Below are 1,153,433 nucleotides of genomic sequence, written 5' to 3' on the forward strand. Positions count from 1 at the left end.
TCAGAGTGTTCTGTGGGATCATCTCTCTTTTTTAAGGAAGTCTGTCTGCTGAGATGATGAGATGGCTGGACTCGGAGATGAAGAGGCCTTGCCAGGAGTTCACTTAGTTCTTTCTTGTTTTCCTGAACTTTTATCTTTTGGTCTTGCTGTGTCGTCTGTGGGATTTTAGTTTCCCTGACCAGGGATCAACCCGAGCCCCTTACAGAGGCAGTGCAGAGTCTTGACCCTGGACCACCAGGGAAATCCCTCCCTTTGTTCTTTACTCCGCTTTCCTGATCCTTAGGTCCATGGGAAGTTTAGGCAGCAAAAGAAAATATATATATGTTGTCGTTCAGTCACTAAGTCACGTCTGACTCTTTCTGACCCCATGACTGTGGCCCACCAGGCTTCTCTGTCTATGGAATTCTTCATGCTAGAATATTGGAGTGGGTTGCCATTTCCTGCTCCAGGGGATTATCCCAACCCAGGGGTCAAACCCATGTCTCTTATGTCTCCTGCATTAGCAAGCAGGTTATTTGCCACTAGTGCCACCTGGGAAGCCCCATGAGTATATGTATGTATGTATATATATATATGCCTATATAGAGAAATAGATGCATAAATATGATCTGCTTTAGTAACTTGATAACACTCTCTAAGCGAAGCTCATTTTGAGGGAAACCCTGGTCTCTCTCTCTCACCTTGGGCAGAACCAGGCCCGGTTTTGTGTTCTGGGGAGATTTCTGGTGGTTCTTCCTCAGCATCTCTCTGCGTAGAAGAGGAGAGGTCTTCTGGATGCCCATGTCTTTGGTTGATTCTGCAGGTCTGCCCTTCATTCATTCCAAATACCTGCCAGTAAGTTTACCCTTGAACTTCCTACCCCCTGAACCTTATTCAGTTTTCAGCAGAATAATTGGGAGCTTCGTTTCTGGGGTCAAACTCTGAGGACATGTCCTGGCTCTGCCATTTGCTGTCTTGTGTGGTGTTGGAGGAGTTATGGATCCCAAATGGGAATAATGATAGAACATGCCTCCTAGGCTTATTTTGAGGATTAAATGAATATTTATACATATTCACAAGCATTCAGAAAGAACTTAAGAGTATTACCAAAATCTTGGTTTTTGGAAAGTCATCTTCATGGGTGATTTCTGGAAGTAGAATAATATTCTCCATTTTTTTTTTCATTCAACCAGATAATGGGGAAGCTTTGTTCTTGCAGAACAATATTCTGACTGTGAGAAACTGGTTTTAGTGATTGTACTTAAGTCTTAACTATTTACTTGTATTAGGATGCTCTAAAGGAAGAGAACCAATAGGATGTGTGTATGTGTCTATGGGTATAATTTTTTTAAAAGAGAGATTTGAGAAATTGATTCAGGTGATGGAGAGGGCTAGTGAGTCTGAATCTGCAGAGCAGGCAGCAGCTGGAGACTTGTGGAAGAGCTGGTGTTACAGCTCTAGTTCTGAAGCCATTTAGGGGAAGAATATTCCCTCTGTTGGGGAGCCTCAGTCTTTATATCTGAAGGCCTTCCCTGATTTCATAAGGCCCACCCACATTATGGAGGATAATCTGCTTTAATCAAAGTCTTATTGATTGAAATGTTGATCTTTTCCAAAATATACCTTCATCATGATAACCTGACTGGTGTTTGGCCAAATGTCATGGTCTAGTCAAGTTGAGACATAAATTAATCATCACATTATCCTTCAAGAAGAGACATGTCAGACACAGAAAGACAAATACTCTATGATATCACTTATGTGTAGAATCTAAAAAGTACAACCAACTAGTGATATAACAAAAAAGAAGCAGACCCACAGATATAGAGAACAAACCAGTGGTTATCAGTAGGGAGAGGGGAGGTGGGACAGCAGTATAGGGGTAGGGGAGTGGGAGGCACAAGCTATTGGGGTTAAGACAGGCTCAAGGATGTACTATTCAACAAGGGGAAGATAGCTGATATTTTGTAATAACTGTCAATGGAGTGCAATATTTAACATTTTAGTAAAAAAATAACAAAAATATTTTCATGATCTCCTATATATGTATATTGGGCTTCCCAGGCGGCACAGGGGTAAAGAATCTGCCTGCCAAAGCAGGGGACAGAGGAAACATGGGTTTGATCCCTGGGTGGGGACTATTCCCCTGGAGAAGGAAATGGCAACCCATTCCAATATTCTTGCCTGGAGAATCCCATGGACAGGGGAGCCTGGTAGGCTACAGTTCACAGGGTCACAAAGAGTTGGACACACTGAGTATGCATGCATATATGTGTACATTTAAAATAAAACAGGGTTTGCATAAGACAAAAGGTGGGGGGATGTGAGAATTATGTCTATAATGTTCAGGAAATTTATAAGGATGCTATTTATTTAGAATTCACCTGCAGCATGAGGGTTCATGAGAAGCACCTCTTGCCTTTTGTGTTTACAGAGGAGATGTTGGCTTTGATCTTAGGGACACTGTGAACTACAGAATGAATTGCAGTTTCTATATTTGCACAGGTTTCTAGGGAGCTCAGAGCTGTCACTTGTTTGTAGTCCCAGAGAAGAGTCTAAAACCTTGAGGCATATATTTTAAGTGTTAAGTTAGCCTCTGGATCACCTTGATTGTCTTTCTTCATGTTTTTTACTTATGTATCAGTGTCTTTCCCAAGAGTTTGCTAGCATAAATCCATCAAATTATTGTAATTCTCTTTCTTGGTCTGTCTGTTCTCAAAGATACTAAGTCCCTGAAAATAAGGATCATGTTTTGTTCACTGTTGAATCACCCCTCTTAGATGCTATGTTAGTATCTAGTGTGCAATAGACTCTATTTATTGAATAAATATATTTATGTATATATATTTTATAAACTATCCCAGATTCACTTCAGAATGAAGTGCAATACAATTACTACATAAAATTACCTTTTAGTCTCTATGTAAAATTCTCTATGCATTTTAGGACTGCAATTCTAGATTTGACAGGGAGAAAAAGGGAGCTACTGGGTGATGCCAGGCATTCATTTGAGAATTTGAAACAATAATCTTTGTGACTCTTTCATGGAGAATTGATTATTAAAAGTGAGCTAGCTCCTCTTCCTGGAGTTTAGTGGCTTTGGTGAGGAGGAAGCTCTAAGCAGACTCTCCTCAAGAGGTCTTGAGGCCTCTGACATTGGTGGTTGCCACCAGAAGAGTCATTTTCAAGATGAATTGCTGTCTTTGGGAGGGAAGTGCTTGATGCTTTGAGGTGATGAACACTAGTGGATTAAGCTTGTGGATGTCTTAATAGTTTAGTTAGTTTTCAGGTGTCAATGGATGAGTTTACCTGTGACCAGGAAGATCTTAACCTTCCCCTCACTTGACCAAACTTCAGACAGGATTCTCCTGGACTCTAGGTCCTTGACCTGCCTTGTCTTGGAGCTCTTATTAGAATTTGGAATTCCACCTGCGCAGACTTGACTTATTTGACCTCCTGATGCTGGGAAAGATTGAGGGCAGGAGGAGAAGGGGACGATGGAGGATGAGATGGTTGGATGGCATCACCGACTCAATGGACAGGGGTTTGGGTAGACTCCGGGAGTTGGTGATGGACAGGGAGGCCTGGTGTGCTGCAGTTCATGGGGTCACAAAGAGCTGGACACGACTGAGCGACTAAACTGAACTGGAATTGTAAATTCTCTGCCTCTGTGAGATGTAGGTATTTTAAAAAGCATCTTTCAGGTTTTACAGGCCAGGAATATTTCTCAAGCACCTGCACCAAGTCTATGAAAGTGCAAGAAGGTGACCCCTCCATCTCCCAGTCTGGAGGGAGGGGGTACAGGAACCTAGCATCACCAGGAGCCTGTGTCAAGGGAAAAGGTACTTCCTCATCTGTACCCATATCCCAGCTCTATTTGAATTACAAACCAAAGTGCCTTTTTTTTTTTTTTTGCATTTTGGAAAGTTTGTATTTCTAAACCAACACCTCAAGACCAGCAAGCTGTGTGGTGGAAAGATACAAGGAGTCAAGCTGAACTTTAGCCCATCCTTGAGTTTAAAAATCTATGAGATTAACAGGTGGTGCTAGTGGTAAAGAATCTGCCGGCCAACGCAGGAGATGCAAGAGACATGGGTTTGATCCCTGGGTCGAAAAGATCCCCTGGAGTAGGAAATGACACTTCACTCCTGTATTCTTGCCTGGGAAATTCCATGGGCAGAGGAGCCTAGCAGGCTACAGTTCATGGGGTTGCAAAGAGTTGGACATGACTGACCATGAGCATGAGTGTGTGCAGGAGATTAAATGTGGAAGATGGAACAACCTCCCCTACCTGTCTGTCTGTCCCAGAATTGTCTGGCCACCAAGAAAGACACCCCCTGTTCAGTTGCCTGGTCCCCCCATCCGCTCATCCCACTCTCTGACCCAGTTCTTTCCTGTCTTGCTCAATATTCCCTCCTGCATGATGTCTGGGATGCGCTGGATCTCACAGGTGGAGTGTTCTCCCTGGGTCAGCAGTTCTCGGTCTTACTGCAATAGTTTTTGTAAATAGAGGTACTCCTTACCTACATCTGGACTTGTTTTATGACACCGAAAATATGACTACCATTTTCATCAGTTGCCAAAATTTCTTCAGCCTCTATATTCTTCTGGTTCTCTTCTTATTAAACCTCTTTTCTGTTGCACTACACCAGTTACAGGTAACTACAGAAGTATCTCAGGAGGGCAAGGTGATTTTTTCATCACTTAAAACTCTGTGTAGACTGACATGCCAGAGACATGTTTGTCCCATGTTCTTCAATGAAGTGCTCCAACATGATAGAATTTCATGAATTAATTTTGACATAGATACCTCTGGAAAATTAAAACTAATAGTTTTCCTAAGAAGCTGAGAATGATTCAAAATTTACAAGATGAATTTTCTGAAACAATGGCTTATTGACTACACCTTTAAAAAAAAAGTTCTTGTGATTGTGTATTTTTACCAGGTGTCTGAATCCAGTCTGAGAACTCGGGTTGGATTCTCTCTTCTAACTCCTGTTGCATGTGTCCAGGTAATAACACAATGAGAGGAAAACTAAATACATTTCAAGTGGGTTTGAGAAGTCAAGCAGGTGCAAGTAGAACCACACGATGGATTCTAGATCCAAATCTCTTTAAGACCACGTGTTGTTTTGGATCAGCCATGCCTTCCTGCTCCCAGAAGCTCCCAGTCTCAGCATCCCCTGGGCACCTAACACGTGTTTTCAGTTCTTTGCCTCTGTGATTCGCCTTAAAAACATCTCCACTTACCATTGTTTGATTTGGGAACTTAGTAATCTAGAAGAAAAAACTGGAAACACTATGGCATCACAGGAGTGGTCCCAGAGCAGAAGTCAGAAGACCTGGGCCCTAATATTGGGTTGTATTTATTTATGGTGATCTTAGGTCACCTGCTAAGGTGGTCAGCTGCTTCTGAGCTGCATCTTGGATAATTAATTCTTTCCCATGTGGTAATCTAAAGGACAAAATGATAATATGGGGGTTATAGAAGCTTCTTAATATTTAAATAATATGAATACTTGTTTCACACGCGATCTCATATTTATTTATTTATTTATTTTTGGTTGCACTAAGTCTTCATTGCTGCTTGCGGGCTTTCTCTAGTTGCGGCGAGTGGGGACTCCTCTTCATTGTGATGGGAGGGCTTCTCATTGTGGTGGCTTCTCTTGTTGCAGAGTGCATGCTCTAGGTGCAAGGACGTCAGCAGTTGTGGCACACAGGTTCAGTAGTTGTGGCTGTGGGCTCTGGAGAGCGGGCTCAGTAGTTAACACGGGCTTAGTTGCTCTGCAGCATGTGGAATCTTCCTGGGCCAGGGATAGAACCCTAAACAGAGTATAGACTTACAGAAATACACACATAGTGACTGTTCAGTAAACTTTTGGGGACATGTGACTTGATATGTATAACTGTAAGCAAAACTAAAATAAATTCCACAAATAATTCAACACGTTTATTGTGTGCACATTATTGTGGTAGATCCCTTATGAGGTACAAAAATGCATCAGACATGAATCCTGCCCTCCAGGCACTTACAGTCCATCAGAGAATATCAGAAATGTATATAAGTAACAAGGTAGAAGATCCAGATCTTAAAAGTCCTAGGAGAGGTACAGAAGCAGTGCCAGAAGATTCACAGGAGAAATTATTTTCTAGCTTGGTAAATCATGAAAAAGTTGGTGAGGATGAAATGTGAGGTGTAACTTGAAGTGAAAGTGTTAGTCGCTCAGCCGTGTCTAACTCTTTGTGACCCTATGGTCTGTAGCCTGCCAGGTTCCTCTGTCCAGGAATTTTCCAGGCAAGAATGCTGGAGTGGATAGCCATTTCCTTCTCCAGGGGATCTTCCCCACCCAGGGATCAAACCCTGGTCTCCCGCATTGCAGGCAGAAACAATACCATCTGTGCCACCAGGGAGGCCCCATAGGTCAAATCTGGTCATGAGGCAGGGACTGTCCGGTCCAAGGGCACCAGGACTCTGGCAGGTGCTGAGTGGGTTTTGAGGTATGTGCCCAGATTGTCAGGGGACCGCTGTACTCAGCACTGTGACTGAGTCCATGTATTTAAGGACAGTACACACTCAGAAGGCATGGACTGGAAGAGGGCTGCCTTAAAATTATGATTCCGTGATACTGACTGATTTGCATTTTCTTCTTACAGATTAAAAAACAAACAAAAGCACCACTATGACTTGGCATCCTTCTTAGAGTAACCAAAATATTTACCCTAACATTTTTAAGTATGCAATTTTTGGTTAGGTTTCATGTATTACTCTAGTATTTAGAATGATCAAAACTAGGGAAAAAATGGTGAAAAAAAGTAAGTTTTTGTTTCATGCCCTTGAATATTATGATTTTAGAAGAAATATTAGTCTAATATATTGAATTTATGTTTTAAACACATAGAATTTTCAAACCTATACATGTGGTTTTTTACTTTCCATCAGTATTTTACGGTTTGGAATGGAGAACTGTGTATGTGAATTTCATTCTCTCTAGAGGGTACTAAGATGGAGCTGAGTGTTACGGATTTTATATACATACACACACCTATGTATAGGTGTGTGTATGTATATGTGTATGTATATATGCACACATGCATATATGTGTGTGTTTATACATAATAAAGTGAGAGAAATTACTAAATATTATTCCTGTCACCAGAAAGTCACCTGATAAACTTAATAAGCATCAAATATTACAGTTACATTATAATTAGCATCAAGTTTATTTTATTAAAAAACAGTGCTTTGTTATATTATATGCATTTTAGCATGATTTTGTCACTTTATTTTTAAAATCTGTTTAAAAATATACTTCTCACACCTGGAGCACAGGAAAGGTGTCTGACAGGAGTTGGGTTTTAAGGCTCGGCTCAGAGGCGCGCCTGAGATTGAAGCACCTTGGCATCTGCCTCGTGGCCCGTGGGCTGGGGTCCCCGAAGACCATGCAGTGCAGGCTTAACCAGCAAACTAATCTAAATAAATATCCGAGAAGTTTTGAAGCCCCCAATCTCCTCCCCACTCCCTTTATTTTTCCCTCAGACTGTAAAGCACAATCTCCTCATTCCCTGAAAGGATGAGGAAATTGCCCGAATCCTCCCCACCCCAGGGCTCCCAGGTTCCCCTGGTGCCGCTCTGCAGGGTGGGGGGGGGGGGGGGGCGCATCTCTGTGCAGCTCCAAAGCCAGACAGAACACCAGGAAGCCTTCTGCAGTTGGCTCATCCCGGACTCTTCACATCAGATAAAGCATCTGCCAAGTACATCCACTCCCCTTTCCTTCTGCTAGAGGATGCACAGATAGGAGGTTTTTTTTTTAATCCCAAGTTAAGTTCATCTTCCCATATGCTATGACGAACAGCAGTACAAGTAGTTTCTTTTGTGGAACATGCAGTGAGCTTCATTACTGATAACAAACATTGTCTCTGCATTATTTTTTTGTATGGTAACTTACTGTTTTCTATTAGCAGTTGTCTTTTTTTTTTTGCCACAAGAATAGAAAAAACATGATATTTATGTAAGAGTATGATGCCAGCAGATTTCGGACAAGCCCCATTTACATGGTACATTGTTCCAAAGGGTGTTTGAGTAGAAAACACAGAAGCACTATACAAACCTACTATTACATTGGAGAAATCATAAGCCTCAAAGGAGTAATAACGGTATGCTATTAAAACCATGAATACATTTTCAGTATCTGTAATAAAAAAAAAAAACTTTATAAATATGTAAATTTCTGTTCAACAAATCCAAAATAAAATGCACTAAAAAACTGATATGTAGACAAAAGTTTATTTACACCATACAACATTTTAAATATTTTATACACAGCTGCAGCAGAGAAAGCTACTCAGAGCTTTCTAGAGAAAACTGCAATAATAAAGATGTGAAATATATTATTCATATAAAAGTGAGATTATTACTTTATTGCATTTAAAGCAATGAAGAATGTAGCTCAACAAACATTCATTTAATGACAAAAACTTTGCTTTTATATTATAAAGTAAAAAGTGTAGTAATGGCCAAACAGACTGTTATAAACTTTAAAAACTGCATAAATATGTACATTGTGCTTCATGGTGAAGTTTTTTGCAAACTAAACCATATGAAGCGGTTACAACATGAATCGTTGCTTGAGGTTTATCTATAAAGATTACCTTACAAATCCATTCCACGGGTACTTACAACACAGGGCAGTCAGGGCTGTACACCTGGGCCTCTCTCCACTTGCCTGACCAGGGAGAAGTTACCGAGACAAACACCACTGACATTTGGCACATGGAGGTGCTGACATAGGAGAGTCGCATTGTCTGGAGAGAAATGTCAGGCTTCCCAAGTCTTAAGCGTCAGTGCAAATACATTTTGTCTCCACCACAGTCCATTTTGATTCTGTTAAACTTCTGTTTGAAAGTCCCCCTCCTGCACGTCCAGAGGCAAACTCAGACATTTCTCCCACTCTGCTGGTCTCAGTTCCAAAGCATCTTTTGCCTCTGTGTCTAAGACATTGATTGTGGTGTAATGTTGGTATTCACTGGGGTTTTTGAAAGTGTCCCATGGATTCTTGTTTGGTGCTGGGTTTTCCTGTCAAGAAGAGAGGGGAAGGGAATCATTTATTTGATGACTTGGGTGGCCACTTGTTGAAATTTCCAGGAAGAGAGCCTGTTTTAAGCTTAATCCAGTTTATGTGATTCAGAGATGATTGGAAATTGTGGCCAGCTGCAGGAAACGGTTTTGATTTGTTTTCTTTCATTGAACAAACTGATGAACACCTTCTTTGAGTTACCCTGAAATGTTCCAGCAATCACAGGAAGTGAATAGTGATATAGAAGGCAATGTAGATCATGATATTTTGTTTGGGAGCATGTTGTGAAGTGTCAGGATGGCTGTAGGTTCAGGTAGGAAGGAGCATTAACACAAAATGTAGAACACTTACATATTTTGGCAGAATTTTGGGTGTGATTAAAAAAAAATTGAAGCTGTGTCATAGGGAATGTTGTGTAATATTAAAAACTATAACCCAAACTAGCCTTATTTTATAAAATTTTAGATCTCTATTTTTGCTTGGTTTTTCAAGAAATTACCCTTTTTAGAATATGAAAATGCTATGTGTGATTTATTTTTTTCTGCTGTACATTCTTCACAATTTCCTATATACCTGTATGACACACTAACAAAAATCCTTTCAAAGAGCACAGCTTTTTGGAAGACATATCCAGCAATATGAGGGTTTAAAAAGAAATATCTACAAGCCATTTCTTCTGAAGTTTCATAGTCCACACCCTCTAATCACCTAAGATTTAAGATCTGCCTAATTATAACTCCACCAAGAACTTCAATGTTGTAGGTGCTTGAGAAATGTATGAACAGACATCATTTGTGGTTTTTATATCCTGATATTGGCTAGAAGTTAGCAGTAAAATTGCTTTATTTTAACTGCTAATTTCTAGCCAATATATTGTAAAGTAATTAGCTTCTAATTAAAATAAATAAATTTATATTAAAAATAAATAAACACTACCAAAAAATGAAAAATAAATAAATAAATAAATAAATGCCATTTAAAGCTTTCTATAAAGTGAGGGGCTTTGGACAGGATTTACTAAACTGTGTAACATCAAAGACAAGAAGAGAATCATGACTGAAATCTCCTTAGGAAGAAGAAAACAGTTCATGGTTGTTGAATCCGTTCCTTACCCCTCCACACCCAAATTCTGGCCTTCAACTAACTACAATCAATTAGCAGGGGGAATAGAAAACATGTACTTGAATAATTGTTTGGATTCCACTCAGCAGATTAAACATCATTCTCCAGTATAGTCAAAAGACACAGCTTATAGAAATATTTATAACTAGATTCTTTTCTTTTTTTAAAATTATTTTTAACTGGAGGATAATTGCTTTACAATATTGTGTTGATTTCTGCCATTCATCAGCATGAATCAGCCATAGGTATACATATGTCCCCTCCCTCTTAAACCTCCCTCTAGAACCTCCCACCCCATCCTACACCCTAGGTCATCATGGAGCACCGGTGTGAGCTCCTTGCATCATACAGCAAATTCCCACTGGTTACCTGTTTTATATATGGTAATACGTATATTTCCATTGTACTCTCTCGATTCATCTCACCTTCTCCTTCCCCCACTGTGTCCACAAGTATGTTATCTATATTTGCATCTCCACTGCTGCCATCAGTACCATCTTTCTAGATTCCATATATATGTGTATAAGTAGAAATGACATTATTAAAATTCTCAATATGTTAGCTATTTCCAGCACTTGTTAGCCTTAATCATGAGGACATACAAGAAAAAAAAATAGCTAATAGTAAAGATTTAATAAAAAGTAAAACTTTAGGGCATGTACAGGGGGTTAATTCTGATTTAGCTGAATACCCTAAAATCTCATGAATTATAGTCCTAGAATTCTCCCCTTCTCTCTCTCTTTTCTTTCCCTCTCTCCCTCTTTGCTTCCTTTCAATCCATGTTTATTTATCAGCTGCTCTATGCTGGCATCATGTTAGGTGCTCGGGAGAGAAAGGTGATACATCAAATATAGAAAAGCACATGGTCCACGAGGGAACATAGATTTAGAGCTCAGTACACACAGGTCCAAATCCAGTTGCTCCATTCCATATGCATGTGACCTGGAACAACTGACTCCATTTCTCTGAACCTCAGCTTTAACATTTGCAAAACAGGTATGCTTTGTCTTTTGGGCCAAAGGACTTGGCAAAAGGTGTAGTTCATCGCCTAATTTATGGGTTGCAAAGATTTTTTTTTAAAAAGTGGAGAAGCTGAGCATAATATTTGATTTCAATAAATACTCACTAGATAGTAATTATACTTGTTATAAAGGTATCGATAGTTAAGTGGAGTTATAAAATATATAGATATAAACACACCTACAGTCCAGAAAAAGTACTGTGGGAGTTTGGAGGAGGGAGGCAATACAGCTTCCTTTTGTGGAGAGCACAGAGACCTTTTTGAGGAAAGTGACTTTAGGCCTGGCAGAGAAGGATGCACTTTGTCAGGAAGACATATGAGTGGCTGGAGGTCAGGTGGCTGGAAAGGTATGTGTACTAACTTCAAATCCAGACAGCGCAGAAATGGCTTCTTGGAACACAGACTAATTTATTTCAGTTGTAGTGAAAAAGATTATTAGAAAAATAAAAAAAACAAGCAAAGATGACTGAAAGTCAGATCATAAGAGGCTTTGTCTACCAGGCTACTTCTCAATTTGGAATTTATTTTGTAGGCAATGAGGAATGGTTGGACCTTCGGGGGCACTATAGGGATCAAAACCATCAGTCATCAATGGAAGGGTTCAAGGGCAGAAATTCTGCTGAATCAAGCCATGGAGTGGATTTATCCATCTTGGAGGAGGGCTGTCTCAAGGAGCTTTCAAGGAATCTTAAGTTTGACAGAAAGCTAATTAGTTCAATCATAAAAGAAGTCAAGATATGTAAAGTGCTAGTTCATTTGCTTTAAAAATGACTTTCACAAACATTGCATATTAATGCTTATGTGTGGAATCTAGAAAAATGGTACAGATGATCTTATTTACAAAGCAGAAAGAGAGACACACATGTAGAGAACCAACATATGGACGCCACAGGGGAAGGGAGGGTGGGAAGAATTGGGAGATTAAAAGTGACATATATACCCTATTGATATTACGTATAAAATAACCAGTGAGAGCCTACTGTCTAGGACAGGGGACTCTACTCAGTGTTCTGTGATGACCTACACGAAAAGGATATCTGAGAAAGAGGGGATAGATATATGCGTCTGTGTGTGCATAGCTGATTCACTTTTCTGTACCGCAGAAACTAACAACATTGCAACATTGTAAAGCAACGATACTCTAATAAATATAATTAAGCGTTTCATCACGTTTAGAATAAGTGTGATTTTCCTTTTATGTTTTAAAGATCTAGCACTGTGGATACAGGAAATACAAAGGCTAATTTTAAACTTTGTCAGGATGTCTTGTTTCTAATTTCAAAGAGTACTGTTGCCAGTACACAGCTGATTGAATTTCTGAGTTAGGAATACATTAATGAATGAGGTTCATCTCCTCTGGCAACCTACAGCACTCCCTGCTGAGCTGCGGTTCCCACCACGGCTCATAAATGTGTGGACACCCTTGAGTGGAGAAGGACCACGACACCCAGCAAGCAGGGCAGGAAGCCGGAAGTGGGGGACAGCGCCCCCAGGCCACCCATCTTCCTCTGTGGTTGGCGGGTGATGGACTGTCATGGAGAGACGGTGACCTGTTCAATGGTCCAAGGAACAATCAACCCTGGAACAGCCTATGGGGGTTACTGAATTCAACAGGGAGAGCCACCTGGGCCAGGAAAGCTTTCAATGGAGGCCTGAATCTTGATACAAAATTCAGAGTTAGAATAAGTTCCTGAATTGATGCAGTTATATTACATTTATCTGTTTTTGAGCTCAAGTGTAGAATGGAGATGTACTTAAACTGAAGCACGTGTGATAAAGGACTAATAAATTATAAACTCAATATAAGCCAACATGCATGAGGCTTCCAAAAATGCTAATGTGGTCTTAGGCTGTACAAATACAAAGCGGACATTCATAGAATATGAGAATTCAGAGCCACCTGAAACATGCCTGTTTCCCCAAATTTCCTCACCAGGGCAGACAGGTAAGTAAGACAGATGGGTAAGTCCCTCTCGCCTCCATCCTTCCTTCTTTTCCCCCTTCACTGATCTTTTCTTCCCTCCCTCTCTTCTTTCTTTCCTTCTTCCAACCTTTTTTTCTGGGAGAAAAGTGAAAGACCCCTATGCTTATTCTATATGATGATGGGGCTGTTAACCATACCTATTCCTTGTAGGAGATTCAGGTGCTGTCCTGCCTAGAGGCAGGGAGATAGAGTGGTCTTCTGGTTTCCCTTTTATTCCCCAGATTCTACATAATTACAGTCATTTGCATTGAGAGGCAGGTGTTGTGAGTTAGTAGCCAGAAGAAAAAAAAGGAAACAGACCTTATTGAGGTTTGTGTTTTGAAAATCTCTTTCTCCACCTAATTAGGCACTGTTTCATTAGCAACATGCCACTATGAATTATAGGATAATAAACTCACTCACATGTTCCTTATTAATCAAAATGGAATAAGGGTGTTTTTTCCCTCTGTTCACATGTATTTAGGACAATAGTGAAGCAGCATTGACAACTATCCTCCCCACTCCAAAACCTCCCAAATGATAAATATTTATAAATCTTTTCTAGAAAAGGCAGGCTGCTGCAGAGATGTGCTGTAATTAGGATGCTATTTTGGTTGTCAGGAAACTGAGATACAGATATTTGTGCCATTAATGATTTAATATCCAGACCATACAAGGGGAAATTACAATCATATTATAGCAGTCAGCCAGCTGTATCTGTTGCCCAAGTCTTTCAAATTTGTAAGCATAACCTTCTCCTTTTAAAAAGAAAACAAGAACTTTCTTCAATTCATTTCAATGTTAGCTTTCAGGATTTCAAAATGAGTAGCTAATGAGGTTAGAGCTAATCTCAATGGTGCAATTTTCATTTTCCTGCTACCTAAAAATTGACAGTTTAATATTTGGTGGTGTGTGGGGGGGGGATGGGTAGATGAGAAAGAACCACTCACTACATACAGTGTTTTCTGTATGCTTCTTGTTAATGATTTCACATAATGCATGATTCTTGCTGTATGGAGGAAAATAGATTGATATACGCAAGCTGTTTAGAGACCGGTGAAGAGTTAAAGTCTATAATATTTCATTTAACAAATGCAGATTAAACTATGTGACATGTAAGAAATCAAGAGTGGCCATTTATTGATAACTTACCATGTATGGCCATCATGCTTTTTAGTACTAAGAAGAATACAAGCAAAACACAAAGACACATAAATCCTTCCTCTTGATAAGTGAATAGCATGAATTAGAAAGCCAGGACTAAGACTCATACATATATGAAAGAATTACTAGCATGAGAAGGTGACCAGAAACACCTCAAAGGATGTGTATTTCAGAACACCAGAGGCTGGGAGGAGGACAGCTGGCCAGGGTCTGCAAACGTGTGAAGCTGAGAAAAAGTGCCACACTTGGAGAGAAGAGTGGTCAGAGGGTGGGCCATCCCAGCTCTAATTCTCAGAGCTGAGTCAGAGAGTTAGCTAGTGGCTGGTAAGGCCACTCCGCTTTGTCAAGGTCCAAGGGGCACATTATCAGACTGCTTTCTATGCTCAGTTTAGGAGAAAACTGAGCTTCAGAAATTGAGCTGGGTAACTTGCTCAAACTCAGATAGTTCTTGGCTGAGCTTTCTAGTACAGGTCTTCCTCAACTTACCATGGATAAATGGTAAGTTCATTCCCATGAATCTCATCACAGTTGAAAATAACACAAGCTCAAAGTGCATTCAGTACACCTAATCAACTGACCACCATAGCTTAGCCAGGCTTTGTTGTTGATGGGTCACTAAGTCATATCCAACTCTTTGCAAGCCCAGGGACTGTGGCACACAAGGCTTCCCTGTCCTTCACCATCTCATGTAATTTATGGAATACTGCACTGAAAGTGAAAAACAGGGGGGCTGTCTGGGTAGAGAATGGTTGTCAATGTGTGGTTTTTCATCCTTGTGGTCTCAGGGCTGACTGGGAGCTGTGGATTTCTGTCCCTGCCCAGCATCATGGAAGAATACTGGACCACACATCACTAGCCAAGGAACACACCAAAATTCAAAATGTAAAGTGTGACTTCTTCTGAATGCACATTGCTTTTGCACTATCATAAAACTGAAATATCTTGTTGAGACATCATACTGATTTCTAGACCCATGATCCAGTGCTCTCACAAATAATGACATAGCCTTCTCCGGAGCTCTGACCGTGCCACGCACATAGCAGTTGCCTAGTATCCTTGTATTTGATTAAGTCCTATGCTAGGATTGTAGTTAGAAGAACTGAGTGAAGAGAGTGGTCAAAACCAATGATCAAAGCCCCCAGTGCTGATGTGTATCTGAAACTCTGGGAGAAAACCTACCTCTCGAGTTTCAGGTAATAACTCTCTTTCTACAGATAGGCGTGCTTATTATCTACATGTTATATATTTATAATACATCTTATTTATATTATATAGGTTATATACATTACATGTTATGACCTTAAAATGCCAGGCATTCAAATGAAAATATTTAATCAACTCTTTGGAAATTTGAATTAATTGGCTTTTAGCTCTGATTATAAAAGGGCCAGGTGAATCCAGCACAGAGAAATATACCATGTTCATGGATTGGAAGAATCAATATAGTGAAAATGAGTATACTACCCAAAGCAATTTACAAATTCAATGCAATCCCTATCAAGCTACCAGCCACATTTTTCACAGAACTAGAACAAATAATTTCAAGCTTTGTATGGAAATACAAAAAACCTCGAATAGCCAAAGCAATCTTGAGAAAGAAGAATGGAGCTGGAGGAATCAACTTGCCTGACTTCAGGCTCTACTACAAAGCCACAGTCATCAAGACAGTATGGTACTGGCACAAAGACAGACATATAGATCAATGGAACAAAATAGAAAGCCTAGAGATAAATCCACACACATATGGACACCTTATCTTTGACAAAGGAGGCAAGAATATACAATGGAGTAAAGACAATCTCTTTAACAAGTGGTGCTGGGAAAACTGGTCAACCACTTGTAAAAGAATGAAACTAGATCACTTTCTAACACCGCACACAAAAATAAACTCAAAATGGATTAAAGATCTAAATGTAAGATCAGAAACTATAAAACTCCTAGAGGAGAACATAGGCAAAACACTCTCAGACATAAATCACAGCAGGATCCTCTATGATCCACCTCCCAGAATTCTGGAAATAAAAGCAAAAATAAACAAATGGGATCTAATTAAAATTAAAAGCTTCTGCACAACAAAGGAAAATATAAGCAAGGTGAAAAGACAGCCATCTGAATGGGAGAAAATAATAGCAAATGAAGCAACTGACAAACAACTAATCTCAAAAATATACAAGCAACTTCTGCAGCTCAACTCCAGAAAAATAAACGACCCAATCAAAAAATGGGCCAAAGAACTAAATAGACATTTCTCCAAAGAAGACATACAAATGGCTAACAAACACATGAAAAGATGCTCAACATCACTCATTATTAGAGAAATGCAAATCAAAACCACAATGAGGTACCACTTCACACCAGTCAGAATGGCTGCGATCCAAAAATCTGCAAGCAATAAATGCTGGAGAGGGTGTGGAGAAAAGGGAACCCTCCTACACTGTTGGTGGGAATGCAAACTAGTACAGCCACTATGGAGAACAGTGTGGAGATTCCTTAAAAAATTGCAAATAGAACTACCTTATGACCCAGCAATCCCACTTCTGGGCATACACACCGAGGAAACCAGAATTGAAAGAGACACATGTACCCCAATGTTCATCGCAGCACTGTTTATAATAGCCAGGACATGGAAACAACCTAGATGTCCATCAGCAGATGAATGGATAAGAAAGCTGTGGTACATATACACAATGGAGTATTACTCAGCCGTTAAAAAGAATTCATTTGAATCAGTTCTGATGAGATGGATGAAACTGGAGCCGATTATACAGAGTGAAGTAAGCCAGAAAGAAAAACACCAATACAGTATACTAACACATATATATGGAATTTAGGAAGATGGCAATGATGACCCTGTATGCAAGACAGGGAAAGAGACACAGATGTGTATAATGGACTTTTGGACTCAGAGGGAGAGGGAGAGGGTGGGATGATTTGGGAGAATGACATTCTAACATGTATACTATCATGTGAATTGAATCGCCAGTCTATGTCTGACGCAGGATGCAGCATGCTTGGGGCTGGTGCATGGGGATGACCCAGAAAGATGTTCTGGGGAGGGAGGTGGGAGGGGGGTTCATGTTTGGGAATGCATGTAAGAATTAAAGATTTTAAAATTTAAAAAATAAAAAACTAAAAATTAAAAAAAAAAATAAAAAAAAAAAATAAAATAAAAAATATATATAACTCATTCCAATTAGACCTTATACTTGAGAACATTTGAAATATGAACAAAAAACTTTAAAATTCTGTTATTCCTAATTTGCCTTTGAGTACAATTCAAAGCACTATTGGGTTTTGTTTTTTTTTTTCACTTTTCCATTCTTGTATTCCCAAGATAGCATCAGCACCAATGAAGCGATGTACACTCACCAGACTGCTTGTATTTGGTATATCCCGAAATCTGTCCAAAGTTTGAAATTTCTGATTGAGTTCCTGAAACAGCTCCATGTGCCTCTTCCTTGTATGCATAACCTTCTGCAAAAGAAAGTATGATGGCTCACATTTCTAATCTGATTTATGCATTTAAAAAAGAGATTTAATATTTTACTACACTAATAAGGGAGGGAAATCAAGTTTTGCAGGTACTAGGAGGTCCCATAAGATGCCACGAAGGCAAATGAGCTGCACCAAGCCCTTGTCTTATAGTCAGCACTTCTAGAACATGAAGAATTGGCTTTTTCTTCCACTTACGAGATTAGCAAAAAATAGTTTTCTCTTGTGGATGAATAAAAATGTAGCAGTCTTTTCTGTGTAAGATTTTCATCATTTAAAGTTAAAGCTGTTTTACAAAAATTGCTACAATATAAAGAATGTTTAAAAATTTCAGACTGTAAAGCACCAGAGTCTCTCAGTGTTTGTCATGGGAAATATTACTTTTTATGTTTCATTTCTATGAACACTAAAATCTTGGCTGGCTCTACTAAAGAGGGAGCAAAGTCCCAGGCTATGCCAATTAAAGCTAACTCAAAGCAATAAAGTGTCTGAAATATAATGTTAGAACTAAAAATCTTACACTTTCTCTGTGAATAATGATTGAGCTTCACAGAAGGAAAATCTGACCCAGAAGTTTCATATATTTGTTTACAAAATGGTACAGAATCTTAACAATCAGAATTCAGAGCATAAATTGTGTGGTTGATGAGGTTCTAAAACCACAGATACAAATACATTAATATTCTTCATCCCCAATTATATCCTTTCTTTCAACTTAATCACAACTCAACAAATAGAGTCAGAAATAAAAATGACCTTGGGGTAAGTATCATGAGCTGAATCTTTTTCTATTACAGAGCATTTAAAAGAGTACTAACAAAGGAGGGCTGGGTAAAAGTTCCCCTGTATTTTATAAGTGTTATGTTAAAGGAGAAAATACCTTTCTCAATTGTGATATTTGAAAGTTTAAAATATCAAAGTTTTGGTGATTCTCCAAGATTATGCCCTTATGTTTACGTAAGATTTTATAGTCTTTTTAAGCATGGGCTTCATAACTCACCATTTGCTCTTGCAGACTGAGTAGGTATACCATATTCATGTCTGAGTTATGATTTGAACATTCGGTCTATTGTTTTAATTACCAAATATTTTCAAAAGTAAGAATTTGTTTTGAAAAGGAAATGCAACTTTGAGGAAAGATTTATAATGCCCAATTTTGTTCTCAAAAGACACGTGTAGAAAACTTTATCTCCTGGAGAACAAAAAAGGCAAAAGAAAAATGCAAATGGTATCTTTAACATTTGAAAAAGGCCTGTTCTCTCTTAAGCCAACTTTAATTTCCTATATTTAATGAATCTGTGTTTAGGCAATGCTTTGTTTAGCTAATTTTTCTTTTTTCACTAGCCTACTTTAATATGAGAGTATTCGGCCGTTTTAAGTGTTGCTCTCCTGGATTATTTCCACCTTGGCTCCTCTGAGTTCCAGGAGTTTGCTGTTGATGAATCAGATGGGGAGGATGGGAACACGGCATCATCACTCATGAAAGGAGCATAAACACAGCATGAAGCTGCAGGGTGATTTACCTCTCTTCAGTTTTGGGGAGAATACAAGAAACAGATCTGTAGGATTTGCAGAGAAACACTGGGCATACACCACTTGACTAGTGATGGCTGATGCAGATTGCTGTGAGGCGAGGATTTGCAAAAGCAACACAATGGAGGGATTCTGAGGACCAAGTAGCTGGCAAACAACGCTGTACATTCTATCCTGAGGGAGGTAAATATTCCCAGGCAGCAGCTGGTCCTAAGACATTGTCTAAATTATGGGTCTGAGTCACAATGAGTGCTTTAAAACAAACAAACAAAAAAGCCCTACAGTTGTCAGTATATTGACTTCGGCATGAACTACCATATAGTGCTTTTCATGATAATGAATCTTATCACATAGTTATTTTGTGTTAGGGTGCAGTAGGAGTGATGTCATAGTACCGACATTTCTCTAAAGAGATTTCATTCTGTCAGCTAATACATATTCATGACATCACATATTGAGCTAGACACTGAAGTAACAATACTGTGCAAAATCTGGTAGAGTCGCTGCCCTTTTATAGCTTGCACTATAATGGGGGACACACTTCAATCACATAGTTTAATTAGACTGTGGTGAGGAAAAACAAGACATGCTGTTATAGGAGTAAGTGATTGGGGAATTTGCTAAGAGAAATCCAAGTGACTCAGATTCCAAAATATTTACATATTAATTTTTTTTTTCATTTGGCCATGCTACATGGCACGTGGTATCTTAGTTTCCTGACCAGGGATTGAAGCCACATCCCCTGCACTGGACGCATGGAGTCTTAACCACTGGATGGGCAGGGAAGTCCTACATATTCATTTTTAGGTTGCAAATTCTCAAATCAGTTATTCCTGCATTTTGGTTTTTTTTTCTCCTGTTTTATAAAAGAGAATTCCTACTGCAATTTTTAATCTTATGCCCCAATCCCCTTTCCTCAGGGAGATCATTCCTTTCCAAAGAGGACTCATTCTCTTCTAAGATGGTTGATGTTATTGGTACCACTTGCCGGCTCTGAGGTGGCCCTGTGCTGAGTTGGTCTGGGCTGTCTCTTTCCACTCATGTTTTATCTCATGAGAGGGGTCTGACTTTGTTTTGGGAAACTGTCAATCAAGGTCATGACCATCCCCTGCCAAGAGGTGAATTTTTAGGTATCCTTCCAACACATTTCTCTTTTGTCTATCAGTCAGTCACTCTGTCTCTTGCAACCAGATGTCTGTAACGGATAAAGCATCCGTTTAATAAAGCCAAGCATCAAATATATTCCATGGAAATAAGGATACTGATAGGCGTTTTTAAATCATATGCTCTGATGGAATGAGGAGCACCTTTTTCTGAATCGGGTGGATTTTGAAGAGTTGGATTGTTATGACATTCTTACGTATATGGTGGGCACCAATCTGATGTAACCAAAGTTTATGATGTTCTCCAGAAGCTCATAAAAGCTACTCTGAACAATAAAGCTCAAGGGCCCTGAAATGAATATAAAATCAAATGAAAAATTTAGATGCTGAAATCTGGGCCCCTTCCTACCTAGAAAGATAACTGCAAAAACATCCTCAAGCCAGATCAGCCTCGTTTGAAACTGCCACCTTGTCACAGCCTGAAATCACCACAGCAGTGATGGCCTGCTGGTACCACATTACGGTTGCCAAGGGACAGCTCATGTATCAGTCTCAGTCTCAGTGTGACCTTCCAGGCATGATTGTCTTGTTCAAAGGCTCAAGTACGTCTTTTCGCTTTTTTAGTGGGGAAAGATCCATTGACAGTAAAGCCAGCATCACAGTAAATACTGGGCAGTGTCTAACCCAGTGATGTTCTGGGATAAAAACTTAAGCTGCAGTTTTAGCTGTCACAGGTGATACGGGATTCGCCTTATTCGTCTGCCTAAATATTTAATTATTTGAAGCAGTTACAGCTTTGATGATTTTAATTACCTAATGAGAGAGTTTCATACTTATAAATCTTACTGATCCATTTTGATGGCTCTTTCTGAATTTGGCTTTTTTGCTGTTGTTGTTCTTGGGGTTTTTTGGTTTTTTCTTTCTGGACTTTTACTGACCTTACGGTTTATCCATTTACCTTTTTCATTCTTTTGTGAACCAAACATCTTGTGTTGCAAAGAAATTGATTTCTGTGACAAAACTGCAACTTAAATAAGTGGAGTATTTAAATAGTCAAATACATTCTAATTGGCAACACCACATAAAAATCAGTTCCTTTAGTTATAATGCCTGTCAGATATTACAGGCATCTTTTGCAATAAAGACAGCTACTAGACAAAGCTCACCTTCACTTAGATTATTATCACTATGCCTTTTTTTCAAAGCTGTGCTGCTATCCCATTCTAAAAGGACCAGCCACCTAACTGCACAAATGTAGTGTCTGCCAAATAGCTTTTTTAATAGGACTTTTATCCTTCATTTATATCTTTGTAACTCAAGGAAGATAGTCTTTGTGGCCTTTTAATTTTGAAATTAGGGGGGAACTGATATGCTGTCAAGCACTTTCATGAAATTTCAGATATTTGAGAAAAATTAGGATGCAAATAAACTTCATGTCTTGAGGTCCTACTATATTCCAGGTGGTCTCCTTGATTAAATGCTTGTCAAAGCTAGTAGTTTTAGATCTGGACAAGCTTGGATTTGGGTCTTAGTTCCATGGCTTTCCAGTTGTATGGTAAGAGACAAAAAACTCAAATCTCCTTTAGCTAGAGTTTCAGTTGTCAGAATAACCTTGTAAGATTGCTTTGAAGATTTAAAAAGGGTTCTAAATCACTTATCACTGGAGCACACAGATAAGAGCCACTTAAGAAAAGGTAGCTGTTATTATCTTTCCTAATCCTCACAATAACACTGGGAGGTAGTGGTCATTATCTCACTTGACTGATTAGGAGATTTAACTTGAGAGGTCAGTAAAGCTTGCAGCTCACACAGGTGGTGGGAAGCTGAATCCATTCTGAATCCAAGTGAATTCTCTCTGCATGCTGCTGTGTTAGGTGGACCCCATGGATTCAGGGAGCATCCTTTATCAGACTATCCAAGTTTGTGATGATGCCATCTCATTTTTCAGATGAAAAAGAGATTAAAAAATTGAGGGTGGATGAGAGGGCTTCTGTTGAGAGCTCATGAACTCTGTGAATATCAATCACCCTGCAATGGTCTCAGCAAGCACTGCAATTTTGGCTTGAAGGCTATTCTCCTCATCTTGTTCTCTGAACATCTTGTGGGCAGTAACTTTGAATCCCTGACACCCAGCACAGTGCTTGGCATTCCACTGGTGCTCCACAGACAGGTACGGAATAAATTAAATGAATGAGGTGTCATAGATACATAGGTAGACAGACACAGAAGGCCATCACAAACCTCGCCTTCTCTCCTGTTTGAAGGTTTTCTCTTCCAAATTCAGAGTCTAGAATTATAGAGTTGGAATCTCTTTAAGTTTGAATTACAGATTAGGTATTACCACTGCATATATTAATTTTTTAGAAATGGAAGGAAATGATTAGAAAAAGTTGGAGAATCTCCCAACTATAAACTTTAGACTATGGGGCTGGTAAATTGTGTGCTGTTAGGAATTAGACACCACTTGGCCTTATAGAGCTCTTCTGCCATTGTCCATATAATTAGTATAAAATTAGGGTTATTTTTCTTCTTCTTGCTGCTTTGCATGTGAGCCTTTAATTCAGCTGCTGCTGCTGCTGTGGCTGCTGCTAAGTCGCTTCAGTCATATCCGACTCTGTGCGACCCCATAGACGGCAGCCTACCAGGCTCCCCCGTCCCTGGGATTCTCCAGGCAAGAACACTGGAGTGGGTTGCCATTTCCCTCTCCAATGCATGCATGCATGCAAAGTCACTTCAGTTGTGTCTGACGCTGTGTGACCCCATGGACAGCAGCCCTCCAGGCTCCTCTGTCCACAGGATTCTCCAGGCAAGAGTACTGGAGTGGGTTGCCGTTAATTCAGGGTGGGCTGTTGAATACTAGTCTGCAGTGGTGTTAAAACTCATGTGAAGGAAACAACACATACCACAGGAATTAAACTTGATTCTCAAAGTCATATTGTGGGAAGGGGATGACTTAGGTACCTTTCTTCGGTCAGAGTCCCAGTGTACCCATAAGACAGAATCTGTTGACCCTTGAAATGCCTGGCATTACAGTGTCAAATATGTTTCTATTTGAATAAATATGTACCCAGGGCTTAAAAGAAACCAGACAAAAAAATGAAAGAGGTGTGTGTATATATACACACACACACATATATATATGCATGCATACATACATATATATATATATATGCTGCTGCTGCTAAGTTGCTTCAGTCGTGTCCGACTCTGTGCAACCCCAGAGACGACAGCCCACCAGGCTCCCCCATCCCTGGGATTCTCCAGGCAAGAACACTGGAGTGGGTTGCCATTTCCTTCTCCAATATATATATACATGCATACCAATATATCTGAGTGACAGTTGCTATCACTCAGAGTATACTTGGTTACAGATAAATAATTTTGCAACAGTAGTTTGAATTTAGTAAGCTAGAAGAGAAGCATATAGCCAAGTTTTCAGTGTACAAACTTTTCCTCCCAAAATATACTGATTGTATAACAGAAGGCACACATGGCTAGGGGTTGGGTCAAAGCATGAAGGGGTCTTTTGTGAATAAGACATTTCTAAGAAATCATATGCTTTCAATTTAGAAATTAATATAAATATTTTCTTTTATATCACAGCTTAGCTGCATTCATAAATAATACAAAATTAGTATAAAATAATATTTTATCTTACTTGACTATATTCCCCCAAATCTTCCAATAAAATCAAGTGCCCACCAAGACAGGTCACAATCACCCCAGGGTCTGTGCTGTCTTGTGCCCTCTGCCAAGTGGGAGAAGCGTGGATTGACTGGGTGTGGGGACTCACCAGGAACTTCAAAGGTGTGTTTAAGAGGCTGCATGGTTCCCATAGAAGAATGTGACAAGGTTTATCCCCACATTTTTGCAAGAGAAGATACAAAAAAGACACCTCTCTCTATGTATTTTTAACATGGAAATGATAAATATATATATTACAGTTTCAGGAAGGGAGTTTGTAATTGTATTCTTAAGAATTCTTTGAGCTTTGTCATCATTCCAAGACAGACAGTTTAAACCACCTGCCAAATATTTTTAGTTTCACATAATATGAGGCGCCTTAATCCCCCGAGTATTAAAATACAATTCATCCTAGCTAGATGTCTCCTTGGCTTCCCTGGATCTGTTTGTGCTACTAGCAGAAGCTCAGGCTCAGACCTGCAGAGCTGTCTTTCTTTGGCTTCACTGCCCTTTGACCTTGACTCTTCAGTGTCCTTTTATCCTACCACCTCTGCCCTCCTGGGCTTCCCTGGTGGCTCAGAGGGTAAAGCATCTGCCTCCAATGTGGGAGACTCGGGTTCAATCCCCGGGTTGGGAAGACCTCCTGGAGAAGGAAATGGCAGCCCACTCCAGTACCCTTGCCTGGAAAATCCCATGGATGGAGGAGCCTGGTGGGCCACAGTCCATGGGGTCACAAAGGGTAGCGCATGACCGAGCAGCCTCACTTCTGCTTTCCTACCACCTCTAGGAGGTGGATGCTCATTTCTTCTTTCCTAGTTTATATTTCAACTTCCTCCCTCACCACACTACCATCTCTCCTCCCTATTACTGCCATATTCATCTTTCCATAGCCCAGATCAGAGCTAAAAAAAATCCTCATTAAAATTAAACAAAACAAAATACAACAGAAAAAACTCAGGGACTTTTGGTAATGAATTCGGTAAAAATTGTTCCTAAGGTATACAAGCCCTTCACTAGATGGTTTATAAATTGCCTCCTCTTGTCTGTTCTTGTCTTCCATACGCTCCAGGTTACACTGAATTTTGACGTGCTTCTTGCTCACTAAACATGCAAGGGCAACCTCCCTGCTTTTTCGCCCTCTGGGGATTTCTATCTGACAGTACTAGTTCCTTGAATTATATATGACGTGGATATCTTTGAAGTCTAATGTGGCTATCTTTGAGGTGTTGCCTCCATTGTGGTCCATTTTCTATACTGCTCTCTGCTCCAACTCAGATGTAGTGTTTGACCATGTTTTATTAAAGTGGATCACATTAAAAATTCAAGTTTTCATCACTCACGTGCAAACACTTACTGGAGGGTTACATATGTATTGTACCACCTCTCTGCTTAGAGTTGGGAATACAAATTTAATAGACTGTTTGGTCACAAAACATAAGGTCAATACTACAGCAATTTCTGGATACTTTCCAGAAAGTAAGAATCTATATTCTACAGTTTTATGACAAGTTAACTTGCCGTGTTCTTTGCTCAATGCTGTCTTGGACATCAGCACTGTGAAACGGCTCCTCCCATGTATGATACTTACCCACAGGGTTTTTTGGATATGTGAATTAAGAGAATGTTGTTATCATGTGTGGATTCTGGGGAGTGAGTGAGGCCTTCACCTGAAGGGAAGATGCTTTTAGGCATCCAGGAGGCAAAGTTTGTCAGGCAGTGGTTTAAATGTCTGAGTTGGCCATTGTGTGGGAAAACTAGCAGGCGCAGGTGGGCGTTATCAGAAAGTTTGACATCAACATGTTTAATTTATCCAGCCTGAATTAAAACAGGGAGGAGACAACTTGGACTCCTCCTCAAGGACTATCCATAGAGAACAGATAGATTGTATTAAAATTCATCAGCATTTAAATGCAGCAATAATTTCTCTGGACACAGTCCATGAAACATCTGTTATATAACTGTAGTTGCACATATACTAAGGGGAGTAGTATTAAACCATTCAAATCATACATCAAAGACATTTTCTGGCACAACTTGACACCAACAGAAGTCATGCAAGAACCAAAGTAATTAAAGAGCACAGGAAAATATCCAGAGTTGCAGTGCTGCAACTTTGTTATCTTTTTGTTATCAGCAGATGTTTTGATAATAACCTGGTTATATGTTGGAATCCAAAGCACAGGAAGAAAGATCAGCTTAAGGAGTCTGTTACCAGTTGCCACAGAGAAAATTTAAAAAAAGAAGAACAGTTTTTCTAATTTTCCAAAGGACATAGATTTCTTTTCAGTGCTGCCAATTACATAACTTTAGTTGGTTACACTAAGGCTTTTTTAGATCTAGATTTTTACTATATTTTATCAGTGATGCCTAGTGGGATAATCTCACTTCTTCCCTTCCCTACTAACACAACAACTAACTGCTTTCAGGAATATCTATATATGCAGACACACACACACACACACACACACACACATATATAAATATATACACACACATACATACATCAGGAACATATACAGGATGGTCCTCTCTTTTGGTTACCTGAAGAATTAATAGGAAAAAACCCTAAAATATCTGTTCCTTAAAAGGTACTAAAGAATCTAAAAGTGAAGAGTTTTGCTTATTTTCTCTTTGAGTTTACAGTCTTGATACTTTCATCTTAAAAATTTAGGCTATAAAGAAATATCCATCCTGTGCCAGTTTAATATTGATGCAATTGAGCCACATCATTACTAAAATTTGCCATATCATCATTGAAGTCAGACTCACCATCACTATCTTGTATCTTATACAAATTCTACTAAAATATGTCTTTAAAAAATCCAGTTCTTCTTAGACTCCATTCAAGGTAAATTCTGGGCTTGCTCACCACTGTAGTAAACAGAAACTACTGTCTCCCTTTTGATACTTGATATGCATTGCGGGGTTACAATAGTCATCTACATAAATGAAATGATTGAATTATGAATTTCCATGTTCTGGGAGGCTTCTAAAATTTTAGGATATCAGCTAAGAGTATGAGGTTCTATGTAGGCATCACAACAGTACAAATATGCTGGAAAAATTGATAATGCTTTATATCCAATTATGTCAGCAGGCTATGAATCATATCCAATTACCAAGATGCATAAGTGCATTTTATGTGATGCTCAAACATCATTAATTTTGTGCTTAGCACAAGCTGCTCAAATGGTATGATTTCAGTAATTTCTAGCATCAATATTACAGCATCAATATAAATTCAATGCAAATTGGAAAATGAACATCTTCATCTTGTTTATATCTGTGAAAAAGCATTTACCAAACAGAGGAGCACGTTGAAACAACACTTGCTATTGGAAAAACGAGTCTGTAATGTACCACAGGGAGCCTGAGTCTGGCAAGTCAGTCCCAAGGAAACCTAGCTACCGAGCCAAAGACCCCTCACAGGTGCTCTTCACATCATCACTGAAGTGGAAGAAACATGACCATTTTAAATATGAAAAATATTTAGAATATCAAGAAGCTAAAATGCCTGCTTCCCAACAAACTGAGAGATTTAAACAAATTGACCAGATTCAGCTCTCACCATAAATAGCCCACGTGTCTTAGCATTATGAAATGGAATCTTTAATTGTATGTAATATCTTAGACTCAGCACACATTTAAAGCAATCAGAACTTACATTTTTTTCCCTAAAACTAGTTATACATTATGGATTTTAATGAAAAACATTGGACTTCTCATTTTAATTAAAAAATGTAGAACTCTTACATAGCTGCACAGAGTGATATGCTTAAGTAATTCTACACCAATTTCAAATTCAAGTAATTAAAATGAAAACAAAAATAATTCTTACTTACCTCAAAGTCAAGGTCTGAATATCGTGATTTTCTTCTCTGTTAGATAGTTTTTAAAAAGAAGAAAAACCAAAAAAGTATATTTAGTATTAAAATAAAAATGATTATTTTCAATAAGATAATCCTGTTTCTTTGTGATATAAACATTTCCTTCACAAAAGAATCTCAACATTTTTATGATCTCAATCTATGCCATCCACATTATTCCATTTTCACTTTGGATTTCCTTTAAAATTGAAGAATAGAAATGTATAATATATTTCTTATCTTGGCCTCAAGTCTAATTTTTTTTCAATACAGAGAAATTTTTAAGGGAAAATTCACTTAGAAAGTTCAATCTTGAAGGAAACTTGAGGCCTACTATAGCAAAACTACTTTACAGACACAAAGGATTCAAAGCTGTGGAGGAAAAGCATCCAGTCATCTCAACACTTTCCAGCCATCATTCCCCCCAACCTTCATTTCTACCAAATTCTACCTAACCTTCTGTCTACATGCCAAAATTCTCTATAGGTCTCATCCACAAATTTCTCCATATTTGGTAATCTTCCTTGACAGCACAATCTTTCTCAGAGCTAGGCATGAAAGTATTTGCTCTTATTTTTCTTGCCTGCAGAATCCCCACAGAGGAACTTGACAGGATGCAGTCTGTGGGGTTGCAAAGAGTTGTACACGACTGAACAACTAAGCACAGCACAATAAAACAAGTAACAAACAGTCTACACCCCCATAGAACACAGGTGTAGACACAAATACCTCACTATGCCTCAGAATCTGTTAAACACTTCCTGAATCTAGTTACAGATAAATGTCTTGATAAAATCAGGAAACATGGTTAAAATGAAATTAATGTGATTATTTAATATTAGTATAGGGCAGGTATTCTTAACATCTTCTCTAAAGCAGTCACTGAATTCTTAGAATTATTAGGTATAGAAGGAGCTATCTGATAAATATAGAAAATGTTCACCAAATTACTGGAGCTCAAAAGTTTCCAATACAGGCTTTTTTTGTTTGTTTGCGAAAGTAGGAATGAAAAACAGAGGAAATTAATAAATATTAAAAAGATGAACTATCCAGGCAGTATAAAATTTCTTTTTTTTTTTTCTTTCCTCTTCTCCTATCCTAATAGCTATAGTGTGAAATTCAATAACCTGAGGGAGTCATGTCCAAGATAAGGGAGAGATTCCTGTAACTGTTGAATATTAAGAGAGAAAGAAAGGAACTAATGCAGTTCTTTGGAAAACATGACTAAATTTCTGCAGCCAGAGTTAAAATTGTCCCTATACACCCTGAACATTCCCTGATAACCAACTTTCCAAAGCATGTTGCAGTAAACAGAAGGTGATGTAACCAAAGAAAGATTATGTTAAAAAAAAAAAAAAGGTTTAAAACTTCTGAAATAATTTAATTTTGGTGAGCTGCTTAAGATTGAGTATCACATCCTTTAGTACAGTCAAAGAGAGGCAGAGAAGGAACTGCTTTATTCAAAGGAAAGTCACCCTGCTGACCCAGCTCTGCTCTGTGTCCCAGTTCTGGGAGCATTCTGGAAGGAGAGGTGTGTGGCGGAAGCCGTGTAACCCAGGCTTCCTTGGCCAACCCCCGCCACTGTTTCAGCTGCCCGTGATGTATGAGCCAGGCCGCAGCGCCCTTCATCCCCTTTGCTCTGAGAAGTTAGACCAAAGGTCAGGGCATCCCTCCTGTTCTTGGGCGCTCTGCCTTCTCAGTACCGTGACTCACCAGGACACTTTTGCAACTGTACATTAAGCAAATTTCTTTCCTAATACAGCAAAATTCAAGCATGGAAACACTTAGTGTTAAGCAATTACTACAGAATATTAGTCACACGCTTTGGGTTTCATTTAAAAATTAAATAGTGAGACCTGATGGAAAAGGTTCAATTATCCAGCAAAGAGGCCCTTCCACTGCATGGGCTGAGGGCTTCTCTGTTGCAAAGATCCTAACAGCTATATGCTGCTCTCTTGTTTCTGAATGCAACGGTGTGTTGCCTAAGAACCAGAAATGGGATGGATACATATTGCTGTAAACTCCAGATTTCAGGCCCAACAACAAAAGATGGGAACCCAGAGGAGCAGCAGAGAGGGGCTCTCCCTGAGAGAGCAGGTGCCGGTTATGCGGCTGTGAAATACGGGAAAGAAAATGGATATACATCCATAAGTAAGTTTCCCTCTGTTTCATTTCATTAAAATCACATTATAATGTAAAGGTATAACAGAACTAGCAACTTTGAGGGATTAGGCTAAGAAATGAGTACGTGAAGCAGACTTCAATTAAATAAGTTCAAAAGATAGTTGGGGGGAAGGGGGTAGGTAGGCTGGAAAATTCAGCAGTGAAGACTTGAAATTCAAGAGTTGAAAAAATGTGGCAGATTTTTAGAGCCCAAGGGTAATAAAATATCTGTAATATTGACCAAGTGTTTCAACCTTTTATAAAGTGCTTTCACGTTTGAACATGCTAGCTGGCCTGTGGGTTGGTTAGGAAGGAATTATGCATTTTCCCTGTTTATGAATGAGGAAAACTGAGGACCAGAGTTCAAATAACTCGCCTGCTTCACCAGGGTAGTAATCGCATGAGCTAGGATTCCCACTCAGCTCTCTGACCGCAAAACCCTGTGTTTTTTCTCCACTGTTGCCCAGTGACTACCCCATGGTACAAGGTTCATAGCCAAGATTCATATGATAGTTTGCTGACTTTACCTGGAACTCAGCAAGAATAACGTTACAGGATCCAGTCATCCCCAGGATGACAGCAGGAGAATGAGATGCTTTGCAAGCCTGAAGCAGAATCAAGCATATGAACTGCTACATGTCAATTATATTTTAAAAGAGAAAAAAGTCTGATACAGTGATTCTAACATGGGCTAGTTTATGAGCCAAGAGGCAACAACACAGTGGCAGACTTCACTCCTTGATGGGTCTCCCATTGCAAAATCAATTTTATCTTAAGGAAGTATTTGCATTGGAAAATCTGTGATGGAATGGAAGGACCAGAGTGTTAACTTCTGTTCTTCACTTCCTCATGATAACACTCACCATCTCTCAGTCTGTTTTGCAGTGTGTGGAAGAGTTTTTCAAAGCACTGAAGTCTGTGGAAACTGTGACTGCCTTACATGCTTATTCAAATATACCTCTGAGCTTTCTGAGTGTTATTATAAGGTAGGAAAGTGGTTAGAAATAACTGTCACATGTTTAAAAGATAAGAATCAATGAAGAAAAGTGATCAAGTCAAAACACCTTTTCTGATAAGTTGATAATTGAAGAAATGCTACATATAAATTTAAAATAAGTCAGGATGTGGCTGCAGGCATACACAGTCATGTCTGATTCCTTGCAACCAGATGGACTGTAGCCTGCCAAACTCCTCTGTCCATGGGATTTTCCAGGCAAGAATACTGGGGGAGGGGGGGTTCCTATTTCTTACTCCAGGGAATCTTCCCAACCCAGAGACTGAAAAGTCAGGATGGTGCCAACATATTTTATGAAGATAAAAATACCCCTCTCTCTATGCCCCAAGTTCCCAAATAACTTGATACAAATTATCCTTTTCGCCATAGTAGATGATGTTTCTTCTATGCTCTTTCCTTTTCTTAATTTCCCACTTAGAACTCATCCCAACTTGTATTCTGTCCTCAATATTCCATTAAAATTCTTCTTACTGAGGTCTCAGAAGAGATCCATCTGGTCAGTTTCCAAGGTTATTTTTCTCTCCTCATATTACTGGACTCTCAGAAGCTTTTGAGAGTTAATCACTTCCTCATTAAAGCACTCATCTGTCTCAGCTTTTCCATTTATTTTCTTTTCCTCCCTCTTATGTACTGCAGCTCAGCCAAGTCTCCACTGCTGGCTCTTTCTCATGGCCCTGCCTTCTAAATGGTGAGCTGCACAGCTGTCTTTTTTCTCATATTCTCTTTTGGATGAACTCATCCATTCCCATGGTTTTAAATACCATCTCTTAAGTTGCAAACACCTTTTATTCCCATGTCTTCCCATCACAGGAAATGTTGCATATCTGGTTTGTCGAGTGAGACTCTTTGGCATCACTCTTTACCCCTTCTTACTTCTCATCCTGCACATCAAATCCACCAGCAGACCCATCTGTTCTATGTTCAAAACACATCTTGATCTGTCCAATCTTCTCCACCTCTGCTTCTCTTGCATAGTTAAAGACATCCTTATCTCTCATCTGGATGACCTCAGTGGTCTCCTAACTGTCCTTCCGTTTTCTGTTCTACAACTTCTCCCATTGCCACGGGGTCCTAATCCTCTCTCTTCCACACTATCAAAGTGATAGATAAATGACCAGGACAAATGCTTCTCTCTGTCTCATTTGCGTCTCTTCTTTTACAAGGCTAAAAAGTCTGGTCTCTTCTTCCTACTCCAACTCCATAAGAAGCTTGCCCCTCACTTCACAAGTCTTCTAACCCTATGAGAACATTCCAAGCTCTTTCCTACCTCAGAGCCTCTTCACTTGCAGTTTCTTTTTCTTGAAACATCACCTGATCCCTTAGCACCTCACAAACCATGTTCGTTCTTAACTTCACTTTTCACTCTATGGAGTTTGGAAGCCTTCTCAGGGCTCCTCATCTAAAGAAGCCTCTCTCTCACACATTCCACGGTTGTTGCCCAGCACAGCACACTTTCAGATTATTCATTTGTTAACAGTTCACCTTCTATCTCTTCCATAGGGTTTATTCACCAAAGGGGCAGGATCCACATCTGTTTTGACCACTTTTATATCTCAAGCATCTTAGCCTAGGGCCTGGCACAGTAGTAGACACACACAAAATTATTGCTGAAAGATTGAAGGAGCTTCATTATGGAAGCCAAACAAATTCAAAAGAATGTGACTTGTTTTTTTTGGTTTTATTTTTCTAAGGAAGACTCCAGGAGATTTTGTATAAGCAGGCGGACTATATACACAAAGGAAACCATTTTGAATAGATCAGCTGACAGCCAAGTGGATCAAGACCATTTAGAGGAGTGCAGGCCTGTCACTAATAGAAGGGAACATTCTTTAGGATGAATTCTGAGTAAGAAAATGCCCACCAGTATGGGGCTACTCAGGGGAATAGAATGTGCGCAGAGGTGTCTCTGCACAGTGAAATCTTGTAGAATGATAAATAATTTCTCAAAGGAAATACTTCATTGTCTGTGTCTTTGCAGATTAAGCTGGACAAGATCCTAGAAGATTCACAGTGAGGAATAAATTCCATGGACTAATAAATGCCAATATGACTGCCATTAAAAGTTTCCATTATAGACTGAGCAATGAACTCACTCAAGTGAAAAAGCTTTGATGTCATATCCATTCAAAATATCTGAGTAAATGAAACTTGAGAATCATTCATTTTGAAAAATGACTTATTAGAGCTAATTTTGCTTGCCTAATTTTGTGTGCCTGCATAAAAGACAAAATCCCCTAACCCAGAAGCAAAAACAAAACACTGAAGAAGGAAAAGGCTTTCTTTCACCACAGCTACACGTGGGAAAAAAAGGTTACATAAGAAAAAGGTGCTTCTGCCCAATGGTCAGTTCTATAATTGTTTCCGTTAGTGATGGGAGTCTCTAGTTCTCAAGCATGGCCATAATATTTGTCTAGTATCCTGAATATTGACTTAATTATAGCAATCAAGTTTCTGCAGCAATATTCAAGGTATAATGGTAATCAAATAATAATCACACAACCTTACATCTAAAGTGCTCCTTACAATTTTCAAAGGATTTTTCACATACATTATCCAATTTGATGTTCACTGCAGCCATAAGTGAGGCACCTATGATTTGACATTATAGCTAAAATGTTTTACCTTTCAAAACCATTATATTGAGATCTCCAGAATTCATGTCCAGAGGAAAACTGGCATATAAAAAGTTAGCACAGAAAGCTGTCCCTTTTTACGCACTTATAAACTGAGAGAGATTTGGCTGAGCATGTTTTGAGATACATCACTAAATTTATACCTGAATACTCAGAAAACCTGGAGCAGCAAAACTTTGTTCAAAACAGCAATTGTATGATTGACTATCTAATTCTGTTTAGTTATGAGAAAAGCTTTGGCCAGATATGTCAGGAGAATAAGAGAAACCACTTAACGTGCTTACCCTGGAGCAAAGCATTTCACAGGAATTCAAGCGATGGAGGAGCCGAGAAGCCACATAAGGGGCCACAGAGGAACCCAGGGATTCACAGGAGAAGCAGCTAGTGCCCCCCTCCCACAGGGACGGACAAGGGAGATGGCACAGCGACCTGACCCCGGGGGCTGAGGCATCTAGCCAAGCCTGGAGGCACCACAGAACTGCAGATAAAGATACAAGGTGCTGCCCAAAGCAGAGCGAGGAGGAGAAACACCTTGGCTTCCCTCTTCTAACCAACCTCCAGCCTCACAGTGTTCCCTCGCGGCCAGTCCTCTCACCTAGCCAGAAGCCTGCATCAACCCCCAAGAGACCCACGGGGACGGGGGTCTCTTGACTTGGAGCCACACCCAAGTTGAGAATTTTGAGGAAGGAAATATGTCCTATTTAGATATACCAGCTACCAGACACAGTGTAAAGAGCAGTGTGCCATGAGTCCAAACAAATACTGACTTATCTTCTTACACTGATATATCTATAATTAAAAAAAAAAAATGGAGCCACAACCCAAGGTTTAAACTGTATCTCACAGTCCTCCATGGCTTGAGAATACAGACCCTTCTTTTCCTCGCTTGCTTCACAGTGCCTTGTAGTTGTCTATATACACACCATTCACTCGACACATTTTGTTCCTTAAATCCTAATAATAACCTCATCTTTCTTAGCTTTAAGAAAAGCAACTAGATGATATCCAGGCCTGAAGCCATCATGAGAAATTCTACCATGGGCATATTGCAATGAATCCGTAATTGTGGAAATTAAAAATTTTCAGAATTGCTTAACAAGTCCATTCTGGGAATGGATACAGTTTGGAAAATGGCAGCTAACATATTTCGTGAAAGAAAGAAACCAGAAAGTATTAAGAGGGGAGAGAAGTTGGGTGTGCTTTTATGCCAAAAACAAAACAAAACAAAAACACAACTCGATGCATTTATGAAACTTTCTGCATGGAATAACTGGAGGTTAGCTGCACAGGCTCCCCTGGAGGTCGAGCCTGTTCTGCAGGCACTGCCTTGGGTTTGGGGAGCCGCCTTCTCGCTTTGGTGCCTCCTGCTTACTTGAATAAACACTTCCACCCGCTCTTCGGCTTTGTTTTCTCTCCTTTGCCTCTTGCTGATCCTCGCCTGCACTTCTCCTCAGCAACACTGTATTCTGGGCAGCACTGGTAGCTTTCACCCTCTTCTCCTTCTTCCCCCCACCACTTCCCACCTCAGCAAATTGTGACCACCCACTCCTCTGGAGGCAACTTTCTGAATCACTGTGAACATCTTTTCATGACACCCTTGAGAGGCTCCGGCGGCATCTGGCTGTCCTCTGCTGCCCCAGCTTCCCAGGCAAGAGGCCCCTGAGGCTGGGCCCTTCTTTCTCACTCTGGGAAGACTCAGACTGCGCCACAGCCTCATGCCAGTCGGAGGGCTGCTCCCTTCTGTCTTCATACACTCTCCAGGTCTCAAGACACCTCCTGGCCGCTACTGCTCCCCACGCTCCATGTTGATGCTCTAGGCATCTTTCCGCTTCTCCTCTAGCGTCAGAGTATCATCTTCCCTGACGGTTGGCTACAGACAGTGTGGCAGTTAACCACTCACTCTGTCCTCAGAGGAAATCACACCAGACTGGACCTTCATTGCCACAGTCCTGTTCCCAAACTCTGCTAGCTGTACACATCTACGCTTCATCCATTCCATGTCATTATTCCATATGACCAAGTGTCTGACCTGGGTTAAATGAACTTTGTAAAGTGACTCTCATGCTAACATTCAGGCACATGACTGTCTCTTTGAGTCAGTGTAAAATTGGTCAGGATAGAAAGATTCAGGTCCTGGCCTCTCTGTGCGCTTGCACGGTAACCTTGAACAAATGACTTTACTTCAAGGATTAGAACAACTTATGCATTGTACAGAGATGTTTTGAAGATTAATTAATTCATATTTTAAGGTGATTTGATGATCAGCTAATGAAAGATGCTATATAAATGCTAATTTTATTATTCATGCCCACATCTATATATTCAGCTGCCTCCTAAAATGGTCACCCTAAGCAATTACTGACTATTAAACTCTTCGAAAGAATGAAAATGAAAAACTGAATTTTCACTCTGAATCCTGAATTTTCTTCCTTTTCAAGATGTAAGTCTTGTGATTTCTAAGTCATTTAAATGCAGAGCTTTCGGCTGAATTGTACTTATACATGATGCTTATATTTAATACAGAGATTTGGAAAAACTACCATGGAACAAAGCAGCACTGGGAAATCCAGTCTATTGTTCAAGCACACACAATCTATACAATATCAAACCCAGAAAGGGTTTTAGGCTTTTAGACATAAAACATTTTTAGGAAAAGCAAAATATTGTAATGTTTCCATTCTAACCCCTCTAGCACATTTTAAAGAGTCATTCTATGTAGAAAAACCTCATACGGTCATTATGATTATTTATGGTGTTATGTTCTTATATTCATAATCACTGAAATTCTTTGAGAAACTTTTCTGACTTTGAATAAATGTTATGTGGTTTGTGTTTACGTGGTCATTATTGTCACAGACCTGCGACTGTCAGGGATATGCCAGTTAGAGACAGACACAGTAGCCCTTCTACTAGTTCAGAATGATGGCCTATTTTTGTCTTGAGGGAGCTCTAGCCACTCAGGACTCAACTTGGACTCACCGCCCCTATGCCTATGGTTCCAAGGAATGATTTTTCCTCAGAAACTGTATTTTGTTTAACACTGATTTAGAATTTAGGGATTTATCCTAGATCTCGTCTGCATGCCTATTTTGGTCTAGAATTTCCTCAACTCAGTTGGGAAGAACCTCAAAATTATACCACACAAGTTAGTATAAACTTTCAGGATCTCTTTTCATCTTGACATAGTACAAGGCACAGCTTTGTGGGGAGAAGGGAAGGGTAATTTGCTCTGGGCACTTTTGAACACTAGAACCTAAGATTATCAGTAAACATCTGATAGAAAGAGCAGGCAACCAACTATAATGTAATGGGAAATAATTTGTTATGTTAAAACAATTGGAAATGCATATAAAATAATGCATGTATTGCACTGTATACTGAACATATGCAGTATATCAGTAGTGTCGTTGTTGTTTAGTTGCTAAGTCATAACCAACTCTTTTGTGACACTGTGGACTGCAGCCCACCAGGCTCCTCTGTTCGTGGTACTTCCCAGGCAAGAATACTGGAGCGGGTTGCCATTTCCTTCTCCGGGAGATCTTTCTGACCCAAGGAATAAACTCATGTCTCCTGCATTGCAGGTGTATTCTTTACCACTGAGCCACCAGGGAAGCCCATATAAATAGTGGGTTTATAGAAAAATTTCAAGGTAAAGAATATAAAAGTCACATACAAAACAGTAACAGGGTATCTATCAAAGACTATTATACATGAGTTGTCTTATTTGACTTAGATATTACTTGATTAATTGTTATAAAATATGAGTGATATTGATACCTATTGACTACTCTTTGCATCACTTTGTGGGTAAGAAAGAAGCTGAGGGGGGCTTGCTTTATTGCAAAAGTCATGTGGTTGGACCTCAGAGTCCTGACTCTTGGCCTGCTTAATTTACATGCCTCCCAAGAGTTCACAATTTAAGACCAAAACATTTAGTGGTCATAATTCTGCAAGAGCTAAAAGCAAAATACTTATTCTGAGAGATATCAATCTATGGTAATCATATGTTTATAATGAGGGTAATGGTAGACCTCATGGAGACATTCCAATTTTGTTATTTCAAGAGCTGCCATCACACAAAAAGTCCAGACCTTGGTTAAAGTCTAATGTCATCCAGAAACTACTTTAACCATCAAAGACCTCTGGTACCCAAGAAACATCAGGAGGGTTTTCCGTTTGTTCAGGAATGCACTTATTAGTTCCCATTATGAAAAAATTATTACATATAAGTATGTTTTTAAAATAAAGAGGGTTTCTTTAAAAAAATGTAGTCTTGAGAAAGGGGATTCTCATGCTCTACTGGAAAAAAACAGAATTTTAATCCCAACATAGCAATACAAAAGTGCAAAAGCTAAAGCTAAGGGTGTTGCACTTCTCCCCAGTGCAGTGTCCCATGACTCAGTTTATCTAGCTAGCTATCTATCTATCATCTATCAATCAGTCTATCTACCAGTCTCTCTATTGATCTATCAATCTATTTATTGATCTATTTATTGATCTATTTATTTATCTATCAGTCTATGAATCTATCAGTCAGACTATCAGTCTATCTGTCTTTCAAATATTAAGGGAAGACTTGGTCCATTGCTTACTTCTAAAGAACTCATCGATATTGTTGATCCAGTTTCACTTCTTGATAATCCTGCATTTTCATCCAACTCAGAGGCCATGAAGTTCTTCACAGCTGTGCGAGGCTCAAAGGGCAAATTCTGCATATGTTCCTGGGGTGCGAGATGTGGCTCTAAGTTCATATTGAACTGGTCCATGACAGGAGGATTCATGTTGAATTCAGGATTCACTTTGTAGTGCAATAACCTTTCATGGGGCAGGGTTTCTATGCCGATATTCATTTTGCTTTCTTCTTTCATTGATGGCTGGGTATTTACAGAACTTCTGGGCATCACAATATAGTCACTCTCCATCATTCTCTCTTGAGGATGGACGATGTCCATATCCGCCCCTCTCAAATTATCATCCGTACATAAGTACACAGTTCTCCGCAATTCACTGTTCTCTTTTTTCAAACATTGATTGCCTAGCTCATTCATACCCATGGGCATGTGTAGACCTGTGGGCTGCTGAATAATGACTTTGGAAATGACGTTTCCAGGCAATGTTGAATAGCTAAGTGCTTCAGTGTTTGTTCCTTTTTCTTCTTCATCATCATTCAGAGAAATCCTAGAGAGGGTGCCTGTTATTGTTGCTGCTCTGCAGGGACCAATATCCTTATGAAGAACTGTGAAATAGAACATAAAAGCAAAAAAAGAAAGTTAATGCATGCTTATCATTTATTTTTATATTCTGTTGTTCCTCATTTTACTAAACATTTTCCTTAATAAAATAAAAATTATCAAAAATTACGTTTCTATTTTTTGTACCCAGTCCAGATAACTGAATCTTTGTATATTGATTCTGATATGCTCTGATTCTGATATGATAGATCTCAGGTGGCTAAAGCATGTCTGAAAACTGATAAACAGATTTTCAAAAATCTCAGTGCCCTAACCTTAAATAACTCTGCCTTACTTTCACAGGAAAGGAAGTTTCCCTGAGAAATTTTCTCCGTCAGTGTACTACAAGGGCTTTATAAAACTATGGCTACATTCACGAGAGTTTGACCTTTTCTTAAAGGGTTCCCCTCTGAAGTATTCTACAAGTTCTGCTCTTTAAAATACTTCTTGAAAGAGGTAATCAATGAGAATTTCATCCCACTGTGTCAGAAATACCTTCAAACTTTATGCATGTGGAAAACTAAGGAGTATTTATCTATGAAGTCCATATGGTCAAGTAGATACAGGATTCAAATGTATTTATAATTTTCAGTCCCATGAAAAGCCAGGTCGTTTCTTTTTACAAGATCAATCCATCCATATATTCCAATGCTCATGAGGGGGTATTAAAAGTGCCAACTGACTTTAAGCAGAAAAAACTGTATGAGCCTCTAAAACTTCCATTTTAAGACTGTGAAATAATGGCTTAGAAAAGTTAAAAATGCGTGATAGCTTGTAGTAAGAAAGAGAACAAAATGAAAACATAAACCACATCAAATAAAAAACCATCAACAGAATAGTTCAGAATTGTTTATTAAAATAGATTTTAGTTGTTTCTCTTTTCTGCCTCTCTATAAAGGAGGAAGTCATATTTTATGTGTCATGGAGGCAGAATGACTTGAGGTCTGGTTAGTTGTGAACAGCTGTCAGTTTCAAAGTCTAAGAGAATGAAGTTCTGAAGAAATATTCTTGGTGATGGACATGTTGAAAACAGACAGACCAGCACTGTGTGCATATTGGTTCAACATGGATGTCCAGTCTGCCTTATCAACAGGCAGAGCCATTTTCACTGATTGTTTCATTAGGCATAGATAACTAAAGTATTTGGTTTATTATCTTCTCGTGAAAAGTCTCAGATATATTCAGGGTTACCCATCATTATCAAGTTTTCAAATAGCATCCTAATTATTATGCATTAAAGCAAGGGTTCAGAGAAGGCAATGGCACCCCACTCCAGTACTCTTGCCTGGAAAATCCCATGGATGGAGGAGCCAGGTGGGCTACACTCCATGGGGTCCCAAAGAGTTGGATACAACTGAGCGACTAACACTTTCAATTTCAATCTGGATTTGTAAAACATATATTTAGTTTGTATAAATATAATTTGTAGTTATAGTAGCACATTTTTATCAGTGATACAGCCATCTTTATTGAAAATTTGTATATCAAATATTTGGGGAAATACAATTCTTCTTATGAAGTAGTGTTGACTCTATATGAGAAATGTAACTATTTCTTTGACATGCTCAAAATGTGGATATCCAACTTTTGAATATACAACATAAACAAATCAACACCACCTACACATACAGACACGATGTTGAAGTGATGAGACTTTTGAGAGAAATAAATCAAGTAGTGAAAGGCAAAATGCAGACAAAACCAAAACAAAGCAAAAAGCACTTGAATATTTTGCATAATCAGATATATGCACCACTCTTTCGGAAAGCAAATTTCAACAAAACTTGGAGAAAGATTACTCAGAGACCAGGAATTGAGGCTTTGACACTGAACATACAACGTGGAAGGAAATCTTCAGAAAAACACAAGAGCAACTTCTTGATAAGCTCAGTTAAAAAAGGGTACAGACTGAAAGTGAAAACATTAAAAGATTTTTTTTTTGAATAAAATAATGGTACTGGCCTAATATTAAGAACACTAAATCTCTGGATACAATGAATCTGGGGAAATGCATAATTTTAACAAAAGAGAACAAGATGAGTATCATTCCTTTATTTGTAAAGTTTGGAAGAAGACTTATTTAGAAGGCATTCTTATCAAAGTTTCAATGGCCAAACAATTTCAAATGGATAGAATGGTAACTTATAACTGCTGCTAAGTCACTTCAGTCATGTTCAACTCTGTGCGACCCCATAGACAGCAGCCCATCAGGCTCCCCTGTCCCTGGGATTCTCCAGGCAAAAACACTGGAGTGGATTGCCATTTCCTTCTTCAATGCATGAAAGTGAAAAGTGAAAGTTAAGTCGCTCAGTCGTGTCCGACCCTCAGCGATCCCATGGACTGCAGCCTTCCAGGCTCCTCCATCCATGGGATTTTCCAGGCAAGAGTACTGGAGTGGGGTGCCATTGCCTTCTCCGAACTTATAATTAGTAAGATAATAGCAAATAGAGATAAATGCAAAGGCTAGTTTTTCTTTAAGGGAAAAAGAAAAAAAAGCAGAACCTTTACATAATCATAGACTAGGAAATCCCTGAAAGCTACTACAAAAAGTCTTGGGGATTTTAAATGATAAGCAGTTGACATTATTATTTTGCGAGCTGCTATGAAATCAGATGTGAATGTACACAACATTGATATAAGGAAAAGAGACAACTGTGATAAATGTTGGCTAAAATGGGCACCATAGTTAAAATTTGGGTACCATAATTTTAAATGACTGACCCCAGGGGGAGGATGCTGAACAATGAGTGAAGGAACACAGTTTGCTTAATCTTAAAAAAAAAAAAAAAGACCTGGATTGAGCTAAATAGTATTTGCTTTCTACTATCTGGATGAAGGTTAGGTGGATATTCACTCTTATTCTCAAAGGCACCATTAGAACAAATGTATAAAAAATAAAAGAAAGTATATTTTTTCCCAGTATAAAGAAGTATTATTCATCCGCTTTTGGTGGTGTCTACAGGCTGTATATTGTCACCCTGCTTATTTAACTTATATGCAGAGTACACCATGAGAAATGCTGGGCTGGATGAAGCACAAGCTGGAATCAAGATTGCTGGGAAAAATATCAATAACCTCAGATATGCAGATGACTCCCTCTTTATGGCAGAAAGTGAAGAAGAATTAAAGAGCCTCTTGATGACAGTGAAAGAGGAGAGTGAAAAAGTTGGCTTAAAGCTCAACATTCAGAAAACGAAGATCATGGCATCTGGTCCCATCACTTCATGGGAAACAGATGGAAAAACAGTGCAAACAGTGGCAGTCTTTATTTTCTTGGTCTCCAAAATCACTGCAGATGGTGACTGCAGCCATGAACTAAAAAGATGCTTACTCCTTGGAAGGAAAGTTATGATTAACCTAGACAGCATATTAAAAAGTAGAGATATTACTTTGCAAGCAAAGGTCCATCTAGTCAAAGCTATGGTTTTTCCAGTGGTCATGTATGGATGTGAGAGTTGGACTATATAGAAAGCTGAGTTGTGAAGATTTGATGCTTTTGAACTATGGTGTTGGAGAAGACTCTTGAGAGTCCCTTGGACTGCAAGGAGATCCAACCAGTTCATCTTAAAGCAAATCAGTCCTGAATGTTCATTGGAAGGAGTGATGAAGCTGAAACTCCAGTACTTTGGCCACTTGATGTGAAGAACTGACTCTCTGGAAAGGACCTTGATGCTGGGAAAAGTTGAAGGCAGAAGAAGGGGACGACAGGATGAGATGCTTGGATGACATCACTGACTCAATGGACATGAGTTTGAGTAAACTCTGGGAGTTGGTGATGGACAGGGAGGCCTGGTGTGCTGCAGTCCATGGGTCACACAGAGTCTGACACGACTGAGCAGCTGAAGTGACAGGATGGAGGGCAGCTATTGGGGACATGGTCACCAGGATCCAGGTCTCTAAGTAGGGCATGCGCATGCTCTGTTGTGGTCCCCTCTGCAAATACAGCAATAAAGCTATAGTACACACACACACACACACACACACAATGGTGTTTCATCCTTCCAACATGGATGATGAACCTGAGGTACAGAGAGACATCAAACTGACTGGCCTTGCACATGACAACCAGTGAGAGATGGATGGAAGGCTTCCATCTCCAAGTGAGTGCTTTCCTGGGATCTGTGCTCCCAGTCAACCATTTTCACCTCCTCCCATTCCCCATTCATATTCTCTCTCTCTCATTCCCTCCTCCTCTCCCACATTTGGTATTACAATGCTTCCATCTGACTCAATTTGCTCATCTATAGGAAGATATGATGTGTAAACTACAGCACTTTCTTTAAAACCAAAAAAAAAAAAAAAAAAAAACATAAAAATGATTCAACATCTAACGGTTGCATTTTTAAAATTCAAATATTCTTACCTGATCGACAAGCAATGTCTACATCCTTTTCAAAGTCTGTCTGTAACAAGAAATAATAAGATATAGAATCATCATTTAATGAAGGCCTCAAGCTTATACTGATCAGAGTATCTGAAGTTAACAAATATCTGACTAGGCAGTACCAGGATATTGTTAATACTTTGTTCAAAGGAAGTTTCTCAAGGAATAATCAAATTGCTTTCAAGAGTATTTTCTAGCAACCATATGTTGGGTAAAATCAGTTGGAAATATGTTGTACAGTTTTAATAAGGCAATATTGTACCTATGGTCCTCTAACACCAGATATGAAAGAACAGAATTTTAAGGCAATTCCTTAATGAAATTAATTAAGGAATTTCAATTCCACAATGAAAATACTAGAATGTGAAATATTGTGAAGATACTTAAATAAATGTCCTTGTTATTTACATTTTTAAAAGTTCACTTGGAATATATTGTTAATAATGTAATATCTTATAGCTTTGTCAAATCTTTAACAATCAAACTAGGGTTTTCTGATGATCCCCTTTTATGCAAATCTGACAAAAGACTTAGGGTTAAGGGATTAAAGTTGAAGATTAAACAATACTAATCTGGCCTAGAACCTACTAGAGTTTAGTTCCATCCTCATATTTTCTCCAGACTTTTATTGTAAATAAATAGTTGTTGCTATTCAGTTGCTAAGTTGTGTCCAACTCTTTGCAACCCCATAAACTTCAGCATGCCCGGCTTTCCTGCTCCACTATCTCCTGGAGTTTGCTCAAACTCATGTCCATTGAGTCAGTGATGCCACCCAGCCATCTCATCCTCTGTCACCCCCTTTTCCTTCTGCCCTTAATCATTCCCAGCATCAGGGTCTTTTCCACTGAGTCAGTGCTTCACATCAGGTGGCCAAAGTACTGGAGCTTCATCTTCAGCATTTGTCTTTCCAATGAATAATCAGGGTTGATTTCCTTTAGGATTGACTGTCACTATTTGATTAGTTTGTTTTTAATGGTGAAATTATATTAGCCTGTTTTAATCAATATTTAGATTTAAGATATCAGTATTTATCTCTTTATTTTTAAAAAGAAATTAATTACTCTTTCTCCTGTTTTAGTTACTAGCATATCATTTAGGCTATTTTTGTGTTGCTTAATACAAACACGTTGATAATAAATTAGGTATATTATGAAGAAAACTCTATTAAGCCTTGCTGTTAATGACACAGCTTAAAGCTCACTTCATTTCTAAAACGTACAGAAGTGGTTATGTGTAAAGTATCTCTTATCCGAACAGCAGTCAGAACTCATGTACAGTGGTTGACTGTTCTGCTGGGAGCATGTTTGCCCTTCCTGCTTTTAGGGCGGTGGTCCTTGTAGTGGGTCTCCCCCCAGGCCAGGTCCCACCCCAGGGATCCTGGTTTCCTTGGTCTAGAGTGCAGCTCCTCTGAGGAGTTTGAAGGGCAGGCAAGGTGAGGACCACGGCAAGTCTGGCTTTCAGGCCAGAACTGCAGGAGCAGCATGCTTTGATCTGTAAACAAACCTGATCCTACAGATATACTGCTAACCCTAATTCTGTGTGAGGATGAACATACCCCACCCCCACCCCCCGCCCGGTGTTGCCCAGAAACCCCACACTCAACACACCAGTCTGCCAGTAACACATCCAGGACTCCCAACCAGTCCGTACGCAACCATCATCTGGTATCGAAGCTCCAAGTCCGTGACTGAACTAGAGTCAAACTCAGAGAACTCTGACACTATTTTACTAGTAAGAATAATTGTTTATTCCCTTGAGAAACCATGACGGAATCAACACTCAGAGGGGAAGTTAAAGCTCACCATGATTTGAGCATGCCCATTAGGAAACGAACTGGAAGAATCAGCATTGATTGGGTCCTGACAGTTTCTCAATCGACATCGAAATGCATCCTGAACCTGTGAAAAAAGGACAAACGTTCATTTTCGTCTCTCTTGGTAATTACCAAATACTGTCTATATTGGCAATTGACTGAGAAAACTGTTATTGCTGCATTCATGATCTAACACACATTTTGTTTGCTGTTTTCTACGACCAGAGAATTCATCACTTGCCATCATCATAGACGGAGATGCTGGGGACTCCTGAGCTGTGCCTGTGGCTGTGTCTGGCTCAATACCAATCATTCTTGCCAGAGGGCAGGCTTATTTCCATTGCTACAAACAATATGCCTGTCTTTCAAGGGGGCATTTACTATTTGGTATGGCATAATCTGCACAATGGCTTTAAACATCGTGAAAAAAGAGATGATCTGTTGGCTAAAATTGATTTGGGATTTCCCTTTTGTTGCCTTATGTAAGACATACTGGGGAGACCCTTTCTTGTCTCCCTTCAAGTACTATATGCCCTGATGTCCAAAACAAACAAACGTATAAACAGCAACACACACAAAGATAACAAAAATGACTGTTTCTGGTTGAGCCTCATAAAAAAAAGAAAAGAAAAGAAAAGAAAAAAAAGCACTTTAGCAAAGCCAAACTTATTTACAACTGGATTCTGAGCAAAGAGCAAACACATTGAAAGGAAATCAAGATCGTTAAAGCCGTCATTAAACACAATGTGGGTAAACCTGAATAGATGAAAGCAAACACACAAATCAACAACAGCTACTCTGATCCCCTGGTGCCCCCTGGCCAGCCAGTCCTCTAGATCCTGTGACTCACCAGGTGGGTGGGCATGAGCACAGGCTGAGTCAAGGGCAAGGTCAGTTTATGAACTTCTGGCTTTTCCAACCTTATACCATTAATATTTCCTCCTTGTTTATTATGATCTGTCTTTTGGGGTTACAAAACAAAGCACAGATGATATGGCATTTTACTTTCCTGAAGCACATGGTAGAGCCCACACAGGGAAACACATAATGATGCCCAGTTTTCAGAAGCACTGGTATAAAATATCCTATCATGGTTTTGTTTGTGAGATGTGCAAAGCTTATCTATTGGCCATGGAAAACTCTGAGCCTATTGTTTTCAGCTACTCTCATCCATTTCATAAATTGTTAGCAGCCTCCTTCCCAAATGGCAAGACTTGGAAAGTGATATGAAGCTTAGTCACCACTGAGCCCTGGCTGAGCTCCATCATAAGAGCTCCACCCACATGGATTTCGCCCCTCGGGTTCTGATCCTGGTGATGCAACCACTGCGTGCGTGCTCAGTCACTCAATCGTGTCCAGTTCTCTGTGACCCCCATGGACTGCGGCCCACTAGGCTCCTCTATCCTTGGAATTTTCCAGGCAAGAATACTGGAGTGGGTTGCCATTTCCTCCTCCAGGGGATCGTCCCAACCCAGGGATCAAGCCCCTGTCTCTTTGTGTCTCCTGCATTGCCAGGTGGATTCTTTACCACTGCACAACCTGGGAAGATGCTTACTTAATACATTGCTCTATGTTATTACATTATAAGGCTTCCCGAATATTTCAGTTGGTAAAGACTCTGCCTGCAATGCAGGAAACTCGGGTTTGATTCCTGGGTCAGGAAGATCCCCTGGAGGAAGGCATGGCAACCCATTCCAGTATTCTCACTTGGAGAATCCCATGGGCAGAGGAGCCTGGAAGTTTACAGTCCATGGGGTTGCAAGAGTCGGACACGACTTAGCAATTATATTCTAAGGTGTCTGCTACTCAAATCATTTTGAAAAGCAAACTGAGTCACTGGCAGTACCAGCTATGATTTCATAGATATGGTTCAAACTTACATCTCCTGCATTGGCAGGTAGATTCTTTACCACTGCCCTACCTGGGAAGCCAATGTAACCACTATAGCTGTGAATTAAGAAAGGTGGGGCTGGGCTCCAGATCCTCTGACCTCTCTTCCACTCTCTGATTCTAACTTGTCTTTTTTCAACCATTTTTAATTGAAGTACAGTTCATTTACAATGCTGGGTTAGTTTCAGGTGTACTGTGGGGTGATTCAGTTATATATCCCTATGTGTATGTGTGGGTGTTAGTGACTCAGTCTTGTCCGACTCTTTGCGACCCCATGGATAGTAGCCTGAAAGGCTTCTCTGCCCAAGGAATTCTGCAGGCAAGAATGCTGGAGTGGGTTGACATTTCCTTCTCCAGGGGATCTTCCCAATCCAGGAACTGAACCTGGGTCTCCTGTATTGCAGGCAGAGTCTCTACTGTCTGAACCACCAGGGAAGCCCATATTTATACATACTTTTTCAGGTTCTTTTCCATTATAGATTATTACAAGATATTGAGTATAGGTCTCTGTGCTATACAGTAGGTCCTTGTTCATCTATTAATATTTTATATATAGTAGTGTGTATATTCTAACAGGTTTTCCAGGTGGTATGCAGGAGACATAAGAGACCCTGGTTTGGTCCCTGTGTTGGGAAGATCCCCTGGAGGAGGGAATGTCAATCCACTCCAGTATTCTTGCCTGGAGAATCCTATGGACAGAGGACCCTGGCGGGCTACAGTCCATAGGGTCGCGCAGAGTCAGACACGACTGCTGCGGCTTAGCATGCACACATATTCTAATATTTCTAAATCTGGAATTTTCTGGAAAAAAAGAACAAGGAGTTGCCTCACACAACCAGGTGAGGCAATTTCCCAGTCTCTTTCAGACACAGCAACAGAAGTTTAGGCTCAGGGAAATTTAGCCTGAACGTGTTTTCCTGAAGAACTGGATAAACATTGGGAAATAAATCATCCAGCTTCTCCTTTGAAGGAGACATCCTGTGGACAGCTAGACTCTTTAGAAGCAAATACTTCTTAGATTAAGAAGTCATAGCTGTAGGTCACAAAAAGATACAATTAATAATCAAAAAGATCATTACACACTAGGGTAATGAGTCTACTGTTAGATGATCTGTGTTTCTGCTTCACAAAAATTTGCATTTGGGGGACAGCACTAAGAGAGTATACGTTTGTAGAAGAAAAATTCTAAGTACTAATGTCAGAAAAATAGGTACTTGCTAATTTTCTGTTTGTGCCCCAAGGCAACTGTTAAAGAAAGACAACTTATAAAGGAAGATAAGCAGTATGTTAGAAATGTTGCCTTCCAGGGGCTGGTCACATGAATATTTTTCAAGTGTGCTTCTAAACACCAGCATATATAAAATATGAAAGTGGCCCCTGGTAAAACAAAAATGATAATTTAACTCTTCCTCACCAGCCACTCTTAGGCCTTTGAAGTGCAGCTGTCAAAGATATTTTTGTCTGACAATGAAACATGGAAAACTAACTCCTCTAAGTTTCTCTTCAAAATCCACTGTCTGATTGCTTGAAGGAAATATAAAAGAAATCTCTTTTTCATAACACACATACAAAAACTCGATACCTTAAACTACCAAACTTTCAAATATGACAATGGATTAAGGGTATGTCTCTCCTGGAGAATGATGTCAGCCGCATGAGTCAGTCAATGCTAGTCAGAAGGAATATAGAACAGAAAAGCATGAAAATTCTGCAGTAAATTCAAGGTTATTTTAATGGTCATATATCAATAAATGCCATGATTTAAGTGTTGAATTCTCTGACAATTTTAGTGCCTCTGTTCCTTTTAATTCAGAAAGATTTGTAGCAGAAATTCCTCTGATTTAAAAAAAAAAAATCTTAAGATTGCATTCAGGCAATCTACATGAGCTAGCCTTAAATATTTCTTGAATACTGACAGGGAATCACACCACATACTTTATCACAGAAAAGGATGTTTCAAGCAAGACAGTACCTGGAAGATGCATCTGTAGTTATTTGGAAACATTTTGATAATTAAATGAATGTTCTATCAAGTAAGCAAAGAGACTTTTATCTTTGGTGAGTTAATTTAAATTGTTTTTGTGAAGAACAACTAGAAGTTTAAAAAAAACAAGTCTCTGAGGACTTCAATTCCAAACAAGGAGAAAGCATAAAAACAAACAAAAGACAGAATTCAGATATGACTACTGCAGGCTGAAATTAAAGATTTCTGTGTCAAAAGTCATATTTACAAGACTAGACAACAATAGTCCTGACGTTTTTCCTGCCTCGTGATTAAGATGGAAGAAAAAGAATTATTGCTGCTGCTGCTGCTAAGTCGCTTCAGTCGTGTCCAACTCTGTGCGACCCCATAGATGGCAGCCCACCAGGCTCCTCCGTCTCTGGGATTCTCCAGGCAAGAACACTGGAGTGGGTTGCCATTTCCTTCTCCAATGCATGAAAGTGAAAAGCGAAAGTGAATTCGCTTAGTCATGCCCGACTCTTAGCGACCCCATGGACTGCAGCCTACCAGGCTCCTCCGTCCATGGGATTTTCCAGGCAAGAGTACTGGAGTGGGGTGCCATTGCCTTCTCTGAAAGAATTGTTAGAAGATTCATATTCACTATTTAAGCAGAGTCTTCCCTAGTGGCTCAGATGGTAGAGAATCCACCCATTCCAGTATTCTTGCCTGGAGAATCCCATGGACAGAGCGGGCTCCAGTCCATGGGGTCGCACAGGGTCTGACACAACTGAATGACTTTAACTTCACTTTACTCCTTAAGTTGACTGTCTGTGGAGAACAAGTCACTTACTACCAATTTAAAGGTTCTTTTTAAATATTAAAAGCCTTATACCTCTGAGTTCTTCCAACATCAATCAAGTTTTAAACTTATGTAGGAGGAGTAAATATAATTCTTAAAACTGTCTAGAATAATTATTTAACACAAATTGTGGCACAGTTAATATCTAGATTTCAAAATGTCCTATTTTTATAATACTCTGCCACAGATATTTCACCTTAATTGACAGCCAGACAGAGGGTTAAAAAGCATCTGTGGTGTAGCAAAGAAGAGATATGTGAATAGCCTTGGAATATTTAGGAGACTTTACAGAAAGCTGACATCATTTTGTGAAATAAAAAAAGAAGTGTCAAGAAACATCTTCAAATATATAGTGAGGTGACCATAGCAAGCTATCAGGTGTCTTCTGAGAGGACCCACCAGGCACAACCAAAGTTACCTTGGCCAGATCTTTCTGGGGGCGGCTCTAAGATCTCCTGAGAAAGCTATCCCCCCTTTTCCTGTGGACGGGTTCCTGGGAAAGAACAGTGTTCAGAGGTCTGCCGGGTATATCTCGCTCCTGCCCCTCCCCTGGGGACAGTGACTCAGTTCATCTCAGCAGCAGCTAGCAAGAGCATCTCTGCTGGTCCTTGCTCTGAAGACAGCGGGCAATGTCACCATGAAAGTCAGTGCCAGATTTAGAGTCTGCTGGGGAAGAACACGGAGCAATGCTTGGCGGAGCTGCGATTTAGAGGGAGCTCCGGGAGAGAGCTGCACTGCTGGAGACTGGCTCTGTATTTAGCTACAGGCCCCAAATCTTTACCTTTTACGAAGACAGCTTTACCTCTGGGTTGTCTCCCTTACTTTCCAATTTCCGAGGATCATTTATTTGAGATTGTTAGACTAGAAGAGCTTAACTTTTTTTTTTCCCTTTCTGAATCTAATATCAACTATTGTTTCTATTGATTCATAGTTGAACAAATGGCTTTTAAATTACATTAAATTTCATATCATTTCACGAGTAAATGAATGAGCGTTGTCAGTTTCATGTGTATTATACCAGTTCACAGAATAACTACACATAATTAAAGTATTATTTGACCTCTCTGATAGGAAAGAAAATGAACAAACATGGTTAATCATTTCCTATATGTTGAAGGAAAAATATGGACTCTGGTCCCAGATTTCAGTCCTAATGACTTTCTATTGGAATTCTCTAACACTCAAGGGATTGTCACTTAGCCTCAAAATTGTTGCAGAGTTTTACGTTTCCTTGTATTGGATTTAAGGGTCACAGGAGCTGCCCTTGACAGCATTTCACATGTGTGATCTGAAAAAGTGTAACAGCATTTCTTCAGCACAGGAGGAGAAAAAAAGGAAAGGGAGTCACAAACCAGACACCTCCACCCACGCCTTCCCCGGAAGATACTTTGAGCTTCCTGCTGTCCATGTCAAGGCAGAAAACAAAAAGTTTATTTGTGACCTCTTACTTCTTACATTTATTTTAAACCTTTATTCCAGATGTACTCAACTTCTCCTCACCGGTTTAACACTGTTGCAAGCTGGGGCTCTGCGGTCTGAAAGGAGAGAGAAGGGAGCTAGAAAGCCGTGGCTGGATGCTACCTGGCAGACATGCCAGAGTTTGCCAATCTCTGCCATGACCTCTGTGTCTTAACTTGTTCACTGATGCTATCCTGTGAGTCAACCTGGTTTCACCCTCTTGCAAAGCTCCCTGTATGGAGTTGGAGAACCAAAATGTGGATCAAGATGGACAGAAATATTCATGACAGAACTGAAAGTATGCTCCAATCAGAAAAACCGAACTTGGAATGAAAGATAAGACTAACAGTCTGCTGACTAAGAAATGGGATCACTCCTGAGTGCAGGGAGGCTGCTGATATCTGGGAGAAGCTACACAAGGTCCTTGCTTGCTCCTGTCCACCTGCCTATTTAAAGGCATCTCTGTGTTTCCTACCCCTTGTTCGAACTAAAATCCAGCTTTTATTGTGGTACCTTTAGCCATTCTCCCATTTCCAGACACACATTCTGTCTTATTAAAAACTAGACAAACAAAATAAATCTTTAAATGCATTTTTTTGAAGCTTCAATTCAACCTGACAAAGATGAAACTCTTAGCAACCCACCTCACTCTCTTTAACCCAACTCCCCTCTGAGCAAGAACCCTGACCCTCCCCACCCTGAGCTACTCACGCATTTTCTGAAATCTCTTCCTTGTGACATACAGTGGCCTCTTTTCAAGGCCTCTGCTCACCATAAAGAGAAAGCTCTAAAACACCATTTAGTGCTGTGCCCTTAAATGTTGACAGTTCTGTTTTTCTCTTGGTGCCACGGTCAGAGACATTAAAAAAAAAAATCATCCTGATTTCCAGGATCATGTCATCACTTGCTTTATGCCTCCATGGGCCCGAGGTGGTCTCAGAGGAGAAGCAACTCTCTGCAACTCACCACAAGCTTCATTTCTAGGAAGCCGTACGTCCATGACCCTCTCTCGATTTTCCTCCACGTGAAACTTTCACTTTCTTCCTCAGGACACCTTCAGGTTCTGAAGTCTTCTATCACCCGTCCCCTCATCTTCCAAGACCACTGAAGCCCCTGCCCTCCTTCCACAGGGGACTACGATGTACCTTTTTCTGTGGTACACGGGTCCTACCTAATTTCCCTGCAAATCAATCTGGGAGAGTCATGCAACTCTCCATCTGAACTATATTATGTGCAATACACCTCTTTTCAAATTGCCATCAAGTACCACTACTGGTTTCATTTTTTAAAAAAATAATATATTTGGGAGAGAATATTCGTTTTAACTGAGATAGTTAAGGTGGCTTGTCTGCTCCATATATTCACTGTCATATGCTTGTAAATAACTTTGCTCATCTGTATTTTTATGAAAATAATAAGTCAAAATGAGAAGTTAACAGAAAAAAAAAAGGAAGGGGGACTGGGAGTGGGAGAAAGAAAGAAAATCCTGTTCATGTTTATTTTAAGCATTTGCTACAAAATCGCTTCCCAGGTTTGGATGAAGCTTCTGGGACCTCATCTGGTGCAGCCCAGCCCTCCTGCCAGCAGCAGGGAAAGAAGAAAGACGAGCTTGGCCCTGCCACTGAAGCTTCGGAGCGGCCCCAGCATCCTCACACACCGACACGACAAAATGATCCATTTAGGCACTCTCTGTTCCCCCTTCCTTTCAGCGAGAGGGTTTTATTGTAGCTTATTTCGTACCACAGTCTTGTTATTTTCCCCCTCTGCCATCAAGCTGTACGATTGTCTTAGATCCAGGCACAGCCAGAGACAGCAGCCATGAGAAGAATGGGCAGCACCAGGGAAGCGGTTTCCTAGCAACCGAAACTATTTGAAAGCGTTCATGGCTCTGGTGTAGTTAGGCCTTCCATAGCAATGCAGAGAATAGTAAACAGTGGGTATGTCGTTATGTGCTTAATGCAAATGAATTCTAATCAAGAAAGCACACGGAACTCTCCTCCATGCTCTGTGGCGACCTAAATGGGAAGGGAATCCAAAAAAGAGGGGATACATGTAAACATACAGCTGATTCAGTTTGTTGTACATCAGAAACTAACACAACATTGTAAAGCAGCCCTACTCCAATAGAGATTAATACAAAACACTAAGATGGAAAAAAATGATGGGTAAATGAAGGAAACACCTATTTTTTTCTATTTTCTATTTTATCCTTATTATTTTTTATTAGATCCTTATCCTTATTAGGTATGACACATTAGCTTTCAAGATGTGGGTTTCTGAAAGTCATGTGTTGTGATCAGATGGTTTAATTTTTTAAAAATTCTCATTCCCTCTTTGCATTTTCTCTGTTGTCAGAGACATCTGCTAAAGCAATTTAAAAGAGAAAGGGGCTTCAGAAGAAGAAACCATACTTCAAGAATATACATGTTATGAAATTTAAACATTAAGATCTCAGTTTGGAGTCACAACCAACTACTAGGCAAATAATCAATCTGATTTATTTTTTAGAAAAGTGAAATATAATTAAGTTGAGATCATACCAGAATGATCCTTTCTCCTTTCTTTCTTGACTTGTAATAGTTTAGAAAAATTTGACCCATTGAAAGCAGTGGTGCTTTAAAAATGAATGAAGAGACTCCCCCCCGCCCCGCCTTAACATTTAGAATGCCAGTGTTTTACAGTATTTCATTTATTTTCTCCTTCTTAACCTGCAAAGCTCCCTTCCTCCCCTGTGCACACCCACCTGGTTCAGAGAAGACTGTGGAAATAAACATGGGGAAAGCATTTTGAATCATATTGGATGAAACATTAAGGACTAAAGACAACCAAATTATGTTAGCATATACCAAAATACGCAGACACAGAAATATGTTTATTTTTATCCAGCCTCTCTCTACATTGAAGGAAATATTCCTTAGTTTGCTCATATACTTTTTTTGTTTGTTTGTTTTTAAAAACAGCTTTATTGGGATGGGATTTACATATCGTAAATGTCACCCATGTAAGGTGTATAAAGGCTCTTAGTAACCACCCCTAGAATCCAATTTGAAAATATTTTCATCACCCTCAAAAGAAACCCAATGCCCACTGACAGTCGCCCCTTATTTTCTACCAATGTGCACCCCAGCTCTAGGCAACTACTGATGTCCTTTCTTACTATATACTTTTAAGAAAGAAGACGTCCAGGGAATTCCCTGGCTGTCCAGTGGTTAGGACTCTGTGCTTTTACTGCTAAGGGTCCAGGTTTGATGGCTGGTTGGGGAACTAAGACCTTATTAGCCATGTGACACAGTCAAACAAATAAATAAATTAAAAAATAAAAAAATAAACATCTAGCCTAGGTGCTGACACATAGCAAGAACACCATAAATTTTAAAGAAATAAAAAGAACAAAGAGTACATATAAATTATTTTTAATTGTGAAGGAAATGTTTTAAAGTGAAAAAAAGCAGTAGATATAAAATTCCTATCAGATTATCAAGTAGAGTGATAGATCTGAGTCATTACCCAATATTTTACAGGTAGCTACTGAGTTCATTTGCTCTGGTGTGTTTTTATGAAATGTTTGTTCACAGGAGACACTAAGGACATGGAAAGATGCCTTGTTCTCCTGGACTGTGGTTAATGCTAGAGCTGTGTGTCCACACACAGCCAGATAGACACATTGCTAGTGTCTGGCAATACACATTTAGAAGGTCAAACAAACAAACAAACAAAAACTTCTATGAATTCAGTAAGATATGCTTATGATGCATTCTTTGGAATTTGCAAAATTTAAGAGGCTCTTTGGGTTTTCCAGTAACAATTTCCACTGAAGAATTCTGAAAGAGACTTGCCTATAACTGAAATACTCTCTGTGTATTTTAGCAACGTTACAGCGTATTTTTAAGGGTCAGTGTAAAACTACTGAATGTGAAATTTATGATTTCAGTGTTAAAATGAGAGACATGATACTCTGTTATTAATTTATCAACAATAAAATTATTCAATTTGAACTAATCATTGAAAATGCAACAACAGGGCCAAAAGTCCATATTTTGCTTCCTATTAATACAGAAAATATATATTTACAGACACGTATTTAACAGAAGTATTTATATATGATTTAATTTAATTACTCTTAAGAGAGTCACTTGGACAGTAAGGAGATCCAACCAGTCCATCCTAAAGGAAATCAGTCCTGAATATTCATTGGAAGGACTGATGCTGAAGCTGAAACTCCAATACTGTGGAGTTTCAGATGTGAAGAACTGACTCCTTGGAAAAGACCCTGATGCTGGGAAAGATTGAAGGTGGGAGGAGAAGGGGATGATAGACGATGAGATGCTTGGATGGCATCACCGACTCAATAGACATGAGTTTGAGTAAACTCCGGGAGTTGGTGATGGACAGGGAAGCCTGGCGTGCTGCAGTCCATGGGGTCGCAAAGAGTCGGACATGATTGAGCAACTGAAACTGAACTCTTAATTCATGTTTTTGATAATTTTTAATCCAATTAGCAAGTATGGAAAAGTTCTGGTTGAACTGAATTTTTGTGCCAAATATTTTTCTTCATGTAAGCAGCACAAATTTGATAATCAGCCAACAAAATATCTGTCACTTTAAAACCTGAATACTTTGATCATAGCCTAAGGCTTTTTAGAGAGCTTATTCTTGAAGAAAAATAAAGACTTAATTTAGAGATGGGACATTTTCTCCTCTTTAACACCTAAAGTATTAATATCTTCTGAAAATCTTATGCAGATAAATCATGTCTCTTCCTTACAGCCCACATTGTTCACCCTGAATCATCAATCAAAGAAGTACAGTGTCCACACACTTAGAACAATTTTGTTACATAAACATTTTAGAGATAATATTAACACAGAAAACTCTCAGGATAGTGAGAGAGTCAATTCCTAGGCAGACTGATAAGAAGTCCAGGGCCCCCAAGAAGGAGAAAGGGGTTTGGGGCTCTCGAAGTGGAGATGCGGCTGCTTCTGCTGCTGCTAAGTTGCTTTAATCCTGTTCGACTCTGTGCGACCCCATAGGCGGGGGCCCACCAGGCTCCCCGGGAGTGGAGCTAGGGGTCTGGAATTCTCAAGGAGGAGAAAAGGACAAACTTTTTTTTTTTCCCTCTATATTCCTCGCTGCTGCTGCTAAGTCGCTTCAGGCGTGTTCGGCTCCCCCGTCCCTGGGATTCTCCAGAGTCTTAGTCAATTACACAATTCAGTTTAAACTGTACTAGGGATTATAAAACAACAATGTATTGGGCTGGAGGACAGTTTCTCCTTCCTGAAAACCTGACTAATCCTGATATTTTAGAAGGTATTATGGGAGTGGGTCCGGCAGGATCTATTGTTAAATTCTAATCTTGTTATCCGAAAACGTAAACTGTGGGAGTGGGTCTGGTAAAATTTTCACAAACTTGAGACATTCTTTTGATTCATTGTAATAACGAATTAAAAGGTATATAACTCCATTGCTAACACTAGCAAGAGGGTCCTCTTTCTGCCCCCTTTTGGTGTCTATGTCAGAAGCTTTCTCTGTCTCTTTCATACTTTAATAAAACTTTATTACACAAAAGCTCTGAGTGATCAAGCCTTGTCTCTGGCCCTGGATTGAATTCTTCTCCTCTGCAGACCAAGAATCCTGGCATCTTTTTGCGGTTCAGCAATAACCTTTTAATAGTTATGGTCAGAGAAGAACATTTTCATGCGACTTTGGTCTATGAAAAATTCAACACTTAAAATGTTTTTAATGCTGATATTCTAGGTAGTAATTTGTGATGTCCTGGCAACGGTGAGCTAGGTCAGATCTTTTAAATGATGAAATTCCCTTTCCCCTTGAAATGTGAAGTCATTCTTCTGTTTTCCTTGTGTTTCATCATACAATATTACTGGAATATACTTGTGGGTTTATGGCTGACACCTGTATTATACTAAAGGAGCTCAGAAACATTGTTCTCCTCATTTGGTAAATGAGGTAAGAACTTTGCTTACCTTCACACATCACTGTAAAAGCTATGGGATGTGTACTCAGATGCACATGCGCCATTTCGCAATATGCACATCATAATAAAGCTCTCATGAAAGCTAGATAATACAAATGACAATGGATAATCTAGAGCCAGACATCCTGGAATGTGAAGTCAAGTGGGCCTTAGAAAGCATCACTACAAACAAAGCTAGTGGAGGTGATGGAATTCCAGTTGAGCTGTTTCAAATCCTGAAAGATGATGCTGTGAAAGTGCTGCACTCAATATGCCAGCACACTTGGAAAACTCAGTAGTGGCCACAGGACTGGAAAAGGTCAGTTTTCATTTCAAATCCAAAGAAAGGCAATGCCAAAGAATGCTCAAACTACTGCATAATTGCACTCATCTCACCTGCTAGTAAAGTAATGCTCAAAATTCTCCAAGCCAGGCTTCAGCAATATGTGAACTGTGAACTCCCTGATGTTCAAGCTGGTTTTAGAAAAGGCAGAGGAACCAGAGATCAAATTGCCAACATCTGCTGGATCATGGAAAAAGCAAGAGAGTTCCAGAAAAACATCTATTTCTGCTTTATTGACTATGCCAAAGCCTTTGACTGTGTGGATCACAATAAACTGTGGAAAATTCTGAAAGAGATGGGAATACAAGACCACCTAACCTGCCTCTTGAGAAATCTGTATGCAGGTCAGAAAGCAACAGTTAGAACTGGCCATGGAACAACAGACTGGTTCCAAATAGGGAAAGGAGTACGTCAAGGCTGTATATTGTCACCCTGCTTATTTAACTTCTATGCAGAGTACATCATGAGAAATGCTGGACTGGAAGAAAGACAAGCTGGAATCAAGATTGCCGGGAGAAATATCAATAATCTCAGATATGCAAATGATACCACCCTTATGGCAGAAAGTGAAGAGGAGCTAAAAAGCCTCTTGATGAAAGTGAAAGAGGAGAGCGAAAAAGTTGGCTTAAAGCTCAACATTCAGAAAACGAAGATCATGGCATCTGGTCCCATCACTTCATGGGAAATAGATGGGGAAACAGTAGAAACAGTGTCAGACTTTATTTTTTTGGGCTCCAAAATCACTGCAGATGGTGACTGCAGCCATGAAATTAAAAGACGCTTACTCCTTGGAAAGAATGTTATGAGCAACCTAGATAGTATATTCAAAAGCAGAGACATTACTTTGCTGACTAAGGTCCGTCTAGTCAAGGCTATGGTTTTTCCTGTGGTCATATATGGATGTGAGAGTTGGACTGTGAAGAAGGCTGAGAGCCAAAGAATTGATGCTTTTGAACTGTGGTGTTGGAGAAGACTCTTGAGAGTCCCTCGGACTGCAAGGAGATCCAACCAGTCCATTCTGAAGGAGATCAGCCCTGGGATTTCTTTGGAAGGAATGATGCCAAAGCAGAAGCTCCAGTACTTTGACCACCTCACGCGAAGAGTTGACTCATTGGAAAAGGCTCTGATGCTGGGAGGGATTGGGGGCAGGCGGAGAAGGGGATGACCGAGGATGAGACGGCTGGGTGGCATCACCGACTCGATGGATGTCTGAGTGAACTCCGGGAGATGGTGATGGACAGGGAGGCCTGGCGTGCTGCGATTCATGGGGTCACAAAGAGTCGGACACGACTGAGCAACTGAACTGAACCGAACCATCTTCTCAAAGTTACTAGCATGGCACTGTGTCACTGTGTGTTTTAGTCACCACCATCCTCAGAGTAAATGCTAAAATGACTCAGAAACCTTGTAAACACTGTGTCACTGCTTGCAAGCACTCAGAATAATTTTTGCACCAGTTGGAAAACAATATTTTATCCCTAAACAATTTAAGTGTGAACTCCATCACTCATCTGGATAGATTTGGTGCAAGTCAGTCTCAGTACATGAAGGATGACTTCCTTCTCTCAGTGCTACCAGCAAACCTCACCAGAACCTGGAGAAACGCTGTGATTATAGACCTACAGTCCTTGGGGACTGTCCATCATGCTCCACTGTGGCCATTTTTGGGTGTGTGTGTGTGTTTTCTAAGCATCAAATCCATATCGAAATCATCCCTTTTGAGTAACCTTAACCATACCTTAGTACAGAGACAAAAGAATTGCTCATTCATCTTCAAAATTTTCCATCTAAAACAAAATTAGTGAAGTATGAGGAATGGGGTTATGCCGTGTGTAGAAGCTCAAGTTAGGGAACAGCTTTAAGAAACAGCATCATATTATCTTTTACAGACAGGCCGCCCACACTCTTATCTCTACCTGTGATTGTATCATAGCCTCTCTTGGCACCTCTGCTGGTGTTTCTCCTTGCTTGGTGCCATTTGCTTTAATCTGTCATTTTCAGAGTCCAAGGAGTCCCGTTTGCCTTAACCTTTTCCTTGAGCATTGATGCTCCAACAATTGTCTTTGGAGGAGACCGGCTTTAATCTTAAGATCCAGTTATTAAAAGAAAAGATCCTATTTATTAACATGGAAAATACTCTTGTAAGTATCATTCCTCACTCCTGCAAGAAGGATCTTTCTCACCTCTCTTCGAAGAATGCAGTGGACCATGACTATCACAAAGCCTTGTAATGAATCAAACACAGCAAAAAGAATCTGGAACAGGATGGAGCGTTTGTCTGTCATAGCCAGAACCGCAGACATCCACGTCAGAGCCAGAAGGGGCAACACCACACAGGAGCTCCAGAGAGACGCCCTGTTGGAAGAGAAGAAGCGACATTACGTAGCTGCACGTACGCCTCAGGCCATAACCTAATCCCCGCTCAACAAAGCATTCTTGTATGTGGCACCAATATATTAACTTGGAAGCCACAAAGCAGATAAGATTTCACAGTTTTACTTATTTTTTGATAAGCAATCCCACAACAGTTATAAAAGCAGTTGCAAATTACAAACATAAACGTATGTTCTTAGTTCTAATATTAGCGAATATGATTTATTTTCCATCATAGCATTTTCTCACATGCACGGTAAAACATTTGTAACAAGAAGATGTAAATGATTGGGACTAACATGGCATTACTGGCGGTGGTGGCTGATAAAGCTGTTGTTGAAACTACTCCACACTTGGCACATTTGAGCGTCAAACCGCTATGAGGCTCACTCATCTGACTGCAAACAAACAGAACACCCACAAAAAGAACAAAATATTGAATTGTCACCAAAAAAAGTTGCTGCTATAAGTTAGCTTTTAAACATGATTTCATGCAGAAAAGCATATTTATCAAAGAGGAATTCTCTTGGTTGTGTTTAAAGATGCATTTACACTACACATTATTTTTGTAACATTTACCTCTTAATAATATGGCCCTTTGTTACATGCAAAGCATATTTTGATCACTTATACCACAAATGGGCCTTGTATCTACAGGTCAAAGTTGCTCAATACACTGAGTTAAACGTAAGTATGTATTTGTGTGGACATACAGTGAAAACCCTTTATTCAGAACCTTGATAATCAAACAGGTAAGGATTCCTAGTTTCAGAGATTTTCAATGTCATTTACAAGAGGAACATAATATCAATTAAAACCTTCTGAAATACACACAGGTATCTCAGAACTCCAACATAAGGACATACATATTATGAGCCTTTAGTCCTATGAGGAAGATGTAGCCTTTAACCAAACATATTTACATTTTGAAATTTCATTTAGCATCAATGAATTGATCCTATATTTTAGGATGATCTGAATACAGAGATTGATAAATTTGATGAAGTATTAGTTGCTAATAAACAGAGTGACAGTTTAACTTTAATAAGACACATTTAATATAGTTACTAAGTTCAAAACGTTCTTTCTGAACATTTTGTCACAGACATAATATAATAATTTTTAAATGGTATATTCAAGTCTAGAGGATTCTGCGGATAAATTCAGACACATGATGTAGAAAAACTTGACATATTTTTCTTTAGAAAAGAGTATTTTGTAAACAAATGGTTTAACAGAACCTTACCCTCTTAGGAGAAACCAAAATGAGATTATTTGAATCAAACTTCAAAACACCTTGAAATGATCTTCTGTGGTTTCTCATCCATTACCATGTGATGTTTATGTGTAAAATACAGGCTTTCCCTGTATTTCGACATTTTAGGAATCAGTGAACTAAAATGTATTGGAATGGGTGAATTTAATTCAGATGACCATTTTATCTACTACTGTGGGCAAGAATCCCTTAGAAGAAATGGAATGGCTCTCATAGTCAACAAGAGTCTGAAATTCTGTACTTGGGTGCAATCTCAAAAATGACAGAATGATCTCTGTTCGTTTCCATTCAATATCACAGTAATCCAAGTCTATGTATGCCCTGACCAGTAATGCCAAAGAAGCTGAAGTTGAACGGTCCCATGAAGACGTACAAGACCTTCTAGACCTAATAGCAAAAGAAGATGTCCTTTTTATCACAGGGGACTGGAATAAAAAAGGAGAAAGTCAACAGATACCTGGAATAACAGGCAAATTTGGTCTTGGAGTACAGAATGAAGCAGGGCAAAAGCTAACAGAGTTTTGCCAAGAGAACATACTGTCATAGCAAATACCCTCTTCCAATAACACGAGAGGACTCTAAACATGGACATCACTGATATCCATACTGAAATCAGACTCATTATATTCTCTGCAGCCAAAGATGGAGAAGCTCCATACAGTCAGCAAAAACAAGACTGGGAGCTGACTGTGGCTCAGATCATGAACTCCTTATTGCCAAATTCAGACTTCAATTGAAGAAAGTAGGGAAAACCACTAAACCATTCAGGTATGACCTGAATCAAATCCCTTATGATTATACAGTGGAAGTAACAAATCAAATCAAGGGACTAGATCTGCTAGACAGAGTGCCTGATGAACTATGGACGGAGGTTCAAGACATTGTACAGGAGGCAGTGATCTAGACCATCCCCAAGAAAAAAGAAATGCAAAAAGGCAAAATCGTTGTGTGAGGAGGCCTTACAAATAGCTGAGGAAAGAAGAGAAGTGAAAGGAAAAGGAGAAAAGGAAAGATATACCCATTTAATGCAGAGTTCCAAAGAACAGCAAGGAGAGATAAGAAAGCATTCCTCAGCAATCAATGCAAAGAAGTAGAGGACAATAATAAAATGGGAAAGACTAGAGATCTCTTCAAGAAAATTAGAGATACCAAGGGAACATTTCATGCAAAGATGGGCATAATAAAGGACAGAAATGGTATGGAGCTAACAGAAGCAGAAGATATTAAGAAGAGGTGGCAAGAATACACAGAAGATTTTCATGACCCAGATAACTATGATGGTGTGATCACTCACCTAGAGCCAGACATCCTGGAGTGTGAAGTCAAGTGGGCCTTAGGAAGTATCACTATGAACAAAGCTAGTGGAGGTGATGGAATGCCAGTTGAGCTATATCAGATCCTAAAAGGTGATACTATGAAAGTGCTGTACTCAATATGCCAGCAAATTTGGAAAACAGCAGTGGCCACAGGTCTGGAAAAGGTAGTTTTCATTCCAAACCCAAAGAAAGGCAATGCCAAAGAATGTTAAACTACCACAAAATTGCACTCATCTCACATGATAGCAAAGTAATGCTCAAAATTCTCCCAGTGAGGTTTCAATAGTATGTGAACCAAGAACTTACAGATATTCAAGCTGGATTCAGAAAAGGCAGAGGAACCAGAGATCAAATTGCCAACATCTGTTGTATCATAAAAAAGTGAGAGAGCTCCAGAAGAACATCTACTTCTACTTTATTGACTATGCCAAAGCCTTTGACTGTGTGGATCACAGCACACTGTGGAAAATTCTGAAAGAGATGGGAATACCAGACCACCTGATATGCCTCCTGAGGAATCTGTATGCAGGTCAAGAAGCAACAGTTAGAACTGGACATGGAACTATGGACTGGTTCCAAATTGGGGAAGGGGTATGTCAAGGCTTTATATTGTCACCCAGCTTATTTAACTTATATGCAGAGTACATCATGAGAAACGCTGGACTGAATAAAGCACAAGCTGGAATCAAGATTGCCGGGATAAATATCAATAACCTCAGATATGCAGATAACACCACAATTATGGCAGAAAGAGAAGAACTAAAGAGCCTCTTGATGAAAGTTAAAGAGGAGAGTGAAAATGTTAGCTTAAAACTCACATTCAGAAAATTAAGATCATGGCATCTGGTCCCATCACTTCATGGCAAATATATGGGGAAACAGTGGAAACAGTGACAGACTTTATTTTTGGGGGCTCCAAAATCATTGCAGATGGTTACTGCCGCCATGAAATTAAGACACTTGCTCCTTGGAAGAAAAGTTATGATCAACCTAGATAGTATATTCAAAGCAGAGACATTACTTTGCCAACAAAGGTCCATCTAGTCAATGTTCTGGTTTTTCCAGTAGTCATGTATGGATATGAGAGTTGGACTATAAAGAAAGCTGAGCACCAAACAATTTATGCTTTTGAATTGTGGTGTTGGAGAGGACTCCTGAGAGTCCCTTGGACTGCAAGGAGATCCAACCAGTCCATCCTAAAGGAAATCAGTCCTGAATATTCCTTGGAAGGACTGGCGTGGAAGCTGAAACTCTAATACTCTGGCCACCTGATGTGAAGAACTGACTCATTTGAAAAGACCGTGATGCTGGGAAAGATTGAAGGCAGGAGGAGAAGGGGACGACAGAGGATGATATGGTTGGATGGCATCACCGACTCAATGAACATGAGTTTGAGTAAATTCCGGGAGTTGGTGATGGACAGGGAGGCCTGGTGTGCTGCAGTCCATGGGGTCACAAAGAGTTGGACTGAACTGAACTGATCAGGTTTTCCAAGTAGGTTTTTTAAAAGACTAATATTGTGGTGGACCTGTAGTACCATGTTTAAACTAAAAATGGTAAAACAGAGAAAGTGACAAGGGGCTCATAATTCAGAATGTCTGGTTTCTTTTAAAGAGGTGCCTTCATTGGTGAATCGAACTTTGATAAGATGATAAATATGAAAGTTATTAAGGAAGCAGATTTATCAGTAGACCCCATGAGAAAGATCAAAACTCTCAGAGTTAGATGTGGGGGTGGAGAACATGATTCTAAATTATTCACTTTACTAATTCAAAATAGGGCAAAGGTACTAGGCACAAGTATCCAGACTTTTCCAAGGAATAACTAATAACAGTCTACCCAGTTTGGTTCATGAATGGTTCAAGAAGTGGCCAGTGTCTTTGCATCTGCTCCCAGGAGAATGCCTATACCAATATTCTTCACATTATATACTTCATAACAGTAGATAAGAAAGTTCCATTGCAGGAAAAAAGAAAATGAAATATCTTGTTTGAGATGTTCTAAAAAGATACATGTCATTTTATCTTATTCTCACTTTTTCCAAATATCACTTAATATATGTTGATATTTGCAATAAATTCCCCCTTGGTAACTAACTATACTTTATGTATTAGAAAAAAGTTTTTCTAGTTTGGGTATTACAAAACTTGTCAAATTATTATATTATTGTTTTAATATTCATTCACCCATTCTTTTATCAATCTTTATTGAGCATAAACTATTTGCTTGGCAATAATTGATGATGAAAAGAAGAAAGGAGATTAAGAAGTAGGTAAAATGGGGGGAGGAATATGTTGATACAATAGAACATGTCGCTCAGTCATGTCCGACTCTTTGCGACCCGTGGACTGTAGCCCACCAAGCTCCTCCGTCCATGGGATTCTCCAGGCAAGAATACTGGAGTGGGTTGCTATTTCCTTCTCCATGTTGGTACTATATTTGATTCCAAATTATAATGTTTCAAAAGAAACACTTGGTGTATATATATATATATACACACACATATATATATATATACACACACATATGTATATGTATATTTGTATTTATGTATGTATATATATATATATTCTAATAACCTGAAATGGTCTATATTTACAATTAGAGTATCAATTAAATTAATCAGCTAGCTTCTTGACTGATGTTTCTTTAGATAATTCTGATTATCTGTTCTTCACTGAAGTCTGTGTTATTGGCCTCACTGCTTCTCTGGGAACTAAAAATTCGCTGCAAATGTTCAGATCTGAAAAATTCATTCAGTCACACATTGGAATAGAGAGCAAATTTCAATCTTTAAGCTAAAATAGCATTTTCTATTATAAAAAATTAAGCCTAGAATCATTAATTTATTAATAATCTTTTTCTGCTTTGGACAGTAACCAACATTCTGCTGTTTTAACTTGTATTAACTTTATTTGTATTTCTCTAGTAGTGGCCTTTGAACAAGGAAACAACAACAAAAAAAACTGTTTGACTCAGTTTTCCCAGTAAAACAGATGCAACTTCTATGACATTTTTAGAAACAGGGATTTTAAAATTAATATGTATACTGAAATGGATAATTTCTATATTCATAAAGATAATGTCATTTCTCCTACACCTATGTTCTGCCTTACAAAGAGTTACATGAATCAAATTACATATAAAACAATCAAATGAGGAAAACAATACTGACTGACTTTAATAAATCCTTAGCATTATGCTTATTCTGATAATCTCATCTCTTTTTCTTTTTTTTTTTTTCATCTCTTTTTCTGATCTCAGTGTCATGAATGGTGGTATCATGAGTGCTTGCTCGACAGAAGTTCAGGGTCCTTTGCAAACAAGCTGTCCTGCTTGGCTTCTTCATCTCACCCATCATAACAAGAGTCACCAATAGTGAGTGAGTGCTTGCTTGCTATTTGCTAGATACTCTAGTGAATGCTTTATACACATTTTTTTTTATATATTCTATCATGAAGTAAGAGTTACTACCCCCATTTTACAGGTAAGAAGACTGAGCTGTAGAAAGATGAAATAACATGTCCAAAGACACACAGAGCTAAGAAACTGCAGAGCTAAGCATGATTAGCTGATTTTCTGAGCATGATTTTCTCTTTACTTCCAAGCTTTATCTTAACCACTAACCCACTCCACCCTCAATTTTAGCAAGTAATTATACAACTTTACACCACTAGTGGCAGAAGTGAGTTTCTATATCCAGTACCCAGAATGAATTATTCTAACATGATTAACCTAGGCAGAAATAACTGAAGTAGCTGTTGCTCCAATTTAACCACTTCAAACTATCGATTAATAGTGTGAAAGTTTCAAATTTAAATGGCATAGGAAGCTCAGTGTCTATGCAAGCTCAAGTCTGCCTATTTCAAGTTGCCTTAGAGACTTATCTGAAATGAAAGAGGTCTCCAGATGGGAAGTGATTTCCGCTCAGAAAGGAATCGCCAATTATGTGTTTATTACATCATTGTAGTTCTAATGTTCGATGTAAATGATATCTAACTTCATACTGAAAGCCATTAAACCTAATCTTTTAATAGGGGGAAAATGCCCAGCCTATCTTGTCTCTTAAATTCTTACATGGATTATAAACACACGAACGATTTAAAATTCCCACCAGCCAGTGATAAAATACAATGACCATTAAGGATACCATAGATTATTAAAGAAATGAGAACATCTGGGGTAAGCTTTGAATGGGGATACAGTTAAACAGAAAGAGGAAAGCTATAAACTTTTTATAAGAAAAGATTCAAAGGGAAATTTAAAAACATTACTATTTCATTCAAGGTTTTACAAATTTATGAGTTAATGATATAACTTTAAAAAGATGCTACCAACCTGCTTATAAAATGTTATTGTCATTAGATATGGTGATATTATAATAACAGTAAAATTAAAGGAGATATTTTGCATTATTTTATAAGTGGTTAAAATGTACAAGTGAAAATTATGAGTAACTTTCTAGCAGGTTATAGTGAAAACATCATAAAAATGAATGTATGATAAAACTAGTGTTTTCTAATTATTTCGAGTGAAGAATTTTTCTGATATATACAATGAACAAATAAAATGCCATATTTTTGCCCTAGTAAGGTTTGCTTGTCCTTATTCTGTCATGTCCCATACTGTAATTAGGTTCAATCTATCCTCCTGTCCTTTGTGACTAAAACTAGGAGGGCTTTGAAACTCTCACCCAAGAACAATTATTTCAAGTCTAGCCTTAATATTTAATCTTCTTACCTTACAAACAGGCAATACACACAAACAAATCTAGATTTTCTTAACAGACTCTTTAATTAATTTCAGATTTTGCTGATACCTCTTAAGAATAGCCCATTGGAAGCTCGAATGGCATAGTCCACCATACACACCAGTTTCTCAAGAACAAAGTCCAAGGCCCAGTCAAATGCAGTCGGTGATCTGGGACTGGTGTATGGGACATGCTGTAAACACCCTTCAAAATCCACCAATTGCAGCTTACCCGGCTCTGTGTTTGAGCTTTTTATCTAGGATCCCATCTCTTGAAACAAGTTTATTAAATACCAAAATGCCAATCACCATGTTGACCTGTCAGACAGAAACAAAGGTTGAAGGGAATCAGGTCCCTGATTTTTCTTGAGAACCCACTTTTATCCATTCACAACCGTGGCAGAATTCTATACTCACAATGGTAGTGACAGGAAGCCCTTCTCAAGTATTTTATAAGTGCATACAGGAAAACAGGGCAATTTACCAGTAGTGTTAGTGTCCATCTCTTAAAGGATTCCCGTGAGTTGGCTAGGTGGGTTACTTTAATGTTCTGAAGTATTTTCAGCCCATTTACTGTCCATGTTTCAGCCCATTTACTGTCCATGTTTTGCAGTTAATACTGAGGAAATTAATATTGCACGGCCTAACTTTTAAATTGCCATATTATGCCAATCTAGCATTCTTTTCTCTGAATCATCCCTGAATAACACAAATGGACTAATGAGCTTTACACTATGTCTGGGTATCAGAAGATTATGTCTTGCAAAGTGCAGCCAGGGTGAGTCCTGCCAGGCAAAGGTGCTAAGGTTTGTCATTGCCTAGAACTGGGAGAACAGAATGCCTCAGTTCTTCATGCTGTGCAACTGTTTTCTCCCATGAGACTGGGGGCATTTTAATGCACCTTGGTTTTCTGGACAAAGGGGAAAGGCTATTCAATTCACCAGCATCCTTTCAGATGGACACTTACACTAATTTTTATAATGTGCTCTATTGAACCAGTCTCAGCATCTCTAAGACTCTTCTATCCATTTAAAAGGTCTCTTGCATAACACAGCTGAGATGAAATCACACATATTCATCTTTCTCAAGTCAAACTGTAAAATGCTGTAGAGAGAGCTGTGGTCTAGTTGTAGCGGCTTTATTATAAGTGCGCTGGGTTCTCTAGCCTACTAGCACTTCCTGATAAAGGAATCCAGTACAATGCTGAAACCAAGATAATCGAGGAAAAATATTTTCTCCTTTTTGCCTTCCTGTCCCTTACCCTCCACGGTCAAAAGAATCTTGGTGTGACACCCACTGCAAATGGTGAAGCCTGTACATTGCAACTAGCAGCTTGTGAAAAAGATGTTTTAAATGAAGCAGGAACTTCTACTTCTCCAATATACTTTGAGCAGATGGAATATAAAGCTAGAGTCTGCTTAATTACTGGTGTAAAGAAGATCCAAAGAAACTGTTAGGTAAAGACTTAGAAGGGGTCACTCTTCATAGCTCCCTAACAAGATAAAATTCGATCAAGCGAAAGACTGACTCATCTTTGTATATCTATATTTGAACTAAAAAACCCTGTATTCTGTGGATTCTATTAATCTACAATTTAAACATGAGAGAATTCATCACCACTCCAAAGACCTTTTGTCTTTCAATTACACACATACTCATTGTTTCTTCACTTTAGGGTTATGTGTATATTAATCTAGAAGCCTAGGGAAGTAATTCAGTCGATTAAATAAAAATTCAATGCAGTGGCTAGAAGTATGTCTGAGAGTTTTAGTTTTCCTATGCTCTTCTAACACTCATGCCTAGATTGTTCTTGTAAATCACCAAGTTTCTGCTCCCTTTTATAATTTAGAGGAGGAAGAACAAACTTTAAAGAAAGAAAACCACATAGAGCTATTAAGAAAGATATCTCCAGCTTCCAACTTATTGAATGATTCAAGAATCGAAAAGGTAACTTTTCAATTAGAAATCTGATTGTACAGTGAAACGCATCTTTGTATTTAATTCAGATTGTTTCTTTCTTCTCTGACATTTTTCAAAGATTTATTAGATAAAAAAGATCTGTAATCAATAAATTCAGAGACACAGAGGAAAGGCAAGTTTGTGGAAAATTTTCATGTTCCTATAAATAAACACGCAAAGGAATTATTTGGTGATTCAAAAAAGAAAAATTTGTAAAACTTCATGCATAAATATGGTAGGGGTTCTCAACTAGAGGGGGATGACTTGTACCCTCAGTGAACACTGCAAAATCTCTGGAGACATTTTCTGATTATTACAACTTGAAGGGTGCCATTGCTATTTAGCAGGTAGATGCCAGTGGTTCTGATAAATACACAGGACAGCCCCACAACAAAGAAATGTCCAGTTCAAAACATCTGCAGCAGTGAGGAGGAGAAACGTTGACACATGAACATACACTTGCTTGTTGATATTTGGTGTCAGCCCCAGACACCAAATTAAGAGATCTGAATAATTATGTAGATCATATTATGAAAGTATAAAGGTGTAATCGTGTAAAGGTGAAATAATAATATATGAGGAAATTCTATATGTTAACAAGGAAGAATTTACTGAAACTTACTCACACTTCTTCACAAATGTGAAATTCCTGAAAGAGAAATCCCATACTCTCATGCTTAGTATTCGTCAGGCTTCAAAATAAGAATATTTTAGTGTAATAAAGCACTGGATAGATGTCAACATTAAAATTTAAGTAACAATTCATCAAACTTTAAAATGTCTGCACAATCAATACGAAAGTGTCGCTCTAATGGAAGCAAAGTAGACTTCCTTTGTTAAGAAAAACAATTAAGCTGATTTTGGTGTTTACCAGGACAACAGCAGCTGCAGGTCCCACAAAGGCGTAGAGTAGACCTCCTTCAAGAGAGAGCCAGCAACTGGAAAGAACATCAGATAAAAACTAACACCAATTAGTGACATGTATTAGATCACTAACGTGTGACACAAATAGTTTGGACTATGTGCTTAGTCTTGGAATTCTGGCATATTTCAAAGGTTCATAGTTTTTTAAAAAATACATGGAAGACATGAAAAAAAGCTAAAATTAGCATACTTCGGAAGTAACATATACCACATACCTCTCACAGGAAAGAAACTCTGATTATAAGGCTTTACTGTCAGGCAGTTAAAACATTTTAGACAAATTACTGTTGCAGTGAGATTTTTACAGTGACTTTCAGTACAAATGTAACTATTAAGTTATGCAAAATGCTGCTTTATATCCAGTATGGAATTTTTCAAGTATACTCTGAAGCAGGAACAGTGTGTTTTTAGAGACTTACACATGGCATTTACCTGTTCTTCCTTGAGGCCATTGAGATAGTGGAAGATATTGGTTTAAAAGCCATCATTGTAGGGAACAGATAATCTACATTTTGCATGGTTTTTTTTTTCTTTCTTCCAATTTGACTTTTTCCCAGACTGCTAAAAAATCACTAAAGATAAGCTTTTGAATGAAAATAAGTGTAGCTGTGTTTGTTTCAATTACTAGATTCCCCAAGAAGTGCAGGTTTTCATGGACAAAGACAGTAACCATTTAGGTACAAATGCTCATTCTGTCACAGCAAAGGACTGTCAAGAGGTCTTCCGGATCAGAGCCATGTCTATCACTTCATGCACCTCTCCTTGACCTCTGACCCTTTCATATTAGCTCTCAGTCCCCTGAATCAGCATGCTGCCTCCAAAATGAACAGCAATCAACAATCAACAATACCTGGGGCTTCCTTGATGGCTCAGTGGTAAAGAGTCCACCTGCCAACGCAGGAGACCCAGGTTTGATCCCTGACCCAGGAAGATCGCACAGGCCACAGTGCCACTAAGTCTGTGCGCCACCACTGTTAAGCCTGTCCTCAAGAGCCCGGGCGCTGCAACTACTGACCCCACGTGCTGAAACTACTGAAGCCATTGCTCCCTAGAGCCCATGTTACGAAACAAGAGAAGCTCCCCCAGTGAAAAGCACCACAGCTCGAGATGAGCTCCTGCTCACCGCCACCAGGGAAAAGCCCGTGCAGCAACAAAGACCCATCACAGCCAAAATAAATAAACAAACTTATTAAAAAGAATGCTTAACAATACTGTTCTCTCCTCTTCTAAGAACTTTTTTATATTGGCTGTGGTGGTGGTAACATGATTCATGCATTTGATAACTCACAGAATTATATACATTTAATAGTGGATGCTACCATGTAAGTCAGTGTGTGTGTATGTGTGTGTGTGTGTGTGTTTTCCAAGTCTGCATCTAGTTATTGCTCCTTGGTCATAACAGCAAATTAATAAAATTCTACTTTCCCACTTTGAGATCAACAATTTAATGTCTATTTTTAAAACAAAACACCTAGAGGAAAAGCCCTTAGGTATGATAGAACACTTCAGTTTGGCGTCTCCAAGACTGCCACTAAACTTCTGCAGTTTTGTGTAAATTCATCTTCAAATTGGTACTCTCCTGCTTGTACTGCATTCATTTTCAATCATACACTCCTTGAGAGCTGGAACTGTGCCATCTATAATCCTACTTCTTTCCATATCCCCACCACAGTGGCTTTCAAAAGGAGTCATGCTGTTTTGAAAAATAATAGATTAAAGATAACAGTGGTATAGGAAGACAGCTCTACAGCATAAACTATCAGTTCCATCCTGTAGGTTATATGAGAAAAGTGCTCGGATGATGTGAGTTCTTGCAATTCTTTGGAAGTTTCCTTGGGATGGCAGGTCCAGTGGTGTCTCTTGGCACACTTTCGACTTAGATGAACCCACCAAGGGCCTAATTAGCCCCAAATCCTATCTCAAACCCGAGGATAATTAAATAGGACATCTCCTTTTAAGACTTAAACTTCTAACAAGATGCCATCCTTCTCCCCATTTCTCAGCTGTCTCCTCTACTTTAAAGAGCAGATGAAGCAAAATATGAGACTGCACTGCTTTACATTTGACATATTACATATAAACTTGACAAATTCTCCCACAGAATATTCTCAGTATTACAGGTCTGATCAGGGTAGGCTGGTACCACATCCCCCTTTTACTCCCTTCTAATTTATTCTGTAGCCTGGGCATTCTATAATGTGATCTACTGATCCCCTGGCCTTTGAATTTGAATACATATCTCCCTAATACAGTAACAAAACTTGAAGTAACATGATAAAATATGGTTGCTGCCAGTATATATTATCATCTGTGAAATCAGAAGCTCAGATCACAGTCCTATTTTAAAATGTAAACGTGTCAAGATTTATCCAGGTCTTTAAAAATGCATCTGAGATGGAACATGCAAAGTAAATATAGAAATATTTTACAAATTATGATTCTACTTAATCATTAATACTGGAATGACCTATATGGGAATATAATATAAAAAGAGTGCAAATGTGTGTGTATATATATATATATATATACATATATATATATATAACTGATTCACTTGTTATACAGCAGAAACTAACAGAACGTTGTAAATCAACTATATTCCAACAAAAATTAATTTCAAAGAAAGAAAGAAATTAAGACTCTGGTGTTACAAAGAAATGGGAAATTGAAATAATTCTGAACAGCCCTGCAGCATTTAATGCCGAACTTTTGTGCATTTAAGGCACCTTACATCATTCCTCGTAATGTGACTTCAACCACTGTTAATGACTCAGTGACAGAGTACAAGCCATCAGCAGTGCCAGCCAAGACTAATGAAGCATATTTGACAGTTTACTTAATTATAAATAAGATTTATCACCGTGGACGGACTTACTAGTGATCAGTGCCATATCCTTTTGTCCTGGTGAAGCCTACGGATGTGGCCACCACTAACGCTGGTAAACCTGCAAGAAAAGCATTGTCACATTTCACATTTGGCTACCGCCACTGTGCACACAGGCTCAAGCAAAGCCAGGAAAGACCTGGGACTCCAAAACTGGAGGAACTACCTATGGATGGATCACTTTATAAAGCAATAGAAATTTTTTTCCAAGTACAAAAATATGAGCATGATAGCTGGGTTTTTAAGTCAGTGCATTTCTCTGATGTTGCTAGGTTACCACTGCATTTGACATGGGTTTAAAAGAAACTCATAACAGAGATTTAGTATATCTTTTTAAGTTATTTTTTCCCCAGGGGTTTACATTCCTATAAAGGAATTTATAGTTATAAAATCAGAAAGGCAAAAAAAAAAAAAAAGAAAACAATGGATGTTCTGGGGTGATGGAATATCATGGAAGTGGAATGTACAGTTGACCTCTTATTGATCCACATCAAGCTGTACTTGTAATAAGACAGAAAAAATATATCTCATCATTTAACTCTTTATGATTTACTTATACTAACAAGAATGTAGGAACAAGGTTAAGGGCCCTGAGGAATGGGCTTCCTACCCATCCTCTTTTCACAATCCTGATTGAAGGTCAGAGATTTATACCAATTTTTCCTCATGAACCTCTAGGTAGGTAATACTCCATGCCTTAGTCCCTCTTGGCGTTCAAGTGCCAGCATCCCTGCAGCAACTCTGACCTGACATCTTTTACTTTATGCTTCTATGAATCATGCTTACCTTGCTCAAGTTCAACAGAAACTCCCTGTGTTTGGTGAGTGGGATTCAGTCTGACCTAAGCTGCTAACTTTTTTTTTTTAAGTTCTAGAAGACCATGCTTTTTTTTCAGGAAGCCCATGCTTGTTTTTTTCCGACTGAAAAGTTCATCTTCTGATCATCGACCTGTGTCCCCTCCACTCATCATTTTCCCTCCTATCATTTTTCCTTATTCTGGCTATTTTCTTCTGGAAATTGTCAAATGATACCACACCCCTTCACGAGGTTTAAATGATGGGAACCCCAAGGGACACAACATTTTTTTAAAACAAATACTGGTCTGTGTGTGTGTGTATATATAATATATACATATACACATAATATATAAAGTATATGTGTGTGTATGTATATTTATACATGTGTATATATACACAGGTGCATGCATGTGCGCCCACACACATATGTAAAATATCTCCTCCCTTTTTCTTTTCTTCCTTCTGTCCTTCTCCTTTTCGATATAGTTGACTTTTTTGATTGACTAGACCAAGTCTGTCAGAAAAAAATCCTCTTCTGGGTCCTAAGCTGAAAAGCTAACAGTCTTCATTCCATATAATTCAGATTAATTTTTTTCTAAATGATGATGTTGCACTTTGCCATCATGAAACTCATATGCCACTATTCTGCCCACTCTCAGACTTCCTCACAGTCTAGAACCATTGGTTTAGCTTTTACACTACCCAGAATAGTTTAATATTAGCTGTAAACCTGGAGACCCTATAAAGCGGTACACCCTTCTCCTCAAGATCACCTTTGGTGATGATGTTAAATAATTTAGCTAAGGTTCCTGTAAATTGCTATTCTTCATACTTCAAGGGAAGTCTTCATTTCTCTACATACTGTAGTTCTTGGATCTAGTCAAACCCTGATTCAATACCATTCCAGCTTAGGGTGGTCTTTATCATGAAATTCAGACAAAAATTGTAACACAGTGTTAGAGTATTGCATTCTCCAGTCTCTTCTTAATGGCTTTCCCGCTTGCCTGTGCAGACATAGTAGCCCCTGGCTGAAATCTGATGGATAACCTTGGTGCTCTTGGTCTCGTGTTTTTCTAGAATGAATTATTCTGACATGGTAATAAGTCCACTTATTTGTGATTCTTCAGGCTACCTCTAGCATTCATTTGTTATATCTTTGGTCCAAATTTCCTCATATTTTTTAGTGCAAGTCTTTTGAAACTCAAAGACAAACGTGAAAAAATCCTGAGCTTTTCCTAAAACTAGTTCTTTAATTAATTAATTCTAATTAAACTAAATGAATTCATTAATTCCAGTGAAACTTCAGAACTGGCCCTCTGAAATGTATAGATCCTCCAGATTCCCATTTCATATGGCACTGTGCAAGGAACGTGTTCTAATGAAAAATTAATTCATCTTCATCCTGTCAGCAATTTTTGTGTTTCCTTTGAGAACTCCATGGACTAGCCATGTGGTTTCATTCATGGTCTAGATGGCTTTCTCTTGTGTCGTGAATAGCTCTCTTGAAATGGACTCTTCAAGGCTTTCTTGCTGGCAGTACAAGGTTAGTGTATAAGACAAGAACATCATGTTTTGAGCACTGAACTTCTTAAGACATTTTGCATTTTCAGAACCTATAGTAGAGAATACTTTTGATTTCTTGCTTGTAGATACCTTAGATCTCATTTACTACCATGTGGGCACTATTGATTACCAACTGACCAGCTACGTGGCCATCCAGTATTCACTCTTTTTAAAGTTCCACAACCTCAAAGAATGTTCCAATATGACTAATATCCTATATTTCCACTTTGACATACTGAATTAGACACAAAGAAAAACAGCCTGGGGATAATCACAGTTTCCAACTTCATTCATTACAGCAGTGTTCAAAGTCATTTTAACAAGAGTACAAAAGGGAATAGCAATATGCTTACCCCATCCAAGGCACAAAAAGCGTTTCCTTATAAGCCGTGTTCTAATTTTTCCGGTTACAGCCATATATGATTGCCACGCTTCCGTCAAAACCCAACAGAATGAAGCCAGGAAGAAAAAGTGCAGAAATGCTGTGGTGGTCGTACAGATGCTCTGTGGAAACAGAAAAGACTCAGCTCAACACGGTGGGGGATCATGTGTCTTTCAGGGGGTTGTTAATCTCCAACTCATTGCTTTTACTTCAAATATCTACTTCTTTGTGACAGAATAATTGTTTACAGAAATTAGAAACCCTGGAGTCTTTAAGCTGTACAGTATCTTACAGAATAAAAGTTCTAATGTCATTTGTGTATTCAATTTTTTATGAGAAGAAGCTTGAATGTAAATTTAAACTCAAGGGAGATTAAAATTACTACTTTCCTTGATGTTTTTTTTCTTGAGTCATAATTATGGGAATGGTCCTTTCTTTGGTGTAATATAAGTTACAGACATCTTGCATAATTCTTTTGGCTACACTGTTCATCCCTCCTTTTAAACCAAAAATGCTTTACTGTTTTATCTGCTGATGTTCAGATTATATCACCACAATTTCTCAAAAGAAAAAAAAAATTGCTTTTATACAATGTGATATTCAAAGTATAAGAGCAAAGTACAAAATGAGGTTTGGCTAATAGCCTAGAACAAAAATAACATATGTATTTTAAAGTACTCAGTACATTGTGTGTGTGTGCACAGTTGTCACTCATGTCCGACTCTTTGCATCGCCATGGACTGTAGCCCACCAGGCTCCTCTGTCCATGAAATTTTCCAGGCAAGAATACTGGACTGGGTTGCCATTCCCTTCTCTAGGGGATCTTCCCAACCCAGGGATCAAACCTCTGTCTCTTTGCGTCTCCTGCCTTGAAAGGTAGCTTCTACCATTGCACCACGGGGGAAGAGACTTACTTAACACATTGCTCTGTGTTATTATACATTGCTCTGTGTTATTATATTATAAGGTGTGTCATAATCAAATCATTTTGAAAAACTAGTCACTGGCCATGATTTCATAGATATGTTTCTTTCTGTACTTAATCAATTAAATGTGTCACCATTAGTTACTTATGACTCATCTGCAAAGATGAGCAGCTTCATTTGGCTAAAGGCTGCTACTTGCTTCATTACTGGTATAATTTCTTTGTGTAAATCTTGTTAAAATGTAAGTCTTTGTAAACTTTCCTTTGTCAGTTTCAGTCTTGATTATTTCTAAAAATTGAAAAAAGGAAAACACAGAGCTACAAAGAAGATCACTAAAATCTCATAACAAAGAGTTAAAAGTATTAATACAATCCCACCCTTCTCCCTCCACTCTGATCCACTGTCTTTAATACCTTAGCCAAAATTATTCATGTTTTTAATTCTTTCAAAATTCACCAGATGTTCAGTCCTTCTTATCCTACAGAAAGACCTTGATCATGTTTATCTCATCAGGTTGTTCTAATGAGGAGGGATAATATACAGATGCTGAGTAGGACTATAGTAGGCACTCAGCAAGTGCTTAACCAATGATGACCATAGTCATCATTATTTTAAGTTGAACAAAAAAAGGGTGTTATCAGTTTTCAGCATGGGGTTCCTTATCACATGTGGTACTAAATATATTTGGTGCTTAAGCTTATTCTTATAAAACTAATAATTTTCCGTCTGAGAAAGTCATGGATTTCCAGCATCCTCTTCCTCATCAGTTTACTCCTGTTTCAGCCAGAATGTAGGCGATTTACCCAACTCTGATTCCTTCTGTACTTGAGACACTGAGACTTTTTCCAAGTTGAAGTTTAAACGTCTGCAGGCTGCTTACTTTGCTCATTCCTGATCTGCAGTCTCTTGCAGATTTGAACTTCAAAGATAACTTTTTCATTCAATTTCTGGACTAGTCACACGTTCTAATTTACCTGTCATTTCTTTCCATCCTTTTGGATCACCTCAGTAGCTTGTGTTTATTGATTTATAAACTGTCAATACAGGGTTATCTAAAACAATGTAAAATCCTGAATCATTTAAATGCTAAGTTTTCACTTTCCTGCATTGGAGAAGGAAATGGCAACCCACTCCAGTGTTCTTGCCTGGAGAATCCCAGGGACGGGGGAGCCTGGTGGGCTACCGTCTATGGGGTCACACAGAGTCGGACAAGACTGAAGCAACTTAGCAGCAGCAGCAGCAGCAGATGCATGGAAATTTTGTAAGAAATAATAAAATGCTCAAGATCTCAATACAGAGACTTTTAATTTGCTCTCTCTATATTATGTTTATTACTTTGGGATTTCCTTTAATTCTGATACAAATTGACATACTACTAATAAAAATAATTTGGGGCTATTGACATTCATATTTTAATAATTCATGTCTCTCTTTACAAAGATATGGCCACAACATGTAGGGGAAATAAATAGTAACTAGAGAAGTAAGACCCTATGGGTGACTGCGTTCTTCTATGGTCAGGTGAATATTCATAAATGACTAGAAAGTGCTCCAAGTATGGAGTTAAGCTGTCTCAACCTCAGCAAAGTGTATATGTGAACTGAGAGGTCTAAAGTCAAGGGTGCAGCAAAAACCTATGATGCTGGGAGAGAGAAGGAGCTACATTCTGCTTTATTATCATATGACGGGTCAGTATAAAGTCAGATACCACACTTCATGAAACACACATTGATCTTTCTACTGGTATAGCGAGGGAGGAGGGAGGGGGGTTCAGGATGGGGAACACGCGTATACCTGTGGTGGATTCATGTTGATATATGGCAAAACCAATAAAATATTGTAAAGTAATTCACCTCCAATTAAAATAAATGAATTTATATTAAAAAAATAAAGTGAACAAAAATATAAACAAAGTACAACTTTTATAAACAGCAATCTTCAAGTAAAGTCTGTTATTTGTACATTTGTTACATCAGTTTCCACAAAGTGGCTATTCTAAGTTGGGTGCTCAGGATTTTTTAATTTCTTCTCTGGTAGAACCTAAGTCCCACCTCGGTAACCCACAGAGATCAACCATCCTTTGGATCCTGCAGATTTTTCCACTTATAAAGTCAAACTTTGATGTTCCTTTTCTGCAGATGGCAAGTGTTGACATCTTGCCATCTGCTCACCTCTTCCCACCCAGAGACACTAAGGTGACCTTTGCTCTCACACTGTCTTCTCATCCAGCCTGCGTGTCTGCTCTCAGCTCCACCGCAGCTGGGAGTTCACAGCTCACCACTCTGAACACAAGACCCACTAGCTCCTCCAGCTCTTCAGTCAACTTTTCGACTCTTCGCCAAACCTCAGTGTGGTCCTGCTCTACAAATGACGAGTGTTGCTGACAAATATTAGAAAGCTTGGAAAGGTACTTAAATTGGCAAACTGATGGTGGTTTATACCTACAGACTTCACATACACTCTTCATCCCAAATCCTTAGGAATGATAGAAAATGTTTCATAAAATAACTGGAAAGGAAATTATGTAAACAGTAGTAGACTAACTACTACAAGGAGTGCCTGAAAAACAGAAAGCCAATGAAGGCAGGATGAATACCAGGGTTAAAGCCACCCATTAGGAGCAGAGATTAAGACATGAAAAGTAGGAGATTTAAGATATATGCAGTATATAAAGTATTTCCAGAGGGGAGAAAAAGGGAATTCTGGAAAAATGGAGCATTTAAAGAAATCTTATGGGGAAATTTCTCAATAACATTAAAAATTCTTTAGCTGCAAGATAGCTAACACACATACACATACACCCACCCTAAGATATATTGCAATGAAATTTGTGAACATTAAGAATAAAGAGAAAATCTTAAAAGCTGTCAGAATCCAAAGGAAGATCACTTACAAAAGGATAAGAATCAAAATGACATCAGACTCCTTGTGAGCAACCCAGGATACAAGAAGACAACAGTCTATCTTCAATACTTTAAGGGAAAATAACTTTGTTGAATTCAACACATAGCAAAACTATTATTCAAGAAGAGGTAGAAATAAAGATATTTTTAGAATGATAAGGAACTTTGAAGTTTATTACCTTAAGATTCTCTCTGAAAGAATTGCTAGGCAACATAAACCAATAATAATAAGAAATCCAGAAGTGCAGAATGAGACAAAAGCTAGTCTCATGAATATCCATATTAAAATATATTCAATCTAAACAAATGCTTATTAAACAATAAAAATATATTGATAACATAGCCACTTGGTTATAAAACTCACTTTATATCCAAAAAGAAACTCAGTCTTATTTTATTTGCAGGAATATTTCAGATACTGATTAACTCTAGATTAGAAAAGGATGTTTGAACATCTATGTTAATAATGTTAAGGTTACCACAAAATGCAGGAACAAATAATATATTTGCAAAATAGTAGAAAAATAGAACTAAGAAAAATTTACCAGTTCAATTAAAGGTAAGCAAAAGGACAACTAGTAAATATAATAAACAGAAAAATCAAATGATTTTTGTAATTTCCAATTACAGAAATCACAATAAATAGGAGTGCTTTAAATTCACTAGTTAAAAGTTAAGAATTTTTATCCTGGATAAAAAAATCCAGTAATGAATTTATAAGAGACCTCAAATGCAATGACATAGGAAGACTGAGAATAAAGAGATGAAAGAGCTATATTAAGCAAATGCTAATATGCAAAAATCAGATGTCACGATGTTAATATTGAAAAGAGCATTAAAAGAGATGAAGGACTTTTCATACTGACAAAAGGAGCAAGCCATAAAGAAGTTTCCAAAGTAACATGTATCTATGAAACTCATAAAAATTTTCCAAAGTCAGTTCAGTTCAGTCGCTCAGTCGTGTCCGACTCTTTGCGACCCCATGAATCGGGGCACGCCAGGCCTCCCTGTCCATCACCAACTCCCGGAGTTCACTCAGACTCACATCCATCGAGTCAGTGATGCCATCCAGCCATCTCATCCTCTGTCGTCCCCTTACAAAATATATGAAACAAATATACAGATATACTGAGAAAACTGCAAGGATAAATGTCAAACTAAGTTTAAAATGAAATATAACCTATAGCTCTCAGAAAGTCATGGAAAAAGTGGAGAAAAATAGTAATATGGAATACTATGACAATCATAAAAGTGATTAATCTTTTAAAAATATTATAGATAAGAAGCAGAGCATGTGCAATTCTCTAAAATGCAAATAGAACATTTTCAGAAGTTAACTAGTCCTAGGACAGAAAGGAGAATAAGATAAACTTCAGAAGGTTGATAACACAGAACATTTTCATAAACTATAGTACAATGAATTTAGAAATCAACATTAAAATTCTGTACATCTTGGTGGGGGAACTTTTAATAACTAATTATTTAAAGAGAAATTAATATCCAAATTACAAACTATTTAGAACTGAAAAACAAAAGAAAAATTTGTGCAGTTTTGGTATGACAGTACTCAGGGTTGTAAAAGCTTTAGATAGAAAACAATACAAAATGAAAATAAATAGGCCACTTAAAGAAATCAGAAGGAATTTAACACAGGCAAAAGCAGAAATTACAAATGAAAAATCTTAAAGACAGTAAAATTGATCCATAAAATCTAAGCTGATTTGAGAGGCTGACAAAGCAGCTAAATCTTTGGCTATTGTGATTTTTTTTTGAGGGTAGAGGAGAATGAAAAATAAGTGACACTGGGAATATAAAAAGTTTTTTAAATTATCGTAAAAGAACAGCAGGCACTGTATATATAAAATTGAAAACCTACGTAAGATGGACATTCTTCAAGGAAAACATAAATGATCTAAATAAGACTGAGAGATGAAATATTAATCTTACATAAAATGGAAAGTTAATAAAATATAATAAAAGAAATCTTCAAAAATGATAAAAATTGCAGAAAATTTTACAGGCAAATTCTAACAAATGTATATATAAGCCCCATTTTATAAAATATTACCAGGTCAAAAAAATAAGAAAAAGATTAGATGTACCTGACTCATTTGACAAGGCTAGTATAACAATGACACCAAAATGAACAAGAAAAATATAAGCTTTGATACTTTTACTTATCTACATAAATGCGAAGATATTAAGTAAAGATAAAATCTATAGATACAGAAAAAAGATAATAAATCACTATCAAGTAAAAGTGTGTTTACTAAACCAGGATGATTTCAATATTAAAAATGTCCTCAATATAATTTATTATATTAACAGACTAATGAAGACAAGTGATCATATCAATAAATGTGAAAGAATTTGATAAAATTCCAGTTATCACTCAAAATATCTTCATCATCTATTATGAATAAAGGAAAACATTCATACTTCATAACTATTATCTCTCCAAAACTATGATGAAAATTGTACTTAACAGTGAAATATCAGAAGCATTCCCATCACAAATAAAAGCAGTATGGCCAACATCATCTCAACTATTCTAAGTTGTTATATGAGGTCCTCACTAAAAGAATACAAGAGAAAGCAATATGAAAGGAAGAAATCATATTGTCATTATTTTATAAATATATCTCCTTACTAGAAAACACAAGAGGATCAATTTTTTTAAACAAATGGAAACAATAAGGAGAATCAAGAATGTGGCTGGAAATAAGATCAGCAAAGTTGTGTTGTACAATGAGATCAATACACAAAACTAACTTCCTAATGCACCAACAATGTCCACTGGAAAATGTAATATAAAATTTATAATGAATCATGAAAGATTCATATCTCTTCTCCTTCCCAAGCTGTGTTGAAATGACCAAGTTTCAAGCCCCAGGAAAAAAGAGACTAGGTTGTAGATAGGAGTGCTGACATTCAGAAGATGCTGAGGGAAGAAGGGTGACTGACTTAGATAGCAGAGAGAGTTACATCCTAAGTGCTTGTAAGGGGTAAACAGCGGGGGTGGAAATTAAAACTGTAATGGAGCCAATTCACTCTGAAGACCTTCTGTGGGTTTAACACTTATACATAACGCTTTACTCCTCCAGAAGCAGAAGGAGGACCTAGTTTTGCATGGGACTGAAAAAGAGCCAGGTTGGCTGAAAAATCTACATACAGAAGAACTGAAACTGTTCCCTTCCTGCTCAGGGCAGCCTAGTGTAGTCACAGTGAGGTTTAGTTTCTGGAAAATTCAGTGGCTGGGTTCTGAATCCAGACACCAGTTTCATTAGGGATACAAGGCAGATACAAATGTCTGCATTAACTATTGGCTCCTCCCTCTAATTCTCCTTCATTTCTACTCTCAAATTGCCAGCAGGTCAGAGGTTAAATTTCTCCCCGAAAGGGGAAAAGTCTTCATACTCTGGCTCATCTTTGATTAACATACTACACGACTTTTCAAAAAAAATCCATCTACCCTAGTAGAGAGCTTCAAGTCACTTTTGAGGACCTTGCTTTTATATATAAATATACAGTCAAGGATAAACAGATAGCTGAGGTTATCTTCCAACATGAGAGGAAGAAAAACAAAGCCAAGTAAAGAAAAAAAAAAAAAGAAAAAGAGGAGTGAGGAGAGATAATAGGGGCAACCAAAAAATAAAAACTTCTAAAACAGATTGAGTTATTCAGAAGCTGATAAAAGATATTGCACCAAAAACCAAAATCGCTAGGGAAAGATTATCAGATGAAACAAAAATTCCTTATTCATATTAACAACTACAAAACACCTCAAATACATTTAAAAAATGTATAGGAGGTTTACATAGAAAATTATAACACTTAATAGAAGAACATTAAACAAGACATTACTAGCATGTGAGATTAGTGCAATTGTGCGGTAGTTTGAGCATTCTTTGGCATTGCCTTTCTTTGGGGTTGGAATGAAAACTGACCTTTTCCAGTCGTGTGGCCACTGCTGAGTTTTCCAAATGTGCTGGCACATTGAGTGCAGCACTTTCACAGCCTCATCTTTCAGGATTTGAAAGAGCTCAACTGGAATTCCATCACCTCCACTAGCTTTGTTTGTAGTAATGGTTTCTAAGGCCCACTTGACTTCACATTCCAGGATGTCTGGCTCTAGGTGAGTGATCATACCATCGTGATTATCTTGGTCGTGAAGATCTTTTTTGTATAGTTATTCTGTGTATTCTTGCCACCTCTTCTTAAGATCTTCTGCTTCTGTTAGGTCCATACCATTTCTGTCCTTTATCGAGCCCATCTTTGCATGAAATGTTCCCTTGGTATCTCTAATTGTCTTGAAGAGATCTCTAGTCTTTCCCATTCTGCTGTTTTCCTCTGTTTCTTTGCATTGATCGCTGAGGAAGCCTTTCTTATCTCTCCTTGCTACTTTTTGGAACTCTGCATTCATATGCTTATATCTTTCCTTTTCTCCTTTGCTTTTCACTTCTCTTCTTTTCACAGCTTTTTCTAAGGCCTCCCCCAGACAGCCATTTTGCTTTTTTGCATTTCTTTTCCATGGGGATGGTCTTGATCCCTGTCTCCTGTACAATGTCATGAACCTCAGTCCATAGTTCATCAGGAACACTATCTATCAGATCTAGTCCGTTAAATATATTTCTCACTTCCACTGTATAATCATAAGGGATTTGATTTAGGTCACAGCTGAATGGTCTAGTAGTTTTCCCTACTTTCTTCAATTTGAGTCTGAATTTGGCAATAAGGAGCTCATGATCTGAGCCACAGTCAGCTCCTGGTCTTGTTTTTGCGAACTGTATAGAGCTTCTCCATCTTTGGCTGCAAAGAATATAATCAATCTGATTTCGGTGTTGACCATCTGGTGATGTCCACGTGTAGAGTCTTCTCTCGTGTTGTTGGAAGAGGGTGTTTGCTATGACCAGTGTGTTCTCTTGGCAAAACTCTACGAGCCTTTGCCCTGCTTCATTCCGTACGTATTCCAAGGCCAAACTTGCCTGTTACTCCAGGTGTTTCTTGACTTCCTACTTTTGCATTCCAGTCCCCTATAATGAAAAGGACATCTTTTTTTGGTGTTAGTTCTAAAAGGACTTGTAGGTCTTCATAGAACCGTTCAACTTCAGCTTCTTCAGTGTTACTGGTTGGGCATAGGCTTGAATTACTGTGATATTGAATGGTTTGCCTTAGAAACGAACAGAGATCAAAGAATCCTCAAACTACTGCACAACTGCATTCATCTCACACACTAGTAAAGTAATGCTCAAAATTCTCCAAGCCAGGCTTCAGCAATACATGAACCATGAATTTCCAGATCTTCAAGTTGGTTTTAGAAAAGGCACAGGAACCAGAGATCAAATTGCCAACATCTGCTGGTCTGCTGGATCATCAAAGAAGCAAGAGAGTTCCAGAAAAATACATCTACTTCTACTTTATTGACTATGCCAAAGCCTTTGACTGTGTGGATCACAATAAATTGTGGAAGATTCTGAAAGAGATGGGAATACAAGACCACCTGACTTGCCTCTTGAGAAACCTATATGCAGGTCAGGAAGCAACAGTTAGAACTGGACATGGAACAACAGACTGGTTCCAAACAGGAAAAGGAATACGTCAAGGCTGTATATTGTTACCTTGCTTATTTAACTTATATGCAGAGTACATCATGAGAAATGCTGGGCTGGAAGAAGCACAAGCTGGAATCAAGATTGCCGGGAGAAATATCAATAACCTCAGATCTGCAGATGACACCACCCTTATGGCAGAAAGTGAAGAGGAACTAAAACGCCTCTTGATGAAAGTGAAAGAAGAGGGTGAAACAGTTGACTAAAAGCTCAACATTCAGAAAACAAAGATCATGGCATCTGGTCCCATCACTTCATGGGAAATAAATGGGGAAACAGTAGAAACAGTGTCAGACTTTATTTTTTGGGGCTCCAAAATCACTGCAGATGGTGATTGGAGCCATGAAATTAAAAGATGCTTACTCCTTGGAAGGAAAGTTTTGACCAACCTAGACAGCATATTAAAAAGCAGAGACTTTACTTTGCCAACAAAGGTCTGTCTAGTCAAGACTATGGTTTTTCCAGTGATCTTGTATGGATGTGAGAGTTGGACTATAAAGAAAGCTGAGTGCTGAAGAACTGATGCTTTTGAACTGTGGTGTTGGAGAAGACTCTTGAGGGTCCCTCGGACTGCAAGGAGATCCAACCAGTCCATTCTAAAGGAGATCAGTCCTGGGTGTTCATTGGAAGGACTGATACTAAAGCTGAAATGCTGATACTTTGGCCACCACATGCAGAGTTGACTTATTGGAAAAGACTCTGATGCTGGGAGGGATTGGGGGCAGGAAGAGAAGGGGACAACAGAGGATGAGATGGCTGGATGGCATCACCGACTCGATGTACATGCGTTTGATTGAACTCCAGGAGTTGGTGATGGACAGGGAGACCTGGTGTGCTGCGATTCATGGGGTTGCAAAGAGTCGTACATGACTGAGTGACTCAACTGAACTGAAACAAGACACAAATGGATGGAAAATATGTACATGAATTGGAAGCTTCAATATCATGTAAATGCCAATCTTCTCCAAATTGATAAATACGCTCAGTGCAATTCCCATCAAAAATTAAGCTTGGTAAGTCAATTTTAAGTCAGGGAGAAAACCAGATATAAAGAATTGTCTAGAAGTCTAAAATGAAGAATAAAGCAGAATAGAGGTTTTCCTAAAGGCATAAAACAGAATAACATATAGTCAGATGATTGCCACCTGTACCAGGCACACAATGCTTTAGAGACACTAAATAACTTGGCCAATGTCTCATGGTTACGAAATGAGGAGGAGGGGTTAACACTGACTCTAGAGCTTGTGAAAATCGCTCATTCTGTCTGATTCTTTGTGGACCCATGAGCTGTAGCCTGCCAGGCTCCTCTGTCCATGGAATACTCCAAGCAAGAATACTGGAAAGGGTAGCCATTCCCTTCTCCAGGGGTCCTTCCTGACCCAGGGATCAAACCCCAGTCTCCTGCATTGCAGGCAGATTCTTTACCATCTGCAGGTAAAGACAGCAGGGAAGCCCCAGAGTTTGTGCACTTCCTTAACTACCATAAGTACACTGCCTTTAGATGATATTTTTTGCTCATTAATAGCCTAATCCTCACAGTTTTTCATTCTTTTCAGGCCTCAATTTCCTCCTAACTCTTATATCAGATGAGTTTGCCTTCAACATTGCTGATGAGGTACAGACCACCAATAGTACTGACACTCTTCATATTCCCTGGGACCCTTAGCTTCCTCTACACCCTCCTCCTTTCCAGAGCTGATGTAATAGAGCTAAGACAAAGGTTCACACACTGCTTCGTTTACTGTAAAAATGAGGATACTGACAGCACCTACATTGTAGGATTGTTGCAAAGATTAAATTGATATGATCTATGTGAAGAGCTTGATACACAGTAACTACTCTGGAACTTACATTTGGTCAACTCTATATTCTCTCCCTTTAATTAACTCCTATATGCTTATAAACATAATCTCCTAGCCTACAAATCTGTTAAAATATTTATCTTCAACCAACAAACTAATCAATCAACCTTCTTTTTATTGCCTTTTTTTGCACTGGTTCTCATTGGGTTGTTTTCTCTTTCCAACTGTCAAATTTCTTGAAAGGATAATATATCTATCAATTTATGACCAGCTAATGCATTTTCTTCCTGTCATCCAGCATCAGCCCTGAATTGCCCTTCCACAAGAATCACCCACAACTTTCTAATTTCCAAAGGTCATGAATGAAATTTCTTTTTAGTTTGCCACAAAACTTTGGACCTCAACATTCTCACTTGTGAATCATGAGATCTTTACTATATGACCCTTAAAGGCTTCCCTAGCTCTAAAATTCTACAGAACTATGAAACTCTCTAATGAAAGATTTTGTCAAGATACTTCTTCTTGAACTAATTTAGTTCTTAATTAACTTTGGACATTTATGTTTTCCCAGTAAATTATTTGGACTTCCCTGGTGGCTCAGTAGTAAAGAATACATATGCGAATGCAGGAGGCAAAAAAGATGTGGGTTTGATTCACATGAAGTTTCCTTGGAGTAAGAAACATCAATTCACTCCAGTATTCTTGCCTGTGAAATCCTATGGACAGAGGCGCCTGGCCAGCTTCAGTCCATGGGGTCACTTAAGAGTCGGACACGACTTAGTGACTAAACAACAAACTATCCATTTCATATATATTTTCCAATGTCTTACTATCTGATTGTTTATAATGTTCTCATAAGTTTTAAGAAATACCATTTGTTTATTTCTAAGATTGCATATCTGTTCATTACTTCTTACTAGGTTTATCAAAGATGTCTGTTTTACTAATTTATTTCAAACCTTAATGATTCTTTAATCCCAACTTGAAAAATATTTTACATTATTACAGTGATGAATTTTTCAAAGTGTGAAATATAATTATTTACTCTCTTCATTTGGCAGATCTTCAAAAATTCTAAGAACAAAATACTGTGTTTACCTTATTTTCAACATTCAAATAAATCAGAGAGAAGGGTGTTAACACAGAAAAGTAAGTAATCTTAGAAAATTATTTTATAAATGTTTCAAAAAGCTAAAGAGAAAAAATGCTTTTGATGAGAGATACATGATATAATAAAACATCTATAGAATAGAGAACGCAGATAAACCTGATTTTGTTACACACATGAAAAACAGAATATTAAGATGAAGCATTCCAGTAAAATACTTATAAACTCTCAAACGCAATCAATATCTGTATACTTTAATTGCAGTATTTATGGAAAAATCAAGAATTATTGCAGTGATCACAACATTTTAGCAACATTAGACAAAGTGAAATAATCTTTACTATAAACAAATTCTTGTTTGAATTGTTTTAACTTTCCTGTATTCACACATGGAATTGCCCATAATAAATGAATTATAAATATGTATAGTTTGCTATTACCATGCAATAAAACAAGACACATACAATATAATTTTTGGATGCACCTATAACTCTTTCCATATGAATATTTCTATGGAAAGAAATTACAGCTCATCACCATCACGACTTTCAAAGATAGTTCTTTAGAGGCTACACTAATCACTTCCTATTTATAGTATTCAGAAAGTGGTAGTTCTTAGACTAAAATGAATTATTGTGAGGATGAAATAAGATGATGGATAAAAAGGGTTTTACAAAAAGGAAATAAATAACCACACATACAGTAAGTACACAATAAAATTCTAGGTGCTAATTTGGCAAAACAGACTTATTTAAAGATGTTTTACTACATTGTAAAAGATGAAGAGAAAACTAACTTGTCAAGACTCTCCTCTATCTTAAACATCAATTTTACAGCAATGCTACCGGGTCAATATTTATAATGACTAAATGAAGCCCCAGGAGGTTGCGTCTGTAGCCGCACAGGTACCAGGTGAAGAAGCATGGGATCTTTTCATGCAATACACTGCCTTGTGCTGTGAAGGACCTGATTTCCCTAATATTTATAAATATAAATATGGTGTTACCATATCATTTCAAGCCACCAAAAGTTCTTTTTGAAATAAGTGTATAGGTTTTAAATAAACAGAGGTTACTAGAAACTAACAAGATGATATTATATGATTTGTCCTCACTGTTCAAATCACTATCAACTCAAACAAAAAAATGCACCATTTAAAAGTATAACTTTTCAGTAACAAACTTTGGTGAGGACGTAGAAGAGGGAACCCTAGGACACTCTTGGTGGGAATGTAAGTTGGTGCAGCCATTGCGGAAAACAATATGGCAGTCTCTCAAAAACCTAAAAGTAGAGCTGCCCTATGATTCGCCAATTCCACTCCTGAGTTTATGTCCAAAGAAGATGAAAACACTAATTCTGAAAGGTACATGCACCCCAATATTCACTGCAGCATTATCTACAATAGCCAAGATATGTAAGCAGTCTAAGTTTCCCTCAACAAATGAATGGATAAATACTACTCAGCCATAAAAGCAAATGAAATGTTGCCACTTGCATGGATGGACCTGGGGTATCATGTTTAGTGAAATGTCAGATAGGTAAAGACAAATAATGTATATTACCACTTATGTGGTAAAAATAAAACTAAAGAATATATAAAACAAAACACAAACAGACTCACATATATAGAGGACAATCTTGTGATTAAAAGTGAGGATAGTGTTGGGGCAGAAGCTGGGGACTAAGAGTTAGGCAAGCTAAAATCTTAGGTAAACTACAAGGACATATTGTACAGCACTGGGAATCCAGCCAATATTTTTAAGTGGAGTGTAATCTAGAAAAAGATTGCATCAGTATATTGTACACCTGAAACTAATACAGCAATGCAAGTGAAGTGAAGTGGCTCAGTCATGTCCGACTCTTTGTGACCCCATGGACTGTAGCCTACCAGGCTCCTCAATCCATGGGATTTTCCAGGCAAGAGTCCTGGAGTGGGTTGCCATTTCCTTCTCCAGGGGATCTTCCCCACCCAGGGATCAAACCCAGGTCTCCCACATTGTAGGCAGATGCTTTACCATCTGAGCTACCAGGGAAGCCATAGTAATGTAAATCAGCTATATTTTAATCAAAAGAAAAAACTGCTGAGAGAGTAGATTTCATATTAAGTCCTCTATTAAAGAAAACAACAACAAAGGGACACAGGCAACTTTGGAAAGCGTTTGGTGTATCCACTACCTTGATGGTGCTGATGGTGTCATGAGTATTTGTGTATCTTTAAACTCCTCATATTGTGCACATTAAGTATGTACAGTGCTTTATTTATCAATTAGATCTCAATAAAGCTGTTTTATAAAAGCATAATTCTTGTTATATAGATGTCATTGACACATATGCAAATATTGAAAGGGATGAATCAATAAAACCAGGAAGCACTATGGCCTTCAGTTCAGTTCAGTTCAGTTCAGTTCAGTCGCTCAGTCGTGTCCGACTCTTTGCGAATGCATGAATCACAGCACGCCAGGCCTCCCTGTCCATCACCATCTCCCGGAGTTCACTCAGACTCACGTCCATCGAGTTCGTGATGCCATCCAGCCATCTCATCCTGGGTCGTCCCCTTCTCCTCCTGCCCTCAATCTCTCCTAGCATCAAAGTCTTTTCCAATGAGTCAACTCTACGCACGAGGTGGCCAAAGTACTGGAGCTTCAGCTTTAGCATCATTCTTTCCAGAGAAATCCCAGGGTTGATCTCCTTCAGAATGGACTGGTTGGATCTCCTTGCAGTCCAAGGGACTCTCAAGAGTCTTCTCCAACACCACAGTTCAAAAGCATCAATTCTTCGGGGCTCAGCCTTCTTCACAGTCCAACTCTCACATCCATACATGACCACAGGAAAAACCATAGCCTTGACTAGGTGAACCTTAGTCGGCAAAGTAAAGTCTCTGCTTTCGAATATACTATCTAGGTTGGTCATAACTTTTCTTCCAAGGAGTAAGTGTCTTTTAATTTCATGGCTGCAATCACCATCTGCAGTGATTTTGGAGCCCCCCAAAATAAAGTCTGACACTGTTTCTACTGATTCCCCATCTATTTCCCATGAAGTGATGGGACCAGATGCCATGATCTTCATTTTCTGAATGTTGAGCTTTTAGCCAGCTTTTTCACTCTCCTCTTTCACTTTCATCAAGAGGCTTTTTAACTCCTCTTCACTTTCTGCCATAAGGGTGGTGTCATCTGCATATCTGAGATTATTGATATTTCTCCCGGCAGTCTTGATTCCAGCTTGTGTTTCTTCCAGTCCAGCGTTTCTCATGATGTACACTGCATATAAGTTAAATAAGCAGGATGACAATATACAGCCTTGACATACTCCTTTTCCTATTTGGAACCAGTCTGTTGTTCCATGTCCAGTTCTAACTGTTGCTTCCTGACCTGCATACAGATTTCTCAAGAGGCAGGTTAGGTGGTCTGGTATTCCCATCTCTTTCAGAATTTTCCACAGTTTATTGTGATCCACACAGTCAAAGGCTTTGGCATAGTCAATAAAGCAGAAATAGATGTTTTTCTGGAACTCTCTTGCTTTTTTGATGATCCAGCGGATGTTGGCAATTTGATCTCTGGTTCCTCTGCCTTTTCTAAAACCAGCTTGAACATCAGGGAGTTCACTATGGCCTTAAACATCATCATTTCACACAGTTAAATGAAAATTGTAATAGTATTAAGGATTCAATCAGAAACTTTCTGTTAATGTCACTTTATTCGACCTCCCTCAATCTATAGTTGCTGTGACATGCTACATCAACAGCAATGCCACTTGTAAATAACAGACAAATGTCTCTCATAGTCCCAAATACTTAGATTATGCATTCTTCTCTTTTAGGCAATGGAAAATATCAACAGAAGAGATGTGATGGACTTCAGTTCTCTCTTGGAAACTCTTGGCTCACCATTGAAAGTTGTAATACCCACTTAAAACCAGTGGCACAAAACTATGATGAGGAAACATTATATTATTATCTCTCTGATTCATCGTTTCTGACAAAACATTGAAGAACAGAAGACATCGCTAATAAAAGAAATAGCTAAATAGACATGTATGATATGCAATAGTTGATGAGTGCTCCTGCTGCTGCTGCTAAGTCATTTCAGTCGTGTCTGACTCTGTGTGACCCCATAGACGGCAGCCCTCCATCCTCCGTCATCCTTGGGATTCTCCAGGCAAGAATATTGGAGTGGGTTGCCATTTCCTTCTCCAGTGCATGCATGTGACCCCATAGACGGCAGCCCACCAGGCTCCTGCGTCCCTGGGATTCTCCAGGCAAGAACACTGGAGTGGTTTGCCATTTCCTTCTCCAATGCATGCATGTGACCCCATAGACGGCAGCCCACCAGGCTCCTGCGTCCCTGGGATTCTCCAGGCAAGAACACTGGAGTGGTTTGCCACTTCCTTCTCCAATGCATGCATGTGACCCCATAGACGGCAGCCCACCAGGCTCCTGCGTCCCTGGGATTCTCCAGGCAAGAATACTGGAGTGGGTTGCCATTTCCTTCTCCAATGCATGCATGTGACCCCATAGACGGCAGCCCACCAGGCTCCTGCGTCCCTGGGATTCTCCAGGCAAGAATACTGGAGTGGGTTGCCATTTCCTTCTCCAATGCATGCATGTGACCCCATAGACGGCAGCCCACCAGGCTCCTGCGTCCCTGGGATTCTCCAGGCAAGAATACTGGAGTGGTTTGCCACTTCCTTCTCCAATGCATGCATGTGACCCCATAGACGGCAGCCCACCAGGCTCCTGCGTCCCTGGGATTCTCCAGGCAAGAATACTGGAGTGGGTTGCCACTTCCTTCTCCAGTTAATGAGAAAAGGAACCATATCAACATTTGCTAAACATGAATACCCCAAACAACGGTAACTCTTATTTCCTAGATTTATATAATTTCATATTAAAATAAACCAGTACTATTAAAAAGAAAATAAATGCTAGATAGATGTCAGAGACAAAAGTCTATTCCACAGTTGTCAAAAATATGGATCTTGCAAAAAATATGCTCATAATTTGCAGACCTTGGAAAGTTTGTCACATATAACAGGGAAATCTGGTTCTTTGTAACATGTCCTTTGGGAATCCGAACATTTGTACATCACACACAGCAGATGCTTCATTATATACTATTATCTCCAGGCTTAGGAAATAAAAATTTTATTCAAAATAAAATTTAATTAGGCCACTTACTAAATAAGGCCAAGAGTTCATCTAAATCTTTACTAATAACTTGAAATCTTCAAAATGTGTTATAATCTCTAGGATATCCTTAAAAAATAACTCACATTATATTCTGTATCTATAGAGGAAATAATTCATCAGTGAGTTTGCATCCTCTGGTGTAAGCAAGCACCATATACAGTTGCTCAAAAAGGGGTTATAGTAACTCAAGTGTAAAGTTGCCTTCAGTGTATAATAGCAGAGCAAATAAAACCCTATAGCCTTGTTGCTAAGGTTTCTATGTTTTGAAGACAGTTCTTCAATGACTTGGAAGGCAGAGGACAATGACAAGAAGACATTTTTATATCAAGAAGACATTTATTTATTTACTGCTTATCAAGTTTAATCAACAATCTATTTTGTGTTACGAGACTATTTCAGTATGGACTGAAAACAATTTTTGATCCAGAGACACCATGGTGTGAAAGGGTCCCAGATTTTGGAAGCATGCCAGTATTTATCAACCTTGAGTGGACAGTGTTATCACTTAGGGAGCTCTGAAAAAAATATGCATCTATTAGTGCTATTCCCTAAGACTCTGATGTAATCAGTCTGGGGTGCAACCTCACCATTTTAGAATTGCTAAGGCCCCCCTTATGATTCCAATATGCCTGTAATATAGTCAATAGCTCCAAACGTGACCCTGCACCAATTACTCAACCTCTCATAGCTTCAATCATCTTTCATCTGTCAGATAGAAGTGAAATATCCACTACATAGGTTCGTAAATTTACATATAACAGATGCAAAGTGCTTAGCTCTTTGTGGGTTCTAAAAAGGATTAGTGACAATGACTATCCATGAGAATTCTCAACCCATTACAGTAACTTCTCTAGTCTTAGTTGGTTCCTAAAATTCTAGAAAGACTAACAAAAATGGACCCCTCTGCTATGCATTCGCGTTTTAATTTATAATGCCATGAGAACTGATACACTTCTTTATAGAAACTCTTATGAAAAGAGAATCAGGCACCTACCAATGAACAGTGTGGAAAACAAAAGCAAGCAGAGTAATGCTGTCCTTTGTGGTGTTGACGCAGAAGACACACTCTGCAAATACCTGAGGGAAAAGGCCTGATGCTGACCAACGACCCTCACAGCTAAGTTGCACAGTTCACTCAGCCAGTTATGGGACTCTGGGAATGAGGAGTTACAGAAATCCCAAAGAACTCCAAAGGACCAGTTTCGATCTTGAGATTGATTGCATGGTTCCATATGTGCTCGCCTTTTAGATATCTATTTCCTGATCTCTGAGCCATTCAGCTCCAGAGATTTGAAGTCCAGTACGTCTAAAAACAAACCCTTTACCCCTTCCTCTCTAGTTAGCTTCTCTTTCTGTGTTTGCTATCAGTGAAACAAAACCCTCATGCTCAAGTAGAAGTCTAGATATCATCCTTATAATACCACCACGTCCAACCAATTATCCATTCCTATTTGAATACATTCAATTGGGAATATCTTTCCCTTTCTTGCTTGCCTTTTTTTTTTTTTTCCTCACCTACTTTTGAGGCATCCTCATACAACCACTTTGCGTTCTTACATTTCTTTTTCTTGGGGATGGTCTTGCTCCCTGTCTCCTGTACAATGTCACAAACCTCCATCCATAGGTCTTCAGGCACTCTGTCTACCAGATCTAATCCCTTGAATCTATTTGCCACCTCCATAGTATTATCAAAAGGGATTTGATTTAGGAGTTCCAGGGGATAGCAAGGAGAGATAACAAGGCCTTCTTCAATGTACAATGCTAAAAATTAGAGGAAACCAATAGAATGGGAAAGACTAGAGATCTCTTCAAGAAAGATATCAAGGTAGCATTTCATGCAAGGATGAGCACAATAAAGGACAGAAATGGTATGGACCTAACAGAAGCAGAAGAGATTAAGAAGAGGTGGCAAGAATACACAGAACTATACAAAGAAGGTCTTAATGACCCAGATATCCATGATGGTGTGGTCACTCACCTAGAGCCAGATATCCTGGAGTGCAAAGTTAAGTGTGCCTTAGGACATGTTGCTACAAAAAAAATAAGCTAGTGTGGGTGATGGAATTCTAGCTGAGCTATTTATATCCTAAAAGATGATGCTGTTCAAGTGCTGCAATCAGTATGTCAGCATATTTGGAAAACTCAGCAGAGGCCACAGGACTGGAAAAGGTGTTTTCATTCCAATCTCAAAGAAGGGCAATGCCAAAGAATGTTCAACTACTGTGTCATTGTGCTCCTTTCACATGCTAGAGAAGTTATGCTCAATATTTTTCAAACGAGGTTTCAACAGTACATGAACAGAGAACTTCCATATGTATAAGATGGATTTAGAAAAGGCAGAGGAACCAGAGATCAAACTGTAACATGCGATGGATCATAGAACAAGCAAGAGAATTCCAGAAAAACATCTACTTCTGCTTCATTGATTAAACTAAAGCCTTTAATTGTGCAGATCAGAAGAAACTGTGGAAAATTCTTAAAGAGATGGCAATATCAGACCATCTGAGAAATGTGTATGCAGGTCAAAAAACCATAGTTAGAACAGCGGACTGTTTCATAATTGAGAAAGGAGTACAACAAGAATATATATCACCCTGCTTATTTAACTTCTATGCAGAGTATACCATGCAAACTGCCAAGCTGGATGAATCACAAGCTGGAATCAAGATTGCCAGGAGAAATATCAATAACCTCAGATATACAGACAGTATCATTATATGATGGCAGAAATTGAAGAGGAACTAAAGCAGCTCTTGATGAGGATGAAAGAGGAAAGTGAAAAAGTGGGTTTAAAACTCAACATTAAAAAAAAAAGACAAAGATCATGTCATCAGGTCCCATCACTTCATGGCAAATATAAGGGGAGAAAGTGACAGATTTTATTTTCTTGGGATCCTAAATCACTGTGGATGGTGACTCCAGCAATAAGACTAAAAGACACTTGCTTCTTAGGAAAAAAAAGCTATGACAAAACCAGACAGTGTATTAAAAAGCAAAGACATCACTTTGCCAACAAAGGCCCATATAATCAAAGCTATGGTTTTTCCAGAAGTCATGTACCAATGTGAGAGTTGGACCATAAAGAAGGATGAGTGCAGAATTGATACCTTTGAACTGTAGTGCTAGGGAAGACTCTTTGAGAGTCCCCTGGGCAGCAAGGAGATCAAACCAGTCAACCCTAAAGGAAATCAACCCCGAATACTCACTGGAAGGACTGATTCTGAAGCTGGAGCTCTAACACTTTGGTCACCTGCTGCAAAGAGCCAACTCGTTGGAAAAGACCCTGATGCTGGGAAAGACTCAAGGCAGGAGGAGAAGGTGGCAGCAGAGGATGAGATGGTGAGATAGCATTGCTGGTTCAATGGACATGAACTTGAGTAAACTCCAGGAAACAGTGCAGAAAAGAAGACTGGTGTGCTATCATCCATGGGGCCACAGACAGTCAGACACAAGCTAGCGACTGAACAACAACAAAAATTTGAATACATGAAATAACAACATATTGACGCCACTGACCTCTTTCTCCAACCTTAGCTGGAACCACTATGCCCTCTCTCCTGAACTCCTAGTGATGGAGTGAGATTTCCCTGGAGAGAGCACCCTTCTGCTGGCTGCACCTCCAGCTCCGTCAGCAGCTCCAGAGTAACATCAGCAAGATACCCCTGTCCCCTCCCCTCAACAAATTAATCAAGGAAAGGTTTCAGGATATCCTGGGCAGGTACAAAGAGCAAAGATGAAGTGGAGCTCTCAGTACTTTTATATTTGTTCGAAGGGGGTATGAAGACAAGATTTATTTTCACAATCAGAAATACTAAATTCTGTGTGAATGTGATGTGAAGAATCCAATAGAGAGGGCAATTGTGAATCTGGAGTGAGAGAAAACTGATTACATCAAGTTTGGGAAAAAATCTGACAGAAATGCAATCTGAAGCACATGAGAAGAACAAACCTTTGAGAAGGGCCTGGTTTAAACCAGGGAAGAAGAAAGGCTGAGTGAAATGTAGATAAGGTGGCATATTTGTGGTGGGAAGGTAAGATCATTCCTCTCTGTGATGGCTGGCAGGTTCTTTCTGGAGGAGGGGTTAAGACAGTTTAAGTAGGAAGGGGGTCAGAGGTTTGAGTACATTCAAAGAGTCAAATTCTCTCTGTTGAAAACTGGAGAGTGAGATAACATGGAATTGCTAGACAGCTTTGAAGCCTCTATCCAGCGGAATGACCATGCATTTATCTGCTCATCACCACCAGAAAACCAAAGACCTAGAGCGCAGACCCCTGTCCAACTCTGAAACAAGAATTCCAGCCCCCTGCAAAGGATTCTTTCTGGGTATTTTATTGGGTTCCATCTTCCGTGGACCACCCAGTACGTTCTGAAATCACACTGTATCAAACCCCTCATTCTGAAGCAGGATCAAGATGTGTCTCCAGCTGCTTATCTTTTAATAAACAATTACTTTTGAAAGTTCGGAACCCTACCAGGCTAGGTTCTCAGCTTCTCAGCATGTGGGACAGGCAACTATGGTCAGAGGGCTGTAGTCCAGACTGGACAAAAATAACAGCTGGCAGAACAAACTATTTCTAGTATCATTACTTTTATAAGAAATGACTAGTATTTATGGAACACATTCATATATTAGGAAAGGATAGTTTAGCTCAGACAAAACCAAGGTAATCTTTTCTTTTTCTTAACCATGTCTTAATAGGCTTTGCTGTTGAGGAATTTAGGGTCAAATATTTCTTGAGGATCCAGTGTATGGAAAATCTTGTATTAGGCAAGTTATAAGCATTTTATACAAGAATATAAACATACAAATTATTTAAGTATAACATACACCTGCAAGCAGTTATTACATATGTGTGTATTCAGAAGGATTACTAAAAGGAGCAAGATCAAGACGGTAAGGACACTTCAAATACTGAATTTAAGTTGTTGGGGTTTATTTTTGTGTGAATAAAACACATTCTTAAAATCACTTAATTTCTTTTGTCAATACAGAATAATAGCTAAATTTTATGAGGACAATTTACTTTTAAATCTGGAGCTCAAATGACACTAGCAAAAAGTTGATTGAAAAGAAGGAAGTAAAAACATTACTTTGCTTTATTTTCTGGGCATTAAAAATTAGCAGCATATTACATAATAGCCTCACACTTTTGTTAGAAATGGTGACAGCTGAATCACAATGTTTCTGGGTTGGCCAAAGTTTTGTCATTAAGTTCCTTTGGTTTTAATATGACATGTCATACCTATACCATTTGCTTTTATCATATTTCAATTTTTTATGTAAAACCAAAAAAGCAAAAAAGTGTCAACAGGAAAAGAAGCAAAATTCGAAAGGCCATTAAGTCAAAAATAGGTCTCACTAAATATTTTAAGTGTAGTCCTTTATTCTTATATCACGACTTTAAATTATACAGTTTAAAGTAATGTGGATGAGCTGAGAAACTCCCTGTGTTTACTGGCAAGGAGAGCACGCATGATCGAGACACGGGCTCAAGGCTGAGGGGGAGAGTGTGAGGAGGGGAGGAGGAGGAGTTGAAATGTGTTCCCAGTCTCCTCGAGAGAGCTATAATTTCATTCCCCTCATCCTGAGAGGGTAAAAACTGCTCCTCTCTGCCCACCTCCGACCTTGCCTCCTTCTATTCTGCTGCACGCATTGTGGCCTTCTGAGGAGAGGCATGGCAGCAAAGTTAGTATTGGAGGAAGAAAGAGAGAAGAAACAAAACGCACTTACATCCGGCAACCTGTCCTCCTTCTTTGACTACAACGTCTTAATGCCAGGATTCCTTAAGAAGAGAGCTTTGCTGTAGAATCAACTCAACTCCAAGAAACCAGATATTATATAAATAATGGTATCATTTCAAATCCAGCTAATATTACATAAATAATATCTGTCTTTTCTAAGTACCTACTTATTTATCTTATTCAATTCAAAATGAATCGCCAAGTGTACATTTCTAAGAGAAATCAGATTATGATTCATATTCAGTTCTGAATTACAGGCTCTCAGTGCTTGTAATATTCTCTTGCAGTAAATGAAGCATTTTCAGAGGAATACACATTCTTTCAGGTTTCTAGGATCCCATTTAATCCATGACTATAGCAAATAATGATTTTATCTCAGAATAACATAACACCTATGAATTGAAAATAACTTTTCTGTTGTTTATTATTGCATAATCTGCTGGAAACATATTTGTATGCCAATTTCATAGATTATTGCTTCTAAGGATCAGGGAATTTTCATTTTTTTTAATGTCCAATAGAATATCTGGCCCATAGAGTTTATCTACTAATTATTCACAATATTAAAAAGTTAAGAAAATAGCTCTGTTATCAATAATTTTATTTATTTATTTTTTAGGATTTTTTTTATGTTTTTATTTTTTATTATTATTTTTTTTTACTTTACAATATTGTGTTGGTTTTGCCATACATCAACATGAATCCGCCATGGGTGTACACGTGTTCCCAATCCTGAACCCCCCTCCCACCTCCCTTCCCATACCATCTCTCTGGGTAATTTTAAAATTATTGGTCTGAATATTTAATCTGTTCCTTGGTGGTGATTAAGCGTGAGCAGTTACCTATCATTACTTTGTGGGGATGATAAGCTTCCTTTGATACTTGTTCATACCTTGCTTTCATAACAGAACCTCAAAAACAAAACAACAACAACAAAACATGTGGGCACGCGGGGCTCCAGAATAAAGACTGAATTTCTCAATCCTTTAAGATTATATGATTAATCTTATAATTGTAAGGTTATGATTCTTGCCAATGGAAGATACATAAAATAGTACTGTGGGAAAATAGTATGGGAAGTGTGAAAAATGTCTTTTTTTTTTTTCCCCCCTTTTCCTTTTTGTTGTAAGATGGGAGGTTTACATCATGGTTAGAGTTGGAGCAGCCAGCTCCAACTCTAACATTGGGAGGAAGTTGCAATGACAAAAAATAGTTGGTATGACAGAAAATAGTCTGAAGGAATTTGGTCCCTAATGACAAGGAGCTGCCTACACTTATGTTAAATATGGAAAAAATTTATGTCTTTTAAATCACTCTTGTTTTGGGTTTTCCCATAACTTAGAGCCAAATTTAAGTCTAAATATTACATTTGGTTGTTGCTGTTCAGTTGCTCAGTCAGGTCTGACTCTTTGTGACCCCATGCACTGTAGCACTCCAGGCTTCCCTGTCCTTCACAACACCCAAAGCTTGCTCAAACCAATGTCCATTGAGTCGGTGATGCCATCCAACCATCCACCCTGTCATCCCCTTCTCCTGCCTTCAATCTTCCCAGCATCAGGGTCTTTTCCAATGAGTCAGCCCTTTGCATCAGGTGGCAAAGTATTGGAGCTTCAGCTTCAGCATCGATCCTTCCAATGAATATTCAAGACTGATTTCCTTTAGGATTGCCTGGTTTGATCTCCTAGAAGTCCAAGGGGGTTTCAAGAGTCTTCTCCAACATCACAGTTCAAAAGCATAAATTCTTTGACGTCAATTTCTTTATGGTCTCACATCCACTCATGACTAGTGAAAAAACCACAGCTTTAACTATGCAGACTTTTGTTGGTAAAGTAATGTCTCTGCTTTTTAAAACGCTATCTAGGTTTGTTGTAGCTTTTCTTCCAAGTAGCAAGCATCTTTTAATGATATTTGGTATCAATATGTAAAAGAAAGACATATATTACCATGCTCTTAATTTATAAAATACTATATATTGCATTTAATGCAATCTGTGAACCAGTTGGAATGAATTTCACAAACTTGCCAAGCACTGAAGTAAATCCAAATATCTGCACCCCATTTAATGTACTCTGAATCATATCATCCTTGACTCCACTAAATCTCCCTTTCAGTTCAGTTCAGTCACTCAGTCATGTCCGACTCTTTGCAACCCCGTGAACTGCAGCATGCCAGGCCTCCCTGTCTATCACCATCTTCCGCAGTTCACTTAAACTCACCGACTCGAGTCGGTGATGCCATCCAGCCATCTCATCCTCTGTAGTCCCCTTCTCTTCCTGCCCCCAATTCCTCCCAGCATCAGAGTCTTTCCCAATGAGTCAACTCTTCGCATGAGGTGTCCAAAGTACTGGAGTTTCAGCTTTAGCATCATTCCTTCCAAAGAACACCCAGGGCTGATCTCCTTCAGAATGGACTGGTTGGATCTCCTTGCAGGCCAAGGGACTCTCAAGAGTCTTCTCCAACACCACAGTTCAAAAGCATCAATTCTTCAGCGCTCAGCTTTCTTCACAGTCCAACTCTCACATCCATACATGACCACTGGAAAAACCATAGCCATGACTAGATGGACCTTTGTTGGCAAAGTAATGTCTCTGCTTTTGAATATGCTATCTAGGTTGGTCATAACTTTCCTTCCAAGGAGTAAGTGTCTTTTAATTTCATGGCTGCAGTCACCATCTGCAGTGATTTTGGAGCCCCCCAAAATAAAGTCTGACACTGTTTCTACTGTTTCCCCATCTATTTCCCATGATGTGATGGGACCAGATGCCATGATCTTAGTTTTCTGAATGTGAGCTTTAAGCCAGCTTTTTCACTCTCCTCTTTACTTAGCAATAAATTATATTTGTGAAGTTTGGTAGGCTTTACATAGTACCTTAAAACCCATTATCTGTATTCATGTACAGACGTAAGAGTTGGACCATATAGAAGGTTGAGTACTGAAGAATTTAATGCTTTGAAATCGTGGTGTTGGAGAAGACTCTTGAAAGCCCTTTGGAAAGCAAGGATATCAAGTCAATCAATCTTAAAGGAAATCAACCCTGAATGTTCATTGGAAGGACTGATGCTGAAGCTGAAGGTCCGACACTTTGACCACCTGGTGCAAAGAGCTGACTTACTGGAGAAGACCCTGACGCTGGGATAGATTGAGGGCAGGAGGAGAGGGAGCAACAGAGGATGAGGTGTTTGGAAAGTATCACCGACTCAATGGACATGAATTTGAGCAAACTTTGGAGGATGGTGAAGGACAGGGAATCCTGGCTTGCTCCAGTCCATGGGAATGCAAAGAATCGGACATGACTTAGCAACTGAACAACATTTCCTTTGATTCTTTCACTTCACAGAAAAAGAAGATATACTTACTATAATTTTTATTAAAAAAAAAAAAAACATGCCCAGTGAAACTGAGTGACTTTCCCAAAGTCACACAGTAGGGGCTAAGTGAGGATCCAAAACCATGGCTTTTGATTTATTCCAGGAGTCATTTGCTTTTTTGGATTTGTTTCAGTTGGAAATGACCAATATAATCTAAAATTTATACACTGGAGCAGATCCTAGACATCTAAAACTTCTTGCTAAGCAAAATTCTCACCTTGTTACTCCCTGCCTTTCTAGCAGATGGAAGTCAAGATTCCTGGGCTTCATATTTTTCCTAGTGTGATACTGCCACCAGAATTTACACATAGTTTCAAATTTAGTTCATAACTTGGGATGAATATTTTACCAATATATTTGAGACTGGGTTCTCTGTGGCAAAGAGAATAACATTTGTGCAGCCACATACCCCAACTATTCCCCCATCTGCAGGACCAGTGACCCGAGTTCTTCCAGTGGGGTGACCAGTTGGGTTGGACTATTGTAATGGATTAGAGCAGCTCAGTATGTGATCTTTATTACAGATCTCCACCCCAGAACTTGGTAGGTTCGTAAGGAAAAAAGTTCTTACTTGCTTTAGCATATAAAGGCAGAACTAGGACAAACAGAGAATTTCCAAAAGGGTCAGGGAAGGGTGAAGAAGAGCCATCCAGAAGATGTGGTTACAATTCAAGCTCCCTTAAGCAATTAGTTTAAATAGGATGCTGCAGGAACTCAAAATGTATCAGTGTTCAGATTATTCAAAAACCAGAGATTATGATATTTGATACTTTTTTGACCCGGCTTATTTTTAATGTGGATTACTCAAGCATGAAGACATCTCTTAGCTTTGCTTAAAATGTAACACTTAGCACAAGTGTGACTCTGAAATCCATTAGAAATTTAACTACATTTTTAATCAGTTTCCATGTAATTGGTTCTCTAATATGATAACTTTACAGAAGATAATGACATTAAGAGAGTTTTGGAATCAAATACATGCCAATGAAAAGGAGTAATTGCTGAGAATGCAATGAGACCGGGCTTAGAACTCCAGCTTGAATAGAGCAAGAGCACAATTAGGAAAGCAAGAAAGCTGTCAGTGGCATAAAAAAGTTATATTTACAAATATAACCTATACAACCCCTTGAGAACAAAGCACAGAGTAAGCAGAAGGAGGGGGTAGCACTGCCCTACAACGTGACAGGGCTTATAGCAAGAAGCTACAATCTCACAGTGAGTAGGAGTGAATGAGATGGGAAACTGGGAAACCTCGCTGGATCTCCAAAGTCTACCACCTGTCTTTCTATGTTCCTAGGCCCCATCCTCTAGCATAAGCACCACTGTGTTATCACAGCTTGTTTAATTTTCTGTCCACCCCTAGCCACATACACATTAAGATGACAGGACCAAAGAAGGAGCTTCCGTTTGCTGTAATTTTATTGCTGTTCATCATGATTAGCCTAGAATCAAGCCTAACCTGTGTTAAGAAATAAAGACCTGAAGTTGCTGAATGAATGAGTGAGTGAGTGAGTGAATCACTGAGTGAATGAGCACTTTCTCTCTTCATGCCGCTGTTTCTAGCTGCTAAGGTGCCCGGCTTCTCTCCCTGGACGCAAACCTCCTGAAGCAGCTCTGTCTCTAGTTCCCTTCTCTATATGTTCCTGAGTCTAGCATGCAGGTTCTCAGTTGATGAACCCGTGATGAGAAGATATTCTTAGCTTTCCCATAACTGGGAAGAGGCAGCATCTTATGTTCTATGTTTGACAAAGACTGGTGACTTTGGATAAAGGCAAAATGAAAGATAAGTGTTATTGGTCTTGCTTTTACAAAGAAATTATATGCTGGATGACAATACATCAAGACATCACTGAGCTTACGGAGATAATATTATGATGTGCTGGGTGATTACCGACACACTCCTGATTTCTATGGAATAAAAGAAAATTCATGGTGATTTACCAATCCCCATGCAAACAGCAACAAATAGTTAGAATCAATGAAAACAGACTATATGAGGAATTGAAGAGCAGGAAAAAGCTCTGTGGTCAAAGAAAAAGCCTGATAGAGATTCCTCTGAGGTCAGGTGGACTATTTACCTGCAGCTCCACAAATGTGACCACAGCCCTAGGTCTGGTCCCCGTGTGGGCTGGTTGACTCTGTTTTACTCTCCCGCTGCTTCACACACTCTGATACACTTAAACTTGATGGGCCCAGAGTAACTATGAAGGAATTTATGTGTAGAAAAGTGTAAATCTAACCTGAGTTCTAGAAAAAAGATTAAAGTTACCTGGGAGCCTCTACTTTTCAGCAGAAGGGCTACAAGCAAAGAGAAATAAATGATGACCTGATCATTCAAACAGGAAAGTAACTCATCTTATATCAGCCAGTCATCTCTATTAACCAGGAAAAAAGCAGACTCTGGAGTTGTCACAATTTGAACATCTTGTAGTTAATAATCAGTTCAGTTCAGTTCAGAAACTCAGTTGTGATGGAATAAATGATGTTACTTTGTCTTAGGATCAGATATATTTGGAATATGTATAAATTTAGGAATATTGTATCTTCATTAAATGCCTTTGTTTTATTTTTATTTTATTTCATTTTATATGGCTGCTCTGGGCTTAGAATTTACAATGGTCCTTCAAGGAAGTATTATCACTTGTTATTATTATTACCATATACAGATGGGGATAGTGAGGTCAGACAGGTTAATCAACATGCTCAAAGTCCAGTAAAATGTAATGAGCCATGTTGAGATTCAAATCCAGACTCACAGAACTCCTTAAGCCATGCTCTTATATGACTATACTTCCTTTGAAGTATTTGAAAATTATGATTAATATATGGTACACAACAGGCTTAGACACCAGAACATGCTATTAATTAGAACACTTCATTTGAAAGCCATTTTAGAAAATAGACTACTACATGCCTTCAAAACTGACAATGCTGATAGAAAGAGCTACTCTTACTCTAGAGGCAGATAAACTGAGAAATACAAAGAAATACTATACCTCTAAATATACAACGAGCTAAAATAGGAGTATAATTCATTACCAACTTCTGAATAGTCAACTGTAGCACTCAGTATGGCAAAAATGGAATAGTATAAGAAACAACTGTTTTGTCATACAAAGACTGATCAAATATAACTACCAAAGAAGAAAAAAATTAACTTTCACTTGAGTTTAAAGTAGCCAAGATTTCAAATCAATAGCCAGCTGGTTCCAGACTTATGGTTCAATTTACAATTTTTAAACATTATGATGGAGTGAAAGTGACAGTATTCACTTCACTTTGAACCTTACTTCAAAGTTTGATTTTGATCTTTTTCTGGGCTACGGACATGTGGTCCGATACTCTTCCATGATGCTGGGCAGGGGCAGAGATCCATAGCTCCCAGTGAGACCCAAGGTCAACAACTGATACACTGACAACTATTCTGTACCCAGACAGCCATTCTGCTTTTCATTTTCAGTACAGTATTCCAGAAATTACATGAGATACTCAACACTTTATTATAAAACAGACTTTTCATTACATGGTTTTGCTCAGCCGTTATAAATGTCTGAGCATGTGTAAATTCAGCTGGGCTAAATGATGATGGTCGGTAGTTTAGGTGTATTAAGTGCACCGTCAGTTACAATATTTTCAATGTATGATGGGTTTTTCAGGACATAAGCCCATTTTAAGTCAAGGAAGACCTGCAGTTAAAACAGAAAGAAGACAGTTGCAGCATCTAAGATATTTATTAATAATTTCATTTTAAGCTCCAGGAGTTGTACTTGCACTCCCATATGAGTAGGAAAAGAGTCTAAGAAACAGACTGTCCAGGGAGAAGACAGAACATTTGATTAAAAAAAATTATTTGAAATCTTAATATCAGAGGATTGAATTTACTTAATATGTTCAAGCCACATGGATGATATATTTTTGTTTGATTCAAAGTCTGGAGAAAACAAAGGAAGTTTTCTATGAAGATTTAATAATGCACTAAATAAAAATTTGAGAAGAAAACCTACCACACTAATAACCCAAGGATTAAAAGTTTGAGTTGCTTTGCTATTCAGTTATGAAAGTGGTAAAAATGTGGTTAAACTTGGAAATTAGAAGTGTATAAACCCCTTTTCTTTAAACTTATGATTTGTCTAAAATGTTTTGATTAGAAGAATATTATTGAAAGAAAAAAAAACCAGAAAAGTCAAAATCATATAAAATTAAAAGTCTACAGTGGAGCTATAGCAGCATTTGAGCCTTGAGAACAATTACAGTGTGAGGAAAGTGCACTGAGGTCAAGGACAATGTCCTTCAGAGAAGAAGCACAATTCATAGATTATAATTAAGCTAATGATGTGGTTCTAGTTTATGACTAATGCAAACACCAAAGTCTTGAAAAATAAAAGCTGTTATTCCTAGGGCTCCCACGAAACAAAGGTCATCTAGAGATAGGTCAGTTTTACAGATCATTTTTAAAATAATACTTTTTCTTGCGTAGGACAGAAGACCTAGAATGAAAGTCAACAAAACAAAACAACCAAGAAAAGCTGAAGAAAAAATGGACTCCAAAAGGATCAGATGATGTGAAAGGAAGTGAGTAAAAGCCACAACTTTGTGAGATGGAAAAACGCTGAGTGTAAGGTGCCCAGGACACCCATGGTGAGAAGGATCACCAAGGTCTTCCCACCCTATCCTGGACTAAACTTCAGACAGACTTCCTTTAACTGCAGGGAGGCCCACCTCCCTTTCCTTAGACCATTCACTTTAAAAAAACTTGGAATTGCAACTGTTTCTCTGACTCCTGGAGATGTAAGTCTTTTCTGCCACTCAGGAATGTCTTTCTCAAGGACCTGGGAGACATGTCAGGAAGGCAGCACTTGCTCCCAGTCTCTGTGGGAAGAATAATTAACCTTCCCCACCATCCCCCAGGGCTTCTCCAGTCACTAACCCCAGTGTTCAACAATCCTCTCACTTTTTGACTCAGCAGAGTTAAGTCAATCTCTTTGTCCCGTTGCAAGTGTCCTTTTCCTCTATTTCAATAAAAAGTCTTCCTTGACATTTTTAATGATTGTCCAGTGCATTTATTTCTTTTTCTTTTTAAAAAATTTATTTATTTTAATTTACAAGAGGAAGAGACTTAGTGCCATGGACTGCCTTGTGTATGGTTTCATATGACTCACAACAGAAACTCCCTGAGGCCAAGTAACAAAACTGAACATACTTAATAAGTGGAGGAACAGGATTTAAACCATGAGCTCTCTCTATAGAAGGCCAAAACTAATGGCAGGAAGGATACACATTTTTTAAAAAGTGATTTGACAGAAACTTACTTGGAATGAATCTTTCCTGTTAAAAACAGTATCACAAATAAGCAAAACTAAAATGCCTATTTCAATTGCAACTCAGAAAGGACCCCTCCTGTTCATTTGCTTGGCTCCTTCTCCTGAAAACCAGCCGGTGCCCTTCCTTCTGAGTCCATCTTATAGGATACATGAAGCATCTCTTGCAAATGTGCAGTTCTCCTCTCATTTAAGGCCAAACCCAACATCCATCCTCCCTCTATCTATACCAGCTTTAGCCACCTGACTGCTGCGGTGGGGGGACATGTCAGAGCTTTTCCTTTGCCTTCCTCACGCCCTAGTGATAGGAAATGAATGAACTTTAAGTAACTTAACCTTAAAAAGCATCCTCAAATAGAGTTTTCTTGAGGTAGAGGTTTCCATAAACTTTTAAAAGTGATCCATAGTATTTTATTAATTAAAAGCAGGCAGGAATTTACAGACAAATTTCCTTAGTATTTATTGGGCTGGAATATATTGGCTCTGTCAATGTCACATAATGAGAAATGCTGGAATGGATGAAGCACAAGCTGGAATCAAGACTGCCGGGAGAAATATCAATAACCTCAGATATACAGATGACACCACACTGGTAGCAGAAAGTGAAGAAGAACTAAAGAGCCTCTTGATGAAAGTGAAAGAGGAGAGTGAGAAAGTTGGCTTAAAGCTCAACATTCAGAAAACTAAGACCATGGCATCCGGTCCCATCACTCCATGGCAACATGAAACTTGGGGAAACAGTGGAAACAGTGGCTGACTTTATTTTATGGGGTTCGAAAATCACTGCAGATGGTGACTGCAGCGATGAAATTAAAAGACACTTACTTCTTGGAAGGAAAGTTATGACCAACCTACACAGCATATTAAAAAGCAGAGAAAAAGGTCCATGTAGTCAAGGTTAAGGTTTTTCCAGAGGTCATGTATGGATGTGAGAGTTGGACTATAAAGAAACCTGAACAGTGAAGAATTGATGCTTTTGAACTGTGCTGTTGGAGAAGACTCTTGAGGGTCCCTTGGACTGTGGGGAGATCCAACCAGTCCATCCTAAAGTAGCTCAGTCCTAGGTGTTCATTGGAAGGACTGATGCTGAAGCTGAAACTCCAATACTTTGGCCACCTGAGGCAAAGAGCTGACTCTTTTGAAAAGACCCTGATGCTGGGAAAGATTAAGGGCAGGAGGAGAAGGGGACGACAGAGGATGAGATGGTTGGATGGCATCACAATTCAATGGACGTGAGTTTGGGTAAACTCCGGGAGTTGGTGATGGACAGGGAGGCCTGGTGTGCTGTGGTTCATGGGGTTGCAAAGAATGGGACATGACTGAGTGACTGAACTGAACTGAACTGAACATATTGACAAATAATCTCCATAATCTCTATTGGGGACAGCCATGATCTCCACTATCATCACCACAAAACTCAAAGTACCAAGTGTTGTTGACCAAACTTGTAGTTTATATGGTTGATTCAGATGCGCATCAATCAGGTTGCATTTATCCCCAAGTAAAGGCCCAAAAAAGATGGGAGTTGGGCCAAATGTTGCTTCAATGTGGCAAGACAATAATCTAAGCCTGTGATAACCAGGTTTCCCACGTGGTGCTAGTAGTAAAGAACCTGCCTGCCAATGCAGGAGCCGTAAGAGACGTGGGTTGAATCCTCTGGTTGGGAAGATCCCCTGGAGGAGGTCATGGCAGTCCACTCCAATATACTTGCATAGAGAACCCCACGGACAGAGGTGCCTGGCCAGCTACAGTCCACAGGGTTGCAAAGAGTCAGACATGACTAAAGTGATGTAGCATTAAAGTGATGTAGCTTGTAGCATGCATGATATAACCAAACTCTGATTTTACTCTGTGGACATGCAGTTGATATCCTCAGAACAACTTTTTAAAAGGTCACAAATTTTCACAATGAAGAATGTATATGAATGGGTCAATTGTAATAGTAGTATGGGGTCTAATGAGCCGTGAAAGTGAAAGTGGAAGTGAAGGCTCTCAGTCGTGTCTGACTCTTAGCGACCCTGTGGACTGTAGCCTACCAGGCTCCTCTGTCCATGAGATTCTCCAGGCAAGAATACTGGAGTGGGTTGCCATTTCCTTCTCCAGGGAATCTTCCCAACCCAGGGATCAAACCTGGATCTCCTGCATTGGAGGCAGATTCTTTAACCTCTGAGCCACTAGGGAAGCCTAATGAGCCATGAGGTCCCATGAAATTGAGGACAAATTGCAAGGTGGTTTCAGACTTTTCTCTTGAGGGTGCCATAAAGTATCATATCTTGGTCTCCTCTTCCTTATGAAGAAGGAGGACAGGACAGGTATGAGGAAAACACAATTCAAGTTGTTTTCTTTTTTTTTTTAAGCTTGTTAAGTAAGGGGAGTTATTTTTATTACTTTGAGAGTGGCCACCTGTTTTTGAGGAACTCAAGTGAGAATATGACCATTCACTTGACACGGAGTAATTTTCAGATAATAAATTTTCATCATCTTCTGTGCTGGAACGTTACTTGAGCTGAAAGATACTCTGTCTCATATTTCTCTGACATGTTGAGGGATCTAATTATTTTTAAGAAAGACATAAATTCCTATTAAAGCTTGAAAAATATTGCCATGTCCCAAAATGTGCATTTGGGAGAAGTGGGGTTAGCAAGAAGAAATAAAATAAGTAAGAAAATAATGATGAGACTGGAAATAATGCTGAGTCTCTTGTTTGTAACATTATTATAGGAAATAAACATCTATGCTGGTTATTTAACATGACTAATCTTCATGAGTTCATTTAATTTCTTGAAATGTGTAGTGCAATTCTGTCGATTGTACTTATTACAGCTATTAACAATAATAACCCCATCTCACTTTGAGGATTCATCAACTTAGTTAACATGGATATTATGACAGATGGTTCCATGTTTGGTGGGAGTCACCAACAAAGCACAATTTATCAGTTGGCTTAAATGCCAACAGAAGTAGTGAGGGTAACACAGAAACTCAGAGTGGCTGGAAGATATCATTAACACTCTATATATGCAAACATGATGCTACTAGTCCATCCAACAGGAAACACATTCTCTGATCCCCCACCAAGATGTCAACATGACTTCTGGCCAACATTTGGAACAGGACAAACAACTGGAGAAAATAAATATGAGCACACAACTCTTCATGATTTTGCAGTTGATTATATAGCTTATAAATTATTAATTTTCCTTCTTTGACTCCTTGAAGAATGGTCTAGTACTGTCACCAGTAAAGGTAGGATATTGCATATCTTTAACAGTTCAGGGAGAAGGAAATGGCAACCCATTTCAGTGTCCTTGCTTGGGAAATCCCGTGGACAGGGGAGCCTGGTAGGCTGCTGTCCATGGGGTCACAAAGAATTGGGCATGACTGAGCGACTATCACACACTTAATAGTTCAGACACAAGTGTTATGGAGCTGTGCTCCCTGCCCTGGTGTTGGCATGAGGAAGCATTTTCTCCCAGGATGGAAGAGTAACCATGGTGATGTATACAATCACCTCTTTTCTCTCTCTGCTGAGTGGTTTAAGGGGTTAAACATTATTGTTCCCATATGGTATGCCTTCTCTCAGCGTTGGGGGCAGGCTGCCCACTCTCAGATCACTCAGCCCTCTGGTGAGAAAACTCAGGCCCTCTCTCTGATCTGCCTGTGTGTCCAGGAGAGGAAGTTCAGTTTGGAGACGGTGGGGGGAGCAGGATTACTAGTCACCTAAAAATGAAGGCCAATTTCCTCAGGCCAGTTTTACCTGCCCCAGTCCTGACCTACAGCTTGATCTGTTTCTCAACCACAAGGCTCTGATGACTACTTCAGAAATCCTGACTAAAAAATACAGGAAAAGTCTGTGACTATTGATCACACGCAGCTCTAGTTGTTTTGTTTCTACTGTTGTTTGTTATTTATAGATTAGGTCTTGATTTCAAAGATCTTTTCACCTCCTAACATGGATAACTGAAAATTGGCTGCAGTTTTTAGTATTATCCAGCAGTCAAGCTGATAACTTTCCTTTTACCTCTATTGTCAAGTCTTGGCAGTGTCTGCCGGGTCAGCAGAGCATGCATGCTGCAGAGAGAAAGGGTTATGAGCAAAGACACAGAAGAGGAGAAACAGTACACGAAAAACAGATCATGATTTTTATCAGTAACTATGTTCCCAGTGATGATTTGGATCTGGTGACACAGAATACAGAATAGAAGTTTTCGCACTCAAATTAGGATTTTTTAAAAATGTAAAATCTTATTCTTTAGTTAAAAAAAGAAAAAAAGATCAGAAGTCAGATATATGTCAAATTCTTGGGCCTTCCAGGAAAAAAACAAAGAACAACAAATCTAGGAACTGAATCATTATGTAATTCAGCAGCATATCTCCTGAAGCGTTATCAAGAGAACAAATGTGAACATTTTCAGGCCCACTGCACAGGTTTTATTTCCATTATATAAGTACCATATGTGTAAGTCTTATTTTAAGAACTAGCAGTGCACTGCCCCAGTAGAATGACATGTGAAAGAGGGCCAATGTGGGAAGTGTCAGAGCGAGTTGCAGAGAACCCAAAGGCTGCTGCTCACCATCAAAGGCTCTATATTAGGTAAGAGGCAGCATTTAGTTGAATCACTACCACTTTCCCACCCCTCTGCCTGGCATGCTGAAATATCCCACTTCTATTTTTCTCCATCTGTCCTATTTACCTTGTAACTGCACAGCAAATTTAGGTACATCTAAATATATAATGCCTTCTGAAATACGAATTATGAAATGTGCATGTGTTGGTAAAAGATTTCAATTGTCAGAAAACATTTTATATCTCTGACTCTATCTCTATCAAGGGGCCTGTTCTCTTTAGTTCAGATACATGCACAGAATGATCAACTGTGCACAGAAAAGATCACTTCAATCTACACTTTTTAAAAAGCTTTTCAATGAGCTATATCAATGATAGTGCAGTCAGGAAAACAGAAAACTTTCTAAGTGTTTCAAATAGAAGTAATTCAGTACAGGGGACTGGTCAAACACGGGTGAGACGAGCTGAGGAGAGCAGCAGAGGACAATGATGGGACCCAGATGGGACACGTGTGGGAAGCTGCCATCATCACCATCTGCAGGGGACTCCTCAAAGCCTTAGACCTGGGCAAAGTGAAAGCTGTTCTGGGCTCTTCACATTATAAGGCCTCTCTCTGCTCCTCCTCAGTGATATTTCTTCCTAGCTGGAGAGAACTTTCCTACCTTTCAGAGGGAAAAAAAAAAAAAAAGACCTCTGAGTCAAGAAGACATACCTTCCCAGAGTACAAGCTCTGCCCCTTTCTAGACCATGTTCTAGGCAAACAGGTCCTGGCCTTCCCATCTGAATGGACAAAGCTTGCTTCTAGGGCTGGAAAGGGTCTTTCGCCAGGGTCTGTTCTCCCTCAGATGGCACAGATCCCTGGAGCCAAGAGCAGGCAGTTATTCTCAAGAGAGGAGTTGCTGGGAGTGTTTGGCAGGGTGAGTGTGGGGCCTGCAGTATCCATGTAAGTGTAGCTGAAGCTCCTCACAGTGTGGACAGGAACCAAGAGAGACAGGGAAGGGGGTGGGTTGCAAGCTTGTGGCCTGAGAGTTCTGAACCTGAACCTGGCCTTCCAGCGCTAGGTTCCTCTGAGGAACATAAAGCGTTGGTGTCAATGTAATTAGGGGATTAGTGGACACCTGTGGGCAGATAATTCTTGGATTGTACTGGGTAGAGTAAAGCAAAATCTCCACTCACGGGATTCCCAGAGATCCTAGATGTAGAGAAGAGGAAGTACAGACATAAACTGTAGTGTGTGGGAAGTAAATGCCCCACCCTAAGGAGCAAGGAAAAAAGGGGTATTTATCCTATGGATTCCCAAGCAAATGATTTTATTTTTAAATCTGTCATCATACAGGTGTATTTGTCAAACAGGAAAGTGGGAAATGCTTTGAGCTTTTATTTGCTTCATATAACTTTTGATTATTTGCCATATTTGGGGGCATCATTTTGCAGCCTCACCCTGGGTCCTGCAAATGTTGAGACAGAATGGCCAAAGTCCATTGCTGGAGCCTTCCAGTCAGAGCTGAACACACGTGAGGGCTGCTGGGTGGGAAATGGGACAGCCCAATGTGAACCAGAATCCCAGAGGTGGGGCAGCCACTGTAAGCAGAGAAAGACTGTCTTCTCACCACCTCCTCTCTCTAATCCTCCTCCAGAGTGTCCCACGAGCCAGCCTGCCCAGGAGGCAGGAGGCAGTGGAGTGTGACAAGTACAGTTCCCTGAGATCTGGAGCAGAATAGAGTGGAACCAGGGGCAAGGAATGGAAGCGAGAGATGACAAAGCATATCCCACAAAACAAGCAAACAAACTAATGCATTCTGTTCAAGACTCCTTGATCTGCTTCAGAAACCTTCTGAGACCAAAATAGATACTATGTACACATTCTTTTCATGTCTACATTGGAGCAGTCTCCAGGACAGATCACATGCTAGGCCACAAAACAAATCTCAACAAATTCGAGAAATTTAATCAAGCATTTTTTTCTGGCTTCAGTGGTAGGAAACTTGAACTCAGTTACAGAAAAAAGAGGAGAAGCGAAAACATCTGCAGACTAAACATGCCACTAAAAAACAATCGGTCAAGCACAAAATCAGAGAAGAGATCACTTATATGTGGCATCTGAAAGATAAAATGTATATAACAAAACAGAAACAAAGTCAAAGAAAAAAACTACTGGTTACTAGCAGTGGAGAGAGCGGGAAAGGGCAAGATGGGAGTACAAGATTAAGAGATATAAACTACTCTGTATAAAATAGATGAGCAACAAGGATATATTGTATTAATACAACACAGGAAATTATAGCCATAATCTTATAATAATAATTTAATGGAGTATAACCTGTAAAAATACTGAACTACTATGCTGTATACCTGAAATTAATATAATATTATAAATCAACTATGCTTCAATAAACAAAAAGAACTGTACACACAGACACACACACACATATACACACACACACATATATACACACACACACATATATACACACACACACATATACACACACACACATATACACATACTATGTCTTCTATATTTATTGTTTTCTAAACAAGGGAGAGAGTTGGGGTGACCCAGGGAAGAATCTGCAACCTCTCTTAATAAGAAGCTTTCATTCTACTTCCACTGTCTCTAGGAAATGTTTGCCATTAAGTTAGGCGTTGCTACAGGCTTACCTCATGGAAGAAACTACAATCCAAACAAAACTGGGGAATTTCTGTAACCTGGGCTTCATGTTAGAAAAATATGGAAAATATTGTGAGTCACTCCATTCTGAATATTAAAAAATAAATGCAGTTATTTAATTCTGATGGTACTAAGGAAGCTGAATTCATAATAACAATTAAGCAAATGTAAAATAAGGAGCAGCAGAGTCTTTAGGGGAAAACTATGTATTTCTATGTTTGAATCCTAGTTCTGCTGCTTAACAGTGGGCATTGTATATCTTTCAATGAAATACTAAAACTCCTTTAGCCATTGTTCTCTACTCCTTCAAATAGGGTTAATAACATTCACCTGTTTAGTGACAAGTTATAATCCATGCATGTAAGCACACATCTGTTATGTAGCAGACACACTCAAATGATGGTTATTAATATCTGATGATAAGAATCACATTCATAATAGAGATCATTGATAGAATTCTGAGGTTTATCACAAGGAAGACACATACCCACAGGCTAAAGTAGCCTTCATTTCTATTTTCCAGAAAAGCAAACAAAGCCATTCTCACAACAGTGTGAGAAACATTAAGAAGAAGATGACTAAGTTTCCTTAGAAATCCATTTCCAGTGTTCAATATTTTATTTCTCATTGCTAATCTTAATGCTTCAGTCAAAGCTTTTTCTGTCTATACAACCAGTTTTGACTAAAGTGAAAGCTGAACATAAATGGAATATCTGCTATCATTCCAGTAAAGGTCATAAACTTTGGCTTAGAATTATCCTGGGGGAAGAAATACTAGATGTTTAGAAAATGTATTTTGAGTAAAGGTCAGCCTTTTTAGGAGCTTGCTTTAGATATTTTCATGTTAATGTTACTTTAACGTATCTTTGACAAAATTATATTATTTCCTTAATGGATGTCACAGGATTTTGCTTGCGGCACTGATATATACGGTAAACACATATTTAGAAAATTCCTTAGCTAGGATTTTAGATTTTGCTATGAAATGTATTTACTTATTTGTTTGATATAAAGACTCTGTTTTTATTACAACACTAATGCTTGTCAGAGAGTAAAAAGGAGATAGAGCTACATGAGTGTGTTTGAACATCACACACTTTTGAATTTAAGGAGCATTAGTTGTATACTGATGAATTAAAACTTTACTCAAGTCAGGAAGCAGTTATCCATATCTGCAGAACAAGCAAAACGTGAATTGAAGCCACTAGTGACCTATGCTTGGGGGGTCCTAACTGTCTCCCGGGCTTTTTCCTCTGCATCTCCTGCCTTCAAGGGTTAATGTTTTGACAGCCTCACCACCAACCTTGTTACTAAGTATGCTGCAGCACTTCTGCTGGGTGTGATTGCTGCTTTCCTGTTTCTGTCACTCCCTTCTGTAATTAACCTTGCTATTTTTAGCCACAAAGCACAAATCTCGTGCCAGGCTCCTCCAGGATTCTATTTTCTATTTCACTGGCCTGTTCTGTCTGATTTTCTCCTGGGAAAGGATCTGTAATCACTCAGTTATATTAATGATCTTGCCCCACCACACCCTTTCACTCTGATAATCTTCCACACAATTCATCCTCTGAATTTACCAACTGGAACTGAATCGTTGACTTGCAGCCACAATTCTGGTCCCGAGGTGTGTGAGCATTAATAACTGGTGGCAATTAAAGTGCCTACTAAGAAAATTCAGTGTTTCCGTGGGGTTTTAACAGGCTTCTTTCCTGTTAACCAAGAAGATGAGGTCATTTTGCAATGGTGGTATCTTTCACAAGCATGCGTCATGCAGCTGCTGACCTTCTGTAAATGAGGTGCACAGGACGCAGGGCAATTTGTTACAGACAGAAGCATACCTGAAGGCCAGGCCCTCTTCTGAGCTTGGGCTGCAAGGCCCTATTTGCAGCGGAGCCAACAGTGCATGGCCGGGGGTGATGTGGGAGGTTATGGGATGGAAAGGCACACCTGCATTTGTCGCAGATCCTATGCTGAGGCCTGGGGGAAGGGGCATCAAGACCATGCACACCTGGCAGAAACTCTCTTTGGTGCCATGTGCATGTAAGTATCAGTGAGTCGCAAAGAGGCTGTGTAAATGGGTAGCTGGGAGATACAGCTGCAAAGAAGTCTGAGGCAGAGCTACAAAGCTTGAAACAAATCTATTCTTACTGAATTACGAAGGGGAACAGGCAGTGAAAAACATCCCCCCCAACCCTTTTCTTTTTCCTTTTGGTCAGAGAAATATAAAAGTGCAAACATGGAATTTTAGCGGTTTTGACAACTTGGACCTTGACTGAGGTCCACCCTTGTCTAAGGAGTAGCAGCTCTGTGGGGGCTCTGGTGCCTGGAAGTATATTCAGGTGACTTAGGCTGCGAGGTGTGTGGCAGCTGAGGCTCTAACAGCTGGCAGCATCTGATTCCCTCCTTCCTCAGTGATTGGTTTAAAATTCACACAATTGAGGTCACACTCTTGGGGAGAAAACTGGGCTCTGTACTGGGAGGGAAGTCAACGATGGAGAGTCCTTGTCTTACTCGGGAGCCACAGGACAGACATGGTTCTCTCAAGCTATTTTCGTATTTCATTAGCTACCTGCTTTTCCCTTTGGTTGTTGTTTGAGGAGGTTGCAAACATACCACAAAGGAAATGAAGGTATGCTGGAGACGGTTTGCATTCGGAGTAGGGGTGCACATAGGGATGGAAGGCCATGGAAGTGAGGAGGAGGTCAAACAGAGTGGGCTCGACTGCAGGAGAGATGGCTCTGCTTGTACCAGCCATGGTGCCTCAACACAGTAAGAAAAGCAACTTGGTAGAAGACATTTTTTCCTACCATCCCACATACAGAGGTGCCATCATTATCAACAAAAATTGTGAAGCAGGTCTTTAATTTCAAACAAATAAATGAATAACCACAGTGGGAAAGGGCTAACCACAAACTTGCCCAGAAAGTACACCAGTGTTGAAGCTAATGACTCCCTCGGGGAGATAAATCTGCAAGAATTGTCATTAGACTGTTGAACCTTAAGCCAATCCATTAAGATGTAATAATGGAAGAAGATTAGAGGGAAACTTCATTTCAGCCTGTAGAGAATGGAACAGTGAACCTGAAGGAAAGCAAACATTTTCAGTCGCAATGTAAAAGGTACTGTCAGAAAACATGTTGGACTGCTGCACACGGAGAATTCAAATATCCACCTTTTTTTTTTTCTTTTTAAATGCTGTTTCTGAAAGTTGCCATGTGCTTTAAAATAATTTACCCTAGACATTGGAAAACAAAATGATTGCCCTGAGACTTTTGGAGATATACTTTTGGGTTTTGCAATTACAGATTCACACAGAAATTCAGGCAGTCATACAATTTACTTTGATCCACAGACCACAATTTGGTTTATTGGAGGAGAGACTGAGGCAAGTTTATATTCAGAGAGGAGTGGACAGTGGAAGAGAGTGTGGGGTTGGGGTCCAGGTGACAGGATTAAGTCCTGACTCTCACATGTATCCCTCTGTGACCTTGGCCTTTATGAGCCTCAGTCTTCTCAAGAGGGGAAAAATGGGGCAATTACACTGTCACTGGGCTGTCGTGGAGTTTCAATAAATCAACATTTGTGAAGGTACCTGGCTCGACGCCCACCACATAATCGCCTCATTTTTCTCTCCTACTGCAAAAGTTTCTTCACAAGAAATGGTGGTGAGTGCTGATGCGACTGATTTCAGTTTTTAAATGGAATCCACATGTAAAAATGTTCCCATTATCACCTCTGCTCAGAGGAAACTTCAATCCACTGGGAGACTAGAGCTTGTGGCCCTTCCTCACCTAGGGTCCTCTCCACTCTAGGGCAAGTGTCCAAGGCCAGACACGGCGGCCTCAGTCAGTGAGGACACAGCACAGCCAGAAAGAGCCTGCACACGTGCGCCACACACACGTCAAACCACACACACCACACACGCGTCAAACCACACACCACAGACACACCACACCCCCCCACACACGCCTCATTACCACACACACCACATAGTACACACACCACACACATGTCAAACCACACACCACAGACACACCACACACCCCCACACATGCCTCATACCACACACACCACATAGTACACACACCACACACATGTCAAACCACACACCACAGACACACCACACCCCCCACACATGCCTTATACTACACACACCACATACTGCACACCCCACACCCCCCACATGTCTCATGTCTCACACTACACACACCACTCACCCCACATACACATGCCTCATACCATACACACCACATAGTACACACACCACACACACGTCAAACCACACACCACAGACACACCACACACCCCCACACATGCCTCATACCGCACACACCACATACTGCACACCCCACACCCCCCACATGTCTCATGTCTCACACTACACACACCACTCACCCCACATACACATGCCTCATACCATACACACCACATAGTACACACACCACACACACGTCAAACCACACACCACAGACACACCACACTCCCCCACACATGCCTCATACCGCACACACCACATACTGCACACCCCACACCCCCCACATGTCTCATGTCTCACACTACACACACCACTCACCCCACATACACATGCCTCATACCATACACACCACATAGTACACACACCACACACACGTCAAACCACACACCACAGACACACCACACACCCCCACACATGCCTCATACCGCACACACCACATACTGCACACCCCACACCCCCCACATGTCTCATGTCTCACACTACACACACCACTCACCCCACATACACATGCCTCATACCATACACACCACATAGTACACACACCACACACACGTCAAACCACACACCACAGACACACCACACACCCCCACACATGCCTCATACCACACACACCACATAGTACACACACCACACACATGTCAAACCACACACCACAGACACACCACACCCCCCACACATGCCTTATACTACACACACCACATACTGCACACCCCACACCCCCCACATGTCTCATGTCTCACACTACACACACCACTCACCCCACATACACATGCCTCATACCATACACACCACATAGTACACACACCACACACACGTCAAACCACACACCACAGACACACCACACACCCCCACACATGCCTCATACCACACACACCACATAGTACACACACCACACACATGTCAAACCACACACCACAGACACATCACACCCCCCCACACATGCCTTATACTACACACACCACATACCGCACACACCACACCCCCATACATACCACACACATGCCACACACACCACAGACACACCACACAAACCACAGACACGTACCACACACATCACACCACATAGACCACACACACACCACACTGCCACATGCCTCATACCACACACACCACACACGTCAAACCACATACCACACCCCCACACACATGCCTCATGCCTCACACTACACACACCACTCACCCACACACACACATGCCTCATACCACACATACCACAGACATACCACACACACACCACACCCCCCACACATGCCTCATACCATACACACCACACGCACGTCAAACCACACACACCACACAAACCACACCCCCACACACATGCCTCATACCATACACACCACACACACGTCAAACCACACACACTACAGACACACCACATAAACCACACCCCCACACACATGCCTCATGCCTCATACTATACACACCACTCAGCCACACACACACATGCCTCATACCACAGACACCACACACATATCAAACCATACACACCACAGACATACCACAGCCCCACATGCCTCATACCACACACCACATACCACACACACTCCACATACACTATACACACACCCCTCCCACACATACCACTCATACCACACACACCATACACATAAAGCCTCATACCACACACACAACACCACACAAACCCCACACATACCTCAAAGCACACACACCACACACATCCCCTACACACCCCACAAAACCTCCCCACATACATAACCTCATACCACACACATACCTCATACCACACACACTACACACCATACACACATCTCACATACCACACAACCTTCCCATCCCACACACATCCCACAAACACCACACACACCTCAAACCACACAAACCAACATATACCCCACACACTCACATACCACATAACTCCCCCACATCCCGTATCTCACACACACACACACACACCATATACACCTCTCACCAACACATGTACTGTACACACAAACATACTCAAAAACTACAGCCTTCAAAGCATTTTCATTTTTCTTTGAGAGCACCTAATGTTCGTATATTATGAACAAAACATTCTGTGATGTGGGTATAAGATCTAAAGCTGCAGACTTTGAAATGGTTGCTCAAGTGCAATGACTGAACAGACTTCACAGAAGCTGTGTGTTACATGGGCTTGATAAACAGTAAGTTAAAGAAAAATGAGCAGCATGTGAGTCATCCCAACTTTAATCTCATCAGAGAGGTTAACAGAGTTGGTCACTAACACTATGTATGTAATAGAACAGGTATTATATGGTCATTTAATTCCTGAGAAGACTGTGAAGATTTTACAGGAACTCGATTCAACCTCCATTTTTTGAGTTATATTTCTGATTCCTTTTGCTTATAATAAGTTACTCCCAAACTAACAGTAAAATGGATTCCATGGTAGATTTAAATATTAAGGCTTTGAAAACAAAGCATTTATCCACATTTCAGTTTTGAAAAGGCTCCAACACAATTTCTCCTGGTTTAATACTTCTAGGGACAACAACTGCCTCCTCCACTTGGATCTAAGGGTGCTCTCTGGAAGACCCTCTTCTGGATCATTCTACCTCTTCTGGATCATTCTACCTCACTTGACAGCCCAGTCCCCTGCACTGGGGGTGTCTGGCACCCCCACATGGCCGTGGTGACAGAGCTAAAAAGGGACAGGTCAGCAGCATCTCCTTTTCAGCTTGGGGCTCCCACAGTGCCATCAGAAATGAGCCCTTGTGACGAGGAGGAAAGAATATGCCCAGCATTAATCGTGGAAGAATTAGGATAAACAAGTAGGTGAGGAGATATTAAAGCAAAGGATTAGGAGAAAGGAAAAAATATGTAAAGTGTATGAGGGACAGTGAGATCAGGCAAATGTTAAAGAGAGATGGGAAAATATAAGGTTTATAAATGAAGGGTTTATTTCTGAATGGTGTCTAGAACCAGAAGGAAAAAAATCATGATTAAGAATGAGGACTGTCAGGAAAAGCTAGCCAATGTCAGCCTTTCCTTGGAAAATCTTTGTTTGTTTGTTTATCTACCCCCCTCCTTTTCTTTAGCAGCCTGTCTTGGAGAAGTACTAGTGGAACAAGAGTAGGCCAGGGTAACAGGGAGGCCCATGATTCAGAGGCGAGAAACCAAGTTTGGGCAGAAGCTTTATAAGGAAGCAGAAGCATGATTCCTTTGCCTCCTTTCATCAGGGAAGAATTTAATCAACGTAAAGCTCTTGATTTGCTTGGGGAGACCAATGTTGGTGGTAGAACTAAGCTGGTGTCTGCCTCAAGATAACAAGCAAGCACACAGGCCCAAGTCCAGGAGAAGGTTCATGTAAGGAAGAAGTAAGAGGCAAGGCTGGACAGGGGAGGTGTGGATGGTGACGCAGAGTCTCAAAGCACAGAGAGAGGCTGGCAGGTGCTGTCACTGGTGCGTCTGGGGGAGGAGACTATCACATCGAAGTCCTACTTTAATAATCCAAGTGCTCATCAACAGAGGAGTCAATAAAGAAGATGTGGAACATAGATACAATCAAACTCAACATAAAAAAGAATGAAATCTTGGTATCTGTGACAACATGGATGGACCTAGAAATTATCATATTGAGTGAAGTAAGTAGGTCAGAAAAAGACAATATGATATCACTTATATGCGGAATCTAAAAAGTGATACAAATGAACTTATTTACAAATCAGAAAAAGATTCATACACATAAAGAAAAAAGCAACTTATGGTTAAAAAGGGAGAAAAATGGGAGAGGGCTAAACTAGGCATTTGAGATTAACAATATATGCTGCTGCTATGTCACTTCAGTCGTGTCTGACTCTGTGAGACCCCGTAGACAGCAGCCCACCAGGCTCCCCTGTCCCTGGGATTCTCCAGGCAAGAACACTGGAGTGGGCTGCCATTTCCTTCTTCAATGCACGAAAGTGAAAAGTGAAAGTTTAGTTGCTCAGTCGTGTCCGACTCTTCGCGACCCCATGGACAGCAGCCTACCAGGCTCCTCCTCCGTCCGTGGGATTTTCCAGGCAAGAGCACTGGAGTGGGGTGCCATTGCCTTCTTCAAACAATATATCCACTACTATAAATAAAATAGGCAACCAACAGGGGCCTACTATATAGCACAGGGGACTAGACTCAGTATTTTTTGATAATCTATAAGAGAAAAGAATCTGAAAATTTTATATATTCAGTTCATATATATAAACTGAATCACTTTGCTGAACACTTTAAACTAACACAGCATTGTAAATCAACTACATTTCAATTAAAAAAAAAAAAAGATTGGGAAGTGAGTGGGGTGGAGGACTGTGTGGAAGGAGGGCTGTGTTGAGGCTGTTGCTGGAAGACGGGCCTGTGGAGATGCACGTAAAGGAGCCAGGCCACAAATGAACTTATGAGAGGAGGTTCACGTTCTCGTCCCTCACCACTCACTCTCTAGAAGCAAAGTCACTTCTGTTTCCTTTGGCAGAATTTCTCTTTAGACTTCTTAATACTGGAAAGTGGTACCACCATCTCAATCTCCATGGAATATTTTAACATTTATGCCTCTTGAGCAAACAGACCTAATTGAAGAACCCATAAACTGTAAAACTTTCTGTGAGTATCTTATTACTCCCCAAGGTGTAAATTTTTTTTATTGTCAACTTTAATCTTTTCAGTGAGTAACTATAATCTTAATGCTTTTTTCTCTGCAATTTCTTGCCAATTTCATTTATCAAATCCAACTTTTTATTTCCTTAGTGTTTTTCTTATAATTCTCCATTCTCTCAATTGGTTTTACACACCTATCACAAAGCCTTAATAATAGTATTTTTTTTTTCTTTTCTCCATGTTTTTAATGATTAAAGGTAAACTAAGTCACACTAAAAATTGGTACATACCCATGACTAGACATTTCGGGAAGCCCCTTTAGTCAGGTTAAGTGGCAAAGTTCAAATAAATCTAAATAAACCCAAGTTATTTTTGAAAGCAAGATACACAATGCCAAGAGAAAGTTCCACTTCAGTTTGCATTTCTGCTCCTTTAGAAAGATTCAGATAAAGGGCCAGATGTTGAAAAGCCATAACCAGGACTCTTTGCCCAATTTCATATGATGCTGACTCAGTCTTAGCTGGGTAAGCTATCTTCATTCTGACAGTTTGCAGCCCTCTCAAGTTGCCCGTGTGGGAATCATGATGCTGCTAGTTAAGCAGTTCAAGTCAGCTGGTATGATTCTATTCTCTGACCTTTACCAAGAATACAACAAGGATCAATTATTTTCATTACCCAATAGAGTCCAGAGAAAAGCTGGATTACACACGTAGTGGAAAAATATGATGACTTTGCACAAATTATATGCCTAAAGGAAGTGGCCGGAGGAAAGAGGTGGAAAGCGGGAGCAGAATGGGGGCAGCCAAGGAAATCTCAGGACTCTATGCCAGGCCAGCACTGCCAGCTCAGGAGAGGGCGGATGGACCTTCAGTTCTGCTCTGCTGGACAAGGTTCCAAAGAGAAATCTTAAGAACAAAGGGGATTAGAGCTTCTTTGTCACCTATGGATAATAGAAGCAAAAGTAGTCTTGGGTAGAAGAAGCATCATTCCAGCGCCCCTTTTTGTGGAATAAACCAGTAGCTGATGAGTCACTGTTATTTTTCTTTTCAGGGAAGAGATTACAGATTCTAGGAAGTGTATCATGCTCTGGATTTTAGCAGGGGAATATATGTGAAGTTCAGCTGTTGCTTGACACCACTCTGCCTGAATAGCTTGCTTAGTCTACAGTGTCACAGTTCAAAACATGAAGGCCTTACCCACTTGGATTGAGACTTCTTTGGGATATCTGTGAATCTCTTGGAATCTGTATCAAATTAAGGAGAGTGCACTAAACACTGAGAGTTCAGTAAATATTGGTTTACTGAAAAGGATATTCATGGACCCAATGTGAATTGACTGTCTATAGTTCCTACTTGTAGTCATAGTTGCTAGCTACTGACTTTTCTCCATATGCCAAGCAATGTGCAAAACCTTCTGATCAGAAGAAAACTGAGATGTGAAGAGCTCTGTAACTTGCCTAAATTCAAACAGTCATGGTCTGTCTGAATATAGGCTCTACCATAAGAAACCAATACAAGGTCCAGCTCCTCCAGCAGGTCTTCCCTTGTGGGCTGGAGAAGCCCCACTTCCTGCTGCACCTCGTCTGTCTGCACAGACACGGCAGCTGTTACACAAGCAGCTGGATGGCATGATATTCATGCTCTGACCCCTGAAGAGAAGGCTGAAGCACTAGGACTTGCCAGCTCTTTGCTGATCTCATTGGTAGATCAATCTTGATTTTCATTATAGTCTCACCTCTTGCTCAAAGCATTTTCTAATTGTGTCACTACCCTGTTACCAGACAGAAGCAAAAAAAGATATATCTTTTAATACGTCTCCCAGTCCCCCTGGCAATCTTCTAGAGAGTAAAGTTCCAATAATTTTTCCAGGTGCATCTCTCTTTGTCCCGTTTCTGACACCCTGTGTCTGGAACAGCCACCAGACTGCTAACCGTAGCTCTCTTCCTGCCTTGTTTTTCTCCTTTGCACATTTTCCTCATTCATCTACCTCAATATATTTATTTTCTGTCTACCCTTTCTTTGCTGGCTCACAGAATTTTACCTGAACTGCCCAGCTTCCATGTATCTTAAGATGCTTTGAATTGCAATATCTCTTTGCATTTCTATGTTTAAGCCACTCTTTAAGTCAGATACTGACATCTGTCCCCTTTTCCAAGTGACTCTCATCCAGTGCCCTTTTGCTGGGCAAACTGAAGGGGAAGGAGAAGCAGGACCCTGCTGGGGGGTTGGGAGAGATGGATCGCCATCCTAAGCCTCCAAGTTCCTGGTATTCAGGCAGGGTCTTGGTGGATCCATGCTGTGAACTGCCCTTGACGCCTTGTGAGCCCTGATTGCTGAAGGCAAGTCCCCTCAGTGAGCCCCTATCGAGCTTTGCTTGTTCCCTTTCCCAAGAACACATCTGGATAGGGACCTGAATAAATTCACAAGGAAGCTAGCTTACCCTCACCATCAGGGAATTTATGTTTTGTTTCAGGGATATGATCTGCCGTGCAGAACACAACACATTTCACCCTTGGTCATAGCTTTCCATCATGTGGCTTTATTTGGCATACAACACAGGGCAAGGCTTTTGTATTTGCCTAAGAGTGGATTCCCCCAAAAGGAAACCTCCCACACTGTGGGTGGGAATGTAAATTGGTGCAGCCACTATGGAGACAGCATGGAGCTTCTTTAAAAAACTAAAAATAGAGCTACCACCTGATCTAGCAATCACATTCCTGGGCATATATCCAGAGAAAAGCATAATTTGAAAAGGTACATGCACCTCAATTTTTCACAGTAGCACTATTTACAAGAACCAAGTTATGGAAACAACCTAAGTGTTCATCGACAGACGAATGGATAAAGAAGATGTAGTACATATACCCAATCAACTATTACTCAGCCATGAAAAGAGTGAAATGATGCCATTTGTAGCAACATGGATGGACCTAGAGATTATTCTCATAAGTGAAGTAAATCAGACAGAGGAAGACAAATACCATATGATCGCTCTTACTTGTGGAATCTAAAAAATGATAAAAATGAAAATAGTTGCATAACAGAAACTCACAGATTTCAAAAACAAACTTATGGTCACCAAAGGGAATGGTAGGGGAGAGTGGAGATAAATTAGCAATTTGGGATTAACAGATAAATACTACTACATGTAAAAGAAGAAAACAGCAGGACCTACTATATAGCACAGGGACCTATACTCAATATCTGTAGTAATCTATAATGGGAAAGAAACTGAAAAAGAATATATATATGTATATGTGTGTGTGTGTGTGTGTGTGTAACTGAATGTTTGCTATACACTTTAATAAAAAAGGAGTGGATTCTCCTAAAATGAGCCTTTCTCTGTGGCCCCCTTTATCTGGCCCTCTCTGGACCTGCTTTCTCATCCAAAGGAATTCTGGAGGGCCATGGGTGGTTCCCGTTTAGCGGGTCTTGGAGCTGGGCAGCACAGGCACTCTGAGAAGGCGCTACAGGGGCTTGTTGTCGCTAAGTCATGTCTGACTTCTTGCGACCCCTTGGACAGTAGCCCACCAGGCTTCTCTGTCCATGGGATTCTCCAGAAAGTATACTGGAGTGGGTTGCCATTTCCTGTTCCAGCGGATTTTCCCGGCCCAGGGATCGAACCTGCGTCTCCTGTGTCTCCTGCATTGGCAGGCCGGATTTTTACCACTGAGCCACCAGGGAAGCCTACAGGGGCATGAACGCTTCCCAACCTGAGTTGGGCCGCTGGGGTCTGCAGAGGGGAGACCCCTCCATGCTGGTCGCAGCTCTTCTACGTGAAGTGCCCACAGTCACAACACATTCACTGTGGGTGCCATACTTTCAAGACACTCTTTCACCAGTTTCCTTCCTCAGTCCCCACATGCTCTACTACCTGTTTCTTGGAAAGTGCGTCAAAGCACTCATGCTCTGAGAATCAGTATATGGGCCTGAAAGTGGGTTCACTGTTGTTTAGTTGCTAAGTCATGCCTGACTCTTTGTGACCCTATGGACTAGCCTGCCAGGCTCCTCTGTCCATGGGATTTTTCAGGTAAGAATACTGGAGTCGGTTGCCATTTCCTCCTCCAGGGGATTATCCCGTCCCAGGCATCCAACCTGTGTTTCCTGCATTGGCAGGTAGATACTTTACCTCTGAGCCACCGGGGAAGCCCATATCCCCTTATAAGTAGATACCAGAGCCTGGTAGTAGATGCTGTTGGTCCCTCCGGCTGAGCAGAGAGCGCTAGGTAAGTGAAAAGCAGATAGGAGAAGGCCTGCCTTGGAGCCCACGCTCCAGTGGCCAAGGACGCTCTAAATTACTATCAATGCTCTTCCTTGGTCTATAGCTTAATTAAATGCTGCAAGGCTGCCTGAATTGCTCAGTTCTCCAGGTAGCATTGTCCTTTCCACTGAGCTTCATATTAATTAATTGGCCTGCTGCTGTATTTCAGGAGGGGATTCAGAAATGCTAGTTACTAGGACATTTTAGTTTGTTAGAAAGGAGATCCCACTGAGATTCTGTTTCTTTTTACAGAGAATTTGGTCCCCCCCCCCCCCCCGCTCTTTCTTTTTTCCTCCATTTTGTTTCTTATACATTTTGGGCTTTTTTTCTGGTAGTCACAGAAACATGCAATTTTATTTTGCTGTTAAAGCCTGCTGGGGTGTTTGCTGTTTGGAGATCACGGATAGCTTTGTCTTTGAGAACCAAGTTCGATAGTCATTGTGTGCCAGTCATCATGCTGGGTTCTTGGGATGAGAGAGATTGATTAAAATTTGCTGCTTTCCAAGAAAGTAACACAGACCCTTGGCTGGCACTTACTGTGTGCCAGGCACTCTTCTAAGTGCTTTTCACATATTAAGTCATTTCATCTTCACATTAATATTACATAGATATTATTCCCATTACAGATAGGTAGATGGATAGGTGGATAGGTAAACAGATGCATGGACAGACAGAAAGATAGATGGATAGATAGACAGACAAGGTAATTGGGCCTAGAGAGGTGAAAACACATGCCCAGGGTCACATAGTCACGGGTGATGGAGCCAGGATCCAAAACCAGGCATTCTGAGGCTAGAGTCCTCAATTTTAACCGTAACACAATACTGCCTCTCAGGAAGACACAGAGAAATGAACATCTGTACAGCACTGACTTTGGTTCCTCAGTGGGGTGGGACCCCAAATGGGAGCTGAAGGGTCAGTTCTACCTGGCGAGGTCAGGAAAGGCTTTAAGATTTGTGAGCTACAAATGTGAAGTGTCTTGTGGCTTTGCCCATGAGATCCGTAGGTGATCTGGCCTCGGCCTCCTATTATAAGGAAGACTATTGCTCTGCAGAAGCCGAATAGAGAGCCAAAGTGAAAACCAGGAATGCTTACTTCTAAAAGTCCCATATCTTGCCCCCGCTCCTTCTCTGGTCATCATCCGGCCCCCGAGGAAGGCATCTCCTGCCCATCTCTAGGGGGCCTGGCCAGGAACCAGGGGCACAGACACCCCACAACCATGGGAGGCTGGTGACTCAAGCAGCAAGGGACTTTTCTCTAATATATTTTTTCCTCCTTGGAGGTTTTGCGGAAGGACAAGATACAAAGTGGGAGTACTAGCTGCCAAGTATAAGAAGAGACACGAAGGTGGTTTTAGTTTAATGCAAGTGAGCAGATCCTTCCCAACCTCACATGCTGCCCTTTAATTCTGGGCACAGGAAAAACTTAGTGTTTTTCCTTAAGAGGGCTGCATTTTATAGGCACTGCAATTTTACTATGTGGTCAAAGGGGTTCATATTCCAATTGAATTGGTTATGTTAGCAGGTATTAACCTTGACATTGGTAATGTCAAGATGAAGCCCTTTAATCACAAATTTCAAAATCAGTTGCCCTGGGAAGTACAGAAATATATATATATATATATATATATATATATATATATATATATATATATATAACCAAAAGATCAGAATCAGAGTCAAATGTAGCAAGGGGACATTATTTGAGAAATAGCTAGATAAATATACACATATATTTTAAACGCCATGTGAGGTATCAAGGAATCAAGGAAGGGAAGTGAGAAGTGAATTCTTGGAATAGAATTCTTGTTATAGGACTGTGAAAATCAGAACACTGAAATAAAATGCTTTCATTTTCTTTCCTAAGAATTCCATGAGATTCTTTACTTTGGAATCATATCTAAATGTGCTATTAGTGAGAGTTTAAATACAGTGAGTACTTTTCTCCATGCCAGGGACTGCTAGGTATTTTATATATCTCTTTGATTATCTTTAATCCTCCAATAACTCTATAAGACAGACAGTAGTAGTACCCCCACTTTACAGATGAGGAAATTGATACCAAATCAGAATTAGGAAAGCAAAGATACAGGAGTTTGAACCTGGAACCCACACTCTTCACTAGAATGCTGAGTTAGCTCTCATAGCTGACTATGAACACATGTTTACTAATTTTTGTAAATCTGGTTGTTATATCTTAAGTCCAAAAGAATTATAGATGCAAGAAGATTGATATAGGATTTATTAAATTCATGTTACGATTAGCTGTAAGTACTATTCTGCAAAAAAAAAAAAAAGATTGGATGAGGTAAAGAACAGTGCATATGTGTGTGTGCATGCTGAGTCACTTCAGTCCTGTCCAGCTCTTTGCAACCATATGGTCTGTAGCCCACTGGGCTCCTCTGTCCTTGGGCTCTCCAGGAAAGAATACTGGAGTGAGTTTTACATGGCTTCCTCCGGGGGCTCTTCCTGACCCAGGGATCTAACCCACATCTCCTGAATCTCCTGTATTGCAGGCAGATTCTTTACTGCTGAGCCACCAGGGAAGCCCAAACAGCAATACAAGGTATCAAACAATGAGGGGAACATAATTCATGAGATAACACAGGAACTGTAATACACCAATTGTCAAAACAAACTAATTCATCACTAATATTCTACTGTTTTGCATCATGAAGAATTTATCAAAGTTCACTATGATATGTGTGATGATGAACTCTTTTCTAAGACCTTGAAATGAGGAAGAAGTCACAGTGAAGTTACTTGCTTTCTCATAAAAGCAACTGATCATAAGGTATGAATAATTTTAATGCATGACTATATAAACTGCCTTTCCAGAATTCTACAGGGTTGGAAAATGTTAAACATCAGCCATTTTCCACAGTGTCTGCACGGTGCATTGACACTGGAATTCTGTGAAAGTGGTTACGAAGTTCATATTGCAAAACCCAATTATTTGAAGACACTTCTTATTAAAATACATTATTATTAAAATACATTTATTAAAATTATTAAATTATTACATTTATTAAATTATTAAAATACATCTTATTTTCCCTCAAAAACAGGTTCATCAAGCATCAATAAGAAAAAGTGACATAGTGTGTGCAGAGCAGGATATTAGTAAAATATAGCATGAATGTCTCCAAGGATAGAACATTATTCATGTTACATGATAAACAGCCATAACAGTAGTCATTAACATCCATCAAATAAATTCCTGCCACATTCCAGATATGATTCAAGCACTTCATTCAACTATTTCATTTAGTACTTAACACTACTACAGATGAGTTCTATGATCACCTTCCTTTTACAGCTCCTGAAACTACAGAAAGGGTGGCCAAGTAAGTTGCCCCAATTCTCACTGGGGCAGCCAGTGAGTCAGACGACTGGCTTTGTTCTTAATCATCATTTCTTCTGTTTCCTAATGATAATGATGGGGATGATGATGGTGGCGATCAGAGGTGAGAGGAGCATTAGCCCCCTGGAAGTCATCATTAGCAGACCACAAGTCTAAAGCGTGACAACTCATACTGTGGCAGTTTCGGAGATGACAGCGACAAACCCCTATGAAGTCCTTTGGAAAAGCTTACACTCCAAATCCACAGCCCCACTTGAACTGAGCCAGCTCCATGACAGGCCACACAATCTGATGTCCTCTCTGCATCAGTGCATAAAATGTGTTTATGCTGATACTGGACATGAAGGACAATGATCCATTCAGCTCATGAGAGGAACAGTGCAACCAGTTAAGAACAGTGTTCCAAAATCCATTCTGGGTGCACAGATGGAGCGGGGGTTTAAGACTATAGTAATGATTTTGTGTTCCTAAAGCATCCTATAAATAAGAAGACACCAGAAGGCCAGAAGGTCCTTAGGTGGATAGACGATGAGGGGAAAGCAGTGAGGTGAACTAATTCACATCATCTGCATATGAGCAATGAATTCATCCTCAGAAAAGTCCTATTGATTCCCCACTGGTGGCTGACGAAAAGACCTGGAAAGTCTTCTATGGGCTCCAGAAGAGGAAAGGTTAAATATAATCTGTGGTTGCTGTTCACTTACTAACTCATGTCCAACGCTTTGTGACCTCATAGACTGTAGCCCGCCAGCCTCCTCTGCCCTCCACTATTTCCTGGAGTTTGCTCAAACTCATGTCTACTGAGTCAGTGATGCTATCTAACCATTTCATCCACTGCTGCCTTCTTTGGCTTTCATCTTTCCCAGCATCAGGGTTTTTCCAATAAGTCCTCCCTTTGCATTAGATGGCCAAAATATTGGAGCTTAGCTCCAACATCAGTCCTTCCAATGAATATTCAGGGTTGATATCATTTAGGATTGACTGGTTTGATCTCCTAGCAGTGCAAGGGACTCTCAAGAGTCTTCTTCAACACCGCAATTCGAAACCATCAGTTCCTTGGTTCTCAGCCTTCTTTATGACCCTATTCTCACGTTCATACTTGAAACTTGAAAAACTATAGCTGTGACTACAGGGATCTTTATCAGCAAAGTGATGTCTCTGGTTTTTAATGTCTCTTCTTTTTATGATAAATGCTGTCTAGGTGTGTCATAGCTTTCATGCCAAGGAGCAAGCATCTTTTAATTTCATGGCTGCAGTCACTGTCCATAGTGATTTTAGAGCCCAAGAAAAGAAAATCTGTCACTGCTTCCACTCTTTCCCCTTCTATTTGTCATGAAGTGATAGGACCAGATGCCATGATCTTAGTTTTTTATTTAATGTTGAATTTCAAGTCAGCTTTTTCACTCTCCTCTTTCATCCTCCTCAACAGGCTCTCAAGTTCCTCCTCACTTTCTGCCATTAGGGTGATACCATCTGCATATCTGAGGTTGCTGATATTTCTCCCGCAATCTTGATTCTGGCTTGTGATTCATCCAGTGCAGCATCTCACACGACATACTCTGCATATATACGGCCTTGTTGGAGTCCTTTTCCAATTTTGGACCAGTCAGTTCTTCAATGTAAGGCTTTTACTGTTGCTTCTTGACCTGTGTACAGGTTTCTCATGAGACAGGTAAGGTGCTCTGGCATCCCCATACCTTTAAGAATATTCCACTGTTTGTTATGATCCACACAGTCAAAGGCCTCAGCATAATCAATGAAGAAGAAGTAGAAATTTTCCTGGAACTCCCTTGCTTTCTCCATGATCCAATGGCAATTCAATCTCTGGTTCCTTTGCCTTTTCTAAACCCAGCTTGTACAACTAAAAGCTCTAGGTTCAGGAACTACTGAAGCCTAGCTTGAAGGATTTTGAGCAAAATCTTCCTAGCATGTAAAGTGAACGTAATTGTATGACAATTTGAACAATCTGTGGCATTATCCTTCTTTGGGATTGGAATGAAAACTGACCTTTTCCAGTTGTGAGACCACTGCTCAGTTGTCCAAATTTGCTGATATATTGAGTGCAGCACTTGAACAGCATCATCTTTTAGGATTTGAGAAAGCTCAAGTAGAATTCTATCACTGACACTAGCTTTGTTTGTAGTTAAGGCCCATTTGACTTTGCACTCCAGGATGTGTGGCTCTAGGTGAGTGATCACATCATTGTGGTTATCTGGATCATTCACATATTTTTTGTACGGTTCTTCTGTGTTTTCTTGCCACCTCTTCTTAATATCTTCTGCTTCTGTTAGGTCCTTACAATATCTGTCCTTTATTGTGCCCATATTTGCATGAAATGCTCCCTTGATATCTTGAATTTTCCTGAAGAGATCTATAGTTTTTTCTACTCTTTTTTCCCTCAATTTCTTTGCATTGTTCATTTAAGACTATTATTTCTCCTTGCTATTCTCTGGAACTCTGCATTCAATTGACTATATCTTTCCCTTTCTCCCTTGTCTTTTGCTTTTCTTCTATTCTCAGCTATTTGTAAAGCCTCCTCAACCACTTTAGCAGTGTGTGTGTGTGTCCTAGTCGTGTCCAATTCTTTGGGACCCTAAGGACTGTAGCCTACAAGACTCCTCTCTCTGTGGGATTCTACAGGAAAGAATACTGGAGTGAGTTGCTAATTCCTCCTCCAGGGGATATTCTTGACCTAGGGATTGAGCCTGTGTCTCCTGTGTATTCTTCATTGAAAGCTGAATTCTTTACCACTGAGCCACCTGGGAAACCATGGACAATCACTCTGCCTTCTTGCTTTTCTATTTATTTGGGATGATTTACTTTGGGATGTTTTGCCTCCTATACAATATTATGAAGCTCTATACAGTAAGCAAAAACAAGACTGGGAGCTGACTGTTGCTCAGATCATGAACTCCTTATTGCCAAATTCAGACTTAAGTTGAAGAAAGTAGGGAAAACCACTAGACCTTTCAAGTATGACCTAAATCAAATCCCTTATGATTATACAGTGGAAGTAACAAATAGATTAAAAGATTAGATCTGAAGAACTATGTGTTCTTCAGAACTCTCTGAAGAACTTCTTAGTGCCTAAGGAACTGTGGGCAGAGGTTTACAACACTGTACAGGAGGCAGGGATCAAGACCATCCCCAAGAAAAAGAAATGCAAAAAAGGCAAAATGGTTGTCTGAGGAGGCCTTACAAATAGATGACAAAAGAAGAGATGCTAAAGGCAAAGGAGAAAAGGAAAAATTTAATGAATGCAGAGTTCCAAAGAATAGCAAGGAGAGAAAAGAAAGCCTTCCTCAGTGACCAGTACAAAGAAATAAAGGAAAACAATAGAGGGGGAAAGACTAGAGATCTCTTCAAGAAAATGAGAGATACCAAGGGAACATTTCATGCAAAGATGGGCTCAATAAAGCACAGAAATGGTATGGACCTAACAGAAGCAGAAGATGTTAAGAAGAGGTGGCAAGAAAACACAGAAGAACCATATAAAAAAGATATTAATGACCCAGATAACCACAATAGTGTGATCACTCACCTAGAGCCAGACATCCTGGAATGCAAAGTCAAGTGGGCTTTAGGACGTATCACTACAAACAAAGCTAGTGGTGGTGATCTAATTCCAGCTGAGCTATTTTAAATCTTAAAAGATGATGCTCTTCAAACACTGTACTCAATATATCAGCAAATTTGGAAAACTCAGCAGTGACCACAGGACTGGAAAAGGTCAGTTTTCATTACAATACCAAAGAAAGGCAATGCCAAAGAATGTTCGAATTGCTGCACAATTGCACCCATCTCACACGCTAGCAAAGTAATGCTCAAAATTCTCCAAGCCAGGCTTCAACAGTACAGGAACTGAGAACTTCCAGAAGTTCAAGTTGGATTTAGAAAAGGAAGAGGAACAAAAGATCAAATGGCCAATATCCATTGGATCATCAAAAAAGCAAGAGAGTTCCAGAAAACCATTTACTTCTACTTTATTGACTACACCAATACCTTTGACTGTGTGGATCACAACAAACTGTGGAAAATTCTTAGAGAGATGGGAATACCAGACCACCTGACCTCCCTCTTGGGAAATCTGTATGGAGGTCAAGAAACAACAGTTAGAACTGGACATGGAACCACAGACTGCTTACTTAACTTATATGAAGAGTACATCATGTGAGATACCAGGTTGGATGAGACACAAGATGGAATCAAGATTGCCGGGAGAAATATCAATAACCTCAGACATGCAGATGACAACACCCTATGGCAGAAAGTGGAGAGGAACTAAAGAACCTTTTGATGAAAGGAAAACCAGAGAGTGAAAAAGCTGGCTTAAAACTCAGCATTCAAAAAACTAAGATCATGGCATCCAGTTACATCTCTTCATGGCAAATAGAAGGGGAAACAATGGAAATAGTGACAGACTTTATTTTCTTGGGCTTCAAAATCACTGCAGATGGTGACTGTAGCCATGAAATTAAAAGAAGCTTCCTCCTTGGAAGAAAACCTAATGCAAACCTAGAAAGCATATTCAAAAGCAGAGACATTACTTTGCCAACAAAGGTGTGTCCGGTAGTCATGTGTGGATGTGAGAATTGAACCATAAAGAAAGCTGAGCACCGACAAATTGATGTTTTTGAACTGTGGTGTTGGAGAAGACTTTCGAGAGTCTCTTGGACTGCAAGGAGATCCAACAAGTCAATCGTAAAAGAATCAGTCCTGAATAGTCACTGGAAAGACTGATGCTGAAGCTGAAGCTCCAATACTTTGGCCACGTGATGCCAAGTGCCAACTCTTTGGAAAAGATCCTGATGCTGGGAAAAACTGAAGGCAGGAGAAGGAGACAACAGGTGAGATGATTACATGGCATCACTGACTCAATGGACATGAGTTTGGGTAAGCTCCGTGAGTTGGTGATATACAGGGAAGCCTGGCATGTTGCAGTCCATGCAGTCACAGAGATTCAGACATGACTGAGTGACTGAACTGATATTGATACAATGTTATTTTCCTCCATCCATAGTTCTTCAGGCACTCTGCCTACTGGAATCATCTATTTGTTACCTCCACTGTATAATCATAAGGAATTTATTTTAGGTCATACCTGAATGTCCTAGTAATTTTCCCTATTTTCTTCAATTTAAACCTGAATATTTCAAGAAGGAAATCATGATGAGTTACAGTGAGTGTCACGTCTTGTTTTTGCTAACTGTACAGAGCTTCTCCACTTTCATGTGCAAGAATATAATATAGTCTGTCTCATTTTAGTGCTCACCATATGGGGATGTCCATTTGTAGAGTTGTCTCTTCTGTTGTTGTGAAAGGTTGTTTGCTATGACCAGTGTATTCTCTTTACAAACCTCTGTTAAATGTTGCCCTGCTTCATTTTGTACTCCAAGGCAAAACTTGACTGTCATTTTGGGCATCTTTTGACTTTCTACTTTTGCATTCCAATCTCCTATGATGAAAAGGACATCTTCTTTTGGAGCTAGTTCTAGAAGGTATTGCAGGTCTTCATAGAATCAGTCATATAATATGATGTATGTTAAAAAAAAAAAACTTTGGTCATCATTAAAATGTCTACAAATAACAAATACTGGCAGTTGTGGAGAAAAGGAACTCTCCTATACTGTTTGTGGAAATATAAATTTGTGAAGCCACTATGGAGGTTCCTTAAGACACTAAAAATGAAGTTGCCATATGATCCAGAAATCCCACTTCTGGGCATACATCCAGACAAAACTATACTTTGAAAAGATACATGCACCCTTATGTTCATAAGCACTATTCACAATATCAAAGACATGGAAGCAACCTAAAAATCCACTGACAGATGAGTGGATAAAGAAGCTGTGATATGTATATTATTGAAGATATACTAGCGACGATAACTCAACCATCAAAAAGAATGAAATAATGCCATTTGCAGTAACATAGATAGACCTAGAGATTGTCATACTAAGTGAGGTAAGTCAGAGGAGAAAGACAAATACCATATCGCATCACTTATATATGGATTCTAAAATAGAGCAACAATGGTCAACAACAAAACAGAAATGAACCCACAGACATCGAGAACAAACTTGTGGTTGCCGAGAGGGTGGAAGGTGAGGGAGGGAGGGACTGGGAGTTGGGGATTAGCAGACACAGACTACTATATATATAGGATGGATAAATAACAAGGTCCTACTGTATAGCATGGAGAACTGTATTCCATATCCTGTGATAAACCATATGGAAAAATATGAAAAATAATATTCATATATTGAGTCATATAACTGAGTCACTTTGCTGTATAGAAGAAATTAATACAACATTGTAAATCAACCCTACTTCAATAAAATTGAAAAAACAAAGCTTTGACAATAATTCAACCATCTTCTTCTTTTATAGAAACTCCCTCTCTACCCGCCTTGGAGTATTTTTATTTTGGATTAATTCAAATGTGAACTAATGTATGCCTGAGAGGTTGTTTACTAGCTTCTTTTTTAACCTTGTTTGAATGCTACCTGATCACAACCCTGATTTAATAAGATAGCTTATTTCTTTTCTTCTCCTCCATTTGGCCCTTTGCTAATTTCTAGGTTTTCATGTCATTTGTGAACGTACTTAAAATGATTCCAGTTTTCCACTTCCTGATGGTGTCCACTGTCTCTCCTAAGTATAAATGAAGACATTTTATGGAAATAAGGTGAATACCAGATGTGATAGAAATCTAGGGGAATCCTTTTCCAAATTACCATTATCTTTTTCTATGTGCTGACTACATTTTTTACCTTATGAGAATGTTCAGTGGGATACAAAATTTGAATGAAGGGATATTTTATTATTTAATACAATTCAGGGCCATGCAAAGGGCCACAACTAACACTTGATTACCATGAAGATGTTGCAATTCGAGTAAAAAGGAAGAATGGCTAAGACTTATTTACTTGGATTTGGTGAAATGATACGGAAAGAAATCTTGTAGCATATGTATTGAATTTGCTTACCTCATTTTTTTTGTATTCTTCTTTCCTTTATAAAGTATTGACCACTGAAACTCAGGAGAAATTATTCCATTAACCTCAAAACACTCAGAGGTCACTATAAATAAGTATTTTCATATAATCGCATGTGCTGAGAAAATGTCTGCACATCTGCTGAATTTTGTAGAGTTTCACCTAGCCCTGGACACTATTTGACTTACAATTATCATTTTTCATCTTAAAGGTCTTCTTTAACCACAATATATCAAAGATAAATGAAGGGATGGATCATGGCATATCTTTTACAGGAAGAGATTTTCTGACTGTGTTTCACAGTGGTATCTAGATCATACAGACCACAAACTCAGATCCTTCCCCTCCTTCCCCCAACCCTGAGAGACTGAAGTTTAAGAAGCACCCTACACAGAGGCTACTGTTGGGATTTCTAGACCAATGAGGAATTATCATTACTTACGTAGTAATATGTCTTCCTCCCCTTCCCCCTCTTTTTATTTATCATGCTAATTTTAGTCTCCTGAGCAGTTTTTTCCAAAAGAATTGCAGTTGAAGTAAAGATGGATGAGAAAGCTATCAAGTAGTGACAACTCAAGATCTGAAACTTTTGAGATTTTGAACAAGGATTTTGAATTTGATCTATTCCATGTAGTGGTCAGTAGGATTCTGTAAAGAGGCAATATTGGTCAATCTCAATGTTCTTGGCATGCCAGGCATACATTGCAACATTGGGTTGCCTACTGGAAGCACAGGATGGTTAGTCTCTATAAGCCCACAACAGCCCAAAGTGTTCACTTTCTCTGTTAAGAACAACTCTCCTCCAAATCAAAGAGGACCGTGTGCGATCTCATTAGGGAGTCCACTGAATGGAGAATATAAGTGGGGAGGATTTGCACAGTGATACATTTCTAAGACTTGGTTTCATTCCTCAGTGAAGGGTTCCATTGATGTTTTACTGTGGCTCTTTCCAGACCCTCCTCAGTGCGTGCCATGTGGCTTCAGTCGTGCCCGACTGTGCAATCCTGTGGACTGCAGCCCACCAGTCTACTCTGTCCATGGGATTATCCAGGCAAGAATACTGGAATGGGCTGCCACTTCCTTTTCCAGGGGATCTTCCCGACCCAGGGATTAAACCTGGGTCTCTTACATCTACCTGCATTGGCAGGCAGATTCTTTACCACTAGTGCTACCTGGGAACCCTGCTCAGTAAGATGATACAAAAAGCATTCCCCTTCCTTTTTTCTGATTGATTTCTATCTGTCCAGTTGGATTTAACTCCACAGTTCTTTGCTTCTTGGAATGAACATTGCAAGTCAGGTAGAAACATTTAGCCGCATGTGACCTGGGGATGGAAGGGTAAAATCTCACAAAATTGGTTTGGCTTAGAACCCAAAGAGTTTTCCCAGAGGTGAAAGGTTTGTGTTCCAGCATCACAAACATTGATTTTTGTTTCTTTCTTCGAAGACATTTTAAAGTACAACTTGGAACTGTGAACATTTCAGGGTACGGATAATGTTTTCATCTCCTTCACCTTGTTTTGCTCAAAATGCCCATTTCAGCTCCTTTTAGGTTTAAATAGAAATTTGAGAACCTGGGATGTCTCTATTCACAATTTCACTCCAATGTCTAAAGAGACCCTCCAGCATCACACTTCCTAGCTGACTCCCACAGACACAGCTTAGAATCCAGAGTTGTCCTTCCTATTCTAACTCAATGCATCATCATCTGTATCACTGGGTAGCTGGTGAGTGATGTGAATTTACCCCAGGAAGAAACGGTTTTCCATAATCACAGTCCGTATGGAGATAAAGTTCCATGGATCACGACCCTGTTCTTCACCAGAAACGGAACCGCATCACATCTGAAGTCTCTGTAAAACCTTCCACAACTACCTGAGGCTGTCTTCCTGATTTTCCTCAGCATTAGTGATTGCACAGAGTCACACAAAAAAACCCTGAAAGTCATCGCATTATTTTTAAGTGTTTAACATGCAACATTTCCAAAATGGGCCACCAAAGAAAATGACCAAAACCAAGGGAAGAAACAGCTTCTGATGCTGTTTGCCCCTACGCCCACCTACTGCCCAATTCTATCTTCTACACACTGACCCCAGCTGCTGGCCTGAGTCTTTGGATTCGTGGGTAACACAAATGGCCCAGACGAAGTATTTCCAGGTGTATAAAACCCACATAAAACTAAACTTTCCATTTTTCTAAACTACAAGCATTTACCTTTCTCATCATGCTGGATGTGGTCAATCAAATTGCAATTCTAAGCGGCCTCCTTTTCTTTAGAGAGAACTGAATGTGGTAAATGGGATTTATACACGTTCCCATAGGTAAACTGAAACTTGAATTAGCAGAACCCTGGTGGCTCAGACGTAAAGAATCTGCCTGCAATCCAGGAGACCTGGGTTCAGTATCTGGGTTGGGAAGATCTCCTGGAGAAGGGCATGGCAACCCACTCCAGTATTCTTGCCTGCAAGATTCTGTGGACAGAGGAGCCTGATGGGCTACAGTCCATGGGGTCGCAGAGTTGGACACAAGGAGTGACTATGCACGTGAGGCACAGAAGTGGGTTTTGACAGGAAAAAAATTTTTTAATGGTAATAAAGCAAATAATTATCAGGAATATAATAGAGGGGAAACCTGACTTATGAAATGACTGGAAATTATTTGCTCTGTGCCCACATCATACCAGACGCAGGGGAACGGGTGAGGGTCCAGGATGATGGTGAATCTTTCCGTCCACTCCTCTACCCCCCAGGCACCCACCCCTCTAGCCACTAGGCCTGGGGCTCATCTCTCACCTTCCGTGGCACAGGCCGCCCCTTCCTTACTCGTCTCTGCTCTCTTGACTCAAGCTCCTGCCACACACTGCAGCCAGCTTGGTTTCTCTCTAGTCCACTTCCCCCCTACATCTGTACCACGACACTGGGATCGTGTGAACCTGGCTCCCCTCCTCCCCTCCAACACACGCTCTGGGTCCTGACTGCACTTCGATGCTGGGGAGTGTTTACTGTTTACCCTACTCTGTCTTTCTTTCTTGTCAGGCAAATTGCCATGGATATATACCGGCTGAAAGTGTTAGTTGCTCCGTCGTGTCCGACTCTTTGCCACCCCATCAACTGTAGCCCTTTAGGCTCCTCTGTCTATGAAATTATCCAGGCAAGAGTACTGGAGTGGGTAGCCATTCCTTTCTTCAGGAGATCTTCCTGACTTGGGGATCGAACCCAGGTCTCATGCATTGCAGGCAAATTCTTTACAGCCTGAGCCACCAGGGAAGCCCCTTTGAAATGCCGAGTCCTTTGCCAATACCATGCCCTCCGTGGAGCGTTCCCTAACATCTTTCTCCTCCCCACTCCCGCTTGTGCTGTGCAGATTGACTTCTCATCTCTCTTGAGCTAGACAACAGCTACACTGTGTCCTAATTATCTGCTGACCAGCCTGTCTCCTCCAGGGCAGGAAGTAAACCCACTTGTTTCTGCACACTTAGCACTGGAGAGAAAGGAGAGCGAAAACAATAATTCTCAGCACATGTTCCAAGTTCAGATGGAAATTTCTACAACTATTTGGACCAGATCTTCCTGTACCTATCTACTGGCCAGGATGTGTGTGTGCGTGTGTGTGTGTGTGTGCATCTGTGTGCACACGCATGCCCACGCACGTGTGCACCCACATGGGCATGATTGCTTTGGGTTTATATCGATTTTTCTTTACTTCTTTTTATTCTTAACTTGTTCAGAAATATTTTTGTGAGTCACTTTTCACCTTTCAGATAAAAAGAGATGTGTGGTATCTGTAACAATAAGAAATGCTGCAATTTTGCTAATAAACAAGGAAAGATTCAGATCTTCTTACTATGCTGTGCTAAGTCAGGAATGAATTCATATTTAAGAAAGCAAGTCCAAATAACAAGGCTGAAACAAAAAGCCTTTCTTATGAACCTGAAACCCTAATTATAATATTTTATCCCGATCTTTGAAGGATGTGGGTTTACCTGAGCTTTCAAACAGGACAGAGATATTCAGCCATAGTAAGGAGAAGGGGTGAAGGGTTGCGAAGAGAGAGACATGGGCTGGGAGAGGCCTGGTGGGGGAGAGAGATGAATTCATTTACATCCTTTCTGATCTGCAATAAGTTAGATAATATATTTTACACGATGCTTTGGCTTTAAATAGAAAACTAAACTTCAGAATAAAATGCCATACTGCTACAGAATTAAGGGAAAGCTAATGCTATCTTGTTGACTTATATTCTACCCCAAATATTATTTATAAACAGAAAGAGAATCTGGATGAATACATTTTAAAAAAAATTTTTATTTAACATTTTGGACATCTTGGCTTAATCTTAATCTGTGGTCTACAAAACAGTCTCATCACTGCGTGGTTCTCTTTTTTCATTCATTGACCCATTCATTCATGAATGTATTAGTAATGTAGCATGTACTTATGACCGAGCCACCCAACACAAAAGACAGAACCTTTAAAATACTTTTTATATAGCCATCTGGTCGTCTACCAACTGACCCCCTTGACTCTTACCCTACGGTAACCAAATCTAAACACATGTTTACTGTGATCACTCTTTCCTTATTCAATTTTATTTTACTTCATATTAATACTTTCTCACATTTAATACCTCTTCTGTGGGTAAAGGATGCTCTTTCAGTTTTTACGACAAAAACTGAAGAATTCTTCCATTAATGACACAGTTTGTAGCTTTTCTGATTTAAGGCAAATTACACATGCCTTTATGATAACTTAGCATTTAAAGGCAATGGCACCCCACTCCAGTACTCTTGCCTGGAAAATCCCATGGACGGAGGCGCCTGGTAGGCTGCAGTCCATGGGGTTGCTAAGAGTTGGACATGGCTGAGGGACTTCACTTTCACTTTTCACTTGCATGCATTGGAGAAGGAAATGGCAACCCACTCCAGGGTTCTTGCCTGGAGAATCCCAGGGATGGGGGAGTCTGGTGGGCTGCCATCTACGGGGTCACACAGAGTTGGACATGACTGAAGCGACTTAGCAGCGGCAGCAGCAGTATTTGAAGGAGATTGCTGTCAACTGATCTAAAGCTAAGAAAGAGACTTCTCTCTGTGTCAGCCTTTCTTCTTGTTGCTGCGTAGCCAACAGAGTGCTCCTTTACCATTAATTCATTTAACTGGTGAACGTATTTGACATTATGTACCTGAAACTCTAATCTGAAAAGCCTGGTGATCTAAAACCCAACTTTGACAAGAATTCACTGCTGGAAGTCTAATATCAAAACGTCAGCCACAGTGGAGGAACCGTGCCCATTAAGAGTAGCAGGCCTGCCACAGACTCCAAAAGCTGTCATAATCAAGCATACAACTCTGATGAACCGAGATGTATAGAAAAGAAACAGTGTCTTTTATACCTTTGCATTCTAAAATACTGTCCCTTAATTAACAAAATTGCTCACAAACCTTTAATTTTACATGCTACTTCTCATATTTAGAGAAAGGATTCTATAAGACATTGAAGTGTGATGTAGCTTCTAAAACACATCAGTTCTTTGTGTGAAGGGAGGAAGGAAGTTATTTCAGAGGGAAGTTATTATATAGAGAATCCTATTTAATAAATGTAAAGTACCAAGGATATGAATATAGTAACTAAATGAAACATTTTAATGATATAAATTTTACTTCTTGGACCATTTCTTAGTCCTTTTCCATAAAAATCACACAGTACTACAAAATGATTATTCCTGTAAGCACAGCAATAATGAAAATTCTGGATTTGGTTGGAGATATAAATGATTTAATGCTAGTATTGACTATTTTAGAAATGTCAAAGCTAAACCTGTTTGATAGCTGTGCATTTATGCAGTTCAGATTCTGATAAAGGAGAACCACTTGAAATATAACTAGTGTTGAATGAATGACTATAAGTGTAAACTACCTTGTCAAAATGTACATATCAGCTTATTTCAAATTACAGGAACACCTATCACTTTTAAGATGAATTTTTTACATTTAAACACATTTTTACATGATGGGTCTTTTTAATATTTTTTTTAATCCTCTTCAAATGAAATCTCAAGGAATACCTGCATTTGATGAAGATAATTTACCATACTGCATTTTTCTCTGTATAATCTAACCAGCACCTTGGCATTCTGCTGTAGCTAGACAACTGTTCAGCTGTTTCTGGAGTTCCACAAACTTAAGTTTAACACTTGGTTCTGTCTGAACAGCTGTATGACCTTGGGAAAGATTGTTAAAATTTGTATGTTTCAGCATGTTTATTTATAAAAAGGGAAGGGATGAAAGAACCTATTTGAATGGATAGTTGGAGGACAGAATGTGATGATTTATGAAAATGCTTAGCATGGTATGTCACAGAAAGTAAATGCTAAATACGTATTGGGTGTAATAACAATGCTTATGGTGATGATGATTATAAGTAGCAGGAGTAGCAGACCAAGTGCACATTCGAAATATCTGAACCAAAAGAACCTTTTGACCATCTGTTCATCTCCTTTTAGAAATGAAAACATCAAGATACAGACAGCTTCAGCGACAACCCCACCATGTCAGCCCTCGTGTGCTCTGTAGAGCGCTCTGTTAACTAACCAGCCGACCCTCTGCTAGTCTAATTGGTGGCTCAGGTGGTAAAGAATCTGCCTGCAATGAAGGGGACAACCTACAATGCAGCAGACCTGGGTTTGATCCCTGGGTCTGGAAGATCCCCTGGAGAAGGAAATGGCAACCCACTCCAGGATTCTTGCCTAGGAGATAGATGGAGGAGCCTGGCAGGCTACAGGCTATGGGGTCATGAGAGTGGGACATGACTTAGTAACTAAATGATCACCAATGCAGGGAAATCAGCACTAATGTTAAGGTAACAATAGGCTTTACTCTAATGAACAAAGAGAGATCATGTATGATGGAAGAGCAAAGTTAAATCACTCCATAAATTGTTCAGAAAATCAACAGAAAGTTTCTCTCTAAAGAGCTGCTTCAGAGCTCAGAAAAAGGGGTCGCAAAGTCTGAGTAAAAAGGGCACAGCACCACCAGGACAGGATATGTCAACAGTTGCCATGGATGCCCACGATGCCCTGGGTGTCTGAGAGCAAACCAGCCCTCCGGCTGCTCTAAAATGCGGGGTCATCTTGTCAAAATGGTGATGGCTTAGAGAGAAGTCTAATAGGAACAGTAATAAATTCAACTTGATATAATGTCATAACCATTTAATGTAATACATTGGGCCTGACTCGGACTTCTTACTTAACCAAAAGGAAGCAGGCTCTTTGAGAATATAGCTCTTCTTCTGTTTATGATGGCATTACTTCCTGAGAAACACATCATAAGTTGAAAATATTGTAAGTCAAAATGCATCTAATACACCTCACCTACCAGCCATTATAGCTTAGCCTAGCCTACCTTGTATGTGCTAAGACACTTATATCAGCTTATAGCTGGGCAAAACCATCTAACATGAAGCCTATTATATAATAAAGTGTGAAATACCTTGTGTAATTTTTGAATACTGTACTGAAAGTGAAAAACAGAACAGCTGTCTCAGTACATACTGCTTGTCAGCGAATCAACTGTTCACCCTCAGGATCTTGGGACTGACTGGGAGCTGCCCAGTATCATAAGAGATGATAGGACTGCACAGCACCAGCCCACGAAAAGACCAAAATGCAAAGTACAGTTTCTACTGATTGCACATGGCTTTCACATCGTCTTAAAGCAGACGAATAGAAATTCAAAACTTTATAGTTGCGGACTGTCAATGCTTAGTTCAACACCCAAGAAACTAAGATACGGTCATTACTTTGGCTTTCAAATAATTCTACTCAGAACTTGGATTTAAATATTAACAATTGGACATTAGGAAAATATAAAAGTAGACTCTCACATTTAAAAACATAAAAATTATATAACACATCTTCAGCTACTTATCCAAATGCTATCACTGGACTATTCAAATTCTTGTTGTCAGATTTTTAATAAGATTCAAAAAGCTGAAAAAAATAACACAAACACACATAGATCTAAAAACATTCTAAATGCTTTCCAGGGTCAGTTATTTTTAAAAACTGAATCTTCGCATCTTCATGTTTTTTTTTTTTACAAATTGAGAGAGTTGATTATGCTTTGGGTTTGTAAATAAATATTCTACATTCCTAAGTATTTTAATACAAATCAGAAACAGACAACAATAGTGAATCAGGATTTACTTACTGATGAATCAACCATCACACAAAAGTACCATTATTATCCTCAGGCCATAATTCTCAGAGCTACTGTCAAGGTTTTACAGTCATCTAAAGGTGGCCGCTGCACTGCCAACCCGGTAGACTCATTGCTCAGTGGCCAGGCAGGGAGCGTCAGTGCTCAGTGCAGGGCGACCTGAGTTCCAAACCTAGTGCAAAGTGCTTAACCTAAATCTCACTGACTAGTAAATGGAACGAAAATCAAGTTTTCAATTGTGTTAAACAACATTGATTTTATTACAGCAAGAGTTTTTAAGTCTCCAGTGGCTTCTACATAAAATAAGCATTTTATTTGATATTTCAAGTTATATGATTATATATAATTTATGCATGTATACATATATAAACAAAATGTGGCTTTTACAAATAGTTTAATGGGAAAAGATTATTGACTAGCTTACTGTTGAATAAAATGCGACATTGAAACTGGTGAACAGATTAATACCTGGACAAGTACAAATGACTCTTACGTTCTGTCTGTCACAATAAATCTTTTGTAGACTGAGATTAGCCTATTTTCTCCAGAGAAAATCATGTGCATTGGCCCTCAAGGAGGGATGTTCTATCTATATCTCAGCAATGCTCCCAGAGACTCTGGGCTGTTCCCCCACTGTTGCAAAGTGTACATAGTACTGAAAAACTAAAATAAGTACCCTTGAATTAAAAACAAGCAAATATGCAAACACATTCAGATTCTGCTTTCTTTTTCTTCAACACAAAACAAGGAACACCATTCACAGCCCTTTCACACACAAATATCTAATTATATTCTTTATCTATCCAGTAAATATTTCAAGTCAGTCAATAGCTCTGAACCATATTTGCCTTTTCAATATCCTCTCTTTTCAAAATTATCAGGCAGAAAAATATAAGCATAAAACTTATTGACATAAAAGTACTACTCTTTCAAAAAACTATTTCTGCAAACTCTCTTTTTCTTAATATATTTTTTGAAATATTCAAGCAACTTGAAGAATTTTTTTATGTACATTTTTTTAAAAATGTAATTTTTTTCAGTTACTAAGCATGTAAATAATAGTCCATGGAATGAAGCAGGGAATGAAGTAAACAAGCTGCATTTGCCTTGAAGGAGTCATATGTCTTCTGTAGAAAAGCAGGTTATTTCCAAAAGGGAGGGCAATCCGTTTACTTCAGTCCATCACAGATTTGGGTTAAGCTAATTGAAAATGTGCTTCAGGACACATGTGGAGATAGCATTTGCAGAAAAGAGAAAGAAAGGAAGTGACCAGGAGCAATTTCTATTTTTAAAATTAACCAGTAAGCTCAGGTTTTTGAGATCTTGGACTAGAGAAATCTTATTTGGGAGTTTTAAAAACATTTGGTCTCCAGAGAGATGTTATGGGGAGGGAGGTGGGAGGGGGGTTCATGTTTGGGAACGCATGTAAGAATTAAAGATTTTAAAATTTAAAAAATAAAAAACTAAAAAAAAAAAAACATTTGGTCAAAATCATTTATTTTTGGAACGTGTAATTTGGTAATATTCATCTAAATCGGGGTTAGATTTAGAGATGTTTTCATAAGTAGGTTAAATTTTAATCAAACTTGTAAGTTTGATTTTCTTTTAAAGAAATTTTAATCAAACTTGTAAGTTTGATTTTCTTTTAAAGAAACATATCATGTTAGGCAGTTTTCTCCACCTGGAAAATGGGGGTTGTTGGAGGAATGAAACGTGAGAGGCCTTTCAGTCATGCTAAGGAAGATTTTCCTTGCGGAGGCTGGGTAGGTGCTGAGGGATGCTATGTGTGGCTCTCTGCTCTATAGATAACTGACTATCCCATCCGTGTCAATCATGCTTGTAACCTTACAGGGTCTGTTAATAAACTATGTGCCCCCCTGGCTGCAGAGCAGTAACACTTGTGATGCTTTGTATGGCCCTCATTCCCTGATCTCAGCCCCACAGGCTCTAATTTAGACAACTTCATGGATCAGTCCCAGGACTCCCAGCTTTAGAAAGCTCAGTGAGTTAACTCCAAGGAGCAACCAGAGTTGAGAACCACTGTCGAAGGCAATGTTTCAGTTAATTTGTCCCTGCTGAAAGGCTATTATTTGGACTTTAGCAAGAAATAGAAAGAGGGAGAAAGAGAGAGTAAGAAGGCTAATTATATTTTGGATAGTGATCTTACAAAGAGAGAAACCAAAGGAACCATATTTCTTGAAAGTCACGATTGAATTTCCAGAAATTTAGTGCATCAATAGAACATAAAAAATGAATAAAAAGTTGAGAATGCTTTTGGACCTCTAGTTTACAAACAAGTGGATATTTTTCTGGCAACTAGGAGAAGATGTTTCATTTTCATGTTGGAAAGAACTCTCATCTCAGTCCATTGTTGTTATTTTATATCCTACAGGATAGCTTGGTGAGTGTATGAGGCGAGCTGTGATGCCTGCCACTAACAGGCACTTTTGAGAGAAGACCTAGGGAAAGGATGCTAGTAAGAGTTCATGCAGCAATCTGCAATAGAGCTGTAGCACCAAATGGGTTTTGTAGCAAAATATTCAAGTTATTTTATAAATCCCAAAGAAAGGGAAGAGGGAAGACATGCCTGTCTAGGGAGAAAGATGGTCATAGGACAAAGAAGAATAGAAAATTAAAAAGGCAAAAGATATACTAAGAAGATACAGTAATAAAAACAGAAGTGAGAAAGAACATATTTTTCAGACTGACAGTTCAAGTTAAGACTGATCACACTGAGAGTTTTTAACACACGAAAGCAAAGCCCCGCTGGGCTTGAAATAGCCATGGTGGTTTCCAGGTATAAATTTCCTTACTCTATGGATCACAGATGTACTACTTGTAATTTAACTTCTGTACTGCGAGTAAAATAAATTTCCCTAGAGAGATTTCCTCCTCACTTTGTAAATTGGTTTTTCCAAGAAATTTTAATTGGATATAGTTTTTGCATAATATCTGCCTTAGATTTGATTTAGAAAATGGGGAGAAGCAGTGAATAACGACAGCAGTGAATAATGATATGTCCAATCCTAATGAGCACATTTCTGTGTCCAAGGATGTTGTTCCTGAGCCTTCAGTTTTGACTTCAGAGTTAAACTGGCTGCTATGAAACATAAGGACATCAACGGAGTGGGAGGAATATTTTATTTACACAGCAGATATCTAAGTGAGGTTCAACTGGTCAGCATACAAATGGAGGAAGATGAGGGTTTTTTTTTTCTGTTTATGTTGCCGATTATTTCCTTTGATCAACTATCTACCTCTCTGCTTACTCATTTGTAAAGTGAGGTGAGTTGAGCAAAGTTAATCATTAAGACATTACAGTTAACCCTTGACGACGTGGGAGTGAGGGGTACTAAGCTTCCTCACTGCCCCAAACCTCTTATAATCAGCCCTCTGAACGTACAGTTCCTCCATATCGAGGATGCTTCATCTGCAGGTTCATCTGACTGTGCATGGAGTAGTACTACAGTATTTACTACTGATAAAAATTGCTTTATAAGTGGACTCAGGCAGTTCAACCCATGTTGTTCAAGGGGCAACTGTACGTAAATTCCTATGAGACATCACATCTCCTTCCTTTACCATTCAATATACCCAGAACCTCACTCTCCCATGAAGCTTCAAATTAATTAAAAAGCAGACAAGTGACCTGTCCACATTTTTAACATGAACTTGGAACTTTGAGGACTACAGTTCTTGAATTTAGCCTTAACTGATAAACATAAAGGTAACATACACAAAACTGACATATAGGCAGCTACAAAGCAAGTATCTCCGCTGGATCGTGTGGGGTCCAGAACGTGCTGCACAGAGAGGACCTGAGAATGCTGCTTAAGAGAGACTGGCTCAACCCAGGACTCATGCGACCACTCTGTGTCAAAATGCAAAAGTCCTTTAGGGGCCACTGTGCACAAATCTCCCTTATCATCATCATGATCTTAGAAAGAAAAACTTGAAGTTTTTTGGAAACATAATTATCAATCTTAAGTGTTAGTCACTCAGTTGTGTCCAACTCTTTGCGACCCCATGGTCTGTAGCCTCTGTCCATGGAATTCTCCAGGCAAGAATAATGGAGTGGGCTGCCATTCCCTTCTCCAGGGGATCTTCCAGACCCAGGGTTCAAATCTGGGTCTCCCGCATTATAAGCAGATTATTTACCATCTGAGCCACCAGGGAAGCCCACATCTATCTTAAATAACTACCTTAAATATCTTAAATTCCCTGGTGGCTCAGTTGTAAAGAATCTGTCTGCCAATGCAGGAGACACAGGTTTTGATCCCAGGGTTGGGAAAAATCCCCTGGAGAAGGAAACAGTAACCCATTCCAGTATTCTTGCCTGGGAAATCGCATGGACAGAGGAGCCTGGCAGGCTACAGGGGTCCATGTGGTCCCCAAGAGTCAGGCATGACTTAGCAACTAAATAACATCAGTCTTAAATTCAGCAGATGCATGAGAATGAGGACTTGTGTCCCCTACAGGCATCAGTAGTAGCATAAAGAATACTCACTGAGTCAGTGACACATTACTGAGTAAAGACAGAGCCGCTTCCTTCCCTTGTGCCACAGTGAAATGAAGAAAGTCCCAGAAAAGTGATGTCCATAGCTTCCCAAGAGCTACTTTCCACTGAAGATAAATGATACTTGCAATTAACTCTAACTTTAGACTCTGCTTTTTAATAAATAGATTTATTATACTTGAAATCTTTTCAGTTTACCAAATGGCTCCCTTTGGGGGGAATTTGACATCTGTATTTAGAAAATGCTATGTCTAAAGTCTCAGATACACTCAAAATAGCCTCAGATATACTTAAAACAGTTGTTGGAATTTTCATGTGAGACTGATGAGAAAAACTGAGGACCTGCCAATAAGCGATAATTTTTTTTTGAAAGATAGTTAGAAGCAATTAAAAAGAACATGTCATGAAAACATCCTAATCACCCACAGAGAATATCATTTGAGTAAGGAAAGAACTGGTATTAATAAGAACAAGAATGAAAAAATATATAAAAGTTCTCCTTGAAATAAAAAACAAAACTCAGCTTTCATATGCTTTTAAGTCTGCTTATGCTTTCTACTGAAGACTTCTGATTTCTAAGGTACCAAAAATTTATATGCGTCGAGGGAAAAAATGAAATAAAATGAAGATTCCAGAATTAACACAATAATAAAATTATCCATGTTTCTTTAAGGTAGTTCTATGACCAACAATGAAATTCTAAAGAAGAGCACTCTATTCTAGTCACCAGAATTCATGTATCTTGGACCACATCCAAAGTGTGATGCCTTACAGAACAGAAAGGACTAGTTATGTCTGACCCTCTATGACAAATTATGTTACCTTTCTTCTTACAAAAGTTACTTTTCCCCCTATGTATTCCTAGGAGATATGGAATGCCTTTGAAGACAAGGCATGCTAACACTGACTATAAATAATTATAATCTATTAATACAGACCCTCTAATTTAATCTCAATTGTGTGATAAACATTCAATGACACTATATTTTTCTAACACTAACAAATAAATGCCAATGTACATAAGGAATTCACAGTCAGTCTTGGGTTCTTTCAATTCTGGTCATGTTTGATTGTATACTATAAAATCTTCCTTTATTCAAAACCAATGCAATATTAGAAAGCAATTCCTCCAGTTTAAATAAATTTCAAAAAACTGTTAGAATGCTTTGGCCTTCATTGGTATTGTTCAATATGAGTGATTCAAATAAATTCTACATAACCTAAACCTGGGCTTCTCAGGTGGCGCTAGTGGTAAAGAACCCACCTGTCATGCCAGAGATGTAAAAAATGTGGGCTCAATCTCAAAGTCGGGAAGATCCCCTGGAGGAAGGCATGGCAACCCACTCTAGTATTCCTGCTTGGAGAATCCAGGATTGAGGAACTTGGTGGGTTACTGTCTATAGCATCTCAAACAGTTGGACAGGACTGAAGAGACTTAGCATGCTTGCATGAAATATAATCCTACCATTAACGACCAGTATAAAATGTCATTATATATAATGACTTGGAAAATCATTCCATCACATGAAACATGGATTCACACATATGCATGTGTTTATTCTTTTAGGGTTTTGTCATTTTACATGACACCTGAACAGAAGTATAAAAAGGTTCTTGAATGAAACACTTGAATGATTTAACTGAGACTCCACAATTTTCTAAAATATGAAATAAACATATAGAAATTGGCCTATTTATATAATAATTGGAGTTATCCTGGCAGCTCAGACAATAAAGAATCTGTCTGCAATGCAGGAGACCCACATTCAATCCCATGGTCAGGAAGATCCCCTGGAGAAGGGAATGGCAGCCCACTCCAGTATTCTTGCCTAGAGAATTCCATGGATGGATTCAGCAGGCACTGAATCTATATTATGAGGTCAAAGTTATTTTCAGATCCATACAACTGATAGTTCTTCATTCTAGATGAGCTTTGATTCCAAAAGAATATATTAAAATTTTTTTCATTTCTGCTAATATAACGTAAAAAAAGAGTCCAAAAATCAGTACTGGATGCAGTCTCAAAAACGACAGAATGATCTCTGTTTGTTTCCAAGGTGACCCAATCAATATCACAGTAATCCAAATCTATGCCCCGACCAGTAACACTGAAAAAGCTGAAGTTGAACGGTTCTGTGAAGACCTAAAAGATCTTCTAGAACACCCCCAAAAGATGTCCTTCTCATTATAGAGGACTGGAATGCAAAAGTAGGAAGCCAAGAAACACCTAGAATAACAGGCAAATTTGGCCTTGGAGTATGGAATGAAGCAGGACAAAGGCTAATGGTTTTGTCAAGAGAACACACTGGTCATAGTAAACACCCTCTTCCAAAAACACAAGAGAAGACTCTACACATGGACATCACTAGATGGTCAATACCAAAATCAGATTGATTATATTCTTGCAGCTAAAGATTGAGAAGCTCTATACAGTCAGCAAAAACAAGACCAGGAGCTGACTGTGGCTCAGATCATGAACACCTTATTGCAAAATTCAGACTTAAATAGAAGAAAGTAGGGAAAACCACTAGACCACTCAGGTATGACCTAAATCAAATCCCTTGCAATTATACAGTGGAAGTGACAAATAGATTCAATGGATTAGATCTGATAGACAGAGTGCCTGAAAAATTATGGATGGAGGTTCATGACATTGTACAGGAGGCAGTGGTCAAGACCATCCCCAAGAAAAAGAAATGCAAAAAAGGCAAAATGACTGTCTGAGGAGGCCTACAAATAGCTGTGAAAAGAAGGGAACTGAAAGGCAAAGGAGAAAAGGAAAGATGTACCCATTTGAATGCAGAGTTCCAAAGAATAGCAAGGAGAGATAAGAAAGCCTTCCTCAGTGATCAATGCAAAGAAACAGAGGAAAACAACAGAATGGGAAAGACTAGAGATCTCTTCAAGAAAATTAGAGATACCAAGGGAACATTTCATGCAAAGATGGGCTCAATAAAGGAGAGAAATGGTCTGGACCTAACAGAAGCAGAAGATATTAAGAAGAGGTGGCAAGAATACACAGAAGAACTATACCAAAAAGATCTTCATGACTGAGATAATCACAATGGTGTGATCACTTACCTAGAGCCAGACATCCTGGAAAGTGAAGACAAATGGGCCTTAGGAAGCATCATTACAAACAAAGCTAGTGGAGGTGATGGAATTCCAGTTGAGCTATTTCAAATCATAAAGGATGTGCTACACTCAATACGCCAGCAAATTTGGAAACTCAGCAGTGGCCACAGGACTGGAAAAGGTCAGTTTTCATTTCAATCCCAAAGAAAAGCAATGACAAAGAATGTTCAAACTACCGCAAAATTTCACTCATCTCACATGCTAGCAAAGTAATGTTCAAAATTGTCCAAGCCAGGCATCAACAGTACGTGAACTGTGAACTTCCAGATGTTTAAGATGGATTCAGAAAATGCAGAGGAACCAGAGATCAAATTGCAAACATCTGGTGGATCATCGAAAAAGCAAGAGAAACTTCCAAAAAACATCTACTTCTGCTTTATTGACTATACCAAAGCCTTTGAACGTGTGGATCTCAAGAAACTGTGGAAAATTCTTAAAGAGATGGGAATATCAGACCACCTAATCTGCCTCCTGAGAAATTTTATGCAGGTCAAGAAGCAACAGTTAGAACTGGACATGGAACAACTGACTGGTTCCAAATCGAGAAAGGAGTACATCAAGGCTTTATACTGTCATCCTGCTTATTTAACTTATATGCAGAGTACATCATGAGAAATGCTGGACTGGATAAAGCACAATCTGGGATCAAGATTGCTGGGAGAAATATTAATAACCTCAGGTATGTGGATGAAACCACACTTAGGGCAGAGAGAGAAAAAGAACTAAAGAGCCTTTTGATGAAAGTGAAAGAGGAAAGTGAAAAGGCTGGCTTAAAACTCAACATTCAGAAAACTAAGACCATGGCATCTGGGCCCATCACTTCATGGCAAATAGACAGGGAAACAATGGAAACAGTGAGACTTTTCTGGGGGGGGGGGGGCTCCAAAATCACTGCAGATGGTGATTGCAGCCATGAAATTAAAAGACACTTGCTCCTTGGAAGTAAAGTTTTGACCAAACTAGGCAGCATATTAAAAAGCAGAAACATTACTTTGCCAACAAAGTCCGTCTAGCCAAAGCTTTGGTTTTTCCAGTAGTCATGTATGGATGTGAGAGTTGGACTATAAAGAAAGCTGAGCACTGAAGAACTGATGCTCTTGAACTGTGGTGTTGGAAAAGACTCTTGAGAGCCTTGGACTGCAAGGAGATCCAATCAGTCCATCCTAAAGGAAATCAGTCCTGAATATCGTTTGTAAGGATTCATGCTGAAGGTCAAACTCTAATTACTTTGGCCACCTGATGGGAAGAACTGACTCATTGGAAAAAACCCTGATGCTGGGAAAGACTGAATGTAGGAGGAGAAGGGGACGACAGAGGATGAGATAGTTGGATGGCATCACCAACTCTGTGGACATGAGTTTGAGTAATATCTGGGTGTTACTGAAGGACAGGGAAGCCTGGTGTGCTGCAGTCTATGAGGTCACAAACAGTTGGACACGACTGAGTGACTGAACTGAAATGAACTGAATAAAACCAAAAAAATCTACTGCAAGCTGAACTTATGGCATTTCTGAAACTCTATCTGTTCTAACAGCTTGAGATTTTTGTGTTACAAAAACATGCATTTCCCTGCAGGGTTTTGAAAAGCTTCCCAGCAACATTCATTAGGAAAGGCCACAGCTATAGATTAGCTTTGCTGCTACTATTTCCTTTAAAAATAGACAATTTTCTATTCAGTTCTGCATCTGCATATTATTATTCAAATACAAAAGTCTGTTGTAGAAGAATGTGAAGATGATGTAAAATCACCAAAATCAAGTGAACTGCTATGACTTTAAGACACAATTTTGTCCTTCACTGTATTTACTGACAATTACCATTAGAAAAGATTTCTGTTTAAGAGAATAGGGCAGATTTGGTCCATATGCAGATAGAGAATATTCCTAAATAAATTTTAGATTTAGGAACTGATTTCAGATGTATAAGAAACAAAATAATTTGGATCTCTAGTATGCTGATATATCATTACCAAGCTGTTAGGGAAATGAAATAGCAACTGTTAAAGTCCACATTTTAATACCAGGACACAAGGAAATTAGAATATATGAATAAAACATGCTAAAATGGAGTTTATAGAAATCACAGTAAAAATGTTAGACAAAAAATCATTTTTGCTTCTAGGTAGGAATCCTAGACTCTTAGGGCCATAAAGAAATGAAAGGCAGCTTCCATTTAACCCCTCCAAGCAGAGTCCAACTCCCCCTTACTTCATCCTGGCCATCCAACCTTCACCAAACATACACACACATATTTCCATTTTGCTGTTAGGCAAACTGCTGTTGAGATGAGCTAGACTTGCCTAAGATCATCACTTCATGAGTGACACGGTTAAGATTTGGGACTGGGACCCCTTTTTGCTGTGCCAAGCCGACTGTGAAAGGACGTCTGGAAGGAGGTCTGAATACTAAGCAAGACAAGGCTAAAAGACTTATTTCTGCTCCCAATGAGTCAGGTCACTCCTTAGAGAAAGTCTGGTGAAACATATGGAAGTAAATGGCCTCACTATATAAAAACATAGACATGATGGACTATAGCCCACCAGACTTCTCTGTCTATGGAATTTTCCAGGCAAGAATACTGGAATGGGTTGCCATTTACTATTCCATGGAATCTTCCTGACTCAGGGATCAAACCCGTGTCTCCTGCACTGGCAACCAGATTCTTCATCACTGAGCCGCCTGGGAAGCCCCTTACACACAAAACAATTCCCCTCAAATCTGCACTTATCCAGTCTGGTCTGCTATGTATTAAAAGAAAAAGATACTTTAAAATTTATTTTTAAGTTTAACTTTTCACATGTTCCTCCCTCACATCCTCTCTCCCTCTGTAATAGAATTACCAAGAAAAAAATAAAACCCTATAACTCAGCACAAAGTATAGCATACGTATATACATTCATGAATATTATTTTATTTAAAAATAGACTTTATATAAGGTATCCCAAGGAAGAGATGGTTTCTGTTCTCAAGAATTTGAGTTTAGAAAGATTAAGTTTTTTTTTTAACTTCTAGTTAACTTTCCTCCAGTTGTCAACTATAATTTTTGTAGTCAGGAAAATATGGATTATCATAATCTAAAAGCAAATGATTACCTAGCTTAGAAAAATCTAGAACTTATTTTTATTCTCTGATATATTCAATGCCTTATGTCTGATTTCAGAAGCATATATAATATTTATATGTGTATATAATATTTATATATTTGGACATTATTGAAAACAGGTAGGTAGGGAGAAAAATCTACCAATATATTTTTGTTAAACTTTTCAAGGTAAAACTAAACATATGTCCCTGAACACAAGCACAGGAGAAATATTAATAAATGCAGTCAGAGGGCTGACAAAGTTGGCTGCAACAAGGTTAGTCATAGAAGATGTCTAGCTTTTAGTTAAAATTATTCTCCATGTAGGCCCCGCTATTGTAGAGTCTCATTTGCTTGGAGCTTAGAACTTGCATTAATTTTCTGTGAAAGTACTGACTCACTTTCTTATCAAGCAAATTTGAAATGATAATATATTTTTGGCTTTGCCGAATTCCTTTGTCTTAATACCTAGTGTTTTCTCCAGGAAGGTCAAAGAGTTAGTATTAATCTTCCTGACACTGCTGTGACATATTCTTATCCTTATCTGACACATGGTAACGCTGAGGTCAGTGGAAGATTACACAGAATTGACCAACACCGGGGAAGTACTAACCGCAGAACTTCAGCCTTGCATTTCTTACCCACTTTTCCATTTTCTTGTACAAGCTCTGAGACTAGCAATTCTGAACCAGGATGCTCATCAGAACCACCCGCAGGGTATTTTCAGTTTATGCACAACATTCTTGAGGGCAAAGTTTGGGGAGGATTCAGGGACAGTGAAAACCCTCTATGTGGTTCTAAGTGCCTGAGCTCCTTCGCCAGAGTTGACCGCCACTGCTGTCTCGGGAGTTCCCTAATATATGCACTTTGGTTATTTGCGATTGACATGTACACTCGTATATTTTAAATGGATAATCAACGAAGACCTCCTGCATAGCACAGGAAACTCTGCTCAAAATTCTGTGACAGCTCAAACAGGAAAAGAATTTGAAAAAGTAATAGATACATGTAGATATATAAAACCGAATCTCTTTGCTGTATACCTGAAACTAACGTAACTGTTAATCAACTATACTTTAATATAAAAGTTTAAAAAACATATTTCCCTTTATAAATCATCCTTTAAATGCTTATTCCATTATGACAATTTAATAATTTCTACATTGGGACCCTGGATTATATACTGTTTAGTCTTTAGAAAAATGATTGTGAAATCTAATATTTTTGACATATACAGGTAACTTATTTTTTATTGACTTTGTAATGCTCACTTTATTGAATGTATTAACTTTCATATTTTCATACTCTGCATAATTCTCAACCTTCTTCATTTCTATATACCTGTGGATTCGACATGCAGGCATTCTGTATGTCGACAAGTTGTCTCTTCTGTGGCTCAGACTCAGTTGTGTCTGATTCTTTTCCTGACTCAGTTGTGTCTGAATCTTTTGCAATCCCATGGACTGCAGCCCATCAGCTCCTCTGTCCATGGGATTCTCCCAGCAAAAATACTGGAGTGGGTTGCCATTTCCTCCTTCAGAGGATCTTCTGGATCCAGGGATCAAACTCATGCCTTTTGCTTCTCCTTCATTGGCAGGTGGATTCTTTACCACTAGTTCCACCTGGGAAGCCTGTCCCTTTAACTAGCATTCTGTGAAAAGGACTCCAAAATTATATCTTATTCAACTTCCCTTAAAGTTCCAAGAATAAGAAAGAGGCATGGCTGGGTGGGATTACTCTTTATATTTAAAAATATAAAAAAGCAACTCTTCTCTGTTAACAATATTTTCAACTCTGAAACTTGGTAATTTTTCTGTAATCCTCAAGAAGTTCTTTACTGATCTTAGAATTCTCTCTACCAGCAAAAGCAGTTGTCTCTTTTCTCTCCTTCCTTGTGAATACAATTCCATTTCTGAAAATGGAGCCTGAGCATTTTCTTTATGTTGCTAGCTATGGAGATTTCATTCAAAGTCCCCTCTTTTCCAACAAATGGGCCCTGGAGGCTCAACTTGGATGCTCTTTATGACTGGACTTGAGGCTGGGGAAGAGGCGTAAACACACTCCAGCAATCTCCACTGTAGACTAATGACCACATCTCTAGAAATAGATAGATTTGCCAACAGGCATTAAGGATACTGTTTGAGTTGCCCTGTGTGAATCCCCAAAGAATCTCATTTCCCCTTGATGTGCATAGCTGAGCTCTATTATCACCACAAGAAATTACACGTGGGCATCCAGGGGAGAATGCATGCTGAAAATGCACTTTGCTCACAAAAATCACACCATCTCCTTTGGAGACACAAACACAGACCAGTCAACTCAATCTTGAATATAAAAAGCAGACAAAAATGGAAAATAATTAACTTTCCCCCCATCTTTGGAATGCATTTTTGTCCTTTGTTTTCAATCGAGTTTCTCACTGCTTGCAAGTCATGAAAATAGGTAAACAGTATTTTGTTTACTTCAGATGGCATTTGTTTTTTACTTACAACCAATAGTTAATAAACCCCAAAATGAGAAGACTGCTGGATGCAGGACTGCCAATGATGCACGTGCGTGCAAGATGGAATCTATGCACATTTCAGGGAGAAAAAAACCAAAACATATGTCCTTATTGAATAACAAAAAACATTCAGCAAAGAAAATCTGGGAAATAACTATAAGTTTTTAGCTGTAGGATGTAATGATCAAAGAAAATGCATCACTTTTTCTTGACCATATAGAAAGCAAAAGGAAAAATGATAACATAGAAATAGCTATGCTATATATTCCTATTTCTGTATCTCTGAAACAGCCTCTCAGGGAAAAATAGAAAAGGCTTTCTCATAGTAAAACACAATTTATACTCCATGAGGTCCTTTCTAGTATTTGGGAAAAAATAGGCACACTCATGGTTGCACTTTATTTGGAAAGAAGGAGCAGGCCCTATTAATGATACATGGGTAACTGTCTTATTTTACCTCTTGAATAACAACATTCATTATGTTTGCATTAATAGGCAAAGAGTGGCTATTTTCAAATATGTGGATGCTGAGAAATTTACAGGAAGTCAGATAACAAAATATTACCTACACTTCAAATAAAAAAGTCAGTGAAATTTAAAACATCAATGGTTTCCAGACAGAATATTCACTTACTGGATTTTTAAGCTTATTCTCATTCATTGGAAATGAAGTCAAAGGTGGTGGTCTGCTTGGCACAGATTCTGTTTCTTATGCTCTTTTCTTCCCCTCAATCTGAGAACTGCTTTGCTCCCATGCAAAACTGTGCCTCTTACTCACTGGAGGGGAAGACAGCTGCTCACTCTCTAATTCTCTGCAAAGACTTTTTGTGCCTAGTCATTAAAAGCATCAAAAGACAGGCCTGCATGCCTAAAGAGAAAGTGGTCTGTGAACTTTTGATCTTAGACACAATTTTGCCTCAGATGGTAATTAACAAGCTCAGGCAATGTAAAGAAGATAAATTCAGTCTGTAATTGCATATGTTTTGATGAAAACAGATGCCACCTTGGAAGGAAAATGCTCCACATTTTAAAGAAAACATATGTAGGAAGTAATCAAGCGAAAAGTCCCCAAAGAGTGAAGGATTAAAAAACAAAAGCAAGGGGAAAATTGGTTGCAGAAGAATATTTTCCCTAGAGCAGGACACAGATCCCCCGATGGACCTATGATTCCTCTCAAATGTTTCTCCTGTTGAAACAGGAGCGTTACATCAGAGACAAAACAACATTGCAGTTTATAACTCTATTTTCTTTCTCAACATCCTATCCAACTGGTCACAAAATCCCAATGAGTCTACCTCATGAAGTCAATCCATACCCACTGCTACTAATTTAATAACAGTCACTAAAAGCAGATACCATTTCTTTCCTACATTAACCAGTAGCGTCAGTGCAATGCCAGCGAAACAGCAAGCATTTTTGTTGTTGTTGTTGAAACTGACATGTTGATTTTAAAGTGTATTTGGATATTTAAAGTTTCTGGATTAGACAAATCTAGGAAAGGATCTAGATTAGATAAACAATCTTGAGAAGGAATGAAATTCGGGAACTCAACCTTTGATTTCCAGACTTACTATAATTTTATTTTCTACAAAGGTACCAAAGTAGTTCAAAGGCAAAAGAAAAGTCCCTTCAACAAACGGTGCCAGACAGTTGGGTATCCATATGGAATAAAACTGGACTCCGACCCCTATATGTACAAATAATATAAAAACATTATTTTGTTGTACCAAAGACCTACATAAAAGCTAAGACTATAAAGTTCACAGAAGCTAATTTAGAAGAATATCTTTATGACCTAGAGGAGTGAGTAAGGATCTCTTACAGAATACTCACAAAATAATAATTATGAAAGAAAAAGGTGATAAACTAGACAACATTAAAAGCTACTTGGCAAAAGATGCCATTAGTAAAATACAATGGCAAGCCACAGACTGAGAGAAAATAATATGCATCTATATATATCATATATATGAAAAAAATATACCCAGGTCTCCTGCATTGCAGGCAGATTCTTTACTATCTGAACCATTAAGAAAGTGCCAAAGTGAAAATGTTAGTCGCTCAGTCATATCCGACTCTTGGGACCCCATGGACCGTAGCCTTCCAAGCTCCTCTGTCCATGGAGTTCTCCAGGCAAAATACTAAAGTGGCTATCCATTCCCTTCTCCAGGGGATCTTCCCCACCTGGGGATCAGACCTTGGTCTTCTGCACTGCAGGCAGATTCTTTACCTTCTGAGCCACCAGGGAAGCCCATAAATGTGTGTGTGTGTGTATATATATATACATATATATATATATATATATATGTATATATATATACACTTCTTGGTGGCTCAGATGGTAAAGCGTCTGCCCACAATGCAGGAGACTGGGTTCAATCCCTGGGTCAGGAAGATCCCCTGGAGAAGGAAATGGCAACCCAGTCCAGTATTCTTGCCTGGAAAATCCCATGGACAGAAGAGCCTGGTAGGCTACAGTCCATGGGGTCGCAAAAGTCAGACACGACTGAGTGACTTTCTTTCTTTCATATATATATATGACTTGCATTTAGAATACTTTATTTTAAAAGCCCCTTACAAAGCAATAATAAAAAGACAATCCAATTTTTAAAAGGGAGGAAATACTTAGAGACTTCACAGAAGTGGCTCTAAAATGGCATACAAGCACATGAAAAAGAGCAAAAAGCTCTTAATAAGCTACTACTTATTAAGATGTAAATTTAAATGTTCACGAGGGTGAATACGAACTATCTTGACGGCTGGTACAAGTGTGAAATGGTACAACAATTTTTAAAAACTGTTCTGCAGTTTTGTTAAAAAAGAAAACTAATTTATTAATATTCTGTGATAAACTATATGAGAAAATAATCTGAAAAAATGGATAGATGCATTAACTTTGCTGCACACCTGAAATTAACAAAGCCTTGTAAATCAAATATACTTCAATAAAATTGAAAAAAATATAGTCTACTTCTTTTTAACCCAGCAATTCTACTCCTAGGTATTTAACCAAGAAAAATGAAAATACTTGTCTGTCCACAAACTTTTATAGGCAATTTAAAGCAGCTTTCTTAAAAAAAAAAAATTAAAGCTGGGAATAATCCAGATGTCCCTTAATTGGAGAATGGATTAAAAAATTGTGGTACAGTCACACAATGGAATAACACTCAGCAACATAAAAGAACTAACTCCTAATACACACAACATGCAGCTCAGAGACACTAAGATGAATGGAAAGGGCTGAATGGAAGGCACTCATTCTTAGACTCCATTTACAGGAACTTTCAAAACAGACAAAACTAAGGTATGATGACAGAAACCAGACCAATGGCGGCCTCTGGGCGGAGGTGGTTGGAGGCAGGCAGAGAGCGTTCCAGGTAGGGGGAATGTTTCCAGTCTTGACTGTGGTGTTGCTTACTTGATGCGTGTCGGTAACAACACCCTTTCCATCATTCACTGTACCTTCCCCTGTATGTACACTGTACCTCAAGTAAAAGCTTGCTGTTTGCCAGACATTGTCTCAGGTATCATTTTATTTGATTCCCATAACGTCTCATCCCCAACTCTAGAAGGGAGTGCTAGACCTCCTTTTCATCCATTGAGGAACATTCGAGAGGTGTCTGCTGTTACGTTGCGGGCGCTATGCTGGCACTGATTACACAGCAGACAATGCCCCCTCCTTACAGCAAGATAAGATGACCAGTCACAGTGATTATGATGAAGAAAAATAATGAGCTCCTTCAAAAGAGCATTGAGCAACTGTTCTACAGTGAAGGGAAAAAATAAATGAGCAAGAAGAAAACGTGAAAGTGTTCTGGGTCGAGGAGTGGCATTCTAGGGAAGGTCTCTGAACAGGTTAGATGTGAGCTGTAGCCCTCTGTCAGTTCGCTCAGCTGGTCCAGGAGTGAGAGGCCGAGACAAAGGCAGGGACCCAGCCCCGAGATGGCAAGAGAGCACGGCCAGGCCCCACAGACAGAGGTGAACGCGTGTGAACGGCCTGCAGGCCACTGGACCAGGACTGGAAGAGAAGCATCACTTTTTAGCCAAAGGATTTAAATCAGACAAGTTTCACAGTCCGATCTACAACTTTAAAACATCATGAGGCTGGTGTGTGGAGAAGGGTTAAGCAACTGGACAAAGGACACAGAGCCAGTGGATGATAGGGCTTAAAGACTGTTCACTTGAGGATGAAGGAAGCTTCCACTCCACCTGCAGGGATGAGCCAACTCACACCACGTCCTCCATCCAGGCAGCCTCCAGATGACCGCAGCTCTCACATCTAGCTGCAGCCCCAGGACAGAGGCTGAGCACAGTGGCCCACTGAGTGAAAGGGAAAGTCACTCAGTTGTGTCCAACTCTTTGGGGCCCCATGGACTATACAGTCCATGGAATTCTCCAGGCCAGAATACTGGAGTGGGTAGCCTGTCCCTTCTCCAGGGGATCTTCCTGACCCAGGAATCGAACCAGAGTCTCCTGCATTGCAGGCAGATTCTTTACGAACTGAGCTATCAAGGAAGCCCGGCCCACTTACATCATACCCAAATTTGTGACTCAGAAACTGGGAGGAGGGCAAATAATTCTTTGTTTGTAGGGCCATTAAATTGGAGGGAATTTGTTTCACAGCAATTGGTTAATCATTTCATCTGTACAAAAGGTGCTCTTCCTTTGATATACAGGATTAATTTTGTAGCTTTCTTTCAGAAATTATGAAAATATGTAATAAAAGTTTCTAAACAGAGAAACAGATGCTCTTATTTTTAACAAAAAGAAACAAAAGTAAGTATTTGTTTGAGTAAAAAAACAGAAAACCAGAACCAATTTAAAAAGTAATATATGTCATTCTTTTCTATTAGGAAAAATCATTTAAAAATACAAATAGAATTTAATTAACAATAAGAATGCAAAATAGACACCGACAACATTCATTCAAAATTCTTTGTAGTCCTATGTGTCATCTACCACAGACACATTTATAGAGATATGCAAAAACTATGTGTATTATAGTTTGACATAGAACATATATCCAGGTCCTTATCATGAATATTTGTGAATTAAAATTTAATTTCACATATAATTTAATATTATAGGTAATTAAAATGATCATTTTATCATACAGTTCTACTATTTAAGCTAATGACTTCTTCTTTACATTATAGTTGAAACTTTAATCTTTTAGTTTGGTAGCAGCCTAGATAACCATAAATACTTTAATTTATGCACTTTGAATATCATAAATCTTAAATTTCATAGTTAGGACCTAAATGCAACTCAGTCATATGCCTAATTCATTTTTTTAAGGCTTAAGATTTTTTTTTTTTTTTTTTTTAGTTTTTTATTTTTTACATTTTAAAATCTTTAATTCTTACATGCATTCCCAAACATGAACCCCCCTCCCACCTCCCTCCCCAGAACATCTTTCTGGGTCATCCCCATGCACCAGCCCCAAGCATGCTGCATCCTGCGTCAGACATAGACTGGCGATTCAATTCACATGATAGTATACATGTTAGAATGTCATTCTCCCAAATCATCCCACCCTCTCCCTCTCCCTTTGAGTCCAAAAGTCCGTTATACACATCTGTGTCTCTTTCCCTGTCTTGCATACAGGGTCGTCATTGCCATCTTCCTAAATTCCATATATATGTGTTAGTATACTGTATTGGTGTTTTTCTTTCTGGCTTACTTCACTCTGTATAATCGGCTCCAGTTTCATCCATCTCATCAGAACTGATTCAAATGAATTCTTTTTAACCGCTGAGTAATACTCCATTGTGTATATGTACCACAGCTTTCTTATCCATTCATCTGCTGATGGACATCTAGGTTGTTTCCATGTCCTGGCTATTATAAACAGTGCTGCGATGAACATTGGGGTACATGTGTCTCTTTCAATTCTGGTTTCCTCGGTGTGTATGCCCAGAAGTGGGATTGCTGGGTCATAAGGTAGTTCTATTTGCAATTTTTTAAGGAATCTCCACACTGTTCTCCATAGTGGCTGTACTAGTTTGCATTCCCACCAACAGTGTAGGAGGGTTCCCTTTTCTCCACACCCTCTCCAGCATTTATTGCTTGCAGATTTTTGGATCGCAGCCATTCTGACTGGTGTGAAGTGGTACCTCATTGTGGTTTTGATTTGCATTTCTCTAATAATGAGTGATGTTGAGCATCTTTTCATGTGTTTGTTAGCCATCCGTGTGTCTTCTTTGGAGAAATGTCTATTTAGTTCTTTGGCCCATTTTTTGATAGGGTCGTTTATTTTTCTGGAGTTGAGCTGCAGAAGTTGCTTGTATATTTTTGAGATTAGTTGTTTGTCAGTTGCTTCATTAGCTATTATTTTCTCCCATTCAGAAGGCTGTCTTTTCACCTTGCTTATAGTTTCCTTTGTTGTGCAGAAGCTTTTAATTTTAATTAGATCCCATTTGTTTATTTTTGCTTTTATTTCCAGCATTCTGGGAGGTGGATCATAGAGGATCCTGCTGTGATTTATGTCTGAGAGTGTTTTGCCTATGTTCTCCTCTAGGAGTTTTATAGTTTCTGATCTTACATTTAGATCTTTAATCCATTTTGAGTTTATTTTTGTGTGCGGTGTTAGAAAGTGATCTAGTTTCATTCTAGAGCTCATCAATGAATATAGTAAAGTTGCAGGATATAAAATCAACACACAGAAATCCCTTGCATTCCTATACACGAATAATGAGAAAGTAGAAAAAGAAATTAAGGAAACAATTCCATTCACCATTGCAACAAAAAGAATAAAATACTTAGGAATATATCTACCTAAAGAAACTAAAGACCTATATATAGAAAACTATAAAACACTGATGAAAGAAATCAAAGAGGACACTAATAGATGGAGAAATATACCATGTTCATGGATTGGAAGAATCAATATAGTGAAAATGAGTATACTACCCAAAGCAATTTACAAATTCAATGCAATCCCTATCAAGCTACCAGCCACATTTTTCACAGAACTAGAACAAATAATTTCAAGATTTGTATGGAAATACAAAAAACCTCGAATAGCCAAAGCAATCTTGAGAAAGAAGAATGGAACTGGAGGAATCAACTTGCCTGACTTCAGGCTCTACTACAAAGCCACAGTCATCAAGACAGTATGGTACTGGCACAAAGACAGACATATAGATCAATGGAACAAAATAGAAAGCCCAGAGATAAATCCACACACATATGGACACCTTATCTTTGACAAAGGAGGCAAGAATATACAATGGAGTAAAGACAATCTCTTTAACAAGTGGTGCTGGGAAAACTGGTCAACCACTTGTAAAAGGCTTAAGATTTTAAATGAGCCAACTAGCATCACAAAAGAAGTTTAATCTTCAAATGTGCTCATGTTTTTCTGGTAAGAGGCATTAGTGTTTGTGCTTTAGTTCTAAGTTTTGCTATAGTAATGCTTACGATCTAATATACATAATAATTATTCAATTTTTAGGCTAGAGTGAGGACCAGAGGCTGGAAGGTGAAAAAGGCCATTTATGGTTGAATTCAGTGGGATTAGCTGGACTCTGCCCCCTCCTTCCTGCGTCAGCTGTTACCTTTATGCCCAAGACCATCGGATGAGAGACACTCTTTAAAAGGGGCTTTACTACTTATTGCTGTACTGTAAGAAGCTTTCTTTTACAAAAAAGCTAGTTTTGTTGCCTGATGCACTGGGCAACTGTTAGCTGCTTTCACCTTCTTCAATTCATAAAAGGTCCTGGTTGGTTGAGAGCGATTTGATTCACATTTTATTCTAATTTTGTATATACTGGTAACCAATAGTCACCATATGTGAAGAAACTCTGTGTTTAGTCATTGTTCCAAAGAAGGAATTCAAAGTGCTTTCCCCTCTTTTATCTCTGCAGAAGCCTTTCCAAAAACTGTCAAAACTCTCCTGTTCTAGTTCTGCAGGATATAGAGACAAATCCTTGGGTGGAGATTCAGAACTGAAGGTCATTTTTACATAAAAGTATCAGCCTAAAAATGGATTGGCCTCAGCTGACATTGTAGTTTTTCCATTTACTTGTACAGTAGATGGTTCTAGAAAACTCAGATTGCCCACAGTTGGCAAACAATAACTTCATGCCGAATCCAACCACATCCATGTCCTAATGCACATGCTGATGTAGTTTTTGAGCTACAACAGCTATGCTGAGAGTTGTGATGGAGGGTACATGGCCCACAAAGTCCCAAATATTTATCACATGGCCCTTTACCTTCCAGACTTACAAACCCTTGAATTAGATTCTGAATTATTTATGAAAGGAGTTCTCTTTGGACACAAAGTTAGCATAGCAAACTATTGAAAAATTTGTTATCATCTTATCTCAAGGGACTTTCACTTTTGTGAGAATGTGATTTAAAATGGTTCATTTTAAGGGGTCATTTTTTTAGTACTTTAGGATGTATTCAGAATTCTCATAAACATTATCAGCCATAATTATACAACACAGTTCTCTTGTTGACATTAGACAAATTTCTAACCATTTCAAGTTATGTACCAAGAAGCGAGAAAGTGAAAAAATCATACATTGGGATAAATTTGTAATTCATCTGCTGGTTTGATTCTAGGAGATAAAAACAGACAATCTTTAACCTTTTGTCATACTCTTGGAAAATCATTCAACATCTCAAATTCTCTCTTAGATAATGCAGAATCAAGTTATAATCTGACTTAAGGTCATCATTAAAAACAGCATAAATAACAAATGTTGCCAAGGATGTGAGGAAAGGAATCCTTGTATATGGTTGGTGGGAAAGCAAATTGCTACAGCCACTATGCAGAGCAGTATGGAGGTCCCTCAGAAAACTAAAAATAGAGTTACCATACGATCCAGCAATTCCACTCAATGGGCATATCTGGAGAAAAGATACAAGTACCACAATGTTCATGGCAGCACTATTTCTAATAGCCAAGATATGGAAGCATCCCCAGCGCTCGTCAACAGACGACTAACCTAGGAAGAGGCAGTATACACACACATACACACACACACACACACACACAATTACAAAAGAATGAAACAATGAAAAAGATATGAAAAGAATGAAATAATACCATTTGCAACAACATGGATGGACTTAGGAGGATATTATGCTAAGTGAAATGTTATACAGAGAAACACAAATACTATATGTGGAATCTAAAGAATAAAACAAACCAATGACTATAACAAAATAGAAGCCGAGTCACAGATGTAGAAAACAAACGAGAGGTTACTACTGGAGAGAAGGAATGGGGGGGGGGCGCAAAAAAAGGGTAGAGCACTTGAAGGTACAAACTGCAATGTATAAACTTAACTACAAGGATACATTATACCACAAGGGGAATATAGCCAATATTTTATAATAACTGTAAGTGCAGTATAATCTTCAATAATTGTGAATCAGTATGTTGAATGCCTGAAACTTTCCTAATACTGTGTATCAACCATACTTAATTTCCAAGTAAGCACCAAAAAAAAAAAAAGACAGCAAACCACAGCACTATAAGCTGCCCCAATATTTTGCAAAATATTTTAGCTCTCTTTGGAGAGAGGACACTATAGGAATGTGGAACCAAGTCATTTCTAAGTTTATTTGAGACTTAATCACAATATCTTTCCTACTGTCTCACTATGCTCTAATCACTGGAGAACTTGGCATTGCTAATTGTAAATCAAATGACCTTTAAACTGAAAAGAGTAGATGAGATTCAGAACATCAGGGAACTCCCAAATTATTTATTTTCCATGTATGCAAGGCTAGTATATCAAGAGAATATACAACCAAGTACTACCAGCCATGATATGTCTCCCCCTCCAAAAAAAAAACAAAAACAAAAAAAAAAACTCCAAAACTTATCAAAAACAAATTAAAAATTGAACAGAAAGCAGATGAAACCTGGAGTCAGATGCCCTACTGTTGAGCTACAAGGTCCTTAAAATATGATTCAACTAATCATCTCTTATCAAAGAAAGGTCTCAGAACCAGCCTTTAGTATTTTTCTCAACTTCTTTCTCTTATCATAAAACAACAATAACATAAAAATTGATCTAGGCTGGAATTATTTCAAATAAGCCCCCCAATGTACAAGTGACTTTACTGCTGTTATATGACCCCTCATTTTATAGATAGAGCCACAGCTTCATTCATTCAACATTTATTGATTCCATAGCATGTTTCAGTTCAGTTCAGTTCAGTTGCTCAGTCGTGTCCGACTCTTTGCTACCCCATGAATCGCAGCACACCAGGCCTCCCTCTCCATCACCAACTCCTGGAGTTCACTCAGACTCACGTCCATCAAGTCCGTGATGCCATCCAGCCATCTCATCCTCTGTCGTCCCCTTCTCCTCCTGCCCCCAATCCCTCCCAGCATCAGAGTCTTTTCCAATGAGTCAACTCTTCGCATGAGGTAGCCAAAGTACTAGAGCTTCAGCTTTAGCATCATTCCTTCCAAAGAAATCCAAGGGCTAATCTCCTTCAGAATGGACTGGTTGGATCTCCTTGCAGTCCAAGGGACTCTCAAGCGTCTTCTCCAACACCACACTTCAAAAGCATCAATTCTTTGGCGCTCAGCCTTCTTCACAGTCCAACTCTCACATCCATACATGACCACAAGAAAAACCATAGCCTTGACTAGACGGACCTTAGTCGGCAAAGTAATGTCTCTGCATTTGAATATACTATCTAGGTTGGTCATAACTTTTCTTCCAAGGAGTAAGCGTCTTTTAATTTCATGGCTGCAATCACCACCTGCAGTGATTTTAGAGCCCCCAAAAATAAAGTCTGACATAGTTTCCACTGTTTCCCCATCTATTTCCCATGAAGTGATGGGATCGGATGCCATGATCTTCATTTTCTGAATGTTGAGCTTTAGGCCAACTTTTTCACTCTCCACTTTCACTTTCATCAAGAGGGTTTTTAGTTCCTCTTCACTTTCTGCCATAAGGGTGGTGTCATCTGCATATCTGAGGTTCTTGATATTTCTCCCAACAATCTTGATTCCAGCTTGTGTTTCTACTAATACTAGTGGTTTAAAAACTTAAAAGCAAAAAAAAAAAAAAAACAAAAAACCACTCGAGAATCACAGTGAGTGGGCAAAGTTGATCAGTAAATGGAAGTTATAGAATAATGTTGTTGGTGCTAAATACAGAGGTATATACCACATGCTAGGGCTGCCCTGGTGGCTCAGAAGGTAAAGAATCTGCCTGCAGTGCAGGAGACCTGGGTTCAATCCCTAGGTCAGGAAGATGCCATGGAGAAGGGATACGACTCCAGCGTTCTTGCCTGGAGAACTCCATGGACAGAGGAGCTGGGCACAGAGAGACTGACATGACTGAGTGACTAGTATGTTCACTTACTTTCCAGCACATGCTATGGAGGTGTTGAAGAGCTACACAAGGATGATTTACCAACTTCCAGAGGGTGGTAGGAGTTCTATCAGGCGAAGTAAACAGTAAGCACAGAGGCAAGGATGCGTCCAGTGCACGTGGGCTAGGATGCTCCAGGAAGCACAGAAATGGGCCTGCAGAGTGGGCCAGAGAGCAGATGTAGGAGGCCAGATGCTCTGCTGGAGGCCAACTCAGCCTGGAGAGACATGAGTGCTTTCATAACTCATCAGCCCCGAAAGAGTGCCCTTTTTTATGTCCTGCAAATCCAGTTTACATACTAGAAGCAGCTCGGAATGTGGGAGATGTTCAGAATGTGGGGTAAACCTCATGAGTCCTACAGACCCACTGTAGAGTTAGGAGAAAGGCTTAATCAGGTGGGTGCTTGCTTTTCCCTTACATTTAGGAACTTTTGCACAGTAATATGCTAACACAAACAAAGGCTAAGTGAGCAAACCAAAGCAGGAAGAATGTTCTGGCATTCTAGAACTAGAAATTACGAAAACCAAGTCTAAGGTGGGATGGCTGGGATAGACACCAGTGATTGGCCAATTTGAGGAGTTTCTAGGTTATCTGGAAAATATTTGTGTACAACTGCCTAAGGATAAATGAGCAGAAATAGCTGTGACACTCTCCAAAGCCCTGCTAGCACACAAGTCTCCCTGATTATTTCTTGGGGAGTTTTGTCCAGCTCTGGAGACTGACCCAAGCACACAAATTGAATGTCCAAACTGGCTTCCTTGTCCTTCAAGATTATCTGCTTCCTGATACTGCAACCATCTGAGTCACTCCTTATTGTCAAATCATTCCTCTTTCATCTCCATTGCTTGTTCCAAACCCATTCTTCACATTTATCTTTTGCTCTGTATTGAAGTTGACTTTGATAATGTGATCCTTGGCTCATGCCACACAAAATTGGAACCATAGAGTCAGGGGACAAGAAGGTTGAAGTGGGTCAAGAGAGTCTCTCTAATCCCACTGCCTCCACTCTGTGAGCCCCATGCCAACAGGATACAATAAACCTGACTGCCAGGAGCCAGAGGAAATCAGGAAACTAACCTACTCTTCAGTTCTGTGGTCTAATGGTTTTCAGGAGCCCAGGAGAACCCTGGTAGAGTGAGTAAGATATCTCAAAATGGACTCAAATGAATCACATGTAAGCTTACTACATCCAAATCCTTTTACAAACATCATAGCAAGTCAATAAATGGGATTTAAAAAAATCTAAATAAGAAGCTTTGACTTCAGCCACAGGGATCACAAACACATTTGAGACAAAATAGACCGGCATTTGGGACATTTCTGGCAGGAAGTGACTTCTATGAGTGAAATTATGAAAAAGCACATTTCTTTTGAAGGATGAAAACATTATTTTACATGACTTCTCAAGTGAGAATATTCACATTTGTGGGCTTTCAGAGTTTCTTTAACTAAAACCCAGAAACGAGATTGCCTTTACAGCAAGTCATCAATCACTTGGAGCTTAAATCAGGTCTTAAGAAAATAGTCTTGATCACCATGTTGGCCTAGATTCTGTCTAGAGTTGGGGACCCAGATCCTCGTAAAACTAACCACAGCTTTTAGTTCCATAGATACAAGCCTAACTGATGAATTCAAATAAATGCATTTACTCATTCAACCTAGCCTTGCCCTAAGAAGTGGATAGCTTGGTTGGAAACAGGTAATAGAGTACAAGACAGTAGTCTTGCACCAGGAATCACAGAGTCTCAGAGCTGGTGAACCTAAATGTGGAGGACAGTGGAGGACTTCCCGCAGGAGGAGGAGTATCAGAGGACGAGTACGAGTCAGATGAAGATGTTTTGCAAATTGGATGGAGTGCAGGGGAGTAACAGTGTTCCAGGTTGGGAGGAAGCAAGGAATAAGCGACCTCCATGATTCCGATGAACTATAAGTAGATTGGTACTGCTACTGTGATAAAACAAAAGTCAATAAAGTAGAGCAAAAATGGAAAGGTCAGCCCAGGTCATGTTTAACATTTCTCAAGTTTCATAAACTGCAGAGCTATTTCTGAATACAATTTATTCCTGAGCCCCAATATATTAATGCAAGAAAATCAGTGACTAGAAGCCTTCATAGATAAATAAAACATGCTCACTTCCTGTGTCTGAGCAGAGTTTGAAAATCACTTCTGCAGTGAGTGAGACAATAACAAATGTTTGTCCAAGGGAGTGGAGCGGTCAGATTTCACTTTTAGCTCCATGACTTGTGTTACAAGGTAAAGAGTGGGGTTAATGATGCTGGAAGCAGTAGACTAGTGAACGTGATTCATAGCTGACGGAGGCAAAAATCTGGATTTGAGAAATAGGCGAGGGTACACCTGGCACAGGGCTGGCTTATTCAATTTAGCAAGTGAGGGAGAAGGAGATAACTCTCAAGACTTCCAACATATGTAGCTGGGTTGGAGAGGACAGAAAACACATACAATTTATATTGTATAAGACACAGACATTTCTATATAATTTGTTTGAGTGTGGGGTGGAGACAAAAGGGGGGAATTTAGTGGTGAACAGAAAATTTGACACAAGGATATCTGAATCTCAGATGTATGTCCATGAGGCATCGTCATCACCATCACTATGATCACAGCAACTGTTTCAGGAGTCTTATCAAGTGCCTCATATGTACTGTCATGTAACCTTGACAGCAACACTATAAGGGAGATACTGAGAAGAAGCTAAGGTGTAGGGAGGCTGAGTATTGAGCTCAAGATCACACAAATAGAAAGCAGGAGAGGTAGGGTGCTTGGGTCCCTCTGGCTTAAGATGCCTGATTTTTACTTTTACCCCCAAGAGATGGATGTCTCCAGGGAAACCTAGATAGCTCTGACCTTCAAGAGATGGGCAGACTGTTTCAGAGGGTATCAGGAGAGACAGATGGGTGGATGAAAACACACAGTCAATACTTCTTCCCAGAAGCTGAACACTTATACATTCAGAGGCCAGGCATGGAAGTAAACATGTAAAGAATGGGGGTCTCTGGCAAAAGGCGGCCATGGGAGAAACGGCTGAATTAGAGAGTGCTTCGCCCAGTGAAGTGACTTCCCTGGTGGCTCAGACGGTAAAGCGTCTGCCTACAATGCGGGAGACCTGGGTTCAATCCCTGGGTCAGGAAGATCTCCTGGAGAAGATCTCCTGGAGAAGGAGACGGTAACCCACTCCAGTATTCTTGCCTGGAGAACCCCATGGACCGAGAAGCCTGGTAGGCTACAGGCCATGGGGTCAAAAAGAGTCGGACACGACTGAGCGACTTCACTTTCACTTTCGCCCAATGAAAGTATTCAAATTCAAGACTTTATTTTAGAAAAACACAATTCTGACAAAGTAAAGACATCTTCCATTAGAATAATGACAGCCTTCTAGTTTGGCTCAGTTTTACTGATTATCTCTATACAAACTATATAACAAAAATATGACAACATAGGAGTGCCAATGCCTTCTCCAGATAAAGATGAAGTAAGCACCAAATGCAGGAAGAAAACTGTGTACAGTTTGTGACTTTTAAAAACTGCTCCAACACAGTTTTTGTATTTTTTGTAAGACTGAATTAAAAGACATGGCCTATTATATAATTCAGTGGTCTAAACATAAGGAACTATGAGAGAATTTCCTTCCAAAGAGTGATAGAGATGTGTCTGCATATCTGAAATAATTTGTGGAGCTTCCCTTGACCTGTCAATGAGAACTTCTGCTAGGTCTCCTAGATCTCCCGGGATTAAAGTTAGTATCTATCTTCACCCTCTCACATTTAACTATTATTTTTTAGAATAAGGATGTCTATTCAGGATGTCTTTATTTTATAACACTTTGGTGTTCTTGGTATGATACTATATTGGTGCCTGTTATTTTAATCTTTAATTCTAGGAGCTGTCTAAGAAGGCATAGAACGAGGTGTTCAGCTGGCCTTGTATGTGAAAGGGTCATACTCCCGAGTCTTGCAGAGTCAGCTGCAAGACCTTCTGATTTAGGTAGATCTATCTACAGTCAACCAGAGAAGGCAATGGCCCCCCACTCCAGTACTCTTGCCTGGAAAATCCATGGACAGAGGAGCCTGGGAGGCTGTAGTCCATGGGGTCGCTAAGAGTCGGACACGGGACTGAGCAACTTCACTTTCACTTTTTACTTTCATGCATTGGAGAAGGAAATGGCAACCCACGTCAGTGTTCTTGCCTGGAGAATCCCAGGGATGGGGAAGCCTGGTGGGCTGCCATCTATGGGGTCGCACAGAGCTGGACACGACTAAAGCAACTTAGCAGCAGCAGCAGCAGCATCCATAGTCAACACTTCAATTATGAGCTAAATACAAAAGATTGATCTTTACTGATAAACTAGTGTCTAGGCAATTATTATGATGGATGTATCAATGGCTTCCCTTTGGTGAACATAAAGGTATTCAACATATACAGATGAGATATTATAGCTAAACATGTCTTAATCTAAACGGACTGCATGGAAGATTCCATTGGCACCTATATTCCGTACTTTTTAGAGATGAGGCCCATAGTTTTATCCCCAGTTGTACTGAGTCCAGACACTGGGTTAGGAGGATTCCTGATTGAAAGATGCTGACTAAAGGCACAGATGCCTGCTTCTAGAGTGTTGCTCTGTCCACCTCAAATGAGTGTGCTTATAAGATGTGATCTAAGTATCTAAAATGACAGAGACCCATAGTTTCACTGTGTTTACAGAACAGGTTTTGCTCTTGATTTGCTAATAAATGTTTATCTAATAAATATCCTGACTGTCTGATTCAAGTTAGACTTGGCTTGCTTTCATTATAACCTGGTAGTGAGTTTGTGGTTGTGGGGAGAAGCTCTCAGAATCTTCTTGGGTGTTCACTGCTATCTAACCAAAAAAACAATTTCGCTTATTTTGGCTTCCATCAGCAAAAAGAATGCTATGAAATGGTTAATATGATAAATCATCTCAAAGTGTTCTGGGAAAAGATAGGTATACATTTTTGTGATAAAAAAAAAAAAACTATTCTCTGAAAATATGTTTCCAAAATACTAGGTCCAAAATAATCTACATGGCTCAACAGAAAACATTTGCATACTTTAAAGTACAAAGGAAATTATAAAAATAAACAACATTTGAGTGATAAAAGAACATCCTGGTTGAAATTTAAAATGCACAAAGAAATCAAAGGGCAATGACATTTTATGAGATAGCTTGAAATACAACAATGCATTTTATCACTGCATTTTAAGAAGAGATATAAGGAATTGCATTTGATTCCTCTCTCTGCTGCCAGCAATTGAATCTATAGTTCAAAGATTTGAATACATCATATTTTAAACAATGGATCATTTCAGCTTGTTTCTATCCCAACTCAAAAGAAGGCAGAGATACTCAGTAGTGAGATAATTGGATCAATTATAATTCGGAAAGCAGTTCAGAGAAAATTCAGTCTGACACTTCAAAACTATTCTAGACCTCAGCATCAAATACAGGTTTCTACAAAAACTACCCATGACACCTCTCAGAGGCAATACCAAAGAACCTGTTCATCAAGAAGCCCTCTCAGATGTTTCCAAGTATGGAATGGTAAAGCATTAGTCAGAGGTTATCAGGGAAATAAAAGATAGGAATTTGATCAATTACAAAACACCCAGGGCAGTGATGGGATCCTTCACACAACCTAAAAAATATACTGTACTCACTGATCATATATTACTTTTTAAAAATATTCTTTTAGAGTTTATATAGATCATAATTTCATACAGATATTTCATTTTGCATGTTTTCCTTTTTTTTATCATTGATCTCATAACAGTGAAGCAGGTATAGCTTTTCACAAACTGCTATTTCACATAAAAAATAAGGTGTTTACTTTTTAAAAAATTTACAAGTCAATCACACTTGACCTAGCTAGATTAAGTTAAAAAAATAAATAAAGTTTTCATAATAAAATTCAAAAAAAATAATAAAGTAAGGTCGATCAAATTGAATTCAGCACGTGTATCATAATCAAATATATAATTATTTCCCCTGGAAACCTGATATTGTTGAGAGTGATTACGAATAAAATCCTAGTGAGTTACATTTTTATTTCAAAGTCACTCCATAGTGGATTGTCCTAAGCTAAGAAGATCATTTATCCAGACTTAATAAAGCAAAATTAACATAACATGAGAAAAAAACCAATAATTTTTCATTTTCTTCATCATCACCACCACTTACCACCCGCTCCTCCCCACAAGCATAAACAACTGTAGGAGCAGAAATCAGCACAGTCTGTCTGGAACAGAACCACCAGGATCCCAAAACCACATAGAATCTATTCTGCAAAAACAAAACTATGCTGACTTTTTTTTTAAAAACCAAGCCCAATGTCAGTCATGCTGCATAATCAGAAATGAAAAGGAAAATTAGACTTGTCTTATCTTGCCTTTGATGTCATAATAATCACAGATATCCAAAAGACATTCTAACTAAAAAAAAGAAAAAACCAAAAACAGGACATTGAGAAACTGGAAAAGCCCAAGTGGGCAAGTAGAATGTAATTTCTCAAGACTACTCTACTTTCTAAGTATTACTATGATTTAGACCTATTCAACATAGCACTCACTTGCTACATGTAGCCACTGAGCACTTGAAATTCACCTGGTTCAAACTGATATGTACTATAAGTATAAAATACAAACCAGATTCTGAAGACTTTATTTAAAAATGTTTTAAAATATTGTATTAACATCTGAAAATGTTACTTATGTTAAAATGGTCATCTTTTGGATATACTGAGTTAAACACATTATTAAAATTGATTTAGCTTATTTATTTTTACTCATTTTAAAGTGGCCACTAACATATCACTATCAGATATGTAGCAGGCATGTGTGGCCAACACTGTATTTGTATTGTACAGCAATGATCCAAAAGAAATAGACAATAACCATTACAACATGTAGAAAACCTCGTGGGAAATTCTACTAGTCAAACCATTTGGCTCAGAACTTGTAAAAACTTTGGCACATAGTATAAAACAGTTTTTACAGCATATTTCCTACGGAAGACCATGATGTTGGGAAATAAGAGTGTTTGGAGGGTAAAACATGACAGAAAGGGAGGCTTTGGTGGGAAAAATCCCAACATCAACCACCAGCTAAAGCTAACTCTAGCTCAACTTTTTCTGGTGCCCAGATCCAGTAGGTGACTTCTGCTTCAGAGGGAAACTCTCTTTTTGCAGGGAGGTTCAAGGATGAAGAGTTAAAATAATTATGACCAGGTGAGAACAAGTATAGGACTTCTTCTAAGATCCTGCTCAGGGAACAGTAAGAACAGGGGTGAGGTGGGTGATGATTGCCTGCTCAGCATTCTCGGGCTTCCCTAGAGGCTCAGCTGGTAAAGAACCCCCCACACACCCCCCCACCCCCCGCAATGCGGGAGACCTGGGTTCAATCCCTGGGTTGGGAAGATCCCCTGGAGAAGGGAAAGGCTACCCACTCCAGCATTCTGGCCTGGAGAATTCCATGGACTAGTCCACGGGGTCACAAAGAGGCGGGCATGACTGAGGACTTTCACCCCACTTCACTTCCAGGCCCCTGGGGGGTGGGTGTCTCCCACGCTACACCCGTACCCTCCCCCGTCACTGCCCCTCTCTCCTTTCCTCCCCAGCTAGTTTCCTCCCTAGCTGCTTCTCACACTTCTTTCTCCTCTCAGTTTCAACTGCACCTCCCTCACTCTGGCCTTTCTGTCTGACTTTCCTTTTCCCATGCATTTCTTTGCAAACTTATGTTAAACAGTCAGAAGGGAGATCTGAAATATATTTTAATAGACTTTGCATTTTCTTATCTCATCAAAGGAAAGAAATGGGGGGAGGGGCGGTTGGGAAATAAACCCTAGGCACTCAGATACATGAAAGGTGGAGGCACCTCTTACTTCTGCAGGGCCCCTTGCTGAATGCTTACTTCTGTTCCCTGTTTTGTTTCTGTCTGACCCTTCACTGTCTCCCAGTCTTCCTGCAGCCCAAACAATACAGGTCAAAACAAATCTTCATCAGAATCATCTAAGTAGTTTTCCAGGATTCTCAAGACCTGAAATCAGTTCCTTTGGGTGGGAATCAGATTCTGAGGAGTGCAAGTTTAGTAAAATAATAAAACTATCCATAATTTTCTGATGTTGATGTCTGTCCTACAAATACCTAATATATTAAAAGAACCAATTGAAAAGTATATTGGATGTTCCAAGAATGACAGGGTATAGGGAAAAAATTTCAATTATTGACCTTAGTATTTGAAAAAAATTAAGAACAGGTCCAAATTGACAAATATTATCAAAGCATTTTTCAACATGATTTCTTTGAGATTAGGGTCATTTAATTTAAGATTTCTATTAGTGGTTTCTTGGAATGTGTTTCAAAGTCATTTAGTAAAAAGACTGATAATCATTTCTCAAATCACATGGTTATTTAACTCAAGTCATACATTTTTACATTCTGCTGAAAGTGATTATTCAGTTAAAGAACTACAATACTGTTTAAGTATAAAACTACTTTTTGGTTAAGTTTTTTTGAAGGGCATAACATGTAGAGTCACTTTCACCTAATGTTCTCTTCGATTATTGTCTAAAAAAGCTTTTTGGTGGATTTTCAAGAGCTATGTTACACTTGTTAGCAATTTACAGTTGAATTTAGGAATCAAAATGTTAATAAATTAGGCCAAAACACAGGAAATCTTATTACAATTAGGATAATGAATTAAAAATTCATGCTTTTGATGTTTCAAAGTTTTGAACTCACAGAGCTTTGATATAATGTTTAATAAACACATATTTCTACTATTATAAACAGCCTCTCAATCCCCAAGAAATTAAGTCAAAGGCACGTATTTCTACACTGGAATACATAATACTTTTATTCAGAACAAGATATTTTTACTTTTAAAAATAATTTTGTCCGAAATTCCCCATTTTATTAAGAAAAAAACATTTAGATTATCAATAAGCAACTTTAGGTCACAACATAAACACAGAAAGAGAATCAAAATCATCACCAACCATACCTTATTATGTGTCTGAGTCTGTCCAACCAGGATGAGGATGTTGGATGAGATGATAGACAGGCAGAAGTTAATTAGAATTATGGACCTCTCAGAGCGGATGTACCTAACCAGAGAGAGAAAGAGTGCCCAACTTTAAAGTTCAAAGGAAAGATGAAAAATTCTCTATTACACAAATTGGCGAAACTCACCCAGAAAAAGATACACTAAGCTGCAGGCTTTACATGAGAAAACACATAAAAAACAGTCATTTTTAAGAAAGATTATGGCAAAAACCACCACAATGTTGTAAAATGATTAGGCTCCAATTAATATAAATAAATTAATTTTAAAAAAGAAAGATTATTCTTTGAGACTTAATTTTATAGTGACATGTGATATCCAAAAGACCTTTCAATTTTCTTTTCTTTAGACCTTAGTGTAGACAATATGGCATTTCTGACAGAGGCTAAGTTGTACCTCTGTTATCACCATACATTTTTTTTTTTACTAGAAATAAAAAATTTCTTTGAACTACGTAAATTAGTATAAGAACTTTTACTACATATGTATATATAATATGCTAATTATCACCAAACTCATCAATGGGTAAAACTCTAGAACCAAAAAGAAAACAAATCCACACAAATTCTGAAATATCCCCCCATCCTCGCACCGTTTACTAGAAAGATGCCATTACTTTCATGAAACCACATTTTCATCCACTACGTCATTATCTCAAGTTTTTTTTAAGTACTTAGGTTGTTATTCTTTACATTTTTCTTTTCCTGAGTAATTGTTCCAAACCAAGAAAACAGAAAAGGAATCTTTATTGCTAAAAACTTACCCAGTCCACAAATTATTCATCATTAGGCTTGAAAATTACGTCTGCCATGTTTTACCCTTATGAAGAAGAGTTTACATACGGTCTGTCATATAATTTGTAAGTGCATCAAGACTGTTATTCATGGAGAAAACTGCTCAGAATCAAATGTTCTACCAGCTGTTTACCCTAACAGGGTGGAAGTTATTTTGCTTTCCTGTACCCAGTGGCAAATCACTGAGTGACAGTTAAAAAAAAAAAAAAAAGATGTATTTTTTTCTTGCTGTGTATTAAGACTGTTCAATTTGTATTAGAACATGAAATCACTGTCCACAGCAGTCATGGGCTTCCCTGGGCAGGGTTACATGGGGGTGTGAGAGAGCGGGAGACACTTTAGAAAGTAAATCTATCAAAGTTCTTTCTCTCTGTTGTGAGGAATATGAAGGCAGAGGCCCTACATTCCACCACATAGTTCAGAAAAGAGTGCAGAACAGAAACAAGAGTAACAATAAAGTATAAAAAGCAATTTTTAATATAAGAGAAACTTCCTTTCTTCACAGAACACAGAAGGAGCCTAAGGTGACTCTCAATTAAAAAGGAAAAATGGGCTCAAGAGTAGGTTAATCTTGTCCTTGCACCATCAATATCTAAAAATATAATAAACCACACACTGGGATACTGAAAACATCACCAAATGTTAAGTTGCTTCTTATTTTGTGGGTGGGATATGTATCACAAAAAGTTTAAGGACTACACAAAACTGACCCTTTATGTGATATTAAAGGCTGATATTATTTGAAAGTTTTCATTGATATTATTTAGTCAGTAAATAGAAGAATCAGGGTAATAAGGACCTAGACTGACCAACCTGCAGAGTTTTTCCATTTTCATTTCCATTGTAGTATTGTTGCCTTAAAATTGTATTAGTTATCTCAACTTTGAAAACTTTTTATGAAAATGTTTTATGTTTTAAACAAAATTTGTGAATGCATCATTTCAATATATGGGCTGAAAGGACATGCTCAGTTGCTCTTTGATGTAATAACATAACTCCACAGAATATATTTGTAGGTGGAGAGAATGTCACAGTGGATTCATATTTTGATGAACATTTACAATAAGTTATATGAGATACCAACAAATTTCAAAGTAGTAATATACATAAAATAATTCTGATGTTCACACATTTTATATATCATTAGGAAAGCAAAAATTATAAATCTCTTAATTAAAAAAGAGGCGGTTGGATCCTGAGCATTCATGCTATAAGAGCCACTTAATAGTTTTTGAATCTTGAAACTTCTATCAAATTATCAATATTACTTCAATTCTTCTACCTGTAGACAATGAGCTGATGGCCACTGTTAGGAATTCAAATTTATGTTGTTTCTGGGTACTGTCTTTTATACTTCTAAGTGTCATGTCAAAATTAGGTAGATAATTTCAGTTGGCAATTCCTGGAAAACTCTTACAATAGGTGATTTTCCTGTATTTTCTGTACTACAGAAAACTTTACTAGGGACTAATTAATCTCATACTTCTTGGATAAACTTTTTATATCATTTATACCAGCAGTGTTTGTGCTAGCATTAGCCATGTGTGTTGAGGTGTGAAGAAAAGGTGGAACCGGTGGTTTAACTCTATGCAATGAGAAATGAAACTTAGTCCTGAATATCTCAGTGAGTATGAATTATGATGCTACTGATGAACTGTGATACTATTACCTAGTATCCTGGCCTGTAAACACTGCCTCATTTCCTTAGAAGAACATTTTAGGCAACTGTGGGAGAAAAAGGCTTCTTTCCAGTCTTTGCCTGTCTTGCTCTTGTATTATCAGGACAACGCCTGATTGACTGAGCCCTGAACCCAGGATTCTACTGTCTACTATGCGATGCCTAGACCAAGCATCTCTTTCATTTCATGAGACTGATCATAGATTATTATATTGTCTTTCTTAGCATTTCACTACCCTTCATGGGAAGGCAGAACTTCTGTTACATATCTGCACCAACAGACCAAGAATGTATACATACTTTAGTTTTGCATGAAGTATAAAAATTTTAATACCTTTGATAATATAATATCCTTGACAATTAACTTTTGTCTTCAAAAGAGTAAAAAATGTAACAGAAAACATTTTTTTTCCAAAAATAGATGTCAATCAAATGACCTTTCTTTAATAAATTATAACTAATTTTTGGACAGAATTTTTTTATATTAAGTAAAAGATAAGTAAAATACTATGGCTGGAAATCTTTACAATTTTAATATTTCAGATATTCAAACAATAATATGCAATTATGTATTTATTAATATAGCAACTGTTTTTAGAATAGTTTTAACTAATAAAAATGGATATAAAAATGTTTAACATTTAAAAATTTATTGGGAAGTTTTGTTACATACTAGCTAACAGTATGTCAGTAGACATAATAAGCCTTACAAGTCTAATATTCTCATTAATAGAATAAGAACAAATCTTAGGAAAGTACTATATTTTTACCTAATATCAAGCAGATGTAATTTCACATATTATAGAACAGTATTTTTCAATCACTTCCTCTTGTCCATGTATTTTTTCTAACTTCTTTTAATCAGTTTGTCAAAATCTGACTTATTGGAAACATTCAACCAAGAAAACTTTTCTAAAGCTTTATGGTATTTATTATGTTAATATATTAATACTATAGAAGATTTTACTCATTGTCTGGGACACATTGACTGTATGTGTTTAAAACAAGAATTTGTAGACCCTGTTTCTATAAGAGAGAAATTAATTTGACTGTATCAATTCAACTCTCAAACTCAGTAGCAGTTGGGATAAATAGGAACCACTCATAGACTGAATGTGGGGTATGAAGAATACTTGGGGATAAGCAACTTGTTGAAGACTACCATCATTTGAATTGAGTGTGTGTGTATGCTTCGCTTCTTTTCTTATCATAGGAAAATATAGAGAAGAAAATTAAGTAAACACTTACTTAGCACTTTTGAGTTCATTTATTATAGTTCAATCAAAGCAATTATAGCTGTTTTAAAGGTACTTTTTCCAGTAAATCAAGAAAACATGAGACATATAATAGTTATCATAGTCTCTGATTTAACTCTGAAAGCAGCACTCCATTTGAAGTGTGTTAACTGATTACATACCTCCATAATGCTGCATAGACAACTGCTAGGGTGACCAAGGCCAAGCAAGAAAGGCCACTGCCTACGATCAGGGTAACTGAAGGTGTACTAGAGGATTCCATGATCTGCAAATTAAACAAAAGAAGCACACAAAAAAGAGAGAGAAAGAGGATTTTTAAAATAAATTAAAATAACTTCTAAACTCAACCAAACTATCATCACACTCAAAAATAGCCAATATAGTTGTTATAGTAACCAGATAATTACCCAGTAACCACTCTGTTCACATATTCTCAACCCCTAAAATGACTAATTCTAGCTACTCCCTCTCTCCCACTGTGAAGTAATGAAGGCCTTAAGAGTTTTCAGTGCTTGATTGTGGCATATACCCACTTATTGCTTTCTAAAATAGATCACTGAAGTTACAACTTGGTCAGTATTAATGTGTTAAATTTTCTCTAGCTGATATTTGAAGCAGTACTCATTTTTCTTCAACTAACAACAGTTCAGTTATTTCACAATATGCGTTTTTAGCGAAATGTACCTTGATCCTCCTATTTACAATGCGTTATGTTATACAAATCTGGTAACTAGATATTGAAAAATGTTCAAACTTTCTGACTTTTGACAACTTTGCTTTAAGTCAAGTAACCTCTCATTTAATTTCAGTAGCTTGGCCTCCTAGAATATAGAGGAAAATCAAATTTCAGATATAAGAGCTAGAATATATTTTGTGATTCTTTTTTCTGTGAACAAAATATACAGTTAATTTTCACAGTCAATATCATTCTCTAAATATATGACCTTGAAAAGTAAAACCTTATATATATTTTTAAAATGTATAAAGATCACAAGTAGTCACTGATTTGAGAGATTTCTTTCTTCAGACACTAACATGGTACTAACTAGTAAAATCTACTGTTTTTTCATATTTTTAGTATTGGAAGTTTAAAGAAATATACTTTAAGATCAAGTGTGTTCCAAATCTTAGATATGCACAATGAATTTTATAGATATTTTTGGTTATCAAAATAAGTAAGAGTGATGCATATTTAGGCCAGATTTAGACAGAAAGTCACATTATCTTAATAACTATTTCTTACCATTTCAATTCCTGAAATAATTTTTCAAAATACCTTTGATGAGGATATTGTTTTTCTTTCAGACAGTTTATACAGTTGCCTGTTTCAGAAACTAGTTCTGCAAACCTATATACTTCTAAGGAATGATTTTACAGTTTCTGATAGTCCATACTTTCACAAAAACTTCATTTAATGTTTTAAAAATAAATACCCAAGGACATCCCAGAAAACCTGTACTGAAAATATCCAATGCAGATATGCAATGTGTTTGGCTGTAGTGTCTGGGGTCTTCATTCTACTACTAACAGTATCCTTACAAATCCCCCAGAACAGATTTCGAGTTCTAAAATAAAGGTTAAGCTGACAATTATTTTTATTTGAAAGTTTGCAGCATATTAGCAATATGATTGGACTACATACTTAAAACTATACTGCAGAAATTTCAAGTTAGAAGACATAAAATTGAGTAGAATTTAGTTATAGCACACTAACTAGAATTCATTTCACCAAGCCACTGTAGCTAAGGAGGAGACGAACCCAATTTTGCCACCCTGCAACATTTTCCATTTCCCCATTTAAAATGCAGTTCCCTGGAGAAACACTCTCCACAACGTCCCTGCCTTTGCATTAAAGCCGTGTTTTCCCTTTGTTACTTACTATTTCTCTAGGTTGCTGAGCCAAAATGGCGAAGGTAGAGAGACGATCACATAAGCATTTCGTATGGGATGCATCGGTAAGCACAGTTCTACATCCCTGGGTGGACCACGTTCCCAAAGAATCGTTCCTGCAAAGTGTAGGGGGAAGATCGGGGTAAATATGCCTGACGGCCAATTCCGTAAAGAAGAAAATGCAGTTTAATTGAGAGAATCGTCTACTGTAATTCCCGTACAGGAAAAAGGGAAAAAAAATCTACTTGTTGTTGAATAGGACGTAATTTAGATGCATCTCCAGTAAGGCAAAGCGAGAGTGTTTGGAGGAAGCAGGCGGGCGGCGGTGCAGCGTGCAGAGAGCTGTCCAGCGCCGGAGGTGCTGAAACCGGGACTGACTCTGTCCAGCCCTCTGCGAGGAACGGCGGCAGCGGCGGCGGCACGAGCAGCCGCCAGAGCGTTGGCAGCCACTTCCTATGCTCATCGGATCGTTTCAAACACTCAGAGTGTAAAGAGCCTTTTCACATTTCATACCAGCTCTGATTCCCGTCCCGTATTTTTGGATCGTGAATGTTGGCTTTTAAAACGAGGATTTCTCTGAAAAGCCTGCCTAAAAGGTTAGATAGCTCGTGTTGGGTGATAGAATCTTCTCCGCTGTTGGTTAGGGATTTTTTTTTTCCCCTCCCCTTAGAATTAGCTGCTGTGAAAATTTCACCCTGGAAATGGGAAGCAGCAGCAGCAGCAGCGGCATCAGCTGGTTCCGACTCTCACTGCCTTTGCCTGGTATCCAGGGGAGGGGTGGGTCTCAGACAGAAGCTTCCCACTCCACACTTCACTCAGCCCAAGCTCCTCTGAAGCCCTTGACATTGCTCCCCCCATCCCCACCCACCTCTCTTCCCGGGGTGGGGCATTAAGCATTAAGCTAACCTGGAGTCTGCTACAACGTTTAGCAGAATAACTCCACCTCAAAGTCTGGTAGGAAAGGGGAAAGAGGGCCTGCTTCAATGTTCCCTTTGGTGTAGCCATTCAAAATTCTAAAGCATATGGTTTATTTCCCACCCCAGCAGAACAATAAAAATGGTATCAACCTACGTCTTCTTGAGGGGGTTAAAGATGGGGGAGAATCCTTCCACCCCCGACTGAACTACTCCACAAGAAGAGGAAGGAAAAAAAAAAAAAAGCTATGGAGTTCAACCAATCAACTTGATTATCATTACACGTGTTATATACTGAATGCACCAATTGTCACCTCCCCTCCCTCAGGCACGGAAACTCTCCGACTAGCAAACCTGTGTGTATGCGTGTGCTTAAATTTCAAACCAAGTTACTATCTATGTTAAAAATGACTCTAAAATTCCAGAAGCAGAACACATGGCTTGATGTTAATTTTGCTAAGGTACTTTTTATTTCACCTACTCCATATGTCTGAATGCCTAAAGCTATTGGGCTAAATATGAATGCAGTCTATTTTGAAGCTATTTCAATGACAGAGGTTTCACTGTGATAGCTGGACCTCCAGGTTGAGTTGTAGAATATAATTCACACTCTCCCTATTTTGGTATTTAGATGCAACATCTGTTTAACATTCATTAATTTTATTTTAATATTGATTTGATATCATTAATATTCATTACTTAAAATACTGTTAGTTACAACTTTTTTTTAAAAAGAAAGAATAGACTATATTTGGGAAGAGGCACACAAAAATTATAACTAAGTTTACCTGAGTACTTCTAAGTATTAGCCAGCTAATATGAGTCAGTTAAAAGTTTGGTAGGTCTCTTTTCTTTCTATGATTCTATGGTTCTATGATGTCATAGAACCATATATATATATATAATTGACTGCCTGTCTCTTATATCTTATCTTCTTGTGACAAACAGTTAAGGCCAAATAAAAAAAATGTTTATCTCAGTAGATTAAAGTTTAAAGAACAATACATTTAAGAGAATCTGACAATTTTTAAAGCATAACATTGCATTATTCATCCTGGATAGCAGCTTATTCATCCTGGAAAGCAGTATTTCTACTCTCAAAATGGAGTCCAATACTTACACTTTTCACATTATGTAGCTATGACCAATAAACCAAAACAAAGTCTTAACCAGGAAAGAACACTTTACTGCAAATAAGACCTCGTATGAGACAAAACGGCATGTTTATATTTAGGTAGTGAAAGCTTGTTTACTCAAGAAAATGTTAGGTATCACTAGCCTTTGACTGTCAAATATAGTCTATGTTCCATATAATGTTGCTATACTCTGAAGATCATGTAAATTTTATATGACATCTTTAGAAAAGTAGGTCAATTTACTTTGCTCTGCATAATGATGTAGTGCTGACCTGATCCAGCCCCAGGCAAAACTGGGAAGTAAGTGACACTGGTTTCCATTTTTTAATCTTTCATACTCCCCAAGCATGAAATGTTTCTAATCTCACTGGGCCCCTTTTGATGGGTCCCCTCTTAAGGTTACATAACCTCTGTCCTTAGTTTCCTTTGGAATTATTATCCCTTTGTTAATGTTATCTGATTAAACTAAGATAATAAAAATGACTGAGTACAGTTTGATGTGTTCTCTTCAGTTTAACACAGTCATAAAACACAAAATAATGCATCTGATGGCAGAACATCAGAATATGATCAGATGGGTAGGAGTGAAAATTTTGATAGGTGAGGGGTAACTAGCAACTTCTATACTTGGTCACTTCCAAGAGTTGAGTAATAATAAGTGTGATGCCATGAGATGTTAAATTTTATACTGTTTCACAAAACCTCTTGATATTATAAAATCACTAGCATACACATTACTATTATTACAAAAACCATATATGTCACCATACTTTCAAACAGTTCAGAGCTATTCCGACTGTACAAAATTCTTTGAAAGAATGGCACATGTATCTGATTGATTTCAGGGAGACCTTGTAAAACAAATTGTTATGAATGTGAAGCAAAACAGCTTCCTTAGTCTGCACAGAACAAGATTTTAAAACATGTGGACTATTCCAGCAGTCACATTATTCTTCTAATTTCAGAGATTTGCATGCCATGATTAATGGTATAACTGTGAATTATTCTTAGTTATTAAGTGTACCTTGTCATCAATGGGGCAAGCAAATACAATGAAATATGTATGAACATTAAAGATACAATAAGACTAACAGACTGAGGATGTCAGAAACAAACACAAAATGGTGATACTGAAAAATTACATCTTTTTTCTTTTCATAGTGTCTTTTCTGGACACTAATTTTTGTTCAAATAGTTTTCAAAAATAACTAGGCCTGCACATATAACCAGCACATTCTTTGTTGGCTACACCTACATTCACCCATGTTAGCCATTAGCTGTCATCTGTACCTCTTTCCTTCTTCCTATTATTAGGCTGGATAAAAGAAGAAAAGAATCTGCCTGTCCCAAGTACTTAAAAGTACAAACTCACCAGCACAGAATTCTGTGAAAATATAAGACCCCAAATCTATTACTTCCCAGCATACTATTTATTTGAGGCCTTTCCCAATTTTCTAAGAGTTTATATGATATTTCTCTGGATCTGAATTCATTGTTGGGTTCTTGATTTCATGGGAGAATTAAGTAATATAGCATACAATCATATTCTTTAGCATTTAAGATTAAAGAAAAAGATTATCCATTCACTCCAATGAAAAGTTGTTAGTAAAAAACTTGATAGCAAAAACTCACAGTGACACATTTTAAAACTGTGTCAAGAAAACAAACTTGTATCTTTTGAAATACCAATACAGCTAAATATTCCTCTCAAATCAGTCTTTGATAAACTGTTTATACTGCTTCATGGTACATCAATATGTAAAGTGTTTATCATGAATAAGTGATACACTTTGGGAGGTTTATTATAAAAATCTCAGGATTTTGATGGTCAGTTTATTCAAAATCAAAATAGCTACAATATCACTTCAATTGGCATGCTTCAATTCATGGGGTCGCAAAGAGTCGGACACGACTGAGCGACTGAACTGAACTGAACTGAAAAAAATTAATACATAGCTTCTGAGTACACTGTCCTTAAAACGGATGTGCACTGAAGGAACATGTTTCCCAATAATGGTCATTAATGTCTAAGAACTAGGTGAATCTGTATCACTTTTAATGTATATGATACACTCAAATGTATGTCTCTTTGTATAAATTATTCTCATAATACAGAAATTTTGGAGTACAGATAAGGGAATGTTCTCAGTTTTGAGTAGAAACAGTCTTTGAAGGTAATCTAGTTTCCAGGATATTGGAAATACTGAGAAATTTGGTATCTCTAGCAACCATTACTATGTCAGAATACAATGAATCATAAAATTAGGAAGTTTTGTGAGAAGTAACCTTAGTGATCACCTAGCCCATTGGTTTTCAACATTTATTGTATATTAAAGCCATCTGGAGACCTTTAAAAATTAAAGTCTGAGGTGGGGCCTGGAATTATTTCTTTTCCCCAAATGATTCTAGTGTGCAGTCAGGGTTGAGAAGCACTGATCTATCCCAAACACTTACTTTTACAGATAAGGAAAGTGAAGCGCAGTGAATCTAGGAAGCTTGTTGAAGGCACAGAGTGAGACACAAGGTTGTCTTTCTCATTCCTAGAGATTTTTTTCAATATTAAATTTTAGATGTAATCTGTTTTAAAACAGAATTAATGAACAGTCCTATGAAGTATAAGGTCTGCATGTCATGTTATCTACGCTTGCAAATAACATGGCCCTTGTGTAGTGGTTTTTACCAAGAATGATTTATCAGTGGATGAATTTCGCTAAAGACAGTTTATCAAACTGTTGTGTTCATCTTGTTTTTTAAGTGAAATATACTATGACATGTAACAAACACTATTTTATATCCAGTTTTTCATGACATAAAGCACCTTTCATATCTAGTGAGATCATTTATAGTTTTGGATGATATAAAAGTTGAAATTCCAAATACTGAAAACATGATAATAAGTAAAAGCAATAAGCTCCTTTTCTTTCTAAAAGTGATATCCTCTGTATTTAGGTTCAGTAGCAGATGATTTAAGATTTCATAAATTATCATAGTGGCTGCATATAGTATTATATACTAGTATACACATACATATAAAAATCATTTTTACTATAAAAAGAATAAAAACAACATAAAACATTAATATTTCATTCACTGTCAAGAAATTTAGGACTGAGTAAGGAAGAGCACTTATCATCCACTACTGAACCTGAAATTAGTAGTGACTTCTCCATACCTTAAATACCACCAGAATCCCAATTTTTCACCTCAGTTCAGTTCAATCGCTCAGTCATGTCTGACTCTTTGCAACACCATGGACTGCAGTATGCCAGACTTCCCTGTCTATCACCAACTCCTGGAGCTTTCTCAAACTCATGTCCATTGAGGTGGTGATGACCTCCAACTATTTCATCCCCTGTTGTCCCCTTCTCCTCCTGCATTCAATCTTTCCCAGCATCAGGGTCTTTTCCAAGGAGTCAGTTCTTTGCATCAAATGGCCAAAGTATTGGAGTTTTAGCTTCAGCATGAATCCTTCCAATGAATATTCAGGAATGATTTCTTTTAGGATTGACTGGTTTGATCTCCTTGCAGTCCAAGGGACTCTCAAGAGTCTTCTCCAACACCACAGTTCAAAAGCATCAATTCTTCCGCACTCAGCTTTATAATTCAACTCTCACATCCATACACGACTACTGGAAAAACCATAGCTTTTGACTAGACAGACCTTTGTTGGCAAAGTAATGTCTCTGCTTTTGAATATGCTGTCTAGGTTGGTCATAACTTTCCTTCCAAGGAGTAAGCGTCTTTTAATTTCATGGCTGCAGTCACCATCTGCAGTGATTTTGGAGCCCCAAAAATAAAGTCTCTCACTGTTTCCATTGCTTCCCCATATTTGCCATGAAGTGATGAGACTAGATGCCGTGATCTTCGTTTTCTGAATGTTGAGTTTTAAGCCAACTTTTTCACTCTCCTCTTTCACTTTCTTTAAGAGGCTTTTTAGCTCCTCTTCACTTGCTGCCATAAGGATGGTGTCATCTGCATATCCGAGGTTATTGATATTTCTCCCAGCAATCTTGATTCCAGCTTGTGTTTCTTCCAGTCCAGCATTTCTCATGATGTACTCTGCATGTAAGTTAAATAAGCAGGGTGACAATATACAGCCTTGACGTACTCCTTTTCCTATTTGGAACCAGTCTGTTGTTCCATGTCCAGTTCTAACTGTTGCTTCTTGATCTGCATGCAGATTTCTTAGCAGGCAGGTCAGGTGGTCTGGTATTCCCGTCTCTTTAAGAATGTTTCACCTAGATGTGAACTATTTCCAGGAACACCCTACAGTTAGATCTTCCCAACACTTCTCTGTGCCTATTCATGCTTTCTGTCCAACACTAGAATATTAGTTGATAAATTCACCTTACTTTATTTATAAAATTAACACTCTCCATACCACAATAAAATATTAGTGGTTTTGAGAACTGTATCCAGTATGAATTTGAATCACTGACCGACCACTTTTCGCATGCTGCTGCTGCTGCTGCTGCTAAGTCACTTCAGTTGTGTCCGACTCTATGTGACCCCATAGATGGCAGCCCACCAGGTTCCCCTATCCCTGGGATTCTTCAGGCAAGAATACTGGAGTGGGTTGCCAGTTCCTTCTCCAATTCATGAAAGTGAAAAGTGAAAGTGAAGTTGCTCAGTTGTGTCCGACTCCTAACGACCCCATGGACTGCAGCCTACCAGACTCTTCTGTCCACGGGATTTTCCAGGCAAGAGTACTGGAGTGGGATGCCATAGCTTTTTACTTAGTAAGGACTTAATGACAATTTTTTGTTCAGTTAATTTAACAATCATTTATATTTCAAGGGATGGATTTTTAATACTTTTGGACCCAGACAGAATGTTTTAGCTCCAAAGCACCTGCTGTCCTTCAGCATATCCTAGAAATGCAATCTGAAGACTCAATGAATCTTAATAGGCTTATCTATTTGCTTATGGTTGTTAAACATCATCCATTGATAAATTCCGAAAGATTTGCATCTTGCAGTGATTATGCTCAATCCAGCAGTAAGGCCTAAGTCTTCACTAACTAGTCAGTAAGTATTTAGTGAGTGTTTTTCGAATACCAAAGTGGAAGACACATACAAAAAACAATCTAACATTTTCTTTCCCAGGAAAGTTGACCTTCTGGTTGGGAAGACTATACAATCCAAGAATGATTTCTGTCTGATTAGTTTTACAAATTGTTCCAGAAAATGCTTCCAGTACTGCCCTTCTAATTTAAGGCACTATCATTTTCTCTTGAGATAATATTATTTATTATTTAATATTATTTAATAATATTTATTATTGGGCTCCCTGTTCCTTCCTGCTATCTACTCTCAAGTTCAATTTCAACACAGCAACCAGAGATACTATTGACACATATGTGAACTTTTGTCACTCTGTTAAAAACTCTCTCAATGGTTCTTCTCGCCTCACATGGGGTGAAAGACATGCCCGTAAGCTTGTTGTTTCCTCACCATGGCATTTTTGTGCTGTGAATTCTCAGGGCCCAGAATGCATTCCTCAAAGATAGTCACGTTGCTGATTCTCTCACATCACACAGGTCTCTGCCTTTATGTCATCCTTCCAGAGATGTCACTGACTGTCCAACTTAACATAGTAACTCCTCCTCTGTAGTAGGCTAAAATTAGCTCAACTCCTATACAGTTCTTGTCCTCAAGAGGTGGAGGTTTTCCTTCCTCTAGCTGTGAATCGTGGTAAGCCTGTGACTTAATCTGGTCAGAAAAATGCAGTGTAAGTGGTCTGCTTGAGCTGAGGGCTCAAAAGTTCTTATGGTTTCCAGCCTCATCCTGAAAGTCAGCTTTCCTGTGGGGTGGCACAGCCTAGCTTCACTGAGGGTGACAAACCAGCACCAACCACCAGGTATGCGAGTGAGCCCAGATTAGGTCATCCACCCCTAAGCAGAGCTGTTAGTTTACTGTCGCCTCGTGAATGACACCGGACGAAACTGCAGAAGAACCAACTAGCTGAGCTCAGTCAAACAGCTGAATCATGGAATTATGAACAACATGGAACTAAGCCACTAAGATTGGAGGCGGTTTGTTATATAGGAAATGATACATTACCCAATACTTTCCTACATGCCCTGCTCTTGGCATTATTATTGATCTACTGTTGTCTGTAGCATTCACTACATCTAACACGTTTATGTATGTACTTTTTAATTCGCTTTTTCCTATCTTTGCTTACTAGAACGCAAACTTCCAGAGAATAGTGATATCTATACATTCATTTGTCTTCTTAGATCCTAAACAGAGCTTGACACACAGCAAGTGCTCAATACATATTTGTTGAATGAATACCTGGTATAGATTTTGACGTAGAGCAGCTGGACTTTCTGACTTCATCACTTCATTTCTCAACAAATATTATTAATCTTCAAAGACATTCAAACACTGTGCTAGATTATTTTATGGCCGTACAGATTTCCACTTTGCCTTTTGGAGCTTGAGAGCTTCAGTGGTAATTATTTTGCAGGTGTAGTGTCATTGCCATTTTGCCATAAAATACACATTAAAATCAAGAATATGTTGCTCTTGAGGGTGACTGAATATCATTTACAAGAATGGTAGCACCAGTTTTATTTCCAGTAATGGTATTTGTTCATTTACTTACTTATGTTTAAAAGTGTGTTAAGAACAGTTGACATGCGAGGCACAGAATACACAGCTGACAATAGCCAGAATGTGGTACACAGATCTCTGGAACTTAATCATCTTGGATAACTGAAACTTTACCCCACAGAACAGAAACTCTCCATTTCCTTTTCTCCCAGGTGCTGGCAACCACCATTTCCAAAGTATAAGCAACAAAAGCAAAAAAAAATGACAAGTAGATGATATAAACCAAAAAAAAAAAAAAATCTGCTTAACAAAGGAAGCAAGAGAGTGAAGTGGCAGCCAACAAAATGGGAAAAAATACTCTTGAACCACTTAAATTCTAAGGAGTTAATATGTAAAATATATAAGGAACTCTTACAAATCCAGAGCAAAAAGCAAAACAATTAAAAAGGGGCAAAGTAGTATCTTTTTTGTTATTTTGTAAACTGGAAGCACTAAGAGTAGAAAGGAGTATGGGAAGTAATACCATTAAAGGGAATCAATCTACTGGCTTATAAATATGTATAAATATCTTCACCATGATGTATTAATAACTAAAGGTTAAAATATGCAAGGTGCCATCATTAATTAGTCAATAGGCAAATAAAAATAATCATGCTAATGAAAATAACAGCTAACATTTATTGAGTGTCTATTCAATGTTAGGTGCTGTGGTGGATACTTTAAACACATTTACAAAAAAAAAACCTAAAATGAAATATCAAGGTTGATAGTATTGACAAAGAGACTTAATGCCTCCATCCAGGATCATGAGGATCCTGGAGACAGAAAAAAAGCCTACAGTTGGAAGGTACCTGGATATCTCCACCTGCCTAGGATCCATGTAACCATGGAGGCTTACCTTTGTCCTTATTATATATGTTTAAAATAAATAAATGTCACCAAGAGATGTTGACATTCCTAACGCCATCCAGCTGGTGCAGAGCTACACCAGGAGCTAATACTGAGCCTGTATACCTTCAGAGCAGATTCCCAACCCTCAGTTCTCTCAGCGAGGGGGACACAGGGGAGTGCACAGCTTGAGCTAGGAACATTCAAGGGGGTACTCAGAAAGGACACCGTTTTGGGAACTGAAGTCTCAGATCGTCATACTGAACGAAGTAATTCAGATGGAGAAAGAGAAATATCTTACTGCATTACTTGTAGGTGGAATATTTAAAAAATGGTACAAATGAACTTATTTACAAAACAGAAATAGAGTCACAGATGTAGAAAACAAACAAGATTATCAAGAGGGAAGGAAGGAAGGAATATATTGGGAAAATCAGATTGACATATACACACTACTGTATATAAAATAGATAAATCAACAAAGACCTACTGTATAGCATAGGGAACTTGTTTCTTAATACTCTGAAGGGGCCTATATGAGAAAATAATCTAAAAAAGAGTGGATGTATGTGTATGTCTAACTCGTTCACTTTGCTGTACAGCAGAAATTAATACAACATTGTAAAGCAATGGTCTTTGCTGTTGTTCAGTCACTAAGTTGTGTCAAATTTGTTGTGACCCCATGGACTGCAGCATGCCAGGCTTTCTTGAATTTCACCATCTCCCGAAGCTTGCTCAAACTCATGTCCATTGTGTCAGTGATGCCATCCAACCGTCTCGTCCTCTGTTGCCCCCTTCTTCTTCTGCCCTCAATTTTTTCCAAGCATTAAGGTCTTTCTCAATGAGTCGGCCAAAGTCGCATCAGGTGGCCAAAGTATTGGAGCTTCAGCTTCAGCATCAGTCCTTTCAATGAATATTCAGGACTGATTTCTTTTACGATTGATCAGTTTGAGCTCCTTGCTGACCAAGGGTCTCTCACGAATCTTCTCCAGCACCACAGTTCAAAAGCATGAATTCTTCGGCACTCAGTCTTCTTTAAGGTCCTGCTCTCACATCTTACCAACCTACTGGAAAAATCATAACTTTGACTAGATGGGCCTTGTCAGAAAGTGATACCTCTGCTTTGTAATATGTTGTCTAGGTTTGTCATAGCTTTTCTTCTAAAGAGTAAATGTCTTTTAGTTTCGCGGCTGCAGTTACTGTCTGCAGTGATTTTGGAGTCCAAGAAAATAAAATCTCTCACTGTTTCCACTTTCCCCCCATCTATTTGCCATGAAGTGATGGGACCAGATGCCATCATCTTAGTTTACTGAATGTTGAGTTTTAGGCCAGCTTTTCCACTCTCCTTTTTCACCCTCATCAAGAGGTTCTTTAGTTTCTCTTTCTGACATTAGAGTGGTATCATCTATATTTCTGTACTCCTAAATTAATTTAATTAAATTAATTTTTTAAAATCTCACAGAAAACATGTGAGAAGGATTTCATGAAAAAGTGACTGGAAACGGCAAATACTTAAGAGAATAAAAAGAATTGTGTTGAGAATGGTCACTGTGGGCACGGAGGCCATTAAGAACATTTTAGAGAATGATTTTAGCAGAGGGCTCAGATGGAGACTAGATTTCTGGAAGTTGAAAAAGGAAGCCTGTGATATCAAAGAGTTTAGCAATAGAAGAAAAAAGATTACATGTGAGTCAACATATGAACATAAAATTTTATCAATTATGTTTTCACTTTGAGGTAGGACTAAATCTCCTAATGTCTTCCAACACAGACCTTAACAGTTCAGTGAGAGATGATTCTGAAAGGATGTAGCAATGGTGAAACAGTCACTCAGTCATGTCCGACTCTTTGAGAACCCATCAACTATAGCCCGCTAGGTTCCTCTGTCCATGGAATTCTCCAGGAAAGAATACTGGAGCAGGTTGTCATTCTTTTCTCCAGGGGATTTTCCCAATTGGGGACTTGAACCCAGGACTCCTACATTATAGGTGGATTTTTTACCATTTGAGCCACCAGGGAAGACCCAACTGAGGTCCCACAATTTGTTGAAACAGAGGTTCCATAATTTGATTCAGTGTTGGGATTAGAAAGAAAGAAGGAAAAAAAAAATCTACTGAACCTCCAAGGGGAAAAGTATTATTCCTATCAATAAAATGAAAGAACATTCAAGAATAAAATCTCATTGATATCATTTTAAGCCTTTTTTGTCCTCAGAAATTTCCCCAAAATTTGTTTGCTACTGCTGCTGCTAAGTCGCATCAGTCGTGTCTGACTCTGTGCGACCCCATAGATGGCAGCCCACCAGGCTCCGCTGTTCTTGGGATTCTCCACGCAAGAACACTGGAGTGGGTCACCATTTCCTTCTCCATTTTAAAAGAAGAAAAAGAAGAGAGAGTCAAAAACAGAAGCAATGAACAGAAGAAAAAAGAGAGAGAGAGAGTGAGGCCATTTGAGGGATATGGAGTTTTAATTTTGAATGTAACTAAAGGGGTCTGCTTTATACGTTGTAGTTTATAGATAAATTGTGTAGGGTATGTCTACTAAAATGCAAAAAGACAATTTAGTTCTATCTATAACTAATTTAAGACAGATTTCCAAAGTCATTCTAGGGTGTGGGTAAGGAAAGCTCCTAGAAATGATTGTTCTTTGCATTTCTTTCTAAAATACTTAAACATTCCTTAAACCACTGAGGGCAAGTTAATCTCAAAACAATTCATTCTATTTGGATATTTTCCTCCCTCAAAAAACAAAACAAAACACAACTGTTTATCTAGGCTAGTAACCAGTTTTTAGTCTGATATAATCTACAACAACTGAGTGTACAACCGTGAAACAGGAGTATTAATGAAATAAAATAGAGCAGATTTAAACATAAGTTCCTTTCCCCACTAGTTCTCAGATAATCTGGACACAAAGCAGTCCTGTGTATCCAACTAGATTGCTCATTTCCTGATTCTAATGGCTTTTGTTTCTTTTTGCAGAGGATTGGACTTCCCCGGTGGCTCAGACGGTAAAGCCAGCAGACTGTCTACAATACAGGACATCTGGGTTCGATACCTGGGTCGGGAAGATCCGCTGAAAAAGGAAATGGCAATCCACTCCAGCACCATTGCCTGGAAAATCCCATGGACAGAGAAGCCTGATAGGTTACAGTCCATGGCTCACAAAGAGTTGGACACAACTGAGAGACTTCACAGACTTCACAATTCCAAATATGTAGAATACACATATAAAAAAGACTAAATGTATATTTGACAAATTAATTACAGTAGTTGCTTCAGGATATTGAATTATAAGTATTATTTATTGCTTCTTTATATTTTTTGTACCTTTGTATTTCTCCCATTACTATATTACCTCTATAATAGAAAATTCGTTTGTAATTTAAAAAAATATGTGAAATAAGAGGAAGCTAATATATTATTACCATAAGATTAATTCTTTCATAGTCTTTACTTGTAAAAAATGAATATTTCTTTGTAAGTACTTTTATAATTTGAACCAAAATAGTCCCCTTACCAGAAAGCTCAAAGAACAACTTTAAGAAAAAAATATATATGTAGCTTTCAATATGTACATGTATTAATGTGTGACTCAGGAATATAAGAGTTTCAATATTAAATGGATTATCTAAGTCTTTTATTCTCAAGTCATTTTGTAGTATATAAATATTTTCTCTTAAACTAAAGTAGCATTATGGCACAATGAACTGAATTAATAATGACTGGGTTCATAAACCAATATTTAGTTTTATTACTTTTCACTATTTACCAAGGAGGTGTAATATTATGTAAACTTCTGCTAAAGTTATATAAATAATCTATCCAGGTTTATAGTGATAAAGCAGAGTTTGCAAATTGATATTTAACCACTGACTTAGAATGGTCATCTTGGAGCTTTAGCCAGAACATCCAGTTATTACTATTTTGCAGAACATCCAGTAAAAAAGAGACAACTTATAAGAGAGCATGAAGTCCTGCGTTTGCAAGTGAAGGTCTACTGTTTATCCTGGAAATTTATGCTACATATTTTGGGATGAGATGATAAGTGTTGTGAATTCTTAGAGTTCCTAGCACCTTGAAGTCAAATCACCATACTGTTAACAAATTATCAACCAAAAACAGTTCATAAAACATTGTGAAAGGTACAATAGTTGTCTATATGAGAAAATCTTGGTTAAAAAAAAAAATTCAACAGCAGAATCACTGAGTAAGTGTCTAAGGCAGCTATTTGTATTGCATAACTTTTTTTAAAAATCCTATTCTATTTGAGATTATAATTATGATATGGTTTGGCTGTAAACTGGTCTAGTCATGCTTTTGGCACTGGGTCACAGGTCAGCTGTTTTCCAAGTTAAAAACTGGAGCACATGCCTGCAATGTTAATCCAAATTAGAAGAGTTGTTCTCAAAAATTTACTGTTGAGACATGAAACTGAAGTACCACTTATGAGTGGGAGCTTAATTCACTCAAAATTCTGATGCATTAATTCTGGAACAAAGCTAGAAATCTGTTTTTTAATATCAGAATTATCATTTCCAAGAGACAGAAATTTTAATTATTAGGTTAATCATACATCAAAAATTATGATTCACCATTGCCTACACAAAAGATGAAAAAAAAAGAGAATTCACTGAACACATATATATATATATATAGATATATAGATATACACACATATATAGTCAACATGACTATTTGGGTGGTACAATATTCTCAGAACTCTGAGAAAGGGAGCCCTGCATATTAGCGGACTATTTCTCTGCTCACTTCCACAGTGTATTATGTGCAATTAGGGAACCTGGATATTAGTAGAGAGGAAATAGAAATTACTGGAATGGCAGAACAAATTATTAATATGTACAAACATGTGTCCATGAAATTACCTAGTCTCTGAAAAAACTGAATTCGATTAAAATATAAACTAAGAAAATAATCTGTTAACCTCAACCAAGTGGTTCCTGAAAAGTGAGAGTAAAGTCGCTCAGTGGTGTCCGACTCTTTGCAACCCTATGGACTGTAGTCTACCAGGTTCCTCTGTCCATGGGATTTTCCAGGCAAGAATACTATAGTGGGTTGCCATTGGTTCATGGTCATACATTTATTCAACCAACAGACTAATTTTGCATCAGCCCCCAATTCCACTCATTTGCAACTATTGAATTCTTTACAAACAAATCAATATCTCAGCATTGCAGTGTTTAAAGTGAAAAATCTCACTCAATGAAAACCAAGCTGCAAACGTTTTATGCCTACTTGATGACAGAGATGAGTTCTTATACCAAACCAAACTTTGTAATAATGGCTTCAGTAAATATTCTTTTCATCTGTTCTTTTCCCTTTCTAATTAAGATTACACTTAGAATTTACTTGTGACCAGTTTCAAAAGAGCTTGCCAGTTCTCCTCCCTTCTGTATCATTTATAGACTTAATTGGAAAACCAATGTCCTTGTCCTGTATAGTTGCACTGTTTTTGTTTTTTAAAGTCACAGATGTGGCAACAGGAATCATGGTTTCTGATTTCAGCACCCCCACAGTCTTGTTATCTGGAGGAAATTCTTAGCCTAAATTGGGACTCAGTATCCTCACTGATAAAGTTAAACAATTGTATGTTCTATCTGTTTTGGGGGGATTGCTGCTGAAAACACAGAAGATAACAGACATCCTTGTGCTCAGTCTCTTCAATTGTGTCCCGCTCTTTGTTACCCCATGGACCATAGCTTGCCAGACTCCTTTGTCCTCGGGGTTTTCCCAGCAAGAATACTAGAGTGGGTTGCTGTGCCCTCCTCCAGGGGATCTTCTTGACCCAGGGATTGAACCCGTGTTTCCTGCATCTCCTGTACTGCAGGTGGATTCTTTACCACTGAGCCATTTATTTAGCGGTTATCTTGCCCAAGCATTATTAATGGGAACAAAAATACTTTTCTGAAAGTTAAACACTTTATATAAATGTTGTGTATCACCACAATGATGACATGTATCATTTTACCAACAAGAAAACCATATCAGAGGAGTCACGTGACATGAACAAGATTATCCATTAAGGATTATTGCTCTTGTTATAAAATTTCCAGGCTTCAGAGTCCTGGTTTGGAAGACCCAAAGTTAAAAGAAGTAAAGTCATTAATGTCCTCCATGAAGAGGAAAAGAGATGATATGAACTGATTTTTCATGAATTTTTTGATACTGTAAAGACCTTAAGAATTGAAAACAGAACCCTGAATTAGCAAATCTCTTTGTGATCACAGAATCACACAGCCAATAGCTAAATTACATATTGTTTTTAAGTCTCGGGTGGTTAATGAAACATCAAGACAAAATATGTATATACAACCAGGGAAAGAAGCAATGTCAAATCCTTAAATGAAATGCAAAGGATGTGATCTTTCTATCTCCTACACACTGCCAAGAAATTATTAATGGAAACCTCCCATTCAAACTAGTCTCTCTGGAAATTATGAATATTTAAAACAAATGCCCTCATAAGTATGATCAAGAAGAATAATGTGTAAAATTATAAAATGTAGTAATTTCTACAGAAGACTTCTACTGCTGACCAGAGTTCGCAGGGAAAGCGTTGCTCCCAAAACATCCTAGATCACCCACCTGGTCAGGCATTTGCCAAGCTGACCACTCCTGACTGTGTGTCCACATGACCAGAGAGAACCAATGGACGCCCGTGCTTAATTTCTCAGTCATAGCACAAGCGAAAGGACGGTAAAAAGGCAGGAATGGCTTTGCATGAATCATGTAATGTGGCTTTTTAAAGTTCGGTGCTTAATGATGCTTAATATGTAAGTTGATTTTTAAATTCGGACATAAAATGTGAAAGAATGGTATTTTATGAATTCATGGGTAAGTGAAATTAAGGCTTTTTCAGTGCTGATTTAAACACCATGAACTACTGACTTTTGTAATTTAGAGAATATGAAATTCTTCTTTAACCTCACTCATTTGTAAATTTATATAAAATGTTTTAATGCCTTTTTTTGTGCTCTGCACAGTATAGGTTACAGAGATTTCAGAGACTGAAAGGTACACATAGCATAAAGTGAAGACAAACACGTAGCCTGTCCACTTGCACCCCCAGTTAAGAAAACTTCAAAACTCTGTAACCCAGTTAGAGTCTGTAATGGTATGGCGAGTGAGCTGGTGATAAAGGGGACGAAGGGCATGAATTAATTTCTCCAAAGATTGGCATTTAAAGAAATATACTTAAATGTCTATGTACTTAAATGCATATACTTAAATAAGTGTGCACTATCTTTCTCTTGTGTGTGATTCTGCTGGTTCTATGGCTTCTTTATACATTAATAGGTTGAGATGTGAAAATTCACAGTTGAAGGACAAGCCCTGAACCGTCCATTGCATAATTAACATTTTAATGAGCAGTCAAGACCTTTCGTGTTTTGGATCTCAACCATTTGTCCCCTGAGTGGAACTCAATCTGTTGAGCTCAGAGCGTGAAGTGATTCTGTCTTTGTGAGATTTTTAAACAAAAGTAGATCACACAGGCCACTGTTTTTGCTTGATACTGCTCTCTCCTTTGTCAGCAGAGCTCACTTTTATTCAAAGGGGCCATGTCAGAATCCAACAACTAGTTTTCAGCTTAGCTTCTCTTCTAATATGGTTCAAAAACTGTATCTACCACACACATTTTGAAAGTGGCTAATTTTCAGTTACTGACCAACTAAATGCAGTTCTCTTCATTTGCAAAGTGCAGTGGACAACTGCTATTTGGAAACCCCGGCAACTTGAAGAGGAAGCATTGGGTGATGCTTGTAATTTAATTATCTGAAAATCAAACTTTACCTCACACAGGAAAGGCAGTAAAATTCTTCATTGGAGACAAGTTTGAAGGTCATTAAAAAGCTATTTGGTTTGAGGTTTCAGAATACAAAGTAACTGAAAAATGTTCTAAAAAAATACTTTTACTCCTAGATAAAATCTTTCAAAAACATTAAAAAACCAATCTCCTGTTTTCATTACTAGGTAAAAAAATGTTATGAGAAAAATTCCTGTGGGAAAGTTTCAAGCATCTGAAAAATGAAGCTTATAATAGGAAAGCCTTCTCTGTCATAATTAATACAACATCACTAATATAAAACTCGAGTTGCATCTCCTGTCTTCATATCTCATTTCTGACTACTGCAGACCCATAACTACAATGCATGGTACATGTATAGCACAATATTTGTTACATTATTATTCTTATTAGATAAAGGCTGCAGAATCTCAGGGAATTTTAACATTTATTTCTTAGTGACAAGAAAGCATAGCTCTTGTTATCTCTAAAGATGTGCACATTAATAATGCACATAGATATTGAAGCAGTTCAACCACTGCTTTAAATTTCGCTTACTGATTCAGGCATAAAACCAAGGACACTATGCACACTTTGCCCATGAGTTACATAATCGTTTAGCCAAGTTGCAGACTCCAGGTGTGTTCATTGTACCCTTCAGCTTTCCTTTTTTCCTTTAAACCACAGTCAAGGATATTAAAAATTAAATAAACATAAATATAGAAATGTCTGCCATATTTAGTTGACTGATTTTATGAAGAATAGTTGTCACATGGTATCTGACACTGACGAAATATCATCTGGAGAAGAAGACTCCAAGTTCTCAGAAGGGAACTTCAACATAATGCTCCACAATACAAACTACCTATTTTTGTAGCTAGCTATCTAGGATACATAGAAGATTCCAGGAAAGCAGAATTGTTCCTATTGAGGATACAGCTAGGGAGACTGGTATGAAGACTGCTCATTCTCCGAATGGCACATAAAACTCACTTTGTGCAATTTCCAACATCGCAATTCTAAAACAAAGAGACAAATTAGCTACATTAAAACTTCTCTAACTCAGGCCATTACATGCATCTTCATGTTCCAGGGTTTAACTGTGGCCACTCAGAGGGACAAACACAGGTTCAAACACAGCCCGAGAAAGTATAATAAAGACCGTCTGGAGCAGTGGTTTTACATTAGTAAGGTGGTTTCTGGACACATGAGACAAACACTGATAGAAATACTGTCACTTCCAAGTAAGAGTAATGGTATTCCATGAATTAGTTTGGGAAAATATTTAAGGACTCAGTAAATGTACAGAAAATCTGTTGTGGGTGACCTTGCAAATTCCTGTAGACTCCAACTATACATGCTGAGGGGTACCTCCTCCCCTTCCAGAGTTGTCTTCACTTAATTAGGCTTCTTTTGCTACCAGTCTTGCCAAACAAAGCCTCCTCTGAAGGCAACAGATTCTCTATGGAAAGTCAAGCCCAAAAGAAGAGTAAGGAGAGGGAGAACTTGCTTTTGGAATCCCATGTCTATATCCCAGGAATTCAAGATAATTTCTTTCAGGTTCTGAGTACAGACATCTTATGGTAACTTATTTATTCATATCCTTGTGAGTTCACTTTCATCCATATCTTATAAGAACTGTTCACTGCTACTCAGAGCCAAAATACAGATTAAATAGAGTCTTGTTCATATATCTACTCCGGGATGCCAACTACCCAGAGCTGCAGTGTAAACAGAATGCTGTCACAAATGGGGCTTTAGAGATGGAAAAATATTACTAATGGATTTTGAGAATGGACTGTTATTTAAAATAAGAGCAACCCCCATTTGTACAGGACTCAGTCTTAATGTTAAGGGGTTCAAACATTCAAGGACATGTGCTTATGGACTATTTTGGACAGAAGAGTTCATATTAATTTAACAATGGCTGCTTCTTTTGCAATATAATACTTGAAAACCTAGTTTTTTTTTTTTGTTGTTGTTGTTGTTTTTAGGAGATAAGTTTTTACAAGCACACCAAAAGATACTGAAGTTAAGTGTAAAAAGAACTGTCTCAGACTATCTCCTAGCTATCAGAGGCCTTGAATCCCTATTTGAAACTAAATACCTGTGTATTCCAGGGCTTCCCTGGTGGCTCAGTTGGCAAAGAATCTGCCTGTATTCAGGGAATGCAGGTTCGATCCCTGGGTCAGGAAGATCCTGTGGAGAAGGGAATGGCCACCACTCCAGTATTCTTCCCTGGAGAATCCCAAGGACAGAGGAGCCTGGTGGGCTGCAGTCCATGGGGTCACAAAGAGTCAGACACGACTGAGCGACTAACGCTAACTAAACTAACTAAGCCATGTAGCTGCAAAGGGGCACATGGGGAAAAGGGCTAAGCCGTTGAATTTTTAAAATTAATTATTCTTAATTCTCCCAGATTCAAATCTCACTTTCAGATACTCCTCAGGGAAGACTCAAGGACGGAGAACTCTCTCCCACCTGATGGGCAAGGGAGCTGTGACGAGAAGCAAATGGGCTTTTGAATCAACTCAGCAGCATAAAGGAGGAAACATGCTAACGCCAAATTGCCCATGTTGCCAGGCCTCTTTCAGCCAAATCAAAGGCCCTTGCAGGGCCGATGCTGAGATCCATTCCTGCAGCTCACGGGTGTTGGGTGACACCTTGACTCCTTTGCCTTTCTGCCAGGCCACCATGAACATACCACTGCCTTCCTGCTGCATGACACAGCCTTCCTCACCAGCCATACTACTGGCTGGAGGTAATCTATGACTGCCACACTCAGGAGTAAGCGACAGGAAAAACAAAAGCAAAAACAGATGCTCAAGGCTGGGTTTTCCCAGTTTTATTCTGAGCGTGCTCTATTGCTTCATAGAAACTTTTTCCCCTAAGTTTTAACTGCAACCACTGAGCAGATGTCTCTAAGACAGCAGGAGTGAGGAGACCAGCCACTGTCACAGACTGGCCTTGGACACCTTGCTGACAAGCCTTTGCAGGCTGCCTCCAGCAATCATGCAGAGTCTCAGAGGCTTTGTCTGTGCTGATGAGGACCAAGTCTTTGGAAAGACCCTTGTGGATACGGCATCTATAGCCACTCGGGACTCAGAGAAGCTGAGGGCTGGCTGGATTGGATCCAGAGTGGCTGCAAGGAGGTGTGAAGATTTACATACCCCTCTTGTTCCAGGAAGAAAGACTCCTTGAGTGCTTCGATCTTTTCAATGAGGCCCTTCCTGGTTCCAGGACAAAACAGGCTGCGGCTTCCTTGTGAAGCTGGCTGTCCTGTGCCGTCCCAACTCTAAACCTGAGGACCTGCAGTTCCTCTGTTGACTGACAGCTGATTCCATCATCCCACTGAAGACCACTAAACACTGAAGCCCCTGGGATCCCCTGGGCCCGAAATTTAAACACAGTCACTTTCACTACTTTCAAGTGGACTCTTCCTGGTTATTCTGTCCACACAGATTCTTTATACATTGGGATTCCATGGAACCCTTCTAGGGCTTTCTAGGTTATTTTTCTATTGACGCAGAACTGGTATCCACAGGGGTTTCCTTTTGTATGTGCTTGGAATTCCTTTGCTCAGAGTACTCCATATCCCAAGGTTTTCCTGTCCTCTGGTCTTTCACGGCGGACATTCATGCAGCCCTGGGCTCACCAGGCACTGCACACAGTGTTGGCAAAGCTCACCCACCTCTGCCTCTGTCTGGACCACTGCAGTAGGCATGCATGATGGAGGGGGGCTGCACCACTGTAACCCCCAACAAGTCCTGCTCTTCCCTCAACAAGGTGTTAAAATCCCTTCAAATTCCTTAGCCTCCTGATTGGACCCTTCATCTTGAAACAGAGGAAGCAAATTTTCTCACTACTTCTGGGTATTCAAATGCAAATGCCCCAGGCAGTAGTCTTTGAGGATGTAAAGTAGTTCTGTTTAGACCCATTAGCGCCTCTCAATGAAGTCAATTCTTTGGCCTGGGGCACCCATCCATCCATCCACTTAAATAAAGTGTCCACTATTGTCAGGGATTTACGAGACTTTGGGGAAGATGAGAAAGATACTCTGTCACCAAAATCACCATAATACTTAAAGTAAGGTCAATATTTAGCAACAGCTTAAAAATATGATGGGCAGAATATACATTTATTTCTAATATAATCTCCTTTGCCAGTAGAATACTTTGCATATAATCTTTGTATTCTAGAAAGTCAAGACAGATAAATCAGTTCAGGAGATTTAAATTTATTTTAACAATCTAGGTCAACTGTGAAAAAGAATTAATGTGTAGGCAACATTCTGCTTGAGTATTACTGGGACCTAAGAAATTTATTTCAGTGTGTTGTAAAAGACAACAACCCACACGTCTCCTCTAATAAGAAATGACAAAAATTTTGTTTTAATTCTGGGAGGAGGTCTTTAAATCAGTAATAAAAACCACCACTAATAAATCCTATTATGATTTTTTGCTTTTTTGTACTTTTTTTCCATAAGTCTTTAAAATGTTTAATGAGAGGATATATTAGGTCTCTTGTAGGTTCTATAATCCTTTGTTCAAGCAAAAAAGGCTTGAGTTTAGTCAGTATCTTCCTGAAAAGAAAATGCCTAACTTTTGAAAGCAACAGACATTTTATAAGATTAAAAAGTTGAACAAAATGTATATGTATGTGTATATATATATATACACACACACACACACACACACACACGCACACAGACACATGCATGCATACACACACACGCGCCATTTCCTCCTCCAGGGAATCTTCCTGACCCAGGGATCGAACCTGTGTCTCCTGCACGGGCAGGCAGATTCTTTACCACTGAACCACTTGGGAAACCCTTGAAGCCAGGACTAAGAATAAAAAGAAATGGGAAGGATCATAGCTTATTTGTTCTCTCTCTTCAGCATTTCATTTTGAAATAATTTTAGACATTAAAAAGTTGCAAAACAGTACACAGACTTCTTTTTCTCCCCCATAGAATTCCTGTTTATCCTTCATCCAGCTTTGCCTAATAGGTTCATCTGACACAACCACATGAAATTAACCTGAATCATGAAATTAACATTAGAACATACTATTTCTATGCTACCAGAACATACTGGTCTGCAAAGCTTATTCCACACTCAGCACTTATACCCCAGTGTCCTTTCTGTGATGGACCCTCCCATCCAGGGTTCAGCCCTGCATTTAGTTTTCCTGTCTCCCTCATCTTTGGTCTGTGTCCATTCTCATCCTTTGTCTTTGTGATCCGGACCACTGGGAGAGTACTGCCCACTGACTTTTCAGAATGTCCCTCAATTTAGATCTGTGTGCATTTTCTAAAGAGTAGGTTGAGGCTGTGCATTTTTGACAGGAATGTCATAGAAGTGATGTTTTGTCTAACTTGGTACACTGCTTCAGAAAAGTACATGACGTATATAGGTCTTATTACTGGTGAAGTTAACGCCGATCACTTGGTTCAGGTTTCATCTACCAGATTTCTCCACTTTTTCCATTTGTAATTAAGAAATATCGTTGAGGCAATATACTTTCTTTTGGGATATGTATGCCCTCTTTTTGAAATTAAAACATGGGTGATTCCAGGGCAACTTTTATAGGGAAAGGAAGCGTATTTCCTTTAACACCTAGCATGTCCCACAGTCATCCTTAAGGCTCACCGGAGAGTATTCGTCTTAATCTTAAACCTCAACAGATTTGGGAGTCAAGTCTGTAGAGCTAATGTCACCAGTCTGGCTGTCATTTCAGTCACTTTTTAGGTGACTGAATTTCTCTGGTGAATTTCTTTGCCAGAAATTCCTTCCACAAATACGGTGGAGCTCTGAAATAGAATCCACAGCTCAACAACACAAAGATAGTCTCTTTGGCCTAGCATGAAAATAAAATAGATCTGCATCAGGAGGAACTCAGTACCTAGTCAAGCAGTCAGGCGACAGTGTTCAGGGGCTGCTGAGAACCCAGATCAGGTACCAGACATGGTCATTTATTATCAAGCTAACACTCTAGTGCAATACTAGCCCCAACTGACAACTGGCACAAAAAAGGGAATTGAAGATTTTCAAATCCATTGTGTGCATGCACGTCTCTGTGCCTTTGCTAATGCTGTCCTTCCTCCTTCTCCCCTCTGTGTTGGTCAGATGACATCTCCTCTGGGAAACCTTCCTTGACCTCTCACCTCAAGGATGCTGGGACCCTCCGCATCTGGAGAGCATTTATAGCAAATCACATGCTGTACAGTGGTTGTTTACTGAAGCCTGTTTCACCCCTACTCAGCTTTCAGGTCCTTAGTATCAGAAACTGCATCATTCTACTTGGAACCACAATAAATAGCTTGGAACATATCAAGTGGTAAAGATGGAGAAATTAATTACAAACTTCAAAAACACTGAAACAGCAAGTCTTATACTTTTGCTAGGAATGAGGTCTAAATTAAGCCTTATGATAAATATGAAAAAAAAAGTAGTTCAAAAAATGCCATGAAACCTAAGGAACCATCCTGGGCAGCTACAGAATGTTCTGTTTGACGATGCTATAAAAAATTAACAGACTGAAACCTGACTTAAATAGAGGGGGTAGACCGGAAGAGGAACTCTCACACTTTGTGATGATATCAGAGTCCCATAGGAAAGAGACAGTCTCTTCTTTCCTGGTAAGGACTCAGCCAATGCAAAGCCATAGACACTTTGTTCATTCCAGCCCTCTGACCTTCCTTTTCCCTCAATAAGAGGGTTTCTTTCTCCTGCCATGACGGAACTTGCACATGTTTCACCGTGGTGGCAGACCCTGAATTGCAATATGCTGCTGATCCTGAATAAATTCATCTTTGCTGGAGAAATATTTGGCAGTCTATTTATTTTAGGTAAACAATTTCTTTACCACAAAGTCAATATAGGATAAATGTTAACTTTTAAAAACAAACACAAAAATAATCCTGTGTTTGTGTAAAGGTATTTAGAGATTGCAGGTCAAGGTTGGTGAAACAGTGCACATACCTGCCTCGCATTCACAATGATGATTCTGGAACAAGGCTTCCTGGAAACCAGACATAGGAATGGCACCCATGCTGCTGCTGCTTGTTAGGTTATCGGGAGACTTAGTGAGGTGTGTAACTACATCAGGGACCTGGGTCAGTAGCTCCTGCGCTAAACATTCCATAACCAAATAAGGAGGTCAGTAGCTCCTGCGCTAAACATTCCATAACCAAATAAGGAGGTCAGTAGCTCCTGCGCTAAACATTCCATAACCAAATAAGAAAAAAATCTATAGGGAAGCAGCATCAGGGGAATGTATGAGCTCAGCTTCGCATGTAACCAATCAGGTAGTGCCAACTATGCCTGTTGCTGGACTAAGGGACAAACTGTATATAAACCGCCATACCTCTTTGTTCGGGGTCCAGCCGCATTCTGCTGTGTCAGAGAGGCTAGGACCCTGGCGCGCGAGAAATAAACTCCCTTTATGCCTTTTGCATTACTTTGGTGGACTTGTTCATTCGGTCGGATAGGGGACACGGACACGGAGCATAACACTGCTAAGTCGCTTCAGTCGTGTCCAACTCTGTGCGACCACAGAGACCTCAGTGCACTAGGCTCCCCCGTCCCTGGGATTCTCCAGGCAAGAACACTGGAGTGGGTTGCCATTTCATTCTTCATTGCATGAAAATGAAAAGTGAAAGTGAAGTCGCTCAGCCGTGTCCAACTCTTAGCTACTCCATGGACTGCAGCCTACCAGGCTCCTCCGTCCATGGGATTTTCCAGGCAAGAGAACTGGAGTGGGTTCCCATTGCCTTCTCCAATGTTGCTGCTGCTGCTGCTGCTAAGTCGCTTCAGTCGTGTCTGACTCTGTGCGACCCCATAGGCGGCAGCCTACTAGGCTCCCCCATCCCTGGGATCCTCCAGGCAAGAACACTGGAGTGGGTTGTCATTTCCTTCTCCAATGTATGAAAGTGAAAGTGAAGTCGCTCAGCCGTGTCTGAATCTTAGCGACCCCATGGACTGCAGCCTACCAGGCTCCTCCGTAGGAGGAGCCATACTCCATGTGAGTATTCAGGCAAGAGAACTGGAGTGGGGTGCCATTGCCTTCTCCAAAGTTACCCATCAGTTCAGTTCAGTTCAGTTGCTCAGTTGTGTCCGACTCTTTGCGACCCCATGAATTGCAGCACGCCAGGCCTCCCTGTCCATCACCATCTCCCGGAGTTCACTCAGACTCACGTCCATCGAGTCCATGATGCCATCCAGCCATCTCATCCTTGGTCGTCCCCTTCTTCTCCTGCCCCCAATCCTTCCCAGCATCAGAATCTTTTCCAATCAGTCAACTCTTCGCATGAGGTGGCCAAACTACTGGAGCTTCAGCTTTAGCATCATTCCTTCCAAAGAAATCCCAGGGTTGATCTCCTTTAGAATGGACTGGTTGGATCTCCTTGCAGTCCAAGGGACTCTCAAGAGTCTTCTCCAACACCACAGTTCAAAAGCATCAATTCTTCGGTGCTCAGCCTTCTTCACAGTCCAACTCTCACATCCATACCTGACCACAGGAAAAACCATAGCCTTGACTAGATGGACCTTAGTCAGCAAAGTAAAGTCTCTATTTTTGAATATACTATCTAGGTTGGTCATAACTTTTCTTCCAAGGAGTAAGCGTCTTTTAATTGCATGGCTCCAATCACCATCTGCAGTGATTTTGGAGCCCCCAAAAATAAAGTCTGACACTGTTTCCACTGTTTCCCCATCTATTTCCCAAGAAGTGATGGGACCGGATACCATGATCTTCGTTTTCTGAATGTTGAGCTTTAAGCCAATTTTTTCGCTCTCCTCTTTCACTTTCATCAAGAGGCTTTTCAGCTCCTATTCACTTTCTGCCATAAGGGTGGTGTCATCTGCATATCTGAGGTTATTGATGTTTCTCCCAGCAATCTTAACTCCAGCTTGTCCTTCTTCCAGCCCAGCGTTTCTCATGATGTACTCTGCATAGAAGTTAAATAAACAGGGTGACAATATACAGCCTTGACATACTCCTTTTCCTATTTGGAACCAGTCTGTTGTTCCATGTCCAGTTCTAACTGTTGCTTCCTGACCTGCATACAGATTTCTCAAGAGGCAGGTTAGGTGGTCTGGTATTCCCATCTCTTTCAGAATTTTCCACAGTTTATTGTGATCCACACAGTCAAAGGCTTTGGCATAGTCAATAAAGCAGAAATAGATGTTTTTCTGGAACTCTCTTGCTTTTTTGATGATCCAGCGGATGTTGGCAATTTGATCTCTGGTTCCTCTGCCTTTTCTAAATCCAGCTTTAACATCAGGGAGTTCACCGTTCACATATTGCTAAAGCCTGGCTTGGAGAATTTTGAGCATTACTTTACTAGCATGTGAGATGAGTGCAATTGTGCTGTAGTTTGAGCATTCTTTGGCACTGCCTTTCTTTGGAATTGGAATGAAAACTGACCTTTTCCAGTCCTGTGGCCACTGCTGAGTTTTCCAAATTTGCTGGCATATTGAGTGCAGCACTTTCACAGCATCATCTTTCAGGATTTGAAACAGCTCAACTGGAATTCCATCACCTCCAGATGGTCAACACCAAAATCAGATTGATTATATTCTTTACAGCCAAAGATGGAGAAGCTCTATACAGTCAACAAAAACAAGACCAGGAGCTGACTGTGGCTCAGATCATGAACTCCTTATTACCAAATTCAGACTCAAATTGAAGAAAATAGGGAAAACCTCTAGACCATTCAGGTATGACCTCAATCAAATCCCTTATGATTATACAGTGGAAGTGAGAAATAGATTTAAGGGCCTAGATCTATAGATAGAGTACCTGATGAACTATGGATGGAGGTTCGTGACATGGTACAGGAGATAGGGATCAAGACCATCCCCATGGAAAAGAAACGCAAAAAAGCAAAATGGCTGTCCGGGGAGGCCTTAAAATAGCTGTGAAAAGAAGAGAGGTGAAAAGCAAAGGAGAAAAGGAAAGATATAAGCATCTGAATGCAGAGTTCCAAAGAATAGCAATGAGAGATAAGAAAGCCTTCTTCAGTGATCAATGCAAAGAAATAGAGGAAAACAACAGAATGGGAAAGACTAGAGATCTCTTCAAGAAGATTAGAGATTCCAAGGGAACATTTCATGCAAAGATGGGCTAGATAAAGGACAGAAATGGTCTGGACCTAACAGAAGCAGAATATATTAAGAAGAGGTGGCAAGAATACACGGAAGAACTGTACAAAAAAGATCTACACGACCCAGATAATCATGATGATGTGATCACTAATCTAGAGCCAGACATCTTGGAAAGTGAAGTCAAGTGGGCCTTAGAAAGCATCACTACAAACAAAAAATGTTACCCAGAAGTAAATGCAATATGAGAGTTAAAAGCAAAATGACTCTCTGGTTTGTTGGACTGTTCTCATTCCTAGAATTAGTATAAAGGGAAGAAAATTGTATGCATTTGAGAGCTTTTTAAAAGAATGAGAGAGATGAACAAACAGCGTAATTTGTTTACATATGTTCATTTTAATCTTGTGCTAAATATTCACATTCATCACAATATAAAGTGATTTCTCTGTGAAATGAATGCTTACCTATAAGCTACTCAGGCATCTCATTAGATTCCTGGGTTAAAGTGGAACATTATTTCATCACACACACTAAGGAACATTTTTGTCAAGTAATGTCAACTCTGTTACATACGATAATATAATTTTTTCCTCACCTTTATAAATTTAAAACTAAAATAATGTCTGCTACCTCCTACCACCGATCGATTGCTGCAAAGAGGCATCTCAGGCTCACAGGTCAATGAGACATTTCTAAAACCAGCAAGATGAAACACTGGTTCAGACTTGCAGATAAAGGTTACTTGCAAAGACCCTCAATCAAACACTGACCACTCTTCTTTCCCAATCATTAAGTTTTCTTATCAAACTAGCGCTTTTGTTGTGTGCAATGGGATCTGAAATACGGATAACTAGCCAATTAAATATTTCAAATATTCTGCTTACCAAATCAAGGAGAAGTACAGTCAAGGAGTATAATTTTACAAATGTTCATTAGTTTGGAGGAATAAAAGGGCTTATTTCAGTTTCTACTGGGGAGTCTTCCTTTTTCCCCTTCTTCAAATAAAACTTTTATGGAAACAGTTGTAAATTAGCCCTCTCTTGGTAGGCCACTTTTTGAAAAATTCATTGCTCCACATAAAGTGAGAATTCAGAATAGTCTGGTCTGAATTACTCTTAAATACAAAGTCTAGCATGTCTTCCATTTCAGGCTGAGGATATCATGCATTGACTTAAATTTTTAAATGCAACTACATGTGATTTATGCTTTCTCCTATTTAGCAAAATAACTGGAGGGCAGTGCTGGAAAAGGCCAGCACTGAGCACATTTCACAGGCAAATAAGCAACAAGTAGGATGAGTTTTAATTTTCAAGATGTTTTATTGTTCTCAGTGTGGTTACTTTGAACTTATTTGATTTTCTGCAAGTTTACTATGTTAATATTGGAAATTAATTGTTCTCTTACATCAGAATTTATACAAGTCAGAAAATATTAAACTTCGCAACTCCACTAAAGAGAATAATAAAAGATGGTCTTGGGTTTCTCTCTTCTTCTCTTGATACATCTCTCCAGATTATGTAATTTCTGAACATGTATCCCCAAATCAAAAAATGCTGAGATATGTAACATGTGCAGCCAAGTTGTAATGCACACAGAATTGGTCTCACAAAATCACAAGATGGAAAGTGATATAATTTGGTGGCTAAGTATTTGGTTTTTTAAGTCATGTACTCATATAAGCAACAAATACTGCTCCAGGCTCAGCTGTAGATTCTGAGGATATGGTAATGAACAAAGCAACATTCCTGACCATACATTTGAGTAGGAAGAAGATGACACTAAAAACTGATAAATATTTAGTATAATGTAAACCAGAGCAGGGTATGAAATTAAAAGACGCGTGCTCTTTGGAAAAGCTATGGGAAACCTAGAGAGCATGTTAAAAAGCAGAGAAATCACTTTGCTGACAAAGTTCCATCTAGTCAAAGCTATAGGTTTTTCATAGTCATATATGGATGTGAGAGTTGGACCATAAAGAAGGCTGAGGGCCAAAGAACTGATGCTTTCAAATTGTGGTGTTGGACAAGACTCTTCGAGAGTGCCTTGGACAGCAAGGAGGTCAAACCAGTCAATCCTAAAGGAAATGAACCCCAAACATTCATTGGAAGGACTGATGCTGAAGCAGAAGCTCCAATATTTTGGCCACCTGATGCAAAGTGCCAACTCATTTGAAAAGACCCTGATGCTGGGAAAGATTGGAGGCAGGAGGAGATGGGGACGACAGAGTGTGAGAGGGTTGGATGGCATCACTGACTCAATGGACATGCGTTTGAGCAAGCTCTGGGAGGTAGTGAAGGACAGGGAAGCCTGCATGCTACAGTCCATGGGGTCACAAGGAGTTGGACACGACTGAGCGACTGAACAACAAGAGCAGGGTAGGACCCAGTCACTGACAGAGGGTCCAGGCTTCTACATGGGTGAGACTGGCCTCTTTAACACCGTCTTCACATTGTTTATGATATGCCTACCTCGCAGGGTTGCTGTAACACATTAAATAACATAATCCAGGAAAATGTTTTGGCAGTACCTGGCACTTAGATGAACTGAAAATGTATACATATATTATAGACTTACAGGATTAGGTTTGGCAGAAAACCCCAGATAATATTCTTTTTCACTTACAAACTGATGGAAGGTCACCCAGGGCTATGTCAGGGACCCCAATCCCTTCTTTTTTTATCACTTCATCATGGGTGACCTCTGGTTCAGCACAAAGATCCAGCTACAGGCAGACCATCTCTGTTGCAGCCAGCATGAAAAAATAAGTGGAATCAGAATTTTCTTTTTCTTGAAGGGTATTTCCTCGGAGTCACACACATCACTTCTGCTTATGTCTTCTTGACTAGGATGTGTTCAGATTTAGGTGAAAGTGAGGCTGGGACATGTAGAATTTTTGTTGTTGTTTGTTTTTAAACCATAATGTTGTGTTCCAGCTCAAAAGGAAATTGGCTATTTATCACAGAAAAGGGGAGAACAAGGGTAACAGTTAAAATATCAAATATGGGGGGACTCTATTACTGAAAACTTTTTACATAAGAACCCAGGCAAGAAGAGTAACTTCTGGAGCAGCTTGAGAACCTCCTAACATCTTAGAGAGTAGAGAAATGTTGTAACAATGGGGACCCCATACGGTGTGAGTTAAATAAAGCTTTATTGCATGGAGTGGACATTAGCTAACTATTTGATTCAGTGTTTTTATAGTAAGTGCACTACGCAATCACCCATTATACAATGATGTTTCATTAAGGGCTATTTCTAGCTGGGTTTGCTGTAAAAATTACACAAATTATTTCCATTAACTTGAGGGATGTTTTAAATGAAGAAAATATTTGAACATATAATATGAAAACATAAAATAAAATGAATCCAGCTTTATTATACTAGATTTTGCTGAATATTACATTAGGTACATGTTAACAAGCACATCATAATTTTTAGAAATTGAAAATTCTATAAAGTATATGACATTTACTATCTACTTTTAGATGTTCTTAACTTTGTCCATTAGTACCAGAACTATAAAAGAAACTGGTGGTAATTTACAACAATTCCATAATTTTACAGTCTTAGAAACTAGGGGTCAGGGAGGTTAAAAGTCTTGCTCAAGGGAAAAACAAGTAACGGTGGCAACTGGAGGGTAAGTCTTCTGATGATTAGATTAGTTGTTTTGCAAAAATAATATATATATAAACTAGAGAAAAAATAGACCAAGCAGATGAATTTCATGAGCCCAGTTCTTATCAGTTTCTTTAGAACACTTAATTCAAGAGCAGAGAGCACACAAGACATCCATTTATCAAACATATATACATAGACATGCATATATGTAGCTCAATTTCTTATGAATAGGTTGTTCAGATCTTTAAATACTTTGGGCTGTTCTTAAGTAAGAATTTAACCATTTTCATTAGTATTACAGGAAAAAAAATATGATTTAAGTGCCAAGTAAAAAATTTAATGTCCAGTGAAAATACTTTTGCCTCATGAGAAAGGGAAAATATTTTGAGGGCTCTGGGCTTGTGTATTGTACACAGAATATTCAGGCTTGAGAGCCAAGATAAGATGTAGAGAGGCTTTAGAAGTTTAAGTTAATGTGTCCAAGATAAAGGACAGGCTTGTTCTTAGTGCACTACTGGTTAGCCAGCCAGTTGGTCCAACACCATTTATCTAAACTGAGTATGTTTGGGGCGCAGCTTTGGAATGTTAAAAAAAATATGAGAGTTCTGTTTCTCCTATCAGAACCATTAATTATTGTAAAGGTAACTGAGAAACTTCTCAAATGAAAAACCAGAGGCAACATATATATATAATTAGTAGCAATCCTCTTAGCCTCTGTAGGTAAGACCAGAGGGATCACTGGAATTTCTCAATACAAAATTTTGGCAGTGAACTGAAGACAATTAAACCATGAGATTGAAATGGATACATCTCACTAAAAGAGATTTCCAGGTCTTCAGAATGAGGCATAATGTTCAGTTTATGCAGAGTTGTGTGCAACAATACTGATATGACTGCTAGGTTAGAAGAAAGATGTGTGAGACATGAGAGGGTAGGGGTCTTAGAGAACAATGCAAGCGTGGGAAGTAGAAAGCACTGTCCTTGGAGAAGTGATCAGGGGCTAGTTGCTGAAGGAACTTAAGGGCCATATTTCTAAGACAGGCCACCTTTTAGATGACTGGTCAACACTGAGAGGTTTCAAAGGAGAAGGACATGACTTCCACCAACTCCAATAACTCCTATAACTCCTAACATGTGTGCAGTCCTAGTATACTTAATCATGGGTAGAATAAGGGGAAGGGTGAAGACAGAATATTTAAAAAAGTAAAAGCAAAGACAAGAGAAAGGGCTCTGTCATTGTTTAGACTCTAAAGTCAAGGTCTCCACTCAGTCCTAACAATGCCTCCTTTTGCTGATAAATGATGCTGAGCAAAGTACAGTTGTTCAAAACCTACTCAAAGATAATAACGGTAAAACCATGGCACCAGACAATGCCCTGTATCCTCCCAGATTAGAGAATGACTTAAGACAGTTTCCACAATGTCTTTGCATAACGCAGTGCTAATTTCACAAGAAATTTTTGATGAAATACGTGTTTCCTTAACTGAGCTCCTCTCAAGCCTCTGTACTCGTATCCTTCAGTGCTTGGGATCAATATGTTACATTACATGATTACTATCTGTCATGGTGTTAGTTTTCACAAACTATTGGCTGTTATGATTATTCACTAGCAGCTGGGAAGACTAATTTATTACTTGGCTATTTTCATTGAAGGTCATGTAACTCCAACATTCTGTCAAAGCATTTTATCACATCCTGCAGGCTCTGCCAGAGAAAGGTTTTCTTCTGGAACACCTGAGGTTTCTGTGGAATGTATCACTTTTTCAACCAGCAAATTTAAACAAGTATGTACTTACTTCTGGTGGCTGTCAATAAAGTATCTGATTTCTCAAATGCCTCTGCTCTCATATGCAGCTTTTTCTTAATTCAATTAGTTGTAAGAAATGGGGTTTATAAAAATTCAGCTATCTATGCCCTCAACCTTTACCTATCAGTTGGAGACTACCTTAGATTTAAATATTATATGAAATCTCGACTAGTAAAATTCACTATATTATTTCAGTACATAGAATACTTTCAACTCTGCCTAATAAAAAGTCTATTGATATTGCAAGTGTAAATTTTGGCTTATAGGATTTTGAGACAAGCAGAGAAAGGATTTATCTATCTACCTGCCTATATAAATAAATGGAATGGAAAGCACGGATTGGAATGTTGTAGAACTTAAGATAAGTGAAATAATGCAACTGGTTAAGTGTTCATGTTCTAGATGCAAAAGACAAAAACAAAATCAGAATCCACGTCAGGAGATGGAAAAAGTATAGAAGTTCTTGGGATCTGTCATAGAAACTATAGAAAATGTTGCAATTAGACATTAGTTCAATCTCAGAATTCCTAATGTTGAAAAGCAGAAGATGACTCAAAAGCATCAATTTCATGAGACAGCTTTCCCATAAATATAAGGATATTTATAAATAAAACATGGCCTCACTAGATTAAACGTGTGAGATAACATAATCAATATATCCTCAAAACAAGCCCAAGTTTAACTTCTGAATATAGAACCCTCATGAACCTGGCCTCATCCGGGTGAACCAAGCTGGAATGTCAGAGTCATGTCCTGCTGGCATACTTTGAACGGAGTTCAACACAAAAATAATATGTTTGTATTCAAAAAAACATACAACATACAAACATATAGTAGAATTCAGCTTTTACATGGAAAAGATATTTGATTAAGATGGTAGTGTCATATTTCTAGATACCTTATTTCTGTAATTTTAAATTAAAAGAAGACAATAGAAGACATATCGGTCCTGGGGGTGGCTCAGAGGTTAAAGTGTCTGCCTCCAATGCGGGAGACCTGGGTTCAATCCCTGGGTTGGGAAGATCCCCTGGAGAAGGAAATGGCAATCCACTCCAGTATTCTTGCCTGGAGAATCCCATGGACGGAGAAGCCTAGTAGGTTACAGTCCACGGGGTTGCAAAGAGTCGGACACGACTGAGCAACTTCACCTTCACCTTCATACCTGGAGAAAACCATAATTTGGAAAAATACATGCACCCCAATGTTCACTGCAGCACTATTTACAATAGCAAAGGCATGGAAGCAACCTAAATGTTCATCAATAGAGTAATGGATATAGAAGATATGATATATATATACATTGGAATATCAGCTCAGGTCAGTCGCTCAGTCATGTCCGACTCTTTGAGACCCCATAAATCGCAGCATGCCAGGCCTTCCTGTCCATCACCAACTCCTGGAGTTTACCCAAACTCATGTCCATAGGGTCGGTGATGCCATCCAGCTATCTCATCCTCTGTCTTCCCCTTCTCCTCCTGCCCCCAATCTTTCCCAGCATCTGGGTCTTTTCAAATGAACCAGCTCTTCGCATCAGGCAGCCTAAGTATTGGAGTTTCAACTTTAGCATCAGTCCTTCCAATGAACACCCAGGACTGATCTCCAGGTTGGATCTCCTTGCAGTCCAAGGGACTCTCAAGAGTCTTCTCCAACACCACAGTTCAAAAGCATCAATTCTTCAGCACTCAGCCTTCTTCACAGTCCAACTCTCACATCCATACATGACCACTGGAAAAACCATAGCCTTGACTAGACAGACCTTTGTTTGCAAAGTAATGTCACTGCTTTTTAATATGCTATCTAGGTTGGTCATAACTGGTCTATCATAAAAAGAACAAAATTATGCCATTTGCAGCAACATGGATGAACCAAGAGGTTGTCATGAGTAAAGTAAGCCAGACAAAGAAGGATAAATATCACATGATATCACTTATATGTGAAATCCAGAAAAGGATACAAATGAACTACTTTACAAAACAGAAATAGAGTCAATGGATTGGAGAGCAGTGGGAATATTATGAGGTGGATGAAATAGTCTGTTTGGGGAAAGAGTAGGCTCCAAGCAGGAACTCTGGTATATAAGGAATCTCATGGAAAGAGAGATACAGTATAGGGGGACCTGATGCTGATGTTATCTGTGTAGCTATAATCTAGAGTGGATAAGAGTGTGGTAATGTTGACAGTGATGGAGTCAAGAACACAGCATATAAAGAAGGCAAAAGGGTCTACTTTGGATAGTTTAAATCAATAAAGGAAAGATGTATAGAAGAGAATGAAGCCAAGAATAGAACCCCAGGAGACAGACACTTAGAGGAGTTAGAAAACAAAACAAAACAAAAATTGTAGCAATCAGAGAAAATAAGGAGGAGGAAAGGATCAGAGAGAAAATACTATGAATGGGGCAAGAGACACACACATAGATACAGACACAAAGGAGGCTGGGAAAAGGCAGCAGAGACTTTCAAGACCCAGTAGTCAACAGTTCTTACATGCCCCAGGGGAGGGTTCAGAAAGAAACAGCTGAGACCAGGTCCTTGGCTGAGACTCTAAGGAGTCAGAGGAGGAAGCGAGACCCAGCCAGGGTGGGGTCAGTGTGAAGGGAGGAGGTGTCAGACCATCCTGGGAAAACTGCTCAGGAAAGCCCTTTCAGAAATGGGGCGTTAGTTCACTAGGAGCCAGGGAAATGTTTTAATATAACAGAAACAATGAACGTGCTATTTATTGTTCATGCATTTCTTCAGAGGGAAAGAATGTGGAAGTGTGTTTAGAAATAGAGAGAAAGATTTATGGGGCAAAGTCCTGTGAGGAAAGACTCAGTGGAGGCAAAGCAGTGATCTCTGTGTTAAAGCTACAAAGAGGCATGCTCTGTGAAGCATTTTTGTCATCTTACATCACATAAACAAATGTACATATTTCTCATTTCTTCAACAAACCAATAACCATAGGAAAGCATGGAAACTACACAGATACTGGGTTCTAGCTTTGGCTTAACAAAACTTCTCTTCCATTTCGTCATCTCTAACCGCTTTAAAAATTTCACTTTGGGCATATAGGAACTGGCTTCTTCTAGTTTTCCCAAAGCCACCTGCTTGCAGATTTGGGGGATCTCCCAGGAGATGCAGTGAAGCAGTCTTTCTGAGGCTGCCATAGATCCATCTTCAGCTGCTCTTCTTAGATCACAATGGCCACTTGCTTTTCTACAGATGCTTAGGTTTCCATTTTGAATAAAAACATTCTATCTTGAGTCAGAATTTTCAGTTGGACAAAAATTGCATTTAGACAGCATCTTTTTGGGAGCTTAGACTCTGACACAACCTTTTTATTTTTCAGGTGTCATCAGAGTTTCTGTTCTCAGGCCTCTGCGCCTTTCTACTCCACACGTGTCTCTGTTTAGTAATTTGATCTGTCAACGTGGGTTTAATTTCATTTGTATACTGATGACAACAGATTGATGTTATAAAATTAGCCTTAATGTTCTCTCTGCCACATCTGTGCTATATGCTTGCCAAACTAATGTCAAGGATAGGGTATCTAGAGATTTTCTTCAACTGATTACTACAAAAATAGTTGTTTCCATGAAATGCAGGCACATTCTTACTCCTTGGTTTCTCCTTCCCAGTTTCTTCAAACTTCATATTGTAAACCAACATTTTGAACATGAGACTACCAGGCCCAATTGAGTTTTCTCTTTTAATTTTTCTAGTTATAAAATAATTTCTGGTTTAAAAAAGAAAAAAGAAGCAGTATGCATAGAGCAGAAAACTGGTGACATCAAGTTTTAGCAATTTAAATATTAAAAACAACACTTCATTCATATTTCAGAAAGCAAACACCAGGGGGAAAAGCCAAGATGGCAGAGTAGGAGGGCGCTAAGCTCACCCCCTCCCAGAGGCACACCAAAATTACAACTATTTGCAGAACAATCCTCTATGAGAAGGATCTGAAGACTAGCAGGAAATATTTCCCACAGCTAAAGACATAAAGGAGGAAAAACACAAGACGGGCAGGAGGAGCAGAGAGGGGCATGGTATAGTCAAGGCTCATGCTCCTGGAAGCAGACAACTGGCCAGTGGGAGAGGAATCACAGTGAAGAACCCCAAGGAGTGAGGGACTCAAGGCTTACACAGGGCTCCCCAGCTCAGAAGTCCAGCACCAGGAAGGGGAGCCCCCAGGATGTCAGACTTTGAAGGCCAGTGGGGCATGCATTTAGGAGAGCCAGATGGTGGTGGGAAACTGTGACTCTGCTCTTAAAGGGCACAAGGAAAATTTCACATGCCCCAAGATCCACCGCTTGAAAGAAGCCTGGATCAGACCCATTCTCTGGCATTGGAGAGCCTTCCTGAAAGCCAGGAGGCAACAGAGACTCCTTCTGGAAACAACAATCCTAGTGGCAGACGTTTCTGGGCGCTTGTTCTGGGAGCATGAGGACACTGATACTGGAAAAGACCATTCTGGAGACCTCCCATCAGCCTACAGTACTCCTTCCAGTAGGCCAGAACCAGCCCATGCCCTGCTGGCCCTACAGTCAGCTTCTGTGAGACTCAGCCCCATTAATCAGTGGGCTGGCAGGTACTGCGCAAGACACTCTGGCAACCAACTGGGCCAGGGGAAGATCCAGGCTACCAGTGCACCCACAGTAGTCAGTACCACCAACAGAAGGGCCCCTGCAGCCAACATGAGGGGCATCCTGAGAGCACAGATCTGGGAACCAGAGCGGAGGGTGCTTCTGGGCCCCATCAGATGTCTCCTGCACAGGGCTACTCCTCTAGGTTGAGAAATGTAACCAAGCTACCTCAAACATAGAAATAAACCCAGAAAATCAGGCAAAATGAGGAGAAGGAGTATCGTGTTCTGAAGGAAAGAACAAGACAAAACTCCAGAAGAAGACCTAGGTGAAGTGGAGATCAGTAATCTGCATGATTAAGAGCTCAAGTAATGATCATAAAGATGCTCAACAAACTCAGAAGAATAATGTATACAGCGAGAATTTTTAACAGAGAGTTAGAAAATATAAAGAAGAACCAAACAGAGACTGAAAAATACAATAACTGAAATAAAAATATACTAGAAGGAATCAATAGTTGATTAGATGACACAGAGTAGTGGAAGAATTATAACTGGAAGACAGAGTAATGGAAATCATCCAAGATACACTGAATAAAGAAAAAAGAATGAAAAAAAATGAAAATAGTTTAAGAGACCACTGGGACCATTTCAAGCACATTAACATCTGCATTATAGGGGTCCCAGAAGAAGAATAGAGAAAGGAGAAGGTAATTTATTTAATAAAATAATAGCTGATAAATGTCCTAACATGGAAAAAGAAACAAATACCAGTCACACAAAGAACAGAATATCCCAAATAAGATAAACCCAAACAAGTCCACATGAAGAAATACTACAATTAATTATGAACATTAATTATAATTAATTAAAAATGAAAAATAAAGATTAAAGGAGAATATTATAAGTAGAAAGATAAAGTGAAAGTGAAGTCACTCAGTTGTGTCTGGCTCTTTGTGACCCGTGGACTGTAGCCCACCAATCTCCTCCATCCATGGGATTCTTCAGGCAAGAATACTGGAGTGGGTTGCCATTTCCTTCTCCAGGGGATCTTCCCGACTCAGAGATCGAACCCAGGTCTCCCACATTGCAGGCAGACGCTTTAACCTCTGCACCACCAGGGCAGCCCAAAAGATAAAAAGCAGAAAGATAAAAGTAACTAATTATTAATACATACAAGGCTACTCCCATAATGCTATCAGCTGATTTTTCAGCAGAAACTTTATAGGACAGAAGAGTTCAGCTCAGTTGCTCAGTCGTGTCCAACTCTTTGCAACCCCATGGACTGCAGTACATGAAGCTTCCCTGCCCATCACCAACTTCCGGAGTTTACCCAAACTCATGTCCATTGAGTTGGTGATGCCACCCAACCATCTCATCCTCTATTGTCCCCTTCTCCTCCTGCCTTCAATCTTCCCCAGCATCAGGGCCTTTTCCAGTGAGTCAGTTCTTCACATCAGGTGGCAAAGTATTGGAGCTTCAGCTTCAGCATCAGTCCTTCCAATGAATATTCAGGACTGATTTCCTTTAGGATGGATTGGTTGGGATCTCCTTGCAGTCCAAGGGACAGAAGAGAGTGACATGATATATTTAAAGTGATGAACAGGAACTACAACCATGAATACCCTACCTGGCAAGGCTATCAGTCCTATTTGAAGGAAAGAAAAACAGAAGCTAAAAGAATTCAGTACGACTAAACCAGCATCACCAAAAAATGATACAGGGGTTTATCAAAGTAGAAAATAAATAATAACAACTAGAAATATAAAAATTATGAAAGGATTTTTCAGTTGCTAAAAGCAAATATACAGTAAAGGTAGTAGAACATGCATGTACAAAATTGGTAGGAGAGCTAAAAGACAAAAGTAATAAACTCATCTATACACACAATAAGTAGTAAAGGGATTCACAAAACAAAAAAGATGTAAAACATTAACAACAAAGATAGTAATCAAATCACAAGAGGAAAGAGAAAAAAAAAGAATAACAAAGGAAACCACAGTGATCATCAGAAGAAAGTGAATAGAAAGACAGTAAGTACGTACCTATCAATAATTACTCTAAATATAACTGGACTAAATGTTCCAATCAAAATACACAGCATTGCTATATAAATAAAGAAATAAGACTCATATATGCTGTTTACAGGACACTTATTTCACATTTAAGACACACATAGACTGAAAGTGAACACACGGATAAATGGAAAAGGTATTCTATGTAAATGAAAACAAAGAGAAAAGTGGGGTAGCAATAGTTTTTATATCAGACAAAATAGACTTTAAAACAAAGACTATAACAAGAAACAAACACTATAACAAAAAACAGAGATCAATGCATAACGATGAAGGGATCAAACCAATAAGAAGGTTTAACAACTGTAAGTGTATATGCACCCAACACAGGAACACCTAAATGCATAAAGCAAATGTTAACAGACATAAAGGGAGAAACTGACAGCAACACAACGATAGTACTGGATTTTAACACCCCACTTACATCAATGGACAGGTCATCCAGACAGAAAATAACAAAACTTTGGCCTTAAATGACACATTAGACTCAATGAACTTAGTGGATTTATATAAAGCATTCTATCCTAAAGCAGGAGAGCGCACATTCTCCGTAAGTGCACCAAGAACATTCTCCAGGATACATCACATGCTAGACCAGAAAACAAGGCTCAGTACATCTATAAGACTAAAATCATATCAGGTGTCTTCTCTGACCACAATGCCATGAGACTAGAAATCACCTAAAGGAAAAAAATAAGTGCTGATAACAAACATTTGAAAACCAAACAAGCATCAGTCCTGATGGTTGCTGCTGAAGAAATCAAAGTAGAAATTAAAGAATACAAATGAAAATGAAAACACGATAAAAAATCTATTGGACGAGGCAAAAGCACTTGTTAAGAAGGAAGTTTATAGTGATTTAAGTTTACCCCAGGGAATGAGAAAAGTCTCAAAAAAAAATAATAATAATAACCTCACCTTCCATCTAATGAAACCAGAGAGAGAACAAAGTAGAAGGAGACAAATAAGAAAGATCAGAGTGAGAATAAATGAAACAGAGATAAGATAGCAAAAGAGAAGATCGACAAAACCAAGAGCTGGCTCTTTGAAAAGATAGACAAAATTGTGCCCATCGATGGATGAGTAGATAATGAAGACGTGGTAAATTATATGCAATAGAAAATTATTCAGCCATAGAAAGGGATAAAAACTTGCCGGCTGTGACAACATGAAGATGTGGTGATCTATATACAATATAATATTATTCAGCCATAGAACATAATAAAATCTAGCCAGTTGTGATAAGATGTTTGGACTTACATTAAGTAGAGTAAGTCAGAGAAAGAAAGACAATTACTTCATGATTTCACTTCTATGTTGAATGTAAAAAGAAAAAAAAAAAACCCAACGAACAAACAAAAGAGAAACCAAATTATAAATACAGAGAACACACAGATAGTTGCCAGAAGGGAAGGGAGTGTGGGCTATGAATTAAGAGGAACAAACTTCCAGTTATAAAACAAATTAGTCAAAACACAGGAATATTGTCAGTAATACTGTAGTAGCTTTGTATAATGACAAACAGTAGCTAGACTTACTGTGATATTCATTTGTCAAGTATGAAAATATTGTATCAATATGTTGGATGCCTGAAACTAGTACACTATTGTAAGTCTATTATATTTCAATGAAAATAAAGAAGGCAAATGCCAGGACTGATTGACTATATACCTTTTCATCTTAAACTGTCTTTTGATCAATATAGAAATGCTCAAAAACTTTAATAACAAAATAACTAACATTTGAATAAGGTTATGAAGATTTCCAAGGACACTGATGAAAATGCTCACTTTGACTTCATATAAAAACCTTGCAAGAGAGATGTTATTTTCACCCTCACTTTACAGCCAAAAACATGGAGAATAGAAAGGTCAGATAACCTCACAAGACCAACAATAGAGCAGGTCATTGATAAGGACCAAGTCCAGGATTTTCAGGTTCCAAGCTCGAGTTGCTTTTGCAAAAATCAGTGGAGATTTACATTGAGCATCTAATATACCACAGTTATTCCTTTTCCATGAAATAGCATGTCCAAGGATACATGTGTTTGTTTGTGCACAGTTTCTTATCCGAAAGCCCAGAATTCAAGGTTTTCATTTAAGTCTATAAGTGGGTAACTGAAAAATCCAAGTATTAAAAAAAAAAAATCCTTAGAATAATGATCATAAGAAGAAAGAACTTCTGTTAACTACTCTTATTCTACACACAAGAATAATAAATAAGATGTTGGTAAGAACTTTTAGAGGTGATGGATATTTTTATGGCATGGATTATGGCGATGGTTTTAAAGGTTTATACTTATCTCCAAAATCATCAAGTTGTTTACATTCAATATGTGCAGTTTTTTGTGTATGTCAATCATACCTCAATAAAGTAGTTTAAAAAAATAAAGCACATTGCTTTCAAAATTTAGACCAAACTTAAATCTAGTTACTCAATGTAATATGCATGTATATGCAACATTATAAGCAATTACCATTTTTAAAATACATGAGTTGGTATGTAACAACCAATACTGGAATTGGCGATGGACAAAGAAGCTGTGAAAGTGCTGCACTCAATATGCCAGCAAATTTGGAAAACTCAGCAGTGGCCACAGGACTGGAAAAGGTCAGTTTTCATTCCAATCCCAAAGAAAGGTAATGCCAAAGAATGTTCAAACTACCGCACAATTGCACTCATCTCACATGCTGATAAAGTAATGCTCAAAATTCTCCAAGCCAGGCTTCAGCAATATGTGAACCGTGAACTTCCAGATGTTCAAGCTGGTTTTAGAAAAGGCAGAGGAACCAGAGATCAAATTGCCAACATCCACTGGATCATGGAAAAAGCAAGAGAGTTCTGGAAAAACATCTATTTCTGCCTTATTGACTATGCCAAAGCCTTTGACTGTGTGGATCACAATAAACTGTGGAAAATTCTGAAAGAGATGGGAATACCAGACCACCTGACCTGCCTCTTGAGAAACCTATATGCAGGTCAGGAAGCGACAGTTAGAACTGGACATAGAACAACAGACCGGTTCCAAATAGGAAACGGAGTACGTCAAGGCTGTATATTGTCACCCTGCTTATTTAACTTCTATGCAGAGTCCATCATGAGAAACGCTGGGCTGGAAGAAGCACAAACTGGAATCAAGATTGCCGGGAGAAATATCAATAACCTCAGATATGCAGATGACACCACTCTTGTGGCAGAAAGTGAAGAGGAACTAAAGAGCCTCTTGATGGAAGTGAAAGTGGAGAGTGAAAAAGTTGGCTTAAAGCTCAACATTCAGAAAACGAAGATCATGGCATCTGGTCCCATCGCTTCATGGGAAATGGATGGGGAAACAGTGGAAACAGTGTCAGAATTTAGTTTTTTGGGCTCCAAAATCACTTCAGATGGTGACTGCAGCCATGAAATTAAAAGACGCTTACTCCTTGGAAGAAAAGTTATGACCAACCTAGACAGCATATTGAAAAGCAGAGACATTACTTTGCCAACAAAGGTCCATCTAATCAAGGCTCTGGTTTTTCCAGTGGTCATGTATGGATGTGAGATTTGGACTGTGATGAAAGCTGAGTGCTGAAGAATTGATGCTTTTGAACTGTGGTGTTGGAGAAGACTCTTGAGAGTCCCTTGGACTGCAAGGAGATCCAACCAGTCCATTCAGCCTGGGATTTCTTTGGAGGGAATGATGCTGGAGCTGAAATTCCAGTACTTTGGACACCTCATGCAAAGAGTTGACTCATTGGAAAAGACTCTGATGCTGGGAGGGATTAGGGGCAGGAGGAGAAAGGGATGACAGAGGATGAGATGGCTGGATGGCATCACTGATGATGGACGTGAGTCTGAGTGAACTTCGGGAGTTGGTGATGGACAGGGAGGCTTGGCGTGCTGCAATTCATGGGGTCGCAAAGAGTCTGACACGACTGAGCGACTGAACTGAACTGAACTGAAGGAAGCCTGGCATGCTGCAGTCCATGGAGTCACAAAGAGTTGGACACAACTGAGTGACTGAACTGAAAATATATACATTTTAAATTAAAAATGCTTATATATTTTTGATTTGAAAAAGTAGCAAATAAACTAGTTGAATAATAGCATCACTGAATATGAAAATAGAGAATTAATATTAAGTTGACCAGTAAAAGTTCAATTTACACCAAGACCAACTATCATAATTGTCATCTTTTATCTTCTGTCTTGCATTCAAAGGATCCCAGTGTATACAGTATTAACAGTATGACAAAAGAGGGTTAAGAGCAATTATTTCAAATTCTCATAGCAACCCAGCAGGACAGTAGTAGTCTCTCTGTTGTAGCTGAAATACTGGAGCTCTGAGAGATAAAATATTTGCCCACATTCAAGTGCAGCTCCGTCTGATCCTAGAGTCTGTGCCTCTTTCATTCTCCCTTACTGCCTTTCATTAGATAAAAAAATAACCATTTGGAAAAACCAAGGATTTCTCTTTTTTTAAGAGAAAAGGCAGAAGGGATAGCAAATATGTATGAAGAATTTCTCTTGTGGCAAAGCCTTCCCCATGACTAGGGTGCAGACAATGAGAATCTTTCTTATATGCCAAAATAAAATGTTTGGGTTTTATTATATATAGAGGGTTGTCATTGATCAGTGGCACCACCTCACATGTCTGTATCGGGATAGTTTGCAGGAGTTAGTGTTTGTGAGGTATTCAGAGGAGAACTTGGCACCTAAAGCTGTGTAAGAATTAAACAAACAAATCCTTCATCTTACGTTTTAACTATTTGCTAGAGGAACTCTCTTACACATGTTACTTTTTTCCTCTAGGAAATCTATCCAGCTAAATATAAAATAGTATGCCCACCTTCTGTAAAGACTTTAATTAGTTTAATCATGTGTAATTTGTTTTTATTGATGTATCATTGACCTATGACATGTTTTTCTCAGGGATACAGTGCAATGGCAATATTTGTATATATTCCAAAATGACCCCCACAGTAAACCTAGAGTATCTTTTTAAACAAAAACAATGGAACCACAGAAACCTCATTTGCTCTGCTCGTCCATCATGCAAATGTTATGGACTGAATCTTTTACTCTCCAAATTTATACGTTGACGTCCCAAACCCAAGTGTCTCAGAGTTTTAGTTGGAGAGAAAGACTTTCAGTAGGTGACTAAGTCAAAATGAAGCCCTTACGGTGAGTCCCTGATCCAACAGAAGTAGAGCCCTTACAGGAGGAGTGAAGGGCACAAGAAAAAGGCCCCAAGAAGAGACAGTGAGAGATGGGACTGTCTACTGGAGGAGGAACCAAATCTGTTTACACGTGGATCTCAGGCTCGCAGCACCCGGAACTCTGAGAAAACAAGCGTCTGGATGTTTGAGCCACCCAGCTCCCGTCATTCTGTGACAGCGGCTCTAACAAACACCACCCAGCTAGCGTGGTTCTGTGCTGGCAGCTCTAACAAACACCAGCAACAGAGTTAAACTGTGTGACATTTTATGAGGATCAACATGATGAATCTATTACTACCTGGAATGTGGGTTAGGACTTTGGTTCAACATTAGTAATGGAGAAGATCTTTGCTATGCAAAAGTTTAGGAGTTTACATGCTGGTGCTTATGCTATACATGTCCTAAGAAGGGAAACTTCTGTTTAGCAGTGACTTGAGATTCTCTGGGCAGTGTGCAACTTTTATCAGAAGAATATTCATTTCTCCTTTGAAATCAATAGCTGTTTCCTAAACTCCAAATTTCTCAAGATAAATAAGACCCTGTGACATGTTTATACTTTCGTGAAGCATTTAAAAAGGAGTTGGTTTAGACTGGTGTTTAGAAAAATGGTCAAGGCCAGGGAGAGAGACAGGGACTGTATGTTCAGCCAGCATTGGCACAGTGCAGCCTTGTCTGGCCTTGTGTATGGAAAATCTCTTTGTGCACTAGTTGCTCCAAACGGAAACCAATTGGTGCAAAACGTACTTCCCTGGATCCAAGAAGCATGAAGAAGGGGTAGGAAGAATGAGAGAAAGATAGGTGAGATCTGGGCTTTCAAATGCTTCATGCTGTATGAAGATAGCCAGTGTCTTAAATTTTGAGGAGCACAGTTTGCCATTTGTACAGTTTTGAAACAGTTCCACTAACAAAACTGAAACCTGAAAAAGTCTGATGTTTCCAAGTTCAGTCAGTTCAGTCACTCAGTCATGTCCGACTCTTTGCGACCCCATGAACCTCAGCATGCTAGGCCTCCCTGTCCATCACCAACTCCCGGAGTTCACCCAAACCCATGTCCATTGAGTCGGTGATGCCACCAACCATCTCATCCTCTGTCGTCCCCTTTTCCTCCTGCCCTCAATCTTTCCCAGCATCGGGGTCTTTTCAAATGAACCAGCTCTTCGCATCAGGTGGCCAAAGTATTGGAGTTTCAGCTTCAACGTCAGTCTTTCCAATGAACACTCAGGACTGTTCTCCTTTAGGATGGACTGATTGTACCTCCTTGCAGTCCAAGGGACTCTCAAGAGTCTTCTCCAACATCACAGTTCAAAAGCATCAATTCTTCAGTACTCAGCTTTCTTCACAGTCCAACTCTCTCATCCATACATGACCACTGGAAAAACCAGAGCCTTGACTAGACAGACCTTTGTTGGCAAAGTAATGTCTCTGCTCTTTAATATGCTGTCTAGGTTGGTCATAACTTTCCTCCCAAGGAGTAAGCGTCTTTTAATTTCATGGCTGCAGTCACCATCTGCAGTGATTTTGGAGCCCCCCAAAATAAAGTCAGCCACTGTTTCCACTGTTTCCTCATCCATTTCCCATGAAGTGATGGGACCAGATGCCATGATCTTCGTTTTCTGAATGTTGAGCTTTAAGCCAACTTGTTCACCCTCCTTTCACTTTCATCAAGAGGCTCTTTAGTTCTTCTTCACTTTCTGCTATAAGGGTGGTGTCATCTGCATATCTGAGGTTATTGATATTTTTCCTGGCAATCTTGATTCCAGTTTGTGCTTCTTCCAGCCCTGCATTTCTCCTGATGTACTCTGCATAGAAGTTAAATAAGCAGGGTGATAATATACAGCCTTGACGTACTCCTTTTCCTATTTGGAACCAGTCTGTTGTTCCATATCCAGTTCTAACTGTCGCTTCCTGACCTGCACACAGATTTCTCAAGAGGCAGGTCAGGTGGTCTGGTATTCCCATCTCTTTCAGAATTTTCCACAGTTTATTGTAATCCACATAGTCAAAGGCTTTGGCATAGCCAATAAAGCAGAAATAGATGTTTTTTTGGAACTCTCTTGCTTTTTCGATGATCCAGTGGATATTTCCAAGGATGCAGTGAAAAGCAGGTATAAGAGGGCAGGCTTGTCCCTTGATTCCTAGGACATTGAGATGTGTCTCTTCACCACTCAAGCAGAGTGGGGCCAAGGTGCCTGCCAGCTCTAAGTTCTCCCCATAGAGAAGCACCCATCTCTGCAATGGAATCCAAGCCTTTGTCCATAGGATGAATGAGAAACACTAACAGCTAACATTTAACATTAACAGACGGTGGTCCCAGCACTTTACACATAACAGCATGTTAAAGTCTCATAATCTTATTGGTACATTATTACGATTACTCATTATATGATTACTATTATGTATTATTATTACAACTCCCTGTTCAGGGATGAGAGAAACTAAGTGCCCGAGGTCACACAGCCAATAAGCACCGAGTTGGTCCTAGAACCAGGCAGTGTAGCCCCAGAGACTCTGCTCTTAAATATCAAGCTCTATAGACTCTAAGAGGGGCTACCCAGGTGGCACAAGTGATAAACAGTACGCCTGCCAATGCAAGAGATGTAAAGAGATGTGGGCTTGATCCCTGGGTTGGGAAGATCCCCTGGAGGAGGAAATGGCAACCCACTACACTGTTCTTGTCTGGAGAATCCCATAGACAGAGGAGCCTGGAGGGCTGCAGTTTATGGGGTCACAAAGAGTTGGACATGACTGAAGTGACTCAACATACATGCAGACTCTAAGAATAGTGAAGTTCTATTTATGAGCACCCAAATCCCTCTAGTATGGTTGACGGGTTACCCTAGCTAGGGATTAAGATATTTGATCACCATTACCTGGCTCTTAAAGAGTGGAACTAGATTTAAAAGCTAATACATCTCACACTCACTCCTTCTCACACAACCAAAAGCTGTTTTGGGAAGAGGATGGAACTCAATGCTACTTCACCTTTTTGCCTTAAGCTGTCAAACCGTGCCCTTACTAAGAAGGAACCAGATGGGTATTAAGAAAGCCTGCCTATCTTCATTCTGGAACACCTGGAAAGGATGTAGTGACAACATCTGGGCCCAGAGAGAAAGGCCTCCTCAGCAGTGGTCCAACCCAGCCAGCATCTCCATCATGCCGGGTCCCCATGGGAGACAGGACGGAGCACCAAGTACTGCCACCCGCAGCCCCATGCTCGCAAGTGCAAGTCTGCATGGAGACTACTCGTTCCCACCAAACTTGGGTTTGGATGAAACTTCCTTCCCCTTTTCTTCACCATCAGTCATATGCCTCATATGTCAAAGAATTAAAAGGGAATCCACGTTTCTTCTCTTGTAGACATTTACAGCGAATCCTCAGGGCTTCCCTGGGGGCTCAGATGGTAAAGCGTCTGTCTGCAAAGCAGGAGACCCGGGTTCGGTCGCTGGGTTGGGAAGATCCCCTGGAGGAGGAAATGGCAGCCCACTCCAGTGTTCTTGCCTGGAAAATCCCATGGACGGAGGAGCCTGGTGGGCTACAGTCCATGGGTTCGCAAAGAGTCAGACACGACTGAGCGACTTCACTCACATAGTGAGTCCTCAGGTAAATGGAGAAGCAAGAAGGAGAGAAAATCTAAAGTGGAATTCATTGGCTCGAAGATTTACAGAGTGAGAAGGAAGAGAAAGACAGGGAGAAGAAAGCATTCTGAAAATGCAATGAATACAGTGGATGGAGGACGCGGATAAGGGATGTACTGGGAGCTGGAAGGACAGTGAGCACCAGGGGCCAAGGACCAGAACACGCTACAGATGGATCTCTTTCACTGGCTTTATTTTTCCCAACCAGACTTCACTCAGGTTTCCCATGGGTCAAGTTCTGAAAATGTGTCATCTTAATGTATATTTCATAGTTCACATGGACCTTCTCTTTCCTTAATTCACAGAACAAATCTATGACATACTCAAAGTAGGTCATTATTTGACTTTCAGGGTAGAAAAGTAAGATCCAAAGGGTCAAGTAGTTTTACAAAGGTCACACGGCTGGTCTGCTGACCAGCTCAGTTATCCCACAGCCCAGGTATTCCACCAAGCTCAGGTTCTCTTTTCCAAAGGATGCTCCCTTGGGGTGGTGCTCTTCCATGTGGTCTCACAATGTCAGGAAAGGTAACCAGCATCTCACTGTTTCCAATTGTCTCTGTCTCTCCTGATGCTGTATGTGATTGAGCTGAGAAGACAGAACTGAGAAAAAAGCACATATACCAAGGTGTACCTGCATCCACCAACTAAGCTATTCCTTCAAAAAGTTCTCAGCTTCAGGACAACAAATGTTAAGGGTCATAAAGTAAGCGAATACTTAATTCATTTCAGGCATTTTTTTTTCTTGCTGGTAGGTACCTACCATCTTGCCATCAAGCTGCTTTTTCATACTCCTGCATACTCAGAGAAAAGGGAGCCACAGAAGTGGGGTTGCTGAGTCAGGGGGAGCAAATGGCCTATTCAAGGAATGCAGAGGGTAGGAGCAGGCAGAATGGGTCTCACAATAACCTTAAACAGTCAATTCAGGTCTTGGTTTAAAAGTGAGAAGAAATCTAGTTTAAGGTAGCTTAACTTCACGGTTTGCTTGGACTCATGATATTGAAACATAACAAAAAGGATGATCATTAGCATCAATTCCCCATTTAAGTTCCAGGGAAATAATAGCTTAGCCAAGGATGTTTCCTCCCCCAAATAATGAGTTTTCAGCAAAAACCTTGCAGTTGGCAGTGAAAAGTTATAAGCATCTGTAGACAAAAGCTCTCAGTGGGTTGGGAACGTGTCTGTCTTGTTCATAGTTGCTTCAGTCCTACCAACATTAGTGCAGAATATAATGAGCTCTTGAAAATCTCTCTTTAATTAATAAAAATGAAAAAACAACTATGAAGGAAACAGAAAAAAATTTCAAAATATAAGCAAGATCTCATAAGTGGGAATCAGTACCATACACACAAAGAAATGGATAACCCAGCTTGGTCTTCTTTGAAATAAGAAAAACCAATCATTGAAAGACTTCAAGTCTTAGCATCATTTTACTGTTTCCTACTGTAGATGACAGAGGATTTGCAGGTCAGAATTCCTGAGGCTCAGATGAAAGCTAAGGATTATTAGGTTGCCAGGACCATGCTTGTCAAGTTGCCCTTCCCTTGATCCTCACAACCTAGTTTTAAATTTCCTGCTATAGACTTAGATAAGGAAACATTCACTCATAGTACTCCCAAGAGTGCATGGAGCTTACTACACAGGCAACAAGGTGGGGTGGAAAAAACATTTAACTAGGAGTAGGAAGCCTAGATTCTTGTAGTTTCACCACTACTGACTGTATAAATAGATATAAAATTCTTAATATTTGGAGGCCAGAAGTATTTCATTTCAAGGAAGTAGCAATATTTGTTGAGAGAAACACATGCAATTAAGTATATGAAAACATTCTGTAAATGCAAAAAGTACCATACAAATATAAAACACTATTATGATTATATTCGCAAAGGACCTCTCTATCTTAAAATAGGATTAGATGCCATTAGTAAATAAGATTAAATAAGCTGTATGTATCTTACAAAGTAAAGAGACCAGAATTTTATTGATGAGCAGTCTAAGGTCAACCGCTGACTCACTTTAGCAGAAATTGGCCTAAATTATAATAGATGTGTCTATTTATAATTCTGAGAGATTCCCTACAGAGTCTCATATTGAATAAAATGGTATTTTTACCAGACAGAATTCTTTTCCACAGAAATTAATTTGAATATTAATATGAGCTACTCTGGTGATAGTCACTTTAATAATTCCACAACATTTCTAACAAAGCAATAATAATAGACGTTCATGACTTTTCTTGTGCTAAGTCAAGATAAATCCTGAAATTGTTCATTGCTGATGAAAAATCTTTAATATGAAACAACTCCGTTGTGGACAAACAGTAGAAAGAATTCTATACATAAAAAGTGCTGGTGTAAAGGCAAGCATTAAAACATAGTTGGACCAATAATTTTTAGGTGAATATTTCCCAAAGGGACTGACCCTTTTGTGGTCAGTAATGAACCATTCAAGTCTTGTGACTTCATGAGAGAAAAGACATTCTTGATAAATTTGACAGTTTCTGGCATTCCTGTATTATCCCCCATTGTGGAACCGTAGTTATTCTTCTATTTATATGTGTTTCTAAAGTACACACAGGGCAAAAATAAACAGAACATTATAAAGCAATTATCTTCCAATTGAAGAAAAAAAAAAAAAAGTACACACAGTTCTCTAGAACAAATGATGTTAACTTCAATGGGCATCATTTTATGAGTGACCGTGAACGAAGAATACAGACATTATTTCTGTCCCATTAAATTCAACAATTTACCTTTTACCATAAAATACCACAGATCATTTGTGATATTATCTTTATTTTATCTTACTATATGTACTTAATTATATTATATATGAAGAAGCATTGAAAATTAAATTTCACTTATTTGTGAAGTTTTGTAAAGATAAATGGAGGCAAATGGTTTATTCAGAGATGCCCCTTGCAAATAAATTTTGTTATACTTTTTAAAAAATTTTAAATGCTTAATCTCGACCACATAGATAATTTTAAATGAGTTTTATGATTTTTGTTTTTAATATGGTTTGGACACACAATGGCATCCCAAAATGTACTTGTTGTGAAACATCATGAATCATAAAAAGAGACTCTGGGAGGAAGACATAATGAAAATGGCCTTCAAATATTTCATGGATAGTAATCCCCAGAGTAGAAGGCTTTTTTTTTTTTTTTTTTGCTACACCTTGCAGCATGCAGTCTTAGTTCCCCAGCCAGGGATTGAACTTGTGCCCCCTGTAGTGGAAGTGGAGAGTCTGAGTCACTAGACCACCAGGGAAGTCTACAGTAGAAGGCACTTCATGGAGAATGCTCCTTGTTCTATCAGGGTAGAAAGCAAAAAACAGGAAAACAAAAACAAAAAACCTTACAGTTTTATGAAAATAATAATTCACTGAATCTGAACCTCACTCCCTTCTGCAGCCACAGCCAGAACAAGGCAATATTGATCACTTAGCCTTCCTGAGAACAGAAACAGAGAAAGACGGGAGTCTTACAAAAGAAATCACTTCTCGACAGGACTGCTGAAAAGAACCAGTCTGAGTGCCTTTGGTTTACCAGCACTTTGGTCATCACTTGGACAAGCCATAGAACAATTCATTTTCTGAGTGACCCCAAACTAAAGGGAGCCCACAGCCTCCAGCCTGCTTGCTTTTTGCTGATGTCAGGACTGTCCTGGCACAAGGAGCTTGGTGAGCGGCCAGGCTGGCTCATTCCGGGTCTCTCGCAGCTTTTCCCTTTCACATCTGCTATGCTCTCCTCTCAAGAGCCTGCTCTGCAAAGCTGTGCGAGCCTCATAGAGAGGTGGGCTTGTGGGAGTGCCTACACACAGAACATCTCCCTAGACAACGCTCTTCTTTGATCTGTGCGAAAAGTGATTTTCATTCTGCCTTGAAACTGGCTAAGTTCCAGGAAACCAAACTCATCAGGTATCAGCTTCAAAGGGGACGTGACATCGCAATATGAAAATGTTATTGATGACATATGACTGCCTAAACGTCGATACTACATGAGTCATGTAATTTCAGTTGACAATCGTTTTGTTGCTGTTTTATTAGGTCACTCATTTGAAGAATGACTTGAATGCCCAATGGAGCACTGGGCACTCAGCTTCCTTTATCCCTCTGACCAGGCTTTCCCCAACTCCCTCTGTAGAAGAAACCCCTGACAAAGCTAAGTGATTACCTTCTCCCCCTATCAACACACATGCACACACATTCACACACACACAGATTTACTCTGTGTATTTTAAAATCTAGCATTCTGATTTCCTTTCTCTGTTTGATCACTTCGGTCCTTCTAGCCTAGTATGATATGTTGTTACTAATAAAGGGACTTCTTACACAAAGATATATTTTTAGAAATATAAATCCAAAATGCATCAGTTGCCAGATTCTTGTATAGGGCTGTCATTTAACATTTAGGAGTTCACAATATGCTAATTGCTTCTCAGATCATACAGAAGTCATCTGTATTCTTTGCATCCTAAGAGTCAATGGTAAGTAGGTTCTGCCTTTGAAAGATAAGGCACAGACACATATTTTATTTCTTTCAGTTACAGGAATAGAGCCCTAAATAGAGCCTCATGAAATAAGATCAACATATGCTTCTTGTAAAAGAAACGATAAGAACGAGTTAAGAGTTCAGGAAACTCTTCACTATTCAGGGGGTATAGACAGAACAGAGGGAGACAGAACGCAAGAAGCAATTCTGAGAGAGAGGATTCTGGTGCTTGTATCATTATGCCATGTTCTGTTCTGCACTGTGCTGAAAATGTTCCTGGATTGGTTTAACCTGATGCCTTAGCTGCATAGCAGTTTCTCTTTCATGAATGATGTGGGAGGGTTTATACACTCTCCTACCAGTCCTGTGGCCAAGGAGAGGTACAGTCCAAACTTTCAAACAATACATCAGTGAATAAAAATCTATAAATCTATAAGAAGAGTTTCCATGCTGTATTATTCTCTGTTCTGCATTTTGTTAATACTAGAGTAAGATGAGGCAGGTTACATGTACAGTACAATCATAGATTCTTGAATTTTCATTACACCCAACTTCCAAAATGGCTATACAATATATTTTCTGCCCTGTTTTCCCATACATGTTGTTTTCCTCTAAAGAAGCATTGGGGGGCTAATTCCAATTTAGAAAAAATAAGAGAATTTATGTAATATTAAAAAATAAAACAATGAAGTGAGAATGTGAGTGCTTCAAGTCTATGAGTGTGTAGTGTTTGAATGGCTCCTGTGCTTAATTTAAAAGAAAACAATCTTTTTGCTAGACTGCATATGAAGAAAATAACTTAAAACTTCTAAATCATACATTTAAAAATTAAATCTCAAGTATTCTTCAAAGGCATCTGGTCCCATCACTTCATGGTAAATAGATGAGGAAACTGGAAACAGTGACAGACTTTATTTTATTGGGCTCCAAAATCACTGCAGATGGTGGCTGCAGCCATGAAATTAAAAGATGCTTGCTCCTTGGAAGAAAAGTCGTGACCAACCTAGACAGCATATTAAAAAGCAGAGACATTACTTTGCCCACAAAGGTCCATCTAGTCAAAGCTATGGTTTTTCCAGAAGTCATGTATGGATGTGAGAGTTGGACTGTAAAGAAAGCTGAGAGTTGAAGAATTGATACTTTTCTTTTTTTTGAACTGATACTTTTGAACTGTGGTGTTGGAGAAGACTCTTGAGAATCCCTTGGACTTCAAGGAGATCCAACCAGTCCATCCTAAAGGAAATCAGTCCTGACTATTCATTGGAAGGACTGATGCTAAAGCTGAAACTCCAATACTTTGGCTACCTGATGTGAAGAGCTGACTCATTTGAAGAGCCTGATGCTGGGAAAGAGTGAAAGTGGCAGAGGATGAGATGGTTGGATGGCATCACTGACTCAATGCACATGAGTTTGAGCAAGCTCCGGGAGTTGGTGATGGACAGGGAGGCCTGGCATGTGGTAGTCCCTGGGGTTGCAAAGAGTCAGACACGACTGAGCAACTGAACTGACTGACTGATTCTTCATGTACCCCAAAACATACATCCCATGTAAACTGTTAATTGAGAATGACAAGGGTATTTTTCATTTACATTGTTTTCTCTTCCATCAGCAGTTTTTCTTCTAGGTTCATATGAAAGCATTTCTTATCCTTTTTACAGATCCATGTATGCATTTTTTAAAAGAAATCAATAAGATAGAAATATATCTTGAAAGGTCAAATTCTTCCAGCAAGGCAACAATGTCAGGCCAGTTTACAACATTAAACATAAAAATAATGCTTCTTTGAACTTGACAAATATTTTAGGATGGTAAATTCTACATGTGACAGAAAATTACAAAACTCCATGTGCAACTAAGGCACACTAGATTAACGATGTATTTGGCATAGGTTTTTCTTTTTTTCTTGTACATTATTTTTAATGTGTTACAGTTTTTCTTGATGGTAGTGGAAGCTATGATGGCAACAGCCATTTTTATTTGGGATGGAGGAAAGAAAGATCACATTTGCATTTTTCCAAGTCGTATGAGAAAACTCAACCTGCCACATTCATTTTCCTGTTTCTTAGAGCACGTAGGACATACACAAACAAATGATGACCATGATACGAAAAGCTGGCGGATAGGGACCCGTTTCTTTGTAATGGATGGACCTACACAGAGTCACTGGTTTCAATCATGGTTTGTTAAGGTTATTAGGATTCAAGAGTGCTTTGAAACGGCTGCATCCATTTCCTTATGGACAAACTGTCACAGCCACCAGCTTCCATTGTTATTTGATTTATGAAGAGTAAAACAGTGTTACTCCCTTTTGTCTACACGCCTAACATTTTCTAGAGTTATTGCAGTAGCTTTTATTGAATTTATTTTTATTTCAACTGGAACAAGATGGCTATGTTAATTAATTTTCATAATAATTTTATCATAGGAGCATGGAGGGTGGAAGGCACAATTTTTTATATTATCTATACTCATAAGGTGTAAGAAATAATACTAGGATGTTTACTTCCATAAAATGAGTTTATTCAGACCTATGAAGTCTGTTTTCATTCCTATCTCTGCAAATCTATAGTATTTCATCCCCCTCCAGCAAGTGCTCAGTCATATTCAATTCTTTTGTGACCTCACGGACTATAACCTGTCAGGCTCCTCTGTCGTTTTCCCAGGCAAGAATACTGGAGGGTGTCGCCATTTCCTCCTCCAGGCGAACTTCCTAACCCAGGGAACGAACCCACGTCGCCTGCATTGGCAGGCAGATTCTGAGCTACCTGGGAAGCCTGTAGTATTTCAGAAATATAAACCTTTATATCTCAAAGGATCAGAATTTAGGGATGTGAGTTAACATTTAAGATTAAAATTTGGATCTACTTTTATTTTTCACACGTATCGTGTAAGTTCTTAATTGCAGATTGAGGAAGAAAAGAAATTAGTAATGTGACCATGTCCTCTGAGAAGTAGCTGAAGGATTTTTAATGTATAATACTTCTTTGGTAAGGAGCTCTGTACCAGAATTTTGAGTCTACCGCATTCAGCAATTTAAACTTACTGGAGCACTTCACAAATTGGAATTCCAATTTGAAAGAATGAAGGTCTCCTAAAACTCCAAAGCACTCCAATAATTTTAAATTATTTTCTACTTCATAAGTTCAGAGTCCCTACTTCTTATAAAGAGGCACTCATAACGAAAAAGAAAGTGCCACAATAATTTCAAATCACCATGTATGGCGTAGGACAATTTTAAGACTGAAGTACTTACAGGTTTTCCTGTTTCATTTGAAGACTTTCAATTTGAAAGTAAGTCAAGCAGTTTTTACAATGGAACAATGCAAAATACACTCAGTGATTTCAAACTGAAACAAAATCTACGGCAAAAAGTAGAGTGCACAAGGTTATGGAAAAATATAAACATATCACGTGTCCCTTGAAATACAAAGGAAACTTAAGCTGCCTTATAAATTAATGGGTATAAAATAGTGGGAATTTGGGAGGGCAACATTCATCTAACAGAAATGTCATGTTTAAAGTGATACCTCAGAGGCAGCTACTGAATTTTATACTGAAGGATTAGAAGAACAAGATCTATATGCCAAGGCTGAACGTTTGATCCAGTGCTGTGCTGGGATCAGCTCCTTCAGGCTCAGAAGAATTGACCATGCACACCTCTTCCTCATTCTGGGCTATTATGTAACATTATGTTGGTAGCTTGAAAGAAGTCATGGTAGCAGTATTTATACAATGGAAATTGATAAAGGCTATCAATGAGTTCCTTTTTCTCTGAAGAGTTAGTTGTTGGACATGTATCAACACACGACTGGTGCATTACATCCAATTCATTTCTGTTAGGCTCTTTCAAGTCACAGGAGCAGGGACCCATGCAGATTGCCTCAAACAATGGATAGGATAATGGTGGTTATGTGAAGAACAAGGGGAAAATGACTCTCAGCCAACTGAAGAGTCCCAGGCCAACGGGGACAGAGTGACCCAAATAGTGAAGAATCAAGAGCATCACACAAATAAGTGAAAGGTCCATAGCTAAGAAGCCAGGGTAGCCTAGGAGCCTCAGCAGGTGCATCTTAGCTTAGTTTTCCTTGGCTAGATTTCTGTTTCTGTATGCAACTCCATGCTCATCTCCCATCTATACCTGGTTTCTTCAGATGCTGCTTTGCAATTTTTCTCTATGTCATAATTTATGCTTACTCATGGTTTTGAATCGCTCACATCTCTGACATGTCTCTTCAGGACTCCTTATGTGTGTATCTATGTGTGACTATCTTTTCATTATATGTCCTTGCTTCCTACCAAACATGATTATTTCTATATTTCCATGTCAAAATTACTGAGTTTGGAAATCTGTGAGCCAATTTCTGCCATGAATATCCTCTTACTGGAATCATGGAATTTTGTAGAACTGAATTATTTATTGTATATCTTCTCTAGGTATTAATAGAAACACAATGCCCAGTAAGAATACCCTTAAGAGAAATTATCAATATTTTTGAATATAAAAATCTACTTGGCTAAAGAACTATAGTAAAATGTACATGTAATAAAATAGAAGAGATGCAAAGATAGTGCCCTGGACATTCTGAAGGCAGTTTTAAGGGAAATAGTTTAAATGATATTTGCAGATGGATAATTTGGAGTAGGAAATGGCAACCCACTCCAGTATTCTTGCCTGGTAAATTCCATGGACAGAGAAGCATGGTGGGCTGTGGTCTCTGGGGCCACAGTCAGACATGAGTGAGCACACACACAGATGGATAATTATTAATGAAACAATGCTTCAGGAGATGGCATCCTAGGCAGAAGGAGGAATCTGTAAATTTTGGGGTTGAGTGCAATTCTCCATATGTCTGTCACATTTCTCCACACATTGGGAACAAATCACTGATGGCAATTTTTTCTGGAATCTGTTTCAAGATAGAGACAGAATCCCACTTTGGAGCAAGGGGTGGGGATTCCCCCTCTTCAGTGTAAATTATTGAAGCTTGCTAAGCTCGGGGTTGGTGCCTCTCCTGTAACACAACCTATCTTTACTGTCCCACTCTCTGTGCCGACCTATATAAAGTGGGGCTTGAGGAGTTAGCCCCCCAAATGCTGACACTCCGCAATTTTTCTGCGCTATATGAAGTGGGGCTTGAGGAGTTAGCCCCCACATGCTGACATTCTGCAATTTTTCGGCACTGAAACATCAGGCTTCCTTTGTTTCTCTTCCAAAGTCTCATGGAGCCCACCAGCACTTATGAAGCTATAGCAGGCCACCTTACTTGGCTGCAACTGGGAGGGAATCTTGGATTCATTACAGTTCTTGACAGAAGCGTGATGTATAGGCCATGTTCCACGTACAGACCGGAACCTGCCTATGTATGCAGGAGACCTGGAAAAAAACACTGGACAATCCACCAGGAGCCCCTCTGCCTTTGACTGTCAGGATAAGGTGTTTGCATTCAGTTAAGTAGTTGGTGCTGAGCCACTGAGAGTTTTTTGAGAGACAGATGGTTTCAGAGACATAGCTGAGAAAGGTTAGTCTGAGACCAGTGTGCATACAGGACTGATTTGAGTGAGACGAGGAAGAATTAGGGAGTAGAGAAAAGAGACAGCTAAAGAATGATGACACCCTTGTCTTTTAGGTCTCTACTGGACCGGTGGCAAGGTAAATAAAGAGGTGGCTTGGCTTGAGGCTCAGGGCAGAAGCAGGATTTACAAGAATTCATTCTCTATTGGCCAGACTTAAAAAGGAAGGAAGAACCCAGTCAATCCCAGGAGAGGCTTAACAGAGCCGACATGTTTGTAGTAATTCTTCTCTTGCGAATCAAACCTAAGGAAATAATTTTGAAGATAGAGGTTTATACAGAAAGATTGTACCTCAATATTATTTATTACAGTGAAAGATCGAAAATAATTTAAATATTCAAGTTTTAGGAAGTAATAAGAGAATTATTTCATAACCATGCAACTAAAATAGTTACTAAAATATTCAAACTAAAATATTTTGTGAAATATATTTCCTTAATATTTTAAAAACATATTTACATGTAAACTATTTAAATGTTAAAAGTATATTTATTTGATAATATATAGAAATAAAGGAAAAAATGGTACGATCTTGTATGTGCTGTGTGCTTAGTTGCTCAGTCATGCCTGACTCTTTGTGACCCAATGGACTGTACCCCGCCAGGCTACTCTGTCCATGGGGATTCTCCAGGCAAGAATACTGGAGTGGGTAGCCTTTCCCTCCTCCAGGGGATCTTCCCAATCCAGGGACTGAACCCAGGTCTCCCGCACTGCAGGTGGATTCTTTGCTGTCTGAGTCATCAGGGAAGCCCATGAATACTAGACTGGGTAACCAATCCCTTCTGGGATCTGCCTGACCCAGGAATCTAACCGGGGCCTCCTGAATTGGAGGCGGATTCTTTACCAGCTGAGCTACCAGGGAAGTCCTTCAATTGTATAAAACTCTTCAAAAACTTCTAAGGGAATTTAGCCTCTAGATAATGAAATTAAGAGTATTTTCAACTCTATACATCTTTACATCTTAGACATTTTTATAATGTATTTTCAATACCTTTATAAGCTTAAAAAGTTATTTAAACCAAAAACTGAGTTTATGAATTCAACCTGTGTGACTGTCAAAATGTAGTCTTATCTGTTAAAGAGGTATATTATAAAGGAATAAAACATCAATAAACCTAAATGAACCATTTCATTTAAAATAATGAGAGTTTTACATATTATTTATTTTCCAGTAAATGACAAAAAATCCCTTTCTTCAGTTGTCTGGATTCTGCAGCCTACCAGCTAAAGTATTTTCTGTGAGAAGGGGTTAGATAAAACATGGAAGTGAACAAATGCCCCTTCTCCCATGTCCACCCCCAGTTCAGTCAGTTCAGTCACTCAGTTGTGTCTGACTCTGCGACCCCATGAACCACAGCACACTAGGCCTCCCTGTCCATCACCAACTCCTGGAGTCCACCTATACTCATGTCCATTGGGTTGATGATGCCATCCAACCATCTCATCCTCTGTCATCCCCTTCTCCTCCTGCCTTCAATCTTTCCCAGCATCAGGGTTTTTTTCCAATGAGTCAGCTCTTTGCATCAGGTGGCCAAAGTATTGGAGTTTCAGCTTCAGCATCAGTCCTTCCAATGAACACCCAGGACTGATCTCCTTTAGGATGGACTGGCTGGATCTCCTTGCAGTCCAAGGGACTCTCAAGAGTCTTCTCTAACACCACAGTCCACCCACATTTTCTGCTTTATCCTGTCTTCTCCTCCTGGCCACAAAACCCTCAGGGGTACTCCCAGCATCATTTCATTTGCCCCCCATCCTGAGGCTTTCTCGTAGCAGTGTGGATTCACATATTGTTCCACTTCATGACCTTATTTTTAATCTACTTCCAATTATATTTTTAGTATTTCTGCTGCTCCTTCCACGTCCTACTCTCTGTTAGGTAATGACAATGAATAGTAATGACTTAGATAGAAAAAAAAGAATCAATCCTATAAGATTAATGAAATACTGGAATATCTCTTCCATTTACCCAATACTTTCATTGTATGGAAATATATGTGTCCATAAACTTATGGTTATCAAAGGGGTGGGTGGATAAATTAGAGTTTGGAATTAGCATAGGCACACTACTATATAGACAAACTGTGCTGTGCTGTGCTTGTCAGTCAGTCGTGTGCAAATCTTTGCGACCCCATTATAGCCCACCAGGCTCCTCTGTCCACGGGGATTCTCCAGGCAAGAACACTGGAGTGGGTTGCCATGCCCTCCTCCAGGGGATCTTCCCAACCCAGGGATCGAATCCAGGTCTCCCGCATTGCAGGTGGATTCTTTACCATCTGAGCCACCAGAGAAAACCAAGAATACTGGAGTGGGTAGCCTATTCCTTCTCTAGGGGATCTTCCACACCTGGGAATCAAACCAGGGTTTCCTGCATGGCAGGCAAGCTCTTCACCAGCTGAGCTACCAGGGAAGCCCATATAGACAAAAAACTATATATAAAATGATAACCTACAAGGACCTACTGTGTAGCACAGGGAACTGTACCTGTAGTAACCTGTAGTTTATAAGGGAACTACAATATCTTGAACTCAATGTCTTGTAATAACCTATAAGGGAAAAAATCTAAAAAGAATAGTTATATATGTATAATTGGATCACTTTCCTTTTCATCTGAAACTAACACAATATTGTAAATCAGCTATATTTCAATTAAAAAATTTAAAAAAATATATATATATATATAAAAATAAGTAAATAGGGTTTTCCTTGGTAACCCAATGGCTAAGACTCTATACTCCCAAATTAGAGGGCCCAGGTTCAGTTCTTGGTCAGGGAGCTAGACCCCACACACAGCCACTGTGAGCTCACATGCCACAGCTGAAGATCTCTGTGCCGTAACTAAGATCAAAGATCCCATGCGCCTCAGTTAAGACCTGGCACAGCCAACTAGATAAATGAACATTAAAAAAATTAAATAAGACTCAAGAAAAGAAGATACACGTGTCCATCTTCATCTCTGCCGCTTCCATCTTAGTCCAAGATGTAGCTATTCTTCACTTTCTCCTACACATAGTTTTCTTACTCCTGTCTTATCCACTAAGTGATCCATCGAAGTATAAATTATAAGTAAATAAAAAGTTACTTTAAAAACTAGATCATTTATTCTCCTGTTTATAAGATTACTTAGTGGCTTCCCGGTTTCCTTAGGAAAGAATCTGAATAGCTTTCCTGACCTGGAGGCTAGATTTGGTCCATGCATTCCAGGCACACTCTTACGCTGTCTTCTGTCTCCTGTGGTGGTCTCCCCACCGCCCGGCAAACCACTGCTCCCCATGGAGACCTCCCTAACTGTACTGAGCAGCCTCTTTCTGCTGTTAAGTCCCTCTTGAGCTTGTTCACTTCTTATCTTTCTTTCCCCCGAAGTGGATCATGTTTGTGTGGGCCACTGCTGCCTGCCAGAGAAAGGGCATGGCTAAACACAGGTGGAGCTGTTCTATAATGGAAAAGACTCGAAATATCAGTGGTTAAAGGAAAACAGACGTGTATCCCCTCTCCTGTAAAAGGAATGTGGTTACAAGTGATACGGAGGCTTAGGCGGTTAAGAGTGATACGCAGGTCCCATGATCTCATCCGGAGCCCCAGCTCCGTGCTTTCTGCTCTGCTATCCTCAGCACACAGCCTCCAACCTCAAGGGCACATCACAGTCCAGAAGGCGGCTATAACTCAAGCTACGAAGTGTGAGACCTCCAAGAAGTCACAGGGGACATTCTTGCAGCTCACTGGCCAAACTGAGTCACATGGTCACATCTCTCTTCAAAGAGGACCCGGAAATGTAGTGTTAATTCTGTGTGGCCATGTGCCAGAATCAAACATCAACTTGTCTTTGTAACCTTGCCAAATACCCCTGATCACTAACAACCTTCCTGACTCCCAATTAAGTAAAGATGCCCACTCCAGTAAATCCCCTATAGCGTCCCAACCAGTTACTTAACACCAAACTTCCAGCAGGAATTTTCTTTGTCTTGACACTATAAAAATTGGCTATTAACCCATGAAAATGGTCAACTTCCCCCAGTCTGTCAGGAGGTTCACCCACTGTATTTGCAAGGCCCATTTTATCTTTGCTCTTTGCTCTTAATAAACTCACTGCCTTCTGGGGGAAAAAAAAAAAAAAAACAAAACAAAAAAAACAAACTTGTCCATAACTAATGAAAAAGAAGAAAATGGATCCATGGATCCAGGGTTATAATCTCTCGCATGGGATACAGAGTTAGACCAGGCTTATTGATGCAAGCAAGGCTTCTCTCTACGTTTTATCCAGGCTCGCTCCCTGAGTTGTTATAACACAGCTGCTTACAATCCCGTTGTTCACATTGAGAGAGAAACAGAGTTAGGGGAGAGAGCGAAGCATGCACCTCGGGCTGCTTTCCCAATAGACACAGGAAGCACCTTTCTTCTCCAGGCCAGGAAATATCTCCTCCAACCTCAGCAGTCACAACCAACAACTATATCCAGGGGAAGTGACTGAACACATTATCGTGGGACTAAGTCTTCTGCACCTTTCTATAGAACCAGATGTTGAATTATCAAGGCTCTAAGCAAATGGGCTGTGCTTGGTAGCCGAACAATGAGAACAGTTACCTACAGCAGGAGAAGACGGTGAGCAGGCCATTTTGGGAGCTGCATGTATTTCTCAATATATCACACAATATATACATGATGTGTGTTATCTCTTATTTTTATTCAATTAATTTCTTTATTTCTTGTCCTCATTAATTAAAATCCTCTCAAGAACTACATTGTTTAATACGAGAGCCACCAGCCACATGTGATTGCAGGAATTGATATGTGTTCTGAGTGTAAGCTACATACTGGCTTTCAAAGACTTAGGGCGAAAAACACAATGTAACTAAGTATCTCCTCAATAAATTTTACATTGATTGTGTGTGTTATAATTTTAGATCTATTAGGTTAAATGAAAGTTATAATTAAAATTAATTTTAGTTTTGAATGTAGTTACTAGAAAATGGCAAGTTACATAGGGGGCTCATGTTGTTCAGTTGCTCAGTCCTGCCGACTCTTTGCAGCCCCATGAGCTGCAGTGCACCAGGCTTCCCTGTCCTTTACTATCTCCCAGAGTTTGCTCAGATTCCAGTCCACTGAGCAGGTGATGGTGGCTCATATTATATTTCAATTAGCATTCATCAAAAAGGTTTTCAATTGTCTTCTAAGACCCCGTCTTACTTGAGCTTTCCACCTGGACTTCCTCTGCCTTCAAGCAAACCTCCTGAGTTACTTGCAGCTGACAGGCTCTAATTCCATACCTAAAACCCACTCCCTACTCACTTTTCAAGCTCTTTGCGCCAAGGCCGTGTCTTCCAGAAAGTGGTACCGTGATACCTTTCCAACTTTCTTCCCTTTCTCTGACTACCATCCAATTTACCTGTGCAGGTTTATGTCAGGGAACACCACTTACTATCTATTACAGTGGATGGTTTACACGGTTCAGCACCTATATAGACATCATGCTTTCTCTTCTGGGCCAAAGTTTGGCTTCTAAACATTTGTATCGCCCCTTTAATCCCTTCCTTAGGCTCACAGGCTTCAGCACTTGCGCTCGGGAATTCTAGAGGTTGGGCTTGGCAGTTGTGGCGCAGGCGCTTAGCTGCCCCGCGGCATGTGGAGTCTTCTTGCAGCAGGGATCGAATCTATGTACCCTGCACTGGCAAGTGGATTCTTAACCACTGAATCACCAGGGAAGGTACTGCGAGTCCTACTCTTGAAGAAAAGCAGTGAAAATGTTAGTCGCTCAGTCATGGCTGACTTTTGGTGATCCCGTGGACTGTAGCCCGCCAGGCTCCTCTGTCCATGGGATTCCCCAGGTAAGAATACTGGGGTGGGTAGCTATTCTCTTCTCCAGGGGATCTCCCTGATCCAGGGATCAAACCCAGGTCTCCTGCATTATAGGAAGATTCCTTACCATCTGAGCCAGGAGGGAAGACCACACTTGAAGAAAGGCTGAGAAATTCAAGAGTGATGCTAACGAAAAGCAAGGGCCTCAGGGATTTTGAAAGTGATAAAGTACTAGTTATGTGGCTTAAAGGAAAAGCACTTCTTATGAAAGCTAAAAGTATGCAGTTAAGAATCCACATTATATGGAGCCTACAGATCCAGATTTTCAGCCAAATGCCCTATTTTTCACATACACTTGGACTGAAAATGGTTCAAGGGAAAGAAATCATATACTTGGCCTTGTTATAAAAATTTGGAAAATTACTTTTGAGTGTCTCAAAGCAATTCAGTCTAAAATACTAGTAAAAATGTTCTGGGCCCCTTAAGAGCAAGGTAAAGAAAATCCATCCAAAGCTTCTCCTTTGGGTCAACTTTTGCTCATCAACGGTACTTAGAAATTGCTGTGTTCCCTGAAGTCTGAATGGTCTTCTTGAGCTGACTTTCTCGTAGAATTATCAGGTTCCAGAAGTGCACTAGAGAGCCTTCTAACCAATTCTAAATTTTTCTGCACTTAGTCAGTAAGGGACCCCAAGGCTGCTAAGACAGAATAGAAGCTGTGAGAAGGATGCAGCCCAAGGTCAGGCTGTAAACTGTCATCTAACCAGGCCATAGCTGCCAGGAGAAAGTTCATGAGCCACACTGCATTAGACAAGGTTGAACCTCCCAGAGCTTTAAAATGGAAACCAATAGTTCTAAAATATCATCCTTCATTGTATTTTCCCCAACTCTTTATATTTAAGTTCAAAACTATCATTTGTAGCAGATACAACTGGTAAGGTCCTTAATACCTATTGTATTTGACTTTTTTTTTTTCATTTATAGCACACATGTTTTGAGATAGCTTACAGCATTGTACAATATAAATTTAAAATAAATAAGAGCAACAGGCAAAGAAAATAAGGGTAGCTAAACTATAGTAGACATCACATTGAGCACATTGTACATGCCAAGAAACCTGAAAGCGAAAGTCACTCAGTCCGGTCCGACTCTTTGCGACCCCATAGACTATACATCCATGGGATTCTCCAGGCCAGAATACTGGAGTGCGTAGCCTTTCCCTTCTCCATGGGATCTTCCCAACCCAGGGATCGAACCCAGGTCTCCCACACTGCAGGCAGATTCTTTATCATCTGAGCCACAAGGGAAACCCAAGAATACTGGAGTGGGTAGCCTATCCCTTCTCCAGGGGATCTTCCCTACCCAGGAATTGAACTGGGGTCTCCTGCATTGCAGGCAGATTCTTTACCAGCTGAGCTACCAGGGAAGCCCCTAAGAAACCTAGATAGTTGCTAAATGTGGGTGACATCTCAAAAGAATCTGCATTTCTAGTAGTCAGCTGTAAAATTGTATAATGAGGGTTTATGGTAAGTGAACAATTTCTACCAGTCCATCCATCTGATCTTGTTTCTCCCACAATAGTATTTCCTTCCTTTTAGGGTATATTTATACCCTGGATAGAATGTCTGCAAAATAATTGTCTTTTTTCCTGCATAAACTTAGACGGAAGTTTATTCACTACAGCAGGTATACATTACAATATTAGAAAAAGCCAGTGAAACTGAATTCCTTCGAAACATATCAAATTTTCATGCTAAATACATAAAACAAAAACACCAAGTTGAGATGTTATCTTACAGTATAATAATTAATGATATGCTTTGAAATAAATTTAATTTATAATTCAACTATATATCACTTCTTATAACCACTGTAGACTGAATTAGATACTGATTTTTCAAACAGAAAATTGTTAGAGCAAAAGACATTTTGTCAATAATTCTGGTATGATAATAATTCTGCAACTTTGCTCACAAAAACTTCATGAAATCAGATATTGCAAAATTTGAAATTTCAGTTTGTGATTGATTTGCATCAAAATTAAATTTTAAGTTAGATATTTAATATGTAATAACCAATGAGAGACTGACTTATTAAAAGGATCTGACTGTCCTGGTGCAGATAGATGCTACTGTGAAGTGGGCAGGTTGTTTCAATGGGGACCAGTTTCATAGAACATGACTTTATTGAGGAACATTTTCCTTTAAGCAACCCATGGTTCTCTATCATCATCACCATAACTTGGGTACTCAGATGGTGACAATTTGGTAATTAGTATGCCCCAACATTAAATAGTCATTTAACTTCATTTGTTGCATCTCCATAGATTTTGCTCATCCATCCTAGAATTCTGCTTTTACTTCCACATTTAATTATTCTGATAACCACAGTCATCTTAGTCTGACACTGCATTTTAACTGGTGAAATCAAACTTGGCTTTTGCCCTGTACTCTCCTAGTTGGTGCCATGCTATAACAGTCCATTGATTAAATACCTTTCCTTGATGGTCGCTTGGTTGGAGTTTATTGGATTCTTAAGTGTGCATCAAGTCAGAGTTTCAGGCCACATAGTGAGGTACAGACAATGTCAAACTTCCTGAATTTTCTAAGAATTGACTTGTAATATGTGTCTTGATTCTGTATCCCTGCTCCAGGGGTGAAAGTAATCTTCAATGCAAGCAGATCATTCATTGTCTTGCACTCTGGACTGCAAGGTGATTCCAATCCAAGTCCCTACCAGTTATTTCTCTGACCCTTCTTGGGCACACAGCAAAAACTCTGCTGCTGTGAGGACCTCTTCGAACTTAAACTCTGTCAGCACTAGGCACCCCGACCCCTTGCACTGGCAACTAAGAACTCTGGAGACCGTCTTAGACCCTCTGTCCAGCTCCTGTCCAGGGTGCCCAGCATTTCCATGGCGCAGCCTTTGGACCTGCTGGGGGACAGAAGAACCCTGGGCTCTGGTTACTGCATTGGACTTTCTTTAGAAATATGGCCCATGTCCCTTCTGTTCACAAAGATATCTGAGGAGATGTATTCTCCTAGCCTGGAAGAGCTTATTTAAAATCAGAGGAAACCAGAAAAGCCCAAATTACTAAATCTAGATGGTTTGGTAAAGAAATCCAGGAAAAAAAAAACCAGTCAACAATCCTAAACAAACTGTGATTGAGTTTTACACACTGGAAGGATAGAGGCATGAAACAGAAAGGACAATTAGCTTTACAAAAAGAAAACGTATGTCTTGTATATCTGAGTTTTTGTCCTGAAATCTGTACTTTCTAAAAATTCATATCGCATTGTATCATTTGTTTTCTAAAACCAGCAATGACTTTCTACCAAATACAGACTGAAGTTCCTACACATATAGGTCCTCAGAATCCTCCTGACTTGGCCCAAAGCTACATTTTCAATCCATTCTCTCTGATTATAAGCTAGAAACACAATGATCTATTTGCCAATTTGCAAACATGTACAGAGCACAGTTCTACTTGAGCTTGTAATGCGTAGCCCCAGCAATAAAGTATGAAACACTTGGAAAGAAGGAAGTAAGGTTTCTGCCTCTCTGAGAGTTAAACTCTAAATATGCAACAGAACAGAGAAAAAAAAAAAAAGAAAGAAAGAAAAAAAAGAGAATGTCATCAGATCAAGACTTGAGTATAAACTAATTGTTAAAATAAGCATCCCTCAAGACAGAATTTCATTTTTTAGTATATATATTTTATTGACGTCCAGCTATACAATATGTACAAGATGTATAATACTATACGACCTACGGGTATTCGGTTCAGTTCAGTCGCTCAGTCGTGTCTCTTTGTGACCCCATGGACTGCAGCACACCAGGCCTCCCTGTCCATCACCAACTCCCAGAGTTTACTCAAACTCATGTCCATCGAGTCGGTGATGCCATCCAACCAACTCATCTTCTGTCCTTACTGTCTCCTCCTGCCTTCAACCTTTCCCAACATCAGGGTCTTTTCCAATGAGTCAGTTCTTCACATCAGGTGGCCAAAGTATTGGAATTTCAACTTTAGCATCAGTCCTTCCAGTGAATATTCAGGACTGATATCCTTTAGGATGGACTGGTTGGATCTCCTTGCAGTCCAAGAGACTCTCAAGAGTCTTCTCTAACACCACAGTTCAAAATCATCAATTTGTTGGTGCTCTGACAAGTATGCAATGGAGTTATTCACAATTTTTAAAGGTTTTACTCATTTATAGTTATTATAAAATATTAGTGTATTCTCCATGTTGTGCCCTATAATATCCTTATAGCTTATTTCATACATAATACTTTATATCTCTTAATTCCCTTCTCCTCTTCTTCTCTCCCCACTTCCTTCTCCCCACTGATTACTACTAGTTTGGTTTTCTGTATTTGTAAGTTTGCTACTTTTGTGTATTTTAATCACTAGTTCGTTGTATTTTTTAGATTCCACATGTAAGAGATAGCATGCATTATTTGTCTTTCTCTAACTTATTTCACTTAGTGAAACAGCCTCCAAGTCTATCCACTTTGTTGCAAATGGCAAAATTTTATAGTTTGTGTGGCTGGGTAATATTCTATTGTGTGTGTGTGTGTGTGTGTGTGTATACATATATATGTATATATACACCACTTCTGTATCCATTCATCTGTTGATAGACACCTAGTTTGCTTCCATATCTTGGCTATAATAAATAATGCTACATTCAGTTCAGTTCAGTTCAGTTGCTCAGTTGTGTCTGACTCTTTGCGACCCCATGAATCGCAGCACGCCAGGCCTCCCTGTCCATCACCAACTCCCAGAGTTCACTCAGACTCACGTCCATCGAGTCCGTGATACCATCCAGCCATCTCATCCTCTGTCTTCCCCTTCTCCTCATGCCCTCAATCCCTCCCAGCACCAGAGTCTTTTCCAATGAGTCAGCTCTTCGCATGAGATAGCCAAAGTACTGGAGTTTCAGCTTTAGCATCATTCCTTCCAAAGCAATCCCATGGTTGATCTCCTTCAGAATGGACTGGTTGGATCTCCTTGCAGTCCAAGGGACTCTCAAGAGTCATCTCCAACACCACACTTCAAAAGCATCAATTCTTCGGTGCTCAGCCTTCTTCACAGTCCAACTCTCACATCCATATATAGGAAAAACCACAGCCTTGACTAATGGACCTTAGTCGGCAAAGTAATGTCTCTGCTTTTGAATATGCTATCTAGGTTGGTCATAACTTTTCTTCCAAGGAGTAAGCGTCTTTTAATTTCATGGCTGCAGTCACCATCTGCAGTGATTTTGGAGCCCCACAAAATAAACTCAGCCACTGTTTCCACTGTTTCCCCATCTATTTCCCATGAAGTGATGGGACCAGATGCCATGATCTTCATTTTCTGAATGTTGAGCTTTAAGCCAACTGTTTCACTTTCTTCTTTCACTTTCATCAAGAGGCTTTTTAGTTCCTCTTCACTTTCTGGCATAAGGGTGGTGTTATCTGCATATCTGAGGTTATTGATATTTCTCCAGGCAATGTTGATTCCAGCTTGTGTTTCTTCCAGTCCAGCGTTTCTCATGATGTACCCTGCATATAAGTTAAATAAGCAGGGTGACAATATACAGCCTTGATGTACTCCTTTTCCTATTTGGAACCAGTCTGTTGTTCCATGTACTAACTGTTGCTTCCTGACCTGCACACAGATTTCTCAAGAGGCAGGTCAGCTGGTCTGGTATTCCCATCTCTCTCAGAATTTTCCACAGTTTATTGTGATCCACACAGTCAAAGGCTTTGGCATAGTCAATAAAGCAGAGATAGATGTTTTTCTGGAACTCTCTTGCTTTTTCCATGCTACATTTGGGGTACACAAATCTTTCTGAATTAATGTGTTTGTTTTTAGTTTTTAGTTTTGTTTTTTTTTTGATATATTCCCTAGAGTAGAATTGCTGGGTTGTATGGCAGTTCTAGTTTTAGTTTTTTGAGAAATCTCCATAGTGTTTTCCACAGTGGCTGCATCAGTTTACATTCCCACCAATAGTGTACTAGAATTCTTCTTTGTCCACATTTGTGTCAACATTTGTTATTTCTGTTCTTTCTAAAATTTATTTTTAATTGGAGGATAATTGATTTACAATGTTGTGTTGATTTCTGTTATGCTGCTACTGCTAAGTCACTTCAGTCGTGTCCGACTCTGTGAGACCCCATAGATGGCAGCCCACTAGGCTCTGGGATTCTCCAGGCAAGAACACTGGAGTGGGTTGCCATTTCCTTCTCCAATGCATGAAAGTGAAAAGTGAAAGTGAATTTGCTCAGTCGTGTCCAACTATTACCAACCCCATGGACTGCAGCCCAGCAGCCTCCTCCGTCCATGGGATTTTCCAGGCAAGAGTACTGGAGTGGGGGTGCCATTGCCTTCTCCGGTTTCTGCCATACAACACCATGAATTAGCCGTAAGTATGCACACATCTCCTCCCTCTTGAACCTCTCTCCTGCCTGCTAACACCCTGCCTTTAGGGGTCACAGAGCATCAGGTTGAGCTTGCTTTATTTTACAGCAACTTGTAATGTCTCGCTGTGGTTTTGATCTGCATTTCCCTGATAGTTAGCAACATTGAGCATCCTTTCATATGCTTATTGGCTGTCTGCATTTCCTCTTTGGATAAATGTCTATTCAGCTCTTCTGCCATTTTCTAATTAGGTTGTTTTTTGATATTGAGATGTATGAAGGTGAAGTGAAAGTTCATGGCTCAGTCATATCTGCCCCTTTGTGACCCATGGCCTATAGCCCACCAGGCTCCCCTGTCTATGGAATCCTCCAGGCAAGAATACTGCAGTGGGTTGCCATTCCCTTCTCCAGGGGATCTTCCCGATCCAGGGATCAAATCTGGGTATCAGGCATTACAGGCAGATTCTTTAACGTCTGAGCCACTTTAGATATTAATCCTTTATTGGTCAAATTGTTTGAAAATATTTTCCCCCTGAGTGTAGATTATCTTTTCATTTTGTAGATTGTTTCCTTTGCTGTGCAAAAGCTTTTAAGTTTAATTAGGTCCCATTTGTTTACTCTTGCTTTTATCTTTATTTTAGGAGGCTGATCCAAAAAAAAAAAAAAATCCTGCTTTGATTTATGTCAAAGAGTATATCGCCTATGTTTTCCTCTAGGAGTTTTATGATTTCCAGTCTTACATTTAGGTCTTTAATCCATTTTGAGTTTGTTTTTTGTGTATGGTGTTAGAGAATGCTATAATCTCATTCTTTTACATACAGCTGTCCAGTTTTCCCAGCACCACTTATTGAAAAGACTGTCTCCTTTCCATTGTATATTCTTGCCTCCTTTGTCATAGGTAAACTGACAAGAAAGAAAGAATTTGTTAAATCTCATGTGAATCTGTGATTAGTGATAGAGCCTCAATCAGCAGGCAGTCAGGAGCAAACGCTGACTGAGAGCTGACTATACTGCTCACAGGACGGTTCCCTGTCATCACTACCAGCACAAGATGGGGCTATCCCTATAATGCAGATGGATGAACAGGTATACAGGATATAATGGTGCAACCCCAGGATTAGATATCCGTGAGTGTAGATCTCTGCCTCTTTTGATCACTGTAGTCCTCAGTGCAGTGACTGGCACACAGAGGGACTCAACATTTGTTGGGAAATTATGTGCTCCTGGTAATCTTTTAGTTATGATGTAACTCCTCGTGAATGTATACATCAGGGAATGGATGATGAATAAACAAAGTACCATTTTAATTTATGTATTAATATATTGGCTTGTGATGAATTTTAAGTTGAACAAATCTTCTAAAAACTGATGACCTCTAGAAGTATTAATATTCAAGTTTGTGAACCTATAAAGCTCAGAGCAAGACCACGTGCCCACACCGAGGCCCTCCTTACTGTGGGAATCTGAGAGGTCAATTGATCCTCCCTATTCAACATCCCTTCTCCAAGCTACCAGGTGGCGAGAGTGCTAAAGAATCCCCTTGCCTATGCAGGAAACCTAAGAGGTACAGGTTCTATCCCTGGGTCAGGAAGACCCCCTGGAGGAGGGCATGGCAACCCACTCCAGTCGTCTAGCCTGGAGAATCCCATAGAGAGAGGAACCTGGAAGGCTAGAATCCACAGGGTCTCGTAAAGTCCAATGTGACTGAAGCTACCTAGCACAGCACATAAAAAAGGAAGTGGATGAGTAATTCCATTAAATATTTAATAACAAGTATACACACACACAGGGGTGTTCCAGGTAACTCAGTGGTAAAGAATCTGCCTGTTAATGCAGCAGACATGGGTTGGATCCCTGGTCTGGGAAGACCCCTGGAGGAGGGCATGGCAACCCACTCCAGTATTCTTGCTTGGAGAATTCCATGGACAGAGGAGCCTGGAGGGCTACAGTCCATAGGGTTGCAAAGAGTCAGACACAACTGAAGCTCCAAGCTACAGAACCTTCCATTTTCATCATTTTTCATCCACAGACCAGGCTCTCTGAGGCTTCCCAAGGTTCACTTCTTCCATATACAGATTGCATAGGAAACACTCTGTCAGAGAGTTAACAGAGGGTGTTCTCCCCACACTGTTACAGGCGGAAACTAAAATGTGCCTTGCTGAAAGATGATTAATATTACTGATGACAAAAGGTAAACTTCAAAGTGCAATGAAAGTATTTGGTACTCAGCAAATGGCAGCTATTATAAGTATTATTTCAGCAATTTGCTGGTATTGCTAATACTGCCTTTTAATTCAGTTCATTCTAATAAGCTTTTCAGATAAACTTCTTGACTCAAGGAATTAAAATTTAACTTCTCTGTGCCTGGTTTTTTTCCAACTATAAAATATACATACAAATAATACCTACCTCATACATTTTTGTGAGGTTTAAATCGTTACATGTATGTATGCATCTACATATTTATATATAGGTCTTCCCTGGTGGCTCAAAGAGTAAAGAATCTGGCCTTATGCAATTACAAGCCTGGAATAAATATTAGCCATTATTATGAGTACTATTAGCAATACTTCTAAAGTTTAAAGAAGTGACATGTGAGTGAAGATAATTATGAATAAGACAATTATAATAGTAAGACAGGGAACCGCAGAGCTACGTGAAAGGACCAGAGGTAACTCAAAGAAATAAGGGATGACTTTCATTAGGGCCCATTGAAGGTGACTTCCTGGAAGAGGTGAAATGCTAGCTTGTTTGTGAAGGCTGATTAAGGTTCGCCTAGCAGATAAGTGAAGGGGTTACAAGATGACAACACCAATCCAAGGAAGACACGTGGAGTCTAGGAGACTATGGTAAGGCTGTGTGCGAGGTGAGCTTGGGAGTATGACTGCTGGGGCAGAGGGTCCTGCCTGATGACACAGAAGTGACATCTAAACAGCTTGTGTCCTACTAAACAGTCTGCATTTTATCTTGGAGTTCTTAAGGTAAAGTTCCTAGATGTCTATCAGGCGAAGGAAATGGGTTTCAGGAAGATCACAGCCACCTAGAAATTAGGTACAAAGTCTTGTGTTGTAGCTGCATTTAAGTGGGAAAATGATATTTGGCTTTCAATGATACTTGGCATTCAAAAGGGTTTTCATGACCAAAGTGAAGGACTACTGCTACCTGCTGAAGATAAAATTAAGGATTTGAAGCAGGATCACACATGGTTTTAGAAAGGTCCCTCTACTGGCAGCGAGAAAGAAGGCTGGTTAGAGATTTGAGGGATGAGTGAGAGCCTCTGAAGGGTCCAGGCAGCGATGAGGGCCTGCGGGAGGAGACAGTAGGTATGCACCAGAAAAGATGGCCATGTTCACTTGGTTTTAGAAGGACTCATCTATTCTGCAAGAACCTGTGGATGCCTTAGATAGTCCAGTCACTGTACTAGCTGCCACAATAGAAGATCCTAGTCCTCACAGAGCTTTGAAACTAAAAGAAGACACAGACAATGGAAAATCACCTAATTATTACTGTGATAGGTGCTATGCCTAACCCTTAGATAGACATTTCCAGAGTTCAGGGACTATGTCTTAATCCTCTGTTTTCTAACAATGATTTGCCCACAGGAAATGCTTGATTAATGCCTGTTTCATGGAATAAATATCTCAGTTTATCCCTGTGTGGTGACCTGTTCTGAGGGTCATCTTTCCCAACAATAAACACATCCCCCTTTCATGGATTATAGCCTTATCGTGGTGATGGGGTTTGAATCTCAATGAAGCTATGGCCCATAGAAGGGAGAAAAGTGGAAACAGTCACAGATTTTCTTTTCTTGGGCTCCAAAGTCACTGCAAACTGAAGCTTCAGCCATGAAATAAAAAGACACTTATTTCTTGGAAGGAAAGCTATGGCAAACCTAGAAAGCATATGAAAAAGTAGAGACATTACTTTGCTGACGAAGATTTGTAGAGTCAAAACTATAGTTTTTCCATTAATCATGTACAGATGTGAAAGTTGGACCATAAAGAAGACAGAACTGAAGAATTGATGCTTTTGAATTGTGGTGCTAGAGAAGACTCTTGAGAGTCCCTTGGACAGCATGGAGATCAAACCAATCAGTCCTAAAGGAGATCAACACTGAATATTCATTGGAAGGACTGATGCTGAATCAGAGGCTCCAATGCTTTAGCTACCTGATGCAAAGAGCCGACTTACTGGAAAAGACCTTGATGCTGGGAAAGATTGAAGGCAAGAGAAGAAGGGGACGACAGAGGATGAAATGGTTAAATAGCATCACTGACTCAATGGACATGATTCTGAGCAAACTGCAGGAGTTGGGAAGGACAGGAGACTGGTGTGCTGAAACCCAGGAGGTCACAAAGAGTCAGACACTTAGTGACTGAACAACAACCAACAACACAAGCTTCCTAGCTGGTGCCCATACTTGCCTTCCTATCCTTTCGGGACAGTGTTTTGCTTTGAGAAAAATATCTTTCCCTAAACTAAAATGTGCACGATATAAAATAATGAATTCATTTCTTCAGGTACATCATGAAATCATTTCAATGGCTGGATATGTGATTATATCTACACACCTCCTTTCTACTTTGGGGAAAAAATATAAGAGATATAGAACTGAATTAGACATAACTTTTACCTTCAAAGATCTCACAATCACATGTGGATGATTCTGCCTTTAAGTGAGACAGGTAATATTGAAGAAGGAACACGTTCAAACTTGTCAGTTGTCTCATTAGGCACTTAGAAATACTGGTCTACACTTTAGGAAACATTAGAAGAAGTCAGGAGTAAAACTAGAAATGGCTCAAATAATGCAATATTTGCTCTTAAGCTTACTTACTTACTCAAATAATGGAATACTCTCTCACTTTTATTGAAAGGGTTATGCAATATTTACAATTCAACCAGCCCCTTAATCTACCCTCAGGTGATGGGAATCTATCTTACGTGGGCTTAGGGTTGCTTTAAAGCAGTGGTTCTACTATTTCCTAAGTGAGTTGGTTAGCATCTATAAGGCCAAACTAAAAATGCATCTTGTCTCTGCCTCTTTTAATTTTTTTCATACAGTTTGCATGGTTTCACTTGGTGATTTTCTGAATAATACTTGACCTTTTCAAACTTATGTCCATTTGTACTTTACTGAGCATTAATTATCCATCTCATGGCAACATGGGGAGTACCTGGTTTCAGGGGAGTTAGGAAACATTGCTTGGTTAAAAAAAAGAATCGGGTCTTTGAAATACTTTCTGACAAGAGCTAACTCTTCTATTATTTTTGCTAAGTCTGAAGTAATGCTAAAGAAAACGTTCCCTTACACTTGGGCTGCTGTCTGCAGAACAGATTACCTGAACCTGTCTTGTGCTGACATGATGGGTAATGGTTAGGGCGTCTCTGCTCCTGTCTCTCTTTTGGAGATGGTTTAAAAAAAAAAAATTGATAACACAGTGAACTAAATGTCAGCCAAAATCAATGACTAGGAGGTGAGAACAGACTGAAGCAAATAAGCAAGCCAAAGAAACTGAATCCTCAGTCAGAGGGGCTAACCTGCCCCCTACTGCCGCGAAACTACTGTTGAGACTCTCAACAGTGGCCATTACTGATGGGGTGAGGCAGGCTGCCCACCGCAGCTTATAGGATAGTTTCTTGGTTCAGAGACTCATCAAACTGCTGAGCTTTCAAAAAAAAAAAATTAGATCATCATGTATTCCCATGCAAAAATAATGTTATTAAAATAACATTCAAGTCTACTTATGAATTTCCCACACTTTGAAAGCCACTTATTTCTACTTGCAAATTAAAATCACTTTCCCTTTATTTTATGAAATGTTGCTCCATTTTTTTATGTCCATTTTCTTAGTAAATTTAACAGTCATTGTGTCCTTGAATATATTCCTAATTCACACCCTACTCTAAGCTTTCAGAGAGACAGAGATGTGTTGAATGTCTGTACTTATGTATTTAAAACCATCAAGTGCCTTTATCTTGGAATGTTGTTAGTGGTCAAACTTAAAGTACCTTTTCTGATAGTCTAGGTTGAAGCCTCTCTCGATTTAAATACATGCTTAATGGTAAATAAGGGGACAAAAGTGTACTGAAACCCTTAATGGAATCTAACTCCACACAAATCTTTTTATATAACCTTGAAAGTTATTTTCAAATATCTTATTTATAAAGTTTAGACCAAAACTTGGAGGCATAATTATTAAGTATGTTGATTAAAAAGAGCTAATTTTCAAAATGAAAAGAATGTTAATTATATAAAAATAAAACTCATCATGTAAATTATCAAAATAGCTTTCAGAAGTCTCACCTCTTCTTTCACCTCTTTTTCACGCGGCATGCTTCCCTGTCACTCACTAACTTACAGTTATTTACAGCAATGGTTCTCAATCTATTGCCTCTAGACAAGCACAACCATAATCACCTTGGCCACCAAAGATTCCCACCTCCTGGTGTTCACAGCCTTCCACTGAGTATGGCTGGATCAAGTGACTTATTTTTACCAAACAGAATATGGTGGATATAACGGGATGCCACTTCCAAGATTAGGTTAGAAAAACACAGTGGCTTTTATCTTGGGGCTGCTCTCCTGTTTGCTGGCTCTGAGGAAAGCCAGTTGCCATACTGTGAGGTGTTCTGTGGAGAGTCTACATGATAAAGAATGAAAGGAAATCTTAATAACAAACAATGCAACCAAATAATTGGCCTAAGACTCCAGAAAAGATATTTTTCCAAAGGAGACATACAGATGGCCAACATTGCTAATTATTAGAGAAATGCAAATGAAAATAACAATAAGATATCATCTCACACCTGTCAGAATGGCCATCATCAAAAAGTTTACAAATAACAAATATTGGGAAAATATGGAGAAAAGGGAATCTCTGTACACTCTTGGTGAGGATGTAAACTGGTGCATCCATTATGGAAAACATTATAAAGGTTCCTCAAAAAACACCCCTAAAACAGAACACCACATGATCCAGCAATTCAACTCCTGAGTATATATCCAAAAATATTAAAGCACTAATTTGAAAAGATACATGCACGCCAATGTTCACAGCAGCATCATTTATAGCAGATAAGACATGGAAGCTACTTAATTGCCCATCAGTAGGTGAAAAGATTAAGAAATGAACAATGGAATATTACATGATCATGAAAAGAATGAAATTCTGCTATTTGCAATAATGTAGATGGACCTATAATGTATTATGCTTAGTGAAATAAGTCAGACAAACACTGCATATCACTTACATGTGGGAGATATAAATAATACATAATGTATAAGCAAAACAAACAGATTCACAGAAGGAGAAAACTAATTTGTTGTTACAAAAAGAAGAGTGAAAGAAACAGGGACAAATTAGGGGTACAGGGTTAACAGATACAAACTCAGTTGAGTTCAGTTCAGTCGCTGAATTGTGTCTGACTCTTTGCGACCCCATGGACTGCAGCATGCCAGGCCTCCCTGTCCATGACAAACTTCCGGAGCTTACTCAAATTCATGTCCATAGAGTCCGTAAGGCCACCCAACCATCTCATCCTCTGTCATCCCCTTCTCTTCCTGCCTTCAATCATTCCCAGCATCAGGATCTTTTCAAATGAGTCAGCTCTTTGGATCAGGTGGTATTGGAGTTTCAGCTTCAGCATCAGTCCTTCTAATGAATATTCAGGACTGATTTCCTTTAGGATTGTCTGGATGGATCTCCTTGGAATCCAAGGGACTCTCAAGAGTCTTCTCCAACACCACAGTTCAAAAGCATCAGTTCTTCAGGGCTCAGCATTCTTTATAGTTCAACTCTCAAATCCATACATGACTACTGGAAAAACCATAGCTTTGACTAGATGAACATTTGTTGGCAAAGTAATGTCTCTGATTTTTAATATGCTGGCTAGGCTGGTCTTAACTTTTAATTTCATGGCTGAAGCCACCATCTGCAGTGATTTTGGAGTCCCAAAATATAAAGTCACTGTTTCCACTGTTTCCCCATCTATTTGCCATGAAATGATGGGACCAGATGCCATGGTCTTAGTTTTCTGAATGCAGAGTTTAAGCCAACTTGTTCACCCTCCTCTTTCACTTTCATCAAGAGGCTTTTTAGTTCTTCTTCACATCCTGCCATAAGGGTGGTGTCATTTGCATATCTGAGGTTATTGATATTTCTCCCGGCAATCTTGATTCCAGTTTGTGCTTCTTCCAGCCCAGCGTTTCTCATGATGTACACTGCATATAAGTTAAATAAGCAGGGTGACAATATACAGCCTTGATGTACTCCTTTCCTGATCTGGAATCAGTCTGTTGTTCCATATCAAGTTCTAACTGTTGCTTCTTGACCTGCATACAGATTTCTTAGGAGGCAGGTCATTTCTTTAAGAATTTTCCACAGTTTGTTGTGATCCACAGTCAAAGGCTTTGCATAGTCAATAAAACAGAAGATGTTCTTCTGGAACTCTCTAAAATCACTTCAGATTTTGAGTGTAGCCATGAAATTAAAAGCAGCTTATTCCTTGAAAGGAAAGTTATGACCAACCTAGACAGCATATTCAAAAGCAGAGACATTACTTTGCCAACAAAGGTCTGTCTAGTCAAGGCTATTGTTTTTCCAGCAGTCATGTATGGATGTGAGAGCTGGACTCTAACGAAAGCTAAGTGCCAAAGAATTGATGCTTTTGAACCTTGGTGTTGGAGAAGACTCTTGAGAGTCCCTTGGACTGCAAGGAGATCCAACCAGTCAATCCTAAAGGAGATCAGTCTTGGGTGTTCATTGGAAGGACTGATGTTGAAGCTGAAACTCCAATACTTTGGCCACCTGATGCAAAGAGCTGACTCATTTGAAAACACCCTGATGCGGGGAAAGATGGAGGGCAGGCGGAGAAGGGGATGACAGAGGATGAGATGGTTGGATGGCATCACCGACTCAATGGACATGAGTTTGGGTGAACTCCAGGAGTTGGTGATGGACAGGCCTGGCATGCTGCGATTCATGGGGTCGCAAAGAGTCGGACACGACTGAGCAACTGAGCTGAACTGAACTTGCTTTTCTGATGATCCAGTGGATGTTGGCAAGTTGATGTCTGGTTTCTCTGCGTTTTCTAAATCCAGCTTGAACATTCGGAAATTCATGGTTCACATACTATTGAAGCCTGGCGTGGAGAATTTGAGCATTACTTTGCTAGTGTGTGAGATGAGTGCAATTGTGTGGTAGTTTGAGCATTCTTTGGCATTGCCTTTCTTTGGGATTGGAATGAAAACTGACCTTTTCCAGTCCTGTGGCCACTGCTGAGTTTTCCAAATGTGCTGGCATATTGAGTTCAGCACTTTCACCGCATCATCTTCCAGGATTTGAAATAGCTCAACTGGAATTCCATCACCTCCACTAGCTTTGTTCATAGTGATGCTTCCTAAGGCCCACTTGACTTTGCATTCCAGGATGTCTTGCTCTAAGTGAGTAATCACACCATCATGATTTTCTGGGTCATAAAGTTCTTTTTTGTATAGCTCGTCCATGTATTCTTGCCACCTTTTCTTAATATCTTCTGCTTTTGTTACATCCATACCATTTCTGTCCTTTATTGTGCCCATCTTTGCATGAAATGTTACCTTGGTATCTCTAATTTTCTTGAAGAGATCTCTAGTCTTTCCCATTCTACTGTTTTCCTCTATTTTTTTTACAACGATTACTGCAGAAGACTTTCTTATCTCTCCTTGCTATTCTTTGGAACTCTCATTCAAATGAGTATATCTTCCCTTTTTCTCCTTAGCCTTTCATTTCTCTTCTTTTCTCAGCTATTTGTAAGGCCTCCTCAGACAACCATTTTGCCTTTTTGCATTTCTTTTTCTTTGGGATGGTCTTGATCACTGCCTCGTGTATAATGTCATGAATCTCTGTCCACAATTCTTCAGGCACTCTGTCTATCAGATCTAATCCCTTGAATCTATTTGTCACTTCTAAACAGATAAAAAATACTATGTATAAAATAGGTAAGCAACAAGGATACACCGTACAGCACAGGGAACTATACATGCTATCTTACTAATAACTTACGTGTATTTGCCAAGTCAGAATTTAGTCGTGTCTGACTTTCTGCAACCCTATGTACCATAGCCTGCCAGGCATCTCTGTCCTTCAGATTTTCCTGGCAAGAATATTGGAGTGGTTTGCTCTGCCTTCCTCCAGGGGATCTTCCCAACCCTGGGATTGAACCTGCGTTTCTCCTTGGCAGGCAGGCTCTTCACCACTAGTACTACCTGGGAAGCTTGTGATAACCTACAATAATCTGCAAAAATGCTGCATCACTGCATTGTACACCTGAAGCTAATATAACATTGTAAAGCAACTTAACTCCAAATGGAAAAAAAAAAAGGCAAAATGAGAAGGAAGTCTTGAAAGAAAAGAAGCAACTCGTCCAGTCAAGCTTTCCTTTCCAATAAGACCACAGCAATAGCTGACACTTGATTGCAATCCTCACTGAATTCTTCATCCACAAATCTGAGATAATAAATGTTTGCTGTTTCCAGCCAGTCAGTTTTGAGATGGTTTGTGAAGAAGGCAATGGCACCCCACTCCAGTACTTTTGCCTGGAAAATCCCATGGGTGGCGGAGCCTGGTAGGCTGCAGTCCATGGGGTTGCTAAGAGTTGGACATGACTGAGAGACCTCACTTTGACTTTTCACTTTCATGCACTGGAGAAGGAAATGGCAACCCACTCCAGTATTCTTGTGTAGAGAATCCCAGGGATGGGGGAGCCTGGTGGGCTGCCGTCTATGGGGTTGCACAAAGTTAGACATGACTGAAGTGACTTAGCAGCAGCAGTGATGCAGCCATAGTTAATGAATATATCCTGACACTTGTTAGATATGCAAATTCAAGGATCTACTGCACACCTACTGAACCAAAAGTTATGGGGGTAGAGCTCTGCAATCAGTGTTTTAACAAGTCCTCCAAGTATTTTAATGTGCTTTCAATGTGGAACCACTGCATTACAGGAGAAAGCCTAAAGTCCTTAGCGAAGCCCATAAGACCCTTTCTATGGGCAAAATACATTTCATAGAGAAAAGTAACGTGCCTAAGATCACGAGGAAAACTTAAGAGTGATGATCCGGCAGGAGTCTGACTGTAGCCATTGCACATGGAGCCTGCCAGAATATGCACTGACAGTTCCGTGAGCTCCCTGTATTGTCTCAAGTCCTGAGGCCCCTTCCCTCTTGATGGCAAAGATATGTGCTCATTCATTTATGTTTATTGAAAGCCTATTATTTGCCTGGAGATATTCCAGACATTATCAATTTAGCACGGGAAGAAAAGTACACAAACCAACAAGCAAAAATTATTCCTTTAAAGCCTACATTCTAGTTGGGTATTGGGGGAGACAGCCGGAAAGGAAATACGTGAAAAACAAATAGTTATTCTTGATGATTATTTTAAAATAGCATACAATAAATCAGCAAATGTATATAAATGATCTGGTGGTGGTGGTGGAGCGAGGGTGTTAAAAATAATAACTTGGAAGGTTGACACTAAAATATAGCATTGGAGCAGATTCCTGATGTAGGCAAGGGAGGCATTTTCTGACTTGGGTAGGTAAAGGATTTCCTTGGTTAGAAATAAGCAAGTCATGTGCAAAAGTCCTGAGGTAGAGATGCCTGCCACGTTGGGAAAACACCAAGGAGACCTGAGCAACTGGACTTAAGGAACAGATAGCGGGAGAGGAGGACAGAGAGAGAAAGACAGATGCCAAGAAGGGCCACATAACATATTGTAAGGAATTCTGGGTTTTCTCTGCTTGGGATCGGAGGCCGTGGAAGGGTGTTGAGCAGAGGAGACGGCTCAGTTTAACGTACAGTTCAGTAGGTCACTTAGGCTGATGTGTTGAGACTAAACGGGTAAGGACAAGAGCAAGAAGCACAGTCAGAGTAGGTAGAAACCTATTTCAGTAATCTGGATCAAGGAGGCTTGGGTGCTTCAAGGATCATGGAAGCTTGGGGCATGATGACAGCAGTGGGATTCATAAGAAATGATCAAATTCTGGATACATTTTAAAGACAGCTGAGAGTAATTACTAAATGATTAGATATCAAGTGGGAAAGAAAAAGGGTCACATTTTCTGGTTTGAGCAACCTGAACAATAGAATTGGCTTTTACTGACACGGGAGAATGTGTGAATTGTAGGTTTGAGGGAAAAGTTCAAAGCTATGGGTTTGTAACGTTAAATTTGTGAAGCACGGTAGCTATCAAAGAAATGTCCAAATGGAAATCAGATACACAGAGACATTCAGAGGAACAATTGATGATGCAGATATAAATCCAGTAGTCATGTTACTAAATAATATACAGTATTTTAAACCACAAGACTGGCTGAGGTTATTAAGAGAATGAATACAGATGATATCCTTGGGACTCTGAAAACAAACATGTCTACTTAAATATAGCCCTTTCTCCCTGCTTCCTGTCCTTCCTAAACATCTACATAGCAAACATCTACTATCTGCTTGGCAACCAGCTGGACCTGCTTGGTCCTGCTTATTCATTTCTCTCCCCAGCTACAGCAAGAGCCCAACGAGCCGGAGCTCATTTATATCCACCTTTCTATTCCAGATAACTGGCATATAATAAGCCTTTATTCTATGTTTTTTTGAACACGTTGTTAAATATAATCAATACTACTAAGACTTAAGGCAAGAAAATAAAACACAAAAACTTAAAAAATCAGTTATAGTCTGTACATAAGATTATGACCATGATTAAAGCGCTGGTGGCATGTAAAGGAAGGCCATTCATTTTTACTTTAGAAGCTCTAAGTTCTACTAAATGATGGAAGGCTCTTATTAGGACATGAAACAAAAGTGGGTCAAAAAGTTATGGAAAGAATTTCAGGAACAGTGAAGGAGATACACCAGAGGGAGTTGATTTATAGTTACTTATGGACATCTACATTTCAGATTCTCTGTCGAAGACTAAAGGGTATTTTGGAACTCTAGACTTTAGACTAAAGCCATACTTCCTCAGTTTCCTTCACTTGCAAACAGGGAATAATTTCACAAGATGAGGGGGTTTGGAGCATGAGAGAAATAAGAGGAGATGAATAATGCTGTAAGCAAACTGGAATTAGGAGTTCGGTTCTGACATTCAGATCTTCTAAAAGACTGAAAAATTGTGATAATCAAGTGATATTATAGTCTGTATTACTGTATTCTTTCCTTTGGTGTTGGGAGAAAACCAGCTCACTCTGGAAAGTGCTCTTATGTTCACTTTGAAGTAGATGAGAAAAAGCTGAGTGGAAGCAGATGAAAAAAAAAAATGATGTCTTCAAGCAGTTTTCCAAGAAAGCTCTCCTGACAGTTTAGTAATGTTGAAAAACCTATAGACAGGAATATTTCTTTCCTCATAAGATCCTCCAATGAATGGTATCAATAAGAAAAGCTTATTAGTAAGGTAAACTCAAAATAAATTTTCTTTTTCTTTCCCTACTTTTATAAAGCTTTATTTATAAGTGAAGCATAATTCTTAGTTGTAATGTCTTTCAATTAGAACAATACTCATCTATTTACACTCTTCCTGAAACTGCTCAAGCCTTGTTTATATTGCTTTCTTTGACTGAACTTTAGCTGATGGTGTGAAAATTAATACTTAATGTAATGTGTGTTTTTCAACCTAGGTTTAATCATCTTCAGTTATATGGAATTACAGATGGGAAAAAGAAGATTCAATTATCTAAAGCTCTTCAAACAATTCAATAAATATTAATCAATTTCATTTAGTACCCAAGGAATTTTATTAGGTGTTATAGAGGGGAAGGGGAGGAAGAAATGAAGAAAACAACCCATGTCTTCAAATTATTTACAATATAATACAGAGGAATCATAGACTTAAATAGTGAATAAGAAAAGCATCATAAATGCTATTAATTTTCATACCTACTTTACTTGTATGATAAAATTAAGTATAAGATGGCATTAAAGAGGTTCAATTACTATTTGCTGAAAAAAAATGAATGGCTTTGGAAAGTATTTCAGACAGGATGATTCTACCTCAATTAAAAAAAAAAAAACTAGTCAAAAGAGGCCCAGACAAGAGAAATTTGTTAATAAATTGCACTTAGAAATAACTTCAGATATAGGCAGTTCTCTGGTTGAAGAATTCAGCAGTTCAGTGATTACAGGACTTCAGTTATTCTTTGATATACATGGGCTTTCCTCATGGTCACAAGGTGGCTGCCACCACTCCAGCCATTGATCCCTAATTCATAAACATTCAAAACCATGCCTGGATGGGAAAAGAGAATCTTATCAGGAGGATTTATCTTTCTCTCTTTTTTTATCAGAGAGAAAATTTGTTAACAGAAGCTTGAGCCTCCTCCTCATCTACACACACACACACACACACACACACACACACACACACACACACACACTCTTCCCTGCAATCCCTTGCCAGAATCAGATGGTCAAACCCAGACATGAAATCTGAGAAAGAATATGTATGGCATTTGAGCTTTGTTGTTAGACATGAGCTCCACCAAAAAAAAAAAAAAAAAAAAGGAAAGGAAATTGCTGCTGGGTAGGAAGCCAGCAGGGGATTCTCTCAGAAATGGCATCATAAAGTACAGCAGTTGCATTGAGCAATGTACAATATCCCTTCCTCTTCTTGCTGCCCACCTCCTCCCAAACTCGCTCAGGGAGTATACAAGCTCCCACACATACACGCATCCCAGGGCCTTGGTGCCTGGTGCTTGCAATATTTCACACCTCTGTACTTCTGTGGCCTACCTTTTTATATTTTGTGTGACCATTTAATAGTGTTTATCAAGTACTGTTCTTAGCATTTTACAAATTTCACCTCATGCTATTCTCACATCAACTCTATTAAGTAGAATTTTGCTACTATCTTCTCTGCTTATAGACAAGGAAACAGAGGCCCAGTAAAGTAACCTTCCCCCTCTTACACAGCTAATAAAAGTGCAGGGCAGGATGTGAAGAGTAGAGTGGACCCAGAGTGGGCAACTTGACCACTTTGTTGGGCTACTTCCTCAGTGGCTTGAGGAGACCTGGTATCTGCTCTGATCTGAAGCTGAGGCCTCCTGGAAGAGAGGTTGGTTATCTGCTGCTAAGTCACTTCAGTTGTGTCCGACTCTGTGCGACCCCATAGACGGCAGCCCACCAAACTCCCGCGTCCCTGAGATTCTCCAGGCAAGAACATTGGAGTGGGTTGCCATTTCCTTCTCCAATGCATGAAAGTCAAAAGTGAAAGTGAAGTCGCTCAGTCATATCTGACTCTTAGCGACCCCATGGACTGTAGCCCACCTGGCTCCTCCGTCCATGGGATTTTCCAGGCAAGAGGACTGGAGTGGGTGCCATTGCCTTCTCTGTTGGTGATAACTAATAGACATGATGACGACACAGCTTGATCAGGAAGTAAGTTGTGCTGCCTAACATCCCTGGGCTTTATTTATTCATTTGTAAAGTGAGAAAGAAACGTGACCTCTAAGATCACTTCCTTATTAAATATTTAGCAATAGAATTGACAATTATTAACAGGAGTAAGTTTGACAAAAGTTGAAAATCAGCCTTTATATTCTTAGCAACACTGGTCTTTCTAATATTTCCACTTGTGTCTCTCTATTGTCCACACAGCCACCTATGGGATCTTTTAAAATTAAACCTATCATGCTGCATCTTTAGCTGAAGAGTCCCTGTTGGTGATGATGTGGAGAACAGGAAACCCTCCTACACTGTTGATGGGAACATAAAATCGTGCAGCCACTACAGAGAAGAGTAGTTTCAGAAAACTAAAACCAGAACCACCACGTAATCCAGCAGTCTCACTCCAGGGCATGTATCCAAACCGAATTATAATTTGAAAAGATACATGCACCCCTATGTTCATAGCAGCACTATTTGCAATAGCCAAAAATACCAAAACAATCTAAGTGTCTCTCAACAGACAAATGGATAAAGACAATGTGCTAATGTAGTATTACTCAACTATAAAAAAGTATGCAATTTTGCCATTTGCCCAACATGGATAGACTTGGAAGGCATTTTTCTAAGACAAATACTGTATGATATCACTTATATATAGAACCTAGGAAAACAAACATAAATATAACAAAGAAATAGACTCATAAAGAACAACCTAGTGGTTACCAGTGTAGGGAAGGATGGGGGAGGGCCAGCAAAGAGGTGAGGAATTAAGAGGTACGAACTACTGTGTGTAAAATAAATAAGAGACAGGAACATATTGTACAGCATATAGAAATATTGCCAATATTTTATAGTAACGATAAATGGAGTATAACGTTAAAAAATTGTGAACCTCGATGTTGTCTACCTGAAACATGTAAGTCAGCATACTTCAATAACAAAAAAAGAACACACACATGAACACAGTACACACTCACACACAAGTACCTTCACAGAAGGAAGAAAACAACTGATCGTGTTGTTCCTTTAGCTAAAGGGCTCATGTGACTTCTCGTTGCTTTTAGAAAATATCCAAAACCCTTGCAGTGTCCTAAAGACGCATGATCTGATGCCAGAGAAAACCATTCTCTCACCTAACGTGTCACTCCCCACAGTGGCTTGTCCTGACCTGCTGTCTCAGCCCTGCCCTCTCCCCCAGCCCCTCTGCTAACTCAGCCATTCTTCATCACGCTATCCTGCGTTTTCCTTCACAGCAGCTTTCCAAAATCATCTTGTTCATTAACTTGAGGGCACAGACAATGTCCAGTTTTAAACCAACACCTTGAATAATAATACCTTGTTGAAAAGGAGCTTCTCATTTCAGTGAGAGATAATTACAATATTCGGAGACTTAATTGAGAATAAGTTCTCATAATTGAGAATAAGTTCTCAATGACATATTTTTAAATTAAATCAATCAACATACATAAAAATATGTGTCTTCCAAAATTACCTTTATATTTTTATTTTTGACTTTCATTAAATATACATAAAAAACATAAGGACATAGACAGTGTCATATTGCCAAATTAGTGAAAATGACTAATTTGCCTTGGGGTTTTGGTCACGTTTCAGTATTCAGATAACTACTATCATGCAATTTCTCTCATTTGCAGCTTCTGAATGAAGAAACAAACTATTATCCTTCTTAATTATGTCTTCCTCTTCTCAGAAGCAGTTGAAAGTTTTGCAGTTTTTAGATGTAGATTGGTTTATGAAAAAATTTTAACTCATTGTAATTACTTATACTTAGCTACCATGGCTCAGAACCTGGTAAAGAATCTGCCTGTAACACAGGAGACCAGGGTTCGATCCCTGGATCAGGAAGATCTCCTGGAGGCGGTCATGGCAACCCACTCCGTATTCTTGGCTGGAGAATCCCATGGACAGGAGACTGGCGGGCTATAGTCCATGGGGTCACAAAGAGTCAGACGTGACTGAGCGACACACTCACTTTTTTTCGTGCTTCAGAAACGGCTCCCTTATGAAATGACAGCATTACACTGACTGGGATTGATGGCTGCTCTCAACTCCCTACTAGTGATGACTCAATTTATTCCTGCATTGAACAATCCTTTAAAGATACTATTGGCTTCAATTTTATAATGATATAGAATTTACAATGTACCTTGGTACAGGGCAAAAAGTATGTACACTGAGATATTAATACATGATGGCATAATGTCAAATTTATATTTTGTTGGAATTTGACTTCTTGGACTCAAAACATAGTGAACTGTTATTTTTATTTTGTCAGCTAGAAACAGCCCACACCACCTATCTGGTGGCCAGCACCAAAATGTAGAGGTTTCTCTTGTCTTAAAGCTAATGGAGGCAGGATTTGGGGGAATGTGTCTGCAAGGGAAACACTGCCAAGGAGTGAGGTATTCAATTGCTTTCTTTCTTCCTTCTTCTTAAATATACTGGACACATCCTTCCACAGGAGACAGTTTGTCACATTAGGTTATTAACTACATGACAATTAGCTCTCAAATCCCACTTAATAAATTAGCTCTTAGATTTAGAACACTTGTAAAGACTATTAAGAGTTTCGGGACTACTTAAGTAACCAGATGCCAGTGAAATGCACTTTCAATGTTCTCTGCTCTCTTTATCACTTTGAAACTGTCAAAGCTACTACAATTTTAAAACCTTTACACTAGGCGTTCTTTACTTATAAGAATATGCCATCTCAGCAAGGAGCAAGGGCCTTGATAAACAATGAAATTCAATACCTGCTGTCGGAATGAGTGGATAGATGGATGGATGGATAGATAGAGACTGCTGGTCAGCTCACTTGCACCGTTCACTCCAGCTCAGCAGACAACGAGCATCTAAGGTGAGTCCTCAGGTTACTGAGTTGAAGGGTCTTTTGACATTTAGATCTGCCCTCTAGGGTGGAGACTGCTGATAACACAGAATCTCCTTACCACTTGCTGTGAGCTAAATTAGTGATAGGTATAAGCTCTGGAACCTTCCCAGGTGGCTCAGTGGTAAAGAATCCACTTGCCAAACAGGTGATGTGGGTTTGGTCCCTGGGTCACAAAGATCCCCTGGAGAAGGAAATGACAACCCACTCCATTATTCTGCCTGGGAAATCCTATGGACAGAGCCTAGTGGTCTACAGCCCGTGGGGTCACAAAAGAGTCAGACATGATATAGCGACTAAACAACAACAAAAACAATGTAAGTTGCTCTGAGCAAGCAGAGGGATAGACTGAAGGTGTGACCTGAATTTGCCAAGAATAGATAAAGTATATGGAGACAGCCGTTGACAGCAGACAGAATAGCAGGGAGAAAAGTGTGAGTCAGCATGACTGTCGTGGAAATAACAGCTAGTTGACTGCTGGGATGCTGAGGCAGGTGCAGCAGGAAGAGAGAGGAGGATGGAGTCGAGGCTGGACCACAAAGGCCTCCTAAACCACACTGAGGAGCCTGCTAATTATTTAAGGAGCAAGAGGGGAACCAGAGAAAGAGAAAACAGTATGGTGGAGAAATGGAAGAAAGATTCGAAATCCAAAGACCAGGGGTCAAATCACGAGTCTTACTGCGCCTGTGGATTATAAATGCAGCTCTCTCACCATCACAGAGAGAGTAGGAACTGCCCTTAAGCCTCAACATTGATCTATTAGGCAGACAACGAATAAACAAAGAGTCACGTGCCAATGAAGCACATGTATAAAAGGTGACTACAAACTCACCAGAGACCAGTTTTGATGTGTGGATGCAGTAGTGAGGGTCGTCAGTGAATCATTACAGCTCAGCTTGTTTTATTAACATTTTGCAAGGCCTACTTTCACTATGTCTCTAATGCAGCTTATTATTATTATTATTTTCTAATTGGAGCATAGTTGCTTTACAATGCTGTGTTAGTTCCGGTTGGACAACAGAGGGAATCAGCTCTATGCGCACATATAGCCCTTACCCCTTGAGCCCCCCATCCCACCCATCTCGGTCATCACAGAGCACTGAGCTGAGCTTCCTGTGCGTTACATCAGGTTCCCACTAGCTGTCTATTTTGCACATGGCACAGGACATACGTCAGTGTTGCTTTCTCAGTTCATCCCACTCTCTTCTTCCCCTGCTGTGTCTGCATGCCTATTCTCATGTCTCCATCTCTATCACTGCCTTGCAAATAGGTTCATTTATGTAATTTTTCTAGATTTCACATAGATGCATTATTACAGGATACCTGTTTTGCTCTTTCTGAGTTATTTCACTCTATATGACATCCACGTCTCTACAAATGACCCAGTTCCACTCCTTTTCATGCCTGAGTAATACTCCACCGTGCACATGCACCACGCCTTCTCTGTCCACTCCCCTGTGGATGGGCACAGGGTGCTTCCACGTCTGGGCTGTTGTGAGTAGTGCTGCTGTGAACACTGGGATGCAGGTGTCTTCTTACCAAACTCCAGTGTTGGACTTTTCTTGGGGTGGGGGTCTGAGATAAGTCAAATGACATTTGTCTGTTAGAGTCCATTGGAAATGTCCCTATTTTCATAGAGGCATGCCTTGACTAATCCTTCTTGAGGACAAAGATACTGTGTTCGACGCCACTGAAAGAGCTTTCCATTTCTGTGAAAGACATCCACAACTTCTGGATGCCAAGTGCCACCTCCTCTCTTCTTGACTGTTCCCTCCATTTACCTTTCAGCCTGCTTTTCTATATTCCTTCTTAGGCTTCTAAAAAAATTCCCCAACCTCCCTTTCCCCATACTACTCCCTCTGTTATCAACCTGGACAAAATACCCCATGCGATTTCTTGAACGACAATGGTATGTGTACGGAAGCAGGAGGAAGGTAGAGTCTTGAAGGACTACTGTCTCCCACCACAGGCAGATCTCTGTCTCTATGCCACCCTTTCTGGCTTTTGTAAACTTTTTACCTTTTCATAGAGCTCATACTTGAAGATCTAATTCTGTGCTGGGTTTCTTGGTTTTTAACTGTTTAGAGATACTTCTTTCAGTATCTGGGAGGACACTGCATGCAGATTTCACTTCTAGGGCTACATATTGTTGATTATGACTCTAAACTCAGCACTTGAATTTGTTTATTGTCTTTTCCTCAAAACTATGGCTAAAACATATATTAGAAAATAAGTGTGATCATAAATTGTCTCAGGGCAGCTCCAGGACCCTTGGTTCAGCCAGAGATACATAAATGATCCCCTTAAAATTTACTTAGACTTTACATATGTTAGTACAGTACAGTATTAAACACATAAACTCAATTTCTCTACTTGCTCACAACTTGTCTAGATATTAAAGTGGATACTATTGTAGAATACTATATAAAATCAATGTAAATGTGTCACTGAAAATATCTTAACTGTGTCTCAGCTGTGAAGGGTCAAGTTTGATGTCTATAAAACAAAACGAATCCTGAATTCTGCTTCTGAATTCAGGCACTTAAATATTGTAGCTTGAAAAACTGTGTAGCCAATACAACTTCCTCTCTGAGTGACTTGGGACATACAGAATTAGCTATTTGTTTCTGTGATCAGGGGCAAGTCACTAACTGCACCTGTAATTAACCACCTGTTCACCTAATTACAGAATCACAGATCAGGTATTCTGGAAAGCAATTCACTTTCTACATTTCAGATTAAAGATACAGATTTACATAATAGCAGAACATTTATCCCACTAATGGTTTCTAATAAATTCACATTTAATTTGCATTCAGGAGAGTCACCTTTGGGACATGAATTTAAACTCTGTTTCCAAGATTTCTCTCTGGTGGTAGCTGTGGAAGCTACAAAAAGTAATAGCTCCACCAGATAAATCCATTTTGAAGAATTAAGCATGGAATAATGCAGATATTTTTGACATAAAAATAAGATTTAGAGCTTGAAAAGAAGTACAATTACTCTTTCCTCACCCCAAAAGGCCAGCTTTAAAAAAGAAAAAGAAAATTTGCTCACTTTGGTTGGGCCCTTCCAAATACATAATGTAAACAACTAGCCAAACTGTTCACAGTATCAGAAATATACGAACAAGGGCCCCTAGACAGAGATTAGCTGCATTCATTCACTCAGCAAACACTTAATGAGTACCTGCTCCATACCAGGCACTGGTTTAAATGTAGCTATAAATATGAATAAGACAGACACAAACTCCTCCCCTAATAGCGCTTGCATGAGGGCAGGAACAAGTAATAAACAAAATAATTAAGAAAAATAATCCAGTATTTGGACAGTAAATGTTAAGAAGAATAGAGAAAGTGAAAGAAGGGAGATAAGGAGCCAGTGTTGGGCCAGGGATTCGTATTTCCGAAGGGTGGCAGAGAACGCCTCCCTAGAAGGTGATATGTGAGAAACTGCTAACAGCAATGGGAGAGCAGGTCCTACAGCATTCAGAGGGAAAACCATCCAGTCAGTGCAAAGGTTGCTCTGGAAGGTGCCAGTGTGCAGGGGAAAACCAAGGAGGCCATAGAGACGTGAAGAACAAGGAAGAGAGAAGTAGGAAGCCAGGAAGAAGAGGAGATAAGGGGAGGGGAGGGTTCATGTACAGCCTTGAGGGTCATAGCACAGACTAACTATTTCGGTGACTAGCCTGCAAGATGCTTTGTCAACTCATAAACTGTAGTTGTAAAGCTTTAGAAACTGAGAAATTGGGGTATCTGAGCTGTGAGCAAACCTGAGTCCTTTGTTTTAAGACTATGAAATAAAACTCAGAGAAGGTGGGATTTACCCACGTGTTATCAGTCAAAAGCTAAATTCTAATTAGACCACATATACTATCTGAGCGTCTGAGAGATAGGTTCAGGAGGGTGTGTGTCTTAGCTTCAAGGAGGCTCAAGATTTGAAGGTCAGTATCAGTGAGTTTAGAATCAGTAACCTAGGCTGGACAATCACAGTAACAAAGTATTGAGGGGAGAAGGAATTCTCTAACATTATGCTTTGATCTTGCTTTTGGCAAGTATTTCCGAACTTATTGAAAGGTTTTAATCAGATCCTGTTCCATGAGGAGATTTCAAATAGTTAGATTGATCTAAGTTAGATTGATCTATCCCTACATTTTCTCTCCTGGACTTAACTTAGACTGGTCTCAAAAACTGTTTACAGGACATTTGACAGTGGTTTGTATATGCAGAGTGCATTTGTTTTGTCTACAGTTAAGTATGAGTGACATGCGTAGATGTGCAGAGCTTTCTGGGGAGTGCTCCATGGCCGTTTGGCTCAGTGTGTGAGGCTTAAAGCTAATTAAGTTGAGAGCGTGAGTTCCATCCCATGTGGGCATGTACCTTGGCCCCGTCACAGCTGTAGAATTCATCCCAAACCCTGGCCAGCTGTCTTGAAAATGGATGTCCTTGATCAGAAGGACAGAATCACACAAGTCAATCACTGTGGATGAAAAAAAGATTGCTCAGCACACATGCCATGCTGATAGTGGAAAGCAACATCCTCGTAAAGCTCACGGTGATCAGTCTTGAGCTGGAGGAAGCTGGAGACTTTCCTAGCTCATGACAACAAAGGCAGACGGGCAGCAGCGCTGGTTTTTGGTGTGAGTGCATTCCATCCTGTGCAGGGGCCTCTGCTGAGAGTGTCTTTCTCAGTGGGTCTCTTTCTGTTGGATCATGTACATGCTCTAATCTGGGATGCGGTCAAGTAAGATTGCATATTTGTTTGTTTTCCTCGATGCTCTACTTAAAAGTCTGGGTCCAGTTACTATTTTCATGAATTATCCTATTTAATCTTATTTATGAGGCTCTTGAATTCAGAGTATAAAATTAATGATATAATACGACCAAATAGTATGTTGCTATGAAGCTTAAGAGTATTTCCACTAAGAATCTGAAAGGACAAGGTTTGAAAGAGATCAGATTCTAAAATGGCATATTCACTGAGTCATCTAGGCTATAGAACAGGAGGTAATGTCATAGCGGCAAGAATATTCATTCTAGTTCTCGTCTGTGCTGTGCGCCTGACTAATTTAACTTATGGTAAAAGGGGGGCATTTCATTTCTGTGGGTCTCAGTTAAAAAACTGCTTTAGATGAAGTGATCTTTGTTTCCTTCAAAATATGAAATATTTCTAGTTTGCTCACTTCATACTGAGAGTAAGGTGAAAATATGAAATTGAAGTCAAGATATACTAGTCGTTATTGACACAATGGGCATTGGCCCTAGACAATCCTGTGATCTAGGCTTGTCTCTTAGTTAGTAGTTAACTGGGTGAGCTTGTACAATTTACACAACTTTGAAAACTTGTCCTCTCATCTGTAAAACAAGTACACAAATATAAAAATGCAGAAACCATTTTGGGGAGGATTAACTTAGGTAACATGCTTCAGTAATTGAATGGAACATAAAAGTGAACAATGGTAGCTGTAATGATCTTTGCTCACATATTTCTACTTACAGTTTATGAATATAAATCATTTCATCATTAATAAGCTCCAAATCAAAACAATTCTTCACAAGAGATGACCGTATCTAACAGATGGGTCATAGTTGAGTTACAATGAAGATACACCCACAATAAAATGCCTCACTGAAAGCAGAATGCCCTGAAATTCCCGTGTCAGCAGGTACTCTCGACACCGTAAAGGACAGGGCACAGAAGGACCAGGCCTAATATCAGTGAATGGCACTGTCATTTTGGGCATTTGACCTGCTGCAGAAACAAGTCTTAGTGGCTCTGCTACTGGGCAGAGGGGCAGTGACCGAGCGGGAAGGGGCATGGGTGAGTGGAGGAAGCTGGCAGGACACTCGTTGGGGAAGCCCAGCTGCCCGTGAAACCAAGCATCTGCTGTGGGGAGAGGCTGAGGTGAAAGAGGCATGAAAAAGGGGTTGAACAGTTCCCAAATCATGACAGCCACGATATTCTGAGAGGCTGAACCTGATAAGGTACCTGCTTTCATAACCACACGAGACACGAGGGGCCCTTGTCCCATGATGAGTCATCTTCCTCAGTACTGCTCAGTTTTCAAGCAGAAATTCCTGGACTTGTAAACTCACAAATCAAGATCTGCTTGTTCTGCACAGTGCCATGCACTGGTTAATTTTAAATTAAAGTAATATTTTCCTCTAGAGTCTTCTGATGGGCGTAAAGCAATTTTTCTCCGTGAACATTGTGCCTCTTATAACCTTTGCTTTCCTTAGTCACTTGAATTACAATGTGAACTTCATCACAGAGCTCTCTCTTTCAGTCTTAATGGCAGCTTTTCAAAGGAATATTCTTATTCCTCATTATAATTCATTAGCTTAGCATTTTATAAACTTAATGTTAATAAATCTCATTAATTTGGAATTCAAGGAAGAAAAAAAATAGCAACCCTCAGTAAAAAAGAATTCATAGTATACTGTAATTCACTTTAACCACCAGAGAGCCAGCCTCTTTTCGCCAAGGAAAGGACTTATGAAATAATCAAGTAAGTTGTAGATGAGTGTGTGGAAGTCAGGGGTTGTTAGGCAAACTTTAAGTCTCACTCTCACTTGGGCACATTTATGTGTGAACACTGGCTGCCACTGAATAAGGTTTTCAGTAAGCCACGATGATGCCAGATGGCACCAGGTAAGGACAATGAGAGAGCTGCACCTGAGCCCTAGACAGCTCTGGAAGTTGGCAGCTGAATATACCCAGACACATGGAGACACATGGAGAACCTTGAAGTAGTTACACCAAGTGCCCACAGCTAGTGTCTTCCAACTACGCCTTTCCTGATGCTGAGTCAATGTCACTGAACAAAGCAGATGTAACAGAGACTGCCAGCTAGCTTTCCAAAAGCTTTTCTTTCTTTCTTTCTTTCACCTTCTTGGGGATGTAACCAATTAGGACCCTATAGGGACTTCCCAAGACAGACCTCCTTTCCCACCCACATGTCCTCTGCCAGCCTTCTGTCTGTAGAAAAGCTTTAGTCAAAGAATCAATTTAATTACAGAAGTGAGACATGCAGAAAGGAAAGCAGTCCGATTAAGACAATAATATTAGCTTCAGCCACTGAACAAAGTTAAGGACCTTTAGTTTCTCCTCAAGGGCTACAGATATTCTGAGCCGTGTCCTTGAATTGTTTTGCAGATTGTGAAACCTCCATTAGGTGGGAGAAGTGAACTGAATACTGCCCCTAGACTGGCCAGAAATAGAAGGTTGATGATGTTGACTCCTGATTACCTCACCACCACCCAATCAGAAGAATGTCCAAAAGCTGACCACACATCTCACAACCCTTTCCCTCACCTTGTCTTTAAAAACCTCTCCTTGAAAGCCTTTGGGGAGTTTGGGCCTTTTAAGCACTAGCTACCTGCACCCCTTCCCTGGTGCCTACAGAAAACACTGGGTTTTCCTTCACCAAGACCTGGTGTCACTAGACTGGCCTCACCAAGCATGCTGGCAAATGAATCCAACTTTGGTTCAGTAAAAAGAATATCAGCTCAGTTCAGTCACTCAGTCGTGTCCGACTCTTTGAGACCCCATGGATCACAGCACGCCAGGCCTCCGTGTCCATCACCAAATCCCGGAGTTCACTCAAACTCACGGCCATCGAGTCGGTGATGCCATCCAGCCATCTCATCCTCTGTCATCCTCTTCTCCTCCTGCCACCAATCCCTCCCAGCATCAGAGTCTTTTCCAATGAGTCATAGTACACCATAAATTTCTAGCTTCTTCCTTGTAGCTGGGTATGGTCATTATTTTGTCATTATCTTTCATACATCATGCTATGATGTTACTTTATATTATTATATGTAAATATATATAATATATATGTATATAATATATATATTATTATATTTATCATTGTTTGTGCACTTGCATGTATGGTGTATGTTTGTGTATTTTGTTTTTGTTTGTGTACTTTATTTAGGTTTGATACAGTTTTCACCAATAAAATGTACCTAGAAGTGGTGGGTACCACTTTCAGGCCTGGGTCATTGAAACCTCCCATGCTTGTTCTTCCCTGTTACTCTCCACTTTCTGTTGCATCCAGTGGACTTGGTTCCAAAGCAGCTTCTGCAGATACATTGCTGATGTAAATACTTCCTCCCCTGCATTGCTGCATGACTGGCTGGAGGACGGCCATCCTGTTAGCCTCTTCATTTGTCTTCACCACATGAAATTTCAACAGAAGGGGAAAGGGATCTATTGGGTCTGAGCCATGGTAAATTAAGGGATTCTTCCCTACAGCAACTTGCATACTGAACCTAATATGGAGAATACTATTATTTCAGAAGCTGTTCTCTTAAGTCTTTGATATTTATTTGTCTGTTTAACTTACCATACTGATCATATAAACTAGACAACTAGCCAGAGGAAATATACGTTCATTGATTCACTTTAGCATTTTATGAAATGATGATGTCTTAGAAAAGGATAAAACTACTGCATAGAACATATTGGGCAAAGAGTAACATATTTGAGAGAAAAACAAGTCTGTACAGAGACAAAGGAAAAGTATTCAGACATTTGTCAACTTTTACATGAGTCCATGCATGACACACAGAGGATACAAGAGTTGTAAGGGATCATGGTGCTCAGTAGCTCAGTTTTGTCCGATGCTTTGCTACCTTGTAGACTGACTGTAACCCACCAGGCTCCTCTGTCCAGGGGATTTTACAAGTGAGAATATTGGAGTCAGTTGCCATTTCCTGCTCCTAGGGATCCTCCTAAGCCATGGAATGAACCCACGTCTCTTGTGTCTCCTACACTGGCAGGCAGACTTTTTACCACTAGTTCACCAGGAAGCCCATAAGAGATCATACTGGTCATCTACTTTAATTTCACATTGGAGATGCAAAAAGACTTTATAAAAAAAGAAATGTTACTGCATATGTGGTGTAGAGAGAGAAAAAATATTTTTTACTGGAAAACATATTTTTTAAATTTATTTTTTTGTTGAAGGGTAATCATGATGGTGTGATCACTCACCTAGAGCCAGACATCCTGGAATGTGAAGTCAAGTGGGCCTTAAGAAGTATCACTACGAACAAACCTAGTAGAGGTGATGGAATTCCAGTTGAGCTACTTCAAATCCTAAAAGATGATGCTCTGAAAGTGCTGTACTTAATATGCCAGCAAATTTGGAAAATTCAGCAGTGGCCACAGGACTGGAAAAGGTCAGTTTTCTTTCCAACCCCAAAGAAAGGCAATGCCAAAGAATGCTCAAACTACCACACAATTGTACTCATCTCACACTCTAGTAAAGAAATGCTCAAAATTCTCCAAGCCAGGCTTCAGCAATACGTGAAGCATGAACTTCCAGATGTTCAAGCTGGTTTTAGAAAAGGCAGAGGGACCAGAGATCCAATTGCCAACATCTGCTGGATCATGGAAAAAGCAAGCGAGTTCCAGAAAAATATCTATTTCTTCTTTATTGACTATGCCAAAGCCATTGACTATGTGGATCACAATAAACTGTGGAAAATTCTTCAAGAGATGGGAATACCAGACCACCTGACCTGCCTCTTGAGAAATCCTTATGCAGGTCAGGAAGCAACCATGAGAACTGGCCATGGAACAACAGACTGGTTCCAAATAGGAAAAGGAGTACGTCAAGGCTGTATATTTTCAACCTGCTTATTTAACTTACATGCAGAGTACATCATGAGAAACGCTGGGTTGGATGAAGCACAAGCTGGAATCAAGATTGCCAGGAGAAATGTCAATAACCTCAGATATGCAGATGATACCACCCTTATGGCAGAAAGTGAAGAAGAACTAAAGAGCCTCTTGATGCAAATGAAAGAGGAGAGTGAAAAAGTTGGCTTAAAGCTCAACATTCAGAAAATGAAGATCATGGCATCTGGTCCCATCACTTCATGGGAAATAGATGAGGAAACAGTGGAAACAGTGGCTGACTTTATTTTGTGGGGCTCCAAAATCACTGCAGATGGTGATCGCAGCCATGAAATTAAAAGATGCTTACTCCTTGGAAGGAAAGTTATGACCAACCTAGACAGCATATTAACAAGCAGAGACATTATTTTGTCAAAAAGGTCTGTCTATTCAAGGCTATGGTTTTTCTAGTAGTCATGTATAGATGTGAGAGTTGGACTATAAAGAAAGCTGAGTGCTGAAGAATTGATGCTCTTGAAGTGTGGTGTTGGAGAAGACTCTTGAGAGTCCCTTGGACTGCTAGGAGATCTAACCAATCCATCCTAAAGGAGATCAGTCCTGGGTGTTTATTGGAAGGACTGTTGTTGAAGCTGAAACTCCAATATTTTGGCAACCTGATGCAAAGAGCTCCCTCCTTTGAAAAGACCCTGATGTTGGGAAAGATGAAGGCAGGAGAAGGGGACGACAGAGGATGAGATGGTTAGATGGCATCACCGACTCAATGGACGTGAGTTTGGGTGAACTTCGGGAGTTGGTGATGGACAGGGAGGCCTGGCATGCTGTGGTTCATGGGTTCGCAAAGAGTCGGTCATGACTGAGCGACTGAACTGAGCTGCTTTATAAATTTTGTTGTTTTCTGTCAAACCTGAACATGAATTGGCCATAGGTATACATATATCCCCTCCCTTTTAAACCTCCCTCCCATCTCCCTCCCCACTGCACCCCTCTAGGTTAATATAGAGCCCCTGTTTGAGTTTCCTGAGACATATGGCAAATTCCCATTGGCCATCTATTTTACGTAAGGTAATGAAAATTTCCATGTTACTCTTTCATACATCTCACCCTCTCCTCCCTTTTCCGCATGTCCATAAGTCTATTCTCTATGTCTGTTTCTCCACTGCTGCCCTGTAAATAACTTCTTCAGTACCACTTTTCTAGATTCCATATATATACATTAAAAATATATATATATATACATATATATACACATATATATATATAAACAGAAGGAAGCTAACAGTGAGGAATTGATATCTGTTCTGTGAGGAATTGGAATCATTGGCCCTACAGAAGATTTTATCCTTTTATATTAGATATTATGTCTATTATATAATCTGAAAACACCAGAAAGAGCTAGGCATTATTCAAAGTAGAAAGAGTAATAATTTCCTCTCAGTTTACATAAAAACAAAATAGGCTGTTACTTGAAGTTCTAAATGTAGTTCTAAATGTAAAGCTTCTAAATGTAGTCTGGGTATTAAAATAAATAAAGACAATTCAAAGAGGAACCAAAAGGTTAAAAAACCAAAGGAAACAAAAAGGTTAAAGACTGAAAAATTCTTCATTATGAAGATAGAAAAGGATAGTAGGTATGGTATAACCAAAAGGGATATAATTATGAAGGGAATTTTTAAAAGGAAATAGATGTGCTTGCGGAATTCCAAATTTATTGACCTATAGAAGTCTACAGAAAGTTTAATATTAAATATTAAATAAAAGAAGGCATTTACTTTCAAAAGCATAGGATGCATATTCTGTAGTGAAAAGCATTGTAAATATTTCCTGTGGACCAGCCACTACATAAAGAAGGACTTATTTGTAATTGTAAGTGATACATTCATAGAGAAAACTAGATGTTAGATACATAGTCCTAATTTGAGGGCAACTATAGATATATAATCCAGTTCATGGGGTTGCAAAGAGTCAGACACGACTTAGCAACTGAACAACAACAATCGTGGGTTATAACTCTTTTCCCCCAGAAATTATTTTATGATGATTGTTACTTATAGAATATGGGAATGGGGAAAAATACAATTTTTTATTCATGATGATGTTTCTTATGTTCTACAGTAAGTCTCCCTCATATGAACTTTCAAAAATGTGAACATCCCCTGGTATGTCAGCTGTTATACTGCACTGCTGTACTTTTTAAGGTACTGTGGTGCTGGTTTAGTTGCTAAGTCATGTCCCATTCTTGCAACCCCATGGACTGTAGTAGCCCACCAGGCTCTTCTGTTCATGGGATTTCCAGATAAGAATACTAGACTGGATTGCTGCTTCCTTTCTCCAGGGGATATTCCTGACCCAGTGTCCTGCACTGCAGGCAGATTCTTTACCAACTGAGCTATAGATGTGCTAAACTGTAAGTTTAAAATGTTTCTTTGTTTTCTGTGTTTGTTTTTTAATATATTATTTGTGTGAAAAGTATCATAAACCTATTATAACATGGTACTATATAGCTGATTGTGTTACTTAGGTACCTAGGCTAACTTTGTTATGGACTTATGAACAAACTGGCTTACAAATGTATTCTTGGAACTGAACTTGTTCAAACACAGGGCGCTTACTGTCATTTTTTTTATAGCAACAGTAGTTTATATCATATTTACAATAATACAGATGTATTTTTATATGCATTCACACACTTGTATACAGACACACATGCACACACATAGATACAATACACAAACATTTAAATATATATAGAACCCTTGTGTATGCTCAGTTATGTCTGATTCTTTGCAACCCCTCCAGGCTCCTGTGTCCATGGGATTCCCCAGGCAAGAATATTGCATTGGGTTGCCATTTCCTTCTCCAGGGATCTTCCCATCTCAGGGATCAAACCTGTGTCTCCAGCTTGGCAGGTGGATTCTTTACCACTGAGCCACCAGGGAAGCCTCCATATATGCATACATACACATATACATATACTATGCTAACTAAGGGCATATTTCTGAAATTGTTTCTTTTCATTAAAGAATATGCTAGGAAAAGCATATCACAGTTATTATTCAGTTTTGCTCCCTGTGATTTTCTTCCCTCTTCAGTGAAGACTAAATCAAAGTTATGTCTTGGTATATTTCCTTGTATTTCATTCCAATTACACAGGGAATTTCTTGTAGAGGGAAAATTTTCTGTTTTACATTCAGTTTATTGCTGCAGACTAACCTGTTATGACTTTACCAAATTCAACATTTGGCATTTTTTTCTTGTCTTAATTGTCCCTATCACCTCTTTTCTTGGTTATTATGGACCTTTTTATCCTGAGGCAGATTTTGATAATCATAAGCCAAAAACTACAAGTTGTTGAATTTTCCAAGACAGACTCAAAATTGGTCCTTTGGTATCATTTAGACACAAGATACTGCAAATTCCCAGTAATTAAGATGCTCTAACTTGCCAGACTTTTCTGTGCAAGCACACAATTTTTTTTAATGACATAGAAACATAAATACCATGTAATATGTACTTACAAAATTGATATGTAGAAATTAATTCTTTCTCCTTGCTTAATATGACAGAACATTTATTTGATTGAATGAAGAGAATTTTTGGAAAAATAACTACACTTTTATTGGCATTAAATTAGCTGATAGAGGACATTTTTATGGGCCTTATTGAAATCAATGTCAGAAGGTAAAAATCTGAATATACTTCACTTAAAAAGGCCTGATTAATGTATCAAATCCTTTCCACATAAAATGTAGCTGTTATTTTTGCTAAATAGTACTTACACAAGTTAGGCTACTTCTGGAAGAAACCAGAAGATAAGCCCATAATGGACAAATAAAATCTCTAACTTAGCATAACCAGTTTTGCTACTTATTTGGAATTTACAAAGCTCCTTCCTATTTTGCTTTCCTGGAGAATCCCAGGGACGGGGGAGCCTGGTGGGCTTCTGTCTATGGGGTTGCACAGAGTTGGACATGGCTGAAGTGACCTAGCAGCAGTAGCAGCAGTTCCTATTTTGACATCTGTTGATGACCCTTCATTTTGCTAAGTACTTCTAGGCTCTTCTTAAATGAAGTTCTCAATGTGTTGAAATTTATACCCCTCAGAATACACTGCAAGAAAAAGATGATCTTTCGAGAAAACCAAAAACAACATTGTCAACAGGACTGTTTGTACGCCAAAGGTGCAGTTTACATTTAGAAACATACACATTAAAGTATATGTAATCCCACCTTGTCTGACTAAATGTATTCTATGAAAATGCTACTCTTCAAATTCTTTTGATAACTAGCTTATATTTCCTTATTGTCCATCTGCTCGTGTATGCTCTTAAAATTAATTATTCTCCCATTATATTAGTTATGTAAATAGAGATGCCCCCTCAATAAGAGAAGCCACTTTACTATGCTCATTAGGGCAAAAAATGTCCTTTTTTTCAACTTGTATCCTCCTGTCCTCTCTTTCCAAAGTTGTTAATGTTTACTACCGTACTTTAAAAAATGCAGTGAAAATCATATGTGGGACATGACACAGGAAGAGCCATGATAGTTAAAGAGAAGCAAAACAGTCTTGAATTTCAATTGTGTTCTCACAATTCAGTTGGCAAATAAGACTCGCAAAGCTATCTGTCAACAATGTAGTGTCTGGTGACCAGAATAAACCACAAGTGCTCTAAAAGATACAGAATTTTATGGTGATGAGGAAAAGTTTTCAAGAACTGGTGGGACTAAGCCTGACCCCTCAACAGAAAGTAGGAGTTGAATATACAGGGAAGAGTAGAGAACATGAATAAATAGTGACAGCAATATGTGAAGGGAGAAGATGGTCTGTAGGGAGAATGTTTGTTTGAAGGATATGCATGTGAAGAAGGCTGAGCGCTGAATAATTGATGCTTTTGAACTGTGGTGTTAGAGAAGACTCTTAAGAGTCCCTTGGACTGCAAGGAGATCCAACCAATCCATTGGGATTTCTTTGGAAGGAATGATGCTAAAGCTGAAACTCCAGTACTTTGGCCACCTCATGCGAAGAGCTGACTCATTGGAAAAGACTCTGATGCTGGGAGGGACTGGGGGCAGGAGGAGAAGGGGATGACAGAGGATAAGATGCTGGATGGCATCACGGACTCGATGGACGTGAGTCTGAGTGAACTCTGGGAGTTGGTGATGGACAGCGAGGCCTGGCGTGCTGCGATTCATGGGGTCGCAAAGAGTCGGACACGACTGAGCGACTGAACTGAACTGAACTGAATGCATGAGTTGGAGATAAAATAGTGGAGTAGAAGGATTGAGCTCACTTCCTCTCATGAAAGAGGAGCCTGGTGGGCTACAGTCCATAGAGTAGCAAACACTGGGACACGACTGAGCAACCAACTTTTTCTTTCCTCTCATGAAAACACCAAAATCACAACTAACTCCTGAAGAACCATTGACAAAAAAAGACTGGGATCTACCCCAAAAGATATTCTACATCCAAAGACAAGGAAGAAGCCACAAGAAGACAGCAGAAAAGGCATATGCAATATAACCAAACTGTACATCCCCTGGGTGTGCAACCCAGAAGCTGGAAAATAATGACATTACAGAGGTTCTCCCAAAGGAGTTAGAGGTCCATGCTCCACGTCAGACTCCCCAGGCTGGGGCTCTGGCACTGGGAAGAGGAGCCCCTCAGAGTACTTGGCATGGAAGGCCGGTAGGGATTGATCACAGGAATTCCACAATACTGGAGGAAACAAAAACTCCACCCTTGGAGGACACACACAAGGTCTTGTGCACATTAAGATCCAGGAAAAAAAGGCAGTGATTTTATAGAAGCCTGGGCTAGATCTACCTGTTGGTCCTGGAGGGTCTCTTGGGGAGGTAGCGGGCAGGGACAGGCAACTGCGGCTCACTGGTAGGGACAAGGACACTTGCAGTGAGGTACTGGGAGTGCTCTTTAGAATGAGCCCTCCTGGAAGCCACCATCTTGACAACTAGATCTGACCCAGCCCAATGGCCTGAAGGCTCCAAGGCTGTGATGCCTCAGGCCAAACAACTAACAGGGAGGAGCACAGCCCAACCCATAAATAGCTCAGGGCTGCCCAAAGTATTCCTGAGCCCACAGCTACCTCCAGACATACCCCGTTACATAGCCCTGCCCAACTGAAGGACAAGACCTAGTTCTACCCACCACTGGGAAGGCACTAGTCTCTCCACCAAAAATACTGCACAAGCCTCCAGACTAGACTCACTCACTTGAGGGCAGACAGCATAAGCAAGAAGAACTACAGTCGTACAGCCTGCAGAACACAGCTTGCAAACACAGATGTTGCACAAAATGAGATGGCAGAGAAATATGTTCCCAAAAAAGGCACAAGATAAAACTCAAGAAGAATAAACCAAGTGGAGACAGGCAATCTTCCTGAAAAAATAATTCCAAGCAGTAGTACTAAAGATGATCCAAGATCTCAGAAAGAGAATGGAGGCACAGACTGAGAAGATACAAGAAATATTTGACCAAGAGATAGAAGATTTAAAGAACAAACAAAACTGAATAATACTGTAACGGAAATGAAAAATACACTAGAAGGACTAGCAGAAGAAATGAGGCTGAATAATGAATAAGTGAGCTGGAAGACATAAGCGTGGAAACCACTGCTGCAGAGCAGAAAAAGAAAAAAGAATGAAAAGAAATGAGAGTGTAAGAGACCTCTGGGACAACATTAAAGGCACTGACATTCACATTTTAGAGGCCTCTTATAAGGAGATGAGAGAAAGGACTTGAGAAAATATTTGAAGAGATAATAGCTGGAAACTTCCCTAGCATGGAAAATGAAACAGTCACCTAAGCCCAGAAGTGCAAAAAGTCCCATAAAGACTCACAAGCTCCCCAACCTTTTTGGCACCAGTTTTGTGGAAGACAATTTTTCCAAAGATGGAGAGTGGGGATGGTTCAGGTAGAAATGCATAGACCAATACTGGTCCATGGCCTGGGGGTCAGAGACTCCTGCCAAACAGGAAAAACACAATGAGGCACACACTGAGACCTAAGGTAATTAAATCGACAAAAGTTAAAGACAAAGAAGAAATATTAAAAATAAAAAGAGGAAAACCACAAATAACACAAAGGGAATCCATATAACATTATCAACTGATTTTTCAGCAGAAACTCTGCAGGCCAGAAGGGAGTGGCACAGTATATTCAAAGTGATGAAAGGCAAAAACCTACCATAAAGAATACTCTACTCAGCAAAGCTCTCATTCAGATTCAGTGGATAAACCAGAAGCTTTACAGACAAGCATAAGCTAAGAGAATTCAGCACCACCCAACTAGCTTCCCTACAAATGCTAAATGAATGTCTCTAGGGAGAAAAGAAAAAGCTGTGACTAGAAACTATAAGATTACAAATGGGAAATTTGTAGTCTTAAAAGTAAAGTCAAAATATACAGCAAAGGTATGAAATCATCCACACAGAAATATGATATCAAAACTGGCAGTCATGAGGACAGCATAAATGCAAGATATTAAAAGTACATCCAAAATTAAGAAACCAGCAAGTTAAAACAATCTTGTGTGCATGTATATACATATATATATATATATATATATAGTTACTATACTATATCAAAACTTCATGGTAACTGAAAATCAAAAATCTACAAAAGATATACACAAAAAAAGAAAGAGGATTACAAACTCAACATTAAAGATAGCCATCCAATCACAGGAGAAAATAATTAAAAACAAAAAGAGAGAGGAAGGGAAGAAAAAAGACCTTCAAAAACAAACCCCAAAAATGAATAAAATGGCAATAGGAACATACATATCAATATTTTCCTTAAATGTAAATGGCTTAAATGCTCCACCCAAAAGATACACACTTTTTGGATGGATACAAAAACAAACCCATAAGTGTGCTGTCTATAAGAGACCCACTTCAGACCTAGAAACACATACAGACTGAAAGTGAGGGTATGGAGAAAGATATTCCATGGAAAGAGAAATCAAAAGAAAACTGAAGTAGGAATACTCATATCAGACAAAATAGACTTTAAAGTAAAGACTTTTATGAAACAAAGGACAGTACATAATGATCAAAGGATCAATCCAAAAAGGAGATATAACAATTATATATGCACCCAGTATACGATCATCTTAATATTTAAAGAAAATGCTAATAACCATACAAGGGAAGAAAATCAGTAACACAGTAATATTGAGGGACTTTCATCAACGGACAGATCATTCAGACAGAAAATCAATAAGGGAACCCAGGCATTAAATGACACATTACAGCATATGGACTTAATTGATATTTATAGAGCATTCCATCCAAAAGCAACAAAATACACATTCTTCTCAAGTGCACATGGAACATTCTCCAGGATTCATCATTTTCTGGGACACAAAGCAAGTCTTGGTAATTCTTTTTTGAACACAACACTGTGTATGAGATTAGAAATCAACTACAAGGAAAAAAAAAAAAACTAAAAAACACAAACATGGAGGTTAAACAATATGCTACTAAACAGCTAATGAGATCATAAATAAAAGAATAAATTTAAAAAGTATCTAGAGACAAATGAAAATCAAAGCATGACAATCTCAAACCTATGGGATATAGCAAAAGCAGTTCTAAGAGGGAAATTTTTAGCAATACAGTCTTACCTCAAGAACTTAGAAAAATCACAAATAAACAACCTAAATTCACACTTAAAGCCAAAAGAGAAGGAACTAGCAAACTCTTCTTAGTAGAAGAAGAGAAATAATAAAGATCAGAGCAGAAATAAATTAAATAGATAAAGCAATAGAAAAGATCAATGAAACTAAAAGCTGATTCTTTGAAAAGAAATAAAATTGACAGAACTTTAGTCAGATTCATCAAGACAAAAAGTGAGAGGACTCAAATCAATAAAATCAGATATGAAAAGGGACAAGTTACATCTGACACCACAGAAATACAAAGGATCATAAAAGATACTAAAAGCAACTATATACCAACAAAATGGACAAACTAGAAGAAACAAATTTTTGAAGGTACAATCTCCCAAGACTGAATGAGAAACAAATAGAAAATATGAACAGACCAAATACAAGTACTGACATTGAATCTGATTTAATTTTAAGTAATCAATTAATTTAAATTGGAGGGTAGTTACTTTACAATATTGTGGTGGTTTTTGCCATACATTGACATGAATCAGCCACGAGTGTACATGTGTGTCCCCCATCCTGAACCCCCTCCCAGTTCTCTCCCCATCCAAATCCCTCAGGGTTGCCCCAGTGCACCAGCTTTGAGTGCCCTGTTTCACGCATCAAACTTGGACTGATCATCTATTTCACCTATGGTACTAAACACGTTTCAATGCTATTCTCTCAAATCATCCCTCCCTTGCCTTCTCCTAGAGAGTCCAAAAGTCTGTTATTAATATCTGTGTCTCTTTTGCTATCTCACATATAGGGTCATCATTACCATCTTTCTAAATTCCATATATATTCATTAATATATTGTATTGGTGCTTTTCTTTCTGACTTACTTCACTCTGTATAATAGGCTCCAGTTTCATCCACCTCATTAGAACTGATTCAAATGTATTCTTTTTAATGGCTGAGTAATATGCCATTCTGTATACATACCACAGCTTTCTTATCCATTTGTCTGCCGATGGGCATCTAGGTTGCTTCCATGTCCTACCTATTGTAAACAGTGCAGTGATGAACATTGAGGTACACATGTCTCTTTCAATTCTGGTTCCTTGGTGTGTATGCCCAGCAGTGGGATTGCTGAGTCATAAGGCAGTTCTTTTTCCAGTTTTTTAAGGAATCTTCACACTGTTCTCCATAGTAGCTGTACTAGTTTGCATTCCCACCAACAGTGTAAGAGGGTTCCCTTTTCTCTTGAATCTGTAATTTTAAAACCCCCAACAAACAAAAGTTCAGGGCCAGATGGCTTCACTGTTAATTCTATCAAATATTTAGAGAAGAGTTAATACCTATCCTTCTCTTCCAAAACACCTATCCTCAATTTCAAAAAACTCCAAAACATTGCAGTTGAAGAAACACTCTCAAACTCAATCCATGAGATGACCATCACCCTGATACCAAAACCAGACAGAATCACCACGCACACACAAAAACAAAATTACAGGCCAATATCACTGATGAACATAGACACAAAATTTCTCAACATGATATTAGCAAACCTAATCTAACAATACATTAAAAGGATCATACACCCTGATCAAGTGGGATTTATTCCAGGGACACAAAGAGTCTTCAATATATGCTAATCAATCAATATGAGAACACCACACTAACAAACTGAAGAATCAAAATCATATGATCATCTTAGTAGATGCAGAAAAGCCTTTGACAAAATTCAACACCCATTTATGAAGAAAATACTCCAACAAGTGGGTATAGGGGGACCATACCTCAACATAATAAAGGCCCTATACAACAACCCCACAGCTAATATCATACTCAATGGTGAAATGTTGATAATTTCCTCTAAGATCACTAAAGAGACAAAGATGTGCACTCTCACCACTTTTATTCAAGATAGTTTTGAAAGTCCTAGCCACAACAATCAGAGAAGAAAAAGAAATAAATGGAATCCAATTGGAAAATAAACTGTTACTGTTTTCAGATGACATGATATTATAGATAAAAATTCTAAAGATGCTACCAGAAACCTACTAGAGCTCATCAATGAGTCTGGTAAAGTTGTAGGATACAACATGGATAGATACAAATCTGTTGCATTTCTCTACACTAACAATAAAAGATCAGAAAGAGAAATTAGGAAACAATCCCATTTATCATCACATCAAAAGTAACTAAATGCCTAGGAATAAACCTACCTAAAAAAGCCTACCTAAAAGGAGGCAAAAGACCTGTACTTCACAAACTATGAGAAATCAAAGATGATACAAACAGATGGGATGATGCATTATGTTCTTGGATTGGAAGAATTAATATTGTGAAAATGACTATACTACCCAAGGCAATCTACTGATTCAATGCAATCCCTATCAGATTACCAATGCCATTTTTTGGGCAGATTTAGGAAAAAATATTAAAATTTGTATGGAAATACAAAAGACCCCAAACATTCAAAGCAATTTTGAGCTAGCAAAATGGAGCTGGAGGAGTCAAACTCCTTGACTTTGCCCTATAAAGCCGCAATAATCAAAAAAGTGTGGTAGTAGCACAAAGACAGACTTACTGATCAAAGGAATAGAAATATAAAGCCTAGAAATAAGGCCATGCAATTATGGTCAATTAATCTATGACAAAGGAGCCAAAAATATACATTGGAAAAAAGACAGTCTCTTCAATAAATGGTGCTAGGAAAATGCAAAGCTACATGTAAAAAATGACATTAGAACATTCTCTAACTCTATACACAGAACTAAACTCAAAATGAATTAAAGATCTAAGCATAATGCTGGATGCTATAAAATTCTTAGAGGAAAATACAGGCAGAACACTGTTTGACATAAATCACAATAAGATCTTTTCTGATCCCCTTTCTAGAGTAATGAAAATAAAAACATAAATAAACAAATGGGACCTAATTAAACTCAAAAGCTTTTGCACAGCAACTGAGTTATCAGGGAAGCCTTTGCACAGCAAAGAAAACCATAAATAAAACAAAAAGGCAACTTACAGAATGGGAGAAAATATTTGCAAATAATGGGACTGACAAGGAATTAACCTCCAAAATATAAAAAGAATTTCATACAGCTCAATATTGAAAAAAACAAACAACCCAATAAAAACTGGGCAAAAGATTATTTTATAAATAGATATTTCTACAAGGAAGACATACAGACGGCCAGAAAGCACATAAAAAGATGCTTACACTGCTGATTACTACAGAAATCAAAGTCAATGTACAATGAGGTCTCACCTCATTTTGGTCAGAATGACCATAATCAAGAAGTCTACAAACAAAAAGTGCTGAAGAGGGTGTGGAGGAAAGAGAACCCTGCTATACTGCTAGTGGAGCTATATACTTGTCCAACCCCTATGGACAACAGTATGGAGTGTCCTTTAAAAGCTAAAAATAGACCTGCCACATGATCCAGCAATCACACTCCTGGGCATATATCCAGACGAAAGTGGATATATAATTAAAAGATACCTACACCCCAGTGATCACTGCAGCACCATTAACAACAGCCAAGACATGGAAACAACATAACTGTCCACTGAAAATTGAATGGATAAAGAAGGTATGGTACGTATAAATGATGGAATATTACTCAGCCACAAAAAGAATAAAACAATGCTATCTGTAGCAACATGAATAGACCTCGAGCTTGTCATAATTTATGAAGTCAAACAGAGAAAGAGAAATATCCTGTGATATCACCTGTATGCAGAATCTTTAAAAACATAGAATGAACTTATATACAAAACAGAAATGACTCAGAGACATAGAAAACAAATTTGGTTTCTACGGTTATCAAAGGAGAAAGGTGCTGTGCAGGGGCTTAAATTAGGAGTTTGGCATTAACATATATATACTACTATATATAAAACAGATAAACAACAAGGGCCTACTGTGTAGCACAGGGAATTCTACTCAATATTCTGTAATAACCTATATGGGAAAAGACTATGAAAAAGAATAGATACACGTATATGGATAAGTGAATCACTTTGATGCACACCTGAAACTAACATAACGTTGCAAATCAACTACACTCAAAGATAAAATAAAAAATAAAGCATATGTGTGAATGACTTTTCAAACAGTCCCATTTTAAATTTTTGTGCTTCAACTGCAAAGACCCACATGGCACTATACTTATTGCTATTACGCACACTATGAACTTGTATTCAAATTTAAACTACTTTTTTCAATATCATTTGGTGCTAGACATAATGAGAATATCCAGTGTCATCTCTCTACTCTATTTTAAATATAATTTCCAATATTAACTTTCAGTACTCCACTGTTTGACCTCCATGATAATGCCATGATTTTTAATTAAATGTCTCATGCTGAAAGGCTATTGAGTTAAACACTTTTTTTTTCTGATTTTGAGCTAATTTACATTAGGTTTTAACTTTGAAATAATTAATGGCTATCTTCCAACACTTGAAGTGCATGGCTTCTTTTTAGAACATCTTCTGTTTTAATGATTCTTAATTCTCATCTGGAGATTTTCATAAAAATATAATTATAAATTGAGGGAAAATTAGCAAAAAACTATATCTTCTATCTTTTGCTATTGAACACAGAATAAAAACATGTGCCAGAAATAGATTGAGAGAGGACTCTCAGTCTTCTTGGTGGAGTAACTAGTGAAGAATGTCTCTCAAGCAGATGAAAATGATACAGAAGGAAGGAGTAAATTTAGAAGGAAATAATGAGTAAAGAATTTATTAATCAGATGTAAGTAATTTTACTAAGCATGACTTTTAAAAGAAAAATAACAATGGCTAAATTTGGAACATATAAACATAATCTAGATATAAAAGTCTCGAAAAAAATAATGAGTAAGTCAGGATGGTGTGGCAGGTGTTAACATTACAAGTCTTTGTAATGTTCTGGAAAAGGGCTGAGATACTGATCACAATAGATTCTATTAAATCAAGTTTATAATTTACAAATAATGGGCAACCATTAAATGAAAAGAGTGTACAATTACTAAAACCAGAGGTGGGGCAAAAAGGGATTACAAAGCTTCAAATTATCTAAAAGAAAGAAAAAGAAGGAGAAAAGAAGTCAAGGGCATAGGACACTTCTAAATCTGCTCAGTCCATTCAGGAAGCACCCTCTGCTTCCTTGGCAGGGTGTTGGTGTCAGTGGGTGATGTGAGCATGTCAGAGGGCACATGAGCATTGAATGAATCTGAGTTTTGAACCCTGCGGGCCCAGGTAGTCAAGACGACACACAGCAAGAATGATAACCAGGGATTTCTCATTATCTTTCAGGCCAAATGATCTCTACAAAAACTGGTTACATAATGAGTAGATTACTTACTGGGAAGGGAAACCTGTATTTAGACAGAGTCTGGAAAAGGTATTCATGTTGAGGATAGACTGTATTTCTGCACTGACAAGGATCCTTAGCGAACATTTCTTTTTCTGATTTTATAGAATATAAAGACTCAGTGAATAGTAAAAGGCCATGGTTCAGTGAGACAATTCTCCTAGCATCTCACATGAACTGTTGTCTGATATTGACTGACATGGGACCAAGATTGGGAATCTGAGTGATTATGGCAGGTGTGACTCAGGTAGCAATAACGTAACAAGTGTGTAGCTATTTAAGAAGAAATTTATTTTACATTTCCAAATTGCGCTACGTTCCTGGCCCACCGACACTGTTTTTCTCGAGACTTTTTCTGTTTAGTATTTTCTTCTTCCAATACTCCTTTCCCCTGTCCCCCAGCACTCCTTACTCTTTTTCCAGTGCTACCCTCCAACTTCCATATGTTAGCTTTTTCTCTTTCACTTTTGTTTTCATCCCGTCTGCATTATCTACAACCTAGTGGCTCAGTTGGTAAAGAATCTGCCTGCAGTGCAGAGACCTCAGTTTGATCCCTGGGTCAGGAAGAGCCTCTGGACAAGGGAACGGCAACCCACTCCAGTATTCTTGCCTGGATATTCCATTGACAGATGAGCCGGGCAGGCTACAGTCCATGGGATCACAAAGAGTTGGGACATGACTGTGTGACTTTCACTAAAAGTTCTATTAGCTTCCAGAGGAGTTTAATTTCACACACATGCTCTGGATTTCTACTTCCACTAGTTGACAGTATAAAGTAGAACTCAAGAGTTGCCTGGTTTCAAATGTTTGTTACCTTACATAATAGTTGTGCGGGTTTGGCCAAGTCACCTTGTGTATTTCAGATTAGGGCTTCCCTAGTGGTTCAGCGGTAAAGAATCTCTCTGCCAATGCAGGAGATGCAGGTTCAATCCCTGGGTCGGGAAGATCCCCTGGGGAAGGAAATGGCAACCCACTCTATGGGGTTTGCCCACTCTAAGTATGCTTGCCTGGGAAATTCCATGGACGGAGGAGCCTGGTGGGCTACAGTCCATGGAGTCACAAAACAGACACAACTTAGTGACTAAACAACATTTCAGATTAACTCAACTGTAATGATGATAATAATAATATCTATTTCATTAAGTTGTAAAGATTAAGTAAATTAATGCATGTAAACAGTGCGGAACAGTACCTGACATAGAGTCAGCATATACATGCTATCTTTCCTCACATACTCTAGGTACTGTTTCAGTCTTTTTGCACACACACAATTCAAATGTAGTTCCACGTTCATGGGGAATTTATAATCTACTGATGTTCCAGAGAGCTAAATTATCTAGCCTAGGAGGAGGATGGCTGAAACAAGCACTATATGGAGAAAAGAACTGGTCTTCTAAGTTCACTGCACCATTATTCATAATAGCTAAGAGAGGGAAGCAACTTGAGTCCATCAATAGAAGAATGGATAAAGATGATATAAAGTATTATTCAGGCATGAGAAATAACAAAATCCTGTCACTGTGACAACATGGATGGCCCTTGAGTGCATAATGCTAAGTGAAATAAATCAGAGAAAGACAAATATTATATGAGATCACTTACATTTGGTATCTAAGAGAGATGAGCTCATATAAACAGAGAGTAGATTGGTGGTTACCATGGTGGGAGGTGAGAGAAATGGGGTGATGCTAGTCAAACAGTACAAATTTCTGATTAGAAGATTAATTCATTCTGGGGGATCTATATATAGCATTATGATTAAAGATAATACTGTACTATATACTAGAAAGTCGCTGAGAGATTAGATCTAAAATGTTCTTATAACAATAAAAAGGTAATTATACAATGTGATGGAGGTATTAGCTAACACTACAGTGGTAACTGTATTGCAGTATATCTGTATCAAATCGACACTCTGTATATCTTCAAATTACATGACTCTGTATATCTTCAAATTATATGACTCTGTACATCTTCAAATTATATGTCAGGTATATTTCAATATACTGGGGTGGGAGGAGACTTGGATGTGACCCAATTGACAGCAACCCAGAGTAGGAAAATACCTCAAGTTCATCCTTCTATTTTATGAATGTCAAGTTGCATTGTTGTTCAGTTGCTAAGTAGCGTCTGACTCTGCGACTGCATGAACTGTAGCATGCCTGGCTTCCCTGCCCGTCATTATCGCCTGGGATTTGCTCAAATTATGTCCACTGAGTTAGTGATGCTATCTAACCACCTCATCCTCTGCTGTCCCCTTCTCCTTTTGATGAAAGTCGAGTATTGTAAAGCAATAAGAATTGTGGAATTATGATTAATGTCAAACTGGGGCATTGAGGCCCCCAAACTGGAGTAACTAAGTTCTTTGAAGATAGTCTTTAAATAAACAATTTAAACAGCATCAAACTTGCACACTGAAAAAAAGGTGAGAGAAGCAAGTAGCACCATTCCATTTACATTTTTATTATCTGGCTTGTTGAGAAAGCACTAAAAATAGATTGCTTGGCTTCAAGCCTGGATCAATGATTCTTGGAGCTTTTTTTTTTTTTTTTTTCTCTTTTCCTTTGGGGAAGAGGTAGGTTTATATCTGCCATGTAGTTTGCCAAAGAGCAGAAAAAGACTTTAGAAGACATTCTATGATTATAGTTACTATCTATTAAAGGCAAAGAGGGAACATTTTAAATTATCAGTATTATCCCTGCAGAATAAATAATTGTCTTCAAATCATGGACTACAGGATCCCATAACAGCTTTCTTCATTTAAATGGAGGGTTTAAATTTTAATAAATGACTCTAAGCTGTGGATTTTGTCATTTTGCCTTTGGAGAATTAAGTCTTTTAAGTAAGATTGATGTAGCAAAGATATAGAAATATATTTGACTTTCAAATAAAGGGTAGCCCTCAGATACTTTTTCTTATGAGCAGACAGGTGACAGAGAGGATAAGCAGATGTGTCTTAAATACTGATAATAAGCACACACAGTGTTCACAGGCAGCCTGTGCTTTTCACAGGTTGGGTGCAGCCTAGCTACAATGACTCGCTGGAAACAGAGTACCTGGGTTTTTTGCTAATGGAGAATTTGTCCATATGTGAACGCACTATGCTGATGCTTAGCATTTGATTTCTTTTCTCTGTAGGGAGACAGCTCTAGTGCCTCTTTAGGGGTGAGTATGAAGGAGACGTTCAAAGGCACCTGCGTTGAAAAACCATGCCAGAAGAAACACTGTTACCTTAGCTGTAATCTTGCCCTTGCCTCACTCAAATTCCCAGGCACTGGAACACATCTGGAGCAAAATTTTAACATTTTTCTGTTGGTAGAAGCTGATACCAAGGTGTTCACAGTATCAAGACATTTTGGAATAAGAAATCACACCTAAATATGAGGTTAATATATTCTGGAATAAAATATGCTCTGTAGTGCAAACAAGTAAAGGAAATAAGGTTGCTTTTTAAATATAAATACACATTAATTGGTTGATAGTATAACAGAGGGAAGGTAGACACAGAAGGCTAAGTGATATGTCACAAAGCATGCAGTGATTAAGTAGAAACTGGATTAGAAGCTACATTTGTAGTTTCAAACCTAGAAATAACCAGACCATCACAATAAGAAAGGATCACAATAACTGACTTCATGTATTTGAAGATACCTGGAAAATTGTCTAAGGCTCAGAGCTTATTTATGTTCAAGAATGAGAAACTAGGAAGCCACACGTAAGTGACATAAATATAAAACAGCATAACTTTTTCTTTTAGGATAAAGAAGAAAACAAAAATTATAGAAGTTTCCATTTAGGTGTAAGTATCAGTAGTTAGATTGAAAACGAGAGGAGAAGGGGTCGACAGAGGATGAGATGGTTGGATGGCATCATTACCTCAATGGACATGAGTTTGAGTAAACTCTAGGAGTTGGTGATGGACAGGGAGGCCTGGCGTGCTGCGGTCCATGGGGTGGCAAAGAGTCAGACACAACCGAGCCACTGAACTGAACTGAACTCATCAGTAGTTAATTTCCAAAAGAAATACACTATGTGATTTATATAACACATTTTCTCTTAGCATTTTCAAAGTAACGCTGTCTATCAAGACTTGAATATGATGATGAAGGTGGTAGTAATTACTGTGGGACAGACATCACAAAGCAAAATTCTATGGCAGATTTAGACATTATCTGGTATTAAGGCTTCAGACCTCAAAAACAATTTTATGTAGTGTATGGGTCAGACTGACTTGTACAGGATCAATTTTAACAGGAGTCAGAGATCAGAAATAGACTTATAAAGAGACAGAACACAGCTTAGGAACTGTCATGATAGAAACATACAATTTTGAATCAGAGATTTGTAGACTGCCATGCACTCTTCATACAACAGATGGCAAAGAATCCAGTTTGAAAATTGCAATTTAGGAATACCGTCTTCAATGACAAATAACTCAATTTGAAGGCAAGAGTCGTAAAATTTGCTTTGTTTCAAATTCATGTCAGCCAATACATGGATTAATCGTTAATATGAGGATGTCAAGCAGGAAATGATGCCAGCAGCACTATGTTATCATTTTCCCTCTAGTGCTGAAGCAATTCATATTTACTGATTTGCCTAAAATATGTTAAGGCAGAACCTGATTCAAAGTCTAAATAGAAATAATAATAAACAAAATGTGTCTTAGTGAGTTTGAAGTACATGTTTTAACACTACTTCTAAGCTTTGGAATTTAGGATTGAGAATGGGAAGAAAATCTGTTTCTAACCTACTCTTCAGTTTGTAAAGGTCTGAGGCAGATGACATTGGGCATCCTGTGAGTGATTTTTGATGAGTCCGTGTGATAATCACATTTGGGCCTCAGTGACTGCTGGGACATTAATGAACCGCCGTGATGGTACCTAAACCCAATCTCAGAGGGAGACATGTGGAATATTTTTCCTCTTAGCACTGAAGCACAATCACTGTTTACTTAGTGATAAATTAAACATTTTATTAGACAATATTTGTAAAGCACCCTACTATAATGTACATTACTAGGTATGAAGAGCTCAAAACTTATATAGTCAACATTAAGCTATGGGTAAACATGAAACTCCTTTATGTATTTATGTTAGAATTGTTCTTGGTTTTCTTTGACGTGGGCTCCGTCTTTTCTCCAGCCCTACAGTTCCCTCAATCACTTCCAGATTAAAATAGTGTCCTCCACGTGAATACAGTCATATTCAAACATTTCCAGGATCTCTTTCCCATTCAAGTATCTCCCCCAATTCCCTTTCCTCCAACTCAAGCTTGATGTAAATATGTATCAGAAAAGTCCAAGGACTGTTTTCACAAAAGGAGCCTGTAAACAAATTGGTGACAGGCTGTGAGTCTGGTTCAGGCCACTTCTCTGTTGGCCAGTCTTCATCTCGTTTGTCCTGTGAACGTATCCAGCTTCTGACTCCAGGCTGGCTCATTTGATGGCTTTGGGGCACCCAGTTAAGTGATCATCTACAGTCTCCTGACCTCACGGATCTCCCATCTCTCTACAGCCTGCTGGAGGTGTTAGGAGAGTGGATTAACAGGCAAGGTCCCTTCTAGCCAGGGAATAGGCGGCTAAACGTCCTTTGAGTTAAATTCCTGAAATTCGCTTTCAGGATTTCACATCCACAGGTGGGAACAGGGAAGACTAAATGTCTCACTTTTCCTCCCCACACACTGTTCTCAAAATTTCTTTTCCTCTCTCCAGCTTCTGACCCCATCTCACTTCCCTGTGCTCTTTCCTAGGATTAATATCTTCTTAGCAGCAAACTCCAGGAGAAGGCAATGGCAACCCACTCTAGTACTCTTGCCTGGAAAATCCCATGGGTGGTTAAGCCTGGTAGGCTTTAGTCCATGGGGTCATGAAGAGTCAGACATGACTGAGTGACTTCACTTTCACACAGTGGAGAAGGAAATGGCAACCCACTCCAGTGTTCTTGCCTGGAGAATCCCAGGGACAGGGGAGCCTGGTGGGCTGCCGTCTATGGGGTTGCACAGAGTTGGACACGACTGAAGCAACTTAGCAGCAGCAAACTCCAGTGAAACCACCCTGCCTTATTTCACCTGTGGAAGAAGGGAGTCTGGTCTGAGGGGATTAAGGTTCTCCAATTTTGGAGCTGAAGAGGTAACCACTATTGTTCTCAGCTTGGAGATCCCACAGTGTAATCAGGGAAACTCATCTTAGAGGTGAAAGGTCAAACTCTATGGAAAGAGTAAGGAGGAAGGGAAGCTCTTGATCATCTGACCCCCTTGTGCTACAAACTACTACTATGTTAGCCCTTAGACCTCTGCCACTCACGGTCCCGATTCTGAAACCCTTGCTGTGGAGTGCAGGCTAAAAGATGTGGACTTGCCTTGTGTACCCAACTGTGGGACACAGCGCAAGCTTCTCATCATTGTGCTGTTTCCCCTGTTCACTGAAATGACACCAGATATACTCTGAGGACAGGTCCTGAAGTCCAGGTAGGAATTCTGACACCACGGGTGCAGATGGGATGAGACTGGAAGGGGAACCAGCAAAGCCAGCTGCCATCAAGGTGAGAGGTGAGCCTTGTTGTTTTCAGAGGAGCTCTGGGGAGCTCTCAGAGTCACAGGAGAAATTAAATCAAGAGGGGCTGGTCAGGTCCCTCTTCCTATTTAGATACATGTGGAATGATCGAGTTACCCTCTGAGAAGTCCCCAAGGAAAGTGACCGATCTGCCTGGGGAAGGATCTGCCTGGGGAGGGCTCCGAGACGGGGTTTGAGACCTGGAGCAAGAACAGAGTGGAGGCAAAGGGGAATCTGGGTTCCCACAAGTGGTGCGGATGGAGGGCTCACTCAGGGAAAGGGAGCCCCTCCAAGAGGGATGTCAGAGGGCAGCGGCTCAGTCTGCCTGCTTGTCCTTCCCTGGCCCTCGCAGGAAGCTTGTCTTCCTGCTATGCCTCCTCTGGTAATGGAGACCCTGCAAGGAGTCTTCCCAGCCAAGGGGAGACTATCCAGAGGATTCCCCCATGTCAGATATCTATATACAAGATACACCTTCATCTTTCTTCCATTAATATGGACTGACAACTGAGCATTTCAAGGCATGTGAAGAAAACTCATGGCAAAAAAAAAAAAAAAAAATACTAAGGAACACACATAGATTGGCAGGCTCTTGAGGAAACAGAGACAATCTGGGGAAGAAAATAACTTCCCATTTTTCTAACTGTTTTCCCCAGGGGGATCTGATAGCATATTGCATACAGAGAAAAAGGATAGGCTTCTTTGTAGAAAGAATGAGTCAAAAAGTGAGAAAATATCCTTGCAAATTGGAATTTTAATTGCTTAAATTTTTCAAAAAAAAAAAAAAGGAACTTCTCGACAGAATGAAGATACTGAACACTGAAGATAAAGAGCTAACATTAATTTATCATTTCCTATGAATTCATTCATACCAAACAACATTCCTACAAGGCAAGTATCATGGTTATTATCCTCATGTTATAGATGGAGAGTCACAGACAACACGGAGATTAAGTAACTAGCCCAAGGTCATATAGCGAGTAAGTGACAAAGAAGAAAATTCTAACTCTGGCAGTCTGTAGTGTAGAAAAAAATAAATATGTGGTAATTATAGCAAAGAAAAGTTAGCAGACATGGGAGGAGCTAGAAAATCCATCATCTTTCTTTTAGGAATGTTAGAAAGGATGAGATAATGAAGAGGAAATAATCCAAGAAATTTTCATAGAATGGAAGGATTAGACTCTTTAGCTACATGAGAACAACTTTTGGAGGCCAAAAGAAAAAAAAAAAAAAAAAGAACAAAAACACCTACCTGGGCACTATGTAAAATATAAAGATACTGAGAAATGCTAAATATGACAGGGAGATGAAAGTCTCATCCATTAAAGATAACAAACCAGAGTGCTCCCACGTGATGATACATGGTTTGGGGCAACTGTGACTTCAGAGTTTATAGGGAGAATGACTTAACCCCAGAAGCTTATTTCCAGGCAAGTTCTCGGTCAAATGAAAATACAAAAGAAAGAGATCCTTGGACGGAAGCCAGATCATGTAAGCCCTCTGCCAAAACTCTCCAGTTCCTATTTCATACCAGGTATTTCAGTCCTGGAAAATGCCCACAGGGCTCTCTATATTTTGCATCTTATTGTCCCCATCTCTGAAATCGCAATCCCCCTCTCTGATCATACGGGCCGCCTTGTTGTTCTGAGATGTGTTGCAATTCCAGGACTTTGCAGTCCCTCCTCTGAGAAGTCTCTTCTCCAAATATGTACCGGGCTCACTCCTTCACACCTGTGAGGTCTAGACTCAAATATCACACTCTCAGAGATTTCCTTCCCCAGGCTCTGTATGTAGAATTACCTTTGCCTTACTTCTCCATTATTAATATTCTTCTCCTTGTTTAATCTCCCTTCACAGCATTTATTACATAGCACATGCAGCCTATTATAAAATCTACTGATCTTACTTATTGTCTGCCTGCACACACTGGAATATAACCTGTAGACGTGTGTCTATTTAGTTCCCAGTTTACTTCATTGCTGGGACCCCAGGAATCCAGAGCAGTAACAGACATATATGAGATGTACAACATTCTTTTTCTGAATGATGTTGAACACACAGCATGAATATTATTAGAGAATTCCAGAGGCAGGAAATAAGTTTCCACACCAGGCAGATAAGTACTGACTTAAATTATACTCGTGTAAAACAAAACTTTGTAATACTATTATCCAATATCTATTACCTTCACTCTCTACTGAATATGTAAAAATAAAAAATGGTAGTTAATTCTTAATTTCCAAGACTAGTGATGTTAATCTGTGTTCTGAAAATTTATTCATTTCTATGCAGACCATAACAGCTCATCAATCAAAACCCTAGGTTAATTAAGATTAGCATAACCAACTATGAGGTGGCACTTCTGTCCAGTAATCAGTCTGGTCAGCTGTCATGGCAAGAATATGTTAGTGACTTCAAATATAAAAACTCATGCTATATGACAAGTCTTTTAAACTTTAAAACATTGCTTTGCCACCATGTAGACTTGGTTTTAGCAGATAACTTAAGTATCTTATAATAAAATGAAAGAATAATGAGTTTCCCTGGAAAAAGTGGTTCCAAGACTACATTTCTCTTTATTTTTAACTTATATGCAGACTTTTTATATATAGATGTCATACCCTGTGTTTTCTAGAAAAGCAGAAAAATAAACCTCAGGTTTGCAAACCAAATGTAAACAGATGCTAAACGATAAGCACATACACTTAGAGAAGCAAATTCATATTGAAGTAGGTGTTTCTATTTTGTAGCAAAAATACAGACTTCTATTTTCTTCCCATATTAATTCAACCAATTCTTCTTTCTATTGGTTCACACAAGTAGCATCATCAATCTGAGATTTGTTAAGCAATCATTTTTCCTTAAGTGTTAAAAGTCCAGCAAAGTTTCAAGAAAAACTCTGATCTTCCATGTAATCCTTACTATTTCTTCTTGAAAGCAAGAGGATATTAGTGAAAAGTACTATACCTCCCCACTCCCAGCCTCTTGTCTCCCTTCCTAATTCTTTGAAGATGCATAGGGTTGTTAGCCCACCTTGTTTTATCAGCTTTCTGATAGCAATCCAATGGCGCAGATATCAGTATCTACCCTTTAATGAAGTGAAGTGAAAGTCGCTCAGTCGTGTCTGACTCTTTGTGACTCCACGGATATAGTCCATGGAATTCTCCAGGCCAGAATACTGGAGTGGGTAGCCTTGCCCTTCTCCAGGGGATCTTCCCAACCCAGGGATCGAACCCAGGTCTCCCACATTGCAGACAGATTGTTTATCAGCTGAGCCACAGGGAAGCCCATCTACCCTTTAAAGATAGAGAAATTAAGACTCAGGTGGAGAGACCATCTTGCCCAAGTCAGGCAGGATTTTAAACCAGGTCTTCTAACTTCAGAACCCGTGGTGTTTCCATTCTGCGACAGTGGTGCAGGGTCCTTGTCAACAACACACAGTGTTTCTCGAATTTGAGAAAGCATCAGAATCTCCTGGAGGGCTGGCTATCGCACAGACCACTGAGCACCACAGCTCGAGTCTCCCACTGAGAAGGTTTAAGCTGGAGTTCAAGAGTATGAGTCTCTAACAGGTCCCCAGGTGACACTTCTGCTGCCAGTCCAGGGACCACACTTTGAGAAGCACTGCAGTAGACAAAACATAACCTCCCACCTTCTGGATTCGAGCTCCTGTTCCCATCCCACAAACCCAGTCCATGTGTCACTTTCTCCATCCTGCTTAATGGCAACGCCATTCATTCACAGTTTTGACCTGAGTCTCTGAGGTCATTCTGGAATCCCCTTAAGTCCACACACTGTGAATCCAGTCTTTCAAACATCCTATGGTCTCTGCTGCTACAGTCCGGATAGGGACACCCAGGTCACTGAGATGGCCTCTCATTTGACCTCTCTGCTGATACCACCCAGTCTGTTGTGAATGCAGTAGCTCCAGCGAGATGCATTTAAAATGAAAGCCTATATCACTTTTGTGCTCCAGGCCCTGACATTTTCCCAGAGCCAAGGCCTGAGCCCCTGTGATGCCCTGGGAGGCCCTGCATGACACGACTTTCAGAGTCCCTGAAGCCCACCTCTGGTTCGTCTCCCCGTGGTGCACTCCTGCCGCCCGGGGCTCCTTGCTCTGCTTGGGCAAGCCTGCTGCATTCAAACTTAATGCCTTTTACCCCAGGGCCCCCCTGGCTGAAATGCTCTGCCTCAGATGACCACAGGAATACATTTCCTCACTGCCTTTGCATCTGCTCCACTCGGCCATCTCCATGAGGGCTATGCTGAGGGTACTGCCCCATGATCCCCACCCATGTCCCACTGCTCCTTTGCCCCCCCACCCTTTAGCTTCTCCATGTCGTGTGTTGCCTTCTATAACCCAGTTTGCTCATGCATGAGGTTTCTTATCGCCTCTCTACCTGTGTTAGAGTTGGGGCTCTGGGAGGACTGAAATCTTTGTCTGTCTTGCTCATTGCTATGTTCCAAATCCCGACTAGGGTCTCACATGAATCAGGCATAAATAAATACTGTTTACTGAAATGAGTGAATTTCAGTGGGAATTCCTATGTGTATTCATTCCTATACACAATAAGAAGGAATTCCTATTCACCTAACATGTCATCAGATTGATAAATTTCATGCCAACAATCTGCTCTAGAATCAGCCCTCATCAATATTCTCTCGGAAATGTTCTTAGCTCAGCTAGACGCAGAAAATAAAATTATCAATAATTTGTGACTTCTATGTAAATCAGAGGTTTTCTGTGACAGTAACTGGCAAAAAGGCATCTATATAGGGGCATGTGGACTCAAACCACTATTAATAACAAATGCCAGTTTTGAGAAGTCTGTAATCTAAAGAATCAGAATATGTCCATTACAGTGGCAGCTCTAATTCTTTTTGAGTAGAATAACATATGAGCAAATTAAAGCTCAACTCATATCACTTTAGGGCATATTTATCATATACTCTTCATTTCAAGGCAAAAACAACATTAAAATATTGTCACATAAAAACAGTTTTATTATAGACAGACCAAATATAAACTTGATCACATAATCACTTTGAAAACTTTGTATGGTAATGTATTCCCATGTAAAATAAGTATATGTACATATTCAGGCCTATTTTTTGATAAAACAGTGCTCTATGGGTTTCGGGCACCAATCAGGTATTGAGAACATCTGGGACTGCAGTCTAACTCCCTAAATAATGAATCCATCCTTCTGTCTGGGGTGATACCTTTTCCTGCAGAGGCTGGAAACCTGAAATGAAACATGTCGGACAGGCCTGCAGGCAGGGCTGAGAGTCACTTAGGTTTCATCCATCACTCGCCCTCACATGAGGACTGAATTTAGAAGTGAGGGGAACAAGACGCCAGACATGCAGTCTGTGGTGCAGACGGGTGTCTTGACTTTCCTGCAGGCAGCTTCTCGATCATATTAGAAGCATCACTTACCCAGGTGGCTGGCTAAGTTCTGTGCTGAGTCCTTGAGGATCTCTTCTAGGAACTCAGCTGGTGGATTCAGTGAGCCATTTAATATCACATGCTAACCTTGGGAAAGTGAACAGTTTCCTGGTAGTTTGGCTCTGATCAGAAAAGAATCCCAGGTCTAGTATCCAGTCACCAATGCTTTGGGTAGAGGAAGCTTCTGGCCTCCAAATGGGTGAATCATACTAGAAATACACTACCTGGAAGGTTCTCAGTGCTCATTTAGTTCAACTGTTTCATTTTACACACAATGAAAGTGGGAGCCAACTGCTTTCTCAATGTGATTGATGACTAAGCCACAGCTAGATGTCAGGTGCCCCTGACTACCTGTTCAAAGTAATTCTGGCTATAATCATAGACTTGGGCCCAAATCATTCATTATACTGCTACTCTGTGACTTTGTAAAATGCATATATTGGTAGAAGAGTCAGAAAAACAGGAAAGGAAAATCTGGATGTTGCAATCAGACAATGCTGTTACCTTTACTTGTCAAGAGAGTTATTCTAGAAATGAATGATTCAGCTTTGCACTGAAAACATCAGTAATTTCTGAAATAGGCAGTAGTGAAGGGGCATGCATGAAGGGACGGTGCACTCTTTCGTGACAACTACTTCATAAGTTCCTGAACTTAATTTTAATCTAATTCAATGAAACACATCATACTCAGACACAAGAAGACAACTGTCACAGGGCACTGAAAACTTGTCCTGGGTTTGAAGCCTGCTGCCATAAAGCTCAAGATAATAATAATAAAAAAAATCTGAAAAGCAAGTTGTTCTTGATTTATCACTCTTATTTCGGAACTGGTTGAGATAATTAAATTTTAAACTAATGTTTACTCCTGAAGTATTACCTGTTGCCAGTGAGAGTTTGGCTTACTGTAATATGGCTATGATATTACTTATTAGAGATGGTGATTTAGATGACAGAGGTGTATCTTTTCTTGCTTTCTAAAGACAGAAAGAGAAATTAATCTATGCCTGATGGTCTGGGAATCAGAAAAACATCAGGCATGTATGCTCTGGAGGAATAACATATCTACGCTTTATCAAGGGATTATACACTTCAACAGTACTAGGGACTATAAATATAATGGAATTCTACACACCCCTACCAACAGTTGTAGAAATATATCTATTGACATGGAACTATATTAATTGTACAAATAATTGAGAAAGCAGGGCATAAAACTATATATAAAGCACAAATCCATTTTTGTAACTATATTCTCCTTATATCCATAGCCAGATCTATAGGAACATCCTGGCTAAATTTAGAAGTTTTGAGACTGTGCATCAGCATAGGTGATGGGACTACAGATAATTTTTTGTCTGGATTTTTTTCCAGTTTCTTCCAGACAATATATATTGCTTGTGGAATCAGAAACAAATAATATTTGGAGGAGAGGAAGGAGATTCAGAAAAGGCAGAGGAATCAGAGATCAAAGTGCCAATCTGTTAGATCACAGAAAAGGCAAGAGAGTTTTTTAAAAAATCTACTTTTTCATTGACTAAAGACTTTCACTGTGTGGATCACAACAAACTGTGGAAAATTCTTCAAGACATGGCAATGCCAGACCACCTTGTCTCCTGAGAAACCTGTATTCAGGACAAGAAACAACAGTCAGAACCAGACATGGAACCACGGACTGGTTCAAAAATGGGAAGAGTATGTCAGGGCTCTATATAGTCACCCTGCTTATTTAACTTACATGCAGAGTACCTCATGCTAAATGCCAGGCGGCATGAAGCACAAGCTGGAATCAAGATTGCTAGGAAAAATACCAACAACCTCAGATATGTAGATGATACCACTTTAATGGTAGAAAGCAAAGAGGAATTAAAGAACCTCTTGATGAGGCTGAAAGAGAGTGAAAAAGCTGGCTTAAAACTCAACATTCAAAAACCTAAGATCATGGCATCCGGTCCCATCATTTCATGGCAAATAGATGGGGAAAAAGTGGAAACGGACTGATTTTATTTTCTTGGGCTCCAAAATCACTGCGTATGGTGACTGTAGCCATGAAATGGAGATGTTTGCTCTTAGGAAGAAAGGCTATGAGAAACCTAGACAGTGCCTTAAAAAGCAGAGATATCTATTCAAAGCTGTGGCTTTCCCAGGAGTCGTTTATGGATGTGAGAGTTGAATCATAAGGAAGGCTGAGTGCTGAAGAACTGATGCTTCAAACTGTGGTGTTGGAGAAGACTCTTGAGAACCCCTTGGGCAGCAAGGAGATCAAAGAAATCAATCCTAAAGGAAATCACCCTGATATCATTAGAAGCATTGATGCTGAAGCTAAAGCTCCAGTACTTTGGCCACCTGATGCAAAGAGGTGACTCACTGGAAAAGACCCTGATGCTGGGAAAGATGGAGGGCAAAAGGAGAAGGAGGCGACAGAGGATGAGATGGTTGGATGGTATCACTGCCACAATGGACATGAGTTTGGGCAAACTCTGGGAGATGGTGAAGGACAGGAAAGCCTGGTGTGCTGCAGTTCCTGGGGTTACAAAGAATAGAACACGATTTAGCAACTGAACAACAAGAACAATAGTTGGAGGCAGAGGAGGCTTTGACCAAAGGCTTTGACTTCTGAGGTCAGCACAGCCCAGGTGGAGTGAAGGGCCAGCTGGCCAGGAGTGCACCAGTCGAGGTACGAGCCTTCAGTGCCCCTTGAAGCAGTAATGCGGCTGTACATCAGTCAGGCACGTTAGAGCAACTGGCCTGCTTGCTGCTGTAATGTGCCCGAGGAGTTCTGCTGCCTGCCCAACAACCGTCTGTCCGTTAATGAAAGCTATCTTCTGAAAACCATACTCCCTTATTTGTTTATTTGCCCTGGCAACAAAATTTGTTTAATTGCCCATTTATTTTCAAATTACATTTTGTTGGGGTCTAGTTGATTTATAATGTTGTGTTCGTTTCAGGTGTACAGCAGAGTGAATCAGTCGTACACATACCCCCTCTTTTTTTACATTCTTTTCTCATATAGGTCATTACAGAGTATTGAGCAGAGGTCCGTATTTTCAGATTCCACATATCACATGTTGGAATCTGGATGGAAAGCAGTATCATGCGCTATTTCCCTCTCTGAGCTACTTCACTCATTATGACAGTCCCTAGGTTCATCCATGCCACTGCAAACGGCGTCATACTTTTATCTCGCTCTCGAGATGTTACCCCTAAGGAACCCTATAGCTCTCAGAAACCCCACCTTCCTCATACTCCCTGGGACAAAACACCGTCTCTAGGTTTTACCACAATCAGTGAGACCATGATTCACAATCCCCGTTTTCTCCTGTTCCCTCCTACAGCTTGTTTGGTCTCAGCACAGAAGCAACCAGCAGCACCCACTGGGGCCTCTCCCACCCTCTACAGGACCTGCAGTCCCCCATCCCCCACCCCCCTGCACACCTGAAGTCTCTCTCTCTCTCTGTTCCAGTGTATCTGTCAACATACTATCGGTTCTGTTCTTCTAGAGAACCCTGACTGACATATCCACACCCACCTTGACTTAGATGTGGTAAGAGCTAGGTAATATTTAAGGTTTTTGGAGCCAGAGAAAGGAGAGCAAAGCCATGGTCTTGAATGAGCTCATCACTTTTCTGAGCCTCAGGGTCTCTACCTGTGAAATGATGCTAGTAGTCCTCACCTAAGGGTTGTTGATCCTGGAGAAGGAAATGGAAACCCCCTCCAGTATTCTTGCCTGGAGAAGTCCATGGACAGAGGAGCCTCACAGGCTATAGTCTACGGGGTCGCAAAGCGTCAGACATGACTAAGCGTGCAAAGGCTGTCGTAAGGATTAAACTGAAGTACTTAGTACAAAGCCTGGGATAGGGGACAATCCCTTGAACCAAGGGAGTAGTGGCTTAAAAAGAAAAAACGAAAGCCATGTTGAGGAGCTATTGGGATGCTCCATTTTTCCTTCCAAAATGTCACTGTTTGGGCCTGTCACTCTCCTAGGCACCAGAAATCTGCAGGATTTATATGCTAGTGTTACGCTAGGGGCCTAAGAGACCAAGTAATGCAAACGTCTGTTTTAAGATGCACTTGAAAGAGCTTCCTTGCTCCATAAACTCCAATACCCAAGCTGACTCAGGTGACATGATTAATGACTATCTAAATCAGATCTAAAGTAACAGTCATTGAATTATTTGAGACTGCAAAACAATATTAGGAAAAGCTGTACAGACAAAAACTAAGTTCATTGTAGCGCAGAAAAAGACTTTGAATACATCACTTAGCAGAACAAAATAACTGACTAATGGCCTTAATCATGTAAGTTTACCCTCTCATTTTCATGCCAGGAAATGTTTCAACAGTTCACATAAATTTCAGAACTAGGTAATATGTAAACATATTTAGTCATTTTGTATAAATATTTACAATCTATTGAAGTGAAAACTTGCTTTCTCATTTCATTTACTCAGAATTATAAAGAAACTGTAGTTATACATTCTATTGCAGTTATTAATTATAACTTTCTCTTATCTTAGCTTTTTTAGAACTTGAATTTTTGTTAGTTTGTAAAATCACATAAGTATTAGAAAAATATTTCTCTGGGAAGTAACTGGAAGGGTCCATATATGTATGTGAATGCTATGTGCATGATACATGTAATATACACATAGATATGGGTATACAGATATGTACATGAATAAGACGAATATTTTATGGTATTAATGTAATGGAGACATGGAAAAATATGACGGAGTTCCATACTTAAATTGTTACCAGTGCTCTCATTGCTCTAGTATTAGAGTCCTAGAAGGTTTTAGCCAGAGACTACACTTCTCAGCCTTATGGCTACCTGGTGGGACACATAGTTTAGAGTGAGTTTTGGTCTGGTCAGTGGGATGCAATGGTCAGAGAGGAAGTAATCAGAACACCACATTCCGTAAAGGAAAGTGTTTACCATCTGCCTCTTTTCTTTCCCTTTCTGCTATTCTGCTGGGTTAAATGGAGTTTCAGTCTTTGGTGTAGAGACGGAAGGTAAGCCAAGGACGACAAAGTGGTACCCCCAGTCTGGGGGTGGTCCTCAGGTGAACTCCTGGACTGAGGCAGCTACTCACTCTGGCCTGCCTGCCCATTCACAGACTCTTAGGAACAGACAAGGTAACTTCTTCCTTGCTTGAACCCCTGCACTTTTTGTTGTGTTTGTTCTGGTAACTTAGTCTATTTCCTAAACATCACAGAGCCCATCTGTAATCAGGAGGTCCCCAAGCCAAACGATGAGATCACTGCTGATTCTGAGAGGGTCCCACGCCCCTGGGATCTAGAACTGGTTACTGCCTGGCCACTGCAAGGAACCCGCTCATCAGCACACACTGAGAGGTCACCCAGGTGGAGGGTGACTCTGTCACTGAAGCTGTCACAGACAGGTTTTGAAACTGATGCTTCTTACGTGCTCAGTGGTTCTGTTTCTTCTGCTGTTCACAAGTCGGAAGTGAAATGCCATTTTCATTAAAAACTCTTCATTGCATCAGCTGCAATTATCTTGGTTTCATGTTACAGAAAACTCAACCCAAACTGAGTAAACAAAGGGTCAAACATGTTGAGCTATTTACTGGAAGAATCCACTGTTTAAATGGAAAGTGCAGGGGTGGCTTGGGGCAGACACTCATGATGTTACTAAGGATATACTCATATTCTTCTCTTTCCTCCATACTGTTTCCTACATGGCAGTTTTATCCCAATGCTGGCTCCCTGAGGTCACAGGATGGTTGTAGGCAGCAACCTGGGCTCCACTGCATCTTATTCAGGTCACAGAAAAGGAAGGCACGTTATTGCAGAAAAAGCCATGAGGTGCACTTTTACAAACAACGCTAGGTCCGGTACCCACACCACATCAGTCAGTTAGCTTTGATTCAGGCTAGTCAGCATCTTGGAGAAGGCAATGGCACCCCACTCCAGTACTCTTGCCTGGAGAATCCCATGGACGGAGGAGCCTGGTGGGCTACAGTCCATGGGGTCTCTAAGAGTCGGACATGACTGAGCGACTTCACTTTCACTTTTCACTTTCATGCATTGGAGAAGGAAATAGCAACCCAGTCCAGTGTTCTTGCCTGGAGAATCCCAGGGATGGGGGAGCCTGGTGGGCTGCTGTCTATAGGGTCGCACAGAGTTGGACACGACTGAAGCGACTTAGCAGCAGCAGCAGCAGCAGTCAGCATATACCACTGCCTTGGTCAGGAATGAGGTCAGCCTTACACAAAACCTGTGGCTTTATCTGGCGGAATGAGTGGTTTCCTAAGGACAGTGCGATATTCATCCCAGAAAGGGGTGAGAACACATGCTGGGCAGCAAAGCAGCACTTAATGTATTTCAGCCCCAGCGTGTATATCTGGAAGGTCCCTAAGTGACTGTAATGTGCCTAAGTGAGATATGATTCTAATAATGCTTCTGTGTGGAGAACATCCTATTTGTTGATAAAAGAGAGTCTCTTTATACTATAATATTATTTCCTAAAAATAATATTATTTCATAAAGATATTAAATCATCAAAAAGAAACCAAATCCATTTGATACTCTGAATACTGATAAAAAACATAATGCATTTTTGAGAAAATTTTGCTAAATATATTCAATTTTTGTGAGGTTGAATATCCCACAAATGGAAAGTTTAATGATGCATATTCCACAGAGAAGCTGAAGAGCAAGATTTCAAAATGTTCATCGTATGTACACTGAAGATAACAAGTATGAACATTAGGAAGGTTGTTAATTTTTCTGCTTTCTTTCTATACCCCTGGTACTATCAATGGACTGAAAATTGGGCACTAAATGTTTATAGTTTACCACTTTTGATGGCTTTTGTATTATTATACAAAATAAATGGCATTTTAAAATTACTGTAACTTTAAAAACAACTTATCTTCTACCATTTTAATAAGAAAAAGGGAAATGATAAGGATGAAAGAGTTGTTTAAAGGAAAGTGTTAGTGATATGATTACATACTCAGTATCAAAATAAATTCTGTGATAATAAGATTTCATCAATATAGGTATTTTTAAACTTCTTTATTGTAAGTTTTATTGCAATTTCCTATGTAAATTATGGTGACTTAACAAAGTCACAGCAGAGGGTACTATGTTTAATATTCTGTGATAAACCATAATGAAAAAGAATATAAGAATAATATGTGTGTGTGTATATATATATATATATATATATATATATATATATATATATATGACAGAGTCACTTTGCTATAAATAAGACATTGTAAATCAACTATATTGTTTAGTTGCTAAGTTGTGTCCAATTCCTTTGTGACCCCATGGACTGTAGCCCGGCAGGCTCCCCTCTCCCAGGGATTCCCCAGGCAAGAATACTGGAGTGGGTTGCCATTTCCTTCTCTAGGGGATCCTTCTTCTCGACCCAGGGATCAAACCTGTGTCTCCAGCATTGAAAGACAGATTATTTACTACTGAGCCATCTGGGAAGCCCATATACCAATAAAAATTAAAAAAAAAAATGACTTTTTTTCCATTTTTAACACAGAGTGACTTGGCTATCATAAATTATTCACTGCTACTAGGGATATATATCCGAAATATGGGCACATTCCATCTTCAGCTCAATACGTGAAATGTTTTAATCTCATTGTTTAGCATGGGAGCTATTCCAGAGTTCATACCACAGACTAAAATAAGTAGCAACAGTTCATATGATTTTTTAAAAAAGAAGGCAATCATTGTATCACTGTGCCATTTTCATTTTGAACGCACCATGGCTATTATAAACAACAGTAACAATAACACCTTAAGACAGCAAACTTGCACACAGAATCGACCTTAGAAACTAGACTAGGTACACTAAGCCTAGCAAATACTAGTTAATCTTAGCACCTTCTCGCCCCCACTAGGTCACCAAAACAGAGCTCTGAAAGTCACTCACCTGCCACCCCCAATTCAGGGAGCTGGAGCAGGGAATTTGCCATCAGACAATCTGGAATGAAGCTCAACTCTTCCACTGCTGGTTGGGCAAGTCACCCAATCCCGAGAAAGCTCCATTTTCTCTTCTATTAAATAAGGCTAATAGTACGTACCTCACAATTCAAGAATTAGATAAGGAACATGACACCCAATAGTAAGCTTTTTGGTAATCAACATTATCTATTACTACTGTATTATTCACTTTATTGAGTGATCTCATGTCCAGCACAGTCACATACTGAAGTACAAAGGAAACTGAGGGTCTGGGATGGGTAGGGCTGGAGCCAATATTCATTCTCACCGGCCTTCGGCCACCAATTTTGGAAGCATACCCAAACAGTCGTCAGCAGAAAATGACTTCTCCACCCCTCTTTAAAACACAAAAGACACTTCTTCTCCACTGTTTCATTAACGAAATATAACAGAAGAAATCCATCCTTGGCTAAATCATGTCATCAAACTGGCTCTTCCTTTGTTTATGCAAAGAGAAATAAAATCCCAGAATCTTATACACAGGCCTCTATGGTGGGTCATTTTATTAAAGCGCAGATCCAATAATGTCTCCCTCTAACTGAATCCCCTCCAGCGGCCTTCCGTCGCCCTTGGACACCTGCCAACCAGGAGGTGCTGTGCAGCCTGTGTGCCCAAGATGTTCCCTGTAGCTTCATAATGACCCACAGCACCCCTCCTGCAGCATTTACTCTTTACTGAATTTCCCAGCTCAGAACATACATTATGCAATCAGCTCCAAAGGAGGCCCAATTTCTTCCCCACCACACTCCATCCCCACCACACACACAGCTAGCATCTCAGATCACTGAGGGCATCAAACGCTGTCCTGCCTGAAGGGTCTACCTGCATTCCACCAAATCCCTCCCAGAATAATTCTTATCTATCATCAGACCTCAGTTTGACTTTATGTCCTCAAAAAGACCCTTAGATTTCCCCAAACTAAACTGTGACCTCCACTGCATTCTCCCCTCCCCTCTCATCTTGTCTTTACTGTCCCTGCCCACAACACAATCTCCTATCTCAGTCTGTCTGTCTGTCTGTCTGTCTCTCTCGCACGCACACATCAGACGTTGAGGGCCTGTCTCTCATTTCTATGCTATATGCTCAAAAGTTCAGCTGTTTTGCATGTGCTATTTGATGTCCAACTCCTCAGATCCACTGCATAGACCATATCCTCATTTCAAAGACGAGACTCAAGAAAAACAAGAAGTTCACCAGCTACAGATGGAGCTGACATCAGAACTTCATTTGATTTCATGTCCCCGCCACACACGCTAACATGCTGATCTGATACTCTAGGTACACGCTCAGTTTTCCTACACTCTTCGTACCCAATCTCAGGTGTCTAAGAATCGCAAGGTCAGGGAATCTCTTGGCCAGGTTTGGCATTTACAGTCCTTCCTAAAAGAAGGAGATATATCAGCCTCTGTGATCTGGAGCTAAGATTCCTAATCTTTTCCACTGATTTACTCCTTCAGTTAAGTTCAGTTCATTTCAGTTCAGATCAGCTGCTCAGTTGTGTCCGACTCTTTGAGACCCCATGGACTGCAGCACACCAGGCCTCCCTGTCCATCACCAACTCCTGGAGTTTACTCAGACTCATGTCCATCGAGTTGGTGATGCCATCCAGCCATCTCATGTTCTGCTGTCCCCTTCTCCTCCTGCCCTCAATCTTTCCCAGCAACACAACCTTTTCCAATGAGTCAGTTCTTTGCATCAGGTGGCCAAAGTATTGGAGTTTCAGCTTCAACATCAGTCCTTCCAATGAATATTCAGGCCTGAATTCCTTTAGGATGGACTGGTTGGATCTCCTTGCAGTCCAAGGGACTCTCAAGAGACTTCTCCAGCACCACAGTTCAAAAGCATCAGTTCTTCAGTGCTCAGCTTTCTTTATACTGCAAATCTCACATCCATACATGACTACTGGAAAAACCATAGGCTTGACTAGACGGACCTCTGTTGGCAAAGTAATGTCTCTGCTTTTTAAAACACTCTCTAGGTTGGTCATAACTTTTCTTCCAAGGAGTAAGTGTCTTTTAATTTCATGGCTGCAGTCACCATCTGCAGTGATTTTGGAGGGCCCCCTCCCCACCACCAAAAATAAAGCCTGTCACTGTTTCCACTGTTTCCCCATCTATTTGCCATGAAGTGATGGGATCGGATGCCATGATCTTAGTTTTCTGAATGTTGAGCTTTAAGCCAACTTTTTACTCCTTGGTCTACACAATCAAGCCAGTGTTTTCTTCCTTGGCTAACGCTTTTTAGCTCTGTGATATTAAAACTAAAAAAAAGTATATATTTTGTAACTGCTAGTAATTCACACACTCTTGGTTCACTTCTCGCAATGACAGAGCTAATGTAATCTAAGACAGGAATAAGTAAGAAGGAAAATTCTTTTACTCCTGGAACCCTGCATAATGCTTTACACGCATTAGATACAATGAATACTGGTTAAGTGAATAATTTTCAAGGATTCTAATGTATATTTAATGTGATAGATTTAAATAATGTAGGTTTGAATGTGATCTTTTTCTACACATTCAGTGTACTTAAAAAAGAAACATCGACTTTAAGAAAGCTGGATGTTAAAAACTCTTCCTTTTTAAAAAACTCATACCTAAGCAGAAATGTATTTAAGGATTTTGCTATTTAAAAGACCCTAGTTAATAAGAAGAAAACACTTAAACACACCATATAATTTTCCTGTAGAAGGTTAACAAAGATTAGTCATATTCTATTGCTTTGCTATTTATGAAGAGCATCAAAGATTTATTTAGACATTCTTTGATGAAGATAATTATTGAACAGATTCATGAATAATAGTAGTGTGAAGATCCTCAAGGAAGTAATACAAGTTTTGAGAGACTGGAGAATCAGGCCAGATTTATGGTCACATGAGTTCACGTGATTGTATCTAAACTGCTTCCACTTGTTTCTTTCTGATAGGAAGTTTTTATCCTGGCCACATGCAGAGGCCACAGATACAGGGTAAGGATCCTTCTTGGGGCACTCTAAGCACACTGAAATCCTGACGTGACCTCCTTCAGCTCTGCAGACCACTCAGTTACTCTTTTCCATGGCCGTTGGCATGCCAGTCATTCGTATACTATAGCATGGTTCAGTGGGAACAGATAATTCATGATGAATGTTTTCCAGACACACTGGTGTGTCTGACTCTTTACAACCCCATGGACTATAGCCCACAAGACTCCTTTGTCCATGGAATTTTCCAGGCAAGAAATATTGGAGTGGATTGGACTTTCCTGCTCCAGAGGATCTTTCTGACCTACGGACCAAACCTGCATCTCTTGTATCTCTTGCACAGGCAGTTAGATTCTTTACCACAACAGAGTCCCTTGAGGAAAGTGCCTTTTCTGGCTTTCCAGTATAGAATACTACTAAAGCCTCTGGAAAACAGCTGAATCCATTGAATTCTCCTGGGGGACAAATAGATCTGACCAGCTGACGATAACTGAAAATAGCTGACCGAGGAACAAAAGCTTTCACTGACTTAGTTACTCTTCAAGCAGTGACTGACTTCCTCTTGGGAGGGAGGGGGAAATACAAATGTGCTTTCTCACATTTTTGGTGCTGTTGGGACAGGAAAAATAAGGCCCAATAAAAGTAATAGGTGGCAGAACTATGACTCTACCTCCGCCTGTTGCGCTCTGCATACCACCATACAATTAAATGTAATTTACACTTCTTTACAACTTTATGACGGAAACTGCACAGCTAGATGGGCACACCTTAGCCAGGTGATGAGGACAATGGCAAATGCCAAAATGCAAAATGTAAATGACATCAACACATGTAAAAAAAAAACAAAATCATTATCAGATTTGGTAATACTGTTATGAAATAATGTCCTTCAGGTTATTGCTATTTTTGACACAAAACTTAACTTTTACAGATGTGTTTGGTTCTCATAGTCTGGTTAAGAAAAAACCTTCTTAGAATCACGGTTACCTGTGTTTTACTTAAACAAGACTATTTCCATGTTCTCTAGTGAACTTTGCTTTATACTGTATTTATTGATTTCATAGTATTTTAACAACTGAGGCAAAAAAAATTAGTGAAGAAAAAACATATATTAAAAGTATATGATTTTCTGCAAACTAATCTGCCATGTGGGAAGGAAAACCAGTGCATGGCAAGAGGCTGACGGATGGTAAAGTCAACCTTAGATTATTTAAGCTACTGTGCTGAGGCACATACATGGAGATGTGAGCTTTAGGTGAGACATTTCTTGCAAACCAGAGTGTAGAAATTATACCAACTATACAGCCATTCTATTTACCACTGCTATTAGTATCAACTGGCTTCCTACTTCACTTATTTAAGGATCAGTTCTTAAGCCATTTGCTATAAACCACAGCATTAAAGCAAATTCACCTTCCAAATGTTATCAGAACCATAGAAAGCTCATCTGGTGTGACATTCAGCTTCTCCCAATAAGAAGGTACTTTATTTTCATTTTTTAAAAGTAACTGTACGGGAGTATAGTTACTTTACAATGTTGTGTTAGTTCCTACGATACAGCAAAGTGAGTCAATCATACACATACATATTTCTCCTTTTTTGGGGATTTCTTTCTCATTCAGGTCACCACAGAGCATTAAATAAAGTTCCCTCTGCTATACAGTATGTTCTCATTAGTTATGTACTTTATACACAGTATCAATAGTGTATATATGTCAATCCCATATTGTATTATTAATGCACATATATGGAATCTAAATGGTATTTGTGAAGCAGAAATAGAGACACAGACATGGAGAATAAATTATGGATACCAAGGGGGATAGGGGAAAGGTGGGAGGAATTAGGAGACTGTGAAGAACGTATTTTAAAAGAAAAATATCTTTTAGATAAAAATGGATGAATAATAAAACAGAATATACATATTTGCATAAAATTCTTTGAGCAGGCTATAAATAACTTATTTAAATATGAATTTTTGTAGATATTTCCAGGAAAGTAAATTACCAGAAGATGGGTAGATAAAAAAAATATATTGAATTACTGAGTTACTAGGGAAGTTGTACTGAAATAAATATTATGTTTTCAGTGTTACCTTTTAGTTTGTTATTACAAATGTGTTTGGTTAGGAGTTGCCATGTATTTTCTTTATTATATTATAGAAAAGGGAAGAATATTCTTCACACAATAATTTTATTATGTTCATAGATTTTTATATCAAAGGCTTCAAGAAATCTAATAAAAACAAACAAAAAAGCTCAAACTAAAATTTAACAACAAGCAAAATTTATGTTCTGTCTTAGACCTTTAACAAATTAAAATATGAAGTTTTAGGGAATATCAGATACAAATAAAAATTTCATAACATTATTATCTAGTGCCCGCATTTTCAGGTGTAATTTAAATATTAATAACAGGACCCACGAACACCTTGAGAGATAGCTCCTAATTGTTAATTAGTTTGCCCACAACTTCTCCCCCCGTTACCACTTGGCGATTGTTAAACACAAATGCTTCTGTCTTAATATACACTGCTTTATAATTTAAATACATTTTTCAGAAGTTCACTTGGAAATATAGATGACAAAGAGCTTTTCTGAGTGCAAATGTAAGAAGATCCATGCAATTTTCTTCTTCATTATTTCCACAGTTCATTACAGGGTGGAACTAAGGATGGCAGCTGTAGGAAAGACTTTAAAATCTTTAATCCATTTTAGGAGCTCAGAAAACACTTTTAAAAGTTGGAAAAATGCCATAGATTTGTCATAATTAGTAAATATCCAAGGGTTCATTGGTAAATGAGATTTTTTTTTCTTAACCATGTATTAAGAAAATGTGATTATGGAGACAGAAGGTAAGGGCTTTTTACTTGATTGACAAGGGACACACTCTAGTTATGTTGTGTATAATTAAATATATAAAAATAACCTGTTTAATGTAGTCATCTAAGCAGAGCTATATAAAAGTTTTCTTGATGTCTACTTTGTTTAACAAAAATTAGCTTCTCTTGATATACTCTGTGTGTGTGTGTGTGTGTGTGTGTGTGTGTGTTCAGTCTCTCCGTTGTGTCCGACTCTTTGCAGCCCTATGGACTGTAGCTCACCAGGCTCCTATATCCGTGGGGTTTTCCCTGCAAGAATACTGGAGCAGGTTGCCATTTTCTCCTCCAGGGGATCTTCCTGACCCAGCGATCAGACCCATGTCTCCTGCATTGCAGTTGGATTCTTTACTGCTTAGCCACTGGGAAGTTCCCTTGACATACTGGCATGATCTAAATTCCATTTCAATAAATAATGTAACACTTTCATAGTTGTGACTTATTTATTTCAACTGAATGACATATAATTTTAGTATACCAGAAATACTCGAACTCTTCTAAAGATCAGTTTACCTGAATTTCGTATTTTATGCTCAAACATGAATTGTGCCATTTTCCTTACAGAGGTCAGCAGCTTTTTTATTTGTTAGTTGTTTTGAAGACAATATTTGAACACTTTGTAATTTTCATTTTGAGAATACCATGGAAATGAATTCAGCCTGAGCATATTTTCCCTCTTGGAATTTTAGTCATGAGAACAAATAAACAATATAACACAATGCTTTTTTTTAAAGTAAAAAATACAAGAGGAAAAGAACAATAGAAGAATGAAATGAATTACACTTTGGGTTCTATGGGTTGTCTATTCTTATGGAGAAATTTGAATACATTTAAACATAAGAATAAGCTTCAGTATAAAATGAAAAACTGCATAGTGATAATTTATTCATGAACTGACACAAAGTATATCAAAAAAGGTTACAAGTTTCTTTGAAGGAGGTCAGCTATATCTGGACTCTCATTATCAGTCCAATCTGTTCCATAAATCAGATGTGGCACCAGGTAGCGTCTTTTCTACCAAGTAATCAGTGCAAAATTACAGAAGCTCTCTTTTCCCTTTGGGCTCCACCAGGCTCCCTTATTTGTCCCACTGTTCAGTGATCCATAACTTAATACCACCTTATACTTAGGTAAGCCCCTCCGCTCCTGTTAGCCCAGGAACTCGGCCTCAATCATGGAGCCAGAGACCTCTGATCCCTAACACCATGTATTCAGATGGCTATTTCTTAAAACTTAAAACATATTATAGACACAAGTTTGGACTTCTTGCAAGGAAATTCAGATGTACATGAAAACCATGAAACATATACAAAAACACGCATTATTTGTAATATCTTTGGAGGTTTATTCTAAGATGCTCACTATACTGACTTACTTAACCTTATTTGTAAAAATTTCAGGACAGTTGCATCTCTTATGTTTGAGATCACTTTATATAGTTCACTCCAGTGAATTAAATGATTCTAATGTGAAGGCTTCAAGTTGACTGACTGGGAAAATTTTGTACTTAAGTGTTTCAAGATGGAGAGTCTTAATATGTTATATCAGGAGAAAATATAGTATTTGTGCTGGAGTAGGTTGTCTGGGTTCAAATCCCATTCTACCCTTACTAGCTTAGTGATATTTTAAGAGCTTTTTAATTCTCTGTGCTTCATTTTCTGTTCTATAAAATGGTACTACTTTATCAGGCTTTATGAGATTAAACATATTTATATACAAGAAACACTTAGGAAAGTATCCTGCACCTAGGAAGTACCATATAAATGTTTCTTGGAGGTATGATAAATAGAAGTTTGAGTCTATTCTTTCAGTCTGTTAAAAGAAAGCTATAAACAGCATGAAGACCCAAAGCTCAGTTCATCTCCAACTCTTGTGTTTCCCTCTTTAGCCCATTTTTCTGTAGCATACCTTTGTGATACTGACGGTATCCAACATTTGCACTTCAAAACAAGCAGATAAAGTTGTTTTAAGAAAAAAATACACAAAATTAATTTTGCTGTAAAGAGCTATAATCCATACACCTATATGCATAACCCTCAGTGAACCAAATTATTCAAGTAAAATTTTTCATGCTGTAAGCATTTTAGATTTCTTGAAGGGCATTGTTAAAGTGATCATATCCATTCTACCCAAACAAAGTAGGAGATGAAATCTCATTTTGAAATTTAGAAGATGCTCTATCTTCTGAGCCAACTTTGAGAGCATATCAGTGGTTTCTACACTTCTGGGGGTGCTCGCCCAGATCTGCATCTGGGACTTCACAAGGCTCCTTCTCTCTTCCTCCCTCCTTCCTTCTCTTTTTTCCCCCTTTCATTAAATATACACTTTTTTTAAGAAGGAAATTGATCTTAAAGTCTTCTGAAATTTAACAGTATTTATCTCTGAAATTATGATACCAATTTTTAAGATATCTTCTGAAAAAGTTCAAGCAATTGGAATAGTATCAAGGCCTTATGTTACTTGAAATTAGAAACCAGTGTAATCAAGGAGACATCTGTTTATGTTCCCCTGGCCCATATACCACAAAGCATTTATTTTAGGAGAAAGGCAACTGTTTTACTTGAGTAAAAGCTCCCCGGTTATTAAAAAATTGGATAATTTAGCTTTTGCCTTTCTTCCTTCTTCCTTTCTTCCTTAAAATGAAAGCAAATTTTCTTAGGAATCTAAGTCACACACATACAATGTTAATTTAGAGAAGCAGGCATTTTTCTTCTTTCATGTTAGATGCTGAAATTCATAGCTGTGAATATCATTGTTTCTCTGGTTATCATTCCACGTACAAAGGACATAATATACACTGCAGTAAATTGGATATACCTCTTAACTGTACAATAGAATAAGCAGAAGCATAAAATACAGTTATTTGTTGGAGGTTATCCGTGCCTCAGTATACAAATAACTTTTTGAGATTTATTCTGAAGACATTATTTTCTCAGTGAACACTTTATGGACTGAAAAAAATTTTTGGTTGTTTGTTTTTATTTTCTAGCTATTCTACATCCAGTTACAGCCCTTCAGGTGAATAATGAATATGTGTTTTTCAGAGAATATAAAGGACAAAAGCAATCAACCCCCAAAATAAGAAAGATTGAAGGAAAACATTAACATCGGAGATATGTTTAAGAATTATAGATGTAAAAAGAATGATTTACAGGGAATTCTGCACCACAGTGGAGGGAAACTCATCCACACATCTTCCTCTGCAAATGATTATTTCTAATAAAAGCTAAAATGATATCTAGAGGGAGATCAGTAGTTGTTTATTTTTTATAGGAGATACTCTTTCTTAATTTATTCAGGCAAATGACTTATGTGTCTAAATCTAATAACAAAGTTTATAAAATTGACTTTAAAAGAATTATCTTCATTTGGAATGACTCCAGTTTTTCCTTCCTTGTTCTTTACGGATATTAATTCAAGAGCCACAAATACTCACATAAAGAAACAAAGGACTAAGATATTCCATAATTCATGTGTAGATCTCTGTGGTTGATGATTTACTTAGTTCAGCTTACATGATACTGGGAGAGGACTAGTTAAGCAGACCAGCCCTTGGATGGTCTCACTCAGAGTATGTCCTTGCATCTAATGGTGATGAAGACCGCATTTCTGCCTTTGGGGAATGAAGGAAATATATTTTCATCGCAAATCCCCATTGGTAAGCACAAATGTGTTCAGAGTGCATATATTTTGGGGAGGACTAATGAATGAGCACCAAGTGGTAGGAAGTATAGCAAAATGAAGGTAGTCACCCTTTTGGGGAATATGTTGGATAGAAGCAAGGCCACCCTTGGAAACTAAGGATGACAGTTTTACTGAAACTCGAGACTTTCTGCTAAGGGTCCATACTTGCCATATACTGATATAAGGAAATCAGAACTAGATGTAAGTTTTAGTAGAATCTGAAAGCAAAGAAATTTAGGTTCCGCCAGAATAGAAGCTGTCACTCTGTTTGACAGTTTGACTCCATGGTATCACCAGTACCTTGAGTTAAACTATAACAAGGGTTCAGAATCCTGTCACTATTGCCTTTTAGACTAGATAATTCTTCTCCATCGGGGACTCTCTTGTGAATTGCAGGGTATTCAGAAGCATCTCTGTCCTCTACCCACTAGATGCCAGTGCACCCTACTCCTGTGTGACATTGTCAGACGTCCACTGGGTGGACATTCACACCCTCAGCTGTGAACCTCTGGAATTGATGCTGATATCAAAACTGCACACAGTATTTTTATAGATGTAGGAATTTAAAATTAAGTTAGTCACAGATTCCCCAAAACTGGTTCTTAGAGAGGGCACTGGGGAAGTGCCCTAATGAAGTGCACTGACAAAGTTTTCACTGAAATGAGATTAAATGAGAAAATTATAAGACAGCATGGTGACCTTCTGTCCTAAGTAAACATACTTCACATTTTTCATTAACAATTTAAAGTTCTCATTTTATATGAAAATTGTCCTTTCTTTAACGTTCTTATCATAATAATGTACAATTTTATTTGGATTTTATTCTAGTAAAATAAGAAACTAATAGTTATTTGTTGGGAGCCAGTAATATTCCAAGCTAATACCTCCTAAGTATGATTATGTATCTCATGACGGGAAGGTATCTCATGATGTGCTTCACTCATTCTCAAAAAAATTATTGTGCAATTTTCCTAGAGTCCCAAGTGAATAACATTTGAACTTGGTGGTTCATTTTAGTCATGATTCTGGTACTTAAAGTAGTAAAACTCAGGTAAGCTGTATTCCTAATTTAATTAAAGTTGTTCATGTGTGTGAACACAGAATAAAATAAAAGGCTGGGGGAAAATAACTGAGAAAATAGAAGTAGTTTATTCAAGTCAGAAATCATTCATTTGGCAGTTCAAGAAAATAACCTGTTTTACCTAAATGATCCAGCTGTGTAAATGAGGCCACAAAATATCTGTTTCATTGCTAACATAATTATGCTTTTTATTTTTATATAGATTATTATAACTACTTCATTCAAAATAACTCATAAATGTTTAAATCTGTTTTCTAGGTTCTTTGGAGGGAAGACTATAATTTTTAGCTACACAGAATATAATTGCGTATTAAAATAATTCTGGAAAACAGTTTCAAAATACTTGGTAGTATATGTAGCAGCCTATGATGCTAAAGCTGAAGCTCCAGTACTTTGGCCACCTCATGTGAAGAGTTGACTCATTGGAAAAGACTCTGATGCTGGGAGGGATTGGGGGCAGGAGGAGAAGGGGACAACAGAGGATGAGATGGCTGGATGGCATCACTGACTTGATGGACGTGAGTCTGAGTGAACTCTGGGAGTTGGTGATGGACAGGGAGGCCTGGCATGCTGCTATTCATGGGGTCGCAAAGAGTCGGACACGACTGAGCGACTGAACTGAACTGAACTGATGAGATACATACTTATATCTCAGGGACAAACTGTTTCAAGCACACAGACAGGATGGGTTAGGTATATTACACTGATTTCCATAGGAAATGCTTCTTATTGAGCAATTCTAGGGATCACAAAAAAAATGCAACATGTTTTCAGCAAAAAATTAGTTATTTCATTCACGATCTAGCAGTTATTAAAAAAAATACATTCTTAAGTAAAATCATTTGACCTAAAGCTGTTCATTGAGTAATACTGTCATTCATTTGAAATGTTTAAATCCATAGAATCATTTATATTATTCTTATTAATTTGACCATTCTATAGAGCTTAATGTGAATCATAGATATTCTAATCTCATGATGTGGTGATACCCATATGACCTATCTTTAAAAATTATTCAACATTCTCAAAGATAAAAGGAAATAGAATGCAATATCTACCTCCTATTTACTAGTTAAAGCTTTTAAAGTGAAATTGCATTCTTAGTGTCCTCTTTTAATCTAATGCTTGAGGACATCAGTATTTATATACTGCAAAAATTCAAATGGCTAACTCACAGAGAGAGCTTGTGAGTTTCTTTGACTCAATGCAAATTCCATCTGGATTCCTGAGAGATCTTGCATTTCACTAAACATGTCATTTGAAATGCAGTGTGTAGTGTGGTTAAAACACAGAACAGAACCTCTGGGTCTCTGAATGGTTCCCTAAGATTAAATGAGGCTCTTACAGAGATCAGAAGGATATTACCCTCTTCTATGGCAAAGCTGAGATTTAATATGTTTGAACAGAGTGTACCAGTGACTTTCAAAACTGGGTAGCAGCTATGACAACAAAGTCTTATGAGTAGAAATGACCAGAGAAAGATTTTTACAAAGGAAAAAGTTAAGCACAAACAATAAGCAAAGTTATATGGCTTGAGCTTAGGAAAGTATCAGATTTTAAGTCAAAAAGCTGAGAGTTTAAGTACTTAAGGCAGTGGGAAAGCTAATATTTAGGGTTTTAATAAATTATAAGCATTTTAGTGGCATCAAATAGTTAACATAATAGCTAATGCTCCTCTTATTCTAGGGGAAATCTGTGTGTGTGTATAGATGCATAGAATAGATGATGATATAATAGGTGATGACCATGGAAACGGAAGTTCTCCTCTTTTCTGAGCAGAAGACCATCATCAGAAATTAAGGCAAGCTCACAGAGCTCCAGGATTTGCATTGGTTTTACGTCCTGATGTGAGGCGTCGTCACGTTAAAAAAAAAAAATTTACACGTCCAACTATGGCAGTTTACAGTGAAAAGTTAGGAAGCCTAAGATATTAATTTATGACCTAGAGAGACTTTCTAGACTTTGTCACATTAGAAATATTTCAAATGAGGCCTTTAGAAAGTTCCAGAGACAATGAAGAGGTGGTACATGTATACAATGAAATATTATTCAGCCATTAAAAGGAATGGAATAATGTCACTCAAAGCAGTATGGATGGACCTAGAGATTATCATATAAAGTGAAGTAAGTCACACAAAGGAAGACAAATATATAATATCGCTTATATGCGGAATCTAGAAAAAGGGTACAAATGAAGTTATTGGCAAAACAGAAACAGAGTCACCGAAGTAGAAAACAAACTTACAGTTACCAAGGTGGGGATGGGGTGTACAAGGAATTGAAAGATTGGGATTAACATATATACACTATTGATACTTTATTTTAAATAGATAACTAATAGACAGGAGCTGTGTATAGCACCGGGAACTCTATTCAATGCTTTATGGTAACCTAAATGGGAAGGAAATCTTAAAAAAGAGTGACTATCTAGTTCTCCCTGCTGTACAACAGAAACCAACAATTGCAAATCATCTATACTTCAATAAAAAGTCATTTTAAAAAATAAATAAAAATGTAAATTTCCAGAAAGAAATGGAAAATTCCACTAAAAGGTACAGTCACAGAAAATTCAGACAAAACAATCAATACAAATGTTGATTTTTAAAAATAATCTTTAGAGCTGTTCCAGGTATCCTGATCTTTATTGTATATTATTGTTCATTATTTATATCCGTTCTATGTCTACACAATATTAAAAAATCAATTGTCTGAACTAGTGTCATATGGGACATATAGCAAAGGAAAAAAAAATCTACTCAGTAAAACAGTACAAACAAGGGAAAGTTTGTGGGGGGATGGGGGAGTGGAGGGTGTACCATCCCAGGTTATTGAAATATTAAAGTAATAAATTGCAGTGGGCATCTGTTTGCCAGGTTTGGGGAACCACTTTGTCTTTCATGAGCCCAGAATTCATTCACTAAAAAGTGAAAACAATACTAAAGTATGACACTTTTTTTCCAGACAGTCAAAGCTACTAAAACATTTTGGTAAACTAAAAATCTTACTGCTAAAACCTATTTTGTCAGCCTGGACCTTAACTTTACTCACTAACCAGTCTTCTCTGACTGATCGTATTAACTATCATCGTTTTCACTAGCTCAATATGTTGGTTGTGACTCTGAGCAAACTTATTGACTACCCACACCCCAACGTCACATATAAGCTATTGTCAACCATGCCTCCCAAGGACCTCGCCCCTGTGTCTCTGCAGGGCAACACTCAACTGTCATAAAATTTAATTCAGAACTCTTTGCCGAAAGCCTTCCATGACCAAACTTTGGACTCTTACTGCCTTTTTAAAAAAATTTTACTTTACAATATTGTATTGGTTTTGCCATACGTTGACTTGAATCTGCCATAAGTGTACATGTGTTCCCCATCCTGAACGCCCTCTTACTGCCTTTTTTTTAAATTAGAAATTGCAAAACCAATTCAGTACATCTACTGTTCTTCTGCTTATTCTTGGCATTTAATCCAGATTTTCTTGATTGTTAGAGTGAGTGCCACATGTGAAAAGTAACTTGCAGAAAACCACAGGTCATTCAAAAACACAGAGTTTATTAATTCTGACTTGGATAATTAGAACAAAGGCATACACACTAAAGAGGGAATGAGTAATGAAACATCCCTGTGCTTAACAAAATCCTGAATGTAAGGCTGGACTGATGCCTTCTGAGACACCCACAGCTTTGGTTTGCTTCATGTAGCTCACTCATGTCAGAGGCAGCTTGGGATCTGCATCATTGTAAGCCCTCCTAAAAGTGTTGACACCTGCATCTTGAAATTCTCTAAATTAGTTTTCTGCCTCACACAGGAGAGGTCTAGGCTTTGGTGATTTCTCTGCAAATGGGCAGGTATCCAAATAGAGCTCTTAAACCACATTATCTGACTAGAAATTTAGATTTTTCAATGTACTTAAGCCATTTACTTAAAAAATAAACTATGATCTTATGTTCTATATAGTCAACCATGAATATCTGATTGATATATCAGAAAGAAAGTGTATTTGAAGGAATAGTGAAAGTCAACATCTGATAACCATGCTATAAACACAGAATGGTACATTGCTTTCAGTATCTGCTGAGTATTTCAATCTTTCTTCTGGGTACCAACTTAACTTGGATGTATGCATACAAATGCTCAACATTAGCATCTGTGGGTTAGTCTACTAACTGATTTGGGATTTATGCTCAATCAGAACATAGTCTAGAGTAATAAACACCAGTACTAGCACCTTTGTTAGCAAACACAGTAGCAACTAATAAAAAGAAGAGTTTTGAAAAGAAAAATCTTCATCTTTAATCATTTAAATCATTATTAGGTCAGAGTATGAGAGAATCATAAATTTGGATGTCAAAGTAAAACATATCAATTACACTTCCCTCCACGAGAGAACAATGGTCCTCAGAGAGAAGGTGAGGCAGACCCTCTGCTGTGGAGATTAGAAGCATCCTCCACTGTTCTCCGTCCCCCTGCCCTGTATCCAGGTGGCCACCAGGTCCTGTTGGTTTTCAGTCACAGACACTCCTCCTACCTGTCCACACCTCCTCATCCCCTTCCGCTGTCCAAACTCCTTCCTGTCTTGCCTGGATTTCTATGGGGCTCTGAAAAACTTTTCTGCCTGCTATCTTGGTTCCTCTGGTTCAGTTTCTTTCTCCATCACTATCTAACTTAAAAAAATAAGAAGGTTTCTTTGTATATTTCTCTGGTCTAAACACTTTTTGAGTGTGATTTTCTGTACCTTTGCTCTCCCCTCTCTTTTTCTGACCACCTTAATTCTTGGGTCTGCTTACCTCCTATATTTAGGCTCCAAGCATCCCTGAGAGGCTGGATGCTCCAACACCACCATCCACACCCTTACACATGTTGCTGACTCTGTGTTATAAACTTCCTTCCTCTGCTCCCTACTCAACACTTCCCTACTTAATAGGATAACACCTTCAGGAAATAATTCAGGCATCACCCGCTCTGAGAGATAATCCCTGGATCTCCAAATCCTACAGGTTCTGTATGCACAATTCTGCTTTAAAAATGTATCCATGTGTTCACTTTTCTGTTTTTATCACTAATGATAACTTCTTGAAGGAAGGGTACATGATTCAGTAGATATGAGTTGGGGCAAAATCTGCGTCTTTAACAAAAGTTCTCCAATATCAATGGTTCTCAACTAGAAATGATTCTGCACCTCCCCATCCTTGGGAGCACTTGGCAACATGTGAAGTCAAGCGGGCCCTAGGAAGCAGCCCTAAAGACAAAGCCAGTGGAGGTGATGGGATTCTAGTTGAGCTATTTCAAATCCTAAAAGATGATGCTCTGAAAGTGCTGTACTCAATACGCCAGGAAATTTAGAAAACTCAGCAGTGGCCACAGGATTGGAAAAGGTCAGTTTTCATTCCAATCCTAAAGAAAGGCAATGCCAAAGAATACTCAAACTACTGCACAATTGCACTCATCTCACAAGCTAGAAAAGTAATGCTCAAAATTCTCCAAGCCAGGTATCAACAGTACGTGAACTGTGAACTTCCAGACGTTCAAGCTGGATTTAGAAAAAGGCAGAGGAACCAGAGATCAAATTGCCAACATCCATTGGATCATTGAAAAAGCAAAAGAGTTTCAGAAAAACATCTATTTCTGCTTTATTGACTACACCAAAGCCTTTGACTGTGTGGATTACAACAAACTGTGGAAAATTCTTCAAGAGATGGGAACACCAGACCACCTGACCTGCCTCCTGAGAAATGTGTATGCAGGTCAAGAAGCAAGAGTTAGAACTGGACATGGAACAACAGACTGGATCCAGTTGGGAAAGGAGTATGTCAAGGCTATATATTGTCACCCTGCTTATTTAACTTCAATGCAGAGTACATCATGAGAAATGCTGGCCTGGATGAAATAAAAGCTGGAACCAAGATTGTCAAGATAAATATCAATAACCTCAGATAAGCAGATGACACCACCCTTATGGCAGAAAACAGAGAGGAATTAAAAGAACCTCTGGATGAAGGTGGAAGAGGACAGTGAAAAAGCTGACTTAAAGCTCAACATTCAGAAAAGAAAGATCATGGCATCTGGTCCTATCACTTCATGGCAAGTAGATGGAGAAACAATGAAAACAGTGACAGACTTTATTTTGGGGGGCTCCAAAATCACTGCAGATGGTGACTGCAGCCATGAATTTAAAAGACACTTGCTCCTAGGAAGAAAAGCTATGATCAAACTAGACAGCATATTTAAAAGCAGAGACATTGATTTGCCAACAAATGTCTGTCTAGTCAAAGCTATCATTTTTCCAGTAGTCATGTCTGGATGTGAGTTGGACTATAAAGAAAGCTGACTATCAAAGAATTGATGCTTTTGAACTGTGGTGTTGGAGAAGACTCTTGAGAGTCCCTTGGACTGCAAGGAGATCCAGCTGGTCCACCCTAAAGGAAATCAGTCCTGAATTCATTGGAAGGACTGATGCTAAAGTGAAAACTCCAATACTTTGGCCATTGATGCAAAGAACTGACTCATTTGAAAAGACCCTGATGCTAGGAAAGATTGAAGGCAGGAGGAGAAGGGGACGACAGAGGATGAGATGTTTGGATGGCATCACCGACTCAATGGACATGAGTTTGAGCAAACTCTGGGAGTTGGTGATGGACAGGGAACCCTGGCATGCTGCAGTCCATGGGGTCGCAGAGTCGGACACAAATGAGCGACTGAACTGAACTGGAGATATTTTTGTTTGTGACAATTGACGATGAGTGGAAGGCTCCCAGTGTCTTCTGGGTAGAGTCCGAGTCACCACTACACATCATATAGTCCAGGTGGAGAGAAGCTGCATGTTGGGAGAGAGAGTGTTCTAGGGGCGCAGCACTATCATAGCCTGGATCACATCCCTGAGCAGATAGGAGGAGGTGAGGTGCATTCTAGAAAGATGTAGCTTAAATGAACACGACTGCAAAATGCCTCTTCAGTTAACCATAAATCTTTAACCAGGAGCACTATTTCTCCAATAATGCTGGATAAATGAGGTGTCAGTAAATCATTAATTTGCTTAATGCTCACAACAGAGGCTCAGAAAAGTTTCCGACATTCCCAGGTATACTGCAAGGGAGATACTAGTTCAGACAAAAATGATCTAATGGTTCATTCATTGATTCTTTCAACAAAAATTCCTTTTGATGTCCATTTATTGAGTACCTAATTGACATATATCAGAAAAAACTGTAATAGTCCACTTTCTTTATAAAGTTAATGATTGTGCTTAAGTTCAGGGTGCATCTCAATAAATACCCTGTGTTAATAATTTTTGACATGTTTAATGACAGTTTTAACTGATTCCTGTCCTGTTAGCATCTTATAGTACTATATATCTATATATATATTTTAACCCCTTACTTTCAACAGAAAGCACGGAATTTCAGATAGAAATCTGCAGATGACTTAACTGAGCATTGTAAACTTCAGAGAGCAATACAATGCTTGATGTTTAGGACTTGAGAGAATTTCCAGTAATTAACCCTTTCTCTCCATAAAATGAACATATCACTCCCTGGCATTTCAAGACAACTGTAAGCCTCTGTAATATCAAATCATAAGAATCTTTTCTTTCACCAACTGTGGTTGATTTACCATTTAGCAGAACAAATTAAGAACTTATCAGTAATTATGAAAATAATTTCCTTCTTTTATTGAAATGCTTTGCAGCCACAGCAGCTTAGCACATTATTATTCTGGGTGGCGTAGGTGTTGTTGAAAGGCAGTGTGAAAATAAGAGTCTGAATTATGAATTCTTCCCATGAACACTGAATACAAAGTGTTGTATTTTCTGTGGCAAAAGAGAATGCATTTTTCTTTTGAAGGGAAAAAAGAATGAGAACATTTTAACTTTTAGGAATAGATAAGATTGCTATATTGAGCTGGATGATCTATCAACACTGAAATAATATTTTTCTTTATATGTCATAAAACTTACATTGTTTAACATATCTATTTGGACAAAGGAATAACCTGCACAAATTTACTATAAAATTGAACACTTCAGTTTCAACTTGGTAAGTATTTATTAAATGCCTTCTCTGCCTAGGACCTGTTCTAGGTGCTGAAAAAGCAGAAATGGCATGATAATCGGATTCTCAGAAACCAGGGATGAGGAGAGGTCTCCTAAGAAAGTGCATGAAACTGTAGAAAATGTACTTTCTTGTCCTTAGTTTTTGAAAGGTATCTTACATTTCAGGAACTTGTCATCTGTACACAGAGCAGGTTGAAAAGATCTGTCAGAATCAGACTTATATTTAGCCGAGGCATAAATGCCTTTTAGTTACAGTGATTACTCAAAGGACAGCAGCTCAGCTGTGACCTACACTCATGCATGGTCTGAGGTCATTTCAGAGGTGTTATATTTCTTTAGCTGCAACATAGGCTAATTGCCCATAAGTTGCTTTCCAACTCTATCTATAGTGTTTACATAGTTTCTTTTATTTTCCCAGCATCAGTTCAGTATGTAACAGCTATTTAGAAACCAGATATTCTATTTTCCACGTTTCTAACATGAGATGGTGTATGGTAATGGATTTAGAACAGTGACGTTAAATTCTACCTTGTAGAATTCTACCTCAGCTGTCTTGTCCTGAGACTTTAAGCTGACAAAGATTAAAGAACCTAAATCAGGTTCCCTCTGTAGGCAGCAGATATGGAGGAAGACTAGGCCTGTTCTCTGACTTCAGGGTTAGTCTAGGCTCAAGTCTCAAGTTTTAAAGGGCCCATATATGTATATGATTCCCCAAAAGGAGCTTACTGGTTGTAGACTTCGGTAAGTATTATTTTATTGAGACACAATTTACATTACAATTATGTCTCTAGTAAAATAGCTCAGCAGTGTGCAAAATTTTCCTTGCTACTAGAACACTTTTGTGTGTGTGTGTGTGTGTGGGGGGGGTGCCCTGCTGAATTAATAAAACTTTAAAATCTGCTTAGTTGAATGCATGTTTCAAACACACAGGAATCCACAAATAGCAATTATTGAAGTGGCTGCAACTATGATCCTGGAAATAGTTTAAAATATACTCTATTGGAAGACTTCCTTCAATGCTACTGTTATTCTTCTCCGCCTACTCTCCATTATACCCCCCAAAAGCCCAGCACCGGGTTTCAAAACCTAACTATATTCTCAAATACAGTTTCATAAAACCTAGTAAACTAAACCACATTTTTAAAGACTACAACCACTCCGACTAGTGAGATGGAACAATACCACCCACTTTGACTTAGGCTTCTGAGTAAGCCACTTAGAAGAGTGCTTTTATGACACTGGTGACAATTCAGGGCAGTGAAACTCACCCAGTTCTTCTCAAAGCCCAGTAGTATAAACAGTGCTAAAAAGTGATCACACAACAAGACATACAAAAATAGCCACTTTGTAGAAAGCACAGAGTGTCCAGAAAATCTGTGTATTTTATATTGCTAATACAGTGTTTTAATCTTATATTTAAGATATTAACCTTGTTCATTATAGATTTCCAAATTGCTTTCCTTTCTATAGGCCACATTTATACATATTTTTTTTCTTTTTAGTTTTTTATTTTTTTAATTTTAAAATCTTTAATTCATATTTTTAAATGAGTTCTTTTGTTTTCCATCTTTTCAAGGTGAGGCAACTTCAATAAAAACTCAATTTGACTCCAAATAAAAATTTTAAACTATTGTGGTCATAGTTTTTACTTGATTTATACCTCTTAAGTGTACTTACGTCCATTATATCAAACAAATAAAAATGATCAGAGTAGGTTAACTTTTTAATGAAAATCATAACTACTACACATATTCTTATCCTGTTGTTTCTGCTCAGTGTTCCCCACAGTTCAATCAACAACTATGTATTTATTATCAAATCTGAAAATTATTTTCCATACCTTGATTTCACATTCCCTAATGTTCATTTGCACCTATATTTCAGATAATTTGGAAGAGAATATAATTTTAAAATTTTAAAGATATTAACAGATATATACTGAGTGTCTTGGTTAATGGGGTCTAAGGAGAGATGATATTACCTATCTTTAATTACTGAATGTCTTTAACACAGAAGTTGACAAACAATTATTAACTATGGTACAATTGAACAGTTCTGAGACTTAAATTTTTTTAATTAAATAGCAAATTAAGAAATGTCCAGCCTGTTTACAGGATATATAAGTAGGGGAAAATTTTGCTTATGTCATGCAAACAACTGGGAAAAAAGTGGGGTTCTAAACTTATCTAATACAGATAACTGGTAATTTAAACCTGGACCTTTTTAGAAACAGAACCACTGACATCAGTGAATTAAGAGAGGTTCAGTAGTGGTCTGTCCTTACCAGCCAGCTCCTTGTTAATACCAAGAATATTTTAACTGAATTTAAACCTAATATTTAAACCTAATTTTTAAAATTCTGTCAAAAGTAATTCCTGGAATCATCCCAGGGCCTGTAATAGCAGTATAAATTGGAGAGAAATGTTGGATGAATTACCAATTTTGCTATTATTGATTTTTAAAACATTTAGTTAAAGTAGATACTTTGAAAACTGACTTTAGTGACTGAGGATGGCTGAGAGAAGAAGGAGCTATGGGTAAGGGGCAGAGCAGGTGCCAACACCAATGAGAATTTTCCTGGTACAGACAAGTCTCTGGGCAGCATTGCTTGGCTTTACTTCATTCAGGCTATTTTTTTTTTTTTTTCACTTTCTGTCCTATAATCCTACCCAAGGTATCTCGACATCTTAAAAGACTATTTTTCCAGATACATGAGGCCCATTGTTGAGACATGAGAGTATGCATAGTTATCCTTCCCTGCCAGGATAGCCCACTAACTAACCAGTAGACCAAATAGCTCACTCACCCCTCCACAAAACTTTACTGAGCTTCTGCCACGTTTAAGTCATTGAACCAAGCATGTTAGAGCAGTTTTTCTGTTGATTCTCTTGATCCTATGCAATAACCAACATTATGCTCATTTTAACTTTTTAATCATCTGGGTTTTAGAAAGATTTATTTTTATTATCATATTTTTCCTAAATTATTGATTAAAAAGTTGAAGTTAATTTTCAGTTTCATATCCTCAAATAGGTAGACAGCTTTCCTGATAAACTGAGAGCCCCTCATGGCTATAATACTTTTAATGAACTTTAAAGAGGAATATTGTGCAATGTTTGGAGTAGGCAATGGCAACCCACTCCAGTATTCTTGCCTGGAAAATTCCTTGGACAGAGGAAACTGGAGGGCTACAGTCCACGGGGTCGTAGAGTCAGACGCAACTGAGCACACAGGCATTGTGCAATACTCTTCCTTCAAAAATTGTAGTCTTTCGAGTGGGTCTGAAAAAAGTATATGAGGCCTTGAAAAGACTAGCGAGGGAGGCACTCTCAGCCTCCTTCTGATGTCTGTGTCAGAAGCTTTCTGTGTTCCTTTTTGTACTGTAATAAAACTGCTGCACACACACATACACAATTGCAGTCTTTCAAGATCATTATTCATATAATAAATAATTGACTGTAGAAAATTATAAATCTAGAAATCATTTGCAATATTTTGGATCCAGAATACCTATGGATAAGGTCAAGGAGATTTTCATTTCTAAATTTTAGTGGCAAGTATAAAATGAATTGATTCTGCCCCTTTAGTAATTTTTGAAAATTTTTCAACTGTTTCAATTTCAGAAAATATTTAAATTTAATAGCTTATGTCTACTGCTGCTAAGGGATTACACAATTTATAGCTGGGATAACGAGTGTGGTGGGGCCAGAGGGACAGACATTCAGACCAAAGACTGTGTAGATGAAGAAAGGTCATTCATCATCGATGTCACAGCTATTCAGGTAACCTAGAAAAGCATCTGGTCAAACCTGAAGACACAGGGATATATGTTGAAGTGCTACTTTGGAAACTTGTTAAATAAATATTATATAACAAATGGTAGCATCTTGGAATAAGTCAAAGGAATAGAAAAAAATCAACTGAATTAAATGACATGCTCTATTCTCTTACCTTGATAAAAGCCATCATGACATTTTTACCTTTTAACACATTATATAATTTATATATTATGTTCTTATCACCCCTCCCTCACCCATCCTCCCATTTAAGTTCCATGATTCAGGTATTTCTGTCCGTTCACTAATACATGTGTCAGGCACCTTGAGCATCAGAACAAATAATAGGGTCTCAAGAAACATTTGTCATATTAATTAATGAATTTACTCAGCACCATTTGCAAATCTTTTTGCTATGCATAAAATCTAAAAAGGTGAATAAGACACACTTCCAGTCTTCTAGATACTCAGCTCTAAGGAAATATTAAATTGCTATAATGAGGCCGGGAGGAGTAACCCAACGTCCAAGGAGTGGTGGCTGCGTGGGCGTAGGAGGGCCTAGAGGAGCTATTCCACGTTCAAGGTCAGGAGGAGTGGCAGTGAGGAGATACCCCTCATTCAAGGTAATGAGAAGCAACTGTACTTTGCTGGAACAGCCGTGAAGAGATACCCCACATCCACGGTAAAAGAAACCCACGTAAGACGGTAGGTGTTGCAAGAGGGCATCAGAGGGCAGACACACTGAAACCATAATCACAGAAAACTAGTCAATCTAATCACACTAGGACCACGGCCTTGTCTAACTCAATGACACTAAGCCATGCCCATGGGGCAACCTAAGACAGGTGGGTCATGGTGGAGAGGTCTGACACAATGTGGTCCACTGGAGAAGGGAATGGCAAAACCACCTCAGTATTCTTGCCTTGAGAACCCCATGAACAGTATAAAAAGGCAAAATGTTAGGATACTGAAAGAGCAATTCCCCAGGTCAGTATGTGCCCAATATGCTACTGGAGATCAGTGGAGAAGTAACTCCAGAAAGAATGAAGGGATGGAGCCAAAGCAAAAACAATACCTAGTTGTGGATGTCACTGGGGATAGAAGCAAGGTCCGATGCTGTAAAGAGCAATATTGCATAGGAAGCTGGAATGTCAGGTCCATGAATCAAGGCAAATTGGAGGTGGTCAACAAGAGATCGCAAGAGAGAACATCGATATTCTAGGAATCAGCGAACTAAAATGGACTGGAATGGGTGAATTTAACTCAGAGGACCATTATATCTACTATTGTGGGCAGGAATCCCTTAGAAGAAATGGAGTAGCCATCATGGTCAACAAGAGAGTCTGAAATGCAGTACTTGGATGCAATCTCAAAAATGACAGAATGATCTCTGTTCGTTTCCAAGGCAAACCATTCAATATCACAGTAATTCAAGTCTATGCCCCAACCAATAACTCTGAAGAAGTTGAAGTTGAACGGTTTTATAAAGACCTACAAGACCTTTTAGAACTAACACCCCAAAAAGATGTCTTTTTCATTATAGGGGACTGGAATGCAAAAGTAGGAAGTAAAGAAACACCTAGAGTAACAGGCTAAGTTGGCCTTGGAATATGGAATGAAGCAGAGCAAAGACTAATAGAGTTTTGCCAAGAGAATGCACTGCTCATAGCAAACACCCTCTTCCAACAACATAAGAGAAAACTCTTCACATGGACATCACCAGATGGTCAACACCAAAATCAGACTGATTATATTCTTTGCAGCCAAAGATGGAGAAGCTCTATACAGTCAACAAAAACAAGACCAGGAGCTGACTGTGGCTCAGATCATGAACTCCTTATTACCAAATTCAGCCTTAAATTGAAGAAAGTAGGGAAAATCACTGGACCATTCAGGTATGACCTAAATCAAATCTCTTATGATTATACAGTGGAAGTGAGAAATAGATTTAAGGGACTAGATCTGATAGATAGAGTGCCTGATGAACTATGGATGGAGGTTCATGACATTGTACAGGAGACAGGGATCAAGACAAACCCCACGGAAAAGAAATGCAGAAAAGCAAAATGGCTGTCTGGGGAGGCCTTACAAATAGCTGTGAAAAGAAGAGAAGCAAAAAGCAAAGGAGAAAACGAAAGATATAAGCATCTGAATGCAGAGTTCCAAAGAATAGCAAGGATAAGAAAGCCTTCTTCAGCAATCAATGCAAATAAATAGAGGAAAAGAACAGAATGGGAAAGACTAGAGATATCTTCAAGAAAATTAGAGATATCAAGGGAACATTTCATGCAAAGATGGGCTCGATAAAGGACAGAAATGGTACGGACCTAACAGAAGCAGAAGATATTAAGAAGAGGTGGCAAGTATACATAGGAGAACTGTATAAGAAAGATCTTCAAGACCAATATAATCATGACGGTGTGATCACAAATCTAGAGCCAGACATCCTGGAATGTGAAGTCAAGCGGGCCTTAGAAAGCATCACTACAAACAAAGCTAGTGGAGGTGATGGAATTCCAGTTGAGCTATTTCAAATCCTGAAAGATGATGCTGTGAAAGTGCTGTACTCAATATGCCAGCACATTTGGAAAACTCAGCAGTGGCCACAGGACTGGAAAAGGTCAGTTTTCATTCCAAACCCAAAGAAAGGCAATGCCAAAGAATGCTCAAACTACCGCATAATTGCACTCATTTCACATGCTAGTAAAGTAATGCTTAAAATTCTCCAAGCCAGGCTTCAGCAATACGTGAACCATGAACTTCCAGATGTTCAATCAGGTTTTAGAAAAGGCAGAGGAGCCAGAGATTAAATTGCCAACATTCGCTGGATCACGGAAAAAGCAAGAGAGTTCCAGAAAAAACATCTATTTCTGCTTTATTGACTGTGCCCAAGCCTTTGACTGTGCGGATCACAATAAACTGTGGAAAATTCTTAAAGACATGGGAATACCAGACCACCTGACCTGCCTCTTGAGAAACCTATATGCAGGTCAGGAAGAAACAGTTAGAACTGGACATGGAACAACAGACTGGTTCCAAATAGGAAAAGGAGTACGTCAAGGCTGTGTATTGTCACCCTGCTTATTTAACTTATATGCACAGTACATCATGAGAAACGCTGGGCTGGAAGAAGCACAAACTGGAATCAAGATTGCCAGGAGAAATATCAATAACCTCAGATATGCAGATGACACCAAACTTATGGCAGAAAGTGAAGGGGAATAAAAAGCCTCCTGATGAAAGTGAAAGAGGAGAGTGAAAAGGTTGGCTTAAAGCTCAACATTCAGAAAACAAAGATCATGGCATCTGGTCCCATCACTTCATGGGAAATAGATGGGGAAACAGTGGAAACAGTGTCAGATGTTATTTTTGGGGGGCTCCAAAATCACTGCAGATGGTGATTGCAGCCATGAAATTAAAAGACGCTTACTCCTTGGAAGAAAAGTTATGACCAACATAGATAGTATATTCAAAAGCAGAGACATTATTTTGCCGACTAAGGTCCGTCTAGTCAAGGCTATGGTCTTTCCTGTGGTCATGTATGGATGTGAGACTTGGACTGTGAAGAAGGCAGAGCCCCGAAGAATTGATGCTTTTGAATTGTGGTGTTAGAGAAGACTCTTGAGAGTCCCTTGGACTGCAAGGAGATCCAACCAGTCCATTCTGAAGGAGATCAGCTCTGGGATTTCTTTGGAAGGAATGATGCTAAAGCTGAAACTCCAGTACTTTGGCCACCTCATGTGAAGAGTTGACTTATTGGAAAAGACTCTGATGCTGGCAGGGATTTGGGGCAGGAGGAGAAGGGGACGACAGAGAATGAGATGCTGGATGGCATCACGGACTCGATGGCCGTGAGTCTGAGTGAACTCTTGGAGTTGGTGATGGACAGGGAGGCCTGGCGTGCTGCGATTCATGGGGTTGCAAACAGTCGGACATGACTGAGCGACTGAACTGATCTGATAATCAGGCAGAAAATATAGAGTTATTAGGAGCAGACAGAAAATACTTCAGGCAGTGCTTCTCAACAAACATGCAAGGGGATAAGGTGAGCTGTTCAGGGAATATAGGTGTGATAAGGCATTGATTTAGAGTCTAATTTCCAGCAATAAATTCTTTTTCAGATCAGTCCTTCTATGTGAATACCGACAGAAATGCTGGGATACATGAGGAAAAAAATGTGCCAATGATCTTGCCCTCGTGTAGAATTGCAGCTTATGTTTACATTACATGGATAAGTCAGGTAGCTTCAAGAGTGATTGAAATCCTGGGTAGTAATATCACCAAGGGCTCAGAAGAAGCAAAAACAAAGCATCCTTGGAAGATTATACCTTAATAACAGGCATCAATCCTCACAAATAATATTTTATGAACAGATAGCATAATATAACCTAGCAGATTTGGAAACAAAGTCCTGTGAGTAAAAATTGGAGAAAAAAATGCAGAATAGGCCCACAAAAATTCAAACATAGAAATCACTAATCACCAATTATGAAGCTGTACTTACTAAGTTAAAATAAATAAAACATAAATTTAAAAATACCTGCATAAGCTAGGAAAGTCTAAAAAGTAATCTAAAAGATAAAAATGGAATTTCTAGATATGAAAAATGGCAATAAATTAAGATCAAAACTCTGTGGATAAACAAATAACAAATTAGACAGAAGTGAAGATATAGATAGTAAACTAAGTTGTTAAGATAATTTTTTTCCCCAAAATACATTACTGAGAGAAAAAAGAAACCAGAGCAGAAGATCAGGAAGAGAGTTTATGATACAAGGAAAACAGGAAAAAATATTATCAAAAACTCTAGATGCAATGAAGTATTATAGGTGAATATGTATTTGAAATGAACAATGATGGAGAATTCTCCAGGACTAATAGAGTAATGGTCCCCTCACCCTTGGGTACCTTAACCTGACTCAGCTTGCAAACATTTCATTTGTTTGTCCCAATGTGTTGAGTAATTATTTTTTAATGTGTGCCAAGACATGAAAAATGCCAGAGAACATTTTGGGGGGCAGGATTTGGCAATTTTTTTTAAACGATCCGATAGTAAATATTTTAGGACTTGTGGGCCACATGATTTCCATTGCAATGACTAAAGGCAACAGATGCAGGACAAAAGCAGCCATAAATAATATGCAAACAAACAGACGTGGCTGCATTCCAATAAAACTATACTGAAACGGTTATCAGTCTGGATTGATCCCATACGTTTCAAGCTATACTTTCTTGAACTTGTCCTGTGAGCGCTCAGTTGTGTCTGACTCTTTGTGACCGAATGGACTATAGCCCACCTGGCTCCTCTGTCCATGGAATTTTTCAGGAAGGAATACTGGAGAAGGATGCTATTTCCTACTGGAGAGGATCTTCCTAACTCAGGGATCCAGCCCATGTCTGTTGCATCTCCTGCACTGGCAAATATTCTTTACCACCAGCACCACCTGGGAGGCCCCAGGTATACTTTGCCAACCCATATTTTACAGCATCAAGGATTGCAATGAAGACTATGTGATTTCTCTCCCCATACTGGTCCTGACAGACAGAATACCTGAAGATCTGTGGACAAAGGTTCATAATATTGTACAGGAGGTAGTAATGAAAGGCATCCTTAAGAAAAAGAAATGCAAAAAGACAAAATGGTTGTGTGAAGAGGTCTTACAAATACCTGAGTAAATAAGGGCAAAAAGCAAAGGAGAAAAGGAAAGACATATTCATCTAGATGCAGAGTTACAAAGGATACCAAGGAGAGACAAGAAAGACTTCCCATGTAATCAATGCAAAGAAATAGAGAAAAACAATGGAATGGGAAAGATTAGAGATCTCTTCCAATTCGCCAAAATGAACAAATTTAATTCAGATGACCATGACCATTACATCTACTACTGTGGGCAAGAACCCCTTAGAAGAAATGCAGTAGCCCTCACAGTCAAAAGATTCCAAAATGCAGTACTTGGATGCAATCTCAAAAACAACAGAATGATCTCTGTTTGTTTCTGAGACAAACCATTCAATATCACAGTAATCCAGGTTGATGCCACAACCACTAATGCTAAAGAAGCTGAAGCTGAATGGTTCTGCTGCTGCTGCTAAGTTGCTTCAGTCGTGTGTGACTCTGTGCAACCCCATAGACGACAGCCCACCAGGCTCCTCCCTCTCTGGGATTCTCCAGGCAAGAACACTGGAGTTGGTTGTCATTTCCTTCTCCAACGCATGAAAGTGAAAAGTGAAAGTGAAGTCGCTCAGTCACGTCCGACTCTTTGCTACCCCATGGACTGCAGCCTACCAAGCTCCTCTGTCCATGGGATTTTCCAGGCAAGAGTACTGGAGTGGGTTGCTATTTCCTTCTCCTTGAATGGTTCTATGATGACCTAAAAGAACTTCTCGAAAAAAAAGGATGTCCTTTTTATCACAGGTGACTGGAATGCAAAAGTACGAAGTCAAGAGATACCTGTAGTAACAGGCAAGTTTGGTCTTGGAGAACAAAGTGAACCAGGGCAAAGGCTAACAAAGTTTTGCCCAGAGAATGCACTGGACATAGCAAACACCCTCTACCAACAACAAAAGAGACGACTCTACATGTGAACACCACCAGATGGTCAAGACCAAAATCAGGCTGATTATATTTGTTGCAGACAAAGAAGGAGAAGCTCTATACAGTCAGCAAAAACAAGACCGAGAGCTGACTGTGGCTCAGATTATGAACTGGCATGCGACAGCCAGAGCTGGAAGGCAGAGGGCAATCTCTGCCCCAGAGACCAGCATCCTCCACCAAACTGTGAGCAGGCTCCCAGTTGCTAACCACGTATTCCTGATATCCTGGACAGTTGACATCTTCCAGGCGGGTCGCAACCTGAGGTCAGCTCCCCAGAGGAGGCACTGGGCACACTTGAGATGGCGCTCTAGGGGCACACCCAGGTAATTGAGCAGCCAGGACCAGGGACGTGATTAAGAAGCACCGTCCAGAGGGCGGTCCTAAGATGGCGGAGGAATAGGATGGGAAGACCACTTTCTCCCTCACAAATTCCTCAAAAAAACATTTCAACGCTGAGCAAACTCCACAAAACAACTTCTGAATGCTGGCAGAGGACATCAGACAACCAGAAAAGCAGACCATTGTCTTCGAAAACAGGTATGAAAAAATATAAAAGACGAAAAGAGAGACAAAGGAGGTGGGGAGGGAGCTCCGTCCCGGGAAGGGAATTTTAAGAAGAGAGGTTTCCAAACACCAGGAAACACTCTCCCTGCCGAGTCTGTGGCGAGCCTTGGAAACACAGAGGGCAACATAACAGGAAGGAAAAATAGCTAAATAATTAAAACCAGCAGATTACAAGCCCAACAGTAACTCCCCCAGCGGAAAAGCAGCACAGACGCCTGCATCCGCCACTGGGAAGTGGGGGCAGGGCAGGGAGGCGCGGGAGGCGCGGGCTGCAGAGCTTTGCAAGAATCGGGCAGGAACGCCCCACGCGCAACCAGAACGATCTAACTTGGGCTAGCAAACCAGACTGTGGGTTAGCTACCACGCGAAAAGCTCGAACATAAGATACCGCCAGGACCACGCAGAGAACAAAGGATGGAACGGAAATAGCCGGCTGCAGACCATCCCCTGCCGGGGACAGGCAGCCAGAGCTGTAAGGGCTGGAAAGGGGCAATTGCAGCCCTGGAGAGACTCTACCTACCAAACTGCAAGCAGGCTTCTTTGCTAAGACTTCTGGGGGTGCTGGATAGTCACCATCTGCCTCACAAGGGGCGCCAGCGGTCCACCCAGAAAACTGAGCAGCAGAGACAGAAAAGGTGACTAGTCGCAATGACCACGCTCGCCAAACTCCTGAGCTACTCGGACCTGGGAAGGGCACAAAACGCAGTCCCAACCGAATCTGAGCCTCTGAGGGCTACCTGAGCGCCGAACCTGAGCGGCTTAGACCGGGGAGGTGCACGCAGCCTAGGGCCGGCCTCGGATGGTTCCCGGCTGAGCATCGTAGAACCGGAGCGCTTTGTGTGCCGCGAGAAAGGACAGGTCAAGCGGGGCTGAGACACTGTGTGCACACGACAGTGCTATTTGTTTGCAGCATCCCCCCCTCCTCACAGCGCGACTGAACTAGTGAGCCTAAAAAACCAGCAAACAGAAGAAGTTAAACAGAGGGAACCACCTTGGAAGTGACCCCACACTGCCCACATCAGAGAAGGGCCAGATATATCTTTATTATTTTTACAATCATTCCTTCCCTTCCACTTTTTTTTCTTTTTTTTTCTTGCTTTTTTTTCCTAACTTTTTTTAAAATTGTTAAGTCTTCTATTTCTCCTCTAATTTTTATTTCTATAACCTACTATTACTTTTCAAAAAAAAGACTCTATTTTTTTAAGGCAAACACCATATATAGTCTTTATCTGGTGTGGTTGGAGTTTTTTAATAATTCTTGTGGCTTTTTTTTTTCCTTCTGCTTCTTTTTTTTTAATATTGCATTTTTGAAAATCCAACCTCTACTCTAGATTTTTAATCTTTGCTTTTTGGTTTTTGTTGTCAATTTTGTACATTTAAAAACCCAAACTTCACTACCCAATTTTACCTGAGAGCAAGATTACTGGCTTGATCACTCTCTCCTCCTTTGGACTCTCCTTTTTCTCCACCAGGTAGCCTCTGTCTCTTTCCTCCCCCATCTCTTCTCTATCCAACTCTGTGAATCTCTGTGTGTTCCAGACGGTGGAGAACACCTAAGGAACTGGTTACTGGCAGGATTTGTCTCTCTCCTTTTCATTCCTCTCTTTTATCCTCCTGGCCACCTTTGTCTACTTCCTGCCTCTCCTCTTCCCTGTATAACTCCGTAAATACTTCGGAGCGGTCCAGACTATGGAGCACACATAAGGAAGTGACTATTGGCTAGCTTGCTCTCTCTTTTGATCTCACCGCATCTCATTCCAGTCACCTCTAACTACCCCCTCCCTCTTCTCTTCTCCATGTAACTCAGTGAACCTCTCTGGGTGTCCCTCAATGTGGAAAAACTTTTCATCTTAAACCTAGATGTTTTATCATCGGTGCTGTATAGATGGAGAAATCTAGAGGCTACTGTAAAAATAAAACTGAAAACCAGAAGCAGGAGGCTTAACTCCAAAGCCTGAGAACAGCAGAGAACTCCTGAATTCAGGGAACATTAAGCAATAGGAGGTCATCAAACGCCTCCATACCTACACTGAAACCAAGCTCCACCAAAGGGCCAACAAGTTCCAGAGCAAGACATACCATGCAAATTCTCCAGCAACACAAGAACACTCCCCTGAGCTTCAATATACAGGCAGCTCAAAGCTACTCCAAAACCTTTGACATCTCATAACCCATTACTGGTCACTCCACTGCACTCCAGAGAGAAGAAACCCAGCTCCACCCACCAGAACTCCAACACAAGCCTCCCTAACCAGGAAACCTTGACAAGCCACTGATACAACCCCACCCACAGTGAGGAAGCTCCATAACAAAGAGAACTCCACAAATTCCCAGAATATAGAAAGGCCACCCCAAACGCAGCAATATAACCAAGATGAAGAGACAGAGGAACACTCAGAAGGTTAAGGGAACAGGAGAAATGCCCACCAAACCAAACAAAAGAGGAAGAGATAGGGAATCTACCCGAGAAAGAATTCCGAATATTGATAGTGAAAATGACCCAAAATCTTGAAATCAAAATGGAATCACAGTTAAACAGCCTAGAGACAAGGATTGAGAAGATGCAAGAAAGGTTTAACAAGGACCTAGAAGAAATAAAAAAGAGTCAATATGTAATGAATAATGCAATAAATGAGATCAGAAACACTCTGGAGGCAACAAATAGTAGAATAATGGAGGCAGAAGATAGGATTAGTGAAATAGAAGATAGAATGGTAGAAATAAATGAATCAGAGAGGAAAAAAGAAAAATGAATTAAAAGAAATGAGGACAATCTCAGAGACCTCCAGGACAACATGAAATGCTCCAACATTCGAATTATAGGAGTCCCAGAAGAAGAAGACAAAAAGAAAGACCATGAGAAAATCCTTGAGGAGATAATAGTTGAAAATTTCCCTAAAATGGGGAAGGAAATAATCACCCAAGTCCAAGAAACACAGAGAGTTCCAAATAGGATAAACCCAAGGCAAAACACCCCAAGACACATATTAATCAAATTAACAAAGATCAAACACAAAGAACAAATATTAAAAGCAGCAAGGGAAAAACAACAAATAACACACAAGGGGATTCCCATAAGGATAACAGCTGATCTTTCAATAGACTCTTCAGGCCAGGAGGGAATGGCAAGACATACTTAAAGTGATGAAAGAAAATAACCTACAGCCCAGATTACTGTACCCAGCAAGGATCTCATTCAAATATGAAGGAGGAATCAAAAGCTTTATAGACAAGCAAAAGCTGAGAGAATTCAGCACCACCAAACCAGCTCTCCAACAAATTCTAAAAGATATTCTCTAGACAGGAAACACGAAAAGGGTGTATAAACCCGAACCCAAAACAATAAAGTAAATGGTAACAGGATCATACTTATCAATAATTACCTTAAACGTAAATGAGGTGAATGCCCCAACCAAAAGACAAAGATTGGCCGAATGGATACAAAAACAATACCCCTCTATATGCTGCTTACAAGAGACCCACCTCAAAACAAGGGACGCATACAGACTGAAAGTGAAGGGCTGGAAAAAGATATTCCACGCAAATAGAGACCAAAAGAAAGCAGGAGTGGCAATACTCATATCAGATAAAATAGAGTTTAAGACAAAGGCTGTGAAAAGAGATAAAGAAGGCCACTACATAATGATCAAAGGATCAATCCAAGAAGAAGATATAACAATTATAAATACATATGCACCCAATATAGGAGCACTGCAATATGTAAGACAAATGCTAACAAGTATGAAAGGGGAAATTAACAATAACACAATAATAGCAGGAGACTTTAATACCCCACTCACACCTATGGACAGATCAACTAAACAGAAAATTAACAAAGAAACGCAAAGACCTAATTGATATCTATTGGACATTTCACCCCAAAACAATGAATTTCACCTTTTTCTCAAGCGCTCATGGAACCTTCTCTAGGATAGATCATATCCTGGGCCATAAATCTAACCTTGATAAATTAAAAACATCGAAATCATTCCAACCATCTTTTCTGACCATAATGCATTAAAATTAGATCTCAATTACAGAAGAAAAAACTATTAAAAATTCTAACATATGGAGGTCGAACAACACACTTCTGAATAACCAACAAATCACAGAAGAAATAAAAAAAGAAATCAAAATATGCATAGAAACGAATGAAAATGAAAACACAACAACCCAAAACCTGTGGGACACTATAAAAGCAGTGCTAAGAGGAAAGTTCATAGCAATACAGGCATACCTCAAGAAACAAGAAAAAAGTCAAATAAATAACCTATCTCTATACCTAAAGCAACTAGAAAAGGAAGAATTGGAGAACCCCAGAGTTAGTAGAAGGAAAGAAATCTTAAAAATTAGGGCAGAAATAAATGCAAAAGAAACAAAAGAGACCATAGCAAAAATCAACAAAGCCAAAAGCTGGTTCTTTGAAAGGATAAATAAAATTGACAAACCATTAGCCAGACTCATCAAGAAGCAAAGAGAGAAAAATCAAATCAATAAAATTAGAAATAAAAATGGAGAGATCACAACAGACAACACAGAAATACAAAGGATCTTAAGAGACTACTATCAGCAATTATATGCCAATAAAATGGACAATGTAAAAGAAATGGACAAATTCTTAGAAAAGTACAATTTTCCAAAACTGAACCAGGAAGAAATAGAAAATCTTAACAGACCCATCACAAGCACAGAAATGGAAACCATAATCAGAAATCTTCCAGCAAACAAAAGCCCAGGTCCAGACGGCTTCACAGCTGAATTCTACCAAAAATTTCGAGAAGAGCTAACACCTATCCTACTCAAACTCTTCCAGAAAATTGCAGAGGAAGGTAAACTTCCAAACTCATTCTATGAGGCCACCACCACCCTAATACCAAAACCTGACAAAGATGTCACAAAAAAAGAAAACTACAGGCCAATATCACTGATGAACATAGATGCAAAAATCCTCAACAAAATTCTAGCAATCAGAATCCAACAACACATTAAAAAGATCATACACCATGACCAAGTGGGCTTTATCCCAGGGATGCAAGGATTCTTCAATATCTGCAAATCAATCAATGTAATTCACCACATTAACAAAATGAAAAATAAAAGCCATATGATTATCTCAATAGATGCAGAGAAGGCCTTTGACAAAATTCAACATCCATTTATGATAAAAACTCTCCAGAAAGCAGGAATAGAAGGAACATACCTCAACATAATAAAAGCTATCTATGACAAACCCACAGCAAACATTATCCTCAATGGTGAAAAATTGAAAGCATTTCCCCTAAAGTCAGGAACAAGACAAGGGTGCCCACTTTCACTGGTACTATTCAACATAGTTCTGGAAGTTTTGGCCACAGCAATCAGAGCAGAAAAAGAAATAAAAGGAATCCGAATTGGAAAAGAAGAAGTAAAACTCTCATTGTTTGCAGATGACATGATCCTCTACATAGAAAACCCTAAAGACTTAACCAGAAAATTACTAGAGCTCATCAATGAATATAGTAAAGTTGCAGGATATAAAATCAACACACAGAAATCCCTTGCATTCCTATACACTAATAATGAGAAAGTAGAAAAAGAAATTCAGGAAACAATTCCATTCACCATTGCAACAAAAAGAATAAAATACTTAGGAATATATCTACCTAAAGAAACTAAAGACCTATATATAGAAAACTATAAAACACTGATGAAAGAAACCAAAGAGGACACTAATAGATGGAGAAATATACCATGTTCATGGATCGGAAGAATCAATATAGTGAAAATGAGTATACTACCCAAAGCAATTTACAAATTCAATGCAATCTTTATCAAGCTACCAGCGCTATTTTTCACAGAACTAGAACAAATAATTTCAAGATTTGTATGGAAATACAAAAAACCTTGAATAGCCAAAGCAACCTTGAGAAAGAAGAATGCAACTGGAGGAATCAACTTGCCTGACTTCAGGCTCTATTACAAAGCCACAGTCATCAAGACAGTATGGTACTGGCACAAAGACAGACATATAGATCAATGGAACAAAATAGAAAGCCCAGAGATAAATCCACACACATATGGACACCTTATCTTTGACAAAGGAGGCAAGAATATACAATGGAGTAAAGACAATCTCTTTAACAAGTGGTGCTGGGAAAACTGGTCAAACACTTGTAAAAGAATGAAGCTAGAACACTTTCTAACACCGCACACAAAAATAAACTCAAAATGGATTAAAGATCTAAATGTAAGACCAGAAACTATAAAACTCCTAGAGGAGAACATAGGCAAAACACTCTCCGACATAAATCACAGCAGGATCCTCTATGATCCACCTCCCAGAATTCTGGAAATAAAAGCAAAAATAAACAAATGGGATCTAATTAAAATTAAAAGCTTCTGCACAACAAAGGAAACTATAAGCAAGGTGAAAACACAGCCTTCTGAATGGGATAAAATAATAGCAAATGAAACAACTGACAAACAACTAATCTCAAAAATATACAAGCAACTTATGCAACTCAATTCCAGAAAAATAAACGACCCAATCAGAAACTAGGCCAAAGAACTAAATAGACATTTCTCTCAAGAAGACATACGGATGGCTAACAAACACATGAAAAGATGCTCAACATCACTCATTATTAGAGAAATGCAAATCGAAACCACAATGAGGTACCACTTCACACCAGTCAAAATGTCTGCGATCCAAAAATCTGCAAGCAATAAATGCTGGAGAGGGTGTGGAGAAAAGAGAACCCTCCTACACTGTTGGTGGGAATGCAAACTAGTACAGCCACTATGGAGAACAGTGTGGAGATTCCTTAAAAAATTGCAAACAGAACTGCCATATGAACCAGCAATCCCACTGCTGGGCATACACACCAAGGTAACCAGAATTGAAAGAGACACATGTACCCCAATGTTCATTGCAGCACTGTTTATAATAGCCAGGCCATGGAAACAACCTAGATGTCCATCAGCAGATGAATGGATAAGAAAGCTGTGGTACATATACACAATGGAGTATTACTCAGCTGTTAAAAAGAATACATTTGAATCAGTTCTGTTGAGATGGATGAAACTGGAACCGATTATACAGAGTGAAGTAAGCCAGAAAGAAAAACACCAATACAGTATACTAACACATATATATGGATTTTAGAAAGATGGCAATGATGACCCTGTATGCAAAACAGCAAAAGAGACACAGATGTGTATAGCAGACTTTTGGACTCAGAGGGAGAGGGAGAGGGTGGGATGATTTGGGAGAATGGCATTGAAACATGTATACTCTCATGTAAGAATCGAATCACCAGTCTATGTCCGATGCAGGATACAGCATGCCTGGGGCTGGTGCACAGGGATGACCCAGAGGGATGTTGTGCGGAGGGAGGTTGTAGGGGGTTTAAGTTTGGGATTGCATGTACACCCGTGGTGGATTCATGTCAATGTATGGCAAAACCAATATAGTATTGTAAAGTAAAATAAAGTAAAAATAAAAATTAAAAAAAAAAAGAAAGAAGCACCGTCCACCAGGGACAGTGCATTCGCCAAGCATCTGGTCACCTGAGCTGCTCAGAACTGGAAAGGGCACAAAATGCACACCCAACCGAGTCTGAGCCCTTGCAGAGTACCTGAGAATCAGAACCTGAGCAGCTTAGACCTGGGAAGTGCATGAAACACAGGGTCTGCTTTCAACAGTGCCCTGCAGAGCACCCTGGAGCTTGAGCAGTATAGACCTGGAAAGCACACATGGCTGTGAGCTGGGGCAAACCCAGGGTGGTCCACAAACTATGAGCACTCTCCACACACGCCAGTGATATTTGTTTGCAGTGTTCCTCCCTCCCCATAACACAACTGAACAAGTGAGCCTAAATAAGTGACCACCTTCACCCCGTTGTGTTAGGGTGGAAGTTAGACACTGAAGAGACTTGCAAACAGAGGAAGCTAAAATAAACAGAGGGAAACACTCTGCAAGTGACAGTGCAACAGAGTAAAACCCTGTGGTTAACATTGATTAAGCATTGGAATTTCAGTTGAGTTGTTTCAAATCCTAAAAGATGATGCTGTGAAAGTGCTGCACTCAATATGCCAGCAAATTTGGAAAACTCAGCAGTGGCCACAGGACTGGAAAAGGTCAGTTTTCTTTCCAACCCCAAAGAAAGCTCAAACTACCACACAACTGTACTTATCTCACATGCTAGTAAAGTAATGCTCTAAATTTTCCAAGCCAGGCTTCAGGAATATGTGAACCGTCAACTTCCTGATGTTCAAGCTGGTTTTAGAAAAGGCAGAGGAACGAGAGATCAAATTGTCAACATCTGCTGGATCATGGAAAAAGGAAGAGAGTTCCAGAAAAACATCTATTTCTGCTTTATTGACTATGCCAAAGCCTTTGACTGTGTGGATCACAATAAACTGGAAAATTCTTAAAGACATGGGAATACCAGACCACCTGACCTGCCTCTTGAGAAATCTATATGCAGGTCAGGAAGCAGCAGTTAGAACTGGACATGGAACAACAGACCAGTTCCAAATAGGAAAGGAGTACATCAAGGCTGTATATTGTCACCCTGCTTATTTAACTCATATGCAGAGTACATCATGAGAAACACTGGACTGGAAGAAACACAAGCTGGAATCAAGATTGCTGGCAGAAATACCAATAACCTCAGATAAGCAGATGACACTACCCTTATGGCAGAAAGTGAAGAGGAACTAAAAAGCCTCTTGATGAAAGTGAAAGTGGAGAGTGAAAAAGTTAGCCTAAAGCTCAACATTCAGAAAACAAAGATCATGGCATCTGGTCCCATCACTTCATGGGAAATAGATGGAGAAACAGTGGAAACAGTGTCAGACTTTATTTTTGGGGGCTCCAAAATCACTGCAGATGGTGACTGCAGCCATGAAATTAAAAGACGCTTACTCCTTGGAAGAAAGGTTATGACCAACATAGACAGTATATTCAAAAGCAGAGACATTACTTCACCAACTAAGGTCTGTCTAGTCAAGGCTACGGTTTTTCCTGTGGTCATGTATGGATGTGAGAGTTGGACTGTAAAGAAGGCTGAGTGCCGAAGAATTGATGCCTTTGGACTGTGGTGTTGGAGAAGACTCTTGAGAGTCCCTTGGACTGCAAGGAGATCCAACCAGTCCATTCTGAAGGAGATCAGCCCTGGGATTTCTTTGGAAGGAATGATGCTAAAGCTGAAACTCCAGCACTCTGGCCACCTCATGCAAAGAGTTGACTCATTGGAAAAGACTCTGATGCTGGGAGGGATTTGGGGCAGGAGGAGAAGGCTACGACAGAGGATGAGATGGCTGGATGGCATCACGGACTCAATGGATGTGAATCTGAGTGAACTCCTGGAGTTGGTGATGGACAGGGAGGCCTGGCCTGCTGCAATTCATGGGATCACAAAGAGTTGGACATGACTGAGCGACTGAACTGAACTGAACTGAACTGAAGCATTGGAAGGGGCCTATAGACCTTGAAGATCCCTTGGAGAAGGGAATGGTACCCACTCTTGTATTCTGACCTGGAGAATTCCATGGACTGACTGTATAGTCCATGGGGTCACAAAGAGTCAGACATGACTGAGTGACTTTCACTATAGAACTTGAGAACAAGTATAAGCTAGAACAAGGAACTATCTGAAACTGAACTGACCCCACACTGCCCACAACAGCTCCAGAGAAATTCCCAGATGTATTTTTGCTATTATCAGACTTTTTTTTTTTTGGGGGGGGGGTTTAGTTTTTTATTTTTTAAATTTTAAAATATTTAATTATTACATTCATTCCCAAACATGAACCCCCCTCCCACCTCCCTCCCCATAACATCTTTCTGGGTCATCCCCATGCACCAGCCCCAAGCATGCTGCATCCTGCGTCAGACATAGACTGGCAATTCAATTCACATGATAGTATACATGTTAGAATGTCATTCTCCCAAATCATCCCACCCTCTCCCTCTCCCTCTGAGTCCAAAAGTCAGTTATACACATCTGTGTCTCTTTCCCTGTCTTGCATACAGGGTCGTCATTGCCATCTTCCTAAATTCCATATATATGTGTTAGTATACTGTATTGGTGTTTTTCTTTCTGGCTTACTTCACTCTGTATAATCAGCTCCAGTTTCATCCATCTCATCAGAACTGATTCAAATGAATTCTTTTTAACGGCTGAGTAATACTCCATTGTGTATATGTACCACAGCTTTCTTATCCATTCATCTGCTGATGGACATCTAGGTTGTTTCCATGTCCTGGCTATTATAAACAGTGCTGCGATGAACATTGGGGTACATGTGTCTCTTTCAATTCTGGTTTCCTCGGTGTGTATGCCCAGAAGTGGGATTGCTGGGTCATAAGGTAGTTCTATTTGCAATTTTTTAAGGAATCTCCACACTGTTCTCCATAGTGGCTGGAATATATCTACCTAAAGAAACTAAAGACCTATATATAGAAAACTATAAAACATTGATGAAAGAAATCAAAGAGGACACTAATAGATGGAGAAATATACCATGTTCATGGATTGGAAGAATCAATATAGTGAAAATGAGTATACTACCCAAAGCAATTTACAAATTCAATGCAATCCCTATCAAGCTACCAGGCACATTTTTCACAGAACTAGAACAAATAATTTCAAGATTTGTATGGAAATACAAAAAACCTCGAATAGCCAAAGCAATCTTGAGAAAGAAGAATGGAACTGGAGGAATCAACTTGCCTGACTTCAGGCTCTACTACAAAGCCACAGTCATCAAGACAGTATGGTACTGGCACAAAGACAGACATATAGATCAATGGAACAAAATAGAAAGCCCAGAGATAAATCCACACACATATGGACACCTTATCTTTGACAAAGGAGGCAAGAATATACAATGGAGGAAAGACAATCTCTTTAACAAGTGGTGCTGGGAAAACTGGTCAACCACTTGTAAAAGAATGAAACTAGATCACTTTCTAACACCGCACACAAAAATAAACTCAAAATGGATTAAAGATCTAAATGTAAGACCAGAAACTATAAAACTCCTAGAGGAGAACATAGGCAAAACACTCTCCGACATAAATCACAGCAGGATCCTCTATGATCCACCTCCCAGAATTCTGGAAATAAAAGCAAAAATAAACAAATGGGATCTAATTAAAATTAAAAGCTTCTGCACAACAAAGGAAAATATAAGCAAGGTGAAAAGACAGCCTTCTGAATGGGAGAAAATAATAGCAAATGAAGCAACTGACAAACAACTAATCTCAAAAATATACAAGCAACTTATGCAGCTCAACTCCAGAAAAATAAACGACCCAATCAAAAAATGGGCCAAAGAACTAAATAGACATTTCTCCAAAGAAGACATACGGATGGCTAACAAACACATGAAAAGATGCTCAACATCACTCATTACTAGAGAAATGCAAATCAAAACCACAATGAGGTACCACTTCACACCAGTCAGAATGGCTGCGATCCAAAAATATCAGACTTTTTAATGATGTTTAAGTTCTTTATTACTCTTTTAATTTTCAGTTTTATAACCTACTATTAGCTTGAAAAAAAAAAGACCCTATTTTTATGGAAAATTTCATATATATTTATTTTATAATTTTGTAATTTATTTTGTTTTGTATTTTTAATACCGTTTTTTTTTTTTGAGAGTCTAACACATACTCTAGACTTTTAATCTTTGCTTTTTGAAATTTGTTATTAATTTGGTACCTTTAAGAATCTAATCTACAATATCTGTTTTCACTTAGGGGTGATATTACTGGCTTGACTGCTCTCTCCCCTTTTAACTCTCCCTTTTCACCCCAGGTTACCTCTATCTCCTCCCTCCTCCTTCTCTTCTCTACTTAACTCTGTGAACCTTTCTCGGTGTTCTGGGTTGTTGAGAGCACATAGCGAATTGATTACGGGCTAGATTGCTCTCTGCCCTTTTGATTCCCCCTCTTCTCCTCCTGGTCACCTCTATCTCCCTCCTCCCTCTTCTCTTCTTCATGTAACTCTGTGAACCTCTCTGAGTATCCCTGGCTGTGGAGAATTGTTTCTCCATTAACCTAGATGGTTTGACATCTGTGCTGTATGGATGGAGAAGTCTTGAGGCTATTGTAAGAATAAGACTGAAAGCCAGATGCAGGTCTGGGAACATCAGAGAACTCCTGATTCCAGAGAACATTAATAGACAAGAGCTGAACCAAAAAACTCCAAACCTACACTGAAACCAAGCTCCACCCAAGAGCCAACAAGTTCCAGAGCAAGACATACCATGCTAATTCTCCATCACAGCAGGAACACAGCACTGAGCATTAAAAAGACAGGCTGTCCAAAGCCATGCCAAACCCATAGACACCCCAAAACTCACTACTGGACAGTTCATTGCACTTCAGAGGAAGAGATCCAGTTCCACCCACCAGAACATATATGCAAGCTCCCCTAACCAGGAAACCTTGACAAGCCACTCATTCAACCCCACCCACAGGGAGCAGACTCCACAGTAAAGAGGAACCTCAAGCTTAAGAACTTCGAGCCTACAGAAAGGGCACCCCAAACACAGCAATCTAAACAAAATGAAAAGGCAGAGAAACATTAATCAGGTAAAGGAACACGATAAATGCCCAGCAAACCATACAAAAGAGGAAGAGATAGGGAGTCTACACGAAAAAGAATTCAGAATAATGATAGTACAGATGATCCAAAATCCTGAAAACAAAATGGAGTTACAGATAAACAGACTAGAGACAAGGACTGAGAAGATGCAAGAAATATTTAACAAGGACCTAGAAGAAATAAAGAAGAGTCAATCAATAATGAATAATGCAGTAAGTGAGAACAAAAGCACTCTAGGGGGAACCAACACAAGAATAACTGAGGCAGAAGATAGGATAAGTGAGGTGGAAGATGGAATGCTAGAAATAAATGAAGCAGAGAGGAAAAAAGAAAAAAGAATTAAAAGAAATAAGGACAACCTCAGAGACCACTGAGACAATGTTAAATACCCCAACATTCTAACCACAGGAGTCCCAGAAGAAAAAGACAAAAAGAATGGGCATGAGAAAATACTTTAGGCAATAACAGTTCAAAACGTCCCTAAAATGGGGAAGGAAATAGCCACCCAAATCCAAAAAACTTAGAGTATCCCAAACAGGATAAATCCAAGGTGAAACACACTAGTACACAAATTAATCAAACTAACGAAGATAAAACACAAAGAGCAAATATTAAAAGCATCAGGGGAAAGCAACAAATAACACACAAGGGGATCTCCTTTCAATAAAAAGTCTTCAATCAGAAGGGAATGGCAGGACATACTAAAGTGATGAAAGACAAAAACCAGATTACTATACCAAGCAAGGATCTCATCCAAATATAAAGGAGAAATCAAAAGCTTTACAGACAAGCAGAAGCTGGAAGAATTCAGCATCATCAAATCAGCTCTTCAACAAATGATAAAGGATCTTCTCTAGACAGGAAACACAGAAAAGATTTATAAACCTGAACCCAAAACCACAAAGTAAATGGCAATGGAATCATACTTATCAATAATTACCTTAAATGTAAATGAGTTGAATACCTCAACCAAAAGACAGTTCAATTCAGTTCAGTCACTCAGTCATGTCTGACTCTTTCTGACCTCATGAATTGCAGCACACCAGACCTCCCTGTCCATCATCAACTCCCAGAGTTCACTCAAACTCATGTCCATCAAGTCGGTGATGCCATCCAGCCATCTCATCCTCTGTCGTCCCCTTCTCCTCCTGCCCCCAATCCCTCCCAGCATCAGAATCTTTTCCAATGAGTCAACTCTTCGCATGAGGTGGCCAAAGTAATGGAATTTTGGCTTTAGCATCATTCCTTCCAAAGAAATGGAATTTCAGCTTTAGCATCATTCCTTCCAAAGAAAAGCCAGGGCTGATCTCCTTTTGAATGGACTGGTTGGATCTCCTTGAAGTCCAAGGGACTCTCAAGAGTCTTCTCTACTACTGTGGTCAGGAATTCCTTAGAAGAAATGGAGTAGCCATCATGGTCAATAAAAGTCCAAAATGCAGTACTTGGATGTAATCTCAAAAATGACAGAATGATCTCTGTTCGTTTCCAAGGTAAACCATTCAATATCACAGTAATCCAAATCTATGCCCCAACCAGTAATGCTGAAGAAGCTGAAGTTGAATGGTTCTATGAAGACCTACAAGACATTTTAGAACTAACACCCAAAAAAGATTTCCTTTTCATTATAGGGGACTGGAATGCAAAAGTAGGAAGTCAAGAAACACCTGGAGTTACAGGCAAATTTGGCCTTGTAATATAGAATGAAGCAGGGCAAAGACTAGTAGAGTTTTGCTAAGAAAATGCACTGGTCATAGGACACACCTTCTTCCAACAGAAGAGAAGACTCTACACATGGACATCACCAGATGGTCAACACCAAAATCAGATTGATTATATTCTTTGCAGCCAAAGATGGAGAAGCTCTATACGGTCAACAAAAACAAGACCAGGAGCTGACTGTGGCTCAGATCATGAACTCCTTATTGCCAAATTCAGACTCAAATTGAAGAAAGTAGGGAAACCACTAGACCATTCAGGTATGACCTAAATCAAATCCCTTATGATTATACAGTGGAAGTGAGAAATAGATTTAAGGGCCTAGATCTGATAGGTAGAGTGCCTGATGAACTATGGATGGAGGTTCATGACATTGTACAGGAGACAGGGATCAAGATCATCCCCATGGAAAAGAAATGCAAAAAAGCAAAACGGCTGTCTGGGGAGGCCTTACAAATAGCTGTGAAAAGAAGAGAAGCGAAAGGCAAAGGAGAAAAGGAAAGATATAAGCATCTGAATGCAGAGTTCCAAAGAATAGCAAGGAGAGATAAGAAAGCCTTCCTCAGCGATCAATGCAAAGAAACAGAGGAAAACAACAGAATGAGAAAGACCACAAGACAAAGACTGGCTGAATGGATACTAAAACAGGACCCCTATATATGCTATCTACAAGAGACCCACCTCAAACCAAAGGACACATACAGAGTGAAAGTGAAGGACTGGAAAAAGATATTTCATGCAAAGGAGACCCAAAGAAAGCAGAAGGAACAATAATCACTTCAGATAACTAGACTTTGAATTAAGACTGAGAAAAGAGACAAAGAAGGACACTACATAATGATCAAAGGATCAATATAAGAAGATATACCAATTATACATATATATGTATCCAACATAGGAGCACCTCAGGACATAAGGCAAATGCTGACAAGTATGAAAGGGGAAATTAACAATAACACAATAATAGCAGGGAACTTTAATACCCTACTCACACCTATGGATAGATCAATCAAACAGGAAATTACCAAGGAAACACAAACTTTAAAAGATACAACGAACCAGTTAGACCTAATTGATATCTATAGGACATTTCACCAAAAAAAAACAATGAATTTCACCTTTTTCTTCAGTGCACACAGAACATTCTCCAGGTCAGATCACATCTTGGGCTATAATTCTAGCCTCGGTAAATTAAAAAAACCAAAATAATTTCAAGCATCTTAGCTGATCACAACGCTGTAAGATTAGATGTCAACTACAGGAAAAAAACTATTAAAAATAAAAACATATGGAGGCTAAACAACACACTTGTGAATAACCAACAAATCTTGCAAGAAATAAAAATGGAAATAAAAATATGCATATAAACAAATGAAAATGAAAACAGGACAACCCAAAACCTATGGGATTCAGTAAAAGCAGTGCTAAGGGGAAGGTTCATAGCAATACAAGCGTATCTCAAGAAACAAGAGAAAAATCAAATAAATAATCTAACTTTACACCTAAAGCAACTAGAAAAAGAAGAAATGAAGAATCCCAGGGTTAGTAGAAGGAAAGAAATCATAAAAAATTAGAGCAGGAATAAATGAAAAAGGAAAGAAAGGAGACTATAACAAAAATCAACAAAACTAAAAGCTGATTCTTTGAAAAGATAAATAGACAAAGCCAGACTCGTCAAGAAAAAAAGGGAGAAGAATCAAATCAACAAAATTAGAAATGAAAATGGAAAAATTACAACAGACAACACAGAAGTGCAAAGAATCATAAGAGACTAATAGGATCAACTATATGCCAATAAAATGGACAACTTGGAAGAAATAGACAAATTCTTAGAAAAGTATAATCTTCCAAAATAGAACCAGGCAGAAACAGAAAATCTTAACAGACCTATCATAAGCATGGAAATTGAAACTGTAATAAAAAATCTTCCAACAAACAAAAGCCCAGGAACAGATGGTTTCACAGGTGAATTCTACCAAAAATTTAGAGAAGAGCTAACATCTATCTACTCAAACTCTTCTGGAAAATTGCAGAGGAAGGTAAACTCCCAAACTCATTCTATGAGGCCACCATCACCCTAATACAAAAACCTGAGAAAGATGCCCCCAGAAAAGAAAACTACAGGCCAATATCACTGATGAACATAGATGCAAAAATCCTCAACAAAATTCTAGCAAACAGAATCCAACAGCATATTAAAAAGTTCATACATCATGACCAAGTGGGCTTTATCTCAGGGATACAACGATTCCTCAATATTGGCAAATCAATCAATGTGATACAGCACATTAACAAATTGAAAGATAAAAACCATATAATTATCTCAATAGATGCAGAGAAAGCCTTTGACAAAATTCAAAATACCATTTATGATAAAAACTCACCAGAAAGCAGGCATACCTCAACATAATAAAAGCCATATATGATAAACCCACAGCAAACATTATCCTCAATGTTGAAAAATTGAAAGCATTTGCCCTAAAGTCAGGAATGAGACAAGGGTGCCCACTCTCACCACTACTATTCAACATAGTGTTGGAAGTTTTAGCCACAGCAGTCAGCAAAGAAAAATAAGTAAAAGTAATCCAGATTGGAAAGGAGAAATAAACCTCTCACTGTTTGTAGATGATATGATTCTCTACATAGAAAACCCTAAAGACTCCACCAGAAAATTACTAGAGTTAATCAATAAATATAATAGGGTTGCAGGATATAAAATCAACACATGGAAATCCTGTGCACACTAGTAATCCCATACACTATCAATAATCCTATACACTAGTAATGAGAAAACAGAAAGCAATAAAGGAAACAATCTCATTCACCATTGTGATGAAATGAATAAAATACTTAGGAATAAATCTACCCAAAGAATCAAAAGACCTAAAGATAGAAAACTGTAAAATACCAATAGAAGAATTCAAAGCAGACACAAATAGATGGAGAAATATACCATGTTCACGGATCAGAAGAATCAATATAGTGAAAATGAGTATACTACCCAAAGCAATCTACAGATTCAATGCAATCCCTATCAAGCTACCAATGGTAATTTTTCACAGAACTAGAACATATAATTTCACAATTTCTATGGAAATACAAAAAACCTCAAATAGCCAAAGCAATCTTGAGAAAGAAGAATGGAGCTGGAGGAATCAAGCTGCCTGACTTCAGACCACACTAAAAAGCTACGGTCATCAAGACAGTATGGTACTGGTACAAAGACAGAAATATAGATCAATGGAACAAAATACAAAACCCAGAGATAAATCCATGCAAATATGGACACCTTATCTTTGACAAAGGAGGCAAAAATATACAATGGAGAAAAGACAATCTCTTTAACAAGTGGTACTGGGAAAACTGGTCAACCACTAGTAAAAGAATGAAACTAGAACACTTTCTAACACCATACACAAAAATAAACTCAAAATGGGTTAAAGATCTAAATGTAGGACCAGAAACTATAAAACTCCTAGAGGAAAACAGGCAAAACACCCTCTGACATAAATCACAGCAAGATCCTCTATGACCCACCTTCCAGAGTAATGGAAATAAAAGCAAAAATAAATAAATGGGAACTAATTAACCTTAAAAGCTTTTACACAATGAAGGAAACTATAAGCAAGGTGAAAAGACAGCCTTTAAAATGGGAAAAATAATAGCAAACAAAGCAACTGACAAAGAATTCATCTCAAAATATACAAGTAGCTCATGCAGCTCAATACTAGAAAAATGAAAGATCCAATCAAAAAATGGGCCAAAGAACTAAACAGACATTTCTCTGAAGAAGACAGACAGATGGCTAACAAACACATGAAAATATGCTCAACATCACTCATTATCAGAGAAATTCAAATCAAAACCCCAATAAGGTACCATCTCACACTGGTCAAATGGATGCTATCCAAAAGTCTACAAGCAATAAATACTGGAGAGGATGTGGAGAAAAGGTAACTATTGAGAATAGTGTGGAGATTTCTTAAAAAACTGGAAGTACAACTGCCATACAACTCAGAAATCACACTGCTGGTCATACACACTAAGGAAACCAGAATTCAAAGAGACACATGTACTCTAATGTTCATCACAGCACTATTTACAATAGCTAGGCCATGAAAGCAACCTAGATGTTCATTGGCAGACGAATGGATAAGAAAGTTGTGGTACACATACAGAATGGAATATTACTCAGCTATAAAAGAAAGAACGCATTTGAGTCAATTCTAATGAGGTCAACGAAACTGGAGCCTATTGTACAGAGTGAAGTAAATCAGAAAGAGAAACATCAATATAGTATACTAATGCATATATATGAAATTTAGAAAGATGGTAACAATGACCCTATACATGAGACAGCAAAGGAGACACATATAATGAATAGACTTTTGGACTCTGTGGAAGGTGAGGGTGGGATGATTTTAGAGAATAGCATTCAAACAGGTATATTACCATATGTGAAATAGACGACCAGTCCAAGTTCTATGCATGAAACAGGACACTAAAAGCTGGTGCACTGGGAAAACTCAGAGGGATGGGATAGGGAGGGAGGTGGAAGCGGGGTTTGGCATGGGGGACACATGTACACCCATGGCTGATTCATGTAAATGTATGGCAAAAACCACCACAATATTGCAAAGTAATCGGCCTCCACTTAAAATAAATTAATTTTTTAAAAATTCTCCAAGCTAGGCTTCAAAATTATGTGAACTGAGAACTTTCAGATGTTCAAAGTGCATTTAGAAAAAGCAGAGGAACCAGAGATCATATGGACATCATCCGTTGGATCATAGAAAAATCAAGAGAATTCCAGGAAAGCATCTACTTCTGCTTCATTGACCATACTAAAGCCTTTGACTGCGTGGATCTCAACAAACTGTGGAAAATTCTTCAAGAGACGAGAATACCCTACCACCTTATCAACCTCTTGAGAAATCTGTATTTAGGTCAAGGAGAAACAATAAAAGCTGGACATGGAACAATGGACTGGTTCCAAATTGGGAAAGGACTATTTCGAGGTTGCATATTGTCACCTGCTTATTTAACTTATATGCAGAGTACATCATGCAAAACACCTGACTGGATGAAGCACATGCTGGAATCAAGATTGCCAGGAGAAGTATCAATAACCTCAGATATGCAGATGATACCACCCTTTTGGCAGAAAGCAAAGAGGAACTAAAAAGCCTCTTGATGAAAGTGAAAGAAGAGAGTGAAAAAGCTGGCTTAAAACTTAACATTCAGAAAACGAAGATCATGGCATCCAATCCCATCACTTCATGGCAAATAGATGGGGAAACAATGGAAACAGTGACAGACTTTATTTTCTTGGGCTCCAAAATCACTGCAGATAGTGATTGCAGCTGTGAAATTAAGACGCTTGCTTCTTGAAAGAAAAGTTATGACAAACCTAGACAGCATATTAAAAAGCTGAGACATTACTTTGCTGACAAAGATCCAAAGATTAAAGCTATGGTTTTTCTAGTAGTCATATATGGATGTGAGAGTTGGACCATTATGAAGGCTGAGCATTGAAGAATTGATTGTTTTGAACTTTGGTGTTGGAGAAGACTCTTGAGAGTCTGTTGGTCTGGAAGGATATCAGACCGATCTGGTCAGTCCTAAAGGAAAACATTCTGAATAGTCATTGGAGGGACTGATGCTAAAGCTGATACCTTGGCCACCTGATGTGAAGAACTGACTCCTTTGAAAAGACCCTGATGCTGGGAAAGACTGAAGGCATGAGGAGAAGGGGACGGCAGAGTATTAGATGGTTAGGTGGCATCACTGACCTGATGGACACAAGTTTGAGCACGCTTTGGCAGTTTGTGATGGACAGGGAAGCCTGGTGTGCTGCAGTCCATGGGGTCGCAAAGATTCGGACATGACTGAGTAACTGAACTGCACTTATCAGTCCTCAGAATGCATATTAAAGGCAGAATGCAATATATCTTGAACTTTACATCTCACAATAATGGACATAATGGGTTGTTAATAGTATTAGATACACTTATGTAAATTTTAGCAGTTAAAAATGATAATTTATATGCTAACAAATCCAAAAATATGCTTTAGGAAACTAGATTAAATTGCTTAGAGTTTATGATGTAATTTTAAAACATCTATGTTTTTATTTTAAAGGATGAAACAGGAAAAATATTCTTAAATAAAGGTGAAAAAATGTAATTTTAAATTATAATGGGTTTATGAGAAAACATACAACTGTGGATACATGGAACTTCAAAAAGTAATGTACAGTCTAAGAAAAGCAACAGTGAAGAAAGCATCACTTAATGTCATACCAAAGAATCTTTAATTATATTGATAGTTTCTCAGAAAATAAGTTTTTTCTATCGCTTTTTGTAGTGCTTTTAGAATAGTATTTGTGTTTTGTGAACAGAGGCAAAAACTTTATCAATTGTAAATGTGAACACCAGTAACTATTATGACTTTGGGCATGGTTGTTATTGACCACAGTAATATACTTAATTTTTTAGAGATTGGTTAAATTTTAATTTATAAAACTCATATTTTGATAATGTAAGCATCTAATAATCTTTTTTCTGTTACCATGTGAATATTTAAGGGGAAAAAGCACATTGGCTTTATTTTACTAGAGAACTGATCGTTGAACTTGAACAATTAATGGTAAATTCCATGAAATTCTGACATCTTAAGACACAAACACTGATAATATAACTGCTTCTGCAGTTGATCCATATGGGCCCTGAATATGTCAACTGAGGCAGAATTACATCAAGCGTCATTCAGAACTAGCTACTTCTTCCAATTCTAACTGCAGAGAAGCAGACATGTACTCAGAAACTGTCCAGTAAAATTTAACTGACACCTAGGATTTACATTGGACATACTAGAAATTGTGAATAACAAAGTCAATTTGGAATACTGAATGTCAGACATTTATTATATATGTATGTAATTTCTTTCCAAAGTAGTGATTTCTATGAGGTACTCAGTTAAATTTTAACTAGTTTTCAAAGATAAATCTACCCAAGAGAGTAATAATGCTTCTTGAAGCTAAATAGTTTTAAAATCCTGTCTCTGGTTAATTGTAAAAGAAATTCTAGAAGTACTGATCTACTGGAATCATGACTGTAAGTATGCAGAATATTTTGAAAATAGATTTTCTTTTTTTATTGCTTCTGAGGAAAATGTTTCAGTTAGATAGCTGCAAGGCTGTAAAAGCTGCTTCCCTTTTACCATAAAAAGAAGACCATACATTTACTGTTTTACATAGCAGTTCTTGTTCTTTTTTTCTTCCAGTTTTACTGACATACAATTGACATGCAGTACTATATAAGTTTAAGGTGTACAGCATAATCATTTAGCTTTCATACATCATGAAATAATTATCACAGTAGTCTGGTGAACATCCATCATCTCATATAGGTAGAAAATAATTTTTCCCTTATGATGAGAACTCTTAGGATTTGAACTCTTAGCAACTTTCATAATGATATCTGGCAATATTAATTACATTAATCACATTCTACATTATACCCCTGGAACTTATTTACCTTATAAACTGGCAATGTTGTACCTTTTGATTGCTTTCATTCAATTCACTTTCTTCTCACTCCTGCCTTTGGTAACCACAAATCTGATGCCTTTCTTGTATAATTTTGTTTGTCTGTTAGTTGGATTTTGAAGTATAATTGATCTCTTTTCTTTCTTAATTATTTTATAAAATTTCTCCAATAAGATCTCTTCGTTCTTCCTTTTGTTCCCTTATAATAATTGTAAGCCATTGCTATTATTAAGTTCTGCCTTTATCAGTTTTTCCCATCTATCTGTCAGTTCAGAGAACAATTTGAATAGAGCACATAAACTATGCCTTATCATTCAGTTATTATTCAGAGGATAAAGGTTGTTTGAAGAAGGCCTTCTTGTCTCTCCTGCTATTCTCTGGAACTCTGCATTTAGTTTGGCATACTTTTCCCTTCCTCCCTTGCTTTTCTTTTTTTTTTAAATAAATATTATTTTAATAATAGTTATGCCTCAATCCATGGGGTCACAAAGAGTTGGACATGACTGAGCGACTAACCACACACACACACACCGTTATCATAAAAATTAAAAAGCCTGTTTAAAACCACACCCTGATACCAAGGAACCTCCCTTGCTTTTCACTTCTCTTCTTTCCACTGCTATTTTTAAAGCCTCCTTAGACAATCAGAAAGGGTAAGACTAGAGATCTCTTCAAGAAAATTTGAAATATCAAAGGGCCATTTCATCTGAAGATGGGCACAATAAAGGACAGAAATAATAAAGACCTACTAGAATCAGAAGAGATCAAGAAGAGATGGAAATAATTCACAGAAGAACTGCACAAAAAACACCTTAATGACTCAGATAACTGTGATGGTATAGTTTCTCATTTAGAGCCAGACATTCTGGAGTGTGAAGTCAAGTGGGCCTTAGGAAGCACTGATGCCAGTAAAGCAAGTGGAGGTGACAGAATTCCAGCAGAGCTATTTAAAGTCTTAAAAGATGATGCTATTAAAGTGTTGCATTCAATATGTCAGCAAATTTGGAAAACCCAGCAGTGACCACAGGACTAGTAAAGGTCAACCCTCATCACAGTTCCCAGGAAGGGCAGTATTAACGAATGTTCAAGCCACCAGATAATTGCATTCCTCTACCATGTTAGTAAGATTGCACAAAATCCTCCAAGCTAGGCTCCAGAATTACTTGAACTGAGAAATTCCAGATGTTCAAGCTGGGTTTAGAAAAGGCAGAGGAACCAGAGATCAAATTGTCAACATTCGCTGGATCATAGAAAAAGCAAGGGAATGCTAGGTAAACATCTACCTCTGTTTCAAGGACTATGCTAAAGCCTTTGACTGTGTGGATCATAATAAACTGTGGAAAACTCTTAAAGAGATGGGAATACCAGACCATCTTACCTGTCTCCTGAGAAACCTGCATGCAGGTCAAGAAACAACAGTTAGAACCTTACATGGAACAACTGACTGGTTCAGAACTGAGAAAGAAGTATGACAAGGCTGTTTATGGTCACCCAGTATTTTCAACTTATACACAGAATACATCCTGTGAAATACTGGGCTGGATGAGTTACAAGCTGGAATCAAGATTGCTGGGAGAAATATCAACAGCCTCAGATATGTGGATGACACCATTCTAATGGCAGAAAGTGAAGAGGAACTAAAGAGTCTCTTGATGAGGGTGAAGGAGGAGAGTGAAAAAGCTGGCTTAAAACTCAATATTTAAAAAGCTAAGATCATGGCATCCTGTCCCATCACTTCATGGCAAATAGAAAGGGAAAAGGTGGAAGCTGTAACAGATTTCCTCTTCTTGGGCTCTAAAATCACTGCAGATGGTTACTGCAGCCACAAAATTAGAAGACAATTACTTCTTGGCAGGAAAGCTATGACAAACCTAGACAATGTGCTAAAAAGCAAAGACATCACTTTGCTGACAAAGGTCTGTATAGTCGAGGCTACGGTCTTTCCCGTAGTGATGTACAGATGTGAAAGTTGGACAATAAATAAGGTAGAGCACTGAAGAATTGATGCTTTCAATTTGTGGTATTGCAGAAGACTCTTGAGCATCCCTTGGAAACAAGATCAAACAGTCAATTTTAAAGGAATCAACCCTGAATACACTTTGGAAGGACTGATGCTGAAGCTGAAGCTCCAATGCTTTGGCCACCTGATGTGAATCGCTGACTCAATGGAAAAGAGTTTGATGCTGAGAAGGCAGGAGGAAGAGGGTGATAGAGGATGTGATGGTTCAATGGTACCACCAGTTGGATGGACATGAACTGGGGCAAACTCTGGGAGATGATGAGGGATATTGAAGCCTGGCATGCTGCAGTCCATTGTGTCATAGAATTGGTCATGACTTGGAGACTGAACAACAACAACAAAGGCTGATTATCCAATAGTAGCAATGTTTTGTATAATTGCTTTGAACTTCTAAGAGCTAGCATATCTTTCTTAAAGTATATTTCCTGACAGTATATGTTTCCCTAACAACACAGGTATGTCTGTCACCTGAAGATCAAGAACAGGGATAAGAAGCTCCCTGGAATGATGAGATCTGGCTAAGGTGTTAGTTTTTTTATTTTCTAGGAATCATACTGAGATCAAAGAAATGATGGCTTACAATATGAATAACAGAGAAAGATTTCATTGGTATTAAGAAATAAGGATAGCAAACGTAAAAGAGAAGAACACTTCAATTACATGACTTTGAGATAAAACAAGCCAGTCTCAGTCAAGATGCAACTATTGCTACTTGCAACTCCAATAAATCAATCTGAAATGTAGAGATGTAAGAGTCTAGTCTGCAAAAGCTTTTGGCTTCAACTATAAGTCAAGAAAATAAGTTATAAGTGGATTTATGAACTTGTTTATCAATGATTAATAAGTTACAATGAAAAGTCATGCAATTAAAACTCTGGAGAGGGAGATCAAGATTGGCGACTAGGAAACTGTGGAACTTACCTTCCAGGAACACATCAAAAAGACATCTACATGTGGAGCAATTCTTACTGAAACTAGCAGAAAGGCTCCTGCACCACCAAGGCTGTAAGAAAGATTCCCATATAATCAGGTAGGATGGGGACAGAAGAGAGAGGGTGGGGACCTGGGCCCCTTGGAGGGGACTCAGAGGAACAGGAAGACTACACAGATGCAGATCCTCCCTTGGGAATGAGCAATGTGAACCACAGGTCAGGCACCCCAACCATGGGGTCGAACATTAATAGACTGGTTGGAACGCCAGTGGGAATAACAGGAGAACTATGGGAAGCCTGGATTCTGCTTGTAAGGAGTGTGAACATGCTTGCCTACTCCCAAAAAAGAGTGGAGAGTGTCAACTGAAACTCTGGATTTGCTGGTTAGCTTCCCACGACCACCCTGACATGTGCCCCAGCCTGGGCTGCACAATCAATCTGGATCCTCTTGCATCCTGATGCAAGTGATCCTCCCCTTCCTTTGGGGAGGACTGCTGTGGCCAAACAGAAGTTGGCAATAAGGCTCAAACGCTGCTCAGACTTGAAGAAGCATCTGAGCAGGGTGGAGGCAGCTGTTACTAACACTCACAACAGGCAGTGCACCAGAAGCAGCCTGGGGCACTTACAGCCAGGGCCACCACCCCCCATGTCTAGATCCATGCCGAGCATGCACAGCAGTGGCTTTTGTTTGAGCACCTCTGGGGTGATAGTACCAGGGCTGGCAATGGGGAGAATACACACTTAGAGGAAACAAAGCCAGCTAAGACTTGCCCACAAGGGCTTTTCCTCTAGTAACTTGGGACTTGCCCCTGTCCCCAGTATAGTGGTGGTGGCCACTGAGCACAGGAGAAGCCCCACCTCACACCTAGGCCCTAGGCCTTCTATTTCCAGCCCCATCTCCTACCAAGGTGGTAGGCGCCAGCAAACCCCAAGGAAAAATTTGACGTTTATTCACATCAAATTCAGCCCTTCCACCAAGGCCACTGGGCACATGTAGACTGTACAGGGAAGTTCCCACATAAGGACACCCTTCATCACTAAAATAGGCAATGATTTCACCCACACAAGGACAGAGAAAGTTAAGCAAAATGAAAAGGCAGAGGAACTATTCTCAACTGTAAGAAAAAGAGAAAAACCCCTGGTGGGGGCGGTGGGGAGGGCGCCGACACAGAAGTTAAAAATTTATCAGATGAAGAGTTCAAAGCATTAGGAATGCTAACTGAATTAGGGAAAATAATAGATTAACACAGTGAAATTATAACAAGGAACTAGAAAATATGAACAAGAACTAATCAGAATTGAAGAATATGGTAACTAAAATGAAAAACACATTAGACAGTATTAGCAGACTAAGTGACATAGAAACACACTTACATGAACTGGAAGACAGAATAATGAGAATCACCAAATAAGAACAGCATAAAGAAAAAAGATAATTGATAACAGTTTAAGGGACCTCTAAGACAACACTAAGCATACCAATATTTGTATTACAGCAGCCCCAGAAGGAGAAGATAGACCTGCGGTGGGGGGCAGGGGTGTGCCTGTCAAAAATGTATTCCATGAAATTATGGGTGAAAATTTCCCAAAGCTGAGGAATCAAACATATTCAGGCATAGGAATCATAGAGGGTCTCAAAGAGCATAAACCCCAACGGGCCCAGATCAAGACATCATTTTAATTATGATTAAAATGGCAAAAGTTATAGAGAATTCTGGAGGCAGGAAGAGTAAAACAAAGAGCCATACACAAAGTAACCCCCATAAGGCCACAAGCTGATTTTCCCCTCAAAATGTCGCAAGCCAAAAAGGAGTGCTTAAAGGGAAATACTTGTAACCTAGGATAATTTACCCAGCAAGATTATCAGTTAGAATTGTAAGAGTGATAAAAAAAATTTCTCATTCAAGCACAACTTAAAAGTTGTTATCAATACTAAACCTACCTCAAAGAAATGTTAAAGGGTCTTTTATAAGTGGTAAAAAAGATTATAGCACAAATTAAATATATATATATATATATATATGAGAAATGAAAAATCCTACTGTAAAAGTAAGTATATGGTAAAGGCTGATGTTCAACCACTTAAATAAGCTAGTACAAAGATGAAAAGAAATAAAGAGAAAAGGCAACTATAACAATAATAATCAGTATAGGGATAAACATAAAGAAGTAAAACATGTAAACAAAATGTGAGGGAAGGGAGTTAAAAATGTAGATCTTTTATTTTTAAAAAATTTTTAAATTTAAATTTATTTATTTTAATTGGAGGCTAATTACTTTACAATATTGTATTGGTTTTGCCAACATCAAGATGAATCTGCCACGGGTGTACACGTGTTCCCAATCCTGAACTCCTCTCCCACTTCCCTCTCCATACCATCCCTCTGAGTCATCCCAGTGCACTAGCCCCAAGCATCCTGTATCCTGCATTGAACCTAGACTGGCGATTAGTTTCTTATATGATATTATACATGTTTCAATGCCATTCTCCCAAATCATCCCACCCTCGCCCTCTCCCACAGAGTCCAAAAGACTGTTCTATACATCTGTGTCTCTTTTGCTGTCTTGCATATAGAGTTATCATTACCATATCTTTCTAAATTCCATATATATGTGTTAGTATACTGTATTGGTATTTTTCTTTCTGGCTTACTTTACTTTGTATAATCGGCTCCACTTTCATCCACCTCATTAGAAGTGATTCAAATGTATTCTTTTTAATGGCTGAGTAATACTCCACTGTGTATAGGTACCATAGTTTTCTTATCCATTCATCTGCTGATGGACATTTAGGTTGCTTCCATGTCCTGGCTATTATAAACAGTGCTGCCGTGAACATCAGGGTACACGTGTCTCTTCCAATTCTGGTTTCCTTGGTGTTTATGCCCAGCAGTGGCATTGCTGGGTCATAAGGCAGTTCTATTTCCAGTTTTTTAAGGAATCTCCACACTGTTCTCCATAGTGGCTCTACTAGTTTGCATTCCCACCAACAGTGCAAGAGGGTTCCCTTTTCTCCACACCCTTTCCAGGATTTATTGCTTGTAGACTTTTGGATGACAGCCATTCTGACTGGCATGAAATGGTACCTCATTGTGGCTTTGACTTGCATTTCTCTGATAATGAGTGATGTTGAGAATCTTGTCATGTGTTTGTTAGCCATCCATATGTCTTCTTTGGAGAAATGTCTATATAGTTCTTTGGCCCATTTTTTGATTGGGTCATTTATTTTTCTGGAATTGAGCTGTAGGAGTTGCTTGTATATTTTTGAGACTAATTGTTTGTCAGTTGCTTCTGCTATTATTTTCTCCCATTCTGAAGGCTGTCTTTTCACCTTGCTTATAGTTTCCTTTGTTGTGCAGAAGCTTTTAATTTTAATTAGATCCCATTTGTTTATTTTTGCTTTTATTTCCAGTATTCTGGGAGGTGGGTCATAGAGGATCCTGCTGTGATTTATGTTGGAGAGTGTTTTGCCTATGTTCTCCTCTATGAGTTTTATAGTTTCTGTTCCCATGTTTAGATCTTTAATCCATTTCGAGATTATTTTTGTGTGTGGTGTTAGAAAGTATTCTAGGTTCATTCTTTTACAAGTGGTTGACCAGTTTTCCCAGCACCACTTGTTAAAGAGATTGTCTTTTCTCCATTGTATATTCTTGCCTCCTTTGTCGAAGATAAGGTGTCCATAGGTGTGTGGATTTATCTCTGGGTTTTGTATTTTGTCCCATTGATCTATATTTCTGTCTTTGTGCCAGTATAATACTATCTTGATGATTGTGGCTTTATAATAGAGCCTGAAGTCAGCCAGGTTGATTCCTCCAGTTCCATTCTTCTTTCTCAAGATTGCTTTGGCTATTTGAGGTTTTTTGTATTTCCATACAAATTGTGAAATTATTTGTTCTAGCTCTGTGAAAAGTACCACTGGTAGCTTGATAGGGATTGCACTGAATCTATAGATTGCTTTTGTTAGCGTACTCATTTTCACTATATTGATTCTCCTGATCCACGAACATGGTATATTTCTCCATCTATTAGTGTCCTCTTTGATTTCTTTCACCAGTGTTTTATAGTTTTCTATATATAGGTCTTTAGTTTCTTTAGGTAGATATATTCCTTAGTATTTTATTCTTTTCATTGCAATGGTGAATGGAATTGTTTCCTTAATTTCTTTTTCTATTTTCTCATTATTAGTGTATAGGAATGCAAGGGATTTCTGTGTGTTGATTTTAAATGTGTTTGAACTTGAAGGACAGGTAAGGACTACCTGTTTAAAACAAGTAGATACAGTTATAAGACAACATATATGAACTTCATGGTAACCAGAAATCAAAAAATGTACAATAGATATACAAGAACTATAGGAGAAAAAAAAAGCATACCACAACAGAAAATCATTAATCCATAAAGGAAGAAACTAAAATGAATAAAAGAACAGAGAAAAAAGACAAACAATCAGAAATAAGTAATACATGGAAATAAGTAAAGAGTTACCAATAATTATATAAATTTCAACAGACATTGCTCTAATCAGAATACATAAGGTGGTTGATTGGGTTAAAAAGACAAGACCCATCTATATGCTGCTTATAAGAGACTCATCTGAAATCTGAAGAAATACACAAAATGAAAGTGAGAGGATGGAAAATTGTATTTCATGCAAATGGAAATTATTTAAATAAGGATAGTGGTACTCATATCTTATAAAGACAAAATACTTTATAAGAAACTCAAAACAGACAAAGAAGAGCACTATATAAGAATAAAGTGATCAATAAAAGAAGAGGTTATATTTATTAGCATATATGCACACAATACAGGCACACAAATATAAAAAGCAAACATTAATAGATTAAAGAGAGAAATTTACAATAGTACAATAAAAATAGGGGACTTTAGCACCCCAGTGACATCAATGGACAGACAGGTCATCCAGGTAGAAAATCAGTAAAGTAACAATGGTCTTAAATGACACAATAGACCAATTGAACTTAATAGATATGTGTAGGACTTTACAACCCAAACCAGCAGAATACACATTCTTCTCAAGTGCACGTGGAATATTCTCCTAAACAGACCATATTAGACCACAAAACAAGTCTCAAAAAATTATACAGAGTGAAGTGAGTTAGAAAGAGAAAGATAAATGCCATATTCTAACACATATATACAGAATCTAGAAAAATGATACTGAAGAATTTATACACAGGACAACAGTGGAGAAACAGACACAGAGAATAGACTCATGGACAGGGGGAGAGGAGAGGGGAGGGTGAGATGTACGGAAAGAGTACACATTACCATACGTAAAATAGATAGCCAACAGGAATTTGCTGAATGGCTCAGGAAACTCAAACCAGGGCTCTGTATCAACCTAGAGGGATGGGATGGGGAGGGAGATGGGGGTAGGTTCAAAAGGGAGGGGCTATAGGTATACCTATGGCTGATTCATATTGCAGTTTGACAGGAAGCAGCAAAATTCTATAAAGCAATTATCCTTCAATAAAAAATAAATTAATTATACAAAAAATTGGAGTTTATAGAAATTATATTATGTATCTTTTCCCCAAAGAAAATAATACAAAACTAGAATTTGACTACAGAAAGAAAAGAAAGAATGAAAATATGGAGATTAAACAACATGCTACTAAAAAAGCAGTGGTTCAATGAAGAAATCAAAGGTGAAAATCAGAAAACATGCAAAGATAAATGAAAATGGAAACATGGTTCCCCAAAACTATGGCATGCACAAAAGCATTTCTAAGAGGGAACTTCATAGTTTGCCTTCCTCAAGGTCTTATTTGGTGGCTCAGCACTGAAGAATCTGCCAGCCAATACAGAAGGAAATGGTAATTCACGCTAGTATTTTTGTCTGGAAAATCCCATGGATAGAGAAGCCTGGCAGGCTACAGTTCAGAGGGTCACAAAAGAGTCAGATATGTCTTAGCTACTAAACAACAAAAACAGCTACCTCAAGAAACAAACAAAAATCCCTCATATAAATAACCTAACCTACCACTTAAAAGAAGTAGAAAAATAAGAACAAAAAAGCCAAAGGCGGCAGAAAAGAAGAAAAATTTAAGGATCACAGAGGAATTTTTAAAAATAGAGACAAAAAAGAAGAAAGAAGAAATAAAAATCAATGAATCCAAGAGTTGGCTTCTTAAAAGGATTAAAAAAATGAAAAATTTTTAGCTATCTCAGCAGGAAGAAATGAGAAAGGAATAAAAAAAACAAAGTGAGATATAAAAGAGGAAGAGTAACCAATATTACAAAAATACAAAAAAATTATGAGAACCTGCGCCAACAAATTGGATAACATAGAAGGAATGAACAAATTTCCAGAGACAAACACTTACCAAGAATGAAACAAGAAGAAATAGATAATTTGCACAGACCAATTACCAATACTGAAATTAAATTTGCAGTTAAAAAAAAACATTCCCAGAAAACAAAAAATCTAGATCTAGACATCTTCACAGGTGAATTCTACCACACATATAAAGAAGAACTAATACTTATCCTTCTCAAAGTATTCCAGAAAAACTGAAGAGGACAGAATACTCTCCAATTCATTCCACTTCGTAACTAAACCAGGCAAAGATACTACAAAAACAGAAACTTAAAGACTAATACCTGCAATGAATATAGATGTAAAAGTCCTAAGCAAAATATTAGTAAGCCAAATTCAACAATATATAAAAAGTATGACACACCATGATCAATTTTGGATTTATTCAAGGATCACAGGACAGTTCAATATTCACAAATCAGCCAATGTGATAGACAACATCAACAAAAAGAAGGGTAAAAATTACATGATTATTTCAATGGACACAGAAAAATCATTTGACAAACTTCAGAATCCATTCATGATAAAAACTCACAGTGGATATAGAGGGAACATATCTCAACATAATAAGGGCAAGTTACGGCAAACCCACAGGAAACACTCAGTGATGGAAAGCCTTTCCCCTAAAATTAGGAATAAGAGAAGGATGCCTACAATATCTGTTTAACACAGTACTGGAAATCATAATTACTGCATGAGACAGGAAAAGGAAATAAGAGACATGTAAATTGGAAGAAAAGAGGTAAAGTTGTCAACTATTTGCTGATGTTATGATGATATACATAGAAAGCCCTAATGTTTCCACCAAAAAATCTATAAGCATTAATAAACAAATTCAGTAAAGTTGCAGGATAGAAGACTATAGTGAACTATTTAAAAGAGGAAGCAGTAAAACAATTCCACTTAAATTATCCTCAAAAAGAAATAAATTTAGCACCTAGACTCTGAAAACTACAATATATTGATTAAGGAAAATAAAGATGATACAAAGAAATGGAAGCATACTTCATGTTCTTGAATTGGAAGTATTGTTAAAATTGCCACAGTAGCCAATGAAATCTACAGATTAAATGCCATACCTATCAAAATCAAATTTTTCATTGAACTAGAACAAATAATCCTAAAATTCATATTAAACAACATATTAAACAGCAATCCCTGAATTGCCAAAGGAATCTTGAGAGAAAACAACAAAGCTAAAGTTATCATGGTCCCTGAATTCAGACAATAACACAAACCTACAGTAGTCAAAACAGCGTGATACTGACATAAAAACAAACACATAGATTAATGGAACAGAAGAAACAAACTCAGGAACCTATGGTCAATTAATACACAACAAAGGAGTGAAAAATATACAATGGAAGAAAGACAGTTGCTTCAATAACTGCTGCTTTGAAAACTTGACAGCTAAGTGGAAAAATATGAAACTAGAACATTTTATCATAGCATGTACAAAAATAAACTCACAATGCATTAAGACCCAAGTGTAAGGCCTGAAGCCACAAAACTCCTGGAAAAGAACACAGGTGTAACACCCTGACATAAATTACAGCAATATTTTTTTTTTGATCTGTCTACTAAGGAAAAAGAAACAAAAAGGAAAGTAAATAAATGTAACCTATTAATAATTAACCTTAAATGTGTTTGCACAGTAAAGGAAACCACTGACAACACAAAATGACAACCTATGGAACGGGAGAAAATATTTGCGAATGATATGACTGATAAGGTGTCCATTTCTAAAATATATAAATAACTCAAACAACTCTATTTTTAAAAGCTAACAATTTAAAAATGAGTAGAAGACCTGGATAGACATTTTTCTAAAAAAAAACAAAAAAAAAAGACAAAAAAAAAAAAAAAATAGATGGCCAACAGGCACATAACATCGCTAATTATTAGAAAAATGAAAATCAAAACTACAATATGGTATTACCTCACACCTCTCAAAATGGTTATCATCAAAAAGTATACAAATAACAAATACTGGTAAGGAAAGAAAAGGGAATCCTAGCACACTGTTGTAGAAATGTAAGGTGGTATAGAAACTATGGAAAACAGTATAGAAGTTCCTCCACAATGTAAAAATAAGACTACCACAAGATCCCACAATTCCACTCCTAGTATATATCCAAAAAAAAAAAAAAACCCCAATACTAATTTGAAGATACATGCACCACAAATGTTCATACCAACAATATAAATAATAGCAAAGACATAGAAGCAACCTACACACATCAAGGACCTCCCTGATGGTTCAGTGGTAAAGAGAGAGCCCACCAATGTAGGAGACACAGGTTTGATCCCTGGGTTGGGAAGATCCCCTGGAGAAGAAAATGGAAACTCACTCCAGTATTCTTGTCTGAGAAATTGCATGGACAGAGGAGCCTGGTAGGATACAGTCCATTGGATTGCAAAGAGTTGGATATGACTTAGCAACTAAACAACAGCAACAAGTTCGTTGACAGATGAATGGATAAAGATGTGAACAATGAAATACTGAAATATTACTCAGCCATGAAAAAGAACGAAATTTACCATTTGCAACAATGTGAGTGGATCTAGAAGGCATTATGCTTAGTGAAACTAGTCAAAGAACTGTGTTTTTATTTATATATGAAATATAAAAAATAAATCCAATTATATGCATATAACTGAGACTCACAGATATAGGGAACTAGTGGTTACCAGTGAGAAGAGGGATGAGAGGACCACAAAATTGGGGTATAAGATTAAGAGATACAAACTATTGTGTACAAAATAATAAGTAACAAGAACATTTTGTACAGTACAGGGAAATATTGCCATTATTTTATAATAAGTTTTAATTGAGTACAGTCTTAAAATGTTATATCATTATGCTGTACTACTGAAACTAATATAATACTATAAATCAACTGAAATAAAATAAAGAAAAAATGAATCTCTAAAACATTTTCTGAGAACAAACACAATATTTCACAGACCTGTTAGCAACAAATGGTGTTGCTGAGAACAGGATAAATATTATAGCTTCAGATGAAAGGAAGACTTATGGATTTTCTAAGGAATGTCATCAACACAAGATTCAATATCCAAAAATCCAAATTTGGAGTAGCGCCAAAAATGTGCAAATTATCAATCACACAAGTGTAAAAAGAAACATTTTTATAACTAAAATAAGCCTTTTTGTGATGTGAGCAAAGTATTTTCAAGTTATTCCTTGGGTCAGCCACAAAGAAGCAAGTGCCTTTTAATTTCATGGCTGTAGTCACCATCTTCGGCGATTTTGGAGCCTCCCAAAATAAAGTCTGTCACTGTTTCCATTGTTTCCCCATCTATTTGCCATGAAGTGATGCAACCGGATGCTATGATCTTAGTCTTCTGAATGTTGAGTTTTAAGCCAACTTTTTCACTCTCTTTCACTTTCATCAAGAGGCTCTTTAGTTCTTCTTCACTTTCTGCCATAAGGGTCGTGTCATCTGTGTACCTGAGGTTATTGATATTTCTCCCAGCAATCTTGATTCCAGCTTGTGCTTCATCCAGCCTGGCATTTTGCATGATGTACTCTGCATATAAATTAGATAAGAAGAGTGACAATATACAGCATTGACATATGCATTTTCCTATTTGGAGCCAGTCTGTTGTTCCATGTCCAGTTCTAACTGTTGCATCTTGACCTGCAAACAGATTTCTCAGGAGCCAGGTAAGGTGGACTGGTATTCCCATCTCTTTAAGAATTTTCCAGTCTGTTGTGATCCACACAGTCAAAGGCTTTGGTGTAGCCAAGAAGGCAAAAGTAGATGCTTTACTGGAACGCTCTTGCTTTTTCGATGATTCAGCAGATGTTGGCAATTTGATCTCTGGTTCCTCTGCCTTCTCTAAATCCAGCTCGAACATCTGGAAGTTCACGGTTCATGTACCATTGAAGCCTGGCTTGGAGAATTTTGAGAATTACTTTGCTAGTGTGTGGGATGAGTGCAATTGAGTGGTAGTTTCAACATTCTTTGGCATTGCTTTTCTTTGGGATTGGAATGAAAACTGAACTTTTCCAGTCCTGTGGCCACTGCTGAGTTTTCCAGATTTGTCGGCATGTTGAGTGCAGCACTTTCACAGCATCATCTTTTAGGGTTTGAAATGGCTCAACTGGAATTCCATTCTCTCCACTAGCTTTGTTCATAGTGATGCTTCATAAGGCCCACTTGACTTCCATTACAGGATGTCTGGCTCTAGATGAGTGATCACATCACCATGGTTATCTGCGTCATAAAGCTCTTTTTTGTATAGTTCTTCTGTGTTGTCTTGTCACCTCTTCTTAATATCTTCTGCTTCTGTTAGGCCATACCATTTCTATCCTTTATTGTGCTCATCTTTACATGAAATGTTCCTTTGGTGTCTCTAATTTTCTTGAAGAGCTCTCTAGTCTTTCCCATTCTATTGTTTTCCCCTATTTCTTTGCATTGATTGCTGAGGAAGGCTTTCTTATCTCTCCTTGCTATTCCTTGGAACTCTGCATTTAAATTGGTATATCTTTCCTTTTCTCCTTTGCCTTTAGCTTCTCTTCTTTTCTCAGCTATTTGCAAGGCCTCCTCAGACAACCATTTTGCTTGTTTGCATTTCTTTTTCTTGGAGATGTTGATAACTGCCTCCTGTACAATGTCACAAACCTCTGTCCATATTTTTTTCAGGCACTCTGTCTATCAGATCTAATCCCTTGAATCTATTTCTCACTTCCACTATATAATTATAAGGAATTTGATTTAGGTCATACCTGAGTGGTCTAGTGGTTTTCCCTGCCTTCTTCATCCCACTTTCTCATCATAAGAAAAAAAAGTTTGTAACTAAATAATGGTGACAGATGGCTTCCCAGATGGCTTGGAGGTAAAGAATATACTTCTAACCAGGAGACATGGGTTTGATTCCTGGGTATGGAAGATCCCCTGGAGAAAGAAATTACAACCCACTCCAGTATTCTTGCTTGGGAAATTCCATGGACAGAGGAGCCTGGCGGGCTACCTTCTATGGGGTCACAAAAGAGTCACACATTACTTAGCAACTAAAAAACAAAACAACATTGCTGACAGATAGTAACTAGACTTATGATGGTGGTCACTTAGCAATGTAAACAAATATGGCATCATTACGTTTCATACCTGAAACTAACATAACATTATGTGTCAAATACATCTTAATAAAAATTTAAGGTAATCTGATTACTTACACCAAAATTAAAAAAAAAAATGACTTCTAATTTCAACTGTGCTACTGCAATCTTGAAAACATCATTTAGATTAATCTTTTTCTGATAAAAACACAGGAGCCATGTCTCTTCATTATTAACTATGCTTGGTGTCTTATACTCAAAATTAACATCACTGCATCGATAAAACTATTGTGTATGTGAACATGATCAAAATAGAAGAACAGGTGTGAAGAAACAAACAAACAAAAAATTATCTTAACCTTCATTGTTTCAAACTCACCCAGAAAAACAATTTAATGATGAAGCAATCTGTTAAAAAGTATGACAGGATGGAATTTCTGTCACAGAGGAAAGATTTTTGATCACTCTTCAGATACATCAAGGAAACATGAACTGCACTGATCTCTGGAGATAAGATGATTTGAAAGGCAGCTAAACACACCTCCTCTCACTGAATAGTTTTCTTCAAGGACAACTACAAAGTTGAAGTTTGTAAAACCAAGACATGTTCTTTGTGATGGATAAGAGTCAGCAGATGTTAGAGACAGTAGAATGTGATTGATTTGTAAACTCAGTGCTGACCTCAAGCACCAATAGTCCCATAAATTAAACTTAACACCTTAGAAAAACTGAGAAAGCACACCAAGAGATACATAAAATAAGGGAATGCCCCCTTTTCTATAATATTCCTGTAAGTCTTAAAGGTCTTTTGAAATAACCAATGCATTCTCCTACTTGGATCAATATAGAAACATATTCTATCCACTAAAAAGATAATGAAACCATAAACAAAAATTGGTGATTATTCATGGAGATATGCAAATGCCTGTAATCATGTGTGTAAGATGTATATAACATACTAAACAGTGAGTTAGAATATACTATGAACATCTTCTCCAGCTATTGGTAAAGAGGAAATCTTGCAAAAATTTTACTACAGTAGATTTCTTCATGAGGTTTTAAAAACCAAAAAAAAATCACATCAATGAGAGCATCCAACTCATGTTATAACCCAGCAAGTTGAGACTCTCTTTATGCACTAAGATTCCTAGGAAAACAGGATCCTAGAATATCTGACTCTACAAAACAAAACAAAACAAAACATGATTCATACCACTGAAAGGAAAAAAGGAAATAAAAAAACGTGATTCATATCATTTATTTTTCACCCACATAAATACTATTTTAACTTCCATCACTATCCTAAGAATTAGCACATTTTTTACCTAGAAATCTAAGAACATCCCTTTTCTAAGCTCTCCAATAACTACAAATAGGAGACAAGCAACATCATAAAACCCTGAATACACATCCAATTAAGGGGGAAGAAGACTGGGAAAATTCTTAGAACACATAGAATGTGGTGCGTTAACTGACAGTATACACATGGTGGTACTACTTTTTGAGATTGATTGAAATTTATCTCTCCTTCATGCAAAACAAAGAAAAAGAAGATTGTATAATCTGGCTACTACACTGAAAGAAACTCATACAAGTACTTAAAGTATGGGAGTCTAATTAAGCCTTAATCATGGATTTTTCTGCTCTTTGAGACCTTAAAATCTCATAGCATTACCAATGAGATTAAGATGATTTTGACCAGATATATTGCAATTACTTGTACAAACAAAGCAATACATGGAAGAATAATTCATCCTTATTTATTGAAATTCTTTTCTTTTGTCTTCATGAATTCATAAAATATAGAAAAAGAAAATTAAATGTCACTCAATATTTTCATAAGAAAACAATTTGAATGGCCATATAAATATTGCATTACTCTGATAATAGATTCAAGGTCATGCAAGTAATGTATTGGCTAAATGACCATAGAAATTGCTATTTTATTCTGCAATGCTAAGTGGAATCACTAGGGCAAAATTTTGAAATAGCATTTGAGCTACTATAATTTCAAAACAGTAAAGCTTTTTTAAAAACCTCATGGAATTCACATCGCAATATGCCTTACACATTAGGTAATGCAGTCCTATCTTGGGATATAACCTGATGGCATCAACATACACACAAACACATTCATCATGCTGTCTTACAGCTTCAAAAAGGAGACTCTTCTCAATGAGTGTAACTCCATCCCACTAACTTATCATATTCCTGTGGACTAGAAGGCAGTTGAAATAACTTAACGTGCTTTGAATATTTAGTCCAAAGTAATGTAAAGAAACATCAGTCACTTACGTTTTTGAGTCATCCCATAACACACAATAGGGATTCAAAGTACCCTAAAAGTAAGAAGAGAAAGAATAAATGTATTTGGAATAGGTGTATTAAAAAACTGAAGTATTCTGTGAAATGCAGACAGAATGGCACATTTCTTATCTTGCAGTAAGATACTTTCCACCTCTGTTTTGAATAAAAATTTGCATGTCCTTCCTCATAGGTTTAATGGCTCATTTGATGAAATTCTACTCAAGAAAACATATTTATTCCAAATATCATAACCCATATTTCACTTTTAAATTATAAGTGAAAGTTTCATTTACAACAGTCTATACTTTTATATTCATACATATTTTCATATACAACATGGTTTATATTTTTATGATTTCTATTTGATTTTTTTCTCTAAAATACTAACTGCTGGATTATTTCCTTTAAGAAATACTTGCAGTAGTTAAATCACAGTAAAACATTCTGTATTAGGCAACCCCCTGCCATGTCCTATTCTGTTTCTGGGGGTGTAGCTTCTAAAAGACAAGAGCACTTCCAGAGAGTCTGTGGACTTGCAATATTTTCTTAACCAACAGAGCATAGTTCCATAGAATCACATCTAATAAAGCTATGGGGGAAATATGCTAAATTTTTATTTAGTTTAATAATTATGTATGGAGTAGCCAAGATGACCTTCAGGATGACACAATGAATTTTCCACATTGGATAATCCACCAGGCACACAGTTTTGAAGAGCTCTGACTGTTGGAATGTTTTATTCTTTTGTTTTTCTGTCACCTTCATGGGGCCTTATTGTTCCCTTTGAAACTAACCTAGTAATTCTTCTCTGTCATATCTTTAGCTATCCACAGATCCTCTTGTCTCTTCTATTAAACATACTCTGTCACTTCCAAGTTCTCTCACTCTCCATGACACTCATCTTCTGGAGTGCTTAATTTACAGTGTGCCTAGGAAAACATCCACCTGTGCTACATGCACAGGACGAAGCAGAACTTTGCCTCTCCAGCATAGGTGCCATATTCCTAATAACACACACCAACAGTATATGGGATATTTTGGTAGTTTTCTCCTGAGCTTGACACATTGAAGTCTCTCAGGAAAGATTTCTAAATCCTGATCTTGACATCCCACGCACTTACTACTTCTTCTAAACTTTGGGTCACTGCAGGATGAAGACACATCACATCTATGGGCTCATCCAACTAGTCACTGATATCAAAATGATGAATAAGCCAAGACAGGTGAAAGTTCCAGTCCTGAAATAGACTACAGGCACCTTCCTGTAGGTGGACAAGCTCCCTCGGTGACTGCCAGCTATGAACTTGCCATCAGTCTTGTTTCCAAATAGATAACTACTGGGGTAGATCTGGCAAAGCAATATCTTCAAAATCTAGGCAAGTTCTTTGGGAAACACTGCCTCTCTAAGTACTGTTCACTATGTCCATTCTAGAATTCTATTAGAAAAAGAAAAAAGAAACATAACTTTGACTCATTATTCTAAAAGTGGTGAAATCTATCCCTTGGACTGCAAGGAATCCAACCAGTCCATCCTAAAGGAAATCAGTCCTGAATATTCCTTGGAAGGACTGATGCTGAACCTGAAACTCCAATACTTTGGCCACTTGATGCAAAGAACTGACTCATTTGAAAAGACCCTGATGCTGGGAAAGACTGAAGGCGGGCGGAGAAGGGGATGACAGAGGATGAGATAGCTGGATGGCATCACCAACTCAATGGACATGAGTTTGAGTAACCTCCAGGAGCTGGCGATGGACAGGGAAGCCTGGCGTGCTGCAGTCCATGGGGTTGCAAAGAGTTGAACATGACTGAGTGACTGAACTGAACTGTTCTCAATTTTATTAGCATTTTAATTGGGACATTTGACTAACTCCCATATGTTAGCACTGTTACCATTCTTCAGAATCCCTCATAGACCAGATCTCCAAAGTATCTTTCTTCTAATCAGACACTCATACCTATAAACTATGCTCTCAGAGCATAAAAAACATTCCCTTCCTTGAAATGGGTCTTATAATCTTATAGAGATTGATGAGGAACACGTGGAATGTTCATATAACAATAGAGACATGCTCAAAATAAATATCGCTAGTCATAATTTATTTTTTAGGGGACAAATGATGGACAGAGCATCATGGCCTGTGTTACAGAAAGTTCCATGAAAAAGTGGGTCCTTATCTAGTCATAACGTGAGGCAGAGATATGTAGATGTTCATGAGATGAAGAGGTGATGGCATTTCAAATGTTTCTTCCTCTGTCCTATGAGACCCTTTCTAGTTTTACCTGAAATTCCGACACAGTTTCTGACTTCCTAACAAGTCCTCAGCAGAAATACAATATTGTATCATAAAGTTATTTTGTATATATCTAGAGTCCTATTCAAAAGAACTCAAGGCAATTTATAGAAAAATTGTCCTTGGAATATGACAATAAAGGGCATGGGAGTGTGTACACTGGATATAGGCAGTAAGCATAAAACCTTGAAATTACAGGTCCTCTATATTGAGCTCACTTCGTTAGGAATGGACAAGATTAAGGTCAATCTCTATATAAAACAGCACAGGATACTGATGATAGGATTCATATTTCATAATTAAAATTCATAACAAGTTACAATAAAGTTAGAAGAGAAATAGAATATAAGCTTAATTGTTTAGATATTTCTTTCTGTTTTACCCCTCTAAGAAAACTAATTTTCACTTGGGACAAAAGTATAAAGGTGAGTAATGTCTTTTCTACTCTTACCCATACCTCTGTCAAATCTTAGTTTCACCCCTATCTTCCGCACTCTCACCCCTTAGAGCTCATGCTTTTCTCTCTCTCTGTCCTTTTGAAAATTTAGAAACAATCCACATGAGAAAGATTATAGGTTCTGATATGCACCACTCCATCTTGCTTTTTACTGTACATTCTGGGACCTACACAAAAGACAGATATGCCTCTGTGAATGTTCATTCCAGAACAGTCACCCTGTGGGGCTGTGGGCTGAGGTCAATTACATAAACATCTGAAGTTTATAGAAATATGCAGAACAAGCAGATTAGAGGATCTTAGTACCTCGATAGACCAGTCCCTTAAGGAATAAGAATGTGAGATGATAAACAAAGCAAAAACCAATGATGAATGAATTCTAAACATGGAAAAAAAAAACTGGCTAAAAGAAACCACTTGTAAAATATTTGTTATAATTTTAAGATACTTTTCTCAAAGGCACTCTGCTGTAAGATCTGTTATGAGGAATTTATGGGAAATCAATAACAGGAAATGGTGAGCTTGACAAAATGGAGAAACATAATATAATGGCAGAAGCAAGGGGAAATAGTCAGGCTGTGAACTGACTCACAGAAGTGGATTTAAGAAATTCATGAAACTAAAACAAATAAAGATTGTCGGGTAAATGAGCCAAATGGACCAGAAATTAATCTATAGAGCAGTCAATATAATTGATACTTAAATATTAAAACTGAATATATTTGAAAACTTTTGGAAAGAATATGCTGTTCTTTAAAAATAAAATTTGGCCAAAAAACTGTCTCCTGACTCCATTCAAAACTGTAAAGTTGAACAGTACAGTTGAGTTAAACATTACCACTCACCCAGTTTCAAGCATTTGAAAAGTGTACCAACAGTCACATTTTCTAGTTACCACAGACGTTTTAAACATATCATTTGTACTATCTTTAATAGTCTTTAATATTTTCTTTTACTTCTTTCCTCTGTCTCAACATCAAGCAAATCAATACAGAGCATCCTTGACTGATGATGAGTGGGTTACATTCTGATAAACCCACTGCAAGTTGAAAATACTATAAATTGACAATGTATTTCATACACCTAACCTATCGAACCTCATTGCTTAATGTAGTCTACCTTAAATGAGCTCACAACACATTAGCCAAAATTTGGGCAAAATCATCTCATGCAAAGCCTGCTGTACTGAAAGTAAAATCAAGATGGTTTTATGGGTACAGAATGGGTGTATCACAATTGTTCACCCTCATGATTGTGTGGCTGGTTGAGAGCTGTGGACCACTGCCCAGCATCACAAGAGAGTAACTGTGTATCTCTAGCCCAGAAAAAGATTGAAATTCAAAATCCTAAGTGTGATTCCTACTGAATGCGTATCACATCTCACCATCAAAAGGTGAAAAATCATGAATGAGGGGCTATCTGTTTATCTATTTAACAGTATAATACATCACTGTTTTTGTCTACGTGTTTCCATACATGGTCCTCTTTTCCTTTGGTCTTATATAACTTCCCTAGTTTCTTGTTTGTAAAATGGGGAATTTAGATATCTTTTTTAGCCATACCCCATAGATTTATCCTAGAATGACATTTATTAATGACTTCCTTTTCTTTATGAAAACTCTCATCCAAGTCTTTTTTTTTCACCTATGTAATATTTTCAGTACATCTCACAATGGTAAATCACTCTCACAAAGAGAAGTCAGGAGGGAGCCAAGATGACGAACAAGTTAATCAATTCACACAAAAATCGCTTAGCAAATATCTGTTACATTCCAGATAGCTTGGAGGCACTGGGGACATAGCACTGCACAAAACAAAGCTTTTGCCTCACAGACTTACCTATAATGAAGAGAGCAGGGACAGAGACAAAGAAGAACCCATGGAAATACATAATAAACTAGGTGGCAATATGTGCTGTGTTGAAAAGTAGATTACACTGAGTAGGAAAGACTGGGAACTGAATGGATTGCAATTTTGTATATTGAGAAGGCTTAACCAATAGGCTTGCCAACAAAGGTCTCTCTAGTCAAGGCTATGGTTTTTCCAGTAGTCATGTATGGATGTGAGAGTTGGACTATAAAGAAAGCTGAGCGCTGAAGAATTGATGCTTTTGAACTGTGGTGTTGGAGAAGACTCTTGAGAGTCCCCAGCCAGTCCATCCTAAAGGAAATCAGTCCTGAATATTCATTGGAAGGACTATGATGAAGCTGAAACTCCAATACTTTGGCCACCTGATGTGAAGAATTGACTCATTTGAAAAGACCCTGATGCTGGTAAAGGTTGAAGGTGGGAGGAGAAGGGGACAACAGAGTTTGAGATGGTTGGAAGGCATCACCGATTCAATGGACATGAGTTTGAGTAAGCTCTGGGAGTTGGTGATGGACAGGGAGGCCTGGCGTGCTGCAGTCCATGAGGTTCCAAAGAGTCAGACACGACTGAGCGACTGAACTGAACTGAACTGAACCAATAAGATGGCGTTTGAACAAATACCTGAAGGAGCTTGTTTACAGAAAAGATAATAGTCATAATAAAAATGAATTTTGCCCCAAGTTACTTCAAGTTTTCCTTGGAGTTTTTAAGTTCTGAATAAATTCAATTCACATGAAATCTTAATTATGTTCTTGTTACCTTAATGTTTTCAAGGTGTTTTCTCTGGATTTTCTTTCGAATCACCTGGGATGTTGATAAAAAAGGTAGGTTCTTTGGCTTCAGGAACTTTGAGAGTGGGGCTTAACCTAGGAGCAGGCATTCTAACAACTACTCCCTCCACTCCTCATAATTTTTAATAAACATTACACTGTAGAATCATGGACACAAAACAGGGGCTTCCCAGCTGGTTTAAGTGGTAAAGAATCTGCCTGCCAATGCAGGAGCCACAGGAGACACAGGTTCAGTTTGATTCCTAGGTTGGGAAGGAAAGGAAAAAGCAACCTGGAAAGGAAAAAGCAACCCACTCCAGTATCCTTGAGGGGATAATCTCATGGACAGAGGAGCCTGATGGGCTAAGTCCATTGGGGCTGCAAAAGAGCTGGACATGACTGAAGTGATGACTAAGCATGCACACACACACACACACACACACCAGAAATAACATGGCTACTTTACTCTGCTTTTCCTTGAAGGGTTCAAATGTTTAGACCTCATATTTCACAGTAAATTCCTAATCTGGAAACCTCTTAACTTCCCTGTACCTTTCATAGCTCTCTTGAAACAAAAAAATGCCCTCTCATCTGTAGAGGAAAAGCAAGCTTGTAGACAAAGCTTCTAAGGACGCGGAGAAGGGCAGTGACCTCCTTGTGACTGTTCCAACATTTCCAGGGCTCTGGGTCACATGTTCCAGGGCAAGTTTTTCTGTCGCATCTTCCTGTGATTGAGTGCATTGAGTTCTTGTACATGAAGAGGAGAGAGACTGTTCAACTGACATTACAAAGCCTCTATTTCTGAAATTTTATATGTAAAAGCATTACATTAAAAAGACCTGGATTTTGCTAAGCTTATCCTCCACTTCCATCACACTTTTAATTGTAATTGTTAAATCACTGTATAAACAGATTTTGGGAATTCCTAAGAACATTCCCAAAACACCTGATCTGACCCACCAAAGACTAGTTTATATCTTGCCTATAATTCAAATACTTCTTGAGAAGAGCCACATCTTAAAATGCTCAGGAATGCATTCTAAGGGAAGCAGAATTCTAGTAGAGGTAAGTCTTTCCACACTCATATCTCTGACAGGTCACTAAAATGGATCAGTGAGCGGGAGCCCTTTCTGTACATCTTTTAATAGATAAACATCTTTATAATCCTTGAACGTATAATACACCACCTAAGGGGATGATGTCATTGAAAATAATACGCAGCTCAATAACAGGAAACCATTTGTTCCTTGTTTTCCACACTTCTTCTTAAGGTTTTCAAGAGTATTTTAGTATTTTTAAATGATATTTAAAAACATCTATGTCTGGGTCTAACTCTCCTTTTTTGTTAGGGTAGCTGAGATACACCTGGAGTCCAAAGAACCTCACTGAGAATGCAACACTGTGTTATTGAGTAAAAGAGCATGGAGACAGAATTTTTCCATTTATTTGCATGCGTTTTATAGAAAGCAAAGCATTGAGAATCAGTTAAATCAAGAAGATGGAAAAGAAAGAGCTGTCTTTAGGAACAGCAGAATGGTATATAGGGCAGTGAAGTGAGAAATGCAGAGTATGGTTCTATCAGGACAAGTCACGTCCTCCAGGAGCTGGCAGCTGTTCAGTTAGTATATGGGGAGAGCATGCATCTAATTCAGCTTCTGCTATCTAGATACTCAGGAATCCACATGAACCAGATGACACTGATTTTGTGGATGTGATAACAGCTTGCTTCTCTGATTCCTTAGCTATACCACCAATCACAGAATGTACATTATTTCCTGACATATATTTTTCTATTGAAATGGAGGAAGTAGTAAAAGAAGAACCAGTATCAAAAATTATTTACATGTATATCTATCAAAGAAAATCACTGTCTTCACATATATGTCTTAGAGTAGTCTTCCTCGTATGTGACTGCTAACTAGATTCCATATAGATACAGCATACAGCTTTGCCTTCTACCTTTAAATCCAAAAGGATGTAATAATGTGTCCCAGTAGTATTTTCATGGGGTCCTGGCAGAGACAAGAGCTGGCTGGACTGTTTTGGATAGTTTCAATGTATCAGCTGCCAGCAGAGAAGTTTCCTCAGCTGCTTTAAGAGCACAACACATCTACAAATGTCAGAGTTGCTCCTGGCATCCTCCAATTTTCCCTAAGACCCCACTATCAGCTTACAGTGGCCATTCTCATTGTCTGGCATGATAATCGGCAGGCCAAAATGTAATCTGTAGTTGCTGACTGATTTTCACTGAGAAATATATGATGATTATTGTAGTTTATCTGTTAAGGTACACATATATATTATTTTCATAATAAAAACTTGATTTTGCAATGTTCCAATGCAAATACAGGTTATTAGTTTTCTATTGCTGCTACTACAAATTAACACACTCTTAGCAGCATCAGTTCAGTTCAGTTCAGTCGCTCAGTCCTCAGTTGTGTCCAACTCTTTGCGACCCCATGAATTGCAGCACGCCAGGCCTCCCTGTCCATCATCAACTCCCGGAGTTCACTCAAACTCATGTCCATCGAGTCAGTGTTACCATCTAGCCATCTCATCCTCTGTCGTCCCCTTTTCCTCCTGCCCTCAATCCGTCTCAGCATCAGAGTCTTTTCCAATGAGTCAACTCTTTGCATGAGGTGGCCAAAGTAGTGGAGTTTCAGCTTTAGCATCATTCCTTCCAAAGAACACCCAGGACTGATCTCCTTTAGAATGGACTGATTGGATCTCCTTGCAGTCCATGGGACTCTCAAGAGTCTTCTCCAACACCACAGTTCAAAAGCATCAATTCTTCAGCGCTCAGCTTTCTTCACAGTCCAACTCTCACATCCATACATGACTACTGGAAAAACCATAGCCTTGAACAGATGGACCTTTGTTGGCAAAGTAATGTCTCTGTTTTTCAATATGCTATATAGCTTGGTCATAACTTTCCTGCCAAGGAGTAAGTGTCTTTTAATTTCATGGCTGCAATCATCATCTGCAGTGATTTTGGAGCCCCCAAAAATAAAGTCTGACACTGTTTCCACTCTTTCCCCATCTATTTCCCATGAAGTGATGGGACTGGATGCTATGATCTTCGTTTTCTGAATGTTGAGCGTGAAGCCAACTTTTTCACTCTTCTCTTTCACTTTCATCAAGAGGCTTTTTAGTTCCTCTTCACTTTCTGCCATAAGAGTGGTGTCATCTGCATATCTGAGGTTATTGATATTTCTCCCGGCAATCTTGATTCCAGCTTGTGCTTCTTCCAGCCCAGCACATAGAATAACACAAATCTATTATCTCACAGTTTCTCTGTGTCAGGAGTCTTTGTGAACCTAGCTAGATTTCTGCTCAAGAGATTCACAAGGCTGGAATGTTAACAGGATTGGAGTCCTTTCTGGATATGGGGATGAATCTGCATCTAGGGTCATTCAGGTCTCAGCATAATTGAGCTCCTGTAGTTATAGGACTGAGGTCATGCTTTCTTCTTTGTTGACAACCAGGGGCTGTTTTTAGCTTTTAGAGTCTGCTCATATTGCTTGGCTTTCGGTACTATTCCTTCATCTTCAAAGTCAGCTATGGCAAGTTGAGTCCTTATTACCTTGCATCTCTCTGACCATAGCTAACAAAGGCTTTCCAGTTTTAATGGTTCGTGTGAATTGGACCGACTCACATAATTTAGGATATTTGCCCCATCTCAGCGTTCTTACCCTTAATCACATCTGCAAATTCCCTTCTGACCTATAATATATTCAAATTATGGGGGCTAGGATGTGAGCATCCTGGTGGGGGCACATTGTCTTTACCATACAGGGGGTGATAATACACGCAGTCCAGGGACTGAATCTGGCTTGCTACCTACTTTGGTAAATCATATTTTGTTGTAACAGAACCACACCCATTTTTACATACTGTCTACGGTTGCTGTCACACTACAATAGTATAACTGAGTAGATATGACAAGGACCATTATAACTCATATGCCCAAAATGCCTGACTCAACTGAAAGTGTTTGCTCCCACAATAGCATAATTAGTCTAAACCATTTTGAAGAAAAACAATGTTGTATTATGAATAAAAATAAACTGAATTTGAGATGTAATTGGGAAGAATGCTTATTCAGGTTTAGGAGTTTAGGATATAACCAAAAAACTGTAGCTAGAGAATAATTTCTATCTCAACTTTAGCCGCTGGCAGAACCATCAATCTGCCTGTCTAGTTAGCATTTCAAGACTCTCCCATTAAAACTACCAAGAGTTTTGAGCAGGCAAAACATCAGAAATCTCTTCCAACTGGACACAAGCTAGGGTAGAAAAGTAACTTAAAAAGTAAAGGGATACAAATATCCCTCTGTGGAAATTACAATTGCATAGACTGAACACATTCTTTAAGCTTTGCCAAGTGATTTGTAATTCCTTGGATTGTTATTGACCTGTGCTATTCATGAAAATACCCACTAATGAATGTGGGGATTTCTCTTTATTGTTTCTCATGCTTCCTAATGGTAAAAAGCATATTCATCACAGTTTTCCATTGTGTTTTCCACTATGATTTACAAAGCCATGGTTCATGACTAATTTTAGTTTATAAACATGAAACAAACTCCCTAATTTGTTAGGTAGATCCTATTCGTATACAAGCAAATATGGCAAAGAAAATAAAACCTACAAGCCCAATTCCCATGAGATCATTTGTAAATATGATCAATTTGAGAACTACAAATACACCCAGTAGATTTTTCTTAATACTGAAGGATAGCAGGTTCACCCTACCTAGACCATGAGAGCTGTTATTCAGGGAAAAAAAGAAAAGGAAAGAGAAAAATTGACTGCAGAAACTGAAGTCTAGTGTGGGCCAATCTATCCCTCTACCAGAAATGGAACTCTATTAAGACATTTTGTTTGGAAAAAGGGAACTGCAGGTTAGCAAAGATGATAGAGCACAAGATAACTAAAATTCTTCTAACTCATCTTTAAAGATAAGGATGTTATATATCTTGGAAAGTCAGCAGGCCCAGATCAGTCAGAACCAAGGCATCTTAGTGGTGGGTGTATGTGTGTGTGTGTGTGTTTCCTTATGTGTGTGCTTACAGACCCACTCGACTCCCCTAATTTAGGTCCCAATAATTACTTTAATAACTGTATTAACTTTCCTTGCACATTATAGAGTCTAACAATACTTAAGTAATATAACATGGAAAACAAAATTACTTTTCTCAGAAAAGCAAATTTGGTATTTCTAATAATCAAGCAATTTCTGTGTGCAAGTGCTAAAGACCACAGAACGGGACTCTGCAAATTATAATAATAAAGTCATGAGCCTAGAAAACTGAACTAAAAATAGTATCTTACTCTTTAATGACTTATGAGCTGGTTAAAACTGCAAATGGCTTTGCTGAATACAGTATGGAATTTCAAGATTCTATGTTCTATTAGCTAGTCCTACCAGTTCCCAAGGGTCTCATTATATATAACATGCTTTAAATGCTATTTGTTAAAAAGCCTGTTGTTGTTTTTTTTTAAAGAACACATTTTTTTTTTAAACAAACAATAACAGGCTTTTTCCTAGACTCATTAGAACTATTAATTTTCATTCTTCCTTTTCCTGCACATGGTATATGCAACAGATAAAATTTTAAGTCATTATTCTCTTCTGAGCTTAGTAAAGTGCAGCAGATACATTTGCTATAAGAAAACAGGCGAAAGTAGACAGTGTTGATATTAGCAAGATGTCATATTTGAAACAGGTCAACTTTGAAGGCAATACCAGTGATAATATATCTGTGTCAATATAGTTATAATGAAATTTGTGTTTGTTGTAATCACTTTAACTTTCATGTTTGAGATACATCTTTTCTTCACATTTTAGTGAAGAATACTTTATGCTAGCTTAGGCTCTTTTGACTATCTCTTCAACGAAAATAAAATAAAGTCAGAACATACTTTATAAGACATTCAATAAACCAGTCACATATTCCTTCCCTCAGTGAACAATAAAGTCTTTAAGACAGTCTCATCTGCATGGTGAGTATAAATACAGCAGGCACAGAGACTTCAAGCAGTAGAGAGTGAAGAGGTGTGTGAGGGAGGGATTTATAAAGTGGAGGAAAGACAAGCGATGAAGCAGCAAGAGCGTCTCCACCACGTGGCCTGGAGTCAGGTGGCCTCCGAGGACCCGCACAGGTGGGTGCTGCTCTGACCAGGGCACGCCTCGAGGCATTTCTTCTCCAGAGTAAACTTCTCTTCTTCTCCCTCAGGCCCTCTATGTAACAGACTTGTCTATATTATCTCAGATCCAGGTCTTTGGTGCTGGGATAGTATTGTTTTGGGAATCTAGTCAACTCACTCAAAATACTGACAGAACCAATTCTCAGTGACTTGGTAATCAGCTCATCATGCTTATACTCTGACTCACTGCCACTCCAGAATCTAGCTAGGGCTTCATAAAATGTATTGACCATATACTCTAGTTTCCATACGTAGAAAATAAATTTTTAGATGTGCTGTATCTCTTTGAAATTGAATTGACAAAATAGGCTGCCAGAAAAGTGTGACTCAAAGCTTAAATATGTTCATTTCAAACAGTTCTATTCAATTGAAATAATGAGACTGTTTTATCAACACTATTTTAATCTTTCTTCAATTTATGAGAAAAATACCATTTAATTAACATGTTCTTTGAATTCTCAATAGTGATTTAATCTTTATTTAGGAAAGTTTTGTGAATGCTCATTTAGAGAAGTGTTTTCTCCCTAAGAAACAGAGAGCAATGCAGGCAATTAATATCTCTTAATATTCTTCACCAATGCTTATAACTCAATAGACATTACCATGATAAAAATATATATACAAACAAATATGTAAACAAATATTTTATAATACATGTGGAACAAGCAAAGAAACAATTTCCTTATTCAAAAGTAATGTCAAAAGTATCTCTTAGTTTTCAATTCAGTAGTGATATTAGAGCCATTATAAGTTATGAAAAAGTACATATAATAGAAAAAAGACACATTGTCAAAGTTAGACAGAACCAGTATGGACACATTTTGGCAAAAGTGGGAAAAGACCTGATAGTTAAAATATTAATCATAATGTTTAAAATCAGTGCTGAGAGATGTGAGGTTTACATTAAACCTCACAAACCAGAACAGCTAAACCTAAGACGCCAGAACAGCTTTTTAAAAACTAGTTTATAGGAAAGATGATTGTCATTTTTTAATAAAATGTACCTGAGTTCTTTAATATCAGAAATTATAAAATACTGGGAAAAGTACAGGTTTTATAACTAAAGGATGTGGGAATAAATTCCACTATGTCATTCACTTTGGGAAAATGACAATCACTTTGTGCTTTCATTAACTGTGTGTACCCACACAGGGTGCAGTACCCTCTGGGTGCTGGGGTGTGTAAAAGCCAAGTTCATAGAAAATTTGCAAGGAGTAATTAAAAAAGAGAACTATGTATGTGCAACATTGGAGATGGTCTTACTTGAACACAGGCATTATAAAAGCATAATTAAGAAAGCCTTAATAGGAATCATCTTCTTTGCCCTTTAAATCAATGAGTTAGGTATCTGAGGTGAATGTATAAAGGATAAGTATATGGTTTAAATTTCCGTATATGGCCTAAACAAGGTCTGAAGAATTTCATTTGCAGTTGGATGAGTTCTTATCATTCTGGATGGAAGATTTGGATTTTGATCACTGCAACACCCAGGTAGTTACAAGGAGCCTCCTCTGATCCTGAGTGTAGAACTTTAAAAAGCCACTCCACCCACTCTCCAACCCTGGGGTCCCCTGCAGGACAACAGTCCCCTTTGCATTATGTCTGCAGCTTCTGTTGCTGCAGGCATCTTACATGGTAGTCTTCCTCAGCAGGTGGCGAGATTGGTTCCCACCTTGACATCCCCCACTGCCTAGCTTAGAGCCCAATAAAGATGTAGGAACTAACAAACTATTAAGTACTATATTGGAGAAACTGAGAGTCCTATTATGAACAAAAACATAGGATAATGTCATCTTGTTTCTACATAACACATATCTTCATAACAGATAAACTCATTTGCAACTCTGAAGTGTTTAGAAAATGTGTTCTGGTCTTATTTGTCAACAGAATGACTAGTAACCTTTTTAAAAGGTCAATTCTATAAGAAACTCAAAGCTAAATGAATGATACTTACATTAGCCAAATGAGCTAGCTCTATCTCCAGGAATGAATCCGTTGTTTTGGGTTCAGGCCTTATGGTGACCACAATGATTTTGGAATTGACAACAGTATAATTTCTGAAACAGAATAATTATGATTAAAAGGAGAAAGGATTGAAAAGGAATATTAATTTGTATCTCAGTACATGTTATGACAACACTTTTAATAAATGTATCTAGGCAAAGACATAGAAACTGCACAAACAGATTTAAAACACGATCCTGAAGTAGTATTCATGGAAAGATATAATTGACTTCTTGTTATAAATATACCCTACCTGGAACTAGAAAGCTTTAGAGGGAAAAAGCTATTGGTGACTGTTACCAGTTTAAATGCAGGAAAGATAGAAAAGCAATAGCGCTGACAAGCTTTCGATTACTTAAAGCTGATTCACCTGTGAGATAGATGCATTGTGAATTCAAACCTTCAGGCAATCTTTAAAGGAATATAATCCATTTATCTCAAGGTGGACTTAACAGTTTTGCTATCCAGGAAGCCAGATACTTTTCTTGCAAAGTGCAGTCTTGGCATTTTTTTTAAACTTTTTCAAAATTCATTAAGATGAATGACTGGTAAGTAGTGTAGAATGAAAACAAGTAGAATTTAAATATCAATAAATGTTGCTAATTACTGACCATCATTCATTTCAACAAAATAGATTTTCAAGCCACTTCTTTATCTCAATATGCTAGATAGAAGGAACACATTTGCATTTTGAAATATCTCACCAATATAGTTCACTCACAAAGAAGTTTTCAAAATAATTATAAGCTACAAAAAAATACCTATAAGTATATAAACTTATAAAACTGAACCAGATGTTTCTTGCACATGTTTTTATCCAACAGGTATAAAGTGTTTTACACCTTCTATTATATAGAAATTTAAAGATTTTATTGTATTTGAGCTATTTGAAGATGTATACATTCCTTCCTTCTTGATTCGAAATAAAGCACCTGTTCTTCGATAGCTCATTTACTATTCTGGGGAACTCATAATAGGTATCAAGACAAACTCACTTAATTTTTCCATTTTTTTTTTGTTGTTTAAGGCAATATTTATAGTTAATAAAATTAATCAGTTTTAAGTCAGTAGTCAAAAGCTTTCGGTAATTGTACCAGCAAATCCAGACAACCCTCCAGTTTCCTTAAGACTCTTTATATTTGATCCTTTTTCATCTTCATGGTTCCAGGAAACCACAGACAGGTTGTCACTATAATTATGCCTTTTGAGAATTTCATTTAAATAAAATCATACAGTACATACACATGTGTGTTTGATTTAATTCACACACCATAATGCTTCTGAGATGCATCCATCCTGTTTCTCTTTATAGCTAAGTAGCATTTCATGACATGCAATTTCTGATCTACTCATCATTTCAATGAGCAGCATTTAGGATGCTTCTGATTTTTAGTTTTTATGATTTTGAGTAGCTATTCCATATTTGCCTATTATGAATAACTGGTACGCATACATTCTAGATGACACATATTTTCACATGTCTTGAGTATGATTAGAATTGCTTGCTCATGTGGTAAAAGCATGTTTAATTTTTTAAGTTACTGCCATATGGTTATCTAAAATGTCTGTATCATCAAAGTCATATAATTCCAATATTGTAGAATCATGTTGAACCTCAAATTCTTTGTGAAAATCATTTCTCTAATGAGATAATCTTTGCCACAAGATTTAACCAGAAAAAAATACCAAGTATACTACACTTATCGCTCAGTCATGTCCGACTCTTCGTGACCCCATGGACTGTAGACTACCAGGCTCCTCCCTCCATGGGATGTTCCAGGCAAGAGTACTGGAGTGGGTTGCCATTTCCTTCTCCAGGGGTTATTTAGTAGCAGAGAGACTATAAACAAATTCTGAGTGGGATAATATTTTAACCCATCTCTCATGTATTTAGCAATGTCAAATAACAAAATTCTTAAACACTCAGGAAGCTTCATTGTATCCAGTCTAACAACAAAGTGAAAAAAAAAAGTAACTTGTTTTTAATATTTTTTAGAGGAGTGTGTTTGCAAACAAAGAAGGGTGGTTCATTGTTATTTATTTCATTTAATATTAATGAGTCAACTGAAGATAAGATACATTGAGAAGGATATAGAAGTAAGCTCTAAAGGCCAAACTTCCTTTGCAAACTGACTTTTTCCTGTTTTTCCATGAGCAGAAGTGATCAGGGGACCAAATGCGAGTTGATGCTAGATGATTAATTATATTAGCAGATCTGACATGATTCCCAGAAATAATATATACATATATATATATATATCATCATACGTGTGTGTGTGTGTGTATAAAACGTTGGAGTTGGGGAAAATGTTCATGTGTTACCACCAAAAAGAAAAAAAATAATAAAATAAAATATGGAGATTTCTCCCACAGGACAGTCCTAGGACACAGACACAAGTTTCCTTCTCAGGAATGAATATATTTCAGTTCAGGGAGTTTACCGGAAACAAAACTATTTACACATTACTCAAATTCAGTCTACTCCTTTATTCTGGTCTTATTTATAATCCTGTTTTCCTGCTATAAAGAAAACCAAAATATTATAAAATGTTAATTTTAACAACTTGAATTTAATTTTAACAACTTTAATCAATTAAATTTAATTTTAACAAATTTAATTTAATCAATTAAATTGATATTATACAGAAACTGTATTATTTTAGAAGATGTATAAGTGAATAATTTATTGGAATATATAGATGTGAGGATTCCAAATAGGAATTTATACTTTGTTAAGATATTTATGAAGTTATTTTTGTATTTGGGCTTGTGGAGATTTTAGCCTTAGGAAACTGGGCTGTGGAGAACCAAGTGGCTTAGATAAGCCACTTTCTGTAGGGTATTTAGTCTGTTGCTCAATTGGCCTGGTGGAGACCGTTTCTAGAAGATTAATTCCACCTTATGGCTTTTGGTAAGTATGTGTGTATATGTTAGGGTTAACTTATACACAGAGTACATCAAGAGAAACGCTGGGCTGGATGAAGCACAAGCTGGACTCAAGATTGCCGGGAGAAATATCAATAACCTCAGATATGCAGATGACACCACCCTTATGGCAGAAAGTGACGAAGAACTAAAAAGCCTCTTGATGAAAGTGAAAGAGGAGAGTGAAAAGTTTCGCTTAAAGCTCAACATTCAGAAAACTAAGATCATGGCATCTGGTCCCATCACTTCATAGCAAACAGATGGGGAAACAGTGGAAACAGTGGCTGACTTTACTTTCTTGGGCTCCAAAATCACTGCAGATGGTGACTGCAGTCATGAAATTAAAAGACACTTGCTCCTTGGAAGGAAAGTTATGACCAACCTAGACAGCATATTAAAAAGCAGAGACACTACTTTGTTAACAAAGGTCCGTCTAGTCAAGGCTATGGATTTTCCAGTAGTCATGTATGGCTGTGAGAGGTGGACTATAAAGAAAGTTGAACACCAAAGAATTGATGCTTTTGAACTGCGGTGTTGAAGAAGACTCTTGAGAGTCCCTTGAACTGCAAGGAGATCCAACCAGTCCATCCTAAAGGAGATCAGTCCTGGGTTTTCATTGGAAGGACTGATGCTGAACCTGAAATTCCAATACTTTGGCCACCTGATGTGAAGAGCTGACTCATTTGAAAAGACTCTGATGCTAGGAAAGATTGAGGGTAGGAGGAGAAGGGGATGACAGGGGATGAGATGGTTGGATGACATCACCAACTCAATGGACATGAGTTTGAGTAAACTCTGGGAGTTGGCGATGGACAGGGAGGCCTGGTGTGCTGCGGTTCATGGGGTCGCAAAGAGTTGGACATGACTGAACAGCTGAACTAAACTGTGTATGTGTAGCAGGGAGAGAAATTGTGTATTCACATGGGTAATAACTTTATTTAGAATACATTTGGGAAGGGATATGCATTAATGTATTTATGCAGTTGGATGTTCTTATCACACTTATGTGAGTACCCCCTTCACTTTGTGTCACTAATAGTTAAGAGCTCTATCACAGTATCCACTAATACTATGCATGTCTCCTTCCATAAGATTTTAGTTCAAGGAGGACAATATTAGTATCCAGCATTTATTTATCCTGAGTACACTACATTAGGCATATTTTAGTGATAACACATATTTGAAAGACACTGATAATATACCAAAAAATATTAAACTTTTGACTAAGTTTTAAAATATGTCAGTATCACAGTATCCAAATATTTAGTGAAGGAAAAGCAAGCAAATACACATTATACATTAGTTTCTTTTAAAAAATATGCAGTGTACAAAATTACTTTAATTTATTTCATCAACTTATTCTAATTTGCATAAGTGAATAGCTGGCTCCTTGTGTGTCACGTCAGACTTTGTGATCTACTAATGCTTCCTGGCTGGGTTCACATTTGTATTCACTGCTAGAAAAGCAGATCTTACAGCTAAATGGATTTCGTGACTAAGGTAATAAAGTTCTTTCTTGTCCTTGAGATTTGTGCTAGTCAGAGCCTAAAACATTTTAAAATGTGTAGAGTTCTTTATTCAAAGAAGGCTCAAGTTATTCTTCACATTATTAAAAAGGCTTAAAGTGCATAGAGTACATGAACCATATCTTAAAGAGAGTAAAAATGTGAGGACAAAATGCAATGCAGCTCTTTACAAGAGACTCACTTTAGGTATAAGGTCATAGACAGGCTGAAAGTTAAAGATGTAAAATGATACTCCTTAGACACGGTAACCAACAGAGAGCAAGAATGGATATATTTCTATCGACAAAACAGACTTAAAGGAAAAACTATAGTAAGAGACAAAGAAAACATTAGTTAAGATAAAAGGGTCAATTCACCAGGAGGATATATAACAATTATAACATATGTACCTAAAAAGAAGTTCTCACACTGTTGTAAAAGTTCTAGGGTCCAAAACAGATTCCCCAACCTGAGGATCTGGCAAAGGGACTGAGAACCCCCAGGGAAACTTGACTTTGGAGGCCAGTGGAATTTGATTACAGAACTCCCACAGGACTGGGGAAACAGACTCTTGGAGAGCACAAACAAAACCTGTGCACCAGGACCAAGGAGAAAGGAGCAGTGACCCCACAAGAGACAGAGCCAGACTTGCCTGTGAGCATGTCTCTGGTGGAGGCGTGGGCTGACAGTGGCCTGCCATAGGGTCAGGGGCACTGAATACGACAGTCCTGGGGGTTGTGGGGGAGTGCTGGCATAAATCCTTTTGAAGGAGGTCACCTACTATAGTTTGGTCTCAGGCCTAACTTCCAGGAGGGAACACAGCCCTGCCTATCAACAGAAAATTGGACTAAAGATTTCCTGAGCGTGCCTCCCCCGCCCCAGATCAGAGCAAGACCCAGATTACCCAATAGCAAGTCCCCCCATCAGGAAGTTTCCACAAGCCTCTTAACCCTCAGAGGGCAGACAGAATGAAAACCACAGTCACAGAAAAGTAACCAAACTGATCACATCAATCACGTCGTGTCTAACTCAAAGCAACTATGAGCCATGCTGTGTAGGGCCACCCAAAATGAACAGGTCATGGTGGAGAGTTCTGACAAAGCACAGTCCACTAAAGAATGGAATGCCAAACCACTTCAGTATTCTTCCCTTGAGAACCCCATGAACAGTATTGATAGGTAGTTAGAACAGGAAAAAGGAGTCCAAAATGGTGGTAGCTAAAAGACACAGGGAAAGCATGTGAAAAAGGAACAAAAGAAAATCCATTGACTGGAATGAGAAACTCAGATGAAACAAACACACCCCCTTCCTGGCTAACCCTAATTTGCATAGAGCAAGAGAAGGGGAAGGGAAAACAAACTTATAAAAGAGGGAGCCAAGTCAGGTTGAGGCCTCTCCTTTGGGGGTGACTCACCCTCACGCCTTGGGGGCGTACTATCCTTTGTTTGCCAAATAAAGCTCTGAGCTGTAAAAAAGCTGTAACACTGGTCCACCATTTCAAATCTTTGTTGCAGTGCAACAGAACCGAGGAAATTTAACCACTCACCCAACAATATGAAAAGGCAAAAGGATATGACACTGAAAGAGGAACTCCCCAGGTCAGTAGGTGCCTAATATGCTACTGGAGAAGAGTGGAGAAATAACACCAGAAAGAATGAAGAAACAGAGCCAAAGCAAAACACCACCCAGTTGTCGATGTGACTGGTGATGGAAGTAAAGTCTGATGCTGTAAAGAACAATATTGCATAAGAACGTGGAATGTTAGGTCCATGAGTCAGGGTAAATTGGAAGTGGTCAAACAGGAGATGACAAGTGTGAACATTGACATTTTAGGAATCAGTGAACTAAAATGGACCAGAATGGGTGAATTTAATTCAGATGAAAACTAAATCTACTACGGTGGGCAAGAAGCCTTTAGAAGAAATGGAGTGACCCTCATAGTCAACAAAAGAGTCCGAAAGGCAGTACTTGGGTGCTGTCTCAAAAATAACAGAATGATCTCTGTTTCCAAGGCAAACCATTCAACATCACAGTGATACAGGCTATGCCCAAAACAATAAAGTCAAAGAAGATGAAGTTCAATGGTTCTATGAAGACCTATAAGACCTTCTACAACTAACACTGAAAAAAGATGTCCTTTTCATCATAGGGGATTGGAATGCAAAACTAGGAAGTCAAGAGACACCTGGAGTAACAGGTAACTTTGGTGTTGGAGTATGAAATGAAGCAGGCCAAAGGCTAACAGAGTTTTACCAAGAGAACACTCTGGTCATAGAAAACACCCTCTTCCAACAACACAAGAGAAAACGACACATGGACATCACCAGATGGTCAATACTGAAATCAGATTGATTATATTCTTTGCAGCTGAGGGTGGAGAGGTTCTATACAGTCAGCAAAAATAAGACAGGGAGCTGACTGTGGCTCAGATCATGAACTCCTTATTGCAAAATTCAGACTTCAATTGAAGAAAGTAGGGAAAACAACTAGACCATTCAGGCATAACCTAAATCAAATCCCTTACAATTATACAGTGTAAGTGACAAATAGATTCAATGGATTAGATCTGATAGACAGAACTATGGATGGATGTTCATAACACTGTACAGGAGGCTGTGATCAAAACCATTCCCAACAAAAAGAAACAAAAAAAGACAAAACGGCTGTTTGAGGAGGCCTTACAAAGTGCTGAGTAAAGAAGAAGGGCAAAAGGAAAAGGAGAAAAGGAAATATATACCCATTTGAATGCAGAGTTCCACAGAACAGCAGGAGCGGTAAGAAAGCCTTCCTCAGTAATCAATGCAAAGAAATAGAGAAAAAAATAGAATGGGAAAGATGAGAGATCCCTTCAAATAAATTAGAGATACCAAGGGAACATTTCATGCAAAGATGGACACAATAAAGCACAGAAATGGTATGGACCTAACAGAAGCAGAAGATATTAAGAGGTAGCAAGAATACACAGAACTATACAAAAAAGACCTTAATGACCCAGATTTCCATTTTAGTGTAATCACTCACCTAGAGCCACACATACTGGAATGTGAATCAAGTGGGCCTTAGAAAGCATCACTACAAACAAAGCTAGTGGAGGTGATAGAATTAAAGCTGAGCTTTTTCAGTTCTAAAAGATGATGCTGTGAAAGGGCTGTACTCAATATGCCAGCAAATCTGGAAAACTCAGCAGTTGCCACAGAACGGGAAAAAAGCAGTTTTCATTCCAATCCCAAAGAAAGGCAATGCCAAAGAATCTTTATACTCCTGCACAATTGCACTCATCTCACATGCTAGCAAAGTAATGCTCAAAATTCTCCAAGCCAGGCTTCAACAGCATGTGAACCAAGAACTTCCAGATACTCAAGATAGATTTACAAAAGGCAGAGGAGTCAGAGATCAAATTGCCAACATCCATTGTATCACAGGAAAACAACAACAACAACAACAACAAAAACAAAAACACACACACACACAAAACAAGAGAATTCCAGAAAAACATCAACTTCTGTTCTACTGACTACACCAAAACCTTTGACTGTGTGGATCACAACAAACTGTGGAAAATTCTTAAACAGATGGGAATACCAGACCACCTTACCCACCTCCTGGGAAATCTTTATGCAGGTCAAGAAGCAATAGTTAGAACCACATATGAAACAATGGATTGGTTCAAAATTGGGAAAGGAGTATGTCAAGTCTGTATATTATCACCCTGCTTATTTAACTTATATGCAGAGTACATCATGAGAAATGTCAGGCTGGATAAATCACAAGCTAGAATCAAGATTGCCAGGAGAAATATCATAACCTCAGATATGCAGATGACACTATACTTTTGGCAGAAAGTGAAGAGGAATTAATGAGCCTCTTGATGAAAGTGAAAGAGGAGGGTGAACATTATCCTTAATGGTGAAAAATTGAAAGCATTTCCCCTAAAGTCAGGAACAAGACAAGGGTGCCCACTTTAACTGCTACTATTCAACATAGTTCTGGAAGTTTTGGCCACAGCAATCAGAGCAGAAAAAGAAATAAAAGGAATCCAAATTGGAAAAGAAGAAGTAAAACTCTCATTGTTTGCAGATGACATGATCCTCTACATAGAAAACCCTAAAGACTTAACCAGAAAATTACTAGAGCTTACAATGAATATAGTAAAGTTGCAGGATATAAAATCAACACACAGAAATCCCTTGCATTCCTATACACTAATAATGAGAAAGTAGAAAAAGAAATTAAGGAAACAATTCCATTCACCATTGCAACAAAAAGAATAAAATACTTAGGAATATATCTACCTAAAGACCTATATATAGAAAACTATAAAACACTGATGAAAGAAACCAAAGAGGACACTAATAGATGGAGAAATATACCATGTTCATGGATCAGAAGAATCAATATAGTGAAAGTGAGTATACTACCCAAAGCAATTTACAAATTCAATGCAATCCTTATCAAGCTACCAGCGATATTTTTCACAGAACGAGAACAAATAATTTCAAGATTTCTATGGAAATACAAAAAACCTTGAATAGCCAAAGCAATCTTGAGAAAGAAGAATGGAACTAGAGGAATCAACTTGCCTGACTTCAGGCTCTACTACAAAGCCACAGTCATCAAGACAGTATGGTACTGGCACAAAGACAGAAATATAGATCAATGGAACAAAATAGAAAGCCCAGAGATAAATCCACGCAAATATGGACACCTTATCTTTGACAAAGGAGGCAAGAATATACAATGGATTAAAGACAATCTCTTTAACAAGTGGTGCTGGGAAAACTGGTCAACCACTTGTAAAAGAATGAAGCTAGAACACTTTCTAACACCATACACAAAAATAAACTCAAAATGGATTAAAGATCTAAATGTAACACCAGAAACTATAAAAATCCTAGAGGAGAACATAATCAAAACCCTCTCCGACATAAATCACAGCAGGATCCTCTATGATCCACCTCCCAGAATTCTGGAAATAAAAGAAAAAATAAACAAGTGGGATCTAATTAAAATTAAAAGCTTCTGCACAACAAAGGAAAGTATAAGCAAGGTGAAAACACAGCCTTCTGAATGGGAGAAAATAATAGCAAATGAAGCAACTGACAAACAACTAATCTCAAAAATATACAAGTAACTTATGCAGCTCAATTCCAGAAAAATAAACGACCCAATCAAAAAATGGGCCAAAGAACTATATAGACATTTCTCCAAAGAAGACATATGGATGGCTAACAAACACATGAAAAGATGCTCAACATCACTCATTATCAGACAAATGCAAATCAAAACCACACTGAGGTACCACTTCACACCAGTCAGAATGGCTGTGATCCAAAAGTCTACAAGCAATAAATGCTGGAGAGGGTGTGGAGAAAAGAGAACCCTCCTACACTGTTGGTGGGAATGCAAACTAGTACAGCCACTATGGAGAACAGTGTGCAAATTCCTTAAAAAACTGGAAATAGAATTGCCTTATGACCTAGCAAGCTCACTGATGGGCATACACACCGAGGAAAACAGAATTGAAAGAGACACGTGTTCCCCAATGTTCATTGCAGCACTGTTTATACTAGCCAGGACATGGAAACAACCTAGATGTCCATCAGCAGATGAATGGGTAAGAAAGCTGTGGTAGAGATACACAATGGAGTATTACTCAGCTGTTAAAAAGAATACATTTGAATCAGTTTTAATGAGGTGGATGAAAGTGGAGCCTATTATACAGAGTGAAGTAAGCCAGAAAAAAAAAACACCAATACAGTATACTAACACATATATATGGAATTTAGAAAGACGGTAATGATAACCCTGTATGCGAGACAGCAAAAGAGACACAGATGTTTAGAATGGACTTTTGGACTCTGTGGGAGAGGGAGAGGGTGGGATGATTTGGGAGAATGGCATTGAAACACGTATACTATCATGTAAGAAATGAATCGCCAGACTATGTTCGATACAGGATACAGGATGCTTGGGGCTGGTGCACGAGGATGATCCAGAGAGATGATATGGGGTGGGAGGGGGGTTCAGGATTGGGAACTCATGTACACCCGTGGCTGATTCATGTCAATGTATGGCAAAACCAATACAGTACTGTAAAGCAAAATAAAGTAAAAATTAAAAAAAAATACACTGAACATTCAGAAAACCAAGATCATGGCATCTGGTCCCATCATTTTAATGGAAAATAGATGGGGAAACAATGGAAAGAGTGAAAGACTTTATTTTCTTGGGTTTCAAAATCAATGTGGATAGTGACTGCAGCTGTGAAATTGAAAGATGCTTGCTCCTTGGAAGAAAAGTTATGACAAACCTAGACAGCATATTAAAAAGCAGAGACATTATTTGGCCCACAAAAGTCCATACAGTCAAAGCTATGATTTTCCAGTAGTTATGTATGGATGTGAGAGCTGGACAATAAAAAAGGCTGAGCAAAGAAGTATTGATGCCTTCCAACTGTGGTGCTGGAGAAGACTATTAAGAGTCCCTTGGAAAGCAGGAGATCAAACCAGTCCATCCTAAAGGAAATTGGTCCTAAATATTCATTGGAAGGACTGATACTGAAACTGAAGCTCCAATACTTTAGCCACCTGATGCAAAGAGCTGACTGATTAGAAAACACCCTGATGCTGAGAAAGATTGAGGGCAGGTGGAGAAGGACGACAGAGGAAGAGATAGTCGTATGGCATCACCAACTCAATGGACATGAGTCTGAGCAAGTTCTGAGATGGTGAAGGAAAAGGAAGCCTGGAGTGCTGCAGTCCATGGGATTGCACAGTAGGACATGACTGAGTGACCGTACAACAACAATAATTGAAAGAACAAAAACTACATGATCATCTCAACTGACGCAGAAAATTCAGTTGAAAATTTCAATATTGTATCATGATAAAAACCTGGAAATAGAACTGCCATATGACCCAGCAATCCCATGCTGGGCATACACACCAAGGAAACCAGAATTGAAACAGACACGTGTACCCTAATGTTCATCACAGCACTGTTTATAATAGCCAGGACATGGAAGCAATCTTGATGTCTCTTGGCAGACAAATACATAAGAAAGCTGTGGTACATATACACAATGGAGTATTACTCAGCTAGTAGAAAGAATGCATTTGAATCAGTTCTAATGAGGTGGATGAAACTGGAGCCTATTATACAGAATGAAGTAAGTTAGAAAGAAAAACACCAATGCAGTATATTAATGCATATATATGGAATTTAGAAAGATGGTAATGATGACCCTATATGTGAGACAGCAAAAGAGACACAGATGTATAGAACAGTCTTTTGTACTCTGTCGGAGAAGGCAAGAGTGAGATGATTTGAGAGAATAGCATTGAAACATGTATATTATCATATGTGAAACAGATGGCCAGTCCAGGTTCAATGGATGATACAGGGTGCTCGGGGCTGGTGCACTGGGATGACCCAGAGGGATGGGATGGGGTGGGAGATGGGAGGGGGCTTCAGCTTGGGGAACACATGTACACCCATGGCTGATTCATATCAATATATGGCAAAACCACTACAGTACTGTAAAGTAATTAGTCTCTAATTAAGGTAAACTAATTAATTTAATAAAAAAATTAAAAATTAAAAAAATAGAAATGAAAATCAATGTAAACCTTAAAAAAAATTTCACCCATTAGGTTTAGAAGGAATGTAGCTCAACATAATAAAGGCCATTTGAAAAGCCCTGAAATTAAAAGACACTTACTCCTTGGAAGAGAAGTTATGACTAACCTATATAGCATATTGAAAAGCAGAGACATTACTTTGCCAAAAAAAGTCCATCTAGTCAAGGCTATGGTTTTTCCTGTGGTCATGTATGGATGCAATAGTTGGACTTGAAGAAAGCTAAGCGCCAAAGAATTGATGCTTTTGAAATGTGGTGTTGGAGAAGACTCTTGAGAGTCCCTTGGACTGCAAGGAGATCCAACCAGTCCATTCTGAAGGAGATCAGCCCTGGGATTTCTTTGGAAGGAATGATGCTAAAGCTGAAACTCCAGTACTTTGGCCACCTCGTGCGAAGAGTTGACTCATTGGCAAAGACTCTGATGCTGGGAGGGATTGGAGGCAGAGGGAAAAGGGGATGACAGAGGATGAGATGGCTGGATGGCATCACTGACTCAATGGACATGAGCTTGAGTGAACTCCGGGAGATGGTAATGAACAAGGAGGCCTGGCGTGATGCGATTCATGGGGTCTCAAAGAGTCAGACACAACTGAGTGACTGAACTGAACTGAACTGAAAAGGAAATTAGGAAAGCAATCACATTTGAAACAGCATCAAAGAGAATAAAATATTCAGGAATAAACTTAACCAAGGAAGTGAATAATTGTGTGCTGAAAACCAAAAAACATTGCTGAAAGAAATCAAAGACGATAGGAATAAATGGAAACACATCCTGTGTTCATGAACAGAAAGACATAATATTGTTAAAATTTCCATAATACCCAAAGCAATCCACAGATCAAGGCAACCCATTTCAAAATCCTAATGACCTTTTTGCAGAAATAGAAAAAAAATTATAAAATTCATATGGAATCTGAAAAGATTCTGAATAGTCAAAACAATCTTTAGAAAGAATATGAAAGCTGGAGGTACTATACTTCTTGATTTTAAAACATGTTACAAGGTTATAATAAGTCAAAACAGTATGGCACTGGCATAAAGATGGATAACAGAACATACAAACATCAGTTGAATAGAATAGAGAGTCTAGAAATAAACCTTCACATATATGGTCTAATTATTCTTGACAAGGTTCACCATAAAATTTGAAACAATAAAACTCCGAGATTAAAACATAGGAGAGCTTTATGACATTGAATTTAGCAGTGATTTCTGATATGACACCAAAAGTACAGGCAGTAAAAGTTAAAATAGACATATGATACTACACCAGACTTAAAAATAGTATAGTAAAGGAAATAATTGTCAGAGTGAAAAGTCAAGTATGTAATAAGACAGAATATTTATAAGCTATATATGTGATAAATGATTATTATTGAGAATATATAAATAAATTCTAAAGTGAAAACAAAGAATAAGACTGAGAAATGGACAAGAGATTTAATTATCTCTATGAAGGTGATATGTGAAAGGTCAATAAGTATATGCAAAGATACTCAACCGTCACTAATTATCATGGAAAGGCAAATCAAAATCACAAGGAAATATCACTTAACATCCATTAGGATGGCCACTGTCAACAAAACAGAAAATCATAAGTGGTGAGTAGGTTGTGGAGAAATTGGAAGCCTTCTGCACTGTAGGTGAGAATGCGAAATGGTGTAGCTGCTATGCAAAACGGTACACAGATTCTTCAAAATTCAAAAGTTTACCATATGATCTAGAAATCCCACTCCTAGTTATATATCCTAAAAAACTGAAAACAGGATCCTGAATAGATATTGATACACCCATGTTCACTGCAGTACTATTCACAGTAGCCAAGAGGTGGAGGCAACCCAAATGTCTATTGACAGATGACTGGATAAAGAAAGTAAGTTAATACAAATGATGGAACATTATCCAGCCTTAAAAAAGAAGGAAATTCTGTCCTATTTTACAACATGGATAAGCTTTGAGGGCATCATACCAAGTGAAATAAGCCAGTAACAAAAAGACAGATACTGTATAATTTCACTTATACAAGGTTATCTAAAATAGTCAGATTTTCAGAAGCAGAAGGTAGAATGGTGGTTTTAGGGGTTAGGAGGTGGAGGTAAAAAGGGAGTTGCTGTTTAAGAAATACGCAAAGTGAAAAGATTCTAGAAATCTGTTGCACAATAGGTATCACAGAGTCAACACTACTATTCTGTACACTTTACAGTGGTTAAGATGGCAAATGTTATGTGTTTTTTACTACATTTTGGGCTTTCCAGGTGACATTAGCAGTAAAGAACTCGCCTGCCAGTGCAGGATATATAAGAGAGGTAGATTCGATCCTGGGTCGGGAAGATCCCCTGGAGGAGGGAATGGCAAGCCACTCCAGTATTCTCGCCTGGAGAATCCTATGGACAGAGGAACCTAGTGGGCTATAGCCTATCGGGTCACAAAGAGTCAGACATGACTGAAGTGGTTAGCACTAAAAAAATGTAATGCAGTGTTACAAAACAAGTATCAGTAGAAGGGATTGTGGAACGAATCGTGCAAATAACGTATAGCCAGATAAGATACAGTAAAAAGGAGTTAATTAAATAGTAAACATATTAAAACTACTGTAGCCTCTTTCTATTTTTAAAAGTATAGTTCGTGCAGCTTCTAACCTGAAAGCTTTCATAATTGTTTTAAATGAGCTTTTCAATTAAAATAAAACCAAAATAAAATAGGTGATTTCATAAATTCCAGGAATGAAGACTGCATCAAAATCATTAAGCTAAATACATTTACTTTAAAAAAAATTGTTTTATATTGAAGTATAGCTGATTTACAGTGTTGTGTTAGATCAGGTATACAGCATATCCATTCAGTTATACATATAAATACACCAATTAATTTTCAGATTCTTTTCCCATATAGATTAGTGCAGAGTACATTGTATATCTTCCTGCGTTATATAGTAGGTCCTTGCTGATTATTTACTTTATATGACATAGTGTGTATATCTTAATCCCAAACTCCTAATTTATTTCTCTTCCCCTTTGCTCTTTGGTTACTATAAATTTGTTTTCTATGTCTGTAAGTCTGTTTCTGTTTTCTAAATAAGTTCATCCCTATCACTTTTTTATATTCCAAATATATGTGATATCATATGATATTTGTCTGACTTATTTTCCTTAGTGTGATAGCCTCACTTATGCTTAATACTAAAATCAGCTGATGACTGCTAAAATTAGTTGGGCTAACTTAGAACTTGGAAAACAAATGACAATTTCAAGTTAGGTAACACCTAGATCCACAATGAAGCTAAGGGATCAGAGGTTTAAATTAACTTTAAAACAGTGTGCCCAAATTAAACTCATTAAAAAAATAATATACTGACTTTGTAATATTACACTGTTTATAGTATTAGTCATACAAATTTGTTACCCCATGGATAATTTTAATTTCTAATGTCCTCACCATTAGATATTATAAAAAGATACAGACTATTACAAAACTATAATATTTCACTGCAAACTCAGAATGAAGAGACAAAGTTCAAAATCTGGTCCTCAAACTGAAGAAAACATGTTCTTGGTGCAACTCAGTATTTCAGATCGATTACGTTCAAGATGTATTGGTATAAATGTGATTATGTTTTTGTTTTTCTATTATTTACAATATTTTCTGGTTCATTGCTATTCCTGTTTGCTTTTAATTCCTATAATATTAGGAACTCAAATGGGCTCTATTTCCTAAATATGAAAAAAGTTAGCATCATTTATCTTTTATTATGTTGTTGTACTTGACAGCAAATTTATGTGATTTTGCATTATTGAATTTTTTTTTCCTTTTTGAAAAAATAGTTTTCATGTTACTGGCTAATGAAAATGTTAGTTTGTTTTTGGTTTATCCATATTTTTCCTAGCACTTTAATACTATAGTGTAATTTGCATATAATTTTAATTAGGTCCTTTATAATGAATGTTAATAGCTTCGTTTATGCACATTTTTCCTTTTTTTTTTTAAAGCAGGACTACATCTTCCATCTGGAGGAGGACATGGCAACCCATTCCAGTATTCTCGCCTGGAAAATCCCATGGATAGAGGAGCCTGGTGGGCTATATAGTCTGTGGGGTCACAAGGAGTCAGACATGACTGAGCGACTAACCACAGCACAGCACATCTATACATCCTACAAGGAAAAGTACACATTACTCCCATACTCAAAAGTATTGTAATTTTCCTATATAGCTGGAACTTGGCTTTATTAAATGAATTAGAAAATGGGTTGATTACAACTGTTTCTTGAACTCTTTGGCTTGAATATATGCTTGGATATACTTTTCTTCCTTAGAGATAATTTCTATTAGATAATCAAGCATTTTTATAGGCTCCTGGATTTACCAAATTGTCCTACTAAAATGTACTGCAGTTAAACCCTCAACAGGGTAAGAACTCACCAGGCTGTGGGTGGTTATTAGTTCCCTAATGTGCACAGAGCCTGTGTGGGTGCTCTCAGCACCCCCAAAGGACGCCCGACCTTTGCTGGTCAGCTTTCAGCGATCAGTTTCAAAAGCGGCCATGAGGGGTAGGAAGAGTCCGGCCCTTGGTGTCAATAGCCTTGGCTAGGGCCACCAAATTGACCCCTAGCACTTTGAAGTACCCATGCTCGGCTACCTCCCCCTAGGCCTTTCAAGTTTTTCTGCAGAAGATACACATGTATCCAAAGGAATGCAGAAGTCTGTACTACTCAAAGAAATAGATATGTGAGCATCCAGAGGCAGCAAGACAGTGAAAGATAATGGTTTTGGAAAACCAAAGACTTGAGATGGATTAGAACCCACCCACCTTCAGGACATAACATCTTGGGCTCAGTTCTCCTGTTGGCAGAATCAGATTCTGACAGAACTAACCTTTACAGGGCCGGTGACACTGGCTCTATGCTTTTTACTGTGAGATATTATTCTGAAGAATACAATTGGGAGGCTGAGAATAGCCCTTACTTAGTTTGGACTTGAGTAGAGCACATTTCCTTTGGATAAAGTCACAATCTGAATCCACTTAATTGTAAAAGGAAAAACAATCCAACAGTAAAATTGAGGTTCAGTTTGAAGCAGAGTTGAAGGCATATTATAGGGCAAGAGAAGAAAAACAAATATCTAAATTCAAGAGTCAACATTCAAAGTTATTGTTGTTTTTATATTTAGGGAAAATTCTAAATGATATCTATTCAAAACATTATCAAGTTCTTCTTGGTCTGCACCAGGGCAATTATGCAAAGTATTATTTTAAAAATATTGTATTAAAATACAAAATTCCTGGAGAATTTTTGTCAGCAAGCCTGACATTATTCTGTGTATGGGAAACTTGGCTCCAAAATATTCAACAGATAGTTATTAGTAAAATGATCATAGAAGAAAATGTGTCATGAATATCTGGTAAATAATAACTAAACATATAGAATAAATTGGTGTATTTTTCATGTTGAATAAGAAGATATGTCTTTTTCTATTGGATTCAGATCAAACAGTCAAATTTTACATTGAAGCAACAAAATATATGTATTTTATTCCTTTGTTCCTAAAATATTTTCATAGTATAAAAAGAAGGCAAAAAGGCAAAGAATTGATGCCTTCAAACTGTGGTGTGGGAGAAGACTCCTGAAAGTCCCTTGAACTGCAAAGAGATCAAACAAGTCAATCTTAAGGGAGATCAACCCTGAATACTCTTTGGAAGGACTCATGCTGAAACTGAAGCTCCAATATTTTGGTGCAAACAGCCGACTCATTGGATGCAAACAGCTGACTCATTGGAAAAGACCCTGCTGTTGGAAAAAGTTCAGGGTAGAAGGAGAAGCAGGCATCAGAGGATGAGATGGCTGGATGGCATCAGTGATGCAATGGACATGAACTTGAGCAAACTCTGGGAGATGGTGAGGGACAGGGAAGCCTGGTGTGCTGCAGTCCATGGGGTCACAAAGACTTGGGACACGACTGGGTGACTAAACAACAACATAAACACTAAACTTCTTTGTATCTCAATTTTTTTTAAACTGGCTTTTTATATAGAATATTTTATCATATAAGACAATAATTCCAGTAAGCATTTCTTGTGCATTTATTATTTATAACAATAAATATAATGCACTGTTCTGGGAGTTCTAAGAATAGAGGAGATTTTAAAGAATTAAGACACTTGGGTGAGGAGGGATGCTGCAGAGGGAATATTTGTCGGGTGACTATATAACAAAGGCATCACTCTTGTCTTCTGAAAGGCTGCTTCTACCCACTAGACTTTCTGAAACAATTTTTTGGAAAGAAAACAAAGAAAACAAAACTGAGATTGCTTGGTGGTTTCATCATTGTACAGTGTGAAAGGGAAGAAAATGAGGAGGAAATGCTAATATTTCACCTTTCAAACAGTGCTTAAACAAACTTTTTATCCTAAGTATTCTATGGTCATTATTTCTAATGAATCTAAAGGTGAATATCGTCTTCCTATAGTCGTTTACCTAATTACTTTATTCTTAGGAAGTATAAGTGGGTGTGCATAGTCACAATTCTTATATAAAGGTTATTAAGAACTTCAAATGAATGTGCCAGAACATTAAAATTCTACAATTTTACTGAAATAAAGACAAGGAATTTTTGAAGTTGAAAAGAACCTTTGAGTTCAACTGCACGATTTACACACAGACAGTCAGTGACTTGCCCAGAGGCTAATCTGAATCTCTGTCACCGGTCGTACCAGTGGAGTACAGTTCTGGACTTTTTCAGTTTATGCATTAAAGTGCCCACAATGTTGCCATTAATCCTCCCACAAGTGACCACTGCTTCTGTTATGATGTATAAAATTGTTGAAAGTTTTTATTTTACAAAAAGGCCCATATCCCTAGATAAATTTCCAATTCCCTTCACTCTATGAATTTATGAAACTTAGACTAATCTGACTTTGTGTAGGTGAGCAAGTTCTATGGTGTTATGCAAAATAAGATCAACCATAATGCAACTCTGTTTAACATGTAGCAGTGAAACTAATTCACAGGCTAAAGCATTACACAGAGTATTTCATTTGCATTCACTATGTCCCTCTGCAGCAAACAGAATGAATGTTGCACATAAAGGTGCTTCTATTTTAAAGTTGAACTGAAGCAGATGATGACCGAGTGACTGAAAAGCTTATAAATTTCTTGTTATGTTCAATTGAAATTAAAACCCAAATCATCTGATTTTGAGTTAGTGCCTAATCTAGAATTCTTGCAAGATTAGCTTTATACTAACAAACTGCCAATGGAAATAAGAGGCTAACTTTGAGTATCTTTTAACTTTCTCCTCAAATAAATATCATACACAGAGATAGAGGCAGTGTAACTATAAATTAGTTTTAGCTGCGAGTAACTGTACAGATCAATGTGTTTTAATAAAACCCATGGAAAAGCTGAAAGTGAAAGAATTAGCTTTGAAAAGGTATTAGTAGAACCAAATGAACCACAAACCTATTTAAATTTAGGAAGCCCAATTTCCATCCAGAGAAGAACAGAGTTAAAGAAAGCTAGATTTCTGAGTTGTCTCTGTGGAGATGACTTATGACTCCCCTTGGATGACACGCCAACTCTGTCAATTTGCTCCACATAGATTTTCTCCAAATAATCTTGAACAGTGACTGCAACTGTTGTTTCTTTCTTGAGAGGTCTTTTCCTACTGGACTGAACTCTAATTGTTTTTATTTATTAGCCCACTTGTTATACCCCTGGTATAATGTACACATCAATTTGCAGTCTCTCCCCTCGAAAAATAGCGCTTTACTCACAGGAAAGTGAGGAAGCGCTCACAGCCCTGGGGCTGTATTTAACTAAAATACAGTTTTGTCTCAGTTCTCCACTTCGAGCTCTGGTGGAGGAAACAAGTCTTCAAGAGTGAGGACAGCATCATCCAGACAGATGGACACCTTGCTTTCTGTGTGCGTGAGTGCTCAGTAGTTCAGTCCTGTCACACTCTGCGACCCCATGGACTGTAGCCCGCCAGGCTCCTCTGTCCATGGGATTCTCCAGGCAACAGTACTGGAGTGGGTTGCCGTGCCCTCCTCCAGGGGATCTTCCTCACCCAGGGACTGAGCCCACGTCTCTTGCATCTCCTACATAGCAGGCAAATTCTTTACCACTGCACCACCTGGGGAGCCCATGTTTTTGTTTCTTTCTTTTTTTTTTTTTTTTTCTGTGAAAGTGAAGTGAAAGTGAAATTCGTTCAGGTGTGTCCGACTCTTTGCGACTCTATGGACTATACAGTCCATGGGACTCTCCAGGCCAGAATACCAGAGTGGGTAGCCTTTCCCTTCTCCAGGGGATCTTCCCAACCCAGGGACTGAACCCAGGTCTCTCTCATTGCAGGCAGATTCTTTACAAGCTGAACCACAAGAGCAGCCCAAGAACACAAGAGTGGGTAGCCTATCCCTTCGCCATCGGATCTTCCAGACCCAGGAATCAAACCAGGGTCTCCTGCATGGCAGGCAGACTCTTTACCGATCTGGTAAACCAGTTAAGACAGCAGAGCAAATAAATTAATGTTGGTAGAATTACTATTTGTAATTGTTTCTTTCTAACGTCTGGGAGGAAAGAAATCAATGTATTTCTTCCAAAATTACTCCTCTAATTGAACAGCAGCATTTTTTCTTACTGTAACTGTCATTGGATATTTATTTAGAAGCAGATTGAGATCTTGTGACGATGAACAAAACGTGTGTTCTCAGCCATCATGACACTGCTTTAATTTCATGTCATGCTGGTGAACGGTAACATTAAGTACAAATAAAGCAAGAAGACAGATTAATTTTAAAATGATCCATTCTATTATAGAGCCTTGAGGTTTTCTTTTTCTTACTTTGTTTCCCTCAGTCAAGGCAAGGCAGAATTACAGGGCTATAATCAGGAACCAAAATTATCTTTCCTACTTATTTTGCAGTGCCATGATATGCTAATAAGCTGTTCATTAAATTGGTATTTTCTATTTCATCTAAGAAGAGCCCTTTGTATTACCAAAGCTTGTTTGAGTATTTTCATAGAAGGAGCTATAATCACATTTTTGGAATAATTTACAGAGATTACAACAGCTTATTACTTTGTAGCTTACCTCAGAGTGGGCAAAATTAGATCTAAGTTTTTGTACAGGACTGCTCCAAGAACAAAGACCGATGATTCATCTAATTCTAGAAAGAATAAAATTTAAACATATTAGCAGAACAGCAAGAAAAATACTATGTCCTATAAAACTTTTAATCTCCTAGTTACAAGGGGATTCCAGTATTTATCGATGCAAAGCCAGGAATGGCATTGAAATATATATAATATCATATAAGAAATGAATTGCCAGATTAGGTTCGATGAAGAATACAGGATGCTTGGGGTTGGTGCACTGGGATGACCCAGAGGGATGGTACAGGGAGGGAGGTAGGAGGGGGTTTCAGGTTTGGGAACACGTGTACACCCATGGATTCATGTTGATGTACGGCCAAAAAAAAAAAAATACAATATTGTAAAGTAAAAAAAAAAAAGAAAGAAAGAACTGCCTTCTTAACCGTGCCGGGCAATTGAGCCCACATATCTATGTGTTAATCATGACCCCAGAAGATATGTTTTCAGTGGGTTTTGTCATGAAGGAACCTTCCTTCAAGCTGAGACAAGAAGTGGCTGCAGCTATAGCAAAAGAGCTTAAATTCCAGGTGATGTGGGGAGACAGCCTATGCTCTTTGGAGCTCTCAGTTAAAATGTCAGACCTCCAAGGTAAGAATTGAGACCACAGTGTCACTACTGAAAAGGGTCATTCAGTTTAAGAGGCTACCTAAGATGTTCTTAAAACTCAATTCTTTCCTTAGATTTGTTTTCATGTATCAGTTTTTTAAGTGAGGCAGAAATAATTTATTTTTCATGGACTAGAAAACACAACCTATTTCAATACCTAAACTTAAAATACTGTGCCACATGCTTTACACTGGGGTGAGACTGTCAACACTGAAAATCTGACCATGTCATCAGCAGGTCTATAATTTGCACTTGTTTTTTTTTGTTTTGTTTTGTTTTGTTTTTTACTTTTTAATAGATCTTCTACTCAAGTAAATTAAGATTTAGGTAACACCAAATTGAGTTTTCTATAGTGACAAAATGACTTTAAGGTCATGATTACAGACTAAATTGCTAGTGTAGTACTGAACTCATACTTTTTGCTCAAGGCCTAAATCGCTTCACATATTTACCTTTTGATGACACAGGAGTGAAGATGCTTTTTGGAATGACCACTCTGTCTTCTGAGTTTCTTGCCCAGTCAACCATCCCCTTCCGTCCTTTCATTGGGAAGTTGATGTCTGTTAGAACAGAGGCTGCAGGAAGCTTCTGAATGCTAGCCACTATTAAAAAAGAAGCAATGATGTCAACTAAAATCTTTCAGTGTTATCAAAATTGACCAAATTAAACCTTTCAGTATAGTCAAAAGAAAATTTCTAGTCCAAATTATGTTTATCAGAGCTCTAAAATATACATACTTATTCCTTCATATTAGATGATACTCATTAAGGCTGTGACTCTTTTTCTTATTAATTTGGTTTCTGTTGCTCTCAGTGGGGATCATACAATGATGGTCAGTGGTGCACAGTCAGAGCCCAAAACGTGCAGACATACTGGTTGTTTAGGATGGGCCTCCATTCTAATGGTTAGCAGCCCATGCCGTGTTTTTTGTTAAATATTTTGATTAACACACTTGACTCACAGACTGACATTTTCATTTAAATCTGTACTTTGTCTTCAAAACAAGTTTTCTGTGCTCACCTCTGAACATTGCTATTGGAACAATTATTGCACGGATTGGCTGGGGTTCCATGAACATGAAAAACAAGCATATTGCTCTGGGAGACAAAACTGTCAGAATTCAACCAACCAAGCACCAATGCCCAAACCACAGAGACAATATAATATGCAGAATTATTTAACAAGTAGAATAGCAATAACAAACAGTTCTTAAAATGCACACCCATAACTAAAGGTAATAAATGTAATAAATATGTGAAAAGAGAATTCTGTGTGTACTCAATGAATAATATATTTGGTAATGCTTTGGTTGGTTGGTGGTGGTGGTTTAGTTGCTAAGTTTGTCTGACTCTTGCAACCCTGCCAGGCTCCTCTGTCCATAGAATTCTCCAGGCAAGAATACTAGACTGGGTTGCCATTTCCTTCTCCAGGGGATCTTCCCAATCAAGGAATTGACCCAGGCCTCCTGTATGGTAGGCAGATTCTTTACCAACTGAGCTATGTCTTAATATATTTTTATTATATATATATATATACATCAATATATAACTATATGTAACAAAACCATGATAGTAAATACTCAAGCAGTTATTGATTGTACATATTTTCAATGATTACTTAATTTGTAACTTTTACTTAGGTCCATACTTGACTTACATTAAAGTTTCAGATGTCCTATGTATGATTGAAATGGAAAGATAGTGGGGAAACCCTAAAAGCTATCACAACAGAAAAGCTGTAGTAAGAAACCATTAGGCTCCTCATAAATGTATTTCATTTGAAAGAAACTTGTAATTTAAATAAGAAAGAATGAAAATTATGAATTTAACAATATTAGTTGTATAAATATATTACTTCACCACTGGCTTAGTTGCAAATTAAATTGGTTATGTATTACTATACTTTATGAAAGCTCTTTCAGACTATTATACACATCCATTATCAGAACAGAATGGAATTTCATTTGGCCTGTAATTTGACATAATAACATTAAAAAAGGATTTTGTAACTAAACGTTAAAGGAAAAGGGTGCTGGGTAACATAAATGGTAACATAAATTGTTTGGATAGCATCTCTAATTATTTTAGTCTCTTTAATAATTCAAACAACATAGTCTTTATGGTCTAGAAGTCAACTCAGTTTATCTGTCCTAAAGAGTCCAAAAACTCCAGTGCAGGTAGATGGACAGACCAGCACATTGGAGCATGCTCTTTCTTAAGGGTCCTCCAGGCTTCATTCAATATCCAAAGCTAAGTGCATCTACTTCCAAATTCCTTGATTCTAACTTTGGTTGTCTTGGTCTTGAGAGGACATTTATTTCACTTCGCTGGTCTAAAAACTGATGAAAAATAATAAAGCCTTTTCTGATTTCTGGTTTCTATTATAAAGGAAAACAAAAGATAAACAGTTGGATTCTGAGGTCTAATAATTCTTATGGCTTCTATATACATTGAAAAGAAAACAAAACAAAAAATAAATAATCAAGAAGAAATAGATGTCATATGGAAGAAGCTTATTCTGTATCAATTGTATATCACTTGATCCTGAACAAATGTGGATTCAATCCATTACTCAAATATATAAAAATGAGATAATTATACATGCACGCATCTCCCTTTATGAAGCGCATTCATTCTTCAGTTGGAGGTACATCGGGTGTTAAATGATAACCATATAGATTTGATTGACTTCTGAGTCTTGACTAAAGGAATACAAAATCAGAATCACTTATCAACTTCTGTAAGAAGTCCTTTAAATTGTGCAGTATTGCGCATAGGAAGTGTATAAAAACAAACATGTATTCATTAATTTTCTAGAAATGTAGTTCATAAAGTAAGATGGCATTTTAGATAAATATATTATAAAAAGAGATATGACTTCATAGACTGACAAGAATCAAATACAGCCTTCAATTACCAGTATACAAGTTCTTTAAAATATGCAGTATTTAAATGTGCACATTTTTACCTTAAACCTACGTATGAAGATGCTTAAGGTGACACTGTTGTTCTTTATGATGGTGCCGTGATTAACAAGAAAGCCTATTTCCATACAACAAAAATGATTTAAAGACCACTTTTATTTTTCCTTTCTTTCAGTCCCTGTAACAGACACTTGGACCAACCCAGTCCTCAATTCCTTCCCTTTTTCACTCAGTTTCTCTAAAACCTTCATGTAAAATTTAAATGCAATCAGTCTTTAGGGAACCAGGGAACTCAAAAGAGGTAAGATTAAAAACAAACACCTTATATATATATCCAGAGAAAACCATAGTTTGAAAAGATACATGCACCCCAATGTTCATAGCAGCACTATTCACAACAGTCAAGACACAGAAACATCTTATATGCCCATGGATAAAGAAAACGTGGTACATTTGTGCAATGCAATATTACTCAGCTATAAAAAGAATAAAATAATGCCATTGCAGCAACATGGATGGACCTAAAGATCATCATACTAAGTCAGACAAAGACAAATACTGTATGATATCACTTAAATGTGGAATCTAAAAAATAACACAAATTAACTTATTTTTACAAACCAGAAATAGATTCACAGGCATGGAAAACAAACTGACAGTTATCAAAGGGGAGACAGGTGGGGGCAGGATAATCTAGGCAGCTGGGATTAACAGGCCTAAAATACTAATAGATCCTCAACAAGGACCTACTGTATAGCACAGGGAGCTATATTCAATATTTTATAATAACTGATATGGAAAAGAATCTGAAAAAGATATAGATATATATATGTATATATTAATATATATTTGACTCACAGTGTTGTATACCTGAAACTAACATGCCATTGTAAATCAACTATAGTCAATGATGTCTTAAGACATGTCTAGGGTATATACGTGTCTAGTGCTGCCAAAGAGCATCAGTGCAGAGCATGAGAGCACAACCTGCATGCTTTGCTTCCATAAGTTGCTGCACAAAATCCCGTCGTGAGGATTCAAATAATATAGTGTCTTTCCTCAAAAACTGAGAATATGTGTTTCTTACAGAAGATTTAAGTGGTTAGAAAAAAATCTCAAAGGACACAATGTCCTTGAACACACAGGTGAGTCTTGAATGCTCGAAGAATTACCCCAAATTCCCTGTGTTGTGTCATTACAATACCAGACCTTATTTCTCATGCAATAAAAATAGGTGACACATCTTGGATAAGCCTTGGAGCAAACCTGGCTGCCTTTCATTTTGCATGTTCACTGCTTTCATTCTGCATTTGGAATACAGCATGAAACCCTCTGGGAGCACCATGTCTGTTACTGGCCAAGCTCCCAGGGGATTCGGGTTTGGTATAGATTTTTGCCCATCAGAAAGCATAAGGGAGAGAGAGGGTGGGATGATTTGGGAGAATGGTATTGAAACATGTATAATATCCTACAAGAAACGAATTGCCAGTCTAGGTTCAATGCAGGATATAGGATGCTTGGGGCTGGTGCACTGGGATGACCCAGAGAGATGGGGAGGGAGGTGGGAGGGGGGTTCAGGATGGGAACATGTGTACACCCATGGCGGATTCATGTTGATGTATGACAAAATCAATACAATATTGTAAAGTAAATAATAATAATAATAAAATAAAATCAAATCTGAAAAAAAGAGAAAGAATAAGGGCATTTTTAAAAGGATCTAAAAGCACATGAGTCATTCTTCTTTTGTTTGTTTTTTGTAACCACTGAGCTCTCCTTTGGTTCATCAAAGTAGATAGGGTGCCTCTAACTTGTTCCTGAGAAAAATCATGACGTTTTAGCCCTGTGTCCTATTTACTGAGGTCCTGGACAATGGGGATTCTGTCTGATTCATCTTTGTAATGTGTACGGTCCACTACAAGTTGAATCAGCTGCATTATGAATAAGAAAAAAAAAAGAATAAATTAGGAGCTTGGGCTTAACATATACACACTACTACTTTAAAACAGGCATCTTCCTAGATGGCTCAATGGTAAAGAATCTGCCTGCCAATACAGAAGACACAGGAGACATAAGTTTGATCCCTGGGTGGGGAGGATCCCCAGGAGGAGGAAATGGCAACCCACTCCAGTATTCTTGCCAGGAAAATACCATGGACAGAGGAGTCTGGTGGGCAATAGTTCATGGGATCACAAATACATATATATAAACCAGATAAACAGCAGAGACCTATAAGAAGAAAGAATCTGAAAAATTATATACATATACATATATATACATACACACACACACACACCCATATATATGAAATACTTGGTTGTATACCTGACACTAATACAACATTGTAAATCAACTATACTTCAACTGAAAAAATACACAATGAGAAAAAATAAGGCACCTGGAAAGAAAATGCTAGGGACTGAAGTGTACAGATACATGCTGCAGGAATGAACAGAAATGGGCAAATGAGAGCCAGTGGAGGAAAGGGACAGTTTACTAGAGTCAGATAAGCGTAGACTCTGGATCTGGGCCTGGATTCAATTTCTGGACATTTTAGAAATGAGCTGCATAAGTTGCTTGTATATTTTTGAGATTAGTTGTTTGTCAGTTGCTTCATTTGCTATTATTTTCTCCCATTCAGAAGGCTGTCTTTTCACCTTGCTTATATTTTCCTTTGTTGTGCAGAAGCTTTTAATTTTAATTAGATCCCACTTGTTTATTTTTGCTTTTATTTCCAGAATTCTGGGAGGTGGATCATAGAGGATCCTGCTGTGATTTATGTCAGAGAGTGTTTTGCCTATGTTCTCCTCTAGGAGTTTTATAGTTTCTGATCTTACATTTAGATCTTTAATCCATTTTGAGTTTATTTTTGTGTGCGGTGTTAGAAAGTGATCTAGTTTCATTCTTTTACAAGTGGTTGACCAGTTTTCCCAGCACCACTTGTTAAAGAGATTGTCTTTACTCCATTGTATATTCTTGCCTCCTTTGTCAAAGATAAGGTGTCCATATGTGTGTGGATTTAACTCTGGGCTTTCTATTTTGTTCCATTGATCTATATGTCTGTCTTTGTGCCAGTACCATACTGTCTTGATGACTGTGGCTTTGTAGTAGAGCCTGAAGTCAGGCAAGTTGATTCCTCCAGTTCCATTCTTCTTTCTCAAGATTGCTTTGGCTATTCGAGGTTTTTTGTATGTCCATACAAATCTTGAAATTATTTGTTCTAGTTCTGTGAAAAATGTGGCTGGTAGCTTGATAGGGATTGCATTGAATTTGTAAATTGCTTTGGGTAGTATACTCATTTTCACTATATTGATTCTTCCGATCCATGAACATGGTATATTTCTCCATCTATTAGTGTCCTCTTTGATTTCTTTCATCAGTGTTTTTTAGTTTTCTATATATAGGTCTTTAGTTTCTTTAGGTAGATATATTCCTAAGTATTTTATTCTTTTCATTGCAATGGTGAATGGAATTGTTTCCTTAATTTCTTTTTCTACTTTCTCATTATTCGTGTATAGGAATGCAAGGGATTTCTGTATGTTGATTTTATATCCTGCAACTTTACTATATTCATTGATTAGCTCTAGTAATTTTCTGGTGGAGTCTTTAGGGTTTTCCATGTAGAGGATCATGTCATCTGCAAACAGTGAGAGACTTTTGGACTCAGAGGGAGAGGGAGAGGGTGGGATGATTTGGGAGAATGACATTCTAACATGTATACTATCATGTAAGAATTGAATTGCCAGTCTATGTCTGACGCAGGATGCAGCATGCTTGGGGCTGGTGCATGGGGATGACCCAGAGAGATGTTATGGGGAGGGAGGGGGGAGGGGGGTTCATGTTTGGGAACGCATGTAAGAATTAAAGATTTCAAAATTTAAAAAATAAAAAAAAAAGAAAGAAAACAAAACAAAAATAAAAAAAAAATTCTGGACATTTTAGGCTAACTGTGATGTCCTGGACTTTCAGGGCCAGTCCCAGTTCATTTCTGTTATTTTATACGATTATGATTAACACCACCCATCACTCTCAAAAGTCTCATTTTAGAGGATAAATTTCAAGTTCATTTTACATGCTGTGTGACCCGGGGCAAATTGTCTAACCTCTCTGTGCCTCCATTTCCTCTTCTGTACCATGGGGATAATAATATTATCTATCTCACTGGAATGTTGGAGGATGAAATAAATAACTACATGTCAAGCAGCAAGAGCTGGGTGCCGAATCAGTACTTTAAGCATGAGTGGTCCTATGGAACTGTTGGCTATTCTAGTAGGTTTCCTCATAATTACTTCCAGGCAAACTAGGGAACTACCTCATCGTACATCCATAGTATGATAAAGCATTTGAATTTTGCATTAAACATTCCTTTTTGGTTGTCCTTCAGTGACCTTAGGCGTGAAATTACATAGTCAAAACTTAATGTTGAATATATTCAGACCAAAGGCAGGAATTGCACTTAAAATAAATACAGGTCATTCTTCAGTACTTTAATGCATCAACTTTAATGTACCACCTCGGGCGTGACTAACAGTTCCCTTTAAATTTCTCCTTCCCCTTCCTTCCCTCCTCCATTCATCCCTTTCTTTATCCCTTCCTTCATTCCTTTATTCTAGTAGCTTCTGACAGAGGCAAGGCACTGCCTTCTCTGGTTATTTGGTTACACAAGGTCAGTCAAGTTAAAAATCTATCTCCTCCATTGAGAAGGGAAACTACTGTATTGCGGATGACAAATTCAGTATTTCTGTTGCAGTCATGGCCTGCACCAAGAACTTCAAAAGCACTACTTTTAGGCAGTGACCTAAGTGCTGAACGCAATGACTCATGTCCTGTAATGAACAGAGGAAACTCCCCAGGGAAGGCATGTCATAATCATAAACACAAGTGGAGGGGCATACAGAAGCTCTTTATGGGATGCCCTAAAAGCTGTCTTTCCCACTACCTCCTACTATTGATGCTTCTAATATATTTAAAATTCACACTATATTTCATGTTGATTCAGAGGGAACAACTCACAAACTGGATCCTGACTCACTAGTATTAGAAAATTGGCCGGTTATCCAAATGAAAGTGCTTGTGGAAAACATCACTCAACATTACTGGATGGTCACCTGCACAGTTTCAAAGTCCCGCACATAACACTTGGGAGGGAGGGAATGGTGCATTGCATAAGTGTGTTAGAAAGCAACTCAACCATAATGGAAAAAATATGAAAGGAAAATGTAAAAATATATATATATATGTATAACTAGATCACCTTTTATATGGCAGAAATTAACACAAGACTGAAAATCAATGGTACTTCAATAAAATAAATTAAGAAAAAAGAACATGACTCAGTTTTGCTCAGGAGCCCATAGCAAGCACATGGGAGCTGAGCAGAGCCTACATGTAGTGTGACCTCTGCGGCACTTAGCAGGTTAAGAAGCCATTGCTTTTATACTTCTATGGCAATGCTGAGTGGCTTGTAAAATACTGAGGGTATTTGGGAGATAAGGGAAGTACAGCTGACTTTTATTGCATGCTTGCCATGGTCTTGGCACTTGCCACTGTTCCTTAAATGATTCAGCATGTATTAATATTTATTATGTAGTTCCTCTATGTTAGGCCCCATTCCTAGTACAGCACTTGGCTCAGATGCCTTAAACATGATACACCATTTAATATTTAAAACAACCCTAAGAGGTCCTGGTTTTATCAGTATCCTTATTGTTATTATCTGTGCTTTCAGTTTAAATGAGGAAGAGGGCTCTAAGTGGTCACATTGTGATTCAAATCTCAGTTTGCCTGCTCAGAAGCACAGGATTTTGCACTGTGTGGTGCAGTTTGTACCTAACGCATAACAGCAAATTTACTTTGCCTTACTCTAATATTTTTGTGCTAAATATAAAAGACAGATATAATGATTCAACTAGAGGAAATAAAACTATCTTATTTGCCCAACAGAAGATCAAAACTAGATATCACTGAAGAACCGTGGTTAGCAAAAGGGGATGCAGATACTATACCTACACATAGCTTAATTCATCCATCATAATCTTCATGTTCTAATATCTTTATGAACAATCACATTTCAGGTTTCTTCAACAGTGTTTATAGGAAACAGACATTCAAATGGACAGATTTTTTGGTTTCCCGTTTCCCCATCCAACTTCCCTCATTTATGCTGTCTCCTTCCTAAAGGGACTGGAGTGTTAAGGGTCTTGGGGAAAGAACAGGCAATCCTGGAATAGACTGCAGCCTCCGTTTCCTGGGAAACAGAGCTGGTGGGTGGGGCGTCTGCAAGGAGAGAGTGCTGAGCTCTGAGAGCATCGATCAGTTCAGCCTCTATCATCCCTGCTACAGGGTGTAACAACCCTACAACCCAGAGAGGCACACAGAGATTTAGATGAGAAACATCTTTCCTATTAGGGAGTTCACTAATTTGTTTGAAGAGAGAATGCAGGACCCTCTGATATTTAGAAATAGACAAACTCAACAGGCAGCTGAGAAAGTGGCAAGTCAAAGATCGTATGCAACCTGCTACTTTCTAATGACCTGCTGTATATATATCGAAACTTTAATTAACTGTTTTGTATATTCCTTTCTGGCATTAAAATCGAAAATCTTTTAAATTAATTGTGGATTACCAGCTTCAGATTCTATTTTTTTAATCCATTAGCCATTTCAAAGCCTGAGAGTCTCTGCACTGCAGGGTTTTTTTTCTGATTTCTGCTCTTGAACTTCTGGTCGGACTTCAGTGATCTCTGCAGAAGATTCCCTCAGCTTCCTCTCAGATACTACTCAGATACTACTCCTTAGCATGTATTCCTGCTGATACACATGGTCACCCCTAGCTAGACCAACACATCACTTTGTTCAAGCTGAACTCTCTTAACCAGGGGCTGGCAGGCTGGATCTGACCTTGCAGCTATTTGTGTATGATCTGTGAGCTAAAAATGGTTTTCAGAGATTTAAGTAGTTGAAATAATCAAAAGAAGAATCGTATTTCTTGGCACATGAAAATTAAATAAAATTCAAATCTCAGTGTTCACAAATTAAGCTTTATTGGGATATAGCCACATCATTCATCCACATGAAGCCTAAGGCTGCTCTCAGGCATCAGTAATAGACTTGGACAGTTATAACAGAGATTGTACTGTCCACGAAACCTGAAATATTTAGTACCTGGCCCTTTACAGAGAAGGTTTGCCTACCCCCTGTTGCAGACAAATGTTGGAGAAGCTATTATTAAATATTATAATCTTTCTTAAAAGAGAAATACATTGTAAAAGCATCTTAATTTCTATACTTTTTCTGTTAACTACTGCATGTTCTGACTGCTGTTTTCTTTCTATGCTTTGCAAAATTTAATGAGGGAAATTTTAAGCTGATTATACCAGTTTTATTTCAGTTTTTAAAAAGGGTATGTTTTGTGTACTTTTATAAAGAGGCACTTATAAATGGTGATCTTCTCTACACAAGTAGTTCATGATTTCATTTCTAACATAAATAGAAATAAAATATGATATGCAGAGCATTTTTGCATGCATATCTGAATTTTAAAGCCAAATCGATAAATAAAATGCTTTAGAAAATAAATTTTCCCTCTTCTCCGAACCTGTGAAATGAAGAGCAGTATTCTTGCAGAGGAAGGACCTTTAGATAATAATAAACCAAGAGCAGAGAAATAGGCGTGCTGGTGTATGCAGCATTGTGTGTGTATGCCTGTGTGTGACGTATTGTTTTGAGATCTATGGGTATTTAAACCTTACTAGAGGAGTAAGAATCAGGCACCCATACAGGCACGAAATAGCAACTGAAGTCTAGAATCCCAGGGCTTCCCAAGATAGTGAATCATCCATCCCCAGAACAGTAACAGCATTGCCAAGTGCCAAGACTTGACAAGTGAATGATCATTGTGGACTGGAGTTCTCTCTGGAAATTCATTCCTCTAGCAGACTTCTGTTGAGCCCTGAAAGTATTCCAGGAACTGTCCCACCACTGAGGAGCTCGCAAGTGAGAAAGAGATGCCCAGTCTTTGCCTGTAACGAGCTTTCAGTCTAGTGGGAAACACACATTTGGTAAGTGAAGAAACAATTTGGATGATTCGAGGTGTGACAGGTGGTATAAAAGAAAGAACCGATGAGGTGGCATGTGGTCAGTTTGCCAAAGATGGCCTCTTTGAAGAGGTAGAACGTGAGCTGAGAGCTGATGGATAAGCATAAGTGAGAGAAAGAAGAAAGACCCAGTGCAGACTCAAAGCCTGGAAGAGAGCCAAGATGTCCAGGAGCATCAGAACAGCAGTGTCTGGATATAAGGTGAGAAAACTACAATGACCTTGAAAAAGAGTAACATCTTTAATAGAGCACAAAGGTTTAAGTAGAGAAGTAATAAAAGAAAAGGTAGAAAATGAAATTTTGGACTAAGTGGCCTGAGATCTACAGCATGATCAAATTTAGAACTTGGAGGTATGAACTGGATGTCTTCTAGTAAGAAGTAATAGTTGATAATGCAAACATGGAAAAGTTCCCCCAAAGAGAGAGTACAATGAACAGATTTGTTCATTCAACAGATATTAACTGAATATCTATCACATGTCAAGCACAGTCTGGGCACCAGAAATACACCAGTGAACAAAACAATCTAAGCCCCTGCCCTCATGTGACCAGCATCATATCAGAGGAGAGATGGACAGGGAACAGACAAGAAAAACCAGACCAAACGTCAGTAACAGTAATTGATCTTCGGGAGAATGGTGAGCGGGTAAGGACCTTTCCTAAATACAGGAAGCTTTAGTGGTCAGGTGGCTTCTCTGCAGACATCAAGGAGATGGCAGAAAAGAGGTTTCAATTTGTATAGGAAAGATTCACTCTTAGAGGGTAAAGAGAAGCAAACAAGGAAAGATACCAAAAATAAATGGAGGGCAAAAAAAGAAAAAATAAATAAACGACAATAGTAAAGTAGCTGTGAATAATAATGACATGTGTGATAAGTGGCTTCAGTCGTGTCTGACTCTGTGCAACCCCATGGACTGTATGTAGCCTGTCAGGTTCCTCTGTCCATGGAATTCTCCAGGCAAGAATACTGGAATGTGTTGCCATGCCTTCCTCGAGGGATCTTCCCAACCCAGGGATCAAACCTGCATCTCTTATGTCTCCTGCATTGGTAGGCGGGTTCTTCAGAACTAGTGCTACCTGGGAGTTCAGTTCAGTTCAGTCGCTCAGTCGTGTCCAACTCTTTGCGACCCCATGAATCGCAGCACGCCAGGCCTCCCTGTCCACCACCAACTCCCAGAGTTCACTCAGACTCATGTCCATCGAGTCAGTGATGCCATCCAGCCATCTCATCCTTTGTCGTCCCCTTCTCCTCCTGCCCTCAATCCCTCCCAGCATCAGAGACTTTTCCAATGAGTCAACTCTTTGCATGAGGTGGCCAAAGTAATGGACTTTCAGCTTTAGCATCATTCCTTCCAAAGAAATCCCAGGGTTGATCTCCTTTAGAATGGACTGGTTGGATCTCCTTGCAGTCCAAGGGACTCTCAAGAGTCTTCTCCAACACCACAGTTCAAAAGCATCAATTCTTCGGCGCTCAGCCTTCTCCACAGTCCAACTATCACATCCATACATGACCACAGGAAAAACCATAGCCTTGACTAGACAGACCTTAGTCGGCAAAATAATGTCTGTGCTTTTGAATATACTATCTAGGTTGGTCATAGCTTTTCTTCCAAGGAGTAAGCGTCTTTTAATTTCATGGCTGCAATCACCATCTGCAGTGATTTTGGAGCCCCCAAAAATAAAGTCTGACACTGTTTCCACTGTTTCCCCATCTATTTCCCATGAAGTGATGGGACTGGATGCCATGATCTTCGTTTTCTGAATGTTGAGCTTTAAGCCGACTTTTTCACTCTCCTCTTTCACTTTCATCAAAAGGCTTTTTAGTTCCTCTTCACTTTCTGCCATAAGGGTGGTGTCATCTGCATATCTGAGGTTATTGATATTTCTCCCGACAATCTTGATTCCAGCTTGTGTTTCTCCAGTCCAGCGTTTCTCATGATGTACTCTGCACAGAAGTTAAATGAGCAGAGTGGCAATATACAGCCTTGACATACTCCTTTTCCTATTTGGAACCAGTCTGTTGTTCCATGTCCAGTTCTAACTGTTGCTTCCTGACCTGCATACAGATTTCTCAAGAGGCAGGTTAGGTGGTCTGGTATTCCCATCTCTTTCAGAATTTTCCACAGTTTATTGTGATCCACACAGTCAAAGGCTTTGGCATAGTCAAGAAAGCAGAAATCGATGTTTTTCTGGAACTCTCTTGCTTTTTCCATGATCCAGCAGATGTTGGCAATTTGATCTCTGGTTCCTGAGCCTTTTCTAAAACCAGCTTGAACATCAGGAAGTTCACAGTTCACGTATTGCTGAAGCCTGGCTTGGAAAATTTTGAGCATTATGTTACTAGCATGTGAGATGAGTGCAATTGTGCGGTAGTTGGAGCATTCTTTGGCATTGCCTTTCTTTGGGATTGGAATGAAAACTGACCTTTTCCAGTCCTGTGGCCACTGCTAAGTTTTCCAAATGTGCTGGCATATTGAGTGCAGCACTTTCACCGCATCATCTTTCAGGATTTGAAATAGCTCTACTGGAATTCCATCACCTCCACTAGCTTTGTAGTGATGCTTTCTAAGGCCCACTTGACTTCACATTCCAGGATGTCTGGCTCTAGATGAGTGATCATACCATCATGATTATCTGGGTCGTGAAGATCTTTTTTGTACAGTTCTTCTGTGTATTCTTGCCACCTCTTCTTAATATCTTCTGCTTCTGTTAGGTCCATACCATTTCTGTCCTTTATCGAGCCCATCTTTGCCTGAAATGTTCCCTTGGTATCTCTAATTTTCTTGAAGAGATCTCTAGTCTTTCCCATTCTGTTCTTTTCCTCTGTTTCTTTGCATTGATCACTGAGGAAGGCTTTCTTATCTCTTCTTGCTATTCTCTGGAACTCTGCATTCAGATGCTTGTATCTTTCCTTTTCTCCTTTGCTCTTCGGTACCTGGGAAGCCCTTAACAATGACAGACTGGCTTTATAAGGAGACAAAGCCTTTATAAAGATTATTGAAAAGGGCCACTGGTTTAGAAAAATGAGAACCATACTCTAAAATTAGGTTCCAGACATACTCTACTGCAGCACTAATCAGTTTTTTAGACAGGGCCAAACAAGTAAATATTTACAGCTTTGAGGGCCAGCTAACTTACGTTTCAACCACCCAACTCTTCTAGTAAATGTGGAAGGTGCCATAGACAATTCATAAATGAATGGTCACGCAAGAAAACATTGTATTTAACTGTAGAAGAAAAAATATCTGATGTGACCTACATAGTGGCTCTTTCATTTAGTAAACAGTGTTTTTTATCAAAAGTCCCGATTTTCTGCCACCAAGCACTTCTTCATCTTCACAGAAGGTGCTGCCAGGTACTTAGATATTCACATAAAAACCTAAGGATTGTTCCAGCTTTCCTTCATTCCCAAAACCATATATCAACACCTCCTCTCAATATTATCTCTAACAAGTGTCTTAAGCCACCTCTCTTCCTTCTGTCCCCATTCCAGATCCCTCTTGAAGCCTTCAGAATCTCACCTGTAAAACTCTCATTGTTTGCAGAACACATGATCCTCTAGATAGAAAAGCCTAAAGATACCACCAGAAAATTACTAGAGCTAATCAATGAATAAAGTAAAGTTGCAGGATATAAAATTAACATACAGAAATCCCTTGCATTCCTATAAACTAATCATGAGAAAATAGAAAAAGAAATTAAGGAAACTATCCCAATAACCATTGTGATGAAGAGAATAAAATACTAAGGAATAAATCTATCTAAAGAAACAAAAAACATATATATAGAAAACCATAAACACTGATGGAAGAAATCAAATATGACACAGATGGAGAAATATACCATGTTCATGGATAGGAAGAATCAATATAGAGAAAATGAGTATACTAACCAAAGCAATCTATAGATTCAACGCAATCCCTATGAAGCTACCAATGGTAATTTTTCACAGAACCAGAAAAAATAAATCCAAAATTTGTAGGGAAATTAAAAAAAAATCTTGAATAGTCAAGCAATATTGAGAAAGAAGAATGGAACTGGAGGAATCAATCTGCCTGACTTCAGACTATACTAAAGAGCTACAGTCATCAAGACAGTATGGTACTGGACCAAACCAGAAACATAGATCAATGGAACAAAATAGAAAGCCCAGAGATAAATCCATGCACATATGGACAACATATCTTTAACAAAGGAGGCAAAAATATACAATGGAGAAAAGACAATCTCTTTAACAAGTGGTGCTGGGAAAACTGGTCAACCACTTGTAAAAGAATAAAATTAGAACACCTTCTAACACCATGCACAAAAATAAACTCAAAATGGATTAAAGATCTAAATGTAGGACCAGAAACTATAAAACTCTTAGAGAAAAACAGAGGCAAAACATAAACTAACATAAATCACAGCAAGATCCTCTAAGACCCACCTCTCAGAGTAATGGAAATAAAATAAAAAATAAACAAACGGGACCTAATTGAACTTAAAAGCTTTTGCACAACAAAGGAAACTATAAGCAAGGTGAGAAGACAGCCTTCAAAATGGGAGAAAATAATAGCAAACAAAGCAACTGACAAAGAATTAATCTCAAAAATATACAAGCAGCTCGTGCAGCTCAATATTAGAAAAAAGAAAGACCCAATCAAAAAATGGGCCGAAGAACTAAACAGACATTTCTCCAAAGAAGACATATAGATGGCTAACAAACACATGAAATGATGCTCAACATCACTCATTATCAGACAAATGAAGATCAAAACCACAATGAGGTACCATCTCACACAGGTCAGAATGGCTCCTATTAAAAAGTCTACAAACAATAAATGCTGGAGAGGGTGCAGAGAAAAGGGAGCCCTCTTACACTGTTGGTGGAAATGCAAACTAGTACAGCTACTATGGAGAAAAGTGTGGCGATTCCTTCAAAAACTGGAAATAGAACTGCCATAGGACATAGCAATCCCACTGCTGGGCATACACACCGAGGAAACCAGAACTGAAAGAGACACAAGTACCCCAATGTTCATCGCAGCACTGTTTCTAATAGCCAGGACATGGAAGCAACCTAGATGTCCATCAGCAGATGAATGGATAAGAAAGCTGTGGTACATATACACAATGGAATACTACTCAGCTATTAAAAAAACGCATTTGAATCCGTTCTAATGGGGTGAATGAAACTGGAGCCTATTAAACAGAGTGAAGTAAGTCAGAAAGAAAAACACCAATACAGTATACAAACGCATATATATGGAAGTTAGAAAGATGGTAACGATAACCCTATGTGCGAGACAGCAAAAGAGACACAGATGTATAGAACAGTCTTTTGGACTCTGTGGGAGAAGGTGAGGGTGGGCTGATTTGAGAGAACAGCATTGAAACATGTGCATTATATGTGAAATAGATGATCAGTCCAAGTTTGATACATGAGGCAGGGCACTCAAAGCCAGTGCACTTGGACAATCAGGAGGGATGAGGTGGGGAGGAAGAGAGACGGGGTTCAGGATGGAGGACACATAAGCACCCGTGGCTGATTCTTGCCAGTGTATGGCAAAAGCCACTAAAATACTGTAATATTTTCCAAATAAAATAAATAAAATTTTTTAAAAAGAAAGAAAAATGTAAATCAGAGCATGTTGTCCTCATACTGGGAGTAATTCAATGGCTCACCAATGCTTTTAGAGTAAACCCACACCTACCCGATGGTCTTCTTGTAGCTGGCACCTGCCTGTTTGTGAGTCATGGCTAAAGCACCATCCACTCCTCCCCCCGGTTGGCTGCACACTGTTTTTCCTCTCCACCACAGGGCTCTTCCTCTCCACCTAGAAGATTCTTTCTCCTCTTATCCTTGAATCTCTGCTAAATTGTGCTTTCCTTAGCTCAGTCTACCTGAACAACCCCATCTAAAGAGGTTCAACTCCCCCATTTCCTATCTATCATATAACTTATTTATTTTTTAAGGCTCTATTAACAGGTAACCTGGAGAAGGAAACGGCAACCTACTCCAGTATTCTTGCCTGGAGAATTCCATGGACAGGGGAGCCTGGTGGGCTACGGTCCATGGGATTGCAAAGAGTTGGACACAACTGGGCACACAGCGCATTGACAAGTAAATATTATTCAGTTTTACATTGATTCATTTATTATTTGCCTCCCACAGTAGACTATAAGCTCCCAAAGGAAAGGAAGTGTCCATTTTACTGCTGTGTACCAGGATCCTAACATCTAGTAGCTTCTAAGCTACTAGATGTTTTTATGTTTTTAATGAATGAGGTGTTCCAAAGGCTCAGTAGTATGCACTGGAGTTTAATGTGATATCTTTGGGCTGTGAAGACAAATACACTTGGTTTTCCAATTACTTTGTGATCTTTGGCAAGTCATTTAATTGCTCTTGCTTTTGACCATCTGTAAAAAATCAATAACATTTCATGAGGATTAAGCCAAAGAGAGTTACCATTTTGCAACCTTTTGGCTAAGATCAAGTGAAGCCAAAGACAGCTCATTTTTTATACACAGTATGACATGACATATGCCAATTTCCTTCTGTCCTTCACCTCAACCATTCTGTACCTTGTGTAAAATACTGTGGAAGATCCAAAATTTTAAAAGAAAATAACTCTTATATAGTTAGAAAGAAACTACAATAAATGCTGGAGAGGCTGTGAAGAAAAGGGAACCCTCCTACACTGTTGATGGGAATATACATATTTACAATGTGTGGATATATATATATATATATATATATATATATATATATAAAACATATGTATGTTATATATATGTATAACTGAATCACTTTGATGTACATTTGAAACTAATATAACATTGTACACCAACTATACTCTGTTAAAGTTATTTTTTTTTAATGAATACGTAAGTTCTATATTTGTGAACATCATTTCTTTCTCTTCAAGCTCCAAAAAAACTCTTTTGTTTTTGGATTGTGAAATCAAAAACCCAAAAATAATCCCTAAACAACAATGTACTTTTACTCATTTGCATGCATGCACAAATAAAAATGTACACTCTGAGAATGAATGCTTTATTTACTACAATAATCTATGTTATTAAAAACAGCATATAAACCAATTACTTCACCTATGCAGTCTAAATTATACTGCTCAATATTATACTTACTTTGCAATTAATAGATATTTTAGAAGTAAATATTACATACTTTAATATACTATGATATTTTTGAAATATTAAGGAGTATTAGAATAAGTTTTAAAGATGATTATCCTCTTTAATAAATACTAATATATTTTAGGGAATGTGAAAGAAAAAAATGAAGGAGTTAGGAAAAGTTAAAAGAAAATTAATCAGGCAATGAGTCTGGGGAAAGTAAACAGAAATTGTCTGGAAAAAAAGGAGGTAGAGATTAATGTTCTCAAATAATGAAGACCAGATGCTTCAAAAGGAGGAAGGTTCATAATTCTAAAAATAATAAAGTAGCTCAAATGGATACCAAAGTTGGATTTCATTAAAATGTTTTATAGTGGCAAAGAAAATGTTTCAGTATCTTCATCTTAACTATATCTCCTTTTTAATAATTTCTATGTATCAAGCTTTATTTCATTTCAGAACATATATTTGGATATATAAGCTATTGTCCAATATAAATCATTCCTTTGTGAATTGTTAAGTCCCTTTTATAACATCCTACTTTGTGGTTATCAGCTACAATTTGAACAAAATATTGTTCAGCATAGAAAGTTATGTGGTTTTCAAAGCCTATTGCTATTGGGTTTTCAATTCAGTATAACTTTTCTTTAAAAGTATCTTTAGTCTTTATATAACTTTAAAGGAAAAGAAATACTAATTTTCCCCTAAGCCCAGAATATCTTAGAACATATACACACAAGCACATTCCTTCACATCTGCTCTCTCATATTCATAAGCCACAGACAAAAACAGAAGATAAAATCAAAGGGAACACATTAAACTAGCCACATATCATTACTTACCTTTCTAAAGTTAAAGTTCTTCCCATGAAAAATTTAAGTGAATAAGTAATGCAAAAAAGTAGTTTTTGACTATTCAAAGACATCATTTAAGAATAAATGAGAACTAATTCACTTATGAATGCAGGAGGTTTTAACACTACAGAATTATTTAATGCATCTACAGAGATGGTTTATATAATTTTGCAAACAACAGGTGACGTATTACATGTTAAGGGACAGAAATTATAAAATTAAAGCTGAAGAGATTTGCCTCTAGAAATCATTTAGAAGAGCTAGGATTTGACTAATGAAAAATAAATACATGGAAGACAGGAGCTTCTTAAGATAGCGAAGTGCAAGTACCACTGAAATGTTTGTGGACCATTAGTGGCATTCTACTACAGAAGAGAGCCATAGAACAAACACACTTCCAAACAGACAGACATGACACCAGTGACTTTCCAGATTTAGTTATTGCATAAACCTGTAAATACAGGAATTGGTTGCCTTGTGAAGTAAACAGCATGTGTACTCTTGAGATTAAAAACAACTACAACCATTCATCTCTCAGTGGACATTTAGGTTGTTTTCATGTCCTGGCTATTGGAAGTAGTATGCAATGAACATCAGGGTTTGCACGTGCTTAAGAACTGTCGTTTTCTGAGGGTATATGCCCAAGCAGTGAGATTGCTGGGTCATATGGTAGCTTTAGTTTTTAAAAGAACTAACACAACATTGTAAAGCAATTATATTCCAAAAAGTGTTCATAAAACAAACAAAACAAAAATCAAAAACTTAGAGTCTTAAAGAGTAGGTAGGTTGTAGAGCATTTATCCTTCAATTAAAAATAAATTTTTTAAAAAAAAGAGAGTAGGTAGGAACTTTAGAAGCTCCCTAAAGGAGCAGACTGTGCCTAAGGGAATGGAGTGACCGAACCAAAGTCCCACATTTCATCAGTATCAGAGCCCACACCCTGCTCTATCTTGTCCACTCCCACTTACTAAGGGCCTAAGGGTCTATTACACGCCAGATGATGTGTATATATGTGTGTGTACATATATATATATGTATATATATAGATGTGTGTGTACCTGTGTACAGATATATATATTCATCTATATATCTTTAATTTTTACTGTAACTCTTCAGGAAAGAGACCATTACTTCTACTGTTGAAAGGAGCACCCTGAGGGGTTTGGAGATGAAGCGACACAGAAAAATTCAGCTAATTGTGACACAGCCAAGATTTGCAGCCGGTCAGGCTCCAAAGCCAGCAAGTCTTTCTAGGTACAAAACAGCATCCCAGCATTCACTGAAATAAAGAGCATCAGTCTTTAATTTGGGTCAGAGTTCTCTGTCAAGACTCAGATGACAACCTTTTTATTTTCATTTTTGGAATTCAGTGAAGGAAACAATGGAGACGAGGAACAATTTAGTAAATAACTCTTGGTCTGATCAAGTAAAATATTTGGAAAAGGGAAACCATAAAGAGAAAAAAAATTTTTTTAATGAAAAAGGAATTTAGCACTTCTTTTCACGGGTTAACCAGTATTAGCCATAGAGATATGCAATTATTGCCATAGAGACAGTTAAAATAGGACTGTTTTTCATATTCACACAAACTCATAGTAACATCCTTCTAATTCAGTTGAACAGCAAAATCAGAAAGATGGCCTGTGTGTGACAAATTTAGTGATTCCAAATCCTTATTGCATAAACCAGTAGAGGCCAGACATACACAAATGTTGCTTTTAGTTAGCTTTAGGTTTTCTGTTTCTATTCCGGTCTATAAATGAGCCTATCAGAGTCTGACGTTACTGTTTCAAACAGAACAATGAAGTCAGACTGAGAAGACCTATCATTCCAGCATCATATATATATATATATATTCTTTTTCAAATCCTTTCCCATTTAGTTATTGCAGAATGTTGAGCAGAGTTCCCTGTGCTCTACAGCAGGTCCTTGTTGGTTACCTATTCTACATACAGCAGTGTGCACATATTCGTCTTTTAGAGGCAGTGTCTCAGGGCACTAGGAAGCCATTACGTCTCCAGCATGGCCCTGTGCTAATTTGAAAGCCTTTCCCTGACTAGAATCTTCCCCCTGATCTCCAGCTGATGGACTGAAGCAAAGCACTGATCCCTTTGGGCAAAGCTCTTTACAGCTTCCAGAAGGCACAAAAGGGACAGCAACTTCTTTGCCAAAACTCATGTTCTTTACCAAGAACAGTTAAAATTCAAATCCAGAATGTTTGTGGTTAGGACACGAGTGAAACCCAAGAAATCTCAGTCTCGTTCTCACCAGACATCTTAATTTCTGAAACTGTGGCTTTCTGTCTCAGGGCAGCTTTTACCATCTAGTCTAACACACAAAGATGTAGCCCTAGGACACACTTCTTCATCATCCCTGTAACATGCCTTTCATACTTTCAACTTTTTTTAAACATAATTTATTGAAGTGTAGTTCATTTAAAATGCCATATTAATTTCTACTGTACAATCAAGTGACTAAGTCCTACATATATATATGTATGCATATGTATATGTATATACATAAATTTACACTTATATATTCATATTTTCCATTAGAGATGATCACACCAAGCAAAGTCAGACAAAGACAAATATCACATGATGTCACTTACATGCGGAATCTAATATACAACACAAACTATCCTTCAGGCTTTAAACTCTTCTTTCACAGACACGCACAGTGATGCTAGAAGCCAGCTTGTCCTCTGCTTTTCCTGTTCCTGCTTCTACACTGCTGAGTATCCCTATGATCCTATATGTTGTACATTTCCAACTGAGCTTTGTGTGACCTCATTAGATTTTTTCAGACAATGAGCATTTTCCCAGTAAATACAAAAATCCAAAAGAAATCCCAGGACTAGGCCAAAGATTTGGTCTTCATCTGGGCATTCTCTCCTGGACAGTTACTGAAGGGGTGGAGAATGAATGAATGACAAATAAGCTTACGAAATTTTCCCCAGCCAAGATATATCATAAAAGATTCAGAGAAAAAGCATTATTCAAGCATCCTTTAAAATGTGAAATTGGTCAGAAAAACAATTTTGAATTTTCTAATAAAATAGAAATATATGAAAATGATACAGTAAAAGAATACAAATGTTAGGACTCATTTTACTTTGATGCATAATAGAGACTGTATGAGTAAAATTCCCCTAGAATCATATCAAAAGCTACAGTGAAGTTCTTTATATAAAAGAAATAGGTTAGAATGTGGTTGGCTGAGCAAGATAATGCAACCAATCCTTAACTTTCAATTACTAAGATGCCAAGGGATAAAAATGCATCCACTCTGAACGGGAAGCACTGATGAGATCACACTGCGTGGGTGCCCTTAACGCTCTGGTAGCAAGGCTGCATTGGGAGCATTTGTGAAAGAGTTAATTTGGGAAGCACTCTAATACTAGGGATGCTTTACCAAAACATTTCCTGGAAAGCCTGAGGAATAAAAGTAGAAATAAACTAACAAAACATTTTCCTATGCATTGTACTCAAATGGCTCCACTGAAAAGAGTTCCTTAGAATAACAGTCACTTTATGGCTAGGGAATTTTCATTAAAATGTATAGTCAGATAATGTATATATAAGGTATTATAAGAAAGGAGATATGCCAAAGTAGCAACATGCTGACTCTCTATTCTTTCTTCTTGAATATATACATCTTGTTAATAGTCTTTTGGAATAGGGTAGGGATGGTTTGGGAGTTTGGGATTAGTACATACAAACTATCATATATATAGGATGGATAAACAAGGTCCTACTATATATCACAGGTAGCTATATTCAATATCATGTAATAAACCATAATAGAAAAGGTTCTATTCTTTCTTAATGGTAAATTAAACCAGGATAAAGAATAGGTATGACAAACTGAGACAGTGTATTAAAAAGCAGAGACATCACTTCTACAACAAAGGTCCATATAGTAAAAGCTATGGTTTTTCCAGTAGTCCTGTATGGATGTGAGAGTTGTAATACAAAGAAAGCTGAGCACTGAAGAACTGACACTTTTGAATTGCGGTGTTGCAGAAGACTCTTGAGAGTCCCTTGGACAACAAGGAGATCAAAGAGTCGATCTTAAAGGAAAGGAGTATATCTTAAAGGAAATCAACCCTGAATATTCATTGGAAGGACTGATGCTGAAGCGGAAGCTCCAATACTTTGGCCACCTGATGTGAGGAGCTGACTCACTGGAAAAGACCCTGATCCTGGGAAAGATTGAAGGCAGGAGGACAAGGGGTGACAGAGGATGAGATGTTTGGATAGCATCACCGACTCAATGGACATGAGTTGGAGCAAGCTAAGGGAGAGAGTGAAAGAGAAGCCTTTCGTGCTGCAGTCCATGGTGTCCCAAAGAGTTGCACATGACTTAGCCACTGAACAACAACAAAAGTAACAGATGCTATTAAGATCAGGACACCACATGAGAGATTTATAGCATAGCAGTAGTCAGGACTAGAGCTAAGAGTTGGCACAGCACAGGGACACTGGGGAAAATGTTTAGGATATCTGGGTTACTTGAAATGAGAAAGAATAGTTATTAACAAGGTTTTCTAGTTTGAGTTTTTTCAGGGACAAGAAACATTTTAAAATGACTTCATGAGTATGGATATATAAAACAGATCAGATAGATAAACCTGGAACTATGTAACTATTATTATATGTAACTATGTAACTATGATGTAACTATTTTCACCTCAGTTAACTTATAAAAGAATACAGTTCTACTGTTAATTTGAAACATAATCATATGATAAGAATTTTCTGTGTTAAGGTCCACAGTTATGAGAGTATTACTACTAGAAAATAATATTTTTTTATTTGGAGAGAAAAAAGTGCCTTGCAAAGACCTTTCCAACTCAGATAATAAACTTATTTATTTTTCATGTTCCAAAAAACTTTTTAAAATTACAAAGTACTTGAAGTAAGATGGACTAACAAGTTTATGGCTGGACTTAGTTGATTCATAAGTGTTCTTTCATTCTTGAGGTCCCGTGACTTTATAAACAGAAGAGAAAAATACAAAAATGGTAGGAAAGGTAGAATTTATTTAATATGTTAACTGGCAACTCAATCTGACAGCTTTAAAAAGTCATCTTAAGGAACAGCTTCATTCTAGATTTTGACCAAGGATTCAGAGGTTGTAATGATGACAGAATGCTGATGGCTTCAACGGGTAAAGCTGCTTAAACTGTAAGAGCAAGTATTTGTGTCGGCCTCAGGAAGCAAGAGTACGTGAAAAAGAAACAGCATGGCAGCTAAACAACCTCTGTTATATATCTGAAATTTGCTAAGAGATTGGATCCTAAAAGTTCTAGTCTCACACACACACACACAAATTGCAACTGTGGTCATGAATGTTAACTGAAATGATTACCTTAATCATTCCATAAGAAATACACATATCAAATCATTATGTTGTATACCTCCAACTGATACAATGTTATATGTCAACTACATCTTAATGAAAACAATTTAGGAAAAAATAAATCAAACAACTTATTTTGGATCCTAAACTGTAGAGACATTTACATGGTCATTGAAGTAAGTTTTAGATGTTTGGTTATAGTACAGATTTGGAAATCAACTTGTCTTATTTTTGTTGTTGGGTTCTTGGAGACACAATGGAGACATTTCCTTGACTGTCTCTGTCACACCCTATTTCTAACTGTCAGGACACTTGATCAGATCAACCATTGAAATACCTCCAGCATCTGACTTCTGGCCTTATTTCCACTGGCATCAGGTCCAAAGCACAGAGCTCTCTTGCCTGGCCTATTACAATAATTACCCTCCCATCTCTGCATGTCCATTCATAACCTCGACTGTCTCCATAAGTCAGAAGGGTCCTTTCAGGACAGGCATCAATCTGGTCTGGTTCTTCGGCTCAGATTCTTTGGTGGTTTTGCATCTAGTTCAGACTTACGGTCAAAAGCCCTCCAGGGTCTGGTCCTCAGCCCCTTTCTGACTCCAGCTCCTCCACGGCCCCTCTGTCAGCCACCCCCCCCCACCCCCCATCACTGGCCTCCTTCAGGCTCCTAAGATGTCGAGCACAAGGACACATCAGGGCGTCTGTACTTATTCCTTTTGCTGGAAATGTTCTGTCACCACAGGCCACCACGCCTCACACACTCAGGGCATCTCTTCAATTAGCCCTTCTCCACCGTCCACCCCCTCCCCTCTCCCCTTTCTGACCCCTCCTGATGGATTCCTTTACTTGTCTTCATATCACTTAGTATCACTGGGCATGTTAGGCGGTGCTTGATTGACCTCTGTCTCTGCTATAAAACACAGGTTCCACAGAACAACAGCTTCATCTGGTCTGTTCACTGAGAAACCCCCAGAACCTAGAACAGAACCTGACACTCTCTTAATGCCAATTAAATCTACGAGTTATTACCAGACTAGTATACTGAGACTAGAGAGCATCTGAAGGGGTTTCAGTTGGGTTGAAAGGAGAGCATGAAATCCCCAGGAGCACTAGGTCTTTCCTGCCACTAGAAGCATCAGGCGTGACCTTTTCTCAGCAGCCTCCCCAGACACTCACCCCCAACCATTTGTAATAATTGGATCATAGAAAATGCAATAAGGTAATTCCTATTAAATGAAAAATTTTGTTCAAAGAACTCAATGCTGCATATCATTCCAAACCACAGTTTTAAAAACAATGTTTGAACTATCTATTTTCTCAAGGAAACTGGTGTGTTAGCATCATTAAAACAAACAAACAAACAAAAAAAGGCAAGTATTTTTAGTTTGTTCTTTCTGACCTAAAGAAACACATACCACATGCTTCACATGTCTAGCAAGAAAAAGTGTAGTGAGCCAGGCAGATGAGGTAGAATCTGACGCTTTCAGACTCAAGTCTAGCTGACTTAACCAACATCAGGTGCTACACATAAACAACCAAAAAGATGTTAAATTATGTATTTTTCAGGCTTGGTGTCAACTGACTACAGGCACCTGTTTTTTCAAAAAAAGAAAGCGAAACAAGTGATGGAGATGTACAAACAACAAATGGAAACAGTGACAGGAAAATAAACCTAGAAAGAGAAGCCACTTTATTCTTATAATTACATCATCAGATTGAAGGTGGGTTTCTCAATGGAAGAACAAGATATTCTACTAAAGAAATGATTAAACTTATCTGTGAGTGTAAGATGTAACATAGATGTGATGTTGATGAGACAGCATTGTGGGGAGAAAAGAGATGCCAAAATTGTATTATGCCATCCTTGAGATTGAATTTGGATTCGATTCCAGGATATATCAAGTGTGAATGCTCATTATGAAAAGCCCAGTGTCTCGTATTTCTAAACCAAGAATAGACAGCAATATCTAGCTTGGCAAAGAAAAGTGTCTTAACGTTAATGTTTTAAAGGCATTGGCCTTATTGGATTAAAAAGGGAAAATGGAAACTATACTTTTCAGAATATTCTCTTAGGGTGTATATAGGAGTGACTTCTGAAATTCCTTAATAAAGCTAATAATTATAACATATATTTTGAGACTTTTTAGCCTAATAATATTCCTTTTTTATTTGATATTGCCAACTTTGAATAGTTTTGAAAGAATAGCTGTGAGACAGTGGTGAGTAACATTGATCTGTGCAAAGTAAATCCTTAGAGATAACTGTATCAGAATGTTAAGGGTGAATCCATTTCCAAGCTAAAGAGCTTGGAAATATAGTTCTTGTTCATTGGGTATGCACTTTTCCTGCAAAACTGTTATGTTACACCATCAGCTATCATGCAAGATGTTTCTTAATTCTACTGTTCTGAACTTTATTAGCAATTCATATTAACTACAGTATTCATTTTGACATGTTCTCTGTCTCCTGTTAATTACATGACATTGATTTTCTATTGTCTTTTTCTGGAACATTTTATACTGACTATCTCTGACTATTCTTATTCTGACACCAGTAACCATTCTTTGTTTTTTTTTATTTTCCCTGTCGACACTGATTTCTGTCCAATAACTTAGATGATTTCCTTTCAGTATAATGTGTAAATCTTATCTGAACATAAAGTATATTTCTTAACCTGGTTTATTACTATACCTACTTTTCCAGGTGACAATATATTCTAGAGATCTCTCCATACTCATACATAGAGATACTTTTTATTTGGATATAATTGAAATATAACATTAGTTTCAAGTGCACAACATAATGATTCAATATTTTTATATTTAGTGAAATGATGACCACAATAAGCATAGTTAACATCCATCACCACACATAGTCAGTAGTACTCTTTCTGGAGAATCCCATGGACAAAGGAGCCTGGAGGCCTACTCTCTATAGGGTTGCAAAGAGTCGGACACGGCTGAAGCAACTCAGCACACACGTGCACATACAGGTATCATCTTCCTTCTTACCCTCTTCTTCCTGTTCTGAGAATTGAAAAAGCTTCTTTGGCCTCAACTATCACTCCTCAACATTCAGAAAACTAAGATCATGGCATCTGGTCCCATCACTTCATGGGATATAGATGGGGAAACAGTGGAAACAGTGTCAGACTTTATTTCTGGGGGCTCCAAAATCACTGCAGATGGTGACTGCAGCCATGAAATTAAAAGATGCTTACTCCTTGGAAGAAAAGTTATGACCAACCTAGATAGCATATTCAAAAGCAGAGACATTGCTTTGCCAACATGGTTTTTCCAGTGGTCATGTATGGATGTGAGAGTTGGACTGTGAAGAAGGCTGAGCGCCGAAGAATTGATGCTTTTGAAGTGTGGTGTTGGAGAAGACTCTTGAGAGTCCCTTGGACTGCAAGGAGATCCAACCAGTCCATTCTGAAGGAGATCAGCCCTGCGTGTTCTTTGGAAGGAATGATGCTAAAGCTGAAACTCCATTACTTTGGCCACCTCATGGGAAGAGTTGACTCATTGGAAAAGACTCTGATGCTGGGAGGGATTGGGTGCACGAGGAAAAGGGGAAGACAGAGGATGAGATGGCATCACCGACTCGATGGACGTGAGTCTGAGTGAACTCCAGGAGATGGTGATGGACAGGGAGGCCTGGTGTGCTGCGATTCATGGGGTCGCAGAGTCAGACATGACTGAGCAACTGATCTGATCTGATCTGATCACTTCTCTGCAGTTGACTAACAAGCGTATATAACTGTTGCTTCTCTACCAAAGCCTAAGACTGTTAAGTAGAAAGTTAGGCATGAGCAAGGAGGGGTAGCCTCGCAGATTCAAGCTGATCTTTAAACCCCATCTCAGACAGGTCCCAGTGCAGTCCAGGAGAGCTCACAGATACACTACAAAATAACCAGATTCTGTTCCAACTCAGGTATAGGTGCCCTAGGCATACAATCTAACCACAGGGCCTTCTCCAACTCCAGGACATGTGCTGCTGTGTTCTCCAGTGACCTTAGACAGCCAGGAGCCAATTAAGCATTCATAAATATTCCATATATACATATATCTTATATGACAGACTGAATTATGAGAAAAGCATGCACAATAGAGCCTGTTGTTATGTAGCTTGTAACTGTCAATCCAAATGGTCAGTCCACACCTGCCTAGATGAATATGTAAAAGCCCTCTCTTGAAAACCCCCATACCTCATCCTTCTCAAGCCAGTGCCTCTCTTGGCTTGGCCCGCCTCTCCCTTGAGGTGTTCTTTCTTTTCTTTCCTTAATAAACTTGTTTTTGCCACATGTAAGACCTCAGATTCTTTGCGTCCTTACCAAGAGCCAAGATCCACAAAGGAGGATCCTCGTTGACCTTCCTAAAACTGGTAACAAGACTAAATTTTATTTTTCACTGGAGAGGTATCTTTGCATTTAAACACTAATATGTAAAAGACATTCTCAAATATTTGTCGAATGAATAGGATTCCAGTTCCTTCCTTCTTTACGACACTTCATTCAGTTATGGAATGCCATTGTTTCTACCTTCAGAGACTCAAACCAGTGACCACGTTTTGGGTTCTATTCTAATTATCTCCTGCATGGAGATATTATAAAAATATTATTTAAAAGGATATTATAAAAAACCTTCTAGTCTTCAAGTCATTCTCAATTTCAACAAATTCTATTGCTGCTGTAACTGTTGTCTCTCCGGGGCACAACTCTTGCATCTGGCCGAGCCTCAGGAGCTCCCTATTCTCTTCAGAACCAGAAACTGTCTTACACCAGGCCTCAGCAGGCTTCTCCAACTTAGTCTCATTTCCTTGACTTCCGTAAATGGGCATCTTTATCAAAATAGACCACTTAGCCTCTAAACACTATCTCAACTTTGAGAACTCTATTCTGTTTTCACTAGAAGAACATTCTGGAATGTCACCACCTCCTTGCCATTCACTGTCCCTCAGATTGCTACTCTGTCAACAATCTAGCCATCCTTCACGGTATACTCTAAATGAGTCTTTCTTTAAGAAAATTTTCCAATTCTTGGCGAGGAATAGCATCTCTAGGAATGAATCACTGTAACGTTTGGTTTACAAGACACCACATACCAATGTATACTTGGTATTTTATTCATCTATGAAATCCTTTTAGGGGCACAACTAGACTGCAATACCCTTGTAAGATCATTCATACATTTTAATGATGTGGATCATTGAGGAAAGGCTTTGCTTAAGAGATAAATTCTTTTCATTTTTAATTGAACACAGTCAGTAGACTGCAACATGCCTCACATCACTGATCATTGAATTCAGTTTCGTGAACACAATTCAGGTTTTATGTCCAAAATTAAAACAAGTAACTTCTAAAGAATAGGGTATTCTTACCAATAAATAAGGCAAACACAAGATGTTCCTTGAAGTGATTATGGAAATGACTAAAAATATAACAGGAAACTATAAAGCAGTCTGCAGTGACTTGCATGCAGAAAGTGAAGAGGAACTAACGAGCCTCTTGATGAAAGGGAAAGAGGAGAGAGAAAAAGTTGACTTAAAGCTCAACATTCAGAAAACGAAGATCATGGCATCTGGTCCCCTCACTTCATGGGAAATAAATGGGGAAACAGTGGAAACAGTGTCAGACTTTATTTGGGGGGGCTCCAAAATCACTGCAGATGGTGACTGTAGCCATGAAATTAAAAGACGCTTACTCCTTAGAAGGAAAGTTATGACCAACCTAGATAGCATTTTCATGATCTGATGCTTTTGAAGAATTGATGCTTTAGAACTGTGGTGTTAGAGAATACTCTTGAGAGTCCCTTGGACTGCAAGGAGATCCAACCAGTCCATTCTGAAGATCAGTCCTGGGTGTTCATTGGAAGGAATGATGCTAAAGCTGGAACTCCAGTACTTTGGCCACCTCACGCGAAGAGCTGACTCATTGGAAAAGACTCTGATGCTGGGAGGGATTGGGGGCAGGAGGAGAAGGGGACGACAGAGGATGAGATGGTTGGATGGCATCACCAACTTGATGGACATGGATTTGGGTGGACTCCGGGTGTTGGTTTTGGACAGGGAAACCTGGCATGCTGCAAATTCATGGGGTCGCAAAGAGTTGGACCCGACTGAGCGGCTGAACTGAACTGAACTGAACTGAGAGCAGTTGGAACGCACGCACTTGCCCTCTCACTCTGGTCACGTGAGACTGCACACGCCCTGTTCTGTCTGGGACTGCAAACAATGTCACATCTCCTGCTCAGTGACTGGCTTTATGCCTCTGGCTCCAAGAATTCTAAATAGTTCTGAGTCATGAGTTTGACTTTCATCCCCAAATTCTATTTTCTACTATAATAAATATGCAAATGCTAAAAGAATGGACAGTTTCAAGAGAGAATGGTTAACAAGGCACAGGGGACCTGAGGCTGAAGTATGAGAAGAGGTTTGATTTGACCATAGGGAGATTCCAGAAGGTTTTTCTGAGAGGCATTTCAGGAAAGTGATGAAACATGGGGCGGAAAGGAAGAAAGGAGAAAATGTTTGAAGAGAAAGGGTAAAAAGTCAGTTTAAACTCCTCAAGTCATATTTTTCTTGAACAAAAATAACTTTAATGCAAATAATAGTAAGATATAGCCACACTGAGGTAACTGATAATAATAATATTTAAAAAAATATTTAAAAATTCAGAGTTTTACTCAAAAAAACCAATAACTTACCTATTCAGTATATTTAGAACATATACAGTATATTTAAATATAACAGTTTAATAAACTGAGGCATACTAAAATTTAAGTCTCTTTGTAGACATCAATGTTTCATATTCATTGATTTATTCAGTAATTACATAAGCTATTTAATAGTGTTTACTAATTGCTCACTAAATTTTATTCATTACAATTTATCATTTATCTACTTTAATGTCATACTCACACATGACATACAAAAAATATTCAATTACCTTATAAATTCATTGGCTTAACATCTTTGTTCATAGAATATTTTTCCCGTCTTATGTTAATAAACTTCTTCTTGAGGTCACAAGTCTTTTGAGAAAGTGATCAGGGCAAGGGACCAGTTCCCTCCCACAGTAAACATGCTACATTTATACGAAAAAGTTCACAGATTTTTAGCATGTAAGAGCATTTCAGTTATCAAACATTGTACAGGTAGGGACACTTTTCAGATAAAAGGAGCTTCAAAAGTTTTCATGTGAATTATTTCAGAAGAAAGTCTAAATCTTTCTAAGACATGTCAGTCATTTTCCTGCCATCTTAATCGATTACAGGAACTTTTATCCTGATAAACAGTGCTGCTCCCACAGGCAGTATCGGCTCCACCCTGCTAATTTCTTTCAGAGCTTCTTTTTTATCATCTCAGCTATTCCATTTGCTATGTATGTGATCCTAACAGCACCATCTCTGCTCCTAAACTCTTCTACCTAAACCGGGAACCAGGAAAAACAGAAATACTGAACCTATATTTAAAGTTGAAATAAACTAAGCTATCAGCAAGGTTCTGAGACTCTTAATCATATGGTCTTTCTTTTATATGTGGTTATTTAACTCTTTTTTTGAGCTTATCTCTATTCCCAGAAAAGTGAGGAGGCTGTGCATACTGGCTTTATTTAAAAAAAAAAAAATTGTAATCTCTGAAAACATGATCTTTTAAAGTTCTTTGTGGCGTCTTACTCTAACACACTAAACAAGAATAGCCAGAAGGAATAAGCAAACTTTATTAATTACTACTTTATTTTTCACTAACATGCTGTGTGTGTGTTTCGAGGCCTGCTGGCATGTGTGTTTAGGTTTCATGTTGAATAATTAATATTTGGACTTAGGATATAAAATGAACGCTAACTCACACATTTCACAATTTGTCACTGCAAATTATTCTCTCTGGTGTCCTTGTTGTAAAACATTGGACATACCTGACTAGACAGTATGGTCATGTTTTATTTATATAGTAGTATCAAATATGATAACATGAAGAATATGAATAGTAAGTAATTATTATTGGTATCCTCCAACTTGATATAACTGGGTTGTGATGGCTAATTTTATGTGTCAACTTGACTGGGCTAAGGGATGCCCAGGTGGCTGGTCGAACAACATTTCTGGGCGTGTCTGTAAGTGTATTTCTGAAACAGACTAGTATTTGAATCAGCAGACTAAGTATAGATCTCCCTTACCAATGCAGGTGGGCATCATACCATCCACGGAGGGCCTGAATAGAACAAAAATGCAGAGGAAGGGAGAATGTGCTTTCTGTTTAAGTGGGGACATTCATCATCTCCTAGCCTTAGACTCCAGCACTCCTGATTCCCAGGTCTCTAAATTCAAACTGGGACTTACACCGTTGGCTTTCTTGGCTCTGAAGCCTTCCGGTTTGGACTAGAACAACACTGTCATCTTTCCTGGCTTCCGGCTTGCTCAGAACTTCTCAGCCTCTGAAACTGCATGAACCAGTCTCCCAAAATAAATCGATTTCCATGTACCTACATATATTCTACTGATTCTGTTTCTCTGGAGAATTCTCACTAATCTATGGATATTCTTTGGAAAAATCTTAAATATTATTGAGGATAACCTTCTTCTGGTCATCAAACAACAGTAAGTCAGTTCCTGTGCTAGTATTTGGAACAATAACAATGAATAAAATCTCTTCTGGCTAGTGTGGTAATTGGGGGATATTTACGCACAGGACATAACCTTTTCTTATATGGACAGTCAGTGCTGTATAAGTGAGCAGAAGGCCAGACAACCCCACTGTCCTTACAAAAGGCTGAAGGCAATATAGGACGATATTGGTTTTATTTGCAACATTAAACTGCTTTGAGTTACCATGCTTAATATACTTCTTTAATAATGATAAAGGAAGTAGGTGAATCTAGGTAAAGCTTAATTTTAATACAAAAAATACACAAAGTTTTCAAAAATCTATTTTGGGAAGTCAAAAGAAACGTAAAGAGGAATAAACATCTGCAACTGATGGCTATTTTTGGAATTTTTGTTGTAAATAATACAAGTAACACAGGGAATTTGACATGCTACTATTCAAACAGCCTAGTTACTAGACTCTAAGACTGGCTCTATTTTTAAAAGTTTTCTTCCAAACACATTTTGAATCAGTGCCATGTTTTGATCTGATAATACTTTTAGTCAGTAATGCATTTTAGAATTAGATGTTAACATTTACAAAAATCAAGAAAACAATAGCTCTTTGCTTTTACCCTTTATTTTTTTTTCTTTGTAAATTAGTTTGCAAATTGTCCAATTTTGCATAGCACACTTCCTGGTTCCTTCCTCCCGTCAAAAGTCACCGTCCTTTAGATGAGTGGTTCCATCTTGAGTGATTGGCAACCCCAAATCTCTGGAGGGTTTTCCTTTCATGTGCCCCCAATTCACAGACCAACATGTCACCCTCTTTTCCCAAAGACATTACCTTTCCTCTCTTTGCCCAGATGCTTTTGAATGGATATTTAATTTGAATTTTCTCTCATTTCTGAATTCATCTTACTGAAAAGATACAATTTTCAGACTCTTTTTTTTTTTCTCATTGCTCATAGCAACGACTGCTCCCTTCATCCTTGAACCAGCACAAGATGCTAGACATGCACTCTGGGGAGAAGTCTGGGGTCTCCACCACCTCCAGAAAGTGGACTAAGACATAAGTCTAACTCATAAGACATAAGTCTAAGCCTGGGTTCGATTCCAGGGTGGGGAAGATCCCCTGGAGGAGGAAATGCTAACCCACTCCAGTGTTCTTGCCTGGAAAATTCCATGGACAGAGGAACCTGGCGGGCTACAGTCCAAGATATCACAAGAGTCAGGCTAGACTGAGCAACTAACACTTTGAGTCTCTTTCTAACTCATAAGACCCTGAGCTGCATAAAGATGGCCTAAGGGCAGGGAACCTTCTCCAGACCTTTGAGTACTCCACTATACACGTTCTTCTCAACTGAAGAATACTGCCAGTAGTCAACCATCCATACCTGTTACAAGTTGAGGCTACCCTGCTGGAAGATATCTCAGAGTCAAATGAGTCCCTGTAGTTCTAAAGGACCTTCAAGTATAGAATGAACCACCATGCCATAACCATAAGGAAGTTATGTTCTATATCAGTTGAACGCCCCTAGTTGATCCCTCTACTAAGTTAGGTCTCTTTCTGATCTGCAAACTAAAACTTTCAAAGCTTGTGAATACGAATGTGAGCTAAGATATCTGGATTTAAGCACATCATCACCTACAGTCAGGGGTCTTTATGTGAAGACTGCAAAAACATGACAAGTGAAAGAAAACGAGAGTCCCAGTAACGTCATGAGAGGAAGCTTTAAAGAAACAAAACTGTAAACAGTGCTGCGATGAACACTTGGGTACACGTGTCTCTTTCAACTCTGATCTCCTTGGTGTGTATGCCCAGCAGTGGGATTGCTGGGTCTTATGGCAGTTCTATTTCCAGTTTGTTTGTTTTTCTTTTTCCAGTTTTTTAAGGAACCTTTAAGCCAAGACAGGGAAGCAACCTAGATGTCCATCAGCAGACAAATGGATAAGAAAGCTGTGGTACTTATACACCATGGAATATTACTCAGCCATTAAAAAGAATCCACTTGAATCAGTTCTAATGAGGTGGATGAAACTGGAGCCTCTTATACAGAGTGAAGTAAGCCAGAAAGAAAAACACCAATACAATATACCAACACATGTATATGGAATTTAGAAAGATGGTAACAATAACCCTATATGTGAGACAGCAAAAGAGACACAGATATATACAAGAGTCTTTTGGATTCTGTGGAAGAAGGCGAGGGTAGGATGATCTGGGAGAATAGCATTGAAACATGTAAATTATCTTATGTGAAACAGATTTCCAGTCCAGGTTTGATGCATGAGACAGGGTGCCCGGGGCTGGTGCACTGGGATGACCCAGAGGGATGGGATGGGGAGGAAGGTGGGAGGGGGGTTCAGGATGGGGAACACATGTACATCCGTGGTGGATTCATGTGAATGTATGGCAAAAACCACTACAATACTGTAAAGTAATTAGTCTCCAATTAAAAAAAAAAAGAAACAGAACTATAAACTTGTATTCACTCAACACATACTATTTAGGAAGAATATTTCTTTGCTCTTGCAGGTTTTCTTTTAACCATAAAGAGAAATGTGCCATTCAGTTAACATAACTGCTGGAGGCAGCAGCAGCAAATGGACCTGTGGTTTTGCTTCTCTGTGTAATGTCTCCTTATGGGAGACAGTGTTCTAGGTGGCTAAAGGAGGAAAGATGCTTCAGTTTTACCTATGCTAACATTACGGATCTACTACAGAGCGATCTGAGAGACACATGGTGTCCAAGGACTCACTCAAGAAAACTTCAGCGGCAGCAGCACTGTGACAACGACCCCTAAAGGTCTCTCAAATGTCATCCCACCCCCATGGAGATTGAGCACTCCCATGGGACACCCAGCAAGAAAGTGGCTCCTCATCTTTGAGAACAGTGTTCGGAAGCCCACGAAGGTTTATTCTTTATATAATCACACAGCATATACTATATATTTTCAACATGAGATTGGACAGTAATAAATGCTTGGTATATTTCTGTGCAGATAAATACAAGTAGGCCTATGTAAATGTATACATACACACATATGCGTGCAAGTGTGTGTGTGTATGTGTGTATAACACATATGTTGCTTGGCCCATAGAAAAATCAGACACGAAGTATCCATAATATATTATCCACATTACTCAAAGATATAGCAATAGGTATGACACATAGAAATATATGGCTCAGATACCTGCAATGATTTTTTTAAATTTCAGTAAGATTTTGGGAAAACATCCTATTTCTTACCTACATTTCCAGTCATTAAGTATGAATTCTGAAAGTCCATCATCCCCATTCCAACAATGTGTATAAAATCTTCAATCACCTGCATTAACTCTATCGAGCCTGGATAAATCTACAAAAATAAACAAAGGTTAGATGGAATAAAAAAATCTACATAATAGAAAACATAACTCGAGTTAAAAAATGACACATGAAATCATAAATCAGCTCTGATTTATTTGAACACGTTTCTACAACTAGCAAAGCTGTAAGTTTTGTTACTTCTTAAATTTATGTTTATTAATTTTATTTATTAATTTTTAAACCATCTAATAGTTGTATTTCTTGAACTAGTAGTTGAGAATGATAGCAAACATCACACAACAAGAACTCTGGAGATGATATGATATCATGATTGACACTTCATAAATCTAAGAGACTCAAGAAATCTAAAACATTGTACACTTAGACGTAGCATGTCTTCACTTTTGATGGGCTCCTTTCCTCACTTAATTACAACATAGAACAACCACAAACATAGAACAACCTCAAATAAGAAATTTGAGGGCATTTTACATTTTCTTCTTCTTTTTTTTTTAACTTAGGATCTACATGATGAACCCTGAGAGAAACAAACCAATTATCAATACCATCATAAATATTTACATACTGTGAAGTTCACTGCAAAATAACTATCTTGGGAGAGCCACATTTCTAATAATTATAATAGCCACTGTATCAATAATAATGTTGGCAATACTTGCAAGATCGTAACAGCTCTAGTGTAGGTATCTTACACGTACATACACAAGATACCCAACACCAGACACTTCACAACCCTGGAAACAGATGTGTGTTTGCTAACAGATGACCTGATTCTGGCAATAGCTCATAACGAGTGGAATGTGAGGTCCATTTAAAAAGACACATGAATTTTAGCATGTGTAACCCATCATGCTGAAGAATTCAGCCCACATTATATAACCATATTAAAGCAGAAAGTCTTTTGAAGTTAGGTTCATTTCTTTTAGTCATTCAGCTTCACTGCAGCTTCTAGCCATAAAAAAGTCAAGTGGATTAGACAGTCTTAGTGGCTTCCTATTTGCAAAAGCTTCTGCAGAAGGACACTCTGATTAGCAGAAAGACATGTTGGGCAGGGTGGCCAGTAGAACGGTATGTATATTTTCAGGAGCTGTGGCTGCACCAATCCAAAAATCAGACACTTCAAATGCATTATAGACTTACATATAGCTGAGGACATGAACAATGGCATAGATGTATGGCATAGAGAGCTGTAATTTTTTTTAATTATGGGAAGATTTGGGGAGAAATGCTATTTCATTCCTACAGTTACAGTCATAAACTATGAATTCTGACAGTTCATCATTCCCATTCCAAAAACGTACAGGACATTTCCATCAGCTCCAAACTTCCTCCTGCTACTGCATTTTTCTTCTGTTTTTGTGTAGGTGTATGTGTCTGTGAGTATGTGTAGTATGTGTAAACACACATTAAATAGAAAAGGCTTAATTCTCCCTGTTGAAAATAGAGAAGAGACTCCCTCTGTAATTAACCCCTTGCTCTTCTCCCTTTTCTTAGGAGCATTTACTTTAGAAAATGTTGTTGTTCAGTTGTGTCTGACACTTTGCAACACCATGGACTGCAGCACACCAAGCTTCCCTGTCCTTCACTATTTCCCGGGGCTTGATCAAATTCATGTCCATTGAATCGTGATGCTATCCAACCATCTCATCCTCTGTTGCCCTCTTCTTTTGCCTTCAGTCTTTCCCAGCATCAGGATCTTTTCCAGTGAGTCAGCTCTTTACCTCAGATGGCCAAAAGCATTGGAGTACGAGAAAATGAATAACTGTTAGATCCTTTCTATGTCTTCTTTGCCGCTAAGTCACTTCAGTCGTGTCCGACTCTATGCGACCCCATAGAGGGCAGCCCACCAAGCTCTGTCGTCCCTGGGATTCTCCAGGCAAGAACACTGGAATGGGTTGCCATCTCCTTCTCCAATGCATGAAAGTGAAGTCACTCAGTCGTGTCCGAATCTTAGCGACCCCATGGACTGCAGCCCACCAGGCTCCTATGTCCATGAGATTTTCCAGGCAAGAGTACTGGAGTGGGGTGCCATTGCCTTCTCCTGTCTTCTTTGAAATGTATGTAAACATTTTTGAAAGCTAAATAGCTTCTTCCCAACTTAAAGAGCCAGGGATGTCTCTCAGTGGAAAGTGGTCATCAGGGAAGGCAGGGCTCTATCTTGCATTGCTTTTGGGGGTGGGAAGGATCCTAATTCAGAGTTGCAAAAGTGTCTGCAGGCATTAAGATACAAGAGCTTATTTTTTCTCTAGATAAAGTCAATTAAATAACAAGATGGTCATCCCAATTATCAAGTGAATTTAGGATGAACTGCCTGACAAATGGTATTAAGCTACTGCTAAGTCACTTCAGTCATGTCTGACTCTGCGACCCCATAGACGGCAGCCCACCAGGCTCCCCCCGTCCCTGGGATTCTCCAGGCAAGAACACTGGAGAGGGTTGCCATTTCCTTTTCCAATGCAGGAAAGTGAAAAGTGAAAGTGAAGTCGCTCAGTTGTGTCCGACTCCCTGCGACCCCATGGACTGCAGCCTACCAGGCTCCTCCATCCATGGAATTTTCCAGGCAAGAGTACTGGAAAGTCCACTTAAGCAAGAACTAGTTACTGTTTATCTTGAGGACAGAGTGTAATGACTTGCATCCGGTTTGGCTGTTTGAAAGGGTGAAGTTACTCTGTATCTTTTAGTGAATTGCCAGTGATGCACACCACATTCTGGCTTAATGCTTGTTCAATAATAAAACTTTCTTTGTCATCTACCTTTGGGGAGAGGTTTTTCTAGGGTGGCAGCAGATTTTGTTTGTAGCAGATTTTGCTTTGTTTATATTTTCCAAACAGATTTCAAATATCATAGAACAAGGGCAGATATATATTTTTTTTCTTTTTTTTTTCCTGTAAAGGGTCAGAGAATGGCTCTGTGGGTCATGGAGTGTCTGTTGTTCCAACACCCAGCTGTGTCCTTGCTGTACCAGAGCAGCCACAGATCCTGTGACTATGCTCCCAAACTATTTACAAAATAGGTGTCAGGCTGGATTTGGACCAATGGTCACAGTTTGCACACTCCTGTAGAGACACACGAGCTTTCAATACAACAAAGAAATGCCAGTCACAATATCATGATTGAAAATGACCCATCCATTCCAACTACTATCTTGATCTATAAAACAGTGCTATGTAAAATGCAGCCTTTTTCCCCCTACTCTAGTATCCTGAGGTTTGGGGCTTCCCTGGTGGCTCAGGTAATAAAGAATCCACCTGCATGAAGGAGATGTAGGTCTGATCCCTTGGTTGTGAAGATCCCCTGGAGAAGGGAATGGCAAGCCACTCCAATATTCTTGTCTGGAGAATTCCATATACAGAGGAGCCTTGCAGGTTACAGTGCAAAGAGTTGGACATGACTGAGTGACTAGCATATATACTGTGGTTTTAGTAGGATGCTTTAGCTAAACATAACGGTCCTTCATAACTGGGGCTGATGTCCCATAAAAAAATTCTGAAATGACAGTTTATTGTCCAAAAGTGTGAATTCTTGATGGCAAAACCCTTCTGACTTCAATATTTACCATTTTATGAAGCTAGTTTTCTAAGTGCACCCAGAGCTATGTTTTATTGAGCTATTCCTCTAAAATAGATGAACAATTCTCTTTGTAGATTTTAAACAGCTCTTATTTTCAAAGAGTTCACCCTTAGTGTCAAAAACCTGCAGATTCTTTTATTATGTGGGTGCATTTATGACAACACTGCTACAAAATAGTTGATTTATTTCAAATAGTTGTTTCAAAGAAGTATTATAGATAATCACTACTGAAAATATATTTAAAAGATAAGAATATAGCTAACTCAAAATCACAAGTAAATAGGGAGATTATGAATTTAGGATTTTCCATTGACAAAAGGTTCTGCCACTGTTTGTTGATTGTTCAAGTTGGGATCTCATCATAAATAATACCATCTGATGAATTGTAGTCTTCTTTTAAATAGGGTAGTATTCATTTGATCTAAATATATCCATAGTGAATAGTCACCAGAATTCTGATGCACTCAGTCTTTGCAGTGTATTCTACTGAGAGACACCATTTTCTCACAGTGAGTGAAGGAGGCTCGCCTCTAGAAGGAAGCCAAGGGCAAGTATATAATTCAACTTAGTAGGAAAAGATAGATTTAGGGCCTTAGACTAAGCAGTGATTTTTTTCTTTTTTCTTGCTACAGCCAGAAGCACAGCACGTGTACCTGATAACGAGGTAGACCATGCTGGACTATTTTTAGAGTTCCTATGATGGTAGAAATAGTGAGCTTTACTGCTGAAGGCCCAGAGCATGATTACAAAAGGAAAAGCAGAGAGAAGAGCCCCCCTGAACCTCAGTAAATACTCTCAGTTTCAATACTGCATTGCTGTCTTAGATTTTTTAACAAGGGTCAAGCATCAACAGAAAACTTAAAGACATTTAACATTCAGTTAAGTTAAATTTCCACAGGGTTTTTAAAAATATGCTTATTCTCCCTTCGTTAACTTCTAACTCACTTTTTCTGTGTTTAAGAAAAAATATTATTAACCATGCGTCAGTCAGTATGACACAAATGGCATTTTTAAAATAATAACTAAACTGATAAGGCTATTTGCTGCAGTTACAATGCTTAAAAGAAACAGAAAAAAGCAGAATACATTTTTTTAAATAAGAATTCATTTTTACAACTCTTGGTGTTGAATCGAAACACACATCTCTATCCGTAATTCAGATTACACATAACATTGCAGTAAATACAAATGATTTTAACTAGTTAGTTAAACTAAACCCCACAGTTGAGTTTGCAATGTCTCCTTTTAGATTTGTTGTTTTCCTATCGTCTGTAGACAGGAAAGAAAATGATGGCTGAGCTGCACAGGCATTATCTGTTAATACCTCAAAGTTAGATATTAAATCTACACTATTTTTTCACATTTTAAATATCATTAATTCCATAGATTGTTATGATAAAGGAGGTTACTTGTTTTTTCTAAATTTAGTATGAAACAACCTAGAATGACTTAAAATTTTCATTTTATGCTCTTGGAATAGCAAGCCATTCCTTTTTTCACAGATTAAGAAGCTTGATCTAGCCACTTTCACTTTAAGTTCTGAAATAACCTGGTCTTACCTGCTGTGCATCTTCCCATTTTTCCTTGTTGTCTTCATCGAGAAGGTTGCTAACTATTTGAAAGAAGTTCTGTAAATTAAATTAGAAAAGAGATTTAATGTTACATGAGGGAGTATACTTGCTGACAACATCTATTTGGACTGATAATGCGCCGAAGGTCTAAACACTTGGCCATATTGCTTGATGACACCAACATACTATCCTGGAAGATCTCTGAGGATTCCCTCAAGATCCTGGGATTTCCAGTGACCTTCCTACATATCTATCCACCTCAGAAGACATCAGAATACGTACAACAGTTCTTTTCTCTCAGTTATTTGTCCCTGATTCTGCTGTCTCATGCCATCATATGATTATTCCTTACAAAGAAGCCCTCTTTGTGAGCACCTGTAAGACAGCTCCATGTTTGTCTGATTCAAGTGGCCCACTTCCCTGGGACCCACGTTCGCCTCTCACACAGCTGTGTTGAAGGGCAAGACAGTGAAGGCACAGCTGATGAGTGAAGCCTTCCTCAGTGGACCCTGGCGCTGCCCTTTTTCCTGGCTATATTAACGGTTACAACCACATATCATAAAGATGGCATGCAACTTTTCAAGTTCCTGGTATAGAAAGCACTCAGTAAATCTTGGTTCTTTCCAAATCCTTGCTTTTGATTCCCCTGTCCCTTGCAGCAAGTCAGAACCAAGGAAGGAATGGTCATGTGGTCCTGGGGATGTTCCAAACCCTTGCCCTCCTCCATGTCCCTGATGACCCGCTGGAAACCCACTGATGGCATCGTGTCCTGGGAGTGCTCACCACTAGTTTCAGAGTCCCCTTGCCAGGCAGGCAGGCACCTTGCAGGGTTCACTTTCTGTGTCACACAGCCACGTGGGCGGCGTTAGTGCCTGGCACCTACACGAGGGGTGTTTACCAAGGATGGACCTCCCCTTCCTCTCATCCTCTCCCTGTCCTCAAAATAAGAGGCCAGGAGAAGAAAACCAGAGTGCCAGTGACAGGGGTCACGGGAGGCCCAGGAAGTGTACAGTGAACCTGCGATGTCTGTGTAAAGCAACACGGATGGTGGTCCGTGCTGCTTCGGAGCCCACCTTTTCCAACTAGTCTGTCTGGAGTTAGCAGGATCGCTGCCTCACTGATCCACTCAACACATTCGCTTGGGAGAGGTCTCCCTTTGCGGGGTGTGGGGTGAGAGCCAGAACTTTTTCACCTCCTTAGCCCTCCTTCCTCTCCAGCTGGCTTTTCAAAACAGGCCTTTATTCAAATTCTAAATAAATTCACCTGGGTGTTTTTAGAAGGAAAACAAAGCTGCTCCATTTCCTCCTGTGCTCTGAATCTGTTAGTATCTATATTTAATTGCCCTATTTGTGCTATTTATTTTAATGGTTCCTGGCAATCACATGGTTGAAACATGTTTTGAGTCACAGCCTCAATAAAAGTTACAGAATATTTTATGCAACTCTTGGGGGGAGAAAAAAAAAGGCAAGTCTGTGTGAGACCAGTTTTCTAATTCATTTAACCTTTTTGTACTACCAGCCATTTTTTCCACTTAAAATGTTCTGGTTGGAGTGATAACATTTTAAGAGCTCTGTCCACTGAGTTGTAACTCTACATAGGAGCAGAAAGAATTAACCTTCAGAGTTCTCAGATTGCCTGTGAACTCAGCAGGGGACGTGATGCTGATGAGACAAAAGTTGCAGATTGTATCTCTGTTCACACCAGTGAGCAGAGCTGAGGTCCATGACCGTGGTTGTGTCTGAGCCCCTGCCAGCTCTCACACAAAATTCACCCCGCTTCTAACGAGGGTGCCACACGAATGGGAAGCAATTTGTGCAAACGCATCTCCATTTCTGGGAAAGCATTTCACAGAACGTGTTTTATTAACAGAGAGGGTTAGTGACTCTGTGCTGTATGCCAAGGCCAGTGCGAGCACACGTGATTCCTTGATCAAAATGATAAATTCAGAGTTAGGTTTTTCAAAATCACCAGAGAGCATAATGTAAAAAACACAAATTTTTAAAATATACGTTCAAGCAAGCTGAGAGTCTATGAAAGGCTGTTGGACCACTCTCCAAAGCCAGTAAACAGTACTGGACTCTATCGGCGAGGGGAAATAGCACAGACTAAAGCTCTCCTTCCATCTTCCTGTGGCTTAGATTTGGAAACGGCCAGTTGTGGGGACATGCCGGTCACTGGAATTTTCACTTTCATGCATTGGAGGAGGAAATGGCAACCCACTCCAGTGTTCTTGCCTGGAGAATCCCAGGAACGGAGGAGCCTGGTGGGCTGCCGTCTATGGGGTCGCACAGAGTCGGACACAACTGAAGCGACTTAGCAGTAGCAGCAGCAGCAGCATGTCACAGGGGCTAAGTCAGGACATCCCAGGTGAGGGGGTGAGTAGGCATTTATGGGGATACTGAACTTTTCCGGTTTCTTAGTGTATCTTCCTCACATGCAATGCCTTTTCCACAGCAGGTGGTTAGTAGGAAATAACAGAGTTACAAAGTCAGTATGCCTGCATTTCTGCAAGACTCAAGCATCATTCCTTTAAGTTGACCCTGCTCTAATCTGTCTCACAGACACTGGGGAAGATGTATGTGTATGGAATCTGGAAAACTGGGGAGAGACAGACATAGAGAATGGATATGTGAATGCAGGAAAGGAAAGGGGGGATGAGTTGAGAGTGGTGTTGACATATATACACTACCAGGTGTAAAATGTTAAACAGCAAGTGGGAACCTGTTGTCTAATACAGGGATCAAGTCTGTGCTCTCTGATGGCCTAGATGGGTGGGAAAGGGAAGTGAAGGGCAGTCCATAAAGGAGGGGATATATGTACACATACAGAGGATGCTAATAGCTCAGTTGGTAAAGAATCTGCCTGCCATGCAGGAGACCCAAGTTCGATCCCTGGGTTGGGAAGATCTCCTGGAGAAAGGAGTGGCAACCCACTCCAGCATCCTTGCCTGGAAAATCTCATGGACAGAGGAGCCTGGTGGGCTACAGTCCATGGGGTCGCAAAGAGTTGGGCATGACTGAGCAACTAACACTTACTTACGGCTGACTCATGCTGTTGTATGGCAGAAACCAACACAACATTATAAATCAAGTATACCTCAATTTAAAAAAAAATATAAAGGAAAAATGTATTTCAATAGATCAATTCACCTTGACCTCTGCTCAAAGACCAGTGTGAGAGAACAAGGCAAAACCAAACAGAACAGAATTCCTAAGAGGGGACTCATAACATTTAGGTCACTGGATTGAATTTTTGAGAAAAATATAAAGAAGCTGCCACAGCAGCAGATACGCTCCTTGTAGTTTTTTTTAAGAGTGCTGCTAACTGTGGTCAGATCGCTCTTTTGATGAATTATGGATCAAGTCCCTTAGCCCCGGAAGTTCGTCTGACAGTGGGTTTCTGTTTGGTTTTGATCAAGCTCTGATCTCTATGACTTACACCAATTTGAAAATTGAGAGTCCTTGGCAGAGTCTGAGTTTGGAGCTTGAACTAGCTGACCTAGTTTAAAATTCCCCTATTACTTATTACTTGTGTGGTTATGGTCTTGTGTGGCCCACCACCGCTTGCCTTCTCTGTAAGGCAGGGATGCCAACAGCTGCTGGGGAGAGCACTTGCAAAGCTCAGAGCTCATTCTCCACACAGTTATCGGACACAAGCTAAGTACTCGATATAAGGAAGCTTTATGATTTTATCCCCTTGGTGCTTTCTTTTTTATGACTGGCTGCGTGATTTGTATTTACAGCCACATTATGGCCCGTGATTCGTTCAGCAGAAAACTCTCCTTCCTGCCCTCCCCTGGGAGGGGTTTCAGAGTTGTGATGGTGAGACACCCACCGCATGCCAGGCCCTGTGTGGGCACCGAGTTCAGGAGGCAGGACTCTGCTTGTCCTGGGCAGGAAGTATTCTGAAAATCAGCACAAGGAATGCACGTCACAAAGAGAAGCGCTGATGTCCCTGACACATTCAAAGTGCAAGTCCTAGATTTAGCCACATGAGACTAAAAGGACACTCGCTTTTATAGAAAGCAGTAACTAACTAATTCTTTGCTCTTGCCTGTCTGGCTTCCACTTGACAAATTTCTTAGGGACTATCTATGATTTTCTACAAACATACTGAAGCACATCTCAGCACATGGCTTTAGCTGAATTCCTTAGAGAAGGAGAGCTGTAGATGAGGCTCCTGATCTGAATATCTGAGCCATGGGAAGCATGTTCTCCTCCCTTCAACCCAGCAGCAAATGCCTGAGCACTGAGCCACATAGATGGGCCTGAAGGAGTAAGAGTTAGTTAGCAGAATGGAACAGTTTCATGGATTGTGGTGATCCAACTAGAAATATAAGGGGATTGTAAGAAAAGCTTCAAAGACAAGCAGGGATGCAGGGACACTCCACTAGGATTGAGATAAACACCTCAGGACAGTCGTCTATCCTCAGTCCAGACAGCAACTGCAGGTCTAGTGTGATCCAGCCCCCTCCTGCCTCTTCACCCTCTCTTGAGCTATCCTGCCCCCAACTCTCTCTACTCCAGGCTCAGTGGAATACTCAGCACATCCCAAACATGATTCTACCCAGCCTCTGGACCCATACAATGTGGCTCCCTTTCTTCAACCATTTTGCTGTCTGTTTGTTTACTCAAAGAGCCGTTTTTTTGTTTCCTTTTTTTTCCCTTGCCCTCCACACATATTTTACATGCCATTTCCTCAAAAAGGCTTTCAGATCACCACCACCCCCTAAAGCACATGAGGTCTGCATAGGCTCTTTATTCATTTTTTTCTGATTCAGTTCACTTCAGTTCAGTTCGGTCCCTCAGTCGTGTCCAACTCTTTGCGACTCCATGAATCACAGCATGCCAGGCCTCCCCGTCCATCACCATCTCCCGGAGTTCACTCAGACTCATGTCCATCGAGTCCATGATGCCATCCAGCCATCTCATCCTCGGTCATCCCCTTCTCCTCCTGCCCCCAATCCCTCCCAGCATCAGTCTTTTCCAATGAGTCAAATCTTCGCATGAGGTGGCCAAAGTACTGGAGCTTCAGCTTTAGCATCATTCCTTCCAAAGAAATCCCCGGGTTGATCTCCTTCAGAATGGACTAGTTGGATCTCCTTGCAGTCCAAGGGACTCTCAAGAGTCTTCTCCAACACCACAGTTCAATAGTATCAATTCTTCGGCGCTCAGCCTTCTTCTCAGTCCAACTCTCACATCCATACATGACCACAGGAAAAACCACAGCCTTGACTAGACCATTTTATCTTTCACTTACCAATACTGTCATCCTTCATGACTGGCAAAAAATTCATGGAAGAAGGAAACAGCCAGTCCATGGAAGTAATCACCTACAAGAATGTGACGTGAAGGAAGGGGTCCTATCTAGTTGAAGGGCCCTTGTTCTCTGTTCTGTGAGCTGGTGTTCCCCAAAACCTGGAGAATCAGTATGACAGTCTCTGACTCTCTCTGTCTCTGCACCCAGGCATGAGCACCCCAGCAAAACCACCAGGAGCTCACCCAGCAACAGGTAAGAGTTCCTTCACTCTAATGTCAGGCAGGCAGCAAGCAGTTGTAAGCACCACATACAGGGCAGCAAACATGATGAGCTGCAATTGTATTGTGTAGCTTTTTTGTGTGATATATCACAATTCTTAATTATGCATTTATGTGATGATCAGCCCATCATTTAGTTCAGATTATTTCTATTTTGCTCACTCTCATGCCCCCAGCATACAGCACAAGGCCTAGGAAAATATAAATACTCAACTATTTCAAATTGACTGGCTTCGTTCCTACTGTGTAGAAGACCCTGGGATGAGCACTGGGAGAATAAAGATCGTGGATAAACGGTCCCCTCCCCAATGTGCTGCCTCCTTTTAAATTCAACACCATCCTCTGATCTATACCCAGAGCTCTTGTATGTCCAGGGAAGGAGATAAGAGTGCTTAGTTTTACAAGTAAGGAAGCTGGTTTTCCTCATTCAATATAGGATCAAACTCTTCCCATTTCAATGGCATTTAAACATTTATTTTTCTTGGAATATAGTTGCTTTAAAATGTTGTATTAGTTTCCGCTGTACAATAGAGTGAATCACCCACACATATACATATATACCCCCTTCCTTGTATTCCCTTCCAATGTAAGGTACAACAGAGTGTTGACTAGAGCTCCTTATGCTATACAGTCTGTTCTCATTAGTTTATTTTATCCATAATATCAATACTATATACATGTCCATCCCAATCTCCCAATTCCTCCCACCTCCCACTTGGTATCTGTAAGTTTGTTTTCTACAGCTATGTCTCTATTTCTCCTTTGCAAATGAGATCATCTATACCATTTTTCTAGACTCCACATATGTGCATTAATTTTAAAAAAACATTTACACACTACTATTTATATAAGGTGGGCTTCTCTTGTGACTCAGATGGTGAAGAATCTGCCTGCAATGTAGGAGACCCAGGTTCAATCCCTGGATAACCAACAAGGCCCTACTGTATAGCAGAGGGAACTCTAGTCAATATCCTATAATAACCTACAAGGGAAAAGAATCTGAAAAAAATGAATAAGTTTATATGCATAACTGAATCACTTTTCTGTACACCTGAAACTAACACAACATTGTAAAGCAACTATACAAATTCTTCGAAAATGTCATTTTTAAGTCTCAAGGCCATCATGAGCACAGACACCCACTTTTGGGTGCCAAAATCATTGCAGATGGTGACTGCAGCCATGAAATTAAAAGATGCTTAAGAAAAGTTATGACCAACCTAGACAGCATATTAAAAAGCAGAGACATTACTTCACCAACAAAGGTCCATCTAGTCAAATCTATGGTTTTTCCAGTAGTCATGTATGGATGTGAGAGTTGGACTATGAAGAAAGCTGAGTGCTGAAGCATTGATGCTTTTGGACTGTGGTGTTAGAAAAGACTCTTGAAAGTCCCTTGGACTACAAGGAGATCCAACAAGTCCATCCTAAAGGAAATCAGTCCTGAATATTCACAGCAAGGACTGATGCTGAAGCTGAAACTCCAATACTTTGGCCACCTGACGTGAAGAGCTGACTCATCTGAAAAGACCCATATGCTGGGAAAGATTGAAGGCAGGACGAGAAGGGGACGACAGAGGATGAGATGGTTGTATGGCATCGCCGACTCAATGGGCATGAGTTTGAGTAAACTCTGGGAGTTGGTTATGGACAGGGAGGCCTGGCATACTGCAGTTCATGGGGTCGCAAAGAGTCAGACATGATTGAGCGACTGAACTGAACTGAGGGCCATGGCGAATACAGAAGAGGATGTGTGGCCTTGATTCTTTCCCGGGAAGGAGCCACCCCTCTCACACACAGCTTGTTCTTTGTCCAATACTGTAGGCCTCGCCCGTACACTACATCATTGCCCATCCCTAGTGGAGTGAGAGCTGCTTTGTTTAGCAGCTGAAGGGCATCAGGAGAGAGAGAAAAATCCACTGAAGGTAGCAAAGCCAGGGGCTTTGGGGAGTAAGAAGGCTGGAGAGAGTTCACAGCCCAAGGGAGAGACTGTGAGGGTGGGAGGGGACAGTGGACGTGGAATGGGTGTGCAGAAAGATGCAGGGGACACTTGTGAAGCAGAAATGAATGCACTCTTTCCAGAATACTTCCTGCATACCTGCTATGTACTTGTCCCAGTTCCGAGTGCTGGGAAAACAACAATGAGCAAGACATTCACAGGTCCTGCCCTCATGGACCTTACATGGTGCTGTGTAAGGAAAGTAAACTTAGTAGCAAGTAATCATCTAAAACATGACTTAAGGTGATGATACAAAAATAAAGTAGTGTATGGGGCCAGGGAGTCACTGGGGAGGGGAGGGGTATGCGTGTGCATGCTTATGTACATGTGTGTATGTGTGGATGGTGAGGGTGTGTGCTGTGCTAAGTCGCGTCAATGTTTCTGACTCTTTTGTGAGTCCATGGACTGTAACCCCTCAGACTCGTGTGTCCCTGGGAGTCTCCAGGCAAGAGTGCTGGAGTGGGTTGCCATTTCCTCCTCCAGGGGATCTTCTCGACTCAGGGACTGAACCCGTGTCTCTTATGTCTCCTGCACTGGCAGCTGGGTTCTTTACCTCTAGCACCACCTGGTGTATATGTGTGGGTTTTTGTGTATATGTGTATATATGTGTATCTGTGGGTGTGTGTATAAGCGCATATGTGTGGATGTTTGTGTAATGTGTCTGTGTGTGTGTATGAGTGTATATGTGTGGGTGTTTGTGTATATGTGTGTCTGTGTGTATGAGTGTTTATGTGTGGGTATTTGTGTACATGTGTGTATATGTGTGTCTGTGTGTGTGTATGAGTGTGTATATGTGGGTATTTATGTATATGTGTGTCTGTGTGTATGAGTGTATATGTGTGGGTGTTTGTGTATATGTGTGCATATGTGTGTCTGCGTGTGTATATGAGTGTGTCTGTGTGGGTATGTGTGTATATGTGTGTCTGTGTGTATGAGTGCGCATGTGTGGGTGTTTGTGTATATGTGTGTGAGTGTGTATGTGAGGGTGTTTGTGTATATGTGTGTCTGTGTGTGTGTATGAGTGTTTATGTGTGGGTGTTTGTGTATGTGTGTATATGTGTGTCTGGGTGTGTATATGAGTGTGTCTGTGTGGGTATGTGTATATATGTGTGTCTGTGTGTATGAGTGCACATGTGAGGGTGTTTGTGTATATGTGTGTCTATGTGTGTGTATGAGTGTTTATGTGTGGGTGTTTGTGTATGTGTGTATATGTGTGTCTGGGTGTGTATATGAGTGTCTGTGTGGGTATGTGTGTATATGTCTGTCTGTGTGTATGAGTGTGCATGTGTGGGTGTTTGTGTATATGTGTGTGTGTGTGCATGTGAGGGTGTTTGTGTGTGTGTGTGTGTGTGTGTGTGCATGTGAGGGTGTTTGTGTATATGTGTGTCTGTGTGTATGAGTGCATATGTGTACACATGGGTAGACGTGTGTGTACAGTGTCTATATGTGTGTGCGTGTGAAAGGCTGCATTAGGTTGAAGAGCCAGCAGGAAAGAACTTTCTGAGGAGATGACGTGTGAGCTGAAAACGGTGAGGAAGGGGCCATCAACCAGGGGCAGGCTCAGGACGGTCTGGGAAAACGACAGGCAGGTGGGCAACCTGAGGTGTTTAAGAGAGACAGGAAGCAGATGCAGCCACGTGCCCTTCAGTAGGAGCTGAGGGGTGGAGGAGGAAGACTGTTAACACAGGATGAGAGAGAGGCAGGGGTTAGCTCAGAGGGACCCAGATCCCACCAGAGTCTTGTCACACAAGTTTCAGGAAAACACAAAATCCAACAGTGGCAAACAGGGGACAGGAAATTGAGAAGGAAAATGAGGGGTCCAGGAAGGAGCCTATGTCATCCACAGAGGCCAGGGGCAGTGGCTTCATCAGGGGGACAAGGCCATGTGGCGATGCTGGTGATGCCCCCTTAATCAGGGGACGAGGTGATGGGGCGATGCTGGTGACGCCCCCTTAATCAGGGGACGAGGCGATGTGGCGATGCTGGTGATGCCCCCTTAATCAGGGGATGAGGCGATGGGGCAAAGCTGGTGATGCCTGCTTAATCAGGGGACGAGGCGATGGGGCGATGCTGGTGATGCCCCCTTAATCAGGGGACGAGGTGATGGGGCAATGCTGGTGATGCCTGCTTAATCAGGGGACGAGGTGATGGGGCGATGCTGGTGATGCCCCCTTAATCAGGGGATGAGGCAATGGGGCAATGCTGGTGATGCTGCCTTAATCAGGGGAAGAGGTGAAGGGGCGATGCTGGTGATGCCCCCTTAATCAGGGGGACAGGTGCCCAGGAGGCAGACGGCAGCAACGCCAGGCCCAGGCTCGAGGACGGGCAGCCCCACGCGCACACGGCAGACCTGGCGGGGCGTACCCAGGCTGGCTGGGAGCTCCGCTGTGGTGGAGCTGAGGCTCCAGGGTGGAGCTGAGAGCACATATCCAGCCTCCACTGCCCCATAAGCCTGAAGCTCAGAATCTGTGCGTCTGTAGTGGAAATCTGGAGCCTTTCGCAGAAAAATAAAATTACCAAGAATAGAGCCGAATGGGATAAAATCAGGGTTCAAACACTGGAGATAAAGCAGACAGAAAGAGAACCAGGTGAGGGAGGTGATGGAGGAGGCGGGGGAAGGCGAGAAGACTCTCCCCTGGGGAGACCGATCCAGATGAGACAGACCAAGCCTGCAGCAAGGCAAGCCTCCACAGAGACTCCAGGCTGCAGTCTTGGTCACCTGGGAGGGTGCATGGCACACACCTCTCTTGGCCAAAGGGGAACTCTCCCAGTCCTGCAAGATTCCCTCTGGTGGGCTCAAACTGGTGTGCCTCCTGATCCTTACATTGAAACTTTCAACCCTCCAAACGTCAGAAGGCAACTGTATTTGAAGGCAGGGCCTTTGAACAGGTGATTAAGTGAAAATAAGGCTGGGTCCTAACCCAGCCTGACAGGCGTGCTTGTGAGAACACACAGCAACATCAGGGGCGATGCATGCAGGGAAGAGAGCCCTGGGAAGCCACAGGAAAAGGCAGCCGCTGCATGCTGAGGAGAGAGGCCTCGGGCAAGCACACCTGCCCACACCCTGACCATGCCCTTCCAGCCTGCAGAACTGTGAGGCAACATGCTCCTGTTGCTCAAACCACCCAGTTCATGGTATCTATTACGGCAGCCCCACGACTTGACACATTCCCTGATAATTTCTTAAGAGGAAAATTTGCTAATAAATGAAATCACGAGAAAAGACTATCTGTATACTGCGCTTGTGCAAATGCCAACGTTTTCTTGAGTCTGAAGGAAATAACCAGGGATTCCAAAAGGGCAAGACTGCTTATCAGATGCCTCATCTTTTTTTTCTTGAGCTCCACCAAAGCCGTTCATGTACACCACATGACGTGTACCAGTTGATAAGTGGCATTCCACAAACACCCAACTTTCCTGAGTTCCTCTCAGCTTGCAGCCATCTCCCAGATTCTGTGCACAGTAGGATTTACTCATGTTGATGGGTGAAGCAAGATGCATTCTTTAATATCTCCCCCACTGAAGGCAGGTATTCAGCACTGAATCTCTTCTTCTGTATAACAGGGAAACACCCTCAACACTGTCTAGAGACAGCTTTGAATTGCATAACTTCCCTGTACTCTAGAGAAAGAATAGGAATGTTCTCAGGCTTCAAGCATTGAAAACAGCATCTGTTGTGACTCAGATTGATTGTCAGCTGGACTCAAACTGGCTTCCACAGGGCCAGGAATCCTGGCTACTGATTCAAGCCATTCTCTCATCCACTTGCTGGTTAACTATGAAACGGGCTTGTGGTGTCAGCCTTTTGGACTAATTCTTCTTTTCTGACTCCCATGCTTCTTGACACATTCCCTGCCCATCTCCTGTGCTAAGAGTAGGGAAAGAAAAGAAAAAAAAAATGCAGCAACCCATTCGTCCCTAGGTAGTGCTGTGAGGAACACTTGACCTTCCTCTGTTCCCAGGAGAGACAGCAAAACATATGTCGGCAGCGGCAGCAGACACGTGTGGTCCAGAGACACTTCAGGTGTTTGCTCCGTCAGAATCTCACTTTCCCCAATCATAAGGGTGGGCAGGTTTCTTGACCTTTTACTGTGTGCCATGTACAAAATTAAAAGATGCTTACTCTTTGGGAGAAAAGTTATAACCAACCTAGACAGTATATTAGAAAGCAGAGACATTACTTTGCCAACAAAGGTTCATCTAGTCAAGGCTATGGTTTTTCCAATAGTCATGTATGCATGTGAAAATTGGACTATAAAGAAAGCTGGGCACCGAAGAATTGGTGCTTTTGAACTGTGGTGTTGGAGAAGACTCTTGAGAGTCCCTTGGACTGCAAGGAGATCCAACTCGTCCATGCTAAAGGAAATCAGTCCTGAATATTCATTGGAAGGACTGATGTTGAAGTTGAAACTCCAATACTTTGGCCACCTGATGTGAAGAACTGACTCATCTGAAAAGACCCATATGCTGGGAAAGATTGAAGGCGGGAGAAGAAGGGGATGACAGAGGATGAGATGGTTGGATGGCATCACCGACTCGATGGACATGAGTTTGAGTAAACTCCGGGAGTTGGTGATGGACAGGGAGGCCTGGTGTGCTGCAGTCCATGGGGTCACAAAGAGTCAGACATGACTGAGCAATTGAACTGAACTGAACTGTTGTGCTATATAACTTTTAGACAGTGATTTAACCCTCACATCAGCACTATACATGGGTACCAGCATTCTACATGATAGAAGAGAATATGGTGGCACATAGAGAGCCAGTCACTTGTCCAACATTAGACAGGTGACAAGTAGCAGAGCCATGACCAGAAGCTCAGGACTCTGCCCACAGAGCAAGCACTCTGAGTCATCATCCTCTATTACCTTCCCTACGTTCCCATGAAATTATTAATTTATACTAATTATTATTTATTCTAGGAAATAATTAGGTGTTAGTTTGAACAGGTCTTGTAGGTCTTCATAGAACCATTCAACTTCAGCTTCTTCAGCATTACTGGTTGGGGCATAGACTTGGATTACCGTGATATTGAATGGTTTGCTTTGGAGACGAACAGAGATCATTCTGTCATTTTTGAGATTGCATCCAAGTACTGCATTTCGGACTCTCTCGTTGACCATGATGGCTACTCCATTTCTTCTGAGGGATTCCTGCCCACAGTAGTAGATATAATGGTCATCTGAGTTAAATTCACCCATTCCAGTCCATTTTAGTTCGCTGATTCCTAGAATGTCGATGTTCACTCTTGCCATCTCTTGTTTGACCACTTCCAATTTGCCTTGATTCATGGACCTGACATTCCAGGTTCCTATGCAATATTGCTCTTTACAGCATGGGACCTTGCTTCTATCACCAGTCACATCCACAGCTGGGTATTGTTTTTGCTTTGGCTCCATCCCTCCATTCTTTCTGGAGTTATTTCTCCACTGATCTCCAGTAGCATATTGAGCACCTACTGACCTGGAGAGTTCCTCTTTCAGTATCCTATCATTTTGCCTTTTCATACTGTTCATGGGGTTCTCAAGGCAAGAATACTGATGTGGTTTGACATTCCCTTCTCCAGTGGACCACATTCTGACCGGAATGCAAAAGTAGGAAGTCAAGAAACACCTGGAGTAAAAGGCGAATTTGGCCTTGGAATGCAGAAAGAAGCACGGCAAAGACTAATAGAGTTTTGCCAAGAGAATGCACTGGTCATAGCAAACACCCTCTTCCAACAACACAAGAAAAGACTCTTCACATGGACATCACCAGATGGTCAACACCAAAATCAGATTGATTATATTCTTTGCAGCCAAAGATGGAGAAGCTCTATACAGTCAGCAAAAACAAAACCAGGAGCTGACTGTGGCTCAGATCATGAACTCGTTATTACCAAATTCAGACTGAAATTGAAGAAAGTAGGGAAAACTGCTAGACCATTCAGGTATGACCTAAATCAAATCCCTTATGATTATACAGTGGAAGTGAGAAATAGATTTAAGGGCCTGTATCTGATAGATAGAGTGCCTGATCAACTATGGAATGAGGTTTGTGACACTGTGCAGGACACAGGGATCAAGACCATCCCCATGGAAAAGAAATGCAAAAAAGCAAAATGGCTGTCTGGGGAAGCCTTACAAATAGCTGTGAAAAGAAGCAAGCAAAAAGCAAAGGAGAAAAGGAAAGATATAAGCATATGAATGCAGAGTTCCAAAGAATAGCAAGAAGAGATAAGAAAGCCTCCTTCAGCAATCAATTCAAAGAAATAGAGGAAAACAACAGAATGGGAGAGAATAGAGATCTCGTCAAGAAAATTAGAGATACCAAGGGAATATTTCATGAAAAGATGGGCTCGATAAAGGACAGAAATGGTATGGACCTAACAGAAGCAGAAGATATTAAGAAGAGGTGGCAAGAATACACGGAAGAACTGTATAAAAAAGATTTTCACGACCTGGATAATCACGATGGTGTGATCACTCATCTAGAGCCAGACATCCTGGAATGTGAAGTCAAGTGGGCCTTGGAAAGCATCACTACGAACAAAGCTAGTGGAGGTGATGGAATTCCAGTTGAGCTGTTTCAAATCCTGAAAGATGATGCTGTAAAAGTGTTGCACTCAATATGCCAGCAAATTTGGAAAACTCAGCAGTGGCCACAGGACTGGAAAAGGTCAGTTTTCATTCCAATCCCAGAGAATGGCAATGCCAAAGAATGCTCAAACTACCGCACAAATGCACTCATCTCACATGCTAGTAAAGTAATGCTCAAAATTCTCCAAGCCAGGCTTCAGCAATACGTGAACTGTGAACTTCCTGATGTTCAAGCTGGTTTTAGAAAAGGCTCAGGAACCAGAGATCAAATCACCAACATCTGCTGGATCATGGAAAAAGCAAGAGAGTTCCAGAAACACATCTATTTCTGCTTTATTGACTATGCCAAAGCCTTTGTCTGTGTGGATCACAATAAACTGTGGAAAATTCTGAAAGAGATGGGAATATCAGACCACCTAACCTGCCTCTTGAGAAATCTGTATGCAGGTCAGGAAGCAACAGTTAGAACTGGACATGGAGCAACAGACTGTTTGCAAATAGGAAACGGAGTACCTCAAGGCTGTATATTGTCACCCTGCTTATTTAACTTCTATGCAGAGTACATCATGAGAAATGCTGGACTGGAAGAAACACAAGCTGGAATCAAGATTGCAGGGAGAAATATCAGTAACCTCAGATATGCAGATGACACCACCCTTATGGCAGAAAGTGAAGAGGAACTAAAAAGCCTCTTGATGAAAGTGAAAGAGGAGAGTGAAAAAGTTGGCTTAAAGCTCAACATTCAGAAAATGAAGATCATGGCATCCGGTCCCATCACTTCATGGGAAATAGATGGGGACACAGTGGAAAAGTGTCAGACTTTATTTTGGGGGGCTCCAAAATCACTGCAGATGGTGACTGAAGCCACGAAATTAAAAGACGCTCACTCCTTGGAAGGAAAGCTATGATCAACCTAGATAGCATATTCAAAAGCAGAGACATTACTTTGCCGACTAAGGTCCGTCTAGTCAAGGTTATGGTTTTTCCAGTAGTCAGGTATGGATGTGAGAGTTGGACTGTGAAGAAGGCTGAGCGCCGAAGAATTGATGCTTTTGAAGTGTGGTGTTGGAGAAGACTCTTGAGAGTCCCTTGGACTGCAAGGAGATCCAACTAGTCCATTCTGAAGGAGATCAGCCCTGGGTGTTCTTTGGAAGGAATGATGCTAAAGCTGAAACTCCACTACTTTGGCCACCTCATGCGATGAGTTGACTCATTGGAAAAGACTTCGATGCTGGGAGGGTTTGAGGGCAGGAGGAGAAGGGGACGACCGAGGATGAGATGGCTGGATGGCATCACGGACTCGACGGACTTGAATTGAGAGAACTCCGGGAAATGGTGATGGACAGGGAGGCCTGGCGTGCTGCGATTCATGGGGTTCAAAGATTCGGACACGACTGAGCGACTGAACTGAACTGATAGGAAATAATGAACTATAGGAAATATTGTAGTTATTAATTTATTACAGGAAATTATTAATCTTCCTGGTTGCACAATGTTCTTTGAGCAGAGGACCTCAAGGCATCAGGTGAGGTCTTGGATGTTAGTTAGCATTACAGTACCATCCCAAACCTAAAGAGTCCTTAGTAGATCCTATTTGGTCAAGAAAATTAGGCTAATCATTACATGAGGGCCTTGGATGATCACAGTCATAGATGCATCCCCATCTGTCAATCCACTCTTTTGTACACAGAAAACAAAAGGGCCTCATACTGAAAGCAGAAGAGAAATGATACTTAAGGATCCTCACCTAATTCTTGATGGGTACATGAGAAAGATCCAACGTACCTGCTTTCTCATCAAGTGTTTTAGGAGAGAAGATGCTTACCTTATCCAAAATCATCAGCTCTACTGAGAATTTAATTTCTTTCTGTTTTGGTTGTGTTGGATTGTCCTTGCTGCACTAGGGCTTTTTCTAGGTGCAGTGAGTAGGGGCTACTCTTTATTGCAGTGTGTGGACTTCAGCTTCTCATTGTGGTGGCTTCCCCTGTTGTGGAGCACAGAACTTCTCTGGTGCTTGGGCTCAGGCTCTAGAGCATGGTTGCTCAGGCTAGAAAGCATAGTTGTTCTGCGGTATGTGGTGTCTTCTGGACCAGGGATGGAACACATGTACCCCACACTGGCAGGCAGCGTCTTTACCACTGAGTCACCAGGAAAGCCCTCGATGTGATTTCTTGACCTCCTCATTCTGAGAATTTTCCTAAGAATATGGTTTGCATTTAAGAAACAAATTGGAAGTGGAAGTTTGTGGTGAGTTTGAGTCACCCCATGCCTATATACCCAGCTTAGGTCACAGGACCATGCTCTGAGTTTTGGTCTCAGCCCACATACTGTAAACAAGTGTGTCTCATGGTCAATTTAATGCCCAAGGGTTTTTTTCCCATATATTTTGTGCTTTTTGATGGTAATTTCACTGTTTAAAATGGCTCCCAGCATAGTGTTGGAGGATTATCTAGCATTCCTAAATTCAAGAAAGCTCTGGTATGCCTTAGAGAGAAAATATATGTATTAGATAAGCTTTGTTCAGGCATGATATGTAACAATAATGATGTTTTATATAAACAAATATATAATAATGAATATATGATAATAACATATATATTGTTATATATACATAAATAAGTCAAACAAGGTCATGTATTAATTGGTTGATTAAATTATACTACTAGATTCTTGTAGTATTCCATCCTGTATTTTCCCTGCTAGTAAATGATTCAGTATTCTTTCACTTATAGAATATAACTGCCATGACTAATGGGAATAGACTCTACTACTATTTACTCTTTAGATATGAAGAAATAAGGTACATAAAGATTAAGAAATGTGTCTGAAAACATCAACATAGTTATTGCACAAATTTCAATTTGCATGTCTGATTCAATTTTGCAAGTTCCATCGTTCCAGGTGTGGGTGGTGTAAACTCAACTTCCACTGATAGAATGCGACTCGGTATGAATTTCCCAGGGGTGAAAAAACAAGTAAATGGATAAATCTTCTTTTTTTTTTTTCTTTCTTTCTCTTAATTGGAAGCTTAGAGTACTTTTCTTTTTTGTAAAGCAAATTCCTCAAATATTACTATGTTATTCATACTCACTAATTACTTGAACAAATATTTGCATGTCTACCATGCTCCAAGTGCCAGCTTAAGCCCCAGGGACCTAATTGTCTTCTCAAGAAGTTTAAAATTTACTGCTGAAAAGAGGCTTGGAAACAAATAATTTCACTGTTATGTGAAACACCTGCTCTAATAGGAGTATTTTTGTTGTTTTCTAGTCACTAAGTTGTGTCTTAGTACCAACAAAAAGACTCTTTGTGACCCAATGGACTGTAGCCTGTCAGGATTCTCTGTCCATTGGGTATTTACAAGGTTTCAAAAGTCAAGACAATTAGGAAAACACTGAATTCTGCCTGAGATCTGAAGAGAAGATTTTTGGACTAGAAATGCTTTTTGATCTGCATCTTGAAGGAATCTGCATCAGATTAGAAACAGGAAGACCAAACTACAGCAGAGAACCAATAAGAGCGGAAATATGGCCATAAGGCCAAACTCCAGGGTTTGGAAAGAATATGCCTGAAGGGAAAAAGCTTTGGAATAATTTTCTACTAGCTAGTTTCCCAAAATAAAATTATTACTATGCTCTATCCCTCCAAGACATAAAGGCACACCTTATTTTTACCCTAATTTCAACAGATTGTGGCTATTCTATCTCACTTTCATCAATGTATCAATGGAGATAGAAGATTGATCAATGTATTAATCTTTTACTGAATCTAGCCTTAGTAGGCATTTTACATAAAAAGCCTCGCACAGAACTACACTTAAAAGAATGTATTCTCTCTAAAGAGTTTTAGTTAACATCTCTTTGGTCTTTGCTCTTTCCCCAGTTTTTAAAAAAAGGATAAAAATCCAGTGGTGTCTATATAATTATTAATTTTGCTGTTAATTCAACAAATATTTGTTACACACCTTGTATAGTCAAGAATCTGCTAAATCCTATTTGGATGAGGGGGACCTGGAGCTAGGCTAGGATCCAAAGATTGATCAGGACTATTTCTTCCTTTGCAAAGATTCACAAATGACTGCTAATAACTCAAGATGTAAAGAGATACAGGAGGAAATGTGCTTCTGGCATGCAGAGGCTCAGAGTATTGAAAGATTAATTTAGAAGATGGAGAGAGTCTAAGCCAGTCTGAAAGCACAGAGGAAGCTAAGGCCTGGAGCCAAGAGACACAGTACATCCAGGAGGCAGGAAGTGGTTGATTTAGCTCTAGGTCTGTGAAGGGAGAGAGTGGCTCATGTTCATGGCTGGAGAGACAGGTGATCCAGGTACTGTGTATACACTAGAAGGCAAGATACAGGCTTTGGGTTGTCTTTAAGGCAACCCTGGAGCCCAGGCGAAGGGTTCTCACTTAATCATGACATAATCATGGCCATCCTAGGAGAGCCAATGGGGCTTCCCTGGTGGCTCAGCAGTAAAAGAATCCGCCTTCCAGTGCAGGAGATTCAGGTTCAATCTGTGGGTTGAGAAGATCCCTGGAGAAGGAAACGGCAACCCACTCCAGTATTCTTGCCTCGGAAATCCCATGGACAGAGGAGGCTGGAGGGCTACAGTCCACGGGTTCGCAAAGAGACCTGACTTAGCAAGTAAACAAACTGGGCAGTGCACATGATGAGTAGGGATGTAGGGAGAGATCTGAGGGAGTATGGAAGGAAAGAGGCCATGGAACTAATGCAGGCTGGGGTCACTGAAAGAAGGCAAAGTTAGGGTACAGCAGTGGGTTAACAGAGGAAAGAGAGATGGAAGAAGCACAGTATTGGCTGACCCATCAGGAAAGGAAGAGAAGGGGAAAGTCCAGATGATATTACAGGAGCACCCTAAGGACCAGTAATTCTACCAAGGTGAAAATGCAAGAGAACATGGCACTTATGATGAATTTAATTTATGTCATATGAAGTCTGATGAGCCAAGCTAATCACAGGTGCCCAGAGCCCCAGGGAGTAACGGCATAGAGGTGCTGGGTAAGGCTGTCATCAAGCAAAGACAACAAATACATCCAAAAGATTTGTGCAAAATGGTTTGTGGAAGGTAGAATAAAAGAGGTGCAAAGTCCCCTGGGATTTTAGAGATGAGAAACGTCATTTTCAGATGAAGTCTGGGGCTTGCAGGACTGGCCTTCAGAAAGACTTGCAGCAACTGCGCCTGGAGTGGGACAGGCAGAGATGAAGAAAGACTTCCGGAAGAAGAAGGCTTCCAGGTGCCTAGAAAGACACCAGTCAAGACAGCAGAGTAGAAAAATGCAGCTCATTTATGTGAGAAATGACCAGGACAGCAGCCTGCTGAGATTTTGTGTGCATGCCGCTAGCGAGTAGGACAGAAAATCAGGAAGGTGTTTCTGACCAAGATAAAACAACACAATCACATTGCTCTATTTAAGTCAAACCAGCTGATGTCCATGACAAAGCCTCTGGTTACACTAATCGTTTACGGAGTCCATGCCCTCCAATGAGAAGTTCATTCACAACATGACCCCAACACAACCTGGGTATTGTAATTTAAGTACAATTAAAACCTTAAAGTCCTACATTCTCGACAGTACAGAGAGGCCCAAGAGCTCAATGAATGCAGCTTTCTGCCTGATGTTTCCTTTGTAAACACAAGAATCTGACGTTTTTTGAAATTACAACTTGTACTTTACGTCAAGGAGTTCGCATGTAATTTTTACAATGTAAATGCTTGGATAGAAGTATTTCAGAACTAAGGAGAAAAGTTGTACTTGGCTTACTTTATTACATTTTCAAAACTGGAAAACTTTCATTCTTTGTAAAGCAACAAAGTGTTAGTTGATTAGTCATGTCTGACTCTATGCAACCCCATGAACTGTAGCCTGCCAGGCTCCTCTGTCCATGGAATTCTCCAGGCAACAATAGAATGGGTAGCCATTCCTTTCTCCAAATCCTACTGACCCAGGGATCAAACCCCATCTCGTTGGAAAAGACCCTGATGCTGGGAAAGATTGAGGGCAGGAGAAGAAGGGGACAACAGAGGATGAGATGGTTGGATGGCATCACTGACTCAATGGACATGAGTTTGAGCAAACTCTGGGAGATAGTTAAGGACAGGGAGGCCTGTTGTGCTCCAGTCCATGACAGCCACCGAATAACTACAACAAAGTAATAAAAGTTTTAGGAGTTCCCTGTTAGTCCAGTGTGTTAGGAACAAGTACTTTCACTGCAAGGGCCTGGGTTTAATCTTTGGTCATGGAACTAAGTTCCTGCAAGCACTGCAGTGCAGCCAAAAAACCAACAACAACAACAACAAAAAAAGAATCGAAATGCTCAAATGACAGTATCTTCTACTCTTCCTGCCTGCAATGTATTTTTACAGTTAAAAATGTATTCCCAGACACAGGTAATATAATATTGTATATACCACAGCCCCATTAATTCTTATTGCAGCTACTATGAACAAAATATTTATATAATTTAAGTACTATATGAATCTCTATACAAATTAGGGCATAGGTATTATTTATGAATAATTCCATGATACCAAAAAGCATTCTATTCCTCTTTCCCTTCAATCTCTGGTCAAAACAAAGCAAAACAACAAACAAACAAACAAAAACACTGAAAAACCCACCCTCTGCATTCTCTAAGTGAAATGCAAATAAAACTCCCAAAGGAAGAGTGGGCTGAAAGAAAATTACCTGATGTGGGAGTTCTGCCAAACTTTTATGTTAATGAACTTCATGCAGAGATACAGAAGCACATTATGCTGGAAATACAAAAACTAACTCAAAACCAACTCAGTATTCTTGGCAGGAGTACATCTTAGCCTACAGCACAAGGAAACTTGAACCGAAATCCAAACTAGTGTTGCATCAAATATGCTTTGTTTGCCCTTCAACAAGCTTGGTCTTAATGGCAAAGACAATTCTAAAACTGGATGAGTACTTAAACTGTACTATGGGAAAAAAATGATGCCGTTCTAGAAGTTTCCCATAACAAACAGGCTGTTGAGGAGTTACTGAACTTATTTTCCTATCCAGGATAATTCTCTACTTGCCCGGCATTTTCAGGCAATAATTCCACAAAATTAAGTATGGCCTTCCCCCTTCTAATAACAAAACTCCAAACAAAACTTAAACCATGTCTTCTTTGCATGCTATAGTCAATGTGCTTTCATTATGCTTAATGTACTTTTAATAGTCTCCTATGGCAAGATTGTGTTATTAAGTGTGGGAATAAAAGATCCATGCTACAACCTTGAATTTGCTATAGTGTGTTTTAGCCAATGGCTCAAATCACTTCACACACATTCTTGCTCACTCTCCTTGAGGTGCATTATGTTTGTTGAGGACACTGAAGGGCAGAATGACTAAGGAATTGGGGTCACTTCCAGAGCTCGCACTGCACACAGCTTGGATTCTTCCCCAACAGGAGGGAGCATGCCCCGCGCCAGACCAGGAATCCTCCAAGGTGGCTGTACCGGCTTCTCAGGCCCATAAGTGATCCCAAGCTCACTTGGTATTCCTTCACGGAATTGCCTCCCTTACCTGGACGCCATCAGAGGCAGGGATGTAACTTGCCCTTTTAAAGGTGTCCGTCACATTCCTGAGGATTTCAACCGACATCAGAAGATCGCCCGCATAGAAGTTTTTCCTCTGAGTTAAATCCAGCAGTGTCTTGGTGACCTGGGACATCCCATCACCCGCCAGCATTCTCTGCCCCTTTGCAAGGTGTTCTTTGATCTGTGATGGTCAACAGAACAGAATAAACATCAGAATCTTCATTACTGTTTCTCCACATAGCTTCATCAGACAAATGTGTTTAAAACTATAGAGCGGACTTTCCAATAGCACTGCAAAACTTGGGAAGGTTTCAAAACTAAGTTGCATGTTTCCCACCCTAGTAAGGATAAACTGCCAGAATCTGTGTCCACATTTTGGCAGGCTTGATGGACTTGCCTTTTCTAGTTTTCAGAAAACCTAATTTAGCGTTTTGCAGGAAGCATGTATTAATTTATGGTTTTAACTGAAATAAAAATAAAAAAATAGCTTTGCACATGGTAACCATGGGAGGTTGTTCAGTGAGGTGTGAGCAGAGAAGGGAGACTATAAACACGTCAAAATATCCTTTTGCATTTAAGAAGCTGAGTTTAATGATTTTTGCCTTACTTCTTAAAGTAAACACATCTTTATGTAGCAGCAAAAAAGTTTTCACAATGACATTTAGCTTAAGACAGACATTTAGTTAAACTTTAGAGGTCTACTATGATGAACATGACTGAACACTAGATTAAGTTAGCTTTATTTTATAAAGGAATAAGCAACAACAAAATAAAAATCTCTCAGCTAGGTTTTTAGCAGTGGAATGAATCATTGAGAGGCAAGACTTTAATTAGTTTGATGACCAGAGAAATACACTGTCAGTTTTCATATTTGTTCATCATCCAGTCCAAGGGAAGAAAAGCATCTTATCACATGGAAGAATGTTACAGTAAAAGCAGGTAAACTCATAGCAAGGATACACTATATGTTTACTTAATAGAAGGTTAATCTTTATCATCCCATTGCTAAATTTGTGATAACATTAACTTATCAAAAGATCATGAAATACTTAGGAACTAACACACCAGAGAAAGACTGGCCTAGAAAGGTTCAAGTGTAATACTATAACCATCAATTTCCCATTAAGAAAAGTGTTAACAAATCCTTTGAGGTATAGCAATCAATCTGAATTAATCTCGGAGTTAGGAATTTTCTTTAAAATATATTTTTAAAAGTGCTTCCTTGACACTTCAGACATTTAAATATTCCTTAGTCTCGAAAACTCTAAATATATTTTGGGAAAATAAAAATCTTCAGAGACATGCTCTGTTATTTGTGTTACATTAAAAACATAACATGTCAATGGAGTTTATTTCTTTCCATTTTCTAATTCCTCTCTGGTCTCCCCTTAGTGCCAGCCATCAACACCTGACCCAGAGAATGGATGGTCCAGCAACGATCCAGCGGTTGCTTATCTCTATGGTCTCAATCCTCGTCACTATGGAGTGATACTTAATCTAAGATGCAGACGCTGTGTTGGCCAATCAGAAAGAATGCTGATCCCCCAATAGAAGCAGGCTGGGGTACTGTGATGATGTGTGCTACCAGGCTGAACTCCAGGCCTGCCTCTAAACTAGTGATAACTCAGGTTACGTGTGCCATAATGTCATATTGTTTGCACTGGATATGCTACCCATTCCCCTCTCTCTCTCTCTTTTTTTTTTTTTTACCCCTCAGGTAGTCCTAGTTCTTCTAAACATCTAAACTGAGTTAATCAGCTCCTTCTGTGTGTTCTTAACTCATACATCCATCAGCTACTCTATCACATTGAATTAAATATAATCCTTTGCTTATATGTCTTCTGTCCCAGTAGTCTTTCTGAACTTTAAGGGTAGGTTTTCTGCCTTGTTCATAGCCTTAGAATATAGCACAATAAAAGTATGCTGGAGTGAACTCAGCTATGATATTCCGACTATATCTTTATGATGGAATGCGATGAAATGGGCTTTGAAGCCAGGGTTGCCTAGGTTTTTATTTAAATATTTCAACTTACTATTTATATAATTGAAGTCATCAGAGACAGTTTATCATGTCTCTTCTCAGCCTTGAAAAATATGCCTATACGGTTTCAAGTTTTAAAAATATATGTATTTTTAATTAAAATAAACCCACACAAGCCTACATAGTCAGCACAGCTATAGCATACAGAAAAGCTCCCAGTTCATTGTGATCTGTGTCCCCCAAGTGATCTAGTTCCTGGAGACTCTAACATTTTTCCTCTGATTCACTATGTTCTGGTCACTCTGGTCTTTTTCATCTTCCTCAACTTTAAATACGTGCTTGTCTCAGGGTCTTTGCCCTGCTTTTGCTTTTGTCTGAAATAGTCTTCCCACAGAGATCCACATGTGCTCCTGTCATTTCCTCACACAAGTCTTACCTGACTTCCTATCTAAAAGGCATCCTTGTCATTCTCAATTATCTTACCCTTTTATTTATTTAGGTATTAACTTAGCTTTTCAAAAAATATCTTACCTTCTTTGTGCTTAACCTCATTTATTTTTCTGCTTCCCACATTAAAACAGAAGCCATGTGAAAGAAGAGATTTTTGTGTATTATGTGTACAGTTATACTCTCAGTACCTAGTGGACTTAATATGTTGGACAAATTAGTAAATGAATTATTGAATGATTCCTTCTAAGCTCATTAAGTTCTTGGATTAAGTTGTTGTTGTTCAATTGCTAAGTCGTGTCTGACTCTTTGTGACCCCATGGACTGTAGCACGCCAGGCTTCTCTGTCTTCTATCTCCAGAAGATTCCTCAAATTCATGTCCATTGAGTCCAGGATGCTATCTAACCATCTCATCCTCTGCTGCCCCCTTCTCCTTTTACCTTCAATTTCTCCCAGCATCACGTTTTCTTTTTTTCCAATGAGTTGGCTCTTCACATCAGGTGGCAAAAGTACTGGAGCTTCAGCTTTAGCATCAGTCCTTTCAATGAATATTTGGGGTTGTTTTCCTTTATGATTGACAAGTTTGATCTCCTTACAGTCCCAGGAACTCTCAAGAGTCTCCAGCATCACAATTCAAAAGCATCAATTCTTTGGTACTTAGCCTTCTTTAAGGTCTAATTCTCACGTCTGTACATGACTACTAGAAAAACCATAGCTTTGACTAGTAGGACCTTCTTTGGCAAAGGGATATCTCCATTTTTTAATATACTGTCTAGGTTTGTCACAGCTTTCCTTCCAAGCAACAAGTGTCTTTTAATTTCTGTGGGATTAAGTTAGGCACACTTGGAAAGTTTTCCTAAGCTGTCTCACAGCATAGTCCATAGAAAACATGGTGTCAGATAAAATAAGATAAATAAACTCCCTGACCTACAGAGACAGTGCAGCTCCTGGACTCAAAAGTATCTGCTTCAGTAGGTAGAGTGTGAAATGGTGAACAAAAATGAAGTTAATAAAATCTACCCTAAATCATTTTGTAGACCTCAGTTCTCAGTTTGGTGCTCATAGTACAAATCACAGCTGAGATGTTCAAAGCCAAGGAACACTTAGACAGTTCTCCACTAGGAACATGATGCGGCAATGCTTGCCAAGGTAAACAGCTGACTAGTCAACTCAGCTGACCATCTATTGTTTTGTCAATCCCCTCCTATGCCCTGGAGGAGGAAATGGCAACCCACCCCAGTATTCTTGCCTGGAAAGCTACATTCATGGAGGAGCCTGGTGGACTATGGTCCATGGAGGCACAAAGAGACAGACACGGCTGAGCGGCTGAGCATGAGCACCTCTACCGGTGAGGGTCTGATTCATATGGACATAATGCATCCTTCCCCTCAGACAAAAGCATCACAACATTGACTTGAATCTTGAGGAATGCACCATTCAGACATGTTTTCTGTTTGCAATAAAAATAATACAGAGAGCTTCAGATGCCTCAACTAATCAGAGCTAGGAAAGGCAGACTTTCATGTCTGGGTCAGTACCAAATTTGGCCCAGTCAGTAGAAATTAGTCATTGCCAGCTGACAGCTGCTTAGCAGGCTTATGTAGGATGAGCTGTTCTCAGTCCTGATCTTTGAGACAGATGACCAGACCACAAACCAGCTCTCACAACTGGTACTCATTAGCATCCTTCCTGGCATTGTCTATATATGGAAGGTGCTCAGGACAAATACCTTGTAATATCTGTACACAGTAGCATAGGCTACTGGGAGCATTTATAAAAGGTATAAAGGGTATTTGGGTAAGACACATTAAGAATGCATTTAGGTGAAAAACAATGACAGTTTCTTGACCTTCCTTCCATGACACAAGAGTTCCTACCTTGGGCCTACCCTTTCACCACTTTTTTTCCAGAATGATGAATCCATGTTTATCTCCTGGACTCCTTTTCTCTTTTCTGGATCATGGAGAAATAGAGTTCAAAGTGGGTTTGCTCATCTCATCTTTCTCTGTTTCATACTGTTCCTCACTATCATCTTGTTCTCATCTCCATGATATAACCCTTTGGTTAAACCTCAATGATTTTGAATCCCACCCATTCTTCAGTCTTCATTCTTTTCCAGTCTTTCCTTCTCTTAAAATATAGCCTGACTTTGGTACCTTATTTATATGCCAATACTTTATCTTGTTTGGAGAAAGGCATGGCAACCTACCCCAGTATTCTTGCCTGGAGAATCCCACGGACAGAGAAATTTGGTGGGCTACAGTCCATCAGGTTGCAAGAGTCAAACGTAACTGAGAAACACACATAAACACATACCCCTCATCTTGCTATTTCCTTTCAACTAATCTTCTTTGTTTGTCTTCAAAATCAAAACCAGAAGTATGAAATCTGACTTGAGTCCCACAACTCTTTAAGCTGTAAATTAAACTCAACAATTACCTACTAAGCATTCTCTCTGAAAACCTTACGAGCATACTATGTTTAAAGAACAGTTGGAATCATCAAACCTGGATTTCAATGTTGTCCGAGGGCTTCCCTGGTGGCTCAGTGGTAAAGAATCTGCCTGCCAATGCGGGAGACATGGGTTGGGCCCCTGATCCGGGAAGATCCCACATGACTCACAGCAACCACTGAGTCTGCTCTAGAGTCCAGGAGCTGCAACTACTGAGCCCACCTGCTCCAATGACTGAAGCCCATGCGCCCTGGAATCCCTGCTCCACAGCAAAGAGGAGCCGTCACGATGAGAGGCTCTCACACCACGACTAGAGATCAGCCTCCACTTGCCTTAACTGGAGAGCAAAGTCCTCACAGCAAGAAAGAGCCAGCACAGCCAAAAACAAACAAACAAATTAACAAATCATTTGATTTGTCTGCTAAAACAACCAAATAGTTACTAGGGTGGGCTAATACAAAGAGATTAAAAATGGACACAGCAACTGTTTTCCCTTCTTATCTTCAATTTCTAATTTCTCTAAATACTAGCTATGTTATGTTTCTCATACCCATCCTTTTTACCTGTGAACAAGATGGCATCTGGTACAGGTTTCAAGACCTATCATCACACTCTTAAGAATACTCTCCTAACTGGTTTAACTGAGTCTTTCCCCAAGCTAATTATCCTACCTTTCACATCTTTGAACAAGTTGCTCCTCTTCGGGGTTGGTGGGGGCGGGGAAGTCCACCAAAAATCCATCCATTTTCATATTAAATCAAATATGCCCTTTATTATTTAACTACAAGGCCAAACAAATATAATCCTGACAATTCCAATCTTTTATCTACCTCATCTTATTCATCCAAACCTTTCTATTATTTCTATCCAGTGAGTTATCATTTCAGTCTTTACATCTTTATTGCTCACTAATAATTCAATCCACTTTAATTTTGAACTCTTCATACCAGTCTTTACTTTTGTTATTGTTGATTTTTAAAACCAGCAATAGATTTAATCTATTTATTCACTACTGCTTCTCCACCATTGATTCTTAAATTCTCTTCTTCTTTCAGAGCATATTTTCCTTTTTCCTAATCTTTTAGTAAGGTTCTATGAATGGTAACTTGTTCAATCTCTGATGTACTTTGTATAAAAATGATACTCCTTTTCAATCGATCTTTTATCTGAGAATGTTTTTATTTCCCTTTTAGCATTTTTACAATGTGATTCCGTGGCTCTCTTGTTGCAAGTTACACAGTTGATCTTTTGTAGATTACCAGTCTTTTCTGAGTGGTAGTTTTTAGTACTTTTCATTTTGTTTTTAATACAATGCAGATTAAGTTACTATGGACTTGCATATATTTATTCACAATTCTTTTAAATCTGAATATATTATCTGTCTTCCACATTGGAAAATTCTTAAGTACTAATTTCATAAGGCAATCTCTATGTACTCTACTTCTGGACTACATTTCCATTATATTATATACATTTCTATTAAATGTACACTAAACTGTCTCATTTTACTCTTATTTTTCTAAGTTCTGTATTACTATTGTCATTTCTGTATCTATTCTGGCTTGTGATCTTTTTCCAAACTAACTTCTGATCATTAATTCTTTCTTAAGTATATCTAACTGGTTCTTTATTCTGCTCATTAGTTTCAATGACATTATTTTCCACTTATAGAAGTTCTAGATCATTATTGCACAGAGCTGCATTTTTTTAACTGTGTCTTCTGTTCTTTTATTGCTCAAATTATTTTCAACAAACACATGATCATTTCTTTCATATTTTCTAATATTTCTACTTGCATCACTAATTCCCTTGATTCTTGTGTTTGCTAACTCTCCCTCATGATATTTGAAATTATTGTCAACTCATATTCATTGAGGTGTGTTTATCCTTTGGGACCCTCATGCTGTTGGTTTGTGAAAGAGTTGTTAGGGACTAGCTTTGAGTGTGTTTCTCTGAGGGAGAGGGCCTCAGGCAATTCAATGATACTGTATCACTTTATGTTAATCTCCATGTTAATTCCTTCTATTTATAGTTCAGCTAGCCTTTCAGTTTCTGAAAGGTAATTTCTTCCCTCTTTTTCCTAAAATCTTGTATAAACTTAATTTTTTTAGACCTATCATTGATCTATAGAGTTTGTTTATCCATGAAGCCAGAGCAGTCAAGATAGTGCCAGCTTGTTGCAGGGAGCTTGATTCAGCTTGTTCCACGACTTAGCCTTGTACAGGCCAGCTTGCTCCACGACTCATGTGGAAGGTGCTCTTGTCACCAGATCTAACAAAGCTTTAGAAACTCAACCTCCAGTACCCAGGATTCATGTATAATCAGAAACCCCGCCAGGCTGCTATGGTATCAACTTCCCCCTATGACTCTCGCATTCATTTCTTCTTTTCCTTCACTCCTGATATCTAAATATTTTTGTCTTTCTTTTGAGCTCAGCTATCATGCACCTTTTTAAAATAGTCTTGACATAGTTTATGCAGAATCTCAGCATGATCTGTGAAGTATTATGTTGGTCCACCCCACTGTACCTCTACTGCTGCGGGTCCCTAATGCCAAACAGAATGAACTACTCACCATTCCCAAAGAAAGCCCAGGGATCCTGCTGTTACTCCCTGAATTATGCACTTCTATGACTTTAAATGTTTTCCCCAAATCCTTTTGTTAAATTGTTATCTTTCTTTTCTCCTTCCTGAATTCTTTTCAGATAACTGCAATCATGATATGATCTGTACCTTCAAACCTCATAGAAGTAATCTTGCTCTATCTTACAATATTATAGTGTTTGTGTTCTTATCTCATCCATTCTATTAGACTGTAAACTCTAAAGGGCCTGTAGTTTCTTTTTCAATTTGTTTACCCTGTAATTTCCAGCACATTGTCTGAGGCGCAAAGGTATCTTCTCAAAGTGCTTGTTAAATGAAACCAAAACCATAGAAGAATTTTCTTTTTTCCTTCTGTAACTGTGATCTTCAAAAGTAGACAATGCAAAAACATAGCTGTCCATGATTATTCAAAACAAAGAAGTATGTGATAATTAGGGAATATTTACATTTCCTGACAGAACTGCCTTTTAAGAGCTATCCAATTAATATAAATAGGCAAATTTTAAATTTCTACAGTTGTTAAATTTCTACAGTTGGAAACCTTTTGAAAAATCATAGCAATAATTACCACAAAATATAATAGCATTTATTAAGTGCCTATTTTATGGGAAACATGGGACTAAGCGTTTTACCTGATTTATCTCATTTGAGTTTTAAAACAATTAGAGGTGCTGTAATTACCCACATGTAACAGATGAAGGAACAGAGACATGCTGCGGTGAGATGCCTTCCTCAGGAACACACAGCTCCTAAACTGTCCTGAGATTTGAGCTCAGGCAGTTAAGAGTCCAGAGTCCATACACTTAACCATTACACATTTAACTCAGGTTTTATATAACACTTTTGTTAGAAACTGTCAAAATGCTTTAATAGTTAGAAGTCATCCTCAAACATGCTTGTTTTGACACTAAATCTTTTTCATATGAAAAAAGAATATAAAAATAAAGAGGCTTGGCAAGCAACTTTCCAGACTGCTGAGATGCTGTCAATTATTAAGTAGTGGTCGTTGATTTGAAATGCAGTGTGGAGGTGTTGCTAAAGTCATTTACCAATCTATAGAAAAGACTTTATAGATACTGGAGTGGCAGCTGCATAGTGCTGTGGCAGCTGCGTGGTGTTGTGGCAGCTGCGTGGCACAGGAGTGACTCTGAGGAGATATCCCACATCCAAGGGCAAAGGAGAAGCCCCAGCAAGATGGTAGGAGGGGCAAAGTCACATTTAGAATCAAACCCCATACCTGCCAGAGACGCTCAAAGGGCTCAAACATAGCTTGCGTGCACCAGGACCCAGAGAGCCCACAGAGACTGAGACAGAACTGTGTTTGAGTGTCTCTTGAGGAGGTACAGGTCAGCAGTGGCCTGCTGCAGGGGCAGGGGAACTCGGTGCAGCAGACGTGGGTATGGCATAAGCCATCTTGGAGGAGGTCACCATTAACCCCACCATAGAGCCACCAGAACTTACACAGGACTGGGAAACAGACTCTTGGAGGGCACAAACAGAACCTTGTGCACCAGGACCCAGGAGAAAGTAGCAGTGACCCCACAAGAGACTGACCCAGACTTGCCTGTGAGTGTCCAGGAGTCTCCAGCAGAGGTGTGGGTCTGTGGTGGCCTGCTAAAGGGTTGGGGGCACTGACTGGGACCTTCTGAAGGAGGTCAATATTATCCTCAGGACCTCCACCATAGTTTGGCCTTAGGTCAAATGGAGGGAACATAGCCCCACCCTTCAACATAAAATTGGATTAAAGATTTTCTCAGCATGGATCCACTCCTTAGAATAAGACCCAATTTTCCCCTCAATCAGTCCCTCCCATCAGAAGATTCCATAAGTCTCTTATCCTCCTCCATCAGAGGGCAGGCAGAATGAAAACCACAATCACAGAAAACTAACCAATCTGATCACATGGACCACAGCCTTGTCTAACTCAGTGAACCCTGCCACGTAGGGCCACCCAAGACTAAAGGTCATGGTGGAGAGTTCTGACAAAACGTGGTCCACTGGAGAAGGGGATGGCAAATCACTTCATTACTCTTGCCTTGAGAACCCCATGAACAGTATGAAAAGGCAAAAAGATAGGACACTGAAAGATTAACTGCCCAGGTCAGTAGGTACCCAATATACTACTGGAGATCAGTGGAGAATCAACTCCAGAAAGAATGAAGAGACAGAGCCAAAGTAAAATCAACACCCAGTTGTGATTGGGACTGGTGATGGAAGCAGGGTCTGATGCTGTAAAGAGTAATCTTGCATAGGAACCTGGAAGGTTAGGTCCATGAATCAAGGCAAATTGGAAGTGGTCAAACAGGAGATGGTAAGAGTGAACATCGACATTCTAGGAATCAGAGAACTAAGATGGACTGGAATGGGTGAATTTAACTCAGATGACCATTGTATCTACTACTGCAGGCAGGAATCCCTTAGAAGAAACGGAGTAGCCATCATAGTCAACAAAAGAGTCTGAAATGTAGTACTTGGATGCAGTCTCAAAAATGACAAAATGATCTCTGTTCTTTTCCAAGGCACATCATTTTATATCAAAGTAATACAAGTCTATGCCTCGACAAGTAATGCTGAAGAAGCTGAATTTAAACAGTCCTATGAAAACTTAAAGGCCTTCTTGAAGAAACACCCAAAAAAGATTTTCTTTTCATTATTGGGGACTGGAATGTAAAAGTAGGAAGTCAAGAAATACCGGGAGTAACAGGCTAATTAGGCCTTGGAGTACAGAATGAAGCAGGGCAAAGGCTAATAGAGTTTTGCCAAGAGAACATACTGGTCATAGCAAACACCCTTTTCCAACAACACAAGAGAAGACTCTACACATGGACATCACCAGATGGTCAATACTGAAATCAGACTGATTGTATTCTTTGCAGCCAAAGATGGAGAAGCTCTATACAGTCAGCAAAAACAAGACCGGGAGCTGACTGTGGCTCAGATCATGAACTCCTTATTGCCAAATTCAGACTTAAATTGAAGAAAGAAGGGAAAACCACTAGACCATTCAGGTATGTCCTTAATCAAATCCCTTAGGATTACAGAGTGGAAGTGGCAAATAGATTCAAGGGATTAGATCTGATAGACAGAGTACCTGAAGAACTATCGATAGAGGTTCGTGACACTGTGTAGGAGGCAGTGATCAAGACCATCCCCAAGAAAAAGAAATTCATCAAGGCGAAACAGCTGTCTGAGGAGGCCTTACAAACAGTGGAGAAAAGAAGAGACAGGAAAGGCAAAGAGAAAAGGAAAAATATACCCATCTGAATGCAGAGTTCCAAAGAATAGCAAGGGGAGATAAAGCCTTCCTCAGTGAGCAATGCGAAGAAATAGAGGAAAACAATAGAATGGGAAAGACGAGAGATCTCTTCAAGAAAATTAGAGATAGCAAGGGAAAATTTCACTCAAAGATGGTCTCAATAAAGGACAGAAATGGTATTAATGACCCAGATAATCATTGGGTCATTGTGATTCTGTGTGATTGGTGTGACTACTAACCTAGAGCCAGACATCCGGGAATGCGAAGTCAAGTGGGCCTTAGGAAGCATCACTATGAACAAAGCTAGTGGAGGTGGAATTCCAGTTGAGCTGTTTCAAATCATAAAAGATGATGCTCTGACAGTGCTGCACTCAATATGCCAACAAATTTAGAAAACTCAGCAGTGGCCACAGGACCAGAAAAGGTCAGTTTTCATTACATTCCCAAAGAAAGGCAATGCCAAAGAATGCTCAAACTACCACACAATTGCACTCATCTCACACGCTAGTAAAGTGATGCTCAAAATTCTCCAAGCCAGGCTTCAACAGTACATGAACTGTGAACTTCCAGATGTTCAAGCTGGATTTAGAAAAGGCAGACGAAACAGAGAACAAATTGCCAACATCCGTTGGATCATCGAACAAGCAATAGAATTCCAGAAAAACAACAACTTCTGCTTTACTGGCTATGCCAAAGCCTTTGACTGTGTGGACCACAGAAACTCTAGAAAATTCTTCAAGAGATGGGACTACTAGACCACCTGACTTGCCTCCTGAGAAATCTGTACGCAGGTCATGAAGCAACAGCTAGAACTGGACATGGAACAGACTGGTTCCAAAAAGGAGTATGTCAAGGCTGTATATTGTCACCCTACTTATTTAACTTATATGCAGAGTACAACATGAGAAATGCTGGACTGGATAAAGCAGAAGCTGGAATCAAGATTACTGGGAGAAATATCAATAACCTCAGATATGCAGATGATACCACCCTTATGGCAGAAAGTGAAGAAGAACTAAAGAGCCTCTTGATGAAAGTGAAAGAGGAGAGTGAAAAAATTGGCTTAAAGCTCAACATTCAGAGAACGAAGATCATGGCATCCAGTCCCATCACTTCATGGCAAATAGATGGGGAAACAATGGAAACATTGAGAGACTTTATTTTGGAGGGCTCCAAAATCATTGCAGATGGTGACTGCAGCCATGAAATTAAAAGACATTTACTCCTTGGAAGGAAAGTTATGACCAACCTAGACAGCATTTTTTAAAGTAGAGATATTAATTTAACAACAAAGGTTTGTCTAGTCAAGGCTATAGTTTTACCAGTAGTCATGTATGGATGTGAACATTGGACTATAAAGAAAGCTGAATGCTGAAGAATTGATGCTCTTGAACTGTGGAGTTGGAGAAGACTCTTGAACTACAAGGAGATCCAAGCAGCCCAGGCTAAAGGAGATCAGTCGTGGGTGTTCATTGGAAGGACTGATGCTGAAGCTGAAAGTCCAATACTTTGGCCACCTGATGTGAAGAACTGACTCATTTGAAAAGACCCTGATGCTGGGAAAGATTGAAGGCAGTATTAGAAGGGGCAACAGAGGATGAGATGGTTGAATGGCATCACCAACTCAATGGACATGAGTTTGGATAAACTCCAGGAGTTGGTGATGGACAGGGAGGCCTGGCATGCTATAGTCCATGGGATCACAAAGAGTCAGACATGACTGAGCGATTATCTCAACTCAACTCATAAAAGATGTTGTCTGTAGTTTTATTCAAGTGGAGAGAAAAAGCCCCCATGGGTACATGAAGGCGTCTATTTTCCTTGGGCTGTATTTTTTAATTCTCTTCATTTAGTCACTGAAGTAGTTTACAAACAGTTATAATTTTAACATTTCTTGTAAAGTTACAATTATCACTGTTTATATCTGTACATGTTGCAGTACTTTGTGTGCATTTTTGCTCCAAAGGACAATCCTTAAAAGTTTCTGTGTCATTCACATTTAATAGTGTTGACAAGAGCAGCAGTGAAGGGCAAACATACAAACAAAAAACCTGAAGTCTAAAGATAGTAGCTTTTTATAGTTTTGGATTAAGCCTCCCTGCTATTTATGTAGAGAGATGTGGTGAGGGTCATGGTTTAAGGAGTAGCTGTGTTCCTGAAATAACCTTATTCTTTTCACTTTATGCCTCCTACTGCCAGTCACAGTTGCCTCTATTGTGTGAATCCTAAAAAAAGGTTTATCGTAGTCGCTCTGTGCAAATGACACACTTTAAAATCATATATTTATATATTATTTTCAGCATCAACTCCTACAGTCCATCTGTAAGTTATATTAAAGGTTTTTGCACCTCTAAGTGGCTTCAATTAAAATATAATTATAGAAGAAACTTCTTTTCCTAAAGCAATGGTCTAAATGTGTACTTTTTGCTTCAGTTCATAACTGCCCACTTTTAAGACAAAAATCACTCCCTAGATGATGGTCTTAAATGGTTTACAGATCTATCTGATGTCTCCATGAAAGACAGAGATCATCCTGTGTAAAAAAGAGGGCATCTCTTTTGTTTTAGTTACATGAATACTTCTTAAGTTGCTCTATATTTGATATAAAAACACATATTCATCTTAGGGCTAGGAGTTCAAATTTGAAGAGAAAATTGTTTAATGACAACATGATGGGGTGATTTAGCTAAATATTCCCTGCATAAATTAAAAATGTACTGCCCAGAATCCAGGATGGACAGCATTTGACCACAGTGCATCAAGTACCCCAATTTCTTGCCCCAGGAATTTCTGAAGTGAGAGAGATGCCATGAATTTGAAGATTGCAAGGTACTATTATGAGAACAAACTGAATCTTGAAAACGGAGCCAGGTTTATATCCACGGCCTCAGTTCAGTTCAGTTCAGTCGTTCAGTCGTGTCTGACTCTTTGCGACCCCATGAACCACAGCACGCCAGGCCTCCCTATCCATCACCAATTCCCAGAGTTAACTCAGACTCACGTCCATAGGGTTGGTGATGCCATCCAGCCATCTCATCCTCTGTCTTCCCCTTCTCCTCCTGCCCCCAATCCCTCCCAGCATCGGAGTCTTTTCCAATGAGTCAACTCTTCGCATGAGGTGGCAAAAGTACTGGAGTTTCAGCCTTAGCATCATTCCTTCCAAAGAACACCCAGGACCGATCTCCTTCAGAATGGACTGGTTGGATCTCTTTGCAGTCCAAGGGACTCTCAAGAGTCTTCTCCAACACCACAGTTCAAAAGCATCAATTCTTCAGGGCTCAGCCTTCTTCACAGGCCAACTCTGACATCCATACATTACCACTGGAAAAACCATAGCCTTGACTATATGGACCTTTGTTGGCAAAGTAATGTCTCTGCTTTTTAACATGCTGTCTAGGTTGGTCATAACTTTCCTTCCAAGGAGTAAGTGTCTTAATTTCATGGTAGCAATCACCATCTGCAGTGATTTTGGAGCCCCAAAACATGAAGTCTGATACTGTTTCCACTGTTTCCCCATCTATCTGCCATGAAATGATGAGACCAGATGCCATGATCTTCATTTTCTGAATGTTGAGCTTTAAGCCAACTTTTTCACTCTCCACTTTCACTTTCATCAAGAGGCTTTTAATACTCTGTAAAACCTGGACATTTACAAAGTAAGAATAAGAGTACAATAAACTTATCTCCTTGTAAAAATAAACAAATAGAAATAGTCTTAATTTCTAGCCAAAATGAAGAAGCACCATTCCTGGGCAAAGGCCTTTGGTAGGTGGAATTCCCTAACACCAAACAAATCTAGAATGATTATTATATTCTGAGCCAGCACTAGGCCCTGTGCATGAGCTCAAAGCACTTTAGCGGTCACAGGTGGGGACCCAGACTTTCAGAGACCTGCCCAGTGGGATGCAGGGCAGTAACTGATCTTCCTTCCTGGAGGCTTTTTCAATTCTGTTTCTATTACTGGAGTTTCCTAGTTCTAGAGACATTGCATCAGTCAGAATGGGACAGGTTATGCTGTGACAACAACTCCAAAATCTCAGTGCCTAAAAGCAAAGCGATCTATTTCTCAGTCACACTACTCAGATCATCAGGGAGGCTCTGTTTATCCTAGCCACTCCAGTGCTTGGCATGACAGAGGATGAAGGAGTTTGCACTGGCAAGGACATTCTCAGGCCTGGAATAACAGAGGTCACCTCCACATACAAGCAGTGGCTGGAACTAGTCACATGTGTATGCCTAACTTCAAGGTAGTGAAGAAGCACGATCCTTTCATGTGCCCAGCAGAGGAGACTTAGGGATTACTTCACATAGCACGTCTTGTGATGGTACAGAGCCAGCCAGCACTCACTCAACTTCTCTGCATTCATCTACCAAAACTGCAACCCTAGGCAAAATCTACCACAGTGTATCTTAAATTTTAATGTGTATATGAATCACAAAGGCAAATTTTTAAGTGCAGGTCTGGCACAAGGTCTAAGAGTCTGTATTTCTAACAAGCTCCCAGGTCCTGCTTCTACTTACAGTTTTGGGAAAACATGTTAGTTCTACCACAAGCATTCACTACGCTCGCATCCAAGAAACTCAACTTTGCTGGAGAAAAGTCATGTCTATTCTGGCCAGCTGTACCCTGAGTTCTTCATGTAACCTGTGGCAACCCCCAAGCCTACCTGCTTCAAGCTATCCATTATGTTTATCAGCCTGCCTTCTCGTTTCAGAAAAGGACACAGCAACAGTCGCATGTGCTCACTCAGCCTTAATAAAGGGCACCGTCCTCGCTCTTCTGGATTTTGCAGTGAGCTCCACAGCCTGTCGTCCTGCCCCTTCAGCCTATCTTCAAGAGCCCTACAACCCTCTTTCATTATTGAATCACATCCCTCCTTACTGTCAATGGCTTCCACTGCCCTTAGAATAAAATCCATACTCTCAGCAAAGGTCTTTAAGGCACAGAAAAAAATAATAATTTTTTCCTTACCTAGTTCTCCAACTTCATCTCATGGCACTCTCTTCCTGCTCACTACCTCTGGCTACTGGATCAAGTTCCGCTTCCTTAAAGACCTCAAGGTTTTCCCATGTGCTATTCTCAATAGAGGGCTACCCAGATGGCACATTGGTAAAGAATCCACCTGCCAATGCAGGAGACGGAAGAGATGCAGGTTCGATCCCTGGGTCTGGAAGATGCCCTGGAATAGGAGACTGGAACTCCAGTATCGTCTAGAAAATTCCATGGACACTCTCCTCAGTAGAATGTACACTCTCCTCAGTAGAATGTACACTCATGCCCTGAAAAACTCATTCTCTGCACTCCTAGTATGTCTGAATCTCTCTCATCTTTCAAGTCACAGTTGTAATGTCATTTTCTCAAAGATACGTAACACCCTTCTTATCTCAATCAGTCCCCAAACTTTATTCCCTATGTTGGCACTTGGTTAAGTTCCTCTGACATGTCACGGTTTGGAATTATTTTCTCTCTTTTCTGGTCTAGTTTATTTTGTATTTGTTGCGTGTATCACTCTCATGTTGTATCCTTACACTGTGCTGCACCTCGATAAAGTTCAACGTGTATTTGTAGAATAACTTACTAGGTAGTTGAATGGATGGAGGAACAATTAAATAATAGAGTAGGCTTTCTTTTACGATATTTTCCTTTGGTATCAGCCTAAACAGGCTGCTCTGTACAGGTTTATTCTACTAAATCATTCCATGGATAAATTTCAAGTCAGTAGATTTCAATCCCTAAAGACTAACTCTAATATCTTTTCATCAAGCCACTAAATTCATAACTGGGGAGAAACTTCAAATTCTCCTGGGATTTAGAGATATGATCAATAAGTTTTTAGAAAAGAGGAAGTAAAGTATAACTTTAGAAGTATTTAATTATACATCTATTTAATACACTCCCTTACTATTTCCTAGGAAACACTATCATATGTGCCTAAAATATTTTTATATTTTATTAATATAATACAGTGACAAATTATTATTTTAGTAGAGTATAGAACATATACAGAGTATATATTCCTGTAAGGCCAATGTATTTGCCACTATAACTAGAAAAAAATTAACGGATTATAAAAATAATTTTCTTTAGAGCTTCAGAAAGTTATGGAAGAGATAAGTTACATTTCCAGGAAGAAGAGATCCTTTTTGAGATAGGAAAACAATTTCAGCCAGTTTTCTCCCCGCTTTGGAATGTCTGCTAAATTTTGGCAAGAAATGAGGGGCAGGTGCAGCCCAGGCAGAGGCTCTCTAGGGTAGAAAGAGAAACTAATGCTTTTTGGTTGCTCAGGGCTGGAGAGCTATAATGGGAACTGGAGGGTCCCTAAAAAGTCTAACTGGGATTTTTCCCAGTGAAACATTTGTTGGATCTTTGGAATGTGTAGGAAGCTGAGGATACTCCTTTTACACTTTTAAAAGGTGGAGTGCATTTTTTCCATCCTTAAGTATGCCTTTTTTTCTAAATCTGAAGAAGGAGTCCAGCTTTAAGCAACCAATTGTCTCTCACTCACGACATCTGATGCATTTGAAGTTGCCTGGACAGGAAGCTTGGACCCTCTGAAGGGTAGAGCTGAATCTTCTACACTTTCTCAGGGCTGATGGGATGGCCACACATAAGCTCTCTGTCTAAAGTGTATAACACACACAGCAGAGAAAGGAGACTAAGGGGATATAGTCTTAAGAAAACTGTGAAACTTCTTGACCCAGGTCAATCCTCGGCTACATTAAAATTTCAGTTCCTCATTATATCTGAATAACGAAGGAAAACAGGAATGCTTTTTGGTTGCCCTCAATATCGTCCCCAAATCCTACATTTGTTTTACACAATGCCTGAGATTTAATAAAAAATGATTAGATATGACAGATTATATAACTGATGAAATAAAACAAGTCCTTCACAGATTATCCAAATAACAGATTTTGCTGATAAGAAATGTAAAATGATTGGTTAAAATTTTTAAAAATAAAGAAGAAAAGAAGAACAAAATAAAATCTGTCCATTCTTTGATGGAGAATTCTCATAGAATTGAAATGTTACAAAAGAAAAATAAAAAACTTAAAATGTATACTATAGACCAGGAGTTAGTGAACTACATACAGCCTGTGGGCCAAAGCCAGCACATTGCCTGCTTTTGTAAGAGTTTTACTGGAACTCAGCCACGTTCACTAATTGTCTATGGTTGTTCTTATGCTACAAAACCAGAGTTGAGTATTTAGAACAGAGACCATATGGAATACAAAGCCTAAAATATTCTCTATCTTGTCCATGAAATATATTGTAAACTTTGACATACGAATTGCTTAAAATAACAAGATTTAATTAACGTCTTCCTTCTGATTTTTTTTTTCCCAGTCAGCTCCCTCAGGGCAGATACCATTCAATAAATGTTAGCTATTATCATTTGATGAACACTCAGGAAACTCATAATTTTATTCAAGACCTCATGTTAAAAATTTGGGGATTGTGAAGTTGAACTCAGATAACAAAACCTTAACATGTGGCCTTGAATAAAATTAAGAGCCTTCTGTCCATTTTAAAGGTAGTAATGTTTTTCAACTTTTCCTTGGTATTGTTGGATTATGCAATAATTATCTGAGCTCCGGAAGTGAGGACTCTGACAAACTCAGCAGAAACTTGAAACTTCTTGAAACTTGGCATCAAAAATAGAAAGGCAGTCACATGCTATGTCTTGAGTACTTAAAAGGAGAAAAATAATGTGAACATCCATTTTTTATACATGTAAATAGAAATACATTTATATGAATGCCAAATTAATATAATTAGTAATAATATTAACATACAGTTACTGAGTGTATTCTGTAGACTGGTAATAACTCCATGTTATTGGCCTTGAGTGAACTTCCCATTGGTATTTTTTAAGAACTCCCACATGGTTGCAATGTTCAGCAAGGATTAAAAAGCTATTGATCTAACTTCTCCCAGAATTACCCCCATTGTTTGCTGTGTTCCAGACACATAATACTGCAAAAAAAAAAAAAAAAAAAACCAACAAAAAAAAAACCACTGGTAGAACAAATTCTTGTTCTCTCAGGCTCACTCACCTTTATTTAATTAGTGAATATTCAAAAATTAAAATCAGGCTAGTTCCCCTGGTTGGCTAGACCATGCTGCTTCTGCTGCTAAGTCGCTTCAGTCATGTCCAACTCTGTGTGACCCCATAGACCACAGCCCACCAGGCTCCTCATCCCTGGGATTCTCCAGGCAAGAACACTGGAGTGGGTTGCCATTTCCTCCTCCAATGCATGAAAGTGAAAAGTGAAAATGAAGTTGCTCAGTCATGTCTGACTCTTCACAACCCCAGGGACTGCAGCCTACCAGGCTCCTCCGTCCATGGGATTTTCCAGGCAAGAGCACTGGAGTGGGTTGCCATTGCCTTCTCTGGGCTGGACAATAGCATGAGGTTATTTGTCCCAAAATTACTCACTCAAAAAAAGAATAAGCAAATGTAAACAAAACTATGGTACCTATTGTTTTCTTCTTTTACTGTAAATAAGCTGTAGTCATCAAATGTATTATTCTTTTTTAGGCAATGTGATGGATATTTGTGCAATGAGGTGGTAGTCAACAAAGTGTGATATGTAAGAAGTTTTGTTGCAATGGAGCAAAATTCACCTGGAAGGCAGGGAAAATATATTAATATAAAGCAAATGTTATGATGTGATCTGTTTTGTATTATGACTCCTACTCAGCTTCTATGAACTGGAAGGATAAGCTACCTTAAAGCATGATGAGAAGCTCAAAATGCACCAGTGGCCAGTGTGAACTTCCACACTAGTAGTTTTGAAACATCCTCTACAGGACTGTGATTGTCTTGGAGTGATAAAGACTGTTACTTTAGATCAGAAGGTAATGGGTAATGTACTTCACTAGAAGAGAGGGAGCAACTGCGAAGACCCCTTTTCCTGGAGTAACCATTACTCCTTAAAAAGAGACCACCAAAAACAAATATATTAACACATATATATGGAATTTAGACAAACGGTATTGATGAACCTATTTTCAGGGAAGGAATAGAGACACAGATGCAGAGAACAGACTTTTGAACACAGTGTGGAGGGAAAGAGTGGGACGAATGGAGAGAGTAGCATCAACATACATACACTATCAGATTTAAGAGGTATAGCTGGGAAGAAGTTGCTGTGTACCACAGGGAGCCCAGACTGGCGCTCTGTGATGAGCTGAAGGGATGGAAAGAGGGGAAGGGAGGGAGGCTCTGGAGGCAGGGGATGATGCATAATTATGGCTGTCTTGAGTTGTATGGCAGAAACAACACACCATGGTAAAAATTAAAGTGAAAAAAGGAGTTCACTAAGTTGAGTGATATGAATTAACACTCTTCCCTCGAGAACCTGAGAGATGTTCCTGCTGGACAGATGGCAACTTCTAATTCATAGCGACTCCCAATTCACCTTGTCCAAGACCTGTGCCAGACCAGAAATCATTGCTTTCTTCGTGGACTTTTCCAGGAGAGATTTGTTATCCCCTTTCTATTTTCACATTTGAGGAATCAGTGGACTAAAATGGACCAGAATGGGCACATTTAATTCAGATGACCATTACATCTACTAATGTGGGGAAGAATCTCTTAGAAGAAATAGAGTAGCCCTCATAATCAACAAAACAGCCGAAAATGCAGTACTTGGGTACATTCTCAAAAATGACAGAATGATGTCTGTTTTCAAGGCAAATCATTCAATATCACAGTAATCCAAGTCTACGCCCCAAGCACTAATGCCGAAGAAGCTGAATGGTTCTAAGAAGATCTAAAAGACCTTCTAGAATTAATATCAAAAATGGATGTCCTTTTCATCATAGCAGACTGGATGTGAAAGCAGGAACCGAAGAGATTCCTGGACTAACAGGCAAGATTTTGGCCTTGGCAACAAAATGAAGCAGGGCAAAGACACACAGAGTTTTGCCAAGAGAATGCACTGGTCATAGCAAAAACCCTCTTCCAACAACACAAGACTGTAAAAATGGACATCACCAGATGGTAAAAACCAAAATCAGACTGATTATAGTCTTTGCAGCCAAAGATGGAGAAGCTCAAAAAGTGAGCAAAAACAAGACCAGGAGCTGACTGTGGCTCAGACAATGAACTCCTTATTGCCAAATTCAGACTTAAATTGAAGAAGGTAGTGTAAACCAGGAGGCCATTCAGGTATGACCCAAATCAAATCCCTTACGATTATACAGTGGAAGTGACAAATAGATTCAAGGTATTAGATCTGATAGACAGACACGGAAGCTTGTGACATTGTACAGGAGGCAGTGACCAAAACCATCCCCAAAAGGAGAAATGCCATAAGGCAAAATGGCTGTCTGAGGAGGCCTTACAAACAGCGGAGAAAAGAAGAGACACTAAAGGCAAAAGAGAAAAGGAATGATATATCCACCTGAATGCAGAGTTCCAAAGAGTAGCAAGGAGAAATAAGAAAGCCTTCCTCAGTGATCAATGTAAAGAAATAGAGGAAAACAATAGAATGGGAAAGACTAAAGACGACTTCAAGAAAATTAGAGATACCAAGGAAACATTTCATGCAAAGATGGGCTCAATAAAGGACAGAAATGGTGTGGACCTAACAGAAGCAGAAGATATTAAGAAGAGTGCAAGAATACACAGAAGAACGGTACAAAAAAGATCTTCATGACCCAGATAACCATGATGGTGTGATCACTCACCTAGAGCCAGACATCCTGTAATGTGAAGTCAAGTGGGCCTTAGGAAGCATCACTACGAACAAAGCTAGTGGAGGTGATAGAACTCCAGGTGAGCTATTTCAAATCCTAAAAGGTGATGGTGCTGCACTCAATATGCCAGCAAAATTGGAAAACTCAGCAGTGGCCACAGGACTGGAAAAGGTCAGTTTCATTCTAACCCCAAAGAAAGGCAATGCCAAAGAATGTTCAAACTCCTGCACAATTGCACTCATCTCACACACTAGCAAAGTAATGCTCAAAATTCTCCAAGCCAGGCTTCAGCAGTATGTGAACCGAGAAATTCTAGATGTTCAAGCTAGATTTGGAAAAGGCAGAGGAACCAGAGATTAAATTGCCAACATCCACTGAATCATCGAAAAAGCAAGAGAATTCCAGAAAAACATCTACTTCTGCTTCATTGACTACGCTAAAGCTGTTGACAGTGTGGATCACAACAAACTGTGGAAATTCTTCAAGAGATGGTAATACCAGACCACCATACCTCCATCCTGAGAAATATGTATACAGGTCTAGAAGCAACAGTTAAAACTGGACATGGAACAACAGACTGGTTCCAAATTGGGAAAGGAGTACGTGAGGCTGTATACTGTCACCCTGCTTATTTAACTTGTATGCAGAGTACATCATGAGAAATGCCAGGCTGGATGAAGCACAAGCTGGAATCAAGATTGCTGGGAGAAATATTAATAACCTCATATATGCAGATGACACCACCCTTATGGCAGAAAGTGAGGAGGAAGTAAAGAGCCTCTTGATGAAAGTGAAAGAGGAGAGCGAAAAAGCTGACTTTAAACTCAACATTCAAAAAATGAAGATCATGGCATGTGGTCTCATCACTTCATAGCAAATAGATGGGGAAACAATGGAAACAGTGACAGACTTTATTTTGGGGGGCTCCAAAATCACTGCAGATGCTGATTGCGGCCATGAAATTAAAAGACACTTGCTTCTTGGAAGAAACGCTATGATCAACCTAGACAGCATGTTAAAAAGCAGAGACATTACTTTGCCAACAAAGGTCCATCTAGTCAAAGCTATGGTTTTTCCAGTGGTCATATATGGATATGAGAGTTGGACTATAAAGAAAGCTGAGTGCCGAAGAATTGATGCTTTTGAACTGGGGTGTTGGAGAAGACTCTTTAGAGTACCTTGGACTGCAAGGAGATTCAATCAGTCCATCCTAAAGGAAATCAGTCCTGGGTGTTCATTAGTGGGACTGATGCTGAAACTGAAACTCCAATACTTTGGCCACCTGATGCGAAGAACTGACTCATTGGAAAAGACCCTGATGCTAGGAAACATTGAAGGCAGGAGAAGGGGACGACAGAGGATGAGATGGTTGGATGGCATCACCAACTCAATGGACATGAGTTTGTGCAAGCTCCAGGTGTTGGTGATCACAGGGAAGCCTGGCGTGCTGTAGTCCATGGTTCACAAAGATTTGGACACAACTAAGTGACTGAACTGAACTTCTGTTTTCACAACCCTGTGTTGTGTGCTTATCATGTGTAATAAACTGAGGGACTAGTGAACAGAGTGTCAGCACTGTTGGGTGAACCGCCCACCTTCCTTTCCCTGGACCCTCGAGATCCAGCAAGTCCATTCTCCCCCTCAGCCTCTCTGTCTCTGTTGTGCTCTATCTCCCCTGACGTCCCATTCCATCCATCTCTATCATTCTCTCTCTCCTAATAAACAGTCATAAATGTAGAGCAACACAGAATAAACAAAGTCCTTAAACCACAAATCAAGTTCCTTGACATCCTTTCCCACAAAGTCAACCTTTCCGTGACTAGACAGATTATTGCTCCAGCTTCTGTATTTATTCACTGTTAAATGACAGCTTGAAAAATAGAAAGCAGAGGTTATAAGGCACAATGACTTTAAAGGAAACATTTATACCAATTCTTTCCATTTCTGTGAATATAGAGGAATATCTGTGAGCTTTTTCAGTCCCCCATCACACACTCCTCTCCATGGAAGAAGTGACTTTTCTGCCTGATGAATTTATGAGATGGCATTGGCATGCCTGACTCCACTCCTTTTGTTCTAGAGCTGCTAGTTCCACGTCATCTGTCATTTCAGGCGTGTGTATGTGTAAGTATGAACTCGAATGTGAATAAAACAGAGTGGGAGGGAGAGAATGAGTGAGAGAGAGAGAGAGGAAGAGAGAGAAAGAGTTATCTTGACTGTTCAGTTGTAAGAAAGACTAAATGGTCTATTTAATTTGGGTGTGGGGAACTGGCCCATTTGGCCCGCAGTACCACCCAGTTTCTCCAAATAATTTAAAAAGTTTTTTTTTTTTTTTTAAAGCAGTATTCTTAATGTCCCTGGCCCCTGTACCTAGTTCTCAATAGGTTCTGAAATTCTTTCTTTCTTGCTGGTGTAAAATTCAAAAAGTATCCCAGAGTATGAAATTAAATATTAACATATGGAAAAAAAAACCCTGAATTGTCCAAAAATCCCAGTACATTAAACACTCTATTCCTTTATTCTCACTTTTAAGAATCTGTCACTTTTTTAATAAGCAGCAGTTGGATCACAGTGTTCAATTTTGTATCTTACAAAGTTTCCAAAAAGACTTCATGAAGTGGAGCTTATTGAAATTCTCCTTCAATGACCAAATTATTTCATAAAGTAAAATTGTAAATCACTCCACATTTCTAGATGGTTTTGGACTAGGAAAATTGCAGGTGAGGGATAATACTATTAATTTCATGTGGTTAAAATTCACAAACATGAAATTTTATGTTTTTTATGAAATAAAATTTTATGAAATTTTATTCTACCTTCTTAGAACCCTCCAACTGGCACATCCCCTTTCTGATAAGAAAAGGTGCAGTCATTTATGGAATACCTAGAACACACTTAGCACTGTGTTGAACACTAGAGGAATAAAGCTTAATAGAAATGATTTCTGTCCTCAAAGAATTCAATAAACATTCAATATGGCAGATGAGTAAGTTCATAATATTAAACTAATTAATGATTCCTTTTTACCTCAGCTGGTTTGTAAGAGGTCATAGAATGCACTCAGCTAATGTTTGTTGACAATATGTCATTTCCAACTTAGTCTTCATATCATTTTATAAAATAGGTATATAAAATATTGTAATCTGTCAGTGTGTGTGTACATATATTGTGAACTATATATGAAAAGTTGGAAAATACAGATCTACTTATTTTAAATAAGTCTCTGCAGTGGGTGACAATGAACATTTAGTGAGTTTCACAAATGTAGAGCAGCAAGAAATTAAATACCCCAAGAAAAATAGGACATTAAATTGTGAAACAACAAACTCTACTAGAAAAGAAGATGCAGAATCATCAAAAGCAATTTCAGAAGTTTGGGGAATCAGAACTAGTCTACACTGAAGTACTACCTAGCTTTGTTACTCAAAGTATGTGAAGCCATAAGCATACAAGCATGCAAAGGAAAGGATTTAATCCTCATTTCCAACTGACCTTTGAGAGTACATATGATTAGCTCCATGTATTAGGCATCCTTCGGTGCTACACACCCCTGAATTTGTAAAGGAGAAGACCATGGTCCCCAGGTAAGTAGTAGATGAGTGTTTGTATGCACGTATAACTATATGTATGTTTCTGTATGTGCATATAAACCATATTCACATGCAAAAACACATATGACATCAATCCTATCCACTGATCTATCCATTCAATTATCCACCTGCCTGCCTTTCTAACGATCCATCCATCTGTATTTGTCCATAATTTTTTCACATGTACATTTCAAGTTAAGCTGTAAAATTTTACTCTTAATTTTTTTAACTCAATGCATTTTCTGTACCTGTAGATATTAATACCTCATAGTTACACAGCACATTGCAAACATCTCACATACAATATTTCATCTGCTCTTATTCACAACCTCCAGAGATGCTAAGATGACGCTATCAAGTTCATCTTGCATAGCAAACCAAGACTTGAGTGAGATCACATGACTTTTCCAAAGGACACACAATCAGAAAATGGTGCCTATAGCACCAGATTCTAGGGCAGAGGATTTCAAATCAAAGACTCAGAAGGGAGCATGACTTCCAGAAAGAAGGTTAAGCTTTGGAACAATTGCACCTGGGATGCAGCTTTCACTCTTGCCTCACTTAACTGGAGTGCTCCCAGGATCTTCAATTTCTTTCCATGGGACTAAGGCAAGGATGGCAATATTGCAGGTGGTGGTGGAAACTGGAATTAATCTGTGAAAGTGCCCAGCAGAGTTTGCTTGGTCGTCTGTGGGAGCTGAATGCCCTGAGGCTGTTTCTTATGCTGCAAAAGCATGCACTTGATTTCTGCCTGCAAGTGAGCAGGGGCACAGACACATGGGCTGTCCAATCACTAACTGAATGATTTCTACGTGAATCACAACATGAGACTCTCTCTCCTATTTCACAGTGGGTTTCTATTTCTCTCCATTAGCAGATGACATGCACTCACAGAAGGCAAGTACATTTAAGTATTACTGTACAAAATGATGAATTTAAAAAGCAAACATTTTACGCCAAGTGATATTACTCATTTTTAACAAATTTGTAAGACTTGACCTATGGTTTACTTAATCGATACAATTATTCTCATTTATTACCATGAATAAATAAGAAATAAATATGAATATTAAGATTAAGTAGATAAAGTATCATGTCTAAAATTAGGTGAAAATAAAATTCATTTAAAATTAAATTCATATGAAAGTCTTTGGTTATACTTAATTCTGAAATATTTTAATTTTGACACAAGTAAAGCTCAGTGAGGTCAAATATCACCAAATACTTATATGCATGTAGGTATATATTATTAAATATATGTATTTGTGTATAATTGTATTAATGTGTATATATATAATATCATGTAGGCATATACACATATGTGTGCTGTGCTTAGTCGCTCAGTCATGTCTGATTCTTTGTGACCCTACGTACTGTAGCCCGCCAGGCTCCTCTACCCATGAGGATTCTCCAGGCAAGAATACAGGAGTGGTTTGCCATGCCCTCCTCCAGGGGATCTTCCCAACCCAGGAACTGAACCTAGGTCTCCTACATTGCAGGCAAATTCTTTACCATCCGAGCCACCAGGGAAGCCCATGTACACATATAGGTGTATACATAAATGTATATACACACAACAACAGAAATAAGGCTCTACGTAGCCAAATAAATCATCAGTTTGACTACTGATTTGGAAAGTAAACATACTAAACAGCATTTGGTTTTCAGGTATTTTTAAAATGTGCTTTTTTGGTTTTCTGATAACGAGTCAAATACATTCACTTCTTTAATAAGGGTTCTACAAGCTACTTCTCCATCCACGAGTAAGAATGCTCTTTAGTTTTTATTTTTTTAAAATTATGTTTACTTGTAAGCAACAGTACCAGTACCATATTGTAAAGTAATTAACCTCCACTTTAAATAAATAAATTTATATTTTAAAAAATAAAAAGTAAATAAATAAATAATAATAATAAAAAGAAAATGAAAGAAAATATAAGCACAACAAAACTTCAGGGCTCTTAACTGCACAGCACCCCTCCAATGTTGGGTTCTCCAAGGCTCTGTCTTGTATTTTGTTCTGTGCCCCATAATGTTTGTTCACATAGGAAGCTTTCTCGACTGTCAGGATGAATGACAACAGTCTCTGAAAATGACAATGACTTGCACTGGTAAAAACCTAGCAACACTTAACTGCGCTCAAAATATTCATACAGCATATTCTGAATAATTCAATGATGTGTGGGAGAAGAGGGGCTATTTCTGGAAATTTGTCCTATGTCATCTTTTGTGAGCAACTAATTTTCTCTGATAAAATAACTGTCTTTTTTTTTTTTTGTATCTTAATGTCAAAATGCAGTGAAATTTTTGATACCTATATGACACAGCTTTATTATTTCCTGAGTACTAAAATATTGAAGAATTTAATTTAAAAATGTATGGTATTTTGAAATAAGTCGTATGCACTAGGTAACTGATGTGCCAGTCGTGATATAGTTTAACTCATATAGATAAACCCAGGTAACAGATTTTATTCAGGACTTTCCCCCAATAGACAAGGGATCCATTCATTTAAACAGCAGGATCCAAGCAGGATCCATAAAATCCCAAACCCTTGAAATAAAACAGTTTAGCACTGATTTATGAAAGTTAGCTTTCTAGCACAGACTTTTTTACTTCAGGTGTTATTTTCAGAGATTTTATCCATTTGACTATATAGCAGCAGACTAAACTCTCACACAGAGATCATTAACAGGAATTAAACAGAGCAAGTACTAAAGCTGGCTTTGCACCTACTGAATGCTGCAAGTGTCTGTACTCATTTGATATGCATCTTGCAAAGCTCGGCTGTTCCCAGAAGGCCACTCCGTGAAGACTGAGCGAGCAGCGTCTGCTAGCGGTGCCTGCGAGTCACAAAAACAGAGAGCTTTACGACAGGGAGGCTTGGAGGCAGGCTGAAAACCTGGGTTTGTACATTTTCACGCCTTAAACATGCATGTAAATTGTTCCTTTGATTATTTCCACAATGCACATTACTCACACTGAGAAACCATTGAATCGGCAAGATTTTCCAGATCTCTTCATAGGCTCCACTTAGGAAGCCCTTTACTAAAATTGCTTTATTAACTGCTTATTAGACAGACTTAGTTTTAGATATAGGACAAAACACGACAGAAGAACACAGCAGGCTGCTGTTGGTGGGTGGTCATTGTCTGGGTTTGAGAGTCATCCTACATTACCTGTGGCATTCATTGGGCACTGATTGAAGGCCAAGTCGCCTGCTGGAGTCCTCTTCCACACCATCGACATCAGATAATCCTCTGGGCATATTTCATAAGGTGCTGCAATTTAAAACAAAGGGACTTTTAACACCCGTGGTGTTTATTTTTTAAATGCTGGCAATAAGCAATCCTGAAATGCAGCTCTCTGACTGAAGAGAGCTGTCTTTTTTTAAGTGTGGTGTTTATTGAAATGTTAGAGATGTCTTCAGAAAAAAAACCACCAACTTTCATTTCATTCTCTACAAAATCCTCACAGAAAAAAAGCACGTTTCAAAGAAAGCTTCGGCTTAAAAAAAAAAGTCATTTGAACATGCCTATTGTGGGGAAGAGAGCAAACGAACCAAGATGGCGTGGTCAGGCTCTCTCACCCCACGTTTTGTGAATAATGACTATGTAACAATTGAGCTCATGTATAGCACTGTCCATGTGCAACACGAGTTACCCGCTCAGTCATTTGTGAGGTTCGCCTGTATAGGCTTCACCTGGAAAAGCCCAGCAGGGTTGTGTGGGGTTATGTTGTGTTATATATGTCTGCTGCTGTGGCTGTCGTGTCAGTCAGGAGAGAATAAACGTGTCTGTAGTTCCTATGGATCCTTGCATTTGCTTCCAGCCTCTTAGCTCATGCCTTGCCCACCATGGGTTCAGTGAACAGTGTGAACAGCGAGACAGTTGGTGTCATGAACAGGATCAGCGATACAACTGGTGTAGTCAACAGGATACCCAGCTGGTAGAGGAGCCTGAGGCTCCACAGAAGAGGTTGCAGGATACCCAGCAGGTAGAAGAGCAGGAGACTCCACTGGCTGGAGGGAACCAGCAGCCACCACATAGCATGTGGTACCATGTGGCTACGATCCTCTCGGCATGGATTCCAGTGGAAGATTGGGAGGTGGTGGATGGCTCACCGGATAGCACTGAAAAGATGTTACAGGCAAGAGTTCCCACCTGCCGAACAAGGCAGCAAGGGCTGCTGCTGGCACCGTGGGGCAGATTTTATTGACTACCTGCAGGTGAGTATGGATAGTGCTCCCCATGACGCACCATTGGTGTGCAGTCTCTTGGAAGAACTAGAGCAACATACATTGGCATTAGAGCAAGAACCCGGTGGCCCTGAAGAACCCAGCATCTCTGACAACAAGACGGTAAGTGATGGCGATAATCAATGCTATGAGACCACGGGTCCCACTTGGCAGCAATGCCTATTGTGCAGCAGAAGGTGAAACATGAGCAGCCTATGGCCCAGGGTGGGCATCCTCAAGAGGCCCTGTCTGTGACTGAGTTCACAACATACAGACCATATATTCAGGTGGAGTTGGTCGACTTGGGTATGCCATTTTGGCAAAGGCGAGGGGAACCCTTGGCAGCATGGCTCTTGTGATGTTGGGACACAGGTGGACAGTATCCTGTGTTCTGGGGATGGGGCAGAACGACTGGTATCTATCACCAGTCACCCCTCGTCGAGACAAAGGCTGCAGAATGCTAGGCAGCTCATGCAGGGGTCGCTCACGCAGCGCACACCTTCATGGAATGGATCAACACTGCCATCTGCACCCTGTGGGTGAATGTGGGGGAGCCCCAGCATATCGGGAGTAAATGGTGTAACTAGGCTGCGTTGACCCAAGTGGTGGGAGAACTGGGCATGAGGCAGTCGATATGTAACCCAAATACCTGAGGCCCAGATGATGAGCGTTTCCCTGGCGGCACTCCGGACGCCCTTTGAACAGTGCTCGCTGACCTCTTCTGGATCCCTGACTGCTATTCCTGCACCCTGTTTGGGGCGCCCCATCTACAAGGTGACCTCCATGGTTGCTAGCTTGGGAGAAGTAGCGGGATGGCGTGCCAGACGCCATTTTGAACAGTGCCCCGTTGACTTCTTCTGGATCACTGACTGCTATTCTCGCACCCTGTGTGGGGTGCCCCATCTATGAGGTGACCTCCATGGTGGCTAGCATGGGAGCGGTACAGGGATGGCGTGGCAGATGCCATTTTGAAAGTGTGAAGACCCTGAAGGGGGCCTGAGCTAGCAGGGGTTCCATCAGGTATCCAGATGCCAATGTGGGCTGATTTGTGCCAAGGCATACCGTAAGGGCTGTGTCCTGTGGTGTATAGTGGAAATTTAGGCTGTGTGTCCCATGCTGAAGATTCAGTAGAACAGCTGTATTGCTAATCCTATTGGGGATACCAACTGTCTCTCTGTTCACACTGCTGAAGGCAAGGCATGAGCTAAGAGGCTGGAAGGTCTCTCCCCACAACAGTGTATAAAGGCTGTGTCCATGATGTGCTACTAACCTCTGACTATCTTGCAGATTTAGAACACTGTGAAAGAATCTTGTGGGTGAGCTGTGAATGCCCTCCTTGAAGGGGTGGACCTGGTGCCTATGGGGTTCTAGGTCCTTAAAAAAACCCCATAGGAGTAGAGTTGCCCCTTTGGAGGCTTTCCTGCAATTTCACAAGGACAGATGGTGGACTGGACTTGGCCACGCAAGATAAAGGCACTCCACATATGGTGGGTGGTTCTTCTAGCCCCATGAGGGCAAGGACTGCAACATGAGTTCCAGGCAATACCTGGCATTGGCTTTTGCTATGTATTGGGAGGGATTGGGGGCAGGAGAAGGGGACGACAGAGGATGAGATGGCTGGATGGCATCACTGACTCGATGGACGTTGAGTCTGAGTGAACTCCGGGAGTTGGTGATGGACAGGGAGGCCTGGCGTGCTGCGATTCATGGGGTCACAAAGAGTTGGACACGACTGAGTGACTGAACCGAACTGAACTGAACTGGGGATGTAACTGTTGTTGTAGCTAATGCTGCTGCAAGAGGTAAATCCAAGGGTCAGTGTCACTCACCAAGGGAAGGAATATCACAGAAAATGGACTGCATATCAAATGTAAGGTGAGAGAGCTTGAAGGGGTGGACTGTGGGAGAGGGCAAATTAGCCAAGATGGTGTGGTCAGGCTCTCTTGCCTCACGTTTTATAAATAATAAGATTCATTTGTAACTGCTGAGATCCGTTATAGCACTGCGCATGTGCGTCAGGAGGTTTAGGCTACAGCTGAGCTCGCTTAAAGCACTGCGCGTGTGCATCACGAGTTACCTACTTGGTCACGAGCTAATTTGTGTTCGCCTGTATATGCTTCACCTAGAAAAGCCCAGAAGGGTTCTGTTGTATTATGTTATGTCTGCTGCTAAGGCTGCTATTCCAGCCCGGAGAGAATAAACTTGTCTGCAGTTCCTACAGTTCCTGGCATTTTCTTCCAGCCTCTTAGCTTGCGCCTTGCCTACCGTGAGTTCAGTGAACAGTGTGAGCAGCCAGACAACTGGTATCATGAAGAGTATCGCAATACACCTAAAAACTGAACATTATATCATATTCAAATGTATAAATAGTCTTTCCAATACTCATCATTATTCATACAGTTCTGGGATGTTACAAAATAAAATGATTTCTAATAAACTGAAAGTCATATCAGAGTTATTAAATGTAGGTGTCAACAGTAAATAAACATAAGGGACAAAACATATAACTTTGTTTTTCTTCATATAAGAGCAGTAATGGCAATCACACTACATCATCTAAAAATAAATGAATTATTTTCTTTTCCTTCAAAAGCTCAATTTGATTACCGAGCCAAGAAAGATAAAGGGAATTTCAAGAATAACAGATGCACACTACAGATATGAAAGAATTTGTGAAAGAAAAAAAGCATATGTTGTACTAAACCTGACACCTTACTCCTAGAAAGAGCAATTGTCTCTTTTCCAGACACACCTACTGTTCTGCTCCCACACAGCATTGACATTTATATGTTCATATATTTATCCTCACAACTTGCCCGGGATGTTAGGTCCTTTCTATCTTACATATAAAGGTGTATCTGGCACAGAGATGTCATCCAATGTTGAATGAATACATGAATGCCTATATATGAGTGTGATACCGGTGAGAAATTTCTTGTTCTGGGGACAATATACTATTTAAGTCATTCACAATAAACTGTGGAAAATTCTGAAAGAGATGGGAACACCAGACCACCTGACCTGCCTATTGAGAAACCTGTATGCAGGTCAGGAAGCAACAGTTAGAACTGGACATGGAACAACAGACTGGTTCCAAACAGGAAAAGGAGTGCGTCAAGGCTGTATATTGTCACCCTGCTTATTTAACTTATATGCAGAGTCCATCATGAGAAATGCTGGGCTAGAGGCAGCACAAGCTGGAATCAAGATTGCCAGGAGAAATATCAATGACCTCAGATATGCAGATGACACCACCCTTATGGCAGAAAGTTAAGAAGAACTAAAGAGCCTCTTGATGAAAATGAAAGAGGAGAGTGAAAAAGTTGGCTTAAAGCTCAACATTCAGAAAACTAAGATCACGGCATCCGGTCCCATCACTTCATGGCAAATAGATGGGGTAAGAGCAGCTGATTTTATTTTTCTGGGCTCCAAAATCACTGCAGATGGTGCTTGCAGCCATGAAATTAAAAGACATCTACTCCCTGGAAGGAAAGTTATAACCAACTTAGACAGCATATTAAAAAGCAGAGATATTACTTTGTCAACAAAAGTCCATCTAGTCAAAGCTATGGTTTTTCCAGTGGTCATGTATGGATGTGAGAGTTGGACTGTAAAGAAAGCTGAGCACCAAAGAATTGATGCTTTTGAAGTGTGGTGTTGGTGAAGACTCTTGAGAGTCCCTTGGACTGCAAGGAGGTCCAACCAGTCCATCCTAAGGGAGATCAGTCCTGGATGTTCATTGGAAGGACTGATGTTGAAGCTGAAACTCCAATACTTTGGCCACCTGAAGCGAACAGCTGAATCATTTGAAAAGACCTTGGTGCTGGGAAAGATTGAGGGTAGGAGGAGAAGGGGCCGATAGAAGATGAGATGGTTGGATGGCATCACCAACTCGATGGACATGGGTTTGGGTGGACTCCACGAGTTGATGATGGACAGGGAGGCCTGGTGTGCTGTGGTTCATGGGGTCGCACAGAGTCAGACACAACTGAGTGACTGAACTGAACTGAATCTCGATACTAATTCAACTTCAGAGTTTAGGAGATCGTTAGGACCCATTAGAGTTGTTAGTAGATGAAGAATGCACTTTGAGACATTGCCATCTGGAAATAATACTTTCTTGAATCACTGAGATGAGTGGTTTAAATGTGGGCATTTAGAACTGAGAGTGACATTGAAGAGCACCTAATCTATCTCCTTGTTCTTTATGGTTGCGGCACCAAGGCCCCCAAAGAGAGGCTTGTCTAAGTGATGGGACTGGTAGAGGTATCAGCAGGACTAATTCTGGAACTCTGACTCATGCACACCCTCTTTGCTACCTCGATAATCTCCCTCATATTGAGTTTATTTGTGTGTGTATAACATACATATAATCTAGATTCTCATTAAAATCTGCAGGCACCTGTCTCCGAGTCATGGAATCTTTGTTTGGTGGGTGGTTTAGCCGTTGGTCCAACCTTCACCAGCCCCATATTCATAAATGCCCTGTCGTACCCACCAGTGATCTCCTAACAGCCAAACCCAAAACACTTACCTTGGTCATCACTCACAGAACCTTACCCATGGCACTTGTTCCTTTGACATCTCCCTCCTACCTGGAAACACTTTATTTAAGGTCTTAGAAGGCTCTTTTGTCTCAAGCACTTGTACCATTCTTTCTCCCTGTCTCATTCACTGCATTTTTGCAGAACCATCGACCCCTTACATTTTCCTTATGTTAAAAGCTTTCCTTAGACAATTTCAAACTATTAATAGCAGTAACATTTTTGAGCCCTCACTAACCATCTTACATGAATGGACTCATTTAATTTCCCCAACAACTTTATAGGATAGAGACTATTAACTGCATTGATCAAATGGGAAAACATGCTCAGAGAGGTGAACTGATTTTTTATTCTAAATATAGATATATTTATTACATGTAAGATGCAGGATGTAAAGTACTTCTATTCTTTAGCCTCTATCCTCTTCAATGCATTTTTTCCTTTTTTTAAAAATCCATTTTAATTGGAGGCTAATTACTTTACAATATTGTAGTAGTTTTTGCCATACATTGACATGAATGTTCAATGCAATTTTTATACCACCTCAATAAAGTAATCTTTAAAATGCAGGGTAATCCCATAACATACTGCATGAAATTTTCCATGGTCTTCCAGTCATCCAACAGGATAAAGATAACTGTTCTGGCTGTGACAGAAAAGGCCCTTCCAGCAAGCCCTAGTCCCTCTCTCCAATTACAATTCATATTTATTCTACCATGAACCAGCCAGCCACATAGAATTGTAATCCTCCAGATACTCCATACAAATTCACATTTCCTTGAGTTTGCAGAAGCTATATCCTCTACTTAAAATACTCACGTCCTTCCTTGTTTTTTGTTAATATTCCTGGTTATCTTTAAAACACATCTTAAATTGTGGATCCTCTGGGAAGCCTCCTCAGTACCTCAGTCACTGGATGTGCAAGTATTATAGCTCTTCCCACAGTGGATGGAAAGCATCTGGTTACATTTGTAAACGTTCTCAACTCCAAAATTTTGTCTTTTAGGAGGCTAATTATGTTTCATTAAATAAATCTTCACCTGCTGTAATGAACTGTTATGATGTCTAGCATGTAGTAAAGATTCAAAACATGTTTGTTGAGTAAATCAGTTTTACTGAGGAAACAATATAAGAGTAGTGCTGTACAGTAGAACTTTCCGCAATGATAAAGGAGAATTTCACTGTCCAGTATGGTGGCTTCTAGTCAATGTGGCCATTAAGCACTTGGAGTGTGGCAAGTAAGACTGAGAACTGAGTTTTAAATATATCTAATTTTTATTAATATAATTTAAAATTTTAATATCTACTATCCTGGATAATACTGTAACAGATGATAATTGTGTTTTTGTAAATGTCAACCCAAACTACTATAGAACATGAAAAGGAAAATTATGTGTTAAAATGCACAGAATGTATCATGTACAGTTTATTCCATAGTTGAATTCTATATAAAGCTAGTCTATTTTAAGAAAGCTAAAAGCAGTGATCAATCTAACATTACCTGACATTTGACTACTCTTTTTGCTTATCTATATACCAAGCTTCTGCTCAACATCACCTAATTAACTCTTCCTTTGTAATCTTTCACTTCACTTGTACCTTGTAAGAATTAAAGATTTTAAAATTTAAAAAATAAAAAACTAAAAATTAAAAAAAAAATATTTTCAAAACCAAATTTTCATCAGTTTCATTGATGAAATTTGAAATACATTTCCAAACTTGTTGCTATAGCTTTCAGTTTTCTTTCCTGATTCAGTCTTGACAAAAGTCAATGATAGAACCATCTGCACCCTGATTTCTTCATTTCCAGGTAAGGTTTCTGAAAGTTTCTCACATCCACTGTTATTCCCAAGAGTGCCCTGCCCCAGTCCACCTTGGGAGTAAGAAAATCTGGTCATTACAAGCACTCACCGATAGCTCAGCTGGTAAAGAATCTGCCTGAATGTGGGAGACCTGGGTTCAATCCCTGGGTTGGGACGATCCCCTGAAGAAGGGAAAGGCTACCCACTCCAGTATTCTGGCCTGAAGACTTTCACTTTCCCCACTAGATGGCAAGAGTGGGCCAGCAGGGCGAAACAGTTACCCAGCTCACACCTGGAACTGATGAAGTTCAAAATCAAGGTGGGCTAGGATCAGTGCTCAATTTTTTAAAAAAGGTACAATACTTGGGGAAAACTTCTCTCCATAAAAGTGCAACGCTGAGCGATTCAAGGAGCATCAGTTACAAGGCTCTACAGCCTTGCTCCTTCGTCAGCTCCTCCACTTCCACTCTAACTGCCCCCTCGAGACTTCTCCAGATTCAGGAGGACCCCACTCTAGAGCCTGTGCACCTCTTCCTTCTGCCCAGGACACTGCCCCACTTCCTTCCCTAAACCTCCTCCCGGCTCCTCCCCACTGCATTCAAGCTCCTCTGTAACCCGTCTTCTCAGAGACAGCCTGCCTGCCTGCCCTATGCATCCAGTCCTTCCTCTGCCCTTGTGTTCTCCAAGACACTCCTAACCACATACATCTGCATGATTTTCTGCTATATATATATATATATATATATATATATATATATATATATTTGCCTCCTCCTGCTAGAATGTGAGCACCATGAAGAAAAGGATTTTTGTTTCATCCTTAGGACACATAGCACTTACAGGTCTGCTAAAAGATAGTGGAAAACTACTCCCTAGTAGCTCAGTTGGTAAAGAATCCTCCTGCAATGCAGGAGACCCCAGTTTGATTCCTGGGTCTGGAAGATCTGCTGGAGAAGGGATAGGCTACCCACTCCAGTATTCTTGGGCTTTTCTTGTGGCTCAGCTGGTAAAGAATCTGCCTGCAAAGCAGGAGACCTGGGTTCGATCCCTGGGTTGGAATGATCCCCTGGAGAAGGGAAAGGCTACCCACCCCAGCATTCTGGCCTGGACAATTCTATGGACTATGTAGTCCATGGGGTCGCAAAGAGTCGGAAACTACTGATCGACTTTCACTTTCACAACTATAAACACATGTGTATTTTTAACCCAAAGCTACCACATATGCTCAAAAGGTCTGTTTTCCCATTACTCCAGTGCCTAAGATGACAGAGAATGAGGATGACTTGCAAAGTACTGAGGACTGTGTGTGTGTGTGTGTGTGTGTGTGTGTGTGTGTGTGTGTGTGAAATAAGTCAGTAGTAAATAATAAATTTCATTTAGAAGCAATAATAGTGAGCAGTTAGCTACTACACTTTTCCTAAAAATTAGCCAAAATGGGTTTCCATGGTACTGGATAATTACAAAAATTGATCTTGTATGGCTGTGCCTGACTTGGTAAGAGTCCCAGGGACCCTATTCAGAATCCTCTGATATGATCTGCATATAGCCTAACTGGTGAAAGAAAAAGCTGATTAAAAAGCTATTTTTCCAACCACACCAAGTAAGTACTAGTTCCCATTTGCCTGGTGACAAGCACAAGGGGATACTTCAGCCAGTTCAAAAACAAACAAACCAAAAAAATCACAGTAACTTTATAAACCCAGAGAAGTCAACAAACTTTGTTCTCTGCCCTGCAAATTCATGAAGCTTAGGATTCATCATGCTTTTTGTACTGAGTTTCTACTCAGTACACAAGTGATAAGAAAGGAAGATGCCAGGGAAATCAAAGATTCAAACTTGCAAATTGGTCCAGGATTCTCAGCTTTTTAGAAGGAATGTCGAATCCCTCAGCTGTTTTAAATATTTCATCAAAAGTTATTTGGCATCTTTGAAGATTAAATCTTTAAAAAAATTAGTTCAGAAAATCATACCTAAAGCAGAACAGTGTAGATAGTCAAATGACATTTTGTTTTCTTCCATCTTAGGTTGATGAAGTTCCCAAGAGTGAGAATTTTTCTGGGGTCACACCTCAGTGGCAGGAATGGAACTCATTCATTCTATAAATATTTGAGCCCCTATCGTGCCCCAGTCTCCTTGATAAATACTGCACACACACAAAAACAAACAAGAACAGTCAGGGCTTCTCAACTCCATGATAGTGAAGGACACATAAGTACAGAAACTGCAATGCAGCTGGGCACCCACTATGATTTGGGGAGTCCGGGCTGCTCCAGGAGTACATCAGGGGTGGACTTCCTGAAGGATGATCAAGTGGAAGTGCGAAGGACAAGGACGTGCCAGCCAGTGAGGACGGGGAAGTGTGCCTTGGGAACCCCGTGCAGCAGGATCAGCAGGGAAGGAAGAGCCTGGTCCATCCAAATCTTGGGGAACCTTTCAGGATGGCAAGGAGAACTGGGAATGGTCAGAGGGGGGTTGCTGCAGGAGGGTGGGTCGAGGGAGAGCGAGACTGAAGTCAGGCAGGCCTGTGACAATTGAAATGGTATAACCAAGGAAGTAGGGCTGGGGGAATCACAGAAGTGGCCAGGGAAGTGGGTGGATTCCAACCCGCTTAGGAGGATGGCAGGCTCTGCTCCACGGCTCATGTAGGAGGTGAGGATGAGAGAGAGAGCAAAGATGGAACTCGGGTTTCCAGGAAGAATGTCTGGTGTGCTCTGCCCTGAGCTACAGACACGGGGAGGATGCAGCTTAGGAGAGATGCTGAAAATAGTTTTGATGTGGAATTATCTAAGCACATCCTGGCATCAAAAAGCTGGTTGGTGTACGAAACTAAAGTGCAGGAGAGAAAGAAAAGCTGGAAATAGAGATTTGTGTTATTTTTTTTTTCCTGTTTAATGCTACCTGTGTGCATTTTGTAAATTACGAAATATATAATTAGTTCAGGCCACGGTTCTGTGCTCAAAATAAAAAACATATTATTGTGTAGCAATGTGAACCACTTGCTTTTTTATGCCTCAGCAAAATGGAACCACGACTCCGTTTTATCGGCTGAAAAATCCCACTGTTTACGCTCACTAGTGTAAAGATATAAAAACCCATCTGTAAGATACAACTGTACTTGAAGGCACAAGTACACAGTTAGCATGCTCCCTTAAAACAAGGTAGCAATTACCTAGTGATTAGCTGTTAATCTGTCTATTCAAACTGATTTTCTGTCTCTTAAAAATAGCAAAAATTATACAGGACTTAAATCAATTTGATGTGGAAAATTAGTTTTCTCCACTTCTGCTAGAATTTCAGCATTAAAGAGAAATTGATTCTACACTGTAGAGCTGCATGCAGAAAACAGAATAAAAAATTCAAATCTGACTTGCTGGCAATTCTCTAATTCTAATGTTTCAGGAGCCCCCTGTGTTGGGGGTGCAGGGTAAAATGAGATCGATTCTGCCTCTGTGCTCACACTGCTCTAATTCAGCAGTGGAACCAACGCATATGAAGACTTCATGGTGCTGCTAAGGTCTGAGGGAAGAAGAGGGGTATTTATCAAATATGTTTCTTAAGAGCCTTCCTTATATGGAGAATGACTATTATCAGTCTCAAGCTGATACACCGTCACAACAGCAATATTTACACACCCCTATGAATCAAGTAGTCTTCCAAGCGCATTAAATATTTTTAATTCAAATAATTGTCATAACAACCTTCAAAGTGGCTGCAGTTATTTTCGTCTCTGTGATCATGGGGAAAAGAAGGGCGAGAGAAATCGCTCTGTGAGGAGGTAGTAGATCTCAGTCCATCAAACAGCTCTTTCAGCCTAGACGACTTAGAAGTCTGACTTTTTAACTTGTTAAACTTGTCTCTAACAAAGACACAATATTTGTATTGATAGTGATTAATTAATCCCCAGTCCTCCCCCTCGGAATGGAGGAGAATGCAAGTTGATATGAGTGCAGACTCCATCCTCCTTCCTGACAATTCCCTGCTCCAGATATTACACAGCTGTGTGTGTCTGCAGAGTAGCTCCGAGCATGGGGACAGGCAATGAAAAAGCACCTCTGCTACAGAGGATATGTGTCCTTGAGGCACACAACTTCACCTCAAATGGGTTCCAGTGACACCCCAGTTCTTCCTGCACCAGGACTGTACAACCAAGTGCCCTGCCTAAACCATTCTTCCTTGTCCACAACAGCTGGCTAATTGCCCTATGTTTCTATTTTATTTTGGTTGAAACAACAAGAGTTGGGTAAGGGAACGTGAAATGCATTATCTGTATTTTTGTTATGAGCAGATTTCAGAAATAATCCCTCCTTATTTATGAAGTGTGAATACAATAAAATCCTGCAGTCTTAAGGTGATTTTGCAACTTGCAGCAGTGTGGCTGAGGGTGAGAACCATTTTCCATTCTTTGCTAGTTTTGTCATTTATATTTACTTACTTATACTCAAGGCCAGTGAAACCTATTGGGTCATCTGCAGCATTACCACCAACTCCTGGGAGCTTGTTAAAAATGCAGATTCCCAGGCCTAGACCAGACCTACTGAATCAGAACCTTGGGAGAGAGGACCGGCCCATGAATCTCCATCTTAACAAGCTCTCTGGGTGATTATTCTGTCCACTAAAGTTTGAGGTGCACGTATTTTTTTGAATTATAGCTTTGTTTGGATATATGCACAGGACTGGGATTGCTGGATTATGTGGTAGCTCTATTTTTATTTGTTTTGAGGAGCCTCTGTACTGTTTTCCACAGTGGGTGCACCAATTTACATTCCCACCAACAATGTGGAAGGGTTCTCTCTTCTTCACACCCTCTCCACCATTTGTTATTTGTAGTAATAGAATTTTTAACTATGGCCATTTTGACTGGTGTACGGTGGTATCTCATTGTAGTTTTGATTTGCATTTCTCTAATAATTAGTGATGTTGAGCATCTTGTCATATGCCTGTTGTCCATCTGTATGTCTTCTTTGGAGAAATGTCTATTTAATTCTTCTGCTCATTTTTTGATTGGGTTGTGTTTTTTTGTTACTGAGTTGTATGAGCTGTTTGAACATTTGTGAAATTAAGCCCTTGCCTTCGTTGTTGAATACTAGTTGTCCATAGGTGTAGGGGTTTATTTCCAGGCTCTCTGTTCTGTTCCATTGATCCATATGTCTGTTTCTGTGTCTATATCATGTTGTTTTGATTACTGCGGACTTGTAGCATTATCTGAATTCTGGGAGGGTTATGCCACCTGTTTTTAAATTTTTCCTCAGGACTGCTTTGGCAATTCTGGGTCTTTTAAAGTCCCATATACATTTTAGGATTATTTGTTCTAGTTCTGTGAAAAAACGCCATGGTAATTTGATAGGAATGCACTAAATCTATAGATTGCTTTGGGTAGTATGGTCATTTAACAATATTAATTCTTCTAGTCTAACACCATGAGATATCTTTCCATTTCTGTGAATAATCTTCAATTTCCTTTATTAATATTTTATAGTTTTTAGCATATTTTTTCACCACCTAGGTCAGGTTTATTCCTAAGTGTTTCTTGAAGCATTTTTTTAAAGAATTTCTGTTTTTCTTTTTTTGTTTTAATATAAATGTATTTATTTTAATTGGAGTCTAATTACTTTACAATACTGTATTGGTTTTGCCATATATTGACATGAGTCTGCTATGGGTGTACATGTGTTCCCCATCCTGAACCCCCCTCCCACCTCCCTCCCCATAACATTCCTCTGGGTCATCCCAGTGCACCAGCCTGGAGCATCCTGTATCATGCTTGATGCAATTTTAAAAGGGATTTGTCAACTAAAGTTTGAGGAGCACAGCTCTGGACAATTCAGAGAGGCACTCAGAGAAGATAAAAGCTCAAAAAATGCAAGTGCAGTGATGTTTTCTTCCTACTAAAAGAAAGTTACTCAGAAACCAAATAAGTGGCTCTGAATATCTAGAGTTCAGAATCACAATAACTGCTCCATCTCTGTTTAAGTTGCTGTTATAAAGATTTTCTCAGCACATTCCACCTGCAGGCTTTGCTCATCATTTGTAGACAAAGCAATGGTGACTCCAAGAAGAACATTTTATATATAAATTAGGTATAACATCTGCCTGTGCATGGCAGGTTCCAATTTAGCAACTAATGACTAAAGATTCATGGATCCTAGAACTGGGCTCTGGGAAGCGCAAGCCCTTCCCTGTAACAGGGCAGAGAGGCCTTGGGAAGCCTAGGCTAACATAGGCGAATCACCAGTAACTCTGCTTTCTGAATGATATTAACCAGGGGAAAACTGGGGGAGAAAAAACCAACCAAACAAAAGACTAAAAATAGTATGTTTTCACATTGTAGCAATATAACAAAATGATTCCACTAGTTTAAGCCAAAAGCTTGGGTATATAATGAGACTGAGATCAATAAAATCATTATTTGGTGAGTTTGATCAATTTAAAATTTGGGCAACTTAATTATCTCCCCTGTAGCTCCTTATTTCTTAACTAGAAGTAGTTTTTTAAATAATATTTTTCTCATTCTCTTTCTTATGAAGACAGGGACATTGATGATGCTCTTTTTAATACTTTTAGTTGATCTATTTACCAGGAAAGAAATATCCTAATCTTGTTAGGAAAATATTTTATATTTTCCATTTTTAGTAGATGTGATAAGAGCTTTTGATTAAATCCAGATAATTAATCATTATTTTCATTAATTACCCAAAGATGTGCATATATTATACTTTCCTTTCTTGACAGCAGAGGGTCTCTTGGCAAACTTGATTAATTTGTTTTGTATCCAAATTAAGTGAAGCATAAAAATAAATACTAATTTATTTGTTTGCAGCAGGATGAATAAAATTAAGAATGAACAGTACTATAAATAGCTCTAGAAAAAGCATATTATTTCAAGAGAAACCTTCAGCTTTGACAAAACAAGAAAAAATGAGTTAGCAACTGTTAAGATAATTTGAAAGTTTTCACAATTTATATTGCCTGTGTGCAAATTAGGAGCAATCTAGTGGAAGAAATTAGAAAACCTATGCTCCTAATTAGAAAAGGAATATATACTGACCATAGAGAAATAACTGCTCTGAGTTGAAAAGCCAGTATATCGTATAAATCAAGTCTACTGTGGAAAACTAAGTTATTTATTATCCCTGCCTTTTTGAAAAAAATAATCTGGAGATGACATTGATGTGCATGGAAAAGTCAAAGGATAAATATTAAAAGAACCCTACTTTTATTTTGATAAAATTTCTATACAGAGGCAGAAGTATTATTGAAATTAATAGTCACATGTTAATGGACAGTGTGATTTGTATGAAGGTGAAAGATCAGGATATATTTTCAAAAGCTTGGTACATATGATTATCTTTTTACCCCTGTACAAGCATTAATTTGTGAATTGTTTAGCTAACTCAATAATTCATTTTAATTAAAAAATGTTATTTGCATACTTGGAGATGATTTAAATCACAGTTTTGAAAAGAGAAAAATTAAAGTATCAAGGTTAATGTCAAAAATATATATTTATATAATCTAAAAAGTGTTTACAGTTTTATATAATTTTTCAATCTCCCTGAAATCACGAAAGACAGCAAATAAGCCTAGCAAACAAGGGGTAATATCTTTTTTTTGTAAATAGATATGTAAAATGTTTTCCAAACAGCAGGTGGCAATCTTTATAAATCTGGTTGCAAGCAGTACCATCTTATATCTGTATTTGCAGATGAAAGTCAGTGTTAAAGGACTGGTTAAGAACCTTGGCATGCTCAGACTAGTTTAGATAACTTCAAATATTAAAAAGGGTCTTATTTAATTATGCTTACTGTTCCAGTGAAATTTCTCCCTGGGCAAAATAAATGCCTTTGTTTAACGCTTCTTAATTTTTATGAAGCACAGGAGAAATTTCACAGGGCTAATTAGTGAAGATATCCTTCTTAACAGAATCCTTCATGCTGGTTAGTTCTTATCATTCAGGATTCATATGGTTTTAAGAATGAACAAAACTAATTTTAGATTTTTTAAAGCTCTAAAAAGAACACAACTGACTTATTGTTGCCCTCAGAGTCTAGTTTCTGTTGCTATTATCTCTGAACCATGAAAAGTCTTTAGAATTCTCAATATGGAGAAATACAAAGTTTTGATCCCAGATAACTCTTAGAATTCATTGAGTTGTTTTTTTTTAAACTGAAGTAGTCATGTTAGATAAGAGACAGAAATCCATAGCTGTCTGAACTGAAAAGGAATCTCAAACAGGGGCAGTCATCACACCCAGCAGGACCAGATAGCCAGAGTTGGCGAGCTTGCCCACAATTAACAGTGGCAACATCAACTCTAATTGGGTCTTCAAATTTCTAAGTTCAGAGTTTAATACACAGCAATGAAATCTTAAAATTTCATGCTATTAGCTTTTCTATCATGTTTACAAAATTTTGCCAATGATATAATTCTAAAATCCTAATTTTCACTTATTTATTGAGTCTTGAGTATTAACAGTATTTTATGAAATATACAGACTCATAGGAAAGAGTCTCTGTTCTACATGAACTTTCAGACATATGTGATTTATAATATGGTCAATTTCTGACCTTTCCCGTATGCTATGCTTATGTGTAAAATCCTCTAATGTAGCAATACTTCCAGGCTTTCTCTATGAATTAAGACCTGATGCTGTCATTTTAAAGTGAGTTCCTCACAGGCATTTCCTTTTGCAGTGGGAATGGGGCAGGAAAACCGAGGTGTCCAAGGTCACACATCAGGATGGATTCACAGTGAAGTTTAAGTTTCTGAGTTTCAGCCTTATATTTGTATTTTCTCGCGCATCTATTTTCTACTAAAGTAATCTAAGGCAACTTGTTCTCTCAGTAAACAAATATTTTATAAAGATAGTTACAAAAATGATACCCCAAACTATCAGTAATTTCAAACTTGTCTACCCATGTTATTGTTCAATATGCCTACTCATTTTGCAGCAAATAATTTAAAAACATACAGAAAACAGTCTATGACACAGAAACAGAGGAAACCTCATACTTTAGGGCAAGACGTGAATCACCATTTATCAACAGCAATACTTTAACAGAGGAAACATTATCTTTAACCAACGGCAATATTTTTCATCTTTTTTTTTTTGAGGGCCCAGCGTATCTCCCGGGGACACTCTGAGCGCACTCACCAGGACAGCGCTGCTCACTGCATCTCCGCACTTCCTCGCCTGTCCCTTCGCAAGGCTGCCCGGTCATGGCCGCGCCCTGGCAGGTCCTCATCCTTCTCTCCCAGCCTCCGTCACAGGACCTGGAGCAGCCACTCCAATGACCCCACTGATTCCACTGCCCATTGGCTGAAAGAAACATGCCACCACAGTCAACGGCGGAGTACAGCGCTCAGCACTTCAGGTATTCAAAAGTCTGAGGGCCATGACTGTTCAGTTTTTATTAATCCAACACCACGAATAAAGTATACAGAAATATTTGACTTTCCAGCCAAATTTAGAGCACTGTGATGAACAGAAGCTTCTATGGACATTGAGCTTTAAAAGAGTACAAGTTCAACTCTAGACTTCATCGATTTACATCAATATTTAGTATAATCGAATTAATTTGACCTAATTTAAGAAGCTGCTGAATTTTGTTGCCTTCTTAATACAACATACAGTAGAATGAGCTTTGGTACAATTGGCTTCATTGAGCAGAAATGTATAATGATCGGTTTAGCCCATGACTGTCCTGCATGGCTCTGTCACAGAACCTAATGGCAGGCATCCTTAAAATGCAATCCTCAGGCCTCACCTGTGCACTCGGGGTTGTAACACTCTCTGCTCTCTGCCCAGGGCCCCCTGCACTCCGAGCCCCCGTGCGCAGCCGCAGTGCACAGCCGACTCCTCTGCTGGGTCCCATTCGAGCAGGTCGCCGAGCACTGGCTCCAGGAGCTCCACTCCTGCCACTGTCCGTCGACTGCAAGGCAGAAACAGAGATGGTATGAGGAGGTCTCCAGGAGACAAGGCTGTACACAAAGTAGATGCAGGTCTTTACTGCACTTTTCAGATGCTGCATTTATGACAAATTAAAGTTCTTTAGGACCTTGTGTACAGCAAGTGTATCAGTGCCCTTTTTCCAACAACATTTGCTTCCTGTGCCACATTTTTGGTAACTCTGACAATAATTCAAACTCTTTATGATTATTATATTTGTTATGGTGGTCTATGATCGGTGATCTTTGATGTGAATGTTGTCATTGCCTTGGGGCACCAGGCATATACGAGACAGGGAACTCAACAGGTAAGTGTTTGGCGTGTGTTCTGACTGCCGCACCCGGCAGCTGATCCTTCATCTCTCTCCCTCTCTTTGGGCCTCCCTATTCCCTGAGACCCAACAGTAATGAAATCAGGCCAATTTGTAACCCTACAAAGGCCTCTAAGCATTCAAGTGAAAGGAAGAGTCACACATTTCTCACCTGAAATCAAAACCCAGAAATTAATAAGCTTAGTGAGGAAGGCATGTTGAAAGCTGAGGCAGGCCAAAAGTCACACCTCGTGACAGCCAGCCAAGTTGTGGATGGAAAGGAAACTTTTAAAGGAAAATAAATGTGCTACTCTTATGCACACTGGCGTGAACAAAGACTTCCTGCTTATACAGAGAAAGTTTGACCGTTCTGGAGAGAAGATCCAACCAACCACACCATTCCCATATGCAGAAGTCTCATCCAGACATAATAGGGCCCTGAGGTGAAGTTGCCCAGTCGTGTCTGACTCTTTGTGACCCCATGGACTGTAGCCTACCAGGCTCCTCTGTCCATGGAACTTTCCAGGCAAGGGTACTGGAGTGGGTTGCCATTTCCTTCTCCAGGGGATCTTCCCCACCCTGGGACTGAACCCAGGTCTCCCACATTGCAGGCAGATGCTTTACCCTCTGAGATACCAGGGAAGCCCAAACTACCTTCCATTCTATGAGGGCTGAGAGAGGTGAGGAAGCTGCAGATGAAAAGTCTGAAGCTGGCAGAGATGGGCTCATGAAGTTGAAGTAAAGAAGCTGTCTCCGTAACATCTAAGTGCAAGGTGCAGCAACAATGCTGATGTAGAAGCTGAAACAAGTTATCCAGAAGATGTGGCTAAGATAATTCATGAGGGTGGCTACCCTAAACAACAGATTTTCACTGTATACACACAGCCTTTGATTGGAAGAAGATGCTAAGACTTTCATATTTGGAGACGAGAAGTAAATGCCCGGATTCAACACTTCAGAGGACATGCTGACACTCTTGCTAGGGGCTAATGTAGCTTTTAAATTGAAGCCAGTTCTCATTCACTATTCTGAAAATCCTAGGGCCCTTAAAGTATGCTAAATCTTCTCTCTCTGTGTTCTATTAATGGAACAACAAAGCCTGCATGACAGGACATCTGTTTACAACATGGTTTACTGAATATTTTAAGCCCACTCTTGACCTACTGCTCAGAAAAAAGATTTTTTTCAAAACATTACTGCTTATTGACAATGCACTTGGTCACCCAAGAACTCTGATGGAGACAATGAGACTAATGTTGCTTTTTCATGCCCGCTAACATAATGTCCATTCTTATGGATGGAGATCAAGGAGATATTTTGACCTTTAAGTCCTATTATTTAAGAAACACATTTTGTAAGCCTATAGGCATCAGCTATAGTGATTCCTCTGATAGATCTGGGCAGTGAAGAAGAAACCTTCTGGAAAGGATTCACCATTCTAGACGCCATTAAGAATATTCATGATTCATGGGAAGTGCTCCAAATAACAACACTAACAGAAGTTTAGAAGAAACTGATTGCAATCTTCATTGACTTGAAGGGGTTCGAGACATAAGTGGAGGAAGTAACTGTAGATGTGGAAACAGCAAGAGAATTAGAATTATATGGGGAGCATTAAGATGTGACTATTGCTGCTACTGCTGAGTCGCTTCAGTTGTGTCTGACTCTGTGCGACCCCATAGACAGCAGCCCACCAGGCTCCCCCATCCCTGAGATTCTCCAGGCAAGAACACTGGAGTGGGTTGCCATTTCCTTCTCCCAAGATGTGACTGAATCACTGCAATTTCATGATAAAACTTGAAGGGTTGAGGAATCAGTTGTTGTAGATAAGTAAAGAAAGTTTCTTGAAGTGGAATCTACTCCTGGTGAAGATGCTGTGAAGATTATTGAATGACAACAAAGGATTTACAATATGACATAAATGTAGTTGCTAAAGCAGAATGGAAGTTTGAGAGGACTGACGTCCATCTTGAAAGTAGTTCTATTATAGCCAAGATGCTATCAAACAGGATTACATGCTACAGAGAAATGTTTCATGAAGAATCAGCCAATGTGGGAACTTTTCTGTCTCATTTTAAGAAATCGCCACTTCCATTTGAGCCCTCAGCAACAACCACCTTGACCAGTCAGTAGCCACCAACATGTGGGCAAGACCCTCTACCAGCAAAAAGATTACAATTTCCCGAAGGCTCAGATGATGGTTAGCATTTTTTAGCAATAAAGTATTTTAAAATTAAGGTACGTGCATTGCTTTTAAGACATAATGTTATTATTGCACACTTAAGAGACTATAGTATAATGTAAACATAATTTTTATGTGCACTGGGGAACAAAAAAATTGGTATGACTTACTTTATTGTGATATTCCCTTTATTGAGGTGATCTTGAACTGAACCTGTGATATTTCTGAGGTGTGCCTATACAAGGTGAAACCAACCTTGAAAATGAATGCTAACCAAGAGACTCTGAATGAATCCAATTAGATGTTATTACCCTCCAAACAACTATTACCTCATTCTTCATTTCTGTTTACTTTTAGGTATCTATTATTTCATTTATTGATTTATTTCTTCAAATATATTTATTGACCACTTAAAAAGACAAGACCTTGATTTTGGAGATGGGTACAGGTAGCAATGAATATAATACATAATGATAATTACAGAGCTCATATTTTAGAAAAGGACTCCCTAGAACAAGTTAAACAGTTAGGTACACACCAAATAAATTAATTCTATAGCATTGCTGCAAAGGATGATTTCAAGACAGAGTGAGACAAGAGTTTGCAGGGTCTTGGGAGCCTTCCCTGACAAAGCAAGTTTTCAAGTACACTTGAAGGATAATAGGAAGTCCCTAAGAAAGTGCTTATTCCATGAAGATACAGAGGTACTGGGCAGGACCGAATGAGAGGCATTGTGAGCACCATCCAGACAGCCAGGTGAATAACTACCAGGGAGGTCAGGGAAGAGACAGGGGCCAGATTTCAAACCTTTTGTCAGCCTTGTTAAGGATTTTAGCTCTTTGCTCCGATTGTTAAGCAGCCATTGGAGGATTTCAATGGGACTCGGATGGTATCTGGCTCAGGGCAGAGAAAGAGCAGCAGGAGAGCAGGGGAGGGTCTGAGCTGGAGGAGGAAACCTGCCAGGGTGGCATCCTGGGGATATCAGAGACACGAGGGAAGGGCCCTGAGCGGAGAGAGGGCCAAGGGGACACCCAGGTGTCCAGGCTGGGATAGAATTCAGATGGTTGAGCCTTAGAAGTTCAAATTGAGATGCATTTATTTATTCACTAATTCAAATGACTATTGAGAATCTTTCAGTCACCAGACACTGTGATAGGTGTTACAAGAAATACTAGAATTTGATTCCAACCTCTCAAAAATCTTTTAGAACTCATCAAAAGAATTACTCTATTTACATAAATAAGTAAATAAAAAATGAAAAGTAATACCAATTTAACACAACAATAAAAACACTCGGGAAACTCATCACACCTACTAGGAGTAACTGTGTTAGACTAGTATGGTAAGATTTGGATGGTTTAGACAAAGGAGAAGCATTCATGAAGGTATAATCCCATAGGCCACAAATGAAAAGTGAGCAAAGGAACCAGGCAAAATATTTACCTCAAGGCATTAACTAGCATATAAGTGTTAAAAATGCACCAGGATATTACTGTCCACTTTTTTTCCAATGTCATTCCATTGCTTTTCATCTATTTCATAAATCCAAAGTTATAAACTAATGCTTCTGTGAAGACCCACCCTGGCAGAATAGGAATGAGTACTTTCAACCTCATTTCAGATTGTGCAGGGAGCTGTTAAAAAGAAAGTTGTTTAATATGTACCTAGTGGTACTGTGTGATTAAAAAAAAATCATAAAAGGCCAATTTAATCATTCATGTCATTAAGCATCTCACTTTCAGCACCTGACACAGTCTTAATGACTATATAATCCATTTGCCAGACAAAAAAGAAGTCTAGTGAATCCATTTCCTCTAGATGTTGGCTTTGAAGATGAGTGTGGTTTCCATTTCAGAAGTTTGCCTTTCTAAGTTAACACTTATTAAGTTTGCATTCAGAGGAGAAAGGGTTTAAAAAAATAAGATTCATACCTGCACTGTAGGTACCACCTATTTGGCCTAAAACTGTACAGGTATGCAAGTTACTGAGAACATTCAGAAAGCAACACAGAAAGAAAGATGAATTAAGTGATACCAGTCAGTTCAGTGCTAAGTGACCAAAACAAAGGAATATGTGATATCCTTAAGAATTCTGCTTTAAAGTAAAAAGATTAGTAGTTTTTAGGAATGTAACACTTGTACACTCACTACAAAGAAAAGAGGGTAAGTGTCTACCGCTAGGAAGATGTAAATTTAGGAATGAGTGAGATAGAGTAAGACTCACGAGTAGGTAATTCAGCAGGGGGCTATATTATGGGTGAGGAGAGAAAATATCTTGCTGAAGACATATTAGACATATTAGAAAAACAGATTATTTGTGAAGTGTTTTGCTCAGTTGAATTTTTTTTTTTTGAAAGAAGACTTTGCATCAGTTCAATTCAGTTCAGTCGCTAAGTCATGTCTGACTCTTTGTGACCCCATGAATCGCAGCACGCCAGGCCTCTCTGTCCATCACCAACTCCCGGAGTTCAATCAGACTCATGTCCATCGAGTCAGTGATGCCATCCAGCCATCTCATCCTCTGTCGTCCCCTTCTCTTCCTGCCCCCAATCCCTCCCAGGATCAAAGTCTTTTCCAATGAGTCAACTCTTCAGATGAGGTGGCCAAAGTATTGGAGTTCCAGCTTTAGCATCAATCCTTCCAAAGAAATCCCAGGGCTGATCTCCTTTAGAATAGACTGGTTGGGTCTCCTTGCAGTCCAAGGGACTCTCAAGAGTCTTCTCCAACACCACAGTTCAAAAGCATCAATTCTTCGGCGCTCAGCTTTCTTCACAGTCCAGCTCTCACATCCATACATGACCACTAGGAAAACCATAGGCTTGACTAGACGGACCTTTGTTGGCAAAGTCATGTCTCTGCTTTTCAATACGATGTCTAGGTTGGTCATAACTTTTCTTCCAAGGAGTAAGCGTAATCATTGTTAAAATTTTTTTAAACATTTTCAGTCCATACATTTGTAACATTAGTTCAGTCTTTCTGTCAAAGTACAAATTTTACGTTGTGGCTAAAGTTCAAGAACGAGTAAAATTAGATATTTGAGGGAATTTTGAACTTTGACACCACTATAAACATCAGCAAAACATATACTTTATACAGGAAGTTTTGTTTATAAATCAGTTACATAAAATAAATAATAATGAAAATGCATCAAGTGTAAGTTTCTGATGTTATATTTTACACTGAGAACTAGAAGTCTCTTTTTGTGAATATTCCCTGCCCAATATGAAAGAATAGCTATGACAAAGTAACTGATTACACACTTTCTTAGAAAGAAGAAAAGACCAGTATTCCCTTAGTGTGTCATATAGTGTGATAAATCAAATGTCCATTTCCAGTGGGTAAATGGAAAATTGAGAAGTCAGAAAGAGAGGGGTATGGGAATTTAATTTAAAGGATTCGATAATTGACCAATATGTATACGAAAGAATTTCTTTTAGTGTCAAGTGTGGAACATTTATTTTGTCATCTTGGAATTAAAAAAAAAATCATTGATTATGTTCTAAGGTGGCAGAAAAGGTCACTTTTCATTCCAATTCCAAAGAAGAGCAATGCCAAAGAATGTTCAAACTACTGCACAATTGCACCCACTTCACTGGCTAGCAAGGGAATGCTCAAAATGCTTTAAGTTAGGCTTAAACAGTATATGAACTGAGAACTTCTAGATGTACAAGCTGGATTTAGAAAAGGGAGAGGAACCATAGATTAAATTGCAAACATCAGTTGGATCACCAAAAATGCTAGAGAATTCAAAAAAAAAAAACAAACTGCTTCATTCACAATGCTAAAGTCTTTGACTGTGTAGATCACAAGCTGGATTTAGAAAAGGCAGAGGAACCAGAGATCAAATTGCAAACATCTGTTGGATCACCAAAAAAGCTAGAGAATTAAAAAAAAAAAATCTGCTTCATCCACAATGCTAAAGTCTTTGACTGTGTAGATCACAAACTGTGGAAAATTCTTAACGAGAGAGTAATACCAGACCACCTTACCTGTCTTGTGCAGGTCAAGAAGCAACAGTTACAACTGTACAAGGAACAGTGGACTGGTTCAAAACTGGGAAAGAAGTACATCAAGGCTTATATTGTCACCCTGCTTATTTAACTTATATGCAGAGTACATCATGCAAAATGCCAGGATGGGTGAAGCACAAGGTGGAATCAAGACTGGTAGGAGAAATATCAACAGCCTCACATATGCAGATGACACCACCCTTATGGCAGAAAGTAAAGAGGAACTAAAGAATCTCTTAATGAAGGTAAAAGAAAAGAGTGAAAAGGCTGGCTTAAAACTCAGCATTCAAAAAATGAAGAGCACAGAATCCGGAATCCAGTCCCATCACGTCATGGCAAATAGATGGGGAAACAATGGAAAGCGACAGACTTTGTTTATTTTCTTGGGCTCCAAAATCACTGCAGATGGTGACTGCAGCCATTAGGGACATGAACTCCTTGGAAGAAAAGCAATGGCAAACCTAGTCAGTGTGTTAAAAAGCAGAGACATGACTTTGCTGACAAAGGTCCATATAGTCAAAGCTATGGTTTTCCAGTGGTCATGTACAGATGTGAGAGTTGGACTATAAAGAAAGCTGAGCACCAAAGAATTGATGCTTTTGAACTGTGGTGTTGGAGAAGACTCTTGAGAGTCCCTTGGACTGCAAGGAGATCCAACCAGTCCATTCTGAAGGAGATCAGCCCTGGGATTTCTTTAGAAGGATTGCTGCTGAAGCTGAAAACCAATACTTTGGCCACTTGATGCAAAGAATTGACTCATTGGAAAAGACCTTGATGCTGGGAAAGATTGAAGGCGGGAGGAGAAGGGGATGACAGGATGAGATGGTTGGATGGCATTACCGACTCAATGGACATGAGTTTGAGTGAACTCCAGGAGTTGGTGATGGACAGGGAAGTCTGGTGTGCTGCAGTCCATGGTGTCACAAAGAGTTGGACACAACTGAGTGACTGAACAACAACAAGGGTGGGAGGCAGAGGATAAATTAGGAGTTTGGGATTAAAATACACTATCATATATAAAACAGATAAGCAAGAAAGACCTACTGTAGAGCAAATGGAACTATACTTCCCTGGTGGCGCAGTGGTATGAATCTGTCTGCCAATGCAGGAGACACGAGACACAATGTAGGTTAGTTCTCTGGGTCAGGAAGATGCCCTGGAGTAGGAAACAGCACCCTACTTCAGTATTCTTGCCTGGGAAATCCCATGGACAGAGGAGCCTGGCAGGTTACAGTTCACAGGGTCACAAAAGAGTTGGACATGACTTGGTGACCAAACAACAACCATAATAACCGACAAGAGGGAAGAATCGGGAAAAAATATTGGTATATATGTGCATATAACTGAATCACTTGCTGTACACCTGAAATAAACTAAATCAACTATACTCCAATAAAACTTTTTTTAAGAAAAGAGTATCACAATATCATGAAAATATCTGAACCAAGAAGAAAAAAAGAAACGTCTTTCAGAAATGGTAGTGTTATTTCACTAAAATAAAAAAAAAGGTGATGTTTTTGAGAGGTGGAAATTAAGAGCTCTGTTTTGGACATTTAAGCATTTCCCAAGCTGACATGTACATTACACTTCAGGGATAAATGTTGAGATCCTTGAAAACCAATTATCATATGATACACCTTAGGTTTCTTTTTCATAACCACTTAGCTAGCTACCACACAAGCCATGAAAAGACTTTTTTCTTCTTATCTGATGCTTGCTGGAGAATCCAAAGCAGTGCTGAAGCTGTCTCTCCCAGATGCATTTAGGTTTGCTCTCCACCCGGGTGAGTTCAGACCAGAGAGACTATCAAAGCACTCCCCACTCCATCTCCACTTACTCAGATGGGACTGTCCTACACACTTGCAGGGCAAACCCAGACTCTGCAAACCCATGAGTTTGAAAACACCTCAAAGCTTTCTTTCTAGAAATCTGTGCTTGCTGCTGCTGCTGCTAAGTTGCTTCAGTCATGTCCAACTCTGTGCAACCCCATGGACAGCAGCCCACCAGGTTCCCCTGTCCACAGGATTCTCCAGGCAAGAACACTGGAGTGGGTTGCCATTTCCTTCTCCAAAATCTGTGCCTATTGCAAGCTAATTAGTATCTGTCTTTCTGTCAGAAAAGTCTTTCTGATGGTTGGGGGAAATGTAAACAATCCAACAGACTGGTTCCAAATAGGAAAAGGAGTCCGTCAAGGCTGTATATTGTCACCCTTATACGCAGAGTACATCATGAGAAACGCTGCGCTGGAGGAAGCACAAGCTGGAATCAAGATGGCCGGGAGAAATATCAGTAACCTCAGATACGCAGATGACACCACCCTTATGGCAGAAAGTGACGAGGAACTAAAAAGCCTCTTGATGAAAGTGAAAGAGGAGACTGAAAAAGTTGGCTTAAAGCTCAACATTCAGAAAACGAAGATCATGGCATCCAGTCCCATCATTTCATGGGAAATAGATGGGGAAACAGTGGAAACAGTGTCAGACTTCATTTTTGGGGGCTCCAAAATCACTGCAGATGGTGACTGCAGCCAAAATTAAAAGATGCTTACTCCTTGGAAGAAAAGTTATGACCAACCTAGATAGCATATTAAAAAGCAGAGACATTACTTTGCCAACAAAGCTCTGTCTAGTCAAGGCTGTGGTTTTTCCAGTGGTCATGTATGGATGTGAGAGTTGGACTGTGAAGAAAGCTGAGTGCCGAAGAATTGATGCTTTTGAATTGTGGTGCTGGAGAAGACTCTTGTGAGTCCCTTGGACCGTAAGGAGAGCCAACCAGTCCATCCTAAAGGAGATCAGTCCTGGGTGTTCATTGGAAAGACTGATGCTGAAGCTGAAATTCCAATACTGTGGCCACCTCATGCAAAGAGTTGACTCATTGGAAAAGACTGTGATGCTGGGAGGGATTGGGGGCAGGAGGAGAAGGGGACGACAGAGGATGAGATGGCTGGATGGCATCACGGACTCGATGGACATGAATCTGAGTGAACTCCGGGAGTTGGTGATGGACAGGGAGGCCTGGCGTGCTGTGATTCATGGGGTTGCAAAGAGTCGGACACGACTGAGTGACTGAACTGAACTGAACTGAACTGAAACAATCCAATATGGGCTTCCCAGGTGGCACTCGTGGTCCAGAATCCACCTCCCAATGCAGGAGACATAGAGGCCTGGGTTCAATCCCTGGATGGGGTGGATCCCCTGGAGGAGGAAATGGGAACCTACTCCAGTATTTTTGCCTGCAGAACCCTATGGACAGAGAAGCCTGGTGGACTACAGTCCATGGGGTCACATAGAGTCGGACAGGACTGAAGCAACTTAGCATGTAAACATGTATGCAGATGTTCCAAAACTGGTCTTGCAGGCTGTGGACACCGTCCTGAGAATCCACACTGTGATTGGCCTGGCTCTCCTAGACTCATGGACAACTGTGCGCATGAAGACCCACCACGCTCTGCCCTCCTGGAATCCACAGTCTGAGGGGCTGTGGTGGAGACAGATGACAGTAAACAAGGAAACAAAGGAGAAACAACAGTTTCAGCGGGAAGAGTTATGAAGACGAAATGACCACAGAAGAGCTGAGTTCCCATCACTAGGAGGAGCCAGAGACCTGAGCTCCATGGAGGGCTCCACCCAAGGAGGGCTTGAGGGCAGGAAGGCTTTGTGCATTTCAGGAAAGAGATGAGTTTGGGGCTCATGAAGAGGGGGACACAGCAGGAGGTGGGTCCTCAGGGCAACAGAAGCCAGATCTTGGGGAGTCCAGCAGGTACAGGACCAAAAAGCTAAGACGCCATGAGAGGACTTTATAGTTGTGAAGAGACAGGGCGTCATTCACATTTGAGCCCTTCTATTTTGTGGATCTGTGCAGACTGGGCTGCAGAGGGCCAGGAATTAATGTGGCAGATGTTAGCGGACTAGACTACAGCCCAGACAGGGGTAAATGGTAGGACCTGTTACTGAACTGAGTTAGAAGAACTTTCAAACAGGTCAGCAGGCATATAGCCCTGCAATAAAAATGTCTATCTGGAACATGTTGAATCTGCAGTGCCATTACAGACATAACCCAGGGAATCCTGCATTGAATAGACTTTGTTTAAAGTCGTCTCTCCCAAATTTCCTCCCTCCCTCTTCTCTTATTTTTTCTTTCATGGAATACCATTTGACATCACATTATAAGGCATAATTTCTTCTGTGAAGAGTCAACATTTTCTTGGGCTTTTCATTTTTCTCTTCATTTCTATCATCAGCATTTGCAGTTGGGCTTTTTCAGTGTCCTTTTTCAATTTAAAAACTCCAAATGCCTATCACTTGTGAACCATCGCACAAAGGCGTCCAATGATGGAGAATAGGATGCCATATTCTAAAGCTGGGAAGATGCTAAGATCAGCCAGTCCTACCTTCAGAGCAGCACTTCCTTATAAAACAGCACCACTCTGCAGACACAAAGTTTTTTTTTCAGTAATGTGACATGTGAAGACATTTTCTGGACACAGAAAAATTAAAATTACCATGTTTAAATTGTTAGATTCCTGGGTTTTACTTTGTTATATAAGCTTCCTTCTGCAGTTGTGTTCACTTGGAAGAAAAATCTGTCTCCCATATGCAGGGGACAAGTTAGTTCCTATGATACATTTTATTTTATTTTATAACTTTAAAATTTTTATTGAAGCATAACTGATTTAATGTTGTGTTAATTTCTTTTTACACCAAAGTGATTCAGTTATACATAGATACACATCCTTTATTATATTCTTTGCCATTATGGTTTATTCAAGGATGTTGAGTATAGTTCCTGGTGACTATGATACATTTTAATGAAAATACTATGCTTCAGTCTATTTTCTTATCTTGAGAATAACTAGTGACACTCCAGAATTGGCTGGATAACAATAAACCCAAGTCATGAGTATTTTGTACACTAAAACAATCATTTCAACAACTGTTCTGGGTTGATTATTGCCGGCTGATTAAGTTACCAATAGGGAAGAGTTGGGGGAGAAAAGCTGGCTTGTAGGCTATCTGACTCGGAATGGCAAAGTTGGAGAGCCTTGATTTTTATTGACTTGAGAGTTACCCAGGAAACGGGAAAGACTCCTTTGGAATACAAGACTGAAATATGGAAGAACCATATGCTGAAGAGCCTAAACTGATGTTTTGTATCTGCCATTTTTATATAAATGACAAGATAGGAGATATCAAAATGAAATACCCTTTTAAATAAATAGAATTAAGGATAGAAGCAAGTTACCATGGTAAGACTAAGGATTTAAAAAGTAAGTTAAGATGAAGTTAATATAAAGTTTAAATGAGAAAAACAGTAAATAGTAAAATAAAACAATCCAGAATTAACACAGACATAATGATTTTTTAAAAAATTTCATAAGCTAAGCACTGAAAGATCACCAGAATAGTGCTTAAAAATCTGAAATGACACAAAATGAATACAATCACTACATAATAGACCAGAAGGTTAAGATTATAAAATATAAATTAATTAAAGACCAGGTTAATGAGGTATCATTTGTGTTGTAAATTATAACATCCTCATGCTGAGAGATCAGGGACCTCTCAGATGGTGAGTCAGATAGGGCAAAGTCTCAGCGTCTTTCCACTCACTGTCTCCTCAAGAGCTCCCTGCAGAGGGACAATGGGAGGTCACCCTCTCACAGATGCTGAAGACTCAAAATACTAGCACCGCAGGAGACTGAAGCCTCATGCTCACGGTAACAGACATTTGGGTCCAGCTCTATTCCTCAGAACCTACTATCGGGTGGTTCTTTCCTTCTTCTTGGAGTTTATAAGAGTCTGCAAATGTATCTGGAAAGTACAACCAAATCAGATCTCTCTAGAAAGGCTCCGGATCCTAAGGAATGGATTTCTCAAAGGCAGGACTGCTCAGTCCCATAGACTGACATGTACCTACTTCTCCTTAGAAAAATCCTGCCCAAGGAATCTCTTTTGAGTATCCGGTTAAGCGTGTCCATAAGAAGCAAAGCTCAAAAACTAAACTATCATAATATCCTGAGTTTATTTCACCAAATCCCTTGCTTTTCAAGTAATATTCTTATCTAAATCATGATAAATACCCTCAACTTTATGTTATTTTATACTTTTCAAGATTCTTAACCTAACTTTAATCGTAGAACATTCCTAAGATATGAAGGGTAATGAATACTGGCTCTGCTTTACAAATCAAAGTGGGGAATAGAAAAGAGAAAGAAGTTGCCAAAGTAAATATTTACAATTAAGGACTGGGATGAAACCTTCATCCATGTCTTGTGAATTCCAGACCACTGAACCATATTTATTCATTCAGACATAGTTTTTATAGATAAATGAAAACTTGTCAATAACTCCTTATTTCAGTCTCCTATCTGTCACTTACATATTATTTACCCCTGCCCATCTTTGCTATTATTTATCCTCTACTTCATAAATGTATACCAGAAAAAGAATTGTCGAAACGGAAACAAGTAGGGCCAAACTTGAGTCACTTGTTTCTCCAGTCTTCAACTTTGGACAAAGGGAAAGAATTATTACCATTACTATAAAGCCATATACTATGAAGGAAATGATAATGAACCTTGAGACTTTGAAGTGAACACTTAAACATTTATTTTCCCCAAATAATTTAATTTTGGAAAAGATAAGGTAGATTTTATTTTGCAGATACACATCTATATAATGTTAAGGGAGGGCATTACCTAGGAAATGTAAACATTTCATAATGTCTGTTAATCTTCTCCAGCTGAATATTAATCAAAATCACTAAAAACAGAAACATCTAAAGTGATCCAGTCACCCTGGAGGAGGGGTCACCATTTAGGGGACACCCGGGCAAGGGCCTGACAAACTTAGCCAAACTTCAGTGCTATTGGCAGCCTCCTTGGTGTCGTAATGATGTGTTATCTCTTGTTGGACCTAAAACCATCACAGAGCACATGAGTACCAGACAAGGTCACTTTGAGACTGTGATCAAAATGAGGTAAACCAAAACTACTTCATGGACAAAGACAGGTCCCAGTGGAACACACATTCTCAGAACACACATTCTGAGAGAGGAGTTGCGTTTTCCTCTCTCAGCTATGATGAGTGACACAGCAACTCAGCTGGTCTTCACTTGTCCTACATATTTACTAAGATACTAAATCCTAGAGCTGCCCCCCTCACCCTGACACCATCAAATGTGAAGCAAAGTCCTACTTTAATAAACTTTGTCTGAAATCACCCAGCACAAGCCCAAAAAATTGACAAGTCTTTCCTAATACCCTCTTGGGCTTCCCTGGTACCTCAGAAGTAAAGAATCTCTCTGCCAATGCAGGAGACTTGGGTTTGATCCCTGGGTCAGGAAGATCCCCTGGAGAAGGAAATGGTAATCCACTCCAGTACTCTTGTCTGGGAAATCCCATGGGCAGAGGAGCCTTGTGGACTACAGTCTATGGGATCGCAAAAGAGTTGGACATGACTGAATGATTAAACAGCAAAAACAGCACCCTCTTACTAAGATGCCCTGCAGTTCCCTATGTTAATTCCCCCTCACTGTGGAGAGTGACAAACTCAACTTGTTCAACTACAAGTGTCATCCTGATGGACTCTCACTGGAGCACAGGGACGTGATAATACTACTAATATTTATTAATAGCATTTGCTAGTTTTCTAACTACCAAGTTCTCTCCTTTAGAGCACCTCATGTGGCCTTCTCATGAGGAGGGTGTTACTATTCTGTCCTCAATGTGCAGCTGAAGAAACTAAGACCAGAGGAGCAACACAGATGTGAAATGTAATATCTAAATTCAAATATGTTTTCACTTGCAAAAACCAAAGATCTTTCCACTACAACACATTAATGTATTTTTAAATAAGAACAGAAATGCCCTACAAAACATCTGGATGAGCATTAGAAATTTGGATAGGTATAGGTGGAAAGAATCCACTTAACAGTTATTCTTTGGATACGACCAGGTACAAAGTTGCACAGAGAGGTAAACAGGAAATACAAGAGCACTTCTTTGTTGTCAAATATATCAACTAATATCATTGTGAACTTGATGCTCAATTAGTGACTGCAATGAAAATGTGGAGAAAACAGAAAACACAGGTTGGACTTCCAGAAATTCTGGGTATGGTGAGGTAATAGAAACAGACCACAAAGACCACTGAACACACAAATACATACATACATCCTTCCATAGTATGACACTTGATTGGTACTATAGATGAGAAAGAGGCTACTCTGTCTATGGGGATTCTCCTGGCCAGAAACTGGAGTGGGTTGCCATGCCCTCACCCAGGAGATCTTCCCAACCCAGGATCAAACCTATTTTTCTTAGGTCTCCTGCACTAGCACGTGGGTTCTTTTCCACTAGCACCACCTGGGAAGCCCATAGGAGATACATGTGCTGTGCTAAGTCGCTTCAGTTGTGTCTGATTCTGCAACCCTACAGATTGTAGCCCACCAGGCTTCTCTGTCCATGTTCTCCAGGCAAGAATACTGGAGTGGGTTAATGTGTCAGCCAGCCAAGAAGAAACACTTATTATCCCAATGATGGAGTGGATGCTATGTAGGAATGATGAGTGTTGTTCACACTAAATAATGAAATGTGTTTTATTTATGCAAATTCTGATCAGTTCAGTTCAGTTGCTCAGTCGTGTCCAACTCTTTGTGACCCAATGGACTGCAGTAGGCCAGGCTTCCTTGTCCATCGCCAACTCCCGGAGCTTACTCAAACTCATGTCCATAGGGTCAGTGATGCCATCCAACCATCTCATCCTCTGTTATCCCCTTCTCCTCCTGCCTTCAATCTATCCCAGCATCAGGGTCTTTTCCAATGAGTCGGTTCTTCATATCAGGTGGCCAAAGTATAGCAGTTTCAGCTTCAGCATCAATCTTTCCAATGAATATTCAAAACTGATTTCCTTTAGAATTGACTGGTTGAATCTCCTTGCAGTCCAAGGGACTCTCAAGAGTCTTCTCCAACACCACACTTCAAAAGCATCAATTCTTCAGTGCTCAGCTTCCTTTACAATTCACCTCTCACATCCATACATGACCACTGGAAAAACCATAGCTTTGACTAGACAGACCTTTCTTGGCAAAGTAATGTCTCTGCTTTTTAATATGCTGTCTAGGTTGGTCATAGCTTTTCTTCCAAAGAGCAAGCATCTTTTAATTTCATGGCTGCAGTCACCATCTACAGTGATTTTGGAGCCCCCCAAATAAAGTCTGTCACTGTTTCCATTGTTTCCCCATCTATTTGCCATGAAGTGATGGGACCAGATGCCATGATCTTAATTTTCTGAATGTTGAGTTGTAAGCCAACTTTTTCACTCTCCTCTTTCACTTTCATCAACAGGCTCTTTAGTTCTTCTTCACTTTCTGTCATAACGGTGGTGTCATCTGCATATCTGAGGTTATTGATATTTCTCCCAGTAATTTTGATTCCCTACTGATAATATATGACATCCTATTCTTATCTGATACTTTCCTTAGTCAATGTCCAACTTTCTCCCATTCCTTTTGAGCAAAGTTAAATCACTTGCCTCCTTGCCATACAAGGAGAGAAGGAAGGAAGGAAAAGTTAAATCTGTTATTTCCTAGTTTGAGTCACTAGTAACTGATTTGTGTACTATATCTAAACATTTGTGTACTATTTGTGTGACTAGTGTTGGCTGGGGGCAGTGGGCCAGCAATATACAGAGCAATACGTGTTTCTTAAAAGCTGGGAAGCTGTTCTCACATGACCCTACACTAAAACATCACTGCCCATGATCAGAACTTGCACAATCATATCCTGCAAAAGTGGTGACCAGAGACCCAATTTTTTGTTTTGAATGTTCCCCTGCTTTCTTCTGCTCCGTGGCCCATGTTAGCCTAACCAAGGAGAACCAAGTGTGGGTCTTACCTACACTCTTCATCACAGACACGTTTCTTATCACAGCTTTTTTTTTCTTTAAGAGGATAAAACATAGGGAAAACACTCTCCGACATAAATCACAGCAGGATCCTCTATGACCTACCTCCCAGAATATTGGAAATAAATGCAAAAATAAACAAATGGAATCTAATTAAAATTAAAAGCTTCTGCACAACAAAGGAAACTATAAGCAAGGTGAAAAGACAGCCTTCAGAATGGGAGAAGAAAATAGCAAATGAAGCAACTGACAAACAACTAATCTCAAAAATATACACGTATCTCCTGCAGCTCAATTCCAGAAAAATAAATGACCCAATCAAAAATGGGCCAAAGAACTAAACAGACATTTCTCCAAAGAAGACATACAGATGGCTAACAAACACATGAAAAGATGCTCAACATCACTCATTATCAGAGAAATGCAAATAAAAACCACAATGAGGTACCATTTCACACCAGTCAGAATGGCTGCTATACAAGTCTGCAAACAATAAATGCTGCAGAGGGTGTGGAGAAAAGGGAACCTTCTTGCACTGTTGGTGGGAATGCAAACTAGTACAGCCACTATGGAGAACAGTGTGGAGATTTCTTAAAAAACTGGAAATAGAACTGCCATATGACCCAGCAATCCCACTGCTGGGCATACACACCAAGGAAACCAGAATTGAAAGACACACGTGTACCCCAAATGTTCATCACAGCACTGTTTATAATAGCCAGGACATGGAAGCAACCTAGATGTCCATCAGTAGACGAATGGGTAAGAAAGCTGTGGTATATATACACACTAGAGTATTACTCAGCCATTAAAAAGAATACATTTGAATCAGTTCTAATGAGGTGGATGAAACTGGAGCTGATTATTCAGAGTGAAGTAAGCCAGAAAGAAAAACACCAATACAGTATACTAACGCATGTATATGGAATTTAGAAAGATGGTATTGATAACCCTGTATGCAAGACAGCAAAAGAGACACAGATGTATAGAACAGTCTTTTGGAGTCAGAGGGAGAGGGAGAGGGTGGGATGATTTGGGAAAATGGCATTGAAACATGTATAATATCATATATGAAACGAATTGCCAGTCAAGGTTTGATGCATGATACAGGATGCTTGGGGCTGGTGCACTGGGATGACCCAGAGGGATGGTACGGGGAGGGAGGTGGGAGAGGGTTTCAGGATGGGGAACACGTGTATACTGTGGTGGATTCATGTTGATGTATGGCAAAACCAAAGAATATTGTAAAGTAATTAGCCTCCAATTAAAATAAATAAATTTATTTTTAAAAAAGAGGATATCTTAGGAATCTCGGGTAGGATGGCTATAAGAAATGTAGGTTGAAATCACTTAATATTCAAATTACTACCTTTTATTGAAACTAGAGCATTTATTTGTGTTTTTCAGAATTGCATTCTATTTATCAATTGCATTCTATTTTTCACTGCAACCCAGTTCAATCCCTGGGTTGGGAAGATCCCCTGGAGAAGGGAAAGGCTACCACCCCAGTATTCTGGCCTGGAGAATTCCACGGACTGTATAGTCCACGCAGTGGCAAAGAGTTAGACAAGACTGAGCGACTTTCACTTTCATTTTTCACATGTGTGTTTCTAAATCCTCAGAAGACATTGCGAATTTCTAGAGATCAGGGATTCTACATTATAAGCTCAGTAGTGTTTTACATCTAGTTGATAGTTAATAATGCTTTATATTCAGTGACGATCCCTGAAATTAGCCATAAGATAATTAGTTCTAATGCTTCTTATATCTAAGATATCCAACTGTAAAGATCTTAGAATGATTTCAGTGACAGTATAATACAGGTGAAACACTACTCGCTTGAAAACATACATGGTTACTAGGTGAGTGATATTTGGTGTATGCGCTTGCGAAGGAGCCAGTGGGGCAAAGCTGTGGAATTATGACTGAACATCTCTAAGTCATAACTGTATCAGCTTAGAAAAATGAATTTTCTTATCTGAATTCTAACAACTTAGCATCTCTATGTACTCATATCTAAGCTTTTTATGTCTAGATAAAGTTATGGAAAATGGTCTATGAAAAACCTGGCTGACAACACTTTATTGATCATCGTCATTTTATCTTTGTACTTATGGGGATCAACTGAGGTAAAGAATTAATTAAAAACCAATATATCAAAAGATATTCCATAGTTAGCTATTCTTACTTTCCAGTGTTGTCTATTTTTTTCACATTCCATAGAAAAATGAGTGAACACTGACTACCTATAAATATCACAGCTTAGTTGTTAGAAAAAAATTCTAAAATTTGCATAAATTAAATCTTTGGGGAAAAGGCAGAGCATAAATATACATGAATATGTCTGGTGTGCCTATCTGTATATTTACATAGAGATAGAAATAAGAACTTAAATAGATTTTCTGGGAATGATTTGAAAATAAGGAATCATGATTTTGACACCTTAGTATTCATAATACCTGAATACTGAATCATGTAGTTATATTCACAATTCATAGAATTTATAAAATTATAAAAGTAAAAAGTATATTACTCAATATAACTGCTACATATTTACACGTATACTCCCAAGCATAGGAACCCTAGTCTTTGTCTGAATTAAAAGGGAACAATTAAGCTTGTTAGATGACTGTTTCTTCTCTGCATTTTGAGTGTTTTTCATAGTCCTCAGATACTTTAGATTCTTAAAATTTCCAGAATAACTTTAAAACAATGTATTATAAGATAAGATATTAATGTGGGGAATTTAGAGGGCAAATGGGACTCAATGTGAGTTAAGTAATGTATCTGGAGTTCACTACTGGGATCCCAGCTGTTGATTGCACGGAGAGTATGTGACTGCATGGGCCAGTGAGAAACTCTCCCAAATAGACGATGCTGCTTGTTAATACTGGTCTGCTCATTTTTGTTAGACTTTGCCATTTGCCACTCATACCTGTCTCTTCCTTTAAGAAGTGTCTTTGCTTTCCTGGGAGATTCTATCATTGTTTGTGTTCATTTTCTCCCATAAATTGCAAATCCCTTCAAGCTAGAGATCAGTCTTTTTCATTTTGTAGGTATTTATGTGTGAATGTTTCAGCATCCTAAATAACAGCATTACAAAGACTTTTCTCTGGAGCAATGGGGGAAATTATCAAAAGGTAAAACAGAACTGAAACATTTTAAAGGAAAGGAAAAAAATGTAAATACACTTGAAGAACAGATTTTCCAGTCCTCATAATCACATCATATTATATATCACTTATGATCTCACCATTTTGAATACCTAGCAGTGAATGCAGAAAGTCTGATTTTCTAGCAAATGTCTATAATCCTCATATGGAAGGACCATCTCTACACCAGACTCTAGTTACAATGTGGAAGCAATAGTCCATTCAAGTCTTTGGGACGTCTTACAAATTTTCCAGGAGAGAAATCCATGTATAGGATAAAAGTCTTAGTGGGAATCATTAATATGCATATTTACAGAATTTCAATAAAGGTGAACATCCCCTGGTATACAGTATTAATTATTAATACTTCAAAATAAATGAAATATTAATATACACAACTGCATACAATAAAATCAAGGAAGGTAGCTGGTTTTATTTAAGCAAGAATCAATAAAGAAAAGGCTCATTTTCCAATGTGGCTAAATGAAGGTGGTACTCTTAAAATCTCTTAGGTATACTGGGGACCATATACAAAGATGAGAAACACAGTTCACCAAATGCAGAACAGGCTCACCGGGGCAGAGGGCGATATTACACGGCTTATGATGCGTCTCCGGCCCTTCGCACGGCCTCCCCCCATACTGGGGCGGAGTGCACGACCTCGTTCTGGTTCTCTGGCCTCGGCCACAGGTGAATGAGCAGAGACTCCACGGAGACCACTCCTCCCAGACTCCATGGACTGCAACAAAGCAAAGAAGCTTCAAAAACAGGAACTGAGACACGAAGTCAAAGATTACTTTTTTAAATACATAATTAAGAAAAAAAAATCATCAAATAGACAAGTATGAAGATAATTTAAAACTTCAATTGAATTACTCTTATTTGCCATAAAATGTAAGTTAACTCAAAAATCATTAAAATAATATAAACTTGCATGTACCTTTGTATTTGAACAATTATTTATATCATATAGTTTATTATCTTTTTTTTTTAAATGGAAATGTATCCCTCTCTGTCATGGTAAAACAGTCATGAGTTACTTCACATACATGTAAAAATTAACTAAATTTCTTACAGTAACCTTCTGGAGTTAAAGCTGAATTTAAATAGACAGGGTCAATTTAATTTTTTCAACATTTAAAAAGTTTCAGGATTAATAAACTGGATTAACAAATTTAATCAATGTATTAAGTTGATTAAGATTAAATTGATTAAATTGTCAGAGAATTGAAGGTACATATTTTAAACAGACTTTTAACCTCACATTTTAGAAAATGTATTTTTGCCATTTAAAATCTCTGGGTTTTTAAAGTCACTGTTTTTTGAATAAGAGGTAAATTTCAAAAACTCTATTTATTTGCTAAGAGTCCCCTCTTTCCCTAGGTTTAAAATGAGGGACAAATATGAAGACCTATTTCTAACAGTCAGGAAACCAGAAGACACCTTTCCTCCTCCAAGAACTACATGACACTGGTAACTCTACTAAGTAAAACTTCTTGAAAAAACAAATGATTTAATTAAGATAATGCTTCATATAACTATCAATACATCAGTACTTCAAATATGCCATTATGATTAATTCAAACTTGATTGGAAGTACTGACATAATTTGTGTTCCTCCATAATAACCACTTCTAAATATTGATATCTTTTCCCAAAAGTCCATTAGGGTTCAAAGTTTAGGTCCCTTTCTTGAACTGTCAAATCACCAATTCCATCCCAGTTTTTAACATTTGGGGCAGTAAGCAGTAACATTCCATGGATAATACATGTATTATATCTACTCCATGGATAATACAAATCAAAATAAACCAGGCAAAATGTGCTCTTCAGGTCAAAAGTTCTTGTCTTGCTATTGAAACTCTACCTTACACTTGAAAGTCCATGAGCAAATGCTTGATATAACACCTACAGACATGAGTAGGGGGAGTAGCAATTTATAATTAAATCACAAAAAAAAAGTGCTCATTTTCTCCTCAACATTGGTCAGGGCAAGTAGAAGTGACAGAAGAGTTACTCAGATAAACATAGTACGTCTAGAATCTTCTTCACTTATCTGCTGACCAAGTTGTTATTTTAAAAACACAGATACAACGCCCTTAATTATGAGGCAGTCTGTTCTATTTATACTATTTATTTGCCCAAACTTGGAAGCTGTGTTCAAATATTGGAAAAATTCGCCAAATTTAGGCAATATTCAATGAAGTATTCTTTAAGATACTGTGAAACTAGCTGGTAAATATATTTCAAACATCCTGTATAGAAAAAGAGAGAGTGAGAGAAATTAAGATGTTTGCATTTTTCCCATTTAAGTTTAGGAACACCAAAATTAATTTGTATCCATTGGTATAAGAATAAATAGTAAGTCTGAATTTAAAGTCTAAGGAAAAAAATATTCAAATACCTATATTTACATATAGGAATATATGATTAATTATAGCAAAATATTTTAAAGTAACATATACAAACATTTAGTTATGTAAAATGCGTACCTTTAAGCAATTTTTGCATTTATGTTTAGTTACCAAGTTTCTCCATTTAAAAAACACCATTTCTCCCTTACTTTTTGTATAAGATGTTAATAGGCTATATAGTATTTTTATTTCTTCTTCTGTTCGTTTTCTCTTCTATCAAAATGCATTGTTCCAAAAGCAGTGCACAATCTCAGAAGAAAAAGCTGCTAAACTGGCAGGTTTTTCTCTAAAGTCTTACTGAAATGTTAATTAATCTTGATGAAGCTAAATTATGAAGCTAGAATCCTTTGAAAAATAATCTTACCTCCTATTTTTTAAGTCTTTATTGTTTCCTGGTGAAATTTCATGACTCCTCCACATCATTTTTAAAACGCAAAATTACTTGTTTTTTTATTTGAAAAGGACATAAAATTATCAATAAGTTTTATATATGATACTATTGAATTAGTAGGAAATTGGGGCACAATTTTTTAAATAAATTTTATAAATTCTATTCATAAGATTTAGGATAAAGGTTAAATATATTCATTTTAATGGAAATTTATTATATAAACTTTTATTTTTAGAAAAGTATGAAAAGTGATCTAGTTCATCTGAAAAATACACCTAGATGCAAATCAAATTAATCTGTTTTTATTGTTTCCTCTTTAGACACCAGCTGTAATATTTCTATTTCATCTCTATTCTATCTAGAAATAAAATGAAGAATATACAATATGCAAATTATATTACTACCAGATTTTGAAATAAGTATACAAATTATGTTGTAATTTAGATTGGAATGTATAAGATAACTCTGCTAAGTGAAGGTTTTCTTTTATTTTCATTCATTTTCAAGAAAATAAATGGATATGAAAACAAAACCATTCCTTAGCTTAAATAAACATTTTTTCTAAAATACTGCAGTACATACAGAGTAGGTTAGTAGTTCTCAACCAGGGGCAACATTGCCTCCCCAGGAAGCATCTGCAAACATCAGAGACATATTTGGTTGTCACAGCCTCAGGGGAAGAAGGAAGTCTCCTGGCATCTGAAGGGTAGGGGTCAGGGATGCTGCCAGACATCCCACACCTTCAGGCCAGCTCCCCACAATAAAGATTTATCCACATCAAAATGTTGATAGTACCAAGGTTTGAGAAACCCTGGAAGAGATCATAAAACTGTAATTCAGAAAATAGAAAGAAAGTCGCCCAGTCATGTTCGACTCTGCTACCTCATGGACTGTAGCCTACCAGGCTCCTCCATCCATGGGATTTTCCAGGCAAGAAACTGGAGTGGGTTGTCAAGACCAGGTCAGTAAATACACAATCTCACGTAGCTCTCTAATTTTCTCAAAATTTACTTTCTGTTTATCTCTAGCATTTTCTTCTCTGAGCATAAAAGTTTCTAAGAAACTATGATGTCAAGGCAAAAATTTTGTAAAAGGCTGTATATTTTAGGATTCATATTAGAAATAACACATTATTATGCAATTTAATTAAAAAATTCTTTAAATGTGAATAATATGGGTGAATGGTAACTAATATATAACACTATTGATTAACCTTTAATAGAACAAATAAATATAAGCTCTAGTTCTATCATTCCATACATTTTGTGAAAAGTGACATTTAACATTCAATTTTTCCTTGTGTCATTTTCATTAACTAAATGGCAAATGCATTTCCTTATACACAGTGTGACAAGTAGGTTATTTACTTCGGAGGTAACTTTCTTCTTGTGAACAAGCTATTATTTCAGAAAAATATTTATACTATTCAAAGTACTATCTCAATTTCAAATTCATCTTTCTTTTTTGTTTTACTGTTTTCATTGTATGTTGTATAAAATCCTACATATTTACCAGCATGGCAAATAAGTGAACAAAATATTGAACAGAAAATACTTCATAAGAAGCACAATCACCATCTGAAATGTATCACGATTTCCTGCAGTGGGATAACTATTCCACATTTAAAAAATAATAAAGTTGCTAAGTTATTATTCATGTTTGGAAAATTAAAAAGAAATCAACAAAACTCTTGTCAAGATCTTTGATTCAATATCAGAACTATAACAGTGGTTAGATGATTAAAAGATACAGATTTTTTATCATCCTTCCTATTTACAAAGACAAACCTCTACGTATGTGGAGGTGAAGAGGAACCAATAATTAGTATGTACTTCTTCAGTAGGCATCATGGTAGGAGGTTTAAGATAATGAGGACAAACTTGACCATCATAGAATATTATTGTTTTCTGGACCTGAGACGCAGAGTGAAAGGGAGAGCATGCTGGTCCCACGACAGATGGTCTCCATGCCCAGGGAGGGGTGAATCAACATCATCTGGTAGGAAGATGAAGGTGTTCATCTGCCAACAAGGTTCATGTTTATGGCTAGTGTCTGGAAAGTAAGCTCTGAACGGAGAACTGTGGGAAACTCCTTAGCCCCACTCAGACCTGCACTTAGGGATCTGTTAGTCATTAGATTTTATTCCTGTACATTGAAAGGATCTTGACTCTTCAAAAGGATGCTGACAAGGTAAGTGTATAGGTCAAGTACAACCTACGTCTCTGTTGACAGTTCTCTCCTTGTCCAGTATAGAGCCCTTAACGTAAACACTGTTAAGTAGGGGTCAGATTTAAGCACTAGTCCAGACAGTGCGCTGTGCACTTAACCTACACTCAGCAGAAAATCCACTAGCATTTCCTCATGAGGTCCTTTTACCTACAAAATTTAGAAATGTTATAATTTCTAAAATGCCCATCTCCTTACTATTTGCTTTTCTGCTCTTGCCTTATGTATTGGAGTCCACTTTGCTCTGTGACTCCTGTTTTTGTCGTTTTCTTTTTTTGTCTTCCCCATCTACAACTTCCTTAAGCATTTTTCCCTCTCTTTTTATTCTTAATTTGATGTTCCTTCTCATCTAGTCTGATTCTCTCTGATGCGCATTGACTTTTCTTGTTTTTAGTGGAATTATTGCTCTTTTCCTGCTAATTCTACCTTCCATTCCTCATAGATTTCTGCCCTGTTTATCTTTTTTTTAAAATTGAAGTAGAGTTGATTTACAGTGTTTCAGGTGTACAGCAAAGTGATTCAGTTATATATGTGCGTTATGTATATATCTATTCTTTTTCCTGTTATTCTTCTCTGTTTATTCAGTTATTTTTTACTTTTTATTTTTGGCTGCATCATGGGGCATGTGGGATTTTAGTTCGGTGACCAGGCATCAAATCCACTGCCCACTGCAATGGAAATATGGAGTCTTAACCACTGGATCACCAGGGAATTCCCACTGCTTATTTTTTAATTCTATTGCTATGTGCCTTCAAAGCCCCTGACAAAGGGATCTCCCAGCTCACCAAAGTATTCCTTCTTCAGGACTGCTCACCACTTTCTTCCCTTTTTATTTTTACCAGTGTGTCTTTCCTTTTATTGTGATAAAAATATACCAAATGGAAAATTTATCTTCAGATCCTTTCTAAGTATACAATTCAGCAGTATTAAGTATATCCATATTGTTGGGAAACAAGTCTCCAGAAAATTTTCATTCTGCAAATCAAAACTCTGTCCCTATTAAATAACTCCTCCACCAACTTGTTTTTGAATGGGTTGCCCTCGCCCCTTCTGGGAAATCAGGGCTACCCCTGCCCTGGGCTGCCCACTCTGTACTTTGGCTTTTAGCAACTGCAGAATCAGCCTTCTCTGGAAGTGGAACTCGCCAGAAGCCTTAAGCACACTTAACGAGATCAGTGCAGTGCCAGGCCCTTTCCTTGTGTCCATCTCACTCCAGAGGATCTAGATGGGCTGTCAATGCAAGTCCATCGTCAGCTGCAGGGGACAATGAGTTTGCATCACCCATCTGTCAGATGGCTGAGCATAAATATAAACCTGGAGATTCACAGGATTATGTGCTTTGGACTTCTTGAAAGAATCCTGTTGGTACTCATTTTACATGAAAGTCAGAGGTCTGAGAAGAAAAAAATGCTTATAATATGCATCTATGCACTGCCTGACAAAAAATGAAGCAACATGGAAAAATCAGATCCTAAGTGGGTAAGCTATTATGCTATAAAGAAGACCATCTTTTTCCATTAGTGACTTTAGGTTTACAAAGCAGAGGATGGCTTTGATGAGAGCAGTCACTTGAATGAAATAAACTAACAGAAAGTCCTTGGGTCAGGGGCACTTTTTTTCCTGATGGGGTTAAATAAGTGGTATGAAAATAGCTGACTGCCTTAAAGGTTGTATTAATCACTGCCTAACCAGTGCCTACTGATCACATTTCAGGATTCTGGCAAATTTCACTGTTCATCCAACATTCAATTGGACTTTTTCACCTTTTAAAATAAGATTTTGAACCTTAAATACCATGAGAAACAGATACAGAAATATCAAGCGTATAGTTTCAAGTGGGTAGGGAGTCACTTATATAATTGCTTGACTGCTCTGAAAGCAGAAAGCAGCACATACATAAAAAAATTTCACAGCTGAAAACAAATTACAGTTATTCACTCTTATTAAAATGTCTATACCCAGTTCATATGAAAATAACATATTGTTCCAAATGCGTAGCATGACACAATTCAATAACATCCACAGTTGTAGTTGCTGCTAACACTACCTGGACAGAGGGCAGTGTTATTGCAAACCCTTGATTCTCTTAATGGGCCGCTGCAGTGTGTCCCGTAAGGTGATACACAAGTTCTGGTTCGCACCTGCGACCCCTGACCACAAGTAACTGAGCATGTGCTCCACTGGGACCACTCTTCCACGCCAGATTCACCTGTGAGCAAGACAACAAATAAACATGAAATACCGTCTTGAATATTCATCTAGTAAGCATTATACCAAAGTGACATTATGACATGCAAGAATAATCTCAATGCAAAAACATGACAGTACATCAAAGCCATACAAAAACATTTCAGAGAAAAAGAAATGTAAATAGAGATACTATTACACTGATGCAAGGTTCACGTTAGCTATAACCTTGTTAGCAAGACTCTGCTTCACAAATCCACTGGGCCATGGATGCTATGAATGGACCAGTCAGTGTTTTTCAACCAGGAATGAATGATTGTTGGAGCGATTCTTTGCAAACCAGTCTAAGGCTCTGCACTTGCTTGGAAGAGAAAGCAAAATGCACGGCTAAACTTACTCTGGCTTTGGTGAGCAGGCATGTATTGATGCATCCTTCCCCAATTCTTTGTTGCATAATCTCCTTTCTAATGTTGAATTAGGTAGGGCCCTGGGAGTTTGGGCATATCTAATTTTTATTGTGTTGAACACTGACACTTATTTATAATTTATTCCTAGTTCTAGTTTCTCATCCTATAACAGTTATTCATTTGTGATAATTTGTTTTAAAATGTTCTGCTCACAATTTTCCTCAAAATGAATTTTAATTGAAATAAAGGAAAATTCCTCTATGATTTCTATTAATCTAACCTGGAACTAATTTTTACTAAAAACTAGGATTTTTAAAAAAGTCCCTGAATGTCTGAATTCATTAATTTTCTTGGAGTAGGCATTACCCTGAAACTCTGTCTCCATTCTATTATTATCCAAAGTCACGTCCCAAGGAGATGTAAAATCAAGAATTTTTAAGACAATCTCAAGAGCTCCTATTGATAATTATAATCTGGTCATGGTGTTCAGAATAGATTTTTGAAAACTGATTGGAAAAGTTGTAGTTGCTTTTCTCCAAATACAAAGTCGGGCCATTTACCTACTGGAAGATACTAGTTAAATTTAGACTTTGTTGAAAAGTACTTTTCCATCATTTGGCAAAGTGTTTCTGAAAGCTTTGTATCACTGATTATATAAACCAAGGAGCAATTTATATTGTATAGGTTTTGTTTAAAATTTGCCTTGGGAATAGAATTCAAAGGATAGAATGTGATAATCCATTTGTCCACCTTCTGTGGAAAGGTTAGTAAATGACTTAGAAATGACTTGGAGTGTAACTCAAGGCAGCTGATCCACAGGCGGGGACTCTAGGACAGAAGGAGATTGGATCAGAATGTAACTCAATGTTCTGATTTCTTCACTGAGAAGTTATCTTTTCCAAGAAAAAGAGAATCAGCTGAAATAAAACATGCATTTGATAAAGTAGTTCACGTTACATTCTGTTGTAAGCTTCTTATCTCAAGGCCCAGGACAATTAGGCCACAGACAAGCATGGGTCCACCAACCACACTTTGAGTATGTAGTAGAAACATTTGTTCTTATATTGGTCTGCATTATGTACCCAGAAGTATAAATAATAGAATGCATTTATAACTGGATGTATGTCATAGAGTACAGTGGTAACTGGGATGACATTTTACGTTAAGTAGGACATCTTTTCAGTGTTGTGATCAATGTTCGTCTTGGTCATTCTCGAATCATCACCCTTGATTATTCCAGTATTTTTTGCCTCTACCAATTTATATATTACTAGTCCATAAAAATGTTATTGAATGATATTTGAATAATATTTAAAGCTATGACTAATAGTTTATGTATTTACATTAAAGAATACTCTATCAAGGTTGAAAATCATTATTTTAGAAACCAAATAATATAACAATGGTTAAAAATATCTATACATGTATATATACATGCATATATATATAGTAATAAAAATTTAAATAAAATTTGGGGAAAGTATAATGAAATTTTTTTTTCTTGTGATAGTTGAACTGGTGTTTATGATAAGACTAAGTGAAGTAGAAATATCACGGTTGAATATTATTAATTAAAAGCCAGAAAACTTTGAACATTGTGAATTCTATAATAAGTCAATGATAAAAGTTATGAATATAATTAGTTCTATTTTTCCACAAAAGCATTGCATTGTTATGATAGCAGGAAAAAATGTTTTAATTAAAGTGAGCAATGAATCAGGATCACAAACTAGTTTTAAGTGCATTTTTGTACAAATATTTGAAAATTCAGGTTGCCTCTGTATGTAAGAAGCTACAATGTTGTTGAACAAGCTAGACAGTGATGCCTAGGTTGGAGGGACTGATTTCTTCAGAATTGGCTAATTCACTCTTTCAAACTGATGGTTCCTTTTGTTGATCGAAACCAAAATAAATAAATGAATAACATACATATGGGCTTTCAAATTACTAATCAAACCGTGCCATTAAAATATTGGTCAACCTATAAAAATGACCTTGTTACATCTCCATCTGTAATTTCAAGTAACACTTCCATGCACTAGCTGAATTTTCCATTCTGCCATGGCCTCATCCCAGAAAGGCATGAAGGCTGTTTGAGTCAGGTACCTTGGGGCTTTGTGAGAAATACTTTCCAGCAAAATTATTTTATGAAAAATTCACTGATATTAAAACAGTAAAGTATAACACAATGTATACTCTTTTTAATATATGTGTCTTTGGAGATAGCACAAACTATTAGAATTTGGTTCCTTAACTCGTAACTGAAGGCATATTACACGTCATATAGAAGGATTCAGTATCTACGGAACTTTTCAGGCTCTTCATCGTGACACAAAATATGAAGGGAAACTAGAAAAGCACTGCAAGCAGAGTCAGAAGACCTGTGTTTGATGGAAATCTATTGCATATTACTTTATTTCTCTGAATCTCTCAGTCTGATGAGTAATACATCTACCTCAAAACCTATTTGTGAGAATTAAATGAGATAATGTATGAGAGTGTGTTTTAAGCTATAAAAAACATATTAATATAAAATGTTGCTAGTATGTAAAAATTATGAAATTAGAAATATATTTACAATTTTATTTTTCTGTTTTAAATAACATGCTACATATTAATGTATGCTATTTTCTCCACTGGAATAAAAGCCTAATTTCCTAAACATTTTTATAAGATCATTTTATAACTATGATGTTAAAAAAGCATCAGTGAGTATAATTAAAATGGCTTAAGCCATCTTGTTGGCATTTAATTTAGATGTCTATATATCTTATCACAGCATTTCATTTCATTTGAACATTGTACATGTATGCCCAAACTAACCTATCTCAATTACCTAACTGACTAAATGATCAAGTTATTTTGATAAAGTAATGCAACCTTACTAAATATTACTCTCCTAAAAAAATTGCCACTTAATTATTATTTCATAAAAGGGCTGAGTGATCATACTGTTTGAAGAGGCCAGGTTACTCATTTTGAAAGGAAGTCTTAAATTTTAAGGTCTGATAGCTGCTGCTTTTGTTTTCCCTCAGGACTAATATGCAAATATATTGTATTTTATTATTCAGTTTTATATCTATTTTATTATTGTTTTCAAATTAATGTTAGCAAATGCTTATCATTGTTTATATGTAATACTCATTTATTTTGTTTTATAAATAGAAAAGTTTTATACGGTAAAATAGATGTTTTATAAATAAAAGTTAACTTTCATAAAATTTTATTGTGTGATACTCAGCTGTATTTATTCCAAATACCTAAACATCTAGAGAAAGTATAACTCAAAAAATATTTAAGGGAAAAAAACCCTCTCCTTTTAGCTTTACAACTGTGAGTGTCAAATTATGCATTTTAAAAACTAATAATGCAGTTTTCTAGTCTTTTATCAGTATTATAGTAATTTAAATTTAAAATCAGTCTTATACCTGTATTTATAATTGCTTATCTTTGGATTAAAATGAAATAAATATATACTAGTTACCAATTCAAGTGTTCCATCAATATTTTCAGAAGCTTAATTCTGAAGCTCATTGACATTTCCAACTTATTGTTCACAGCATGGAGAAACAGTTTTAAAGCTCTTCGTGGATCTATTTAATAAGCATTTCATCTATTTTACCAAATCATGTGTTACTATATAGTAGATACAAAACAATTCTTGGAAAATAATGAGTAAATTAAAAGGGAAATTAGTAATAAATCACTAAGAAAACATAATGTTCCTTGTGATCTGACTTTGCAAAAAGGCTTTTGGCTTAAAACCCTGAATTCTCTTGGTATGTGTCAGGCAAATCCAAAATTTGAGTTTATATAAAAACTCCTGCTACATTCCTGGAAAATTAAGACTGTGGTTCATCATTTTATTAATAAGTGACCCTAGTTTTAGGAATTTTAGTAAGCCAGTGTCTGCCACTTCCTTTGCAAAAAGTGAAGACACCTCTAATCTTAGAAGGCTGAGTAGTCAGCCCATGGTCTATGCTTTATTTAGAGACAAAAACTCCCTAATCTCTGGTCAGTAGTTGAATTTTTGATCCCTGTAAGGGAGAAAAATACATTTAGAAATTTGAAAATTTGCCCAAACCTAGTCATGCACTTTTGCTTTTGCACAGTCAAACAGTAAAAATGTAAATAAGCTTTTCTTAAACAAGGAGCTGCACAAAAAGCAATCCAGATAAGCAAGCTTTCTTCATTTCTGGATTTGGCTGTAACATGCAGTTTTAAAAAGCTAAAAATATGTTCTTAATTGTAGAATTTATTCTAAATGTTCTTCCTGTTCTGAGAATTCATTGACCTATTTGCCACTAATATATTCAAGTCTACAACTACTAACCCATTACCAAGAGCACAATTCGTTAAGAATATCTGCATTTTTAAGTTGTAGATAAAAATCTAGTGTTCTGAATAAATGTTATCTGAAGAATATATGAACTAAAAGAAACGTTCATTTTCCAAGAGAACTTCATCAAAATTTGTCTGAATGTTATATTCAAAGTTGATCACATACGTGAAACTTCTATAATAATGGCAAAACACATCGTCTAGATTGGGACATATAAGACTTTGTGAAGACATAGATAAAACCGTTAGTTTGCAATTTCCTAAAATAAAAGTGATGGCTGAAAATGGTCACAATACAGTTTAATCATATTTTCATCTTAGAACATTCTACATGCAGAACAAATAGGTGTAACTATAGCCCACTTATTATGCTGAGCCAAAAGAAGAATGTATCTATATTTGGGGGAGGGATGTATTTAAGAATAATCTAATTTATTTAAAATTAAAATGTTATAAACCAAAAAGTTATTTTTGTTGATATTAAATTATTAGGAGTGTTTTACAGCTATGAATAAAGACTGTCAACTTTTTATTATTTAGCTCATATAAGAAAACTCTTCAAATTAAAAATATTAAATTCTAAAAAAATTTCTAATTGCTATACACTTTAACAATCAATTAATAGATGATGCAAGACATTTAAAAAATATTAACAATATTAAACATTAAATTTCATCATCTAAAGTCCTACTCCAAATTTTAATTTCTGAAAAGTCAAAATAATCATTTGTTGATGAAATAACTTTGTTGACTTTCTGTAAAAGTTTAATAATACATTTTAATTAGCTAATTAACATAAGTAATAATATGTAAATCCTAAATGTCTCACACTGAAAGCAAAATAAATCTTATACATTTTTGTGCACTTTCAATTCACAGCTACTTCATTTATGGACTTTAACTGGTGACAAAAAAAAAATGGCTCAAAAAAAATATCAGCTCCAAAAACTGACAAATGTGCAGCAAAAGATTATGAAAACATGCAGTGGTTTCATTAAATTAACAACAATAAATAGAAAAATGTAACTAACGTATTACCAGTTTGTGCCATAAATTTAGCAGCATCAGCTTGTTCCTGAGGGACCCTTTTTTCATGAACAGATCGAGGTCGCTGACTTTTAATTGTATGATCTCCCATCATTCCAAATTCTAAAGACAGAATAAAGGTATATGAAAGCTCGTGTGTAGACATTTCTCACAAATCACATCACTGTCTCATGCAATATGTTCCTACACAGATCTAGAAGTTGCTGATTCATTCCATGATTCTAAATTTTCTAGGCTCATCTGCTTGGAATATTTCTAAACTCCAGTCAAAAGAAATCTATAAACAAGAACAAGGTTTCAAGAGACAATAATAACAGTCAGTGAAATGAAACATCGGGTTTTAAGTCAGCTTAATTAACAGAAGTAGTGTATTCTTGTCTGATCATGTTTTGAAGCAATGCATCAGAAAAAATACAACCACAGTGCTAACTTGTTCTTCAGAGAGAGAATCCTGACTGCAAAGCAGTTGCTGCTTTGCCGGAGAGTGATCACCCCCACAGGTTTTTTCAGCACTTTCTTGTGGAGTGAGTAATCCTGTAACTTAGCTCACCTAAGGCAAACATTCACTTGATGAACTATTTTTCCAAAGAGGAAGTTGACCTTGGTGTCCTCCAAAGCTTACGGAAAATGGTAGCTTAAATAATTTTCATCCTCTCCTGCCTTGTCCCCACATAATTCTTCACCTCTTTTCTAAAAACTTTTAAAAGTTATGTTTAAGAATGAGAATGACTCCAGGTTTTTTCATTTAATCCTTTCAAAGTATACCTCCTAAGAAAGGAAGAAAAATCTGGGCATAACTCAGAGACAGATGGGGAGAGAAAAAAATAAGCTGAACAAAAGAATAGATTCCACATAATATTTATTTTTAATCTATACACTTAGAACTCTGTAAGAGTTCCATACTTTTCACTGCTACCATAAAATAATTTTTGTAGCCTTCCAGGCTCCTCTGTCCATGGGATATTCCCAGGCAAGAATACTAGATTGGGTTGCTATTTCCCCCCACCATGGGGATCTTCCTGATCCAGGGATTGAACAGGCGTCTCCTGCATTGGCAGGCAGATTCTTTACCACTGAGCCACAAAAAATAATTTTAATAAAAATAAAGCCTCATTAATGGCATGTTTGGTTCTGGTTCACCTGAGTGCAGGTGTTGGGAGGGCATTGCGAAGGGTCAGTGGTGCTCAATGTTGCAAGAAAATTGCTGGGCCTTTAAGACCAGGTCTTTTATACATGACACAGATGATTGGGTAAAATATGTTCTAATGACAGTGCAGCTATATTGCTAGAACTAATAATGTCAACATTTAGGAATGGGTAATTTCACCAGCTTATTGTTTTGGCTTTTCCCATCCATCTTTAAATAATCTTCTGCTAAAATATTACAGTGAACTTTGTGCATTTAAGCAGTGCATTTTTGTATGCACAGCTCTGATCTTTTGTGTGAGGAGAAAACATTAGCACGTGTTTTGTCCAGCCTGGCAGCTTTCCTCATAAATATTAAAAGTACGGCACCTGACAGATTGATTTATCAGAAATCCTTGCCAGACACTCTACACAAGTGAACATCCCAGGAGAAATTTGAGAAATTTAAATGTGTGTTTTTGTCAGTTTAGATAGAATCCAAGGCAGGAAATTGAAATTTTCATAAAATGTCAGTTGGTTTAATCTTGTAAAATCCATCACTGTTTCCCATTGCTGCCAACAACCTTTCAGTGCATTTGTTTATGTGCACTGTAGGTTCTGCCTAAATCATGCTTCATTCTGCTAATAAGAAGCATCTAATCACATATCATTTAATGATTTTGGAAAGTGACTACTTTGAAATTTTATATCTAGATTCATGCACTACCCAATATTTTAAAATATTAAGTATAACTGAAATTTCTCTGGATCTGAAATAGCAAAGGAAATTTAGCAGTAATTTTTATTAACAGTATGCTTTACCTTCTGTCCCCTTGAATTTATCATTTAAATTGTGTATGTGTGTGTGTCTATCACTTAGGGCATCTGAATCAGAGTGCAGGTTCACGAAAATAATCTGGAGGCTCTGACACCTAGACTAAGGCAGTTTGGGCACTCGGAAAGTAAAGGATAGCAAAAGAAATTATCCCATGCCCACAACATCCTAACAAATAGGTAACTTTATTACCTGCCTTAGAGAAGGCAATTCTTCAACTCAGTGGCAGTATGATAATAGCCTGCAATTTATTTTCTAAGGAAAAACAGTTTACTGTACAGGGACAATGATCCTGAAATTTAGGAGTCTGAGGATATAGGCTGACACTGCTGAGATCATTTTAAAAGTGTCATATTCAATTTTTAATAATTCTGAAGTTTAAAAATGAGTTTACTTATTTTTTTAAAATAGGCATTAGTTATTTCAGTGAATATGTCATATTATTAGCTGGAATGTGATTGAAGTATCCCAAATATATTTATATTACAAATTAGATTTCTATATTCTTCAATCTAGTCAATTCTACTTATTAATCACCAATGCTATAAAATATTAGTGCTGATGCCTTATCATGGGTCACAGTATTTAAGAAATTCTTCAATCATATATGGACCTTATTATATAATTTTCATACAACCAAAAGTTTAAATGAAATTTTTATTATTGCCATCAAAACAACTTATCTAAAATTACTTTAAAAATTAAAACTATTATGAAGGCTTGATGTAACCAAATTCCTTATAAGACAGATGACATGTAGGCCATTTATTTTTTTTTCTCAGATGGAAAAGCAACACTATGGTGGTATTTTTTTTTAATGTTCTAGACTGACTGTTTCAGACCTAAAATAATCCCAATTTCTAAGTGACATATGTAAACTCTTATCTAATTAAATGACTTTCTTTTGCCAATGTTTATGTGCTGAGTGCTTGGAAAAAAATAAACATCTTTGTTTAAGTATTATTATCCATGTTGAGGTTTAACAACAAACGTTATGGCTCCATCCATATCTCACAATGGGATACTTTCAAATATCGGTGTTCTCTCTCAAGATGATATTATCTTCTTGACTTCTTATGAAAGTAAAGGCCAATCAAATCATCCAAACTTTAAAAATAACAAGCTATTATGTTTGCTATTATTCTCTTACTTGGTGAGTGTGAGTGAAGGGAAACCTTCAGTGTGTTATACTTTGAATAAGTAAGTTCTTCGTGATTGTTGATTCATATTCAAATGATTCAAAGATCGTATACTACATTAGTTACACGAGAAAATAGCATAGCCAAATAAAAAGATGATCTGCTTCGGTGAAAGCAATGAAAAGCAAGTTATGGAATCAGATGAAGTCATGTATAGCATAATATTGTGTATATACATATGGTATATGGCTTATGAAAATACAGGGTTATTTCCTATATCTTTATGCTGATACCATCAATGAAGGGGTCAATAAACAACTGTGTTCATGTATAAAACTTATATGGCTTCCGTGTTTAGGCACATTTTCTCATACAAATTCTTTCACTGCACTTCAAAAAAAAGCAGTAGCCTCTGGAAGTTAGATACAAATTTGTTGCTTTAAATATAGTTTTATATCTTTCATTCCCCAACCCAGGACTTACAAGTAGATGATTAAGAAACAAATACACTCATAAACTGACTCTTGGTGTTCAATTTTCAGTTATGAATTTTTTTCTGGAAATCAAGGGTTATAATAAAGTGAAATCATCAATAAGTTAAAACACACACATAATTCATTATTTTACCATGTGTTTATTCTTCAATGTATGGACAAGTAGAACATCAGATTATTTGATAACAATTGTTACTGCCATCTAGCTTGCAATATAAATATTAACTTCACATTGTCAGATAGCTTTCCCTCATCTTTCCACAGAAACTATTCTAGCTTACTCTTGCTTTTCAAGAAACTCTCAAAGCTATGCTCTACTTTTATGCTACAGCCCCCTTGCATGACTTTTGGTCATGGAAATGGTCAGGCCAATACACCCTTTCTCTTCATTTCCTTCACTGGAAACACCTGTTTTTCCAGGCATGCTTGCAAAAAAGCCTCCCCAAGTCCCACCTCCAATGGCACCACGGCCATGAACTACCCAACCAACCAGCATCAGCCTCCGTATGCCTTAACTTCTGTCTGTTTTATGTCAATAATGGATTTTCAATTATTAGATTAGGTGTTTTATTCCCCCAACTAGATTATAAACTTCTATGAGAAGGACGTACACCTTATGAGATTTAAAATCACCTCCTGCTTTGCATAGCTAGGGTTCAAAATTTATTCTAGAAATAAATTTTATTCTATGAATTGCTTCTTCAAAATGCAAATTTTTAGATGCTGAGAATCATTTCTTTAATATTCTTTGGTGAACAGTTCAATGGGTAAAAAATAAAATTCTTATAAAGTACTCAAAAAGTTAGGTATGTATGATTATGACGGTCAACATTTCTTTTGTCAACAGCATTTACTATATATTTTAATGTATACATATATTCAGGTTATGAAAATAACTAAAATACTCCTTTATTTAGGACCTAAATCTCAGTGCCCTAAAACAAAGCTTAATGTTTTAAAGTATCACTTAATTTTTGTCAATTATTTACTATGTTAATTGTTAAAATTACAAAGACAAGTAAGAAATAGTCTCTGATACTTTCACATCCAAGAAAAGCCACTAAACATGGCTTGAGCCTTTCAAGTACATAAAATTACTTATCTTAATCGAAGTAATTAGCTACACTTACATGTTATTAAATTTGTTTATTTTTACACTTATTGGAAATAGAGTTGGCACAGTTATTTTTATAGCAAATTATTTTGTGTGGTAAGATTGCTTGGCGTTCCCTAGGTAGTAACAAGGAGCCAGATTATCAGTCATTATAATATCCTTCTGTTTTCTGAGATTTTTTAAAAAACATTTAATGTGATTAGACTTAAAAACTGTATTCTCTCCCTCACGAAGTAGTCGCTGAGTGCTTGTACAAGCAGGTGATTTATGGAAACAAATAGATGATTGAGGAAAAGACTATCATCTTTTGTAGTCTGTATCCTCAAAGACATTTCTAGAACTTACATGAACCATTGGAAACAAGGAATTTTAAGATTAGGGATCATTAGTTGAAATTCTAAAGGACACCGGTTAGGATACAGGATACAGGAGGCTTGGGCCTGGTGCACGGGGATGATGCAGAGAGATGATATGGGGTGGGAGGTGGGACGGGGGTTCAGGATTGGGAACTCATGTACACCCGTGGCTGATTCATGTCAATGTATGGCAAAACCAATACAGTATTGTAAAGCAAAATAAAGTAAAAATAAAAATGTAAAAAAGAAAAACCTTTTACTGTTAATTATAAATGTTGTTGTTGTTCAGTCACTCAGTCGAGTCCTACTGTGTGCAGCCCTTTGGACTGTAGCCCGTCAGGGTCCTCTGACCATATGACTTTTCAGGAAAGAATACTCCTGTGGATTGCTACTTCCTCCTCCAGGGGATCTTTCTGAGCCAGGGACTGTATCCATGTCTACGGCCTGTCCTACGCTGCAGGAGATTCTTCACCACGGAGTCACTGGGGAAGCCCCAATTTTAAACATACTAATACTTTAATTTCCCCAACCAAACAGCAATAGAATAAGTGAATAAATGACAATTTCCAAAGAATTAATTCAAGAATGACCACTGCATAATAAATATCAGGAAATATTTAAATAAAATACATTTTTAGAGGATCACAAAATTAATGCTAATATTTAAAATAAATTAATTTCTGTTAAGAAACACTAGAAATCTGAGCAATCCATTCTTAAAAATTAAAAGATTACTTGATATCCTTTCCTTCAATTTACTTCTTGGTTTCACTGACATAATCAGATACTTGGTTATAGGAACCAAGATGCTGTGTATTATAAAAATAGAATCTTGCTTTTGAAAATACTACCACGGAAATGATATTTTTCAACATTGGCCATTTCTCTGTTAAGTAAATGGGTGATTTTACGGCACTTCTAAATTGGACAAAAGATAGTATAATCAAAGGGTATACTGTTACTATGTCCACAGAAAAACCAAATATGATCAGGTGTTTTAAGTTGCTAAATTACAAAAACCAAACTATTTTACAGAAACAATTGTCAAATATATTTAGTATTGATACTCTTAGACAACAATGATATATTCTAATTTACTGTATTTCCAAATACAAGCTTTGAAAAATAATTACATATAATAATAGATTTTTTAATCTCTTCTTAAACATGTATTCAAAAATTATATTATAAAGCATCTTATCTAGAATGATTCCAGGACATTTGGGGTATAAACCTTTACATCATTATTTTTACACTAACTCTGACTTCTGGGAAATGTTAGTAAGTTGGGTGCACCATTCCATGTAAGAAATCATCAATGTCGGAATTATTTTTTAATATTTAGTTAGTATATATTATCCAATTGCATTTTATGATCTCATCTCTTTCTGGGATAAGTTGAATTTTTATAAACTATCAGTAATTATTTGCTTGAAAAATACTTTATTTGTTGGAGATGAGTAAAATAAATATAGTGTGTGTGTTAGTCGCTCAGTTGTATTTGACTCTTTGTGACCCCCATTGACTGTAGCCTGTCAGGCTCCTCCATCCACAGGGTTTTCGAGGCAAGAATCCTGGAGTGGACTGCCATTTCCTTCTCCAGTGGGATCTTCCCGACCCAGGGATGGAACCCGGATCTCCTGCACTGCAGGCAGACTCTTTACCATCTGAGCCATAGTAAGGCTTAAAATACATATAGAAACACATAAATAATAAAAGCAATTATACTTCCAATATCAAACTAGCAGTATTCATCTCTTCTTGTTGACCTGCATTAGAATTTAATTTAACATTTTAGCACAACAGTGGCAAAATAAGATGCTATGCTCTAAGTTTTGGCACCTTGGTAGGGAACTAAAACCCTCACAGTGTAAAATGAATCTTATTGCTAACGTGACCCTATAAGATCTTAGGGAATCTGAATGAAAAGAAAGTGAACTGGGCTGTCCATGGATGAACCATTTCTGTATTTTCCTAACAATAACAAGGCTGGCTGGCTTTCTGCCAGTCTCTCTGACATGAGAGGGAATCAGGCACACAGAAAGCCTTTTTGGGGCCTTATGAAGAACACTGGAAAGTATCTCTATCTAATAAAATGAGAAACTCTTGTAGGATTTTAGAGGCAATGAGTGAGAAATCATGGTTTGATTTGCATTTAGGTAGATTATGATAACTGAAGAATGGAGAGCAGACTGTAGGGAAGAATAATTCGAGGCAGCATAAATTATGAAGAGTGGCTGCAATTGTCCACATACAACCATCTGTGATTAGGCAGAGGGTCACGTTCGATCGACAGGTTTCTGGCAGCTCCTAAAGATAGAGGAGTAGATAGATGGGGTACCCCTATTAGATAAGAACCAGAAGGACACAGAGAATGCTGGCCAGCCCCAGCTTACTGGAGGCTGAGCACATCTTTGGGTCCAAATCATCGACAATTAGAGTACACTTCAACGCCCCAAATGCTTATAGGAAAAGTGTTTTATAGAAAAGTTTTATGTTTACAAAAGTTACACATTTTAGTATAATAGTTTTATAGATGCCAACTTTGTGTACATACATATATATTATACATATTATATAATCTATATATATTATATATTTGTTTAAAATGTTTAAGAAAAATTCCTTTATGATTTTTTAATTAAAGCACATATCCATTTGGGACTTTTCAACTTGCTAAAGTTCAATCTCATTTACTATAACAGTATACGTGCATGCGTGATCAGTTGCTTCAGTCGTGTCCAACTCTTCGTCACCCTATGGACTATAGCCTGCCAGGCTCGTCTGTCCATAGCATTCTCCAGGGGAGAATATTGGAGTGGGTTGTCATTCCCTCCCCCAGGGGATCTTCCCAACTCAGGTATTCAACCCAAGTCTCCTGCGTCTCCTGCATTGTGGGAGAGTCCTTTACTGCTGAGCTACTGGGGAAGCCCACTATCACAGTAGAGCAGAGAATAGTTTAACTGAAAGAAATATCACCCTATGCATATTTACTGAAAGAAATAATTTAATAAGATACTCCATGAAAATAATCAGTGAATTCAACATTCCAACTGAAAGTTAAAAGATTAGGTAAGTGGTTGCTTGACCAAAACAGTTGAACATATATACATAGTGGGTATTCCATGAAATGACTGTTTGTTTGTTTGTTTTTATAAGCACTGATAATTCAGAAACATCTTTATTGCACTTAAATTACATTCACTTGATTCACATGATCTCAAGGTTGTATCTGGAGGTAAGAAAAGATAATTTCCTTTGACATTTACAATTTTTGACCTATCTATTTTGTTCCTACATAATCTATTTTTAAAGTAAATAGTTCTATTCAAAGTTTGCTACTGCTAAGTCACTTCAGTCATGTCCAACTCTGTGTGACCCCATAGACGGCAGCTCACCAGGCTCCCCCGTCCCTGGGATTCTCCAGGCAAGAACACTGGAATGGGTTGCCATTTCCTTCTCCAATGCATGAAAGTGAAAAGTAAAAGTGAAGTCGCTCAGTCGTGCCCGACTCTTAGCGACCCCATGGACTGCAGCCTACCAGGCTCCTCCATCCATGTGATTTTCCAGGCAAGAGTACTAGAGTGGGGTGCCATTGTCTTCTCCATTCACATTTTACCATTTATCTATTGCTATATTTCTACATTTTATTACATAATATTTTAGTTTAAAGCATTATTTATACATAGTTACTGAAAGAAATAACAAAACTAACTTATTTAATGAAAATGATTAAGATGTATATAGAGTATTTATAATTATTTCTAAAAATAATTATAATACTATCTTTACTAATCCCTTAACACAGCTTATTTTTAAGGGATATGTGAACACATGTGAATGATATTTTCAGAATTTTTCTAGGATAAAAACTATCCTTATAATCAATTAACATATATTCAAACTTGTTTCCATCAGTTCAGTTCAGTTCAGTCGCTCAGTCATGTCAGACTCTGCGACCCCATGAATCGCAGCACGCCAGGCCTCCCTGTCCATCACCAACTCCCAGAGTTCACTCAGAGTTGCATCCATCGAGTCAGTGATGCCATCCAACCATTTCATCCTCAGTTGTCCCCTTCTCCTCCTGCCCCCAATCCCTCCCAGCATCAAAGTCTTCTCCAATGAGTCAACTCTTCGCATGAGGTGGCCAAAGTACTGGAGTTTCAGCTTTAGCATCATTCCCTCCAAAGAAATCCCAGGGTTGATCTCCTTCAGAATGGACTGGTTGGATCTCCTTGCAGCCCAAGGGACCCTCAAGAGTCTTCTCCAACACCACAGTTCAAAAGCATCAATTCTTCGGCACTCAGCTTTCTTCACAGTCCAACTCTCACATCCATACATGACTACTGGAAAAACCATAGCCTTGACTAGACGGACCTTAGTCGGCAAAGTAATGTCTCTGCTTTTGAATATGCCATCTAGGTTGGTCATAACTTTTTTTCCAAGGAGTAAGCGTCTTTTAATTTCATGGCTGCAATCACCATCTGCAGTGATTTTGGAGTCCCAAAAAATGAAGTCTGACACTGTTTCCACTGTTTCCCCATCTATTTCCCATGAAGTGATGGGACCAGAAGCCATAATCTTCGTTTTCAGAATGTTGAGCTTTTTAAGCCAACTTTTTCACTCTCTTCTTTCACTTTGATCAAGAGGCTTTTTAGTTCCTCTTCACTTTCTGCCATAAGGGTGGTGTCATCTGCATATCTGAGGTGATTGACATTGTTTCCATAGGTTGTCCTTATTAGTATTGAAGCCCAAGAGGCATTCAAAAAAGAGAACCAAAAACAGTTTGCAGCATCAAAGAAGTGCTTCACATACCTACAGAGAAGGAAGACCACTGAAACTCAGATGGAAGCTACAACTTAATGTCGCAGCGGACAAGTGAATGGGCTGCCAGCAGAAGCAGCTTCTGTTTGAGCATCACACCTGAGCTTCTCTTAACCTATTTCCTTCTCTTGCAAAAGGGCTTCTAGGAACAGGTTTCTGAGGTCTTCTGAAGCACTAAAACTGCATCATTTTCTCAGGTCAGAAGCTGGTAAATGGACCTGTGGGCCATCTCTCAGCAGACCCAGGGACCTAGAGGCTGCGCCAGCTTGCCTGGAGTGCCCAGAACAACCAGGCCCCAGAGTCTAAGGAAAACATGGAGCTGTAGCTGCTTCTACACCTTTTCTCAAGTCACTCAGTGTGGAATGGAGACAGGCCTGGGACCTGGAATGCTTTGCTGAAATGCTTACACCTGGATGCACCTCTCTTGGGTAACAAAACACAAAGAAACTGTGTGGGACTAAAAGTAACTGCGTGCATGCACATTTAAGGCAAATTCTGGACCCAAAAGATACAAAGAGATGGAAAAACCCAACTGCCACTTTTGAAGAGACTGGAGCAAAAACCAGGTATCAGAAGCAAAGGCAGGGTACCACACATGCCCCTGCATGCAGCACCACCTAAGGGGTGGGCGCAGCACCACCTAAGGGGTGGGCAAAGCACCTAGGCCCCTCTCTGGGTGGACTCCTCTATACACCCCTTCCCTCACCCCATATAAGGAAAAAGCTGACTCCCCCACCTGCCTTCTGAGCAAGCAGGAAACAGTTGCTTGTTCTCCCTCCCTTCTGCCTCAGCAGGGGCCCCTATAAAGTTTGCCTGAATTTCTTGGCTGGCCTCTAACAAATTCCTTTAAGGAAGCAAAAAGTCCTGGACAGTAACAGAACAGGTCCTTGGGTGAATGAATTCAGTGGTTCAGTCTTATATGACTATTTGCAATACCATGGACTCCAGGACACCAGGCTTCTCTCTACTTCACCATCTCCCAGAATCTGCTGAAACTCATGTAAATCAAGTAAGTGAAGCCATTCAACCATCTCATCCTCTGCAGTCCCCTTCTTCTCCTGAATTCAATCTTTCCCAACATCAGGGACTTTTCTAATTAGTCAGTTCTTTGCATAAGGTGGCCAAAGTATTGAAGCTTCAGCTTCAGTATCAGTTCTTCCAGTGAAGATTCAGGACTGATTTCCTTTAGGATGGACTGGTTGGATCTCCTTGCAGTCCAAGGGACTCTCAAGAGTCTTCTCCAACACCACAGTTCAAAAGCATCAATTCTTTGACGCTTAGCTTTCTTTATGGTCCAACTCTCACATCTGTACAGGACTATTGGAAAAACCATAGCCTTGACTAGACAGACCTTTGTTGGCAAAGTAGTATCTCTGCTTTTTAATATGCTGTCTAGGTTGGTCATAGATTTTTTTTCCAAGAAGCAAGCATCTTTTAATATCATGGCTGTAGTCAGCATCTGCAGTGATTTTGGAGCCCAAGAAAATAAAGTCTGTCACTGTTTCCATTGTTTCCCATCTATTTGCCATGAAGTGACTGGATGCCATGATCTTAGTTTTCAGAATGTTGAGTTTTAAGCCAAATTTTTCACTTGCCCCTTTCACTTTCATCAAGAGGCTTTTTAGTTCTTCTTCACTTTCTGCCATAAGAATGGTGTCCTCTGCATATCTGAGGTTATTGATATTTCTCCCGGCAATCTTGATTCCAGCTGTGCTTCTTCCAGTCCAGCATTTCTCATGATGTACCCTGCATATAAGTTAAATAAGCAGGGTGACAATATACAGCCTTGACATACTCCTTTCCTGATTTGGAACCTGTCTGTTGTTTCATGTACAGTTCTAACTGCTGCTTCTTGATCTGCATACAGATTTCTCAAGAGGCAGGGCAGGTGATCTGGTATTCCATCTCTTTCAGAATTTTCCACAGTTTATTGTGATCCACACAGTCAAAGGTTTTGGCATAGTCAACAAAGCAGAAATAGACGTTTCTTCGGAACTCTCTTGCTTTTTCGATGATCCAATGGATGTTGGCAATTTGATCTCTGGTTCCTCTGCCTTTTCTAAATCCAGCTTGAACATCTGGGTGTTCACGGTTCACGTATTTTTGAAGCCTGTCTTGGAGAATTTTGAGCATTATTTTGCTACCTTGTGAGATGAGTGCAATTGTGCAGTAGTTTGCGCATTCTTTGGCATTGCCTTTCTTTGGGATTGGAATGAAAACTGACCTTTTCCAGTCCCATGACCACTGTTGAGTTTTCCAAATTTGCTGGCATATTAGAGTGCAGCACTTTCACACCATCATCTTTTAGGATTTGAAATAGCTCAACTGGAATTCCATCACCTCCACTAGCTTTGTTCACAGTGATGCTTCCAAAGGCCCACTTGACTTTGCAAAGATGTCTGACTCTAGGTGAGTGATCACACCATCGTGATTATCTGGGTTGTGAAGATCTTTTTTCTATAGTTCTTCTGTATATTCTTAGCACCTCTTCTTAATATCTTCTGCTTCTGTTAGATCCACACAATCTCTGTACTTTATTGTGCTCATCTTTACATGAAATGTTCTCCTGGTATCTCTAATTTTCTTGAAGATATCTCTAGTCTTTCCCATTCTCTTGTTTTCCTCTATTTCTTTGCACTGATCACTGAGGAAGGCTTTCTTCTCTCTCCTTACTATTTTTTGGAACTCTTCATTCAAATGGGTATATAGTTCCTTTTCTCCTTTGCCTTTCACTTCTTTTCTTTTCACAGCTATTTGTAAGGCCTCCTCAGATGACCATTTTGCCTTTTTGCCTTTTTTTTTAATTTCTTATGGATGGTCTTGATCATTGCCTCCTGTACAATGCCACAAAGCTCTGTCCATAGTTCTTCAGACACTCTGTCTATCAGATCTAATCCCTTGACTATTTCTCACTTCCACTGTATAATCATTAAGGGATTTGACTTAGGTCATACCTGAATTGGTCCAGTGGTTTTCCCTAATTTCTTCATTTAAGTCTGAATTTTGCAATGAGGAGTTCATGGTCTGAGCCCAATCAGCTTCCAGCCTTGTTTTTTCTGACTGTATACAGCTTCTCCATCTTTGGCTGCAAATAATATAATCAACCTGATTTGGTGTTGACCCATCTGGTGATGCCCATGTGTAGAGTCATCTCTTGTGTTGTTGGAAGAGGTGTTTGCTATGCACAGTGTGTTCTCTTGGCAAAACTCTGTTAGCCTTTGCCCTGCTTCATTCTGTACTCCAAGCTCAAACTTGCTAGTTCCTCCAGGTATCTCTTGACTTCCTACTTTTGCACTCCAGTCTCCTAGGATGAACAGGACATCTGTGTCGGTGTTAGTTCTAGAAGGTCTTCTAGTTCTTCATAGAATCTTTCAACTTCAGCTTCTTCAGCATTTGTATTTGGGGCATAGGCTTGGATTACTGTGTTACTGAATGGTTTGCTTTGGAATCAAACAGAGATCATTCTGTTGTTTTGAAGACTGCACCAAAGTACTGCATTTCAGACTCTTTTGTTGACTATGATGGCTACTCCATTTCTTCTAAGGGCTTCTTGCCCTCAGTAATAGATAAAATGGTCATCTGAATTAAATTCGCCCATTCCACTCCATTTTAGTTCACTGATTCCTAAAGTGTCGATGTTCACTCTTGCCATCTCCTGTTTGACCACCTCCAACTTACCTTGACTCATGGACCTAACATTTCAGGTTCCTATGCAATATTGTTCTTTACAGCATCAGACTTTACTTCCATCTTTAGTTACATCCACAACTGGGCTCTGTTCTTGCTTTGGCTCAGCCTCTTCCTTCTTTCTGGTGCTATTTCTCCACTCGTCTCCAGTAGTATATTGGGCACCTACTGTCCTGAGGAGTTCATCTTTCCATTTGATAACTTTTTGCCTTTTCATACTGTCCACAGTGTTCTCCAAGCAAGAGTACTTAAATGGTTTGTCATTCCCTTCTCCAGTGGACCACATTTTGTCAGAACTCTCCACCATCACCCATCCATCTTGGGTGGCCTTATACAGTGAGGCTCATAGTTTCATTGAGTTAGACAAGGCTGTGATCCAAGTGATCCGTTTGGTTAATTTCCTGTAACTGTGGTTTCCATTCTGCCTGCCCTTTGATGAATAAGTATAAAAGACTTGTGGAAGCTTCCTGATGGGAGGTACTGGCTGTTGGGGAATCTGGGTCTTGCTCTGATGGGCAAGGCCATGCTCAGTAAATATTTAATCCAGTTTTCTGTTGATGGGTGGGGCTGTTCCCTCCCTGTAGTTTGGCCTCAGACTGAACTATGGTAGGGGTAATGGTGGTAATGGCAGCTCCTTCAAAAGGACTTACACCAGGACTGTTGTATTAAGTGCCCCTGACCCCACAGCAGCCCACTGTTGACCCACACCTCCACAGCACACTCCTGGATGCTCACAAGCAAGTCTGGCTCAGTTTCTTGCGGGGTCACTGCTCCTTTCTCCTGGGTCCTGGTGCACACAAGGTTTTGTTTGTGCCCTCCAAGATTCTGCTTCCCCAGTCCTGCAGGCAGAGAAGGCAATGGCAACCCACTCCAGTACTCTCGCCGGGAGAATCCCATGGACGGAGGAGCCTGTTGGGCTGCTGTCTATGGGGTCACCCAGTTGGACATGACTGATGTGACTTAGCAGCAGCAGCAGCAGTCCTGCAGGAGTTCTGTAATCAAATCCCACTGGCCTTCAAAGTCAAAGTCCCTGGCGGTTCTCAGTTCCTTTGCCGGATCCCCAGGTTGGGAAATCTGTTGTGGGCCCTAGAACTTTCATAACAGTGTGAGAACTTCTCTGGTATAATTGTTCTCCAGTTTGTGGGCTGTCTGTTTGGTCATTCTAAAGTGGGGCTAATGTCCTCCAAGAGGACTCAGGCCACACACCACACCTCCCAGGTCTGCTGCAGCCAGAGGTCCCCATCCCTGCGGCAGGCCACTGCTAACCTGTGCCTCCACAGGAGACACTCAAAGGCAGGTCTGGCTCAGTCTCTTCTGGGGTCCCTGGGTCCTGGTGCATACAAGGGTTTGTTGAGCCCTCCAAGTGTCTCTGGTGCATATGGGGTTTGACTGGAAACGTGACTTCACCCTTCCCACAGTCTTGTTGGGGCTTCTCCTTTCTCCCTGGGTGCATGTCTGAGCACTAAAGCAAGGTTCACTTTGCATGTGAGGCTTCAGATTATGCAGTTTGGAAAGCTGTAGCCAGCATCCTCATTGGAGAGGAATTGTTTTTTTTTTTTTTAGAAGACAATATGTTTTCAAAGGTTTCTGAGCATTAATACATTCCATTCATTTAATAAACATTAAATTGGCACTTATTATATTCCAGTCAGGACTCTAGACACTGATGATACAGCCATGAACTGAATAGACAATAATTTGTTTTTGTGAGAGAAAAATTTATAGTTATTCCTAGTCTGATATACAAGGCTTATAAATCTTACATAAATATTAAATTTATTAGCCAGCCCTTGGACAGCTTCATTATAAGTGGTCAACATACATTAGTCAGATTCATAACTATTAATACCATTCTTTCATTCATAAACTGCTTCAGATAAAGGGAATTTAAGTAATATCTCATCCGTATCATTTGATGGAAGATGATTAAGAGATCACTGAGATGAAAACTTGACACAAAAGCCAGGTTACTATGTCCAAAAGCATGCTGTGGTCTCATTGGCTTCTCTTCTATTATCTTAGAGCTTTCTTTCCTTTCAATTTTAATTGATTTGGTTATACATGGATCTAGTCTCTATGTGCACTATGAGAAAATGCTTGCTCCCTCATTCCATTCACTATTGTCATATTATACCTCTTGAATGCTTTTATTTTTGTAAATTACCCAAGAAGACATAAATATAGTTTCATTATAGCATGCCTCTCTATTTTCACGTGGTCATATATTTACATTTACGCAGTCATCAAAGGTTTCTCTCAGAGGAAGGAGCCATAGACACAGATTTGATGTCACCTCCCCTCCCAAATATACTTCACAACTAAGTGCAGGGAGGGAAAATGTTAGATTTTTTTTGGTCTACTATCTTTCAACATACATCTCTCTTCAACCTGAGTAGTGCTTTTCCTTGTCCAATTTTCCTTGATATTAATACTGTTATTGCTGCTTTGTTAACACCTTTGTCTGCAACATCTTTTTCCATGTTTTCTACTCTTCAGTATCATTTTGCTTTAAGCATATATCGTATATAATACATGTATAGCTGTATTTTAAAAATTACATTGATCCTCTTCCTTTTAGTAGGAAACAAAATCACCTTAATTTATCATATGTATCATAATACTGGACTTATTTCTTGTATCTTAAGATTTTTCTTTAGCATATTTTTTTTGTTTTTTCATTTTTCCCCTATTTAATTTTTTTGGATTGATAGCAATTTTCACTGTAGTATTTTTTTATTTAGATATCCTTCAATTATTGGTGTTCACCAATTTTATCACATGCATTTAAATAAAGTTTTGAATCTATCAATATCTACAGTTAATTAGAGTTTGTACTCATTCCCAAGCCAAGACAAGAATTTTAATGGTCATCCATGCTCCTCTGTCTTGATACTCATGTATCATTATTTTCCATATTCATTTCCAAATTATTGTACATCATTCTTCAATAATTAGACTTGACTATTAGTCTCAACTTAATCTAACACTAAGTATCAGTTTCTTTGTTGATCTCCTTTCTCAGATTTGCTTAATTATGCTCAAGTACATCCTTTAACAGAGAATAGTCTAACATTGATCCATCTGGCTGTCACATTTGAATGCTGGTTTTACTAGACCTAGAAACTTAAGGTCAAAGATTTTCATCTTAGTTTCTGAGGCAGGGATTGAACCTGGACCCTGGCAGTGAAAGCCCTGAGTCCTAACCACTGGAACACCAGGGAATTCCCGAGGTTGAGAATCTCTTTTCCTCAGTGAACACTGATGATAACTGGAACACAGAATGCAGGTATCCATCGTTGCCTGTGAGATGTCTACTGGTAAAATGGCAACCCACTCCAGGACTCTCACGTGGAGAATTCCATGGACAGAGGAGCCTGGTGGGCTCCATGGGGTCGCAAAGAGTCAGACACGACTGGGAGAGTAACACATACAAGAGAATCTGCTTTTCTTTTTGGAAGTTTCCTTGGGGATTTTTCCTTTTATCATTGGAGTTCTGAAATTTTACCAATGCATGTCTAGATATGGGTCTTTCTCATTCAGCTTACTTGGAACTCTGTTCCCTTTCCATAGAAGGACCAGCCCTTTAGCTAAGCATACTCAGCAGTTCTCTCTCAAGCCAACTTCCCCTTTTCTTGGTTTCTGTCCATATCTGGTGTGGAGGTTTGAAGGTGCTGCAAGCTGCCCTCTACTTGCATCCCAGACTCTCTGTATCCCTTAAGAGTCTCCTCTGAGAAAACTGAATCCTGATTTCTGACTATTAAAGTTAAGTGCAAACCATATCACTTTCCATGTCAGTCTCTGAAGAATTCTCTCTCCTACTTACATAAACCTTTCAAAAGAGTGTCCTCTGATTCCCCACTCTCTCCTCGTCCAATAATGTCAGGCAATCTGACTTCAACCCTCCTTCCCTGAATGAAACGGCTCTCTGGAAAGGCAGTTGCCCCAGAAACTGTCACATTCATCTTAATTCCTCCAGCATTTGACATCCTCCCACCCTGCCCCATCCCACAATTTTTCCTAAAATGTTCATTCCCCTTGGTTTGCAAAGCTGATGATTTTATTTTCTTCCTCCTCTTGACTGCTTTCTGTTTCCTTCACTGCCTTAGTGAACCTTCATCCTCTAAAGCTAAGTCTTCCCCTCAACATTCTCTCCTTGAGACATTCCACCCATTCCTACAGACTCAGGTATCACTTTTGGAAAAACAACCATCAGTCTCCCACTCCTGTAGGCTGATCTACATCTTGAGGCCACCCACACTACAGTGCCTCCTAGTTACAATGATACAGTTAGGATATATGAAAAAATCTTATTACCACCTTGGTGAGAGCTGGTCCTAGGCATGCATTCCAAATTTATTTTTAAATAAATGTATGGTGCTCAGGATAAATCATTCAGGAATAAATAAACAGCAAAATTAAAAATAAAAGTTGACTAGAAATAATGCAGAAAATTTTCTTACAGTTATCAAAAATTTCTTGATGAACCAGTTTGATTATGTAAAGATAAGCCCTAAGGTAAAATCTGGAAAATTGACAGTGATAAAAGAGAGAGGTTAGTTTGCATATTAACAAGTAATAATTTGAACTTTACTGAGGCTCCCAGGGAGACAAAGTGAGGTTTCCTGTGTAAAACAGAGGAAGGAGGTGAGATTGAAAAGAGGATTAAGAAGTAAGGAGAGAACCATCCAGAAAATGCTTGAAAATTGAGACTGCAGGAGGAAACTGTGAGATTCCACATGGAAATAATATCAGAAGCAATTTTAATAACAGTGATATTTAAGTATAAAGGTACATACTGTAAAATAAAATCCTTCTAAACTACAACTAACTTTTATTAAAAGCCTATACCTTATATTCAGAGAAGGCAATGGCACCCCACTCCAGTACTCTTGCCTGGAAAATCCCATGGACGGAGGAGCCTGGTAGGCTGTAGTCCATAGCGTCCTTAGGAGTTGGACACGACTGAGCGACTTCACTTTCACTTTTCACTTTCATGCATTGGAGAAGGAAATGGCGACCCACTCCAGTGTTCTTGCCTGGAGAATCCCGGGGATGGCGGAGTCTGGTGGGCTGCCATCTATGGGGTCACACAGAGTCGGACACGACTGAAGTGACTTAGCAGCATACCTTATATTAGTAATATTTAAAAAGAGGTGATTACAGAAATTAAAGATTGATTTCACACTGAGGTTGGCAAGGGGCAGAATAAAGAATAGCCCCACCAACAAAATACAAAGCAATGGTCAATGATATAGCTAAAATACATGTAAGATTGAACAGGCAGGAACACACATAACTCCTCCCTCAAAACATCCTTAGGGATATCGAGAGTATAATGACTTTCTAGTTGCAAATTATGTAGAAGATCAAGCTAAGTGTTTGCTTAAAAATTACACTAAAGGTAGCATTTGAAAGGATGGAGAATTTGGAAACATATTGATGGTAACTTTAGGATTACAACCTGACATTATAATGGGTTCTGCGTGGCTCATGCTATAATATCCATTATACACAGTCTCTCAGCTGATTTTGTATTTTCTGTACCAAATGCAAACACCACCCTGATATAGAAGGGGGTCTAAAGTTGTTTACTAGTCATTGCTGGGTTCTACTGAACTGGTGGCTAAGTGGCCAAGTGGCCAAGGATTGGAAGAGGGAATTAGGATGGCATCTCTTATTTGCTAATTCCTCCTGATTTTGGTTTTGGGCTTTGTCTTCTTCCCTTACCCCAACCTTCACAGGGCACAATAGTTCTGATTAGCTGATTATTGCAAACTGCTCCAACAAAACTTAAGTGAAAGATGTAATTAAAATTTTGCTTCTCAGAAGGAAACACAATGTTATCTTTGTGCTGTAGCTTTAAGTTTTTAAATGTTTTCCAATTAATTACAATATCTCTTCAAATCTATGTATTATATAAGTTATTATTTCTTTGCCAGAAGTCTATATCAGGATATGTCTTCTAGGCTGGCATACACCTGGCGTAACAAGTTATTTTAAAGTGAATATACTGGGGTTTTTGATGACTAAAGTCTGATGAGTCAACATTGTAAAATAGCTGTCAGTCAGTCAGTTCAGTTCAGTCGCTCAGTCGTGTCTGACTCTTTGCGACCCCATGAATGGCAGCATGCCAGGCCTCCCTGCTGTACCAAATCTCAATTTAAACTTTTGTTGCATTTTTTAAAGTATAAAATTCAGAACTTTGGTCCACTTTATATTCAGATGTGGCCATTAGTGTTTTTAAGGGAAATACTGATAAAGTATAATACGTGGAAAGAATAGTACTCAGAATGGCAAAAAACAGTGAGAATTGGCTCAAAAATTATAGTCTCATTTTGGAAATAAATTTTGAGTGCCTAATGGATATGGTGCTTTAGAGAAGAGAAACAGTCTAACTTCACTATAGAACTATAAGGGCTCCAAATGTGATAAAAATAGATTCTTATAAGAATTAAAAAAAAAATACTGTGTATACTTAACTTGGGAAAAAATTCAGAAAGAAACTGATTTTCTTTGAATATTTGGAAATTCATGTGCTGAAGGATTAAAAATAAATGAACAAATAAGAAAGAATACAGGGGAAAGGGGCAAATCCATAGGAAGAATTTTCTGACAACTGGGAGTCCGTAAAAAGGAGTGTCAACATGAAGTACCACAGTGCTGGACTAGTGGAGGTGCTTAACTAGTGGTGTGACTAGTCAGTATTCCACAGGGATGTATCTCTGATTCCTAGAATCTATGATTCTACCCATTCTGCAACATTGTATTTGACTGATTTTTCAACTGTCCTGTGTCCATCCAAACCATGTCCCAAACTTATCAAGGTCTCTTGATCTCCACCACCACCACGCAGGTACACAACCAACTAGCTTCTCGCACTGGGACCATTGCAATGACTGTCTAACTGCCTCTTCTCCACCTCCACTTCTGCTCACCATGCAGTCTCCTCATAGCAGAAAGGCAGATAATGTAAACCTCCTCTCTAAATTCATTTCATATCTTTCCAACTCTTAGAATAAAATCTAAAGTCCTTACTCTGGGTCTTACTAATAGGCCTGTGTAATCTGCCCAGCCTACATCTCAAAAACCATCTCACATTCTTCTCCCTATGATTAGCCATGTTCCAGCCATATTGACCTTCTTTTATCGCCTAAAACATACAATGATTTCTTTAACTGGGAAACTCTTTTGGTCTTTGCATGGTTGTTTCATTCTTGTCATTTTTCAGTTCAGTTCAGTCGCTCAGTCCTGTCCAACTCTTTGCAAACCCACGGACTACAGCACACCAGGCTTCCCTGTCCATCACCAACTCCTAGAGCTTGTTCAAACTCATCTCCATGGAGTCGGTGATGCCACCAAACCATGTCATCCTCTGTCGCCCCCTTCTCCTCCTGCCTTCAACCTTTTACAGCATCAGGGTCTTTTTCAGTGAGTCAGTTCTTCACATCAGGTGGCCAAAGTTTTGGAGTTTCAGCTTCAGCATCAGTCCTTCCAATGAATATTCAGGACTGATTTCCTTTAGGATTGACTGGTTTGATCTCCTTGCAGTCCAAGGGACTCTCAAGAGTCTTCTCCAACACCACAGTTCAAAAGCATCAATTCTTCAGTGCTCAGTGTTCTTTATAGTCCAACTCTCACATCCATACATGACTACTGGAAAAAACATAGCTTTGACTAGATGGACCTTTGTCAGCAAAGTAATGTCTCTGCTTTTTAATATGCTGTCTAGGTTCATCATAGCTTTTCTTCCAAGGAGCAAGCATCTTTTAATTTCATGGCTGCAGTCACCATCTGCAGTGATTTTGGAGACCACAAAAACAAAGTCTGTCACTGTTTTTCCATAGTTTCCCCATCTATTTGCCATGAAGTGATGGGACCAGATGCCAAGATCTTCATTTTTTGAATGTTGAGTTTTAAGCCAGCTTTTTCACTCTCCTCTAAGAGTGGTGTCACTTGCATATCTGAGGTTATTGATATTTCTCCTGGCAATCTTGATTCCAGCTTGTGCTTCCTCTAGCCCAGTGTTTCTCATGATGTACTCTGCATATAAGTTAAATAAGCAGGGTGACAATGTAGAGCCTTGATGTACTCCTTTCCCGATTTGGAACCAGTCTGTTTTACCATGTCCAGTTCTAACTTCTTTTTCTAACCTCCAGTTCTAACTGTTGCTTCTTGACCGGCATACAGATTTTTCAGGAGGCAGGTAAGGTGGTCTGATATTCCAGTTTCTTGAAGAATTTTCCACAGTGTGTTGTGATTCATAAAATAAAGGCTTTGTCATAGTCAATAAATCAGTAGTAGATGAGAGTTGGACACGACTCAGTGACTTCACTTTTCACTTTCATGCATTGGAGAAGGAAATGACACCCACTCCAGTGTTCTTGCCTGGAGAATCCCAGGGACGGAGGAGCCTGGTGGGCTGCCGTCCATGGGGTCACACAGAGTCGGACACGACTGAAGCAACTTAGCAGCAGTAGCAGATGTTTTTCTGGAATTCTCTCGCTTTTTCGATGATCCACCAGGTGTTGGCAATCTGATCTCTGGTTCCTCTACCTTTTCCAAATCCAGCTTGAACATCTGGAAGTTCATGGTTCACATAGTGTTGAAGCCTGGCTTGGAGAACTTTGAGAATCACTTTGCTAGCATGTGAGATGAACGCAATTGTGCAGTAGTTTGAACATTCTTTGGCATTGCCTTTCTTTGTGATTGGAATGAAAGCTGACCTTTTCCAGTTTGTCATTCTTAGTTAAAATCTCACCATTTTCCAAGAAGCTCTCTTTGATCACCAAATACAAATACAGTCATTCTCTATGACCTGATTTTAATTCTTCATTGAACTTATCATTATCTGTGTTGTGTTTGTTTCTGTTTTGTTTAATAACTCTATCCAACAATCCACTAAAATGTGAGCTTCATAAGACTAGGAGTCTTGTCTGTCTTGTCCATCACTGTATCATGTGCCTTATAAATGACTGCAAAGTATATTGCAATGTTGAGAGAGAGGAAAAACAGAGAAAGGAGAGAAAGCTGCTATTATTGAATATCATGATCTTAATCTTACTGCACTCTGGGTGACATCCTCTAAATCTATTTTCTGTTATGTTGCTCTGTATTTCTTCTTTATTATTTCTATTCTTTTAGAAAAATCACTTTAAACATATCTGTTTTGTGGCCTATTTAAGGATTTTGCTTGCGTGTTTTCTCATTCAGAGTGTGCTCCTTGCATTACATCTGCTGATTCTCCTGCATGGTTTTTGCTTTCTCCTGTATTTTATTTAGTATGATTCTGTGTTATTTCTACTGAGGGTTTATCTTGCACAGCACTTTCCCTGTCCATGAAACTCATATAACCCTCACTGTAAAAATATCCTTCACAGCTATAAATTTCTTGGCTGTAGGTTGCTACATCACAAAACCATAAACGTGCATCATATACTTGCATGGCCTGTGCTGGTGTTTGCTCCTTTTGTTGGAGTGGGGGTACCTTTCTTCTTTCCATCAAGGCTCTTGAGGAAGGCAAGCTTCTTTCTCACTCTTTCCTGCGGCCACTGAATAAAATTTCTCTCAACTCCCTTTGATAGAAAAGGGAATTCGGTGAGGCCTCCAGCTTTACGTAGTTTTTTTTTTTTTTCCCCCTGAGCCTATGCAGGCTGAGCATACTCTCCTCTCCATGCAGCAACACTGAAGTCATAAATTCTTAACCATCTAGAGCTTATACTGGCCCAAAACACTCAAAAGTGCCAACTGACCCTTATACCTCACTTTGTCTTTTTATTGTTGCTGCTGTTATTTTATGGATACCTATATATATATATTATATATATATATAAAATATATATATATATTATTTTCAGGATGGCTCATGTTTGTTATCCTAACATTTATTTAGCCTTTCTATCAGTTTTCATCAGGGTTAGGGTCCATCCACCTCAGATCATTCTGTCATATTGTTCAAATTCTTTCCAACAAGTTAGCTACTCTATTTAAGTGCTATCATGAGTTAAGTTCTATTATTATTCCCCTTTTAGATATTGAAATGATGAAGTTACAAGAGGTTACTTGACTTGTCCATCATTATACAGCTGAAGGTGTTTTGGGTCTGGGATTCAAAAAGTCACATATAATCGATGACCACAGCAGGCTCTCAAGTATAAGGCCATATAGTTAATATAAACCCTTTCAAACTTAAAATTAATTTTGATATCCTTGCACTTTGAATGGCTTATTTTCCTAAGTTGGAATATGTGGTTTCATGGTGTTAATCATGGTGGAATATATAATCAGGCTTATGTTTGCTCAGAGCTTTTATAATCTCAGCTGCAGATCCCTTCCAATTGCTTTGTGGATTTTCCATGATACACCACGGGAAGGAAAATATGTCAAATTAACAGTTTCACAATGTGAATTAATATTAAGATGCCTCCCAAAAAGTGTAATCTCACAGTGTCATTAACATGAGTTTGGATATAATGGAAATACTTTAATGGTAAGTAACATATCATACTGCTCCTTTCCTAAAATTTTCAATCTTCATAATATTAGTCTTTTTAATTTGTGTCTAACAAAATTTTCTTTTTTGAGCATGAATAAAGAGATGCATTTATATTTTCAACGAAGAATTTAGAAGTGTGAGTACTAGGCCACATTAGATTCACTCTGGAAGAGGCGCATTAAAAAATCAGAGGTACATGTGTCTCTTTCAATTCTGGTTTCCTCGGTGTGTATGCCCAGAAGTGGGATTGCAGGGTCATAAGGGAGTTCTATTTGCAATTTTTTAAGGAATCTCCACACTGTTCTCCATAGTGGCTGTACTAGTTTGCATTTCCACCAACAGTGTAGGAGGGTTCCCTTTTCTCCGCACCCTCTCCAGCATTTACTGCTTGCAGATTTTTGGATCGCAGCCATTCTGACTGGTGTGAAGTGGTACCTCATTGTGGTTTTGATTTGCATTTCTCTAATAATGAGTGATGTTGAGCATCTTTTCATGTGTTTGTTAGCCATCCATATGTCTTCTTTGGAGAAATGTCTATTTAGTTCTTTGGCCCATTTTTTGATTGGTTCGTTTATTTTTCTGGAGTTGAGCTGCATAAGTTGCTTGTATATTTTTGAGATTAGTTGTTTGTCAGTTGCTTCATTTGCTATTATTTTCTCCCATTCTGAAGGCTGTCTTTTCACCTTGCTTATACTTTCCTTTGTTGTGCAGAAGCTTTTAATTTTAATTAGATCCCATTTGTTTATTTTTGCATGGAAACAACCTAGATGTCGATCAGCAGATGAATGGATAAGAAAGCTGTGGTACATATACACAATGGAGTATTACTCAGCCGTTAAAAAGAATTCATTTGAATCAGTTCTGATGAGATGGATGAAACTGGAGCCAATTATACAGAGTGAAGTAAGCCAGAAAGAAAAACACCAATACAGTATACTAACACATATATATGGAATTTAGGAAGATGGCAATGACGACCCTGTATGCAAGTCAGGAAAAAAGACACAGATATGTATAACGGACTTTTGGACTCAGAGGGAGAGGGAGAGGGTGGGATGATTTGGGAGAATGGGAATTCTAACATGTATACTATCACGTAAGAATTGAATCGCCAGTCCATGTCTGACGTAGGGTGCAGCATGCTTGGGGCTGGTGCATGGGGATGACCCAGAGAGATGTTGTGGGGAGGGAGGTGGGAGGGGGGGGTCATGTTTGGGAACGCATGTAAGAGTTAAAGATTTTAAAATTAAAAAAATAAATAAATAAAAAATTTTAAAAAAAATCAGAGGAATTTATATATTCAATATTTAAGTTACTGAGAGTGGAAAGGCTAGTTTTGGTTCCTCTACAGACTGTAAAGGTTTTCTGACTCCAATTTTAATACAAGAATAAAATTCTCACAACAGTACTCAATTCTTCTTGGTAAATGGCTGAGAAAGAACTGAACTCTTTTACCAGACAAGCAATCTGTTAATCACATGTAAAGGTCAGGACTGATCCACACAAGAACTTGATTTTTCACTTGTGACAATGCTCTGTTCTTTCCATACCCTATGGTTTCAGAGAACCAGAATTTCCCACTACCTCAAAACACTAGGTTAACCTCAAAAACAAGTCTGAAAAAAAAATTCTTTCAGATATCAAAAAACATGAAACACGAACAACTACCAAATGATGTTTGACATTTAAGAATGACCTTCGTGCAGCAAATAAAGCCATTTTCCAAAAAGCCAATGCTCAAACATTCCCAGAAACACATTTGCAAATAAAAAGACATCACCAGCTAAAAAAGTAATTACTAGTCATAAACCTTTTTTTTTTTTTTTGCAAACACCACTGAAATCAGTGAAGTTAAATGCTCAGATTAAGTAGAAATCCTTCATCAATTCTCATGCCACTTCTGTAACACTGCTGAATCAGATTTGGCAACTTCACTGAATGAACGTTTTCCTTTTACTAAACCACCTTCTCTTGCAGCCCCTCTGAAGATGGAGAACATGTTTTGCTAGTATCCAGAGAGTCTCAGTGAATTTACTGACTTACAGATTTAAAGTAGCTTCATGGTTGACTGTCCTCAGGTTTTGAGGTCAAAATCTCCTACTGCTTCCATAAAAGGCAATCTCTGGGCTTCCTGGAGCAGATTATCTGGAGAGGTGTAGATGGAAGCATTTTGGTCCTATCCTAAGACCAGCCAGTAAGTGATATCAGTAAATACATTAACACAGTTACCATAAAATGATTATATGAAGTTAATTTCAGAGTCCACATACATGTGTCAATGTTTTCTTTCTCTGGTGCTTAAATGAGGATACCAGCATTTCTTTGGCATTTACTATGTCACTACCCTTTGGTGAAAAGATGGAATTTGTTACCTCTTTTATATTTAAGAATTATGACCCCCTCCCCCATGTAGAGATTAGAAATCAAATGATAATGTAATAGCATGACTTGCACTATAAAGCGTGGACACTCAAAATCAGGAGTGACTATGTTCAAAGCCTATGTTTTTTTCTTTAAAGTATTAAACTAAAACAGAGGGCACAGTATCCATCCCCTGGGTAAAAGCCATTCAAGTTCATTATGATAAATAAAGATGTTAGAAAAAATATTATGTTTATCCCTATTCCACCACCAAAAAATTCTTACCATCATTATTTCCAAGTTTTAAATGCTCTTTTGGGGAGAGGCATGTGTAATAAGATGTTATGAGGTTTTCTTGAGAACTTGTACCAGAGGCAAATTACCAGTGCAAAGATTTCACTGTTGAGAATACATTCACTGAATTAAAATCTCCAATATCTCCCACAAACACAAAAACAGATTTACAACTGAAAGTCATCCCAAGGTAAGAATATTGACAATTTTTTTTTCCAAAAGGAGAAAAAGAGGCTTCTGGAGAGTCACTAATAAATTTAGGGGTGACTGAAACACTTCCTGATTGGACATTCACTTAAATCATCAGGCTCTCTTATCAGCTGGGTGCTCTCAGATAAAGAGGAGGAAGCACCAGTGGAAGACACTTCTGTGAGACCACATCAACCACAAATGCAGAGTGTATTAGATTTTGCAGCTGAGGGAGGGGAATGAGGATCTGGATAACCTCAGGGTTTAAGGATAAGATTTAGAAGGAATGGAAATGGTACACTCAGCAAGTCACAGGAAGTCACAACACAGAAGTACTTTCGAGAATTTTATGACTTCACTTCGAGCTTAAGGTGAGAGTGAAACTTCTTAGTGGAAATGCTAGCAGATGAACTAAGGAAGTCAATATGAGGATATAGGTTTATTGACTTTTTGCTGTGATAAAGGTTGGGTAAGGTCTGCAAAGCAAAGAAGGACCAGCAGCTGCTTTTGGAGAGAGTCCACACTGGGGTGTGGAGGAGGAAAGTGGAACATTGAAGTAAGATTATGAGAAACAGCGAAAGGAGACAGAACTTAAGAGGGTGTTTTATCCAAGGAAGCCCAGCCTCCAATTAATAAAAGGGAGTTGAGAATGTTACTGGATTTGAATATTAGATAATCACTGGTGATCTTCAAGAATCAAATAATTTCCAAAAAAACGTAAAAGAAAAATAACTTGATTAGCAACAGAAATATTAGAACTGAATACTGATCAATAGAATCACAGTCTCTTTTTGTGATTTTAATGAATGCAGTGAATAAATAAAATATGCATAAAAATTAAAAGGGGAAGAGATAACTAACATTGATTTTAATATTAAGGAGACTATTATATTTATAAATATTAATATTACAATTTCATTGAAATTAATAATTTTGAGAAAAATTTAGCAATGTTAATTCAAGAAGCAGGAAAAATATTTAATTGTCCAATAAACAAAGAGGACAGAAAATGTCGTTAAAGGACTATATGCCAATAAGGACCAGCTTCATAAACAATGGAAAGAGGCAGCTTTTAAATTTTTATAATGAAACTATTTCCTAATATAGACAAAATGTTATAGAACTTGCAAAAATTTAAAACAACCTAATTTGTTTTATAAAGTTAGGATAACAAAGGTAGTAACATATAACAAATATGGTTAAAAATAAAAAGCATGAAGCAAAATGTAGGATGAAATTAATGATACATGAGTGGAAAAATCTCTCATAATTGGGTAGGGTCCATTTGAAGAATTAATTATGTATCAATGTTGGAAAACCTTTGAGAAAAAGTATAACTGAAACAGATCTAGAAAAGCCTAAAATTCATCAACTTCTTGTAATTAAAATTCTTTTAAAACTAGTATAAAACAAAGACTGTTGCCCACCATCCAGTTCTCCAATGATCAAGTCATTAGCCAAGGCAGTCGCTGACACAGTGCACTGGAAAGGAATTCAGGATGAAAAACAGGATAAGGCTCTCTGTACTTTGAAAAAACAGCCCCCTTAGATAGTTAGGATGTATTTCTCAGGAAAAAGATCAAGTGAGCCTAGGCTTGCATCTTCCGATACCGAGAGAGCACCGAAACTATTAACTGAGATACCTGTTCCTCACGGCCAGCAGTCAGAGAAGGCGACGGCACCCCACTCCAGTCCTCTTGCCTGGAAAATCTCATGGATGGAGGAGCCTGGTGAGCTGCAGTCCATGGGGTCACTAACGGTCGGACATGGCTGAGCGACTTCACTTTCACTTTTCACTTTTATGCATTGGAGAAGGAAATGGGAACCCACTCCAGCATTCTTGCCTGGAGAATCCCAGGGACGGGGGAGCCTGGTGGGCTGCCATCTATGAGGTCGCACAGAGTTAGACACAGCTGAAGCAACTCAGCAGCAGCATGGCCAGCAGTAATCTTTCCCTGTGATGTATGCTCAGCTTCATGTGCCCTTTTCTCCAAGATCATATAGATACTGGTCTCTCCCCTTAACTCTGGAGGAATAGCTCCTCTAAGTTACTGACCAGCTGTCTCCCAGGCTATCGTCCCCTGAATAGAACTAAAGATCATAGCTCTCACATTGTGTGACTTTGTTTTGTTCTGCTATTTCAGTCAAAACTGAGAATCTTCAGATAAGGAAAAATAACTACAAAAATACCAAGTCAATTGTTCCATCATACTTAGAAATGAGACTCTAGAGACACCCTCATAAGTAAAAAGCACAAAACAAGGATGCTCATAATAACCATGACTACTCTGCATTCAGTTCAGTTCAGTCGCTCAGTCGTGTCCAACTCTTTGCAACCCCATGAACCACAGTACACCAGGCCTCCCTGTCCATCACCAACTCCCGGAATTCACCCAAACCTATGTCCATCGAGTCGGTGATGCCATACAGTCATTCCATCCTCTGTCAGCCCCTTCTCCTCCTACCCTCAATCTTTCCCAGCATTAGGGTCTTTTCAAATGAGTCAGCTCTTCGCATCAGGTGGTCAAAGTGTTGGAGTTCCAGCTTCAACATCAGTCCTTCCAATGAACATCCAGGACTGATCTCCTTTAGGATGGACTGGCTGGCTCTCCTTGCAGTCCAAGGGACTCTCAGGAGTCTTCTCCAACACCACAGTTCAAAAGCATCAATTCTTTGGCACTCAGCTTTCCTCACAGTCCAACTCTCACATCCATACATGACCAGTGGAAAAACCATAGCCTTGACTAGACAGACTTTTGTTGGCCAAGTAATGTCTCTGCTTTTTTGCACTGGTTTGGAAGTATTAATAGAATCAGCACAACCAGATTCAAAACATTTATACACCACAAAATAATGGAAAAAGAAATTAACTGTCTTTATTTGCAGACAAAATTCTTTACCTTGAAAGACCAATTTTAAAACTAGTAGAATTAATAAGATTTCATTATGTCTGCATATGTGATAAAAAATATCCAAAATAATAGCCTTACTGCAATAAAAAATAATAAAGTAGAAATATTTTTTAAATATACTAAAAATAAATTATAACACAAGTAGTTAATTTAGCAATACATATGCAGAGGCTATCTGAAGCAAAACTACAAACGTCAATCAGAATTATAGAGTGTGCTAGACACAGTGCTTCATAATATGATAATATGACATATTTATTCCTTACAATTACCCTTTGTATATTATTCCTGAGAGGCTTATAAAGATAAATAGACATGCCTAATATCTCAGAGTTAAGTGGAAGGATGAAGAGAAGGGAGGCAAGAAAATGGGAGGCAAAAGATAAAGTGGAGATTACAAAGGCAAACATACATGGACATAACAGATTTTATTGTAAAATAGTTTCTAAACACAATATTTTATTTATTATAAACATAATCAATATAATCTAAGGTTTAACAACAAACCAGTGAACATAATTGTGGTGCTATTACATGAACACACAATTAACAGACAAAAAATGATAATAACTAATACACATACTGACTCCATTAGAAACCTAGATACAATAAACTGTAAGAACAAAAAGTTATTTTAATGTATTAGATTAGCAAAAATTAAATGTTAGACAATCCTTTTAAGAGCTCATTTCACAAAATGAGCACTCAAAGAATGCTGCTGCTGCTGCTAAGTCACTTCAGTCGTGTCCGACTATGTGCAACCCCATAGACGGCAGCCCACCAGGCTCCCCCATCCCTGGGATTCTCCAGGCAAGAACACTGGAGTGGGTTGCCATTTCCTTCTCCAATTCGTGAAAGTGAAAAGTGATAGTGAAGTCACTGAGTCGTGTCCAACTCTCAGCAACCCCATGGACTGCAGCCCACCAGGCTCCCCCATCCCTGGGATTTTCCAGGCAAGAGTACTGGAGTGGGGTGCCATTGCCTTCTCCACAAAGAATGCTATTGGAATCCAAATTATTTCCACCTTTGTCTTTAGCAATGTGGCAATTTTTATCAGGAACATTAATACTGTCAATATTGTGTATTGACTGGGCAATTCCATTTTCCTGAATATACCTGATTAAAAATATTGGAGATGTTGTCAAACATTATGATCAATTTTTTATTAATTTCTAATAGCAAGCAATTAGAAACTAAGGAATTAGTAATTAATGAAATTAATGTAGCAAGTAAAAACTATTTCCAAGAAATTTTAGTGGCCAAGGAAAATGATCTTGCTATATTTGTAAGCACAGTACAAAAAGAAATAAACAAAAACTTAAACAAAAAACCCCAAGGACAAAAATATGCCTCTATCTATCTCTGTGACATTATAAACAACTTCTGTGTATCTTTATAATTGACTGTCTTTTCCAAGTGATCCACAATGATTATATGTTATTTCTAAAAGTCAGGAAGGGAGCATTTGAAAAAAATTTGCTTTCAGCACAATTTCTCTAGAATATACAGAGGGAAACTAAATTCATGTATTTAAGGAGGGTATGTGGGGAGAAAATGGAGACTGTGGTCAAGGTTGTGCCTTCTATAACTGTGAAAAGAAAGGAGGAAATTGAGACAACTGCCAGAGGAAAGAATAGAGTGAATATTTGGGAAACTTTTTAACCTAATTTATAAAGTATTTCCAGATTGAAGACAATCAAAGAACTGCTGTGAAGCCAGAAGCCATCCAGGAGGGGAGCGGGGGCTCTCCATCCCTCTCTGAGCTGAGCAGTGATGACGTGGGGGATGGAGGTCATGGGAGCCTACAGCAGGTGTCTCTGAAGTGGGACACCTGTAATTATTTGCTTGACCAGCCAAGCAGAACAAGAAGCCTGCTAGAGCCTTCACTGCTTAGTGATTAAAAGAGATCACAGCATATTTTGCTACAAACGTATCCATTCCCAAGTAGCCCTACAGCTTAAGTCCATAACAAAGGAAGTGTTTTTGCTCAATCCTTATGAACAGACAGTAAATTATGAGACCTCATGGAGAAAGAAACAGGATGAACTTATTATTTATTATTCTTAACGTCAGAGTCTTGGGAAGAGACTTTGTGGAGTTTAGGTCAGCTGTCAGAAAGGGTAAGAGTAGCATTAATAACACAAGCTTAAGGACTAACAAGGGTTTCCCCGGCGGTTCAGCAGTAAAGAATCTGCCTGCTATGCAGGAGACGCAGGAAACACAGGTTTGATTCCTGGTTCAGGAAGATCCCCTGGAGGAGGGCAAGGCAACCCACTAAAGTGTTCTTGCCAGGAAAATCTCACAGAGGAGCTTCACAGGGTACAGTCCATGGGGTCACAGAGTCAGACACAACCGAAGTGACTGAGGTCACAAGGACTAGTAAGAGGGGCCCTTATTAGTACCCTAAATCATATGCTGTTCACTTTTAGGAATGGAGCTCTAAAAACACAACATAGGCTTGGACCTATTATTTGGGACTGTTACTAAAGGTATAAAGTATAATGATGCCGTACACTGGCCAGATTTTAATAACTAAGATATAGGAAACAGCGACGACAACCTAAACACACATTTTTCTTCATTGCAATGTCAACCAGTATGAGCTAAAGTTGGCAGCTACACACGGTGGTCATGTCCCTCTTCACAAATGGAGCAAAATTCAATTCTCATGTAACATCAGCAATTTTATAAACGTGCCTCACTTTAAACTAGAAGAAAAGATACACATTCTTAAGTGTCCTAACATCACTGAAGCGATGGCAATGACAACCGCACATCAGGCTGTATGCTCGAGGAAGGGATGACTCTGAGGATTACTTTCAGTATTTGAGAGAGGACTGTGAGAGAGAAGGACAAAACAGAAAATCACAACAGAGGGTTTTTGGACACTCATGGTTGGAAGTATGTCAATGAAAATATCCTAAATGTCCATCAATAAGCAAGGGTGAAATTAGGAGTCAGCTAAAATACAGACTATTCACAAGCAACGAATGATGAAGTAGATGCACGTGTATGGACTTGGAAGGACCTCCAAAGTACACTGTGAAGCGAATAGTGTCAGATAATTTCCACCTGATTCCATTTATTCAAAACTTCACTAAAACCCGAGTGTACTCGTGTGTGTGTGCGTGTGTGAGCATGTATAAATGTCTCTAAAGAATCACACCAACTGTTAACATTGGTTACTTCTTTGTATCGAGATCAGATGGAGAAATAGCAAGGTATGTGGTCAATATATTCTTGCACTGTTGGGGGTTTTACAATAAATGTTACAATACAGATTTTACAATAAATACTAACATTCAAGGATTCACTAGGATAATAGCATTTAAAAACTGTCCCTGAACAGCTTTTGAAAAAAGCCCATGGATTACATAAAAAAAGGTCAAGTACAAGAAAACTCAGAAAGGTTCTAATCTTTGTAAATCTACATAAAAGAATGGGACACTGAGCACCTCACAGGCAATTAATTGTAACCTGGAGGTAGCTCTGGACTGCAGCTACATACAGGAAACATCTAAAAGCTGAGCTTTAGGGAACTTAACTGAAGAGAGAGATTCTCAGACAAGGAGGCCACAATGCAGATTCACTCTTCATTTCTACAACACTCCCCTCATTTCGGCAATAATGTGGGCATTTCTTCCAAGTGAGACCAACTCATTTCTCCAGTGAAAGTAGAAAGAGATTCTGGTCCCACTGAGCCCTGTGTCACTTCCACAGACGTGGTTATATGCATTATTTTGTTTCTAGCATAGGTGTACATATATGGACATTCTCACACAGTTCTTTGCAAAATATGATTCTCAAAATGAATATTTTCATGCCTATTTTGGCACTTTTTAAGCATTTTTATTGGAATACAGTTGATTACAATGTTGTGATAATTTCAAGTGTACAGCAAACTGAATCAAACATATACATATATCCACTCTTTTTAAGATTCTTTTATAATATATTGAGTAGAGTTCCCTGTGGGTACTTTTCTTAATGTTAATAATTAGACCAGGCTGATATGTGCTTTATCAGAGATCGTGTGATGCTGAAATCACTAAACCAGAAATGTGAGCTTACATAGAAGAATGTGACACTCCCATCATATCTGTCTAAAACATTCTGTGACTTAAATTTTTCTCTATTTCTTTTCATTTTCAAATGTTTAGAAGAAATAAACTTATACCATGTTTTAAAAAGTTTACATTGCCAGGGAAATATCTGTTACAGTTTTTTAAATGCTTCTCAGTGCCTAAGTCAGATCTATTGAATATATGCTGGGGAGCCCCAGGAACAAGGATTTGTAACAAGTACCTGGTGATTCTGCAGCCCATCTCTACTTCCAAAGAATCACCGGCTCCTGAAAATCATTTATCAGCACCACACACTGTTTACAAAATTATTTTGTTTGGTTTAAAACATGCCTTAACAATTTCACATGAAATCGGTATTTCTGACCTCTACCTATATGTCTGATATCTGGCAATTAAACCTTCTTCTATGAAAAAAGAAAATCTTTGGACAAAATATACCCTTTTCCAGTCCCTAGTGTCTCTACCAGTTCCTAAATGCCTTTCTTCTTTCTTACTAGTTTCACTAATTAATTTTACTTGTTAGAACTTGTGATTGCCAAGGGGAAGGGGGGTGTGGGAGGGATGGATTAGGAGTTTGGGATTAGCAGGTGCAGAGTAGTACATAGTCGTGTATAGAATGGAAACAGCAAGATGTTACTGTACAGCACAGGAAACTATATTCAATACCCTGTTATAAGCCACAATGAAAAAGAATATATATATGTGCAGATATACACACACACACACATATATATTAAATTACCACAATTGCACTTATTTCACATGCTAGCAAGATAATACACGAAATCCTTCAAGCTAGGCTTCAATAATACTTGAACCAAGAACTTCAAAAGGTACAAGCTGGATTTAGAAAAGGCAGAGGAACCAGAGATCAAATTGCCAACATATGCTGGACCACCAAAAAAGCAAAGGAATTTCAAAAAATAATCTACTTCAGTTTAATGGACCATGCTAAAGCCTTTGACTGTGTGGATCACAACAAACTGTGGACTATTCTTAATGAAATGGGAATACCAGACCACCTTACCTGCCTCCTGAGAAACCTATATGCAGGACAACAGTTAGAACCTTACATGGAATAATAGACTGGTTCAAAATTGGGAAAGGAGTATGTCTAGGCTGTATATTGTCACTCTGCTTATTTAACTTACATGCAGAATGCATTGTGCAAAATGCTGGGCTAGGTAAATCACAAGCTGGAATGGACTGCCAGGAAAAATATCAACAACCTCTAATTTGCAGATGACACAGCTTTAATGGCAGAAAGTGAAGAGGAACTTGATAAAGATCAAAGAGGAGAGTGAAAAAGCTGGATTTAACCTCAACATTCAAGATACAAAGATCATGACATCCAGTTCTATCACTTCATGGCAAACAGATGGGGAAACGGTGGAAAAAGTGTCAGATTGCATTTGTGTCAAAGAGGACAGTAACTGCAGCCAAGAAATTAAAACACGCTTGCTCCTTGGAAGAACAGCTATAGCAAACCTACACAATGTATTAAAAAGCAAAGACATCACTTTGCCCACAAAGGTCCATCTAGTCAAAGCTATGGTTTTTCCAGTAGTCATGTATGGATGTGAGAGTTAAACCATAAAGCGGCACGCCCAAGAACTGATGAGAGAGTCCTTGGACTGCAAGGAGATCAAACCAGTCAGTTCTAAAGGAAATCAACCCTGAATATTCATTGGAAGGACTGATGCTGAAGCTCCAATAATTTGGCTAACTGATGCGAAGAGCTGACTCAATGGAAAAGACTCTGATGCTGGGAAATATTGAGGGAAAGAGGAGAAGGGGGTGACAGAGGATGAGATGGTTAAATGGCATCACTAACTCAATGGATACAAGTTTCAGCAAATTCCGGGAGATAGCGAAGGACAGGGAAGACTGGCATAGGGCAGTTCGTGGGGTCGCAAAGAATCAGACAGGCCTTTGCGACTGAACAACAACCATAACTATATATATATATATATATCTCCCATGTGGCACTAGTGGTAAAGAACCCGCCTGCAAATGCAGCAGGAGATGTAAGATACGTGGGTTCGACCCCTGGGTTGGGAAGATCCCTTGGAAGAGGGCAGGGCAATTCATTCCAGTATTCTTGCCTGGAGCATCCCCATGGGCAGAGGAGCCTAGAGAGTTATTAGTCCATAGAGTCACAAAGAGTTGGACATGACTGTAGCTACTACATGCATGTGCTTAGTCGCTCAGCCATGTCAGTAATTCATATATACATGAATATATGAATGACTTTGCTATACACACAAATTAACACATTTTAAAACAAGTATACATAATAAAATTATTTTTTAATGTTAGCATCTAGACTTGAAATTTCTCACATCTACATATGACGTGGCTATTCCATTTCATGACTCAAAGCTATAATGCCTGCCTTTCAGACTGAACCTGGTAGTTCAGTTTAGTTCAGTCACTCAGTTATGTCCGACTCTTTGCAACTCCATGAAGCGCAGCACACCAGGCCTCCCTATCCATCACCATATCCCGGAGTCCACCCAAACCCATGTCCATTGAGTCGGTGATGCCATCCAACCATCTCATCCTCTGTCATCCTCTTCTCCTCCTGCCCTCAATCTTTCCCAGCATCAGGGTCTTTTCAAATGAGTCAACTCTTTGCATGAGGTGGCCAAAGTATTGGAGTTTCAGCTTCAACATCAGTCCTTCCAATGAACACCCTGGACTGATCTCTTTAAGGATGGACTGGTTGGATTTCCTTGCAGTCCAAGGGACTCTCAAGAGTCTTCTCCAACACCACACTTCAAAAGCATCCATTCTTCTGCGCTCAGCTTTCTTTGTAGTCCAACTCTCACATCCATACATGACCACAGCCTTGACTAGACGGATCTTTGTTGACAAAGTAATATCTCTGCTTTTTAATATGCTATCTAGATTGGTCATAAATTTCCCTTCCAAGGAGTAAGCGTCTTTTAATTTCATGGCTGCAGTCACCATCTGCAGTGATTTTGGAACCCCCCCAAAATAAAGTCAAACACTGTTTTCCCATCTATTTGCCATGAAGTGACGGGACCAGATGCCATGATCTTAGTTTTCTGAATGTTGAGCTTTAAGCCAACTTTTTCACTCTCCTTTTTCACTTGCATCAAGAGGCTCTTTAGTTCTTCTTCACTTTCTGCCATAAGGGTGGTGTCATCTGCATATCTGAGGTTATTGATATTTCTCCCGGCAATCTTGATTCCAGCTTGTGCTAAAAGCTGTAACTAAATTATTTGGTTTGATTCATCAAAAGGGCCTCAGAAGATCACTAGAATTTCTTCAGATTGAATAAGTGAGTGAGATTTAGTTATGGCTCCTAGGCTGTTATAATTATTGCAATTGTTATCAGGATTGCAGGCAGTAGTATCATTATATCAAGGTTCTGATAGCAGCACTATACTTGCAGGTATCTTAATTAAGTAGGACTTCCTATTAAAAAATACTAGTAGGCATTGGGTGATTAGCTGTTTTATAATGATTAAGTCTGATCTCTAGAATAATAAATACATAATGAAGCAAATGTATATGTTGGATAGGTTATAATGTTTTTAAAATATCAAGATCAAATTTGTACTCTTGTTCCACTCATTATACAAATAAAACATACAGATTACCATCAAAAACATGAAAAAATGCTCATCACTCATTATTAGAGAAATGCAAGTCAAAACTACAATTGAGGTATCACTTTATACAGGTCAGAACGGCCAACATCAAAAAATCTACAAAAATAAATACTGGAGAGGATGTGGAGAAAAGGGAACCCTCTTGCACTGTTGGTGGGAATGTAAATTGATACAACCATGACGCAAAACAGTAAGGAGATTCCTTAAATAGCTAGGAATAAAACTACCATGCGACCCAGCAATCCCCCTACTTGGCATACACTCTGAGAAAACAGTAATTTAAAAATGCACATGTACTCCAATGTTCATTGCAGCACTATTTACTAAGGCATGGAAGCAACCATCAGCAGATAAATGGGTAAAGAAGATATGGTACATCTATACAATGGAATATTACTCAGCCATAAAAAGGAATGAATTTGAGTCAGTTGAACTGAGCTGGATGAATCTAGAGCCTGTTATGTAGAGTGAAGTAAGTCAGATAGAGAAAAACAAATATTGTATGTTAATGCATATATATGGAGTCTAGAAAAAATGGTACTGATGAACTGTCTTGCAGGGCAGGAATGGATATGCAGACGTAGAGAATGGATTTGCAGATACAGCAGGGGAAGGAGAGGATGGAACGAACTGAGAGAGTAGCACTGAGATATATATATTACCATGTGTAAAACAGACTGCTAGCAGGAAGCTGCTGTCTAACACAAGGAGCTCAGCCTGGTGCACTGTGATGACCTAGAGGGGTGGGATGGAGTGGGGTGGAAGGGAGGCTCAAGAGGGAGGGGAAATAAGTATACTTATGGATGATTCCCACTGTTGTATGGCAGAAACCAACAAAATATTATAAAGCCAAAAAACACTATAAAGTATTTTAAAACAATAATATAAAAATGTTATAAACCAACAAAATATTATACATTTATATTAAAATTAACCTCTAATTAAAAATTAATAAAAAGACATATGTGTTCAGTACTTTTATGATAGCTGTTCATTACAACATAGATCATTTTGGCTATTTCTCAATTTTAAGTTAGAAGATGCTGAGAGACACAGTACTTTTAAATGTCATCATCATTCTCATTATTATAACCTTGAAGCTGTTTAACTTCAGAATATTAGATCTGTTATGTACTGTTATCTTTTACCACTGACTGTTAACTTCAAAAGTTGTTCTATCCCCAGACAATTCATCTCCTTTCCACAAAGACCATTTTAATGTTGGATCACTGGGCTTATTGATAGAAAGCTCATCAGAAAGGGAAATCATGGGTCAATCAGTTTTTCTTAATCTTTAACCCAAGATTAAATTATATGCCCTGGATTTCTAAAGAAGTCCAAATTTAAAAACTGTATAATCATAAATACATTAATACATATCAGAACATATGGATTGATGTGCTATACAAAAGCTGCTTCAGTCGTGTTCAACTGTTTGAGACTCTATGGATTGTAACCTGCCAGGCTCCTCTGCCCATAGGACTCTCCAGGTAAAAATACTGCAGTGGGTTGCCATGCCCTCCTCCAGGGGATCTTCTCAACCCAGGGACCAAATGCATGTCTCTTACATCTCCTGCATTGGCAGGCGGATTCTTTGCCACTAATGCCACCTGGGAAGCCCCATATGGATTGATGCTTATTTCTACATTCCATATTCAGAGAGCCTTCACAGGCAGCAGAGATCTTGCAAAGGAATACTCCCTGATATTAAACAATGTAAAAAGTACATCAAAAGCATATTACATGAGGCCAGTTGTTGTTGTTCAGTCACTAAGTCGTGTCTGACTCTTTGTGACCCCATGGACTGCAGGATGCCAGGCTTCCCTGTCCTTCACTATCTCCTGGAGTTTGCGCAAACTCATGTCCATTGGGTCACTGATGCTATCCAACCATCTCATCCTTTTTCGCCCTATTCTCCTCCTGCCCTCAATCTTAGCATCAGGGTCTTTTCTTTTTTTTTTTTTTTATCTTTAATTCTTACATGCGTTCCCAAACATGACCCCCCCTCCCACCTCCCTCCCCACAACATCTCTCTGGGTCATCCCCATGCACCAGCCCCAAGCATGCTGCACCCTACGTCAGACATGGACTGGCGATTCAATTCTTACATGATAGTATACATGTTAGAATTCCCATTCTCCCAAATCATCCCACCCTCTCCCTCTCCCTCTGAGTCCAAAAGTCCATTATACACATCTGTGTCTTTTTTCCTGTCTTGCATACAGGGTCGTCATTGCCATCTTCCTAAATTCCATATATATGTGTTAGTATACTGTATTGGTGTTTTTCTTTCTGGCTTACTTCACTCTGTATAATTGGCTCCAGTTTCATCCATCTCATCAGAACTGATTCAAATGAATTCTTTTTAACGGCTGAGTAATACTCCATTGTGTATATGTACCACAGCTTTCTTATCCATTCATCTGCTGATGGACATCTGTGTTGTTTCCATGTCCTGGCTATTATAAACAGTGCTGCGATGAACATTGGGGTACATGTGTCTCTTTCAATTCTGGTTTCCTCGGTGTGTATGCCCAGCAGGGGGATTGCTGGGTCATAAGGTAGTTCTATTTGCAATTTTTTAAGGAATCTCCACACTGTTCTCCAGAGTGGCTGTACTAGTTTGCATTCCCACCAACAGTGTAGGAGGGTTCCCTTTTCTCCGCACCCTCTCCAGCATTTATTGCTTGCAGATTTTTGGATCGCAGCCATTCTGACTGGTGTGAAGTGGTACCTCATTGTGGTTTTGATTTGCATTTCTCTAATAATGAGTGATGTTGAGCATCTTTTCATGTGTTTGTTAGCCATCCGTATGTCTTCTTTGGAGAAATGTCTATTTAGTTCTTTGGCCCATTTTTTGATTGGGTCGTTTATTTTTCTGGAGTTGAGCTGCATAAGTTGCTTGTATATTTTTGAGATTAGTTGTTTGTCAGTTGCTTCATTTGCTATTATTTTCTCCCATTCTGAAGGCTGTCTTTTCACCTTGCTTATATTTTCCTTTGTTGTGCAGAAGCTTTTAATTTTAATTAGATCCCATTTGTTTATTTTTGCTTTTATTTCCAGAATTCTGGGAGGTGGATCATAGAGGATCCTGCTGTGATTTATTTCTGAGAAACTATAAAACACTGATGAAAGAAATCAAACAGGACACTAATAGATGGAGAAATATACCATGTTCATGGATCGGAAGAATCAATACAGTGAACATGAGCATACTACCCAAAGCAATTTACAAATTCAATGCAATCCCTATCAAGCTACCAGCCACATTTTTCACAGAACTAGAACAAATAATTTCAAGATTTGTATGGAAATACAAAAAACCTCGAATAGCCAAAGCAATCTTGAGAAAGAAGAATGGAACTGGAGGAATCAACTTGCCTGACTTCAGGCTCTACTACAAAGCCACAGTCATCAAGACAGTATGGTACTGGCACAAAGACAGACATATAGATCAATGGAACAAAATAGAAAGCCCAGAGATAAATCCACACACATATGGACACCTTATCTTTAACAAAGGAGGCAAGAATATACAATGGAGTAAAGACAATCTCTTTAACAAGTGGTGCTGGGAAAACTGGTCAACCACTTGTAAAAGAATGAAACTAGATCACTTTCTAACACCGTACACAAAAATAAACTCAACATGGATTAAAGATCTAAATGTAAGATCAGAAACTATAAAACTCCTAGAGGAGAATATAGGCAAAACACTCTCAGGGTCTTTTCAAATTAGTCAGTTCTTCGCATCAGGTGGTCAAAGTATTGGAACTTCAGCCTCAGCACCAGTCCTTCCAATGAATATTCAACATTGATTTCCTTTAGGATGGACTGGTTTGACCTCCTTGCAGTCCAAAGGACTCTCAAGTCTTCTCCAACACCACAATTCAAAAGCATCATTTATTTAGTGCTCAGTCTTCTTTATGGTCCAACTCTCACATCCATACATGTCTACTGGAAAAACCATAGCTTTGACTAGATGGACCTTTGTTGGCAAAGTGATGTCTCTGCTTTTTAATTCATTGCCTAGGTTTGTCACAGTTTTTCTTCCAAAGAGTGTGTGTCTTTTAATTTTACGGTTGTGGTCACTGTCTGCAGTGATTTTGTAGCCCAAGGAAATAAAATAATGCAGACAGAGAGACTGAAATCATGTTGGCTAAGTCCTTCATTCTATTCAGTCACACAGAGGTTAAGTTGAGAGTTCTAGTGCCAAGATCACTAGGTGGAATGTTTCTTCAGTTCATCAGCCAAATGGGAAAAGAAGCATATAATTATATTTGGAATTTCTTTCACATTTATAGCAAATAATATAGTTAGTCCCTCTGATGCCTTATCTAAACAAGATTCTAGGCTTTTTCACTGTTTTTTTTTCAATATTATCATACAACCAAGTATATTAATCACAATTTGGTGCTGAAGCTCAATGAACAGTATCTTATCTGCTAACTTTTTCTTTATATTATTTTATTCTATGTGTAAGTTTAGGGACATTTCTGAATTTTTTTCTGGTATAGTATGTAGAAGGACAGTGGGCAAAATTATTTCACTTTTTCACAATGAATAAAACAAAGAGTCTCCAGGCTACTTAAGAGATGACATGCTATTTATTTCTTGCTTAACAAGGGATAAATTAAAATAATTTGACACTGCCATATGTTAACAATCATATTCTAGACAGAAAAATAATTATTACAGATGGTTTGATTTAGTGTCCTACAGAGGTTGAGGGAATAAACTCTCTGTTGTTAGTACAGTTTTCGGTGTAATAATAGACACACTAGTCAGTGAATAAAATATCCAAAGTACATGTGGGTCTTCCTGTCATTTTGAATCAGAGGTAGCAAAATGAATAATGCCTAATTACTTGGAGACCGGCTTCAGAATATAGATAGAAAACATGTGGTACAAAATGTGGGTTCTATATAGACCAGGATAATCTTACTAAAATCCTGATGCCGTGAGAGATAAAAGGTGTGCTGAGAATCTTTATTTCATCATGTCCACTTTATGACAGTTCTTATGCTGAACGCATGCATTAAGAATAATATGTTTCTTACCCTTAGGACATATAAAGGAAAGTGAAGTTGCTCAGTCGTATTCGACTCTTTGAGACCCCATGGACTGTAGCCAACCAGCCTCCTCCATCCATGGGATTTTCCAGGCAAGAGTACTGGAGTGGGCTGGCATTTCCTTCAAGTTAATATTAAATATTATCAATATAGTGGGCTTCCCAGGTGGTGGCTAGTGGTAAAGAACCCACTTGCCCATGCAGGAGGCAGACACAGGTCCAACCCCTGGGTCGGCAAAATTCCCTGGAGGAAAGCATGCCAACTCACTCCAGTATTCTTGCCTGGAGAATCCCATGGACAGAGGAGCCTGGCGGGACGCAGTACATAGGGTCTCAAAGGGTCGAACAAGATTTAAATGACTTAGCATGCATGCATTATCAATAACGTTATCACTTCTCTCATTTTATAAAATATTTAAAATATTTTTAAAATGTTAAATATTTTTGAAGGAAAAAGAAAACACTTAACCATAATACTATCATTCTAATTCAACACATTGTTTTGCCTTTTGTGACTTGCCTTCCAAGTTTTGTCCTTTGGAATGTCATAGCAGTGGATGGTGCTGGTGGTGGTTTAGTCACTAAGTCATGTCCGACTCTTGCCATATCATGGACTGTAGCCCGCCAGACTCCTCTGCCCATGGGATTTTCCAGTCTAGAATATGGTCATTTCCTTCTCCATGTAACAGTGGATAAATAAATAAATCCACAGATGACAGTGTTGGCAGGAGCCTTGTGTCTGTTCTAGGAACAATAAGTGTTGCCTCTTCTATGATGGATGTGTAATCCTTCTGAGGAATCCTGGCACATTGCAGCCTCAGTGTTGGTCTCTACTGCTGGCAGCCAGGTGTTGTGTTAGTGTGTTAGAGGCCCATGTTGCTGAGCCCATGTACAAACTCCTTCCTTGTCATCGCGGCCACTTCAGTCATAAGCCACTTTGGCAATGAAAGGAATGGCTGGGGATGAAGACTGAAGTTCACAGAATGAGCCATTCTATCCCCTTGTTTATTAAAATTCATCTCCTCTGAGTTCACCCTTTAGTGAGCCTTCCAGTGAGAAACACATATCTTCAGACTCGTCTATCTTGAGAGGTCTATCCACATACCTCTTCCCCAGACTTTCTTGTGATCGATTTTTCAGGTACATTCCTCCCAAGTCCCTGATAACCTAGTCAAGAATTTAGCCATGATCTGTGGATCTCAACTGACCTGTACTTTTGGTTATATAGCAGTAAGTATCAAATACACTTAAGAACATCCTCAGAAATGAGATTACAGGGCTGAAGGTAATAGTTAATGACTTTGAGTTATTATTTTCACACTACCATCAAGTTTTTTCACTGCCACCAAACAGTATGTGAGCATATTCATTTTATTGCCATCTTACAGGTAATTATTATATATTTTTAAAATTGACCAAACCATTGCATGCCAGGCACTGTGTTCAATGTTTCACCTTCTAAATTTCCTTTATTACTTTCAAGACAAAATATTAAGTTTCATTTTTTGCTGTTTACCCTCAGTATAGTGTTCATGTCTTCTTAGTCATCTGTTGAACTCCCGATTTAAAATTATTAATTCACTGGAGCCTTTAAACAGTGTATTTTAATTAGTGTTACAAATGTTTCACATTGTTTAGTCAAAGCTTTAAAAATATAATTTTTCACAAAAATTAAATTACAAATTATACTTACAATTATATAATTATAAAATAGAAATATACAATTTATTTAAAAGGGAATCATTTATAACTTATCCTTTCTAAGATAATGTGTTGCCCTGTGCTGTCCAATCTTTGCAGTCCTGTCCAATCTTTGCAATGCCCTGAACTGTAGCCCTCCAGGCTATGGGGATTCTCCAGGCAAGAATACTGGAGTGGGTTACCATGCCCTTCTCCAAGGGATGTTCCCAACCAGCGGATCGAACCCAGGGCTCTTGCACTGCAGGTGGGTTCTTTACCAACTGAGCCACCAGGGAAGCCCTTGTAACAGATTAAAATCTGGAAAATATTTTTCTGAGACCTATTTGATCCTATTATTATTATATTTAATTTTTTTACATTTATATTTTTTTACATTTTTTTTTACATTTGGCTTACAGTTTGCTTCCTAATGATATAAGAATGTCAGAAGCATTTATCTAAGGAATTTTGCTGTACACAATTTTTTTTCCAAAAGGCTTTTAATATTAAGTTGTAGGTAACTGTCAATTAACTTCTTAAATAAATATTTTTAGAGTAGTCTTATTTTTACAGAAAAGTTGGGGAGACAGAACACAGGGTTCTTACCACCACAGACCCAGTTTGCTCTGCCATTAAAATCTTTCATTACTATGGTACATCTGTGACCACTAGTAAACCAATGTTGCTATTAATACATTATTAATAACAGTATTAATACACTGTTAATAAGTCCATGTTTCTCAGATTGCCTTAGATTTTAACATCTATTTTTTCTGTTCCAAAATCCTAACCAGGACACCCTGCTGTTATGATGATTTCACAGACTTTCCTTGTTTTTGATGACATTAACAGCTCTGAAGAGTTCTTATCAGGTACTGTATAGAATGCTTCTCAGTTAGCACTTGCCTGGTATTTTCCTCACGATTAGACTGGAGTTACAGAACTTGGGGAAGAAGGTCGGAGGTCAAGCGCCATTCTCAAAACATCATGCCAAGGGTCCAGGCCATGTAAGTGCCTGGTCACCGCTGGAACTGACCTTGGCCACCATCTGGGGCAGTGCCGACTGGTTCCTCATCTCCGTCGTGAAGTTATTCCCCTCTCCTTTTCAAACTATGTTCTGGAAGAAAATCGCTATGCGCCGTCCACACCTAAGGAGTAGGGAGTCACGCTAGCTCTACTCTTTTTAAAATAAGAGCCCAAAGTAACTTTTCTCTCAAAACAAATACTCTGGGGCTTTGCTATAATGTGTTTTGCTGCATTTCCTGTAGTAGATACGTTAAATATCAAGTGCCAATGTTTCACAATGACATTATCTTCACTCCTTTCCTGCTGCAATCTTTTCTTGACAATATTTAACCATGCTTCCCCCAGCAGCACACACTAGTTTAGATCACTTGGTGGGCTTATTGCTAAATGTGTCCTAACCTGGGAAAAGCAGAGCTGAGATTAAAATCTAAAACATCAAAGAATCTGGGAGGAAAATTCAAGTCAAAGGTTGTTCTGGGAATCTAGGTGAGGTACCTGGAGCAGCAGCTGGGTGAGGCCAGGGGACCAGGAGATTTATTGACTTTCAGATAAATTAGTTTTTTTGCCTTGTTCATTTGTTTATTTAAAGCTGTTGGCTCTGGTTCCACAAATCATGTGTTAGAAACCATTTTCCTTATTGTTGAGGGCAGCGACAAAACCAAGGTGCCTAGCCCAGCAGACAGGTATCTTTATCTCTGATGATCAGATGGGATCAGGTGACAATCAAGAACATCACTTTTCTTTAAAATTCTTAATAAAACATCAGATATTCAATCTTCATATACATTCTCATTCCCTTTACTGATTATCTCCTTTCCCCATATATTTTATGCTTTCCAATCAAGAAATAGGTTTGTGTCTGCAAAACTTCACACCTACAAGATTTTACCTTTGCAAGTAGGATTAACTAAGGCAGGATGACAGTTGGGAGAAGTTATAGTCAATTAAAAAGAGAAGAATTGGTTTTGACTAAAGGGAAATTCATGTCATAATTTTCTGCTTGCTCCATAACTTTAGAATTGCAACTGTTTCTCTGTTTCTTTCTCTCTCTGATCTCTAAGGACAATCTTTTTCTTTAAAGGCCAATGAATTGTCTGAATTTATTTTATTAATGCCACTGGCTTACTGTTATATATTATAATAATTTGCATATTTTAGCCATTAAATATAAAATATGTAAATATTTTATAGATACACATAAAGAATTTTTGAAAAGAGAATTTTCTACATCATTTTACGGTAATCTCAGACCATGGTTCCAGGGTAATATGGATTTTTCATCTGATCTTCCTTCTATAAAGTGTGTATCAAGATATAAGGTACTTTAAAAAACTATTTTAAATTCTCCAGTTCTTTCACATATTTTTCAAAACTCTTTGTGATTATTAGCTGCCAGGTCAACCATTTCTAAGGGAATTATAGCTTTCAAGGGTTACTTGTACCTGAATCCCTATCCTTCTCTTACCCATCATTAAGACTTTATGTAACCTTAAAAAAAGCTTCCAGTTCCATTAATCTTTTCAATCCACAGAAAGGCTGTCCTAACCTTATTTCTGACTCATATCTTTATACCAGAACTTTAAGTTCCCCATGAAACTGTTGCCCACACAGAGATTTACTGCTGTTTTCATTTTGCTCAACTCCATAAATTTCCTTTAATAACAGATGACATATTTTGTTTTTAAAGGTATTACTTTGATTCTTTATACAGCTTTTTTTTGGTCTGCTAGTGGAGAATCTGAGGGATGGGGGAGCCCGGTGGGCTGCCGTCTCTGGGGCTGCATAGAGTCAGACACGGCTGAAGCGACTTAGCAGCAGCAGCAGCAGCAGTGGAGAATCCGAGGGACGGGGGAGCCTCGTGGGCTGCCGTCTCTGGGGTCGCACAGAGTCGGACATGACTGAAGCGAATTAGCAGCAGCGGCAGCAGTGTAGTACAGTTTTATTATAATATAAACTGTCTCTTCAAGAATATATACACTGATAATCATTCAGCAAAGAAATGGCATCACAACATTCCTGCCACCCCCAATGTGTTCAGATCTCACTTACCTGCTCTGGGTCTTGGATATCTTGTAACAAGTTTCTTGGTTACTTTATTCACCAGGAGATACTGGGAACCACTAATCTGAATACTTGGCATACTGTGTAATACATTCATTCTCTACCAATACCTTAAGACTTGATTAATGTTTAGAGAAATGGAATATTTTCTATATGAGAAATTCAGTTTAATCCTCTTAAATGATCTAGTGCAACAAACACTCCTCCCCTCCTATAGAACACATGGCAGATCTACGGGGTAGATCAAAGACAGATTTGTTCAATTTTATCCTTCTGGTACATTCTAGAACCCCAGACTAATAAAGATGCCTTCTTAAGCATCACAAAAATTTGCAAAATCCTGGACACTAAACACACATTCCATAAAACTTGCAAAAACAAAACAAAGAAAAGTTCAAATGCAAAAGACATTATATTTCAGATCAGTGTGACTCATTACAAATATTTAAATAGGAACTATAGTCTGCACATATTGAACTTAGGAAGAAAATCAGTCTCAGCAGAATCAGCTTGTGAAATCAATGAAATATTTTCTGAATTAAGAAAACGGGGATGTAAGTACAGCTACATCTGGGAAAGGACTATTATGCTAATGATTATTATATGTTTCAGAAGGGAACATCTTCTAGAGTTTTTGTTTCCTGTGTTTAAAAAATATGTTTAATGTCACTTCAGTTATTTCTCCCACTAACTCCCTTTACCTATGAGATCCAGGTTTTGACAACAGTGTTGTTGTTTATTTCCAAAATGATCCTTTTTGATAAACTAAAGATGAAGTCCGTTAGGATTCACCAAATGATGATGGACTTCCGTCTAATTATGTACACAATAAAACACTGAAATAAGAAACAAGTTAATTCACACAGCAGTTGAATTAATTGCTATTTGAAGTTACAAATTAAGCTTCTATCTTAACTCTTATGATTTGAAGTGAAATGTTTATGCCAAAATGACTGGGGTACACCACATGTTCCTCAGACTCATTTAAATTTTTGAGATCAGAATGAGTTAGTGTTTTGATGGAGTGATCTAAATAATTACCTCATCTGCATTTCACAAGCTATTAATGCAATTTTTTTCATACTAACCAATCCATCTGTGTATATACCATGAGTTCACATGGTAATTATCCACTTTCTGACATGCCCCTTTGGGCAAGGGAGGAAGATAAAGGAAATACATGAGTCTTTTGAGGGCTCATGTTGTAATTCTCACCACTTGAAAGTCATCTGCCTTTTATTTACTCAAGTTCTCTACCTAAGGAGGCACAGTCTAGCAAGAAATTAATGATACAAAATTTGTAACTCATGCAGCACAGAGAATCCTTCCCCAGAAGAGACATTCTAGAAGTTAACTGTTACATCAGAAAAATATTACAAAGCTCATAAAGTATGTCCCATTTTTATGTCCCAAGTTATCATTCAGAATTCTAAAACAGAGACCCATTTTGCTTTCATTCTTTAATGTAGGACATTAACAAAATGTACCATATTCCTATGGAGGGAAGTTTCATGATTATCTAATTTAATAGGCACTACCTGGTAAGTAATGGGTCATGCAGTAACTATGTTGAATCCACGGGGAAAATGAAGGAATTAGAAAAAGATTTCAAATGAAAAGCTATTTTACAGTATTATTCATAAGAGTATCTTCAATTTGGGGATAAGTTTATTGGGATTTTTTTATACTTAGGCTTAATTTTATATTACTAAAATATGTCATTTAAAAATCACATATTTTATTTATACTTAAAGACACTTGCTCCTTGGAAGAAAACTGATGACCAACTTACACAGCATATTAAAAAGCAGAATCATTACTTTGCCCACAAAGGTCCCCCTAGTCAAAGCTATGGTTTTTCCAGTCGTTATGTACTATGAAGAAAGCTGAGTGCCAAAGAACTGACTTTTGAACTGTGGTGTTGGTGAAGACTCTTGAGAGTCCCTTGGACTGCAAGGAGATCCAACCAGTCCACAAATCAGTCCTGAATATTCATTGGAAGGACTGATGCTGAGGCTGAAACTCTAATACTTTGGTATTTCGCATCGCAATACCTGATGCAAAGAACTGACTCATTTGAAAAGACCCTGATGCTAAGAAAGATTGAGGGCAGGAGGAGAAGGGGACGACAGAGGATGAGATGGTTGGATGGCATCACCGATTCAGTGGAGTCCCCTATTTGGGTGTGGCTCTAAGTTTCAGATGAAGGAATATATTTAAGTTCTTGAATAGAGTTCTGATGGCTCAGTGGGTAAGGAATCCACCTACAATGCAGGACACACAGGAGAAAACAGGTTCGATTCCTGGGTTGGGAAAATCCCCTGGAGAAGGAAATGGCAACCCATTCCAGTATTCTTGCCTGAAAAATCCCATGGACACAGACTGGCAGGTCACAGTTCAAAGGGTCGCAAAGAGATGGACACGACTGAGCACCTAAGCATGCTTGCACGCAAAATTAGAATTAGAAGGTATTTTTTAAATCCAACTTTATTTCCCAGAGACTTCGTATTTACAAAAGCTACATATCAGCATAAAAATTAAATACACAGGATTTAACTTTTAACTTAGATTTGGAAATAAAATTAGAATCCAGTAAACACATACTTTTGAGATAAAATGTGCTCACTTCATAATAGCATACTCAGTTAAACTTTACTTCTGTTTTTTCCTTTATTTCCTTCTTCTTTCACTGCCCTTTTCCTTTTGTATTTTTAAAACATTCATAGCAATGAAACAGGAAGCATAACAGGTCGGGGGTAGGGAAGAGCTGCTTGCCCTGGAGGGGGATTTCTTCTTCTTTTAAATCAGTAGATATGAACCGTCATTTTAAATACCAAGGAAAAATACTAGGTTTCATATACATAATTTCTTTATATTTGACTTAGACAAAGGTCTTTAAAACAGAAAAAATGCACCATCAATTTCATTCCTAGTGAAATAAAATTTTATTAACAGTATCATTCTCTGGTTATTTAAGTAGTAGAAGCAGTTCAACAGGGAAGCTACTTTATTTCACTCATACAATGAAGGTAAACAACTGTTTTTTGAGTGATAAATTGGTCCTTATTTCTCATGCATTTTCAAGCCAGAACTGGTCTTTCTCTAACAAACTGCCAATTTGAGACCCAAAGGTTTTATTTCATTTTGTTTTCTAATTGGTAATAATGGCAATGTCTACCTTACATTATTATTGACAAAATTCAAAAAATACCCTGAGAAAATACAGAAGTGCTTTTAAGGATCGTAGATGTCTAAAGAATAGACCAGAAATAGGCACTGGAGGGGTAGCTAAGAAATAAAATCTTCCTCTGGGTCAGGAAGAAACTGAGAGGCTGGGAATTCCAGACTTGAGGTTTTTATGAATGTACCATTTTATTCGACATGAAGTACTACTCAAATTGTATCATTCAATATATGATTATCTTAGTTTCTTCTTTTTAATGGACTTTTCAGCTATACAATTTACCATACTGTCTGTGTAAGTTTCTCTGAGCAATTGTTCGCTGAGATGGGCTCATTTCAGAGCAACAAGAAGTTATTTATGGAAACTTGCTTGCAGTTGCATAGTCTTTGTCAGGCAATCCTTGTTGGTACTTGATCAACATTTGCCCAATATTTGTTGCACACACACTATAAGCCAGGGGTTCTGGGAGGTTTGAGAAACAGAACACCTGCCCTCAGTTTATAGTCCAGTGAGGAAGGTGAGGGAAATATATAGATTCTTGAATACCAATTTTGACCAGTGGCATAAAGGAAATAACACCTACGTAGAGACTCCAGTACACTTGCCTGGAAAATTCCATGAACGGAGGAGCCTGGTAGGCTGCAGTCCATGCGGTCGCTGAGGGTCGGACACGACTGAGCGACTTCACTTTCACTTTTCACTTTCATGCATTGGAGGAGGAAATGGCAGCCCACTCCAGTGTTCTTGCCTGGAGAATCCCAGGGACAGGGGAGCCTGGTGGACTGCCGTCTATGGGGTCGCACAGAGTTGGACACGACTGAAACGACTTAGCAGCAGCAGAGACCTGAAATACCGAGAAGTGACCCCAGAAAGGACAAGAGGAAATGGAGGATGAGGAGGGGGTAGGCATTCAAGAAATGAGAACACAGGCCAGGCCTGCAAAGTTTCAATCAGCGCAGGGAGCTGATGGGGCTTTGGCGAGGAAGGCGAGATCATAGATTTCTCCTCGCAACCATGATGCAGTCGCTTGGATCTTACTCCAGACACTGAAGAGCCTTTGGGGAATTTTAAGCAGGGAAAGGACACATTACGCTTTATATATTTGGAGTGTCATTTGGTGGCTGAGTGGAAATGTGATTGCAGTGAGACAACAGTGTGGGAGAAGCCTCAGAAATACTTATCAGTGCAGCAACCATCAACCACATGTGGCTGTTATACTTAAGTTTAAACTAACTGAAACTAAATCCATTGGATCATCGAAAAAGCAAGAGAGTTCCAGAAAAACATCCACTTCTGCTTTATTGACTACGCCAAAGCCTTTGATTGTGTAGATCACAACAAACTGCAGAAAATTCTGAAAGAGATGGGAATACCAGACCACCTGACCCGCCTCCTGAGAAAACTGTATGCAAGTCAAGAAGTAACAGTTAGAACTGGACCTGGAAAAACAGACTGGTTCCAAATAGGAAAATGAGTAGGTCAAGGCTGTATATTATCACTCTGCTTATTTATCTTATATGCAGAGTAGTATATTGTCACTCTGCTTATTTATCTTATATGCAGAGTACATCATGAGAAATGCCAGACTGGATGAAGCACAAGCGGAAACCAAGATTGCTGGGAGAAATATCAATAACCTCAGACATGCAGATGACACCACCCTTATGGCAGAAAGTGAAGAAGAACTAAAGAGCCTGTTGATGAAAGTGAAACAGGAGAGTGAAAAAGTTGGCTTAAAGCTCAACATTCAGAAAACTAAGATCATGACATCCAGTCCCATCACTTCATGGCAAATAGATGGGGAAACAATATAAACAGTGACAGACTTTATTTTGGGGGGCCTCCAAAATCACTGCAGATGATGACTGCAGCCATGAAAATAAAAGACACTTACTCCTTGTAAGGAAAGTTATGACCAACCTAGACAGTTTATTAAAAAGCAGAGACTACTTTGCCAACAAAGGTCCATCTAATCAAAGCTATGGTTTTTCCAGTAGTCATGTATGGATGCGACAGTTGAGTGTGAAGAAAGCTGAGCACTGAAGAATTGATGTTTTTGAACTGTGGTGCTGGATAAGACTCTTGAGAGTCCCTTGGAATGCAAGGAGATTCAATCAGTCCATCCTAAAGGAAATCAGTCCTGAATATTCATTGGAAGGACTATGCTGAAATTAAAACTCCAATACTTTGGCCACCTGATGCGAAGAACTGACTCATTGGAAAAGACCCTGATGCTGGGACAGGTTGAAGGCAGGAGGAGAAGGGGGCGACAGAGGATGAGATGGTTGGGTGGTATCATCGGCTCAATGGACTTGTGTTTGAGTAAGCTGCTTGGAGTTAGTGATGGACAGGGAGGTACGGCATGCTGCAGTCCATGGGGTCACAGAGTTGGACACGACTGAGAGACTGAACTGGACTGAACTAAGATTTAAAGCTCAGGTCCTCATTTGTCACATGCTGGCCACCAACTTGGATGGCACAGATGGAGAACACTCCCGTCAGTGCAGGACCTTCGTGGGCAGTGACATTCGAGGACCGCATGCCCGTCTTCCCAGGCTCCATCCTCAGCTCTCCACCTTCCATGGAACCTGCCGGTGGTAAGATCCCTCTGGACGTCCCCACCTCACTCCCTTCTTCCCCACTCTGCCAATTCCATGCCCCCTGCTATGCTTTCTGCTTCATCGTCTCTTTCCTCTTCTCTTCTCTGTTCCAGACACAGCTTTTCAACAGCCTACTGTAAGCTTCCTAGAGCTGCTAGGATGGCAGTGTAAACTGAAGATGGCCATTTGTTGTTGTTGTTTAGTCGCTAAGTCATATCCAATTCTTTGGTACCGCATGGACTATAGCCTGGCAGGCTCCTCTGTCCATGGGATCTTCCAGGCAAGAATATTGGAGTGGGTTGCCATTTCCTTCTCCAGGATATCTTCCTGACCCAGGGATTGAACCTGGGTCTCCTGTATTGGCAGGTGGATTCTTTACCACTGAGCCACTTGGAAAGATGTCCATAATCATATTTTTCCCCTTGACCATTAACTCCTCCTGATCTATTTGATTAATGGTACTACGAATTTCCTAGTCACCAGATCAAAGTGCTCTGCATTCCTTCCTCAGGGAGCCATTCAATCACACATAATCTACTTTCATGATTTCTCTTACATACTTCTCATTTCCAATATTGCCTAATTAATTACTGCCTGGACTAATTTAAAATTTCCCCAATAAAATTCATTACAAATCAGCATGGGAAGATTAATCTTCTCGAATTAAAGTCTCAAAGAACTCCTTGCTCAAAGATGCATACTCTTCTTCCAGTACAGCTTTGAAAATAACATTAGACTTCCAACTTTCCTGTTTTGACCTCTTTTCAACAGCTTCTTTCCTGTTGCAGGAACTTGCCCCATACATTCCACCCTCAGACTCCATTCTCTCAATCCCTTTTCCATCCACTAAATATCTCCCCTCCACTTAGGACTATCCAAACTCGCCTTTAAGATCCATCGTATAACAAATGCTACTTGCTCTCTGAATTAATTCTTCAGATTAAAAATCTGATATTTACTCTGTTTAATCTCCAGTGCAATTTTAATGTCCTTTTCTTGAATTTAAAAACTTTCACCCACCATTACAGAGTTTATTAACATACTATGTTTGATCATTTCTAAGCTCAAGAATAGTGTAGACGTATCTGAGGCACCATCTAGCACATATTGCACTGAATTAAGTAGAATTCCACATTCATTACATATTTGTAATGATTTGTAATGAATTTTATTAGGGAAATTTTAAATTAGCCCAGGCAGTAATTAATTAGGCAATATTGGAAACATGCAATGCACTGAATTAAGTAGAATTCTACATTCATTACATAATTCCACATTCATTACATATTTCACTGTGGCTCTCAAGCAATACTCTGCCTTGATTTATCCAGGTATCAAAAAAGTGTAACATCCTTGTAAAAACTGCTCAAGTGTAGTGTCGATGAGCAGCACTGATATGCATCAAGATATGGTGACATCTTGATGAGCTAAGTGCCTTATTGTTTCCTTAGGACTTTACTGAAAGAAAGGATTTAAAGAACAAATACCTTCACCATTTACATCGTAACACATACAGAAAACATCACTGAAGTTTTATTATTTGCATATTCCTTCAAAGAAATCACTTGGACAGTTTTGAAATTCATAATTAGATGGTGGTCAGGTGTAAATGAGCTTCCCAGCTGGTGCTAGTGGTAAAGAATCCACCTGCCAATGCAGGAGATGCCAGAGATGTGGGTTCAATCCCTGGGTCAGGAAGATCTCCTTGGTAGGAAACGGCAACCTGCTCCAGTATTCTTCCCTGGAAAATTCCATAGACAGAGGAGCCAGAGGAGTCCATGGGGTAGCGAAGGGTCCGCCATGACCGAGCACGCATGCACACACGTGTAGACAGATGGAGAGACTGACAGATACAACAGAATATGGGAAGTTTGCTCCATGGTGTTGGGGTAATCTTGCAAATACTATTAATGCCATCAGCACTGCTCATTTAGATGCCAGGGATATTTATTTGTTGTCAGCTGGAGCACCAACAATATAGCCTCAAAGGCAGATATCATATACCTGGTTCTGTTAGGTACTACTGGACAAACTCATGTCTCAGGTCAATTAGCTGTCCATCAAAATCCAGGAATGCAATGTGGATACAACTTTATAAGACTTATTGTTCCAACATGCTACTTTTTGTTGTTGCTGTTATAATTTAAATTCGGCATGGAAATCAAAATACTGAGTTGAAATAAAGTCTCAATTTCAATTTTTGGATAAGCAGAATAATGTTGATTTATTTAGTCACTACAGGTCATTAGTCACATCACCAAGGCATTTTTATTAAAATTTATACACTAACAAATCCTACTTTTGTCCCACTATTTTACCTATCCTATTTGAACATATCTTCTGCTGATATCTACCTTACCAGTCTTGCCTTTAGTCATGTCTAACATTAAAAAAAAGAAAATACATTAGTGAATATAATTTTTAAGTTTATTACTTTCTATTCATTTGGGCCCATTAATGGGTTTCAAGTTAAATGTGAAATATTAATTTGATAAGAAATTGAGGGAGTAATACAAAGTTTCCAAATAATCTGTGAACATGTACACTCCTGTTTCCATACCTCCTCATGTGCTCTTCACTCAGACTTAGACACACTTCAATCCAAAGATCCGTAGAGCCTTCCCAGGACGAGCTCCACTGCCAGTTCCTCCAAGTGACCATCACTGACCATCTACACAATATTAAGAACCTCAGTTTCTCTCTAACTCCTTACTGTGTAAATTTCTCTTCACAGCTCTTATCATCACCCTTCATTATCTTTTCTAACAACTTATCAGTTTGCTTGTTACTGACTTTCCGCTTAGAATGTAGGTAGAGGTCAGAAGCTTTATTATCATGTATCTGACGCGATAAACATAAACTGAATAAATAAGGAGAACAAAATGATTTAATCTTTGAACAATGCAAATCTACATAATATCTACCTGTTCCATAATTAGAAAATGTATGTTCTTGAATGGATTAAACTGTTAATTATGGAATGGATCATTTTATATTATTACCATATCTCTTATTAACACAGAAACAATTATTAAACTGCATTAATAAGTCAAGGCTATATATAGTCACCCTACTTATTTAACTTATATTCAGAGTACATCTCTGATCTCTCAGTTGGTAAAAAAAATCCACCTGCAATGCTGGAGAACCCGATTCGATTCCTGGGTCACAAAGATCCGCTGGAGAAGGGATAGGCTACCACTCTGGTATTCTTGGGCTTCCCTTGTGGCTCAGATGGGAAAGAACCCACCTGCAATGCAGGAGATGTGAGTTCAATCCCTGGGTTGGGAAGATCCCCTGGAGAAGGGACAGGCTACACACTCCAGTATTCTTGGACTTCCCTTGAGGCTCAGATGGGAAAGAACCCACCTGCAATGCAGGAGACCTGGGTTCGATCCCTGGGTTGGGAAGAGCCCCTGGAGAAGGGACAGGCGACGCACTCCAGTATTCTGGCCTGGAGAATTCCATGGACTGTATAGTCTATGGGGTCACAAAGCATTGGACATGACTGAGTCCACTTCACTTTCTTCGCTTCACTTTAGAGTACATCATATGAAATGCCAGGCTGGATGAAACGCAAGCTGAAATCAGGAGTGCTAGGAGAAATATCAATAACCTCAGATACGCAGATGACAAACACCCTAATGACAGAAAGTGAAGAGGAACTAAAGAGCTTCTTGATGAAAGTCAAAGAGGAGAGTGAAAAAGTTAGCTTAAAATTCAACAGTCAAAAAGCTAAGATCACGGCATCTGGTCCCGTCACTTCATGGCAAACTGATGCGGGAAAAATGGAAACAGTGACAGACTTTATTTTCTTAAGATTCCAAAATCACTGCGGACAGTGACTGCAGCCATGAAATTAAAAGAACTAGAAGAAAAGCTATGAAAAACTTAGCGTATTAAAAAGAAGAAACATCACTTTGCCAACAGAAGTCTGTAGGGTCCAAGCTGTGGTTGTCCCAGTGGTCATGTACAGATGTGAGAACTGGACCATAAATGAGGCTCAGCACCGAAAAACTGATGCTTTCAAACGATGGTGCTGGAGAAGACTCTTGAGAGTCCCTCGGACTGCAAGATCAAAGCAGTCCATCCTAAAGGAAATCAAACCTAAATATTCATTAGAAGGACTGATGGTGAAGGTCTAATATTTTTTCCACATGATGCAAAGAGCCAACTCATTGGTAAAGACTCTGATGCTTAGAAAGATTGAGAGAAGGAGGAAAAGAGGGCAACAGAGGATGAGATGGTTGGATGGCACCATCGACTCAATGGACATGAGTTTGCGCAAACTCTGGGAGACGGTGAAGGACAGGGAATCCTGGCGTGCTGCAGTCCATGGGGTCGCAAAGAGTCAGACACGACTGAGAGAGTGAACAACAACAAGCCTACTTTTGTCACGAATCTCCTGTACATACTTGAGAAGTGTGGTTATGCATGCTTTGCAAAAGTATTTTCTTCCTACCCCTCATTCTGTCTCCTCTTTTTGCATCTCACTGGTTCCTGAACACCATCAAATTCTGATCTTCCGCTGTCAATCTCACATTGTTCCTCTACCCCCAAGTTTCCACCTACAGCTTCAGTTTGAACCAGGACACATTTTCTTTAAGAAACTACAGTTCTGTGTAAGAGACAGAAAGGGCCTGTTCTGTCCTGCAGGAAGCAGAGCTCTTGGAAAGGGGGGCCAGAGAGAAAAGGGAAAACTCAGTTTTTGTCACCCACCAGGTGGGGGATCAGTGATTCCAATTTCTATGATTACTCACGCTAACTAACTTGGAAGTTTCCCACCCTATGCTGTCTGTTCAAATACTGGTGAATATAAGTTCTACCTTCAGTGGCAGTGCCGGGCTACCACTTATATTTTGGCTTTTACATAAAAATCTCTGTTGATATATTTGAGGTGTTTTTGTGAAGACAATCCCCATAAGAGAATAGTAAAATAAATTACATAAGATAATGTTGGAAACATCACCACATTTTTCATTTTAATTGAAACAGACATTGAATAAAGAGCTTAGGAAAATGAGAGCTACAGATGTTAAACAATACCAGGTGCTCAACACCTGGAAAATGCAAAATCATTGTTTTGCCATAAAAGAATAGATGTAAAAAATTTAATTATTTAAGTAATCTTTTAAATCTAGCTGTGTTGGCTGATGCTCATAAAAACATTTAAGCAATTGGTTTGAACTCTTGTGGGAAGTGGGCAAAGAATAAGAACAGGCAGTTCCAAAAGGAAAAATACTAATGACCAATGAACAGAAGAATATAATGCTCACCTACAAATAACTTACAAATGCAAATTAAAACCCTGAGATATATTTATTCAGCTAATAAGACTCCTTATGGTTTTATCGTTGAAAGAGTGAGGAAATCAGTACTTATATATTCTACCCAGGGGATTATGACTTCTGTAAGACAGTTTGAAAATATGTATGATAAGACTTAAAATTGTACTTTGAAGTAACATAGTCTTTAGAAATTTACAATTTACTCCAAAGAAATAATCAGACAAGTGTGTGAATACATGCACAGGTGTGTGTATACATATACGTAGACATATATATATGCACCTATACATGTGCCTTTCTCTATGCGTGAGTATGTAAACATTTTATGATAATAACATTTACAGTAGAATATATTAAGAATCATCTAAAACATACTAGAAATGTACTGGAATAAATTTAACAGAGGTTATAGGGATGATGATGCCTGCAATTATTCACTGAAAAGACATTCAACAGCTAATTTTGATTTGAGAAAAGCAGGTCACACAACAGTAGATACAAATATTACATTTTGAATACAAAAATATGATTACATTTCTGTAATAAAAGGTATTTTATGTGCATTCAGAAGCTATACGCTAACACAAATCAGTGGTTATGTCTGGATGGTATGATGATAGCTGATTTCAATTCTATTTTTTTTTCCTGTTTCAGTTTGCTTAATTTGGATGAATTTTTTGAAAATAAATTTAAAGGCACTTGGAAAAACTGCCTAAAAAATAAACAAGATATTTCGGTTGGAAGCAGTATGTTAAACGATGAACTATTAAACTCACTGTTTGAAAAGGAACTGCGGATAGTTCCAACTATCATTTTGGGAAGCTATTACTAAAGGAGAAAAAGACAGTGTATATGGGACACAGTTCATATTTCTGACCAGTGGTCCATTTTACTTTCCAGGAAGAGAAAGGTTATCACACTTAAGGGTTATCATGGCCCAAGCCATTTCCGATGGAAGAAAACCATATAGAGGACCAAGTACAGCCACTAAGCAATGAGCACAGTCCTCCTGGTTTATGAAAAACATTAGTTAAGCAGAGAGACTGTAAGGGAACGACGCCAAGTAGGCAGACACCAGCCCGCTAACACTAGCGAGGCTGAGCACCAGGATTTGACAGCAGCAGGAATACAAGTGCTCTTCCCTACTGTCTTCACAACTGGGTGGCGGTGCAGGCTAGGACTGGACCACGTTTCCAGGCAATGGGTAAGCTCTATATCTTACTGGACAGCACTGCTGTCCAGCTCTGCTTAACTTACTGAACTAGAATGTGTCCAACACTCCAGTGGGTTAAACAGTGACAGAAACCGTTCCCCAAATTTACGAGGTGCAGATTTGCGCTTTCCTGGACTCCTCACTTTCCCCTGAGTTCCATATGCAAACAATTATCCCGTCCTGTCTCATCTTGTGTTGTTACTTTCATTGATCTGTCAAAAATTCTCCTTACTTTCCATTTTCATATTCATCACTTCAAGCTTTATTGATGCAGGCCAGGATTCTGACTCCAGGCTTCTAAATGTGATGACGATTTCTTCCTTCCAATCTGTTTGTTAAGTTTTCACTGAATCCTTTTGACCTATTTGATTTCAGCATCACCTGCTCCAAAGCTTACAAGGGGTCCTGTGACCTGCATAATGAAGCACACATCTGAAGGCAGGCATTTGATATGATTTGCAGTCAAACTGCCTGACTTCTGATTATTTCATCAAATTGCAGTGATCTCAAAACATCTTGATTCCCCCTTCTATAATCTCCACTATTAGCTCTGAGATGTCCTAAGTCCTCCACTCGTATCATTCAAACTTTGTTTTTCAAGATCCCAAAAGAAATGCCTGACCACTGCAGGCCTCTGAGGCATCATTATCTGCTCAACTGACTAAGGCATTGTACACGGCTTGCATATTATAGTTCCTCTATGCCTGTCCTGAATTGTGCTTTAAATTGGTTATGATTAATTACCATTCCCTAGGTTCCAGTCTTTTCTATTCAATGAGATTGCAAACCTTCTGAGATCAGGCACAGTGGTCTTTACATAGGGTATGAGGACTCCCAGGTGGGAAAGGAAGCCTTTGAAAAAACATCTTCAGATGATTAAATTCCTCACATCTGAAAGGATGTCCTTGAGAACCCTGCCTTTTCAAAAAGGTGTATCTTTGCAAAGCAAACCACCAGAGTCTCTCTTCCTCTCGGACTGCCCTTGTATTTAATGAAAGCCCTAAGCTGGCCTTAGTCATCCCATGACATACCCTCTGTCCTCTCTCTGCAGACTCATCTTCTTAGACACAGACTAGGTCCTGGATATCTAGGTGATTTCACCGCTCTGCCTGAAGCCTGGTTTTGCTTTCCTCCACCCCCTGCAGTGTCTCATTGCTCAGATTTCTATGCTGTCAGAGAAAGTCCCAACTCTCATTCAAGTTCAGGTCACCCCACTTTTGTCTTAGGACATCACTGGCCGCAATGTCCATGCAGCGGCTCATTTCTGTGATGCTGTGCTGTGTCTCTTCCTGGATCCCGGGCCCCGCAGACAAACTGTGTCTGTCTTGTCCACTGCTTCATCCCTGCACCCAGCAAGGTCCCTGGCATGAAGAAAGTACTTAGAGTATAGAAAAGGCTGGTGTGATTCCTAAAATTACATCTGCCTTAGACTTGGATGAGCTTTGGAGATCATGAAAACCACACTGAGTAAGAGATTCAAATGCAGCACTTGAGTTCCAGTCAAATCCTCTGAATCCTGCCACTCTTACTCACAATACCTACCTCACTGAACAAATATCCATTGACAGAACACCAATCCAAGCAGCATGCTTAACTTCTTGTTTGAATACAAGCCTCATTAATTCTAACTGCAATTAAATAAATGCAATGTCTATGCTATTGAAACACACATAACCATAGGTAAAATTAGGCAGCCAGTGGAAATTTACTGTATGACACAGGGAACTCAAATCCAGTGCTCTGTGGTAAGCTAGAGGGGTGGGACGGGCTGGGTGGTGGGAGGGAGATTCAAGAGGGAGGGGACATACATATATCAATGGCTGCGTCATGTAGGTATATGGCAGAAACCAGAACAATACTGTAATTATCCTCCAATTAAAAACAATTTTTTTAAAAAATGAAATGTCTACATTTTTAAAGTTATCTTGCCTCAGTTATTTCCATATGTATACTATAGTGATTCTTCTAGAAAGCAGCTTGGGGAAAGCTTATCAGAAGTACAGGTTATAAAGTATCTAATTTCTTTATCCCTTTATTACTTTGAGAAGAAGGGTTTTGATCTTTATTTTAATCATTTGCCTGAAAGAAAGATAAATATTATAACATGGTCAACTAAGAATTAAAGATAATGATTCCTCACATATGCCTTTCTATATGAACAGTTTCGGAGCATCTCAGAAAGACACGTTTACCATCCTGAACATTTTTCCTGCTCTGAAGGCTGGTTCTTCACACCTAACTCACAAAACCAGAAGTAGAAGCAGTAGTTAATGGGACTATTTTCTTTCTTACCAAATTAACCTTCCAAGGAAATAAACTTCAGGGGCCTCTTTGGTACTCCATTATTTCAAAAAGTCTTTTTAGGTGTTGTTTAAACATGTTTACAGTAAAAGCAATGAAGAGGAGGAAATCTATATTGCCACAGAAAATACCTGATGTAATTTGTACAAACTAGCACAGTCCATGAGGTCCATGGGATCGCAAAGAGTCGGACACAACTTTGTGACTCAATAACAACAAAAAGCATAATTGAGGTTCCTTATGCCACAGGATAAGGGAGAAGCCTACAGATCACTGAAAAGAGGGGGTAAGCCCATCTATAGAGAAAATTCAATTCAGAGAGAGAACATAAAGGATATTATCACAGAATAGAATAAGGTGATGCAATGTGAAAGAAAGGAAACATTCTTTTAAGACTGGAAATAATCTATTTTTTAAAAATCACAACACAGCATTAGCATTCTACTGCTCATTCAATACAATAAAATGGGAACCTACAGCTGTTCACATGGAAGAACAGCACCACATTTACATGGAAAACTCCCAACAGGAAATGAGACTTCAGTATCCTGTGGCTTAAATGTTACACAGGAAAGAATAATAACTATTATTTGCATGCAAACTACATGCATTACCTATATTGAATCACTACTTCAAAAGATTTTTCTGAAATGCCTCAGGACTCTACAATCTAAATATACTTTTCCCTTGTGGTAATGGAGCAATTACTGATAATATCCATAATTTTCTGGGAAATAAGATCCATATTATGTCCCAGGTTTAGAAACAGCATTAGAGGAATATTTATGAAATTAATGGGAATGTAACATTTCTAAGTCAAAGTCAAATAATCTGTAAGAGAACATTAAAGATTTTTAATGGATCCAGTTTATCAACACTGACGAGGATACAGTAGTGTACGGAAAAGGATTCATAGATTTCACACAAGCAATTATGAATGGATTATCATAATCACAGACCTGCATACATAAAATCAGGATGTAATTTGTCAAGTGAAATAAAAACCATAATTTTAGTAATATGTAAATATACATCAAATATTTTGTTTATTCCAGGAGGGAGCAGATGAAGATGATAATCATTTTTACCATTTTAAACTAAAACACAAAGATAAAGGAAGTGAATCCTTGCTTTATTCATTTATCAAAATTGCTAATTAAAAACTATCTATCAAAAGAGAGAGCTAATTTCCAAAACACAAATCAGAATGTTCCACAGTGAACTCTGATCTCCAAGAGATTCCATGACCTCTAACCTTTGAGACTAAAATCTTCTAGCCCTTTGTTTAGACTGCAGTGTTGCCTTTTAATAAGATTTATGTCATGACTTATCCCCAAACACTTAGGCACACTAACTGGAAAACTGCATGAAGAAAAGAAATGTGTCATAGCATAGAGCATTATGGACCCAAGCTCACTTAGGAAGTATTTCCTGAAGGAGTCATTGTTCACCATTCAGCATATACTAGCCAAGCACTTACTTGGTGCCCAAATGTGCAAATCACTGAACAGAACAAACACTGTCCTTGCCCTCAAGGAGCTGTTATAGGGAAGAACAAATCTGACTCCATATTCAATCTGTTCCTTTTAATTTAACCCTTGCACTCTGTTGCCTGACCGCTATACCTCTTGTAAAAGAATGTTGCCTATAGCCTGAAATACACAGGATAGCCCATTCTTAAGGCTCTGACCTTTAAAGGTATAATACTTTTCCATTCATATAAAGATAAAATGTTTCAGAACAGAGAATAATATTTGTCTTGGAGGTTTGTTTACAGGAACACTGTGGTGTGACCTACAGGGACAATTGCAAGAGAAAAGGATTCCTACAGCAAGAAGTTTGCAATAACCAGCCACTGCCTACCCACTCCCCAGCCCCTTTAAGTATAAAATTAAGTATGAATTAACCTAGGTAATTTGGTTCTTTGGGACACTAGTCCACCATCTCCTTGGTCTTCTGGCTATTCCTAGGCCCTACAACTCATCTCGCGATTTATCGGCCTGTTGTGTGCAAACAGAACAATTTTGGACTTGGTCATTGCTACTGCTAAATGTTGCCAACAAGTAAGAGAGAAATTGGCATAATATGTATTAGGTGCTCTGATACATGAACTGTGGGATGTCAGGGATACCTTTCTGAAGGCAGGCATCATGGCAAGTTGAACCCTGGTGAACGTGAAAGACCTTGACAGGTAAAGTTGGGTGCTTAGTGAGAATGATAGGATGCTGTAGAGTGGAACTAACAGATTTGAGTGGAGAGATGAGATCTCAGCTGAGGCTGCAAGGTTGGGCCTTGCAGTACACACCGTAGCACACACTTGTTCTACAAACAAGGAGCTGATATTAAAAGCCAAATGTATGTGTCTTCTGATGTATCTTCACAAAAATGATAGAAATCATGAATATTGCATAGTATCATTGAAATAAAGGCATCTTCACAAATATGAAGGTAATTTAGGTAATTAATATAGGTAATTACCTCTTTCCTGAAAGGTCATATTTACTAGAAGGTAGATCTAATAATTTTAATAATGAAAACCAGGTTGGTTTTGGAGAGAAATCACCCTGCAATGTAGAGAAAAGAGAGCAAGGAGGTAGAATTTGTATTTTTTTAGTCATAAAACTGGATTTGACAATGAGTAAAGATATCCAATTCATAGTTTTCAGGACTCCTTTTAAAGAACTTTTAAAAGCTGAGGCTACAGTAGTGCTGGGCAACTTCCCTCCAACTCAGTCCCCAGGTAGTAGAGTGCCCGCCCACAAGCCCTTATCAGTGCCCTTCCTGATGAAAATGGGAAATCAGATTCTCCTCATATTTTCTAACCAATAAAAGTTAGGAAAATAAACCACAAAGATGTCTTTTTTCATTATTAAAAAAAATTATTTTCATTATTAATGACATTTATTTTTCTCTAATTTTAACATGAAATTTTAAAACATTCTATGTTCGTTGCAGACACCTGGAAGAACACAAAAGCATAAAGTAAGAAAATATCAATTGCTTTTCATCATCAACGCCTCAGAGATAACCACCAGTAGTATTTTGATGCATCTTCTTGTTAATGTCTCACAAACTTGACAAAGATAGTATTGGACTATTGATTAGCTTTATATTCCTTTGTCTTTTTACCTTTTAAGTAAGGATCTAAATTTTTCTGATTAAAAATAAAATGATCAACAACAATGCCTAGAATATTACAGGCAGCCAATATTTGTTGAATAAATATATGCATGAACTATATTAACTTTTTCCAGAGGATGATGGCTCTTTTGATTTTCATTTTCCTGTAAATATACTATAAAAAATGCCCCGCCTTCTATTTGAATTGCAAAGTCCCCTCTGGTGCCTTCTTTAAATTTCTTCTTTATACAGTACACACTTTTCAAAAAGCACTGATTTGGTAGCTACTTATACTCTAGTATGAATTAGCAGAGTGTGGTTCCCTCATGATAAGGTATCTATCTAGCAAGCCTAAAATGAGAGTGTTGTTAGATAGCATGGGAAGAGTGGCTTTGGAGGATGGGGTAGCAAAAAAAGATAATTTAATGCAATGGAAACTTTGACTGTATAAATTTTTGAAGAAATTTAAGGGAAAAAACTGACTTTCAATGTCCTCTTTTTAAAGTGGTAACATTATGCAATAGTACATCCCTTCTTGTTTCTAAGAAGGGATGATGCAGGCCATCTTTAACACTACAACTTATGGCTAAGACTCGATTTAGTTCCAGGAGTTGTTATCAGTGGGGGTGGCCCATCCTTCTGAGTCAATGTCACAGCCAGAACCCAGTCATATCCTCCTCTTAATCCCAGGGAGCAGCTGTGTAAATCTGGAGGTCAAAAGTCAGGACCTCTGGCATACTAAACCTTTTGGCTATATAACAATATCCCACGACTTAGAAATCTTTCCTCTTTATATAGTTTCAAGCAGTCTGATCATAGCTAACTACTATTATAAAGGTGCACCAACTATACATGACCGTTTTATAGAGACTAGTTTGCATCTCACAATTTGTGATGCTGTCATGTAGACATGCTTTGAGTACAGCTGGCCTGGGTCAGCATGCTAGTGGGAAGAGTGAAAAGCCTCAGTATCTGCTTTGGCTCAATTGGCCTAAATTTTACTGAACATAAGAATAAACTAGTATCCCAAGATGACTTGGATGGTGCATGAGCTATAATTTTTCAAGGCCTGATCACAGTTTGAATTCAGAAAAGAAGCACATTGAAAGACTGACTCTCTGATTTATTCTTCTAATAATTGTTTTATAAATACTGTAATTTTATTTCAATCACCCAAAGTTAGCATGTAAGAAATTTAAATGAAACAGTAAGGTAGAAACAGTAAAGAACCAAAGACTCTAAAAAGGAAGTATACCTAAAGCATGAGAATTCAACATTCACTAGTATTTCATTGTCAGTTTTGATAGACGCTCGACTCTTGCAAATTTTGAAACAAACTTTGCAATCATGATGACTAGTCTGAAGAGATTTCAGAACTAGCACTAAGATTCACACATTCAGTTGGTTCGCAATTGACTTGTTATCCATTTACATAGCGTATAGATAGTGTATAGATTTTTACCAGTCAGATCAGATTTTAAGGAAAGAAGTATCTTCCTGCTGATATTTCTTAGCACATAAATTTCTAAAGTACGTCAGAAAACCAAAGGCTATTGACACAAGGCTCTAACATTTGAAAATAGCAGATTCATAGAGACAGAAATTTAACGACAGGAAGCAAGCGACTGAATGCGGAGGTCTCTGAGTAAGAAGTTCACCCATCAGTAGCGTCCCTCTCCTTCCCCTCTCTCTACCATTCTTGCCTGTTGCTCTTTTCTTCTTTTCTTTTTTTTTAATATTTATTTTTTAATTGAAAGATAATTGCTTTACAGAATTTTGTCATTTTCTATCAAACCTCAACATGAATCAGCCATAGATATACATATATCCCCTCCCTTTTGAACCTCCCCCCTCTCCCTCCCATCCCACCCCTCTAGGTTGATATAGAGCCCCTGTTTGAGTTTCTTGAGCCACACAGCAAATTCCTGTTGGCTATCTATTCACCTGCTGCTTTCTAATCTTTTTTTTTTGTATTTTTTTAATTACTTAAATTTATTTATTTTAATTGGAGGTTAATTACTTTACAATATTGTATTGATTTTGCCATACATCGATATGAGTCTGCCACAGGTATATCTTGACTTTAAACAAGTCAGCTACAAAAAAGAAACTGTTTAATTTAGATGAGTCCAAAAAGGTTCTGACAGGTTTATATTTCAAGAATATACTGCATATTAATTTCACTGTTATTAAGTATTAATTTTACTGTCCTTAGTTTTATATATGTATAATTAGGTATTAGTGGTAAATAACCCACTTGCCAAAGCAGGTTCGATAAGAGACACAGGTTCGATCCCTGGGAAGATCCCCTAGAGAAGGAAATGGCAATCCATTCCAGTATTCTTGCCTGGAGAATCCTGTAGACAGAGAAGCCTGGTAGGCTTCAATCCATTAGGGTCACAGAGTCAGACACAACTGAAGTGACTTAGCACACACACACATTAATTATACATATACAAAATTTTGCTTTTTAAACTGATTTAAAGTCTAAAAGGTGAGTTTAACAATTTTTATACTCTTTATCACAAAACTGTTAACTCTGTCACTACCATTAAGGAAAATGTTCAGTGTATAAGTTTTTGTGAACTCATATCTTATTTAACCCTTATCCATAAATTTTTGTATTATTATATCCCATCTTGCTGAATAGGAAGCTGAGTTTTAATCTAAACACTGTATGTAACTCTATAGCAATTACAGTTAAAGTAGATGAAAGTGAATTTGAATATTGTACGTTAAGCCTCACCAATTTATAGGATATTATCTTCTGCCATCATGCCCCTTTTACAATAGTTATATTAATACTTGCATGGAATTCTCATAGGATACATCTTTTAAAATAGTATTCTGAACCATAACTTTTAGCATGCCAATAGATATAGTTAAAATTGCCACAAATTGCTAATCATAAGTTTAATATTAGTGGAACTTTATGAAGATTTGTGCATTTTAGTAATATAGTATGATTCATACAAACATGCAATGTACTCTAATTATGCTTGACTTCAGCTAACTGTCTTGCTTTTGCAGCTGGCTTTAGTCATCAGTATTTGATTTTTGTACTGGCTATGTGATCATAATGGAGGGCCCTTTCTCATCTCTGTCTCTGTCTCTCTGATGGTATCAAAGAGTCTGTTATTTCATTTTATAGGTGCCATGGCAGACACCTACTTTCTTAGTTCTCTGCTATATACAATATATACTCCTATATATATACCCATTCTCCAGGTGGAAAATTCTCCTCTTTCCTCTGGGGAACCACATTTACTTCTGCTTTAGTCCATGTCGTCTGATGCTGACAGGTGACACTGATGCTACCTGTCTTCCCTGGGGTTGCGGAGTGGATGGAGGCCTGGGATCCTGGCCCATCCATCAGAGACTCCTTGCTGGTCATAAGCTCACGGATGGGGATGAATCTCAGGCTGAGACAATGAAACCCTCCCTGGAACTTTCACTGAGGTCACTGGGAAGATGCTCGCTTAGGTGTTTTCTGCCAGGGATGTCAACCAGAGTGGTGGAAAACTGCTTTGTCGCCAATTGGAAGAGATTCACTAAGAATGAAGCCAATCAAATGGAAATCAGAGGAGACAAGACAGAGAGTCAGATTTCTGAGCGCTGGGCCCAGTCAGTAAACAAACAAATCCTCTCTCTTGTTGAAGCCATTTTAAGTAACTTATGCAAATGAAAGAATTCTGACTAAAACTGAAATGGTCACAGAATACATACATTTATGCACTTTTGTACCCTGGATTTATCAAGACTACAAACATCTCATAAAAGCAATTAAAGGATTATCCATTATCCTACATTTGCTTCTTTAGTTATCTTCCAAAGTTTCTTTAATATAAATAGCACAGAAAAAAAGATCTAAAACATGGACTTCCTATAGTTTGTCTTATGTCTATAAATCTTTATATAATTACTAGGTAACTATTTTTTGCAGTTTTTCAACAATCCATCAAAATCATTGCAAACACTACACCCTCGGGAAAATTATTTAATTTTTTTAGACAGACAAAATAAACAGATACACATTATTTAATCTTCTATACCAGGCAGCTGTATATAAACACAGTTTTAATTAAGTTCCTTGAAATTTTGTCTCTCTTATCATACTAGAATAGGCACTTAAAATCCTCTGAACTTAAATCAGGGTAAAAATATTGAAACATTTTTAAATAAGCACAACAATCAAAGAATATAAAACTATTACTTAAAAAGCTACTCTACAGAGGAATGGATAAAGAGTAGATTCATGCAGTGAAATACCACTCAAGCATTAAAATGAATGAAACAGTGCATCTGCAGCATCATGGATGGACCTAGAGAGTGTCATACTGAGTGAAGTCAGGCAGAGAAGGAGAAATACATGACACGTTTTATGAGTGGAATCTGAAAATAAAGGATACAAATGAACTTACTTACAATCCAGAAAAAGACTCACAGACTTACAAAATGAATTTACGGTTGCTGCGGGCAAAAGATAGTTAGGGATTTGGGGTAGGTCATGTCCACACTGCTATATTTAAAATGGATAATCAACAAAGACCTACTGTACAGTACATGGAACTCTGTTCAATGTTATGTGCCAGCCTGGGTGGGAAGGGGCTTTGGTGGAGACTGGATACATGTGTATCTATGGTTGAGTTCCTTCCCTGTTTGCCTGAAACTACCACAACATTGTTAACTGGCTATACCCCAATACAAAATGTTTTTGGTGTTAAGAAAGTTAAAATTAAAAAAAAAAAAGTTACTCTAGAAAATTCTCTTGAATATACTAAAATCTAAAAGGAGTAAAATAAAAGAAATTTTGAGTTTTAATTTAATGAGAAGTTATAGCAATGAGAATTATAGCTATCGTGGAACAGTTGACATGGTCCTATGTGAAATTAGACACTGAAATTCCACTAAATATCACAGCCATTTTTTCTGATCTTGACCTCCTAATCTTGATTAGGCACTTGAATTGTGAAATAAAATTACTTGATCCCAATTTTTAAAAAAGGAAGGAAGTTTAAAGTGACAGATTTACTGAGTAATCACTTTTGCAAAACAATTTACCTTTGTGATGATAATTCTAGTTAATAACTAAGATGGTCTATGACCAGAACTGCTATAAATTAGTTGTAAACTATATTTTCCCCTTTCCTCTCTCACTATATATCAATGTAAAATGCTTGTCAACCAACGAATTGCAAGGAAGGAAATATCATTTTATCTTCAATTCTTCAGAAGGAATATTCAGATACATTTAATGAGGTAAAATTCATTAAAACTGGGGCTATGCTGGGAACAAAGGCTACTTAGGAATCTCCATTTGGAAACACCTTCCCCCTGCTGCCTTCAATGAAATCATGATCAGTGAAGAAATACCAGTTAAAAAAAAGATGAAAGGCTTTTTATGGGGATAAAAGTCTTATGTGGACAGGAAATATTTTTTATCTCCAAATTATGAGGTTATGCAATGGCTTGTTTAGGGATTGTCTTGAATCTAAATAAATAATAAATTTTAAATAATAATAAAATTTAAATAATAAATAAATCTCTAATCCTTTCTTTTGAATTTATGTATTATGCTTCAACATATTTTTCTCAATGGTGGCAACTTTCTATGTAGACATATAACTGTTCTCAAATGCTGCCACCTAAAGGTTAAAGTTGGGCACAGCCTAATAATGTCTAGAAATCAGAAAAGTTATCTTTCTTTACCTAAGATACACAGAAATCCAATCACTTCATTATATCCAAGTACTAACTTACACACATATTTGTCTATATGAATGCTTCTGAAGAGAAATACAGAAGTCAAATATTAAATAATTAATGAGTATTTTATCAATGGCCTTACCAAAAAAAGGAAAAAAAAAATTTAAAGAATGACTTAAATATGTACCAAAACAGTATTACTGCTACTACTACTAAAAATTAATGCTTTGCAAGTCATTTTACAAATGAAAAAGTTTGAAGTATGTTTTCTGATTAAACATGTAAGGTTACATTATAAATAAATGAGACCCATATTTGATGCTGGTTACAAATTGATATTTCAGATTTTTAGAAAAGGTCAGAAAATTCATGTATGTAAACTAGTTAAAACCATCAATAAAAAGCAGCCTTAGCCATATACAAAAATATTGAAGACACTCTGAAAACATTTCGCAGAAGACAAATGCCCAGGTCAAACCCAGCTGACATCCAGAGAAAGACAGTACTGAAATTGAACTGTTAACCTATGGAATGTTTTTATAATGGTGCTTTTGGTAACCCACAAGAATAATGATAATACAACACAGTATTCTTACACAATGGTATATGTCAATATACCTCAATAAAACCTGGAAAAATAAATTATGTAAACTTTAAATTATATCAAACATAAAGAAAATAAACAACAAAGCAAAATAAACATTTTGCAGTGTTTATTCATGATTTCTCATAAGGACTAACATTATCTGGAAAATTGTGTCTACCAAAAATGTATTCTAGCAATAGATTGGTGATATTTATAATTCCCTGGAAGAAAAATTAATTATACACCTGCTGATACCATCAAAAACCATTTGGTATGATTATTTACCGAAATCTCCAATAATTTCCAGTCCCAGGCACTACCTATGAAGATATTACCTAATGTCACCTTTAGAAATCAATAAAATATATTTTGGCTTTTATATCTCTGTCTTATGAGTTTCATTAAGACAAGTTTATTTATCACGGATTTTTGATCATCTCCTGGTAGAATAATATGTTCAGCTTCAGAACTCATAAAGAAGGCTCTGCAGACTCCACCAAGGGACTAAGCCACCAAAGAGCAGGTCACCTTTCGGCTGGATGTCTTTTTGGCTGTGAGTCATTGTGTGAGTGTGACAGCCGTCGTGAGACAGGAGGCTCCTTAAATGCAGAGACTGTCCGCTTGGTTCATTCAACCTCTAAGCTCTGGTACACTCCATACACATTTATTGATTGATTGGATAAATAAATATACTGTTTATATTTAATAATTAAGTTTTTTTACTATATCATATATGGATGGAAATAATTTTCAAATGTAAAATCTGTATCCAAAATAACTTTTACTAAGCTTCAGTTGAGTTTATGCTTTAGCACTGAATATTAATAGAAAACATTGATAAATTACTTTCCACATACAGCATATGGACAATAACAGTGCTTGCACTTTTCTTGGGCAAACATGATATACATTATTAGCAAACTTTCTTCTTCCCTTCCTTCCTATTTTTATTATTTTAAAAATTAAAACTGCTTGCCTAATAAAATAGTCTCAGAAGAATTTTCGCCTATTGACGTCAAAACAATTTACTTGAAATAAGCTAATTTTTCTTAAATGTGATTAAAATAGTATCAACAGAGTTAATACTTAAAATACTTTCACCCTTTGAAACCCAGAAGGCATAGACTCAAATCCCCCTTTTCTGTTATCCCAACAAAATACTCAATCTCCTTAATTCTTAAAACAGCAATAATAATACCGTAACCCACAGGGAGGTCATGTCAGCAGAATGACTGAAACAAAATAAAATCTGAATAAACAGCAGGCATATATCAGGAAGAAGAATGTCTGGAAACTGACTCGGGCTCTTTCTCATAGTTCTAAGTGGACGCATGCCCTTGTTGCTAGATGTGGTCCTAGAACATGTCATCAGCTGGGGGAAACCACTTGTTTTAAGTGCAATGGCTTATTTTCAAGCTTCCCATTGAACTCTAACAAAAGTGTCACCTGGTTTAGGCAAATATTGATAAGAAAGAGAGCTAAGACCCATTTTTTAAAAACGGTTTTGCTTTGGAGAAAGAGGAGAAAAAACATTTGTACCCACATTGATACTTGTCATCGGGCACTGCTCTGCCTCAGGACCAGTCATCCTAACAACCAGGCTCTTACTGGCAACATGAGGCATCATGGGACCAAGACTGTTCTCAGCGAACACCTTGGCTCCACTAAAAATAATGTTCAGTCATCAACAAACTCTACTCATGACTCTGTAATTCACATTTCTGAAAAGCACATGTACACTGTGAATCATAATCACCAAGCCATGACACATTTGCATGGATGGACTGATTGACTGAACAATTTAATGAAAAGTTCCATGAAAGTCACTAAAAGCTATTTAATACCCAGTCATCAATGGTATGTTAATAACATAACATAGTCATCATGTTAATAATTAATAGAATGTGACTTCATTTGAATCTCATGTATGGAATTCTGCTAGGATCTGGCTGTATACATATATGTCACTAAAATATTAATACTGGCCTTCTCAATCTTCCTAAAATCATGCTGTTTTTGTTTTAGGTACACAAACAGGATTTGCAAGTTTGCCTAAATATGAAGCTTAACATACCAGTGCACAGAAAGCTAATTCGAGCACAGAAACATTTTTATTTATTATTAACTTTCTAAGAGGCTGGGTGTAATCCGGACTAACTGCTCCATGAGGTAGGAATTTTAAAAAGCATATTTAAGAGTCTACATTTAAATAATCCATAATCTATAACTCACAGTTTTGAAAAATTTATAGTCATGAGTCAAGCTTAAAAACTTGAGTGCTACCTGAAAGAGCAATAATATGTCATGAGGTTGTAACATGTTATTTCCCAGAAGGTTATGTTTTAAGAAAACAGTTACAGTAGTAATATTTATGTGAATTCATACATTTTCGTTCTTGTCAAAAGCACCTATATAAAACAGAATATTATCCCATCCTATTAGAAAACCCTGACATTAGCAATAATGTGACCTGACATAAAACATACACACAGGCAGCATTTCTGAAAATGAAATCTCGGAGTTGGTACCTACTGTGATGCGTGGTATGTTAGCACCCAGAGATCTTCAGTCTGGAATCATTATATTTATACTGCTGAATAACCAATATAATTTAAGCTTTCATTTAATATCTAGGATTTTCTGAGTAATGTTAATGAGCTTGGAATGAAGAAAGAATACATGCTAAATTTTTATAAAATAAAATAATCTTTAAAGAAATGTCATACAGCATTTTGAATATTTAATAAATTTCCTAGTATCATGAAGTTATGATTCCTTCACACTCCCCTTCCTAAGAGTGAATATTTTATTAATGCTGCTTCTTTGGTGAAAAAACTTAGATCTTGTAAGATCTTACGCTTTTCACTGCTGGGATTTAGAGTTAAAAATTTAAGGTCAAATCTGACGTATTATTACTTCAATATTCTTGAAAATAACAAGTGAAAGCATCGGGTTATCATGACATTGCCCTCAGGGCAAACAGAACCCACCTGGCCCCATTTCTCAGCTTCACTTATTTAATCCTTCGTGTGGATGAACTGACTCTTGTCTTATCACTGGCACTTACAGCACCCACATCTGTTATCCTAAATGTTGCCCCAGTTATTTCTTCTCAAGGGATTAATGGCATTACATCCACAAGATTTTCATTAGCTTTCTGGGAGAAAAATACATGAAATACAGCTGTAATCCAAACTACAATCTTACAGAGAGTAGCCAAACCTCAATCAAACTGTGTTCACCTGCTGTTCAGAAATGATTTGCATCCATTTTCTTTGCTGAGACTGGTTCAGAATTAAACAAAGCTAATGCATTTATCATACTACCTATTAATACTACATATTTTAAGACATCTTGAAGGATTTTTCATAATTTTAGTCATTTCAAACTCTTCATTTGTAAAGGGCTAACTCAGTTCTTTTGATTTCCAGCAATGCCGTTTTCCAAAAGCCTGCATGTTTTCTAGGAGATAAGGACACAGAGAAACCTGGGGTTGTGGGTTTGTTGAAACTAGAGAAGGATCAGTCTGTGGCCATTAGTGCATTTATGAGTCCAAACACCCAAATATTCAATACATTTCTCTCCTAATTCCCTTTCTTTAGGAATATATAAATATATATATATATAATTTTCATTATATATGTGTATATATATATATATATATATATATATATATATAGTGCTTGTGTTTGTGTGTGTTGGGAATTGATTCTAGAATATTTGAGCTTCCTCAATCAAGAATCAAATACATAACAATTCTAACTGTGGTCCTAGAACTTGGCAAAATGTCTCAAAATGGGTCACCAATTCAGAACCAATGTGTCTTTCTTGTGCAGGGCAGCTAAGCACCACGAAGTTCATTGGAAGTCATATTTTGGGTTACACTTAAGAGCAAATATAGCCACATAAACCACAGCTTGACCACAGTTATGGTCTTTCTTTTCAATTTCAAGAAGCATATCCTTAATTCAACGACAAGGTAAAATAAACCACCAAATTACTAAAGAACTCATCCTCAATGTGACCAAAACTTTTGGTGTATACAAAACAGTAGACACTGACAAAGCTTAATCTGGACACTCGTAAAACACTATATGTAGGTGAATAAACAAATGAAGCTTAAAAAATATGACAGACTTCTGATGCAAAGAATTGATTGCTCTTCTATTTCTTGCTCTTCTCATCTATTTATTTTTTTAAAAAAATCCCTTTTCTAGTTGTTTCTTCTGTTCAACCCGTACCTTTCTGACAATTGTTTTTACCTTCCCCATATTTTTTCTTTTTTCCTGTCAGTAATTCAACGTAGCTATTGCATTATTTAAAGTATGTAACAGGTGGCTAAGTTAGCTCACAGTATTTCCACAGGCAACAAATGCTACCTAAGCCTGGCATGCACTTAGCTTCAAAGAGGCTCTCATTTCCTGCAACCTGACAGCAGGCACTGACTGCTACAAATACAATACGTATTGCCTTATCTGAATTATAGTAAGCTTTCCAAGCACTATCCAAGAGTCAGAGCCTCATAGGTAAGGATATTTATAGCTTTTTTAAACCAGTGTTTGAAGTATAATTGATTTACAATGTCATGTCAGTTTCAAGTACACAGCATAGTGATTCAGTTATATACAGACATATACAAATTCCTTTCCAGATCCTTTTTCAGTATAGGTTTTAGTAGACTGAATACAGTTCCCTGTGCTACACAGTAGGTCATTTTTAACCTGTTTTAAAAACTGTAGTGTATATATGTTAATCCCAAATTCCTAACTTATCTCTTTGGTTTACACAGCTTTTATTTATATGGAAAATACAGGAAGAGAAAATGAATTCATCAAATGTAATTAAAATTATACAGATTACTTATAATCACTGAAAATAATTTAATTTGTTATATAAAATCTTAGCACAAATTAAAGCATCAGAGATGATCTTAGGAAGACACATGCTTAGTCACTCATTTGTGTCCAACTCTTTGTGACCCCATGGGCTGTAGCCCACCGGGCTCCTCTGTCCAAAGAATTCTCCAGGCAAGAATACTGGGGTGGGTTGCCATTTCCTTCTCCAGAGGAAGACACAGACCTTGTCAAAAGAAACAGATGAACTCAAGTGAAGTACTATTTACTCCACAAAAATGTTCTGTCTTGCTTCCAGGTACATGTCGGGGTGATAAAAGCTAATATGACCAGAGGGTAATGTGGAGTCCCCCTGAGTATAAGTCTGATATGGTTGCACACGTACCCAATATTGCAATTTACTGTTTGCAAGGTTAAGGGGATAACAGGGGCTGTGTAAATCTGACAGGTACACACCCCCCTAGAGGGCTCAGTTGTGGACTCAGCTTCACCAGTGGCTACACAAGCCCATTGCATTTTCATGCTGGTTTTGATTTTTCAAAACAAGCTGAGAATCAAGATTTCTATGTGAAATTTCCAAATATTTAAAAGATTTTTAAATTTAGTTTTAATTGGAGGATAATTACAGTGTTGTGTTGGTTTCTGCCATACAGCAACGTTACTCAGCCATAAGTATACATGTATCCCCTCCCTCAAGCACAGCTACTGTTGAAAGCTGCCTATGAGTCATCAATTGGGTTTTTACGGAGTCAGTCCCCTAAACCCCCTCTACGATACCCATTTGGTGGTATATTTAATGGTTATTTCTCATGGGAAACTCAAGGCAATGATACCACTGGTTTCAGACACAGGATATATACAGTAAAAGTCTCGTGGGTACTTACATCCAGGAAGATGGGCTTGCCTTACACGGCACAAGAATATTGTTGGGTTTTTTTTTTTTTTCAAAGCTCTGTTTATGTGTGTGTCTCTTACATAAAGTTGGATTTTAAAATAGCTCTTTATGATTTTCCATACGCAAGAGTGATTTCAGAACTCTAAATAAACTGAAAACATAGATTTTTTTCCTATTTTCTGTACATTAGAAACGTAACTTTTGCTTTTATATTGTATCCATATTGAATGATCTAGCTGACTTGACTATACAAACATTGTTTACTAGGTTTTACTGTCAGCTTTTACTCTGTGCATCATAAATGCTCAATTTGATCTTTGATTTTCCTGCATGATTTCTCTCCTTGTTTCCAGTCTAGAAAATTTAAGCTTCTACAGATATAATTATCACTCTATATTTGAAGTATGCATATGGCATACTCAAAAGCAACCAAGGGTACTCCTTAAAATTTCTATTGCAGAAAATCTCTCTGAATAATTTGAACTGTAGTTTTAATCATAGTTAAAATGATAAAGAACTCTATATGTCAACTATAGGCTATCACATTTCTGAAATGACTCTGAATGTGAGGGTGTTTTTCCTACTCCTATATTTAGCAAGGAAATGATAGATGGAATCAGTAATTGCAATGATAAATGCAGAATAATTGAAACGCAAGCATCTTGTGATTAGCTTCTCTCTGATGTACTTTAGCTTCCAGTTGACTGCTGAGAAGGAGAAAATCTTTGAGGTTAAACTCATTACATTGGAATCTTCTGGAAATGATTCATTTTGCTTTGAGAGGCATCAGGAAAGCCAAAACATAGGAGTTTTAGAGCTGGATGGGATGCTGAGATGAAGTTAAAATGTGTGTGCGTGTGCACGCGTGTGTGCGCACGCACACACACACACACACACACAATCTGCCAGTCTTGTCTCCAGAGTTAAATGCAGGATATAAAACACTTCACGGTTACTGCCCTTCCAGGAGTTTATATTTTTGGATTGCAAAGCTGTATGTCATCTCACATCTGGCATATGCCAACACAGAAATATTGCACAAATGTGTATCATAATATTTATTCAAAACATCTCAGAGGATGATAATAGTAGTTATCAAGGTTATGACAATTCCTTAACTAGACTTTCCAAAATAAACCTAAACATAGCAGCACTTTATGTTCCCTTCAAAGCAGGCATTTGGGAGGCAAGGGAAAATAAACATGTATTTTAAACGTGTGTTGTGAAGCTACTAAATAACCGCTGAAGCCAATTCTGTGGTTTTGGCTTACAAATTATATTCTGCATGAAATGATATGTGGTCCCCACATAGGAACCTCATCCTAGAAGCAACAGCATGAGAAGGCAGACCAGTGCCAAACCTGGAAGGAACTCCTCTCTCTGAAGAGAGGGCCTGGAGCTAGCACCAGATCTCTTCCCCATGTGGGAGATAACAGGACCCCGCCTGTTCCCATTCTGGAAACAGAGGGGAAGAAGGGATGTGGCGTGCCTGTGGGGAGGTCCTGTGAAAAGCTGGTGCTGTTGCTAAGGGGTCATGGTGGAGAGGAGGTAGCTGTTGTCTGACTAGCAAATCTGACCAGATTTACTCATCTGACTCAGACCCTTTGGACAAAAGAAACCAGAGGGAGACAGCAGGTAGGGTGAGCGGAGGGGGCAGGATGGGCAGGACTGTCATGCCCAGCATCTGGCAAAGGAAGATGCCCGTGGTCCATGCAGACACGCAAGAGGCTGAGGACCAGGGTCCCTGGCTGGCAGCCTGCTCGGGACGAGCCTTCATCCCCTGGATGCAGGTGCCTCTGTGGCTGGAGGGTGACAGTGCCCTATGAGGGGTGCGGGGTCATATTCCAGAAGGCTCTTGCCACAGGAAGGCCCTACAGGACCTTCCCACGAGACACCAGCACCGTTTCCTCCCTTCAAGGAGCAGGTGGCGTGAGATGGGCTTAGAAAAGGCAGGCCCATCTCTTCCACAACACTCCAGGCTCCTCAGTCGGGCCCAAGTTAGTGCTTCGAAAAGAAGAGAAAATGAAACCTAAGCATGAGAAGTGAACTACAGTTTTAATTACCAAATTCACAGGAAAAGCTAGCAACATCTCCAAAACGTTGTTAGGGGCCAGGAAAGGGTTTGTGGGCAATTAAAAAGATTAAAGAACTTAAAACCACCTTTTTTATTTTGAATTTCCTGCTGGGTTAAATGTCTCTAGAAACTGGGATTTCAGCAAGAGTCAGGTTACTTTTGGTCTCTCTTCTCTTCTATTCCATTCTATTTTACTCTATTCTGTTGTGTTCTAGTCTGTTAATCAACATCTGAAGAGGCAGCTGAAACCAGAGGTACAGGTAACTCTGCAGACCAAGGTTTACGGGAGGCAGGCAAGTCTGCCAGTCCTTCAAATCATTCAATAGGCCAAATATCTAAAAGAACTTAGGGTACAGTGTTTACGTTTTCAACTGGAGTCAGAGCCTAAGAAGACTAAGAAAAATAAATAGTCTTGCTCTAAACAACACCTCATTCAGGCAGTACATGCTTTATTTATCATCTAGTGAATTAATAACCTAATAACAACCAACTATCTTTAGAAAATGAATGTTTCAAAAGTCAGGGCCTGAGCAGATGAGACTGAAATAAAATCTACTGTGTTTTTACTCAGAACAGATGAACCAGCCAGTAGCTTGAGCAGAGAAGCCATCTTTACACAGTTAACTCTTCAGTTGCACTAATTAGGATTAACGAACAGAAGCACAAAAAGAGTCCAACTTAAAGAAAAAAGAAAACATTTACTTTGCCCTTAGTTTGGGGTATCTTTGTCAGCTTTCTGCTCCACCATCTTTAGGGATGATGTGACTCTCATACTCTCCTCGTCGGTCGGAGAGTTGTGAGTTCCAAGCAACTGGGCAAACAGAGGCAGAAAAGCATACAGCTTCCTTTAAGGCTGAAAACGGTACCCTCTCCCTCCACATCTTTGCCCAGAACTCCAGGCACATGGCTGCCCCTTCCTGGTAGCCAGGGCTCAGCTGAAGGTTCTACTACAGTAGAAGGAGGCAGCCTCTAGGGACCAAGTAGCAACCAATAGTTGCTACACACATACATCACTTTTACAACAAATTTAACTAGACACAGATAAAGTCATATTTAGGGACTAAGTAACCATAAACTCTGGGCAGTCCAAATAAGTATTACAAGCCCTGGTACTAAGCTTTTATTCACACTAGAGCCCTTATATCCATACTACTGGCTTTCAATCTGATCAAATAATTTTGATTATATGGAATAAAGCCCACAATTCAAGAGAAGCAACCAATTGTGAGAAAGAACAGGAGATGAAAAAGGAAGAATTACTGAATTATAATGAGCATTGGTAGCCTGAAAGTAAACGTAATTAAGAAAAATGAACAATGAAGTTCATTATGAACTTTCAAAAAAGGCAGGGCTAGTTTATAGAAGGCAGGGCTGAACGTGATAGTTTTGGAGTGGCTCAGTTAAGCTAATTTCTGTGCTTACAGACAATAACCAGGCATTTCAAACACTCAGTTACTCAGAAAAATTCATTCTTCATCTGAGCATTTCACCTTAATATGTCCTTGTGTACATTCTTAAATATGTCCATCAGTAAACAGTTTTTATATTTTGGGACATACAGATTTTTTTTAATGATTGAGATTGTAAATTACTGCATTACACTTAAAGTGAAGTGAAGTGAAGTCGCTCAGTCATGTCCGACTCTTTGCGACCCCATGGACTGTAGCCCACCAGGTTCCTCCATCCATGGAATTCTCCAGGCAAGAATACTGGAGTGGGTTGCCATTTCCTTCTCCAGGGGATCTCCCTGACCCAAGGATCGAACCCTGGTCTCCCACATTGCAGGCAGATGCTTTAACCTCTGAGATGAAAAATAATATTGAATGTCAGTAACTAGGATTCATAATCATAGATAATAGATATATTCATTTTACTCCACAATGACATTATAACTTATCCTAATTGCTAAAATATTCAGTTACCTTACACTTGTCAATATACAATGAGAAACATTATAGACCATTCTTATTTTATAAATATAAGGTAGTTTTAATAGCAAATATCTTTTAACATTAACCTAAGAGAGAATTTCTATTAATGTATTTCTTTTCAGTGAATACATGTGATCATTTCTTCTCATGCATAATGATAAAATTGGATTTATGAGTATCTAAAATATCTCTGAAAATCCAAATAGGTGGCCAATACAATGTGCCAGTTAATGGAAAGAAAAGGACTCCTTTATTTGCACATCCCTACATGTGGGAAAATGGAGACAACTGGGAGACATTTGGAGATTAAAATGGTAGAAAATATGCACCAAGCTTACAATTTAAAAATCACAATAAAAATGAAAATTATATAATTATTAACTTCAGGGAAGGCAAAAAGTAGTGAATAGAAGGAAAAGTAATCACGCTGTAAACAGCATCTACATAGTCATAATAATGTATATATACATTTGACACTAACGTATATGAGAATTATGACCCATCCTATAAAGAATTTTGGAAGGCTGCACATTTGTGACCAGGCAGGGAAAGGGGTACCTATCCTAATCTTCTGTAGTGAAAAATTACAAAATCATTTCTAAACCTGCAAATCAAGAGGAAGCAATGCAAATATGCTGTACAAAGACTTGAAGGTAAACAATCAGTGGATCATCCAAGAAGTAGTGGCCTTAATGATAAGGAGAGGGAGAAGGATTCTTATTGTCTGAACAAGCTTTTAAATATGTTTGTCTTTTAAACTTCCCTTGTGGCTCAGCTGGTAAAGAATCCACTTGCGATGCAGGGGACCTGGGTTTGATCCTTGGGTTGGAAACATCCCCAGAGCAGGGAAAGGCTACCCACTCCAGTATTCTGGCCTGGAGAATTCCATGGAATGTATAGTGTGCTGCTGCTGCTGCTAAGTCGCTTCAGTCGTGTCCAACTCTGTGCGACCCCAGAGACAGCAGCCCACCAGGCTCCGCCGTCCCTGGGATTCTCCAGGCAAGAACACTGGAGTGGGTTGCCATTTCCTTCTCCAATGCGTGAAAGTGAAAAGTGATAGTGAAGTCACTGAGTCGTGTCCAACTCTCAGCAACCCCATGAACTGCAGCCTACCAGGCTCCTCCGTCCATGGGATTTTCCAGGCAAGAGTACTAGAGTGGGGTGCCATTGCCTTCTCCAAATGTATAGTCTACGGGGTTGCAAAGAGTCAGACATGACTGAGCAACTTAAACTTTCACTTCACTTTAAACTAAAGGCAAAAAAATAAAGGAAAGTGGTTGTTGTTCAGTCACTCATGTCTGACTCTTTGTGACCCCATGGACTGTAGTACTCCAGGCTTCCCTGTTCATCACTATTGCTAGGAGTTTGCTCAAACTCATGTGCACTGAGTCAATGATGCCATCCAACCATCTCCTTGTCTGTCACCCCCTTCTCCTCCTGCCTTCAATCTTTCCCATCATCAAAGTCTTTTCTAATGAGTCAGCTCTTCAGCTCCAGTGGCCAAACTATTGGAGCTTCAGTTTCAGCATCAGTCCTTCCAATGAATATTCAGAGTTGATTTCCTTTAAGATTGACTGGTTGGGTCTCCTTGTAGTCCAAGGGACTCTCAAGAGTCTTCTCCAACACCACAGTCAAAAGCATCAATTCCTTGGCACTCAGCCTTCTAACGGTCCAACTATCACATCCATACATGACTACTGGAAAAACCATAGCTTTGACTATATGCACCTATGTTAGCAAAGTAATGCCTCTGCTTTTTAATATGCTGTCCAGTTTGCACAGCTTTTCTTCCACGGAGCAAGGGTCTTTTAATTTCATGTTTTCAGTCACTGTCCACAGTGATTTTGGAGCCCAAGAAAATGAAATCTGTCACTGCTTCTATTTTTTCCCCCTCTATTTGCCATGAAATGATGGGATGGTATGCCGTGATCTTAATTTTTTGAATGTTGAGTTCTAAACCAGCTTTTTCACTCTCCTGTTTCACCTTCATCAAGAGCCTCTTGATGAGATGAAATATGGGGAGGGAAATTTAACACATAGAAGCCAAGTGAGCTTGGCTAAGGTAGCTGGGGCAGACGTGGGCACCTACTGATGCTTTCCATGATGAGCAGTAAGTTACTCAATCTCTATCATTGGTGTCCCACCCCCCGATTCCCCTGCTATAAGTTGTGATAATACCGTCTTCATGGAATCATGCTAAAAATGAAAGGAGGACATGTTGCTAAAGAGTTAGCACTGCTTGCTGTCCAGTAAATACACAGGGTCTTGCTTAGTTTCATCTGCTTTCTCCTGAGTTGTTACTATTGATAGAGGATAATACACAATATTATTGAATACCAGGATGAAACACTGACTGTTCCCATTTCATTCATGGTGTCTACAGAGACATTAGTTTGCCAACAAAGGTCCGTCTAGTCAAGGCTATGGTTTTTCCAGTGGTCATGTATGGATGTGAGAATTAGACTGTAAAGAAAGCTGAGCACCGAAGAATTGAGTCTTTTGAACTGTGGTGTTGGAGAAGACTCTTAAGAGTCCCTTGGACTGCAAGGAGATCCAACCAGTCCATCTTAAAGGAGATCAGTCCTGGGTGTTCATTGGAAGGCCTGACGCTAAAGCTGAAACTCCAATACTTTGGCCACCTCATGCGAAGAGTTGACTCACTGGAAAAGACCCTGATGCTGGGAGGGATTGGGGGCAGGAGAAAAAGGGGACAACAGAGGATGAGATGGCTGGATGGCATATCCAACTCGATGGACATGAGTTTGGGTAAGCTCCAGGAATTGGCAATGGACAGGGAGGCCTGGCGTGCTGTGATTCATGGGTCGCAAAAAGTCAGATATGACTGAACTGAACTGAACTGAACAGGCTAAATGCAAGTGTGCATGCTAAGTGGCTTCAGTTATGTCTGACTCTTTGTGATCCTATGGACTGTAGTCTGCCAGGCTCCTCTGTCCATGGGATTCTCCAGGCAAGAATACTGGAGTGAACTGCCATACCTCCTGCAGGGAATCTTCCTGACCCAGGGATCAAACTCGCATCTCTCATGTCTCTTGCATTGGCAGGCAGGTTGTTTACCACTAGCACCACCTGGGCAATTACATAGAGTCATTTCTACTTTATTTAATTGGTCACACAAATCAGTCCTGATTCATTGTAGAGGGGGCCACACAGGGAGTAACTAGCAAGAGGCTGGTTACTGTGGGTTTCTAGGGAAAAATTCATCCCCTATAGGGATTTATACTTCCCTCGTGTCTCAGACGGTAAAGCGTCTGCCTACAATGTGGGAGACACGGGTTTATCCCTGGGTTGGGAAGATCTCCTGGAGAAGGAAATGGCAACCCACTCCAGTATTCTTGCCTGAAAATCCTATGGACGGTGGCACCTGGTAGGCTACAGTCTAAGGGGTTGCAGAGAGTCGGACATGACTGAGCAACTTCACTTCTTCACTTCATAGGGATTTATGGGAGAAATGCATAGAACAATAGCTTCCAAACTATGTTGGGAAGCATCCATTGACTGGACAAGCAGAAACATTTAAAATGTCTTTCTTGTTTTCTAATTTCCCATTAGGCTCGTTTGTCTGTAACTTTTTTGTCAAACATTCTAAAGCCCGTAGTAAAACTTTGTCCTGATATCAAGGTGGAAATTTCTCACAAACATGTAAATCAAGTCATATTTGAGCATTAACAGAGAGTTTTGCTTTTGATATGGAAGAGTAAGCTCTCAGTTCAGTTTAGTTCAGTCACTCAGTCATGTCTGACTCTTTACGACCCCATGAACCGCAGCACGCCAGGCCTCCCTGTCCATCACCAACTCCCAGTCCACCCAAACTCGTGTCCATTGAGTCGGTGATGCCATCCAAACATCTCATCCTCTGTCATCCCTTTCTCCTCCTGCCCTTGATCCCTCCCATCATCAGGGTCTTTTCAAATGAATCAGCTCTTTACATCAGGTGCCCAAAGTACTGGAGTCTAAGCTTCAGCATCAGTCCTTCCAATGAACACCCAGGACTGATCTCCTTTAGGATGGACTGGTTTTGTTCTGAAACCTAAAAGCCACATCTTCTCAGAGATTTAAATCAGAACCCTAAACCACAGAGTCAGGCTGGGCCACAGGGTGGGTGTGGCTCCTTGTCGTGCTTTCTGGCCCAGAGTGAGGCTACACAGTGGAGCATTTTGCTCTGCTCCGGGCAGAGGCTGTCCATTGACCGGATTGATTCAGGGCTCTGTTTCCTGAATTTCCCATACAGGTTTTACCACCTGGTGGACAGAGCTCTTCAAAACAAACAGGCTTCCCGCATCCCAGCTTTTAGCTCTGTATTGAACCCAGGCTACAGAGATGGATCATAGACTTATCATCAATGGAAGCAAATATCAGTGCTCCTTAGAAGGTTCTACATTTGTTAAGTCCTTGCTACCAGAGGTCAAGTTCCAACTACAGAAATCGGGTAAAATCCCCAAATCTAAAGAGGTGGCATTGAAAGAAACCAGGGAAAAGGAAATAGTAGCTACTGACATGCTGAGCTTTATTTCTCAGCCATAGACATACCCTGGGAACCCCGCTCTTATCTTATAGTAAGAAGTCTTTTTAGCCATTCAAAAAATGAAATAAAATTACAGTGCTATGGTATGTTCAAAAATAACAGTGCTCTGCATAGGGAACTCTGCTCAATGTTATGCAGCAGTCTGGATGGGAAGGAAGGTTGGGGAAGAATAGATGTATGTATAGGTATGGCTGAGTCCCTCTGCTGTCCAGTTGAAATATATAATTACAACATTGTTAATCAACAATCAACTATACTCCATATTGGAGAAACATTGTGTAATTGTTACTCAAAAAGTATATTTTTTAATATTTAGTAAATGAAGCCTATAATGTTATCATTTTTCCATTGCTCTTTGCAGAATAGTTTGTGATCATCTAACATGCAGGGGAGCCTGGCGGGCTGCCGTCTATGGGGTCGCACAGAGTTGGACACGACTGAAGCAACGTAGCAGCAGCAGCAGCAGCAACACCCTGTTACAAAATTATTTTGTTTAATAATGCTGCATTTTGGAGAATAAAAGTGTCTGATCATCTCATATACAAAGGCAATACACTTTTAACATAGTACATTTATTTTAAGAAACTGTTAATAATATAAAGGCTTTAAACTAGAAATTGTAAGTGCTTTTAGCTGTCAGATTTTTTTTTTAATTTTGTGGTTTTCTTTTTCACTTAAGTATTGAAATTTTGATTTTATGGTCACACATCCTATGTTCTGGCAGACTCTCATTCAGGTAGTAGCCATGAAGCTATTAGAAGACACATAAAGCTATATCTGCTCTTTGGCAGTGGGGGCTTAGTCTCTAAGTCGTGTCCAACTCTTGTGACCCCATGGACTGTAGTCCACCAAGCTCCTCTGTCCATGGGATTTCCCAGGTAAGAATACTGGAGTGGGTTGCCATTTCCTCCTGCAGAAGACATTCCTGACTCAGGAATCAAACCCATGTCTCCCGCACAGAAGGTAGATTCTTTACCACTGAGCGACCTACGAGATCCTATGTCTGCTACTTATAAGTATTCAGAATTAGAGTTCTTCTTGTCTTTAAACAGCCTAGTCCACAATCATCTTGGTTATAGATATTTAAAGATGTTCAGAGTTTGTATCTACTAAAAGGCAGGGGTCAGAGAGTTAAACAGAAGACCTAAACTTTCTTAAAGGAAATAATTAATAATGAAACACAAAGCAAAAGACATGGGACTCAAGGGAAGTTTTTAATGTCAAAATAAGTTTGGAAGCAGGTTCCTTCTGTACCCAAGCTGCCCTGCTTGGGTCTAGCTCCCCAGGCAGAGACAGGAGAAGTGAGAAGCTACATGCAGGTGGAGGGTACAGGGAGTGGTTCCCGGGGCAAGTTCAGCAATGCCAGGATGCCCTCCTCAGATATCCTGCCCCGAAGGAGAAATGCATCCAGCTGGGGAGAGCCTGAGTCTGCATCTGTGGGGACGTGATGGTGGAGGGCAGAAACTGGGTCATGCTCAGATCAGAAAGGCAAAGCAACCAACAGAGAGGGCAATGTGCCCCAGCTTCAAAGCTGGAGAGAAGGAAGTTGAATATACAGTGGATAAGAGGTGGCAGTTGAGACTCTCAATCTACAAAACCCTGGCACAGACAATACATTACTTTTCTGCATAGCCAAACCCTTTGCCAGGTTGAAAACAATTCCTCATGGGCGAGTCCTCTCTGCACCACCCAGCCCAGCTCTAAAAGCTGAGTTCTTGAACTTGCAAACGTGAAAACTAAATAGAGAAAAAAAAACTATTTCCAGAAAACTAGCAGCCATGGGCAGTGGTCTGCAGAGATCGCTCAAGAGAAGGAAACAGTAAGCGCTATAGAGGGACTCTTGACAGGGTGTGTGTCCAGACTCTCTCATCATACCAAGACAGAAAACCTTTAGAATGAGTCTTGATAGAGAGAAGTGGCTGTCCTTACATAGATCACTACAAAACAAACACAGCAAGAAACAAGCAGATGGTACAGAATTAAGAATCAGGATGATTAATAAAAGGTCTGTAAAGGACGAGGTTGAAGAAAATTCCCTCTGCACACGCGTGGTTAAGGATTTCAGCAAGACTGAAAGTAAACATCACAGCTTTACTATCTGTAATCTATGCTATTCTTATTCATGTTTCAGTGAACTCTCTAATAAACTGTACACATTCTGTTCCACGTGTAATTTCAGTCATTCTCATATCATTTACCTTGTATTTTGCAAATCCAAGTTAGAACAATCTCTTCAGTTAGTGTTAAATAAAGACATAAAACAGATTCCAGGTTCACAAATACTGAGAACATTCCCAAACACAGCATATAGCAGTGCTGTACTCCTCACAGAGCTATTAATTACATTTCTTTACTCAAAATATTAACAGAAATATTTCAGATTGTAGTTAGCGTCCCCATTGCCCACACGTTTCTCTGTGTAATAACATCTTTGATTTCACAGTTTTTCCAATAACAAAATCCAGCTTGTATTTTTATTTACAAAGATAAAAATCACTATAGAATGAAAAACGTTATAGAGTGTTTTTTCAACAATTGAATGAAACCCCTACTTTATTTCAAATTTATGGTTATTAAATATTGGTATTCAAAGCCTTGGTATTCAAAATATTGGCATTCAAAACCTGAAAACAATACAGGGTATGAAATCTCTACTCAATTATAACATAAGTTAATTGCATTCTTCCCAAATGCATTTTTCTTTTTATTTACTCTGGGTGATTCTGTCAGAAATTACTGTACAAAGATATATCATAATTTGTTCTGCTTTGGCTTGTCATGATTGCAGCAAAGATTAAAAGATTACCCATGGGTAAAGATAAATTATATACACTAATGAATTACAGTTTCAGGAGAAAAAAATATCTGGGCTCTAGAAGGTACAGAAAGGAAAGGATACATGATTTCAGGGATGAATGTAAATACTGATTCTGGTCAAATTGATCCCATCTGCACTGAGGACATTTTTGTTGCTGAGTGATTACACACAGCTCCTCATTTAATATTCTAGTCACAAAGGTAACATGGTTTCCATTCCTGGCATTTTATTCAATTGAGTCTAAGAAGTAACTCATTATTCCATACTCAGAGCCAACATTTTCTACTTGAGACACAATTTTAACAAAATTAACGGGAGAGGAGGATGGTATTAATTCATTTCCAGCTAAATTAGTTCTCCCATCTCTGACAGCCTGCATTGTCACCATGCGCATCAGTGAAAGCTGCAGGGTTTTAGTTAAAGAAAAAATTAGCACTTAAAAGACACGAGATCATGCTTAGGTAGCATTTTTTGCAGAGGGAGACCATTAAAAAGATGCCACTAATGATGTTGACATAAATCCTAAAAGGTGGATCTTTTTTAGATGAATATGTCTAATCAAGCCAAAATGCATTTATTTACCCCTGAAAGAAAACAATTTTACATGACCTTAATGAGTTTTTTGTCAACAACTCAAATGTTTATCAACAACTCATTTTGTCAACAACTCTTTAAAGACACACAAGTTATTGGGTATATACTGACATAGTTTTCTACCAATTATATAAAATAATTTGAGCATTTTAATCAGAGATCCATTACCATAATTCTTCTATTTTTCCATATTAGGCTAACTTAATGTGTTCAACATATACTAATTTAACTACTTAAAAGACTCCTAGATCCCTGTACAAAGTACTTTTATCTGTACCTGCTACTGCGAAGTCACTTCAGTCGTGTCCGACTCTGTGCGACCCCATAGACGGCAGCCCACCAGGCTCCCCTGTCCCTGGGATTCTCCAGGCAAGAACACTGAACTGGGTTGCCATTTCCTTCTCCAATCCATGAAAGTGAAAAGTGAAAGTGAAGTCGCTCAGTCATGCCTGACCCTCAGCGACCCCATGGATTGCAGCCTCTCAGGCTGCCCCGTCCATGGGATTTTCCAGCCAAGAGTACTGGAGTGGGTGCCATTGCCTTCTCCGTTTATCTGTAGAGACCTTACTAATTAAATATAATACACATGAAGTACAAATATGATTTTTCAAATATAGAGTTTAAGGCTGTAACAAAATAGCTGATAAATCTAGACACTCGTGATTAGAACATTTTTGTAAGTCCCTGATCTTTGAATATGATTTAATTTCATTTTTTTAAAAATAAATATAAACTATCAGTTTATTTAAAAAGTAGAACAGTAACCACTGGATTGATGCTAAAGGATTTAAAAATCTACTGTTAATAGATTATAATAATTAATGTTAAAATGAATAATAAATAGAGATTTTATATATGTGCTCTGCCTCACTCAGGTAAGAAAAGAAAACTTGGTCTTCGTACAATGCAAATAAATTGCTTATGTTTTTATGAATCAGTCAACAATACTAAGAAGAGTATAAACTGTTTCCATGAAAGTCATGTTTAGTACAACTTGTATCTACTATGCTGAAACTTTGCAAAGTCATTTTACCTACCTATCAGAGGAAAAAAATTCAAAGATCTATTTGAGGACCACCCACATTCGCTATGATAAACCTGCTGTCATTAATGAAGGACTATTTTTTTTAATGCAAGGTGTTTGACTTATTATTTAAAATTATCTATTAGTTTATTTTTGGCTGTGCTGGGTCTTTGCAGCTCCGTGTGGGCTTTTCACTAGCTGCAGTGAGCAGGGGCTACCCTTCGTTTGCTGTGCAGGCTTTTCTGACTTCTGTAGTTGTGACATGTGGTTCCTTAGAGCCAGGATCAATAGTTGAGCACAGGATCAATAGTTGAGATGCACAGGCTTAGTTGCCCCATGGCATGTGGGATCTTCCCAGACCAGGGTTCAAACCCATGTCTCCTGTATTGGCAGGTGGATTCTTTACCACTGAGATGCCAGGGAAGCTGGCAGATGTTTTAAAATGCCACAGTCCATGTAGCATAATTGTCTCTGAAATATAATGACCATTAAAGATCACATGTGGTGTTGGGAGAATCATTTGACGATGTACTGCAGAACATTAAATACTAAATAGGGACCTCGAGGTTAAGAGCACTTAAATAACTTCAGCGTTTTAGAATTCCCTTCACCAAAATCAAATATGGAACAACAAAGGGTCATACAAAGAAAAAAATAACCAACATACCCAGACAAGAAACTAGGCCAAGATAATACAATAATCTTCAAAAATTAGTAAGCAAAACAGGGCAAGAGAGAACACTTAGATGAAAACGAGGAAGGGGTGAAGAAGGCAAGGGGGAGAGACAGAGATAGAGTAAGGTGAGCCCGGCACAAGAGATAGAGTAAGGTGAGCCCGGCACAAGCCCTCTGGAGTGTGGTTCTGATATCAGCACTGGTGCCTTCCTCTGCCTCTGAGTCACCACTGAGTCACACACACCCTTGATCTAAAGGTGCTTAATCTGCAGGGAAGCAAACTTGAACTGCCATCCCTTCAGGACTTCCCTGTAGCTCAAAAGGTCTCCATGCAGGAGACCGGGGTTCTGTTCCTGGGTTGGAAAGACCCTCTGGAGAAGGGAATGGCAACCCACTCCAATATTCTTGTCTGGAGAATCCCACGGATGGAGACGCCTGGCGGGCTACAGTCCATAGGGTCACAGAGTTGAACACAACTGAGCAATTAACACTTAGAAAAGTGGAGTAGAAGTGAAGATTCTGGAAGGTATGAAATAATTGGAGGGATGACTGACGTCCAAGAGTAACCTTTTGAAAATCATATATGCCCTCATCCATAGTTAGATATAGTGAGTCTATACTGAATAATTGACAGCATTTCAGATGGAGAGAAAAATCTACCAAAGACTGTGGGTCACCTCAGCTCACCCTCCCACCTCAGGTTTTAAAAATTAGCCTATTTTTCAATAGATTAAAGAAGGCAAGAATACATAGGAAGAAAAAACAGTCTCTTCAGTAAGTGGTACTGAAAAAACTGGAGAGTTACATGCAAAAATGAAATTAGAACACTCTCTAATACCATGTACCAAAATAAACTAAAAATGAATTAAAGACCTGAATGTCAGACTATAAAACTCCTAGAGAAAAACAGGCAGAATACCCTTTGCAATAAATAGCAGCAATATTTTTTGGATCCATCTCCTAAAGTAAACCCAGAGGGATAGAGTGAGGAGGGAAGCAGGAGTGGGGTTCAGGATTAGGGGACACATGTATACCTGTGGCTGATTCATGTTGATGAACAGCAAAAATCATCATGATAATGTAATTACCCTCCAATTAAAATGAAATACTTAATGAAAAAATAAAAATAAAGTGATTCTTTTCACTCCAAAAAAAAAGAAAAGCAGGAATTAAACTTAAAACTAATCAAACTTGAAAGCTTTTGTACACTAAAGGAAAGCATTAAAACAATGGAAAGACAACCTATTGAATAGGAGAAAATATTTGCAAATGATATGACTGATAATGGGTTGATATCCAAAATATATGAACAGCTCATATAATTCAGCATCCAAAAAAAACAAACAATCCAATAAAAAATGGGCTGAAGAACTGAACAGATATTTTTCCAAAGAGGAAATGATGATGGTCAACAGGCATATGAAATCAACAGGCATATGCTAATCATCAGGGAAATGCAAATCAAAACCACAATGAAATATTACCTCACACCTATCATAGTGGCTGTCATCAAACAAACAAACAAAAACACAAAAATTAAAGAAAATGTCAGCAAGGATGTGTAGAAAAGGGAATTTCCTACATTATTGGTAGGAATGTAAACTGGCATAGCCATTGTGAAAAACAGCATGTAGGTTTCTCAAAACACTAAAAATAAACTACCATATGACTTAGCAACTTTACTTCTGAGTATGTATTTAAAAAAAAAAAAAACTAATGAGAAAAAAAAGCAAAAACAAAAGACATGCACCCCTATGTTCAAAGCAACATTACATAAAATTGTGAAGCTATGGAAACAGCCTGAGTACCCATCAACAGATGAATGGATAAGGAAGAAGCTGTGTATTTATACAATGGAATAATACTGTTCTAGTGAATAACACAACACCAAAAGACAGACTCACAGGAAACAAAATAATGCTTATCAGTGGATTACCAGTGGTTACCACAATATAGAAGTGGAGAAGTGTGAGTCACAAGCTATTGTGTATAAGATGAGCTTAAGGATATATTGTACAGCATGGGGAATATACCTAATATTTTGTTGTAATTGCAAATGAGAAGCAATCTTAAAATTGAATATATATATATACATTTTTAATTTTAAAGTACATATAACTAAAATAAGGGGATAAGAAAACCAAAGGTATAGCCCTTGATCTGTAGCTCTGAAAGAAAACTTACCTGAAGTCAGATATAGTAGACAGAAGAGAGTAAACATTTCGTCTATATTTTATCAGAGCAGAGAACATCTCTGCAGAATTCCCAATATGGCAAATAAAGACAGAAGGACCAAGTTTCTAACAATAAAGAAAAATAACTCATGGAACAAAATGGAATTCCTCATAATTATCTCATGATATAAAATAACACTGAGAATGAGAATTCTGCAAAAATGAGCTCAAAGATGAGATGAACAGACTACATAAGATTTAAATGTCTATAAAAAACTTGATCACACAAATCAAGAATCACAATTCCACCACTATATAACAATACACACAGTTTAGGAACAGTAGAAAGAAAACTGATTAAAGATCAAATAATTGATATTTAGGAAACAATGAGGTTTATATAGGGAATGCTGACTTCTTTAATGCAAGGAATCAAAATGATTAAAGTAAAACAAATATGGAAGCAAGACCATACTCGCAAGGGAATTTTACTTGAAGATCAATAATGTTTGTGCAGTAGTGAAAAAGCCAAAGTGTTAGTGGCTCAGTGGTGTCCAACTCTTTGCAACCCCATGCACTGTACCCACCATGCACCCCTGTCTATGGAATTCTCCAGGCAAGAATACTAGAGTGGGTTGTCATTCCCTTCTCCAGGGGATCTTCCCAACCAGGCGTAGAACCCAGGTCTCCTGTACTGCAGACAGATTCTTTATCATTTGAACCACCAGGGAAGCCCAGATGCCCACAATACAAGAGAACATGCCTTTCAGCAAATCTGCAATATAAAATAGTCCCCTCCATGAAGAAGTGAATCTGTACATTAAAGAATACACTGTGTTTCAAACAAATTTAATACAGAATCAGTTCAGTTCAGTTCAGTCGCTCAGTCGTGTCCGACTCTTTGCGACCCCGTGAATTGCAGCAGGCCAGGCCTCCCTGTCCATCACCAACTCCCAGAGTTCACTCGGGCTCATGTCCATCGAGTCAGTGATGCCATCCAGCCATCTGATCCTTTGTCGTCCCCTTCTCCTCCTGCCCCCAATCCCTCCCAGCATCAGAGTCTTTTCCAGTGAGTCAACTCTTCACATGAGGTGGCCAAAGTACTGGAGTTTCAGCTTTAGCATCATCCTTCCTAAGAAATCCCAGGGTTGATCTCCTTCAGAATGGACTGGCTGGATCTCCTTGCAGTCCAAGGGACTCTCAAGAGTCATTTCCAACACCACAGTTCAAAAGCATAAATTCTTCGGCACTCAGCCTTCTTCACAGTCCAACTCTCACGTCCATACATGACCACTGGAAAAACCATAGCCTTGACTAGATGGACCTTAGTTGGCAAAGTAATGTCTTGCTTTTGAATATACTATCTAGGTTGGTCATAACTTTTCTTTCAAGGAGTAAGCGTCTTTTAATTTCATGGCTGCAGTCACCATCTGCAGTGATTTTGGAGCCCCCCAAAATTAAGTCTGACACTGTTTCCACTGTTTCCCCATCTATTTCCCATGAAGTGATGGGACCAGATGCCAGAAGAGTCAAGGCCAAAGCATGGCCCAGTCAACTGACTGACTCTACAGTCCTGTATTCACCCTTAAATAATTTCTTATTAAACCTCATACTGGCAGCAAATATTTCCAACTTTCAATGCAAGAGGTAGTAAAGCAATGTCTACAATGTTCTAGGGTAACAAAAGTGAAACCTGAGAATTCTATAACCAGTAACAATATTATTTATGTAAAAAGGCAGTAAGCAGACACTATTCTTAAACGGGAAAACACTGAGATAATGTCTTGCTCAGAAGTCCTTGTTGAGAATGCAAAAATGAAACAGACAATAAAAAGTAGACCATTAATACATCCAATTAGGAGATAAATGAAAACTAACAGCAAAGAACTGAAAACCTATGGGAAAAGTACTGGTGAGGGAAATGAATCCAGTTACGCACAGATCACTCCATGGATCTGAGGTTACGGAAGGAAAGATGAGAAAGGTAAAAACGAGCTGTTATATGCTTGTTAACATATGTATATATATGTTAATATGCCTTGTTAAAACAAGTGGGAATAGATTCATCTTTTAATAGAGCATTGAGAGAGTTAAAATGGAAGTAGATATTGGGTTGGCCAAAAAGTTTGTTCATGTTTTCCCGAACAGCTCACGCAAAATCCCAAACACGCTTTTTGGCCAACCCAACAGTTTGGAAAAAATGACTCTACCTTAAAAAGGGTACACTTTCTTTTACCTTCTCGCCTGTCTTCTTCTCCTTTGCCCTTTCCTCCTTCCCTGACCTCCTCCCCACTCCCTCTGCCCCCTCTCTTTAATCTTACAGGCATATTTTAACTGGTACTACACTGTAGTGTAGAATTGTTAAGGCAAGCACACTGACTGAAACTGCCCACCGTGGACAGGCACCATAGCTGCCACTTGCATGAGTTCCTTTACAACGGGTAGTCCTGGTAAGGAACACGGAACTAATAAGCCTCCACCAACCAGAAGAGTTCAGGAAAGGTCAAAAGGAGACACCACATGTCCGACCACCTCCCAGAATCCTCCTCTCTGGTGTCCATCTTGGCTGAACAAGGCCTGCACCACCAGGAAGGACTCTGAGTCAGAATGATTGGCTAAAGACAACCCGGAGACTAATCCTGTCACCATAAAGCCCAAGCCTGCAAGCCACATGGCAGAGCTATTCTCCTGGATTACCCTCCTGCTCTCCACCCGGGCGCCCTTTCCCAATAAAGCCTTTGGCTTTGTCAGCTCGTGTGTCTCCTTGGACAATTCATTTCAGTGTTAGACAAGAGCCCAATTTCGGGCCCTGGAAGGGCGTGCCCCCTTCCTGCAACAGAATCATCTATTGAACACTAAAATTTTTCTTCAATTTCATGTCAGTGTATTTTTCTTCTATGAAACTCAAATGAAACTAAAGTTGAGTTTTTAACTTAAAAAACTATTTATACTAGGCTTCCCATGTTATAAAAATATTTCCATGTTTTCATCCATCTATCCATCCACCCATGCACCCAGATGTTTGGCTGTATTTCTGGCACAGAGAGGAAACTGGTGAATTGAAAGATGGGCTGGTGGTCAGTTCATGTTAAAAATGATTATTTTAGAGTGGTAGAATTTAATTTTTCATCTTTGATTTTCACTATTGGTTGTATTCTTTAAGCATGTATAATTATGGCCAAAAACAAACTTTTTTTTTCTTTAAAAACTGGAAGCAAATGCGTCAGCTAATTTTCAGTAGCTGACTCCTAATGGGAGATCAGTGACAGGTTTGACTTGGATAATGTGGGTGCTTGATCCCTATGTGTTTACAGCTTAGCTACTCATCCTTTGATATTTCCTCTTCTAAGGAAGAGATCATTTTACATTTTATGAAACCATTGTAAAAACTGTAAGTCTGAATTTAACTGTGCAGTTTAGCTGCCAGTATCTGGATTCTGGTCATTCCTTAGACTCTACTGCAAAATCCCCAGACACAGATTCTAAAATGATATTAACAAGAATATGTCATAAAGTACCTCCACTGGGAAAGATTTAATTTAAGGAGATTGATGTTTTCCAAAAGCCCTTTTTCATGATTCAAGAGCCATTTTTCACCTACAAAACATCAAAGCAAATATCATTCCTTTTCAAAAACTTCCTGATAAAAACTCAAACATTTCATTCACCACAACAAGCCTGACAGAGCATTAATATTTTAAGAAATTAATCAACCTTAGAGAACAATCTTCTGTTTTACATCTAAAAAGATTAAGTCAGGTTACGGCCTTTTTATTTACCGGGAAAATACATCAAAAATTGGGTTAGCCTTTGAACAGTCAATGTTCAAAATTCAACAGACAATTCACAGGATGCTAATATCACCTCAGAAAAAGCTTTTTAATGTTATTATACGTGTAATAATTGTTACATTTTATTAAATTTTGCTAGCATTGATCATTTAAAGAGTAAAAACTATTAGGGTGAAATAAATTTCAGCAAAACAAACAAAAGCGTTTTAACATTATTTTGTTCCTCAGAATTTTCCTTTTCCCTATTGATTTCAAAACTGTGAGTCTATAAACCACAAAACAAGTATATTTTAGTAGAATTATGTAAAACATGGTAGAAAAAATGTTTTGAGTCAGAAAGAAAAGACCCTTTAAAAATAAAAATGGCATCTTTGGCAGCTAGTTTCTTGGATTCATGCAAAACAATAGCCATTATGTTGTTTCTATAACTTTTTACTCTTAAGAGTTAAACCTGACTTTCTATCTGTCTTCCTAATTAGCATTTTCCACCCATTTTTTTTAGATGAAAGTATTTATTGTTGTTAATGGGAATAATAACATGTCCTTTGTTCATACAGTAGTTACTAAAGTGCAAGATAAAGTCAAGAGACCCTGGGGAGTGAATATCCAGCCTGGAAGATTTATGCTTTTCCTTTTACCTCTCTTTATTGCTTTTTAAAAACGTTGTTTTTTTAATAGTTATCACTGTGTTGTTTTATGTTTTAATTGCCCTAGTCCTTTTTAATGTATAAATGTTTTTCAATTCTATTCAAAATCATTTAATTTTACAATACAGTTAATAAATTTTAGCTCTTTCATTTTTAAAAACTTTTCTTTTGGACCTTTTTTGGACTTAATTTCTCAGTAATGTGATTCAAGTTCTTAATATTTTACTTTGTTAATATCTCTCTTCTTATCTTCTTTCTTCTTCTCTTTTGCAAATGTCATCCTCTACTGGTTCCTGTTGAATTTGTCTTTTACATTTCAGTTATGCCTCTTGATTTCATATGCTTTAAAAGTGGCCATTTTGGAACAGGATTGCAAGCCTACAATTAGACAAAGTCTACACCACCAACAGGAAATTCGAACTTTCTTTTACAAGGATTTAAACTTCCTTCTAAAAGCATCTAAAATTAGCTCATCAAAAAGTTATATCCCTGGGTACTGCGAAGAATGATAGAGCAAACATCCCCAGGACAGTAACTGCTGTTCACATATAAATGGTAAATTTGACCTTTTAGATGGCACTGCCTCTGACATTCTACATAATCAAGTCACCATATAAGAAGCTGTACATTCTGAAGTTCATGGTTTCAGATAAACTTGGAACAAATGCGCTACAACACTAAGGTGGAATGATGGCAGATTAATATATACAACTTCACCCGACCTTCCTGAGAAGCAAGGTGATGACTAATTCCTATGAGAAAATGACATAAGAGGCTCTTGGATTTCTACCATAGGATGGATATAAAGGTCATATTTCTAATTTGCACCACTCTGTTCACAACTCGTCACAGCAAGGGAGAGAGAGACTCTCAGATCATGTGTCCATTTAGCCTTTCTTTTTCTGTTGACTTCTCAGAACTGACAGCAAGTTTAGACCCACATTTATGCTAGTATTTACCTTGACTTATTTTTGTTCCATGGGCATGGCTCAGATGGTAAAGAGTCTGCCTGCAGTGCTGGAGAACCAGGTTCAATCCCTGGGTCAGGAAGATCCACTGGCGAAGGAAATGGCAATCCACTCCAATATTCTTGTTTGGAGAATTCCAAGGACAGAGGCACCTGGCAGACTACTGTCCATGCGGTCGCAAAGAGTCGGACACAACTGAGTGACTAACACTTTTGTTACAATTATCTGTTCAAATTCTATACATCTCTGTAAGCTGTTTCAAACAGATTTTGGAATATAGTATGGTTAAAAAAGCAAGCACACACAGACCCATGAAATCATCACCAAATAGCCCTTTAAATTGGTTGAACCATCTTTCCCACTTTGCTTATCAAGATAACAGATGTAGAGAGGTGAAACCACTTACATAAAAGTCAGGGTATAAGTAACAGATCTAGGATGCTAAAATTAGGACCCTGACTCCTATTTAATGAATGAGCTATTGCAGTAGCTCATTTGGCTATGCTACAATTTTAATCTTCTTAACAAAACAGTTTACCAAATCAAAGAAATATATTGTTGCTTGCTGTTACAACCAATCCGAATAGGTAGTATTTGCAAAGAAGGTAATGGCGGAATGAGAAATGGGGACAATGAAGTGAATCCAGTTGAGTTCAGGAATTAAAGTTGTTGTTAGTGTTTGTCTCCTTCAATACTTTATTAAGAGCAAAAATTAAAGTGAGGCAAATTGGTGCATTATGTGTTGTGTTAGCCGCTCAGTCGTGTCCGACTCTTTGCCCCCCTCATGGACTACAGCCCACCAGGATCCTCTGTCCGTGGAATTTTCTAGGGAAACATACTAGAGTAGGTTGTCATTTGCTTCTCCAATTGCTGCATATGCCCCCCAAAACTACATTCCTGCATCTGGTGTGGTAAACAGGTGAGCTACAAGGAGAGACGGGACCAGGAATGGAGCAGGCTGCTTGTTCTGACAAGAAATGATCACGACAGAGCTGATGTCACTTTCTCTGTTTTGAGGGGATTGGGGGAAATGAGCCTGATAACACATTCAGTTTCTGAAAACCAGGTTTACTGCAGCATCTACGGACTGACGGACTGACGGACTGACTGATATCCTGGTAACAGTCTGTAGAGACCCTGGCACCCCTTTACCTATCATAGTTCATAGTTCAGGTTGGCATTTCTCTGTATACATGTATTTTTTCTGACTATTTCTTTTTCCCTCTGATTTTTTTTTTTACATAAAAGTGAAAGTGTAGGTTTTGAAAATTCAAAATCCAGAACGAAAGCAATGTCAGAATGGCCTTGGAGGTTAACATGGATGGGAGATCCAACAGGTCAGCTTGAGATACTGTTTGGTAGTTGCTACTACAAATAGCTATTAAACCTGGTTAAATCCTCAGACAGCAGCATCCCCCTTAAAGAGCATGAGTGGGAGTCCTAGTCCAAGAGTGGCTCTAAATGAAAAATCCACTCAGACGAAGCTGGGCCTTCGGAAGCCATGCAGCAGACTCCAGGTCACCGAAGCAATTTTTCGAATGAGAAAGAGTATAATCCCGCTGCGGAAGGCTATCTTTAAGCTCATATTTATTTCCTGGGCTAGGACCATAAGCGATCCCTGAATGATATGACTAGTTTTTAGCCTATTTCAAGTCTTCAAGAAGAGCAAATGAAACTTTTTATTGTTACCCTTCTTTCTTTAAAGGACATACACTTCAAAGAAATTCTGGCACTTATCTATCTTACATTGTACAAATCACAGATTAATTTTACCATATTATTTCTTAAAATATTCTAATAGTTGCACAAATAGCATACACATGCTATATATAAATTATTATATATACACTATATAATATATATATATATTATACTATATATAAAGTATAAAATATAATATATTATATAAAAGTTAACTTAAGGCAAAAACATATCAACTGTTACTGACTTCTACAACCTTCAGTGCTTAAATTATAGTTTGAATTATTAGCATCTTTATTCATTCTTATCCTCTCACACATCTCATGGTGCATCACATAACAAAAGGAGTGGTCCTAAGAATCAAGATTGTTAATTAATTCCCATACCCCAGGAAAGCTTCTTAGCCAGCAAGTTCGTTACAGAACAAAGCTCTTTTTGTTTTTCATCTCATTCCTGTTTTCTGGTGTGTATGATTCTAGGAAGTCATGCATTTCCTTCCTGTCCAAGGGTCTGTGCAGGAAAGAGCTGGTGAGGTAACAGAGTCAGTGGTTGGACTGATGAGTGCAGAGTTGCAGAGGGGAAAGCTAAACAGTTTTTCAAGTTCTCTAAATTAGGGTCCTCACAAAGACTCTTCCTTTTTCTGAGACACATGGACTTTGAACACCCCGAGTTCACAATCAAACGGAAACGAACGTTTAAGTTATACACAGCAAATCTGTGTGTTCACTCACTCCACACATCCTCTTTCACAGACATTTTACTCCGGAAATAAGGTCTATGGAGATGAGGAAAGAGATTATGCATTGTTGATTGTTATTCTTTAAAAGAGACTGAGAAAAATAATTCTTCCCCAGGAGCCTAAACAGCTATCAGCACCTACAGCAAGTAACTCCTAAGAATTGCCAAGGACCCGATGTGCAAATGTAACCTGGAATGTCCAGTTAAAGATGCAGAAGTAAGGCTCAGCTTTCTGAAACTAACCAACAAGAACACAAATACAGGGAAGAAAAATGTGTCTTGGTGAAGCTAGAAAATGGCCACAGTCCTGAACCATAATCTAGGAAGATGAGCAGCAAATTGGAGAAGTAAAAACTGGTCCAGGTCCAAGGAGGAAATAGAGTGAGTCCCTGCCCCTGCAGCTCTCAGGCAGCACAGAGCCCACAGGCCAGCCCTGCATCCCTCATCTGGAGAGGAGACAGAGGTGGGTGGGCACATAGGAGGGAAATCCCTGAGCCCTCATCACAGGGCAGAAGGCCAGACGGGAAGACACTCATCTGTGCCAACTCCAACCCAAGGAAGGCCTTCGACTGGTCATGCGGAGGAGAAAAGTCACCTCTGCACCTGTGTTTCGGTGCATTAGCGAAAAGCAAGGTGAGATGCCCAGGACGGGCAATATGTAATAACTCACTGGGAGCCTGCCCACAGCGCCACTAGCCAAAAGCAGAGGGCTCTCCCTGCAGGATGGGGGCTAGAGAGGTGCAGCCCCCACAGGAAGGAGCTAATAATATCCCACCAGCCCACCTCCCCCACCACAATAACTACAAAATTGCTGGGCCGGAGAAAAGAAACAACCTCCACCAAATGATGAGAAATATGTGGGAAGAAAATTGATCTCAACCAAAATCAAATTTTATAAATGCCACAAGAAAAACAGAGAAAAGGACGTGAAAAACTAAAGACAGATGAAGAAGCTATGGCAGGAAACTTATGCTGTAAAATAGACAAAAAAAACTATAAAAGACTCCTTGAAATCCAAGAAATTGCAGAAGTTTATGACCTCTCTAATACATGGGAGAGAAGCAAAAAAAGAGCAGGAGACAAAATCTGAGCTGGAAGAGCCAGAGTAAAAAGAAAAAAATGGTAATAGGATTATACCTCATGCTATGTGGGGTATAATTTGGTTTCTTAATAGCTCATTTAGACAATTTTCATTTACATTTAGGATAGTTATTTTTTTCCTATGATAATTGAAAAAGAAACATAACACACATTTCTTTCTGATGAAAATAAGAGAACAAAGAAGCACTGCACATCATTTGCATATATTTTATCTAAAAATAAGCTCCATGGGAAGATCAATCACTTCAAATCACCGAGCAACGTCCTAAGTTGATTCCAGTGATATCAATTCAAGATGAATCAGAAAATTAGTGTCAGACAGTGATAGTAAGAGCATGTTTCTGCCTGCTCTGTGCAGCCTGGCAAGACCCAGCCTTGTCCCCAGAAAGCAGCATGTGGATACATGGAAAACATCTCATACCTCACCCAACAGCAGACCCAACAGCAAGCATCTTATCTTGAAGTCCCTTGGTATAAGGTCATACTATTTTATTTATATCTAAATATTAAATTTACTTTTAAAAATAAAAAAATATAAAAGGTTTAAGGTAGTCTGATGATATCATTCTGTAACTAGTGTTGACAAAAATTTTTGAAGTTTCTTTTAAAATTCTCCACTATTAGGTATGCTAAATATTCTGAGGGTTGAAATTATATAAATACATATATTTTTAAAAACTTAAATGGCCTAGATGTTGGTTTCTTTCAACTGAAATATTTTCAAACTAACCATATAGTAATGCTTAGTTTGAGGAAAAAAATAACATTTATGCCCAATTTCTCCAAATCTTAAAGGCTTGAGGTCTGACCCAGATCTTCAAAACAGAATCTTGAACTTCATTTTATAAACAGTATTTCACAAGCCCTTCTGATTCCGGACGTGATGTTAGTACTTTCTTGCTTTAGTGACTCATCAGATTGAAGCAAGAGGCCACCCATAAATATATCCTTCTACGGTCCCTCCACACTGAACAGATGGAGTATCCATGAATAAATTCAGCAAACTTAACTCAGAAAATAAAAGACTGCAGAAACACTGGCTGAAGTATTTTCCTGAAGGAGTTCAACTTGGCTGCAATCTTCTAGATTTCTGGTCCCCCACACAAGGTGGTTATTTTTTTAATTTGTTTTGTCTTATAACTTTTGAAATCAGATATACTAGTTACAGAATGGAACCATCAGAGTACCCTGAAACCTTTGTATTATTGATTTTTAAAAGTAAATTTCATGTATGAGTGAATTTGCTCAGTCGTGTCCGACTCTGCGACCTCATGGACTGTAGTAGCCCATCAGGCTCCTCCATCCATGGGATTTTCCAGGCAAGAATACTGGAGTGGGCTGCCATTTAAACTCTTAAGCATAGGGCCATTTATTTGCCCCAAATCCAGAGACTTTGAAGTTCACACGATTATTCATACAGGGTTGATTATTCATACAGGGTTGGTTATTCGCGTTGATCTGCACCTCGGCCTGGTTGAAATCTGACCACTGTACATTATGAATGAAAGGCAGCAGAACCTGGGGATGTTAGAGCCTGCTGTGGGAGCCTGTGACTAGGTATGCTACAGAAGGGAGCTAGACAGAGCTGCACAGAATGTTGTCAAAGAATTTATTAGTCTCTGTTTACTCGTTACTGTTCTTTGTATGGCACAATTATATTGATTTATAAAAAGGAGATAGTTCCCAGATTGTCAGAGTCATTTGTATTTATTGATTGATTCTTACTAAATGCTTGTATATAGGCACTTTTCTTGGTGATGAGAGTATTGCAGAGATCAAAAAGGATAAAAATCCTGCCCATATGAAACTTACACTTGGGTGCAAAGGAAAAGGTCTTCCTCTTGACTGGTTATAATACCAAATAAATTAACATTTTTTCTCATTTTGAAAATAATTTATAATTCCAGAAAAAAAATTGCTTTAATTTTTTGATGTAATAACTGTATCTTTTCTTCCAACTATACCAGAATTAAATCATGTGTAAGTTTTGAATCTTTTAGCAGAGTAATTGTCAAAAAACTCGGTATTTTTTCATTTTTAATAAATTCACAATAGTATTAATAAACTACTGTTTTAGTAAGTTAAATAATATTTACATACTGACATATTGATTTCAGGAAAATAGAAAGATAATAAAAATTCTGAGTTCAAATACAGTTTCATGTAAAAATGCTTCACTAGCTAAAATAATAATGAATATTTTTCTTTTAACTACTTGAAAATATGAATATAATAATACTTTACCCAATGCTTAGATTTCAACTTTTGGACTTGATCAAAACCACAATGTGAATGACTTGATATATTGTGCTCCTTTGGCAGTAAAAGGCCTTCAAAGTACCAATAACATTAATTTAATAACTATAATATTTTCAAGTTTTTGTTTCCATACTCATTAATTTTTTTAGTTTATGTACACTTCCTTAACATTATTTTTAATAAAAAGTTTTGCATTCTATCAACTTGTTTCATTTATAAAATAATTGAAATTTTTCTTAAACTAATTCATCATGAAATGTTACACAGAACTGGATCAAGAAACATTACAATATCTTGGATTTTTATATTGCCTACATTTACCCTTTCCTGTACAAAATGGAGATGGCTATTTTGGTTTAAAATTAAAAGCTTTTGAAATAAACATGCCTTTTTTAAAAGTCACGTTTTAAAACTTACATTTTTATAAGTTTTAAGGACTATAAAGAGACATCTTTATATTCCTTAGGTGTGGGCTGAGTGAATTTCTGAGCACTTTGCTGGAAACCGTACTCAGGAAGGTACATGGCAAGCAGATGCTAGCAGGTCAACATTGGAGGATCGTCAATACAGGAAATCCAGATATCAGGCAGGACAAAGATAAGGTGCTGCTCCTCAGAACAAATGTGCTAGCGACCAAAAAGACAGCATTCTTTGAATTCATTTTCCAGGTATATAAATGGATTTGTAAATAGTCTATCCACTTCTATCCACCCACTGCCCCTTTATTTTTACAATAATGCAAATTTGACCATGGCTAAAACTTAATTTGTGTCTCTGAGCAAAGAGTTAAGTTTCACACAGAACTCAAACCTTAGGTTGATCGCATTAGTACCATTTTAACCAATCGAATCACTAGTCAAAGTTGTAACAAGAAAAATAAAGAAGCTAATTTTTAAAACTGTAAAACACTCACTGTGCTTTGTTTTAATTTCATTTGCTGTTTCAGGAGCAAGACTTAATCTTATTCAATTAGGTAACCAATGTGTACTGATATTCTGTTGATATGATACATTGAGAAATATTTTACTGTTATCTCTAATTTTGGACTTTGGGTGTGGAGGCAAAGCAATGTGGGAAACTCAGAGATGAGTCAGAAGACTCCTCTCACCATGGAAATTAAAGATTGGCTGAAGCAGTAAAGTACCTAAATGATTACAAAACAAAGTATAAATATTATGCATATTTATTAAACACAGTAATGATAGTGACTTTTAAATAAATGGTAGCTTAATCAGCATTATAATTTATTGATGTTTTAATACTTTATTCATGAAGCATAAATAGTTATTTTAATAACTGAGTTGGATTTAGATGTAACACCATTATTTTAAAATACCTTTTGGGGACTTCGCTGGTAGTCTAAGACTCTGTATACCTAACATAGGGGGCCTGGGTTCTATCCCTGGTCAGGGAACTAGATGACACATGCCTCAACTAGGACCTGGCAGAGCCAAACAAATACATATTTTAACAATAAAATAAAATACTTTCTGAATGTCCTCAGTCTTATTTTCTTTTTTTTTAACAAATACTGTTATATCAAATAACTTTAAGGATTCTAATGTTAATTCTATTCAGTTCTATTGGTTCTGTTGTTCAGTCATGGCTGACTCTTTGTGACCCCATGGACTACAGCACGCCAGGTCTCCCTGTCCATCACCATCTCCCGGAATTGACTCAAACTCATGTCCATTGAGTCTGTGATGCCACCGAAACATCTCATCCTCTGTCGTCCCCTTCTCCTCCTGGCTTCTATCTTTCCAGCATCAAGGTCTTTTCAAATGAGTCAGCTCTTCGCGTCAGGTGGCCAAAGTATTGGAGTTTCAGCTTCATAATCAGTCCTTCCAGTGAATATTCAGGAGTGATCTCCTTTAGGACTGACTGGTTGGATCTCCTTGCAGTCCAAGGTACCCTCAAAAGTCTTCTCCAATACCACAGTTCAAAAGCATCAATTCTTTGGTGCTTAGCCTTCTTTATGGCCCAATTCTCACATCCATACATGACCACTGGAAAAACCATACTTTGACTAGATAGACCTTTGTCAGCAAAGTTATGTCTCTTCTTTTTAATATGCTGTCTAGGTTATTCATAACTTTTCTTCCAAGGAGCCAGCACCTTTTAATTTCACAGCTGCAGTCACCATCCACAGTGACTTTGGAGCCCAAGAAAATAAAGTCTGACACTGCTTCCACTGTTTCCCCATCTACTCACCATGAAGTGATGAGACTAGATATCATGATCTTTGTTTTTTGAATGCTAGGTTTTAAGCCAGCTTTTTCACTCTCCTCTTTCACCTTCATCAATAGGCTCTTTGCTTTAGTTCCTCTCTACTTTCTGTCATAAGGTTGGTGTCATCTGCATATCTGAGGTTATTGACATTTCTCCCAGCAATCTTGATTCCAGCTTGTGCTTCCTCCAGCCCAGCATTTCCTATGATGTACTCTGCATATAAGTTAAATAAGCAGGGTGACAATATACAGCCTTGATATACTTCTTTCCCAATTTTAAACTTTCAGTTATTCCATGTCCAGTTCCCACCAGATAGACTGTAACCCACCAGCCTCCTCTGTCCACAGAATTTTCCAAGCAAGAATACTGGAGTGGGTTGCCATGACCTCTTGCAGGGGATCTTCCCAACTCGGGGATTGAACCCAGGTCTCTTATGTCTCCTGCACTGGCAGGCAGGTTCTTTACCATCAGCACCACCTGGGAAGCATTCAGGGTTGATTTCCTTTAGGACTGACTGGTTTGATTTCCTTGCTGCCCAAGGGACTCTCGAAAGTCTTCTCCAGAACCACAGTTCAAAAGCATCAGTTCTTCGGTGCTCAGCCTTCATTATGGTCCAACTGTCACATCCATACATGACTACTGGAAAAACCAAAGCTTTCCCTATACGGACCTTTGCTGGCAAACTGATATCTCTGTTTTTTTAATATGTTGCCTGGGTTTGTCATAGCTTTTCTTTCAAGGAGCAAGCATTGGATACTAAGTCCAGTTTAGACTATATGCTTTAAAGTATGCATAGGTTACTAAAACAAAAGGCTCTGATTTAAACTCCTTAATATTAAGCCATCAACAAGAAAAAAGTAGCCACAGAGTTCATATTCAGTCACTGCCCATGATCCTGTTAGCAATGTCATCAGTGACTCTCCAGTCCATCTGGACTTAGATCACAGTAGGAACAGTCAAAAGTGATCTGTAAGAGGCCTTGGCATTCTAATGATGGATGGGTGGAAATATTTCTTCAGGCCAGGGGATATAATTTACAACATAATTAGTTTAAGTATAGGTTATTTTCCCTAATTTTTAAAGTACAACTTTTTGTTTCATTTGACTTTTTCCCTCTTCTGAACACTCTCCCCTCTTGACTTCCCAACTCCATCTCTCCTGGTCCTCTTCCCACCATTGGATGATTTTTCAATTAAAAGCTTTCCCAGGGATGCACACTTGACCATCTTCTCCCCAGAGCCCCATGGGCTGTCTCCAGGAGATTTCACTCATTACCTTATTTAATGACTCTGAAACCTTAACAAGACAGACTGCTGTGTCCCATAGACGGAAAAATCACAGTTTTGAATAATCTGATGAATACAACTGAGCCTTCTCTCTTGGGTTCTGCCCTTATTTTCTCAACTGCTCAATGACCTTTCACCTAAATAGTCCAGACAAATTTGCAATGCTTTGAAGTCAACTGGTCTAAAATCACTGAAACAAGGCTTTCCTAATGTCTTGTCCACTTTAACATTCATCATTCACCTCACTGGGAAAGCAGCCTTGGGGTCACTGTGCCATTTTTGCTCTCTATGCTCACAGCTGGTTCATCACAGTGGTTCTTATCATGTCTCTACAACTTCTCCAAGTGTGTCCTTTCTCTGTACTCCTTTTTGGTTGGGCAGTCCATTACTGACATTTTCACGACTATGGTATGTTCAAGTATATCATTTCTGGCCACCTAGGCACAACAATTGTCAATGAAATTACAGAAAGTTCAAGAAAGGAATTCACTTTGCTTTTCCAAATTTTTATACACCAGTTGCTTTAATTTAAACTAAAAGACATCACTGTTGTCTCTAAAAGCAAGTAACATCTAGATGTGAGAGCTGGAACAGGAAGTCCAAGTTCTATTAATATAGATTGCTTTTAGACATTGCCTCGTTGCGGCATAAAAATCACAGAAAATGTATTTTTTTCCCTCATTTTCCTGATAAGAGTATAACTTGAAAAAAAATGTTCTCAGTAAGTGATTAAACATGTAATGCATAAACCCCCCCCCAAAAAAAAAGAACTGAAAAATCTAGGTTACAGAAAAAGTTGACTGACATTATAAATTCCAAATCTGAATATTAACCTTTTCTTACTTTGAGTATTTCTGCTTTTGCCCCCTTTATCTAGCATTTAATTGTCCATTGGACAGTAAAAGGCAAGGTATTTCCAGGTCTGATACCATCATAGATCTTAAAATGTCAAAAGTAATATTGTTAATGGAGACTGTTAACTGGCTCTGGTTATGAAATAATTATGATTCACAAGAAATCAAAACTTTTTTTCAAACCAGCGTCTGTTCAAAGGTGAAAGTTCAGACAGCTCATACTACATCTGCTGTGATAGTAAGATCTTAGTAGTTTATTGCACTTCTTAATCAAGGTATAATTCTACTCACTATGGATAATTTTGTAAACTCAGTATATCTAAAGAGCAGATGTAACTATTTCAAATATTCATTCTTCTCATTATGTTCTATTTCATTTGAGATTATTTCATCTTCTAATAATAACAAATTCCATTTAGAACTTGCTCTAATCAATGCGCAAAATAGTACTTCTGTTTTGAGATAGTCATTTAGATATGAATGTGGTAAAATTAATAAAAACCTGAAAAATCTGACTTCTAAGTGAGGTCTTTTGACTATATTTCAATTCAAAAGCAGACCCCAAGAAATAAGTGCCTGAAGTTACTGAGTGTATTTGTCAATAAAAAATGCTTTATATTTTGTATTCATCAAAAAACAGGACATGCTAAGTCAATTCAGTCAAATCCAACTCTTTGGGACACTATAGACAGTAGCCCACCAGGCTCCTCTGTCCATGGGATTCTCCAGGCAACAATACTGAATGGGTTGCCATTTCCTGCTCAAGGGGATCTTCCCAGGGATTGAAGCAATGTCTCTTATGTCTCCTGCATTGGCAGGTAGGTTATTTACCACTAGTGCCACCTGGGAAGCCCAAAAACAGGACACTGGATATTAATACAGTTCTACAAATGCATGTTGAATAATTAGTATTTTCTCTTCCTCACAACTTATTAACTTCTAACAAGGCACTGCTAAGCATGATGATTTTGGTATGTTAATATTCTTCACTTTGAATCAACACAGGTCAAAGAATGTAACCAGCACATGACACACCAAAACACTCAAATGAGCAAAGTTAATACATTTTTGAAAGTAGACATGTCTTTTTTATGTTCTTTCTAAAAAATTAAATTAGTTCTAAATGAAGGAGAATACTGGTCCCATCACTTCATGACAAATAGATGGGGAAACAGTGGAAACAGTGACACACTTTATTTTGGGGGGTTCCAAAATCACTGCAGATGGTGACTGCAGCCATGAAATTAAAAGAAGCTTACTCCTTGGAAGAAAAGTTATGACCAACCTAGACAGCTTATTAAAAAGCAAAGACATTACTTTGCCAACAAAGTCCATCTAGTCAAAGCTATGGTTTTTCCAGTAGTCATGTATGGATGTGAGAGCCGGACTATAAAGAAAGCTGAGCACCAAAGAATTGAAGCTTTTGAGCTGTGGTGTTGGAGAAGACTCTTGAGAGTCCCTTGGACTGCAAGGAGATCCAACCAGTCCATTCTAAATGAGATCAGTCCTGGGTGTTCATTGGAAGGCCTGATGTTGAAGCTGAACCTCCAATAGTTTGGCCACCTGATGCAAAGAGCTGACTCATTTGAAAAGACCCTCATGCTGGGGAAGATTGAAGGCAGGAGGAGAAGGGGACAACAGAGGATGAGATGGTTGGATGGCATCAATGACTCAATGGACATGAGTTTGAGTAAACTCCGGAGTTGGTGATGGACTGGGAAGCCTGCCATGCTGCCAACCGGGGGTCACAAAGAATCTGACATGACTGACTGAACTGAACTGAAGGAGAATACCAAATTTTCCTCCCTTCCCTCTATTAATGCTAAAATAATATAGAATATTGTATTAAAGATCCAAGTACTTTTATACAATGACTCACCCTATCTCAAGTCCTTCATTCTCTTGACTTTGTGGCATACACTTCTCTACTCATTTTATATGTCAGAAGCTGACAGGACTGAATTTTGCTTGGATACCACCAAAACAACTCTAGAGCAGTTATTTAAAAGGAACATGGATTAAAGCCTCTCTGTTCTGTCTGCGATGTAGGCTATGTGAGGGATCAATGAAGGGATAGCATGGACCTTGGGGCTGTATATTTAGGGATTTTTTTAACTGAATGAAAGACTCTCTAAATTCTGTAGTGCTTTGCTTCCCTGGTAGCTCAGCTGGTAAAGAATCTGCCTGCAATGCAGGAGACCCCGATTTGATTCCCAGGCTGCAAAAATCTACTAGAGAAGGGACTGGCTACCCACTCCAGCATTCATGGGCTTCCCTGGTGACTCAGATGGTAAAGAATCCGCCTGCAATGTGGGAGACCTGGGTTCAATCCCTGGGTTGGGAAGATTCCCTGGAGGAGAGCATGGCAACCCACTACAGTATTCCGGCCTGGACAGTTCCACGGTCTGTATAGTCCATGGGGTCCCGAAGATTTGGACATGACTGAGTGACTTTCACTTTAGTTTGCCCTGTCTTTTTGATTCTACACATATATGGCGTCATACGGTAGTTGCCTTTTTCTGTGTGACTTATTAATATTTTACTGGGCACAATGCCCCCCAAGTTCCTCTGTGTTGTTTCATTCTCTTTTAGGGCTGAGTATTCTATTGCATGTATATATACCACATCTTCTTTATCCACCCACCTGTTAATGGAAATTAGGTTGTTTCTACACCTTGACAGTTGTACATAGTGCTACCACGAATACTGCGGTGCCTGTATCTTTACAACTTAGTGTATTTGTTTTATTCAGATATATACTTGGGAGTGGGACTGACAGATCATATGGTAATTATATTTTCATTTTTTGAGAAACCTTCATACTGTTTTCCATAACAGACGCACCAGTACCACCAACAGTGTATAGGAGTTCCATTTTCTCCACATCCACAGAGCCAACACGTGTAGGGTTTTTTGATAACAGTCATGTTGACAGATGTGAGCTGATAGCTCACTGTGGTTTTCATTTGCATTCCTCTGATGATTAGTGATGTTGAGAATCTTTTCATTGGCCTGTTGACCATCTGCATTCCTCCTTGGAAAAGGATCTATTCAGTTCTTCTGCTCATTTTTAAATAAACTGTGAGTTTCTTTTTGTAATGTTGAGTTGTATGAGCTATCTATATATGTTGCATATTAATCCCTTATCAGTCATACCATTTACAAATAGCTTCTCCCATTCAGTAGGTTGTCTTTTCATTTTGTTGATGGTGTCCTTCATTTTAAAAAGTTATACAGCTAAGTTAGTAGGCAATCTGTTTCTGTGGAACTCAATACTTTTAATGTCCCTTTCTGTCTTGTAAACTCAAACCAGTCACACAGTGAGCTCACAGAAAAGACCAGTGCAGCCCCCACTTCAGCTGCAGAATTAGGTCTGACTAACCCTCTACTGATAACCACACAAGGAGCAAGCCTCAGAACCAAGACTATTATTTGATTCCTGACTTCCCTGGTGGCTCAGATGGTAAAAGCATCTGCCTACAATGCAGGAGACCTGGGTTCAATCCCTGGGTTGGGAAGATACCCTGGAGAAGGCAATGGCAACCCACTCCAGTACTTTTGCCTCGAAAATCCCATGGACGGAGGAGCCTGGCAGGCTACAGTCCATGGGGTCACAAAGAGTCGGACACAACTGAGCGACTTCACTTATCACTTAAGGTTTTAGTTATTGTTGAAATTCTCCTGATTTTGGGGTATCAGTAAAATATTTTAGCTATACTCTTTTATTCCTCATTTTGCTGTTTGTATATCATTTGAATCAATGTGAAGCCACTGATTTAATTTTCGTTTAAATATAAACACATTTTCAGCCACTTGCTCCCACAGGCCAGCACACACTTCAGGCTCAGAATCAACATGCTTCACTAAAGGCCAGTGAATGCTTTATTTCAGTCGGAAATTATTTTACATATTTGAGGCAGGGCTATCTCTAAATTGCAGAAGCACAATTAAAAGTTCTTAAATTGAAGCTTACTTTTGGATGTCTAAATAACTTTAGCGGCGTGAGTGCTTTTCTTTCTTCTTTGAACAAAGTGGTGGAACATCTTCTTCCAGTGTAAAACAACTTGCTGGCTTATTAAGACTGCATTTTACTCATTAAAATATGCTATCCAGGAAGCTCAGAACTAAGTACAATTATGAATGTAATGAGCTTAATCTGTATACCACCTAGGCAGCCAAACTGAATAGCAGGAAGCACCTGCCTCATGTACTTTGTATAAGTTAAAAAACAGACTAAATTAAGTACATTTTTTAAAAACAAAAATGTATTTCATTCATACTATACTTGCAAATAAACAACAAATGTCACTGTTTGCTACTTAATATAGTCTGTGCTTTTTATACACTTTAAGAGGTGTGGTCCAGCCTCATGGGATTAAAGCCTCATGGTAAAGGCTGTTGTTAATCAATGAGCCCAGGACTGCATAGAAGGTTACATCTGCAGAAAGTGCTCTGAAGATCTGAATGAAGTCTTGGAGTGGGTGCCCTTGCAGGCAGATGTAACTGACATGCAAATGTTCATGGCGAGTAGGAGGCTCTCAGGGACTGAAAGGTCACTGTGGTTGGACCACAGAGAAGGAGGCTGGACTACACAGAGTGCTTCATGCTGCACTACTGAAGAGGACGCATTACATTTGTGAAAATATATGTCCATTTCTGACAACATTGTAGATTATAGGAGCAAAATACTCATCTGTGTAACGCCTCGGAACATCCCTGTAAACCCTGGGTCCTGAGCACAGGCTCCTCCACTCAGGCTGCGCTGCATCCAACCTTCCTGTCTACTCCTGATCAAGGTCCTGGAAGTCTCCGCTCTCTCCTGCATCATTGGTTTTTCTCTCTCTCCACTTTTCTCCATCTACAAACATGCCACCTGAATTTCCACCACCTGAGTAACACCCTCTTTCATCCCCACTTCCCTCTCTAGCTAATGGTCCCATGTTATGCTCTGTTAAAAGAATCTTTCTTTCTTCTCCTCTCCTGCACTCCCAGCGATCAGCCTTGAACACCCCTCTGGCTCAAACACTAAGGTCAGCTCACACCCTCTGCTCCACACTCTCAGCTGCTTGCTCACTTGTCAATGCACCACTGCCCTCGCTTCCAGGACACCTGTCTCCTGGGCTTCCTTCTAACACGGGGCCTCCTCAGTGTCAATCCTGTACCCTGTGCCTTAAAAGCAGCTCCAGAAGCTGGCCGCTCCTCTCCACCTCCACTGCTCGCTCCAGTAAAGGCACCGCTGCCATCTGGGCACTATGAGGGGCCCCCAGCAGACCTCCTCAGCAGATCTCGACCCAGGAAGCAGGTAAAACCCCTTTAAAACAGACCAGATGACACCATTTCTGTTTTCAAAACCCGCCCAAAGCTCCCTGTCCCCCTAGGAGATGATGCCCACCTCCTTCCAGTGCCTCCGCAGCCTGGCCCTGCCCTGGCTCTGAGCCCACCTTCTCCTGAAGCTCACTCCGCTCCAGCCGTGCTCTCTGTGTTTCCTGGACCTAAAGTGCGTTGGGGCTGTTGCTCTAATGTTGCTCTGCCTCGGGGGTCCTCCCACATAACTTCCCTGCTCAGCCCCTCACTCCCTTCAAGTCTCTCTTCTCAGCGAGGCCCTCCCTCTCTCAGTATAGTTTTCAAAGCATAATTCCTGCTGTGGCTAACACTCTCCCCAGTCTGCTATTTTCTCCTCTGTGACATCTGTCCCATCGGACAAGGGCTGTGTGTTACCTACTCCCTCTAAGTACAGCCTCGACCCTACTAGAATACAAACTCTCTAAGGACAGAGGATTGTGTCTGTTTTGTTCATTTCTGAGCTTGGAACACGTAAGATCATATCTGGAACACACTGGGCATTCAGTAACTCTCTGCTGAACATGTAAATAGACGAAAGATTTCCTTGTGAGAGAAAAACTGCTGGCACAAACACACGGAGGAAACACCACCAGTGTGAACTGTTAGTGCTGAAAAGTTACTGTAAGTGGTGGTCATATAAAGTTCTGCTTCTTAACCTATGGGGAGTGAAAAATGTATTAATTTCATTATTCTATTTTATTTACATATAATATATATTACATATGTATGTATTCCTTTATACACATGAAAATCCTGTATTATATATATGAAAATCCTATATTGTACAGATATGTGAAGTATTACACAATGTGAACTCTAAAGTGATCTTGGATACCTGTGGAGCACCTAGGGAAAAAAAAAAACAAATGCAAACTGTCCCTCAAAGACCACTTCCACAGCAAATGTCAGATAACTGACAGGAGAAAATGAGCGAAATTATACACTCACAGTGCACATTTGCAAAATACACAAACAGTAAAGCCACCATGAGCATAATTCATCAAAAACAACCAAATAAAAATCCAACCATAATTAGGCCACAAGAGGTTCAGAATATAGAACCAACTGGATGTTCATCACAAAACAAACACACCTAATATTAAGAGGGTGAGTTAATATTTATAACACACTTGGACCAGGGCTTAATACATAAGTACTATTCAAATATTTTTTACATAAACTTAAATACATGTTATCTTCACTAACTTACCAATCACCTGGACTTTTTAAAATTTATTTTTAATTGGGGAAAAACTGCTTAAAAAAACACATTGAAAAGCAAAACACACAAAACAATGAATGAAATACGTGAAGGTAATAAGATGCCATCAGAAAAGAGAAATGTTAGGAAATATACATAAAAATAAGCAATGAAAATGATTTCTATTGTGTGTATATATATATATATATACATATATATATATATATATATATATAACTGTATACCTGGAATCTGTAAAGTTTATTTGATGTAAATTATATCTCAATAAAGGTGACTTTAAAGGAAGCTATAGAAAGGAAAAACTGCTATTGAAATAAAGATGCAGAGAACAGTGTAAACTCTAGGTTAATCATGACATGAAAAGTAGTGAATTAGAATGAAGTTAAAGATGCAACTCAGAATTCTTCGAAGAGACCAAAAGAAATGGAAATATAAAGAAAGGTTAGGAGACATGGAGAACAGGTATGTCCTGCCCAGCTCTAATATGACTTTCACAGAAGTTGGTACAAGGAAAGATGGGACATATTCAAAGTGAAAATGGATAAAAGTCTCATAAACAATGAAAGACATGACACCTCAAATGTAGGAAGGATCAAGTCCACAGCAAGTCAGACAGTTATAAAGAATTCCACATGTAGGCACACAATGCTAAAACTTTGACACAATAGGACAAAGGGAAAAAAGTGTCAAAGAAAAAATCCTGTGAAGGAGTAACTATTACAGAAGAAAGAAACAACAGAAATCTAAAGATAGTGGAGTAAAATCTTCTTTGTTCAGAGAAAATAACAAAATCAAATACCACACTAAATTGTCATATAACAATGAGGGAATCATTATGAGTTTTTTAAAATATAAAACCCTAGAAAGTTTACCAGTAACAGAAACTCATTTGGAACTTCTAATGATAGAAAGAAGCAATGATTACTTAAAGAATTTCATTTCTTATTTTATGACATTATCCCTTATTCAAAACATCTTTTCATATTTTTCCTCACATCACCAAACAGAGCACATCAAGCATGAATGGTTTTACATGAAGATTGCTAGTCACTGACATGGTTATTAACCAAAATATGACTAGTTCTTAGAAAAATCATCCCATAAACAAGTGGAAATAATACCCATGAGAGAATAAAATGTCCATTATTATTTATAATGAAGGCCTTTAAAATAACGCAGAACAAGAACACAGAAAGGCAAACATGTTTTCTTCCACATTACCTCAGTATCTTACTGCTTAAATAAATCATGGAATAGAGAGTCAGGAGAATTGCTGTAATATTTTTGAGGTAAATTCTTCTTCCGTCTTCTTTTCTAGCACAAAAGTAATACTTCCAAGTGTAAAAACGTATGAAAAGTACCCGTACTTCTTGACTTGGTCCATTTTTCTCTATGCCCAGTTTTTCAGAATCGTGATCATATTCCTTTCAATGAACATTAAGAGTTGCTTTTTAGTGGCTCCATGATATTTCACCAAGAAGACGAATGAAACCTGTCTGCCTCTGCCCCTCAGAAAACCTCTTTAGTTGCCGTGAATTATCTAAGAGTAGCAATCATTTTGGTGTCTAAAACATTTTGTGCTTAATGTTTATTTCTTCCAGTCAGATTCCTAGAAGTGGAATGACTTATTCTTTAGCTTGGAAACCAATACAGCTTTCCTGTCCAATGTAAAAGGAAATGATGCTTCCAAAGACTCTTCACTTAGTGGAAACATAGCCTCTTTGAATTATTACTAACTCCAGTGAGCAGAAGGTCATTTAATTCAGGGTCTAAAATGAAATGCCTCATAAAATGCTTGGGTGACAATTTATATTTCTCAAAATCACTTATAGAGCTTCTTAAGGTGCAGTCCAAGGCTCTAAAACTGAAACTTTACACAGAACCTTTTAAAATTGTGTTTATCTATGGCAAGCTATTCCTTTGGCACATCCTTGGGGATCTGGTTCAAATAGAGATCAAATGGACCTAGCATGGCAGCTTTTGAATTTTAACAAGAAAAAACTGCTAAACAATAGGAATATTATTTTTCAGAGGACACAATAACTCTATTTGAAGACAGCTCTTAAACTATTCTTATTTGACAATGCACCTCAAATATAGCAAACAGTAGGTATTTCAAATAGAACAAAATGTCAGAAAAGAAGGAAGTACTCAAAAAGGAGCCAGACCCTCTAATATCAGAAAGATCTCGCCAGGCTGCTGATGACCACTGTGCCCTGACAAATTCCAGAACTGCATATATCAAATTATAAATAATTATTTCTTTTACCCCTAACTTCTCTTTTTATCCTTCTCCTTAACTTGATTATTCATAGATTTGGGGATGATGAAACTGGTTACATAAAAAGCTATCTGTTAAACTGTGCCTAATGTGTTAGGAACACACTTGAGATCAGCCTCTCATCTCTTCATTTCCTTATGGCCATCAGCGGTGCTTTTCCTCATCTCACAGGCACATACATCCCTAGGCAGAGCCAGGAGAGCGACTTCCTAACGGCACAGAATCTGAAGTTACACTTGGTAGATTCCGGAGTTCTCTAAAGTTGAACAATTAACATGAACTCCTGGTTCTTCATGTTCTCTCTCTGTAAACATGAACGATAACAGTGCTGAGCATCTAGGATTGTGGTGAAATATTAAGTGGGTTAACATTTGTCTTAAGAGTATGAGATACACATACAAAGCACAATCTTCCTTTAAACTAGTAATACCAGTATCTTTCCAATTATCCAATTGCACTATGGAACTAAATTATTTTGCTTCTTAACAAGATACATGTCACAAATGTATAAATAATTTCACGAACGCAACACAAGTTTAGATAAAACACTGCAGCTTTGCTATCAATTGAGTTTACTAAAATTATCCATGTTAGCCTAAGATTTCTCAATTTATACAATAGTGTATTTTGTCAACATTTTAAAAATAAGAAGCAAATTATATATATATATATATATATATATGTATATATATATGTATATATATATATAGAGAGAGAGAGTTCATATCAACCACACAAGAGCTTCCAAGAACTTCCAGATATACAAGCTGGGTTTAGAAAAGGTAAAGGAACCAGAGATCAAATGGACAACATTTACTGGATCACAGAGAAAGTAAGAAAATTTCAGGAAAAACACCTACTCTGCTTCATTGACTATGCCAAAGCCTTTGACGGTGTGGATCACAACAAACTGTGGACAGTTCTTAAAGAGATGGGAATGCTAGACCAGCTGACCTGTCTCCTGAGAAACCTGTATGCAGGTCAAGAAGCAACAGTTAGAACCGACACAGAACAACAGACTGGTTCAAAATCAGGAAAGGAGTATGACAAGGCTGTATACTGTCACCTTGCTTATTTAACTTATATGCAGAGTACATCAGTGGAATGGTGGGCTGGATGAAGCACAAGCTGGAATCAACACGGAGCAGAGAAAAATCAGCTACCTCAGATATGCAGATGACACCACTCTAATGGCAACAAGTCAAAGAGGAACTAAAGAGCCTGCTGATGAAGGTGATAGAAGAGAGGAAAAAGTTGGCTTAAAGCTCAACATTCAGAAAACTAAGATCATGGCATCTGGTCCCATCACTTCATGGCAAAAAAAAGGGGAAAAAGTGGAAACAGTGACAAACTTTATTTTCTTGGGCTCCAAAATCACTGCTGATGGTGACTGCAACCATGCAATTAAAAGATGCTTGCTCCTTGGAAGAAAAGTTATGACAAACTTAGCATATTAAAAAGCAGAGACATCACTTGCTAACAAACGTCCATAGAGCCAAAGCTATGATTTTTACAATAATCATGTATGGATGTGACAGTTGGACCATGAAGAAGGCTGAGCACTGAAGAATTGATGGCTTTGAACTGTGGTGTTGAAGACTCTTGAGAGTCCCTTGGACTGCAAGGAGCTCAGACCAGTCCATTCTAAAGGAGATCAGCCCTGAATGTTCTTTCGATGGATGTACTGGATGTACTCGATGTGCTGGATGGATACTGAAGCTCGAATATTTTCTTCACCTGATGTGAGGAAGTGACTCATTGGGAAAGACCCTGATGCTGGGAAAGTTTGAAGGCAGGAGGAGAAGGGGATGACAGAGGATGAGAAGGTTAGATAGCATCACTGACTCAATGGACATGAATCTGAGTAAAACTCTGGGCGACAGAGAAGGAAAGGGGATCCTGGCATGCTGCAGGCCATGCAGTCTCAAAGAGAGATTAAACAACAATCACAAGAAATTTTTATAGAGACAAATAATAAACAGATGAGGTCATTAACTCACGCTATTGAAAACGTATATCAAGCGCCAAAATGAGGCCACTTCCAATATATGACAACAGCATTGACTAATATTTTATCTAAGCAATAATATTTTATCTATTATTTTAAGCATTATTCTAAGTTTTACACAAATATTGCTTAGTCAATTTAATAAATATTTCAGAGCATTTTGTACCGGGCTAACCATCCCAAGGTTAGAAAAATAAGTAAAATGTAGTCTCTGACTTTTTGGTGCTTACCTACTGAAGAGGAGATGAAATAAATATACAAATAAACACAGCATAAAGCACTATAACATAGATTCCAGAAGACGGGATAAAAAAAAAAAAACTAGAAGATTCAATTATTTATTCGTTCAATTAATATTTATAGAGCATTCACTATAACCTCTTAAGGTATTTGAAGTTTTATAAGAGAGAAAAATGATACAAGTTGAGATATATATAGCTACAATAAAAGTAATTGGGTTAAATTAAGTCAACATGAAGGCAAGTAGTGGGTACAAGGCAGATCAGCTTTTCTGTGTAGGGCCTTGAATGCCAGTCAAAGCAGAAGGTCATGGAAGCTACTCTGAAGGAAAATTATGCAATCAATCTGAATCTTTAATAAGTCTAGCCTAGCAGAGATGTAGAATGGCTCAGGATAGGAAAAGAGATGATGCGGAACCAATTATAATGGTATTTATTACAACAGCTCAGGCTAAACGTAATAAAGGATGGAAGGCAATAGCAGGGGGAAAACAAGTAATAACTTTGAAACCAGTCAAAGATGAAAATTCCATAGCAGAAAGCAAACAAGAAGCAGAAGGGAATGGGTAAGTGAAGATTTGCTTTGTAACTTCAAAGCTATTATCTATCACCCGTGTAAAAAAAGGAAGGAGAAATCAATTTCTATGGGGATATAGTGAGTTTTGCGTTGGGACTTTGGGCATTGAGGTGTCCAGTGGTACCTCCTGGCAGAGATACCCAGAAGCAGCTATACAGACATAGGAGATGTCAGTACCGCATATAGATATTCAGAAGACATTGCCCTAGAGGGACTGGCTAAACTCAATTAATGGGCGTGAGTGAATATACCAAGAAGGAAGGCTATAGAGAGAGCAGTCATCTGAAGATGCAATCTGATTGCAAGAAAGAGAAAGGCAGGGTAACAGAGGAGACAAGGATGGACGGGAAGTGCACAGTGGTGCAGAGGAGAAAGTGTGTGTGTGCAGAGCAGAAGGAGGCCATGAGTGCAGACACGGAGGAGAAGAGGCAGAAGCAGCATTCAGGCAGCAGAGGACTGTGGCAGTGGGAATGATCGGTTTTAATGGAGTGAAGCTGGAGAAAGCCATATTTAAAGGGGTGGGTGAGTGTCATGGACATGCGCCTGTGATTGACAATAAGCAGCTAGTTACACATGAAGCAAGGTATGTCCCATTGCTTTCAGATATGAAGGTGAGAAAAATGAAAGACATCTTTATACTCAGAAGGCTGGATAATTTCTTTCGTGGAATAAACAATACTCTACTCATTCAACCATTATTACCGTAACAGATGACAGCTGTGAAATTCCAGGATAAAGAAGCATCTGCCACGTGCTTTGTTCCTTTTAAGTCAAATGTTTTATATACTGAAACATGTACTTATCAATCTTTTATAGAAACACTTGATTTATTTGAAATACATCTTTCCAAGGAGAGCTGACTTTCTTTAAGAATCTGAAAGAGAGAAAGTCTGGAAGATTAAATAAAGAATGGAAAGACCTTCTCGTCCTCGAATTTTCCATCTTTCAAAATTTTGTTTTGGCAAAATATTTTAACATTTCTTTGGGTCTATCAGTTGGGGATACGAAGACTGGCTTGTTTATTCTGGAATGGTAGATGATGAGAGCTGCCAAGTAGTAAACCGGCATTTTATGGGAAGAAAATGAGGTCCAAAAATATCTGAGGGTCCAAGGTCACAGAGCTAGTGGGAGAAAGCCAGGACTAGAACTTGTTTTCTTCTCCCAAGAAAGGTTTCATGCTAGTTACACAAATTCTAGATTCTCCTCCTTAGTCTTCCCCACCAAAGCAAGCTGTTTCATTTCCCCAGTAGCATATTCTTAGATCACCGCAGCTTGGGCAGAGGGTCAGGTAGAGGATAGAGGAGGGAGAAACACTGGAGTGCCTGCCCTGTGCCATGCTGGGTGCTGCTGGTTGCGTATGTCTCAGTGTGTATGTGTCCCCCGCTCCCTCACCTCTCACTCGGGGAGGTGGGCACCAGCTTCCGATTTTACGTAAAACAGTGGTGGCTTTAAAGGTGTGAACCAGCAAGCAGTTTGTGCGGAATTCCACTCACACTGCAGCGAGGATGTGCCGATGGAGAGGCTCAGGGCCCAGGGAACCAGACCTGGGATTTGCATTCTTCCGCCTCTAAAGTCTTTGTTCTATTCTTTGCCCTTCCCTCCAAACTTAGCAAAGGAGGAGGAATGGGCCCCAGTTGCTAGAAGAAAAGCTACTCTATTCCTCAAAAAAATAGTAACTCAGTTGCTCACTTTCTTTTCTACCACCTTTCACCTCCAGCCAAAGACACAAACCATGACACTAAACATTTAAATGACAAGCGCCACAGTCATTCTGCAGTAATTAGCAGGTGGTTGTTGTTGCGTCACTCAGTCGTGTCCAACTCGTTTGCAACCCCATGGACCGCAGCCCACCAGGCTCCTCCACCCACGTGGATTCTCCACGTAAGGTCACTGGAGTGGGTTGCCATTTCCTTCTCCAAATAAGCACGTAGATGGCAACAAACATGGTGAAACTAGATTATTTTTTTTTCAAAGTTCTATCATAAGCTGTTTTTAATTGACTCTCTGCTACTCCCAAATGCACTTGGCTTGAAATACAATCATAGCTACAATTTTATTTTTTGAATTTTTATTTGAGTATAGTTTTCTTCACAATGTTGTGTTAGTTCCTGTTGTACAACAACGTGAATCAACTGTACATATACATATAACCCCTCTTTTATTATGCAGCCATAAAAAGGAATCAAATTGTGCTGCATTTGTAGAGACATGGATAGACTTAATGATTGTTAAACAGAGTGAAGTCAGAAAGGGAAAATCAAATACATATTAATTCTATATGTGGAATCTAGAAAGATGGTACAGATGAACCTATTTCCAAAGTGGAAATAGAGACAGAGATGTAGAGAACAAACATGTGGATACCAAGGTGGGGTGGGAAGGCATTCAGAACGAATTGGGAGATTGGAATTGAAATATACAAACTACTATGTATAACATGGGGCTTCCCAGGAGGCATAGTAGGTAAAGAATCCACCAAGGCAGGAGACGCAGGTTCGATTCCTGGGTCGGGAAGATCTCCTGGAGTAGGAAAGAGCAAACCACTCCAGTACTCTTGCCTGGAAAAATCCCATGAGCAGAGGAACCTGGCAGGCTTCAGTCCACAGGGTCGCAAAGACCCAGGCATGACTGAGTATGCAGGCACATGTATAAAAGAGATAACTGAGGAGAACCTACTGTACAATTTACTGAAAGCTTACCACGGATGCTAGACACTAGCCCAGAAACTGGACATAAATATTTTAACTGGAACTTGTAGCCATCTTAAGGATTATTAGAAGACCCATTTTGCAGAGGTATTTTGGGTGTTGCTGGGTGTTTTGCTAGATAATTTCTACACACAAGGCTCGTATGCTTTAACTCAACAGCCTTCATTTCACATTCCAGCAGCAGCCTACATTCAACACTCTTTTTATACTATACGGTGGTACCAGCTGGAGACGCGGAGCGAGAAAAAACTAGCTAGAAGAATGAAAGTAATGCCTTAAAGGAAACAAAGGTGAAATACAGCATTGTAGATCTTACACATACAAGGGCAAGTAGAGAGAATAAATACCTTCTCACCATTTGTTATCTCCGGATTGATTAAATAAACCCTTGATCCTTGGCATTTATATCAAGATAGTTACTGAGTCTTTTCTTCCACTCATTTATTCAAGAAATACACATAAAATGTCCACAGTAGCCAAGAGCCTAAGGCTCCAGTGGGGTTAGCCTCCGAGGAAAGTTCAGAAATGTTTAGTCTAGCAGGGAGGAATGTATGGAACACAACGGTATTTTATGAAAGATATAAAAAGTATGTTGTGACAATTACAGGAGTTATTGTAACGAGTCTCTTCGGGTTAGAAAATCATCTCTGTGTATTTCTCGAATATTTGAGAGAATAGCACTTGGTGAATTCACAGTGGAAGAATGAGCTGCCAACAAGAAATCTAGAAGGACGTGGAAGGATGGTATCCAACAGAGCTCTGAGTTTAGATGGGGCCATGGGTGTCATGAGAAGCCTGCAGGCCTGGCTGAGGGGTGCGGGCTGGGTGCTCTTGCAGGGAGCTGGAGCTGATGCCCAAGCCCCTGAAGGCAGCCTACAGGGAAGGGTATTGGACGCAGGACTAAAGGGGGTACAGGCAGTGTCAGCGCTGTCAAAAGCAACTTACAAACATTTCTTGATTTAGGTTTGGGTCTGTTTTCGTTTTCTCATTCACTGTAGCCTTTGTGCAATTCATGAATAACTTCAAGGCCAAGAAGGGAGAAACAACTGAAACTTTCTTGCAATAGAAAAGGTAGCTTGGAATCCATAAACGTTGAGAGGAAAATAAATGATGTATTTGTATCAATAAGAATTTACAAACCAAACTAATTAGGAGAAAAAAAGACCTTTCCTCTTTAATCTGGTTGTCATTAATACTACAGGAATTACTTTTGCACTCCCATAGAGCTAATTGCAAATCAATTTTATATAATTAGATATTAATACTGTTATGTTTTCTAATAACTCCCCATTTAACAGTGTCATAATTCAGTACAGATTCTTAATCATTTTCACGATAATAAATAATCATAACTTTTATTCCAATAAGTGTTGGATACTTATTTTAAACTAAATATTTCTAGGTTTATTTCAGATTTAAATATATCTCAGTATATTCAAGAGTGCTTAAATTAGTTATTCCAAGTCAATTTAACTTTGTTTGCTAATTTAAAATCAATTAAATAGCATTTATTTTCCTGTATCAACTAATTTTTATATTTTCACGGAAAGGCTGTGTGCACTGCATTTAATATTACTTGATCTTTGCCTTCTTCCAGGGATGGATCATTGTTCTTCAGGAATTTTCAAAGCTAAAATTAAAAAAATTAATTAAAAACAAAAAGCTAAAATCAGAAGAAAAGATGTTGGAAGACACGTCCCCCTGTCTGCCTACGCTGTTGAGGGTTTCCTTTCAAGCCGCACAGTTTTATCACAACTAGTTTAAAACCAAAAGCACATATGCTCCAAAAAATAGGAAAGGAAGCTGACATACCATGAATAGATCCTATTTTAAAGGCTGCTTAACTTTAAAAAATTGTAATGTCAAAAGGCAATTGTCTCTTATTACCATATTCTTTTTAAAAATATTTTGTTCCAAAGTACTTTTTTATTTTATTTTTTTACTTTACAATACTGTATTGATTTTGCCATACATTGACATGAATTCACCACGGGTGTACATGAGTTCCCAATCCTGAACCCCCCTCCCACAACCCTCCCCATATCATCTCTCTGCTTAAAATTATGACATATTGGGTCATTACTATTTCCAAGAAACTGCAAAAGATTTTAGAAGTTCTTTATTCTGAGGAGAATAATTTGCAGCTTAAAGCTTAATACTGCACTGAAAGAAACTATATAAAATGATTCTGAGTCTGGTAAATAAATCTGTCAATGTGAGTGTGATAAATATGTGTAATATTATGACATTTTTAAAAAGCATCAGATATAACATATTTCAACCAAATTCTTACAATTTTTTTGGAAATATGTAAAGCAATATTAAAGTTTTGTGGAAGATTTTTGGCTGTGTATCTTTAACATATGCCTATTTTGTGCAGTTATATATGCAAAAAAGTTTAAGGGCACTGATTATTTTCTTTGGCTGAGTTTCATAATTCAAGAAGAGTTTTCAAGGAACCATTATCTTAAGCATGGATGACACACACATATATTCTCACAAAGTCACATGTCAACTTTCTCACAAAGTCACAGGTAAACTTTCATGAAAGTTGAAAGTGCAAAGCACTAACATTTTTTGTGGATTAGCAAAACGTACACTAAGAAAATAAATATTTCTTTTGGGAAGTTGATAAGAAGCATCTCCTAACTCAATTAAATTAGAATGCTGTTGTTTTACTTTTTCATAAAAATTAGACTATTTCAGTTGACTGACAAATTTAGCCTGTTGGCTAATAATGCCAATGCTATAATTAGCTTATATAAAGTTTCAAACTATATAAGGTCCATCTTTTGAGATTCAGTATCTAGTTTGTGAAGACAATAAATAAAGACAGAAAATAAGAACCGAAATTAAGTCCTGACTCAAATTCTGTATTGAACACTTAAAGCATCTGAGTAACACTCTGAAGGGTTGGCTGAAGGGTATAAAACAAAGCATCCCTGATTTTTCCAGTGGTCATGTATGGATGTGAGAGTTGGACCATAAACAAAGCTGAGCACAGAAGAATTTAAGATTTTGAACTGCGGTGCTGGAGAAGACTCTTTAGAGTCCCTTGGACTGCAAGGAGATCCAACCAGTCCATCCTAAAGGAAATCAGTCCTGAATGTTCATTGGAAGGACTGATGTCGAAGCTGAAACGCCAATACTTTGGCCACCTGATGAGAAGAGCTGACATTTGAAAAGACCCTGATGCTGGGAAAGATTGAAGGCAGGAGGAGAAAGGGACAACAGAGGATGAGATGGTTGGATGATGTCACTGACGTGAAGGACATGAGTATGAGTAAACTCCAGGAGTTGGTGATGGACAGGGAGGCCTGGAGTGCTGCAGTCCATAGGGTCACAGAGAGTCGGACACAACTGAGTGACTGAACTGAACAGAATTCATGGCAAGTCAAATTCTCTCCAGCATCTGTTTCCTTCATGTGCTAAGTTAATGTGAGCCTATATACCTGCTACAAGGTGATAGTAAGTCCACTATCTGGTATTTTTAGAAGCCTAATTATAACTGTGACTAACATATTTAGCTTATACTACATAGCACAATTTAGCCCAGTAGGTACAAAAGTGTGCTGTATTCAGGACGCTAAGAACCTTTAGATTCCACGGGCTCAATTCTTCTTTTTTTTTTTTTTTACCATGTTATTTATCTTTTTTTGTTTTGTTTTGAATTTTTATTTTTACTTTATTTTACTTTACAATACTGTATTGGTTTTGCCATATATTGACATGAATCCACCACGGGTGTACATGCATTCCCAAACATGAACCCCCCTTCCACCTCCCTCCCCATTCTGGGTCATCCCCGTGCACCAGCCCCAAGCATGCTGTATCCTGCATAAGTCTCACGGGCTCAATTTCTAAAGAACACTAGGGAGCAGTCGTTGTACATGCCCTGGTGCGGGCAAGGTTCACCGTTAAGCACCCAACAAATGACTCTTTGTGATGTGAATAAGCCTTCATGTGCTACACAGGGCACCGACTTGTATACACATTCAGAAATAAGAATTCAGGCAGACTAATCTACTCTCATCATATTTAATGTAAATGTTTCTATTATCCCTAAGGCTTTCTTCTGCCCACAGGATAAATTTCAAGTCTACTAGGCTAGCATTTAAGGCTTTTTCTACCTCGGTCCCAGACATATATACCGTCCCTCACATGAGGTCACTGCAATAGCCAGGTTCACCTGCTAATCTCCGTGTCTCCCAAACCACTTTGAGTTGTTGTGTCCAACTCTTTGCGACCACATGAACTCAGCACGCCATGTTTCCCTGCCCTCTACTACCTCGCAGAGTTTGCTCAAACTCACGTCCATTGATTCAGTGATGCTATCCAACCGTCTCATCTCCCGTCATCCATTTCCCCTGAAACCACTTTCCACATTGCACACCCCTACTTTTATTCATGCCTTTTCCTTTGCAGCTCTTGGCACCTGTTCAAATCCCAGGTTTGACTGGCCAAATAATTCTAATTTTGCCATTAAATAGTTTATTTACTACAACTGAAAATGATTCCATCTTCACTAAATTCTTAGAGTATTTATGGACTCAATCACTCAAAAATATTTATATGTTTAATAATAGATCAGCCTTGTGGCTCAGCTGGTAAAGAATCCGCCTGCAATGAGGGAGATCTGGGTTCGCTCCCTGGGTTGGGAAGATCTCCTGGAGAAGGGAACGGCTACCCACTCCAGGATTCTGGCCTGGAGAATTCCATGGACTGCACAGTCCATGGGGTCACAAAGACTTGGACACGACTGAGCGACTTTCCCTTTCTTTTCACTTTGTGTATGTGTGATTCTGTCTGTCATCATCATCTATTTCTGTATCTGTAGCATATCACACTTCTCCCACAACATCTTGAAAAGTACCTGGTCCATTCTGATGATCCATAAGTAACTACTAAAACAATAATTGATTTGGCATGATAGAGAGATGTAAGAGTAAAAAGTTATAATTTTTATAATAAAACATGAAATACAAGCCTTAGTCAGATCCACATGATTTATGCCATACATAAACTTAGTACTTTGGTTTGTTTACACAGATGTAGAAAACTCAAAAGGTTTCCAACACACAGAAAATGCGAGTGCCTAGGAATTAAAATTTTCTTATCATTATTTTACAGACATGAGTGTAGTTTAAAAGAATGGAAGTAGAATTAGATGTTAAATTGTATTAAGATTGGATGTAGCAGAATATTCTGACATCAAAAAAATTATTGACCACGTGAGGTTAAGTGGGGCTGTTTGTTTTTAATCGATTTTGGAAATTTGTTTTTAATATTGAAAATAACTTCCATAAAAAAGAAAAGGTGAGAAAATACAAAAGGAATCTACATTGCTATTTTTGTTAAATAACTTTAAAAAACATAGTTAAAATTCCTAAAGCATATGTGTTGAAAAGCATACTTTAAAATATCATTCCATTAATCTTCTACCTACTTGCATACAAGCTTGGAAAAACACATTGCTACTCTTTTTTCTTAACGTGATCCCTCTACCAAACATTGTCTATCATTTTATACTTTTAAAGACACTCTGGTAATACATTTTCTTATTGTTCTCACTCTTATGTCTTTCCTTTCTACCCCAACATGTTTCATATTTAGATTTTCATAACATTTTTCTATCGTTTCTTAATTTTTATTCACATTTAACCTCAGTATGATTTGATTATTGCTTATCTTACCACCACATACTTTGCATTTTTCTTATCAACTCAGATGTACTGTGCAACCAAGGAAAATTCTCAAAATTGTCTACCTCAAACCACTTTCCCTAAAATGAGGAAACGGAGGCCTGGCAAGATCCATCCCCTTTCTCAGAATCTAGAAATGAGTTTCCCCACTCTCACAACCCCACCTGGCCCACGAAGCAGAACCCAGTCATTTTGGGATGAGCGCCTGTTTTGTTTGGGAGGGGCCCACAGTAAGTAACTAAAGGTCTTGTCATTGCTGGTGGTGTTCAGGGCAGTGTTTCTAAATGGGCTGGTGTTTTTGACAGTGTGATAGCTTTCAGAAGCATTTACAGGACAAGCTGAGTTACAGACAACATTACTCCATCCTACCCTAAGGGCGTGACATGGCTCACTCCTCCCAGGAAGCACAGTCCACATTATTGGCCAGGAGTTAGGTGCATGTCAACCACTGATCCTTTGAGTAATTTTTCATTTATGCTCCAACATGAGGTAATAATAACAATAACAACAGAATGAAAATGAAACTGGTATAATTACAGGAAAAAAAAAAAGTCAGATGCTAACATCTTTAGATATCCATGAGGAAGTAAACACTCTTAAATCATGTGGTAAAACCAGGAACCCACAAAATTCTCTTACTCCAAAGCTTAGAGCACTTTTGCATAAAAAATAAAAATGAACTTTTCACTAAATTATGTATGCTAAAATATGTATTTTTTGACATTAAATTTTCAGAGCTGTGGAAAGAATTGTCTTGATTTGCATAATATCCTGGTGTTGTGATTCAGCTTCAAACATTGGAGGGAAAAGAAGCAGAGACTAACATGTTTTTAACAGAGATTAAAATGTACAAGTCAAAAAGAGCACCATAGGAAATGTATTTTTCACTAATAATCAATAGTTTTGACACTGATATTGGGAATATTTTTTTTAAATGAAGGAAACCCAAAATTAGCATTTGACCTTCGGGGCTGTGAATTCGTTTCTTGTTTTCTTTTATGCTATTTTTTTCTTAGATGAGAAAAAATCTTTTAAAGTGTATAGAGAAATAGGCTTATGCTGTCAGAAGTTATAATTAAAATATTCCCTCAAATATATTAGCAATGATCAATCAGCACTATCTGCTATTTAGATGATATTTATAATATTTGCCTGGGCAAATTATGTTTCACCATCAATAGATTTATAGTAAATATGTTGGCATGCAAACAGCATTTGGTATTCAAATTCTTCAAATAATTTGTATGCTTCAGCAATTCAGAGAGAGGCTATACCTACACAGTTTAATTATTGTGTTACTTAAACATTAATTATACTTATCATTTAGGTTCACTTGAAAGAAAAACACTCTGTAGGTAAAGAGTCATTCTATCCTAATATGCTCCTGCTTGCATTTCAAGGATGAGCCTTCCAGCAGGAGTGAACAATATAGGGTGAATAAGTCCTCATCAGTTTCTGCTTTCCAATGCGTTTCCCATGGAACATTGATTTTCTTAGCAGGTTCTGTGCATTTACACTGCTCTTAATGCTTGAGAACAAGTCATAATATATGACTAGGTTTTCTCAGCCAATACCGTTTTTCTAAATCAGGTTATGGGTCAGAATTTTCAATTAACTTTATTTACACTTTACTGCAACAGATTTCAAACTTTAGTGGACACAAGATCATCTTTGGTGCTCCTGAAAAATACAGGTCCTTGAGTTCCATCCCAAGGGGAGCTGACTTAGCAGATATGGGCCAGCATTCAGGAAGCTCTGCTTCTAACAAGCCCAGCTGCAGGTGGTCCTCCAACCACACTTGGGGAAAAAAAAAAAAAAAAAACACAACAAACTGCTGCAGCTGATTCTCTAGAGCTGCTATGCAAGTTCATTCTATTCCTCTCTCCCCTTGTCTTTTCTCTTTCCTCTTTTTTGCCCTTTCCTCTGCCCTCTTTCTTCCAGCCGATATCCACATTGAATGGATACAAAATGCACTTTTTGTGAGATACCTAGTATAGTATCTAAGATGGTAAGGCATTCTGAGGGAAATTATGAAACATACAAATATTGAAACTGGAGTCTAACTTGATATATCCCATTTTATCCTTTCCTAGTATACAGTATTATGAGGCAACAGCTCAGTGAAAGAAAGAAAAAGAGAAACCATCTGCATATATTGAAAATGGATTTGATTAAAAAAAAAGAATCTTAAGTGTAGCCAATGTACAGTTAGGGATCGCAAGCGAAAAGTTTTGAGAAGTAAGGTGGTTTTCTCTTGCCAGACGTATATAGATAACAGTGCTGTGGGACTGAAACCAGTTTCAGAGGTATTATCTGAAATAGAAGCCCAGTTTCGACTTTGTGTCCAGCTGACAAGGTGACAGATGACATCACCAAAACAAGCACTGCTCCCTTTGATTGATCTGCCTGGACTTTTGACACTTCTAAATGCCAGGTCAGAAACTACCATCCTGGAATACCTGGAAGCCTGATTTAATTTTATTAAATTAAAAAAAATTGTAAAGGCTTCATTTTTATCAGAGGTGAAGAGAAAATCAGATCCAACTGACCTTGAAGTATTCTTACTGAAATAATTTTACAAATATTTTAGAGCTTTCTTAATGTACAACAAAGTTATCATGACTAGGTGTTAAAGGAAATTCAAGTTGAAATTTACATACTTATATGTTTTTTTCACTCTCAGTCCTGGAAATTCTTTCAACTATTAATTAATGATACATTTAACTCACCCACCTATGTAAGTGGTTCCACTTATAAAGTGGCACAGTGTCCTAGACAAAAAGTTCTAGTTGCTTTTTTAAAATGTTTCACTGAGTCCTTACTTAAGTGAAATGGAGGTAAACAGTTTAAAAATTAATTTGGAAAAACTCTGTATACAGCTTATGGATAACTGAGATGCTACTGCCTACACATGATTACTATACTGTCTTTATTTTTATGGAGGAATTTATGCTCAAATGGCAAACAGAGACTACATCACTAATCACTGTTGTGTTAAGAGAAATTAATATTTATTTCAATTTGATACGAAAAAGTCCAATATAACCATTATCTAACCTTATATACAACTAAAACTGGGTTTTATTTAAGATATTTTGAACATACTTAAGCAAATTTAGCAATTCATGCTAAAGAGTTCCTTTAAAATAAAAGGCTAAGCTGTGTTACATCTTTGATGTTAGAAATATAACTTTACATACCTTTTCTTGATCCTTTCTGGTACAGATAATAAAGCCTTAAAATATGCATACCTTTAACTATATTAGAATTTATTTAAATAACTAATAAGACAGCTGCATAATGATATGGACACTTAACCACTGCAATGCAACAAAGTATATTCTAAGTGTACAATAACATATTCCAAAAAAGAAGTACTATGCAGATAACTCTGATTTATAAGTGCAAAATTGGTCAAAATATACTATCAATAATATTTCTGATTATAATTTTTATATTCTTATTATATATTATACGGTCACATTAAAAAACACACACATAATATATATTAATGTGCCTGTTTGTATGAATATTTAATAAACTAACTACATATATATAACATTCAAAATATAGTCTAATATATTAATTGTGATAATCTGCGGGAAGTGAAATTCTAAGTACTTCTTCTTAATTCAGGTTGCTTGCAGATTTATAATTTTACAATAAACCTGAATATTTTGTAAGTAAACAGTAATGAGAATATTATGTAAATTTTAGAATATCAGATCTCTAGACTACTATGTCGGAGAAGGCAATGGCAACCCACTCCATGACTCTTGCCTGGAAAATCCCATGGACAGAGGAGCCTGGTAGGCTGCAGTCCATGGGGTCTCTAAGAGTCGGGCACGACTGAGGGACTTCACTTTCACTTTTCACTTTTATGCATTGGAGAAGGAAATGGCCACCCACTCCAGTATTCTTGCCTGGAGAATCCCAGGGACAGAGGAGCCTACTGGGCTGCCGTCTATGGGGTCGCACAGAGTCGGACACGACTGAAGTGACTTAGCAGCAGCAGTTACTACTATGTAACCATTAGAATAATAATATAAAAGATTTTGACAATGCAGACAATTCTGTTTGGCAATATATTAATACACAGAACACTAATCTGTATATATGCTAAGATTACAACATAGTGTTATAAACTTATCTGAAATGGAACACAGAAAGGTAATACCAATGATTTATAGGTTCTGAAATTGTAAGGGCTTTTTCTTAATATTTTAAATGTTACTAGTGTAATAGTTTTTTTTAAAACTCTGAACTCAGATGCATAAATCCAGACATAATCTATAATATGAAATGCCTATCCTTAAGTTCAGACATTGAGAACCTAATTATTCTGAAACTCTGATAAACAGGTAAGGTCCTTGTTGACTAAAAAGAAGAACGTGGGCTGTAATTACATAAGTCAAAGTGTTCAGATAAAAGTTAACAACTGTAATCATGAGGACGTTTTATTCATATTATGCTTACAGGAAATGCCACATGGTCTGTATTTTTTTGTTTAAAGACAAAAACAAATCCTCAGGAGTTAAAAAATAATCCATCTTAACTTTAATACCCTAATTTCAGCAAATCATGAACACTGATTTTGCAAACACTCTTTTAATCCTAAAACTACACAGGAAATATAATGTAATGAATGTAAGCGTGTAAAATAGTTACCATGGTCATCATTCATTCATTCACATCTATAATCACAGCCCCTCTGCTGAGCTCTGGCATGTAACTGCCTGATGCAGTCACGTAAGACTTGGTTTCTGCAGTTGAGATGTGACCTGTTTGGTGAAGGTAAGCTCCAAACACCTGCTCAAAGGCTATAGATAATCTGAACTTTAATCTCTGGTCTCTAGGATGCAGAAAGTGAGCACTGCAGAACGTGTTAGTTTCCCTTTCGTGGGTTAAGGTAAAATAAGTTGGAAGTTGCCCCATATTAGGCTTTCTTAACCATTCAATTCCATCATTACAAGACAGAGCGTAATTCAGTAAATCCAATACGATTAGACTGAGAAAACAAATAGCTACCAGGTGAATGACCAACATTTGGGACAGAGTAAGAGTTTCTAAAATGTTCACATTCTGTTCTGTAGAGTATACAGTCAGTATAAATTCATTTTAGGCTGGCATTTTTCAGAACTATGGTCTACACATTTTAACAGAACATGACAAACCAGAGAATAGTCAGAGATAAATCATGAAAGATGAAAAAAAAAAAAAAAAAAACAAGAGCTACAGTTAATATTAACTGAACTTGAATGACTGGACTATAAACTAAAAATTTAGAAATTATATTTTAAAATACTAATTTAAAATATTTTAATTCTGTTGTCATCATTACAACAAACACTTTGTCCCTAATTACTTCAAAATCACCACTTAAATTGTAGAAAAACTATTTTTTATCCAATCTGTTTCATCAACTTATTTTATAAAGATATGTAATTGGAGGAATATGGCAAAATTGTCCTCACCAAAGAGCTCTGATTGAAGACAAACTATTATTAAATAAATCAACATTTAGTGACCACTTACAGTGTGCTAAGCATTGTGAATGTAAAGGTGAATGCCGACCCTAACCTGAGGAAATAGCATGATAGGAAAGATAAAGTTTTAAAAATTCTTTCAATATGCTTCTGCTGCTGCTGCTAAGTCGCTTCAGTCGTGTCCGACTACATGAGACCCCATAGACGGCAGCCCACCAGGCTCCCCCGTCCCTGGGATTCTCCAGGCAAGAACACTGGAGTGGGTTGTCATTTCTTTCTCCAATGCATGAAAGTGAAAAGTGAAAGTGAAGTCGTTCAGTTGAGTCTGACTCAGCGACCCAATGAACTGAAGCCTACCAGTCTCCTCTGTCCATGGGATTTTCCAGGCAAAAGAGTACTGGAGTGGGGTGCCATGGCCTTCTCTGCTTTCAATATGAGACATGTACTATTACCGAAAAGTTGTAATGCACATTAAAAAGTGTAAAAGCAACACAGAGGCAGTTACTAATTCTCCACGTAATAATTAGAGAAAGCAGGTGGTATAGTGGGAGTGACATTTGGGATATAATTTGCAAGATAAGCATGACTTTCTCAAGTTGAAAAGTGTGAAACAGCATTCTAGACAGAGAGCAATAGCATTATCCAAGGCCGGAAGGTATGAGTGTGTGTGATATTTTGGAAGCCTTCTGGTGTGGTTCTAAAAGGCTGTGCAAAAGTTAGATTGTATTAAGTTTAAGAAAGTCCAGGATATTCATTATGTAGGAAATCGGGACCCGCTGATGATAGCTCAGGAATGGCGTGTCCAACTACATTTTCAGCTCCTAACGAACAGGAAAAATAAAAAATCCGAAAAGTAGGAGAGGATAGTGGATAATCCATATTCTTCAAACTGGAAGAAGGTAGTATTTCATGAAAGATTGTTGGCGAAAAGTGCAGAGAGTGATAACAAAGTCAGAAAGGCCGTGGATTTGGACTTCAGAAGCACGGCAGCTGTACAGGGTGACTGACATCTGAGTGTGTGGACTGGAGGAATACACAGAACTAACGTGGTGTCATAGATACCCACTCCAGGATTCTTGGGCTTCCCTTGTGGCTCAGCTGGTAAAGAATCTGCCTGCAGTGTGGGAGACCTGGGTTCGATCTCCGCGTTGGGAAGATCTCCTGGAGGAGAGAAAGGCTGCCCACTCCAGTATCCTGGCCTGGAGAATTCCACAGACTGTATAGACCACGGGGTCGCAAAGAGTCGGACACGACTGAGCGACTCTCACTTTCATAGATACCCACTAATATTTCCACACATCTGTAATCCAATAAAAAGCAAGCACTAAGCAACACAGCAGCTGTTTGAGAAAGAAGCTGAAATAGGGGGAAATACTGTGGTTTGAAATGAACAAAAATAAAAACCAGGATAGTGCAGGTTGACAGGAAGAAGGCAGTGGTAAGAAGATACAAAGGCATGGGAGAGTAAAGGGCCACGTTCCAGACAAGGAAAGGGATGCGGGGGGAGCACAGGCTGGTGATCTGGAAGGGGACACTGCTAAGTGTGGGAGGGAACCGGCGTGAAGGCATGGGTGGGCCTCCTGGGCATGGGGTGCAGGTTGGTGGGGCTTGCGTCACGCAGCGGGTTTCTCAGTGAGTCGTCCGCTGAACGAGCCGTCAGGGCAGTAGGGCTGAAAAAGGTGGTACCTATGAAACAGCCACTTTGGAGAATGAAAACAGAATGCAAGCTTGGACAGGGAAAGCGAGCGCTGAATAACCTGCAAGTCCTGTGAATAAGGGTCGACGGATTATAACGGGGGCCAGAAGGAGTCACTGGAGTCTCAGGTAAGTTGACATCTGATAGGAGTTTTTGGCGTCAGAGGCTTTCAGCTGGTCAAGAAGAACTAGAAGAGCATTCCAACAGGAGAGAGAAAGAGAAAGAGAGGTGGGAGGCAAGTGTGCGGTGTACACACGTGAAATAACTTGGAGGCAGCTATTAACAGGCATACCTGTGAATATAGGTAGGTAGTAGAATAATGCAAAGAAAGAAAAAAAGGATTTGGCTAGGAAAAAACCTGAGGAACAGGGGCCAGTGACACCATTAGAAAGGTAAGTCCAATTAGATGGAGAGGACCCTGACTTCTTTAATGTCATATAAAGAAGTTTGACATTGATTCTGCGGCAAATAGGGACAAAGATTTTACACAAAGGGACTGAGTTAAACAAAGGATTTTTAAAAGGTAACTCTAGTAGGAATGTGGAACCCAGATAGGATTGGTGGAGATCGAGTTCATAACCACCTAGCAGCAAAATCTAGTCCCCAGCTATTTACGCAAATAAATTTGAAAATCTCTTGACATTATCTGCACAAAGTTGATTCTTTAACTAAACGATTAGTTCAGTTAGATTTATATTTCGCCTAACCAGTTGTTTCTGTAAATACACATCTCTATGATTATTGTGATACTCTGCTACCCTACACAAGATTCATGAACTTCAGAAATTCAATAGTAAGATTTTATACTACTTTTCAGTATTTATTAAGTTTCCCATCCTCTAAGCAAATCTATTCAAAACCATTGCTTCTCCATTACAAGTTCATACAATTTGAAGTTTGAAACATACAGAGAAATTAGCCAAGCATTACAGTCCTTCTCTTTCTGAGTCTGCAGTATGATATATCCAGTTATCACCATGTTTGTCTCCCAAATAGTTCTCTTGTTTCCAAGAGTACAGTAAAATTAATCGATCTACTCAATGGAAACAGTTGGACCGTATTCAAAATTCAGTTACTGTGGTACTTCCGTGTGTATCTGTGTGTTTTTGCTTTACTGGAAAAGGAAATAGCCCAAGGTTTGGAAACTTGGATACATGTCTGAGTTTTACAAAATTCAGCTTTGTAGCTTTAGATGCATCAGTTAAAATGATTAGATTTCAGTTTCTTCAAGTAAAAGATAAAGTTGGATTATTTCTTTTTCTTTCCTAAGAACAGAAGATACTATTCATGTTGGTTTTTCCTATCTGCTTCATTTTCTATCTGCTGTAGTTCAGACATGTCTGGACATATTTGTCAGGCGAGGGGGACAGACTGGAGAAGAGCAGATTTATCCATTCCACGTGCACCTCTTTCTTTGGCTTAACAAGGAAGGCGCAAGTACTGTGCTCTTGGCTGAGAGGTATTGGGGAGGTCAAACATAAAGAGGGCAGGACTGAGGCACTCTGTTGAATGTGAAGTCTGTTTGAAGTCCCAAACTGAAGAATAGTGATGCTAACACAGCCTCCAGGGATAAAGGATGACTCTGAGCAGGGGAGAGAAACATTTCTGTAAAGAAGAGAGTATCTGATGAACTCGTGTTCTCTGAATGCCCAGAAATAACACAGGACAAAGGTGACTGAGATTTACCATCGAGCACACGGGTAACAGCAAGTAAAATATGGACCGCAGCCCGCCAGGCTCCTCTGTTCATGGGATTCTCCAGGCAAGAACACTGGAGTGGGTTGCCATGCCCTCCTCCAGGGGATCTTCCGACCCAGGGACAGAACCCACATCATTTATGTCTCCTGCATTTGGCAGGCGGGTCTGGGAAGCCCAACTTAGCACATGCGGGAGCTGAAGAGAAGCAAAAGGAACTCTGGCTATTATCTCAGTAGCACACAGAGTCCTTCTGTCTCAGAATCAAGTGTTTGCACCAGGCAGCTGGTGAAGCGGAGGCAGGTCTCCGTGGTCCCAGGAGCCCTGGGCTCTAAAGTCAGCTGCTTGCTCCTTCTTACCCACCAGCTGCCTGTTAGACATATTCCCCTCTTCCCTGTGCTCCAAACACAGTGGTTTGCACACAACAGGAGCAATGATACTCTTCTTTCTGTACAATAATTTTACATGCACTGGTCTTAAGTAATTTTTTTTTTCATTTTTAACATCTTCTGTGGTAATTTTTTATAAGAGAACTTCTAAACTTAAAAATGAAAACCAAATACAAAATAGCTATGGTAAGGACACAGGAAAGCAAGGGAATACTCTCCCAAATATGCTTGGGTAAGAGCCAAATGACTTATTTTATTATTAAGTTATCAAGTATAGTTATTTACAGTGTTATATTAGTTTCAAGTGTACAGCAGGGCCAGAATATATATATATATGTTTATACACACACATATATTCTTCTTCAGATTATTTTCTATTATAGGTTACTACAAGACATTGACTATAGTTCCCTGTCTTGATATATACCTGTTTTACATATAGTAGTCCATATATGCTATCATAATTACAAATTTTTAAACTAGCTCATTCAAAGGCAAAATCCAGCTAATTTTTAAAATTCTTCAGGAACTCGAGATTTAATTATCTGACCTGTTAGTAGCAATTGATATAACTGATCCATACTCTCCTTCCCGTGATATTCTCATCACTGAAATTCATCAGTAAGATGCCTCAACCCTCTCTGGGTTTCTCCCCACCCCTCATTGCCAGCACCTTGTCTGATTTCTGTGTGCTTCCAGGCTTACTCCCCCCCGCCCCCGCCCTCTTCCACCCTCTATCCTCCAGTCCAGAAGATTCCATTCACATCCAGGCTGATGATTCACAAGTTCACACATGCAGTTGGGACTTGCTCAACACTCCTGGTGACATGTTCCAACCATGGACCCGACATCTCTCCATGAATGTCCAGAGGCACGCCAGGTTTCACAGGTCCGAAAATGAACTGTTCATTTCTCTCTTCCATATCCCACCAAAACTCTTCCCACGCCTTAACTGCTGAGTTCAACCATCTAGCATTCCTCCTCAAGTGGTCCTTTTCCTCACTTTGGAACTTATCCATCCATACGGCCATGCGTTGAAATACATATGGAACCTAAAGACTGCTCAAATCCTCACCATCCCCCTAGTCTAAGACATCATGATATCCTCCTGAGCTGCTGAAATCGCCTCCTAACTTGTCTCTCTGCGTCTGTTACCTTCCAACAATCCGTTCTCTGTGCTCAACAGTTGGATATTTTAAAGAGATAAATCAGATCTTGTCACTCTGATGGCCAAGTTCTTCAGGGTTTCATTCAAATGACATAAAATGCCAACTGTTCTCGACAGCAAGGCCACTTCCTCTCTGAAACCCACCTACCCGTTCTCCACACTGGCTGTCTCCACGGTCTGATGAAATCAGTCCTGCTCCCCAGGGCTTGGAGTCACTGTGCCCTCTTCCAGACCTTCATATTGTTTTCTGCTTCCTACATTTCTCCAATTAAATATCACCACCACGGAGAGAAGGCATTTAGTCATTTTCTAACCATCTTGCACACAGACTGTTGTAACAGCCTCCCCAGCCTACAGCCTCTATTGGCTCACCTGCTTTAGTTTTCTCTGTGGCACTAACCACCACCTGGAATTACATTATACACTCTTTTCGCACACTACCTGTTTTGTCTACAGATTGTACACTAAGAATAGGAAATTTTCCTTTGTTGTTTTTTTTATATGAACAGCACAGAGCAATGCTGGCATTTAGTAAACACTTGATGGTATTTGTTATATTCACGGGTAATTTTTCCCTCTACAACTGCTTCACTCTGCACCCCCTGTCTTGTGGTACCACTTCCTCGTCTTCCTCTAGGACCAGAAACCTGAAAGTAATCTTCAGCTCTGTCTTTCTCACTATTCAAATCCTAGGAGGCACTAGTTTCTGGAGATTTTTCTTTCTAAATACTTTTCTTCTCCCTTCTCCATGGCACTGCCTTAGTGGAATGGTGGCTGTGCTGGGAGTTTATGTGTATTTGAGTTTTATATTTTATTATCTGCTTTGGGATTTTGTAACCATTTCCTAACTCAGAGGTCTCCAACCATTTGGGCAGCAGGGATTGGTTTTGCGGAAGACAGTCTTTCCAAGGATGGGGTCGGGGTGATGGTTCAGACAGTAATGCCAACAATGGGAGCAGCAGATAAAGCTTCTCTTGCTAGCCCAGGGCTCATCTCCCGCTGTGTGGCCCGGTTCCTAACAGACCAAGGACTGCTGCTGGTCCACAACCCAGGGTTGAAGATCCCTGTCCAAATTAGTCTCCCTTTCATAAAATGGCACATCTTTCCTCTCCATTTGTGCTGTGCTCAATCACTCAGTCGTGTTCGACTCTTTGAGACCTCAGGGACCGTAGCCTGCCAGGATCCTCTGTCCATCGCGTTTCCCAGGCAAGAATGCTGGCATGGGTTGCCATTTCCTACTCCAGGGATCTTCCTGACCCAACAAGCAAACCTGCATCTCTTGCATCTCCTGCACTGACAGGAGGATTCTTTACCACTGCGCCCCCTGGGAAGCCCCTATTACGTAAGTTTGTTCAACTACCTTTCTAGCCTTAAACCCTCCTGTCTTCCCACAGCCCAGAGGGTTAAGTCAAAGCAGTCAGATGGGTATATAAGACGTTCACCAACCTTGCCAGGACCCAACTTCTGCCTGTTGTCCTTCCACAGCTGAAGTTTAAGGCTAATGCACTTAACCATTCCTGACCAATTTATGGCATTTCACACATCAACGTAATTTTTGAAATTTAAGTGTAGTAGATTTACAATGCATTTTTAGTTTCAGGCATATAGCAAAGTGATTGTTGTGTGTGTGTGTGTATATATATATGTATATAGTTGCAACTGAGCAACTTTCACATGTGTATGTACATATATATATATTTTTTTAAATTTAAGTATAGTAGATTTACAATGCATTTTTAGTTTCAGGCATATAGCAAAGTGTTGTGTCTGTGTGTGTGTGTGTGTGTGTGTGTGTATATATATAGTTGTAACTGAGCAACTTTCACGTGTGTGTGCGTATATATATATATATATATATATTTTTTAAGTATAGTAGATTTACAATGTGTTGTTAGTTTCAGGCATATAGCAAAGTGATTGTTCTGTGTGTGTGTGTATATATATGTATATAGTTGCAACTGAGCAACTTTCACATGTGTATGTATAGATATATATTTTTTTAAATGTAAGTATAGTAGATTTACAATGCATTTTTAGTTTCAGGCATATAGCAAAGTGGTGTGTGTGTGTGTGTGTGTGTGTGTATAGTTGTAACTGAGTGACATTCACGTGTGTGTGCATGTATATATACACACACATGTGAAAGTTGCTCAGTTGCATCCAGCTCTTTGCAAACCCACAGACAGTAGCTCACCAGGCTCCTCTGTCCATGGACTTCTCCAGGCCAGAATGCTGGAGGGGGTAGCCATTCCCTTCTCCAGGGGATCTTCCCAACCCAGGGATCAAACCAGGTTTCCTGCACTGTACGCAGATTCTTTACCATCTGAGCCACCAAGGAAACCCAACAATACTAGAGTTGGTAGTCTATCCCTTCTCCAGTTGAACTACCTGACCCAGGTATTGAACTGGGGTCTCCTGCATTACAGGTGGATTCTTTACCAGTTCAGTTACCAGAGAAGGCTCGCTCGCTCTCTCGCTCTCTCTCTCTCTCTCTCTCTCTATATATATATATATATATATATTTACACACACAAATAAAATTTCTGATTATTTTCCATTATAGGTTATAAGATATTGAATATTATTTCCTGTGTCACACAGTAAATTCTTGTTACTTACTTGTTTTATGTACAGTAGTTCGTATCTGTTCATCCCATTTCCTGCTGCTGCTGCTGCTAAGTCGCTTCAGTCGTGTCGGACTCTGTGTGACCCATAGATGGCAGCCTACCAGGCTCCCTCGTCCCTGGGAGTCTCCAGGCAAGAACACTGGAGTGGGTTGCCATTTCCTTCTCCAATGCACGCACGCATGGTAAATCGCTTCAGTCGTGTTCAGCTCTGTGCGACCCCATGGACAGCAGCCCACCAAGCTCCTCGGTCCACAGGATTCTTCCTGCTAGGATATCCTAATTTATCCTTTCTCTGATCCCTTTTCCCTTTAGTAACTGTAGATTTGTTTTCTGTGTCTGTGAGTCTATCGCTGCCCCATTTCTTAGATTTTACGTATAAGTGACATCATATAGTACTCGTCCTCTCTGACTTAGTATGGCGTTTTCTGTCTCCATCCATGGTGATAACGGCTTAATTAGTCCTATTATAGTTATCGCCTTTAAAAAAGCTTACATTATGTATTGGATCAATACCTAACGATATGGTCTATAAAATTTAAATATCCAATATATATTTAATTTTTGACAGGTCTGCATATAAGCATCTACATATAAGTAATATCATCTGGCATTTGTCTTTCTTTGTCTGGCTTACTTCATTTAGTATGATAATATCGAAGTCCATCCATGTTTCTGCAAGTGGCAAATTTTCACTTTTTATGGCTGAGTAATATTCCATTGTATATAGGTACCACATCTTTAACCATTCATGTGACATCACTCATCAACATCTTTAGACGAACATTCTTTCTACTGGGAAGATCCTATTCAGAATAATTTGCTCCTCCTAAAAAACTCCTTTGCTCAAAGTTTTGAAAGCATAATTTTGAGTTCCTTTCCCCAGGAAGCTTCTCCTTCCTCTCCAGGCTGAGTCACCCTCTCATCAGCATCCTCTTTGTATTTTGAATGTGTTCCCACTGCTTCCCTCTGTATTCAGGGTTCCAACTCACTAGCTTAAATATTTGGTTTCCCTACCCATCTCAGAGTCCTTTGAGGGTGGGGACAATGTTTTATTCATCTTTTAATCCTCTACATGAAGACAGAGAACAGACTCAAAGCATAGAAAGCTTGGGAATACATGCATATTTGCCAAATGTAATGAAAATACACTTCCGCAAAATTTATATCATGTATAGGTTCACTGTTTTTCAATAAACCATCCATTTTAATGAGTTTACTTTAAATTTTATTTAAAACATTCAGCCTTGACTTGAAAAGCAAGTCTGTCGCTGAGGAAGGGGCAGCAGGAAAGATGTTCTTTAATCTTCAAAGCATCTTGCAGAGATCTGCTTCCAACTAGAAAGGGAACAATGGCAGTGTCACACTGAGATAGGACGAGTAGGTGGAAGGAAGCCTGATGGGCATAGAAAACACAGAGTTACCTCCACTGGTGACAGGTTAAAACCCACCAAATCAAAATGCTTTTAAGTGGCTCACTGATAAATCAAATGCTATTACATGGTTTCAGCTCTCGGCTTAAGGCCTACGGTCCAACGGAGATGAAAGGAACAAGACTGAAGAGAAATACACACATGAGGAGCATCCTTGACCAAAGAAGGGCCACTTGCCCCTAGAAGCCACAGTGGTAGGAGCACCCAGTGAGACAACCATATCACGAGTGCAGGACCTAGAAGCCTTGAGCTCAAGGTCAGTGACTTCACAAACAGAAGTCAAGCCCTTCACCACTCAGAACCTCTACCCAGGCATCTGTCAAAAAGGAATGTGATTCCTAGAGGTTTCGCAGCCGGACCCGGCGCTCTCCCACCAGTGGAGGGGTGGCTTCCACCTTTTGGGGGCAGCAGGAAGCCCTTTTTTGCTTCTGCTGAAAATGGTATCCTGACGCCAATCTCTACCTTCTGAGACTCAAAGGGAGAACAGCCCCAGAAAGCTTCCCCTTGCAGCTCTAGGAAGGATGGAATGCTTCCATATGTGGTTTGTGTGCCCCAATATACCTGTTTGTATGTCTGTCTCCTCCTCCCCATAACCAGAAGCTTCTATCTCAGCGCTTGAAGATGCTAGACACCCAAGTCACGTATGTGGAGAGAACAGAATCAGGAATGCCAGATATAAGCGGCCATCATCACGGTTCACTCCTTTCTGAGAACGTCTCACTCCAGCTGCCAGACAGGCCTTCAGATGAAGACAGGTGGACATTCTTGGTATAGAATATAGCCCCTAAAAACCCTTGAAAATCAGGGAAACAAATACTCTTCCTGTCTCTGAAAATATTGTTAAGTAGCTCTTATCACCTGTGAGATTCCTTTCTCTTAGTTTACAAAGGAGAATGTACAGCAGAGACACAAGCGTACATAAGATGCGTATGTTTCGTTCTCCTGTAATAATTTTCTTCACAGAGGCTACCGAAGAAACTGCAGCCTGTGGTCTGGCAAACTAATTCTACTTTAGTTTATTTCCAAAATGAATTATGCCTAAGTTCTTAAAAATGGGCAAAGGTATTACCTGGACTGACTGTATCAGAAGATATAGCAGCAAACATTTCATTTCACGCTTCTCTGAATCCGGGCCATAATAGTAGGACTGTCACCAAGAAAGCAGAGACGGATGGAGTGAACCTCCAAGACGGGCCCAGCATATTCCCAGAAGATCCACATTCAGAAAGTGCTTAAGCTAGGCTTTTGGAGAAAACAGGACATTCCCAGAAATCACTTGGAAAGACTGGTGGCAAAGTGACTAAAGACACTGGACAAATCTAGACACCTTGAAAGAAGAGCAAAGAAAATGGGAACATTGGTACCCCAGAATAGTAGGAAAGAGTGGAGGAGCTGTCAGGCAGAAGAGGGTTTAGACTTGCAATCTGTGAACGCAGTGCTTCAGCAACAACAACACTGGAGGCAAATGATATTTCTGCAGATTCCAGTCAATAGAGTATAAAGAAAGCATATTCTGATAAATGGTAAAACACAGAATGGAATATGGAATATCTTGGACTAAAAGTTCTGTCTGGATGCCGAATGGTATCATATATGTGTGCCTGTGTGTGTGTGTATGTGTGTGTACATATATATGTATGTGTGTGTATATATATATATATTCCAATGCAGTGGACATGAACTTGGGCAAACTCTGGGAGATGGTGAGGGACAGGGAAGCCTAGCGTGCTGCAGTCTATGGGGCCATGAAGAGTCAGACACAATTCGGTGACTGAAGAAATGCACGTGTTTGTGCGTATGCGTACGCGCACTCAGTTGTTCAGTCATGTCTGACTTTTTGCAACGCCCTCAACTGCAGGCTGTTAGGTTCCTCTGTCCATGGAATCTCCCAGGCAAGAATACTGGAGTGGGTTACCATTTCCTATTCCAGAGGATCTTCTCCACCCAAGGATCAAACCTGTGTCTCTTGCATCTCCTGCACTGGCAGGTGGATTCTTTACCACTGTGCCACCTGGGAATACATATACATATACATATACATACACACACACACACACACATATATATATATATAATCTATGTTACATTTGTTATTGTTCAGTCACTAAGTTTTGTCCAACTCTTTGCAACCCCATGGACTGTATGGAGGACACTAAGCTCCTCGGTCCTCCACTGTCTCCCAAAATTTGCTCAAACTCATGTCCACTGAATCAGTGATGCCATCCAACCATCTTATCCTCAGCTGCCCTCTTCTCCTCTTGCTCTCAATCTTTCCCAGCATCAGGGTCTTTGCAATGAGTCAGCTCTCCACATGAGGTGGCCGAAGTATTGGAGCTTCCGTTTCAGCAACATTCCTTTCAATGAATATTCAGGGTTGATTTCCTTTAGGATTGACTGGTTTGATCTCCTTGCAATCCAATCTCAAGAGTCTTCTCCAGCACCACAATTTGAAATTATCAATTCTTCGGTGCTCAGCCTTATTTATGGTCCAACTCTTACATCCATACACAACTACTGGAAAAACCATAGCTTCGACTAGACAGACCTTTATCAATGAAGTGATGGTCTCTGGTTTTTATTATGCTACATAATCATCATTATTACAAGTCAGGAATGATGAAATTCAAAAACTTGTGAAATCTAACCAAGTAGCAGGGGGAAGTTCGAACACAAATCTACCTGGCTCAAAAGCTTTTTTCTCCTTTCACAAGCATGATTCTTAAGCATAGGCTTATTTTCACTTGGCAGCAAAAGAGAAGTGATTCACAAAAATGGAACCTGAAATTCTAGGAGCCCATGATTACAACTTTATATAAAACCATCAACACACAGTGAGTATGAAGACGTCAAGCCAGTCTAGTTCACAGCCAGGTAAAAAGGGGAAAAAAATACTGTTCTTAAGCAATAATTATTAAGAGTTTTTGGACTCTATTTGAAATCTAAAGAAAGAGACAGACTTTCTCTTCAGACGGTTTGCATATTAATTCAAGGTGTTCTTGGACACCTTCAAGCTCACTCACAAGCATTTTCTGTTTACTTATTCCTTAGCTTAACCTTTTCCCAAGGACTTACGGCAATTACAGTTTTTAGATTCCCCATAAATATTCAACCTTTAAAAATTAAAATTGACTGAGGAAAAATTCTGATGTTTTGATTTGAAGAAAAACATTGATTTAACCTCTAGCTAGCTAAGAGCACCTTAAGATTTGCATTTCTATCACTGTATACTTGCATCTGATTATTTTAAGAAATATATAACTGCTCCTATTTCTCAGAGCATCCTCTAGCTTTTTGAATGTCTTATTGATCTATATTTTAAAAGAATCTATTTCATTTATCTTAGCATTCTGTGCCTTTCTATACTGTGTTTTATTTCAAGATACATATATTTTTTTCCTTCAGGACTACTTCATTTGCCTTTAGTTTATAAAAGAAGACTTTAACTTCCTATTTTTACCTCTCTTTTTTCAAAATGCCACGGACCAGTTACAAGTCTTAAGATGTTGTAGGTCACACCACACCAGATGGAAGTCTTAAGACTGCGGAAGTGCTGAGTGCCCAGGGCACGTGCGTGAAAGCCCAGGCAACAGGGAGCATCCCTGAGCTCACCCGATGGTCTAGGGACCGCGGTTCTCAATGCCACACACATGTTCACTGTCACGTTCATGGAAATGCTACTGAAAGGCCTGGCCACTTGGCTCCACCTGGGTACTTTTGGCTTTAGTCAATATTTTACATAATTACAAAGCTGGCAAAAATAATGACGGTCAAGAGTAATACAGTTTATGATATTTTCCATAAACTTTATGAAAAGTTTATAACCTTCCTCAGGAAATCAATTGAGAATGTTCTTGTTGATATATGGAAATTGAAGGGAGATATATAATATTCTGCCATCTAAGGATTCCAACAATGCCTGGTATTAAATGTTTAAATTATCTGAGCAGAGTTAACACTCAAATATAGGACTCACTCAAGCTGGATTTAAGTGATGGGTCTCCAAAACCCCTGTGATCCTTCCTGCACACAGACCTCTTGGGGAGGGCCATCTATCGGACAAGGTGTCCAATCCCTGATTCAGGGTCTTCCTGAACTGTGTTCCTAACAGGCATATAGTTCTTCACTGTAACTCTCACTGCCTTCAAAACTACCAAGGGAGATAAAGCCACTAAAATAGACAACTGGGTGGTAGATGTGCTAACTGCCGTTATCTTCGGTGAAATACTTAATTTCTTTAGGGCTCACCTCATATGTAAAGTGGGAATAACAACAGTACTCGCTTTATAGAGTTGTTGTGAATATTAAATAGATGAGCATATAAAGCGGTATGTGCCCTGAGCTCAATGTGCTGGAGCTATTACCACAGCATCAATTTCTTTCCCAGGTAGCATCTCATTCTGCAGAAGAGTAAAACATAAATGCTTGCATTTCAACATGACTCTACAGCTTTGATAATTCTTATTTTTCATTGATCTATGTTTATATGTTACTATAAATACACACACAGTATCAAAACATGAGTTAATATCACATAGCTCTCCCTTAAGGGATTATACTTTGATTCATCTATTTGCTCTGGCTAGAGCTTTGAATCATTTCCAAATTTAAATGATACATAAAATCTGCTAATATACATAAGCAATTTTTACCATGGAGGCCCTCCAATGTTGGATTGGTTATATTGTATAAAGTAAAATACAGGACGTTTGAGCTGAAATACTGCTTCTCACATACAATTCCCATACTGTGATTGTTTAACACAGAGTCCTAATGACACAGGTTTACACACATCTTGAGAAAGCAGCAGGGGAAAACTTCACTCTGTCCTGGATGCAAAGCTAGTAAATAACACACTAACTGCAAACAGTTTCCAGATTTAAAACATAAAAGACTGTTTTCAATGATAAATGAGACTGTAACTAATACAAACTGGTAGGTAAAAGGGTGGTATTTGTATCCAATTAAATTTTAAAGGACAGAGTATAACCTTGAAGAAAATTATGACTGTCCTAAGAATAAATTCATGCATTGAGCTAAGAAAGCAATTCACACTGGACTGTGGAGATAAAGGAACAACCTATGGTTGTAAATACAGTTGACCCTTGAACAACACTGGGGTTAGTGATGCTCATCTTTCATGTAGCTAAAAATCCAAGTATACATACAGTCAGCCCTCTGTATACATGGTTCCTCCGTATCCACGGTTACACATCCCAGCACTCAATCAACCCTGTGTAGCAGTGCCGTCTTTGCTATTTAAAAAAAATCCACTTATAAGTGGACCTATGTAGTCCAAACCCATGTTGTTCAGGGGTCAATTGTAGTGCATAAAAATAGACACACACACACACAGAGAATACAAAAGATACAGACTAATCTGACTTGGCAAAACACTGAATGTAGACGCGATGTGTGATCTGTGGGTTGCTAGAATTATAACAACAGACAGCAAATTTTAAAGATCAAAACCCTAACCTCCTATGGGGCTAGGATGCCAGCAGCAGGGGCAGTAAGAGCTTGGAAGACCCACTAGGCAGGCTCCAACCACCTCCCTCTGTTCTATCACAGCTATGTGCCCGTGAGATCTTCTTTTAGGTTTATCAAGGATCCCAAACTGAATTGAATCATAAAGCCAATTTTTTTCCATGGAAAAATTTACCAGAAATAATTTAAAATGCTTGATCACGAAAAATGAGGCGGAAAAATAAACAAAAGAAGAGCAGTCACTATCTAAAATGACCAGGAATAAACACATTCCCTGGAGGTAAATGACTACATTGGCTGAGGGTTTCTTTCCTGGGTCTCCTCGGCCTGTTGGTGGTGACGCTGTCAGGAAGCGGGGAGCCCAGCCCTTTGCTCAGCTCTCTGAATGTGAGCACTCTGTCTGGGTGATAAGCACTCTTCTTAATAAGGTAGGGAAAAGGGTACCCGGAGCAGGGCTGCAGCCACCAACCAGGGTAAGCGCCAACGGCGCCCCACAACAGACAACATGATGGCATCTCCTCCTTCTTCCCTCATCCCGGTCTTGCAGCTTCACGGGGCCCATTTAGCTCCTAAATAACAAGGAGGCATATAGCTGAACAGGGAGCAGAGATGCTCCACCTGGGATACATCCCAGCTATCACAAGGGGGAGGCGTGGGGGCATAGAGAAGAGCCATTTATTGTTAATAGAATACGTGTCATCGGAATGTAAGTGTCATTGTTTCTGCTCAACTTGAGACACATTTACAGTTAACGGCTTGTGCTGAGGGGGTTTAAACAGGGAGAGGAAATGTTGATTGTGCAGAGCAAACGAAGCCAAGCCGCCAGGACATCACGGACACAGACATGGGAGAATTCACATGGGAGGGTGGAGGGCTTCAGAACTATGGACAGCGTCACTGTGTAGCTCACAGAGAAAGAAAACCAAGGGTTACTCAGGTTCTATACCACTAAACAAGAGACTAGGCACTTACTGTAACTTAGCACTGAGAGCCCCAAAGCAATCCCAGGCATCCTAGCTCTCAGGACAGGGGCCACACTGGCCACTTTAAGGACCACGAGGGAAGCCAAAGTCCACTCTCTTCTCAGGAAGAGAGGAGGAGAAGGGGACAGACAGTCACAGCCAATTAGCACATTTCTCCAAAGAAGACATACAGATGGCTAACAAGCACATGAAAACATGCTCAGCATCACTCATTATCAGAGAGATCCAAATCAAAACCACAGTGAGGTACCATCTCACGCCTGTTAGAATGGCTGCCATCGAAAAGTCTACAAACATTAAATGCTGGAGAGGGTGCGGAGAAGAGGGAACCCTCTTACACTGTTGGTGGGAATGCAAACTAGTACAGCCAATATGGAGAACAGTGTGGAAATTCCTTAAAAAACTGGAAATAGAACTGCGATATGACCCAGCAATCCCACTGCTGGGCATACACACCGAGGAAACCAGAACTGAAAGAGACACATGTACCCCAGTGTTCATCGCAGCACTGTTTACAATAGCCAGGACATGGAAACAACCTAGATGTCCATCAGCAGATGAATGGATAAGAAAGCTGTGGTACATATACACAACGGACTATTACTTAGCTATTAAAAAAAATGCATTTGAATCCGTTCTAATGAGGTGGATGAAACTGGGGCCTGTTATACAGAGTGAAGTATGTCAGAAAGAAAAACACCAAGACAGTATATTAACACATATATATGGAATTTATAAAGATGGTAACGATAACGCTACATACGAGACAGCAAAAGAGACACAGGTGTATAGAATAGTCTTTTGGACTCTGTGGGAGAGGGAGAGGGTGGGATGATTTGGGAGAGCAGCACTGAAACAGTATATTACCATATGTGAAATAGATCACCAGTCCAGGTTCCATGCATGAGACAGGGTGCTCAGGGCTGGTGCTCTGGGATGACCCAGAGGGATGGGATGGGGAGGGAGGTGGGAGAGGGGTTCAGGATGGGGAACACATGTACACCCATGGCTGACTCATGTCAATGTATGGCAAAAACCAACACAATACTGTAAAGTAATTAGCCTCTAATTAAAATAAATTAATAAAAAAAACACCAATAGCCAAGGTGTTATTATAGAGTATGTAACAAAGTCACTGGTTCTCACAAATATGCTTACCTTAAAAAATTTTTTTCAGTAAAATCATGTTTACTCAAACTCCAGAATATTCCATATAACACTTTTACTCAAGACTCTAGAGTCTAGAGGTGATAAAGTAGGAAAATAATGTTCATCTTTCTACCAAATTCTCTTTTTTTTTTTTAAATTGGAGCATAGTTGCTTTACTGTCTGAGCCAAGGTTGTGTTAGTTTCTAAGGTACAGTAAAGTGAATCAGCTATATGTGTACATATATGCCTTCTTTTTTTAGATTTTCTTCCCATCTAAGTCACCACAGAGCATTGAGTAGAGTCCCCCATGCTGTACAGCAGGTCCTTATCAGTTTTCTATTTTATACCGAGTAGCATATATTTCTGGAGAAGGCGACGGCACCCCACTCCAGTCCTCTTGCCTGGAAAATCCCATGGACGGAGGAGCCTGGTGGGCTGCAGTCCATGGAGTCGCTAAGAGTCCGATACGACTGAGCGACTTCACTTTCACTTTTCACTTTCCTGCATTGGAGAAGGAAATGGCAACCCACTCCAGTGTTCTTGCCTGGAGAATCCCAGGGACGGAGGAGCCTGGTGGGCTGCCGTCTATGGGGCTGCACAGAGTCGGACACGACTGAAGCGACTTAGCAGCAGCAGCAGCAGCAGCAGTGTATACTTTGACTTTTCACTTTCATGCACTGGAGAAGGAAATGGCAACCCACCCACTCCAGTGTTCTTGCCTGGAGAATCCCAGGGATGGTGGAGCCTGATGGGCTGCCATCTATGGGGTCACACAGAGTCGGACACGACTGAAGCGAGTTAGCAGCAGCAGTGTATATGTATCAGCCCCACTCTCCCAGCTTACGCCATCCCCTCCCCTCTTTGGGGTCCATATGCATGGCCTTTTTTCTGCTTTGTAAATGGGATCACCTATACCATTCTTCTAGATTTCACACATACACATTAATATACGCCATTTGCTTTTCTCTCTCTGATTTACTTCACTCTGTATGACAGTATTTCCAGGGACCTGATGGACCTAGAGACCAAATTCTTTCTTAACACAAGTTCTTTCTCTGGCCAAGCTACAGGTTATGCTGGCCCTGCTCCAGTGGACCACTTTTCCAGCCCTTTTGTCAATACTTTTCAGACTTTGGACTCTAGGATTTTCATTCCTAGAACTTGTCTTTCTGGCTTTCCAAACCATAATTTGGATTTGCTAACAAACATTATTATAATACCCTTGGCTTGTATTGTCACATTTAAGTGACTTCTAATTGACGTGGTTTAAACTGTACAAAAAAAAAAAAAATCCAAAATGTAACGTGAATATTTTGTTCACATTTTTTGTTCACATCAAAGTCTCACATTTTTTAAATATAAAAATATATATATATATATATTTACCTTCAAAAAACCATTTTAGGTCATAAATGTGATCACACTCTTGCTTATGTGGAAAATGAGGCACAGTTTCCTCATTTAAAGTCAGCCAGCTCATCTTCTAACTCAGAGAATCTGTCTATACTATACAGCATTCAGTCTTTCCCAGTAGGAAATTAAATTCTCCTAAATACTCAATTTCCATAGAAACAACAGCAAACAAAGGAATGACAAAAGGAATAAAAAGCATCAACTAGCTTTCTTTATATTTTATATTGTACATATTCATCATACTCATATTGCATATATTTATAATTTGTACACAGAATTTTCACTCTTTTTAAATCAACACTTTCTAATTGTTACCTGCACAGTTATGAATCACTGTGAATATATATGCATATGAATACAGTGTGGAAAAGACAGAAATGAAAGTTCATTTTAGAATCATGACACTGACAATTTTAACTCTTTCCTTTAAGAAAGGCCTATTGAACGTTTGATGAAGCTATTACCAAGGAAACTTAGACAGTAGAGATATAAGTTGTCATTTAAGGATCCAAGTTCCCCCCCCCCCCTTTTAATCAGGCCTGAAAAGTGAAAGTGAAAGACTTAGTTGCTCAGACATGTCCCACTCTTTGCAACGCCATGGACTGTGGCTCCTCTGTCCATGGACTTCTCCAGGCAAGAATACTGGAGGGGGTAGCCATCCCCTTCTGTAGGAGATCTTCCAGACCCAGGAACTGAACCCTGGTCCTTGGCATTGCAGGCAGATTCTTTACCATTTGAGCCAAGTCAATTCCAATATAAGCTCATTAATACTGAATTATTACACTAAATAAATAGTGCTGATGAAGGTATAAGAGAATCAGAATGTCTTGCATTCCTCCCAACTGTGGTTATTGACCATAATTAAATCCAGCTACTTCCATTCTCTGCTCACCGAAACAACTTTAATCACAAGATGTGCCAGCTATTAATATCTAGAGAACTTTGACATTCAAATAAATAAAATGGACACTATTAAACTCTGTGAAGAAAAAAAAAAAACAAAACAAAAAAAGGACATGCACTATTTCAATACTAAGAATTCTCTCTGCTTTGCTGATATGAAGCTGCCTACATTATAACACAGATGATGCATAACTCAAATGAGTGCCTACAAGGAAGTAAATCAAAGAAGCTGGGAAAACCATTTTTCTCATGCGGTAGTGAGCAGGCCAGAAATGCATTTGTACCTCTAAAGCACCTTGCAACATAATGGAAACCAGGTGAAGCTAAGTTTAAAGCACATATAAAAGTATTCAATAGCTTTCTATTTGCTGAAGAAATTGATATCCTTGACAAGTGACATTTCTGAGATGTAGACAATTGCCAAAGGAAAAAAATTAAATCCATCACAAAGTCCATTACTGAGAAGTAATAAATGTGTATGTGGATATAAAAGGAAATCAATACCCAGAAAAATTGGAGGAATTATATGGAAATTTAATTTCTTTAAATAAATACATGGCACAATTATAAAAGAATAATGAGGGATAATTCAATTTTGAACAAAGTTAATAAAGAGCCCAACCAAGCACTTAGCAGAAGCCTATTCAAATATCACCAACACCTTATCAAGGACATCTATTGCCAATGATTGAGAGGAATGACCGGTCAGTGGTCAGACGGAGCTGGTGGCCTTTCTACTTGACCAGCGTAACACTTAGGCTCAAGTCTGTCTTTCCAGGATTTCCTCTGACATTCACCCAGTGCCAGAACAATGACTAAGCATTATATGAACATGTCATAACAGCCACCTAACTGCAGGCAGGGGAGATCTAAAGCAAAGTGGGCCAGAGGCTGACATCCCTCTTGACTGCCCCTGCCTCTTAGTCCCCCAGGAGAAACCCTCCAAGTTCAACTTGAGTGCACTGCCTCCTCTGAAGTCTCCTCTGCCCCCTGGGACAAACTGGTCACTTATTCTTTGGCACCTACCCTATACCTTGAACATAGACAAAATCCTATAAATTGACTTTATCATACTTAAGGAGGCAATGTAGCATAGGCCAAGGAGCATGGATTTTAGGTTCAGAAGGTTTGGGTCAGAATCTCAGCTATGCAGTGTTGTGACCCTCAGGAATGCATCTGACCTCTGGAAACCTCAGTCTTATCATCTGTAAAATGGGAATAATAAGCACAATCCAAAGGGTTAAATGAAGAACTGCATTTCAATAGTTAATTATTGTTCCTGGCACATAAGTGGTACTCAGTGGGTAGTAAATACAAGTTGAGTAGTAAATACAACTGGATAGTAAATACAAGTTGGCAGCAGAGATAAGGATAGTCATTGTTTATATGATGCCCCCTCCCTTACAAAACAGAACCATTTCTTCCCTGCAGAGATAATGTGCACTTCACTGCTGACCTTCGAGCTGAGCAACATGCCAACGCGTGGTGTTTCTGTTTACGAATGAGTACACCTGCCCAACACTATTTGGCCCATTTGCTCTGAGATCAGCTCCCCACACTTCCTTTCTTCCACTTAGAACCCGTGTGGGTGTGAAACTCCATTTCCCTTCCTCACCAGCCTTTAGGCTCCGGCTAAGCTTGAGCTTCCTGGGTGGTGCAGTGGGAAAGAATCCCCCTGCCAATGGCAGGAGTTACAGGTTCAGTCCCTGGGTTGGGAAGATCCCCTGGGGTAGGAAATGGCAACCTACTCCAGTATTCTTGCCTGAAAAATTCCATGAACAGAGGAGCTAAGTGGGCTACAGTCCATAGGATCTGCAAAGATTTGGACACAATGGAATGACTGAGCACAGCAGCAGTCTTGGCTGGTGGAAGACAATGGTCTAACAAAGTACCTCTGCTTCCTGGGACCAGCCACCCCATCTCGGCTTTTTACCACTGCAGGGAAGGCAGACAGTGTCTGGTGCCTGCCAACCTGTTTGCTTCACTTTCCCCTCGTTGTTCTTGTTGCTCTCCCATCTAGTTTTAGCCATCCTATTTTAAATGCTCCATATTAAATTTCCTCTATTGATTTATCTGGCACATATATGTCTTCCTAGCTGAACCCAGTTTGTTTTTTTTTTCCCTGAATGGATCTGATATTTAATCTCAGGGGCCCACAAAGCTTAAGTGGAAATAATAAAACATTTACTCAGCCTATTTCACAAGGTCCTTGTGTAGGATCCAGGAAAATGCTGCCCATGAAAGTATTTTGAAACTATCAATCGTTGCACAAATGTAACATTTTGCTCTTAATATTTTCAGTTGCAAAGGAAAAGCTTAGTTTCACTGATCTATAGCGGCAATGTTCCAAATGATACTGATGGCTTCCAATGACATCATGCTTCAACTGTGTAATTTGCACAGTTGAATAAAGGGGAGGATGAAGTCCAAGAGATAACTGCGTTTGGCATAGCAGAACTCCTATGAGCTCATAAGTCAGAAGACACTGATAGAAACAGTGAAAATCATGGTTTTGCGGAAGACAAGGAATTATTTGGAAGACAGCCACCTTAGAGATTTGCTCCAAGTCTTAATTTTGCAGATGAGCAATCTCATTAAACTCCACAAGAATTCAGGCAATGTCAGGTTACAGTATCTGCTTATTTGAGAACAACACAAAAACAAAGGCAAAACATAAATGCAGATAGGAAAGATTTGCTTAGGAAGTCCAATTTTCAAGCAAAGTTTTGAATTCTGAACCAGGATATATTAGTTTAAGCAGCTATCTGAAACACAGTAAAATAATTTAAAAAACAATCATTAAGACATGCTAAATAATGTTTTTCAAACTGCATACGTCTGAAATCTAAATGAAGTCTGTAGTTAATGGTAGTGTACCAATGTCACTGTCCTTGTTTTTGTAACATCTTCTGATTGTATGTCATCACTAAAGGAGCTTGGAACTCTGTACTATTTTTAAAGCTTCTTTTAAAACCAAAACTATTTAATTCAAAATAAAAAGGTTTTTTTTTTAAGGTTCTTTGTATGCCAAGGAGAATGTATCACACAAGAAAAAAATCCATTAAAATCTGAAGTGCAAAGTTTGCAGCCTTAAAAGGACTATCTGGATGAAATCAGAAATACAGTTCTTACTCTGCTACACAACCAAGCTACTTATGCATTTTCTGAATCACTCCACAAGCACATACCGTCAAGTCATTAAGTGTGGTACCTTGTCACATTTTCCTTCTTAGCTCTTTTATCATTCGGGAGACGTCCTACCTTCTTTAATGAACCATCCTTCAGTTGGCCATGGGGTTCAAGAAATTTAAACTCCTGTGTTTGAAGTTTACTCACTTCCCCCAGGAACAACCAAGGACGACTAGTCACCAAATACCCTAACTCACTTCTCAAAATGTCAAACAGACCACAAACCTATCAGTCACATGTGAGGCTCTGACCATTTCCCACTGACATTTACCTCTTGGTTCATACGGAAAGTTTGTTTGAGGAATAGGAAAAGAAAACATCTGGACAAATAGCACTGCTCCATTCTCAACCATGTGAATGTTTGGGGACAGACTCTTAGGGAGGGTCTGCCCTGGGTCCAGAGATGCCCGCAGTCACTCGGAAGGATGCCTGGAGTCCGGCTCCAATGGGGAACATGGTGATGTGATTTCTTATAACCGTCCTGACTTTCCTCCAGATGAAAAAGCTACAGAAACCTTTTCTTTGTACAATGAAACCCTTCAACCTCAAAGACATTACTTTCAAAGAAACCACCATAGTCTTCAGGAAAACTGCTCTATAGGATATGAAAGTGTCTGTCCTGGGGCTTTATCTCCTTCCAAAATGTTACTTTCCCACACAGCACAGCTTGGGCAAGAAGCAGGGAGAGTGAGAAGCCAGCAGTTTCCCTCTCATACCCTTCCTCGGATACAGAGTTGCAGAGAGTTCACCACATCCAGCATCCTTGCTGCCCTCTGGCTGGGAACGTTCTTATCTCAAGTACTCTATGTTTAGTATCTGTGATTAGCTCAGATGTATTTGGTACAGCTCTTGGCACACAAGATGCCTTTTGCTTCCTGAAAACTCGGCAATCGGAGGTAGACCTATGATTCAGAAATACCTGGGCCCTGACTCCGCTTACTCCGCCCTGATGAGCGATGCTGATTTTAGTGTAAGATCAGGTGCGCCGCATTCCGTCGAGGATTCCGTCACCTAGCCCTCCACCATGTATCAGGGCAATTCTTGTGCCACGTCCACGTTATCCCTGAGAGTCAGTGGGATGCACACCAAGAAGGGAACCCTCCGCGGCTTCAAAGACCCCCTACTGCTCAGGCAGCATCACATGGCCAATGAGGGGATTCCAGGGAGTGTGCCTTGTGGCCGGGGGTGGGGGGGATTGCATGTTTGTGGGAAGGGAAAAGGGGGAAGGTAACTTTGCTCTATCTAGCTTTAAGCACACTTTGCTTCCACTGGGATTGCCTTTGCCTTGTCTAACACACACACACATATATAATGTGTACACACATCCACTGTGTGTGGATCAATATAGTAAATTTTTAAAAATCCTGACAGTAAAGTTGAGCATGTGATCTCTTCTCACCTGTCCCCACGCCCCCACCATAATCACTGAGGCCCTCAGAGACAGTTACAGCTGCTCTCAGCTGTACCACTGTCTCCTTTCTTCACTATAGGCTTATCTACATTGGAAGGCTCCCATTTTTTATGCCAGTCCTTAAGACTTGCCTGGTGGTTCAGACGGTAAAGCGTCTGCCTGCAATGCAGGAGACCAGGGTTCGATCCCTGGGTCGGGAAGATGCCCTGGAGAAGGAAATGGCAACCCATTCCAGTACTCTTGACTGGGAAATCCCATGGATGGAGGAGCCTGGTAGTTTACAGTCCACAGGGTCACAACAAGTCAGACACCACTGAGTGACTTCACGTTCTTTCTTTCTTTCTTTGGAAACCTGAGCAATCGTGATCACACAGTTTTGACGAAGTCCAAATCAGAAGTGCCTTCTGTGTTCCACCAGATGGCAGTCCCGCATCAGGGAAAAGGGGGTGGTGGGGGTGGTGGTGGTGGTTGTATTTTGGATACAGAAGTATGCGATTCTGGTATTTTCTGTGATGGGAAATACCGACAAGTATACAGGTTGGTTCAGTACAAAATGAAGTGTACGTGTTTTGTACAAACTCATCACAAGTGTTCTGTAAAAATACAAAAGCAAACCATGTGAATTCCCCGACTTAAAAATATTTTGATGACTAACCTAAAGTTCTGGTACATGACATAGAGTTGAAAACAAAACCCACAAAAGATAGAATATGTTCAAGTATGCAGTTATAGTCACTATCTGGATATGGTTAATATCCTAAATATACCTCTGCTTCATAGCTGCAAACTGCTTCAACTTTTTCATTTGGAAAGTGTTATGACGACATATTGCATAGCGCTAGGTTAAAACGCCAGCACACGTATGAGTAAGCAGCAAGGAATTATCTTTCCATGGTGATAAAGGGATTCTTTAAAAAAATCTAGTTTTACCCAGCCACAGGGTGAATGAAACCTTTCCATCTGTCTCTCACAGCAACCTTTACCACGGACCACACAAGACAGTTCTCATCCATTCCTGGGGAATCCAGTCCAGAATCGAACGCATCTCTTGTGCCAGTAGCCTGGCTCTGCTCCAAGACCGTGTCACTCTCTGGCAGTAAGTGATGCTAATGAAATAGCATCTACTTCAGAATGCCTGATGTGATGTCCATGACGGGCTAAAGGGCCAGCTCCACAGATAAGAATGGGCAGGCTCACACTTGCAGCCTTCTGCCTGCAGAAACTGAACATGGCACTGGACCCGAGGCTCTCTGGGTGCATTGCTTTCATGATGCTTTAAGCTGACTGACAGGTGGTCTGGCATTACCCTGTTTATCAAGATAGTGTTTTTCAGGATACTGTGGACATCACCTAAATCAACATTTCGCCTCAGATTCCAATTGGGTATTTTTGAAGCAAACTATTATCCATTTCTGTGCATGAATATTCTGGATTTTCATCTACTCTTAGCTTGAAGTCAGCTGTAAACCCCTGTGACAGATGGCTCAAAATCTTTTCTGTGGATCGGTGCTAACATATCATGCTTATCTTTAGTCATTTTCTTACTTCCCAAAGAGATTATTTAATTGTTCCCTATTCCTTTCGGTCCTACCAGCAGCTTTCCAGTATTAAAGAAGCTTGTGTTTCTTTCTTGCAGCCATTTGCCACCATTTTTCACATGTCCAGAGACACTTTTCCCTTGATCTTATGCCTCTTATCATGGATTATTTATTTATTCTGTTTATCAGTGGTAGGTAATATAAGTTTGTACTTTCGTTTCCTAATATATATTTATCTTGTAGGATCCAAGTGTAGAGATATTTAGAGAGAGAAATTGTTTGGAAAAATAAGTATTTTTACATTTTCCCCAGAACTTTGAGTCAAGCATATTTCTCTGTTTAGGTTATTAACAACCAAAATGTTAATTTCTACAGATACTTGTTATCTGCATCAGTGCACAAGTGAACTAAAGCTAATTAACACAAATTCTATGAGCAATGATAAAAGTACTCTACCACTATGTTTTTGGAGACAACACACACTTTTGTGCACCATTATAGTACATGGTTTAATTTGCCCTGCACATACAGAAAGGCATAAAAATGGAGCTTATCAAAGCCTACGTTTACGGCAATTGAATTACATCATATCACAAAAACAAATTTCACATACTAAAGATTCAATCTTAACAAAAGAAAATGTAGGTCCGCTAGGCTGTTTTGAAAGATTATCTATAATCAAGGAGCTAAATGGGTCATAATGTAACATTTTATGTATTTTTCCTAACCCAAAGGCCCTGTAGAAAATTGACCTAATTAAGGCTCTGTAGAGAGCTTTTAATTTTTCCACTACTGTGAGTTTTACTTAGTTATGAAATGAAGCTTAATGATTTATTTTTTATTATTTCCTATAAAAATCCTCAATAAAATCAAAGTCGATGAATAACTTTAGAAACAAAAGTGCTACCCAACAGACTCCAGCCTTTCATTGTGAGGAGCCATTATAATCAGCAGTATCATTTTCCTTAGATTTGTTTATTTTCCATTACTCATGACTGCTTCTTTTAATTGGACCAAGCTAGCTTCCTTTAGACTCCCCTCCAGAGTGATGTTGGCAGAAATGATTGGCAGTTCCTTCTCCCACACGGTGCCATCCTGAAATTGCAAATGTCAGTTAACAGGCTTCCTTCTCTCTCCAGTGTTTAAGAGTGGGAGTCTGCATTTAGCAGAAAGTAGTCTGGGTGCACATATTTCTGAATAAATGCATGTGAATCTATGCATTCAAATTCTGGAATCAAGGGCTTAAAGGAAGCCAGAAAGGTCAACCACTCCATCCACGGCTTGCGTTCCCATCTGTCATCTATTTGTCAGCCACTCCAGGCAGGTGAAACTATAGCCTACTTTCAAAAATGATTACATTTAACCCCTTCTGAGTTACTTGTAGTAGAGGGTTAAGAAGAGCAGCACTGACTTAATTTTGCAAAGCATTTTTTGTTTATACCAGGACATTTTGCACTAAGGCTCTTATTAGCTTTTATGGCCAGGAATAAAGTGGCATTTCGTTGTCCCTCGCCTCCTTATTTTTTGTATCCAATTAAAATTGAGGGACTATTAGCAGTGAAATGGCCAATAAGTGCAGGTAGTGTGATAAGCAGAAGCTATCAAGGTAACAGAGTCTGTGTTTGGCCCAACATTTGGCTCCTAACTGAACCTGTGCTCACCATGTACTAAAGCATGTAAGGGAGCCTCAGTCATGCAGGAGTGACAACACAGTCCCACCCTTATTTCCAAATTCTTATTTATCACACCACTAAAAAAAAAAAAAAACTAAACTAAATCTATTATTAAATAAATGTAATACGAATAAAATGTTTTCATAATAAATTAGCTAAATGTTTCTTTTAAGGAAAAGAAAGAAGAAAAAAAATTATTTTGGCAGCCAGGGCGCCTTAGTTCAAAATGAACTAAGGTTAACAGAAGAGGCAGCTCCCCAAGTTTAGGTCATATTTAGCGGTGTCTCAAGGAGAGAAATCCGCGACCAGGTGGATAAAAAGCAAGGAGATGCACAGAAAGGAGCCTTGCTATCTTTGCCATCATGGATGACATCAGGGAGAAGCTTTGATCAGTGGCTGTTATTTTATTTGAAATGGTTCCCACTTCATGGCAGCAACTGTTCTGAGTACTTTATACACAGTAAATCGTTTAATCTCGGGCAGAGGATGAGGATGAGGATGAGGTTCAGGGGCTTCCTGCCGCCCTCCGGAGGACACGTGCGCAGCAGACCGCAGGCCCGGCCTTACGCTCACGGCTGCTTCCTCAAAGCAGGCGCTGTCGGCCAGCACGCCCCAGCACACCCCGTGGCCGTCTCCACGGTGCAGGGTCGGCCTCACTCTGTGCCCCAGGAACGGGGTAGTGTCCCCTCGGGTCACACACATGCAGAAAAGCACGAACACCCCACTGGTCCTCACTCTTTTTGGGTCCTATCGCTCTTCCTTCAACCCGCTCCCCCATCCCACGTCAGGAGCCACTAGAAAATGCAGGCTGGATCTTAAATGGATGAAGGAAGGAAACACACACACACACACACACACACACACACACACACAATTTTTTCTTCCCCCTGAGCAATTAGCTTGTGAGAGGCATGGATAAGGGTTTGTGGGATTTATCTCATTTAATCCTCATAAGAAAGGTTCTTATTCCCGCTTTACAGGCAAGGCTGTGTTAGTCATAAGCCTTTCTTTCCCACCCGCTAGACCTCCCTGTCTCCTACCCAATTACTCTCTTAAAAAACTGAAATATCTCTTGCCTACAAAAAAAAATATGCTCCTTTCCAGAACTCCTCTTCCCAAAACCTTACAAGATGAGGGCATATTTATAGAGCAGGATTTTGCTTAGGGGCCGGAATATATTTGCTAAATCCTGAACAGGTTTCTGCTAGAAATGTGTTTACTGCTATGATAAATACACTTGTTGATAAAATGTTGCTGTCGTAACTTTCACCTGGGTGAAAAATGTTTCAAAACAACATATTTGGGGAGCCAATTGGGATACATTCCCAGGATGCCTATTATATTTCACATCTTCAGAAACATTTCTGAGAAAAAATTGTGTCCTGGAAGCATGACCTTTTTCTGAACAGAATAATCATTGGAAAAGAAAATAGCAATCAACATAAAAAGGCTACATTCCCCTGCATATCCTGTCTCCATAATCCTTTTCCTGTAATTAAAAGCATCTGAAAACCTGCTACAAAATAACTACAAAAGCAAAATTGGGGGAAATTAATTCCATCTGAGGTTGTTACAGCTAAATTCACCTATTCCAGGACGAAATCCTGAGAATACTGACACCAAGGAAGTTTAATCAAAACTTCAGTGATTTTACAGCCTCCTCACCCAGCAAGAAAAAGGAAATGGGATAAAGCAGAAGATTCAACGTTGGTCTGCCGAAAAAAGGCATTAAAATACACAGAGACAGACCATTAGAATTCTGAATCCAACTCTCATCCTGTTCCCTACCCTTCTTCTGTTCTTTTACGACCTATGACTTAGCAGATGACAATACAAGGTATCACAGGGACACCTCACTTATTCAGGAATACCTTATTTCATACAAGGTCACTTTCCAGAAAAGTGAAAATTTAACAATACGCTTTACAAACAAAAAGGAAAAGAAACCTGAAATGTATTAGGCACCATTCAGGTCTCTTTAGAGAGAATTCATGACATACAGTTTTACAAATTCACCTGAAGTTTAGGTGTCAAGGCACCACTTTGTCTTCCGTTCTCTTTGAGTTCACATGTGGACAGCTCACCATCCAACCCTTTAGGTTCCTAAGCCCTCTCAGACTTCCCATCTTTATGTCTTGCTGCTTCTTTAATAAACCCAACTCGTCACATCACACTTCTGGTCGCAGCTGTCCAAGACACTGGTTAGAGACTGTCTAACCCAGCAGGACTCCACAGAGCCTTCCCAGGACAGACTCCTCCCCCATAACCCCTGCTTTAGCTCCTCTATCAAGTAAACAGATAAAAGTGTCTGGTGCACACTTAGGAGTAGTTTTACAAATGCAAAGACCCCCACCAAACAGAAGAACTTAATTTTTTGACCATGAGCATGTAGCCCCTGTACTTGTTAGAGCCTGTGGACTGATGATGTTAACCCCTGGGACCCCACTCTGTTACCACACCATCAACCAACCATCGGCTAGGCATGAGCAGATCGTATATATCCTGCAACCCTTTCCCTCACGTGCCCTTTAAAATGCTTCCTGGAAGCCCAACTGGGAATCCAGGTGTTTGGAACACAAGCTGTCTGTTCTCCTGGCTGGGTGCCTGCAATAAATGCCACACTGTCTTCACTACAACCCAGTGTCAGTAGACTGGCTTTATTGTGCACAGGAGAGTGGACCCACATTTGGCTCTATAACAATATCGCCTTCCATGAGAAATCTTCCTGACTCTCCGAATCTGGGCTCCAGGTTACTCATGAGTTCTCACAAGCACTATGGACTTTCCAGGAAAGAACTGACCACACAGTCCTTACAACTGCCTGTTTACTCCTCCAAACATTTCACTGAACACCAAGCAGACCAGGAAAGGATTAATTTCTATTGTACACTCTTTCAAACCTCTAGAGTTAGTACACTGCCCAATGCATGGATATTCAACAAATGCTTATTGAGTGAATGAAATAAGCTACCTCACTATGCACTAATATTGGCTGCTATCAAGGTTTGTGAACTGGACAGGTTGGTATTGGTTTAGCTGTTATGTTCTAATTCAGGAAGTTGGCAGTGTTTAGGATGACATCAATTGTGTGAGGACAAGTCCTAACTCCACCACATATGAACTGGGAAACTTTGGGAAAATTGGTCCGTTTCTTCAAACCTCAATTTCCTTCTCAGTTAAATGAGAAGTCATATTGAACCCACAGCTTGCTATTGTGGAAAGAATTAGACGATTTATGCAAATTTTAATAAGCTATGAATAGCTACTTATATCTTACCTGTAATTACAATTACCAACTAATATAGGGCTATCTTCGGAGAAGGCAATGACACCCCACTCCAGTACTCTTGCCTGGAAAATCCCATGGATGGAGGAGCCTGGTGGGCTACAGTCCATGGGGTCGCACAGAGTCGGACACGACTGGGCGACTTCAGTTTCACTTTTCAGTTTCATGTACTGGAGAAGGAAATGGCAACCCACTCCAGTGTTCTTGCCTGGAGAATCCCAGGGACGGGGGAGCCTGGTGGGCTGCCATCTATGGGGTCGCACAGAATTGGACACAACTGAAGAGACTTAGCAGCAGCAGCAGCATAGGGCTATCTTTGCCCACACTATCCTGAGCTGCCTTAGTTTTATTCTACTATTTTAAATGTCTTGACTTTTCCCATTAAGAGTAACTGACAGAATAGCTTCTCTCAGAATTGATTACTTGTATGGTAATTCATTACTGGCACTTTTGTTCTTTTTTTTTTTAATCACATGTCCCAGCTATTTCTTTTTATGCTAAGCATCTTCAATTCCAAATTTGCATCCTGAATTCCACACTTTTTCACAAAATCCAGCCCATAATTGCGTGGGATTCCTGGGTACCTCAAATTAAGAGCCATAGCATTACCTCAAAAGTCTGCACTGAAAATTATCTGTCACGTTTCCAGAAACCTGCTCCAGTGTCCGCTTTCCAAAAGTCCCTTGATGGTTACACAACCCCTTCCTGTGTTCAGGTTCAAAACCTCAGAAGCACTTCTGGTGCCCTTGTGCACACATCCAGCTGCGAGACTCTCAGCTCCCTCCCTGATGGCCTTACTACTCAACTGCTGGGGAGTCACTACACCCTTCTAACTGATCCACCTCAGTGGGCTTTCACAACTCTAATTTTTCCCACAAAGCAAAGTGGAACATTTTCCATTTCTTGGTAGAGCTCTCTTCACAGGAACCCTCCACTTATAAATAGAAGCAAGCATAAGCAGAGCTGTTAGAGACTTTCCAGGCCCTCGGAAGGGCCGCATTCCATTCCCAAGCACTCAGGATCCCAGGCAATCTGATCCACGGTGCCTGCGAAACAACCTCTTCTCTTTCAAGTTCCATTTACTTTTTTCTGTGCTTCAACCTTCCCTTTGCCTGTCAGTCAGATGCTGAGAGGCTTGGAGACCCTTTCCCTACATGTGTTATAGAGCCAAGCACACCAAGAGCACACCATCTCCATCTCCTTTTGCTATTAAATTTCTCTCCATGGCACTGGAAACTACATGATATGAATAATCTGTTTACTTGCTCCTTATCTGTCTCTCCTTTTTAGAATGTAAGGTCCCTGTACTTTGTTTTATTCACTGGTGTATTCTCATAACTTGGACTCAATGTAGGTACTCAATACTTTCTGGACGAATGGATGCACATGGCTATTATCACATGAGCCATTAAAATACAATAGCTGCTGTATTTAAATCTCTTTAAACGTATGACAAATCTCTTTATTTTTTGAGTTGTTGTTCAGTCACTCAGTTATGTCTGACTCTTTGCAACCTCATGGGCTGCAACACGCCAGGATTCCCTGTCCTTCACCATCTCCCGAAGCCTGCTCAAACTCATGTCCGTTGAATCAGTGATGCCATCCAACCATCTCATTCTCTGTCATCCCTTTCTCCTCCTGCCTCCTATTTTCCCCAGCATCAGGATCTTTTCCAATGAGATGGCTCTTTGCATCAGGTGGCCAAAGTATTGGAGCTTCAGCTTCACCATCGTCCTTCCAAGGCATATTCAGGGTTGATTTCCTTTACGATGGATGAACTGGTTGGATCTCCTTGCAGTCCAAGGGACTATCAGGAGTCTTCTCCAACACCACAGTTCAAAAGTTATCAATTCTTCAGCAGTCAGCCTTCTTTATGGTCCAACTCTCACATCCATACATGACCACTGGAAAAACCATAGTTTTGATTATACGGACTTTTATATGGACCATTTTTGAGTTAAACCTTTTAAATGAATCATTTATTTAAATCATTAATTCCAATGATTTAAATAAATGTTTAGAATGTAATCTACATATGAGCATAGTCACATGTCTTACTTATATATCCGTCAATACTCAGCATGGTCTTAGCATGTTATAGATGTTCAATAAATGGTGAATTCAATCAAATCATACGCAGACCTTGGTTATATGATTTTTATGACTGCTCACATTTCAGTCCCTTAAGGAAAAACATTTCCCACACTCTGCTTATTCTGTTTTTGAAGTCACCAAAATTTGACATGTGGAAACTGAAACAGTTCGATAATTAATGTAAAAGTTTACATAGCAAAAGTATACGTTAAATATTTAAGATAATTCATTACAATCTGCTCATGGCCGCGTTCTTCACTTGATCAATGTAAATGAGCTTTCACTCGGCATCCGTGGACTAAGAGACTAAGAGAAAGAAATGTGCTGTTCCAGCCGCACCACGAGGATCACCTCTCTAAATGCATAGCAATGGTAAGATGACCTCCAACAGGGGCAATTAGCTTTTCAGTGCCTAATAAGGAAGTCGTGCAAAAATGTTTGCTGAATGAAGTCCCCAGTATAAAAGCAATGAGTCAAGGATATGAAGCTGGGCGTCCCTGCCTCCAGGAAAGACCCAGCTCCCCGCGAGGCCCCCTCCCCACACCCATCCTCAGGGATCACGGCATGCAGGCTCCAGCAGTAGGCTTATGTCTCATCTCAACTTCTCTGAACTCAGTTTTCTCTTATTAGCAACTAACAGGTTGGTGATATTTGGTAAGTACTTTTCTAGTTATAATAAAATGAGACCCAAAGAATAACGTTACATTATAGTTTCAAAATGGTTTGAATAAATTTTACTCCTTTTCTAAAGATGTTCTATAATTTTATGAAGATAGGATTATTTATAATTCAAAACAATTTTAATTAAATACTGATATTCATATATATCATATATTCACCAACCAGAAATGAATTAATAGCTCCCTTTGAGGGCCTTTTTTAAAAAGCTGTTGGCAGTCTATGTTACTTGATTCTTAGAATTCAGCCTGTCAACTTCAATGCCTCACTCACTCTTATGGTAAAATTAATACTTTCATATTACACATGTTTCTTTCAACATCTTCAACCCTAATTTAAACTATTTGAATTATAGTCTACACAAGGTTATTATGGCATTTTGCAAACTTGAATTTATTTTTTTATTTTATAGAGGAGAAATTTCTTTGCATATTTTTAAAAATTCTGAGCTATTTACATAAACTTGATGTGTTCAGTGTCACAGAAATAAACCAATGTCTTCTGAATTTTCATTAGAATAATCTTCAAAAACATGCTCACTAATTCTGAGAAACTAAGGTGAAGAATGGCCAAAACAAAATTCTTTTTGAAAAACAAGGAGGGCAAGTCTGAGTAACAGGAAAAGCAAAACATGAGTCTTCCTTGTCAATTACCAACAGCCCATCTGAGTAACAGGTTCTCTCACAGAGAAAAAAATTGCTTATTCCATCTAGATTGCTTTTAGGTGTGGTATTAGCAGTTATGAACCAAGTAAAAAAAAATATACATATAAAGTTTGCCAATTGTTCTATCAAAATTTTAGGTTTTTTTTGTTTTTTTGTTTTTTTTTTTTTTCCTGGCACACATTCTAGATCGCAGATGCTAATGAGAGGCAGAAAGGCAAAGAATGATCAGAGGAGGGTCTACCGACTCCCAACCTTAGAACCTGGACAGAGACATGCAACACCAAAGTTACAGTATCAGTAATTCTGGCAACCACTTATCAGACAGTGAGTGTTGCTGTTCCCCTAATGTATTCCTTCCAGAGTGCCTGTTTTGCTAGCCAAAGAATCAATAAGAGCCCTGGGATAAAAACGAGAATGAAGTCTCAGAATCCAATTACTGAGGTTTGTGTATAAAACAGCAGAAAACAAAATATGCAGATTTCCTTTTCTCATTCTATTAGGATGATAAAGACAGTAGTTGTCTGTTCACAATAAAGACAGCCAGAGTAATTCAAAATAACTGAATGCACAAAGAAATGCCATGCCATATTTTTAATGAATGAGCTTCAGTTCATTTCAATAGGAAGTCATTAAAAATTTAAGGCATTTTCTCAAGGGTGAATTCTCAGCTTCCCCCAACCAGACTTAGAATACATAGAGTTTAGAAATTACTTATTACCTGATGGACAGCTATACTTTTAAATTGCTTTAATAAAATCTATTTCAAACATTGTTATCAGAAATTCATTTCCTAAACACGGCAAGAAAAAAATACTGTTATGTGTTATTTGTTTTCATAAAATTTAGAACTTAATTTTTAATATTTAATACTTTCAAGAACAATAAACTGAGATTATACTAGATCAAAATTCATATCAATATATTTCAAATGTATTATGAACCTCTGTGTTAGAGTAGTTAATGTAGATTGAAATGTCTTTTATAAGTTTAATTATGCCGTATATCAAGTGAATTTGTTTTATAAACAAAGGCTTGCCACCAGAATAGGAACAAAAAATTGACATTTGTGCTGTGTAGATATTTTATTTGAATAAATGCTTTTTAAGTTTTGACAATGAATACACATCTTTCGTCTTCATCTTCTCTAACCTAAAGGAGATTTACACACAGTCACTAAGAAATAAACTGAAATACAGGCATACTTTAGAGATTCAGTGCAGACTCAGTTCTTGACCACCACAATAAAGCAAATATGACAATAAGGAAAGCCTTTTTGGAATGTTTGTCTTTTTTTGTCTATTTGGTAAATTTTTACTCATTCTTCTACACTTCTTTTTTTTTGACAGGAAACAGCATTTATTTGTGAGCATGATTAAGGAGGGGACAGCGCTGATGCTCTCCTGCATGCAGGGCCTGCCATCTGTCCAGGGGACCACGATTAGGGATGTATCTGACCCCACAGCCAACCAGGATGAGCAGCTTTTCTGCCACCATGTTTTCAAATTCATCCGCATTAAACTGAGTAAATCCCCAGAAGATGTGGATCTTCTGGTGCCCCGGGAACTTGAACTCAACCTGGCCGAGGGCTTGGATCACACGCTCTTCGTTCTGCAGTCTGGTGCCTTCGGGCACTATCACCTGGCCAATGTGGACCCTGGCCACTGTGCCCTGGGGCTTTCCAAAGGCGCTGCGCATCGGTCTGGAGTCTATCAGCTCCAGCACAAACAACATCCTGTTGATGCGGATAACGTGGAAGGGGTGGAGCCACAGTGGGATGTGAAAACCGTCTTAACCACCGCTTTTAGCCATGTACTGTTGGCACAGATACGGGCAGCCTCCAGGGCTTCAGAGAGCTGCTCATGCGCATCTGACACCGTGGGCCACAGAGTGGGAACTCATCCAGTTAGGCCTTCTTATGCCCAAGTCGAAGATGCAGATTTCAGCATCAGGGACACCTCGGCAGAAGCGGGACTTTGGGTACAACTTGTTCTTACAATACCGGTAACATCGGGCGGGGCGGCGGCCCATGGCGACACTAGGATCTTCAGCGACATGCGGGTGGATAATGCAATAATGTTAATCACAGTGAATTTTTGGTTTCCCAGTGTATATAAAACTTATGCTTATATTATGCTATAGTCTATTAAGTGTGCATTATGTCTGAAAGACGATGTGCATATGAATGTTAAAGTATTTTGTGCATACGAATGTTAAAATATTTTATTGCAAAAAAATGCTAACCATCATCCGAGCCTTCACCAAGTTGCAATCTGGTTGCTGGTGCAGGGTCTTGCCCTGAGGTTAATGACTGCTGACCAATCAGGGTGGTTGGCTGCTCAAGGGTGGGGTGGCTGCAACAATTCCTTAAACTGAAACAGTGCTGAAGTTTGCAGCATCTTCTCGTTTCAGGAATGATTTATCTGTAGCAAGCAGTGCTGTTTGACAGCATTTTACATACAGGAGAAGTTCCTTGAAGTCAGTCCTTTCAAACTCTGGCAATGCTTTATCAACTAAATTGATGCAATATTCTGAATTCTTGGCTGTCATTTCAGCAATCTTTACAGCATCTTCACTAGGAATCATTTTCTGTGCTCATCCATAAGAAGCAAATGCTCAAATGTTAAAGTTTTACCATGAAATTGCAGCAATTCAGTCAACACCTCAGGCTCCACTTCTAACTCTAGTTTTTTTTTTTTGTTTTTTTTTTTTTCCATTTCCATGACACCTTGAGTGACTTCCTCCACGAAGCTTTGGACCCCTCATCCATGAAGGGAGTCATCCATGAGGACTGAAATCAATCTAAAGTCTCTGTTAATGTTGATGTTTGGACCTTTTCCTGTGAATCACAATTTTTTTTAATGGCACCTAGAATGGTGAATACTTTCCAGAATGTTTTCAATTGATTTTACCCAAATATATTAGAGGAATCACTGTCTAAGGTAGCTATAGCCTTAAACATGCATTATTTAATATAATCTGAAAGTCAAAATGACTCCTTGATCCATGGGCTATAGAATAGATGTTGTGTTTCCAAGCATGAAAACATTCCTCTTGTCCATCTCCATTGGCGCTCTTTGGGGACCAGGTACATTGTCAATACGCAGCAACATTTTGAAAGGAATCTTTTTCCTGGGCAGTAGGTCGCAGCAGTGGCCTTAAAATATTCAGTAATTCACGTTGTAAACAGATGTGTTGTCATGAAGACTTGTTACATTAACAGAGTTCAGGCAGAGTAGACTTAGCATCATTCTCAAGGGCCCCAGGATTCTCAGAACTGGTGAGTGAACACTGGCTTCAACTTAAAATACCAGCTGCATTAGCCCCTGACAAGAGAGTCAGCCTGTTCTCTGAAGCTTTGAAGCTAGGCAGTGTCTTCTCTTCTGCTATGAAAGTCTTAGATGGTGTCATCTTCCAATATGAGACTGTTTCATCTAAACAGAAAAGCTGTTGTTTAGGGTCGCCAGCTCCATTTATGATCTTAGCTAGATCTCCTGGGTGACTTGCTCTTTCACCTTACACTTCAGTGTTATGGAGATGGCTTCCTTCCTTCAGCCTCAGGAACTGACCTCTGCTAGCTTCAGACTTTTCTTTTGCAATTTCCTCAGCTCTCTTAGACTTCATAGAATTAAAAAGAGTTTGCTCTGGATTAGGCTTAAGGGACTGTTGTAGCTGATTAGATCTTCTATCCAGAACACTAAACCTTTCTCCATATCGGCAATAAGGTAATTTGCTTTCTTATCCTTTGTGTGTCCACTAGGGTTGCACTTTTAATTTCCTTTAAGACTTTTTTTTTTACATTCAAAACTTGGCTAACTGTTTGGCACAAGAGGCCTCACTCTTGGCCAGTCTTGCTTACAACACATCTTCCTCACTGCTGCTGCTAAGTCGCTTCAGTCGTGTCCAACTCTGTCTGACCACATAGATGGCAGCCCACCAGGCTCCGCCTTCCCTGGGATTCTCCAGGCAGGAACACTGGAGGGGATTGCCATTTCCTTCTCCAATGCATGAAAGTGAAAAGTGAAAGTGAAGTCACTGAGTCGTGTCCAACTCTCAGCAACCCCATGGCCTGCAGCCAACCAGGCTCCTCCATCCATGGGAGTTTCCAGGCAAGAATACTGGAGTGGGGTGCCACTGCCTTCTTCCTCACTAAGCTGAATCATTTCTACCTTTTGATTTAAAGTGACAGACATGCGACTCTTGCTTTCAACTGAACAGTTGAAGGGTGATTAATTGTCCTAATACAATATTGTTGCATCCCAAGTACAGGAAGAGAGACAGGAAATAGTCAAGTGGAGCAGTCAGAAGAGGCTTGATGTTTATCATTTAAATTCACCATCTCACACTGGCACAGTTTGTTGTGCCCTAAAACAATTACCATAGTAACAACAAGAATTACTGATCACAGATCACCATCAGTTCAGTTCAGTCGGTCAGTCGTGTCTGACTATTTGCGACCCCATGAATCACAGCACGTGAGGCCTCCCTGTCCATCACCAACTACCGGAGTTCACTCAGACTCACGTCCATCGAGTCCGTGATGCCATCCAGCCATTTCATCCTCTGTCGTCCCCTTTCCTCCTGCCCCCAATCCCTCCCAGCATCAGACTCTTTTCCAATGAGTCAACTCTTCACATGAGGTGGCCAAAATACTGGAGTTTCAGCTTTAGCATCATTCCTTCCAAAGAAATCCTAGGGCTGATCTCCTTCAGAATGGACTGGTTGGATCTCCTTGCAGTCCAAGGGACACTCAAGAGTCTTCTCCAACACCACACTTCAAAAGCATCAATTCTTCGGCGCTCAGCCTTCTTCACAGTCCAACTCTCAGATCCATACATGACCACTGGAAAAACCATAGCCTTGACTAGACAGAGCTCTGTTGGCAAAGTAATGTCTCTGCTTTTGAATATGCTATCTAGATTGGTCACAATTTTTCTTCCAAGGAGTAAGCGTCTTTTAATTTCATGGCTGCAGTCACCATCTGCAGTGATTTTGGAGCCCCAAAACATAAAGTCTGATACTGTTTCCACTGTTTCCCCATCTATTTCCCATGAAGTGATGGGGCTGAATGCCATTATCTTCGTTTTCTGAATGTTGAGCTTTAAGCCAACTTTTTCACTCTCCTCTTTCACTTTCATCAAGAGGCTTTTTAGTTTCTCTTCTCTTTCTGCCATAAGGATGGTGTCATCTGCATATCTGAGGTTATTGATATTTCTCCTGGCAATCTTGATTCCCGCTTGTGTTTCTTCCAGTCCAGCATTTCTCATGATGTACTCTGCATATAAGTTAAATAAGCAGGGTGACAATATACAGCCTTGACCTACTTCTTTTCCTATTTGGAACCAGTCTGTTGTTCCATGTCCAGTTCTAACTGTTGCTTCCTAACCTGCATACAGATTTCTCAAGAGGCAGGTCAGGTGGTCTGGTATTCCCCTCTCTCTCAGAATTTTCCACAGTTTATTGTGATCCACACAAAGGCTTTGGCATAGTCAATAAACAGAAACAGATGTTTTTCTGGAACTCTCTTGCTTTTTCCATGATTCCAGCAGATGTTGGCAATTTGATCTCTGGTTCCTCTGCCTTTTCTAAAACCAGCTTGAACATCAGGAAGTTCATGGTTCACGTATTGCTGAAGCCTGGCTTGGAGAATTTTGACCATTACTTTACTAGCATGTGAGATGAGTGCAATTGTGCAGTAGTTTGAGCATTCTTTGGCATTGCCTTTCTTTGGGATTGGAATGAAAACTGACCTTTTCCAGTCCTGTGGCCACTTCTGAGTTTTCCAAATTTGCTGGCATATTGAATGCAGCACCTTCACAGCATCATCTTTCAGGATTTGAAATAGCTCAACTGGAATGCCATCACCTCCACTAGCTTTGTTCATAATGATGCTTTCTAAGGCCCACTTGACTTCACATTCCAGGATGTCTGGCTCTAGATGAGTGATCACACCATCGTGACTATCCAGGTCGTGAAGATCTTTTTTGTACAGTTCTTCTGTGTATTCTTGCCACCTCTTCTTAATATCTTCTGCTTCTGTTAGGTCCAGACCATTTCTGTCCTTTATCGAGCCCATCTTTGCATGAAAGGTTCCCTTGTTATCTCTAATTTTCTTGAAAAGATCTCTAGTCTTTCCCATTCTGTTCTTTTCCCCTATTTCTTTGCATTGATCACTGAAGAAGGCTTTCTTATCTCTCCTTGCTATTCTTTGGAACTCTGCATTCAGATACTTATATCTTTCCTTTTCCCCTTTGCTTTTCACGTCTCTTCTTTTCACAGCTATTTGTAAGGCCTCCCCAGACAGCCATTTTGCTTTTTTGCTTTTCTTTTCCATGGGGATGGTCTTGATCCCTGTCTCTTGTACAATGTCACGAACCTCACTCCATAGTTCATCAGGCACTCTATCTGTCAGATCTAGGCCTTTAAATCTATTTCTCACTTCCACTGTATAATCATAAGGGATTTGATTTAGATCATACCTGAATGGTGTAGTGGTTTTCCCTACTTTCTTCAATTTAAGTCTGAATTTGGTAATAAAGAGTTCATGATCTGAGCCACAGTCAGCTCCTGGTCTTGTTTTTGTTGACTGTATAGCGCTTCTCCATCTTTGGCTGCAATGAATATAATGAATCTGATTTCGGTGTTGACCATCTGGTGATGTCCATGTCACCATAACCAGTAATAAAAATGTTGGAAATATGAGAATTACCAATATGCAACAAAGATGCAAAGTGCGACGATGCTATTGGATAACCAGTGCTGACAGACTTGCTAAATGAGGGGTTGTGAAGGTTTCTTCAACATGTAAAAAACACATTATTTTAAAAGTGCAATAAAACAGGCTTTGTCTCTATTATAGGATAAATTCAGCTTTATCTCTAGAAAAAGGAGTTTTAGTGTGCGGCAAAGATTCTGAAATACACCAAGCATGGTATTTTAATACAGATTCTCTTGTCCAAGGTTACATGTGCTGCAGCTCAGGACAAGCTGCCCCCAAATGTGCCAAAGTGGCATATTGATTATTTTGAATTAAGATTAAAGGAGAGCCAGCTGGAACAAAAAGAACACTCTGGCCCTCCTTTGTCCCCATGAGAGCAGGAAACAAAGCTCCCGTGGGAAGGTGCCCTACCTTTGGCTATGGATGGAGGGCATCCTTATTGACAGAGAGAGGGGATTCAAGGTCCCGAAAGCTGTCTGAACAAACTGTGTTACTTCTTCATTTATCTGCTACCCCAAGGAAGACCTCTTAGTTTCAACAAATGTTCACAACTACTTGATTCTTCATCTAAAAGGTATATCAACATCCTGATGCAATCACTTCTTAGCCCCCTTATGCATAGGGCCTCCACATTTATACAAATTAAATTTGTTTTTCTCCCTTTAATCCATATATGTCAATCTGACTATTAGATTAGCCAAAAGACCTCAGAAGGGCAGAGGAACACCCCTCCCTCAAAACATAACCCAAGCTTCACAGTGGAACTGTTGTATCTACTAACACTTACAATTTCAGTTCCTTTTCTTTATTGTCAAAACTTAGAAAATAACCTTTGACATACAAAATGTAACAGCCATGATTTTTATCATACATGTGCATAGTACACATTTTTAAGTTTAATGATTTTTAATTTAAAGAACTGCAGATTTTTTCAACAAAAAGTTTTATTACACTATTATTTTAAAGGGAAAGATTATGCACAACTTTTCCCCTGAAAATCTTTTAAGTTGCAACTTCCCAAAGTGTAGCTAAATCAGTATTATAATGTTATTTATTCTAATTCATAAAACTTAAAAGATGGGCCAACATATTGATTATTTCGACATCAGTGATGTAAAGACACTAAAACAAATAATTTACGCTTCTAGAAACATACAATTAAGGAGCTAAAAATAAATGACCTTTAAAAAAGCACTTTTATTTTAAGGATAGCCAAGAGTTTCAGAGAATATAGACTATTAGAGAGAATGTAATTCATCCAGCATTACAAAATATGACCATGTGTAGTCAGAATGTCCATGAGAAACCTAGAAAAGCAATTTATGTTGGGAACCATGGATTATAAACCAGTGCATTACGAATGAATTATTGCTCCTTAATCAGATTTCATCAAGTTGATCTCTCCATCAGTGGCTGATTTATGTATTTATGACTCACAGTATTGTATATCTGCATCATAAATAAACTATAACTTTTTTCTATAGATAATTTCCTATTGATATCTCTTTTGGAGATTGTTCAAGTAGGATTAGTGGTTGTAGCTAGTAGTGAAGTATCTAAGAGAAGTTGGACAAGAAATAATAAAAATATTTTTTAAATGACTACTGATTGGGGTCCTTTCATGGACTTGTTAACAATAGTGTTTAAGGGAAATGGTTCATTAAAACAATCAAGAAAACATAAATCAAGTAAGTATATAATTATGTTCAAAATAGCTTTTTCTAAGAAGGCTTAGAAATTGCATCAAAGTGAAATAATGTTATTTTTGTTCATTAGGTGGCAAATTATCTATACAATCCATAATTCCAGGTAAAATCCATGCATTTCTATATGTAGAGCTATTGTGTGTGAACTGGTGTAGACTCTGTAAAACAGTGCTCAATATGTGTATACTCCTGTGAAAAGTTCATACTACACAGGAAGCAGCTAGTACAGTAACCCCAGGAAAAGGTTTAGCCAAAAGCTCATTCAAGAGAAAACATAAAAAACTGAAAATAAATAATCTGAGCATTCAGTAGAATACGCTATAAAAGAATACAAGACATGTAAGGAAGAGAAATGACTGAGGGAAAAAGTAAGTAAATGAAATAGAACCTGAGAACAAAAAAAAAAAAAAAAAAAACCACAATTGATATGGTCAATAAAAATAATTTCCTGTATTTTGAAGTAGAACCCAAAATATATCTGACAAAATTGAACAAAAATAACATAATAGCTCATATAATATAAAAGGTAGAACAGATATGTGTTTCTATATAAACTTTTTATTTTAAAATATGTTATTAAAATATTCACTATATTTGAAAACATGAGTGAAATATGTTTCTATAAATTTCTTAATATTTAGGAATACACAAGTTACCAAAATTGACCAAAGAACAAAAATAGGTGTCTCATCCAGAAGCATTTTGCAAAGATTATTTTTCTAAAATTTCAACTAACAGATAATTTTATATACATTGTTCCATAATAAGAAAAATCTAATATTATCCAATTTTATGAAACTACTATAACTTGATCTTAGGATAAGGGATCTCATGTAAAGAAAATTGTAAGCTTGTCAAACTTATAAATAAAAATGAATTAAAAAGGACAAGAACCTTGCAGGGGTTGATACTGATAACACACTGTGAACTGTGCAGATTGAATGGCCCAACCTTCGACTGCAATCATATTTTTAAAATATTTATGTATCATAGGCAAGAAAGTTTTTTTCAATAATGCTCCAAATTGAGAAAATCTACCAATGCTATTTCATCACATAAATGATATGATCAAAGTTAACAGATGAAGAAAATATATTTGATAAACCTTAGTGCCTATTCACGGAGAAGGCAATGGCAACCCACTCCAGTACTCTTGCCTGGAAAATCCCATGGACGGAGGAGCCTGGTAGGCTGCAGTCCATGGAGTCTCAAAGAGTTGGACACAACTGAGAGACTTCACTTTCACTTTCATGCACTGGAGAAGGAAATGGCAACCCACTCCACTGTTCTTGCCTGGAGAATCCCAGGGACGGCGGAACCTGATAAGCTGCTGTATGTGGGGTCGCAAAGAGTCGGACACGACTGAAGTGACTTAGCAGCAGCAGCAGCAATGCCTATTCATGACAAAAAGCACCATAAAAAACCTAGGAGTGAAAAGTTACTTCCTTAGTCTATGAAAGATAGTTCTCCCTCTTCCTCAAGAAGAAAAATCTAAAGTAAAGATCATCTCTGACTGGTGTAACTTTACTAGCATTCAGTAAGAATAAATGTGTAAGTGCCTGGTATCACTTCTGCTGTTCAACACTGTCCTAGAGCTCCCTCTCAGAAGGACAAAACTATGGTGAAAGCAAAGAAAAGGTATGAGCATCACAAAGCAGAGTCAAAACTGACATGTTCTGCAGAAAACAGATATTTATGATCATTATATGAGCCCAGAGAATCAACAAATTCTTAGAATGAATAAGAAAGTTCAAAAGTTGCTGGATATCAGGTCAGCATGTGAAATTTAGTAGCATTCCATTAAACCAGCACTAATCGAATAGAAATTTTAGTAGAGAAATGTTGAGGAGTAAAATTTTGTAAAATAGAATGGAATAAAGTTTACCAAACTGCGATACATTTTGGAAAGGAAATTATACATTTTTATTTAAGAAAGGAAGACATGATTAAATCAGGCATTGCAATATGTTGATATATTTAAAAATGAATTAATCAATGAACTCTGTTCTAATCAAAATCCCATCAGGATTTATTTAGAGAACTTTTTTTTTTCTGATACAAGGAAAACATTATTAAAGCAAAGAATGGGATAGAATTTTATTTTTTTGGCCATGCTGTGCAGCATATGGCATCTTACTTCCCCAACCAGGGATGTAACCCCTGCTTTCTAAATTGAAAGCACAGTCTTAACCACTGGACAACCAGGGAAGTCTCGGAACATAATTGTAAAGGAAGCTTTTAAGGGGACTGCACCTCTACCACCTTGCTTCTTACATCTTCCTTGAGGAAGCGTGCAAGATTACTACGACCTTTTCCAGTGCTGCTGCTTTGGCTGCTCTTAGTAAAGTCATCTTCCTTTTGATTCTGGTTCTTCAGGAGTCATATATATTTCTTTACACTTTTTTCATTTTGAATAATGGTCTTAATCTGTTCGGCATCCTACAATGTTACAGCTCAGTTATCATATTTTGTATCTCTTTTTTTCTAACTGAATCTTGATTTTCTCTAACACGCTGACGTGTTTTAACTTTTACTTGCTCTAGAAATTTATTCAATAAAAGTGAAAGGTATTTTGCAGGCAAGCCTTTGCAAGAACATTAAATATTGATTATAAGAACTGTATGAGAGAACAATTGTACACGTAAGTTTTATAAAGCCCAATTTCTGCTCATATCTAAAAATATTATTTTAAAAAAGGAAGAGAGACAACTAAGGAAAAATAACTTTTTTATCAAAAACAAGCAAATAACATGAAATAATCCTTAGTAATCAATCCTCAGGTGCATTTCTATTAAAACCAGAAATAAGACATGAATACTTGCTATCATTGCTAATAAAATCTCATTAACATTTAAAATGTGCATCCCCAACATCCAGTAATTCTTGCAGCAGGAAGAAATCCTTTAACAGGTGGGTACATGAAAATGTTTCTTTGTAATAAGGAACATAAAAAAGCAATATAAAAGTCCACCAATATGACACAAAAGAATAAAATAAGTAGTCCATTTCTATGAATCATTAAATTACAACAGTTAAATGCAGATTTCTCTCTTAAACATGTATTTGTGTGTATCAAAAAGTTCATCTGAATGTCATAGTATTAATAAAGTAAAACAACCTAAATAACTAGATACAGGAGTGTTTTATAGAAACATAAAAAGTTAGGCTAAAGTTTAAATTATGACAGAATTTAGTGAGTTACCTGAAATCTAAGATCTGTGTCCCTCTCCTGGAAATCACAGAGACTGTAATGTGAGAGTCACAGAGGATTAAATGTGATATTGCAAGTAAACCACTTAGAGTTTCTGGCACTCTGATAAGGTTTCAGAAAAGGACAGGTGCCATTATTATTGTTACTATAATTCTTACTTTATTATTTATATCTGTAAGTCAAATTATTTGATCATTTTATTTGGATTCCAATTATCAGTGATCATATGATAACATCATTTAACTTCATTTATAATATTGCATTTAAAATATATGCAAATATGCTCATAATTTATTTAACTGCTTTCTTGTTTAGGTGAAAGGTTAGAATACATTCTTACCTTTTTTACTTCTGTTTACTTTTCAAATAGTTATTTATCAGTCCTACTTAAACAATTCATTGATTCGTCAATTTGGGGATCACATCTATTACTTGTTACCTGTTTACTCACACTCGGGCTTATGATGCAGTGGATTTATTTTGACTGAAGCTTAGGCTTCATCTGTATAATACCAATTTAATTATTGTGCCATAGTAGGTTTTAGCACTGAGATCAAGTTGCTTATTATTACTTTTTTTTAAACAAAACATAGATGTATTTCTCACTTGTTTGCTCTTCCATATAAACTTCAAGATTCCTTTCACAAGTTCTTAAAAAATGAATCTAAAAAAAACAGAGGAAAGGAAGGATGGCAAAAAAGTAGAGAGAAGGTTATTAAAAAGAAAAAGGAGAGGAAAATGGGAAAGAGGGCAAGGATAAAAATGCTGCGATAGTAGGTAGGGTTCAGCTTCCCAGGAGGCGCAGTGGAAAAAACACCTCCACCAATGCAGGAGACTCGGGACACACAGATTTCCTGGGTAAAGAAGATTCCCTGGGGAAGGAAATGGCAACCCAGTCCAGAATCCTTGCCTGGAAAAGTCCGTAGACAGAGAATCCTGGTGGGACTGCAGCCTGCGGGGTCACAAAGTCAGACACAACTGAGCGACTAAGCACACACACAAAAACATAGGGTAGTTTGGAGAGCAGTGATGGTCATGCAATGCACAGCTTATCCAGCAAGGGACATGGTGAATCTCTCTACGATATTTAAATAGATTTGCAGATTTTAAATGTGGTGCTATGGCTAAAATCACTGGATGAATGATGAGAACAGAAATCTGTCATTCTTTAAATACCACTTGATATATTGCACATCACTCATATGTGGAATCTAAAATATGACACAAATGAACTTATCTTTGAAACAGAAACAGACTCATAGGCACAGAAAACAGACTTGTGGTTGCCAACAGGGAGAGGAGTAGATGAGAGTTGGATTGGGAGTCTGTGATTAGGGGATGCAAACTAGTATACAGAGAATGGATAAACAACAAGGCCTTACTCTATAGCACAGGCCTTGCTCCTACAGCACAGCATAGGAACTATCGGCAACATCCTGTGAAAAACCATAATGAAAAAGAACATGAAAAAGAGTGTATATGTATGTATACCTGAATCAAATACTCTGCCGCACAGTAGAAATTATACAATATTGCAAATCACCTCTACTTCAGAAAAACAAATTAAAAAAATAAATAGGTCATTTTTATACAAAAGTATTAGGCAATAAAATGTTCATATACAGTACTTCTCAGGTAACCACAAATTTGACCACATATTATCTAGTTGGTCTCATAAAAACATCTCCCATCTTTCCATTACTATTTTGGAAGACAGGCAAGTATGATGATAAGGAGAAAAATCTGACAGTAAAATAGATTAGCAGTTTCATATTTAAAAAACTTAAGACTTAATCTGAGGAAAAACAAGTTGGATCACACACCAGAAAAAGAACCTAAAAGAAGAGTAAGGAGAAAATAAACAGGCTACTTAACACCAACTGCAGTCTATACAATAAAACAGACCATATATGGACATGAATCAGCCACGGGTGTACACGTGTCCCCCATCCAGAAACCCCCCCACCTCCCGCCCCATCCCATCCCTCAGGGTTGTCCCAGGGCACCAGCTTTGAGTGCCCTGTATGGCAAAGACCACTATAATAGTGTAAGTTTCCTCCAATTAAAGTTAATTAATTAATATAACAAAGAAAACAGAAAATGTATGGCTGAACCATACACAATGTGATCACAGAAGCATAGTAATGCTGTGGACTCCTTGAAGGACACCTACTCAATATTCTCTAATAATCTATATGGGGAAAGAACCTGAAAAAGAATGGCTATATCTGTATGTATAAGTGAATCATTTGCTGTACCCTGAAGCTAACGGCAACATTGTAAATCCATTACACTAGTGTTTTTGGTGTGCTTCCCTGATAGGTCAGTTGGTAAAGAAGCCGCCTGCAATGCAGGAGACCCTGGTTCGATTCCTGGGTCAGGAAGATCCACTGGAGAAGGGATAGGCTGCCCACTCCAGTATTCTTGGGCTTCCTTGGTGGCTCAGCTGGTAAAGAAACCACCGACAGTGTGGGAGACCTGGGTTTAAACCTAGGTTTGGAAGATCCCCTAAGGGAACTTGCTACCCACTGCAGTACTCTGGCCTGGAGAATTCCATGGACAGAGGAGCCTGGCAGGCTACAGTCCATGGGGGTCACTAAGAGTCAGATTCGACTGACTGACTTTCCCTTTCACAGTTGTTATTTAGTCGCAAGTTGGGTCCAACTCTTTGGCGACTGCCTGGACTCTAGCCCGCCAGGTGCTTCTGTCCATACAAAACTAAAAGAAAAAAAAGAAAAGAAAACCAAGCAACACCCCTGCAGGTACTCAGAGGGGCTGCCAGGGATACTGAAGGACTGCTCAGACCACATTAGATGTGGAGAAGATACATCAGTGGATGCAGAGTCCAATTCAGGCCCAAGGGAGCCAGCACCAGAGACTGGGCAGACAGAGCCTGCCCCCAGGAGGAGCCAACTAAGCACTGGTTGAGTCAAAAGATGGAACCGAATAGGGAAGTTTAGGGTGTCTGTGTAAAGTCACAAATCCGACTGGGAGGAGGGCAGCCCTGCCCTGAAGGGCATGGATCTGAGCTGGCTGCAGGAACCTCCCCAGAACTTCCTGCTCTGAGCAGCAACCTCAGGACCACCGGGCAGGAGCCAGAACACTGCGGGAGGTTGCTGGAAAGGAACCTGGTGAACTTTCTCCTTTCTCAACATGGAAATAGCCCAAGCTACTTAGCTAGAAGGCAAGTTGGGGGAAAAAAAAAAAAAAGCTGATATATCTTAAAAATTATGTTTGGCAAAAGAAAAATAAGAGCATTTGAATAGTTTCCCTTGCTTCCCCTCTATATTATACATCTAACTGCAACTGGCAAATGTATTCAGGGAACCAAATATGCTGCTCCTGCAGTGCGCATTGGCTCCAATCAGACGCCAAATCCTGTTAGATTTCTTTTTTAAAATTTATTTTACTTTACAATACTGTATTGGTTTTGCCATACATCAATATGAATCCGCCACAGGTGTACACGTGTTCCCAATCCTGAACCCCCCTCCCAGCTCCCTCCCCATACCATCTCTCTGGGTCATCCCAGTTAGGTCTTACTGAGGGGAATATCACGGCAAACGGCACAGTCTTCTCTCGCTGGAATGCAATCAATAACAGAGTCAAGCCCACCTGCACCGCAGCTGCTGCTTCACAGACCCTTTGCCAGAAGCCACTATTTAATAGAGCTGTGGGTATGTTATGTTTGTGGTTTTCCTTCTGACAAAAAGTAAGATGAGTTGGACTGAAGGTTTGCCTTGACTTGCTTTTATAGTTTATAATTTTTTTTTTTAAGGAAACAATACGTGGTAGTGTCATTTTATTTAGTTCTCTTGAAAGCAATCCTTTGATATTTTATGAATTACTTATCTCATTCTAATAAGGCTAAACATGGAAAATTAACCTCCTATATATTCCTAATTAGTTTATAATGAATTTTAGTTTCTCTGTTAGGAAAAGATCTATCCAACTAACTACTAGGAATTTAATCTCATTACTGAAGCATATGACAGCCATCCCAAGGGGAAAAACGTCCTTGAGGTGTGTGTGTGTGTGTGTGTGAGTGAGAGAGAGAGAGAGAGAGTCATTCTCAGAAATAACTAAAATACCTAATTTTTTCCCTTCAACTTTGATGGCATATCGAGCCAGGATCATTTACAACTAATGAATGACTTCATTATGAAACACTGAGAAAAACAAAAATTATGATATTCAGATATACTGAATTGCTTGCTTCTGCTTATGCCCTGTGCTTTTAATCAAGATTTAATAAAAAAATGAAACTAACTAGCTAATTACATAATTAAATTGAATTTTCCAACTTAAAAAGACATTGACTAGAAGGAAACCAATGGCACACTATATAACAAGCATTCATGAGATTTTCTTAGGCTACATTTTATAATGTATGGTAAGGTAATGCAATAATTTGTGCTATTAACATTCATTTTCTTCAACTATAACCCTTGTTTATTTACCTCTCAATTGACCTAGTTTCTTTGACTTTTCTGGAAAGGAAAGTTCATTTTTACATATAGAGAAAATTTTCCTTAATACAATAATCTATGTTTGAACTGTATTTGAGTTTAAGAAATATTGGATATGCGTTTTGGAAATATCTTGTACACAAAAGAATCAATTTGATTTAAAGATTTCATAAGGGCCATTTACATAATACTAGGCCATGTCAAAAGTGAAATGTAAAAGTAATCTGGAATAAGGAAAACAGTGGCCAAATATTTCACACAATATACTCAAAATAAAGAGAGGCCAGACTGCAACTAATACAGACAATGGAGAAAAAGGATTTGCCAAGAATGTTAGTTAATGAGGAGCACATGTTTTTTAGGCAAAGACAGGTGAATTATCTTTTAAGAACTGAATAGAATACCTAGAAAAGTTCAGAGTAATATATAAATCTTTTCTACTCATAAATAAATAGAAAATTAAATATTTTGGAATATATTGATTACATTTTCATTTTGTCTCAAATATATGGAAAATAAATGCTTTTATTGAATAGATATGTACTCTATATAATTATAAATAATAATAGGTCACAAGCCATCAAAAAACTACATATTTAAATTACCCAGATTGTGTGTAATTTAGTATCTGTTATTTTCTCAGCTGGTAAGGAAAACGTCAAGGTAGGCTGACACCTTATCATGGGGAGCCTCTCTCAACTGAATGATCATTCTGGCTTTGTAAGCCATAAGAGTTCATGGCATAGAATTTCATATTCTGGGTACCTAGTATATTTAAATAACTTTGAAATTATGTGTGTTTGCAGGCATGTACATGTAAAACTGTCAGTCTCAGAAATCACTCACTTGAGATTAAAAAAAAAAAATGGTTGAAATTCAAAATGAATGAATCAATGTAGTTACCCTAAGCAGCTTTTAGGATTAGTAGAGGGGTGTTCTGGAGAAGGCAATGGCAACCCACTCCAGTACTCTTGCCTGGAAAATCCCATGGGCGGAGGAGCCTGGAAGGCTGCAGTCCATGGGGTTGCTAAGAGTCGGACACGACTGAGTGACTTCACTTTCACTTTTCACTTTCATGCATTGGAGAAGGAAATGGCAACCCACTCCAGTGTTCTTGCCTGGAGAATCCCAGGGACAAGGGGAGCCTGGTGGGCTGCCGTCTATGGGGTCACACAGAGTCGGACACGACTGAAGCGACTTAGCAGCAGCAGCAGCAGAGGGGTGTTCAAACAGACAAGTAAGTGACTCATTATCCTACAAGCAAAATAACATATATGTCATAAAGCTCAAAACAGTTCTGAATACACACAATGGAAGGAACACTTAATCATTCATTCAGTATGAGGAAATGAGTTACAATCGAAACTTTTTTAACAATAAAAGTGACACAATGAAATTAGTTCTCATTACTGATTTTGTTGCAGCTGTGTTCCTGAAAGTGGACGCCTATCAGCAAGCCAGGACAACAAGTGAAAGAGAAAACTGGTGCTCCAATAACTAAGGTGCTGAAAATGCCAGTGGTGATGATAGTGGTTTCACAGGGATGCTGGGATGATGCTGCTGCTGGTGATGGCTGGACTGACCACTTACTGAGTGCTTCATGTGTATCAAGAACTTGCTAAGAGTTAATATCCATTACCTCTAATCTTTATAGCAATTTTACAAGGACAATTTTTCTCTACTACATGAAGGAATGAGCCTTAGGATAATTAAATAGCTCTCCTCGGGTCACATTCATGTATAATCAGAGGCCAGAATGGAAAGGTGGGTTTGCAAAGCTCCACAGCGCACATATATAATCTTTCACCAGGATATACTTTCTGTTAGTGCTAGGAGAGGGACACATTCTGAAAACCAGGAAGACATAATAAGGAGTTTCTCATCAAACCTGCAAGTGAAATCAAGCAGCAAGTAGCATAAATATTGTAAACAAATAACAAAATCAGTAACTTTAGAGGTCAGTGGTAATACTGGAGAGCATAGCCAGGAGTAGTAACCATGGCAACCAGATTGTATGCGACTAGAATGGTATTAAGCTTCCAAGTAGTTCCAAGAGATAAGGAGACGTGGTATTATTTTGAGGGAGGAAAACAAGACTAAAAGAAAGTTCTTCTTCTTTTTTTTTTTTTTTTGCTTATTATAATAGGAAATTCTCAAGCATCTTTAGAGTTGGCAGAAAAAGAGCTGTAAAAAGCGAGGCTGAAACTTGAGGAGCATATAGGGAAATGAAGGGGCACAGAACTAGAGAAATGAAACTGCATGTGAATAAAAGCACTAGTAGATAAGCTGGCGAAACCCAACGATTTAGAAACTCTAGATATTTTATTTTCAAATCAGTGGTCAGGTAGATAAAGAATCTTAGATTAAGAATCAGTCAGACCAATAGATGGAAATCAGGAAACTATCAAGATTCAGACAGTAACTTCAGAGGTTCCACTTAGCAAATAGAGAGTGCCCAAGAATGATTTTTTTGTTTCAAAGTACAGACAAACAGAGAGTCCATACAAAGATGAAGAGGGTGAACAAAACACAATGATGGGGGAATCGGACGATGCTCACACATCTGGGCAGGTCAGGGTGCTGGTTAAGAGCAATTCTGCTCTGGAAGAGGTTGTGCTCCTTCTGATACAGAACAGAAAGGCAGGGAAGGATGACTACACACAGATCTAAGACCAAATTGGAGGGGAGCTGACGGCATTCTCAAAACTTTGCTGTTTCTAAAAGCACAGGGTAGCAGGGATCTGGGAGTGTGCAGAAGAAGGCGTGAAGACTGGAGAAGAGCCAGGAAGTGTGTCCCAGGCATCCTGGGGATGGAATGAGAACCCCAGGCGTGAGAAATGGAGCTCAAAAGGGAAAGCACATGTTCTGTGATTAAATGTCCATTATCACACTGCGAGGAACACCGTACACAAACAATCATGATCACTCCTGAAAGCAAAAGCGTCCTCCGCGCAGAAGCAGTGTGTGCGCAACTATTAGAAGATTGGGGGTTTGGGAATAAACAGTCAGTGTTCCTTGCGGCAACTTCTTCCAACATTAGATACAAACGTGTGAGAAACAAGACTGCCCTGAGCTCCCATCTGGTTTCCGTGCAGGGTGGGTAGCCCGTGCAGACCTGGAGAGATATGTCTGGTATTGAATATGGCCTACAGGAAAACAAACACCTACACGACATCCTAACAAACAGATTTCCTTTTTTTAAAGACTTTAAATTATTTTTATTGAAATATAGTTGATTCACAATGTTCTGTTAGTTTCAGGTATATAGCAAAATAAATTTCAGTTTATGTATTATATATATATATATATATATATATAGGCTTCTCTTGTGGCTTAGCTAGTAATCAATCTGCCTGCAATGCAGGAGACCTGGGTTTGATCCCTGAGTTGGGAAGATCCCCTGGAGAAGGGAAAGGCTACCCACTCCAGTATTCTGGCCTGGAGAATTCCACGGACTGTACAGTCCATGGGGTCACAGAGTCGGACACGACTGAGCAACTTTCACTTCACTTTATATGTGTGTGTGTGTCTGTGTTTTAGTCTCTCAGTTGTGTCCAACTCTTTGCAACCTCAAAGACTGTAGCCCACAAGGTTCCTCTGTCCATAGGGTTCTCCAGGCAAGAATACTGCAGTGGGTTGCCATTTCCTTCTTCAAGGGATCCTTCCAACCCAAGTATCAAATCTGGGTCTCCTGCACTGCAGACAGATTTTTTACCGTCTGAGCCAAATTTTATATATATATATGTAAAAAATAATGAATCTATAGACTGAACAATATATATATATACACACATATTATTTTGTAGATTATTTTCTGTGATAGGTTATTACAAGATATTGAGTGGCATTCCCATGCTATATAGCAGATCCTTTTTGATTATCTATTTTATATATAGCAGTGTGTATATATTAATCCCAAACCCCTAATTTATCCCTCCCATCTTTTCCTTTTAGGAACCATAAGTTTGCTTTCCATGTCTCTGAGTCTATTTCTGTTTTGTAAATATGCAACCCCCCATCACTCCAGCAAACAGATTTCCTAAACAATGAGCCGGATGCACTGAGTTCCCGCTTTGTGTCCGTACCTGAGCATTCACAAGCCCAGCTTTTGGTGCTGCCTCTGTGCCCACTGTTCCCCCTGGACTGCAAGTGCTCTGTATGCTCTTGAAATATTATCCTATTAAATTGTTTTAGTTCTTAACTCTCATATCCATGGGGTAGATAGGAAGGAAGCAGCGTTATTTAATTATAAAGTAACTCTCCCCTTAACCAAATGCTTTAAATTACACCAGGGCAATTTTTTCATGGTGGCATTTAAATGAAAGTTATATCCAGCTGTCTCCTCAGCAGGAGTACTCTGTCCCCTACCCTTAATTTGACCTGAAGAGATTTTCCAGAGCTGAGTTAGCCAGCATGCCCATCAACCAGAACCCCAGACTTGGAAGACACATCGATCACTGTTGTGTAAAATCTCTTTCTAACAGGGCCTGGGAAAAGGTAAAGGGGTTTTTACCCTACCTGAGAATTACCTTCCTTGAATGTGCTCATATATGAAAAGCATTTTATCTTAGTGGAAATTTAAACAAAGGGACCACGTCTACAGCAGAAGGTTGACACAAACAACAGAACACCATTTATCAGAAAACAGAACGTCTTAAGAGGTAATGTTCCAAAGCAAATGCCCTCAGTTAATTCTTCAGAAAAAACATTTCCCCTGTGGCTGCAACCTTCCCACGTCCAGACAAGCAAAGCACTCAGCCCCTGCTCGCCTCTCTTCTATCATAAAGATTTTGAATCTCCCCTTGCTCTTGTGGGTTTTGCCTCCTTCCTTCAATTCCCGAGCACTCAGCTTTCTCTGGGCTGCTCTGTGTTCCCTTCAGACTCCAACCATCCTTTTTCATCTTCAAACGGCCACCTTCCACGGGGCTCCCTGCTGGCGTTTCCTTCTTCTTTCAGGTCTGTGAGTCCTGGGCAGACCTCACCATTTAATTCTCCAAGAGAGACTGAGACAGACCATCCCATCAATCATGGGCTCATTCCTAAAATCCCCCCACTTCAATCAGTGACCCTACGGTTTCTCTTCCTTCTCTCCAAGGTCAAAAAATACACACACCCTTCCTGTTTGCTGGGGCCCAAGCTGCCACACACTGGCCCACACCTCCTCCCCAGGACGCATCTCAGGGAAACTCATCAAAGGCAGGACATTTGCTGTCTTATTCCTCTGGCACCTTCCTTCACAGGTTTGTTGTTGTTGTTGTTGTTTTCATAATCTGCATCTATTTATTATTTTTAAATTCATTTTATTTTATTGACGTATAGTTGATTAACAGTGTCCTGCTAGTTTCAGTGTAGAGCAACGTGATTCGGTTACATGCATGTGTGCTAAGTCTCTCGGTCTCATTTTGCGACCCCAGGGACTGAAGCCTGGCCAGCTCCTCTGCACATGGGATTCTCCAGGCAAGAATACTGGACTGGGTTGCCATGTCCTCCTCCAGGGGATCTTCTAGACCCGGGGTATTCAGTTATATATATCTATGTATCTATTCTTCTTCAGATTCTTTCCCGTTATAGGTTATTACAAGATATTGAATATAGTTACCCTGTTCTAATCAGTAGGACCCCATTATTTATCTCTTTTATATATAATAGTGTGTATATGTTAATCCCAAACTCCTAACTTACCCCTCACTTCCCCTTTGTAACCTTAAGTGTGTTTGTACATCTTTCAGTTCAGTTCAGTTCAGTCGCTCAGTCGTGTCCAACTCTTTGCAACCCCATGAATCGCAGCACGCCAGGCCTCCCTGTCCACTGCCAACTCCCGGAGCGCACTCAAACTCATGTCCATCGAGTCGGTGATGCCATCCAGCCATCTCACCCTCTGTCATCCCCTTCTCCTCCTGCCCCAATCTCTCCCAGCATCAGAATCTTTTCAAATGAGTCAACTCTTCGCATGAGGTGGCCAAAGTATTGGAGTTTCAGCTTCAGCATCAGGCCTTCCAATGAACACCCAGGACTGATCTCTTTTAGGATGGACTGATTGGATCTCCTTGCAGTCCAAGGGACTCTCAAGAGTCTTCTCCGACACTACAGTTCAAAGCATCAATTCTTCCGCACTCAGCTTTCTTCACAGTCCAACTCTCACATCCACACATGACCACTGGAAAAACCATAGCCCTGACTAGACAGACCTTTGTTGGCAAAGTAATATCTCTGCTTTTCAATATGCTATCTAGGTTGGTCATAACTTTCCTTCCAAGGAGTCAACGTCTTTTAATTTCATGGCTGCAATCACCATCTGCAGAAATTTTGTACATCTTTACACATAATCATATCAGCAAACAACTCGAGGAAATCTTACCCTCCATCCTCACAATGTGCTTGAACCTGCTGTCCACTCACTTGTCCACTTAAGGACCCTCCACCCTCAGATCCATTCTCATTAGTGCCCAAAAGCCAGCTCTGCACCAACTCCCTTGTTGCAGATGCAAAGGAGCGTGTAGGTCTGTTCCACCACAAGCATGCACAGTCACACGGCACACTTGAACTCCTGCGTGCACGCACATCCTGTCTTCTGAGGACTGCACCTTTGATGCTGTCACCCCAACTTGTCTCGTGTCCTGTGACACCTTTAAGGCCTCATCTGTGCAGCTGGAGGTTCTCGTTGGTGATGTCAGCCTGTGAGGTCAGCCCTCATTTCTCACCCAGGCTCCTAGCCCTTCCATCAGGAAAACAGAGCAGCGCTCCGCACCCACAGTGAACACCCACGCGTGTCACATGGCTACAATCATGAAACTTCCCAAGTGCCGGTTTGTCTAACTGCCCTCCTCCTATTCCCAGCACGTAACATTCCACATGGAAGCTCCCTCCTAGATGGGGTCTCCTCTAGATTTCCTTATGAGCTACTGGAGCTCAGGACCCATATTTTCTATTTCATACACTTCTTGCTTCTCAGGTCCCCTTTGCAGACCGCATAATAAGGAAGAACAAATCTGACTCCATGTTGGGTCTGTTTCTTTTATTTTAACCTTTGTGTTCTGTTGTTTTCACTATAAGTTAATCACTAAAGGCAGGTTGTCTATAGCTTAAAGCATACATAATGGGCTACCTCCAGGAACCCTGCCTCCCATGCAATGAGCATTAACCTAAATATCTATGTTTAGCTCACAGCAAACATTCTGACCAGGCCCACCTGTGAATGGCTGCAGAAAAGAAGAAATTAACACTTCCCCTCTGGAGTCAGCAGGAACCAGGAAACATTTGCCACCACTTACCACCTTGCTTTTGCTTTGCCTCCTCACCTCCCACACCTCTTTGTTCTATTAAAAAATAAACAAAACAAAAGCGACAACTAGCATCCACAGCCAGGGAAGATAGTTCTTTGGGACATTAGTCCACTGTCTCCTCAGTCTGCTGACTTTCTGAATAAAGTCATTAGTTCTTGTCCCAATAACTCCTCTCTCGATTTATTGGCCTGTTGTGTGGCAAGCAGTAGGAGCTTAGACTTGGTAAAAATAGTGCATATTCATAAAAATTGTGAGCCACCTGAATAGTACTATGTTAAGTGCCAAGAAGAGAAGACAAAATACGGAGCATGGTTGGTGAGTCCCCCAGCATGGATGCAGCTCTTGGGATGGTGCAGACCTGTGTAGAGCCTGCTGTGAGAGGGAGCAGGAGGGCAAGCCCTTTCTCCTGCCTTCTCAGTTAGAGCTGGTCTCCGTCATCACCTTTAATTTAGACTCCCTGCCCCTTGACCCCCAACTTCTTGGTCCTTAAGATTCTTTTCTGCTATGCAGAGGGCTGGCAGGAAAGATGATAAATGTCTGCATTTCCTAATCCAACATGAGAATAACAGTGTTTGTTCTGCCGTAGTCATGATTAACATGAAGATCAAATAGGAATTGTACTTGAAAGCAGTTTGTAATGTTTTATCCTTGGTTTTAATCTCTGACCTTCAGAGAAAAGTAAAGCTTGCTTCCTAAGTCACAGACCCAAACCACCATGTGACACTAAGCTTTCCCCATAGGGACTTGCTTTTTTTATAGAATTCACACCTCCTCTGGATTTATATTCACTTCATATTTTCATCTGTTACCTCAAATAATATACCTTCTCTGGATACCAAAGTCCTTCTATTCAAAGTGATTTAATTTCTAAATCTCATTTTTAAATGACCTTGTGCTTTTAAAACTTGCCTCTCTGACAGTCGAACCAAAATTTCCAACCTGGTACTGTTCTAAGACCTCCAACCAAATCTGATATGTTGCCTTAGGGATACGCCAGCCCCTCCAATCAGCACCAGGAAGCTTTGCTTTTGTCTATGACATGCTACCTTAAAAATGCACCCAGTTAGGAAAAAACGACTTTACACTCCCTCTCCTACTCTCAGTTGGTTACTGAAATTATTTTTTTAGACTGCTTTGTTTTTCTTTATTTATATTTTAAATGTATATATATATATATCTCCTTATTTAATCTTTTGTATTACTTGACCTACTGTTAAGACAATCGATAACGAAAAGAAGAGAGTGTATTAGCACACACAGTGTAATCAGATGAGTAGCCAGGAAACAATACCGAATGGTCCTTTGTCCACTGTAATTTCTAGAGAAGTAGATCTCATAAACTCACTTACCAAGTCCAGAAATAATGACTTCTACAGCCTTAAATATCCACTGAGACAAACGATGCCAATCGTAATCTCTCATATATATTCAAACTGCACAAAGATAAAGCTTTAAATGTGATCACTTGAAGTTCAGATCTAAATTTTCTTAGATTAAAACTACAAGGGAGTAAACAGCAAAGCCAAATGACTTAAGAGCAAAACTCATTTAAACAGCACTAGATGTATCTAAATATCATGACCACAATAACATAATACATCAAACTGTGGAAGTTGGTAGAATTCTAAACAATTTAGTTAAGTACAATTTTGCCATATAAACAAAGATCAAATCAAACTTTAAGTTAATAAGAATATTATTTTTAATCTTTTAAATACAAAAAGCAATGAAAATAAAATACAGATCACAAAATCCTCAGTACGATTATTTTGAAATGTAAAAAATTTGTAATAAGGTAGCTTTCTACCCCACACCAAAAGGTAAATAAAATATTTTCCCCAGATTTATACTCCAAACTTGGGCTTCCTAGGTGGTGGTGGTGGCGCTGCTGCTGCTGCTAGGTCGCCTCAGTTGTGTCCGACTCTGTGCAACCCCATAGACAACAGCCCACCAGGCTCCCCTGTCCCTGGGATTCTCCAGGCAAGAACACTGGAGTGGGTCGCCATTTCCTTCTCCAGGGAATCTTCCCGATCTGGGGATCGAACCCAGGTCTCCCGCATTGCAGGCAGACGCTTTGCCATCTGAGCCACCAGGGAAGCTCAATACAGGAGACTAAGAAATGCAGATTCAGTCCCTGGGAAATGGCAACCCACTCCAGTATTCTTGCCTGAGAAATTCCATGGAGAGAGGAGACTGGTGGGCTACAGTCCACAGGGTTATAAAGAGTTGGATATGACTGGGTATCTGAGTAAAAATCTCCAAACTTAGTATAATCTAAAAACTGTTCAAATCTATGAAAAATAAAAATGACCGATTTAAATTACCTGGGAAAGGGAAAGGAGACGAGATTAATAATCAGAGTCAGATGCATACAGATGGAAAAAAACACTTGCAGTCACTTCCAAATACAACCCTACATATTATACAAAAGCATTAGTATCAGTCGCTCAATCATGTCCAACTCTTTGAAACCCCATGGACTGTATCCTCTGTCCATGGAATTCTCTAGGAAAGAATACCAGACTGGGTTGCCATTCCCTTCTCCAGGGTATCTTCCCAACCCGGGGATCAAACTCCAGTCTCTGGCATTGCAGACAGATTCTTTACAGTCTGAGCGACTAGGGAAGCCCCATTATATAAATCACAATGCAAATAAAAGCGCCGAAATTATGGAACTGTGACATTTGTCTAAAAATAACAGTAATAAAAATAAACAGAAATCATTGGTACACAAAGACTAATGTAATGTTGATAAGGCTGGGAAATACTGAAATACAGTTAAGACTCAAAACACAAGTTTACCCAAAAAGAGTTCTCCAGAGAAATAAAATGGTAGATAAGAAAGCAGAACTTTTCAGCAGGATGGCCTTTTAGACCAATTTGAAACACAGACATATTCTGAAAGTGCTCTGCTGCTGCTGCTAAATCACTTCAGCCGTGTCCGATCCCATAGATGGCAGCCCACCAGGCTCCCCCGTCCCTGGGATTCTCCAGGCAAGAACACTGGAGTGGGTTGCCATTTCCTTCTCCAATGCATGGAAGTAAAAAGTGAAAGTGAAGTCACTCAGTCATGTCCAACTCTTTGCGACCCCATGGACAATACAGTCCATGGAACTCTCCAGGCCAGAATACTGGAGTGGATACTCCAGTATACTTCTCCAGGTGATCTTCCCAACCCAAGGGTCGAACCTAAGTCTCCTGCATTGCAGGCAGATTCTTTACCAGCTGAGCCCCCCAACCCACCATACATCCTAGTTGATATAAAAAGATAGGGGGAGGTTAAAGCAAAGTAAAAACTTCTTCCCAAATCTCCTGCCCCAGTGAATTTAGGGGACAAAGTCCCCAACACTGAACTCTGTCTACCTGTCGTATTTCCCTTTAGCAATACCACCTCCCTTTCTCTCATCACATTTTGTCTGTCTCTCCCAAGTAAACCCTGGCTCCTGTAATCAGTGCTTCAAAAGCATATGAGATTACTATCCCAGAGTCAACTGAAGGATGTACATTAACCAAAAGCTCTAAGTTAACTATTAAGAGTGCAAACCTCAAATTCTTACTCTGAGTCCAGCATCTGATGATCAATATTTGGCACTAACTAGATAAATGCAGTTGTAATGAGAATTTATGAGCAGAGTCAGATGTAGTTAAATCAGAACCCAATATCTGCAGCTTATGATTTGGTGTGAAAAGCAAAAGAAAGGAATAGACAGCCACAACTCAAATGCTTTTAGAATTGGAGAGGGAACATTAAGAACAAAATAAAAACAAAAGTAGGCAAAGTAGTTTGACAAATAAAAATTCTCGTTAAAAAAAAAGCAAATGTCATATCCATCTGATAATTAGAAAAACTGCACATTTTCCTGCCCTTAAATTAGTTTAAACACGGGCAGATACCTTTCTACTATATTAAAATTTTTCTACATGTTTTTCCTAATTCTCAGAGCTTAATGAGACATCACTTATTCTATAAAGAAATACAAATATGGCCATATATATGGCCACAGTCTAAAATATGCTTATGATAATATGAAACTTCAGTCACTTTAAAGATCCTGCACTATTACATCACGGGTCTATGGTAACCCACGTGGTGCAGGGTCTGATTTCACCAGAAAGCATGGCCAGCAGGGCCCAGGGTGGACACTAACACTGCACACAGAGATATAGGAACAGCAAAGACTCTATAGAACTCTTCCTATTTATTTTACTTTGTAGGCACACTCAGTTAATGTTCCCAAATGAAAACAGTGCTGTAAATGCAATTTTCATGGAAACCAAGAAGCTGCGATGCCAGCGGCCACCTGTCCCTGCAAAGCGGGACAGAGCCCATCTGCGTGGAGAATCTGGATGGGGAGAGGCAAGCAGGGAGGCACAGGAGGCAGACTTCAGACAGACAGGGACACAAAACTGCTGTGCTGCTGGAGGTTTCATTTGAAGACGTCCAAGCTCAGGCTGAAAACACATTCCAACCTCCGCGGGTCCAGCCTGACACGCTTCAACAGGCCACGCGCAACCAGGGTGGCAGCAGGTGAACAATTCATCAGCAGAGCAATTTCTCCAAAACAATCTTCCCACTTCAACAAATTCTCTATTTTCTGACCGACGGCTCAGCATAGCAGCTGAACCCTCTAAAACAAAGACAACTCCTTCTCTGGTTCTCCCTGCACCAGTCTTCTGCCTGTCTTTAGCCTGGACCGGTTCCATGGCACCAACTACCCTGAGATGTTCCCACTGTCCAGAGATGCTAAGATAGATCCTTTGCTAAAAGACTCCTCACACATCTTCAGGTTTCTCGCCATGCTTCCCGGGAGGATCTTTCTAGAGTTGTCTTGGGGCGATGCCTCACAACTTCACATCTGTCTCAGCCTTGAAAGTGGCTGCTCTAGGTGCTTCATGATCGAAGCAATTTCCCCAACGCTCCTTCCTTCCCCAACACTGGTTGCCCATTCACTGTTGACACAGACTTCCATTTCTCCTTGATCAATCACAAAGAAGTCATTCCCTTCATGACCTTGCTGAATGACAATCTCTCCAGCAATAAAGGAAACTGGAAACACGGCATCAAAATGATTGCTTTTCTCACTATCATCAAGATGTGAAAACAGCACATTCTTTTCAACAGCTTTAGCTAAAGCAGCCATTGCTCTTGTAACCTTCTGGTCCAACCTTCCTAACATAGGATGCAGCATCTTGCTTAGCGTAGACCTCAGCGTTGATGGCACCTTGTCACCACCAACCCCTCACCGCTGGGTTGGTTGGAGGGAGAGAGACTTCATTCTTCCTTGAATCTGCACAAGAGCTTGCTTTCTGCAGATTCTGGATCCGTTTTGCCTCCTTCTTCTCCAGTCTCTCAAAGTATTCCCTGACGAATGCCGCGGCCTCTCGGGCCATGCAGTGCACAGCTGCAGGATGGAGTCTTTGAACAGGGCCTGCATGTGTGCTTCTGCTCGTAGAGCTCACGTTCCCAGGGGCTGCGCTCCTCCTCAGCAGAGGTGCCACCAGGAGCCAGGGCTCTCTTCCGTCCCAGCGGTGGCCAGCGGAGCGCCCTCTCCTGGCCTGTCTTCACTCGGTGAGCATCACTGATATTTGTGTGTATGGATTCTGTTCGCCCCATAAATCATGGATGGTGCATGAATATTGGATATTAATTTGCTTCTTGTTTCTCCCATCACTAAAAGGTTTTGCAGGTATGTACCAGATTTACTCATTGCACTATAACTTAATCAAATCAAGACCAGAAAGTCACACATGTATAGCATATGCTTGACTCTCGGGGCAAAAACATCAGAGGTGCATCTTGAACTTGACCTGCAAAGCTCAAGAGTGCCAGACAACTGGACCTATCTTCCCATTTCACATATTTCTCTTTATTTAGACTGTATATTCTGAGACTCCCTATACCTTCCTATATCAGGAATATTCTACTATAACTGAAAAGCCTTTTTTAGGCTTGTCAATTCTTAAAATTCCAAAAAACCTTTTTTGGGCTAAGTCAATTCTTAAAATTCCTAATTAAGCTAATTCCCTATGCCAGTTTTAATTTATTATAATACTTATAATGCATAGCTTGTGATTTATTTATATATTACCTACAGATCACCTCAATTTTTCATGTACACATTTTTATCCAATTACATAGGTTCCTGAAAGCTAGAACTTTTGTTATAAATATATTAATTTTCTATGCTATCTGGCATAGGCTGATGTGAGATGAACAGTCAGCTAATGATAATTGAATTAACACAGAATTATAGAAAATACATAATTAGCACCCAGTTGTTCATGTCGCTACATCACATCCTTAGGGCCTTTATGTTACACACACAGAGGATTTACAGTGGTGTCACACACAAAGTTTGTACTCATAAATATACACTTAATACATACTTATATACTTATTAGCAATACTTAATAATAGAATGTGAAGTCGCCCAGTCATGTCCAACTCTTTGTGACCCCATGGACTGTAGACCACCAGGCTCCTCCATCCATGGAATTTTCTAGGCAAGAGTACTGGAGTGGGTTGCCATTTCCTTCTCCAGGGGATCTTCCCAACCCAGGGATCGAACCCAGGCCTCCCACATTGCAGGCAGACGCTTTACCATCTGAGCCACCAGGGAATCCCAATAATAGAATATATATTACTTTAAAAAATAATTGCAGTATGTCTTCCCCCTTAAATTCTCTCTCCACTTGAAACAGATTTTTCTAGCAGTGAATGGACTCCAATTTTGACAACGGCTCCAAACAGATGTGGTAAAGAACCCTCTTGCCAATGCAGGAGACATAAGAGAGGCGGGTTTGATCCCTGTGTCAGGAAGATCTGCAGCAGAAAGAAATGGCAACCCACTCTGGTATTCTTGCCTGGAGAATCCCATGGTCAGAGGAGCCTGGAGGGCCACGGTCCATAGAGTCGCAAACAGTTGGACACAACTGAAGGACTCAGCACACACATAGCTCAAACAGATGGGAGACTATGGAGAGGATGTATTTTTCTTTTTAAAACTGTCAGGTTTTCCTAGTTCTCTACAGGTTGTACTTTAAATAATTTCAGTGCAAAATGCTTCCTTGATATGGGGGAAATTTTAATAAGCCTTTTGGTTATGTAAATGTGTTATAATACCTAGGAGACAGGCATTTTGCATAATAATATGTTTTAAATAAGTTTCTTCCTTTCTCCATGAATTTACATGTCTGCCGTTTTATCATTTTATTTTATTTAACTTGGAGGCTCAGCTGTGGCTGGGCAAAAGGGAAGTGAGGGGACTTATTTTCCTCTGCTTAGCCTTGGCAGATTAAGGTCAACGCAGCAGGGGGTGTGCATGGAGTCGGGATGTGCACAGACTGGGGGGAACCTGGCTAAGGACAGTCTTATTGACAGAGGATGAACTGGCCTCTGAAATACAGAAGACGACTCAGCAAGGAATACCCAGCAAGGGACAAGTCTTGTCCTATGCAGCCTGAGAGCAGCAATATGGAGCCTGGAGTTGGAGTCATTCTTGCCCATGTGGTGCTTTCCGGAAGTCATGTGAGACAGCAGAGCTTGGATCCAGCTATGCTCTGAGTCATGCACTTGGTGAGACAGCTGTCCAAGAGAGAAACAGCCACCCCAGGAGAGAGAGGCTGCACATGAGGGGCAAGAGAAGCATCCAAAAAGGGTCAGTTCTCAGTAACCCGGTGCAGATGGGTGGGATAGGGTAGAACTCCAATTCCCAGAAATACATGGGGAATGGAGCTGGTAAAGGCCACACTTCTGCAGCCAGGCCTGCTGCAGATTAGACAGTGGCTGTTCAGGCATTAAAGGCTGAAGGCTGCAACTGCAGTTACATGCTTTGAAACTGTACATTTTTCTGGCTCATATTATACACATCATCCACCAACCCATACCTCCCTTTAGTCAGCTCCTGCACCACCAGTCTCTCCCTTTGTCAATGGTGGGTAAGAAAATACATTAAAAGAAGGCCTGAATGAATCATCCTCATGATTTATTTACAGATACCATACGGCGCTCTGATTGCAAGATCCCTATATTATCCATTATAACTGTTTCAAGGCAATCACACTCCAAGGGTTCTCTAAATATGGGTCCAAACTAACAAAACAGGTTATAAAAAGAAAGGCAGAGGTGAATGGAAGTCTCCCAGAATAAAGAAAATAGTTAAATGCCAGAGAGAAAAAAAAATGCTATGGCCAAAGTTCTATGCAGAGATAAAATTAAAAATTAATTGACAAGGTATCTGTTCATACAAATCTGCTGCAGTGCAAATACACAGAACTATATCTGATAACACAGACAAATAAAGGTTAATGTAATCTATGCATTCATTTATTTATAGGCTGTAAACAATGGGAATGGGTCTTTCCTGGTGACTCAGTGGTAAAGAAACTGCCTGCCAGGAGACTTGGGTTTAATCCCTGGGTTGGGAAGATCCCCTGGAGAAGGAAATGGCAACCCACTCCAGTATTCTTGCCTGGGAAATCCCATGGACAAAGAAGCCTGGCAGGTTATAAAAGAGAGGGACACAACTTAGCTGCTAAACAACAACAGCAGCAAACAATGCGAAAGCAAAGGCATTCTTCTTGTGGCAATAAATAACACATATGTCCTATTTTGATTGACCTTCTTCCACTAATTCCTCTGATCCTCAGTTAGGTAGGCTGAAACTGTGTACTCAATATTGTATAGTTCAGAAACATATGCTGCTGCTGCTGCTAAGTCACTTCAATTGTGTCCAACTCTGTGCGACCCCATAGATGGCAGCCCACCGAGCTCCCCCGTCCCTGGGATTCTCCAGGAAAAAACACTGAGTGGTTGCCATGTCCTTCTCCACTGCATGAAAGTGAAAAGTGAAAGTGAAGTCGCTCAGCTGTGTCCGACTCTTTGTGACCCCATGGACTGCAGCCTACCAGGTTCCTCCGTCCATGGGAGTTTCCAGGCAAGAGTACTGGAGTGGAGTGCCATTTCCTTCTCCATCAGAAACATATAAAACCTTTTATAGTAATTCAGCGATCACAAGACTCAGTATTTAATGAAAGACCCTTGTTTAAAATGAACTTCAATATAAAATATTCTGAAACTCCCTACTTCCTTTTAGAGCAATGGTTTTTATTCTTACCACAAAACATGTGGATAGTGATGTTTATGGAAGCAATGTTAATTACTGAATTTCAGTAAAACCAGTTTCATAATACATATGCTGAAATTTTAATGTAATCTTTTTTTCAGTGAGTAGCATGGCATAAAATGGAAATTCAACCAAATATTCTGGCTACCAGAGATATTTTATGTCTATTAATTGGGTTACCAATTAATCAAGAATTAGAGCACACTATTATAGTCAATTCTTCAATTTTGATAAAGTTTCATTGTTTATGAAAATGATTGTGCTTCAGAAGCTTATATTACTATACCATCATATATGTCTATCAATATCCTTAGAGATGTTTAGAAATACTATACACCAGGTATTGAAGGCTTTACCCTAAGTTGACTACTCTGACTTATTTTTCAGTAGTCACAAAATTTGACTTAGAATGCTTTATATTCTGCAACTATGAAACTATTATTGCTGCAAATGTTAGCAGTATTTCTTTTTTCCTGACAGCCAGCCCGTCCAGTGTTACTGCACAGATTCACACAGACATAAAACTTAATCATGATACAGGTATTTGCAACCACTTTTATTCAATGTTACAATACTAGACTAATTTGCATGCAGCATTGCCAACGAAATGCTAATACTGCTAATGACAATTTTTACCAAATGATAATATGAATACTGTGGGCACTTTGCTGCCAAGAAAACACTCAGCTAGATAATTTTATTTCTAGGTTTCACAATCTCCCATAAACTATTCACAGATTCTTTCATTTCACATATTTTTTTTTAAAAAATTAACATTCTTACCTACTTTGACTACTGCCAAATGTGCAAATGCCATTGGCTAAAATGGTTCCATTTATGGTACTTAAATGAATTACGCTAAAGTATATGGAAATGGTGTATCAGTTTCTGAGTCGATTCTAGGAAAGTCCTTCTGTCAATTAAAAATGCATAGGTTCAAATGAATGAAAAGAATAATTGATTAAAAAGCATGTCATCAGACAGCAACACATTCTTAATGAATTGCTCCATTACCACAAACTCTGCCTCAAATACGAATGTTATAGAAATGCTTGCCTTTGAGTGCCTTCACTACTTTTGCTGCTCCCTGCACATGTATGGTGGAGAAGGCAATGGCACCCCACTCCAGTACTCTTGCCTGGAAAATCCCATGGATGGAGAAGCCTGGTGGACTGCAATACATGGGTTCGCTGAGAGTCGGACACGACTGAGCGACTTCACTTTCACTTTTCACTTTCATGCATTGGAGAAGGAAATGGCAACCCACTCCAGTGTTCTTGCCTGGAGAATACAAGGGATGGGGGAGGCTGGTGGGCTGCCGTCTATGGGGTCGCACAGAGTCGGATATGACTGAAATGACTTAGCAGCAGCAGCAGCACATGTATGGACAATTCATTACCCTGAGAAGCAAAGGAGAGGCTCACATTCTCATAAGACTATTTTTCTGTCCACATGGCCAGAGTCTTCATTTAGATAGGCTATTTTACACCAAAAGCATTTTTTCATATATAAAATACAGATTGATATATAAATTCATACATCACATGTGACTGGATAATTTAATTCACAGAAGGTAATTTAATGTCCTGTTTCCATGGGCCTCCCTGCCTCCTGTCTGGTCCAGCTGAGCACTGTGTAAGCCACCCTAGTACATGCTGCCATAACAAGACAGTGACTTATGGCAGCTGTGAGATGACTCAGAGCCTGCTGCTTTCATGACTCATATTCTGTCCAATAGACACAACAGCCCAATGAGAAAGCAAGCTCACTGATCCACGGGGGGAAACACTGGACCACTGGACTAACAGCATGAAGTGGAATATGACAGGATGTGAAAGTCAAATTATCTTCAAAGAGTATTAAATAAAATTAAAATCTGTTTTAAAGGATTAGGATTAGAGAAAGTCAAAACAGTTACTAAAGAAATCAAATGAAAGTTTTCCGAGACTCTAGAAAAACTTAAAGGTGAAAAAAAAAAAAGAAGAAAGCCCAGGGATAAATAATAAAATGCTCTACTAGAAACAGAAGAGTGAAAACAGAGAACATTTTCACACCAAAGAAAGACAAGGCTGAAGGGCCAGTGAGATAACATTCATGTCCCAAGACTCTGTGGGTGAGCTGTATTAAGATACCAGAAGTAGAATTCTAATTACAACTGAGTATCACATGTCCCATTAAACAAACTCCAATTTCATTGATTATATAAAGATCACAAGCATTTCTATAAGCATTTCTAGATAAAGTTACATAAAGGGTTCCTATAAAGTAATAAAGAGATAGTAACAACCATAATTCAGAGTCCTTTAGACTGGATGAAGCACAAACTAGAATCAAGACTGCAGGGAGAAATATCAATAACCTCAGATACTCAGATGACACCACCTTTATGGCAGAAAGCGAAGAACTAAAGAGCCTTTTGATGAAACTGAAAGAGGAGAATGAAAAAGCTGGCTTAAAACTCAACATTCAGAAAACTAAGATCATGGCATCTGGTCTCATCACTTCATGGCAAATAGGTGGGGAAACAATGGAAACTGTGAGAGACTATTTTCTGGGGCTACAAAATCGCTGCAGATGGTGACTGCAGCCATGAAATTAAAAGATGCTTACTCCTTAGAAGAAAAGTTATGACCAAACTAGACAGCATATTAAAAAGCAGAGACATTACTTTGCTAACAAAGGTCCGTCTAGTCAACTATGGTTTTTCCAGTAGTCGTGTATGGATGTGAAAGCTGGACTATAAAGAAAGCTGAGTGCTGAAGAATTGATGCTTTTGAATTGTGGTGTTGGAGAAGATTCTTGAGAGTCCCTTGGACTGCAAGGAGATCCAACCAGTCCATCCTAAAAGAGATCAGTCCTGGGTGTTCATTGGAAGGACTGATGCTGAAGCTGAAACTCTGATACTTTGGCCACATGATGCGAAGAACTGACTCACTGGAAAAGACCCTGATGCTGGGAAAGATTGAAGGTGGGAGGAGAAGGGGATGACAGAGGATGAGATGGCTGGATGGCATCACCTGCTCAATGGACATGAGTTTGAGTAAACTCCAGGAGTTGGTGCTGGACAGGGAGGTCTGGTGTGCTGCAGTCCATGGGGTCACAGAGTGAGACAGGACTGAGCGACTGAACTAAGCTGAACAGATCATAACAAAAAAGCATAAGTTGGAAATGAACAAGAGGTATCTAGAAAATATACAAATCATATGATACATTAAAAATTACATTAGGAAACATTTATATTATGTCTTGTTAAACTACTGATATTATCCAATATTGGCAAGATTATACCAGATATGCTCAGGTTTTATGGAGGTTAATTTTTAGTACTGATTTTAAAAAAAGAAAAAAAATTATAAATATACAAATCTGTGATTGAGAGTCACCTTACAGGAACGCATCAGTAAGAAAATTTGTACTGAATTGTTGACTACAATAAGACTTTACAATAAATATGCCCATCAATAGAGGAATGACTGACTGACAAATGCTATGCTGTCAGTAACTGTGACATCACTATCATCAATATCATCTTTCTTACAAACTGTAATAAACAGACATAGAAAGAGAGCTGTATTATATTGTCAAGTGCAAAAGGCCAGCCACAACACCAAGAAATAATAAGCTCTCACTGGGAAGAAAAGACTAACTAGATAAATGCATGTGTATATGTATATATTTTGTATATATATATATTTTCATATGTGTATATATTTATGTAATATATAGGGATTTTCTAAATTTATTCCAAAATATACAGAGATATAAGTATATGATGTAAGATATACAGGTGTATATGTACATATATGTGTGTATGTGTATATATAAATGTATAAGTATTTATAGATATATAAAAATGACATATTATATGTGTATGTGATTTACAAAAATCCTGTAGGATAGAAATACATATTTATTTTTAAAGTTTATTTTTTTTCAACTTCACAAAAATATTTTCTCTATTTTTTGATGTTTATAACAACTTTATTCATAATCATCAAAACTTGGATGCAACCAAGATGTCTTTTTAAAAATTTACATTGGAGTATAGTTGACTCACAATGTTGTGTGAGTTTCAGGTATACAAGAAAGTGATCAGTTATACATATATATGTATCTATTCTTTTTCAAATTCTTTTCCCATTTAAGTTATACAGAGTATTAAGTACAACTTTTTATGTAGTTAAGAAACACATAAAGTGAAGTCGCTCAGTCATGTCCGACTCTTTGTGACCCCGTGGACTGTAGCCCGCCAGGCTCTTCCGTCCATGGGATTCTCCAGGCAAGAATACTGGAGCGGGTTGCCACTTCCTTCTCCAGGGGATCTTCCTGACCCAGGGTCGAACCCAGGTCTCCCGCATTGCAGGCAGACACTTTAACCTCTGAGCCACCAGGGAAGCCCCTAACACAGAATGGACCATCTTAACTTCTGTTAAGTATGCAGTTCAGCAGTGTTAAGTATATTCACATGGTTGTGAAATTGCTCTAGAACTTTTTCATCTTGCAAATCTGAAATTCTATGCTTAATCTGACAGTAAACAACAGTTCCCCTTTCCCTATCGTCTTTCCATTATATCAGCTCAATTTTCAAACAAGAAACCCTACTTCTGAGAATGAAGTGTACAGACAGTGTTTTTATTGTCCTCTTCTTCCTCTGTCAGAGTCAGGTCCCAGAGGAGGCAGGAAAACCATCAGATTCGTTGTTACATGTACATCACCTGTGATTGGAAGGCTCTGAAGCCCTTTTACATCATGAAGAAGCTACTCATTAGCAATGATCTGTGTTAAGACTGGGAAAAAAAAACATCTAAGTAATTTATTTTCTAGGATTTCTCCAAAAGCCTGTTGCAAGGCAATAGTAGAGAAAGAAATCACTGACTTGTAACTCTCATTTCAGAGAAAGTGTTGCTCTATTATTTTCTTCACGTTAGGTGAAACTCTTCATACAAGATATATGCATATTCAGCCCTGTCATTAAACTTTCAACAAAGGAATCTGTTTAAAATCTTTATGAGCTTTTTCATGTTGCCCTGTGTACCAAAGCAATATCACCCATGAATGATGATGGGAGAGTTTACACACTTAGATAAAATACCGTAAGGAAAAGAATGCAAAGAAGATGGAAAAGACTTTTGAAGAGCATTTCATCAGAAGCAATGGAGAAGGACATGGAAACCCACTCCAGTAGTCTTGCCAAGAGAATCCTGTGGACGGAGGAGCCTGGTGGGCTGCTGTCCACCAGGTCACGTAGAGTCGGACACGACTGAAGCGACTAGGCGTGCACGCGTGCTTTGGAGAAGGAAATGGCAGCCCACTCCAGTGTTCTTGCCTGGAGAATCCCAGGGACAGAGGAGCCTGGTGGGCTGCCATCTATGGGGTTGCACAGAGTCAGACACGACTGAAGCGCCTTAGCAGGAGCAGCAGCAGCATCAGAAGCAAATATATTGAGGCTCTGAGGAATTAGCAACATGAATTCACGGTGCGCCCTCAAGAAGCCAGTTTGCTGCAGTAGCCCTTCTCATCTGGGATCAAAAAAGGGACATGCCATGGTGTGCAGGAAGGCCAGGCTGCTTGCGTTCAAACGCCAGCACCACTCCGTGCTAGTGGTGTGACCTGTGTGACCTCGCGAAGCTGCCTTTATCTCCGCTGCCTCAGTTTCATAATCTGAATCATGTAGATAAAAATAGTGCTTCTCAGAAAACCAAACTAGTTCATTTTTGCTGACAGTTCAGTTCAGCTCTCCAATTCCTTCAGCTAAACTTCAGATCATTGCTGCATGACAGAATGAGTGAAGTCGCTCAGTCGCGTCCGACTCTTTGCGACCCCATGGACTGTAGCCTACAAGGCTCCTCTGTCCATGGGGTTTTCCAGGCAATAGTACTGGAGTGGGTTGCCGTTTCCTTCTCCAGGGGATCTTCCCAACCCAGGGATTGAACCCAGGTCTCCCGCATTGCAGACAGATGCTTTACCATCTGAGCCACGGCCAAAAAACAACAACCAGCATACTCTCCAACTATGCTTCAGGTTCTACAAACTCACTCTTCATTAAGAGTGTAAGAGAAATGGAAGACAAGGTTGTGTTCCAAATTAAATTTTATATATTAAAAATAATTACTTCTGCCCTTCTACAGATACACTGAAGCTAGTTTTCCAAGACACACAGACACAAGTAACTACTACATTTTAATAACACATGATCTTGTAAAAGGGTAATGTTGCAACTATCGCATACATGCTTTTAAAACAAAAGCTCATGTAAAAATAGACGCCGACATTGGGGTCCATACAAAACCACAGTTCCCTGAGGTTAATGGTAAAAGCTGATTTTTTATAGATTTTATTATTTTATTTTAGGTCATCTTTAGTTGATCTTCATCTTTCTTCAAAAGATATTTTATCTTTTTTTCTGTTTGTTTTTACGTTTTTATTGAAGTATACTTGATTTATAATGTGTTAGTCACTCAGTTGTGTCTGACTCTTTGCAACTCCAGACTATAGCCTGCCAGGCTCCTCTGTCCATGGGATTTCCCAGGCAAGAATACTGGAGTGGGTAGTCATTCACTTCTGCAGGGAATCTTCCCAACCCAGAGATCGAACCCAGGTCTCCTTCACTGCCGACAGATTCTTTACCATCTGGGTGTACAGCAGAGTGATTCAGTTATACATACATACATAGAAATTTTTTCAGATGCTTTTCCATTATAGGTTATTATGAAATATTGAGTAGATTTCTCTATGCTATACAGTAAGTCTTAGTTGGTTATCTGCTTTATTTACAGTAGTGTGTATATATTAGGAGTTTGCGTTTAACATACACAAGTTGGTTTTTAAGGTGTTTTTATTATCTAACTTTATAAGAATGCTTTTGTTTGTTTCTCGGTGCTATTTGTTTTCTCTTTATCACTTTATGGATTTGTGTACCCAGAGCCCTTTGAAAAGCTTGCCCAAACATTTAACACTGTATTTAACTATAATGCTGAATATTCATTGGAAGGACTGATGTTGAAGCTCCAATACTTTGTCCACCTGATGCGAACAGCCAACTCATTGGAAAAGACTGTGATGCTAGGGAAGATTCAAGGCAAAAGGAGAAGATGGCAACAGAGGATAAGTTGGTTGGATGGCATCACCAATGCAATGGACACAAATCTGGGAAAACTCCAGGAGATGGTGAGGAAAGGGAAGCCTGGTGTGCTAGAGTTTGTGGGGTCGCAAGCAGTCAGGCACAGCTTGGGGACTGAACAGCAACATGATTATAAGTAGTACAGACTCCCACTCACTACAATATACCCTGAGATCTGTTTCGAAAAGAATTCTTTATTGATCAGCAGAAAGCAGCAGAAACAGAAACCATTATGTGTGCCCCGTCAAGTGTACAACATCTGATAAAATGGAGATGTTAGCAAGCTGCGTGAGGATCTCCTACTCTTGGATACTGGGATTCATCTCCTATGGTTGTACTTGTGTAGATAAATATTGTTGTTCACTTGAAAATGTTAAATCAGCATCTCCCTTAACAAGCTACAAACTTTGGCTATCAGCAGTCCAAAAAGTTGAATAAAAGCAAAGAAAACTACAGTAAGTCTCCTACATACAAAAGTGTTTTATTCCGATTGCACATTTCTAGACCCAATTTGTTTCCATGTCCTACAAAGTTAGACTAGGTATCCGACTAGCACAATCAGCTAAATAGTACTGTACTGCAATAGGTTTGTAACACTTTTCACACAAATAATACATTAAAAAACAAAAAATAAAGAAAATATTTTCAATCTTACAGTACAAACCTTGAAAAGTACAGCAGTACAGTACAACAGCTGGCATACAGGGACTGGTATCAAGTGAACAGGCAAGAAAAGATACTGACTGAAGAAGGGAGAGGAAGTGGGAGACGGTGGAGCTGAAGGATTGTCAGCTACAATTGTAAGCTGCAATTCAATTCATGCCTGCCATTGATAGCTCAAGTTCTGGTTCCTCGCTGGATTCAATTCTATCTAACCTTTGGCAAAAATGATTCAATGATGCCTGGGTAGCAGCTCTTTCTGTCCTTGTCATAGACGACATGGTAGCACTGGTTCGCACTCTGAACGGCTGTTGCAGCCTTCATGTACTGTTCTGAGTTCAGGTCCAGTGCCTCAAAAACTAACAGCACCTCCTCAGGTAAAGAAAACCCCCTGCCATTTCCTGCATCCTGAATCGCTTCAGTTCTTCAGTCACTTCTTCTTCCTGCTGTCTCTCTTCATCTTTTCTCTGGGCCTCCAATTCCATCAGGTCTTCATCAGTAAGCTCGTTGTGTGCACAGCAAGGAGATCAAGAAAGTCTTCCTCTTGCAGTTCTGGCTTCAGCTTCTTGCTGAGGCTCCGTGAGTTGCTCAAGACCTCTCTGGCCTCCTCACCCACCTTCTCAAATCCATAAAAATTGTGCCCAAACTGCAGACAAAGATTCTCCCAAACCCCATTCATGGTGATGGCCGTAACCTGACACCAACCAAAGTTAATGTTCTTATCACCTTGTAGTTGTTATAGTCCTTCCAAGTGAAAGTGAAAACCACTTAGTCATGTCTGACTCTTTGTGACCCCATGGACTGTAACCCATCAGGCTCCTCCGACCATGGGACTTTCCAGACAAGAGTACTGGAGTGGGTTGCCATTGCCTTCTCCACGGGATCTTCCCAACCCAGGGATCAAACCCAGGTCTCCTGCGTTGCAGGCAGACGCTTTACTGTCTGAGCCACAAGGGGAGCCCACAGCCCTTCCAAAGTTGTTGCAATGTTGCTCCTGATTCATCACTCACCTTGCCTGACAAAAAGCATGACATGAATAATATATCTCCAAAGTCACTGTAACTCCCTGGTTCACAGGTTGGATAGGCAATATAGTATTCTATGGCAGACACACCGCTGTGACGTTTGGATGAGTCATCCATGGATGACAGCCAGGAGCACCATCAAGCAGCAAAGAACCAGTTCTTCTCTACCTTAAAGATAAAGTGGTGGAAAAACAAATCCTGGAAAATGGCTCGTGTAACCTCAGCCTTGGGGTGACTCTTCCACACAACAGGAAGAGAGCCTTTGCAAGGCTCCTAGATTCTCTGAATGATAAACTAAAAGAGGCTTCAGATTCACATTGTGGAAGCCTTGTCACTAAATTATACAGTTAGCATACCCTTTGCTGTTTTCAGCCTGGCGTCAACTTTTCCTCCTTACTAATGTAAGCGGTCTGGTATCTTCTTCCAGTATAGTCCTGTCTCAACCACATTAGAAACCTGCTCAGGTAAACATGTGCCGTCATCAGTAATTTCTCAAAGCATTTCAGGACGCTCTCCGGCAGCTACCAAATCTGCACTCACTGCCTTGACATTTAGCTTTACATTGTGAAGGTTGGCTCTAGCCTTAAACCAATGAAACCAGCCATGGCTGGCATTAAAAGATGCTCTGATGCTTCACCGTGTTTCTTCTTCAAGTCTTCGTGAAGGCTTTCAGCTTTCTCTTGAAACAGCATTAAGCTGAGTAGGACTGGAGACTGATGCTGACCCTGCATCTATGCACTGAAAAGTTTCTCCATCTCCTCCGTCACTTCTCCAAGCCTCTTATATTATCATCAACGTCACTGGCACAGCAGACTTCACATGATTGTGTCCTTGTTCTTTAGAATCTTGCCAGCAGCTGAATGGTTCATGTTATAAGAACAAGCAACAACTACCATCTTTTTGCCTCACGCCGCTCTCTCAATCATTTTCACTTTTGTTTCCAAGCGCTTCTTAGCATCACCAGTGCTTTTATACTTGTTCCATACATCCTGGGCTTGAAATGAAGATACTGTACTGCTGTACTCTACACATAATACACAGTAAAGTACACAAAATCATAGCCACTTATAAAGGATGCACACACGTGACAATGCATGCCAGAGACATGAACTAATTTACATGATTAGACATGCAAATACATGTTCTCATCTCTGCAAGTCTGCAACTTGAAGGTTCGTATGTAGGAGAATTACTGTATTTAAAACCAAGCAGGGGATATAACGAAACAGAATGACCACTGATATTTTAAACTCTCCAACAAATAACAAGGTATTGTATGAGATCTATTAATAATTAACCAACAATTTGAATATGTAAATACATGTTATGTATTTTAGTCCTATGATTTTTGAAAAATAAGTCAGAGTTAAGGACAATTCATATTCCCGGACAACTAACCATACCATATGTCTTTTTTTCCTAGAACTTCAACATCTCCCTGCTTCACTTGCAGCTGAGTTTATAATCACGAATTATAAATAGGCAGAAAAGAGTTTCCAAGGGCTCTTATCTGTGTCTCTACCATCCACATGCACACATACATACAGACTAGGGTTCTTTCATCTCCTGCAAGCTCCTAACTGAAGAAGGGCTCCCCAGTTGTACACCAGGATCCATTCTTTTCTCACCTATTTAAAAATAAGCTTTTATCCTCTTGGCTCATTATATCATCAAACTGTTCTTCTCTACAGAAAAATTCTCATCAGCATAGTAAAGTATGCTCAACTTTCTCCCACCTTAAAAACAAATCACAACAAAAGTGCATGAATGCATATATTTTGCCAATATCTAGCTCATTGTCGCTTCCCAACAAAACGCCCAGAAGGAGTTGGTTCTTCCAATCACTCCCTTCCTATTCATTCTTCAAACTAATCCACTCAGGTAGTGCAGATTTCTATCCTTGTATGATTCATCTCACTCAAGATATATGCAACAAAGAAGGAAAAAGGGACATTTTCAGGGGTGTCACTCCAGACATCATAAAGGTGCTTCCTGTTGCATATATTGGCTATGTGACTTTTGAAAAAGTGAAACTATATTTGGGATTCACTTATAAGAGATATCAATTGTTTTTTGTTTGTTTGTTTGTTTCATTACTATTATCACCTATACTATAAGCACTCTTAAAATCACTGCAGATGGTGACTGCAGCCATGAAATTAAAAGACGCTTACTCCTTGGAAGAAAAGTTATGACCAACCTAGATAGCATATTCAAAAGCAGAGACATTACTTTGCTGACTAAGGTCCATCTAGTCAAGGATATGGTTTTTCCAGAAGTCATGTATGGATGTGAGAGTTGGACTGTGAAGAAGGCTGAGCTCCAAAGAATTGATGCTTTTGAACTGTGGTGTTGGAGAAGAATCTTGAGAGTCCCTTGGACTGCAAGAAGATCCAACCAGTCTATTCTGAAGGAGATCAGCCCTGGGATTTCTTTGGAAGGAATGATGCTAAAGCTGAAATTCCAGTACTTTGGCCACCTCATGCGAAGAGTTGACTCATTGGAAAAGACTCTAATGCTGGGAGGAATTGGGGGCAGGAGGAGAAGGGGACGACAGAGGATGAGATGGCTGGATGGCATCACTGACTCGATGGATGTTGAGTCTGAGTGAACTCTGGGAGTTGGTGATGGACAGGGAGGCTTGGCGTGCTGCAATTCACGGGGTCGCAAAGAGTCGGACACAACTGAGCGACTGAACTGAACTGAACTGATGGCAGAAAGTGAAGAAGAACTAGAGAGCCTCTTGATGAAAGTGAAAGAGGAGAGTGGAAAAAGTTGGCTTAAAGCTCAACATTCAGAAAACGAAGATCATGGCATCTGGTCCCATCACTTCATGGCAAATAGATGAGGAAACAGTGGATGACTTTATTTTTGGGGGCTCCAAAATCACTGCAAATGGTGACTGCAGCCATGAAATTAAAAGACGCTTACTCCTTGGAAGGAAAGTTATGACCAACCCAGATAGCATATTAAAAAGCAGTGACATTACTTTGCCGACAAAGGTCTGTCTAGTCAAGGCTATGGTTTTTCCAGTAGTCATGAATGGATGTGAGAGTTGGACTATAAAGAAAGCTGAGCGCTGAAGAATTGATGCTTTTGAACTGTGGTGTTGGAGAAGACTCTTGAGAGTCCCTTGGACTGCAAGGAGATCCAGTTCATCCTAAAGGAGATAGTCCTGGGTGTTCAGTGGAAGGACTGATGCTGAAGCTGAAACTCCAAAACTTTGGCCACCTGATGCAAAGAACTGACTCATCTGAAAAGACCCTGATGCTGGGAAAGATTGAAGGTGGGAAGAGAAGGAGATGACAGAGAATGAGATGGTTGGATGGCTTCCTGACTCGATAGACATGAGTTTGGGTAGACTCCGGGAATTGGTGATGGACAGGAGGCCTGGCATGCTGTGGTCCGTGGGATCGCAAAGAGTCGGCCACGACTGAGCAGCTGAACTGAACTGATAATCACCTAATTGTAAGGTAAAACTTGGGTTGTAAAGAGAAATTTCATTTTTTCCTGTAAGGAAAGAAGTAACAAATAATTGTTAAAACATTTCCTCTTTATTTTATCTATTACAAAATCTACATATTAAATAATCACTTTGGTTAAGAAAAATTGCACAGAAGGGAAGAACACTTAGTGAGTTCATCACTGACCACCATAATGCTAGGTCATTGGTCATTGTTCATTTTACTGACCAACAGCAGAATGTGAAATGTTACCTCACATCCATTCCCTATTCTTCTCTTTCTTTTCCCCGTGGAGGCGTACAGCCTGTTTACTGCCAATAAATTACGTCTTGTTCATCACCATTTTCTCGGAACCTAAAGCACCCATGAATGGCTTCATGCTGCTCAAGTAATAATTTTAGTAATTTTTCTTTGGGTTTTACTGATAGAGTTGACATATATAACACTGTGTAAAAGTGTATTGCATAATGATTTGACTTAAATAGATCATGAAATGATTATCCCAATAAGTTTAGTGGCCATCCATCATCTCATAAAGATATGAAATTAAACAAAAATTATATTTTCCTTGTCATGTGGTCTCTTAGGATTTACTCTAATAAAAACTTTCACACACAACATACAACAGTGTTAATGATATGAATCATGGCATACATTGCATTCCTTTCCCTTTCTTGATTGAGAACAGCACAGTAACACACTTAGTTTTCTATCTTAGGAAGAGTCCTTTCTGTCTCCTTCGCTGTATCCTCTCAATATCTCCAAATGTTAACGTTGGACAGACCCAGCTCATACTTCTCACAGCTCTTCTCTATTTAGAGTCATTTTCTTCTTAACACCACACAATTACATTTTAAATTTTAATCTTAACTATGCACTGACAATGGCAATAGCATTGCCATGGTAATGTCAAGGAATGTTCAGACTCCTGCAAAATTGCACTCATCTCACACACTAGCAAAGTAATGTTCAAAATTCTCCAAGCTAGGCTTCAACAGTATGTGAACTGAGAACATGCAGATAGTCAAGCTGGATTTAGAAAAGGCAGGGTAACCAGAGATCAAATTGCCAATATCCCTTGAATCACAGTAAAAGCAGAAGAATTCCAGAAAAACATCTACTTCTGCTTCACTGACTATGCTAAAGTCTTTGACTGTATGGATCACAACAAACTGGGGAAAATTCTTAAAGAGATGGGAAGGAATATCAGACCACCTCACCTGCCTGCTGAGAAACCTATATGCAGGTCAAGAAGTAAGCATTAAAACAGGACATGGAACAATGGATAGGTTCCAAATTGGAAAAGGAGTATGTCAAGGCTGTATACTGTCACCCTGATTATTTAACTTATATACAGAGTACATCATGCAAAATGCCAGGCTGGATGAAGCACAAGCTAGAATCAAGTTTGCTGGGAGAAATATCAATAACCTCAGATACGCAGATGACACCATCCTTATGGCAGAAAGCAAAGAGGAACTAAAGAGCTTCTTGATGAAAGTGACAGAGGAGAGTGAAAAATTTGGCTTAAAGCTCAACATTCAGAAAACTAAGATCATGGCATCCCAACACTTCATGGCAAATAGAAGGGGAAACAATGGAAACAGTGAGAGACTTTATTTTCTTTGGCTCCAAAATCACTAGAGGTGGTGACTGCAGCCATGAAATTAAAAGATGCTTGCTTCTTGGAAGAAAAGCTATGACCAACCTAGACAGCATATTTAAAAGCAGAGGCATTACTTTCCCAACAAACGTCCATCTAGTCAAAGCTATGGTTTTTCCAGTAGTCATGTATAGATGTGAGAGTTGGACTATAAAGAAAGTTGAGTGCCAAAGAACTGATGCTCTTAAACTGTGGTGTTGGAGAAGACTCTTGAGAGTCCCTTTGACTACAAAGGAGATCCAAGCAGTCCATCCGAAAGGAAATCACTCATGAGTATTCATTGGAAGGCCTGATGCTAAAGCTGAAACTCCAATACTTTGGCCAACTGATGCAAAGAACTGACTCATTTGAAAAGAGCCTGATGCTGGGAAAGACTGAAGGTGGGAGAAGGGGTTGACAGAGGATGAGATGGTTGGATGGCATTCCCGACTCGATGGACATGAGCTTGAGTAAACTCCGGGAATTGGTGATGGACAGGGAAGCCTGGCGTGCTGCAGTCCATGGGGTTGCAAAGAGTCAGACACAACTGAGCAACTGAACTTATTCACTGACAACTTCCACATTTTCATTTCTACTTGGATCTTTGTGAAACTCCAGATTAGTGTACACAGGGACCTCTGTTATACATAGACAATGTTAAATATGTTTCCCAGATTTATTATGACCCAAACCAAATATAATCTTCTTGCAAAGATTGGGCTTCCTTATCTCATTAAGGTCAGCTTCCTTCTTACAGCTGCTCATCCCAAAGTCCTCAGGCCCTTCCTCGTTGGTTACTCTCTTTCCTCTATATTCCATATTGACTATTCAGGAAATCTCTGGCTCTTGCTTCTAAATATAGTCAGTCTCTAGTAATGTCCCACTGTCTCTACCACGTCTTATCACCACAGTTACTGCTCTCATTCAGTCCATCAACATGTTCTGTCCTGGGTTATATGAATAGTCTCCCAGCTGGTCTCTTGGCTTCCGCTGTGGTCCTTCAACTGTTCTTAGCTCAGGGGCCAATGCAATTAAAATGTTTGTCAGATTACATCACTTCTCAGCACAAAATACTCTGAGAATTCCCATTTTATTGGCCCACTACAGGGACCTGAAGATGATACAAGTCCTGGACTCTGCTCATTACTCAGACTCCACCTGTGACAACTCCCTCCCCTACTCGGGTCATACACACCATGCAGACTCCCCTTCAAATCACCAGCAATGCTCTTATTTTATGTCTTTACACTCGTCATTTCATAACCATCTACCCCAAAATCTATCTGTCACGTCTACTGTATAACCCTCAGGGATATGATTTAGGTCATACCTGAATGGTCTAGTGGTTTTCTCTACTTTCTTCAATTTCAGTCTGAATTTGGCAATAAGGGTTTCATAATCTAAGCCACAGTCAGCTCCTGGTCTTGTTTTTGCTGACTGTATAGAGCTTCCCTATCTTTGGCTACAAAGAATATAATCAATCTGATTTTGGTATTGACCATCTGGTGATGTTCATGTGTAGAGTCTTCTCTCATGTTGTTGGCAGAGGGTGTTTGCTATGACCAGTGCATTCTCCAAGCAAAATGCTATTAACCTTTGCCCTGCTTCATTCCATATTCCAAGGCCAAATTTGCCTGTTACTCCAGGTGTTTCTTGACTTCCTACTTTTGCATTCCAGTCTCCTATAATGAAAAGGACATCTTTTTGGGGTGCTAGTTCTAGAAGGTCTTGTAGGTCTTCATAGAACCGTTCAACTTCAGTTTCTTCAGCATTACTGGTTGGGGCATAGGCTTGGATTGCTGTGATATTGAATGGTTAGCCTTGGAAACGAACAGAGATCCTTCAATCGTTTTTGAGATTGCATCCAAGTACTGCATTTTGGACTCTTTTGTTGACTATGATGGCTACTCCATTTCTTCTAAGGGCTTCTTGCTCACAGTAGTAGATATAATGGTCATCTGAGTTAAATTCACCCGTTCCAATCCATTTTACTTCACTGATTCCTAAAATGTCGACATTCACTCTTGTCATCTCCTATTTGACCACTTCCAATTTGCCTAGACTCATGGACCTGACATTCCAGGTTCCTATGCAATATTGCTCTTTATAGCACTGGACTTTACTTCTATCACCAGTCACATCCACAACTGGCTGTTGTTTTTGCTTTGGCTCTGTCTCTTCATTCTTTCTGGAGTTAGTTCTCCACTGACCTTCAGTAACATATTGGGCACCTACCGACCTGGGGGGTTCATCTTTCACTGCTATATATTTTTGCCTTTACAGACTGTTCATGGGGTTCTCTAGGCAAGAATATTGAAGTGGTTTGCCATTCCCTTCTCCAGTGGACCACATTTTTTCAGAATTCTCCACCATGACCTGTTTGTCTTGGGTGGCCCTACAGGGCATGACTCATAGCTTCATTGAGTTGGACAAGGCTGTGGTCCATGTGATCAGATGGTTAGTTTTCTGTGACTGTGGTTTTCATTCTGTCTGGCCTCTAATGGATAAGGATAAGAGGCTTATGGAAACTTCCTGATGAGAGAGACCAGGGGGAATCTGGGTCTTAATCCAATTTTCTATTGATGGGTGGGCCTGTGTTCCCTCCCTGTTGTTTGACCTGAGGCCAAATTACGGTGAAGGTAAGGAAGATAATGGTAGGTAGTGAAGGTAATGGTAATGAAGAAACCTCCTTGAAAAGGTCCCATGCATGCAATGGGGCACTCAGTGCCCCCAACTCTGCAGCAGGCCACCACCGACCCATGCTTCCTCCAGAGACTCCTGGACACTCATAGGCAAGTTTGGGTAAGTCTCTTGTTGGGTCACTGCTCCTTTCTCCTGGGTCCTGGTGCACACAAGGTTTTGTTTGTGCCATCCAAGAGTCTGTTTCCCCAGGCCTGTGTAAGTTCTGGTAGCTCTGTGGTGGGGTTAATGGTGACCTCCTCCAAGAGGGCTTATGCCATACCCAGGTCTACTGCACCCAGAGCCCTTGCCCCTGTGGCAGGCCATTGCTGACCTGTAAATCCACAGGAGACACTCAGACACAGTTCTGGCTCAGTCTCTGTGGGGCCTCTGGGTCTTTGTGCGCACAAGGTTTGTTTGAGCCTTCTGAGCATCTGTGGTGGGTAAAGGGTTTGAATCTAAACGCAATTTTGCCCCTCCTACAGTCTTTCTGGGGCTTCTCCTTTGCCCTTGGATGTGGGGTATCTTTTTTCGGTGGGATCCAACATTCTCCAGTGACAGTGGTTCAGCAGTGAATTGTAGTTTTGAAGTTCACGCAGGAGAAGATGAGCACAAGTACTTCTACTCTGCCATCTTACACAAGATTAGCTCTGATAGACAGAGTGCCTGAAGAACTATGGATGGAGGTTCACGACACTGTACAAGACACAGTGATCAAGACCGTCGCCAAGAAGAGAAAGGCAAAATGGCTGTCTGAGGAGGCCTTACAAATAGCTGAGAAAAGAAGAGAAGTTAAAGACAAAGGAGAAAAGGAGAGATGTACCCATTTGAATGCAGAGTTCCAAAGAATAGCAAGGAGAGATAAGAAAGCCTTTCTCAGTATCAGTGCAAAGAAATAGAGGAAAACAACAGAATGGGAAAGACTAGAGATCTCTTCAAGAAAATTAGAGATACCAAGGAAACATTTCATGCAAAGACGGGCTCAATAAAGGACAGAAATGGTATGGACCTAACAGAAGCAGAAGACATTAAGAAGAGGTGGCAAGAATACACAGAAGAACTGTACCAAAAAGATTTTCATGACCCGGATAATCACGATGTTGTGATCACTCACCTAGAGCCAAACATACTAGACTGGGAAGTCGAGTGGGCCTTAGGAAGCCTCACTACAAAGAAAGCTAGTGGAGGTGATGGAACCCCACCTGAGCTGTTTCAAATCCTAAAAGACGACGCTGTGAAAGTGCTGCACGGAATATGCCAGCAAATTTGGAAAACTCAGTAGTGGCCATAGGACTGGAAAAGGTGAGTTTTCATTCCAATCCCAAAGAAAGGCAATGCCAAAGAATGCTCAAACTACCACACAATTGCACTCATCTCACACACTAGCAAAGTAATGCTCAAAATTCTCTAAGCCAGGCTTCAACAGTACTTGAACTGTGAACCTGCAGATGTTCAAGCTGGATTTAGATAAGGCAGAGGAACCAGAGACCAAATTGCCCAACAATATTTGGATCATCAAAAAAACAAAAGAGTTCCAGAAAAACATCTACTTCTGCTTTATTGACTAGGCCAAAGCCTTTGAGTGTGTGGATCACAACAACCAGTGGAAAATTCTGAAAGAGATGGGAATACCAGACTACCTGACCTGCCTCCTGATAAATCTGTATGCACGTCAGGAAGCAATAGTTAGAACTGGACATGGAACAACAGACTGGCTCCAAAGAGGGAAAGGAGTACATCAAGGCTGTATATTATCACCCTGCTTATTTAACTCATATGCAGAAGACATCATGAGAAACACTGGGCTGGATGAAGCACAAGCTGGAATCCTCAGTTAGGTTTACTCCTAGGTACTTTTTGTTTTGATGGATACAAATTTAAACAAGATTATTAATTTTTTTTTTTTAACTTTCTCTTCCTGGTGAAAAGATATACAACTGACTTTTAAACATAGGGATGATGTACAACATCACTAATAACGAAATAGATAAAAATAGTACTGATAGTATTTTTCTACTAAAAAACAAGTTACAAAATACTCAGTGCTATGAAGAATGGGGGGAGCTGGTTCCTATTTGAAACAACTCTTCTACTTTATTAATAACTCCTAATACAGTAATTCCAGTTATGAACAATAATAAACTGCTGCTGCTGCTAAGTCGCTTCAGTCGTGTCTGACTCTGTGCGACCGCATAGATGGAAGCCCACCAGGCTCCCCCATCCCTGGGATTCTCCAGGCAAGAACACTGGAGTGGGTTGCCATTTCCTTCTCCAATGCATGAAAATGAAAGTGAAAGTGAAGTCACTCAGTCATGTCCAACTCTGAGCGACCCCATGGATGGCAGCCCACCAGGCTCCTCCATCCATGGGATTTTCCAGGCAAGAATACTGGAGTGGGGTGCCTTTGCCTTCTCCAAATAATAACCTGAGACTTACATAAAGATTTAAGCATAAAAATAGTCATTGTTACATTATAAAGAAATGTTGGAAAACATCAGTAATTTTTTTTAAGTTAAACTAATTATGATGTATTCACAGGCTAGAGTATATCATAACCACATGTAGCATTTCCTATTACATAGAAGAAAGCTCATTATGTCTTATTGAGGGAAATATTGTTATTGAAAGATATGAGACATTAAAATGCTATACATGACTAACTCAAGTATGCTTTTAAAAAGATAGACTGACAGAAAATACAACAACTATTAGCAGCAAGTGATTTTGGCTGCTGGGATTACTTTTCCAACGAACATAGTTTAATATATTTTTATTTTCATGGAGATATTCAAAGTGATCTATATTATAAATTTTTTATGAATTATTTTTCAACTTCCTGTTACTGATAATAAGAACAATAGTCACTCTTGCAATCATTATTATCATGATATCAAATATAATTCATTTCATTTTGTTATAAAATTTTGATAAGCTATTTAAAGTCATATCATTCTCCATCCATAATAAAAATTTCAAAGCCAATAATAGTAGTAAAGTAGTAAAGTATTTTGAGAGGAAAAGGAGAATTCAGTAGCTGTTTTATTATAAACATTTTAAAATCTTTTCACTGAAATGCTTCCATCAAAACTGAAGCATTCATCTATTTTAAGACAGAAGGACAAAAAACAGGTTTCCAGAGTTTGCCCCTAATATGGGATTATGCAATATCTAGTTCTTTTTCTCCATAAATTAAATCCAGTCTAATGCCTTAAGCCTCCACTGAATAGCTGTTTCAAGTAAGGCATGGTGATAGGATAACCCTTAGTATCCAGGCTAGAAACCTTCCCAGAGAATAAATTTGAAGGTGGAATTTTTCCCTCCCAATTTTGTTACATAACTTCAAAGCTTAGCATGCTAAGAAAAAACTCTATATAATCAATTCAATTAAGCTAAAATTTAGTTTCCAATGTATTTTATTTTTTCCAATATATTTTAATACAGGCACAATCACACTGTTCAACCATCACAACCTTCTCAGTACTTTCCACATTAATAGATGTATTTCTATTTTTCGTTTGAACTTATGTTTACCTGTTTTCTTCTCTATCATATACATTTGTTATTCTTCAGTCACCAAATCGTGTCCAACTTTTTGCTACCCCATGGACTGCAGCATGCCAGACTTCCCTGTTTTTACACAGCCTATAACTGTAAGCCAATTTAATCAATTTCTCAGATGCTAACAAATCATCATTGTACCCTACATCATAGAAAAGTAAAATTGTGTTAGATACTCTCAACAGGCTTTTAGAAACTGGAGTAAGCCTATTTTTTTCATGTCAGATGCATCTTAGATTTAACTATATATATTTTATAGTTTAATTAATAACCTCAATTCTAGAACTCGATTATTCACTCTTTCAAATAACTTTGTATCACATGCTATGTGTGTACTAAACATGACATGTAGAGCAGTAAATTAGATAGATTATTTCCTGAAAGTATCAGGATAGAAGTGAATAAAGAAAAAAAAGAAAAAACAGAGCAGATATTCCCAGGTATGTTGTGTGTTATAGAGATGGTTATAGAGCTCATAACCAGTGATCCTAAGTAGATACATCAGTCTCAGGCAAGAGGTGAAGTTGGCAGTATCCAAAGCAAAGAGAACAGTAAAGACCATGAGGCAGAAAAAATCTCCATGAATTTTTAGTACCTGAAATGAGTCCCAGATGGTTTAAGCACATTATTGTGAATGAGGTGAGGAGTCAACAAGATTGAGGATGCACATATACAGATTTTTTTTTTTTTTTTTAGTTTTTACCTACAATGGGAAACTAAGAACAGTAATTAGGAGTACGTGGGCAGTGAGATAATCATCACAGTTTTTGAGATTTTCCTTGAGCTTTAGCATTAGCATTAGCCATTTTCATAGCAGTATTGACCTTGTGGGATTTCTGTATTTTATCACTTCACTTCACTCAGTCAAGTACCAGATGTCCCAGAAGAAGCCCAGGTTAAACTCCATCAATAGGGTAAGAAGTAGGAAGCCTCTCATGTGGCCTGATCAACAGACCTAATCTGAACCAAATCCTGGACTCTCCTTCCCAAATTATTCCTATAAATACTTCCAAGTTGAAGAGCGGACTATTCTTCCAAATGTTTTGTTAAAAGGGCAATCCAGCGTCCTCCTCAGTCTTCCCTGGTGGTCTTTCAGTGATAAACATGCCTCTGGCTAGACTGCCGAGGAGCCTCCTCTCCACGGAATGTCCTTGTCCTCTGTATACATCCACCTGTTCCCATTTTTAATTACCATCCTCCAGTATCTGGGACACTCCTCAGTGTTCTTACAGAATGTTCTTACAGAATCCACATTTTTCTTCTACATTACCATCACCCTGACATTTAAATATCCATATGGTGCTTTCAAAATTTCATGTCAAATTCAGTGTTTTCTTGAATCTACTCCTTTTGCACATCCCCAAGACTGAAACCACATCTTTAGGATAACAAGCAGAACCTCTAGCACTCAACACATTTTGATCTTTTGCCCTCTGAATTTTCAAAAACCTCAGAACTCCATTACCATTAACTTCTTTGGTATTCTTGATAAGTTATAGCATTGATAAGTATTACTTTCTCCAAAAGTATCCCCAGCATGAGTAAACTCCAGTCAGGATAAAGGCAAAAGATGCTAAATTTCAATATGAATGCCTAGCTATGAATAGGTAGTAAGAACTTGACAGAAGATAATCTGTAGGTTCGCAGAGCTCAAAAAGCCAAAATGGAAAAGAAATGTTCAAAAATGAAATGCTCTGACACATACTGGGAGAAGAAGGGAGGATGTCTTTAGTCCTATCCATCTGTATTCTACATTCCTCTGATACAAGCTGTAGTGAATAGTCCTTTGTTTCTCAAGTCCTGTGAGAAACTTCTACCCACTCTACAATTTATTTTATTAGCGTTCTGGTACTAAATATTTCTACAAACCTCATTTTATTTTCAAGTTCTTATTTATATATCTATTTGTGATCTCACCTTCTTCCATGAAAATCCCATGGGTAGAAGAGCCTGGTAGACTGCAGTCTACAGGGGTCCCAAAGAGTCGGACATGACTTAGCAACTGAGCATGCACACACACACACATCTTCCATGAAGAATTTGAGAAAGTTCCCTCTCTGTTTACTGATTAGCACTCTCCCATCTTCAAAGCAAAATTCTCATAAGGATGGCAAGTAGTGTTCTCAGAGTATGGACCCAGATCAACAGTAAGTCATGTATTTCCGAGATGATATCAGAAACATAAATTTGGTCCAGTCCCGGGTCCAATCAGAAACACTGGGGTGGGGTCCTGTAACTTGTACTCTGGGTAAATTTGATGTTCTCCAAAGTTGGAAAACTATCAATACTTTTCCTTAACCCTGATGGCACATTAAAAACATCTGGGCTATTTATTTATTTATTTATTTATTCTTGGTTTCATTGGATCTTCGCCACTACCCACAGGCTTTCTCTAGATGTGGAGAGCAGAGCCTTCTCTTCCTCACGGTGCATGAGCTTCTCATTGTGGCCGCTTCTGTTGCGGAGCAGGGCTCCAGGGCAGGTGGGCCTCATTAGTTGTGGCACACAGGCATAGCAGTTGTGACACAGGGCTTTTAGGTGCTCTGCACGCGGAATCTTCCTGGACCAGGGATCGAATCCACACCCGCTGCGTTGGCAGGCAGAGTTCCATCCACTGTACCACCAAGGAAGTCCCCCAGGCTCTTTCAAATAAGACCTTTGCCTGGGACTCACCACGTACCATGGGAAGCCCAATATGGCAGCAGCCCAGTTTTCCCCAAGACTCTGATAAACAGCGAGGTGGAGCCTCGCCTCGGCTTCAGCCCTGTCCCCCACAGAGCTCCTGCACTCCAGCCTGAACCCTGTCCACCTCAGAGACACACTCTGCGAATCCTCCTGGACCCCCTGACCCAGTCCTGCAGGCCTCTTCTCCATCTGCTGGTCACACACTATCTCTCCAGCCCCACACCACATTCCTAGCAATTGTCCTGTGATAGGACAGTATTTAGTCATCTCTGAATTTTAAATTGTTATAGCTTTTATAACTCAAAACAGCTTCCTTTAAAAATAGTTCAATGTTTAAATACTTTAAAACAATTAAAGTTTTAAAACTAGTGAATTGTGTTTTTAAATTATCAATTATGTAGCAAGGAATTATTTCACTGTTATAAGGCCTAATACTCATATTAATTGATTTACAAAATACATCTATAAGGAGATAAGCTAAATATACCCATGAAGTTAGTACTGAATGTTTTTTTACACTATTAAAGAAATAAAGTCTTAGAAAACAACTTGAAAGTACAGAATAGATACGAGTATATATGCACATATGGCAAGGTATATTGATATGCATTTAAGTTGTCAATGAACACTATTTAATTTATTCAAGTCTATTGCTTTTATAAACAGTGATCAATATCTGCATATAGTGATAATGTGATCCACACATCTGTAAGTTGGTAATATCCAAATATATCTCATTTCTTTTTCATTCTTGGAATTAAATCTAATTTTACATTGTAAAAGTGACTAAAATTATATTATTCATCGTTTCACTATAAATGAAAATAACTTAATTTAGGCATATGTCAGTGCAAGCTATAAATTATGCTTCTGACTAAAATGTGAGTAAGCCAACAAGTTCATAAAAATCATGCATTTGATCATTAGTGTTACTTCATATTATTAGAAAGTATATTTACTTGTAGAATACCATTTCTAAAAACATTTATGTTCTGATCTTGAAGCTTCTTAATAAAAGAATCGGTACTGTAGATAATACTGTAATGTCATAGTTTGAAATTTTAGGCTTTTGTTTTTTTCAGAAGTTCTTTTTGTGTGACTGGTCTGTACTCATTTTGATATCTTGAAATGCAACTTAAGTTATACATTAAAGTATAAGTACATTATCAGTTCAGTTCAGTTCAGTCGCTCAGTCGTGTCCGACTCTTTGCGACCCCATGAATCGTAGCACGCCAGTCCTCCCTGTCCATCACCAACTTCCGGAGTCTACTCAAACTCATGTCCATCGAATCAGTGATGCCATCCAGCCATCTTATCCTCTGTCGTCCCCTTCTCCTCCTGCTGCTGATGCTATTGCCTTGAAGCATAATACATAATCCTTTTAGAAGACTCAAACAGAAATAATGTAAACTCTAGTGAAGCCATGTGGTTTTTTTCACTAAATAGTTGACTGATAGTAAATCAGTACCATGAGAATTAAGATATCTATGGGAAAACACTCTTTTAAGAAAAAAGAAAGATTAGTTATGAGATTACTGATCAAATATTCACTTATGTATATGTCTATTTTATCATCACTATTATTATCAAGTCTCTCTCATCTTCAGCAGACTTGAAGAAAGGACTTCTATATCATTTGTATTTCTTTCTGATACTTTCTTAAACTTGCTCAAACAGTACATCCGACTTACTTTTTACTTGGCTGTAATACAGACAAACCATTAATTCCTTCTTGTTTCCTTCCTAAAGATTTTTTTTTCCCCTTGTTTATGTGACTAATTAAGATTTTTCTTCTTCCTTTCTGAACATTACCCTGCAGGTCTGTGATTGACATCAAAGCAGTGTGCTATCTCAATCTGTGGATTAACATCTAGGGAAAAAATTAACAGCCTCATGACTAATGAAAACAAGGACTCTCATGCATCAAGGAAAGCTACCTATAATTAAAAAGACCCATTTAATCCATTAGTTTTAGCATCTTCTACTACTACTTCCCCTTGTAACTGAGCTGTTGAAGATTATGGAATCTACCCCTGAGTATTACCTCCTTCTTTCCAGCTCTCCTCCTAGAAAGGTGAGAGCCCAACAAGGACCACAAGGAAAAAAACGGGAGAACGAGAGAGGACTGCATAGCCACAGCCCTTCATCAGCCAAGAGGCAAGTGCGTAGTGTTCCTCTGGGTGGCGGGGAGCATTTCAACACTAATGAACACTGATGTGCCCATGTTTCATTCTTCCTTTTGGCTCCACAGTGCTTCTGTATTGGATGTTTGCTAGATGTGTGTCATAACACCAACATCTTAAAATGCAAATTTCTAAAGGAAAGAGACATTGCAGTGTTTAAATTCTATACAGCAGCACAGACATATATTTAGAAACAAAATGCTACTCCTCTTGTGGGATTAATTTCATTCTCTTTCCTGATGCGTCATCAACCTCTTATCATGGATCATTCCAGAAGTTTAGGGAATGGGAATGACTTGTACAAGATCAAGAGTCACTGTTTACAGTTAAAAAGCTACTAAAATTTTAAGTATAACATTACCACTGTACATTTAATTGAAGATAAGAATTTAGATATATACCTGATTCAGCTTTGAAAAGATTTTAAGTGCCAGTCATTTATAAAGATAAATAAGACACTGGCCCTGTTTCCCCAAACTTTACTGTTTAACCATAGAAGGAGACAAGTAAACAAATGGAATAGGATACAGTCTTATTTCCAAACACCAACTGCCTTATTCTTCAAGCATACTTCTGCTACTAGACTATAAACTTCTCTAAGGCAAAGGCCATTTCTTATTCATCTTTGTATTCCCAGAGCCAAGGAGACAGCTTTTACCAGTTCATAACTTGGCACAATAGATTTTTGGCTTCTAGAAGTGGGATCCATACTATAAGAGTAAAGAGGAAAAAAATGTGTATTTGTAAATGGAGAATCAATAAAGCAAGGAGAAAAGCCATTATCTGACTATGCTTCCCTCAGCATGGCACTGATGTTAACTGCTCTGAAAAGTGCTACCATATCAGCAACAGTAATTGCAAGAACTACAGTTGAACAATAATGGAAACTTTGGCCGTGATTCTGTAAACAGTGCGTTAAATAGATTCTCAGGGACTCTTATGCCTGCATAAGCTAGCTCAGGGCCCTTCACTGCCTGCCCCAGAGCACAGAAGCCTCTGGGTCTCCAGAAGTCAGAGACATTCCTCCAGGCTCGGCTTCACAACAGTCACTCAGACACCCCTCCATGCAGCTTTCATCTGCAGCACCCACCCCAATCTCGAGCACTGGATAGGGCACTCTGCACTGGAGGTTACTTGGTTGAGAAATCCAATGGTGTATGTTTCCTTAAAATAACCAAGGTTCCTAAGAGAAAAAGGGTCCTAACAATAATTAACAAAAGCTCATCAATACCTCGATACTGATTCCTAGGGTCAATTGAGCATTTAGAAAGGATTTTAAGTTCAAGATGACACTTTCCAAAGAGACATTATATTTTCCGGATGACTTGTCCAAGAGGTCTCAGGGACTGACCTCTAGACTAAGCATCAGCAACACCAAGGCTTCTAACAAAGGGAGCTTCCAGGGCAGCTCCGCTATCCAAGGGTGTGGCCAGGGCAGGGCAGCCAAGTGGATGAACAAGATTTCCTGTGGGAAGACTAATAGACCTATTAATGCTTTTTAAAAAAACAAAAAAACAAAAAAACACACGCACAAACTTGATTAGAACGCAAAAAATTTTCTCAATTTACTTCTGGTTTAATGTTTGAATTACTCTATCTTTATGTCTTCTTGGTCTAGATCAGAGTGGCTTAGCTTCGCATGTTTCTCCCTAGTGGAAAGGAGAAAGGTTCATCAATGTCTGTTAACAGAAAAAAAAAAAAAAGTAGTACATTGTGGAATTCTGGTTTCAGTAAAAACTTCCGATAGTATAGTTCTTTTGTCTCACTGGGAGCTACACACTGTTTTGCTCATTTAAGTCATATCTGCACAGCATTGTTTAGTGGTTAGGTTCAGGGGCCCTGGGGTCAAGTTATCCTGTTTAATCCTGCTCTGTCTCGTGCTGATCATGCCAAATCGAGCTTCAGTTTCCTCACGCGAGAAATGGGGCAACAACAGTCCCTATATCCTAAGGATGCTGTCGAAAACAAATGATATGAATTATATACATAATTTAGAAGAATGCCTGGCACAGTGCTAGGAAAGTGTTTATATTTGTGCGTTTGTGTTTTTGCAAAGCAAAATATTTTGAAAAGCAAGTTCAGTTCAGTTCAGTTGCTCAGTCATGTCCGACTCTTTGTTACCCCATGAATTGCAGCACACCAGGCCTCCCTGTCTGTCATCAGCTCCTGGAGTTCACCCAAACTCACATCCATTGAGTCAGTGATGCCATCCAGCCATCTCATCCTCTGTCATCCCCTTCTCCTCCTGCCCCCAATTCCTCCCAGCATCAGGATCTTTGCCAATGAGTCAACTCTTCGCATGAGGTGGCCAAAGTACTGGAGTTTCAGCTTCAGTATCATTTCTTCCAAAGAATACCAGGGCTGATCTCCTCTGGAATGGACTGGTTGGATCTCCTTGCAGTCCAAGGGACTCTCAAGAGTCTTCTCTAACACCACAGTTCAAAAGCATCAATTCTTCAGTGCTCAGCTTTCTTCACAGTCCAACTTGCACACGCATACATGACCACTGGAAAAACCATAGCCTTGATCAGACAGACCTTTGTTGGCAGTAAGATCTCTGCTTTTGAATATGCTATCTAGGTAGGTCATAAATTTCCTTCTAAGGAGTAAGCGTCTTTTAATGTCATGGCTGCAATCACCATCTGCAGTGATTTTGGAGCCCAGAAAAATAAAGTCTGACACTGTTTCCCCATCTATTTCCCATGAAGTGATGGGACCAGATGCCATGATCTTCGTTTTCTGAATGTTGAGCTTTAAGCCAACTTTTTCACTCTCCTCTTTCACTTTCATCGAGAGGCTCTTTAGTTCCTCTTTGCTTTCTCCCATAAGGGTGGTGTTATCTGCATATCTGAGGTTACTGATATTTCTCCCAGCAATCTTGATTCTAGCTTGTGCTTCTTCCAGTCCAGTGTTTCTCATGATGTACTCTGCATATAAGTTAAATAAGCAATGTGACAATATACAGCCTTGACGTATTCCTTTTCCTATTTGGAACCAGTCTGTTGTTCCATGTCCAGTTCTAACTGTTGCTTCCTGACCTGCATATAGGTTGAAAAGCAAAGTAGACTCTACATTGTCTGGAAATTCAGTGGCTGCAAAAAAGATGCCTTCATAGTTTCAGAAAGTTCTTTTCTGTTTGGTTTTTTTTTTTTTTTTTCAGTCCCACATTGCTAGACTGAGAGAGGAGGTTTTTGTGGTATTCACAGGCAGCCAAGCACTCAATTTGCATACAGAAATCCAGATACCGAAAGATGTACTAAAATATTACCCAATATCATCTAGACATAGAGTGGGAAGTATGGCTCTGAGAGCTACCAGACAGCAGCAAATATGTTATCAAGCTGCAAAGGAAATCAAAATGTACTTTAAAATGTCCCTTTGGTGTACTCTGTCAATATTTTATTTTTCAAAGAACACAGCCTATCTTCTAGAAATTTCATTAATGTGTTAAACCATCAAAATGTCAATTTGAATGAAACTTACAAGCAAAAAGCCATTCTCACAGAAGAGTTGGAAAAATCAAATCAAGTAAAATTCAATAAAAATGCCCAGATAAAATCAAAAGAAAGAAATTTATATTAAGCTTCTGACAAATACATGCCTGATTATTTCATTCTCAGAAACTATTAAAAGTTCAACAGTCCTCTTGGCGAAGGAGCTCAGCTTCATTCGGAGAATTGTTTTATGTCATCTGACTGAAATGACAACCCTTTTATCACCAAGAAAGATGTGGTGTCAACTAGTTGGATGCAGTACACTTAAGGGAATTCACAGAAACCATTCCTAGCATCAATTTCTAGCTTTTTCACATTAGATTTTTTATTTCCAAGGTTCATCAATGTCTGTAGAGAACTAAAAGCCCCAATGTTCCTTGTAAGACAAATATTATGACCCTTCAAAAGTAAACTGAGAAAGTCCCAATGAAAGAAAACACAGAATTGTAGTTACGCCTTATAATGAAAAATTATACCTTAGCCTAAAAGTGAGTTTTGGGAAAAGGGGGTTAAATTACAATGTACCACCACAGATTTCTGGCTGTACTTCTTTTTTTGTTTGTTTTCTCAAATTTTATGGAACAGTATTGAAAATAATTCGGAAAGTCTGTTTAAAAACAATCCAACCAGGAAAGAGCATCCTGCTAATCACATTGTGCTACAATTTTTAAATAACCTTTAATGTTCTTTTTTTTTTTTAAAAAAAAAAGTATATATCTATTTATCTCTGGCTGCACTGGGTCCCCGTTGCTGTGAGTGGGTTTTCTCTAGCTGTGGTGAGCGGGGATTCCTCTGCAGCTGCAGAACATGTACTTCTCGTTCTGGAGGCTTCTCCTTGCTGTGGAGCAAGGGATCTAGGGTGCTTGGCTTCAGCAGCTGTGGAGTGTGGGCTTAGTTGCCCAGCAGCAGCATGCGGAATCTTCCCAGAGGAGGGCACGAATCTGTGTCCCTTGAATTGGCAAGACAATTTTTAACCACTGGACAACCAGGGAAGTCCAAATTTAACATTCTGATGAACTTTGATAATTATATTAAATGATATATGCTTCTAAAGGATTTTTTTTAATTTTTATTTGATTGGAGTATAGTTGACTTACAATGTTGTGTTAATTTCAGGTGTACCAAAACATGATTCAGTTATCCAAATACATGTATCTGTTCTTTTTTCAGGGGCTTCCCCAGTGACTCAGTGGTAAGGAATCCATCTGCAGTGTAGGAGACCCCGGTTTGATCCCTGGGTCGGGAAGATCCCCTGGAGAAGAGAATGGCAACCCATTCCAGTGTTCTTGCCTGGAGAATCCCGCAGACAGAAGAGTCTGGAGGGCTACAGTCCAAGGGGTCCCAAAGAGTCAGACACGACTAAAGTGACTAAGCACGCATGCATGTACATATTCTTTGTCAAGATTTTTCATTTCTAGTCTTAAATCAGTTTTCCAGGAGTTTGCAACTCTGTCACTATGGGCATTTTGAGCAACAAATAACAAGCCTGGACAACAGTTCCAGGACTCGGAATGCTGTAATGAAGAATCATGGAATATCCAAGCGGAAAGGGGGCTGGACATCAGGGTTCACAAGCTCAGCCCTACAGAGGCCGTTACCCGGATATGACAGCAGGACCTAAGGTCACCTAGTGGGGGCATTTCTGGTTGAAGATATTACAACTCCAACAGGTATGTGGGTTTTACCAAGCAAGTCTTCAAGGGACTTCAAAAGATCTCAGTTTCAAATGCTGACCTAGTCCAGTAAGAAAACTAAGGCCCACAGAGTGCGAAGGGTCCATGGGCACCAAGTACCACACCTGGGGTCAGAATTCAGCTTTCCTGAATTCCACCCCAAAGCTCTCTCTGCTTTATCCTTTTCTTCTGCTAAAAGCAATACATTCTACTCCATTTTTAACACATACAAAGCACAGCCGGTCTAATGAGAAGACACAGAAGTCCAGAATCATATACAACAAGAAGTCCAAGGCAGTTCCTGAAAAATCCCACAGCTCTAGGAATTCTCTCAGAAACATTTTGTATCTTCCATATTCCATATCTTGAAATAGCCAAACCCCTCAAGTACAAGCGTTTCCTTGCCCTGTCCACACGGTCCATCTAAATTCAGCCCGGCAGTCTCAATTCCTAGGAGTCCAGACTGAGGTTCAAAACAGATGGCTGGAAACCATGCAGAACATTTCTGCAATGACACAGCTCATTTGTTTTCCTCTGCATAGAAATGACCTCTATCTTTCCGTTCACGAAGTAATGGATAATATACCAGACCAGGAATCAAGAAGATGATTGCAGAATTGGTTTTACAACTGACTGTGCACATTCTGGGCAAGACCCTTAACCTTTTTGATTCTAATTTCCTTCTAAGTTGAATAGGTAGATAAGGTAATCTATTAAGTCTTTTTCTGTATCCCTCTTTTGTTTTTATGTGGGTGTACATACCTTTGGGTGAAAAATATTCACTCAGATGACAACAAAGGAATAAAACTTTCTAGCAAATAATCCTCATTGCTGCTGCTGCTGCTAAGTCGCTTCAGTCATGTTTGACTCTGTGCGACCGCATAGATAGCAGCCCACCAGGCTCCTCCATCCCTGGGATTCTCCAGGCAAGAACACTGGAGTGGGTTGCCATTTCCTTCTCCAATGCATGCATGCATGCCAAGTCGCTTCAGTCATGTCCGACTCTGTGTGACCCCATGGATAGCAGCACACCAGGCTCCTCCATCCCTGGGATTCTCCAGGCAAGAACATTGGAGTGGGTTGCCATTTCCCTCTCCAGTAATCCTCACTAGAGAAAATCTAATCTAGACAGCATCCCTCCAACACTTACCCTAACTCAACAATCTGCCTTTTACCCACAGATGTTATGGAAATATTTATAGCCAATAATATAAATAGCTTCCTAGTTGCCAAAACCATACGCCTCTGTCATAGTCTTGATCTTTCTTAGACTTCTGCAAAATTTGACACTGCTATTCATCCTCCAGTTTTCCTTTATTTCCATCTTGATGTATGTGACAACACTCCTGGAATCTATTTCCTTAATTAATTTACTTTCAGACTCTCAGGTCCTTTCTGTCAGCCCTCCCCTTAAACTTCTGTCAAGTCTTCCCCTTCTCACCCTGTGCTGGCAACAGATTCACCCCTCCTCAGCATCAGCACTGCCATCTGAGTTACTAATGATTCTCAGATCTGACCCCCTCACTCTGTCCTCTCTCCTGAGAGATCCTCCCAACTGCCTCCTAAATGCTGCACAGTTCAGTTCAGTCACTCAGTCCTGTCTGACTCCTTGCGACCCCATGAACCACAGCACGCTAGGCCTCCCTGTCCACCACCAACTCCCAGAGTTTACCCAAACTCATGTCCATTGAGTCGGTGATGCATATCCAACCATCTCATTCTCTGTCGTCCCCTTCTCTTCCTGCCCTCAATCTCTCCCAGCGTCAGGGTCATTTCAAATGAGTCAGCTTTCCGCATCAGGTGGCCAAAGGATTGGAGTTTCAGCTTCAACATCAGTCCTTCCAATGAATGCCCAGGACTGATCTCCTCTAGGATGCTGTGCAGCCAATGACGCACTGCCAACTGAAAACCTGCCATCCTGAAAACAGGTCTTTGGTTCACATCCTCCACATCACCCAGGGTCAATCTACAGCATCATTCTCAAGTTATCTTGTTCTTACTTCTGACATCCAATCGGTCACCAATTCCTTTCAATTTGTGACAAAAATGTTGAAAAACACCCCGTCTGGGCACTGTCTCCTGACTTTGTTCTTATCTTCAGCATGTGGATAGCTACCATAAGCTTATAAATAATTTCTATCATTCTAGTTTTTCTCCTGTCTAACCCCTCAACTCAACTCCTGAATTATCATTCTAAAACAAAAATATGATCATGCCCTTCCTACTGCCTTAAAAATTTAGGATAATCTAAACTCCATGAAATAAATCCTAAAATTCTCAGTGCATCCTACGTGTGCACGCAGTCGCTCAGTTGTGTCTGAGTCTTTGCAGCTGCATGGACTGTAGCCTGCCAGGCTCTTCTGTGAATGGAATTTTCCAGGCAAGAATACTGGAGTGGGTTGCCATTTCCTACTCCAGAGCATCTTCTGGACCCAGGAACTGAACCTGTGTCTCTGCATTTCCTGAGTTGGCAAGCAGAGTCCTTATCACTTTGCCACCTGGAAAGATAATGCATCCTATATCATCCTTCAGATTCGAGATTGAGCCCCCATTTTGCTTCCTCCTGCTTCTCCAGTGAGTAGAGGGGCACAACTTTACTTTTTGAAATTTGTGATGCATGATTCTATTACAATTCCCATCCCTCTGCCTAGAATACTCCAACCCCTTCCTAATCTATGACGCTTTCTTAAGTTCCCCGAAGCAACTGATGGCACGATTCTCTTGACTCCAGCAAGACAACCAGGACATCTGACAAATATAAATATATTCATGGAAACTGAAGACTGAAGGAAGGAGGAGAAGGCAGTGACGGAATATGAGACAGTTGGATGGAATCAGGGACTCAATGGACATAAATCTGAGCAAACCTCGGGAGACAGTGAAGGACAGGGAAGCCTAGTGTGCTGCAGTCCGTGGGGTTGCAAAGAACTGGATGCAGCTTAGTGACTGAACAGTAAGTCAGATTATTACACATTAAGGTAGCATCATCAGTGCTGGGATGTACAGCTGCTGCACACGGCTGTGTGGCAGCACTTGTAATGACTGTATTTCTGTCTAGCGTACAGGCCATGTCTCATCGTGGTGTGCGCTCCCTCGACTAACACACTGCCTGGGCACCTTCTCTACAAACTAAAAAAAAATGGTTCCTGGATAGTTTCTTCCCAGTGACCAAAGTTAAAAAATAGAGATAAATTGGAAAGACTCTTCCTAAGAACTCATAAAGAACTGTGAGTTTTTAAAACTGTGAGTTTAAAAAAAAATCACCTTTTAAATAAAATCTGTGCAGTTTTGTTATATGCTCTAGCTTGAATCTGCCATGATCATAAATCTAAAAAACAAAAGGACACACAGTAAGCAGTTTTCTTCTTTTGACATGTAAAAGTTCAAATCAAAATTTTATAGTTATTTATGTATCTATTTCTTTTACTCCTAATACACAGTTTTGTGTGTGCGTATGTGTTTCAAGACATGTTGGTATCCAGGAAGTAGAAAAGCTTGTTTTCACCATGAGCAAGAATTATTAAATTAGACAGTTTTTCCCAGGACAATGAGCTTTTGAGATTTAGAGAACTGACCTACAGTTGACCGATATTTTGGCCATTCCTAAAAGTCAATAAAAGTCCACTGAACCTCTAATTTAATTTCATATTCCTCATTTTGCAGTTAAAATCTGTTTCTAGTCAGAAATTTGGAATCCATGCTGACTAAAAAGAATCAGTGTATGAAATCTGAACTTCTTCATGTGATTCCAGGACATCCACAGTTCTTGAAAGTATTTCTCAAGATTTCAGTGTTTATTGGGCCAGAATATAATAAGCAAAATATAAAATAATCCACCTGATAAAAACAACCTTTCCACTTACACTATTTCCTGAATACGTCACATGCAGAAACTTTACTACATTTTAACATTCAGGTCAAGGTTTCCCAACCTTAGCACTACTGGTCTGGATATCTTTTTGATGTAGAGGGCTGGCCTCTGCATTGTACAATGGTTAGCACATCCTTAAGTGGCACTATATGACAATAAATGTCAGTACCTCTCCCAGGTGTGACACTCAAAGATGTCTCCAAACATTGCCAAATGCTTCCTAGGAGGCAAAATGCTCTCCAGTTGAGAATCATTGCTTCAGATAGTGAGCAAATTGGCTTCTTTTGGTATCCACCATATAGCACCTCATTTAGCACTTAATAGGTATTCAATAAATAGTTCCTGGAGTAAATCGGTAAGTGTGAATTACACTTTAGACTCTATGTCATATTCTATCTCAGCAGTCCTATAATTATATATGTCTTAGCCCCAGTGATTATCCATGGCCTCCCTAGTGGCTCTGAGGGTAAAAAATCTGCCTGCAATGCAAGAGATATGGGTCCAGTCTCTGGGTGAGAAAGATCCCCTGGAGAAGAGAATGGCAACCCACTCCAGTATTCTAGACTGGAAAATTCCATGGACAGAAGAGCCTGGTGGGCTACAGTCCATGGGGTCATAAAGAGTTGTACATGACTGAGTGACTCACACTTTCACTTCACTTTAGCCCCAAAGAATATCCAGTCCATATATACTGATGAAAAATGAGCAACCCCCACCCCCCACTCTGGGGAACAGTTAAAAAACCAACAGCATTTGACTTCCTTATGTGTAAGTATGCTGTGTAATTTTTTATCTGAGTGAGAACACCATTTACCATCAGTCTTCTTCAGAGATTACAGACTCCTCGTGCAACTGGGAAATAACACTGTCTTCTAAGAGTTAAACCGTCAAACCATCACTGAGCAGATATGACAGAAGTCACAGAAAGTCATCTTAAAGGGGTCAGATGTCTCCAAGACAGGCAGACCTTGGCTGTAACTTCACTGAATGTATTAACATCGATGGAAGATGCCAGGGAAAAGAGAGCTGCTGAAGCTGGGGAAATATCTTCAAGGTAACCATGGGGTCGGACCAATCCAGAGACGGGCTGCATGTAGTGTATCCCTCTGCCAGACACATCTTCATATTATGTTTTTACAAGTAAACTACACGGGGAGGCAAATTATCAGAAGTTTTCTTGTTGAGCATAAAATCTGAGCGAAAGAAGTTGTTTATACAACAGAAAGCTTAATATCTGCAAACATTCTTATTTGAGTATAGCCTTGGCCACAGGCAAAAATTCACCAGATGAATGTCACCATAGAGAGACCTCCAAAGACCACAGGTTGCCCCCCCAAAAGCACGGTGCCCTACGGGCCTTTTGTGCAAGCAATTTCTTTCTTGGGTCTTCTAAGATATTTTTCCTTGCTTTTTAAAACTGCTTGCTTGTTTTCTTGGCTCATTTGTAAATGAACATCATCATATGCAAAAATTAAACATAGACAAGGTGGGGTCACTCCTTATATTATCTTTTAGGAAAGAAATAATTGATTTCTATTTGAGACATTACACATTGTCTCATATTATGGGGCAACTTCTAATCACTTATTTTTCAAATTAAAGAGCTGTTTGGGAACACACGCCAGCCTGAAATGACATCAAGCAGTGACTTTGAGACACAGAAAGAACCTGATAGAAGCAAATAAAACGAGGGAAAAAATTTTAACACAAGTCATTATTCAAGGCAGTATAACCTCATCTTTCAATAGTAATAAAATTCTGGGCATCTATGAACATATATCTCATGATCAATTTCTTAAATCCCCACACTATGTAAACTGGGATCTGTGGTTTGCACTGAAATTATATATAGATTCAAAGAGTGCTGTATTTCAAATAATTTGGTAGGAAGCAATCATATTGTCAATCTACATTATATAACTCACAAAATAACCCTGGTGATGATAACGAACACATAGCTCTGCACAAGATACATATAAAAATTGCTATTTCCTAAAATATGAGTGGAGAAATTATAATAAAATTTTATTGCATAGTCAGTCACATTAATAAATATGATGAGTTAAAGAGATGCTTAATCTATATTTCTAAAAGTTTATTTAATTTGTCCTTCTCTTTCCCATTTAAAGAGTTTCACAGTGGAAAGGGAGAATTTACCTAATATTAGGGGATGACACCTTTTGAGCTCATGGATCAATTTAGTATGGCCTTCCCTTCGCTTTGCTTGGATGACTTAGAGGAGACCAGAGCACTTTATTTTTCATACATACATACATGTAGTTTAAATATACATATTAAATGATAAGAGATACATGCATGGTAAGTTGTTTTAGTTGAGTCTAACTCTCTGCAACCCTATGGACTGTAGCCTGCCAGGCTCCTCTGTAAATGGGATTATCCAGGCAAGAATACTGTAGTGAGTTGCCATGCCCTCTTCAGGGAATCTTCCCAAACCAGGGATTGAACTCATGTCTCTTATGTCTCCTACATTGGCAGGCATGTTCTTTACCACCAGTACCACCTGGGAAGCCCCAGTGATAGAGATACCTATCAGTTCAGTTCAGTCGCTCAGTCATGTCCGACTCTTTGCAACCCCATGAACCGCAGCACACCTGGCTTCCCTGTCCATCACCAACTCCCAGAGTTTACCCAAACTCATGTCCATTGAGTTGGTGATGCCATCCAACCATCTCATCCTCTGTCGTGCCCTTCTCCTCCTGCCTTCGATTTTTCCCAGCATCAGGGTCTTTTCCAATGAGTCAGAATTTTGCATCAGGTGGCCAAAGTATTGGAGTTTCAGCTTAAACAGTAGTCTTTTCAATGAACACCCAGGACTTATCTCCTTTAGGGTGGACTGGCTGGGTCTCCGTGCAGTCCAAGGGACTCTCAAGAGTATTCTCCAACACCACAGTTCAAAAGCATCAATTCTTCGGTGCTCAGCTTTCTTCACAGTCCAAATCTCACATCCATACATGACCAATAGAAAAACCATAGCCCTGACTAGATGGACATTTTTTGGTAAAGTAATATCTCTGCTTTTTAATATGATATCTAGGTTGGTCATAGCTTTTCTTCCAAGCGTCTTTTAATTTCATGGTTGTAGTCACCATCTGCAGTGATTTTGGAGCCCCAAAAATAAAGTCTGCCACTGTTTCCCCATCTATTTGCCATGAAGTGATGGGACTGGATGCTATAGTCTTAGTTATAAATACAAATGGGTTCAAAAAACAATTCAGACAATGACTGCAGCCATGAAATTAAAAGACACTTGCTCCTTGCAAGAAAAGCTATGACGAACCTAGACAGCATATTAAAAAGCAGAGGCATTAATTTGCCTACAAAGGTTTGTACAGTTAAAGCTATGGTTTTCCAGTAGTCATGTATAGATGTGAGAGTTGGACTATAAAGAAGGCTGAGCATCTAAGAATTGATACTTTCATACTGTGGTGCCAGAGAAGACTGTTGAGAGTCCCTTGGACAGTAAGATCAAACCAGTCAATCCTAAAGGAAATCAACGCTGAACATTTATTGGAAGGACTGATGCTGAAGCTGAAGCTTCAACACTTTAGCTACATGATATGAAGAGTCAACTCTTTGGAAAAGATCCTGATGCTGGGAACGATTAAGGCAGGAGGAGACGGGGAGACAGAGGATGAGGTGGTTGGATGGCATCATCCACTCAATGAACATGAGTCTGAGCAAACTCTGGGAGACAATGAAGGACAGAGAAGCCTGGTGTGCTGCAGTCCATGGTGTTGCAAAGAGTCAAACATGACCAAGGGACTGAACAGCAATATGTAAAAGATCTATATATAGGTATATCTATATCTGTGGATACCTACTAAGATTGAGCTGGAAATTCAGGTAGAAGCCTCACCTAATTTGAAGAAGAGAAAACATTCAGAAAGCTTGAACACCATATTATAAAGACCAAGATATGAAAATGACTGCTACAAAGGAAAACATCATTTTCATTTTTCAAATGTGAGCTTTGTCTACACTGGTTGACATGACAATTCTAAGAACCCCATGAAACAATATTTAGTGGATGTTTGATTGGCCTGCTTACTCTGCAAAGTAACATCAGGAATAGCATCCCTTCCACCCTTCTCTTCATGTGCTGGGCTCTAAAACAGGTGCATATGCTTGATCAATCCTTTAATTTGTATTTTCCATACCTACACAGTTCTCATTAAATACACTCATGGCACAGGGAAGTTTAATTCAAGTTCAGTGAATACAAGTGCAGAGATGATAACTACACACGTGAGAGCCCCCCTTTCCTCACCACCAGTGACAATGCACACAAGCCCTGAGCCAGCCTCTCCACCTTCTTCTCACTTTGCCTTATGGTTACTCTGCACGCAATCTTAGCACAAGCACACAAACTCACACATATAATTTATGTGTGAATCTTTAGGTGTCTCTAATATCTTTCTTTCATAGTTATCTTGCCATATTTCATCTTTGAAAGAAGCCAGTTCTGTAAATGCTGAAGAACCCTGGGTGGGGGGGGGGAAAGCTAACTTAAAGACTTTATATCTGTAAGAGTGGTGGTCTAACTTCTGAAATCAATTTCTTTGTTTAATTTCCAAATCACAGAATTCATAGCCAAAATACATCTAGGGATCATAACAGAGGCATAAGAGCTACCTTGTTAATTTTATTCAGTTAATTCTTCTCTCCCTCTCCCTCTTACTGCAGGCAATTTGTCCTTGGGTAGAACTATTTATACACTTGTATGTTTTCCCTCTACCTACACGGTCCAGTATGCCTCAACTAGCTATCATATATTAACTGTGTATTAATTTAACTTAAGTTAAAATTCAGGTATTAGGTTACACTAATCACATGGCAAGTACTCAACAGCCACATGGGCCTATGAATTTGAAGCACATATAAAGAATACTGCCCAACATCACAGAGAGACAGAAGCACTGAATGACACCAAGGACAGGGACTCAGACACAAAGGATGGCAGGAACGGAAAAAGACTTTAAGTCTGTGTTATCTTTGCTGCCATAATAAATTTATTTCCCAACTATTTCTTCATTCTTTTCACCAATTATTTTATACAGACTGTGTCCATGCTCAGTCACTCAGTCGTGTCTGACTGTTTGAGTCTCCACGGCCTGTAGCCTGCCAGGCTCCTCTGCCCATGGATTATCCTGGTAAGAATACTGGAGTGGGTTGCCATTTCCTCCTCCAGGGGATCTTCCCAACCCAGGGATTGAACTCACATCTCCTGTGGCTCCTGTATTGGCAGGCAAGATTCTTTACCATTGAATCACCTGGGAAACCCTTTATACAGCTCACAGGATAGCAAATTTCTGCAAAACATTCTCTTAAACACTAATACATAATTAGTATTCTGTATTATATACAAATATAGCACATATTCTTGTTCTGGGTTTGCCAAACTCTAAGGAACCCTGTGGTATCTACCTTTGGACCACTGGACCCTGCTGACACTACTCAGCTCTACTGTCTTAAATGATGTACCATCAAGTGGGAATGGCTATGTTCTCAAAGAAAGGCAATGCCAAAGGATGCTCAAACTACCGCACAATTGCACTCATCTCACATGCTAGCAAAGTAATGCTCAAAATTCTCCAAGCCAGGCTTCAGCAATACATGAACCGTGGACGTCCTGATGTTCAAGCTGGTTTTAGAAAAGGCAGAGGAACCAGAGATCAAATTGCCAACATCTGCTGAACATTAAAAAAGCAAGAGTTCCAGAAAAACATCTTTTTCTGCTTTAATGACTATGCCAAAGCCTTTGACTGTGTGGATCACACTAAACTGTGGAAAAGTCTGAAAGAGATGGGAATACAAGACCACCTGACCTGCCTCTTGAGAAACCTATATGCAGGTCAGGAAGCAACAGTTAGAACTGGACATGGAAGAACAGACTGGTTCCAAATAGGAAAAGGAGTACATCAAGGCTGTATATTGTTACACTGCTTATTCAACTTATATGCAGAGTACATCATGAGAAACGCTGGGCTGGAAGAAGCACAAGCTGGAATCAAGATTGCCGGGAGAAATATCAATAACCTCAGATATGCAGATGACACCACCCTTATGGGAGAAAGCAAAGAGGAACTAAAAAGCCTCTTGATGAAAGTGAAAGAGGATGAGAGGGGGGTTCATGTTTGGGAACGCATGTACACCCGTGGTGGATTCATGTCCATGTATGGCAAAACCAATACAGAATTGTAAAGTAAAATAAAGTAAAAATAAAAATTAAAAAAAAATAAAAAATAAAAAAACCCCACAACATTCAGAAAACAAAGATCATGGCATCTGGTCCCATCACTGCATGGGAAATAGATGGGGAAACAGTGTCAGACTTTATTTTTCTGGGCTCCAAAATCACTGCAGATGGTGACTGCAGCCATGAAATTAAAAGACGCTTACTCCTTGGAAGGAAAGTTATGACCAACCTAGAGAGCATATTCAAAAGCAGAGACATTACTTTGCCGACTAAGGCCCGCCTAGTCAAGGCTATGGTTTTTCCAGTTGTCATGTATGGATGTGCAAGTTGGACTGTGAAGAAAGCTGAACAACGAAGAATTAATGCTTTTGAACAGTGGTGTTGTAGAAGACTCTTGAGAGTCGCTTGGACTGCAAGGAGATCCAACCAGTTCATCCTAAAGGAGATCAGTCCTGGGTGTTCACTGGAAGGACTGATGTCGAGGCTGAAACGCCAATACTTTGGCCACCTCATGCGAAGAGCTGACACATTTGAAAAGACCCTGATGCTGGGAGGGATTCGGGACAGGAGGAGAAGGGGATGACAGAGGATGAGATGGCTGGATGGCATCACCGACTCGATGGACATGAGTTTGAGTAGACTCCGGGAGTTGGTGATGGACAGGGAGGCCTGGTGTGCTGCAATTCATGAGTTCGCAAAGAATCAGACACGACTGAGCAACTGAACTGAACTGATGTTCATAAAATATAATTTATAAACCAGGCATGGGCTAGATTGTCCACAGACGACATTTTCCAAATTCTGGCTCTAGCTGAAGGATAGCACTTATATAATAGGTAAATAATTCTATACAGATGCAAGATACACTGTGGTAAATGCTACTGCATGTTCAGTATCTTTAGGAAACATAGAGTTGAGAGACAAATTTTGATTGAATGAACTGGAGATTTCCCAGAGGAGGGGAGATACAAAATGGGTCTTGAAAGATGAACATGAGCTCGGTGAGTAAATATGAAGAGAAGGGGATTTCAGGAGGAGGAAACAACTTGCAGAAAGGCTGAACAGCACAGGACTTGCTCAATGAGTTGGTGGCAGATCACTGTGACTGGAGCTGACAGAGGCACTGGGACACATACTCCTAGGAGGCCATCAGGCTGTCTAAGACTCCAGGATGTTCTTTCCTAGCATCAACAGGAAGCAGGATTTCTCTAAGTGGTCTATGGCTCAGCTGCATTATCTCTGTTGTTTATTAAAGTTTATAGTCGTGGCCCCAAGCCCCCAAAGTGTCAATTTGGTGGATTTGTAGTGCTGCTTAGAAAGTTCTATCCTGAGCAAGCACTGCTGATTCTGAGACACATTTTGAACATGTGAGAACCACTGACATACATGGTTAGTTAAAATATCTTTAAATGCAATTCCTGAATCATTTAACACAGGCTGAACAATATTAACATTTTACATGGGCTGAATATTGAATACAAGCTGAAGAGTCAGAATTATTATTGAGCTTGTTTCCAGCCTTCATCTTCCCTTCAAGTGAAAGTCAGTTTACTCTTCACTGTTTAAAGGAGTTTCAAGAAGTCTGTCCCCAAGCTAACTCATTTCAATTCACTGTAGGAGCCTGTGCTCACTGTATCTCTCCACTCCACAGATGAATTTTTATACTTTAGCTATTCCCTTTTCCAGGTCTCAGTTTTCTGAACTGAAATAACTCCTTAAAATGACTCTCACTTGCATCCCTTACTCACATGTTCTTGATCCACTGACCTGTCCAGCAGAATTTTTCCATAAAACATTCTTGAGATATATTACTGGAGTTTATGTCACATGGCAGAAACACACTATGCTTTTTATTAATTCACAAAATCATAAGTAAAGTACAGGTGAATTCCATAGCTTCATTAAAGATAGCTAGTGATGTGAAGACCTCCCTAATCAATAAAACTCCATCAAATCCTATAAAAAAAGAACAGCTTCTTCCAGCCTTCTCTTGGTACAAAAGTCCTCTTGGATCCAGGTATCTTCCAAGTAGAATCACTTTTCCATAAAAGCATCACCTTGCTTATCTACATTAAAACTCGTTTTATCTTACCCACTCAGGAAAACTTTCTATAAAATACACTTCATTTTGAACATTTAAGACATTTATAGACCAAAATTTGTTATGATGGTGTAGCATTCTAAAACCTATCATTTTTAATGCAAAGGCTTTCATTTGAATTAGAGAAACTAACATCTGCAACTGGGGCTCTAAATTTGGAATTATTATAAAATAGTGAATTATGTATAAATATCTCTATAAGGACCTTCTTAGGAGCTATGCATACTTAACATTTAAAACTGTTGATACAGCAGAATTAAGAACTTTTCTTAAAGATGGTCCATTATTGAAAGGCTGTGCAGGCAAATTGAAGCATTTATGAATATGTGCTAAAACATAGTGGCACTTTCAAAAAAAAAAGGTCCTTTCAAACAAAAATTCATGGGGAGAACTTGAAAACTGCTGAATAGCCCACATAGAGAGATCAGCACCTAAGTGAGAAGTGAATAAAGCCTATCACCAGGTCTCTTCATGGAAATAAAGAACATGAGAAAATTAATCCTATAATAAAGAAAAACATTTGAATCTTAAGTTTACAGGCTAAGAGAAAGTAAATCACTTCCAAAAGTTAGAGCTTATCTCTAGGAAACAGGAGGGTAAATTGTTTTGCTTAGATGCAGACTCTTCACACACATCCCAAATAGTCTAGCAGACTTCCCAGCAAGAGTTAAAAGCAGGGATGAGCTTGAAAAAGTTTAACAACTGGTTCTCCTGGGAAGTGAGGAAGTATGAAGCTAGGATTTGCAGTGTCTGCCAATTTCTATGGTATAAATATTCCTAGTGGGTGATATCAAGCCACCAGTATGAGGTCACTGAAAGTGGAGTCAGAAAGAAATGCCAGCTCTGTGAGCTCGTACAGAATGGTTCCACTACACCTCTAGAAAAGAAACCAAGACTAAGCTGTGATACTAATTTTAGTATGTCCAAATGAATACGGAAAATGTAGTCTGCATTATAAGACCAGTGAAACACAGGTCCACAATTGAAGGGGATTTTTAATATCTCCAGGATTCTTTCATGAGCATGAACACACTAAGTCGCTCGAGCAGTTGATCAAATAGAATAATAATATTTCAAATCTACTAGACTGTACTTATACATACAGTACTTTTGAATATATATATGTATACACACACACACATATATATGTATGTGTGGGTATGAAAGTGAAAGTCACTCAGTTGTGTCTGATTCTTTGTGACCCCATGGATTATACAGTCCATAGAATTCTTCAGGCCAGAATACTGGAGTGGGTAGCCTTTCCCTTCTCTGGGGGAATCTTCCCAACCCAGGGATCAAACCCAGGTCACCTGCATTGCAGGCAGATTCTTTACCAGCTAAGCCACAAGGGAAGCCTAAGAATACTAGAGTGGGTAGCCTATCCCTTCTCCAGGAGATCCTCCTGACCCAGGAATCAAACCGGGGTCTTCTGCATGGCAGGTGGATTCTTCCCTGAGCTCTCAGGGAAGCCCTATGTGTATATGTACATGTATGAACTGTTCTGTTCTTTTTTTAAGTTGTTAAATCATATCCAACTTTTTGTGACCCCATGGACTGTAGCCCATCAGGGTCCTCTGTCCATGGGATTTTCAGGGCAAGAATACTGGAGTGGGTTACCAATTCCTTCTCCATGTATATTAACACATATTATACATTCAAACAAAATAAACAATGAAAATTTACCCTACAGCTTAATGGATGCTTCCCTGGTGGGGTGGCTCAGATGGCAAAGCATCTGCCTGCAATGCAGGAGACCTGGGCTCTATCCCTGGGTCGGGAAGATCCCCTAGAGAAGGAAATGGCAACCCACTCCAGTATTCTAGCCTGGAAAATTTCATGGACAGAGGAGCCTGGTAGGTTACAGTCCATGGGGTTGCAAAGAGTTGCACACAACTGAGCAACTGAACTTTTCACTTTAATGGAAGCAGATGACTAGATTAACTCCAGGTGTTCCCAAGGCATTTTTATAGAAGAATGGTGGTATGGTCACTGGAAAAAGCACAGATTTTAAAATCAGAAAGACAAATTGGAATGCCCTAATTATCAATCATGATTTGTGTAACCCTGAACTCATTTGACCTAGTTGTACCTACGAGTTCCTGTATTTAATCTAGATAATGCCAATTCTGATGGGATTATGTAGTAAAATGCTTGGCACTAAGAGCTCATAAAGGTTTAATGCCTTAACTGTCAACAAGCCCCAACAAACACACACATCAACACACATATTCCAGGAAAGAGTACTTAATCTCCATGTTGTCTACCATTAGTCATTTCTGCTTTTACTTTTGGATGCCGTGTTATGTCAAATAGCTTCCTTTTTTATTACAACATTTGAGTTCATTTATTTTCTGTCAGATGTGGCCAATACTGTCCTAGTAGAGACCAATAGGAATAAAATGGCTGATTTATAGGATCCTGGTGAGATTTATCACTATACACGTAAAGCACTGAGTGAAATGCCTAAAATACGTTATACTAGGTGCCCACACATTTACCAAAAACTTTTGTCCTTCCTTTATACATCTGGAAGGATTAGTGGCAGAAAGACCATGCAATGGGAAAAGGCAGAGCCCTAACACAGGTACACCACATATTAGTCCCATGACCTTCCCCAGCTCCTCAGTTGTTAAATTATTTTAATAGAATCCAGTATTATCAACTGCAAAATATGATTGTGAGAATTAAGCAAGAAAAAGCAAGTGAAAAGGTCTTCTAAATTATTGGTGCTTGATAAACATTGGTAAACTTGCTTCTTCAAGGCCAACCCTACATAGATGGGCACAGAAGCTGGATAAAAATACCACAGGCTCAAGGATGTACTGTACAACACTGGGAATATAGCCAGTGTTGTGTAATAACTGCAAATGGAAAACAACCATTAAAGATAGTAGAAAGGTTAAAAAAGATTTTTAAAGAAGAATGAATAAAATTGCATATATATACACATATAACTAAACATACACAGAAATAAAAAACAATGAACAGCAAACAGGATAAAAAATTCTGCAGAGCTACCAACTAGAGGCTTATAGAGCCAATTACAATTCCTGGTAATTCATTCAAGTCTCTGATGCATTTCTATGCAGAGGATGAAAGGTTTATTAATATTAAAGCACATTCAATTATTTTATCAGTTTACAGCTTTGCCCTCCTACCTGCTCTTTGCCATGAAAGAAACAGCCTCAAGGCCTTGCATTTTTTTCATAAATAAAAATCATTTATTTAACACATAAGTTTAATGATGATAAAAATTTTGTACACTTTGCTAATATACTTTGTATACTTTAACTCATTTGATTCCTTACAATTTCAAATGTGACATCGGTCATATTAAGCTTATTAATATAACCAGATAATATTTTACATATTAACATTATTTTGTAATTCCTGAGAACTTACTTTCCAAGGATTACATAGCTGGAAGTGTCAAAGAAACAGAAAGGAATTCAGATCTAACTCCAAAGTCTATATATTTTCAAACATTGACTACAATATAATAGAAGCCATTTTAAAATTCAAAAAACCAATGTTTTTATAGTTCCCCATGGCTTAGAAATAACTCATTGTTATTCCTAAGACATGTCATATATCAAACTATAAAATATATCTCCCACAAGCCTGGCATTTTACAGACTTTTCAGTATTTCCCCCTTTATCCTGATTGCATGTACATTTTAAATTGAAACACCCTCCAAACAATGTTTCAATATGCCAACTGTATTGTGGTACACTGAACATTCCATCAACCTGGGTTTTCCTATCTGATCACTATTTCTCATTGCTATTTTCCAGAATGTGTACTAGGGAAAATAAACAAAGGAACCTAAGTGTGGTCAGTGCACACCTGTGCATCACCAACTGGTGAAAAAACTTTTATGTAAACACTAACAACAGTGCCACATGACTTGGACAGAATGAAAAATACCACATTTAGTAAGTTTTAGACAAAAAGGTCTTTCCATAATTGAAATTCTACTTATTGTTTTGGATATAGCCTCTATCTTCTTTTCTTTTGGAATTAAAGAAAAAAGTTGCCTAGACTGCACTGATGAATGCTCAATTTTTTTGAAAATAATATACCATAAACAGTAATATTTTCAAATTCGAAGGACTGTATCAAAAATTAGAGCCTTAAGTATAGATGAAAACCACACAGGCACTCAAGTATTTTACAGATGTTCCCAAGCAACTGTTTACAGTATATAGATAAGAACAAAGTACAAATTGTTTAGACTGTATGTAACCAAAGAATATTGTTTTAGACATCACTTAGCAAGTAGTTACTGCCCTTCTAATGAAGAGAAATCATTCCATAATGTTCCTTCCACTGAAAACATATTATTCATATTTTAAATGCATAATATATATTATATATCTCTTCAAATAATAATATAAAAGTTTTAATGCATTAATTGGATATAGATAAATTTTATTGGGATTAGAGACATGAATTTCAACTTTTTTAGATGTAAAAACACAGTTGTAACTTCAGTTTAAGTTAGGTATGTGAATACCTAGACGGAAAGCAGTTGCCTTTGTTAGCCTTGGACTGTTCCAACTGAATATGCCTGGTCGTAGCTTATAACACAAGGGCCAAAAGCAGGCCATCTCTCAACAACAATGCTGGCAATGGAAGACTCACAACAGGTAATGAAAGCAGAAGTCAAGTTGGCAAAGCAAATGCTAAAGTAGAGATGAGAAGTTTCTATTTGATCCAGAAAGCACAGATAGTCAGAGGCAGAGACACAGACACACACAAGGTGCAGAGATAGAAAGACAGGAAGGCAGAACAGAGCAGTGACTCTGGACAAATGCCTTCAGAAGTCCATCTGGGAATGATCTGGTTATCATATAAAACATACCCAATAATTAAAAAAGCATGAACTCCCAGGGTACCAGTGGAAAGGGAACTGGAATCTCCCAGGTAGGGGGGCACAGTGTTTCAGCACGAGAAGGTAGAACAGTATCTGGCTTTATGACCCAGAACGACATTCTCTGAATGATTTGTTCACAAAAATTGAAAACTATGGAAAAGTGCCCAATCCGTTTACCTCTGAGCCTTTCTGTTTCCATCAAGGCGTCGTTTTGTTATTGCTGTTTATACCACATGTTATCTATAATTAGACCGCAGACATGAATTTGATTTGAAAGAAAAGGCTGAGAAGTACAAAAGTATCTGCTGATTCAAAATATAACCTTCAGCTATTTTTGGTACAAGGTAGCCTTAATAATCCAAAAACAAGAACAATTTAAAAAAAAATTCTGCCAGTGTTCGAAAGCCAAAGGTATTTAAGCTTATATAATAAACTAACCAAAATCTATAAAGCTCCAAAACTAATTCATAAAAAAAAAAATTTCTCATTCTTCAGCAAAACCCATCAGTACTCAATAACATTTAATTTAGAAACATAAAAATTTTGAACTCTGAAAGTTAAAGCTGGCAAACTGCTTCCAAGGAAGAAAGTGGTATTTTTAACTATCATTGACTATTCCAAATAAGTGATTAAAGTTGAGAATCGTTATTATCCAAGTAAATTGGAAAGAGAAAATTCCATTCAACTAGTCTAAGCATCCAAAATCACAATTTACTGAACTTCCATGTTTCTCTCTGTTTCTTCTTGCCTCTGTAGTTCTCCTTTTCCCCAAGTTCTTCTTCCTATATTTCTACCTCTTTGTCTCTATCCATCCTCATTTTCACAACACTCCATTTCATGCCCTCTCATTTGTATCCCTATATTCCTTCTCCTCCTGAAATTCTGAGTCATGCAGGATACTAGTATTAAGAAAATAGATTCCTAGTGATTATGAACAGGTAAAATAGAATACGCCCCAGGGAAAAATTCACATTTGCATTCTAGTCTTAGAAGTAGAGCTATTAACATGCAAAAAAAAAAAAAAAAAGGAGTTAAAAATTTTAAATAGGAACTACTGAAGTGGTGAAGATCAAGACCAAAACTGCTAATATAGCTGTGCCCTTCAAACTGAGCAAGACCCTAAGAGGCCTTACCCTCTTTGGGTCCCTTTGCAGAAACCAAGACCCTAGCCCAGGTGGAGGTTGCTGATTACAATGTTAACCCCAAGAAGATAGACTCCAGACTGGTTGAAACCAGAAACATCACCCTGTTACCTTATCACCAACTGACAAATTTATGATTACCAAAGAGTATAGCAGTGGGGGGAGGGGTAAATTAGGAGTTTGACATTAACAGGTAACATTAATACACATAAAACAGGTAAACAACAAGGACCTACTGTATAGCACAGGAAACTATATTCAGTATCTTATAATAACCTATAATGGAAAAGGATCTGGAAAAGATTATATATATATATGTGTGTATCATATATATACATATTATATATATGTATGTATAACTGAATCATTTTGCTGTATACCTGAAATCAACACACTGTGAATTAACTATAATTCAATTGAAAAAATTATAACTTTGTAGACAGAAAGTCTAGGACCTGCAACGCTTGTCCCAAATCTTGCCATTAAAAACCCTTCCCTGAAACCCATTGGGGAGTTCAGGTCTTCTGGGCAGTGTCTCTCCTTCTCCTTGCTTGGTGCCCTTCAATAAATGCTGTACTTTCCTTCCCCACAACCCCATGTCATGCCTTGCTGCACAGCCAATGAGCAGACCCAAATTCAATTCAGTAACACCCTTAGGCTTCTGGACCCTTTCTGGGTCCAGTCACCAGAAATTGCTACCTCTTTAAAACCTTTAAAAAAACATTTTTTTTAAACCTCTGCTGAACTCAGACAAGGTGCAAAATAATGATACTCCACATATAAATTAAGCCTCTGTTTGACTTCTATTTCATAAAAAATCTTGTGCACTTAGAAAGTCAATGAATGTATTCAAAATATTTTGGCCTCAATTATTTTTGGAAGTCTAATTCATACTTTTAAAGGACATTTACCCCAGAATTATTTTTTGTTTCCATAGCATAATAATTTATGCCAAGGACAGACAAAATCTTTAAGATGTAGTCACATTAAAGCTATTGATAAATTGGAAGATTGGGATAGACATAAACACACTGTAATATATAAAATAGATAACTAATAAGAAACCCCCGTATAGCACAGGGGCTATACAATACATATATAACTCTATGCAATACTCTGCAATGGCCTACATGGGAAAAGAAGGTAAAAAAGAGTGGATATATGTGTATGTATAGGAGAAAACAATGGCACCCCACTCCAGTACTCTTGCCTGGAAAATCCCATGGACGGAGGAGCCTGGTAGGCTGCAGTCCATAGGGTCGCGAACAGTCAGACACGACTGAGCGACTTCACTTTCACTTTTCCCTTTGATGCACTGGAGAAGGAAATGGCAACCCACTCCAGTGTTCTTGCCTGGAGAATCCCACAGTGTTCTTGCCTGGAGAATCCCAGGGACGGGTGAGCCTGATAGGCTGCCGTCTATGGGGTCGCACAGAGTCGGACACAACTGAAGCGACTTAGCAGCAGCAGCAGCAGCATGTATATGTATAACTGATCCACTTTGCTGCACAGCAGAAACTAATACAACATTGCAAATAAATTATATTTCAATTACAAAAAACGACACCTTTCCAAACTAATGTATTACTGTAAGTCAACTACACTAAGAAAAATAAAAATTAACAAAACAAACAAAAAATGTGCCTTCTAAACAAATCACATTTCCCTTTAAAGCCATTCCTTCCAACTCTATCTCATTAAGTAAGGTACTTTCCCAGCATTTAGTTCACCATGAAAAAAGAACATTCATGCTAATAAGGGACAAGAAGCATGTTTCTTAGGGCAATGTGATGAGTCACTGCACAGATATAAGTTGGGTGGTGACTAGGGCCATGGCTGTGAACTAATCAGAAAGCCTGCGGAGAATGAAAGCAGCAGTGAGCCACTGGACAGGAAGGGTTAACAGCTGACCCAAAAGCCAGGTCAGCCTCATTCTGCTGGAGCCAAAAATCTCATTGGCTTTGCTAGGCTGGCTGAGCCCCAGCTAAAAACCAGAGGCTGGCAGAGGCACCAGTGCAGGAAGTCAGTTGTGGGAAATAGTAGAAAGCGCATTTAGCTCTTATTTCAATTTGAATTAAGACTTCAGAGGGTTTGCATCTCTATGATACTCATTATTTGCTAATTTTGTCAATTCTGTTTGCTTTCCTATGAACTAACCATGAAAACTCATGTAAAACAGAAATCATCTTGTGTTGTTTATAAAAAGCTGCCTTGTGAAAGAGGGATTTGAAATTATAAACAGTTTACCAATCTTCTGGAGGGGAAAGGAGTCCAAGACAAAGAAAAGGCTTGAATAGGTATAAAAGGAGAGAGAAATGCAAGCAGTTCACAGCCTTGGTGGAAGGAAGGAAACAAGGCCCTGAGTTGTGGATCTGGGATCTGGAAAGATAATGATCATATCAACTGTCTTCATTCACAAGGACGAAGAGACCTGGCCTGGGTGAACGATGGAGAGTCCTGGGGTTAATTCACAGCAGTGGGAGGGGTCAGAACGGAGAGACAACAGTGAACTTTCTCACCAAAGTCTTTCATTTATTTCGAGAAATGGAGGGGAAGGAGGAAAGATAAGAGGGTCCAAGAAAGCAAATCACTGCAGGGAGGTGAGGTGAGACCTCAGGAAGATTTAAAATGATCGGTGCACACATCTGGGAGTTCAATTTCCATGAAGTACAGCCAGCTGAACCTAAGGTAGGGGAGGGATGGGAAGCCTGCAGGCAGAGCCGTCCCCAAATCTAAGGCTCTGAAAGGAGGGTGGAAGCCAGGGATGCTCTGATCATTAGCAGCTTCTGTAAAACAATGGCCTACAATGGAAGTCCCCAGCCCCTGCTGGGGCCTGTCAAGAACTGGGCCACAGTGGAGGTGGGAGGTATGAGGGTGAGAAGCTTCACCTGCGCATACAGCTGCTCGCCATCTCTTGCGTTACCACCTAAGGTCCGCCTTCTGTCAGATCAACAGAGGCATTAGATTCTCCTAGTAGTGTGAACCCCTACTGTGAACCACACACGCACGTGAGGGATCTAGGTGGTGCACTCCTTATGAGACTATAATCCCTGATGATGTGAGGGGGTGATGCCAGTGCTAGGCAATGGCTGCAAATACAGATCATTAGCACAATATTGTAATGCGCTTGAATCAGCCTCCAAACAACCCACACCCCCAGTCCTTGGAAAAATTGCCTTCCAGGAAACCAGTCCTTGGTGCCAAAAAGGATAGGCACCGCTGGCCTCTGGGAAGATCCCTACAGACATACCTTCTGGGGTAGGGCGGTGCACCAGCACTCTTCCCAGGCCAGCCCTTCAAATTCCTTGTGGCAGCAAGAAAGAAGATTCTGCTTTGAACTAGAGACATCGTAACAGTGGTGTACAGTGGGAAACAAAAGCTCGTTCTTCTTTAAACAAAAGCAAAAGCACATCCACCACCAGGAGAAGAGCCAGATAAACCCAAATAACAGATGGTGCTAATAGCTAGAGTGCTACACTCAATACAAACTGGAGTAACAAGAGCAGACGGGAGTAACAACAGCAGAGACTCAGAACCACTCAGGATAAGAGGTGCTGCAGACAGAACAGGCGGGAAACGGCGAGCCAGGGGGCAAAAAAATGGAAATCACAAAGAGAATCCGGAGGAAAGGGGCTTGCAGGGGATGAGGGTTCTCTGATTCTTCTGATAAGAGTGTAGGTTAAAGGTTATATTTGAAACACTTTTGAAAAAACACAACCTCCATCTTTGACTCTGCTCTCTCAGCATCCACCCGCCCCTGTCAGCTCAGGATGATGGAGAAGTTGACAGTTGAAGTCCTGAAGCCAGACTAGCTCTGTGCACATTTGCTGCAGGACATCAGGTAAGTGACTCCACCATCAGTGGTCCTGGGTTCTTTGCTTAGAAAATATAGATAATAAGAATATCCCTTTTATATGTTTTTTTGTGAGGACTCGGGCAGCAAGCTTTCAAAGGATTAAGCACAGAGTCCATCACTCAGGAAGTATTCAGTAAGTGTTAATATGTGTCAGTTATTTTTTACTATGGTTTTTATTATTATTAAGGTAAGATTTGAGATAATAGGACATAAACAAGCATTAAAATAAGGGACAGGAAGAACTAAGTGGTTTTTAGCTTCTTAGGAATCAAAGAGCATAATAATCTTCACCAAAAGGAAAACCGATTTACCAGAAGTATTAATAGTTATTTAAGAAAAATCATATATTTAGGTCACTTCTATAAACAGAAACTTCCGTTTGCCTATGTAGTCTGATATAAACAACATATCCAAGTTTAGTATTTTAATATAGGAGCTGTGTCCCTGATGAAAATGATATACCCCCTCCAAAATATCACAGTATTTTGAGAAAATAGATGCTTTCTCCTCTTGGCATAGCCAACCACACACCCTCCAAGTCCATAGGCTCTGTACTCTCAGCCGAAATGCTAAGGCCCATTTTAAACACTGAAAGTTTCTGCAGCTTGACAAAGCTAATAAAAAGCCCCCTGATTGTACCAACAAATTCATTAGTGAGAAAGCATGCACTTAGTATTCAAGTAACCTGATTGTTATGTAAAATTATTTTCTTAAATCTGATGCATATCTGCATGGGATGAAAGCAACATGTCATATAATTATTATAATTTTTGCGAAGTTAGATTAATTTAAACAGTGTGATAGGGCTTCACACACATTTTACCTCTTATAAAAGGCATTAGAATACGATTAGTATGCAGTACTTCTACCTCAACTGGAAAAGAAAGGAATCAGTGTGACCAATGGGAATGCGAGTCCCTATTAACAGGCAGACACAGCAGCGGGGCTAATGTGTTGGCATCTCATTTTGGATTTAATTATTGAAATAACATCTCATTTGCTTCAAGGTATTACAATTATCTCCTGTTTTAAATTGAAAAGTATTTCAGAATGAATGCGATTAATGAAGCAAAGGGTTCAAAATGTTCAGAGCAGTGAGCTTTAAAGCAGAACCACCTAAGTTTTAAACAAATCCCCACTCAAGGAGTGCCTGAGAAATGCATTTCCTTTCATTCCAGCCCCAGTGTATGTGCCCCTGACTGAGGCAGAACAGTTTTTTCTTGCTGCTATTAAGTAAAAAAAATTAGGTACAGATTGATAATAGGACTGATATAAGCCAAGATCTTTAAAAAAAGGAAAAAAAGCTCACTTTCAGAAGTTAACACACCAGTTATGAAACATTTGCTTAATTTTTTGTAAGATAAAACTATTTTAAAAATGAGAACAAGTGAAGCTTCAAATCTGACATATATCAAGAGTCAGCCATTATCTTTTCTTTAGTTACTCTTGAAATAATTCAAAATATTTTTTAAAATATTCAGCACAGGTGTCAGTGGTTCAGATCTTTCAAAAGGCAGAACTCTTTCATTAGAAGTATCTTTAATTTTTGTATTTTAAAAACTTACTGGGAGATGTTCCAAACTTCTGCTAACTTTATGGACTGTACGTGTCCATACCTGAACAAATGTCTCCTGAGTCAACAGAACACAAAGAAACTAAAAGGGACTAAAAATAACTGTGCACTTGTGCAGTCCTGGCAAATTATGGGCAACAAGATACAAAACAATCCAAAGAAAAAAAAAACCTGTCACTTTCGAAAAGCAGGGGCAGAATCAGCGTGTTGGGAGCGAAAGCAGGGTACTATGCATTTGGCCCTGCACTCAACACCACTGACCCCTGGAAACACTCCTACCTCATCCTATAAGGAACCCACTCACCTCACCCTGGGGAGACAGCAAGGGAACCTGCTACTCATTTTTACTGTCCCTCTGCTGGGTGGCTCAGACGGTAAAGAATCCACCTGCAATGCAGGAGGCCTGGGTTCGATCCCCGGGTTGGGAGGATCCCCTGGAAAATGAAATGGCTACCCACTCCAGTATTCTTGCCTGGAGAATTCCATGGACAGAGGAGCCCTGGGGCTACAGTCTGTGGGATAGCAAAGAGTCAGACACTACGGAGTGACTTTCACTCACTGCTGCAGCGGGGATCCCAATAAAAGCTTGCCTGAATTTCTTGTCTGGCCACTTAGCAACTTCTACTGACTGAGATAAACCACGAATCCTGGGTGTTACCACTCTGACCAGGGTGCAAGTGGGGCTGGGGGTGGGGGTCAGAATAATTTCTTACAGATCGTAATATTGCTAGAATTCCTCCTAAAAATAACTCACCTAACTTTATTCTCCCATTTATCAGTTAATACAATTATAATGACTTGATGAATTTATTTTGAATAAGAACAAAGGTTATTTCTTAATAATTTATAAGTCTAATCACTTCATCTCATACTTACATGAAATTATATTTTAATCTTTAGCCTGTTTGATTGGATTATATTAATTGAACATGTAAACTAGAAACAACTGATATAAGGGTAAATATAAACTCATTTTCAGAGTGTAGTTTTTTATAATAATAAATTATATATACCTGAAAATCATCTCTTATAAACATACACATACACACACATATACACACGCATGCATAAATACACTAATGATTTTACTTCACATTAACAGAAAAACGTTTAACCAAAGGAGTTTCTTAAGGCATTTGGATATATAATACAGATGCAATGCTAGGAAGAAAAATATCTACAGAGCACAATTAATCCAAAAAGATGTAATTTAAACTCCATTTCAGCTTTGTTTCAAGGCTAATGTCAGTATAATCCATCAGATGATCAATTCAAATAGGCTATACAGAAACAAAAAGAGACCTGTTTGTCACTGGTATAGTTATTGTCAGCAAAATCCTTTATTCAAAACAAGCTTAATTATAAGTGAATTACTTATGGGTGGATCTATAACAACAGGTATGTATTAAAATTATTATATATCTGTGGAATAATAATAACATCAAGTAAATCTTTATTACATCCCAGGACTTGTTCTCAGAACTTGTATACCTCATGTTATTCCATGACAAATGACATCGGTACCCGTATTTACAAAGATGTGGAAATGAGCACACAGAGATGCTAAGTAACTTGCTGAAGGTCACAGAGGTAGTAAGTAGCAGATCCAGGATGTGAACACCCCCAGCCTGGCTCAGAGCACCACCCAATAGCCCCCGCCACACAGACACACAGACGGACCTCTGTTCTGTACACACACAGCCCCTGCCTTGTTCACAATCAGCTTCTCTTTCTCATGGGCTAGGTAAAGCAAGAGTTTAAATTCACCAAATTAAATTGTTTTTCTACGTTCATCACACTGCCGTTATCTTTAACTTCAGCCCATTCTTGATATTTTTGAAGTATGTGGTAACTCTCCAATCAGAGGGAAGTTCAAAGTTTAGAAGCTCAGAGATTCAAAATATGCCTATGCTCAGAACACCAAGAACAAGGAAATTATAGAGACTTATGCTAAGTAAGAGCTGGACTATAAAGAAAGCTGAGCACCGAAGAATTGATGCTTTTGAACTGTGGTGTTGGAGAAGACTCTTCAGAGTCCCTTGGACTGCAAGGAGATCCAACCAGTCCATCCTAAAGCAGATCAGTCCTGGGCGTTCATTGGAAGGACTGATGTTGAAGCTGAAACTCTAATACTTTGGCTACCTGATGCGAAGAGCTGACTCATTTGAAAAGGCTGGGAAAGATTGAAGGCAGGAAGAGAAGGGGACGACAGAGGATGAGATGGTTGGATGGCATCACCAACTCAATGGACATGAGTTTGGGTGGACTCTGGGAGTTGGTGATGGACGGGAGGCCTGGCGTGCTGCAGTCCACAGGGTCGCAAAGAGTTGGACAAGACTGAGCAACTGAACTGAACTGATGGTAAGTGTCATATATTTTCTTTCATACTTGCGATTACAAATTAGGTTTTACTGTTCACATTTTATAGACAGGATAAAAGCTTTCAAGGCAATGAACAATCTGTCTAAAGGCAACAGCCAGTCAGAGTATGCCTGATCCTTCTCCACAAACCCCTCCTATCTCCTGTGTCCTCCTCTGCTTGGCTTTCACTCCGGAGAATGACCTCTACGCATGGGCTTCCTCACTGCCTGGCCTCCTGTTGGGTTGGCCAACTAGGGTTATCTACTCTCTACTCCCCAATTCCTTATCCTTACTGGGTCAGAATTCTGGGAGTGGTTGCCTCCTATAAGCCCCAGCTTCCTGCAATGACCTTCCCTCTGCCTCTCAGGTCTGCAGGTGGTAACAGCTTCCCTCCAGCCAGATGCCTCCAAAACCTCAAATAGACCTCGACTTTTAGACTTCCATGTCCATGTCTGTGTTGTCTATTGTAGCAAAAGTTCTGCTAAGTCACTTTACAGCGAATTTCCCATCTTCAGTATCTGATCACCTTGATATCTGACCAAGTTCCTCCTCCCTGGATCCCCCAGGTGATACCTGATCACTGTAGCCCACCTTCAGCAAAAATCTTGTTGGGTCAGTTAAGCCAAACATTCCCCTTCCTCCACTTAGTAATTGTCCATCGACTGACCCCACCCTGGTCAATAAATCCCCACTGTCCATGCTGTATTCAGAGTTAAATCCAGCTTTGTTCTGAGGACCCTCTTCCTCTATTCAATAGTTCCTGAATAAAATCTGGTTTTGCCGCCATAAGTATTGTCCAGTTTTTTTCCCTTTAATACTATTGTCCCTGAGTGAACACTTCCTATCTCAGGTTGGTCAACTCAACCCTTTCCACCTCTAAATGACCCCTTCCCTAAACTTTCTTCCATGAAAACTTCATGTATGCATCTGCTTCCTGTAAGACTCAGAGAGACTTAGAATCATATACCCAGACTCCACCATGACTTTCAAATAAACACACACATTATGGAGAAAGAAAGAGGAGGACCCTGACACTAATTTTCCCTCTTTTGAGACCACTGCAATGCTGCTTGACATCAAAATGACCCTGGAGAAGAGGGAGGCTTCAGAGGGTAAGTCAGCCCTCTGGAACATGAGAGGGCATTCCAATTCACTGAGCACTTACTGTGTTCAGAGGGCTGGAAACAGTGGCCAATGAGCCATGCATAAAAGAATACCTGCCCAAATCGGGCTAGTGCAGAAAATACAGGAGTCAACATGGTAGTAAGCACTACAGGGTGCTTACTTGGGAGGAAAAAAACATAGAGGAACCACGGTTTCCTTCAGGGACAAGGAGACAAACCAAGAGAAAGTGACTCTAAGCTGGTACCACAGAACAAAGCAAGCACATTCCAGATAAAGGAAACCAGAGTCAGAGATCTGTTCCAGCCACAACATTTCAAAAATATACCCCAGTAACTAGTTTTAAATGTATTTGTGATCTCAAAAATAATTTCCAGTATTTCTCTAGAGAAATCTATACTAGTAAAATATACTGATAAATACATGTAAAAGATATTGTGTGATATCACTAAATTACTAAGATGTTACAGCTTTCAGTGACTGGTTTTTATTTTTTCATTTAAATTCAAGACAAACGTATACTTCTTATTATAGGATTTTATTTTTCAATGGAATTTAAAACTTTCACTTTTAAAAGGTGCCCTTTGCCACAAAGTGAGGCTTCCACACAGCAAAATATTTTCACCAAATCAAAGCATAAATATATACAGTTGAGGACTGTCAATTAACTGAACATTCTGAGACTTTGGTTGTTTGCTTCTTTGCTATTTAAAGCAAACCTATATACTCTGCTTCTCTGTTTGGACTGCCCTTGAAGAGAAAGAATTTGGTTCTCATGAATTTAGTCAAGATGCAAAAATATCAGAGCATTGTGAGATGGGTCTATAAACTGTGACCTCAATAGACTTATATAATCTAAAAATTATTGACAGAAATATTTTCTAAAAAGAGTCAAAAGCTTTAAAGTAGGTGAATTCAAATTTGGTTCTGTTAAAAATAGCTGCTTCCTAGAGCATGCTGTTCTCATCTTAACTTTTAATGAACTCTTGAAAGCTCACTTGAGAATGATAATCAGGTTAGCATTATTCTCTAAATGCCCCAAATTTAAAAACAGAGCAAAATTTTTACAACAACAAAGACATATGATACATGAGGTTAATAAGCCTTGATACTTGATACCATACTTACCTCAGTATTCCAGGGGTATCTTTCTTATATTTTGTTTAAAAAAAAATTGGGGACGACCTGTAAATTAAATGCAGACAAATAGAAAACAGTATGGCGAGTCCTCAAAAAATTAAACAGAACTACAATTTTCCTCTAATTTTTAAACTCTCTGTAGTGTGTGCTCATCACCTTCATTTTTATATCTTAATTTTTTCTAACTATAAAACTAATACATTGTAAAGTGTACTACATGCATATTATAAAATATTTCAGGAATTCAAGCAACTATAAAACATTTCATTTAGAAAACTGAGGACTGATATTTTAAAACTTGAAAAAAAAAATAAAACTACCTTACGATCCAGCAATACCACCTCTGGGTATATAACCAAATGGGATGAAAACAGGTTATTGAAAAGATATCTGTACTTCCATGTTCACTGCAGCATCATTCACAACAGTCAAACACGGGAACAACCCAAGTATCCACCAACAATTAATGGATAAACAGAGGACCTTTTTATCCACCTCTGAGAAATTATGTGAAATGAATAATAATGTTATTTCTTACATTTCAATTATGAATCTGGCCTTTATGAATATATGATGATGCTCCCAAAATTTCAAAGTTACAGTTATTTGAAGTCCTACAAATCAGTGGTAGTGTATAAAAAAGATTGCTTAAATGGTATTTAAGCATGCTTTTCTTATTAACTTTTAGCTAATTAGGGGCATCCCTGATGGCTCAGACAGTACAGAATTCGCCTGTAATGCAGGAGACCTGGGTTCAATCCCTGGGTCAGGAAGACTCCCTGGAGAAGGGAATGGCGACCCACTCCAGTATTCTTGCCTGGACAGTCCCATGGACAGAGGAGCCTGGTGGGCTACAGTCCGTGGGGTTGCAAAGAGTTGGACACGACTAAGTGACTAACACTTTCACTTTTCTTCCAGGAGAACAAAATATAGTTTATGAATCATAAATCATTGATTCTGAGTGTCAAAATTGAACTTGTTTTGGAATCTACAAAATGTGACTTTTTCCCAGAATTTTGTTATGAACTTTTCAAACATACAGCAAATTTGAAAGATTTTTCCAGTAAACAGCTGCAGCTGTAGCTTAACTCTACCATTACTATACTTGTTTTATTAATATCAAGCCCTATCAGTCTTTCCCAACTATCAAACCATATCATTTTTATGCCTTTTAAAGTAAACTGAGAATATCAAATTATAAATAAAATGGTTTATTGTATGTGTGTATGTATGTTCAGTTGTGTCTGATTCTTTGTGAGCTTGCGGACTAGCCAATCAGACTCCCCTGTCCATGGGATTTTCTAGGCAAGAATACTAGAATGGGTTGTCATTTCTTTCTCCAGGGGATCTTCCCTACCCAGGGATTATAACTGTATCTCCTGCATTGGCAGGTGGGTTCTCTACCACTGAAACACCTAGGAATCCCCAATAATGAGTTTTTTACATTTAATAAATTCTTTGAATTATTTTTAAAATCCATGTGTTACTAGAGGCACTTTCAATAATATTGCTACAAGTTCAACTTTTATATATTTTTTAAAAATCACTCATCTATTTTAAGTACTCTGTGAAATAATGGTCAGAAGGACACAATGGTCCTTATATATACTTTATATATACTACATATAAATGTATCCAGAATTCTTACATATTTTATATTTCAGCCAAGTGCATCAAACAATTTCCAAAACAGAAACACTGTTAGGAAAACAGAAACCACTCTGAGTGGTTCCAAAAGATGAAAATATTAACATGAGAAATTTATGATATTAATACTTTTACCTTGGCTGATTAGCTAGAGTCTCTCAGCTTCATACACCTTTATGGGTCGGAAATATTGAGACTCTTAACACTGAACTCTAAAGAAGCTCATCAGTGTTCCCTTTTGGCCCTCAGATCCCTCCCTAGCCCATTCCTGTGCTAGACTGGGTTGTAGGGGGCAGTGGTGGAAGGATTGAGTATCTCCACAACAGGCTGCCTCTCAACAAGCAAGTCTTAAGGAGTTTAAAAATAACTGGATGACTCAAGTAAATGTACTCAAAGACTTATAAAGTACATGGTGCAGATTGAAAGACAACTTACAGCTGCTTACAAACCAGAATCAATTCTCCCCAGCCTCGTTTGTTTCTTCCAGTTTGGAACAAAAGTAACTCAAACTGAAAACCTCAAGTGTGTGCGAACACCATCTCTATCTTTAAAGAGTGACTAGGACAACGGATGAAAGTGGAACAGGTGAATTTCCCTGGGGTCATGTGTCTGTGGCGTTTGATCTGGTTAACTTATGATTTCTTTTTTTTCTTCTTGAGGCAGAACAATAATGAACAGCCAATTTAAGTGGCTTTTACAGCACAGGAAAAAAAAAACGAGTTGCCAATCAAGAACTCAGAACCAAGATGTGGTTAAAAGAGAGAGAAAAGGGAAAGTCGCTCAGTCATGTCAGACGCTTTGCAACACCATGGACCGTACTGGAATTCCAGTCCATGGCATTCTCCAGGCCAGAATACTGGAGGGGGTAGCCTTTCCCTTCTCCAAGGGATCTTCCCAACCCAGGGATCGAACCCAGGTCTGCCACATTGCAGGCGGATTCTTTACCAGCGGAGCCACAAGGGAAGCCCCTCCAAAGCCATAATTTACACAGATAGATACATCAGTCTAAAATTGGCCTGAAGTGTCTGCAAATTGTACAGCATTAGTTCAAAGAATAAGTTTCCCCAGCTGTATTAAATAGGGAAGAGCTTGTGTCCATTCATATTATGGGACTCGATTCTTCAATATTTGTGGTCCAAAATACATAGTGTGTAAGGAAATTATTTCATTACAGGTAAATCTTTTCCTTTAAAACAATATTGTTAATATTCATTTGTTTTTCTGGAGGGAAAAAAACTACAAAATAGTTAGAGATTTCTATGTTGAACTGCACTAGACAGGCATACAAATCACCTGGGAAGCTTAGCACAAATTATATATGTGCCCGGATCTCCTCCTATGCCTGCGTCCTTCTTGCTGCTTTGTTTTACCAGAGTCACAAAGGCTGATCACATCACCGTATCCTCCATGGACCTTTCCCTAATCCACAGACTGGAATAAGTACCCATGCTATTTGCTCTCTTACCAGCCTCTCTCTCCAGTATAGTTTTATGCCATTATTAATAACCACATTCTCTCTACATTACCGGTTCAATGCCCCTGTGCCCATCTCTAACCCTCAGAAAGGTACAATGTTGCATTATGTCTATCTCGTGCTATGATGTTCAATATCATCGAAATAAACAGGAAGATTGAAAAAAATAAAATAACAAATGATCTAAGATGATTAAACAAAACAATGATTAATAAGACAATCTTATCTATGAATAAGTGTTTTCTATTTCTTATGAAAAATTTAAGTCACCATGGTATAAATTAACTTTTTTACAATCTGGTCTTTTCACATTAATAGCAATTCTTTGTATTAAAATCTACCACATTCTTCAAGGCTTAATGTCCCATTTCAACTTTGTATACAACTTGCTTTTTCTGTTTTGTTGACCTTTCCAGTATTTCTCACCTCCAGTCACATAAAAGCTTTAAGTTCAAAACTGTTCTACACTGGAAGGCAATTCAGTAAAATTAAAATATAATTAGTATTCCATTTGTTAGTTATAAACAAAACACAATTATAATTATGTCATCATTATAATATTATACTATAATTTAACTGTAATAGCTATAACAACTTACACTTAGTAATCTATATATATGTATGTGTGTGTGTGTGAATCTATATACCCATTTGACCTTTACAATAACCTTAAACAGCAGGTATTATTCCAATTTTACAGATGAAAAAACTCAAGTTTACTTTACAAACAACATGCACAATATTGTCTGAATATTAATTGGTGAAGCCACAATTCAACCTCAAGTTCCTCTGATTACAAATTACATTAACTTGAAAATATTCAACAGCAAAGAAAAGTAACATGTCTGGGAATAAGGGCAATATGGAAAATCCTGGAAGTGTCTCTTAAACAAATAGCTAGGCCATTCCACTAGGATGATTGGAATTATTAATAAAATAACCAGTATCATTTATTAGAATGGCCAAAATGCAGAACAGTGACACCACCAAATGCTAGTGAGGAATGGAGCAACAGGAACTCTCATTACTGGTGGGACTGCAAATGGTATCACCACAGTGAAGAGCACTTTCGCAGCTTCTTAAAACCTAAATATAGTCCTACCACACTGTCCAGCAATCCTATTCCCTGGTGTTTACCCAAAGGAGGTGAAATTTTATGCCAATCCCGAAACTTGCACACAGATATTTATAGCAGATTCATTCTTAATTGCCAAAGCTTGGAAGATGTCATCCAGCAGATAAACAGATAAACAAAGTGTGGTCCATCCAGACACTGGGATATTATTTGGGGCTAAAAAGCAATGAGGGCTGCACTGGTGGCTCAGGGGTAAAGAATCCGCCTGCAGTGCAGGAGACGTGGGTTCAATCCCTGGGTCGGGAAGATCCCCTGAGAAGAAACTGGCAATCCACTCCAGTATTCCTGCCTGGGAAATCCCATCGACAGAGATTCCTGGCAGGCTATAGTCAATGGGACCACAAAAGAGTCGGACATGACTTAGCAACTAAACAATAACAATGACAAAAAGAAATGAGACATAAACTTAAATGCATACTAAGAGAAGGAAGCTAATCAGAAAAGGCTATATGCTCTATAATCCCAATTATTTGACATCCTAGAAAGGGAAAATCTATGAAGACAGTACAAAAAAAAAAATCAACAATTTCCAGGGCTGGTTGGGGCAGACTTCAATAGATGAAGCAGAGAGGATTATTAGGGCAGTAAAAATAATCACTATGATACAATAATAATGGATAATTGTCATTACACATTTGTCTAACCAAAAAATGTATGACACCATGAGTGAACTGTCATCTAAACTATGGGCTTTGGGTGAATATGATGCGTCAAAGTAGGTTCACCAGTTTTAACGACTGTGCCCCTCTGGTGTGGGATACTCATAAAGGGGGTTATGCCTCTGAGGGCAGTAGAAATGTAGGAAACTTCCATGTCTCTCTCTCAGAGGCATAACCCCCTTTATGAATATCCCACACCAGAGGCGCAAATTTGTTACAAATTGTTGTAAATCTAAACTGCTCTAAAAATAAAAGTCTTAAGAAATAATAATTTTAAAAATCCACAGATGGGTCAACAACAAAGAACGTTATTATGAGGGACTGAGCCTCCTAAAATTAAGATAAATGAGAGAAAAAAAAAACAAACCAGCATAGAAAGGCATTTCATGTGTTTTAAGAGCTCAGATAACATAACTAAACACCATTCTGCATGTTCAAAGATAAAAAGTTGGTCATTTAACAGTTGAATTAATATAAATAAGAATAGCAATTGCAGATGACAAAAAGCAGATTGTATGTAAAAATTTTTAACTTTAAAAATAACAGAGTCCTTACTTTGAGAGGTCCACTCTGAAATGAACCATGAAACAACTGGTTAATTAAAATGAAACAGCAATTTTATGAAATGTACCTGTGTCAACATAAATGTAAAAATCATGCCCCACCAAAAATTATAGTATTAATTTTTAGGTTTATGTACTGAAAGCTATATTCTTCTTAACATAAAATCATGGTTGGATATTTTGATCTTAGGCTTGATCCATCCCATGCTCAGTCGCTCATGGAGTATCTTCATAGGATTCTTTACGTCATCTGAAGCCTTTTTATTATTCTCCCACTAACTAAGCTGACAGGTGATAATTCTCCAAAATAACAAGCACCATACTATGATGGCACCAATTTACAGGACAATGAGCTGTCCTTTAATTAATCAAAACAATCTGGGGTTTTCTAGACTTTCTTTAAAGCTCAAATAAAGTTAACTTCATTTTGGCTAAATGTGCTTCATATCAATCTTCTATAATGTACAAATAAATGGCTAATTTTCTCAACAAAAGGACTATACACTTTATGATCTCTAAAACTGTTCAATGTTCAACACTTTAGAGGCAGATTGGAAATTGTCCCTTAATTACTTAAAATCATTAGGACTAAAATTACATGTTTATGATTCAGAATTTTTCATGTAACGTGAAACATTTGACTCTCATCATTTTAAACATTTTAAAATGAAGCTCAGGAGATTTGCTTTTTGTCAAAACAATAAGATATCAAATTCCAGGAGCTTCTTTATCCTGTTTCATCAATTCAGTTGTGGTTTGTACTTTACTTTTAAACGAGGTGGTAAAAAAATTCATAATTTTCACTTTTAGATTTTCTCCTTTTTTAGGATATAAAAGTAACAAAAGTCAATCTTCAAAAATATAGCAAAGTATAAAAAATTCCAAACCCCAAATTCAGAGATTGCAGACTGGAAAAGGTCAGTTTTCATTCCAATCCCAAAGAAAGGCAATGCCAAAGAATGCTCAAACTACCGCACAATTGCACTCATCTCACATGCTAGCAAAGTAATGCTCAAAATTCTCCAAGCCAGGCTTCAGCAATACACGAACCATGAACTTCCTAATGTTCATGCTGGTTTTAGAAAAGGCAGAGGAACCAGAGATCAAATTGCCAACATCCGCTGGATCATGGAAAAAGCAAGAAAGTTCCAGAAAAACATCTATTTCTGCTTTATTGACTATGCCAAAGCCTTTGACTGTGTGGATCACAATAAACTGTGGAAAATTCTGAGAGAGATGGGAATACCAGACCACTTGACATGCCTCTTGAGAAATTTGTATGCAGGTCAGGAAGCAACAGTTAGAACTGGACATGGAACAACAGACTGGTTCCAGATAGGAAAAGGAGTACGTCAAGGCTCTATACTGTCACTCTGCTTATTTAACTTATATGCAGAGTACATCATGAGAAACGCTGGACTGGAAGAAACATGAGCTGGAATCAGGATTGCCGGGGGAAATATCAATAACCTCAGATATGCAGGTGACACCACCTTTATGGCAGAAGGTGAAGAGGAACTAAAAAGCCTCTTGATGAAAGTGAAAGAGGAGAGTGAAAAAGTTGGCTTAAAGCTCAACATTCAGAAAACGAAGATCATGGCATCCGGTCCCATCACTTCATGGGAAATAGATGGGGAAACAGTGGAAACAGTGTCAGACTTTATTTTTGGGGGCTCCAAAATCACTGCAGATGGTGACTGCAGCCATGAAATTAAAAGATGCTTACTCCTTTGAAGAAAAGTTATGACGAAGCTAGATAGCATATTCAAAAGCAGAGATGTTACTTTGCCGACTGAAGTCTGTCTAGTCAAGCCTATGGTTTTTCCAGTGGTCATATATGGATGTGAGACTTGGACTGTGAAGAAGGCTGAGTGCCGAAGAATTGATGCTTTTGAACTGTGGTGTTGGAGAAGACTCTTGAGAGTCCCTTGGACTGTAAGGAGATCCAACCAGTCCATTCTGAAGGAGATCAGCCCCGGGATTTCTTTGGAGGGATTGATGCTAAAGCTGAAACTCCAGTACTTTGGCCACCTGATGTGAAGAGCTGACTCACTGGCAAAGATCGTGATGCTGGGAGGGATTGCGGGCAGGAGGAGAAGGGGACGACAGAGGATGAGATGGCTGGATGGCATCACTGACTGGAAGATAAATTTTAGAAGTTCCCTTTGAGTTCTGGGTTGCTCAAAAAGTTAATTCAGGCTTTTCCACACAGTGTTGCAGAACCCAACATTAAGACTCAAACTTGTCTAATTCAGATCATGAAAGGTTACTATAAACCACTGACAACAGAATTTCAGAGAAGTTCTACCCAGGTAGGAAGATGAAGAGAAAGCCTCCAAAGGAGAAGAGGAGATTCAGTTAAACAGACCCCATCAAGTGACTTCCACTTTGACCTTAGCCAGATATCATAGGGACAGAGAGAAGCCACAACAGGAATTCCAGAGGTGGAGACGCCAAGAACACCTGAGCCAGCGGCTCCTTCTCCCACCGCATTTTATGTGCTACAGGCTGTTTTTTTGCTTCTATAGGATCCAAAACTCTGGGAAATGATTCAGAGACTATTTGGACTCTCAGAGATCTTCATGAGTGCCAACTGAGACACCAGAAGTCTGATCCCCTCAGACTAGCAGAGGTGACCAACAGTAGGCACCACCGAGAACAGACTGCGAGTCCCAGCTGCTGTGGACTTTGGCACTGGGGGGGAGGGGGGTGGGGAGGGTGGGGGGGGGAAGCTGTGTCCAGAAACCAGACCTCTCCAGACCCAGTGTCTAGGAGACCAAGAGACAGAGAGATTGCATGCAATCCAGGGGACCCGTTCCAATCCCCAGAACACCTATGTGTAGGTTCTCTTTCATATCCTGATACCTTCTTGGAAAATAAAGGAAAGGAGTCGCATGAAAGATGGGGAATTTAGTCAGAAGAGATCTCTCACTGAAACTTGAGGTTTGTCCCATCTGCTCCCCGTCTCGGCTGCCTGCACCCATCAGTGACAGAGGAGCACAGGAGTATCTACTGAGAAAGAGGGACAAGATTTTCTTGCAAGCAGTCTCAGCCGGAATGAGTCAAATTCATATCTCACACGCCATATAGCACTTCCCAGACATGATTTTAGGACTGCAAGATATTTAGCAATATAGTCATTTCTTTAAAAGCTTTGTCCTTTCTCCACATTCCAGCAGTTACCTGTGCTAGACAGTGGCCACATATGGCAATTTACCTGTAAATTAAAACCAAGCAGAATTAAAACTTCAGTTTCTGAGTCACACTGGGCACACTTCAAGCGACCATCAGGCACACGTAGCCAGGGGCTGCCATACGGGATGGCTCAGATAGAGGATCTTCACAACACATCAAATGGACAGCACCACGACAGACTATGAAATTAAAAGACGCTTACTCCTTGGAAGGAAAGTTATGACCAACCTAGACAGCATATTAAAAAGCAGAGACATTACTTAGCCAACAAAGGTCTGTCTAGTCAAGGCTATGGTTTTTCCAGTGGTCATGTATGGACGTGAGAGTTGGACTATAAAGAAACCTGAGTGGAGAAGAATTGATGCTTTTGAACTGTGGTGTTGGAGAAGACTCTTGAGAGTCCCTTGGACTGAAAGGAGATCCAATCAGTCCATCCTAAAGGAGATCAGTCCTGGGTGTTCATTGGAAGGACTAATGTTGAAGCTGAAACTACAATACTTCTGGCCACCTGATGTGAAGAGGTGACTCATTTGAAAAGACCCTGATGCTGGGAAAGATTGAGGGTGGGAGGAGAAGGGGATGACAGAGGATGAGATGGTTGGATGGCATCACCGACTCAATGGACATGAGTTTGGGTAAACTCTGGGAGTTGGTGATGGACAGGGAGATCTGGCGTGCTGCGGTCTATGAGGTTGCAGGGTCAGACATGACTGAGTGACTGAACTGAACTGAACAACAGACTATACTATGCCTGCTGCCTGATAACAGGAGATGGAAAATAACCGAACACAGAAAAGAAGTATTCCTGATTTTAATTTTTGAAAATTTAAAGACATGGTCACATAGAAGTCCCAGATGTACCCACAATATTGAGAAGAAGAAAACTTAACGAGACTGATGCGTTCTCTAAAGACAGAAACCATGGTCTGGGGTGGAAGACGATTCCAATTCAGGGATCGTGAGATGCAGAAGTAGGCAATTGCTGGAATTTGAAAAGCACAAAGGATCTACTTCCTTTCCCTGATGTAGCTTGGGAGCAGTCAAACGACTGCCAACTGTGAAAAGGGAGAGGGCACCAGACCTGAAGAGGCTGATCTGACACAAACACAGCATGTCCCTGAGGTTCCTTGGGAGGAATGATCAAGGGCCATATGGCGTGATGGCCATCTCAGCAGACCTCTGTGTGCACAGGCAGAGGCCTGCAAACAAGACGGATAAGCCCCCACACACACCTTCCCTCCACCCCACTTCCATAACAATATCTAAACACCAGTTACCTCAAACTTGGATAAATCTCAGGGAGCTGAGAGGCAAGGGCTGGATGAGAAAGTCACTGAAGTTGGGTTTCTGCCATTCTAATTGATGATAATTCCAAGTTGATCTATATGTCTCACCACCCAAGATGAGAAATGATACTCATACCCTTCATCAGTTCAGTTCAGTTCAGTCGCTCAGTCGTGTCTGACTCTTTGCGACCCCATGAATCGCAGCACGCCAGGCCTCCCTGTCCATCACCAACTCCCAGAGTTCACTCAGACTCATGTCCATCAAGTCCGTGATGCCATCTAGCCATCTCATCCTCGGTCGTCCCCTTCTTCTCCTGCCCCCAATCCCTCCCAGCATCAGAGTCTGTTCCAATGAGTCAACTCTTCACATGAGGTGGCCAAAGTATTGGAGTTTCAGCTTCAGCATCATTCCCTCCAAAGAAATCCCAGGGCTGATCTCCTTCAGAATGGACTGGTTGGATCTCCTTGCAGTCCAAGGGATTCTCAAGAGTCTTCTCCAACACCACAGTTCAATAGCATCAATTCTTCGGCGCTCAGCCTTCTTCACAGTCCAACTCTCACATCCATACATGACCACTGGAAAAACCACAGCCTTGACTAGACAGACTTTTGTTGGCAAAGTAATGTCTCTGCTTTTCAATATGCTATCTAGGTTGGTCATAACTTTTCTTCCATGGAGTAAGCATCTTTCAATTTAATGGCTGCAGTCACCATGTGCAGTGATTTTGGAGCCCCAAAAATAAAGTAAAAAATAAATAAATAAATAATAAATAATAGTAAAGTAATGCTCAAAATTCTCCAAGCCAGGCTTCAGCAATACACAAACCATGAACTTATAGATGTTCAAGCTGGTTTTAGAAAAGGCAGAGGAACCAGAGATCAAATTGCCAACATCCGCTGGATCATCAAAAAAGCAAGAGAGTTCCAGAAAAACATCCATTTCTGCTTTATTGACTATGCCAAAGCTTTTGACTATGTGGATCACAATAAACTGTGGAAAATTCTGACACAGATGGGAATACCAGACCACCTGACCTGCCTCTTGAGAAACCTATATGCAGGTCAGGAAGCAACAGTTAGAACTGGACATGAAACAACAGACTGGTTCCAAATAGGAAAAGGAGTACGTCAAGGCTGTATTTTGTCACATTGCTTATTTAACTTCTATGCAGAGTACATCATGAAAAACGCTGGGCTGGAAGAAGCACAAGGTGGAATCAAGATTGCTGGGAGAAATATCAATAACCTCAGATATGCAGATGACACCACCCTTATGGCAGAAAGAGAAGAGGAACTAAAGAGCCTCTTGGTGAAAGTGAAAGAGGAGAGTGAAAAAGTTGTCTTAAAGCTCAACATACCCTTCATACTTCCTTAGAAATAGTCTTTAATATGTCAATTCACCAGGGCCCTGGCATTATGCCTTGTCCAAAAAAAAAAAAAGGCTGTTTTGTCAACAGTGCCAAATTCACAAATGATACTTTTGAATGCTTTCCAAATTTGGGGGTAGGTGCCATGTGTTCCTGGTGATTAATGTGCATCTAATTTGTCGATTAGTATAGAACATCCAGTCCTGCTGATATCATAAGTTCAGGATGAAAAAAAATTATTTTAGCAGTTCACAGGCACAAATACACATGAAAATAAAAAAAAAAAAACAATGTACATAATTGGAAAAAACACTAAAGAATAGAGGGTATCATGCATTACTTAATTTTAATCAAATCCAAAACTGTTCCTAAGGAATCAGGAGTGACTGTGCTATGTTCTAGTTAACTGATTAATATTATAAAATATGGAAGATTCTAGCACTGTCTTTTCAACAATTTCTTAAACATTGAAGACTATCTGTGAAATACTGCAATGTTCCTCTCACGAGACTCATGACATACAGGGTATGTTTCAATAGATGGCCAAATCCCAAGCCTGGTAATTCATTTCACTTACTCTCTCTATTACACAATTCATTTTCATAAGCTGAAGCCCTAGAGTTGGAATTATAGGGACATATGAGGAAAAATGCAGTCAATGAACTATATCACCCATTAAACTCACAACAGAGTGGAGATTTTTATTAAGAAAAATCTGATCTCCAGCAATTTCCCACTATTATTTCCTTCCTTAAACTCAGTTACCTTTAAAATTGAACATGCTGTCTGTTTGCAGCTTCTAAATTTCCTTGAATTGATTCCATGAAGCAGAGCAGTCACAGAACCAACCAACAGCTTTTTTTTTTTTTTCTGTACGCGGTTTTAGATATGTCATCTCAAGAGCCCTTTTGAAAACATTATTTCATTGTTGACATTTTTAAGGAGGGAATGCTCTCTGCACGAGTAGCTTCCACTTTCATTTCACTTTACAGCCCCCTTTGCAGTAGGAAAAATTATTTTCCAGCATCTCAAAGGCAAAGTGAGAGTGAAAAGGCAAACTTTTTAAAACAATGATATTGAGCTTCAAAACTCTATCAATTTCAAATTCTAGTAACACATACAGCAATGAAATGTCTGATAAATTCCAATAGACAATATTGGTCACAAACAACCACCACAAAATATCCCTAAGGTTTCCCTTGCTAGTTTGATCTCAACATTAGTTAAGGATCGTTGCTGATGAATGAGTGTTTCATGGGCTTTTGGGTAGCTACAGCACAACTTTAAGTAACCTCTGGCATATTTCAGGTATGTTCTAACCAGAAATGGTATAACATCTGGAACATTTCAATGCAGTTCCTAACTTCTTTAAAAAAAACAAAGCACTTGAAGTTTAGTAGCATAAACAGCATTTGAGAAGCATGGATCACATTTTTTTCAATATCCAAGCTTTCAGTAGTACTCTTCTTTGCCTTTTTTTTTTTCCCCTCTGCAATTTTAAATGTGGAAGAAAGCAGATTTCATTACTCTAAACACAAAATTAACATCCTAGGGAATAATCAAAGTAGTTATTCCACATGTAAACAGCATTTTAAATGACATCAAAGTTAATGGACTCTAAAAAAACTGATTTCAAGAGATTTTGCATAGTTACTTGAAACATTACAAAATGTTTACCCTATTTTAAGTTTCCTAGGGAATATATTTGAAATTATTCTAGGAGTAAATATTAAAATCCTCTTTCTTTCGTAATTATAGTGTGATCTAAATATTGGAATTAATACATCATAGATTTAGTATATATGAGTGTGTACATACACAGGTGTGTAAGTGTGCACGTACAGCAATTTTTTGTCAGGCCTCTACATGCTATCATTTGTGCATTAAGATCTAGCTTCTTTCATTGAATTCATCATCATCTGTTAGAAAAAGATATTGCATTTGAAACTTGTAAGCAATCCAGATATGTATTTTAAATGAGGGCAAAATTTACTTAGATATTTATAAATTGTGGTCCTTTTAATTAAGGCCTAGGATAGTGCTCACTCTCAGACATAGACATTGGCATTTTAATAAATGCTTGCTGTTAAATGCTTGCTATTCTTACTTCCTGTTAACATTAGACCCTACTGTAGCTCTGTGTGCTGAAATAATCTGTGATTTAAAACACGTACTTATGAATTTATTAATGACATGAAATATGAATTTAAGAAAATTATATTAATGTCTTTCCAATGACTGCCACATACCTAAGACTGCTGGATATGAAAGTAACGAAGAATCAATGCTTTTCAAATCTGTTACACTTGGGTGGGTGCATATTTAATACATTAAATTTAAATACATGGTCTTCAGTCTGGGAAGTCCACTAACTGAGATAGTTGGAGGTAACGAAATTTCCACCAGTGGATATAAGCTTCTGAGTCACAGACACATAAATTTTAAAATTTCCCCTAGAGGAATAAAACTCAGACACTGAATATTCATCTATCAATTGACCAAACACAAGTTCCTTACTCCGAGGCTCTGGAAGGTTCCTGCAGCTGTGCCTAAGGTGCTTGCAAAGTCAGCAGCTATTTTCAGAGAGAAGAGAGCAAACAGGATGAGAAAACCACCACAATGCCTACCACGATTCAGACAGTATTTAAGAAAAACAGTCGTGTCCTCTATACAACACATTCCATTTTAAGATCCATTCAAGTATTCAACAGATACCCCTACAACTAAAATGGGCACATGATTATATCTAAACCTATGAGGATTTTAATCTACTTTGTCCTAAAGTCTACAGCAATAATAAATGAATGAAAATCAGTGAAAATAATTTTTGGCAAATATTTATCAAGACCTTAAAAGACATAAAATCATGTGGCATCTGTAAAGCACCTACTTGTCTAGAAAAAAATATTCTCTTCATTTCATAAAATGATTATTGCTACTCTTTTTTAACTGTTTGAATAATTTATTCCTTTAGTTAAGAAAAGTATAACCCAGAGGTAGAGATCAAGATGGTGGAACAGAAGGACATGGAGGTTATCTCCTCCCAAAAATACTCAAAAATACATCTACGCGTGGAACAGCTCTCACAGAATACCCACTGCATGCTGGCAGATCTCATACAATCAATGCTGCAAGAAAGATCACCACGTAACCAAGGAGGATGAAAGAAAAAAGTAAAATTAAGCAGAACCCAGAGTGGCTTCTTTATGAAATGAATAGGAAAACAGACAAAATAATCAAATATGGTGAAAATATTAAAGAAGGGAACTGTCATATTTGAGGTGCCCACTGTATGCTACATACAAAACAGAATTATCAATAGTTTAATCTGTGTAAATGTATTTGTCCCTACACAAGGGAGTTCCTGTCCAAGTGCATAATATTAAAGTTAGGCCTGGGGGTCAAACTCAATCTCAGAAAACCAGTCAAGTGAATCAAATTGAAGCTTTTCTAAATCAAAGATCTACATTCATCTATAACCCCAAGTGAACCGATGATTTACTATTATTCAGGGGTTAGAAATGCAAACTTTTCTTCTAAGTTTTTCTATATATTTAAAACATAAAGGAATTTGATTTTGTTTATGGAAAGCATACCAGTGGGCAGAAACATTCATTCTGATGGCAGCAAACCTATTATTATGTCACCCAAAAAGGAGTCCTTTCAAGATTTAAATTTTAGAGGAGGAAACTTGTAGCCCCTAAATATATGTTAAGCTATATTTCCATGCTTCAAAAACACACAAACTAACAAAGGAGCATTATAATATCTCCAAACCTTTCAGGGACAACCCTCCCACATACACACCAGAATTGCAGTTAGCCCCACACATTGCTACCAGCAGCTCAGTAGCACATAAAGGCTAAGATTTGCACCCACACTAATTACTCACTTCTCAGATTGCACTATCCAGGAACTCAGGGAGGAAAGGCAAGGCCACCTCTCTGTGGCTGAGAAGGGCGTTTCTGTCACACAAATGAAAGCCTATCCTCATCAACACACTGGACAAGGACTCAGGAATGATCTCTAGGAAGTCGATGGGGCAGGTCAGACCCTCAGTCGTGTCCGACCATATCCAACTGTATGGACTGAAGCCTACCAGGTTCCTCTGTCCGTGGAATTTTCCAGGCAAGAATACTGAAGTGGATTGCCATTTCCTCCTCCAGGGATCTTCCCCACCAGAGATCAAACATGCATCTCTAGCATCTCCTGCACTGGCAAAAGGATTCTTTACCACCGCGCCACCTGGAAAGCTGATGGTGCAGGAGCTGTAATTGTAAGGACCAGGAATGTCAAAGGACAAGAGAAGAGGCAGCCACAATGCTGTCTGTAGGCTGGCCAGGATGTCAGGGGTCTGTGTTTGCAGGAGGATTCATTATGTGCTTAAGATATAATTCACTGCCCTTTGATAAATATGCATTCTTCACAAACATGTTTAGTAATAAATCCTTCAATACTGCATAATTGTCAACTTCCCAACTCAGGGATGGAACTCCTGCACTCACACTTCACATTATAACCGAGCAGGCCCCTATGGGCCTTCCCAGGACAGACCTCTCCCCACATGTCCTCTGCCTGCAGAAGAGCAGAAGTCTCCCGAGCCCGCATTAACAAACTGAAAAATAAAAACCATATGATTATCTCAATAGATGCAGAGAAGGCCTTTGACAAAATTCAACATCCATTTATGATAAAAACTCTCCAGAAAGCAGGAATAGAAGGAACATACCTCAACATAATAAAAGCTATATATGACACAAACCCACAGCAAACATTATCCTCAATGGTGAAAAACTGAAAGCATTTCCCCTAAAGTCAGGAACAAGACAAGGGTGTCCACTTTCACCGCTACTATTCAACATAGTTCTGGAAGTTTTGGCCACAGCAATCAGAGCAGAAAAAGAAATAAAAGGAATCCAAATTGGAAAAGAAGAAGTAAAACTCTCACTGTTTGCAGATGACATGATCCTCTACATGGAAAACCCTAAAGACTCCACCAGAAAATTACTAGAGCTAATCAATGAATATAGTAAAGTTGCAGGATATAAAATCAACACACAGAAATCCCTTGCATTCCTATACACTAATAATGAGAAAGTAGAAAAAGAAATTAAGGAAACAATTCCATTCACCATTGCAACGAAAAGAATAAAATACTTAGGAATATATCTACCTAAAGAAACTAAAGACCTATATATAGAAAACTATAAAACACTGATGAAAGAAATCAAAGAGGACACTAATAGATGGAGAAATATACCATGTTCATGGATCGGAAGAATCAATATAGTGAAAATGAGTATACTACCCAAAGCAATTTACAAATTCAATGCAATCCCTATCAAGCTACCAGCCACATTTTTCACAGAACTAGAACAAATAATTTCAAGATTTGTATGGAAATACAAAAAACCTCGAATAGCCAAAGCAATCTTGAGAAAGAAGAATGGAACTGGAGGAATCAACCTGCCTAACTTCAGGCTCTACTACAAAGCCACAGTCGTCAAGACAGTATGGTACTGGCACAAAGACAGACATATAGATCAATGGAACAAAATAGAAAGCCCAGAGATAAATCCACACACATATGGACACCTTATCTTTGACAAAGGAGGCAAGAATATACAATGGAGTAAAGACAATCTCTTTAACAAGTGGTGCTGGGAAAACTGGTCAACCACTTGTAAAAGAATGAAACTAGATCACTTTCTAACACCGCACACAAAAATTAACTCAAAATGGATTAAAGATCTAAATGTAAGATCAGAAACTACAAAACTCCTAGAGGAGAACATAGGCAAAACACTCTCCGACATAAATCACAGCAGGATCCTCTATGATCCACCTCCCAGAATTCTGGAAATAAAAGCAAAAATAAACAAATGGGATCTAATTAAAATTAAAAGCTTCTGCACAACAAAGGAAAATATAAGCAAGGTGAAAAGACAGCCTTCTGAATGGGAGAAAATAATAGCAAATGAAGCAACTGACAAACAACTAATCTCAAAAATATACAAGCAACTTATGCAGCTCAATTCTAGAAAAGTAAATGACCCAATCAAAAAATGGGCCAAAGAACTAAATAGACATTTCTCCAAAGAAGACATACGGATGGCTAACAAACACATGAAAAGATGCTCAACATCACTCATTATTAGAGAAATGCAAATCAAAACCACAATGAGGTACCACTTCACACCAGTCAGAATGGCTGCGATCCAAAAATCTGCAAGCAATAAATGCTGGAGAGGGTGTGGAGAAAAGGGAACCCTCCTACACTGTTGGTGGGAATGCAAACTAGTACAGCCACTATGGAGAACAGTGTGGAGATTCCTTAAAAAATTGCAAATAGAACTACCTTATGACCCAGTAATCCCACTGCTGGGCATACACACCAAGGAAACCAGAATTGAAAGAGATACATGTACACCAATGTTCATCGCAGCACTGTTTATAATAGCCAGGACATGGAAACAACCTAGATGTCCATCAGCAGATGAATGGATAAGAAAGCTGTGGTACATATACACAATGGAGTATTACTCAGCCGTTAAAAAGAATTCATTTGAATCAGTTCTGATGAGATGGATGAAACTGGAGCCGATTATACAGAGTGAAGTAAGCCAGAAAGAAAAACACCAATACAGTATACTAACACATATATATGGAATTTAGAAAGATGGCAATGACGACCCTGTATGCAAGACAGGGAAAGAGACACAGATGTGTATAGCGGACTTTTGGACTCAGAGGGAGAGGGAGAGGGTGGGATGATTTGGGAGAATGACATTCTAACATGTATACTATCATGTAAGAATTGAATCGCCAGTCTATGTCTGACGCAGGATGCAGCATGCTTGGGGCTGGTGCATGGGGATGACCCAGAGAGACGTTTTGGGGAGGGAGGTGGGAGGGGGGTTCATGTTTGGGAACGCATGTAAGAATTAAAGATATTAAAATTTAAAAAATAAAAAACTAAAAAAAAAACAAAAACAAAAACAAAAAAACAAAGTCTTGTCTGCATACTTAATGACTGAAAGGATGTGAACAGGTAGTGAACAAGAGTAGCAGTCAGATCAGGAGAATAAATAACAATGCAAACAGGATATCAGCCAAATGCAATCACAGAATCTTTGGTTTCTCCATGAAGTACACAGATAACAGTATGTGATGCACGTTTCCTTGGTTGTTTTATAAATGCTAAAACCTCACCCAGCAGAAGAAGTTAACAACTTGACCATGAGCATGTAGCCCCCAGACTTACTGGAGCCTGATGTTAACCCCTGTAGACATCATCCTGTTACCTTACCATCAACCAGTCAGAGAACTGTGCATAGCTGATCACATACCCTGCAACCAGCCTCCTTCAACTGGCCTGTAAACATGCGTTGCTGAAACCCCATCAGAGAGTTTGGATTTTTTGAGCAATAAGTACCCCAAGCTCCTTTTCTCGTACCCTATAATAAACGCTGCCCTTTCCTTCACCACAAGCCCAAGTCAGTAGACTGGCTTTACTGGGCACTCTGGGAAGTGGACCCAATTTGGTTGAGTAACAGTACCACCTATGAACTTCTTTTTGTATCTTTTTCTTTTAGCCCCTATCATAAAAAAAAAAGAAAAGGCAACAAAATAAACCCAATAAAAACTGTAACAGTGTTGCTTTCTTTTTCATGGCGTTTCAATCAGTGGTGTGCACATGTGTGTGCTCAGTTGTGTCAGATTCTTTGCAACCTTATGGCTCCTCATGGAATTTTCCAGGCAAGAATATGGGATTGGGTTGCTACACTAGGGGGTCTTCCCAACTCAGGGATGGAACTCCTGCACTCACACAAGCTGATTCTTTACCCCTGGGCCACCTGGGAAGCCCTTCGATTATGGTAAAGAGAGCTTAGTTAATGGTAATGTTAAAAATTCACATAGACATGTACCCAGGTAACCAAACAGCAATCTGCATTATTCAAGACTTTATTGTAGGGTATTTGGTACCTACACTGGTTAATTCTGGTTTGCCCCCCCACCCAACATTTCATTGCCTGCCCTTCTCTGCTCTGCTTTATACTCAATGAACAGCAGCATACAGGGTCCCCGAGGCTCCAGCCGACCACTGCAGCAGCCAGTCAGGAGGCGGCAACCGGAGACTGAAAGTCCAGGTTCCAATTCTAGGTGAGTCTACATCTGCCCCCTTAGGGGACTCAGCCGCCCAGGCTCTGGGGCTCGGACTGCCGCCATCGGCCCTACCAAACCTGGGGTGGTTGTTGACAACTTTCCTCCGTGCTACACTGGGCACTTCACTTGAACCCTGGCCATACCTCCCTTCCTTAAACTGCATCAGGAAAAGACTCTGAGGGTGTCTTTTGTGTCTGCACACAAAGTGATAGAAGAAAATAAGCACAATTAAGACAATGGGAAATCATCAATAAAAGGATTACGTAATCGTGGAGAAAAGCTCGTGTTAGTTGCTAAGTCATGGCTGACTCTTTGTGACCCCATGGACTCTAGCCCGCCAGGCTCCTCTGTCCATGGAATTTTCCAGGCAAGAATACTGGAGTGGATAATCATTCCTTTCTCTAGGGGATCCTCCCAACCCAGGGATCACACCCAGGTCTCCCACATTGCAGGCATATTCTTTATCATCTGAGCCACCAGGGAAACTGGAAAAAAGCTTAGACTTCAGTAATAAACTCCAATCAGGTTCCATCGTCCACTAATAAAGGTAGGTTGCAAATCTGATGTCAAACTTTCAGAGGCCAAAGGAAATTTCAGCTTTTGGGTCCCTTTCTTTGCAGGATCTTCTGTCTTGTTTTTATCTTTAAATTGAAGTTTATTTAATTTACAATATTATGTTAGCTTCAATTATATAGCAGTGATTAGTTATGCATGTATATGATCTTCAAATTCTTTTCCATTATAGGTTATTATTAACATAAGACATTGAATATAGTTCCTGATGCTATAGAGCAGTTCTCCATTGTAAATTAGGATTTTGAGACTAACATATATTCATTACTGCTATCTCTGGAGTAGGAAAAGGCAACCTACACCAATATTCTTGCCTGGGAAATTTCATGAACAGAGGAACAGGGAGGGCTACAGTCCATGGGGTCGCAATGGGTCAAATTTGCATAAGAAAGATACTTCAGTGGCAATCAGTTAAGACCACTGTCTCTTTCTAAGACAGTCTTGCCTCTATCATACTGGGTGACAATATAACGACCACAGGCAATCTGAGATCCAGCTATGATGAAGGTAATTAAAGGATTCATTTAGTTTTGGTCTTCTGGGATCTATGCAAGCAGTCAGAATAATCAATATATTATCATTTCCTTCCTCAGGTAGAAATGGATTCCTGGAATCCTCCTACTGGTTACTTTCTAGGCATTGTGACACAAAGGTTTTATCACAATAAAAGCATCTCCTACCGTGCCTAGCAATGGAAGGATGTGGGTAGTGGAGGAGAAAAAAGATTTAGAATTGTACAGAGCATGATATGACTTCGGTGGAAAATTATTCCAATCAGCAGGTCTATAAAACTCTAAGTAGAGAATTTGGTTCTCATCAATGCCTAGTCAAAACAGAAGTTCTCTGCTATCAGCAATAAACTTGATAAATAACCATACTTCCTCTCTTATGGATGGGAATTGTATGAAACAGAATTTATCATAACCCCAGGGTTTTCAGAGCACAAACCTGAAGCAGTACTACAAACAGCACGTCTGACGTTGTGCAAAGTTGCATGTTTTATTCATCCAGGCTATCAATAATAAAATACATGCTAGAAGGAAGAATGAATTAAGCTTCTATTTTTCTCGGGGGGGATAAATATAAAATCAGTGTCTTATGAAGAGGAGATTAAAAAGCATGCAGTCAAACATTTTGGAAAAAATGTTTTAAAAATCTATCTCAGTCATTTAACTTCTGAAATGATTAAAGTATTGTTCTGAATTTCATGACATTTGTGGCATTTATCAGTTTTTAAATTTGCATTTTCTTATGAATTTGTTTCCTTGTCTCAAATATTCACATTCATAGTCTTTCTTTTAAAGAGACTTCAAAATTAATTAAGGATGCAGATGCCACAAAACCCATTTTGTTCTGTTTCTTATTTCTCCCTGCCATGGTAAAGCTAAGATTACCAATTACATTAAATTATCCCTAATATTAAAAATTATGTGTATTTTTGTTAACAGGAAGTATATGTTTCCTTGCATTAGTGTCTAATCCACAATGGTACCTTAATACAGGAATAAAGAATTCAGATCAGTAATAATCATTATATTAAAAAAAATTTAAGAATGAATATATAATATCCAGGAGAGAAAAATTAAGTTAAAAAATTCCAGGAAATTAAACATGGAATGTTATATTTGGGGCACCGCTCTATTCAACACCCACCACATAGTTTATATGTTTGTTGGGAGTTATTAGAGACATAGATTTAGGACAGGCCCTCAAAGGAAACCAAGACAGAAACACAGGATGCATTTCTACAATCTTACAGTGAAACCTATGATTGAACAAAAATCAGTGCAAAGGACAAGCTAAGCTGTGAGCCTAAATGAATATGAAATAGCCTGGGATTTGGGGAAGAACAAACTGGAGTGGGTGAAGTGGGTGCCCTCCTTCTAACAGAAATTCCAGCAGGAGTAGAAAGAGAAACATCATGACTCAGAGTAGGTATCTTAGGCGCTACACCTCCACTGAGTCTTTCAGGCTTGGGTGACTACCAAGAATTACACCCAACAGACGGACGAAGAGAAGATTATTTTCTGTTACAGAATGGAATACTTCAATTTGAAGAGAAAGTAAAATCTTCAAAAGTTAGATGCAATCTACAATTAACCTTATTGATCATGGCATAAGGTCACAGAAGAGATCAAAAGCCTTAAGATCAAGTCACCTTCATACCTATTCAGCTCCTGCACTTTTCTGATAGTGGACAAGTTCCTTGACTTAAACGTTATCATCTGCAAAATAATGGGGCTGCAGTTGAATTTCTTAGGTTCTTTCTCATTCCAAAAGCCAAGCCTGACGACAAGGTCCTATGACTGGTGCCTGGCTCTAAAGAGCCACAGCTTTCCTGACTTAATTTGCTTTGACAAGTTATTCAATCTCCCCTTGACTCAACTTCCTCAAGGGCCAAACAGAGATAACAATATCTTTTTATCTTTCTAATGTATTTGACAGGAATGGTGAAAAATTACACTGTTCTTAAACTAAAAGAACACACTAAACTTAGCATGCCATAGTGAATACTGCACCTCAGAAGGTCACTTTATAAATGCTAGTTTTTAGGGGAAAAATATGCTTGGGGACTTTCAGGTATTTTACATGTGAAATCGAAGTATATTAAGGCACATTTGTTAGCAATCACAGCACTCTCTCACAGAACTTACCAAATTGCTAGTTATATAATATATGTTTAAGTTATTAATATATATTCAACATCTTCTCCTCTGAAAGGTAAGATACACAGTCGGGTGTTCCTTGTTCTTCAGTCGCTCAATAGTGTCCTACTCTTTGCAGGACTGCAGTACGCCAGGCCTCCCTGTCCTTCACCATCTCCTGGAGCTTACTCAAACTCATGTCCATTGAATCAGTGATGCCATCCAACCATCTCATCCTCTGTCGTCCCCTTCTCCTCCCGCCTTCAGTCTTTCCCAGCATCAGGGTCTTTTCCAATGAGTCGGCTCTTCACATCAGGTGGCCAAAGTGGTATATAATAAATATCCAATGTGTTTTTACAAACATACATGGTTGAAGACGTATGTTACATTTGAAGAACTTCAGAAAGAGAATTAGAACAATCTTCCACAATAATACATTTCATCAAAAATTGTTTTAAAAAATATTTATCTCTGCAAATTGCGGCACAGAAATGTTAGATTTCCACCTTGTACACAGGATTCTCAACTACTTGAAAATCAGCTTTATGCTTGTATGTATGTGTGTGTGCCCAGTTGTGTCTGACTCTATGCAGCTCCGTGGACTGTAGCCCTCCGAGCTCCTCTGTTCATGGAATTTTCCAGGCAAGAATACTGGAGCAGGTTGCCATTTCCTACTCCAAGGGATCTTCCTAACCCTGGGATCAAACCCACATCCCTTACATCTCCTGCATTGGCAGGCAGATTCTTTACCACTGTGCCACCTAGAAAGACCATCATCTATCCTAATGGTATCTTTAATTACATCTGAATTCTGCAAAAGTCCCTTCACCTCTCCCCGAATTTCCAGTTTTATGGTTCCCACATCTTCCTTTCTCTTGGTTTACGTGTCATTTCACTGTATACCACTTAGAAGCTTTCTGAGAAAGAATACTGGAGGGCAAATTTTTTCAAATACTTGGCCTTAGGGTGTCTTTAGGCAAACATTATGTGGGATTGACCATTTAGTTGACTACAGAATCCTCAGTGGAAAATCATTACACTTGAAGTAATTTATCTTGTACACAGTTTAGAATGTCTCCATGAAATGACACTCTTCTTTTATTCACTTGATAACAGAGAATTCTTTGTCTGTTTATTTGAATTTATTTTTTAAAGTTTTTAAAAATTTATTTTCATTGAAGTATAGTTGATTTACAATGTTGTGTTAGTTTAGAGTGTACAGAAAAGTGATTCAGTTATACATACATATATTTTTTTAAAATTCTTTTCCCTTACACAAAATATTGAGTTACCTGTGCTAAACAGTGAATATTTATTGGTTATCTATCAGTACATAGTAAGTGTATCTGTTAATCCAAAATTCCTAATTTATCTCATTACACACACCCATCCCCTTTGATAACCACAGGTTAGTTTTCTATGTCTCTGGATTTGTTTCTGCTAAATTCATTTGTATTTTTAAGATTCCACATATAGGCACCATCATGCGATATTTATCTTTCTCTGTCTGACTTACTTTGTTGCTGTTATTCAGTAACTCAGTCATATCCGACTCTTTGCGACCCCATGAACTGCAGCACGCCAGGCCTCCCTGTCCTTCACCATCTCCTGGAGTTTGCTTAAACTCATGTCCATCCATGATGTCATCCATCCGTCCTGTCCTCTGTCTACCCCTTCTCTTCCTGCCCTCCATCTTTCCCAGCATCGGGGTCTTTTCCAATGAGTCAGTTCTTCGCAACAGGTGACCAAAGTATTAGAATTTCAGCTTCAGCATCAGTCCTTCCAATGAATATTCTGGGTTAACTTCCTTTAGGATTGACTGGCTGGATCTCCTTGCAGTCCAAGGGACTCTCAACAGTCTTATCCAACATCACAGTTCAAAAGCATCAAATCTTTGGCGCTCAGCCTTCTTTAGGGTCCAACTCTCACATCCATACATGACCACTGGGAAAACCACAGATTTGACTATAGGTACCTTTGTCAGCAAAGTGATGACTAAGTTTGTCATAGATTTTCTTCCAAGGATCAAGCAAGTCTTTTAATTTTACGGCTGCAGTCACTGTCCGCAGTGATTTTGGAGCCCAAGAAAATAGTCTATTTCCATTTTTCCCCATTTATTTGCCATGAAGTGATGGGACCAGATGCCACGATCTTAGTTTTTTGAATGTTGAGTTTTAAGTCAGCTTTATCTACTCTCCTCTTTCACCTTATTTTCCTTAGTATGATAATATCTTGGTCCATCCATGTTGTTGCAAATAGTATTATTTCATTCTTTTTTTTATGGCTGAGTAACATTCTACTGTATTTAAATACCACATCATCTTTATCCATTCATCTGTCAGCGGACATCTAGGTTGTTCCTATCTATTGGCTATTATAAATAGTGTTGCTATAGGCACTGGTGTGCAAGTATCTTTCTGAATTTTAGATTTCTCCAGATATATGCTAGAAGAGTGGGATTGTGGACCACAGTTTGTTAACTAAAAATGAAATAACATTTGAATTTTCTATTGTCTCTACTATTTATATGCCAGTTGTTTCTCTGTTATGCTTTTTTTTTTCCTGGAAATTTTTAAAATCTTGTTTTTATTTCCAATGTTCAGAAATTAATAATGATGCATATATCTCCCACATCCTTCAAATCACTGTCCTGGGCAATTGGGCCTAAATCTGGATACCATGTCCTGTACTATTTCTGAAAAACCTAATAATCAATTACATACTTATCTATTTATATATTTTTTGCCCATGATATTTTTCTACTTTTGGAATTCCCATCAGTCATTATTTCTTATAGATTGACCCAATACCTTTTTCTTTCAGTTCTCCCTATCCATCTTTGTACTTTTCCTACTTTCTATTATCTTATTTTTATACTACCTTATATTTTGAACTTCTATTTTGCTTCTCATATCTTTAATTTCTGAGAGACTTTCAGATTTGTCAGTTTTTTAAATTATTATTTTAGAGAAACAATATATCTTCCATTCTCTCAGGATAATAATTTACAGCTTTCCTGAAGCTTTCTTTGCTCTCTGAAAGTCTTCATTTTCTGTGTTCCCTCCCTTTTTATTTGGATTTGTAACATCAGAGGTTTTCCGTAGCTCAACAAGGAGTAAAGCTGAATAAGCGGCCTGTCACTGCAGCTTGTGTCCAATCCATGGGGTTTACAACATGCACTTTGAGCTTTTCCACCAGAGTTGAAGGTCCGTGTTCAAGTGTGTGAAGCTCTTTTGTCTGAGCTGGTTCAGTTCCTGCTCGGTTTCCCTGAAGGTTATGCAAGTGTAAGAATCTGGGGTCTTGTGGAGACTGAAGGACCATCTCTTTCTTGACAAATTTTCATGCTCTGTTTTGCTGAGCACATCACCCTACCCCACCCCATAACTGTGAGACCAAATCCAAACATTCCCTGGTTCCATATTTATGTATTTTTAAAATACACAAAAGTATAGGCTCCTATTTTAAAAGAAAGATTATTTTCAAAAAGGACATTTTATGATTATTTTAATGACAAGAATTAACATAAAATTAAATTATATGGTATACAGCATCAGTTCTACTCCAAAAGAAAATCTATTTATGTGTGATTGTCTACTATTTTAAACACGTCCTCAAAATTTTTCTGAAAAATTACCCTTTTATTCATATTACAATCTTTCATAATTGCAATTTATACCATATTGCTCTCATTTTCCTCCCAGTGGAATCAAGTCCCTCTTAATAAAGGCTATATTAAAAGAGTAAGCCCTCATTAAAAGTAGGCCAGACATCTCAATTCAGATTTCAATGACCCTATTATACAATGCAGAATTAAATCTTAAGAAAGGGCCATATTCTGCATTTCTTAAGTGTTGGGAGGTCTAAAAAATACATCTTTTGTCCCTTTTTTTGTCCCTGAGCTAAAAGGTTATTATTAAAAAAAATCAGATTGAGGGTTTTTTGTCTTTTTTTTCTAACTGACTTCGAATGAACTGAAATAAACAATGCAGTGTAATCAAAACTAAGATTTGCAAAGCAGAAAGTCATTGCAGAAGCTCAAGAACAAACCAGATTAATAAATAAGACAGACTGGTAGACAAACCAAGTACATTAAATCCAGAGTGACAGAGAAAACCAGAGGGCAGACGTGAGAACTATCAGGGAACTACTGGAAGAACACAAATTACTGTAAAACACAGGGAAAAAGAACAAGACAAAGCCTGCAAACGAACCTTCCAGAGCTAGACTTCTCCCACGTCTGTGTCACCACATACTGCAAAATTTTACAGTCACAGAAAAATCTAGAGTTTTCAGCTCTTCTTGATAGTATGAGATCAGTCAACACTCGTCCCATTTCCAACCAGGGATTAAACCTGCATCCCCTGTATTGAAGGTGGATTCTTAACCACTGGACTACCAGAGAAGTCAAATCAAGTCATTATTTTTAATATGAATGTTTACTCGATACAAAGAAATGTGCACTCACTGCAGAAATCGTTGAAAATGTAGAATGTGTACAGGGAAAATACTCATAATTTCACAGCCTAAAATAATCGCCATGCTGTGTGCTTTTAATACACATGTATTTTTGTTAACTTGCTTGCTAAAGTTTAATAGCAAATATACAAACAGAATTTACCACGTCAGTAAAAGTTTTTGAAATAATTTTTTTCTATGACTGTATTGTATTACCTCATATTGTGTCATAATTTATTGCCCAAGGTTTGGGGACTATGTTTCTGATAGAGCATATTATAAATATTGCCATCATAAAATTATTTACTAGCATCTCAGATTACTTTTGTATACAGATAACGGAAAGAAGAATCACGAACCAATTTGTTTGAAGCTATACAGGTAAACCAACTTATATGATTTTAGCCGTGTATAACTTAAGTTATAATCTAACCAGCATTGATTAGTTTTAAAATATTTAATTATTTGGCTTTTGGAAATCACTGAATCAGCTACTCATGTGTCACCTGTCATTTATTTTATTTATGGTATTTAGTATATACCAATATATTTTAATCTTGAGGAGTCAAATATATCTTATTTTGTTAATGGTTTCTTCCTTTGCTTTCTATGGTAAAATGTCCCAATGCCACTAAAACCAGAGAATCAATAAATCTGTTGAAGAATTATAACTATTTGTTCTTTTTGAAAAAATGTATTAATACTTCTGAAATTTTATCTGTATATGATGGACAGCTTCTATACTACCTTTCTTTGGTGGCCATTAAATTTAGAGTGTGTGGCACGACTGAAAGTTAACAATATAAATAAAAATATTAAAGTAATTTATCATTCTGAATTTATTTTCTTAGGCTTAATTTCTATTATCAGGCTACTCTTATTGTTATCTTCATTTATGTAATAGGTTTAGTCTTTAAGGATATTCCCAATTTGGAGTAAAACAAAAATAAGATTATGTTGAGTATAACAGGCTGCATTAATTGAACACTTTAAGTATTCTTTGATCATCCAAGTGTCTGAAATATCACTGTTACGAGATTCTTGTAAAAGATGGTTAAAAGCCAGTAGAGTATATGTACCACATCTGGGTTCAGGAAAGAGAACTTTACCTGTCACTCACTGAATAGAAAGACACCCATCCGCACGTGGTTCCCCAAGCACAGTGCCCAGCAGTTTCATCCCTGGATCCTTGGTTTCACGGGAAGCCTCGACAGAGGAACTATCCTTGCTGGGCTGGCAAAATCTCCCAGGCACCTGCTTGTATTTGATCTGCCTGCCTCCAAAAGCCGTTCTTTACTATTCATGCCTGTTTCCTCCTTACCTGGAACCCAACATTTCAATACCGTGTCACACTATGGCAAACATCTGACAGTATCTAAATCTGAAATGGATAGCTATAGAATCTCTCCTGTATTAAATGGAAAAAAGTTCTAAAGTGCACTAACCTAGTATCTAGTCCAACTGCAGTCTGATTGCTATGGTTGTTGTTATAATTATTATTACTTACTGCCAATATGCTACTGGGGAATAATGGAGAAATAGCTCTAGAAAGAATGAAGAGGAGGGGCCAAAGCAGAAATGACACTCAGCTGTGGATATGCCTGGTGGTGAAAGCACTTCTGATGCTGTAAAGAACAACACTGCATAGGAATCTGGACTGTTAGAGTCTATGAATCAAGGTAAATTGGACATGGTCAAGCAGGAGATGGCAAAAGTGAAAATCAACATTTTAGGTATAAGTGAACTAAGATGGATGGAAATGGGTAAATTTGATTCAGATGATCATTCTATCCACTTGTGTAAAAGAATCCCTTAGAAGAAATGGATAGTCATAGGTCTCATAGTCAACAAAAGAGTTTGAAACGCAGTACTTGGATGGAATCTCAAACACAACAGAATGATCTCGATTTGTTTCCAAGACAAACCATTCAACATCACAGTAATCCAAGCCTATGCCCAAACACTAAAAAAGAAGCTGAAGTTGAACGGTTCGATAAAGACCTACAAGACCTTCTAGAATTAACACCAAAAGAAAAAAAAAAAAATAAGATGTCCTTTTCATCATGGGGGAATGGAGTGAAACAGCAGGAAATCAAGAGATACCTGGAATAACAGGCATGTTTGGCCTTGGAGTACAAAACAAAGCAGGGCAAAGGCTAACAGAGTTTTGCCAAGAGAATACCCTGGTCATAGCAAGCACCATCTTCCAACATCACAAGAGACGACTCTACACATGGACATCACCAAGTGGTCAATATCGCAACCAGACTGATTATATTCTTTGCAGCTGATGATGGAGAAATTCTACAAAGTCAGATCATGAGATACTTATTGCAAAATTCAGGCTTAAATTGAAGAAACTACAGTGAATCACTGGATCTGTCATGTATGGCCTAAATCAAATCCCTTATGATTATATAGTGAAGATGATGAATAGATTCAGGGATTAGATCCGGTAGATAGAATACATAAAGAACTATGGACGGAGGTTCGAAACACTGTACACAGGATAATGACCAAAACCATCCCCAAGAACAAGAAATGCAAGAAGGCAAAGTGGTTGTCTGAGGAAGCCTTACAAATAGCTGAGAAAAGAAGAGAAGTAAAAGGCAAAGGAGAGAGAGAAAGATATACCCAATTGAATATCAAGACCCAAAGAATAGCAAGTAGAGATAAGAAAGCCTTCTTAAGTGAACAATGCAAAGCAATCGAGGCGAACAATAGAATGGGAAAGACTAGAGACCTGCTTTGGGAGAAAGCAATGGCACCCCACTCCAGTACTCTTGCCTGGAAAATCCCATGGACGGAGGAGCCTGGTCAGGCTGCAGTCCCTGGGGCCGCGAAGAGTCGGACACGACTGAGCGACTTCCCTTTCACTTTTCACTTTCATGCATTGGAGAAGGAAATGGCAACCTACTCCAGTGTTCTTGCCTGGAAAATCCCAGGGATGGGGGAGCCTGGCGGGCTGCCGTCTATGGGGTCACAAGAGTCAGACACAACTGAAGTGACTTAGCAGCAGCAGCAGCAGAGACCTCTTTAAGAAAACTGGAGATACCTAGGGAATATTTCATGCAAGGATAAGCTTGTGCCTAAAGATAGAAACAGCAAGAACCTAACAGAAGCAGAAGAGATTAAGCAAAGATGGCAAGAATACACAGAAGAACTATACAAAAAAAGTGTCAACGACCTGGATAACCACAGTGGTGTGGTCACTAACCGACAGTCAGACATTCTGGAGAGTGAAGTCAGGTGGGCCTTAAGAATCATCACTACAAATTAAGCTAGCGGAAGTGATGGAATTCCAGCTGAGTTATTTAAAATCATAAAAGAAGATGCTGTTAAAGTGCTGTACTCAATATGCCAGCAAATTTGGAAAACTCAGCAAGGGCCACAGGACTGGAAAAAGTCATTTTTCATTCCAATCCCAAAACAAGTAATGCTAAAGAATGTCCAAACTACTGTACAATTGCACTCATTTCACAAGCTAGCAAGGTAACGCTGCAAATCCTTCAAGCTAGGCTTCAACAGTACACGAACCAAGAACTTCAGATGTTCAAGCTGGATTTTAAAAAGGCAGAGGAATCGGAGACCAAATTGCCAATATCCTTTGAACCACTGAAAAATGCAAGGGAACTCCAGCATAGTATCTACTTCTGTTTCATTCACTATGCTAAAACTTTTGACTGTGTGGATCACAACAAACTGTGGAAAATTCTTAAAGAGATGGGAATACTAGACCACTTTACCCGCCTCTTGAGAGGATCTGTATGCAGGTCAAAAAGCAACCGCTAGAACCAGACATGGAACAATGAATTGGTTCCAAATTGGGAAAGGAGTACATCAAGGCTATATATTGTCACCCTGCTTATTTAGCTTATATGCAGAGTACATCATGGGAAATGCCGGGTTGGATGAATCTCAAGCTGGAGTCAAGATTGCTGGGGGAAATATCAATAACCTCAGATATGCAGATGACACCACCCTAATGGCAGAAAGCAAAGAGGAACTAAAGAGCCTCTTGATGAAGGTGAAGAGGAGAGTGAAAAAGTTGGCTTAAAGCTCAACATTCAAAAAACCAAGATCATGGCATCTGGTCCCATCATTTCATTGCAGATAGAAGGGGAAAAAATGGAACAGTGACAGACTTTATTTTCTTGGGCTCCAAAATCACTGCAGACAGTGACTGCAATCATGAAATTATTGAGTCTGCATCACAGACTAAAAATACATGAGTCTGAGCAAACTCCAGGAGATAATGTAAACACGTAAGCCTGGCTTGCTGCAGTCCATGGGGGTCGCAAAGAGTTGGACACAGCTTAGTGACTGAACAACAACTGAAGAATCTAAGCTACTCCATTTTGTTAACAGAAAAACTCCATTTTGTAAGGTTCCGGGAAAAGAGCCTTTGGAAATCCCCTGACCTCACCCCACCGCCCACAAGCCAATGGGACCCCAGACCAAAATCTGCTGACTTAACCTTCAGGAACTCATGGTCTACCTAGGTAATGGGAACCAATCAGAACCCGTGGCCAGCCCAGGAAATGAAAACCAATCAGAAACCAACACCTAACCCTTCCACAGAAGGTAACCAATTAGACGTCTCCCAACCCGGAAACTCCCGTTTTTCAAATTTCTCGCGCGAGAATACCCTATATAAGCAATGTAACCCAGAGCTCAGGGCTCCTCCCTATAGCCGCTGCATCGATACTGGGGTGGGGGGAGCCCCAGCTCAAGCTTGGTAATGAAAACTCTCTTGCTTTTGCATCGGATATTGGCTCCCTGGTGGTCACTGGGAGATTTCGCGACTTGGGCATAACACAACAACCTGCCTACAGGCCAGTCTGGATTTAGTCCAGCTCTATAATGAATACGCTGATACCACATTTAAAGAGGAAAAAGGAGAAAAGAGAAATAATACATCTTGAGAAAGTCATTTTTAATTGAAAGTAGTGATGAATTGTAACCATCTTTACTCTGAAACCTAGTTAAGTATATTTATATGTGGAGTGTTTAATACTGTTCTATAATTAGATTAATAATGACTCAAAAGTCAGTACTGATGCAAATTTTCCTACAAGTTTCTGATGGTTACTTTATGTGTCACCTTGACTAGACCACAGGGTGACCAAATATTTGAATAAACATTGTTCTGGGTGTGTCCCTGAGGGTGTAGCTGGGTCAAATTAACATTTGAATACACAGATCCAGTAAAAAGCCATGGTCCTCCTCAGTGTTGTTGGGCTGCACCCAATCCACTGAAAGCCTGAATAGAAAGAAAAGGCAGAGTAAATCTCACTCTGCCTATCTCTAAACTGAAATAGTCTTCTCCTGCCCTAGGACTCCGATTGGTACTGGAACTTACACCATCTGCTCTCCTGCTGGTAGACCATGCATCCTGGGACTTACCCTCCGAGCCAATTCCTTATACATACGCGCACACACGCATGAAAATATATAAGAGAACAAATCTCTCTATTTATACCTGTACATATAATAGAATGAGCAAACAAACACTAATGGTGCTGTTGCTCTGAAGAACCCACACTAACACAGAGTGGATAACAACAACATGAAAATTTTTTTTTAATACTTAGATAAAATGTGTAATTATTCTTTCTACATGCTCAGCTGCCCAGTTGGGTCCAACTCTTGCAGCCCTAAGGACTGGAGTCTGCCAGGCTCTTCTGCCCACGGGATTATCCCAGCAAGAATATTGGAGTGGGTTGCCATTTCTTCCTCCAGGGGGTCTTCCCAATCCAGGGATCTAACCCAGATCTCTTATGGCTCTGGCATAAGCAGGTAGATTCTTTACCACGAAAGAGTTCTTGAGTGTGTTTATACATGTAGTAGTCATGAAATGTGCTTTTTTTTAAATCAATATAAATGTCCCAATTAATTGGAATTTTCTCATTTAAATGCCAACAGATTGCATTTAACTTAAATTTTTTCTACAAAAAGTCCTTTGGAAATGCATTTCTTCATTTTTAAAACTATGCATACCAAGTATACCATAGATATTTCTTACTTCACATCAGCATTTTGCCCATGCACTAGTGAACTGTATTGTAGTGAAGTGAAGTCGTTCAGTCGTGTCCAACTCTTTGCGACCCCATGGACACCAGGCTCCTCCATCCATGGGATTTTCTAGGCAAGACTACTGGAATGGACTGCCATTTCCTTCTCCAGGGAACTTCCCGACCCAGGGATCGAACCCAGGTCTCCCACACTGGAGACAGACACTTTACCGTCTGAGCCACCAGGGAATGTAACATGAGCATTACTCTCAGACTAGGGAATAGACTGGTGTCATTGGAAGAGTTCAGGTTCTGGGCACAGACAATCCTTGGTTGTATGTCCAGACCCACCTTTGGGATTTAGGAAGTCACTTACTTCGGGAATGGCTCATTTTCCCTTCAGAATTATGGAAACAGCATTAGCCCTAAACTGTAGAGTGACTAGAAAATTTCAGATACTATGTAGACAATACGTGCCTCATTACACGACATTATTAGCATCAGAGTTTCTATTACCTCTAATCTGAAAAATCAGATGACCAATATTATTAGAACTTTTAGAAATTAAGTTAATCAATCAATCAATAAAACAGCTTTAAAAGCTCCTCTGATAAAGAATCTTTAGTAGCAACTATTATGATGATCATTTTAGCCCGATTAGAAAGTTTTTTCCCTTCATGCAAATATCCAGGTATCTTTTAAAAGGGCTGAATAGCTATAAATTCAACTTTACTAAAAGATCCTAACTTTATTAACTAATTTTACTTTAACTAATGTATTAAAGATATTAACTTATTACATCTCAAAAGATTTTGGAAAAGTTTTATGTTTTAGAATAGTGACACAATTCATAAAGAGAATTTGTTTTAGAGGAAAAAAAATTAAAGAAGTATAGTTTTAAAAATGTCCTAATAAGTTTCCAACTTTATCACCCAGACAATTTATATTTAATTTCTGTTAAAATAATAACATCACAGAATTTGAACAAAATTTAACTTTATTTAGATAACAGATTAAGAAAGCAGTAAAGATTGAAATAGCATTACTTCATGGAATGGTTTAGAGATTTCAAAGGCAGCTATGTAACTCCTTTAACTATTTCTTGTAGGCAAGAAAAGTTGCAAAGGTAATAAATAAGAAAACAGGAGCATTATTCCATAACTAGAATCTCTTTCCTTTTTGGGTGATTTTAAAGCATTGTATTGAAATCTCTTTCTCTGTGTGCTATGTCCACATATTACTGATAAACTGATCCCTTACGTTCTATCTAAATTATGGGATAAAATCTCTGAGTTATCGGATGGTAACCCTACAATTTTGAAATAGAAAATAAATTTAGCAATATCTAGCTTAATTGCCCAGAGAAGGCGATGATACCCCACTCCAGTACTCTTGCCTGGAAAATCCCATGGATGGAGAAGCCTGGTAGGCTGCAGTCCATGGGGTCGCAAAGAGTCAGACACGACTGAGCGACTTCACTTTCACTTTTCACTTTCATGCATTGGAGAAGGAAATGGCAACCCACTCCAGTGTTCTTGCCTGGAGAATCCCAGAGACGGGGAGCCTGGTAGGCTGCAGTCTATGGGGTCACACAGAGTCAGACACGACTGAAGCAACTCAGCAGCAGCAGCAACAGCAGCTTAATTCCCAAGTATTATTTATTTATATATTTTTAAAAATAAATATGAATTCTATAAATCCACATAAGATATATACAAGTTATATATATATAAAATATTCATATTTTGTTGATGTTATTCACTTGTATTCACCTGTTAGTAGGTATCTGAATGTATGCTTCAAGAGAAGGGTAAACTAACTGAGACCGTTTTAAATGATTTCATTCAGTCCTCCTGGCTCCTGATTCCCAGGCTTAGAAATTATTTTCTACCCTGTTGGGTCAGCCTTGTGATTCTATTCAGAGTGGCCTAAAGACTTCAGGATGAAAGGAGATGAGGCACTCGGCAGCGTTTCAGACACAGACTCTCCACAGTCCAGGATGCTCCACAGCCTGTTACCACGGCACACAGCAGAGGCTGTGCTCAGGCCCTCGCTCCAGAATTTCCCTTCTGTACCCTGTCCGCTGTCGGCCTTTCATGCCCCTCTCTGCTTGGTGTGTGTAGGTCTATTTTTACTGCCTCTATCTTTCCTTCTTTGTTCTCTTTTTTTCCTGTTTCCCAGTTTATTGCTTTTTCCAGCTTTATCGTGGTATAATTGATAAAATAAAAAGTCTATATATTTAAGGCATAGAATGGGCTTCCCATAGAATGGGCTCAGATGATAAAGAGCCCACCTCCAATGCAGGAGACCAGAGCTGAGAAGATCCTCTGGAGGAGGGCATGGCAACCCACTCCAGTATTCTTGCCTGGAGAATCCCATGGACAGAGAAGTCTGGTGGGCTACAGTCCATGGGGTTGCACAGAGTCAGACATGACTGAGCAACTAACACACAGGCACACAAGGCATAGAATATCCTTTTTCATATATGTGCATGTGTGTCCAGTCATGTCCAGCTCTTTGCAACTCCACAGATTGCAACCCGCCAGGCTCCTCTGTTCATGGATTTGCTAACAAGAATACTGGAATGAGTTGCCATTTCTTCCTCCAGGAAACCTTCTGGGTATCGAACCTGTGTCTCCTATCTCTCCTTACCTTGTAGGCAGTATGTTTACTACTGAGCCACTTGGGAATCATTGTTTCACATATGCATACCTTGTGAAATGATGGCCACATCAAGACAGTTAACATAGCCTTCACCTCACAGTTACAAATTCTTTGCGTGCGATGAGAACAAACAGGATCAAGCCTCTTAGAAAATTTCAAGTCATAGAAAATATATAAAATCATATTAATAACTGCAGTTACTATGCTGCACAGTAGATCTTTAGATTACATAACTGAAACATAGTACCCTGGGACCAAAATCTCCCCACTCCCACCTCCTAGAACCTGGCAACCAGCATTCTGCTCTCTGCTTTTAGATGCTCCATATTTATTTTTTGGATTTCACGTGTGAGATCTTACATATGTGTCTCTATCTAGTCTATTTCCTTTAGCAAAATGCCTTCCACGTCCATCCATGTTGTTGCAGATTAACTTCTTTTTTAAGGCTGAATATATACATATATGCGGGCTTTCCCCAGTGGCTCAGAAGTAAAGAACTCATCTGTAATACAGGAGGCACCGGAAAGGCAGGTTTGATCCTTGAGTCAGGAAGATCCCCTAGAGAAGACAATGGCAACCCACTTCAATATTCTTGCCTGTAGAATCCCATGGACAGAGGAGCTTGGCAGGCTACAGTCCACTGGGTCACAAAGAATCGGACATGACTAAAGCGACTGAGTATACAGGCACACACGTATATATAAATACACACAAATATATACATATATCTCACATTTTCTTATATATTCATCTATCAACAAACACTTAGGCTGCTTCCATATCCTGGATACTGTAAATATTGCTGCAGTTAACATGACGATGCAGATAAATCTTTTTAAGATACTAATTTCATTTATTTTAGATAGATACCCAGAATTGCGAATGCTGGATTACATGACAGTTTCATCTTTAACTTTCTGAGGAACTGCCATGCTGTTTTCCATAACAGGTATACTAAAGTACATTCCTACTAACAAGTACAAAAAGGTTCCCTTTTCTCTACATCCTTGCCAACCAACTATCTAAAAGAGAAATTAAAAACGAGTCCCATTCATAGCAGTGAACAATAAGCATAAAGTATTTAGGAATAAACTTAACCAGAGCTGAAGGAATTAAAGAAGAAACAAACAAATGAAGGTCTGTACATTTATCTCTGTCTTCTTTAACTCCTTCGTTAGTATTTTGTAATTTTTAGTGTACTAGTCTTTGAACATTTCATGGATTCCAAAATTAGTATTGTTAAAATGTCCATACTACACGTGGTGGTCTACAGGTTCAATGCAATCCTTATCAAAATCTAAATGACAGTCTTTACCGGAAAGAGAAAAAAACAATCTTCAATTTCATGTGGACCCACAAAAGACCCAGAATAGCCAGAGCAAACTTGAGGAACAACTGAGCTGGAGGCATGATACAAAATACATTACACAGCTATAGTAATCAAATCAATATGGTACTGGCATAAAGACAAAGACCAATGGAACAGGATAGAGAGCCCAGAAATAACAATACACATCTATAGTCAACTGTTCCTAGAGAAGAAGCCAAGAAAGAAAACTAGGGAAAGAATAGTCTCTTCAATAACTAGTGTTGGGAAAACTGCACAGCCACCTGCCGAAAAATGAAATTTTATTCTTATGTCCCACTATATAGAAATTCAACTCATAAATGGTCTTAAATATAAGACCTGAAGCCATAACACAGAAAAAAAAAAATAAGTGAAAAGCTTCTTGACATTTGCCTGGGCAATGGTTTTTTGTTTTTTGTTTTTTGTTTTTTGGTTTTTTTTAGCCATGACACTAAAAACACAGGCAGCAATAGCAAAAATAGGCAACTGGGATTGCATCAAGCTAAAAATCTGCACTCTGCATATAAGTTAAACAAGCAGGGTGACAATATACAGCCTTGACGTACTCTTTTTCCTATTTGGAACCAGTCTGTTGTTCCATGTCCAGTTCTAACTGTTGCTTCCTGACCTGCATACAGATTTCTCAAGAGGCAGGTCAGGTGGTCTGATATTCCCATCTCTCTCAGAATTTTCCACAGTTTCTTGTGATCCACACAGTCAAAGGCTTTGGCACAGTCAATAAAGCAGAAGTAGATGTATTTCTGGAACTCTCTTGCTTTTTCCATGATCCAGCAGATGTTGGCAATTTGATCTCTGGTTCCTCTACCTTTTCTAAAATCAGCTTGAACATCAGGAAGTTCACGGTTCACGTATTGCTGAAGCCTGGCTTGAAGAATTTTGGGCATTACTTTACTAGCATGTGAGATGAGTGCAATTGTGAGGTAGTTTGACCATTCTTTGGCATTGTCTTTCTTTAGGATTGGAATGAAAACTGACCTTTTCCAGTCCTGTGGCCACTGCTGAGATTTCCAAATTTGCTGGCATATTGAGTGCAGCACTTTCACAGCATCACCTTTCAGCATTTGAAACAGCTCAACTGGAATGCCATCACCTCCACTAGCTTTGTTCATAGTGATGCTTTCTAAAGCCCACTTGACTTCACATTCCAGGATGTCTGGCTCTAGATGAGTGATCACACCATCGTGATTATCTGGGTCGTGAAGATCTTTTTGTACAGTTCTTCTGTGTATTCTTGCCACCTCTTCTTAATATCTTCTGCTTCTGTTAGGTCCAGACCATTTCTGTCCTTTATAGAACCTATCTTTGCATGAAATTTTCCCTTTGTATCTCTAAGTTTCTTGAAGAGATCTCTATTCTTTCCCATTCTGTTCTTTTCCTCTATTTCTTTGCATTGATCGTTGAAGAAGGCTTTCTTATCTCTTGTTGCTATTCTTTGGAACTCTGTATTCAGATGCTTATATCTTTCCTTTCCTCCTTTGCTTTTCGCATCTCTTCTTTTCACAGCTATTTGTAAGGCCTCTCCAGACAGCCATTTTGCTTTTTTGCATTTCTTTTCCATGGGGATGGTCTTGATCCCTGTCTCCTGTACAATGTCATGAACCTCCATCCATAGTTCATCAGGCACTCTATCTATCAGATCTAGGCCCTTAAATCTATTTCTCACTTCCACTGTATAATCATAAGGGATTTGATTTAGGTCATACCTGAATGGTCTAGCAGTTTTCCCTACTTTCTTCAATTTAAGTCTGAATTTGGTAATAAGGAGTTCATGATCTGAGCCACAATCAGCTCCTGGTCTTGTTTTTCTTCACTGTATAGAGCTTCTCTATCTTTGGCTGCAAAGACTATAATCAATCTGATTTCGGTGTTGAGCATCTGGTGATGTCCATGTGTAGAGTCTTCCCTTGTGTTGTTGGAAGAGGGTGTTTGCTATGACCAGTGCATTTTCTTGGCAAAACTCTATTAGTCTTTGCCCTGCTTCATTCCGCATTCCAAGGCCAAATTTGCCTGTTACTCCAGGTGTTTCTTGACTTCCTACTTTTGCATTACAGTCTGCTATAATGAAAAGGACATCTTTTTCGGGTGTTAGTTCTAAAAGGTCTTGTAGGCCTTCATAGAACGGTTCAACTTCAGTTTCTTCAGCATTACTGGTTGGGGCATAGACTTGGATTACTGTGATATTGAATGGTTTGCCTTGGAGAAGAACAGAGATCATTCTGTCGTTTTTGAGATTGCATCCAAGTACTGCATTTCAGACTCTTTTGTGGACATGATGGCTACTCCATTTCTTCTGAGGGATTCCTGCCCGCAGTAGTAGATGTAACGGTCATCTGAGTTAAATTCACCCATTCCAGTCCATTTTAGTTTGCTGATTCCTAGAATGTCAACGTTCACTCTTGCCATCTCTTGTTCGACCACTTCCAAGTTGCCTTGATTCATGGAACTGACATTCCAGGTTCCTATGCAATATTGCTCTTTACAGCATTGGACCTTGCTTCTATCACCAGTCACACCCACAGCTGGGTATTGTTTTTGCTTTGGCTCCATCCCTTCATTCTTTCTAGAGTTATTTCTCCACTGATCTCCAGTAGCATATTGGGCACCTACCGACCTGGGGAGTTCCTCTTTCAGTATCCTATCATTTTGCCTTTTCATACTGTTCATGGGGTTCTCAAGGCAAGAATACTGAAGTGGTTTGCCATTCCCTTCTCCAGTGGACCACATTCTGCATATTTAACTTCTATGCAGAGTACATCATGAGAAACGCTGGACTGGAAGAAATACAAGCTGGAATCAAGATTGCCGGGAGAAATATCAATAACCTCAGATATGCAGATGACATCACCCTTATGGCAGAAAGCGAAGGGGAACTAAAAAGCCTCTTGATGAAAGTGAAAGAGGAGAGTGAAAAAGTTGGCTTAAAGCTCAACATTCAGAAAACGAAGATCATGGCATCCAGTCCCATCACTTCATGGGAAATAGATGGGGAAACAGTAGAAACAGTGTCAGACTTTATTTTGGGGGGCTCCAAAATCACTGCAGATGGTGACTGCAGCCTTGAAATTAGAAGATGCTTACTCCTTGGAAGAAAGGTTATGAGCAACCTAGATAGAAAATTGAAAAGCAGAGACATTACTTTGCTGACTAAGGTCCGTCTAGTCAAGGATATGGTTTTTCCTGTGGTCATGTATGGATGTGAGAGTTGGACTGTGAAGAAGGCTGAGTGCTGAAGAATTGATGCTTTTGAACTGTGGTGTTGGAGAAGACTCTTGAGAGTCGCTTGGACTGCAAGGAGATCCAACTAGTCCATTCTGAAGGAGATCAGCCCTGGGATTTCTTTGGAAGCAATGATGCTAAAGCTGAAACTCCAGTACTTTGGCCACCTCATGTGAACAGTTGACTCACTGGAAAAGACTTTGATGCTGGGAGGGATTGGGGGCAGGAGGAAAGGGGACGACAGAGGATGAGATGGCTGGATGGCATCACTGACTAGATGGATGTGAATCTTAGTGAACTCCGGGAGTTGGTAACGGACAGGGAGGCCTAGCGTGCTGCGATTCATGGGGTCTCAAAGAGTCAGACACGACACAGCGACTGAACTGAATTGAAAAATTCTGCACAGCAAAGCAAACAACTGACAGAATGAAAAGGAGGAAATATTTGCAAACTAAGATGTCTGATAAGGAGTCAATAAGAAAAATATATAAGGAACTCAAACAACTCAATAGCAAAAATAAATAACCCAAAATAAAAACACGGGTTTTGGACATGAATAGACTTTTCTAAAAAGAAAATCAATAGGAATTTCCCTGGCAGTCTAGTGGTTAAAGTTTCACCTTCCAATGCAGGCGGTGCAGGTTCGATCCCTAGTCGAGGAGCTAACACCCCACCTGCCTCACAGACAAAAAGTAAAAAGGCAGAAACAATACTGTAACAAATTCAATAAAGACTTTAAAAGAAAGATAGACAAATGACTATCAGTATATGTAAAGATTTTTCCTTTTCTTGCATTATATTTTCCTCCTAAATTTACCTACCAATAAAACACCTATGAAAAGTAAATGTTAACATTCACCATTCTCAATATTTTCTTATAGGACAAATAACTGAATTCAGTTTTTTTTTTTTTTCTTTTGATGATGTCTTTCTGTGAGTGTGTCCTGAAGTTGCTTTTTGTTTACTTGTTTCTCCTCAATAATGTTGACCTCTTTGCTTATCAGAGCCACTGGGATCAGTATAGAATGAGATTTCAAACAGAAGGTTACAGGAACAGTGAAAGGTAGAAGTAAGTATTTCTGCCAATAAAAATGTAAGCAGAAGTGATAGTCCTAATCCATAACAAACTTACAAACTTTCCCTTTCCTCTGCTTGGGTCCAAGAATCTCCATGTCCCTATGGGGTGCAAAGCCACAATAAAGAAATCTGAATCCTAATATCACCTCCTGAAGGAAAGCCACCCACAAACCAGGAACATCTTCATTGAACTGTTCTGTGAACAAGAAATAAATGTTTATTTTGTTCAGCTACTAAAACTTTGGAGTTTGTTACAACAGTAAACATTATCCAACTAAGATACTATCAGTCTCTTTTATGGTCTAGACTTAAATATATTCATAGTAATCTAACAAATATTTAATTTTATGCAAGTGCCTTCTTTACAATTTGAATGTTGAAATCCCAGCATAAATATTCACAAGATGATTCATATAAAAGGTGAAAATCTAAACAATAAATACACTAGAATAAAATTTAAAAGAAAAGGAGGTTATAAAAGTCATTCATTTGTATTTATGTGCCTAATACTAAAACATCTGTCAGGTAAGTCACTGGAGACTTTAAAATAACATCCTTTGAAATTTTTTATTATGCTATAATGTTCATTTTATTTTTTATTAGCATTATTGTTTTTAATTTACATATTCTGATTTTCTGAATCCTGGAATTAAAGGAGTGTTAAGATTGTTAGCCTACTGACAACCTTGCATATTAAAAAATCATACTAAAGTTCAGGAGTACGAGAAATGCTAACAAAGGTAGATGAGAAGCTGGCTATTAGACTCAATAAGGAGGAGCCCTGAAAATAATGATCCGAACCTGGATGTACTCCCCAATGTCATACATTTCCCTCCACCTAATTTTCTTCTGGTCACATCCACATTCCAAATTCCAAATGAATGCAATTTTTTTTTTAACCATCATTTTTCATTCTATACATCTGTTATTAACCTGTTCTACAGCAGGGCTCACAGATCCAAAAGCTTACAGTGTGTAGTGGCCTTGCCCAGGACTTCTGGTTATACTTCCCAGACAGCAGTGAGTCTGTGATGAAGCACGGGAGGCATTTCTACAAGGAGCAGACACCAGGCTCCAAGCAATGCTTGGTGGAAATCCCTGTCTAGCGATTCTGAATCTTCTGATTTTTTTTTCCAGAAAAATTAACAACTCAGAGCTACACATGAAACTAACTTTTGAGACACTGCAAAGCAACCAAAATACATGGTAAGCACAGCCCTGACCTGTGTTCTAAAGATTCTAACTGCCTGTGAATGAATGAGGGTATATTTTTAATTGCTGAAGAAAAAGCAAAGCAATGCTTTTGCTCCTCACTCAGGGGCAAAGATACTTTGGTCTCTCTTTTGATTCAACATGACCTAAAGAGACAAGATGGCATTTTCCATGACGATTTTATTAATGAAAGATCACCCACGAACAGGGGAGCCTGGTGGTGCATGGGGCCACAAAGAGTCAGACACGACTGAGCTACTAAGCACACACACATCAGTACTGTTAACTTTTACAGTGTTATATAACTGATGGCATCACTTTTTTTTTTTTCACATAACTGAATAAAAAATTTGGATGCATCTTTTTGTGTAGTCCCCTCTATTATGACTTGAAATTACATTTTAAATTCCTATGACTCCATGTACATGAATAAATTCCGAATGTTCCCCTGAAACATTCAGGTGGGGAAAAAACACAAAAGGGAAAAGTAGTGACATCCCATAAAAAATTCTGAGCTAGTGTCTGCAGTGACAAGAAGAAAATAACTTTGGCAAGTAATTCTTCAGAAAACTGAGAGTTATCAAAGATTTGTATTGAACCAAAAGCCAGTAGAAATGCACTGAGGACAGCAAATATTTCACCAGTTAAGAAATCTATATGCAGTATAAAAAATATCTGTTGTGAACCTCTTGAGAAATGCAAGTATCTGAATAAAAGAAAGTACAGAATGTTGCCATATAAAGAAAACATTCTTGCCAAAAATTAATGTATGGCCTACTTCCTGTTTATGTATGCTCTTTGCCAAAAAAGAAATGATGAGCACTAAATAGGATTTATTTAATATTTCCGGAGTCAAACAGCAAAATTCACTTAGAACAAACAATATTCTGAAATGGTTGGGTCCTGAGTAACTGCATCATTTTTTCTGCAAATTGAATTACGGACTCTTGGAATTTTTCTAAAAGCATCCTTTTAAGGAAGCTATTTGTATTTGAATGCAGGATTACTAGACTGGAAATCCTTGGTTGCTTGACTCCTTATATGCATAGAAGAAATGTATAATTAATTCAACAAAGATACATTAAAAAGCACATGGTACGCATCACTATACCAAGAGCTATGGAGAACATAAAAGCAGTAAGATACTGTACTTGTCCTGGGGGATTTTACAGTCTGTTCTGTAGGAACAGAATACTACAGAAATATTAGAAAACAAAACAAGTGCCTAATAATGTAGCTTGAAAGAGATTCACAACATAGGTAGGTGCTTAAACCACAGTTCTTTGGCTGTGAGTTAGCTTTATTACAGTTTCACTACTGCATTAGCATTCCAGAAAGACAATAGCATCCATAAAAATGGCACACTTTCCTTTGGGAAGCAAACAACAAAATGTTGGAAGATAATTTTAAAGGAAAGTACTCTGTAAGTCTAAAACATTTTGAATAAACAAATACAAGGGTTTTTTTTTTTTAATATATAAATGATAAAATGGGACAAAGAAAGTAAAGCACTTTGGGGGGGGTGAATGGAAAACAAAATAATGAGTTGGATAAGAGAATGGACCTTTCTATAATTTCATATACATGTTAAATAATGATAAATCTAACCAGAAAAAAGTAAAACTAAAGAAAATCATCAGAGCAGAAGTGACATTCAGAAACAATGAGTTTGTCACCTACTACTTATCTGGGGATTAGGTGATTAGAAAGGGTCCAAATAACAAAGAGAGGACTTTTCCTAAGTTCCCCTTAGGGAGAAGCAGGGACCCCCATCTAGGTAAGGGGCTCCATCATCCAGGGCTTCTACTCTCTGCATCTTATAGGCACATTTTAGCCTCTTACTTCACTTTGGTTTCATTTTTTTCTTCGAATTATCGCATTTATTTTACTCAACTTTATTTCTCAGCTCTAACTACGATTTTTAGATTTTAAACCCAGTTGCAGTTTTTGTTTTTTTCCCCTCCCTGCTTTTGATCCTTTAGATAGCCAATCTTAAATCTTCTGTGTACCTGTTTCTTTCACTACATTTTATTCCGGCTCCTGGCTTTAAGCCTGAATTTAAATTTCATAGCAATAATTTATTATTTACCTCCTTTGCTTTCTCGTCTTCTTTGAATTGACTACCAGTGAGACATAAGCTTAGATGAAGCAATGTCAACATATCAGACGAAGGACAATGGAGCTTATTTTACTCCCCACTACCTCATGCTTTGCAATCATGGCTTCAGAAGAAAATGTTTAATTTTCCCTGACAATACCAACTGTTTGTAACTGCCAAATAAAAACTGTTTCTCCCATCTAGTTCTTGAAGAAGGAAGTCACTGGCCTCTATAGTCACAGACCTTCAAAACCACCTGAAAGGATTTCAGAGAAGAGATCCGGAGTAAGGCACTCTGTGCTCTGGGAAAAACTGGCAGAACGGGTCTTCAGACAGTTAGATATTTTCCGAATATTTTATGAGCCCAATTTCTTGCCTCTTGTATAGAAAAGCACTAAAATCATTAATGATGATATCCGCTCTTTGTGACTAGCAGCAAGCCTCTGCCAAAATGTGTGGTTGACTGCAGGCACCCTATTCACCAAAATCACACGTAATACTGATTTCCACCCCTGCCCACTCCACCGGAACTCCACCCCCTCTATGGAGCAATTCCTCAGAGCTACCTGAGAGGTTCTCTCCTGGGCGATAGTCCTCAGTTCAGTTCAGTTCAGTCTCTCAGTCGTGTCCAACTCTTTGCAACCCCATAGACAGCAGCACACCAGGCCTCCCTGTCTATCACCAACTCCCAGAGTTTACTCAAACTCATGTCCATTCAGTCGGTGATGCCATCCAACCATCTCATCCTCTGTCGTCCCCTTTTCCTCCCACCTTCAATCTTCTCCAGCATCAGGGTCTTTGCAAATGAGTCAGTTCTTCCCATCAGGTGGCCACCACAAGTATTGGAGTTTCAGCTTCAGCATCAGTCCTTCCAATGAATATTCAGGACATTTATAAACAATGATATCCTTTACCATTTACTGGTTTGATCTCCTTGCTATCCAAGAAGTTCTCTCTCAAGAGGCTTCAGAGTCCTGATTAACTAATCTCTTGCCCTCAGGGAGTGATTCATCTCCCCTGCTGGAGTTTGGGGGAAGGGGCTGGTGTTGTCTACAGAAACTTTTTAATCTTGCAATCACACTTTCTCCAAGCAACCATCCCCCTCAGGTTACCTAAGAGTCACCTCACCTAATTAACATAAAAAAACATCTTTTCATGCTCTAATCACAGAAATTCTAAGGGTTTTAGGAGCTCCAACAACACAAGAGAAGACTCTACACATGGACATCACCAGATGGTCAATAGCAAAATCAGATTGATTATATTCTTTGTAGCCAAAGGTGGAAAAGCTCTAAAAACTCAGCAAAAACAAGACTGGGAGCTGACTGTGGCTCAGATCATGAACTCCTTATTGCCAAATTCAGACTTAAATAGAAGAAAGTAGGGAAAACCAACTAGACCATTCAGGCATGACCTAAATCAAATCCTTTATGATTATATAGTCACAGAGACAAATAGATTCAAGGGACTAGAATCAGAGTGCCTAAAGAACTGTGGATAGAGGTTCCTGACATTGTACGGGAGGCAGGGATCAAGACCATCCCTGTTGAGCAGTTAAAATAGGAAAACGGAGTCCAGAATGGCAATGGCTAAAAGACAAAGAAGGGAAAAGCCCACAAAAATAGAACAAAGGAAAGAGTGAGGAGGTCCTTACTCCAAGGACCCGAGTGACGACCTCAGGTAGAAGGAACAGCAAATTACACAGCAATTCAGCCAGCCAGTTTACATAGGCAGGCCCAGAGGTGGGGAAAAAAACAGAAAAAGAGGAGCCAAAGGGCAGGGCGTCCCTCTCCAGTGAGCACACGCTCTGGCGCTCTCGCTCGCTTGCTCTCGCTCGCTTTCCTTTATTTTCTAAACAAAACTGATCTGTCCAAGCGCTATAACATGGACTGTCCGAGAGCTGTGACGTGCCGAGGGTGTTCACGTCCGTCACTTCAAATTTTTGTTGTGATGAGAGAGAACCGAGGAGATTACACACCCCTGACCATCCCCAAGAAAAAGAAATGCAAAAAGGCAAAACAGTTGTCAGATGAAGCTTACAAAAAGCTAAGAAAAGAAGAGAAGCTAAAGGCAAAGGAGAAAAGGAAAGAGATACCCATTAGAATGCAGAAGAATAAGAATAATAAGAATGCAGAAGAATAAGAAAAAGAATAGCAAGGACAGGTAAAAAAGCCTTCCTCAGCGATCAATGCAAAGAAATAGAGGAAAATAATAGAAGGGGAAAGACTAGAGGTCTCTTCAAGAAAATTAGAGATAACAAGGGAACATTTCATGCAAAGATGGGCTCAATAAAGGACAAGAATGGTAGGGACCTAACAGAAGCAGAAGATATTAAGAAGAAGTGACAAGAATACACAGAAGAACTATACAAAAAGATTTTCATGACCCGGATAATAATGATGGTGTGATCACTCACAAAGAGCCAGACATCCTGGAACACAAAGTCCAGTGGGCCTTAGGAAGCATGACAATAAACAAAGCTAGTGGAGGTGATGAAATTCCACTTAAGTTATTTCAAATCCTAAAAGATGATGCTGTGAAAGTTTTACACTCAATATGCCAGTAATTTTGGAAAACTCAGGACTGGAAAAAGGTCAGTTTTCATTCCAATCCCAAAGAAAAGCAATATTAAAGAAGGTTCAAACTAATGGATAATTGCAATAATCTCACATGTTAGCAAAGTAATGCTCAAAATTCTCCCAGCCAGGCTTCAACAGTACATGAACCGTGAACTTCCAGATGTTCGAAGTGGATTTAGCAAAGGCAGATGAACCAGAATCAAACTGCCAACATCTGTAAGATCACCGCAAAACCAAGAGAATTCGAGAAAAACACCTACATCTGCGTTATCAACTACACCAAAGCCTTCGACTGTGGATCACAAAAACCTGTGGAAAAATCTGAAAGAGATGGGAATACCAGGGCACCTGACCTACCTCCTGAGAAATCTGTATGCAAGTCAAGAAGCAACAGTGATAACTAGACATGGAACAACAGACTGGTTCCAAATAGGGAAAGGAGTATGTCAAGGCTGTATATTGTCACCCTGCTTATTTAACTTCTATGCAGAGAACATCATGAGAAATGCCAGGCTGGATGAAGCCCAAGCTGACATCAAGATTGCTGGGAGAAATATTAATAACCTCAGATATGCAGATAATACCACCCTTATAGCAGAAAGCAAAGAATAACTAAAGAGCCTTTTGATAAATGTGAAAGAGGAGAATGAAAAAGTTGGCTTAAAACTCAATAGTCAGAAAACTAAGATCATGGCACCCAATTCCATCATTTCATGGCAAATAAGATGGGGAAACAATGGAAACGGTGACAGACTTTATTTTGGAGGGATCCCAAATCACGGCAGATGGTGACTGCAGCCATGAAATTATAAGATGCTTGCTCCTTGGAAGAAAAGCTATGACCAACCTAGACAGCATATTAAAAAGCAGAGACATTACTTTGCTGACAAAAGTCCATCTAGTCAAAGCTATGGTTTTTCCAGTAGTCATGTATGGATATGAGTCCTGTATGGAATATAAAGAAAGCTGAGCACCGAATAATTGATGCTTTTGAACCGTGGTGTTCAAGAAGACTCTTGAGAGCCCATTGGACTGCAAGGAGATCCAACCAGTCCATCTTAAAGGAAATCAGTCCTGAATATTCACTGGAAGGACTGAAGCTGAAATTTCAAAACTTTGACCACCTGATATGAAGAACTGACTCACTGAAAAAGACCCTGATGCTGGAAAAGATTGAAGGTGGGAGGAGAAGGGGACAACAGAGGACTAGATGATTGGACGGCACCACTAAGTCGATGGACAGGAGTTTGAATAAGCTCCAGGAGGTGGTTATAGACAGGGAAGCTTGGTGTGCTGCAGTCCACAGGGTCGCAAAGAGTTGGACACTACTGAGGGACTGGACTGAACTAGGAGCTCTGTGTCAGGAACTAGATCTAAGAAAAAATAAACATTTCTTATTATAAATTATAATATCACACCTTCCTCATATGAATTCCTGCACCATGATTCTGGAGTACTAAAATCTACATTTCTCAGACTTTTCTATGTGTAGAGTTTTTGGTTTAATTTAGTTTCACATTATTAGACAGCTACATACAGTATTTGAAAGAGAGGTGCTCTCTGCCGTAAGGATGCCCATGAGAGCATCTGCCTTCAGGGCCGTGGTCCCTCAATGATGGTTTCTGAGAGACAGCATCAAGCTTCAGATTATGGCTTTAGCAATCACTGCACAGTTTTGAGCCAATATCTGATTTAGTAAATTCCTATTCTCTTACTCGTACCAAAGGGATTATCTTGAGTTAACGTATGCTCTACAGTATTTATCAGCTTAAAAACACAAACATTTATAATTTCTCAAGATTATTTGGATCATCTGTGTGGTTCTTCTGAGCCTTGGGCAGTTCCAGCTTCAGCTAGATGGTCACATACCTGAGTCCGTGGTGGGGATGGCGGGGAAGGCTCAGTACCTGAGCCTATCCAGCGTGGCTGGATCCTCTCTCCTATGGTCTCAAATTTTGCAGGAGGCTAGCCTAATTACAAGCATTTTCAATGCCCCACTGGCCAAAGCAAATCACACAGCACAGGTGATGAAAACACGGCACCACTATCACGCAGCTTCTCCAATCTAGCATCTATCTCCCTAACTCATGGATCTGGGCTGCCCACAATGAGATGCTTACTTTGACAAATAAAATATGGCAGAAATAACATGCTGCTTAGAATCCTAGGCATAAAAATGCTGTGGGCACTTACAAGCCTTTTTGTGTTCCCAATTTATTGATTATAAGCAATATGCTTCATCCAGCCTTACTGACCCTCCCCTGAGTTCTGAGAGGCAGGCTCAGACACTTGTTAATCAGAGAATGGAGGGGATGCCAAACAAAAGGAGGAACAGTAAGGAAACAATAGCGCAGCCTTGGATGCAACCTCAAAAATGACAGAATGATCTCTGTTCTTTTCCAAAGCAAACCATTCAATATCACAGTAATCCAAGTCTATGCCCCGACCAGTAATGCTAAAGAAGCTGAAGTTGAATGGTTCTATGAAGACCTATAAGACCTTCTAGAACTAACACCCCAAAAAGATGACCTTTTCATTATAGGAGACTGGAATGCAAAAGTAGAAAGTTAAGAGGTACCTGGTGTAACAGGAAAATTTGGACTTGGAGTGCAGAATGAAGCAGGGCAAAGGCTAATAGCGTTTTGCCAATAAAACGCAATGGTCATAACAAACACCCTCTTCCAACAACATAAGAGAAGACTCTACACATGGACATCACCAGATGGTCAACACCGAAATCAGATTGATTATATTCTTTGCAGCCAAAGTTGGAGAAGCTCTATACAGTCAGCAAGAAAAAAAAAAGACTGGGAGCTGACTGTGGCTCAGATCATGAACTCCTTATTGCAAAATTCAGACTGAAATTGAATAAAGTAGAGAAAACTACTAGACTATTCATATATGACCTAAATCAAATCCCTTATGATTACACAGTGGAAGTGAGAAATAGATTTAAGGGACTAGATCTGATAGACAGAGTGCCTGATGAACTATGGATGGAGGTTCATAACATTGTACAGGAGGCAGTGATCAAGACAATCCCCAAGAAAGATGCAAAAAGGCAAAATGGTTGTCAGAGGAGGCCTTACAAATAATTGAGAAAAGAAGACAAGTGAAAGGCAAAGGAGAAAATGAATATTACACTCATTTGAATACAGAGTTCCAAAGAATAGAGAGATAAGAAAGCCTTCCTCAGTTAATTAACATGAAGAAATAGAGGAAAACAACAGGATGGGAAAGACTAAAGATCTCTTCAAGAAAATTAGAGATACCAAGGGAACATTTCATGCAAAGATGGGCACAATAAAGGACAAAAATGGGATGAACCTAGCAGAAGCAGAAGATATTAAGAAGAGGTGATAAGAATACACTGAAGAACTATAGAAAAAAGATCTTCATGACCCAGATAACCATGATGGTGTGATCACTCACCTAGAGCCAGACATCCTGGAATGTGAAGCCAAGTGGGCCTTAGGAAGCATCACTATGAACAAAGCTAGTGGAGGTGATGGAATTCCAGTTGAGCTATTTCAAACAGATGATGCTGTGAAAGTGCTTCATTCAATCTGCCAGCAAATTTGGAAAACTCAGAAGTGGCCACAGGACTGGAAAAGGTCAGTTTTCATTCCAATCCCAAAGAAAGGCAATGCCAAAGGATGTTCAAAGTACCGCACAATTGCACTCATCTCACAAGCTAGCAAAGAAATGCTCAAAATTCCCCAAGCCAGGCTTCAGCAGTACATGAATTATGAACTTCCAGATGTTCAAGTTGGTTTTAGAAAAGGCAGAGAAACCAGAGATCACATTGCCAACATCCATTGGATCATCAAAAAAGTGAGAGAGTTCTAGAAAACCATCTGCTTTACTGACTACACCAAAGCTTTTGAGTGTGTGGATAACAACAAACAAATTCTTAAAGAGATGGGAATACCAAATCACCTGACCTGCCTCCTGAGAAATCTGTATGCAAGTCAAGAAGCAGCAGATAGAACTAGATATCAAACAATAGCCTGATTCCAAATTGAGAAAGGAGTACATAAGGCTATATATTGTCACCATGCTTATTTAACTTATAGGAAGAGAACATCATGAGAAATGCTGGGCTGGATAAAGCACAAGCTGGAATCAAGACTGCAGGGAGAAATATCAATAACCTCTGATATGCAGAAGACACCACCCTTATGGCAGAAAGTGAAGAGAAACTAAAGAACCTCTTGAAAATAAAAGAGGACAGTGAAAATGTTGGCTTAAAACTCAACATTCAGAAAACTAAGATCATGGCATCCAGTCCCATCACTTCATGGCAAATAGATGGGGAAACAGTAGAAACAATGACAGATTTGATTTTTATGGCCTGCCAAGTCACGGCAGATTTTGACTGCAGCCATGAATTTAAAAGAAGCTTGCAAAAATAAATAAATAAAAGCAGCTTGCTCCTTGGAAGAAAAGCTATGAGACATTACTTTGCCAACAGAGGTCTGTCTAGTCAAAGTTATGGTTTTTCCAGTAATCATGTATGGATGTGAGAGTTGGACCATAAAGAAAGCTGAGCACCTAAGAATTGATGCTTTTGAACTGTGATGTTGGAGAAGACCCTTGAGAGTCCCTTGGACTGCAAGGAGATCAAACCAGTCCATCTTAAAGAAATCAGCTCTGAATATTCAATGGAAGGACTGATGGTGAAGCTGAAACTCCAATACTTTGGCCACCTGATGGTAAGACCTGATGCAATGGAAAACACCCTGATGCTGGGAAAGATTGAAGGTGGGAAGAGAAGGGGATGACAGAGGATGAGATGGTTGGACAGCATCACCGACACAATGGACTTGAGTTTGAATAAGCTCAGGGAGTTGGTGATGGATAGGGAGGCCTGGCGTGCTGCAGTCCATGGGGTCGCAATGAGTTGGACACCACTGAGCAACTGAACTGAACTAGGGCAGGGTGCTGGTTCCCCCTCAAGGGCTACATGTAATGATGTCTTTCAGCAACTTCACTGATACTAAAGCCCCCACCAGGTGGGAGAAGCTAACTGGATGCTCCGCATAAGCATGCAGACATCGAGCAGTTGGAATCGGAAGGTTGAGGATGAGGACTCCAACTTACTTCATCGCTAATCATGTCCACAAGCTGATCACTCCCTCCTCTTTGGACCACTACTATAAAACTCCTCCATACCCTCTCCAGGGGGGACACACAGTTTTTAGGGCATTAGCCCACGTGGCCCCCTTAGCCTGGCAAAGCAATAAGGCTACTCTTTTCTACTTCATTACCCAAAACTGTGTCCTGGAGATTTAATGTGGAGTCAGGGTACAGAGGCCGCATTTGGCTTCAGCTTCCCCCATTGCTCTTTTGGGGCCCTGAGAATCATGCTGTGAGGAAATGCGATCCAGTCTATGAGAGACGGAGGGCACATGGGGGAGAGTCGATGTGCGGTCAATCAGCTGATGTGGGAAAGCCATCTTACCTCCTCCAACTCTGTTGGGACATCTGAAGAGAGCTGTTGTGCCCTTAGGTTAGCTGTGTAACCATCGAAACTTCTCAAGCCATTTATGCTTAAATTGCTAGTTATTTAACTGAACTTATTGCAACTTTTATCATAATATATATGTATTTCAGCAACAAAGTATGTCTTCTGGGATTGGAAAGTTTTAACATTACTACACAGTACTTTCTTCTATACTCTTTGTACTCATCAGAAAAAAAAAAAAACACACGTGGAAGCAAATGAAACTGATCCATAATCCTAGTAGAAGTCAGACAATAACATTTATGTGTGTTTCTATATAGTCTATACATGTAGCCATAATTTAAAACCAACCTCTGGCATCATAGTTAAAATTGTCTATCTTTTTTCACTTAACATTATATCTGGGTCATTTTTCCATTATTACATTTTCAAAACTGTGAATTTGAATATTCATATTCATATAAAATATAATTGAATTAATCATCTATTTATTATTGGGCATATGAATTTTTCCAGGTACTGACGAGCATAAAAAATACAGAAGACTATTACATAAAGGGTTCTGTTAAAATTCAGCTATATTCTTAGAATGACAAATTATTGGTTTAAATCTATTGGTACATACTGCCAAAATCCCTTTTATATATTTTTTACTAATAGTAGTCTAAGAAAAGGCACCTATGACCTCACTGTTATTATCAGTATTATCTTAACATTTTTTTATTCAACAGATTAAAAAACTGGTATCCTAAATGGCATCCTAATTACTGTATCAGTCATATTTCATTATTAGTGATGTTATGTATTCTTATATATTTACTGCCCATTAGGATTTAGTTTTTTATTTTCTATTCATATCCTTTATTCTGTCATTACAGTATTTTTTATCTATATTAATTTAAAATAATGCTATCCAAGCAGAGTAAAAAGCAAAAATTTGATTTAAAACAGAGCTATTTATGCAGTAAGGACATTAATCTATATATTTAAAATCTCTTTCCCATTTGGAAATTTGGCTTTTAAGTTTGATTATAACGTATTCTGATATGTATTAGTTTTCTTTTCCTTTTTTTTTTCAGTTTTTGGTAGCCAATTTTGTTAAAATTTTCTTTGCATTTTCTTCTAATATTTTTTCTAATATTAAATATCCTGAGATTAAATATAAATATTTTCTTTCAAAGTTTGAAGTTATTTTTTTTACATTTAACACAGTGACTTATTTACTCCATCTATACTTTTTTTTCTATTAGCATAAGATTTGAGGGGAGATTTTTTTTTCTCTTTTTTTTTAATTTAAAAATCTTTAATTCTTACATGCGTTCCCAAACATGAACCCCCCTCCCACCTCCCTCCCCATAACATCTCTCTGGGTCATCCCCATGCACCAGCCCCAAGCATGCTGTATCTTGCGTTGGACATAGACTGGCGATTCGATTCTTACATGATAGTATACATGTTACAATGCCATTCTCCCAAATCATCCCACCCTCTCCCTCTCCCTCTGAGTCCAAAAGTCCATTATACACATCTGTGTCTTTTTTCCTGTCTTGCATACAGGGTCGTCATTGCCATCTTCCTAAATTCCATATATATGTGTTAGTATACTGTATTGGTGTTTTTCTTTCTGGCTTACTTCACTCTGTATAATCGGCTCCAGTTTCATCCATCTCATCAGAACTGATTCAAATGAATTATTTTTAACGGCTGAGTAATATTCCATTGTGTATATGTACCACAGCTTTCTTATCCATTCATCTGCTGATGGACATCTAGGTTGTTTCCATGTCCTGGATATTATAAACAGTGCTGCGATGAACATTGGGGTACATGTGTCTCTTTCAATTCTGGTTTCCTCGGTGTGTATGCCCAGCAGTGGGATTGCTGGGTCAGCCCTCCAACACTATAGGTTGAATCTTTGATTGAATGTGTATTTGTTAGCAGTGTTTCTCTTACTGAATATTAAATTTCTAAGTACATTAGGGTTTTAGAGCTTTATATTAAATATCACTGGTAAATGCTAATTGTTGGGTAAATACAGACACTTTTTACTTATAACTTTACAATTACATGATAATTAAATTTTCTTCAGAGCTCTTTCAATAAGAAGAACGTTATTAGAATAACATTTGCAAAGTTTACATTTTAAAATCCACCAGATTAGTAATTTGACTTTGGAAAAATTAACATTTTCATAATTCTTAGTTATATCAACTAAGAAAACAGCATAGTTTTACATTTAAAATATTTTATTTTCTCCAAAGTGGTATACTTCCTCTTCAAATTTTCCTAATAAACTTTATTAAGGTTGTCTGTTGTTATGAAATTTTGCTATTGTTGCTATTGTGAATGGACTGTTTATCAAGTTGATTTATTTTAAATTTGATTTGGAAGACATATTAATTCTAAGAATTGTTTGATTCTCTAAGGTTGTATGGGCTTTCCTCATAGCTCAGTTTGTAGATGCAAAACTCATATTGTCAGAGTTTTTAAAGTTTGCTTTATGAGTTTGTTCCCTTGAGTTAAACAGAGGAGGTACCACTGCTGACTTTGAGGAGATAAGGATCTATGAATTAGCATTTTCACATTTAAATTCAATTTCAGTAGAAGTGTGAAATCTCCAAGCAGTTTGATACGTTCCCTTAAATGTGTACTATGAAATGTTTGTTTGCATCATACGATGAGCAAATAATCACTGTAAAACTTAGCAAATTGCCCATTTAATTTTTAAGCCATTCTAGAATTATAAATCAAACTATAACTTGATCTCAGCTAACAAAACCAAGTTTGATATTTCTGTTTTAGTTATATTACCTTACCCTCAAAGTAAAAAAAAAAAAAAAATCATATCTATATGGAACACTGTCATTTGTTACAAGGTAGTTTGACTATAAAATACTCCACTGCTGCTGCTGCTGCTGCTGCTGCTGCTGCGAAGTCGCTTCAGTCCTGTCCAACTCTGTGCGACCCCACAGACGGCAGCCCAACAGGCTTCCCCGTCCCTGGGATTCTCCAGGCAAGAACACTGAGTGGGTTGCCATGTCCTTCTCCAGTGCATGAAAGTGAAAAGTGAAAGGGAAGTCACTCAGTCATGTCCGACTCTTAGCGACCCCATGGACTGCAGCCTACCAAGCTCCTCCATCCATGGGATATTCGAGGCAAGAGTACTGGAGTGGGGTGCCATCGCTTTCTCCAAAAATAATCCACTAGAAGCAGATAAACACTCTTAATTCTACAGGTAGTACTACTAACAGCTCTGGGTCAGCTTCACATTTATAGAATACTAAAAATAATCAATCATTAATTTGCATATGACAACTTCTTTTCCAAAGAGTATAAACCACAGTTCCTTTAAAATTACCTCATTATTTTGACCTTTAGCCTAACAAAATTCCATGACTTTTATATCAAGATATTTTACCATTTTTCTTAGAGTAATTATACTTATGGATTTCAAAAAACAACTTTGACAGTCACAAGTCCTCAAAAATTAAAAGAAAAATGAAAATAGCTAATGGGAAAATTAATAATGTTAAGATAAAATCTACAGTTGTTACTTTTTTATAATGAATTAATAACACATTCTTTTCCTTGAAATACCTTTATAGCTTGAAAAATAATGAGCACTTACAAAATCATAATATGTTACTTTCTGGGGCCCCTGACCAAAAGAGAAACAGCCATTCTTCCCAAGAGGATTATGACAGGTAAAGGTATCCACCAAAAACTGTAATAAACAGTACAGATGGGTACAAATAAAGACCTATTTGTTCACTTCTCTACCACAGAGGAACAGTCACATAGATACACAAAATTTTTAAAGTAGGAAGTGAGCTCCAAAATACAGGTCTAGGAGTCAAAACCTCTATTTTGGCAGTGGTCACACACCTAACATAAAAGTATGAAACAGCTGTAGGTAAGCTGTTGAGAGTGAAAAGAACCGTGACTCCATGCCCTGATGAAGGCATTTAAACTAAAAAATGCTTGGAACATTGTGCTAAAACATCAAAACATTTCTCTAGGCAGATTCAGGTCTGCTAGTCTATGACTCTAGAACTCATCTATGAGATATGTCAATAATGAAGAACATGAGACTCACAGAAGTGTCTCATTTAAGGTGAGAATAAATAAAACCTATAAATATATTCTGAGATAAATTATCAATAATTAAAAGATAATTATTAATGATATTAAACCTTAGAATACATCTATTCATGTGTTGATGTTAAACTTTCAAGAGATATTGAACCATTAAACTTGGGAATACAGAAATTAAACACTAATATATTGATGCTTCTGTGATATAAATTTACTTTATGGCTGCAGCTTATAATAATATCAAATTATATTTTATGTAATATACTTATGTATCTATCCATTGTCATTAACTTTCACTCCAAAGATTAAAGATGAACTACTGGAATTATTTCATCAAGTATTACATTCAAAATATTTAGTTATTTATTTGAATTGATTCAGAATTTATTTATTTTTTTTATTATTTTTTTTTTTTTAATTTTAAAATCTTTAATTCTTACATGCATTCCCAAACATGAATTTAAAGTGAATTCAAACAAAACAGACACATGATATTAGCCCCTCAAAGTTCCAACCATCATCACAATGATGGTGATGATGGTGACAGCTAAACATTACTGTGCAATTATTAGAGTACGTGTGTGCATGCTCCGGAGAAGGCAGTGGCACCCCACTCCAGTACTCTTGCCTGGAAAATCCCATGGATGGAGGAGCCTGGTGGGCTGCAATCCATGGGGTCACTAAGAGTCAGGTACGACTGAACGACTTCACTTTCACTTTTCACTTTCGTGCATTGGAGAAGGAAATGGCAGCCCACTCCAGTGTTCTTGCCTGGAGAATCCCAGGGACGGGGGAGCCTGGTGGGCTGCCGTCTATGGGGTTGCACAGAGTCGGACACTACTGAAGCGACTTAGCAGCAGCAGCAGTGTGCATGCTTGGTCACATCTGACTCTTTGTGACCCCATGGACTACAGCCCAACAGCCTTCTCTGTCCATGGGATTCACTAGGCAAGAATACTGTAGCCATTCTCTTCTCCAGGGGATGTTCCAGACCCGGGGATCGAACCTGCGTCTCCTGAATTGGCAGGCAGATTCTTTACGACTGAGCCACCTGGGAAATTCATTATAGCATATGGTTCTTGGCTAAGCCTCAATGCAGTTTTGGGCTACAGCTACTGTTATGTTTTTTTTTGTTGTTGTTGTTTGTTTTTTCCCTCCAGAGGTATACAAGTTGTACTAAGATATTATAATTTTAATTTGGGGAAAATTCTTCTGAGAAAATATTTTGAACTACAGTTAAAGGCTGCAGGAGAGCTGCATTTTTCCAAAACTTTCCTTGATCCCTGAAACCCAATGAGCACAATGAAACATATATACAGGGCAAGACTGACTCCATTTTCATCAAAGAAAAGAAACCACCATAACTTCCAAACACCAGCCACAGAGAGCCTACAAATACCACGAAGTGGGGAGTGTAGAGACAGAGTGATACTTCACTCCTCACCCTCCAGCAGGACACAGAGTTCCCTAGAGGGTCCTGGCCGAGACAGAGGGCTAAGCTGACGCCTGGTGAAAGTGAAAGGGGTGAGATCCTATGATTTAAACGATCTCATCTGATCCACACACTAGGCATCTGAACACACAAAAAAGAGAGACAGACCCTCAACCAACCACTGAAAAGGAATTAAATAAAATTACTAAGAATTAAATAAAATTATTAAGAATAAAATTACTAAGACTGTGAATTCTGATGCTGCTCCAATAACTCGCTTACAACCACAATCTCTCCACTCCCCAAATCAATCACTAGTCCCCCTCCTAGGAGACTTTTCAGCAAGTATCTGGGGGCAGTGAAGTGTGGAGCGGTGAAGACGGACTGCCCTGGTACAGACCAGCGATCTGGCCGATGAGTCCAACATTAATTATCACACATAACCACTGGTCCTCAACTTTCTCATTTGGGTCAGAGCAACATGAAAACACTAGGAGGACAAGATATATTATTCTAAACACCAAACACATCTTACATATTTTCATACTGCTCAAATAAATACAATTTTGAGAATGATGGTCCATCAGCTTTATGAACTGATGATATTGTAAAATATAAAAAATGTAATTAAGATTATTCTATTTTTCAAATGTAGAACACACTAGGGGAATTAAAATAAATTAGGGCAAATGAGAACACTGATCATTAACAAAATGACAAATATCACTCAGCATATTTTGCTCCATTTACAAATAATCCTTTTATCCCATGAATGGAACTTCTATGTTCAAATTCTGCTGACAGGGTGATTCTCCTATTGACTCTCATGCTTTTAGTGAAAATTAAATTTCACAGAAACTGCCACAGTGCAGATGTTTTAGTTGGGTTACTTGTAATATATAAATAATGTAACTCTAAAGATCACAATCTGTGGTATGCTAAAATGCAACACTTGAATCATCTGGCTTTCACTTAATACTGAAGTTTCTAAATGAAGAAAGCACAGCGGAAGGCCAAGGACTCAGTTCAGTTCTTTGTATTTAATTCTAGTTGAAATCAAGGCAATGTGCTCATTGATAGCTGGAAATCTCTATTTTAAAATTATTTCTATTCAAAAGCCTTTAATACCTTCCAAAGAAAGAAGGAAAACATTTCAAGCAGGCAACACTGAATCCTATCTTCTTTAAAGGCAAAATGTGTCTTTCAAAAATAACTCTCAGTTCTTATATATAGGCAGAACACATACAGATATTAATGGCAGATTTTAGCAAAGGTAGGCAATTTAATGAGCGTAAGAGTAGCTGCATAGGTTTGGCTGGATAATTTAATTCTATCAACCTCAAATTGAAAACTCCGAAAATATAAAGATTTCTTCAAATATGAAAATGTGATATATTTGTATGCATAATTTACTGTGCAAATTTTTGTCAAATCAAGTTTTTAATTTCTAAAAAGAAAAAAAATGCGATTCCAAAATCAAGAACTATTTTCAACAGAGTTTCAAAATACAAAACTGATGGGGAAATAGTAGAGTTCTAGGTAAAAATTATGTAATGAATACAAACTATGTTGTATAAAATACACCATTAAAATTATTTCCTAGAATCTAAATAGTATACTTCATATTTATGAAGCTCCGAAAAACTGGAATAACAAAGGTAAGTTAAAAGAAAAATAAATTGTCTAAATTTTTTCTTAGCCATTTTAGTTTTTTTATTATTTTGAATAACTCGTTGAAAACTGATAAAATGATCAAAATAAAAATTTCTTGTTTTGACAAACAGGATTATATCATATGTGGGAAGAAACTTATAACATCTTCTTTCATGATATAAATAACACCAATTCTTAGAATTCCAGGTGTTAACTTTTTTCTCTTTACATTTTACCCCTTAAAGTGACTAGCAGATCTAAAATAGTGATTTTTTTACTTTATGAATGAGTGCTAATAAAGATAGGCAACAAGCACTATTTTCATGATTCCCTTGTAATAAAATTAATGTTCATGCATAAGATACTTTTAACAAGACTAAAAATGATATTTTTATATATGACACATTGCAGTATAATCTTTCTATAATGAATGGATTTTATATACTATCATTATTTGAACAGTACTTTTGCAATTTCTATATAGTGTCACAAGAATAAAACCTTTAACTTAATTCAGTGACCCTTAAAACATGGTGCTGAAGAAATACTGAAATTTTGATTTGCATTTCTTTAATAATTAGTGATGTTGAGCATCCTTCTATATGTTTATTGGCCACCTGAATATTTTCTTTGGAGAACTGTCTGTTAAGATTCTCTGCCCAACTATTGTACGGAAGAAATCCACGCAATGTTTTAAAGCAATGTTTCACCAATTAAAAAATAAATTAAAAAAAATAATGCCAGAAGAGATATATTTTGACTATTCTTGGCTCTTTTTGCCTTGCATAGCACCATTTTGATTTTAAACATTAGATTTGAAGATGCTTTGGGAAAAAACACAATTTCTGAAATGAATGTCCTTCAATATCCTCACCAAAAATTCTTTTTACCTTCGCCTTAGCATCATGCTTTTACCTCTCACCACTTTGCTACACTTGAAGACTTTCACTGATCTTGCCCTAGACTCTAGACTTGACCTTGGCTTTCTAAGTTATTGCCAATTTTGATAATATGAAATAAATTATTCTTCTGAAAATTAACTTAGAGTACTTTCTCCAATTATTTATTGTTTTCACCAAAATTATTAAGCAGAAATTACATGCAAAGAACCATTCTAAGCGTCTTAGATTAACTGATTGATTTATGTGGTAAATACCATAGCTATTAAGTGACTGAGCTACAATATAAAAGTCTATTTGCTTTTTCACAGAACAAGCCCAATTAAATTATCTGCCAAAACCACAGACTCATCATTTTTGAACCATACTGTGATTGAACTTGAACCAGGTCCCCTTTGCAAATTATGAACCTGTCCCGGTGCCACAACCATCAAAAGTCAAGCCTTTTCTTTCCCTCTGGTACTTTAGTTGAAAAATGTATCACCTCATGCCATTTTAAATCTCTCAAACTGATCATACAGTCTTCACCATTTTTTTGTTTTTTTGGTTTTGATTCATCTTTGCCTTGGGGCTTCCCTGGAGGCTCAGACAGTAAAGACTCTGCCTGCAACACAGGAGACCCGGGTTCGATCCTTGGGTCAGGAATATCCCCTGGAGAAGGAAACGGCAACCCACTCCACTCCAGGCATACAGGACCCAAGCTCCCCATCCAGAGACTGAACCTGTGCCCCTGGCACTGGAAGCACAATCTCAACCACTGCACCACCAGGAAAATCCTCAAAGGCCGTGGCGCTCTTTTCTTTCTGACCTCCTACAGTGTTTGCTTCTTCTCAACAGTGGCTAAAATCTTAAACACTCTTCTCATCTGTGATATACTAAGTGTACTCCCTATTTCTATTGTATGGCTCTGATTTCAAGGCCAAGAACATGATATATGCAATAAGTACCTGTTCACAATACATGTGAGACCTTACCTGAGACATTTCTTAGAAAGTAAAGTTTCAAAACAGATATTTTGTACGTAAGGTAATTCAACTCAGCAGATCACCTTGAGATATTATGTATATGCCAACAATTATGTACTTGTGAACTATGATATACAAACTACATATAATCTTTTTTTTGAAAAATTGTCTTAGGGAAGGAAAATTCCAAGGATCTTTTCCCTTTTTTCAGCAAATCCCTATAGCAAAAGGAAGCAAGAATTAATAGCAGTTAATACTTCCTAGTGTTAGTGAGTGCACTGGAGATCAGTGTAAAAGACGGTCACTGCTGCGTTAACTCTCATTACTCCAGCTGTTAACCAGATGCTCAAAACAAGCAAATTGCCCTGAAATGTTTTTCTAAATTCTTTTTCTTAATCTGCTAAATTCTCCAAATGCTAGAATATTTTTAATTATGCACCTAAAGTCCTGCTACAAAATTTGCATGATATAAGAATTCAGAAGTAATTTAAATATATTTTTTGAAATAATATAGTATAAAACTAATTAGTATTGGAGCTGACAGGATATGATATATTAATATTATAATAAGACTGTAATATTATAAAATTCAATAAGAAACACATAATAAAAAGTTATGGGAGAATATGTTTTCCTAGTACATACAAACGTGAAAGAAACTCAAGGAAATATAAAAGGTAAAAGGTAAATGAAGAGAAAATGGAAATCAACCTTAAGTCTTCTGATGTGTCTGAACTTTTCAGAAAATTATTTTTCAGTTATCTTTTCCTTTTTGTTTTGTGACTGACATTTACCTACATAAACTCTGTGAATTCCCCTTTTTAGAATAAATGGAATAGCTGTTCTTTTTAAGAAGAAAAATAATTTTATTTTGATTACTTCCTCTCAAGAAACTCTTAAATCCCCAAGACACTGAATCACTACCATTCAGAAGGAAAAGTTAGCATCAGCTTGATTTTCAGTATTTGAAAATTATCACAACTAAGAAAATTCCACAGAGGATGATTTTAGTCAGACTGGATCAGGATTTATTCTTTTTCCTAGTAGGATAGTATTCATTTTCAATGCCCAAGCATATGAAAATTGAGAATTTCAAAAGAACATATCAAAATTAATTTAAAGACAAAGATTAAACATTCTCTGAGCAAGGAATTGAACTTTTCACCTTTGTTTCTTTTCTCTAAATATTCTGTATTTTCTAGTATTAGAGACATTTAATCTAACTATAACCTATTTTTGTCTAATATAAATGACATCTTCCCAACTTAAAATCATTAACTTATACAAGAAAAGATAATTGTCATTCTAATTTTATTTTGATCTTCTATGATCGTAATTACAGAAAAGATTAAGCACCTCATTGTGTTAATATGGTACTAAGTAAAGTTCAAGGTAATTAAGCTGTAGTTTTTACCAACCATACACTTGAAATCTACGAAATTCATATTTTATAGAAAACTATTAAAACAGACTATACTTAAATCTAAATGAACATTTTATTGTTGCTCAGTCCCTCATCCTCTCTTTCTGCGAGCACAAGGACTGCAGCCCACCAGGCTTCCCTGTGGGAAAGCCTTTACTATTCCCCGGAGTTCGCTCAACCTCGTGTTCACTGAGTCGGTGACTGCAAATGTAAACATTAAAAGTTCTATATTTATGAGCAGAAAGGATTTCATAAGCATTGGATGTCTCAGAGCAAGTCAAAATCAATACTCCTATTTTCATCACTTGAGGTTTCTTGAGAGAGTTGAGATTGAAGGGTTCTGTGAATAATGGACTCGGTTGGAGAAGAAAGCTCCTTTACCATGGACTCTGACACAGGCGATAGCTTGGGAAAGACTGAGGGCTAGCAGCATTAGCAGATCAGAGGCTACCCAAACACAGGAGGAAACGGACTTTGGAGGAATTAAAATAAAACGTTATACTCTTTAAAAACATCCTATAATTCAAGGATTGTAAGAGTCAAGCACCTTTGGCAATTACTCAAAATGTTAGATTGTTTTCATCTGCACAGAGTGAGGGTATATTGTAAGGATTAAAAGAGGGATTATTTCAGCTTTTGCCCTTCTCAGTGTGATCTTGGCAGGTCACTCAGTCAGCCCTGCTGTGTCCCAGACACCTCATCTGGAAACTGGAGGCAGTAATAACAATACACATCTCACAGGAGTTTTAGAAGCTTGAAAGAGTTGAGATCTAAAATTATACTGGACACACAGTAAAGTATCCATTACTCCTATAATTAGAAAATAAACACACAAATAGATTTAAAAATTTACAAAAAACAAAGTTAAAAATTATATAAGCTTGCTGGACTATTTTGTTCCATTTGGATTCTCTTCAAAATATCCATTATGCACGGTACCTTTCTATTAATGGATTTCTAAAGTATACACCCCCTACTGAAGTCAGGCTACCTGAAAAATTTACATTTAGTGGTTAGGTTGCGCAATACCAGGTGTAGGAAGCTCTGAGTCAAAATAAATGCTTTGTTAAACCTGTATTAAGGTTCATTTTTAAAATCTGAATATAGTTTTACTGATTCAGTTTGCTATACTTGTTCAAAAGCACAAAACTGAATGTTTTTAAAAACTGTTTACCAAGTATTAGGTTTGCCGAAACTCTTTACAAGTTGATAAACTATTTCAAGTCGGCATTTTACCTAGTAAATTTGATGCGTAATCCCATCAGAACAATTGCATGTCTGGCTAGCAGATCACATTTGACCTTGGAAATATTCCCAGCTGTGACCTAGAGAAAACAGACTCCAAACTGTCGTCTTTTCAGGACGGATACAAAAATACTTCATGAAATTATGAAGCTCTCTCAGCATGTTTCTTTCCATATTTTACTCTGTTTCAAAATCCACCTTGATGCAAAATTTACCTAATTTGTATTCCTCAAAGATTAATTTCAATTACTTGATATGGCATAGAAATCTTGCTTATTTATACGTAGTCTTTGCCCCCCTTGAGAAAATAAGTAGTTCTGTAAAATCACAATTTCTCCCACAGTATTTTTGGCACCGGGGATAAGGTTTTGGGCAAGCTTTCATCTACTCATTCTCCTCCAATGCTAACTCTTGACACAAAAGGGAAGAAAGGATGTGTTTATTTTCAGACTGTTCCTTTGACCAACATGGAGTGGAAAGCTTATTATGAAGTGATTCACTGTACTTCTGATCTTTAGCTACAGAAGAGGAAAGCTAGACCTGCACACAATTGAAGTCATACTCAAACTTACAATGGGCAGCTGAAAACTTAAAGCTTGATTTTACCTAAAAAGCAGCATTAAGAGAAACTGACCACTTCTGTATTTTTCATGCTTTATCTTAACAGTGTTGGGTTTGTTTTTTTTTTTTTGTACAGAATACATTTTTTAAAAAGAAATGGCATAGAGAGGATCTCTATTTCACAGAGACAGAAAATGTGATTTACAAATATGAAGCAAATTGCCAAAGGTCACCAAGCTGGCGGAAGGCAGGGATGGGAATCAAACTAAAAGGTTTGAATGTGCAGCTCAAATTGTCTCTGCTTCCACTGACATCGAAAAGAAAAAGAAGAGCCAAGGGAACCCCCAAGGACAAATCAGTCTTGTCTGCAAATAAGTCCAACAATCCATCCAACCATCCATGATATTTATTATTGCAGGACAGGGCCGTTATTTCACATGCACATACGCCAATGAACTAACGAATTTAATCAAATTTACATAAATAACAATAACATTTTTGGATGCCACTGTTCATTTTCTTAATGGCTTTCATACATGGTACAGTTTTACTTGCCACAGAATCCTATGAGTTTCAGTCAACCAATTTTATTTCCTATAACTGAGTAAACTGGAGCTCAGACTGACTTGCCTCAAGTTACGGCAAATCTCATCCAAAAGGCAGTTATTCAGTCTTCTAAGTGCTCTACTAAATACAAAGGATTCTAGAGAGTTAAAAATATTAGTTTCTAATGCCACATTGCTAATTCCTCTTGTTTATAAAGGCAAAAGTAAAAGTTTCAGAAAACCAAAAGTAAAAGGGTATGATATTTTTAAAAATATAGTATGGATTTATATTTTATTGATATTTTCTTACAGTAGCCTTTAGAATAAATGTTAAGAAGCAGGCAGCAAGCAAGATATTTTTCTAGGAGCTCTGACTCTGCTCAGAAGAAAAATGGGATTCAGTGCAGGCCAGGAGGTAATTACAGCTTGCTTCATTTTAAACATGCATACCAGTCGTGAGAAACAAATTAGAATACAGATTTTAACTTGACTTAACCAAAAAAATGGGAACCCATTTAAACCATAATGTTATGAGGAAAGGACTCAGCCAAGATACAAAAATATTTTCAGGAAAATACCCAGAAGTTGAAGCTGCTTAGGCAGACAAAATACAGTCCACAATGCTTTCTGCTTCTGATTTAGAGTGGACCCGGGCCTTTGAGAGAAAATCATCTGGGGGCAATCACTATTTGTCAAACAATCTGTGAATATCACTGGCTAGTCTGTTTTAAGAGGAAAATGATGATGTGGGGAACAGAGTGATTCACTTCTGAAATGAGTAAGAAAGAAGAAGAGATATGGCAGCTTAAGTCAGACTACTTTTCCCAGGAACGTGAAGATTCAGAGGGAAGAAAGGATTAAAGATACAGCGTGTTTTTCCAGAGTGAACGACCCAGAAGGCATTTTACTTTCTTGGAGGTCAATTAAATAAATTACTTTTTATTACAAATCAAAGTTTTATTTGTTGCACTAAAGAAAAAGCTAATGCAGGGTTTCTAAAGGGTTCCAAAACCATCCAATTAATGAAAGTTCATATTTATTGAGCCTCTATTAAACAGTCCAGGAATCATGTTAATTTTTTGCTAATTACCTCAATCTCTCAAAGAAACTGAGGTTTATAGAAATATGTAATATTCTTCATTAGAAATTGAGAAAATGAGATTTGAACCCACAAAGTCTGACTCTCTAATCACTATAAAATGTTGACTTGAAGCAATTTTCATTTGATATTAAGTTCTATAAGGAAATATCTAAATTAATGCCTGTCAGATGTGTGGGATCTAATATGGAACAAGTTCCGAAGGAAGAAAATAATCAATGATTAAAGAGAATTTGAAAGTGTTACTTTGTTATAACATGATACATGTAAATTTCCCAGAAATGGAAAAGTGTACACTTTTATGAATTGACATTTGTTTTCAACTTTTAGAAACCTGCTTGGCAAATGAATTTTACTCTAAAATCCTAAGTAAAAAAATTAAATAATTTCTGATAATTAAGAAGATCCACAGAATACTGATCTGAATGTATTTATTAAAAAGGCTCCAAGTGAATTTTCAAAATATCAACTTAAATGTTAAAGCTTACCTTGCAAAAGACATCTTTATTCTTTGCCATTCCTGTGATCTTCTCAATAGTGACACTAGTTAGATTTATATCTAGTAAATATTTAGTTAGTAAATGCAGTTTAGCAGGGAATATATCATCAAGCTATTGAAAAAATGCTCATCTTTTCAAATCACATTGCATATAATACCTGTGAGTGTTTAATGCCACAGATTTATGCATAAGTGACTGTGTGTGTGTCTGTGTGTCCCAAAGATCAGATATAAAATACACGGGAAGGAAAAAAATTGATAATTCACGGCATACTTACATTTTCTTCAGAACACAACATAAAATGGGGAAAAAAAGAATATATTTGTGCTCAATTTTTTTTTAACTTCTCAGCTGCTAAGTGTTCTGTATACCCCCATCGGAGTCCTGGAATGTGTCTCTTATAAGTAACGAGCATATTATAATGAAAACTTGAGGACAGGAGAGTCAGGAAAATAAAGCAAGGCTCAGGCCAGTACAGTAAGATTTTCCCGAGTACCACCAACATTCACTCCTGAGAAGTAGCATTCAGAGGCATGTTTAAAGTTCACAGCAGCCCCGTGCTCCCTCCCACCTCTCCTGGAAGGGAAGAACGCTTCTCAACATGGCAAAAGCCCACCTACTCACAAGGGAGGTTAATTACCGCTACATAATTAACCTCACAAGAAAATTGTTAAGATTAATGAGGCAGTGCTTACTAAGTGTTTATAAGCTCCCTTTGAACGCCCATAGAAATACTTGTTTACTACAAACACCTACATGTATATTGATAACAGATTCTGTGCAAATTGTTGTGGTACAGGATCTGGGTGAACACACATACATCATGGCCTATGTATCTGGAGGGAAAAGAAGTACCCAAGGAGAAAGAGAGGAAGCGGGGAAAGGAGGGAGGAGGACTGAAGATAAAGGAGGGTGAAGGGCAGGTAACGGGCCACGTTTTCACCTGTCAGTAAGAACCATCAGAACACAAGCAATGTCTGCTACTCTGTTCTTGGACAATCATGACTCAGCAAAAGCCCATGAACCCTTTCTAATCTGGGTGAGTCTGAACATATATAAAAATCCAATAGCTTTTGAGTGTATGTCAAAAGAATGGTCTCTTGTTATCTAAACGTACGACAGTAAGTGAAGTTGCTCTGTCGTGTCTGACTCTTTGTGACCCCATGGACTGTAGCCTACCAGGCTCCTTCGTCCATGGGATTTTCCAGGCAAGAGTACTTCAGTGGGTTGCCGTTTCCTTATCCAGGAGATGTTCCCGACCCAGGGATTGAACCCGGGTCTCCCGCATTGTATGTGGATGCTTTACTGTCTGAGCCACCAGGGAAGTCCAAACATACAATGCCTGTAGTTAATTTGCTATTTTAATTAGGCTACGACAATTAAATATTGATAAATACATACCTAAAATGAGGTCCAGAGTATCATTAACAATAAATTGAAATTCAGCTATCCCAGAGTCCACTGTAGAATATTCAGGTAGGCGAGATCCTCCCCACAAAATATCACAGACCTGCCTGGCCAGCACATCTTCACAGCTGAATTACACAACAGGTTACCAGTGTGCCCAGTCACCTTTCAAAACCATCAGTTAATGCCACTGTGCCCCAATCCTCCCTAACTGAACATTTTGTTATCAGCTAGAATATGCTAGGTTAGGCTGTAGTAACAAAGGCAAATCCGAATACCCAGTGTCTCAAAACAGAAATTCCTGGCTCAGCCTTCAGGCCACGGGAGGGGGCTCCTCTCAGCTCACATGTTTAAGGACACAAGCTGCCTGGGGAGGCCCTTCTCTCTGGCACAGGTCCCCTGCCAGAGGCAAAGAAACCACTCTGGTGATCTTACTCCAGCAATGAAATAACCCAACTGAGAAGCAAGCAGTAACACTTCTGCTCACCACTCATTGGCCAGAGCCAGTCACATGATCCCATCCAGGCACAGCTGGTCCAGAAATCAACCCTGACCCATGCTCAGAGAAAGGGTAGGCTAACACTACTGGAAGAGCATTAATAACACCCCAGTGTCCACTCATGTCCATAGAACAGATGCTAACATGATTTTGGTGGTTGTTTTAATAACCTGCTTCTGTTGCAGATATCCATCATACGTGAACAAAGGACCTCCAAAAAAGTTTTCTGGCCTAATAACTTTAGTTTACTCCAAGATGTTTGACAGTCTGCAGCTGAATGGTTTGGGGAGTCACTAAACAATCAGGAAGAGAATCAGAATGATTAACACCCCAAAACAGTACATTTATAAAGATTTAACATGAGGGCTTCTAATTATTCATCAGATAAAGGTCCAAAAGGATCCTAATACAATATTCATATTTATCTGGGTAAACTCCAGTCTATGAGCAAGAGGTATGATTGCAATAAGCCAATTTGCAGGTTTGGAAACATCAGGTGGAAGAGGCTCGGAATCCAGATGATGAGACAGAAAGATGGACAATTCAGGTACTAGTTCTGAAACACGACACGCAGCCCCAGGACAAACTGACCCCAAGGAAAGAGAGAGCCCAAGGAAAGTGTTCACAGGACAGGCAGTAGAGACAGGTCATGAGCAGGTCTCTTATTCCACAAGTGTGACAAAAAACCAGAAGGGATGAGGGGGGTGTCTCACCTACGGAGGTGGATTAGGCAAGCTCTGGGCTTCCTGCTCACTTCACCCAAGAAGTTCTATTTTTAATAAACTTTTTCATATATTGACTTTTAATTTGGAAAAAAATTCCATTGCTAAGGGGGAAAAAAGCTATATTGATTCATATCCTATACATACTTACTTCTTTTGCATTAATCAGTTCTTGCTACTTAATGGATTAACTTCTAGTCAGCCATATCGCTGTGGTTTCTCTCCCCTCAGGATGCAGAGACCAGTGGCAAGTATATGTAATATTTATTACTGCCTAGAATTCACTTATGCCCTTTATCATCAACTGGACACCAAAATATGGTCATAAGAAAATTCCAGGAAAACCACTAGCCAGAGGGAAGCCATACATTTTTAAGAGAACAGACTGTTAATATATTACAAGCTAAGGAAGGCAATTAAAATGCTCTCAGTGGTACAAATGGAACCAACAACCGTGCTTCATGGCCATTTACTTCATTGTAGTTGGAAGTAAAGCCCATTGAAAAGGCTGCATTTGGTTAATATCTCAGGCACCACTTAAAAAAATATACATAGTTTGCCCTCTAAGTTACAAAAACCAAGGCCAGCCAAGGAGAGCAGACCACAAGCTGACATTTCTGTAAAGGAAGCTGACCTCTCTGGGAAGCCAAAATAAACTGAAATTTCTCAGCCCACAATGCAGAAGCAGATCTTTGAAAATTCGCCAGATTTATGTGGAAAGATTATATAAAGTAAACAGATTTCTATCTTCTCAAGGTGCCCTCTTTTCCACATTACAATTAGTATGAGGAGCCAACATTAGAAAAAAATATTTCCAAAAGCATTCACTGTATAATAAATATTTGTTATGTATCACCTATTCAGAAAAATCATAAAGCTGTATATCAACAGAAGGTCAGAAAAAAATAAAGGTTAGCCCATTTGTTTCTTTGGAAGTTATTTTCCTTTTTCCTTCTCAGGACTCTTCTGTGATGTGAAAGGCAACCTAAACACAGAAAAAGAGTTAAAAACTGCAATTTTCTTAATGAAATTAAAAGGGTAAACTTAGCTGCCTTGGTTTTTTTTGCAATGAAATGAAAGAAGAAAAATAAAGTTCTGTGTTAGTCTTGTTTGTTTTTGGTGTTTTTTTTTGCCTTTGCTTGGAGTAGGAAATGGCCACCCACTCCAGTATTCTTGCCTGGAAAATTCCATGGACAGAGGAGCCTGGGGGGCTGTAGTCCATGGAATCGCCAAGAGTGGACACACGCACTTGAGATGTATAATGAAATCAACAGGCAAAAGGATACTTACATTAGCAACTGAAATTCGGTTTTCATTTTATATTTCCACTATTTTAATGATGTAAAATGAAAACTAAATATTAACCTGTCAGGATTTTTTACATTTTATACGTGAGCCTTGAAATGACCAACTCACAAAACTTTCCTTGAATATCCAGGCCAGTTCAAATGTTCTGTGGCCACATCACTGAAAAACTGTATATGAATGTACATGTTATGTAATTTTAAAACAGGCTAAGTAGTCAACAAGTCAACATGTACGTATAGAAAGACTATTGGAGGAGTTCCTAAACTCAATGGAGTTATGAAGATAAACATATACTGATCCTGAGTTAGGATCAAGTGTAAAATAAAATGTGTCAACTAAGCTTCTTTTTTTTTTTCTTCTTCTTCTTCCAAAGGATTTTTTTTTTAATTTTTTTAATTTTAAAATCTTTAATTCTTACATGTGTTCCCAAACATGAACCCCCCCTCCCACCTAGCCAATTGGTTTTCACTTTGATTAGCTCAACTCTTTCAAGTGAAAGTTGTTCATTTATTTCCGACTCTGCGACCCCATGGATTTTAGCCCTTTAGGCTCCTCTGTCTATGGAATTCTCCACGGAAGAATACTGGAGGGGGCTGCCATTCCCCTCTGCAGGGGATCTTCTGGAACCAGTGACAAACCGAGGTCTCCTGCATTGCAGGTGGATTCTTTCCTATCCGAGCCATCTGGGAAGCCTAGCTCAATCCTTTCAATTAGTAGGGTTAGGCAACCTGCAACTCTGCAAACAGCTAATTATTACATAAGACTGTTAGCACATTAAAAGGAACAATTTCAGACCAATCTCAATGTAATTAGTTAACAAAATCACATACTCCTGTACCAGTAAATGTCCCAATAAGAAACAGACGATGTCTTGTAGTAAAGTAATTTGAGAAGAGAGTAAGGCATGGATAAAGCTTGGAGAAACCAGGGAGACAGAGTACAGTCCTACGGTTAGAATCAGGACATGGGCCTCAGGAGTGAGAGAAGAGAGTGGCTTCCACAGAATCCAGGGAAGCCCACCCACAGGAGCTGTGACCTTCAAAACAGGAGTGGGTTCTGATCTGTTTCCCACATGCAATAGCATGTCTCAATGTGCAACGCGATAACTAAAAAATAGAACATGTTATTTCTTTAAAGCACAGATTGCCCTAGAGAATGATAATAAAACGAAAATCCAAGATAGACCTTGGTAAATCATCTTTCTAAATCTAGACAGGCTCTGCACTTGAAACACACTGCTCTTTAAACTTAATGTGCTTAGATTGAAAATCAATAGATTTTTGAAACTTACATCACATTTGTTTAAATAATATATACCAAATAGGGGAAAAAAAAAAAACCCTAATGAATGAAAGTTCTGATTTGTAAAGACGAGTCTATATTCAGTAGTAGAGCAATATACTCTGATCATTGTTCTGGCTGGATACCAGGTCATTTTTTTTTTAATAATTAGATCTATCCAACCATCCTAAATGACTGTGTCTCTTTTACATTATAGAAATGGCATTAAATATAAACTCCAAGAACACTTATGTTCAATTGAAGTAATGTTCCCATGATACATCTGCAGATTGGAATTCCTTTAGTCAGGTAAGATTTGGACGAGATGATGCTGAGAGGCCCTTATGAATCTGAGAATTTGTGATTCAGATTCAGGTGTTCCAGAAACAGAGAGAAACTCATAGCTCTAAAATTCTGTAGTTTTTCATTTGGACCAGTCTATAGTAAAATGATGAGAAAGGAAAGCCATGGTCTTTAAGGTATAATAGGCCCATGTTGATGGAGCGAATAATAGGTGCCTCACACAGTTACTGCTCAAGTAGAATAATTTGTGCCACAGACCTCTGTGAACTGGAAAGCACTGTCTCAATGTCAGGTTACCTTACATTCTTTAATTTATAAAATGTTTAACAAAACACTCCACATCTTTATTTTCTTAAAAGTGATACATAGATGAAGTTTCCTCTTTAAAAAGTTATTAGAGAACAAATTATCTTTATTTATATATGCAGTATAGATATTAATTTTCAATAAAATTTTCATCAAAACTTTAAAAATTATTTTTAAATGGAAGAACACCAGTGGAAATGTCATGAAATAGATACTCTATACCATTGACCCAGGAAAGCAAATATTTCTGTGCGCTATTTCTATCTTTTTAACACATTCATTACTAAAAAGTAATTCACCAAGGTAGACTCTGGTTAGGTCCACAATTGTTTTAATGCTTTTGATTATATCTAAGTGCATGTAAATTGCATCCTCAACACTGTAATCTGGTTCCATCAGTGTTTCAATGTCTTTCCCATGCACATATTTGCTCTGTTTTCCTAAACAAGTCTCAGTTTTTAAAGAATCTTGGTATCTAGAAGTAATTTGAGAATATAATATCCAAGATTAGGTTAGTAGATAAATTATTTCACTTAATATGGGAGAAACTAAGCAGTAACCATTTTGCCTTCATATTTTATAACACGCTTTAAGCATAAGGGATGTGTCATAAGGGGAAAATGCATATCAGCAAACATGTCCAATTTCAGAAAAGATTCCTACTCAGGGAATTATTTTTGAGACAAATAGCTCCACACTAATGTATTTACTATGCATTTGTTACTTATGGCACTTTCAGTGCAAACTAGAAACATATTACTTTATTAAGAATATCTTATTAATAATAAGAAGAAATATATTAACCTTTAATAGATAAGTATTAGCTAGGTCATTCTCTGCATATGAGCAAAATTCCTGAATGACAGTTCAAAGATAATTGAAAATAGAGCATTTAGCATTTAATTGATCACAGAACATTTAGCATTTTATGCAGTCTTATAGATGGCATTCTGTAATTCAACTTTAAGAAAACATCAGAATCTTCAAATGAGTTCTAACAAATTTTTAAATGTGTTTTCAATATCTGAATATGTAAGCCTTTGGAGGACTCTGAGGGCTCATTAGTCTATAACAACTAAACACAATTCAGTGAAAAAAATTCCAAAAATGTTCTACTTCTTTCCAAATGATTTAATATAGATTTAATTGCTTCAGGATAATTCCTTTTCAAAACAGAACTAAAAACATGAATTTAATTTTGCATAATGCAGCAAAGAGTAAAACACTTGGAAACTCCCTAATTTACATTTAGACTTTACAGACTTTAAAAAGGATCAGCAATGATATCCAGAGGACAGCTTCCCAGCCCTGGGATGACTCACATTCACTGGCTTGATCTATTTGATGTATTAGTCATGCCTCCATCAACACAAAGGTATCCAGATGCGACCTTTTCTTTACATAATACAAAACAGACATTCAGTCAACTAATGACCCTTTGTTAAATGCCCTAAATTCCTAAACAAGTTCAAATAATTATATGGTAATCTACTTCATTAGTTATTATCAATCTTCTATCATTTATAGCCAAAAGATAAGAATAAAAAAGAGGTGTCAAAAACTGAATTGAGGGCCCAGCAAAACTTGAGGATTAGACCAAGCATCTTCCATATGCAATCTCATCTAATTCAGCACTTCACTACAGTACAGTCAAGCTCAGTGAAGTACTGTCCCTTGTCCAGGATGCTACGAGGTGGCTGAGTCACTCTCAGGACCCAAGGACATCTCATACCAAAATACACCTTTCATTTCAATTCAGTGACACACTTAGAAAAACTGAACACCTCTCTGATCTGTATTAGTTAACTGAATTGGTAAGAAATTTCCACAGGGCTGACAGGAACTAAAATATTCCAAGCCATTAATTTCATTAGTTTTTTGGGATAATTTTTTTTTTAACTACATGTCACATCCTGTTCTCTTGTACCCTGAGGAATAAGCATTTCTAACAACCCAAGAAGGGAAGCGGGACACAGAACAGGTTCTCAGGTGAAGGTGTGGATTCAAACCCAGCTCATGGTATTTCAAAAAAGTAACAAATGTTGATTTTTTAAAAAACTATGATTTCAGATCCAAGGGCCAGATGACTTGATCTGTATTTGTAGGTAACGCAGGTCAAACTGACTCTAAGGAACCCTGTGTTTACTAACGTATTTCGTTTAACAATAAAATCACTTCTATTAGGAAATGAAGTATAGGAATACATGAAGTTGGAATCTAAATAAATGAAATTCCCATCACAGTTTTGAAGAAAACTAATGTATAGTACATTTATCTGCAACTAACACTAAAATTGGAATGATACACATGTGTACACACAGATTTTTCTGTTAATATTTTAATTTACTGCCTCCAAAAAAGTTGCCATATAATGGAGTTTTCATTAATACTACATATCTGAGCCAGTCCCTAAATTGCTTGACAAAATTCTGAAACGGCAAAAGTAAAAATTAGGGCCTGTTACTTGGCCAGGCCTAAAATTTTAGTAGTATTCTACTATTACTATACGTATAGATCATAATTAGGAATAAGTAACAGAAGCTCGAAATGACATCCAAATATTCTTCCTCTTTCTTGGAAAGACTTTGCATATGTTTCTCTTCAAACTGTGGAAAAAAGATTTGGAAAATGTCATTTCTGGATAAGAACTGCTAGAGCCAGAAGAAAAAAACACAGATAGAAATGAAGAAAATTTAAAAAAAACAGGTAAAAATTGGCAAATTTTCTTACTACTGTTTTCGTAGACAGCTGTATATAGAAAGTTATATTTATCGCTAATCTATTATAATAAATGCATATGGAACTAACATTATTTCTCAATGACTCCATTCTTGTTGTGCTTTTAAAAATGTTAGACAATACTTTGAGATAAGGAGCTGGCTAAATAACACCTTAATTGTACTGGAAATGTTACAAATGTTATTAACCTCAATTTATTGGTATATTTCTTATTTAAATTTTATATTTTGTTTAGCTCACTTAACATTCATTTCAACCAATCTTTACTGAAGCTCTGATTAGACTGCTAGACAACTGGAAGACCAAGTCTGTACATTTGAAGAACTCACAAGACCAGCAGAGGAAGACAGAAAAATAAATGGACATTTCAATGTCATATGATAGATGCTAGAACAGAAGTACAGTGTGTGCAAAGGGCTATGGGTCCAGCCAAGGGGAAGGGCAAACTGACAAGATACCACTGACTCAGGAGATCTCTGTACATTCTGATACGGGGTGGGCTCACAGCATTCAAAAAGGAAGTAAGAGCCAGGAGGCTAAAGAAGCAAGGCAAAAGTGAGTAAAAGAGTGATGAGGCAAAAAAAAAAGTAGAATGAAATGAGAACACTTGAAATTGAAGAGACACAGAAATTGCTCTGGATTTGTGCCTACAAGCTCAAACACACACACACATATACAGGCTAGACTTTATACAGGCACATGGTGAGACTTCCTTTGGGTGGATGATTATCAAGGATTAGCAGGGGCAGAATGAAAAGACAAGGAAGTGTGTGTGTTCAGATTTCCTGGAATCTATACAGGGATCCCAACTCCCTGCAAATAAGTAGCGCCATTGATGTTAAGTAGGAAACAAAGCTTCCATTAAGGCTTATTACATGATTTAGACACCCTGGTATGTAATTTCTCTCTCTTAACTCTTTTAATTATTTAAGTGAAGTAGTAAGAAATAAAATCATATATGATCTTTTATACTTTAGCTATATAGTCCATCTGTGGTAAAAGAAAGGTATAAAACATATTAAAGACCTCATGAATAAATACCAGTCTTGCCCCTACTCATATCTGAAAAAGAGGTAAACAGCAATGTTACTTTAGTTTTCTTTTAAAAACAGGTATATAGACTGTACATAAATAGTTCTTTAATAACTGCCTGAAATAAGACATTATTTTCAAGAGAGTCCCTTTTGCTGATTTACTAGACTTTCAAAATTAAACATAACAATTAGGAAATGACAGCTAAGTTTCTATAGTCACATGGCACCCTCAAATCTGTGAAATATGATCTTAAATAAGAAAATATTTAAATATAATAAAATTCACACTTTAATGAAGCATTATTTAACAATTTACTTTTATAATATATTCAAGATAACACCTGTAATTGTCAGTGTTGTCATTTCAAACAGTAATAGTCTTCTTACTGTTTTCTGGCTATGAAATTCTTAAGTACATGAATGTTTGTTAACAAACATCTTAGTAGAAATCCTATCTCAAAACTGACATTCTATTGCTGGGAGCCTATAGTTTTCTCAAATACAACTAAATATGATAACTACCATGGACAGATACAAAATATTCAGTATTCAGCATCTCTTTTACCATCACTAGCAGCATTACATAAAAAATTCTGAAACTGTATCCACTGAGCCTAAAGACCATTCTGTCAAATTTGTGCCACCTCTGTGACATAATACACTGGAAAATACTTCTACTCAAGGCTTCTGAGTCAGTACTGAAAATAGCAAATAAAATGGGAGGCAAAAACTATGGAAGACGAACTTGTAAATATTCCCCTTATGATTTACAGGATAGTTTACTTTTCACAGAAAATAGAAATCAGAAAGTAATATACAAGTGGGACTTTTAAAATCCCATTTTAGAAGTTGAGATTACATGTTACCAAATAAAATGAAGACATTTTGGAATTAAATTAGATACAAGTAGCACCACTGTATGTAATTATTACATATAGCCCTCAAGCCCTGTGAATATCATTATGTGGTAGTTTATTCAAAATAGTATTAAACAATTCTTTCATAAGATTTTACATATCATTTGTATTGACTAAGATTTAATGTACTTTTTGCATAATTTGACTAAATTAAGCATCTGCAGATTTTCACATTCCTTTCCTACAATGTAACATGGCCTGAAAGGCCTTCTTTGAATGAAGTAAGGAGTACTATATACATATTTTATAGGAATTACTTACAAATGCATCAGCCACAATTATGTCATCAGGAATTACTTATCCTTATCTTTCTGACTCAGAACACCTAAGCAATTCAAGAGCACAACTGTAGAAGACAGAGGATATAGGCTGTACAATTCTACTGATATAGCACATATTCTTCCCCTATTATATAAACTTTTCCTCTTCAGCTCTATTAACATGCTAACAATTTTAAAACAATCACTGATTTCTCTATGGAGGCATTTCTTTCTCATTTCACCAGCTAATTAGCCAAAAGAAGCATACAGCCTCCCCTAGGATTCAAACATCTAATGTCTAAAATCACTCTTAGTCATTTACTGAAACGAATGACAATCTAGTCCAACTTCTATAAATCTCAGCCCTTTCCTAACCCACACCTCATGATCATGACTAGCAAAATCTCTAAAAATCATACTCAGTGAGCACACAACAATTTTGGTTTTGTCACTTGCTACCATTCACAAAAAAAGGGTTGTATAACCAAGATTCTTTTTCCACTGCCGTCAGCAGTCAATTTGATGATAAAATTTTAACCACTGAAGATACAAATTTTCTCCATTTTCTTAGAACAGCAATAAAACAGACAAGCAAAACCTAGATTCTGGTGTTAATTGTCTTATTAGCCAGCTTATAACATCACACTTTCCTCATGTACTATAGCTTCTTATTCTAAGGGACACTAATCGGTTTTAAATGGTGTTAAATACCATCCCTGCAGTTGCAAGTGCTTCTCTGGGATTTTTACTAGAGAAAAGAACTCCTGTAATTTAAAACCACTTTGCTTTCTTCAGTCACAGCTGTTAGGGAAACACTGACCTGTAGAAATCTTAAAGGTTTTTTACCCTTCTCCCAGCACCATTAGTCTGAATTTATTTTCTAAGGCTTCTTTGCCCCGAGTGCCATGCCTCTTCCATAATTCCCATCCCCCAAAAGGCTTTCAGCAGAAAAATCAAGGCTTTTTGCTGGTTAAGCGGTTTTCTTTTTTTTTTCCCCACCGCCCCCCTGCCCCCTTACAAAACCTTGGCTACTCTTAAAATTCTCCAACAACGTGTCAATTTTATGTTGGCCACAAAGACAACTTCTGTTGGGGGAGGAGAGCAAGGAGGGACTGGAGCTTGGCTGTCCCTTTCCACAGACAGAGATCTTTGTGGCAATCAGAAAACATTTCCTGCATAAAAATTCAACATGCACTCTGGGTGCAGGGTTGGGGAGCAAGAGAGGCTAGATACCAGCCGTGCCCTCAAAGGAACAGAAGGCATCCCCTAACCTTCCAAAGGGGAAGGCCGTTTTCGCAAAATGTGCCAGCTTTCCAGCCTTATTAAACATAATCCACAATCTCAGATCCTGGGGCAGCTTCCCCACTAGTCGGGGTGAAGTTATAAATCACTCCTGTACTCTCCCCCTTTCTTCTGTGTTTCCGCTGCACGGCTTTCCATCTAGCTCGGCTCTGACAAGCTCAAGAGGGGACCAAGAAGACAGAACCAAAAGTCATGCTAACAGGGTACCAGGTCTTGCAGGACCTGCCTGTGTTCACTTGTAACCTCACAGTCTACACTTCCAGTGGGCTTCTGTTGACCAAGAGCCTGTATGGGACTCACTGCGCAAAGCATCTTTGACACAATGCTGGGTCTCTGGGGGGAGGGGCACCCTTGCCATCCCATGTGGGGGAGTAATTTGGTCCACATCGACATGCCACTGAATCTGTGTCACTTCTCAGGAGCTTTTCCAACCCAGAAAGAGGCCGCAGATGAGACAGTGGGCTGAAGCCCCAGCGAGAAGCCTACAGATCCACTCCCAGGTCTGAGTGTCTCCGTCTCCCCCAGGGGCTGCAGCCTAAGAAAGCAATAAAGCATCACCCCCGGAGCCACCCACCTCCATCTCAAACGGACTCCACATTTTTGCACCTATTTTCCCCTGAACATTCCCACTGGCATCTAAGAGCAGGTTGCTGAGCACCACCCCACCCTGCCACCCATCTAAAACCTTGAAACATAAAACTAGCTTGAGAGACCAGTGAGGACCACAAATCAATCCAGAGGTGACCCAGGGACATGGCAAGGATCTGCCTGGTGTGGGCCACAGCACCTTTCCGCCCTGTCGCCCCCCGCCCCCGCCCAGGCACCCCCTCTTGGCTGACCTTACCTTCTTTGGGCGGTCGCTTGGCCTCCCTCGTAAGATTGCAGACCTGGGTGGTTTGCAGCTCTTGGGTCAGGCAGCCCTCAGTCTGCTCATTCAGGGGCAACACCACGTTATTTAACAAAACCAGAGCCTGGTCGTCGAGCCCCCACTCTCCCAAGTGCTGAGGGCAGGTGCACTTTGTATACATGATCCCGCAGGACTCCGTTCTCCCATTTTCTGACTTTAAGCAGCTCTCCAACCAAGTGCATAACACATGACAACCAAACTGGCTCGGGCTCACCTTGTTCAACACCAAAAATTCAAAAAACGATTTCTGATCTTCTTCCCCTTTTTTCTGTAATCCTGGGAAATCGGTTGGAAAGACCCGACGTATTTGAATAAAATTTTTGTCATACTGTAGAAAAACGAAAGCATTCTTGGATTCGCAGAGTTGCATTATAGAATGATTCTTTCTTAAAAGATCCTTGATTTTTTCATGGGAAAAATGATCAAACTGATAAGCCAGGAGGGAAAAGTTAGAGCAGCTAAGGTCCTTTTTGGAAAATTTCAGGTAAATGCTATATTTGGTTGGATCTGGATTTTCCAGCGTCCAAGTGCAGTTTGTAAAGTTTTTGGGAAACATTTCACTTACAGAATACGATCCATAAATGACTCCCTTCACCAAAGTTGAACACCAGAAGTCTTGGGCAGCATTAAATCCAAACATAACCAGGAGATAGGTGGAAAATATATAAATCAGCAGGTTACGAACAGCCTTCATCCTATGTCATTTGGCCTGTAAAAATGGCAATGAAAACGTAAAATGCAAGTAAGAGTCTACGCACATTGATAAAAAGAAACTCCTTCCAATATTACAGCCAGCTGTTTTCAAGATTTCAGTAAAAAAGCGTTTTTGAAAAAGGGCAGGTAATTTTTTTATAATGCCATAAAACTATCTGTTGCTGTGTGAACAGCGCCCTCACGTGGTCCTTCGCAATGGCCAAATTCTCTACATTCAATTTAAAAATAATATTCAATAGATTACTAATAGGAATGCTCTTATCTACCAACATTTCCTTCAAGTGCATTATGATTCTATTGAAAGAAGAGGAAAACTCTGCTTTTTAAATATAACAACCTAAATTTTAATTTCTGAGATATTGTTAAGTAACCCAGACAAACCTTTTCTCCCCCTCAGCTCTCTGCCTGCAGTAAACAACATCACACAAAATCTGATAATCTGGGAACAGCTGTCGTCATATTATTTCTTTTCTTTTAAATGTGAAAAGCACGTATGACAAATGATACCTCAATTTTAAAAGCACAAATGATAATTGGTTGCAGCTGAAACACCATCGCCCAAATGCTCCTACTTGTCTTTGCAGGGGCCACTATGTGAACTGATGGGAAATTCCTATGCAAAACTACAGGCATTCATGTAGATTAATAGAATTTGTAAACCATCATCCGAGAAAGGGCAGATACAGAAGGAAGACTTGCTTTCGGACATCATTATTGAGAACCACGATTTAAGGCAGTTATTTCAATGTGACATGCCTCCTGGGATACATAAAGTAGACCATTGTATTAGTATCTGTTTCCAAAGGCGGTACTAGTGAATAATCCCAGAACCACAGGAACTGATCTGGTTTCAGTCTTTTTTTTTTTTTTTTTTTTAATTAGGGTGATTTTACCTAGAGTTATCTACTGTAATTTAACATTTACACATGGTAGATATAAGAATTAGCATTGTCTCTTCTAGCAGATTTCAATTACTGAATTGTTGCTACCTCTCCAATATACAGCTCCAAAGCTCTTTTCTTTTCCCCCTCTATTTTTTAACTTGGCCTTACATAATACAGTAATTCTTGGTTATATTTACCTCTGTAAGTTGTTATCCAAAAGTAACTTGAATCTTTTTCAGCTTTAACCTTTAAGAAGTTATTTCTTAGAATAAATGACACTGCTTTTTTGCTTAGCCTTTGAGCTGAGAAAAGTGATGCCAAGTTAATTTTAAAAGTCTTTAGGCTGCAGTCTCTTCCACTGTTCTGTAAACAGAGACAGACATACAGACATATAGATAGTTAAGACTTTTCATGTCTTTGCCTGGGTCCTCTCTGAACCAAAGGATAAAACCCTCTTCCTCCCCGTTGCATAACACACACCAATGCATGCACACAAAATCCAGTTTTGAAGTCCCTGAAGACAGATCTGCAATCCCCAGATCATGATTCCAATTCTATGTCTTCATATAAGCAAAAACAACTCCAATTCTAAATCCCCATATAGCAGCAGTTTAAAATAACATCAGAATTGCTGGGACTATCAAAACAGTGTTCTCTGATTCAAACATACAGCTCAATGAATAATGCATTTTCTTCTTGAGAAAATTAAGCCAAAGAGGATGTAAAGGTTAAAAAACAGGGAAAGTTATGGGAAATTCTAGAAATAATCCCCCCTTTTTCCCCCTGCTGTAGCACTTTGCAGGCAATGCAGGTCTGCGCAGTGTTCTTCAGGATAGAGTGTAGGCGTTGAGCCCAATGTGACAGTGAGTGTCTAAATTAGGAATTCCATCCATGAAAGGGGGCTTCATTTTATAATCACTAACTCAAAAAGAGGTCGTATTTCTTTTCCTAATGAAACCCGGTACTTTTGCTTCCATCTATTTGACAGTGCATGTCTGCATTGCTGTGCCCATCAAGGATGAGAAACAGTGGATAAAAGGCTCTGATTTCATTCTTCGAGCCTGCTCAAGAAAGCCCCCTCAATATAACGCTCTTTATTTCGCTCACTGGTATACTCCTTCGCGTACGGAGTCTTCTTTTATTCTACATAACCACAAATGGATCGCCGAACTCTGTTACCCCCACCACCACCCCCATCCCCCGCCAGTCCCCGACTGCAGGGCCACTTCCAACAATTACATCTTTCTCTTTAAGAAAGAAAGAACCGGGTTGCGGGTGTGTAAGGGGCCCGGCCTCCGAGGATTCAAGGATGTGCCATTTATTTATTTATTTGTCTCCTGCTGAGAGGCAAACTGGCGTTTAGTTTAGCTCCCCTCAAAACTGATTTTCTGGGTGACACTTTAGTTTAGTCGAACATAGACGGCGCCATCACTCCACTGATTTTTTTTTCTTTTTCCCCCAATAGAAGACCCACGGCCTCCCCTTATCTTAACTTCCTTTTAACCTAACATTTCCCCCCACAAAATGACCCTGATCACACGCAACCTCCAGATGTTCCAGGTCTCTCAGCCTATCCCTCCTGACCGAGCACATCTCTGGAAAATGAGACTTGCCCAACTTTTCAACTGCGGCGTTTAAGTCAATGGAGACCGTCAGGTCTGCTCGCAGCCCCTCCATCCGCCAGCAACAGCCTTGCCTTTCCCGATCCTTCCTCCGCAACACCCCCTCCCCGGGGGGAAAGCTGGTGGCTAGCGACCCTGGCGGAGGGAAGGTGACCCCCGGACCCCAGTCCTTACCTTCCTCTCGGAACGCTCGGGGCGCCTAAGGCAGCAGCGCAGGCACGCGTCCCAGCAACAACGACGGAGAGACGCCCCTTCGGTCCCGAGCCCCGGAGCCCATCTTTCCCCGACTGAGCTTAGAAAATCAGGATGGATTTTTTTTTTTTTAACGCGCACATAAGAGAAGTAAAAGAACGCGGGGATCGGGGGTGGGGGGAGAGAGAATCAAAGAGGGGAGGGCTGGAGGAATAAAAGCCCCCCAGGAACCCGGAGCCTACGCCGTAGCCAAGTGAATCCAACCTCCCACCGAGGCGCCGGCGGGAGCGGGGAGAGCCCCCCGAAGACAGACGCTAAGGAATTAAAAAAAAAAAAAAGGAAGTGGCTTCATAGCCACTGGAGCTGTTTTTCCAGACCTGCCCCCCCCTCCCCCCGCCCCCAGCAAAGCAATCGGCCAGGAAGCGCGCCGAGCAGAGGCGGCGGCGCGGCCGATGCGCCGGGGCGGCGGGTTCACTCCGCGGGCGCCCGCGGCCGCCTCGGGAGGCTGGGGCTCCTGCCTTCCCCTCTTCCCGTTCTCCTCCCGCCCCTCCGTCTCCCCCCGCCCCCCAGCCCGCAGGTACTGATAAGAGGAGCGGGGTAGGAAAAAAAAGAGCCTTGGCTGGGGATGCTGGTGATGTCGGAGAGCCGTGTGAATGCCCGGCGAGGAGGGAGGCGAGAGGGGAGCCAGATAGTAAAGCTCTGTGTCGGGCGTGCGCGCGCGACGCTCGCTCTCCCGGGCGCGCGGCGGCCGGAGCGCGCGGCCCCCCAGGCGCGCGGCGGGCCCCGCGTGTGCTCGGCGGCGACGGAAAGAGCGCGCGCCGCCCCCCGGGGCGCGCGCCGGGCCCCCGCGTGTGCTCGGCGGCGCGCGCGTGCCGCGCGGTGCACCCAGAGGCGGCCCGGGGCCGGCACGGAGCTCCTCCTGGCGGGGCGCGGGCGGCGGGAGGGTCGCGCGCGGGGGGACGGAGGGCGGCGCGCCAACCTCCGGGCCGCGGTGCCCCTCACGTCACCGCTGCTTCCAGCCCGCACATCCCGGGAGCGCGGCTGTCTGCGCCTGGGAGGTCTGTGCACCTGCAGTTCCCAGCGCCGCGGCCGGCGGGGACTGATCGCCCTAGGGAGGCCAGGCCCGGGCTGCGGAGCGCGGGAAGGCGACCCCCGGGGCTGGGGCGAAACTGCCGCACTAGGTCGCCTTTCTCTCTCTCTGTCTCTCTCTTTTTTTTTTTCCCAGCGCCGACCTGTCGCAGCTTTTCCTTTCCGCACCTGGACTCGGAGGGATGGATCTCCCACCGCGGAGGGGGCAGGTCTCGCCCCCTGCAAACGGCGCGCGTACCCGGGAGGAACAATACTAGTTTGTGGTTTTTTTTTTTTTCCTCTGCGAGTCTGCAATTAACGTCTTACTCGTTCTGGCTGATACGGCGACCGAGGTTGGGCGTCTGCTTTGCTTTCTTCATGGCGATGGGATCGTGCCTATGGGGTCGAAACTTTTGTTTTCTTAATGCATCCAGTTCTTTTTCGAGTTTCCCTAGTAACAGTTTGGGCACGGGGGTGACAAGGAGGAAAGGACTGGAGGAGGAGAAGCGACCAGATTCTCGATTTAGCAGGAAAAGAGGGGTAAATGTCTGCCACTCCCCACCTTGGTGTTCTTGCCTCCTGGACAGTTGGCTGACAAGTATTTGATGAACTAGCTTCCAGTAAGTGCAGCAAAAGGTTATTTGCCGACCGGGTATGCCTCTGCTTGTAAAACGCGATTGGTACTTTGCAAAACAAGTGATAAAATAGTGCGTTGATGGAAGAGACCATGCTGGGGTATTCATACAACGTGTGGAGTCTTCCTCTGGGTGAGTTGCTTGAGCGGCAGGTGAAGTTGAATAAAACACATTTCCATCATGTTCTCTCCTTACTTCTTCTGCATTTTTTTTCTTCCTCATGTTGTTCCTCACTCCTGGGTCGATTGGATAGCCGGGAACATCATTTTAAAAGAGAATTGTAGTGAAAACAGGAAGGTGTCCACGATCTGTTCACAGGAGTTGTCTGAAATGTTAAAACTGGTCCTTTACTGCTTCATACATATTAATAGGGTGACCCTCTTTAAGGCTTTTTCTTTGGGGACAAATGTTCAGAATAACACTCTGTAAGGGAAACAGTTAATCATTCCCCATCCAGCCGACTTTAACCGTGTTCCAGGAAAATTCACTGCTGAGAGCTGCCTGGGTGGCGTTTTGGTTTTGTGTCGTTTTGGGTTCGTTTCAATATTTTTTATTCATTTAAGAGACTGTGAAAGGAAAATAAGGTTATGTCCGGGGCGTAATCCAAAACATTGTGTTTTCAGCAAACACATTTTTTTAAATAATAATAAAAAAATTAACAATACAAAGAAGCAGCACACATTTCATTTATTTCAACTTCCACAGAGATTGTGATTATGATACTTGCAAGACATTTCGGTCAATTCTGTGATTTTGCCAGAAACGAAAAATAAAGAGACTAATGGCATGCAAAATAAATGGAGAAAAGGAGAATGTTGCGTATGATTTGTACATAAAAAGGAACCAATCTGAGGTTTAAATATACTTCTACTTTGCAACTAGAGGTTTCTCACATTATTTTGAATGGTGATTTAGTCGTTTCTTTCAAAATCTTATGGGTCTCACGACAGTGACATGAGAATAACAGCCAAAAGAAACAATTTAAAAAGCCTTCATCCTGAAGGGAAAGGAGCACTCCCTCCCAGGGTCATTTATATTCCAGAGCAATGCTGGGCTGGGTTAGGGAGAAAGCCACCCTTAATAAAGCACTTCACCCTTCACACCGTCTCCCATAACCTTCATAAATTGCAGGCTACAGAGCCGGCCTGATGATCATCCTGCTGAGGTATATTTATAGCAGATGATTTGTGGATGATAAATATGCCAAGCAAGTGGCGGGCCCCAGTAACCCTAGGCTGGTCTGATTTGCTCAGGGAGTCAGAATCAAGACTCACCAAAAGACCGGTACGAGGAGAAATCTGGTCTCTGACCCCTGACAACAGCACAGTCCCAAGAGAACCCAAGGGAGAACCACCCTGCTCCCGTCTGCAGAGTTCCACCAGGGACGGCACTGCTGATACACAGACTCCGCTCCCCACCCCAAAAAAGGAGTGCAGCAGTTGAGACTCTCTGTCCTGTCTCTCTCTTGGGATTGGACTATTTCATACTTTAATGCAATTTAAATTCACTATTTCAAAGAATAATCATCAGCCTTCCTGTGGCCTTTCATAAGAGACACAGTTTCAGTCCCTGGATTGGGAAGATCCCCTGGAGAAGGAAATGGCAACCCACTCCAGTATTCTCGCCTGTCAAATTCCATGGACAGAGGAGCCTAGTGGGCTACAGTCCATGCATGGGGTCACAGAGTCAGACATGACTGAACAAGCACTCATGGTACTCTTGCCTCTAAACTGCCAGATTAATGTATAAAGTAATTTTCATTTAAGTAACCCAGATAACCACAATGATGTGGACTTTCACCTAAACCCAGACATTCTAGAGTGTGAAGTCAAGTGGGCTTAGGAAGAATTACTATGAACACAGGATTGTTGGTATCTAAAGCCTAGCTTGAAGGATTTTGAGCATTATATTGATAACATGTGAAATGACTGCGATTGTACAGCAGTATGAACATTCTTTGACATTGCTGTTCTTTGGGATTGGAATGAAAACTGACCTTTTCCCGTCCTTGGCCACTGCTGAGTCCTTCAAATTTGCTGACATCATATTTAGGATTTGAAATAGCTCAGCTGGAATTCCATCACCTCCACTAGCTTTGTTCATAGTAATGCTTTCTAAGCCCACTTGACTTCACTCCAGGATGTCAAACTCTAGGTGAATGACCATACCGTTATGGTTATTTGGGTCATTAAGACCTTTTTTGTATAGTTCTTTGGTGTATTCTTGCCATCTCTTCTTAATCTCTTCCTCCTCTGTTTTGACCATACCATTTCTATCCTTTGTTTTGCTCATCCTTGCATGAAGTTTTCCCTTAGTATTTCCAATTTTCTTGAAAAGATCTCTAGTCTTTTCCATACTATTATTTTCCTCTATTTCTTTGCATTTTTCATTTAAGAAAGCCTTTAAAAAATTATTTATTTTAATTACTAATTAAAGGCTAATTACTTTACAATATTGTGATGGTTTTTGTCATACATCATCATGAATCAGCCATGGGTGTACATGTGTCCCCTACCCTGAACCTCGTCCCTCCTCCTCCCCACCCCATCCCTCTGGGTTATCCCAGAGCACCAGCTTTGGGTGCCCTGCTTCATGCTTTGAACTTGCACTGATCATCTGTTTTACATATGGTGATATACGTGTTTCAGTGTTATTCTCTCATATCATCCCACCCTCACTTTCTCCCACAGAGTGCAAAGAATGTGTTCTTTACATCTGTATTTTTTTTTTTTTTGCTGTCTTGCATATAGGGTCATCAATGCCATCTTTCTAACTTCCACATATATGCATTAATATACTGTATTGTTGTTTCTCTTTTTGGCTTGCTTCACTCTGTATGATAGGCTCCAGTTCCATCTGCCTCATTAAAACTGACTTAAATGTATTCTTTTTTATAGCTGAGTAATACTCCACTGTGTATCTATACCACAACTTCCTTATCCGTTCATCTACCAGTGGACATCTAGGTTGCTTCCATATCCTGGCTATTATAAACAGTGCTATGATGAACATTGCGGTACACATATCTCTTTCAATTCTGGTTTCTTCAGTGTATATGCCCAGCAGTGGGATTGCTGTGTCCTATCGCAGTTCTATTTCCAGTTTTTAAAGGAATCTCCACACTGTTCTCCATAGTGGCTGTACTAGTTTGCATTCTCACCAACAGTGTAAGAGGGTTCCCTTTTCTCTTTACCCTCTCCAGCATTTATTGTTTGTAGACTTTTTGATGGCAGCCATTCTGACCAGCATGAGATGATACCTCATTGTGGTTTTGGTTTGCATTTCTCTGATAATGAGTGATGTTGAGCATCTTTTCATGTGTTTGTTAGCCATCTGTATGTCTTCTTTGGAGAAATGTCTGTTTAGTTCTTTGGCCCATTTTTTGATTGGGTCATTTATATTTCTGGAATTGAGCTGCAGGAGCTGCTTATATATTTTTGAGATTAATTCTTTGTCAGTTGCTTCTTTTGCTATTATTTTCTCCCATTCTGAAGGCTGTCTTTTCACCTTTCTTATAGTTTCCTTCATTGTGCAAAAGATTTTAAGTTTAATTAGGTCCGATTTGTTTATTTTTGCTTTTATTTCCATTACTCTGGGGGATGAGTCATAGAGAATCCTGCTGTGATTTATGTCAGAGAGTGTTTTGCCCTTGTTTTCCTCTAGGAGTTTTATAATGTTCCATTTAGATCTTTAATCCATTTTGAGTTTATTTTTGTGTATGGTGTTAGAAAGTGTTCTAGTTTCATTCTTTTACAAGTGGTTGACCAGTTTTCCCAGCACTTGTTAAAGAGATTGTCTTTTCTCCATTGTATATTCTTGCCTCCTTTGTCAAAGATAAGGTGTCCATAGGTGTGTGGATTTATCTCTGGGCTTTCTATTTTGTTCCATTGATCCATTTTTCTGTCTTTGTGCCAGCACCATACTGTCTTGATGACTGTAGCTTTGTAGAATAGTCTGAAGTCCAGCAGGTTGATTCCTCAAGTTGCATTCTTCTTTCTGAAGATTACTTTGGCTATTTGAGGTTTTTTGTATTTCCATACAAACTGTGAAATTATTTGTTCTAGTTCTCCGAAAAATACTGTTGGTAGCTTGATAGGGATTACATTGAATCTATAGAGTGCTTTGGGTAGAATACTCATTTTCACTATACTGATTCTTCCAATCCATGAACATGGTATATTTCTCCATCTATTTGTGTCATCTTTGATTTCTTTCATCAGTGTTTTATAGTTTTCTGTATGTACCATAGCTTTCTTATCCATTTGTTTGCTGATGGGCATCTAGATTGCTTCCATGTCCTGGCTATTGTAAACAGTGCTATGATAAACATTGGGTACACATGCCTCTTTCAATTCTGGTTTCCTCGGTGTGTATACCTAGCAGTGGGATTGTTGGGTCATATGGCAGTTCTATATCCAATTTTTGAAGGAATCTCCACACTGTTCTTCATAGTGGCTATACACACTACATACCCTCTCCAGCATTTATTATTTGTAGACTTTTTGATAGCAGCCATTCTGACTGGCGTAAAATGGCACCTCATGGTACCCCAATGTTCATCACAGCACTGTTTATAATAACCAGGACATGGAAGCAACTTAGATGCCCATCGGCAGATGGATTAATAAGAAAGCTGTGGTACATATACACAATGCATTGTTAGTCAACTATTAAAAATAATGTATTTGAATCAGTTCTAATGAGGTGGATGAAAACTGGAGCCTATTATACAGAGTGAAATAAGTCAGAAAGAAAAACACCAAAACAGTATACTAACACATATATATGGAATTTAGAGAGATGGTAATGATGACCCTATATGTGAGACAGCAAAAGTGGCACAGATGTAAAGAACAGTCTTTTGGACTTTGTGGGAGAAGGTGAGGGTGGGATGATTTGAGAGGGTAGCTTTGAAACGTGTATATTATCATATGTGAAATGAATCACCAGTCCAGGTTCGATGCATGAGACAGGGTGCCCAGGGCTGGTACACTGGGATGACCCTGAGGTATGGGATGGGGAAGGAGGTGGGAGGGGGGTTCTGGATAGGGAACACATGTGCGCCCGTGGCTGATTTATGTCAATGTATGGCAAAAACCACTACAATATTGTAAAGTAATTAGCCTTCAATTAAAATATGTAAATTAATTTATTTTAAAAAAGACACCAAATATTTGCTGTTTCCATTTGTAAAGTTTGGGGATAGCTTGTTATGTAACAATAGATAACTGATGTATAACCCTATAGATTCCATACCCATTACTATAGTAATTTATTTAAAACCTTCAGCTCTTGCTTATATTTTCCTGGCTGAATGTACTATAAAACTGCCTTCCTGAGCCAGCATCCATGCAGCAGAACATTGGTGAAGAAATCCACACCCTTGGGCACCCTAATGTCCCTGTATATTAACTAGGTTCACATGGCCTCACCCCATGGGCTGTTACTCTGTCATAACTTAAGACTTGTAAGCTGACTTGCCCATTACACCCCCATAAGAATATTTTGCCTTGTCAATAAAGGTCCGTCTAGTCAAGGCTATGGTTTTTCCTGTGGTCATGTATGGATGTGAGAGTTGGACTATAAAGAAAGCTGAGCACTGAAGAACTGACTCTTTTGAACTGTGGTGTTGGAAAAGACTCTTGAGAGTCCCTTGGACTGCAAGGAGATCCAACCAGTCCATCCTAAAGGAAATCAGTCCTGGGTGTTCATTGGAAGGCCTGATGTTGAAGCTGAAACTCCAATATTTTGGCCACCTCATATGAAGAGCTGACTCATTTGGAAAGATCCTGATGCTGGGAAAGATTGAGGGCAGGAGAAGAAGGGGATGACAGAGGATGAGATGGGGGATGACAGAGGATGAGATGGTTGGCTGGCATCACCGACTCAGTGGACATGGGTTTGGGTGGACTCCTTGAGTTGGTGATGGACAGGGAAGACTGGTGTGCTGTGGTTCATGGGCCCACAAAAAGTCGGACATGACTGAGTGACTGAAATGAACTGAACTGATGAATATTTTGTAATTTTTACTTGATCTCTAAAACATAAAACTTCAGTTCAATACATCAACTTTGATAACTTTCTGCATTCTTCATTGATAAAGAGATGTGGTTGGATGGGAGCTCCCTCATCTTACAGAGCATATGAATTTTGAGGGGAAATTATTTAACCCATGCATGCGTGCATGCTCAGTCACTCAGTTGTGTCAGACTCTGTGTAACTGCATGGACAGAGGAGCCTGACAGGCTACAGTCCATGCAATTTTCCAGGTAAGAATACTGGAGTCAGTTGCCATTCCACTCCAGGGAATTTTCCTGATACAGGATTGAAGTTGTGTCTCCTCCATTGGCAGGCAGATTCTTTACCTTGGGCCATCTGGGAAGTCTATATTCAACCCATAAAACATTTCAAAGGCATGTATCTCAAATCTAACTAATTCTGCTTTCACTTACATTTTTATTTTCCAAAGCATGTCGTTTTTACTCAATTGACTGTAGTAAGCTTCTACCTGGTATCAAATATTCTTCATAATCCACTTTCAATCAATTATGCTCAAGGCAAAATGTGTTCTTTTAAAACATAATTTAAAATAGTCTTTTTGTTTAAGCCCTAGTTGCTTTCCATCGTACATATATTAAATAAGTCCAAACCCTTAATCACAGCCTACAGGCCTCACACCATGTGACTCCTGTTTCCCTTTCATCCTGCTTACTTATGCTGCCCACACTACTAAATCTTTCAGTGTCTCAAAGACACCAAGCTTTTCCATTCCTTATAGCCTCCCCGCATAAGGAATGGACTTCCCGTCCCTTGATGTGTGACAAAATTTTATTGGCCTGTCCTATTCTCATCCTTCAGGTTTCATCTGAAAATCGTCTCTTTAGAGAAGCTTTTTTTTTTTTTTTAACCACCCAATCTATGGTTTCTTACTTTATATTCTTTCCAAGATACTTATTTGTCTGTTTCTTAGTATTTGCTAATTTAGGCAGAATGCCAAAGAATTGATGCCTTCAAACTGTGGTGCTGGAAAGTCCTTTGGACATCAAGGAGATCAAACCAGTCAATCTTAAGGGAGATCACCCTGAATATTCACTGGAAGGACTGATGTTGAAGCTGAAGCTTCAGTATTTTTGTCATCTGATGCGAACAGATGACTCATTGGAAAAGTTCCTGATGCTGGGAAAGATTGAGGTGAAGGAGAAGAGGGTGTCAGAGGATGAGATGGCTGGATGGTATCACCAATGCAATAAACATGAACTTGGGCAAACTCTGGGAGATGGTCAGGGAGAGGGTAGCCTGGCGTGCTGCAGTCCATGGGGTCACAAAGAGTCAGACACCACTGGGTGACTGAATAACAACAACAATTTTTAATTATTTAATTGTTCTTTGATTTTTTAGTAGCCTACAAGCTCTGTGATTGTATACTCTTACCTAACACAGCACAAGGCACAAAATAAGTGATTGCTGCTGCTGCTGCTGCTAAGTCGCTTCAGTCATGTCCGACTCTGTGTGACTCCATAGACGGCAGCCCACCAGGCTCCCCTGTCCCTGGGATTCTCCAGGCAAGAACACTGGAGTGGGTTGCCATTTCCTTCTCCAATGCATGAAAGTGAAAAGTGAAAGTGAAGTCACTGAGTCATGTCCAACTCTCAGTGACCCCATGGACTGCAGCCTACCAGGCTCCTCCGTTCATGGGATTGCTAGATACAGTGAATTCCCTACATATGATCCTTTGAACTTTCAAAGATAAGAGCATGCCTTCTCATGTCAGGTCACATAAGTGAATCCACATGGCTGGTGTATATTGTCATGTATTGACAATACACCTGTGATTTTGTGTATTTTACTGTATAGTACTACATAAAGTACAGTAGTATAGCATCTTTAATTCGTGCCCAGAATGTCTGAAAGCAGGTGTAAAAGCAGTGGTGATGTACTTGGTACTGCTAAGAACTGCCAAGTGATAACAATGAAAAAAAAGTGAAAATAATAGAGTGGAGTGAGGCAAAAAAGATGGTAGCTGTCACTCCTCCTTATAACATGAATTGTTCAGTGATTCTAAAAAACAAGGACAAGATTATGGAACATATGAAGCTTGTTGCACTAAGGATGTCAGCAATAATATTGAAAAAGTGTGGAAAAGTGATGGAGGCGGTGGAGAAGCTTCTCCGTGTGCGGGTGCAGGATCAGTGTCAGCACTGAGTCTCACTCAGCTGAATGACGATTCAAGAGAAAGCCGAAAAACTTTACAAAAATGCGAAGAAGAAACAGCAAAGAATCAGAGGGCTCATCTTTTAGTGCCAGCTGTGGCTGGTTTCATCTGTTCAAGCCTAGAGCCAACCTTCACAATGTAAAAGTCAGGGGTGAGGAATCGAGTGTGGATTTGGCAGTTGCCTGAGAATTTCCCGAACTGCTTCAAGAAATTATTGATGAAGGTGGATATTTACCTGAGCAGGTTTTTAGTATAGATGAGATAGGACCAAATGGGAAGGGGAGAGGTTAATGCCAGGCTATAAAGCAGCAAACAGTAGGCTAAATCTGTTGTTTGGTGGCGATGCTTACAGTGATATGAAGCTGAAATCTCACTTAGTTTAATGAGTGGCAAGGTGGTGAATGCAGCTTCGGGAGCTGCAGAGGAATTTCCTGAAATGCTTCCTGAAATTATTAATGAAGGCACATATATACATGAGTGAGCGTTTAATGTGGATGAGGCAGGACTGTACTGAAAGAGAATGCCAGACCAAAGTTATATCAAGAAGGAAGAAAAGTTGAGGCCAGGCTAGAAGCAGCAAAGGATAAGCTAACTCCTTCACTTGGTGGCAATGCTTCCGTGATGTGAAGCCGAAGCCTCTCTTAGTTTATCATGCAGAGAACCCAAGAGCCCTTAAAACATAGCCAAGGGCTCTCTTCCTGTTGTGTGTAAGTGTAACCCCAAAGTCAAGTTTACACAGGCCATTTTCCAGGACTTGTTTTTCCAGCACTTTATCCTGGAGGTAGAGAAATATTTCTTGAGGAATGACATCCCATTCAACATTATTTTGTTGCTTAACAATGCTACAGGCCACCCTCCATTCATGGACAATTTTCATCCCAATATCAGAGTAGTATATCTGCCACCGAATACTACGTTATTCATCCAACCTATGGACCGGGGAGTTACAGCGACTTTCAAGAAATACTATTTGCATCACACTCTTTGTCAGGCAGTAAAGGTGAGTGACAAATCAAGAACAGCATTGTGATAATTTTGGAAAAACTATAAAGGTCATAAAAAAATTGCTTGGTGTGAGGATATGGCCATCACCATGAATGGGGTTTGGAAGAAACTCTGCCCGCAGGTTATTCATGATTTTCCTGGATCTGAGAAAGTGGGTGAGGAGTCCAAAGAGGTCTTCAGCAACTCAGTGAGCCTCAGTGAGAAGTTACAGTCAGCCTCAGCAACAGCTGCAAGAGGACGACTTCGTTGAACTCCTTGCTGTGCACACAAGGAGCTTACTGATGAAGACCCCATGAAATTGGAGGCCCAGAGAAAGGATGAAGAGGGACAGGGGGAAGAAGAGGTGACTGAAGAGATTCAGGATGCAGGAAATGGCAAGGGCATTTTCTTTATTTGATGGGGTATTGTTAGTTTTTGAGGCACAGGGTCAGAACACAGAACAGTACAGAAAGGTTGCACCAGCCATTCAGAATGCAATCCAGGCCTACCGTGTTATCTATGATAAGAGAAAAGGAGCTACAATCCAGGCATTACTGGATCATTCTCTCTCTCTCTCTCTCTCTCTCTCTCTCTCTCTCTCTTTTTTTCCCCAAGAGAGTCGATAGAATTGAATCCAGCAAGGAACCAGAACCTGTGCCATCAACCTCAGGTGTGAGTGAATTTGCAGTTTGCTCTCCGTCTTCTAGTGCTGAGGATATTTCAGCTCCAATACCTTCCTTCTCTCCCTCCTCCAGTCAGTATCTCTTCTTGCCTGTTCACTGGATGCCAGTCCCTGTATGCCAGCTGTTATACTGTACTACTGTACTTTTCAAGGTACTGTACTGTCAAAAACACTTTCCTTATTTTTTGTTCTTGCTTTTATGTGTTATTTGTGGGAAAAGTATTGTAAACCTACTATAGTACGATGCTATATAGCCAATTGTGTTAGTTGGGTACCTAGGCTAACTTTGTTGGACTTATAAATAGATTGGACTTACTAACATGCTCTCAGAATGAAAATTGTTCATATGTAGGGGGCTTACTTTATTAAGTGAATGAGTTGGTTGGAATTTGCAACATGATAAACCCCATAGGTTGATATTAGCTGCGCCCACTTGAGTACTTTCTGTTTTAATAGCTGTGCAGCTCATATATGTGTCACCGCTCAGCTAGAGTTCTCTCTTCTCTGGACTTTATTTCTTGCAGTCGCTTCTCATGTGCCTTGTCTCCAGACTCTCCATCTATATGGCAGCTTTCAGTTGACTTTATTTCAGTTTGCCACATTTCTTGGATGCCCTGATTTTTAAAATTGCTCCATACTTTAACTTTCCCATGTATAGTAAGGCTGTTTATTCAGTTTAAATGAATAAACATTTACTGAGCATCTACTTAACCAACCTCTATAGTTGCAGGATGAATAATATTTCATGATCTACCATTTACAGAGAAGAAGGCTTTAAAGATCCTGAAACAAATCAATCATTGATCTATTTAACACATAATCACTAAGCAGATACTCCCCTTAAGGCATGTTGTAACATGTTGGGGAGTCAGAGGTGGTAAGAGTCCCGCCATTGCTATGATTGTCTCTGTTGGTAGAGGTAACCAGTGAATAACTAGCCACACTTAATTATATGTTGAAAATGTATTGAATGTCTCAGAAGACAAAGAAAGCACCTTCTGAAAAGTGAGGAGCACATGTGGTGGGGGAGGAGGGCATACAACCAGGTATGGGCGAGCAGATAATAGTTTTCTGAGGAAGTGGCAGTTAATCAGAGATCTGAAGGACAGTGAGAGGTGACTAGTCATCTTCGCCAAGAGGAACAGAAGGTTCAAATACACTGAGGTGGGTGGGAGCAGAACAGGTTCAGAAAAAGAAAATAACAGTGTGGAGAGTGAAAAACAACAAAGAAAGCTGTCATGGCAGTTGATGCTGTTGATAGAGATGAGAGTAAAAATCAGTAGGTGTTTATCTGATAGCAATATTGATTGAAGAATTGTAAATAGAGAAGTCATTCGTGTTAACATTTTTAATAGCTCATTCTCACCTCAACTTGAGCAGTTTGAGGAGGGTAAGAATGGACATGAGGAATCAACTTAGGAGGCTACTTCGTGACAATGGTGGCTTGAGTGAAGATGGAGAGAAGGAAACGTATCCAAGAGACATTTGGAGGTAAAATCAATAAATTTGTCAATGATTATATGCAGCAAGAATGATGATTAAGATAAGGGCAAATTTGCATACCGCTGGTTCATATTCAGTGACAGTTTGATCGATGCATTTGTGTTTGTTTTTATTTATACAATTGAGTATTTCATCCTATGTGTGTGTCTGCACGTTTCTATGAGAAGAGAAGGCAGGGGGCCCCACATGTGGTTTAATAACAGTCACTTCTTTTCCTCATAAAGACAGTCTGAGGAGGGCTCGGCCGGTGGGAAGTCTTTCCTCTGGGCCTTGCAGTGCCCACTGGGATGGACCGTTGGCCGATATTGAGATACGCTGCTTCCATGATGGTGCGCTCGGTAACTGGCGTTTGGTGTTGGCTGGAGATTGGGGCTCAGCAGGAGCCATTGGCAGAAGGTGTAAGTGCCTCTTCGCATTGGCACCGTCAAGGCTGCTCGGTCTTCCAGGTAGCATTGCAGCTGAGACAGGAAAAGAAAACTGCCAGGATCTCAATGCCTATATCCGAAAACATCACATCCAACATTATTCTACTAGTCAAAACAGTCACTAAGCCTGCCCGGATTCAAGGTGCCTGTGGAACTGGTACCGGGGATGGTTAAGAGGAATGTCTTGGCTTAATCACCTCTCAGTGGAAGGAGTGTTAAAGGATATGTGATACGTGGTGCCCACTCTGTTTATTGACATCTTGTTGATGGATAATATCATTCAACACTGTTCCACACTCAATGATGTCTGTACGTCTGATGTGCTTATCAAGTCAGCGGACTGTGTTAAATTGATCAAGTTCAAATAGAGTGTCCAATAAGATACCACTAGAAGCTTCTCCCCTTTGGAATGTAAATTTCTGGAAAGAAGGGATATTGTCTTATGATTTGATGAGTATCACCTGATGATAGTTTGTTGGCTAGTCCACTAACTAGGGTTTTCCTGATGACTCAGTGGTAAAGAATCTGCCTGTCTACACAGGAGACTAGGGTTTGATCCCTGGATGGGGAAGATCCCCTGGAGAAGGAAATGGCAACCCACTCCAGAAATCTTGCCTGGGAAGTTCCATGGACAGAAGAGACTGGTGGGCTACAGTCCATGGGATTGTAAAAGAGTCAGACACAGTTTAGTGACCAAAAACCACCACCACCCAACTAACTGACATTCTTTTAGTTGTTATAGAATGCTTTTTAACCAAACAACCCATGCTTATCTTTCCTTTCTCCAAGAATATGCCAGATTATGCCAAAAATCTTGTAATCACAAGCATAGGCATTATTCTAATGACATTCCTCTCCTGTAACATCCTAATAAGTAACCATTAGATTAACAATATTGTTTCTAAGTATATCCAGGTTGGTTCCTATTTGTCATCATTTTATTTTCTATACAAACCACCTATTCAATAATTTATTCCATAATTTTTCCAGGGATCAAAATTGAATTTGTTAAACTATGATTTCTAGGAATTAGTTCTTTTTCCCTTTTAAGAGTCAATATGTACCATTTAAAGATGTATTCTTCCTGTGCCTATTTTTACTTTCCTGTTAGGTACAGTTCAGTCTCTCAGTCATGTGCAACTCTTTGCGACCCTGTGGACTGCAGCAAGCCAGGCTTCCCTGTCCATCACCAAATTCTGGAGCTTGTTCAAACTCATGTCCATTCAGTCGATGATGCCATCCAACCATCTCATCCTCTGTCATCCCCTTCTCTTCCTGCCTTCAATCTTTCCCAATGTCAGGGTCTTTTCCAGTGAGTCAGTTCTTCTCATCAGGTGGCCAAAGTATTGGAGTTTCAGCTTCAACATCAGTCCTTCCAATGAACACCCAGGACTGATCTCCTTTAGGATGGACTGGTTGGATCTCCTTGCAGTCCAAGGGACTCTCATGAGTCTTTTCCAACACCACAGTTCAAAAGCATCAATTCTTTGCTGCTCAGCTTTCTTTATAGACAAACTCTCACATCCATACATGACTACTGGGAAAACCATAGCTTTGACTAGACGGACCTTTGTTGGCAAAGTAATGTCTCTACTTTTTAATATGCTGTCTAGTTTGGCAATAGCTTTTCTTCAGAGAAGCAAGTGTCATTTAATTTCATGGCTGTGGTCACCATCTGCAGTGATTTTGGAGCTCAAGAAAATAGTCTCTCACTGTTTCCATTGTTTCCCCATCTATTTGCCATGAAGATCTTTTTTGTATAATTCTTATGTGTATTCTTACAACCTCTTCTTAATATCTTCTGCTTCTGTTAGGTCCATACCATTTCTGTCCTTTATTGTGCCCATCTTTGCATGAAATGTTCCCTTGGTATCTCTAATTTTCTTGAAGAGATCTCCAGTCTTTCCCATTCTATTATTTTCCTCTATTTCTTTGCAATGATCACTGAGGAATACTTTCCAGGATTCTTCAAAAATCATTGAAAATGCTTTCATATGAACACTTATTCTTTCGTTATACTGTGATGCCATTTTTCGAGACTAGGACATTTGAATCAATACAAAGGATTTAAGGGTCCTTTGAATATTTTCTTGATTTTTTGAGTATCATTTCACTCAAATATTGTCATACCATACTTCCAGGGTGAAAGATCATTTTCTTTTTAGTGGGAGATAAAAGTCAAGGAAGAGATTTAATAATGCTGCTTTCCCTCTATCTCTATTATCATTAAGCATTCTGAGCTGTGAAGGCAGTATCTTCTTCAAACTTTTTATTATTACACATTTGAACATTTTGTTTCTTTTATCTTTCTTTATGTGGTCATCTTTTTCTCATCCTTACAAAATTTTAAGTTATTTGTCCTAGTGATGCAACTGACTATCTCCTTTAATTTTGGCCTTACTGAACCAGAGTTACATAGATTACCCCACTGGGGCCAATTTACTTTCTTAATACATTTTTCCTTTTCTCTTGAAGTATTGTCAATTTACAATATTGTGTTAGTTTCAGGTATACAGAGTAATGATTCATTTGTGCATATACATATATGTGTAATATCATTCCTTTTTAGATTCTTTTCCTTTATAGGTTATTACAAAACATTGAGTATCGTTTCCTGTGCTGTACACTAAGTCCTTTTTGGAATTTTCTTAATGCTTTAAAAACATTTTTCCTGGAAGATAAAATGATCTATTAAATATTTCAGTGTCTTTTGGAGAGAGATTTGTTTACTGAAACCTTTTGTGCATTACCTGCATTTTAATACTGTATAGAATTTGACAGTTCCAACTTACAGAGAATGCATTTCCTCACCTAGGCTGTTCTTTTATTTTGCTTTTGAAATTTAAGTCTCAGGCAAATCTGCCATTTCCATGTCAACACTGTCTCTCTATGATCTTAGTTGCTCTACTAAGGTAAAAATTGGTAAACAAACTCCTTCCAAAATTCTCTTTTCAAAAGCTACCTAACCTTAATTGATGCTTTCAGTGTCAACATCTGGAAGAATTTCTTTATATTCCAGAGTCTGCTCAGCAGTTTGTTTTCCAGATTGCAGGCAGGGCACCCAGGTGACATGTTAATCCTTAGAACACTAACTATAAAGGAATTATTCAGCAACTTAAAAAGACAAACAAAATACAAATATGGTATGAGTTATCTAAATGCATCTTCATATTTTCTTTTTAGGAAAGGGAATAAGACACACTATGGATTTTTAAAATCTTTTTTCTCTGTGCCTCTCTTGAATTACACTGAATTAGAACTGCTGCTACTGCTGCTGCTAAGTCACTTCAGTCTTGTCCGACTCTGTGCGACCCCATAGACAGCAGCCCACCAGGCTCCCCCGTCTCTGGGATTCTCCAGGCAAGAACACTGGAGTGGGTTGCCATTTCCTTCTCCAATGCATGAAAGTGAAAAGTGAAAGGGAAGTCGCTCAGTTGTGTCCCACCCTCAGCGAACCCATGGACTGCAGCCCACCAGGCTCCTCCATCCATGGGACTTTCCAGGCAAGAGTACTGGAGTGGGGTGCCATTGCCTTCTCCAAATTAGAACTAGTAAAACTCAACTTAAACTTCCAAAAGGATATAAAAATGCAGATTCCTACCAATGTATTAAATTTTCTAATAGGCTAAAAATGAAGTATCCTCATTGAGTCTATTACCCTCTGAATTACTGAACATGTCAAACATAGGAAGAATTTTATGCTCCACACATTCAACTCTGTTTTATTTTACTCAAAATTTCATGCTGTCAGTACGTCAGAAACTCCAGTAACAACAGAGTATATACTGAGTCTCAGTTTTGTTTTCTTCAAGAAATTAATTTATAAAATAGAAAGAAAATCTAGATTAAGCACAAGTATTAGCAGTGATAAATCATTCAGTTTATCCACTCTCCATTTTTCTACAGAAAACTCTATGGAATTATAAGATAGATTATGGATTTTCATAAGTATAAGCAACACCAGAAGCAATTTACTCCTGAATTTCTAAAACTTGCCCCATCATCAGTGTCAATGAGGGTTTTCATTAAAATGTACACTCCTAAGACCCTTCCTCAAGGATTCTGATTCTCTAGATTATCCAGAGTTAAATTTTTGACCTCAAACTCAAGTAATTCTTATGATCAGACCAGTTCAGCTCAGTCACTCAGTCATATTCTACTTTCTGTGACTCCATGGATTGCAGCACGCCAAGCCTCCCTGTCCATCACCAACTCCAGGAGCTTGCTCAAACTCATGTCTATTGAATCAGTAATGCTGTCCAACCATCTCATCCTCTGTCGTCCCCTTCTCCTCCTGTCTTCAATCATTCCCACTATCAGGATCTTTTGCAGTGAGTCAGTTCTCATCAGGTGGCCAATGTAATGGAGCTTTAGCTTCAGCATCAGTCCTTCCGATGAATATTTATGACTGATTTCCTTTAGGGTGGACTGGTTGAATCTCCTTGAGTTCAAGGGACACTCAAGAGTCTTCTCCAACACCACTGTTTTCTTTATAGTCCGCCTCTCACATCCATACATGACTACTGGAAAAACCATAGTTTTGACTAGACAGACTTTTGTTGGCAAAGTAATGTCTCTGCTTTTTAATATGCTGTCTAAATTGGTCATAGCTTTTCTTCCAAGGAGCAAGTGTCTTTTAATTTCATGGCTGCAGTCACCATCCACAGTCATTTTGAAGCCCAAGAAAATAAAGTCTGTCACTGTTTCCATTGTTTCCCCATCTATTTGCCATGAAGCCATGGGACCAGATGCCATGATCTTTTTTTTTTTTTTTTGAATGTTGAGTTTTAAGCCACCTTTTCACTCTCCTCTTTCACTTTCATCAAGAGGCTATTTAGTTCCTCTTCACTTTCTGCCATAAGGGTGGTGTCATCTGCATATCTGAGGTTATTGATATTTCTCCTGGCAATCTTGATTCAAGCTTGAGCTTCATCCAACTCAGCATTTCACATGATGTACTCTACATAGAAGTTAAAAATGTAGGGTGACAGTATACAGCCTTGACGTACTTCTTTCCCAATTTAGAACCAGTCCGTTGTTCCACATCCGGTTCTAACTGTTGCTTATTGATCTGCAAACAGATTTCTCAGGAGACAGGTCAGGTGGTCTGGTATTCCCATCTCTTTAAGAATTTTCCACACAGTTTGTTGTGATCAAAGGCTTTGGCATAGTCAATAAAGCAGAAGTAGATGTTTTTCTGGAATTCTTTTGCTTTTTCGATGATCCAGTGGATGTTGGCAATTTGATCTCTGGTTCCTCTGCCTTTTCTGAATCCAGCTTACACATCTGGAAGTTCTTAGATCACATACTGTTGAAGCCTAGCTTAGAATTTTGAGCATTACTTTGCTAGCACGTGTGAAGAGTGTAATTGTGTAGTGGTTTTAACTTTCCTTGGCCTTGCCTTTCTTTGGGATTGGAATGAAAACTAACCTTTTCATTCCTGTGGCCACTGTTGAGTTGATCAGACAAATTTGGGAAATAACAGCATAGCTCAAAGTCCTCACTTTACAGATGAGGAAACAGACACAGGTTTGAACAGTGAACTGCCCAATGTTACCCAGCTGGGTGATAACCGAGCTGAGACGGGAAGATGGTTATTCATGGCCTCTTATTCTTTCCCATTTCCAAAATCATTTCTGTTTTAACATTTATATCTCAATTCCTGAAACATGATTATTCATCCAGTTCTGCTAAGTAGACCTTTTTTTTCATTGTATAAGATTATTTGAACAAAAAAAATACCGTGTTATTTTCTCTTACTTGATGCTAGGATATAGGCACTGCTTATCTTGTTGCACTGGGACCTGCATTATAGCTCCTGAGAGTGGACAACCTTCACATGGCAGGAAGCCATCTGGTGACCCCTTTTAACCGAGCTTGGACAGAGAATTGCATAAATATCTTGTAACCACTGAAAGCTTTAATGGTGCACTTTGAAATTAATTAAAATTGTTGATGGAATTCATGGAAGTAGAAGAAGGCTGTTCTTAAAACTAATAAATTTTTAATGCTTTCATTTAAGAAGAATATTTATTATGTCTTTTTTCCTGAAATATACTTGCTGTATTTGAAATTATTAAAAGATCATCATAACCTACAAGGCAAAGATAACCAAATGCATTAGTGCTATAGCATGGATTTTGAGGCAGACCAATATTTGAATTCTGACTTGGCTTTCTAGTGACTGTTTAGGCATAGGCAAGTCACTGCACATCTGAGTCTTAGTATTTTCAAAAATCAGTTATTAAAACAATACCACTTATTTCACATCATTTTCATGTAGATTAGCGATGACATGGGAAGTGCTAAATATGGTGGAGGAAAGGAGAAGGGCTTCATTTATAAGAATACATAATTATTATAATTATGGGTTATATAATTGTAATAAATTACTATTATAATAAATTGGAGAAGGAAATGGCAACCCACGCCGTTATCCTTGCCTGGAAAATTCCACTGACTGAGGAGCCAGGCCTGCTAGAGTCCATGGGATCATAAAGAGTCTGACACAACTGAGCAACTTAACTAACTTTACTTATTGTAATAAATGGTAAAAATTAGCACTATTTACAAGCATACTGTATAACTCTGAGTCATCTATATTGATGCACTCATGCTGAGTCAATCATTGGTGATATGAGTCTGAGAACAAGAGTTTCATGTTCTCAGGGCCAAGGAGAGGTTAGACTCCGAACACCAGAGCTGAAACCAAGTAGGCAGGAAGAGGGGCTCATTGGAATATTGTATGAGCCCCAGTTATATCAAATAACTGGGCTTGTTGTATCAAATATTCCAAGCACTTGACAGAGAAAGGTTAAATTGAGCTAACATCACACTGTTAAAATATAATTATTTAAGATTATTTGGCTATATATATTTTTTCCTTGAAAAACAAAATAAAATCCATATATAGAAAAATATTTGAATTATTTTTCTAGAGATGGTAGCATTCAGGTAATGAACTTTGCTATCTGAATTATTATCAATAAATCCTAAACATATTTATATTCTTTTCAAAAATATTACTTATATGATAAGATATGAATTATGTTTTCATAGTTCTAAATATCTAAACATAAATCTGTCTTCATACATGGATATAGTATTCAGTTATTGTGTGCTTGCTGAGTCGCTCAGTCATGTCTGACTCGTTGTGACCCCATATACTGTAGCCCGCCAGGCTCCTCTGTCCATGGAATTCTCCAGGCAGAAATACTGGAGTGGGTTGCCATTTCCACCTCAGGGGATCTTCCCAACCAGGGATCAAACTTGCATCTCTTGTGTCTCATAAATTGGCAGGTGGACTCTTTACCAGTGAGTCACCTGGGAAGCCCATTTAATTTTTAGTTACATATAAAACCTGTATTCAGATATGTTCCTATTTATGTTGAATATTTTTATATAATCAGACTAGGCTAATGAATAATAATTCAGGAACAATGTTATCATTTTAAACTTAACTTTTGTTTTATATCTGTGAAAATAAGAGAAATAAAATATCAAGAAATCTATTAAAATTCTTCTACAGGTAAGAAAATTATACTAGACTCTTTTAACCTACTTTTCATTTCTGATTATTTAATTATTTAATAAAACCTTAATTTTCAAGGTTGCAGAAGAATGGATTCAAGACGTATGGTAGCTAAGAATTTTTATATTTTTCAACCTATGTGATTAAAAAGTTTGCTGAAAGAGACTTTGAAAGTAAAGTTCTGGTCTGAGATGAACATTTCCAGCTAATGTCATGCTATTCATAACCTCCTGAAAAACTTTCAGAGAATGTGACTTTGGTAGTATAATTGAGGGCTTCCATAATAAAACCTAAGTGATTGGAAAATTAAATTTCCATAGTGTTCTTACAGTAAAAAGTATATTCTAATAATCATTGAAAACTTAGCCTATATGAATTAAAATTTAATATTAAACTCTAGCTGTTTTTAGGTATGACTTTTAGAAGATGTTAGATGGTTTTAAGTGCCCACTGTTATGTGCTATGAAATAGTGACACTTTTCATGCAATTACTAGGGTAAGTGTTAATGGATATAATCACCAATATTTTCATTTTATAAAAATTGTTAAATGTATCAATTATTTTAGTGTGAAAAGAAAAAAAAAAGCACTCATGGGCACTTTTGAAAAGAATGTTTTAGAAATTGTCAAGCAAATACTTCTTACCTTCTGCTGCTGCTACTGCTGCTGCTAAGTTGCTTCAGTCATGTCTGACTCTGTGAGACCCCATAGACGGCAGCCCAGCAGGCCCCCCCATCCCTGGGAATCTCTAGGCAAGAACCCTGGAGTGGGTTCTCCATAAATAATCACCATGTAACCATGACATTAAATTCTTATATTATTGCTCGTGGAATTCATAAGATTTCAGCGTTTCATTGAAATGCAATAGGAATTTTAGAATCAGGTTGTCTCCCTTGTTACCTAAAGAAAATTAACGTTGAGATCTGAATAGCATATCAGATCTAGTATACTGCAGCAGAAGACTTTTTGTTCTTCTTTGTAGTCTCATGTCTATTGCAATGTGGACTGGAGACAGATTTTAGGTTTAACAGACCTCATTTTTTATTAAAATCCTAAAACATCTGTTTTCTATTTTCAGTATTTTAATTTATGCTTTCTTTTTAACACAGGTATTTTATTTCTACTTTTTCTCAGCTTGTTTAGCTATAAATTTATCTAAGAGATATAGTTATCAGATAAAAGAGCACTTGAAACCTATGTATGAGAAGGAAATATTTGAATAAACCCCTAGTAATGAGAAAGAGCCAGTTGGCTTAAGTAATCTGGTAAATAAGGTAGCTGGAGCTTTGTTACCATAGCCTCTGCTATAACGACAGCTAGAGAAAGTGATAGGCGGAGAGATAGGTGATGGAGAGTGATGAGAGATGGATGGCAGGTAGATAGATAGATACGTACATACATACATGCAAACAGATGGATGATAAGCAGATGATAGACATAGATAGAGAGCCAGAGAAGATGTCATTAGGAGTATTCTATGGCTCCTGATGTCTTAAAAGAATACTTCAAAAACCCAATTTCACATCTGTGAAGTGATTAGATATCACAAACCACCCAACAAACAATTTGACATTACACATTCATGAGAAGGGCATAGCGACCCACTCCAGTAACTTGCCTGGAGAATCCCCATGGACAGAGGAGCCTGGCCAGCTACAGTCCATGGGGTTGCAAAGAGTTGGACATGACTGAGCCTTGGAGTATGGAATGAAGCAGGGCAAAGGCTAATAGTGTTTTGCCAAGAGAACGCACTGGTTATAACAAACATTCTCTTCCAACAACACAAGAGAAGACTCTACACATGGTCATCACCAGATGGTCAGCACCGAAATCAGATTGATTATATTCTTTGCAGCCAAAACTGGAGAAGCTCTATACAGTCAGAAAAAACAAGACCAAGAGCTGACTGTGGCTCAGATCATGAACTTCTTATCAGACTTAAACTGAAAAAAATGGAGAAAACCACTAGACCATTTGATTTAGGTATGACCTAAATCAAATCCCTTATGAATATACAGTGGAAGTGAGAAATAGATTTATGGGACTAGATCTGATAGAGTGACTGATGAACTATTGATGGAGGTTTGTGACATTGTACAGGAGACAGGAAAAGAAACGCAAAAAAGCAAAAAGGCTGTCCGAGGAGGCCTTAAAAATAGCTGTGGAAAGAAGAGAAGTAAAAAGCAAAGGAGAAAAGGAAAGATGTAAGAGTCTGAATGGAGAGTTCCAAAGAAAAGCAAGAAGAGATAAGAAAGCCTTCATCAGCGATCAATGCAAAGAAATAGAGGAAAACAACAGAATGGGAAAGACTAGAGAACTCTTCAAGAAAATTAAAGATACCAAGGAAACATTTCATGCAAAGATGGGCTTGATAAAGGACAGAAATGGGATGGGCCTAACAGAAGCAGAAGATATTAAGAAGAGGTGGCAAGAATACACAGAAGAACTGTACAAAAAAGAGCTTCACAACCTAGATAATCACGATGGTGTGATCACTCATCTAGAGCCAGACATCCTGGAATGTGAAGTCAAGTGGGCCAAGAAAGCATCATTACAAACAAAGCTAGTGGAGGTGATGGAATTCCAGTTGAGCTATTTCAAATCCTGAAAGATGATGCTGTGAAAGTGCTGCACTCAATATGCCAGCAAATTTGGAAAACTCAGCAGTGGCCACAGGACTGGAAAAGGTCAGTTTTCATTCCAATCCCAAAGAAAGGCAATGCCAAAGAATGCTCAAACTACCGTACAATTGCCCTCATCTCACATGCTAGTACAGTAATGCTCAAAATTCTCCAAGCCAGGCTTCAGCAGTACATGAACCATGACCTTCCAGATGTTCAAGCTGGTTTTAGAAAAGGCAGAGGAACCAGAGATCAAATTGCCAACATCCGCTGGATCATGGAGAAAGCAAGAGTTCCAGAAAAACATCTATTTCTGCTTTATTGACTATGCCAAAGCCTTTGACTGTGTAGATCCCAATAAACTGTGGAAAATTCTGAAAGAGATGGAAATACCAGACCACCTGACCTGCCTCTTGGGAAACCTATATGCAGGTCAGGAAGCAACAGTTAGAACTGGACATGGAACAACAGACTGGTTCCAAATAGAAAAAGGAGGGTGTCAAGGCTGTATATTGTCACCCTACTTATTTAACTTATATGCAGAGTACATCATGAGAAACGCTGGGCTGGAAGAAGCAGAAGCTGGAATCAAGATTGACGGGAGAAATGTCAATAACCTCAGATATGCAGATGACACCACCCTTATGGCAGAAAGTGAAGAGGAGCTAAAAAGCCTCTTGATGAAAGTGAAAGAGGAGAGTGAAAAAGTTGGCTTAAAGCTCAACATTCAGGAAACTAATTCATGGCATCTGATCCCATCACTTCATGGCAAATAGATGGGGAAACAGTGGAAACAGTGTCAGACTTTATTTTTAGGGCTCCAAAATCACTGCAGATGGTGACTGCAGCCATGAAATTAAAAGACGCTTACTCCTTGGAAGGAAAGTTATGACCAACCTAGATAGTATGTTGAAAAGCAGAGACAATACTTTGCCAACAAAAGTCTGTCTAGTCAAGGCTATGGTTTTTCCTGTGGTCATGTATGGATGGGAGAGTTTGACTGTGAAGAAAGCTGAGGGCCAAAGAATTGATGCTTTTGAACTGTGGTGTTGGAGAAGACTCTTGAGAGTCCCTTGGACTGCAAGGAGATCCAACCAGTCCATCCTAAAAGAGATCAGTCCTGGGTGTTCATTGGAAGGACTGATGCTGAAGATGAAACTCCAATACTTTGGCCACCTCATGCAAAGAGTTGACTCACTGGAGATCCTGATACTGGGAGGGATTGGGGGCAGGAGGAGAAGGGGACGACAGAGGATGAGATGGCTGGATGGCATCACCGACTCAATGGAGGTGAGTTTGGGTGAACTTCAGGAGTTGGTGATGGACAGGAAGGCCTGGCGTGCTGTGATTCATGGGGTCGCAAAGAGTCAGACATGACTGAGAGACTGAACTGAACTGATTGAGCAACTAAGCACAGCACATTATACATTCATACTCCTAAAATTTATTTTAATTATATAGCCATCTTTCTCTCCTCATCTTCTGTACTTTTCCCCTCTTCTCTAGAAACAATGACCAAAAAAATTGTTTTCAATTATGTCTCTGTAGAGAAGACTCTTGAGAGTCCTATGGACTGCAAGGAGATCCAACCAGTCTGTTCTAAAGGAGATCAGTCCTGGGTGTTCTTTTGAAGGAATGATTCTAAAGCTGAAACTCCAGTACTTTGGCCACCTCATGCAAAGAGTTGACTCATTGGAAAAGACCCTGATGCTGGGAGGGATTGGGGGCAGAAGGGAAAGGGAATGACAGAGGATGGCTGGATGACATCACAGACTCAATGGACATGAGTATGAGTGAACTCCAGGAGTTCATGATGGACAGGGAGGCCTGGCGTACTGCAATTCATGGGGTCGCAATGAGTCGGACACAACCTAGTGACTGAACTGAACTGACCTGACCCCTATTTTCAAGTTTACCTCTAAGTAGCTCACCAGTCTATTTTTCCAAATATTAATAAAAATATTTCCTCCCTTAGCAATGCTGTGGTATCAGCTATAAAGACTATTTAAATCTTATATAGTTAATTCAATATGAATATTAGAATTGGTATTGCTTATTATATTTTGCATATTGTATTGGCTAAGAGGTTGAATTCTGAAGAAAAGGATACTGGGTCTAATTTGTAGTTCTAACTCTTATTTGAGTTTCTTAACATCTCCTGAATCCCAGTTTCTCCATCAATAAAATGAGGAGAGTAATGCTTATCTTAATACAGTTGTAGAATTAATGGTAAAGTGTGTTAAGTACCAATTACTATCCTCAGTGTATCAAAAGTACTCAGTTACCTCAAATATAGAACAGAGGTAATAATAGTATCTACTTCAGAAGTGTTTTTGTGAGGAAAGAGTGAAAAAAATGCAACTAAAACACTCAGGACAGTAAGTATTACTAGCATAGGGCATGGTAGTGAGCAATATATTTTATTGCTATTGCTCTTAGGGATAACTCAATATCATTTTTTTACATATACATTTAATATGTACAGCAATTAATTGAAACAGTAATTGTTCATGATTTATATTATTTAAATAGTACTTTTGTACATAATATTAAATCAGTTTATTATTGTCCAACCTATAAATAAGTCATTCTACTGGGTTCAAAATTTCAAACTCATACATTGGCATGTATTTAATAGACAATATGGCATAATTATGATAGATCAGTTGATAAAGAATTCTCCTGTGATGCAGGAGACCCCGGTTTGATTCCTGGGTCAGGAAGATCCCCTGGAGAAGGGATAGGCTACCCACTCCAGTATTCTTGGGCTTCCCTTGTGTCTCAGCTGGTAAAGAATCTGCCTGCAATGTGGGAGACCTAGGTTTGATCCCTGGGTTGGGAAGATCCCCTGTAGAAGGCAAAGGCTACCCACTCCAGTATTCAGGCCTAGAGAAGTCCATGGACTAATTCCATGGGGTCGCAAAGAGTTGGACATGACTGAGTGACTTTCACTCACTAACTCACTCACAGAGTCTCCATTTCATAATTCTTAATGTCCAAAACATTATTTAGTAGTAAGCTTCATGTTAAGAAAAAAAGATAATCTGTGATTCTTATTATCTATTCAAATATTTATAATAGAATGATAATATTCTTGATATAGTCTTCATGAAGACCTCATGTTTCTTACACATATGTATTTTATCAAGGCTAATAGAGGGAGCAATAAAATAGAAAAAATATATCAATCATGATAATAAATTATATCAAAATGGTTAACTTAATAAAGTATAGGTCATCTTAAAGGTTATCATGGAAGAAGATTCAGGCAAGTCTAGCATCTGCCAAATAGTCATCAGAAAGGAAAATAACTTTAGTGATATTCTAACTAAATCCTTTGGTTAGGTTCATACTCAGTTGCTTAGTTTAGCTTTTGAAGTAGTAACCTGGAAATAATTTGTAAAGGTCTTTGCTTATTAAAAAGATTTGCCATTATAGCAACAACACAATCTCATTCTAGATAACATCCACATGAGTAAGTGCAATGCTCTCCCTGTTGCCTACAAGCTTTGGATTAAAAAAAATTTTTTTTTAAATCTCATAGCTTTATTCTCTTAGCTAAGTTCATATCCGCCTGGTTTCAAGCCAATTTTTAATTGAATTCAGTTAGTGTAACTGCTCCTCAGAGATGTCCATAAAATGTGCTTTCCCAGATTTCCTAGCAGAAGCCCCATTATCTCTGTTCAGCATTCCCAAGCAGACAGCAAAATTGCCATCAAGCTCTATCTTGCTCAACAACGACTCGTTAATGTGGTCACTTCATGGGCTCTGTGTTTCAATTATAATTTAGAATGAATTAAAATTCATTTAAATGGATAACATCCTCTCTTACTACCCCAGTGGAAATCCATTTCAGAATGTTCTATCTCTTCAAGGTAGTTCAGGATAAAGTAGGTTATATTATATATCCTTAATTTTATGCCATCACTCTTATTCTCCTTTATAATTTAATCCTCCATTTTCATTCATCAACTGAATAAAATACAGTCAAAGGTTTAAGACATATACTCTGCATAGATAAAACATCAAAAATTTACATTTAAGATAATATTTAATAATTTAGGATTTTTATTTCAGTATTTGAGTACATCAAGGCTGTATATTTTCACCTTGCTTATTTAACTTGTATGCAGACTACATCATCAGAAATGCTGGAATGGATGAAGCACAAGCTGGAATCAAGATTGCTGGGAGAAATATCAATAACCTCAGATATGCAGATGACACCACACTTATGGCAGAAAGTGAAGAAGAGATAAAGAGCCTCTTGATGAAACTGAAAGAGGAGAGTGAAAAAGTTGGCTTAAAACTCAACATTCAGAAAACTAAGATCATGGCATCTGGTCTCATCACTTCAATGCAAATAGATGGGGAAACAATGGAAACAGTGACAGATTTTATCTGGGGGGCGAGGGGTGGGGCTTCAAAATCACAGCAGATGGTGATTGCAGCCATGAAATTAAAAGACACTTGCTCCTTTGAAGAAAAGTTATGACCAACCTAGACAGCGTATTAAAAAACAGAGACATTACTTTGCCAACAAAGGTCCATCTAGTCAAAACTATGGTTTTTCCAGTAGTCATGTATGGATGTGAGAGTTGGACTATAAAGAAAGCTGAGTGCCAAAGAAATGATGTTTTTGAACTGAAGTGTTGGAGAACACTCTTGAGAGCCCCTTGGACAGCAAGGAGATCAAACCAGTTCATCCTAAAGGAAATCAGTCCTGAATATTCATTGGAAGGACTGAGGCTGAAGCTAAAACATCAATTCTTTGACCACCTGATGTGAAGAACTGACTCGTTTGAAAAGACTCTGATGCTCGGAAGATTGAAGGCAGGAGAAGGGGATGACAGGGGATGAGACGATGGCATCATCGACTCAATGGACATGAATTTGAGTAAACTCTGAGAGTTAGTAATGGACAGGGAGGCCTGGTGTGCTGCAGCCCAGGGGCTTGCAGAGTCAGACATGACTGAGTGACTGAACTGACTGTAGCACAGATTTTAGAATCAAGTTGTTCAGGAAGTGAGTAAAGTTATTTGCTACAGATTGAAGGGGCTTCCCTGGTGGCTCAGAGGGTCAGAATATGTCTGTACTATGGAAGATCTGGGTTTGGTCCCTGGGTTAGGAAGATCCCCTGGAGGAGGATCTTCATGGCCACCCACTCTGATATTCTTGCCTGGAAAATCCCCATGGACAGAGGATTCTTAGGAGCCATATTATGGTGTTTCAGCATATTATAAAAGTATCTCATAGAACGAATTCTAAGGTTGTAAAATCATGGATAGTAACATCATGCAAAGGTATAGAGATTTACATTTAAGTTAGAATACATTCCCATGTATTAAATCATTTATGTCAACCCTGCGAAAGACTGGTATTTTTATTCTTATTTCATATGTCACGAGTTGGCATACTTCGGGCTGTGGGCTAAATATGGCCAGCCACTTGTTTGTGTAAATAAAATTTATTTGGATAACAGCCATGTCCAATCATTTACATATTTTAATGGCTGCTTTGGAGCTACAAAGACTGAGTTAAATAGTCATGACAGAGAAGAATAGCCCACAAAAACCTAAAATGTTTACTCTCTGATCCTTTACAGAAAAAAATTTGTCCAACTTATTATAAATGACTAAACTGAAATGCAGTTTGACTAATGTTATCAATTTATATATCTAATTGAATACAAATGTGCAATCACTCAAATGTAAATCCAACTCTTTGAATCAAAATCCTGGTTTATTTTCTCCTTAACATCATGTGACTATTAGTCTGAAACACCTGACTCAAAAATGAAAAGCCTTAAGTTATATTTTTATTTGGTATGATTACATAGATGCTATTTCAGTGTATAACTACTTAAATATCTGAACTCTACAAGGAGTAGAAATGATGTGAGAGGGAAAACCAAGACAACAGGAATCACATTCCATAACCCATGTATCGGTGCCCAGGAGCTGGCAATAAGAGGTTATATGTTTGCCATAGGGAATGCAACTTTCAGAAGCCCAAACTTAGGAATGAGGTACTCAAACAGAAGGCTATTGATGGAAGATGGAGTCAGAGGGAACTCTGAAGACCGACACTGAAGTTCCAAACAAACAAACAGAAATATTCTGGATTCCAGGGCACTGCTGTGCCATCTGGTCAAACAGCTGCTTTTTAAACTCTTTGAGCACTTGGAGGCTCTCCTCTGGTTATTGTGATAGATTTTACTGCGCTAATAATAGCTGTCTGAGTTTTTGTCATAGAACTCACTTCATCATTTCAGCAATTACTATGATAATTAAATACATTTACTTTCTTATTCCAATCTCTGTGCGTGGCTTGACAATTTTAAAGAATTTTACTGCCTTATTTATAAAGTTCAGGTTTTTTAAATGTCATTTTTTAAAAAATATAAGCTACATTTTGTGTTAGCCCATTGCTTTCTTACACTTATTCAAATATTTTCTTTCTCTTTAGTGGACTAATATGCTCTATTATTATTGTTATTTTTTTTGGCTCCAAGTTCACTTGATTTAATATATGTCAATACAGATCTCATATATGTTTAAATCACTTTGGCTTGTAAATTAAGTCCTTTGCAAAAACTAAAATTTCTGGACCCCATTCTCACTTGCATAATACTAACAGATGAATAAGTCCCTTAATTTGTATTTTCATATTATGGATATGATATACAAATAATATATATCATTTAATAAGAAACATGTTTGTTAAGACTATGATCAGTTTGAAGAAGAAAATATTGAGAACTAAATAAGGTAAAATTTGTATTTATAATTATTCACATTGTTGCCTTTGCATAAGTACATTTAAGTACCTTTGCACAATTGTATTATCCTGTGTATAATATTTTATATTTTTAATTAAAAATATTTTGAGATACATTAATAAAGTAAACGATGTAAAGAGATATACTTTTTGAATTTCAAAGCAATAAAGGGAAGAAACTAGCATTACACTATAAAACAATATATGTAAAATTTCAAAATCATATAATACATGGCAAAGAATAATAAGGGTAAGGGTAAACAGCACAGTCAGAAAACAAATAGCAATTTCCAGGTAAGGGTTAACTCTGAATAACAGGAAAAACGTAAAGGATAGTGATAGGAGGGATTTAAAACTGTATCTAAGTTTTATTTCTTTGTAAGATAACCTGTGGGATATATTGAAAAAATTTGGCACGTTAAATCTGACTATAGTTGACATTCGAACAAAGATTTGAACTGTGCAAATTCAATTATATGTGGGTTTTTTTCCAATAGTAAATTCTTTAGTACTACACAATCCATTGTGGATACAGAGGAACTGATATTTGGGAGCCAACTACAAATTATATTTCGATTCTCAGTTGTGTGGAGAGAAACAAAGCACCTAGGCATGGCATTGTTTCAAGGTTAACTGTATTTTTATTATTCTGTTTTTATGCCAGTGCCACACAGTGTTGATTACTACAGCTTTGTAAAAAAGTTTGAAATCAGAAAGTGTGATGCCTACATTTTTTTCTTTCTTTCTCAAAATCATTTTGAGATTTTAGAGTCTCTATTGATTCCATATGAATTTTAGGGTTTTTTTTTTCTGTTTCTGTGAAAAATATCTGGGATTTTGATAAGGAGTATGTTGAATCTGCAGATGTTTTGGGGGTAGTATAAACTTAACAAGATTAGTTCTTCCATGAATATGATATGTTTTTCAATATATTGAGGTCTTCAGTTTCTTTCAGTCTTATAATCTTCAATGTACAGATCTTTCACCTTCCTGGTTATATTTATTCCTCAGTATTTATTCTTTTTAATGCTATTAAAAATTGGATTATTTTAATCTCTGATGGACATTGTTGTACATTAAAATGCAACAGAGTTTTGTACATTTATTTTGTATCCTTCAAATTACTGAATTTATTTATTTGTGCTAACTCATTTGTTGGATTCTTAAGATTTTCTGTATATAAGATTGTATCTACAAACCAGCAACTTTACATCTTCCTTTCTAATTTGGATATCTTTATTTACATTTCTTGCCTGATTACTCTGGCTAAGAGTTTGAGTACTATATTCAGTAGAATTGGCAAGAATGAGCATCTTTGCCTTATTGCTAATATAGAGGAAAAGCTTTTAGCTTTTCACAGCTGAGTGTTATGTTATCTGTGAGTTGTCATATGTCTTTTATTATGTTGAGATGCACTGCTTTTGAACCAATTTATTGAGAGGTTTTATCATTCAAAGATGGTGAGTTTTGTGAAATACTTTTCTTTATTATTTGAGATGATCATAGGATTTCTATCCTTTATTCTCTTAATGTGGTGGATCACATTGTTGATTTGCATTATATTGATTCATCCTTGTGTCCAGGGATAATAACACTTGATCATGATGTATGATCCTTTTAATGTTCTGTTGAATTCAGTTGCTTAGTATTTTATTGAAAATTTTTGTATCTATATAAAACAGGGATATTAATACTTTTATTTTCTTTAGTGTTTTAGGCTGACTTTGATATCAGTATATTCCTTGCTTTAAATTTTTTGGAAGAATTTGAAAAGAATTGATATTACTTCCTACTTAAATATTTGGTCGACCTCACCAGTGAAGGCAACTAGTCCTAGGCTTTTCTTTTTAACTTTGTTAGGAGAATTATGATTACAGATTTAATTTCCATACTCCCTATCGGAGTGTCCATATTCTCAATTTTTTCTTGATTCAATCTTTGTGGTTGTATGTTCCTAGGAACTTTTCTGTTTTTCTCTATGTTATACAATTAGTGTCACATAATTTTTCATAGTAGTCTCTTATAATCCTTGGAATTTCTACACTGTCAGTTATAGTAACTCCTGCTTCATTTTTATTTTGATTCTTCTCTCTTTTCCCCCTTAATTAGTTTCGCTAAAGTTTTGCCCAAGCAATAATGCTGAAGAAGCTGAAGTTCAATGATTCTATGAAGACCTACAAGACCTTCTAGAACAAACATCCAAAAAAGATGTTCTTTTCATCATAGGGGACTGGAAAGCAAAAGTAGAAAGAGATACCTCAAGAAACAGGCAAATATGGCCTTGGAGTACCAAATGAAGCAGGGCAAAGGCTAACAGAGTTTTGCCAAGAAAACACACTGGTCATAGCAAACACCCTCTTGCAACAACACAAGAAAAAAACTCTACACATGGATATCACCAGATGGTCAATCCTGAAATCAGATTGATTATACTCTTTGTAGCCAAAGATGGAGAAGCTCTATACAATCAGAAAAAGACAAGATGTGGAGCTGACTGTGGCTCAGATCAAGAACTCCTTATTGCAAAATTAAGACTGAAATTGAAAAAAGTAGAGGAAAACCATTAGAACATTCAGATATGACCTAAATCAAATCCCTTACAATTATACACTGGAAATGATAAATAGATTGAAAGGATTAGATCTGATAGACAGAGTGCCTGAAGAACTATGGATGTAGGTTGGTGACATTGTTCAGGAGGCAGGGATCAAGACAATCCCCAAGGAAAAGAAATGCAAAAAGGCAAAAGGATTGTCTGAGGAGGCCTTACAAATAGCTTAGAAAAGAAGAGAAGATAAAGGCAAAGGAGAAAAGGAAGGATATACCCATTTGAATGCAGAGTTCTAAAGAATAGCAAGGAGAGATAAGAAAGCCTTCCTCAGTGATCAATGCAAAGAAATAGAGGAAAACAGCAGAGTGGGAAACACTAGAGATCTCTTCAAGAAAATTAGGGATACCAAAGGAACATTTCTTGCAAAGATGGGCACAATAAAGGACAGATGTGGTATGGACCTAACAGAAGCTGAAGATATTAAAATAAGGTGGCAATAATACACAGAAGAATTATACAAAAAAAGGTCTTCATGACTCAGATAACCATGATGGTGTTATCATTCACCTAGAGCCATACATCCTGAAATGCAAAGTCAAGTGGGCCTTAGGAAGCATCACCACGAACAAAGCTAGTGGAGGTGATGGAATTCCAGTTGAGCTCTTTCACCTCCTAAAAGATGATGCTGTGAAAGTGCTACACTCAGAATGCCAGCAACTTTGGAAAACTCAGCAGTGGCCACAGGGCTGGAAAATGTCAGTTTTCATTCCAGTCCCAAAGAAAGGCAATGCCAAAGAATGTTCAAACTACTGCACAATTGCACTCATCTCACACACTAGAAAATAATGCTCAAAAGTCTCCAAGCCAAGCTTCAGCAGTACCTGAACTATGAATTTCCAGATGTCCAAGCTAAATTTAGAAAAAGCTAAGGAACCAGAGATCAAATTACCAACATCTGTTGGATCATCATAAAACAAGAGAGTTCCAAAAAACATCTTCTGCCTTATTGAATGCACCAAAGCCTTTGACTGTGTGAATCACAAGAAACTGTGGAAAATTCTTAAAGAGATGGGAATACCAGACTACCTTCCCTCCCTCCTGAGAAGTCTGTATGCAGGTCAAGAAGCAACACTTAAAACTGGACATGGAACAACAGACTTGTTCCAAATTGGGAAAGGAGTATGTCAAAGCTCTATATTGTCTCCTTGCTTATTTAACTTATATGCAGAGTACATCATGCAAAATGCCAGGCTGGGTGAAACACAAGCTGGAATCAAGATTACCTGGAGAAATATCAATAACCTCAGATATGCAGATGGCACCACCCTTATGCCAGAAAGAGAAGAAGAATTAAAGAGCTTCTTGATGAAAGTGAAAGAGGAGAATGAAAAGACTGGCTTCAAACTCAACATTCAAAAAAACAAAGATCATAGCATCTACGTCACTTCATGACAAATAGATGAGTAGCTATGGAAACAGTGACAGACTTTATTAAAGGGGGGGGGCTCCAAAATCACTGCAGATGCTGACTGCAGCCTTGAAATTAAATAAACGCTTGCTCCTGGAAAGAAAAACTGTGACCAACCTGAATAGATTCTTTTGAACCTATAGAAGACTCGTGAGAGTCCCTTGGACTGCAAGGAGATCCAACCAGTCAACCCTAACGGAAATCAGTTCTGTATATTCATTGGAAGGACTGATGTTGAAGCTGAAACTCCAATACTTTGGCCACCTGATGCAAAGAACTGACTCATTGGAAAAGACCTTGATGCTGAAAAGATTGAAATCAGGAGAAGAAGGGGACAACAGAGAATGAGATGGTTGGATGGAATCACCGACTCAATGGACATGAGTTTGAGCAAGTTCCAGAAGTGGTGGTGCACAGGACACCTGGTGTACTGGAGTCCATGGGGTTGCAAAGATTTGGACATGATTGAGAGACTGAATTGAACCAAAAGTTTTGCCAATTTTGTTTATATCTTCAAAAAACAAGTTCTTAATTTCATTAAACATTTACATTAATTTTTAGCTTCTATTTAATTTGTTTCTGCTCTGATACTTGTTGTCTCCTTTCTGCTGTTTGGGATTAGTATGTTCTTTTCATAGGTCCTTTAGGTGTAAAGATAAGTTTTTTATTTGGCATCATTTTTGGTGTTATTAATGTAGATATTTATTACTGTAATCTTCTCTCTTAGGATACTCTTTAATGTATACCTTAACTTTTGGTATATTGTGTTTCTATTTTGTTTATGTTTTTTTTTTTCCATTTTGGTTGTTTCTAGATATTTTTAAAATTTCCTTTTGACTTTATCTTCGATCTATTTTTTTTTTTTTGAGGATTGTACTGTTTAATGTCTACATACTTGGGAATTTTCTAATTTTCCTTTTGCTATTTATTCTAGTGTCACACCAATGTTTTTGGGAAAGATACATGATATTAATTCAATCTTCTTGAATTTCGTAAGATTTGTTTGTGACCTAACATATGATCTATCATAGAGAAAGTTCCATGTAAAGTTGGGGCAAATTTGCATATTGCTGCTTTTGGATGCAATACTCTGTAATTGTAGGTTAGATCCATTTGGTCTAAAGTTTAAAGTCCAGTGTTTCCTAATTGATTTTCTGTCTGGAATGTCCATTCATTGCTAAATATGGGTTATTGAAACCCCCTACTTTTACTACATTTATGTCTACATCTCCCTTCAGAAATGCTAATGTTTCTTCAAACAGTCTCTTCAATAAGTGGTGCTGGGAAAACTTGCCAGCTACAAACAAAAGAATGAAATTAGAACACTTCCCAACACCATACACAAAAGTAAACTCAAACTGGATTAAAGACTTAAATTTAAGGCTGGACACTATAAAACTTAGCAAAAAACATAGGCAGAACAGTCTTTGATGTAAACCGCAGCAAGATCCTTTCTGATCCACCTCCTAGAATAATAAAAATAAGCAAATGTGACCTAATGAATATTAAAAGCTTTTGTACAGCAAAGGAAACCCTAAACAAGATGAAAAGACAATCCTCAGAAAGGGAGAAAATATGTGCAAATGGAAAAACTGACAAGGGTTTAACCTCTGAAATACATAAACAGCCCATGGAACTGAATACCAAAAAATAAATGAACAAAAAATGGGTTAAAAAGGTATATAGACATTTCTCCAAAGAAGACTTACAAATGGTCAAGAGGCACATGAGAAGTGCTCAACATCACTAATTATTAGAGATATGCAAAGCAAATATCACCTCACACATGTCACAACGGCCATCATCAAAAAATCTGCAAACAATGAATGTTGGAAGGGTGTGGAGAAAGGGAACCCTCTTACAGGGGTTAGAAATGTTGATTGGTGCTGCCACTATAAAATCAGTATGGAGCTTCCTTAAAAAACTAAAAACCGAACTCCCATATGATGCATCAATCCCACTCTTGGGCATATACCCAGAGAAAACCATAATTCCAAAAGATACATATATCACAATATTTATTGCAGCACTATTTACAATCACCAGGACATGGAGGAAACCTAAATGGTCATTGACAGAGGAATGAATATAGAAGATGTACCACATATGTATGCATATATATGTATATATGTACAGTAGAATATTAGTCATATAAAGGAACAAAATTAGGTCATTTGTAGAGATGTGGATGGACCAATAGCCTGTCACACAGATTGAAGTAAGTCAGGAAGAGTAAAAACAAATATCATATGTTAATGAATATATGTGAAATCTAGAAAAATGGTACAGATGAGCTTATTTGCAAAGCAGAAATAGAGACAGATGTAGAAAACAAACATCTGTTTGGGAGGAAGGGAGGGTGGGATGAACTGGGAAACTGGAGCTGACATATATACATTTTGTGTGCTCAGTCACTCAATCATGTCCAACTCTTTGTGACTGCATGGACTGCATGTAGCCTGCTAAGCTCCTCTGCCTATGGAATTTTCCAGTTAAAGAATACTGGAGTGGGTTTCCATTTCCACTCCATGGATCTTCCCAACCCAGGGATAAAACCAACATCTCTCACATCTGCTTCATTTGCAGGTGGATTCTTTACCACTGTGCCACCTGGGAAGCCCAATATAGATACACTACACTGCTGCTGCTGCTGCTGCTAAGTCGCTTCAGTCGTGTCCAACTCTGTGCAATCCCATGGACAGCAGTCCATCAGGCTCTGCCGTCCCTGGGATTCTCCAGGCAAGAACACTGGAGTGGGTTGCCATTTCCTTCTCCAATGCGTGCAAGTGAAAAGTGAAAGTGAAGTCACTCAGTTGTGTCCGACTCTTAGCGACCCCATGGACTGCAACTATGTACAAAAAATAGATACCTAATGAGAACCTACTGTGCAGTGCAGGAAATGGTACTCAATGCTCTGTGGTGACCTAGGTGAGAAGGAAATTAAAAAAGGAGGGACTGTGTATATACTTATGAGGGATTCACTTTGCTTTATAGCAGAAACTAGCACAACATTGTAAAGCAAAAGACAAATGTTATTGTTTCTTTAATACATTTAGATATCACAATGTTGGATGCATATATATTTACAATTTTTATATTCTCTTGATGAATCGACTGCTTTATCATTATATAATGATCTTCTTTGTCTCTTGTTATAATGCTTATTTTAAAGTCTATTTTGCCTGATATAAATAGAGTTATACCTGTTTTCTTTTGAATTTCATTTGTATGAAAAATCTTTTTCCATCCCTACACTTTCAGGCTATGTGTCCTTAAAACTAAAGTGAGCTTCTTGTAGGCAGCATAATGTTGAATCTTTTAAAAGAATTATATTCATCCACTTCATCATTTGATTGGAGAATTTAATACATCTATGTTTAAAGCTTTTATTATTTATTATTTACCGATTTACCAAAAGATGATTATTTGATATTACTATCTTGTTAATTATTTTATTTCTGTTTTATAGTTACTTTCTTTGTCTATGCTATCACTGTGGTTTGATGATTTTCTATAGTGATGTGCTTTGATTCTTTTATCTTTATCTTGTGTATGTCTAGTGTTGGCTTTTGCTTTGTGGTTACCATGAAATTTACATAAAACATTGTATTGTTACACTATTCTATTTTAATCCAATCACAACTTAACTTTTATTGCAAACAAAATCTTTACCCTTTTACTCTCCCCATTCCATGTTATGTTTTGATTTTATATTTGCATCATTTTATATTGTATATTCATTAATAAACTATCATAGCTATTGTTACTTTCAATACTTTTATATTTAACTTGTTATATTAAGTAATATAAAAGTAATATTAAGTAATTACATACTACTGTCATGTTATTAACTTGAATTTGACCATTTACTTTCACTAGTGTATACTATATTTTCGAATGCTCATGTGTTATCATTTTGCCTTGAAGAACTCGTTTTAGCATTTCTTATAAGGTGGCTATAGTGGTGATGAACTCCCACAGTTTTTGTTTGTCTGGGAAAATTTTATCTTGGATTTGTTTTTGAAAGTCAGATTTGCCAGATAAAATATGTTTGGTTGGCAACTTTTTCTTTCTGTTCTTTAAATCTGTTAGCCCACTCTCTCCTTGCCTGTAAGGTTTCTGTAGAGAAACTCATCAGTAGCCTTAGGGAGGTTCCCTTGTACATGCTGTTTCTTTTTCCTTGCTGCTTTCAAAATTCTCTATTTTTCTGATTTTTGCTAGTTTTATTATAATGTGTCTCTGTGAAGTCTTCCTTAGATTGAGTCTGCTTTGGACCTAGGAGCTTCAGTTGCCTAGACAACCATATCGCTCTCCAGATTTGGGAAGTTTCCAGGCATCATTTTTTAACATAATCTTTCTGTTCATTTCTATCTCCTCCTCACCTTTTGAGGTTTCTGTGATGTATATATAAAACTTGGATATATGTATACATATATCTAATTTTGATCCCTGGGTTGGGAAGATTGCCTGGAAAAGGAAATGGCTACCCATTCCAGTATTCTTGCCAGGAGAATTTCAGGGACAGAGAAGCCTGGTGGGATACAGTCCATAGGATCACAGAGTTGGACACAACTGAGCAACTAACACTAAAACTCTTCTGTGATGGTCTATTTTATTTTTCATTGCTTACAGTGTTTGCTTCAGCTTTGGAATTTCTTTCTGCTGATATTTTAAGATTTCTGTCTCTTTGTTCAACCTCTCATCTTGTTCATGTATTGTTTTCCTGACTTTATTGAGTCATCTGTGTTATCTTATAGCTCACAGATTTTCCTTAAAGCAATCAATTGAATATTTCCTCAGGCAGTTAGTAGATCTCCATTTCTTTGAGGTCAGTTATTGTAAAGTTATTTTGTTCCTTTGATGATGTCATGTTTCTTTGACTCTTCATGTTCATTGGAGTCTTGCATTGTTGTCTTTGTGATTAAAGAAGCAGTCATGTCCTCCAGTCTTTACCATCTGGCTTTAGAAGAGAAATACTTGCAACAGGCAGTTCACCTAGTGATTCTGAGGCTTTATTTGGCCTTATTGATGGATATGCCTGCTCCAACACTTCTTGTTCTCTCTTGGGCCTTCCCTTGATCCTGCAAAGTGAGAGTATTTTACAACTTCCAGTTTGTTTTCCCTTGGGCAGTGCCCCAAAATGTTCAAGTTTGTGAATCTTCTTCCAGTTTCACAGAGTTGGGAGGCTTTCTGTGTGTGTTAACCAGCTGCCTGGAAAACCTTACAAGCGCTGTCCTCAGGAGTGTGTGCTGGGACATGACTATGGTAGAAGAGATGTGCAGAGCACTGAGGTGTGCAGAGCACTGAAGCGTTGTGAATGCATGTATGCCACTGTAGAGAAGATGTCCCCAGGAGCTTGTGGCCTGGCTCTTGGAAGCAATCCATGAGAAGACTGTTAGAAAAGAATTGTGAATTGATGAGGAGCATCACTTTAATGAGTCCTGAACTCTGGTTGCTCTGCTCTAACTTCTCCTGATCCCTCAACTTTTCAGATCACCTCAGTATTCTGAGTAGGGCAAGAAAGAATGGCGTCTTTGTGCAGTGTGCTGCAACAGGCTCTCACTCAAATATTCTCATTTTTCCCCATGGGAGAAATCACGGGCAGAGGGCTTCTCTTTTGGTACTGACCTAGGACACTTGGAGAAAGGACTGACGTGGGTAAAGCGAACTGCTTTCTTACCATACTCAAATCATCTGTCTCAGACTGTTTGCTCCAGTGATGCATTGGAACTTCTCCACTGGACTCTTGAACTCCCACAAAGACATTCTCATCTGTGAATGACTGTCAAAACTAATGCTCTTCTGAGGCGCAGGGAAGTGATGGTAGAAAACTGTTCTGTCATCTTGCTAATGTCCCATTCTTAATCCTTGTTATGACATTTGAAACTTTTGTCTAACAACTTTTAAAAAAGGAATATGTGTTTGGCTGCTTTTAGAAAACATTATCTTCATGATTACATTTAATGACAATGTAATATTACATTATATGAGGGCTCTATATCCATTTAAACTTTCTCTTATTGTTGATAATTTTGAAAGTTTCCAGTATTTTGATACTATAAACCATATTGCCATGATCAAACCTTTGGCACATTTCTAGCAACATTTTAAGATAAATCCCTTCTGAGTGAAACAGATGAAAATTTGTAATGATTTCTGTACATAACACCAAATTATCAAATGTCATAAATGAATTTGTTTACTTTGTATACCAAATAACAATTGGTAAAAGTGAACAGTTCAATAAGCCATCTCCCACTGCAGTATTTGTTTCTAAAAACATTTTTCTATTGATTAATAAGTAGGATGTATCATGGTTTCTTTAAGAAATTTTACTTTTGGTCATTAGTAAGAATTATTTTTAATATGTATTGACTATATATCTTCAGTGTAGTAGAATGGTTAAGGAGACAGCCTGCCTCAAAGTGAGAGATGAGTTTGAGACCAAGCTGTGATATCACTGGTTATATTTCCTTTGACATGTTATTAACCTAAGTCAATATTTTCTTTTATGTATTACTTTGTTGAAAGTGAAAGTGTTAGTCACTCTGTGGTGTCTGACTCTTTGCAACCCTATGGACTATAGCCTGCCAGGCTCCTCTGTTGATAGAATTCTCTAGGCAAGAATTACTTTGTTCAGGCTGCTGTAACAGAGTACCACAAATTGGATGGCCTATAAGCAAAAAGTTATCTTTTCACAATTCTGAAGTTAGAGATTTGAAATCAAAACGTCTGCAGTATTGATTCCTTTTGAAGGTTGTGGGGGAGATTCATTTGAGGCCTCTCTTCTGGATTGTATGGCTGTCTTCTCAATGTCTCTTCACATATTCTTTCTACTATGTGTATCTACCTCTATATCAAGCTTTTCCATTTTCTAATGCCACTGGACATATTGGATTAGGGCTCACATTAATGACTTCATTTTAACCTGGTTACCTTTCTAAGGACCCTAACTCCAGATAAGCTTACATTCCAAAGTACTGGGGTTAGCACTCCAGCATCTTTTGGAGGGGATGCAAGCAACTCATAACAGGAATAATATTATCTTATGATAAGCTCATTGTGAAGATTAATTGCTGGCATGTGCTTAGCACAGAATGTGGCTGAGTAAAATCAATATCAATATCAGCTAGTATTATGAGTTAAGGTTCTTGCTCATAAAATCATTCCATTTTTCCACTAAGGTTATTTTTTTGAATTAAATTGTAAGAGACGTTTCCATATGAACAAGTAAATTATAAATGTAAACATATTTTCCTCAGTTTTCAAGTTTTTCTAGCCTCAATTTACGCAATTCAAATGTATTTTATAAACAAATCTATTGTCCTCTTTTTGTGTGTGTGATTTCTGTCTGTCTCTTTTTTCCTTTTTTTTCTTTTTACATTCAGAGAATGTTTTCCCCATAGTAGGATGAATTTTAAATGTGCATCTTTATTTTAATCTAATTATTTAAGTATTTGATTTTCTTCTCCCATGCACATCTCCAGGTACCTGTAAGATAATCCAAATCTTTGATTGTGGGTGATACCTGTGGTTATAATAAGAAAGTACTCCAATGATTAGATTAGGTAACAGGGCAAGATGAAAGTATTAATATCTTGAAGATGAAATTTGGATTTCTAATCAACTAAGTTAATCAGAAAGGAGATTATCCTGGATAAATTGGACATAAGTGAGCCTTTTGAAAGAGAGTGTAGGGGCCAGAGATGGAAGAAGTCAAAGAGATTCTAACAGGAAGAGACGCTGTTGTCCTTGAGTGAAAGGTCTGGCGTCTTGTGGAGAAGGTCATGTATCAGGAACCACAAGTGAGATCCGAGAGTGCGGACCTCAGTCCTATAGCTGCAAGGCATTGAATTCTATAACAACCAGTTAGCTTGGATGAGCACCATGAACATCAAATAAGGTGGCAGCCTGGGTTACAGTTATAGTACAGCTTCCTGAGATCCTGAACAGAGTAACCAATGTGTATACAGCCTTCACATTCAAAGAAACTGAGATGATATATTTGTGTTTTGTAAAGCCACCAAACTTGTGGTAATTTGTTACTTCATAATGGATAATTAATACTTCTTATCATATACTTTCAGCACTATTCATGGATTCCTAATAGATAACCAAAACCCTACATTATCAATTTCTGAATATTTATATATCCTTGAGTCTCTAGGAAGAATCAATGTGTTTAAATTGCTCAGCTTTATAATTATGACTTTATACATATATAAATCATATTATATGATTTAATCTTGTGATTCAAATTACACTCTTTTCTAAAATGTCTAGGCAATTTTCAACAGTTTATTCAGTTCAGTTCAGTCACTCAGTCATGTCTGACTCTTTGCGACCTTATGAATCTCAGCACACCAGGCCTCCCTGTCCATCACCAACTCCCGGAGTTCACTCAAACTCACGTCCATTGTGTCGGTGATGCCATCCAGCCATCTCATCCTCTGTCATCCCCTTCTTCTGCCCCCAATCCCTCCCAGCATCAGGGTCTTTTCCAATGAGTCAGCTCTTTGCATGAGGTGGCCAAAGTATTGGAGTTTCAGCTTCAGCATCAGTCCTTCCAATGAACACCCAGGACTGATCTCTTTTAGGACGGACTGGTTGGACCTCCTTGCAGTCCAAGGGACTCTCAAGAGTCTTCTTTAACACCACAGTTCAAAAGCATCAATTCTTCGGCGCTCAGCTTTCTTCACAGTCCAACTCTTACATCCATACATGACCACTGGAAAAACCATAGCCTTGATATTAGGTATAGATAAAAGAGTGAATAAATTATTCTTAACAATAACAATAGCAGTAAGAAAATGAAAATGCAAGCCATGAGCAGGGAGAAATTATCCACAATATACATGGGAATAGTATTTACTAGCAGAAGTTAGTATAACGTACAAAGACTTTTAAATGTTTTTACTAACAACCTTCCCCGGTGGTTCAGTGGTAAAATCTGCCTACAGTGCAGGCTACACAGGAAATGCAGGCTCAGTTCCTGGGCTGGGAAGAGCGCCTGGAAAAGGAAATGGCAACCAACTCTAATATTCTTGCCTGAAGAATCCCATGGACAATGAGCCTGGTGGGCTACAATTTATAGGGTTTCAAAGAGTTGGAAACAACTGAAGCAACTTAGCATGCACTAAAAGGCTAACATCAATAATTGCCTAGCTAGTTGAACTTTGGATTCTCTGGTGGCTTAGATGGTAAAGAATCTGCCTGCAGTGCAGGAGACGCAGGTTCAATGCCTGGAACTTCTTCAATGATTTAAGAAAGAATCTGATTAAAATAATTAGCATAGTGCCTTATCTTTGATATCAAGTTCCTTTAAAAGCAACTTTTAAAACTTTTGTAAAAAGTTGAGAAAAAAAATCAGGTGTGACTATTGTTGAGGTCTTTTAATGGACTGGAACCTGGTGGTCTGGAGTCGACCAATAAGAAAGTAAAGGTGAGAGAAAGAGGCTGATATTCCTTGGTTTTTGCAGAAAGCCAATAAAGTCCCTGACACAGGGCTTGCTCTGTTCATGGAGGCCTCAGGCGCCCTCTCGATGGGTTGAAAGCACAGAGCGCCTTCTCGAGAGGGTCTTAGAAGCTTGGGCAGGAAAGTGAACTCAGAGAGCCTCTGCACTCCAAAGAAATAGCCTGAGAGAGAGAGAAAGAAAGAGAAAGAAAGACACGAGGACCAAAGCTCTGATGGAGCAAAGGTGTTTTATTCAACATTGTGTAGGTATTTATACTGTCTTACAAGATAGCTATTTTCAGCAGAGATAAAATCAAAATTTGCAAGTTATCAAGGAAACATCAGGTCATCCATATGAAAGAGAGAGGGTTGTAAATAATCATTTTTACCATGTGGTTCACAAGAAGGAAGAGGATACTTATCACCATATAGAAAAACTAATGAAGGAAATGCCTGGATTCCTCAGCCCCTGAGAGAGGCTTGCCTCTCTTCTTCTGCTAAGTCGCTTCAGTTGTGTCCAACTCTGTGCAACCCCATAGACGGCAACCTACCAGGCTCCTCCATCCCTGGGATTCTCCAGGCAAGAACACTGGAGTGGATTGCCATTTCCTTCTCCAGCCTCTCTTCTTAATTCCTGAATATTCAGGAATTAATAAGGGACAGAGAATTCCTGACAGATCCAAAACAGCACACAGGAAGCCTCCTGATAAATGCTTCCTGGCAGACTATGAAACCTTTGACACGGGTAAAGGAAGAAATGACCAGGGTCTCACCTTTACCAGGGACCTAGTGTTATTAAAATAACCCAGTCACACAACCTCTGACCATAGAGACAAAAGAGAAACTGGCAAAGGAACTTATTGAAGCCAGGAGAAGTTTGATATATTAGGAGAGATGGTTTTCTGGATTATGCAATAGCTTCCAGTAGGCCTCCAGTATACTCTCCTCCAATCAAGATCTCTTGCTGGTAAACTGCTGTTAAGAATTATATTTAGAATGTTATTTCCCAATTCATAGAAGTTTAACCACATCAAATGTATAACAGAAAACCACAAAATTCTATAAAGCAAATATCCTTCAATTAAACAATAAAGTGACAAAAAAAGAAAAAAATTGTACACTTTTCTGCTGCTTCTTTAAGATGTTCAGAATCTTTCTTCACCCTATCTTCCCAGGCACAGTTATGTTTCTCTTGAGTCAGACTATTCGTTTTATAGCCCATAACTGCATTATGATAATTTCTGTCTCCATTTCTTTTTTTCTGGCTATTTCTTAGCCATAAATTAAATTGAGTGTAATAAATATATTCACTGAGCTCCTCTTCTATAGAGGAAACTGTGAGAGAAGCTAAAATGAACTCAAATACTGTCTTCACCGCTGCAGAGTCTTTTACATGCTGGCTACTGAGAAGATGTCCAAGATAAAGAATGAATAAAATAATAATGCTAATATAAATATCTTTCTACCTTTCCATCTGCTCCTTCACTTTGAAAAAGAGTTATGAAGATTCATTTCCTCTCCAAAATCTTCTTTAGTTAATCTAATTCTAATTTAGTTATACTCTAATTTAGTTATTCTAATTAAAAAAATACATTTTATGCCTAAATACTGCCATTGAGCTCAAATAATTTATACAACTACAAACATTAAAATATTACCCATGGGTGTAATTGAAGCAAGTGTAGGAGATGCTGTTTGTTTAAAAGTTCTTATCTTTTAACAAATGCAAACGATGAGTAATGGAAGTCAAATTGCTTTGCATTTTTCAAATAGTTGTACTGTATTGGCAAAGAATTTTAAAGAAATTGAATTAATCTGTTAGCTTTAATTATAATTTGTTTTCAAGAAACCCAATGATATATACTCTAATTCCTAAAGATTTCTTTCTTCTATAACTTACATCCTATACCGACTACTTAAGTTGTGATCCAAGGGCCAGAACTAATTAGAAATGAAGACTATCAGGCCCTACTACAGGTCTGTGCAACCTGAGTGTGCCTTTTTAGGAGATCCTTGGTAATTAATAGGTACATAAAAAATTTAAGAAGGTCTATACCATGAAACTTGATGTGTTGGGAGTTATATCGCCTGTGTATAATTGTTTATTGTTTCCTACCTATTTAACCTCTTAGCTGTCAGTCACAGAGAGTGTCACAATGCCTATGTGGCAATTGTTGACCTGGTACATAATAGGCTCTGAATAATTGCTTGTCTACTGATCATATTCAGACATTGCCAAGATGTTTATAATTCATAAAACTTGTCTTACTTGATATACAATGCTTGGCAACAATGGGAATTATAGTTATGAAACTCTATATCACAATAACCAGAAGAAATATTTAACATTGACACACTCATCTAACATACAATTCATTTTGAAAAATTTTCATTTTTCTATCAGTATTCTTTTAGCTTCAAAAAAATCCAGAATCCAATTAAATTGAAAACACTGCCTTTAGTTGTAAAGTCTCCTTATTTAGAAGAGCTATCATCCCCTTTTTTAATGCCTTACATGATGTTGGCATTAAAAAAATAATATTTCAGGCCAGTTTTATAGAATGCCCCTCAATTTGAATTTGTTTAGTACCTTATTAGGACATTTGGATTAAATATTGGTTTGAAAATAACATTAAATATGTAGTGTCCTTCTCAGTGTATCATAGCAAGAAGCACACAATATTTGTGTGTTCTTTCTGTATTGAAAATATTTAATTTTGAAGGCTTTCCATTACAAAGATGTCCTTTTCACTTTTTAATTAACAAGTAATATATAAATATAAAAAATTTCAGACCTATGTGAAAATCTCATGCCCAATACTCATTCACTTAATGGTTTTAGTATCAACTGATGAATCCTGTGTACATCATTTATTATTTCTGTGGCTTCTAACGGTAATTTTTGCGGTTTCTAAAGGTAATTTTTGCATGCTAGCCAGGTAATGCTAAAAATCCTTCAAGTTAGGCTTCAGCAATATGTGAAATGAGAACTTCCAGATGTATAAGCAGGATTTAGAAAAGGCAAAGGAACCAGGGATCAAATTGCCACATCTGATGGATCACAGAAAAAGCAAGGGAATTCCAGAAAAAACATCTACACTGCTTTGTTGACTATACTAAAGCCTTTAACTGTGTGGATAACAACAAAGTGTGGAAAATTCTTAGAGAGTTGGGGATACCAGACCACCTTACATGTCTCCTGAGAAACCTGTATGCAGGTCAAGAAACAATAGTTAGAATCATCCATGGAACAGTGGACTGGTTTAAAACTGGGAAAGGAATATGTCAAGTCTGTATATGGTCACCCTGTTTCTTTAATGTCTATGTAGAGTACATCATGTAAAATGCCTGGCTGGATGAAGCACAAGCTAGAATCAAGATTGTCAGGAGAAATATCAGCAACCTCACATATGCAGATAACATCACCCTAATGGTAGAAAGCTAAAAGGAACTAAAGAACCTCTTGATAACAGTGAAAGAGGAGAGTGAAAAAGCTGGCTTAAAACTCAGCATTCAAAAAACGAAGATCATGGCATCCAGTCCCATCATTTAATGGCAAATAGAAGGGGGGAAAAGTGAAAATGGTGATAGACTTTATTTTCATGGGCTCCAAAATCACAGATGGTGACTGCAGTCATGAAATTAAATGATGCTTGCTCCTTGGAAGAAAAGCTATTACAAAACTAGACAGTGCATTAAAAAAACAGAGACATCACTTTGCCAACAGAGGTTCATATAGTCAAAGCTATGGTTTTACCAGTAGTCACATACAGATGTGAGAATTGGTCCATAAGGAAGACTGAGTGCTGAAGAATTGATGGTTTTGAACTGTGGTGCTGGAGAAGACTCTTAAGAGTTCCTTGGAAAGCAAAGAGATCAAATTAGTCAATCTTAATTCCTGAATGCATTTTGGAAGGACTGATGCTGAAGCCAAAGTTTCAATAGTTTGGACACCTGATGCGAAGAGCCTACTCATGGGAAAAGACCCTGATGCTGGGAAAGATTGAGGGCAGGAGGAGAAGAGGACAGAGAATGAGACAGTTGGATGGCATCATCAACTCAATGGACATGAGTTTGAGCAAATTCTGGGAGACAGTGAAGGGCAGGGAAGCCTGGGGTCGCAAAGACTCAGACAAGAGTGAGCAACTGACCAATAACAAAATTGTAATTTTTAATCCATCTTCCTTCTACAATTATGATTCACCATTCTTCTATTAGGAACGCTTCTCTTACCCCTTCCATTGCATTTTTAAGTATCACTAATGGCTCAGTTAACACACACACACATTCCATGTATGATGCTTCATTACTATCAATATTATTTGTGATGTTCAAAGTGTTTTGGATAGAAACTCCTTCAAGCTGGCTTCTGTCTTACGACATATCCTCTCACTCAGCATAATAGCATGATATTCTGGCTTATCTTACTTTGCACCATTCACAGTTCAGTCCTGGAATCTGCCTTTTCGCCAGCATTCCTTCCCCGCTCCCTTTTTTCTGATGAAAGCAAACATGGGCCCTGGATGTGTGCATTGCAATTGCAATATGACTGCTTGAGGACTTTGCAGGGATCAGAGTATAGGAAGTCATGTTCATGTTCATATTTCCAAGTTCAATGCCAAAGTGATGGTATTTGGAAGATAATTAGGTTTAGATGAGGTGATGATCTTCAGTCCTCATGATGGGATTCATGTCCTTTCAAGAAGAGAAAGAGATGAGAGTTTGATTCACCTGTTTCATGTGAGGACACAGAGAAAGAGCAGTCATTCCCAAGTCAGGGCGAGGGCTCTCAGCAGGACTCGACAATGCTGGGTTATTATCTCAGACTTCCAACCTCGAGAACCGTGAGAAAATGAATTTCTATTGTTTAAGCCACCCCATTTATGGTATTTTATCACGGCAGCCTGAGCAGCTTGAAACAAGGACCTTCTACATAACTATCATGCTCCTTATCTTATGTTAAAGAACCATGTTGCATGTTCCAAATTACCAGTAATAAAAATGTGTTTTCTTTTCCCAATTGCTAAACCATGAAAGAATGTAAGAATATAATCTCCGTGTACCTGTTTCAAAAAAATCTATAATAGTTAAATGAATAAACTATGAGGACATATTATTGTATAACACATAGAATATAACCAGTATTTTGTTGTAACTGTAAATGGAATACAAACTTTAAACATCGTGATTAACTATGTTGCACCTGTAACTCATGCAGTGCTGGTTGTGGTTTAGTTGTGAACTGAGCTGCTAGGAAAGGCCCAATTGATGTAGTATTGTACATCAATTATACTCTAATAAAAATATATATAGTCAGTTCAGTTCAGTTCAATTGCTCAGTCATGTCCGAATCTTTGTGACCTCATGGACTGCAGCATGCCAGGCCTCCCTGTCCATCACCAACACCCAGAGTTTACTCAAACTCATGTCCATTGTGTTGGTGATGTCATCCAACCATTTCATCCTCTGTTGTCCCCTTCTCTTCCTGCCTTCAGTCCTTCCCAGCATCAGGGTCTTTTCCGATGAGTCAGTTCTTCTCATCAGGTGGCCAAAGTACTGGAGCTTCAGTTTTGTCATCAGTCCTTCTCATGAATATTCAGAACTGATTTCTTTTAGGATGTTCTGGTTTGATCTCATTGCTGTCCAAGGGGCTCTCAAGAGTCTTCTCCAACACCACAGTTCAAAAGCATCAATTTTTCAGAGCTCAGTCTTCTTTATGGTCCAACTCTCACATCCATACATGTCTACTGGAAAAACCATAGCTTTGGCTAGATGGACCTTTGTCGGCAAAGTTATGTCTCTGCTTTCTAATATGCTGTCTAGGTTTGTCATAGCTTTTCATCCAAGGAGCTGGCACCTTTTAATTTCATGGCTGTGGTCACCATCTGCAGTGATTTTGGAGCCCAGGGAAATAAAGTCTGTCATGGTTTTCATTGTTTCCCCATCCATTTGCCATGAAGTGATGGGACGAGATGCCATGATCTTAGTTTTCTGAATGTTGAGCTTTAAGCCAACTTTTTCACTCTCCTGTTTCATTTTCATCAAGAGGCTCTCCTCTTTACTTTCTGTTATATGGGTGGTGTCATCTGCATATCTGGGGTTATTGATATTTCTCCTGGCAATCTTGATTCCAGCTTGTGCTTCCTCCAGCCCAGTGTTTCTCATGATGTGCTCTGCATATAAGTTAAATAAGCAGGGTGACAATATACTGCCTTGACATACTCTCCCAATTTGGAACCAATCCATTGTTCCATGTCCAGTTCTAACTGTTGCTTCTTGACCTGCATACAGATTTCTCAGGAGGCAGGTCAGGTGATCTGGCATCTCTTTAAGAATTTCTGTAATAGTTTGGATTATTCAGAAGATTCTGACTCTCTTCTGTTCCCTCTTTGAGTAGAATGTACTTCCTGTCTCGGTATGTACTGCATTTGGCCACGTGTTTTTTCTTGGCCTCGTGGTAGGCTGAATGTAACCCTTGACTCTAGGTTTGGCCATCTGACTTGCCGTAACCATTGGATCAGAGTAGTCATGATGCATGGGAAATTTAGATTGTGTTCTCACAGTAGGGCTTGCTGTTCCACCACTGTCCCCCTTCATCCCAGGCCTCTGAATGAGAACATGTTGAGTGGAGGAGACATCAACAAGCCATAAGGAGACCCCTATCTGGAGTCAGTTTAACATAGATCCTCGGTGCAACTAGAGATTATATCAAACAAAGGAAGTCAGAGAGACAAATGTAATGATATCACTTACATGTGGAATCTAAAATTGGCACAAATGGACTTATCCACAAAACAGAAACAGACTTGTAGACACAGAGAATAGACTTGTGGTTGCCAATGATGCCAAGCAAGGCCCTGTGGAGCTCTTGGGCACAAAGCCCTTCTATGTCCCCCTTTTCTTTGATTATAGAAAACAGGCTTTATTCAGCCTCCATGACTTTCTCTAAGTTGCAACAGAGAGATTCAGGCAGTTGTTAGTTAGTGAAGCATAGGGATAGGAGACCAGGGAGGAGCAGTCAGGAAACAATAGCACAGCCTTGGGGCAGGGTCCTGGATACACACAACAATATCTTTGACCTGATTTGCAGATATTGAAACCTCCTCCAGGTGGGAGAGTTCAGTTCAGTTCAGTCGCTCAGTCGTGTCCGACTCTGTGCGACCCCATGAATCGCAGCACGCCAGGCCTCCCTGTCTATCACCATCTCCTGGAGTTCACTCAGACTCAAGTCCATCGAGTCCGTGATGCCATCCAGCCATCTCATCCTCTGTTGTCCCCTTCTCCTCCTGCCCCCAGTCCCTCCCAGCATCAGAGTCTTTCCCAATGAGTCAACTATTCTCATGAGGTGTCCAAAGTACTGGAGCTTCAGCTTTAGCATCATTCCTTCCAAAGAAATCCCAGGGTTGATATCCTTCAGAATGGACTGGTTGGATCTCCTTGCAGTCCAAGGGACTCTCAAGAGTCTTCTCCAACACCACACTTCAAAAGAATCAATTCTTTGGTGCTCAGCTTTCTTCACAGTCCAACTCTCACATCCATACATGACCACAGGAAAAACCATAGCCTTGACTAGATGGACCTTAGTCGGCAAAGTAATGTCTCTGCTTTTGAATATGCTGTCTAGGTTGGTCATAACTTTTCTTTCAAGGAGTAAGTGTCTTTTAATTTCATGGCTGCAGTCACCATCTGCAGTGATTTTGGAGCTCAAAAAAATAAAGTCTGACACTGTTTCCACTGTTTCCCCATCTATTTCCCAGGAAGTGATGGGACCAGATGCCATGATCTTCGTTTTCTGAATGTGGAGCTTTAAGCCAACTTTTTCACTCTCCTCTTTCACTTTCATCAAGAGGCTTTTTAGTTCCTCTTCACTTTCTGCCATAAGGGTGGTGTCATCTGCATATCTGAGGTTATTGATATTTCTCCTGGCAATCTTGATTCCAGCTTGTGTTTCTTCCAGCCCAGCGTTTCTCATGATGTACTCTGCATAGAAGTTAAATAAGCAAGGTGACAATATACAGCCTTGACGTACTCCTTTTCCTATTTGGAACCAGTCTGTTGTTCCATGTCCCTTCCTGACCTGCATACAGATTTCTCAAGAGGCAGGTCAGGTGGTCTGATATTCCCATCTCTTTCATAATTTTCCACAGTTTATTGTGATCCACACAGTCAAAGGCTTTGGCATAGTCAATAAAGCAGAAATAGATGTTTTTCTGGAACTCTCTTGCTTTTTCCATGATCCAGCAGATGTTGGCAATTTGATCTTGGGTTCCTCTGTCTTTCCTAAAACCAACTTGAACATCAGGAAGTGGGAGAAGTTAATGATTAATGATAGTATGCTGCCACAATCATTCAGAACCCAGACCAGTTGGAACATGAAGGTTGATGATGCTGACTCCTATTTACCTCACCATCAACCCATCAGAAGAACATCTGTGAACTGATCATGCCTTATTTGAACGATCACTTCTCACTCTCCTCTCCAACTGAGGACATATAATATTTTTTTAAAGCAGGAGCTTGCCGTGTCCCCTTTTGCCTGGCAAAAAACCCCAAAAAACTATCCTTTTGACTTCACCTAAAACTCTGCCTCTATATTTGATTTGACACCAGTGCACAGAAAAGCTGAGCTTTCTGCTGCATCAAGGGAGAGGTGGGGAGGAAGAGGGATGAACTGGGAGTTTGGTTGATGAAAACTGTCACATTTAGAATGGATAGGAAACAGGATCCTAATGGACAACACAGGGGAATATATTCAATATCCCGTGATAAGCAATATGGAAAGAGTATTTAAAAATAATAGATATGCATATAAAACTGAATCACTTTGCGTATAACAGAGATTGGCACAACATTGTGAATCAACCACACTTCATGAAAAACTTAAAAAATGAAGTGGACGGAAGTTGAGCATATTAATAAATAGATCTTCAGATGTATGGAAAATAAATTCTTGCTTTTTATGCCATCAAGAGTTTGTGGTTGTGTATATATAGCATTAGCTCCTTTTATTCTGAAGCAGTTTAAGTTGTTTTTAGGTGTCAATGTTGAAAGCTTAATATGATGAGATATATAATCTATTACCTTTAGAGATAAGCTGATATTCATCCATTATTCCAACCTCTAATAATAAAACTAATACACAGAAACCTAAATTATAATTGGGAGACCAGCAGGGGGAGCTCTCACACCCTGTGATGATAGCTAAACTCAACAGGAAGGAGAAAGGCTCCTCTTCTTTCCTGGCAAGGGCTCAGCCAATGAAAAACCATGGACTCTTTATTTACTCCACCCTCCCAGCTTCTTTTCCCATCTATAAAGTTATTCTCTTCTCTATTTTTGCTGGGGACTTGCTTGTGATTCTCCATGTTTGCAAATTAGGAGCTTCCCTTGTGGCTCAGCTGGTAAAGAATCTGCCTGCAATGTGGGAGACCTGGATTCCATCCCTGGGTTGGGAAGATCCCCCTGAGAAGGGACCGTCTACCCACCCCAGTATTCTGGCCTGGAGAATTCCACCGACTGTATAGTCCCTGGGGTCACAGAGTCAGGTACAACTAAGTGACTTGCACGTTCACTTTCACTCCATTGCAGACCCTGAACTGCAATTCTCTGCTGATCCTGAATGAATCAACGCATTCCTAATGGAGAAATATCTGGTAGTCTGTTGGTTTCAGGTCAACATATTTAACAATTTTTAAAATCTATTTTTGTTCAGTGCTAGGAGAAAGGCTTGAAAAGCAAATTGCCGGAGGGGACTATATATATAGTGTCATTAATTTCTTTTTTATACTAACTGTACATGTCAGTTAAAAGCTGTGAGATAGGAAAGCCTAGTGGAAGGGGAAGCATAGTGTTTGAGCTCCTTGCTAGTACCAAGAAATATACGTGTAACTCTAATGAACAGCTGGCTCTCTGTGGAATATTGTCACATGATACTGGTTGAAATCTGTTTGAATTCATATATAGTTCTTTGCAAAGTGTCTTTATCCTTGTATTTGTTTTAGAATGCATCTGCAAAAAATCTGAAAATAAACTTTCTTTAGAAGGTGAATTTGTTAAAAATTATTCTCTCATCAACTTGTTTTTCCCATCATGAGTATATTTTCTTGTCAGTCACTTTCTTAATGTTGCATTCCCATTTTTATACCTGTCCACTCTTTTGAGAAAGTTGTATACACTGTATGTTATAGGAAAAATTATTCATAAAAAGACTCTGAATAGTTTAAAGATCTATAATGCAATATTTGTGGTCAATGTATGGGAAAATATTAAAAAATCTTCAGAAGCATACATTATGTAAAAAAAAAGACCATTGGATTTATGTAAAAATTAAGAATTTTTTTGATGTGAAAGAGATCACACAGATCATAGAATGGAAGAAGACACTGTCATAACAAAACATAATGTTATTTTTATATACAATATAACATTATATTGTATATCTGAAATATACAATTGATTCTTATATTAAAATGAAAAAAGCATGCAAAACAGAAAATGAGCAAATGATGATGAAAAAGTAATGACCAGAAAAGCAAGCCCCAAACTTCACTAGTCTATGAAGAGATTTTAAAGTTATTGTAATCATATAAATCGAAGTTAACAAAAACCTTGTAATTTCATTACAACTCTCTCAGCCTAACCCAAAATGAAAACTTTTTGGTGTCTGTGTGCTCTGGTGGAGCTGTAGTTTGGTGCAGTTGTTTTTGACGAAAGTGTGCTACTGCTTAGTCATCATTTACCTTCCTGAACATAAGATCCAGAGTAACTTTTATACAGTTCCATGGCGGATTGTGTATGTGTACCAAGTTAACTGTGAAAATGAGCAGTTGGAAGCATCTTGTATATCCATTTGAATGGAGTAAAAAAGATGTACTTGATGCATAGTTAGATACAACTGATCTGCAGTCCCCATGACGATAAGGGTGAAAAAGCTGAGAAAGACTTAGCTATACAACATACAAGCTAGTCTCTTATGAAAGTGAAAAATAGCCACACACAAAATGATTATATACGTTTTGAGAAACCATAGTCAGATAGATTAAAGGATTGCCTTGGCAGAGAGATTGAGGAAGAGTAAGGGATAGAACGTTTCACTTTCATGCACTGGAGAAGGATATGGCAACCCACTCCAGTGTTCTTGCCTGGAGAATCCCAGGGACAGGGGAGCCTGGTGGGTTGCTGTCTATGGGGTCGCACAGAGTCAGACACGATTGAAGTGACTTAGCAGCAGCAGCAGCAAGGGATAGAAGGGAATCAATAAAGCATAAAAAGATGGTCAAATTAATTAAAATTACAAGCCCTGCTCCCACATACCAGCTATGTGATTGAACCTTAATACTGATGCAAAACCACCAAATAAGAGAAAACTCCTCTGTTGTTACAGTAACAAAATATGATGTGAACACAATCTTTACATTAAATGGCTGTGACTAGGTGATTGATAGCTTTCATAAAACAGAATGGATCCTTAAATATAAAGAATTTTTAAAATATGAATTATTCTGCTTGGAAGAATTGTTAAACAAGGCACAATCTTTCAAAAACATTTACATGCAATCTATGTTTTTGTGCTCTAAAATCACTAAAGGCTCATATATGGAACATCAATTTCTGAAATGTATATGCTGGGGAATGTACTGCACAAAGGCAATTGAGATACCGTTATTAAGCATAGGTTTTGAATTGGTCTCCAATAGGAAGTTAAAGAAGGGATTTGTGATTAATATTAAATTATATTTTCCCCCAAAAGAAGTATAAAACAAAGTGGACTGTTACTTCTATGCTGAGCATTCCGTACATAAATTATTTAAAATTTTCATGTCTCAGTTGAAAGAATGACAGTATTATTACTTAAGAAAGGGGGAATTTCCTCCATGGATAGGCAATATCCAGTAATAGCTATGAGCATTTGCCTTTCTTCAGTGATGAACACTGTTTAAAGGAGAATTTGACGGACAAATGTTATTAGTCATTTCTTGGCCACAGAAAAAATTATCGAGCTTTCATCATAGAGTACCAAGCAGCTTGTGTCTTCTTGTCCAGGTACTCTACTTTGGATGTTGTTAGACTCAATTTAGAGCAATTAATGCTTTCCTCATTTTATCCAGGCAACTGAAGGAGTTAATAGTTGTTACCTCATTTGAAATGATTTTTCCTACTGATTTATGGAAATTACCAAAATATATAATGATATTTACTACAGAACTGCAAAGCAATTAGCAACATTTGTCAGATATTTCACAGGATAAAATGTGTCTTGATGGAAACAACTACATCATTAAATAGTGGTTCTAGTAAGCTGTTCTTATTAAGAGTCAATTTGGTCTTTAGCAAGGCCAAAATACACTCAATAGTTTGACCATAGAATGTCAGAAAAATGAAAAGAGTAATTACCCAAGTCCCTGGCCACAGGTAGGTAAGATCCTGTGCTGAAAATAATTGGACAGAGATGAATATTCTCTGTTTTACCTAATGTATTATTTTTTCTGTCTCATAGTTAGATATGATTCTTTAACAAATACTACTACACCAGTGTAAGCACAGTTTCATATAGAATTCTTGTTGTTTTCTGCTTGCTGATTTCAAACTAAACCAAAGGAATGGGTCTAGGCTAATGTGCAGTGCTATTCTCCCCTCAAACCAGGGTGAGCATAGGGGTCTGGAAAGCTAGTAGCAGAAAAAAAGACTAATATCACCAAAATATTTTCATGCTATTCTTAGAATTTAACAAATGAATGTAACTGCACTCTTAAATCTTCCCTCTCAAGTATGGACGAGCAGACCAGAAAAAGGATAAATTCTGAGAGTTAGTAAAAAAAAAAGTTTCTCATCGCAGATATGTGACTTTTTAAATTTTGAACAAGTACTTGATTTAGAAGAACCATTTCTTTGGAATGTAGCATAAGCTTTTAAATATTTTAAGATCATTGTAGAACAATTATCTTTCACAGAATTAGTCCCTTTGTTGCAATATTTGGCCTTACTCCAATGGGAATTCAACCAACTAAAATGTTGTGACAAAATGATTATTTAAGCTCACTGAAAACTTTTCTTTCTTTTTTTCTTTCTTTTTTCCTTTCTTTCATTAAAGCTGAGTTATGTGTTGCACTGAAGTTTGACTCATAGCCATAAAATTTAAGATGGCAGGCACTTAGGATATCTGTAGCCATTTGCATTATCACATGGTTGCCCACTGCTGAGTCCAGTTCAGAAAAATAGGAAAACAATAGGGAAACTGCATATTCTTCAAGTGCCAATTGCTATGTGTGTGTGAAAAATATTTTCTTCTACTACCAGCTATATTATATTCAGATATTTGGTTACTACTTTTGTTAATTTTTTAAGCCAAAACATATATTTTACTCTGATAAAATAATTAAGATATGGTTACTTTAGATTACTTTTTAATAGAATACTGCATTTAAATTAAAATGTCTTGTGAATGTGACAATTTGAACATTGTGGGGAATATAGTCAATAATCATTTAGTATCTTTCTATGGTGACAGATATTAACTGGACTTACTGTGGTGATCATTTTGTAATATATAAAAATATAGAAACATTATGTTCTAACACAATGTTATAGATTAATTATACTACAAGAAACAAACTCTTAGAAAATGAGATCAAATTTGTGGTTATCAGAGGTGGGGGTCAGTGCGTGAGAAATGAGTTTAGATAGTCAAAATGTACAAATGTTTAGCTATAACTAGAACTTAATCCTCTGCTTGAGAAATTAAGCAGGCACTATTGCACCATCTAACTTAGTCTTTGAAATCTATAATTCAGTGTCATGAGGGAATTTATACTAGGCATGCATTGTAAAGATGCTAGTTTTATTCATTCTAAAGCCTCAGAATATATTCTTTAACCTTTGAAGAAAAACTTTTATTGGTATCCATATTTTATAGCAAAAAACTGTGAATACAAATTCCATTTACAATTTTAATTGAGGTCACAGGAAATTGAAACAGTAGAATGTGAAGATTTTCTTCAGGAAAATAAAGTTAAATGGCACCATCAAACTATGCTACTTAGGCAGGAAATGATGCACTTACCTCAAAAAGAGGGAGGGAAAGTTATTAAGAAAGTTCAGCACAAGCTTTGGGCCTCTGTGGGTAACTGACATTAAAGTGGCATTAAACCTCAGGAGATAAAAATATAGAGTTTTGCTGTCATTAGCTTGGACAAGATATTGGCTGATATAGACCTCAGTCTGGAGTCATATTATTTTGTAATTTTAAAACCTGAGAGATAGTAGCTGTAAGGGCTTTTTGCAATGGTCACCTGGAAATAACTGTCCCTGACAAGAGATTACCTGGTCTATTCCATATGATGTTGATGATTATAATAACACCTTATAGTATTTTGCAACATTTAAATACTGTATCTCTTGCAGGTAGAACCCAGCCAACCTTGGGGCAAAAGTACTATTTCGGCCTTTAATTTTTCAGTGGAAGAGACTAAAGTTTCAGCATGAATTGTCTATGATCATATAGACAATAAGTGACAAAAAAACATAGATCATGAATCTTGTTCCTTTGAGTCTAGGTGCTTTGCCTCTTTATTTCACTAGAGTTATTGCAAAGTGTTGTCCAAAAGGATGAACTTTGACATGTTTAGACAACAGAACATATTTTTTCAATAGCATGGTTAGGGAAGCATGGTTAGGGAACATGCTTTTAAAAAATTTTATTGTATTTTAAGTGAAGTAAAATTGCTTTAAAATGTGTTAGTTTCTGCTGTACAACAATGTGATTCAGCTTTATGTGTACATATAGCCCCTCCTTCTGGAGCCTCCCTCCCCTCACCATCCCACCATCACAGACAGCAGGCTGAGCTCCCTGTGTTACACGCAGCTTTCCACTAGCTGTCGGTTTTACTCACGCTAGTGTATATACAGCAAAGCTAGTCTCTCAGTTCATTCCACACTCTCCTCCCCCGCTCTGTCCATAGGTTCATTCTTTACATTTGCTTCTCTGTTCCTGCCCCACAGATAGGTTCATCAGTAGTTGAAACTTGCTTTGAAATGGAAGTTGTGGCCATGTGAGGTCAGGTTTTGAAAGCAACACTTTTTTAAGAGTTGAGTGACCAGCGTTTGTCAATGTCTTTTCTAAATCTTGGTTTGCCTCTTTATGAAATAATAATGAATACTAGCTCCATTTGTTTCTCAGGATCATTAGGAAATTCAAGAATAATATCTGTTTTATTAAGAGATATAATATCTGTACCCGCATGCAGATATATGCTAAAAACTACTCCATGAAGATACATCTGCTGACTTCACCTTTTGTTTGGACATCTAGATATTCAGTAAACAGCATTGTTGTATTGATGAGTAATCAGGGTTAAAATCTGTAAAAATGCCTTCAGGGATACAGAAAAGATGCTGCTTCTCCCTCACCCATGCTCTCCTTTACTTCCAAGTCTCTCAAAACTTATATCACTTTAATTTTTTAGAGATTTATAGAAGAATCCATTTTGATAACATTTTAGATGATTTTGATAATGGGTCTCAGTGACACTATTGGTGTCTAACCCAGGATTCTTGAGGATCTCTTTTAACTGCAGCTGCAGGGGTTGCTAAGGGCTCTACTTTCTGCAGCCTTCTCTGGAGCTGCCTTACTTACTAGGGGGAAGATCCCCTGGAGGAGGGCACAACACCCCACTCCAGTATTCTTGCCTGGAGAATCCCATGGACAGAGGAGCCTGGCGGGCTATGGTCCATAGGGTTGCAAAGAGTCAGAGACGACTGGAGCGACTTGGCACGCATACACGCACTTGTTAGGAGACCAGAAGTTTTCTGACTGTGCTGGGCTGCAAAAGCCCTTGCTTTAGGGAGAGAGACTCTGTAGTGAAATATGTGGGATTGGCCTCCCCTGAACTCACACCCTCAACTGCTCTTCTTCCCTTTCCTAACACAGCTGCAATCACACTCTTCTCCTGAGAACACATCCTGGATACATCCATCTTTGGCATAGGAATCTCAGTCTTGGGCTCTTCTTCTAGACACTTGAAGTAAAACAGACTCTGAGCCCTGCTCCTTAACTCAAAGCTGCTTAAGGAGTGATATTTTAGGTGGTTTTCAGCAATATTTATTTATCACAAGGCCAAACTTTGGTAGGAAGTAAAAAGAAGAACTGATTATTCAGATGCAGACTAAGAAGGAAAACTTTGGCCCATTTTTTGATTGGGTTGTTTATTTTTCTGTAGTTGAGCTGCAGAAGTTGCTTGTATATTTTTGAGGTTAGTTCTTTGTCAGTTGCTTTATTTGCTATTATTTTCTCCCATTCTGAAGGCTGTCTTTTCACCTTGCTTATAGTTTCCTTTGTTGTGCAGGAAACACACAAGTTTATTTAAGTTTAATTAGGTCCCATTTATTTATTTTTGCTTTTATTTCCAATATTCTGGAAGGCGGGTCATAGAGGATCCTGCTGTGATGTATGTCGGAGAGTGTTTTGCCTAAGTTCTCCTCTAGGAGTTGTATAGTTTCTGGTCTTATGTTCAGATCTTTAATCCATTTTGAGTTTATTTTTGTGTATGGTGTTAGAAAGTGATCTAGTTTCATTCTTTTACAAGTGGTCGACCAGTTTTCCCAGCACTACTTGTTAAAGAGATTGTCTTTAATCCATTGTATATTCTTGCTTCCTTTGTCAAAGATAAGGTGTCCATAGGTGCATGTATTTATCTCTGGGCTTTCTATTTTGTTCCGTTGATCTATATTTCTGTCTTTGTGAGACATTTCTCCAAAGAAGACATACAGATGGCTAACAAACACATGAAAACATGCTCAACATCACTCATTATCAGAGAAATGCAAATCAAAACCACAATGAGGTACCATTTCACGCCAGTCAGAATGGCTGCAATCCAAGTCTACAAGCAATAAATGCTGGAGACGGTGTGGAGAAAAGGGAATCCCCTTACACTGTTGGTGGGAATGCAAACTAGTACAGCCACTTTGGAGAACAGTGTGGAGATTCCTTAAAAAACTGGAAATAGAACTGCCTTATGACCCAGCAATCCCACTGCTGGGCATACACACTGAGGAAACAAAAAATGAGAGAGACATGTGTACCCCAATGTTCACTGCAGCACTGTTTATAATTGCCAGGACATGGAAGCAACCTAGATGTCCATCAGCAGACGAATGGATAAGAAAGCTGTGGTACATATACACGATAGAGTATTACTCAGCCATTAAAAAGAATACATTTGAATCAGTTCTAATGAGGTGAGTGAAACTGGGGTCGATTATACAGAGTAAAGTAAGCCAGAAAGAAAAACCCCAGTACAGTATACTAATGCATATATATGGAATTTAGAAAGATGGTAACGATAACCCTGAATGTGAGACAGCAAAAAAGACACAGATGTATAGAAGTCTTTTGGACTCTGTGGGAGAGGGAGGGGGGGATGATTTGGGAGAATGGCATTGAAACATGTATAATATCATATATGAAACGAATCACCAATCCAGGTTCGATGCATGATACTGGATGCTTGGGGCTGGTGCACTGGGATGACCCAGAGGGATGGTACGGGGAGGGAGGAGGAAGGATGGGGAACACGTGTGTACCTGTGTCGGATTCATGTTGATGGATGGCAAAACCAATACAATATTGTAAAGTAATTAACCTCCAATTAAAATAAATACATTTATATTTAAAAAACTCATAAACATTATCATTTAAAATGCATTCTCCTGTATGCATTTTTCATTTCTGCCTTTTCTTGTCTTTTTATGTTCTAATGTCTGGTAACCATAGATATGCATGACCTGTTTTCAGTGTAGAAATAGTTCATTCATGCACACATTTTGGCTTTTGGCCTGGGAGCAATGATGGATGTTTGTCCACCCCAAGAAACAATATCCACCTTTGGAGCGAGTAATGGTAGGTATAATTCTATAATTGCAGTGTTGCCACGTATTATAACAGTACTTTGTTTTCATGACCCCAGACTACTTGTGGCCACGCTTCCTGTTTTGCCTAATCCTCAACTTGTCTCCAAGTCATCCACTCAGCAGTATCTCAAACCTCCTGCTTAACATCACCATCAGAACTGTACCTGGTCACCTGCTTGTATTGTCCTCACATATTGCAGCAAGTCATGTTAGGAGAGCTCCCTTGAATCCTAATAGTTACAATGACTCAAGTGTATCAGATAGATTTACTCTAATACTGCTCACTCCTTCTATTTATTTATTCTGTGCAGATGAGTGGATACTGGCTAAAGTCCTATGAGAAGGCAGAGTAAATCAGAGTTGATGTCTTATCATAGGGGATGTAAACAAAGGGAAAAAATCTTTAGCAAGGATGGATTGGTTATCTCATGGGGAGCAAGATGGTGAGGGATCCTAGCTTTGCTTCATTGTTCCTTTGTACTATAATTTCCTTGGCACTTTCTATTTAATCATTCAATCTGCAACCTCATTCTGGAGGCAGATATTACCATCTCCATTTTAAGATAAGAAAATTGGTTTCAGAAGGCTTAAATAATTTATAGTGTTGTCAACATTTAAAACCCAGATTTGTCTCACTCAAAAACATGGTTATTGTTATTATGTAACTGACTTTACAAATGTTTCTGACCCAGACATTTGAGTTGCTTATTCTCTTGACATAGAAAGAATTAGTAGCTGAAAATTATAGGCTTCATACAAAGGCCCCTTAATCACCCCAACAACCTCTCATGCCTTTTTTCTTTTTTTCTACACTTTTTTTGGATCTTAATGTAGGGTTAAGGAAGTAGTATGAATGTTCTGCTAATAATTTATTCACTTTTCAGAGTATCTTTTCTTCTTTCACCCATTCTTCTGTAGACTTACTCCCTCCCACCCCAGTTTTAATTAATTTTTTCTTCTTTCTTCTTTTCTTAGTGACAGTACAAGACTTTGTTTCAGTAAAGGACTTTTAGTTTTGAACTAGTCATCTTTTTTGTCATTTGTTTCAAGCATTGTCAGTGCCTTTATATTTTTAACTCTGCAAAGACTAACATTAGTCTTTGAGTAATTAGTTTAGTCACTCAGTCATGTCTGACTCTTTGCGACCCCATGGACTGCAGCATGCCAGGCTTCCCTGTCCATCATCAACTCCCAGAGCTTGCTCAAACTCAAATTGCCCATCAAACCTGTGATGCCATCCAACCACCCCATCCTCTGTTGTCCCCTTCTCCTCCTGCCTTCAATCTTTCCCAGCATCAGGGTTTTTTCAATGAGTCAGTTCTTTGCATCAGGTGGCCAAAGTATTGTAGTTTCAGCTTCAGCATTAGTTCTTCCAATGAATATTCAGGGCTGACTCTACAAAAACAGAGATGTACTGTAATATCCCCGCTTGCTTGGAATTGTTCTGGCTCATAAAGAAATGCTGTATGTCGTATTCTTCTTCTAGTCTGCAATTTTTTGATATATACAATATGCACCTGCAATCCACCTCATGGGAGAGTGAAAGAGTAGTTTGATCACAGATATTATAGCTACCAAGATAGCTCTTAGGAAATAAATAATTAAAAGCAAAATGTGGTGTTTGAAAACAAGAAGAAATATTGCAGTTATTGGATACAGTAATTTGAAAATAAAGCACTAAATTATAATTGCTAGTGGAAGAAAGACATCAGATTTTCCCTGGATATGCAGAAAACAAACATCCACTGTGGAGTTTGTCATATAGTGTTTTCAGCTAAACTCTCATAAAATAAAGTTGATTCAATACTCATAAGTCAAAATATTTTGTAATTTTAAAAGGTGGCAATTTCTTGTTGCATAAGGAATAAGTCCATGCTAATGATCAGACTCGCTTCAAGTAGAATAAAGTTACAATGAAGGCATTAAAAAGTGATATAAAGACATTATACAATTCAAAATAAGATTTCACCAGGAGGAATACTTTGAGTCAATCTGGAGCAAGATAGTTAAACCTCTTATGTTATAGATTATCTAAAATAGAGATACTATAGAGAATCTAACCTTGCTGGCTTGTTTGGGGGAACAGGGGTTGAAATATATATAAAACACTTTGCATAGTGCTAGTGAGACTTTTTAAGTGTTCAGTTCAGTTCAGTTCAGTTCAGTTCAGTTCAGTCGCTCAGTCGTGTCCGTTAAACTAGTGCTATTATGATCATCATCTGAAAATTTTATGGTTGGAATAAACACTGATTTGTTTATCATCACCCAGTGTTTAGATGTGAATAGTTTTGCATACAAAGTGTTACACTGAAAAGGTTTTTTTAAAATATAAAATTTCAAAATTCTTGGTTTCTTTTGAGTGAAAACTAAGAAATATTCATTGAGAGACAGTTTTACTCTCTAACAGAAAAAGTATATCATTTGTGAGCATCAAGAGATATGGGTTGAAGTGTGATCTCTAGTTTTCTAGCCCATTGGAGCAGTTTCACACCATTATCTTCAAGGGTTATGAGGCTATCACATATCTGTTAGTGCCCTTACCAAAGACAAAACAAGAAATTATTTCCACAGTTTATTCAGTAAATGATGAAAACTCACAGGGACTTCCAGATGGAATATCAAGAATCTGCCGGGAAAAGGAAAGTTTTTATTTGGGACATTTAGAAAACTTTAAGGAAGGAGAAAAAAAACAACTGAGAAACTCATGATCTGGATAGAATCCCTAGTTCTAGAAAATACGAATAAACTACATGAGTTATGGTCTGTCAAGATGGAGATGTTACTAAAACCGTTGTTTTTTTTTTTTTTTACATTTTTTTGTATTTAAATTTATTTATTTTTTATTGAAGGATAATTGCTTTATAGAAGTTTGCTGTTTTCTGTCAAACCTCAACTTGAAGCTTTTAAGAATCTTACACAATGGAAGATCTGTTACAATTCTTAATTTATGTTGTAATATTTTTTTGTTTCTATTGTTGTTATAGATCTATAAAACCAAATTTCCAATTTGAAGTAATAGATGTGCACAAACATAAATCAAGAAAGTAAATAACTGTTCATGAAGCACAGATACATAGCTGACCTATCAAAATACGTAGTCTTTAGACAGGTAAATTCTCTAACTGAATCCACTAATTTCTTTTTGACCAAATTCAAATAAAACTTCAAATTCAAAAAACACTTTTTTTGAAAGAGTCCCCTGTGCTATATAGTAGGTTCTCATTGTTATGTATCGGAGAAGGGAATGGCACCCCATTCCAGTACTCTTGCCTGGAAAATCCCATGGATGGAGGAGCCTGGTAGGCTGCAGTTCATGGGGTCACTAGGAGTCGGACATGACTGAGCGATTTCACTTTCGCTTTTCACTTTCATGCATTGGAGAAGGAAATGGCAACCCACTCCAGTGTTCTTGCCTGGAGAATCCCAGGGACAGGGGAGCCTGGTGGGCTGCTGTCTATGGGGTCGCACAGAGTTGGACACGACTGAAGCGACTTAGCAGCAGCAGCAGCAGCAGCATTGTTATGTATTTTATACATAATGGTGTATACATGTCAATCCCAATGTCCCAAATCATCTAAGCCTTCTTCACTTCCTTAGTATCCATACATCTGTTCTGTAGTCTGTGTCTCCATTTCTACTTGTAAATAAGATAATCTATACAATTTTTTTCAGATTCTGCATATGTGCAACAATATACACATTAATTAGTATATATATTATTTGTATTTGCTTTTCTCTTTCCGACACTGTACGACAGTCTCTAGGTCCATCCACATCTCCACAAATGACCCAATTTCATTCCTTTTTATGGTTGAGTAATATTCCATGATATATATGTTATCACATCTTCTTTTGTTTCCATTCCTCTGTTGATTGCATATACCTTTCAACACACCTCAAATGGCAGTTGTCCATTTAGTTAATCACTGCTTTTATGTATAAGCATGTAATATCAGTGGGCGTCCCTGATGGCTCTGTGGTTAAAATTCCACCTGCAATGCAGGACAGATGGAGTTGATCCCTGGTCAAGATCTCCTGGAAAAGGAAATGGCAACCCACTTTGGTTTTCTTGCCTGGGAAAGTCCAAGGACAGAGGAGCCTGGGAAGCTACAGTCCATGGGGTCACAAAAGAGTCAAACATGACTTATCCAATAAACAATAGCAAACTTGGGACAGCTATATACTGTCTAGTTTTTGTTGTCGTTGTTGTCATTGTTTAGTTAGGAGTGACCAAAGGGCTCATGTGTTCATAATTTCTCAGCACATTTTCTGCTTGTATATTTGTGTGTGCTTTCCTGCTGTAAGGAAGCTGCAATATATGCACTGTGTTACTACATAGACAGTACTGTATTGTGTGATATTGTAAGACGCAGGAATGTCCACAAAAATGGTTCCGAGCCAAGAGACAGGCTCTCACAAACACACAGTTTGAGAGAGGTCTCAGCTCATGGGGGTTTTGTCACTGTGAGATTTCACTGCTTTTATGAACAGTATTTTGTGGACTTCTTGATCCTACCCTTTGTTTTTTTTTAATATATATATAACGATTTTTCATTTTAAGAACTTTATTAGATGCCTCCCTTTCATTACAAGCCATCACAAATCCCTTTAGATAGAGTCCCCATTATAAATAATAATAAAAACCCTTCCCTCTTCCTCAATTTCCTGTGCCCAGAGGGCTCCGTGTATGATGAACCTGGGTGTCCCGCATTGCAGGCAGGTTCTTTACCATCTGAGCCACCAGGGAGGCCCTATGAACCACAAAAATGGAGGCTTTTTTTTTTTTTTTAACCAGGAAAGAGTACTGAAGACCTTTAAGAAAGCAATCTTACAGATTGGTTCCACTTTGTAGCTTGGGACAGAACTGGGATTTTCTTCAGATAGTATCCATGATCATAATCTCTGACATCAAGCTGACCTTGGGCATGTCATTTACCACTGCGAGTTTCAGTTTTCTTTTCCAAAGAAGACATACGGATGGCTAACAAACACATGAAAAGATGCTCAACATCACTCATTATGAGAGAAATGCAAATCAAAACCACAATGAGGTACCACTTCACACCAGTCAGAATGTCTGTGATCCAAAAATCTGCAAGCAATAAATGCTGGAGAGGGTGTGGAGAAAAGGGAAACCTCCTACACTGTTGGTGGGAATGCAAACTGGTACAGCCACTTTGGAGTACAGTGTGGCGATTCCTTAAAAAGTTGCAAATAGAACTGCCATATGACCCAGCAATCCCACTGCTGGGCATACACACCAAGGAAACCAGAATTGAAAGAGACACATGTACCCCAATGTTCATCGCAGCACTGTTTATAATAGGCAGGACATGGAAACAACCTAGATGTCCATCAGCAGATGAATGGATAAGAAAGCTGTGGTACATATACACAATGGAGTATTACTCAGCCGTTAAAAAGAACACATTTGATTCAGTTCTGATGAGATGGATGAAACTGGAGCCGATTATACAGAGTGAAGTAAGCCAGAAAGAAAAACACCAGTACAGTATACTAACACATATATATGGAATTTAGAAAGATGGCAATGACGACCCTGTATGCAAGACAGCAAAAAGACACAGATGTGTATAACGGACTTTTGGACTCAGAGGGAGAGGGAGAGGGAGAGGGTGGGATGATTTGGGAGAATGGCATTGTAACATGTATAGTATCATGTAAGAATCGAATCACCAGTCTATGTCCGACGCAGGATACAGCATGCTTGGGGCTGGTGCATGGGGATGACCCAGAGAGATGTTATGGGGAGGGAGGTGGGAGGGGGGTTCATGTTTGGGAACACATGTACACCTGTGGTGGATCCATGTCAATGTATGGCAAAACCAATACAGTATTGTAAAGTAAAATAAAGTAAAAATAAAAATTTAAAAAAAAAAAGTGAAAAAAAAAAAAAAAGAAAACTGCTCCTACCCTTTGAAGAAAGTCATCTGAAGGCTGGAATGACCATGGTCAGAATCAGAAGGTAATACTGGGCAAAGCATTGTCACATCAATAGGTCTTGCTCCTAGAGAGACAGGAGATGCAGGACTGAATCCCTGAGTGTTGGTCAAGTTTGTGTGGGCACCTCAATCAAAGCACAGTGAAGGATCCGGATAAAAGTGGAAATCAGCCTTATCTGTGGATCCTTCCTCTAACAAATGTTAGTGGAGAGCAATGATTAGAAGTGAAACAATTAAGTTAAAATGACACATAAAAGAATGAAACTAGAACTTTTCTAGCATCATACACAAAAATAAACTCAAAATAGATTAAAGATCTAACTGTAAGACCAAAAATAATAAAACTCTTAGAGGAAAACTTAGGCAGAACACTCTTTTACATAAATCACAGGAAGATCCTCTATGACTTACCTCGTAGAGTAATGGAAATAAAATAAGAAATAAACAAATGGGACCTCTTTAAACTTAAAAGCTTTTGCGCAATGAAGGAAACTATAAACAAGGTGAAAGAAGATCCTCAGAATGGGAGAAAATAATAGCAAGTGAAACAACTGACAAAGGGTTAATCTCCAAGATATTCTAGCAGCTCATGCAGCTCAGTACAAGAAAAACAAACAATCAAATCAAAAAGTAGGCAGAAGAACTAAATAGACATCTCTCCAAAGAAGATATACATATGGCTAACACACGAAAAGATTCTCAACAGTATTCATTATTGAAGAAATGTAAATCAAAACTACAGTAAGGTATCACCTTACATGGGTCAGAATGACCATCATCAAAAAATCTACAAACAATAAATGCTGAAGATGTTGTGGAGAAAAGTGAACCCTCTTGCACTGTTGGTGGGAATGCAAATTGTTACAGCCACTACGGAGAACAGCATGGAGATGTCTTAAAAGACTGGGAATGAAACTACCATATGACCACCCAACAATACCACTACTTGGCATACACCTTGAGAAAACCATAATTGAAAAAGACACGTACTCCTGTGTTCATCTTGGCACTATTTACAATAGCTAGGACATGGAAGAAACCTATATGTCTATCAACAGATGAATGGATAAAGAAGTTGTGGTACAAATATACAATGGAATGTTACTCAGCCATTAAAAATAACACACTTGAGTCAGTTTTAATAAGGTGGATGAAACTGGAGCCTATTATACAGCCTATTATACAGTCAGTTTTAATAAGGTGGATGAAACTGGAGAAGTTGTGGTACAAATATACAATGGAATGTTACTCAGCCATTAAAAATAACACATTTGAGTCAGTTTTAATAAGGTGGATGAAACTGGAGCCTATTATACAGGGTGAAGTAAGTCAAAACATGAACAATGAACATTGTATACTAACACACATATATGGAATCTTGAAGCATGGTATTGATGAACCTATCTGCAGGGTAGCAATGGAGACATTGACATAGAGAAGGCTCGTGGACACGGCAGGGGAAGGAGAGGGTGTTAGCAGCATTGAAGCATATACATTACCATATGTGAAATTACATAGCCAGTGGGAATTTGTTGTGTGATGCAGGGAGATCAAATCCAGTGCTCTGTGACAACCTAGAGGGGTGGGATGGGGTGGGAGGTGGGGAAGAGGTTCAAGAGGGAGGGGACATATGTATTCCTATCACTGATTCCTGTAGGTCTGTGTCAGGAGCCAATACAATATTGTGGAGTGATTATCCTCCAATTAAAAATAAATAAATTTAAAAATGACAATCAAGTGAGAAAGAGAGCAATTTTCCTTTTTTTTTTTTTTTCTTTCTGGCCTACATTTGAGGGGAAGATTAATTTTCTCTTGATTTTTTCATCTTTTATTTTCTCTTCTCTCTTTAAGAATTCCAACTCTTAAACATCTACCCCACCTGTGCAGACTACCTGTACCATTTCCTTTTCCATTCTCTCAATAAAATACCCATTTTCTTATCCCTAGAACTGTTACATTCTCAGCAGAGCTCTAAAACCTTATAATTGGGATTATGTTTTTAGAAAGTAAATACATGTTTGCAACTCTTGTCACACTGTTGCCTTGTAGAGATTACTTGTGGTGACAGATTGTCAGCATCTAATGGGCTTAGAGTTACTTTAAGGTTTAAATTTTGAACAGTTCTTAGCATAATGCCTTGTGTTCAGTATATCAACTGCCAGGTGATATGTAACTTCATGCATTAATTGATACTTTTCTTTTTCCAAGAATTAGTAAATATCACCCAGAAAATAAAACTTTCTAGCTATTATGAATATCTTCATTCTTACAACTTTTTAAAAAATTAAAAATATTAACATTTAAAAGGCAAAGACCAAAGTACTTTCATACGTATTAAAGGTATGAAATAGAAACAAAATTTTACGGTTAGAAAGACACAATTTTTTAAAATTTGTCTTAGAGCTAACTAAATAGAGATTTTGCTTTACAATTTTTAAAAACTATTTCAATGTGAAAATAATATAATAATTAAATTATAAAAGACAAAAACTCATTTTATGATTGCTCTGAAATACCAGTGCTTTCTTTTCTTATAATAAATGCCAGTAAACATGTAAGATGTTCCTTAGTACAAAGTGCTGGTATCTGTTTATTATGCAATGGCAGGAAGTGCCAAGAAAACACAAATTAACGGTGTTTTCTATGAGTGAACAAAGGATTATACCTCCACTGACTCACCAGAGGTGAACAAAATATGTATTAAAAAGGTGCCCCTTCCTTTCAGGCCAACACAGCCCCATGCCTTCAAGAGCTGAGTGAGGGTGGACTTCAGCCCACAGTCAACGCCTCAGACTAGTCCTTGCGCAGCTACTAGTGCTTACCAGTTAAGGCATCCCCGATGACTTTTGGGCATCACCTACGCATGTCTTAGGAGTTACAGAACATCAGAAGTATTCCCCCCTCTACCTGTACTTTCTAGCTTTATATTCGTTTTCAGATTTTCTAGGCAAAATGTGGAACGGTGTGGATTGTAATTATTTCTTTTTACACAGCCTAACACTATCTTCACAAGTCTGAGGATTCAACCTATTGGTATTTTTCTAAACTGGTTTCTTCTGTGGGCTGGTAGCTGTGATATTTGTGAACAAATATTTTTCCTAAATGAATTGTGACACCCTTTAGTTCTTCAAAATTTAACTTCTTTTGGAGATTTGGGGGAGAGGCTTTCAGAGACTTTCAGAACAAGAACCAAAAATTAGGAATCAGCTCTTTATGAAAGTAGCAGCTACTACTACTACTAAGTTACTTCAGTCGTGTCTGACTCTCTGCGACCCCATAAATGGCAGCCCCTGGGATTCTCCAGGCAAGAGTGCTGGAGTGGGTTGCATTTCCTTCTCCAATGCATGAAAGTGAAAAGTGAAAGTGAAGTCGCTCAGTCATGTCCGACCCTCAGCAACCCCATGGACTGCAGCCTACTAGGCTCCTCCGCCCATGGGATTTTCCAGGCAAGAGCACACATTGCTAATCCTATTGGCATTGGTTTTACTCCTTTCTTGCGTCCTGGCCTCCAGGTCTGACTTTAATTGTTGCATACTAAACTGTCTCAGTTTCTTAGTTTGATATTTGCTGAAACTTGTCTCATGATTGCTACAGAATAACTCCGTGCTACTCTTCCATTTACAAAGCTCAAATTAAACAACTGATTCTAGTGAAATACTGTTCTGTCCTTCTTGGGCTAATGTGTTAGTATTTATTCCAGAGACTATCCCATTTCTGACGTCAGAGCAAACTGTTTCAGGTAACCAGACTTCTCATTTTTTTGCTAGTATTAGTGACCAGACAGAATCAACATATGACATCTTTGATTCTCCTGCATTAGGAAGCCTGTCATTCCATCATAAAATGGAATTTGTCAATTTGAAAAATATTATGAAGAAATTCTGTTCTGCTCTTCTTGCTATTACAAAATTCTACAAGCTGATTTTACTTGACATATTCTTATCTAATATTTTCAACCAAAATTTGTAACAGATTGGTAGGTCTCTTTCATGTTGTTAAAGGAGCAAAGATCAGGTTAAGAACTGGGTCATGAAAAAAAAAAAACAAAAGAACTGGGTCATGTATCCATTATTGCAAAGTTCAAGTTATAGAGTGATCATCTATCAAGTTTCTGTGGAATTGAATTTCTTTTCCACGTTCTAGATTATAGTTTCATGTACAGATATGGTGTACACTGAGGAACAGAAAATAGGAATCCTGCCTTAAATTACCTAGACATTCCCCCAGAAAACTCTTAGGCCTTAAATTCTGAATAGGTTATACAGTGACATTCAGGCAAGGATAATCTGCCCAAACTCAAAAAGTTATGTGTGAATGTATGTGTGCCTGTGGGGGTGTATAATATTTTGAGATTATATACCATATTTTTAAAATATATGATTAGGAAATATATCAAAGAAACAGAAATTATTTTCATGCTGGCATATACAAAATGTGTAATAATGATGAAAATATTCCTACTCAATCTTCAAGAGTATGGGAAAGCCTTATGTATTTATTTGCTCTTAGGTGTGATCTTCATTCCCTGATCAGGATTGAACTTGTGTCCCCTGCAGTGAAAATGGGGGACCTTAACCAGTGGATGGCCATGGATGTCCCAAGCCTTCTCTGGATAAACAACTTAGAATTTAATTAGGAAATAGTGATGGATCTGTAGGACTGGGTCTAGGAAGGTTTTGTATTGCCTTGTTACAGACAGAATGAGATGGAGAGTGATTTGGATGGCAACTTGGAAGGGATCGGGTGAACAGGAATGGGCAGGAGTACAGTACATTTAATGGTGTAATTTACTTTGGGATGCAGCCTACTAATTAGCCCAGAGAGGAAAATCTTAATGCCATGCTGTTTTTTTTTTTTTCCTGGAAAACCATAGAAACAAAAACATTTGCCTTAATTTTAAATATCAGTTTAATTTTAGCTTTTGCTTGTTTTAGATGTTCATTTTCTCTGAATTCATTTTACTGACATTTTGCTTCTTTGCCTCATAGAGTTTAGGAAAAGATTGAAGACACTAAATCAGCTATCAACAACCATCCAGGACTTTGGAATGAAACAGGAAGCAAAGAAACACTCGACAAGTTATATTTAAGCTTGAGTGAAGTCTGTAGTATGGGCCACTCTTTAAGGGGCAGCTAAATTTTTACATGAAATAGGATGGCGTGACCATTCTGTAAACCAGAACTATAATATTTAATATTGTTATCACAACAAGGAATAAACAATTGCTTAAGGAAATGGGTGATCTTGGTTCTCTGAGCTACAGTGCTGACTCAGTCATGCAGAACTAATTTCCTGGCCGTCTCTGAATGCACATAAAGCTGCTCTGTAGCTGCCGCTGACAATGAACTAGTGACTGGAAAAAGGAATCTTAAACACAGTCACATCTCTTCACTGTTAAAATCCTGTTCACAAAGCGGCCTGATGTAATATGCTGCACGACAGGAATAGCATTTTTTAAAAATGGCTAAACAGTATACAAAATTTCTCATCTTCCTTTTGGGGGAGTGTTGCTAGGCAACTATATCATTTATATATATTTATTCCTCAGAGCACCAAAAGTCTGTTCTGGCTATTTTTTTCCAATGAATACTTAAATGTTGAAAAGTTTGTTGGATACATGATTTTATAGTAAATATTTGCCATGACATCTTAAATGAGACAATTGTTTAAATTTAGAATGACTTTTTTAAAAGTCCTAAAATAATTTAAGTAGAGAATTTTGTAGGAAGAGAGCTAATATCTGATATGTAAAAGAAATACATCACTTTAACCAACTTGTAACCTAATTACAAAGGCTGACTTGCTAATTAGTGTTTATCGATTGGGATGCATCACATGACTGAGTTTGTTTAAATTGCAAATATTAGAGCCACACTGATTTCTCAGACTTTACTACTTGGCAGAAAACAAAGCTGAAAGTTGCATCATACAGTCACCCCGTGTGGGTTTTGCAAGGGACTGATTGTACTGGCGATCCTTCTGGGCACATAACAAGACTTTACTGCCCTCTAGTAGTTACAGGATTTGCCATGTTCATTTGACAAATTGGTTGTATTTAGGAATTTAGAGATATCTGAAAGAAACATAGCTTCAGTATCTAAGAGGAATGATTAAATGTGTTAGATGTGAAGATAAGACTAGATAATTTTTTTTATCAGTCTCATCTGAGTTAAGCATTAATGTAAAATTCAATTAGGATATAGTCATATTGGCTCCTTCTTTCTTATCTTATTTGATTCACCTTTTCATCATGTGTGATACCTTCTAGTCAACATCAATTTTTGAAACAAATTTAATATGAGGAAATAGGTTCTTTTATGTATTAGAAAATATGGTATAGAAGAAAACAAGTTGGGTTTATAAAATATACAATTGATTACAGCAGATTTATTAAATCCAAAATATGTGTTTAACATCTTTATTAAATTGGTTATTAATTTTAAACATGAATAAAAAATACTTTCACTTAATTTAAAAATACTAGGGCTTATTAACTTAATAATATACTCCTCAGAGTATTTTTTCAATCCATAAAACCCTGGAAACTTGGAGTTAAAAGGAATCTTATTTAGTCCTATAATTCAGGAAAATTGAAAAATATTCAAGTGTTTGAATTTATAAACTGTAAATATTTGTTATTAACATTAATTCTAACAAATATAGTTTACGTTTTGGAAATTTGAGGCTGTTTTTATTTGTATTCCTGTTTATAACCATTTTTCTGATAATGTTTTGTGGAAAAATTAAAGACATATTTTCTATTTGGGAAAATCAAAATATATATATATATATATATATATATAGACATTTTCCCTTATTTGTTATGTTGTATAGGGCTACAGTCCATGGTGTCACAGAGAGTCAGACACCACTGAGTGACTTTCACTTTGCTTATAGCCCTATTTTTCTTCATATTTCTACTAGATCTCTCATAGAATGATTACTAGATTTTTAGTTTTTATACACTAAGGGCATTCCTCTCAAATTTAGTATTTTTTCCTAACAGTTTTCTATCTATGTTTTGTTGTTATGTTGTTCAATGAGTAGAGGACTATCTATGTTATGCTTTCATTACGCATTTAGCTTTCATTAACATGTTTGTTACAATTTTGCTTTTTGTGTAAATTCTTTTCTTGATGTAATATTCCAAAGTTTACTTATGTTCTCTGTAAACTTTTCACTTCTCTTTTCTTTAAACATTTTAATATCGTGGTCCTTTTGTGAGTGGTAGTAGTGGACTCTGTTACTGTTTTGTGTTTTAATTAATTAATTAATGTACTTTTTATTTCTTGGCCATGCTGCCAGCATATGGGATCTTAGTTCCCTGAACAAGGATCAAACTCACAACCCTGCAGTGAAAGCTCAGTGTTAACCACTAGACCAACAGGGAAGTCCCACGTCTGTTACTCTTCATCTGTCTTTTTCCTAAAGTCTTCCTCTCCTGCTTGTGAGGCTGTGATGAAGTCGACCTTTACTTTGTGAATCCCACATACCTGGCTACAGTGCTCAGTTCAAAAAGGATTTGTAGCCATCATTGGGCTGATCAGAGATCTGCTGTTGTTAATTGTTTATTCATATGAAAATAGAATCACTACAGTTCACTCAGTTGGGCCTGACTCTTTGTGACCCCATGGACTGCAGCATGCCAGGCCTCTTTGACCATCATCAACTCCCGGAGTTTACTCAAACTCATGTCCACTGAGTTGGTGATGTCATCCAACCATTTCATCCTCTGTCGTCCCCTTCTCCCGCCTTCAATCTTTCCCAGCGTCAGGGTCTTTTCAAATGAGTTAGGTCTTCGCATCAGGTGGCCAAATTATTGAAATTTCAGCTTCAGCATCAGTTCTTCCAATGAATATTTAGAATTGATTTCCTTTAAGATGGACTGGTTGGATCTCCTTGAAGTGCAAGAGATTCTGAAGAGTCTTCTCCAACATCACAGTTCAAAAGCATCAATTCTTCAGCACTCAGCTTTCTTTATAGTCCACCTCTCACATCCATACATGACTACAGGAAAAACCATAGCTTTGACTAGATGGACCTTTGTTAGCAAAGTAGTTCTGCTTTTTAATATGCTGTCTAGGTTGGTCATAAATTTTCTTCGAAGAGGCAAGCATCTTTTAATTTCATGGCTGCAGTTACCATCGGCAGTGATTTTGGAGCACCGCTCCACCCCCCCCCCCCCAAAAAAAAAAAAAAAGGTCTCTCATTGTTTCCATTGTTTTCCCATCTATTTGCATTGAAGTGATGAGACCAGATGCCATGATCTTAGTTTTCTGAATGTTGAGTTTTAAGCCAACTTTTTCACTCTCCTCTTTTGCTTTCATCAAGAGGCTTTTTAGTTCTTCTTCACTTTCTGCCATAAGTGTGTTGTCATCTGCATTACTGACGTGATTGGTATTTCTCCAAGCAATGTTGATTCCAGCTTCATCCAGTCCAGCATTTCCTGTGATGTACTCTGCATATAATTTGAAAAAGCAGGGTGACAATATATAGCCTTGAGGTACTCCTTTCTCAATTTGGAACCAGTCTATTGTTTAATGTCTAGTACTAACTGTTGCTTCTTGATCTGTATACAGATTACCCAGGAAACAGGTCAGGTGGTCTGGTATTCCCATCTCTTTCAGAATTTTCCACAGTTTATTGTGATCCATACAGTCAAAGGCTTTGGCATAGTCAATAAAGCAGAAATAGATGTTTTTCTGGAACTCTGTCTTTTTTGATAATCCAATGGATCTTGGCAATTTGATCTCTGGTTCCTCTGCATTTTGTAAATCCAGCTTGAACATCTGGAAGTTCATGGTTCACGTACTATTGATGCCTGGCTTGGAGAATTTTGAGCATTACTTTGCTAGTGTGTGAGATGAGTGCAATTGTGTGTGGTAGTTTGAGCATTCTTTGGCATTGCCTTTCTTTGGGATTGGAATGAAAACTGACCTTTTCCAGTAGAGTAGCCATTGCTGAGTTTTCCAAATTTTCTTACATATTGAGTGCAGCACTTTTACAGCATCATCTCTTAAGTTTTGAAATAGCTCAACTGGAATTCCATCACCTCCACTAGCTTTGTTCATAGTGATGCTTCCTAAGGCCCACTTGACTTTGTATTTCTGGATGTCTGGCTCTAGGTGAGTGATCAACCATTGTGATTATTTGGGTCATGATGATCTTTTTTGTATAGTTCTTCTGTGTATTCTTACCACCTCTCTTTAATATCTTCTGCTTCTGTTAGGTCCATCCCATTTCTGTCCTTTATTGTGCCCATCTTTGTAGGAAAAGTTCACTTGGTATCTAGTTTTCTTTAAGAGATCTCTAGTGTTTCCCATTGTATTTATTTCCTCTATTTCTTTGCATTGATCACTGAGGAAGTCTTTCACTATTCTTTGAACTCTGCATTCAGATGGGTATATCATTCCTTTTCTCATTTGCCTTTCACTTGTCTTCTTTTCTCAGCTATTTGTAAGGCCTCCTCAGACAACCATTTTGCCTTTTTGCATTTCTTTTTCTTGGGGATGGTCTTGATCCCTGCCTCCTGAACAATGTCATGAACCTCTGTCCATAGTTCTTCAGGCACTCTATCAGATCTAATCCCTTGAATCCATTTGTCACATCCAGTGTATAATCGTAAGGGATTTGATTTAGGTCGTACTTGATTGGTCTAGTGGTTTTCCTTTCTTTCTTCAATTTAAGTCTGCATTTGGTAATAAGGAATTCATGATCTGAGCCACAGTCAGCTTCCAGTCTTGTTTTTGATGATATAGAGCTTCTCCATCTTTGACTGCAAAGAATAGAATCAGTCTGATTTCTGTATTGACCATCTAGTGATGTTCATGTATAGAGTCTTCTCTTGTTGGAAGAGGGTGTTTGCTGTGACCATTGCATTTTATTGGCAAAACTCTTAGCCTTTGCCCTGCTTCATTTTGTACTCCAAGGCCAGATTTGCCTGTTACTCCAGGTATCTCCTGGCCTCTTACTTTTGCCTTCAGGTCCCCTATAATGAAAAGGACATCTTTTTTGTGTTTTAGTTCTAGAAGGTCTTGTAGGTCTTCATAGAACCATTCAACTTCAGCTTCTTCAGCATTACTGGTCAGGGAATAAATTTGGATTACCGTGATATTGAATGGTTTGGCTTGGAAATGAACAGAGTTCATTCTATCGTTTTTGAGAGTGCATTCAACTACTGAATTTCAGACTCTTTTGTTGACCATGATGGCTACTCCATTCCTTCTGAGGGATTCCTGCCCGCAGTAGTAGATGTAATGGTCATCTGAATTAAATTCACCAATTCCAGTCCATTTCAGTTCTCTGATTCCTAAAACATGTTTATTCACACTTGCCATCTCCTGTTTGACCACTTCCAGTTTGCCTTAATCATGGACCGAACATTCCAGGTTCCTATGCAATATGGCTCTTTACTTCCATCACCAGTCACATCCACAACTGGGTGTTAATTTTGCTTTGGCCCCGTCTCTTCACTCTTTTTGGAGTTATTTCTCCACTGATCTCCAGTAGCATATTGGACACCTACTGACTTGGGGATTTCATCTTTCAGTGTCCTATCTTTTTGCCTTTACATACTGTTCATGGGGGTTTCAAGGCAAGAATACTGAAGTGGTTTGCCATTCCCTTCTCAAGTGGACCACGTTTTGTCAGAACTGTCCACCATGACCTGTCCATCTTGCGTGGCTCTACATGGCATAGCTCATAGTTTCATTGAGTTAAACAAGGCTGTGGTCCATGTAATTGGATTGGTTCATTTTCTGTGATTGTGGTTTTCAGTCTGTCTGCCCTCTGATGGAGAAGGATAAGAAACTTCCTGATGGGAGAGACTGACTCTGGGGCAAAATGAATCTTGTTCTGATAAGTGGGGCCATTCTCAGTAAACTTTTAATCCAATTTTCTGTTGTAGGGTGGGGCTGTCTTCCCTCCTTGTTATTTGACCTGAGGCCAAACTATGTTGGAGGTAATGAAGATAATGAAGACCTCCTTCAAAAGGTCCCATGCAGGCACTGCTGCACTCAGTGCCCCCAACACTGAAAGGCCACCGCTAATCCACACCTCCACCAGAGATTCCTCGACACTCACAGGCAAGTCTGAGTTAGTCTCTTCTGGGGTCACTGTTCATTTCTTTTGTGTCCTGGTGCACACAGGGTCCTTTTTTTTAACCTCCAAGAGTCTGTTTCCCCAGTCCTGTACAAGTTCTGGAGGCTCTGTGGTGGGGTTAGTAGCAACCTTCTCCAAGAGGGCTTATGCCATACCCAGGTCTGCTGCACCTGGAGCCCCTGCCCCTGTAGCAGTCCTCTGCTGACATGCACCTCCTCAGTTCAGTTGCTTAGTCATGTCCGACTCTGCAGCCCCATGGACTGAAGCATGCCAGGCCTCCCCGTCCATCACCAATTCCCGGAGTTTACTAAAATGCCCATTGAGTTGGTGATGCCATCCAACCATCTCATTCTCTGTTGTCTCCATCTCCTCTCACCTTCAATCTTTCCCAGCATCAGGGTCTGTTCAAGAGTCAGTTCTTCACATCAGGTAGCCAAAGTATTGGAGTTTCAGCTTCAGCATCAGTGGTTGGATCTCCTTGCAGTCCAAGGGACTCCCAAGAGTCTTCTCCAACACCACAGTTCAAAAGCATCAATTCTTTGGCGCTCAGCCTTCTTCACAGTCCAGCTCTCACATCCATAGATGACCACTGGAAAAACCATAGCCTTGACTAGACGGACCTTTTCTGGCAAAGGAATATCTCTGCTTTTGAATATGCTATCTAGGTTGGTCATAACTTTCCTTCCAAGGCGTAAGCGTCTTTTAATTTCATGGTTGCAATCACCACGTGCCGTGGTTTCGGAGCCCAGAAAAATAAAGTCTGACACTGTCTCCACTGTTGCCCCATCTATTTCCCATGAAGTGATGGGACCGGATACCATGATCTTCGTTTTCTGAATGTTGAGCTTTAAGTCAACTTTTTCACTCTCCTCTTTCACTTTCATCAAGAGGCTTTTTAGGTCCTCTTCACTTTCTGCCATAAGGGTGATGTCATCTGCATATCTGAGGTTATTGATATTTCTCCCGGCAATCTTGATTCCAGCTTGTGCTTCTTCTAGCCTGGCATTTCTCATGATGTACTCTGCATATAAGTTAAATAAGCAAGGTGACAATATATAGCCTTGACGTTCTCCTTTTCCTATTTGGAACCAGTCTGTTGTTCCATCTCCAGTTCTATCTGTTGCTTCCTGACCTGCATATAGGTTTCTCAAGAGGCAGGTCAGGTGGTCTGGTATTCCCATCTCTTTCAGAATTTTCCACAGTTTCTAGTGATCGACACAGTCAAAGGCTTTGGCTGCATGGTTACCTCTGCACTATTATCTCTCCTGTACATTTGAACATCTTGCTTATTATAGTTCTCTTTTTTTTAGTCTTACTTTTTTACCCAATTATTTTTAAATTTTAAAATAATTTAAAAGATTTTTAAATTTCATGTCAAATAGATGGGGGAAACAATGGAAACAGTGACAAACTATTTTTGGGGCTCCAAAATCACTGCAGATGGTGACTGCAACCATAAAATTAAAACACACTTGCTCCTTGGGGGAAGAAAATAAGATGGTGGAGAAGTAGGTGAGAGAAACTATATCTCTCTCCAAAGATACATCAGGAATACACCTTCAGACACAGAAGTGCTTGCAGAACACCAGCTGAGAGTTGACAGGAGTACCTGACCAGTGGAAAAGAATGTATAGAACCATGCAGAACTCAGTAGGATGAAGGAACTAGGGGGAAAAACAGGAGGTTAGTAGGCCTGGACCTGCCCTCAATGGGTGGGGGAACTGAAGCAAGGGTCTGATACCCACATTGAGGCAATTGTCTGAATCAGAGGGGTAACATTTAAGGCTTATAATTAAACAGCTGATCTGTGGAAGCCTAAATGGAATGAGAATCAGGCAATCCTTGCCAAAGCCATATATACCCCAGATAGGGATGCAGGTTCCTTAGAAGGTCCAGTGGCTAGGAGCTGCAGCATAGGGATTTGGAGAAATCCCAGGGTGAGGGCTACTGTTGACTGTGGAGAGACGGACCAACGGGATGTGAGGGAGGTGATAGTGGTGGGAAATGCCTGTGGAGGAAAGCCAGTCAGCCATGGTAGCAAGGCAATACTGCTGAGTCATGGGTCAGAGTGGGCCATCACCATAACCTCTCTCTCCAGCTGGCCCATTAGGCACCTGATGCAATGAACTGCAGAGTAGGACCCCAGCCAGAGGGCCCCTCTATGTGCCTTAAATGCTGAAAAACAGACTAAGATCCCAGGCAAGGGAGCCCTCTAAGTGCCTAAATGTGCAGAGCTACAGAAAGAACTAGCCAAAGAGGCTTTCTGATCTCCAGCTACCAAAGTATTGAAAAAAGACTCTGATAGGGCCATAGCTCCAGTGGCTGAGGCAGTCTGTGTCCCTAACACACTTGGCACTGCCAGGGTCCCTGTAGCTCAAGTGGCTGTGCCATCTTCACACTCAAATCTCAGTGGGGCAGAGCTGCCACAGGCAAAAAAAAAAAAAAAAAAAAAGTCTTGTGTCTATGCACACAGAGTCGCTTTGGTCATGTCCAACTCTTTGTGAACCTGTGGCTATGGCCTGCCAGGCTTCACTGTCAGTGGGGTTCTCCAGGCAAGAATACTGTAGTGTATTGGTAAATACTGGTTGCCATACCCTTCTAGAGCACTATATTTCCTGCTGCTCTAGCCAGCAAGTCCCTTGAGTACCTGGTGCTGCCAGAACCCCTGTGACCCAAGCAGCTACACCACCTGCACACCTGGCCTTCACTGGGGCAAACCTGGGTTCTCCGGGGCAGCCTCAGGAACAAACTCCAGTGGATGACCAACATGTGAAGGTGGAAATAAAAACACAATTGAAACCCAGAGGCAGTGTGGCTGAAAAAGAAGACCCAAAACCCTCCCACCCTCTATACAAGCTGCAGATTAAATCCACATGATCAACTAGGCAGACTCTGTCTATGGAAAGTATAAAAGAATATTGGGAGCTCCCACAAAAGAAAATAGTTCTGATAGCTGTGGACATTGGAGGCAACACCACTGAGGAGTAGGACAAAATTAGAATCTGAGCTGCCCCCACAGCCGGTCCAGAGACCAGCACAGGGCTGGTCTCTCACTGTCTCTCCCTGGTCTCTCACTCTCTCTCTGGTCTCTCCCTCTCCTAGGGAGGTGAGGTGAGCTGTGACTCTCAGCTAAGGAAAGGACCCTGACAGCAGTGACTCAAGAAAAACATTTATTATTCTTATATTTTGACTTGTTTTGTAGTTTCTTTTGGATTTTTTCCTTTTTTCCCCCTATTCCCACCCCCAACCCTGCTGTAGTTGTCACTTTTATTAGCACTATGGAAACTAATTAAACCAATTAAGCTTTGAGTTTTTTTAAAAATCAACCACACTTTTTATTCTTGTTGTAAACCTCTGCCTCTATGTTAGTCTTTTGCAGTTCTGTGGAGTTTTCCTTCCTTCTTCTTTTTTAATATTTTAATTAAAAAATTTTAAGCCTATTACTATTTTTCTACATTTATTCCTTAGTTTCCTATTCCGACTATTCTTTCCCCTTTGCAGTAAATCTTTAATGTATATAAACCTTCTTTATATACCTCTATTTAACTTGGCGTGTCTAGTCTTTCTTTTCTTTCCTCTCACAATATTGTTAGTTTCATTTTCATTGCTTTATTTCCCACTTGGCACCTTGCCTTAGTTTTGCTTTCCAATTTATACTTTAGTTAGTTTTGTTCTGGTAGATATAATTTTTGGTCTCCTTTGTTCACCTGGTAAATCAATAGTACTTTTGTTGTTGTTGTTGTTGGACTGTTTTGATTTTGCTTATAGTGCATTGGAAAAGGTCAGTTTTCATTCTAATCCCAAGAAAGGCAATGCCAAAGAATGCTCAAACTACCACACAATTGCACTCATCTCACACACTAGCAAAGTAATGCTCAAAATTCTCCAAGCCAGGCTTCAGCAATACGTGAACCATGACCTTCCAGATGTTCAAGCTGGGTTTAGAAAAGGCAGAGGGACCAGAGATCAAATTGCCAACATTCACTGGATCAAGGAAAAAGCAAGAGAGTTCCAGAAAAACATCTATTTCTGCTTTATTGACTATGCCAAAGCCTTTGGCTGTATGGATCGCAACAAACTGTGGATAATTCTGAAAGAGATGAGAATACCAGACCTCCTGACTTGCCTCTTGAGGAACCTATATGCAGATCAGCAAGTAACAGTTAGAACTGAACATGGAACAACAGACTGGTTCCAAATAGGAAAAGGAGAACGTCAAGGCTGTATATTGTCACCCTGCTTATTTAACTTATATGCAGAGTACATCACGAGAAACACTGGGTTGGAAGAAACACAAGCTGGAATCAAGATTGCCAGGAGAAATATCAATAACCTCAGATATGCAGATGACACCATCCTTATGGCAGAAAGTGAAGAGGACCTAAAAAGACTCTTGATGAAAGTGAAAGAGGAGAGTGAAAAAGTTGGCTTAAAACTCAACATTCAGAAAATGAAGATCATGGCATCCGGTCCCATCACTTCATGGGAAATAGATGGGAAAACAGTGGAGACAGTGTCAGACTTTATTTTTCTGGGCTCCAAAACCACTGCACGTGGTGATTGCAACCATGAAATTAAAAGACGCTTACACCTTGGAAGGAAAGTTATGACCAACCTAGATAGCATATTCAAAAGCAGAGATATTCCTTTGCCAGAAAAGGTCCGTCTAGTCAAGGCTATGGTTTTTCCAGTGGTCATGTATGGGTGTGAGAGTTGGACTGTGAAGAAGGCTGAGCGCCAAAGAATTGATGCTTTTGAAGTGTGGTGTTGGAGAAGACTCTTGAGAGTCTCTTGGACTGCAAGGAGATTCAACTAGTCCATCCTAAAGGAAATCAGTCCTGAGTGTACATTGGAAGGATTGATGCGGAAGCTGAAACTCTAATACTTTGGCCACCTCATGTGAAGTGTTGACTCATTGGAAAAGACCCTGATGCAGGAAGGATTAGGGTAGGAGGAGAAAGAGATGACAGAGGATGAGATGGTTGGATGGCATCACTGACTCAATGGACATGAGTTTGAGTGAACTCCGGGAGTTGGTGATGGACAGGGAGGCCTGGCGTGTTGTGATTCATGGGGTCGCAAAGAGTCGACCATGACTGAGAGACTGAACTGAACTGAACTTATGGGTGTATATATATATATATATATATATATATATATATTCCATTATTTTGATTATTATTTGTCTAATTTTGTAACTGCCATTCGTTTGGGGTTCATCTTTGGTTTCTCATTTTTGGGTATTTATTTTATTTTATTTTTTTGGGGGGGTATTTGTTTTAATCTCACCTAATGCCATAACAAGCCACATGTGGAATCTTCATTCCTGGCCAGAGATCAAGCCCTGATCCTTTGGAGTTAGAACACTGACTCTAAGACCCTAGAGCATCAGAGAACTCCTGATTCTAGGGAGTATCAAATAGTGAGAACTCCCACAAAGGAAGCCACTTGAATAAAAGACTCAACATCAACCAACCACTAGTAGAGCACAGTGTGCAGGATGCCTCATCCAAACAACAAGCAAAACATAAATACAAACTCAATCATCAGGATGCAGGATTACCACCTCACTCAGTCCTGCCCATCAGAGGAAAAAAACAAACAAACAAACAAAAACTCAGCACAAATCTCACCCTATATGAAGCTTATATGAGCCACTGGACCTATCTTATGAGGGCAGGAGCCAAAAAGAAGAAAGAATTCAACCTGGAGCTTGGGAAAAGTAGACCTCAAACACAATTTTTTTTTTTTTTAATGAAAAAGAGAGATATATGGCACAAATGAAGGAACAAATTAGAAACATAGAAGCCCAAATAAATGAAGAGGAAATAGGCAAACTACTTGAAAAAGAATTCTGAATAATCATAGATGATCAAAAAGCTTGAAAACAGAATGGAGAAAATGCAGTAATCAATTAACAAAGACTTAGACAAATTAAAGAATAAGCATAAAGAGACAAACAACACAGTTACTGAAATTAAAAATACTCTAGAAGGAATCAATAGCAGAATATCTGAAACAGAAGAATGGATCAATGAGCTGGAAGATAAAGTGGTGGAAATAACTGCTGAAGAGCAGAATAAAGTAAAAAGAATGAAAAAAAACCTGAGGATAGTTTCAGAGACTTCTTGGACAATATTAAATACAAAAACATTTGAATTATTAGGGTTCTACAAGAAGAGGAAAAGAAAAGGTATGAGAAATTTTTTGAAGAGATTATAGTTGAAAAATTCACCAACATGGAAAAGGAAATAGTCAAGAGCAAGAGGTGCAAAGAGTCCCATAGAGGATAAAACCAAGGAGAAACATGCCAAGACACAAACTAACAAAGATTAAACACAAAGAAAGAATATTAATAATAGCAAGGGAAAAGCAACAAGTAACATACAAGGGAAACTCCATATATTTAACAGCTGATCTTTCAGCAGAAACTCTGCAGGCCAGAAAAGAATGGCAGGATATATTGAAAGTACTGACACGGAAAAATCTACAACCAGGAAACTCTACCCAGCAAGGATCTCATTCAAAAGTAATGGAAAAATAAAAAAGATTTTCAGAGAAGCACAAAAACAAACCTCAAACAATTAAGAAAATGGCAATAAGAACAAATATATCACTAATTATTTTAAATGTAAATGGATTAAATGTTCCAACCAAAAGACATAGACTGGCTGAATGGATAGAACAACAAGACCCTTATATATGCTGTCTACAAAAATTCTACTCTAGGTCTAAATACACTTATAGACTGAAAGTGAGAGAATGGAAAAATATATTCTATGCAAATGGAAAGCAAAATAAAGCTAGGGTAGCAATCCTCATATCAGAAAATATAGACCTCAAAATAAAGAATATTACAAGAGATAAGGAAGGAAACCTTAAAATGATCAAGGGATCAATCCAAGAGAAAGACATAACAATTGTAAATATCTAAGCACCCAACCTAAGAGCACCTCAATACACAAGACAAACACTAACAGACATAAATGGAGAAATTGACAGTAACACAATAGTAGGAGACTTTAACACCCCACTTACACCAATGGACAGATCTTCAAAACAGAAAATTAATAAGGAACCACAAGCCTTAAATGACACATTAGATGAGATGGATCTCATGGATATCTTAAGGACATTCCATCCAAATGCAGAGGAATTCACCTTTGTCCCAAGTGTACATGAAATATTATCCAGGATAGACCACATCTTGGGTCAAAGATAAAAAATCAGTAAATTTAAGAAAATAGAAATTATATTAAGCATCATTTCTGATGACAATGCTATGAGACAAGGTATCAATAAAAATTAAAAAAAAGGACAGGTACTGCTAAGATGGTGGAGGAATAGGATGGGGAGACCACTTTCTCCCCCACAAATTCATCTAAAGAACATTTAAACCCTGAGTAAATTCCACAAAACAACTTCTGAATGCTGGCAGAGGACATCAGGCACCCAGAAAAGCAGCCTACTGTCTTCGAAAGGAGGTAGGAAAAAATTATAAAAGACAGAAAAAGAGACAAAAGAGGTAGGGATGGAGCTCTGTCCCAGGAGGGGAGTCTTGAACAGAGGGAAATTTCCAAGCACCAGGAGGCACTCTCACTGCCAAGTCTGTGGCGAGTCTTGGAAGCACAGAGGGCAACATAACAGGGAGGAAAAATAAATAAATAATTAAAACCCGCAGATTACGAGCCCAACGGTGGCTCCCCCAGTGGAGAAGCAGCACAGATGCCTGCACCCACACTGGAAAGCGGGGGCTGGGCAGGGAGGTGCTGGCTCCATTGCTTAGAGTGGGGATTTGGCCTGAGCGCCCCGAGTGTGGTCTAGGCGAACTAACTTGGGCTAGCAAGCCAGACTGTGGGATAACTACCACGTGAAAAGCCAGCCCTAACCTAAGACACTGCCAGGCCCACGCACAGAACAAAGGACTGAACAGAGACAGCCAGCTGCAGACCATCCCCCTCCGGTGACAGGCAGCCACAGCCGGAAGGGGGCAATTGCAGCCCCAGAGAGACATTATTTACCAAACTGTAAGCAGGCTTTTTTGCTAACTAAGACTTCTTGGGGTTCTGGACAGTCAACATCTGCCTGAGAAGGTGCTCCGGTGGTACACCCACAAAACGGAGCAGCAGGAACGGGGGAGGTGGTAAGTCACAGTGACTGTGCTCACCAAACACCTCATCACCTGAGCTGCTTGGACCTGGGAAGGGCACAAAACGCAGGCCCAACTGCGTTTGCGCCTCTAAGGACTACCTGACTGCCTGAACTTGAGCAGCTTAGACCTGGGAGGTGCATGCAGCCCAGGGCCAGCCTCGGACAGTTCCTGGCGGAGCAAGCTAGAGCCTGAGCAGTGTGGGCAGGGAGGGTGCACGTGCCGTGAGCGGGGGCAGCCCCAGTGTGGCTGAGGCACTGTGAGCACACGCCAGTGTTATTTGTTTGCAGCTTCCCTCCCTCCCCACAGCATGATTGAACAAATGAGCCTAAAAAAAATATCCACCACTGCCCCTTTTGTGTCAGGGTAGAAATCAGACACTGAAGAGATCAGCAAACAGAAGAAGCTAAAACAGAGGGAACTGCCTTGGAAGTGACGGGTGCAATAGATTAAAACCCTGTCATTGGTACTGACTACATAGGAAGGGGCCTATAGATCTTGAGAAATATAAGCTGGACCAAGGAACTATCTGAAAATGAACTGACCCCTCAATACCCACAAAAACACCAGAGAAAGTCCCAGATATATCTTTACTATTTTTTGATCATTATTAAAATTTTTTTTAAATTAAGTCCTCTATTACTCCTTTAATTTTCACTTTTATAACCTGCTATTACTTCATACAAAAAAATGACCCTATTTTTTAAAAGAAAACTTCATATATATATATATTTTATAATTTTTGTGACCTTTTCTCTCTCTCTCTTTTTTCTTCTTATCTTTAATATTGTATTTTTGAAATTCCAAACTCTACTGTAGATTTTTAATCTTTGCTTTTTGGTATTCGTTATCAACTTTGTACCTTTAAGAACCCAATCTTCAGTACCCATTTTTACTTGGGACCGGGATTGCTGGCTTGACTGCTCTCTCCCCCTTTGGACTCTCTTTTTTCTCCACCAGGTCGCCTCTATCTCTTCCCTCTCCCTTCTCTTCTCTACCTAACCCTGTGAATCTCATTGTGTATTCAAGATGGTGGGGAACACTTAGGGAACTGATCACTGGCTGGATCTGTCTCTCTCCTTTTGATTCCCCCCTTTTATCCTCCTGGCCACCTCTGTCTCTTTCCTCCCTCTTCTCTTCTCTGTATAACTCCGTGAACATCTCTGAGTGGTCCAGTTGTGGAGTGCACATAAGGAAGTGATTACTAGCTAGCTTGCTCTCTCCTCTATTGATTCCACCTCATCTCATTTGGGTCACCTCTAAACCCCTCCTCCCTCTTCTCTTCTCCATGTAACTCTGTGAACCTCTCTGGGTGTCCCTCACTGTGGAGAAACTTTTCATTTTAACCTAGATGTTTTATCAGTGGTGTTGTATAGAAGGAGAAGTCTTGAGAATACAGAAAAATAAGACTGAAAACCAGAAACAGGAGGCTTAAGTCCAAACCCTGAGAACACCAGAGAACTCCTGACTCCAGGGAACATTAATTGACAGGAGTTCATCAAACGCCTCCATACCTACACTGAAACCAAGCACCACCCAAGGGCCAACAAGTTCCAGAGCAAGACATACCATGTAAATTCTCCAGCAACACAGGAACACAGCCCTGAGTTCCAATATACAGGCTGCCCAAAGTGACTCCAAAACCATTGACATCTCATAATTCATTACTGGATATTTCATTGCACTCCAGAGATAAGAAATCCAACTCTGCCCACCAGAACACGGATACAAGCTTCCCTAACCAAGAAACATTGAAAAACCACCTGTATAACCCCACCCAGAGCAAGCAAACTCCACAATAAAGAGAATTCCAATGTAGCAATATAAACAAGATGAAGAGACAGCAGAATACCCAGCAGGTAAAGGAACAGGATAAATGCCCACCAAACCAAACACAAGAGGAAGAGATAGGGAATCTACCTGATAAAGAATTCCAAATAATGGTAGTGAAAATGATCCAAAATCTTGAAATCAAAATGGAATCACAGATAAATAGCCTGGAGACAAGGATTGAAAAGATGCAAGAAAGGTTTAACAAGGACCTAGAAGAAATAGAAAAAAAGAGTCAATAAGCAAAATGGCTGTCTGGAGAGGCCTTATAAATAGCTGTGAAGAGAAGAGAGGCAAAAAGCAAAGGAGAAAAGGATATAGGCATCTAAATGCAGAGTTCCAAAGAATAGCAAGAAGAGATAAGAAAGCCTTTTACAGTGATCAATGCAAAGAAATAGAGGAAAACAACAGATTGAGAAAGACTAGAGATCTCTTCAAGAAAATTAGAGATACCAAGGGAACATTTCATGCAAAGATGGGCTCGATAAAGGACAGAAATGGTATGGACCTAAAGGATGCAGAAGATATTAAGAAGAGGTGGCAAGAATATACAGAAGAACTGTACAACTAAGATCTTCACGACCCAGATAGTCATGATGATGTGATCACTCATTTAGAACCAGACATCTTGGAATGTGAAGTCAAGTGGGCCTTAGAAAGCATCACTACGAACAAAGCTAGTGGAGGTGATGGAATTCCAGTTGAGCTGTTTCAAATCCTGAAAAATGATGCTTTTAAAGTGCTGCACTCAAAATGGCAGCAAATTTGGAAAACTGAGCAGTGGCCACAGGACTGGAAAAGGTGTTTTCATTCCAATCCCAAAGAAAGGCAATGCCAAAGAATGTTCAAACTACCACACAATTGCACTCATCTCACATGCTAGTAAAGTAACGCTAAAAATTCTCCAAGACAGGCTTCAGCAATACGTGAACTGTGAACTCCCTGATGTTCAAGCTGGTTTTAGAAAACGCAGAGGAACCAGAGATCAAATTGCCAACACCCGCTGGATCATGGAAAAAGCAAGAGAGTTCCAGAAAAACATCTACTTTTGCTTTATTGACTATGCCAAAGCCTTTGACTGTGTGGATCACAATAAACTGTGGAAAATTCTGAAAGAGATGGGTATACCAGACCACCTGACCTGCCTCTTAAGAAATCTGTATGCAGGTCAGGAAGCAACAGTTAGAACTGGACATGGAACAACAGACTGGTTCCAAATAGGAAAAGGAATCATCAAGGCTGTATATTGTCACCCTGCTTATTTAACTTCTATGCAGAGTACATCATGACAAACGCTGCACTGGAAGAAACACAAGGTGGAATCAAGATTGCAGGGAGAAATAGCAATAACCTCAGATCTGCAGATGACACCACCCTTATGGCAGAAAGTGAAGAGGAGCTAAAACACCTCTTGATGAAAGTGAAAGAAGAGGGCGAAAAAGTTGCCCTAAAGCTCACCATTCAGAAAACTAAGATCATGGCATCCAGTCCCATCACTTCATGGGAAATAGATGGGGAAACAGTGGAAACAGTGTCAGACTTCATTTCTGGGGGCTCCATAATCACTGCAGATGGTGACTACAGCCATGAAATTAAAAGACGCTTACTCCTTGGAAGAAAAGTTATGACTGACCTAGATAGCATATTCAAAAGCAGAGACATTACTTTGCCGACTAAAGTCCATCTAGTCAAGGCTATGGTTTTTCCTGTGGTCATGTATGGATGTGAGAGTTGGACTGTGAAGAAGGCTGAGCGCCAAAGAATTGATGCTTTTGAAGTGTGGTGTTGGAGAAGACTCTTGAGAGTCCCTTGGACTGCAAGGAGATCCAACCAGTCTATTCTGAAGGAGATCAACCCTGGGATTTCTTTGGAAGGAATGATGCTAAAGCTGAAACTCCAGTACTTTGGCCACCTCATGCGAAGAGTGGACTCATTGGAAAAAACTCTGATGTTGGGAAGGATTGGGGGCTGGAGGAGTAGGGGACGACCGAGGATGAGATGGCTGGATGGCATCATGGACTTGATTGACATGAATTTGATTGAACTCCGGTAGGTGGTGATGGACAGTGAGGCCTGGCGTGCTGTGATTCATGGGGTCACAGAGAGTCAGACACGACTGAATGACTGAACTGAACAGATACATAGATAACCCTAAAGATACTATCAGAAAATTACTAAAGCTAATCAATGAATTTAGCAAAGTCATGGAACACAAAATCAATACACAGAAATCACTTGTATTCCTATATACTAATAATGAAAAATCAGAAAGAGAAGTTAAGGAGTCATTCTCAGGCACCATTGCAACAGAAAGAATAAAATATCTAGGAATACACTCTTTAAGGAGACGAAAGAACTGTACACAGAAAATTGTAATACACTAATGAAAGAAATCAAAGGTGACATAAACAGATGGAGAGATAGTCCATACGCTTTGGCAGGAAGAATAAATACTGTGAAAATGATTATACTGTCAAATGCAACCTACAGATTCAATGTGATCCTTAATATTTTATCAATGGCATCTTCCAGAATGAGAACAAAATATTCACAATTCATATGGAACCACAAAAGACCCCAAATAGCCAAAGCAGTCTTGAGAAGGAAGGATGGAGCTAGAGGAATCAACCTTCCTGACTTCAGATTATACTGCAAAACTACAGTCATCAAGACTGTATGGTGCTGGCACAAAAGCAGAAATATAGACAATAAGATAGAAAGCCCAGAAATAAACCCATGCACCTGTGGGTACCTAATTTTTGACAAAGGAGGCAAGAATATACAATGGGGTAAAAACAGCCTATTCAACAAATGGTGATGTGAAAACTGGACAGCTGCATGTAAAATAATGAAATTAGAACACCTCCTAACACCATACACCAAAATAAACTAAAAATGGATTAAAGACCTAAATGTAAGGCCAGAAACTATAAATCTCTTAGGAGAAAACATAGGCAGAACACTCAATGACATAAATCAAAGCAAATCCTCTATGATCCACTTTCCAGTGCAAGGAAAATTAAAACAAAAGTAAACAAAAGGTATCTGATTAAACTTAAAATCTTTTGCACAGCAAAGAAAACTATAAGCAAGATGAAAAGACAACCCTCACAATGGGAGAAAATAATAACCAATGAAACAACTGACAAAGGATTAATTCCCAAAATATACAAGCAGCTCATACAGTTCAATACCAGGAAAACAAACAACCCAATCAAAAAGTGGGAAAAAGACCTAAACAGACATTTCTCCAAAAAAGACACATAGATGTCTGACAACACATGAAAAGATGCTCAACATCACTCATTATTAGAGAAATGCAAATCAAAACTACAGTGAGATATTATGTCACACCGGTCAGAATGGCCATCATCAAAATGTCTACAAGCAATAATTGCTGGAGAGGGTGTGGAGAAAAGGGAACCTTCTTGCACTGTTGGTGGAAATGTAAATTGATACAGCTACTATGGAAGATGGTATGGAGATTCCTTAAAAAACTAGGAATAAAACCACCATATGACCCATCAATCCCACTCCTAGGCATATACACTGAGGAAAGCAAAATTGAAAAATACACATGTATCACGTTTACTATTTACAATAGCTAGAACATGGAAACAACCTAGATGTCCATCGACAGATGAATGGACAAGGAATTTGTGTTATATATACACAGTGGAATATTACTCAGCCATAAAAAGGATCACATTAGAGTCAGTTCTAATGTGGTGGATGAACCTAGAGCCTGTTATACGAGTAAAGTAAGTCAGGAAGAGAAAGATAAGTATCGTTTTCTAATGCATATATATAGAATCTAGAAAGATGGTACTGAAGAATTTATTTGCAGAGCAGCAGTGGAGAAGCAGACATAGAGAACAGACTTATGGACACAGGGAGAGGGGAGGAGAGGGTGGGCTGTATGGAGAGTAACATGGAAACTTACATTACCATATGTAAAATAGACAGCCGATGGGAATTTGCAGTATGTTGCAGTAAACTCAAACAGGAGCTCTGTGTCCACCTACAGGCCTGGGATGGGGAGGGAGACAGGAAGGAGGTTCAAGAGGGAGAGGATATATGTATACCAATGGAGAAGGAAATGGTAACCCACTCCAGTATTCTTGCCTGGAGAATCCCATGGACAGAGGAGCCTGGCAGGCTACAGTCCACGGGGTCGCAAAGAGTCGGACACGACTGAGCGACTCACTTCAATTCAGTTCATTTCATGGCATATTCATGTTGAGTTTTGAGAGAAAACCCACAAAATTATGTAAAACAATTATCCTTCAATTAAAAAATTAATTAATAAAAAAAAAACCACACTTGCTCCTTGGAAGAAAAGCTGTGACAGACCTAGAAAGGGCATTAAAAAGCAGAGACATTACTTCACTGGCAAAGGTCCATCTAGTCAAAGCTATGTTTTTTCCAGTACTCATGTATGGATGTGAGAGTTGGATCATTAAGAAGGCTGAATGTGAAAGAATTGATGCTTTTGAAATGTGTTAGAGAAAACTCCTGAGAATCCCTTGGACTGCAAGGATATCAAACTAGTCAATTCTAAAGGAAACAAGTCCTGGATATTCATTAGAAAGACTGATGCTGAAGTTGAAGCTCCAATATTTTGGCTCCTGATGTGAACAGCCGGCCATTAGAAAAGACCCTAATGCTGGGAAATATTGAAGGCAGGAGGGGAAAGGCATGACAGAGGATGAGATGGTTGGATGGCATCACTGATTCAATGGACATGAGTTTGAGCAATCTCCGGGAGATGGTGAAGGATAGGGGAACCTGGCTTGCTGAAGTCCATGGGGTTGCATAGAGTGGGACATGACTGTGGGACTGAACAAAAACAATTTTAAAATTTTAAGACTTTATTTTTAAGGGTGGTATTCAGTTCAGTTCAGTCACTCACTCGTGTCCAACTCTTTGCGACCCCATGAATCATAGCATGCCAGGCCTCCCTGTCCATCACCAACTCCCGGAGTTCACTCAGACTCACGTTCATCGAGTCTGTGATGCCATCCAGCCATCTCATCCTCTGTCGTCCCCTTCTCCTCCTGCCCCCAATCCCTCCCAGCATTAGAGTCTTTTCCAATGAGTCAACTCTTCACATGAGGTGGCCAAAGTACTGGAGTTTCAGCTTTAGCATCATTCCTTCCAAAGATCACCAAGGGCTGATCTTCAGAATGGACTGGTTGGATATCCTTGCAGTCCAAGGGACTCTCAAGAGTCTTCTCTAACACCACAGTTCAAAAACATCAATTCTTTGGTACTCAGCTTTCTTCACAGTCCAACTCTTACATCCATACATGACCACTGGAAAAACCATAGCCTTGACTAGATGGACCTTTAGACGTACAAAAACATTCAGAGGGAGTTAATAAGATTTCTTCTGTACATTCTATCCCCACAAAACATGCACAGTCTTCTTGTTTCATCAAAATCACTCACCAGAATTGTATATTTATATTTTTTAACATGAACCCAGCTTTGCACACCATAATCACCCAAAGTTCAGAGTTGACCTTAGATTTCACTCTTTTTAAAATTTACTTGTACTTTACTTTTTAATTGGAGGGAAATTGCTTTACAATGTTGTGTTGACTTCTGCCATACAATTCCCTCCCTGTTTACTCTCCCTCCCCCTCCCATCACATCCCTCTAGGACATCACAGAGAACCAGTAATGTTTTTATAGATTACATACATATGGGTTAATATTTGTTTTTCTCTTTCTGACTTACTCCGCTCTGTATAACAGTCTCTAGGCTCAACTACCTCACTACAACTGACTCAAATCTGTTCCTTTTGATGGCCATGTAATATCCCATTTTATATATGCACCACAGGTTCTTTATCTATTCATCTGTTGATGGTCATCTAGGTTGCTCTGATGTCTTGGCTATTGTAAATATTGTTACAATGAACACTATATATGCATCTTTTTGAATTGTTGTAGTTTTCTCAGGGTATATGTTCAGTAGTGGGATATACTGGGCAGTTTCATTCTCATTTGTTTTAAAAGGATTTTCTATACCATTCTCCCAAGTGGCTATATCAATTTATATTCCCATCAACACTGGAGGAGGGCTCCCTTTTTTCCATATCTTCTTCAGCACTATTGTTTGTAGATTTTTTAAATGATGGTGATTCTGACTCGTGTGAGGTAATACTTCAAGCTTCACTCTTAATATTCCATATTCTATGGGGTCATACACATATATAATGATGTATGGCCATTGTTATATTATTGTACAAAGAATTTTCTCTACCTTAAATCCCTCTGTGATCCACCTCTTCATTCTTCCCCTCATTCCCAGCATGGGGCAAACATTAATTTTCTTACTGTCTGCATGGTTTGCTCTTTCCAGAATGTCATATGGTTGGAATTATGTGGTATGATGGCTTCTTGTCAGATTGGCTTCTTTCACTTGAGAATATGAATTAAACTTCCTCCATATCTTTTCATGGCGTGATAGCTCATTTCTTTTTAGCTCAGAATAGTATACCATTGTTGGAATGTGCTTCAGTTTACTTACCCCTTCAGCTGACATTTAGATTGCTTCCAAGTTTTGACCATGGTAGATGAAGCTGCTATAAACATCCCTGTGCAGCTTTTTGTGTGGACATAATCTTTCAGTTCCTTTGGGTAAATACCAAGGAACATGATCTGTATTCTATGGTAAGAGTTTATTTAATTTTATACGAAATGACCAGAATGTTTTCCAAAGTGGGTGTACCATTTCACATTTCTACCAGTAATGTAGGAGTGTTTGGGTTGCTCCACATCCTCACCAGTATTTGATATTGTCAGGATTCTTAATTTCATTTGTTCTACTAAGTTTGTAGTAGTATCTTGTTGTTTCAATTTGCATTTCCCTCAATGTGAAAGATGGAGAACATCTTTTCCTGTGCTTATTTGCTGTCCACTTATCTTCTTTGATAAAGTGTCTGCTAAGGTTTTGGGATCATTTTTAAAGTAGATGATTTGTTTTCTTATTATTGAGCTTTAAGGGTTCCTTTTATATTTCAATAATATTTCTTTATCAGACATACATTTTGCAAATATTTTCTTGCAATGTGTAGTTTGTATTTCTAATTCTCTTTACACTGTCTTTCACAGAGCAAAATGTTTTAATTTTAATGAAATCAGCCTTAACTATCTCTTTCATGGATTGTGTCTTTGGTGTTGTATTTAAAAAAGAATCACCACACTTATAGTTATCTAAAATTTCTCCTCTGCTACCTTCTAGGGGCTTGATAGTTTACATCTATGGTTCAGTTTGTGTTAATTTTAGTGAAGTTTGTAGATTAATTTCATTGTATGTGGGTGTCCCGTTGTTCAGGTGTCATTTGTTGAAGATGATCCATCATATTGTCTTCACTAAGATCAGTTGACTCTACTTAGGGGGGTCTATTTCTGGGCTCTCTTTGCCCTTCCACTGATATTTGTTTTTATTTTTCTTTTTTTTCACCAATGCCACATTATCTTGATAACTATAACCTTATAATAAGTCTTGATTGAGTCAGGTAGTTTCAGTTCTCAGACTTCTTTAATATTATGTTGATGATTTTGGATCTTTTTCTACTTCATATAAACTTTAGGGTATGTTTGTCTATATACATGGGGTTCCCTGATAACTCAGTTGGTAAAGAATCCGCCTGCAATGCAGGAGACCCCAGTTCGATTCCTGGGTCGAGAAGAGCTGCCGGAGAAGGGATAGGCTACCCACTCGTGTTCTTCAACTTCCCTTGTGGTTCAGCTGGTAAAGAATCCGCCCACAATTGGGAGACCTAGGTTCAATCCTTGGGTTGGGAAGATCCCCTGGAGAAGAGAAAGGCTACCCACTCCAATATTCTGGCCTAGAGAATTCCACTAACAGTCCATGGGGTCGCAAAGAGTCTGACATGACTGAGCCACTTTCACTTTCACTGTCTATATCCATAACTTGATGGGATTTTGGTGATTGTATTGAAAATATAGATTAAGTTGAGAAGAATTGACATATTACAATGTTGAAAGACTTGTTCTTACCCTTGAAAGTGGAGTCTTTGTTCAGTTCTTTTTTTATACTTTTTTTCTTTTCTTAATTGTATTTATTTATTTATTTTTGACTGTGCTGGGTCTTTGTTGCTACTAGACTTTTCTATAGTATCAATGAGTTGAAGCTCCTCTCTAGTTGCAGCTGCAGTGACCTCTCCTGTCATAGAGCATGGGCTCTAGGGTATGTGGGCTTTAGAAGTGGGGGTGCCTGGGCTCATTAGTTGTGGCCCCCAGGTTCTAGAGCACAAGCTCAGTAGTTGTAGCACATGGACTTTGTTGCTCTGTGGCATGTGGGATCTTCCATGATCACGGGATTGAACTCTTGTCTCCTGCATTGGCAGGTGGATTCTTTGCCACAGAGCTGCCGGAGAAAAACTATTCAATTCTTTAATTTTATTCATCAAAGTTTTGTAGCTTTCTTCATATAAATCTTTTACATATTTTGGTATATTTATGCTTAAGTACTTCAGTTTTTTTGGGTGCTGATGTAAATGCTATTTTGTTTTTAGTTTCAGGGTCCACATTTTAATTGCTGGTATATACCAAAAGCACTCACTTTTCATTTCTTTTCTTTTTTATTTTATAGGATTTATTATATTTTTAATCAGTGATTTCTTTTCTGGACATAATCACCACTCAAGCAAATATTATTATTATTATTTTTAAATTATACATTAATGACAGGACATTTTGATTGCTACATTCTCCAATGCAATTTGGATGACTTGAACTTGGGGTTAAAATAAATTTTGCACTTCTTGGGAAAGTTGGTCAGACTCTCTTTCCTCAGATTCTTGTCACTTATTGTCCACCTAAGAAGATGATAGTAATATCAATTTCTTAATTGTTTTCTGGATGCTGAGTTACTTTTCTTTTTAGTTTACTGTTGTGGTGTCAGAGCACAGAAAATGTGACTATTCTGCCTTTTAGTTATTATTATACTTTTTAATACTTAAGTGAGATATACGCAAATGAAACTAGTAATATATCAATAATTCAGGTTAAGGAGTTGCAAGAAAATGGGGAATATTTTTGTATTTTTTCCTCTCTTCCATACATAACAAACTCCCTTGGTATGCATCAACCCTCATCTTGTACTGGTAGAGAGCTACCTTAGTGTAATTTCATCTCATACCCCATTAAGTTAGTTTTTCCATATAAAATCTATGCTATTTATTATAAAATTTTGGAAATGTGGGAAAATACAAAGAAGAAAATGAATATCATCTTATATCTACTTCTTTTCATTTTTTACAAGTCCCTATCAACCAACTTAAACAAAACATCTACTTCTTTTAAGGAGTTTCATTATGTGATATTTAAAATATTTATTTCCTTGGACCCAAAATGAATTATATTTCCTTAGACAAAATTCAGGTCCAGCAAATTGAAAACTTCACATTTTTTTTTTAGAGAGAACAGAAAAGCATTCAAGTAAAATAGTTCTAAATGTCACTTCTTTATTTTTACATAGTAATAAAAATACAATTCTAAATTTGTTTGTTGCTGTTTCAAATGTCACTCAAACCTTGTTTTTACATATTTTGACTGAAATATGCTGGAAGTCTGTAAAAGAGATTTTACAAGAGGGATTATTTTCTAAGATTATATTTTCATAACTTATGAAAGTTGGTGATGTTTGCAGTACTGCCCAGAGAAGTCATCTGAGTGGTTCTGTGGTAAGAAATGTTGTTTATCATCATTTCTCCCTGAAGCCAGATAAATCTGTATTGATAAAACTTTAAATTTCCCTAAACATGACTTTAAGAGTCACCTCTCATAACCTTTTTGGCCTTTTATACAGTTCATGTGGTTCTCACAGCAAGTATACTGGAGTGCTTGCCACTCCCTCCTCCACTGTATCACATTTTGTCAGAACTTTCTGCTATGCCCCATCCATCTTGGATGGCCCTGTTTGGCATGGCTCATCACTTCATTGAGTTATGCAAGCCTCCTTCACCATGGCAAGGCAGTGATCCTTGAAGGATATAAAGATAGGTGGGAGAAACATCAACAACCTCAGGTACGTGGATGATACCACTCCAATGAAAGTGAAGAGGAATTAAGAGTATCTTGATGAGAGTGAAGGAGAAGGCTTCAGACTAAATATTAAAAAAAAAGTAAGATCATGACATCCTCCCACTACTGTATGGCAAATAGAAGGGGGAAAGGTGGAAATAGTGACAGATTTCTTCTTCTTGGCTCCAAAATCACTGCGGATGTTGATTGAAGCCATGAAATCAGAAGACGATTTCTTCTTGGCAGGAAAGCAATGACAAACACAGACAGTGTGTTGAAAAGCAGAGAAATTGCTGACAAAGGTCCATATAGTCAAGGCTATGGTCTTCCTAGTAGTCATGTACAGCTGTGAGAGCTGGACCATAAAGAAGGCAGAACACCAAAGAATTGATACCTTTGAACTGTGCTGCTGGAGAAGGCTCCTGAAAGTACTGTGCACAGCAAGAAGATCAAACCAGTCAATCTTAAGGGAGAGTAAACCTGAATAGTCAATGGAAGGACTGATGCTTAAGCTGAAGCTTCAGTATTTTGGTAAGCTGATGCGAACAGATAACTCGTTGGAAAAATCCCTGATGCTGGGAAAGACTGAGGGCAGAAGAAGAAGAGGGTATCGGAAGATGAGATGGCTGGACAGCATCACTGATGCAATGAACATGAACTTGGGCAAACTCCAGGAGATGTTGAGGAACAGGAAGGCCTGACATGCTTCAGTCCATGGGGTCACAAAGGGTCAAACACGACTGGGCAACTGAACAACAACAACTCATAACCTTTAAAAAACGGGAAAATATTGAGGCAAAAAGAGGAGAAAACACACTTAAGCTTAACAGTGCATCCATAAAGCTGCCAAGTATCTAATGATATGCAAAAATTATCTAAGTTTCACAGTTCCTTTTCCTGAATTATACAGAAAGCAGTTGTATAGTGTAACCCTTTCAGAGCCAAAGTACAGACAGTTCTTCAGAAGCTATAGTCTCAAAGGACCACAGATTTATTTTCCCTGAGTAAATGTTTGTTTCCCATTTTCACCTGTTCTTGTACTTAACACCTTCTTACCTTCCTTTCTTTCTATTTGAAGTATAATTGATATACAATATCATATTCATTTCAGGTGTGCCTCAATACAGCTATTTGATACAATTAAAATGATCCTCTTAATAAATCTAATTATCATGAATCACGATACAAAGTTATTACAATATTATTGGCTATGTACCTTATATGGTAGCTTTTCTCCCCATTACATTTATTTTATAGCTGGAAGTTTGTGCCTCATTAATCCCCTTCACATTTTTCACCTGCCTCCCCAATACCCCTTTCCTTTGGCAACTACTGGTTTGTTTCCTATACCTGTGAATCTGTTTCTGTTTTGTTGTATTCGTTTTGTCTTATAAATTTCACACATAAGTGAAATTATACTCTAATTGTCTTTGTATGACTTATTTCACTTAGTATAATGTACTCTAGGTCCATCCATGTTGTTGCAAGTAGCAAAGTTTCTTTCTTTTTATGGGTAAATTATATTCCATTGTGTGTGTGTGTGTGTGTGTGTATGTGTGATGTATAGAGATATACGTATCATACCATATCTTCTTTATCCATTCATCTATTAATGTACTTGCAGGTTGCTTCTGTACCTTGGCTATTGGGAATAATGCTACAATGAACATTGTTGGCATATATATATTTTTCAAATTAGTGTTTCTTTTTTTTTTTTCCCAGATAAATACCTGTGACTGGAAATGCTGAATCATATGGTACTTCTATTTTTAATTTTTTGAGAAAACTTCATAAAGTTATCCATAGTGCCTGCACCAAGTTATGATCCAATCAGCAGTGTACAAGTGTTCCCTTATCTCTACATTCTTGCCAAAATTTAATGTTTCTTATCTTTTTGATAATAGACCTTCTGACATGTGTAAGGGGATATCTCATTGTAGTTTTGATTTACATTTCCCTGATGATTAGTGATATTACTTTGCCGACTAAGGTCCGTCTAGTCAAGGCTATGGTTTTTCCTGTGGTCATGTATGGATGTGAGAGTTGGACTGTGAAGAAGGCTGAGCGCCGAAGAATTGATGCTTTTGAAGTGTGGTGTTGGAGAAGACTCTTGAGAGTCCCTTGGACTGCAAGGAGATCCAACCAGTCCATTCTGAAGGAGATCACCCCTGGGATTTCTTTGGAAGGAATGATGCTAAAGCTGAAACTCCAGTACTTTGGCCACTTCATGCGAAGAGTTGACTCATTGGAAAATACTCTGATGCTGGGAGGGACTGGTGGCAGGAGGTGAAGGGGACGACCGAGGATGAGATGGCTGGATGGCATCACGGACTCGATGGACGTGAGTCTGAGTGAACTCTGGGAGATGGTGATGGACAGGGAGACCTGGTGTGCTGCGATTCATGGGGTCACAAAAAGTCAGACATGACTGAGTGACTGAACTGAACTGAGCATCTTTTCATATTCCTGTTGGCTATCTGTGTGCACTTTTTCAAAAAATATCTATCCATGTTCTCTGCCCATATTTTAACGAGGTGGTTAATTTTTTTATTAAGTTCTTTTATATTTTGGATATTAACTCCTTACTGAAAATATGAAGTACAAATGCCTTATCCCACTGAGTAGGCTGTCTCTGTGTTCTGCTAGTTTTTTCCTTTGCTGTGCATGAAATTTTTAGTTTGAAGAATCCCATTTGTTGTTCATTTGCTTTTATTGCCCTTGCCTGAGAAGGCAAGGACAAAAAATAATGCTGGGACTAATATCAAAGATGATATTGCCTTTATTTTCTAGGACTTTTATGGTTTCAGGTCTTACATTCAAGTCTTTTATGCCTTTTGAATTTATTTTTGTACATGGTGTGAAATAGTGGTTCAGTTTCATTCATTTGCAAGTATTTGTCCAGTTTCCTCAATACTATTTATTGAAGAGATTACCTTTTCTCCATTGTGTATTTTTGCTTCCATTTTTGGAGATTAATTGGCTATAAGTGCATGGATTTATTTCTGGACTCTCTACTATACTCCATTGATGTATATGTCTCTTTTCATGCCAGTATCACACTGCTCTGACTATTATAGCTTGTAGTAAAATCAAGAGTAATAAACATCCAGCTTTATTCTCATCTCTGAAGGTTGTCTTGGCTATTTGGGGTCTTTTGTGGTTTGATACATACTTTAAGATTCTCTTTCTACCTGGGAAAATTTCCTTTGGTATTTTGTATTGAACATATAGATTGATTAGGGTTGTATAGCCATTTTAACAATTTTAATTCTTTTGATCAATGAGTATGGTTTACCTTTCCATTTATTTGTGTCATCTTCCATTCTTTCAATAACATCTTATAGCTTTCAGAGTATAGGTCTTTCACCTCTTTGGTTAAGTTTACTCCTAGGTATTTTATTTTTTTAATGTAAATGAGAATTTTTTAATTTTAATTTTTATTGAAGTATGGTTTATTTACAATGTTGTGTTATAAATAGTTTCTTGTGTGAAGCAAATTTTACACACACACACACACACACATGCACACACACACACACACACACACACACACATATATATATATATATATATATATATATATATATGTATAACCATATTCCTTTCCATTGTGGTTTATTACAGGATATTGAATATAGTGCCCTGTGCTATACAGTATGATCTTGGTTTTCTTAACCAATTTTATGTATAGCAGTTTGTATATGCTAACTCCAACCTCCTAAATTATCCCTTCCCCACCCTACCCCTTTTCTCTTCTGGTAGCCATAAATTTGCCGTCTGTGAGTCTGTTTCTTTTTGTAAATAAATTCATTTGTGTCATATTTTAGATTCCACATATAAATGATTATGGTATTTGTACTTCTCTTCCTGACTTACATCATTTCATATAATAATATCTAGGTTTATGCATGTTGCTACAAATGGCATTTTTATGGCTGAGTAATACTCCATTGTATATGTGTGCCACATCAAATATGACACCATATGCCACAACAAAATTCAAAAACTGAAGATCATGGCATCCGCTTCCATCACTTCATGACAAATAGATGAGGGAAAAAGTGGAAACGGGGGCAGATATTATATTCTTAAGGGTCAAAATCGCTGCAGACAGTAACTGCAGCCACAAAATTAAAAAGATGGATGATCCTTGGAAGATAAGCTGTAATAAACTTAGACAGCATATTAAAAAGCAGAGACATCACTTTGCAGAAAAATATCCATATAGTCGAAGCTATGGTTTTTCCAGTAGATATGTATGCATGTGAGAGTGGGACCAAAATGAAGGCTGAATACTGAAAAATTAATGCTTTTGAACTGGGGTGCTAGAGAAGACTCTTGAGAGCCCCTTGGACTGCAAGGAGATCAATACAGTGGATCCTAAAGAAATCAATCCTGATTTGTTGTTGGAAGAACTGATGCTGAAGCTGAAGCTCCAATACTTTGGCCACCTGATGTGAAGAGCCCACTCATTGAAAAAGACCCTGATGCTGGGAAACACTGAAGGCACAAGGAGAAGGGGATGACAGAGGATGAGATGGCTGGTGGCACCATTGACTCAATGGACATGAGTTTGAGCAAACTCATGGAGATGGTGAAAGACAGGGAAGCCTGGCTTGCTGCAGTCCATGGGGGTTGCAGAGTTGGAAATGACAGCCTCCTCAGACAATCACTTTGCCTTATTGCATTTCTTTTTCTTGGGGATGGTTTTGATCACTCTCTCCTGTACAATGTAATGAATCTCCATCCATTGTTCTTCAGGCATTCTGTCTATTAGAGCTAATCCCTTGAATCTATTTGTCACTTCCACTCTATAATCATAAGGGATCTGATTTAGGTCATACCTGAATGGCCTAGCATTTCTCGTGATGTACTCTGCATATAAGTTAAATAAGCAGGGTGACAATATACAGCCTTGACGTACTCCTTTTCCTATTTGGAACCAGTCTGTTGTTCCATGTCCAGTTCTAACTGTTGCTTCCTGACCTGCATATGGGTTTCTCAAGAGGCAGGTCAGATGGTCTGGTGTTCCCATCTCTTTCAGAATTTTACACAGTTTCTTGTGATCCACACAGTCAAAGGCTTTGGCATAGTCAACAAAGCAGAAATTGATGTTTTGCTGGAACTCTTACTTTTTCATGATCCAGCAGATGTTGGCAATTTGATCTCTGGTTCCTCTGCCTTTTCTAAAACCAGCTTGAACATCTGGAAGTTCATGGTTCATGTACTGCTGAAGCCTGGCTTGGAGAAATTTGAGCATTACTTCACTAGCGTGTGAGATGAGTGCAACTGTGTGGTAGTCTGAGCATTCTTTGGCATTGCCTTTCTTTGGGATTGGAATGAAAACTGACCTTTTCCAGTCCCATGGCCACTGCTGAGTTTTCCAAATTTGCTGGCGTAATGAGTGCAGCACTTTCACAGCATCATCTTTCAAGATTTGAAATAGCTCATCTGGAATTCCATCACCTCTACTAGCTTTGTTCGTAGCAATGCTTTCTAAGGCCCACTTGACTTCACATTCCAGAATGTCTGGCTCTAGGTGAGTGATCACACCATCGTGATTATCTGGGTTGTGAAGCTCTTTTTTGTACAGTTCTTCTGTGTATTCTTGCCACCTCTTGTTAATATCTTCTGCTTCTGTTAGGTCCATACCTATGGCTAAGAGTTGACTCATTGGAAAAGACCTTGATGCTGGGAGGGATTGGGGGCAGGAGGAGAAGCGGACGACAGAGGATGAGATGGTTGGATGGCATCACAGACTCGATGAACGTGAGTTTGAGTGAACTCTGGGAGTTGGTGATGGGCAGGGAGGCCTGGCATGCTGTGATTCATAGGATCGCAAAGAGTCAGACATGACTGAGCGACTGAACTGAACTGAACTGAACTGAATGACCTAGTGGTTTTCCATACTCTCTTCAATTTAAGTCTGAATTTTACAATAAGGACAAAGCCAGTTTTATGTCATTATTCCCAATTTTAATACTTTTAAATTACTTTCTTTCTTTATTGCATGAGGAAGGACTTCCAGTATGACGTTGAAAAGGAATGATGAGGGGGCATTCTTGCCTTCTTCCTGATCTTACTGGGAAACCATCAAGTTTCTCAATATGAAGAGTGATGTTAGGTGCAGGGCTTTTTGTTGTTTGTTTTTTTGTAGCTGTTTATTAAATTGAGGAAGTTCTCTTCTATTCCTATATACTGAGATTATTTTTTATCATGAATGAGCATTGGATTTTGTCAATGGTTTTTCTGCATCTAATGATACGATCATGTGATTTTTATTTTTTAGTCTGTTGATAATATGAGTTGCATTAATTTATTTTAAATATTAAGCCACTCTTAAATACTTGAACAAATCTCACCTACATGTGTTGTATAACTGATTTTTAATGATTTGGGAGGTTTGATATGCTAATGTTCTGTTGATATACTTTGCACCCACGTTCATTAGAGATACTGTTTTTCTTTTCTTAACCTTGTAATATATTTTTCTGGTGTTGAAATTAGGGTAATGAGGCCTACTAGTGGCTCAGTGGTAAAGAATCCACCTGCTATGCAGGAGATACATATTTGATCTCTGGGTTGGGAAGATCCCCTGGAGAAGGAGATGGCAACTCACTCCAATATTCTTGCCTGGTAAACCCCATGGACAAAGGGGTTCAGCAGGCTACAGTCCATGGGGTTGCAAGAATCAGACACTACTCAGGGACTAAACACCACCACCAGTGTTGGCCTCAGAAACTGAGTTAAGAAGCATTTCCTTAACTACAACTACCCTACAACTGAGATTCTACCCTACAACTGAGATTATAAAGAATTGGTATAATCTCTTCCTTTAATGTTTGATAGAGTTCTCCAATGAATCCATCTGGGCATGGTACTTTCTGTTTCAGAAGTTTCTTAATTAGTGACTCGATTTGTTTAGAATATATAGGCCTATTCAGATTTCATTTTTCTTTCTATGAATTTAGCTGGTTTGTCTTTCTAGACATTAGTCTATTTAATCTAAGGTTATCAGATTTGTTTTCCAGGTGGTGCAGTGGTAAGGAGTCTGCCTCCCAGTGCAAGAAACTCCAGAGACTCAGGTTTGATCCCTGAGTCAGGAAGATCTCCTGGAGTAGGAAATGACAACCTGCTCCAGTATTCTTGCCTAGAAAATCCCATGGACAGAGAAGCCTGGTGGGCTACAGTCTGTGGGGCTGCAAAGAACTGGACAAGACTGAGGGAGCACACACACATATCAAATTTGTGGGCTTAGAATTATTTATAGTGTCCCTTTATTATTCTCATAATTTCCATGGAATCTGTCTTCTCTTTCATTTCTGATGTTACTAATTTATGCCACTTCTCTCTTTCTCTTATTTAGCTTGGCTAAATTGATTTTATTAATTGTTTCAAAGAACCAGCTTTTGTTTTGCTTATTTTTTTCAATGGATTTTTTATTTGCAGTTTTACTTATTTCTGTTCTAATATTTGTAAGTTCTTTTCTTTCTCATTTTGGATTTACTCCCCCCCCCCCTTTTTTTCTAGTTTTTTAATCTGGAAATTTACATGATTGATTTTAGATATTCTTTTCTAACATGTATTCAATGGTATACCTGTCCCTCTATTCTCTGCATTTACTATATCCAACACATTTTGGTAAGTTGTGATTTCATTTTCTTCCAAAATATTTTATTTCTCTTGACTTTTCTTCTTTGATGCATGTGTTATTTAGAAATATGTTGTTTACTGTTCAATTCACTGGGGATTTTTAATTTATCTTTCTTATAGCAATTCCTAGATTAGTTCCATTGTGGTCTGAGATCAGACATTGTATAATTTTTACTATTTGAATTTGGTAAGAATTGCTTTTTTAAAATTTAATTTATTTTTTACTAAAGGATAATTGCTTTACAGAATTTTGTTGTTTTCTGTCAAACCTCAACATGAATCAGGTATACATATATCCCCTGCCTTTTGAAACTCCCTCCCATCTCCTGCCCCATCCCACCCCTCTAGGTTGATACAGATCCCCTATTTGTGTTTCCTGAAACATACAGCAAATTCCCATTGGCTATCTATTTTGCACATGGTAATGTAAGATTCCATGTTACTCTTTCCATACATCTCACACTCTCCTATCCTCTGCCCATGTCAATAAGTCCATTTTCTATGTCTCTTTATCCTTTGTTGCCCTGTACATAAATTCTTCAATACCATTTTTCTAGATTCTGTATATATGCATTAGAATATGGTATTTATCTTTCTCTTTCTGACTCACTTCACTCTGTATAAGAGGTTCTAGATTCATCCACCTCATTAGAATGGACTCAAGTGTGTTCCTATTAATGGCTAAGTAATATTGCAGTAAGAATTGCTTTCTAACACAATTTGGGCTATTTTGGTTTATGTTTAGTGTAAACTTAAGATGAATGTGTATTCTGCTATTGTTGGAGAAAGTACTCTAAAAAGAATGTCAATCATACTAAGTTAATTGATAATGATGTTAAGTTCGGTTCAGTTCAATTCAGTCGCTCAGTCGTGTCCGACTCTTTGTGACCCCATGAATCGCAGCACACTAGGCCTCCCTGTGCATCACCATCTCCCGGAGTTCACTCAGACTCACGTCCGTAGAGTCCGTGATGCCATCCAGACATCTCATCCTCGGTCGTCCCCTTCTTCTCCTGCCCCCAATCCCTCCCAGCATCAGAGTCTTTTCCAATGAGTCAACTCTTCGCATGAGGAGGCCCAAGTACTGGAGCTTCAGCTTTAGCATCATTCCTTCCAAAGATCACCAAGGGCTGATCTTCAGAATGGACTGGTTGGATATACTTGCAGTCCAAGGGACTCTCAAGAGTCTTCTCCAACACCACACTTCAAAAGCATCAATTCTTCGGCGCTCAGCCTTCTCCACAGTCCAACTCTCACATCCATACATGACCACTGGAAAAACCATAGCCTTGACTAGATGGACCTTAGTCAGCAAAGTGATGTCTCTGCTTTTGAATATGCTATCTAGGTTGCTCATAACTTTTCTTCCAAGGAGTAAGCGTCTTTTAATTTCATGGCTGCAGTCACCATCTGCAGTGATTCTGGAGCCCCCCAAAATAAAGTCTGACACTGTTTCCACTGTTTCCCCATCTATTTCCCATGAATTGATGGGACCAGATGCTATGATCTTCATTTTCTGAATGTTGAACTTTAAGCCACCTTTTTCGCTCTCCTCTTTCACTTTCATCAAGAGGCTTTTTAGTTCCTCTTCATTTTCTGCCATAAGGGTGGTGTCATCTGCATATCTGAGGTTATTGATATTTCTCCTGGCAATTTTGATTCCACCTTGTGTTTCTTCCAGTCCAGCGTTTCTCATGATGTACTCTGCATAGAAGTTAAATAAGCAGGGTGACAATATACAGCCTTGACGTACTCCTGTTCCTATTTGGAACCAGTCTGTTGTTCCATGGCCAGTTCTAACTGTTGCTTCCTGACCTGCATACAGATTTCTCAAGAGGCAGGTTAGGTGGTCTGGTATTCCCATCTCTTTCAGAATTTTCCACAGTTTCTTGTGATCCACACAGTCAAAGGCTTTGGCATAGTCAATAAAGCAGAAATAGATGTTTTTCTGGAACTCTCTTGCTTTTTCCATGATCCAGCAGATGTTGGCAATTTGATCTCTGGTTCCTCTGCCTTTTCTAAAACCAGCTTGACCATCTGTAAGGTCACGGTTCACATATTGCTGAAGCCTGGCTTGGAGAATTTTGAGCATTACTTTACCAGCAGGTGAGATTAGTACAATTGTGCAGTAGCTGGAGCATTCTTTTCCATTGCCTTTCTTTGGAATTGGAATGAAAACTGACCTTTTCCAGTCATGTGGCCACTGCTGAGATTTTCAAATTTGCTGGCATGTTGAGTGCAGCACTTTCACAGCATCATCTTTCAGGATTTGAAACAGCTCAACTGGAATTGCATCACCTCCACTAGCTTTGTTTGTAGTGATGCTTTCTAAGGCCCACTTGACTTCACATTCCAGGATGTCTGGCTCTAGATTAGTGATCACATCATCATGATTATCTGGGTCATGAATATCTTTTTTTGTACAGTTCTTCTGTGTATTCTTGCCACCTCTTCTTAATATCTTCTGCTTCTGTTAGGTCCATACCATTTCTGTCCTTTATGGAGCCTATCTTTGCATGAAATATTCCCTTGTTATCTCTAATTTTCTTAAAGAGCTCTCTAGTCTTTCCCATTCTGTTGTTTTCCTCTATTTCTTTTCATTGATTGCTGAAGAAATCTTTCTTATCTCTTCTTGCTATTCTTTGGAACTCTGCATTTAGATGCTTATATCTTTCCTTTTCTCCTTTGCTTTTCACTTCTCTTCTTTTCACAGCTATTTGAAAGGCCTCCCCAGACAGCCATTTGGCTTTTTTGCATTTCTTTTCCATGGGGATGATCTTGATCCCATCTCCTGTACAATGTCACGAACCTCATTCCGTAGTTCATCAGGCACTCTGTCTATCAGATCTAGGCCCTTAAATCTATTTCTCACTTCCACTGTATAATCATAAGGGATTTGATTTAGGTCATACCTGAATGGTCTAGTGGTTTTCCCTATTTTCTTCAATTTCAGTCTGAATTTGGTAATAAGGAGTTCATGATCTGAGCCACAGTCAGCTCATGGTCTTGTTTTTGTTGACTGTATAGAACTTCTCTATCTTTGACTGCAAAGAATATAATCAATCTGATTTTGGTGTTGACCATCTGGTGATGTCCATGTTGTTGGAAAAGGGTGTTTCTTATGACCAGTGCATTTTCTTGGCAAAACCCTATTAGTCTTTGCCCTGCTTCATTCCGCATTTCAAGGCCAAATTTGCCTGTTACTCCAGGTGTTTCTTGACTTCCTACTTTTGCATTACAGTCCCCCATAGTGAAAAGGACATCTTTTTTGGGTGTTAGTTCTAAAAGATCTTGTAGGTCTTCATAAAACCATTCAACTTCAGTTTCTTCAGCATTACTGGTTGGGGCATAGACTTGGATAACTGTGATATTGAATGGTTTGCCTTGGAGACGAACAGAGATCATTCTGTCGTTTTTGAGATTGCATCCAAGTACTGCATTTCAGACTCTTTTGTGGACCATGATGGCTACTCCATTTCTTCTGAAGGATTCCTTCCCGCAGTAGTAGATATAATGGTCATCTGAGTTAAATTCACCCATTCCAGTCCAGTTTAGTTTGCTGATTCCTAGAATGTCGACGTTCACTTTTGCCATCTCTTGTTTGACCACTTCCAAGTTGCCTTGATTCATGAACCTGACATTCCAGGTTCCTATGCAATATTGTTTTTACAACATCAGATTTTGCTTCTATCACCAGTCACATCCACAACTGGGTATTGTTTTTGCTTTGGCTCCATCCCTTCATTCGTTCTGGGGTTATTTCTCCACTGATCTCCAGTAACATATTGGGCACCTACTGACCTGGGGAGTTCCTCTTTCAGTATCTTATCATTTTGCTTTTTCATACTGTTCATGGGGTTCTCAAGGCAAGAATACTAAAGTGGCTTGCCATTCCCTTCTCCAGTGGACCACATTCTTTCAGATCTGTCCACCATGACCCACCTGTCTTTGGTTGCCCCGCAGGCATGGCTTGGTTTCATTGAGTTAGACAAGGGTGTGGTCCTAGTGTGATTAGATTGACTAGTTTTCTGTGAGTATGGTTTCAGTGTGTCTGCCCTCTGATGCCCTCTTACAACACCTACCATCTTACTTGGGTTTCTCTTACCTTGGGCGTGGGGTATCTCTTCACGGCTGCTCCAGCAAACCACAGCCACTGCTCCTTACCTTGGAGGAGGAGTATCTCCTTACCACCGCCCTTTCTGACCTTCAATGTGGGATAGCTCCTCTAGGCCCTCCTGTGCCTGCTCAGCCACTGCTCCTCGGGTTGCTCCTCTCGGCCGCTGGCCGTGGCCTTGGGCTCAGGGTGGCTCCTCAGGGTCATCGCCCCTGGCCTCGGGTTCGAGGTGGCTTCTCCCAGCCGCCCCTGACCTCAGATGTGGGGTGTCTCCTCCTGGCCGCTACTGGCCTCGGACGCTGGGTAGCTCCTCCCGGCTGCCGCCCCTGACCTCGGACGTGGGGTGGCTCCACCCGGCCGTTTCTGCGCCATCACAGTTGGCACTCTGGGCTGCTGTCCCTGACTTCAGACATGGGTTAGCTCTCGGCCACGCTTAGTGTGCCAGCCTACCGCCGCCGCCTGCACTTAGTGCACCAGCCCCTGCTGAGTTTGTCCGTTTTGGATAGAAGAGTGTTGGAGACTCCAACTATAATAGTGGATTCATCTATTTCTCTTTGTCATCGTCATTCTTTTAAAAAATACATTTAATGGGAGGCTAGTTACTTTACAATATTGTGATTTATTTTTTTTGCCATACATTGACATGGATCAGCCACAGGTGTACATGTGTCCCCCCATTCTGACCCCCCTTCCCACCCCCCTTCCCACCCCATCCCTCTGGGCTGTCCCAGAGCCCTGGCTTTGAGTGCTGTGCTTCATGCATCTAACTTGCACTGCTCTTCATGTTTTTGCTAGTTGATGCATGTTTTTTGTATGCATCGAACTTGCGTGTCTTGTCAGTTTTTGCTTCAGGCATTTTGAAACTATTCTGTTAGTCATATATTGGGTTGGATTGGCCAAGAACTTTAAGTTTTTCATAGGATCATGAAGTGAAAGTGAAAGTTGCTCAGTCGTGTCTGACTCTGCAACCCCATGGATATACAGTCCATGGAATTCTCCAGGCCAGAATACTGGAGTAGGTAGCCTTTCCCTTCTCCAGGGGATCTTCCCAACCCAGGGACGGAACCCATGTCTCCCACATTGCAGGCGGATTCTTTACTAGCTGAGACACAAGGGAAGTTCAGGAATACTGGATTGGGTAGCCTATCCTTTCTCCAGTGAATTTTCCCAACCAGGAATTGAACCGGGGTCTCCTGCTGGATTCTTTACCAACTGAGGTAACAGGGAAGTCCATAGGATCATATGGAAACATCCAAACTATATATAAAAAATTATATCTAATGATATCTTCTTGGAGAAGTCACCCTTTTATCATTTTTATTGCCCTTCTTTATCCCTGATATCTTTTCTTATTTTGAAGCTTGTTTTGTTGGAAATTAATATGGCTACTCCTGTTTTCCTTTCATGAGTGTTAGCATAATATGTTTTCTCCATCCATTTAGTTTCAATCTATATCTGTTTTTTATATTTAGATGGGTTTCTTGTAAGCAACGCATGATGAGTATTTTTGATCCACTCTGACAATCTCTTTTTAATTTGTGCATTTAGACCTTTAACATTCAAAGTGATTATTGATATAGTTGGATTAATGTGTACCATATTTGTTACTGTTTTGCATTTATTGCTTGTTCTTTATTGTTATTTTTGTCTTCCACTAGTTTTCTGCCTTTTATGGTTTTAGTTGAGCACTGTTTATAATTCCATGTTCTCTCCTTTCTTAGCACATGTTTCATTTTTTAAAGTAATTGCTCTAGAAATTGCAGAATACATTTATAAGCAATCTAAGTCTACTTTTAATTAACTATCATGGGTAGTGTGAATATCTTACAGCTACAAAATACTGCTAATATCTTTCATCTCTTGCATCATTGTTGTCATTCATTTCACTTATATATAAGCACGTATAAACATATATATGTATATACATATATTAATATATACACATACGCATACACAATAAAGGTTACTACTATTAATATTTTGAAGAATTTTGTTAATTTTAATTTTATCATTTTGGAAAAAAAATGTTAGCTTAATTAAGAATAAGAAAAATACAAGTTTTGTTTTACCTTATTTTTTCTTCTTCAATTCTCTTTCTTTATGTTTATTATTCTCCTTCTCTCCAAAGAACTGTTAACATTTCTTGCAAGGCAAGTCTACTGGCAAAAAAGTTCCTCAATTTTTGTTTGACTGATAGTCTTTATTTCTCCACTAGTTCTGAAGGATAATTTCACAGGTTACAGAATTCCAGATTGATGGGGTATTTTTTCTCTCAATACTTTAAGTATTTCACTCTTTCTTCTTGCTTTCATGGTTTTTGAGAAGATGTTATTTTTATTTTGTTTCTCTTTAGGCAAGGCATTTATCCAATCTCTGGCTTCTTTCAGGATTTTTTCTTTATTTTTGATTTTCTGTAGTTTGAAGGTGAGGTGCATAAGTGTCTGTTTTTGTATTTATCTTGCTTGGTGTTCTGGGTTTCCTTCCTAAGTCTGAGTTTGTTGTCTAACATGAACTTGGGGAAAATTCTTAATCATCATTGCTTCAAATATTTCCTCTTTCACCTTTCACTTTGATTTCTTCTGGCATTTATATTACATGCAAGTTACCCCACCACCCATGGATATTCTGTTCAGTTTTTTTCAATCTGTTCTGTTTGCTTTTTGGTTTACAAGGATTCTGGCTTTATGTTGTATAGCTCAGATAAGCTTTCCTTATTTGTGTCTGGTCTAATTAGTTCATCAAAGGCATTTTTCATTTCTGTTACAGTGTTTTCTTTTTTTTTTTTAATCTCCAGCATTAGTTCCTAGGATTTTCATCTCTCCGCTTACATGGACCATCTGTTCTCACATGCTGTCTACTTTATCCATAATTCATATTTGTTTTAAATTCCTGGGCTGATAATTCCAAAAGCCCTACCATATCTGCTTCTAATGCTTACATTGTCTTTTTATTTTTATTATTTTTTAAAATTACAGTGTATTCCCAAAAAACCAGAATTTTGTCTTTTTAAAAATTCTTTTTTGGGGGATGCCTTGTAGTTTTTTCTGTGATAGCCAGAAATGTTATACCGGATCAAAGAAGCTGCTGTAAATAGGCCCTTAGTGGGGTAGTTCTGAGATGTAGGGGAGTTGAAGTGTTATTTACTCCTATGTTACAGCTCTGGCCTTTTATCTAGTCTCTGCCTGTGGTTTGTAAATGTCACAAGTGTTTCTCAGTTTTCTCTCCCCTCTTCAGTGGGAGAAGATGCCTAGAGTTGGCTAAAGTTGGGTATTTCCTTCCTAGGTAAGCTAGGATAATACCCCAGGAGACTAGACTCTGGTTAATTAGTTTCCCCAAGCGCAGACTTTGTTAAAAACAAAGTGCTCTGGGTACTTCAAAATAGTTTATTTTCCCCCTCCTCCTAAAAGAAATATGAGGGAATATTTCTCTGATATTTACTGTGGAAATCTGGGTGGGCTCCTAGAAGTAAATCTCACCAATTTGTGGCTACCCACCCACCCCTTTCCCTTTACTGGGATACCCTGGAGTTGTCCACACTCATGCTTCAGTGATTTATCAATTAAAATTCCATTTTTCTGCCCCAACAGTGGTTTTCACAGCAGTTTCTGCTCATAAGTCTCTGCCTTGGTAAACTATGACTTTCTGTATTTGCTGGTCTGCCTTTCCAATCTTGGGAGCAATGGTTTGCCTTGTGTCCAGCCTCTGTCTTATGAATACAAGAGGATCTGCTGGTCTTTCAATCTGTTTGGCTTTTCACTTGTGATTAGAATGAAGTTGCAACTTCTGAGCTCCTTATATGTAGAACCAGATTGTTTTTTTTTTTTGCTTATTTTTTAAATTGGTGCCTTAACTTTCTTGAGTTTCCCAGCCTTAAAGGAAAGTTTTAGATAAAAAATCTGTAAACTCTCCTTAGGCAACCAGTTAGAAAAAATATTTTCTATGCATTCACTGCCAAACTACTTGAATAAGCCAACTACATTCACTTCTTCATTTTCCATCATTCAGTACAATCTACTATGCCACCACTTTGTGAAGACAGCATTTGTTAGTATCAGCAATAACCTACTAACTGCCAAATCAGTGGTGTACTTTCAGCATGATCTTATTTAACCTTTCCAAATCATGAGGTAATGCTGCCCCTCTCTTCTTGAAATTCTACTCTCTTCCATTTAGTGACACATTGCTTCTAATTCACATTTTTTTCCTGGTTTTCATATTCAAGATATCAACTTTCCACTAGTCCTTCACCTGAAAGCCCCACAACACTTAAAACTCAACATAATCCCCAAATGACTGTATGGTGACCTGCTCCCATTCTTACTCCCCAACTTATACCTGGCTCTCCTTTATTCCTCCTACATTTAATGATGGAGATTGTCAGCCTCTGCCTGTTTCTTTGCCTTTACCAGGCTTCTTTTGTTAGAATTGGGTCTACTGTCTCCCAGGTGCAGATTTTGCCACATGCCCCTTTGTAAACTAGTTCTAATTAAGGCAAGGAAACTATCAATAGTCTCAGAGACATATTCAGGAAGAGTTATACTCTCAAATCTGGGACTTAGTGGTGCAATCATCCTTTTACCTAGGATTTTTTCTACTAAACCCTTTGGGTTACCTCATCCATAGAAGTGAGTGCTTATTTTTGTCCTTCCTAGGCTTTTCCAATCTCTTTTCCCAAAGCTTCTCCCACTCTATACTTCCATTCTCATTTCATTCTCCATGGAAACTTTCTAAATCATAAATTCTGCCACATTATTTTTTTCTTTAAATTCTTTTTTCAAGCATTTTATTCTTTTTGTTGCAATGGTGAATGGAATTGTTTCCTTAATTTCTTTTTCTACTTTCTCATTATTCGTGTATAGGAATGCAAGGGATTTCTGTGTGTTGATTTTATATCCTGCAACTTTACTATATTCATTGATTCGCTCTAGTAATTTTCTGGTGGAGTCTTTAGGGTTTTCCATGTAGAGGATCATGTCATCTGCAAACAGTGAGAGTTTTACTTCTTCTTTTCCAATTTGGATTCCTTTTATTTCTTTTTCTGCTCTAATTTCTGTGGCCAAAACTTCCAGAACTATGTTGAATAGTAGCGGTGAAAGTGGACACCCTTGTCTTGTTCCTGATTTTAGGGGAAATGCTTTCAACTTTTCACCATTGAGGATAATGTTTGCTGTGGGTTTGTCATATATAGCTTTTATTATGTTGAGGTATGTTCCTTCTATTCCTGCTTTCTGGAGAGTTTTTATCATAAATGGATAAAATACTTAGGAATATATCTACCTAAAGAAACTAAAGACCTATATATAGAAAACTATAAAACACTGATGAAAGAAATCAAAGAGGACACTAATAGATGGAGAAATATACCATGTTCATGGATCGAAAGAATCAATATGGTGAAAATGAGTATACTACCCAAAACAATTTACAAATTCAATGCAATCCCTATCAAGCCACCAGCCACATTTTTCACAGAACTAGAACAAATAATTTCAAGATTTGTATGGAAATACAAAAAACCTCGAATAGCCAAAGCAATCTTGAGAAAGAAGAATGGAACTGGAGGAATCAACTTGCCTGACTTCAGGCTCTACTACAAAGCCACAGTCATCAAGACAGTATGGTACTGGCACAAAGACAGACATATAGATCAATGGAACAAAATAGAAAGCCCAGAGATAAATCCACACACATATGGACACCTTATCTTTGACAAAGGAGGCAAGAATATACAATGGAGTAAAGACAATCTCTTTAACAAGTGGTGCTGGGAAAACTGGTCAACCACTTGTAAAAGAATGAAACTAGATCACTTCCTAACACCACACACAAAAATAAACTCAAAATGGATTAAAGATCTAAATGTAAGATCAGAAACTATAAAACTCCTAGAGGAGAACATAGGCAAAACACTCTCAGACATAAATCACAGCAGGATCCTCTATGATCCATCTCCCAGAATTCTGGAAATAAAAGCAAAAATAAACAAATGGGATCTAATTAAAATTAAAAGCTTCTGCACAAAAATATACAAGCAACTTATGCAGCTCAAGTCCAGAAAAAATAAACGACCCAATCAAAAAATGGGCCAAAGAACTAAATAGACATTTCTCCAAAGAAGACATATGGATGGCTAACAAACACATGAAAAGATGCTCAACATCACTCATTATTAGAGAAATGCAAATCAAAACCACAATGAGGTACCACTTCACACCAGTCAGAATGGCTGCGATCCAAAAATCTGCAAGCAATAAATGCTGGAGAGGGTGCGGAGAAAAGGGAACCCTCCTACACTGTTGGTGGGAATGCAAACTAGTACAGCCACTATGGAGAACAGTGTGGAGATTCCTTAAAAAATTGCAAATAGAACTACCTTATGACCCAGCAATCCCCCTGCTGGGCATACACACCGAGGAAACCAGAATTGAAAGAGACACATGTACCCCAATGTTCATTGCAGCACTGTTTATACTAGCCAGGACATGGAAACAACCTAGATGTCCATCAGCAGATGAATGGATAAGAAAGCTGTGGTACATATACACAATGGAGTATTACTCAGCCGTAAAAAAGAATTCATTTGAATCAGTTCTGATGAGATGGATGAAACTGGAGCCGATTATACAGAGTGAAGTAAGCGAGAAAGAAAAACACCAATACAGTATACTAACACATATATATGGAATTTAGGAAGATGGCAATGACGACCCTGTATGCAAGACAGGAAAAAAGACACAGCTGTGTATAATGGACTTTTGGACTCAGAGGGAGAGGGAGAGGGAGAGGGTGGGATGATTTGGGAGAATGGCATTCTAACGTGTATACTATCATATAAGAATTAAATCGCCAGTCTATGTCTGACGCAGGATGCAGCATGCTTGGGGCTGGTGCATGGGGATGACCCAGAGAGATGTTATGGGGAGGGAGTTGGGAGGGGGGTTCATGTTTGGGAACACATGTCAGAATTAAAGATTTTAAAATTTAAAAAATAAAAAACTTAAAATAAAAAAAAAATTCTTTTTCCACATAGGTTATTATAGAATATTGAATGCAGTTCCTTGTGCTATACAGGAGGTCATTGCTGGTTATCTATTTTAAATAAAGCATTATTCATCGTTTGAAAACCTTATATAATTCCCTTTAGCTTGTTATCATGTATGATTAAGAAGCTTAACATTTTTAACAGTTATGTTTATTTTATTTATAAAATTTCTTTTATTTGTTTATTTTTGGCTTTTCTGGGTCTTCCTTGCTGCCCATGGACTTTCTCTGGTTGTGGGAAGTGGAAGCTATTCTCTAGTACTGGTGGGTGGGCTCCTTATTGCAGTGGCTTCTGTTATTGAAGAGCACAGGCTCTAGGCATGTGGGCTTCAGTAGTTGCAACTTGCAGGCTCCAGAGCACAGGCTCTGTAGTTGTGACACATGGCTTTAGTTTCTCCACATCATGTAGAATCTTCCCAGACCAGGGATCACGCCTGTGTTCTTGCATTGGCAGGCAGATTCTTTACCACTGGACCATTGGGGAAACCTTATCTTAACATTATAATAGCCATGTGTCTAAGCACTAGTGTCATTCCCTAGACCAACTCCCCAGATGCCTAATACACAGTTTTTGCTTTCCATATTTTATTGGTGTGGGTGCTGGTAATGCCAATAGTAGGCATTTCTGGGTAAACAATGTAATTAAAAAGCTATTGTTTCCCAGTCAAAATTTCTGATACAGTAGATAGAGTTGGTGCATGCTCAACACTTCAATAACAGTTAAATTTGAAGCTATAGCAATTTATAATCAGCCTTAAGAACACGCTCTCATTTAGGATCTTGGCGATCATATGATGGCACATGTCCTGGTAAATAGACATTGGCTTGGGATGTCATCAGTTCAATGGCAAGGAAGTTTAGATTGATGTGTAAGCACTGATATTCAACTATATATAATGAAAGCATTTATATAATATATAGTATCTCCATGTTTAACCAGAGTTGGCATCAGGAGGTCAGAGAACCAGGACGAATCTGGGTCAGCCAGTGAAGATAATATTACCCTAGCTATACAGAGTAGAGAAGACATGGATCATGGGAAAGAGGTATAACTCACCAATGAAAGGCTGGATGTGATCCACGTGTTAAAAATAGGAAGCAGAGTGCAGACCTAACTAGTTGGGAAAGGCACTGTTACGACAGTATATGAGCAGGATATACGGAGGCTCTGTGGGCTAGGGCCTCTGATTCAGCTTAACCTTTGCAAACCATTGTATCCATTGGGACAGGGAAGAAATCCGACAAGAACTTCTCCCATCAGCTTTGTAGGAGATTAATGGCTAGAACCTAATACATAAAAATGGGCTCGTTCTAGACACTACTTTTTCCTTGAAAGAATCCCAGCTTCTTGAAAAATAGTCAAATCTCTCCTAGTTTGTGAAATACAGTTCATAACGCTAAGGTTTTCACAGAAGAAGCCTGCAGTTCAAGGTGAATCCAATCATGTGCTAATGAAGTTCTAAATACTATGGTATTGATGCAAACACTTCTATGAATTTAAAGCGTGCTCTTTATAAATCAAATTTGCAAGAGTATATTTCTCTCAGGGCTTCCCAGGTGGCACTAGTGGTAAAGAACCCACCTGTCAATGCAGGAGATGGTAAGAGATGCAGGTTTGATCCCTGGGTTGTAAGATCCCCTGGAGGTGGGCATGGCAACCCACTCCAGTATTCTTGCCTGGGGAATCCCCTGGACAGAGGAGCCTGGCTACAGTCCATGGAGTTGCAAAGAGTCAGGCATGACTGAAGCGACTTGAAGTGAAAGTGAAAGTCACTTAGTTGTGTCTGACTCTTTGCAACCCCCATGGACTATACAGTCCATGGAATTCTCCAGGCCAGAATACTGGAGTGGGTAGCCTTTCACTTCTCCATTGGATCTTCCTGACCCAACTTAACACACAGTTAGTAACTTTATATTTCTCTTAAAACTGTAAAACTATGTCTTGGGAAGTTTCATTTTACAATAATTTCTTGCTATGTGCTTTTCAATGCCAAGAATAAAGTATTAAGAGTGATCTAATCTAAATAAACATGGTGAGTATTCTAGAAGAGTTAACCCAAGGGTGGCTTGAGGCAAAAGGGAAACTATTTAATTGAGAGAAATTTTATTGCACCTCTTACAAAACACTATATGTGTTATCCTTTCCAGAGACTGTTGTCAAATCTCCTTAGTATGGCTAAGAACAGGAACTTTATCTCGTTAACACCCACTAGTGGTTCCTTACTTACAATAGCATATTCAAACTTCTTGAGGATACTCAAGTGCTGAACACAGCAGGTTAAAACATATTTACTATGTTTAAAATAACATCACATAGATAAGTGAATAATGTGTTTATGACCTCCAAATACAACATAGACAAATGTTTCTTCAAGAATAGACTTTTGTATTTCAAGGTTATGGGCAGCTGGAAATGGTTATCTAAATATTTGCCATACATGTATTTATGGCCATTAAATCCACAGATTTTTAAAACTCTTAGACTGATGAATACATATAGAATACACATATTTATCATGGCAAGATAACTGTTTAATGAGAAATGTAATTTTCTCTAGATAAAAAATTTAACCCATGATATACTACACATCCAGCATAAAAGAAAAGCACTCCTAAAGGCTAATTAAGTTACAAATTAATAAAAGAGTTTGACAATACAGAATACTATATCCAACATTTTCCAGATTTCCTCTCTATTACCTGAAGACTTAGAGTCCTGTTGCATAAGTGAAAGAGTGGTTCAAAGCTTAAAAAAAAAACATTTCTGTGGAAAGAATTGCTTCAGACCTTATAGCAGGCTTTACAAAGGTAATATTAAATATTTTATATCAACTAAAATAAAGCCCACATGTATTTTAACAGGCCAGGGTTTAAAAAATTAATTTGATGATTATAATGTATGTCAATTCATTCATTAATTAATGCTTATGAACATCAAAATACTAAAAATTACTGAAAATAAGATAACATGAAGACTTTTTCGTAAAGTCCAGTTTTAATAAACCTTATAGCTATTTGTATACAATGATTACATTGTTTACAGTGTAATATAATGATTACATATATACAATGATTACAACTAACTTTTTATTAATAGTATCTAAAGTATACAAAGTACTTCCATATATATTCTTTCATTTATATCTATATTCAAATTTGTAATTGGAATAAAAGCTTAGTTCAGTGCAATCTTTTCTGTTCTGACTTTAGAAGATATCCTAAGGGAAGGACTTGTGCACACTATTAGTTTCATTTCAGCATTACTTTTTAAAGAAATATAAAAAAAGAGAAAGATATAAATAATCAGAGGGAAACTGAACAAGTATGGATTATGTGGCCATGAGTTCTTCATTACATCATTCTATGTCATTCTGTCAAATGCAGGCAACCAAAGACATGGCCAAATACAATACACTTTGATATTCAACCTACCTTGAAATCACTTAAGAATTGATGAAGGTAAGGACAAAGGATATGCACATATTTAATGCGATAAAGGACAGAAATGTTATGGACCTAACAGAAGCAGAAGATATTAAGAAGAGGTGGCAAGAATTCACAGAAGAGGTGTACAAAAAAGAGCTTCACAACCCAGATAATCACGATGGTGTGATCACTCACCTAGAGCCAGACATCCTGGAATGTGAAGTCAAGTGGGCCTTAAAAAACATCACTGTGAACAAAGCTAGTGGAGGTGATGGAATTCCAATAAAGCTATTTCAAATCCTGAAAGATGATGCTATGAAAGTGCTGCAGTCAATATGCCAGCAAATTTGGAAAACTCAGCAGTAGCCACAGGATTGGAAAAGGTCAGCTTTCATTCCAATCCCAAAGAAAGGCAATGTCAAAGAATGCTCAAACTACCTCACAATTGCACTCATCTCACACGCTAGTAAAGTAATTCTCAAAATTCTCCAAGCCAAGCTTCAGCAATATGTGAACTGTGAACTTCCAGATGTTCAAGCTGGTTTTAGAAAAGGCAGAGGAACCAGAGATTAAATTGCAAACATCTGCTGGATCATGGAGAAAGCAAGAGTTCCAGAAAAACATCTATTTCTGCTTTGTTGACTATGCCAAAGCCTTTGACTGTGTGGATCACAATCAACTGTGGAAAATTCTGAAAGAGATGGGAATACCAGACCACCTAACCTGCCTCTTGAGAAATCTGTATGCAGGTCAGGAAGCAACAGTTAGAACTGGACATGGAACAACAGACTGGTTCCAAATAGGAAAAGGAGTCATCAAGGCTGTATATTGTCACCTTGCTTATTTAACTTCTATGCAGAGTACATCATGAGAAACACTGGACTGGAAGAAGCACAAGCTGGAATCAAGATTGCCGGGAGAAATATCAATAACCTTAGATATGCAGATGACACCACCCTTATGGCAGAAAATACTTCCCTGGTGGTTCAGAGGTTAAAGCATCTGCCTGCAATGCGGGAGACCTGGGTTCGATCCCTGGGTCGGAAAGATTCCCCTGGAGAAGGAAATGGCAACCCACTCCAGTATTCTTGCCTGGAGAATCCCACGGACAGTCCACGGGGTCGCAAAGAGTCGAACGCGTCTGAGCGACTTCACTTCACTTATGGCAGAAAGTGAAGAGGAACTAAAAAGTCTCTTGATAAAATGAAAGTGGAGAGTGAAAAAGTTGGCTTAAAGCTCAACATTTAGAAAATTAATATCATGGCATCTGGTCCCATCACTTCATGGGAAATAGATGGGGAAACAGTGGAGACAGTGTCAGGCTTTATTTTTCTGGACTCCAAAATCACTGCAGATGGTGATTGCAGCCATGAAATTAAAAGATGCTTACTCCTTGGAAGAAAAGTTCTGACCAACCTAGATAGCATACTGAAAAGCAGAGACATTACTTTGCCAACAAAAGTCCATCTAGTCAAGGCTACGGTTTTTAATGTGGTCATGTATGGATGTGAGAGTTGGACTGTGAAGAAAGCTGAGTGCCAAAGAATTGATACTTTTGAAGTGTGGTGTTGGAGAAGACTCTTGAGAGTCCCTTGGAGTGCAAGGAGATCCAACCAGTCCATTCTGAAGATCAACCCTGGGATTTCTTTGGAAGGAATGATGCTGAAGCTGAAACTTCAGTACTTTGGCCACCTCATGTGAACAGTTGACTCATTGGAAAAGACTCTGATGCTGGGAGGGATTGGGGGCAGGAGGAGAAGGGGATGATAGAGGATGAGATGGTTGGATGGCATCACTGACTCAATGGACATAAGTCTGCGTGAACTCCGGGAGTTGGTGATGGACAGGGAGGCCTGGCATGCTGCGATTCATGCGGTCGCAAAGAGTCAGACATGACTGAGCGACTGAACTGAACTGAACTGAATGGATCATAGTGCTAAAAGTTTAATATTATTTTGGAATAATAAATGAAATAAATCTACAGGTGAAAATAACAAAAAGTTGTTATAATATAGAATGATAACCTGGATATCTTGCCTCTTTAGGCCCGGCAGTTGCATTAATCTGGTAGATCTCCAATAGTTCACTCCCATCACACATTTTAGATAATCTCAGCACTTCTTTTTCCAGACTTTAGATAAGCAGTTCTGTTCGGTTCAGTTGCTCAGTCGTGTCTGACTCTTTGCGACCCCATGAACTGCAGCACGCCAGGCCTCCTTGTCCATCACCAATTCCTGAAGTTCACTCAAATTCATGTCCATTGAGTCGGTGATGTCATCCAGCCATCTCATCCTCTGTCATCCCCTTCTCCTCCTGCCTCCAATCTCTCCCAGCATCAGTCTTTTCCAATGAGTCAACTCTTCGCATGAGGTGGCCAAAGTACTGGAGTTTCAGATAAGCAGTAGAAATGTACAATCTGCTAAGATGAAAATATACACAGATTCATACACATATCTGCTGTTTAGTGTTTATACCGCAGAACAATTAAAATATGTAATTACTGATGAGAAGGGATAACACAGTACTATCTTCTGCATAGCTACTGGTAACTTTGAAGGAAATAAGAATCAGTTAATAAAAATGCAAATTGTAGCCATAGATGTAATCAGCCAGCCTTTCCTCCATGGCCTGTAAATTCTCCAGCAAGGTGTTCTTGTGGATGGAGAGATGGAAAAATAACTGTTTTTGGTATTCTTAAATAGGCAAACAAGTGCTTTTGTTCCGTATTTCTTCAAAACATTAAAACATATATCACATTTATCTTATTAAGAGTAAAATTCCTTTTCCCTGTATTATTTCTCATGGAGTGAGTATATAGAGAAAACATTTGTTGGCCAGGATACTATCTATAACATATTATGCTTATCTTTTTAAAAGCTAATTTTCTAGACTGAAAATATGGTTTGGGGGGAGAAAAATTTTTCCAGGCTGAAAGTATAGCTTCGTGGTGGGGTGGGGAGAAGGTGGTGTGTGATCACATGTGGGGAGACTGCATCATTTGGGAAGGTGAAATAAATTGCCATTGAAAAATATGAAAATAGTTTATTTGTATAAATGTATGTTAATTTCTTAATATGAACACCAACCTGTACAAAATACTGTATTAAAACCCTAGATCCAAAGTTTCCCATTCTAAACACTTTATTGCCAAAGAAACACCTTCAGAGAGGATCAATATCTGTGAATAATGAATCCTCAAAAAAGGCTTTAATTTTCAAATATTTCTGCTTTTTAATTTGAATTAGAATTGTTTTCATGTCCCTATGTGTATATGCAATCATTTACATACAAGCAATTTTTAAAAAAGGGCTTCCCTGGTAGCTCAGCTGGTAAACAATCTACCTGCAATGCAGGAAACCCTGGTGCAATTCCTGGGTGGGGAAGATCCCTTGGAGAAGGGACAGGTCACCCACTCCAATATTCTTGAGCTTCCCTGATGTCTCAGATGGTAAAGAACCTGTATGCAATGTGGGAGACCTGTGTTTGGTCCCTGGGTTGGGAAGATCCCCTTGGGGAGGGTATGGCAACCCACTTCAGTATTCTTGCCTGGAGAATTCCCATGGACAGAGGAGGCTGGTGGGCTACAGTCCATGGGGTTGCAAAGAGTTGGACATGACTGAGTGACTAAGCACAACACATTGTTAAAAATAAAGTAAATTTCCTCAGTGTCACAGATTTGAAGAGACTACCCACAATCACTGAGATGTAGTCAGTCATATCCAAAGTTTGTGCTATTAATATATTTCTTGTAACAGAAAACTAAATCAACCAGTTTTTCACTCAGGGGGACTGTGAAAGGGGATGAGATAACAGTGTAAATTGTAGATTTTATATTGGACATAAATTGAGCAAAAAAAAATTTCCATCAAGCTAAGCTTCAGCAATATGTGAACTGATAACTTCCAGATGTACAAGCTAGATTGAGAAAAGGCAGAGAAACCAGAGATCAAATTGCCAACATCTGCTGGATCATAGAAAAAGCAAGGGGATTCCAAAAAAGAAAGAAAAAAAAAAAAACCCTGCTTTATTGACTACCTTAAAGCCTTTTAATGTGTGGATTACAACAAACTGGAAAATTCTTAAAGAGATGGGAATACCAGACACCCTTACCTGTATACAGGTTTCCTGAGAAGCCTGTGTGCAGGTCAAGAAGCAACAGTTAAACCAGACAATGGACTGGTTTAAAACTGGGAAAGGAATATATCAAGGCTGTATATTGTCACCCTGCTTATTTAACTTGTATGCTGAGTACATGATGGAAAATGTCAGGCTGGATGAATCACAAGCTGGAATCAAGATTGCTGGAAAATATCAACAACCTCAGATATGTAGATTACACCATCAAAGTGAAGAGGAATTAAAGAGCCTCTTGATGAAGTGAAGGAGCAGAGTGAAAAGCTGGCTTAAAACTCAATATTCAAAAAAACTAAGATTATGGCATCTATTCCCATCACTTCATGGCAAATAGATGAGGAAAAATTGAAAACTGTGACAAATTTTGTTTCCTTGGGCTCCAAAATCACTGTTGATGGTGACTGCAGCCACAAAATTAGAAGACGCTTGCTCTGTAGAAGAAAAGCTATGACAAACCTAGACAGAGTATTAAAATCAGAGACATCACTTTGCCAACAAAGGTCCATAGAGTTAAAAATATATATTTTTTCCAGTAGTTATGTACAGATGTAAAATTTGGACCATAAAGAAGGCTGAGCGCTGAAGAATTGATGCTTTCCAATTGTGGTGCTGGAGAAGGCTCTTGAGATCCCTTGGACTGAAGAAGATCAAACCAGTCAATCCTAAAGGAAATCAACTCTGAATATTCATTGGAAGGACTGATGCTGAAGCTGAAGCTCCAATAATTTAGCCACCTGATGCAAAGAGCCAAATCACTGGAAAAGACTCTGATGATGGGAAAGACTGAGGGGAAGAGGAGAAGGGGACGACTGAGGATGAGACGGTTGGATGGTATCACTGACTCAATAGACCCGAGTCTGAGCAAACTCTGGGACATAATGAAGGACAGGGAAGCCTGGTGTGCTGCAGCTCATGGGGTTGCAAAGTCAGATATGATTTTGCAACTGAAAAACAATCCAGGGCATTAGTTCTCTGGAGCTTCTGTAACAAAGTACTACAAACTGGGTAACTTAAAAATATAAATCTTTAATCTCTTGTGGTTATGAAATCTGGAAACACGAATGGAAGGTGTTGACAGGGCCAGGCTTGTTCTGAGGCTTTAGGGCAGACCTTTGCATTGTCCTAGCTTCTGGTGGTTGCAGGTAATTCTTGCTCTTCCTTGACTTGTAGCTGCATCATCTAAACTCTGCCTCCTTCACACGAATGTATTTTTCCCCTGCTCATAAGAATGTATTGCATAACTACCCCACACCAGTAAAAACTTGTATTAACTGAGTTAATTACAGTTCAAATGAGTTATTTTCAAATCAGGTCGAATCCTGAGGTTCTACAAAAGACATGAAGTTTTGACTAACAATCTTCAACTTAGTACACTGAGCAATCTATATCATCTTTTTGTAACATTTATCATTGGTTAAAAAAAAAAAAACCTTGAAGACCATGTGGTTAAATATCATGAAATGTCACTTCTACTTTTAGGTTACAGTAAGTCCATGTGTCAAAAATTTATTGAAATCTTGAGATGGTCCTTTATTCAATATGGACTGGAGAGTATATAAAATTACTGATATAAATGAACAGATCCATTTATTATAATTGCCTTTGTATGTTTGATAAAAGAGAAACAAAATTTGTGCCCCAAAATGGAAGAAGTGTTAATGGGATTAATAAGTCTGTGGATGGGAATAGTAGCTGAAGAACAACAGCTGAAAGCAGTATGCATGTATAAGCAGGCATTTGAAAAAATTCATTTTTAGTGTATTTGCATAAGTATTATTAAGAAATTCAAACAAATGGGATCTAATTAAAATTAAAAGCTTCTGCACAACAAAGGAAAATATAAGCAAGGTGAAAAGACAGCCTTCTGAATGGGAGAAAATAATAGCAAATGAAGCAACTGACAAACAACTAATCTCAAAAATATACAAGCAACTTATGCAGCTCAATTCCAGAAAAATAAACGACCCAATCAAAAAATGGGCCAAAGAACTAAATAGACATTTCTCCAAAGAAGACATACAGATAGCTAACAAACACATGAAAAGATGCTCAACATCACTCATTATTAGAGAAATGCAAATCAAAACCACAATGAGGTACCACTTCACACCAGTCAGAATGTCTGCGATCCAAAAATCTGCAAGCAATAAATGCTGGAGAGGGTGTGGAGAAAAGGGAACCCTCCTACACTGTTGGTGGGAATGCAAAATAGTACAGCCACTATGGAGAACAGTGTGGAGATTCCTTAAAAAATTGCAAATAGAACTGCCATATGACCCAGCAATCCCACCGCTGGGCATACACACCGAGGAAACCAGAATTGAAAGAGACACATGTACCCCCATGTTCATCGCAGCACTGTTTATACTAGCCAGGACATGGAAGCAACCTAGATGTCCATCAGCAGATGAATGGATAAGAAAGCTGTGGTACCTATACACAATGGAGTATTACTCAGCCATTAAAAAGAATACATTTGATTCAGTTCTGATGAGATGGATGAAACTGGAGCTGATTATACAGAGCGAAGTAAGCCAGAAAGAAAAACACCAATACAGTATACTAACACATATATATGGAATTTAGAAAGATGGCAATGATGACCCTGTATGTAAGACAGCAAGAAAGACACAGATGTGTATAGCGGGCTTTTGGACTCAGAGGGAGAGGGAGAGGGAGAGGGTGGGATGATTTGGGAGAATGGCATTGAAACATGTATACTATCATGTAAGAATCGAATCGCCAGTCTGTGTCTGATGCAGGATACAGCATGCTTGGGGCTGGTGCACGGTGATGACTCAGAGAGATGTTATGGGGAGGGAGGTGGGAGGGGGGTTCATGTTTGGGAACGCATGTACACCCGTGGTGGATTCATGTCAATGTATGGCAAAACCAATACAGTATTGTAAAGTAAAATAAGCAAAAAAAAAAAACACAAAACACGTAAATTATGAAAAGGCATGGGAAGTGGTATGTCATTAAATCTCACAACTTTTAATTATGTCTGGTGTTCAAAAGCAGAACAAATTTATAGATGTCTAATAACTTCATATTGAACTAGTATCGAATTTTAAAGTGAATTGTGCTGTGTTCTGCTCTCTTTCTTTTTTCCTAATGTACTTGTCAAAACACAGAATAATTTTTCGCTGTCATGAAAACATACTTTTTTTTTTTACAATAGTTCTTGCTGAGGGAATTTGTGTTTTAGCAGAATATTTGTATGAAGTTAAGTGCTCACATGATTGTTTAAGGGGTCAGGAAATTTAGTTATATTTTAGGCTACTTTCTTCAGTTAGTCAAAACTTTTTTGCAAGTTTGTGGGTCATTTCAAGTTCTTACTTCAATATTTTAACCTGAAAGAATTACCATTTTGAAAATGTGTTGCGTTTTAGGAAAATTTAAAGAGAATTGGGTTCCAAACGATTGAAAAATATAAAGGTGAATTTGTTTTCTTCTACCTACATAATTTGAAGAGGTATTCATATGAATGACATGGTGTTGAGTAACAGGATGGGGTATTTGCACATAGACTAACTGAAACAATAGCAAAATTAATTTCTTACAAGTTCATAGTCAAGAAAATATTGTCAGATCCTGGATTTTTCATGTTACTTAAGTGAGAATAAATGATGGAGAATATGGATTAACTTTAATGTTAATTAATTTATCTATTAAGTTAGTCATTCAGTGAGTTGTATTGAATGTATATTCTGAAGCAGCCATTGTTCTGTATACTTGGGATATATCAGGGAGAAAAGCATTTCTTACTCAAGGAGCTTACTTGCCAATATCAAGGAGACAATGAAAAATAAAAAATAATAAATAAGCAAAATTATATAGTTTATAAAAGGATTATAAGTATTAAGGAAAAAGAAAAAATAGAGTAGCATAAGGGGAAAAGAGTATGATATGTGGGGGTGTTTGCTTTAATTTACTAAATAGAATCATGTGGACAGACTGCACTGAGAGTTTGATATTTTAGCGCAAACTTGGAAATCTATGCAGGAGAAGTGTATTCAAGTGAAAGAGTTAAGTAATCACTCTAAGATAGGGTGTCTGAGGTCAGCCAGGAGGCCACCATGACTGGAATAGAGTGGGTGAAGGATAGAAGGGTGGAGACCAGGTCAGAAAAGGGAGGGGAGAGCCAGGCTAAGCAGGGCCTGCTAGGTAGGCTATGGAGAGACATTATACTTATTCTGAGTTCAACAGAGAATCATTATAATCAGATGTGGCTTCATTTTTAACTTTTTGAAAATTTTAATTGGAGGATAACTGCTTTACAATGTTGTGCTGGTTTCTGTCATACAGCAATGTGAATGTGTATATAATCAATGTGAATATATACACTACCATGTGTGAAATAGATAACTAGTGGAAAGCTACTACACAACATGGCGAGACCAGCCATGGGGTCTTTGGTGACCTGAAAGTGTTGGATGGTGAGGGGAGGGAAGCTCACTAGGGAAGGGATATACGTATGTATGGACATGGGTTTGGGTCGACTCCAGGAGTTGGTGATGGACAGGGAGGCCTGGCATGCTGCGATTCATGGGGTCGCAAAGAGTCGGACACGACTGAGCAACTGAACTGAACTGATATATACCTAAGTTGTGAGTGGATCTTATTCATGTGCTACCGGGTGGCTAGGGAAGAGCAGGGTCGAAGAGGGGAGCTTTGGGTATCTTATCCTGGTGAGAGATAGTAGTGACTTGAACTCAGTTAGTAGTATAGTAGATGTGATAATATGTGGTTAGATTCTGGGCATTCTGAAGGTAGAACTGACATGATCCCCTTACACACTACATATTGGTGGTGAAGAGAAAAGAAGAGATTTGATGCTGATAAGAATTTTTGCAATCCAGAGGGAAAGATTTGGTATCAAGTGAGGTGGGAAAGCTGAGCATAGAGCAGGCTTTGGAGGAAAGATGTTCAACTTTGGAAATACTGAAACTTTCCAAAGGTAGATAGCATGTTGACAACTGAATTTCATGATTTAAATTCAGAAGAGAAGATGAGAAAGAAGATTTTAAATCAGCAATGACATAACAACTAAGCAAAAACAAATAATTTCTGAATATGAAGTGTATTTAAATACTTGGGAATGAGTAACATAATTCTATGAGTCTCCTGTGGCTGCTGTAACAAAGTATCACACACTCGATTGGTCGAGATAACACAAAACTATTCTCACTGTTCTGGAGACCAGAAGTCCAAAGTCAGTTTCTCTGAGACAAAATCAGGGTGTCATCAGCCTGCTCTCCCTTTGGAGGCTCTGGATACTCTGTTTCTTGCTTCTTTCAGCTTCTCTTTTCATGGCATGGGACCACACTGCCTCGTCCTCTTCTGTGTCTGTTAAATCTCCCCTTGGCTCCCTCATAGTTGAGTATATGTGAGTGCATTTAGGAACCACAAGGGAAATTAAATAGCTCTTCCTGTATCGTGGTACTTGAGCACATATGCAGAGACCTTTGTTCCCAAATAAGGTAACAGTGCCAGGTTCCAAGGATTAGGGCCTGGTATCTTTTAAGTGTTATTCAGTTTACTACAATCACCGAGGGAAGGAATGTAGCTAGACAAGGACCAAATAATGAGCATTCATTGCCTCTTTTATTGTTTATATTTTTATGGATAAAAATTGATAGATAATAAACCTTATTCGTTGTGTATCATTTGATGAGTTTTGACATTAATGTTCAAACTAAACAATGATTTAGTTTACATCATTATAGCTTACAGGCTTCCAAGGTAGCTCAGTTGGTAAAGACTTGCCTATAATTCAGGAGACTGCCTACAATGCTGGAGACCTGGGATCGATCCCTGGGTCAGAAATATCTCCTGGAGAAGGAAATGGAGACCCACTCCAGTATTGTGCCTGGGAAATCCCATGTACAAAGGAGACTGGTCAGCTACAGTCCATGGGGTCACATGGGTTGGACGCAACTAAACCACCAGCACCACCACTGTAGCTTACTTTGAATATTCTAGAATTTTAAATAAATACAATTGTGAAGACCATACCATGAGACCATTAAAAAATAAGACAGATATTAAAAAAAGACAGAAAGACATGAATAGAAATGAATGACTCATGAGACCTCAAGAACTGGTCCTTCCAGGTATAGGCTATGGCAACCGTAGGTCTCTTCTTATTTGTTTCCCTTCTCTCAAGAATCATTTTCCTGTGCTGCCTGTCCAATATCTGAAAGCTGTTGCTTCATATACTTTGGCCAGTTTATTACTGTCGAGGAAATGTAAATGTAAATCTGGTTGTTTACTATATCATGGCCAGGAGTGGAAATTCAGAAGATATTGATTCTGATCAGAGTTCTTACTGTTTGGCTTTTACTTCATTCCCTTTGATCAAGTCCCTTCAGCTAGTTTTCACTTATATTCCCTCACGTCAGAGTTCATAATTGGTACTCTAGATATTTCAGAGATAGGAGTACTGCTTTTTATCTTACTTGTGATGCTAGACTAAGTTTTTTTTTTTTTTTCCATTTCTCTAAGTAAGTCTTGCTAACTCCTTCCAGAATGCTCTGAAAACAATATGCCTTCTTAAACTTTTCTAACATATGCCATCTTCCTGGCCACGATCCTTTTTGCATTAGATCATGGACCTAGTTATCTCAGTCTCTGAATTTCCCTCATCTCCTCCTCCAAGCCCAAATTGTGTGAGATCTGTCTTCCTGCATAGAATCCTCTGGTCCTTGCCAAAAGTCAGTCAGTCGTGTCCTACTCTTTGTGACCCCATGGCTGTCCACGGAATTCTCCAGGCCAGAATACTGAAGTGGGTAGCCTTTCCCTTCTCCAAGGAATCTTCCTAACCGGGGGATTGAACCTAGGTCTCCCGCATTGCAGGCGAATACTTTATCAGCTGAGCCACAAGGAAAACCCAATTTTCCCACAAAAATTCCTGTTTTCTAGGATACTTGCCATTTAGGGGATGTCATATTCTCTGAACTTGGGGATTTTGGTTCTTTGTATAAATCTTGTTTGGAGATCTAGAGAGCAGTACATAATTAGGACTCGACTTTAGAACAGATGAAATATGGTGCTTGGTTTTCTGCATACTGAGTATATTTTTGTGCCAAAATAGTTTCCTCAAATCTTAGAACTTGAAAGGGAAAATGTACATTAATTTGAAAGAAATATGCTTTAGTCTTAAAAATCACTTTACTAACACATCACAAAGTAGAAAATGAACTCTGAAAGGGATAGGAACATAAACCTTAGCAACTATCACTTTGGCAAGAATTAGTTTCTTGGTTTGTGTGGTCTTCTCAGGTGGCTCAGTGATAAAGAGTTTGCCTGCCAACTCAGGGAATGAAGATTTGACTCATGGATCAGGAAGATCCCATGGAGGGGGAAATGGCAACCCACTCCCGTATTCTTGCCTGGAAAATCCCATGGACAGAGGAGCCTGACAGGCTCAATAGGGTTATAAAGAGTCAGACACGACTTAGCAAGCCTACATGCAGTTTCTTGGTTTAATTGTTGGTAGTTACTGAAAATGATAAGGGTAAGATTATACAGTAAAGAAATAGAAAAATCTTCAGGAATGACTGAAGTGAACAGGGAAGCCCTGATATGAATATGGGCTAAAGACAAATCACCTATTTTATAAATTTGTCTTAAGTTGTTCCTCAATCTAAGAAAAACACTTGAAGTTAATGTGGTTTTCAGTAGCTATGTTGCTGAATGAATCCACAATGATCATCATAGGAACCACTAACAAATAGCAAAGAAAAAAACCTTTTCCACCTAGTTAGCTACATTACTATATCTTCTTGAGAAAGAACGAGCAAGTTTATCTAAAAGTAAACAGATTTTAAAGATGTGTACTGTCTGGCAGCTTCTAGTTCAGTTTCTATCTCAGCTGTGGCTAGTTATTTTAACAGATATTTTCAGTCCCTTAAAAATGCACACATTAAGGAAACTTTTGTCTAGGAAACAACCACATATCAAGATGTTTTGTGTTATATGGTCAAAGGACATCAAGAGTAAGTGGTACATCTGAGTAAGGAAGGTATACTGGTGCTCAACTAACTTCTTATTCCTGAAAAATGTTGGGGAAGGAAAGGAGGCTAAAACAATAGTAGAATCCACCTACTCTGAATGGCTATCCGATTTTAGTAGCAGACCCAGATTTCCCTGGCAGGGCTATTAAGGGAAACATATGCTTACTGAAATCGATTCATGTATGAGAAACATGGATTTCTTGATGACACATGTGGCTGCTAGAATCACAAAATTAATATATCTACTTTCTTTTTTGTGCAAAAAAAATCTTTTTCTAAAAATTCAAATACAGTTGACATACAATATTATGTTAGTTTCTGGTGTACAACATAATGATTTGACAAATACATGTATTGAATTTCAGAGAGAGAGGGAAACTTAAGGACACTAACAAAAACCTATTACTACCAATAAATGAATTCATATAAATGGGATAGGATGAATGCTGCTAAGTTGCTTCATTTGTGTCTGACTCTGTGCGACCCCATAGAAGTCAGCCCATCAGGCTCTCCCATCCCTTGGATTCTCCAGGCAAGAACACTGGAGTGGGTTGCCGTTTCATGCTCCAATGCCTGAAAGTGAAAAGTGAAAGTGAAGCCACTCAGTAGTGTCTGACTATTAGCGACCCCATGGACTGCAGCCCACTGGGCTCCTCTGCCCATGGGATTTTCCAGGCAAGAGTACTGGAGTGGGTTGCCATTGCCTTCTCCGTTTATGGATTGGAAGAATTAATATCATTGAAATAACCATATTCCCCAAAGCAATTTGTAGATTCAATGCAATCTGTATCAAAATAACAGAGACATTCTTCACAGAACTGAAAAAAATACTAAAATTTGTAGGGAAATACAAAAGAGCTCTAAATATCTCAAGCAGTCTTTCTTTTTTATGATTTGAATTTCTCATCTTATTTTATTCTATTTTATTTATTTTTTGGCAACACTATGTGGTTTGTGGGATCCCCACTTTCCCAACTAGGATTGAGCCCAGGTGCCCAGCAGTGAAAGCACAGAATCATAACTACTTGTTTTCCAGCAAGTTCCCAAGTAACCTTGAGAAAGAGGCATCATGCTTCCTGATTTCAAACTATACTACAAAGCTGCAGTACGCAAAACCCTACTGTACTGGCACAGAAACAGATGCAGAGATCAATTATATACGGTCAACTTATCTATGACAAAGGATACAAGATTATACAAAGGAGAAAAAGATGGAATGTTTAGTAAACAGTGTTGGGAGAACTGGACAGCTACATACAAATGAATCAAACTGGAATATTGTCTCAGTTCAGTTCAGTTCAGTTCAGTTCAGTCACTCAGTGGTGTCCGACTCTGTGACCCCATGAATTGCAGCACGCCAGGCCTCCCTGTCCATCACCAAATCCCAGAGTTCACTCCGACTCATGTCCATCGAGTCACTGATGCCATCCAACCATCTCATCCTCTGTCGTCCCCTTCTTCTCCTGCCCCCCAATCCCTCCCAGCATCAGAGTCTTTTCCAATGAGTCAACTCTTCGCATGAGGTGGCCAAAGTACTGGAGTTTCAGCTTTAGCATCATTCCTTCCAAAGAAATCCCAGGGCTGATCTCCTTCCGAATGGACTGGTTGGATCTCCTTGCAGTCCAAGGGACTCTCAAGAGTCTTCTCCAACACCACACTTTAAAAGCATCAATTCTTCAGTGCTCAGCCTTCTTCACAGTCCAACATTCACATCCATACATGACTACTGAAAAAACCATAGCTTTGACTAGATGGACCTTTGTTGGCAAAATGTCTCTGCTTTTCAGTATGCTATCTAGGTTGGTCATAACTTTTCTTCTAAGGAGTAAGTGTCTTTTAATTTCATGGCTGCAGTCACCATCTGCAGTGATTTTGCTGCTACTAAGTCGCTTCAGTCGTGTCCAACTCTGTGCAACCCCATAGATGGCAGCCCGCCAGGCTCCCCCATCTCTGGGATTCTCAGGGCAAGAATACTGAAGTGAGTTGCCATTTCCTTTGCTAATGCATAAAAGTGAAAAGTCAAAGTGGAGTCGCTCAGTCTTGTCTGACTCTTTGCTACCCCATGGACTGCAGCCTACCAGGCTCCTCCATCCATGGGATTTTCCAGGCAAGAGTACTGGAGTGGGGTGACATTGCCTTCTTTGGAGACCCCCAAAATAAAGTCTGACACTGTTTTCACTGTTTCCACATCTATTTCCCATGAAGTGATGGGACAGGATGCCATGATCTTTGTTTTCTGAATGTTGAGCTTTAAGCCAACTATTTCACTCTTCTCTTTCACTTTCATCAAGAGGCTTTTTAGTTCCTCTTCACTTTCTGCCATAAGGGTGATGTCATCTGCATATCTGAGGTTATTGATATTTCTCCTGGCAATCTTGATTCCAGCTTGTGCTTCTTATAGCCCAGCGTTTCTCATGATGTACTCTGCATAGAAGTTAAATAAGCAGGGTGACAACATACAGCCCTGACGTACTCCTTTTCTATTTGGAGCCAGTCTGTATTCCATGTCCAGTTCTTTTTTTTTTTTTTGAATGGTTTTTTATTTTTATTATATTTTATTATTTTTTTAAAAATATAAATTTATTCATTTTAATTTGAGGTTAATTACTTTACAATAAAGAATTGGTTTTGCCATACATCAACATGAATCTGACACAGGTATACACATGTTCTCCAACATGAAACCCCCTCCTACTTCTCTCCCCGTACCATCCTTCTGGGTCGTCCCAGTGCAAGAGCCCCAGGCATCCAGTATCATGCACTGAAACTGGACTGGGGATTCATTTCATATATAATATTATACATGTTTCAATGCCATTCTCCCAAATCATCCCACCCTCTCCCTCTCCCAGAGAGTCCAAAAGCCTCTTTATACATCTGTGTCTCTTTTGCTGTCTTGCATACAGGGTTATTGTTACCATCTTTCTAAATTCCATATATATGTGTTAGTATACTATATTGGTGTTTTTCTTTCTGGCTTACTTCACTCTGTATAATCGGCTCCACTTTCAACCCCCTCATTAAAACTGATTAAAATGAATTCTTTTTAATGGCTGAGTAATACTCCATTGTGTATATGTACCACAGCATTCTTATCCATTCATCTGCTGATGGACATCTAGATTGCTTCCATGTCCTGGTTATTATAAACAGTGCTGCGATGAACATTGGGGTAAACATGTCTCTCTCATTTCTGGTTTCCTCGGTGTGTATGCCCAGCAGTGGGATTGCTGGGTCATAAGGTAGTTCTATTTCCAGTTTTTTAGGGTATCTCCAAACTGTTCTCCATAGTGGCTGTACTAGTTTACATTCCCACAACAGTGTAAGGGGGTTCCCTTTTCTCCACACCCTCTCCAGCATTTATTGCATGTAGACTTTTGGATTGCAGCCATTCTGACTGGCATGAAATGGTACCTCATTGTGGCTTTGATTTGCATTTCTCTAATAATGAGTGATGTTGAGCATGTTTTCATGTGTTTGTTAGCCATCTGTACGTCCTCTTTGGAGAAATGTCTATTTAGTTCTTTGGCCCATTTTTTGATTGGGTCATTTATTTTTCTGGAATTGAGCTGCATAAGTTGCTTGTATATTTTTGAGATTAGTTCTTTGTCAGTTGCTTCATTTGCTATATTTTCTCCCATTCTGAAGGCTGTCTTTTCACCTTGCTTATATTTTCCTTTGTTGTGTAGAAGCTTTCAAGTTTAATTAGGTCCCATTTGTTTATTTTTTATTTTATTTCCAATATTCTAAGAGTTGGGTCATAGAGGATCCTGCTGTGATGTATGTCTGAGAGTGTTTTGCCTATGTTCTCCTCTAGGAGTTGTATATTTTCTGGTCTTACGTTTGGACCTTTAATCCATTTCAAGTTTATTTTTATGTATAGTGTTACAAAGTGTTCTAGTTTCATTCTTTTACAAGTGGTTGACCAGTTTTCCCAGCACCACTTGTTATATTTCCCAGCACCACATTGTATATTCTTGCCTTCTTTGTCAAAGATAAGGTGTCCATAGGTGCATGTATTTGTCTCTGGGCTTTCTATTTTGTTCCATTGATCTATATGTCTGTCTTTGTGCCAGTACCATACAGTCTTGATGACTGCGGCCTTGTAGCAGAGCCTGAAGTCAGGCAGGTTGATTCCTCCAGTTCCATTCTTCTTTTTCAAGATTGCTTTGGCTATTCAAGGTTTTTTGTATTTCCATACAGATTGTGAAATTATTTGTTCTAGCTCTGTGAGAAATACCGTTGGTAGCTTCATAGGGATTGCATTGAATCTATAGATTGCTTTGGGTAGTATACTCATCTTCCCTATATTGATTCTTCTGATCCATGAACATGGTATATTTCTCCATCTATTAGTGTCTTCTTTGATTTCTTTCACCAGTGTTTAATAATTTTCTATATATAGGTTTTAGTTTCTTAAGGTAGATATATTCCTAAGTATTTTATTCTTTTTGTTGCAATGGTGAATGGAATTGTTTCATTAATTTCTCTTTCTGTTTTCTCATGTTAGTGTTTAGGAATGCAAGGGATTTCTGTGTGTTGATTTTATATCCTGCAACTTTACTGTATTCATTGATTAGCTCTAGTAATTTTCTGGTGCAGTCTTTAGGGTTTTTTATGTAGAGGATAATGTCATCTGCAAACAGTGAGAGTTTTACTTCTTCTTTTCCAATTTGGATTCCTTTTATTTCTATTCTGCTCTGATTTCTGTGGCCAAAACTTCCAAGACTATGTTGAATAGTAGTGGCAAAAGTGGGCATCCTTGTCTTGTTCTTGACTTCAGGGGAAATGCTTTCAATTTTTCACCATTGAGGATAATGTTTGGTGTGGGTTTGTCATAGATAGCTTTTATTATGTTGAGGTCTTTTCCTTCTATTCCCGCTTTCTAGAGAGTTTTTTTTATCATAAATGGATGTTGTATTTTGTCAGAGGCTTTCTCTTCATCTATTGGGATAATCATATGGCTTTTATTTTTCAGTTTGTTAATGTGGTGTATTATATTGATTGATTTGCAGATATTGAAAAATCCTTGCATCCCTGGGATAAAGCCCACTTGGTCATGATGTATGATCTTTTTAATGTGTTGTTGGATTCTGATTGCTAGAATTTTGTTCAGGATTTTTGCATCTATGTTCATCAGTGATATTGGATTGTAGTTTTCTGTTTTGTGCGTGGCATCTTTGTCAGGTTTTGGTATTAGAGTGATGGTGGCCTCATAGAATGAGTTTGGAAGTTTACCTTCCTCTGTAATTTTTATGGAAGAGTTTGAGTAGGATAGGTGTTAGCTCTTCTCTAAATTTTTGGTGGAATTCAGCTGTGAAGCTGTCTAGACCTGGGCTTTTGTTTGCTGGAAGATTTCTGATTACAGTTTCAATTTCCGTGCTTGTGATGTGTCTGTTAAGATTTTCCATTTCTTCCTGGTTCAGTTTTGGAAAGTCGTATTTTTCTAAGAATTTGACCATTTCTTCCACATTGTCCATTTTATTGGCATATAATTGCTGATAGTAGACTCTTATGATCCTTTGTATTTCTGTGCTGTCTGTTGTGATCTCTCCATTTTCATTTTCATTTTATTGATTTGATTTTTCTCTCTTTGTTTCTTGATGAGTCTGGCTAGTGGTTTGTCAGTTTTATTTATCCTATCAAAGAACCAGCTTTTGGCCTTGTTGATTTTTGCTATGGTCTCTTTTGTTTCTTTTGCATTTATTTCTGCCCTAATTTCTAAGATTTCTTTCTTTCTGCTAACCCTGTGGTTTTTCATTTCTTCCTTTTCTAGTTGCTTTAGGTGTAGAATTAGGTTATTTATTTGACTTTTTTCTTGTTTCTTGAGGTATGCCTGTACTGCTATGAACTTTCCCCTTAGCACTACTTTTACAGTGTCCCACGGGTTTTGGGTTGTTGTGTTTTCATTTTCTTTCGTTTCTATGCATATTTTGATTTCTTCTGTGATTTGTTGGTTATTCAGCAGCGTGTTGTTCAGCCTCCAGATATTGGAATTTTTAATAGATTTTCTCCTGTGATTGAGATCTAATCTTACTGCATTGTGATCAGAAAAGATGCTTGGAATGTTTTTTTTTTTTTTTTTAAATTTACCAAGGCTAGATTTATGGCCCAGGATGTGATCTATCCTGGAGAAGATTCTGTGTGTGCTTGACAAAAAGGTGAAATTCATTGTTTTGGGGTGAAATGTCCTATAGATATCAATTAGGTCTAACTCGTCTATTGTATCATTTAAGGTTTGTGTTTCCTTGTTAATTTTCTGTTTAGTTCGTCTATCCATAGGTGTGAGTGGGGTGTTAAGTCTCCCACTATTATTTTGTTATTGTTAATTTCCCCTTTCATACTTGTTAGCATTTGTCTTATATATTGCAGTGCTCCTATGTTGAGTGCCTATATATTTATAATTGTTATATCTTCTTCTTGGATTGATCCTTTGATCATTATGTAGTGTCCTTCTTTGTCTCTTTTACAGCCTTTGTTTTAAAGTCTATTTTATCTGATATGAGTGTTGCTACTCCTGCTTTCTTTTGGTCTCTATTTGCATGGAAAATAGAGAGCTGGAGAGCTGGTTTGGTGGTCCTGAATTCTCTCAGCTTTTGCTTGTCAGTTATGCTTTTGATTTCTCCTTCATATTTGAATGAGATCCTTGCTGGGTACAGTAATCTGGGCTGTAGGTTATTTTCTTTCTTCACTTTAAGTATGTCCTGCCATTCCCTCCTGGCCTGAAGAGTTCCTATTGAAAGATCAGCTGTGATCCTTATGGGAATCCCCTTGTGTGTTATTTGTTGTTTTTCCCTTGCTGCTTTTAATATTTGTTATTTGTGTCTGATCTTTGTTAATTTGATTAATATGTTTCTTGGGGTGTTTCATCTTGGGTTTATCCTGTTTGGAACTCTCTGGGTTTCTTGGACTTGGGTGATTATTTCCTTCCCCATTTTAGGCAAGTTTTCAACTATTATCCCCTCAAGTATTTTCTCATGGTCTTTCTTTCTGTCTTCTTCTTCTGGGACTCCTATGATTCAAATGATGGGGCATTTAACACTGTGCTGAAGTTCACTGGTATTGTCTTAATTTCTTTTAATTAGTTTTTCTTTTCCTCTCTGATTCATTTATTTCTAGCATTCTAGCTTCTAATCCACTAATCCTATCTTCTGCCTCCCTTATTCTACTATTTGTTGCCTCCAGAGCATTTTTTAAATCTCATTTATTGCATTATTCATTGTATATTGACTTTTTAATTTCTTCTCGGTCCTTGTTAAACCTTTGTTGCATCTTTTCCATCCTTATCTCCAAGCTATTTATCTGTGATTCCATTTTGATTTCAAGATTTTGGATCATTTTCACTATCATTATTCAAAATTTTTTATCAGGTAGATTCCCTATCTCTTCTTTTTTTGTTTGGTTTGGTGGTCATTTATCCTGTTCCTTTACCTGCTGGGTATTCCTTTATCTCTTCATCTTGTTTATATTGCTGCATTTGGGGTGTCCTTTCCGTATTCTGGCAGTTTGTGGAGTTCTCTTTATTGTGGAGTTTCCTCGCTGTGGGTGGGGTTGTTACAGGTGTGTGGGTGTTCTGGTGGGCAGAGCTGAATTTCTTCTCTCTGGAGTGCAATGAAGTGTCCAGTAATGAGTTATGAGATATCAGTGGTTTTGGAGTAACTTTGGGCAGCCTGTATATTGGAGCTCAGGGCTGTGTTCCTGTGTGGCTGGAGAATTTGTGTGGTATGTCTTGCTCTGAAACTTGTTGGCCCTTGGGTGGTGCTTGGTTTCAGTGTAGGTATGGAGGCGTTTGATGAGCTCTTGTCAATTAATGTTCCCTGGAGTCAGGAGTTCTCTGGTGTTCTCAGGGTTTGGACTTAAGCCTCCTGCTTCTGGTTTTCAGTCTTATTTTTACAGTAGTCTCAAGACGTCTCCTTCTATACAGTTGCATTGATAAAACCATCTAGGTTAAAGATGAAAAGTTTCTCCACAATGAGGGACACCCAGAGAGGTTCACAGAGTTACATGGAGAAGAGAAGAGGGAGGTGGGAGTTAGAGGTGACCTGAATGAGATGACGTGGAATCAATAGAGGAGAGACAAGCTAGCCAGTAATCACTTCCTTATGTGCACTCCACAACTGGACTGCTCAGAGATGTTCACGGAGTTATACAGAGAAGAGAAGAGGGAGGAAAGAGACAGAGGTGGCCAGGAGGATAAAAGGGGGGAATCAAAAGGAGAGAGACAGATCCAGCCAGTAATCACTTCCCTAAGTGTTCTCCAACGTCTGGAACACACAGAGATTCACAGAGTTGGGTAAAGAAGAGAGGGGGAAGGGAGGAGACAGAGGTGACCTGATGGAGAAAAAGGAGAGTCCAAAGGAGGAGAGAGCAGTCAAGCCAGTAATCTTGCTCCCAAGTAAAAATGGGTACTGAAGATTGGGTTCTTAAAGGTACAAAATTGATAACAAATACCAAAAAGCAAAGATTAAAAATCTAGAGTAGAGTTTGGAATTTCAAAAATACAATATTAAAGAAAAGAAGAAAAAAGAGAAAAAAAGTCATAAAAATTATAATAAATATATATATATATATATGAATTTTGCTTTTAAAAAGTGTCTTTTTTTTGCAAAGTAATAATAGGTTATAAAAGTGAAAATTAAAGGAGTAATAGAGGACTTAAAAATTAAAAAAAAAAGAATGATCTTAATAATAGTAAAAATATATCTAGGACTTTCTCTGGTGTTGTTGTGGATATTGTGGGGTCAGTTCATTTTCGGATAGTTCGTTGGTCTGGCTTATAATTCTCAAGATCTATAGGCCCCTTCATATGTAGTCAGTACCAACGGCAGGGTTTTAATCTATTGCACCTATCTCTTCCAAGGCGGTTCCCTCTGTTTTAGCTTCTTCTGTTTGCTGATCTCTTCAGTGTCTGATTTCAGCCCTGATACAAAGGGGGCGGTGGTGGATACTTTTTTTTAGGCTCACTTGTTCAATCATGCTATGGGGAGGGAGGGAAGCTGCAAAAAAATAACACTGGCATGTGCTTGCAGTGCCTCAGCCACACTGGGGCTGCCTCCGCTCATGGTGCATGCACCCTCCCTGCCCACACTGCTCAGGCTCTAAGTTGCTCCACCAGGAACTATCCGAGGCTGGCCCTGGGCTGCATGCACCTCCCAGGTCTAAGCTGCTCAGGTTCAGGCAGTTGGGTAGCCCTCAGAGGTGCAGACTCGGTTGGGCCTGCGTTTTGTGCCCTTCCCACGTCTGAGCAGCTCAGGTGATGAGGTGTTTGGTGAGCGCAGTCACTGTGACTTATCGCCTCCCCCATTCCTGCCACTCTGTTTTCTGTGTGTACAACCAGCACACCTTCTCAGGCAGATGTTGACCATCCAGAACCCCAAGAAGTCTTAGTTAGCAAAGAAGCCTGCTTACAGTCTGGTAGATAATGTGTCTCTGGGGCTGCAATTGCCCCATTCTGGCTGTGGCTGCCTGTCACCGGAGGGGGATGGTCTGCAGCCGGCTGTCTCTGTTCAGTCCTTTGTTCTGTGCACAGACCTGATGGTGTCTTAGGGCTTTTCGTGTGGTAGCTATCCCACAGTCTGGTTTGCTATCCCATGTTAGTTCGCTAAGATTTCCTTTATGGCATTCAGGCCAGATCCTTACTCTAAGCACTGCAGCCCGTGCCTCCCTGCCCAGCCCCTGCTTGCTAGTGGCGGGTGCAGGTGTCTGCACTGCTTCTCTGCTGGGGGATTTACCGCTGGGCTTGTAATCTGTGGGTTTTAATTATTTATTAATTTTTTCTCCCTGTTATGTTGCCCTCTGTGCTTCCAAGGCTCGCCACAGACTCGGCAGTGAGAGTGTTTCCTGGTGTTTGGAACTTCTCTCTTTTTAAGACTCTCTTCTTGGGATGGAGCTCCATCCCTACCTATTTTGTCTCTTTTTTTTTTTTTTTTTTTTTGTCTTTTATATTTTTTCCTACCTCCTTTCAAAGACAATGGGCTGCTTTTCTGGGTGCCTGATGTCCTGTGCCGGCATTCAGAAGTTGTTTTGTGGAATTTACTCAGTGTTTAAATGTTCTTTTGATGAATTTGTTGGGGAGAAAGTGGTCCCCCTGTCATATTCCTCTGCCATCTTAGGAATGCCCCTGCCCCACCCCCCAGCCATGTCCAGTTCTAACTGTTGCATCCTGACCTGCATACAGGTTTCTCAAGAGGCAGGTCAGATGGTCTGGTATTCCCATCTCTCAGAATTTTCCACAGTTTATTGTGATCCACACAGTCAAAGGCTTTGGCATAGTCAATAAAGCAGAAATAGATGTTTTTCTGGAACTCTCTTGCTTTTTCCATGATCCAGCAGATGTTGGCAATTTGATCTCTGGTTCCTCTGCCTTTTCTAAAACCAGCTTGAACATCTGGAAGTTCATGGTTCACATATGGCTGAAGCCTGGCTTGCAGATTTTGGAGCATTACTTTACTAGTGTGTGAGATGAGCACAATTGTGCGGTAGTTTGAGCATTCTTTGACATTGCCTTTCTTTAGGATTGGAATGAAAGCTGACCTTTTCCAGTCCTGTGGCCATTGCTTAGTTTTCCAAATTTGCTGGCATACTGAGTGCAGCACTTATACAGCATCATCTTTCAGGATTTGAAATAGCTCAACTGGAATTCCATCACCTCCACTAGCTTTATTCGTAGTGATGCTTTCTAAGGCCCACTCCACTTCACATTCCAGGATGTCTGGCTCTAGGTGAGTGATCACACCATCGTGATTATCTTGGTCGTGAAAATCTTTTTTGTATGGTTCTTGTGTGTATTCTTGCCACCTCTTCTTAATATCTTCTGCTTCTGTTAGGTCCATACCATTTCTGTCCTTTATTGAGCCCATCTTTAAGTAAAATGTTCCCTTGGTATCTCTAATTTTCTTGAAGAGATCTCTAGTCTTTCCCATTCTATTGTTTCCCTCTATTTCTTTGCTTTGATCACTGAGGAAGGCTTTCTTATCTCTTCTTGCTATTCTTTGGAATTCTGCATTCATATGCTTATATCTTTCCTTTTCTGCTTTGTTTTTCACTTCTCTTCTTTTCACAGCTATTTGTAAGGCTTCCCCAGACAGCCATTTTGCTTTTTTTGCATTTATTTCCATGAGGATGTTCTTGATCCTTGTCTCCTGTACAATGTCATGATCCTCAGTCCATAGTTCATCAGGCACTCTATCTATCAGATCTAGTCCCTTAAATCTAATTCTCACTTCCACTGTATAATCATACTGTCTCACACTATATTATATTAAAAAAAAAACACAAAATGGATTCAAGACTTAACTATAAGACTTGAAATCATAAGGCTCCTGGAAGAAAACTGACCTACCAAAAGTATAGTGAAGTGAAGGTTGCTCCGTGTCTGACTCTTTGTGACCCCACGGACTATACAGTTCACGGAATTCTCCAGGTCAGAATACTGGAGTGGGTTGCCATGCCCTCCTCCAGGGAATCTTTCCAACCCATGGATTGAACCCTGGTCTCCTGCATTGCAGCAGATTCTTTGCCATTTGAACCACAGGGAAGTCCTTTTTATTCATACATAATATACATATATATGCACATAATTTTAAAATGATGATTAATAAATTAATTTAACACCTTTGAAAAATACATACTAGTATCAATGTCAAATTTTATTCTACTAGCATTAAATAAATGGAAAAATAAAATCTTCACAAAAATGTACAAAGTACCTGAAGATAAATGTAATCAATAGAGATAAGAAATACATTGAAATACGAAGTACTGCAAAGAAAAATTAAAGACCCTATTAAGTGGAGAGAAATATCATGTTCATAGATTAGGATGCTCAATATTTTCCATTATTATCTATAAAATGATCTATAGATTTAATAAGATTATCACAATCAAGATATCTGTAAGACATTTTTGATAGGAATTGACAGGAGAATTTTAAAATTTTTATAAGAATGCAAAAAATCTAGAATAGCCAAGACTATTTGAAACCATAAAGCCAAATTTGAATTACTGATATTACTTGTCAAGATTTACTAAAATCTGTAATAGTCAATTTAAACATGATTTTGGTATAAGAATACAAAAATGGATCAATTGAACAGTGATTAGAGTTCAGAAATAAACCAACATATATCATAAAAAAGTAATTAAAATAAGGCTATGTAGTTTTTTTGCATATTTTGAGATTATTTTGGCAAATTTATCAGGGTAATAAAAATTAAGGAAAATCCACTCTTGTTTTACATGAAATGTGTACTAAATACAGGTTTATTCTTTCCAACACAGACACTTCAACATAAGTATTTAAAATTTTCCCTTTGATATTCTATCTGTAAAGATTTTTAAAAGCATAAAGATAGGCAAATTCCTATAAGATCACCATAAATAGAAAGAATCCAAATTAAATATCCAGTTTTCAAGGTATTTCTGACAAATTGAGGGCACATAGAACAAAATTTAAGTGTAGGAAACAGGAAAATTTCAGAAATTCTCTTTCTTACAAGAAGTATGGTGTCATCTTAGGTAAAGAGAAACAATTCTGTCAGAATCACATCATGGATCTTAAGAGGAACAGTAAAGGTACTATAGATGACAGAAAGTATAGATTATAGAAATGGTGATGATAAATAGATGGAAAGCTCTTCACTTGAACTGAATTCAGTGCTACAGAAGTTGAACTGACCTAGGATAAATTCAAAATCAATAATCTTGGTTTATTAAGACCAAGTGTAGACACACAAACAGAACATAAGCTACATATTATATTTTTAAAAAGACATGACAAAATAAGAGAACTGTAAGAAGTCTTGAAATTACAGCTGAAAATGACTCATGACATGCCAGCTAAGAATTAGTCATACTGGGGGCATTTGTTTTATAATGGTAAAGATAGCATCATATAAATCACCAGGCAGAAAAGCAACAGTTTACCATGAAGGAAGGAATGACTTTAGATTTTAGTCTGTAATACAAACATCAGAAGATAATGAGTCAAGTTGTGTTTCAATTATTTGATTCCTTAAAAATCTGTCTTTTTATATCACTTCAAACAAAAAAGTTTCCAGACATGTGAGAATCAATTCTATGGTACTAGGGGATGTTGCTTGTCATTATATTATCACATACGGGCAATATTTTACTGGCATCAACTGAGTCTACAAGATCAGAATTTAGTCTGGAGCAGCCAGTTTTAAAGCAAAGATTAAAGGAGGGCTATGGGAAATTCCCAGGAAAGATGCCCAAGGGAGCCAACTAAACTGAAAAGATCACCGTTTGCACCTTTACTTTTTTTGCCAGTCCTGCAGACTTTTCATGTGATGGCTGGAGTCTCAGTAACCATCTTGGGTTATTTGGAGCTCTAGAGTAAAGGCATGCCTTGGCAATGAAAGAGAGGATAATTACTTTAGTTATTGATAGCCCTGTAGAGACTTCCTTGAACTGCTTCCTTCTAGGTCTCCTTTATGTAGTAGAGAGTTAAAGTATAATATCTTTAACTCCTTATTCTTCCTTTTTTTTTTCTATATGCAATCAAATCATTTATAACTTGTAAAACTGGGTGTAATAAATAAGGAAACATAATTTTGTCCAGGTATATATTTACTGACCTCAAAGAAATTTTCACAATTTAGCTATGTGAATTTCTATGCAAATCATTGCTTATTGGAAGATCAAAGCGTCCTGTATTTTCACTGATTACAACACTAACGCTTGTCACTAGGGAGCTATGTACTAAACCCCTGCGTTGTAGAACACTGATCCAAGCATCTAATTCTTTACATGAATTTTGATGTACTTTGCCTTTTCTAGGTAGTAGTAATTTCTGGGTAATCAAAGCATTCAAAATTAAAAGTTAAAGGCACCATCCATAAACACTGTAAGATGCTGCCAGCAAATTTACTGTGCAATTCAAAATGTTTTCTTCCAACTGTGAGGAAATGAGTCATATTAGCTGAGAGCAAGCTTTTTGACTTACAGCAGTAGGAAGGGTCTGGTCCCAAACTACAACTGAAACAGGTTAGAAATACTACTTTCCATCATTCAGTTAAAAAGTGTGTTTTCCTGTTTATAAATATCTTACCGAGGAGTTAAGACAAAAATTGTTGAAATATTCATTTTCACGGAAATATTTTTCAAAACTCTGTTATACTGGGGAAATTTGGGGGAAGCACATTGGAAAATTGATATCTGCTAGAGTGATCTGTTTGGAGAAGGCAATGGCATCCCACTCCAGTACTCTTGCCTGGAAAATCCCATGGGCGGAAGAGCCTGGTAGGCTGCAGTCCATGGGTCACTCAGAGTCGGACACGACTGAGCGACTTCACTTTCATTTTTCACTTTCATGCATTGGAGAAGGAAATGGCAACCCAGTCCAGTGTTCTTGCCTGGAGAATCCCAGGGACAGGGGAGCCTGGTGGGCTGCCGTCTGTGGGGTCGCACAGAGTCGGACACGACTGAAGCGACTTAGCAGTAGCAGCAGTGGAGTGATCTGTTAATATCAACTACTAGTATTTTCAATATTGATGATTCTTACAATTGCTATTACGTCTGTGTAAAAATGCTTAATATGGAAGAATTATGTTTTAAATGATTGGATAAAGATATATTAAGGATAAAAACCACTTTTGGGTGTAGGTGAATAAATTAATGAATATTAAAGTCAATCCTAAAGGAAATTAGTCCTGAATATCCATTGGAAGGATTGATGCTGAAGCTGAAACTCCAATACTTTGGTCACCTGATACAAAGAGACAACTCATTGGAAAAGACCCTCATGCTGGGAAAGATTGAAGGCAGGAGGAGAAGGAGACGACAGAGGATGAGATGGTTGGATGGAATCACTGACTTGATGGTCATGAGTTTGAACAAGCTCCAGGGCATTGGTGCTGGTGTGCTGCAGTCCATGGGGTCGCAAAGAGTCAGACACAATTGAGCGACAGAACTGAATTGAAATGAAAGTTGATAATTTGTCTATGCTAGACGTGAATTTAATGGAGAATTACATATATAAAATTGGGGTTTCATTCATGCAATTTATGCAAGATTTTAAGGTCTTAGAACATTAGTTTTAAAAATACAGTTGAAAGTTTCATTTTGGTTTAAGTAAGATCAAGATTGGAAAAGATGATGGAAATAATGACTCACAAGGCATTTATTTAAAACTATGGAAATACTACGCTTTAAATTAAAATCAGAAAATATTTTGAAAAAATGAAAATATTTTGAATTTTGCATACATTTAGAAAAGAAGTAATTTCTCCATAAATGTCAGATATATTAATATGATCTTCATATTGTTAACATATAATTACTGCATCTTCTTACATTCTAAAAAGAATATAGATTTGTAATATATCCCTAAAAGCATATTGCTGCTAAAAGTCTTCTAAATTTGTTCTTTGTCAATATTTCTCTCTATTTTAAGCTCTTTGCATTTCAATAATAATCTTAGAATCAGTTATGCATTATCTACCAAAAAAACTTCCTGGAAATAGATTTGAGATTACTTCAAACCCACAGCTTAACTGCAGAAGAACTGAATTCCTCAAAATATTGTCGTCCAGTTCATGAGTGTGGTGTATCACTCGGTTAGGTCTTCTCACAGTCTCTCATCAATAATCCCTCAGAGAGATGTTATGGGGAGGGAGGTGGGAGGGGGCTTCATGTTTGGGAACACATGTACACCCGTGGTGGATTCATGTCAATGTATGGCAAAACCAATACAGTATTGTAAAGTAAAATAAAAATTAAAAAAAAAATCTGGGGTTTTCATTGTGCTAATATTGTATTTTTTTGCTAAAATTATGTACAGTTATATTACTCCTTATGATGACTACTGAAAATGCATTCTTAAAGTTTTATTTTCAGATTGTTCATGTAATTAAACATTCTTATTGAATGTTTTCCTTGTTGTTGAGTTCTGGAAGTTCTTTGTGTATTATCTATGAAAATACTTTAATAAATTGTTTTGCTGCTAAATCATGTCCAACTCTTTGTTACCTCATGGACTGTAGCCCGCCAACTCTGTCCATAGAATTCTCCAGGCAACATTATAAGAGTGGGTTGCCGTTTCTTACTCCAGAGCCACCAGAGAAGTCCCTTAATCAATTATAAATTTGCAAATAAATTCTCTCAGTGTATGACTTCTTTTTTCATTCTCTGCAGTGTTATTCAAGAAGCAGAGTTCTTTATTCTGATAAAACCAAACTTATCAATTTGTTCTTTTATGGCTTAGGATTTTGGTCTTGTTCAAGAAACTCTGCTGAACTCAAAATCACAAAGATGTTTTCTTACATTAAAAAAAATCTTTGTTGTCTTATTTTTCTGTTTTAGGTTTATGGTATATTTAGAGTTAATATTTGTGCACATTATAAGGGCCGAGTTCATTTTTCCACATTCATGGATAGCCAGTTATGTTCAATCATTTGTTGACAAGACTATCATTTTTCATTGATTTTCTTGGTTACTCATAACAGCAGTTTACAAGAGAAGATGGATGTGAACTTGTGGAGAGGATGGACAAACTGAAACTCAAAGCATGAGGTGGAACCACTAGGACCAGTTGAAACCCATATCAATTCCCTTACTATCTAACCTAGATGGTAGTTTTTATTTTTAATCTCTATTTTGGCTTATTAGATGTTGGTGAATTATACATTTATCATTTACCCCATATGCTCCTTGACCATGTAAAACTATATTCATTTAGAAATTTTCTCTACTTTTGCCTTAATTTTCCTGTGAACTCAAAAATGCTCTAAAAATAAAATCTAGTTTTTTTTTAAATGAAGCACATTCAGAGCCTTAAAGCGATGAGAGGAATGGAATCTGGAAATGGATAAAGTTTTTACTTATGACTTTGGCTTGTGTTCTATGACTGTGTTGTTCCATCGCTAAATCATGTCCAACTCTTTGTGATCCCTTGGACTGCAGCAAACCAGGTTTCCATGTCCTAATAGGGGTGAACTAGTCACAATTTAATGTAATATATATAAAGTATATTTTTGGGGAGGGGGAAAGTTTTTTTAGTTGTTTTGGAGAAGGATGTACAATAAGTCCCCTACACACAAATGAATTTTGTTCATAGAGTACATTTGTAAGTATACAATTTGTAAAATTAGAGATGTCAAGGGAATATTTCATGCAAAGATGGGCTTGATAAAGGACAGAAATGGTATGGACCTAACAGAAGCAGAAGATATTAAGAAGAGATGGCAAGAATACAGAGAACTGTACAAAAAGGATCTTCATGACCCGGATAATCACGATGGTGTGATCACTCATCTGGAACAGACATCCTGGAATGTGAAGTCAAGTGGACCTTAGAAAGCATCACTATGAACAAAGCTAGTGGAGGTGATGGAATTCCAGGAATTTCAAATCCTGAAAGATGATGCTGTATAAGCGCTGCACTCAATATGCCAGCAAATTTGGAAAACTCAGCAGTGGCCACAGGACTGGAAAAGGTCAGTTTTCATTCCAATCCCAAAGAAAGGCAATGTCAAAGAATGCTCAAACTGCTGCACAATTGAACTCATCTCACACGCTAGTAAAGTAATGCTCCAAATTCTGCAAGCCAGGCTTCAGGAATACATGAACCGTGAATTTCCTGATGTTCAAGCTGGTTTTAGAAAAGGCAGAGGAACCAGAGATCAAATTGCCAACATCCGCTGGATCATGGAAAAAGCAAGAGACTTCCAGAAAAACATTAATTTTTGCTTTATTGACTACGCCAAAGCCTTTGACTGTGTGGATCACAATAAACTGTGGAAAATTCTGAAAGAAGTGGGAATACCAGAGCACCTAAACTGCCTCTTGAGAAATCTGTATGCAGGTCAGGAAGCAACAGTCAGAACTGGACATGGAACAACAGACTGGTTCCAAATAGGAAAAAGAGTCATCAAGGCTGTATATTGTCACCCTGCTTATTTAACTTCTATTCAGAGTACATCATGAGAAACGCTGGACTGGAAGAAGCACAAGCTGGAATCAAGATTGCCAGGAGAAATATCAATAACCTTAGATATGCAGATGACACCACCCTTATGGCAGAAAGTGAAGGGAACTAAAAAGCCTCTTGATAAAAGTGAAAGAGGAGAGTGAAAAAGTTGGCTTAAAGCTCAACATTCAGAAAACGAAGATCATGGCATCTGGTCCCATCACTTCATGGGAAATAGATGGGGAAACAGTGGAAACAGTGTCAGACTTTATTTTTGGGGGCTCCAAAATCGCTGAAGATGGTGACTGCAGCCATGAAATTATGACCAACCTAGATAGCATATTCAAAAGCAGAGACATTACTTTGCCGACTAAGGTCCATCTAGTCAAGGCTATGGTTTTTCCACTAGTCATGTATGGATGTGAGAGTTGGACTGTGAAGAAGGCTGAGCCCCAAAGAATTGATGCTTTTGAACTGTGGTGTTGGAGAAGACTCTTGAGAGTTCCTTGGAGTGCAAGGAGATCCAACCAGTTCATTCTGAAGGAGATCAGCCCTGCGACTTCTTTGGAAGGAATAATGATAAAGCTGAAACTCCAGTACTTTGGCCACCTCATGCGAAGAGTTGACTCACTGGAAAAGACTCTGATGCAGGGAGGGATTGGGAGCAGGAGGAGAAGGGGATGACAGAGGATGAGATGGCTGGATGGCATCACTGACTTGATGGACTAAGTCTGAGTGAACTCCGGGAGTTGGTGATGGACAGGGTGGCCTGGCGTGCTGCGATTCATGGGGTCGCAAAGAGTCAGACATGACTTGGTGACTGAACTGAACTGACTGAGGCACTCTATTAATACAATTGGCTATTAGGAAATGGTTAATCCAGTGAAGAAGCAAGAAAGTCTTTGCAGTATTGGTATGTTGTGTCTGAACTTTCTTCAGCCTCAGCTTTACTATCTGACAAATTTAAAAATTGAATAAGTGATACAACTCTTCTTTAGTGCTTACATTGTTCTTTTATTTCTGATATTAACCACAGAGTCCTAATATAAACTTTAGGCAACATAAATATCTTTAGCACACTGTCAATGATAATTCATTTGTACCAATTTTGATCATGTGCAAAGTGAAGCATCCTGAAGTAAAGACACAACTGAAAGAGGAATTATTGGAAATACATTTTTGGGTTTTCCCAAATATGCAATATGACATTTTATGAATAGTAAAAGCTCAGTATATGTCTATTAAATGCAAGCAGAGAGAGAAATGGGGAAAATATATTCTATACTGAAGAAAAACAGTATTAGATCACTATAATTCTTTCAAATCATTTTAAATTATATGAGTTATGTATGAGATATTTGCTTTAACTTAAAATTTTTATTTAACTCAGCTGGAAAACAATTTTCAGGGCATGCATACCATAGTGAAAACCAATAAATGACAATGTATAAAATCATGCTACCAATGGATTAAAGAGAAATTTTAAGTTCTTTATATTTGCTTTGTCTTTTACATGTCCTGAGAGGGATGGAAACATAAAAACATGTGACTACTATTTGTATTACAGTTTTGGAAGAAAATATGTAAGTTAAATCAGTGCATTTTTATGATAATGGACCTCATTTCTTATGGTGTCTAGAACACACAAAAAGCACTATATAAATTATGGTAGCTAATGAGTTTTCTTTTCTGTTTGATAGGTTCCCTAAAAATATTAAGCTTGGGAATGGGAAGGGCCTTTGATAGTCTTCTTTGAAATTCACATTAAACCAGTACACTTATAGCAGTTCCATTACTCTAAGATTATAGCTCAGTCGTGGTTTTGCAACATTCAGTGGTATTCAGAAAACTTTGGTGGCATTTAGACTACTTTGTCTGAAACTCTAATGAATCTAGTCACCTGGCTTGGATCAATCAAAATTTAGTTTTAATTTTAATTCAGTGAGAAAATAGATATAGATTTTTAGTTTATGATCAGAGTTTGTTATTGGAGACAAGTCTAACATAATTTAGAAGTTTTACTTTTCTTGTGTATGACAGAAATGAATAGAATAAAGAAAAAGGGAAAAATTGGTAAATTATTTTTCTGAACTTACTAACTGTGTCTTGTAACAGCTGTAAATTTGTTTATGTAACTTTCTTCTCTCTTTAAGATGTTTTGCTTTTACCTTAAAATAAACTTGTTGCTATTTAGTTGCTAAGTTTTGTATGACTCTTTTGCAACCCCATGGACTGTAGCCCACCAGGCTCCTCTGTCCTGGGGATTTCTTAGGCAAGAATACTTGGGTTGCCATTCCCTTCTCCAGGGAATCTTGCAGACCCAAGGATTGAACCGTGTTTCCTGCACTGGCAGGCTGATTGTTTACCACTGAACCACCAGGTAAATCCAAAATAAGTGCATACATGTATATAATCTAAAAACACACACGTATGTCAGTATAAAGGTATACAACATTATATCTAGTTCTTTACCAAATTCCTATTTGTCAGCTTCTTTTACCCTTTTCACAATAATAAGCCTGAGAAACAGAGTCAGCAGAAATCAGAACAAGGCATGTTAGAAATCTTAAAAATTACTCTCTGGACCCATGAATATGAACACCTTACTTGTTAAATATATAATATTGGATAAAAAACTAAGTGCAAAATTATTGGGAGAAGCCACAGATATCAAAATATATCTTTACCCTTTCTCTTTTCTTTCAATTCACTTTAAAGATGAGTGCAGGCTTTGCAAGTATGGTAACAGTCATGATATTATTTCCAAATTACATTATCAGCCACACACATATTATATTTTAGCATTTACTCTTAAAATAAGTAATGCCTTTTAACATTATGATGTGCAATTTTACTCCATTGGAAATGTTAAGGAGACTCAACAAATTATAAGAAATATAAAAAGAAGTTTAAAATCTATTTTTTGTTTAAAAATATCTAAAAGCACTACATAACTCCATTCACTTTTCACAGATAAATAATGTCTTTTTGGGACACAAGAAAAGCTGGAGGAAGGTAAAGGAACAATAAACATAATGATAAAATGGTAAAAAAAAAAAGTTTTGTAAGAGTATATTCATACGGTAATTTGAAAATATGATGGCAATTTCCTCACAGGATATTTCTTCCAGCCATAAAAATTAAAAGAAAGAACATAATATTCAATCTGTATTAATGTAGAGTAGGAAACTCTAGGTTATAGAATTACTTTCAAGAGTAAAAATAACTGTATATGGAAAACAGAGAAGACTAGCAGAACCTGCCTATTTTGCAGTTGGATTTTGGCTTTGGCTTTACATAAAGCTGTTATGAACAATTGTTTTTGGTTTTTCTGTAGACATATAGTTTTATTTCTCTTAGGTAAATACCAAGGAGTAGAATGATTGAATCATGTAATAGTATATATTTAACATTTTAAGAAACTGACTTCCAAACTGTAATATTGTACATTCCTGCAAGAGTATATGAAAGTCCAGTCCTCCACCATCTTGTCAAAACATGGTGCGGCCTGTCTTAAAATTTAGCCAGTCTGGTAAGTGTGTAGTGATATCTCATGGTTGTTTTAATTTTTAGTTCTCTAATTAATGGTGATGCTGGACATCTTTTCATTCAGCTATTTGCCATTTATACAGTCTCTTTGGTGAAATGTCTCTTCAGATATTTTGTCTGTTTAAAAAATTGGGTCATTTGATTTTTTTATTAATGACTTTCAAAGTTCTTTTTTTTTTAATTTTAGACACGTCTTTTATCAGATATATGATATTAAAATATTTTCACCTAGTCTGTGGCTTGTCAGTTCATTCTCCTAACAGTATCTTTTGAAGAATGCGCATGAGTGAGTGCTCAGTCACTTCAGTCATATCCAGCTCTTTGTGACCCTGGGACTGTAACCCACCAGGCTCCTCTGTCCATGGGATTCTCCAGGCAAGAATACTGGATTGGGTTGCCATGCCCTCTTCCAGGGGATCTTCCCAACCCAGGGAACAAAACTACGTTTCCTGTAAGTCCCTCACTGAAGACAGATTCTTTACCATTGAGCTGCCAGGGAAGCCCATTTTTTGAAGCAGAAAGCTTTTTAATTTGGGGGAAGTCAAATTTATCAGTTTGGTTTTTTGTGGAATGTGGCTTTTGTGTAATAGCTAAGTAATCTTTGCCTAATCAATTTCAGAAAGATTTTCTTCCTTTTTTCCTCTAAAATTTTTGTAGTTTTATAGGCTGTACAGTTAAGTCTATAAACTATTTTGAGCTAATTTTGATATGTGGTGATTTATTTATGCTTTTTGGATTTGGATATCCAATTGGTTCAGCAAAATTTGTTGAAAAGATGATCCTTTGCTGAACTGAATTTGCACCTTTGCCAAAAATAAATGAAGTGTGAAAGTGTTAGTCGCTCAGTCATGTCCGACTCTTTTTGCCCCCATGTATTCTTTTTGCCTGCCATATAATTCTAACCATGAAATTCTCCAGGCAAGAATTCTGGAGTGGGTACCTATTTCCTTCTATAGGGGATCTTCCCAACCCAGGGATTGAACCGGGTCTCCTACATTGCAGTGGATTCTTGACCACTGAGTCACCAGGGAAGTCCCCTTGTCAAAGATAAGTTGTTTATAAATATCGGTCTTTTCCTGGATTGTCTTTTATATTCTGCTGCTTTATCAGTGTTTATGACAATACAACACTGTCTTTAATTACTGTTAGCACTCTAAATTTGCTGTTATTTATCAAAGTTATTTTGGCTATTTCAGATCCTTTCCATTTCTACATGGACATTGACATGAACTTCTCAAATTCAATCAATAAGTGTACTTGTATATTGACTGGGAATGCATTGAATCAACAAATCAGTTTGAAAGAACTGCTGTTTTAGTGTTGAAGCTTCTCATCTATAATCTAGGTATGTCTCTACTTTTTAACTCATCTTTAATCTTTTTAGCAATACTTTGTAGTTCCATTGTACAAGCTCTCTAGAGTGAGCATTGAATATTTGTGTTGTAAGAAATTTATTTATTCCATTTATATGATTTAACTTATGGGCATAGTTTTACTTACCATCCATCTGCCATATGCAAAATAGATAGTAATATCACTTCTATTTATGAAATGATAATTTGTATTTTCTCCTTTTTTTGTTGTTCTCACATGGAAAAAGATTTATCAATTTTACTGTCCTTTACAAAGAACCAAATTTTGGCTTCAATACTTTTTTACAATTTAAAAATATTTGTTATATTTTCCTCTTTGACTGTTATTTTTCCGTTATTTTGCTTAAGTTTAATTATCTCTTTTGCTAGTATCTTAACATAGAAACTGGTCTTTGGCTTTGATATTTGATATTTTCTAAAAAGAATGGTAAGTATTTTCCTAATACTGGTTTTCAATGACCTGTTTTTCAGTATCTGATATACTGTTTCTAAATAAGTTCAAAAAAAATAAAAAAAAATAAGTTCAAAGTTAACTATAATTTGTAGTTTTTATTTATTTTTGATCCATGGTTATATGAAAATATCATTCAGTTCAGTCGCTCAGTCATGTCCGACTCTTTGTGACCGCATGAATCGCGCAGCGCGCCAGGCATCCCTGTCCATCACCAACTCCCAGAGTTCACTCAGACTCACGTCCATCGAGTCTGTGATGCCATCCAGCCATCTTATCCTCTGTCGTCCCCTTCACCTCCTGCCCCCAATCCCTCCCAGCATCAGAGTCGTTTCCAATGAGTCAACTCTTCGCATGAGGTGGCCAAAGTACTGGAGCTTCAGCTTTAGCATCATTCCTTCCAAAGAAATCCCAGGGCTGATCTCCTTCAGAATGGGCTGGTTGGATCTCCTTGCACTCCAAGGGACTCTCAAGCGTCTTCTCCAACACCACAGTTCAAAAGCATCAATTCTTCAGGGCTCAGCCTTCTTCACAGTCCAACTCTCACATCCATACATGACTACTGGAAAAACCATAGCCTTGACTAGACGGATCTTTGTTGGCAAAGTAATGTCTCTGCTTTTGAATATGCTATCTAGGTTGGTCATAATTTCATGGCTGCAGTCGCCAGCTGCAGTGATTTTGGAGCCCCCCCCCCCTGCAAATAAAGTCTGACACTGTTTCCACTGTTTCCCCATCTATTTCTCATGAAGTGATGGGACCGGATGCCATGATCTTCGTTTTCTGAATGTTGAGCTTTAAGCCAACTTTTTCACTCTCCTCTTTTACTTTCATCAAGAGTCTTTTTAGTTCCTCTTCACTTTCTGCCATAAGGGTGGTGTCATCTGCATATCTGAGGTTATTGATAGGTTAAAAAAATTTATGAGTTTTTCAGATATATTTCTGTTATTGAGATTTAATTCAATTCCATTTGTTATTACTTGAATTCTCTTGACCATGTAAGGAATTGTTTTGTAGTTCAAAATATGGATTATGTTAGTAAAATGTTCTGCATGCACTTGACAATGGAATGTAGTTGCGGTAGATGGCAAAGTGTCCAGAAATGTCAATTGGGTTGTTTTATAGTTTTGCATATGTCTTCCATATATCTATTTTACTTACCTTTTACTTACTATTTATTATTTATTTATATTTTTGAAGTTTTGCTTCATATATTTTGAGGCTCTTAGATGCATCCGTTTAGAACTGTGATGTCATCTTGATTAATTGACAGCCTTTACTTTTTAATTAAAATATAGTTGATATAAATATTACATTAGTTTCAGATATACTACATAATAATTTAATATTTGCATACATTATAAACTGATAGCCACAATAAATCTAGGAACCATCTTTCCCCATATAAAGTTATTAAAATAGTGGCTGCATTCCCTATGTTGTATATTGGATCCCTGTGACTTGTTTAATATATAACTGGAAATTTATGGCTCTTAATCCCCTATTCCTGTTTCACCTACTCCTATTTCACCCATAACTATCCCCCCTTCCCTTCTGGGTACTATCAAGTTATATTCTGTAGCTATGACTCTGTTTTTATTTTATTAGCTTTTTGTTTTGTATTTTAATATCCACTTATCTATGAGATCATGTGATATTTGTCTTCCCTGATTTATTTCACTTAGCATAATACACTCTCATTACAACCATGCTGACCTCAAATGGCAAATTTTCACTTCTCTATGGCCAATACTCCATTATGTATATTTACCACATCTTCTTTGTTCATTCATCAAACAATGGACACTCAGGATATTTCCATTTATTGACTATTATAAATAAGCCTCAATAAGCATTTGGGTGCATATATCTTTTTGAATTGGTGTTTTTGTTTTATTTGAGTAAATACCCAGAAATGATATTGCTGGATCATACTGAAGTTTTATTTTTAATTTGTTGAGGAAACGTCATACTCATTTTCAGCAGGACGACACCAATTTGCAATCCCACCAACAGTATACAAGAGTTCCCTTTCCTCCACATTTTTGCTGTCACTTGTTATTTGTTGCCTTTTTGATGACAGCCATTCTGACATGTAAGGTGGTAACTCATTATGGGTTTGACTTGCATTTCTCTGATAATTAGTGAAATTGTTTATCTTTTCATGTACTTCCTGGCCATCTGTAAGTCTTATTTAGGTCCTCTGCTCATAGGTTGTTTGTGGAGTGCTATTTTTAATGTTGAATTGTGTAAGCTGTTTGTATATTTTGGATAAACACCTAACTGGATTTGTTGTTTGTGAATATGTTCTATCATTTAGTTGGTTTTTCTGTTGATAGATTCCTTCATTGTGCAAAAGCTTTTTAGTTTGATATAGTCCTCTCATTTTTTACTTTCTTTTGGTTCCCTTGCCTGAGGATATAGAAACAAACAAAAAAAAATTGCTAAGAGTGTGCTGCCTATGTTACTTCTAAAAGTTTTATGGTATCAGGTCTTACATTTAATTCTTTACTCCATTTTGGGTTTATTTTTATATATGATGTGAGAAAGCTTACTTTGACTCTTTTGCATAGAGCTCTCCATTTTCCCCAATACCATTTAGTGAAAGTATATTTTGCTTCATTCTGTACTTTTGCCTCCTTGTCATGGAATAATCGACCATTTAAGCATGGATTTATTTCTAGGATCTTTATTCTGTTCCACTGATCTATGTGTCTGTTTTTGTACCAGTATCATGCTGTTTGATTACTGTAGCTTTATAGTATAGTTTCATATCAAGAAGTATGATATTAATACCTCCAGCTTTGTTCTTCTTTTCTCAAGATTACTCTGGCTATTTGGGGTCTTTTGTGCTTACATTTAAATTTTATAATTATTTATTATGTGAAAAATGCCTTTAATACATTTTTAGTTTTATTGGTGTACGGTTAACTTAACAAAGTTGTCTTAATTTCTGATGTGCAGCAAAGTGATGCAATCATACATGTATATTCTTTCTCATATTTTCCATCGTGCTTTATCACAGGATATTAAATATTCTTCTTTGTTTTATACAGTAGGACATGTTGTTTATCCATCCTATATATAGTAGTTTGCATCTGCTAATCCCAAACTCTCAGTTAGACTCTCCTTACCCATTCCTCCTTGGCAAATACAATTTTTTTGTCTATGTCTGTGAGTCTATTTCTGTTTCATAGATAAGTTCATTCGTGTGTATTTTAGATTCCACATATAAGTGATATCATATGGTATTTGTCTTTCTCTTTTGGACATACTATGTTTAGCATGATACACTCTAAGTCCATGCATGTTGTTGCAAAATGAAATTACTTCATTCTTTTTTATGGCTGGGTATTATTTCATTGTATATATGTACCACATCTTCTTTATTCATTTATCTGTCAAAATGTTCCCTTTTCTCTATATGACCTCTAACACTTGTTATTCATAGACTTTTAAATGATGGACATTCTGACTGGTATGAGATGTTACCTCACTGTAGCTTTGATTTGCATTTCTTTAATAATTAGTGATGTTGAGCATCTTTTCATGAGCCTCTTGTCCATCTGTTTGTTTTCTTTGAAGAAATATCTATTTATGTCTTCTGCCCTTTGTTTTAATTGGGGTGTCTGTTTCTTTGTTATTTGGGTTGTATAAGCAGTTTGTATATTTTGGAAATGAAACATTTGTTGATTATATCAGCAAATATATCCCAGCCTGTAGGCTATCTTTACACTTTTTTCTGGTTTGCTATGCAAAAGCTAATAAGATTGGTTAGGTTCCATTTGTTTATTTTTGCTTTTATTTCTGTTAGGAGACTGATAAGAAAACTTTGATGCAATTTATATCAGAGAATGTTTTGCCTATGTTCTTTTCTAGGAGTTTGATATTAAAAGTTATGTCTTTAAGGCCATTTTAAGTTTATTTTTTATTTGATGTGATGATGTATTCTAACTTCATTGATTTGCATGCAGTTTTCCAAATTTTCCAACACTACTTGCTGAAAAGACTCTCTTTTCTCCTTTGTTCATTTTTGTTTCCTTTATTAAAGATTAATTTGCCATGGGCGTGTGGGTTTACATCTGAGTTCTATATTCTGTTCCATTGATCTGCACGTCTGTTTTTGTGCCAATAGCATACCATTTGATAACTGCAGCTTTGGGTCTGAAATTTATTAGGGTTATGCCTCCTGCTTTGTTCTTTTTCCTCAGGATATCTTTGGCAATTCTGGATCTTTTGTATAGTTTCATAACATTTTTAAAGGATTATTTGTTCTAGTTCTGTGAAAAATGTCAGGGATAAGTTGATAGAATTACATTAAATCTGTAAATTGCTCTGGGTGGTATATCCATTTTAACAATACTAATTCCTCCAATCCAAGATAGTGGGATATTTTTTCATTTCTTTGAATAATCTTAAATTTCCTTTATTAATGTTTTGTAGTTCTCAACATATAAATCTTTCACCTCCTTGGTCAGGTTTTTTACTAAGTGTGTTTTTTTGGTGCCATTTAGAAAATAAAAAGTTTGTTTACATTCCCTTTCAGTTAGTGCCAAGAAATGCAACTGATTATTGTTTGTTAATCTTGTTGCTGCTACTGTTGCTGCTAAGTCACTTCATCGTGTCTGACTCTGTGCGACCCCATAAACGGCAGCCCACCAGGCTCCCCGTCCTTCTATTTTGCTGAATTTGCTTATTAGTTTTAGTAGTTTTTGTGTAGGTTCTTTAGGATTTTCTATATACATTATCATGTCATCTGCTTATAATGACAAGTTTACCACTTCCTTTCCAATTGAATATCTTTTATTTATTTATTTTTGTCTGCTTGCTGTGGCTAGGATTTCCAATAGTTTGTTGAATAGAAGAGATGAAAGTGTGTCTTTGTCTTATTCCAGAATTTAGCAGACAAGTTTTCAGTTTTTAAACATTAATTATTATATTGGCTGTGGGCTTGTCATAAATAGTTTTCATTATGTTAAGATATGTTCCTTACTCACTTTGGTAAGAGTTTTTATCATGAATGAATGTTGAATTTTATCAGCTGCTTTTCCTGCATCTACTGAAATAGTTAAACATTTTTTCTATTATCTTTTGTTGATGTGGTATATCACATTAACTGATATGTATATGTTGAACCATCCTTGTATCCTTAGGATAAACCAAATTGGATGTGATGTATAAATTTTTTATGTTGGTGGATTAGGTTTGCTAACGTTTTGTTGAGAATTTTTGTATCTCTATTCATCAAAGATATTATTGGTGCCTTTTCTGGTATTGGTATTATGGAGATGGCTGCCTCATAGGTTGTCTATTGGGATTTTTCTTGTTTCTTGATGAATGCCTATATCACTAAGAACTTTTCTCTAAGAATTTATTTTGTTGCATCCCAAAAGTTTTGTATGGTTGCATTTTCATTGTTATTTGCCTCTTAAATTTTTTCTTTTATTTTAACATCGACAAATGGTTTTTTAGTAGCATGTTGTTTAATCGTTTCTTTTGCTTCTTTTTCTGTGGTTGCCTTCTAGTTTTATGCCATTTTGGTTAGAAAGTTTCCTTGAAATAAATGATACAATAGAACAGTTAGACTTAATTGATGTATTTTTTAATTTACATTAAAAAAAAAAGAATACATATTCTTTTCAGGTGCACTTGGAACATGTGCTCAATCCCAGAGCATGTTCCATGTGCACTTTAAAATAATATGTATTCATATATATATATGGATGTAATTTCATGAAATTCATCATTAAGTCTAACTGTTCTATTGTATCATTTAGTATCTCTGTTACATTAATGATTTTCTGTCTCAAGGATCTGTCAACAAATATGAGTAGGGCATCGATTTCTCCTTTTATGTCTATTAGTATTTGTTTCATGTATCTGGGTGCTCTTACATTGGGTGCATATATATTGATAAGTGTACTATCTTCTTATATAAATCCCTGGGCTTCCCAGGTGGCACCAGTGGTAAAGAACTCACTTGCCAGTGCAAGTAGATGTAAGAGATGTGAGTTTGATCTCTAGGTTTGGAACTCCTTGCAGGAGTACTTGGCAACCCACTCCAATATTCTTGCCTGGAGAATCCCATGGACAGAGAAGCCTGGCAGGCTAAAGTCCATATGGTTGCAAAGAGTCAGATCGATTGAAGTGACTTAGCATGCACACATGCATATAAATACTTTTATCATTACACACTGTCTTTCCTTATCTTTTCTTATAACATTTCTTTTAAGGTTCATTTTGGTTGTTAAGAGTATTGCAATCCCCACTTTCTTGTCCTTTCCATTTGCAGGAAATATATTCTTCTGTCCCTTCACTTTGTATGGTTTGTAAATAGAATAATATCTATTATACATATTTACCATAAAGTAAAGTAAAGTAAAGTCGCTCAGTCGTGTCAGACTCTTTGCGACCCCGTGGACTGTAGCCCACCAGGCTCCTCCGTCCATGGGATTCTCCACGCAAGAATACTGGAGTGGGTTCCATTTCCTTCTCCAGGGGATCTTCCCAACCCAGGGATCGAGCCCAGGTCTCCCGCATTGCAGGCAGACGCTTTAACCTCTGAGCCACCATATATTATACATATACATTATTCTATTTACAAGTTTATCAGCTATAGATAAAAGAAATTAGTTTAGATTCAATGCAAAAAAAAGTTTGCCTATATTTAATCCATAGAGACCATATAAAATATTGTCTATATTTGAACATATTGATAACATTTCTAAATCAGGAAATGTACTTTTCAGAATGTATGATAAAGACAATACAATATTTTAATGCTAAAGTGAAAGAATAGTATTTGATATAAATTTAGAAAATAAAAAAATTAGTAATTTCATTATCTAAATGAAATAGAGAAAAAATATAGAGCCAAATTAGAACTATTTACTTAGATAAAGTTCTGTTTTATAAAAATACCATAACTACGGAATCATTTCTCAAAACAAAATCTTACTTGAAGTTCCCAATGTTAAGCAGGTAAAAATGAATTGTCTTTGGTTGAAAATTTAAGGAGGAATCAGGGCTTCCTCCTTTCCACTGTCGCTCCCATTCCCCAACCATACCTGCTGAATGTCTCCTCATAATGATTTGAAAAACAAAGATGAAGGCATTGATGCTTTAGGATCTTCTCTTGCTCAAAATACTTTTTTCTCCTTAAAGAATAAGTCATTGAGCCAAAGCGCAACTCTGAAGGTGAGGTACTAACCTAAGGTAGATGAAGTCTCTAAATAATATAGATTGGAGTGTTGAAAGTTCGATGAACCAGTTTGGAGTGTAGATCACAGCTCAGAAAAGTTTCTTTACTGAAGAGACTGCTCTGTCCTAGTGATGTTGTGTATTAATATTAGTTGGGAGCCACAGAGAGTGGCAACAAAACTGAGATGAAGAGGGAACAAAACATAACCTCTCACCATTTCAGAAAATGAAACTTCTTGAAATGAGTCTATTAATCTAGTCCAGGTATCTCCTACATTTGTTATATCATACATTCCTATAAGTTAATGTCTTTCAGTGTAAATGCTCTAAAAATAGGCATGTTTATGCATTATTTCAGTGTATTATAGTGTTAACAGTTTCATGGTAGCTAAGGTTATTTTAATTTTCATCAGAAATCATCTTGTAGAATTATTTAAACTCAAAGATATTTATATAGGATAACTGAATGAAAAGCAGTTTATAAGTGTTTGGCATTAAAATTATAATGTATTTTTTGAGTGCTAAGTGATTCAGTTCAGTTCAGTTCAGTCGCTCAGTTGTGTCTGACTCTTTGCAAACCCATGAATCGCAGCACGCCAGGCCTCCTGTCCATCACCAACTCCCAGAGTTCACTCTTAGGAGTTTTAAAAATTAAATGTTTTTATTTATACTTGCCATATGTAAATCAAACAGAATTTTTCAAATAAGAAGTTGTGGCTCCTCGCTCTTATGGGTGATATTTTCTGTGGGAAGTAAGGGATGATTCATATCAACAGTGGACTGAAAAGGTTTTAAACTTTATTGAAAAGCTCTCCCAAGTTTGTTTGGTCACTGTGCCCTTGTTAACCTATTAGAGGCACCCTGCGGTGACATTGCAGGATTATAGGACGTACATGTGTAAGCAAACAGAACCACTGCAGATGGTGACTGCAGCCATGAAATTAAGAGATGCTTGCTCCTTGGAAGAAAGTTATGATCAACCTAGACAGCATAATAAAAAGCAGAGACATCACTTTACCAACAAAGGTCTGTCTAGTCAAAGCTATGGTTTTTCCAGTAGTCATGTATGGATGTGAGATTCGGACCACAAAGAAAGCTGAGCACTGAAGAATTGATGCTTTTGAACTGTGGTGTTGGAGAAGACTCTTGAGAGTCCCTTAGACTGCAAGGAGATCCAACCAGTCCATCCTAAAGCAGATCAATCCTGGGTGTTCATAGGAAGGACTGATGCTGAAGCTGAAACTCCAATACTTTGGCCACCTGATGCAAAGAACAACTCATTGGAAAAGACCCTGATGCTGGAAAAGATTGAAGGCAAGAGAAGGAGACGACAGAGGATAAGATGGTTGGATGGCATCACCCACTCAGTGGACATGAGTTTGAGTAAATTCTGGGCATTGGTGATGGACAGGGAAGCCCGGGGTGCTACAGTCCATGGGGTTGCAAAGAGTTGGATACGAGCGACTGAACTGAAATGAACTGAAATGAAAAAGTGTTTTGCTATATTTCTTAGGAAGAAAAAGTAAAATTTTTCATTTTTCTGTTCATGCGTTTGTCATCTATTACTGTTAAGGCAGAATATAAATGATTAGAAGTTGTTTCCCAAATAGTCATGGTACACATGTACCTACCTCTAAATTGAATTGTTTGAAACTATGTATGAAGAAGATAATTACACTCCCAGATTTAGGCTAAGATTCTTCTTTTTTTTTTTTTTTCTTCTTCAAACTAAAAAAGAAAGCAAACTGATCAAACAATATAAAATAGTTTGATTAATAGATTTGGGAAGGAAAAGGAAAATTTAATACAAATATACAGTTATTCTAGCTAAATTAATTTTTCTTTTTTATTGAAATGTAATCGACATACAACATTGTATAAGTATAACATGTACAATGTGATGATTTTGTGCACATACTTATCGTGAAATGTTTACCACAGTAAGGTAAACACATCCTTCAACTCACATAATTGGTTGTTTTTATGGTGAGAATATTAAAATTTTGCTCTTGTAACACCTTCGAAGTATGCCTGAGGTATACACTACAGCATTGTTAACTATAGTCATCATGCTGTGCCTTAGATCCCCAGAGCTTATTTATTTTATAACTGAAAGTTTGTAACCTTTGACCAACATTTCCTATTTTCCTGACCCTTAATCCCTAGCAACCACCACTCCATCCATTTCTATGAGTTTAATGATTTAGATTCCATGTATAAAAAAAAGCATGTAGTAAAGACACAGTTCATGTTATTGTTTCACTTTATTATCCTTCACAAATATTGCATTTTCCATGAATTGAAGGCCAGATGCAACCCTGTGCCAAACAAGTATATCAGCATCATTTTTACAAAAGCATCTGCTCACTGTGTGTCTCCATGTCACATTTGGTGATTCTCACATTTCAAACTTTTTCCTTATTATTATACTTATTATAGTGATCTGAGATCAGTGATCTTTGACGTTCCTATTGCACAGAGAATATGACTTGTTGAAGGCCTAGACGATAGTAAGCATTTTAATCAATAAAGTATTTTTAAATTAATTTATTTTTTATTGAAGGATAATTGCTTTACAGAATTTTGCTGTTTTTTGTCAAACCTCAACATGAATCAGCCATAGGTATGCATACATCCCCTCCTTTTTTTAAATTAAGACATTTGCATTGTCTTTTTAGACATAATGCTGTTGCATACTGACAAACCAAAATTAATGTGACTCATTCTATTGTAAAATTTGTTTTGTTATGATAGTTTGGAAGAAAAACCACAGTATCTTCCAGATATGCCTGTGATTTGTCTTTTTCTGTCTGACTTATTTCACATAGCCCAATGCCCCAAAAGCCCACCAGGCTCCTCTGTCCATGGGATTCCCCATGCAAAAATAGTGGAGTGGGTTGCCATTTCCTTCTGAAGCCTATCTTCCCTACCCAGGGATCAAACCCAGGTCTCCTGCATTGCAGGCAGATGCTTTAACCTCCGAGCCACATGGACTGTGGCCCAAAAGTCCATTTACAGTGTCATAAATAGAAGGATTTCCTTCTTTTGTATCAGTGAATAATATTCCACTGTATGTATAAGTTATTTTGCATATTATTCATTTTCATAATTCTATACTTATAAATTTATTTGGGTATGTGTATTTCATGCACAAAGAATGCTTGAGGGGATAACCAACATTTTAACCTCAGGATGATGGGTAGGATTTACTTTCTTCTTTATACATTTATATGGTAATCAAATCTTTACAATGAGTATTTTTACATGATGCTCATATAAAAATAATAATAAAAGTATTATCAGTGTGGCAAAAAGCAGAAAAAGTGACTTACATTAGTAACAATATCTATAAGGAAGCTTGGAACACAAATGTTTAATAAGATCTTTGTTGTTCAGTCATGGAGAATTAGCGGTAAATTATAGGAGAAACCATAGGACTAGGAAAAGAGCAGTGGTAAGGAAGAGTCTTCCCTGGTGGCTCAGATGGTAAAGCATCTGCCTACACTGGGGGAAACCCAGGTTCAATCCCTGGGTGGGGAAGATCCCCTGAAGAAGAAAATGCAACCCACTTCAGTATTCTTGCCTGGAAAATCCCATGGACGCAGGAGCCTGGTAGGCTATAGTCTATGGGGTTGCAAAGAGTTGGACACAACTGAGTGACTTTGCTTTCACTTTTCGAGGAAGAGAAGGAAGTCAGATAAAGAAATCTTAAAAAAAAAAAAACTGGCACAACTTTGAAATAAAATGCATGTAGATGGATGATAAAGCGTAAGAGCTAAACTAACAGATTTCTGGATTGCATTATAAGGTACACATTTTAGCAAAGGAAGCCTTGAAATTAATATAATGAAACTATTAGATTCATGAAAGTTTAGCTCACCAGTTATCTAGTATCTATTTCAGTAATATATTCCCTAGGGCCTGGCATTACACCTGCCATACAGGAATTCTGTAAATATTTGTTCAATAAATGAATGAATAGATTGTGTTAAATTTGAAGTAATTGTGACTCCAAGGAAATAGATAAATGAGATACTAAGGAACAAGTCCTGGAATGAATGTATGAATGTGAAAGTCATTAAAATCAAAGTAGTAGTTAAAACCAAGAAAGTGAACAGAAGTTCAAAGGTAAGCATGTTTGCAGAGAAAAGCAGCAGATTCTGACTGATGGAACACAGGGATACAGGCATTAAGGTGGTATGGAAAGAACAGTACATATAGTACCTTTCCTTAATTCGGACTTCACTGTATTTAGAGTTCCCTCCTCCCCACAACAGCCCCTCTCTCTCACTCAACTGCTACTATTATGTTTTATAATCCTTGGAAACTAGCATGCATTTAAAAGAACACAACCACATAATCACAATAAAAATCAAGACTTTAACACTGATACACTAAAATCATCTAATCCACAGATTCCATTTAGACATAATGAATTGTTCCAATAATGTTTTTTATAGCAAATATTCCAGTCTAGGATGATATGATATGTTTATTTGTCATGTCTCTTTCAAAGTGGGAAGAATTCCTCCTTTTCCCTTGACTTTCATGATCTCGACATTTAATTCTAAAATAAAATATTCATTAAAAATCATGAACTCTCACAAGTAGACCAATTAAGTGAAAATAAACAAATACTCCCCCTCAACTGAAAAAAGTATTTTTTTCTGGAAACAACCTAAAATGTTTCTAGATGAAATAATATTTGGGTGGGGCTGTCTGAGGAGCTGGAGGTGGCCCTTCAGGGTTCTTTTCACTTGTGTTTAGAAATGTCTGTGTAAGAAAATGTTAAAAGAAATACATGTCAATTATTTTATAGAAAGGTCCCCCATTTAGTTCTGTATGTAGTTTTCTAAAAGTTAGATTTGGTTGGCCAGGCAACCTAAAAAAAAAATAATAGCTGTAGAAGATATTATTTTTAAGAAAAAATGTAGGTAAATTCATAGCATAAAAGTATATATTTTGAAGGGAACGATGTCTGTCTGCTTTTTGCTCCTTCTGGGAGTGCCATAATATTGATACATATGCTGGTTCATTTGATGGTCCCCACAGGCCCTTTGGCTCTGTTTCCTTTACTTCTTTTACTGATCAATGGCCTGAACTTCACGTTCACTGGTTTGTCTTTTCTGCTTCCTTACATCTTTTGTTGAAGTTTTCTAGTGAATTTTAAAATTTCAGTTATTGTATGTTTCAGCTCTAGGATTTCTATGTTGTTCCTTTTTTTTATAATGTCTGTCTTTTAGATGGATATTTTTACTGATATCCATTTTCTTCAGAAATTCTTTCTCTAATCTTCTTTAGTTCACTGTTCATATATATATATATACATATACATATATATATATTTAGCTTTTAGCAAATCTTGTATTCTTTGTCATGTGTGGCCACTGAAGTCACTGTGGATCAGCCAGTGACATGACAGGAATTTACTTAAATGTCTTGAGCTAAAAGACAGAGAGAGAAAAGTACTACTTTACCTGGCCTCAGCAATTAGGCCATGAGCTGAAAATTCCTTCAATGCCAAGCTAGTCTACCAACACTCTTCCTCTTTGTAAGATTTTGTGGTTTTGTCCTTAATGTCTTCTTTGCAGGGAGATCATACATCCAAAGGTAGATGAACAGCCTGAGTTGTGGACCCTCTCAGGTCCTTTATATCTGGACCTGCGGATGTGCATCCTGTTCTCTCTTACCCAGTGTATGTGGAGGCCCTGTGAGCTCTTATTCCCTCAAGAGAGTTCCTGCTCTACCTTGTTCTTCCCAGATTTTGGGTCTCTGTGCCCCTTTCCCTGCTTGCTGTTTCATCATATGAGTGCAGACTATATATATATTTAAATATTTCAACAGTTTCCTGGAAAGCTTCTTTGCCTAAAAAGTATGGAGCAGAAGGGGCAAAAACAAAGGCCAGACTCAATGGATTATTACTCAGACATAAAAAGGAACGAAAGAATCCCATTTGCAGCAATACTATGGGCTATCATACTGAGTGAAACAGTCAGACAAAGACATATCCTTGTGGAATCTAAAAAAAACATGGTGTAAAGGAACTCACTGACAAAATAGAAATAGAGTCATAGATGTAGAAATATTTATGGTGACTGGGAGGATATGGGAAGAGGGATAAATTGGGAGTTTGGGACTGACATATATACACTACTAAATGTTCAAGCTGGTTTTAGAAAAGGCAGAGGAACCAGAGATCAAATTGCCAACATCCGCTGGATCATCGAAAAAGCAAGAGTTCCAGAAAAACATCTTTTTCTGCTTTATTGACTATGCCAAAGCCTTTGACTGTGTGGATCCCAATAAACTGTGGAAAATTCTGAAAGAAATGGGAATACCAGACCACCTGACCTGCTTCTTGAAAACCTAAATGCAGGTCAGGAAGCAACAGTTAGAACTGGACATGGAAAAACAGACTGGTTCCAAATAGGAAAAAGAGTACGTCAAGGCTGTATATTGTCACCCTGCTTATTTAACTTCTATGCAGAGTACATCATGAGAAATGCTGGGCTGGAAGAAGCACAATCTGGAATCAAGATTGCCAGGAGAAATATCAATAACCTCAGATATGCAGATGACACCACCCTTATGGAAGAAAGTCAAGAGCAACTAAAATGCCTCTTGTTGAAAGTAGAGTGAAAAAGTTGGTTTAAAGCTCAACATTCAGAAAACCAAGATCATGACATCTGGTACCATCACTTCATAGGAAATAGATGGGAAAACAGTGGAAACAGTATCAGACTTTATTTTGGGGGGCTCCAAAATCACTGCAGATGGTGACTGCAGCCATGAAATTAAAAGATGCTTACTGCTTGGAAGAAAAGTTATGACCAACCTAGATAGTATATTCAAAAGCAGAGACATTACTTTTCCAACAAAGGTCCATCTAGTCAAGGCTATGGTTTTTCCAGTGGTCATGTATGGATGTGAGAGTTGGACTGTGAAGAAAGCTGAGCACCAAAGAATTGATGCTTTTGAAGTGTGGTGTTTGTTGGAGAAGACTCTTGAGAGTCCCTTGGACTGCAAGGAGATCCAACCAGTCCATTCTGGAGAAGATCAGCCCTGGGATTTCTTTGGAAGGAATGATGCTAAAGCTGAAACTCAAGTATTTTGGCCACTTCATGCGAAGAGTTGACTCATTGGAAAAGACTCTGATGCTGCAAGGGATTGAGGGCAGGGGGAGAAGGGACGACAGAGGATGAGATGGCTGGATGGCATCACTGACTCGATGAACATGAGTCTGCGTGATCTCCGGGAGTTGGTGATGGACAGGGAGGCCTGGCGTGCTGCGATTCATGGGGTCACAGAGAGTTGGACACGACTAAGCGCCTGAACTAAACTGAACTGAAATATAAAATAAGACAACTAATAATGACCTACTTATAGCACAGGGAACTCTGCTCAGTACTCTATAATGGTCCTTAGAGGAAAATAATCTAAAAAAAGAGTGGATATATGTGTACATATAACTGATTTACTATGATGTATACCTGAAATACAACATTGTAAATCAACTATATTCCAATAAATTTTTTTTTTAAATTAAAACAATGGTGAGCTTCTGTGCTGATTCCTGATAAAAATGCACATGGTGTGAATTTGGAACAAGCGATCTGCCCCAGGAACACTGACTACTATATTTACCTGAATATTTACTGTATTTACTATATTTACTGTATTCAGTTAAGTTCAGTCACTCAGTCGTGTCTGACTCTTTGCGACCCCATGAATCGCAGCACGCCAGGCCTACTTGTCCATCACCAACTCCCGGAGTTCACTCAGACTCACGTCCATATTTATAGTATATACATAAATTTTATAGAATATAAATAAATATATTTTATAGTATATAAAATTTATAGTATATAAATACATTTATATATAGTATATAAATACATTTATATATAGTATATAAATTTATATAGTATATAAATTTTATAATATACTAAATATTACTATATATTTATAATAAATATATTTAAATAATACAGTAAATATTCAGGTAAATAGAGTTTCAGTTTAAATATTAATTTTAGTCACTTACAAATATTCAAGCATTGTGCAAGTGGCATTGATACAATCTTGTGACCATTTATATGACTCCAAGAAGATTTTCATATATTTACTTCTAACATTTTAACAAAATATGCTTTGGTAGATTAAAAATTTGGACTATGGATTTCTATATAACTGATTATGAGAATGCAATGATTAAGCATAACCTAAATTACTTAATATAGGAGTGGAGAAATCTTATTAACATTTATTTTTACCTTAATGAAGGCTGATATTTTTCCCAACTTCCTGATACAGTAGCTTAACATAGAAAAAATGTTTTTTAACTTTAATTCTGAATGAAATTGTTCAAATTAGAAAAGAATTGCATTTAGTTAATTTAATTGACCACTACCAACCATTACCTCAACCATGTGGTAACCAATAAAATACCCTGGAGGAATTAGTGCAAGCAATGATGCTTGTTATTGTCTACATGCTATTGCTCACTTTAACATACACCTGGCCTGAGTAACCATATCATGTAAGGATTCAATTTAGAGACTTAGATTCTAAATTATGTGCTGAGCTAATCAGAACAGACTCCCATTTTAATGGAAATAATAAATGAAGGGAGCTATAATTTCATTACAGAAAAACAGTTTTGGATTAATTGGATTGAGATATCAGTGTTTTCACTAAATTCTTGAGATCTATTTTTTCTTTTCATTTCTGCACAATTTTTACTTTATAACTGTACCTCACTCTACGACTTTCTTAAAATTAGCTGAAATATGACAATACTTATTTTTTGACCTGCAAGGTGGACATGCTTTATAACTCTATCCTCTGCTGTTTCTTCCTGACAGCTGCCAGATGACAGAGGGCCGGCCCATTTGGCTTCTACACCAAGACTTGCTCCTTCTGTCCTTTGCTCTGCTGCACTGAGATCTTTTATTAACATCTAACTGCAGCAGCCTTATGTCTGTGGACTGCAAATAAGAATGAAGCTGGGAGAGGCCTGGAATTTGTTCCATTATACACTGGAATAAGGCCAAAGGCTGACTACTTGATTTTGAGTCTAGTGACAGATATAGTATCTGCTTTCTCAAGAAGCCAAGAGACTTGAAATATGTCCAAAGCCTGTCCTTATACCTAAGATTTGAGATGTTATAACTTAAAATCTCACCCATTATCTTCTGAGTTTAACAACAAATGGTGGTAGTGAATGGAATGATTATGTGTGAGTTCACAATGCACCTAAAAGAGAGGGGAAACAAAAGATTCTTTTTTCCTTATGTGGTTCATTAAAAAAAAAGTCTTTAATCCCTAGATGAGGAGTTGCAGAAATTATAATTGAATGTTATTGTGGAGTCAATATGAATATTTTCAGATCTCTGTTAAAGTGGGAAAATTATAAAGATAGAAACCCACTGTTAAAAAAAAAAAAAACAGACTTCCTGGTTTCCTGGTCAAAATATACAGTCAATATCTTTCAGTTCAGTTCAGTTCCGTCACTCAGTCATATCACCTCTTCATTACCTCATGAACTGCAGCACACCAAGCCTCCCTGTCCAACACCAACTCCCAGAATGCACCCAAACCCATGTCCGTCGAGTCGGTGATGCCATCTAGCCATCTCATCCTTTGTCATCCCCTTCTCCTCCTACCCCCAATCCCTCCCAGCATCAGGGTCTTTTCCAATGGGTCAACTCTTCGCATGAGGTGGCCAAAGTATTGGAGTTTCAGCTTCAACATTGGTCCTTCCAATGAACACCCAGGACTGATCTACTTTAGAATGGACTGATTGGATCTCCTTGCAGTCCAAGGGACTCTCAAGAGTCTTCTCCAACACCATAGTTCAAAAGCATCAGTTCTTCTGTGCTCAGCCTTCTTTATAGTCCAGCTATCACATCCATACATGACCACTGGAAAAACCATAGCCTGACTAGACAGACCTTTTTTGGCAAAGTAATGTCTCTGCTTCTTGATATGCTGTCTAGGTTAGTCATAACTTTCTTTCCAAGGAGTAAGTGTCTTTTAATTTCATTGCTGCAATCACCATCTGCAGTGATTTTGGAGCCCCCCAAAATAAAGTCAGCCACTGTTTCTACTGTTTCCCCATTTATCTGCCATGAAGTGATGGGACCAGATGCCATAATCTTAGTTTTCTGAATGTTGAGCGTTAAGCCAACTTTTTCACTCTCCTCTTTCACTTTCATCAAGAGGCTCTTTACTAAATACTAAACACTGTACTAAGAACTTTATATGTGTTAGTTTATATGCTAAATTTATAAAGTAGGTTGTTTTCTTCCACATTTTGCACAGTGTGAAACTGAAGATTATAGATATTAGGAAACTTGGCCATACAACATTCCTCATGAGCAACATGCTAATCAGGGCAGAGTAAAAGTTCATCATCTTTTTGGTGTGAGTTTTCTATATCATAGTGTCTTTCGTAGTAATAAAAGGTGAGATCTGCGTCTTCCTTTAGAGATCATGGAGCAGAAGATGTGGGAGTTAATGGAATTCAGTAATTTCCCTATAAACAAAGCCATTCTAGCCAGAAAATTAGGGAGCATGTCCAGAAACATTCAGATAACTAAAGGATAAGTGCATTGTTTGGATGCTTGCCAAACAACAGCCTTGGGAAATTGGAGGCAGTGGTGTTGTCAATACAGAAAAGTTACTGTAGGCGAGAAGGAGGCCCAAAGTTAGATACTCAGCCCATTTCAACAACGACACCCACAGTCTGCCATATGCTCTTCTCTACAAGTATAAACCATAGTCTCAGATTTTCAATATTTCATAGCATGTTATATAAGCATATTGTGATGGTTAATTTGATGTATGAACATGATTGGGCTGTGGAATATCTAAATATTTATTTAAATCTTATTTTGAATGTTTCTGGATGAGGTTAACATTTAAAACAAGTGGACTAAGTTTGCTCTCCTTAATGTGTGTGGGTCTCAGTCAACCAGGTAAAGGACTGAATGGAAAAAGAAAGCAAACCTGATCATCTCTGAGTAGGAGGGAATTCCTTTACTTGGCTGCCTTTGATCTGTGGCTGGTTTTTCCTGCCTTTGAACTCAAGCATTGGGTCTTCCTGGGTCTTCAGCCTGACCACCACTGGACTAGAACTACACCACTGGCTTTTCTGATGCTCAGGCCTTCAGACTTACACTGAAACAGTATCACTGGTTCTCCTGGGTTTCCAGTTTGACAACTTACCCTGTAGATCTTGGGGTATGTGTATGTGTGTGTGTATGAGTGTGAATACACAGACTTTCTTGGTTCTGTTTCTCTGGAGAATGCTAATGGATGATTGCTTACGTTTTTCTAGTTTTAGTATTCAGAATTTTATTTTCATTATTACTCTGATTTGAGAGAATATTCTATATGTTTAAATAAAATTTAATTCTAGTAAGAAAATATTATGAAAATGACAACATTCATAAATCATATTTTTCATGTTAGGCTATATTATAAATGTGAAGTCAAGTGTAATATACTTTTCTTTTATTTTTGGCTTTTGTAATCTATATTACCGCTGCCTTCCAAGTTACCAGATATGATCATTAAGTATTATGACTTTATAAATTAACCCTATTAATAAATCTTTTGTTTACAGAAAGTAGAAAATACCAAAATTCTTCCTGTAACAATGAACCAATCCCTCATTAAAAAAAAAAAAAAAAACCATTAGGAAAATACTTTGTAAATTTCATCCTTATCTAACCATTGGCCTTGTATAATTTTAACTATAATAAATATTTAATAGCATGACCTCAGTGTGATAGGCTTCCCTGATAGCTCAGTCAGTAAAGTATCTGCCTGTAATGGAGGAGGCCTAGGTTTGGTTCACAAGAGCTGGACACAAATTAGTGACTAAACTACCACTCAGTCTGTTATTTATGTATCCATATTTCAGGCTATACAATCTTATCTCATAACAAATCATGTTATAAATAAGCAAACAAATTATGTACAAAATGAGAACAGTTAACAAAGGGCATAAATATGACTGCTTCTTTGAAATTCCCCTTTGACTTAGTTGGCACATAAAACATAAAGGAATTCCAAATGCTTTACATAGCAGTTATTATTAATAATAGAAAATGTATATACTTGAGAGAAATTTTCTGCAGATCTGCTAATAACTACTACTGTTAATTATAGGTGTGTTATGTGCCAAGCATTTCACTAAGAACTTTGTTACAGGAAATTAGAGGTGGCACCCCTACCTGGATTAGATGGCATACTGATTCTTTTAATGACTATTAAAAGGGATTTTAGGACACCAGGGAAGAGGCTGCTCAAAGGGTTTTAAACAAATATTTTATTCCATAATAAGCAATTCTTAAGTAATATGGTGATATTCCCTCAATTTCTTATAGTCTTGTGGCTGACGATGAGGGAGTCTTCAATTTAAGACTCCGAAATCACTATGGACATGACTGCAGCCATGAAATTAAAAGATGCTTGCTCCTTGGAAGTCAAGTTGTGACAAACCTAGACAGAGTGTTGAAAAGCAGCGACATCACTTTGCCAACAAAGGTCCATAGCCAAAGCTATGGTTTTTCCAGTAGTCATATATGGATGTGAGAGTTGGACTATAAAGAAAGCTGAGCACCAAAGAATTGATGCTTTTGGACTGTGGTGTTGGAGAACACTCTTGAGCATCCCTTGGGCAGAAAAGAGATCAAATCACTCAATCCTAAAGGAAATCAACCCTGAATATTCACCAGAAGGACTGAAACTGAAGCTGAAACTCCAATACTTTGGCCACCTAATGCAAAGAGCCAATTGATTGTAAAAGGCCTTGAAGCTGGGAAAGATTGAAGGCAGAAGCAGCAGGTGACAGAGGATGAGATGGTTGGATGGCACCATCAAATCAATGGACCTGAGCCTGAGCAAGTTCCAGAAGATAGTGAAGGGCAGGGATGTCTGGCATGCTGCAGTCCATGGGGTCACAGAGAGTTGGACATGAGTGAGTGACTGAAAAGCAACAAATTCAGAACTGGTGACAAAGAAAGCGCTTTCATTCTGGATCATGATTCTAAGCTCTGAATGAACTATAGAATCACCTGGACAATTTTTTTTTTTTACCTTTTTAACTTTTTAAATTTTATTTATTTATTTTTAATATAAATTTATTTATTTTAATTGGAGGTTAATTACTTTACAATATTGTATTGCTTTTACCATACATCAACATGAATTCGCCACAGGTATACACATGTTCCCCATCCTGAACCCCTCTCCCTCCTTCCTCCCCGTAGCATCCCTCTGGGTCATCGCAGTCGCTCAGGCCCTGTTTCTGGAATTTCTATTTAAATCGTCTGGTGTTTGCAATGGCAAAATAAGTATCACATAATAATATAATGTACAGGTGGAGTTTAGAGGTACTGGCTTAGAAAAAAGGGCAATGTGACCTCTGTTTTATTTATCTTTGTAAATTTATTTTCAGCAGAAAAGCTAGTGTTCAACTCTCACCCCAGGCTCCCCAGGGCTTATTTCTAGCAATATTGTTTCAGCAAAGACACATTATTTCTCATACTGTTGATGTTAAATAACCTTCAAGGCAAGAGCAAGCCTCTTCCTAAATAGGAGAGACAGATTCAAAAGGATAAACAAGCAAAATGCTTTAACATTAGGAGCTTTAAGCATAGAATTTGCATCTGTTACTCACTATCCTCAAGTGTATATATAGCTCTTGTTCCAAATAAGGAATGACAGAAATTATAGGATGCATTAGCATTTGTCATATTTAGTGTAGGATCAAGTGTAATACTATTCATGCTCACAAGAAGATCATTATATGACAGGTGGATAAGAGAAGATGGCTTAGAACTATGTAAACTTTTCCTAAGAATCAAAAAGAATACAGAAAGCAGGAATAACCTGACTGGGCAGTTAAATCCCTCTCAAGCTTCATTCAGCAGAACCTGTGCCCTGGCATGAACTGCATCAGTAGCAAGAATATGGTGCCTTTTCTTAATTGGTCTACCAGGACCAGAGGGAGCTGTTTCTTCTTCCTAACAATGCAGAAAAACATAAAGCTTAAGTTTTCTTAAACTATGGGATAGTTTAAGACCACTTACTGGTCTTGCTACCTCGGACAAAATAGTTAACATTTCTGAGCCTGTGTCTCATCTGTAAAATGGGAAGAATAATAAGTACTGATTAGGTAATTATAAGGATTGAATGAGTCATTATTTGGAAAGTGCTTAAAATAGTCCCCATCAAAAACTTAATCAAATATAAGGGCTCATTAAACAAAAAAATTTTTTAAAATGAATAACTCAGTTTCTCAAGAGGAAACTGTTGCTCTTCTTCAGAAAGAGAGTACTGTATGTGCACTTAGAGATCTCCAAAAATTTTTTTCCATTTCTGTTCAGTTCAGTTCAGTTCAGTTCAGTCGCTCAGTCGTGTCCAACTCTTTGCGACCCCATGAATCACACGCCAGGCTTCCCTGTCCATCACCAACTCCCGGAGTTCCCGCAGACTCACGTCCATCGAGTCAGTGATGCCATCCAGCCATCTCATCCTCTGTCATCCCCTTCTCCTCCTGCCCCCAATCCCTCCCACCATCAGAGTCTTTTCCAGTGAGTCAACTCTTCGCATGAGGTGGCCAAAGTACTGGAGTTTCAGCTTTAGCATCACTCCCCCCAAAGAAATCCCAGGGTTGATCTCCTTCAGAGTGGACTGGTTGGATCTCCTTGCAGTCCAAGGGACTCTCAAGAGTCTTCTCCAACACCGCACTTCAAAAGCATCAATTCTTCTGTGCTCAGCCTTCTTCACAGTCCAACTCTCACATCCATACATGACCACAGGATAAACCATAGCCTTGACTAGACGGACCTTAGTCAGCAAAGTAACGTCTCTGCTTTTGAATATACTATCTAGGTTGGTCATAACTTTCCTTCCAAGGAGTAAGCGTCTTTTAATTTCATGGCTGCAGTCACCATCTGCAGTGATTTTGGAGCCCCCCAAAATAAAGTCTGACACTGTTTTCACTGTTTTCATCTATTTCCCATGAAGTGATGGGACCGGATGCCATGATCTTTGTTTTCTGAATGTTGAGCTTTAAGCCAACTTTTTCACTCTCCTCTTTCACTTTCATCAAGAGGCTTTTTGGCTCCTCTTCACTTTCTGCCTAGACAGTCACAAAAATTGTATATGGTAGGTTTTTCATAATTTGGAAGATGGAGAAACTGAAATTAGAGAAATTTAGTAACCATATACTTAATAATTTGTAGACCTGGCAATTATCACTGAGATTTAACTTAAAGATTGTGCTGTTACCCTCAAAATGATTTACTTTTTGAATCATGTATAATGACTTAGAATGAATGGCAAATGACATTAAATCACTAGTAAATGATTTTTACCAGTGATAAATAACCAACATAGCTACTTATAATTACAATTACTCTCACTTCTAACACTCTTTCTATCCTTTTTCTCTTCTTAGCATACTCTATAGTATAACTTGTTTTTCTGAATTCCTTTTAGAATGAAAACTCCATGAGGTACATATTTGGGGTCCCCTTCATTCATTGTCTAAGAGTTGGCAATCAACAAATGTTGACTGAAGGGATAATGTATGAACACTTCCTCAGCAAAGATGCAATTTTTAAGGAGCCATGAAAATACTTACTATTAATTAGAGCTTAAAAGTTCTAAATGGATGAATTCTAAAAATGGCCATGACATGACGCTTTTAGTGGTTCATGACTTTCTAAATCTTTGAAAGATAGGGAAGTTAAATCAGTTACTATTTGAAATATTTCACAAAATTATAATGGTTGTAATCCTTGTATAGTATTATGTGCCCATGATTATTCTAAAGGCTTTTTATTTATTAACTCATTTGATCCTCACATCAACCTTATGATGTAGATACTATTATACTCCATTTTATAGCTTGAGACCTGAAGCACAGAGGTGGTAATTTATTAGACCCATTTCAGACTAGTAGGAAGTGGTGGAACCAGAATTGGAGCCATAGACTCTGTCTCCAGAATCCATACTCTTAATCACTATCCTGTGCTGTCTATTGTATTGCTGTCAGGCAAAGTCAGATGTTTAGACTATCAGGCATGAAGTAAAAAGTTCTTTGTTTTCAACTTTTAGAAACCTGACATTTTATCACTCAAGAAGAAGACCAGTCCAAGTTAGTAGAAATAACTTTATTTCTAAAAAATTTAAAATTAATTTTTATTGGAGTATAGTTGCTTTGCAATGTTGTGTAAGTTTCTGCTGAATAGCAATGTGTATCAGCTATATGTATATACATCCCCTCTTTTCTGGACTTCCTTCCCATTTAGGTCACCACAGAGCATTCAGTAGAGTTCTCTGTGCTATCCAGAAGGTTCCCTGTTTTATACATAGTGTCAATAGTGTATATATGTATGTACACATGTATACTGTATGTCAAACCCAATCTGGCAATTCCTCTCACCGCCCCTTCCCTTCTTGCTATCCATACATTTGTTCTCTCTGTTTGTGTCTTTATTTCTGCTTTGCAAATGAGTTCACTTGTATGATTTTTCTAAACTCCACATATAAGTGATATTTATTTATTTTTCTTTTTGACTTGCTTTGCTGTCTATGATTGTAGTCTCTGCAAATGGCACAACTTTGTTTCTTTTTTTCACCGTTGAGTAGTAATCCATTGTATATATGTGAAAAGTGAAAGTGAAGTCGCTCAGTCATGTCTGACTCTTTGTGACCCCATGGACTGTAGCCTACCAGGTTCCACCATCCATGGGATTTTCCAGGCAAGAATCCTGGAGTGGGTTGCCATTTCCTTCTCCAGGAAATCTTCTTAACCCAGGGAATGAACCCAGGTCTCCCACATTGTAGGCAGACGCTTTACCGTCTGAGCCACCAGGGAAGTGGCTCAGGGAAGTATATATGTACCACATCTTCATTAATTCATCTCTTGATGGACATTTAGATTGATTCCATGTCCTGGCTATTGTAAATAGTGCTGCAATGAATATTGGGGTGCTTGTATCTTTTGAATGATGGTTTTCTCTGGATATACTCTTACAAGTGGGATGGCTGGGTCATATGATAGTCCTATTTTTAGTTTTTTAAGGAATCTCTATACTGTTCTTCATAATGGATATATAAATTTACATTTCCACCAAAAGTGTAAGAGGTTGGAGCTAACATTCTCCATTATATAGAAACTTTGAATGTTATCAAGCAATTCAGAAGTACTTGAGTGAGTTCTATAATTCTTTAACAAATAGTACGAAAAGGTTGACTGCTATGAATTTATAATTTTTCGAGCAAGTGTTAATTTATTATTTGCCCATAGTACAAATGCAGTAGCTTGCAGTATCTTTTTTATGAAGACCTCACTTATATTTACAAGGCTCCTTTAGTATAATTTACCTGTAAAGAATCTAATAAATTAATCTTTTGGATGGTGGTTTTGGTCATCAACTTATATATGAGCACATACCTTCCAATTACACAAGTTGTAGTTTGTTAGTCCCTATAATACTGAAGGCTTGTCTTGCTTTTATTGAGACTAAAGTTCTATACCAACACTTATATCATGGCTATAGCCAAAAATTGCTAACCTAGATAGTGTTGTCTCCTGTCTCCCTAGGTACTATACAATAGATATAATAAGAAGATCATTCTGTACTCTCCGCCCTGCAATATTAGGTAAAATTGCATTGAATCTCCACTTACATCTTTTATGCATGTTCAAATCCTTTTGATTGATTTATAAAAAAAAAACTCAGCTTGTGGCATAGATATCGAACATTTCCTTGGGCTTGGCTCTGAACTGCATTGATCCAGAATAAAGTTCTGTGATTTCAAAGCAAATAAAACCATTATTTTTATACATGTATAAGTTTCTAAGAAGTATAATAGATAGTACTAAAGAAACTGGGTTGAAGAAAAGAGGTTATACCCTACGTAGCACAATAAGTGATTTGTTAAGTGTTATTGTCCTGCAAGGTCCTTTTTGCTCTTCTACCCTTTTCCTTACTTACTTTTCTCCATTACTACATTAATTTAATTTAAAATGAATCAAACCAAATAGAGAAGTAAAATGAAAATAAATCTGATAAAGCTTCCATTTATTATAATGTCAGGGTTACTTGTACTAGACAAATCAAATGGCAGACAACACTCAAGAAAGGGCTAAAACCTCTAACTCTTTGAAGGCACTGATAAGTAAACAAAAACAGACAGAAACTGGAATGAATTCAACTCTTGAGAGAAGAGGTGATCACTAGGTGAGGTCTTACTTTAACTGGCTTTTCTTGGAGGATATTCTCCAGTCTACTGTAATGGCAGGAGTATAATCAAACACAAACAGAAATGAAAACTATTTTTATATCAAGCTATCAGTAGCTGGAGAACAGGGCTGTCAGAAGAACTAAACGTTAAGGGGAGAAGTGTACCTACAACAGAGCTACACAACTTGGACAGTCACAATGTCTGCATATAAACTATGTTCAAATCCTTTGTGGCCCACTGAACTTCACAGGAGGAAGATTCAAGGAATCCTGTGAAAAATGGGCTTCTCCAGTTGTGCAGATGATAAAGAATCTGCCTGCAATGCAGGAGGCCCAGGTTGAATCCCTGAGTCAGGAAGATGCCCTGGAGAAGGGAATGGCTACCCACTCCAGTATTCTTGCCTGGAGAATTCCATGGACAGAGGAGCCTGGTGGTCTACAGTCCACAGGGTTCCAAAGAATTGGACACTATTGAGCAAGTAACACCTTCACTTTCCATGAAAAACAGTAGATGGTAGGCTCAAAAACAGAAGAGATCTTTGCTTTTGTACATCACGGGAAAACACTTCAGTGTTTGAGTCCAGCAACATAAAAGAGACTTTTTAACAGAGCAATATAACTCCTTATTAAAAGATAAATCAATATATTTGAGAGTCTAGGGTTTCTACAATGTATAATCTACAATGTTCAATTCAAAATAAATGCTAGGTAGATTAAGAAGCAGGAAAATATGACCATCATCAAGAAACAGTTAAGAGAAATAAAACTGGGATTACATGCTAGGATGAGCAGATAACAAACTATAATGCATTTGTTTAAGGATTTAAGGAGAAGCATTGTTAAAAGTGTTGAACAGATGAATGAAAAATAGAAACTGTAAAGTAGAACTAAATAGAAATATTTTAACTAAATTGAAATACAGGAAATGAAAACTTTATGGCATGGGATTAACACCAAATTGGAGGTAACCAAAAGAGTCAAGGAAGCATTCTTCTCAAGGACTGATGGAACATTCCCAGACAAGTCTTAATATGTTAAAAAAAGACACAAAATATCAAGCATGTTTATGATGGTATGAAATAAAAAAATAATTGCAAAAAGAAAACTGGAAAATTCACAAATATCTGGAGGTTAAATGTGTGCTACTGAACAATTAATGATCAAGGAAAAAAATAAAAAAGAAATCAGAAAATACCTTGAGAGAAATTAAAATGGAACCAAAAATTGCAGGATGTGGCAAAAAATAGTACTAGGTGGAAAGAAAGTGAAAGTGAAAGTCGCATAGTTGTGTCCAACTCTTTGGGACCCCATGGACCGTATAGTCCATGGAATTCTCCAGGCCAGAATACCGGAGTGGGTAGCTGTTCCCTTCTCCAGGGGATCTTCCCAACCCAGGGATCGAACTGAGGTCTCCTGCATTGCAGGAGGATTCTTTACCAGCTGAGCCACAAGGGAAGCCCTTATATAAAACCATCTAACTTGACACCTAAATGAACTAGAAAAATAATAAATAAAACCCAAAGTTAGCAAAAAAAAAAAAAAGAAAAAACAAGGATCAAAGTGAAAATAAATTAGATAGAGATTAAAAGACAATGTCAAACATCACTGACAACAAGAGCTGGTTCTTTGAAAAGATAAGGAAAACTGAAACCTTTAACTAGACTCATTAAGAAAAGGAAAAGAGAATTCAGATAAATCAGAAAAGAAAAAGGAGACATTACAACAGATAACAGAAAAACAGAGGATCAAAGTAGACTACTGTGAATAACAATACACTAATAATTTGGATACCCTAGATAAAATTGATAACATAAGACTTACCAGGACTGAATCATAAAGAGATATAAAATTTTAGTAGATTGATTACTAGTAAGGTGATTGGGTCAATAAAAAAAAAAAAAAAAAAAACCTCCCAACAAACACAGCCCAGGACCAGAAGATTTCACTGGTGAATTCTGCCAAACGTTTAAAGAAGTTAATACAAATTTTTGCAATCTCTTCCAAAAATAGAAAAGAGGCAAAGTTCCAAACTCATCATACAAAACAAGGATGCCATAAGAAAAACATATCTGAGATCCTAGATTTCAAATTATATTATCTAGATATAGTATAGAGGTGTTGTTGTTCAGTCGCTAAATCATGTCCAGCTGTTTGTGACTCCATGGACTACAGTATGCCAGGCTTCCCTGTCCTTCACTATCTCCCTGAGTTTGCTCAGATTCATGTCCATTGAGTTGGTGATGCTATCTATCCAGCTCATCCTCTGCTGCCTCCTTCTCCTTTGCCTTCAATCTTTTCCAGCTTCAGGGTCTTTTTCAATGAGTTGGCTCTTTGCTTCAGGTGGGCAAAGTATGGGAGCTTCAGCTTCAGCATCAATCCTTCCAATGAATATTCAGGACTGATTTCCTTTAGGAGACCTCCTTGCAGTCCAAGGGTCTCTCAAGAGTCTATTCCAGCACCACAATTTGAAGGTATTGATTCTTCTGCACTGAGCCTACTTTACTGTCCAACTCTCATATCATACATGACTACTGGAAAAACCACAGTTTTGACTATACAGACCCTAGAAATATTGCAGATTCAGTTCTAGACTACCATAATACATTCAATATTGTGATAAATTCTGGTTTCCAAGGGCATATACAAGTTATGTGTACACTATATATATATTCTATTATGTGCACAATAGCATTGTATCTAATAAACAATATAAATATTATAATTAAAAATACTTTATTGCTAAAAAATGCTAACCATCACACGAGCCTTCAGTGAGTCATGATCTTTTTGCTGGTGGAGGGTCTTGCCTCAATATTGGTGGCTACTGGCTGAATATGGTGGTACATGGTGAAGACTGAGGTTGATTATTTTGTGAAAACAGTTATATTTGCTGCATTGATTGGCCCTTCCTTTCACTCATAATTTCTCTGTAATGTATAAGTCTGCTTGGTAGCATTTTGCCCACATCAGAATTTTTTTCAATATTGAGGTTATTCTTCTTAAAACTTGCTGCTGTTTTATCAACTAAGTTTGTGTAATGTTCTAACTCTTTTGTTGTCATTTCAACACTCTTCACAGTTTCTTCACCAGGAGTAGATTTCATCTCAAAAAACAACTTTATTTGCTTTTCAATAAGAAACAACTATTCATCCCTTTAAATTTTATCATAAGATTTCAGCAATTCAGCCACATCTTCAGACTCCACTTCTAATTTTAATTCCTTTGCTACTTTCATCACATCTGTAGTTACTTCCTCCAATAAAGTCTTGAATCCCTCCAAGTCATCCAGGAGGGTTGGAATCAAGTTCTTCCAAACTCCTCTTACATTGATACCTTGATCTCTTCCCACAAATCACAAATATTTTTAATGCCATATAAAATGGCAGCTTTTCTGAAAGATTTTCAGTTGACTTTGTTTAGATCCATCAGAGAAATCACTATTTATGGCAGCATAGCTGCTATATCAAATCATAAAACTTGAAATTCAAAATTGCTTCTTGATTCATTGGCTGCAGAATAGATCTTGTGCTAGCAGTCATGAAAATATTAATCTCTTTGTCCATCTCTGTCACAGTTCTTGGTAATGACCAGTAATATGTTGAGCGGAATATTTTTTTTTTTTTCCCTGAGAAGTAGTCTCAGCTGTAGGCTCAAAATACTTAGTAAACCATGTTATAAATAGATGTGCTATCATTCAGGCTTTGTTGTTCCATTTAGAGAGCACAGGCTGAGTAGATATGGCATGATTCTTAAGGGCCCTATCATGCTAATTCTACCCTGCCTGTGCAAAAAGTTGATTCCAGCCCTCCTGGATGACTTGGAGTGATTCGAGAGTTTATTGGAGGAAGTAACTGCAGGTGTGATGGAAATAGCAAAAGAATTAAAATTAGAACTGGAGCCTAATGATGTGGCTGAATTGCTGAAATTATATGATAAAAGTTGAAGGGATGAAGAGTAGAGTAGACTTAGCATGATTCTTAAGGGCCCTGCTTCCCTTGTGGCTGAAGAATCCACCACAATGCGAGAGACTTGGGTTCGATCTCTGGGTTGGGAATGATCCCCTGGAGAAGGGAAAGGCTACTCACTATAGTATTCTGGCCTGGAGAATTCCATGGACTGTATAGTCCAGGGGATAGCTAAGAGTCGGACATGACTGACTGACTTTCACCTTTGTTTAAGGGCCCTAGAAATTTGGAGTGGGAAATGAGCGTTGACTTCAACTTAAAGTCACCAGCCACGTTCAGTTCAGTCACTCAGTCATGTCCGACTCTATGCGACCCCATGAATCGCAGCACGCCAGGCCTCTCTGTCCATCACCAACTCCCGGAGTTCACTCAGATTCACGTCCATCAAGTCAGTGATGCCATCCAGCTGTCCCATCCTCTGTCGTCCCCTTCTCCTCCTGCCCCCAATCCCTCCCAGCATCAGAGTCTTTTCCAATGAGTCAACTCTTCACATGAAGTGGCCAAAGTACTGGAGTTTCAGCTTTAGCATCATTCCTTCCAAAACACACCCAGGGCTGATCTCCTTCAGAATGGACTGATTGGATTTCCTTGCAGTCCAAGGGACTCTCAAGGGTCTTCTCCAACAACACAGTTCAAAAGCATCAATTCTTCAGTGCTCTGCTTTCCTCATAGTCCAACTCTCACATCCATACCTGACTACTGGAAAAACCATAGCCTTAACTAGATAGACATTAGTCAGCATAGTAATGTCTCTGCTTCTGAATATGCTATCTAGGTTGATCATAACTTTTCTTCCAAGGAGTAAGCGTCTTTTAATTTCATGGCTGCAGTCACCATCTGCAGTGATTTTGGAGCCCCCCCAAAATAAAGTCGGACACTGTTTCCACTGTTTCCCTATCTATTTCTCATGAAGTGATGGGACCGGATGCCATGATCTTCGTTTTCTGAATGTTGAGCTTTAAGCCAACTTTTTCACTCTCCTCTTTTACTTTCATCCAGAGGCTTTTTAGTTCCTCTTCACTTTCTTCCATAAGGGTGGTGTCACCTGCATATCTGAGGTTATTGATATTTCTCCCAGCAATCTTCATTCCAACTTGTGTTTCTTCCAGTCCAGCATTTCTCATGATGAGAAACGCTGCTTATATGCAGAAACTCTGCATATAAGTTAAATAAGCAGGGTGACAATATACAGCCTTGACGTACTCCTTTTCCTATTTGAAACCAGTCTGTTGTTCTATGTCCAGTTCTAACTGTTACTTCCTGACCTGCATACAGATTTCTCAAGAGGCAAGTCAAGTGGTCTGGTATTCCCATCTCTCAGAATTTTCCACAGTTTATTGTGATCCACACAGTCAAAGGCTTTGGCATAGTCAATAAAGCAGAAATAGATGTTTTTCTGGAACTCTCTTGCTTTTTACATGATCCAGCGGATGTTGGCAATTTGATCTCTGGTTCCTCTGTCTTTTCTAAAACCAGCTTGAACATCAGGAAGTTCACGGTTCACATATTGCTGAAGACTGGCTTGAAGAATTTTGAGCATTACTTTACTAGCTTGTGAGATGAGTGCAATTATGTGGTAGTTTGAGCATTCTTTGGCATTGCCTTTCTTTGAGATTGGAATAAAGACTGACCTTTTCCAGTCCTGTGGCCACTGCTGAGATTTCCAAATTTGCTGACATATTGAGTGCAGCACTTTCACAGCATCATCTTTCAGGATTTGAAAGAGCTCAACTGGAATGCCATCACCTCCACTAGCTTTGTTCGTAGTGATGCTTTCTAAGGCCCACTTAAATTCACACTCCAGGATGTCTGGCTCTAGATGAGTAATCACACCATCGTGATTATCTGGGTCGTGAAGTTCTTTTTTGTGCAATTCTTCTGTGTATTCTTGCCACCTCTTCTTAATATCTTCTGCTTCTGTTAGGTCCATACCATTTCTGTCCTTTATGGAGCCCATCTTTGCATGAAATGTTCCCTTGGTATCTCTAATTTTCTTGAAGAGATCTCTAGTCTTTACCATTCTGTTCTTTTCTCTATTTCTTTGCATTAATTAACTGAGGATGGCTTTCTTATCTCTCCTTTCTATTCTTTGGAATTCTGCATTTAGATGCTTAATATCTTTGCTTTTCACTTCTCTTCTTTTCATAGCTATTTGTAAGGCCTCCCCAGATAGCCATTTTGCTTTTTTGCATTTCTTTTCCATGAGGATGGTCTTGATCCCTGTCTCCTGTACAATGTCACGAACCTCATTCCATAGTTCATCAGGCACTCTATCTATCAGATCTAGGCCCTTAAATCTATTTCTCACTTCCACTGTATAATCATAAGGGATTTGCTTTAGGTAATACCTGAATGGTGTAGAGGTTTTCCATACTTTCTTCAATTTGAGTCTGAATTTGGTCATAAGGAGTTCACGATCTGAGCCACAGTCAGCTCCCGGTCTTGTTTTTGCTGACTGTATAGAGCTTCTCCATCTTTGGCTGCAAAGAATATAATCAATCTGATTTTGGTGTTGACCATCTGGTGATGTCCATGTGTAGAGTCTTTTCTTGTGTTGTTGGAAGAGGGTGTTTGCTATGACCAGTGCATTTCTTGGCAAAAGTCTATTAGTCCAGCCACGTTAGTCCTTAACAATAGAATGATCTTGTCCTTTGATGCATTGAAGCTGAGCATTGACTTGTTTCTATCTATGAAAATCTTAGATGGCATCTTCTTTCAATAGAAGGATCTTTTGTCTACACTGAAAACCAGCTGTTTAGAGCAACCACTTTCATAGGTTATCTTAGCTAGACCCCTGGATGACTTGCTGCAGTTTCTACATCAGCATGTGCTGCTTTGCCTTGAACTTTTACAAATATGGCTTCTTTCTTTAAGCCTCATTAATTAAACTCCGCTAGTTTTAAAATTTCCTTTTGCAGTTTTTTCACTTCTCTCAGCCTTCAAAAAATTGGAGAAAGTCAGGCCCTTGCTCTGGATAAGGCTTTGGTTTAGGGGAAAGTTGTGGCTGGTCTGATGTTCTATCTAGCCCGCTAAAACTTTCTCCATGTCAGCAGGAAAGCTATTTCACTTTCTCATCAATTTTGCTTTCACTGGAGTAGAACTTTTAATTTCCTTTAAGAACTTCTCCTTTGTAGTCACCGGTTGGCTAACTGGTGCAAGATGCTTAGCTTTTGGCATACATTGGCTTTTAACATGTTTTCATTGGGAAAATTAGTCATTTCTTATTTTTGATTTAAAGTGAGAGATGTTTAGTTCTTCCCTTTACTTGAATGCTTGGAAGCCATTGAGAGTTATTAATTGGCCAAATTTCAGTGTTGTTGTGTCTCAGAGACTAGGAAGGCTCCAGGAAAGAGCGGGCAAAGCGGATCATTCATTGGTGAAACAGTCAGTCAGAACACTCACAATATTTATCAAATTCACTGTCTTATAAGGGTGCAGTTTGTGCATCCCCTAAATAATTACAATGGTAACATCAGAAATCGATGATCACAGATCATAACAAATGTAATAATAAATTAAAAAGCTTAAAATGTTGTGAGACCTACTAAAATATGACATAGACATGAAGTAAGAAAATGGCATCGGAAAAAATGGTGCAGACAGACTTGATTGAAGCAACGTTGCTGGGAACCTTCAATTTGTTAAGAGAAAAACCCCACAACATCTGCAAGCACAGTGAAGTGGAGAGAAATAAAACAAGGTATACATGTAATTTAGACAGTATGATATTGTCATAAACACGTACATGTAGATCGGCGGATCAGGATAGAGAACCAGAAATCAATTTATGTATACATGATCCTTTAACAGATGACAAAGCAACCAAGAACATATACTGGGAAAAGGATGGTCTCTAAAATAAAAGATGTTGGGGAAACTGGACAGACACACAAAAAAGGATGAAACTACACCACTCTATCATACCATACAGAAAATTTAGGTCAAAATAGGCTAAAGACTTGAATATAAGATCTGAAATCATAAAATTCTGAAGAAAAAAGGCAGTAAAGTTCTCAACATTGATCCTGGTGATAATATTCTTGAATTTGACACCAAAAGCAAAGTCAACAAAGGGATAAACAAGTAGACTACATCAAACTAAAAAGCTGCTGCACTGAAAGGGAAACTGTGAAATAAATGAAATGTCAACCTACTTAATGGGGGAAAGTATTTTCAAATCATATATCTGATAAACTGTTAATGTCCAAAATATATAAAAAACTCCTACAACTCAGTAACAAAAACAAAGTCCAATTAAAAAAAATGTATATTATGAGCATACATTTTCCTAAATATGATATCCAGTATCTGCATGAAAAGGTGCTCAGTATCACTAATCATGAGGGAAATGCAAATCAAAGCCACAATGAGATATCACCTCACAGCTATTAGAATGACTATCATCATAAGCACAAGATATAACAAGTGTGAGTAAAGATGTGGAGAAGGGGGTTTCCCTTGTGCACTCTTTGTAGGAATGTAGATTGGTGCTGCCACTATGGAAAACAGAATGGAGTTTCTTTTAAGATTGAAAGTAGAACTACCATAAGTGCTAAGTCACTTCAGGCATGTCTGACTCTGTGTGACCCTGTGGTCTGTAGCCCACCAGACTCCTCTGTCCATGGGGTTCTCCAGACAAGAATACTGGAGCGGGTGGTCATGTCTTCCTCTAGGGGATCTTCCCAACCCAGGAGTCAAACCTTCCTCTCTTATGTCTCTTGTATTGCCAGAAGGTTCTTTACCACTAGTGCCATCATACAATTCAGCAATTTTAATTTTGGGTGTTTACCTAAAAAATGAAAAAAAAAGATATATGCACCCCATTTTCAGTACAGTGCAATTTACTTTAGCAAAAAAGTGAAAATCACCTGCTGCTGCTGCTGCTAAGTCACTTCAGTCGTGTCCAACTCTGTGCGACCCCATAGACAGCAGCCCACCAGGCTCCCCCACCCCTGGGATTGTCCAGGCAAGAACACTGGAGTGGGTTGCCATTTCCTTCTCCAATGCATGAAAGTGAAAAGTGAAAGGGAAGTCGCTCAGTCACGTCTGACTCTTCACGACCCCATGGACTGCAGCCTATCAGGCTCCTCCATCCATGGGATTTTCCAGGCAAGAGTACTGGAGTGGGGTGCCATCGCCTTCTCCAGAAAACCACCTAAGTATCTATTAATAGATGAATGGATGAAGAAAATAAAGTATATGTATAGTGGAATATTGTTATGATAAAGAAGGTAGTAGTGCAAGTTGTGACAACATGGATGGGCTTTGAGGGCATTATGCTAAGTGAAATAAGTTAGAGAAGAACAAATATCATCTGAACTCACTCATATGTGGAATCTAAACAGAACAGAAACAAAAGCAAAAGTTATAGCTACAGAGAAGTGACTGACACTTATGGTGTTGCCAGAGGTAGGAATTTGGGGATGGGCAAAATGAATAAAGCAGATCAAAGGGTAAAAACTTCTAGTTATTAAAAAAAATGAGTGAGGAGAATGTAACGTGAGCATGCTACTAAAGTTTATAATACTATATTGCATATTTCAAATTTGCTAAAATAGTATACCTTAAAAATTCTCATGACAAGAAAAATCTTGTAATTATGTGTTGTGATGGATGTTAACCAGACTTATTGATCATCATTTTGCAATACATACAAATATTGAACCAGTACGTTGCACATGTGAAACTAATATAATAGTATATATAATATTACATTGATATTATATATCAATTAAATCCTCAATTAAAATTAAGTCAGAGCTGAGAACAAAATAAATGGAAAGTGACTTTTTTTTCACACCAGAGTTAGGTTTAGCCTTTGATTTGTAACTATTAAAGCAATTACTGATGTCTCTGTTTCATAAATGGGCAGTCATTATTTTGTCTTTACCTAGATGTGTTCCTACATCATATGTGTTTCATTCTACACTTGTGGTGTGTGTGCACTTAGTCGCTAAGTCATACCTAACTCTTTTGTGGCCCCATGGACTATATCCTGCCAGGCTCCTCTGTCCATGGGATTTCCCAGTCAACTATTGTAAAGTAAAGTAAAGTAAAACAAAATATTTTAAAAAAATCAGCTAAGAAAAACAAACAAACAAACAAACAAACAACACTGGAGTAGGCTGCCATTTTCTTCTTAAGGGGATATTCCCAACTAGCGATTGAACCTGCATCTCCTGCACTGGCAGACAGACTCTGTACCACTGAGCCACCTTGGAAGCCCACACACTTGTGGAGGAAAGATGAAGTGTTGGTTTTATGTGCTTGTTTTATCACCTCTTCCTCCCTACTTCCACTCCAGATTTTTGTTAGTAGAACCTAGTAGTGTATGTGTTTTCATTAGGCAAATGCTGTTTCAAAATGGTTCACTTTTAACTTTTAGGAAATTTATGATCTGTGAGCAGTTGTCCTCCATGAATTAATAATTAGTACACATTGATTCAAGTGATTATTTTATGTCTCTTCTTTATATAATAGTTCATATCTCTCTCTCTCACACACACACTCATATATATATATGTGTATGTGTGTAAACTACCCAGAGACCTGAGCTAACTGAGAATAAGCATGGTGATATCAAAGAGTAATTTTCAAGAACTTTGAAAAAATAAGTACTATGCAAATAATGTATAAGTATACATGATAGATTTATTTAACTTATTATGAGGGGAGCAGGATGGTAAAGTGATTCAAAAGGAGGCTTAGGAAATGAGCATTATTATTATTATTTTTTAAGATTTCTAGGTTATGTAGAATCCTGAATAAAATCCTAAAGGGCAATAAATCCATTCCCTTTGGTTATAATTTCAACCAGACAAATTATTTACATCTCTACCAAAGTCTGTAAGGTAACATGTAACATTGAATAGTTTGGACTCTGATCAGTAATAAAAAGCATGTACAAAGGTTCATGACAATAAAGATTACAATAACTCTTAGCGAGACTATTAAATAATTCTCCAATGTGACATTGAAAGCACACATAATCATTTTTCTATCTTATTTCCAAGTTTTTCATATTTTTCATAAAAGCAGTGATACCATGATATTATGAAGATTAAATAAATAATACATGTGGAATGCTTTATACTATAGAGTCTTATAAAATGTAAAATTATTTTCTGTAGTTTACTACTAAAATACACAATATTCCAAAGGCAAGTCTGATATAAAGGAGTCAAGTTAGAGTTAATAGTTTTCTTCTGAGATCCTAAAATAGAGACATTGTTGTCTCCAATGCAGGATGGTAATGAATTTCTGTCAACTGGGACATTATAAGCACAAAAGATTAGAGGAATCACAAATCCTTTTACTACCCCAGGCAGATATGTTGCAAAATAAAATTTGGCTCATTTTCTTCCCAACAGCCTGAAAATGATACTCAGCAACAACTGAATTTCCTGCTTTATTAATTCAACAAATAATGTGTTGAGCACTACCAAGGTGCCCCTTGTGTCCTGTTGTGGGGAGCTAAAAGGAAATAAGATTTTCACTCTCTCCATAAGGATTCAGGTTTAACAGCAGAGACAACACAGAAATAGCCAATTAAATAAAAGATAGGGGGATTAATTATTTCTTTTAAAATAAGGGCAACATGAAGCTTTGATTAATTCAAGTGTTTTAAAATTATTTATAAGTTGGTGGCAGTATTTCTTGTCTTTTACTAGATAAGTTCATACTGAACTACATGTGAAACTACCTATTCCTCTTTTTTTAAAATATTTTGTTCTTCTTTTTTATTTTTTCTCATATGTTTAAATATAAAGTAACTAAATAAGAAGTAGTGATTAAAAATGATTATAATTTTAAAAATTGTTTAATAAGATGAGGTTTATTGTCTGATAGAATGTTAGTTTATTTAATTTCCTGGTAATAAAAATAAGAAAATAGACTTGTGTTTGAAGAACCACATCGGAAAAAAAAAGAAAGAAATTTAAAAGGTGAAATAAGGGAACCATAAAAAATGAAAAGAAATCCCACAGAATGGGAGAAAATATTTATAAGCAAATATACTGAGAAGGGATTAATCTTCAGTACATACAAATAGCTCAGGTAGAACAATATTAAAAAAACACAAAAACAACCCAATCAGAAAATGAGCAGATGATCTGAATAGACATTTCTCTATAAATGGTATACAGACTGCCAAAAAGTACACAAAAAGATGCTCACATCACTTATTATCAGAGAAATGCAAATCAAAACTACAGTGAGATATCAGCTCACACTTGTCACAATCATTTAAGTTCAGTCGATCAGTCGTGTCCGACTCTTTGCGACCACATGGACTGCAGCACGCCAGACTTCCCTGTGCATCACCAACTCCCAGAGCTTGCTCAAACTCATGTCCATTGAGTTGGTGATACCATCCAACCATCTCATTCTTTGTCATCCCCTTCTCCTCCTGCCTTCAATCTTTCCCAGCATCAGGGTATTTTCCAATGAGTCAGCTCTTCGCATTGGGTGGCCAAAGTATTGGAGTTTCAGCTTCAGCATCAGTCCTTCCAATGAATATTCAGGACTGATTTCCTGTAGGATGGACTGGTTGGATTTCCTTGCAGTCCGAGGGACTCTCAAGAGTCTTCTCCAACACCACAGTTCAAAAGCATCAATTCTTCCATGCTTGGCAATTTTTATAGTCCAACTCTCACATCCATACATGACTACTGGAAAAATGACAGCCTTGACTAGATGGCCCTTTGTTGGTAAAGTAATGTCTCTGCTTTTTAATATGCTCTCTATGTTGGTCATGGCTCCCCCCGCCCCCACCCAAGGAGCAAGCATCTTTTAATTTCATGGCTGCAGTCACAATCTGCAGTGATTTGGGAGCCCAGAAATATAAAGTCTCTCACTGTTTCTATTGTTTCCCTATCTATTTGCCATGAAGTGATGGAACTAGATGCCATGATCTTAGTTTTTGAAATGTTGAGTTTTAATCCAACTTTTTCACTCTCCTTTTTCATTTTCATCAAGAGGCTCTTTAGTTCTTCTTTGCTTTCTGCCATAAGGGTGGTGGCAGTCATCAAATCAGGTCAGAATGTCAATCATCAAAAAGCTACCAACAGTAAATGCTGGCTAGGGTGTGAAGAAAAGAAAACCCTCCTACATTGGTGGTGGTAATGTCAATTGTTACAGCTACTAAGGAAGACAGTGTGGGAGTTCATTAAAAAACTAAAAATAGAACAACCATATGATCCAACAATCCCCCTCCTGGACATATATCTGAAAAAAAAAATATTGCAATAAGATACATGCAACCCAGTGTTCACTGCAGCATTATTTATAATAGCCAAGACATGGAAGCATCCTAAATGTTCACTGACAGAATAATGAATAAAAAAAAAATTGGTACACATAGGTAATGGAATATTTTTGTTGTTTTTTAATCCCTAAGTTGTGCCCGACTCTTTTGTGATTCCATGGACTGAAGCTTGCCAGGCTCCTCTGTCCGTGGGATTTCCCAGGTAAGAATACTGGAGTGGGTGCCATTTCCTTTCTCTAGGGGAGAAGGAATTGACCCAGGGATCAAATACACACTGGCAGGCAGACTCTTTACCACTATACCACCAGGGAAGCTCATATTGGAATAGTTCTGTCATTAAAAAAGATTGAAAGAATGTCATTTGCAGTAACATAGATGTACCTAGATTGTCATACTGAGTGAAGTAAGTCAGACAGAGAAGGAGAAATATTGTATGATATATGTTTATATTCGTATGTTGAATCTAGAAATAAATTATACAAAAAAAGATGTGGTACATACATACAATGGAATATTACTCACTCATACAAGAGAATGAAATAATGCCATTTACAGCAGCATGGATGGACCTAGAGATTATCACACTGAGTGAAGTAAGTCAGACAGAGAAAGATAAATATCATATGATATCATTATATATGAAATCTAAAAATTTGATACAGATGAACTTACTTTCAAGAAAGAAACAGAATCACACTTATGGTTACCAAAGGGGAGGGATAAATTAGAAGTTTGGTATTAACATACACACAGCACTCTATATAAAGTAGGTAATCAACAAGAGCCTCTCTATATAGCATAGGGGACTCTATTCAATATTCTGTAATATCTTATATGGGAAGACAATCTGAAAAAGAATGGACATATGTATAACTGAATCACTTTGCTATACACTTGAAATGAAAACAACACTGTAGATGGAATGGATAGCCTATCCCTTCTCCAGGGGATCTTCCTGACCCAGAGATTCAACCAGGGTTTCCTGCATTGCAGGCAGATTCTTTACCAGCTGAGCTACCAGGGAAGCCCTAAGTCAACTATACTTCAACAACAACAAAAAATTAGATTAAATATTTTTTTTAAAGTTAAGGATATCACATTATTATAAAAATATTTTATTTATAGCAATAAATTAAAGTGAATGGATAAAGGCCTTAATGAGAAGGTGTTTTATCAGATCAGATGGATAAGTATGATCAAAATATATGTTATCTATAAGGTATAAAGGCAAGTATAAATTGAAAGCAAAAGTATGTGAAAAGATGTCAGCCTTGGCCAACCCAACATGGAGAGGACAGAGATGGGGATGTTTCACTCTCCACCACCCTCCTGCCCCTCCTGCCCACCCAGTCTAAGTCTGTGTCTGAACTTTTGCGGATCATGCAGAAGAAATTGCGGCAATAGTTACTTGACTGTATCTTGATGAAGGGCTTGTAGTGCAAAGCCAGGCCAGTGTCATGAATTTCAGTACTATGTAAACATAAGAACACTGATTAACTATATTATTAGCAAATAAACTAGTCCTATGAAAAGGAAAACTATCAGATACAAAGAGAGAAATTTATATTTGTCTCTCAAATATAAAATCATAAAACTACAAAACTAGTAAAAGAAGTCCCTAACTAATGGAACAAAACTGGACAGAAATAGATACATTTAGAAATCTACTATAGTAGGGTATTTTCAAATCTCTCCCTGAGCAATGGAGATACAAACAAGAGAAGAAGCTTTACTTAATTAATGTTTATAGGCTACTCTAGCCAACAAAATGTAGATACAGCAATAAAGCTATGGCAAATTATATATTGATAAAATAGTGTGTATCCCAGGAAAACATAGTTTATCTAATACTTAAAAAACAAACTAAGCAAATTTACAGCACTAACAGAAATTCCAAAAACAGATTGATTATACTTTTTGCAGCCAAAAATGGAGATCTATACAGTCAGCAGAAACAAGACCGAGAGCTAACTGTGGCTCAGATCATGAACTCCTTATTGCCAAATTCAGACATAAATTGAAGAAAGTGGGGAAAACCACTAGACCATTCAGGTATGATTTAAATCAAATCCCTTATGATTATACAATGGAAGTGAGAAATAGATTTAAGGGACTAGATCTGAGAGACAGAGTGCCTGATGAACTAAGGACTGAGGTTCGTGACATTGTACAGGAGACAGGAATCAAGACCATCCCCAAGAAAAAGAAATGCAAAGAAGCAAAATAGTTGTCGGAGAAGGCCTTACAAATGGCCAGGAAAAAGAGAGAAACTGAAGACAAAAGAAAACAGGAAAGACATATCCATTTGAATACAGAGTTCCAAAGAAGAGCAACGACAGAGAAAAAAAGTGTTCCTCAGTGATCAATGCAAGGAAATAGAGGAAAACAAGAGAATGGGAAACACTAGAGATCTCTTCAAGAACATTAGAGATATCAAGGGAATATTTCATGAAAGAAAGGCACAATAAAGGACAGAAATGGGATGGACCTAACAGAAGCAAAAGATATTAAGAAGAGGTGGCAAGAATACACAGAACTATACAAAAAGATCTTTATGACCCAGATAATCATGATGGTGCGATCACTCACCTAGAGCCAGACATCCTGGAATGTGAAGCCAAATGGGACTTAAAAGCATCACTATGAACAAAGCTAGTGGAGGTGATGGAATTTCAGTTGAGCTATTTCAACTTCTAAAAGATGATTCTGTGCAAGTGCTGCACTCAATATGCCACAAATTTGGAAAACTCAGGAATGGCCAAAAGACTGGAATAAGTCAGTTTTCATTCCAATCCCAAAGAAAGGCAATGCCAAAGAATGATCAGACTACTGAGAGAGTCAATTCCTAGGCAGATTGATAAGAAGTCCAGGGTCCCCAAGGAGGAGAAAGGGATCTGGGGCTCTCAAAGTGGAAACAGGGGTCTGGAATTCTCAAGGAGGAGGAAAGGACAAACTTTTTTTTGGTCTGCATTTCTTAGTCTTAATAAATTGCACAACTCAGTTTGAACTGTGTACTAGGGATTATACAACATCAATGTATGCTGCTTAAGGACAGTTTCTTCTTCCTGTAAACCTTCTGGCTAATCCTGTTATTTTAAAATGTAAATTATGGGAGTAGGTCTAATAAGATCTTTAAAACTTCCAGACATTCTTTTGATTCATTGTAATAACTAAGTAAAAAGTATATAACTCCTTTGCTAACACTAGAGGCGGGGGGCATTCTCCATCCCCCTTCTGATGTCTATGTCAGAAGCTTTCTCTATCTCTTTTATATTTTAATAAAACTTTATTACACAAAAGCTCTGAGCGATCAAGCCTTGTCTCTGGCCCCAAATTGAATTATTCTACTCCAGAGGCCAAGAATCCCAGTGTATTTTGTGGTTCAGCAACCTTTCACTACCACACCATTGCATTCATCTCACATGCTAGTAAAGTAATGCTCAAAATTCTTCAAGCCAGCCTTCAGCAGTACTCGAACAATGAACTTCCAGATGTTCAAGCTGGATTTAGAAAAGGCAGAGGAACCTGAGATCGAATTGCCAACATCCGTTGGATCATCAAAAAAGCAAGAGAGTTCCAGAAAAACATCTACTTCTGCTTTATTGACTATGCCAAAGCCTTTGACTGTGTGGATCACAAGAAACTGTGAAAAGTTCTTAAAGTGATGGGAATACCAGACCACCTTACCTGCCTCCTGAGAAATCTGTATACAGGTCAAGAAGCAACAGTTAGAACCGGACATGGAACAACAGACTGGTTCCAAACAGGGAAAGGATTAAGCCAAGTCTGGTTATGATCACCCTGCTTATTTAACTTATATGCAGAGTACATCATGGGAAATTCTGAGCTGGATGAAGTACAAGCTGGAATCAACATAGTCAGGAAAAATATCAATAACCTCAGATATTCACAAGTTACCACCCTTATAGCAGAAAGCCAAGAAGAACTAAAGAGCCTCTTGATGAAAGTGAAAGAGGAGAGTGAAAAAGTTGGCTTAAAACAACATTCAGAAAACTAAGATCATGGCATCCTGTCCTTTCACTTCATGGCAAATAGATGGGGAAGCAATGGAAGCAGAGAGATACTTTACTTTTCTGGGCTCCAAAATCGCTGCAGATGGTGACTGCAGCCATGAAATTAAAAGACACTTTCTCTCTGGACAAAAAGTTATGATAAACCTAGACAGCATATGAAAAAGGAGAGATATGACTTTGCCAACTAAGGTCCGTCTAGTCAAAGCTATGGTTTTTCCAGTAGTCATGTATGGATGTGAGAGCTGGACTGTAAACAAAACTGAGTGCCAAAGAATTGATGCTTTTGAACTGCAGTGCTGGAGAAGACTCTTGAGAGACTCTTGGGCTGCAAGGAGATCCAACCAGTCCACCATAAAGAAATCAGTCCTGAATATTCATTGGAAAGAGTAATGCTGAAGCTGAAACTCCAATACTTTGGCCACCTGATGAGAAGAACTGACTCTGATGCTGGGAAGGATTGAAGTCAGGAGCAGAAGGGGACAACAGAGTGTGAGTTGGTTGGATGGCATCATCAACTCAATGGACATGAGTTTGAGTAAACTCTGGGAATTGGTGATGGACAGGGAAACCTGGCATCCTGTAGACCCCAAGTCCATGGGGTCTCAAAGAGTTGGACATGACTGAGCGACTGAACTGAACTTTCGTTGTTTAAAATTAGTTAACTTATTTAATTTGAAGCTAATTACTTTGCAATATTGTGTATTTTTTGCCATACATTGATATAAATCAACCATGAGTGTACATGTGTCCCTCCATCCTGAACCCCGCCCTCCCCCAACTTCCTTCTGCCTCATATCCCTCAGGGTCATCCCAGTGCACTGGCTTTGAGTGCCCTGTTTCATGCATCAAACTTGGATTGGTCATCTATTTCACGCTTACTCCTTGGAAGAAAAGTTATGACCAACCTAGATAGCATATTCAAAAGCGGAGACATTACTTTGCCAACTAAGGTCCGTCTAGTCAAGACTATGGTTTTTCCTGTGGTCATGTATGGATGTGCGAGCTGGACTGTGAAGAAGGCTGAGTGCTGAAGAATTGATGCTTTTGAACTGTGGTGCTGGAGAAGACTCTTGAGAGTCCCTTGGTCTGCAAGGAGATCCAACCAGTCCATTCTGGAGAAGATCAGCCCTGGGATTTCTTTGGAAGGAATGATGCTAAAGCTGAAACTCCAGTACTTTGGCCGCCTCATGCAAAGAGTTGACTCATTGGAAAAGACTCTGATGCTGGAAGGGATTGGGGGCAGGAGGAAAAGGGGACGACAGAGGATGAGATGGCTGGATGGCATCATTGACTTGATGGATGTGAGTCTGAGTGAACTCTGGGGTTTGGTGATGGACAGGGAGGCCTGGCGTGCTGCGATTCATGGGTTCACAAAGAGTTGGACACGATTGAGCGACTGAATTGAATGAAACTGAACTGACTATACATGTTTCACTGCTACTACCTCAAATCATCCCACCCTTGCCTTCTCCCACAGGGTCCAAAAGCCTGTTCTTTATGTCTGTTTCTCTTGCTGTCTTGCAATCGGATTATCATTACTGTCTTTTTGAATTACATATATATGTGTTAATATACTGTATGGGTGTTTTTCTTTCTGATATACTTCACTCTGTATAATAGGCTCCAGTTTTGTCCATGTCTTTGGAACTGACTTAAGTGCATTCTTTTTAATAGCTGAGTAATATTCCATTGTGTATATGTACCACAACTTTCTGATCTATTTGTCTGCCTATGGATATCTAAGTTGCTTCCATGTCCTAGCTATTGTAAATAGTGCTGAATTGGACATTGGGGTATGTGTGTCTCTTTCAGTTCTGGTTTCCTTGGTGTGTATGCACAGCAGTGGATTGTTGGGTGTATGACAGTTCTATTCCCAGTATTTTTAGGAATCTCCTCGCTGTTCTTCATAGCGGCTGTACCATTTTGCATTCTCACTAACAGTTAAAGTGTAAGAGGATTCTCTTTCTCCACAACCTATCCAGCATTTATTGCTTGTAAACATTTTTTGATAGCAGACTTTTGTAGACTTTTAAAGATAGCAGCCATTCTGACAATCTGGATCTATTGAGATAATATTTTTATTTTTATCTTTCAATTTGTTAATGTGGTGTATTACATTGTTTGATTTGCAAAAATTGAAGAATCCTTGCATCCTTGGGATAAAGCCCACTTGGATTTGATATATGATCTTTTTAATATATTGTTGGATTCTGTTTGCTAGAATTTTGTTGAGGATTTTTGCATCTCTGTTCATCAGTGATATGGGCCTGTAGTTTTCTTTTCTCATGGCATCTTTGGTTTTGATATTAGGGTGATGATGGCCTCCATAGAAAATGCTTGGGAGTTTTCCTTTCTCTGCAGTTTTCTGGAAGAACTTGAGTAAGATAGGTGTTAGCTCCTCTCTAAATTTTTGGTAGACTTTACCTGTGAAGCCATCTGGCCCTGGGGTTTTGTTTTTTGAAAGATGTTTGATTACACTTTTGATTTCTGTGCTTGTGATGTGTATGTTAAGATTTACTATTTGTTCTTGGTTCAGTTTTGGAAGGTTATTCTTTTCTAAGAATTCATCCGTTTCTTCCAAGTTGTTCATTTTATTGACCTATAATTACTGATAGTATTCTCTTATGATCCTTTGTATTTCTGTGTTGTCTGTTGTTATTTCTCCATTTTCATTTCTAATTTTCCTTTTACTTTTTAAAGTATAAAATTATTTATTTTAATTGGAGGTTAATTACTTTACAATATTGTATTGGTTTTGCCATACATCAACATGAATCTACCACAGATATACATGTGTTCCCCATCCTGAACCCCCCTTCCTCCTCCCTCCCCACACCATCCCTCTGGGTAGTCTCAGTGCACTAGTCCCAAGCATCCAGTATCATGCATTGAACCTGGACTGGAAATTCATTTCATATATGATATTATACATGTTTCAATGCCATTCTCCCAAATCATCCCACCCTCTCCCTCTCCCTCAGAGTTCAAAAGACTGTTCTATACATCTGTGTCTCTTGTTGTTTTTCTTTACTGAACTTAATGATGCAGGATTCAATATCCATTCAGACTAAACATCTTTTGTTTTCTGAAAAATGCTGTTAAGAACACAGAAATAGCATATACATGTGTGTGCAAGTGTGTGTATTCAGTATTTATATCTGACAAAGTATTTTAATTCTAAATATATAAATAATTATTAAATATCAACAATGGACAAAATATTTAAACATACACTTCAAATAGAAAACATTTATTTGGCCCACAAGCATGTTAAATGATGCTTGATACCATTGGTTACCAGGAAATTTCAAATAAAATTACAGTGAGATAAAATTGCAGATTCCATAGAATGGCTAGATTTTTAAAGACTGGCAACACCAAATATGAGTGGAAACCTAAAGTGTCTGGGGATCTTTTAGATCGCTTATGGTGCAACCACAATTTGGAAATGTTTTCAGAGGTAATTATACACATATCTTTTGACACACTTAGATGTCATTAACCCAATTTTAGTCTTTGTTATTTACTCAAAAGGAACTCAAGTAAAATATTTTAATGACAAAATGGAGAAGGAAAAATCAAAATATCCTCAAGAATACTTGTATAGAAATACTTAGAAAAACTTAAAACAAAACTAGCCCCTAGTTGGAGATGAATCAAATACATATGAATAGCAAAATGGGCAACCAAATTTCAGTTTATTCATACAGTGGAATTCTCTACAAAAATATAAATAATGTATGATACACTCCACATATGATTAGAGCTCATACATATTATATTGGGAGAAAAAAGTTAGAAATCAAAGAGTAAACACTGTATGGTTCCTTTTATATGAAGCTCTTGTTTACTCACTATTGTTGTGTCTGGACTCTTTTGTGGCACCATGGACTGTAGCCTGCCAGGCTACTCTTTCCATGGCATTTCTCACACAAAAGTACTGGAGTGGGTTCCCATTTTTTTCTCCAGGGGATCTTCCTGACCCAGAGACTGAACACACATCTCCTGCATTGGCAGACATTCTTTACCACTGAGCCTCCAGGGAAGCCCATATGAACCTCTAGGGAAAGCAAAATGAATTCACAGTGGTAGAATTCAAAACAGCGATTGATTGGTTGCCTTTGTTGAGTAAGGATTGACTGGAACAGGAAACTTTCAATAGTGATGTTTTAAATATATTGGTTGAGGTAGTGGTTACTCTGGTTTATGTATTTATTAAGACTCATGGAATTGACCCTTTACAATCAGTGCATTTTGCAGTGCATTTTACTTCTAAAATAGAAAAAAAAAAAGAAAGAGAGCTTTAAAAGGTTAGAAAAATCAGATGAAACTACTATGGTAGAAGGCAGCAGAAAAAGTTTAATGAGACCATAGAAAAGCAGAACACTTAAGTAAAAACATGTTTCCAAATTGGGAAATGTAAATAAAAAGCTTTGTGGTTGTTAAAATTAAAAAACAAATGAGAACCAGCCTTAAAATTCCTTGGAGCAATGAAACCAGTTTAGTCATACAAACAAAAATTTAGCTTATTTTACAAGAATAACTCGACCAGATCATTTGTTTATACCTATAGAAATCATAAGCAAAACTTAAACTGCTTCTCCAAAGTAATTTGAAATAACCACTAGCCAATTCCCTGTAATTAAATTTATTTTTCTAATACTATAACCAACGACTGTGGAAATAAACAGTGCCTGCTTTCTCACTATATAAACGACTTTATAACAGCAGTCCTTAAGCTTCGTTCCTCATTCCTTCCTTCCTTCATTTGGCTCGAGTGCTCCTGATTTGTGAGCTGTCTTTTTGGTGTGTGCACAGTGAGCTTACTCCTTGGAAGGAAAGTTATGACCAAACTAAATAGCATATTCAAAAGCAGAGACACTACTTTGCCAACAAAGGTCTGTTTAGTCAAGGCTATGGTTTTTCCAGTGGACACATATGGATGTGAGAGTTGGACTGTGAAGAAAGCTGAGTGCTGAAGAATTGATGCTTTTGAAGTGTGGTGTTGGAGAAGACTCTTGAGAGTCCCTTGGTCTGCAAGGACATCCAACCAGTTCATTCTAAAGGAGATCAGCCTTGGGTGTTCTTTGGAAGGAATGATGCTAAAGCTGAAACTCCAGTACTTTGGCCACCTCATGCGAAGAGTTGACTCATTGGAGAAGACCCTGATGCTGGGAGGGATTGGGGGCAGGAGGAAAAAGGGACGACAGAGGATGAAATGGCTGGATGGCATCACGGACTCGATGGAAGTGAGTTTGAGAGAACTCCGGAAGTTGGTGATGGACAGGGAGGCCTGCCTTGCTGTGATTCACGGAGTCACAAAGAGTCGGACATGACTGAGTGACTGAACTGAACTGAACAGTAAACTTTTAACTAATTTCTACGTTGGTGATTCACTGGCTTTATTTCTGTTATTTCTGAAGATTGGACACAACTGAAAATCTGACGTAAAAAAAAAAAGTTTTGACCTAATATAAAATACTTAATACCAGGCAGTTGAACCTTGCAAATGGAATTCTGGAACTGGATTTCAGTTCTACTGCACTCAATCATATGGTCACAGAGATCCCTTGCCAATAGCAAGCAGAGGAGTAGTGATCCATGGTGAGCTATGGTATCAGTATTCCTAAGATTTACACATTTGTTAAATTTGGAAGAGATCCAGGATGAGAGCAATTGTTTTATAAGAATTGAGGAATTGACTGGCTCTTGTCATTGAGACTTGGAATCTCCACTGTCTTGGCAACTTTCCTGGTGGCTTAGATGGTAAAGCGTCTGCTTGCAATGCAGGAGACCCAGGTTTAACTCCTGGATTGGGAAGATCCTCTGAAGAAGGAAATGCCAACACACTCCAGTACTCTCACTTGGAAAATCCCATGGACAGAGGAGCCTGGTAGGCTACAGTCCATGGGGTCGCAAAGAGTTGGACACGACTGAGTGGCTTCACTTTCTTTCTTTCTTTGCTGTCACTGAAATGCAGAAAAGAGAAAATAACATAATCAAATTCATCAACTCAAGATGAAACTCCTCTATACAAGCCAATGTAACCTGTCTTTTGAAGTAAAAGTTTTTCTTTAGTCTCCCAGGTCTTTCTTGAGTTTCTAAGGGCTGGCTCAAGAGTTAACGATTAGGAAATGTGAAGACGTGAAACAAAAAATAACTGTTGGGTTAGGACACGGGTAACAATTTAGACCATAAACCATTTATATGGAAGAATCACCAAACTTGGAGTTCACTGAAAGATAGAGATAAAGGTCTGACACACATTCTTAAGGTGTTCTTACAGGAAGCAGACACCACCAGAAGAAACTGCTGACTGCAAGCCCAGGAACCCTAGACTTGTTGAAACCAGATTGATAATCCTCAAAACTTCACCTTGATGCCAACCAACACAATACTTATGTATAACCTGATCACACACCTTGCAGCTCCCTCCTTCCCACTGCCTTTAAAACTCTTTCCCTGAAAGCCATCAAGAAGTCTGTGTCTTTTGAGCATGGGCTGCATTTTTTCCTTGCTTGTTGCCCTGTGTTAAACACTGTATTTTTCCTTCACCACACAAAAAAGGAAAGTTGGATTTCTTAGATGACAGGGAATTCATCATGTGGAATTAAAACATGTGTTGCTGTTGTTCATGAAAGAAAGTGAACAATAAAATCCACCTAAGTCTTCTCTCTTCAAAATAAAATATTTCCCACATTAAATTATGCAGAGTGTTTCATTGTCTCCATCTTTTATTCTGAAACTTGTCACATGTATTAAGATCCTTGGTAGATAAGAGAAACTTTTACTTCATGGGAATTTTCCTACTTAAAAGAATGAAAATTTACAGTTTCACAAGAATAAAGATAGCAATTTGTCTCATTTGTATAGAAAGTATTCCATACAAAGAATTTATAATATTTATAGCTTCAAACTTGCTTTTCCTTCTACATACACATTAAGTTGTTTAGACAATGCAAAGCATGTTAAAGAACACTTTTTGAGTTATAAGAAATGAACTCATTTACCTCCATTTCTATAGATATGATCATCTACTCAAGTCCTAGGACCATAAGTGACATACTTACAATATGGTTAGATTGAGTGGCATAAAATAATTGTATAAATTGAAACTATCACTTCTCTAACTTTTCAACATTAAAATGGCAGATATGAATATGAGAAAATAGTTATTTTCCCTTAGCACTCTGAGTTATCTTTAGAGGCAGAGGTATTTCATTTAAAGAACATGTTTTTACATTGAAATTAGGCAGAAAGTCAAGAGCTTTACATTTAGGTGTGGGGCTTTCAGACCTGTTTGGAGAGCTTATCTGTATTAGTACACTTTGTTCTTCCATTCTCGTCTGAAGTTATGAAAAATAAACTAAGCCAAGCAAACAAAGACAAAAAAGAAATCAGGGAAAATAAAAATGAGATACAGTATCAGAATATACATTATCCATACAAAAATAAAGATGTTACAAAAGCCCTGACAAGGTTGAACCTCTAAAAAATAACATTTAAAATGTAAGGGATGTAAATAATCATCTCTAACAATGGAAAACCCTAAAAATTAATGTTAGATTTATTGGGGAATATAGACTACACAGTTTTTCCTGATGTGAAACTTCAACAGTGTGTTATATAGAACGGTTTGCTAAACTATTATGACTCCTCTGTTTGGCGTGTTGCAGAAGATGTATATATATATGTGATCAGTCAGTTCAGTTCAGTCGCTCAGTCGTGTCCGAATCTTTGCGACCCCATGAATCACAGCACGCCAGGCCTCCCTGTCCATCACCAACTCCCGGAGTTCACTCAGACTCGCGTTCATCGAGTCAGTGATGCAATCCAGCCATCTCATCCTCTGTCATCCCCTTCTTCTCCTGCCCCCAATCCCTCCCAGCATCAAAGTCTTTTCCAATGAGTCAACTCTTCGCATGAGGCGGCCAAAGTACTGGAGTTTCTGCTTCAGCATCATTCCTTCCAAAGAAACCCCAGGGTTGATCCCCTTCAGAATGGACTGGTTGGATCTCCTTGCAGTCCAAAGGACTCTCAAGAGTCTTCTCCAACACCACAGTTCAAAGCATCAATTCTTCAGCGCTCAGCCTTTTTCACAGTCCAACTCTCACATCCATACATGACTACTGGAAAAACCATAGCCTAGACTAGATGGACCTTAGTAGGCAAAGTAATGTCTCTGCTTCTGAATATGCTATCTAGGTTGGTCATAACTTTTCTTCCAAGGAGTAAGCGTCTTTTAATTTCATGGCTGCAGTCACCACCTGCAGTGATTTTGGAGCCCCGCAAAATAAAGTCTGACACTGTTTCCACTGTTTCTCCATCTATTTCCCATGGAGTGATGGGACCAGATGCCATGATCTTCGTTTTCTGAATGTTGAGCTTTAAGCCAACTTTTTCACTCTCCTCTTTTACTTTCATCAAGAGGCTTTTTAGTTCCTCTTCACTTTCTTCCATAAGGGTGGTGTCATCTGCATATCTGAGGTTATTGATATTTCTCCCGGCAATCCTGATTCCAGCTTGTGTTTCTTCCAGTCCAGCGTTTCTCATTATGTACTCTGCCTATAAGTTATATAAGCAGGGTGACAATATACAGCCTTGACGTACTCCTTTTCCTATTTGGAACCAGTCTGTTGTTCCATGTCCAGTTCTAACTGTTGCTTCCTGACCTGCATACAGATTTCTCAAGAGGCAGGTTAGGTGGTCTGGTATTCCCATCTCTCTCAGAATTTCCCGCTGTTTATTGTGATCCACACAGTCAAAGGCTTTGGCATAGTCAACAAAGCAGAAATAGATGTTTTTCTGGAACTCTCTTGCTTTTTCCATGATACAGCGGATGTTGGCAATTTGATCTCTGGTTCCTCTGTCTTTTCTAAAATCAGCTTGAACATCAGGAAGTTAATGGTTCATGTATTGCTGAAGCCTGGCTTGAAGAATTTTGAACATTACCTTACTAGCATGTGAGATGAGTGCAATTGTGCAGTAGTTTGATAGCTTATAGTGAACAATGCTGGATTTCTGAACTCCAAAGAATATTTAGCTTCAGGACCAGGGACCAGGCTTGATGACTCAGAGCTTTTGTGTAGCAGAGTTTTATTAAATTATGAAAGGGGATAGAGAAAGCTTCTGACATAGACATCAGAAGGGAGATGGAGAGTGCCCCGTCCCCAAGTTGCTAGTCTTATCCAGGCCTTACATACTTTTATCAGACCCACTCCCACAACATACTTCTTAAATTAACAAAATTAAAGCTAAGAATAGAAAAGTCTTACTAGACCCACTCCCACATTATAAGTCTTTAATTAACAAGATTAGTCAGAAGGTTTTTGTTAAGGAGAAACAAGTCCTCAAGCAAGATACATTGTTATACTGACGAGACAAAGCATTGTGGAAAAAAAAAACAGTTTGTCCTTTTCTCCTCAAGAGCCCTGGTCTCCTTTCTCCTTGAGAGTCCAGACTCCTTATCAACCTACCTAAGGATTAGTTCTCTCATATGCTTGCTTCTTTCTTTTAACCATGTTCTTTAATCATCTTTCTTAGGATAAGAGGTTATGAATATGTTTTAATTTATTAATAATAACTACTTACATTAAATATAAATAAGTAAATGACCAACCTGATTGGCTGCACTGGAAAGTAGAGGAGTGGAGGGGAAAAGTAGAGATGGAAACACAAGAGATAGAAATAAATATATTTTGTCATTTTTGATATGTTTACATACTGAAGATAGTGTGGTTGCTTTCCTTTTAAAACTACACAGGAAGTGCTATTTACAGGTAATCTTATTTGAAAAGAGTTTTGAAATATCATGAGATAATGCTGTTTTTTAATGTATATATATATTTTTATCATTATGACAATAAATATTTTCAGCCTATAGGAAGAAAAGTTCACAAACAGCATATTTCTGCATTTTGTTTCAAAATACTATGTAGATTTCTATAAATATTAGATACGATTAATAAGGTAGTAAACTTAGTCTGAAAAATAAAATATGCAAATGTAGGAAGTCAAGAAACACCTGGAGTAACAGGCAAATTTGGCCTTGGAGTACGGAACGAAGCAGGACAAAGGCTAATAGAGTACTGGCCAAGAGAATGCATTGGTCATAGCAAACACCCTCTTCCAACAACACAAGAGAAGACTCTACACATGTACATCACCAGATGGTCAAACCAAAATTAGATTGATTGTATTGTTTCAAGCCAAAAATTGATTGTATTGATGCAGCTCTATACAGTCAGCGAAAACAAGACAGGAGCTGACTGTGGTTCAGATCATGAACTCCTTATTGCCAAATTCAGACTTAAAATGAAGAAAGTAGGGAAAACCACTAGACCATTTAGCTATGACCTAAATCAAATCTCTTATGATTATATAGTGGAAGTGATAAATAGATTTAAGGGACTAGATCTGATAGATAGAGTGCCTGATGAAGTATGGACGGAGGTTCATGACATTGTACAGGAGACAGGGATCAATACCATCCCCATGGAAAAGAAATTCAAAAAAGCAAAATGGCTGACTGGGGAGGCCTTACAAATAGCTGTGAAAAGAAGAGAAGCAAAAAGCAAAGGAAAAAAGGAAAGATATAAGCATCTGAATGCAGAGTTCCAAAGAATAGCAAGGAGAGATAAGAAAAACTTCCTCAATGATTAATGCAAAGAAATAGAGGAAAACAACAGAATGGGAAAGACTAGAGATCTCTTCAAGAAAATTAGAGATATCAAGGGAACATTCCATGCAAAGATGGGCTCAATAAAGGAAAGAAATGGTATGGACCTAACAGAAGCAGAAGATATTAAGAAGAGGTGGCAAGAATACACAGAAAAACTGTGCAAAAAAGAGCCCCACAACCCAGATAATCATGATGGTGTGAGCACTCACCTAGAGCCAGACATCCTGGAATGTGAAGTGGAGTGGGCCTTAGAAAGCATCACTATGAACAAAGCTATGGAGGTAATGGGATGCCAGTTGAGCTATTTCAAATCCTGAAAGTTGATGATGTGAAAGTGCTACACTCAATATGCCAGCACATTTGGAAAACTCAGCAGTGGTCACAGGACTGGAAAAGGTCAGCTGTCACTGCAATCCCAAAGAAAGGCAATGCCAAAGAATGCTCAAACTACCACACAGTTGCGCTCATCTCACACGCTAGTAAAGTAATGCTCAAAATTCTCCAAGCCAGGCTTCAGCAATACGTGAACTTTCAGATGTTCAAGCTGGTTTTAGAAAAGGCAGAGGAACCAGAGATCAAATTGCCAGCATCCGCTGGATCATGAAAAAGTAAGACAATTCCAGAAAAATATCTACTTCTGCTTTATTGACTATGCCAATGCCTTTAACTCTGTGGATCCCAATAAACTGCGGAAAATTCTGAAAGAGATGGAAATACCAGACCACCTGACCTGCCTCTTGAGAAACCTATATGCAGGTCAGGTGGTCTTTTCCAACGAGTTGTCTCTTTGCATGAGGTGGTCAAAGTATCAGAGCTTCAGCTTCAAGCATCAGTCCTTCAAATGAATAGTCAGGGTCGATCTCCTATAGGATTGACTGGTTTTATTTCCTTGCTGTCCAAGGGACTCTTGGGTTTTCTCCTGCACCAAAATTCTAAAGCATCAAATCTTTGGCACTCTTTATGCTTCAACCCTGACATCTGTACAAGACTATTGGATAAAAATATAAAAGAAGTATAGCTTTGACTATACGGGCTTTTGTTGGCAAAGCAATGTCTCTGTTTTAATATGTTACCTATGTTTGTTATAGCTTTCTTTCCAAGGAAGAAACATCTTTTAATTTCAAAACTGCAGTCATTGTCAATAGTGATTTTGGTGCCCAAGAAAATAAAATATGTTATTGCTTCCATTGCTCCCCTATCTATTTGCCTTGAAATTATAGGAACAGATGCCATGATGTTAGTTTTATGAGTGTTAAGCTTTAAGCCAGCTTTTTCACTCTCCTTGTTCACTCTCAACAAGAAGTCTTTAATTACTCTTCCCTTTGTGCCATTAGTGTGGTATCATCTGCACATCTGAGGTTGTTGAGATTTTTCCCAGCAATGTTGATTCCAACTTGTGATTCATCCAGCCTAGCGTTTCACATGATGTAATCTGTATCATATAAGTTAAATAAGCAGGGTGACAATATTCAAGCTTGTTTTATTTCTTTTCCAATTTTGAACCAGTCAGTTTTGCCATATTTGGTTCTAATTGCTGCTTCTTGACGCACAACAGGTTTCTCAGGAGACAGAAAAGGTGATCTAGTATTCCCATCTCTTTAAGAACTTCCCACTTTTGTTGTGAGCCACACAGTCAAGGGCTTTAGCATAGTCAATGAAGCAGAAGTAGATATTTTCCTGGAATTCCCTTGCTTTCTCTATGATCCAAGAAATATTGTCAATTCGGTCTCTGGTTCCTCTGCTTTTTCTTTTTTTTTTCAGTTTTTTATTTTTTTAATTTTAAAATCCTTAATTCTTACATGTGTTCCCAAACATGAACCCCCCTCCCACCTCCCTCCCCATAATATCTCTCTGGGTCATCCCCATGCACCAGCCCCAAGCATGCTGAATCCTGCGTCAGACATAGACTGGCAATTCAATTCTTACATGATAGTATACATGTTAGAAAGCCATTCTCCCAAATCATCCCACCCTCTCCCTCTCCCTCTGAGTCCAAAAGTCCATTATACACAGCTGTGTCTTTTTTCCTGTCTTGCATACAGGGTCGTCATTGCCATATTTCTAAATTCCATATATATGTGTTAGAATACTGTATTGGTGTTTTTCTTTCTGGCTTACTTCACTCTGTATAATCGGCTCCAGTTTCATCCATCTCATCAGAACTGATTCAAATGAATTCTTTTTAACGGCTGAGTAATACTCCATTGTGTATATATACCACAGCTTTCTTATCCAGTCATCTGCTGATGGACATCTAGGTTGCTTCTATGTCCTGGCTATTATAAACAGTGCTGCGATGAACATTGGGGTACATGTGTCTCTTTCAATTCTGGTGTCCTCGGTGTGTATGCCCAGAAGTGGGATTGCTGGGCTACCAGCCATATTTTTCACAGAACTAGAACAAATAATTCCAAGATTTGTATGGAAATACAAAAAACCTCGAATTGCCAAAGCCATCTTGAGAAATAAGAATGGAACTGGAGGAATCAACTTGCCTGACTTCAGGCTCTACTACAAAGCCACAGTCATCAAAACAGTATGGTACTGGCACAAAGACAGACATATAGATCAATGGAACAAAATAGAAAGCCCAGAGATAAATCCACACACATATGGTCACCTTATCTTTGACAAAGGAGGCAAGAATATACAGTGGAGTAAAGACAATCTCTTTAACAAGTGGTGCTGGGAAAACTGGTCAACCACTTGTAAAAGAATGAAACTAGATCACTTTCTAACACCGCACACAAAAATAAACTCAAAATGGATTAAAGATCTAAATGTAAGACCAGAAACTATAAAACTCCTAGAGGAGAACATAGGCAAAACACTCTCCGACATAAATCACAGCAGGATCCTCTATGATCCACCTCCCAGAATTCTGGAAATAAAAGCAAAAATAAACAAATGGGATCTAATTAAAATTAAAAGCTTCTGCACAACAAAGGAAAATATAAGCAAGGTGAAAAGACAGCCTTCTGAATGGGAGAAAATAATAGAAAATGAAGCAACTGACATACAACTAATCTCAAAAATATACAAGCAACTTATGCAGCTCAATTCCAGAAAAATAAATGACCCAATCAAAAAATGGGCCAAAGAACTAAATAGACATTTCTCCAAAGAAGACATACGGATGGCTAACAAACACATGAAAAGATGCTCAACATCACTCATTATTAGAGAAATGCCAATCAAAACCACAATGAGGTACCACTTCACACCAGTCAGAATGTCTGCGATCCAAAAATCTGCAAACAATAAAAGCTGGAGAGGGTGTGGAGAAAAGGGAACCCTCCTACACTGTTGGTGGGAATGCAAACTAGTACAGCCACTATGGAGAACAGTGTGGAGATTCCTTAAAAAATTGCTTTTTCTAAATTCAGCTTGTATATCTGAGAGTTTTCAGCTCACCTATTGCTGAAGCCTGTCTTGAAGGATTTTCAGCATAACCATTCCAACATGTGAAATGAATGCAATTGCACAGTAGATGGAACATTCTTTGGCATTGTCCTTCACTGGAATTGGAATGAAAACTGACTTTTCCAGTCTTGTGATTTCTGCTGAGTTTTTCCAAAATGCTGGCATATTGAGTGCAGCACTTTAACAGCATCATCTTTTAGAATTTGAAATAGCTCAACTGGAATTCCACCATCTATACTAGCTTTGTTTGTAGTGATGTTTCCTAAGACACTCTTGACTTCATTTCCAGGATGTCTGGCTCTTTCTTCCTTGGTGGCTCAAAAGTAAAGTTATCAACTTGCAATGCAGGAGACCCAGGTTTGATCACTGGGTCAGGAAGATTCCCTGGAGAAGGGAATGACAATCCACTCCAGTATTCTTGCCTGGAGAATCCCATGAGCAGAGGAACGTGGCAGTCCATAGTGTCACAAAGAATCACATAGAACTGACTGAATATACAAGCATGCACGTGAATGACCATGCCATTGAGGTTATTTGGGTCATTAAGACTTTGTGCATACTTCTGTGTACTCTTGCCACCTCTTCTTAATTTCTTCTGCTGCTGTTAAGTCCTTACCATTTCTGTCCTTTATCATGCCCATCCTTGCTTGCCATGTTCCCTTGATGTCTCCAATTTTCTTGAAGACATCTATAGTTTTTCCCATTCTTTTCTTTTCCTCTACTTTGCTTTGTTCATTTAAGAAAGACTTCGTGTTTATCCTTGCTATTCTCTGGAACTCTGCTTTCAGTTGGGTATATATTTCCTTTTTTTCCTTGCCTTTTGCTTCTCATCTTTCATCAATTATTTGTAAAACCTCCTAAGACAACCTTTTTTGCCTTCTTACATTTCTTCTTCTTGGGGATGATTTTGGTAACTGCCTCCTGTACAATGGTATGAACATTAATCCATAGCTCCTCAGACACTTTGTTAACCAGATATAATCCCCTGAATCTATTCATCACTTCCACTGTATAATCATAAGGGATTTGATTTAGGTTTTACCTCAATGGCCTAGTGGTTTCCCATGCTTTCAATTTAAGCTTGGATTTTGCAGTAAGTGTTAATGAACTGAGCCACAATCAGCTCAAAGTCTTGTTTTCTGCTGACTGTATAGAGTGTCTTCATCTTCAGCTGCAAACGGTATAATCAATCTGACTTCAGTGCTGACCATTTTGCAGAAAAAAAATGGATATTTGGTTAGTTGATAAGGCAACCTACATGTCTGTTTCCTTGGCATTAGATATATGGGGAAATAGAAATGGCACATGCTTTATTAAGTGGTGCTCAGCTGCTTGATCTCTGGTAATGAATGATTAGCAATGCAAAAGCCTATTTCATTCTGATATTGCAATTTGAAATCCACATGAATCTCATCTCTTAAAACATAATAAAGGATCACCCTGGTCAGAATGCCCATCATACAAAAATCTACAAACAGATGCTGGTGAGGGTGTGAAGAAAACCCAACCCTCTTGCACTGTTCATGGGAATATAAATTGATACAGCTACCATAGAGGACAATATGTTGAGATTCCTTAACAAAAAAGAAAGCTAGGAATAACAGTATCGTATGACCCAACAATCCCATTACTGGGCATATACCCTGAGAAAACCAAAACTGAAAAAGACACATGTACCCCAGTGTTCACTGTGGCGCTATTTACAATAATTAGGATGTGGAAGCAACTTAGATGTCCATTAGCAGATAAGCAGATACAGAGCTGTGGTTTACATATACAATGGAATATTACTTGGCCATAAAAAGGAAAAATGTTTGAGTCAGTTTTAATAAGGTGGATGAACATAGAGCCAATTATACAGAGTGAAGTTAATCCAAAAGAAAAAAAAATACATACTAATGCATATATAAGGAATCTAGAAAGATAGTACTGATGAGCCTGTATGTGGGGTATCAGTGGAGGCATAGACATAGAGAATACATTTGTAGACATGGGGTTGTAGCAGGAAAAAGAGAGGGTGGGATGAATGGAGAGAGTAGCATGGAAACATTTACACTACTCCATGTAAAATAAATACCCAGTGGGAATTTGCTGTAAGATTCAGGAAACTCAAACCGAGGCTCTGTGACAATGTAGAAGGGTGGGATGGCAGACCTATGAGTTATTCCTATTGATGTATGGCAGAAACCAGCACAATATTTTAAAGCAGTTATCTTTCAATTAAAAATAAATAAATTAAAATGTTAAAAACATAATAACAGGATCAGAGAGAAATGGGGAGCAATAATTTCTCAATCAATAATGAAAGAGTAAGCATATTATTCAGTTGACAAAAGCACTATAAATATAGTACTTTGAAAACATTGTGATCACCAAAGGAACTCTCATATTTCTTTTTTGTTTTCCTTATTATCTAAATCATTTGGGGTGATGCATTTCACTGTTCCATGTGCTTAATTTTTCACAAGCCATTCTATTACCACATTTATTTGTCTAAACTTCTGTAGATTAGGGTGAATATATAAATATAATTATCCCCTTGAGTTTTAATTGTAAAGTTTTCCTCTGAAACCTATACAATCACCAGCACTCTGCTAGAAAGAGCTTCTTTGATCCAATGGAACTTATTTTTAACTTATTTAATTATTTTACTTAAATATTATTTCCATGTAAGTTAATACAGTCATCCTAAAAAACATTTCAACTTTCTTTCTTTAGCACTTTAAATCTTTAATACTGTTACCATTTTAATATTAACCAATCTTGTCTTTTGAACTGTGGTGTTGGAGAAGACTCTTCAGAGTCCCTTGGACTGCAAGGAGATCCAACCAGTCCATCCTAAAGGAGATCAGTCCTGGGTATTCATTGGAAGGACTGATGCTGAAGCTGAAACTCCAGTACTTTGGCCACCTCATGCGAAGAGTTGACTCATTGGAAAAGACTCTGATGCTAGGAGGGATTGGGGTCATGAGGAGAAGGGGACGACAGAGGATAAGATGGCTGGATGGCATCACCGACTTGATGGATGTGAGTTTGAGTGAACTCTGGGAGTTGGTGATGGACAGGGAGGCCTGGTGTGCTGCAATTCACGGGATCACAAAGAGTCAGACACGACTGAGTGACTGAACTGAATAAAGAGTGATGTTGAGCATCTTTTCATGTTTCTTAGCCATCTGTATGTCTTTGGAGAAATGTCTGTTTATTCCCCACTTTTTGACTGAGGTGTTTTTTTTTTTTTTTAAATTTTTGTATTGTGTTGTATGGATTGCTTGCATATTTTGGAAATTAATCCTTTCTCAGTTGTTTCATTTGCTATTATTTTTGCCTATTCTGAGGGTTGTCTTTTCACCTTACAGCTTCCTTTGCCGTGCAAATGCTTTTAAATCTAATTGAGGTTCCACTTGTTTGCTTTTGTTTTTATTTCTGTTACTCTAGGAGGTGGGTAATAGAGGATCTTGGTCTGATTTATGTCATAGAGTGTTCTGCCTATGTTTTCCTCTAATAGTTGCTATTTTCTGGTCTTACATTTAGGTGTTTAATTTGTTTTGAGTTTATTTTTGTGTATGGTGTTAGGAAGTGTTCTAATTTCATTCTTTTACATGTAACTGTTGAATTTCCCCATCACTATTTATTGGAGAGGCTGTCTTTGTGCCATCGTATATTCTTGCCTCTCTGTTAAAAATAAGGTCCCCATAGGTGCATGGGTTTATTTCTTGGATTTCTATCTTGCTCCATTGGTCTATATTTCTGTTTTTGTGCCAGTAGCTTTGTAGTATAATCTGAAGTCAGGAAGGTTGTTTCTTCCAGCTCCATCCTTCTTTCTCAAGACCGCTTTGGCTATTTGGGGTCTTTTGTGTTTACATATGAATTGTGAAATTTTTTGTTCTAGTTCTGTGAAAAATGTCATTGGTAATTTGATAGCGATCATATTGAATCTGTAGATTGCATTTGGTAGTATAGTCATTTTCACAATATTGATTCTTCCTACCCAGTAACACGGAATATCTCTCCATCTGCTTATGTCGACTTTGATTTCTTTCATTAGTGTCTTATAATTTTCTTTGTACAGTTCTTTTGTCTCCTTACATATGTTTATTCCTAGATATTTAGTTCTTTTTGTTGCAATAGTGAATAAGTTTCATTCCTTAATTTCTCTTTCTGATTTTTCATTATTAATATATAGAAATGCAAGTGATTTCTGTGTATTGATTCTGTATCTTACAACTTTGGTAAATGCACTGTTTAGCTCTAGAGATTTTCTGATACTATCTTTAAGGTTTTCTATGTACAATATGATGTCATTTGTAAACAGTGAAAGCTTTACTTCTTTTCTGATCTGAATTCCTTTTATTTCTTCTTCTTCTCTGATTTCTGCAGGTAGGACTTCCAAAACTACATTGAATAATAGTGGTGAAAGTGGACACCATTGTCTTGTTCCTGATCTTGGGGGAATGCTTTCTGTTTTTCACCATTGAGAATAATGTTTGCTGTAGTCTTATTATATATGGACTTAATTATGCTGAGCTAAGTTCCTTCTATGCCCATTTTTGAAGAGATTTAATTATAAGTGGGTGCTGAATTTTGTCAAAGGCTTTCTCTGTATCTATTGAGATTATCATATGATTTTTATCTTTTAATTTGTTAATATGGTGTATCACATCGATTGATTTGTGTATATTGAAGAATCCTTGTATTCCTGGAATAAACCCAACTTGATCATGGTCTATGAGCTTTTTGACGTGTTGCTGAATTCTATTTGCTAAAATCGTGTTGAGGATTTTTGCATCCATGTTTATCAGTGATATTGGGCTGCAGTTTTCTTTTTCTGTGTTGTCTTTGTCTGGTTTTGGTTTCAGGGTGATGGTGGCCTCATAGAATGAGTTTGGGGATGTTCCTTCCTTTGCAATTTTTGGAAAGAGTTTTAGAAGGATAGCTCTTCTCTAATTAGAAGAGTTAATTCTAATTATCTAATTTAGAAGGTGCTAACTCTTGTCTAATGTTTGATAGACTTCTCCTGTGAAGCCATCTGGTCCTGAGCTTTTGTTTTTTGGGAGATTTTTGATTTCAGTTATTGTAATTGGGTGGTTCATCATTTCTATTTCTTCCTGGTTCAGTCTTGGAAGATTGAACTTTTCTAAGAATTTGTCCATTTCTTCTAGTTTATCCATTTTATTACCATATATTTGTTCATAATAGTCTCTTATAATCATTTTTATTACTGCATTGTCTGGTGTAAGCTCTCCTTTTTCATTTCTAATTTTATTGATTTGATTCTTCTCTCTTTTTTTCTTGATTCTGGCTAAAGGCTTGGCAGTTTTGTTTATTTTCTCAAAGAACCAGCTTATAATTTTATTTATCTTTACTACTGTTTTTATTTTTCCACTTTGTTTTCATTTATTTCTGTTCAGATCTTTATGATTTCTTTCCTTCTACCATTAAAAAAAATTTTTTTTTGTTCTTCTTTTTCCAGTTGTTTTAGGTGTAAAGTTAGGTTGTCTATTCGATGTTTTTCTTGTTTATAGAGGTAGGAATGTACTGCTATAAACTTCCCTCTTAGAATTGCTTTTGCTGCATCTCATAGGTTTTGAGTTGTCGTGTTTTCATTGTCATTTGTTTCTTGAAATTCTTTGATTTTTGTTTTGATTTCTTCAGTAATCTGTTGGTCATTTAGAAGCATGTTGTTTAATCTCCATGTGTTTGTGTTCCTTACAGTTTTTTCCTTGTAATTCATATCTAGTCTCATAGCATTGTGAGATGCTGCTTGATATGATTTCAATTTTCTTAAATATACTGAGGTTTGATTTGTGACCCAAGATCTGGTCTATCCTGGAGAATGTTTCATGTGCACTTGACAAGAAGGTGTATTTTTCTGCATTTGGATGAAATGTCCTGAAGATATCAATGACATCTTTGTCATCTAATGTATTTTTTAAAACTTGTGTTTCCTTGTTACTTTTCTGTTTTGATGATCTGTCCATTGGTGTGAGTGGGGTGTTAAAATCTCCTACTATAATTGTGTTACTTTCAATTTCTACTTTTATGTCTGTTAGTATTTGTCTTGTATTGAGGTACTGCTATGTCAGGTGCCTAGATATTTACAATTGTTATGTCTTCCTCTCGGATTGATTCCTTGTACATTATGTGTTGTCCTTCTTTAGCTCTTGTAATATTCTTTATTTTAAGGTCTATTTTGTCTGACATGAGGGTTGCTACTCCAGATTTCTTTTGCTTCCCATTTGCAAGGAATATATTTTTCCATCCTCTCACTTTCATTCTCTAGCTGTTTTTAGGTCTGAATGGGTTTCTTGTAGACAGCATATATATGAGTCTTGTTTTTGTGTCCATTCAGCCAGTCTGTGTCTTTTGGTTGGAGAATTTAATCCATTTACATTTAAAGTAATTCTTGTTATATATGTTCCTATTGTCATTTTCTTAATTGTTTGGGGTTGCTTTTGGAAATCTTTTTTCTTCTATTTCTTGACTATATAAATCCACTTAACATTTGTGGTAAAGCTGGCTTGGTGGTACTGAATTCTCTTAACTTTTGCTTATCTGAAAAGTTTTTTATTTCTCCATCAATTTTGAATGAGATCCTTGCCATATTTTTTTTGATATTTAGATTTTATCCTTTTAGTACTTTAAATATATCCTGCCATTACCTTCTGACCTGCAAAGTTTCTGCTGAAAGATCAGCTGTTAGGTGTATGGGGTTTCCCTTGTATGTTTCTTGTTGCTTCTCCCTTGCTGCTTTTAATATTCTTTCTTTGTATTTAGTCTTTGTTAGTTTGATTAGTCTGTGTGTTGCCATGTTCCTCCTTGGGTTTATCCAGTATGGGACTCTTTGTGCCTCTTGGACTTCACTGACTATTTCCTTTTCCATGTTGGGAAAATTTTCAACTATAGCTTTTCAAAAAATTTCTCATACCTTTGCTTTTTCTCGTCTTCTGGGACCCCTATATTTGAATGTTGTTCCATTTGATATTGTTCCAGAGGTCTCTGAGACTACCACCAATTCTTTTCATTCTTTTTACTTCATTCTGCTCTTCAGAATTTATTTCCATCATTTTATCTTCCAGCTCACTGATTCGTTCTTTTGCTTTAAGTATTCTGCTATTGATTCCTTCTAGAATATTTTTAATTTCAGTAATTGTGTTGTTTGTCTCTGTATGTTTATTCTTTAATTCTTTTAGGTCTTTGTTAATAGATTATTTCATTTTCTCCATTTTGTTTTCAAGGTTTTTATCTTTTTTTACTATCATTATTCTGAATTCTTTTTCGGGTGGTTTGCCTATTTCTTCTTTATGTATTTGGACTTCTGTGTTTCTAGTTTGTTCCTTCATTTGCATAGTCTTTCTCTGCCTTTTCATTATTATTATTTTTTTAAACTTATTGTGCTTGAGGTCTCCTTTTCCCAGGCTTCAAGGTTGAATTTTTTCTTCCTTTTGGTTTCTGCCCTCCTAGGGTTGGTCCTGTGGTTTTTGTAATCTACATAGGATAAACTTTGTGCCAAGTTTTTGTTTGTTTATTTGTTTTTCCTCTGATGGGCAAGACCGAGTGAGGTAGTAATTTTATCTGCTGATGAATGGGTTTGTATTTTTGTTTTATTTGTTGTTTAGATGAGATATCCTGCACAGGGTGCTACTGGTTGTTGGGTGATGCTGGGTCTTGTAGTCAAGTGTATTTCTTTGTGTGAGTTCTCACTATTTCATACTCCTTAGGGTTAGTTTGCTGGTGGTCTAGGGTCTTGGAATCAGTGCTTGCACTACAAAGGTTCAGGGCTTGATATCTGGTCAGGAAAAAAAATTCCCCAAGTGTTTTTTAATGGCATGATGTGAGATGAAAATGAGTACCCAAAAATGAGAAACCAAAGATGAACCCCAAAGGGCAGTTGCAGAATCAGACAAATAATAATTAAAATAATGGAATATACACATATACATATATACCCATGAGCAAAGTCAAAACAGTCCAACACAAGTAAAGTACAGTAGATTGACCCGGCAAACAAAGCAAATAAAAAAAATATTTACCAGTTAAGAACAAAACTAACTCAAGCACAAATTGGAAAATAAAACCAGGGAAGGTGCCAAGTGGGGAATAAAGCAACGAAAACAAAACTAACAGATATGTTGAGAGTAAAGGAAAGAAAAAAAGAAAGAATAGATATTCAAAGTTAAATAGAAGTAGATGAAGAAGATTTATATTCATTAAAAATTAACTGCAAGGATAAAAGAACAGTAGGAAAGGCAAACAAAGGAATTAATGTAGAAAAAATATAATTGGTTTTAAAAATTAAAAATATAAAAGAGTGAAAAAAAAAACAGAAGAAGAAAGAAAGAAGGAACAAAAAATAGGGGAACTCCACAGAACTGAAAAAGCCCAATGTTGAGGCAGAAGTTTATAACATTAATACCACATGTGACTGAATATACATATACATATACACCCATCAGCAAAATCAAAGCAGTCCAACATAAATAAAGTAAAATTGATTGACCCAGTGAACAAAGGAAACCAAAATTTTTATCTATCAGAATAAAACTAACTAAAGCACAACCTGGAAAACAAAACTAAAGCACGGTGCCAATTGGGGAATAAATCAATGAAAATAAAACTAGCAAATATGCTAAGAGGAAAGGAAAGAAAGCAAAGAAAGAATAGATATGAAAAGATAAATAGAGGTAGATGAAGATTTATATACATTAAAGACTAACTGCAAGGGGAAAAGAACAGAAGGAAAAGCAAACAAAAAATAAATGTAGAAATAATAATAATAGGTTAAAAAATTGAAAATTAAAATTAAGAAAAGAAAGTAACAAAGGAAAACTCCACAGAACTGCAAAAGCCCAATGTTTAGACAGAGGCTTATAAAAACAGTAAAAAATTTTACTGAGGAAAAAACAGGTCAAAAGGTTAACTAGATTTCATAGTGTCAGTAAAATCAACAACTACAAAAGAGGAGGAAAAAAGAAGAAGAAGAAAAAAAAGAAACAAACCAAAGAATTTATAGAACAAGTCCAAACATAAGAATAATAAATGTTTTTCTTGAGTCACTGCTATCAGAGTCCTTTCCCTCACAGGAAGTCACAGTCCACCTCACCTTCCCAGGATGCCCTCCAACACTGTACTGATCTCTAGACCTGCTATGGGGGCAGCTCAGATTCTAGTCTGATCCTACTCCTGTGTGTTTTTGCCTCCAATGTCCACAGTTACCAGAATAGTGTGTTTGCTTTTGTGGGAGCTCTCAATGACCTTTTATATATTCCATGTACATAGAGTTAGCCTAGTTGATCATGTGGATTTAATCTGCAGCTAGTACAGCTGGTGGGAAAGTTTTGGGTCTTGTTCCTTAGCCACACTGCCTCTGGGTTTTAACTGTCATTTTATTTCTGCTTCTGCATGTCAGTCGTACACTGGGGTTTGCTCCTTAGGTTGCCCTGGAGGACTTGGGTTTGCCCCTGTGAGAGCCAGGTGTGGAGGTGGTGCAGCTGCTTGGGTTGCAGGGGTTCTGACAGCACCAAGTTCTCAGGGGAGTTGGCAGCTAGGGACACAGGAAATATAGTGCTCTAGAAGAGTATGACAGCCAGTATTGGCCAATAAGCTCCAGTATTTTTGCCTGGAGAACCCCCTGACAGAGAATCTGGCAGTCTACAATCTACAGGGTCGTAAAGAGTCAGACACTATCAGAGTGACCCTGTGCACATAGACACAAGACTTTTTATGCCTGTGGCAGCTCTGCCACATTGAGATTTGAGTGTGAATGTGGCTCAGCTGCTTGGCTTGCTGGTACCCTACTAGGGCCAAGTGTGCAGGGATATGGACTGCCTTTGTTGCAGAAGTTATGGCCCTATCAGAATCTTTTTTCTAGCTTATTGTAGCTGGCAATCAGCAGGCCTCTTTGGCCAGCCTTTCCCATAGCTCCACCCATTCAGGCACTTAGAGGGCTCCCTAGCCTGGGGTTCTTCTCTGTTGTTCGGTGCATCAGGCACATAGAGACCCCCCCACCCCCCCACCCCCGCACCCCCCAGCTAGGGCCCTACTCTGTAGATCCGTGTGGTCAGGCACATGGAGGGGTCTCCCTGGCTGGGGTCTGCTCTGTAGTTCACTGTCTCAGGTGTTTGATGGGCCAGCCTCTCTACTGTTCAGCTGCTGATTCTGGCACGTGGGGAAAGAGAGGCTATAGTGATGGCTCCACACACTATGTGTGACTCAGTAGTATCTCTTTGCTCCCATGATTGCCTGACTTTCCTCCACAGGCATTTCCCACCACAATTTCCTCCCTCATATCCCCTCAATCTGTCTCTCTGCCATCAACAGCAGCTCCACAATTGCTCCACAATCCCTAAACTCCAGCTCCCAGCCTCTGCACCTTCCAGGGGACCTGTGTCCCTATCTGGGTTATGTATGGCTGCGGCAAGGACTTTCTGATTCTCATTCCATCTAGGCTGCCACTGATCAGCTGTTTAACTCTCAGCTGTAAATGTTTTTCCTGTGACTCAGACATTTGCCCCAATATGGCAATTCGATCCCTGCTTCAGTTCCCCCACAGGCTGAGGGCAGGTCCAGCCCTACTAGCACTCCTGTTTTTCCCCCTAGTTCCTTCATCTTACCAAGTTTTACATGGCTCTATATATTCTTTTCCACTAGTCAGATACTCCTGTCCGCTCTCGGCTGGTGTTCTCGGCAAACACTTCTGTGTCTGAAGGTGTATCCTGATGCATCCATGGAGAGAGTTCTCCATGTCCACCTACTCCTCCGCCACCTTGTTCTCTCTCTAGTCTTGGTTTTTAATACTGATTCATTCTAGTGACTTTGAATAAAGGATGAGTTGTATGTGATTAATTTTTTAAGTTATTAAGAAAATATTTCTGCTTCAAGGAGTAAATATGAAAAATAGTAACATGTGGTGAATTCCCCTGAACTCATACTTTATAAAGACCTCATTATTATTAATTATAGTAATAAATGGGAAGGAAAAAAATATTCCACTGGGACTTCTAGAAATAAGAATGCTGCCTGAAGTCATGCCCTACCATTCTTCAGATTTTTTTAAAGGTAAAAGAACTTTCCTTTTTATACTGGTTATCCACAAAACTTTTGTTAGAAAAGAAATTATATGGGCAAGTGATAATCATTAATTATTATTTATTTTTATTCAAAAAAGAATGATTTTCAAGTCTGAATGTAGACCCCTGTTTTCCTAATTCTTTTCTTTTTGTATTTTTTGCTGTGTGAAGACTTTCTCTATTTGCAGGCAGTGGGGGCTACTATTTTTTGCAGTGGTCAGACTTCTCATTTTAGTAGTTTCTGTTGTTGGGAGAGCACAGGCTCTAGAGCATACAAGCTCTGTAGCTATTGCTTGCAGGCTTAGTTGCCCCACTACATGGGGGAACTTCAAAGACCGGGGATTGAACCTACCTCATTTGCACTGGCAAGTAAATTCTTGACCACTGGAACATTAGGGAATCCCTTGTTTCCCTAAATTTTATCCAAGGTGTGTGAGAATTCAACCTATGGTTGGGCTTCTATTTTAATGGACTTAAAATAACTTTAAAGCCTTTAGCACCTGGGTCTTTGAACTTAAAGGCAAAAAGATTGTGAAGGAGTATGTTTATGTGAATATATATATATATATTCTAGTTCTTGGACCTTTATATACAAAGGCCTAAGATCTACAGAATTTTCATCTTAACATATTAGTATTATATTACCAAAACTACAATAAAAATTAGATTGGTTCTTCTATTCAGTTCAGTCACTCAGTCGTGTCCAACTCTTTGTGACCCCATGAATTGCAGCACACCAGGCCTCCCTGTCCATCACCATCTCCCAGAGTTCACTCAAACTCACGTCCATCGAGTCGGTGATGCCATCTAGCCATCTCATCCTCAGTCATCCCCTTTTCCTCCTGCCCCCAGCCCCTCCCAGCATCAGAGTCTTTTCCAATGAGCCAACTCTTCGCATGAGGTGGCCAAAGTACTGGAGTTTCAGCTTCAGCATCATTCCCTCCAAAGAACACCCAGGACTGATCGCCTTTAGAAGGGACTGGTTGGATCTCCTTGCAGTCCATGGGAATCTCAAGAGTCTTTTCTTTTTTTTTTTAGTTTTTTATTTTTTAAATTTTAAAATCTTTAATTCTTACATGCCAACACCACAGTTCAAAAGCATCAATTCTTTGGTGCTCAGCTTTCTTCACAGTCCAACTCACATCCATACATGACCACTGGAAAAACCATAGCCTTGACTAGACGGACCTCTGTTGGCAAAGTAATGTCTCTGCTTTTGACTATGCTATCTAGGTTGGTCATAACTTTCCTTCCAAGGAGTAAGAATCTTTGAATTTCATGGCTGCAATCACCATCTGCAGTGATTTTGGAGTCCAAAAAGATAAAGTCTGACACTGTTTCCACTGTTTCCCCATGTATTTCCCATGAAGTGATGGAACCAGATGCCATGATCTTTGTTTTTTGAATGTTGAGGTTTAAGCCAACTTTTTCACTCTCCTCTTTCACTTTCATCAGGAGGCTTTTTAGTTCCTCTTCTCTTTCTGCCATAAGGGTGATGTCATCTGCATATCTGAGGTTATTGACATTGTGTCTCTTTCAGCCCGTGCCTCTTCCAGCCCAGCGTTTCTCATAAAAGTTACTCTGCATAAAAGTTAAATAAGCAGGGTTCTTCTATTATCACATTCATTTTTCATAGATTAATGACACTGGGATCAAAATTCCCTTTGGCAAATTGACATGCATATTAGGTCAGGTTAGAAGTTAGAATCAAAGGTGAAATGACTTTATGAAATTATATATCTATAGAGAAAAATGCAAGCAACCTTTTTTTTTAAAGTAGGGCTCAATATCAACTCACTTACCCATAGTTTAAAAAAGGTGCTTCGTTTTTTGTTTATTTTGAAAGAGTAGTTGTATGTACTATTTTTTCAAAAATTGCTTAATACAAGCAAGACATAATTGGTATGGATGACATTAAGGTAAATTTAGACATTTTCTGGGAAATATGGCACCTCACAGAAGAATCCTCCCCTATACACACCTACATAGTCTTTGACCTAACATTTTTATGCCAAAAATTATTGAGTATCTGACATGCACAAATCCCCACCAGTTTTTGTTGTAAATTAAATAGGTACAACATTAAAGCCTGTTATAAAATATATTTCTGAAATATTTTGCTTTCTTGCTCCATTTTTACATCTCCCACTAATGCTCCCCAAATGACATTTAATAGTCTCTCTATAATTACAACACAAACATCTGTGTATTTAAAATTGGGAATAATGATCAGTATTTACTCCAATTTGCTTGTTTAATGTGGTTTCCTAATAATTCGTTCTGTTCCTGATTAATAGACATATTTATATTAAATATGTAAGTCTGTGAATTATGTCAATTATCCATTTAAAAAGTTTAAAAAAATCATTTCAAAATGAAAGTTGTCCATATATCTGCCAATGTTCCATTGTGACAGTAGCCTCCCTCAGCAGTGTGGTTCTGCAGGCTGTTTCTAACAGCACGTATTTAGCTTCTTTGTGGTGAACTCTTGGACCTGGACCTGCCATTTTGCATTCCTTTTTAGAGTTTATCTAGCTCAATAATATAATTCCAGTAAGTCCTCCAGGGAAGATTTCCAATGATTTCAAACTACTTCTCATTTTTCTCTCCCAGGAAAATATAAAACACTAGGACTCCCACTATGAGCCACCAGGGATTTGCCTCAATATCATATGGATGCAGCAGTTTCACTTGCTCTTTTTCTTAAATTTTCTTCTCTGCTGAATAGTTTAATAAGGATCTAAAAGAAATTCTATAATATCAAGGACTGCACAAATGTTTAAAAACATAGCACTTTGTGTTTATTGATTCACTTTTTGTGGTATTTGTTAAAGTATTTTATTTGCATTAACATAAAATTAAAAACATTAAAAATAAAATTTACAATAATTTAAACTATGCAAAAATTTTTAAAAATTAAAGGCATGTAGAGACATACATAATTGATAGATTGATTCATATATTTGGACTTAAGTTTAAGGATTTTACTACATCTCTTCAATGAATAGACTATGTTACCCATGTTATGACACAAGTTGAAAATACATGTGCACATTCACTATAATTTTAATGTGGCTACCTTTATTTATGGTCTATATAAATTATATATTCTTTGAGAAACAAATATTCTCTATATGCTTAATGAGATGGACTCACCCATTCTTAAAAATGGTTTTAAAAAGTGAGAAGAAATGTATTATTTATCTTAACAACTTCTACATCTATGTGCTGTGTTCTTTTAGCAATGCTGCTTTCCCCTTCACCCTGCCTCATCACTGTGCTATCAGGTCTTTAATCCACAGGCAGCTTCTAGAGTGTTGAAAGTCCATTGAATAGAACAAGACACTTGTTTTTTGGAAAGAGAATGGAAAGAAAGTCTCTTTTTAAAAAATGGAGTATAGTTTCTTTGCAATGTTGTGTAAGATTTTGCTGTACAAAGTGAATCAGCCATATGGATACATATGTTCCCTCCTACTTAGACCTCCCTCCCACCCCATGCCAACCCTCTAGGTCATCACGGAGCACTGAGCTGAGCTCCTCTGCTATGCTGGATAAATGGACCAATTCTTACAAAGGTACAACCTTCCAAGACTGAACCAGGATTAAATACAGATCAATCACATGTAATAAAACTGAAACTGCAATAAAATATCTTCTGACATAGAAAATTCCAGGAAAAACTCTTTAAAAATGAGTTTGTGGCCCCAAGATTTAAGCTGCTATGACAGTCAGAGGGATATACATTAACAGCATATGCTGATAAAACAATTGTTATACAGGACCCATAAGTACACCAGTGAGACATTTAAACATGATTTTGAGGCAGAAAAATATATTTCAGCATTGACTTTTCTCTATTTGGTAGCAATGTGCCATTAACCCAGTACACTGCAAGCACGTTGGTCTTCTTGTCACAAGAACATTCTGACTTTGTTCATGCCTCTGTGTCTTGCCCTTAACTCTTCCTCATGTGGCTTGTCTGTCTGGGTCTAAAAATCATCTCCTCTGAAAGGACTACCCACCGGCAAACTGAAATAAACTTCTAACATACGTCTCTCCATTTAACCTATTTTTGTTTAATTTACTTCATTGTTTATCACTTTCTGAAATTATATGGCGAATCATTTCTTAAAATCTACTGGTTCCTGCTAAATGATTAGGCTCTGCAACAGTAGGTATCTTGTCTTTGTCCCCATGGTACCCAACTGTTGATAAGAAAGCCTGAAGCAACATAAAAATCAATAGTGTCTTTTTAAATGAATGAATTTAATAAAGTCAAGTTATGTGGAAAACCAATAGATGACCCTAAGTATGTAATGAACAACCTGGCTCACTTGGAATTTGCAGGCTGCTAAATCTCAAATTCTAAGTGAATTTCCAAGTTCTTCTGAAGTGGAAGTATTCCTCTCCGTTTTCCTCTGGAGCCTGAAGAGAAGGTAGAGAGAAGCATGCCATGGGAGAACCAGCATGGTGGGAACAGAATTATGAAAACATCAGCCACCTTATTGTCTCTTCTTGGCCTCTCTAGGTAGACTATATTATCCAAGTTTTAATGAGCAATTATTTATAAGCCATATATGACTGCTGTGGGCTTCCCTGGTGAATCAGATGGTAAAGAATCTGCTTGCAATGTGGGAGACCTGGGTTTGATCCCTGGGTTGGGAAGATCCCCTGGAGAAGGGAAAGGCTACCCACTCCAGTATTCTGGCCTGGAGAATTCCCCCGACTTTATAGTCCATGGGGTCACAAAGAATCAGACACAACTGAGTGACTTTCACATCCCTATGGCTGCTATGGCTACAGTTCTATGTGTAGGATCTATGCAGTAACCCTCAAATTGGAAGAAAAATAGCTAATAAATCTTATAGGTAGCATAGGAAGTTTCAGTGATACTTTTCCTTGGGGGCATGCAGACTGCACAATATTATTCACACTTATATGATCTTTTGCTATGTAGAACAATAGGTTTTAAAATCTTAATGACAAGGTTAGGGATGGCGGCCGAGAGGAGCCACCCCAAGACAGAGGTCAGGGGTGGCAGCTGGGAGGAGCAACCCCACGTCCAAAGAGCAGTGGTTGCATGGGTGCAGGAGGGCCGAGAGGAGCTACTCCATGTTCAAGATCAGGAGGGGTGGCTGTGAGGAGATACCCCTCTTCCAAAGTAAGTAGCTGTGCTTTGCTGAAGCAGCTGTGAAGAGATAACCCATGTCCAAGGTAAGAGAAACCCAAGTAAGATGGTAGGTGTTGCAAGAGGCATCACAGGGCAGACACACAAACCATAATCATAGAAAACTAGTCAATCTAATCACACAGACCACAGCCTTGTCCAACTCAATGAAACTAAGCCATGCCATGTGGGGCCACCCAAGACAGGCGAGTCATGGTGAAGAGGTCTGACAGAATGTGGTCCACTGGAGAAGGGAATGGCAAACCAATTCTATTCTTGCCTTGAGAACCCAGGTCAGTAGGTGCCCAATATGCTACTGGAGATCAGTGGAGAAATAACTCCATAAAGAATGAAGGGATGGAGCCAAAGTAAAAACAATGCCCAGCTGTGGATGTGACTGGTGACAGAAGCAAGGTCTGATGCTGTAAAGAGCAATATTCCATAGGAACCTGGAAAGTCAGGATCATGAATCAAAGCAAATTGGAAGTAGTCAAACAGGAGATGGCAAGAGTGAACGTCAACATTCTAGGAATAAGTGAACTAAAATGGACTGGAATGGGTGAATTTAATTCAGATGACCATTATATCTACAAATGTGGGCAAGAATCCCTTAGAAGAAAAGGAGTAGCCTTCATGGTCGAAATGCAGTACTTGGATGCAATCTCAAAAATGACAGAGTGATCTCTGTTTGTTTCCAAGGCAAACCATTCAATATCACAGTAATCCAAGTCTATGCCCCAACCAGTAATGCTGAAAAAGCTGAAGTTGAACAGTTCTGTGAAGATCTACAAGACCTTTTAGAACTAACACCCTAAAAAATGTCCTTTCATTATAGGGGACTGGAATGCAAAAGTACGAAGTCAAGAAACACCTGGAGTAACAGGCAAATTTGACCTTGGAATGCAGAATGAAGAAGGGCAAAGACTAAAAGAGTATTGCCAAGAAAATGCACTGGTCATGGCAAACATCTTCCAACAACACAAGAGAAGACTACACATGGACATCACCAGATGGTCATTACACCAAAATCAGATTGATTATATTCTTTGCAGCCAAAGATGGAGAAGCTCTATACAGTCAGCAAAAACAAGACCAGGAGCTGACTGTACTCAGAACTCCTTATTGGCAAATTCAGACTTAAACTGAAGAAAGTAGGGAAAACCACTAGACCATTCAGGTATGACATAAATCAAATCCCTTATGAATATACAGTAGAAGTAGGAAATAGATGTAAGGGGCTAGATCTGATAGACAGAGTGCCTGATGAACTATGGAATGAGTTTCATGACATTGTACAGGAGACAGAGATCAAGATCATCCCCATGGAGAAGAAATGCAAAAAACCAAATGGCTGTCTGGGGAGGCCTTATGAATATCTGTGAAAAGAAGAGAAGTGAAAAACAAAAAGAGAAAAGGAAAGATATAAGGATCTGAATGCAGAGTTCCAAAGGATAACAAGGAGAGATAAGAAAGCCTTCCTCAGTGATCAATGCAAATAAATAGAGGAAAACAACAGAATGGGAAAATCTAGAGATCTTTTCAAGAAAATTAGAGATAGCATGGGAACATTTCATGCAAAGATGGGCTCAATAAAGGACAGAAATGGGGCAGACCTAATAGAATCAGAAGATATTAAGAAGAGGTGGCAAGAATACACAGAACTGTACAGAAGAGATCTTCATGACCAAGAAAATCACGATGGTGTGATCACTCTCCTAGAACCAGACATCCTGGAATGTGAAGTCAAGTGGGTCTTAGAAAGCATCACTATGAACAAAGCTAGTGGAGGTAGTGGAATTCCAGTTGGGCTCTTTCAAATCCTGAAAGATGATGATGTGAAAGTGCTGCATTCAATATGCCAGCAAATTTGGAAAACTCAGCAGTAGCTACAGGACTGGAAAAGGTCAGTTTTCATTCCAGTCCCAAAGAAAGACAATGCCAAAGAATGCTCAAACTACCACACAATTGCACTCATCTCACAGGCTAGTAAAGTAATGTTCAAAATTTTCTAAGCAAGGCTACAGCAATATGTGAAACATGAACTTCCAGATTTTCAAGTTGGTTTTAGAAAAGGCAGAGGACCCAGAGATCAAATTGCCAACATCCGCTGGATCATGGAAAAAGCAAGAGAGTTCCAGAAGAACATCAATTTCTGCTTTATTGACTATGCCAAAGCCTTTGACTGTGTGGATCACAGCAAACTGGAAAATTCTGAGCGAGATGGGAATACCAGACCACCTGACCTGCCTTTTGAGAAACCTATATGTAGGTCAGGATGCAACAGTTAGAACTGGACATGGAACAACAGACTGATTCCAAATAGGAAAAGGAGTACATCAAGGCTGTATATTGTCACCCTGCTTATTTAACTTCTATGCAGTGTGCATCATGAGAAATGCTGGACTGGAAGAAGCAGAAGCTGGAATTAAGATTGCCAGGAGAAATATCAATAACCTCAGATATGCAGATGACACCATCTTTATGGCAGAAAGTGAGGAGGAACTTAAAAACCTCTTAATGAAAGTGAAAGAGGAGAGTGAAAAAGTTTGCTTAAAGCTCAACATTCAGAAAACTAGATCATGGTATCCAGTCCCATCACTTCATGGGAAATAGATTGGGAAACAGTGTCAGACTTTTTTTTTTTTTTTTTTTGGGGGGGGGGCTCCTAAATCTATGGTTTTTCCTGTGGTCATGTATGGATGTGAGAGTTGGACTGTGAAGAAGGCTGAGCGCCGAAGAATTGATGCTTTTGAACTGTGGTGTTGGAGAAGTCTCTTGAGAATCCCTTGGACTGCAAGGAGATCCAACCAGTCCATTCTGAAGGAGATCAACCCTGGGATTTCTTTGGAAGGAATGATGCTGAAGCTGAAACTCCAGTACTTTGGCCACCTCATGCGAAGAGCTGACTCATTGGAAAAGACTCTGATGCTGGGAGTGATTGGGGGCAGGAGGAGAAGGGGACGACAGAGGATGAGATGGCTAGATGGCATCACTGACTCGATGGACGTGAGTCTGAGTGAACTCTGGGAGTTGGTGATGGACAGGGAGGCCTGGCGTGCTGTGATTCATGGGGTCGCAAAGAGTCGGACATCACTGAGCAACTGAACTGAACTGAACTAAAATCACTGCAGATGGTAATTGCAGCCATGAAACTCAAAGATACTTACTCCTTAGAAGGAAAGTTATGACCAACCTGGATAGCATATTCAGAAGTAAAGACATTATTTTGCCAACAGAGGTCCGTCTAGTCAAGGCCATGGTTTTTCCAGGGGTCATGTATGGATGTGAAAATTTGGCTGTGAAGAAAGCTGAGAGCCAAAGAATTGATGCTTTTGAACTGTGGTATTGGAGATGACTCTTGTGAGTCCCATGGACTGCAAGGAGATCCAACCAGTTCATTCTAAAGGAGTTCAGCCCTGGATGTTCTTTGGAAGGACTGATGCTAAAGCTGAAACTCCAATATTTTGGCCACCTCATGTGAAGAGTTGACTTACTGGAAAAGACTCTGATGCTGGGAAGAATTGGGCACAGGAGGAGAAGGGGACGACATAGGATGAGATGGCTGCATGGCATCACCAACTCGATGGACATGAGTTTGAGCGATCTCTGGGAGTTGACGATGGACAGGGAGGCCCAGCATGCTGCAATTCATGGGATCACAAAGAGTTGGACAGGCCTGAGTGAGTGAACTGAACTAAGTTCACTTGTGACTCATATTCTTGAACCACACTAAAATGTTCATAAAATTTAAACTATAAATATGATGGTTATACAAGTACACTTTTGTGGTAGATTTAATACAAGACCTCAAATTCATATATAGCTTTTCATATGCTAACAAAAGTCTTCTGCTTTAACACATGTACATGTCTATGTATTTACCTTTATTCATATGCAAATGTTTTTCAGATAAATGTATATTACTAATAATGTGATGGAGATGGGTAATCACATCAATACTTGGTGTTCATTTAAAAGTACTATATTTTGAGAAAAGTTATGAGAAATACTTGCACATTTCTATTACCTAATTTCACTATGTATTAGAACTGCTTTTACTTAAGGCATTGAATTAAAATAACCCTAGAAGACAAAACATACAAATAACAAATCCATCATAGTAGTGTAAATGAAGAGCTTTAGAAAAGTTTCAGCAAATGATACTTAGGCTACATATGCAGAGAATTTCAGCTTGGCCAAGAGAACATGTTTCTTGATGAAAATGTTAACTGAAAAAGTACATTTTCTTTCTTCTTTCTGATGCTTCATCTAGGAAAAGTATTAGCAGATATAGTCTAGATGACTTTAATTGTCAGTGTAATGTTTAGATATTTGCCATTATTTTTATCCTGTACTGTTCTTAAAACGCACGGTAATTTTGTGATCAATCTTATATTCACTAGCATCTTATTTAGCATGCTTTACCACAATGATTCGTTCATTGATTCTCTCTTAGAATGATGGTCTTAAAGTCCTTTTTGTTTATTTAAGCTACACAAAACAAAGACTTCAGCTGTAGGTGTCACTTTACAGAACCCATCACTGCAAAGCTATGGTGCATTGTTTGTACTGACACTTACTCTCTCACTCTCTGCTTAGAGACAACATGCAATTGATTTCAGATTTTTCTTTTTTTCAGTTGGAAGGGCATAGTATTTTGTCCTTCAATTCAGTATTATTTCTCCTACCTTTATACTTCAGTCTTTCCATTGCCTAATATAAATAGCAAACAGCTTATGTGTCTAATCTGACATTTAAATTCTTATTTCAAATGCCCTACCAGTCACAATTTTTCTCTCTTTTCATGGATGTTTATTTCTTCAACTTTAAAAATCTTCAGTAATTCCTCTAACAAAGCGGTACCTTTTATAAAAATAAACATTGGTTAAAAAATAGTATAACTAATACTAACTCTGCTAACTTATTGACTAAGATTACCATACTAATGAGTGTACACGCATCATTGCTATTCTTTAAGAAAATTAGTGTTCCTGCTCAGGCAATGAATAAACATATTATCAAGTGTTCAGTCAGTTCAGTTCAGTTCAGTTGCTCACTTGTGTCCAACTCCTTGCAACCCCATGAATTGCAGCACGCCAGGCCTCCCTGTCCATCACCAACTCCTGGAGTTCACTCAGACTCATGTCCATCGAGTCAGTGATGCCATCCAGCCATCTCATCCTTGGTCGTTCCCTTCTTCTCCTGCCCCCAATCCCTCCCAGCATCAGAGTCTTTTCCAATGAGTCAGCTCTTCGCATGAAGTGGCCAAAGTACTGGAGTTTCAGCTTTAGCATTATTCCTTCCAAAGAAATCCCAGGGTTGATCTCCTTCAGAATGGACTGGTTGGATCTCCTTGCAGTCCAAGAGACTCTCAAGAGTCTTCTCCAACACCACAGTTCAAACGCATCAATTCTTTGGTGTTCAGCCTTCTTTACAGTCCAACTCTCATATCCATACATGACACCTGGGAAAACCATAGCCTTGACTAAACAGACCTTAGTCGGCAAAGTAATAACTCTGCTTTTGAATATGCTATCTAGGTTGGCCATAACTTTCCTTCCAAGGAGTAAGCGTCTTTTAATTTCATGGCTGCAGTCACCATCTGCAGTGATTTTGGAGCCCCCCAAAATAAAGTCTGACACTGTTTCCACTGTTTCCCCATCTATTTCCCATAAAGTGATGGCACCAGATGCCATGATCTCCATTTTCTGAATGTTGTTCTTTAAGCCAACTTTTTCACTCTCCTCTTTCACTTTCATCAAGAGGCTTTTTAGTTCCTCTTCACTTTCTGCCATAAGGGTGGTGACATCTGCATATCTGACGTTATTGATATTTCTGTCAATCTTGATTCCAGCTTGTGTTTCTTCCAGCCCAGCATTTCTCATGATGTACTCTGCATAGAAGTTAAATAAGCAGGGTGACAATATACAGCCTTGATGTACTCCTTTTCCTACTTGAAACCAGTGTGTTTTTCCATGTCCAGTTCTAACTGTTGCTTCCTGACCTGCATACAGATTTCTTAAGAGACAGGTCAGGTGGTATGGTATTCCCATCTCTTTCAGAATTTTCCTCAATTTATTGTGATCCACACAGTCAAAGGCTTTGGCATAGTCAATAAAGCAGAAATAGATGTTTTTCTGGAACTCTCTTGCTTTTAGAATACTACAAATTCTATTTTAAAGTAGGAAATGAAACAAAGAGATAAATAATTTAAAACAGAAGCTTTAGCTTTCTCCTCAGTTGAAAACTACCCATGTTACTTAAAACACTGTTATATTGATTTTCAGAAAAAAACATTTTCTTTTCTTCATTGTCTGTTGCCAGTATTCTATATCTGACTCTTTTCTATTCCTGAACACTTAGGAATCTCTTTGTCTTTTACTGCCTTCAATACATGGTTATGTGCTGTGTCAGTTTCTATTGCCTGGCCTCATGCTTTTCCATAAAAGCCCTTTTATACACAGCAAATATATTTTCATTCTTGTTTTTATCTAATAGTTTTCATATTTCAAAATGCCTATGAATATTCACCTCTGCACACCCACTGTAATATTAATTAAAAAAAAAAACAAAGAGGAGTGATGTCAGCATAACGGACATGTGTGTCTCTTTTCTTTTCTCTCTCCTTTGATTTAAAATGATTGGACATCCATAACTGAAAAAAAGTGACTCAGCTCAGCAAAGCAGAACCCCCAAGGGTCCATTCATCTGGACACCAGTAAATGGGTGGACTGGACCACAGAGGAGGTGAGGAGGCAGAGGAGCAAGAAAAGTGGTGGCAGAGCCAGCAGCAGCTGAGAAGATGACAACTAGTCTGAGAGCAAGCTAGCAAGGCCTTTATGGTAGAGGAGGTAGAATGTGAAGGCACATGGAGGTCTGTCAAGCTCACATTGCAGCTGGAGGGATAAGATGCTTAGTCTGAAGAGACTGCAATAATTGGAAGAGGGAAAGTAAACAGAATTAGGCAAAAAGAACTGAGGAAAATGTCTTCTTTTCCCTGTCCCAGGAGACGTGAAAATCACTCACTACAAACCTCTGGGATTCCCCTACTTCTGGATTCCTCTACTGAGCCATGGGAATATGCTCAGCTCCCAGTGAACACCACATCTCCTCTGCTGCTATAACTTTCCTCAGATATGAAGGAGAAATAAAGGCTTTCTCAGACAAACAAAAGTTGAGGGACTTCACCACAACTATATCTGTTACAAGAAATGCTTAAAAGGTGATCTATTTGAAATTGTAAGACAAAAGTGTGCAAAACTGTGTTTAAGTTGATATGTACTCAGAATACTGTAACTAATTTTGAAAGTAGTATGTTAAACTCTCAGCATAAAGACTAAATGAGAAGAGCGTTAAACATAAACACAGCCATCACAATTTGATAACAAAATTTCAGTATAAAGAGCAATGTCTGTGACGTCAAAAATATAAAAGAGGAAGAGTAAAATGATAGAACTTTCATAGGCTAATGGAGATAAATTGCTAACAGCAGAAAAATGACTACTTATGAGATATTTTATGTAAACCATGATGACCACAAAATATGTATTTAAAGCACACACACACACACTCAAACAGAGACAAAGAGGTTGGGAGAATAAGAAAATTATCAACTTACAAAGGTAGACAGAAAGAGAGGAGAGAGGAATATTGGCGGGATAAAATAACTGAAAGACAAAAGAAAAAGAAAGACAAAAGATAAAATGGTAGTAGTAAATCCTTACACATCACGAATCACCCTAAATATTAATGAATTGAACTTAGTAATCAAAAGGCACATAATGGCTGGATGGATCAAAAAACAAGACATAACTATATGCTACTTATCAGGTGTTCGTTTCAGCTCTAAGATCACACGTAGGCTCAAAATGAAAGGTTGGAGGATGATATTCAACAAATGAAACAGAAAGAAGGAAGGTAGCCATACTTAGATAAAATAGACTTCAAGCCTAAAAGGATAACATGGGACAAAGAAGATCATTATAGAATGATAAGATAATCAATACATCAAGAAGATGTAATAGTCATAAACATACCTGCTTCCAACACTTAAGCACTGAAATATATTAAACAATTCACAACAGATATTAAGGAAGTAATAGACAAAAACACAACAGTCACATGGGATATGAATATTCCCCATTAACAATGGGTAGATTGCCAGACAAAAAATCAGTAAGAAAATCTGGAACTGAACCAGATTTTAAAACAGCTGGACTTAATGGGCATATACACAACATTCTATCCAACAGTAGCAGAATTCATGGTATTCTCAAGTGCACATGGAATATTTTCCAGGATTGATTATATTTGTTATAAAGCATATCTTATAAAATATAAGAAGATTGAAATCATATCAGCTGTCTTCTCTTGATCACAATGATATGAAAGTAGAAATCAACAACAAGAGGAAAATAAGAAGATCTACAAATATTTGGAAGGTAGACAATATACTTCTAAATAACCACTGAATCAAAGAAGAAATCAAAAGGGAAAGAAATGATCTCCAAACAAATGAAAATGAAAATAAATTAAACATTGTGGGACACAGAAAAAAGCAGTTCTGAGAGGGAAGTTTATAGCAATACACACATACACTATTACTAAGATCTTAAATAAACAATGTAACTTTAAATGATAAGAAACTAGAAAAGCAAAACATATTAAGCCCAAGTTAGCAAAAAGAGAAAATAATAAGAATCAGAGCATAGATAAATGAAATAGAGGCCAGAAAAAGAATAGATATAATCAATGAAACCAAGAACTGGTTTTTTCAAAATGATAAACAAGTTGAAAAACCCTTAGCTAAATTAAATGAGAAAAAAGTAGAAAATACTCAACAAACAAAGACAGATGTGAAAGTGGAGACTTTACAGTTGATACTACAGAAATATACAGAATTGTGAGACTATATAAACAAATATATGCTAACAAATTATACAACCCAGAAGAAATGAATACATTTCTAGAAATACACAACCTACCAAGACTAAATCGGAAATAAGGAGGAAATCCAAACAGACCAATCATGGATAAAGATTGAATCAGTAATAAAGCAAACAAACAAAATACCAAACACAGAAACACCAAGATCAGATGATTTCCCTAGAGAATTCTACCAAAAATTATAAAAAAATTAACAATTCCTCTCAAATTCTTCCAAAACATTGAAGAGGAGGGAATATTACCAAACACATTTTGTGAGGCCAGCAATACTTTGATACCAGCAACAGATATGATTACCACAAAAAAATAATACATAGACCAATATCCTTGATGAATGTACATACAAATATTCTCAATAAAGTTTTAGGAAACTGAATTCAGGCAACAGGTTTAGTCAGTCAGTCAGTTCAGTCACTCAGTCGTGTCCGACTCTTTGAGACCCCATGAACTGCAGCATGCCAAGCCTCCATGATCATCACCAACTACCAGAGACTACCCACCCAATGTCCATTGAGTCAGTGATGCCATCCAACCGTCTCATCCTCTGTCGTCTCCTTCTCCTCCTGCCCTCAATCTTTCCCAGCATCAGGGTCTCTTCAAATGAGTCAGCTCTTCACATCAGGTGGCCAAAGTATTGGAGTTTCAGCTTCAACATCAGTCCTCCCAGTGAACACCCAGGACTGATCTCCTTTAGGATGGACTGGTTGAATCTCCTTGCAGTTCAAGGACTCTCAAGAGTCTTGGTGTTTTTCTCCAATAGCACAGTTCAAAAGAATCAATTCTTCAGCACTCAGCTTTGTTTATAGTCCAACTCTCACATCCATACATGACCACTGGAAAAACCATATCCTTTAAAGGATTCAAGTTAAATTGAAGAATATATTAAAAGGATAATACATCATGATGAAGGAAGATTTATTCCTGGAATTCAAGAATGGTTCAACATACATAAATCAATAAAATCACATCAATGAAATGAAACACTAAAAATCACATGATCCTATAACAGGTATAGAAAAGGATTTCACAAAATACATAAACCTACTGTGATAGGGTATTTCATCTATCAAACGCTAAGTCATGCCTGAGTCTTGTGACCCCATGGACTGCAGTATGGTAGGCTTCACTGTCCTTCACTATTTTCCAGGGTTTACTCAAACTCATGTCCATTGAGGTGGTAATGACATCCAACCATCTCATCCTCTGACATCTCCTTCTCCTTCTACCTTTAATCTTTCCCAGCATCAGGATGTTTACAATGGTCCACTGGAGAAGGGAATGGCAAACCACGTCAGTATTCTTGCCTTCAGAACCCCATGAACAATCAAGATTGCCAGGAGAAATATCAATAACCTCAGATATGCCGATGACACCACCCTTATGGCAGAAAGTGAAGAGGAACTAAAAAGCCTTTTGATGAAAGTGAAAGGGGAGAATGAGAAAGTTAGCTTAAAATTCAAGATTCAGAAAACTAAGATCATGGCATCTGGTCCCATCACTTCATAGGAAATAGATGGAGAAACATGGAAACAGTGTCAGACTTTATTTTTTTAGGCTCCAAAATCACTACAGATGGTGATTCAAAGATGCTTACTCCTTGGAGGAAAGATATGACCAACCTAGATAGCATAGTCAAAAGCAGAGACATTACTTTGTCAATAAAGGTCTGTCTAGTCAAGGCTATGGTTTTTCCAATAGTCATGTATGGATATGAGAGTTGGACTGTGAAGAAAGCTGAGCACCAAAGAATTGATACTTTTGAACTGTGGTGTTGGAGAAGACTCTTGAGAGTCCCTTGGACTGCAAGCTGATCCAACCAGTCCATTCTAAAGGAGATCAGTCCTGGTTGTTCTTTGGAAGGAATAATTCTAAAGCTGAAACTCCAGTACTTTGGCCACCTCATGCAAAGAGTTGACTCATTGGAAAAGACTCTGATGCTGGGAGGGATTGGGGGCAGAGAGAGAAGGGGATGACAGAAAATGAGATGGCTGGATGGCATCACCGACTTGATGGATGTGAGTTTGAGTGAACTCCGGGAGTTGGTGATGGACAGAGAAGCCTGGTGTGCTGCAATTCATGGGGTCGCAAAGAGTCGGACACGACTGAGAGACTGAACTGAACTGAACTGAACTGTGATAGGGTATTCTGTCTATCAAACGCTAAGTCATGTCTGAGGCTTCACTGTTCTTCACTATTTCCCAGGGTCAGTTCTTTGCATCAGATGGCCAAAGTATTGGAGCTTCAGCTTCAGTATCATCCTTCCAATGAATATTCACGGTTGATTTCTTTAGGATTGCCTCATTTGATATCTTTGCTGTCCAAGGGACTCTCAAGAGTCTTCTGCAGCACCACAGTACAAAAACATCAGTTCTTCAGCTTTCTTTATTGCCCAAATCTCACATCCATATATGACTAATGGGAAAATTGTAGCTTTGATTGTATGAACATTAGTTGGCAAAGTGATGCCTCTGCTTTTTAATGTGCTATCTAGGTTTGCCATAGTTTTCTTCCAAATAGCAAGCGTCTTTTAATTTCACAGCTGCAGTCACCATCCACAGTAATTATGAAGCCAAGAAAAGAAAATCTGTCGCTGTTTCCATTTTTCCCCTCATTTGTTTGCCATGAAGTGATGGGAACAGATGTCGTGATCTTAGCTTTTGAATGTTGAGTTTTAAGCCAGCATTTTCATTCTCCTTTTCATCTTCATCAATAGGCTCTTTAGTTCCTCTTTGCTTTCTCCTCTTAGGGTGGTGTCATCTGCATATCTGAAGCTGCTGATTCATCTCCTTGCAATCTTGATTCCAGCTTGTAACTCATCCAGCCCAGATAATGTTGAAGAAGCTGAAGTTGAATGGTTCTATGAAGATCTACAAGATCTTTTTGAACTAACACCCCCAAAGATGTCCTTTTCATTACAGGGGACTGGAATGCAAAAGTAGGAAGTCAAGAAACACCTGGAGTAACAGGTAAATTTGGCCTTGGAATACAGAATGAAGCAGGGCAAAGGCTAATAGAATTTTGCCAAGAGGACACACTGGTCATAGCAAACACCCTCTTGCAACAACACAAGAGAAGACTCTACACATGGACGTCACCAGATGGTCAACACCGAAATCAGATTGGTTGTATTGTTTGGAGCCAAAGATGGAGAAGCTCTATACAGTCAACAAAAACAAGACCTGGAACTGACTGTGGCTCAGATCATGAACTCCTTATTGCCAAATTCAGACTTAAATGGAAGAAAATAGGGAAATACACTAGACCATTCAGGTATGACCTAAATCAAATCCCTTATGATTAAACAGTGGAAATGAGAAATAGATTTATGGTATTAGATCTGATAGACAGAGTGTCTGATGAACTATGGACAGAGGTTCATGACACTGTGCAGGAGACAGGGATCAAGACCATCCCCATGGAAAAGAAATGCAAAAAAGCAAAATGGCTGTCTGAGGAGGCCTTACAAATAGCTGTGAAAAGAAGAGAAGAGAAAAGCAAAGAAGAAAAGGAAATATGTTCCCATTTGAATGCAGAGTTCCAAAGAATAGCAAGGAGAGATAAGAAAGCCTTCCTCAGTGATCAGTGCAAAGAAATAGAGGAAAACAACAGAATAGGAAAGACTAGAGATCTCGTCAAAAAGATTAGAGACACTAAGGGAATATTTCATGCAAAGATGAGCTTGATGAAGGACAGAAATGGTATGGACCCAACAGAAGCAGAAGAGATTAAGAAGAGGTGGCAAGAATACACAGAAGAACTGTATAAAAAAGATGTTCACGACCCAGATAATCACGATGCTGTGAGCACTCACCTAGAGCCAGACATCCTGGAATGTGAAGTCAAGTGGTCCTTAGGAAGTGTTACTACAAACAAAGCTAGTGGAAGTGATGGAATTCCAGTGGAGCTATTTCAAATCCTGAAAGATGATGATGTAAAAGTGCTGCACGCAATATGCCAGCAAATTTGGAAAACTCAGCCGTGGCCACAGGACTGGAAAAGGTCAGTTTTCATTCTAGTACCAAAGAAACACAATGCCAAGGAATACTCAAATTACCACACAATTGCTCTCATCTCACACACTATTAAAGTAATATTCAAAATTCTCCAAGCCAGGTTTCAACAGTATGTGAACCTTGAATTTCCAGATGTTCAAGCTGGGTTTAGAAAAAGCAGAGGAACTAGAGGTCAAATTGCCAACATTCAGTGGATCATCGAAAAAGCAAGAGAGTTCCAGAAAAACATCTACTTCTGCTTTATTGACTGCACCAAAGAATTTGACAATGTGGATCACAACAACTCTGGAAAATTCTTAAAGAGATGGGAATACCAGATCACCTGACCTGTATTGAAGAAATCTGTATGCTGAAAATTCTCCAAGCCAGGCTTCAGCAATATGTGAACCGTGAACTTCCAGATGTTCAAGCTGGTTTTAGAAAAGGCAGAGGAACCAGAGATTAAATTGCCAACATCTGCTGGATCATGGAAAAAGCAAGAGTTCCAAAAAACATCTATTTCTGGTTTATTGACTATGCCAATAAACTGTTGAAAATTCTGAAAGAGATGGGAGTACCAGATCACCTGACTTGCCTCTTGAGAAACCTATATGCAGGTCAGGAAGCAACAGTTAGAACTGGACATGGAAAAACACACTGGTTCCATATAGGAAAAAGAGGATGTCAAGGCTGTATATTGTCACCCTGCTTATTTAACTTATATGCAGAGTACATCATGAGAAACGCTGGGCTGGTGGAAGCACAAGCTGGAATCAAGATTGCCGGGAGGTATATCAATCATCTCAGATATGCAGATGACACCACTCTTATTGCAGAAAGTGAAGAGGAGCTAAAGCACCTCTTGAGGAAAGTGAAAGAGCAGAGTGAGAAATTCGGCTTTAAGCTCAACATTCAGAAAACGAAGATCATGGCATCTGGTCCCATCACTTCATGGGAAATAGATGGGGAAACAGTGTCAGACTTTATTTTTGGGGGCTCCATAATCAGTGCAGGTGGTGATTGCAGCGATGAAATCCAAGACGCTTACTCCTTAGATGGAAAGTTATGACCAACCTAGATAGCATATTAAAAAGCAGAGACATTACTTTGCCATCCAAGGTCCGTCTAGTTAAGGCTATGGTTTTTCCAGTGGTTATATATGGATGTGAGAGTTGGACTGTGAAGAAAGCTGAGCACCGAGAAACTGATGCTTTTGAACTGTGGTGTTGGAGAAGACTCTTGAGGGTCGCTTGGACTGCAAGGAGATCCAACCAGCCCATCCTAAAGGAGATCAGTCCTGGGTGTTCATTGGAAGGATTGATGCTGAGACTCAAACTCCAATACTTTGGCCACCTCATGTGAAGAGTTGACTCATTGGAAAAGGCCCTGATGCTGGGAAGGATTGAGGGCAGGAGGAGAAGGGCATGACAGAAGATGAGATGTCTGGATGGCATCAGCGACTCAATGGACATGAGCTTGAGTGAACTCCGGGAGTTGGTGATGGACAGGGAGGCCGGTCGTGGTGCGTTTCATGGGGTTGCAAATAGTCGGACCTGACTGCGTGACTGAACTGAACTGAACTGAAGTTAGACAAACAGCACGACAATACTTCTTACCCAATTTTGAACCAGTCCTTTGTTCCATGTCTTGTTCTAGTGTTGCTTCTTGACTTGCATACAAGTTTCTCAGGAGGCAAGTAAGCTGGTCAGGAATTCTCATCTTTTTAAGAATTCCCCACATTCTGTTATCCACACAGTCAAGGATTTAGCCTAGTAAACGAAGCAGAAGTACATGTTTTTCTGAAACTCCCTTGCTTTTTCTATGATCCAAAAGATGGTGGCAATTTAATCTCTGGTTCCTCTGCTTTTTCTAAACCCGACTTGTACATCTGGAAGTTCTTGATTCATGTACTGTTTGAAAGTAGTTTGAAGGATTTTGAGCATTACCTTAACTAGCATGTGAAATGAGTGCAATTCTATGGTAGTCTGGTCATTCTTTGGCATTGCCCTTCTTTGGGATTGGAATGAAAATTGAACTTTTTCTAGTTCTGTGGCTGTTACTGACTTTTCCAAATTTGCTAGCATAATTTTAAATATCTCAGTTGAAATTTCATTGCTTCCTCTAGCTCTTTTTGTAGTAATGCTTCTAAGAATTACTAAGGCCCATTTGCCTTTACTATCCAGGATGTCTAGCACTAGGTGAATGACCACACCACCATGATTATCTAGGTCATAAGACCTTTTTTTTTTTGTACAGTTCTTCTGTACAAAGGATAGAGAAGAAAAAATTCATAATAATAGAGGTAATATGTGACAAGCCTACAGCTAACATTATACTCACTACTATACTCTCCGTTCTCATTCTGATGTCTATGTCAGAAGCTTTCTCATCTTTTATCCCTGTAATAAAACTTCTGCCACACAAAGTTTTGAGTGTTTGAAGCCTGGTCCTTGGTCCTGAAGCTAAATCTTCTTAGGAGATCATGAATCGAACACCATTCACTGTAAGCTATCAAATGCAGGTCACTCTTGTTAAACTAGAATCTCATTGGAATGGTTTTGAAATGAACTGTTTAACCCTTCTATAATATGTTTTTTGCTCATTGAAATTGTGTATTTTTAAAGGCATTTTTTTCTGCAATATATCTTCAAGATACAGAAGCATATTCAATTAAATTTAAGATCTTATTATTTGGAAGTCTATGGCATCTATTTTTTTGTTTCATAGCTATTTTTTTCCATTTTTTTTTCCTGAGCTTAAATAGAGTGACATTTCTGTTACATAGTTTTCTACTTTTATAACTAATTTCTTGACTGAATTCCAATACTGTGATATTAAGAATAGGACATTAATTATCATAGTTCATCAGGTTATGATAGTACCTATGAAAGCAATATAAAATAAATGCTATGAAAAGAAACTAAAGTTTTGGTATCAGAGAATCTAAATGACTTCAGGATATATTTTTCCTCTATTTCAAAGATTCAAATATTTTAGTACTGTTATTTTGCAAGAGTTTATATATTATCTCTATCAGACAGAAAGAGATTTTTCAATTAAAAAAAAGCAAGTTACCATCTAACATCATGTATGTAAGTTTTCTTTCCCAGAGGGTGAAAAATAGAATTAAAATATTCTAAACATATTAATATTTTCTCTTATTTTAAAAACATCTTACTTATTAATTTGGCTGTGCTGTGTCCTTGTTTCTGTATGCAGGCTTTCTGTCTAGTTGTGGCGAGTGGGGGCTATCCTCAGTTGTGGTGCATGGGCTTCTCACTGTGGTGACTTCTCTTGTTGCAAAAGCCATTGTGGCTCACAGGCTCTACAGCATGGGCTCAGTAATTATGGCACTGGGCTTAACTGCTCCATGGCGTGTGGAACCTTCCCAAATCAGGGATAGAATCCATGTCCCTGCACTGGCAAGCAGATTCTTAACTACGGAAATCCATATTAATATTTTTTACTGAATAGGGGCAATAAAAGTCTGCATTCATTTCCCAAATAAATAAATAAAAGTATAGAATGAAGTTTCCTTTCTTATTTTTGTAAGATTTGTATATAACAAGATTATCTAAAGATGAAAAGACAAGGCTGTCCCATATTTTACCTATTTTATACTTACATAGAGGAGAACGTTCACTTTCTCCTTAGATTTCCCTTTTGAGATTTAATTGAAAAGGAATATTAATGTATTGACTCGCTGAATGCATTCCAATTTGTATGTATACATTTTTTTTGTACCCACACCCTAACAATTTAGCCAAAAGAATATTTAAAAGAGAAATCTAAAGCATAAAAATAAATGCCCTTGTAGAAAATACACAGTCAATAAATGGAGTTAATAGGTTAAGTCTAAGGACATAGACATGTAAATTGCTTTTATCCCATTAAGAGAATAATAGGTGAAGTCAGAGAACACTATGCTTATTTTGTAGTGTATTTGAGATGCTAAAAAACTACTCGATTTAGACATACTCAAGAGCTTTATAGATTAATAACTATCCACAATTTCTATCAGAAATGTCTGAAACACAAACTTATGAGCAGTAATGTACATCCAAAATCACCAAAGAATGTATAATCATATTATACTATCAACAAAAGGATTATTTTAAGAAAATAATAATAAAAAGAATTTTCAGTAGTGAAAACAATCTCATGGATATACTAGCCACAGGATATAAAGGAATACTGTAGTTTTTTACCTATTAAGTGTCATCCAAGGATATGAATTTTATACCTCCAAGGCAATTGTTTGAACATACCAATTGACTAGGCTGAAATGCTTAGACTTTCATGCCTATTTCCATAAGGCAAACTGAATATTACATCAGTAAAATAAAGTAAAATGATTGCCTTATGCACATTGGAATCTTGCTCATTTAATGTATAAAGATGCTGCTCTTAAATGAATAGCATGTTGGGAGATGTAAAGCAGAAAGTGTACTGGGCTTTTATGAGGTAGAGAACATGGCATTTAATGGTATGGTATAGGATATATAAGGATCGTTTAAGAATATCTATATTTCCAGGATTTTGAATTAAGTAAGAGAGGATGCTGGGAGGGATTGGGGGCAGGAGGAGAAGGGGAAGACAGAGGATGAGATGGCTAGATGGCATCACTGAGTCTGAGTGAACTCTGGGAGTTGGTGATGGACAGGGAGGCCTGGCGTGCTGCGATTCATGGTGTCACAAAGAGTTGGACAAGACTGAGCGACTGAACTGAACTGAATTGAACTGAAGAGAGGAAGGAGAAGTTAGTTTTAAAGCATTAATCCATTTTAATGTTATTCCTATGAGGAGGAGTCTAAAAGGCCAAGGAAATAAAAATTTAAATAGATATTTTATGGCAGTGTTGGCTGAATGGTCCCTATTTTTAGCAATACTAATGACTGTGTAAAATTTTATATTTGCATAAAAATAAGTTTATGACAAAGCACTTTGGTACAGTTTAATAGATAGATGTGCTTGGGGGTGGTGGTGGTGGTGTATGTGATAGGATGATAAAAGTTGGAATGGAAAGAAGGGGAGTGAAAAAAAAATCAGAAATGATTCAGCTCTCTTAAAGAATTCAATTTGGTTAAAAAGAAACACATATGCAGACAATAACAACAACACCAACAACGAATAATTACAGTGCAGTTCATCATGACATCAGTGCCAAAAGCAGGTATATTCAACTGAGTTAGACCTATTCAAGACAAGA

General features: G+C 38.7%; 1 protein-coding gene and 1 pseudogene across 1 annotated transcript; both read right to left on the reverse strand.

Annotated features, from left to right (window-relative positions):
• Positions 1-8,244: 8,244 nt before the first annotated feature.
• On the reverse strand, positions 8,245-906,331 carry ADGRB3 (adhesion G protein-coupled receptor B3). The gene is made up of 32 exons (XM_069599501.1): positions 905,583-906,331; positions 903,984-904,149; positions 902,126-902,897; positions 563,389-563,499; positions 557,463-557,624; positions 550,959-551,123; positions 530,645-530,809; positions 530,032-530,196; positions 513,477-513,578; positions 513,034-513,140; positions 485,246-485,440; positions 463,566-463,634; positions 458,356-458,464; positions 422,611-422,760; positions 421,491-421,566; positions 400,289-400,391; positions 386,724-386,767; positions 186,074-186,200; positions 184,356-184,459; positions 180,407-180,509; positions 75,898-76,048; positions 73,176-73,245; positions 70,248-70,314; positions 67,650-67,735; positions 60,376-60,474; positions 59,887-60,058; positions 45,230-45,325; positions 43,407-43,446; positions 38,405-39,048; positions 27,978-28,013; positions 17,693-17,797; positions 8,245-9,052 (listed from the first exon to the last, which is right to left on the reverse strand). The coding sequence occupies exons 3-32, from the start codon at positions 902,880-902,882 to the stop codon at positions 8,864-8,866; spliced, it is 4,569 nt and encodes a 1,522-aa protein (XP_069455602.1). The 5' UTR covers positions 902,883-902,897; positions 903,984-904,149; positions 905,583-906,331; the 3' UTR covers positions 8,245-8,863.
• LOC138446093 (cAMP-dependent protein kinase type I-alpha regulatory subunit pseudogene) lies at positions 758,743-759,971 on the reverse strand (annotated as a pseudogene).
• Positions 906,332-1,153,433: the final 247,102 nt, after the last annotated feature.

Source organism: Ovis canadensis, chromosome 9, assembly GCF_042477335.2.
Source record: "Ovis canadensis isolate MfBH-ARS-UI-01 breed Bighorn chromosome 9, ARS-UI_OviCan_v2, whole genome shotgun sequence".
Lineage (NCBI taxonomy): Eukaryota > Metazoa > Chordata > Mammalia > Artiodactyla > Bovidae > Ovis > Ovis canadensis.

Bases quoted from the DNA above. Each gene is read 5' to 3' on its own strand.
- ADGRB3 (XM_069599501.1), bottom strand. From the start codon at position 902,882: ATGAAGGCTGTTCGTAACCTGCTGATTTATATATTTTCCACCTATCTC. The intron at 76,049-180,406 runs GTATGGTTGGTG...CTGTTTCCACAG, and splicing joins AGACTCAGACACATAATAAG to AGCATCTGTACGACCACCAC. The intron at 60,059-60,375 runs GTTAGTCCCAAT...CTCTTCCAACAG, and splicing joins ACCACCGCCAGTAATGCCAT to GGCGTCTCTCTGGAGCTCCT.